The sequence below is a fragment of the Diabrotica virgifera genome, chromosome 6, assembly GCF_917563875.1.
Source record: "Diabrotica virgifera virgifera chromosome 6, PGI_DIABVI_V3a".
In the NCBI taxonomy this organism is placed as follows: domain Eukaryota; kingdom Metazoa; phylum Arthropoda; class Insecta; order Coleoptera; family Chrysomelidae; genus Diabrotica; species Diabrotica virgifera.
Genome location: NC_065448.1, coordinates 252,547,085 through 253,700,517, shown reverse-complemented (window position 1 = coordinate 253,700,517; position 1,153,433 = coordinate 252,547,085). Strand labels below are relative to the sequence as shown.

General features: G+C 32.5%; 14 protein-coding genes across 16 annotated transcripts; 8 read left to right on the top strand and 6 right to left on the bottom strand.

Annotated features, from left to right (window-relative positions):
• The first annotated feature begins 209,905 nt into the window (after positions 1-209,905).
• On the top strand, positions 209,906-709,449 carry LOC114333661 (teneurin-a). 2 transcript variants are annotated; one of them, XM_050653924.1, is made up of 31 exons: positions 209,906-210,117; positions 240,213-240,397; positions 336,996-337,285; positions 340,502-340,618; positions 361,095-361,484; positions 379,680-380,044; positions 393,675-393,834; positions 445,777-445,953; positions 460,985-461,212; positions 463,569-463,754; positions 478,521-478,667; positions 483,352-483,559; positions 511,318-511,344; positions 572,579-572,698; positions 601,591-601,761; positions 607,141-607,473; positions 617,678-617,943; positions 623,535-623,787; positions 634,827-634,968; positions 635,736-635,987; positions 641,498-641,774; positions 646,317-646,640; positions 650,302-650,624; positions 663,376-663,565; positions 664,528-665,824; positions 668,420-668,587; positions 669,621-669,821; positions 689,627-689,957; positions 690,590-690,767; positions 691,040-691,567; positions 695,838-709,449. In XM_050653924.1, exons 2-31 carry the CDS (start codon positions 240,315-240,317, stop codon positions 696,308-696,310), a joined length of 8,205 nt encoding a protein of 2,734 aa, XP_050509881.1. In that variant the 5' UTR covers positions 209,906-210,117; positions 240,213-240,314; the 3' UTR covers positions 696,311-709,449. The 2 variants fall into 2 exon arrangements, with proteins under 2 accessions (XP_050509881.1, XP_050509882.1); XM_050653925.1 differs by lacking the exon at positions 511,318-511,344.
• LOC114336521 (uncharacterized) lies at positions 235,139-236,961 on the bottom strand. Its single transcript, XM_050653926.1, has 2 exons — positions 235,298-236,961; positions 235,139-235,238 (listed from the first exon to the last, which is right to left on the bottom strand). Exon 1 carries the CDS (start codon positions 236,846-236,848, stop codon positions 235,583-235,585), a length of 1,266 nt encoding a protein of 421 aa, XP_050509883.1. The 5' UTR covers positions 236,849-236,961; the 3' UTR covers positions 235,139-235,238; positions 235,298-235,582.
• A 5,639-nt stretch (positions 709,450-715,088) lies between the features above and the next one.
• On the bottom strand, positions 715,089-741,477 carry LOC114333660 (zinc finger protein ZFP2-like). The gene is made up of 5 exons (XM_050653922.1): positions 741,233-741,477; positions 734,271-734,822; positions 730,612-730,855; positions 727,727-727,916; positions 715,089-723,443 (listed from the first exon to the last, which is right to left on the bottom strand). The coding sequence occupies exons 1-5, from the start codon at positions 741,389-741,391 to the stop codon at positions 722,873-722,875; spliced, it is 1,716 nt and encodes a 571-aa protein (XP_050509879.1). The 5' UTR covers positions 741,392-741,477; the 3' UTR covers positions 715,089-722,872.
• A 64-nt stretch (positions 741,478-741,541) lies between these two features.
• Positions 741,542-751,816, top strand: LOC126886839 (zinc finger protein OZF-like). Its single transcript, XM_050653923.1, has 2 exons — positions 741,542-742,159; positions 745,973-751,816. The coding sequence occupies exons 1-2, from the start codon at positions 741,919-741,921 to the stop codon at positions 747,139-747,141; spliced, it is 1,410 nt and encodes a 469-aa protein (XP_050509880.1). The 5' UTR covers positions 741,542-741,918; the 3' UTR covers positions 747,142-751,816.
• Positions 751,817-757,387: 5,571 nt separating this feature from the next.
• Positions 757,388-836,931, bottom strand: LOC114338127 (exostosin-2). Its single transcript, XM_028288709.2, has 7 exons — positions 836,247-836,931; positions 783,255-783,464; positions 773,186-773,732; positions 769,889-770,069; positions 768,631-768,828; positions 765,775-766,016; positions 757,388-757,801 (listed from the first exon to the last, which is right to left on the bottom strand). Exons 1-7 carry the CDS (start codon positions 836,780-836,782, stop codon positions 757,580-757,582), a joined length of 2,136 nt encoding a protein of 711 aa, XP_028144510.1. The 5' UTR covers positions 836,783-836,931; the 3' UTR covers positions 757,388-757,579.
• Positions 836,932-841,255: 4,324 nt separating this feature from the next.
• LOC114338154 (uncharacterized) lies at positions 841,256-847,194 on the top strand. Its single transcript, XM_028288737.2, has 4 exons — positions 841,256-841,474; positions 841,528-841,708; positions 845,410-845,447; positions 845,550-847,194. Exons 1-4 carry the CDS (start codon positions 841,420-841,422, stop codon positions 845,786-845,788), a joined length of 513 nt encoding a protein of 170 aa, XP_028144538.1. The 5' UTR covers positions 841,256-841,419; the 3' UTR covers positions 845,789-847,194.
• A 2,136-nt stretch (positions 847,195-849,330) lies between these two features.
• Positions 849,331-855,941, bottom strand: LOC114338146 (60S ribosomal protein L18a). The gene is made up of 3 exons (XM_028288725.2): positions 855,808-855,941; positions 855,263-855,619; positions 849,331-849,537 (listed from the first exon to the last, which is right to left on the bottom strand). The coding sequence occupies exons 1-3, from the start codon at positions 855,823-855,825 to the stop codon at positions 849,382-849,384; spliced, it is 531 nt and encodes a 176-aa protein (XP_028144526.1). The 5' UTR covers positions 855,826-855,941; the 3' UTR covers positions 849,331-849,381.
• Positions 855,942-861,409: 5,468 nt separating this feature from the next.
• LOC114338173 (adrenodoxin-like protein 1, mitochondrial) lies at positions 861,410-862,899 on the bottom strand. Its single transcript, XM_028288758.1, has 3 exons — positions 862,508-862,899; positions 862,397-862,448; positions 861,410-861,833 (listed from the first exon to the last, which is right to left on the bottom strand). The coding sequence occupies exons 1-3, from the start codon at positions 862,608-862,610 to the stop codon at positions 861,482-861,484; spliced, it is 507 nt and encodes a 168-aa protein (XP_028144559.1). The 5' UTR covers positions 862,611-862,899; the 3' UTR covers positions 861,410-861,481.
• A 90-nt stretch (positions 862,900-862,989) lies between these two features.
• LOC114338165 (double-strand break repair protein MRE11) lies at positions 862,990-880,238 on the top strand. Its single transcript, XM_028288747.2, has 3 exons — positions 862,990-863,529; positions 867,178-867,656; positions 878,800-880,238. Exons 1-3 carry the CDS (start codon positions 863,097-863,099, stop codon positions 879,883-879,885), a joined length of 1,998 nt encoding a protein of 665 aa, XP_028144548.1. The 5' UTR covers positions 862,990-863,096; the 3' UTR covers positions 879,886-880,238.
• Positions 880,239-884,046: 3,808 nt separating this feature from the next.
• Positions 884,047-888,901, top strand: LOC114338180 (NADH dehydrogenase [ubiquinone] 1 beta subcomplex subunit 5, mitochondrial). The gene is made up of 4 exons (XM_028288771.2): positions 884,047-884,237; positions 884,302-884,513; positions 886,797-886,903; positions 888,649-888,901. Exons 1-4 carry the CDS (start codon positions 884,174-884,176, stop codon positions 888,785-888,787), a joined length of 522 nt encoding a protein of 173 aa, XP_028144572.1. The 5' UTR covers positions 884,047-884,173; the 3' UTR covers positions 888,788-888,901.
• A 31,149-nt stretch (positions 888,902-920,050) lies between these two features.
• Positions 920,051-976,134, top strand: LOC114338191 (cadherin-86C). Its single transcript, XM_028288781.2, has 9 exons — positions 920,051-920,314; positions 923,198-923,593; positions 926,543-926,807; positions 945,645-945,953; positions 947,739-948,717; positions 967,628-968,069; positions 968,605-968,862; positions 971,262-971,995; positions 974,727-976,134. The coding sequence occupies exons 1-9, from the start codon at positions 920,081-920,083 to the stop codon at positions 975,238-975,240; spliced, it is 4,131 nt and encodes a 1,376-aa protein (XP_028144582.2). The 5' UTR covers positions 920,051-920,080; the 3' UTR covers positions 975,241-976,134.
• A 62,128-nt stretch (positions 976,135-1,038,262) lies between these two features.
• On the top strand, positions 1,038,263-1,104,802 carry LOC114338208 (ecdysone 20-monooxygenase). 2 transcript variants are annotated; one of them, XM_050653919.1, is made up of 6 exons: positions 1,038,263-1,038,280; positions 1,084,524-1,084,956; positions 1,090,234-1,090,531; positions 1,091,532-1,091,746; positions 1,092,847-1,093,053; positions 1,099,535-1,104,802. In XM_050653919.1, the coding sequence occupies exons 2-6, from the start codon at positions 1,084,524-1,084,526 to the stop codon at positions 1,099,858-1,099,860; spliced, it is 1,479 nt and encodes a 492-aa protein (XP_050509876.1). In that variant the 5' UTR covers positions 1,038,263-1,038,280; the 3' UTR covers positions 1,099,861-1,104,802. The 2 variants fall into 2 exon arrangements, with proteins under 2 accessions (XP_050509876.1, XP_028144602.1); XM_028288801.2 differs by lacking the exon at positions 1,038,263-1,038,280 and adding an exon at positions 1,049,867-1,050,173.
• Positions 1,104,803-1,108,765: 3,963 nt separating this feature from the next.
• Positions 1,108,766-1,143,555, bottom strand: LOC114338226 (kanadaptin). Its single transcript, XM_050653918.1, has 11 exons — positions 1,143,324-1,143,555; positions 1,142,092-1,142,535; positions 1,139,003-1,139,231; positions 1,137,907-1,138,045; positions 1,128,088-1,128,304; positions 1,126,579-1,126,728; positions 1,125,040-1,125,210; positions 1,124,093-1,124,247; positions 1,120,621-1,121,032; positions 1,110,732-1,111,010; positions 1,108,766-1,109,715 (listed from the first exon to the last, which is right to left on the bottom strand). Exons 2-11 carry the CDS (start codon positions 1,142,333-1,142,335, stop codon positions 1,109,057-1,109,059), a joined length of 2,655 nt encoding a protein of 884 aa, XP_050509875.1. The 5' UTR covers positions 1,142,336-1,142,535; positions 1,143,324-1,143,555; the 3' UTR covers positions 1,108,766-1,109,056.
• On the top strand, positions 1,134,061-1,138,115 carry LOC114338236 (uncharacterized). The gene is made up of 3 exons (XM_028288831.2): positions 1,134,061-1,134,354; positions 1,134,932-1,135,268; positions 1,137,887-1,138,115. The coding sequence occupies exons 1-3, from the start codon at positions 1,134,139-1,134,141 to the stop codon at positions 1,137,892-1,137,894; spliced, it is 561 nt and encodes a 186-aa protein (XP_028144632.1). The 5' UTR covers positions 1,134,061-1,134,138; the 3' UTR covers positions 1,137,895-1,138,115.
• Positions 1,143,556-1,153,433: the final 9,878 nt, after the last annotated feature.

The following is a 1,153,433-nucleotide window of genomic DNA, read 5'->3' as shown; positions in this document are numbered from 1 at the left end:
TTTGCCATATTGATCGCCAACCTAAATAGAGAAGGCACTTAGGAGGAGGAGACTGAAAAACTGGGTCTTAGTGAGCGTAAGCGTTTCCGCCCCATAGTTTAAAAAAGGCCGCACACATTGATCAAAGACGTTTCCCTTTAAGCAGATGGGAAGAGCTGATTTCAAAAGGTCTCTTAGCTGCCCAAGTCAACCCTATTCTACGTATTGGTCCATTGGTCTGGTTGTCTCTACATAAGCGAATTTCGTGCCCAGATACTTGTGTACTGATGTTTGTTCTATACTTGTTCCAGCTATGTTCATGTTCTTACTCAGAACGAGGTTTGTGATGACTTGTGTTTTTGAGTGGTTGATCTTTAAATCCACTTGTTTACCCACCCACGCTAAACAGTAAAAACCTTTATTTTTCAAAATATTGAAAATTCTTATTGTTATGAAATAATGCAAGCGATATATTATTCAACGCGTCTTAGCAAGACGGTGTCATGGTTGACTTCCGGTGTCATGTTGACTGTTCGTCTGTCTGTCTTCGAATATCCTCCTACCTTATTAAAACAGATACAATGGCAATGATTCAAATATCAACATCCGGTCACGTTGGGTAAAAACCTACGACCCATTAAGTCCAATGACAATGCAGGAAAAAATAAGACGAAGCAGGAGTATAGGAAGAAGGAGAGTGTCATGGTTGAAGAAATTAAGGGACTGGTTTACATACAGTTCTATAGAACTCTTCACAGCAGTGGTAGATATATTAAAGATAGTAATGATGATAGCCAACTTCCGATTGGAAGACGATTCTTAAAGAAGAAGATGTAAATTAAAAAAAATCGATTCTGATTGATTAAAAGAAACACTACTTGGTTCTTCTATTTTTGTGTATAATAGCATTTAATGGAAGCGTTTTCTTCATGACGTTCTTCTTGAACCTGGCCCACTTATTTGGGCCCTCTACGTTGCCTTTGATTATTAAATGGAGTATACTATAATATCTCTCTGGGTGCCCAATAACATGGCTAAGATATTCAAATTTACGATTTTTAAGTAGGTATTTTTAAGTAAGTCAAGTACATGTAAGTATATTGAAAAAATGTTACCACCTAAATAATAAATTATTATCATATTTTCATTAGAAATCCCCATAACTTTAAATTTTCAAGTTTGTATCCAAACAACAATTAAGAGAAAAATTTATTTGGCCCTACTAAAGTAAATTTACTTTTATATTCGTTAAAGTTTAATAAAAAAAAAATACAACGAACCACTACGAAGCCGATGAATAACAAAGAAAATACAATTATGATCTAACTATGCTTTATTTACTTTCGAGAACAATATGCTGGTTATTCTAGTATCTCTTAGCGTTTTCATAAAATTTAATAAGCATTTTTTATTTTTCAGAAACACCAAGTGGAAAACATAAAAAAACTTCATGTTTAGACGAATATTAAAATCACGTTTCAATTTTTATTTTATATTTTGTTTAAAATTTGCATTTTGAACTTGACTGTTTTCAGTTTTCAGTTAAATATCTAATATCGATATTATTTTAATATGTATTGTTATGCTCTACTTTATCTCTTTTACTAGATTGATTAGAAAATTCTTAATTTAATTTTTTTTTATTTAATGGCATAGACATTAATTTAATTAATTACTAAATTATTTTAATTTCTGCCTATGTAAAAACAAAACCAAATTCAAATTAAATTTTCTAATAAACTTTATCCTCAGGGCTAATTTTGTATTCGATGCAATACCTTTGATTTGTGGCTTCTAGTATCGCTAGTTGATTACTCCTTCCAGGATAAAACAGGGAAATTAAACACATTTAATATCATATAAATGTAATCTATTAATTATTTATCCAATATTAGTCCGTTCGTTAACGGTAAAATATTGCAAAATCTCTAAATTTTAAAGAACCGCTTGGATTGACATGAAATTTGGCATACATATAGCTAACAAGTCAAAGAAAAAAAGTGAAATTGTGCCGATATGTGCTTTTGCCCTGGGGGTGGTTTTCACCCCCTCTTGTGGGTGAAATAATATTCGTCCAAAGAAAGTCAGGAAATGGATAAACTGGCTAATTTTAAGTAACTTTTGTTCTATAGAGTTTTTTCACCAAGTCAATACTTTTCGAGTTATTTGGCAGTGAATATGTTCATTTTTTCAACAAAATAACCACGCTTTTAGACGGTTTTTCGCAAATAACTCAAATAGTAAGTATTTTGTCGAAAAAACATTCTTAGCAAAAATATAGCCTGTAAAATTAAAAAAAAATGGTGTATATGTCACGTCTCTACACCTAGTAGAAGCAGAGTTATAGCTAATAAAAAATAGGTTCATACTCGTCAAATTCCAAATGGAATACTTTAACGTGAAATAACCAAAAATGAAGCACATTTCGGGGAAAACTCATTACAACTTATTTAAAGTGTTTAAAAAAAGCTTTATTTTTGTTTTATATAAAAAAATTCTAGCATCAAAATTAAACAAGTTACGCTCAAAATAAAGTTAGTACCTTTTGGTTTTGGTAAAAAAATCGAGAAAATCACCCCCTAATTAGTATCTTAAATAAACTTAATCGTTACGACTTTACAAGTTTCTTGACTCGTGTATATATTGTTTATATGATCTGTAAGTTTCATCGGTTCAAATTCCTTATTATTGAAAGGGCTGTAGTTAAAAGGGGTTAAACGAGTCACTGATCACGAATGTATGCAAATTTAGAAACACCAAATCTTAATCAATTTTTGTCTAACAGAAAAACAAAAAAATACATGATATTCAGAAAAGCAAATCTGACTTTTTTTGTTTTTCGAGATTTTTGGTATCTCTAACAATTTTTAAGTTATTTTGAAAAAAAGCATATTTTTCAAAATTTAAATTTTTAAAAATTTTACTTTGAAACCAAATTTTTTCAAAAATAAGCACTTTGAATCGATGAAACTTACAGGTCATATAAACACAACATAAGTAAAATAATCTGTGGAGCGGTAACGATTAATATCATTTAAGTTGCTAATTAGAGGGTGGTCTTCCCGATTTTTTTTTGAAATAACAAAAGGGACCAACTTTATTTTGAGCGTAACTTGCTTAACTTTAATGGTAGAAACTTTTTGTAAAAACAAAAATAAAGCTTTTTTTAAACACTATAAAAAAGTTATAATGGGTTTTCCCCAAAAAGTGCTTAATTTTTTGGATATTTCACGTCAAAATATTTTATTTGAAACTTGGTGAATATGAATCTATTTTTCATTGGCTATAACTTCGGTTCTACGAGATCCAGAGATCTAACGCGTACACCATTTTTTTTTTACTTTTTATAAGCTATATTTTTCCTAATAACGTTTTTTTCGACAAAATACTTACTTTTTGAGTTATTTGCGAAAAAGCGTCTAAAAATGTGGTTATTTTGTTGAAAAATGAACATATTCACTCGCAAATAACTCGAAAAGTGTTGACTTGGCGAAAAAGCTCTATAGAACAAAAGTTACTTAAAATTAGTCAGTTTACCCATTTCTGGACTTATTTTGGACATATATTTTTTCACCCCCAATAGGGGGTGAAAGTCACCCCCAGGGCAAAAGCACACATCGGCACAATATCACTTTTTTCTTTGAGACGTAAGCTATACGTATGGCAAATTTCATGTCAATCCAAGTGGTTCTTTAAAATTTAGAGCAAAAACCGTGAAAGAATGGACTATATGCTGTATAAATAAGATTTAAAAAAAATACTAAAATCTAAATTTATATAATAAATAAATATGTACTCAATAAAAATTTCTTTCTTAATAAATCAACCTTTAATTTTGATGTCTCCTTGTTTTAACAAAAAAAAATTATTGAAATAAATTATTGTTTATTCATACTAAATTTTATAAAATTTACTTTTCTCCTTTTGACTTGATTACTTAAAGTTGGAATGACTAACTGAGTTATAGGTAGAACTGTTCAATACAAAAAAATGTGCGTAATATATGGTGTGGATATAAACAAGCTCTCTCCGTTTCGACAAATGATTTGACTAACCTTTTTGTTTCTTCAATCCTTCTTTTCCCAAATTGCGTTGTCCTTGATTCTCCCACACGTACTCTTTTGATGTTGCGAAAAGTTCCCTCTCGTCAAAACTGCTTCAAAAACAAACAAAACCAGGACTCGCTCGAATTCTCCACTCAGTTTTTTCCTTGCTCGATATCTTGTGCAAATAGATACCAATCAGCTACTCGTTCTGGACAGAACAAAGGAATCTTCCTCGGACACAGGAAAATTTTACTTGTAAACCGGTCAACAATTTCGTTTTAACTTGATTCTGCTCGCAAAGGCCGATTTCACCACTTTACACTGCCTTCTCACTTTTCAAAAACTGGACTGCTCTCTCCCGATATCCATCACACAGTGTATATCTTTTCTCTCTGAAATTCCGACTCCCCATTCTCATCCCTCATCCCTTCCATCGATCTTTCTCTACCAATCAAAAAAAACCTCTCTACCCAAAACATTCATACTTTCCTTTCCTAATAAAACCAACTTAATTTGTATCCAACTTTCCATTTTGATAAAATTCTAAGAGACATCAAACTACTATCGTTTTTTCAAAAAACTAAACAAAAGCCCTTACATTCTAAACTCAATAAAATTTGTTTATTGTTTAAACCTTCTACGAATTATTTACAAAAACCCTATTGATGTTCACAAAACGAAATAACATGCACTTTCCAATATTTTCGAACGATTTTCTGTAAATCCTTTCAAAAAACCCATTAACGAAAACCACATAAACGATTTAACCTTCCCCGAAAAAGCACTGTTTATTAACTAAATTATACTCTATACAATTTTTGGTCGTGAAGAAAATCTTACGATCTCGTGGTCCATGATATAAATTTATTTTCTGAATTTTTCCAAAAACCATTCTACAACAGTATGTTCTAGTGGACATAAATCTATCAGTTGCACCAAATACTTTATATTTTAAAATGAAACCATATTTAAATAAAAGATAACAAATATAAAATATGCATTAAAAATTATTTAAAAAATGCATAAAAAAATAATAAAGATTAAATTTAATATAGCAGTAATAAGTATAATTGAAAAAATAGCTTTCCTGGTTGGTAAATCTGTCATGGAATAGCATATACATTGAGGACGTTTAGGATGGAATAAATTCATGGTTTCACAAATGAGCGATTTTGGAAATAAATCCCGAAATAGGTCGATTTTAAAATCTTTTTATATACTTGGCTTGGTTGGTGTCACTGACTCCGCAAATTTTGATATCCATTTTAAAAATAGTTTTAGGCTGCCTAGACACCTGAACTGTTCAGGATAGCTTAGAACTAGCTAACAATGCAATATTTAACTGCTATTATACAGGGCGATTAATTATTAGTGGGGTGAAGCTCCGTAGATCCGTTATAGTAATGTATAGCGATAAAACTTAATAACAAAAATTGTAGCGAACTTTGAGCTTTATATTACAAAATTAGTTAGAATGTTACGGGGTGTTCGATAACATAGTGGCAGACCAAACTTATTTTTTTTTAAATAGAACACCCTGTATTTTATTTTATATTCGAAATCTTCGTAACTTTTCGATTACAAAAATATAAAGTTTTGGTATATTATACGGGGTATTTACAGAGTTATAACCAATTTTATATGAAAATCGTAACAAGTTTAACTACCTGTATAAATAAAAGCAAGCAAAAGGTCAATGGTTTATTGACGTCATATTTTTTTAATTATTGTCAAAATTTTCGTAAATGTTTGTTTTGCTAATTTTCTTTATATTGAATACAGGGTGAGTCAAAACGCAAGTACATTATTTTCTCAGTAATTTTAAATAGAACACCCTGTATTTTACATCATTATCGAAAAGTACCATTACCATACTATAATTTTTGTATAACATTACCTATGTGTAAATTTATTAGTTTTCGAGATATTTTCATTTTTCAGAGCAAAATTATTAATAATTACGGGTCTAAATCTATCCAAATTTTAAGTAAGCCATTACTGAATAATTGTCTAAAACTTACAAATTACGATTACTGATTATCAATCTGTAATCAGAGTTGGAACAATTTTTGTTATTAACTTTTATTACTATCTATTACTTATAACGGATCTACAAAGCTTTACTGGCCAATCACACTGTATGGATAAATCGATATTTTTTTTTATTTCAAACTATTTTAAAAATGTGACTAATGCAATGATATTTTAAATTACGTTAATAAATCGATATCTACAAATTGATGGTGCCTCAGTGGCATTAGACTGCAGATCGAGAGGTCCCCAGTTGAAACCCGGCTGTTGCGTATCCTTTTTAAATTGTTTTAATACATAATTAAAACTTTATATACTTAAAATTAATACACCATTTTAAACAACAGTGGTATTTTAAAAAATACTATTTTATACTAGTGTAATTTTTGGAATCATAATTATAAATAACAGTTAATACACATACCAAAAATTCATATTTAATAAGTTAATTATTCTTTCCAAATATGTTGTGTCCTACATATGTACTGTTATATTTCTATTTGATATGAAAATTAAATTTTGATAATTATAAACAGAATTCAATTTAATATAAAATATTTTCAATTTTCTCAACCACGGGCATATAAATTTAGAACAACCTGTATACAACAAATTGTTATATGTAATTTTAAGAAGTGATTAGAAGAGGCTTACGAAACTTGGGACAATGCGCCGAGAATAAACAAAGTGAATGGCGCGTACCATTATCGTTGTTCGCGGAAGGTTCGATCATTAGCCTATGCTAAATAAGACTCATTTGAAATAGATAATAGTTCATTATCGTTGTTCGCGGAAGGTTCGATCATTAGCCTATGCTAAATAAGACTCAGTTGAAGTAGATAATAGGTCATTAAATTTTGTAAATAGTAGAAAGTAAGTTTAGAATGGGAATTAACTATTTTTTTTTGAAATCCATTAAGCATATTTAGAAAGATTAAAAATTGGTTTTGAGATACTGCGAATGAGAGTTGGTGGTGGAAGGTTGATTTGTGAATCTGGAAGGGATATTTAGAAAGTAGGGGAATGAATGACAAATAGAGATCAGAATGTTTTGAGCTGTCGAGAAGTGAAGTCCAGTAGTAGACGGTAGTGTACGGAGAATGAGAAAGCCGGTGTAGTTCCGTGAGTGTGGAGATCTATCGTGGAACGAGAGGTAGGCCAGGTTGAGAGTAAAGAACCTCCTTGAGCCAAGAGTGTCCCGGTAGCTGATTGCAGTTTCGAAAAAGGTAGAACACAGCATCACAACAGAAGCAGGAACGAGACCTATACGAGCTAATCTTCAAAGGAGAACATTACTGAAAGCCAGGACGAGGTTTTGATCGCAGCCAAGGATAGCAGGAAACGGGTCTTGTGTGAAGACATTCTCAGTTCACCAGAAAAAGGTCAGTCTCATTTGTTTGGACATGAATGTATGGGTTTTTCGTATTAAATACCACATTATAAATTGAAGAACATAATCAATAATATCAGAAAAGCTTCATCAAACTTAAATAGAATTGTTGCTAATAAATCCTAATAGTTAAATGTTAATAAAAACTTTCAATTGGAAACCAAAAGGAAATAAGATTCCCATTTGTAAATGTTATGTTTAAGAATAATAAGATCTAGCACATATTAAGCAGTGATTGCCATTTAAATAAAATAAACAATATCTTGATTATAATTGTAACCCATATGTGTGTATTATTTTACTCTTTTCTTTCCTATCACGATTAGGAACCATTGAGAAATACTGAGAAGCCACGTAAATAAGTAATTAATTTATAATTCGCCCTGAGATTGAAAACATATTGATATGTGATCTGGTTAATTAATTAAATTATTATTAATGCATTGATTAAATTAAATGACAAATAAGAATATTATCTCATATCAATAATCAAGATCACATCAGTACATGTACAATAACAAAACGGTTACATTATCAAAAGTACTTTTTCTACTCTGTCATATTATGTATAAATTTTAAGTTTGTGAAAACTGTCATTATAGATAGCAGTGCATGAAGGATTTAAAGTGTGCGTGACGTAACAATGTATTTTAAATGGGATTTATTTTTTCGCACTGTTTTTAACTTTCGCGTTGTCATGGTGAAAATCCTTAACTTTCGCGATGCCATGGTGATGACAATATGAGCAATGAATTACAACAAAAGTTTTGACAGTTTTGTGGTTTGAAAGTAGTTAGAATTTTTAAATGTCAAAGTTAAATGAATTCCAGTGACGAAGAGTTACAGCTTTTTTATTTATTTATCGTAGATAAAATATTGTATGAAATTGTGCGTGAAGTACTTTTTGCGAACTTACGCGATTTATAGCACTCGCTCCGTTGTCGCTCGTACTCTAAAATTCGCGTGCGTTCGCAAAAAGTATACTTCACGAACTGTTTCATAAATAACTATTATCTACTCTGTCATATTATGTATAAGTTTTTAGTTTGTGGAAACTGTCATTATAGATAGCAGTGTGTGAAGAGTTTAAAGTGTGCGTGAAGTAACAATGTATTTTAAATGGGATTAACTTTTTTGCACACTTTGAATGGGTTTTTTGGCACACTTTCATATAATCAAATATCCTTAATTTTCGCGTTGTCGTGGGGATGACAAAATGAGCAATGACTTACAACAAAATTTTTGGCAGTTTTTTGGTTTGAAAGTAGTTTGTAGTAAATGTCAAAGTTCTAAGAATTGTAGAATAGAAATGAATTCCAGTGACGAAGAGTTACAGTTTTTATATTTGTTTATCGTAGATAAAATATTGTATGGAACTGTGCGTGAAGGACTTTTTGCGAACTTACGCGATTTATAGCACTAGCTCCGTTGTCGCTCGTGCTCTAAAAATTGCGTGCGTTCGCAAAAAGCATACTTCACGAACTGTTTCATAAATAACTATTTTTATTAGAGTGTAATTTTTGGAATTTTAAGCATTTTATCGTTAAATCGTTTATCGTTAAATTATTTTATATTCTTTCCTATAAATAATAAAAAGGTTTTATTATAAAAAAGTTCTTTTTTATAAAAGTGTAATTATTATTTTTAAATTACGATTTTTTGGCATATATCGTCCTAGTGGCGTAATCCATCTGGGCGTGAAGACCTAAACGGTGATTTTTTTAATGAGAGTAGAGGTCGTGTGCTGGCTCATTTGAAAGCTCAATTATATATTCAGTAATATAAACTTTAACATAATTATTTATACAGAGTGTCCAAAAAATATTTTTTTTGAATCAAATTTAATGAGACAAAAAGAAGGATGTAAGTAACTTATTTAATTCAAAATACATTCTACTACTGTCAGAAGAGAGAAAAAAGTGTTTATTTGAGAAATAATCATCCCTTTTCGCTTAAATTAAATGTTCAAACTGCCAAGAGTCAATCAAGTGGGTGACATTTTTAACATTGAATTTAAACGACAATATTTATTTATCAAATAAATATTTTTTCTGTCTTCTGACATCAGTAAAATGTATATTGAATTAAAGAAATTACATTCCTCTTTTTATCTCAATAACTTAATCAACAAAATTTGTTTTGAACTCTGTATAAAAAATTATTTTAGTGTTTTTATTATTGAATAGAGAATTGAATAACCTTTCTAATGAGCTATCGCTCAATCCCTATTATCATTTTAAAAATCATCGATTACGTCATCTAGACGAGATAGATGACGTCACTAGTGTGATATATATGCCAAAAAATCGTAATTTAAAAATCGACCTGTTTCGGAATTTATTTTCAAAATCACCCATTCATAAAAAAAATTATTTCTTCCAACCTTTACGCACTCACTGTATATAAATTGAATGTAGTTTTATTGATAAAACTACATTCTGAATAGAATTTTAAAAAGTAACCAAAATTTCTGGGTCAAGCTATAAGTAAAAATAATCATTTTCGGGAAAAGGTAGCACACATTATCATCGGGTCAGATACTTCGTCAATAAAAAAGTGAACCCGGGAAATCCATTCATCGTGTTTGTACTAAATTAACATAGATGTTGCTAAAATAACAAGGTGAATCCAGGCGCAAGGAAAAAAAATACGGTCTCTGCCATACTCCGAATTCTCAGTATAATAATAAAATTCCAGCCGGAATTATTCATCATACCTGTCTTGGAAAGTGTACCGTGAGTTGAAGGCAGATACAAAATCGAGAAACGTAAGAAAACAGAATTCTGAAGACGAATGTTGATATTAAACTTTTTCTTTGGGCATACTTTTATATTTATTTATGTCCACTGGGCCCATATAAATGAAATATTATAATCTAAAAAACTAAATTTAAACTTAAATAAAGAAGATTGCTTTTAAAGTGTAATAGTAAATATTTAATATAATTTAATATTTTCATTAGGAGTTTATTTCGTACACATATTTGTATAAATTTTCAACAAATAAATAAATTTTTAATAAAAATTGTGATTAATTCTCAATAAAAATAATAAATTATAATAAAATGCTACAAGTAAATATGTTCTATATATGATCCATATTTTCTGTGCAGAAAATTGAATAGAGAATTGAACTTTCTTTCAAATGAGCTAGTATACGACCCCTATTTTCGTTAAAAATTCATCGATTACGTCATCACGCCCAGAAGGAGGATGTCACTAGTATGACATATATGTCAAAAAATCATAATTTAAAAAGAAGAATCGAGCTGTTTTTGGATTTATTTCCAAAATCTATCAATCACGAAATAATGAATGTCATTTGGCTATGCCATATCGTATAATAGACGGAGAGCTAGAGACGAAAAATCATCGTCATAAGTAATATGAAGTTTTTCCTGTGAAATGTGTCCATTGTATAATGACAATTATGTCCCATTTCAGGCTGACACCTCAGTGGATACAGGAACTAGCAATAAGGGATGAAAGGGGAAAACTAGTGCAGTTATTAAAGGTTTTCACCTCCTATTTTGTTAAACCTCCATCGATTTACATGAAAATTGGTGACTCGTTAGAGCATACCTCAAGAAATAAAACTGATTTGGTGCCAACTTGCACTTGTACCTTGGTGGTGAATACCACCTCTTCCTATGGATGAAAACAATTTTATTAAAAATAACCCCACAAATCGATAGAGGGACAAATTTTAAGTAAAATTTGTTATATCATGTTATTAAAATAAATCAATACTTTTTGTGTTATTAAAGATCAAAGATTTGTCTATTTAAGAGCATATGCGTGAAGCTACGGATGATAAAAAGAACATATTAATTAATTGTATGTTACTAAAATATTATTTTTATATTATTTCGATATTTAATTGAATTTTTTCTATCAATATAAACTGAATATGTCCAGAAAATGGGGGTGTCCAATAGTGGGTACATTTGATATATTCGAATACACTTTTGCTAAATTTGTAATATCGTAATAATATAAAAATAATATTTTAGTAACATACAATTAATTAGTATGTTCCTTTTATCATCCGTAACTTCACGCATGAGCTCTTAAACAGACAAATCTTTGATCTTAAATAACTCAACAAGTATTGATTTATTTTAATAATATGATATATTACTTATTACTTATACTACTTATAATATTACTTATAATTTGCCCCTCTATCGATTTGTGGGATTATTTTTAATGAAATAGTTTTCACCCCCGAGAAGGGTTTGTATCCACCCCCAAGGTAAAAGTGCAAGTTGGCACCAAACCATTTTTATTTCTTGGGGTATGCTCTAACTAGTCACCAATTTTCATGCAAATCGATGGAGGTTTAACAAAATAGGAGGTGAAAACCGTTAAAGACTACACTAACTTTCCCCTTTCATCCCTTATTGCTACTTCCTGTATCCACTGAGGTGTCAGCCTGAAAGGGGTCATAATTATCAATATACAATAGACACATTTCACATGCCAAACTCCATATTACTTATGACGATGATTTTTCGGCTCTAGCTCTTAGACTATAAGGAAAACACTACTATCCACTACTATTCAATATATAGCGAAACAATAGCTCAAGTAGCGCTCCTAGAGCAAAACATTCTTATGAACATTAACGGAGAGTTAATTAAAAATATACGATACGCTGATGACACGCTAATAGACCGATGAAATAAAATTACAATACATGTAAATCAAAATGTAATTCCGTATAGGTTGAAATAAATTTTTTATCAAAGTTTAGGTTCAAACAAAAAATATTTTCAAGAAAGTATATGATTCATAAATATGAGCGGATCATTGTTTAAATAATTAAAAATGGGTAATTTTTGCACAAAATTTACTTTTTAACTGCTGCGGTAATTCTGGTTTTTATTAAGGATTTTACAATTTTGTCCTACAAAGATGAAGAAACAGTTTTTATACAAGACTTACTAAATTAAATTTGACCCTTAATTTATTTAAATAATTGTAAATCAAAATTGAAATACAAATTTCCCAAAAAATATTGTTTGCAATATAAATAAGCTCTATAAAATATTTTGTTTTACATAAAAAGTTGCACTATCATATCACTATAAATTGACAAAAAAATTGGTCGATAAATATTGAGTAGTTTATAAAATATTTAATTTGTTTATAAAAAATTACCATTTTTTCAATTACAAAAACGCGGTTGTTACCGATAGAGTATACAAGTTTTTAAGGTCTCATTTGTTTTGTTTTTATCTATATTTTCGATAAATGTATTGACAAATCAAAATTTCAGTTAGACACCCTTCCATAACGGCATTTGAAAATTGGTGTAATTTGTTTAAAACTTATTTTTTTTTTAATAACATCGCCGTGACTAAAAATCTTGAAATTATTTTTTGATATTCGTATTCTTGGTAATTTTTTTCATATCCGCAAAAGAATAAAAATTTTCTAGAAGCATTTTTGGCCGAGATAGCTTTTGCCAGTTTAAAAATTCATAATTTGTTTATTTATCAATATTGAATTTAAAAATATGTACGTGACTACATATATTAACCTAACTACTTAACAATGTCATTTATACAAATAATCAAAATTGTAAAATATTTTGAAAAATGATGATTTTCCTACCACCTTAATGAAAACTTTTTGTCCGAAAATTGGCGGATGAGGAGTTTCCAATATATCTGTTAATAATAGGCCAATTTCAATGTTTTCTTTTAATTTGGGGTAGCGTATAAAAATAATATCATCTGCATGACCCATTTTGTCATAAATAATCAATAATTAGTTATAAACACTTTTTTGTCTCTAGTTTTGTGATAAACAAAAGTTGGCACCAAAGATAATCACAAAAGAGTAAAACAAATTTTTATTTTAGAAATTTAACAAAATGGTAAATTTTTCTGAAAGAATCATAAAGACTTTTTTATTTGTACAAATCATTCACAAAATCTCGCAAATGTGAATACAAAATATAATATTATAAAAAAAATGGAGGACAACCTCTATTTAAATATATGTATATAAGTGAATAAAAATTAACAAAAGTATATACACAATTTTTAGTGTATTACCTGTTAAAAAGACTGTAAAATAAAATGTAAAGTACATTACAGTGAGCACGTAAAGGTTGGAATTAATTCATTTTCTCGAGAATGGACAATTTTGGAAAAAAATCCCGAAACTGGTCAATTTCTATTTTTAAATTACGACTTTTTGGCATATATGTCATACTAGTGACGTCACCCATCTGTCCATGATGGCGTCATCGATGATTTTTTTAAACGAGAATAGGTGTCGTGTGATAGCTCATTTGAAAAGTAATTCAATTTTCTATTCAGTGGTATAAACATTAAAATAATTATTTATACAGGGTATCCAAAAATAATTATGTATTTTGAATTAAATTTATTGATATAAAAAGAAGAATGTATGTAATTTAATTAATTAAAAATACATTTTACTGCTCTCAGAAAACAGAAAAAAAGTTTATTTAGCAAATAAATATTTTTTTTTGCTTAAATTCGATATTAATGCAGCCACCCACCTGCCTCTTGACAGTTTGAACATTAATTTGCGATAAGCGATGATTATTTTTCAAATAAACATTTTTTTCTGTCTTCTGAGAGCAGTAAAATGTATTTTGAATTAAATAAATTACATACATTCTTCTTTTTATGTCAATAAAGGGTAACCCCCGTTAAGATAGGCAAAATGCCCTCGCTCTCAGAATTCAATTTTTTAAATTTTTTTACGTTCTGTGCAATTAAAAAATGAGATAACGTGGATTTTTAGCTCGCCACCCCCCTTACCCCTCCCCCACAGCCAAAAACGTAGATTTTTAAATTTAATTTTTTTTAGTTGGGTTTCAATTGATTTAAAAATTTCAAAAAATTTACACGTGTAGCTGAGGCTTTTACAAAACATGTCCATTTTTTATGGACCCTTAGGTCGAGTGTACATAACCTCAAATTTTTTTTTAACTTTTTAAAACCTATAACTTTTTTTTGGAGGGGGCTGCAGGTCCAATTTTTTTTGATTTTGTGTATTTTATCAAAAGCTATCTCCCTGATTTTTTTCAGATTTTTTCGTCAGGTGCGCCATCTTGAAAAATCCGGAAAACTGTTTTTTAGGGGGTTTTTGAGGATTTTCTTCATTTTATAGACTGCAACATAGATCAACTCAAGGTTTTGTTAATAGATTATGTATAATTTGAAATAACTGAGTATATTAGGATATTCAAAAATTGGGCGAAATACTTTTAAACCCCCAAAAACCATGTTTGTTTAAAGTTTTGTAAGGATTTTTGCGGGTCTAATTATTTTTTTTTTGAGGTCGATACAGCCTGAATATTTTTATTTATTTTTTTACGTTCTATATGATTTTAAAAAATTAGGTCTCAACGCAATTTTAGCCCACTTCCCCTATTCCCCCTCACCCACAGCCAAAAATGTCAATTTTTCATTTTTTTTTTAAGTTGGTTTGCAATTAAATTATAAATGTTGTTCTGAAGCTATTTCTTTGTGGCATTTTTGTAATTAACCATTCTAAATGGAAAATAAGCCACAATTTAACTAAAAAATGATTTTATTTTCCATCTGTAATGCGATAGAGAGAATTCGATAATCTGTGACGCACTGAAAAAATGGTTTGGGACGATCTATATAAATAAGTCAGATTAAATTAAATTATTAGAAGATTTTTACCAAGCAACATTTTTGTTTAATTTATTAATATTTTGTATTTTGACAACGATGTCCGTGGCGGACATCGAAACGTTAATAAAATCATTTTTTAGTTAAATTGTGGCTTATTTCGCATTTAGAATAGTTAGTAATTATTAAATTATAAATTATAAAAAATTCACACGCATAGCTGAGGCTTTTAGAGAACATCTATTTTTATGGACCCGAAGGTCGAGTGTACATATTATAAACTCATTTTTTTAATAGGTACGTATAACTTTTTTTGGCGATGGCTGCTAATTTTTTTTTGTGTTTTGTGTATTTTACAAACCATCTACGTTTGGCTCATAATGCAAATAGTCCCCGCTGTATGCTTGTCCCGTTAGGTAAATTATTCCGATTAATTTTTTTGCACAAACTTACTCAAAAACAGGTCCTTATAACAAATCTACAAGGTGCCAGGCAGTACCGCGGTAGGAAAATTGTTTAAACATTTTTTTAAATGAATTCAAAAAATCAATTTTTTCACTTCGGACAAATTTGTTTTAGATTCTCTGGATCAAGCTGAGCAAAAAGGTATCTTGTGATTTTTCTACAAAATTGACTGTTGTCGAGTTACATGCAATTTCAAATTTGAAAAACACGAAAATGGCTATTTTCAAGGCTTAATAACTCGATTAAAAATTATTATTATGAAAGTCATAAAGTGACCAACTTAAAGTTTAAAGCCCCCCCTGCAATAGTCTAAAGAAATTTTTGTCATTATTTTATTACTAACTATTATTTTTAATAATTAAAAATGAGCGCTAAGCATGTATTGAAGCGGCCATCCGCGAGAGAGAGAGAGATGTACAATATTCATTGTACGTTTTAAAAAAATATCGACTGGAAGTCAAAAATACGTTTTAAAAAAATAAAAAAGGAATTTTGAGGTTATATGTATTGTACACTCGACCTACACGGGTCTATAAAAAATAGATACGTTTTGTAGAAGCCTCATAAAAATTTTAAATTAATTGCAACTTTAAACAAAAAAAAAAAATAGAAAAATTGACGTTTTTTGTGGTGGCAGGGGGAGGGGGTGGTGGGCTAAAAATGCGATTAGTCTTATTTTTTAATCCCATATAACGTAAAAAATGAAAAAAAATATTCAGGCTGTATCGATCTCAAAAAATATCATCAAGCCCGCAAAAACCCTTACATAACTTAAAAAAAAACATGGTTTTTGGGGGGTTTAAAGGTGTTATGCCCAATTTTTGATACTCCTTAAATACTCATTTATTTCAAATTATACATAATCTATTAAGAAAACCTTGAGTTGATCTATGTTGCAGTCTATAAAATGGAGAAAATCCCTAAAAACCCCCTAAAAAAACAGTTTTCCGGATTTTTCAAGATGGCGCACCTGACGGAAAAATCTGAAAAAAATCAGTGAGATAGCTTTTGATAAAATACACAAAATGCAAAAAAAATTGGACCTGCAGCCCCGTCCAAAAAAAAAGTTATAGGTTCTAAATTTGAGGTTATGTACACTCGACCTAAGGGTCCATAAAAAATAGACATGTTTTGTAAAAGCTACACGTGTGAATTTTTTGAAATTTTTAAATCAATTGCAACCCAACTAAAAAAAATTAAATCTAAAAATCTACGTTTTTGGCTGTGGGGGAGGGGAAAGGGGGGTGGCGAGCTAAAAATCCGCGTAATCTCATTTTTTAATTGCACAGAACTTAAAAAAATTAAAAAAATTGAATTCTGAGAGTGAGGGCATTTTGCCTATCTTAACAGGGGTACCCTTTAATACAAAAAAAAAAAAAATTTAGCTACCCTGTATAAATAATTATGTTAATGTTTATACTACTAAATAGAGGATTTAATTAACTTTTAAATAAGCTATCACAAGACCCCCATTCTCATTTAAAAAAAATCATCGATAACGTCATCAAGCCCAGAGGGCTGACGTCACTAGTATGGTATATATGCCAAAAAGTCGTAAATTAAAAATAAAAATGACCAGTTTCGGGATTTTTTTCCAAAATTGTCCATTCTCGAGAAAATGAAATAATTCCAACCTTTATGTGCTCACTATATTTAAATATTGTACAAAGCGAAAAGTCTTTAACAAATTTTTAATGCTAATTTAGTATTGTTTTGTTATTTTTTTTTATAAAAAATATTTTGTGTCAATTTTTATTCATCACATATAGAGAAAAAAAATTGAAAAAAAAATTGTTTATAACAAACTGACTAATAGTTATTGTTAAAAGTGTCATTTAGATGTTACTATTTTTATACCATAAACTAAAAAAAACATTGAAATTGGTCCATTATTACCGAAGATATTGCAAATTACTACTGCACCACTCTTCATGCAAAACCTTTTCACTTAAGGTCGCTACGAAAATCATTATTTTTTACAATATTCCAAAATTTTAACTCTATGTATAAATGACATTGTTAAGTAGTAGGGGTGATAGATGTACTCACGAACTTTAAAATGTTAATATTGATAAATAAACAAATTATGAATTTTTAAACTTGGAAAAGGTATCTCGGCAAAAAATGGATATAGATTTTTTTTTCTTTTAAGTGTGTCAAAAACTACCAGGAACACGAACATCGACAAAGTTTCAAAATTTTTAATCCCGGTGATGTTATTACAAAAACAAGTTTTAAACAAATTACACCATTTTTAAAACGCCATTTTCAAGGGGTGTTTTATTAAAATTTTAAGTTGTCAATACATTTATCGAAAATATACATTAAAGCAAAAAAAAATGAGACCTTAAAAACTTGTATACTCTATCGGCCAACAACCGCGTTTTTGCAATTGAAAAAAATTGTAATTTTTTATAAACAAATTAAATCTCTCATGAGCTACTCAATATTTTATCAACCAATTTTTTTGTCAATTTATAGTGATATCCTAGTGCAACTTTTTCTGCAAAACAAAATATTTTATAGTGCTTATTTATATTGCAAATAATATATTTTTGGAAATTTGTTTTTCAATTTTGATTTAAAGTTATTTAATTAAATCACGGGTCAAATTAAATTTTTTAAGTTTCATATGAAAGACTGTTTCTTCATCTCTTGCAGAAAAAAATTGTAAAATCCTTAACAGAAACAAGAATTGCCGCAGCAGTTAAAAAAGTAAATTTTGTGCAAAAATTACCAATTTTTAATTATAAACAATGATCTCCTCATATGTATGAATCATATACTTTCTTGAAAATATCTTTTGTCTTGACTTAAACTTTAATAAAAAATTTATTACAACATGTACGAAATTACATTTTGATTTTATTTTATTTTATTGGGCTATAATAGTAACAGATAATCTAGCAAATTTACAGTATTTGCTGGAAAGCATAAACACTCATACCAACAAGTATCACTGTTGAATTGAATTGAATTGAATTGAATTCAATCTAAAATTGAACATCAAAAAGACTAAATTTATGATTGTAACGAAGAATATATACACCAATGTGATTTTATATATATATAAATTCGGGTTCAAAACGTCCTCCGACGTTGTCCGATGCCTTGTTGCCAATATCTTCTATCATTTCAGTTTTCATCTTCTAATCCTCGTACACTCATTGATCGTCTTACTCCCTGTATCCATGTCGTTCTTGGCCTTCCTCTTTTTCTGTTTTGTGTAGTTATCCATTTCATAATTTTCTTTGGCAGTCTTTCCTCCCCCATTCTCTGAACATGTCCGTACCACGCTAATTGTTTCTTCTCAATGCATTCTACAACCGTTTCCTGTAAATTCATTCTTCGCTTTACTTCCTCATTTCTAACCCGGTCCAATCTCGATGTTCTACTTGCTCTTCTTAGGGCGTCCATCTCAGTAGCTTCTATTTTTCGTTTTTGGTGTTCCTTTATTCTCCATGTTTCGGATCCGTATACCAATGTGCTCTTAATCATGGTGTTGTATATTCGCATTTTTCTTTGTTTCCCTATCTCGGTACTCCACAAAACTCCGTTCAATGATTTAATTATCGTTCTTGCTTTATTTATTCTGCTCTTAATTTCTGCATCGTCAGTACCTTCCTTGTTGAAATTAATGCCCAAATACTTATATTTATTACAGCTAGTTATTTTCTGATTATTGTCCAATATCATATCAGTTGAATCCTCACCTAGGCATAAATATTGTGTTTTTTCTACATTCATCTGCCATCCCCATTTTTCGTATTCTTCCTTCAATTTGCGAGTCATATATTCCAAATCTTCTTTATCGTTTGCACATATTACCTGATCGTCTGCAAACTGAAGGGAGTACATGCAGGTGTTGTCGTCGATTTGGATGCCCATTCCACTGCATTTTCGTTTCCATATTGTAAGGGCTTTAACGACATAAATCTTAAACAGACTTGGTGATATGCAACATCCTTGTCGTAGACTTTGTTGACTGTAAACAAATCTGTTATTTTGTTTCCTAATTTTACTGCAGATTTCATGTCACTGTATAAATTTTGGACAGCTTTTATGAGAGTAAAGTTAATGTTGGAGTTTTGCAGTACTTCCCATAGTTTCGGTATCGGTATGTTGTCATATGCTTTTTGCAAATCTATAAAAACTAGGTGTATTGGCCTATTCCGTTCCAATTTTTTTCGATGATTTGTTTTAACGAAAATACATTATCCGTACAGGACCTTCCAGCTCTAAACCCGCATTGTTCTTCTTCTTCGTATCCTAAGTATTCTTGTTCAATCAGTTCTCTTAAAATTTTTGTATATACCCTGCTTATTGTATTTGTTACTGATATTCCGCGATAATTGCTACATTTTAGTTTATTGCCCTTTTTATGAATCTATGATATATAAGCTATTTTCCAGTCACTGGGTACATTTTCGCCATTGATGTACTTTGTAAATACATATGCCAGAGATTCGAAAAATTTTTTAGTACCATTTTTCAGTAGTTCGGCATTGATCCCACCTGGACCAGGAGATCTTCCAATGTGAATTTAACTATAAATAATAAGCAAGTGGAAAAAGTTACGTCCTACGAATATTTAGGGGTTTGTTTCACTGATACTAATGATCAGACAAGAGAGATTAATGCCTGGTTGTACCAAGAAATCTTAAGCTCCAGCTTAGCCCAGCTCAGCTTATACATATGGCCGATATTATGATTATTATTACTGAGACGAAGTTTAATTATGCAACACCTATATCTCGTAAGCTGAGCTTAAGGCACGTCTTAAGGATAAGATCTGTTTGGAAGCTTGGACATTGAAAAATATTAACGTCAAAAACATTGAGGCATTCGAGATGTGCTGCTACAGGAGAATGTGGAAAATACTATGGACAGATAGAGTGACAAATCATGATGTTTTGGTGAAGATAGGGAAATAATGTGAAGTCATAACAACAATACAAACGAGAAAACTGGAATATCTAGGCCACTTAATGAGAGGCGAAAAGTACTGCCAGCTAAAGCTTATAACCCAAGGAAACATCTCGGGAAAAAGAAATGTGGGACGTAGAAGGATTTCCTGGTTGCGAAATTTAAGGGAGTGGTACGGGTGCAGTTCAATACAATTGTTCAGAGCTGCAGCCAACAAAGTTAAAATTGCTGTGATGGTAACCAACCTCCGATAGGTACAGCAAGAAGAAGAAGAATAAGGAAAAGTGGAAAGAAAAAGAGGACCGCGGAGACGACGAACGTTCTGATTGAAAATTTTAATGAAGTGGAGTGGAAAAATAACAATGGAACTCTTCAAAACCGCTGCAGATAGGCTAAATTGGGTCGTGATGATCGCCAATAACTTTAAAGGATAACCCACATGAACAAGAACATTATCATCGATAATTTTACACCTATCAATAGTTAACTCTTTCATTGTTGTTCTTTTGAACAACCGTAAAGTAATGGAAAAAAAGTTACATTTATATTAATTTTTGTGGTATCCATTTATTTATGTTACTATTTATTTTGAATTACCAGAGAATGGCAGTTCTCGACAGTGCACACCCTCACCCCCCTATACGCGACACTATAATGGAAATTTTCGATTTTCTGAATCTGACGTAATTGAAAATTGTGCCAACTTTCATCTTAAAGTTCAGGAAAAGACTCACTCATTCATATGTCAACCATCCATTTTGATAAAATGGTGTGGGTTTTACGGCTCTTCCTATTTAGGGCCTGTTTTTCGTTCTCGTCCCCTAAACTTCAAAAATTTAAGTCCCACCTTTGCGGCTTCTAATAGTACTGATCATTACCTTTCCAACGCATGTCTAATTTTGAAAATCGGTTATATCATTCAAAAGTTACCGAGCTCAGAAATATGACTCAATTTCTATTTAAAAAAGGAAAAATGTTTGTGGATATCTATGTATGTGACTGGAAAAGTTAAACCGATCTGATTTTTTTTTATATTTGAAGAGGCGGTCAGGGCCGATTCAGAACCGGTGTAGTTTGTGACTTTTGACCACCCATAAGCCAGCTATAGGACTTGGTAGGTATAGTACCCTCGGAGATCCGTGGAAAAAATTTACACCCAAAATAACAAAATTCAGTTTGGCAACACTGTGCCAATGTTGATAGTAACATATCCTTTTTAAGATAAGCACAACTGTAATTTAGTCCAAACAAGTTAATATATTTTTTTGCCAACAAAAATGAGATTTTTCAACCAAATAATGTTTCAAATATGATGTGCAAAATAATTTTTAATTGGGTTCTGCTAATGGGCTTGCTTTTTTTGTCATTAAAGTAAAAAAAACTAAATTTTACTCATTAAATCAATGTTGTCCGGTTATCGTCTTAATTATTTTAGCTGTACTAATATCCGTTGAGTATTTATGAATGATTAATAGGTCGTTAAAACATTTTATCTGTAGCAGCTTCTGGAATATTTTAAAAATATCGAATTTCATTGATAAAATGCGCATATTCCATCGATCTTCGCTTCGACAATACAAAACGGCATATTTTTTGTGGGTACATATCTTCGGTTCAAGAAGAGACAGGAGAACCGCAAATACACCAAATCAATAGTGTTGAGTTAAGCTTTCAAATGGTGTGTAAGCCATCAGGATCAGACACGGCTCAGTATCGCCGAAAAACTGAAAAACTAAACTTTGAAAATTTTGGTTTTTCGACAATTACTCAAAATTTCAACCTACGAATTGCGCCAATAACAGAGTTTATAGAAGGACTCTAGACGGATCTGACAGTGTATACCTCATATCCGGGAAAATTCGAATTTTTAATTTATAGGCTTCATAAGTACGATCAACTCTATTTCCTATGGGAAAAACGGTTTTTCAAGCTCAATAATTCCTGTAGTAGCTTCAGTTATCATACTTCACCTTAGATGCATCAGATACTACTTGTCAATATGTTTCAAACTTAGGTTTAGTGATCAAAATCGGCTAAGCCGTTTAGAAGTTATTAAGCTACAAAAGTATAATAAAATTAACGATTATTCCCGAAATGGTTTATGTAGTTGTAGTGGCTACGACGCTAAATTTGATCTGGCAACGGGCAATCCGAATTCATTAACCGGCCATCCCAATATTTTTTTTCAATCTATTTCGAATAGAAAAAGAATCTAGTGTACATTCGATGGACACTAGATCATTTGGCAGATAATGCGACAAAGGCGACCATTTATAAAGCTTAACGTGTAATCGAAAAAAATTGCAATCAACTTTATACATTTAATTTATAAAAAACTTTGAAAAACTCCTGATACAAGAATAAAAAAACCGCTAAACGCCGTAAAAATGAGTGGCGCATACAATATTCCAGCTACAAAGGAGCTGATATGAGTATTACGTGGTGCGAAATAGCTATTTGTATAACAAGGGAGGAAAGTGCTACTTTTCCTCCCGAGAATGAAGTTTACTGCCCGACGCGTAGCGGAGGGCAGTAATCATTCAAGGGAGGAAAAGGCACTTTACTCCCATGTTATACATATGGTTTTTCCACCTTCCTCAAATTAATAACAAGTCATTTTTCATTTTTACTTAATTTATTTATGTAACTAACCAACAAAATTTATTAGAACTAAAACTAATTAGTAGGTACAATATAACTGTCAACTGTCAAATATAAGTCAAATTATTAATGTAAACATTGTTAAATCAAAATAACAATTTACTGTTTTTTACCATTCTGCAAAATACTGGGTGTTTTATAAATAAACGTTAAAATGTATAGATACTTACGTAATAGAAAATAGATATTATACAGGGCGTCAATAAGTTATATTTCATGAATGACGTCACTTTTACTTTTCCTCCCTAGGGAGGAAAAATATTTTCCTCCCTAGGGAGGAAAAGTACAACTTTGCTCCCTACAACCAGGTCCGGAAAAGTATACTTTCGGTAGAGGTAGGTGGAAAATATATTTTCCACCTACCTCTACCGAAAGTATACTTTTCCGGACCTGATTGTAGGGAGCAAAGTTGTACTTTTCCTCCCTAGGGAGGAAAATATTTTTCCTCCCTAGGGAGGAAAAGTAAAAGTGACGTCATGGTATTTCATTCATGAAATATAACTTATTGACGCCCTGTATAATATCTATTTTCTATTACGAAGTATCTATACATTTTAACGTTTATTTATAAAACATCCTGTATTTTGCAGAATGGTAAAAAACAGTAAATTGTTATTTTGATTTAACAATGTTTACATTAATAATTTGACTTATATTTGACAGTTGACAGTTATATTGTACCTACTTGTTGTTTTAGTTCTAATAAATTTTGTTGGTTAGTTACATAAATAAATTAAGTAAAAATGAAAAAATTACTTGTTATTTGAGGAAGGTGGAAAACCCATATGTATAACATGGGAGTAAAGTGCCTTTTCCTCCCTTGAATGATTACTGCCCTCCGCTACGCGTCGGGCAGTAAACTTCATTCTCGGGAGGAAAAGTTACACTTTCCTCCCTTGTTATACAAATAGCTATTTCATTTTGATGCAAAATAAAATTTTAGTTTTATTTTTTAAACGATTTTTCCATAATATTTGCTAAATTTGAAGTAAACACACCACAAAAGAGTTTCAAAATTCAAACTGTATCAAAGTTACTCTTTTGTGGCGCGTTTTACTTCAAATTTAGCAAACATTATGGAAAAATCGTAAAAAATAAAACTAAAATTTTATTTTGCATCAAAATGAAAATACATATTCGTACCACGTAATATTCATATCAGATCTTTTGTAGCTGGAATATTGTATGCGCCACTCATTTTTAAAGCGTTTAGCGGTTTTTATTCTTGTACTATTATACTTGAATATTGTGTACTACTAAGTTATAATTTAATATGCAATATACAATTAATTAGTAAGTTTTAATTACAGAACTAGTAGATCCAATTATTCCGTAGTAAAACAATTTTCCATCTGATAAAACTATTAAGATTTTCAACAAAATGTGCACTTTCAATTTATTTGAAGTTGAAAGTTGTAAGTAGTAAGCGAGAGAGAGAGAGAGAGAGACATGGCGCGCGGTGCGGCACGGTTATCTTGACAAATCTGAAAGGAAGAGTTTCTACAATGCTTCGCGATTAACGTAGAGGGCTTTGAGACAAAGCACACGCTGATAACCGGTTTCTGCATAGGACAGGCACACAATATCATGTTAAGTACCCCAGACGGTAAGCCTCTTTAAAAGAGACTTTAGACGAAAACCGGGAGTCGAGCATTAGACCCGCTCCGAATCCAACTTTAACTCTCTTTTTTTAAGTGGAAAACATTATTCACCTTTCGTTTTTTTCACCAACGGAAGGACTCGCTACTGCTATAAATAAGTGAAACTTTCAAAAAGGGTTAATTAAAAAACACAGGGAGGAATGATGCGAGTGTGTCTTTTTCCATTTTTTATTTTTTGGGGAAGATGTTTTAGCTCAAATATAGGTTTTTTAAAAAGTTTTTCGTGATAACTAAAAAACCTTATTTTATTTTTTATTTGTTTCAATAATTATATTGAAATATTTTCAATAGATTGTTCTGATGCATATATAGACAAGGACGGATCTGTTTTGAGGTTGATGTGGGAGGTGGCATTTGGATTTTTGCAGATAAAATTAAGTGACAACTTCAGTAATTATAATTGATTTATGATCCTTCTCAAATATCCCCGCAACATTAATAAAAAAATTAAAATATTTAAAAATTTGGAAAAACATTGCTTATAACTTTAAAACATTCAGTTTGGAACAAAGTCGTATAGAAATAAAATAAAGATAATTGAATTATGTATGATATACGACTGGTTTAAATTCTCTTAAATTATTACCCTTTCTGCAAAACAGCAATAAATACAAAATAAGGGGGCAAAATAAGCCTGTTTTTATTCAATGTTATTCAACCACTTTGGTTGCACTTAGAACCTTCGTAATTCTCTTAGAAAATTCTTACAACATACTTAGTCCGTTCACCAAATTTCATTAAAATCAATATAATAGATTTTGCATAATAATTTTGCAATCTAAATTTTTTTAAAAAAGTTAAAATTTTTTAATAACTTTCTGAACAAAAGTAGACCATTTAGAAGTTTGCTAATTTTTTTACATAACAAGAGGCGCTCTACGTACAGTTGAGTCCGCGAGTCTTTACCCGTGCGTCATCACTTACAGCATACGAAATAAGTCGGAAATCTATTTCACGCAACAACAACTGACAGAAAGTGGCTACTGTTCCGATTACGGGTTTTATTATAAAATTTGACGTTATCAAATATATAGAATGTCAAATGTAAGTTTTGCTTCAAAATTTTTGCGCAGAATTACAGCTACATTTGAAGTAGCTTAATAAATTCTTTTATTATTATTGATTAATAAATAAATAAACAATTTATAAAAAAATCCAATAACATATTTTATTTTTGTTATTTTATTCACTTTGACGGAAATCTAAACACAGTCATTTCTTTACTGTGTGAATGACGTTAGCTTTGTATGTTTTAAATATTAATTGCCTAAATATAATTATTTACCTTAAAATTTCAAAGCCCAATATAAAATTAGTTGTGAAAACAACTGTTTGTGTAATATAAAGAAACTTCAAAACGCAAAAATTCGACAAAAACCGCAAAAAGTTCAACTGACTGACAGCCACAAAATTAAACAAATCAGAAACGTCAAACAAATTGTGCTTAAAATATGAAAACATACCGAATCGTCTTTTTTTGTACCTATCTCTTTTCAATGCACTGAGTCTAGATGGTTCATAAAAATAACATGTGTTGTTACTTAATAACAAACGGCAGCTGGTTTGTCATGAGTTTCATGCATGAAAGAGAATGATGCTAGATAAAACGTATGTGTTTTATCTCGCCAGGTATTAATGACGCACGGGTAAAGACTCGCGGACTCAACTGTATCTAATACACTTTACAGAATTAATATCGTATTATTTAAGCGGCCTCAGCACTGTTCTAAATTTATAAACAATTTTTTGGCTTATAAACAAATACAGTGGGGACGTTTGAGTTGGAATAAATTCATTTTCTCAGGTCGATTTTTATATTTAAATTATAATTTTTTGGCATATACATATATCATACTAGTGACGTCATCCATCTGGGTGTGATGACGTAATCGATGATTTTTTTAAATGAGAACAGGGGTCGTGTGCTAGCTTATTCGAAAGGTTGTTCAATTCTCTATTCATTAATATAGACATTAACATAATTATTTATACAGGGTGCCCAAAAATTTATTTTTTAAATTAATTGAGACAAAAAGAAGAAAGTATATAATTCATTTAATTTGAAATACATTTTACTGTTGTCCTAAAACAGAAAAAATGTTTATTTGATAAATTACTGAAAAATGAATTTATTCCAAATCAAAAGTCTTCACTGTATTTTTGTATAAACCAAAAAATTGTTTATAATTTTAAAACAGTGCTGAGGCCGCTTAAATAATCCAATTTTAGTTCTGTAAAGTGCATTAGATGGGCAGAGCGCCTCTTTATATGTAAAAAAATTAGCAAACTTCTAAATGGTCTACTTTTTGTTCAGAAAATTTTTAAAAAATTGTAACTTTTTAAAATAATTTAGATTGCAAAATTATTATGCAAAATCTATTATATTGATTTTAATGAAATTTGCTGAACGGATTAAGTATGTTGTAAGAATTTTCTACGAATCCCTCTACGATTAAGAATGCTAAGTGGCTACGTATTTAACACGCTATTATACGGTGTAGAGGCCTGGACTCTCAAACAGAACAACATAAAAAATATTGAAAGTTTCGAGATGTGGTGCTACCGTCGAATGCTGAAGATAAGTTGGGTTGAAAGAATCACAAATCTTGAAGTAATACGAAGGATAGGAAGAGACCCAGAAATTTTATTAACGATAAAACGAAGAAAACTCGAATATTTGGGTCACCTGATGAGAGGTCATAAATACGCATTACTTCAAAATATAATGCAAGGAAAAATAGAAGGAAAACGGAATCCAGGCCGTAGAAGAATGTCGTAGATGCGGAATTTGAGAGAGTGGTTTGGCTGCACCACTAATGAACTTTTTAGGTCAGCTGTAAACAAAGTCAGGGTAGCCTTGATGATTTCCAATCTCCGATAGGAGTGGCACAAGAAGAAGAAGAAGAATTTTTTAAGAGAATTACGAAGGTTTTAAGTGCAACCAAAGTGGTTGAAAAACAATGAATAGGAATAGGCTTATTTTGTGCCCCCTTAATTTGTATTTATTGCTATTTTGCAGAAAGGTTAATAGTTGTAAGACATTTTTTACCGGACGAATATGATACAAAATCCAATTATCTTTATTTTACTTACCCACGACTTTTTTCGAAAATGAATCGTTTTAAAGTTATAAGCAAAGAAAATAGAAAAAATCGATGTTTTTCGAAATTTTTATATATTTTATTTTTTTATTAATGTTCTGGGCATATGTGAGGAGGAGCATAAAATCAATTATTATTATTATTGAAGCTGTCACCTAACTTTATCTGCAAACATCCGAATGCCACCTCTCACATTCAAAAATAGGACGTTTTTTCACAGATCCTTACTGGTCTAATATCATGTCCTTTCAACACGTTGGTTACCATCATAGCTATCTTAATTTTATTACATGCTTGTATCAATAACATACCAATATCTCAAGTTCTTTAACCACGAAGTCCTTGTTCGTCCTGGACTGCGTTTGCATGCTATATTCCCTTGCATAATACAGTAGAACCCCTCAAATCTAAACCCCGCTAATCCGAACGTTCGGCAAATCCCAACCAACGAAAAGTGAAAAAATTTAAAAATTTAAAACAAAAATTTAAAAACATATTTATTATAGAGAGTAAAACTAGAGAATTGAACAATGTAGAATTAATAGGACTTTTACATTTTAAAATTTCTTAAAAATTAATACATACTTTATATGTAGTGCTTAAATAGGTTAAACATAAACTTTCTAGTCAACTTGAGTCCTAAAAGAATAGAACATGTTGCGACAACGAAAGCTTTGAATTATTAGTTAGGCTAATTTTCGGATAATCCGAACTTTTAGGAATCCTAACAGGCTGTCCCCCCAATTAGTTCGGATTTGCGGCGTTCTACTGTAGTATTTTGTAACAACCTATATTTGGGATCTCTCATTCTTCGTGATGTGCCTATCCGTGACAAATGTTGGCTATCATAATGGCAATCTTTATCTTATCTGTCGCAGCGGGGAAAAACTGCAGAGATGGTGTGTTAAACCTAGATCTGAGTATCTTCAACCAAGATATCCTTGTTCTTGCTGGACACTGATTTCTAAAGATTTTTCCATGTAGGATGGCTTGTAGGAGAGCATATATAAATTCATTTCGCATAATGCGTCGGAAGTAATACTTTCGAGATTTGATGGTGAGGATGAGGACCTTCTCCTTTGTTACTCAGTCCGTAAATGAGATTTTAAGTATTCTCCGATATAGCCACATCTCAAATGCTTCTAATTTTCTGCACATATCTTCAGATATGAAAGGACAGAGAACACGTAGCATCGCAGGATTCTTACTTGTATACCAAGAGATATGTAGCTCTTCAAGAATGCCCCCATCCGGTTGAAGGTGGATTTAGATTTTCCGATGCGTTCTCTTATCTCTTGGTTGTTGGTAACAAGTCGCTGTGCGCTGTAATGAAATTTACAATATTTTTTATTGTACCATAACGTTTTCTGGGTGAAATATGAATGGTAGGGGAGCCCAAGCAGGGATTTTTGCAGTTACTCGAGCGCGTCAGATTATTACATGCGGAGAAACCTTGTACCTTGAAAATGTATCTCTACCATGCAGGGCTCTTAATGCAGGGGAGTTCGTTAAGGGGGGGCCGAAAAAAATCTATCCTTAGAAAAACTGGAAATTTTCAGATTAAGATAAGGTAAGTGTTAAGTACATGCAAAACAATGTATATTTCAAAAATCTGACGATTTGAGCGGGGCCTAAGGAAATGGGTAAGTCCCAAAGTTTCACAAGAAAAAAGCGAGTACCATTTCGCGAAATGAATGACAGATCGAAAAACTAAAAAAATCGTACTCAATTTTTTTAAAAATCTATCAAACCATACCAAACACGACTTCCTACGGAGAGGGGTGGGGGTCAATTTAATATTTTATTTTATACGAATCACGCGATATTTCGCAAAATGAACATCAGATCGAAAAACTGAAAAATACACTTATTCAATATTTTTAAAAAATATATCGAATGGCACCAAACAAGACCCCTTACGGATGTCGTGGAAGGAGGAAACAATGTTCCGGACCTTTTTGAGTGGTAGGATAACTTAGTTATTATTATATGAGTTATATTTCCAAGAAATTTCTGCAAAAAAATATAAGTCACCTCTCAACATCTAAATGTAGGTACCTACTCATATTTTCACAGATGCGCCCTCGACTATATAGCACCACATTTCGAAAGCCTCAAGGCGATTTAGATAAATTTTATTCACAGTCCAAGACTTGACACCATAAAGAAAAACCCTTGCCTTATTGGTATTTATTATTTCTGATGTGGCCTAGTTATGTTTTTGTAACTTTTACTGTGTGGAAAAGTTATCGTTCTTTGCCTATTCTATAAAACACTTCTTCGTTTTAGGTACGTAGTATCTATAAACTTTTGAGGATTGTCCGGTAGATCCACATTTAAAAGGTTTTCAGTTTATTTATGGTTGATATTTTAAGGGTCCATGTTTCAACTGCATAGAGAAGAGTCAACTAGGCGCAGCATTTTTATAAACGTATTCGAATTTCTAGTTTTATGCAAGAATCACATAGCAGTCTTTTAATTTTTTTGAAATATTTTCTGGCCTGTTCTATTCTTAATCTTATTTTTTCTAAATCAAGATTAGGCTGCTATCGATCCAACACCCTAGCTACTTAAATTTATTCACCTTTTTTAAAATGTGTCCGTTTATTGTGCAAGGTTTAGGTACATTCTTGTTTTTCCGGAATAGATCACTTGGCTTTTCTTAATGTTTATTTAAAATATAAACTACACTCTATAGATAAAATTTAAATGTTGTTCTGAAGCTATTTCCTTGTGGCATTTTTATGATTAACTATATAGTTAATGTTAATATTAATATTAATAATAATTTAATCTAAATAGCTAATCATAAAATTTAAAACTTTACATGTCTATGTAAAATTTAACTTTAAAGATTCAAAAAAATTATATAAATACATTCGAACCCGCTTATTGGAATAGCCTTCGTGCCAAGCAAAAATATTCCTATAACCGGGATATTGTAATACCCGATCATTGATGGCTGATAGAAATAAGTGTACCTACTGAATAGACCTACATAATAATAGTACATACTATGTATGTACCTACATTAACATTATATTATTTATATGGTTTTAGGTCCTTTTATGTCAATAATACAGCAGTGTAACTTATTTTATTAAAAAGCCAAATTACATTTTCTGTGCATAAATCCATCAATAAGCATGAAATGTGTGCAATATGTAAACATGTATATATTATCTTATTTAAAATGCATACGCCAGAATTACTTCTCATTTTTGTTTGAAAAATCTTTAAGTTATACAAATTAGAAAAAATTACATTGAATTGGCCCTCCAGAAATATTCTTATAATATTACAAACGGTTAGGACTTGGCAAATTGGATGGAATATCCACAAAATCGAAAAAATCTTCATCTTTTTTCTCATTTTTCGCTTTAATATTGAGTTGGGTGGTTTCATTGTTTTGTTATAAATCTTCAGTATCTTCGAAAACCGATAAATTATCGTCAAAAGAAACAACTCTTAAAAATATTCGTCCTTTATTTTGTCGAATTCTGTGTTTTGATGAATTGGCAGGCAAAAAACAGATTGTAAAAATATTCAAACTCATGTCGGGTTTATGGATCAATAAAAGAGAACGTTTCTATTCTTATCTGCCATTGTATTGTCGAAGTCAATAAACCAATTACCAATAAATTTTATAACTGCACGAGGTAGGTCGCAATAGAAATTTTTACAAGTTTTGTGAGACAAGTAAAAGTAGGTATTTTATAGCCTGTTGTATTTCGTAAAAGGGTCCAACTGGTGCGTAATATAGTATTTATTATCTGAGAAATATAATAAACCAGACATAATTTTAATTTTTTTGGAAAATATGAATAAAAAGTTGTTCGTCCACTTGAATAATATTCGATTAAACGATATTAATGCAATAAAACGTATTCCTATAAGCGGATAAATTTATTAAGGAGTAAATAGTAACGTTTCGGGATTTCAAATTTCTATTCCTTAAACCGGGATATTCATATAACCCGTACTCTAAAAAGCGGGTTCGACTGTATAGGATAAAAGGTAATTTATTTTGAAGTAAAATTGAAATATAGCTTATAATAAAAAACAAAAAAGCTATTAAAAACATAGAACTCATAAAAAATTTATCGCTGAAAGCACATGACAACAAACTTCATTTTAAAAAATTCAAAACAGCGACAATAAACGTAACATAGGAAGGCCTGATTTTAAAAAGATGAAAATAATGATACCTGAAGAGGAACCCCTCGCATCATAAATAATCTTTCCCATTGAAAGTTAGTCATCCAAAGACCGTTACGTATTGGAGCTCATAAGTTAGTTAATAAAAATGGTGCCACACGATCCATACGAAAATATGACCCCTTATAATGTGTGATTTATTATCCCTACCTACTTTATATCGCTTTTGTGATGGGCATTTGTATTGTGGAAGTATTGTGTTATTAAGAAGCACACGCTTCCCCATTTGAAATCTATACAATATGTTTCAATACTTTTTTACATAGGCTACCTACTGGGTGGCGATGGGAGGACAAAATGTGGTATATGTCTTTTAATTTTATTAGAATTTATGATTTGATTTATAGAAATTCATTTAGAATTCAAATAAATGGGTTGAAGGGTGACTGTGTCTAGTGTAAGGCAGAGGATTACTACTTATTTCTTGATACCCTAGGATTTATGATGAAATTAATAAAAAATTTAATGAAATGTTCAATTCTGAACATAATGCTAGGTAATAAAAATACATTCAGTATACGAGAGCGGTCCGATAAGTAATTAGCCTAAGGAATAAAGTAGAAAATTTTGGAAAGGTGGCGTTGTACTTCTCCATGTAACATGTAGATCTTCTTCCAGACTATCTTCTCCTTTTAGCTTGAAATAATAGCCCAGTGATGCTGCAACTCCTTTAACCCGTCTGAAAAATAGGTACGTTTTCTTGAGGTCTACTAATTAGACACGTGTGGCGGGGATGATTTTTTTAAATTTAAAAATCGATAAAAGTCACAAGTGACTAAATCTGGAGAATACGGTGGATAAGGCACTAGTTTGTAGACCAATTTAACCAATTTAGTCAAGGCATGTTTGTCTAAGGTAACAAAACCGTGAAGAAACTCCTTCGGATTACGCCAAAGCATCGTCAAAGACTATTCTGAGGAGGTCTCATGGTTGCGATTGTGACTCGGGTTCAGAAAAAGCTGCGCCCATCACCCCGATAGCTTTCATAGTCTGTCAATGCGAGATCGTGGATTTTTGTTGCGTATTTGGTTATTTAAATAAAAAACAGTTTACATAAGACTTTCAAATTAAGATCCCCTCACTTCTTGGCAACAAGCCAACCTTACAACTAAACACGCCAACAGATATGCAAGACAATTCTTAAGCAAGCTCTAGAAGTTTTTTCTCGAGCTTTGTTCTAGAATTCAAACAACTATTGGCCTTTGGCCAAAAAGTGAGGGGATCTTAATTCGGGCATCTAATTTAAACAGACGACAACTGCTATACACAATTAAACAAAGAAAAACGGCATACCTGGGGCACCTAATTAGAAACGAAAGATACCAGTTTCTGCAAACCTTAATTGAAGGGAAGATCGAAGGAAGAAGAGGAGTGGGTAGGAAGAAAATGTCATGGCTCCGTAATTTCAAACAATGGACAGGACTAAGAAACATATGAGACCTAATACATACTGCAAGGGATAGAAAAAAATCGTCAAACGTGATCGCGAACATCCATTAGTGGATTGCATAAGAAGAAGAAGAAGAAGAAGAAGAAGAAGAAGAAGAAGAAGAGCTTAAACAGATTTTTATTTAAATAACCATTTAATTTGCTTCTGTTGTGCTAAGTTAAGCATAATTGCTTCAAACTGTCCAACTGATTTTTTGATATTTAAATCCTTTTTTGTCTAAAATTATTACCTTTAGGACACTAGAGTGTTTCATAGTGGCGTTCATACAATTTCATAGTCAATACAGAGTTATATTTCAAAAACAGTTAGTAGTATCCACAATAAAAGCCAAACTAGATTAAAAATCTAGTTGTCTCGGCATTTCCTTTCTAATATGTCAAATTTCTGAAGCGTTGAGGGGAGGCTGGGTTCCTTTTCAAATGAACAAAATGTATACTTATAAGATAAGAAATGTATATTTATAAGAGAATCCGTACCTGAAAAAATCTATTTGCCTCTTTATTTTTAATTTTTGAATAATTTTTCAATTTTTTATTAGTAGCAGTTTTTTTCTAATTGTTATAAAGTATATGTGTATATTTAGCCTAATTAAAAATAATATGACTAATAAAGACTATAATAAACTTCGACTGTTTTATTTTGTTTCAGGTGAGAATGCTATGTTTATCTCCACAATTTTTTGTAAGTAATTTAATGTAGTATTATGTTTTATTTTATTTGTACAGAGAATGGTATTTTTTATTATTGTCTATTAATAAAAGTTATACAAATCAAATATTTAATTCAATAGTTATAAAATTATAAGATATTTATATTTAGTGTGCCCTGTTAAAGTATGGTTTTATTATGTCAATCTGTCAATCAAATCGTCGTTTCCAATATTTCTTCTTAGTCTTAGTTCTAAAGTTATTTTTTTGCCTACATTTTTAAATTTGCTTTTCATCTTTCCTCTACTTATGTACCTACCTACTATAAGTAGAGTGTTATCGCCAAATATTTTAAAACATAAACAAAGGGGAATTGAAAGTAATGAAAGTAAAGGTATAATGTTGAGCAGACGATACCGTGATTATGGTAAGCTCTACTGAAAAACTCCAATTACTGTAATAAAGATGGACTTAAAATGAATATAAAAAAAAATTAAACAATTCCCTGCAATAAAGATCTTAAATCTCAAATGAGAGTAAGAGCTCTGAGATGTTACGTGCTTTCGATAATACAATATGGACTTGGAAACTGGACATTGAAGCAAAAACGCATAAATGAGCTACAGTCATTTGAAATATGGATGCTAAGAATAGCTTGGACACAATAGAAAACAAACACAGAAGAGAGCTACAATATGAGACACATAATGAGGGGACAGCGATATGAAATGCTAAGACTGATAATACACGGAAAGATGATGAGGAGGGAGTATATAGAAAGAAAGAGAGTGTCATAACTAAAAAATTTAAGCGACTGGTTTAAATGTAGTTCAATAGAGTTCTATGGAAGCGGTAGATAGATTAAAGATACGGATGGTGATATACAAACGATTGCAAGAGGGCACTTGAAGAAGAAGGCGAAACATGGCTAAGTAACTACTAAACAAAAATATGGCCAGGTAAAAAATATTCTTATATTTTCACAAAATTGAGAGATTAACCACATTATATTGGGCACCGTTTTTAATCAATGGTATATTAAAAATCTTTCAAATTTTTAACATTCTTAATGTTTGTTTATTAATATTATTTTTGCATGTAGGGATGTAGGAGCAATTGATTTACATTTGTGTTAAAAATTTTGGGGATATACAGGGTGTCCCGAAAAGATTGGCCATAAATTATACCACAGATTCTGGGGTCAAAAATAGGTTGATTGAACCTCACTTGCCTATATACAATAGTGCCCACAAAAGAAGTTACATCCATTTGAAGTTACAAAATGAAAATCGATTTTTTTTCATATATCGAAAACTCTTATTGAGATTTCTTATTGAAAATAAACATGTGGCATTCTTACGGTAGCAACATCTTAAAAAAAATTAAAGTGAAATTTGTGCACCCCATAAAAATTTTATGGGAGTTTTGTTCCCTTAAACCCCCCAAACTTTTGTGTACATTTCAATTAAATTATTATTGTGGTACCATTAGTTAAACACAGTGTTTTTAAAACTTTTTTGCCTCTTAGTACTTTTTCGATAAGCCAGTGTTTATCGAGATATTTTGAATATTTTTCGAATCCACCACATATTTTTGTATATGGTTAAGTACGATTATAGAGACCTGTTATAATCTGAAAATTTATTTTTATAATGTACATTTTTGGGTATATTTTGAAAAAGAAGCCACATCTCGATAAAAGGTGACTTATCAAAAAAGACTAGGAGGCAAAAAAGTTTTAAAAACACTGTGTTTAACTAATGGTACCACAATAATGGTTTAATTGGAACGTACACAAACATTTGGTGGGTTTAAAGGAACAAAACCCCCATAGAATTTGTATGTAAATATATTAAAAAAGAAGCCGCATCTCGATAAAAACTCGGTTATAGAAAAAATACTTAGAGGCAAAAAAGTTTTAGAAACGTTGTGTTTAACTAATGGTACCACAATAATGAATTAATTGCAACGTACACAAAAGTTTGGGGGGGTTTAAGGGAACAAAACCCCCATAAAATGTTTATGGGGTCGACAAATTTCACTATAATTTTGTTTTAAGATGCTCCTTCCATGAGAATGATACATGTCCATTTTCAATACAAAATCTCTGATAGTTTTCGATATATTGAAAAAAATCGATTTTCATTTTTTAACTTCAAAGGGCTGTAACTTTTTTTAGGAGCACATTCGTACTAAGGTAAGTTAGGTTCAATCGAACTATTTTTAACTCCAGAATGTCTAGTATAATTTATGACCCATCTTTTTGATACACCCTGTATAATCAAAATTTGAATAACAATTATGATAAATAAAAAATTATATGCTTAGGCCCAAATTTTAATTATTTTTTTTTATTTTGTATAAAAGAAGTTCTCTACGCTAATGGAATTAAATTGAACTCCCCGCAAATTTAACAGAGGATTATTATCTACGATCAAAGTCGGGACACATCACAGTTTACACTTCATTTCTCTATCTGAATCTCGTCCTTTTCACTCTGTATTGATTCCTTTATGTCTACATAGAGTAATAAAGTTTAGGAAAAAAGCTTAATATAATCGGGGCATTCACTTCTCGAGTATACTTACGGTTGCAAAAATTTTCAAGTGGATGGCCTATTCACATTTTTTTGTTGTCGGATAAATGGGGAGCGACAATATAGGCACAATTTGTTTCCTTTCCGCCATTTTTGCAACCCTGACTCTCCACGGTATTATAATTTTTCCATTTCGAAGAAAGATGAGATTCCTCGGAAAAAGTTGCTTGATGAAAACGGAGTAATGGATTACATATAGAAGGACTTATCTTTTAGCAAGAATTTGTTGACCAGTTCCATGTGATAAGGAATAATTCCTGAGTGGAGGGATAGTTATTCACTTAATTTTCCTTTTTGTTTATATATAACTCCGTCTATGTGTTCAATCTAATCTGCCTCCCGTAAGTTGTCAGTCCATAGTTTTTGTGGTCTTTCCATGGATCATCTTCCTATTGGTCTCTCGCTGTCCTTAACCCGCCACCTGCCACGTGGCTTTGCAAAGCGTCAACTGCCACATGGGGTGCTCACAACACCCCTTAAAAAATTTCTGTGATCTACTTGTTTATAAACAAAATAATGTGTTGAGTTACACAAGTTTATAAAAAACATGTTTTATTAACTTATTAGCTACTAATATATTATAAAAGTTAAAAAATAAAATTAGAATGGTGTTATTATAAGCTAATTAGAAAGTACCAACCCATAATAAATGAAGTGAAGTAAAATATCTAAAAAAAATAAGATTTGTTGAGTATAGAGACTGTAATATTAATAATGTAAATCAGTTATTACAATAAAAAATGTAAATATGACTTGTTCATCAAAAACACAAAAAAAAATTTAAAACTTAAACTGCCAGATGATGACACCCCGATTCGACTTCAGAGCTACAGGTTCAGAATGACACTAAATAACCAATTCAAATGCAAACAGATCTATGCTATATAATATTATAAAAAGCTACTACGACGCACAGCACGGTTAACAAACTTGAAATACCACATATTTGATGAAAATGTGTTATGGGGTGCTGGTAGCACCCCACGTGGCAAGTACCGGGTTAATACTCTTATTTGTTGGCATTTTGCTTATCCAGTGGAATGATCGGTCCATTCTACTCTTTTATTTCTTACCCTGTCCTTGATGTACACCACCTTACATATCTGTCGTACTTATATGTGTACTTCTAGCTATGTGCCATAGTGTCTTACCCTTGATTTTTCGAAGGGTTTTCATCTCTGCTGTTTCTAGTATTATTTTTGTCCTCTCTGTATTAGGTGGTGATTCTGTCGCGTTCGTCATTATAGGTCTATGGTCTGATGACTCTTTTGTAAATTCCAGCTTTCATTTGTTTTCCGATATTTTTATTTCTCCATATTGTTCCATTCAGACAACCTGCGGCTCTGTTTCCTCTATTCACTTGATCTTCCACTTCTGTTTCGAGTCTTCCGTAGCTACATAGTATGGTGCCTAGATATAAAAACTTCATCACTTGTTCTATTATACACTCACCGGCAAAAAATTTCGCCACCCAAAATTTTTGATTAAGTTTGGCAATGTATAATTTTAATATTTGTGCTCCGATTTTCAAGATTCTTGCACCAGTTTGTAGGTACAGTGGAACCTCGATAACTCGGATTAATCGGGACCGCGGCCGATCCGGGTTATCGAAAATCCGGGTTAGCCGGAGAATATAGTAAAAATTAATAAATAACCTCCATTACAATTACAAAAACATGAAACACATATGCACAGTACACATCTAAATTACGTATAGTTGTATAGAGTGTAGAGTTTTGTTCATTTCTTGGTAAAAACTCAGTCATACTGTAGAGATGTACCGACACCATAATATGGTAGGTCTGGATCCTGCGTACAAAAAAAAATTGATAAATAGCAAGCTGAAAATTTGTTATTAGCTTAAGGGTGTCTAGTCGGACAAACATTAATACATGGGAACACTGGAACAGGGGAAGTTTTAACTGTGGAACAGGTTAAAAATTTGGAACGGTCAGACCACGAAAACGGAACATGTATTTTTTCCGACAGAACAGACTTAAACTCTCCGAACAGAGATTAAACTCTCATGCAAAAATCAGACTGCTATTTATCACCAAATTGGCGTTTTAATGAGTGGAACATGTAGAATATGTCAAATGACAGGAATTATGACAGGTGATAAATAGCAGTCTGATTTTTGCATGAGAGTTTAATCTCTGTTCGGAGAGTTTATGTCTGTTCTGTCGGACAAAACAAATGTGCCATTTTCGTGTTCTGACCGTTCCAAATTTTTGACCTGTTCCACAATTAAAACTGCCCCTGTTCCAGTGTTCTCATATATCAAAGTTTATCCGACTAGACACCCTTAAGCTATTAATAAATTTTTAGCTTGCTATTAATCAACTTTTTTTTCATACGCGGGATCCAGACCTATGGTAGCATAATATCATATTATGATGCTGCAATAAATTTATTTTAAAGATTCGTCTTTATCAATCCTACCTAATGTTTCTAGTTTCTTTTCCATTGTCACTGCAACATTTTTACGTTTTGTTACCATTACGTAGACAAAGCAAACACAATCTGAAGCACGATTACATTACAGAACGGAAGTGATTAATAGGCTGTACTACACACAATACAAGAATTTTTAAATAGTCACGTCTTTTTTAAACAATGCTAAGACAGTTTGACATAAATAAAGAAAAAGGAATACAGACAGGTGTCTGTTCTTTCCGATAAGCTGAGACGGTCGCTCTGGCTGCCGCCGTGTGCATGAATCATTTTTACTATTGTACTTATGTGTTCAAATTACACAAATACACATTATCTCTGAAATATTATTTGGCCTACATACATTTTTATTTGATAAAATTGTTAAATTGTTTATTTGTTAAATTTTTGTCTGATGAAAATCGGTCCGGGTTAGCCGGACTTCCGGGTTATCGGGGGCCGACTTATCGGGGTTCCACTGTACATGTAATGATATCGTTTGGTATTATTCCGGTAACAAAAAAATTTTGCTTGTATGACATTATACAGGGGTGAATGGAAGCGTTGTTTAGGCATCACTAAAATTTTGTTTTTTGAATTATCCGAATATCTCTATTTTTGTAAGAGCTGTACCATCTTTTGTAAATAAAAACACTGATTGACTTTTAAAATAGAGGTTGTATTGATAAGATTAGAATGGCTCGCATGCAGCCCAGATCTCAATCCTATTGAGCATTTATAAGATGAACTAAAAAAGGTATTAGCCGTCTTCCTAGCTCTCCAGACAATTTGGTAGAGTTATGTTATGGCCCTGGTTGGGGAATATCGGGCTATTCCCCAGGCAGGGATAACACATCTTTATTCGATGCTAAACAGATTGCGAGCAGTCGTTGCTGCAAGAGGTGGACGTACCCGCTATTGAATTGTTTTGTTTTGTTGTTAATTTCATTTTGTTTTGGTAATTTTAGTGCGTTTGATATTTTTAATTAAATAAATCTTCAAAGCAGTGTTTTTATTGCAGCTCTTACAAAAAAGAGATATTTGAATAATTCAAGAAAAAAACCTTAGTAATACCTTCAAGTTTTTTTTCGAATTTTTTAAAGTTAGGAGAAAAAACAACGCTTTCATTCACTCCGTATAATGCCATCTAAGCAAAAATTTTCTTTTACTGGAATAATAAAAAACGACATCAATACTTGTACCTACAAACTGATGCAAGAATCTTGAAAATCGGAGTATAAATAATAAAGTTATAGATTGTCAAACTTAATCAAAAATTTTGGGTGGCGGAATTTTGTGCCCGTGAGTGTATATAATATATATAATTATAAAGTATTCGTCATCATCTGTGACTACTGACAGCTCATGGAGAGCCATGGTCATCTTTGGGGTTTATAGGCTCTAAAGACTTACATGGTGTGGAGGCCAGCCACATGCATAACTCCTCAAAAGGTCCAACGTTTTACATTTAAAATAGTTACTTCCTAGTTCTTTGAGGAGATTATGTCATTGCTGTTTGTATATTTGGCATCCTTGACTATAATTGACCATGTTTTTCTTTCCTTTGCTTGTTTTTTTCCATCTCGTATCCCTAGTTATTTTAAATCCTGGTTAATATCATCGCTCCATCTCTTTCTGGAGCCACCTCCCGGTATTTTCCAATTTAATTATATTCTAAATACTGCTTTTGTATTTCTATCATCATTGATCCTTTCTACATGTCCTATCAACCTCAGTAGTTAACTTTGCATTTCATTTGTGATAGTAGGTCTATTAAATATTCTAGTTATAGTGGTTCAATCTCATACACCATGCCCCCATTCTCCTGTCTAGGTCCATATCTTTTATATCTAAGAAGTTGGTCCTCTTGTTCACTAGTCAAAGTTTTTTTTCTGTAACTATTAATCCTAAATATTTGAAATAGTCTACTCTTTCAAATGTTTGCCCTCTCACAGATACAGCGCCTTGCAAATATGAGCGCCTTGCATTAATTTATACTTTTGCCCGAGTTGTTTGCATGTACATACTTTGTTTTTTGACCTTAACTTCTAGACCCATAGTATGTAGCGCTTCTCTTACATGCATAGTATAAATCTTTTCTAGGTATTTTAATGCCCAATTTTTATTTATTATAGGAGTATTCCTGATTGAACCTTGAACTTGTTACAATCCCAGCTCAAAAAAAAAGAATGTGTGTACTTTGTACGCACGTAAGAAATTATACTTCTATTATATGATTTCAACGAAATCAATATACTTTAAACAGTTTCTCTACTACTTTCCAAAAAATTTTATTAAAACAATACCAAAAATTAAAAAAATAAAAGAATAAAACACGCACAAACACATTGAAAAATGCCACAAATGATTTCTGAACAATAATTATTGCCAAAAATTTTAATTAAATACGTATTTTCTGAAAAAAAAACGATATAATAATATACTTACAATCATAAAATCTATAAAAAAAATAAAAAAAATGATATAACTTGTATTGGGCTTGAACCTACTTCCCGTGTATCCCGCCGTACGAGAGTCGAAGCGATTTCAAACTGCACCACCTTCGCGTATACATCATGTGGGAATATACACAAACTGAACAACTTTTTGACATTTTGTTTATATGAATTTTTATTAGTTTGATTTTGTCGAATTAAAATACAACAATATATAGAGTAATAAAACAATACATTAGATGAAAATTTGTAGAAAGTTTGTTCGTAATCAGATTATGTAAATTAAAGCATTGCCTACTAGGGGTATAGCGTAGCAAGTACTAGGTAAATACATTATTTTTTTTACATTTTCCAAATAGGTATGAAGATAATTTTTTATTGGAATACAACTGAAACATTTAGAATTACGTACCTGTGGCTGTTCAAAACTATTTAAAAAGTCACTATAATTATAAATTTTATTTTATTTCTGTCCTCACAACAATAAAAACTAATATACTTATTATACAACATTTTTGTTTACCGATAACCTCCATATTGAACAATTATTGACAGATCATTTCAACACCCAATCAGAGCCCGTATAAAGACTAATACCAAACTGTCGGTGTGCGCATGCGCGCAGATCAATATAAATTCACCCTCAATCTCAATCAATATACTAAAGAAGTATAACTTCAAAAAGTGTTAGCGCATCTGAACCTTAGTTAATATTAAATTCACGTTACAGTTGATTTTGGACTCTTGCTTTTGCTTTGGTGTTGGTTAGACATAGTTTTACTTAATCTGATAATTTTTTTTTTGTTATATTTAACTCTTGCATTGCCCTATATATTATAAGGTATTACTAGTAGGGTAAACTTATAAAACTGAAAACAGATAAAAGAATTGGAGCCACCTAAAAATTGATCATTACTCTACCGGAAATACAATTAATTTCCACAAATAAATCGCCCTTCTCATATATGCCTCACTCTGTCTCTATTTTTGTTACGGCCCACATATTTTCCCACTTAATCTGCAACCAGATTAATATCTTCAAGTGGGTATTCGGTTGAGTGATTACGGGGGAAGGTATCTAGTGACAGTGAAGGGATGTTCAAATTAAAAGAAAATTCTCAAAAAACGTAATCACATTCCGCACGTGTCTCAAACCCAAAAAGCGTACTTTCATTTTTGTAACCGAGGTGAGAGAGAGAGCGTTCTGTAGCTATGGCGACGCCTTTTCTACAAGTAAATAATATTATGCTTTGGTTTTATTCATGGGCGTACCTACTGAAAATAAATTTATTTTATTTCGACCAATTTACTGTTAAAAAACTATATAATAGCAATACTTTCTAATAGACGAGTCAATGAAGCACTAAAAGCACTATATCTACCAATTTTCTACAGGAAGATGAAGGAACTTTTTGCATTTGATTCGAGAAAATATCAGGAAAGTTTGTGAACAAAATTCATGGTGGTACAATCAAAATAACATTTTGTGCCGAAAGAGAAAACATCTCCAAAGTCCATTGGAACACTCAACGAAAAAGGTACGTAATATCAATAAAAATGTTAATTCAGACAACAAACGCAATACTTAGAATTTGTCCAATTCTTGGTTTTATTGGGACAACAAAACGATGTTCATCAATTCATTATTTTCGTTCGTTGAGCCAATGTATTACGTTTATTGAATGGATGAACATTCATTATGTATACCATAATATCACTTTATTGGTATTACGAACTCTGTTCACTGAGTCAACGAACACTATTTATTGATATTACGAACTCTGTTCACTGGGTCAACGAACACTATTTATTGAAACAACAACGTGGTTAATTGACCGACGAAGACTATTCGTTGTGTCAATAACAGTGTTATTTCTCCTAACGTATTTCGTTTATTTCTACAGTTATTTCCGTTTATTGTTACAATTAATTCCGTTCATTCCCACAATAAATACGGTTTTTCTTACAATCAATTCTATTCATTCTTACAATCAGTTTCTTTCATTCCTACTATGAACGTATTTTATATTAATAATTACTGAATGCAATAGCCCAATGTATGATATTAATTGATTAATAATAATTTTTTAAATCCCCCTTTTTTGTCCTTAACCTAAAGGACTTTACACTGTGTGATTTTTCATATGATTTCACTTATACAGTGTACTGGAATAAGTGTTACACTCCCCCGCCCCCTTATTACATTATTTATTTTTAGCACATAAGCAAAATGCTCGGACAGGTCGATTTTTAAAATAATCAAAGTATATTATAACATCAATGTTTCGAACTTTACACAATCCCTCTTCAGGTGACAGGCGCGGCGTAACATTGATTTTTTTAATGGGAAAGTACGTCATGTGACAGCTTATTTAAAAGCGTTTGAAATAGTGATTCCAAAAATGTATAACACTTTAATCATTTTTGAGAGCGCAGGTGCAAAATTTCGATCGAATTCTTTTTAAACGCATTCATTTTTTTTGGAATTCTGAGAAAACTAATAAGTATTTTTGAAAAATTTAAACGCAGAATAAAATATTACATTATTACCGAGGGCAAAAAGTCCCTTAGAATAAACAAGAAGTTTCTGTTAAATGGTATGCCTATTTGAAATTAAAAATCATACTAAATTTTCTCTTTTTCACCCCTGTGACTTATTAAAATAATCAATATAGAGGTTCTCAGGGACTTCAAACCCTCGATAATACTGTAATATTTTATTTTGCATTTAAATTTTCAAAAATAATAATTAGTTTTCTCAGGATTCGAAAAAAATGAATACATTTAAAAATTTCACGATAATAGACACACAAAAACTTCCTTCTACTACGGACTACACTTGAAAACGAAATTCAATTATTATTCGGCACTTCGGTAACACAGAGAAGCTAGGGGTATCACGATAAAGAAAAGCCGTCAACTTTCAAATGGTCAAGCAAAACATTTATTGTCTCAACAACTACGATTATTGTCACAATGTACGCATTGATTGTGGGTATTAAATGCAGTAGTAGATTGATTAATGCATTCGTTGTCACAACAATCAATTTACATCTATTCAATAATCATATATTACTCTATATTAACAACATTTGTACATTGTTTTAATAAAATCTGTACGTTGTCACGATAAACCAAGGTAATTGCTTGTCATCTACGAAATCAAGAAAGTGAGTTGCTGCCAGAATTAACAGTATTTATTAAATATGCGAAACTAAGTTATTGGCTGAATAAATTGAGTGTTATTGATTAATGTACTCTAGTTATTCTCACAATTATTATTCAATCATTGTGACAATAACCAAATACATTCGTCAATGTCTAAAAGTTCGCTGAAACAACAAATTAAATTGTTGTGACAACGAAATACTATTCAGTAATCACTGTTAATCAATATTACGAACTAAATTTTTTTGAGTGAAGTGAAAAATTTACAACAAGGAATATACTGACAGAAATAAGTTCAATTTTTGTTATCAATGGTTTTTGAACCCTTGACCCCTGAAAACGAATATGAAAATGACGGTGGTCCTCAAGCTATCTGGTGCCCAGGGTGGATCTCATCTCCTGGAGTTTTATGTTAATTTCAATTTAAATCAGCCGACAGTAATTACTCGAGGGTTTTCGAGGTTGATGAACACAAATATGATTAGACTTCGATTCGTGAATGCGCCAGGAAACTTTGTGACACCTAGCCCTGAGATAATATTGGAAAACTGCATATAAAAAATGCATTCTTAAAGTGCATCTCAAATAGACAATAAAAAGAATTCAGAACTCGTCAATTATCGGCGGAAATGAGTTTAATTTTGTTACACGCAGGGTTTTTGGGGTCGCTGAAAACGAATATGATGTCGTAAGTGATCTTCGGATTTCCTGGTGTCCACGGCACCTACTGTTTACCTCGTCTTGTGGAGTTTTCGGCAAATTCATTAAAAAATTAGTCAAAAATCATTACTCGGGGGATTTTTGAGCTGGCTTATACCTGGTGCCCAGGATACCTACTGTTTACCTCGTCTTTTTCCGAAAACTGCAGAAGACGATGTAAACAGTAGGTACCCTGTGCACCAGGTATTCCGGAGATCACTTCCGATGTCGTATTCGTCGTCAGAGGCTTCAAAAACCTCTAAGTAATGAATTTTGATTAATTTTTTAATAAATTTGCCAAAAACTCCAGAAAACTAGGTTTACAATAGGTACCCTGGGCACCAGGTACTCCGGAGATCACTTCCGATGTCATATTCGTCGTCAGCGACCCAAAACCCCCCGAAAAAAATGATTTTTGACTAAATTTTTAGTAAGTTTTTTGCCGAAAACTCCACAAGATGAGGTAAACAATAGGTACCCTGGGCACCAGGTACCTCGGAGATCACTTACGACATCATATTCGTTTTTAGCGACCTCAAAAACCTCCCGAGTAACAAAATTTAACTCATTTCCGCCGATAATTGACGAGTTCTGAATCTTCTTTAAGAATGTATTTTTTGTATGCAGTTTTCAATATTATCTCATGGTTGAGACATGGCTCCAGTTCACAAAGTTTCCTGACGCATTCACGAATCGATTGCAAAAAGAATTATTCAGATCCCTCTTGTCGGTTTTTTTTTTCGGTGGTAAGGCCGATTTTAGTGCTTTATTCCTTCGCCTATATAGCCTAGTGGATTATAAAAATCGTGATAAAATACTTTTCCGATGATTCTAACTGACAGACGAAACTGTATTTACCTTAGCCATGACCTCCCTTTAATTGCGCTCGAAAGTTTTCAGTGCTTAATCATCGTCCTAAATAAGGGGTTTATACACAAATAGAGGTTTATACACCCAGATATACAAGCACTTCAGACTTACCCTCTGGAAATGACACAATACGGGAACACAATGCATGTTTCCTACGAGTATATAAGTACCCAAGGTTTAATCCCTCTGTTGTATTCAAGGTCGGCTATACATATAATTCGCATTCGGAATCAGATTCGGATTTTTCTTGTTCGTTTTGATGTGCTATCGAGTTTGATGTGACATAAACGTCCTCGGCAAGTTCTATAATGTAGTCAAATATTTCATGTTGTATTAAAATTAAAAAAAAAATGGTTTACAATACTCTAAAATTGTGTACCAAAATTTTTAATTACAAGACATATTTATTTATTACTGTAGAACATCTACCTATTTATCATTAAAAAAAGAACAACTCTGAAATATTCAAAATAAACAATTGATGGATTCGACCGTTACTTGATGGAAGTTCATTTTATCTCACAATAAAACACTGAATTATAACATAAAACACTAAATTATACTCTTTTATTAAACTACACAAACCTGACCACCCAATAAAACCTGTAGTTTCTTTTTATACAGCTCCGTCATACAAACTTTCAAAAAAAGTGTCAGATATTATTACAGAATACACTAAATTTTCACCTAAATTCACCGTAAAAAATACACTAGAACTAGTTAATAAAATACAACATTTTCAATTGCCCAACAACTCCAGACTAATTTCATTTGACGTAAAAAATCTTTTTCCTAGTGTTCCTCCTACAGAAACTTTTGTTTTAGTTAAAAAACTTTTAGAACATAATAGTACAAATCCGATCATTGCATCTGAAATTTTACACCTTCTTGAAATTTGCATAAATCAAGACTATTTTGAATTCAATAATCAAATTTACACAAACAACAGTGCAGGACTTATTATGGGTAATCATCTAAGCCCATTACTATCAGATATATTTATGAACCAACTTGAAACAACAATTTCTAAACACCCCGTATTTAAACATTTCTTATATTGGTGGAGATACGTGGATGACATACTAGTCTGCTTTACAGGAACTAACAGACAACTTGACCAATTTCTATCATACATTAATTCACTTCATAGTAATATTGAGTTCACAATAGAAACAGAACAGAATAATTCCATAAACTTTCTAGATGTAACGATTACCAGACTATACAACAAACATGAATTCTCCGTATATCATAAACCTACCCATACTGACACAACTATACACAATTCATCATCCCATCCTACACAACACAAATTAGCAGCCTACCATAGCATGATACATAGACTGACAGAAATTCCTCTGACAAAAAATAACTTCGAGACAGAACTAAATATCATTAGACAAATAGCAGTAAACAATGGCTATAACGAACAAACAGTTAACAACATTTTAAACCAAAAACTCCATAAGAAAGCCTTGAAATTAGTGTATCCACCACCACAGAAAGAACCCAGTACCTTCTGCTCTCTCACATATACTGGCAAAATAACAAGAAAAATAGCCAGATACATAAAAAAGAAAAGAATAACACCAGCTTTCAGAACTAACAACAACTTAAGCAAACATATTAAAAACAATAAAAGCCGAAAGAGAAAGCAACTACAGAGTGGTGTGTACAAACTAACTTGTGGTGACTGTCCGAAAACTTACATCGGTCAAACTGGCAGAACTTTTGACAAACGGATAGCAGAACACAAAAGGGCTTTCAACAATAGAAAAACAGACACTTCTACATACGCACTTCACCTTCTAGATCATAATCATTCTTTCAATGAAGAGTTTCAAATTCTACATATTCAAAATAAAGGCCTTAAGCTATCACTTTTAGAATCAATGGAAATTAATAAATTGAAAAATACAGATATAATTCTGAATGACCAACTCGAGACAAACAGCTCCCCACTCCTCAACCTCTTCAGTTAAAGACTTAAAAAGGCAAACACATTGTAAAATATATCACTTGAGAAAGGCACTTTGCCGAAACAGCTGTAGTAATAACATAGTTGTAATAAATTTTGTGGAAGTATAGAAAACAAACGTTTTTCAGTGTTTTATTGTGAGATCAAAATAAACAGAAAAAAATTCTGTATATTTGGAAAGACCGGAAATCGAATGATACGAATAGAATAATGATGAGTTGTTTGCACGTGGGGTCCAGTTTCTAATTGGTCTCCAGTTTAAAAATTTTAAAATGCTCCAGTTATATTTTTTTACTTAGCTATTTACGAATAGAGTTTAAAAATGTAGTACACTAGAATTACACTAATTGGGCACTATTAAAAACTAGACCATAGAATGCTGGATTACTGGAATATTAGCATTACTGGATTTCGCAGAAAAATTCACAATAAATAAAATAAAGCATTTATTCGTAAAGTGAATAGCTACACGTGTGTGCTTGTGTCAATGTTTTGTTTTTTTATAGCATATCTTACATTAAAGTATTTATTTCCATGAAAGAACAATTTTTTGAGAACATTTTGATAAATCAGCTGCAGCAAAAGTGCAGTATGGCAGTAGAAAGATTATTTTGTTATTTCCATCACTTTATCTAAGTTATTGTTGGCCAGGAGTATGCTCATGTACGAGTAAAGGTTTTACGACTAAGGTGGATCTTTTCGTAAACTCCTGGGACAAGGTCCTTATGGAACCATTTACTAAATACCCCTCTCTTGAGCCAACTGATAAATAGGTTACTGTTGCAGACAATGATTAACAAATACAATTTGTGTGCTCCAGTAGTAATTAAACAAGACATCATATCTGTCGTTCTATCTCTTTAATCACTTTTCGACCTTGTGCGTTTATTTTTTTGGAAGACTTTTGTTGGGCAACGATATCCAAAACAAACCCCTCTGTTCTGTATTATAAACTTGCTCAGGAAGAAGACTCAGTTATTCTACTGTGTTTTTAAATTGCTGGATAAATGGATGCACTGTAGATTCATTGCTTGACAATTTTTAACGCGATTTGGTTAACAGGCGGATGCCAAATCGCTCTTCAAATTTTTCAGCCATCCAGCAATGGTACTAAAGCCATCTTCCTTAGTATATTTTTTATAAAATTCGATTGCTTTTGCTTCCACAATTTCTCCAGATACAGAAATGTGTTTAAAAATCTTTTGCATGAAGCCCATGTGAATAATATTTTCCATCTTTAGACATTCATCAAGACTTTTTCTTTCCTAGTCCTGGTCCAAATTTCTCAACTCCACATTATTTTGCGATTTTGCACATGTTTTCTCCACTATCTATGTTCTTCAAAATGTCTGTTTTATCTTACAAAACTAGAGTATTGTATTTACGTTTACTGAATGTTTTTTACGTTTTTTGTTGCGTTTTTCTAGATAATCGTCTATAGGATAATGACATATAAACTCTCCTTCAAATATCCGTCCTGAATATTTCTTTAGCATCGGTTCTACTTTCAAGTATATCTACCTCTTCCTTGGTCTACTTACTGGCCCACTTCCCAACATAAGTTCATGTAGCGGTTTACTACGTTTTATTCATCATTCCCTTTGCCTTAACCCTATGCGGGGTCGGCTTCCCTAATTGCATTTCTCCACACAATTCTATCCTGGGTCATATCAATATTAATCCCCTTTACCAACATGTCCTGCCTAATCGTCTCCATACACGTCTTCTTTGGTCTTCCTCTCCTACCCCTTCCAGGAATCTGCACTTCAGCTACTCTTCGTATTGGATGATTAACGTCTCGACGTTGAACATGACCAAACCATCTCAACCTATGCTCTCTCATTTTGGCATCAATTGGTGCCACACCTAGACTTTCCCTAATATACTCATTTTTAATTTTATCCTTTCTTGCCACTCCCCTCATCCATCTAAGCATTCTCATCTCCGCCACATGCATTCGTTGTTCCTCTTTCTATTTCACTGCCCAACATTCAGTTTCGTACATCATAGCCGGTCTTATGGCTGTTTTATAGAATTTTCCTTTTAGCTTCATTGGAAATTTTTTTGTCACACAACACACCACTCGCTTCCTTCCACTTCATCTATCTAGCCCCGATTCTACTGCATGCATCTCCATCTATTTCTCCATTACTCTGTAATACCGATCCCAGGTACTTAAAACTATTGCTTTTTACAATCAGTTCACCATCCAAAAATACCATTTTATTTGTAGTAACTCCATCTTTAAATGAACATTCCAAATACTCTGTCTTTGTCCTACTAAGTTTTAAACCTTTTTCCTCCAGAGCTCGTGTCCACTGTTCCAGTTTTTGTTCTAAGTCTCTTTCACTATTTCCTACTAACACGACATCATCAGCATGCATTAAGCACCATGGAATGTTACCCTGTAGTTTCGCTGTTATCTGGTCCAAAACTAATGAGAATAAATACGGACTAAGCACCGAGCCTTGGTGCAATCCTACTTTCACATGAAATTTATCAGTTTCTCCTACACCTGTCCTAACACTAGCCGTTACTCCCTCATACATATCCCTCACAATCTTTACATGTGCACCAGGGACTCCTTTCTTATTGAGTGCCCACCACAAAATCTCTTGAGGAACTCTATCATATGCTTTCTCAAGATCAGTGAATACCATATGAGCGTTTGTTTCTTTATTCCTTTATTTTTCCATCAACTGTCTTATACGTTTATTATTAGTATTATTTCGATTTACTACGTTTTATTATTATCAATTTTAAGGTGTCTTGCCAAGCGCAATCTTCATATTTTTCTATAATCTGCATAGAGGATTCTTCGCACAATTGACCTGCAACAGATAGAAGTATGCTTTGTTAGCAAGCTTTATCGTCTTCCATGTTTCCTTCTCCTCGGTGCTATCTTCAGTTATCTGTACACCCAGGTATGTGAGGTGTTTTAGAACTTCAACATTTGCATCATCTATTGTCAAATTTTTCAAGTTCTTTGCTTTTATTAAGGCTCTAGCTTTAACTACGTTGACGGCTAGCCCTATTTCTTTCACATTTTCCGTAAGCACCACATTAAGTTTTGTAATCTACCTATTTTATAAAGCAATACCTTGTGTATGTTATTTCACACCTCCATCAATAGCACCCCGCTGAGCTGAATATTAACGAGTCTTTTGGATACCTGGTACGATTATACCACGTATACCAAACGCTAAATAAATCTGATGAATCAATTTCTTTCTATCTAATGTTCTCTACAGGAATCTGTAAATTATTTGACACGTTATTTAAATTGCACAGTACGTTATTGTATATTATTTGGTAGTCCTTACGACTACAAGTTTAGCAGATTTTCTGACCCAAATATTAATCTAATACATTAAATACCATAGCTTTACCTACCCATTTTGGTCTGAATTAAATATCTCTATATAGCTAGTCATAAATCTGGTGATTCTTTTCGATTAGTCTCAAAAATAATATATTTCTCTAATTCGGTAATCAATACTTCAATAACCAATAATTCAATTTAATCGAAATTCTTTGGTATTAGTTCTACTCCTAACTGAGTATAGAGAACATGTTTTCGTTGGAATTTTGCCACGTTTAATATACAGGAAATGAGGTGAAAATTATATATCTCCCTTAGTCTTCCTTAATTTAACATTCATGTGGTGTAAAAGCAAAGGAAACCGCGAAGGTTTAACCAGAAACTTGGTCCCATTAAAAGTTTTAGTTGCTTCGGTAATAAAACTTTGAATTATTGTAACAATAATTGCTGTATTTTGATATTTACTGCACAAAAACATAATTTGTTGAAATATTATTATATCAACCGTTTGCGAAGATATTCATCTAAAATTTATACACAAAACTTGGTACTGATATTAGATTAAAATCGGAACCAGTAATTTCAACAAAAAACTAATAATAATAAATAGTTAAAATCTGAAGGAAATTTGTAACATTTGGTTTAAAAAACTGCAAAATATAAAATGTGGAATTTTTTTAATTGTTGTGTTTGCATTAGGTGTCAATACTATATTGCATTGTTTTTTATTGTAATCAATAAAAAACAATCACTAAATATAAAAAAATTTATATCTACAGCATAACGCAGATATAAATATACAATTGAGTTCAGGGTTCTTTACCCGTGTGTCATCATTTAAAGCATACGAAATAAGTCGGAAATTTACTAAACGCAACAGCAAGTGACAGAAAGTGGGTATTACTCCGATCACGGGTTATAGTATAATTTTGACGTTATCAAATAAATACAATGTCAAATTTAAGTTTCGCTTCAAAATATTGGTGCATAATTACAGCTACATTTGAGGTAGCTTAATAAATTCTTTTATTATCGTTGATTAATAAATAAATAAACAATTTATATAAAAATTCAATAACATATTTTTTTTGTTATTTTATTCACTTTGACGGAAAACTAAACACAAGCATTCCTTAACTATGTCAATGAGGTTAGCTTTGTACGTTGTCAAAATTAATCGTAAAATAACATAAACTTACCATAAAATTTCACACTCCAATAGAAAAGTAGTTGTGAAAACAACTGTTTGTGTACTATAAAAAACTTAAAAATACAAATATTCAACAAAATAACAGCAAAAATTCAACAAACTGACAGCCACAAAAGTAAACAAACCATAACGTCAGTAATTGTACTTAAAATATGTGAAAACATCCCCAATTGTCTTTTTTGTACCTATCTCTTTTAGATGTACTTAGAGCGTTCATAAAAATAACATGTGTTTTTACTTAATAACAGGCGGTAGCTGGTTTATCATTAGTTTCATGCGTGGGAGCGAATGATGCTCGATAAAAAGTATGTGTTTTATCTCACCAGGTATTAATGACGCACGGGTAAAGACTCGTAGACTCAAGGTGGTATATGTTTGTAACAACATAATGTGAATGTTATGAAACATGTTATGTGAAAAAGGAAAGGAAAAATAAAACACCGTTAATTTTCAATAGCGCTATGTCTTGGCTTAGACAATATTGTTAGGTATTGCTATTTTTAAACACGTCATCCTAATCTTATTTCTATTTAATAAACTGCTTTTGATTTCTAGGAAATATTACTTTTCTTCAAAATAACTAAAAATTTCTCACAATAAGACTCCGCATTATTCCATATCCACTTAAGACACGACCATCTAGCAATAATAGTTCGATCTAATATCGAATTCTTGACTTTCGATATAAAACGGCACTCCTCCATTTCCTAATAACAATTTTATTTGTACTCTAAGGCAGAAATCATCAATTTCCTTCGGCTGGTACATCCAACCAGAAACTAGTATGGCATTTCCTCTTATTTCATTAAGACTTTATGACTGCATGATACGCTTCGGGGATATTCTGAACTATATCTGTATTTTTTAACTTATTAATTTCCATAGATAATATGGAGAAATTAAAACCATTGATGTAGGCACGATCTTTTCACCTCTGGGTAACTAGTTATCGGGAAGTTTATCCGGCAGATTACATGTAAATCTGTCAAATAAACTTCCCGATAATCAGTTATTCGGAGGTGAAAAGACCGGGCCTAAAAGAATGATTAAGATCTACAACGTGAAGTGCGTACGTAGAATCTATTTTTGTTTTATTGAAAGCCCTTTTGTGTTCTGTTATACGTTTGTTAAAGGTTCTGCCAGTTTGACCGATGTAAGTTTTTGGGCAGTCGCCACATGGCAGCTTGTATATGTATAGTCAAAGCCCGAATTTCCGGCACTCCTAGGTTTGACAAGACAATACTCAGGTCTGACTGACGGTCTTAGTCAAAGCCCGAAATAAAGTACAGTTTTGGCCTTTGACTAGTCAAACCTAGGAGAGACTAAGTTGGTCAGGCAAAGGTCGAAATTTAGTTTTATGAAATTATTGACTAGTCAAACCCCGATCAGCTATTAAAATGTCTTAATTTGTTAGATTAGGTTTAATAAAACGTCATTTTTTAATTTTAATGTTTATTATTTTTATTTTGTCGTAATTAAAATAAAAAAATTAGTGTTTATGCTCACATGTTGAGGCATTATGGCATTTAGAGTTGCACAATACGTTAGACCTTTTACAATTACGTAATTTGAAACAGCATTTCTTATTGCATTAGCATTTTATAAATCCTTGTCCTCCAAATGTAGAATCTTTTGTACTAATTTCTCTTAGCCCGACCACACATCAAAGAAACATGAAACGTAAATTACGTTTCATGGAAATAAACCACTGCTAAACAAATATACGTCCGGCCATTTATGAAACTATCCGAAAATAAAAATGTGTCATGAGCATGAATCACACTCGTTTCATTGGTAGGCGGACTTTGAGATTTGTTTAGCAGTGTTTTAGTTTCATGAAACATGTTTTTCGTTTCATGTTTCATGTTTATCGATTCATGTTTCTTTGGTGTGCGGCTTGGCTTAGAGACAGAGGCAGTTAACGTCTGGAACATCTTTGAAATTAGGAAATTTCTCTTTAATAATAATAATAATAAAGGCCTTTATTCATTCTATAATATTATTCACATAATGAATATTAGTTTAAAAAAAAAAGCTCCAGGCGAGTTTCAGTTCAGGAGATGTATAATGCGGGGCAGAATACATGTCCTGTCTGTTCAGCTAACCTGGGCAAAACAAATAATAAAAAAAATATCTAGGATTATGTATAATAGGTTACCTACTAACATTTAAATAAAAATAAATCAAAATGTAACATTAATTAACTTTAGTTTACCAATATGCGCTTTGAATGTAAGCTCTACTCATACCATGTCAGCCAACTCTACCTATGCAATATTTCCTAATTTTTCAATAACGAACCTTCTAAATTTGTTTTGAGTAAAATTAGTACCAGTAGTATATTTATTCATAACTTGGGCTATTTGATATGTAAAAGACCGCTTGTATTGCTGTGTACGATGATAAGGAATACTTTGCATTCTCTTATTTGATTTCTTGAAAAAGTGTGTTTATTGTTCCGTATTTCGTACCAACTCTTTATAAACCGTCAATTGTTTTATCTTGTATGCTACTAAAAATATTTCGAGCATCCTCTTTGGTTCTATCAAAGCTGGGGATAGGTATTGTTACAGTTTTTCCGATCGAAATTGGAGGACATTTTTTTTCACTTAATTGTATCATAGCAATAGCCTGGGCATGAAGACCTTCAATCGCATTTCTTTATGTAGTTTAATCTGTTCTGTCTGTGCACAACGCATGCTCGAACGCGTGCCAAGGAGAAGCTCGAAATATTTTGGGTATCATATAAGATAAAATAATAATTGACGGTTTGTATAGAGCTGATAGGAAATACGGAACAATAAACACACTTTTTTCAAGAAATCAAATAAGAGAATGCAAAGACAATTTTCCTCATTTCGAAGATATTCCAGACGTTAAGCTGTCTCTAAGAGAACTTAGTACAAAAGATTCTAAATTTGGAGGACAAGGATTTCTAAAATACCACTGCAATAAAAAGTGCTCCTCAAAACTATGTAAGTGTAAAAGGTCTAACGTATTGTGCAACTCTAAATGCCATAATGCCTCAACATGCGAGAATAAACACTTAATTTTTTTATTTTAATTACGACAATATAAACATTACAACTAAAATATGACGTTCTATTAAACCTAATCTAACAAATTACGAAATTTTAATAGCTGATCGGGGTTTGACTAGTCAAACCCCAATTGCATAAACTTAAATTTCGACCTTTGCCTGACCAACGTAGTCTCTCCTAGGTTTGACTATTCAAAGGCGGAAACTTTAATTTATTTGGGTCTTTGACTAAGACCGTCGGTCAGACCTGAGGATTGCCTAGTCAAACCTAGGAGTGCCGGAAATTCGGGCTTTGACTATAACATATACACTACTCTGTAACTGCTTTTTCTTTTGACTCTTATTGTTCTTAGTTAAGTACATTTAATACAATTAGTACAAAAATTAACAAAGAATAATAAGAACCAAAAGAAAAAGAAACTACAGAGTGGTATACACAAACTGACGTGGTGACTGTTCAAAAATATACATCGGTCAAACTGGCAGAACCTTTGACAAACATATAGCAGAACACAATGGCTTTCAATGATAGAAAAACAGATTCTACGTACGGCACTTCACATTCTAGATCATAATTATTTTTTTAATGAACATCTTGAAATTCTTCATGCTTAAAATGAAAGCCTTAAGCTATCTTTATTAGAATCTATGGAAATTAATAAATTAAAAAATACAGGTATAAAATGTGAATGACCAACTTAAGATAAATAGCTGCTCACTCCTCAAACTATTCAGTTAGAGCAGTGCTTCCCAACCTTCTTTGTATCATGCCCCACCTTAGCTTTTCTAAAAATTTTATGCCACCCTCCCTATGTGCGATACAAAATTTTTAATATTAAAAAATTGAAATGTTCACTTAAGAAACTGAAATGACAGGTTAGGAAGAAAGCTCTAGAAAATTGTTAACTAAACGTAAATTTTCAAAATATAATGAAAAACTGAAATTCAAATTTCAAGTAATTTTAATAATAATTTTTCTATAAATTTATTATTTTAATTTAGTGAGATCTTTGCGCTTGATGCTTGCTGCAGAGAGATTTTAGGTTTCAATTTGGTTAGATTCAGTCTTAAGTCTCAACGTTGTGTTATATTCAGTTGATTGCTTTTTTTGTACCAGTAAATCTGTTATAGTACTAAATCCACATTCAGTTAAATATGAAGATGGAAACAGTGGCAATAGTTTCCTCATAAAGCCATGCCATCACTCCCTTTATATTAAATAAATTTTTAACTGAATGATCAATTTGAAATTCTGGGAGTTTTTCTTGATACTGCATATTTGATATATCAGATAAATCCACTAACATTGGCGGCATCATCCATGAGATGATTTATGATCCAAGATCGATTTATTTTAGATCAGATTAGTTTTCTTTTAAATCTGCCGACAGAATATTCAGATGATTGACAATAACATGTCAAGCTTCACATAAAGTTACTTCACATTTTTGGAGCCAATGAAACTTTTCATTTTTTTTTTTTCAGAGAGTATCAAACAGTTCCATAAGTCTTCTCAAGCAGATAAGTAGGCATCTTACTTCATTGCGAAGTAAAAGTCTCACTTGGTCTTCATTTTGTTCTTCACAAAATAGTTTGAAGGGACGCTCACATTTGGTATTAGCTGTAATAGCATTAACACACTTTATTACTGAATGTAATAATTCATTTAGATCACAATAGATGATTTTAGCTACCAAGTTTTGCCTATGAATAACACAATGCACAGGAATCATTTCAGGATTCCCATCTTTCATCAATGTTGAGCAGTCATTTTCCGTGCCCATCATATTAGGAGCACCATCTGCAACACAAAATGGCAGTGGTGGTTTCCAATTTCTTCTCTTTCTTCCTTTACTAGTATATTATCTTGTGTAAGTTACCAACTTGTTTTCAGCTTTTCAACAACTTGTTTTTCAATGTCTTCACTCATTGCGTCTATTATTCTGCTAGAAGTATTATTGCTGAGTGCTATAGCTCTTACATCATTATCTTTTTCAAGAACAGTTTTAAAAAATGCTAATATTTATGGTTTTATTAAATTCTCTCTATTGGTTTATTTGACGACGCCAAACAAACGGTTAATATTTTGGTCTCTTCTAGCGAAATTATACCTAATAATTATTTACCGCAATTATTTGGTTTTAGCACCGAAATCTAGCATTGCATTACCGACAGGGTTAAACTCGTGTCGATTCCATTTTCGAATTGCCCCCTTAACAATCAAATTGCCCCCCTGTGTGGAGTGGGCCCCACGTTGGGAAATACTGAGTTAGAGACTTTAAATTGTAGACTTTAGAAAGGCATTCTGCGGAAACAGGTGTAGTGACATTAACTTATAATAAATTTTGTGGAAGTGTTGAATACGTGTTTTATTGTTAGATACAATAACGGTCGAATCCAACAATCGCCCTAATCTTATTTGGATTTTATAAAATGTTTTTGATTTCTAGGATATATTTCTCATAATAAGACTCATCCGCATTATTCCATATCCACTTTAGACACGACCATCTAGCAATAATAGTTCGATCTAATATCGAATTCTTGACTTTCGACAGACATAAAACGGCACTCCTCCGTCCTCCATTCCCTAATAACAATTTTATTTGTACTCGAAGGCAGAAATCATCAATTTACTTCGGCTGGTACATCCAACCAGAAACTAATATGGCATTTCCTCTTATTTCATTAAGACTTTATGACTGCAGGATACGCTTCGAGGCCTCCTGCATCCCTTCGACTTCGACTAAGAACGAAGGCAATAACTGTATGAAACCACCACCACATCGCATCGATTCCCCTTTTTGAATCACCATCGCCAAGGACGACAAATGAAGATTCGATACAGTGACTTTGTCGTGGATCACAGCGACTCAAAACTCACTGATATTTTGTGTATTGATACACTATAAAAAATTTGTCCTAGAAAATTTTAAATGTAAAAAAATAACAATTAAATGCCTTTGTAAAAGTTATTATACAGAGATAAGCGCACTAATAACCGGCAAAATAGCACAAAAGATGAAAAACATAATACATTGCGAAACAAAACGAGATGAAACTAGTGGAGGTGGAAATTATCGTTATAAACGTATAAATTAACATTACATTACATAATCTCCCACCTTTAGACGTCTGTGACAGGAGTATTGTGTACGTTAATCTATACCAAAAATGAATAACCATTTTCAATTTCGTTGCAAAACGAAAATACAGCCGCATCATATTCTAGTCCAATCAGAGAGTGCAGCAAGCACCTCTACCGGTTTCGAAACTTATTAGTCTCTCATCAGGAGGCACATATGCTGCTCTCTCTGATCCAACCAAAACAAACCCCGGCGTGCAGTCACGGATTGCAACGAACTAAATGACAGGGATGCCCTAGCGACAACTGCTAGCAGAAGACTAAGTGTTCAAAAAACCATACTGAAGTAAAACTATAACTAAGTGTTCAATTCAATGGCCTATAAAACAACATAATGTTATTCTACATCCCACCAGACTGAAAACAATGGAAACCTTCTCTGGTTACACATCCGAGGCTTCTATAATTTGCAAGCCATAACGGATGCTGAGACTAAGGAAGATGAGGGAATTTTACAATGTATAATTCACGTCCCATCTGCTGAGCGCGGTAAAGTTCCACATAATAATCACAACTAATATTGTGTTTATTTTTAAGTTTGTGTTAAATATGTTATAACATATTAAATGTATATACTCCATCTAATTTACTTACCGTTGCACGTCATCCGCGTCATAGCCCGAGACGTCACATGATACTAACACGAAATATTTAGGCGGTAGGTGTGTTCTTTTTTAGAATCACTTTGCCGAGTACACTGGGATTACAGGAACTAGGCGTATTTTGTTATATACGCGTAGACATAATATTTAAAGATTTCTATTAATGTTAACTTAAAGAAATACACAATAATATGTTTCATTTAATTTGTATAAATGGACTATAAAGTGTTTTTATGAAGCACATTTGTTCGGAATACACTGTAACTATAATCGAACGAAGGTGATATTTTGGCATAAATTGGTAACATTTATTTGACAGTTGCGGTGATGACACTTCATATTTGTTTATATTCTTTACTATAAGTATTTGTTTCATTATATTTACTGTTTTATTATGTACTTTAACGTAAGATAATAACTTAATTCTTGTTTTCTATTTCTAAAGTTTTCATTTATTTACATTGAATATTAATTTGTTTTGCTGTATAATCCACTTCCGCAAAAATTGTGTGATGTATTTGATTTAAAATTAATTCAAGAATTTTTTGTAATTGGGCAACAATGTCAACTTAGATCTCTAACTAAATAATGACGTGCAACGGTCAGTATATTAGACGGACTGTATAGTTATATTATTATATTATTTATAGTTAAATGTAAATATACATTATACCTTCATGAAATTGTCCACCGATAATCTCAATTTCCAATGTATTAGATTCATTGGCAGTAGGTACAAATTTGTGCTTATAATTTTTCGGAAACGAATAGAACTTAGATTGACTATTTCTTGGTGTATTTTTACAATACATAAAAATTTGGGAATAGGAGGCAACCAATTATTCGGCCACGTACTAGGGGTACATTTAGGTATTTTTGTAAATTCTTATATTTTACATCTCGAGTAGTTGATAATTATATTTTATACTAATTGAAATAAAAAAGGTCGTAGAAATAGTATAGTATTCTACTCTCATGTAATGGCTATTACTCACTCTGATGAATTACGACACTCGTCTACGGCTCGTGTCGCAAACTTTATCATCGTGAGTAATAGCCATCACTACATGCTCGTTGAATAATATACTATTAAAACTCTAAGAGAAATTAACTACTTTTCTTCATATGTATGCTCCATTTTTTTCTTTGAAGCTTTGTATGTCTTTTTGTATAATTTTTTTATAATATGAATACTTTTTATTGTGTAGATATTTAAATATCTCTTTTTGAACCCACTCGCCACACTGTATAACTTAGTTATTAGCTAGGGTTTCATAAAATAGTCTCTTCACCCTTTTTCAGGGGTGATGCATTGACTGACTAAGGGGATCAAGAATTATATAAACTTGGTTATGACAGGAGATTTAATTTCTCTGATTTTCCTCCCTGTCTAATGGACATGACCCAGGGAGGTTTTACGGCTAATTGTGATAGAATGTTAGAAAGGAAAAAGTAAAAGAATTTTAATTAAAAAAATTGTATTTACTATCATCACCAGATATTGTATTAGATATTGTATATTTCTGCAATAATTATAAAGATATTAATGAAAGTTATATTATTAATAGGTTACATTGTTTAGAGATGAAGTAGAGCTATAAGGTTTCCTTGACTTCAATAAATTACTTGAAAAAATAATATGTCATTAAATAGGTAGCAATTGCATATTGCATGTAAACTAAAAATATAGGTAGAGCTTTTTAGGAAGTATTTTTTAATTAACATTAATGTGTTCGGCTACTAACACCATTTGAACAAGGACTATTAAAAAAGAAAAAATGGTATATCTAATAAAATAATAATGTTACAAAATATAAAATATGATTGTTAAATGAAAGTATATTAATTTTATAATACAACTCAGTGTTCGGTTGCCAAAAGCAGATAATATGTCTATTTTTGCTACTTTTTTTTTTTTTTTTATTGACATCCCAATTTATTACAATCTGCCGTTTTTTACAAAGTAATAAGCATTAAATAATATTTATGTCGGCTAAACTATTGACATGTGGCGAACATACCCATTAATATGCCGCTCTTAATGTTAGTCTACTAAACTATTATTGGTTCTGGGAAAACATAAATAAATACTACACTTTTTTTTAGCTCACACTAAATCACTGGTCACTTTACGTTTTAACCTGCGCACTGCACACATCTGCATCAAGTTCCTTGCTAGGTGGTTTGGGTGTTCCCGCAATCGGTCCTTGTATTTTTTTATTCGATATGTAATTTCTTCCTTTACATAAGTTACCTCTGCATCTCGATGTACGGCGTTGTTGGTGAAGTACCAAGGTATATTTAAAATCATCCTTAGTATTTTGGATTGGAACCTTTGTATTATTTCAATATTGGAATTTGCGGCTGTTCCCCACAGTTCTACCCCATAGGTCCAAATTGGCTTCAACACCGCTTTGTATAGGAGTAATTTATTTTGTGTTGATAACTGGGATTGTTTTCCTATTAGCCAGTATATGTCTCTCACTTTATGGCCCAATTGTTTTCGTTTGGAAAATATGTGTTTTTTCCAGGTCAGTTTTCTATCCAGGTGAATCCCAAGGTACTTTACATCGTCTTTCTGTGGTATTTGTTTGCGGTTAATACATACAGGTGGACAGGTTCCTCTACGGGTTGTAAATGTTACATGTATTGACTTTTGCTCATTTGGTTTAATTCTCCATTTTTGTAACCATTTTTCGACTTCAGTTATGTTATTTTGTAATAGTTCTGATGCGATGTTTGGATTCTTGTTGGAGCATAAGATCGCAGTATCATCTGCAAATGTAGCTGTTGTTGTGGCAGGTGATGTTGGAAGGTCGGCAGTATAGAGTAGGTACAGGACAGGACCCAGAACACTTCCCTGGGGGACACCCGCTGTTATGGGTTGAAGTTCTGATATTTCATTGTCGTATTTGACTCTAAAGCGTCTATTTGTAAGGTATGACTTTAGTAGTGTGTAATAATTTAGAGGCAAACAACTCCTCAGCTTATAGAGCAATCCCTGGTGCCATACCTTGTCAAACGCTTGTCCTATGTCTATGAATAGGGCGGAGCAATATCTGAATGCTTCGAGGTCTTTATGGATTCTGTTTACTAGTCGATGTACTTGTTGAATGGTAGAATGTTTCTGCCTGAATCCAAATTGGTGAGTTGGAATTATTCCCTCGTCTTCTAGGAGAGGTGTTAGTCTTGTTAATAAAAGTTTTTCGAACACTTTGGATAGCACGGGTAGTAGACTGATGGACCGGTATGATTCTACCCTTTCAGGTGGTTTGCCTCGTTTTAAAATGGGTGTTATTTCGGCAACTTTCCATTGTGGCGGGAAATAGCTGATTTTCATGATTGAATTGAATAATTGTGTTAAATATGTATATCCTATTTCCGGCAGTTCTTGTAATATTTGTCCTGTGATTAGGTCGTACCCTGGAGCTTTTTTAGGGTTGGTATTGAATCTTATTGTGGCCTTTATTTCACTTTTTTTGAATCTTTTTTCTGGTAATTCTAGCTGGTATGATTCTTCAAGTGCTTGGTTTATTGTTTCCTCTTGGTTGGGGTCAGTTGTTTCATTGGGAATGAACACAGTTCTTAGGTGGTTTGCAAATGTCTCTGCTTTTTCCTTTGGTGTTTTTAACCATCCGCCCTGCTCTTTTTTTAATGGTGGTATATTGTATTGGGGTCTTTTTAATTTTCTAGTAGCCTTCCATAGGGAGTAGTTTGTTTGTTCAGTTGTATCTAGTTGTTTTATGTGTTCACTGAATTGAAGATTCTTTTCTGTTGCTATCATTTCTTTTAGCTTCTTAACAGCATTGTTCAACTGCGTTTTTGTTTGTGGCGCTCTAGTTGCTTGCCACTGTTTTCTGAGTTTTCTTTTCTGGGCTATTTTCTCTCTTATTGATAATGAAGTGTATTCATTCTTCATTTCATTGTTGCTGGGTGTTGTTGAGTCCCAGGCAGCTTGTTGTATAACTAAATTTAGGTGTTCTACTGCATATTCGATCTCCTCATTGGTCTTTAGGGAAATATTTAGTTGAAGTAGCTCCTCGACCAGTTGTTTAAAGATGTTCCAGTTTGTTTTTCGATTATGCAATACACATGGTTTTTCCCTGTGGAGAATTTTTTTATTTAGTGTTATAACAACTGGCGAATGATCGGAAGAACTTTCATAACATGACTCCGCATGCATATAGTTCCTGTTAATTTGTTTAGTTATGCTGAAATCCAGAAGATCGGGTGTTTTATTTAAGTCGGTTGGCCAGTACGTTGGTTCTCGTGTTGTTACTACTTCTAGATTATTGTTGTTTATTGCTTTGTATAGCTCTCTTCCTCGGGTCGTATCTAGTCTAGAACCCCAACTCTGATGCTTGGCATTATAGTCACCGCCACAAATAAATCGGTTGCCTAGTTCGTCGAAGAACACTTTAAAGTCTTCTTTTGTTATTTTGTGCTTTGGAGGGCAATAAACCGCAGAGAAAGTAATGGGGCCTGTCCAGTCTTCCACAACTATGTTTGTGGCTTGTATGTATTCTTTTGCAAGACAAGTTGCGAGGTGATGTTTGATTGTGTTTTTAATAATGATTGCCGTGCCACCGTGGGCGGTTCCATCAGGATGCATGGTATGGTGAACTGTATAATATGGAATTTTTAAGACATTCTTTTTTGTGAAGTGCGTTTCTGATATTAATATTAGATCAATTTTATGATTTGTCAAGTATAAACTAAGTTCATGTTTGTGTTGGGCTAATCCATTCGCATTCCAGATCACAAATTTTAGTTTGTCTGCCATCACTTCATCTTTGCTACGACGGTGGTAAGAAGGTTGAGCATGGTGCTCATCTGCTCCATGAGACCCTTCATCATTTGTTTTAACTCTTGTATATCAGATGGTTGTGTAGTAATTTGATTCAGTTGTTGATTATTATTTGCGACTTGGCTGTATGTAATACCTGGTACTATGTAATTTTGGTATACTCTCCTTGCACTTTCTTCGGACTCCTTCTTCCTCAGCGGTGGGTATCTTTCTTTCTGCAATTGCTTGTATACAGTGCACCCTCTGTAGTTGGCAGGGTGATTACCATTACATAAGACACATATGACATTTTCTGTTCGATGTTTCTGTGTGCATTCATTTGTCGGGTGGTTTAACGCACATTTTACACATCTGGGTTGCCTGACACAGAAGTTCTTCATATGTCCATATCTCTGACATCTTTGGCATTGTGCTAGATCCCTTATAGGCCTTGGTGGTTCAAATTTTACTCTTGCATTTTGTAGTGAGTCTATATTATATATATCTTTGTTGTTAGAGCTTGATTTAAGATTTACAAAAAATAATGGAAGTGGGTTTTTTGTTATTCTATGTCGTATGTTAGTGATCTGGTTCACAATATGCCCTTGGCTCTCCAGTTCCGCCTTTACCTCTTCTAGGTTGGTTGTTGGATGTAGATGTCTTAGAACGACTCTGAATGATCTATCTCCTTTTTTTTGGTATGTGTGGTATTCAGTTTTCTTTTCATCTAATGCTTTTATAATGATATTATATATTTCAATCGTTTTGGCTTGAACTTTTACTTGGTCATCGTTTAGAACCTTGATAGTGTGGTTTTCTTTTGCTATGCTATTTAGTAGGAGGTTTAGTGGTTTTATATCTTTGACACCTGCAATAAATATTGGAGGAGGTTTTGGTATTGTACCATTTTCTTGTGTCTCTTCGTCGCCATCGGATTCATCATTTAAAAGATTAAACCGGTTTGACGTTGACGTAGGAGGATTGAGCCAGTAGTTGTCTATTTTCATCTGTTTTAATTTGTTTTGGTAATTTTTGGGACTATTTCTGTTACGTTTTCTATTTTCTGCAATTTTCCATTCTTCATCTTGTCTGGAAGTGCTAGGTAATGTTTGGTACTTTGGTGGATAAAATTGTTGATTTCCCTCTGGTTGTACTTGTTGAGCAGTGTATACTTGTGGGTATTGTATAACTGGTGGTGGTATTTGTTGTATTGTTTGCGGCGTCATAAATGAATTAATTTGTCCTGTTTGTACGTATTGGGTGTTTGGATCGACCCAATTTATTTGACTGCTTTGCTGCATGTGCATATTAGAGGAATTAAATCCACTAAAGCAGATAATATGTCTATTTTTGCTACTTTGAGGAGAGCAAATTCAAATTTCCACGACGTCCTTAAAATCACTTCTTTTTCTTCTTTTGGTGCCTATTAATTTTGAATGTAGGCGATCATTCTGACTATAATTATTTTATTAACTGATGCTTTAAATCGATTGTTTGTTGTTGTGGAGAACCATTTCCTCAGGTTCTTTAACCATAATATTCTTCTTCTTTCAATTCCTCGCTTTCCGAATACTTTTCCTTGAAGGATTATTTTCAGTAATCTCTATTTAGTGCCGTTTCTCATTATGGGTGACGAGATATTCTAACTTTCTGCTTTTAATCGTTTACATCACTTCTCTTTCCCTATTCTTTGTAGTACGGTCTCGTTGGTTATCTTGTCCGTCCATGATATCCTTAAGATTTGTCTGTATAGCCACATCTCGAAGGATTCAAGTTTTTTCTCCATCGCTTCAGCGAACGTCCAGGATTCAACTCTGTAGTATAATATTGAGAAGATATAACATCGTAGGAGCCTAACTTTTATCTCTAGATTAAGGTTGTGGCTTTTAAAGAGTATGGCCATGTTGTTGAATGCACTCCTAGCCTTCTCTATTCTACATTTTACTTGTTATGAGTGATCCCATTGTTCGTTTACTATTGTTCCAAGATAGGTATACCGTTTTACTCGGTCCATTGGTGTATTCTTGATAATCAGTTGGACGTTTCCAATTTTATCTTTGCTGATAACCATAAATTTAGTTTTTGATATGTATATTTGTAGTCCAAATTTCTCACTTATTTCATTTACTGTGTTTTTGCTGTAAACTGTACAAACTGTATGCAAAAATAACGCTGTTGTCTGTATAGCGGATGTTGTTTAGGAATTCTTCATTTAGTAATATTCCAATTAGGCATAAAAATCCATAAAATTCCATAATTTTACAAAAATCATATTTGGTTTTGAGTTTAATTTTCACCTATATGAGTTCACATATTATAACGTAAAATTTTGACTTTATGGACGTCGCGTCGTGGAAATTTGAATTTGCTCTCCTAATAAGTACCAAAATTGAACATATCATATTTTGGCAAACGGCCTCTACACTTTATAAACAAGGAATTTTAGGGGGAGTTTATTTGGTCATCATTACTTCAAAAACTTTAAGTAATAATGGCTCAAGATTATGATGATTTAAAATATAAGGCACGAAGATTAATTAAATAGTATGATATATATGTATATATGGGGTGTAAAAGTAAATAAAAAGAAAACCTAATACTTGAGCATTGGAGGAGAACAAAAAGATCTCATATATTAGACAATAACACCACGATAAAATACTGCTGTGTCTACAAGTATCTAGGTGTCACTATTTCGCACGATGAAACATTAGACAAAACCAAAAGAGAGAGAATTATGTCAGGAAGTAAAGTCATCACAATGTTAAACAGCATTTTATGGGACGAATCCATCAGCAAAAAAAATAAAAAGAGAATCTATGAGACTATAGTGAAAAGTATCACTCTATACAGCTGTGAGGTATGGCTACTGAAAGAAAGAACACTGGCAACGCTGAGAGCAACGGAAATGGATGTTTGTATAAGAGCCGCAGGAAGATCTAGAAGAGAAAGGATTACCGACGAACGCATTAGAGAAATAATGGGAATCAAACGAACAATCACGGATGACCTAACAACAAAACAACTCACCTGGTTCGGATATATACAAAGAATGGATAAACAACGAGTACCAAAAGAAATATTAAACTGGCAACCAGAACGAAATAGAAAACGAGGTGGACCGAAAGAAAGTTTGAGCAAAGGAATAAATAAAGAGCTGAGGGAGAGAGACCTAGAAAAGGACCTATGGAACAATTGGACGAAGTGGCGATTGTATGTCTGGAGGTCACTGAACACAAATTTCATGACGGCGATGGTCTCCAAGGTACCTGGTGCCTAGGGTTGAGCTCGTCGCCTGAGACAATCGAATAATTCGCGGGACGATCGAGTAATTCCCGAAATGAAGATTGGATCGAAAAACTGAAAAATACGCGTTTGATATTTTTCAAAAATTTATCGAATGACACTAAATACGACCAACACTCCATCTCCTGGATGTGGGGTGGGCGAAACTTAAAAATCTTAAACGGAAACGCCCATTTGTTATTACAGATTTGGATTGCTTACGTAAAAATAAGCAACTTTTATTCGAGAAATTTTTTCGAATTGTGGATAGATGACGCTATAATCGGAAAAAACGATTTATCGTATACCATAGGTAAATTACAGAGACGGTCTAATATCTCGAGAAATACACTTCCAAATAAAAGACCAAAATATACGTATTTAATATTTTTCAAGAGCCTATCGAATAACATCAAACACGACTCTTCACTCCACCCCCTGGAGGTGGGGTGGGGGTTAGCTTTAAAATCTTAAACGGGAATCCCCATGTTTTATTGCAGATTTGGATTCCTCATGAAAAAATAAGTAATATTTATTCGAAACATTTTTTAGACTTGTTAATAGATGGCGCCAATAAATAGTGTTATTACGATTGTAGAGCCGTCTATCCATAATTCGAAAAAATGTCTCGAATAAAAGTTACTTATTTTGACGCAAGAAATCCAAATCTGCAATAAAAAATGGGAGCTCCTATTTAAGATTTTAAAGTTACACCCCTCCCCATTTCCAGGGGGTAGAGTGGAGGGTCGTGTTTTTTGTTATTCGATAGGCTCTTAAAACATATAAAAGACGTATTTTTTGGTTTTTTATTTAAAAGTGTATTTCTCGAGATATTAGACCGTTTCTATAATGTACCTATGGTATCACGAAAAAATCGCTTTTCCAATTATAGCGCTATCTATCCACAATTCTAAAAAATGTCTCAAGTAAGAGTTGTTTACTTTTTCGTAAGCAATCCAAATCTGCAATAACAATTGGGGTTTATATTTAAGATTTTATAGTTACCCCCAACCCACCTACAGGGGGTGGAGTGGGGTGGTAGTGTCATTCAATAGATTTTTGAAAAATATCGAACACGTATTTTTCAATTTTTCGATCCAATCTTCATTTCGCTAATTATTTGATCGTCCGAATTATTCGGTCATCCCAGGCGACGAGTTCCACCCTGTGCACCAGGTACCTAGGAGACCATCGCCGTCACAAAATTCGTGTTCAATGACCTCAAAAACCCTTAAGTATAAAAATTGAACTCATTTCCGTCAATATTTCCTGAGTCCTAAATTTTTTATTTTCCATCTCTTCGAGATGCACTTTAAGATGCTTTTTTTTATGCACAAAAATTTTTGCAGGAGATCAGTTTAGTTCATAAAATTGCCTGACACTCTCACGAATCAAATGCAAAAAGTTGCATGACGATTCATCTTACTGCACAAAATTCCTAGGTTTAATGCTTCATTGCCACATCTAACATGTAGTAGTAGTACTTTAAAAACTCGTATATTTGGTTTGAGCCGATAAAATAGTCTTTTGGCAGAATATTGATGGCGTTCGGTGAATATATCATTGACTGTCAGTTGTGATTGACAGCTTTGTCAACTAGATCGGGTACAACTAGATGCTGGGCAACATCAGGTATAGTCCGTTCTTTAACGGTAAAATATTGCAAAACCTCTAAATTTTAAAGAACCGCTTGGATTGACATGAAATTTGGCATACACATAGCTAACAAGTCAAAGAAAAAAAGTGATATTGTGCCGATATGTGCTTTTGCCCTGGAGGTGGTTTTCACCCCCTCTTGGGGGTGAAAAAATATTCGTCCAAAGAAAGTCAGGAAATGGATAAACTGGTTAATTTTAAGTAACTTTTGTTCTGTAGAGTTTTTTCACTAAGTCAATACTTTTCGAGTTATTTTTCAGTGAATATGTTCATTTTTTCAACATAATAACCACGCTTTTAGACGGTTTTTCACAAATAACTCAAATAGTAAGTATTTTGTCGAAAAAACATTTTTAGCAAAAATATAGCCTGTAAAAAATTTAAAAAAATGGTGTATACATCACGTCTCTACACATAGTAGAAGCAGAGTTATAGCTAATGAAAAATAGGTTCATATCCGTCAAATTCCAAATGGAATACTTTAACGTGAAATAACCAAAAATGAAGCATATTTCGGGGAAAACTCATTTCAACTTATTTAAAGTGTTTAAAAAAAGCTTCATTTTTGTTTTATAAAAAAAATTCTAGCATCAAAATTAAACAAGTTACGCTCAAAATAAAGTTAGTCCTTTTTGGTTTTGGTAAAAAAATCGAGAAAATCACCCCCTAATTAGTATCTTAAATGAACTTAATCGTTACGACTTCTCAAGTTTCTTGACTCGTGTATATATTGTTTATATGATCTGTAAGTTTCATCGGTTCAAAGTCCTTACTATTGAAGGGGCTGTAGTTAAAAGTGGTTGAACGAGTCACTGATCACGAATGTATGCAAATTTAGAAACACCAAATCTTAATCAATTTTTGTCTAACAGAAAAACAAAAAATACCTGATATTCAGAAAAGTAAATCTGACTTTTTTTGTTTTTCGAGATTTTTGGTATCTCTAACAATTTTTAAGCTATTTTGAAAAAAAGCATATTTTTCAAAATTTAAATTTTTAAAAATTTTACTTTGAAACCAAATTTTTTCAAAAATAAGCACTTTGAATCGATGAAACTTACAGATCATATAAACACAACATAAGTAAAATAATTTGTGGAGCGGTAACGATTAATTTCATTTAAGTTGCTAATTAGGGGTTGCTCTTCTTGATTTTTTTTTGCAAAAACAAAAGGGACAACATTATTTTGAGCGTAACTTGCTTAAATTTAATGCTAGAAACTTTCTGAAAAACAGAAATAAAGCTTTTTTTAAACACTTTAAAAAAGTTATAATGGGTTTTCCCCAAAAAGTGCTTAATTTTTTCGATATTTCATGTCGAAATATTCTATTTGAAATTTGGTGAATATGAATCTACTTTTCATTGGCTATAACTCTAGTTCTATGAGATCCAGAGACCTAGCGAGTACATTTTTACTTTTTTATAGGCTATATTTTTGCTAAGAACATTTTTTTCGGCAAAATACTTAATTTTTAATTTATTTGAGAAAAACCGTCTAAAAATGTGGTTATTTTATTGAAAAATGAACATATTCACTCGCAAATAACTCGAAAAGTATTGACTTGGCGAAAAAGCTCTATAGAACAAAAGTTACTTAAAATTAGTTAGTTTACCTATTTCCGGACTTATTTTGGATATATATTTTTTCACCCCCAAGAGGGGGTGAAAGTCACCCCCAGGGCAAAGCACACATCGGCACAATATCACTTTTTTTCTTTGACATGTAAGCTATACGCATGCCAAATTTCATGTCAATCCAAGCGGTTCTTTAAAATTTAGAGCAAAAACCGTGAAAGAATGGACTAGTAACCATAAAAGTACGTTAATTTTGTACGTCCGGCCTGAAATCTCTTTGTCACGATAACGTCTCGTCTGGACCAACTTCTTCTTCTTCATCTTTTTCTTCTTCTTCTTCTTCTTCTTTCTTTCTTTCTTTTGTATAGACATGACTGTCCGTTTTTTGAATGTGCCTCCAGTAAGTTGTCTTCCCACTGATCGTCTTCCTATTGGGGATCCGTCTCTCGCTGTCTTTACTACACTAATTGTTGTCATTCGTCTTATGTGGTCATTCCATTCTACTCTTCTGTTTTTTGTCCAGTTATTATGTTCTCCACCTTGCATCTCCGTCGTACATCTGTACTTCTTGCTCTGTCCCACAGTGTCTTACTATCGATTTTTCGAAGGGTTTTCATCTCCGCTGTTTTGAGCAAGCTTTTTATCCTCTCTATGTAAGGTGAGACATCGAAAAATCGAATTCTAAAATTAATAATTGAACAAGATATTTTGCTTTGAGCGCCAACCATTTTAGGAAAAATAATAAAAACAAAACTTAAGTAAGCAAATGAACCAAATCTAAAAAAATATAAATAAAACAATAATTATTTCAAGATATAAAACATGTAACAGTTATATCTTTACAACTATTTTTATAAAGTTGATTATAAATTACTAGTAGGAAATCGAAAAATAGTAAATAAATAATGAGAGTTTTATTTTTTTAACTTACAATCAGGTTGTTCATTATATTCCTGTGTATAGGTATACATACAATAGAATTTATTCTTAAATAAAGAAAGGTTTTTATATATATTATGTATAACGATTTTTACGACAAAGAGAAAATGTCGAACAAATAGCCAGGACTGCCCATTCGTTATTAATTAAACATTCCATCCATTATTGACTATTAATATTCAAATAGATTATATTTTCAAAGCGAGCAACCCCACCATTATAGTACATTGGACATTTTGTTAGAAATTTATTATTAAAATTACTTTAACCTCGATTTTAGAAATGTGCCTATATTATGTGTATTTGTATTACTCAAATATGAAACAGTAGGTATTCTATAAATACTACTGAATTTATAAACTTTTTACTGAGTCATTAACGCACAGAACCTTGCTAATGGATTTTGAAGCAAACATTATTTAATCGTTTTATCCATGTATTATTTATTTTGTATTTCGTTTGTTTGAAATCTCCATTCAAAACTCTATTTAAAACTTTGTTTTAAATAAGGATTTTTAGAAAAAATATATAAACTTTTCCAATTTTCTCTGTTTCTCAAAATCCATTTAAACGTACATTATTTTTTTTACAAATAAAAGACAAATGTCGAGCACAGTTATTTCTTAAATCTTGTCCAAGTACCTTCGCTCTTTTAGCACTATCAGAGGCATCTAAAATAACCCAAAAAACGCAATTGTAGCGATAAAAAAATAGGACAAGAACTCGAAGTTCATGTATGTATAAATAGAGTGTGTGTACTTTGTACGCATGTAAGAAGTTATACTTACTCTGGGCTAATTAGCAAAATATAAGGAAAAGTTATTTACCAGCAATTTTATTGCTGGAATCAAATCTTATGATTGTATATATTAATAATATAGGTATGCAAAGTCCGCAGATAGTGTGCTACTTTTTTATAAACCAAATGGCTCCCGAAAATCGTGTTTTTTAAAATTTTTGCTCAACTCCATAGATTTTAATTTTACACCGAAAACACCCAAATATACATTCACCCTTATTAAATTCTGCATAGAGACCTGTTTTTCCCGATTTACTTCGACAAAAATTTTCCCCGGAAACTGCGGGTTTTTCCAACAAAATCTTTAATTTTCAACTAAAATTTTAGATAAGTAATTGTTTATCATTAATTGAATAACTTGGTAATATGAAAGCTCTTTTTGTATAGATAATAATTCCAGAAGCCGATGGAAATTGAATGAACAGTTTATCAACAATGAATTGTTGATTAAAAATTTACGGTCGCTATAACAACCACAATAATTATGATGCATAAAAATAACTATGATTTTTGTATAAAAAGACACTCTACCTATCTAATGTACTTTATAGAATTGAAATTGAACTATTTAAGCGGCCTCAGGAATGTTTTAAAATTATAAACAATTTTTGGCTTACAAACAATTAGAATATCTCGGATAATACTTAATTAAATTAAATCATGAAAAAGCTACTGGAAAAAAAGCGGCAGGACGCTTCTTTCTAAAGAAAAATGTTTAATGACGATGAGTGGTTCCTGAGATATAATCTCAGGAACTACTTATCAGAATTAAATGTTTTTTCTTTTTATAGAAGCATCCTGCCGATTTTTTTCCAATACCGTTTTCATGATTTAATTTAATTGGATATTTCCCAAGATATTCTAATTGTTTGTAAGCCAAAAAATTGTTTTTAATTTGAAATATTCCTGATGCCGTTTAATAGTCCAATTTCAATTATATAAAGTACGTTAGATAGGTACAGTGTCTTTTTATACAAAAATCATAGTTATTCTTGTGTGTCATAATTATTGTGGTTATTATAGCGACCGTAAAATTTTAATTAACAATTCAATTGTTGCTAAACTGTTCATTTAATTTCCATCGTCTTCTGGAATTGTTGTCTATACGAAAAGAGCTTTTATATTACGAAGTTATTTAATTATTGATAAACAATTACTTCAAAATAAATAGCTTCAGAACAACATTAGACTTACTTCGTCAAGAAAGGAATAACAATAGGGCTTTTCATCGACTCTCGTTTGTCTAAATCGTTTGTTTGAAGCTGGAGGGTCAGATAATAGAATAAGTGATGGACTTTAAATATCTAGGCATCACACTATTTACATAGCTACGGAAAGCTCGAAAGTGAAGTGGAAGGTCAAGTGAATAGAGCAAGCAGAGCCGCAGGTTGCTTGAATGACACAATATGGAAAGAAAAATATCGGAAGAAAATGAACGACAGAGTTTACAAAACAGTCATCAGACCAATAATGACATACGCAGCAGAAACACGACCTGGCACAGAGAGGACAAAAAGATTGCTCAAAACAGCGGAGATGAAAACCCTTCGAAAAATCGATGGTAAGAGATCATGGTACAGAGCGAGAAGTACATATATAATACGAGGGATATGCAAGGTGGAGAACAAGCATAACTGCGTAAGAAACAGAATAGTAGAATGAAATGACCACATAAGCAAATGACAACAATATAGCAATAAGGACGGCGAGAGACGGTTCCCAATAGGAAGATGATCAGCGGAAAGACCACGAAAACGATGAAACAACAACTTACTAGAAGCACATTGAAAAAAACAGACAGTCAAGTCTATACAAAAAGAAGAAGAAGAAGAAGAAATAATCGTGCTTATATTTTAGTGATAGGGAAACCATAATAAATTGCAATTTTATATTTTATTTTGACGTTTAGATTTCCAATCCGGAAATCGTTTTTAAAAAATTGGGAAATAAAAATTACGAAAATAATATCTTTAAGAGGCTACAGTAGCGATCAACAGGTAGCAACAAACGCGTTCCAAGATTGCGGCTCTAATTTTGAATATTGTGTCGAGATATTTGGCGCACATATTCGTAATATAATAAAGAATGGCAATACAGAGCCCAATTTCAGAAATATGTTAGTACGTGGAAATTACTCTATAACTAAATATAATATTGAAAAAAGGAGCCTGTACCGCCATTAAGAAGAAAAAAAAAAAAACTTTCTTCAAATAAAATTTTTTATCCCATGCCTAGATTTTGTGTAATCTTGGAACTACTAAAATTTTTTATTTCTAACAAGAAATCGAACATATTATAACTAAATAACTAATTAGGCAACAGAGAGAAATTATCACTGTCATTTTGACAAACCTGCGTCAGATTTTCTCTAATCTGTTCTGTCATCGTTATCGATATCTGTTCAATGCAGTAGTGTGTTAATTTAAGAATTCGTTTTAGTTGTTTCATAGGAAAGTATTGATAGAAGTGTTTATTGATAGTTAATTTATTATATATTAGTTGTTGTTGTATAATTTGTTGGCCTTTTTGAAAGAATAGATTGTTGTTAATTGTGAGTTTTAGTTATATGTAGGTAGGTAAGTATATTTTACGTAAAAATATTTCGAATTCTAATGCGAGTATATAAAGTTTTAGGAGGATTTTTTATTCTAAAAATATTATCAATAGTTTAACAAAATGGAAAAAGTAAATCAAACGAAAAATAAAGTGAAACCTTCCAAGAAAAAGTCCATTAAAAACCGTGCCAAAATTATGCGAAAATCGAAATTTGTTTCGCTTCACAACAAAAAAATTATTATTTATTATTGTTTTATTATTAGATATTTCATGCAAATACCTTTCTAAATACCTATCTTAACCTAAAATTTTCACTCATTTTGGTTTATTTTTATAAATATCTATTAATTAATAATAAAATCGTTTTCTGTTAATTTCATTTAGCGCGACTATGATATTGTCAAAATATTAATCTTAGATAATGTCAAAGATTACCACTGTTGCCAAAGTTTATGATACTATCTCCCGAAGTTATATTTTGTTGCTACCTGTTAATCGCTACTGTTTACTCTTAATACATCAATTTTGTTCCGTTTTTAACCCTTTATATATTTAATTTATAAGTAATATTTCTGAATAATTCAATCTTAAAAATATCTGTGTTAACTAAAATATATCATATAAAATAGTTTCGTAGTGATTTGAATAAAATAATATTATCGATAAAATGTATAACATTTTCGGTATCACCCCGAAAAAGTTAGGCGTTGTGACCAGAATGGAAATTCCATACTTTAATATCTGTCTTGTTAGCTGACTTTCTCCATTATATTCTTTCAGTGAAGTTTGTTGCTTTTTGCGAATCATCAGTCTTCACTTCTGAAGGCATCAATCATCTTATTACTTTTACTTGGTCCGAGCACAAAAAGAAATCAATAAAACGTATCAACGTGAACGAACTGCAAATATTCGATACAAAAAATAAGATAAAAGAAAAATTTATCTAATTAATTTAGACTCAGTTATTATGCTGTCAATTAACTGATGGGCTGTTATAATTTTTAATTCGAATAATTAATAGATTTTGACATCAAAGATCGTGGATTCTCTTGTAATATAAAATTAAATTATTATTGATGTTGACTTGGTTATATTAGAGTATTGATTACTAGATTATACAAATTTAATATACAGTATGGTGCAAAAGTTTGGAATAAATTCGTTTTTTCCTAAGCCAGCGACTTTAAGAAAAAATCTTGAAACAGGTAGATTTTTATTTTTAAATTATGATTTAAAGAAGAAAAGGCCCTTAAAACAGAAAAAATATACACGCATGTTTCATAGATATGGAAAAAGCATTCAACAAAATTAAAAGAGAAGATATTTGGAAAATACTAGAGAACAGAAAAATTGGACAAGATCTTATAGGATACATCCAGAGTTTATACGAATAAACGAAAAGCTATGTAAGGACAAGAAATGAAAAATCAAAAATATTCGTCAGCAACATTGGAGTAAAACAGGGTTGTGTCCTGAGCCCACTGCTCTTTAAACTATTACATACTAGATGACGTAATAAAAAGATGCAAACACAAATGAAGAAAATATAATGAAGGATTTTGGAAGTTGAGAATGATGCAAATAATAGAACTATGCTACGCAGACGACCTGGTGATCGGGAAGTCAGAAAAACAATTACAAAAAAATATAAATATAATGTATGAAAAGCTAAAAATTAGAAACGTGGAAATAAACAAAGCAAAATCAAAAACAATGATAGTTGGAAGAAAATAAGAAAAACATAAAATAAAAGTAGATGGTAAGCAACTTGAACAGGTAGAGGGGTATAAGTATTTAGGGGTAATCATAAACCAGGATGGAAACTTAGAAGATAAGATAAATGAAAGAATTACAAAGACTGGTAAGTTATACAATAATATCAAGAGTAAAGTTTTTAAGAAAGAAATACCTAAGGATATCAAAGCTGAAATAGTAAAAAATATTGTGAAACTGACTCTAACCTACGCCTGTGAATCAGTGGCGCACCCGGAGAAAGGGAGTTTTGGGGGTTAAAACCCCTCCCAGGGCATATAAAAAATATAAAGACTAGTAGGAAAATGTAACTTGTCTTTCAGAAACAATAGAAAAAAATTTCGGTGTCCAAGCGAAGCTAGTACAAATAATCCCGGACAAATAATCCCCGGACAAAAACTCCCTGACAAATAATCCCCACATTTTTTTTGGCAAAATATCCCCACAAAAAAATCCCGGACAAAAAATCCCTAAGAAATATTTGCTGCCAAATAGTTCTCTAAAAATTTTCCCCTGAATTCAATCGACTCAAATATTTTTCAGCCTCAGTGCGTGAGAGCTATAACAATCGCCATGAAACCGCTTTTCGGCACGAAAATAATGATTAGTAATTAAGATTAAGCATTTTAATTTCGATTACCTAATTTAGAATTTTAATTTCATGCCGAAAACTTCAAATTTTACATGAAAAACGAGTGTGAGTTTTTTCAAAAGTCGTGGAAGATATGGGAATGCGCTAAGGCTGTGGGAACCATGTTGTAATTATTCGGTTAAATCTTTTACTCACTCTGCTTTGAATAACTATGTTCAAAACATTGCCTATTGGTGATAATAACTGCTGGTCTTGAAAACGATAATCTTGATTGTAATGCAAAAAACCTGTTACTTTTAAATTTAACGTCAAAAATATTTAGTTATTATCATCATCAATGGCGTTATAACTCTTCGAGTGTCCCTGCGAGTGTCCTTGCGAGTGGTTTACTATTGGCTTCCATGTGTCGGTCCTGTGTCACTATTTCCCATTGTCTCACTCCCATTTTCTCCAGATCTTGTGTGACTGCACCTTTTTCTAGGCCGTCCTACAGACTTTCTCCCATCTGGTCTCTCCCCCAGCAGCTATGTCTTGTTTGATTTTTGGATGAATTTTTAGCATGGCATATTCTCAGACCAGGTTAAACAACAATGGGGACAACGGATATCCCTGTCTCAGTCCAGATTTTACGCAGAAATCATTTGATATTTCCACACCTCTTCTAATACGTGTGCAAAGAAGTTACACACATTTGCGTTACCTCAGTTAGTTTTTTGGGTACACCCAGCTCGACCATTTTATAGGGCTTTTCATCGATTGCCATTTGTTTTGAGCTTGTGTCATATGTTGTATAATCTGTGTATAATATTAATATACACGGATTATACGACACAAGACAGGAGCTCGAAACAAATGACTATGAATGAAAAGCTCTATTCCATAGTGTAGGATGATTACCTAATTGAATCATAAGCCTGTTTGAAATCTATAAAGATCTGATGCACGTGTTGATTATACCCCTAATCTTTTTAAGCATTTGTCCAATAGTAAATATTTGATCAACAATCAATCTTCCGGGCCTAAAATCACACTGGTAGTCAGCAACTTTCTTCGGTGTATGGTAGTAATCTTTTTAGTAATACATACGTAACGAAAAATATTTACTCATCAGTTTCAATTCACTGCAAACAACATTTCAGAAACCTGCTTCAAAAACTTTCAAAAGCTATGTCAAAAACCTGTGTTCTGCGTTTTCATAACAAAGCTAAACATTCTTAATAGCGTAAAAATTTTTCATGGATTCACACAGATAATAGGCAATGTTTTGAACTTAGTTATTCAAGGCAGAGTGAGCAAAAGATTAAAGCGAATAATTACAAGATAATTTCCACAGCCTTAGCTCATTTTCCATAGATATCTTCTATGATTTTTGAAAAAACTCACACTCGTTAGTCATGTAAAATTTGAAGTCATCGGTAAGTAATCGGAATTCGAAATTTAGTAATCGAAATTACAATAATTCATGCTTAATATTAATTACTAATCATTATTGTCGTACTGAAAAGCGGTTTCATGGCCATTGCTATAACTCTTATGCACTGATGCTGAAAAATAGAGTCGATTGCGTCCACGGGAAAACTTTTAGAGAACTATTCAGTAGCAAATATTTCATGGGGGTCTTTTGTGGGGATATTTTGTTGAAAAAAATTTGTGGGGATTATTTGCCCGGGAATTTTTTGTCTGTGGATTTTTGTCCAGGGATAATTTGTGGGGATTTTTTGTCAGGGATTATTTTCCCGAACCCCGTCCAAGCCAACCAACCTAGAGGAAAATTCTGGGTACGCCACTGCTGTGAATCTTGGGCATTAACAAAAAGACGAAAGAATAAACTAATAAGCACAGAAATGAGATTTTTGAGAACAATAGAGCGAAAAACAAAGAAAGTTAAAATTAGAAATCAAACCTTTAAAGAAAATCTGAAAATACACCCAGTTACAACAACAATCGAACAAGAACAACATAGAGGGCTCGGATATGTACTGAGAAGAGGTAAAGAAAAATAGTAAGACAGATATATGAAGCGAAACATATGGGAAGAGAGAAGAGGGGAAGAGAGAAGAGAGGAAGACCAAGAAAGACGTAGACAAAAGAAGTGAGGGAAACGGCCGTCAAAAAAGGAATAAAATGGAAGGAAACAAAAGCATTGACCATGGATAGAAGGAAATCTGCAAGAAAATGACGGAGAACCCAACTCCACAATACCTCAATCATAGTGTATCATCGTATGTATAATCATAAGCTAAACTTGTTTTAAATTTTTCTTTCACATTGCGAAAAAATTGTACATCATTTAGAATGTTTTTTTTTTACAAAACTTTCCACAAAACTGGTAGTCTCGCACAGACACTGTCATAATTCAATGCAGATGTCATAATAAAGACAGCAATATTAATTAGTAAAATAATTGATTATGTTGGTCAATATTTTATTATGATCCATTATGCTATGCTAATAAAAATTATAAAATATTCCAGACTAATACGATTTAAATCAAAAGTTGGTTACATTTGGAGTAAATTGACTCTCCCATGTATTTTACGTAGGTATCGTGACCCCTTTTCATTTTATCATAGAAAAAACTAATACAAATTCACCATAAAAGCTTTTCTTTAAGCTTCAATTCCTTTACAAATCCTCTTTCATTGACGAGTCGCTCCTGATTATTTTCGGCATGACTCAATCTGGGATACGCACTGTGATGTTCGTTTATCCAGCAGGCTATTGCAATTTGCAGGGCTCTGGCTCTACCACCACCGCCTGCCTTGCCTTTGCCTTACTTGTATGCCTTCGTTGCCTTACTCTCGGTATTTCTAATGGTGTTAGCGTTACGAATTTACCAATTTCGCCACCCTCTACGTTCACTGCCTCACTATTGTCGAGATGAACAAAGGGGTGGAAAACTGCACTGTGAACTAAGCAACCAAATAGAATATAAGAAGATAATTTGTAATTCCTTTATTTTGTTTTAATTGTTCGGTGATAATTGTATAGCTATCAATGTATAACCATAATATTATCTAGACATTTTTAATAATCAACAGCAAATTGTGCTCCAAGTAGGAGAGGTTTTCGTAGAAATGCATTGCGCCTATTAAGGCCATTTTTTTTATTAGAGGTAATAAAATAGATTTTAGTTGACATAACAGGAAATATAAGGTAACAATACTTTTGTAACTGGCAGCCATTTTGACAGCGGTCAAGTGATTTGTGGTTAGTTTGCAGACATTTCAACATGAATAGACTGAGGCCTAAACACCGCCCTCTACGTCCATTTTATGGTCAACATAGCCGTCCAGCAGAGCAATTAATTCGATTAACCATGGAACGTTCTCACACTACGTTTACTCTACAAAATAATAGTACGCATCCACAAAGACGTCTTACAATGCGTACGGAAGAAGTTGTTGCTGTTGTAGAGCGTAGCATAGACGAAGACACGAATCAGTCTATCCGTCATTGTGCACAGCGGTAGAATATGTGTCCATTCACGTTATGGAAGATTTTGCGAAACGATCTTGGTTTGTGTGCTTACAAAATGCAACTCATGTAAGAATTAAAACTGTATAATAATCACGTAGCAAGGCACATATTCAATAAATGGTCCCAAAATGAAATTGCCTGGATCCCGATTTTCATAAGCGAATTTTGTCGGTCTCACTTTTGGTTCAATGGCTACGTCAACAAACAAAACTGACATTTGGAGTAAAGAGTACTTAGGTGTATGTTGAGACACTATTTCATCCAGAAAAACTAATCGTTTGGTGGGCTTTATCGGCTGATGGAATCATTGGTCCGTACTTTTTTTATTACTCATATAGTTTCGCGTTTCGAACCCGTGAATTGGCCTCCAAGATCGTCCAATTTAACAAGCTCTAGACTCTAGACTAATTTTTGTGGGAATATATGAAATCGCTAGCCTGCGTATATAGGACTGAAACGATTGACTACTTTGAGGACAACATTGGCTGCGTTATTGCGATAGAAGGCCACAAATATTTGAAAAAGTTATCAAAAATTGAACCTCTAAAATAGACTATGTTAGAGCCAACTATGTTGTTGTGTATATCATTCCATTCCAAAGTTCTATACCTCTAAAAAAAACACCCATTAGATTAGATAATTCAGACATGACACTATTGCTTTTTTTTGCAAAAAGAAATGTAATTAAAAACGAAATGTATCAGCTTACTTTACTTTCTCTAGAGTTTTCCTGATATATGTGTAGTATTACAAAAATTACAGGCAAATCACATAATCCTCGATGAATTTGACACGTCAACCTTGAATTTTAAAATAACGCTTTTGGATGACTAGCCCTTGTACTGAAGTACATACATCATATTAATTTCTCGTGTTTTTTTTTAATTTTAAATTTCTTTTGTTGTAGATTTTACTGCCGAGTCTAATATTACAATTTTGTTTTGGTATATATTTGTTTCAATGTTCTTGAAATTCTACTCTATTCTGTACTAAAATATCTTTGAAATACTCTTCTAACAGTATTTCTTCTTGGAAAATTTAAAACTATTAACATTTTTACCTAAATAGAATCACACATTATATTATAGGTTGACAATATTTGATAGCGAATGCGAGTTGTTAAAGCAGTCATCCTGTCAAACAGTGGCATTGCGCGCTAGCTTTCTTTCACTTTATCTCTGATACCACGCGTTTTTAACGGTTGGCTATCCTAATTTGGGGTCTACGTCAAGAAAATTTTTTTTTAAATGAATTACTATTAAGTATTTTATTAAAACTATGTGTGGCCTCTTTTTGACTGTCAACCTATTATCAATGTATTGTCCTATTCTTAAATTTATATAAAATAGTTATTTTCCGAACAAGTGCAGAAAGTCATTATAATCAATTATGTTTTCAGCAACCCAACCAAAGTTGACATTGACAGTTGTGACAGTAATTAAATATTTGATATTGATCATTGTTGATAAGCGTTCGAACAACCGGCCCTAAATCAATTAATTTAATTAATATGAAAATTTTTTGTTCAATTAGAAATCCAATGAAATCAATTAATTTGTGGTCATCTGATTGAATACAACCAACATTATACTGAAAACAGATCCCATGGGCTGTTTTCACTCAATCATGTAGCTATGGATACCTACATTTCGTTTCATTTCGATTTTGACATTTCAAATATTCAATATTTCAAAATGTCACGATTTGGTTGTAATACTGATGAGAATATTAATGAAATTATCGAATCAAATATACCAAAGAATACTGTTTACAGTAAAAAATTTGTATGGAAAGCGTTTATGGACTTTTGCAATGATAGAAAATATGAATTTGATGGAAATCGGACGGTGGAAGAATTGGCGTCGATTTTAAAGGATTGGGCTGTGAACATGAGAAGAAAAGATGGTACAGAGTTTAAAGAAGCTACTGTCAAAACCATGTGGAACCTAACAAGTAAGCTTTTACAAGAAAAGTATTATAAGGAAATGAAAGTTATTATTGACCCATTCAAAAGCGTTGTATTTCAACAAGCGCGAGCTGCCCGCGATTCTATACGACGAAAACTACAATCGGATCCCTGTAAAAGGAAACAAAGTTCAGAGGCATTGAGTGCAGTAGAAATAACAAAAATGATAAATTTCTGGAACGAAGACACCCCTGAAGGGCTACAACGGAAATTCTATCACATAACCGCCGTAGAATTAGCTTGGCGAGGTAGGGAAGCTGCTGCTTGTTTGATTGACTTTTTTCGTATTGAAACAAATAACGATGGTTCTGTAACAAATCGAGTACAATATAACCCTGTATTCAGCAAGACTTGCCAAGGTGGTTCAAGAAGGTGTACTGACAGCAAATTTTTAATAGAAAACAACGACAGTAACGTATGTCCTGTCAGATTATTTAAAAAATTGTTATCAAAAATGGGCCCAAATATTAAAACGTATAGATTATTCCTAAGAACAAATCGTTACTGGAAAACCGAAAATGATCATTGGTATGATAATATGCCCATTGGAAAAAATATGATTCAAAATTGGACAAAAACGTCTGCCGAAGCGATTGGCTTGAAAACCAAGGAAAAAAAAATTACTAATCACTCCAATAGATCGACCGCGGTCAGTTGGTTGGCCAAAAGTGGTGTTCAAGAGCAAGAGCTTATAAAAATTACGAGGCATAACAATCCCAACTCAATAAAACCGTACTTGAACATTGACGAAGAACATCATAATAAAATTATTAACAGCATGCGTAGTGGAAATACATCTTCATCAGTTATAGAAACTAACATGTCTGGATCTTCATTAAATTTTTCTAATTGTTCCTTTGTTAATTGCACATTTAAATAAATTGTTTCTGCTCTGTATTTTTTTTCATAACCAGCAAAAAATTTTCTATCCGAATAACCCTCGAACATTGATAAATGCTCAAAAATTTTTTAACAACTTTCTCAAGCTTGTTGCTTACAGGCAACAGACCTCCGCCTACGGCGTCGGTCTGTTTCCAAGCAACAAGCTTTCGAAATCTGTTATAAAATTTTTTCGAACAATTATCAATGTTCTTGGGTTATTACTACTGAAAATATGTACATATTCTTTTTCTCATGATCATCTTTCAGTGCGTCACAGTTTTTCGATTTCTCTCTAACGCATTAAATTGTATGTGACAGAAAAAAAAGACACGTCTGTGAATAATTTGGTAATTATTTTAGTTCGGTGATTATTCTAGTTGTCGATAGATGAAAAAAGAATTATTTATTAAATAAAATAATAATATTATCAATATAATCTGTACAATTTATAAGACTATACAAATGAAAGAAAATACCATTTTATAAATGCAATAGACACAATTGATTTGGTTTTATTCCAAATTGAAAATAAAATTTGACAACTGTCAGATTTAACTAAAATGTCACGTTAGAATAAATGTCATAAATGTGTATTATCACGGACTCAGAGTGCGTCCAGGGAGAGTGTAGCCAAGCCCGGAAACCAGAGCAAAATATGGCCGCCCTCAGTGATCACTGGTTGCCCTAGTCGCACACAAAAATATAAATTTTACATAACTGTCAGTTGTAAAAAGAAGATTGAGGTTATATAGAAACATTGCAAAAAATGAAAAATTATATTTTAATTAAATTAATGTTATGTTATTTTATTAGAACTGCTTGTTTTGAGAAAGTCTGAAGTGCCTATAGATAGTGCAATGTTGATTCGGAGAAAAAAGACGTTAATTCATAACAGAAACTAAATTAATCTGAACCAAATCATTATAAACAAAATTCTGGTCTCATTATGGATGGGCTGCAGTGGAGCTTGCAATAATTGGTTTCACACTGATTGTGTAAAAATATCATTTGCTTCTTAAAAAGCTAAAACGGTATTGTGATAATTCTATAGAAAAGGTGAGAGTATGAGTTAAGGTCATTTAGATTCGGATGTGTGGAAGATACTGGGATATATAAGAAGCTGGTCAAAATAGTAAAGCAGAATACATAGCGTGGAAGGAGTTAGTATGGTTATTGTTAATGAAAAGTATAAGCATTTATCAGTTATTCTGCAGGTGGATTCTCCCAGGCATAAACTGTTGCTAGAAAAGGGGTAAGATCAGATGAGGATGCTGGAGCTAAACTGGTCTGTTACTTACAAGATTAGTTTTTGTGATAATTTGCAAAATGTGTTTAGGTGCCTCTTTTAATACTAGTGACATAACCAGTGTTTAAACATGGATTAAAAAATAGTGTGTGTACTTTTATGTATGTAAGTTATACTTACAGTAGACGCCCTCTTAACCGACCGACCCTACACCTTTTTGGATGATACTATTTTTAGATTAGAGGTTGTACAAGTTTCATAATTTGTCTTGTGAGTGATATTGTTAATTACATATGTATATTATACACATCGACATTCGTTTCACTTTATATTTTGACTTAATTTGTTTGAAAATGAATCGTGACCCATGGGAAAAGTTATAGTGGACAGACTATATGTACATACTACTTTTTTGTTTATAGATCATAAAATATATATATTTTTAATAGAGTTACATATGTAATGTCTTTCTGAGGGTGGTTTTAAAGATTTTCGGTTTAACCAACTTCTTGATTACCTGACCTATGGGCAGCTCCCGTCATGTACTGTATATATGATTTCAACTATTTCAAGGAAATAAATAGATTCAAAACAAACAGTTTATTTGTAATTTATTTAAATATTAAATTAAATTTTAATACTTACTACTTTCCAAAAAATTTCATTAAAAGGATAGCACAAATTAAAAAATTATAAAACATTTATTTACTAAAAACACCAATATATTTTGTTCACACTTTATTTCCACCGATACGTAACTTGAAAGATTTAGCAACTAACTTTATATTGTCTGTGTGCACAATAGTGCATACTGTTAGTTTTATAAAAAACTCACAACATTTTTCCCAATCGCACCTAATAACTTCAAAAATAGAATCAAGCTAGAAACATAAAGCATAAACGAACTTATAGGTGTTTAATTCAAAATGACAAAAAACATATAAACGTTTTTTGGACAGAAAAGTAATAGACCACTTGTGCGTTTAGATTTGTCAATTTTAATCAAAAGCTAAGTAATGACTGCTAGGTCTGTATGAATTTTTAAGTCTGTATTACTCATTATTCATCACGAATAGCTGGTAATGTATCCACTGGAAATGTATCAGAAATTTCAACACCTCTTCTTGGTTAATATGGAAGAGACAGATAAAATTAATGGAACATTGCTGGAATAAAACTTATGTTAAGCGATAGTCCATATTCTCCACTTACTGCGGTCACTTTATTAAGTAAGCAGTATCTGTAGGTTCTCATGTGATTCAGCTAAAAGAACTGTATCATCAGCGTATCTCAGGTTATTTATGATCATGCCATTAATTCCAATGCCTATGTTTATTTCATCCATTGTCTTACTTAATATGTCTTCTGAGTACCTATATATTAAATAATATTGGTGAAAGTATACACCCTTGTCGAACACCTTTTTTTTTCATTTCTATTTCTTCTGATGTTATGTCTTCTATTCTCACTACCGCTTTTTGGCCATAGTATAAGTATATAGCGAGCCTATAAGGGTCCGTTTTTCCTTTAGAAATATGGAAACCTAAAAACTGTTAATTGTAATAAAATGAATTATTCTATACCTATACAATATTGTGACAATCAATTGATATCGGCTCTGGACAGATAACGAAGTACAGGCATATTTGTGCTCTTCACAATTTGTTAGTTCTTGAGTGGTTAATCAATATCTATGAAATATTTTTTAATTTTTGCATACTGGTAAACAAAAGTATGTTACATCTCCTACTGTAAGTAAAACTGTAAACAATTTAAAATGATTGATTTAACATGTAGTGTTACCACTTTAAATTCTTAACCTGTCCAAATCAACCGGAAACAAAAAACTGACAAGTTTCTTTGCTAGTGACATGTGAGCGATTTTACTAATTTGATTTTTAGGCATTAATATTTATTTTGAATTGACTTTATTTATTTTTAAATAAGAACACTTATATTAATTTAAATACACAGACTTACTTCATATTATTTATTTACCACACTAACTTACAAGAACAATAAACACTTAATAGTATTTAATTTATTAGGAAATACTACACATTATCAAATCTAACTTATATTGTACTTTACAAAATTTATCTAATCAAAAATACCTCCAAATCGTACGCTCTAATACAGTATCTCGTCGTGGCTTTATTAGACTTCTCACTCATTCACAATCGTTGCCTTAAATACTATTTACAGTTTTTCTAGAACAAAAAGAATGATAGCGTCATTTATTTATTAAAAGAGTCTCTCTTTGATTCTAGAATGAAAATAATATTTACATGAAATAAAGTAACGTTTACATGTATCCAGAAACTGGTGCCAGTCTCACTGGAATGCCAGTGGCATGAAAAATAGACCACCTTTCTATTCAAGACAGCGCTGGCAGACAGCTCTGGACTGGCGCAAAAAAGTGTTTACACTTGAACAAAACCCTATACAAGATGACTCTGCCAGATTCTTGGTAGAGGAAGAAATTAGAATAATCACAAGAAACTTCCTTGATGGACAACGGATCATCCAAGTAACGAATCAAGACTGCTAAATACCCCTCCTGGATTTGAAAGGTGACTGAAGAAACCATGGCCAACAGACTTAATAAATTAACTATTTATGTGAACTAATATAAAATATATTATACAGGAGAGTTGCCACATGGCAGCTTCTCCCTCATGTGTTCAACATTCACACCATTTACTTATAGCTTCATGATCAGATGGTAAATTAAATTGTGTATTAAATAAAAAAAAATGTCAAAATATTTTTTATACCTAAAGGTGGAGCAGAATCTATTTCCTGAATTTCAGTTATACAATTTTGATCGCTTATGGAAGATGTTTGTTGTCCTTTATATACTTTCTTATTTTGTACACCAATCCTTTTTCTCGGCGATTCCAAATTCAATTCTTGTTCTGCATTACTTCCAATCATTGCAGGAAGTATTTGTATTGTACGATGACCTGATACTAAAGATACAGGAAAAGTCAAACAATGAGGAATGCACATAACTTTCCCCTTGTTGCCATATTATAAATTTGAAAAAATATATAGAGAATAGTCAGATTTTTTTGATATGCCATTCCTATTACAGCAAGCATTTCATTGGCTAGAATTAGTGACGAGTATAATATATGATGTCATGGTAACTGACGTCTGTCATAATATTGGAGGTTACAGTTATAATGTCAAATTATTGTTTTCAATTTATATTTTATTTATTTAGTTTATATTTTAACAACAGTTTATTTTTTAAATAACTTTACTTTCCCTTCTGTATCCTTGATTGGTCGTTTAGGTTCGTAATGGTTTTCTTGTATGGTAGGTTTAGTTACGCATTAATTTTAAGAAATGTTGCTGGCTAAATGGGCACAGCTTCCAAAGGCCACAAAAGAAGAAGAAAAAAATAAACAAACAAAAATCTTACATAACCTTCTATCTAAGCCTTCTATACTATAGGAAAACATGACTGACACTGGGTGCGTTCAGATGACCACAGCGGCTGGACAGCTGAGCCAGCAGTAGCTGTCAGACGTCACCGCTGGAAGTCAGCCGCTGAGAGATTTACTAAGCTTTCCCTATCACAGCTGGATACAACCACTCAGCCGATTTCTGCTGACAGTCAGCCGCTATGGTCGTCCAAACACACCCACTTATACGCTCTGAGCTTCACTGGTGTCGCTCCTAGCGGATTACTAATTCAACTTTCACCAGTAATTTTTAAATTTATTATTTAATTGTTATCGCTTAATATTTAAAACGCAAAAAAGTAATTAAATTGTAATCGATTTTTAAAAATTTTTATAAATCACAATTATCGTGTAGATGGCGCTTAGATGATTTATATCTAATTATAATTAGATATTACAAAATATTAAAAAAACTTAATTCAGTATTTTTTTTTCTTTTTTTTTTTATTAATCATACGGGAAAACCCCATTAAAAGTGTAATTATAAAGTCAATAATAATAATAACTAGCATCAACACAAAAAAGTAGTACTCATAAGAAGATACAATGCAATAATACAAGCAATCACAATATACCTAAACGTAAGTATACTTAAGATAAAAATATATACCACAGCTTTGACCAACTAATATTTTTTCTAATTAATGTTTTTAATTTCAATTTTAAATTATTCACTTTGACATTTATGTCAAATTTCCAGTAAAGGTTTACAGACTTGTCACTACTAGGCTCTCGCGATTTTTTAATTATCCCCTCTACCTACGAGCTCAGCGTATATTACAGATACAGTTGGAAAAATGAAAGAATACCCATGAACGATCACATCAATCACTTAATTTATGTTTGTTGTCTTTTTCTATAAATAATAAACGTTTGTTATAGAAAAAGATAGGAAACACAAAATAAGTGATCAATGTGATCGTTCATGGGTATTCTTTCGTTTTTCCGACTGTATATGTTTTTATTTGGCAACAGCGCTTGTTTCCAAACTTAACGGTAGTGAAAAACTAATAAATGAGGAAAAATTTGTATGTGTATAAAGTTTGTATGAGTACCAGTGGGTTATATTTCATTAAATATAATATGAAGTGCATGCCTAATTGTTTAACTTTTAGTTTATCATACTTTAACAATGAATTGGGTGGCTCTCTGATCCAATATAAGTACTGTTATTATTTCCACTAAAAATGGTTACAGGAACAATTTTTGAAATTTTTTGATTTGATTGATATCGACACATTTTTAAAATTCTTATCAGTCTGACGTAGAGGACATTTTGTTTGAATAATAGGTTTGTTCTAGCAAACAGTCGAACTAGTCAGCAAACAGTTGGTCAGTGAGAGAACATAATACAGTTACGAGTGCTATCCCCTCTACTCGTGCTGGTCCACTATTCGCTAATGTTTTCAAACCGTTTGAAACTCGTGCTAGAACAAACCGATTGTCTGTAAGAAACAAATCACAATAACTGAATAAAACAGATTTTCCCACCTACCTCTATCCAAAGTATACATTTCGTGGCCTCATTGTAGGGAGCATAGTCATATTTTTTTCTCCCTAGGGAAACAAAGTACTTTTAATCCCTAGGGAGTAAAAGTAAAAGTGATGTTGATGTCATACTATGTCATAGCATAGATGAAATAACTTATTGACACCCTATACTATTACTCTATTTTCTATTAGGTAAGTATCCATACATTTTAAATTTTATTTATAGATGTTGCAAAATGGTAAAAACAGTAAATTGTTATTTTGATTTAAAAATTTTTCATTAATAATTTGATAGTTATACTGTACCTACTTGTTAGTTTTAGTTCTCTAATAAATTTTGTTAGTTCTATTGTCGATTGAATACACAAATTCCTGTATTCAATTATGATTCATGTATTTAATCAACAGTTATAAAATATTTTAAAAATGAAAATAAGACTTATTTGAGGGAGGTGGAAAAATGTATAACATGGGAGAAGTGCCTTTTCCTCCCTTGAATGATTACTGTAGTAAACTAGTAAACTTTATTCTTGGGAGGAAAAGGTGCACTTCGCTCTCTTGTTATACAAATATCTATAGGTGTTAAATTGGTGAATAAACAAAAAACCAATATAAATAATTAAATACTTTCGCTTTCTTCTCTAAATATTGTTGGTACAGCATTGCATTTTAATTTTCTGCTGCCATCTTGTCTAACTTTTTTCCACATGTCAGAAGTAGTGTTCCTAAACATTCAAAAATTGAATACAATATTTTTTAATGATATAAATATTATAAAGAGAATGCATCAAATGCAAATACTCAATTAATTTTACTTGAAGAACTTACTTCACAAACAACAGCATATTTGTTTGGATCTTGTTTTAACCCTATATTTTTAATCCACACTTTCCGTCGTTCAGATTCTTTTGGGAAAGAATTCATTTTCACATTATTTTTCCCCAATCGACTTCGCAACCTTTTACCTTACAGGAAGGCATTTTTCAACCTGAATAATAGTAATAGTAATTTAATATTTCTCGATCTATCTAGTTAAGTGAGGTTAAACCAGAACCAGAGTAAACGAAAAATAAACAACTGATCATCTGCATCATCTGTCTGTTTACCCCTTCCATATTAATCCGGAAATCTGAGCAAAAGATGGCGGAGCCAATCAGCTTTTAGCGTATACGATGGCAACACTCTTCCAAGACGCACACTGCACGGACTTACCTTTTTTTCTATAATTTGTGACGCACTGAAAAATGTTCATGAAAAGGAGAATACACAAATTAATTCTTTGACAAGGTTGTCAAAACCAAACTTTCAATATATTTAGTTAGCATGACGTCGATCTTGGTTTCCATGACGATGATTCAAAACGACTGTTATTGTCTACCGATTTGACTTTCGAATATTATGTCAAAATAGTTTTATTTCATCGAATTGTCGCGTTAATTTCGTTAAAACAGGAACACAATAAGGTATATTTGAAATAAATTAGTAAATAACATCTAAATATTAGCTTATTGCATGTATTATAATTACTTTAAGGCCATATTAACATATCTAAATTAACACGCGTGCGGAAAAGTAAAAACCACGTGCGGAAAAGTGAAACATTCCAAACTAAAATGCGTGCGCGAAAGTACACATTTTTGCACGCTCGTAGCAAAATGTGATTTTAATTAATTAACTTACGAGCGTAGTGATTCTGCAGTGGGATCTCGTACTATATTATTCAATAGGCACATTATTTTAAAATGATACTTTTGAAAATTCGGAATATATGAAAGTATAAATGTACATTATTAAAAGCCACTCCCTCTCTATAATTGCATTAAAAGTTTACAAAGTTTACTCTCATTGTAATCGAATTATCTAAAATTACCCCGTGCAGTCTTTGATCACCCCAAGATATTGCCGTACGCATAGTAATGCACAAAGAATGTATCCGTGCAGGGGGCTCTATAAAATTTCATTAGTTGTTTGATCTAATTGAAATGCAGTTTTGGATTTAAATCATACGATACGCCTGACACCTCCTTCGCATTCCATTTTAGAGGGGCGGCGTAATTTAGTACGACTATAAAGTCGTTCGTATCATCGTTCGCTGTTGCCAATTTTGATGAGTCAGTTATTTATTTGGTTATGTATAATCCAAAGGGTATGCCGTTAAAATTTGAGCATTTTTCATTTTTTTGCGTTCTATGCGGTTGAAAATAAGGCTCCGCGCAATTTTAGCCCACCATTCCCTCCTCCTGATTATAGGATAGGACAAACTTATAACACATATAATATAGCTCAACAGGTCTAAAAGGCCCATGGCTTGGAATTTCTCGACGGTTTTTCTCCATTTTCTCCTGTCCATGGCCGCAGTTCTCCAATTTGATATCCCGATTGTTTCCAGGTCTTCCTTACATGCTTCTAGCCACTTTTTCCTGGGTCGTCCTCTTCTCCTCTTTCCTTCCCCTCTCAGCAGCAAGTCCTTTGCCCACCTTCCATCAGCCATTCTCGCAATATGATCTAACCAACTTAATCTCTTTGTTCTGACCATCTGGCTTATTTCTGGTTTCCGGTACAGCTCTCTGATCTCTGCATTTGTTCGTCTCCTCCAAACGTGTTCATCGTTTTTTACTCCCCCGAATATCTTCCTTCGAACACTCCGCTCCCAGATGTTCAGCATATTTTCTTCATTTTTGTTCATGACCCATGTTTCGCTCTCGTAAAGAACTGTGGGCTGGATCACTGTTCGGTAGAGTCTTAATTTTGCCTCCCTGGAGATGTTTTTGGCTCTTAGTAGTTTGTGTAGGGCTCCGACTGTCTTTCTTCCTCTCGAAATTCTTTTTTCAATTTCTTGGCTTCCTTCCCCTTTACTTGTTATTGTTACTCCTAGATAATCACTCCGTCACCTTTTTGAAGCAATACTCTTTATTCTGTTTGTTTGTGGTAGTTTTCAGTTGTGTATCTTCATCTGAGGTCTGTTCCATTTCAATATACTTTGTTTTTTGCTCATGAATTCTCAGTCCATACTGCTTAGCCTTTACTTCAAAGAGTTTGAAAATCCTCAGCAGTTCCCTTTCCGTTCTTGCCATTAGCACTACATAGTCCGCAAAGACCAGAACCTGGTTTCTGTTGTCCATGATTATACCTTTCGTTCGTATTCGACTCTCTCTCAATATTGCCTCCAACAAGAAATTGAAAAGTACTGTGGACAGCGGATCTCCTTGCTTTAATCCCCTTTTAACTTCAAATTTTCCTGATAGGCTTCCTTCTATCCTTACTCTATTGTCGGTCTTGTTTGAAATCTATAAAGAGGAGGTTTAACTTTTACTGTTGCTCCTATGTACTGATCTGAATCATTTTCAACACGAATATTTGATCTATGGTGGCTCTGCCCTTTTTGAATCCTCCCTGGTATTCACCAACCTGCTCGTTTAAGTGCCTTTACAGTCTGCTTCTTACGATTCTGGCGAGTACCTTATATGTTACGTCTAGGAGAGTGATACCCCTATAGTTTTCACACTGCTCTATCTCCCTTCTTATGAATGGGACATACTGTGGCCTCTCTCCATATTTCCGGCATTTCCTCTCGCTCCCAGATTTTCGTCAACAGGCTACATATTCGCGTTATAAGTTGTTCTCGCCCATGCTTGATTAATCCTGCAGTAATATTATTGCTGCCTGCACTTTTGTTGTTTTTCATACTATGTATGATTTCTCTTACTTCTTCCACGGTTGGAGCCTCCATTGTTTCCGCTAGGCCTCTGACTTCCTCTACCATTTCCACTTGCTCCTCATCACTTTCATCAGTTTCTTCATTAAGTAGCTCTCTAAAATGCTTCTGCCATCTACTTAGCTTCCCCTGCTTATCTCCTATTAGGTGCCCTTCCTTGCTCTTGTAGTAGTCCTGTTTTCTTGCACATTGGTCACTGCTCCTTTTCGCCTCGTGGTAGAAGTTTCTTACATTTTTATTAATATAATGCTCTTCAATCTCTTGAAGCTTTTTATCCATATGCTCCCTTTTCTTACTCCTACACACTTTTTTCGCGTTTCTTCTCGCCGCTTCATATTCATTCCTGTCTTCTTCACTTGGTTTATCCATATATTTTAGTCTTGCCTCATTCCGTGTGTTAAGACTTTTCTTGCAATCGGTTTCAAACCATTCTTTGTCACCCCCTTCTTAACTTGACCTAACCGCTTTTAAGCTGTTTCCTTCATAGTTTCTTCTATTATTCCCCACTCCATTTAAATGTCACCTTGCTCTTCGCTCTGAAGTAGTTTTGCTGTCACGTCTGCCTGGAAGTTTTCGGAGGTTTATTTGCTCTTTAGTTTGGCAACGTCATATTTTTTATTTATTATTTTCTGTTCTCTAACCTTTGGGATATTTTCTCTTAATTTCGTAATCATTAGTACGTGATCGGAATCTGCGTCTGCTCCTCGGTAAATTCTAATATCTGTTATTCATTTTGAGTGCTTACTCTCCACTAGGACGTGGTCAATAGGACAAACTTACCAGTTATAATTTTTTGTCATCTTTATAGAGGTGGTCTGGAATCCTCAAAAGATATCATAGTCCAAGATGACGCCTGACTGACTTAAGTGCAAGATTCATTTTTCGTAGTACTGGCGATAGTTACTGTGGTACTGTAAAATGCCCTTCCGCTGCTGAGGCTACGCCGAACTCTTACTTGCTAAACCAGACCTTCCTCTATCATCCAGCTCTCTGAAAACGGATTCACCGTTGTACGACCGACATCGCTTCCGAAGCACTACCTTTATCCATTCACAGACTATTAGCAAGGTGGCCTTTCCCTTTTCCACCTTTTGTTTTGAGTAACTCCGTTCCAAGAGGTGCGTAGAAGGGCCTCATCTCTCCCAAAACGGCATCGTTAACTAGCAGCTGGGCATTTTATCCATCCCCACGGTCTGACTCACATAATTTGACTCACTATTTCGCCTCTTATCGAAAATTATACCCTCTAACTTCAACTTACACCATTCTTTCCCGTTTGTCTTTTAGTCCAAGTAATGAAGCTTAAAATAGGGCAAGACCTCACAATTTTTACAGAATGGATCGATTTGCTTGAAAATTTGAGAATAAGTAGTGGATAGTCCAAGGATCAAAATCTATATCATGTCGAAAGGCGCTTTTACCATGGAGGTGGTTGCCACCCCATTGGAAATTTTTTATTATATTTTAATCGCAAAAGTTGGTAAAAACGTTCATTCTAAGTAAAAAACGTTCTATACATTTTTTGATAAAATTGATAATTTTCGATTTATCTCTATCGAAAGTATTAGTTTTATATCGAAAAAATCAATGTTTTTAATAAGTTTTCTGCTAATAACTCAAAAAGTTTTCGTTTTATCAAAACAACTTTACCCAACAAAAATGTACCTTTTGAAAAAATAAACAAAACCGTTTTTTTTTAATTTTTTTTTAAGACCAATAGTAATCGAGCTATACTTGATTATATGATGGCTCTTCTTCGTCAAATGCTAAATCTTGTAGTTTCAAAGTCAAAAGACGGGAAAACTATAAATTTTTCGAGAACAACTTGTTTAAACTAATTTAAAGTACTTAAAAATATCTATCTCCGGAAATAAAAAAATAGCCTCTAGCTTAAAAATTAAGTGACATAATGAAAAGAATGTCAGTTCCTATTTTTTTTCAGCGAAAAAGTAAGTGATCGCAAGCAACCCCCTAATCACCACCCTAATTAAAATTAGCCATTGACCTTATTTGATCTTTTTCATTTATGTATTCCTAATAGTTTCTAAAAGTTTGAGTAGCTTAAAATGATTAGTTTTTAAAAAACTGTGGGTAAAAATGAATGACGAATTTGTGTAGTTTGGAAAAAAATGGCCTTTTCTTAAGAATAGCAAGATTAGCATCAGAGATACGAAAAAATGTTTAAATATGAAATTGTAGCTTATTTAATTCCCAAGAAGATGGTTTGCAAAAGTTTTTTTTGCGGTAAAAATTGAGTGAGCTATGATTAATTAAATCTTGTAATAACATGCAAAACGCACCTTTACCAACCCTTTCAAACCCACCTCTTTTTGCGACTGAGGATTTTAAAAAGATTTAATATTAACAGTCTTATATGTAGATCCTGTAAAAATCTATAAAATTATTTTTACCAACCTTTCTAAGATAAAAAATATAATAGTTGCGGTTAAAAAATCAATATATTTTTTGAAAAAAATATGGAGAAATCCAATTGGAAGCATAATAATGTAAGTTAGCGGTGTTTTTAGTCATTGGCCTTATTAATTCTTATTTATTTATGTATTATTAATAGATTCTAGAAGTTTGACTGGCTTAGCATAATTAGTTTTTAAAAAACTGGAGTTTAAAGCGAATAACGAATTTTTGTAGTTTGGTAAAAAATGCCATTTTCTTCAGAAAAGAAAGATTAGCATCGGAGATAGGAAAAAATGTTTTAATATAAAATTGTAGGATAATTATTTCCCAAGAACTTGGTTGGAAAAACTTTTTTCTACGGCAAAAATTGAATGAATCAAAAATGGGTAAGTATAGGTATCGAAAAACATTGATTTTTTCTATACAAAACTAACACTTTCGATAGCAAATAAATCGAAAACTATTAATTTTATCAAAACAATGTATGGAATATTTTTTGCTTAGAATGAATGAATTTATCAACTTTTGCGATCAAAATATAATAAAAAATTTCCACCCCCGAGATGTACTTATTCTCAAAGTTTCAAGCAAATCGATCCATTCTGTAAAAATTGCGAGGTGAAAAGCTTTGGTTCTTGGCCTATTTGTCGTTAGTACAGTTGTCTTTTTCCTTTTCCTTCTTCTGGATCACATTTTCTCAATTATTTCTCTCACCGTTACAAAATTCGTATCTGTCTTTCTTTCCATTATGTTCCTTCTTACTATCCATGTGTTACGTTCTAACATCGCTTATGTTACAGTGTCCGAGTGTCCCCAATGTAGGCATTCATCTGTGCCAGCCTTTTCGAACCTACATAGAGAGAAAAGCCTTAAAACACCCGTGCCCTGTGAGCACCTGCGCCTGCGTTAGGAAATAATCAAGTTGCCGGTGACCGCAGTCCACCCAGTCTCTTAGGTTCAGGAGCAGCATCTTTGTCCACTGTGCCACATCCTCCATGCTGTTCGATTCTTCTTGCCATATTTCAATTGACCTTTCCCTTTCGTGTCTTCTCTTGGCCATAGTAAGTTCTAGGTCTCTTCTCTTATATAGCCCTTTTCTTTCCACTGCCAACACATGCAGCGGAACACATCCGGTGATGGCCGCCTGCATTCTGCACCCGGTATTTGAGTTCATATCAGTTCAGTCACGTCATACAAAAATGCGAAGGGGGTTGTATCCTGTCCATATTCACGGTTCCTAACCCCGTCATATGCCAGATTCCATAGCGTCGGACCCAAGACAGATCACTGGGGAACACCTGTCGTAATATCGACGATGGTGCCTTTGTCCACCATAATTCTTCTCTCGGACAGATAATCCGCTACCACGTTCATCAGGTAACCAGGACAATTTCTCTTCTCCATTGCATTTATTACCTACAACATACTGTAAATTTGAGCTCTAAAGACGAGTAAAGGATAGGACTAAAAATAGAACATGTGAAAGATGCAATTAAGAGGATGAAATTAAAAAAGTCTCTAGGTCCAAGTGGAGTCTATCCAGAGCTAATAAATCTTGGTTCATGAAAACTTTGAACAATCTACAAAGTGGTTGCAGATTGCTTGAAAGTTGTGTAAATGGCAAAAAACGCCAGAAGAATAAACATAATCCAAATTGGATAGGCACAAAAGCTGATCCAGAAAATTATAGGAGAAGAAAAATAATGCCAACGATAAGCAGAATATATTCCAAAATATTACGAAAAGTAGAAATGTACATTAAAAAACAACCTGAAGAACAAGCAGAGCTGGAAAATCTACCATAGATGATTTATTTACATTAAAAATCGCGATAAAAAGCAGAGTTAAAGAGAAATAGAGAAACTCCTAAAAAATGTTTACATGCATTTGTAAGTTTGAATCAAGATATGCTTCAAAAACTTTTTAAAAAAAGTCTAAAGAAAATGTTTGTCTCAGATATATTAAGAATAAACGTTGGCAACACCGCTAGACCTTTACAAGTTTAATTAAATTTTTTCTGCAATAACTTCACCGTTGTTTTGGTGAGTTTTTACGACCTTTGTCGTTTCGACACAATGTTTGCAATGCTCTGTTTATTGGTTGCAATGTTGGCTTATATTGGACGGAGAAATAGCTTCGAGTACGTGGCGAAAAATAAGAACTAAACGAGATTAGTTAAATACTGCTTTAGTCAGATAATATTCACCTTGCAATTAAAAGTATTTCAAAATGCAATGAAGTTTACAAAAATATATATTTCCGAAAAATATGATGGACTTAAAAATTATGATTTTAACATAGACCAGTAGCGTCTTAGAAGATAACAGATTTTTTTTATAAATAAGTAAGCGTAGCCGTGCTGAAGCTATTCATATGGCTTTAGTATGTTAATCCGTTGCTTTAATAGATGTTGGTAATACTTCTTTAGTGGTTAATATTTAATGGAATATTGCGTTTATATGGCATTAACACAGCTTCGAAGAAGTTGAAACGTTCAAATTTTTGGGAGTATTAGTCAACACAAGAAATGAAAGTATAGATATGAAAACAAGAATCCAAGCGGGAAATAGAGCGTTCTACAAAAGTAAAAAAAATGTTTAGAGATAAGAAAATAAGCCAAAACATAAAAATGAAAATCTACAAATCAGTGGTATACACCTCGGAGACTTTTACATTAACAGCAAGAGAAGAAAAGCAACTGAAAATAGGAAAAACGAAGAGAAGGCAAGACAATGGATGAATCGCGATATACAAGAACGGATGGGTCAATAGAACATAGATAGAACAATAAAATCACAGAGAATTAGATGGTATGGACACATAATGAGAAGGGAGGAGAGCAATCCGTTAAGAGTTGTAACGGAATGGATACCACCATGGAAAAGAAGGGCAGACCTAAACTGAGATGGAGGCAAGTGGATGAAGACTTAAGGAGTATGGAAATTAGAAATATAGGAAAGAAAATCAAAAAGTATGGATATAAATGGAGAAAAGTAGTGGAAACAGCAAAGTCGCAACAAAAACTGTTATCACGTTGTACGCTCCATGTACGTAGTTGATCGAGTTCCCCATACGCCATGGAGGTTCCTAGTAACCTCTGCGTAATGATGGAACTGCTGCTGGGCCTGGGTGGACATTTTTCCAATATTGTGTCTGGCACTTTAACGTGTTCAACAAAACCCCCAATGGGATGATAACCCACACAAAAAGGATCTTCAAATGAAAACAGCTTCAGCTTCTTCGGGAGCGTATAGCTTGTATTGTATTGTGTTGATATACAACAATTTTGTTTTAATCCTTGGTTTTTTTACTTGAATTATTTCATTTGAATGCAAATTCGTTATATTTGTATTTCTGTAGATATTAAACCGTATTGTTCTTATAATGTTTCTCTATATTTGTTGTCTCTTTGTTAATGTTGTTATATTATAATGGCTTCTCTATGTAATATATATTTTATTAATTCTTTTGGAAACTATTTAAATTGTCTAAGATTCTTGACTAGTATATTATTTATAAATGGAGAAAATGGTAACGGTATCATATCAGTTTATGAATTATGTAATGTTTGAGTTTTTTCTAATTCCTTCGTTTTGAATTCATGTATTATTCGGGTTTTATACTCTAAATTCTAAATCAAAATTTATAGAAATTCTAACCGTAATATAAAAGTTATAGGTTAGTAAGGCAATATCCATAACATGTTTAATGCTGTAATAACTTACTCTAAAACATTTTATTTATTGCTTAAAGTCAAATCTTCCATAAAATTTTTGAAATAAAAATGCATGCCATTGTGCTTCTACGAGTTTCAGCGACTCTGAGTATAAATATAAGAATTTTAAATTTAGTATTCACGTATATGTAACTTGGAAATCATATCGAAATCACAACTAAAAGACGAGGAAAGTAAATTCGATGTATCTATACTATCCTATAAATCAATGGCGTCCAAAGGGGTGAAACTAAAATTAAATTAAATATAATATAACAATTATCAGTAATTTTTAGTTTCAATAAATCACCATTACCTAAAATAAATAAATCAATATAATATAATCGTTGGCAAGCCGATTAGTAGACGTTTCAAATAAGGTATCCCGTGACCTCGGTTTGTATTTAACAAAATTGTCGAGCATGTGATTACACCAACCATGATGACTAGACTTAGGCAAATATGCAAATAAAAACATATGAAATATGCGCATAAATATGCAGTATTTTATATAAAATATGCATGTTTATCTAGAAAAAATGCATATAAAAATAAAAAAGTATAGGTACATACATTTAAACAACTCAGAAAGTATTATGCGTTTTATTTACAAACATATTTAAAATATCTTTTTATTTATTTTGCAAACTCAGCTTAGGTATTTAACTATTTAATTGTGCTAACACTAAATGATTAAATGCTGTTTAAATTTTTTTAACAAAAGCTTATGGCTTCTGAGTAGGTACACATTACAATATATTTTTTAAATGAAAAAACTTCTTTCTACATCAACCGATGTTACTGGGGCATTTTTCACGGTAATCTTTGTTTCACATTAAGAGTGTCCTAACTAAGAGTGCCCCACCTAGTACCTACTTGAACTAAGTACTTCAGAAAGGACCTGGTAACTATTTTCATAACAATTAAAATCAGGAATCTTGAAAATATCAAGATAATATGACTGAAAGCAGGAAGGTCCCCCAAATATGTACAGGAGATTCTTGGTTTTTGTTTGTTTATCTAAGAAAAAATACTACGAGCCTAAATCTAAGCACACAACTAAAGGTTATTGTACGAGAAAACAATGTTAAGCGACTGTTCAGTACATAATTGAATGATTTAAATTTTTTAGATTCTATTTTTTCATCACAAAAAATTTCAAAAATGCCTGAGAAAATAAGAAATATATCGATTTATTGCGAACTTGCCTTGTGTCAGCACATATTAGAAAATATTGTCGTATAAAATAATATAATACACAATTATGTAGTACTTCCACCACAAATTGAGGAGTAAACTTGATCCTTATCCGTAGATGTAGGTTTCATCCAATTTTGAAGCAGTGTTTATTTTCGGTAGTTTCAAATTGCAATTCACACTATTATTATAAAGACAGGTGTTACCGGTTCCAATTTTACAACATTATTGATTTCTAAAACTGACCATCCCAATAAAAGTTTTTACCTAGAGATATAAACTAACAGATTTTGGAACCCTTATTCAATGACAAAACTACAATAAATATCTAGAGATATTGAAACAATATCGATTTATTGCGAACTTGCCTTGTGTCAGCACATATTAGAAAATATTCTCGTATAAAATAATGTAACACACAATTATGTAGTGTTATATTACCACAAATTCCAGTTTTACCACAAATTGAGCAGTAAACTTTATCCTTATCCGTAGATGTAGGTTTTATCCAAGTTTGACGCAGTGTTTATTTTCGATAGTTTCAAATTGCAATTCACAATATTATTACAAAGACAGGTGTTACCGGTTCCAATTTTAGAATATAATTGATTTCTAAAACTGACAATCCCAATAAAAGTTTTTACCTAGAGGTATAAACTAACAGATTTTGGAACCCTTATTCAAGGACAAAACTACAATAAATATCTAGAGATATTGAAACAATATCAATTTATTGCGAACTTGCCTTGTGTCAGCACATATTAGAAAATATTCTCGTATAAAATAATATAACACACAATTATGTAGTGTTATATTACCACAAATTCCAGTTTTACCACAAATTGAGCAGTAAACTTTACCCTTATCCGTAGATGTAGGTTTTATCCAAGTTTGAAGCAGTGTTTATTTTCGGTAGTTTCAAATTGCAATTCACAATATTATTACAAAGACCGGTCTTACCGGTTCCAATTTTACAACATAATTGATTTCTAAAACTGACCATCTCAATAAAAGTTTTTACCTAGAGGTATAAACTAACAGATTTTGGAACCCTTATTCAAGGACAAAACTACAATAAATATCTAGAGATATTGAAACAAAATTAAATATTCGGATTTCCAAGCTCTTGATTTATTTTTATGCACTTTATGCACACTTTTATAGAAATATGCAAAATTTGACATTCTTGCACATTTTATGCATAATATGCAAAATATGCAATTTGCGAAAGTCTAATGATGACGTAATGTCCAAGACATATATAGCAATCATTGATGATCATTTAAGAATAAAAATTTTAATTGCATTTCCCCTTTGTTGGATTTTTTTTAATACTAAACTAATTTTGAATAAATTGAAATCTTACTTCTTCTTCTTCTTCACGTGTCATATCAGAATTAACCGACGTTGGCGTCTTCAAGAAGTTGGCAATGGTGATCGCAGGATTGCCTGCTTGAAGGCAACTTCTTCAAGAACCCTGTTCGTTGCGAACGTTGGCTATTAACATGACAATTCTGATCTTGCTTACGGTACTTCTGAATAGTTCAACTGATGTGAACCCGAACCACTTCCATAAATTTTGGAGCCAAAAAGTGTCTTCTCCTGTCTGGCCCCCGCTTACTTTCTATTTTCCCCTGGATAATCAATTGCAGTAGGACGGTACTCATCGTGTCTCAATATGTGGCCTAGATATTCAAGTTTTCTTTGTTTAATTGTGCTCACGATTTCGTTCTCTTTTCCGAATCTGTGGATTCCCTCTATATTGGTGACATGTTCGGCCCAGGATATACGAAGAATGCGTCGGTACACCCACATTTCGAATACACTCACATATAGTAAGATCGAAAAAATGTAGAATTTAAGGGGATGGGCGCAAAATTTTTCACTAATGCTATTCAAATGCATTCATTATTTTTTCGAATTCTGTGAAAACTAATAAGTATTTTTGAAAAATTTAAACGTATAATGAAAGACTACATTATTACCGAGGGCCGAAAGTCCCTGATAACTTCTATAATGATTATTTTAATAACTTACAGGGGTGAAAATTTAGAGAAAATGGAGTGAGATTTTTAATTTCAAATATATCATTGAAAAAGACTTTTTGTTTATTCTATGGGACTTTCTGCCCTCGGTAATAATGTAATATTTCATTATGCGTTTAAATTTTTTAAAAATATCTATCAGTTTTTCCAGGATTCGAAAAAAATGAACATCATGTCCGTGGTGATATTTTCCAAATGGAACATTCGCTATGTTTGTCATATAACGCACTCAGTCGAACATAATCTGCTGACAAGACAGTGACAATTTTAAATATTTGACACCGGTTCAGGAATATTTTGAATTGTTTTAAGAGTATAATAATTGACTTGAGAGTAAACAGTAGCGATCAACAGGTAGCAACAAAATATAACTTCGGGAGATAGTATCATAAACTTTGGCAACAGCGGTAATCTTTGACATTATCTAAAATTAATATTTTGACAATATCATAGTCGCGCTAAATGGAAGTAATAGAATAATTAATAGTTGAAAGACTGATAAGTTTGTACACACTTGAATGAATAGAGGAAATAAAAAATGTAGTATATCAAAGTGTGTAAATAATTTATTTCTTTAGCTGAGCGCTTTCGACATAAACGTCATCATCGGAGCTAATGCTAAAATAAAAAAAGAGGTCTTGTAAGAAAAAGAAGTACAAAAATCTTTTTTTACTTACGTCAATTGTTAAAAAAGTACCGCTACAAAATTGAGGTGTTAACATTTGCATCTTGTGAAAATAAATTTTGATTGGATATGCTATGTCCTCCGTACAACCCCAAACAGCAAAAACAGAAAAACGGCCACATTACACGTTACACAAACACAAAAAGAATTTTTTTTTTCATGGTATAGGTATCACCCATCCATTGTTGGCCTAGTAGAAACAGCTGACTGACCTCAGTCAGCTGTTTCTACTAGGCCAACAATGGATGGGTTTCTACCTATACCATGAAAAAAAAATTCTTTTTGTGTTTGTGTAACGTGTAATGTGGCCGTTTTTCTGTTTTTGCTGTTTGGGGTTGTACGGAGGACATAGCATATCAAATCAAAATTTATTTTCACAAGATGCAAATGTTAACACCTCAATTTTGTAGCGGTACTTTTTTAACAATTGACGTAAGTAAAAAAAGATTTTTGTACTTCTTTTTCTTACAAGACCTCTTTTTTTATTTTAGCATTAGCTCCGATGATGACGTTTATGTCGAAAGCGCTCAGCTAAAGAAATAAATTATTTACACACTTTGATATACTACATTTTTTATTTCCTCTAATAGAATAATTATTTATTAATATTATTTTATTATTAATATTAATAATATTTTATTATTACTAAATAGATATTTATAAAAATAAACCAAAATGGGTGAAAATTTTATGTTAAAATAGGTATTTAGAAAGGTATTTGCATGAAATATCTAATACTAAAACAATAATAAATAATCATTTTTTTGTTGTGAAGCGAAACAAATTTCGATTTTCGCATAATTTTGGCACGGTTTTTAATAGACTTTCTCTTGGAAGGTTTCACTTTATTTTTCGTTCGATTTACTTTTTCCATTTTATTAAACTATTGATAATATTTTTAGAATAAAAAATCCTCCTAAAACTTTATATACTCGCATTAGAATTCGAAATATTTTTACGTACAATATACTTACCTACCTACATATAACTAAAACTCACAATTAACAACAATCTATTCTTTCCAAGAGGCCAACAACTTATACAACAACAACAAATATATAATAAATTAACTATTAATAAACACTACTTTCCTATGAAACAACAAAAACGGATTCTTAAATTAAGACACTACTGCACTGAATAGATATCGATAAAGATGACAGAACAGATTACAGAAAATCTGACGCAGGTTTGTCAAAATGCCAGTGATAATTTCTCTATGTTGCCTAATTAGTTATTTAGTTATATGTTCGATTTCTTGTTAGTAATAAAAAAATTTAGTAGTTCCAAGATTACACAAAATCTAGGCATGGGATAAAACAGTTTATTTGAAGAAAGTTTTTTTTTCTTCTTAATGACGGTACAGTCTCCTTTTTTCAATATTTTATTTAGTTATAGGATAATTTCCACGTACTAACATATTTCTGAAATTGGGCTCTGTACCGCCATTCTTTATTATATTACGAATATGTGTGCCAAATATCTCGACAAAATATTCAAAATTAGAGCCGCAATCTTGGAACGCGTTTGTTGCTACCTGTTGATCGCTACTGTAGCCTCTTAGGACGTGAAATTAATAAAAAGTTATTTATTGTTTATTATTTATGGAAGATCCAAGCAGAAAATACACCAGGATATATTCTGTGGTCCAATTATTTTGTTATTAAATATGTTCAAAATTTATACAGTGAGCACGTAAAGGTTGGAAAAAATTCATTTTCTCGAAAATGGACAATTTTGGAAAAAAATCCCAAAAGAGGTTAATTTCTATTTTTAAATTACGACTTAATGGCATTTATATCATACTAGTGACGTCACCCATCTGGGCGTGATGACATCATCGATGATTTTTTTAAATAAGAATAGGGGTCGTGTGGTAGCTCATTTGAAAGGTAATTCAATTCTCTATTCAGTAATATAAACATTAACATAATTATTTATACAGAGTGCCCAAAAAAATTTCTTCTGAATTAAATTTATTAACATAAGAAGAATGTGTGAAATTTATTTAATTCAAAATACATTTTATTGCTATCAGAAAACAGTAAAATATCATTATTTGACAAATAAATATTGTTTTTTTGCTTAAATTCAATATTAAAGCCGCCACCCACCAGCTTCGTGACAGTTTGAACATTTAATTTAAGCGAAAAGCAATGATTATTTTTCAAATAATCATTTTTTTTTTCAGTTTTCTGACAGCAGTAAAATGTATTTTGAATTAAATAAATTACATACATTCTTCTTTTTATTTCAATACATTTAATCCAAAAAAAATTTTTTTGACACCCTGTATCAATAATTATGTTAATGTTTATATTACAGAATAGAGAATGAACCTATGAGAGAATGAACCTATGAATAGAGAATTACCTTTCAAATGAGCTATCACACGACCCCTATTCTTATTTAAAAAAATCATCGATGACGTCATCATGCCCACATGGGTGACGTCACTAGTATGATGTATATGCCAAAAAGCCGTAATTTAAAAATAAAAAGTGACCTGTTTCGGGGTTTTTTTCCAAAATTATCTATTCTCGAGAAAATGAATTTATTCCAACCTTTACGTGCTCACTGTATAAGCGTTTCATAGTAACAATATATTATTAAAAAATCACTTTTCCTCTTTTCTCGATAAGTATTAATTTTTATTGTATACTATAAATTATTGTAATCACTGTACAAAATGTCTATAAAAAATAAGAAGGAGAGAGGAAAAAAAAACATAGTTTAATATAATAAACTGGTTTTATAACGTTATACTCATTTCTGTTTCTGGTCGCCATTGCTTTCTATTGTGGCAGTCTTCTTTTCTTAAATTTCTTTCCGACATCGCATCGCCTTGGAGATGCCCTTTATCCAAGTGGTTGCTGGTCTTCCTCGTTTTCTTTTGTCTGTGGGGGTCCATCCTAACACTAATTTTGGGACTCTTCTTTCCCTCATCTGTCTTACATGTCCGTACCATACAATTGTTGTAATAAAATACATTTTAAACTTATAGTAAAGTATACAATTTTTTATAACATATTTTTTACTAAGTTATATTTATAGAATATGAAAAACGCAGCTTATAAAACAACTTCGAGTTTATTAAGAGAGATAATAACCTCGAAACAAATGACTATTGTTGAAAAGCGCTATTGCTTCAATCCAGACTTGTTCCCACAAATACGACAAGAACAACACGACTGTACTCACAACGGATAAGATCATTGATCAAAGGGTAAACTTCCTCATCGAGGTCACTCACTGTTGACTGAGGATACATCAACCTCTTTGGTACAACCAGCCTAGCGTACAGATCTCTGTATACAATAGTCCAAGATAGTAATTCGACATAAAGTAATCGTGAATCCGTTAAAAGCATTTAAAAACTTATAGATGAATTATTTAATTTGCGAGTGAAACCGGCACATGTGTTTAATCACAACGCGAACACTGACCAGAGACTATACTTGGTAAGATTTTTATAAACTTATAATATTGTCTGTTTATCATAACCCTTTCCTAATTCCACTTGAACTAGAAGCCTCATACAGTCCACAAAAACTGAAATTATATTAATAATCTCATGTATATACATGCTTTTATTGTACAGCCTACACGTCAAGTTTATTAAAATATACAAAAAATCTATAATTTATGCTTTTTACCTTTTCCGGTAATTTAGGCCAAAAATATAATTCCTCATCGGAAATGTACCGTGATATCCAGCACTCAAAAACGGAAGTAGTTATTAACCTACATCTCAGTTACGCGTATTTTCACCCTCCGACGGCTGCTGCCACTGGCGGCAAACTTTACTTTGTCTCAAATTACATCAATTTCGGATCAATATCTGGAGAGTATTCCAGCAGAAGGTTCGGGAATGATGCGTTTGTCTTCGTAATGGCTTATTGAGAGGAGCGACTAGCTCGACTGCCGTGCCAAATACTATTTTCCTTCTATTCGCCTTGCGATATTATGTTGGTAGGAGTTGAATTTTTTGCGAGAAGAGAATTTGCACAACAATATCCGGCAAAAAACTTATTGAATAGATTGTTTCCAGATGAAGTGTATCGCTTGCATGGATTGATGGCAGCTAAAGGATAAGAATGTTTTGTCAATATTGGTTTGGGACACGTGTTTATGCAAAAAATGTACTTTTTCTTGTGGTTTTTAATTGGCATTAAACAATTTTTTATTTATATAGAAACTGGGTTATTGTTTTAAGCATAGAAGAGCTCCTTCTCAAACATTAATGTTACCTTTAGAATTTTTCTTTTTTGTTCTTCTTCTTCTTCTTTTAATAGGAATATGTCCTGTTTCTTCTTTTACAGTCTCTGCTGCAATCCAGAGCTTCAGCTCTCGTATTATCGTTTTTTGGGTCTTCCTATATAGCCCGATCAAAGAACAATCTGACCCCAAAAAAAATAAAGGAAGGATGAAAATTTGGGAATAGGTAGTTGAAATTGTCTATTATTATATAAGAAAAATTTTAAAATCTACATCCCCTCCATTTTTCAAAAATAGAGGGGAATACCCCTCTCTCGAAGGTGAAAAATATACATTTAAAATAAGTCCGGAATTGGATAAAATGACTAATTCTAAGCAACTTTTGTTCTATAGAATTTTTTCCCTAAGTCAATACTTTTCGAGTTATTTTCAAGTGAATATGTTCATTTTTAACAGAAAAAAACATGTTTTTGGACGGTTTTTCGGAGATAACTCAAAAAGTAATTATTTCAGTGAAAAAAATATTCTTTGCATATACAGTTGAGCCCGCGAATCTTTACCCGTGCGTCATCATTTAAAGCATACGAAATCGCAACAGCAAGTCACTTACTGACACTTGCTGTCGCGCTTAGTAAATTTCAATTTCCGACTTATCATCGACTTATTTCTTATGCTTTAAATTAAATGATGACTCACGGGTAAAGATTCGCGGACTCAACTGTAGACGTGTTTTCCCGATTTACTTCGACGAAAATTTTCCCCGGAAAATGCGGGTTTTTCCAACAATATCTTTAAGTTTCATCTAAAATTTTAGATAAGTAATTGTTTATCAGTAATTAAATAATCTGGTAGTAAAAAAGCTCTTTTCGTATATATTATAATTCCAGAAGCCGATGGAAATTGAATGAACAATTTAGCAACAATTGAATTGAATCAAACAATTCAGTTGTTGCTAAACTGTTTATTCAATTTCCATCGGCTTCTGGAATTATAATCTATACGAAAAGATCTTTGATGCTACCAAGCTATTTGATTATTGAGAAACAATTACTTATCTAAAATTTTAGTTGAAAATTAAAGATTTTGTTGGAAAAGCCGGCATTTTCTAAGGAAAATTTTCGTCGAAGTAAATCGAGAAAAACACATCTCTATGCAGAATTTAATTACGCTGAATTTTTATTTGGGTGTTTTTGATGTAAAGTTAAAATCTTTGGAGTTATAGAGCAGAAATTGAAAAAAAAAACACGATTTTCGGGCGCCATTTGGTTTATAAAATGTAGCACACTATCTGCGGACTTTGCATACCTACTTTATTAATATATACAATCATAAGGTTCGATTCCAGCAATAAAATTGCTGGTAAATAACTTTTCCCAAAAATGGCCTGTTCTCCGATAAGCTGCCCAGACTATTACATTAAATCATACCATAGGCGAGGAAATAAAGCAGTAGAATCGTAAAACCTTTTGAATTCAATTCGACAGAGCTTCAGGAAAGTTCTTGAACACTTGGCATCAGGGATAAATGAAAATTGCATTGTTGAAGGTGGAAAATGCAGTTTCCAAAGTGGTAATGCAAAAATACCGGGCATTAGGTACCTCGTACAGCATCTTTCATGTAATATTAGTGTTCAGCGACCTTAAAATCCTCCTCACAGAGGGTACCTTGGGTACTTGGCACCAGGTACCTCTTACAACTTCGCCGACCTGATATTCCTGTTCAGCGACCTCAAAAACGCCCCGGGTATGAAAATTGACCCCATTTCAATGAATATTTTCCGAGTTGTGAATTTTTATATTTTAAATACTTTGAGGTGGACTCAGGAAAATGCATTTTCGCCTACAAAATGCAATTTTCATTTTCCCTCATGCCAAGTATTCAATAATTTTCCTAAAGCTCTCCCAAATCGAATGCAATAGGTTTGATAATGATCCGTCTTACTTTAAAAAAGTTAGAGGTGTAATGTTTTATTTCCTCGCCTATCAGTAAATAACGCGTTTTTATTAGTTTTTTCTTTAATTAATATTTAATAAAAAGCACATTTCATTAAACTAATAAATGTTATGGTAACTGCTTTTGAGCTAAAATGGACAAATAACATTTCGATTTTCAAATTTCCGTTTTACAACTCTCATTTTATTTGAAAAAAAAAATTGAAATGAAGGGAAGTAATAAAAGAGAAGCGGAAATAAATTATTCAAGTTGCAAAAGTTCATAATCGCTATTAAGTGAAGGAAAATACCTGTTGGGTTTATAGAAGTAATAACCGGTTATTTTTTTTAACATTTTTTTTTATTTCATTTCTTTTATTCAATTTCATTACACTACATAATTTGTTGACTTAACACAATACTGGTTTTTGTATAAAAAATTTCAATCGACAAGCTTTGATGATTAAATTTCTTATTGCTTTAAAACAATCTATGAAACGTTTCTACTAATAATACACAGTATTCCTACCAATAATATACAATTACCAGAGAACGGCAGTTCTCGCCAGTGGCGCACATCCACAGCCCCCTACACGCGAGACGAAATTTTCGATTTTCTAAATCTGACTGAATTAAAAATTGGGCCAACTTCCATCTTAAAGTTCAGGAAAAGACTCACCCATTCATATATCAACCATCCGTTTTGGTACAAGGGTGTGGATTTTACGGCCCTTCCTATTTAGGATCTGTTTTTCGTTGTCGTCCCCAAAACTCCCAAAAACTTCGAAAATTTAAGTCCGACCTTTACGAACGGCTGGCTTTTAATAGTACTGATCATTACCTTTCCAACGCATGTCTAATTTTGAAAATCGGTTATACTATCCAAAAGTTACCGAGCTCAGAAGTATGACTCAATTTCTATTTAAAAAAGGGAAAATGTTTATGGATATGTATGTATGTATGTATATATGTATGTGTGTGTATGGACAAGGTAAACCGATTTGAATTTTTTTTCTGTGTTGCAAAAGGGGGTCAGGACCGATTCAGAACCGGTGTAGTTTGTACTTTTGACCACCCATATAGGACTTGGTAGGTACAAAACGGCATATTTTTTGGGGGTATCTTCGGTTCAAGAAGAGACAGGAGAACCGCAAATACACCAAATCAATAGTGTTGAGTTAAGATTTCAAATGGTGTCTAAGTATAGCCGAAAAACTGAAAAACTAAACTTTGAAACTATGGATTTTTCGACAATTACTCAAAATTTCAACATACGAATTGCGCCAATAACTGAGCGTTTGTAGCAGGTCTCTAGGCACATCTAACGGTATATTCCTCATATCCGGAAAAATTCGAATTTTTAAGTTATAGGCTTCATAAGTATGATCAAATCTATTTCCTGTGTAAAAAACGGTTCCTCAAGCTCAATAATTCCTGTAATAGCTTCAGTTATCATACTTGACCTTAGATGCATCAGATACTACTCGTCAATACGTTTCAAACTCATGTTTATTGATTAAAATCGGTTAAGCCATTTAGAAGTTATTAAGCTACAAAAGTATAATCCAATTAACGATTATTCCCGAAATGGTTTATGTAGTTGTAGTGGTTACGACGCTAAATTTGATCTGGCAACGGGCAATCCGAGTTTATTTACCGGCCATCTCAATATTTTTTTAAATCTATTTCGAATAGAAAAAAAATCTAATATATATTCGATGGACACTAGATCATTTGGGAGATAATGCAACAAAGATGACCATTTATAAAGCTTAAAGTGTAATCGAGAAACATTGCATTCAACTTTATACATTTAATTTATAAATAACTTTGAAAAATTCCTGATACACGAATAAAAAACCGCTAAACGCATTAAAAATGGGTGACGCATACAATATTCCAGCTACAAAAGATCTGATATGAATATTACGTTGTGCGAAATAGTTATTTTCCTAACAAGTGCAGAAAGTCATTATTTTCCGCACGTGACTGCAGTTTGCCGAACGACGCGAAGCGGGAGTTCGGCAAGCAGTCGAGTGCGGAAAGGAGACTTTCTGCAAGAGTTAGGAACAATATTTTTTCTAAGAGTCTTTAAAAAATTATCAAATCTTAATCAATTAATTTAATTAATATGAAAATACATACACAAATTAATTCTTTGACAAGGTTGTCAAAACCAAACTTTCAATATAATTAGTTAGCATGACGACGATCTTGGTTTCCATGACGATGATTCAAAACGACTGTTATTGTCTACCGATTTGGCTTTCGAATACATGAACTTCAAAACACCGCTCTCTATATACAATAATCTAAGTTCTTTAACGGAAGAATCAGTCAATGTAATTATGCGTTTTCTTGCAATTAACCAAATAAGCTTATAAACTGCAATGCGTTTTCTAGCAATTAACAAAATAAGCTTACAAATTGCAAGGCTCAACTGTTTATATGTATCCGTGTTATATTATGTTGCTATTTGTCATTTAATTTATGTTTTAATTTTTAATCATACTGAACCTGACCCAATTAATCTCATTTAATTATAATCATCACACCTCATCAAAAGCTTCCTTACAAGAACATAGTCAGCGATTTTGGTATGGCTTAGAGCCAGACAACGTCAAGATCGCTTATAAATCGTGATGGTAATCGCCTTGCAGCGAAACCAAAAACAAAAAAAGAAGAAGAGAAGACTTTCGAATATTATGTCAAAATAATTTTATTTCATCGAATTGTCGCGTTAATTTCATAAAAACAGGAACACAATAAGGTATATTTGAAATAAATTTGAAATAAATAAATATTAGTTTATTGCATGTATTATAATTACTTTAAGGCCATATTAAGTAACAAGCGTGCGGAAAAGTAACACGCGTGCGGAAAAGTGGAACTTCCTAAACTAAAATGCGTGCGCGAAAGTAGACATTTTTGCACGCTCGTAGAAAAATGTATTTTCATTTTGACGAAAAACAAAATTCTAGTTTTATTTTAAAAGATTTTTCCATAATATTTGCTAAATTTGAAGTAAACGCGCCACAAAAGAGTTTCAAAATTCAAACTGTATCAAAGTTACTCTTTTGTGGCGCGTTTACTTCAAATTTAGCAAATATTATCGAAAAGTCTTTTAAAATAAAAGTATTTTGTTTTGCATCAAAATTAAAGTACATTTTCGCGTCACGTAATATTCATATCAGATCTTTTGTAGCTGGAATATTGTATGCGCCACTCATTTTTACGGCGTTTACCGGTTTTTTATTCTTGTAGAGTATACAATAAACAAGACGTACACTGTGGTCCAACTCAATTTGGTTTTAAGATGGCCTCCGAACAAGAGAAGCACTGTTTTCAATGCGTCTATTACATAGTTGAAAGATGTAGAGATGTCGATTCTGAGATATACCTGTGTTATAATAATTACTTTCAGAAGGTTTTGATCTGGTGAAACATGGTAAACTAATAGATATTTTAAGGTCATATAATATCGACGATAAAGAATTGAGGATCCTTTCAAACTTCTAGCAATAACAAAAGGCTAAAATCAGAATAAAAAGCAAACCATATGAAAAAATTTATATCGAGATTGGAGTAAGACAGGGATGTGTCCTTTCACCTTTGTTGTTCAACGCTTACTCTGAGAACATATTTAAGGGAGCTTTGGAAGGTACCTCGGATGGTATAATTATAAACGGGCAATGTATAAATAACGTGCGATACGCTGATGACACGGTCATTCTGACAAATAACGCTGAAGTACCTACTGCAACGCCTAATAGACCGAGTAACAACAGCCTGTAGAGAATTTGGAATATAAAGAAGATGAAAACGGTGGTCATCATCAAGCACCAAAACAGAAGGGTGAAGGTCAATGTCGACGGAACAGATCTGGAAAGAGTAACAAGAATAAGGTACCTTGTAAGTAATATTGATGACACTTGGGACTACTCACTCTAGAGATAAGAACACGTCTGAAAAGGGCACGTACAGTGTTTTACAAAATGCAAAAAGTTCTATTAGTCCAGAAAGCCACTGCGCATCCGCTGGGAAAAATATTCCGATTCGGATTTTTTGCACAATCTTACTCAAAAAGGACTCCTTTTAAGAAATTTGCATGTTGCTAGGACCAAAAGTGGGTTAAACGTTTTTTTTTTTTGTTCTTTTCCTAAAATTATTTTTTTTGCATGGAACAAAGTTTTTTTAGGTTTTTTTGGATCATTAAAAACAGAAAAGGTCTTTAGTGACATTTCTCTAAAGTTGATAGTTTTTGACAATTAAGCGATCAAAAATTGAAATATTGCGAAATTGGCTATTTTTAACGCTCAAAAACTATGTGAAAAACTGAAAATTTGAATGTTGCCAAGGTAGGTAGATATTCTTTAAACATCGATTGATGAAATCCCGAAGAGCTGTTTGCAATACAATATTCAAAATTCCTTTGTTTTTGAAGTTATACTTCTTTAGGCGCGATATGAGGGTGATTATTTATTATTAATCTGCGCGCATGCGCACACCGACAGTATGGTATTAGTCGTTATACGGGCTCTGATTGGGTGTTGAAATAATCTGTCAATAATAAATAATTGTTCAATATGAAGGTAAACAAATGTATAATATATTAGTTTTATTGTTGTGAGGACAGAAACAAAAAAGTTTATAATTGTAGTGACTTTTTAAATAGTTTTTAAAAGCAACAGGTACGTAATAATTGTAAATGTTTCAGTGTCCTAATAAAAAATTTCATAGGTACCTACCTATTTGAACCTACCAAAATACATAGTATGTAATACTTTTATTTACATAATTTGATTACCATCAAAATTTCTATCAATATTCACATAATATACTGTTCTCTTACTCTATGTTTTGTTGTATTTTTTCAATTCTAAATCATTTCAATTCAAAATCAAAATAATTTGATTTAATTCAGAATTGTCAAAAGTTTAATCCGTTTAGTTACTTGAACTTCGCACATGATGACGTATAGTCTCCGTGGATAAGCGTTCAAGGTGAATGAATGCCAACACCAACCGCGCTAATAAGCGGGTTCGAACCCCAATAGAACCTTTTATTTTTTTATTTTTTTATACATTTTATGATTGTAAGTGTATTTATTATATAATTTTATTTTCAGAAAATACGTATCTACTTAAAAAATTTTCGAAAATTATTGTTCAGAAATCATTTGTGGCATTTTTCAATGTGTTTGTGTGTGTTTTATTCTTTTATTATTTTAATTTTTGGCACTGTTTTAATAAAAATGTTTGAGAAGTAGTAGGTATAAATTAGTTTAATATTTAAATAAAATATAAATAAAAGTATATTAATTTCGTTCAAATCATATAATAGAAGTATAACTTCTTACTACAAAGTACACACACATTCTTTTTTTAATTGCTAATCAAGCGTGCGCGACACTATTTTCCACCGACAGTACGGTGCAAATGAAAGGAACATTTTCGTTATTTCGTAAATCGGCGACTTTAAGGAAATATGACAAACTGGCATCATGCAAATTTGTTAAAAGGGGTCCTTTTTGAGTAAGATTGTGCAAAAAATCCGAATCGGAATATTTTTCCTAGCGGATGCGTAGTGGCTTTCTGGACTATATGCAACCACCAGCTGGGTATCTCATTGGGAATGAGAAAACTTACGTGCTATGTTTTCTCCACCTTGCTATATGGTGTTGAAGCCTGGACAATGACAGAAACAATGCAAAAAAGAATCCAGGCATAGGCCAATCAAGTTAGGATTTTACTTTACATAACGCAAAATACTCTTTATTTATAACACTCCTGTTTAAACAATTGTTAACATTTTTTCATGCTAAAAACTTTGTTAAAAACTTTGACTTTTCTTATAAAAGCTTGGTTAATTTCATCTCTTAGTGTTGTTAAGTAACGTAACAGTGATTTAAAAAAGGGGGGCCATCTCATCCCCCAAAGGTCGTAGGACCCAAATTTTTTTTAGAAGTTGTGTATTTTAACCAGCGTTCCGTATTTTTTATTGCCATTTAATTTGATCTAATTTCTACGGAATTATTGTAATTGTTTATAAGCTTAAAAACTGCTATTTACTAACAAATAATTTTGTGTACGCACATGTAATTCTTTTTTACTTTTTTTTCATAGGCTATTAGTATACATCGTAACAAAGAAAATGAGCCCCGGATTATTGAGATCCATTCAGCCAAATTAACTGGACCAGCCTCAGAAATTAGCTCGTTTTTTAAAAAATTTTATAAACAAATTCAATTTTGCAAAAACTATTTAACAGATCTGGACCATGTTTTGCTCACTATTCAAACACCATAATGGCCTCAAGTGTTGGTATATTTAAACATATTTTAATAGACAATAAAATTGTTATTAACAATATTCAAAAACAGCGATTTTGTCGTCCGTTTTGCAATAACTTTTTTGTTTATTAACCGATTTTCATTTAGCGTATCCCATTCTATGTATCCTTTTTTTAATTAGGTATTTTCTATGGGAAATAAGCCACAATTTTTTTGACAACGAAACCCGATTTGGGCTTCGAAACGTTAACACATTCATTTTTTAGTAAAATTGTGGCTTATTTCCCATAGAAAATAAGGAAATAGCTTCAGAACAACATCCTTTTTTTTTCTGAAAAAGTTACCTGTGGACGTCAAATCTCTAAATAAACAAGTTTTTAAGTTATGAGCAAAAAACTAAGTTTGACGTTTTGATTGTTTATTTAAAAATTGTTCCACTAAAAAATGGATGAATCCCAAGATGTCAGTTTTTTTGTAATATCGCATACTACACATTTCAACTGTCAAACGTCGTCTTTTCAATTATGTCGAAAAACGGCTTATTTTTTACTAACTTGATTGATCTAGCATTCAAACTGTGGTGTTGCCGTAAAATGCTCACATGAGCTACACGACAAATGCGGAAGTCTTGCGGAGGATCAACAAAGAAAGAGAGCTATAAAATAAAAATGTATACCATTTTTATTCAGTTGCAATGCGAAGGCAAAACAATCTCACTTTTCAATTAGAATACGGAGTGCAGTCCAGTCCCTTAAATCGCGATTTTCGGCTCTTATTGGAGCCTTCATCGGAAGGAACGTAGGCACTGTTCTCCATATTTTAACTGATTCGTATCGAGAGGTTCTCCCACCCATTGCAACTGAAGTGATGATAGTAGGTGGCTAGCGCCATCTGGCATTGAAAGACGAAGTAGTTTTCAATCCTAATAGTAAATTATTAATATTGAAAATATTAAAAATATTACTAAAAGATTTTTAAATTGAAAACTTATTGTTATATTTGACTTGCAAATTGTAGAAGTCTTGGAGGTGTCATCACCTCCTATGTCGATACGAATCAGTTAAAATATGGAGAACAGTGCCTACGTTCCTTCCGATGAAGGCTCCAATAAGAGCGAAAAATCACGATTCAAGGGACTGGACTGCACTCCGTATTCTAATTGAAAAGTGAGATTGTTTTGCCTTCGGATTGCAACTGAATAAAATTGATATACATTTTTATTTTATAGTCGTATTACTCCGTAGAGTAACTAGGTGCATTTTTCCGTTGGAACTTTACCAGCTGCAGACGGGGGATGTGAATTGCATAGTGTAGAATTCCTTCCCTCTCGTCTTCACTGCAGCATCCATTTGACTTGCAAATTGTAGAAGTCTTGGAGGTGTCACCAGGAAAGTGTACCAATAAGTTTTCAATTTAAAAATCTTTTAGTAATATTTTTAATATTTTCAATATTAATAATTTACTATTAGGATTGAAAACTACTTCGTCGAAAGAGAGCTATGTTTATAATAAAAGAACGGGCAACACAATATTTTGGTCACATCGTAAGAAATCAAAAGTATGAACTGCTCCAACTTATAATCGAAGGCAAAATAAATAGCAAAAGGAGACCAGGAATAAGACGCAACTCTTGGCTTAAAAACCTACGACAATGGACGAATATGACCTCGATAGAACTATTCAGGGCGGCTGCAAATAAATTTATATGAACAAATGTAATGGCCAACGTCGTTAAGGATGATGCACCGTAAGAGGAAGAACATAATATATGTCTAAATTGCTAATATGAATTATTCAGATTAAATTCAATTATCAAAAGATTTTTTTACAGAAGATGTTTTAGCAACATAAACAAATTTTGTTGAATTTATTAATGTTTTGTATTTTGAGAACGATTTTCAAAGTGGACGTCGAAACATCAAATAAACTTAATTTCAAAATAAAACTGTGGCTTATTCCCAGCTAAAATAGTAAATTTATTATTAATATCTTCGTCTTCTTCTTCTTCTTCTGGTTCTTATCCGTTTCGGATGTTGGAAATCATATTGGCAATCATAACCTTGCTCGCTGCGGCTCGAAACAGTTCCGTTGAAGTTTTCTTAAACCATCTTCTCAAATTCCGCAGCCGTGATGTTCTCCTTCTACCGGATCCTCGCTTACCTTTGACTTGCCTTTGGCTTACCTTGCAATAGGGACTGCAGCAGGGAGTAATATTGCTGATTTCTTATAACGTGTCCCAGATACTGCAGTTTTATGCGTTTGATGGTAAACACAATATCCGATCCCTTCTTCATTCTTTCTAGAATTTCCTTGTTCGTGATCCTTTCTGTCCAGGATATTCTCAGCCTTCTTCTATAGAGCCACATCTCAAGCGCTCCAAGTTTTTTAATAGTGGCATCTGTAAGCGTCCATGCCTCCGCTCCGTACAATAATATAGAGAAAACATAACATCTCAAATATCTCATTTTTGTATCTAGGGATATGTTGTGGCTTTTGAAGATGACGCGCATTTTATTAAAATCCGTTCTTGCCTTTCCTATGCATTATTATACAGTATGTCCCTGTAAGTTGTATCCATATGGAAAACTGTTTTATTATTAATTTTACGAAAAAAAGTTATTCTTGACAAAAAGTTCTGCATGGTCCATATCCCAAGATTTAACCATCAGATATCTAATTTTATGAATATTATACGAGGTATGTCAAAAAGTTTGAATTTCACTCAAGAGTAAAGTAGCTTTATTTTTCAGAATATTGAAAATTGCTATTATGAAAAGTTGTTTGGAATTAAAAACTGTATTCTAATATGCAATTATATCCTTCTAATTAAAAAGAAATTTTTTGGAAAAATTATGGGTAACTAACATTATTTTTATTATTTATTATTTTTATTATTTTATATGTGAAACTAAAATTAACCTCTAAATTTGGGTCTAGTACTATTCGGCTCCGCCGGTCTGGCGCGGCCGGTTCGGCTTCGGCCGGTTCGGCACCGGCCGATTCGGCGTCGGCTGTTTTGGCGCCAGATTATACCTACGTTACTTTTTTAGAAATTTAAGAGGCTCTTGATTTATATCTATACCACACTAAAAAAATATATTAAATGTTCTTTTTTCCAACTTTATGGATTTCTTTATGGATTTAAGGTTTAAAAAAAAACAAATTTTCAAGTTCATTGAGACTCTTTATTCAAAAAAATATATCTATATACAATATGTACAAGTTTTAAAAACTACTTAATTTTGCCGCATTTCAAAATTATAGGTGATACCCCTCAAAAAATCATTTAGGTTTCTATTTTCGTAGTCTAACACTAGACTTTCAATTCGTTGGTCTGCCTGAATATATTTCTTTAACTTGCTTGGAGGTTCGTTTCCAGCAATCAGCCGTTCAAGGAAAACATCCCTATGGTATTATAATATCACCCTGTACAAAAGATGTTTAAAACTCATTCAAAGTCATTAATCCATGTAGTATCTGTTCTTGGATTCAATAACCGCAAGTAACATTGAATTGTCATGTTTTGTTATTATTTAAATGTGTATATAAACATTAACTCGGTGGAGAAAGATTATTATGATTATTGTACTCAGTATTTAATTAATGTATGGTAGGTCGCTACTGATATATGTAACCATAACACATTGTTATGGTTAGTCATTGATGGAGTTGAGTGTAAATAATATAATGTATTTGAACTAAGAAGAGAGTTTTAATTAATTACGACCTAGAAGACAGTAACATCACACTATTTAATACATCCCGTCCGGCTTGAATTTTCTTTAGGGCATCAATGAACTTCCAAAAAATACTTAATACTTCTTAGTGTCAGACATCTGAAATTGACGTACCTATTAAAACTAATAATCCTATATTGCAGATTATAGAATGAAAGTCATTTGTATTTGTTTTATCAAAAATTTCTTAATATTAAAATAATGGTTTTTGCATTAAATTATTAAATAAAACATATTATTTTTGTGAATTATTTTACATCTTCTAAAATTAAAATGTCGAAAATTGTTCTCATGACTCTACATTTTTTGTTAAAGAAAATTTCAGACTATCATACATTAACAACTATTTTTTTCTCTCTCACTTTGCCAAAGTATCTGTCGCCGAATCAGCCGACGCCGAATCGGCGGGCGCCGAATCTGCGGGCGCCGAATCGGCGGGCGCCGAACCGGCAGGCGCCGAAACGCCGACGCCGAATCGCCGGCGCCGAAACGGGCCATCCCCTAAATTTATTATTCCTGATAATTTAATATATTATGTAGATATGAAAAAAGAAGAAGTAGAAGATGTATAATGGAAACATGTGGGGAGCAACTTGGATAGTCCATAGCGGCTAGCTGCAGCTTTTGAACTGAGTAGAGAGCTCTGGAAGAGTTTGCCACGGAACTCTAAGGACCTCATTGCCTTCTTTATGTATGAATATAAAACAAAAAAGTTGTAACTGGCTAATTGACACCCAAGTCTATGCCATAAAAAACAGTATTGTCAGTTATTTCAATCCTGATAACTGTTTTATTATTAATTTTACGAAAAAAGATGATTGTTAATAAAAGTTTTGGATGGTCTAAAACCTAAAATTCAACCATCTTATATCAAATTTTATAAATTTTATACGAGGTATGCCAAAAAAGATAAATTTAGGTGAAAAGTAAAGTACCTTTATAGTTCAGAATATTTCAATTAGAACGATGTAATCACATACTAATAGTTTTTATTTCTAAATAACTTTTCATAATAACAATTTTCGATTTTGTGAAAAATAAACGCATTTTACTCTTGAGCGAAATTCATATTTTTTGACATACCTCGTATAAAATTGATACAATTTGAGATAATATGGTTGTAATTTAGGTTTTAGACCATGCAGAACTTTTTATTAAGAATCACTTTTTTTCGTAAAATTAATAACACAAGAGTTATCTGAATTGAAATAACTGAAAATAATGTTAGTTATCCATAATTTTTCAAAAAAAATATTTTCAATTAGAAGGATGTAATTGCATATTGGAGTATAGTTCCTTATTCCAAATAAATTTTTATAATAGTATATTAATATCTACTAACCCCAAAATATGACTATAACTTATCCAAATGTGCATCGACGCCTCTGAACAACGGAGTTATATACAAATTTGAGCTTAAAATACAACCCCAACCGACCGAGCCCAAACCGTAGAGTTGTAAGAGCATCTGGCGTACAAAACAAAATTTTCCCTCTTGTTTCGTTTACCGCAGCAGCACACAAAACATTCTTAGATCCATCTCTACCTTTACCTTACTTCCCTGTTTTACCTCTTGCTTTTGCCTGGGATCCCAAAATACACGTGAAAAGTAAATTCTCCAACCACTTCAAAGGTTAAATTAGGATGTTCCGTGGAATGTCAATTTCTTTATAATGAAACACTGTGGATGAGTGTGACATTTTGCGTGTCACACCGATGACCTATTTGTTATTAGAAATTTAAGAAACTTATTAAGGCATAGTCTTAATTTATAATTTATAAAAGATAGGCGATTTATAAAGATATAGATTTATAAAAAATACGACTTAGACAAGGCGAAAACGGCGGGTTCTTTGGAGAAAATATTCCCATGAGATTTTTTTTGCATAATCACATTCGTGAGACAGTCCAGAATAAGATTCCAGAAGTCGCCCACGCGAAAAGTGGTCCAAATTTTTTATAACAACTTTTTTTAATAAAATTGCAAAAATCGATATTTTTTGTCGAAACAAATTGACGGTGATCAGCCTGGACTGTGCGTGTAAATGAGTTGCCCCTTGACTTGACGGCGGTTTGACTGTGATCTGATCATACCGTGACTGTTGGTTTGAATCAATCTTTAGAAGATATATTTGTATTTTAATCGTCGGTGTGTTAACACGTTTTGTTTTTGTTCTGTTTAGCGGTCGACATACACGAGTGTGTTATTGTTATTTTGTTATTGTTATTGGAGTGAACGAAACTGTAAGTTTTGCACCAGCTTTGTTTAATTTATTTTATGTTTTGTTTATCAACGACCCAGTTAAATATTGCAAATTGACCTTGACCATAACTATGGCAAACTACCAATGTGAGAATTGTTTACATGAATTCCCCGAAAATGACAAATATAATAAGCTTCGTTGCTTTGGGGAATGTCAGCGAAATTTCTGTATGCACTGTTCTGGATACAACAAGACCATCACCAAAACTCTCCTGGACCCAAAAAATTCAAATCTAAGATTTTTCTGTAAACTATGTGATTCGACTAGCCTCAGATATTTAAATGAAAAAATAACAAATCTATCAAAAAATCAGATACCTCATGAGAACTTTAATGCCTTAATTCAGCTAACAAAAAAATTGACTGATAATTTGCCCGTTTTTATAGAGACATACGATTTATTAACAAAAAAAGATGGCAAATTGGATTACCTTGCAAAAAAAATTGACGAGATCCATAAATTAAATAGCCTAATGAATCCTGAACATCTTTTAAAATCGGTACGGCAAATGCAACAAGATATCTTCAATATATCTTCAGTTTTTTTCGGCTGTTACGATGATACTATAAAGGTTCAAGTTGAAGACTCAAATTCATCCGAGATAAAATTGGGATTACAAAGGCTATCTGAAAAAATCAGCGAAATATCTAATCAGATAAGTAATCTTTCCAGCAAACTACCTGCTATACAAACTGAAAAGGAGGTACCTAAACAAAAGATAGTGTATGTCACTTCAAGCACCCAAACTGAAGGCCCTCAACATTTCCAAACCTGTCCAGAAAGAAAGTCAAGAGTTTCAGAAGATAAGTGTCATTTTGTTGTTATCAGTAACTTAACCGCAGCATACACCCCTATACAAATAGTACACTACATTAAAGAGAGGCTATGTATCAAGGATTATATTAGATGTTACGCTCTCCCTAAAGACGCCAACACAGCAACTGGTTCCTCATTCAAAATAGGCATAAAATCCAAACCATCTATCGACTTATTATTTAATAAGGAAATTTGGCCACCTGGTGTCAAAATTAAATGGTCTATAGAATCACCACAGTCTGAACCAAAGACTTCATCTGAAGAAAATATGAATCCGAAGTACATCAGAAGCCAGGTTAGCTTGGAAAACCCAATTACCATTCCAAGCAACAACAAAAATGAAGTTGAAGACACCAATATATTTACAGACAAGCAGGCCATCACAATTTGCAAATCTCAAGAGCCTTTCCGTTCCCATATCAATTTTGTTAAGAAAGATACTTTGGAACCATCCATAAATTTGGATCCTTTAACACCACCAAGAGTTATACTAACTAATAACTCGAACAGTCGATATCTTCTTGCAAGATTAAGGGAACCAGACATCTTAAAGGCAATTAAACTACATCTTGCTTTTCTTCACGATCAGCCTGTTTCTGTATTTTATGACGGATATACCAACACCAGCGTGAAACTCTTTTTGGCTTCCGAAGGATTACCTACTAAGACTGAAGAACTACGAAAAGTTCTTCTAGAATTTAACCATGTCTATGGAATTGGTCCAGCTGAAGTGGAAGCTGATCTTGCCGCTTATAGGTCCTATCTAACTTCGGACCGAATTATACACCTACAAAAGTCAAGGGAATGTCACCGAAGTTATTATTCCACTGGCTCTCCAAAGCGAAATTTTTAAACAACACGACGTGTTCTGAGGGACTAGAAACCTCAAATTATTTTAGTGATGACAATTTTGGCATGGTTCTGATTAATATTCGTTCTATAAGAAATAAAACTGATGAATTATTTTTGTTTCTGGAGGAATTAGGATTTCCTCCGATAGTTGCGGTTACAGAGCACTGGCTTGAAGTTAACGAGCCTTTTTTTGTAGAAAAATATACCACAATTGCCAGGTATGATCGTCCAAGTTCGGCTCATGGAGGCACCCTGATTCTCTCTAGAAATAATGATTTTTCTCTGGTAACAAAATATGACTTTTTGTTAAGTGAATCCTTCTTTGAGTTTTCCTTAGTTTATAATAAAAATCTTAATCTTTACATTATTTGCATTTATAGATCACCTGATTCTACCGTGGAACTATTTTTTCAGAACCTGCTAAATTTGTTAGATGACCTGCTTCATAAAAGCAGAAAAATTCTATGCGGTGATTTTAACATTAATTATGCTGCTGCTAGTGCTACCCAAGTGTCCCTGGCAAACATATTTGAATCGTATGGTCTCTCAATGCACGTTGATTCTCCTACAAGGATTACAAAAACTACATCTACCATAATCGATTATATTGTCTCAGATTTCTCACCCCTTGATGTCTGCTCTACAGTTATTAATGCGGGACTATCTGATCATGAAGCAGTGTATACGAAGTTTAACATCTTCAGCAAACCCTCCTCAAAAACCCGACGTTTAGGTAGGATTTTTTCCGCCCGGAATTTTCGTAAATTCCAAAATTTATGCTTAACTTCTGAGTGGCAATTTCCTTCTATAGACGTGGACTATAATTTCAGTGTTTTTCTAGATAAGCTTCTCCACATCTTCAATAAGGCATTTCCTTTAATTCCTATTAAGCCAAAACATCGGAAACCTTGGGTTACGAAAGGTATTCGCATATCAGCTAAGAATATGCGTTCACTACTATACATCAAGAAATTTACTACCAATGTTGCTGTCACTGAATATATCATGAAGTACAGGACAACATATCTAAAACTTGTCAGGTTAGCTAAAAAAGCCTATTATCAAAATCGTCTGGGAAGCTCTAAAAGTGTTGCAAAAGAGACTTGGTCTATAATAAACGATCTTCGAAATAAAACTCACACAGCTCAATCATTTTCCCTTCCAAATCCTGAAAGTCTAAACGACTACTTCGTTAATGTGAGTAAAAATATAACATCAACAATTTTGCCGCAACAAGATCCTATTTCCTATCTTCCTAATTCAACACAGGTCTCGAATTCATTCTTTTTACGACCAGTCGATAACTCTGAACTTATCCAAACAATCAATTGTATCAAAAGCAAATCATCCTGTAGTACTGATGGACTATCTATAAAAATTTTCTCTAATCTCACAGAAAATGTGTTGGAAATCCTCCTCTCACTAATTAATGATTCCTTCGAAAAAGGTAAATTTCCAGAGTGCCTAAAGACAGCCATTATTATACCTCTTCATAAGGGTGGCGAAAAATCTGATGCCTGCAACTATAGACCTATTGCCTTACTACCGGTACTCTCCAAAATTATTGAGAGACTCATTAAAACTCGACTTATGTCCTTTATCGTTGATAACAACATTTTATCACAAAATCAGTTCGGCTTTTTAACAAATAAATGTACCACTGATGCCATGTTTTCTTACTACATGAGGTTTACCAAGCACTAAACAATAATCTTTATACTGCCACTGTTTTCTGCGACTATGCCAAAGCTTTTGATTGTGTAAATCACGACATCTTGATTACAAAACTAAATTTCTATGGAATTCGATGTATTTCTTTGAATTGGTTCCAATCCTACTTGAATAATCGGAAACAACTAGTTAGAGCAAATGATACTGACTCTAGTCTCAAAAACATCGTCTGTGGAGTACCACAAGGTTCAGTATTGGGTCCTATACTGTTCCTTATCTTTATAAATGACATTACTAATTTAAAAATCAATGGGAAAATTTTTCTTTTTGCTGATGATACCAGTATCACTTGGAGCAACTCAACTATTGCATCTCTTCATGAAACTATAACTTCGGATCTACTGACGATAAAGACCTGGTCTGACTCTAATTTACTCTCTTTTAACGTAAATAAAACAGTAGCATTATCCTATAAAGGAGCTCTTCAACCTTTGCCACTTCATAACAGCCAGATCAGTACCGTTGATTCTGTAAAATTTCTTGGTATTTTTTTAGACAGCAACCTCAAATGGTCCCTTCATATCGATTCGTTAAGTAAGAAACTCGCCTCAGCTTGCTATGCAATACGATCTGTCTCAAGGGAACTCAATTTAGCATCTTCTAAAATAACATATTTTTCGTTGTTCGAGTAGCATCTTCGATATGGTCTTCCTTTTTGGGGTTCTAGTACAGCTGCTCAATTTGATGTCATTTTTAGATTGCAAAAAAGAGCAATAAGATATTTGTTTGGCCTCAGAAGATCTACACATTGCAGAAGTTACTTCAGAGATCACGAAATTTTAACACTTCCATCTTTATATATTCTAGAAACGGTTTGTTTAATTCGTAAACACCTTCATATCTTTCCATCAAGGCCCAATCATCTTTACTCCACCAGAAATTCAATTTTTGATATTTATTTACCGATTCCATCCACTGAGTTAGTAAAGAAATCTATATTATATTCCGCAAAGAAACTGTACAATCATCTTCCGTTACAACTTAAATCTGCAACATCTTTCCCTAAGTTCCGAAAAATGACAAAAGCCTATCTATCCAAAAGACCATATTATTCAATAGAAGAATTTCTTAATGAATAACTAAGAAAATTGGGTTCCATGCGCAGTAGCATAAACTTGTCAGTTCCTTATGTTGTACCTATTTTATTTTATTTGTTTTATGTTCAATTTGCAATTTATATATGTTTTGCAATAAATTGTTTTTGTCTTGGCTTTTATATCTTATACTGTACATTGTTGATGATTTATCTAATTTTAGTAAATTGTAGTTGTTATTTGTTATTTATATTATGTTTTTCTTTTGACTGTATGTAAGCTTTGTCCATAAAATTGTAAAAATTTTCAGTGGCAATAAAGCATATTTCTATTCTATTCTATTCTATATGCAAATTAGCACTTTTTTTTTGGTTTTCATGTACCTAACCATAGTGTACAAATACCGAATAATATATCTCGTTTCCCTGTGCCTTTATCTGCATTTCTAATTCTAGTTAAACTACTTTTATCAAATGAACGTACAAATTATCAGCGGACAGAACACAACGATAAAATGATTTATAATAAATAGTCAAAGAGGGATGATTTAATTCACTGGTGTGTGCGGGGCTTTTCAACAGGAAGATTAAAATCTCATAAATCTGATAATGTGGTGAGCTTAGAGCGTACGCTCATGCCTAATATATTGTCCGGTGCACTCGGTAATCGTTAATACCAACATATGAACTGATTAAACGTTATTAATGAAGAAAAGCGGCCTATTCAAATACAAAATGGATATTCATTTACACTACACTAGATATTATTTAGGTTTACTCTTAAGGCAAATTAATTATAAAACATGCTAAAGCAGCCAGTTCAGTATTCAATAGTTGATTAACGAGATTTGCAGGGATGAAGCAAAACATTTATCATTAATAGAAAGTTTATCAACAGTATTAGGTACATCTGCAAAAATATATCCAAGTGCAGCAACTAATCGTTAGTTGCTGCTGAAAATAAACACCAGACTAGATCTAGAGAAATATGTCAACAAATAAGATACGAAGTTAAGAGACATATCAACAAATAAGAATGGAAGTTAAGCGAGCAAAAGAGGCCTGGGTGGAACAAAGATGTCGTGAAATGGAAAAACTACAAAGAAAACATGGCTAGTTTAATGTGTACATCAAAAACTTAAAGAAATTACCTAGACTCAGAGAAAAAGAACTTCTTCCTTACTTCTTGAAAACCCCCAAAGATAACACAGTTCTTGACTTAAACGAAAAAAAGGAAGAATGGACTCATTATATAAAGGAGCTCTTCCTGGATACGAGGCTGTTTTTTATTATCCAACATAAGTGAATGAGTCAAAAAGAGAATATTAAGGAAACCTAAGGCTACAATTTAGTTTTAATTTCAATATTTTTTAAATGTTAGAATAGTCTACAGGGTGCTCTGAACTTTAAGGCAAAAACACAGTATGATTGTTACACCCGATATACAATGGGTGGAATGCATAAAACGTAGTATCTGCTAATGCTTCAAGTATTTACTACATTTATGAAGTTTCTACTACACTTACAAAGCATTTTCTTTCTTCCGTAGCATATGCTATTATTTACCAGATACATAGAAGAATGTACTACGCTTTTGAAGTATTTGCTAGTTTAGTTGCATTTGTTTCAGTTTAAGTGAAGTTGGTGGATGAACGACTTCGGCGTAGGTGTTTTTTGTTTACAACAAGGCAGCATTTATGAATGTGCGTCGTAGAAAAATCTTCAAACTAGGAAAAAGATACTTAATATTTGGGGTCATTCTTTTATTAAATAAAATTTAATAATTCTCAAGAAGATTAACAAATAACAATTGTTCATTTTTATCCTCGCGTAACTCTTTTGTCGCTTCAGAATCTAAGTCACTCATTTTTACTCTGTGCAACTCTAATAAGTAAGTAATTAAAAATGTGAATTCACAAATCACAAGCACATGGAAAACTAGGTTGTGTAGTATGTTCTTTCTTCTTAACAAAAGCACGTACTTTTATGTAAAAGAAAATGCTACAAATATGCTGAAGCAATAGCATCTACTAGGTTTTATGCATTCCACCCATTCCGATTTACTTGTCCAGCAACAATATTACTACATCGATATTCTTAAAGAATAAGGCTATCACATACTAAAAAAACACTAAAATCAGACAATAGGTTTAGGAAATTTGAGACATCAAAATGTCGCATTTTTAAGTTGGTGCGTTAATTTTGCTGTTTAGTGTATAAAGTATTCGAATACTGGTCCTAGTAATTTAAAATCGGAAGTAGAGAAAGCCATCACAAAAAGCAAAAATGGGACATCACCAGGCCCTGACCAAATATCACCAGCCTGACTCAAACTTCTAGATGACGACAATGTCTCAGACCTAACAAACATTTATCGCTCTCTTCAATCCTGGCCCCCGGAGTGAGTTTAGTGGTCGACGTGATGTCGTGATCTTAGGCCTTCCACCTTTCCTGGTATAATGGGTCTTTCCATGTTTTTTGTGTTTGCTCTCATAACATGTCCACAGTATTTTAGTATTTTAATTGTTGGAGACGGACTTTACTGGAGAGTCTTGGCTAAGTTTTAGCTCTCTTTAAATTGTATTTCGTAGCATTCGTCTCAAATAGAACATTTCAGTGGTCTGTTTACTTCTTCGCTCCGATTGTCTCAGGGTCCAAGATTCACATCCGTAGGTCAGTATTGGAAATATTAAGCAGTTGATCAACCTCACCTTTATCGCTATTGAAATTTGACAATCCTTCCATAGTGTGGTCATTTTTGCTGTGGCAACTTTTGCTAGATCACATCTACGTTTTATTTCTTCCTGTAGTGACCCTGTGTTTGTGATTAATGATCCCAGATATAAGTATGAGTTCACAACCTTAAACCGATCAATTGTGGTTATGTGTGGATGATTGATATGTAGTCTATCCACTGTCATGATCTTTGTCTTTGATATGTTTAATTACAGACCAAATATTTGACTCTAGTTTTCGACCAGTCGTATATGTAAGCTCAATCAGCTCTGCTTGACTATTTGCAAGAAGTGTTGTGTCATCTGCGAAACGTAGGTTATTTATGTTATAACCATTTATTAAGATGCCCTTTTTCCATTCTTCAAGTGCTCTTCTCATAATATGCTCACCATATAATATTGAATAATTGTGGACCTAGTATACATCCTTTTCTTACACCCAGTTCTAGCTGAAATTCGTTTGAAAATGTGTTTATTTTACTTGATTGCACTTTAACTGATAACTACATATACGAAACTGGAATAATACCTTTATGTGGGATTATCAACATAATATTTAACGTACACATGCCACAAAAAAGTTTTATGCCCGGTTGCACCAACAGATCTTAGGCTTAAGTCGAGAATATCATAAGAATTAATATAATATAATTATAATATATTACAATAAGAATACCATAATATAATAATAGATATATATAATTGATAAAGAATCTAAAATTATGGTGCAACGTAAGTGATACTCAAGGTGGCCCTATCTATAAGTAGAGCTTAGCTAATCTGGAGCTTAAGATCTGTTGGTGCAACCAGGCATTAGAACCTTAATAAAAACGGTAAATATGCTGAAATCTATAACAAACTATGTAGTTAAAAAATCCCAATGGAAACTGCTACAAGTTAACCTGATATAATGTTTATTATACCTACTACTAAAGTTTAAAGTAAAATATAAATTTCCTTATAATGTAGTTGCAAGAAAATGTTACAATGACACTGCTAGCTAACCATAATAGTTTCTCCCTTCAATTGTTTTTCCTCATTTTAAGTGAAGTTTCACGTTTCACTTTATGATTCACTAGCATAAAGTTACTCTCAGACGTTCATTCGTTCGTAGTGCGCTAACAAAATGAAAAATGAAAATGCAAGAAACATCACCAATTATAAAGAAAACTGCTCCGACAAATTTTATCTAGAGAGTTATAAAGTTATCTTTTTTATTATAGCGCAGAATGGCAACATTAAACCTCTTTTCTTTCATTATATACGTTACCGTATACTATAAAGATTCCGAGATGGTTTTATTTGTGTTCCTGACTTCCGATCATTACAGAGAGAATTTAGAGCTTCTTCCTATTGATCCGCCTCCTTCAGGTAAAATGAATTAGCGAACGCAAAGAATGAAAGATCTTTTGAAATTTCATAACATCTCCTTGGCTGTACTTCGTCGTTTTTGTAAAACTTTCAAAATGCGATGCGGGGCTTTGTGTTCATTAAATTAATGAATAGTCTTGTAAATTTCCTCACCGATATTATTCAAATCCGTAAATAAAAATAGATAAAATATATAATTGGAATTTTAGAATCGAAATTAAAGCAACTGACTAAGTTGACATAAAAAACTAGATTAATTTCTGAATCTGCAAACAAATATTTTTGAAGTTATACTTCTTTACGGGCGTAATGACGGTGAAATTTTATATGGGAAAACCTAGCGACCGGGCGCATGCGCATTATAACTTTGTTCTGATTGGATGTTCAAATGACATGACAAAAATTATCCAATATGGCAGCTGTGGCACAGCTGTGGGACTGTGTTTGGTTATAATGTATGCTTGTTGCGTTTTAAAATTTGTAGGAAGAGAAACAACAAACAAAAAGTTAGTTAATGGTTATACTGCCTTTTTAAATAGTTTTCATATTATATTTTTGGACTTATTTACATAGAAGAGATGATTGTTGCATGCCAATGTGAAAACTCATCAAACTGTGCCTAGTATGAGTGCCGCAGATCTCGCTTATTCAAAGCTAAAGAATCTTTCACTGGTAAGTGTTTTATAAATAGTTGATCAAATTTTGTTATGATATTTGAACATAGCCACTTTGCACGACGCAAGTGATTGCGAAATTTATTAGTCGTTATACGGGCTCCGATACCTACCTTGAACCTACCAAAATACATAAGTAGTATGTAATACTTTTATTTACATAATTTGATTCTTCTTACTCTATGTTTTGTTGTATTTTTTCAATTCTAAATCATTTCAATTCAAAATCAAAATAATTTGATTTACATAAGTTAAAAATGTCAAAAGGTTAATCTGTTTAGTTAGACGATCTTCGCACGTAATGACAAGCTGTCTCTATGGCGAAGTTTTAATGCGAGTGAAACCCAATACAACGCAAATACCAGCCGCGTGGTAAGTTGGTTCGAATCCCAATAGAAACTTTTATTTTTTTATTTTTTTTATACATTTTATGATTGTAAGTATATTTATTATACAGTATGTCCCTGTAAGTTGTATCCATATGGAAAACTTTTTTATTATTAATTTTACGAAAAAAAGTTATTCTTTATAAAAAGCTCTGCATGGTCCAAAACCTAAGATTTAACCATCAAATATCAAATTTTTTGAATATTATACGAGGTATGTCAAAAAGTTTAAATTTCACTCAAGAGTAAAGTAGCTTTATTTTTTACAATATTGAAAATTGCTATTATAAAAAGTTGTTTGGAATTAAAAACTGTATTTTAGTATGCAATTACATGCTTCTAATTGAAAAAATTTTTTTTGAAAAAATGGATAACTAACCTTATTTTCAATTATTTTAATTCAGATAACTCTTTTATTATTAATTTTACGAAAAAAAGTGATTCTTAATAAAAAGTTCTGCATGGCCTAAAATCTTAAATACAACCATCTTTTGTGAAATTTTATCAATTTTATACGAGGTATGTCAAAAAATGTGAATTTCGCTCAAGAATAAAATACGTTTATTTTTCACAATATCGAAAATTGTTATTATGAATAGTTATTTAGAATTAAAAACTATGTTTCAGTATGTAATTACATCCTTCTAATTGAAATATTCTGAACTCTAAAGGTACTTTACTTTTGATCTAAATTTATCTTTTTTGACATACCTCGTATAAAATTGATAAAATAAGATGGTTTTATTTTAAGTTTTAGACCATCCAGAACTTGTTATTAAGAATCACTTTTTTTTTCGTAAAATTAATAATAAAAGAGTTATCAGAATTGAAATAACTGAAAAAATAAAGATAGTTATCCATAATTTCTCAAAAAAAAAAATTTTCAATTAGAAGGATGTAATTGCATATTAGAATATAGTTTTTAATTCCAAACAACTTTTCATAATAGCAATTTCCAATATTACGAAAAATAAAGCTACTTTACTCTTGAGTGAAATTCAAACTTTTTGACATACCTCGTATATTACTCAAAAAATTTGATATTTGATGGTTAAATCTTAGGTTTTGGACCATGCAGAGCTTTTTATAAAGAATAACTTTTTTTCGTAAAATTAATAATAAAAAAGTTTTCCATATGGATACAACTTACAGGGACATACTGTATAATTTTATTTTCAGAAAATACGTATTTAGTTAAAAATTTTTCCGACAATTAATGTTCAGAAATCATTTGTGGCATTTTTAATGTGTTTGTGTGTGTTTTATTTTTTTATTATTTTAATTTTTGTCACTGTTTTAACAAAAATGTTTGAGAAGTAGTAAGTATAAATTAATTTAATATTTAAATAAAATATAAATAAAAAGTATATTAATTTCGTTTATAATCATATAATCATATAATAGAAGTATAACTTCTTACGTGCGTACAAAGTACACACACATTCTTTTTTTTATAACTTTTTAAATATTGAACCATTATACTAATTTAATTTGATATTTATATATTAAAGTATTTCTTAATTAATGGTTATACTTATTTTAGGCAAAGAACATTGATCTAGGGCTCTCTTTAGAGCGAAAACGTTCTGTTTTTTTAATTTAGCCCTATATTGGGGTGTTCAAATAAATATACCTTTTACACACAAGATTTTTTTCTTTAATTTTTGTAATTAATGGTATACAGCCAGCTACAGGAAATTTTTTCCTTATGGATATTTCTTAATTGTTTTTGGATATTATTTAATAATACTGGATATGAGACAAAGAATGGTTAAGTGCTATGTGTCGTCTGTACTTTTGTACGGTGCAAACGTGTGGACGCTAAAAGTATCGATCATGAACAGAACTGAAGCATTGGAAATGTGGATTAATAGACGGATGCTGAAGATACCATAGACAGCAAGAAAAACTCATAAATAAGTACTAAAGGGGGTCAAAAAAGATACAGAACTGCTAAAGACTGTTAAACATCGAAAAATGTCTTATCTGGGACATACAGTGAGGGTGAATCGATATAAAATATTACAACTGATCCTTAAAGGCAAAATAGAGAACCGAAGGGTTGGAAAAAAGTTTGACCAGACGGAAAACCGGAAGGTTTGACTACTTTGTGCTCTAAGGCCATATGTAATAGTTTTTAATTCATAAGAGCAATAGCAAGCTTTACAAGAAGCTTTATTAGTTTTGCACATTTCGATAGCGCAGAGGACAGGAAACGATTTTATTAAATCGTCTCCGTTAAGGCCATCAAAACAGATGGCGCCTCTGTAAGCTACAACTGAAGCACAGTATAAAGAGGGACAGTTAAACCTCTTCCATATCGGCACTTTGATCTCAAGAAGTAATAACGGCAGTACGCAATTGGTAATTCACCAGTGGTGGATGCGGGTTTTCCCTGTTAAAACCCGTACGTTTCTATGCGACTAGCAATGCGAGAGTGGGGTAAAAGCGACTAGGAACATTGCGCGGTCGCCATGCGCGACTAAAGATTTTACTTCCAATTTTTCGGAGAGTGGTTCTACTGTCCCTCTTTATACTGTGACTGAAGTGGCGAAGATCTTGGAGACGTTAGAAGTGGACCTTCCGAGTTTTAAGTTGTATCAGTCCTAGTTGACTGACGAAGCAGGGATGCCGAAATATCGATATATCACTCTATTGATACCTTCTCAAACGCGGAAAGTTTGACTAATCTGTGCTCGAATGCCATATATAATAGATTTTAATTCATAAGAGCAACAGCAAGGTTTGCGAGAAGTTTCATATATATTTATATAGTTATATATACTGGTATATATCAATTTACAAATTATTGGGTTAACAGCTGAAATAGAAGACTCAGTGTACTCTTTTCTACGATTCCAATATTTCGTTAACAGTCGTTAACATCATCAGGGACGCTGAAATAATATTAAAAGTATAATAGTGAAACTGGGTATTTAAAAATATCTCACCAGTTTGAGATTTTAGTCAACGATGTTATAAATGTGTAAAAAAGCGGCATTAACAAAAAGAATTGCAGTGAATGTTATTAGAAATTAAAAATATAACAAATAAAAAAGATAAAAAATGGAACTATAATATAAATAACTATGCTAAAAACCACTAATTATTAAAATCTTTTAAATTCGTCGCACAGAAAGGTATTAGAGACAATTATGTCAATATACTGTCAATTATGACAGAAATAGGTAGTATATTATGGACTAGAATCTAAACTAAAATCTTTATTGACATTTAAGTTTTTTTTATCAAGTTCAAGAAGGAAAGAATATATCTCTGTTAATTGCTTAATATCTGTTCTTTTATTAATTGTCTGTTCATTCTGATAAATAAATGCCATTTCAAGAAAAGTTCTTTTGTGATAGTTCTTTTCATTTGTTAAAATTTTTACAGATTCAAAGTCCATATTATGGCTTTCATTTACAACATGTGTAGCTAAAGAGCACCTGTCTGGATATAATCTACAATCACTTTTATGACTTGTCATACGATCTTTGACTCGTCTAGTTGTCTGGCCTATGTACTGTTTGTCACAATCAATACATGGTATACTGTAAACTACATCAGTTAATAGCTCTTTTGGAGATCTATCTTTCATCTTTGAAAATAAGCTATTAATAGTTAAAACTGGTTTATTAGCTATTTTGATGTTTAGTTCGTTTTTTACAATTCGTGTGAGTTTTGGTGTAATCTCTCTAATGAAAGGCAAAGAGATGAATGAAACTACTTCCGGAATGACAACACTATTATTTTTAGCTGTATTATGATTATCTACAATAGTTGGTGTGATAGATGGAGTGTTAAATAATAACTGTTTTAACATTACAGGAGGATAAGAATTGTCTAAAAACATGTTATATAGTTTTTTTTAATTAGTTTGATGGAATGATTTATCAGCAATTCGTTCAATCCTAGTTCGCATTTGTTTTACTAAGTTAAATTTTATTGAGTGTTTATGGTAAGACCAATAATTCAGGTATCTACCTGAACTTATTGGTTTCATGAACCAATCAACTAAGATAGTATTATTTTTTTTGTGCGATATAATTTGGTGTCTAAAAAAGGAATGGAACAATGGTCATCCTCTACTTCAACTGTAAATTGTATATGAGGATCAAAGGTATTAAAAACAAATAACAATTCATCTGTATTATTAGTAGGTATAGCTAAAATTAGGTCATATTTTTTGACAAAGAAATGTGTAAAAGGTAGTACAGGAATAACTATATCTAATAAATCATCCATCATATAAGCAGCCAATATAGGACTCATTTTAGCTCCCATAGGGGTACCAAAAGTTTGTTTATATATTGTGTTGTCGAATGTAAAATAATTATTTTCAAATAAGAAAATTATCAGTTCTAGGAAAGTATTTTCATTAATATTACAATGGTTGGAGATATCATTCCAGTGTTTTGTTATAGAACGTAAACAAGCCTCTAAGTAAACATTACTAAAGAGAGAAACCACATCTAAACTTACAATCACAAAATCATTTGGTAGCTTTAAACCATTAAATTTGTCATTTACTTCAAAAGAATCCTTAATATAGTATTCATTTTGATAATTGTAAGCATTAGTTAAGATTTCTGTAACAAGAGTGGCAATTCCTTCAGTGGGTGTTCCTATAGATGACACAATAGGTCTTACTGATAATATAGGTTTATGTATCTTGGGCAATGCATAAAATATAATAAAATAATAAAATAATACAATGCATAAAATCATAATACAGCTAACAATAATAGTGTTGTCATTCCGGAAGTAGTTTCATTCATCTCTTTGCCTTTCATTAGAGAGATTACACCAAAACTCACACGAATTGTAAAAAACGAGCTAAACATCAAAATAGCTAATAAACCAGTTTTAACTATTAATAGCTTATTTTCAAAGATGAAAGATAGATCTCCAAAAGAGCTATTAACTGATGTAGTTTACAGTATACCATGTATTGATTGTGACAAACAGTACATAGGCCAGAAAACTAGACGAGTCAAAGATCGTATGACAAGTCATAAAAGTGATTGTAGATTATATCCAGACAGGTGCTCTTTAGCTACACATGTTGTAAATGAAAGCCATAATATGGACTTTGAATCTGTAAAAATTTTAACAAATGAAAAGAACTATCACAAAAGAACTTTTCTTGAAATGGCATTTATTTATCAGAATGAACAGACAATTAGTAAAAGAACAGATATTAAGCAATTAACAGAGATTTATTCTTTCCTTCTTGAACTTGATAAAAAAAACTTAAATGTCAATAAAGATTTTAGTTTAGATTCTAGTTCATAATATACTACCTATTTATGTCATAATTGACAGTATATTGACATAATTGTCTCTAATACCTTTCTGTGCGACGAATTTAAAAGATTTTAATAATTAGTGGTTTTTAGCATAGTTATTTATATTATAGTTCCATTTTTTATCTTTTTTATTTGTTATATTTTTAATTTCTAATAACATTCACTGCAATTCTTTTTGTTAATGCCGCTTTTTTACACATTTATAACATCGTTGACTAAAATCTCAAACTGGTGAGTTATTTTTTAATACCCAGTTTCACTATTATACCTTTAATATTATTTCAGCGTCCCTGATGATGTTAACGACTGTTAACGAAATATTGGAATCGTAGAAAAGAGTACACTGAGTCTTCCATTTCAGCTGTTAACCCAATAATTTGTAAATTGATAATTACTAATCAGCTGTGATCATTTCTAGTTTACTGGTATATATATAGTATATATAACTTTTTATCCTTCATTTATTCCCCTTCCTCCAGTATTCACCTTTAAGTAGGTATTTTATTATCTCAGGATGATGGATCTACTGACAGTGTTCGAAATCCGATATTTCAGAACTTGCCAGTATATATATCACATAAGCGTCTTCGTAACCAATCTCCGTAATTTTACCATTGATGGATGATTTATCGACTTTATTTATTCCCGAAAAAATGTTTCAAGAGGGGACAAAAACGATGACGTCAAATGAGAGCAGATAAGAAATACTTAACGTGATCAATTTTCTGCTAAATTTTTTAAATTCCCGTCTTACTGTAGGCGTTCACGAGTCTGGATTGAAATCAAAATATACATCAATAACGTTTTTAATTTTGGTTGCAAAGATGTCGGATTTAATGAAATATTTACCTTTTATACCGACAAAAAACAAATTGAGATAAAAAACTTTTGCTATGTTCTCAGCCATAAGTCAAGGGCGCATCTGTTTTGAGATGGACGTTGAGAGGTGACTCAAATTTTTTTGCAGAAATTGCTTGAAAATAACTTAAATAATAATATTTGAGTTATCCTCCCACTCAAAATGATCCGGAACATTGTTTAAATAATCAAAATGTCAAAATATGAAAGAAAAATTCGATTTTTTATTGTTTTTTTGATTATAACTATAAACTATTCATTTCTGAGAAAAGTTGTACTGACATAAAAGTTGCGTAATTAAATTTCCGACAATATACAATTGGTTAAAAATTGAAAAAATAGTCACCCTTGTTGCAAAATAGCAATAATTGCGAAAAAAACCCATACAAAAACAAGTATTCGCATTTTACGTTTTTCAACCATTTATACTACACTTAAGAAATTCATATTTTACCCAAAAAGCTTTATGATATAGTAAAACAACACTGTAAATTTCATTAACCCGCAAGTAGTCGCGCGGTGAGATAGAATCTCAATTTTTATCCGTTTTCGCGATAACTTAATGAAAAATTTTGCAATTTTGAAAAAATTTCCTAAGTGCCTTGAGGAAGGGTGTAGTAATGTGTAGGAATTTTTTTTTCTTTTTCTGTTTGTGGAATTTATGGCTTTGGGGAGAGCCAATTAGTTTTAACCCGCGAGTAGTCGCGCCGTTAGATAAAATCTCACTTTTCATCCTTTTTCGTAATACAGTACAACCTGTCAATAATGGCCACTAAAAATGAAAGAACTATTGGCCGATATAGAAAGGTGGCCGCTATTGCCAGTTTTTGTAGTCTACATATAATTGGTTTGGGAAAATTTTAAACTTGCTGTTAGGACAGGTAGCCGATGTTGGCAGGTGGCCGTTAACACAGGTTTTACTGTACAGTAAAATTTGTCGGTAACGGCCACTAAAAATGAAAGAACTATTGGCCGATATAGAAAGGTGGATGGTATTGCCAGTTTTTGTAGTCTACATTATAATTGGTTTGGGAAATTTTTAAACTGGCCGTTAAGACAGGTGGCCGATGTTGGCAGGTGGCCGTTAACAAAGGTTTTTTTAATAAAATTGTTAGAAATATATATTTTCAATATAAAAAGTAGATAAAGATAGTACAAAATAAAAATTTGTTTTAAATTCATATTTTGAGATAGAATCTCACACGCGACTATCGACGTTACAGAAGTGAGCGCGACTACTCCCGGGTTAAGATCGGTTTAATAGATTTTGCAAAATAAATTTTGTAATCCAGCATTCACAAAAAAATTCATTTTTTTTTAAATGTTGCAGGACTGAAATTAAAACAGGTAGCAAGTTGAATTTTTTTTGCTTATAAAAGTGTACTGTACCTTTCACTTGCAATTTGCAAAATTAAAATCTATTAATTACCACGGCGCGTCAGGAAATTTTTTAAATAAACATTAATTTTTGGTGCTACGCGCAGGACAGCCGTGTTCGATTCACACAAGTAGATTTCCATCAAAATTTCTTCCAATCTTTACCTAATATAATATTTTCTTACTCTATATTTTGTTGTATTTTAATATTTTAATTCCACAAAAATCAAACTAATTTTTTTACCGTTTGTGAAATATTGTTTAAACAATTGCAATGTTTAAAAATAATAAACTTTTATTCTCTAAGTTAAAATATATGAACAACGAAAGTTTTTGCTAAAAATAGTGTTATTTCAAAGGATAGAGTATATGTTTTTATTTTGCAATAAACAAATTTATTTATTTATATCGAAATCTAATAAAAATTAAAATGTATCAATCATTATCAAAGGTCATTGGAATGCCCAACCAGAGCAAACTATCCGCTGTCCTGCGCGTAGCACCAATAATTGGTGTTTTTTTTTAAATTCCTGACGCCGTGGTAGTTAATCGATTTTAGTTTTGCAAATTGCAAATGAAGAGTACAGTACACTTCTATATGCAAAAAATGCTCTCTGCTTTATTTTCAGTCCTGTAACATTTTGAAAAAATTATTTTTTTTGCGAAAGCTGGATTGCAAAATTTATTTTGCAAAATTTATTTAACCGATCTTAATTAAAATTTACAGTATTGTTTTACTATATTATAAAGTTCTTCTGGGTGAAATATGAAGGTGTAGCATAAATGGTTGAAAGGTGTTTCCTAAGTGTAGCATAAATGGTTGAAAAACGTAAAATGCGAATACTTGTTTTGTATGGTTTTTTCGCAATTATTGCTATTTTGCAACAAGGGTGACTATTTTTTAAATTTTTAACCAATTCTATATTGTAGAAAATTCCACACCTGTACTTTTGAACCAATCAAAATACGTTATTTTGACAGATCACCATGGCAACGGAGGTATTTTATCGGAAATTTTTTGCTCGTGGGGTACCCAACAGCGAATTATAGTGGAAATTTTTTGACGTTTACAATAACAGAACATTTTTGACAGACTGGTTTTTATTTGTTTACATAATTTAAAATAAAACGCCAAAAAATAATTTTCTATCACTTATAGTTACTCAAAACTTATGTAAAATTTAAGAATATACTATTTTCTATCTTGAAATGGTATTCCCATGCTCCTACAATGAGTAGAAATTACGAATTTGAAAGCCTAAATAATTGCTGACAAAGCTATGGCGCGCTATTAATCTGTTCATGCAGCTTTGGATTTTCAAATGCAAATTTGGTGTGGAATTTTCTTACCGAATACGACGCGAAGTCAAATTAATATCCGGAAATTTTTTTTTGATCATGAATATTTTTAGAAAATTTCCCTCGTCTGCGACTCGGGAAATTTTCAAAATATTCATGATCTCAAAAAAATTTCCGGAAATAATTTGACCTCTAGTGGTATTACTAGTGAAAATTTAATTACGCAACTTTTATGTCAGTACAACTTTTCTCCGAAATGAATACTTTTAAAGTTATAATCAAAAAACGAAGAAAAAAATCGAATTTTTCCTTAATTTTTTGACATTTTGATTATTTAAACAATGTTCCGGACCTTTCTGAGAGGGAGGATAACTCAAATATTATTATTTGAGTTATTTTCAAGCAATTTCTGCAAAAAAATTGAGTCTCCTCTCAATGTCCAAATATATCTACTAATATTTTTACAGATGCGCCCTGGTCTAATATAAATTTGTCTGTTTAAAAGCAATTTGCGTATGATTTCATTAAACCAGGACAGAAGATTTCAAAAAGGTAAAAATAAAAAAAAAAATTAGTACCTACCTATACTAGAGGATGAAGTTAATTGTAAATAATAAAAAAATTTACAAGAACTAAAGAGAAAGTAATTTGGAAAGCAGAAAACATAGCAGGTATATGGAAATGAAGGAAATAATGACCAGTTAGGAAAATTTTGGAAAGAATCTGCTCCAAATAAGAAATATAACTTTGAGATAGTTGGACAGTTTGATTATTTACAAGAACTAAAGAGACAGTAATTTGGAAAAGAGAAAACAAAGTAGATGTATGGAGATGAGAGAAATAATGAACATAAATAAAACGGGATAATACCCGAAGGTTAGCTGTATACCATCTAGTTAAATAAAATTTAACTCCCTGGTGTAGTTGGTATATTTAATAACAATTTAAAAAAATTTTAAAATCTAAAAGGATTATGTTCAGAACGTTTTCCGACTTATCAGTCCATCATTAGTGAACTCGCTGTCCTTGCTAAATAGCCACAATACCACTGGTTAAGTTGTATGTTCCAACTACATAGTAAAAATTATAAAAGAATTTGTCCTAAATTGGATGCCAATGGATTACTTTCAGCAACATGATGCTCTACTGCATTACATTAAAAAAATTGTGTGTGAATTGGTAAATTTTTACACAAAAATTTTTTTTAATGTAATGCAGTAGAGCATCATGTTGCTGAAAGTAATCCATTGGCATCCAATTTAGGAGAAATTCTTTTATAATTTTTACTATGTAGTTGGAACATACAACTTAACCAGTGTTTGGCATTGTGGCTATTTAGCAAGGACAGGGAGCTCACTGATGATAGACTGATTAGTCCAAAAACGTTCTAAACGTAATCCTTTTAAATTAAAAAAAAATTAATAAAAATACCAACTACACCAGGGAGTGTTTTACTTCACGATCAATTTTATTTAAATAATGAACAGTTCCGGCAATTTTGGAAATTATCTGCCCAGATAAGGAATATAGGTAACTTTAAGATTGATAGTTGGACAGTTTGATTATTTGGGAGTAACGTTAACAATTAAAGAGAAATCGAGACAATTATGACTAAATGTAGTAAAAATGCTGGAAGTCTAAATAAGAGGCTGAAATCAACGAAAATCTCCAGAGAAGCAAAAAATGTATACAACGGTTATCTGACCAACCGTGTTAAGCAAAACCATTGAACTGAAACTAGATAGATGGGAGCGGAAAATATTCAGAAGAATTTATGGAGGTATAGGAGATTAGCATATCTGGAGAAGCAGAACAAATAATATAATAATGCAAACTTATAGACAACAAAAAATTTCAAATATGACCAAAGATCAAAGACTAAGATGGCTCGAACACGTAACTAGAATGCAGGAAGGAAGAGTCCCAAAAGAGTTAATAAATACTGAAGCTGGCACAAATGGAAAAAGAGAACGATCATGAAGAAAATGGATAGAATCGCTAAAATAAGACTTGATATTGTTAGGAGTTCAAAACTGGAAAATCTAACAAAAGATGGGAAAAATGGAAGAAAACCAATGAAGCATTGGACCTCTATGGCTTGTTTGGAGCTGATGTATACAATTTAGAAATTAAGTAATCGAATTTAGAAAAATTCTACCAAATTTTGTATTTAACCCATTTTTAAGTAACATCGAAATTTATGCAAAATTTCAAATAACCGAATTTTTTATTTTGTATTTTTATCTTCCATAAAAAAATTGTTTGTGTATTTTTTGTTATGTATTTAACTGTTATTTAAACTTCCTGTATTTTATTTATTTAAAATATGTTTATTTTTTCTCCTTATTTTGGAAAAAGTTCCCTAATTTTCAGTAGAAAATTGTCACGTCAAAATATCTCCTTTTTAAAAAAAGCTAGTGCTCCCTATTTATACTGATATCTCTATTTTCTTATGGTGGAAAAAAATATATCTTACTATGGCTAATCTCTGATAGAATTAAAAAATGAGAAATTCGAATACATAGAATTGATTTAAATATAACACATAAATGTATACAATAACTAAACTTGCTTCCATTTCATTAATCTAAAACGTTATTTCTCCGACTTATCTCAATACAAATCTAGTAAAGCAATTGCTATATTTTTACAGAAAATGCAAACAGAAGCCATAACTAATAATAAGACCATGATGGAGAACACAAAATCTAGGGCGACTTGGTCGAAATTGTCCCATATATCCCGTTTATTGTGCCGAAAACAAGGATTAGAGAAATGTTACGTTAAATCATCCTTGTCCTTCATTTTATTTCCTCGTCTTGAAATATATATTCAAATTCCTTTCATTCCCATAATGGAATTTTTTTAGGAATAAGTGATCTTGTCTGCATACAAAAACAATAAATTTAAGATATCCGGTCCCATGTCATTCCAGGTTAGAGGTCCCGAAACAACGTTATCATTCTGTAAGAATTGAAAATAGGAAACTTTATATCACAATATTAAAATGACTATGCAAATTCCGTGACACTTGGTATAAAGACGCGGAAATAGCTTCACATACCAAAGGGAATCAAATGATAAATTATGCTGAAATATTCGCCAAGTTGTGCTCTGATTAAATGCGAATTTGCTAGTAAGAAGTGCATGAACCGTTTTTAATAAAAGCAGATTTGATAAATTTATTTTTAAATTAAATGTACACTCATGGAGAAAAATGCTGGTCAATCAAGTCGTTCATTTTGAAAAAGAGTTTATTTTGAATTAGATTAATGTACAATTTTAAGTTTTTATGTGGAGGAAATTTAGAAAAAAAATAATGCTTAATGTTATGTAGATAAATAAGGTTATTGTACTCTAAACTTCAATGGCGGCTTGTGATTTTTATCATAGGGGAGGCTATACCTAACTGTAAAATATCTAGACAAATTTGCACCAGCAAAAAAAATCCGCCAAAAAAAATCTAATTTAAGGCCCCATTTTTTTGACCATTTTATATTTACATTTTATAATATCATCATAATTCATAATTATCATATCGTTTTAAAAATAGTTAGTCAAATTGTAAAAGTGTATTAGATACCAAAGTTTGTGTCGTTTATTCGTTAACAATTCTATCTCTATAAGTAGATATGCATATCAAAATAAATACAGATTTGAACTTTTGCAGTCCGTAGAGGTTGAAGGTTCACATTTTTTAAGATACTCAACTGAATTTTTTTAATTCTAAAAGCGGCCTACTGCGAATCCAAAAACACGGTAAATTACCGATATTTTGCTTTGCATTAAACATATAGGAAAAAGTTATGTGAACAAGTTGTTCCAAATATTATTCTAACCCCACATACTAAATTTCATCACAAGATTCGCGCTTTTAGTTTTTTCATTATTTGTAGTCAGGATCCTAAAATTGCAGAGGAGGTTGCTGGCCAATCAGCCGCCCTTGCCCAATCTCCGGGCAGCGTGTGCGGTAAACTATAATGCAGCTCTAAGGAGACCGGGTCTCCGTAAACGCTGCTGGGCTGTGCGGAGCATTAGCAAGTGAGATTTTCCGGCCAGCAGCCTCCTCTCCAGTTTTAGGATCCTGACTACAAATAATGAAAAAACTAAAAGTGCGAATTATTTTGTAATGAAATTTGGTATGTGGGGTTAGAACATTATTTGGAACAACTTGTTCAAATAACTTTTTCCGATATCTCTAACGCGAAGCAAAATAGCAAAGTAAACAAAACAGTGTAGCATTTGTAAAAAATTTATGGGGAGGCTAAGACTCCCTTGCCTCCTCTGACTAGCAGCCACTGTTAAACTTAAATGCTAAGTTAAATTGCTTAAACTAGTCTTTTTATCTGAAACAACGGCATCTAGTATTCTTACCTGTAGCTCTTATTACTGCTTGCATTCTTTTCGGCATATTTTGGACATATCCTTGGGGAACTACATACCATTTATCGTGTGCAGTATGCCGCTGCTCTTTCATATTTGGAACGGGATTGATTTGTCGTATGCGGCGTTTAACCTGATCCCACATGTGCTTAGGCGTGGATAGCTTCCATGACATTTTGCCGATATCGTTCTCGATCTTCCGCTGCATGTAATAATTCATCTGCTGATAAACCAGTCAATTGACGAAGGTTTCGGAGCCATGAACATTTTTTCCTACCAATTCCTCTTTTTGCATTGATCTTTCCGTTGAGTATTAACTGCAGTATCCTGTATCTGCTGCCTCTCATTATATGCCCCACATATTCAAGTTTTCTCTTTTTTATTATCTTCATTAAGTCACCTTCGCCTTGTTCTACTCTGTTTAAGACTTATTTGTTTGAAATGCGTTGAACCCAATATATTCTAAGCATTCTACGATATGGTTACATCTCGAAGGCTTCTAATTTGTTCATTATGTTAACCTTTATGATCCAGGTTCCACATCCATGTAGTAATACAGGATACACATAACATTTTAAGATCTTGACTCTTAGTTGTAAATTCAGCTGCGAATTGCTCAGAATAGATCTAAGTTTCATAAATGCCCCTCTTGCAATTTCTATGCGAGTTTTAATTTATTCATCCGGATTTAGTGTCTCGTTTATCCAACATCCTAGGTATTTAAAATGGTTGACTTTTGTTATCGGTTCATTACTGACAATAATTAGTTGCATATGGCCGACTTGTTTACTAACTACAAGTAACTTAGTCTTTGTTGTATTTATGCTAAGTCCGGTATTAGAGCATTATCTAGTGACTCGATCTAGAAGGAATTGAAGATCTTCGATACTTTCAGCCATGATCGCGGTGTCATTATCGTGCGTTAATATTAATCTATCATTTCCAATTTATCCAACATATTTATGGCAAAACATGATCTCCAAAGTATTATGCCACCACTTGCAAACGGTGTGGGCGCAATTGCAGGTGGCGAATCGTTCTCTAAGGGTAAGAACAGAATAAGTGGGTCGCGGTGGAGGTGGAGGTCGCGGTCGATGTCGATATCCATGTTAAACAAACACATTGTACTGAATGAAAGAGAACAGAGCAGGTAAGTCGCTGTGGAGGTTTAGAGCGATGCCATCCAGGAGGTTTACATCGATGCTTTTGAAAATAAAATTAGTTTGTTTTACATGGATGTCTACTGCGCGGCCTACAAGGATGATCTGAGATGATACTTTTTATATAATCCCTTTTTTGTATTCAGTTTATTTTTGAATTTCTAAAGTAATTAAATTCAGTAAATTTTTGAAACATGAAGGAGGATCTGATTATTTACAGCCAATTGATAGTGGTTCTAGCTCGACTGACAGCGCAGGTGACCTCCTTGCAATGTGCTGTCAACATCGACCGTGACTTAACTAGTGGCATCCACCGCAACCTACACCTCCACCTCGACCCACTTGTTCTGTTCTTACCCTTACTCTTCTGTAGTCGTAGTTTCGACCACCTGGCTTTAATAATATGATTCTGGTCTCATGACTGGAAAGAACATTTTTTCCATTTGTATATTCCACTGATTCTGTGTTCTTGGAAATTCTAAATAGCCCAATAAATGACCGTTTTGGAGTGTAATTTCCAGGGGCAACTCCGAATTGCATGAAAATTTGGATTTAGGTTCTACTTACCCTCCACTTCAAAGTTGAATTTGTGCCGTTGGTTGCTTTTACTTGGGGGGTGACATTTACCTCTTCTCGGGGGGTGAAACACGCGTGTTTAAAATAAGGCCGAAAATGGATAAACTGACTTATTTTAAGCACCTTTTGTTCTATAAAGTTTTTTACGTAAGTCAATACTTTTCCAGTTATTCGCGATTTAAAATGTTGATTTTTCGACAAAAAAACTACGCTTTCAGACCGTTTTCCCAAATAACTCAAAAAATAAATATTTTATCAAATGATCAAATTTATGAAATTTTATCGAAAAAAATATTTTTAGCAAAAGTGTAGCCTATAAAAAAAACGAAAAAAATGGTGTACCAGTAAAGTCTACAAATTGAGTAGAAGCAAAGTTGTAGCTCATGAAAAATACGTTCTTATTCGTCTAATTCCAAATCGAATAATTCAACGCGAAATCACCGAAGAAAGAAGCATTTTTCGGGAAAACCTTATTAACATTTTTAAAGTAACGAAAAAGGCTTATTATTTGTTTTTTACAAAAGTTTACAGCATCAAAAATAAACGAGTTACACTGAAAAAAAGTTGGCCCCTTTTTCTGGTAAAAAAATTCGTGAAAACCTCCCTATATTTAGCACCCTAAATGAAATTAATCGTTTGGCTTTACCATTTATTTTAACTGTATGTATATTCTTTATATAATTTGTAAGTTTGATTGGTTTGAAGGGCTTCTTTTTGAAAACATTTGGTTTTATAGTAAAAAAAAATTTATAAAAATTTTTGAAAAATTTCATTTTTTCAAAATAACTTAAAAATTATTAGTGATAAGAAAAATATTAAAGAGTAAAAAAATATAGGTTTTGCTATTATAAATATTATGAGTTTTATTTTGTTTCTCCGTAAGACAAAAATTGGTTAAGATGGCTGTTCAAAATTTGCATACACTCGTGATTAGTGACCCATTCAAGCTTTCAAAATTATAACCCTTTCAAAAATAAACACTTTAAACCACTGAGACTGACAGATCATATAAAAAATAGATAGGTGAGTAAATTGTTTGTAAAGCGGTAGCGATTAATTCCATTTGGGGAGCTAAACACGGCGAGATTTTCATGATTTTTTACAAAAAAAAAAGGACCAACTTTATTTTGATCGTAACTCGCTTATTTTTAATGCTAAAACTTTTGTTTAAAAATTAAAACAAAGCTTTTTATAAACACTTTAAAAAAGTTTAAATGGGTTTTTCCCGAAAAGTGCTTAATTTTTCGGTGATTTCACCTTGAAATATTCGATTTGGAATTAGACGAAAGAACGTATTTTTCATGAGCTACAACTTTGTTTTTATTTGATTGATAGACTTTACTTATACAACATTTTTTGGGGATTTTTATAAGCTACACTTTTGCTAAGGATATTTTTTCGATAAATATCTACTTTTTGAGTTATTTGCGAAGAACCGTCTGAAAACGTAGTTTTTTTGTCGAAAAATCAACATTTTCAATGGCAAATAACTCGAAGAGTATTGACTTAAGTAAAAAACTCTGTAGAACAAAAGTTGCTTAAAATCAGTCAATTTGTCTATTTCCGGTCTTATATTGAACGTATGTTTTTTCACCCCCGAGAAGGGGTGACTGTCACCCCCCAATGAAAAGCAACCAACGGCACAATTTCAACTTTGAAGTGAAGAGTAAGTAGAACCTAAATTAAAATTTTCATGCAATTCCTAGTTGCCCCTGAAAATTACACGGTATCGCCGAATTTTCCGTTCATTTACTGGGCTAAAACGACGAGCTTTATGATTTTGGGGAAGACGTGGAACTTTGGCAGGGCGTCTATATAGGCTTCTTTTATTTTACTTTTTTTAATATTCGTCTGTTTTTAAACTTAAATTAACTTATCTAATATTTAGCAGCTTATTTCTGACGTGCATGGATGTCAATGAGTGATTTAGTGTAGAAATAAGAACCAAAATTCGGTCATGAATGACGGTTCTGAATCTAGGACGTCCTTGACCAAGCCTTCGTACAAAATTTCATATCTCGTGGTACCTTTTTAAAGTATTCGAAACTATAGATTGACTTCTTCTGAGACGTCGTGCGATATCTTGTTGTGTATATCCTTCCTCGTACAAAAGTACAATCTGTGCTGCTTGTGCTTCATCGCAGTGTCGAATTGGTGGCATACTTGTTTTAAATTTAGTTAAATCAAAAAAATATTTAATAACGAAACAAAGTAAACTAAAACTATTCGAATTACTGTGATTTTTTCCTTTACGCGAAGAAGGTTTTGAATGATAAAATGCATGAATGACACTAAACGCTGAATAACCGTCAAAATATTTTAAACCAATTGAACTATATGAATGACATCAGTAAGCTAAATTTTTGAAATAATAGTAACTATTACAAAAAAATTGTAATATTCCAAAACATTCGAAATTTTTGTTTATGAGTGTATATTATGTATCCCTTAACAATACACTATTTTTTGAAGTTATTCTTCTTTAGGCGCGATTGAGAGTAAAATTTCATAAATCTGCGCGCATGCGCACACAGACAGTAATAGTTCGTTGCTAATATTTCAAGATAGGTATGTATGTACAGTGGAACCTCGATAACTCGGATTAATCGGGACCGCGGCCGATCCGGGTTATCGAAAATCCGAGATAGCCGGAGAATATGGTAAAAATTAATAAAATACGGTATACTTACAGATAAACTCCGTTAGAATTGAAATAACATGAAATATATTTATAAATATGCACAGTACCTACTCATTAAAATTACTAAAAAAAACACCAAACACAAACGTAAGCAAACGGAAGCGAACAATACAAGACACACAATACAGTCACAACGATGTAATGTTATTTAAGAACAGTGAAAACTAAAGACCATTGTTTATAAAAGAATTTTTTAAATAGTCTTTCCTAAACAATGCTAAGACAGTTTGAAATAAAAAGGGATAGGTACTACAGACAGGTGGCTGTTGTTTCTGCGGCGTGTGCTATTAGTCATTTTTAATATCGTATAGTTCAAATTACACACATACACAATATCTCTCAAATATTATATTACATACATTTTTATTGTTGAAATGTTTGTCTGATAATTAACTATTTTGATGGGAAATAAGCCACAATTAAATTGACAAATACAAAATATTGAAAATCAAAATGTTTATCTGATGAAAATCGGTCCGGGTTAGCCGGACTTCCGGGTTATCGGGGGCCGACTTATCGGGGTTCCACTGTATCTGTATCAGCGCAAATAAGTCACTAAAAGAATATATTAGTGTTTTTAGTAAATCTATTATTTATTATAATTTTTGGATTTGTCTTTCTCTGTAGTAAGATAATAAAATATTATGTATGTAGGTATAACATTTTTATATGTCTTTTTGTCACCGTGTTGTGTAATTATATCCAAAACTTACGTGTCACTTAAAGAAGCTCGGTGGCGTAGTTGGTAGAGCGTTGGGCCAATGATTGGAAGGTTGCGGGTTCCAATCCTGGATGATTCATATTTTTTTTTAAATTTTTGGTTGTTTTAATAAAAAAATTTTTAAAGTGGTGGATAAGAAAGTTAGTTTAATATTTAAATAAAATAAAAATAAACTGTTTAAAATATATTAATTTCGTTGAAATCATATAATAGAAGTATAACTTCTTACGTGCGTACAAAGTACACACATTCTTTTTTTATATATTTTATGGATATGTCTGTTTCCAGTAAACATATAAACGATTCTTCTGAATTGGTTGGCCATGAATAAACTTCTCTATATTGCCATTTTTTTATTGGTGGTTAGAAGTTTTAGCCTCATAGTTTTAGTTCTTATTACTTTCTTATCAGAAAGTCGATTTGTTCACAAAATGTTTTTATTACGGATATAATAATAGCTATATACCAACCAATGCCAACTTCTTAACGAGTTTTTAAAATTAAATGTTTAAAAGTAAAAGACTGTACATAGAAGAATGAAACTATACATACAGTATGATGTAAAAGTATGAACTAAATTCATTATTTCAGAAACAGACCTCTTAAAAAACTTTTAAGACACGTCAATCTTAATTTTTGAATAGCCATCAATTGCTATGTGCTATATGATACCTGTTGAACCTTATGTTGTCAGTATTGTCGTAATGAAAGGCATTTGCAACAATGCAATTATTTGAATATTTATTTCAACAGGGTCAACCAAAATTGTTGGTTTATGAACTATACTTTATAACTTTACAATGAACTTATAATAAACGACTGATATTATTAATATATATTGACGTAGTTCGGTATGTGATTTTGATATCAATTCATAAAACTAAAAATAACTTGACGTTTATTGAAAAAGTCTATAAAATAAATACATAGTATTAATAACTTAGCCGATTTTTTGTTTTGTGTGTTTTTAAAAGCTCTACAATAAATTTGGTAAAAGCGCATGTACTAGATTTATTTATTTCCATTTTATCTGAATATTAAACATTACAAAATTACTAATTTGACTACTACGGATATCCTTTGGTTGACGAGCAGTTTATACTACAATTAGACGGAGAGCTAGAGCCGAAAAATCATCGTCATAAGTAATATCAAGTTTGGCATGTGAAATGTGTCCATTGTATATTGATAATTATTACCTCTTTTAGGCTGACACCTCAGTGGATACAGGAAGTAGCAATAAGGGATGAAAGGGGAAAGTTAGTGAGTCATTAAAGGTTTTCACCTCCTATTTTGGTAAACCTCCATCGATTGGCATGAAAATTGGTGACTAGTTAGAGCATACCTCAAGAAATAAAACTGATTTGGTGCCAACTTGTACTTTTACCCTGGTGGTGAATACCAACCCTTCCCGCGGATGAAAACAATTTTATTAAAAATAACCCCACAAATCGTTAGAGGGACAAATTTTAAGTAATATTTGTTATATGATGTTATTAAAGTAAATCAATACTTTTTGAGTTATTAAAGATCAAGAATTTGTCTATTTAAGAGCATATGTGTGAAGTTACGGATGATAAAAAGAACATATTAATTAATTGTATGTTAGTAAAATACTATTTTTATATTATTTCGATATAACTAGGGGTGTTCAATAATGGGTACATTTGATATATTCGAATACACTTTTTGCTAAATTTATAATATCGAAATAATATAAAAATAATATTTTAGTAACATACAATTAATTAATATGTTCTTTTTATCATCCGTAACTTCACGCATGTGCTCTTAAACAGACAAATCTTTAATCTTTAATAACTCAAAACGTATTGATTTGTTTTAATAACATGATATAACAAATTTTACTTATAATTTGTCCCTCTATCGATTTGTGTGGTTATTTTTAATAAAATAGTTTTCACCCCCGAGAAGGGATGGTATCCACCCCCAGGGTAAAAGTGCAAGTTGGCACCAAATCATTTTTATTTCTTGGGGTATGCTCTAACTAGTCACCAATTTTCATGCAAATCGATGGAGGTTTAACCCGCGAGTAGTCGCGCGGTCAGATAGAATCTCAGTTTTTATCCTTTTTCGCGATAACTTGATGAAAAATTTTGCAATTTTGAAAAAATTTCGTAAGTGCCTCGAGGAGTGTAGTAATGCGTAGGAATTTTTTGTTTTTCTTCTTTTTCTTTTTGTGGAATTTATGGCTTTGGGGAGAGCCAATTAGCTTTAACCCGCGAGTAGTCGCGCCGTTAGATAGAATCTCACCTTTCATCCTTTTTCGTAATACAGTAAAACCTGTCAGTAACGGCCACTAAAAATTAAAGAACTGTTGGCCGATATAGAAAGGTGGCCGCTATTGCCAGTTTTGTAGTCTATATACAGGGTGTCCAGAAACTCTACCGACAAACGAAGACAGGAGATTCTTCAGATAATTTTAAGGTAATTTAACCCAATTCACTTAGTCCGAAAATGCTTCCTAAGGGAGCTAGAGCTCTTTGAAGATGGCGTCTTGTAATTAGTTTTTCTTAAATACCTCCAGAACGCTTCTATTTAGAAAAACAAAAATTGGTACGCTTATTTATATTCAAGATATAAATCTAATCCATCCATTGCAAATTTCTAGTGCCGATCACAGGCGTCCGTTTTGGGTAGGGCAACGGTTATTTTATCGCATAACTTTTTTATCTTTAACTTTTATGCATTCGTGACACTGGATTATTAAATTGTAAAGTATTCTAGTACTAAAAGGTACTCTTGTTTTAAATCGGTAGGACACACCGTTTTCTAGAAAAATCGATTTAAAAATTTTTCGCTTTTTGAATTAAAAAAAAATTCAAAAAAACTGTTTAGAAAGACGAAAACTGGTACATTTATTTTTATTCCAGAGATAAATCGATTTCATTAATTGCGAATTTCTAGTACTGGTCATAGGCGTCCGTTTTGGGTAAGTCAACAGTTATTTTATAGCATAACTTTTTTGTCTTGAATTTTTGAGCATTTTTGGCATTAGATTATTAAATTATGAGGTATTCGAGTACTAAAAGTTACTCTTACTTTATGTTGGTAAAATACTTCGTTTTTTGTTAAAACGTTCTTTCAATTTTTTTTCAAATTACAAAAACGAAAAATTTTCAAATCGATTTTTCTAGAAAACGGTGTGGCCTACCGACTTAAAGCGAGAGTACCTTTTAGTACTAGAATACCTCACAATTAATTTAATAATCCGGTGTCAAAAATGCATAAAAGTTAAGGACAAAAAAGTTATGCGATAAGATACCCGTTGCTCTACCCAAAACGGACGCCTATGACCGGTACTAGAAATTTGCAATGGATGGAATCGATTCATCTCTGAAAATTAAATATGCATACCAATTTTCGAATTGGGTTAAATTGTCTTAAAATTATCTGAGGAATCTCCGGTCTTCGTTTGTCGGTAGAGTTTCTGGATACCCTGTATAATTGGTTTGGGAAATTTTTAAACTGGCCGTTAGGACAGGTGGCCGATGTTGGCAGGTGGCCCTTAACACAGGTTTTACTGTACAGTAAAATTTGTCAGTAACGGCCACTAAAAATGAAAGAACTATTGGCCGATGTAGAAAGGTGGACGGTATTGCCAGTTTTTGTAGTCTACATATAATTGGTTTAGGAAATTTTTAAACTGGCCGTTAGGACAGGTGGCCGTTAACACAGGTTTTTTTAATAAAATTGTTAGAAATATACATTTTCAATATAAAAAGTAGATAAAAATAGTACAAAATAAAAATTTGTTTTAAATTAGTATTTTGAGATAGAATCTCACACGCAACTATCGACGTTACAGAAGTGAGCGCGACTACTCCCGGGTTAACAAAATAGGAGGTGAAAACCTTTAAAGACTACACTAACTTTCCCCTTCCATCCCTTACTGCTACTTCCTGTATCCATTGAGGTGTCAGCCTGAAAGGGGTCATAATTGTCAATATAAAAAGGACATATTTCACAGGAAAAACTCCATATTACTTATGACGATGATTTTTCGGCTCTAGCTCTTAGACTAAATATACTGTTGTTTAGATATTTTTCTCTATATTAAATAAAATCTAATCTGATCAAAATCTACCAATAAAATATATTAACATCAATTCTTGTGAATTGATAGGTAGGTTCGTGTAACAAATTATATCTCCATATGCCCTTATTACGCAATAAATGATTTGAGAAAGCACAAAAACACAAAAATTTCAAGAACAGCGAAAAATTATAAAATCATCGTACTATAAATAACAATTAACCAACCATTAGGCAAAAGAATACGATGAAAAACGACTCTGTTTCATCGTGACCTAAAAAAGAACAGTCAGACAGGGGGCGGGATGTGGGGTGTTGGGGCCGTTCTCCTCCGGCCTGGGGTTCTACTCTCTCTTGCACGACTGATGCTGATGCTGATGCTCGACTTAAGGAGAGCTCGCTGAAGCTTTGAGTAATGACTAACTTCCTCTATTACAATATATCTCACTTATAGCCGTGTTTCATTAGCCAGGACTACCACTGCTTTTCCCAGACACTGCCCATCATTCAAGGACGAACTATTTTATTTTGGCTTCAGGCACAGGTAATTTCAACCAAATTAATAGAAAGAACTCAAGTTAAATCAAGAATAATTCACAATTGGATTGTATACGAGCTCTATTGTTAATTGTTCAATCACGCTTGCTGTACTTATGAGCAGAAGCAAAGTTTCAAGGTATATTTTATAAATATTTTTTTTATATAAGTAAATCTCTATTATCTAAGATAGGTCCTTGTTTTGAATGGTTAGTTTCTCCAACGCAAGAAATTCAAAAATAAATATTTTTTATTATCTTCTAGAAATGTGCAATCTGCCTAGTAAGCAATAAGCGTTTTTCGGAGAATGAAGCTGATGACACGTAGAGTATCATTCCAATGAATAATCTCTTTTTAATTTATGTAAACCGAGGTTACACTTGAGTCCAGGTTCTTTACCCGTGCGTCATTAATACCTGGCGAGATGAAACACATACTTTTTATCTAGCATTATTCTCTTCCACGCATGAAACTAAATGCAAACCAGCTACTGTCTGTTATTAAGTAAAAACACATGTTATTTTTATGAACGCTCTAGGCTCAGTATATTGAAAAGAGATAGGTACAAAAAAGGCGCTTAGGAATGTTTTCAGATTTTAAGTACAATTTGTGACGTTTCTAGTGTGTTTACTTTTGTGGCTATCAGTCTGTTGAATTGTTTGCTGTTTTTTTGTCGAATTTTTGCATTTTGAAATTTTTTATATTACACAAACAGTTTTTTTCACAACTAAGTTTATATTGGAATTTGAAATTTTAATGTAAGTGTATTTTATTTTGTTAAGGAGGTTTTCTTAAGTGACAGTTAAGGAATGGCTGTGTTAAATTTCCGCCAAAGTGAATGAAATGACATAAAGAAAATTATGTTATTGATTTATTTTATAAATTGTTTATTTATTTATTAATCACTAATGATATTGAAAGAATTTATTGAGCTACTTAATTCAAATGTATCTGTAATTCTGCTCTAAAATTTTAAAGCAAAAATTACATTTGAAAATTTACTTATTTGATAACGTCAAATTTTAACCGGCGATCGGAGCAGTAGCTACTTACTGTCACTTGCTGTTGCGCTTAGTAAATTTCCCACATATTTCGTATGCTTTAAATGATGACGCACGAGTAAAGCTGTAAAGATATAAATAGGTCGGACAGCAGTAGACGTTTAAGCCTACGAATTTCATTGACATCGCGCACGTTTAGTTGGGCGGTTAGCCAATTTGGTTAGACTGATACTCTTCGACTACAACAGTTAACACTAAAACGATGTATGGCTTCTTTGATGGATTCTTAAGGGATATCGTGCTGAATGATTTCATTACTAACGTAGTAGGGAGCATCAACAACAGTACTTTATTTTGAACCTCTGCAAGATGGATATGTTGGAGTTGCTAGCAGTTCCCCAAAGCTAAATGCCGTAGGTCCACATAGGTTTCAATATAGTTTTGTATAATACTATTTTGTTGTTAAATGAGAGTTTTGATCTGCGAAAGATGAGCTATTACATATTATATTTGTTAGTTTGATGGCAAGTTAGTTGCTCTTAGTGAATATGTGTTTTGTCGAATCCAGTCGTCGATCGTGGTACATGCCGAGGTATTTGACGCTATCAAATTGTGAAAGTTGACAATTACTAAACTGAACAGGAAGCCACGTTTCTCTGAGGAAGGTAAAATCACAAGGTGTGTTGACGTCAATTCCACGTATACGCCATCTTTTAGTCAGTTTTGGACCATGTTTAGACTAGTTTTCAGGTTCCTAGAGGCAGATGGTGGATCAGTGTAAAACATGAAAATGGCTGTATCATCACCAAATATCGCAACAGTGGTAAGTCATGTTGATGGCAAATCTTTAGTATACAGATGTGTAGAGTGTGTAGAGGTACAGGACAGTGTAGAGGTACAGGATTGGTCCAAGCACGCTAGCTTGTGGAATGCCTGAATTTATTGGATGCAACTCTGTATATTCACAAATATGTTTTATTTGGAACTGCGTATCTATCACATATGAATACAGAAGTTAAAAGTGGCGATGGGGCAGTAGCTTCTTTAGTTTAACTGTAACATTAAATAACACATATTATCGAAAATCTGATATAGATCGAACGAATCTGATGAACCACATCTTTTACTATTCCGGTCTTGAGTGATGGAGTTTAAATATCTACGCATCACACTATCTAGCTATGAAAGCTTGAAACAGAAGTGGAAGATCAGATGAATAGTGCAAACACAGCAGCAGGTTGCCTTAATGAAGTAATATGAAGTAATACAAATGATGAACAGCCGAAATTTTAAAACAGTTATCAAACCAATAATGACATACGCGGCAGAAACACGACCTGATATAGACAGGACAACAAGAATTCTAGAAATAGCAGAGATGAAAATCCTTCAAAAAATCGATGGTAAGATACTACGGGATAGAGTTACAAGTACAGATATACGACAGAAATGCAAGGCGGAGATCATGAATAACTGGATAAGAAACAGAAGAGAAGAATTAACCACCACATAAGCCGAATGACATCAAATAGATGTCATTCGGCCAAATAGTAAGGCCGACGAGAGACGATTCCCCAATAGGAAGACGATCAGTGGCAAGACCACGAAAATGATGGAACGACAACTTACTGGAAGCATAATGAAAAAATAGACAGTCTTTTCTACACAAAAAGAAGAAGAATACATTCAATATGTTCCTTTCCTTTTCTTTCGTGCATACTGCTGCAAAACCCCTCAGTAATGTCCACAATTTACCGTTTGCATATCGTTATTCAGTAAATATACAAGTGTTTTCAGGAGATTACACTCAGGACTGGAGACCAAACAAACAGAAAGCGTTAAATTATACATTCAGACATAACACTATTAGAGTAAATGTGTTTTTTATACTTGTAAAAGGTGAACAAACACTTTATTTCTCAAGAAACAGCCTTCGTATTTTTCAGCAATTAAATCCACTTGAATTGATTAAATTTTTATCGACTGTTGTAAGGATTCAACTAAAAGTCTGTAAATTGGAAACGGGTTTTGCATTTACATTTTGCGGTGGAACTCACGGGCGGGTGTTAGGAAATAAAAGGAAAAGTATTTTGTATTTTAATATAAAAATTTTTCACTTATTGAGCAATATTATTTTAAATGTTTGTACATATGCTAAGAATTTACACAATTTTCACGGTATTCGTTCAGTCAACACTTCTCTCCAGTACTTTCGGTTTTGCTATCTCTTTCCTGCAAATTTCTTCTTTCCATTGCTTCGTCCACTTCATCTCTGAGAGATCTTCGGGTCTTCCTCTCTTCCTTCTTCCTACCGGGGTCCACTCTTATATTTATCCAACGTTTTTGGTCTGCTCTTCTGACATGTCCGTACCAGGTTAATCTCTTCTGTTCTATGTAGTCTATTATATCTGAATTCATACGCATTATTTCCTTAATCTCTCAATAATTTAGCTCTTCTTATTACTCTGCACCTTCTCCTTAGGAAGTCCATCTCTGTTGCTTTTTTTGTTTTTGGTATTCTTATTTATTCTCAAATTTTTACACCCATAAGTCAGGATACTTCCTGTAATGATGTTATATATTCTTCTTTTTGTTTTTATACTGATGATCTTTATTTTCGTATAAAGTTTATTGTTTATTTTTTATATATTCGTCAGTCGTTCCTTTGTTTGATATTCATCATCATTCTCTTTGCCTTATCCATATGCGGGGTCGGCTTCCCTAATTACATTTCTCCACACAATTCTTGGGTAATATCAATGTTAATCCCCTTTACCAACATGTCCTGCCCTATCGTCTTTCCCCAGGTCTTCTTTGGTCTTCCTCTCCTACTCCTTCCAGGAATCTGCACTTCAGCTATTCTTCGTATTGGGTGATTAACGTCTCGACGTTGAACATGACCAAACCATCTTAACCTATGCTCTCTCATTTTGGCATCAATTAGTGCCACAACTAGACTTCCACTAATATACTCATGTTTAATTTTATCCTTCTTTGTCACTCCACTCATCCATCTAAGCATTCTCATTTCCGCCACATGCATTCGGTGTTCCTCTTGCTTTTTCACTGCCCAAGATTCAGTTCCGTACATCACAGCCGGTCTTATGGCTGTTTTATAGAATTTTCCCTTCAGCTTCATTAGAATTTTTCTGTCACACAACACACCACTCGCTTCTTTACTCTTCATTCTTTCAGCCCTAATTCTACTACATGCATCTTCATCTAGATGTCTCCATTACTCTGTAATACCGATCCTAGGTACTTAAAACTATTACTTTTCACAATCATTTCACCATCCTAAGATACCATTTTATTTGTAGTAACTCCATCTTTAATACTCCAAATTCCAAATACTCTGTTTTGTCCTACTAAGTTTTAAACTTTTTTCCTCCAGAGCTTTTCTCCACTGTTTTGTTCTAAGTCTCTTTCAGTATTTCCTATGAACACTACATCATCAGCATACATTAGGCACTATGGAATGCTACCCTGTAGTTTCGCTGTTATCTGGTCCAACACTATTGAGAATAAATAAAGACTAAGCACCGATCAAGTCACCTGAAATTTATCAGTCTCTCCTACACCTGTCCTAACACTAGTCGTTACTCCCTCATACATATATCTCACAATCTTTACATATTCACCAGGGACTTCTTTCTTATTGAGTGCCCACCACAGAATCTCTCGAGGAACTCTATCATATGCTTTCTCAAGATCAATTAATACCATATGAGCGTTGGTCTCTTTATTCCTGTATTTTTCCATCAGTTGTCTTACAATGAAAATTGCATCTGTTGTTGATCTGCCCTGCATAAAGCCAAATTGATTATCGGGTATTTCGGTTACTTCACGTATCCGTCTATCAATTACTCTCTCCCATATTTTCATGGTGTGGCTAAGTAGTTTTATAGCCCTGTATTTTGTACATTGTTGTACGTCTCCCTTGTTTTTGTAGACAGGTACTAATATACTGCTTCTCCATTCGTCTGCCATTTGTCCAACTTATATAATTATATTAAACAGACCTGCTAGCCAACTTATTTCTGTCTCTCCCAATGCTCTCCATACTTTTCCAGGAATATCATCTGATCCTACCGCATTTCCGTTCTTTATTTTTTGAAACGCTTGAGCCACTTCCTCGTTTGTTATTCTGGTAACCATTGTTGTTACTTCTCCTTTGTTTGATATTATGAAATCTAAATAATTGTACCTGTGTGTTCCTTTAATTTGTCTCTTCTTCTTCTTCTTCAGGTGCCGTCCTCGTTCCGAAGTTTGGCTATCATCAAGGCTATGCGTATTTTTGATACCGTAGATCTAAATAATTGGCAGCTGCTGCACTTGTACCAATCTCTTAAATTCTTCAACCATGAATGTTTTCTTCTGCCAATGGATCTTTTACCTATTACTTTTCCCTGAATAATTAATTGTAGTAGCTGGTACTTTTGTCCCCTCATTATATGTCCCAAGTATTGAAGTTTGCGCTTTTTAATAGTAAGCGCAAGTTCTTTTTCTTTCTGCATCCTTCGCAACACTTCCATGTTTGTCACTCTCTCTGTCCACGATATTCTCAGTATCCTGCGGTACATCCATATCTCGAATGCTTCTATTTTCCTTGTATCGATCTTTTTCAGTGTCCAAGCTTCCATTCCATAGAAAAGAACTGACAGCACGTAACATCTCATCAGGGGAATTTTAAGATTTAAACTTAGCTCTCTTCCGCATAAAACTGTTTTCATTTTGGTAAAAGTAGCTCTACCTTTTTCTATTCTGATTTTGATTTCTTCAGAGTTGTCGTTGTTTTCATTAATCACAGTTCCCAGGTAATTATATTTTCTAACACGCTCAATTCTTTGATCATGTACGGTTATGTCAGAAAAATTTTGTGGAGATTTCGACACCATCATTATTTTTGTTTACCTTCGTCTATTTCCAACTACTTTATTTCTGTATTTTCCATTTTTAGGCATTCAATTTTCTTTAGATTTATTTCCATTCCATTATTTGTATATTCCTATTCCATATCATTTTTTTTCATTATAATCTGAGGACACATTCGTCTTATGCGATCACTATTTGGTCATCAGCAAACCTAGGGTTTATAAATAATCGTTTCCTGCTGGTATGCCCATTCCTTGGCACTTTCTTTTCCATGGTTTAAGGGTTTTTCCAGGAATATTTTGAACATGGTAGGAGATATGTGGCAGCCCTGTAGTAGTCCTTTTGTCGTCTTAAGTGGACTGTATATTTTATCTTCTTCTTCTTGTAGTGCCTATCTGTTTCGGAGGTTGGCGACCATCATGGCAATCTGTACTTTGCACACTGCTGCTCTGAAAAGATTTGTGGTGGTTGTGTTGAACCACGTACGCAGATTTTTCAGCCACGAAATCCTTTCAGCCGTATATTTTATAACCCGTTTTTATAGCTACTTTTTTTTATTATTGTCGAGTGTCCCATTTCATATCTCCCTAATTCAGGAAAGGTCTCGAATTCATTCTTTATAAAACCAGTCGTTAAATCTGAACTAATCCAAACAATTAATAGTATCAAAAGCAAATCTTCCTGTAGTACTGATGGTCTATCGATCAAAATGTTTTCTAATCTTCTCACTAATCCTCATCTCACTAATTAATGATTCTTTTGAGAAAGGTAAATTTCCAGAGTGCCTGAAGACAGCCATCATTATTCCTCTTCATAAGGGTGGTGAAATATCTAATACCTGCAATTATAGACCTATTGCACTACTACCGGTACTCTCCAAAATTATTGAGAGACTCATAAAAGCCCGACTTATGTCCTTTCTACTTGAAAACAACATTTTACTACAAAATCAGTTCGGCTTTTTAAATAATAAATGCACCACTGATGCCATGTTTTCTGTACTACATGAGGTTTATCAAGCACTGAACAATAATCTTTACACTGCCACCGTTTTTTGTAACTATGCCAAAGCTTTTGATTGTGTAAATCACAACATTTTGATAAAAAAAACTAAATTTCTACGGAATTCGAGGCATTTCTTTAGATTGGTTCCAATCTTACTTGGAAGATAGGAAACAACTGGTTAGAGCAAATGATAAAGACTCTAGTCTCAAAAACATTGTATGTGGAGTACCTCAAGGTTCAGTATTGGGTCCTCTACTTTTCCTTATCTTTATTAATGACATCACTAATTTAAAAATCGATGGAAACATCTTTCTTTTTGCTGATGATACCAGTATCACTTGGAGCAACTCAAATATTGCAACTCTTCATGCTACTATAACTTCTGATCTACTTACAATAAAAACCTGGTCTGACTCAAATTTACTCTCGTTTAACGTAGATAAAACAGTAGCATTGTCTTATAAAGGAGCTCTTCAACCCTTACCTCTTAATAACAGCCAGATGAGTACCGTTGATTCTGTAAAATTTCTTGGCATTTTTTTAGACAGCAACCTTAAATGGTCCCTCCATATCGATTTGTTACGGAAGAAACTCTCTTCAGCCTGCTATGCTATAAGATCTGTTTCGAGAGAACTCAATTTAGCATCTTCTAAACTTACATATTTTTCCTTGTTCGAGTCTCATCTTCGATATGGTCTTCTTATTTGGGGTTCTAGTACAGCTGCCCAATTCGATGTTATTTTCAAATTACAAAAAAGAGCTATAAGATATCTGTTTGGCCTCAGAAGAACAACACACTGCAGAAGTTACTTCAAAGATCACGGAATTTTAACCCTTCCATCTTTGTATATTTTAGAAACTGTTTGCTTAATTCGTAAACATCTACATGTCTTTCCACCAAGACCTAATCATCACTACTTCACGAGAAATTCTACGTTTGACGTCTATTTGCCGACCCCGTCCTCGGAGTTAGTAAAGAAATCGATATTATATTCCGCAAAAAAAATGTACAACCATCTCCCCCTACAACTAAAATCTGCACCATCTTTTCCCAAATTCCGTAAACTGACAAAAGCCTACCTGTCTGAAAGACCATATTATTCAGTAGAAGATTATTTTAGTCAATAACTAAGAAATTACAGTACCCTTTGCACAAGTAGTATTTTTATTATTTTTTTATCTATATTTGGGTGTCATATGCAGCAGCTTAACTATTTAACTTTTAAACCTTTTTATTAATTATTAGGTAGACTATGGATTTGCAATTTATTTAAATTTTTGCAATTGATTATTTCTGTTTTAACTTCGATTTATTTATTTATTTTATTTAACTTATTGACGATTTATGTAATTTTAGTAAATTGGATTGTTACTGTTTTGTTTTTTTTTACTACTTATAAGCTTTGTCGATAAAATTGTAAAATTTTTCATGGCAATAAAGCATATTTCTATTCTATTCTATAGTGCTTTTACTACTTTTATTAATATTCATGGAACTTCGAAGTTTTCCATTGCTCCTCATAGCGTGGTTTTAGGTAACGAAGCATAGGTTTTCTTAGGATCTGCAAAATCCAAATGGAAAGATCTATTGTTGGCCATTTTTTGTTAATTGTTCTACCGTGTAAATGTGATCTAAACATACTTTTCCCGCTGTCAACCACCCTGCCTGTTCTTATCCAATTTTCTCCTTTATATCTATTTCTAATTTTTTCGTCATGGTCTTTCCATATTGTCGTCATCCATAGATGATATAATGCTGAGTATTCGATAGTTTTCAGAGTTTTTTCTATTTCGTTGTACACTATGTGTTAATTTTTAATATACATATTGGTTATCTTTGAAAACTATAACTGAACCAAAATCAAAATTCGGTGCTGGATGCGCAGGATATACCACTATTTCTAACCCATTATTTAATACCGAAGAATCATAGAAATACCTAAGATCCAGCCAAAAATAGCCCAATTACTTGTCTTCTAACTTTGCCTAAATTGGTCACATCCTGTGTACCTCAGCGTATCTACCAACAAAGTCCTCTAAATAATACCATAGAGCCTTAACAGAAAGTATGCGCTAAGGGTTCCAATTAAAAACCCTTGTCATCGACTCAGACATTTTTACCCAGGAAATAACAAAAAAGGGACCTCTCCACTGCCTCTATTGACTACAAAAAATCTTTTGACTTAGTGTCGCATGAACGGCTTATAGGGACTATTAAAAATATATTTATTAAGTGGATGATAACATAGTGACCTTTCTAAGGCATATAGTGACAGATTGGAAGACTAAAATTCGCCTCCAAATACCTGATGAAAATTATATCGAAACGGAAAATATTGCAATCAATCGGGGGCTGTTTCAAGAGGAATTGTTGAGGCCGTTGTGGTTCTGTCTAGCGACGAACCCTCTATCCCAGCTATTGAACTTCACTGACTCTTGATTTTAGCATTAAAAATAACTACAGTGTAGCGGCAAAGCTTATCTGTTGTTATTATTTGTTATTATCTGTTATTATTTGTTGTATATGGATTTTAAATTATCAGCTTTTACTCAAAATGGAACACTTAGATCAGAGCTAAAGATTGTACGAGTTTGAAACATACAACGACGTTTCTTTGCAACCCAGTTTACTAATTATGTTTTTCTTTTTCTTGTTCTTCATGTTTGGTTCATCCTTTAAGGAAATTGGCCATCATCATGGCCCATTTTACTCTATCTGCAGCTGTTTTGTAGAATTCCATTCTTGTTTTTCACTCCACTGCTTTAAAGTTTTTAACCATTACGTATGTCGTCTCCCCGGTACAACCAATCGCATCAACTCATACCTTTCATTTCTTAGGATGTGAATAAATTAGCTCATTTTTTCCCTCGTGTTGACTATTTCTTTTTCTCTTTTCATCTTTCGTAAGGTTTTCTTGTTTGTTACGTGTTGCGTCCAGGATATTTTCCACATTCTTCGATAACTCCATATCTCAAAGCTTACATGTCTTTTTCAGTTGCATCAGTAATTTTCCTGGCTTCAACTCCATATAAAAAGACAGAGAATATGTAACATCTCAATACTCTAGTTCTAATTTCTATTCCCATTTTCCATTGCATAATTAATAGATACTGATTTCATTTTAGTGAAAGCGCTTCTGGCCACCTCAATATGTCGTTTTATTTCGCTCCATTTGTTCATTTAGCTCACATCCCAAATAATTGTATTCTTTTCTAGTTTTCCGAATTATGTAAAAGTACTTTTGCCAATGTTCTACTTATTAGAAATAATAAAGCCTGGATCCTGCGTACCAAAAAAAGTTGATTAATAGCAAGCTGAAAATTTGTTAATAGCTTAACGGTGTCTAGTCGGACAAACTTTGATGTATGGGAACACTGGAACAGGAAAGTTTTAATTGTGGAACATATAAATTTGGAGCGTCAGATTAAAAAAACGTCCCATGTATTTTGTCGGACAGAATATCCAATTTATTTGTTACCTTTTCATTAAACTCTCATGCAAAAATCAGACTACTATTATAGTCCAAGTAATGAAGCTTAAAATAGGACAAAACCTCGCAATTTTTACAGAATGAACCGGTTTGCTTGAAAATTTGAGAATAAGTAGTGCATAATCCAAGGATCAAAATCCATATGATGCCGAAAGACGTTTTACCATGGGGGTGGCTGCCATCCCATCTCGGGGGTAGAAATTTTTATTATATTTTGACCACAAATTTGGTTAAAACATTCATTCTAAGCAAAGAACTTTCTATACATTTTTTGATAAAATTAATAGTTTTCGATTTATTCGCTATCGAAAGTGTTTTTAATCAATGTTTTTAATGAGTTTTCTGCTAATAACTCCAAAAGGTTTCGTTTTATCAAAACAACTTTACTTAACAAAAATGTACATTTAAAAAAATAACCAAAACCATTTGTTTTAATTTTCTTTAAGACCAATAGTAATCGAGCTGTACCTTATTATATGTTAGTTCTTCTTCGTCAAATGCTAAATATTGTAGTTTAAAAGTCAAAAGACGGGAAAACTATGCATTTTTCGAGGATAACTTGTTGAAACTAATTTAAAGCATTTAAAAATATCTATCTTCACATATAAATAAAAAGTCTCTAGCACAAAAATTAAGGGACTTTAATGGATAATTAAGGGGATAATGAAAAGAAAGTCAGTCCCTATTTTTTTCAGCTAAAAAGTGATCGGAAGTGAACCCCTAATCACTACCCTAATTAAAATTAGTAAATGCCCTTGTTTGGTCTTCATTATTTATGTATTACTAATAGGTTCTAGAAGTTTGACTGGCATAGAATAATTAGTTTAAAAAAATGGAGTTAAAAGCGAATAACGAATTTTTTGTAGTTTGGAAAAAAGGGTTTTTTCTTCAGAATAGAAAGATTAGCATTAGATATACGAAAAAATGTTGAAACATGAAATTGTAGCATATTTAATTCCCAAGAATCTGGTTTGCAAATTTTTTTCTACGGTAAAAATTGAGTGAGCTATTGACAATTAAAACTTGCAATAACATGCAAAAACCACCTGTATCAACCCTTTCAAAGTCACTTCTTATGGCGGCTGAGGATTTTAAAAAGATTTAATGTCAATAGTCTTATAGGTCATATAGAACCTACAAAATTCTTTTCTACAAAACTTTCTACGATAAAAAATAAAAAAGTTACAGTTAAGAAATCAATATATTTTTTTGAAAAAAAAAGGAGAAATCCAATTGGAACCATAATAATGTAAATTAGCAATGTTTTTAGTCATTGGCTTTATTAATTCTTCTTTATTTATGTATTATTAATATATTCTATAGAAGTTTGACTGGCTTAAAATGATTACTTTTAAAAAAACTGGAGTTAAAAGCAAATAACGAATTTTTGTAGTTTGGTAAAAATGACATTTTCTTCAAAATAGAAAGATTAGCATCAGAAATACGAAAAAATTTTTAAATATGAAATTGTAGAAAAATTTTTTTATGGCAAAAATTGAATGACTCGTAATAATGAGTATATCGAAAAATATCGATTTTTTTGATATAAAACTAACACTTTCGATAGCGAATCAATCGAAAACTATTAATTTTATCAAAAAAATGTATAGAACATTTTTGGCTTAGAATGAATGTTTTTATCAATTTTCGCGGTCAAAATATAATAAAAAATTTCCACCCCGCGAAGGGGTGGAAACCACCCCCGTGGTAAAAGCGCCTTTCGGAATTATATAGATTTTGATCCTTGGACTATCCACTACTTATTCCCAAATTTTCAAGCAAATCGATCCATTCTGTAAAAATTGCGAGGTGAAAAGCTTCGGTTCCTGGACTATTACTAACCAACATGATTCCTGTCATTTGACATGTTCTTCGTATTCCACCCATTAAAATGCCCAGTTGATGATACACCAGTCTCATTTTTGCATGAGAGTTTAATAATGAAATGCTAACAAATCAATTGGAAGTTCTGTCCGAATAAAATACACGGGACGTTTTCGTAGTCTGACATTAGAATAACCTGTAACCTGTTCCACAATTAAAACTTCCCCTGTTCCAGTGTTCTCATATATCAAAGTTTGTCCGACTAGACACCGTTAAGCTATTAACAAATTTGCAGCTTGCTATTAATCAACTTTTTTTGGTACGCGGGATCCATGTCTATATATTTCTGTGGTCAGAGTTACTTTCTATACAATGTTGTTGCCTTTGATCAATAATACAATTATTTCCATTTGGAAATGGCGTTAATAATTTCTACGAATTCTATTAGCAAATTAATGAATCTAACATTATATTAGTAAATTATTCCAAAAAGTAAATGTTAATGCTTTTCAAAGCATTTCGACGAAATCAAACTGAGCATTACCAACTGTTCTATTCTATATTTGCTTAACTTTAGTTTAACAACGTTGCATACCTTTGATTTACGTATTACAACTAAAATGCTTTACACTTTTATGGCGGTGGTTTAATTCCAAATACACTCTATTCTATGCAGTCCATTAAAAGTTATTGCAGCGAATAAACGTGTGAATGATGAAACCTCATCACATAAACTTTTTGTGCGACGCTGTGCTCGAACTGGGTTAATGGTTACTGAATCGTTCTCCACCCACACTATTTCAATTCATGTCCAGTTCTTTTGCTTCGCGATATAGAAATAAAGTTTGGTCGGACTAATAATTCACTTTGTTTATATAATTGGGAATTATTAGAATACGAGTTAAACATATTATTGAGATAAAAAAGAATCCTTTCTATAGTTCTGAAATTTTCCTGGACAGGTTTTTCATTGTAGTTCAGGCAAAATATGTCGAAAAGCACACCATATTCAACAGTTTCTTGAATACAATCAAAACAAGAAAATTTCGGACATATTACACGTGGAGAGAGTGGCAAATCATTCACGAAAAAAATTAAGGAAAAAATGCATAGGGAGATTGAAAGTAGGATTGCACCAAGGCTCGGTGCTTAGTCCTTATATTATTTTTCTCATTAGTTTTGGACCAGATAACAGCGAAACTACAGGGTAACATTCCATGGTGCTTAATGTATGCTGATGATGTCGTGTTAGTAGGAAATAGTGAAAGAGACTTAGAACAAAAACTGGAACAGTGGAGACAAGCTCTGGAGGAAATAGGTTTAAAACTTAGTAGGACAAAAACAGAGTATTTGGAATGTTCATTTAAAGATGGAGTTACTACAAATAAAATGGTATATTTGGATGGTGAAATGATTGTGAAAAGCAATAGTTTTAAGTACCTAGGATCGGTATTACAGAGTAATGGAGAAATAGATGGAGATGCATGCAGTAGAATTAGGGCTGGATGGATGAAGTGGAAAGAAGCGAGTGGTGTGTTGTGTGACAGAAAAATTCCAATGAATCGGAAAATTCTATAAAACAGCCATAAGACCGGCTATGATGTACGGAACTGAATGTTGGGCAGTGAAAAAGAAAGAGGAACAACGAATGCATGTGGCGGAAATGAGAATTTTAACTATTTATAATGGGAAATGAAAATGCTTAGATGGATGAGTGGAGTGACAAAGAAGGATAAAATTAGAAATGGGTATATTAGGGGAAGTCTAGGTGTGGCACCAATTATATAGGTGTGGAGTATATTAGGGGAAGTCTAGGTGTGGCACCAATTGATGCCAAAATGAGAGAGCATAGGTTAAGATGGTTTGGTCATGTTCAACGTCAAGATGTTAATCACCCAATACGAAGAATAGCTGAAGTGCAGATTCCTGGAAGGAGTAGGAAAGAAAGACCAAAGAAGACCTGGGGGAGACGATAAGGCAGGACATGTTGCTAAAGGGGATTAACATTAATATGACCCAAGATAGATGAAGAATAGCTGAAGTGCAGATTCCTGGAAGGAGTAGGAAAGAAAGACCAAAGAAGACCTGGGGGGAGACGATAAGGTAGGACATGTTGCTAAACGGGATTAACATTAATATGACCCAAGATAGAACTGTGTGGAGAAATGCAATTAGGGAAGCCGACCCCACACCGGGATAAGTCAAAGAGAATGATGATGAATGCATAGGGAGACGTAGAATGTTGTGTCTCCGCAACCTGACAGGATGGTACGGGTGTGCATCAAATGAATTTTCCAGAGCCACCGACTTTAAAGGCCGACATCCATATGTACGAATGTACGCATAAGGTGGCGTTTGGTCTAGTGAGTGACGATCTCCCATAATTATCACGCAGTATTCGAAGGGACTCCCTGGCCAAACCATTGTTTATTTTAAGCTTGGACCGTTTTCGCTACCTTTTTCGTATGATCTAAAATAGCACTCCATGATAAAAATTTTTCAGCAAAACTGAGAATCATCCTGAAGCACCTAACATTAACACAACATTCACATACGTTATAACGACGTACGCAAACCACTCAGTACATTTCGGCGCCTGACACATACAAATTTGAGGCATACGAATTTCAGTACTGTTTATTTTGCACTTCTTTTCTACTGTTTCTTCTTCTACGGCACTACAGCCCAAATTGGGCCTTGACCTCCTTTATTTTTGGCTCCACCATTGTTTGTCTACCATTGTTAAAAAAATAGAAAATCACCAGGAGAAGACAGAATATTGAATGAACTCCTAAAATATGGAGGACAAGACCTGACCAAACAATTATTAAAACTAATCCAAAAAATAATAGAACAAAAATAGAGATCAAGCATCCTAATACCTCTCTTCAAAAAGGGAGAAAAATCGGACCCGGAGAATTACAGAGGAATTAATTTATTAAACACAACACTAAAATTAACGACCAACGTGATAACAAACAAACTGAATAAAATTATAACATTAGCAGAAGAACAACAAGGTTTTAAGTCGGGAAGATCATGCACCGACGCTATATTCATAATGAGGCAGATTCAAGAAAAATCGTTAGAATACAACAAACCGGCATACTTATGTTTCGTGGACCTTAAGAAGGCATTTGACAGGGTCAAATTGAAGGACGTTATCCATTTTAGCCAAAGGAAACGAACACCTGATGAGACTGTTGGTAGAGAAAAACTTGGATAAAAGGGACCTCAGAATTATTTTCAATATTTACTATAACCAGAAGGCGAATATAAGAGTAGAACGGGAAACAACCGAGGAACTCGAGATCAAAAAAGGCGTAAGGCAGGGATGCATACTTTCACCAACCTTGTTTAACTTATATTCAGAAGATATTATAAACAGAGCCCTTGCTGACCAAGATATAGGAGTTAAAATAAATGGCACTTTAATAAACAATTTGAGATACGCTGATGACACAGTATTAATAGCAGAAACCCCGGAAGATCTCCAAACACTGATAAACAGAATAGTAGAGTGCAGCGAAAAGTTCGGTTTATCACTTAGCATCAAAAAAACAAAAATAATGATGGTGTCGAAATCTCCACAAAATTTTTCTGACATAACCGTACATGATCAAAGAATTGAGCGTGTTAGAAAATATAATTACCTGGGAACTGTGATTAATGAAAACAACGACAACTCTGAAGAAATCAAGATCAGAATAGAAAAAGCTAGAGCTACTTTTACCAAAATGAAAACAGTTTTATGCGGAAGAGAGCTAAGTTTAAATCTTAAAATTCGCCTGATGAGATGTTACGTGCTGTCAGTTCTTTTCTATGGAATGGAAGCTTGGACACTGAAAAAGATCGATACAAGGAAAATAGAAGCATTCGAGATGTGGATGTACCGCAGGATACTGAAAATATCGTGGACAGAGAGAGTGACAAACATGGAAGTGTTGCGAAGGATGCAGAAAGAAAAAGAACTTGCGCTTACTATTAAAAAGCGCAAACTGCAATACTTGGGACATATAATGAGGGGACAAAAGTACCAGCTACTACAATTAATTATTCATGGAAAAATAATAGGTAAAAGATCCATTGGCAGAAGAAAACATTCATGGTTGAAGAATTTAAGAGATTGGTACAAGTGCAGCAGCTGCCAATTATTTAGATCTACGGTATCAAAAATACGCATAGCCTTGATGATAGCCAAACTTCGGAACGAGGACGGCACCTGAAGAAGAAGAAGATCCATTTATTGTACGCAAGAGAGGTACCTCTAGGAATAATTAAAACGATTGAAAATATCTACTAGAACAACACAATAAAAGTAAAAGTAGATGAAGAACTAACTGACCCAATTGAAGCTGGCAATGGCATAAGACAGGGAGATTCCCTGAGTCCCCTGTTGGTTAACCTGATCATGGACGAAATAATAAAAAAAGTAAGAACAAAAAAAGGATACAAAATGGGAGAAAAACAACTTAAAATAATCTGCTATGCAGACGATGCAATACTAATCTCTTAAAGTGAAGATGATTTACAACGTATGCTGCACGAATTTAATATAACCGCTAGAAAATTAAACATGTTCATTTTCCCAAAAAAGACTAAATGCGTGGTTATAACAGCAGATCTAATAAGGTGTAAATTAGAGCTGGAGGGTCAAATAATACAACAAGTCATGGAGTTTAAATATCTAGGCATCACAATATGCAGCTACGGAAAGCTCGAAACAGAAGTGGAAGATCAGGTGAATAAAGCAAACAGAGCCGCAGGTTGCGTGAATGAAACAATATGGAGAAATAAAAACATCGGAAAAGAAGTGAAAGGCAGTATTTACAAAACAGTCATCAGACCAATAATGACATACGCGGCAGAAACACGACCTGATACAGACAGGACAAAAAGAATGCTAGAAACGGCAGAAATGAAAACATTGCGAAAAATCGATGGTAAGACGCTGTGGGATAGAGCTAGAAGTGCAGATATACGAAGCAGATGCAAGATGGACAACATTAATCTTCTTCTTTATGTGCCGTCTTCTACCGAAGGTTGGAGACCATCAAACGATAGGTTTCTCTGTTTTGTGCCGCATGTATTATGTTCGCAGCTTCTGGTATTTGAAACCATTCTCTCAAGTTTCTCAGCCAGGATTTCTTCTTCCTGCCCAAACCTCTTCTACCTTCAATCTTGCCTTCGACGATAAGCTGTAGCAGACTGTACTTATCATTACGGAACACATGGCCCAGGTATTACGCTTTCCTCCTTTTAACAGTTGTTAACAATTCCAACTCTTTACCCATTCGTCTCAATACCTCTGTGTTGGTCACTCTGTCTGTCCAAGGAATTCTCAGTATGCGTCGATACAGCCACATTTCTAGAGCCGCTAACTTCTTTATAGTTGCTGCTGTTAACGTCCACCCTTCTACTCCGTAAAGTAGCGTAGAGAGTACATAGCATTTTGTGGCGCGCCATCGGAGGTTAACGCTTAGGTTGCGGTTGCTTAAGAGCTTTCTCATTTTTATGAATTTGGATCTTGCTATTTCAATTCGGATCCTAATCTCTACGTCTGGGTCCCACTTATCATTTACTGTATATCCCAGATATTTAAATCGGTGTACTCTTTCAATACGTTCGGCTTCAATATTCAGGTCGATAATATGTTGAATGTTCTTTTTACTGATCACCATAAATTTAGTTTTCTTTCTATTGATCTTCAGTCCAAATTGGTTGCCAGTTGTATTTACTCTATTTAGCATCATCTGTAAATCTTCGATGTTATCGGCTAGTATAACAGTATCATCTGCATATCGAAAATTACTTATTGGTACGCCATTAATCTTGATGCCCTCATTGTACTCTTCTAGTGCCTCTAGAAATATTTGTTCCATGTACACGTTGAAAAGCAGTGACGAAAGAATACAGCCCTGTCTAACCCCTCTAGAAATGGTTATGTTTTCACTCACCATATGTCCATTCTTTATGTGGGCTGTTTGATTCCAATATAGATTTTTTATAATCTGGATGTCCTTAGTGTCAAGTCCTGAAAGATGTAATAGTTCTATGAGTTTGTCATGTTTGATAGTATCAAATGCTTTCTCATAGTCGATAAAACAGGCGTAAACATCTTTCTGTTGATCCAGGCATTTTTGAATCAAGACTTGTATTGCAAATAGGGGCTCTCGAGTTCCAAAACCGCATCTAAAACCGAACTGTGTTTTACTTATGCTGTGTTCTAATTTTGCTCGTATTCTGGAATGGATAATACGCAAGAATACTTTAAGGGTATGACTCATTAAACTTATAAGGCGATATTCGCTACACGTCTTAGAATTGGATTTCTTGGGAAGGGGCACAAATGTAGATTTCAGCCAGTCCGATGGAATTTGACCAGTATCGTATATCTTATTGAACAGTTTCAATACTACATTCATGTTGTTCTCGTTAAAAACTTTTAAAAATTCGACTGGTATTTCATCGCATCCTGTTGCTTTCCCATCTTTCGTTTGATCTATAGCTTTTATCACCTCACTTTTCAATATTTTTGGTCCATTCAGATCAAGAGAGTTCGTAGAAATATGACGATAATCCGTAAACAAATCTTTTATGTAAATTGCCCAAGTCTGTAACTGTTCTTCTTTATCTACAATAAGTTTGTTGTTCTCGTCTATTAACTTACCAAACTGTTTTTTCTTGTAAGTATAAGAAAACTCCTTAATTTTTTTATGCATGTTAAAACTATCGTGTCTTCGTTCTAGCTCTTCTATCTCTTGACATTTTTCTTGTAACCATTTCTCTTTGGATTCTTTTATCTTTCTGCTGACAGTTCTATCCAGTTCTTTATATTGTTCGGGATTATTCTTATTTTCCCTCCTTCTGTCCATGAGGTGTAATATTTCATCTGTCATCCATTCGTTCTTCTTCTTCCGCTCGTAGTCACCAATTACTTCTTTCGCACCGTTGCATATAGCGTCCCTTAAGTTGATCCAGTCTCTTTCAATATCATCCGTATTTGTTGTTAAAGCAACATTACTATTAATGCTATTTGTAAGCTTGACTTTTATCTCGGGATTTCTAAGTTGATCCATATCTAATCTTTTGTTATTCTGTTTCTGGATTAAGGTAATCCTACAAGAGGATTATGGTCAGAGTTTATATCAGCTCCAGGATATGTTTTGGCTGATATTATTGCGTTACGGAATCGTTTGTTGATTGTTATAAAGTCTATCTGATTTCTAACGATGTACCCAGACTTGTCCTGTGACAACATTAATAACTGGGTGAAAAGCAGAAGAGTAGAATGGAACGACCACATAAGCCGAATGACACAAATAGATTAAGTAGTAAGGACGGCGAGAGACGGTTCCCCAATAGGAAGACGATCGGTGGGAAGACCACGAAAAAAATGGAATGACAACTTACTGAAGGCACATTGAAAAACAAACAGAGTAATGTCTATATAAAAAAAAGAAGAAGAAGAAGACCATTGTTTGTCTTAGAGTGCTCTTCTCCATACACGGACTCGTAAAAGGGCTTGTGCGTCGCTGTTTACTGTGTCTTCCCAGCGCTTTCTTGACTTTCCAACCAGTCTCTTTTCCTGCATTCGAGCGTTCAGTGCTCTTTTTGGTAGCCTATCCTCTCCCATTCTTATCACATGTCCGGCCAATTGCAATATTTGTATTCTAATGAAGTCTGACAGGGGTGTTTCCTTATGAAGTTGATAGAGCTCGTTGTATCGACTTCTGAAGATTTCGTTTTCCCTCACAGGTCCTAGTATTCGAATGTGTCGAGATTGTTTTTGGATGTTGCTTTCAGGACCCATATTTCACTACCATAGCATGCTATTGGTCGAATTAAGGTTTTATAGGTTCTCATTTTTGTATTTCGGTGGACACTTTTAGACCGAAATGTATGGGAGAGGGCAAAATAAGCTCTGTTTGCCTGCGTTATTCTCTTCCGTATTTCTCCGTCTTCTGATCCGTCGGCATATATTTCTACTCCCAGATATGTAAACTTTCCAACCGTTTCAATGTAATCTTCATGTATAATGTTTTGTGGAACTATATTTCTTCTCGACAGTATCATTATTTTTGTTGTTTTTTGTGGTAATTACCAGACCTAGCTTTTTTGTTTGCGATTTTAACTCTGCGTATGTTTTTCTTGTGCTCCCGTTGATGTTCTACTCATAATTTTGTCATTAAAAATAGCAATAATTGAGAAAAAAAAACGTGCAAAAAATGGTTTCGGAAAAACAGTCTCAATCTTTTTAAATAAATACTCTCTCTCTCTCTCTCTCTCTTACAATCCTGACCCCCTGGAAGGAGTGTGGTGGCCGACGTGATGTCGTGTATTGTCCGTCTCCAAAGATGTCTCTGTCTCTGGTCATTTCTTTTAACTCGTGCATTGGTCTTTTGCATATTCCTGTAATTTGATCGATCCATCTTGTTGGTGATCTTCCTCGTGATCTTCGGCCTTCCACCTTTCCTTGTATAATGAGTGTTTCCATGTTTTCTGTGTTTGCTCTTATAACATGTCCAAAGCATTTTAATTATTGGAAATGGATTTTACTGGAGAGTCGTTGGCTAACGGTCGGTCCAAGGAATTCGTAATGTTCGTCTTCATCAGAACATTTCAATGGCGTCTATCTTTTTTCTTTCCGATTTTCTCAGGGTCCAAGATTCAAATTCGTATATATTAACCAGTTAATCAACTTCATCTTTAACGCTCTTGAAATTTGACAGACCTTCAATATTTTGGTCATTTTTGCTGAGACAACTTTTGCTAAATCACATTTACGTTTAATATCTCCCTATAATGACCCTGTGTTTGTGATAAATGATCCCAGATATAAGTATGAGCTCACAACCTCAAGCCACATAAATTAACTAAATAATATTTACTTATCTGAAGTTTGAATCTGTATCTGAAGTAATCAATAACTAATGGATAACTGTGTAAGTGAACGGATAACTGACAAACTAAAACCATAAGGGTTTTGGGACAATGACATTTTGTTAATATATCACTATTATCATCATTTGATCATTATTGGATAAGTTTTTGTTAAAAAAGACATAAAAGGTTAAGGACGATAGGAAAATTGTTATTTCTTTCTTTTTTTTTTTTTTGGTTGATTAATATAGTTTCTGATATCCTACAAATCACTATATCGTAACAGTAATGTTTTAGTTTCATGGCATAAGTTATTAATAATTTCGTATGAAATGAAATGATTCCGGGTACTCTAATTACCCAGTTTTTAATATCAGCTTCCAATTGTATGATAGCATAATAATATGTCATTAAAAAGGTAACACAAGTTTCTTTATACTCCAGGCTGTGGGTGAAAAAACTTGATATAATTCAGGAATTTTTGAAACCTATCAGGTGTTGTAAAGGACGATGCCAGGAATAACTTCTACTAAAATGTAACCAAAAATATTGTGCGCTTTTTTTTAATTGCGATTTTCATTTGTTAAATTTGCAATTTTTATTGATTTTTAATTTTGTAGCTTAGGATATTGATTTTAGAGAAAAACTTTTAAATAGAAAGTTGTAGTAAATTAAAAAACCTACAATTTGAGCTACGGTAAGTTTAATTTCGTTAATTGGTTATTGCAAAACAGCCTGCGAAATGTCCAAAATGGCCGTTTTTTACAATTGCATTATTTATTGTACAAATAATTTATTTTTATTTTTTAAAGCTTTAAAATGAAGATGTTTCAATTCCAAACATAAAAAAAATTGTAAAGCCAGATTAACGAATTTGTTGCTTAGATATTATAAATTGTTTATCCCAAGAGGTAAAATGTCGAAGGCTTTTTGAAAAAAAAAATCGTAGAAAGTTGATGAAACATCCAATCTCCTTCAAAAGAGTTATTTTTTCACATTCTGAGGTAAACAAAGCGTAAAACATTTTTAAACCTCTAATTTTTGGAATTGAAAATAAGGGGGCAAATTTCGTTATAAACATTTAGAGCTGAAGCGGCCCTGTACATCCTATGAGTTTTTAACTTACATATTATTGTTGCTGAAGATGAAACGAAGGTTTATAAAAAAATAAAAAATTTCTACGACCAACTGAAGCCGAGATAATTTTTGGGTTTGCAAATAAGGGGGCATATTTCGTTATAAACATTTAGAGCTGAAGCGGCCCTGTATATCCTATGAATTTCTAGCTTACAGATTATTGTTGCTAAAGACGAAACGAAGATTTATAAAAAAATTAAAATTTTCTACAACCAACTGAAGCCGAGATAATTGTTTTTTTTTTTTTTCTTAAATCATAGTGCCTTTATTTATAACAATTAAGAAATTATCTTACAGTCATTGACTAAAGAAAGACTTATGTTATCTTAAAATAAAAATTATTATAAAATATAATTATATTTAATTATTAAAAATTATTTTTTAAATCCGTGCTTTTGCAAGCGGCCGGATTTTGCAAATCGCCCGGCTCGCTTCAAATCCGCGCGCTCGGAAAATTTTTACGTAACTTGTATTAAATGACAGGAAACAATTTAATAATATTACCATTATAATATACAGTCTATTTACCACTGTATTTGTTTTTCTTTATAAACTTTTATATGTGAAATCCAAAAAAAAATAGTCACTACAAGAAGAAAAAGTTTTATGTATATTATAGTAAGAAGTAACATTATTATTATATTATATTTATTTATACATTATATTATAGTTATATATTTCATATATATGTATCATTTTTGTAATATTATTTCTTCAGAAATGAAATTTCACTATAAAAGTTTATCAAGAAAAACAAATACAGTGATTATTAAATTGTTTTCTGTCAAAATTTAATACAAGTTACGTGAAAATTTTCCGACCGCGCGGATTTTAAGCGAGCCGGGCGATTTGCAAAATTCTGCCGCTCGCAAAAGCACCGATTTTAAAAATAATTTTTAATAATTAAATGTAATTATATTTTATAATAATTTTTATTTTAAGATAATATAAGTCTTTCTTTAGTCAATGACTGTAAAATAATTTCTTAATTGTTATAAATAAAGGCACTACGACTTAAAAAAAAAAACAATTATCTTGGCTTCAGTTGGTTGTAAAAAATTTTTATTTTTTAAGTCTTCGTTTTGTCTTCAGCAACAATAATCTGTAAGTTAGAAACTCCTAGGATGTACAGGGCCGCTACAGCTCTAAATGTTTATAACGAAATTTCCCCCTTATTTACAAACCCAAAAATTATCTCGGCTTCAGTTGGTCGTAGAAATTTTTTATTCTTTTATAAATCTTTATTTAATCTTTAGCAACAGTAATCTGTAAGGTAAAAACTCATAGGATGTACAGGGCCGCTTCAGCTCTAAATGTTTTTAACGAAATTTGCCCCCTTATTTTCAAACCCAAAAATTAGAGGTTTAAAAATGTTTTACGCAGTTATTTACATCACAATATTAAAATATAAATCTTTCGAAGGAGATTGGATGTTTCACTAACTTTCTACGATTTTTTTTTCAAAAAGTTATAGCCTTCGACATTTGACCTTTTGTGATAAACAATTTATAATATCTAAGCAACAAATTCGTTAATCTGGCTTTACAATTTTTTTTTATGTTTGGAATTGAAAGATCTTCATTTTAAAGCTTTAAAAAATAAAAAAAAATTTTGTACAATAAATAATGCAATTGAAAAAACGGCATTTTGGACCTCTCGCAGGCTGTTTTGCAATAACCAATTAACGAAATTAAACTTACCATAGCTCAAATTGTAGGTTTTTTAATTTACTACAACTTTCTATTAAAATATTTTTCTCTAAAATCAATATCCTAAGCTACAAAATTAAAAATCAATAAAAATTGCAAATTTAACAAATGAAAATCGCAATTAAAAAAAAGCGCACAATATTTTTGGTTAACATTTTAGTAGAAGTTATTCCTGGCTTCGTCCTTTACAATACCTGATAGGTTTCAAAAATTCCTGAATTATATCCTGAAATCGACCTATTTTTCACCCACAGCCTGGGGTATTAGTTTTTTCCCTCTCTGCATGTGGTTTTGGAATTAATATAATAAATTTATTTAATTATTAATAAAATAGAAATACAAATTCTATTATTTTATTTTTTCTTTAACTTCGCTTAACCAACAAGAGGTCTTTTAATCTCAAACATATTTCCTAAGATTTTCCAAGTATTTCGATAGCATTATCTCTAACGATACTAGTCATTTTCCACCACATTGGGGCTTCCTTTTACATTTCAATACATTTTTTCTACTATTTTTTCCTTATATAAATCTTCGATCTCATCTTTTAACATCTAACACTTGATTTTTTGTGGTTCTCTCTGATATTTTGGTTTACTTTCGCTTTTTACTTCGATATTCAGCACAACCAATTTATTGACTTACAGTATCACTTAACTACATTAATTAGTTCTTACATAAAATATATTAATTTAATTTTTTTGTTTTAGGTATTTAGAACTTCTTTTAAAAACAGTTATTTGATGTGGTAAGTTAAGACTTTTGAATTATATGAAATGATATTAAGGGCCGGTTGCTCGAACGCTAATCAAGAAGTTGATTATAATCTATCAGTTTATTGTTATCAATTTTCTTGATGTAAATCAAATCGAGATATCAAAAATACATGTAAAATACTAATCATTCATTGATTGTAGGTAAAGCAGTAATTAAAATATACCCGCAGATGTTAAATTATCAAAAATTGCTTATTATTACTATTGATTTGTAAGTAAAAACAGGAAATTAACATCAGAAAGAGTTTAATTATGGTTTATTTTAGATTAAAGCCAAAATAATAAAATAAATCAGTCAACAATGTCAACATAACCTCAAAACGTGACATCTGTCAGAAGTACGCTTAATCAAATATAATTGTAATTAAATATTTGATAATGATCAGTGGATTCCATTTTTGATTAGCGTTCGAACAACTGGCTCTAAGAGTATAATATATGCATGTACTCCGATTATTATTATTATCCAGAGATAATAATATAGTCGGTTCGCTAAACTCAGACACAACTGGCTAGTTATTTTAGTAAGTAATTTAGAAAGTTATACCTATTAACAAAGATATTTGAAGAAAATCTATCTACATACAGTGTGTCTGCGTAACTTGGAACCACATGGGATACTTTTTTCATATCAATTTTACGGGAAAAATTTATTCTTCATAAAGGGCTCTGCATAGTCTGAAACCTAAGATGCAATCATCAGGTATCAAATTTTATCAATAATATACGAGGTATGTCCAAAAATATGAATTTCGCTCAAGAGTAAAGTGCCTTTATATTTCACAATATCGAAAATTGTAATTAAGACTGTAATTAAAAAATATGTTTGTAATTAAAAAGTGTGTTATACATAGTATGCATTTACACTCTTCTAATTAAAAAAAAACTTTTGAAATTTTTTCTCAAATTACGGATACCCAACATCATTTTTATTTGAGATAACTCCGTTATTATTCATTTTGCGAAAAATAGTTATTCTTTATAAAAATGTCTAAATAGTCAAAAAACTAAGATGCAATCATAAGATATCAAGTTTTTTTTTTTAATTCTATACGAGGTATGTCAAAAATATGAATTTCGCTCAAAAGTAAAATACCTTTGTAGTTCACAATATTTCAACTAGAAGAGTGCTATTGCATATTGAAACATAGTTTTTAATTCTGAACAACTTTTTACAATAACAAATTTTAATATTGTGAAAAATAAAAGTACTTCAGCGAAATTCATATTTTTTGACATACCTCGTATAAAATTGACAAAATTTAATATCTTATAATTTTATCTTGGTTATTAGACTGCAAAACTTTTTAAAAAGAATAACTTTTTGAAGTTATACTTCTTTAGGCGCGATTGAGATTGAGGGTGAATTTATATTGATCTGCGCGCATGCGCACACCGACAGTATGGTATTAGTCGTTATACGGGCTCTGATTGGGTGTTGAAATGATCTGTCAATAATAAATAATTGTTCAATATGAAGGTAAACAAATGTATAATATATTAGTTTTATTGTTGTGAGGACAGAAACAAAAAAGTTTATAATTGTAGTGACATTTAAATAGTTTTTAAAAGCAACAGGTACGTAATAATTGTAAATGTATCATAGGTAGGTACCTACCTATTTGAACCTACCAAAATACATAGTATGTAATACTTTTATTTACATAATTTGATTACCATCAAAATTTCTATCAATGTTCACCTAATATATTGTTTTCTTACTCTGTTTTGTTGTATTTTTTCAATTATAAATCATTTCAATTCAAAATCAACATAATTTAATTTAATTCAAAAATGTCAGAAGCTTAATCCGTTTAGTTAGTCGATCTTCGCACATAATGACACATTGCCTCCGTGGCGAAGCGTTTAAGGCGAATGAACCCCAATATACCAACCGCGCTGATAGCTGGTTCGAATCCCAATAAAAACTTTTATTTTTTTTATTTTTTTTTTATACATTTTATGATTGTAAGTATATTTATTATATAATTTTATTTTCAGAAAATATGTATTTAGTTAAAAAAATTTCCGACAATTAATGTTCAGAAATCATTTGTGGCATTTTTAATGCGTTTGTGTGTGTTTTATTCTTTTATTATTTTAATTTTTGACACTGTTTTAATAAAAATGTTTGAGAAGTAGTAAGTAGAAATTAGTTTAATATTTAAATAAAATATAAATAAAAAGTATATTAATTTTGTTTAAATCATATAATAGAAGTATAACTTCTTACGCGAGTACAAAGTACTGAAAGTGATGGTGGGTGGGTGTTAGCGATTTGAGGAAAATTTTCAAAAAAAAATTTTTCGATTAGAAGAGTGCAAATGCAGCTTATAACATAATTTTTAATTACAAACAACTTTTATCAATGACAATTTTCGATATTGTGAAATAGGTACATTACTCTTGAGCGAAATATGTTTTGTTCATATGTTTTGACATATCTCGTACACCGTTGATAAAATTTGATATCTGATGATTGCGTCCTAATTTTTAGACTGTGCAGAGCACTTTATATAGAATAACTTTTTTCGTAAAATTGATATTAAAACAGTTTTCCATATGGTTCCAAGTTACGCAGACACACTGTATAATTTTGTATTATTGTTTATACATTATAAAACCTTAATTCCAATGATTATTAATGTGGGACTCTTTGTTTGACAACGCACTTTAGCCACTTAGGTACATGTCCATTATCCCGAACGTGTGGCAACACCGCCTCTTCAGCTGAGTCCTGATGTAGCACCGAACGACTGAAGGGCTGTCTCTCACCTGCAGCAAACACAGAGCGATACTTCAATCCGAAATCCGATTTAAAGAGAGACTTTTATTTTATGGAAACGGTACTTTGGCATGCAACGATGATAAACTAACCCAAATGGTTTTCGTTTAATTTTAGGCCTGGTAGGGTCGTGTGGCAGGGAAATCGTGGAAAATAATGAAAATTGCCTAATGGTAAATGTTATGTTTGTTCACATGTTTTGTTACCAACAACTGGCAAGTTTCCATGATGAGAGAGATTTGTGTTAATTGTTATGGATGTTTGGTTGTAATGAAACAGTCATGTTGGACCGTTTCTTTTAATTGCGCGATTTTAAACCTAGTTGTCACTAGCTGAATTATTTTAATTATGTCGCTTCAAAATTCGTTCGAGAAGAATATACCGATAAATTTTACGAACACGATTTACGGATCTAGTCCGTTCTCTAACGGTAAAATATTGCAAAGCCTCTAAATTTTAAAGAACCGCTTGGATTGACATGAAATTTGGCATACACATAGCTAACAAGTCAAAGAAAAAAAGTGATATTGTGCCGATGTGCTTTTGCCCTGGGGGTGAAAAAATATTCGTCCAAAGTAAGTCAGGAAATGGATAAACTGGCTAATTTTAAGTAACTTTTGTTCCATAGAGTTTTTTCACCAAGTCAATACTTTTCGAGTTATTTGGCAGTGAATATGTTCATTTTTTTCAACAAAATAACCACGCTTTTAGACGGTTTTTCGTAAATAACTCAAATAGTAAGTATTTTGTCGAAAAAACATTAATAGCAAAAATATAGCCTGTAAATAATTTAAAAAAACATGGTGTATATAGCACGTCTCTATACCTAGTAGTAATATTCATATTCGTCAAATTCCAAATTGAATACTTTAACGTGAAATAACCAAAAATGAAGCACATTTCGGGGAAAACTCATTACAACTTATTTAAAGTGTTTAAAAAAAGCTTAATTTTTGTTTTGTAAAAAAAATTTCTAGCATCAAAAGTAAACAAGTTACACTCAAAATAAAGTTAGTCTTATTTTGTTTTGGTAAAAAAATCGAGAAAATCACCCCCTAATTAGTATCTTAAATGAACTTAATCGTTACGACTTCACAAGTTTCTTGACGCGTGTATGTATTGTTTATATGATCTGTAAGTTTCATCTGTTCAAAGTCCTTAATATTGAAAGGGCTGTAGTTAAAAGGGGTTGAATGAGTCACTGATCACGAATGTATGCAAATTTAGAAACACCAAATCTTAATCAATTTTTGTCTAACAGAAAAACAAAAAAATACGCGATATTCAGAAAACCAATGCTGACTTTTTTTGTTTTTAGAGATTTTTGGTATCTCTAACAATTTTTAAGTTATTTTGAAAAAAAAAGCATATTTTTCAAAATTTAAATTTTTAAAAATTTTACTTTGAAACCAAATTTTTTCAAAAATAAGCACTTTGAATCAATGAAACTTGCAAATCACATAAACACAACATAAGTAAAATAATTTGTGGAGCGGTAACGATTAATTTAATTTAAGGTGGTAATTAGGGGGTGGTCTTCCCGATTTTTTTTTTTTTTGCAACAACAAAAGGGACCAACTTTATTTTGAGCGTAACTTGCTTAAATTTAATGCTAGAAGATTTTTGTAAAAACAGAAATAAATATTTTTTTAAACACTTTAAAAAAGTTAAAATGGGTTTTCCTCAAAAAGTGCTTAATTTTTTGGATATTTCACGTCGAAATATTCTATTTAAAATTTGGTGAATATGAATCTATTTTTCATTGGCTTTAACTCTCGTTCTACGAGATCCAGAGACCTAACGCGTACACCATTTTTTTTACTTTTTTATAGGCTATATTACTAAGAACGTTTTTTTCGACAAAATACTTACTTTTTGAGTTATATCCCAAAAACCGTCTAAAAATGTGGTTATTTTGTTGAAAAATGAACATATTCACTCGCAAATAACTCGAAAAGTGTTGACTTGGCGAAAAGGCTCTATAGAACAAAATTTACTTAAAATTAGTCAGTTTACCCATTTCCGGCTTATTTTGGACATATATTTTTTCACCCCCAAAAGGGGGTGACACTCACCCCCAGGGCAAAAGCACACATCGGCACAATATCACTTTTTTTCTTTGACATGTAACCTATACGTATGCCAAATATCATGTCAATCCAAGCGGTTCTTTAAAATTTAGAGCAAAAACCGTGAAAAAATGTACTAATTAGTTCAGCCTCTCTTACGATATATTATTTATTACACTGCCCAACAAAAAAAATTGTATTGCTTCCGAGAAAAAAGCAACTGATTTTCTTAGCAACTTAGTTTTCGAGATAACATACTCATCAAATACTTTAATATTCTTATAAATAGTGTTCACCTACGGCCAAGACGGCACTATTATCAGAAAAGGTAGCTATTGTGATATGACCTGCTCCAGAGATATCACTAGTGTATAATAGGTAAAGGACCGGTCCTATCACACTACCTTGTGGTACACCTGCATTGATTTCTTTTAGTTCCGAGTAAGCTTCTTCTTGCTTAACCCTAAAAACTCTGTCTGATATTATTACATACAAGATTCCAATAATTATGTGTGGGTTCTTGGTACAATCCTGCTTAATTTGTATTTAAGTCCTTCGTGCCATACTTTATCAAAAGCTGGAGCCACGTTGAGGAAGACAGCGGAGCAAACTTTCTTTGCTTCCAGTGACCTCTATATTATATCCGTTATTCTATGGACTTGCTCGATAGTTGAATGACTTTCTCGAAACCCAAACTGCTGTAATGGAATTAGAGCCTTAGCGTCTAAGAGATGTTTCAGCCTTTTCAGCAAATTCTTCTTGTATAGCTTCGAAATTACAGTTAGTAATGAAATCGTACGATGATACTGTATTTGGATGTTTTCCAGGTTTAAGGACAGCCACTTTCCATATCTTGGGAATATATCTTAATCTGAACGAGGCATTTTTAAAGTATGTATATGAAACTGCCCTAATAACACCAAACATTCCATGTATGTTCCTAGAATGTATACACAGGATATTAAAAACATTCCTGGAATGTCCTCAAAAGCACAAGAATGTCCCCTAAATGTCCCAGGAAAGTCTTCTGTCAGCATTTTAAACATTCCTTGAATGTCTTGTTGGAACATTCCATGAATGTCTACGAATGTTTTTTGGCCATTCACAGTATATTTTTTATACATTCCCTGGACATAGTCGCTGATGTGACATAATACCTCCGATTTGTTTTTTCATGAATTTAGTAAGAGAGGCTAAAAACTTTTTTTACAGTCACCTCTTATTTTCATATATTTTTTTATATGTTTTGTAGTAAATTCAACTATCTATTTACTACAAAACATGTCAAAATTTACATGTGAAAACAGGAGATGACCCTAAAAATGGATTTTCGTCTCCTACAAAATTCATGAAAAAGCAGATAGGAGGTATTGTCACATGTCACAAGTATATGTGGCCAAACCAAATAATACATCCTTGATAAATATAAACATTTTTATTGCACAAAATCTTGTCATATATTTTTTTCCATAATCATCACTACGATGATGATTCATTGTATTGAACTGTAAATTACAATTACAATCTGGTCATAACTGACCAATGAGCGCTTTTAATTAAACCTAAATTACTTACTTACTTACTTAGTCCTAAGCCTTTCTACCTTTAGGTGTAAGGCTGGTGGAGTTGAGTTTGGCATTGTAGTCTCCATGCTTTCCGATCTTGCGCTAGGTTTCTTGCACTTTCCAATGTCAATCCCTTCTTCTCGACTTCTTTCCTGATTTCATCTACCCACATAACTCTTGGTCTCCCTCTTTTGTTTTTCCCCTGCACTCTCGTTTCGAACACTCGTTTTGTTAGCCTCTCGTTCGACATTCTACACACGTGCCCGAACCATCTAAGTTGTCCTTCTACTATTTTTTCATTGATTGGTTCTAGTTTTAGGTTTTGTCTAATTGTTTCGTTTCGTATTTTGTCTGTCCTTTTTCTGTTTGCTATTTTCCTCAGGAACCTCATTTCCATAGCATTGACTCTGGATTTTTGTCTCCCCGTCAATGTCCATGTCTCGCTGCTATACATGATTGTTGGTCTAACTACTGATTTAACGACTGCCGTTTTTACTTTTTCCGGTATCCCTTTTTTCCCAAAAAATGTTGTTTTCATAGTGTTAAATAAGCTTCCTGTTCGTCCCATTCTCTCGTTTATTTCCATGTCTTGTTTACCATTTGATTCGATTATTACTCCTAGGTATTTAAAATATTCCACTTGCTCTAGTTGTTTCCCGTCTAATTCTATTGCGTGTGTCTTCCTCGTATTTGAAATTATCATTGTTTTTGTTTTCTCTGTATTAATTTTCATATTTATGTTTGATAGTTCTTCTTCTAGGATTTCAAGATTGTTCTGTAAGTCTTCTCTGTTTTCTGCTATCAATACCATGTCGTCTGCAAATAGTAGCTCCGATAGTTGAGTCTGTTTCATTTGCCAGTATCCTAATGTTAGTTTTCTCATTCTTCTCTTGGCTTTCTTTATCGCTTCGTCCAGTACCACTGAGAATAGCAGTGGACTCAGCACGCATCCCTGTTTGACGCCTTGACTTGTAGAAAATTCTCTGGATTCCTCGTTATTGGTTCTTACTGTATTTGTATTATTTTTGTACATATCCTTTATTACTTCTATTATGTGTCTGTCGACTCCCCTTTCTGTTAGTGTCTTCCAAACGTCCTTTCTTCGGATTCTGTCAAACGCCTTTTCCAGGTCAATGAAGCACATATGTATCTCTCTATTTTTCTTTATTACCTTCTCACTTACTTGTCTTAATGTGAATATTAGGTCTTGCGTGCTTCTGTCCTTCCTGAATCCACACTGTGTGTCTTCCATAGTTGTTTCTATTTGTGTTTTTATTCTTGTCTCTAGTATTCTTGCTAATACCTTCCCAGGGATACTTGATATGGTGATACCTCGGTAATTATTACAGTTTCTCTTGTCTCCCTTTTTGTGTATTGGTAATATAATGTCTTTCTTCCAGTCCTTTGGTAATTCTGCTCTATTTATGATATCATTCATTAGTTCTTTCATGCTATCCATTCCCTCTGTCCCCATGAATTTTATCATTTCCGGGGTGATATGATCCTTGCCTGGTGCTTTGCCCAGTTTTACTCTTTCTATTGCTTTCTCTAATTCCTCTCTTGTTATGGATTCCACTTGTTGTTCTTCATTCCTTTCTTGTATCTCCCCTATGTTGTCCTTGTCTACATGAGTTAGCTCTTTGAAATGTTCTCTCCATCTTTCCATTATTTGTTTTTCTTCTGTTAGTACGTTTCCATTCTTGTCTTTTATATTCGGCATCGTGTGTTCTTTCTTTTGTCTGAGTTGTTTTAATGCGCCGTAGAAGAGTTTTTGGTTTTCCCTATAATTTTTTGTCATTTTTTGTCCAAATATCTCCCATGACCTTTCCTTTCCTGCTTTCACCGCTATTTTAACCTCTTTCCTTTTTTCTTTATATGCTTCGTAATCTTCCGGGTGTTTTGTGCTTAGGTATCTTTTCCATTTGTCTTTTTTGTTCTTTATTTTCTCTCGTATTTCTTCCGTCCACCATTCTGTTCTCCTCATGTTAGTGTTTGCTATTTTTGCTTTCCCGCAAGTTTCCTCAGCTGCTTTGATTATGCTGGTTTTTAGATATTCCCATTTTTTTTCTATATTTGTATTTTTTGCCCTACCTTTCAAAGTATTATCTAATTTTTCTTGGAATTTTTTCTTATATATTTCCTCTTTTAATTTGTAACTTTTTATTTTTTCATTTACTACCTTTCTTCTCTTTTCTTCTTTTTCCTCTGTTGTTCTCATTCTCATTATTACTAGATGGTGGTCACTGCCAATCTCCGAGCCTCTTTTCACTTTCGTATCCTGTACTCTTTTCCATTTGTTGCTGCTTACCAAAAAGTAATCTATGATTGATTTTTCGTTTCTGCTGTCTTGTACTCTCGTGTATTTGTGTACTTCTTTATGTTTAAATTTTGTATTTGTTATAACTAGTTTATTCTCCATACATATTTCTATTATTCTTTCACCATTTCTGTTTAGCATTTCTTCTCCTTCTTTTCCCATGCACTCCTCTATTCCGCTGTTGTTGTTTCCGACTCTACCGTTTAGATCTCCCATTACAATTATGTTTTCTTCCCCATTATCAATTTGCATTTGGAGCTCCTCGAAAAATTTATCTTTCTCTTCCTTTCTTGCATCTTCATTTACTCCGTAGGCTGTTATTATTGTCCATATTTCTTCGTCCATCAGTTTAATTTTCACCGATAATATTCTCTGGTTAACATATGTTTCTTCTATAACGTGTTGTAGTCTATTCGGTGCAATTATTATCCCGACTCCTTCTTTTGCTCTCTCTTTTGTATCCGCTCCTACCCAAAGTAACCAATATCCTTTGTGTATTTTCTTAAGACCTTTTCCTTTCATCTTCGTTTCTGTTATTCCTAGTATTTCTATTTTTTGTCTTATCATATCTTCTACCAGTTCTTCCTCTTTTCCATTGATGCTTCTCACATTCCATGTTCCCATTTTTATCTCTCCTTTTTTCTGCAATCTAGCTTTCCCCTTTTTCCTATTTTCATCCTTGTTTACCTTTGCATCATCTTTTTCCCTATCGCTTTTCCCATTCATTGCCTTGGTTGTCATTGTTGTGGGTCCGGTCTCATTATTTTCTTTTAGTTTTTTGAAGTCCCTTCCCCGATATTTCTGTGAGTTAGTATAAGTTTCTCTTTATTATGGTCCCATTTCCACTCCTTTCCATTAATCTCCAGTTTCATATATCCTATCTTCGTAGTATTACCTTTGTCTTTTTCTTCTTTTGCCATTTTCCTAATTTTTGCTTGTATTTCCCTTTCCTTTCTTGTTAAATCTGATTCTATATACACCTTTTGTCCCTGTAGATTTTTCAGTTTTCCTTTGTTTTTTAGTACACTCATCTTATCCGTTAGGTTTTCCATTTCTGCTACAAAGATTTGGTCGCGGATCTTCACCGCTCCTCTCAGTCTGACCTCTAATTTCAGATTTCTTCCTATGAAGTGTTCTACTGACTCCTTTACAGGCTTTCCGTCGGTAGCATCTAGTGTTAGGCCTTTTAATACTATATTATTTCTCCGTCTATCTTTTTCCAATTGTTCTATTCTATTGTTTGCCATTTTTAAACCTTCTTCCAATTTTTCGTTTTTTTCTTTCAGCTCCTTAATATATTCCATCGTTTCTTTTTGGTCTTTCCGTATGGTTCTTATTTCTGCCATCATTTCATCATTTTTCCACATAACTTCCCGCATCATTTTTATCATCTCTTCATTTGTGTCGTTGCTTTTATTCGGTGTTCGTCTCGTCAGGTTACTCTTTTCAAAATATAATTTATCTTCTTTATATTTTTTCTTCTTAGATTCTTCGTCGCCACTATCAGATAGTTCTTCATTCTTTCTATAGATGATTCATTGTATTGAACTGTAAATTACAATTACAATCTGGTCATAACTGACCAATGAGCGCTTTTAATTAAACCTAAATTACTACTGTTCCTTAAAATGAAGAGCTTACCCCATAGCGTCTCTTATCTAATCTAACAAGGTCGTGCACTATTCTAACTTACACAGGCACACAAGCACTATGCTCTGCTTTTCACTATCACCTATCACTCAAACTAGTTCAAAAGGCTTTGTACTCTTCAATCTTCTAGTTTGCCCAGTAGTATCGAGGAGCTGGATTTCCTCAATATTCTTGTAGGTACTTATGAAGTTGTTGCTCGTGACTTCCAACTTTAGTCCAACTTTAAAAACAAATCCAGCTGTAAAATATTCATGTGTCTGAAGGCTTTTGTATGCTTTCATCTGCTACTTAGAGTAGTAACTGTGCGACTGAGACTCCACCAGATATGTATAAATATCTATAATAGTAATTTGGTGGAATGCACTTTACTGTAAAATCCAATTCTGACTGAATTGTATAAATATGGATCTAAATCCCCAATTATTTTCATCTTCAATAAATATCTAAAACAATAAGATTGCTTGCAAAATTCATCAATATTGATAAATATCAGGTAAAAATGAATAGTAAATAAAAATTGTTTCCCCTACCTTGGTCCAACATCTGGAGCTTCCAATAATAATTTCCTTAAATAATCACTTTGCATTGTGGTAAAGTTTATAAAGTTCACAAAATACAGCAAACGAAATCCAAATAAATCCAAAATAGACAAAATACGACGATAAACAATGAAAAATTGATATTACAAACATAACCTCTATAACTTTTGTATGCCAAACAGCCGAACCGAATAAGTCACGTGGTTTGGATTGCCTAATACAATGATACACGCGCGGCAAATTTGAAAATGAACGCAAATTGGATAGTAAATGGCCTCTTTTAAAATATAGGACATTGGTAGTATGTTCACAGAATATCTTGTGTTAACATTCCACCAATAATTTAATCAGATGTTCACCGAATGTTCCTTGAATGTCCAGGACATTCAAACATTAATATAACTTTGATAGTACATTCCTGGAATGTTTTGTGTTGTTAGGGTGAAATGATTACAATAAAATTGTAATAAAAATTAAAAATGAAAACTCGATATACGACTCGATATACATTGGCTGGCTTCTCCTTTACTACTGGTTGGTTTGTGGTCAATGTTCAGTTTGCCGTAGCCGTAGAGTTTTTGAATATACAGTTCACTTTTGTAGTGACTGTCAGTAATTTTAGTAAAGTCATTTGTCAGATATCTTTCATCATTTCAGGTGCCTCAGATGATGCTCTGAGAGGAAAAGTGCTTGCACAAGATTTAATAAATAACTGTGTTCGACTTTTATTTTTTTGAAAAATTCATATATTCGAGCCTTCTACCGTATCTGAATGTAAAAAATATTCTGTCAATAATAACGTTCGGTTAATAATCCTACACTAAACAATCCTAGCCGCTTATTGGTAACAAAATACTGTTTTTATTCATATTTCATATTCCAGTCTTTGATTACACCCTCTAGTCAATATCTCCGCTTCTTAAGCAATTCTTCCGAGCGAGCTGACATCTCCGCTCACCGCTCACTACTCGCGTTGCGTTGCGTTGCCAGGTGGCTACGTTTTTGCTCGAACATGTGGCTACTATTTTTAGCCGCAGAAAATATTTTATTTGGACAGTTCCGTGTTTCCAAACTACACCACTTTCGTGTTTTGTGTATAATACGTTCGTCTTCATTAAATTAAATTAGGTGTTTGTATTCAATTTGGCAATAAATGTTTTAGATAATCCGCGTTTTGAAAAGTGTTTCTGAATGTTTGTCCAGTACTTAAACAATAACTCTCTTGTGAATAATGGCAATTTTGATTTAAAGTGCGACGTGATAAAACTCAGAAATAATTAAATTTAAATTAGATGTAAAGGTAGACACAATATTATTCAATATATTAATTATTTGTATACCAATTTATATCATATCTGTGGCAAAAAGTTCATCTAATGCCATCCCCTATTTGTGAACACGCACACAATTAATATCGTTTATAGGCTCCGTTGTATTTACATTTAGCTTTATTAAATAAACATAATAGATCCCCTCAAAACCGGTCAGATGTGAAGTCAAAGTTGGAAGAATACGTTCTTCTAAACTCTCACATTCATTACTGGCGAAATCTTCTTCTTCTTCTTCTCATATTAGGGCTCTTGACCTGTTCTTAACCGATTTTGAGCTTGTATTCGTAGCTGGGATGTTTTTTTTTTTTTTTTATTTTGGCTTAGACTTACCGTCATACTGCCAGACACATAAGGAATACAAGTTATCAAGTTATACAAAACAGGTTTAAAACAAAGATAACAACTAAAAGGTATTAAGTAACACTAAGCTTAACAGCTAAAACTACTAACTACCAAAGGTATTAATTAAAAATGTTTAAGGGAATTATAATGATAATTTGCTGTCTTTTAAAAAGTTAATTAAAGAGTTGTATACATCTACAGAACCAAGTGATAATAAATATAGTATATTCCAAGGAGTTGCTACTTTACATTTTAATAAATCATTTATTAATTTAGATGAGTAAATTGTATTTTTAGAACAACCAAAAAATATATGATCTAAATCACTTTCCTCTTCACAATGCTCACATTTATCATTATCCAAAACCTGTATTTTAAATAAATGCTTTGGATAACATGCGTGCCCGAATCGTACTCTAATAATAGAAGTTATGTACTTTCTAGAAGCTCTACAAGACTTGTACCAAGGAAATTTGGGAATATCGGGCTGAATTAACGAGTATCTATTTTGATTCACAAAAGAGTATTCCTTCCACTGGTAGCTCCACTCCCGATGCAGTGTTGACTTGAAAGAGATTATACTATCAGTCAGTGTTATTTTATGTAGAATACTGGTATCGGATGAAACGCTTTCTTTGGCTAATAAGTCGACATACTCATTATGTTCAAATCCTGCGTGTGCTTTAATCCAGATAAAATGTACATTGATTCCTTTGGTTAAAAGATTTTGTTTAATATGTTTAATTTTATAAATGTATGGGCAGTCTTGGATGTTTGGGGGTCCATATTTACCAAGAGATTTCAATACTGCTAAGGAGTCAGACAAAATTATAATATGGGCGAAATCAAATTCAGCTACATATAGTAAAGCTTCATATATTGCAATAGCCTCTGCTGTATAAATCGAAGTCTCCGGTTTCAGTTTGAATTTCTTTTCTATATGTCCCGATGGTATAAAAAAGGCGCATCCAGTTCCATCTGCAGATTTAGACGCATCTGTATATAGAGCTATTGACTCATTGTAACTATTCGTTATGGATAAAAGAATATTTTTATTTAAATATATGTTTTCACTATAATTTGGTACAATAATATCTGTAGGAGAAAAGAAAGAAGAGTACGCGTAGTTTTTGAATAAGTCGTTCGTTTTATCTATATTTTTTAAGAGTACTATATTTTGATTATAAGCTTCACACAGTAAGGGAGATTTCTTTTTTTGCCAATATTTATTGGTTAGATCATGGCAACTTAAAGTCACTATTTTTTGGTATAGAAGAGGGTTAATTAAGTATACTTTCATTAAATATTTTTTGGACAAAAAACTTCGTCTTAGATTTAAAGGAGGTTCCAAGGCTTCCAAATATAAAGCTTGTACTGGAGTGGATCTCATAGCTCCTAGACATATTCGTAAGGCTGAATTCTGTAAAACGTTGATTTTGTTTAGTAGTGCATTACTTGCTGATCCATACAAAACACTGCCGTAATCGAAAATAGATCGTATGCTTTATAAAATAATAAACTTACTTCAACATCCGATCCCCACCAAGTTCTATTAATTGATTTAAGAAAGTTTATTCCCTTATTACACCTGTTCAACATGTCGTCAATATGTAACTTCCAGGTCAATTTTTGGTCGAGTATCATTCCAAGATATTTAATTTTATTTTTAAAAGAAAATTTATGCCCACCTAAGGTGATTGTGCTAATATTAGGAAAGTTATGTCTGGTAAATAAACAAACTTGTGATTTACTGCATGATAATTCAAAGCCATTTTCAATAAACCATTTTTTATGGAGACCATAGACACTATTCAAGTTTTCAATGGATTGCTGATATTTCTTGTGTTCTGTGTACAAACAGAAATCGTCAGCATATTGTACAACATTAAATGCAATATTGTTAATAGTGATGTTGTGTAGATCTGCTGTGTAAATGTTAAATAAAATAGGGCTCAAAACGGAGCCCTGAGGTAATCCTTTATTATTAAGTCTAGGGCCTATAAGAGTATGATTATTTTTTAAATAAATTATTCTATTTTTATACAGGTTTACAATGTTAGAAGCAAACTGTGATGGAATATTAAAAAATGTAATCATTTTTTCTTGGAGAATTGAAAGAGAGACAGAGTCATAAGCACCTTCGATGTCTAAAAATAAAGCGGGCACATAACTGTTCCTGGAAAAACTGTTCTGAATGTCTACAACAAGAGTTGTTAAGGAATCTAAAGTTCCATAACCTTTTTTAAAACCATGTTGGTTAGCGGGTAAAGGATTTTGATCCCTTAGCCACCAATCCAACCTAATCTTAACCATCCGTTCGAGAGTCTTCAATATACATGATAATAATGATATCGGTCGGTAAGCTTCAGCTAATTTAGGGTCTTTCCCCGGTTTGGGAATAGGAACGACTATAATACGCTTAAAATCTATTATGCTGTTGCCTTCAATAATTATCTGGTCAAATATATTTAAAAGTAATTGTTTTGCGTTATCTGGTAAATGTTGTATCATAGGATATTTGATTGCATCGTATCCTGGTGAGGTACTAACGCGATTATCAAGGGCAAATTCTAATTCAGTTCTCGAAAAAGGTGTAAGGAGAAAATGATTCTGATCAGATGGAAGCGTTTTAGAATTAATAACATCTAACTGGTTATTTACGTAAGGTGGAGCTATTTTATCGAAAAAATCGTCTACCCATGAATTACTTAGAGGTAATGAAAAATTAACTTTTTTCCTATTCATTTTTCTTGCTTGATTCCAAATAAGACTAGATGGAGTTTGTTTATTTAATTTTGAACACCATGCAACCCAACTTTGTTTGGCCTTTAATTTCAGGAATTTTTTGACACGAGCATTTACTTCTTTGCATTTACAAAAATTTTCAGGAGAAGAATTGTTTTTATAGTTTATTAATGCCTTCTTTCTTTCTGCAACGGATTGATCACATTCCGAATCCCACCACGGAGGGGGAGTCCGTTTGCATTTAAATGGTTTATATTCAGAAATAGATTGTTTAGAAGCTTCATTAATACAGTCAATAAGGAAATTATATTTTTCTTGGGTATTTAAGGATGTGTGAGGTTTTTCGTTTAATAAGGTATCAACAAGCTGAGAGTATAATGACCAATTTGCTTTTTTAATGTTCCACTTAGTACTGGGATAAATGGTATTAGCATTAGTTCCCAAGACATCGATCACAACCTTTATAACGAAATGATTTGATCCCAAGGTATCAAGATCTACAGACCACGAAGTTTTCTCAAAAAGGGATGGTGAGCAAAACGTGACATCAATCATGGAATCTGAGTTTCCTGGACTCGTTTGGCAAGTTGGTTGTCCATTATTCATTACTACATAATCTAAATTCTGAATTGTCTCCACAATTTGATGGCCTATATTATCATTTTTATATGAGCCCCACAAAGAATTATGTGCATTCATATCTCCTCCAATGATACAAGGGTGTTTTAGTTGAGAAAATAACTTATCCCAATCTTCGGTTTTGGTTTTAGTTTTTGGGCACCTATATACAGAGAGTAAACTTAAATAACTTTGTTTATAGTTGATTTTAATACCACAAGCAAGCAAGTCTTGAATATAATTTTTTTTAATTGTTATGCGCTCAAAAGGAATACCAGTTTTAATTAAAATAGCAACTCCAGAATAGCCGTCATCGCGATCTTCGCGTATCACATTATAACCTCTATAAATATATACAACATCCCGTTTAAACCAAGTTTCACTTATTAAAGCTATGTCAATATCTTCGGTTATTAAAAAGTTAATAAGGCTGTTTTTGTTAGCAACAGCTGATCGAGCATTCCATTGTATTATTTTGAGTTTAGATTTGTTCGTCATTAGATGAGTTATTTTTTAAAATATTATCTAGAACATTATTAATACCTTTGGCTAACAAATTCATGTCAAGTGATTTTGCCTCTTCTAAACAATTAATATTTTGAATAAAACTTGAGAAAAGAAGTACTAAGGAATCTACTAACTTATTTTTATCATTGTCTGTATTAGGAAAACTTTCCTTATTAAAGGGAGGTAAAGGTTGAGACGGTCCAAATCTGAAAGGGATGAGATATGGTGTAGGATCTTCGGAAGTTGGAGATGATACTTTTCTTTTTTTATTTGCACTATACTCAGTGCTTGATGTATTACAGCTTGGTTGGCTAAAACTTTTGAGTTTCTGTAGGTGACGCCTCAATGGCTTGAAATAAGGAGATGTACTAACTTCAGAGGAGTTAGTTAATTTTGGAAATTCTTTGTCTGAATTTGACAATATTTCAAATCTGTTATTAGAAATAAGACCAGAAAATGATGAGTCACTCAAATTTTTTGCCTCCAAATATGAGATTTTATGTTCAATCATGATATTTTTTATTTTTTTTTGATGTTCGAAAAAAGGACAGTTTTTAGAGATCGATATATGCTTATCAGTTTTACAGTGTATGCAATACTTTTTTGTTTCATCACATGTATGTATGTCATTTTTAATTTGTCCACATTGTATACAGTATTCCTGTGTACCTTTACACTGTCTAGAAATATGTCCATATTTGAGGCATTTATAACATTGCGTCACTTTACCCAACAATTTTTCCACTTGGAAAAATACATAATTTATCACAACATAGTTTGGCAAACAATTGCCTTCAAAAGTAATTATAACATTACGTCTAGGGACGTATTCTGTATTTCCATCCTTTTCTACTTTCCTGTGCATTCTTTTAATATCAATAATTGGTGAACTAGAGCTCATATATTTTTTCAAATAGTCAATATTATATTTGGTATCAACATCGCGTATCAGTCCTTTGATTTCCAAGAGGTGATTTGGAATGTACGCTTTTAAATTATCGTCCTTTAAGTGACTATTATTGACTAAATTGTTTGCATCCAAAATAGATTTGAGGATTACTTTAACACGGTTTCTTCCTATACTTTTAATTTGCTTAATATTATTAATCTTTAATTTTTGATGTAAAATATCTGCAACAACCATTGGATGCAAACGGGAAATATTCTGATCATTGGTCTTCTCAACATAAACACAACAATTTTGAAAGTCGTAACTATTACAATTAATATTAAAAAGTTTTACCTCCCTTGTAGCAGAAGAATTTGTGGTGATAGTTCCTGTATCCATGTCTTGATTACTATCACTAATAACTTCAGCAGTATTTAGTTCGCACACTGGCGTCTTTTTTATATTCTCCCCCATCTGGGGAGAATATTTTCACTTTTGTATCACTATTCTACAATATGTAAATGTTTTTACCCACGATGAAATTTAAATGTTTTAATTGTCACAAAAACTGCGAGCTGAATGTCAATATTTAGGTACGTTTAACCATGGCCAAATTTTAAACTGTTCACACAAAAGTTAAACACCGTGAAAAGAAGCCTAGGCTGTTTAACCCATAGGACTGAAACTTCTTATCAATGATAATTAAAACCACTATAAAATTAATTTAAGTTAAACTACTAAAAAATTAATTTTTTCTGGAGCTATTTTAGATGCAACCGTATTTGACGTTTATTAATGTCAAAGTGTAGCTGGGATGTTAACTGCCAGCTATTTCGCCACCTTTTAAATGGCCTTCCTATTGGTCTCTTGCTTTTTGGCTTTGAATCTCTAGCTATACGGGCTATTCTCTCGATGTCCATTCTCATCACATGCTGATTCCACTCTCGTCTTCTCTGTCTTCCCCACCGTACTGTCTTGTATGTTCTGGCGAAATATATTCTCGAAAATCTGCTAAATGGTGAGATATAATATAAACCAACGGAAACGTCTCACCTGGCATTGGTCGCTATATGAGATTTTCTCTCACGGTTTCAGAATATTGCACACAAATTTTTTCCTGATAAATTACACACACTGTAGTTCCTTCTAGTCTCCTAATTATCCTTCATCTACAATAAAATAGACTCATCTGCTAAGATGGGGGTTCAGTTGACTTACTATTGCCCGATTGTTAAGTCAATGCGCTTCACGTGAGATATTTTCTCATTGCGCGACCACCATGTATAGCATTATTAAATATGTATTGCTAAATAATATTATACATGGTGGTCGCGCAATGAGAAAATATCTCACGTGAAGCGCATTGACTTAACAATCGGGCAATACTAATCGAATATACCTATCTTAGCAGATAGGTATATTCGATTGTAGAGAAAGGATAATTAGGAGACTAGAAGGAACTACAGTGTGTGTAATTTATCAGGAAAAAAGTTGTGTGCAATATTCTGAAACCGTGAGAGAAAATATATATAGCGACCAATGCCAGGTGAGACGTTTTCCTTGGTTTATATTATATCTCACCATTTAGCAGATTTACGGGAATAGATTTCGCCAGAACATACAAGACATAGTACGGTGGGGAAGACAGAGAAGACGAGAGTGGAATCAGCATGTGACGAGAATGGACAGCGAGGGAATAGCCCGTATAGCCAGAGATTCGAAGCGAAAAGGCCAGAGATCAGCTATAAAATTTTTATAGCATTATTCTATATTGTAGCATTATTTTATTTTGTATTTGCAATATGAATCGTGCAAAGATGATTTTACAACTTGCCCTGGCGCAGGACAATAAAATAAAGGTACTTCTTGATTTTGCTGCGGGATTTCCCTTCTAATAACAAGAGTCGAATCACCGACTGATGTTGCTCTTTTTTCATTTTGCTAAAATCCCCAAACACGCCCGCTTCCACACGCGGTCAAAACAAAACTACAAGTTACAAGTCCGATTTTGCTGATATTTTGACATAGATCGTCTACACGGTCATAGATTTCTCTTGCTACAGTGGCGCCATCCAGCGGAAAGGCTAAGTAGTTATCGGACCACCGTTAACCGTTATTGTAAATTACTAAGAATCATTTATATTTTTCGCAACCAAAGTAAGATCAATACTACTACAGATAATGGAAAATCACAACAGTCTCCTACTAAAGCTTTCTAAAGTGGAAATAATAGTTGAGCAGGAGAATCTATCATTACCTGTACAAATGAAAACTCCGACACCGATTACGTGTCAGCACACTAATCAAACTGCGGAACTTTATAAAATATTTAAAGCATTGAATAAAACAGGCACCGTACTATGATTAAGTGCCGCCTAACTTGTCAAACTGTGCCAAGTTATAGCGCACCCATATTTCGGATATTAATATTAATATCAATATAAAATTCAATGCTTACAAATAAAAGAGTACAATGAATTGAAAGTTGCAAAAATTGAGCTACACCTTTTGAAAACTGTATAAATTTTATTTACTATTTTATAACTTTCTATTGATATATAAGTTGAATTGGATTCACAATCATTCAAGTGCTATATAAACAGTTTATTTATTATCAAAAAAATTTTAATTGGAATATCTGGGGACGTCAATGAAAAAGACAAAACATCTCGTGAGTATCGAAATATTTACTGCGTTATGGTTTCTTCTGCGTTACATTTAAGTAAAAAAACCGACTTTCATATTTAAGAAAAAAATATTCCTTTTTTGATTCGAAATCACTTTTTTAAATAACTTTTAAGACGCAAATTATTCTAACAGTTTTTTTCCTAAAATACTTACCTACTTTAGCCGTACAATGCAAATAAATAATTAACAATTTAAGAAAAAACGCCAATTTACCGCTTTTAAATGTAATTTTTCAGTCATCGAATTTAATAAAAACGAACTACATGACTTAAGCTTTCTCGCTCATTTTTTTTTTGTTTTTTTTTAAATTGGATGTCTAATCTATTATTAAAGAATGGCCACAAAAACGCTAAAGTTGGCTTTTTCGGCAATTATAATTGTTTATTTGCATTTACGCTTAACGCTAGCATTTTATGCCATAATTGAAGGGTACAGGGTAAAAACAAGCTAAGTCAAATTTTATGATTTTAAGATTAGTACTAAAGTACAAATATTAAAGTTTTTGGAGTGAGAATTTGTTTTTTCACCATTATATTTTTAAACCATATGAGATCCTTACGTTTAAAGCTGAAAGCAAAAAAAATGATAAAAAATCAATTATTATTTGTTGGTTCTGACTTCTGCCTTTTTTTCTGAATGTATAACAAATTTGTTTTTAAGCACATTTATGCACAACAGTTTTGCATCTACAAATAAATTGAAACAAAACCGATTACTTAAAATAGAATAGTATTATTTCAATAGTAAAACAAAACTGAACTGAAACAACTGACTTAGTCTGATTACTCAAACTAAAAATTAATAGTTCCATTATTAAAAGAAAATAACTTGATCTTGACAGGTTGTTTCATAGAACAAAATAAAAAATGTCCCCCATATTTTTAATTAATTATTAAGTGAATACGCCAGAGGGTAAAATATAAAGTGAGGTAGAATATTATAAGCGAGAAACCCGACGTATCTCGTTTTTGCCCGGTACACCATGGAGTTATCCCGTTTTTCTCCTATACAGGATATTTTTCCTATTAAATATTTTTAGCATATCGTGTTTTTGTCCTATGTGTGTAAAAAATACCGTGTCCTATCGTGTAAAAAATATGGCAAACGAGCGTTTTCAAAAAGAGAATTTGAAATATTTTAAGCAAAGGGTTCCACGTTGACCCGGAACAAATTTATTGACAAAGCTGCCAATGGAATGTTTCTTATCCATAAGGTAAATCTTAATAAGGTTTTATCAAGTAAACATGTTTATCTGATTTATTAAAAAATTCATATTTTTATTTTCTCCAGGTTATATTGTCAGTTTGGAATATTGGAATTATGGGCGCATGCCACTCAAACGTGCTTTTTGAAATGAATATAGGTAGACTCAGCAGTTATTAATAACGATACTCAAGACTAAGACCAAAATTATACGAAAATTCACCACTACTACATTTTATAACATATTAATAAAAAGTAATACAGGGTGTCCCGAAAAGATTGGTCATAAATTATACCACAGATTATGGGGTCAAAAATAGGTTGATTAAACTACCACTTACCTATATACAATAGTGCACACAAAAAAAGTTACAGCCCTTTGAAGTTACAAACTGAAAATAGATTTTTTTTTATATTTCGAAAACTCTTACAGATTTTTTATTGAAAATGGACATGTGGCATACTTATAGTAACAACATCTTAAAAAAAATTAAAGTGAAATTTGTGCACCCCATAAAAATTTTATGAGGGTTTTGTTCCCTTAAACCCCCCAAACTTTTGTGTACGTTCTAATTAAATTATTATTGTTGCACTATTAGGTAAACACAATATTTTTAAAACTTTTTTGCTTTTTAGTACTTTTTCGAGAAGCCGGTGTTTATCTAGATATTTTGAATATTTGTCGAATCCACCACATATTTGTATATAGTCCAGAAAGCCACTGCGCATCCGCTAGGAAAAATATTCTAATTCGGATTTTTTGCACAGTCTTACTCAAAAAGGACTCCTTTTAACAAATTTGCATGTTGCCAGGACCAAAAGGTGGTCAAAAAATATTTAAACGTTTTTTTTTTGTTTTTTTCCTAAAATTATTTTTTTTGCATGGAAAAAAGTTTTTTTAGGATTTTCAATTCTCTATTCAGTAATGTAAACATTTACATAATTATTTATACAGGGTGTCCTTCTACTTCTTTTTTTGTCAAATAATTTAATTTAATAAACATTTTTTGGACACCCTGTGTAAATAGTTATATAAATGTTTATATTACTGAATAGAGAATTGAAGAACCTTTCAAATGAGCTAGCACACGATCCCTATTCTCATTTAAAAAAATCATCGACTACGTCATCACGTCCAGATGGATGACGTCACTAGTATACCATATATGCCACAATATCATAACTTAAAAATAAAAATCGACCTGTTTCGTGATTTTTCCTTAAAGTCGCCGGTTTACGAAATAACGAATTTATTCCTTTCATTTGCACCTTACTGTCGGTGGAAAATAGTGTCGTGCACGCTTGATTAGCAATTAAAAAACAAAGGAGTTTTGAATATCGTATTGAAAAAAACTCTTCGGGATTTCATCAATCGATATTTAATGAATATCTACCTACGTTGGGAACATTCAAATTTTCAGTTTTTCACATAGTTTTTGAGGGTTAAAAATGGCCGATTTCGCAATTTTTCAATTTTTAATCGCTTATATGTCAAAAACTATCATTTTTAGAGAAAAGTCACTAAAGACCTTTTCTCTTTGGAATGATCCAAAAAACTTTTTTTCCATGCAAAAAAAATAATTTTAGGAAAAAAACAAAAAAAAAACGTTTAAAAAATTTTTGACCACCTTTTGGTCATGGCAACATGCAAATTTGTTAAAAGGGGTCCTTTCTGAGTAAGATTGTGCAAAAAATCCGAATTAGAATATTTTACCTAGCGGATGCGCAGTGGCTTTCTGGACTAATATGGTACGATTATAGAGAGTTGTTAATAATCTGAAAATTTATTTATAATTTACATTATTAGGTATATTTTGAAAAAGAAGCCACATCTCGATAAAAGGTGACTTATCAAAAAAAGACTAGGAGGCAAAAATTTTTTAAAAACACTGTGTTTACCTAACGGTACCACAATAATAGTTTAATTGGAACGTACACAAACATTTGGGGGGTTTAAAGGAACAAAACCCCCATAAAATTTTTATGTAAACATATTAAAAAAGAAGTCGCATCCCCATAAAAACTGGCTTATCTAAAAATTACGAAGAGGCAAAAAAGTTTTAGAAACGTTGTGTTTAACTAATGGTACCACAATAATGAACTAATTGGAGCATACACTAAAGTTTGGGGCGGTTTAAGGGAATAATACCACAATACAATTTTTATGGGGTGGACAAATTTCACTATAATTTTGTTTTAAGATGTTCCTGCCATAAGAATGCCCCATGTCCATTTTCAATAAAAAATCTGTATATATTGAAATATATTAATATATTGAAAAAAATCGATTTTCATTTTGTAACTTAAAAGGGCTGTAACTTTTTTTATGAGCACATTTGTACTAAGGTGAGTTGGGCTCAATCGAACTATTTTTGACCCCAGAATGTGTGGTATAATTTATGAGCAATCTTTTCGGGACACCCTGTATATTTCCGCTCTTCTCGTATAAATATCAAGTCATTATTTCTATACTAAAATCACAATAAAGATGCACTAGAACTAAACAAACCAAGACACATTGAATATTGCGAGGAGCACTCCTGAATAATGATATACAATAAACTTTGTACATCATGATTTGGGATTTACAATGTATAAACATTGTAAATCATGATTTGGGAGTGCTCCTTGTAACATTCAACGTGTCTTGGTTTGTTTATTTTTAGTGTATCTCTATTGTGATTTTAGTATAAGTAATCAAAATCGAAATGTGCAATACAACGTATAGGTTAATAATATACAGATATCTATAGATATTAGAAGACAAATTGCCAAATTATTTAAACTTACAAAATCCTCGCAGTTATCCAATGTTATCGCAAATCATCTGCTACTTAGTACCAGTGGTGTATCTATAAATGTGGAGGCGGGAGGAGAATTTCCAATGAAACACCGAAGAAATGACAAAAAAGATACATCCAAATTACATAAAAGACATAAATAATAACTTACATGCATTCAATTTCCCGAAAGTCTATGGTGTAATTTTCATGAATGTTGGACCTTCTTGGGGCGGGGGATATCCTCCGTTCCCCCGTAGAAACGCCACTGCTGTGTACGCAATGGAAGATGCGATATTCTTGGATTAAAGCTCCACGTAGCCTGGAGATTTATATATGTAGCTGAAGAATATCGATAACTATGCAGAACAAGATGAATATAGAAAATATTATTGCTAACAGCTAAATAGTAATGAAGCATGTTCTTTGAATTCAGCTATCGAAATGCAAAATTTGTATTGAAAACTGTACGAAAATTAATGATCTAATTTCATCAATCATAAATTGATTTATTATTAATTGTATTATTAATAAGTTATCTTCTACTCTCATACTTTATTATAACAATTACAATTTCAATATCTAAATCATGAGTACGCAACCTGAGAGAATGGTACGGATGTACATCAAATGAACTTTTCAGAGCAGCCGTCTCCAAAGTCCGAATAGCTATGATGATTGGCGACCTCCTTCGCGGAGATGGCACTTGAAGAAGAGGATGATACAGTTTTCGTTCTGATACAGATTTTTAACCAATAGAATCGCAAGATGACGTTCGCTATGAAAGTGGCAAATGCGCAGAGATCAATGTCAAGTTAAATGAATACTCTTTGACAGTTCACAATATGTAAACAAACTGAAAATTAATTATTTTTATAAAATTTCTACCGACGATCTTCTTCTTAACGTTCCCTATCAAGTCCCCTTGACGTTGGCGATTAACATGGCGAAACTGTCTCTGTCTCGAGCTATTCTAAATAGGTGTTCTGCTTTCTTTATTCCTGTCCACTCCCGGATATTCTTCAACCAAGAGGCCTGCTTTCTACCAATTCCTCTGCGTCTTTCGATTTTACCCATCATAATAAGTTGAAGAATATTATACCGGTCTCCCCTTACTACGTGTCCAAAATAGGCCACCTTTCTATATTTGATGTTATCAAGCAGCTCGCGGGTAGCATTTGCTCTCTTAAGGACTGCCACATTTGTCAGCATAGCCGTCCATGGTATTTTTAGAATACGTCTGTGCAGCCACATTTCAAAGGCCTCCAAACGGTTAATGGTGGATATTTTTAATGTCCATGCTTCGACACCATACAAGAGGACTGACCAAATGTAGCATTAAATCATGCGCTTTCGAAGTTGAAGTTGCAAGGTATCATTACAGAAGAATGACCTCATTTTTAAAAATGTCGTGCGGGCTATCTCGATTCTACATTTTATCTCTTTATCTGGATCTAGTTGTTCAGTAATATGGCAACCAAGATATTTAAAACTGGGTACTCTTTGAATCATATGACCATCAACATATAACCGTGAATCTTGAAGGGCCAAACGGCTAAATACCATGTACTTTGTTTTTTAACAGTTTATATTTAGGCCAAACTCTCTTCCCACTCTGTCAATGGCATTTAAAAGGTGTTGTAATCCATTCATATCATCACTTAAAATAACTGTATCGTCTGCATATCTGATTGTATTTATCAGAATTCTTTTAACCTTCACACCCCATTCCAAATTATGCAGCGATTCCTTAAATATTCTATCTGAATACAAATTGAACAACAGTGGGGACAGTATACAACCCTGTCTGACGCCTCTTTGTATTTTGCATATTTCTGTTGATTTTCCATTTATGCAAGCTGTCGCTGTTTGACGCCAGTATAATTTTTCTATGATTCGTACATCTTGACTATCAACTCCTTTATCCTTTAGTATTTTAATTAATTTGTGATGTTGTACTCGACCAAAGGCCTTCTCATAGTCAATAAATACAGCAAAGACGTCTTTCCTTTGATCTCGGCATTTCTGCAATAACACATTTAGTGCAAAGAGTGCGTCCCGGGTTCCCAGTCCATTTCTGAAGCCAAATTGTGTTTCATTCTGGTCTTCTTCACATTTATCTCTGATTCTACTGTGGATGATACGTAGAAAGATTTTCAAGGTGTGGCTCATAAGGCTTATCATTCTATAGTCGCTACAGTTTCTCGGACGTTGTTTTTTGGTAGGGTTATGAATTCGGACTTTAACCAATCTTCAGGGATATCACCAGTCGAATAAACATCATTGAAAAGTTTGACTAGTATTCCAATGTTTTCCTCATTTATGAGCTTTAACATTTCTGTAGGTATGTTGTCGGGACCAACGGCTTTCTTGTTTTTTGCCAATTTTATAGCATGTTGTATTTCTGATTTTAGTATTTCTGGTCCTTCACCTTCATCTAAAGTGTCCAGTTCTTCGGGTCTATCATCATTATACAGTTCATTTATATAATTGTACCAGGTAGTTCGAATTTCGTGTTCGTCTATTATCATTTTTCCCGACGAATCGGTTACAGTATGTGGAGTTTTCTTATAATAAAGACCAGCCACTTCTCTAACTTTTTTAAACATATTAAACGTATCATGTTATTCATTCAACTTTTCTAATTCCTTGCATTTATCCTCCATCCATTTTTCTTTAGCTACCTTTATTTTTTGTTTAATTAGTTTTTGTTTTTCTTTGTATTCTGTTTTGCTATCTTTCAGTTTTCTTCTCTGCTCCATCAATTCCAGGATTTCATCAGTCATCCATTGTTGTTTTTTGTGCCTCTGCATCGTTGTCGTATATTTTTCCATTTCTTTCGAGGTAAGATCTTTAAACGTGTTCCATATTTCTGTATTGTTTTCATTTGTTGAATTCTTTAGCTGATTATTCAAGTCATTTTCTATTAGCGTTTTGTTAGATGCTGATATATGTAATTTTGGTGTTTTGGGGTTTTCTTCGACTTTTTTGAGCTTCACTTGGATGTCAGCTATTAGAGGGTTATGGTCTGAACCGATATCTGCACCAGGATAATATGTCGTTGATCTCTTGATACCATTCTTAAATCTAAACCGACGATAGGGATACTAAATTAATTTATCGTCAAATTCGTTTTAATAATAATTATTGTAATATTCAAAATATGGATATATCTTCAAAATAATTAATTTACCTAACCATTTATCTATTTAATTTATTTGTGTTACAAAATCAATAAGTTTGAATATATTTGTTTTGTTGTGTATGATCATAAAAAAATCATGTATGTTTCTCATATTTAATTGTCATTAGGATGCTTGTATTCTATACAACACTCGCCGCTACGCGGCTCAGGTATTTGTCATACTCGCATCATAATGGACCGTAATAGTCGTGACGTCAAATCAATGTTGGCTACTCGGGAAAGGTTTCCAAACAAAACAAAAATTCGCACTTGGTGTTTGCCAATGTTTATTTTCATTTTTATAATTGGAATATATTACTTGTAGGATATTTAATTTTTACAAAATGGTAATGTGTTGGGTATACCCGATTGTAATCAATGCTCATAGTATATTTCCCACCATATTTCCAAATAGGACTGCTTAAGATCCTGAAGAAACGCAGTAAGTGCTATGTAGTGTGTAAATTCTTGATTTTATGTAGGGACATTTATAAAATTAAAAGTAATATGATTGATATGACTAAGAAGGATTGTGCCTTTACAAAATATGTGCAGATGATTTTTAAAACAAAATAAAATTAAAAATGATTACACAAACCACGTGTATAGTCAATTGACAGACGTCAAACTTTGGCTTTGTTTGGAAACTTTTTTGACGTTTTGACGTCACACTATCACGGCCCATTACTATCATGAAATCTCGTTACATAATATTCGCGGTGTGCAAGTACTCGGAAGGGAATTGAGAAACGATCGTGCGCGAATACCGGAGAAATATTGCAACTTTCTTAAATAATTAGGCATTCCAAATCACGTGATATAATATGGCTGCTGGATGGCGAAACTGTCATCCATAGGCGTATCCAATGTTTAAACCACTTCATATTTAATTTGCTATCACAATTTCACAAATTTCGCTACACAATTAACAAAAAAAAACAAAACCAAACAGGATATTCTTTACAAATTTGTCAATATTCAAGGTAAACATTAGATACGCCATGACCACCCCCCTTAACTATGTCTATGGCCATGTCAGTTTAGCCATCCACCGGCCACCACTGACAGTTCATTGGAATCCCTAATTCATATTGTCAATTGAAATTGTCAAATTGACGTACATTTCATACCTATTGTCATTTAAGAAGAAAAATTATACATTGCTTCACAATATTGATATGATATGCAATTATTATATAAAGGTAAATTTAATTAATTGTATTTTGCTTGCAGAACTGCATTGTAATAACTAACTTTATTTACTACATACAATTGTTTACGTTTTAATAACATAACCTAAATCTTATTTTTTCTTCTTATTATTTTTTTGGACTATGGCCTTGACAATTATCCAGTAACCAGGACCATATGATTGGCTAATATAATTAAAAGTGGGAATAAAAGTGCAGAGCGAAGAAACCAGGTGTCGCTTTTCCAAACTTGCACGGTCCCAATACTATAAGCTTATTGAAAAATATCCTTATATGTATCTTGACTATATTGTAATTTACTATTATTCTATTCATTTAAATAACTGTCTAAAATTTTGACTTTCAGTTTAACATTTTCTTTTTAAAACGTTGAAAATTTGATTAAGTAACCGAAAACAATGTTGTTGGCACACGCTTCTAAGTTTGTCTGACTATTTCGACATAGAAAACCATTAACGCTCATTTGTCGGTGAGCCCAATTAGTTTTGTAATTAAAATAAGTATATTGGAGATTGACCACAATTGTAGGATTAGAAAGTCCTTATTGACGTTCCAACTTCTACTTCGGAAGCAGATTTAAAAATACAAGTTTCAAAATTAAATTAACGATTTTAAATAGAGAATATCAGTAGAAAAAAACTAAATGTATAGTGATTAGTAAAGGGCTATGTAGAAGCAAATTAGAAATAGACGGTAAAATTGTAGAATCCGTAATGAAATTCAGTCATCTAGGAGTAGAAACCACTAGTGACAGGGAAATATGAAGAGAGACCACAAGGCAAGCAAGAAAAGCAACAAGAGTAAGTGGTTGCCTCCGAGAAATCATATGGAGAAACAAACATCTGACACCAGAAAGCAAAATAAAAGTACACAAGACACAACAATATGACCAATTCTAACATATGACAAGGACTGATACAAAAAAGACGAAACAACAAATCAACAATATCGAAATGAAAGTATCAAGATCAATAGCGGGCATATCATTAAGAGACAGACAAAGCAACAGAAGTATACGCGAACAATCTAAAATTAAAATTATTAACAGGTGGACAAAAACAAGGAAAAAAAAACTGGAATGAACATGTAAAACGAATGGGACTAGATAGATTAGTGAACATCTTTAAAAACAACAAGCCGTATAGCAGAAGACCCGTTGGAAGGCCGCCGAAAAGGTGGGAATACAATGTACAGTCAACAACAACTGAAACAGAATAAAAGGCAGACAAACAGGATTAATCCTAATCGCACGAAGAAGAAGAAAAAGAAGAAGATTTTAAATCAGTTATAAATAAAAAAATCCACGAATAATTAAATTTCATCAAATATTGGGTAGGCCACCAAAAATTTTCCAAAGAGGCTGTTTTTCTTCTTCTTCACGTGCCATATCGAAATTTTCCGACGTTGGAGAAAGAAACATTTTTATTTTAAGAATTACCTAGCAATTTCACGTCCACTCCTAAAAACACGTTATTATCATAAGATCTACAAAATTTAATCCTGTTTTTAGACGAAAATTTAATTTTTTTCCAAAACATATTAAATCCGCGAAAATGCAAGGTGAATGTTAAATCATTTGTGACATTAAACACGGAAAATTCAGTTTTCGGGGAAAATCCGTCAACTTGGCATGCCCGCGCTCGAATTCTTGTCGAGCTGCACGGGGGTGAGTCGTCGAACACCGCACCTACGCATGCGCATCAGCCCTCTACCGTTCGCGCCCCAAGTCACTATACCGCATCGAAATCAACCCCACTTGAGAACAAACTGTTGAACAGGCGTCACACAACGCGCTGTGCCGTGCGTGATCTATAAACTCTGCCTCGGCCTCCTATGATTTTCTCGATGGTAATCGCGCTTCAAAATCATGTTAACACGGTGTTTTTTATTTAATTATTGTTTTCCCAGTGTAGCGTGAGATAAGAATCTCTCGGGTGACGTTTAAGTGATTTTTTGACGTTCTAAAGGCGGACCTTTGCTATAAAGGTAAGCGATGACAGACATTGGATGTGACGAAAATTGAAGTGAGCAGATTTTATTCGGCTCGTTAGAGCCAGTGACTTGAAATAAACGTAAATACAGGTCGTGACTACACTGATTGTATCTTTTATCGTGAGACAGTAGCTACTGTCAAGATTTCCTGCTATGACAAGGTGCAGGATTATCCTGATGACATTTCAAAGATGTTTAGTATACAACAAATGACAGACATTATTATTCATACATGAAATTTAACATGATTATGTTTTGAATAACATTTGGCAGAATCAATAATAACTTTTGTTGTTAAAAGTAAATGTAGATTTAATATGAATTTCACCCAAATCCTGAAACCTGCTATACTGATTTATGATTTGTGAACTTGATTGATGTTGTTCTATCAGTAAATATAGTGGAATTATATACAAATGAGCACCATTTTCGCACATATGACTGATTACATTTTGTCGTAAACTTATTTTCTTTTGATGACAATTTTTTACAGACTTTATGACAGACAAATGTTTAAGGGGTAGACGCAAAATCTTGGTCCAATGCTATTTATATACATAGGACGGAAAGTCCCTTAGAATAACTAAAAGGTTTCTTTTTTAATAAGATATTTGAAATTAAAAATCAGACTACATTTTTTCTTAGTTTTTCAACCCTGTAACTTATTAAAATAAACATTACAGAAGTTTTCAGGGACTTTCGGCCCTCGCAGATAAGGTAATCTTTCATTCTGCTTTTAAATTTTTAAAAAATACTTATTAGTTTTCTCAGGGTTCGAAAAAAATTAATGCATTTAAATGGCATTGGATCCTGATTTTTCGCCTACCTCCTTAAATATAATATCAATTTTCTTCGAGAATCTGTTAAAAGTTAAATAATACCACCGAAAATAAATAATATCAACTAAAAAATAATAAATATAAGACCCCCAAAATTGAAATGTTAAATATTGGAACTACAAATATGTGTAAATTTGTTGTTATTGACATTGTTCTAAAGCTATTTTCTTGTGACACATTAATGCAATTTACTATTTTAGTTGAGAATATAGTTTGAAATTAAGTTTTTTGACGTTTCGATGACCACTTCGGAAAACGTTATCAAAATACAAAACGTGAATAAATTAACCCAATTTTGTTTTTGTTGGTTGGTAAAACAACTTTAATAATTTAATTTTATCTGACTCGTGACTCGTTCCTATGGACAATTCAGACATACATATATTATACATTTTAAAGTAGTCAACTTTAAAATGATATTTAATATTTATAAGGTGCGTTCCTGGGACGACTTTATTGGAAGATAGTTTAACTTTACCTTAAGAATATCCGTCATAAAAAGTCGTAGTAAGTGATTTGTCTTTTAAAACACAAACACCTGCAATGATGACAGTAAAATTCTCGTGTTAGTGATCCCATAGTAAATCACGATGAAAAATCCAGGACAAAACCTCATGATACTATCTCGACGTTATTGTATATAGTTGTTTTTTCAAGCACAAATCACATGCTATGATTTTTCTGACGGATATTTTTAGGTTAAAGTTGATTTCATTTCATCGAATGAACTACCTATCTTACAATAAAAATCCACAACGAAGAAATTCCTGTAGTTGGCTGTATAACATTAATTACCATTAAAAACCTTTTAATAACTACCTATTATTACCAACTACCTAAATAAACTACCTATTAATCTATTTGTAAAATGTTTCAACCTTTGTATTTTTGGGTGGCTCACCATGTGCTTGTAACACTGATGATGCTCTTGTTACAGAGCGAAAACGTTTTGTTTCTATGTTTGTAGCCCTATAGGGGCTTTTTAAACTAATATACCTTTTACCAGGACAAACTTTTTTATTAAATTTTACTTATCTTCCAATAAGTCGTCCCACAAACGCAACTCATATATCCTTGGAATATCATTTTATAGACATTTAGATACTTGAAAAACGTAAGGAAGGGCCTTTATGGCACTCTCTGAACGAACTGAAATATAAGATGTCTCCAAAATTCGTTTTATAGCGAATTATTTTATTGTATGCAAATATAATGTTCGAATTGCCAAAATGAGTTATGAGACAAAATTAAATCAACAATAAGATATTTGTTTATTTTATTAATGTTTTGTGTGTTGATAACGATTTCCGAAGTGGAAATTGAAACGTCAAATAAATTTAATTACAAACTTAAATTGTGGCTTATTTGCAATTATACTAGTAAATTAAATTAACATGCTACAAGAAAAGAGCTTTAGAACAATATTCTGTTACCATTTTGAAAATTGCAAATTTATTTTAACACTTTGGATAACAGTTATATTAAATTGTAAATTATCTTTAGAGCTTTACACTTTTCATATGTTTATTAACTAAAAATTGACTACATAATGATCTTTTTACACCACAAATATATTGGTTTGTCTATTGTTGGATTTATTTTTAATTATCTTTCAAACGTCATTGTTTAACCGGTCGCCGTCGCATCAGAACATAATATCTATTTGTAGATTTTTTTGCTCATTTAAAATTTATTCGTAGATTGGTTTTCGTCTACCTTTTTCCAAGAATGTAGAATCAATTTTTGAAATAACAATACCTACAAGCGTCAGAAAATATTGTCAGTCAATAATAAATACATCTGTCAAGCAATTAAAAAGATTAAGGGCCGGTTGTTCGAAAGCTAATCAACAATGATCATTATCAAATATTTAATTACTGTCACCAACTGTCAATGTCAACTTTGTTTGGGTTGCTGAAAACATAATATGAAATTACTTAGGGCCGGTTGTTCGAACGCTAATCAAGAAGTTGATTATAATCAATCATTTATTGTAATCAATTTTCTTGATGGGAATCAAATCGCGACATGAAAAATACATGTAAAACACTAATCAGTTATTGATTGTAGGTAAAACAGTAATTAAAATATAGCCGCAGCTCTTAAATTATTAAAAATTGTTTATTATTATTATTGATTTGTAAGTAAAAACAAGAAATTAATATCAGAAAGAGTTTAATTATGTTTTATTTTAAATTAAAACCAAAATAATAAAATAAATCAGTCAACATAACTTCAAAATGCGACATCTGTCAGAAGTACGCTTAATCAAATATAATTGTAATTAAATATTTGATAATGATCAGTTTTGATTAGCGTTCGAACAACCGGCCCTTAATCAATTATGTTAATAATTGTTATGTTAATTGATTAACTAATCTCATAATTTTAATCAATTATGTTTTCAGCAACCCAATAAAAGTTGACATTGACAGTTTTGGTGACAGTAATTAAATATTTGATAGTGATCATTGTTGATTAGCGTTCGAACAACCGGCCCTTAAGGTTAAATCTGAGCAGCAGTTCTAATAAAAATTAGCCAGAAACACTTTTGATCATTGTTCAATTAAACTGGTTATAAATCGCTGTATAATAATTTCTCAAAAATAGAATACTCTATTAATACTCTGGGCTAATTAGCAAAATACAAGGAAAAGTTATTTACCAGCAAGGAATCGAATCTTATTATTGCATGTATTAATAATATAGATATGCAAAGTCCGCAGATAGTGTGCTACTTTTTTTATAAACAAAATGGCGCCCGAAAATCGTGTTTTTTTCAATTTTTGCTCGATAACTCAAAAGATTTTAACTTTAGACCAAAAATACCCAAATAAAAATTCACCGCAATTAAATTCTGCATAGAGACGTGTTTTTTCCGATTTACTTCGACGAAAACTTTCCCCGGAAAAAGCGGGTTTTTCCAACAAAATCTTTAATTTTCAACTAAACTTTTAGATAAGTAGTTGTTAATCAATAATTAACTAACTTGGTAACGTAAAAGTCCTTTCCGTATGTATTATAATTCCAGAAGTCTATGGAAATTGAATGAACAGTTTAGCAACAATTAAAATGTTAATTAAAAATTTACGGTCGCTATAATAACGACAATAATTATGATGCATAAGAACAACTATGATTTTTTCATAAAAGGACACTATACCGATCTAATGTACTATACAGAATTGAAATTGGACTATTTAAGCGGCCTCAGAAATATTTTAAAATTATAAACAATTTTTTGGTTTATAAACAAATAGAATATCTCGGGAAATATTAAACTAAATTAAATTGTGAAAACGGTATTCGAAAGAAGCGGCAGGACGCTTCTTTTAAAAGAAAAAACGTTTAATTATGACGAGTGGTTCCTGAGATACAACCGGTCAAATTTGACCGGAATTTACGGCAAAGATATAAACAATAGGTTCATAATTTTCAAACCATCACCTTTTTATTTTTGTCCTCTTTCTCCACACCAATTTTCATATCTTTAAAATCCTCATAACATATATTATTATAATAAAAACTATCGATAATGCGTGTGAGAATTGCTAAAAATAGCAAAATTCCAATCAAAAATTAGATTGGAGAAAATGTAACCCTCAAAGTTCAAAACCGGTATATCGGTATAATGATAAATATCCTATCTCAAGAGACAAAATAGTTTCCTTTTATAATAAAAAATGATTTTGGAAATATTGTTCACATTAATGGTCGTGTAGAAAATACGCTGTAAATGAGTAGCTTAAGAAAACAATTACATTTTCATGATAAAATATACAATATTTGGGAAAGTTTTAATTTGAGTTTTTCAACTCTTTATTATGGCAGTTGATTATGCAGTTTACATCATATTAAGCTATTCATACAATTTCGTTTTCCATTGAACAGCAACTGCAGTGTATGTGGAATATTTAGTTACTTTAATGCAGTTCGGTTAAAAGCAAAATGTAATCATGCAAATGAATGTGCGTACAACACAGATATTTCCAAATTATCCAGAGCTTAGGTTTGTCATCTAGGATATAATATATTAATATTGAAATTGCTTTTATATATTATATTCCATTTAATATGTCTTCTATATTTAATATAAAACAATAGTCAACATGCAACGCAATGCATTTAGGAAGGTACATAAAGAATGGTCGCTTAAAAATGATAATAAATTTTGATTTTAAATCACTTTTTTATTTAAGATTTTTATTATATTGTAGATAATTTTGAGTGTTTGAAAAACTAGAAGGAAAACCATATCAGCTTAATTTACGCTATTTACAATTTGAAAGATGCAGGTTATAAAAAAAACAAACCAATATTAGATTTTTATATTCCAGATTTAAAACACTCACATTGTGAAATTTAGCTTCCTCTTCTTATTATTTTTATGTAGACATGATTATAATTGTTTTTTCAATGTGTCTCTAGTAAATTGTAGTTCCATCATTTCTGTGGTCTCCCCACTGATCGTCTTCCTATTAGGAAACTGTCTCTCGCCCTCCTGACTACTTTTTTGTTGTCATTCGGCTTATGTGTCCATTCCATTTTACTCTTATGTTTCTTACCCAGTTATTAATGGTCTCCACCTTGCATCTCTGTCGTATATCTGTACTTCTATCTCTGTCCTATGTCCTGTAGTATATTACTACTAGTTTTCATCTCTGCTATTTCTAGCAATCTTTTTTTCCTGTCTGTATCAGATCGTGTTTCTGCTGCGTATGCAATTATTGTTGGTCTGATGAGTGTTTTGTTAATTCTGTGTTTCATTTATTTTCCGACAGTTATTGGTTATGTATAGCAATTATAATTACAAGAAAAAAACAACATTCTCTTAAATTCCCTGTGTTTTTCCTTGTAATTATTAATTATTGATCTACACAACATCATTGGACTTAATAACATTGTAGGTAAATAGATTTCGTAAAGTTTTCTTTTCTTAACAAAGGAACAACTTTTTTTGTAATCAACTTTTTTACATTAACGACTATCGATTCTCGCTAATACAAACAAGATACTATTTTCTCCTAGTTTTAATTTCTGATTGTTTTCATATAAAATTAACCTTAAAACATTATACCACTTAGGATTTTTGTGATATTTTTTGTATTTTAGTTATAATTTTTAACATATTTTTTAGATAATAAGTTTAAGTAGAATACCAAAAAGTATTGTAAATTTGATTTTTTTATTTCTACTTGACTGATAACCTCAATTGCAGGCGTACTCTTTGCTATATAGGGTGTCAAAAGAAGTGGGTCGAATATTTCGCGAAACGAACATTGGATCGAAAAACTGAAAAACAGTCAATATGTGTATTCAGTATTTTTCAAAAATCTATCGAATGACACCAAAAACGACTTCCCACTCAACCCCTGGAGACGGCATAGAGGAAACTTTAACATCTTAAATAAGAACCCCCATTTTTATTGCAGATTTAAAATAAAAGAATATGAATAAAAGAATATGAAAATAAAAGAATATGAAAAGAATATATAGAAATAAAAGAATATGAAAAAAATTTTTTTAAGAAACGCTTTTCTTTAGTTACGAGTGCCTAAAATTAAAAATATTATAAAAAAATTAACTAAAAAGCAAGAAATAAAAGAAAAATTGAAAAAATCTAACACATCCGTCAAAGAAAAGCGTGGCGCGTGTTCATCGAATAAACGGTTTTCGCCCCACGCTTTTCTTTGACGGATATATTTTTTCAATTTTTTTTATTTCGTGCTTTTTAGTTGATTTTTTTTTAATATTTTTAATTTTAGTCACTCGTAACTAAAGAAAAGCGTTTCTTAAAAATTTTTTTTTCATATTTTTTTATTTTTTACTTTTTAGTCTTACACTTTTCAAACATTAAAATATATCATCATGTTTATTAAAATATGTATAACACATATGATGTACTAACATGAAAAACCAAGAGAATTTAAGCGTTTTCCATTAAAATCGTTTTTTTTTTATTTAAACAATTAATAAACATGAAAAAAAAAATTTTATTGACAATTTCTTGTATTGTTCCCGCGAATGCATATGTCTGCAAACTTTCATTCATTAGCATTGAAGAAAAGGCAGTCAAATTAATATCTAAATATTTGACGCAAACTATTGAACTAAATAAAAGCGTTTAATAAAATAAACTTTTATTTGAGTTTTCCAATTTAAAAATTAGTTTGCAGACTTTGGATCTGTATATGTTTTTCTGTGATTTCAGCGCCATCTACCACGATTCTTAAAAAATTTCAGATAAAACTACTTGTTTATTTTTTCACGTAGAATCCTAACCTGCAAGGAAAAATGTGATTTTCCATTTAAGATTTCGAAGTTGTTCCTAGCCCCATCCCAGGGGACGGGAGTGCGGTGTTATGTTTGATGCCATTCGATAGATTTTTAAAAAATATTAAAGACGTTATATATGACGATAAATCGTTGTTTTCCAATTATAGATCTATCAAAAATGAGAAAAAATTTTCAGTATAAAAGTTACTTTTTTTTTCGGGGAATCCAAATCTGCAATAAAAAATGAAGTTTCCTATTTAATATTTCAACTTTGCTCCCTACCGCTCTAGGAAGTGTGGCCAGGGTGTCGTGTTTAATGTAATTCAATAAATTTTTAAAAAATATTGAACGCCTGTTTTTAAATTTTTCGATACGATGTTCATTTCGAGAAATATTCGACGGTCACGCTTCTTTTCATACACCCTGTATATACATTAAACCCTTACCTACTTATTTTTGTTTACATTAACTTTAGACATAAACTCTTTGTGAATTAACAGTTTTTTATACTCAGAGATATAACCAAAAAAATATGGAAACGATGTTTCCTATTATAAGTGAGAACATCACTATAAAAGATACAATTAAACACGACACAGGATATCTAGTATTCTTTCCTAGAAAAAGAAAGAAAGAAAGAAACCTTTCAAAGAATTTTAATTCGTGTTCCGAATCTGCTCGTTTCAATTAAAATTTGAGATCTTTTTTTGTAGCAATGTCAACAACGTGCAACGTGCACTTTGAAGACAGCTGTGTCAATTTAAAAATAAGACATGAGGTCTTCGGCTTAATTGCTCCCAATAACATAATTTCCTCTCCAGTCATGTGTATTTGTGTATGTAGATTTACGGTGGATGTTGATAGATGTACATTCAGGTTAAAATATTTTTATGGTATGATAATTTACTATAAGTTTAGTAATTATTTTTAATTATAAAGGGTCTCAAATTTATAATGTACTCATATACTAATACCATATTTGAACGATCTCACGTAAAAAAAGTTAGTTAATTATTTTTTTTAAATATATTTTATTCTGTATGGAATCATGTATCTTATTATAGATTGTATGTATATAGATTCATTACAAAAGAATTTAAAAAATATATCACAGTCGTCAAATTTGCTGGTTTAATCATCGAACCGAATTAAATATACACTCACCGGCACAAAATTCCGCCACCCAAAATTTTTGATTAAATATGACAATTTATAACTTTATTATTTGTGCTCTGATATCTTGTCAAGATTCTTGCACCAGTTTGTAGATACATGTATTGGTATCGTTTGGTATTATTCCGGTAACAAATAATTTTTGCTTGCATGTCATTATACAGGGGTGAATGGAAGCGTTGTATTTTCTCCTCACTTTGAAACATTCTGTGGAAAAATAGAATCGCTTATTTTGTTTCACAGTCCTGTCATATTATCCCGTGGTATCACTAAAATTTTGTTTTTTGAATTATCTGAATATCTCTTTTCTTGTAAGAGCTGTATCATTTTTTGTAAAGAAAAACACTGATTCACTTATAAAATAGAGGTTAGATTGATAAGATTAGAATGGCCCGCTGCAGCCCAGACCTCAATCCTATTGAGAATTTATGGTATGAATTAAAAAAAGCTATTCGCCGTCATCCTAGGCCTCCAGAAAATTTGGTACAGTTATGGCCCTGGTAGAGGAATATCGGGCTATTCCCCAGGCAAGGATAAAACATCTTTCATCTTTATTCGATGCTAAACAGATTGCTAGCAGTCGTTGCTGCAAGAGGTGGACGTACTCGCTATTGAATTGTTTTGTTTTGTTGTTAATTTTGTTTTGTTAATTTTAGTGCGTTTGCTATGTTTAATTAAATAAACCTTCAAACCAGTGTTTCTATTCACAGCTCTTGCAAGAAAAGAGGTATTAGGATAATAATTCAAAAATTAAAACCTTAGTAATACCTCCAGGATAATACGAAAGGAGTATGAAACAAAATGAGCCCTCCAATTTTTCCACAGAATTTTTTAAAGTTAGGAGAAAAAACAACGCTTCCATTCACCCTCATATAATGCCATCTAAGCAATTTTTTTTGTTACCGGAATAATAACAAACGATATCAATACATGTACCTACAAACTGATGCAAGAATCTTAAAAATCAGAATACAAATACAGAAAAGTTATAGATTGTCAAACTTAATCAAAATTTTGGGTGGCGGAATTTTGTGCCGGTGAGTGTATTTTTTTATTTAGCTTAATGCCTCAACAACTAATGACCATTGGTATAGTACAGTAGATTTTGCAATCAGATACCAAGTGTAGTTAGTGTAATGAGTATAAGTAACTGGTAAATGTCTTGTTACTTTGAAAGTCAAGTTCATTGTCTTTACAAAGAGACGCTAATTGTATCCGCTAAGTGCAATAAACTCAAACTTCAGCCATTCTGTTGGTATTTCTCCAGACTCGTATATGTTGTTAAGTATTTTTGTGATTCTTGCTATTGATTCGTTATCCATTAGTTTGAGTAGTGCTGCTTGTATATTATCGGGACCAGCTGCTTCGTCTAGCTGTATTATTGCAGAATAAACTTCTTGGGAAAAATAAATACTAATATGTCCGTAATTATAATAAAAAATTAATAATCTGTTAAAAATAAGAAGAAAATTGTCTACACTCAGACATAATTTAAGTATAAAATTTGATTAGATACATCGTTACCAGTTCATTTCCTTTGATATTTATGGTTGTCGAGAGGGTTACCACCGAAACACGATGTTAAGTAAGAAAAATTCGCAACCCACATCGTTCCTGATTAGGCGATAACAGCAGCTTCAATCAACTTTTTATTACGGCATCAAAATGAAGAGCATCTTTTTCATAGAGATAATTGAAAGATTCGATATCCTTTAGTCATTCACTCTGATAAAGCATATCACGACGTGAAATATGGCGACAGTGGCAATGAAGGGCCAGCGATAAACCCTTATGACAAATTTGACTATGTCGACGAATCTTTTAATGGAATCTACGGTTACGGTCGTTATGAGGGGGTTAAATAAACAGTTCGTTTTAAAATGTCTTTTTTATTTGTGGTTTTGACCGCTGTAAAACATATATTTAGGACGTGCTCTACCGATTCGGTGTTTTATTGCTATTTTTTTTTTTTTGTTTTATGCTCCAAAGAAAATATCACGTCATCTTTATTACGTATGTACGACGCATTGCGACGCTATTATGCTGAATGATATTATACTGATTAAAGAGCCAGATTACCGATGCCTCTCACTTCTTCCTTCCTTTTTATAGTTAAAGGTTTTCATCAGTAGAATTATGCTCGTTATACACAACGATTTATTGTAGCGATAGGATTGTGCAGTTCGTTGATTTACTTCATGGAACGTCCATTGAATGTCCACACGCAGACTATAAACATGTCATCCGTGACAGAAACGATGACGTGCTTGCGATAGCCTGGCTTATTTTATGCAAAAACAGAAAAAAATCAAGGAGTCTGTGGTGTAAGGATTGGCTTCTCAAAAAAAGGCTATAGCGGAAAAAGATGGTCAAAACTGCCCCGCAACTATCAGTCCCGCGACTTGTGATTTTGATAAAGCATATACAAACATACCTTCATTCAATTTGTTAGCTTAATAGACGCCATAATAAAACCTTTTGAATAGAAAAATGTACCTTTTCCGACTACATTTTGTTGTGAGCGCAATTTTATTTTAAAAAATCTGAAAAAGTTCAACAAGATGTATATTTTGAATGCAAAACAGCCTGATTTTTTCAGATTTTTAAATTTATTTTGGCTCACTTTTAAATATAAATTTCTTGTGTTTTTTTCTTGTTCTTTTGAAAGGCAGAGAAATCAAAAAAAAATCCGGTTTTTACAAACTAAACATATTTGCCAAAAAATTGCTCAACTATATCTATCCAAGTCCTCTTCCTCCTAAATTCCGTGGTAATGTCGTTCTTTCTACTGCACTTCGAGGATGGTGTTTTTGTGCCTTTGTGAGGGGTGTTCTTACTTTCGCTGAAGATTTTCTATGTCCGTTTTTGTTCACTTAACAATGCCAAATTAATAGCTAAGCACGAAACATGCCAAGGTGTCTAGTGCCTTAAAAATTTCTACTGTTAAGGTGTGAGCGAAGCAGCTGTTTTACCCTTCGTATAAACTCCATAGATATCTCTGTTTTCATTTATTTATGATCATTACGTTTTATTGTTATTCAGATTTAGCCATACGGCTCACACTCCCGCTAAGGGGAAAATTGACTCATCCCAGATACCTACGCTATCAAAAGGATTGAGCTCTGGTGGGACTCTTTCCATGGTATTGAGCCCTAGGTGACTTGGTATGCAGGTGTATCTCCCAAAAATTTTCGTACACTTCTGGCCGTCGCGAATATTACAGCTTTCTGCATGGCCTTATAAAGATGTTCATTCAGACCCAGCTTTTTGATGCTTCCGAAGAGGGTCTTCGGAATGACTCCAGTAGTAGACATAATAATCGGTATTGTCTGGGAACTTTGCATTCTCCATTGTTTTGGTATTTGAATTTCCAGATCTCTGTACTTGGCGATATTTTCAGTAAATTTACTACGTAGATTATTGTTGTTAGATATCGCCACATCAATTAGTGTTGTTTGTCTTGTTAATTTATTAACTAGTACGAGATATGGTCAATTATGTACCACTGTTTGGTCTGTGAGCACAGTGCGGTTCCAGTATAGCTTGTAGTTGCTATCCTCAAGCATACTCTCAGGAACGTATTGATGATATGGGAGATGGTCCGTTTGGAGAAGTTCCAGTTTGATAGTTATCTCTTGATTAAGGATCTTTCCAATTGAGTCATGCCGTTCCTTGTATTCAGTTGCAGCAAATGCGTTGGCAACCTCCGGTAATATGTTGGATGGTTTCTTGGGCTTGACATCTATATCGGCATCTGTCGTTTTAAACCTGATGATCTTTGACGATATATTTCAGGTAATTTCTGGTTGGTAAACAACCGGTATCGCAGATGTTGTAGAACGTATCACCAGGCTCTCAAATGGAACTGGGCAGGACACGTCGCCAGGCTGAAAGATTCAAGATGGGCACGAAGACTGATGGAGTGGAGACCAAGAGAAGATAAACGAAGTAGAGGAAGGCCGCCTACACGATGGACAGATGATATCAGGCGGATTAGTAAAAACTGGCAAAAATCAGCACAAAACCGTGAAGTGTGGAAACAATTGGGGGAGACCTATGTCCAGCAGTGGACGTAAATTGGTTGGATGATGATGATGATAACCTGATCCTGAATGGCTAGTAATGATCCCTCTGTTTCAGGAAACATCCTTCCTGATGTCAACCAATAGTTCGATGCTGTATTGTCGACATAGTTTTGGCTGACCTCATTGGGATGTCGCTCGTGTAGAGGTTTACCCATCCAGGTGCGCATTTTTTTGTCTTTAGTGAGGTGGTTTATGCTGATTCCTGGTTCCCTCAGTTTGATTGGTGTTGTGTCATCTACTGCGTAGATAGCGCGATGTAGAGTAGATGTCTTAGCCTGCATCTGAAAATAAGTTCTTAAGTTAGCAATTTGTTTATCTAGTTGCTCACCTATATCCATAAGTCCTCTTCCTCCTAAATTCCGTGGTAATGCCGTTCTTTCTACCGCACTTTTGGGATGGTGTGTTTGTGCCTTTGTACGGTGCGTTCTTACTTTTTGCTGAAGATTTTCTATATCCGTTTTTGTTCACTTAACAATGCCAAATGAGTAGCTAAGCGCAGAACATGCGTAGGTGTTTAGTGCCTTAAACAAATTTTTAGTGTTAAGGTGTTAGCGAAGCAGCTGTTTTACCCTTCATATAAACTTAGTAGTTATCTCTGTTTTCATTTGGTTATGGTCAATTTTCCGCGCTTGCTTTACTCCAAGATATTTATACATATCGTTTTCACCCATGGCGTCGATGTTCTAGCCATTTTGCATATCGAATCCTCCGGGCTGTACTTTTCCTCTGACTATATTTAAAATACGGCACTTGCCTAATCCGAAGTGCATACTAATATCATTAGAAAAAGTTTCTACATCTTTTAGCATCTCGTCGAGTTGGTTTCGAGTGGAAGCCATTAATTTCAAATCATCCATGTACAATAAATGATTAAGCTTCGCCACCAAATTGTTGTTATTTTTGATGCTAAAACCTGCGTCTGTGGAGTTCAATAGCTGAGATAGTGGGTTCATAGTTAGAGAGTGGACCACAGTGGACTTAACGAATCTCCTTGGAACATTCCCCGGCTGATTGGGTTATTATTATCTTTACTATCCTGGTTTTTATAGCGTTCTCCGTCTTCCGTTTCCTAGACTAGAGAACGAACTCGCTATTTTATACGATTTGTTTATAAAGTCATGCCAGATATTCTTTTTAAATTAAATATGTGATTTTCTGTCTCATAAGATGCTGGTATCTGTATCTCTCTGTATATATCTTAATATATTTGGTGGTCTAATAAGTGACTTTACGTTAGAAATATTTGTTCGTACATATAGATATCGGGACAGGTATAAATATGTAAATATATATTTAATATTCCTTAAGCAGTTATACACAAAACCGTTTTATCATGATTCTACTGATATCTCGATACATTAAGCGAGATATCTTCAACCGCAACAATAACATCCAATAAACCAAAACGTATTGCTTCCTCCTTCCATATATTCGTTCCAAGTAGTAGTAGCTAAAACGGTTGATGGCTTTAAGCATGGAGATTTATAATTGGCCAATAAAATCTTAACAAGGACGATTGAGCATATGCCGGTTGAGTTTTATTGTTTAATCGACCGAAAAGTGATGGCAAGGGCCGTCTTTGTCCTCCAGACCCTATCTTCAACTTTGACTATAATATAAACTTTAATGTCACGTCAATCTCGCAGTGCAATATATTAAAACAAAAATGAGTTTATGTATTCTTCTTGATATTGATCGATAACAAAGTTATAATAATAATAGTTTATAAACTCCAGTCTCCGATTACAGGGAAGTAAGAAATTATTTTGGAACAAGTAAGTCACTAAAAGGTAAGAAAAGAAAAAAATTCCAGCGCTAAAAGACAACTCGAAAAATCTTCAAACAAACAATAACGAATTTGATTAAAAACTGGCATTAATACCATTCACAAAAAAAAAATGAGAAATATGACGGACACAATAGGGAAAATTGTATCACACTGAGAAAGTATATAAACCAATCAGTATGTAATAAATAGAAGAAGCAATAAAGAAGCTAAATGAAAAACAGCTAACAGAGGCGACAATAGTAACCCGGAGTAAGTAAAGTAAGTTGGACCTTTTTCTTCTTTAAGTGCCGTCTCCCATTCCGAGGTTGGATATAATCATCACTGTCTTTACTCTATCTACCGCTGCTCTAAAGAATTTTATTAAACTGCATTTAAACCAGTTTCTGAAATTTTTCAACCGTGACACTTATCATATTTATTCTCCTTTCTCCTCTTATCTGTCCCTGTATATCTCTTAACATTTCATATCGCTTTCCCGTTATGTTCAATATTCTAAATAATATATTATGAAAAGAAAGATTTCAAAGCTTCCCCAAGTGGCAAGCTTTGAATGACCTGAAAACTGACAACCACCTTTTGCAGATTATCATACTGGAGTAATACCGTACAAGTTAGAAAGAAAGAAAGAAACATTCTTGCACTTCATTAAAGTCACAAAAGGCCTTAGAGAGGGTTGAAGTATGTCTTCTCTTTTGTCTAATTTGTATGTTGAAGCAGCCCTTAGAAGCTGGAAGAAGAGATGTGGTAGAATGGGTATTCCAGTTTATGACAACACCCAGTATTATAGAAATAATATTCTGTAATCTTAGTTAACCATTACAAATATGTGGTGGATTTTACAAATCTTCAATATATCTCTATATAAACTAGCTTATCGAAAAAGTACCACTTTAAAAACATAGTGTTTAACTAAGGAGCGGATTTTATGCTAAATGCATATTGCATGCATATTTCGCATATTTGAGAACTTTACTAAATTTTGCATATTTTTAAAGATACATGCGTATTTTGTGCCTATTTAAAAATATTTAGGTCCAAAAAAAAATTAAATTTTTTAATTCGACACAAAATATTTCCCCGCACAGGCTGTCCTATCTAATTATTCGAGAACTACCTGAAGAGAAACGGCTCATTCACTGCCTTTTCATTTTTTTTTTTTGAAAATACCCGATCTTTACACCAAGTACTTATAGTGCTTATAGTTCGGCGTTATAAAATGATTGTAGGATGTTAAAATAATGAAGGATGGTTTCCGGGAAAGCCGAATTTTATTTACTTTTATTATGTTTAGTACAATTTGTAACCCAATTTAGTAGGTACCTACAATTCTGGTGATACTTTTAAATCCCCTATTGTTAAAAGAATTTACACCTTTAACCATAGTTTTACGATTTTCTGACGGAAATTGAAATATTCATGCTTTAGATCAGATCCCGTCTTTAAACGGCTTTAAACCTTTGGAGAACATATGCGAAATTTTTAATGGAAATTTTGAAATTGATCTTTATGCAGAATTTTCGGCTTTATTAAGTTATTTTAAATACGCCCCAATTACTTCTCTTGATGTTGAAAGGAGTTTTTCAAGAAATAAAAATATTTCTTCTGACCAAAGAAAAAGTTTCCTCGTAAAAAATTTGGAAAAACATATTGTTGTTTTATTTTAAACAGGTAACTACGGGTATCAGTTTTTGTAAAAAATGTGAACAAATTGCATATATAAAAAATAATGATTTTATTTGAAAGATAATAAATAAGATTGTCGCCTCCCCCACCCTCTAAAAAAAACCCCCTAAAATAGAATAGAACAGAAAATTTGTGGTTTCTCGAAATGCGCATTTTTTGAACTTTTGTGCATATCTTGCGCATATTTCGTAATTTTTTACTGCATATATATGCGCATATTTCATCAAAATTGATCGCATATAAATCCGCTCCCTAGAAACGGTACTACAATAATAATTTAATTGTAACGTACAAAAACATTTGGGGGGTGTGGTAACAAAACCCCATAATTTTGTATGTGGTGCACAAATTTCACTGTTATTTTTTTCAAGATGTTCATGTCATAAGAAAGCCAGATGTCCACTAGATGTACACGTTCAATGTAAAATTTTGAAAGTTTTCGATTAATGAAGAAAATTCGATTTTCCTTTTGTAACTTTAAAGAGCTGTAACTTGTTTTATGTGCACATTTGTATAAAGGTAAATTAGTTTCAATCGAAACCAATCGATCTAAGGAAGACTTGAAGAGGCTTATGTTCAGATGTGGACGTGAATGGCAAGACGAAGAAGAAGGTTCAATCGAACTATTTTCGGTCCCAAAATACGTGATTTAATTTACGGCCTGCCTTTTTGTTACACCCTGTATATATTCTCTTGAAGTACATGATATAGACGGAACAAGGAGAATTTAATATCTGGCATTAAAGCAGTCAACAAGGGACAATAATGGCCGATCGATCTGATCATTGTGTTGCTCCACATCATTGACTTGGAGCACCTCCTAATGTTTTCTCAACCGAACACGCTGAGTGGGTTAAGCCAGGAAATAGGTACATTATTCAGTAGTGCAACCTAACTATTTCAGACAGGACGCAATCCACCGAAAAAGGGATCCGACTCTATAAACTTCATAGGAACTAATGATTTGTAATATATCCCGAATTTGAGCTTATAGTTAAGGTTGTTAGCAGATTATAAGGATATAGGTTTTCTTTTAAAATAAGCGTCAAGTGTATATACTATGGGCTAATTAGCAAAATTCATGGAAAAGTTATTTACTACCAATTTTATTGCTGGAATCGAATTATAAGATCCTATATATTAATAATATAGGTATGCAAAGTCCGCAGATAGTGTGCTACTTTCTTTATAAACAAAATGGCGCCGATAAATCGTATTTTTTTCAATTATTGCTCTATAACTCCGAAGATTTTAACTTCACAACAAAAACACCCAAATAAAAATTCACCGCAATTAAATTCTCCATAGAGATATGTTTTTCACGATTTGCTCCGACGAAAATTTTCCTCGGAAAATGCGGGTTTTCCTAACAAAAACTCTAATTTTCAAATAAAGTTTTAGGTAGGTAATTATTAATCAATAATTAAATAACTTAGTGACATCAAACCTTTCTTGGTATAGATTGTAATTCCAGAAGGCGGTGAAAATTAAACGAATATTTTAGCAACAATTCAATTGCTAATTAACAATTTACGATCGCAATAATAACCAAAATAATCATGATACATTGATCAAACTTATAAAGATTATAAAGATGAGATGCTTATTTAATATTTTATCGACAAAATATAAATTTTTCTTTTTTTTGCATAATCTTTAAATTTTGAAAAAAAAAATAGTTATAATACGCTGGTATTATTAGTAAAGTACAAAGAAACGTTATTTACCAGCAATTTTATTGCTGCAATCGAATTATAAGATCCTATATATTATTAATATAGGTACGCAAAGTCCGCAGATGGTGTGCTACTTTTTTTATAAACAAAATGGCGCCGACTAATCTTATTTTTTTTTCAATTATTGCTCTATAACTCCGAAGATTTTAACTTTACACCAAAAACACTCAAATAAAAATTCACCCCAATTTAATTCTACATAGAAGCATGCTTTTTCCGATTTGCTCCGATGAAAATTTTCCTCGGAAAATGTGGGTTTTCCCAACAAAATCTCGAATTTTCAAATAAATTTTTTGGGAGAGTAATTATTTATCAATAATTATATAGCTTGGTGAAATAAAAGCTTTCTTGGTATAGATTATAAATTCAGAAGCCGGTGAAAATGAAACGAATATTTTAGCAACAATTCAATTGTTAATTAACAATTTACAGTCGCAATAACAACCAAAATAATCATGAGACATTGATTAAACTTAGAAAGATTATAAAGGTGTGATGCCTATTTAATATTTTGTCGACAAAATATAAATTTTTCATTTTTTTGCATAATCTTTAAATGTTTAAAGGAGGAAGTCAATAGAAAGAAAATACCACAATTAGTAAATCAGTAACATATCGAGTTAGTACATATTTAGTATTATTTAAAATTTAAAATATCAAGTCAGAATTTGGTATTGGTTTTGAGAGTAAACTAAATGTAAACCCAAATACTTACGATGTCGGGATAGTATCACGAGGTTTTTCCTGGTTTTCCCTCGTGATTTACTATGGAATCTCTAACGCGAGAATTTCATTGCCACCGTTGCATTTGGTTGTCTTTTTAAAGACAGATCACATGCTATGATTTTTATGGCGGATATTCTTGAGTTGGGATTGATTTCATGTAATCGAATGAACTATCTTTTAGTAAAGTCGTCCCAGGAACGCAACTCATCAATATTGGCAATATCATTTTAAAGTCGTCTACTTTAAAATGTATAATACGTCTCTGAATTGCCGATATAAATGAGTCAGATTAAATAAATTATTAGAAGAATTTTTTACTAAGCAACAACATTTTTGTTTATTTAGTATTATTTTGTACTTTGACAACGACACCCGACTTGGGCGTCGAAACGTTAATAAAATCATTTTTAGGTAAAATTGTGGCTTATTTCCCATTTGAATGTACTTGATTTTAAAAAAATTGTTATAAAAAAATAACATTTCTCAGAAACTGTTTATTATATTCTAATTTTATAAAATACTTAAAATGCGTATTTTATAGGTCTTGAAAATGGATGTTTAAACAATTTTTCCAACCATTTGCAAAAAAGTTATGAAACAGCAAAGTAAATATACGATATCTCCGTTGTTTATCATTTGTTTTAATTGTTTCAAAGCTTAAAAGTGAGTCTATGGTACAATCTAATTACTCACAAAGAATGTCAAAAATTAATGCAATGGTTATATTTTAATCGAAGATTAAAAATACTTTTTTTTGTAATTTTTAGCGCAAAAGTAGGCCTGATACAGAGTCGGAGCTAAAATGTTCACTCGAAGCGACTAACACGCAGCATACATTATTTTTAAAAGTGTACGTCTCGCGAGGCCGGTCGTCGCTCCGAGTGAAAATTTCAGCTACAGTACTGTATTATTCTACTTTCGCGCGTGTAAATTACAAAAGAATATATTTTTAATCTTTAATTAAAATATAACCATTAAACTTATAATCGATATTTATTTGTAAATAATTAGCTTGTACTTTAAACTAACTTCTACGCTTTGAAAGAATTAAAAAAAAATTATAAACACCGTAGTAATCGTATGTTTATTTTGCTGTTTCATAACTTTTTTGCAAATGGTTGCAAAAAAGTTTTAATGCATTCATTGTCAAGATATTTGAAATGCGCATTTCAGCTATTTTTTAAAATTACAATGTAATAAAAACTTTCTGAGAAACGTTAATTTGTTTATAACTATTTTTTTTAAACATTTAAAGATTACGCAAAAAAATAAAAAATTTATATTTTGCCGACAAAATGTTAAATAGGCATCTCATCTTTATAAGATTTCAAAGTTTGATCAGTGTATCATAATTATTTTGGTTATTATTGCGACCGTAAATTATTAATTAACAATTGAATTGCTGCTAAAATATTCGTTTAATTTTCATCAGCTTCTGGAACTATAATCTAAGCCAAGAAGGTTTTTTTAAGTCACCAAAGTATTTAATTATTGGTAGATAATTACTTATCTAAAACTTTATTTGAAAATTAAAGATTTTGTTGGGAAAACCCGCATTTTCCGAGGAAAATTTTCATCCAAGCAGATCGGGAAAACCAAGTCTCTATGCAGAATTTAATCACGGTGAATTTTTATTTGAGTGTTTTTGTTGTAAAATTAAAATCTTCGGAGTTATAGAGCAATAATTGAAAAAAACACGATTTTCGGGCGCCATTTTGTTTATAAAAAAAGTAGCACACTATCTGAGGACTTTGCATACCTATATTATTAATATATAGGATCTTACAATTTGATTCCAGCAATAAAATTGCTGGTAAATAACTTTTCCCAAAAATGGCCTATTCTCCGATAATCAGCCCAGACTAATATGTACACAATTAATTCTTCTACTTTTGAAAACGGTTTTTTACTTGAACAGAATTCATATTAAAAGATAGTAAAAAATATCTCAGAAAAAAATATAATTAACTTGTGTACTTCTGTTACAGTAAACCTCTATTACTACATTCGCTATAGATTCTTCTTTTTCTTATTTTTTTGGCATCATAACAATGGGTCTTTGGTCATAACAATGGGTCTTTGACTGTCTGGCTATGTACTCTCATTCATACCTCACTTGTGCCCTTTTACCGTCTTCTTCATTGTCTTACGTTCCCAGTTTTCAGGTCCTCTTCCCTTTTCAGGACGTCATTCAACCATCTCGTTCTAGGCATTCCTTTTTCTCGTCTTTCTATCGGCTTCTATTGCAATATTTTCTTTGTTGTTTGTACATCTTCTTGTCTCTGGACATGCCCCAGCCATGATAGTCTTTGACTTTTCATAAATCTTAAAATATTATACCTTTCATTCAATTTATTAACCTCATCGTTTCTCCTGATACTCCATGTGCCGTCTTCCTCTTTTACCGGGTCATATAGTTTTCTCAGAATATGTCTCTCGAATCTCTTGAGCTCATCTTTTTTTGTCAGTACCCAGGTTTCACAACCCTAGGTTCTTTCTTCTTCTTATATTAGGCCTCTTGGCCTGTTCTTAACTGATTTTGAGCTTGTATTCGTAGCTGTGATGTTAATTACCAGCTATCTCGCCATCTTTTAAAGGGCCTTTCTTTTTATCTCTTACCTGTTGGCTTCGAATCCCTGGCTATACGAGCTATTCTCTCGTTGTCCATTCTTGTCACATGCTGATTCCACTCTCGTCTCTTCCCCACCGTACTATATCTTGTATGTTACAGAGATCTCTTATTCTGCCGTTCGGCATTCTGTCTGTCAGTGTTTTCCCAGTTTGACCTCAACGTTCTCAATTCTGATGTTTTCTTGTTTCTATCGTGTACGTCATGATCGGTCTTACACATGATTTGTATAAGCGTACTTTCCCTTGGGTTACTATGGGTATAATCAATGTTCTGTAGATAGTTCACCAATGTTGAATGTATTTTTGATAATTTTTTATATTCTTTTTTTACGTAGCCTAACCTCTAAATAATTATATTGAAATAAAAATATTGGGCTGGCTGGAATACGAATTCAGATTGCACTATTACAAGTTTAGTGTCGTAACCACTAGATCACTTGGGCGATAATACGACAAAGTCCGACCATTTATACCGCTTGCGTTAAACGTGTAATCAAGAAACATTATATTTAAGTTCATATATTTAGTTTATAACAAACTTTGAAAAACTCGTAGTACAAGAATAAAAAACCGCTAAGCAACGTAAAAATGAGTGGCGCATACTACATTCCAGCTACAAAAGAGCTGATATGATTACGTGGCGCAAAAATGTATTTTCATTTCGATGGAAAATAAAATTACAATTTGGGTTTACAAGATTTTTCCGTAGTGTTTTAGTATTAGCTTTTCAACTAAAACGCGTCACAAAATATTACTTTTGACAAAGCATACAAGTAATTCGAGGCTCTTTTGCAGGGTGTTTTTACTTCAAATTTAGCAAATGTTATGGAAAAATATTTCAAAATAAAACTAGAGTTTTATTTTTTATCAAAATAATACAATTTTGCGCCACGTAATATTCATATCAATTCTTTTGTAGCTGGAATATTGTGTGCGCCACTCATTTTTACCTCGTTTAGAAGTTTTTTATTCTTGCGTTTTATATATCAAATTTTAAATCATCAAAATATCCTAACTCACCATAATATTGTGTATTATTTCAATGGTATGAATTGTTTGTAAATGCGTAGTGTATGTATTGTTGTGATCTTAATTTTGAAATCTGATGCTGTTCTCAGATGTAATTTATTTTAATTAATTAATTAATAATTATCTCATTAATCAAACAGATCAAATACCAATATAGTGTCAATCTCAGGGCTAAATTATAATATCAATTACTTACTTTCGTGGCTTCAAAATATTTCTCAGTGGATTCCTAATCGGGATAGATAAAAGAGAGTAAAATAATACACACATATGAATTTCAATTAGAAATTACAAAATCGTTTATTTTATCTAAATGGCATTCAATGCTTAATATTTCTTATATCTTATCTTTCTATCTTTATTTAATATAACATTTACAAACATGGGAATCTTATTTCTTTTTGTCTCCAAAGTTATTTTATTTAAAATGAACTATTATGATTTTTCAGTGACAAATTGATTTAGTTTTGATGAAAAATTTTTAATAATGATTGTGTGCCTCAAATTTTCAACGTGGTATTTAATGCATAAACCATACATTCATGTCATAACAAAATAGACTGACCTTTACTGATGATTGGACAATGTCTTCACACAAAACACGTTTCCTCCTATCTTGGGTTGCGATCAAACGACTCGTACCAGCTTCCCAATAAAGCCTCTGCTCCTTTCTGAAAACTAAGCCTCGTACAGCCCTCGTTCCTGCCGTCTCCTGATTCCGTGTTCTACCTTTTTCAAACACTTCAACAAAACCGGGATACTCTAGACTCAAGGAGTTATATACTATCTCGACTCGGCCTAACACTCGTTCCACGATATCTTACTTTTTTAATTAAAAAAAAAACAAACTAACTATACCGGCGTTTCACTTTTTTTGTACACTCTTCTCGAAAACCGGCCTTCGCCTTTCGATCGCCAAAAACATTCTGCCTTCACATTTCTCATCCATTCTCCTGCTTCCAAATTACCCCTTCCAGCATTCAAAAATCAACCAATCCCAAGCAACTTTCAATTATCCGTATTTATCAACACAACTTTCTTTTTCTAAATATCTTAATGGATTTCAAGAAAAATAATATTCCCCATTTCAATTTTACTTTCTACATTAATACAACATTTACAAATTTAATGACCTGTTATCTTATTCACTAAAGTATTAGTTAGCGGTGGTTAATGACCAATCCTTCCGCGAACCCTTTCTTTGTACACATCACTCTAATTGTTTATTTGAGTCGTATTGTTCCCGCGGTTCGTAAACACTTCTCCGAATCACTCTCTTAAAAGCTACCTAGACATAATTTGTTTTATACAGGGTGTTCCAAATTTACATGCCCGTGGTCGAGAAAAATGAAAACCTTTATTTTAATTTGACTTTAATTTATAATTATAAACTTTTATTTCTTATATCAATTAGGAATATAACAGTATACATATAGCATATTATTGGAATGTCATGTTTTTTCATACCATACTAGAGGTCCAGTCATTGCATTGACCTCTATAAAGCCAATATTTATTTCTAACCCCAAAGACGCTTATTATTAGAATATTTATAACTAATAGATTGCCGAATTTACGTTAAAAAAATTATTGATAGCAAAAAAAACAGAATTAGCAATATAGTATTAATGATTTAAAGATAATGGAAAATTATCTACGTAGGTATGAAGTCACTGAACAAAATTTAAGATTGTTTTAAATCCAATTTATTAAATATTTCCTTTAATTTTATGAGTAGTAAGTAGTAACAGTTAACTTGTTTATTTACGAAGAGATCGTTCAAATAGGTTCGCATAAAACTGACAGGAAACAGTAACTTGTACAGCGATAAAGTTTCTTTGTTATCATATTAAAGTTAACACTTCAATGTGTTGTTATTGGACAGCAGAGAGTAGAAGTAAATCGGTAAGATCACATGGTAGAACAATTTTTAATAGTTATTATTTAATAACATATTAGGTCGAGTAAAAATGTTTTTTCCTTAATTTATTAAGTTTTAATGTTTTATTTATTTATTTAGTGTATGACTACATCACAGTTGAGTCTATAAGTAAAGAGAAGAATACATTACAATGAGTAAATAATAATAATTACATCCTAGTCAGAGATTTTTCCTCTTGAGCTCAATTAGACTTCGTTTTCGGTATGTGTTTCTTGTATTGTAGCCCGATCAGGGGACGCAAAACTTTACGAAAACCTCCAAAAAAATAAAGGAAGAATGAAAATTTGGAATAGGTAGTTGAAATTGTCTATTATTATTATAAGAAAAAGTTTACAATTCTACACCCCCTCCATTTTACAAAAAATTTAAAATACGGGGTGAAAATTTTTTTCTCAGGGTGAAAAAATATACGTTCAAAATAAGTCCAGAATTGGATAAAATGACTAATTCTAAGTAATTTTTGTTTTATAGAGTTTTTTCACTAAGTCAATACTTTTCGAGTTATGTGCGAGTGAATGTGTTCATTTTTAACCAAAAAAAAATGTTTTTGGGCGGTTTTTCGGAGATAGCTCAAAAAGTAAGAATTTTAGCGAAAAAAAATATTCTTAGTAAAAATATAGCTTATAAAAACTTGAAAAAATGGTGTATGCGTAACGTCTGCAGACTAGCGATGTGAAATTACGTGTAATTTCAGAAATTGTAAGTTACACGTGTAAAATTACCCAAAAATTACAAACCAGATGTAATTTATGTAACTTATGTAATTTATGTTCATTGTATTAAAAAATCAATTGTTTGCATTCATATTGAATATAATAAACACAAAGTAACTACATACTTATGAAATAAAGAAAAGTGGATAAGAAATACATACAAATAATAAAGAAATGAAAACATAGGTTCTTTAGTTTTGTTTTAAGCGGCTTTTATAAATCACAACTTCCTTTTTCGCAGACAACTGGAGACCTTCTTGTTATAAAACGTCGAAGTTTCAATTGTTTGCTCTTCCAATGAGCCTTGTGTAATTTTTTTTATCTCCGGCAAATCCAGAACTGCATCCTGAAATTAAATAGGAAAGTGTAAACATAGAGAGTAAAAATAATGGGTTTATAATATAATATATACAGATCTAACTACCTTGTTTTCGGCATCTGAAGTATCCTTCTCGACTTCCGTTTTTTTTTGGGGTTGTTCTGTGCCTTTACCCTGAAATTGATAATTTTGGAATATAAACAATAAATATGTATGTGTTTACACTAATTTACCGATTTCATTAAGACGTTTTCTAAAATGTTCACTTTGCTTTGTCTCAAAATGCGTGCTGGTCTCTGTTCCCTAGTTTCCATTCTTTGATCAATTTCATCATCGGTCATTGCAAAGTCAGCAAAATTAAAATCATCGTCGGAATTTCCATTTCCTGTTGTATTTGAATGCCATGATGATATTGTCTGAAAACATAAGATTTATAATTTTTTATTCGAAAACGGTGGAATGCATTGGAAAATCGGAAAAGAAGCAAACTGCATATATCACATGCACATATCACATATCTAAAAAATGCCTAAATTTAAAATTACCTCGTCTAATTCTTCCTCTTCGGAAATATGGTTTTCAATTACTTCTATCTCCTTCTGTAAGTTTCTACCTTCTATCGAAACGTTGTTCTGTACAGTCTCTTCTATAGGATATTGACTTTGTATGTGATGTTGTCGTGAACGTTTCAGCAATTTTGAATTATATTGTATATAATTTAAATTTGCTGCCCTTTGAGTTGTTAGGCGATTTCTTCTCTTCGTATGAATGCTGCTCTGGGAGCTAAAGCTTCTCTCTGTTGCCGCAGAAGTGCACGGCATTGTCAATATCCTGACTGCAACTTTGGAGAGGCATGAATGTCCACAAAATCCTTTCCACCATGTAACCAAAGAGACATTATCGAGTATGTTCCATAAAAATGTTTCGCCAAAAAAGTCTGTTTTAGCTAAATAGTTTCCTAAATCCTCAGTAATCTTTGACACTCCTTCATCACCAATCTCTATCGTGGTCGTGGTTGACATAGTAGTAATGTATTTCATCGCTTCAATCCTTTCGGCTGATGATAAATTTGCACCAACAGACCGAGGGTTTAGTAAGTCTGCGGCAAAATGGATCGGTTGAAGGGCGTATTCCTTCCTTGATATAAATTTATCCATCGCTTCTGTTTTTTCGCAATCCGTTAGTTTCACGCATTCTAAATGAGTAGATATGTTACTACCGATTTTCGCGAAAGTTTCACAAACCAAATGAATTGACGAAGAATCTCCTTCAAGACGTGTTATTGCTTCAGTAATTGGCTTAAGCAATTCAACAAGAGCGCTAGAATTTATCCAGAATCCTTCATCAAGTAAATTTGCTTTTGCGCTGCGTATTCTATCTTGAATTGTTTTATCTGGAGATATTGCTAGACGTTGTAGGACGGACTTGCATTTAGTCAGATCTTGAAGACATTTTACATGTGAACCCCATCTTGTTTTTACAGGTAGGCTAAGAGACACTCCACACTTCATCTCATTTCTTATTTCTGTGAATTGAGCTCTCAGTACTTGACACTGGTTAATAGTTTTAACGATATGTATAATATGTGACAAATGTGTCTCTATTGAAGATAATTTCAAAATATCGCTGCACAATAAATGTAATGTGTGCGCTAAACAGCCGTATGATACAAGATGGGGATACATCTCTTCACATTGTCTCACAGCCTTCCTCATATTCTTTGCGTTATCAGTCACAATAGCGAAAAATTTTTTAGGTCCATACTCCTCCAGAACTTCAACCATTAATTTTGTTATATATTCTGCGGTATGCTTCTCTGCTTTTGTTAGTACTGATTTGACAAATAACGGTTCGGGTGTTGTAACAATGAAATTAATTACACTTTCATTTCGCAAGTTGGACCAACCATCGCATTGCAATGATAAATTGTCAGCTTGCTTAATTTTATCATTAACTTGAACTTCAACTCGCTCGTACTCTTCGGTCAGGAGACGATTTGATAACATATATCTCGATGGTAAGGTGTATGAAGGTCTAATTTTTTTAAAAAACAATTTCCAATCTTCATTCTCGGTAATTGAATGTGGTGCTGAACTGGTGTAAATAGCTCTAGCAAGCAAAATATTCAATTCGTTATTTTGTTCGTGTGTCATTCGATCACAAAATGATTGTATTCTGTTGATTTTTGTGCAAACAGGTGTTTCCACATGAATGTTATCAGAAGCAGATGTTGATGCTGTGGAAACCGTTGATGATGTACAAGCAGCATCAGTGTTATCGTTATCCAATTTTGCCGATGTGATCTTTTTCATGGATGTTTCAAATGGAAATTTAGAGTGATTCCCCTTTGACTTTGGAGTTAAAATATTGAATTTAAGTTTTATCATATGCGGCACATAAGTGCATTGTTGAAGATGAGATTTCATTCTTGTAGCATTTTTTGCATGTACACTCTTGCAAAATTTACACCTCACATTTATGGTCTTTTGATTAGAAGAACCCGCAGGTAACACTTCAAAATAAAGCCAGATATCTGTCTTACGTTTCACCATGTTTTATGACCTAAAAAAAATATTCAGGTAGACTTAAACATTAAGAAGGGAAAAAACATTATTTTTCAAAGTATTTGATGGGCACGAGGGCATAAAAAATTGTTAGGCATCCTTAAATAGAAGAAAGATTAAAATTGAATCTGTGTAACAATTTAATGAAATTCGAATAAGCAGAATACTGGATCGGACAACTACATTATTTTGCCCTCAACGTTATCAAAATTTTTTATTTAGTAAGTTATGTCAGTGTAATTCAATTACACATGCTACATGCACAAGTACCCCGTTGCTCCTATCATTCTTATAGTTATTGTACAGTAAACTAATCTAAAAAATCGAATAAAACTTGGTAAACCGAATTCAGAATTAAGTACTGTAGCCACATATAAAATGACGCGCGTTAGATTTAACGTACAGTCGATATGCGATAGGCCCGCCCCTGTGTTTCCCAATCTAAGGTTGCTATGGACATCACCGGCACGTGTTTTGCTGTTTGTAGAAATAATATATTTCTTACCTTATAGTTTCTGTGCTTCCTTATAAATAAATGTAAAGTAACCAACGCTGCGTGAATGAATAGAGAAAGAACAGTCGAAAACTAACTTATACATACACATTACACATACAATAACAGAAATGTAAACATAACCTGCCTGACTCAGACTAAGGAACGACTAACGAGCGACGAGCGTAATAGCACCCACTGGTTCGCGCGCGCCGGCACCGGCGCACCGCACTTACGACAATTGCGCGCGCATAAGTTGCCATAATATATGTAATTTTACCAGTAATTACATAAATTACGGTAATTTATGTAAATTTATCATAAGTTACGTTAAATTTCATAAATTACGTAAATTCCAAAAATTACATAAATTACATTAAGTTACGGGTATCATGTAATATTACCGTAAGTTACGTGTAATTTATGTAACGTAAGTTATGTAATTTTACAACTCACATCACTACTGCAGACCCAGTAGAAGCAGAGTTGCAGCTAATGAAATGTAGGTTCTTCTTCGTCAAATTCCAAATCGAATATTTCAATGTGAAATAATCAAAAAAAGGAGCACTTTTTGGGGAAAATTATTTACAACTTTTTTAAAGTGTTTAAAAAAAGGTTTATTTTTGTTTTTTAAAAAAACTTTTAACATTAAAAGTAAGTGAGTTACGCTCAAAATATTGTTGGTCCCTTTTATTTTTTGGTAAGAAAATGGCGAAAATCACCTCCTAATTAGCTTCTTAAAAAACATTAATCGTTACCGCCTTTACAGGTTACTTTACTTATGTATTGTTTATATTATCTATAAGTTTCATTGGTTCAAAGTCCTCAGTTTTGAAAAAAATTGGGTTTAAAATAAAACATTTTTTTTATTTTGAAAAAAAATCGTAATTGTTTATGGAATTAACTTTTTAAGTTAACTTTTTAATTAGATACTCGTTTAAGCCATGTTAACTACAGCTTTTTCAAAACGAAGCACTTTGAACCGATGAAACTTACAGTTCATATAAATAATACATAGACAAAGTAACTTGTGAAGTGGTAATGTTAAAATGTACATGTGATGCTACTTAGGGGGTGATTTTCGCGATTTTTTTGCCAAAAAAATAAAAGGGACCAACAATATTTTTAGCGTAATTCACTTACTTTTAATAGTACCAGTTTTTTTAAAAAACAAAAGTAAACCTTTTTTTAAACACTTTAAAAAAGTTAGAATGAATTTTTCCCTAAATTTGCTCCGTTTTTGGGTTATTTTACATTGAAATATTCGATTTGGAATTTGACGAAGAAGAACCTAATTTTCATTAGCTGCAAGTCTGCTTCTACTGGGTCTACAGACCTCATGTATACACCATTTTTTTCAATTTTTTATGGGCTATATTTTTGCCAAGAATATTTTTTCCGCTAAAATACTTACTTTTTAAGTTATCTCCGAAAAACCGTCCAGAAACATGTTTTATTTTGTTAATCATGAATATATTTACTCGCAAATAAAAGTATTGACTTAGTGAAAAAAGTCTATAGAACAAAAGTTCCTTAGAATTAGTCATTTTATCCAATTCCGGTCTTATTTTGAATGTATTTTTTTTCATCTTCGAGAGGGGGTATTCCCCTCCATTTTTTTTAATGGAGGGGATGTAGAATTGTAAACTTTTTCTTATATAATAATAGACAATTTTAACTACCTATTCCCAAATTTCGTGTGAGAATAACTAGTCCATCATCTCCAGCTGATTTACTGTCTTTCATCTTATTCATTGATTGTCTGATTTTACTAATCATTATGTCTGCCATTAGTTCACCTTGATTTAATACGGCTTTTTAAGTAGCCTTTATTTATCTTTGTTTCGGTGTCTCATTTGGTACTGTATTTATAGTTTTTGACAGAAATCTTTCACAGTTTTTAATGTTAAGGTACGCCATGCGCTAAATAAATTATTGGTGCATTTAATATTTTTCCAAATACATTTAATACATAGTGTACTTAGCTATTTAAAATGAACCTGTACAAATCAGTTTTTCCTGTTGATTATGCGTTTTAGTGCCAACACATTTAAAAGCAACACGACTTAAATTTATGATCTTCCTTTCCAGATATTATTTTGTGTTGTAATTGTCGGACTCTTACTCGTCGGAAGCATGTACTCGAGCGTGCACGTGCGTCGTCGGTATTATAAGTAAAATATCTGGCAACTAATGGATAACTACCAGCCCCGGCCGCCTCCCTTGCCCAGGAGGGTGAGGAACATTTACGCTGAGCCCTTCTCCCATGAACCAAGGTAATAATCGTATATTATAATTACTGTGAACATTTTGGTTGTATAAATTTCAATTTATGGATGGATTCTGGACCGCTGATTCCGAGGTGGTTCAGCAGGTGGCAAAAAATATTTTCGTAACGTTGAAAACTAACAGGCTTCGTTAAATTATTACTTAATGGTTGGAAAGTGAACATAAGAAATATTTATATTTAAGAGCTTTTTAATCAATTGAGTTAAAAATTCATATTTTTATTTTAATTTAGTGTTTAGGATTCTTTCCTATCTAGGCCGGGATCCCGCGTACCAAAAAAAAGTTGAATTATAGCAAGCTGAAAATTTGTTAATTTATTACCGAAGTTTAGTCGGACAAACTTTGATATACGGGAACACTGGAACAGGGGAAGTTTTAATTGTGGAACAGTTTAAAAATTTGGAACGTCAGATTACGAAAACATCACATGTATTTTGTCGGACAGAACCTCAAATTGATTTGTTACCCTTTCATTAAACTCTCATGAAAAAATCAGACTACTATTACTAACCAACATGATTCTTGTCATTTTACATGTTCCTCGTGTTCCACTCATTAAAATGCCCAGTTGGTGATAAACACCAGTCTGATTTTTGCATGAAAGTTTAATGAAATGGTAATAAATCAATTAGACGTTTTTTCCGACAAAATACATAAAACGTTTTCGTAGTCTGGCGTTTCAAATTTTTAACTTGTTCCACAATTAAAACTTCCCCTGTTCCAGTGTTCCCATACATCAAAGTTTGTCCGACTAGACACCGTTAAGCTATTAACAAATTTTCAACTTAATTTTTTTCTAATAATCAATTTTTTTTGGTACGCGGGATTCAGGTCTTATCGATTTTACATTGAAAATAAGATCATATAGCTATTATACCGCTAACGCGGCTTTGGAATTATAGCAGAGTAGTCTGCTATCCTTAGGGTCTACGGTATACAACTATACAAGGAAGGTAATACGGCCAGTCCTACGCTTCGACCGCCTATTATTATCCCTGGTTTTATCTAAGTTACTCATTTTATTTAGGCTGAGTCAAGCTACGGCTGTAAATATTTAAAAAAACATCTAGGTGTTCTCGCCGACACTAGGTTTAGATCTGCTGCCTTCTGCATAGAGTTAGACATCCTACCGCATGAGCTATCCATCCTGCCAAGTTTAATTCACTTCTTAACAAATTTCTTACATTCTTTGCGTCTATCCATGTCACTCCTGTTCTCTCCAATATCTTTCCGATTGCTTTATCCCCTGTCTGTCTTAGGGTTTGCTCACTACGGAGACCAAAGGATAGTATCCTAGCCTCAAGCTTAGTATCCTACTCTTCATTTTGGTGAACGCTCGCATTTAAAATAATGCATCTGGCGATCGATAATATGGTACTAGCAGTACGAGAGATACCAGGGAGCTAGAGTCGGCGCCTCGTTGTGAGCACAACTTTAGTCCCTCTTTTTTTTTGTTTTTCAATATTTTTGCTTTCCAAACTCTTCTCACTGGTATGGTATCTTTCATCCCGTGTGAATGACCCCACGAACCAAGCTGTATTTGTTCTACAAACTCCAATGTGGACTGTATTTTCAGTTCGTTCCTTATATCTGTGTTTCTTATTCTATTAATTTTAGTAGCACCTTTAATTCCTCTTAAAAATTTCACCTGTATATCCCGTATCTTGCACTTTGGCCGTTCCCTTCGCAGTTACCCATGATTCGCTGTCAAAAATCAGAGCAGGTCTATAAACGGATTTGAAAACTTTCATTTTTGTATTTCCTGTTATTTCCTTTCTGCATATAAAATTTTTGTTCATTGTATGATAGAGTTGTAACGCTTTCTCTACTCTGCTATTGATTTCTGTTGCTAGAGATCCTGTTTCTTCTATTATCGGTCCTAAGTATGTAACAGTTTTAACTTCTCCTATTTTTGTTTCCTCAATTTCTATATTAAGTTTTTGTCTTGTTTCTCCTGTCTGCATAACTTTTGTTTTGTCGATGTTTATCTTTATTCCGTTTTCAGTAAGTACCTCTTTCCATATGTCTAAATTATTCTGAAGTTTTTTTCTCAGTTTTTGCAATTAGCTCCAAATCGTCAACAAATACTCCTGATATTTCTAATCTTTGTAAATTTCTATACACTACAGTATCCAAGCCTGGAGAATATCATTGCCTACATTTTTTAACAACTGAGATTTACTCTGCGTTGAGTAACAAGAAACAAAATTCTCTCCAATTTGTATTCTCTTGTTTATCTTGGTTACATTAATATATTCTCTTTATAGAAGTTATTCAATGAATTTATATAATACTGTGGATGAGTTACTTCACTCATAAACTATTCCAAAGTTTATAATTACATTATCATATATGTAGGTATGTAACCTACTTGTATAAACACTGGCTATAATTGACTATCCTACTGAATTTTGCATTAGTTATTTTAAGCAAACCAAAATTATTGATTTAAGATCTCTCTGGTTTATAGTATCTTCTCCTAGTGCTCTTTAAATTGTTTCTATTTTGCTTTTTAAAACAGCCTGTCTATAAAAGATCTTGAAAGCTGTTTTGAGTATTTCTGATTTGCTTTCTTTAGTTAGTTCTACAAGAATAGAGCCAGGACCAGATGAATTCCTATTTCGTATTGGTTTTTATATTTTAGTTTTTTTTCAACGATTTTTTCTACAACCGTGTTAAAAATGCAATTTTTAGCACTCCATAGTAGCGTTAAAAATGCTACTTTAAGGCACTAGTGCTTTAAAAATTTTAAGGCCTCCAGTTAAAAGTGAATTGTCAAATTGTGAAACGTCAAAATATTTATATTTCATTTATTAACATTATTATTAATAGTACAACTTGAGCAATTTGAAAAAGGTGGTTTAAAAGGTTTTTTCAAATTTAATTTTTCTACAACCGTGTTAAAAATGCAATTTTTAGCACTCCTTAGGAGCGTTAAAAATGCTACTTTAAGGCACTAGTGCTTTAAAAATTTTAAGGCACTGCAGTTAAAAGTGAATTGTCCAATTGTGAGACGTCAAAATATTTATATATCATTTATTAACATTAATATTAATAGTACAACTTGCGTAATTTGGAAAAGGTGGTTTAAAAGGTTTTTTAAAATTTAATTTAAACTGTATTATTGCATTTTAACACGTTTGTAGAAAAAACAAGTTTATGTAACGGTATAATATTTTCGCTAAGAATTTTTAGACATTCCCCTCGAGTGTAGACAACCAGTTCTACCTTTTACGGGTCATAGGTTTTTATGGTTTCAGCAATTAACAAAAATATTGTATTCTATAAATTTATAACGTTTGTAGAAAACATATTGTATGAATACGTGTTAAAAAGTACATTTTTAAGGCACTCATGTGAATTGTAGAATTCGCTTCGCTCATTCTGCAAACTTTCACATGCGTGCCTTAAAATTGTACTTTTAACACATGTCCTAAATAACTATTAAACTGTATTATTGCATTTTTAACACGTCTGTAGAAAAAACCTATTAAAATTTGTTAGAATATACAACAATAAAAGTAGATGTTATTCTATATTTGTTATGATTTACGTATTAACAGTATAGGCAGTTTTGATGTAATGTCAAGAAAAATATAAAAATGGAATGTCAGTCAAGTTCAAGTAAAAGTTTTTGTAGACATTGTCCTGTAATTTAGAATGAATAAATTATAATTGTTGATATATAAGACGATTGTAGAAAAAATATTGTATAATATACGTTTTAAAAAGTACATTTTTAAGGCATTCATGTCAATTGCAGAATTCGCTTCGCTCATTCTGAAAACTTTCACATGCCTGCCTTAAAATTGTACTTTTAACACTTATATCATAAATAACTATTAAATTGGTTTAATGGTTTATTTTTATTTTATTACTTTTATTATATTTATCATTGATTTTTCATCAAACGCATCTTTACTAATTGAGTTGATTTATTTTTATAATATTATAGTTTTTCAAGCTATCGTGTTCAATAATTTCTTGAATATGATCTTGCCATCTCTTGCCATCTGTAATAAAATAAAGCCATGTTTTGTACAATTCTGACGTTTGTTTTATATATTTGTATATACAGGGTGAGTGGGGACTGTGGGGAGGAACTAAACAAGACTGTGTAATATACGTAAAAATAACTCATATGTTGTTATTCGATTCTCATTTGTTTCTGAGATACAGGGTGTTAAAATTTTTCTTACACGCTGAAAACCGGTTGATGTGTGCAAATGGTGGATTTTAAGACGTAGTTATTGCGCATTTTTTGACACACAATTAAGAATTTTATATTTACCATAAAGAAAAAAAATAGTACGCCACCGAGATATTTCAAATTATAAATTATTTTTGAATTCCCTGTTCAATTTCCGACAAACAATCTCTACCCATTTGTTCATACGACGGTTCGTTTTCATGCAAAAAATAAAATATCTGAACGCTTACAAAGTATTCGAAATAAGTTTCTACACATGCATTTAGAAACTTCGTCGAATACTTTGTAAGCGTTTTATTAAGATGTTTTATTTTTTGCATGAAATCTAAACGTCGCGGTCGCTCGTATGAAAAAATGGAAAATAGATTTTTTGTCACAAATTGAACGAGGAATTTAAGGAAGATTTTTAATTTGAAATATTTCAGTGGCGTACCATTTTTATCTTTAAAAAATATCAGACTATTACTTGCACGCGCGCTAATGGTGAATATCAAATTCTTAATTGTGTGTTAAAAAATGTGCAGTAACTACTTCTTAAAACCCACCAAATTTCATTTGAACACCTCAACCCGTTTTAGAGCAATAAAATCGTCAGTTTATAAGAAAAATTTTAACACTCCATATCTCGGATACAAATGAAAATCGAATAACATACGAGTTATGTTTAATTATTATTAAGTATATTATACAGTCTTAAAGTTTGGTGCGTTCCTCGCCACTCACCCTGTATAACGATTTCCACAGTTTTCACTGTATTCCATCAGTCAATTGTACTCTCAAGTTCTTTCTGTTTTGCCAGTCCCCTTCCTGTAGATTTGTCGTTTCCATTACTTCATCCATTTCATTTCCTCTGACATGTCCGTAGCAGGTTAATCGCTTTTGTTCTATATATAGTTTATTATATCTCTGTAGGCCCTGTAGGCCCTTTGTCGTCTTAAATGGACTGCATATTCTACTGTCCGTTTTGATAACTACTTTGTTATTTTTGTAGATTGCTTCTACTGCTTTTATTAATATTCGTGGAACTTCGACGTCTTCCATTCTTTCCCATAACTTGGGCGGATCTATTTTTGGTCATACGTTTTTCTATTAGTAATTTTGTTTTGTTAAAATGTAATATTGCCAAATGTAAGATCAACATTTCATTTGGGATAAATTAAAAAAAAATTGGTTTTACATTTGGTGTTGATTTTTGCTTTCTAGGGACTTGGCGTTGAGCCAGTAAACCCCTGTTTTGCGGAATTATTAAAAATTTTCCTTCTATCTCAATATTCATTTAATACCCTTTATAACATTTAAATCATATAAAAGTGTCTTTTCCAAAACACATTTTTCTAAAACAAATAACGTTTTTTTTTGTTCCTAACAAGCGAGATTTTCTTTTAGAAGATTGTCTGTGGGAACATTTCTTTTTGTTTTGATCATAAAAACTTCAAAAAAAGCTCTAAAGATATTTATTTTTAAAGCTCTTGTCAGTCGTCGGTCTTATTGAAAAATACAAAAGACGATTCGCAGCACCTGATATATTTCACATGGTATTATTTATTATAGAGCTGTCAGTATGCATACATCTAAAGTAGTATTTGTTTGAAGAAAAAGAAATGAAAGTGCAAAGAAAAAAGACGGTAGTGTTTGGAGGTGTCTGAATAAGTCAATGTAACAAAGTTGTTAAAAGAAACAAAAAACTAGTGTTGAGGAAAGTGATGCAATTACAGAAATTTAGAAATTGTGTCACAAATAGTTTTTGAACTATATTTATCACTATTTTATTACTATATTATATTATATATTATTACGTCATTAATAAAATGTTTACGTCATCATGGTACAACTAATTGGATTACCTACCAATGGATTACTACCTACCTAAATGGATTACCTACCAATTTTCTAAAACTGCTTTCTTTCGGCATGTCTACTTTAAGCATTATGTTTATACAGTGGTGAGTGTGAGAAAAAGCGGCAAAATAACGGAAAAGACGGAAAACATAACATTGTGGGAAACTATCAATATAATGAAAATTTATAAAAATCCACTTCGTCTTCTTCCTCTTCTCTATAAGCAATTCTGCTTGTTCATTGGCGGATTGATACCTCTATGGAAGGTTGTTGACTTCTTCTACCAATTGGTGATTTATCTCTTGATATTTTGACCACACGTGTCTCCCCGATTCTGGTTATGTGGTTGTTCCATTTTTTTTCTATTTAGTACCATTCGTTTATACACTGTACGTTACATCGTCTTCTGATATCTTTACTCCTCTTTCGATCTCTCAGTGTATTTCTTGTAATTCTTCTCGGTACTCTCATTTCTGCCATTTCTAGTAGTCTTTGTGTTGTGGCTGTATCGGGTCTTGTTTCTGATGCATATGTCATTATTGGCCATTACTGGCTTACTGGCAAAGAATCCACGAGGAAAATAAAATTCCTGTAGCTGGCTGTATACAATAAATCACAAAAATACGTGATCCTTTGAAATAGGTATATTTAAAATTCTCTAAATAAGGGTTACATTAAATCACAGAACGTTATCGGATTAAAAAATCCATCGTCGGTGTTACTAAAAGCCATAAAATAAGTATAGCCTAATTATTTATTTAAGAAAAAATTATTTAAAATGTTGACTAAGGTTAAAAAATGCAAGAGGTCATACTTTCAATAATGTACATGCCTGAGTCACCAAAGTGTTTTGGGTAAGACCCTTTAAATGTTGAAAATTGTTTTGATATACTACATAGTTTTAATAATATTTAGTGATGTTGTAATTATTCCTGAATATTAGCCAGGGCAACACAGATATCTTCCCACGTCTTCCCACTCTACCAACCACGGGGAAAGAGTCCTTGCTTGACCAGGGCATTTAGCACTAAAAACACCGTAATAAATCGATTTGTAAGGTTCAGATTTTATTAATCGAGAGTTTTTGGGGTTGCTGAACACGACTACTCCATCAGAAAAACCATCGGAGTACCTGGTGCCTAGGGATAATTGCTAATGCATGTCATTTGAAAGTTTAAGGGTTGTCGGCACTAAATTAATGCAAACAGATTACTTTGAGGTTTTTGGAGGCGCTGAACACGAATACTCGATCAGAACCTATGTATAATATCGACAGTGAAACACCAAATTAAAGTTGAAAATGTTATTTCTCTAACTACACTCTATACCCGGGAGACCTGATTGACGTCTACCGATTGACGTAGCTTTACTGCCCGACTCGTTTGACGGTTAAAATGATAATCATCTAAGATGCTACATGTTGATTGTATGAGGTGACTCGAATGAATGTATTTTAAAGCCACATCTTGACTCGTTGAATTGACTCTAGCGAATGTATTTAAAAGCACATATGGACTGGTTGAATTGACTCGAACAAATGATTCTAAATGTATGTCCTCTCTTGATGTCAATACTAATTGGGTGATGCCCACGCAACCAACAAACAAAGGTTTTTATTTAGTCATCGATTTAATGTGCAATTGCCCAAAATATCGTTTATGATTTGTAATTAGTTAACGAAATTAGTAGCCCGCACATGTGTAAATATAATAACAATTGGCGTTAGTGATATACGGGGTGATAAATATATACTGTTTAATATCGAATATGAAAACTGAATGTTTGAGATTAAACAACCTAACTTCGTAGAACCTGGTGCTTAATGTCACTGGTAAGGAACGTCATTTTCTGGAGTTTTGAGGGTTTTCTTGTCAATAAATTGATGCAAACAGATTTCTCGGGGAATTTTTGGGGTTGCCGAAAACGAATAGGCCATCAAAACGACATCCGGAGTACCTGGTTTCTAGGGTCACGTAATCTTCTGGATTTTCGTGTGATTTCGGCACTAAAATGATGCAAATAGATTACAAGGTAGGTTTTTGGAGTTGCTGAACACGAATACGCCATCTGGATCGACACCTGGAGCACTTGGTGCCGGTGCCGACGATCACTGCTAAGGACGTCATCTTCTAGAGTTTCGAATATTTTCGGCACCGAATGAATGCAAATAGATTACTAGGCGGTTTTTGGGGTCCCCATTACGAGTACCCCATTAGAAGTAATTTCCGGACCACCTGGTGCAGAAGGTCTCTGCTAAAGCATGCTATCTTCTGGAGTTTAGTGGGTTTTTGAGCAGCAGATGCACCAGGGGTTGGTTACGATGACGTAATCTAATTTAGCAACGGCAAAAACCTCCTAGTAATCTGTCTAAAATAATAAGTATGAGTAGTTTTGAAAATTTGCATGAACATTTATTATTAAAACAAGTATATGAAAAAAAAATTAAAAATTAAACGATGTATGTGCCATCTGCTCGCACCGTGAAAAAAACAGCTCCACTGCGCTGCAGTGATTGGGACTAATACAGATCCTGAAATATAAAATTTCAAAGTAATTATTGAAAATAATTGTAAATATGGCGAAGTGTTTTTTTTTAAATTAGCTAAAAAATTCAAAAATCGCTAAATTGACATTTAGGTCTGGATCCCGCGTATGAAAAAAAAGTTGATTAATAGCAAGCTGAAAATTTGTTAATAGCTTAAGGGTGTCTAGTTGAACAAACTTTGATATATGGTAACACTGGAACAGGGGACGTTTTAACTGTGGAACAGGTTAAAAATTTGGAACGGTCAGAACACGAAAACGGCACATTTATTTTGTCCGACAGAACAGACTTAAACTCTCCGAACAGAGATTACACTCTCATGCAAAAATCAGACTGCTATTTATCACCTGTCATAATTCCTGTCATTTGACATATTCTACATGTTCCACTCATTAAAACGCCCATTTGGTGATAAATAGCAGTCTGATTTTTGCATGAGAGTTTAATCTCTGTTCGGAGAGTTTAAGTCTGTTCTACCGGAGAAAATACATGTACCGTTTTCGTGGTCTGACCGTTCCAAATTTTTAACCTGTTCCACAGTTAAAACGTCCCCTGTTCCAGTGTTCCCATATATCAACGTTTGTTCAACTAGACACCCTTAAGCCATTAACAAATTTTCAGCTTGCTATTAATCAACTTTTTTTCATACGCGGGATCCAGACCTAATTTTCTATCCAATCATAAAACCTCTAGTTGATGGTATAGAAAATAATATTCCCATAATCACTTTGAAATTTTATGTTTCCGGATCTCTATTAGTCCCAATTAGTCCATGTGGTGAGACCGTCTGGAAAAATTTCTGATTCGGTTTCTTTGTGGATTCCTATTAAAAAATGTCCCCTTTAAACAAATCTGAAGGGTGCCGGGCGGAATTTTTGGGCAGAAATTGTTTAAAAAATTTTTTTAAACAAATACAAAATATCGTGTTTTTTTGCTCCGAAATATATATTTTTAAGTTTTGTGGGTAATTCTAAACAATAAAGGTATCTCGTAAATTTTCTCAAAAATTGATAGTTTTCGAGTTATTGGCGAATCAAAATCTGAAAAATGCGAAAATACGCATTTTCAAGGCCTAAAAACTCATATTTAAATTAGTATTTTTGAAGTTGCCAGATACTTAAATTGAAGTTTAGACATTCAGCTTCAAGATTCTGAAGAGTGATTGCGTCTAACCTTAATTTATACCGTTGTTTTTTAATTGTTAAATATGCGTGTTTATCCGATTTTTTTGCCGGTGCGGCGAGCCCTATTTCAAAAATCTCCTATTTTCTCCCGAAAGATATTTTTTCTAGTTTCTTTGGAATATTCTAAATAAAATAAGTTTCCTGACATTTTTCTCAAAAGTTAACAGTTTTAAAGGTATAAGCGATTTAAAATCCAAAAATGCGTTTCGCTTATAACTTTAAAACTATTAATTTTTGAGAAAAATGTCAAGAAACTTATTTTATTTAGAATATTCCAAAAAATCTAGAAACAATATTTTTCGGAGAAAAATAGGAGATTTTTGAAATAGAGCTCACCGCACCGGCCAAAAAATCGGATAAACACGCATATTTAACAATTAAAAATCAACGGTATAAATTAAGGTTAGACGCAACCACTCTTCAGAATCTTGAAGCCGAATGTTTAATCTTCAATTTAAGTATCAGGCGACCTCAAAAATACTAATTAAATATGAGTTTTTAGGCCTCGAAAATGCGTATTTTCGCATTTTTCAGATTTTAAATCGCCTATAACTCGAAAACTATCAATTTTTAAGAAAAATTACAAGATATCTTTCTTCTTTAAAATGACCCAAAAAACGTAAAAATTTGTTCCTGAGCAAAAAAACGTAATATTTTGTATTTGTTTAAAAAAATTGTTTAAACAATTTCTGCCCAAAAATTCCGTCCGGCACCCTTCAGATTTGTTTAAAGGGGACATTTTTGAATAGGAATCCACAAAGAAGCCGAATCAGAAATTTTTTTCAGACAGGAGCGGTCTCACCACATGGACTAAATCACTGCAGCAGTGGAGCTACGTTTATTTTTCACGGTGCCAGCAGATAGCGCACAACTCGTTTAATTTTCAATATATTTTTATGAAGGTTTTTTCACATGTACTTCCTTTTATAGTAAATGGTCATGCAAATTTTCAAAACAACTGGCACAGTACTTTTTATTTTAGAAATTTCCAAAAAAGTTTATTACTTTCGTACTTTTATACTAAGATAGCCCCTTAAAAATCGATTTATTTTGTGCTAAATGGACTGGCTTATGAGTTAGTTAATATAACAGTTGAATTAACTAATAAGTTAAAGTGAGGAATAATCTGTTTTTAAATTTTTTATTAAAAAGTTGTTCGTTCAAATAAGAATTGTAAATTGTAAATTGAAAAAGCTCCGTATAAAAAGTACATTATTACAAACAACTAGTTTTCCGACGGAAAGAGGATAAAATCATGCCCAATTGGGAATAGACTTCTTTGTTCCCGTATACCCGGCAAGAACGCTTTTAGCATACACTTAAAACTTCAAGAGATGTTTAGGGAAGATATAAGGAAATACAGACTTGCTTACTTCCTCGAATAAGTAGGAAAAAGTACAAACTGAGTCAATCCTAATCTCTTCGGATTGACGTATACTTAGGTGAAAAGGTACAAACGGGAAAAGGAAAAGTAAAAAAATCCCAAACCCTCATGATCTCCCGTTTCAGAAGTTATTAACTTTTCCAATAAAGTTGATGCAATCTTTGCCTCACATATATCCCCGATAAATCCAATTTTTTTATATTCTGTCGGGATCCGATTTCCAACGTGTCTCACAAACTGGGACTGAAAATATATATACATATTGGCGGGTAACACGAACAAAAAGATAATAAGACGTGAATAATATCAGGTGCTATCTGTCACACTTCGTAAAAAACCTGTGTGTTATTTTGAAAAAAGGTATTTTTAATTTAAAAGGGCAAAAAAGCAATTATTCAATATTTCTGAAACAGACGACTTAAAGGAAAATTTTAAAACACATAAATTTTAATTGTTGAATGGCCATCAATTATTAATATGGTTTGGACATTATGTCATCAGTGTTGGCGTAATGCCGTAATCGACGGGTTTTTTAATACAAACTAAGATCGCGGGAAAGCTCATTTAAAAGGTCTCCTAATGGCCTCTGCAACGATGTATTGCTCGAATATTTGTTTCTGCAGGTTTAACCAAAATTATGTACTTGGTTAAGTATGATGCACGGTACAATTACACCTTTATCTTGTGTGTTGCACCCACACCCTTCCCTCCAACCAACCAAGGCCTGCATGGCAGTTGTGTGTCTAAATTGAACTGTCTCAAACGGTCGACTGGGGGAACCAGGCCACACCCTTTCATTAAAGGCCTTGTACCGGCACAGGGAGCGCTGCTGGTATGGACAGTTTATTTCTCCCATACTTGTAGGATCAATATGGAACCATGCAAAAATTTAAAAGATTTAACCCTAAGGGGCTCGCAGGAGGACCCAACAAACAATCAAACTTACACTGAGACTGTTCGGCAGAATCTGGAAGAAAATAAACCCACCATATCGGATAATAAAAATACTGAGGACGCAACGCGGACTCCTTTAAAAGATGCTGAGAAGGATGAGGTTTCTGGGCCAAAAATATCTGGGGCACACAGAAGGAAACTTCGGAAGATAGGAGAACAGGATATTGACATTTCTAAGATCAAATTACCTCCTAGACCTCAAAATAAGACTCCTGGGAATGCCGAAATCACACAAGCTGTTAAGCAAACTGTGTCTGATAGAAGCACTCCTGAGGAGAAATTAACAAAAAAGAGCAGAAAACTGCTGCTGCCTCTTTCAAAGAGCTCAGCAGCAACTACAAAGCTGCTCTTACGGGAATAAAAACGGCAATAATTCCCAAAGACTACCCAGATATATCTGTAACGGAAAAAGACGTTGGGGCAATAAAAGAAGAAATTCCAGTATATAGGTGTAGGTTTTCTTTAAAGACGATCGTAATAAAAGTCCGTTTGATGTTTAACAGTTTTAATTAATAAAATAGATGACTAAATTATTGTTACTATTAAATTAACGAAATGTAAAAGTGCTTGTGTAATTTGCGACCAAAATCTTACGTGTTCTTATTCTTACAAAAAGAAATGTATTTATCGATAATTTGCGTCTAATCAATATAATACCCGTATTAATTCGTCTTTATACGTGTTATTATAAATAACACGTCTATCGTCGCTGAAATCTTAAAATCGACTGAATGTATTCGTTCTCTCTCCCTACGCTAAAACAAACCGTCTTAGGCTAATCTCTTTTTTCCTGTGAAACAACCCAATTAAAATTGGTTCAAAGCATATACCGACATCTTCCAATAACCCATTAATACAAAAATTAAAAGTAGTCCGCTACCGTCGCCGTAATCCCCAATTCGTTCCACCCATCTGTGCCAACGTAGGTTCATATGTGTGAGACTCTATCCCGTTCTCGTACTAATAATTAAGAAAAATGATATACAGGGGAATTTAAAATATAAGGTAAACTATTTACAATCCTACATAGGAATATTCCTATATACTGGAAGAAGAAACTGCCATACACATATTATGCCATTGCAGTGTGCTAGGTGACGTAAGGCAGGACTTCACTGGTCAAATGAGGTTTGAACCAGAAGAGATCCTAAAACTATCAATAAGAAAACTGTTGGCCTTCGTCGAGGCCACAGGACTTATTAAAGTTTAAGAAGAAGAACAGGGTTTATTACAAAGGTCTTATGACCAAGTGCCAGAGACTAACGAGTCTCGCCTGAGTTAAGAAGAAGAAGAAATATGAAAAAGTATGATGCAAAGGCATGGACTAAATTCATTATTTCTGAAATAGATAATATTTAAAAAAATCTTAAGACAAGTCAATTTTAATTTTTGAATGGATATTCTTCTTCTTGTGGTGCTTTCTCCTTTAGTGGAGGTTAGCGACTACACTGTCAAATCTGTCTCTGTCCAATACGGCTCTAAACAAAGATGTTGAATCATGGCCGGTTGCGCAAGGCGGTGCTTTTCGTTTCTCATTATGTGTCCCAGGTAGCTAACTTTTCTGACTTTAATGATTGTTAGCAGTTCCCTATCGGTACCTATTTTCCACAGAACATTTTCGTTGGTGGTGTGGATTGTCCAAAGTATTTTCAAGATTCTTCTGTAAAGCCAGAGTTCAAAGGCTTCTAATTTGTTCATCAGTGTTAGTTAAGTGTTCAGGCCTCCGTTCCATAAAAAGTATTGACCACACATAACACATAGCAACGAGCATTGAAAACGACATTCAAGGCTGATTCTACTGTTACAAAATAAGCTTTTCATTTTGATAAACCCTTATCGGGCTACCTCTATTCTCACTATTACGTCTTGTTAATAACCAAGTTGATTGTTGAACCAGCATCCAAGATATTTGTATTGGTTTACGTATTCAAGCTGTTGCTGGTTCACATATATTGAAAGGGGTAAATTTTTGTTCCTTGATATTTTCGTAACTTTGGTTTTCGCAGTATTGATCTTCATCCCCATTTTTTCACAACTCTCAGTAAGCCTCTTTAACAGTATCTGCAGACTATGATCCGAATAAGTCATTAATACCGTGTCATCTTCATAGCGAATGTTATTTACAATGGACGAATGCACATTAACTACCATCAATCCCTTCCAAACTGTTTGGAATGAACGTACTTGCTCAAAGATGTCGAGATATATCTGTAGACATATACTGTTGTTTTATTGACTTCCAAAAGGAATTTGATCGTATTAAGCGCTCTATATTGATCGAAGCTCTAAAAGACATTTGCTTGGACGGCAGAAATGTTCAAATAACTGCAAATTTATATTAGAATCAAACAACATCAGTTTTAGTAGATAGTGTGGAATCACAGGCGCTTAATATTTAACGAGGAGTACGGCAAAGATGCCTCTTGTAACCCCTGCTTTTCAACGTTTGCTCCGAAAGAATTTTCAGAAAAGCACTTTCTGAAAAACAAGAAGGAATACTTGTGAACGGCGAAGTTATCAATAATTTGCGATATGTGGACGATACAGTACTCCTAGCTTCTAGTCAAGAAGATCTGCAAACACGACTTGATAGTATCGTTGAGAGTTGTAGGGAGGCACGTCTGGATCTGAACATACGGAAAACCAAAATATTCGTAATAACTAAACAAAACCGTCTATATATGTAAATAATACCAAACTTGAGCCAGTTAAATAAAATCGTTAACCTTGGACAGCAATTAAATTGTAACGCAGAAAGTCACGGCGAAATTAGATCTAGGATAGAGCAGGCTAGAGTCGCTTTTAGAAGGATGTCCAAGGTGTTATGTAACAGAGACCTAAAATTGGCATTGAGGATCCCCCTTCTTCGCTGCTACGTGTTCTTGGTCTTTCTTTATGGTGTCGAGTCCTGTACTGTGAATAAAATCGATCTAAATCGCCTTGAGGCTTTCGAAATGTGATGCTATAGAAGAATTTTAAAAGTTTCGTGGGTGGAAAAATTCGAAACTCCACAACACTAGAACGTCTCAGCAAGACTACTGAGATTATAAAAAGCATCAAGCAGACAAAGCTGGAGTATTTCGGACATGTCATGAGAGGTCTAAAGATAGGTTGCTACAAAATATCGTGCAAGGAAAAATAGCAGGCAAACGCAGTCCAGGACGAAGAAGAGCCTCATGGTTGAAGAATTTGCGAAATTAGTATGGTGTTGATACAAGCATGCTATTTAGGGTGGCAGTGAATAAAATTAAGATAGCTATGATGGTAACCAACGTTCTGAAAGGATATGGTACATGAAGAAGGAGAATTCCTTCCTCTTCTAGAGCTTTCCAAACCGCCATAGGTATTCCACCAGTTCCTACTGGCTTCTCCCCATTCTCATTTAGGATGCCGCATGCATTCTCTGTCTCTCCTCTAGTGTTCTTTGTTTAGCAAATTTTTATAGTACTCAGATCATCTTTGCTTTATTTCAACTTAGGTTGTTAACACTCTTTCCTCCACACTCTTAATCTGCCGTACATGAGTTAAGTCCTTTAATAGCTTTCCCTTGCTATAGCAATGCTGTTCTACCTTTGTATCCCTAAGCCTCTTTTTTCTCTCTAATAATCATTCTAATCTGCTGCACTTCATCACTCAAAATCCTTTTTTAAGTGTGACTTAAACGACTCTATGTTCAATAATTATCATAAGCTAATGTAAAGGAATTCCTGTGATATATTTCAAGTAGTGAAACTGAACATAATATTTAACACTGTACCCAAAACACATTTAAAAGTGACTTGGGTGTTTCGAAGCGATGGTAATTTATTTGTATAGAGCAAATAACCCCATTTCCAGTCTAGCAAACCCCAACCCCAACCGTAGTAGATAACAACCGGAGCGCTAGGTCCCACTCTAATCAAGATCCTATATTTTATCTGTGATTTACACATTTTCTGAAGTTGTTATTTTCCGTTTTACTAAATATAGATTCCCGGTTTCCGATGTCAGAGAAAGAGGATACATTAGAGTTAAAATGACAGGAAATAATAAACAACTCCTCCTCAGTCTAATTTGCATACAACGTTAGTGCAACCCTAACCTTATAATAAGAAGTTGTGTGCTGGTTTCGTGTGAATTATTAGCCTCTATTATAAACTTCTATTAATTATTTGATGTAGAGAAAGTGGCTTAATGTTCCGAAGTACTTTTGCGGGGATGTCAACTTTAAGAACATAAATTTCTGGGCGTGTAACGTGTTTGGTACGGGAAGAATGTTTATTTTGTTTCGAAGGGGGCTTAAATTGAAATATTGCATAAGGCGTTTGGTGAAATTGAGTTACAAATAACATATTTTATAAAGCTCTTCTTCTTCGTTAACTGCGTTTTCAGCGTAGCGAAGAGTCGACGAGGAAAAATTAAGATTAATATATTTTCGTTTATTTGTAGATAGGCCAGGAACAAAAGCTTTTCACCTCGCAATTTGTACAGAATGGATCGATTTGCTTGAAAATTTGAGAATAAATAGTGGATAGTCCAACGATCAAAATCTATATGATTCCGAAAGGCGCTTTTACCATGGGGATGATTTCCACCCCGTCTCGGGGTTGGATATTTTCATTATATTTTGACTGCAAAGTTGATAAAACCATTTGTTCTAAACAAAAAATGTTTTTATCATTTTTTTGATAAAATTAATAGTTTTCGATTTATTCGCTAGCGGAAGTGTTAGTTTTGTAACCATACAAAAATTCAATGTTTTTCGATATATTAATTTACGATTCACTCAATTTTTGCCGTAGAAAAATTTTTTTCAAACCAATTTCTTGGGAATTAAGTTACCTACAATTTTATATTAAAACATTTTTTTGTATTTCTGATGCTAATCTTTCTATTCTGAAGAAAATGGCATTTTTTTCCAAACTACAAAAATTCGTTATTATTGCCAGATGACGCTAGTCACCTACTGCATAAACGTCAGTTGCAATGCGGTAATAAGTTTTCGTAGTTTTGTCACTTCGGGCAGAGAGCAGCAGGCCTACGCCTCTCTGATGATGACTCCAAAAAGAGTTGAAAATCGTCGATTTAGAGTGCTCGTTTGCGCTCCCTGTTCTAAGTGAAAAATAAGACGGTTTTGCCTTCGCATGGCAACTGAATAAAAATGGAATTTTTATTTTATTTTTATTATTTTCTGTTTTTGTATGGCTGGAGTTCAGTGTTTCTATTCAGTTTCTACCGTTCATTAAGAATTGTTCAAGTAAAAGTAAATACTCTTCTGGTCAAGAACGCTTTTACATTCGCAGGTAACGATTATTACGTCTTTTATTACACTAAAATAAACACATAATGGTGGCATTTAAAAACATTTCGTGTCGAATATTTTATCGAGCTATAAATTACAGTTGACATTTGTGTCCCTTTCAGGAAAACATAATGCTGCCCTTTGTCATTACGAGAAAGCTGAGAACGGAATTACGTAAGAATTAGGACCGTATCAAATGGAAATGGAACGGAGTGCGGTTGCAGGCTTTTTAATTTTTGTTCGGGGTACGTGCAATGCGTGAAAATTCCTACAGGGAGACTCGAATAAAATCAAAATCCACAAGGAAAATTTATTAAAAAATTTAATGAAAATTCATTTGTAAAAGGTATAAAATTTATTAAAATCCTTTTAAAGTCTACATCACATAACGTTTTCGATATTTATAAATATCATCATCAGTATTTAGAACTGATTGATCACAAGCTGAGCCACCCAAGAAATACCACGGTATGAACCCTTTAAATGGTATAAAAAATTATTTTCAAACCCTGTATTAGGTTCAAACCCTGGTATTTTTTGGTGTCTCAGCTTGTGATCTTCCAATTTTAAACACTGATGATAATATTTATAAATATCGAAAACGTTCTGCGATTTAGTCCTTAAAGGGATTTTAATAAATTTTATACCTTTTACAAAGGATTTTTCATTACTTTTTTGTGATTGATGGTATACATGATACAATAACTGAAGATATGACATGGAGTCGGTGGGCGGGGCCTACGTAGCTACGTCACTCTGTGAGTAGAACAGCATTAAATTCAATGTGGTGGTATAGTAAACGGTATTTATTTTTTTGTTTAAGGTGAATTTTACTTATAATTTGTTAAACTTTTATTAAAAATGAGGTGTGCCGCGTTTGGTTGTAATGTGGACCATCAATCACAAGGTTTCGATACGAATACCAAGTTTTTTAGTTTCCCAAAAGACAAAAAAGTGCGATATGTGTGAGAACAATTATGCAAACTTAAACGTGCAGACAATTTTAACGTTACCAACGCTCATATTTGTTCAACACATTGTAACAGCGACAATTATGAACGCAATCTGAAATACGAGCTGCTTGGATATTCTCCTAAAAATTTTGAATGCCTTAAAAAAAGCAATTCCATCCCAAAGTTTAGCCAAAGCGGGAAAAGTAGATTCTGGTAGAGAGCAACTAACTATTTTTAATGGGAAATTAGCCACAATTTTACTAACTTTCTTTCTATCAGCTCTTTGTCTATTCCTTTGCTCCAACTTTTTCTCGGTCTACCTCGTTTTCTCTTTGCTTTTGTTGTTTATCTATTCTTTGTATATGTCCGAACCAGATAAGTTGTTTTGTTTATTGATAAGTCTTCCGTGATTGTTCGTTTGATTCCCATTATTTCTCTTATGCGTCCGTTGGTAATATTTTCTTTATTTAAACTAATTTAAAAATAACACTTTTATATTATTCCTAGACGTTAATGGAACAGTTAAAAGATATGAATTAATAATTTACCCGGAGTCTTCGGCTTCAGTGGAATTGGCATCGTTGTAGAACACAGAAACATTTTTGATTTCTTGCTGTGCTTACCACATACATACTTGCATTATGAACAAACTATAGTTGTTTTTGCCCACTTATTGTCCCTTTCCATTTTGGAATGTTGTTGAAGGTATTCAAGGGGATTATTTATAGTCCACTGTCAAGTTTTTATAAAAGTATGAGGAAATTAATTAAATTATAAAAATGCTAATTATGCCATCTGATAGGGTAGAAGTACGCCGACAACTACTCATTATTTGAGATTTTTAGGAACAAAAGTATTTAGAAAATCGGATGTAATGCAATGTTGTGGATACTTTTTAACCCTCCTTGGTCCTCCTAGGGTTAAGACAAAGGTTTCAAGATGTGGCTGACCCATTGGAAACAATTTCCACTGAAGAAAATAAAATAAGTTTCAAATTAATATTAGCTAAGTCCATAAGAATAAATGCAAGGAACAATACGCTATTTACTATCGACAACATACAGATTAAAAATGTGGAAAATTTTGTGTATCTGTAGGTCTGGCGATTATACTAAAAGGACAAAGATCCGAATGTTCCAGTCAAATGTCATGTTTGTTGTACTCGATGGATGTGAAATCTAGAAAGTCACAAAAACCCTTACAGACAAACTGCAGGTCTTTGTTAAATGTCTACGAAGAATTGTTCGTATTTTCTGGCCAAACATCATCAGAAACGAAGATCTACTAAACCTGACTCCACAAAAAAAGGGTAGAAAATTAAATAAAGTCCAGAAAGTGGGGTTAGATCGGTCAAACACTCCAAAAAAATAGTTTCAGTACTTCAAAGACAGCCCTAGAGTGGAATCCTTAAGCAAAAACAAAAGAAGTCGCCCAGCACAAACTTGGAGAAGATCTATCATGGGCGAGATAAGAGGTCAAGAAAAGGCTTGGAATGACGTGAAGCCTTAGCGTAAAATATAACTAGATGGCGTGTTTTCACTGAAGCTCTATGCTTCACTTACGAGTTCAAGAACAATATAATAAATATTTAAATTATAGGCCCTATATGGAGTATGTTGCAAAATTATGGAATAAATTAATGATTTTAGAAACAGACGAGTATAAAAAAGTCTTAAATTAAGTCAATTTTTATTTTTGAATGGTCATCAATATAAAATATACGTGTTGAACATAATCTACGATTAAATGTTAGGGTACAGAAAGTCTAATGCTCACAATCTTATTGAAGGTTTTTATTTAAACAGTTTTCGGGCGACCGGTTTCGGCGTTTACAGTTTATACGCCATCATCAGGCCCTTTAGAAACTGCACAATAAACTAGTACAAGAAAACTACAGTGTACAATGTGATGTTCGATTGTAACATTGGGCCCAAGTGTCTTTCTTGACTTCAAACTCGCATAAAAATCCAAATATGTGACTTTGTTGCCTAGGTGTTCAGATTTTACTCTCACAAATCAAAAGTGTGGGTGAGAGAAGTTAAAAGTGGCTTATTTTAGTGCGATTGAATAAAAAACACAAAAAATATATGACAAAAAACAAAGTTGGTTATTAACTGCACAGACGAAAAGAGACTAACAAAACATATATCACGATTAGTCCAGGGCGGATCTGTTTTGAGATGGACGTTGAGAGGTGACTCAAATTTTTTTGCAGAAATTACTTGAAAATAATTCAAATAATAATATTTGAGTTATCCTCCCACTCAAAATGGTCCGGAACATTGTTTAAATAATCAAAATGTCAAAATATGAAGGAAAATTTCGATTTTTTTATTGGTTTTTTGATTATAACTTTAAAATTATTCATTTCTGAGAAAAATTGTACTAACATAAAAGTTGCGTAATTAAATTTCCTACAATACAGAATTGGCTAAAAGTTTAAAAAATAGTCACCCTTGTGGCAAAATAGCAATAATTGCGAAAAAAAACATACAAAAACAAGTATTCGCATTTTACGTTTTTCAACCATTTATGCTACACTTAGGATCTTTATATTTTACCCAGAAAAACTTTATAATATAATAAAACCACACTGTAAATTTCATTAAGATCGGTTTAATAGATTTGGCAAAATAAATTTTGAAATAAAGCTTTCGCAAAAAAAATTAATTTTATTTTAAATGTTGCAGGACTGAAAATAAAGCAGATAGTAAGTTGAATTTTTGTTTGCTTATAGATGTGTACTGTGCCTTTCATTTGCAATTTCCAAAATTAAAATCGAATAATTACCACGGCGTCAGGAAATTTTTTAATTAAACATTAATTTTTGGTGCTGCGTGCAGGACAGCGGTGTTCGATTCACACAAGTTGATTTCCATCAAAATTTCTTCTAATCTTTATTTAATATATTATTTTCTTACTCTATATTTTGTAGTATTTTAATATTTTAATTATACAAAAATCAAACTAATTTTATTATTGTTTGTGAAATATTGTTTAAACAATTGCATATGTTTAAAAATAATACACTTTTATTCTCGTTAAAATATATGAACAAAGAAAGTTTTTGCTAAAAAAAGTGTCATTTCAAAGGATAGAGTATGTGTTTTTATTTTGCAATAAACAAATTTATTTATTTATATCGAAATGTAATAAAAATTAAAATGTATCAATCATTATCAAAGGTCATTGAAATGCCCAATCAGAGCAAACTATCCGCTGTCCTGCGCGTAGCACCAATAATTAATGTTTATTTAAAAAAATTCCTGACGCCGTGGCAGTTAATCGATTTTAATTTTGCAAATTGCAAATAAAAGGTACAGTACACTTCTATACGCAAAAAAAATTTCAACTTGCTATCTGCTTTGTTTTAAGTCCTGTAACAATTTAAAAAACGAATTTTTTTTGCGAATGCTGGATTGGAAAATTTATTTTGCAAAATCTATTAAATCGATATTAATGAAATTTACAGCATTGTTTTACTGTATTATAAAGTTTTTCTGGGTGAAATATGAAGGTCCTAAGTGTATCATAAATGGTTGAAAAAACGTAAAATGCGAATACTTGTTTTTGTATAGTTTTTTCGCAATTATTGCTATTTTGCAACAAGGGTGACTATTTTTTAAATTTTTAACCAGTTCTGTATTGTAGTAAATTTAATTATGCAACTTTTATGTCAATACAACTTTTCTCGGAAATGAATACTTTTAAAGTAATAATCAAAAAACGAAGAAAAAAGTCGAATTTTTCCTTCATTTTCTGACATTTTGATTATTTAAACAATGTTCCGGACCTTTTTGAGAGGGAGGATAACTCATATATTATTATTTGAGTTATTTTCAAGCAATTTCTGCAAAAAAAATTGAGTCACCTCTCAACGTCCAAATGTACTAATATTTTTACAGATCCGCCCTGGTCTAGATGTAAATTAACTACATTTGTAGTGCCAATTGTGTGTGATTAAAGGGCAAATCTTACACCGGTTTAAACTCAGATCATGTAAAATTTTAAAAGTCGAACAGACTTAATAATATAGCTTCTACACCATTTTAATCAGATCTAAGAAAAATTACTAAAATTATTCAGTCAAATCATTTTATATAAAAGACATAACCAACTTTGTTTTTTGTCATATATTTTTTGTGTTTTTATTGCATTGCACTAAAATAAGCTACTTTTGACTTCTCTCACTCACACTTTTGATTTGTGAGAGTAAAAGCTTACCATATAGGCAACCAAGTCACATATTTGGATTTTTATGCGAGTTTGAAGTCAAGAAAGACACTTGGGCCCAATGTTACAATCGAACATCACATTGTACATTTTTTTTATTTTTTTTTTTATTTATTTATTATTTATACATATGACCTGGCCTCTAGTGACTAATCCAGGTCGTTTTTTCCTGATGGGATTACAGATATTTTTTTTTTATATTTTTACATTTTTTTACTCTACTATTAAATCTATTTTTACAATTAACAATTTGCCATAATCTATTAATTAAGTTTAACAAACAAATTTAAATAAACAATTTAAAATATTTTTGGTACTATCAACTCCCTTCTAAGTTATAAAGACAGTCCCTCTAAAATTATTATTTTTATTTATTTATTTTATATTGAATTATTATTATTATAATTGTAAATATCTATTTTTGAATTTATATTTTATTTTATTTATTTTAACTTTATCTTACTCAACTTCATCAGGGTTGGATTATTGGTTGTCTTCTTCTATTATTATAGATTTCTTGTTGTTTTTTAGATATTATTTTTGTGAGATTGTTTAATATTTCAAAATATTCTTCATTTTGTAATATATCTCTTATTTCAATTCTTTCTAATCTTCTTCTCATTTCTCTATGTTCTTCATTTTTTATAGTATTTTCACAATGTAACACTATATGTTCTGGTGTACCTAGTTCTCCACATTCACAATATGCATCATCTTTTAAGTTAAATCTTTCCAAATATGTTGGGTACGGTCCATGTCCTGTTAAAAAGTGTATTAAACCTTGTTTTGGATTAAAATAATTTGGAATGTTTTCTAATATTGGTATAAAATTGTATAAACCTCTAGATTTTGTTGCATTTTCCCATTCATTTTTTCTTTTTCTATTTATTATTTCTTTTAATTCTCTTTTATTTCTTATATCTAATCCTATTATTTGTATTATTTTTTCATATTTTTCTTTTTTTAGCCAATAATTACATCTCTTTTTTGTGTTTCTAAATGCATTGGCATTACTCCAGTTAAAACTGTGAGTGCCTGTGTTGCAGTTGTTCCAAATGCTCCCGTCATTCTTACAAGAAATCCTCTCTGAGCTCTATTTAATTTTTCTGCATTTTTTTTATTTATTAATCTGTGCCCATACAATTGAACCGTACCCTACAATTGATGCAAGTATTGTACTTAGGTATATTCTCATCTGTCGGAACGAAATTCTATATTCTTTCTGTGCCAGACTAGCAACGCTATGCATGATTTTTGTTGCCTTTTCACAGACACAATTCATGTCTTTGTATATAATTTTTGTTCGTCTATTATAATACCTAAATATCTTGTTTCCATTTTTCTTTTTATTGTTTTCCCTCTAATTTTTATAATTGGATCTCTTTCTAAATTTCCTTTTATTAAACTATATGTTGTTTTTGAATCTGATATTGTTAATTTTACTTTTTTCATCCAATCATTTACTCTTATTAATACTTCATTTGATTTATTTTCTAATTCTCTTCTTGAGTTTGCATCTATGATCAACAACAAATCATCTGCATATACTATGCTTCCAAGCACTTCAGGATCTATAGTCAATTGTTCCAACAGTTCCTCTAGCATTACATCCCAGAACATAGGTCCACAAACTGATCCTTGTGGACATCCTTTTGTGATATGTTTTGTCTTTTTTCCTGTTGGACAGCTTAGGCTTGCATATCGGTCTTGACAGTAGTTTCTGAGACTTCCGTACAGATTCTTTGGACATCTCATTCTTCGAAGTCTTTCAAAGAATGACGGCCACCAAAGATTGTCAAAAGCCCCAGACACGTCTATAAAGATCATTAAAACATATTTTTTATGCTTTCGTTTACTATTTCAAATACTTTATTTATATATACATCACATTGTACACTGTATTTTTCTTGTACTAGTTTATTGTGCCGTTTCTAAAGGGCCTGATGATGGCGTATAAACTGTAGACGCCAAAACCGGTCGCCCGAAAAGTGTTTAAATAAAAACCTTCAATAAGATTGTGAGCATAAGACTTTCTATACCCTAACATTTACACAATGTACTCATATCAGCAACTTGTTCATCATAATCCTCGATTTTTTAATATAAACCGAGGTCATGGGATTCCTCATTTGAAAGGTCTCCTAATCGGTTTTGCAACGATGGATTATTCGAATATTTATTTCCACAGGGTTAACCAAAAATATGTACATACTTAGATAAATATGATACAAAATTAAAAATTTTATAGTTATGCCAACACTGATGACGTAATGTACAACACACTAGCAAGTGATTACCATTGAAAAATTAATATTGACGTATTTTAGGATCTTTTAAAGGCTCCGTTCAAGTATTACGTAACGCAGGTTGGGGGGGGGGAGGGGGTAAAAAATCTTCCTAAATTGCGACGTAATAGTTAAACGCCCATTACAGTGCGTTACGTAGGGGAGGAGGGGGTCAAAAATCTTCAAAAATCGCGTTACGTAATACTTGGAAGTTCCCAAAATCGTCTGTTTCTGTAATAATGGATTTATTCCATAATTTTGCACAATACTGCGTGTCACCCTGTATAAAAAAGGATCCAATTATAAATTTAATTTCATGACGTTTGCGCTAAGGGTAGCGTTCGGATTTCGGTTCGGCCAGAAATGGGGAGGATAAAATTTCAGCGTAAAGTGGTGGGAACTGATTTGAGGCAGGCGGAATTTTTTGTCAACCCTTTTATGCGGTGGTTCAGCATCAAAGGATTATGACAATGCCCGTATATACATATATATTTAATACCTAGTGACGACGGCCGAATATGGTCTGAAATTTCCTACTTCAGAAATCAATAGGTTGTTGATGTTAGGGAGTGGAGAGCTGTCGAGGGTTTTTGTTTTAGGAACCGGTTTGTTAGAGAGATTATAAACAAAAGGAAATACAGTCCACTTGACATTAATTACAAAATAATATATAGGTCGAGAATGGTTGTTGGAAACTGACTGTGGAATAGTCATTGTCAAATTTTCAATTATATTATTACAAAATAATTTTCAAAATAGATGTTATTTACAATAGGTGACATATTTGGTATAAAGTTGGATGTATTTTGTGACATATTTGCGAAACACTATTATGAAACATTTGGGGTGGCTGGTAGTAGTTGAAATGTGGACTAAATATATAATTATTGTTTCCATTTTGTACTTTAGTAACATACCTAAGTTCATCTTCGTTTTTTCTTCATTGTATAAAAATGACTGTTTGCTTTTTCAATGTGCTTCCAGTAAATTGTGGTTTCATCCATTTCGTGGTCTTCCCATTGATCGTGTTCCTATTGGGGAACCGTCTCTCGCCGTCCTTACTATTCTATTTTTTTCTGACGATGCCAGCGGGTAATCTGGAAATATTTTTAACATCTTTTAAAATCAGATAATATAATGTAACTCCAACTGTTTAATATCAATTTAAGGTTTTTTACCCGTATATTTTGGTGGCTTAAAGCATGTAAACCTGTGATAACACTGATGATGGAATATTGATTCCGAAAACGTTTTGTTGTAATATAGCCCTTTTTAGGGATTTTAAATATACCTTTTACAAGATAAGGTTTTTATTCTATTGTTGTTGTCATTTTACTTATTTTTGTGCTTATGTGGGTATTCCATTCAATTCTTTTGCTTTCTGCCCAGTTATTAATGTTCCCACCTGGCATCTTCGTCGTATATCTGTACCTCTATCTCTATCCCATGGTGTGTCGTACCATCGATTTTTTGAAGAGTTGTCATCTCAGCTGTTTCGAACAATCTTTTTGTCCTCTGTGTGTCAGGTCGTGTTTCTGCAGCGTATGTCATTATTGGTCTGATAACTGTTTTGTAAATTCTCTTTATTTCTCTTCAGATGTTTTTAGTTATCCGTATTATGTCATTCAGGCAACCTGCGGCTCTGTCTGCTCTATTCACTGGATCTTCCACTGTTGTTTCAAGCTTTCCGTAGCTAGATAGTGTGATGCCTAAATATATAAACTCCATCACTTATTCTATCACCTGACCCTCCAGCTCTCATTTACATCTTTATTGGATTTGCTGTTATAACCATGCGTCTTGTTTTTTTTTGGGAAATAAATTTAAATTTTCTGACGGTTATATTAAATTGGTGCAGCATACGTTGCAAATCGTCTTCCATTTGAGAGATTAGTATTGCATCGTCTGCATAGAAGAATATTTTAAGTTGTTTTTCTCCCATTTGGTTTGTGTAGTTCTTATTTTTTATTATTTCAACCATGACCAGGTTGAATAACAAAGGATTCAGGGAATCCCCCTGTCTTATCCCATTGCCAGCTTCAATTGAGTCAGTTAGTTCGTCTTCTACTTTTACTTTTATTGTGTTGTTCTTGTAGATGTTTTCGATTGTTTTAATTATTCCTAGAGGTACCTTTCTTGAATATAACAAATGGATAACTTCCTTTAATTTATCCTGTCAAATGTCTTTTTAAGGCCCAAGAAACCAATATGCCGATTTTTTGTATTCTAATGATTTCTCTTGAACTTGCCTCATTATAAAAATAGCGTCAGTGTATGATCTTCCCAACCTAAAACCTTGTTGTTCTTCGGGTAATATTATAATTTCATTCCGTTTGTTTGTTATCAATTTGGTAATAAAAGCTCATGGTATAATTTCTTCACAGTAAAGTTTTCCTCTTCCTGTATCCATTATCCTTTGTATAGATGTGGTGACGTTTTGGTATTCCACAGATGGTTAGAGAGAGATGGAGATAGAGTAACTGCTAATGCTCTATATTTAGTCTCACCATCTGAGTGGCGAAAGAGGAGTGAAGACATTGAAAGAAAATGTAACATACAATGTGTAGTATAAACTAATGGACACTAAATAGAAAAAAGAACAGAATAGCCACATAAGCAGAATGGGAGAGACACGTGTGGTCAAAATAGCAAGAAGTATCGCACGATCGCGCAAAAATGGGAGAGCTTTGCATAGAGGTAACAATCCGCCAACGAACAAGTAGAGTAGCTCATAAAGAGAAAGAAGGAGACGAATAGTAACTTTATTTATGAAATAGTAGAAACATTTTAATATGAAATACAGAGATACTTATTATATTTGCATTATTACAATCATAATAGTCAAGACAAGTCAACAAACATATTTTCTGGTAAGTTAATTTTCTTTTTCAATATTTTAACGTTCACCCTATAAATTATATTTTAAAAAACAAGCAGATTTTATAAGCTGAAGTTTTTGTTATTCCGGGGCCAAGTATTTTTAAAGCCTCTTCAACTCTCATTCATCGTACAAAACAAGATATCTGCTTTATTTTCAGTACAATAGCGCTTTGCAATTTAAATTTTTTCCTCCAATACATAAAAACCTTCCGAATTTCTTTTCGATTTCCATTTCTTCCTCCAACGTCTCCAATAATGCTTTAATAGACTAACAGTTTTGGGGGAGAATTTAATTAAATACGCCCTTTTGTATAAAGAACTATTTCGCTATTCGGTTTATTATTCAACCAAAATGTGGAAAATATTTTACGTATATATTATTGGAAGAATGCATAAACACAGGCGAAATCCCTATGGAATTGAAAACATCATATCTGAGTACTAATATAGATATAAAATAATATAGATATAAAATAATATAGATAATAATATAGATATAGACAAAAAACTCCGACAGGCTAGATATAGATAATATAGATATAAAATATCTGAGTACTATACATCAGTAATACAGGATCTTGTGAAACAGAAATACGTAGTAGTCTAAGAGCTGGGAGCAGATTTTGTGCGTGATAAGTAATATGGGAAAACTGTACGGGGATATGTTGAATTAGTTGTGTACATGACTTTCACCAAAGGCCGGAAACCAGAATTGGGGCCGAGGGTAGTTATAAGGGGTCAAAGTCGCGGATTTTATTTTTTTTTTTGACGCTCATGATCGAGATAGTGCACCAAAATTTGGGAATAAGTAGGTCATGACGTACCTAAGTAAAATCTCTAGGGGCTCAACGCTGCGTGGCCGACAAAGGGGTGGGGGTAGGGGTGAATATAAAAAATATAAGGGGTTTTTTGCGACGTTCGTGATTGAGATAGTGCACCAAAATTTGGGTATAAGTAGACCATGACATAAATAATTAAAATCCCCAGAGCCGAAAACCAGAGTGGGGAAGGAAGGTAGTTATAAGGGGTCAAAGTTCCGTTTGTTATTATTTTTTTTTTGTGACGCTCATGATCGAGATAGCGCGCCAAAATTTGGGAATAAGTAGGTCATGATGTAATAAAATCTCCAGGAGTGAAACGCTGCGTGGCCGACAAAGGGGTGGGGCAGGGGTGAATTTAAAAAAATATAAGGGGTTTTTTGCGACGTTCGTGATTGAGATAGTGCACCAAAATTTGGGAATAAGTAGACCATGACATAAGTAAGTAATATCCCCAGAGGCGGAAACCACAGTGGCGGACGAGGGTAGTTATAAGGGGTAAAAGTCGCGGTTTTTATTATTTTTTTTGTGGCGCTCATGATGGAGATAGTGCACCAACATTTTGGAGTAAGTAGGTTATGTCGTAACTAAGTAAAATCTTCAGGGGCGGAACGCCGCTTGGAGTGCAAAGGGGTGGTAGGCACGGGTGAGTATAAAAATATATAGGGTTTTTTTTGCCGTTCGTGATCGAGATAGTGCACAAAAATTTGGAAATATGTAGATCATGACATTACTAAGTAGAATCTCCAGGGGCGGAACGGTGCGTGGGGGACAAATGTTGTGCCAGGTCACAAAAAATAATACACACTGCGACTTTGACCCCTTAAAACTACCCCCAGCCCCAACTCTGGTTTCCGGCTCTGGTTTCCGGCTCTGGGGATTTTATTTAGCTAAGTCATGGTCTACTTATTCCAAAATTTTGGTGCACTATAACAATCTAGCACGTCGCAAAAAACCCCTTATATTTTTTATATTCACTCCTACCTCCACCCCTTTATCGGCCACGCAGCGTCACACCCCAGGAGACTGTATTTAGTTACCTCATGACCTACTTATTCCCAAATTTTGGTGCACTATCTCGATCATGAGCGTCACAAAAAAAATAATAAAAACGGAGATTTTGGCCCCTTATAACTACCCTCATGCCCAACTCTGGTTTCCGGCTCTGAGGATTTTACTTAGTTATGTCATGGTCTACTTATTCTCAAATTTTGGTATACTCTCTCAATCACGAACGTCGCAAAAAACCCCTTATATATTTTTATTCACCCCTGCCCCACCCCTTTGTCGGCCACGCAGCGTGCCACCCCTGGAAATTTTACTTAGTTACGTCATGACCTACTTATTCCCAAATTTTGGTGGACTCTCTCGATCATGAGCGTCACAAAAAAAAATAATATAAACGGTGAATTTGACCCCTTATAACTACCCTCATCCCCAACTCTGGTTTCCGGCTCTGGGGATTTTACTTAGTAATGTCATGATCTACTTATTTTCAAATTTTGGTCCACTATCTCAATCACGAACGTCGCAAAAAACCCTTTATATTTTTTATATTCACCCCTACCCCCTCCCTTTTGTCGGCCACGCAGCGTTCCGCCCCTAGAGATTTTACTTAGTTACGTCATGACCTACTTATTCCCAAATTTTGGTGCACTATCGCGATCATGAGCGTCATAAAAAATAATAAAATCCGCGACTTTGACCCCTTATAACTACCCTTGGCCCCAACTCTGGTGTTCGGTCGTTGGTGAAAGTCATTTACACAACTAATTCAACATATCCCCGTATAGTTTTTCCATATTACTTATCACGCACAAAATCCGCTTCTATCTCTCCGACTATAGGAGAATAGGCATGGCCAAAAACGCTGAGTCGATTATCGAAAATCTGGAAAGATCGCTCCTTGTCGAAGAACACCAAAATAAGATTAGTACGTGCCTTAATTTTTCCCATATTTAATTACGGATCCGAAACATGGACAATGAAATCGGACGACAGAAAAAGGATTGACGCCTTTGAAATGTGGTGCTGGAGAAGAATGCTTCGGATCTCATGGACGGAACACAGAACAAATCACTCAATCCTCCAACAGATTAATATTCACACTCGACTTTCCTCTATTTGCTTCTCCACCGTCTTAAAAATGTTCGGCCATATTGCAAGAAGAAGTGATGATAATCTTTAGAGACTTATATGTAATTTCGGGAAACGTTGAAGGGCGCAGAGGTAGAGGTCGCTCACCTACTCGATGGATGGATCAAGTACAGAAAGCCAGTGGAAAAACATTCTCTGAATCCATGAGGGAAACTCAGGACAGAAGCCGATGGAAAGAGATAGTTGCTCGTATTATAGGGAATCACGACACTCAGCAATGAGGAAACGACTGAGGAGGAGGAGGATACACAAAAAGGGTGATAAAAACAATTGTGAAAATTACCGAGGAATAGCTGTAACCGGATCTATGAGTAGAATATATTGAAAGATTTTGAAGAATCGAATCGAGAAAGAATATCTACTTTCTGAATTTAACAAGCACAATTTCGTAGTTGTCAGTCCACTATTGAGCAGATTTTTTCCTTAACCCAGATAATAGAAAAAAAGAAGTCACCGAATCGAGAAATTCATATGTCGTTTGTCGACTTACGGAAAGCCTACGATAGCGTTCCACTAAAGAAGCTGTGGCAATCAATGGAAAGCAATAATATTAATATAAAATTAATGAAAGCCATCAAAGTACTCTACAATCAACTCATGATAAAAATAAAAAAGTGACACAAATAACAACAGGATTTGTAACATCGAAAGAATTAAAGCAAGGTAGTTGCCTGTACCCCAGTACCCCACTGTATTTAAAATATATCTCGAAAGTATTTAAGATGGAAACAAAAATGTAGAAAATTGGGAATACAACTCACCAACACTATATGGTATATGCGCTCACTTTGCAGATGATCAAGTAATAATGAGAAAGAAAATAGTCGTTTCGTTTTGATTCAGTTCGAGTCTCTTGCGATCCTCTAACACTTGATGTTTCGGAATCTATTCCTTGTTAAATAGGCTTTGCAAGAAGACTGAATTGGACCATAACGAAACGAAGAAGATGGTGCAAATAATAAAATGTTTGCACCGGAGTATGGTTAGACTGTCCTCTAATGGAGAACGATGAAATTAGTAAAAAATAATTTCGACCACGAATCAATTATTTTTTTAGACCATTATTTTTCACTCATTTCATCGTTTTCCGTTAGAGGACAATCTAAATACTCCGGTGCAAATATTTTAATATTTGCTCCATCTTCTTCATTTCGTTATGGTCCAATTCAGTCTTCTTGCAAAGCCTATTTGACAAGGAATAGATTCCGAAACATCAGGTGTCAGAGGATCGCAAGAGACTGGAATTGAATCAAAACGAAACGATTATTTTCTTTCTTGTCATACCATACTCTGTATTAGAGTACAAAATGACCACGTTTCATATAAGTAGTCTGCGACGCATTATTGGAGTGTTCTCCTAGCGGCGCCGCTTGGTACTGTGTACATCGGTTAACAGATTACTTGATTCGTGGTCGAAACTATTTTTCACTCATGTCGAGTAATAATCGCCCAAGATTTTGACGATTTAACCTATGTGGCCCGAAAATTAATTGAGGAGTATGATATATGGGATCTACAAGTGAATAAAAAAGAAAACCGCATATTTGTGCATTGGAGGAGAAGAAAAAATCTCATATTACCACGATAAAGTACTGCGACCACTACAAATATCTATGTATCAATTTTTCGCACGATAACACATTAGAAAAAGCCATAAGAGAAAGAAATGCGTCAGATAGAAAAGCCGTCAAAATGTTAATCAGCATTTTTCGGGACCAACCCATAAGCAAAGGAAACAAAAAGGGGCTATTTGAGAGTATAGTGAAAGTATCACTCTATACAACTGTGAGGAATGGCCTCTGAACGAAAGAAAACAGGAGAAGAGCAGCAGGAAGTTCTGGAAGACAAAGGATTTATCAATGAACGTATTAAATAAATGGGAATCCAATTTATCTGGTTTCGAAATATACAAAGAATGAATGAACAACGAATATCAAAGGAAATACTAAAATGGCAACCAGCAGGAATGAGAAAGGAGTTGCTAATCTTCGTCCGTACTGTGAGGACATATTCTTCAGATGAGTAATCCACGTGTCGTCATTTTAGAAGTCATGTAATGCCTACAGCTGTATCTAGGACATTTTCATCCATCGCTTTAGATTATACATAATAATTAAAATCTATCATAGTTTTAAAATATTTAAAGGATTTTTATCCACATATTTTGGTGGCTTAGTATGTGATTAACGGCACCACACTGATGACGATCTCTTCAAATCGAAAACGTTCTGATTTTGATGTAGCTCCTTATGGGATTTTAAAAAATATATAACTTTTATAAAGGATTTTAATATTTTTTATAACGGCCGGTCTTGGAAAATCCTCCAATAAAACATACCAACTTTTTTGTCGATTTCCATTTCTGCCTTTAACGTCTCCAATAATACTTTAATAGACTAACAGTTTTTGGGGGTGAATTTAATTAAATACGCCCCTTTGTATACAGAACTATTCCGCTATTCGATGTATTATTAAACCAAAACGTGGAAAATATTTTGCGAACCATATATATTATTGGATTCTGGGGTTAATGGACGGGAGCAGATTGTGTTGTCAATTCGTTTTCAAATAAATCAAAATGAACGGAAACCGAAGCTTTATATCTAATTTATTTTTGGAGTAGCTCTTGGTCCTTTTAATATCCTCTAAGCGCACTTAAATTATGGTATAATAATAGACCCATTTCTGATCGCCTTCAATACATTTTCCCATTTGGATTTAATAAAAAAAAATAACAAAATATCAACTAAAAAGCAAGTAGGTTATAACATAATCTAAGTTATATATCGGCGATTATTTGTGTTTTCTACGCTATTCCTTTAATTTTTAGATTTTTAGTCTACTTTTATGTAAAGACCAGTTATTTTTAGAACTCTTTAGCGACGTAGTTGGGGATTATATCAACAAAAAAAGAAGATGTATTTGGGGATTTTTGTAGTGACTTTCTTGGGTGTGAATATATCTATTTAGTTTACTCCTCCTGGTTTAAAAACAAATAATATTATCTCCAATTTGGATAGAGGCTACTTGATTGTAATATAAGTATTTAAGCGGTCTTATATCGTAGTGACTAAATCTTGCTGCCCGGAGGCAATCGAAAAATACAGGATACACAAATAGTTTAACACCAGAGTAGCTTTGAGAATAATTTAAAAAATGGAACATCTTAAAAGACATGTAAACGCTTTTAACATCTTACAATAAGAGGTTTGTTGACTTGAAAGCTATCATCATTGAATCTTGGAATGGATAAACCCTCAAGAAATGACACCGAGTTCTATGTAAGATAAAAGAACTAAGGAGATAACTTTCATTAAATAGCTTTAATTCCGTCGTAAAAGAGAAAATATCGCCCAATAACATTGCAAATAGACATGCGACCAGACCAGACGTATTAATAACTTTTATTGTTACGACCCGAAGGAACATGCACATTTTAATGAAATGTACCCCCGTCGCGACGCAGCGCGTCGTGTCCTATGTTTAATTTATTTAAACTTTCGGAAATAACCATTACAAAATGAAATTAGGCAGAATTCCATCCCCTATCATAAAATCATTCGGTTTTATGGGCTGTTCGTTAAAAATGATATTCCCTCGTTCTCGATTGCAATATATCTCTCCGCTAATATTTGCTTCGGCACCTCACAACATGCATATAAAACTTGTTTTAGTTAATTGCCAGTAATACAGTTATAGTCAATATTTTTTTCTACGACCGTTTAATAACATTTTCATTATTAACTATTTTTTAATAAATAATAACACCCATTACTTTATCCGTGAGTAATAGTTCATTACTCACGGGCTGAAGTTCAAGTGGCTAGTGTCACTTTTTATATAACTGCAAATAAAATTATAATTATTGTAATTTATATCAATAATAAATAACTAAAATGTTAAAGGATTTTTAACCGTAACAATGTGTCAGTATATTTTTTACTTTTATACTTCGTTTACTATTATGAATTTTGACGTTTATTATTTTCAATGACAGTGACATTAGAGTATTTGCTGTGTTTATTGGAATTTAAAACTTATGTTGTGTTTATTTTATAAAGTTATATTGTGTTATATAGGGTCGGTTGTTCTAACGCTAATCAAGAAGTTGATTATAATCAAGTCCCCTTAACAACCACATCAAGCAACAAAATCCGTTTTTCGGACGCCAATCACTTGATTGTAATCAATTATGTTAATTATCATTATGACAATTAACATCATTTATTTCTTAATTAATTATTAATTACTAATTAACATAACAATGATTGACATAATTGATTAACTAATCAATTAATCTCTTAATTATAATCAATTATGTTTTCAGCAACCCAATCAAAGTTGACATTAACAGTAATTAAATTTTTGATAATGATCAGTTGATTCCATTTTTGATTAGCGTTCGAACAACCGGCCCATATTTAAATATACATATTATAACATATTATACAGGGTGTTTCATTGGGAAACGGAAATACTTTAATTGTGAATAGAGGTCACCGAGGCGGTTCTAGGTATACTACATTTTTTACCCTACCGACTTTTTTAACCGACTTACAGGGTGTTTTATCGATTTTGCCAATTTCTTTCCTAAGCCATAACTTAAGAACCACCCTGTATATTTTTTTGATATTTGGTACACATATGTCTCATCCAAAACCCAAACAACTGACATACTAATCACAAGAAAAATCCAGGTCCGGATTAACAAAAAATTATAAAGTAATTGTGACCTTAAAACAACACCCTGTATATTAAAATTCTGAAAATCTGTTTGCATATTTGAAAAGAGCACAAAAAACTAAGTCTAACCGTTTGCTTCAATTTTTCGGCCAGATAATTTTATGACTTTAATTTTGAAATGATATTGAATTTTTTAAGAACTCTGACATTAAAAAGCAGGTATTATTAACTTTTAATGATAAATTATTAAAGCTATTGAATAAATACTTATTTTAAAATTAGTCAATACTTATGTACCACATTGGAACGACCCAATTATTCTTCAAAAGAAAAATCCAGGTCCGGATTAACAAAAAAACATAAAGTAATTGTGACCTTGAAAGAACACCCTGTATATTGACATTTTGAAAATTTGTTTGCACATTTGAAAACTCCACAAAAATCTGAGTTTATCGGTTTGCTTTAATTTTTTGTGGAGGAAATTTAATTACTTTAATTTTGAAATTAAATATTGTTATGATCTGCTTCTTATTAATTTTATATTAATTATTATTTATTTGATTAATTATTTAATTGTCGCAAATCAGACATAAAAATGAATAAAAAATCTCAGGGTGCCTTTTTATACTATTAAAAAAAATCCAAATTATCTCACGTTATACTTATCTTCTCTCGTGGGTTCAGTATCTCTTAGTTGATCCTAATCGGGATAAAATAAGGAAAAGAAATAAAGCAAAATATTAAAATAAAAATACAGAATTGTTTTTTATTTATCAAAATCAATACTCTAAAATCTATATATTGAAATAACACTGAAATTAAAAAGAATATTTTTAAAGCACTTTTAAAAATAAATTATTAAATTTATTAAATAAATACCCATTTTAAAAATAATCAATACTTATTTACGACATTCGAACGACCCACTTAGACACAACAATAATCCAGGTCCGGATTAACAACACAATATCAAGTAATTGTAACCTTGAAGCAACACCCTGTATATTGAAATTTTCAAAATCCGTTTGAACATAGGTATGAAAAGAGCACAAAAAACTAAGTTTAATCGTTCGCTTAAATTTTTTGGCCAGATAATTTAGTAAATTTAATTTTGAAATTATGTCGAAATTTTTAAGAACTCTGGGAATAATAAAAATTTCGAAATAATTTCAAAGGTAATGTCATTAAATTGTGTGCACAAAAAATTCAAGCAGGACATTAAGCTTAGTTTTTCTTCAGGTGTGCAAACGTATTTTAAAAACTTCAATATACAGGGTGTTTTTTCAAGGTCAGAATTACTTTGTGTTTTGTTGTTAATACGGACCTGGATTTTTCTTGTGATTAGTAAGTGAGTCCTTCTAACGCAGTAAATAATAACTGGTTATTTTTAAAATTAGTATTTATTTATTAACTTGAATGATTTATTATTAAAAGTGCTTTAAAAACCTGCTTATTAATTTCAGGGTTCTTAAAAATTTGAATATATTTAATTACAAAATTAAAGTTAATAAATTTTTGCACAAAAATCAAAGTAAACCGATAAACTCGGATTTTTGTGGTCTTTTCAAATGTGCAAACAAATTTTAAAAATGTCAATATACAGGGTGTTGTCTCAAGGTCAAAATTACTCTGTTTTTTTGTTAATCCGGACCTGGATTTTTCTTGTGATTAATGATTGGGTCTTTCCAATGTGGCAAATAGGTGTTGATTCATTTTAAAATGAGTATTTATTCAATAACTTTAATAATTTATCATTAAAAGTTAATAAAACCTGCTTTTTTAATGTTGAGTTCTTAAAAAATTCAATATAATTTCAAAATTAAAATCAAAAAATTGTCTGGCCGAAAAATCGAAGCACACCATTAGACTTAGTTTTTTGTGCTCTTTTCAAATATGCAAACAGATTTTCAAAATTTCAATATACAGGGTATTGTTTTAAGGTCAAAATTACTTTATAATTTTTTGTTAATCCGGACCTGGATTTTTCTTGTGATTAGTATGTCGGTCGTTTGGGTTTTGAATGAGACATATGTGTACCAAATATTAAAAAATAATACAGGGTGGTTCTAAAGTTATGGCTTAGGAAATAAATGAGCAAAATTGATAAAACACCCTGTATCTCGGATATAAAAGTCGGTAGGGCAAAAAATTTAGTACACCTAGAACGGCCTCGGTGACCTCTATTCACCATTAAAGTATTTCCGTTTCCCAATGAAACACCCTGTGTTTGTATACTTATATTTGGGTGTTTAGATTTAAAATAGGAAGCCTCTACTTATCTATCCACTTACACATACCCGTCATGTGGGAAGATAGGCCAACTGAACGTTTTACTGTTTGACAGTTCTAAATTTAATCAAATTAGTTTGATTTTTGTGGAATTCTCGTCACTCTGCAGCTTCTTCTCATGAACACTTCAGTTGCTGTAATTTTGGACCTGTTTCGTTTGTTTATTACCCAGATAATAATGTTTGATAACAATGTAAGTAAATAAATTTGCTACAGCTTTTCTGTTTATGTGCATTTTAAATATACAGCAAACAGTAAACACATCCAACACACTGCAATCCATAGAGCTAATACCCAAAAAGTGTTTCAATTCTCTTATCAACCAAATTGGTGGTTAGGATGCCAGATAAATCCTAAGCAGGCGAGTTATAAATGCCATATATCTAATGCGATTTGAAACCAATGCCATCAGCGTGATTCCAAAAACGCGCTATCGAACGTACCAACCGATTTCAATCAATACCGATTTGCATTACTCGGAAGTCCAACCGGATATTAGGTCAGTCATTCGACGTTTTGAAATTAAATTAAAATTTGGCCGCCGAACGAATGGTCTCAATATTTGTTGGTTATATGACTTTTATTCTCTAAATTGATATAAACATGCTTAATGGTTTAAGCATAAACATTAAACAAAGAAAAATCTAAAGTACTGAAGCACTATAATAGAGATCTCTTATACCATACCGTAAAGCAAACATTCTGGTAACAACCTGGAATCCGAGCCTTTTAAAACTCGCAAGTCAAACGAACCGATAAATGATAGACAATGGGGGAATCTACAATTGCATTCCACAATCTGTCTATTTCATCATCATAATCACGCAGCTAAATTTGTCCACTGTCAGACATAGGCCTCCTCAAGATGTCTCCACCCTTCTCTGTCCTGGCCAGTTGCAATCCAGTTTGTCGCTATTCTCTTAATATCGTCGGTCCATCTGGTACTTGGTCTTCCACGACTTTGCTTGTCTGCCCTTGGCTTGTCTCTCTGTCTTGTTCCACTCGTCTCTCTGTCTTGTGGTCATTTCCACTTTAAGTTCGTAATGCGTTTTATGATGTCTTCCACTCCAGTTCTTCGCCGTAACTCATCATTTCGTATTCTGTATCTCAAAAGTTAGGCCAAGCATGGATCTCTCCATTTTTCATTGTGCTACTTGTAATTTTCGTACTGATGCTTTAGTCTTTAGTCATTGACTAAAACTAAAGCATCCGTCTATTTATCTCAAATTGACTAAAGCATCCGTCAAAAATTCAACGAATTTTTGTTTCCTAGTACTCAAAATGTGAGTAAAACTAGCTCAGAGGTCGTCAGGACTAGGGATGGGAAAAACCTACCGGTTTAAACCTAAACCGGTTTTTTTACTTCGCAATAACCGGTTTTACCGATTGTATTTTTGTCCCGGTTATAACCGGTTTTTTCTTTTTAAAGTAAAAACCGGTTATTAGGTTTTTACGGTTATTACGATTAGGTTAGGTATTATTTTGGATTCCAATCATAATTATTATTCTCAAGTAATTATTCCAAACAAAACCATAATTCAAATTTTATTTTATTTTATAAAATACAGAAGCAAACTGAAAGTGCAATCTCATATCAGCCAGAAACAGTTATTAAGTTTTATTATAATATTTCCTTGAAAAGGTATTTGTACTCATAATACTTACATAAGAAATGATCTGGTTGAATTAGACGCAAACATCATCTATTTTTCACACTTAACTCTTGACATTGAAAGTGGGTGAATGACTTTTTCTGATTACCAAAAATAATGCTCTGACTATGAATATCGAATTACTGATTACGAATACGAATCTCCAAGAATTTCGCTACGTTTTCAAAACGATACTCTCATACAGGAAGTATTAAATGAGTTAAAATGTACCTATTCTACAAATATACAAACGTGTTAAAAGTAATACATGTCCTTTCGATAGTACTAATTTTGATCATAAGTATTGATATCGAGTCGAATGGAGTATCGCAAACTAAAGTGTATTGTAAATGTAACCTTGTAACCTATTGGATTAAAAAAAACAAAAACCGGTTTTTCCAAAAACCGTTTTTTTTTCGGCCGGTTATAACCGCCAGGTTAATCCGTAAGCAAAAAAATCCGGTATAACCGAAAACCGGTGTTTTGTCAAAAACCGCCATCACTAGGCTTTGTGGTGATTTTAGCAAGTTCTCAACTCGCCCTCTATAGTATTATTAAATAATGGAAATAATTTGGAGACACTTTTAATGTTCATTTCTTAATCCCATAAGGGCTTCTATATGAGCTAGAAGTATGTAGAGTTCTTCATAAATAACTCACCCTGTATATTAAATAATACACTAATAGCAAAAGATGTTCGTTGTTTTGAATTAATCATTTTTATAATTATATTATTTTTATTTGATATAGAATTTTTGCAATAAATATTGCAAGTTTTTTGTGATTGAACTATAAATTTTCTTATTAGACAAAGCGAAAACGGCGGGTTCGAAGGGAAAATATTCCCATGAGATTTTTTTGCATAATCACATTCGTCAGACATCCCAGAATAAGGTTCGAGAAGTCGCCCACGTGAAAAGTGGGCCAATTTTTTTTAACCATTTTTTTTAATCAAATTGCAGGAATCAATATTTTTGGCCCGAACAATTTTTTCTTTAATTTTTTGGACCATTCTGGACAAAAAAGTCTGTTATAATTTTTCTCTAAAGTTGATAGTTTTCGACTTATATTTAAAATTGAAAAAACGAGAAATGGCAATTTTCAAGGCTTAATAACTCAGTTAAAAGTTATTATTATGAAAGTCAATATATGACTAAATTAAAGTTTAAAGCCCCCCCTACAAGATCCTGAAGAATTTTTTGACATTATTTTATTACTAAGCTGTTATATTTAAGTAATAATAATAAGCGCCATGCACATGTGCGGCGGCTGTAAATGATGAGTGCGAGAGAGCAGCCATTCCATCAGTCCAATTGTGCATCTTACTCGCACTCACATTTACAGCCGCATCAGTACGATCTAACCGCTCATTGTTATTAATTAAAAGTAACAGCTTAGTAGTAAATTAATGACACAGATTTAGTCAGGATCATGTAGCGGCGACTTTAAACTTTGATTTAGTCATTTTCTGACTTTCATAATAATAACTTTAACCGAGTTATTAAGTCTTGAAAATGGCCATTTTCGCGTTTTTTAAATTTTAAATTGCTTATAACTCGAAAAAGATCAACTTTAGAGAAAAATTATAAGAGACCTTTTTTGTCCAGTATGGTCCAAAAAACCTAAAAAAAATTAGTTCGATTCAAAAACATTGATTTTTGCAATTAGATTAAAAAAATTGTTAAAAAAAATTGGCCCACTTTTCACGTGGGCGACTTCTTGAACCTTATTCTGGGATGTCTCACGAATGTGATTATGCAAAAATATCTCATGGGAATATTTTTCCCAACGAACCCGCCGTTTCCACCTTGTCTATATGGCAAAAAAAATAAAAGTGATAAATGTAAAAAATTCGATTTAGGTTTTTCATAACAGCTTTGCTGAAACTTACTTTGAATCAAAACTAGTAGGGTGTATGGGCTCCTCTAACTCATCCAACTTCTGCACAACGTTCAACAATTCAAATAGTTTCTGGACTACTTCCTTGACATGTTGTAGGTTTTTAGTGGCTGACGATCCTTCAAGTGCTTTCCGAGTGTATCCCAAATGTGTTCAAATGGATTTAAATCCGGACTTCTCGCTGGCCACTCCTGGAACATTGCGGATAGTCAAATAATTTTGCACTATATAATATTTGCACACGTGCAGTCTTGCATTATCTTGCTGAAGTATAAATTCTGGGCCCACATTTTTAACAAATGGGACAGTATGTGGTTCAAAAACTCCGTTAAAGTACTGCTGTACCATCATCGCCCATCACTGAATATTTACTAGGCCAAAGCAGTCATTTAAAGTTATCCCACCCCTAACCATAATTGAACCTCCACCAAACGACTGTATTTCTTGAATTTTGGAATACAAAAACCGCTCGTCTGGTCTTATTCAGAATCTTAACACCTCCATCAACATGACTTAAAAGAAATCTGGACTCGTCAGTAAATATCACGTTACTCTATTGTGTCTTGGTCCAATTCATCTGCTCTGCCAATAAGCGTCTCGCTCTACGATGTGCATGGGTCAAAGGAGGTATTCTAGCTAATCATCTTGCATTTAACCCATATTTGTGTGTATTTCTAACCCATCGATTATGTATTTGCTCTTGTACCCGTAGCTTCTACCAACTAATTTTGTAGTGTTTGTGCACTACTTCAACGATCTCAGACGGCCCATAGTTGTAAAAGTCGATCCTCTCTAGCTGTAGTCGCCCTCGTACAATGCTATATAAGGTTGTCTTCTCATAATTCCATACATTTCATGTGTGGTACAGGCCCTATTTATCGGAGCACGACTAACGTTTAACATTTCTGCTATACAGCGTCTTGAGTAACCTTTTGCATTAAAGTTATTGCCTAGCAATTTGAATGTATGTGAGATATATTCTGTGCCTTCTGGGTCTTCCAAACACATCAAAATCCAAAATTAATTTTTAATAACTTTAACGTGAATATCGACAGAAATTCAGCAATGGAATAAATGTTATTCCAAAATATCATCGTGTTTGGCTTTTTTATTGAATACAAGAAAAACAAAGATAAGAAACTTATATTTTCTTGCATTTATAAAAACTGCATGTGTCTGTAAAAACGCGGTACAAGATTGCGGCTGTACCGCCAATAAGAAGAACAAAAAGTACACTTTCTTCAAAAACAATTTTTGATCCCATGCCTAGATTTTGTGTCATATTGGGTCTACTAAAAATCGATTTTCTATAACAAGAAATTGAACGTGACTTACTCGGCAACATTTAGCGCGCCTATGAGTAAAAAATGAGCCGAAAAAACAAAAATATTGATGACGCGCTACCGTTTACCCTTAAGTTCCTACCTAATGCAATAAACAATTTATATTAAATTAATTTAATGTCCGACTGGTATATTATTTGACAAATAATGACATGATTTCGAAGTCAGTTAAATATGATATAATGCCCTAGGGCAGCGTTTCCCAACCGGTGGGTCGCGACCCAGTAGTGGGTCGCGAGAGTATTTCAGGTGGGTCGCGGCGTGGCTCTTACAGTAGCTGAATAACGTACATATATATCATCATGGGTGGGGGATGGGTCGCGAATATGAAAAAACATCAGAAGGTGGGTCGCCAGATATAAAAGGTTGGGAACCACTGCCCTAGGGCGTTATTTTGAAAAATATTTTGAAAAATAACGCCCTTGGGTGTTAAATTTAAATAACTAGTTAAATACTGTCAAGTTCACAAATAAAATCCTAAGTAAAACTAAGGTTACCACAATTACGTTATGACTATTGCTACTAAATGTACTTATTTAAAACTAATTAATTTAAAATTCATTTAAATTTTTTGCATATAAAGAAGAATTTAGTCAGACATTAAACGTTGAAGGCACCACGGGTATTATAGATAATAACGCTTTCGGTCGACGTATATCCCTCGGGCCAAAGGCCCTCGGTATATACACCATTGACCTCAAGCGTTATTATCCTTAGAATACCCTTGGTACCTTAATAACTATAGTATCTCCTTTTTAATTTTGACCATTGTATTATATAAAAAATACATCAGGCCAAAGTGTAACACTCTAAACAAGTGCATAATAAAGTTGATTATGTTAACCACCCATGAGCTTCTTGTCATTCACCCTAAACACATCATAAACCACACATACATCGATATGTCCCTGTCCGTGTCCCTCTCGTTTGTGGCTACCAGCCGTGAAATCATTTTGACTTCCGATTATATTCATTAGTGTCTTTTGTACGGGGTCATCCATCCAAAGATAATCGATTTCTGGCTCTGCATACTCGATATGTTATTATCGATAGACTGGATTTTTGTCCAGTCGGGATAAAAGTTTTAGAAGGTTAAGACGAATAAAATTGTTCGGTAAAGATATAAATAATATTAATGATTATGTTAACACGACGGTATTTTTATTTCCACAAGGCGCATCAACCTATGAAATTATTACCCTCGGTATTACACTAATCGAAAAGAAAAAGGAAACGGTAAATTAATTTAATGTAAATTATTTATTGCATTAGGTAGGAACTTCGTTCGTAGAAGCCGCGGATACAAGAGTAAATACTCAAACTATACATAATATGCTTCACGAACATGGGCTGAATGCAGGAAGTTCACCTAGGGTCCATCCTTTGAACCCTGCACATTGTAGAGCCAGACGCTCTCAGTTGGACCATTACATAATGGGTTCATGGATGTTTACTGAGGAGTCCAGATTTCTTTTAAATCCTGGTGATGGACATGTTAGAGTCTGGAGAAGACCAGGCGAGCGTTTTTGGATTAACGCAGACTTTTGGCGGAGGTTCATTTATGGAGTCAGGTCAATTATAAGATGCTAATCTAAGAAACTGAAGATTGTATCTTCATAGACTAAAACGTTCGAAAATTGTCTATCTAGCTTGTTTAGCTTTATAGAAAAGAGCTTTTAAACCGCTACTTTGTAACCGCAATCTTTCCTTCAACATTCGTAACAGAATCGTTAAGTGCTATGTCCATATTGTTATAAGGCATGGAGACATGGACGTAATGCAAGATTGTAGAATAGACAGCAGATATATTAACTTAATAAAAGAAACTATGAACCAAGCTACAGATACATACTACCTAAATGAAAATGAACACACGAATCCTGTACCATTAAACAGGGGAGTCAAATAGGGAGACACTCTATCACTCAAACTGTTCACCTTAGTTTTGGAGGACGTGTTTAAAAATCTAAATTGGACATATAAGAGAATAAACATCAATGGCCGCTACCTCAGTAATCTACGATTTGCGGATGACATAATCCTGATAGCTACTGACCTACAAGGACTGCAAACCATGCTTTCAGAACTACACATTGAATCTTCTAAAATAGGACTGAAAATGAATTTAAACAAAACAAATCATGCACTTCGGAGAAACCGTGACAATAATAAACGACAAAATAAAAAGAAGAAGAAAGTTAGCATGGGCATCATTCGGCAAACTGAACTATATACCACTTACTCAGTAACCAACTATACCAACTATATACTCATAAATCAGCAAATTCAACGACATCTTAGATCTTTAGTTGTTGATGCATGCATTATTCTGATGTTAACATATGGGGCACAAACATGGACAATCACAAAAAAGAATGTGAACATACTCAGAGTCACTCAATACGCGATGGAAAGAGCAATGCTTGGCATATCACTTAAGGACAGGAAAACAAACACATGGATAAGACAGAAAAAAAAAGTCACCGATGTGGTATAAAAATCATTAAAATTGAAATGTGAATACGCTGGACATGTAGCTAGGAGCGATCTAAACAAATGGCAAATGGCACAGAACAATCCTAACCTGGAGACCATACGAACACAAAAGACTCAGAGGCAGACCTCCTATGAGATGGACAGATGATCTGAAACGAACTGCCGGGAAAAATTGGCTACAAGTAGCGTACAACAAAAAACAATGGAAAGGATGACTTGAAGAGGCTTATGTTCAGATGTGGACGTGAATGGCTAGACGAAGAAGTGGCGCTAGTAGTAACGAAAAATTGGCAGAGACAATCAAACTGCTGAGCTGCTAAGGAGAATAACTCTGGGATGGGCAGCATATGGAAGACTGTGTGATATTTTTAAAGGTGATATACCTATCAGCTTAAAAATAATAGCCTTTAATAAATGTAAATCTAAACGGGAACTGGTGTATGTTTTCAAAAGACTGATAGTGTGTAAATAAATTTATTAAATCAGCTAAGTACTTTCAGCATATTAATGCCATCATCAGAGCTATCCTATAAAAAGACTAAGTTGAAAAATCTTATTCATAAAAAATTATAAAGTGAAACTTACGTCTTATAGGTGTAAAAACCTCAAAAGAAGAGAAAACTTCGAACAAACACATTCTTTAGTTTAAAATAAACTAGGGTGGTAACCCTAACCAGTGGTTATATCCCTGGGTTTATTTTAAACTAAAGAATGTGTTTGTTCGAAGTTTTCTCTTCTTTTGAGGTTTTTACACCTATAAGACGTAAGTTTCACTTTATAATTTTTTATGAATAAGATTTTTCAACTTAGTCTTTTTATAGGATAGCTCTGATGATGGCATTAATATGCTGAAAGTACTTAGCTGATTTAATAAATTTATTTACACACTATCAGTCTTTTGAAAACATACACCAGTTCCCGTTTAGATTTATATAGAAGTGTGTACAAGTCAAACAGTCTTTTTCTATTCTATTTAATAAATGTGCCCTGCCTGTTCTTACATACAGCGCAAAGACAGTTACTCTAACAAGGACATCTGCACGAAAACTACAAGTGACGCAACGTAGAATGGAAAGACCATTGTTGGGCATAACGTTAAAGAGATAGGGTAAAAAACGAAGAAATTCTTAGAAGAAGTGGTGTGGAAGACGTTATAAAACACATAGTCAAAATTACATTTAAGTGGGCAGGACACGTCGCTAGAATGAAAGATGATAGGTGGACCAAAAAAAATCTTGAAGTGGAGACCGAAAGCGGATAGACGAAACCCGGGAAGACCACCCACAAGATGTACTGACGACATAAAGAGAATTTGTACCAACTCGATTGCAGCAGCGCAAGGTAGATCTGAATGGAAGATTTTCGAGGAGGCCTATGTTCAGCAGTGGACGACTCTGGGCTACTTAGCTAATTAACCGATTTCTTATCAAATCGGATTAAAAGCCGATTCTCTAAGAAAGTACGACATTTACCAAAGATGTTTGTGGATGTGATTTAGAAAGATCTACGAGAGCAGAGTAAAATCTAAAAGATATACGATAATCATTATGTATAAAAAATATAAAACACAAGGTAAAATTAATGAAACCTTTTGAATTCGTCGTGAAATGTTACAAGTTCTATCTTAGACAACTAACCCTCTAGTAAATTACAATTTCCTATTAAAGTTTTAACAGGTTTACTGAAAATTCAACCTAATTTATCTCAAAGCAGTTATCTCTGACAACACGAACGTAATATAGATTTTGTAACTATTCATTAAAATTTGTATGTTTCCCGTTTAATACCTGTTATTTTCGTAATATCATCATTTAATACGAATAAATTAGGGAAATGATAGGGCTTAAGACATATATCGATCCAATAATAAGTTTGGAAAGGATTATCAAATGGGAATTAAGATGTTGCTTTATATGTAATTGGTTCGATAGAAATAAAGAAAAATAAATAAAAAGTAAATGTCTTTTTTTAAAGAAATTAATATTTACACAATAGGGCAAACGTGAAAATGTCATAAAATGAGAGAGAGAATAACAGATAGGTTGCTGGTTGCAAATATTAGCATTCTTACCTGTAATTAAGGAACAGTAACAGTTCAAAAACCTATACAAAGGTACTAACAATTATTGTCCATCCAATTACAAAGATCCTGACTGTAGAGGTGTGGAGACGTAACAACCTTGGGTTTAAGGCTACCAGAAAAACATTCGAACTTATAACACTTGTTTACGCATTAGGCACTACATATTAAGCTTGTAATTTATTGCTCTTTTAACAACAGTGGACAATCTTTCGAAAATGAACTGTTCGAAATCTTCACAGTCGAAAACGGAGTTAGACAGGGTTGCATACTGGCACCTGCATTATTTAACATATTGTCTAAAAACATCTTTAGAGAGACCTTGGATGAATCAGAAGATGGTATTGCAGTAAATGGACAACTTATAAATAATATTAGATATGCAGACGATACAGTATTGCTGGCAGATAGTGCGAAAGGGCTCCAAAGGATCATGGATAATGTTGTAAAAGCATGTAACAAATACGGCCTAAAACTAAATTGTAAGAAGACAAAAATAATGATCATTAGTAAAAACACCAACATAAACGCTCAAATTACCGTAAACAACACACCCCTAGAGGGAGTACAAAAAATATGCTATCTGGGCTGCAACATTAAGGATACTTGGGATCATAGCTACGAAATAAAAACTCGTATTGAAAAAGCCAGAAGCTCTTTTAACAGTGTTAGGACAATTCTGTGCAACTTGTCTTTAAGTCTCAATATACGCATAATAATTCTTAGATGTTATGTCTTTAGTGTCCTTCTCTACGGAGTTGAAAGCTTGAGCCTGACAGAAGATACCATAAAACGGTTAGAGGCGTTTGAAATGTGGTGATACCTACTTATATTGAGGGTCTCATATATACACCACATAACTAATATAACTATTCTCCAGAGGCTAAGAAAAGACAAAGAAATAATTAACACCGTAAAGAACAGAAAATTGGCTAACTTCGGCCACATTATGCAAAATTAAAAATACCCACTGCTACAGTTGATTCTACAAGGAAAGATTGAGGGCAGGAGAGGCCCTAGACATAGACGTATATCCTGGCTGGCCAATCTTAGGAAGTGGACTGGTCTAACGTCAACTGATCTATTTCGAGCTGCCGTAAATAGAATAACATGGGGTCAATGTGGTCGCCAACATCTCCAGAAGATAGGCACTTTTAGAAGGAGAAGACAATCTTTGACAAATTGGAGAATACGTGGAGTAAAATCCTTCGCGTATTTTTGAGGTCTTCTGCTAAGAGAGATGTTGCGTCGACTACGTCTTAATTCACTCATCACGGGTAAGTTGTGTATTTGGAAGTATTTTTTAGATAACTTCATAATATGTATTTTATGCATGAAACATTAAGCACTGTTAGTTGTCTTTTATATAGGTATTTACAATGTTCGAACAATTATTATTCGAACAGTCTTGTTTACTGTTGAGCTGTGAATATATTCAATAGAATCGTTGACGTGTCAAATATTAAAGTGCTGATATGAGAAACTTTAATATTTACAAGCGCTGTATAATGCAGTAGCAGTCAGAAGGATCGTCTCTCAAGCAAGTATGTTGATGGTTCGATTTACACGTAAATCAAAGGATGGAAGTCACGAGTAAAATCTAGTTGCCGATGTATAAGTAATAGGGTAAGAGGTAAAGTCTCACGGCTCAGTTAAATCCGCTAGAAAACCACAATATAGAGGAAACGAGTGGAACCAAGTAAATGAAATGTAGAATATTACTAAATACCAAAAAATTAAATGTGTAACTAGAACAAAGCCAGTAAAGATTATCGTAAATATGGATTAAACTTGTCTTCTTCTTCTTCCTTTGATATTGTATACGCTACGAAAATTTACTTACTATGCTAATTGTGTTCGTCGAAAAAGTTCCTTGAAACAGTTTACTACCACTCAAGCAAATCATACTACCAAGCAAATCATTATTTTAGGTTCTTCAACTGATATTTTCTTCTTTATCCAATACTACAATTTATTTCCAATAACATTTTTTTCTACAACCAATGATACAAGAATACTTAGTTGTTGAAATCGATATATATCTAGCCGTGTGAAATAACTCAGATATTGTTGTTTTATAAGAGTGTCCCAAAAGTAGCGGAACGGTCGAATATTTTGCGAAATAAACATCGGATCAAAAAAGTGAAAAACTTTTCCATAAGTGTTCCATAATTTTCAAAAATTTATCCAATGACACCAAACACGATTCCCCACTACACCACCTGGAGGAGGGGTGGGGGGTAACTTTAAAATCTTAAATGGAGAATTTCAGTTTTTGTTGCCGATTTGGATTCCTTACATAAAAGTAAGCAACTTTTATTTAAGACACATTTTCGAATTCTGGATAGATGGCGCCATAAGCGGAAAAAACGACTTATTGTGATACCATATGTAAATTATAAAAACGGTCTAATATCTCGAGAAATACACATCCAAATGAAAACCCAAAAAATAGGTATTTAGTATTTTTCAAAAACCTATCGAATGATACCAAACACGACCCCTCCACTTCACATCCTGGAGGTGGGGTGCCATTTTTTATTGCAGATTTGGATTCGTCATGAAAGATTAAGCAACATTTATTCAAAACATTTTTTAGAATTGTTGATAGATTGCGCTATAATTGGAAAAATAAGGTTTATTAGCGCCATCATCTATCTATTTTATTTATTCTAAAAAATGTTTCGAATAAATGTTACTTATTCTTTCACGAGGAATCCAAAACTTCAATAAAAAACGGGGGTTCCTATTTAAGATCTTAGAGATACCTCCACCCCACCTCCAAAGTGTGGAGTGAAGGGTCGTGTTTGGTGTCATTCAATAGGTTTTTAAAAATATTAAACACGTGCTGTTTGGTTTTTCATTTGAAAGTGTATTTCTCGAGATATTAGACCGTTTCTATTATTTACCTATGGTATCACGATAAATCGTTTTTTCCGATTATGGCGCGATCTGTCCACAATTCGAAAAAATGTCTCGAATAAAAGTTTCTTACTTTTAGGTAAGAAATTAAAATCTGCAATAAAATTGGGGGTTTCCATTTAATATTTTAAAGTTACCACCACCCCACCTCCAGGGGTTGGAGTGGGGGATCGTGTTTGGTGTCTTTGGATAGATTTCTGAAAATTATTGAACACATATTTTTCAGTTTTTCGATCCGATGTTTATTTCGTGAAATATTCGACCGTTCCGCTACTTTTGGGACACCCTATATATAATCATAAACCTTTTTACCATAATATAATGGTGTAAGGTTTAATTTATTTCTTCACAAATTCTTCCATTCTTTGCGATTGCGTGTCAACATCCCTGCGACTGTCGCTGTCGCTCCTCTTCTCTTTAATATATTTCCGATCACTTCCTCCCATGACAGCCTTGGTTTTAGTGTTTTTTGTTCTTCGATATTTTGATTCCAATACTCTTCTCATTAGTAAGCCATTTTTCATCCAGTGTAAATGACCCCATCACCAACTCCGTTCTATCTGTTCCAGAAACTCCAATGTGGATTGTATTTTCAATTCGTTCCTTATGCTGTTCATTCTGGTAACACTTTTACCTCTTCTTAAAACCTTCATCTCTAGAGCTTGTATCTTGATCTTTTGACATTCCATTAGTACGTACCTATAATTCACTGCCAAAAGTCATAACAGGTTTATAAACTGCTTTGAATATTTTCATTTCTGTATTCAATGAATTGTGGTTTTCTGTTTTTGAATTTATACTTCTTAAGGCGCGATGCGGAGTGAATTTTTATTATTCTGCGAGCATGTGCACACCGACAGTATGGCGTTAGTTGCTAAATCTTAAGTTATGTATATATCTGTGCAAAAAAAGGTGCGAAAATTAGTGTTTTTAGTAAATATATTTATTATAATTTTTGTGTCTTTGGATTGGTCTTCCTCGGGAGAAAGATAAATATTATTAAATATTATACTTCACTTTGTCTGCTTGTTACCCTGAATTGTCATTGTGTCCGAGAAACTATATATAGAGAGCTCGTAGCGTTATTGGCAGAGCATTCGGCTAGAGATCGAAAGGTCTTGGGTTCGAATCCGGACCATACCTATTCTTTTTTTATTTTTGGAAAGTGGTAAGCATTAAAATTAGTTTAATATTAAAATAAAATACAAATAAACTGTTTACAGTATATTTATGTAGTTGAAATCATATAATAGAAGTATAACCTCTTACGTGCGTATAAAGTACACACACATTCTTTTTATCTCATTTTATCCTTAAGAACATTTTCTAATTTATCCATTTATCCATTTGTTCAAAAATATTTATTCTAACTTTTCGATAGGTACGGATCGTAGGTTTATTTAGGCATTGTTTATCCACCGCCCACGCACTTATACTATACAAGTAGCGCTTGTACTATACAAGTACGACAAGACCGAACAAATATCATTGTTCAGCAGCCATAATTTCAATTTTAGATTGGGTACCCCCCTTAAAATAGACAAACTGACCTCACCCCTAGAATTCCAATTTATTTATTTTACGATTCATGAGATTAAAGGAGTCAGCGCAATTTTAACCCTTCACCCCCTGCCCTTCAGCGACCCGCAAAAAGTTATTTTTTCGTTTTTATTTTTTTTAGATAGAATCAATACAAACATGTCATGTACCGGGTGTCCCAATAAGAATGGCTCTCGGCCATATCTCAGGAACCGTTTATAGTATAGCTTTGAAATAAAAAAATTTATAACAAAAGTTGCCTCAGGAAAAGCCTGGAAATTATTTTCATAATTGTGGGTCCACCGCTAGAGGGCGTAATTGAATATCAAAAATAAAAAAATCTAAATTTTACAAAATTTTCCTAATGAAGGGGCACTGGAAATCCGATTATTGTATTCTTCATCAAATTCTGCGCATATTTGATTTAACAAGTTTAACTCTACCTTTGCAAATAAGAGGTGGGGGTGAGTGGGAACCTTGTTATGAAAAAATGGCTGTAAGTCCGGTTCTGCTAAATCAAATTTTGAAAACTGGGTCTTGTTGAAGACAGATCTTTTTCTTCAATGTAAGCGTGATAATTTTGAACCATCCTAATAAGTAATAAGCCAGCTGGGAGGCGTTATTTAATTTTTTTCAGAAATCGAGTTTTCTTTGGAAAATATTAAATACAAGTATGCATTTTTAATCATACTTTATAAAATTAGATTAAATTAGCAATAGAATAGCGAAAACTGCATGTCGATACCTTTTTTCTATCTCAAGATATCTCGAGAAACGTGTAAATTTTATACATAACTGTTACTATCACCGGTAAACTAAGTTAATGAAAAGTAGTGTGCTGTGGAAAAAAACAAAATAACATTTTCCAGATGTCAACGTATAAAAATATAATTAATTAAAACAACAATATAAAGAGAAACAATACTATTAAAATTAAATATATCACAGAACAAAAGAACTACTTAGTGACGAACTAAATATTCAAATTGTTGCCCATCATACACTACTCTAGAATACATTATCCGGAGAATACTAAACGCCATTCAAAGCATATCGAGAGCAGAAATTGAGACTGTTGTTCAATCTACTCTTGAAAGAGTAAATTTTGCAACGAAAATGATGGGCAAAAATTTGAACGTTTATGTCATCACTAAATAGTTGTTTTTATTTCTTTGTAATAGGGCTTTTCAACGCTTCTCATTTGTTTCGAGCCTCTGTCATATGCCGTATAATCCGTGTATAATATTAATATACGAGATATGAACGAGGCTCGAAACAAATGAAAAGCGTTGAAAAGACCTAATATACGTTGACAGCTGGAAAATGTTTCTTTGTTGTTTCCATAGCACACTACTTTTAATGAATTTCGTTTACCGGTGACAGTAACAGTTATGTTTTTAAATTTACACGTTTTGTAAGATATCTCGAGATAAAAAAAAGGTATTAACATGCGGTTTTCGCTATTCTGTTGATAATTTTGTCTAATTTTGTAATATGGTATTAAAAATGCATGTTTCTATTTAATATTTTCCAAGGAACACTAGATTTCTGAAAAAAATTAAGTAACGCCTTCTAGCTGGCATATTACTCAGTAAGTTGGTTCGAAATCATAACTTTTACATTGACGAAAAAGATCTGTCTTCAACAAGACCAAGTTTGCAAAATTTGATTAAGCAGAACCGGACTCACAGCCAGTTTTTCATAACAAGGTTCCCACTCACCCCCACCTCTTATTTCCAAAGGTAGACCTAAACTTGTCAAATCAAATATGCGTAGAATTTTATGAAGAATACGACGATCGGATTTCCAGTCCCCCTTCATTAGGAAAATTTTGTAAAATTTAGTTTTTTTTAATTTTTGATATTCAATTACGCCCTCTAGCGGTGGTCCCACAATTATGAAAATAATTTCCAGGCTTTTCCTGAGGCAACTTTTGTTATAACATTTTTTATTTCAAAGCTCTACTATAAACGGTTCCTGAGATATGGCCGAGAGCCATTCTTATTGGGACACCCGGTACATATAACTTTTATTTAGAGATGATTGCAGGTCTAATCTTTTTTGGTAATTTTATAAAAAAAACTACATTTAATAAGTTATTTCAGATTTAAAGCTATGTTTAAGGGGGTTTTTGGGGATTTTCCCCAATTTATAGACTTTAAAATACATCATATCAAGCTTTCTTTTATAAGTCTATATAATTTAAAGTAACTAAGTTCTTTAGGGCATTCAAAAGTGGGATAAATACGTTCAAACCCCAAAACCGTGGGGGTTTTTGGGTGTTTTTTTTTTGGGCGTTTGAAAGAGTTTTTCCCATTTATGAATGTCTTAAAGGACTCAGTTAGTTCTCAAAAACCTGACAGACAAAAGCAAGCATTGTAGAAATAGTTCGAAAAATACTTCCCATACTGAAGCAATTTTTGCTGTTTCATTATTTGTTCTCCATTTAAACCAAATATTTTCACCGCGATGCAATTTAGATTATCACCCTTAATTACCCCATTTTGAGTAGATGCGATATCTTCTATTTATAACACTCTCTGCATAAAAACGTAATTAAGCTGGAATGAATATTTAAAATTAATTCATTCTAAATGACAAAAAGAGACTCATTAAAGCGAACCAAAATGAATTCATGAATGGAAAACATCTTCGTTAGAATTTTTTAACCCTTTCATTTAGAAACGTTTTAGCTTTAATAATTCAGTTAATATTTAATATAAATTTCATTTTGATTTTAAATTTTTTTTGCTATACAAGTAATGGGAATTTATTATGTATTTATTAAAGATTTAATATTTTTTTGTCCACGACTAATATTGATTTTTTGCAGTCGTTTGTACTTATCAGAAAACGAAAAATTCGTGAACAACATTAGAAAATAGAATTCACGTAGGCAAAAATTAATAAAGAAAGGGGAATGGGAAAGAATAATAATACAAAGAATTGTTGCAGAATTACAAAGAAAATTGAAAACAAATTCAGAACACAGAAGAAATACACAATATATCTAATAGAACTAACATAAAGAACCAATGGAACTAACAATGGATATAATAAAAATATATACATGGTGTCCAGAAACTCTCATGACAAACGAAGACCGGAGATTTGACCGGACCATGCCGAAGAAGCATTTTTGAACTAGGTGAATTGGGTTAAATTGTCTTAAAATTATCTGACGAACCTCCGCTTCTTGTTTGTCTGGAGAGCTTTTGGACACCCTGTATATTAAAAAATAGAAGACTAACGAAATGTGGATTGAAAGAATTAGAGGAAATAGTAAAAAACATATTTCTCAAATCTATTAACATGGGAAAAATACGAGGTCAATGGAAAAAAGGTATTTAACGGCTTCTTCTTTATGCGCCGTCTTCTACCTAAGGTTGGCGATCATCAAACGATAGGTTTCTCTATTTTAGGCTGCATGTAATATGTTTGCAGCTTCTAGTATTTAAAACCATTCCGTTAAGTTTCTTTAGGATACATTATGCAAAATTAATCTATACTAAATTTACAATCAAGGTGCAGTAGAAATAAACAAACCAAGATACATTAAATGCTACTAGGAGCACTTCCGAATCATAATTTAAAATGTATAAACTTTAAAAATCATGATTTGGAACTTACAATGTATATACATTGTTAATTATGATTTGGGAGTGCTCCTAGTAGTTATAGTTTTGTTGTGATTATATTCATATAGGTGGTAGATTTTGGAAATTGGATGATGAATGGAGCATAGCTATTACACTTGTCGCAAATGAACGAATATCGTTATAGAAATTTATGTAATTTTTACCAAAAGCACAAAGCTTTTATAATTCATTAATTTAAATATTTACATATAATTTTTGCTATGCCTACTTATCCACTTCGATATGGTTTGCAATTAGTAGGCATTTATTATTAATAAATCGGCTTATTGCCTAACAAATAATTATTAATTTTATTCAAAGCATAAATGCAAAACGATATGATTATGGATCCAACCAAAATATATGCAATTTGTGTATATTAATCAAGGAAAGTCATATGCTAATTATTTGAGTGGTCAAATATGCCTGTTTAAAGCTTTATTATTCTTGAATGAATGACACGCAATCATGGAATTAATGTATTTTGGGAATGTCGGGGTTTGATATGCTAAAATATTTAACTAAAAATCATATTCTGAAACAATAGCTCTCTAATAATTATACATAATGCTATCACATACAGGGCGATATTTCCAAGATTGGTTTCAATGTTTGGATATTTCTTTTTGTATTTATTAAAATTACTTCCATTTAAGTGCTTACTTAGAAGAATTTTTTGAATTCCTCAATTTCATTAGAGCTTCTTTTTTTTCCTTAGGTTTTCCTTCTCAGGTTCTTGAATCAATCAATCAATATTCTTTATTTCATCCGACTTTTACAAGTATTGAAATGCGTCAAATACAATATATGATCAGTAAAAACTATAAGTACATAAAAACAGTTAACATAAAAACATATAAAATATACACAAAAACATACAAATTGTTAAAAAGATGCCTGCAACTATTCCTCTAACGAATAGAAACTGTTTACCAGAAGTAAGTCCTTAACTGTTCTCTTAAATACATAAATATTTGATCCATTAACATAATGAGGTAATTTATTATACAATCTTCTTTTCAGTGGTTGCTGTTTCTTTCTGTTCTTCGTCATTAATTTCTGTCCATCGTATCCTCATTTAATTCTTCCTGCGCTTTGACCTTCTCTGCCACACTTCACACAGTCCTTCCATCTTCTCCTGGGTTTCTCCTGTCTCTCTTTTCCTTAACTTTTAACAGTCCCACGTAATTCTTATTTCTAAATATGACGTAACCAAAACTTTACAGTCTTTGTTTCTGAAATTTGTTTATGACTGTGTAGTCTCCCCGGCTATTTTTCCGTTATAGTCTTATTCTGTTATAGCACATGGCTCCGGATAGGGAAAGATGGAGGGACGAAGGGGAGGCCTATTGGATGTCACAAGGCTGATATATAGATAGTCTTATTGAACAATTATTGTACTATTTTCATAAATATTAGTTACCTACATCCTTATTTTCCTAAACTTTATTTACGGGCCACACTTCTTTCTTCCCCGCCGTACACTAACGCAGACTTCACAACACTCTTTATTATCTTTCCTTTCAGTCATTCCCCGATGTTTCGATCACAGGTACCCTGATAATTTCTTGTACTCCAATATATCTTTGCTTTCCTCCACTAATACAATCTCATCCGCAAAGAACATTGGCCAATAAGCCTCCCTCCCTTAGCTTATGTATCAGTACAGGTCATGATGATGCAAACCAACCGTCATTGTAAAATTTTCAATCATTCCGACACAAGTCCTTACTTTAGTGGGCGTTCCCTCATACATATCCTTCACGAGTCTTACGTACTTTTCAGGATTGTCCATTTCTTTCTCATGCATCGCCATAGCTCTTGATTAGGAACAGCTAAATACCAAATATAGCTTCTACTTCCTGGCATAAACCTAAACTGTTCTTGTCCTATCGATGTCTCTCTTTTCCTTCTCTGTACAAGTTTTTATTGTGTGCAACATTAATACCCTTCTAATTCTTACAGTGCTAAATGACCCTTTGTCTTTTTACAATAATTGTCTTCCTCTATGCATTCTGTATCCTTTCTTTCTCATCCTGGTCATTATTTTACATAAAACATCAATTCCTTCCTCTCCTAGAGCCTCCAAACCTTCACAGGTATTCCATCAGCTTCTACTATTCTTCATTCTATTTAAACCATCAACAACAGTAGTCACAATAATTTTCATATCAAATTAGGAGCCTGTTAAAAAACAACAATCCATAAATAATTTAAAAGCAATACAAATTTTAAGAGGTCCAGATTTCAATACAATTTAAAAAGTATCATACTTCAAATTTAATTTAACATTAATGAACGCATATTGCCAGAGAGTCTTCAAATCAAAAGAAAATGAAAGTACATGCTGTCAGTCTAACGTGTTAAAAAACAAGTAACAACAAAGAAATACTTATGGACAAAACAACAATAAAGCCAAGGACTAAAAAGACTAAAGAAGTAATTTTTTCAAAACTTGCAAAAGTAATAAAAGATTTTTAAAAGAATCTTAACCATCATTCAGCATGGTATTCATCATTCTACAGATGCACAGACAAAATTTGAGGAAAACATTAATAACAAAAAACGTTTATTTATAACAGTAAGACTGAAGAGAGTGTGTGTGTGTGAGAGAGAGAGAGAGAGATAATTAAAAACAAATACCTTACATATATTTAAACAAACTTAACGAAGTACACTGTTTCGGATCTATTTAACACTTCGATCCACCTAGTTCATGTAAATTAAAAAAAAAGTCCGCTCTCAACAAAAAACTATTTACTATATAAAAACAGTGCTTTTACACTTTGTGAACTACGTATATACTGTAGAAAAAGCACATCTATATATAGAGTATAGCACTTGAAAGAAACAGATATCGGTAGCCAGTATACGATATGTATGTATTTTATATCTCGCCGTAGCGGTGACGATCGCAATCATCTGTCGCCAGTTCAATGCTTTTTCCCCATCCAAAAAGTGCACAGCGTCGCTAAAGAAGTTTTCACATAAAAAAACGTAATTAGAGCAGATTTTGGAACAAGCTTTCTTTCTTTTGGATGATAAGACACCTTCTATAAATATAATGATGTAGTAGTAATATGATGCATAAGCATCATAAAGAGAAGAAAAACAGAATACTTCGGCCATATAGTTCGGGGACCTAAATACCATCTGCTTCGCATTATAATACAAGGAAAAGTGGAGGGAAAGAGATGGATTGGTCGAAAGAAACTTTCATGGCTGCGTAATATTAGACAATGGTGTGGCTGCAAAGTAGAAGAATTATTTCGCGCAGCAGCCGATAGAGAGAGGTTTCAGGAAATTGTAATAGACCGGGCTGTATCGTCGCCCCCGCTAGCGAAATTATTCAGATTCGGTTTTTTTTCACAAACTTACTCAAAAAGAGGTCCTTATAACATATCCATAGGGTACCGGGCGGTGCCGTGGTGGAAAAATTGTTTAAACAAATTGTTTTTAAACAAATTCACGAAAATAAATTTTTTCATTTCGAACAATTTTTTTTAGATAATTTGGCGTATTTTGAGCAAAAAAGGTCTCTTGTCATTTTTTTCTAAAATTTACAGTTGTCGAGTTATATGCGATTAAAAATTTGAAAATGCGAAAATAGCCATTTTCAAGGATAATAACTCGATTAAACACTATTATGAAATTCAAAAGGTGACCAAATCAATTTTCAAACCCCTTCTTCAAGGTCCTGAAGAGATTTTTGTCATTATTTTGTTACAAAGCTGTTATTTTTAATTATTATCAATTAGCGCTATAGTCCAAGATGTATCGTCGCCCCCGTTAGTGAAATTATTCCGATTCCATTTTTTTGCAGAAACTTACTCAAAACGAGGTCCTTATACTTAAAACTTACTTAAACTTACTTAAAACGAGTCCACAGGGTGCCGGGCGGTGCCGTGGTCGAAAAATTTTTTAAACAATTTTTTTTAAACCAATTCACAAAAATATTTTTTTTATTGCGAACGATTTTTTTTTAAATAATTTGAGTTATTCTGAGCAAAAAAGGTCTCTTGTGATTTTTCTCTAAAATTGATTGTTGTCGAGTTATATGGTCATTTTCAAATTTTAAATCGCGTATAACTCGATAACAATCAATTTTAGAAAAAAAAATCACAAGAGACCTTTTTTGCTCAGAATGTCCCAAATTATCTAAAAAAAAAATTGTTCGAAGTGAAAAAATTATTTTTGTGAATTTGTTTAAACACTTTTTCGATCACGGTACCGCCCGGCAACCTGTGGATATGTTATAAGGGCCTCCTCTTGAGCAAGTTTCTGCAAAAAAATGGAATCGGAATAATTTCACTAACGGAGGTGACGATACATCCTGGATTATAGCGCTAATTGTTAATAATTAAAAATAACAGCTCTATAATAAAATAATGACAAAAATCTCTTCAGGACCTTGAAAAAGAGGTTTGAAACTTGATTTGGTCACTTTTTGAATTTCATAATAATAATTTTTAATCGAGTAATTAAGACTTGAAAAGGGCTATTTTCGCATTTTTCAAATTTTTAATCGCATATAACTAGACAACAATCAATTTTAGAGAAAAATGACAAGAAACCTTTTTGCTCAGAATAAGCCAAGGTATCTAAAAAAAATTGTTCGAAATAAAAAAATTATTTTTGTCAATTTGTTTAAAAAAAAATGTTTAAACAATCTAAAAAAAATTGTTCGAAATAAAAAAATTATTTTTGTCAATTTGTTTAAAAAAAATTGTTTAAACAATTTCTAGATCACGGCACCGCCCGGCACCCTGTGGATATGTTATAAGGACCTCTTTTTGAGTAAGTTTGTGCAAAAAAATCGAATCGGAATAATGTCGCTAGCGGGGGCGACGATACTGCTCGGTCTATAAACATGATGACGGCCAACGTCTGAATACAGACACGGCACCTAAAGAAGAAAAATATGATGCCGCATTTTTGAAATATTGTTCCAAAATATTATGTACAAGAAAACGACTTTCATTTTAGCAAAATCATCTCTTTATTTATTATTCTTTATGCCTTTACTGTTTGCAGAACATTTTTCCGTTTCGACGGAAAAATAAAGAGCCGTGTTACGTCCATGTTCCGGCATAAATAAAACAGAAATTACCCAACCAACGAGTCACTTGCTCGAACTCGAAAGCAAACGTTGCATTATGAAAACACGACCATTTATTCTTACATTTTCTGTTTGTTTAGTTCAAGTCTGGTTTTACAACGGCATAAAAATGGTGAAAGTAAACAATATATGTAAATCTGCGCCATTTCGCCCTGAATATGATGTTTACACGTTGCTTTTCTGTAACTCAGCGCCACCCTTTGTCTACCCCTTGATACTATCTTCAAATTCAACTGTTTTATTGCTTACAGAAAACGAAATGTTAGGATAGGCAAATTGGATTTTTTATGAAAAAATCACACCAATGTTTATGCCAAAGTAAAATAAAATTCCAACTCAACTATATTCCTAAATTTTCGGAACAAAATGAAAAATATTATTAGGGCAGTCAATTACGGCAATCAATGGGAGCAAAAATAGGATATTACCTCCGAATTCTATCCTACTGCATGGATTTTAATGAAATTTTGGGAATAGCCTCTACTTATCTCTCAATTCAAAGTCTACCCTATGCCGATGTGTGCTTTTATCTTGGGGGTGGTTCCCACCTTCTCGGGGTAGAAAATTTCTTGGTTAAAATAACCACGGAAGTGGCTAGAGAACTTTATTGTAACCAAAAACTGTTCTATAATTTTTTTTGAAAACTCAATATTTTTTGAGTTATTCGTGGTTGAAAATTGGCCATTTTCATTGAAACATAACACATTTTCGAACGGTTTTTTGCAAATATAATAAAAACTATGCATCTAACTAAAAAAACTATGTACATAAAACATTTTTGTAGCTTATAAAAAAACCAAAGAGACTGGTTCCTTCATAAATCTTCTAGTTATAATATAAAAAGAGATATTATGGTAGGTGAAAATAGTTTGTTTTTTTGGTGCATGCTCAAATCGTTGTATTCAACTTGAAATAACAGACAAACGGTCGATTTTAGGTAAATAATGTTACCAACATCTTTTGTAGTGCTTAAAAAGATCTTTAAAATGAGCAATATTAAAGGTATATTGCATTCAAACTAAGCGAAATATGCTGCAAAAAATTGATGATTAATGTATTTTAAGAAAAAATGAGAAGTATATTTAACCTCTCATCCACCAGAATTTTAATGCATTATTTTACTTCTACAATACCTTTTATTATAGTATTATAGACGGGTTCAAAAAGTTGGACGGGTTTAAAATGAATGGTTTTTGAAAAAGAAATTTAGTTATCAATTTTTTTTGCAGGATATCTCGCTTACTTTGAATGTAATCGACATTTAATGTGGCTCATTCTAAAGGTCTTTTTAATCACTACAAAAGGTATTGGGCGCATTATACATCTAAAATCGACCGATTCTCTTTTATTTCAAGTTGAATACACCGATTTCAGCATGCACCAAAAAAAAAAACAAACTCTTCTCACCTACCATATCTCCTTTTGTAATATAACTAGAAGATATCTGAAGGAACGAATCTCTTTGTTTTTTTATAAGCAGCTACAAAAATGTTGTGTATAGTTTTTTGCGTTAGATGCATAGATTTTAAGATATTCGCAAAAAAACCGCCCGAAAAGGTGTCAGTTTTCAATGAAAACGGCCAATTTTCAAATACGAATAACTCAAAAATTATTGAGTTTTCAAAAAAAATTATTGAACAGTTTTTGCTTAGAATTAGGTTCTCTAGCCACTTCCATGGTTATTTTAACCAAAAAATTTTACACCCGCCAGAAGGGGTGGGAACCACCCCTAAGATAAAAGCGCACATCGACATAGGGTAGACTTTGTTTCTTGAGGTATGGCATTCTCTACTTATTGTGAAAATATCAAGTAAATCGATGTAGTAGGATGGAATTCGGAGCCAAATAACCTCATTGACTGCCCAACATGGGCAGTGACTTTTTAAACCCGTCCATAATACTATAATAAAAGGTACTATAGAAGTAAAATGATGCATTAAAATTCTGGCGGATGAGAGGTTAAAAATATACCTAATTTTTTATTAAAATATGTACATTAATCATCAATTTTTTTGCAGCATATCTAGCTTATTTTGAATGCAATATACCTTTAATATTGCTCATTTTAAAGATCTTTTTAAGCACTACAAAAGGTGTTGGTAACATTATACACCTAAAATCGACCGTTTGTATGTTATTTCAAGTTGAATACAACGATTTGAGCATGCGCCAAAAAAACAAACTATTTTCACCTACCATATCTCTTTTTATATTATAACTAGAAAATTTACGAAAGAACTAGTCTTTTTGGTTTTTTATATGCTACAAAAATGTTTTATATAGTTTTTTTAGTTAGATGCATAGTTTTTAAGATATTTGCAAAAAACAGTTCGAAAAAGTGTTATGTCTCAATGAAAATGGCCAATTTTCAACCACGAATAGCTCAAAAAATACTGAGTTATCAAAAAAATAGATATAGTTGCTTACAAGTAAGTTCCCTAGCCACTTCCGTGGTTATTTTAAACAAGAAATTTTCTACCCCCGAGAAGGGGTGGGAACCCCCCCCCCCCCCCCCAAGATAAAAGTACACATAGGGTAGACTTTGAATTAGGAGTAGAGGCTATACCCAAAATTTCGTTAAAATCCATGCAGTAGAATAGAATTCGGAGGTAGTATCCTATTTTTGCTCCCATTGACTGGCGTATATGGCAATTTCATGTTTTGTTCTTTATTTGCAAGGTATTTTTGATTATAATTATTACTAAATCAATTATTCAATACCTAATATATTTTTTACATATTTTATTTTCCTATATCCGAGGCAAAAATATCGTTATTATTATGCCACGATGGAAGACCACTGTTTTCGTCCCCAATTGGGGAATAGTTCTTCTGCAATTCGGCGTCAAATCACGTTGGAGAAGATTTTATTACTGTATCCTAGACCGTAGTAGCTCTCTTTTTCTGTGACAAGTCAAAATCTTTAGTAAGTTCGTTCAGTTCTGTTAGACTCAATCTGTATCAAATCAGGATCGTGGAGGACGTGTTGACTGTTTCTTGTTCTTTCAGAATGTAATTTTATTTTTTATTCGATAGCTAAAATAATCACCTTCATGGTGGTTATATGGTTCAGCAGGCAAAAATTTGTAGGGTTGGTTATTTTGAGAACCAATTACATTGTTCGGCAGGGTAATCAAAATGATTTCTGGGGATGGGACGCAAAAGTCAATGTTGTCAGCTTTTTGTTGGTTATCCCTTTCCGAATTATTTCCCGAAGGAATTATGAATACGCAACAGATGCCCGTATGTGTTATATCCTATAGAAATGTTGCGACAGATTGGTTTTTCCATAATATCATCATAATAATCATAATATTCCTTTGTATTATTTGCCTTGTAGCCTTAATTAATCCTGTATCATACTTTAAAAATATTCTTTTGTTATTTTTAAACCACGTCCACTATTATTATAGGGAGGATACATAGAATGTTAATTACAGATTGAGTATTACAGTTAGATGGTATATATAATTCAAGTAAATTACAATTTAATAAGTAGGTAGATATGTAGTACAATGTACATATTCTAGTTAAATATTGAATAATTTTGTGTCTTGTAGAAACTGTTTTCTAAGAAGTAAACTTTTCTATATAGGCTATTGATTATATTCAAAATAAGAAAGCTAAAGGAACTGCAACGTTAATGGGATTTTATTGTCTCATATAGTCAACGGACCTCTAAATTTGAAAAAACCGCGGAGTGCTACCATTTAAATGGGTGCGTTTTTGAGAAATGGGTGAATTAGTCCCTAGACACAGTGTGAATTAGGGTGGGTGCTATGCACTTTTGGTACAAAGACGTCTACAGGAAAATTGTACCAGTAAACTTACTATCGAAATATTACATTTAAAGTCAAAAATATCTTTATTTACAAAAATATATTCAATAGAAAAGCAAAAAAACAACACGAAAGAAAGCAATTTTGTTTTTTGTCCCATAACTTTTTCCACGGACATATAGGTATAGACATTACTTGAGCAAAAAATAACTTACATTTTTTCTCTTTAAAATGACGTTTAGTAGAAGTCTATAGGATTTATATTTTCCCAAATAGGATTTTTCAAAATTCGCCACTCACAGCATTTTTGGGCTATTTCCCTCATTATTTCGCAAACATTGTTCTGTAATTTTTTTTACGCATTTCTGTTGCTAATTGATTTTTTTTTAGGGACCAACTTTATTTTTGTGCATAAATTGCTTACATTTGATGCTAGAAATTTATTTTATAAAAACAGAAATAAAGCTTTTTTTAAACACTTTAAAAAAGTTTGAATGTGTTTTCCCCAAAAATGCTTCATTATTTGGATATTTCACATTTGGATATTTCTATTTGGAATTTTTCGAATATGAACCTATTTTTCATTAGCTATAACTCTGTTTTTGCTAGGTATAGAGACCTAATATTTATATACACCTTTTTTCCACTTTTTTATAGGCTATAGTTTTGCTTAGAATATTTTTTCGACAAAATGCTTAGCTTGTTATTTGCGAAATACCGTCTAAAACCGTGGTAATTTTTTTGAAAAATGAACATATTCACTTGCAAATGACTCGAAAAATATTGATTTGGTGAAAAAAATCTATAGAACAAAAGTTGCTTAAAATTATTCAGTTTATCCATTTCGGGACTTATCTTGGACATATATTTTTTCACTCCCGAGATGGGGTGAAACTCACCTCCAGGGCAAAAGCACACATCGGCACCACATCACTTTTTTATTTGACATGTTAGCTATGCGTGTGCCAAATTTCATGTCAATCCAAGCGGTTCTTTAAAATTTACAGCAAAAACCGTGAAAGAATGTACTATTATTAAAGAGTTTAGAATATACAAAATCGGAAACAGCGATATTGTTTATTGCCTTTCGATATATTTGATTGGTTATTGGTGGTTGGCTCTGTAGATTATTGTTGTTTTTATTGTTTGTTAGCTAGTTATATTGGTTAGAGAGTGAGTTGGTGAGTTGTGTTATTATTTTCCTTTACGATAAAATATCACTACATAATGATTGTATTTCAAGTGTTCTTTTATATTTACATACTTGTTTTAACTATTTAGAATGGGAAATAAGCCACAATATTATTAAAAAATGATTTTTATTAACGTTTCGACGCCCAAATCGGGTGCCGTTGTCAAAATACAAAATACTATTAATATAAACAAAAATGTTGTTGCTTAGTAAAAAAAAATTCTTCTAATAATTTATTTAATTTGACTCATTTATATCGGCAATTCAGATACATATGATACATTTTAAAGTAGAAGACTTTAAAATGATATTGCCAATATTTATGAGTTGCGTTCCTGGGACGACTTTACTGAAAGATAGTTCATTCGATTACATGAAATCAACCCCAACTCAAGAATATCCGTCACAAAAAAATCATAGCATGTGATCTGTCTTTAAAAAGACAACCACATGCAACGGTGACATTAAAATTCTCGCGTTAGAGATCTCATAGTAAATCACGAGGGAAAACCAGGAAAAACCTCGTGATACTATCCGGACATCGTAAGTATTTGGTCTTACATTTAATTTACTCTCAAAATTAATACCAAATTCTGACTTTACTATAATTTTGTTTAAATTATAAATAATATCAATAATACATGGGTATATAAGTAATACTAAAATATAAAATATGTACTAACTCGACTATTGACTTACTAATTGTGGTATTTTCTTTCTATTGACTTCCTCTTTCAGTATGGGTATCCACATCCTACTGCATTCCACCGAGGAATTTGCGACACAATTGGTTTCGTTTAGCATAATTAGAGCCGCTTCTTTGATTTTTCTCTTTTTACTATCTGTTTCTTTCAGGACTATACTTGAATCTCTCCACTGAACTCTATGTTCATTATCCCATGCGTGTTGACATATTTGAGATCTATCAAATTCTCTATTTTTAATATAAGATTGATGTTCACTTATTCTAACGTTTAATGGTCTTGATGTTTCACCTATATAAAACTGTTCGCATTCGTAAGGTATTTTATAAATACAATTCTTTGTCCTTTCTTGTTCATTGTTAGGTTTAGTTTTAGATAGAATAGATCTCAATGTGTTGGTTGTTTTGAATGTTGTTGAAATGTTGAATTTATTTCCTATTATTTTAAGTTTCTCGGATAGTCCTTTTATGTATGGTATTGATATTTTCCTCGTATTATTTCTTGTGAATGTTGTAGGATCCCGTTCTATGTTGTTCTGTTCCATTCGATCCAATCTTGACAATTCCTTATTTATAAACGATAAAGGATAATCATTTTTTAATAAAACAGATGTTAAGAATTGTTTTTCTTCTAAAAAGGAATTTTCGTTAGAACAAGTAATTTTGGCTCTATCATATAAGGATTTTATGATTCCCTTTTTAACGTTGATGTTGTGATTTGATTTGTAATTGAGATATCTGTTGGTATGTGTTGGTTTTCTATACACTTGAGTCTCATATCCAGTATCCTTCTTTAAGACTAAAACATCGAGGAAAGGCAGGGTGTTATTATATTCCTTTTCCATTGTAAATTTTATTGTCTCTTCTTGATCGTTTATAATATTCAGGAATGTATCCAACAATTCTGATCTATGAGGCCATATTGAAAACACATCATCTACATATCTCCACCATACAGTGGGTTTTAAATTTTGTTTAGAAATGATATTAGTTTCGAAATCCTCCATAAATATATTAGCCAATAATGGAGATAAAGAGGAGCCCATTGCTAGACCAAAATTTTGTTTATAAAATTCATTATTTAGTTGAAAATAGGTATTATTAGTACATAATGTCAATAACTCCATTATAGCTGATACATTTAGTTTTGTCCTAGTTGTCAATGTATCATCATTCTCTAATTTCGTTTTGATTATGTTTAAAGTTTTATCTAATGGCACATTTGTAAATAAACTGTTTATGTCAAAACTTACTAAAATATTATTTGGATTAAACTCAATAGTTGATAATTTGTTTACAAAATGTTTTGTATTTTTTATAAATGTGTCATCATTATTAGCAAATGGTTTTATAATGTTTAATAAAAATTTTGATAGTTCACTACAAGGAGAACTGATGGTACTACAAATGGGTCTAAGTGGTATGTTCGCTTTATGAATTTTCGGTACTCCATAAAAATGTGGTGACTTACTGTAATGAGGTGTAATTAATTTTCTTTGATAGTATGTTAGATCATTTTTAAATTTGAATAAAGTTCTATAGATTTTGTTTTCCAGTGTTTTCGTTGGATCCTTCGTTAATTTGGTATAAGGTCCATTTGTAATTAGATCTGTAATTTTGTCCTCGTATTGTATTTTATCCATTATTACAGTTGCATTTCCTTTATCCGCTGGTAGGATCGTTATGGAGTCATCATTTTTTAAAGTTTTTAAAGCTTTAATTTCCTCTTTACTGATGTTCTGTTCAATTTGATTTGTCTTTTCCAATTCAAGTTTACATAGTACCCTATACTGTTCTTTTTCATGAGTTGGTAAACACTGTGATATTTTTTCCACTGAACTAATTATGTCTAATTTTGGAATAGATGGATGAGTAACAGCATAGTTTAAACCCTTTGACAATACCAAATTCTCCGTTGCATTTAACTGTCTATTTGATAGATTGACAACTGTCGCTAATATGTCATTATTTCTATTTAGGTTATCAAAAGTATGTATACTATTTTGTTCTAAAAGAATATTAAATTTATTTAAATGTATATTTCTTTGTTTCTGATATGAATTTTGATAAATTATGTGTAAACTAAAAATAATTCGATCAAAATCAGAATTTGATATCATTCCGAAAAGCAAATCTTTAATACTTACGATGTCTTGTTCAATAAAAAATAAATTTGACCTGTGAAATTGTAACCTTTCCCGGATCATTGACAAACTGGCTCTATGTAGAATATTTTGGAGTCTTCTGCTTGAGTATGCTGGCCGTAACCTCAAGCCCTTCGGTATTAAGTTGTTATCTCTACATCGTTTTAAGAATTTGATAGAATTTTGACAGTGTGCCAGTTTCTCGTAGAAGGTTTCCAATTTCCTAAAATTTTGACACACGCTAGGCCCATACCGGTTTCTTAATGTTGTTCTGAAGCTATTTTCTTGTGGCATTTTTACAATTTTAACTATTTAGAATGGGAAATAAGCCACAATATTATTAAAAAATGATTTTTATTAACGTTTCGACGCCCAAATCGGGTGCCGTTGTCAAAATACAAAATACTATTAATATAAACAAAAATGTTGTTGCTTAGTAAAAAAAAAATTCTTCTAATAATTTATTTAATTTGACTCATTTATATCGGCAATTCAGATACATATGATACATTTTAAAGTAGAAGACTTTAAAATGATATTGCCAATATTTATGAGTTGCGTTCCTGGGACGACTTTACTGAAAGATAGTTCATTCGATTACATGAAATCAACCCCAACTCAAGAATATCCGTCACAAAAAAATCATAGCATGTGATCTGTCTTTAAAAAGACAACCACATGCAACGGTGACATTAAAATTCTCGCGTTATTATTAATTATTAATTATTATTATTAATCTTATATTAAAAATAGAGAATTTGATAGATCTCAAATATGTCAACACGCATGGGATAATGAACATAGAGTTCAGTGGAGAGATTCAAGTATAGTCCTGAAAGAAACAGATAGTAAAAAGAGAAAAATCAAAGAAGCGGCTCTAATTATGCTAAACGAAACCAATTGTGTCGCAAATTCCTCGGTGGAATGCAGTAGGATGTGGATACCCATACTGAAAGAGGAAGTCAATAAAAAGAAAATACCACAATTAGTAAGTCAATAGTCGAGTTAGTACATATTTTATATTTTAGTATTACTTATATACCCATGTATTATTGATATTATTTATAATTTAAACAAAATTATAGTAAAGTCAGAATTTGGTATTAATTTTGAGAGTAAATTAAATGTAAGACCAAATACTTACGATGTCCGGATAGTATCACGAGGTTTTTCCTGGTTTTCCCTCGTGATTTACTATGAGATCTCTAACGCGAGAATTTTAATGTCACCGTTGCATGTGGTTGTCTTTTTAAAGACAGATCACATGCTATGATTTTTTTGTGACGGATATTCTTGAGTTGGGGTTGATTTCATGTAATCGAATGAACTATCTTTCAGTAAAGTCGTCCCAGGAACGCAACTCATAAATATTGGCAATATCATTTTAAAGTCTTCTACTTTAAAATGTATCATATGTATCTGAATTGCCGATATAAATGAGTCAAATTAAATAAATTATTAGAAGAATTTTTTTTACTAAGCAACAACATTTTTGTTTATATTAATAGTATTTTGTATTTTGACAACGGCACCCGATTTGGGCGTCGAAACGTTAATAAAAATCAATTTTTAATAATATTGTGGCTTATTTCCCATTCTAAATAGTTAAAATTGTAAAAATGCCACAAGAAAATAGCTTCAGAACAACATTAAGAAACCGGTATGGGCCTAGCGTGTGTCAAAATTTTAGGAAATTGGAAACCTTCTACGAGAAACTGGCACACTGTCAAAATTCTATCAAATTCTTAAAACGATGTAGAGATAACAACTTAATACCGAAGGGCTTGAGGTTACGGCCAGCATACTCAAGCAGAAGACTCCAAAATATTCTACATAGAGCCAGTTTGTCAATGATCCGGGAAAGGTTACAATTTCACAGGTCAAATTTATTTTTTATTGAACAAGACATCGTAAGTATTAAAGATTTGCTTTTCGGAATGATATCAAATTCTGATTTTGATCGAATTATTTTTAGTTTACACATAATTTATCAAAATTCATATCAGAAACAAAGAAATATACATTTAAATAAATTTAATATTCTTTTAGAACAAAATAGTATACATACTTTTGATAACCTAAATAGAAATAATGACATATTAGCGACAGTTGTCAATCTATCAAATAGACAGTTAAATGCAACGGAGAATTTGGTATTGTCAAAGGGTTTAAACTATGCTGTTACTCATCCATCTATTCCAAAATTAGACATAATTAGTTCAGTGGAAAAAATATCACAGTGTTTACCAACTCATGAAAAAGAACAGTATAGGGTACTATGTAAACTTGAATTGGAAAAGACAAATCAAATTGAACAGAACATCAGTAAAGAGGAAATTAAAGCTTTAAAAACTTTAAAAAATGATGACTCCATAACGATCCTACCAGCGGATAAAGGAAATGCAACTGTAATAATGGATAAAATACAATACGAGGACAAAATTACAGATCTAATTACAAATGGACCTTATACCAAATTAACGAAGGATCCAACGAAAACACTGGAAAACAAAATCTATAGAACTTTATTCAAATTTAAAAATGATCTAACATACTATCAAAGAAAATTAATTACACCTCATTACAGTAAGTCACCACATTTTTATGGAGTACCGAAAATTCATAAAGCGAACATACCACTTAGACCCATTTGTAGTACCATCAGTTCTCCTTGTAGTGAACTATCAAAAATTTTTATTAAACATTATAAAACCATTTGCTAATAATGATGACACATTTATAAAAAATACAAAACATTTTGTAAACAAATTATCAACTATTGAGTTTAATCCAAATAATATTTTAGTAAGTTTTGACATAAACAGTTTATTTACAAATGTGCCATTAGATAAAACTTTAAACATAATCAAAACGAAATTAGAGAATGATGATACATTGACAACTAGGACAAAACTAAATGTATCAGCTATAATGGAGTTATTGACATTATGTACTAATAATACCTATTTTCAACTAAATAATGAATTTTATAAACAAAATTTTGGTCTAGCAATGGGCTCCTCTTTATCTCCATTATTGGCTAATATATTTATGGAGGATTTCGAAACTAATATCATTTCTAAACAAAATTTAAAACCCACTGTATGGTGGAGATATGTAGATGATGTGTTTTCAATATGGCCTCATAGATCAGAATTGTTGGATACATTCCTGAATATTATAAACGATCAAGAAGAGACAATAAAATTTACAATGGAAAAGGAATATAATAACACCCTGCCTTTCCTCGATGTTTTAGTCTTAAAGAAGGATACTGGATATGAGACTCAAGTGTATAGAAAACCAACACATACCAACAGATATCTCAATTACAAATCAAATCACAACATCAACGTTAAAAAGGGAATCATAAAATCCTTATATGATAGAGCCAAAATTACTTGTTCTAACGAAAATTCCTTTTTAGAAGAAAAACAATTCTTAACATCTGTTTTATTAAAAAATGATTATCCTTTATCGTTTATAAATAAGGAATTGTCAAGATTGGATCGAATGGAACAGAACAACATAGAACGGGATCCTACAACATTCACAAGAAATAATACGAGGAAAATATCAATACCATACATAAAAGGACTATCCGAGAAACTTAAAATAATAGGAAATAAATTCAACATTTCAACAACATTCAAAACAACCAACACATTGAGATCTATTCTATCTAAAACTAAACCTAACAATGAACAAGAAAGGACAAAGAATTGTATTTATAAAATACCTTGTGAATGCGAACAGTTTTATATAGGTGAAACATCAAGACCATTAAACGTTAGAATAAGTGAACATCAATCTTATATTAAAAATAGAGAATTTGATAGATCTCAAATATGTCAACACGCATGGGATAATGAACATAGAGTTCAGTGGAGAGATTCAAGTATAGTCCTGAAAGAAACAGATAGTAAAAAGAGAAAAATCAAAGAAGCGGCTCTAATTATGCTAAACGAAACCAATTGTGTCGCAAATTCCTCGGTGGAATGCAGTAGGATGTGGATACCCATACTGAAAGAGGAAGTCAATAGAAAGAAAATACCACAATTAGTAAGTCAATAGTCGAGTTAGTACATATTTTATATTTTAGTATTACTTATATACCCATGTATTATTGATATTATTTATAATTTAAACAAAATTATAGTAAAGTCAGAATTTGGTATTAATTTTGAGAGTAAATTAAATGTAAGACCAAATACTTACGATGTCCGGATAGTATCACGAGGTTTTTCCTGGTTTTCCCTCGTGATTTACTATGAGATCTCTAACGCGAGAATTTTAATGTCACCGTTGCATGTGGTTGTCTTTTTAAAGACAGATCACATGCTATGATTTTTTTGTGACGGATATTCTTGAGTTGGGGTTGATTTCATGTAATCGAATGAACTATCTTTCAGTAAAGTCGTCCCAGGAACGCAACTCATAAATATTGGCAATATCATTTTAAAGTCTTCTACTTTAAAATGTATCATATGTATCTGAATTGCCGATATAAATGAGTCAAATTAAATAAATTATTAGAAGAATTTTTTTTTACTAAGCAACAACATTTTTGTTTATATTAATAGTATTTTGTATTTTGACAACGGCACCCGATTTGGGCGTCGAAACGTTAATAAAAATCATTTTTTAATAATATTGTGGCTTATTTCCCATTCTAAATAGTTAAAATTGTAAAAATGCCACAAGAAAATAGCTTCAGAACAACATTTACATACTTGTGTTAAACAAACTCTCTATCAAGTTTAAAGTCAGATACTTATTTCGGTATAACATGGCATATTCGGTAAAATGGTATGATAAAGACAATATTTACTGGAACAGAATCAATCATTCAAATATTACTCTTTAAAATGAAAAAAAAAATAACCTTAAAATGGGATAAAACAAAATAATAATACATATAATATGAAATGGACGATAAACTTGGCCAGTCTTGACAAAACAATTAGCAAAACAACCTAAATACAAAATGCTTATGGTAAATCTGACATCTAGGTAAACTTTGCAAACATATCTTTCAAATAATATAACCTAAATAAAATGAATATAAATATACAATTACCAAATTATAATATATTTGTATAACCTTTGTTACTACAGTAAAAAGTTTTAAAGTTTATTTATTTTACCTTTCGTAGTTAGTAGATGTAAAATAAACCTAACTCGACCGGACTAAATAGCCGCCTACTCACACATTGCTGGCAGAAAATTAAACATGGGTGCTTTACAACATCTCTAACACTAAAACCTCTAGATTTATAAGAGGATATACCTACATAAAACATACACTGTATACATTCGTGTTTTACTTTATAGGTATTAGATTGAAACGTTATACAAAGCTTTCTGAATTCTACAGACTTATCTTTATTGTTTTTAGAGATTGATATGCAGTGCTGTTAAAACTGTTATTAACTGTTCGTGTTAATCTGTAAAAAGAAGAATGTTATGTCTTGTTTTATGGTCTGATTTAAGATATTAGTTTATCTCGTCTGTTTGTTCAATAATTTTAAAAATAAACTAAGTCTAAGGATCATGATATAACACAAACTTTAGCTATTTTTAGGAAACTAAAAATATATTAGAGTTGAATATACACATACAAGACAGCTGAATAGAATAGACAAAGAGCTGAGATAAAGAAACATAGAAGAGGATCTATGGAACAACTGGACAAATGGGCGATTGGAGATGGGAAAACGGCGGGGAACGTTATAAACCGACATGTAGTAGAATAAATAAGCTAAGAATTCATACCTCGTCTAACTCGCTATTCTCTAACGGGTTTCGCTAATTTCCATTTTCATTTCAATAATTCATCATAATTAATTTCAAGATATTAATTCATTAGCAGATAAGCAATGAAAATAAAATTTCCTTACATTTTTTTACTCTTTATAAGTTTATTATACATAAAGTATACAGTATAAAGATATAAGTAATGCATATAGGTCTGGATCTCGCGTATGAAAAAAAAGTTGATTAATAGCAAGCTGAAACTTTGTTAATAGCTTAAGGGTGTCTAGTCGGACAAACTTTGATATATGGGAACACTGGAACAAGGGAAGTTTAAATTGTGGAACAGGTTAAAAATTTGGAACGGTCAGACCACGGAAACGTCACATGTATTTTGTCCGACAGAATTTCCAATTGATGTGTTACCCTTTCATTGAACTCTCATGCAAAAATTAGACTGCTATTTATCACCTGTCATAATTCCTGTCATTTGACATATTCTACGTATTCCACTCATTATAATTCCCATTTGGTGATAAATAGCAGCCTGATTTTTACATGAGAGTTTAATGGAAGGGTAACAAATCAATTGGAAGTTCTGTCGGATAAAATACATGTAACGGTTTCGTGGTCTAACCGTTCCAAATTTTTAACCTGTTCCACAATTAAAACTTCCCCTGTTCCAGTGTTCCTATATATCAAAGTTTGTCCGACTAGACACCCTTAAGCTATTAACAAATTTTCAGCTTGCTATTAATCAACTTTTTTTTCATACGCGGGATCCAGACCTAATACCTATGCCAATTTTGTCGAATATATTCTTTATGTATGTACTTGAGTTTAAACTAATAATTACTTTTAATAACTTAATTTTAAAGCTTTTGATAGCTTGCTTTTTTTAAGTATAAACGTTTACTAACGATGTTTTTGTAAGAATTTAGATATTATCTTATACTCTTGGCATGCTTTATTTTATCTTTCCCCAAGACTTCTGCTCCTCAGGCAATTTGCTTCGAATACTTAATCCATCGTTACTTAAAAAATGTTTATTATCGGATTAAGTATTTTATACTCGATTTTATCTCGTTTTATAAATCATAAAAAAAAAACTTTAGAGGAGAACATTTAATAAAAACCAAAACAAATTTTTAAAGGATGTCTATTGATGTATATTTCAAAGTTGATGAGATGTTTAGTAAATCAGAGATACTTATTACCAAAAACATAACTTTGTGAATAGTCAATGATATAAAATGAAATAAAATAAATTGCATTTCAAATGAAATATACATATTTTTTTATGCACGACCGGATATACATTTGGCGGGCGTAAAGTGTCACTTTAGCGCCCGTGGGCTTCTTTATCGCCCCCCGGACAGTAATGTTAGATGTATCGTATATTTTCATAGATTTAGCGGGTAGTAAACTTAATTTTGCATTTTCTGCTGCTTTAAAAATTTCCGGTGGTCCAGAAAATGTTTCATCGTCACTAGTTGCCATTATAAAAGAACTTAAAAAATGTGTTATAAATCTTTCAATACGATAAATAATAGGTCTGGATCCCGCGTATGAAAAAAAAAGTTGATTAATAGCAAGCTGAAAATTTGTTAATAGCTTAAGGGTGTCTAGTCTGATAAACTTTGATATATGGGAACACTGGAACAGGGGCAGTTTTAATTGTGGAACAGGTTAAAAATTTGGAACGGTCAGACCACGAAAACGGCACATGTATTTTGTTCGACAGAACAGACTTAAACTCTCCGAAGAGAGATTAAACTCTCATGCAAAAATCAGACTGCTATTTATCACCTGTCATAATTCCTGTCATTTGACATATTCTACGTGTTCCACTCATTAAAACGCCCATTTGGTGATAAATAGCCGTCTGATTTTTGCATGAGAGTTTAATCTCTGTTCGGAGAGTTTAAGTCTGTTCTGTCGGACAAAATACATGTGGCGTTTTCGTGGTCTAACCGTTCCAAATTTTTAACCTGTTCCACAATTAAAACTTCCCCTGTTCCAGTGTTCCTATATATCAAAGTTTTTCCGACTAGACACCCTTAAGCTATTAACAAATTTTCAGCTTGCTATTAATCAACTTTTTTTTCATACGCGGGATCCAGACCTATAATGGCGACTTACTATTCTTGACTTATTTACTTTGTTGCTAGGGTACCGTGAACATACATAGCTATAGAGATTACTGTTCTGTCATATATTATTTCTTACACATATTTCTTTCAATATGACATTTTTTATTAACTAACCAATACAAATGATTTGGTGAATTGTTATACAGGATGAGTTTTAATAAATTAAGCTATAAAATTCATGCAACTTTTGAAACGGTATATATAATAAATTGCTCGCAAAAGGTAGAAAGAAAAAGAAGCATTAATAAATAATCACTAAGACGATCGTGCAAGGAATTTTGTATCTTTATTAATAAATGATCATTAAAACAGTCGTGCATAAAAATTTGTATGTATTTCGGGCGTAAACAGCGTTCATGGACCTTACGTATTAATAGACCTCTCCTATCGGCTCGGACTCTTACTTACACGTCGCGGTCCATAAACGCCAATTTTATGCCCTTGATACATAAATAACTATTATATGTAAAATAAAAAAAAATATGACACATATTATTACACGATTTTTCAAATAAATACAGGGCTTTACAGGTCATGGAATCCTTATAAAAAGTATCGACTCTGAATCCCTGTGCCCATTTTTACCACTGCTACGTTATTTTTATGGATATCATACATAGATTTTACATATTGTTAATTAGCTTTATCAGGACACATTATCATAATAGTAGGGAAGGAAAGTATACTAAATTTGCAGTTACTTGAGCGTTATGGGGACCGATTGGGTTGTAAAGATTAGGTCCTAAAACCAAAAAAACAGTTAAGTAAAGTTTTTCATAAAGACGGGGGCTTTCCATTTTCTTTAATTTAATTTTCCATTTCCAACAATCGTTTTTTCCGATTATAGCGCCATCTACCTATTATTCGAAAAAATGTCTTGAATATAAGTTCCTTACTTTTCCGTAAGGAATCCAAATCTGTAATAAAAATTGGGGGTTTCCATTTAAGATTTTAAAGTAACCCCCACCCCACCTACGTGGGGGGTTGTGTTTGGTGTCATTCGATAGATTTTTCAAAAATATTGAATACTTTTATTTTACAGTTTTTCGATCTGATGTTCATTTCGCGAAATATCAGGCGGTTCCTATTTAAAATTTTAAATTTACCCCCGTCTCCGTGGAGGTCGTGTTTGGTATCATTCGATAGATTTTTGAAAATTATTGAAGACGTATTTTTTAGTTTTTCGATCTGACGTTCATTTCGCGAAATATTCTCTTTTTTTGAGAAATTTTGTGATTTACACCCCGCTCAATCCGTCAGATTTTTGAAATAATATACACTGTTTTGCATAAACTTAAGGGGCCATCCTAGTGTAAAAGTACGAAATTCATTTAGTTTTTTAGAAATTTCTAAAATAAAAAGTACTGTACCAATTCTTTTCAAAACTTGCATGAGTAATTATTATAAAAAGAAGTACTTGAAAAAGAATTTTCAAAAAAAAATTAAACGATCTACTGACGCCGTGAAAATAAAAACAGCTCCACCGCTGCAGTGATTGGGACTAATAAAGATCCTGAAACATAAAATTTCAAAATTATTATTGAAATACATATAAGTTATTTTCTATACCATCAACTAGGGGTTTTTTGATCGGATAAAAAATGTCAATTTGGCGGTTTTTGAAACTGAAAATGTTTTAGCTAATTTAAAAAATAAAATTTAACACTTCGTCACTTTTCCAAATTTTAATATTATTCAAAAATCCTAGTTGATAGTATAGGAAATAACTTATATTTCAATAACCACTTCGAAATTTTATGTTTCAGGATCTTCGTTAGTCCCAATCACTGCAGCAGTGAAGCCATGTTTTTATTTTCACGGTGCCAGTAGATGGCGCATGAATCGGTTAATTTTCAATATTTTTTATAAAAATTGTTTTAAATGTACTTCTTTTTATATTAAATGCTCATGCAAATTTTCAAAACCATTGGTACAGTACTTTTTATGTCAGAAATTCTCAAAAAAAGTATATGAATTTCGTACTTTTACACTAGGATAGCCCCTTAACTTACCTTATCTTAGTCAGAGGATTTCGAGATTTTGTATGGATAGATTTTCTTTTGAGTCCCTCTTAACGAACTCGATTAATTGCAAAAATCCCCGCTTGAGCTCCCCTACCATAAATCATAAGTAAAATATCATCTGAGCTGACAGGAAGATTTGCGAATCGAGGGTCAAAACCTCTATTGTTGGTCCTTACTGATTACCTAGATGCAGTCGCTCATTCTGCAAGAAACGTGACAGAGCTGTTTTTAGAACTATAGGAGGAAACATATAGTCTGAGTCTTCGAATAAATGAAGAGAAGACGAAATACATGCTGGTTACCAACAATCCGAGACCAAGAGTTAGGCAGAACATAACTATAAATGACCACAACTTCGAAGTAGCCTTCTTCTTCATGTGCCGTGCTCTATGGAGCGTTGGCTATCAAATTGGCTATAGTAATTTTGTTGACAGCAGCTCGTTCGAAGTAGTAGAGTTTAAATATCTGGCGATGGTAATCACAGATGACAACCACATAGAAAAAGAGGTCCCAACAACATTATACTCCCTATCATAATTATTAAGACATAAATATAAAGTCACTAACATTGCTATATTATACTTATATCCGCTCTAAACTTGAATATACCAGTATTGTATGGAGTCCTTTCTATGATTGTCATAACATTGTAATTGAAAGCGTTCAGAGAAAATTTCTAAAATTTTTAATGTTTAAAGTAAATGGTCTTTATCCGGCTAGAGGTGTAGATAATAATTACTTGTGTGATCGTTTTAGTATGTGTAGTTTAGAATTAAGAAGAAAAGTTGCATCTTTAATTTTTTTGTACAAACTTGTTAATAATGCAATTGATTGTATTTCAATATTAGAAAACATTAATTTTAATATTCCAAGGTCAAATTTAAGAACAAATGTATTATTTAAGTGTACAAGAGCTCGTACAAATATTCTATGTAAGGCTCCTATTAATGTAATGTGTAGAAATTTTAATGTTATTGGTAAGCATTGTGACATTTTTTCATGTTCACAAAAGAACTTTATAAAAGTAGCTATTGAGTGTCTGAAATAAGCACTAATTTTTTATTTTATTTTTTTTTATTAATTTATTTTCTTTTTCTGTTTGGATTTATATTAATTTTAGTCTAACTTGTATTATTAATGTTATTTTTTTGGTACTACTGCTTAAATCTTTATCTTACCTATAATAGGTGTTATCAATTATGTAATATTTTTATCATTGTCCTGTAAATGGGAAACTGTTGGGCAATAAAGCTATTATTATTATTATTATTATAAGCTGCTAGAAAGACAATCTAAATTAAAACTGTACTCTGTCAATTATTTACCCAGTTATTATATACAGAAGTGAAGCATGGACTCTACATCAGCGGAAAATAAATAAGCTGCTGATATTTGAAAGGAAGATTCTCAGAATTATATGATAATGTCCTCACAGAAATTAATTGACAATGGAGTGGGGAAGGCGCCACAATGCTGAATTGGTGAATCTGTATGGTACTAAAAACATCGCCAGACATATATAAAAGTTAACCTAAAAGCTAACATCAGATCATATGAAGACAGAGTGTTGAAGGTATTGTATTTTTTGAGAGGCTAGACGCTAGAAGATCAGCACATCGTCCCAGGAAAAGGTGGAAGGGTGATGTTGAAGCTGATTTGTCTATAATTGGGATACAACAATGGGAAATGAAAGCGTAAGATGAAGGGCCATAGTGGATGCAGCGGAAACTCACCCCAAGTTGTAAAGCCAGTCAAGAAGAAGAATAAGCATTACCATAAGTCAACAAGATCAAGATCAGTATTTAAAGTATCTTTTCAACTGTTAAGTCTTAGTTTATATAAAATACCTATGGTTGTCTTAAATTTGTTAGATTTTACTTAGTTGTATTACCTATATACTTTATGTTGTTCTGAAGCTATTTTCTTGTGGCATTTTTACAATTTTAATTTTTACAATGGGAAATAAGCCACAATATTATTAAAAAATGATTTTTTATTAACGTTTCGACGCCCAAATCGGGTGCCGTTGTCAAAATACAAAATACTACTAATATAAACAAAAATGTTGTTGCTTAGTAAAAAAATTCTTCTAATAATTTATTTAATTTGACTCATTTATATCGGCAATTCAGATACATATGATACATTTTAAAGTAGAAGACTTTAAAATGATATTGCCAATATTTATGAGTTGCGTTCCTGGGACGACTTTACTGAAAGATAGTTCATTCGATTACATGAAATCAACCCCAACTCAAGAATATCCGTCACAAAAAAATTCATAGCATGTGATCTGTCTTTAAAAAGATAACCACATGCAACGGTGACATTAAAATTCTCGCGTTAGAGATCTCATAGTAAATCACGAGGGAAAACCAGGAAAAACCTCGTGATACTATCCCGACATCGTAAGTATTTGGTCTTACATTTAATTTACTCTCAAAATTAATACCAAATTCTGACTTTACTGTAATACTGTTTAAATTATCAATAATACATGGATATATAAGTAATACTAAAATATAAAATATGTAGTAACTTGACTATTGACTTACTAATTGTGGTATTTTCTTTCTATTGACTTCCTCTTTCAGTATGGGTATCCACATCCTACTGCATTCCACCGAGGAATTTGCGACACAATTGGTTTCGTTTAGCATAATTAGAGCCGCTTCTTTGATTTTTCTCTTTTTACTATCTGTTTCTTTCAGGACTATACTTGAATCTCTCCACTGAACTCTATGGTTATTATCCCATGCGTGTTGACATATTTGAGATCTATCAAATTCTCTACTTTAAAATGTATCATATGTATCTGCATTGCCGATATAAATGAGTCAAATTAAATAAATTATTAGAAGAATTTTTTTACTAAGCAACAACATTTTTGTTTATATTAGTAGTATTTTGTATTTTGACAACGGCACCCGATTTGGGCGTCGAAACGTTAATAAAAAATCATTTTTTAATAATATTGTGGCTTATTTCCCATTGTAAAAATTAAAACTATATACTTTAGTTTTTAAATGCCGCCGTCAAGACCCAAACATTTTAGATTAGCGAAAAGTTTGTGTATATATAAATTTTCTTATTTGTTTTTAACCAAGTTTCAACGAAATTATAATTTGACAAGATTTAAACTCATCAAAATTTCAGAAAGATATACATTTTGGTAGAATTGAAAATCAACTCTATCTACGAGACATTGAATATGTATAAGATCCTCCCCTAAGCCTAAAATCCTTAATAGAAACAAATATTCAAGAATATTCATGAAGCGGCGAAACCTTATCATGGTACATTAAACAATAAGTAACGAAAATGGTAAATATTAAAGTACTGTAGATGTTGTATTATACGTTGCTTTAAAACTCAATTTCACGCTTGAAAGCATTGAATATGATTGTGTCTATGTGACGTATCGCTGAGCTGCAATACAAAATTCATCAATAAGAAAAATGCTTTATTGTTCGCTTAAGACAGAGGCGTACATATAAATAGGCATCCCTTAATGCATCAAATAAACTTAAACTACCTGTAGATCAGGGCATTTAAAACAAAAAACACCGCAATAAATCGATTTTTAAATATAGCACTTATCGACTAATTAATACAGCACTAAAAATTTTTGCATAGTGTTCGGGATTACGTCAGGAAGAAAGTCTACAATAGAAAAATGGGTGCAAATTCATAATTGCGTTTACAGTGCATACAATGCATCCAAAAGTGCATAAACATGCCAAAATCAGTATATTAACCCTAAAAGAACCAACATTGCATTACATCCGATTTTCTAAATACTTTTGTTACTGATGCCATTCATGTTGCAAATTAGCAAAATCTAAAAGGGAAAAAACCAATAAGTTGTCAAAAACCACCATAGTTTGTTTAAAATGCCAGAAGTATCTATGAGGTTAGCACAGCAAGAAGTCAAATGTTTCTGTATCATACGATGATTCCAATTCGAAGCCGAAGACTTCTATAGTCCACCAAAATAAGGGTTTTTCCATGACACTTCAACAGCCAGGGTACTGAAGCGTTTTTTTCGACAGGTAATACCTATAAGAACAAATTGTAACTATTTCCTGCGTAGGATCTGGCGGCCTTTTTTATTTATATACAATTTAGTATCAAAAAACAACATTTTTTCCTTTTTTTTCAAATCAATGGAAAACAGTGAAACTTATGGTTTTTTTAGTACAAACACATTCGATAGCTTTAAAATAGCCTATTACAAAGTTTGTTATACTCATTCATTGTTAATATAATTACGAAAAAGATCGAAATTGCAAAAAAAAAATTTCGCAATAACTATTGTAAAACTTAGAGAACAGCTTTGAAATTTTTGTCGAATGAGGCTTCTTTGGTGACAAAAATTTCAAATCGATTCATTCAATTGTTTAAATTTTTTTCAAATTGTTTATCCCAGAGAGCATTTTTTTTGCAATAACATTAGTCAGAAAAAAATGATGTTAAAACCATTCCACAGGTGTCAAATGAAAGAGCATGAGCTATATTTTTAACTTGATTTAAACAAAGTGAATAAAAGATGCATTTATTAGTAATAAATAATTATGAAAAATGAATATATATTTATTACAATTTTTTATCAATTATTATATAAATACCATTACTTGGTAGTTGTGCACCTAAAACAGGGTAAAAAAATTGATTTTTTTGAAAAAAGTTATTCAAAAAATGTATAAGGATAAATTGACGATACTTTTGCATAATTATTTATTACTAGTAAATGCATTTTTTATTCACTTTTTTTAAACCAATTTGATAGTTTAGCTCATGCTCTTTCATTTGATATCTGTAAAATGGTTATAAAATAATTTTTTTCTGACTTATGTTATTGCAAAAAAGCTCTCTGGGATAAACAATTTGAATAAAATTTAAACAATTGAATGAATCGCTTAGAAATTTGTACCCCATATTAAGCACCAAAGAACCCTCATTTGACAAAAATTTTAAAGTTGTACAATAACTTTTACAATATTTATTGCGAAATTATTTTTTTTTTGCAATTATATTAATAATAAATGAGTATATCAAACTTTGTAGTACGCCATTTTAAAGATTTTTCCACGCTCTCGATGATGTTTGTACTAAAAAAAAACATAAATTTCACTGTTTTCCATTGATTTCAAAAAAAAAAAAGGAAAAAGGGCCGTTTTTTGTCACTTACTATTTGTTCTTATAGGTATTACCTGTCGAAAAAACGCTTCAGTACCCTGGATGTTGAAGTGTCACGAACAGCGTATATTTTTATATTATTATCCTGGCCTACAGCACAACAGGTTAATTATAAATTTTTATCTCTTAACCGTTCCATTAACGTCAAGGAATATTTTTTTATTTGTAAAAGTGTTATTTTTAAATTAGTTTTAACAAAGAAGCACGTTTTTTTTGTTTTATTGCATAGACTTGGGTGTCAATTAGCCAGTCACAACTTTTTGTTTTCTATTCATACATAAAGAAGACAATGAGGTAGAGTTCGATAGCGAACTCTTCCACAGCTCTCTACTCAGTTCAAAAGCTGCAGCTGGTCGCTATGGACTATCCAAGTGGCTCACCACATTTTTCCATTATACATCTTCTAAAGAAGCACGTTTATGATTAATATATTAAATTTATATGTGGACATTTATTGACCCCCCTTGGTCCTTGCCGTTTATAATAAATGGTTGGTCCTGAAAGGGTTAAATACGCCATCAGAACCGACCTCCGGAGCACTTGGTGCCTAGAGTTACTGCTAAGGCACTAGGTGATTATGGAACATGTCATCCTGACAAGTTTAAGATTGTGAAAACTAGCAGGTTTTTTAAGTTTATCCAATAGCAAACTTTATGTAATATATGAAAAAATGTTTGTCCGACAAATATATTGGGCATTTTACTAAGTCCGACACGTAGAACATGTCAAATGACAGGAATTATATTGCTGGTAAATAGCAGTTTCATTTTTGCATGAGAGTTTAATGAAACGGTATCAAATCAATTGGAAGTTCTGTCCGACAAAATACATGGGACGTTTCCGTAGTTTGACGTTCGAAACCTGTAACCTGTTCCACAATTAAAACTTCCCCTGTTCCAGTGTTCCCATACATCAAAGTTTGTCCGACTAGACACCGTTAAGCTATTAACAAACTTTCAGCTTGCTATTAATCAACTTTGTTTTGGTACGCGGGATCCAGGCCTATTGTTGTCCCTACAGGGTGTCTCAAAGTATTAAGTTCAAAATAGAAGTTTGAGTAAACCTTTGTTTAACAGTGTAAATACAGAAAAGAAGAAAATCTGAATTAATAAAATAAAAATTAGCGAAATCCGATAATCACGACAAAATAAACTTTTAAAATAATCATAATATTTTTGTGGTGCAAAACTTTTGCCATAGTTTTATATTACTTTTCCATCATCCTACTTCAATTATAGTCGTACAGTTTATCATATTTCGAAGTAATTTCGGTATAAAAACCCTCGAGAAAAGATTGCAGAGACCGCACTGTAATTGCATTATCCCTTCTCAAGCTGATATACATGTATATATGCATGCAAAATTTCAAGGCAGAATGAAGTTTTGATTCCTTTAGAGTATATATGAGTTGCTTACAAAGAAAATAGCCTGCATGTCCTGTCTGCTGCAGATAGTCAGTCGCTTCAAGTGAAATGTGATTTTCAAAAGAGCGTTAAATTCGACGATTGTCATAACAAGGGTGCTATCTAAAACTATTCTTCTTCTTTTTTACTTAATTTTGTTAAGCAAAGCAATTTCAAAAGCGCGTGTTTTTGAAATTTTGCATAATAATTTAAGTGTTACGTAAAAAATGACTTTATCATAACATATTCTTTATATCTTTTAAATATTTTACATATTTTGTGACGGAAAATACTGAATTTAGGGCTCACTTTTGGCTTTAGTTTTATCACAGATTATTATTACTGAATATCATTTTTCTGAACAAACTTCTAAGAGACCAAAAATCTGACTTTTTTATTGGTATAAGCTATTGAAACCAAATCCAGGAAACAACAACAATAAAGCGCATTTTTTCTTCTTCAGGTACCATATCAAAATCATCCGACGTTAGCGATCACCATTTTGAAGTATTCTCGACATTCTGCAACATGGAATAATTATTGTCCTACATCCATTTGATATCTGAGTTCATTCACGTTCAAACCTAAGTGCAAAAAGAATGTGTGTGCACTTTGTACGCACGTAAGAAGTTATACTTCTACTACATATTATGTGATTTTTAAAACAATACCAAAAATTTTAAAAAATAAAAGAATAAAACGCACACAAACACATTGAAAAATGCCACAAAGAAAAAATTATTTATGAACGATAATAATTGTTTGCAAAAATTTTAAATACGCATTTTCTGAAAAAAAAATTATATAACAAATATACTTACAATCATAAAATGCATAAAAAAATAAAAAATAAAAACTTGCATCGGGAATCGAACCCGTGAATTTCGTGGCGCTTTGATTCGTAATCGAAGCCTAGACTCACTGGTCCAATTCCACATTATTTGTCATGTGGAAAAAGAGGGTAACTGAACGTTTTACTGTTTGACAGTTGTTTTTAATATAATTAAATTATATAGTTTAAATTTTGTGGAAGAAAATATTAAAATATAACAAAACAGTAAGAAAACAATATATTAGATGAATATTGGTAGAACTTTTGTTGGAAATCAAATTAAGTATGTAAATCAAAGCATTACATACCTACTAAATAAATAAATCTACGCCAAAAAATCATAATTTAAAAATAAAAATCGGACCTAATTTGGGATTTATCTCTAAAATCCCCATTCTTGAGAAAATAAATGTACAGTAGAGCGTCGATTATTCGAGCAAGCGTTAGTAATTGACGCTTAAAATATCTTCAATTTTCTTCAATATTGTATCCAAAAATAATTATGTTGTTGCAAAGACTGCACTTTTTTGTTTAGTTGCTAGTTGTCATTATCAAGATATAAATAAATATGTAGGTATATAAATATGGCTTTTATTCACTTGTGGATAAATATGTATGACTATAAATATGTATCAATATATTGTAGTTCGATTATCCGAACAAATCGGTTTTCCGAACACCTATGTCCCCCAATTAGTTCGGATAATCGACGCTCTACTGTATTTCAACCTAATCCAAATGTATAATTACAATATGATTATAATAAAAACTACTTACCAAATTAGAATGAGTTTTCCTTGTCCAAAATAGTCCAAAAGTCCTAAAATATAGGTATACCTCGTCAAATTTACTTACCGTTGCACGTCATCCGCCCCATAGCCTGTGACACGATACTAACACGAAATATTTAGGCAGTGGGTGTGTTCTTTTTTAGAATCAAAATGATTCTAAAGGAGAACACACCTACCGCCTAGATATTTCGTGTTGGTATCGTGTCACAGGCTATGGCGCGGATGACGTGCAACGGTAAGTAAATTGGACGAGGTATATATGAAAACTATTTAAAAAGGCAGTATAACTATTAACTAAATTTTGTTTGTTGTTTCTTTTCACACAAATTTTAAAACGCAACAACCATTAATAATCTAACTACAGCTGTGCCACAGCCGCCATATTGAATAATTTTTGACATGTCATTTGAACATCCAATCAGAACAAAGTTATAATACGCATGCGCCGGGATCGTAGGTTTTAACATATAAAAATTCACCCTCATATCGCCGGTAAAGAAGTATAACTTCAAAAACTTGTTTTCAGACGGTGCAGTTCTACTGGTAGACAATTTAAAGTATCCGCGTTTAAAGTTATACTTCTATTATATGATTTCAACTAAATAACTATACTTTATACAGTTTATTTTTGAAGTTATACTTCTTTAGGCACGAGGGTGAATTTTTACATTACCTGGCGCATGCGCACACCGACAGTGTGGTATTAGTCACTAAATTTTTTAAGTTATGTAGCGCAAATAAGGTGTGCGTGAAAAGAATATATTATTAGTGTTTTTAGTAAATATATTTATTATAATTTTTATGTCTGTGGATTTGTCTTCCTCCTTATAAGTATCATTGACAATGTTTATTTTTAATTAATGTATCTGTCACCGTGATTGTAATTATGTCCGAGAAATGATCGACTGAATACAAAAGCGGTGGTAGCTGATCGGTAGAGCATTCGCCTAGGGATCGAGAGGTCCCCTGTTCGAATCCTGATAAAGTCATATCCTTTTTTTTTTAATTTTTGGTATTCTTTTTGTTCTTTCTAAAATTAGTTTAATATTTAAATACTATCCAAAAAAACTGTTTAAAGTAGATAGATATATTGATTTCATTGAAATCATAATATGAAGTTAGATTATATTATAATAGAAGTATAACTTCTTACGTGCGTACAAAGTACACACACATTCTTTTTTTATTTTATTTAAATATTAAACTAATTTTAATGCTTACCTAATTTGAACACAAGACCGTTCGATCTGTAGCCGAATGCTCTACCAATAACGCCAAGACTTCTCTGTATATATAGTTTCTCGGACATAATGACAATTCACGGTAACAAACAGACGAAGTGAAGTATAATAAATATAAAAATGTTTTAATAAAACTTATCTTACTCCCGAGCAAGACAAATCCAAAGACATAAAAATTATAATAAATATATTTACTAAAAACACTAATATAAAATATTTTCTTTTCACACCTTATTTTGCACTGATATGACGTAACTTGAAATATTTAGCAACGAAGTCCATACTGTCTGGGTGCGCATGCGCCCAGAATAATAAAATTCACTCCCAATCGCGCCTAAAGAAGTATAACTTCAAAAACAAGTAAAATTCTTTATAAAACATCGAGTATAATTGTGAAATTAAACATGGATGCACAAAATATCAAATGTATTATGCCCAGGGTACCATTTGACCCCAAATTGAGTTGTTCGCCTGTTGAATGGTTGGTGGCAACAGTTGCCTGTTAATAATAATGCAGGTTAATGTTTATACAAATTAGCATTATGTATAAATGAGAGGCAGGAAGGTAATGACGAGGTTCAAATGGAAGTGATACAAGTGATGGAAGTTTTAGGAAGATGTCTTTCTCTCCAGGAAGACATCCCTGGAGAGATGGTTAAACATGGGGGTAAAATATTAGAAAAGCGAATATGTAGCTTACTAAAGATTATATGGGATCAAGAAGAAATGCTGAAACAATGGAGTTAGGCTGTAATACGTCGGTAATTTAAAAAGGGAGATAAATCTCAATATGAAAGGTACAGAGGTATCGCTTTGCTTCATGTAATTTATAAAGTCCTTGCCAAGATGATAAGAGAAACATTAGAGAGATATGTTAGTATGTATACAGGTAGTTATAACAGATATGTTAGTATGTATATGAAGGTGGTTTTAAGAAAGGAAGATCTATCATCGATCAGATTTTCCTACTGAAGATGTTACAGAGCGGTACCTATGGACAACAGCTAAACATGAAGCTCCTCATTAAAGACTTCAAGCAGGCTTATGTTACAGTCGTAAGGAAACGTCTTTATCATACACTCCGTTTAATTAGGATACCGGAGAAGTTGGTTAAACTAGTGAAAATTAGTTGGTCAAGCTAGAAATCCAGTGGCACTGGAGGGTAGCCTCTCAGAAAAGTTCAAAGTACGAAGGGGTTTGCGTCAGGGAGACCTGTTAGCATGTAATACATGGCATGTAATCAATAACAGGCATGTAATAATAACTATCCATTATACATAATATTAATATATTTTAGATAATATTAATTTGTGTTAAAATTATTACAATTTGGGAATCCTTGTCTCTTTTTATTGTTCTGAAGGAAGCTATTTCCTTGTGGCATTTTTATAATGAACTATTTTAAATGGGAAATAAGCCACAATTTTACCAAAAAAATGAATTTATTACTGTTTCGTTTAATTTTATAATGAACTTATTATACATTTTAAAGTCTTCTACTTTAAAATGTATAACACATGCCTGAATTGCCGATATAAATGAGTCAGATTAAATAAATTATTCGAAGAATTTTTTACTAAGCAACAACATTTTTGTTTATTTAGTATTATTTTGTATTTTGACAACGACACCCGACTTGGGCTTCGAAACGTTAATAAATTCATTTTTTTTTTGGTAAAATTGTGGCTTATTTCACATTTAAAATAGTTCATTACTTGTCTCTTTTATTTTGTTCGAATATGTACTTTAGTCCAGGGCGCATCTGTTTTGAGATGGACGTTGAGAGGTGACTTAAATTTTTTTGCAGAGATTGCTTGAAAATAACTCAAATAATAGTATTTGAGTTATCCTCCTACTCATAATGGTCCGAAACATTGTTTAAATAATCAAAATGTCAAAATATGAAGGAAAAATTCGATTTTTTGTTACTAAGTTTTTGTGACATAAAAGTTGCGAAATTAAATTTTCTACAATATAGAATTGGTTAAAAATTTTAAAAATAGTCACCCTTGTTGCAAAATAGCAATAATTTCAAAAAAAAAACATACAAAAAAGTATTCGCATTTTACATTTTTCTACCATTTATGCTACACTTAAGACCTTCATATTTTACCCAGTAAAACTTTATGATATAGTAAAACAACATTGTAAGTGTCATTAAGATCATTTAAATAGATTTTGCAAAATAAATTTTGCAATCCAGCTTTCGCAAAAAAATTTCATTTTTTTAAAATGTTGCAGGACTGAAAATAAAGCAGATAGCAAGTTGATTTTTTTTGCTCATAGAAGTGTACTGTACCTTTCATTTGCAATTTGCAAAATTAAAATCGATTGATTACCACGACGTCAGGAAATTTTTTAAATAAACATTAATTTTTGGTGCTACGCGCAGGACAGCTGTGTTCGATTCACACAAGTTGATTTCTACCAAAATTTCTTCCAATCTTTATCTAATATATTATTTTATTACTCTATATTTTGTTGTATTTTAATATTTTAATTTCACAAAAATCAAACTAATTTTATTATTGTTCGTGAAATATTGTTTAAACAATTGCATATGTTTAAAAATAATAAACTTTTATTTTCTAAGTTAAAATATATGAACAAAGAAAGTTTTGCTAAAAAAAGTATTATTTCAAAGGATAGATTATGTGTTTTTATTTTGCAATAAACAAATTTATTTATTTATATCGAAATGTAATAAAAATTAAAATGTAGCAATCATTATCAAAGGTCATTGGAATGCCCAATCAGAGCAAACTATCCGCTGTCCTGCGCGTAGCACCAATAAATAATGTTTAGTTAAAAAAATTCCCGACGTCGTGGTAGTAAATCGATTTTAATTTGGTAAATTTGAAATGAAAGGAACAGTACACTTCTATATGCAAAAAAAATTTCAACTTTCTATCTGCTTTATTTTCAGTCCTGTAACATTTTGAAAAAATGAATTTTTTTTGCGAAAGCTGGATTGCACAATTTATTTTGCAAAATCTATTAAACCGATCTTAATGAAATTTACAGTAGTGTTTTACTGTATCATAAAGTTTTTCTGGGTGAAATGTGAAGGTCCTAAGTGTAGCGGTTAAGAAATGTAAAATGCGAATACTTGTTTTTGTATGGTTTTTTCGCAATTATTGCTATTTTGCAACAAGGGTGACTATTTTTTAAATTTTTAACCAATTCTATATTATAGGAAATTGAATTACACAACTTTTATGTTAGTACAACTTTTTTTCATAAATGAATACTTTGAAAGTTATAATCAAAAAACGAAGAAAAAAATAGAATTTTTCCTTCATTTTTTGACATTTTGATTATTTAAACAATGTTCCGGACCTTCTTGAGAGGGAGAATAACTCACATATCATTATTTGAGTTATTTTCAAGCAATTTCTGCAAAAAAATTTGAGTCACCTCTCAACGTCCAAATGTAGAGACGTTTAAAATTTTAAGCTTTTTTAAGCTGGTATAAAAACGACGTTTTTAAGCCCACAAATGTGTTGTAGTGAGTAAGATATATTTATTCATGTATACGATGATAAATGTAATTTTTAAGCCTCTCTCGAACATCCATCGAAAATATAAAATTCAAAATGGGATTCGAACGCTTTGATATGAAACATTCGAAGAATTCTATTAATGTGTCTATAAGCTTTTGGATATTCCCTTCGCGACAATATATTTCAGTGGAATGTCGCCTTTCTTTTCGCATTATTATCTAAAGGAAGAAATTCTTCGTCTCCGAAACGGATATCCGATTTTTATAGTAAAAGGTTTAATCGAGAGGCTGGATATCGAATATTTGTTGGAATTGTGTGTATACATTGACGATTCGTACTTTTTTTCTCCTCTTGCCTCTTGTGTCTTCTTTTTGCTGGCTTTCTTTTTGTGTATACTGTAGATGCCGTATTCATTGAGCGTGAATTTCAGGATGCTTTTGTCTGCTGATAGATTAATGTGATTTGTGAATGTATAAAAAGCGTATTTGGGAAAGTTTAGAGGCTGTTACCCATCGTGGTTTGATTTCGATGGTAAATAAATTCAGATCTTTTTTAAATTACAAAATTTGCTTGTAAATCACTAATTTGATATAATAGAGGCTCAATCATTACTTAACAAAATAATATAATAATAAAGACAAAAAAATTAATAATATTTCTTAACCCTTCAGCGCACGGGTGAGGCCTGTCAGGCATCACTCAGCGATACCAGCATCATATCCAATTGTTTTTCTTCATGTACCATATCTTTTCAGAACCTTGGTTACCATCATAGGTATCTTAATGTTATTTACTGCTACCCTTAGCAACATACCTATATCAATACCATACCAATCTCATAAGTTTTTAACTATGATTTCCTTCTTCGTCCTGGTCTGCGTTTGCTTGCTATTTTCCCTGGCATCGTAGCGCTCTATATTTGGAACTTTCTCTTCTTGATTCTTAATATAATCTTAGTAGTCTTGTTAAGACGTTCTAGTATTGTAAAGTTTCGAACCTTCTCCACCCAAGCAACATTTAAAACTCTTCTATAGCACCACATTTCGAAAGCCTTAAGGCAATTTAGATCAATTTTATTCACAGTCCAAGATTCCACAGCATAAAGGTAAGACCTAGAACACCTAGAACCGTGTCTCTCTCCGTTACAATTTACATAACTGACATCCAAGTTAAACAATTTGATCAAATTGGTCAAGTTTTGTACTATTTACATATACAGACGATTTTATAACCTGTTGTATACTTATTACTAGTATTTTGGTTTTCTGTGTGTTTAGATCCAGACCAGCTTCCTTAGCCTTTAGCACACCAAAGAAACATGAAGCGAAAAACATGAAACATGAAACGGAAAACATGTTTCATGAAAAGAAAACACTGCTAAACAAATCTCAAAGTCCGCCTACCAATGAAACGAGTGTGATTCATGCTCATGACACATTTCTATTTTCGGAGAGTTTCATAAATGGCCGGACATATATTTGTTTAGCAGTGGTTTATTTCCATGAAACGTAATTCACGTTTCATGTTTCTTTGATGTGCTACAGCTCTCAATGACACTACCAATTAATGTCTGCAGGCGTTCTAGAGTAGAAGCTAGTAGAGTTAGAAACGTTGAAAAGCAGGGACAAGATACATCCCTGTCGTACTTCTTTTTTAATTATAAGTGTCTGTGATCGACTGACGTTGTACAACATATATATTGTATGCTTGTAAAAATTATAATCTGTTGCTTCTAAGTTACTTTATGAACTTTGGTATTATCACCGCTTAGTTATGTACTAAAATGTCCTAGATTGAAAAAATTTTATTTGTAAATATTATGTATGTATGTATTGTTATGATCTGCTTTCTATTACTTTTATATTAATTATTATTTACTTGATCAATTATTTAATTAACGCAAATCATACATAAAAATTAAGAAAGATTCTCAGGGTGCCTTTTTATAATATAAAAAAATGTCTAAATTATCTTATGTTATACTTATCTTCTCTCGTGGTTTCAGTATCTCTTAGTTGATCCTTATCGGGATAAAATAGAAAAAGGAAATAAATAGAAAAATCATAAATAAAAACATACAATTACCTTTATTATCAAAAGCAATGTTCTGTAAATTTATCAATTAAACAAACAAAATTTGGTATTCGCAAAATTACTTATACTTCCTATTAAACTTTTTAAACTGTTGGAATCTTAAATTCATATGCTTTTACGTAAAAAAATTAACTTCTGATTATAAAAAAAATCTATCACATAGGTTATTGACTGACCTTTTTGATTCACACACAATGATGTCTCCTCTTGACCCAAACAGCTCCTCCTTGTTGATTATGTTAGGCTACCAATCAAAACCCTCTCCGTTCTCAGCAAACAATCCAGCAGGATACCAGCAACTATTTCTCCAAAACACAAGCCAGGCTTCCTTTGACCAGGACTCGTTCAATAAACTCCAAATCTCTCTCCTCTCTTTCTCTCAACAATAATCTCCTGAGACCCAAGTATCTTTTTTACTTGGTGTCACAAATAATTTTAATAACGATAATTCTTGTAACTTACTCTCTTGGACTTTACAGAATCAAAGAGGTATTTCTTCTCGATTTGATTTGTCTCTCGTTCCACTTTTCAGCTACTCTCACTTATCAGACACAACCACTAGTACTTGCTTCTGAACTACTCACGAAAACTTTTGACTGCTCCTCTCGGCTGCCGGTAACACAATAATTCCTCTTTTCAAAACTATCTGAAAATTCAACCTTCTCTCCTTCCCATTCCAAATTTGCCAAACCAATCAGAGACATTTCTTCTTCCCCCATTCTTTTTTTCATTCGAAACACCCACTCATACTTTCAAAAATATTCCTACCATCATAATAATTATTTTTGGGAAATTCTACAAAATTTACTCGGGGTTAAACAAAAAGAGATTAAAATTCCAAACTGTGTTTACCTTAATTTTCTAAGACCTAATAATTACATCTACCTGTGGTTTTACATTTCCCGTAAACAATCTGTTTAAAATAATAATCCTAAATAACTTTCACTTCACTTTTATTTACAAATGTTTTTAATATTCTTCATGGAAAGATTCATTAAGGAGAAACCACCTTGCGTGAAAGCTAACTTCTAATAAATATTTACAAATCAATATACAGGGTGTATCAAATTTATGTGCCCGCGTTATATTAAAAAATTTAAAATTTTTATTCTATCTTTGATTGATAAATTGAAACACAATAGTATGTATGTATGTATTGTTATATAATTTTTATGGGGAAAATTGAGAGAATTCATTTTTTATCCAAGACCACCAGATCATAAAGTTTCGTCGTCCTGTATATAGCCAAAATTTGTAAATATTATAACTAGTCGTAAGCAGTGTTTCGTGGTAAAGAGGAAAAGTGTAGTGATATAGATTCTATGAACGGACTTAACAATTCAAAACAATGGAACTAAATTACGATCGGTTTTAGAAAGTGGATGTATTCGCGGTTGGAGTGGACAATAGGACGTTTCTAAATGGTTTCCTCGAAAGCAACGACGGTTTGTTTAGTTTTAGCCTAGAGGGTTTTTTCTAGGATATAAGATAGAAGTTAATTTTAATATCTCCTGGAAATTTGACAAGACAGAAAATTTATATACAACACTATCTGTTCTTAAGAAATGAAAGTAGGAAGGTAATGTTGAGAGAATGCTTGTGATTGGCGAAAGAGACCGATGGAGGGAGAATAGAATGTTTGAGTCTGAGTTTGATGAGGGAAAAAGTTTTACTGTATAATTAAGATATGAAGAGACCAGTCGAGTTTGGAAAGTAGTGATTTTGTGTGAAGTGGTTAATTTGGTAGCCGTGTAAGCAGATTTTTGTTGAGACGAACTGGTGATCCAGTCGAGAAGTAAAATCTCCTTGTGTCCGAATATATTCCAGTTTTATGTCTGGAACGAGTAGCCGGTTTGTATCAATTTTGCACAAGATATCGGGCTGAGAGAAAAAAATCTTGGAATTATAAAGAATGATATTGTTTGTATCGAGTCAGAGACTAAATTAAGGAGAGATTTCAAGCGAGTGCTGTTTTGTTTGGGAAACAGTTTGGACAAGAAGAACAGTTGCATCATCCGAGGAGCACGTGTGGGAGAAACGAGGACAACACAATCCATGCGAAGAAGTTAAGAAAATAGATAAGGTTAGTCAGATTATTTGTAAATAGAGAGAGTTGTTTGATATTACATACCATATTTGTTTTATGTCAATTTAACAGTTTTACAGCATAATTTATTCATTCATAAATTCATAGAGAACATCAGTAATCTATTCAAAAAGTGAAAATATAATTTTGTTTTTTTTATAATAATTACAGTCCACCGAAACATTTAAATAAAATTTTGTTAAAAGAAATGGAGATAGTAGAATTACAGATTATGTATTTTTAGTAGATAAAATATTTTTACGAGAGAACAAAGTTTTAGCATACATTTTAAATCTTTTATTAATTTATGGTATATTATATGAATAAATAATATTTATAAAATTTATATGATTGTGAGCATATTTATTTTCCTTGTTTTGTCCTGGATAAAGTAAGCAACGAGAAATACTAGAAGCCACAAACTAAAGGTGATATATTAAAATCAATTAGCCCTGAGAAATCTCTATTCAGTATTCTCTCTGCTCGATATCTTGTGCAAATCGATATCCACCGGCTACTCGTTCTAGACAGAACACAGAAATCTCCTCGGACACAAGGAAAATTAACTTCTCAACTCGGTCAACGATTTCGTTTCAACTTGATTCTGCTCGCAAAGGCCAATTTTACCACTTTACACCGACTTCTCACTTTTTAAAAACTGGACTGTATTCTCCAGATATTCATCACACAGTGACCAATTTTTCTCCCCTCAAAATCAGACTCAGCACTCTCATCCCTTCCATCCATCTTTTTCGCCAATCACAAACATCCTCTCTGCCCACTACATCCATATTTTCATTTCTTAAGACTTAATTTATTTTGTATACAACTTTTCCATTTTGTTAAATTCTAGGAGACACCAAATTACTTTCGTTGTTTCAAAATGCTAAACAAAAGGCCTTATATTCTAAACTCAATAAATTTGGTTACTGCCTATCCTTCTAAAAAACATTTATAAAAGGCCATTGTTCATTCAAAAGCGAAATAAATGTACTTTCTAAATTTACCGCATAATTGTATGTCCTTTCAGAGAAACCATAACAAATCGCTTAACGATTTAACTTTCCGCGAAAACAATGTTTACTAACTAAATTATAATATTTACAATTTTTGGTCATATACAGGGCCATAAAAATTTATGATCTCGTGGTCTCTGATATAAACTTATTTTCTATATTTTTCCCATAAAAATTATACAACAGTATGTATGTATGTATGTATGTATAATAAGCATAGTTTTCAACGCCAATAAAAATTTGTATTTATTTAATGAATACTACCATTAATATTCTTTCTCTTTACAGGTTGGCACCTGGTCTGCAGCAAACGCAGCTGTCGCAGACACTACCGTCAGCCCCACCAGGAGGTACGCTACAAGCAAGCGGACCGGGAGGACAAACCTCGAACTTGGTGATGCCAGTTTTTCCTCTGGTTCGACCGGCCCCTCAGACCAGCTCTTCGCACTACTCTCCTTACTCGCCGTCCAGGTTTCATATCGATAAAAGATGTCAGCACAGATGTTCATGGAAGTGTTTGAGTATCGGACTGATTTTGTTGGCTGTGGGGTTATCAGCAATGTTGGCTTATTTTGCAGGTAAGCGATTATGTTTTATTTATTAAGGGGGAGGGTATGGTTTGAAATATTTAATTTTTTTTATTATTCCAAATAAAAGTGCATACTTTCAAGAATACTCTCTGATAATTACAAAATAATCGGAGTAAAATTACCAGAGATACAGCGTGTTGAATATCTCTACCTTCGACTCGCTTTGCCGCGACTTCGCGCCAGCACGCTTGAGCGTAGTGAGAAACGTTAAACAACTGTTCGCCTTCTCTTTTGTAGATTACTCCTCGATTCAAAAAACATATTCCAATGTGCATCACTTTACGATTTGGCAGACAAATAAGAAGATGAAGATGCAGTTGTCAAAACTTTAAACGCATTTTTCTCAAAACTGCTTTTTCAAATGCGGTGGACATTGTAACTGAAAAACTACTCGGCCGATCTACCTGATATTTTGCACAGATTTTCTTTAGACATTTCATGAGGTAACAACGTCGAGATATTTTTCCTTTTTAGCTTATTTTTTGTTCAACAATAATAAATCTGTAGATTTTCACAAAATTTTTACCAAAAATTTCATTTTTTTGATTTTTTAGTGATACCAAAAATTCAAAAATCATTAAAAATAAAAAAAAAACTCGACGTTGTGACCTCGTGAAACTCATAAGCTAATTAAATCTTTTTGAATTTTTGTTTCGTATGTGCTTGATATGTTGATTTCAAACCATACCCACCCCCCCCCCCTTAAGCACAACAGGTCTTAAAGACTTATATTTAAATACTTCTTGTTCTTCGAGGACCGTGCTCCAATTTTAGGCTTGGGTAGTTTCCATGAAAATTCGCCGTTATCAGTCTCGATCTTGGGCGGCATGTAACAATTCATCTACTGGTAAGCCAATCCATTGACGAAGGTTTTGAAGCCATGAATATTTATTCCTACCAAGTCTTGTGTTTCCTCGATCTTTCCGTTGAGTATTATCTGCATTATCCAGTATCTCCTACATACCATATGTCCCAGATTTTCAAGTTTTCCCTTTTTATCATCTTCCTCAAGTCACCTTCTCGTTGACCTATTCTGTTTAAGACTTTTGTTTGAAATGCGCTGAACCCATGATATTTTGAGCATTCTACAATATGACCACAACTCCAAGGCTTCTAACTTATTCATCTTCATATTAACCTTCATAATCCAGGTGTCACATCCTTGTAGTAATTCAGTGTACACATAATATTTTAGGAACTTGGTTCTTAGTTGTAAGTTCAGGTGAAAATTGCACAGTAAAGATCGTTTCATAAATGCTCCTCTTGCAATTTCTATAAGAAATCTTCATCTTTCTATAAGAAATCTTCCTCTTTATTCATCAGGATTTAGTGTCTTGATTATCTAGGTATTTAAAATAGTTAATTTTTGTAATCGTCTCATTATTGACAATTAGTTGCATAGAGCCAACGTCTTAACTACAAATATCTTTGTCTGATGTATTTATGCCTAGTCCATTATTGAAGCATTCTCTAGTAACTTGATCTGTAAGAAATTGAAGATATTAGACACGTTCAGTCATGATCGCGGTTTCATCTGCAAATCTGATGTTGCTAATAGTTTCTCCCAAATTAGAACTCCACATTGCCCTTCCAAGGCTTCCTTAAAGATCATTTCTCAGTACACGTTAAACAAAAATGGGGATAACACACAATCTTATCTGACATCCCTTTGAATGAAAAGTTTGTCTGAATCTTTGCTGTCTAATAAAATAGAAGCTTCTTGATTCCAATATAGATGTTGTAAAAGTCTCAAATCTTTATCACCAATTCCACCATTTAATTATAGTAGTATTGGCATGTCTCTTCCATTCACCTCCCTGTTTGATTCTGGCTTAGGAGTAGCAATGGCGAAATAGTATCTAAAGGCCAATTTTCACAGATCCGATATCCGAAGACACGAAATACGAAATTTTTTCGTACGATTATATTTGATTGTCGTATCCGAAATTTTTTGACATTTGTGTAATATGTCAGATTATTCCATGGATTGATATTTGATACAAATGTTTGCTGTTGGATATTGAACAGGAACAGATAGATAGTTTTATTTCGATTTTATTCTTATTATTGTTTGGATCATCATGGATTCGTCAAATTATCTGTTTGAAGAGGATAAAAATGTGAGTTATTGTTAGAAGTACCATCACATCCATTTATAATTAACTGTTTTAATGGGAAATAAGCCACAATTTTACTAAAAAATAAAATCATTTTTTTTATTAAAATTGTGGCTTATTTCTCATTAAAAATAGTTAATTACAAAAATGCCACAAGAAAATAGTTTCAGAACAACATCCATTTATAATTACGATTTTGTTGTTCCATTTCAATATATCAAAAACATAAACACTTTACAAAAGTAAGGTTATCAAGACGTTCAAGATAGAATGTCAACAGTGTCAAAATTCTTCCGATTTTCGTGCAAAAGTTAAAATAATTTTAACTTCTTCCGATGACTTTTTAATTTCGTACGAAAACCCAACTGTCACTTTTCAGCCAATGAAATTCTCTGAAATTTCTATCGTATCATCGTACCGTCGGACATCGGATCTGTGAAAATCCACCTTAAACCATAGATATAATAACAAGTAGATCAGGCTAGGTCCGAGAAATAGCGTAACGTGGAGCAGTTAGGGTCGGTGGTCTATCTGTCTCTCTCTACCGGCGCTTAGCTTACTCTCTCTAGCATATGATGGCCGCCGCCTCTGTTTTTGTGTCGTTCCATTACTCCCACCTCTTGGTAGATACACTCGCACGACAGAGAAAGATATCTAGACCACCGTACTTGATATTGACGTTACACCCCTATGCCCTGTGTGGCTTATAACTAGCCTGGTCTACTGTTAACATGTTTTTGATCAAAACACAGGCGAAAAAAAACCGTATGTGAGGGCGTGTATCTTCTTCTTCTGCACATTCCATCTTCTATTGAAAAGTCCTCATAGCTACGCGGATCCCTGTTGCCATGGCTTTAAATAGTTCTGCACTAATGCATTCAAACCATTCCCTTAAGTTCTTAAGGCAGGATATTCCTCATCTTCCCACACTTTGCTTTCCTTGAATTTTGCCTTGCGTGGTTTGTTCTAATAATGAGTATTTTTGCCGTCACATCACTTCTCATAAGTCTTCGTCTTTTGACAGTTAAAAGTATGTAGATGATAGTAAAAAATAGGCTTTATTTATGTGCTACTTATTTTGTTACAGCTGTAAGTTCAATGAAACCAAATATCGACTCATCAAACTGCATACTAGTTCAAGATGTGAAAGATGTAACAAACGATCAAATTATGATGGGATCTTCTACACAGCCGTCAACGGAAGGTAAGGAATATACTTATTCAAATCTGTACAATTTTCAAACCCCCTATTGACTTTGAATGAATATAAAAAAATAACAAAGTATTCTTTCGAAAACAAAACAATGTGTAAGGTATGTTTAAGTATAGGTATACCATCGATTATTAATTCATACATTGCACGAAAATCGAATAAAAATAGTGCTTCCATTAATCCCCAGAAATGTGATTCCAATTAACTCATACTAAACGACATAATTGCAGAAGTGGTTTCCACATACCTGCAGATACATCTACCCATGGCTAAAAATCAAATTCCTTCATTTCAGATTACCACCGAAACTATTCGTAGCTCTCCAGTTATAATTAAATTTATCCACAAAGTAGCATTATCGACTACAGCTACATACCGCCTCCGCAACATCGCATCGGAGGCGGCGAAACGGAGGGGAAGGAGGCAGTGGCGGCGGTTCTTTCATGAGTGCACATGTACACGTGCACTTCCACAATTATTATTGTCAAGAACATTGTGAAATAGACTAAATACGCACATCAAAATAGTCTAGGGGACAAAGTAATTAAAGAAGAATAAATGGTTATTTGACAGTTTATTTGAAAAATATTGAAATTCAACAAATCTGGCCTCTTGCCATTGCTCTTGCATATAGTTTAGCAGCTCTACTATTGTCTGGGGCACTAATCCTTGCTGTTGTATACGTCTTTTTAGCATATCCTAAACTTGCTCAAAGGGATTCCAGTCAGGGGATTGAGCAGGCCAGGGCAATACCTGAATATTTTCTTTATTAAAAAATGTCTCAAAATTCTTGCAACATACGGACGTGCATTGTCGTGCATCAGCACAAAACTTTCTCCAAATTGTGCAACATATGGACGAACAATAAGTTTAAGGATCTAGATATTTATTTGCTGTTAAAAATCCTTCAAATAAACGAGATCAGTTCGAAAACCTATTGACACTCCCGCACAAACCATCAAAGTTCCTCCTTGATGTCTGTTAACTTCTTGAACAGTTTTGCAAGCGAAATGCGTTACCAGGTGTTCGCCACACCCTCGATCTTCGTGAATTGGGTGTTAAACCAAACCTGGATCCATCGGTGAACAGAATATTTGCCTATTCTCGTTCTTGTCAAATTTGATGTTCTTCGACTCATTCCAATCTTCTGCGCTTCTCACAGGGTAATACTGGAACTCTAATGAGACGTCTAGCGTGAAGATTATCCTCGTGCAATCTATTAGTCCATTATTTCACGGTTTTTGCTCTAAATTTTAAAGAACCGCTTGGATTGACATGAAATTTGGCATACGCATAGCTTACATGTCAAAGAAAAAAAAGTGATATTGTGCCGATGTGTGCTTTTCCCCTGGGGGTGACTTTCACCCCCTCTTGGGGGTGAAAAAATATATGTCCAAAATAAGTCCGGAAATGGATAAACTGATTAATTTTAAGTAACTTTTGTTCTATAGAGCTTTTTCGCCAAGTCAACACTTTTCGAGTTATTTGCGAGTGAATATGTTAATTTTTCAACAAAATAACTACATTTTTAGACGGTTTTTCGCAAATAACTCAAAAAGTAAGTATGTTATCGAAAAAAACGTTCTTAGCAAAAATATAGCATGTAAAAAGTAAAAAATATGGTGTACGCTTTAGTTCTCTGGACCTCGTAGAACCAGAGTTATAGCCAATGAAAAATAGATTCATATTCACCAAATTTCAAATAGAATATTTCGAAGTGAAATATCCAGAAAATTAAGCAATTTTTGGGAAAACCCATTATGAATTTTTTAAAGTGTTAAAAAAGCTTTATTTTTGTTTTTATAAAAAGTTTCTAGCATTAAATTTACGCAAGTTACGCCTCAAAATAAAGTTGGTCCCTTTTGTTTTGGCAAAAAAAAAATCGGGAAGGCCACCACCTAATTAGCAACTTAAATGAAATTAATCGTTACCGCTCCACAAATTATTTTACTTATGTTGTGTTTATATGATCTGTAAGTTTCATCGATTCAAAGTGCTTATTTAAAAAAAAATGGTTTTAAATTAAAATTTTCAAAAATTTTAATTTTGAAAAATATGCTTTTTTTTAAATAACTTAGAAGTTGTTAGAGATACCAAAAATCTCGAAAAACAAAAAAAGTCAGCATTGCTTTTCTGAATCTCATGTATTTTTTTGTTTTTCTGTTAGACAAAAATTGATTAAGATTTGGTGTTTCTAAATTTGCATACATTCGTGATCAGTGACTCGTTCAACCCCTTTTAACTACAGCCCTTCCAAAAATAAGGACTTTGAACCGATGAAACTTACAGATCCTATAAACAATACATACACGAGTCAAGAAACTTGTAAAGTCGTAACGATTAAGTTCATTTGAGATACTAATTAGGGAGCGATTTTCCCGATTTGTCTACCAAAAAAAAAGGACTAACTTTATTTTGAGCGTAACTTGTTTACTTTTGATGCTAGAATTTTTTTTTATAAAACAAAAATGAAGCTTTTTTTAAACACTTTAATTAAGATGTAATAAGTTTTCCCCGAAATGTGCTTCATTTTTGGTTATTTCATGTTAAAGTATTCCATTTGGAATTTGACGAATATGAACCAATTTTTAATTAGCTATAACTCTGCTTCTACTAGCTACAGAGACGTGATATTTACACCATTTTTTAAATTTTTTACAGGCTATATTTTTGCTACAAATGTTTTTTCGACAAAATACTTATTATTTGAGTTATTTGCGAAAAACCGTCTAAAAGCGTGGTTATTTTGTTGAAAAAATGAACATATTCACTGGCAAATAACTCGAAAAGTATTGACTTAGTGAAAAAAATCTATAGAACAAAAGTTACTTAAAATTAGTCAGTTTATCCATTTCCTGACTTACTTTGGACGAATATTTTTTCGCCCCCAAAGCGGGGGTGAAAACCACCCCCGGGGCAAAAGAACATATCGGCGCAATATCACTTTTTTCTTTGACTTGTTAGCTATGTGTATGCCAAATTTCATGTCAATTCAAGCGGTTCTTTAAAATGTAGAGGTTTTGCAATATTTTACCGTTAAAGAACGTACTATATTCCTGATAGTTTGGACAGAGACATTAATGGCATAAATGTCTTGAAGCTCACTTCTTAGCTGGCTGGCAGTAACATTGGGGTTCCGTATTGCCTGAAGGAGAACAATCCTGTCATATACCGGTTGTGTTGCTCTTGTTAGACCAGTGTGTTTTGCCCTTATATCACCAGTTTCTTGAAAACGCTGCCGTAACCGCCCTACTGTACTTTTTCAGATGTGTTTCACGATCAAGATGATTTCTTTGCATATTTACTTTTTTAAAACCATAATATGTAACAACAACTTCTAACTACAACTACTAAGAATTGCAGTAAAAATCGTACTGAATGTAGTTTTAAGTTAAATCGATGAACTTAAAAAAATTTAACTTATTTTAAGGTCAACAAAAACACAAACCGATATAGTTTTTTTTAATAAGAAAATTGCTTTTTAAAAGTAAATGACTTTTATTTTTTGTTCCCTAGTATCAGGTCGGCTTCAGAAAAAATAGATCTGCTATAGACCAAATATTCTGCTTAAAGGGGATATAGACAACTTTTTACGAAGATAAAGTTCCTGTGCATGTTTTGTTTGTTGATTTTAGACAAGCTTTTTATGACAGAGTAAATAGAGTCAAATTGTATCGAGCAATGGAACATTTATCTATCCTTAATTGTTGCTTAGAACATTGCAAAATAAGTCATAAATTTTGATATTTTATAAATGTTATAACTTATGTAAAAATTAAGTTAGAACCTTCTTATTACACGAAATAATGAGACTTCTTGTGCTTAAATTATATTTTAAATTTCAAAGCAATTGCTCAAATAGTTTAAAAGTTATTTAATTTGTTTATCCCAAATTCATTTTTTTTGCAACACTATAAGTCAGAAAATTATGAGGTTACAATAACACTTTAAACAGTTTATGAAAGAAGAACATTATACTATTAAATTAATTAAAAAAAATGACAAAAAGTAATTTTAAACAGTGTAAAATAATTTTGCAAAAACATGTCGATTTTTTGCTTACTTATAAACAATTAGAATAACTTTTTAACCGTTAGGTACCCGTAGAAAAATTATTTTTTCATATTTAGAAAAACTGAATTTTTATACACATTTACAAAGAAAAACAATTGTCCTAGGACAATTAGGAACGAAGTTAACCCCCCTCTTTTTTTAACTCACATGTTCTTGCAAAATAATCTTGCAATATTTAGAATTATTGTTTGTCTTTATTTTTGATTAAGTTAATAGTGTAAATCTTCTTCTTTCATAAACTATCCAAAGTATTACTGTAACTTCATCATTTTCTGACTTATAGTGTTGCAAAAAAAATTAATTTGGGATAAACAAATTAAATAACTTTTAAACTAATTGACCAATTGCTTTAACATTTAGGGTATGATTTAAGCACCAGAAGTCTCAGCATTCCGTGTAATAAGAAGGTTCTAAGTTAATTTTTACATAAGTTATGAATATTTATAGAACCTCAAAATTTATGATTTATTTTGCCATTTTCTAAGCAACCAATAGGGATAGACATATTCAGCGAACGCCATATTGAGGTTTTTAAACGATTTATGAGTTTCTTGCTCTCAAATTTGTTTAAAATGTTTAACTTTTTGGTAATAGACGAAAAAAGCGAAAATTTGCCGTTTTTTATCTTCATTTGTTTATAACTATTAGTAGGGTATAGTTAGACCCAAACCCAGACATCCAAAATGAAAGTTATGAAAGTTATCTTCCAACACCAAATTGTTCTATATGGTCCACATAATGTTCAGAAAAAAGTTACACCATTTTGAGCGTCGGGTTTGGGGGGGAGAGGGGGGAGAAATCTGCAAATTCGTAGTTTTTTACGTTTTTCGTCAATATTTCTAAAACTAAGCGGTTTAGCATGAACAACCTTCTACACAAAATTGTTCTACATTAAATTTAAAATAAAAAAGGCCCTATGCATAACCCTTCTAAAATGAACGGTTCCAAAGTTACGGAGGTAGCATAGTATAATTGGTCCAAAAAAAGGCTCAACCCAGACATCCAAAGTAAAAGTTTTCCTTCAACAACAAATTGTTTTACATGGTCCACATATTGTTCAGTAAAAAGTTACACCATTTTGAGCGTCCGGTTTGGGAGGGAGATGGGGGAGAAGTCGGTATATTAGTAGTTTTTTTTAAGTTTTTCGTCAATATTTCTAAAACTATGCTTTAGCGTAAGGAATGTTCTATAGAAAAATGTTCTACATAAAATTTAAAACAAAAAAGGTTCTATACATAATTGTTATAAAATCAACGGTTCCAGAGTTACGGAGGGTGAAAAGTGGAGGTTTTCGATACTTTTTATATTTACCGATTTCTCCCCCCTCTCCCCTCCCAAACCCGACGCTCAAGATGGTGTGACTTTTTTCTGAACATTATGTGGACCATATAGAACAATTTGGTGTTGGAGGATAACTTTCACTTTGGATGTCTGGGTTTTTGGTATAGTTATATCATAAATATTGCCCAAAAAATATAAAAAGTATCGAAAACCTCGACTTTTCACCCTCCGTAACTCTGGAACCGTTGATTTTATAACAATTATGTATAGGACATCTTTTGTTTTAAATTTCATGTAGAATATTCTTGTATATAACGTTGTTTACGCTAAAGCATAGTTTTAGCAATATTGACGAAAAACTTAAAAAAACTACTAATTTACCGGCTTTTCTCCCATCTCCCTCCCAAACCGGACGCTCAAAATGGTGTAACTTTTTACTGAACAATATGTGGACCATATAGAACATTTTGGTGTTGGAGGAAAACTTTTACTTTGGATGTTTGGGTTAGGCCTTTTTTTGGACCAGTTATACTATACTACTTCCGTAACTTTGGAACCATTCATTTTAGAAATATTATGCATAGGGACTTTTTTATTTCAGATTTAATGTAGAACAATTTTGTATAGAGGGTTGTTCATGCTAAACCGCATAGTTTTAGAAACATTGGCGAAAAACTACAAATTTACCGATTTCTCCCCCCTCTCCCCCCCCCCCCAAACCCGACGCTCAAAATGGTGTGACTTTTTTCTGGACATTGTGTGGACCATATAGAACAATTCGGTGTTGAAGGATAACTTTCACTTTGGATGTCTGGGTTATGTCATCTTTTGGATCAACTATACTATACTATATGTATATCATCAAAATCGGCCGCAGGAAACATATAGGTTATTATTATAGATGTCTATATTACTTAAAAAATTTAATTTGTGCCTGGAGGGGGTTGTGTCACCAACAGGATATTTTTTCCCTTATTTCTCGGAACTACCAATACTTTACAGTAGGCGCCGCCCCTGGAAAGAGGTAAGGAGGAGGAAGCCAAGCTATAATTCCTTTTACGCTCGCACGCTCATTACACCCCAATTTTCCACATTATTATGCAATTCATGTTTCTTTTTATGCGGGAACATTTTCAACAACGCTCTAATGGCTAATTCCATTACGTACACAGTATGAAAGGACGTTTTTCACGGTTTTTCACAGCCTCCTCTCACTCCGAGAAAAGAAGAATCTCATAGCGAAGCAAATCAACTACGTATATTTTGCCTAATTTATCTATCCAACTAAATGTAATTCAACTTTTTTTAGACAGTTTCATTCAAAGAAACACGATACAACTTTCGAGAAATAGTCAAGGAGCTCAGGCACTGATTTTTCCGAAATGTGCAAGATGTTAGTTTTATTGAAAAGGAAGAAGGGTTCACCATATACAATATACAGGTTGAGATAAAGTATAGAACCAATTAAATATCTGAAACACAAAAGACCCTAGGTATTTATTTTGAAATTTTGAATGCAAGTACTTTGAAAAATGCATGGATACTGAGGAAAAGAATGCACAGAGAAGCTTCAAATCAGTTGACAAAGGTTTCCTGGGAACCAAAAAATCTTAATTATAAAAAATTAAGTAAATGACTTGATTAGAATTTTTCAGAACCTAGGTTGCATTATGATTGTAAAACTTCATTTTCTTACAGCAAATAACAGGAGGAGAGGTTCCATCAAGATATTAAATTAATGAAGCATCGTTATCAAGGCAGGTGGAATACTACTTTGATGGCTATACTACTTCCATACTAGTACTAAGGAAATACTACCTTTCGAACCTCAAGACTGACTGTAGTTCAGAGGAATCTACATCTAGAAACTCAAGAAAGAGGAAGTTTATTTTGCTCTAATGGCAAATACCATTATACTAATTTGTGTAATGATTGTAGAGAGTTAAAATAATCAGTTTTTTTTAATCAGATCGCAGATTAAGAATAAACACGGCTTCTTCTTCTTGTAGTTCCTTCTCCTATCTCAGGTTGGCTATCATCACAGCTATCCGTACCTTATTGGCGGCTGCTCTGAAAAGATCTACTGAGCTGCAACTATACCACTCAGCCATGAAATTCTTCGTTTTCCTATGGATATTTTACATTTAATTTTACCTTGCATTATGAGCCTTAATATGTCATATTTCCAAGCTTTGCTAATATGGCCTAAATATTCTAGCTTTCTTATTTTGACGTTCTTTATGATCGCGCAATTCTTTTGCAGCCTTTTTAACACTTCTGCATTTGTAACTCGTTGGATCCATAATATTTTCAAAATTCCTTCTATAGCATTACATCTAAAATGCTTCCAACTACTTTTATATTATCTACTTTTAGTGTACAGGTTTCCATTCCATACAACAAAGTCGAACATACGTAGCATCTTAAGGCTTTTATCCTCAGCTTCCTTGGTCGTCGTTTTTATTTACCCAGGTTCCCAGATATTTGTAGTTATTCACTTTTCTACTTGTTTTCCCTGGATATCTAGCCTTCCTACTGTATGTTGCTTAGAAATAATCATGAACTTGTGTGAATTTGATGGCATTGGCCGAGCCAATTAGCCAGACATTTTGGTATTTTAAAAACAAACAAATTTGATTTTTCAATCAGAGGAATTTTTTCTGTATTTCTAACTCTAAATACATAACAAACTAACATTATTATCTACAATTGTTATCTAAATAATACTCTGTTTTGGTTGTTCATTTTTTTTTTGTAAATTTTTATTTTTTTTTTGTATTTTTTGTTGTATTTTTTTGTATTGTTAATTTGTTTTTTTATTATTTTTTTATTGTTATTTTTTATAAATTGTTTTTTTTTACTACGCTAAGACGTAAACAATCATGAACTTGGTTCTCTTAACGTTCATTTGTAGTCCATATTTTATACTAACTTGATGTAATCTATTTACTAATCATTGCAGTGCATCTAGACTGTCTGCAAAAATAGCGGTGTCGTCTGCGAATCTTATGTTGTTCAAGATTTTTCCGTTTATTGATATACCCTGTTCTTCCTCTGATATTGCTTCCTTAAAAATAGCTTCGCTGTACAGATTGAATAACAATGGGGACAACACACAACCCTGTCTACACCTATTTTGACTTCTATAGATTCTAGTGTGACATTTTCAACATTTCTAACCTTTGCTTTTTAATTCCAGTAGATATTGACAATAATTCATATATCTCGACTATCCACATGCTTTTATTTTAAAAGTTATATGAGTTTCTGATGTCGTACTCTATCAAAAGTCTTTTTAGTCTGGGCTGATTATCGGAGAATAGGCCATTTTTGGTAAAAGGTATTTACCAGCAATTTTATTGCTGGAATCGAAGCTTATGATTATATATCTTAATAATATAGGTATGCAAAGTCCGCAGATAGTGTGCTACTTTTTTTATTAACAAAATGGCGCCCCCAAATTGTGTTTTTTTCCAAATTTTGCTCCATAACTCCGAACATTTTAACTTTGCACCAAAAACACCTTATTAAAAATTCACCGAAATTATATTCTGCATAAAGACATGTTTTTCCCGATCTGCTCCGACGAAAATGTTCCTCGAAAAATGCGGGTTTTCCCAACAAAATCTTTCAATTTTAAATAAAGTTTTAGATAAGTAATTATCTACAAATAATTAAATAACACGGTGACATAAAAGCTTTCTTGGTTTAGATTATAGTTCCAGAAGCCGGTCAAAATTAAACGAATATTTTAGCAACAATTCAATTGTTAATTAATAAATAATTTACGGTCGCAATAATAACCAAAATAATTATGATACACTGATCAAACTTTGAAATCTTATAAAGATGAGATGCGTATTTAATATTATGTCGACAAAATATAAATTTTTAATTTTTTTGAATAATCTTTAAATGTTTAAAAAATTAGTTATAAAGAAATTAACGTTTCTCAGAAAGTTTTTATTATAATCTAATTTTAAAAAATAGTCAAAATGTGTATTTCAAACATCTTGAAAATGAATGCTTTAGAACTTTTTTGCAACCATTTGCAAAAAAGTTATGAAACAGCAAAGTAAACATACGATTCCTACGTTGTTTATATATTTTTTAATTCTTTCAAAGCGTAAAAGTGAGTTTAAAGTACAAGCTAATTACTTACAAAAAATATCGATTATTAGTTTAATATTTATATTTTAATTAAAGATTATAAATATTTTTTTTTGTAATTTACACACGCGAAAGTAGACTACTACAGTACCGTAGCTGAAATTTTCACTCGAAGCGACGACCGCCGCGCGACGTTAGTAGTTAATAAATAAAATTATGTATTATAACCCGTCCACAGCTCTGTATCGAGCCTACTTTCGCGCTAAAAATTACAAAAAAAAAAACATTTTTAATCTTAGATTAAAATATAACCATTGAACTAATGTTTGGTATTTTTTTAGAGTAATTAGTTTGTACCATGAACTCACTTTTAAGCTTTGAAAGAATTAAAACAAATTATAAACAACGGAGTAATCGCATGTTTATTTTGCTGTTTCATAACTTTTTTGCAAATGGTTGGAAAAAATTTTAAAACATTTATTTTCAAGACCTTTGAAATACGCATTTTAAGATTTTTTTAAAATTATAATGTAATAAACAATTTCTGAGAAATGTTAATTTGTTTATGATTATTTTTTTTAAACATTTAAAGATTATGCAAAAAAATTAAAAATTTATATTTTGTCGACAACATATTACATAGGCATCACATCTTAATAATCTTTCTAAGTTTGATCAATGTCTCATGATTATTTTGGTTATTATTGCGATCGTAAATTGTTAATTAACAATTGAATTGTTGCTAAAATATTCGTTTAAGTTTCACCGGCTTCTGGAGTTACAATATATTCCAAGAAAGCTTTGATGTCACTAAGTTATTTAATTATTCATTAATAATTACTTACCTAAAACTTTATTTGAAAATTAGAGATTTTGTTGGGAAAACTCGCATTTTCCGAGGAAAATTTTCGTCGGAGCAAATCAGGAAAAACATATCTCTATGCAGAATTTAATTGCGGTGAATTTTTATTTGGGTGTTTTTGTTGTAGAATTAAAATCTTCGGAGTTACAGAGCAATAATTGAAAAAAATACGATTTGTCGGCGCCATTTTGTTTATAAAAAAAGTAGCACACTATCTGCGGACTTTGCATACCTATATTATTAATATATAGGATCTTATAATTCGATTCCAGCAATAAAATTGTTGGTAAATAACTGTTCCATGAATTTTGCTAATTAGCCCAGAGTATTTGATAATCTATAAAGCAGGCATAGAGATCCTGATTCATATCTAGTCGTCTTTGCTCGAGAACGTTAAAAGCGAACAGAGCATCTCTCGTTCCTAGTTCTCCTCTACATTCAAACTGGGTACCATCTATATCTTCTTCTATTTGTTTGTATAGTCTTCCATGTACTGTTTTGACGAGTATCTTAAATGCGTGGTTTATTAAGGAAATTGTTCCGTACTGGGAGCATTCGGTCGCATGTCTGACTTTGGTAGTTTACAAACGTGGACAGCAACCAATCCTGGAGTACTACTCCTGTTGTATGTACCTTGTTGAACAGATCTAAAAGTATATGTAGTGTTTCTTCGTCAATGCATTAAACACGCCAAACAATTTCTAAAACATCTTTCACTTCCCCTTTATCGATTAATTTTTTTTAATTGCAGCGCTGTGTAATATCACAATAAAAAATTTATGTAAAGTTTTAAATATAAACTAAAAAAAAATTATACAAACTTTTGACAGAAAAGTAGTCGCCCTGACTAAAGGTATTTGTAAGTTTTTTCAACGGGCGGGCGAAGAGAAAGAAAGAGATGGAAGTTTGAAGTTCGGGAAGAAAAGCACTCGGGGCTTTATGGAGATGAGAGGGTAATTATTGTATGTCATTGTCAGTAGTTAACGAGTTAACGGCGAACTCTTTACATTAACTAACTTTCCGTGATTTAAACAGGTAGAAGTTCCTGTTCAAACTGTGAAATTGAGAAAATTAAAGTAGTGGATGTTCCTATTCTGTTTTCAAAATTGGATGTTTCGTTAATTGCTTTCAAGACATGCACTACTGTTGCCAAGGATGTTTTACTTCAGTGTCGGTATCAGCTTATAATATTTTCGATAAAGTGTGAATAATTTATTAAATAAACTTGATTTAAAACAAGACAAAAATAATAATATTTCTTCTTCTTCTTCTTCCTTCTTGTATGTAGGCTTTAAAGCCTGTTTCTTCTTCAATATTAGCCTCCTAAATTGTTTAAGTTCTCGCACCATCTTTTTCTAGGTCTGCCAATACTTCTTCGTCCATTTGGTGACTTATCTCGTGCTATTCGTACTATCCTATCCTCTGCCATTCTACTAATATGTTCGTTCCACTCCTGTTTCCGTTTTGTCACCCATCCACTTATGTCTTCTACATTGCATGATCTTCTTATGTTTTCGCTTCTCTCCAACAGACTTTTCCCTGCACTCGTCGGAGTATTTTCATCTCTGTCGTTTCTAGTAGTCGTCTCGTTTTAGATGTGTCAGATCTTGTCTCCGCCGTGTATGTCAATATAGGTCTAATTGCTGCTTGTATTGTATTGAAGACGTGTGTTAATCTTTGGAGATCGTCTTCTGTCTCGGCGATTAATGTGGCATCGTCTGCAAAACATAATATTTTAATTTCTTCGTTCCTCATTCTGTAACCATGACCTTTATGTACTGCTTCTATTATTTCGTCCTTTATTATATTAAAGAGCAGTGGGCTTAACGAGTCACCTTGTCTGACTCCGCTTTGTACAAGTATAAACTTCGTTAGTTTTCCATTTATCTTTGCCTGTATATTATGAAAGTAGATATTTTCGATGGTTTGTATAATATCGATTAGTATGTTTCTTCTAAGTTTGTCTTTAACAATGGTTCTATTCTTATTATTTGAATTTACTAAAAAAGATGTATTAAAAGCTGGATTTACATAACATATTTATATTTATTAAAACTAAATCTGTAAGGAACTATTGTGCGTTTGACCATTATAAAATTTTTTTAAAAATTTAACCTCTTCTTTTTATTCTCGTTGTCCTTATGCCCCATTAGAGCGTCGTACTTTGCTGTCACCTATCCATCTTTTACCTATTTCATCCACGCCTTCCGGTGCCCTGCCATTTCCTATATTTGTTGCACTGTTTTCCTACTATTGGTCCCGATTTCCTGGATTTGGTCCATCCACCCCTTTCGACGTCTACCCCATCTTCTTTTCCCCTGTCTTTTGGCATCTGCCACTTTTTTGGAATCTGTCACCATAGCAAACGAAGTTTTGAAACCAGAAAATGACCCAATAAAGTGAAAGGATTGGTTGACCGATAAAATAATCAACCTTATTCAAAGAAATAAGTGGAAAATAAAGACGACACTCGATTTAGAGAAATATACTGACAAATAAGATACGAATTTAAAGGAACAAAAGAGGCCTGGTTAAAACAAAGATGACGTGAAATGGAAGAAATACAGAGAAAATATGACGAGTTTGTTATACACAAAAAAATCTAAAGAAGTTACCTACACTCAGAGAAAAAGAACACATCTCTTCAAGAAAAACTCAAAAAGGTAAAATATTCCTTAAACGAAAAAAAGCAGAAATGGACAAATAATTATAAAGGATCTCTATCTGGATACGAGGCCACCACTTAACACCGCAAAGTATATGAACACTGGTACTAGAATTTTAAAAGCGGAAGTAGAGAAATCATCAATCAAAGCAAAAATGGGAAATCTCCAGGCCCTGATCAAATACCATCAGATGGGCTCAAACTTCTAGATGACGAAAATGTCTTACAACTAAAAAAAATATTTAACTACATACATATACGAAACTGGAATATGCCACAAATGTGGTTAAAATCTGCATTCATCCCACACCCAAAGAAACCAAATACATCATTAAATAAAGACTTTAGACTAATTAGTCTCATGTGTCACCCTCTCAAATTGCTTCTCAAGATAAGTCTTAAAGGAACTCAGCAGAACTGTAATGACACAATGGGAAACAAGCAATTTGGTTTCAGAGGAGGCTTAGAAACAAGGCAAGCTTTGTTATCAATGCTAACATTATTTCAAAGATCATGGGAAGTATTGAAACCAATTTACGTCTGTTTTATAGATTTTGATAAAGCGTTTGATAGGGTCCAACATGGTAGAGATGTCAGACAAGGTCATGTATTATCCGTAACTTTGTTTCACTTGGACCTGGAAATAATATTTAACGAAGCCGTAGAAGGGCAATTTGGAGTTCGAATTGGGGGAGAAACTCTTAATAACATCCGATATGAAGATGACACCGCAATCATGGCTGAAAGTATCCAACATCTTCAATTCATTATATATTGAGCCATTAGTGAGTGCTCCAATAACGGAGTTGATAATAACTTTTGAAAGATAAAAAAGATAAAACTTATAGAATAGACAATTGATGGATTCGACCGTTACTTGATGGAAGTTTATTTTATCTAACAATAAAACACTGAAAACGTTTGTTTTCTATACTTCCACAAAATTTATTATAACTATGTGTCTAAAGCTGTTTCGGCAGAGCGCATTTCTCAAGTGAATTAGTTTACTATGGGTTTGCCCTTTTAAAAGTCTTTAACTGAAGAGATTGAGGACTGGGGAGCTGTTTGTCTCGAGTTGGCCATTCAGAATTATATCTGTATTTTTCAATTTATTAATTTATAATAAAAATAGCTTAAGGCCTTTATTTTGAATATGCAAAATTTGGAACTCTTCATTAAAAGACTGATTATGATCTAGAAGGTGAAGTGCGTATGTAGAAGTGTCTGTTTTTCTATTGTTGAAAGCCATTTTGTGTTCTGCTATCCGTTTCTCAAAGGTTCTGCCAGTTTGACCGATGTAAGTTTTCGGACAATCACCACAAGTTAGTTTGTAGAAACCACTCTGTAATTGTTTTCTCTTTCGGATCTTATTGTTCTTAGAATATTTGCTTAAGTTGTTGTTAGTTCTGAAAGCTGGTGTTATTCCTTTCTTTTTTATATATCTGGCTATTTTTGTTGTTATCTTGCCAGTATACGTGATAGAGAAGAAGGTACTGGGTTCTTTCTGTGGTGGTGGATAGACTAATTTCAGGGCTTTCTTATGGAGTTTTTAATTTAAAATTTTATTAATTATTGTTTGTTCGTTATAGCCATTGTTTACTGGTATTGGTTTAATGATGTTCAGTTCTATTTCGAAGTTATTTTTTGACATAGGAATTTCTGTCAGTCTATGTATCATGCTATATTAGGCTGCTAATTTGTGTTGTGTAGGATGGGATGTGTTCAACAAACATGAGTTCTCCGTATATCATAAACCTACCCATACTGGTACAACTATACACAATTCATCATCCCAGCCCTGAAAGCCCTGAAATTAGTCTATCCACCACCACAGAAAGAACCCAGTACCTTCTGCTCTATCACATATACTGGCAAGATAACAACAAAAATAGCCAGATACATAAAAAAGAAAGGAATAACACCAGTTTTCAGAACTAACAATAACTTAAGCAAATATATTAAGAACAATAAAAGCCGAAAGAGAAAACAACTACAGAGTGGTGTCTACAAACTAACTTGTGGTGACTGTCCGAAAACTGACATCGGTCAAACTGGTAGAACCTTTGAGAAACGGATAGCAGAGCACAAAAGGGCTTTCAACAACAGAAAAACAGACACTTCTACATACGCACTTCATCTTCTAGATCATAATCATTCTTTTAATGAAGAGTTTCAAATTTTGCATATTCAAAATAATCTTTAATAAATTCTATGCAAATTAATAAATTAAAAAATACAGATATAATTCTGACTGACCAACTCGAGACAAAAAGCTCCCCACTCCTCAACCTCTTCAGTTAAAGACTTTAAAAAGACAAACCCATAGTAGACTAAATCAATTGAGAAAGGCACTCTGCCGAAACAGCTGTAGTCACATAGTTATAATAAATTTTGTGGAAGTATAGAAAACAAACGTTTTCGGTGTTTTATTGTTAGATTATAGAATAGAAGAGAATATCTGGGGCATATAATGAGAAGTAGCAAATATTAGATACTGCAGTAAACAATTGACGAAAATATCGAGGGAAAAAGAGGAATTGATAGGAAAAAATGTTCATGGCTCTAAACCTTCGTCAAGGGACTGCCTTATCAGCAGATGAATTGTTACATGTCGCTCAAGATCGAGAAAAATATCGACAAATTTTCATGGAAGCTATCAATCCACGCCTAAAATTTGGGCACGGTGCTCAAAGAAGAAGAAGATTTGTTTTAAGAGTTTTTTTCCGAAACTGAACATTTTTCTTTTAGAAAGTAGTAACAGCCAATATATTTTGAAGGATACAAATATTTTCCCAGTGTTTCTAATCCGCCTCTGCATTTTTGGCCTTACTTAATGAGAAAACGTAATGAAAATGTAATTTTGTCGAGTTTGGCACCGTTACAGGCTGTTGGGGATGCTGTGTCTGTTGTTGCAAGCATTTAATAAAACTCCCACGAAATTAAACTCTGCGTTAGCCTTTTTAGTGCTGACAATAATTATTAAAAGTACAAACGTCAGTAATCAGACCTAGATCTGCTAAAAAGCCAAAAAGGTAAAAGGCCATTTTGTTAGACTTGGCTAATTGTGTCTTTAAACAATATGAAATAAATACATTTTGTAAGAAAAACCTTTTTTGTTAATTATTGGTTTAATGATTTTGTAGGTATTTACAGACTTTTTGTTCTTTTGAAAACACCGCCTTAATATTTTCTCATCTTCGAAGACCTAATAATATGTATTTAATAAGAAATATAATAATAGAACAGTGTGCAATTTAAAGATCAAAAATTAAGTTAATTATTAAAAAAAGTGAAGAAGATGCTATAAAATTAATCATCATTATCACGTAGCGCTACAACCCTGGGTGGGTCCTGCCTGACTGTACAACTTTCTTCCAATTTGTTCGGTGTTCCATCAAGCTAGAGTCAAATGGGATGTTCATTTTTCGGAGATCTGCTTGAATGTTATCTCTCCATCGCATTCTGGGACGTCCGAGTAGTCTTTTTCGTGTAGGAATCTCCTCCCATACAAGTCTTCAAGTCTCTCGTTATGAAGTCTGTGCACGTAGCCTGCCCATCTTAGTCGCTGTGATTCAATTTCTTGGACAATATGGGTGTCATTGTAGAGTTCTTTTAATTCGAAGTTGGTTCTGATAATATATTGGTTTGTGTTAACGTCGTGGTGAGGTCCGAAAATTTTTCTAAGTATTTTTCGTTCAAATCGTCTGAGCTTTTCTTCGTTTGATTTGGTCATGGTCCACGTTTCGCAACCATATGTTAGTACAGGTCTGACGATGGATTTATAGATTTTGATCTTGGAACTTCTTGTAAGATTTTTTAATTTTATAAGCTTATCCAGTGCGAAGAGACAGCGATTTGCTGATTGGATTCTATCTTTTATTTCTTCAGTAACATCATTGTCAGCTGTGATTACGGGCCCCAGATACTTAAAACGTTGTACTCTTTCGAAATTGAAGGTGTTGATCGTCACATTTTGTCCTATCCTCTCTCTTCGTGGCGTTCTATTTATACACATATACTTCTACTTCTTCTTTTCATTAATCCTCAGCCCTACTTCGCTTGTTGCTCCTTCCACCTTGTTGAAAATGGCTTTTGTGGATAGGATGGAGTCTCCAACGAGATCAATGTCATCTGCGTATACTAGTAATAACTTGGAACCTTGAACTGATAGCAGTCCTGTTTTTATTTCGGCCGACCTCATGGCTTTCTCTAATACAAGGTTAAAAAGTAGTGGAGATAACGCATCACCCTGTTTGAGTCCACTGTTGATTTCGAAGCTGTCAGACAGTTTATAATTTACACCCTCCATACAGACTTTAGTCATCCGAATGAGTTTCTTTGGTATAGAGAACTCCGCCATGACATTCCATACTTGGCTTCTTTCTACGCTGTCATATGCCTGTCGAAAGTCTATGAAAAGATTGTGTATGGCTCTGTTATACTCCCATCCCTTTTCTAGAAGCTGTCTCAGTGTGAACAGTTGATCTATTGTGGATCTGTTTGCCCTAGATCCGGCTTGATATTCTCCTAAGACATTTTCAGCATAAGGGGTTAGTCTACTAATCTACTAAGAATGATGTTTGAGAGGATTTTATATGCCGTGTTTAAGAGTGAAATTCCTCTGTAATTCGCGCATTTTGTCTTGTCCCCTTTTTTCTGAATGGGCACTATGATGTTTTCCTTCCATCTTGTTGGTATCCTTTCTTCTAACCATATCTGTGTTATTAATTGATTGATTTGACGATGTAGTGTTTCTCCACCATAATGCAGAAATTCTGCTGGTATCTCGTCCGTACCCGGCATTTGTGATTTTTCAGCTTATTTTATTTATAACTATAAAATTAATTCCAATTTGGAAATAACAAGAAAAATTTTATAATATCAAAATTAATCTAATTGTATAGAAGAAAAATTAGCAAAACAAAATAATAATAGAATACATAAGAAACTAGAATACATAAGATCTGGAAAAGCAGTACCCTTGAACCCTACACTTACTTTTAAGGATAGAGTTCGTAACGTTGTTGTTTTGCATCAAATGGTAAAAGTTACGGAAGTCGTTAGAACAGTTAAAAATCGCAAACTTAAATATTTGGGCCTTACTTATGCGACACACAGGGAGATATTATAATATACTCCATTTAGACAGATAGCTATTTGTGCATCTTATGCGTCCTCGGTGGAGCTATGCAGTCACCAACTCTAAAACAAATATCAACAGCTCGTGATTTACTATGGAATCTCTTAATCTCTGGCGCGAGAATTTTACTGTCACCATTGCTTTTTAAAGACAGATCACATGTTATGATTTTTTTGTGACGGATATTCTTGAGTTGGGGTTGATTTCATATAATCGAATGAACTATCATTCAATAAAGTCGTCCCAGGAACGCAACTCATAAATATTGGCGATATCATTTTAAAGTCTTCTACTTTAAAATGTATAATATATAGTCAGGTTAAATAAATTATTAGAGGAATTTTTTACTAAGCAACAACATTTTTGTTTAATTCATTAATATTTTTTGTATTTTGACAACGACACCCGATTTGGGCGTCGAAACGTTAATAAAATCATTTTTTTTAGCAAAATTGTGGCTCATTTCCCATCAAAACTAGTTAAAAAAGATAACGTCTGAAGGTGGGAAGCTATTTTAAGAGATCATGATTTATAAGTTTATACCGATAACTTCCACCTCTATTAGTTGCATCTCTTTTTATTTTACAACGCATTATTTTTTGCGATATTTTTTCAGTTTTTAGCGCGCTCATCACTGTATATACTGATGTGATCTTTATTATTGATATGAGATAATATTCTTATATGTCATTTAATTTAATCAATGCATTAATAATAATCTAATTAATTTACCAGATCACATATCAATATGTTTTCAATCTCAGGGCTTTTTATAAAATTAATTACTTACTTACGTGACTTCTAAGTATTTCTCAATGGTTCCTAATCGGGATAGGAAAGAAAAGAGTAAAATAATACACACATATGGGTTACAATTATGATCAAAATATTGTTTATTTTTATTTAAATGGCAATCACTGCTTAATATTTGCTATATCTTATTATTCTTAAACATAACATTTACACATGGGAATCTTATTTCCTTTTGGTTTCCAATTGAAAGTTTTTATTAACATTTAACTATTATGATTTATTAGCAACAATTCTATTTAAGTTTGATGAAGCTTTTCTGATATTATTGATTATGTTCTTCAATTTTAAATGTGGTATTTAATACGAAAAACCCATACATTCATGTCCAAACAAATGAGACTGATCTTTTTCTGGTGAACTGAGAATGTCTTCACACAAGACCCGTTTCCTGCTATCCTTGGCTGCGATTAACACCTCGTCCTGGCTTCCAGTAATGTTCTCCTTTGAAAACTAGCTCGTATAGCTCCCGTTCCTGCTTCTGTCGTGATGCCGTGTTTCTACCTTTTTCGAAACTTCAATCAGCTACTGGGACACTCTTGGCTCAAGGAGGTTCTTTACTCTCGACCTGGCCTACCTCTCGTTCCACGATAGATACTCCACACTCACGGAACTACACCGGCCTTCTCACTCTCCGTACACTACCGTCTACTACTGGACTTCACTTCTCGACAGCTCAAAACATTCTGATCTATCTTTTTCATTCATTCCCCTACTTTCTAAATATCCCTTCCAGATTCACAAATCAACCTTCCACCACCAACTCTCATTCGCAGTATTCCTCAAAACCAATTTTTAATCTTTCTAAATATGCTTAATGGATTTCCAAAAAAAATAGTTAATTCCCATTCTAAAATTACTTTCTACTATTTACAAAATTTAATGACCTATTATCTACTTCAAATGAGTCTTATTTAGCATAGGCTAATGATCAAACCTTCCGCGAACACCGATAATGAACTATTATCTATTTCAATTGAGTCTTATTTAGCATAGGCTAATGATCGAACCTTCCGCGAACAACGATAATGGTACGCGCAATTCACTTTGTTTATTCTCGGCGCATTGTCCCGAGTTTCGTAAGCTTCTTCTAATCACTTCTTAAAATTACATATAACAATTTGTTGTATACAGGTTGTTCTAAATTTATATGCCCGTGGTTGAGAAAATTGAAAATATTTTATATTAAATTGAATTTTGTTTATAATTATCAAAATGTAATTTTCATATCAAATAGAAATATAACAATACGTACAGATGATGGTCGCGAATTCAATGCTTTTTCCTCATCCAAAAAGTGCACAACGTCATTAAAGAAGTTTTCAGTTCAAAAATATATTTTGTCTTTTATTATATACTAATATAGCACAGATGGATAAATTTTACGTAACCGTTTTATTTACAATAAATTTAGTTATTTAATTGCGCTTACTTGTTACGTAATATCATAAGGTCTGACCTACATAGTACAAACTACCGTAATGTTATTCCCTAAATGATTACTCAGCAACTTTATTTATTGCAGAATCGCTGCCGACCAGTACAGCCGAACATTCGGCGAGCGCCACCACAGCTCATAGCTCCATCCAACACCAGCAACCTTCACAACAGCAACAACAACAGCAGCAACAGCAACAACCGCAAACGCAATGGCCTCCATTACCGTTACTCGAGCAAACCGAGCTGGATACTTTGCATTCGGCAACCATTCCGCCCTATCAATTCTGGAACAGCGAATTCAGGAATAAACAGCCAGCGTTTATCAATTTTAATTTTACTTTGCCGTGGGGCGCGAATTTCGCTGTTTATGGGAGAAGGAATGTGGCTCCGAGTGTTACGCAGTATGATTTCGTGGAGTTCGTTAAAGGAGGAAGAATTGATCATCGGCTGAGACGAAAGAGGGATGTTAGTGAAGGTAAGTTGTTGATTGGACGTTTTTATATAAACTTACGTGCATAGAAATGGGCCCACTTAAAAATTTGGTCATTTTTGGTGTCTCATATTTCCTAAACCTGTTGGCTTATTTAAGTGATTTTTTGAACATTTTATAGCCTAATTCTTTAACAATACCACTGTAATAATTTTGTTGCTAAACAGGCAAATTTTCATTGTATACCGGGTGTACCAATCAAACTGTGTTTTTTTCTCAAAGTTCGCATCACCCTGTGAAATATTCTAGCATTTATAAAATACTGAAATTAAAACCCAACTATAGCCTCAAGTACTCTTAACATTCTGTTTTTTAATTCGTTCGTTTATGTTGGATAATAAAAAAGTTAGATACTTTTAACAACTAGACATGTTCTTCATCAATATACGGTGTTTCTAAATAAGAACGACAAAATTTAAGGGGTAATTCTGCATGAAAAATAATGACAGTTGGCTTCATAAACGTATGTCCGCAAATGTTTTGTTTCCGAGATACGGGATGTTGAATTTTTTCTTACAAACTGACGATTTATTTTATTGCTTTAAAACTAGTTGAGTGTATAATCCTAGGGCTCAGTGTAGGCTGTTCTTCAGATAAGGGAAACACCAATAGCGATAAAAGAATTTATTTATAAAACCGACACTAGGGTAATTACCCCGGGAGAACTTTGAATATTGACTTGTTACTGGTACACGTTTAGTTGAAGACTCTATGATGCTACATATTGACTGAAGTTAAAGGCACCTCTGGCCTGGTCGAAATGATTCTTGAGAATGATTCTAAATTGTATTATTACTTGTTGGCAACATGAATTAGGTCATGGGCCACACGACAACAAAGTTAATTAGTCAGCTAATTTAATGTTCATTGCCAAAATATAGCTTATAAATTACGACAAATAAACAAATGAAATATCCCGCACATGTTTAAATATGATAACAAATTGGTTAATATGATGTACGGGGTGATAAAGATATACTGTTCAATATCGAATATGAATTCTGAATGTTTGATATTGGACATTGAGTTATGCCAATGAAATTCGATGGATTTAAAACGTATTTATTGCACATTTTTTGACATTCAATTAAGAATTTAATATCAATTAAGAATTTAATATTCACCGTTAGCGCGCATACGTGTAATATGACCGATCATATTACCCGTATGCACGCTAATGGTGAATATAAAATTCTTAATTTTATGTCAAAAATCTGCAATATCTATCTCTTAAAACGTACCAAATTTCATTTGCATATCTGGTTTTAAAGAAATAAACAAATCGTCAGTTTGTAAGAAAAAATTCAACATCCCGTATCACGGAAACAAAACATTTGCGGACATACGTTTATGAAGCCAACTGTCATTATTTTTCATGCAGAATTACCCCTTAAAGTGTGTCGCACTTATTTAGAAACGCCGTGTATTGATGAAGAACATGTCTAGTTGTTAAAGAACCTAACTTTTTTATTATCCAACATAAACATATGAATCAAAAAACAGAATGTTAAGAAAGCCTGAGGCTATAGTTGGGTTTTAATTTCAGTATTTTATAAATGCTAAAATATTCCACAGGGTGATGCGAATTTTGAGAAAAAAACACAGTTTGATTTGTACACCCGGTATACAATGAAAATTTACCTGTTTAGCAACAATATTATTACAGTGGTATTGTTAAAGATTCAGGCTATATCATGTTCAAAAAATCACTTAAATCTGTCAACAGGTTTAGGAAGTATGAGACATAAAAAATGATACATTTTTAAGTGGGTCGATTTCTATGCACGTTTAGGCAGTTTTTTGGTGATCAATAATCATTAAACTAACTGACAGAACAAAAGGACGTCCTTAGAAAAAAGTTGTAAAAATTATAAAATGACAGTTCATGTTTCAATTCGATTCAGAGATGATCAATCCTTCCCTTACCTACGATTTACTTTCTCCAGAGATCATCAGTGGACTACTTGATCTGCTCTGATTATGTAGCCCCTCTGACGGAGTAATGTGTTAAAATGATAGCTCTAAGTTGCATGGATATGAATGTTGATGTGCATGTTTGTTATGTTGATTTTGAAAAAGCTTTTGACAAAGTAACACGTGAAAACTTAGTCCAAATTATAAAGAAAAAAAACATAGACAAAAGAGACTTACGAATAATAACAAACCTTTACTGGAATTAAAGCGCACAATTTGTAATAGATACCGAACCCAGTCCAGAAATTGAAATCAGAATGATACTGATTTTGACACGTTTATGTACGTTTGGGGGCATTTTGTGCACTGTAAATACCATCAGACTTTTTTCCTGACGTCATTCAGGATCCAATGTCAAAAATTGTAACTCGATAGATGCTGTATTTAAAAATTGATTTATTTTTCCTGAACGCGCTGGTCTAGTAGAGTTCCTCATGACTTGCACTGTATATTTATGAGATTATAAAATTTGCAAGCTCTAATACAATATGAACATCCACATATTAGAAGTTTCGATGTCAAGAAAAATAAATGATGCCTTTTATGTATTCTTTATTGATTTTCGTAAGCTTTAATTTAATTAAATTCTTTAAAGATAATCTGAGAGAGAAAATATGTACTTAATATGATTTAATTAGGAATATGTATGACTACTATCTTTTTTGATTAAAAATAATACTAACAAAAACTTTTACATTGAATTCATTATTTTTACTTTTCTTTAGGTTTCTAATATCAAATAAGAAAATAGATAAATATACAATATATAAAATAATTATTCACATAAGGCTAATATCATCCGAAAAAATTTGCGTAGTGATTATTTTTTAAAACTGGTTGCCTTATACGAAAATTGTAAGACGAATATGCGAGGAACTTCGTTTAAGTTTCAGAACGGCCTTTAAACTCAAGGAGTTCTATTTGGAAAGGAAATTCTTGGGCAGTGATGTAGAGATATTAGCTAGGGTGCGTATGTTTGCTTTTAAGATTACTCAAAAGCTTCGGAATGTGTTGTCATTATTAAATTACTTAAGATGAAGCATGTAGAGGAATCTTTTAAATGTGTTTGTGGATAAATTTCATAATCTACTAATTTAATAATCTTTTAATCTTTGTATTTCTTCTTATGCTTTTATTTCTGAATAAACTCTTTGAGATAAAATGTGAGGAAAGTAAGAAAACAGGCATAAAACCACCATAAACGAATCAGAAACGAAACGAATATACGGGACACTGGCAAGTTGGAACGTGACTTCTACGGAACATAAAATGAAATATAGAAGGTGATCAGAGTACAAAGAAAAGAGATAAACAAACTGATAAAAACGAAACACATTCAAAATGAAACAAGCGCAGACTCCTTTCGATCTCTATTTGCTAAAGGTGACGATAATGAACCACCAACACCTGAATTGACGAAGGGCGAAGAAATAAACATCGAGAAGGGAGAGGTAAAGGAAGCACTAAGGAAATTAAAAAAATTGAAAAGTACTAGAAGAGAACAGAATATCGATTTACGATTTATAAATGACCTACAAAGACAACTTTATCGATTCTCCCAAGCATGTCGACGACTCAACATGAACATATCCACGCAGAAAACAAAATGCATTACCATTGCGAAATATCCAATTAGATGCAAGCTCGTGGTAGAGGGAAAATCCATAGAACAGCTAAACCAGTTCAATTATCTATGTGTAGAATTATCAAGTCATCATTACCCGACCAGAGACCTAAGAGGACAAATTAACAAGGCCGCTGTCTTGTCCGGATGTTTGAGAGATGTGGTGTGGAATAACCCATATATGAGAATGGACAGCAAAGTTATAATTTGTAAAATTTGCATAAGACCTGTTATGACTTATGGCATTGAATCAAGAGAAGACACCAATAAAACGAAAAGCATGCTACGAACAACCGAAATGAAGACACTAAGAGCAATAGCAGGGAAGACAAAAAGACATTGACAGGGTTAAAATGAGGTGATCTAGGTGGTCATGCATGAGGCCCCCTTGTCCTAACCACCTGCTTCCAGAAGATGCATGAAGGTAATTGAGTATAATAAAACTATAATAATATACAATAAATAATAGAGTATTTTGTAAGAGATCTACGTACACAACATCTGTCAATAGTGCATTAATGAAATGGAGGAATATTAGTTGTGTCTCTATTAACAGCAAAATATATGGACTGCTGCAACTAATTTTACAAGAACAAGTTGGAGACAAACGTGGACCAGAAAGACGAAGGATTTTCTGGTTGAAAAATTACGTACGTGGTTCAACACAACAACCACAAATCTTTTAGAGCAGCAGTGTGCAAAGTAGAGATTGCCATGATGGTCGCCAATATCCGAAACGGATAGGCACTACAAGAAGAAGAATTACTCATAGGGTCCTCCATACTAAGTATGAGTACGCACAGTTCCTCACGACTTACCTCGTATAATAAACAAAGAACTGAATGAGAATTATTAATATCAACCAAATGCCTCAAGTTTTGAGGTTTTGGAGTAAAAAAGTACACTACGCATTTTACTGCTAAGGTTGACTGCAAATACTAAAATCAAATTTTAGACCAAGAGATATTACAAATAGCCTACAGTCTTATAGGGAAAACTTTCTCTTTGCAAACAACTTTCTAACTGAATGGGGAACCTTTTTTCTTTTACCTCATATCAGAGACGGACAAAAGGCATTGTAACAATTCGTTAGTATTATTTTCAGTTTCGAAAAATAAATGGAATAAGACCAAATCGATATTTTTATATTTAAATAAATTTCATTCAAATGGTTTTTGGTTATTTCATAATCAGAATTACATACATTGTTTAATATACGAAATATTCATCATCATCAGTCATCTAATCGCGTCCACTGCTGGACATAGGCCTCCATCGGTTCTTTATAGTGTTCCCTACACTGGGCCGCTTATAGTCAGTTTTAAGGAAACATTATATTCAATACAAAAATATTTGGTTTTATGTCATCCTTCGCATCTTGAGTCAGAACTTTAAAGTTAAGGTGTAATGAATTGTGTAGAAAACTGGGTTTCCAACTTAAGTTTTAATATTTCACAAGCAAGCTCAACTGTTATTTGCTCTTCTAGGTAAAAACTATCGTCAATGATCATTATTAAAGACCTTCTAATGTTGGGTACTACTTCTTTTTGTATTGCATATCCGTTTCGGATGCTGGCCAATATCATGGCTATCTGTACTTTGCACACTGCTGCTCTGAAAAGATTGGTCGTTATTGTGTGGCGTTAATAAATTTTATTAAAAAATGTGTTTTAAAAATGATCCAAATTGGATTTTAAATACATCATCAGGTTACACCTAAAACAAGTAAACTACTGTAAGTTAAAGCAAAATGTGTGAAATTTTGACTGTTGAAAAAATTAAAACATGTGGTTACTTTCTCTAAACTTCCTTAGAAATTTTTTCAACAGTCAAAATTTCACCACTTTTGCTTTAACTTACAATAGTTTACTTGTTTCTGGGTGTAACCTGATAGTGCTCTGATAAGACTGAAAACTTTCATTCTGTGATGTTTAATAATCCAATTTGGATAATTTTTAAAAGAAATTTTTTAATAAAATTCATATACCAGTTACAAAGCGATTCTGTTTATTTCTTCAGTATTTTTACTATGGTATACAACCAACTAGAAGTATTTCCCCTTTTAACATAAGAAAGAATTTCAAATATTTGTGGGTTTAGTTCCACCACGTTCAAACTACAAACCTTTTATCATTTTCCATTTACCAGAGAGAAGAAGAAAAGTTCTCGAGAGCGACAATCATTATTACCATTCGAATACGGCTCAGTTCACCCCTGTCACTCGTTCGTTCTATAAATCCGCCGACCCTTTGCCCTATGGCCTTTTCCAAACTTTACAAAGTCATACCGAGTGATGGTTTTCCTGGGGATTGATGGATAGAGGAGTTGGTTTTACAAGTATTGTATTTTGAGGTTTCGCTCGCTATTAAAGGAATTAAATTCCGAAGTCGAAGAAGAAACTCATAAAGGTCTTTTAAAGATATTGTATCCAAGTGTTCTACAAAGGGCTACTTAAGATGTTTGCCGAATATTAGCAGATTATTATTGCTAAAAGCTTACAATTTAGTTTTTATATAAAGAAGTAAAAGTTATAAACCTTTTAATGTGAGACACTTACTAAAAAATAAACATAATGCTTGAAAGTGTGGACTGTATGTTTTTAGGTTTTGCTGATTCAAGTGGAAATTGGAGAGGGATTAGGATATACAGACAATATTCTTTTTCTTTACGTGCCATCTCCCAAACGAAGGTTGGCAATCATCATTGCTATTCTAACTTTTGACACTACAGCCCGAAAGAGTTCAGTTGAGCTGCATCCAAACCATTCTCTGAAATTGTTCAGCAAGAACATTTTTCTCCTACCTATGCTGCGTCTTCCTTGAATCTTTCCCTGCATAATTAATTTTAGGAGTTCGTATCTGTCACCACGTGTTATATGACCCAAGTATTGAAGTTTCCGTATTTTGATGGAATCCAGTATCTCTCTGCTGTTCTGTATTCTCCTTAGTACTTCCTCATTGGTTATTCTGTCTGTCCAGGAGATTCTCAGCATTATTCGATATGTCCACATTTCAAATGCTTCCAATCTATTGAGACATTGTTTATTAAGAGTACAGACAATATTATAACTTTATAAAAAATCTTACCCAAGTCACTGTTTCAACAATCGCGTATAGGTCAATGTCACATATGCCGGTTTCAACACGTGGTTGCTTCCCGTACTAGATTTAATGGTTTTAGTGGATTAGCGATTTGTCTATATCGGATTACCGTCTTCTACTAATGCACAAAGAGGAAACGCATTTGTTCAGCGATAATTGAACCCAAAGAAAGGTTCGCGTACTGAGAGAAATGTGTTGCTTTCGAAAGCTAACAGAAGGTAGAAACTTGCTTTCATTTGGAGAAAGCAGTGAATGGAACTGTCGCCAGCGACGGGTGACAATTTATTTATATTTTCACAATTGTTCTCGTTACCCTTTTTATGTAGAGGTCTGACATATGATTTTTTCATTCCTTAGCGATTTCAATTGACTTATGCATTCTTAAAAATGTTCGTGTAAGTTGTTAGTTTCGTACTTAAATAATTCTTTGAGTACATTCTATGTTAGGCCAGGACTTCTGCTTTAGAAGTCTACTAAATAACATTCTGAAGCTTTTTTCGCAAATCATACAGAATGTACTATATAGAATATGTAACGAGGTCACCGGTCAAAAACAATTTGGCTTCAGAGTGCAGCACAGGACCTTGAGAGAAATATTGAACGACATCTGAATCGATAAAAGGGATTCTCAAATTTATAGAAGCTTTTTATTAGAATCCGACAGCAAGCATAAAGACCAATGGTAACACGACAAGACTATTTGAAATACAACGAGTGTCAGACAGGGTTGTGCGCCATCACCGATATTGTTTAACGTCTACCCGGAGGTAATATTTGCCAACATTTTATCGCACTCTTCCGAAGGTATCAGCGTAAATGCCAAAGAGTAAATAAATATAATGTAAGTTAATGATTGGAATACTTATAAACGGAGAACGATTAAACAACATAAGATGCGCTGATGATACTCTCATTTTTGCAGACAGTCTTGAAAGTCTGCAGACACTTGTTTCCAGGGTGGCAGAAGTAAGTAGCAGGTTTGGGCTTGATTTTAACATCAAAAAAACCAAATACATGGTTATAAGCAAAAATAGGATATCACCTGGTCAATTACTAGTTAACCAACAACCTATAACACAAATCACCAACTTTTGTTATTTGGGTGCAAACTTAAATGAACAGTGGGACCAATTGACGGAAATTAAGATAAGGATCGAGAAGGCAAGATCAGCTTTCATCAAAATGAAAAAAATCTTTAACAGCCACGATATAAAATTGGAAATAAAAGTTCGTTTACTAAAATGTTCTCCGTAATATTCTCTGTAAATGTAATATTCTCCGTTCTTTTATATGGCGTGGAGTCATGGACCTTAACTGAAGCATCACTGAAGAGACTCGAAGCATTTGAGATGTGGTGCTATAGACGCATGTTGAGGATTTCCTGGATAGACAGAGTTACCAACGAAGAAGTTCTACAAAGAATGGGTAAAGAGCGCGATTTAGTTGTAACCATAAAACGTCGCAAACTGGAATACCTGGGCCATATAATGCGCAATGAACAACGATATGACCTACTTCGGACCATATTTCAAGGTAAAGTGCATGGGGAAAGAGGTCCAGGACGAAGAAGAATATCCTGGCTGCATAACCTGCGAAAATGGTTTAACTTAACCACTACCGGACTTTTCAGGGCAGCAGTCAACAAAGTCAGAATAGCCATGTTAATGTCCAACATCCGTAACGGATAGGCACTATAAGAAGAAAGTTAATGGTTGATTCAGACCATAGTCTCCAGATACTGTTTTTCAGGGTCGCTGAGAGTTGTGAAAAAATGGTGATGAAGATCAATCCTGCGAAAATTAAAGTTATCAAAATATCAAAGGACAAAAATGTATCCCTTCCAATATATGTGAACCACCAATAGCTTGAATACGTAGACAAATACAAATATCTTGGCTACTGGTTCAACAATTAAGTTGAATATTAACAAGAAGTAAGAGCGAGAATAGAGTAAGTCCGACAAGGCTTTATCAAAGTTAAAAGATTTTGTAATAGTAGCATTAATGTCAGGTATAGATGTCATTTTCTGCATTACTCTGTATGCTCAATACTATTGTAAGAAACGCTCAACATAACGCTGATGAAGATGAAGATCTTGAAAATACCACGGCCAACCCACACCATTATCATTCTCTTTGCCTTATCCCTATGCGGGGTCGGCTACCCTAATTGCATTTCTCCATACAATTCTATCTTGGGTCATATAAATGTTAATCCCCTTTACCAACATGTCCTGCCTAATCGTCTCTCCCTACGTTTTCTCTGGTCTCTCCTACTCCTTTTAGGAATCTGCACTTCAGCAATTCTTCGTATTGGGTGATTAGCGTCTTGACGTTGAACATGACCAAACCATCTCAACCTATGCTCCCTCATTTTGGCATCAATTGGTGCCACACCAAGACTTCCCCTAATATACTCATTTTTAATTTTATTCCTTTTTGTCACTCTACTCATCCATCTAAACATTCTCATATCCGCCACATGCATTCGTTGTTCCTATTTCTTTTTCACTGCCCAACATTCAGTTCCGTTCATCATAGCCGGTCTTATGGCTATTTTATAGAATTTTCCCTTTAACTTCATTGAAATTTTCCTGCCACACAGCACACCACTCGCGTCCTTCCACTTCATCCATCCAGCCCTAATTCTACTGCATGCATCCCCATCTATTTCTCCATTACTCTGTAATACCGATCCCAGGTACTTAAAACTATTGCTTTTTACAATCAGTTCACCATCCAAATTTGTAGTAACTTAATCCTTAAATGAACATTGCAAATACTCTGTCTTTGTCGTACTAAGTTTTAAACCTTTTTCCTCCAGATCTTATCTCCACAGTTCCAGTTTTTGTTCTAAGTCTCTTTCACTATTTCCTAATACCACTACATCATCAGCATACATTAAGCACCATGGAATGTTACCCTGTAGTTTCACTGTTATCTGGTCCAAAACTAATGAGAATAAATACGGACTAAGCACCGAACCTTGGTGCAATCCTACTTTCACATGAAATTTATCAGTCTCTCCCACACCTGTCCTAATACTAGTCGTTACTCCCTCATACGTATCCCTCACAATATTTACATATTCACCATGGACTCCTTTATTATTGAGTGCCCACCACAGAATCTCTCGAGGAAATCATATGCTTTCTCAAGATCAATGAATACCATATGAGCGTTTGTTTCTTTACTTCTGTATTTTTCCATCAACTGTCTTATAATGAAAATTGCATCTGTTGTTGATCTGCCCTGCATAAAGCCAAATTGATTCTTGGATATTTCGGTCTCTTCACGTATCCGCCTATCAATAATTACTCTTTCCCATATTTCCATGGTGTGGCTAAGCAGTTTTATAGCCCTGTAGTTTGTACATTGTTGTATATCTCCCTTGTTTTTGTAGACTGGTACTAGTATACTGCTGCTCCATTCATTTGGCATTTGTCCAACTTCCATGATTCTATTAAATAAACCTGCTAGCCACTTTGTTCCTGTCTCTTCCAATGCTCTCCATACTTCCCCAGGAATATAATCTGGTCCTACCGCTTTTCCTTTCTTTATTTTTTGAAGCGCTTGAGTCACTTCCTCGTTTGTTATTTTGATGACCATTGCTGCTGCTGTCTCCGTTGACTTCACAGGCTGTCTGTCAAATTCTTCATTTAATAAGCTGTCAAAGTACTTTCTTTATCTCTTTTTGACATCCTTTTCGTGAACTAGTGTTTTATTATTTTCATCTCGGATACATCTAATATGATTAAAATCTTTTGCTTTCTTTGCTCTCTGCTTGGATATTTTATATGAACCAATCCACACCACTAACCAAAATGCCCTGAGGAGAATAGGTACAGATAGGGAGCTGCTAAAGATTATTAAAGTTAGCTACCTAGGATACACATTGAGACACAAAAAGTAGCGCTTCGTGTAACTGGTGAGGACTAAAGAAAAACGGGGTCCAGAAAGGCGCCAGATTTCATGGCTTAAAAATAGCAGTGACTGGATCGGCCTTGATTTAATATATTGGTTTAGAGCTGCATTAAACAGAGACATATTTTCCAGTGTGATTGCTAACCTCTACTAAAGAAAACAGCACCACAAGAAGAAAATGTATTGCTAAATGATTGTAATTCAAATAATAATATCGTGATTAATTACCTCCTTTTTATTATGCTACAAGAACCAACAAATAATTAATCCACTATACTAAATTTGTGGCTTTCCGTCTAAAGACAAAATCAGTAAAGGTCGCGCTAAAAAGAAACACTGGCACACCTTTATTAACGAAACATTGTCCTCTTTATCCTTTTCATTGCACATAATTTATCTTTTCTTGACAACAGCCCGATTTGATCCAGTTTACGATTCAAAATTTATTGTGAATTTCGGCGATAATTAGTCGGAAATTGCGAGACAATGTTGCTTTGTAAGCTACACAAGGGTATAATAATCGAGCAGGGATCAAGGTATATTTTCTACAAGGAAAGACAAGGAAAGACAATGTTGTAATCATCTCTTCTGTTCTCTCTACAGTCAGCGTTTTTCACCGCTGCGCTCCCTGCTGTTATTGAAGTAACAAGGGTTTTACTCTTAATGAAAAAGGAAATGATTGTATCGTTCGAAGTGGATTCGGGAAGAATTTAAAAGTGAATTATGATTTTTCCTCGGAGATATCATTACAAGATTTCTTTTAAAGTCGTTAACGCTTGTAATTAATCTACTTTTTGAAGGTTATCTCGATAACACCAAGCACTTTGAAGGAGATCTGCTTGATCATCCCCTTTAGCCAATGGGGCTGAGTCATTTTATAGCTGGTTGCTTTTTATTTTTAGATAATTTTACTGCAAAATGTTAATCTTTAATCTATTTATTAACGAGTGTCAAATTTTTGTAATAGTATATAGACCAGGGCGCATCTGTGAAAAAACGTATATTTTTGGATGTGCGAGGTGGCTTTCGCATTTTTGCAGATACAGTTAGGTGACAACTTCAACGATAATAATTGACTTATTCTCCTTCTCAAATATACCCGGAACATTATTAAAAAAATTAAAATATTTAAAAACTTCGAAAAACATCGATTTTTTTCTTCTTTCTTTGCTTATAACTTTAAAACGATTCATTTTGGAACAAAGTCGTAGGGAAATAAAATAAAGACAGTTGAATTTTGTATGATAAACGTTTGGTTAAAAATGTCTTAAATTATTACCCTTTCTGCAAAATAGAAATAAATACAAAATATGGTTGCAAAATAACTTTCGTAATTCGCTTAGAAAATACTTACAACATACTTAAATCTTTCATCAAATTTCATTCAAATCGACCTGATAGATTTTGCAGAATAATTTTGCAATCTATATTTTTTTAAACAAGTTCAAATTTTTTTAAACAAGTTCAAATTTTTTAAAATCTTTCTGAACAAAAAGTATACTATTAAGAAGTTTGCTAATTTTTTTTTACATATAAAGAGGTTCTCTACCTATCTAATACACTTTAAAGAATTAAAATCGGATTATTTAAGCGGCCTCAGCACTGTTTTAAAGTTATAAACAATTTTTTGGCTTATAAACAAATACAGTGAGGACGATGGAGTTGGCATAAATTCATTTTCTCGAGAATAGGCGTCTCTGGAGAAAAAATCCCGAAACAGTTGGATTTTTATTTTTAAATTTTAATTTTTTGGTACATATATCACACTAGTGATGTCATCCATCTTGGCGTGATAACGGGCTATTCAATTTTCTTGAGATTGAGCGACTATGGAGATAAATCCCGAAACAGATCGATTTTTATTTTTAAATTATAATTTTTTATCATAAATATCATACTAGTGACGTCATCCATCTGGGTGTGATGAAGTAATCTAAATATGTATTGCAGTTAATTTAATTGACTTTTTTTTTAATTCAAACCCTGTATAAATAATCATGTTAATATTTATATTAGTGAATACAAAATTTAATAGACTTTGTTCCAAAACGAACCGTTTTAAAGTTATAAGCAAAGAAAGCAGAAAAAAATCGATGTTTTTCGAAATTTTTAAATACTTAAATTTTTTTATTATTGTTCCGCGCATATTTGAGAAGGAGCATAATTCAATTATTATTGCTGAAGGTGTCACCTAACTTTATCTGCCAAAATCCGAATGCCACCTCTCAAATCCAACAATACACGTTTTTTACAGATTAGTCCTGGTCTATTGTCTGACTTATTAAAATGCCCAACATATTTGTCGGATAAACATTTTTTTTATATATTATTGATATTGAATAAACTTAAAAACAACCTGCTAGTTTTCACAATCAGAAACTTGTCAGGATGACACGTTCCACAATTAAATCTTCCCCTGTTCCAGTGTTCCCATATATCAAAGTTTGTCCGACTAGACACCGATAAGCATTAACAGATTTTCAGATTGCTATTAATGTTTGTTTATACGAAGTTGAAGAAAAAGGTTGATGGGTGGTCGTAAATCACTTCGCACTTGTTAATATTTTTGAATTTAAACGTATATTGAGTAAACTAGATATATAACAGTATTAAAAAATAAAAGGTTAATATGTGTGTTGCTTCTCTGAATGTTTTGACTCGAATGGGGTTCTGGAATCTGCCTTTGGTGAACTTCAATCCCCTCTGCTTGAGAGCGTGGGGTAGTAAAAAATGAACCATATATGTATTAATATTAGCCGCATTGGCGTACTGGTTCGTATTGTCAGATATCAGTATAAATGTGCGTAAACAATTAATAAACTTTTTTTGGTACGCGGGATCCAGACCTATATGTTTTCCGTAATTTCATAATTAATTCTGTTTGTATAAAAACAGCACAAAATTTCATTAACATTACTAGCTCAAAAAGAACTGACTAAATTGTATAGAAGAGCAGACATCGATACATAAAATATATTTATGTAGATTAATAATTATAACTACAAAATTACCACAAAGGCCCATTTCAAAGCAAAAGTAAAACTTATATAATTACTATGAGTATATGAAACTAATATACAACGCATTTGTAAATATTTACTGTGAATACGAATTATACTAATTGGCAATTAAAAGTTACGTCCAGCACAACTTTCTTTATAAGACAGGTATCAGACTCCATTGGATCAGACAACACAACAATATTCTGAATAAGGTTTGTAACTGATTCGTCTCAATTTAGAGAATTTTGTATCTTTAAATTCGTATTTTTTATTATTTATTTTTATTATATTTATTATTATTTTTAGTTTTGTTAATATTTGCATATTTCGTATTTGTCGCTTGTTTAAAAAACCATTTAATCCTAGAAAAAATTATTCTCCATAAAAATATCATTTGGTAAGAATTTTATGTGCAGCTGAATATTTGGATACTGGTATTAGGGTATAAAGATCCAAATGCTCAGTAATATTAAAGACACATTACTCTTTATTTTTTGTTTTTGTTGGTTTTTACCGTTTAAACAGGAGGTTAAATAACTTCACAGAGCAAATCGTAGAAGAAAAAACCAGACCGTATTCAGACCAGGACGGTCTACTATTAATTGACCAGCTATTCAACGTAAAAAAATATTAGCTAGAAACTGCAAACACAACCTAGATATCTAGGTTTCTAGTGTTTGGATCCAAAGACATTCATATGGAAGTAAAGTTCAAAGTATATAAAACTGTCATGACCAATAGATGACGTAAAAAGATAGATTATAACAGAAAAGACAATAAACCTTATCAATACTTAGATAGATGTTGGGACCCATCTGCGACAATAGTATGTGAATTGATAAGGCTCTTTCATGAGTTGTATTACCTTATATTACAAAGAACCCTCTAAAGCAAATTATGCAAAAATAATAATATTGCGCTAGGCAGGTCACCTTATAAGAAAGGATAATGACAGAAGACTTAGTAGAATATTTCGTGGAACTGTGCTGGGACGTCGGCCGGCAAGAGACCCAAGGAAGAGGTGGATAAACGAAGTAAGAACCTATACTAAAGATATATTGAGGATGGGTATCTAAGAAGAGCAGTCTGGGAATGGCATAGTTGAAAGCGAATGCTAAGGGACGCCAGAGCCTGACTTTGGCTGTAGTGTCATACCAGAGAGAGAAAGAGGGAGGGTTTTTCTTTTAAATGAAGCAACTGGTGTTCGATATCGGTGTTCAATTGCAGAAAAATATTTGTTTAATTAAAGATTACAGACGAACAACTTTGATTAACTGACTGCTTTGGCCTGAATGTCTCACCTTCGCCACCAGGTCAACCACTTAACACAGTGTTATTATTAGCAGAATATTTTTTTAAATGCAAGTATTCACACCACTTCTGGTGTGTTGTCTTCAGTTTTGTTTTAATAATTTGTTGTATGGATGCTGTTGAGAAGGAATTCGTTCTTTGGGACTATAAAGTAGAACAATATAATGATAAAATAGACCAAAATTAATACTAGCGTATGCGGATGACATTTATACTTAAGAAAAAACCATCACCAATGTAAAGGAAACTTTGAATAATTTATAGATAGATGCAATAAACCGGTTTAAGGGTCAATTAAGAGAAAGCAATATAATATATGTGCATTAGCAAACACAGAAGGCGGGTTAGAATAGGACAAAATGTGACACTAGATCCATACAATTTTGAAAGAATGAAGAGTTTCAAATATCTCAAAAAGGCATTTACCGCAGATATCGATATGGAAGAGAGAAAAGGGAAAATGCAGGCAGCAAATAGATGCATGTATACGTAGAGCCTCCACAACACTATTAATTCCAAGGCCTAAAACGAACTTAAAAAAATCATGTATATAAAACAGTGATTAGACCTACAAGTACCTATAGAATCAATGTAAAGAAAACTCAGATGTTTCGAGAGAAAATCCTCAGAAGAATTTTTGGATTCTATCCAAATACTAACCAATACCGGATGAGCACAAATGCAGATGTCAAATAGATATCGAGGGCTAGCAATGCAGTCCAGCAAATTAAATCCCAAAATCTAAGATTTTGGGATTGTCTGACTGGGCACGTCCATAGATTACCTAATAACCGCCTTACCAAGTTAATCTGGGAGGAAGCCCCGACAGGGAGAAGGCTCTTTGGAGCTTCACAAATGCGATGGAGAAAAATAATATGGTCAGATTTAAGAACAATGGAGCTACCCACTGACTCAATTATCATGGACGACCATTCGAGATGGAACCGGGTTTTGCAGACAGTCAAGACCCACCCTGGGTTGTAGTGCTACAACAAGTTTTTAAAGTAAATAATATATTTTCTATTTTATAATTGAGGCCATGAGAGCCAGAGTGGCCTAACTGATTTTAACATTACTTTACATAATCAAAGAAAATGCGCAGAAGCTATCAATGTCCGATTGTTTTAGTAATTGTATGTTGACCATTGACGAATAATGATTCTTGGTGAACATAAAACTACTAAAACAATCGGACATTGTTAGTTTCTGATCATTTTCTTTGATTATGTAAAGTAATGTTAATATCGGCTAGGCCACTCTGGCTCTCATGGCCTCAATTTATACTTAAGAAGATGTTAGAAAAATACTGACACATCAGAAGCAAAATTTTTAACAATTGTTTCCATCCCTACAGATTTCTTATTTGCCATAAAATATTGAATATTAAAAACAATCTTATCAAAAACATAAAAATATTTAAAGACTATATAAGTGTACATTAGACCAGGGCGCATCTGTAAAAATATTAGTACATTTGGATGTTGAGAGGTGACTCATATTTTTTTGCAGAAGTTGCTTTAAAATAACTCATATAATAATATTTGAGTTATTCTCCCACTCAAAAAGGTCCGGAACATTGTTTAAATAATCAAAATATAAAATAATTAAGGAACAATTCGATTTTTTTCTTGGTTTTTTGATTATATCTTTAAAAGTTTTTATTTCCGAGAAAAGTTGCACCGACATAGAAGTTGCAGAATTACATTTCCTACAATATAAAATTGGTTATCAATTTAAAAAATAGTCGCCCTTGTTGCAAAATAGCAATAATTGCGAAAAAACCATAAAAAACAAGTATTCGCATTTTACGTTTTTCAACCATTTATGCTACACTCAGGACCTTCATATTTCACCTAGAAAAACTATATAATATAGTTAAACAATACTGTAAATTTCATTAAGATCAATTCAATAGATTTTGCAAAATAAATTTTGCAATCCAGCTTTTGCAAAAAAAATTCATTTTTTCAAAATGTTACAGGATTGAAAATAAAGCTGGCAGCAAGTTGATTTTTTTTGCATATAGAAGAATACTGTACCTTTCATTTGAAATTAGCAAAATTAAAATCGTTTTACTACCACGGCGTCAGGAATTTTTTTAAATAAACATTAATTTTTGGTGCTACGCGCAGGACAGCGGATACGTTTGCTCTGATTGGACATTTCAATGACCTTTGATAATGATTGATAACTTTTAATTTTTAGTAAACTTCGATATAAATAAATAAATTTGTTTATTGCAAAATAAAAACACATACTCTGTCCTTTGAAATAACACTTTTTAGCAAAAACTTTCTTTGTTCATATATTTTAACTTAGAGAATAAAAGTTTTTATTATTTTTAAACATATGCAATTGTTTAAACAATATTTCACAAACAATAATCAAATTAGTTTGATTTTTGTGGAATTAAAATATTAAAATACAACAAAATGTAGAGTAAGAAAATGATATATTAGATAAATATTGGAAGAAATTTTGGTGGAAATCAACTTGTGTGAATCGAACACCGCTGTCCTGTGTAGCACCCAAAAATTAATGTTTATTTAAAAAAATTCCTGACGCCGTGATAAATAATCGATTTTAATTTTGCAAATTGTAAATAAAAGGTACAGTATTCTTCTATATGTAAAAAATTTTCAACTTGCTATCTGCTTTATTTTTAGTCCTGCAACATTTTGAAAAAATGAATTTTTTTTGCGAAAGCTGGATTGCAAAATTTTATTTGTAAAATCTATTCATTCGATCTTAATGAAATTGACAGTATTGTTTAACTATATCATAAAGTTTTTCTGGGTAAAATATGAAGCTCCTAAGTGTAGCATAAATGGTTGAAAAACGTAAAATGCGAATACTTGTTTTTTTATGGTTTTTTTCGCAATTATTGCTATTTTGCAACAAGGGAGACAACTTTTACAATTTTTAACCAATCCTGTATTGTAGTAAATTTAATTACGCAACTTTTATGTCAGTGCAACTTTTCTCGGAATAAGTTATAATAAAAAAACGAAAAAAAAATCGAATTTTTCCTTAATTTTTTGACATTTTGATTATTTAAACAATGTTCCGGACCTTTTCGAGTGGGAGGATAACTCAATTATTATTATATGAGTTAATTTCAAGCAATTTCTGCAAAAAAATATAAGTCACCTCTCAACGTCCATCTCAAAACAGATGCGCCCTGGACTATATATTTCTACGATAGTTTGTACATCTAAAATATTTAACTCTGTCTTTTTTTTCAGATTTTCCCGACTTGCCTTTAGTATCCGAGTTAAAACTCTCTTACGACTATCGAACAACGCACAAGAGCGACGTCCTCGACTCCATATCGAACTCGTACGAAGGTACCAAGAAAATTCTGGCGGACTCCGAACCTCGCGGCCCTTTCTACATTCCACACAGTATTAAAATTGATTTCGAAAGACAGTTGCCGAACGAAAACTCTAACAGGGACTCTAGCACGGATTTACCTCATCCCACTTTGGACATCGGCATAGAGCGGGAGGAGCTGGATCACGTGATTTCGAAGAGGGAGGCGGAAATTGAACCGATGATGGTGAACGTTAGTTTGTTGCATTATCTGGATACCGGGAGATGGTTCTTGTCGGTGAGTGACTGGATTTTTATAGATGGCTTTATTGGGGAGAAGGGCTTTTTTCGATTAACTTAAGGGCTATGTTTGTCTCTCTTAGTTTGTTTTGGATTAAAAGATCCATTTTATGAGCTAGTCTAAAACATTTTTCGTGGGTACAGTACGATATCAAGTTGAATATTTCCTGGGGGAAATATAAAATGCTTAAATATAATTGGTTTTGTCAAATAACAAAATAGAGGTCCCAGTCCTTATAGCATATTTTTTTAATAGGATAAAAAATTGTATTGATAGCGATCAAATCTACCACGTTATTAGTTGCTCCGAAATAATAGTCTTTTTAAATGGTAAAAACAAATCATAATTTCATATTTTATACCTCTACTACAAACTAAAGTGCATCAGTTAGTGCTGACAATATTATCTCAAGCGAGTAGCACTTATTTTCGTAATATTTTTGTAACAACCACAAAATAACCTTTAAATATTACCTACGGAAAGAGATATAATAACAAAAATTCCACTTGGGTCTTGACTAGAGATTTAAAATAGAAGGCATACGATACGGTACCTTTGAAAATACTATTTCAAACATTGACGAAAGTAGGTATCAGTAGAGAATATGTCGATGATATCGCAAATATATAAAAAATGCAAGAAGTGTCGTTAAAGAAGGAAATTTTATATCTGAATCATTTCCAATAGCAAAGGGGCTTAAACAAGGATGTTGTCTGTCTCCGATCTTATTTAAAATATATATTCAATCATCGGTAGAGCAGTGGAGGGAACAAGTATCCGGAATGGGAATAAACATAGGCGGTGGTAAATGTCTAACAACTTTGTTTTCCGCATATGATCAGGTAGTCGTAGCGAATGATGAGGAAGATATGGACTACATGTTTAGAAAACTAAAGAAAGATGAAGTAAAGAAACACAGACTTACTCACAATCATTTAATAATACTTCGACGACCGGTTGCGATCTCTACAATATTCACATCATCTTCAGGTCGGCGTTACAAGTAGTTAAATGCTACAATTAAAGAAAGCCAGAGTTAGAACATTGTCTGGTCGTACCAAAATGCAAATAGAAAGCCCAAAAATTTTGAAAGGTATGTAACTGTTGACATTTCAGAGCAACAAGCTGGTACATACGTATGCACACATATGAGAAACAGGTACTCATAAGCACGCATACGCACATAGATGTATGCGGTTTATGACTATTTTTGTTAAATTAAGTTAAATTTTAAAATTATTAAAAATTTCCAAAAAAACTAAAAAACTATATAATTTTGATCTACTTACATGCCGTTACAAGGGATGATTTGTAAGTTCATCGATAGCATGTTTAAACGTCCAGATTATGCTAATAGGATAGCTAGGTGAGGGACTGGGTAAGCGGACATGCTTCGTAGGTCAAAACACAGTGACTTGGAATGGATCCTGAAGGCAGAATCTGAAATTCAGACTTTCTCACAGATCTTACTGTGAGTAAGTCTGTGTTTCTTTACTTCATTTAAAATGAACTCACATATGCAACCCATTCAACAACCAAAGAAAGAATATGAAAAATGGGGCCTCAATATGAATATGTCAAAGGCAGAATATAATAGGTGATGATGAAGAAGTTCCAGAGTTAGAAATTAGAACCACAAAAACATGTAACGAATAGAAATATCTCGGATCTATAATATCCAAGAAGGCACTACCAAAAGGAACATTGAAAACAGAACGCACCAGGGCAAAAAAGCAGTAAACATTCTAAGCTCTCTACTATGGTCTAAATATATAAGACAAAAAGCGAAATTGTCAATCTATCGTACCTTGGTAGAGCCTATTATGACTTGTGGAGTAGAAATTTGTCAGATCACAAAAAAACATAGAAAAAGAATAGAAGTAGTAGAAATGGATTATTTAAGGCGAGCGTGTGGTATATCTAAAAAAGATCACATCAGGAATGAAGATATTAGAAGGACAAATACTGTATATTCCAGTGTAGATAGAATTGAAACGAGACAACTAGTAAGTGTGGTATGGGTACGTGAAACGAATGAATGAAGACAGATGCTCAAAGAAAGCTTAGATCCTACAATAAAGAAGAAGAAAGGGAAGGCCTTCAGTTGCCTAGGAAGGAAATGTACGGCACACAATGAGAGATAGAGCCATCAAAGAAGACGAATGGATAGACAGAAAACGATGGCGATCGAAATGCGAGAAGCGGTAGAGGCTGTAGGAACCTCGCTAATTTATGTCATATGTCACTTATTACAAAATAATTTTGTTCATTCTTACCCCAACTGACGTAGATATTTAACTAGCAGGCTTACCTGAAAAAGAAAAAGATTGATAAATGCAGTAATCAAATCAACACATATATGTAAATTTGATTAATATCGGTGTAAATTGATATAAATAAATCAGAGATTATAAGAGAGAGAATAAAAGAGATTTTGTGAATCGACAGTTCATAAATCTTTCTCCACGTATTAAGGCATCGACTTACTCTTATGTTATACAGATAATAAATAACATTGCAACAATTTGTTCAGTGATACCAAAGTATATAGTTACCCTTAGCGACTTACAACTGCAATATTGAAAACAGTTAAACCCAGTTCACGCTGGGTTAAGCTGTTTTCAATAGCGACTAGACTAATAATATTTATGAATATGACAGTTTTCTTCTTCTTCTTCTTCGTCTAGCCATTCACGTCCACATCTGAACATAAGCCTCTTCAAGTCTTCCTTTCAATTGTTTTTTGATGTACCCTACTTGTAGCCAATTTTTCCCGGCAGTTCGTTTCTGAAACGAACTGATGACAGTTTTATGCACTTCAAAATTATGATTTTCATAAATTGTAATTACAATGTACGCCGTTATTATTCATAATTCAGAGCTGGCTCAATGATATGAAATGATTGGGTTGTGTAATCAAAAGTGTAACTTCGAGACGACTCTATTCATGTAATTTTTATTGCATTTGAGTAATATTACATTTTCCATAAGATGTGTGCGCTTTTTTCTTTTATTAATAAAAACTAATAAAATCGTGTCTTTTTTAACAGCTATGTCTGTTTTTATACTTTTTGTTCAATTTTATATACAAATAAATTTCAAGTTTCTTTTTACCCCAATTAAAAAAATAATGCCCTTGTTAAACACAATTCACTGCGACAACATAGTTCACCTCAATAACATAAAATTACAACTCAACTTAACTTTTCCCCTGTTATCTTAGCCCGAAGTACGCTAAAGAATTCATACAGGTAGCATCCTCATCTCATGTAGATGTAACCCTCACACAACCCTTCTTTACTAAAACGCAATTACCAGCATTCCACTAGCGTGTTTTCTGTTATCCCTACAGCTATTGCAACCAAAGCACGCTTTACAATGTAGTTAAATAGCCGTTGACGAGATAATCTTTGAGAACATTTGGGACGACACAAAATTTCGACTCTATTCGAAATTTCATTTCAAATTCGAGCTCTAAACTTTTAATTTAAAATAATTTTTTTAGACCAACAGTAATTGTATATAAAATCAAATTAGATCGTCCGAGATGAAAATAATAACAGTGTATTATTCAACGAGCATGTAATGATGGCTATTACTCACGATGATGAAGTTTGCGACACGAGCCGTAGGCGAGTGTCGTAATTCATCAGAGTGAGTAATAGCCATTACATGCGAGTAGAATACTATACTTTTTCTACGACCTTTTTTTATTTTAATTAGTAAAAAATTTAATTATCAACTATTCGAGATTTGAATTATAATACTTTACAAGAATACCTAAATGCTACTTACCCCTAGTACGTGAATGAATAATTGGTTGCCTACTATTACCAAATTATTATTTATTGTAAAAATACTACTGGAAATAGGAAATATAAGTTCTATTCGTTTCCGAAAAATTATAAGCTTAAATTTGTACCTACTGTCAATTAATCTAATAAACAGGAAATGGCTGTTGTTGGTGGACGTATTTCAATAGTTTTTTTTTATTTATTAATGGCTTTGACATAGCCAATTAGCCAGATTTCAATAGTTATAATGTATATTAACATTTAACTATATATAATATAATAATATAACTATACATAATATGTTATAACGTATTGAACACAATATAACTTGAAAAATAAACACAATATTAGTTATAAATTCCAATTTACATAAACAAAATGAGCTAATGTCACTGTCACTAAAATAAATGATAAACGTCAAAATTTTTAGTAAACAAGATATAAACGTAAAAAATATACTGACATTGTTACAGTTAAAATTCCTTTAACAATTTTTCGAAGTTAATTATTGATATAAATTACAATCATTATTGTATTAAATAATTTTACATTTTAAGAAAAAAAATTTTACATTTTAAGAAAATGTTTAACAAAGGATACTATCATAAATATATATAAAGCCCTAGTCGAATCTATCCTAACATATGGAATATGTACCTGGGGTGCAGGTTATTCTAACGTTCTATCCCCCTTAATAATAACACAAAAAACAATTTTAAAAATCATTTTATTTAAAAAGAAATGTTTTTCTTCAGAAGATTTGTTTATAGAAGCAAATGTAATGCAGATTTTTCAACTTTATATTAAAACCATTGTCAGACTCTATTGTAATAATAAGTTACCAAAACCCAGCTCAAACCATCAATTTCTAACTAGATTTACTACTAATAATATGTTAACGACTACTACACCAATATATTGCACGGCTGTTCAAAAAAGCTTACTCTTCACAGCTCCAAAAATATTTAACTCTTTACCTCAAGAATTTAAAAATAAAAAATTTATTAAGATAAAGAAATCACTTTCTAGCTGGATAAAAAATATAAAAATAAATAACATATTCTAGTAATAATGTAAAACTTTATAGAACATAGACATAGTCTTTTGTAAATCTTTATTAGGTTAAGTGAATTTTCTCTTGTTTTCTTAATAATCAGTTACCTCCATTAGATTAATTTTATTGATTATAATAAATAGAATAAGTACACACACAAACAATATGTTCATCGTGTACTTAGCATCTAAGTTTTTGCATGTAAACTGATTTTTTCTTGAAATAAAATTATTTTTTTTTTTTTTTTAAATAAACAACTTTAAGTAATTTTATTTGCAGTTTATATACGATTAATATTAAAAGTGGCATGCGTCACTTGAATCTAACTTCAGCCCGTGAGTAATGACCCGTGAGTAACTTCAGCCCGTGAGTAATGAATTATTACTCACGGGTACAGTAATGGGTGCTATTATCTATGAAAAATAGCGAATAATAAGCATGTTATTAAACGGTCGTAGAAAAAATATATTAATTCATGAAAAGGATGTCAAAGAAAAATGGAAAAAGTACTTTGACAGTCTATTAAATGAAGAATTTTATAGAAAACCTGTTGAGTTAATTGAGAGAATAAGAGCAATGTTTACCAAAATAACAAATGAGGAAGTGGTTCAAGCACTTCAAAAGGACCAGATGATACTCCTTGGGAAGTCAGGAGAGCAATAGGACAGAAAGGAACAAGTTAGCTGACAGGTTTATTTAGTACAATCATGGAGATTCGACAAATGCCAGACGAATGGAGAAGCAGTAGATTAATCATCATCATCAGTAGCTCGACAACCCTTTTTGGGTCCTGGCTTGTTCTAGGATTTTCCGCCATTCTGTTCTCTTCCTTGCTTTGTTCTTCCAGTGGGTAATCTCAAGTGTTTTCAGATCTTGTTCCACTTGTTCCATGTATCTAAGTTTGGGTCTTCCCTTTGACCTTCTCCCTACTGGTGCTTGCCTCATTATATGTTTTGGTGTTTCGGTCTCCAACATCCGTTCAACATAGCCCATCCAGCGCAGACGTCCGATTTTTATGGATGTTATGACGTCGGGTTCGTTGTATGCTGCGTATAGTTCAAAATTATATCTTCTGCGCCATACGTCATTTTATTTCACCCCCTCAACCCCTAATATGTGTCTGAGGATTTTTCGTTCAAACGTACCTAATAAGTTCTCATCGCCTTTCGGCAGTGTCCATGCCTCTGATCCATATCTAAGCACCGGTTTTATCAGGGTTTTGTATATTTTGCATTTGGTTTTTCTCGTGATGGTGGGGAGTAGATTAATACCTATTTAAAAAATCGAGGGAGATATACAACAATGTACAGCCTACAGAGCCAGCTTCTTCTTTTTTCTCATAATCATTAGTGCCCTTCAGGGCGTCGGATACTACAGAGCCATAAAAGTACTTAAAGTCATAACATGAAAATGTGGGAAATAGTAATTTATAGACGGATACGTGAAGAAATCGAAATAGCCGATAATCAATGTGGCTTTATGCATGGCCGATCAGCCACAGATGCAATTTTCATTATAAGGGAGTTGATGGAAAAGTGCAGGAATGTAGAAACAAACGGTAGTGTCTAAATAAGAAAGGACTCCCAGTAAATATGTAAAGATTGTGAGAAATACGTATGAGGGAGTAAAAACTAGTGATAGAAGAGGTGTGGGAGAGACTGATAAATTCCGTGTGAAAGTAAGATAGTATCAAAACCGGGTGATTAGTCCCTAGTTATTCTTCCTTAAGCTACAGGCTAATATTCCCTGGTGCTTAATATATGCTTATGATGTGGTGTTGGTGGAAATACTGAAGGCGTATTAGAACTAAAACTGGAACAGTGGAGACATGCTTTTGAAGAAAACGGTTTAAAACTGTGTCTTTGGATGATGGAATGATTGTGGAAAGGGAGAGTTTTAAATACCTATGATCGGTATTACCGTTGATTGAGGTAGATTGAGGTATTACAGAGTAATGAGGGAATAGACCAAGATGCATGCAATAGAATTAGGTTTGGATGGATCGCTTACTTCCAATGAAAATGTTCTCCAAATGATAAATTCAGAACGTCTGCTCATAATCATCATAAAGAGGAGAAAAACAGAATACTCCGGTCATATAATTAGACAATTAGACAAAGTAATATTAGACAATGGTGTGGTTCCACGGTAGAAAAATTATTTCGCGCAGCAGCCGATAGAACATGTTGATGGCCAACGTCTAAATATGGACACAGCACTTGAAAAAGATGAACAAGGATGAAATGGATCGAACCGAGTAATGTGTTGTGTGATATAAAAATTACAATGAAGTTGAAGGGAAAATTCTATAAAACAGTCATAAGACCGGCTATGAAGTACGAAACTGAATGTTGGACAGTTAAAAAGAAAGAGGAACAACGAATGCATATGGTGGAAATGAGAATGCTTAGATGGATGAGTGGAGAAACAAAAAAGGATCAAATTAGAAATGAGCATATTAGAGAAATTCAAGGTTAGCACCAATTGATGCCAAAAATAAAAAGCATGGTTAAAATGTTTTGATCTTGTTCAACGTTGAGAAATTAATCACCCAATACTAAGAAATGCTGAACTGTGGATTCCTGTAAGAAGAACCAAAGAAAATCTGAAAGAGACGCTTAGTGGAAATACAACAACTTCCTCAAAGAAAAGAAGCTCACTCAGAATACTAAATAGAAAATTTACAGAGCAGCAATTAGACTTTCAGTCACATATGGTGCTGAAGTAATGTGCCTGGCACAGAAAGATGAAGAAAGATTGAGGATCCTAGAAAGAAAAATAATTCGGGTAATAGCAGGCCCACTAAACTTAGGTAATAAGGAATTTAGAAAACGGTTGAACCACGAAGTAAGAGAACTTTTGAAAAGTGAAGACATCGTCAATTTTATTAAGGCACAGAGAATTAGATGCATGTCACGTAGACAGGAGAAATCCAGAAGCAGTTATCAAGAAAATTACCAAATGGAGACCAGTATCAGACATACCACGAGGAAGGCCCAAAACGAGATGAGAGAACCAGATAGGCGAGGACCTTAAGAGTTAGATAATGGGTAGTATAATGGTTAGATAAAATTGTAGAAGATGCCAAGTCACGCAACCAATAATTATTGTAAAACCAAAATGTTATGCGGACGTTGCAGACTGATTTCCTCGCGAAAAATATATCGTAAGAGCCCAAAGAGGGCGACAATCACTCCGCCAGGAGTGTAGATGCCATGATGGTGTATTAGTAGACTAGCTATACTATAGTAACAAACTGTTACAAACAAAATAAAACCTCACAATAAAACACTGAAAAACGTTTGTTTTTCTATACTTCCACAAAATTTATTACAACTATGTTATCAATTATTTAAAATAAAACCTGTTAACATATTAATTGTTCATAACCTCTACATTACAGTTATACTCAAGTTATTTTTATTTGAGCAAAACCAATCGATTCCGTTAATATTGTTTCATAAATTTTTATATGATGCTTTGATATATATTTACTACCTAAAGAACCAAAAAATGGTTTATAGCACGTTCATATATTTACATTTATTTTTAACACCTCGTTTCCAGCGCGTTCGGTTATTACACACGTTCAGTTTCTGATATAACATCCCCGAGCAGTCATACTTTTTCAACTTTTATGGATTTCGTATATGCACTTTTTATTATTCTGCTATGGATAATATTATTATGATAGGTAGCTTTTTCGTCTGCAAAACGCATTATTCGAAATGTGAGAGTAATAATACGAACTTTATAGATGCTTGTCTGAAATGTCTATTCATTTACAAGGTTCTGAAACTGTTTTCTAGTGCCATGTTTAATTTAGTATTATGTTGATACGGGATTGAGCCAAAATTATTGATGTAATAAACTACGTTTTTAATTAACTACCGTTTGACGTTTCGATTTCCACTATATAAATCAAAAAAGAAAAAGGAAATTTGTGAAAATTTTGGGAAAGATTTTATAACCTGATTTTATAGTTAAGTATTCCTTTTTAAACAAAAAATTTTCTCCGGATATTCTGGACCATAGCAATGTGTAGTTTCAAAATTATGTTAGTGCCCTTGCGGTAGCAAATTCTGACTGTTTTTGTGTTCGTTTGTTGTAGCAATAGTATTTCCAGAAAAGTATTAACTACTGGAATCAACCTACACATTCTAAATTTTTAGTCATCCCTAAAAGGTCTCATGACGCAACTCACCAACTAAAAAACTGAGAGCCGTACGCCTAAGTACGATTGAGTGTTTGCTCTATCTACCTTCTATTAAGCCCCATATCGACCCGCAACCCCTTCTTCTGAGCAAGCATCACAATTGTTACGTTGTGTTCATTTGCTGGTGTAGTATGTATCGTAGATACGATTGGAAATTGGATTTGATTTTTAAATAATTATTTTCTTTAATATTTCATCAACAATAATTTTCTTCTATTTTTTTTACCTGTTTTCTTCGTTAAAAACTCGTTGGCGCCCTCTTTTATTATCCTCTTTTATTACCCTCTTTTATTATCCTCTTTTATTACCTTCTTTTATTATCTTCTGTTTACTATATCTCTTTTCATTTAAATCATCGATTGAACATACTGAGCGTACTCCGTACATTCTTACTCTGTAAGTAACTGTCTTTCAATACGGAACATGCCTGCTACTTCGTAGTACTTGGTCGTCATTTCAAATGTCGTTTTAATGACAGTGACAACCCCCATATTTCATTCTCAAAATAGTGGTGGAAATGTCATAAAAGGCAAAGAAACTTCAAAAATAAATCATTTTTATTCAAATCATCTTTCTCTTGGGTTTTTTGGATAAGATCACCGTCCTCCCTCTGGGAGCTTCAAAAAAGCCTATCGCCGGCGATGACACTAAGGCTGACAACAATGGGACCATGAAATCTAGGCTGCAACAACTACCACCTTTACCTGCAGGGACCTAGGGCCACAACATCTGCCCAGGGCTACAAGAAGTCTACAGCAGTACCATTCAACTTCAAGAAGTTACCATCAGCTACCAAAAGCCATAAGTGTATTCCAGAATTGTTAGTTTTTGGCAAGAATTTGAATATATTTGTTAATGCAATTTACTAAGTCATATTTTTATAATATCTTTATGAACAATAAACATGATTAGTTAAATATTATTGTTTTGTTTGCACCATTCTGGAATTTCATTGTTCATGTTTTTGATTAGGACAAGGTGGACTCACAACTTGGGAGATTAAGCTAGTCTAGGGTAGACGATAGCTAGCATAGTTGACTGAAATATTATTCTCGAATATTATTTCAATTATCTGAGGTAGTTTATCGCGTTTTTAATTTTTGTCTGTGGTTGTATTGTGTGGTACATATGTATTGGGTATCAGGTTTTCGATAGTCTGCTTTGCATTCGTTTCTTGTTGGTATATTCTTGTTATTGACTTTCTCTTTTAGTAGAAATAACCAAAGCATGCTGCATTCTGCTGATGGTAGATGTTTTCTGATCTGTAAATGTTTGCTACACATTTTTCTTCTTTGAGTAGGCTGAGGGCTGTTTCTTTGACTTCTCTCTTTTTCATGTCTGTTTCTTTCTGGGATTTCTCGGAGTCTCTGTTCGTTATGTGCATGTCATGCGCGTTAACTCTAATACTTAGTTTGTCTTACAGTTTCTCCAACGTAGAAGTTGTCACATTCACAAGGTATTTTATAGATGCAGTTTCTGCGATCTGAGATGAGGATCGATCTCAGAGTTGTTTTGAATGTTGTTGTGATATTGTACTCGTTTCCTATATTTTTTTTATTTTTCTGATAAGCCCTTTACATATGGTATTGTTGTCATCTTTGAATCCCTTCTTTTTGATGTCTCTGGAATGTTTTTTGTTTTTTTTTAATCTTAAGGAATTCCTTTTCATTTTTAACAACGGGTAGTCATTTTTGTCAAAACCTTTGTTATCAAGTTTTTATTTCCTGTAATGCGTTTTCATTGGAGCATGTGCTTCGAGCTCTATCAGTATGGTGAATTTGATGGATTCTTGTGTATTTTTGATGTCCATCAGAGATGTGTTCAATGTCTCTGGTACATGAGACCAAATGGAGAGCACATCATCTACATAATATCTTCACCATACTATGGGTTGTTTATCTTGTTTGTTTACTGGGTTGTGTTCGAAATGCTTCATGAATATATCAGCTAATAATAAAGATAACGAAGAGCTCATAGTTCTTTGTCAAGTTAAAAAGAAGTATTCTGTACAAAGTGTTATTAGCTCTATGATGGCTGATACTTGCAGTTTGGGTTTTGTTGTCAATATATTGTTCAATAAAAATGTAATTTTCATTACATTTCATGCAATAATTGATGAGAAATAATACACCAAATGTGTATTAATTTTTCATACAGTTTTTTTTTCTTTTAAGCTAAGCTTACATTGTCGTGTACATATGTCTGTTAAAATTCGATTAAGAACATGCTAGTTGGATTTACGTTCACTTATGGTAATTGAAAATTGTATCGGAGCAAGTGTGGTATATTAAAAAGTAATTAATAGGTTCATTGACTCGTACATTTGATATAGGTAGATAAATTAGAAAACCAAGGCTAATACAATTTAAAAACCTACCTGGGTGAAAGTGTTTCTTAGTATTTCTTTCCTTTTTTGTCCTTTAGAGACATTGTTCAAATAATTTCTACTAGGTCATTTGCGTCGATTGATATATGATTTCACTAATTTTCAGCCATTTTTGCAAAACTTCTGATAGTAACTTTTTAACCCGAAATGACATCAAAACCGGAATTAAATATTCGAGCTCGACTTAATATATCACATGTATTATTTCGGTGACTATAATGTGTCACTTTCGATTACACCATTTTAACCGGAAGTGATATAAAAACCGGATATAATATATAGGTATGGTTTGTTCAACGGTAAATGGTTGAGTTCAATTAGTGCGGTCGTAAATATTATTAAATTTATCTGACCTGGCCCATTGTTAAGACCCACCCGGAGCGATAAGCCACCGAGGTAGACAGAGTTGGTCTTTTGCAATTAACACTGACTAGACGGTACTCCCATAATAAAGCCTGAAATAAATTTTACCTGAAACCAGGCCTTTTATACTATTATCGGTTAATCCAGGATGTTTATAGTGGTAACTAATTGAACTCAAACCATTTACTGTTAAACATACCATACTTATTATTTTATATTACATATTTATTCTCGTCTTGTTAAGGCGCGTCGAATAAGATATAGCTGGTACTATTTCGGCGAGTTTAAAACAGTTTTTCCGGTTGCAACTCTGGAACCGGAAGTCCGAAGTCTTTCTCACCTTTAATACCATCCTTGGGTTATCAGCTATCATTCGACGGCTTATTTGTTCTTATATCTATTCTAGTAACGCAGGAGTTGTGTTTACGGGCGGACAGACAGACATGAATAACTCATGTCTACGTGAAAGTAATCAGATCCACAGTGATATATGTCAGCGAACCTGGATAATTAACCAGTAAGAAGAAAGGGAGTAGACACTTGGAAAAGAAAAATCTTCAGAAGAAAAATGACGGTAGAAAATATTTGGAGACGAACAAATAAAGAAATAATGATGATCTAAGGAAAAGCAATAATTACGGCAAACATAGTATCCCAAAGAGCTAAATAGAGAAAAAACAGTAAAGCTATCAAAATTGGGTGTGAGAAATTGAAGAGAAAAACTAAATCTTTAGTGTCTGTATTTGGTCACTAGTCCAGTGTATTGTTGATGCAGTACTGATAGTTAAAGTGATTATCCAAGTATATTTGGGACCGTTTTATAAAAATAGATTTTTGTAGTATATCTCCAGAGATTGACTTATAGACGAATAAAAAAAATATATAAATAAATGAAGTCAATAAAACTATAAAATTCAAAATGTTAACCAAAATGCCATATAAATGCTATATTGTAAACAATTACTGAATATGTTTGGAATTTAATCGCAAAATAATAAACGAGGACCTCGTATATTTTTATCCATTACAAAATTCGTGGTAAAGGTAGAAAAGATGAAAAATTCGTGGTATATTTAGCTGGCAGGTTATTATTTTTGGCACTCACCTAAAAAAACAACACATCACAAATCCAAATGTATTTTCCCACTTCACTCAATTTTATCTAAGGTCAAATCACGTAAAATACGCCTGTTGTTGGTGTGTATATGGCTTTTCGATGTTTTCACTTCCACAATAAAATGTTCAGAGGTAAGTATATATCGAAAGTTTGCAGAAAACGTAGACGTAGGTGAAGTGGTTTTATCGAATTACAAACTTCCCTAAGAAATAAGCAAGCAAGAGGTTTTGTTATTAAATTAGGACTTGCCCTTTTAGATACGACCTTCTAATGTCTAATATGTGGTCTAATAGGTGGTTTCAATTACAAAGGATCGCTCCGATTGGGTGTAGAGACTTAAACAAGGACGAGGGTAGAGGGAACATTAAGAAATAACGCGAAGAGGAACACGAAATAGCTTTTATGTATTGGAGATAATTACTGGAATAAAATAATGTAAACTATAATTAAAATACTTTTACATATATAATTATAATTTTATAGAAATAAACCAGTAATAATTATGTCAGGTATTCCTTCAGTCTAAGTCTAACTGAAAATTAAATGAGGCTCTCAAATTGTTTTCTTGTGGCATGTCAAAGTTAATGATTGGCAAATCAATTTTTCGTTACAATATATTTATATTCACCATATATTTCTATTTTTTATAATGTTTTTTGTTTGTTAAATATTATCTGAATATTTATTTTATTTATAGGTTTATAATGATGAGCTTCAACCTCACAGTGTATCACTGATAATATCCGAAGCCGAAGGAGTCAGCACAACCTGCCCCAACGATTGCTCCGGGAGAGGCTCTTGTTATCTAGGCAAATGCGACTGTATCGATGGTTTTCAGGGAATTGACTGCTCTAAAAGTAAGTCGTTTCCTTTTAATATCAAATAAAATTATATACTTCATGAAAATATTTTTGTAATCTGTTAAGAAAAAAAATCTTCATTTTTTATATGTAACCAAACCCCAAAAAATATGTGTTGTACCATTGTACAGTACTATAATTATTATGCAACATTTAAAGTGGCTCATCCATATATTATACTCATGGATCATCATACATCATCCATATATTTTGGTGGCTCGAGCATGTCAAAAGCCTGTGATTTTTTTTCTTCTTTTATGGCCTTTGGTAACTGCGCCAATCTAGCCAGCAACACTTCTTAAAATCAACGCCTAACCAAACCTACCATACACCAAGACAAGCCTGTGATTATACACTTTTTAGTACGAAAACGCTCTATGATGTAGCCCTTTAGGGGATTTTTAAATAAAATATAATCTTTATAAAGAATTTTACTAATAGACCAGGAAGGATATTTTTTTAGGTGGATGTGAGGGGTGGCATTCGGATTTTTGCGGATAAGGTTAGGTGATAACTTCCTTATTAATAATTGACTTATGCTCCTTCTCAAATATACTCGGAACATTAGTAAAAAAAATAAAATATTTAAAAATTTCAAAAAAATTCGGTTTTTTTTTCTAATTTCTTTGCTTATAACTTTAAAACAATTCATTCTGGAACAAAGTTGTATAGGAATAAATCAAAGATAATTAAATTTTCTATCAGATACGATTGGATAAAAATGTCTTAATTTATCACCCTTGTTACAAAATAGCAATAAATATAAAAAACGGGAGCAAAATAAGCCTGTCCTTATTCAATGTTTTTCCATCACTTAAATTACACTTGCAACCTTCCTAATTCGCTTAGAAAATTTTTGTAATGTGCTAAAACCGTTCACCACATTTCATTAAAATTGACTTACTAGATTTTGCATAATAATATTGCAATTTAAATTGCTTTTTTTTAAAAATTAAGATTTTTTAAAACCTTGCACAACAAAAACTAGAGCATACAAAGATTTGTCAATTTTTTTACATATATGGAAGCACTCCACCTATCTAATGCATTTTGCAGAATTGAAATCAGATTATTTAAGCAGCCTCAGCAATGTTTTAAAGTTATAAATAATTATTTGGCTTATAAACAAATTAGTGCTGTGGCCAGGAGGGGGTGCTACGGGCTCCTTTATTTAGATGGACTTACCCAAGTTTTTTTTTTGTATTTTGACCCGTAGAACACGAATTTTTTGGGAAACAGTTGATCCGGATGTCGATAAGATTGTTATAAACAAAGAACTTGAGGAATTACATAGCATCGATTTTTCGCAAAATAAAACATTTTTTTGTATTTCTTGGGTAATTCTAAGCAAAAAATGTTCTTACAAGTTTTTTCGTAGGATGTATATTTATCGAGATAAACGCGGTGGAACATTCAAAAACTCGAAAAATTGCAATTTTTGAACGAGAATAACTTTTGATTAAAAAATAAAATAGCAATTCTGATGACAGCATTTGAAAGTTTAAGTCAAATTATACCGATTTTAATTATTTGCGTTCCTAAAAATTATTTTTTTTTATTATTAAACAAAGCTATTTTTTTATAAGCCAAAAAATTGTTTATAATTTTAAAACATTGCTGAGCCCCTTAAATAATCCGATTTTAATTCTGCAAAGTGTATTAGATAGGTAGAGCACCTCTTTATATGTAAAAAAATTATATACAGCCAACTACAGGGTTTACCCTTTTAAAGTTGTAAAAAAATTAGCCAACTTCTAAATGGTCTACTTTTTGTTCAGAAAGATTTTAAAAAATTTGAGCTTTTTTAAAAACATTTAGATTGCAACTTTATTATGCAAAATCTATTAAGTCGATTTTAATGAAATTTGGTAGACCGTTTTAGTAAGTTATAAGAATTTTCTAAGCGAATTACTAAGGTTCTAAGTGCCACCAAAGTGGTTAAGAAACATTGAATAACCACAGGCGTATTTTGTCCCCTTATTTTGTATTTATTGCTATATTGCAGAAAAGGTAATTCCTTAAAACATTTTTGACCAGTCGTATGTCATACAAAATTCAATTATCTTTATTTTATTTCTCTACGACTTTGTTCCAAAATGAATCGTTTTAAAGTTATAAGCAAAGAAAGCAGAAAAAAGTCGATGTTTTTCGAAATTTTTAAATATTTTAATTTTTTTATGAATGTTCCGGGCATACTTGAGAAGGAGCATAAGTCAATTATTATTACTGAAGGTGTCACCTAACTTTATCTGCAAAAATCCGAATGCCACCTCTCACATCCAAAAATAGACGTTTTTTTACAGATGAGTCCTGGTCTATAATCTTTTTATTTATTAGAAGTGTTAAAATATGTCAAATTTTCATTTCAGTATACCGTATACCGTACCATAGATTAAATAGTAAATCACCGAGAGTTTTCTCATTTAAATCGTAAGTAAGCCTCTACAAAGCTTATAACATCACGAGATAACATTTGTAACAACACAAGAACAAGAACAAGAACAAGTCGAAAATCCATTCGAAAGTTTGTAATTGTTTCCGATAACTGCATCAAACTTGATTCTAATTTAAAAGTATTTGTCTTGGCTTGGCGCGGCGGAGAGCGCGCCTAGGAAGTTATTCTGCGGTATTTTTCTTAACATAGCTCCAACATAAAGTCGGAGAAGGTAAGGAAAAACTAATTTCAAACTCACTTATCTTCCAGGGATTAATTTATATAGAAAGAGGAGAAGGAAGAACACGGTATGCCTTTTCAGGCATGTCTTTGAGTTACACGCGAAAGAGGGAATAGATAAATACTCCGGTTTCGTTTTATGTGTTACGTATTATGTTTTAAAGTTGACTAACACAAACAACCAAAGGGCAAACAGGGTAGCTAAACATTACAGAACACAGTCTATACATTTTTTATGAATTTTAAGTTAAAAATTTTTGTTATTGCTTATAGACCAGAGCGGATCTGTGAAAAAACGTCTATTTTGGATGTGCGAGGTGGCATTTGGATTTATGCAGGTACAGTTAGGTGACAGCTTCAATAATAATAATTGACTTATGCTCCTTCTCAAAAAAGTTAAAGCTAAAGCCCTTAGGAGTCAACTGTCATCGCTAATAGGTCGAAAGAGTAAACTGAGATTTAAGACAAAGATTAGGATGGCAAATTGTATAATTTTGCCAACTCTAACATACGCCTCAGCCGCATGGGGGCACACGTGTAAAACCAATAAGAAAAAAATACAAACCATCCAAAACCACATGATCAGGGAAGCTCTGAATATACCTACATATGTCCCATTAAGATATGTATTTGGACATACGCAACAAAAGAAAGTCCTGAGAATGATAGACGAAAGAGCACATGAAATATTTAACAATATCAGACACCATCCTAGCAGATTATTAAGAGAATTGACTAACTACGACGAAAACCAAAGAACGGTACATAGACGGCCTAGACAGCAGTTAGCTGGATATAGAGGAAACCCTTAAGAATGAAAAATTGAGATAACCACAGAATATCGAAACACAAATGTCGCCCTTCAGGCACTAAGTACCCTTCAGGTAGGTCAAATGGACCATAGCCGCGGAATGTGAGCATCAAGGTCACGTACCGACAGACGTGGGCTTGATGGCCACACCTTTCGGGCGCTCAGCCGTCGAGGAGAACAAAATTTATTTTGCCAATTCGCCGGCTGAGTGACCGAGCACACACGGTCTGGACAGCAAGACACCGATTTAGATTGGTGCCTTGATGTCCGGAACACATTTTTTTAGGACTCAAGTCCAAAATAAAGTAAAAAATTAACTTAGTCATTAATAGGGAGAAAAGCTCTTCTAGCTACCCCTAAAACCAGGTGGCTTAACCACATGAAGTAATACAAAGGGTGTCTCATTACCCAGGGCATCCAAAGTAACATTAAGATCAACGCCTCCCCATTCGGTATGTCCTTCGATGGGGAGGGGTGGAGGTATAGCTTGGGGGTCAGATAGGTACCACTCCATTACGGGGTGTGACCGGTTTGATCTTCGGACATGTGGGTTCCACTTTTCCATTGGAACACACATGTTCCCCGGGGCTGGGGTTGATACGAGCATGTGTGTGTGTGTGTGTGCTTCTCAAAAATGCCCGGAACATTAATAAAAAAAATAAAATATGTAAAAATTTCGAAAAGAATCGATTTTTTTCTACTTTCGTTGCTTATAACTTTAAAACGATTCATTTTGGGAAAAAGTCGTAGCGTCGAAAACGATTCATTTTGGAAAAAAGTCGAAATAAAATATAGCTAATTGAATTTTATATCATATACATCTAGTTAGACATGTCTTAAATTATTAACCTTTCTGCAAAATAGCAATACATACAAAGTAAGGGGGCAAAATAAGCCTGTTTTTATTCAATGTTTTTCAACCACTTTGGTTGCACTTAAAACCTTCGTAATTCGCTTAGAAAATTCTTAAAAAATACTTAAATCGTCCACCAAATTTCACTAAAATCGACTTAATAGATTTTGCATAATAATTTGGCAATCTAATTTTTTTTTAAAAAGTTAAAATTTCTTAAAAGCTTTCTGAACAAAAGTAGACCATTTAGAAGTTTGCTAATTTTTTTACATATAAAGAGGCGCTGTACTTATCTAATACACTTTACAGAACTAAAATTCGATTATTTAAGCGGCCTCAGCACTGTTTTAAAGTTATAAACAATTTTATGGCTTATAAACAAATACAGTGAGGACGTTTGAGTTGGAATAAATTCATTTTTCAGTTACTTATCAACTAAACATTTTTTTTCTGTTTTAAGACAACAGTAAAATGTATTTAGAATTAAATAGATTATATACTATCTTCTTTTTGTCTCAATTAATTAAAAAAAATTTGGGTACCCTGTATAAACAATTATGTTAATGTCTATATTAATGAAGAGAGAATTGAGTAACCTTTCGAATAAGCTAGAACACGACCCCTATTGTCATTTAAAAAAATCATCGATTACGTCATCACACCCAGATGGATGACGTAACTAGTATGATATATATGCCAAAAAATTATAATTTAAATATAAAAATCGACCTGTTTCGGGATTTATCTCCAGAGTCGCCCATTCTTGAGAAAATGAATTTATTCCAACTCAAACGTTTTCACTACATTTGTTTATAAGCCAAAAAATTGTGTCTAATTTTAAAACAGTGCTGAGGCCGCTTAAATCATCCGAGTTTAATTCTGTAAAGTGTATTAGATAGGTAAAGGGCCTCTTGATATGTAAAAAAATTAGCAAATTTCTAAACGGTCTACTTTTTGTTCAGAAAGTTTTAAAAAATTTGAACTTTTTTAAAAAAATCTAGATTGCAAAATTATTATGCAAAATCTGTTATTTCGATTTTAATGAAATTTGGTCGACGGATTAAGTAGGTTAAGTGCAACCAAAGTGGTTGAAAAACATTGAATAAAAAGAGGCTTATTTTGTCCCCTTATTTTGTATTTATTGCTATTTTTCAGAAAGGTTAATAATTTAAGGTATTTTAAACCAGTCGTATGTCAAACAAATTCAATTATCTTTATTTTATTCCGCAACAACATTGTTCCAAAATGAATCGTTTTAAAGTTATTAGCAATGAAAATAGAAAAGAATGGATGGATTTCGAAATTTTTAAATATTTTAGTTTTTATTAATGTTCCGGGCATATTTGAGAAGGAGCATAAGTGGATTATAATTACTGAAGTTGTCACCTAATTTTATCTGCATAAATCTAAGCTAATTCTTCTTAGCATGTTTATCTGTTATTTTCGTTAATCGTCTTTTTCTACTTATACTAGGCTTTGTTGGATAGTGGACATCATAACTAAATATTATTGTTGTCTTATACATTAAGTTTTTATATATGTATTAAGACGTTTATTTCATCAGAGTGGCTTTCCTTCACCTCATTTTTCCTGTTGATTTAGCTCGATATTTTTTCTTCTTCTTTGAGTGTCGTCTTCCAATTGAAGGTTGGATATAATCATCACATCATCACAAAAGTTCTATGGAATTGCATTTAAACCAGTCCTTTAAATTTTTAGACCGTGGCACTCTCCTTCCTATACCTCTTACTTCCCTTATCTTTCCCTGTATTATCAATCTTAGCATTTCACATCGCTGTCCCCTCATTGCGTGTCCCAGATATTATAATTTTCATATTTTTATTGTGTTTGCTATTCCGTATTATTTGCCCATTTCTCGCAATAATTCCGTGTTCGTTCTCTTCTGTATGCATGTTATTCTAAGCTTCCTCCAATAACACCACATTTCAAATGGCTGTAGTTTATTTATGTATTCTTGGCTCAATATCCAGCTTTGGACATCTTGGACCGGACTTTTGGACGTCCTGTTTAAATAATTATGGCAATATGTCTTCTTCTTCAGGTGCGGGTCCGTATTCAGACGTTTGCCGTCATCATGTTTACAAGTTCCTGAAACTTCTCTCTATCGGCTGCTGCGCGAAATAATTCTTCTACCGTGGAACTACATCATTGTCTAATAAAACGCAACCATGAAAGTTTCTTTCGACCAATTCATCTCTTTCCCTCCAATTTTCTTGTATTATAAGGCGAAGTAGATGGTATTTAGTTAGGTCCTCTAATTATATGGCCGAAGTATTCTGTTTTTCTCCTCTTTATGATGTTTACGAGCAGACGTTCTGAATTCATCATTTGGAGAACATTTTCATTTGAAGTGTGCGAAACCCACGATATCTTTAGGATTTGTCGATAGCACCACAGTTCGAATGCTTCTAATGTATTTATTATAATTTATCAAATTAACAGATATCCTTTATTTCAGTTCGTTAAGAGAGCGCCATAGACGCTATAATATCCTCCTCTATTTTATAGTAGTTGTTATGTAATGTTATATGTCAGTTCATAATTTATTAGTTGTCAAAATATAATTATCGAAATGTCCTACTTATTCCATCTGAAGATGTAATAAATTGGCGACGAGGTAAATCATTGAATAACCAGACTTTTAAATCACGATGAGCTGAAATCAAAGTTCTTAGGGATGCGCCAACATCAGAAAAAACCATCGATCTTCTGTTAGAGATATGTTCTACTCACGGATATCCTTAAGTTGTGGTGCCCGACAACGCTACAATTTTTGTAAGTGATCAATTTTAAAAAAAATTCAAAAACCCTGGTATTTTTCAAAAGTTTATTGCTCCTGGTCATCCTGCTACAAACGGCTTATCTGAACGAAACGTTCAAACCCTAAAAATGAGACTAAAAGCAATATCTACTGATACTGATCGTTTACCCATGAGTAAGAAAGTACAAGAAATTGTTTTAAAATATAGAGCGACACCACTTTCCTGTGGAAAATCACCAGCTGAAATGTATCTGAACAGATGTTTAAGAATCAAACTCGACGCACTACGTCCACCAAAACTTACCAGATCAGAAAATCAACCCAATGGTGCAAGACAGTAAAAAGTGAGGGAGAGAGTGCAAGTACGGTATTACCAAGGTAACCAGGAACTTTGGAAATTTGGCACAATTGTTAAAAAGTATGGATTGTTACATTACCGAGTCCAACTTGATGCTGGCTATTGTCTAGAACGTCACATTGACCAAATTCGTAAAACCATGGTATGGTATGTTTAACAGTAAATGGTTGAGTTCAATTAGTTACCACTATAAACATCCTGGATTAACCGATAATAGTATAAAAGGCCCGGTTTCAGGTAAAATTTATTTCAGGCTTTATTATGGGAGTACCGTCTAATTAGTGTTAATTGCAAAAGACCAACTCTGTCTACCTCGGTGGCTTATCGCTCCGGGTGGGTCTTAACAATGGGCCAGGTCAGATAAATTTAATAATATTTACGTCCGCACTAATTGAACTCAACCATTTAGTGTTGAACAAACCATACCTAAAAAGAACGTGACCTTTGTAAACGAACCAGAAGTAATTATTTATCAGCCACAGTATCAAGAACCCCCCTGCATCTTCTGCAGTCTACCCAACGTTCAGTTCCTCCAGTTCGTTTACATCCAAACCCTATCAACGAAAATGTAGATCCAATGATAGAACCTGATCATCCTGATAATGAACTGGTACCCATTAATGAACCTGCTGCTGAAGAACGTAATGCTCTTCCACAGTTAAGAAGATCTGAATGAATTCGACTTCTCAATTCAAGATTTTAGATTTAGGTTTTTAATTATTTTGTATTTTTTAAGTTCAAAATAGCGTGGGAGACTATAATATCCTCCTCTACTTTATAGTAGTTGTTATGTAATGTTATATGTCAGTTCATATTTTATTAGTTGTCAAAATATAATTATCGAAATGTCCTACTTATTCCATCTGAAGATATAGTAGACGCCCTTACTTACGTTTTACTCTCATTGGAGATCTTCAGAGGGTATATTTATATATATGGCTACCTCAGAGGAAATCTCTGAACAAACTGAAACATAAGACGTCTCTTAATTTTGTTTTGCATCTAATTATTTTATATTATTAGTTTTAGTCCTGAGTATCGGAGCTAAGTTTTCCTTGAAATTTTGCCATGATAAATAGACAGGTAGTGAGGTGAAACTTTTAGACTTCCCTGTGCCTTATTTTATTCATCATTCGTTTGGTTTACAAGTAATAAAAACCACAAATAAGAGTAACTAGAAACTTGTTCCTATTAGAGATTTCTTTTCTCCGGAAATAAAACTTCGAATTCTTAATTATATTAATATTTATATTACTGAATATAGAATTGAATAACCTTTCAAATGAGCTAGCACACGACCCCTGTTCTCATTAAAAAATTATCGATTACGCCATCACGCGCAGATGAATGACGTCACTAGTGTGATATAAAAAGCATAATTTAAAAATAAAAATTGTCCTGTTATGGTATTTATTTCCATAATAACCCATTCATGGAAAAATGAGTTTATTCCAAACTTTACGTGCTCACTGTATATATGTGTATAGGTAACAAATACAATTTGTTAAAAATGAATATTCTCTTTATATTAGAAAGTTAAAAGTTGCTGGTTCAACTTCTTTAAAAATTGAAGTTCTGTTTTTGTTACTGGTATTTATATATTTTAATACCTCCTCGAGATTTCTTTTAAAGAGCCCTTTGAAAGTACTAATCTAATGGAAAATGCTTTTCTTTTTCATAGTTATTAACTGTTTAGTTGTCGGTAAAGAAAAGTTCAAAGACAGTCAAATTAAAAAAGTTTTCTTGTCCGAATTGAAGGAGGAGTTTTTACAGAGAGGAATCTTTATTGCGAAATTTTTCAGGCCAACTTTAAAACAATTATACTAAACATATCATTGATCTGTTTTAAAAAAATCGTCTCTGAATTTTGTGCAAAGACAATCCGATTTATTTTTTGTTGCTTTGACTTATACTCATTTCTTATATTCATTTCAGTAACCCTAAAATTATACAATATGCTGCCACCCGTCAACTTTTAAATATAAAAGTGCGCTTTTAAAACTTTTTCGTTTCTTGACAGGCTCAACAACTTTGGTTGAGTCTTCGCTGCATCCACTACAGCCTCTCATCTTCTTGCGCTTCCATTTCCTATTCTTGTACCCCAATCATAGATACATCAGCCCCAATATCATTCTTCCATATTTTTTTGGGACATCCTACTGATCTTATACGGCCTGGTTTTCCAAAAAACACTGCCTTTAACACTCTGTTTTTCTCTGATCTTACCACTTGACCTGTCTATCTAATCCGTTTAGCTTTTATATGTCTGACAATGTTTTCAGAACCATCCAGAGTCACCAATTCAGCATCTCAGCGCCTTTTCCACTCTCCTGTTAATTTATCTCTTTGAGGCCCAAATATCATTCTGAGAACCTTCCTTTCAAACACCAGTAGCTTATTTTATTTCCCGCTTATGTAGAGTCCATGTTTCACTGCTATATGTAACCACTGGGAGAATAATTGACATGTCTAAATTTAGATTTCCTTTCTAGCAGCTTAGATTTTAATAATGATGATAGGGAGTACATATAATGCTCTTTTACCCGCAGCTATACTTGCTGAGACCTCTTTTCCTATGTGATTGTCATCTATGATTAGCGCTCCCCGATATTTAAACCCTTTTAATATTTCGAAGTTGTGGTCATTAATAGTTATGTTCTGGCTAACCCTTGGTCTTGGTTACTAACATGTATTTCGCCTTCTCTTCATTTATTCGAAGGCCCAGACTACCTGTTCTTCCTCGAGTTGTAAAAACAGCTCTCTCACGTCTCTTGTAGAATGGGCGACTGCAGCTAGATTATCAGCAAAGGCCAACAATAGTTTTGATCCTCAATTCGCAAATTCCCCTCTCAGCTCAGGTGATATTTTACTTATGGCATGTTCTAAGGCCAAATTGGATAGCAGTGGTGATAAGGGGTCTCCTTGTCTAAGTCCTAATGTTATATTAAAGTCATCGATGTTCTGTTTCCTAGTTTTACTTGTGCGTATGAGTCATTCAGGCGCATTTGAGTTAGCTCCACTAATCATTTCATTGGTATTCCCATTTTCTAGCATTGTTAGCCATAGTTTGATAATTTTTTTCGAATCATATGATTGCTGGAAATCTACGAAAATTTTTTTCTAATATTTGTCGGGTCGTAATTAAGTATTTGATATATCTTTGATCTTTCAGCAGGAAAGCCGCATTGGTAGTTGCCTAGAATATCTTCCGAATACGAAATGAGTCTCTTTAGCAACATAATTGATACAACTTTATATTCTCCTTTACCTTTCATTATATTATTTTGTTTCTTATGTGTGGGCATTATAATGCTCTTCCCAAAGCATTTTCTGTTGTTGACGTACTCTCAGAATGTCAAACAAATGACAGCAGAAATAAGAATACTCTCAAGAATTACAGGAAATACAGTGAGAGACCGAATAAAAAGAGCCGAGGTTAGAACAAAATTTAATGTACAGGGTATAAACGAATGGATACTAAATAGAATAAAAGGAATAGAACAATCACACCAGTCAAATGACAGACAAAAGATTCATTAAAATAGCAAGGAACATACCAACAAGTAGTAGAAGAACGTATCGCTGGAGCACAAGAGATGAAGTAACGAACTTTAATATATAACTCGCCAATGAGGAAGCAACATTGCTTATATAAAGGAAGAAGAAGTAGAATATTACCTTCACAGTGGGAATTTTATATATAATCTCATAATAGAGATAAAATTTGGAAATTTATTTCAAATTTAGTTAACAAACCAGGGTTACAATATAATATAAAATATTCAATTATTTTCAATCGAAAATAAGCCATAATTTTACCAAAAAAATGATTGTATTAACGTTTCGACGCCCAAGTCGGGTGTCGTTGTCAAAATACAAAATAATACTAAATTAAACAAAAATGTTGTTGCTCAGTAAAAAATTCTTCTAATAATTTGTTTATTAATCTGACTCATTTATATCGGCATTTCAGACATGTATTAGACATTTTAAAGTAGAAGACTTTAAAATAATATTGCCAATATTGATGAGTTGCGGTCCTGGGGCGATTTTACTAAGAGATAGTTCATTTTAATACATGAAATCAACCCAATTCAAGAATATCCGCCACAAAAAATCATAGCATGTGATGTGTCTTTAAAAAAACAACTAAATGCAACGGTGGCAGTAAAATTCTCGCGCTAGAGACTCCATAGTAAATCACGAGGGAAAGCAATAGGAAATAAATTCAACAATTCAACAACATTCAAAACAACAAACACATTGAGATCTATTCTATCTAAAATTAAACCTAAAAATGAACAAGAAAGAACTAAGAATTGTATTTATAAAATACCTTGTGAATGCGAACAATTTTATTTAGGTGAAACATCAAGACCATTAAACGTTAGAATAAGTGAACATCAGTCTTGTATTAAAAATAGAGAATTTGATATATCTCAAATATGTCAACACGCATGGGATAATGAACATAGATTTCAATGGAGAGATTCAAGTATAATCCTGAAAGAAACAGATAGTAAAAAGAGAAAAATCAAAGAAACGGCTCTAATTATGCTAAATGAAACCAATTGTGTCGCAAATTCCTCGGTAGAACGCAGTAGGATGTGGTTACCCATACTAAAAGAGGAAGTCAATAGAAAGAAAATACCACGATTAGTAAGTCAGTAAAAGATCGAGTTAGAACATATTTTATATTTTAGTATTATGTATAAAATATCTATGTATTATTAATATTATTTATAATTTAAAATAGCATACAAATATATATATATTAAAGTCGGAATTTGGTATTAGATTTGAGAGTAAACTAAATGTAAGCACAAATACTTACGATGTCGCGATAGTATCACGAGGTTTTTTTCCTGGTTTTCCCTCGTGATTTACTATAGAGTTTCTAGCGCGAGAATTTTACTGCCACCGTTGCATTTAGTTGTCTTTTTAAAGACAGATCACATGCTATGATTTTTTGTGGCGGATGTTCTTGAGTTGGGTTGATTTCATGTAACCAGATGAACTATCTTTTAGTAAAATCGTCCCAGGAACGCAACTCATCAATATTGGCAATATCATTTTAAAGTCTTCTACTTTAAAATATATAATACATGTCGGAATTGCCGATATAAATCAGATTAAGTAAATTATTAGAAGAATTTTTTACTAAGCAACAACATTTTTGTTTAATTTAGTATTATTTTGTATTTTGACAACGACACCCGACTTGGGCGTCGAAACGTTAATAAAATATTTTTTTGGTAAAACTGTGGCTTATTTCCCATTAAAAATAATTGAATATAAAAATGCCACATGGAAATAGCTTCAGAACAAAATATAAAATAATCTTCATTTTAAGAGCTTAGTTGTTTTAGTTTCGTATGCTTCTCCTGTTTTATAAACAGCTGCGGTTATCTCATCTGGTATCCAGATTTTCCAAACTATACATCACTTAACTACTTTGTTATCTAGAAAATCCCACCTAAATCACTTTCTCACCGTGGTATCTTATCCAATTTAAACACTCCTTCTAAAACAGTACGTATTATCGAGAATTTCGAATTTTCTCCTTCGAACAAGTATTATCCTGTTATTAATGCTTATGAGTCTTATCAACAGTTATTTATTGCCAAGGTAAAATTTCACGTTACATTAAATTTTGAAGTGCGTACCTTTGTTTAAAAGCGTCCTAACGGAAATCCAGGAGGAAAGGGTGAAAATGCCAAAGACGATGGCGCATCGGTAACACCCTCGTTTTACTTTGTTGGGAAATCGTCAGCCACCAAGATTCTATTCGCTTCTGCCTCACCGTCACCAGGACCGGCTATGGTTTTAATTAAAAGGTGAAACGTTAATTGGTGTAACCTAATACTGAGAATATACCGAAAACGTTTTAAAATTGAACAATTATAAATTTGGGGGAGCGATTTGTTTCAAAGTTCGAAAATAACAATAGAAAATAACCTGTATTCATGAAATTTTGCCTTTAAAGGTACAAAATGTGGCTTCTCGTATTTCATAAAGCAAATGAAAAACGAATATCATGGCATTATTTTACATGCTTTATAAGGGTATTCTTATGACTCTACACTCTGAGTCCTAGACTTCTTGTTTTTATAAGCGGTTTACCACTAAAACGACGCGACGCTTAGAAAAGACCATTTTTTGCATTTCTCCACACCAAGCTAATAGTTCTTGAACCCACATATAAAATTATTATTTATGGCCACACTGTCGAAACTTTTTGTACTTGTTATTTGGGTGGAGTCGGACAAATTTGGAGCTTGGCGCATTATGGTAGTGGGGCGTTTGTCTGTCAAGCTGTCACAAATTTGTCAATTTTATGCAAGAAAAAAATTTATAATCACATTGGTCATTTTATTTTAGTCAATGGTTTTTATCATATAAACAGCGAAAACAATTTTGTCGGACAAAAATATTGGGCCATATGACTTGTCGAACACGCTAAATATGTCAAATTTATGAAAATATTAAATTTATTACCACATGGGTAATTTCAACAAAATATACCATAAAACCTTTTTACGATAATGTGGTAACCTTGTCGGACAATTTTCACGGTGCTTATGCGCAGTCGAATGCGCTGAAGATGTCGATTTCCTGGATTTTTTTTATTTAGTACCACAGATGTCATCTTTATTTTGTACTGTTTTTTTACATGTGTAATGCATATTGGATCACTTGCGGGACAACAATAATGGGTCCAAAATTTTCAAAAAATTTTGCCAAATTTTTCCTCTTGTCAAAATTTTTTTTTTGAAAATTAGAAAAAAGAAACTATCTGCAGAACGATGTTTGTCATTGTTCAAGGAGTATATACACAAATTTTCAGATCAATTCTTTTTCAAAATTTTCCCTATTCACGCCCTTTTAAATGTTATAGTTAGCGTGTGAACAAATTTTCAGCTAAAGCGATTCAAAAGTAACCGAGAAAAACTGTTTTAAAAAAATTTTTGGCAATGCGTCCTCTTAAGGACGTCGATAACCTAAAAGAATTAAGTTTTCTGTTCGTTTGCCCCAACATTTTTGTCACACAATTACATTTTTTGTTTAAGAATATAATTACTTGTAACCTACTACTTTTGTCGGAAAAATGGTTGTAAAGATAAGGGATGCACAAACTCAGCATAGTTTGAAAGTATAGTTTACTAATAAAAATTAGATCTTTTGTCCGACTGTCGATTTGCCCCAATATTTTTGTCGAACACTAAGGTTTTTCTATCTAGAATATAATTAGTTATAACCTCCTATTTTTGTCGGAAAATGGTTGTAAATAAAAAAATTCCAGGAAATTGACATTGAAACATCGTTCTGTAGTTTCTTTTCTCGAATTTAAAAAAAAAATACGACAAGAGGGAAAATTTTGGAAAATGTTTTGAACATTTTGGATCCATTATTTTTGTCTGACAAGTGATCCAATATGCATTACACATGTAAAAAAACAGTACAAAAAAAATCCCGGAGATTGACATTGAAACATCGTTCTGTAGTTTCTTTTCTCGAATTTTCAAAAAAAAATCCAACAAGAGGGAAAATTTCGGAAAATGTTTTGAAAATTTTGGATCCATTATTTTTGTCCAAGCGATCCAATATGCATTACACATTTAAAAAAACAGTACAAAATAAAAATGACATCTGTGGTAATAAATAAAAAAATTTAAGGAAATTGACATCTTCGGCGCATCCGACTGCGCTTATGCCCCGTGAAAATTGTCCGACAAGGTTACCACATTATTGTAAAAAGGTTTTATGGTAGATTCTGTTAAAATTAGCCATGTGGTAATAAATTTATTATTTTCATAAATTTGACATATTTAGCGTGTCCGACAAGTCATATGACCCAATATTTTTGTCCGACAAAATTGTTTTCGCTGTTTATATGATAAAAATCATTAATTAAAATAAAATGACCAATGTGGCTATAAATTTTTTTCTTGCATAAAATTGACAACTTCGTGACAGCTTGACAGACAAACACCCCACTACCATAATGCGCCAAGCTCCAAATTTGTCCGACTCCACCCAAATAAATACAAAAAGTTTCGACGGTGTGGTCATAAATAATAATTTTATATGTGGACCCAAAGACTATAAATTATGTTGTTTGATCCTTTATATTTTTCAAACTTTAATCTTATTTTTCAAAGTGGATCGGAAATATATACTAAAATAAATACTTCTTGGTAATTTTTCAAAAAAGCTGTCTGTTCTAGTATTTCGCAATTTTGTGCTGAAAAAATTCACATTTTCACATTTTTTCAAAATAGGTGAAAACAACAAAAACTGTAGTATGGTTTGTTATATCGTCAATTTTCTATAAGTAATAACTTATAGGCATTAATTTTCCTAACTAGCGTGTTTATTGGGTTGAATTTGTCTTTTTATGGTTTCGGTTTCATGTCAACTAATATATTTTTATGTTCGAACAATTTTTTCTTTAATTTTCGACTTTGTGTGGGGGGCGGAAATTTACTCATTTCCCCTCCCCGTAGATCCGCCACCGGCCAGAGGACATCTATAACATCTGTTTTATCGGGAACGTGCGTCGTCGTGAATAATGTTTGCAAGGCTATATCATGTATACTAAATATATAAATAATCAAAAACATTTCAAAATTCATTTCAGTACTATTTATTTTGCCGCATACTGTATTTGCATGGGTGGAACTCGAGTATCTGAAGCATGGAAGTTTATAGGAAATCTCAGAAAAAATCAAAAAGGAACAGGGAGATTAAACCCCATAGGTATGTCAGAATGGAAAGAATATTACAAATCCCTATTGACAGAAGCAAGACCACATTGCGAAATAAATTACAGAGACTTAAGAACAGATCCAATAGACGAAAACGAAGTACAGCCAGTCAGTGTGGATGAGATAAGCGATCCTTAACGGACATGAAAAACGGGAAAGCCGCAGGACCTGGAAACATCCCCATTGAGTTAATAAAATGTGGACCGTCAATACTAATAGAATTTTTAGCAGAGATCTTTAATAAATGTCTAATCAAACAAGATAATACTCCAGAAGATTGGAGTTTAACGTACATAAGCTCTATCCACAAAAAAGGAGACAAGAAGAAATGTAAAAATTACAGAGGTATAAGCGTTATTAGCTCATTGGGGAGGTTGTACAGTCGATTGATAAAAAAACGAATCAAAAACCAATATGAGGAAATAGAAGATCAAAGTGGATTCCGTGCTGGCAGATCTTGTGTTGATAATATATTTGTACTTCAACAAATTATAGAGAAACGAACAGCCCGAAAATTTACCGACTCATTTAGTGTTCGTTGACTTAGAGATGGCCTATGATACAGTACCCTTAAAAAGATTATTTGAAGTATTGACGAAGGCACGCCTAAGTAAGGCATACATGAACGCCATAGCGAACATGTACATAAATGCAAAAAGTGCCGTTAAAATGGAAAATAAAATTTCAGACCCGTTTCCTGTAACAAAAGGCTTAAGACAAGAATGTTCTTTGTCCCCAACCCTATTTTAAATCTATATTCAGGAAGCATTAAACAACTGGAGGAGAAAATGCACAGGAATGGGAATAGAACTTGCAAACAAGTACCTAACAAATCTTTTGTTCGCAGACGATCAAGTGATTATGGCAAATGATGAGGAAGACATGGATTATTGGGGACGAAAATTGGGGACTCACAATCAATATAAACAAAACAGAATACCTTAGAATAAAAGACGAAGAAAGAGATCCAGAACTCTCGATTAGAGATATAAAACAATGCGAAGAATTTAAATACTTTCGGACCGTCATAGCGAAGGAAGGAACATCGAAACGGGATATCCAGCAGAAAATACAACAGGGTCGAAATGTGGTACAAACACTGAACTCGTTACTTTGGTCTCCTAAAATTAGTTTACAAACCAAAATGACAATCTACAAATCGGTTGTAGAACCAATTTTAACGTACGGATCTGAATGTTGGCAAATGACAATGAATAAAAAGAAAAAACTGGAAGTAGTAGAAATGGACTATCTGAGAAGAGCGTGTCGGATATCTAGCCTTGATCACATCCCAAATGAAGAAATAAGAAGAAGGACAGGAAGAATCTACAATACCGTAGATACAATAGAATCCAAACAGCTTTTATGGTACGAGCATGTAATGCGAATGGATGATGAACGATGGCCAAAACAGGCTTTAAACTATGTTCCATGGAATAGAAGAAGAGGAGAAAGACCAGCACTGGAATGGAGAGAAGGAATCAGAGAAATAATGAGAGATAGAGTCATAAATGAAGAAGAATGAACCGACCGAAAAAGGTGGAGATCGAAATGCGGGATGCGGCAGAGGCTGTAGGACCCCCGTAGGTATATATACTGTATTTGCTAAGAAAATAGCAACTGAGCTTAAAACTTGGCAAATTGTACTGGATTTTAGGTCGTAAATCACAATTGACAGTTACCAATAAATTTCTAATTAACAAAGAAGTCCTAAAACCGATATGGAGCTACGTAAATCAGTTGTGGGAGACGGCATACCACTCAAATATCGAAATCCTACAAAGATCCCAGTCCAAAGTATTATGGTAAACGCTCTATGATACGTAACTTACATTGTTATTTTTCGTGATCTTAAAATGAAATCTGTCAAACAAGAAATATCTAAAGTAATAGTAGATACTGTTCTGTAGTATAGATTTGCATAATAATTAAATTTTCAAACCCATCCTTAGATAAATAAAAGAAAACTCTAGTTGGACAGTTTTTCTTAATTTTTTTTTAATGTCGTTACTGTCAATATTATTTGCTTATTGTAAAATATACAAATTGAAAATTAAATAGCAGATTTACTAAAAAAAGATTATTTGTAAGTAATTTCCTATGTTTATATAAGGTGTCCCAAAAGTAGTGGAACGGTCAAATATTTCGCGAAATGAACATCGGATCGAAAACCTAAAAAACAGGTGTTGAATAATTTTCAAAAATCTATCGAATGGCAATAAACAGGACCCCCCACTCCACCCGCTGGATGTGGGATAAGGGGAAGCTTTAAAATCTTAAATAGAAACCCCCAGTTTTTATTGTAGAATTGGATTCCTAACGTACAAGTAAGCAAGTTTTATTAAAGACATTTTTTGAATTTCGGATAGATGGCGCTATAATCAGAAGAAACGATTTATCGTGATAGCATAGGTAAATTATAGAAACGGTCTAATATCTCGACAAATACACTTCGAAATGAAAAACCAAAAAACACCTGTTAAATATTTTTCAAAAACTTATCGAATGATATCAAACTTGAACCCACCTCCACACCCTGGAGGTGGCGTGGGGGGTAACTCTAAAATCTTAAATATGAACCCTTGTTTTTTATTGCAGTTTTGGATTCCTTATGAAAGATTAAATAATATTTATTCGAAACATTTTTTAGAATTGTTTATAGATGGCGCTAATAAATCGTATTATTCTGATTGTTGCGCCATCTATCAACAATTTAAAAAATGTTTCGAAGGAATATTGCTTATTTTTTATAAGGAACCCAAATAATATGCAATAAAAAATGCAGGTTCCCATTAAAGATTTTAAAGTAACCTCCTACCCCACCTTCAGGGTGTAGCGTGGTGTGTTGGGTGTTATTCGATAGGTTTTTGAAAAATATTAAAATCTTATTTTTTGGTTTTTCACTGGGAAATCTATTTCTTGAGATATCAGACCGTTTCTATAATTTACCTGTGGTATCACGATAAATCGTTTTTTCCGACTATAGTGCCATCTATTTACAATTTGAAAAAATGTTTCGAATCAAAGTTTCTTACTTTTACGTAAGGAATCCAAATCTGCAATAAAAAATGGGGGTTTCCATTTAATATTTTAAAGTTACCTCCCATTCCACCTCCAGGGTGTGGAGTGGGGGGTGGTATTTTGTGTCATTCGATAGATTTTTGAAAAATATTTTTCAGTTTTTCGATCGGATGTTGAGTTCGCTAAATATTCGACCGTTCCGCTACTGTTGGGGCACCCTGTATATAAATTATGAATAATTTATATTATCAATATTGCTGAATCGTGAATTTGTATTAAAGGAATGATGGCACATGCGCACATGTAAAAATTACTTAAAATTGCTCAATTAACATCGTGTATGTTCTTCACTGTACACCCTTTGTAATCCCCAAGATAATAATTTCGAGCTGGTCACAGCTATCCCCGACAGCTACCTGTTTAAAATGATATGGTGACAATGGCCGTTTCATAAACAACTCTAATGGCCTTTGTATCATCGTTGACGGTGACGTAAGGGAGATTATTCTGGTATTGTGACTTTCACCTTAGAAAATGTTTAGTTGTCCCCTTTGATAATTATTATCGTCAGTGTTAACACTGAGTAAATGTACCTATGTGATATTATTATGTCAGTATTATTATAGCAAATTATATTAATGTAGATCAATTCAATAAAATGTCTTGGTAGAAGAATTATTAAAAGTTTTGTTTTTACAGTTTTTGTTTACATTAACACAATGGGTTTCCTTGCAACTATAATAACCTTGTACATTCAGCAAATTATTCAAAGTGTCACGACCTGACATTGAATTAAAAATAGTCAGGTATACTGATTTGGGTCATCCCAAGCTGTAGGTTATGTCCTGTATAAGTAGTGACCTAAGTGATATCATCATCCAGCCCTTTGCGTCCACTGCTGGACATAGGCCTCCCTCATTTTTATCCATTGTGCTCTATTTTGAGCACTTTGCATCCAATTTATAGACATTTTCTTGAGATCGTCAGTCCAACGAGTAGGTGGTCTTTCTCTACTTCTTTGGCCTAATCTCGGACTCCACTCAAGTAATCTCTTCGTCCATCTCCCATCACTGATTCGGACGACGTGTCCGGCCCAGTTCCATTTCAGGGTAGCAATTCGGGAAATTACATCGGTAACTCCTGTTCTTCGTCTTAAGTCGTCATTTCTAACTCGGTCACGAAGCGATATACTCAGCATTGACCTTTCCATTTTCCTCTGGGCTATTTGCAGCATTTTAGAAGTTGTAGCTGTTAATGTCAAAGTTTCGGCACCATAAGTCATCCCAGGCGACACACATTGGTCAAATGTTTTACGTTTTAAAGAAATTGGTATATCGCTTTTAAAGATATCTTTGAGTTTTCCATAGGCTGCCCATGCTAGGTTTATTCTTCTTCGTAGTTCGCATGTTTGGTTGTCTCTTGTAATCTTTATTTCGTGTCCAAAATATATGTACTTTTCCACTAGCTCTACTGCGTTGTCTCCAATATTGATATTTTCGCTAGGTACTATAATAGGTTTTTCATGAATTTTGTTTTAGAGATGTTTATTTTAAGACCTACACTGCCACACACTAACTGAAGTTCATGTAGCATTGTACATAATAATATCTCCATAAGGTTGTCAGAGAATAAAACTATGTCGTCTGCGAATTTCAAATTTGTTAATCTTCGACCGTCAATATTCAGGCCTCGCTGTTCCCAGTTAAGTTTTTTACAAGCATATTTTAGTACTGCGGTAAACAGTTTAGGCCAGCGGTTCTCAATCTTTTTGTGTCATGTACCACCAAATACTTTTTATTATTTTTGGTACCACCTAACTGAAATACATATCTAACTAGGTGATCTAATTAACTATAATAGTGGTGCTGATTTTGGCTGTTTTTGCGTTTTGTGTACCACCTCAAAAAATGAAATGTACCACCAGTGGTACATGTACCACAGATTGAGAACCGCTGGTTTAGGCGATAAAGGATCGGCCTGTCCGACTCCTCTGCCGATTGGGATATGGTCCGTGTCTTTATGTAGTTTCACCGACAGTTGCGTTTTTGTATGCATTGTAAATTAACCTTGTGTATCGATAGTCAATGCGGCATGCTTGTAGTGCTTCTAGAATTTTGTCAAATTAATATAATGAAAAATGGAAGTATAATGTTAAGGTATAATAATAATAATAATAAGATATTGTAATGTATTAATAGGGAAAGAAAATAAGCCTACTAGGCCAGGGTAATAAGACAAAAATATACCCTGTTCGTGACACTTCAGCAGCCAGGGTACTGAAGCGTTTTTTCGACAAGTAATATCTATAGGAACAAATTGTAACTATTTCCTGCGTAGGATCTGGCGGCCATTTTTATTTATAAACAATTAACTGTCAAAAAATGGCATTTTCCTCTTTTTTTTCAAATCAATGGAAAACAGTAAAACTTATGATTTTTTTAGTAAAAATATCTTTGAGATTATGGAAAAAGCTTTAAAATGACATATTACAAAGGTTGATATACTCATTTATTGTTAATATAATTGCGAAAAAAGTCGGAATTGCAAAAAAAATTATTTTGGCAATAACTATTGTAAAAATTAGTGTACAGGTTTGAAATTTTTGTCAAATGAGGGTTATTTGGTGCTTAACATGTGATAAAAATTTTAAAGTGATTCATTGAATTGTTTAAATTTTATTCGAATTGTTTATCTCAGAGAGCATTTTTTTGCAATAACATAAGTCAGAAAAAAATGACGTTAGAACCATTCCACAGCTGTCAAATGGAAAAGTATGAGCTATGTTTTCAACTAGGTTTAAAAAAGCGAATAAAAAATGCATTTATTAGTAATCAATAATTATGCAAAAGTATCGTAAATCTCTCCTTATAAACTTTTTGAATAACTTTTTCCAAAAAAATTAACTTTTTTACCCTGTTTTAAGTGCACAACTACCAAGTAATGTTATTTATATCATAATTGATAAAAAATTGTAATAAATATATATAATTTCTTATATAACAAAATAAAAAGTTTATAAGAAAAGATTTACGATGCTTTTGCATAATTATTTATTACTAATAAATGCATTTTTTATTCGCTTTTTTTAAACCAAGTTGAAAATATAGCTCATGCTCTTTCATTTGACACCTGTGGAATGGTTCTAACGTCATCTTTTTCTGACTTATGTTATTGCAAAAAAAATGCTCTCTGGGATAAACAATTTGAATAAAATTTAAACAATTAAATGAATGGCTTTGAAATTTTTATCACTTATTAAGCACCAAAGAACCCTTATAAGACAAAAATTTCAAAGCTGTACACTAATTTTTACAATAGATATTGCAAAATAATTTTTTTGCAATTCCGACCTTTTTTCGCAATTATATTAACAATAAATGAGTATATCAAACTTTGTAATAGGTCATTTTAAAGCTTCTTCCATAATCTCAAAGATATTTGTTCTAAAAAAACCATAAGTTTCACTGTTTTCCATTGATTTGAAAAAAAGGGGGAAAATGTCATGTTTTGACACTTAATTATTTATAAATAAGAATGGCCGTCAGATCCTAAGCAGGAAATAGTTACAATTTGCTCTTATAGGTATTACCTGTCGAAAAAACGCTTCAGTACCTGGCTGCTCGAGTGTCATGGAAAAAACCTTATTACCCTGGACTATATGTATTAAAAAGATTAATTATTGAAATTTATGTAAAAATGAGCAAAATCGGTTAAATGGGCGAATGTACCCTAAGGTCCGCAGTCATACAAACCCAAGGAAAAATAATGCTGTCGTCTTCTATCTCTCTCTCTCCCTCTCCCTCTCTCCCTCTCTCTCTCTCTCTCTCTCTTTCTCCCTTTCTCTCTCTCTTTCTCTCTCTCTCTCTTTCTCATAAGATCTATTTTATTTTTTGTTTTTCAACCTGTACCGGGAATCGGTTAGGTACTACCGATAAAAGTGGACAAGAAAGGCAAAAAAATAAAACCGTAAAGTTGTGAACCTTCAAATTGTTAAAAGAAAAACTGAAAAGTTGCGATAAGAATATATTATTATTATGTACGAGTATACTCACAAAGTATTTAATTGAATTTAATTCACACACTTAATAAGAAAATTTCCATTATATCTTTTATACACCCATTAAGTAGTAAAACCAAAAAGTCTTAAGAATATATCTGAGCAAGCAAACATCCTCAAAGGCTCTTAACATTCTACATTATAAAGCAATAATTCTTTTATGTTCATCTACGCTTCTCTTTTCGCTTCTTATTCACGGAAATAATTTTTAGAAGCTCAGAGACCCTCTTTCATAAATTAATCCAGAAACTTCGAATAACTTCGAAAATTAGTTTTGTTGTAGTCTTGTAAAAGAAAAACTACACGGTAATAAATTATTTTTGAAATACTTCCTAAGAGATGGTATCTTTTTATTTAGTATGCAACGCGAAAGTGAAATACCACTTTTCTTAAGGAATATAACACAATTGTATAATTTTAAACGATTTATTATTTTTGCTGTGGAACGAAATACGTGGACTAAAGGAAAAATTAGTAATTCTAACAAGAAGACACCATTTATTTTAGAAATTAAAGTGTTTTTCTTCAAACGTCAAATAATCATGACATTACTTATCTAACTTGATCCTGTCAAAGTTTGATGTCTCCGCCGGCAGCAGTTTTTTTCCATTTCTTTACGGCGGAGGGAAAAATGTTGTCGTGGCAACAATATGAAACGTGTCACAAAGCAACAATACAAATGTCATTAACAACAATTAAACATCATTTTTATTTATAGTAATATTAAAAGTACAATTAGTTAATGAGGCATTTTCAAAATTGAAACCGTGCAAAAATGTTCCCGACTCTTGATACGCATTGGTAATTGTTGATGATAATGATGGTCGAGCACAACTTTCAGCAATCATTCCCGATGTTGGCGAATCATGAGGGTTTAAAATTTTTTGAGCATTATCGTTCTTATTGCTTATTGAATCCTCTATATATCCTTCGGCAACCGTGCTTGATTTCCAGCCCCCATGTCGTTTGAGGCATTCTAGATTTCCGCCTCCATCAATTAAAAGTGTTGCTTAAGTTCGTCGTAAAGAGTGACCCGTGTATGCGCTTGCATCGTTTAAATTTAAATAACTAGCTACTTTTGGGGCTACTGCGCTGATCGAATGTATTCCCATGACGCTTCGGTAACACTTTCCATTTTGGTACTTGATAAAAAATCGGTTTTCTGTGAAATTTTCAGGCCGCAGTGATGCATACTTTTTATACAGTTTAATGTAGTTTTGACCAATTATCGTAAAAGATCTAATTTGTCGTGTTTTACTGTCTGGGATTTTGATAATTATTACGTTTTCTTTATCCTCAATGTCCACAGTCTTAATTTTTACCATTTCGTCGCATCGACAGGCGCTGGTAACCCCAATTAACAAAACAATCTGAAATATTTTTATAATTTAGTAGAGTATACTACATGCTTTGCAATATAATTTTTTTTTACCTTTAATCCTAAATACAACTTATCTGGCGCTTCAAACAAAAATTTATCAAACTCGTCTTTAGTGAAAACTTTAGACTTCTTTGCAGTATATCCTTCGCTTGTCTTTTTCAGAAAGGCACGTAACTTTAAAAATTTGCTTGTATCCACATTTTTTCTAATAACTAACTCGGATTTTATCATAGAGTATCGTGACCACATTGTAGAAGATTTCCATTTATTTTCATTTTCCATTATATTAAAATATGCCAGTAAAACGTCTTCGGTAACTTGCCGTACTCCTCTTGTATCGCACCACTCTTGGAAGTGCTTGTACGCTAACCGATACTTTATTCCGGACTTGGAGGGCCCCAAACGTGCTACTGCATCATTAGCCGCGGACTCAATTTCGTTTAGGTTTTCCATTTTCGCACTAAATTTGCACTTGCGGTTGCAACAACAATAAGCTGTCTTTAATAATTGCAAACAACTGTCAAACAACTGTAACCAGGGAGACGCAAATCCCACCGACGACTTAATTATTTTAATTTCTAACATCTAGACGATTTTGATAGTTGTCACAGTTAATTTCGAGTAAAAATAGCGTATAAATTGTACTATTTATGGTTGAAAATTGCTACGTTTGAAGAAAAAATAATATACTTTATTCGGCAAAGAAGCGACTTTTCTTGACTTGCCCTCTATTATGCGCCTCACTTCGTTCGGCGCGTAATATCGGGCGCGTCAAGAAAAGTCATGCTTCTCCGCCTCATAAAGTAATATACTATTATTAGTTAAAATTATTTTGTATGTCAGCGCCCTTTTCTCAAGTAAAATGTACTCACCGGCAAAATTAGAGAGACTCAAAAACCGATAATTTTTGATGACTCGAATTTCCTTAACCTGTTGTCCGATTTAAGTGATTGTTTTCAAATGTTACAGCTTTAATCTTTAACAATCTCGCAGTAATAATATTGTTGCTAAACAGGTAAATTTTCATTGTAAACCGGGTGTACCAATCAAACTGTGTTTTTGTGGAATATTCTAGCAGTTATAAAATACTGAAATTAAAACATTATCATAGCCTCATGTTTTCCCAACATTCTGTTTTTTGATTCATTCGCTTAAGTTGGACCGTAAAAAAGTTAGGCTAGTTAATAGCTATACCCCATTCCACGAATATACGACCCTCTTGGATTATCGCGACAACGAATATTTTACTGTGCAAAATATGAAGGGCGAAAGTAAATTGCAAATTATATTGTTATTTATTGGAGTAATTATTAGAGCAAAATACTTTCGTACTTCTTATGTTGCACACTATAATATTCGTTGTCACTAGAATCCAAAACAATCGTATATTCGTGGAATACACCATAGCTATGTTTTTCATCACTACATAAATATTGTTTTCATAAATGTTGTTTTTCATCACTACAACGATGTTTTTAAATAAGTATAGCAAACTTTAAGGGGTAATTCTGCATGAAAAAATAATAACAGTTTGCTTTATAAACATATATCCGCAAGTGCTTTGTTTCCAATATAGAGGGTGTTGAATTTTTTCTTACAAACTGACGATTTATTTATTGCTCTAAAACCGGTTGAGATATGCAAATGAAATTTGGTGGGTTTTAAGAGGTAGTTATTGCGCATTTTTTAATATACAATTAGGAAATAAATACTTATCATTGGCGCGTATACGGGTAATATGACCCTTATGTACGCCAGTGGTGAACATAAAATTCTTAGTTGTATGTCAAAAAAGCACAATAAGTACCTATTAGAACCCACCACATATCTCAACCGGTTTTAGAGCAATAAATAAATCGTCAGTTTGTAAGAAACTGCCTTTGTAAGAGACTCCCTATCTCGGCAACGAAACATTTGCGGATATACGTTTATAAAGCAAACTGTCATTATTTTTTCATTCAGAATTACCCCTTAAAGTTTGCCATAATTATTTAAAAATAGCCTGTATTGGCGAAAAACCAGGCTAGTTGTTAAAGTACCTAACTTTTTTTATTATCCAACGTAAGCGAATGAATCAAAAAACAGAATGTAGAAAACATGAGGCTATAGTTGCGTTTGAATTTCAGTATTTTATAAATTCTAGACTGTACCACAGGGTGTGGCGAACTTTGAGAAAAACTACAGTTTGAATGGTATACTCGGTATACAATGACAATTTACCTGTCTAGCAACAATATTATTACAGCAATATAATTAAAGAATAACGCTATAACATATTAAAAAATCAATTACATCGAACAATAGGTTTATGAAATTCGAGACATGAAAATTGACCAATTTTTAAGGTGGTGCGTTAATTTCTTATACTCTGGGCTAATTAGCAAAATTCATGGAAAAGTTATTTACCAGCAATTTTATTGCTGGAATCTAATTATAAGATCATATATATTAATAATATAGGTATGCAAAGTCCGCAGATAGTGTGCTACTTTTTTTATAAACAAAATGGCGCCGACAAATCGTATTTTTTTCAATTATTGCTCTATAACTCCGAAGATTTTACCTTAACAACAAAAACACTCAAATAAAAATTCACCGCAATTAAATTCTGCATAGAGATATGTTTTTCACGATTTGCTCCGATGAAAATTTTCCTCGGAAAATGCGGGTTTTCCTAACAAAAACTCTAATTTTCAAATAAAGTTTTAGGTAAGTAATTATTAATCAATAATTAAATAACTTAGTGACGTCAAAGCTTTCTTCGTATAGATGGTAATTCCAGAAGCCGGTGAAAATTAAACGAATATTTTAGTAAAAATTCAATTGTTAATTAACAATTTACGATCGCAATAATAACCAAAATAATCATGATATATTGATCAAACTTATAAAGATTGTAAAGATGAGATGCTTATTTAATATTTTATCGACAAAATATAAATTTTTCTTTTTTTTCCATAATCTTTAAATTTTGAAAAAAAATAGTTATAATACGCTGGTCTAATTAGTAAAGTACAAAGAAAGGTTATTAACCAGCACTTTTATTGCTGGAATCGAATTATAAGATCCTATATATTATTAATATAGGTATGCAAAGTCCGCAGATAGTGTGCTACTTTTTTATAAACAAAATGGCGCCGACAAATCGTATTTTTTTCAATTATTGCTCTATAACTCCGAAGATTTTAACTTTACACCAAAAACACTCAAATAAAAATTCACCCCAATTTAATTCTACATAGAGGCATGTTTTTCCCGATTTGCTCCGACGAAAATTTTCCTCGGAAAATGTGGGTTTTCCCAACAAAATCTCGAATTTTCAAATAAATTTTTTGGGCCAGTAATTATTTATCAATAATTATATAACTTGAAATTAAAAAGCTTTCTTGGTATAGATTATAAATTCAGAAGCCGGTGAAAATGAAACGAATATTTTAGCATCAATTCAATTGTTAATTAACAATTTACAGTCGCAATAACAACCAAAATAATCATGAGACATTGATCAAACTTAGAAAGATTATAAAGGTGTGATGCCTATTTAATATTTTGTCGACAAAATATAATTTTTTTATTTTTTTTGCATAATCTTTAAATGTTTAAAAAAATTGTTATAAACAAATTAACATTTCTCATAAATTGTTTATTATATTCTAATTTTAAAAAATACTTAAAATGCGTATTTCATAGGTCTTGAAAATGAATGCTTTAAAAAATCTTTCCAACCATTTGCAAAAAAGTTATGAAACAGCAAAATAAATATACGATATAGTGGTACAATCTAATTACTCACAAAGAATGTCAATAATTAGTGCAATGGTTATATTTTAATCAAATATTAAAAATACATTTTTTTTTAATTTTTTGCGCAAAAGTAGGCCTGATACAGAGTCAGAGCTAAAATGTTCACTCGAAGCGACTGACACGCAGCATACATTATTTATTAAGGTACTAGTACACTTTGGAAGACCAAAAATAATCATTTTTTTCAAGAATTTTTTTAGAACGTTTAATCAAAATGAACATAAAACTTTTTACATATATTAATATCCAACTCTTCGAGAGTACAAAAAATATATGTTTTTTCGTAAATAATTGATGGATTCGACCGTTACTTGATGGAAGTTCATTTTATCTAACAATAAAACACTGAAAACGTTTGTTTTCTATACTTCCACAAAATTTATTATATCTAAGTGACTACAGCTGTTTCGGCGGAGTGCCTTTCTCAAGTAATATAGTTTACAATGTGTTTGCCTTTTTAATCTTCAACTGAAGAGGTTGAGGAGTGGGGAGCTGTTTGTCTCGAGTTGGTCATTCAGAATTATATCTGTATTTTTCAGTTTATTAATTTCCATAGATTCTAAAAAAGATAGCTTAAGGCCTTTATTTTGAATATGTAGAATTTGAAACTCTTCATTGAAAGAATGATTATGATCTAGAAGGTGAAGTGCGTATGTAGAAGTGTCTGTTTTTCTATTGTTGAATGCCCTTTTGTGTTCTGCTATCCGTTTGTCAAAAGTTCTGCCAGTTTGACCGATGTACGTTTTCGGACAGTCACCACAAGTTAGTTTGTACACACCACTCTGTAGTTGCTTTCTCTTTCGGCTTTTATTGTTCTTAATATATTTGCTTAAGTTGTTGTTAGTTCTGAAAGCTGGTGTTATTCCTTTCTTTTTTATGTATCTGGCTATTGTTGTTGTTATCTTGCCAGTATATGTGAGAGAGCAGAAGGTACTGGGTTCTTTCTGTGGTGGTGGATACACTAATTTCAGGGCTTTCTTATGGAGTTTTTGGTTTAAAATTTTGTTAACTCCATAAGAAAGCCCTGAAATTAGTGTATCCACCACCACAGAAAGAACCCAGTACCTTCTGCTCTCTCACATATACTGGCAAGATAACAACAACAATAGCCAGATACATAAAAAAGAAAGGAATAACACCAGCTTTCAGAACTAACAACAACTTAAGCAAATATATTGAAGCGTTTAACATGTCTGCTCATATGGGAACAAGGAAAGAACTAACTATAGAGATACTGGGGGGTAAGAATGGGGCTAAAGAAGAAGAAGCAGACACATAAAGCCTCGTTGCGGGACGGCAGCTCATTTGTTGTGCGGGAGCTAGGTCGTAGATTCGTTAGGGAGGGTGAAGGGGTGTTAAGATGACTAAACTACCATAACAAATACAAAGGGTACTTACTAAGACTTTTTTCTCACTTACGGGGTACCAAATGGGGGGACATTCATCATTGATTCCTCTTTGGGGTTAGACTGGGCAACATCTTTTCTTTTACTGGCTTCTATGCCATATTCTTTCTTCTGTACTAAAACTTACACACAGTTGCATTAGAATTTAGTTAAAATTTTTCCAAAACAAGGTTACAGAAATAAAATGGTAGATACACTTACAAAACTTTTATTCAAAACTTTAAACTCTTACCAGGTTTATTCAAAATTTTACTACAAAAACCATGATTACAATGATTACAAACAAAACAATTACAATTGAACTTGTTGGGCAGTATATGTCAAATAAAATTTGACCTATTTATTTCAACACAAGATTTGACGTAGCTGTCAAATGTCATAAGTCTCTGCCTTTTTTTACCATTATGAAAGCAAATTTCTTTATACAATTATTTACCAGCAATTTATCCACTTGAAATTTAGTAAAATTAAAAAAAACGTATCATACCTTAAAAACAAAAAAAAAAACTCTTCGTCACAGTCACAAACTACAGGGGAGGGGTTCATCAACAAACAGGGTCATCGAACTGAGGCAGGGGGCAGGGGGAGGACATGGCTTCTTTCTTCAATTTCAGGGCAATGGGGACTTGGAGACTTCATTTCTGGGAACTGGAAACAAAACATCACGGAACAGGAACGACATTTCTTCGATGAAATCAGGGCTTGACCATCATACATAACACAGGAAAAAATGGGCAACAATGCCGGTTTGTAGAACTGCGTATTTGACTCTCAAGAGGCTTCGATTTTCCATTAAATCCAATACTATGTGGAAAAAAATCCTCTCAGAGCACTCACCACACATTCAGATCTTCACAGCGACCATTCTACATTTTACCGGCGGGGAGTAAAGGGACTACGCCCTAATTCAAGCGAGTACCAGCCGAGGAGAAGACGCTATCACCTCGGGACATAAAGCTGGACTAATTTGCGCTTCGCTCTGAAGCTACTACAGGGGAAAAGAACGACGGAAGTACCGAGCGATTTTGATCCTTAGGGATGCTTAGTTGACAAGAACTCAACTTTCAGTTCAAGATTTCTTCTAGAAAGTTCATCTACGCATCTCACTTCTTACAAATTGTAACAAATTGAAATGTTATGCAATACTTCATGGCTGTGTACAGGGACGGCTTGGGATCTTATAATGATATTGAACTTCACAAAATAAATTTAAAAAAATGGACATTCTTTTTGGGAATTGGGATATTAAATTAATGTTGGAGTTTTTTCAAACGTTACAATATTAAGAACAATAAAAGCCGAAAGAGAAAGCAACTACAGAGTGGTGTGTACAAACTAACTTGTGGTGACTGTCCGAAAACGTACATCGGTCAAACTGGCAGAACTTTTGACAAACGGATAGCAGAACACAAAAGGGCATTCAACAATAGAAAAACAGACACTTCTACATACGCACTTCACCTTCTAGATCATAATCATTCTTTCAATGAAGAGTTTCAAATTCTACATATTCAAAATAAAGGCCTTAAGCTATCTTTTTTAGAATCTATGGAAATTAATAAACTGAAAAATACAGATATAATTCTGAATGACCAACTCGAGACAAACAGCTCCCCACTCCTCAACCTCTTCAGTTGAAGATTAAAAAGGCAAACACATTGTAAACTATATTACTTGAGAAAGGCACTCCGCCGAAACAGCTGTAGTCACTTAGATATAATAAATTTTGTGGAAGTATAGAAAACAAACGTTTTCAGTGTTTTATTGTTAGATATGTTTTTTCATTTATGCACGTACACTAATATTGTAGAGGGCGCAAAAGTCGAGGCCTCGAAAAATGATGGCGGACAGTTAATCTCAGGATTGGGTTATCTGAAACAAAAAGTTTGAAAGTTACTGCATTTGAAAGGAGAAGGTTTCATACGTGACAATTTACTACATTTTAACCAAAAAATAAAAAATAAATATTTTTTAAGCATGAAAAACTGAAGAAAAACGGGCGATTTTTTCACAAAAATTTTTCAAATTTCCGTAAAATCTTTTTTTTTTGTAGAATTTTTCACTAATGGTGGTAAATTGTCACGTAAAAATCTTCCTTTTTGAAATGCCGTGCAATTTTTTTGTTTCTGATATTCCAATCCTGAAATTAACTGTCCACCATCGGAACTACTTTTTTCGAGGCGTCGACTTTGGCCCTCTACAATATTAGTGTACATGCATAAATGAAAAAAGATGTATTTTTTGTATTCTCTAAGAGTTAGATATTAATATGTAAAAAGTTTTATATTCATTTTTAATAAAGGTTCTGAGAAAAAAAATCTTGAAAAAATGCTTATTTTTGGTCTTCTAAAGTGTACTAGTACCTTAAAAGTGTACGTCGCGCGGCCGGTCGTCGCTCCGAGTGAAAATTTTAGCTACAGTACTGTATTAGTCTACTTTTGCGCGTGTAAATTACAAAAAAATATATTTATAATCTTTAATTAAAATATAACCATTAAACTTATAATCGATATTTTTTGTAAATAATTAGCTTGTACTTTAAACCCACTTCTACGCTTTGAAAGAATTAAAAAAAATTATAAAGACGGTAGTAATCATATGTTTACTTTGCTGTTTCATAACTTTTTTGCAAATGCTTGCAAAAAAGTTGTAAAGCATTCATTTTCAAGATATTTGGAATGCACATTTTACCTATTTTTTAAAATTATAATATAATAAAAACTTTCTGAGAAACGTTAATTTGTTTATAACTATTTTTTTAAACATTTAAAGATTATGCAAAAAAATAAAAAATTTATATTTTGTCGACAAAATGTTAAATAGGCATCTCATCTTTATAAGATTTCAAAGTTTGATCAGTGTACCATAATTATTTTGGTTATTATTGCGACCGTAATTTATTAATTAACAATTGAATTGTTGCTAAAATATTCGTTTGATTTTCACCAGCTTCTGTAACTATAATCTAAACCAAAAAGGCTTTTAAGTCACCAAATTATTTAATTATTGTTAGATAACTACTTATCTAAAGCTTTATTTGAAAATTAAAAATTTTGTTGGGAAAACCCGCATTTTCCGAGGACAATTTTCATCGGAGCAGATCGGGAAAAACACGTCTCTATGCAAAATTTAATGACGGTGAATTTTTATTTGGGTGTTTTTGTTGTAAAGTTAAAATCTTCGGAATTATAGAGCAATAATTGAAAAAAAAACACGATTTTTGGGCGCCATTTTGTTTATAAAAAAAAGTAGCACACTATCTGAGGACCTTGCATACCTATATTATTAATATATAGGATCTTATAATTCGATTCCAGCAATAAAATTGCTGGTAAATAACTTTTCCCAAAAATCGCCTATTCTCCGATAATCAGCCCAGACTATTAGTGAATATGTAATATGTATTACATACAATTGTTCTCCTTTTGTGGCTTTTTAAATTGTAAGATACAGCCAACTAAATTTTAAAGAAAAAAATTAAACCTTTTATTATTTTTAGTGGATAATTCCCTTACCAATACATTATAATCTAATTAAAACTAGAAGTATTTTATCCTCCAAAGACAACAATGGACTTGTTGAAGACGGGCTTCAAAGAATCTCCGACCGTATCGATAGCGGAAAGCCTTTTCGCAAAAAGAAAAATCTCTATATGGGATGTGCAAGCAGCAAAACTTTTTTAATTCCAATATCTTTTGAAGTTCCACTATCAGAAGAGGCTCAGATAAAACAATAAACGCCGGATCACGGCTATGAAAAGAACGTGTGAGAAAAGATAGATTTTTATTAGATTGGATGGACAGTTCAAAGGGGATGAAAAAGATTAGGGAGTGTGTTTATTGAAAAATAAACTTTGAGAAAAGATCTTGGCAAACAAAGTTTATTTGCGAGAGGAGAGGTAGGAGATGATGGGCTTTCTTTAAATTAAAATATTCTTTTACAATAAAATTGCCGTTGCAATGGAAAATTGAAATTTTGATATGGTCTTCGTAAAAGACTGAAAAGTCACTTAAACAAGCAGGTTGGTAAATAATAATAATAATATTAATAATATACGTTTATTTAAATTAACAGTTAGTACAATAATTTACAATTTCGGTTTAGTTACACTAAAATAAACGTAAAAAAAAAAGTCTTAAAAGCATAAACATGCTTGTTGACTTAATCTGTCTAATATTGACAAGTTTATGTTTATTGTTTTTTTTACAAATCATTATTTTTTTTTACAGTTTCTAATCTAATTTCTATGTTTTTTTTATCTAGTATAATTTAAATTTATTAAATTGTTACACAACTCCCTGTTTTCTTTTACCCAAGCAGAAACTAATTTTTTATACAAACAAAATTTTTTGATATTTTTCAAATTTATGGGCAATTGATTGTATATTCTTGGAGCAAAATATTTAATTGACCGTTGTGTGATTGTTTTTAAAGTGTGAAGACATTCGACATTCAATTTTCTTCTTGTTTCATAATTTGACACTTTTACTTTAAGAGGAATTTTATCTTTATAAATATTTTTAAGCAACTCTAAGCAGTACAATTGCCGAACATCAAGAACCTGAGTTTCATGAAAAAGTTGGTCTGAGGGATATGTTTTTCGTTTTCCATATATTAGTTTAAGAAACCATTTCTTTAATTAGTATTTTTTTAAGGGTCACCAGATGGCAATCAGCTACTCCACCCCATCCTAAAATCCCATATACAAGATGAGATTGTACTAGAGACAGGTAAAGCATTTTAAGCTGTTCAACATCCAAAAACTCTTTTAAATAGCGGAATTTTGGTAGCAGTCCTCGTATTTTTCTTATAATATTTTTTACTTCTAAGTCCCATTTAAGGTGCCTGTCAATTAAAACTCCTAAATATTTTATGTACTCTGCTTTAGATATTTGTTGTTTTTTATTTATTTTTAATGAATTAAAAGTTGGCAGAGAATTTTTATATATTGCAAAAGGTATATATTTAGTTTTTTCATAGTTTAATGTGAGTTTGTTTATTTGCAACCATGTTTTTATAATTTTAAAGTCTTGTTCTGCTATAATTTTAAGATCTTCCCAATTATCTGCCTTATAAAAAATGGCAGTGTCATCAGCAAAACTAATTATGTTTCCAACAGTTTTTAGTTTGAGCATGTCATTAACATAGAGTGTAAAAAGTAGAGGGCCTAAAACGGTCCCTTGCGGTACGCCATAATTAATTACTTCAGGATCACTTTTGACACCATCAATTTCTACAAATTGTTTTCTGTCAGTTAAGTAACTTTTTAGTAATGTCAAAACCCTTCCTCTCAGATCATACTTCTCAAGTTTTTTAAACAAGATCTCGTGAGATATCGTGTCAAACGCCTTAGAGAGATCGACGAATATGCATAAAACGTTTATTAGACTCAAAAGCTTCTGATATTTGTGATGTTAGTTTACAAATCGCATCTTGTGTCGATTTTCTTTCTCTAAAACCGTATTGGCAATCCGATATTATACTAAACCTATCAAAAAAACTTACTAATCTATTCTTTAAAATTTTTTCAAATATTTTGGAAAAAACAGACAACAAATACCAGGGAAGATTTAAAAGGTAGATCCACCATAGATAAAATACTCGTATTGAAAATTATTCAGAGCAGTACGTACGAGCAACAGCTAAATATAGACCTCTTCTTTATAGATTATAGATTTCAAACAAGCTTACGATTCTGTGAAAAGATGGCATCTGTACCAGGCCTGAAGGGTACTTAGAATTACGGAAAAGACGATTAGACTAGTAAAAATGAACTTAATGAAGACCGACAATAGAGTAATGGTAGAAGGAATCCTAATAGGAAAATTTGAAGTTAAAAGGTGATTAAATCAGGGAGATCCGCTGTCCACAGTACTCTTCAATTTCTTGTTGGAGGCAATATTGAGAAAGAGAGTGGAATACGAACGAAAGGTATGATTTATGACATCTGCCAGGTCCTGGCATTTGCGGACGATGTTGTGTTAATGGAATGAACTGAAAGGGAACTACTGAGGATTTTCAAACTCTTTGAAGTAAAGGCTAAGCAGTATGGACTGAGGATTAACGAGCAAAAAACAAACTATATGAAAATGGGACAGACCGCATATGAAGAAACACCACTAAGGACTACCACAGACAAGGAGAGTAAAGTCATCATGATTCTCTTTGCCTTATCCCTATGCGGGATCGGCTTCCCTAATTGCATTTCTCCACACAATTATATCTTGGATCATATCAATGTTAACCCCCTTTACCATTATGTCTTGCCTTATCGTCTCCCCCAGGTCTTCTTTGGTCTTCCTCTCCTACTCCTTCCAGGAATCTGCACTTCAGCTATTCTTCGTATTGGGTGATTAACGTCTCGACGTTGAACATGACCAAACCATCTTAACCTATGCTCTCTCATTTTGGCATCAATTGGTGCCACACCTAGACTTCCCCTAATATACTCATTTCTAATTTAATCCTTCTTTGTCACTCCACTCATCCATCTAAGCATTCTCATTTCTGCCACATGCATTCGTTGTTCCTCTTTCTTTTTCACTGCCCAACATTCAGTTCCGTACATCATAGCCGGTCTTATGGCTGTTTTATAGAATTTTCCCTTCAGCTTCATTGGAATTTTTCTGTCACACAACACACCACAAGCACCGAGCCTTGGTCGCAGTATATAGAGGTTCCACAGTAAAATCACTCCTCTGTCGGCGCTTTGATCTCAAGAAGTAATACAGGCAGTACGCAATTGGTAACTCACCAGTGGTGGATGCGGGTTTTCCCTGTTAAAGTCCGTACGTTTCTATGAGACCAGAATTGCAAGAGTGGGGCAAAAGCGACTAAGAACATTGCGCAGTCGCCATGCGTGACTATAAATTTTACTTCCAATTTTTCGGAAAGTGGTTCTACTGTCCTTCTTTATACTGTGCCTTGGTGCAATTCTACTTTCACCTGAAATTTATCAGTCTCTCCCACATCTGTCCTAACACTAGTCGTTAATCCCTCATACATATCTCTCACAATCTTTACATATTCGCCAGGGACTCCTTTCTTATTGAGTGCCCACCACAGAATCTCTCGAGGAACTCTATCATATGCTTTCTCAAGATCAATGAATACCATATAAGCGTTGGTCTCTTTATTCCTGTATTTTTCCATTAGTTGCCTTACAATAAAAATTGCATTTGTTGTTGATCTGCCCTGCACAAAGCCAAATTGATTATCGGATATTTCGGTTTCTTCACTTATCTGTCTATCAATTACTTTCTCCCATATTTTCATGGTGTGACTAAGTAGTTTTATAGCCCTGTAGTTTGTACATTGTTGTATGTCTCCCTTGTTTTTGTAGACAGGTACTAATATACTGCTTCTCCATTCGTCTGGCATTTGTCCAACTTCCATAATTCTATTAAATAGACCTTATTCCTGTCTCTCATAATGCTCTCCATACTTCCCCAGGAATATCATCTGGTCCGACTGCTTTTCCTTTCTTTATTTTTTGAAGCGCTTGAGCCACTTCCTCGTTTGTTATTCTGGTAACCATTGCTGTTACTGTCTCCGTTAACTCCACAGGCTGTCTGTCAAATTCTTCATTTAATAAACCGTCAAAATACTTTCTCCATCTCTTTTTGACATCCTTTTCGTGAATTAGTATTTTAATATTTTCGTCTCGGATACATCTAATCTGATTAAAATCTCTTGCTTTCTTTGCTCTCTGTTTGGGTATTTTATACAAGGAGAGTAAAGAGTATTGCTTCAAAAAGGTGACGGAGTTTGAGTATCTAGGAGTAACTCAAATAAGTAAGGGGGAAGAAAGCCGAGAAAAGAGAATTTCGAGAGGAAGGAAGATTGTCCGAGCACTACACAAACTACTAAGAGCAAAAAATATTTCCAGAGAGGCAAAATTGATATTATACTGAACAGTGATCCAGCCCACAGTCCTTTACGGAAGCCAAACATGGGTTAATGAACAAATATCAAGAAAATATGCTAAATATTTGTGAGCGAAGTGTTCTAAGGGAAATATTCATGAGAGTAAACGACGATGAACACATTTGGAGGAAACGAACAAATGCAGAGATCAGAGAGTTGTAGACTTAGTTGGTTAGGTCATCTTGTGAGAATGGTGGACGGAAGGTGGACAAAGGACTCGCTGATGAGAGGTATAAAAGAATACGTTGTCGTAATGGGGTAGTTACTCTGAGAAGAGGGTTGGTTGTTAGGATTACACTATTTGTCCATACTTTATTTATTGAACACTACTAATTATTATCAGTAACAAGTTGGTGTGCTTAAAGTAGAACCATCTACGAGTGCATCTGGATTAAGAATGATATTTAATTAACGAATGAATTAGAATGAATCACGGTGCCTTCATGTATAAGTATATAAACAAACTTGTAACATGTAGTTTGTTTATACTGCCGATTCAGCTTGACCATGACATACGAAAATATGAATTAGTTGACTATGCATTATTGTCGACTGGTGCTTCTAACAAATCTAGGTCACCTACTAAAATGTAAACAAATGTGTATGTTTTGGTTTTGTTTCTAGTACATTTAAGAATTAAATGAATATATCTTGATCTCAATTTTGGATGTTGATAAACCTTTACAGAGGGGAAGAAAAGAGGAGAAGAGGACAGCCAAGAAAAAAAGTGGCCATAAGCGTGTAACGAAGACCTGGAAACAACCGGGATAACAAATTGGAGAACTGCGGCCATGGACAAGAGTAAATGGAGGAAAACGGTGGAGAAATTCCAATCCATGGACCTTTAACGCCTGTTAAGCTGCAAATTAATATAAATGTGTTATAAATTTTATCAAAAATATTGCTTTAAAAAAATTTAATTTTTGTTTAAATTTGTATATCAATGAATTAAAGTATCATAGTAGTATAAGTATCATTATTTTCAATATCTTTTGATTAAAACAACAACTCATTTAGTAATTAATGGTTAACGTTTAAACCCTGTTTCTTTATTTATCTACTCGTATTATCATGAAACATGATGCTGTATAGAGGGCCTTTACCATTAATTAAAGACTACCTTCCGCTCGGCCCTTTCAACAACGCTAGAGATTCCGAATTACAAAGAGAGAGTGCGATTTCATGATTTCGAATCGGATTCAGTAGGCACTTACCCTCTCTAATCTTTGAGACTGCGTCATTCTTCAAATGCCACACGGGCTCAAATGCCAGTGCCAAGTGATGAAAAATACCGCCCTATAATTTGCAGAAACTTCTCTCTGTCAGCGACAAGCTCTCCCATATTCAAATCTCTCTAATAATGAACCCTTTTGTAGGGATAACTATAATTATCTTGTCAATTTCATAACAGGCCCGATCTAGATTATCTAGTAATCTCAGTACTAGCAGCTGAGGTCATTAAGACAACACATTATTATAATATTTAGCTCTAAAATTAAACAATTAGAGTAAAAAATTCTAGATTTATAATGATATTTTAGCTATATTATAAATTTAATAAAAAATTACCCTCCAAAAACATGGCAATATACACTTAGATTAACTTATCTCAATATCCTAAACTCTACATCGGAATTGAAGTATATATAATATGCCTTATTGTTCAATTTATCTTAAGCCTTTCATTTACCGTATCCTCAATTGAAGACAACCTATTCTATAATTTTTTTGTATGTAGCTCCATGTGTTTCGACCCTTGTAACACATTGTCCCCAATTGTGGACGATTCCTCCAACGAGTACTTGTGCTGACATCTAACAGCTTTTGAACAAGATTATTAATTTGTTGAAATATAGGTGTCTAAGCTTACTTGTGACTGATACAGCACCAATTCAGTTGAGTTTCTTTTGTGATAAATGTGAATATTTTGTATTAAAGGTGTCTGATGGTGTTGATAAATAGTGGAATTTGTTAAAAACGATTGTTAACAGCGATTTTGCCTAAAACTAGCTACCACAGATTTTCTGAAGAGCGTGTAGCCGTTTGAGGACATTGTGAGTCAACGGAAAAAATATTTTTCAAGTAAATATAAAAACTCGCCGTGTCCAAGAAGTATGACTAGATGCATTTCATCATTGGCCCATACACGATGATAAACCTAATATCCAGATGTAAATTGCTTGGTTGTAAGGGCAACTCACGAATGGCGTGCGAGAAGTGTAACGTTCTTCACTGTATAAGTAAAGAAAAAATTGTTTTGTAGGATAACCATACATTACTTATTGAATAAAATAATTTAGTCTTTGTTTTTTGTTAGTATTTAAAAAAAAATATCTAATATTTTTACTCCGTTGGTTCACAATGTACTCAAATGAGGACACCTTGTCCAACGGTAGTCTTCCATTCTTCCTATGCCTATGTATCCTGTCCAGTTCCATTTTAACATGGCAATCTTCTTAATCACATATGTTACGTTTGATCGTCTTATGTCTTCATTGGATTTGTGATCACTGAGCTTAATGTTGAGAATTCTCCGCTCCATAGCTTTCCGAGTCACTTGAAGTTTGTGGGTTATGTTGTTTTCAAAAGCCCATGTTTCAGTTCCATATATCAAAATCGCCATTACGTACTAATCGTAGGTTTTTTCCTTCAAAGTATTTGGTAAGTTTGATTTAAGTACTATTTGTAATCGACCAAATGCTGTCCATGCTAAAGAACCTCTTCTATTTAAGTCAGCCTTTAGATTAAGCTTTGACAGTTCGATTTTTGTCCTCCTGAGTATATATACGACTCAAGCTTTTTGATATTATTATTTTCTATATTTGCCCAGAGTTATATTTTCAGTTTTATCTAGAGATTCGTTGGTAAGATATTTAGTTTTTGCTACATTAATTTTTGGTCTTATTTCTTTTGATTCGCTACTTAGGTACGGCTCTGTACCGTTATCTATAAACTAGGATTCCTATTCTTAGAGGATCTTATTGTATTTTGCAGGTGTGTGTATTTAACTACCCCTCTCCCTATGCTTGGGGTTGATATAATATGTAGAAGGGCAAACACGCCCTATTTGGTGACTTTATTAAGGACAGCTCATATGAGCTCAATGAATACGGTTTGTAATTTAAAGCAGTATGAAACTTACCCTTCTTAGCTTTCCTTGTTTAATCCCACGTGGCAACAAAATCTTCTGCTCGGTGCTATATTAGGGATTCTTTGCGTTCACTATTTTGAGGCTAGATAGATTTAATTTGAGATTGTGTGGATATGGAATAGGTAAAGGATTGTAATAAGTGTAAACATACGTAGGATTGGAACTACTGAAATCATAACACTGAACATTGAATTAAAGGTTATGATCGTTTACGAAAAAGTTCATACAAGAAGAGGTATCAATATATCGCTATATGTTATATGTATCGCTAGTATATTTAATTTCAATTTATTTTAATTTAGAATTCCTGTTAGATCTCGTTTTTCAGGGGCAGATGTAAGAAAAAAATCAAGAAAGCAGAATTTCTTGACTCTAAAATCTGAAAAAATACTTAGAACCGGTCTACAACTCGACTATTCCGAATAGATGACAATAAACCAAGGACAACCATATTATTCGCCAACATCCTGAATGGATAGGTACCGTAGGATGAAGATTTCATAAAATAGAACATATTGTAAGGCAGATAATAAAGAAGTTGGCCACAATAGTACTACTACTGTCAATTTACAGCGTTCTCATACCTCTTCCGGCTCCTAACCGCCATTTTTCTCTATTTAGCCATAGAGCTGGAGGGATTTCTCTTTCCTCTAGTTATTTTTTTCAATTTCCTCCCTCCAGCTTCTTCTCGCCCTTCCAATTTTCTTTCTCCCTTGTAGTGTCCATGTCAAAATCTGCTTAGGGATTCTGTCATCTGTCATTCTCTGTATATGACCGTATCATGTTAGTTGTTTTGTTTTTATGTCATTAATATTGTATGCTTGACTCCCATTATTTCTCGTATTCTCTCACTTGGTATCCGATCTCTTCTTGATTTGCCTGCTGCTCTTCTCTAGAAGTCAATTTCCGTTTCTAGCAACATTTTCTTTCTTCCTTCTTTCATTGGCCAAACTTCACTGCCATATGTGATTACACTTTTAACTTTGCTATTGTATATGAGCTGTTTGTTCGCTCTAGATATTTTTCTATCCCATAGAATGCCGTTCACCATGGATATGATTTTTCTATCCTGTATGTTTCTATCTTTTATAGCAGCATCGAGTGTTCCATCTTGAGTTATCTTCATGCCCAGGTAAATGTATTCATCACAGTGATTAATTTCTACCCCTTCGTCAAATGTAATAGACTGCTTTATTGCTCCAATACACATGCTTCTGTTTTGTTAATGTTGACTTTGAGATCGTATTTTTGTTATATTCTTCTATTAGCTTCCGCATCATGTAACTAAAGTAGTCATAATCCTGACCAATCAGAACTTGGTCATCAGCGAAACATAAAGTGTATAGTGTTGCCTCGTCACTAAAGTAGCTCATAAAAGAAATATGGACACAAAAATTCCTTCACAGTGAATGGAATATTAAACACTTTGCACATATTAGCGCAGACAGACTAACAAATGAGGTAAAAAATGAAATCTTACAACCCAAACAATCAAAAGGTCCGGTTTGATGTCTTTTCCGGTTAAAAAGTTATGACGGGAAGTTTGGTAAAAATAACTCAAAGTTAGTGAAATAATATCGGAAGAAAGGTAAAGTTTTTAATCCTAATAGCAACATTAATAATATTGAAAAATATTAAAAATATTACTAAAAGATTTTTAAATTGAAAACTTATTGGTCCATTTCCCTTATAACACCTCCAAGGCTTCTAAAATTTGCAAGCCATATAGGCCTGGATCCCGCGTATGAAAAAAAGTTGATTAATAGCAAGCTGAAAATTTGTTAATAGCTTAAGGGTGTCTAGTCGGACAAACTTTGATATATGGGAACACTGGAACAGGGGCAGTTTTAATTGTGGAACAGGTTAAAAATTTGGAACGGTCACACCACGAAAACGGCACATGTATTTTGTCCGACAGAACAGATTTAAACTCTTCGAACAGAGATTAAACTCTCATGCAAAAATCAGACTGCTATTTATCACCAAATGGGCGTTTAAATTAGTGGAACATGTAGAATATGTCAAATGACAGGAATTATGACAGGTGATAAATAGAAGTTTGATTTTTGCATGAGAGTTTAATCTCTGTTCGGAGAGTTTAGGTCTGTTCTGTCGGACAAAATAGATGTGCCGTTTTCGTGGTGTGGCCGTTCCAAATTTTTAACCTGTTCCACAATTAAAACTGCCCCTGTTCCAGCATTCCCATATATCAAAGTTTATCCGACTAGACACCCTTAAGCTATTAACAAATTTTCAGCTTGCTATTAATCAACTTTTTTTTCATACGCGGGATCCAGACCTAATATGGATGCTGCAGGGAAGACAAAGGGAGGGAATTCTAAAAAGTTGCAATTCACAACCCCCTTCTGCACCTTGGTAAAGTTCCACCGGAAAATGGACCTAGTTAATCTATAGGAGTAATACTAATATAAAATAAAATAAAATAAAAATGTATACCATTTTTATTCAGTTGCAATGCGAAAGCAAAACAACCTTATTTTTCACTTGGAACAGGGAGCGCAGTCCAGCACTCTGAATCGACGATTTTCGACTCTTATTGGAGTCATCATCGGAGAGGCCTAAGCCTGCTGCTCTCTACTCGAAGTGACCAAACCATGAAAGTTTATCCCCACATTGCAACTGGCGTGTATGGATTAGGTGACTAGCGTCATCTGGCAATTGACAGGTAAAGTTTTCAATCCTAATAGCAACATTAATAATATTGAAAAATATTAAAAATATTACTAAAAGATTTTTAAATTGAAAACTTATTGGTCCATTTCCCTGGTAACACCTCCAAGGCTTCTAAAATTTGCAAGCCAGATGGATGCTGCAGTGAAGACAAAGGGAGGGAATTCTAGAAAGTTGCAATTCACAATCCCCGTCTGCAGCTTGGTAAAGTTTCAACGGAAAATGGACCTAGTTACTCTATAGGAGTAATACTAATATAAAATAAAATAAAAATGTATACCATTTTTATTCAGTTGCAATGCGAATAGTCCAGAAAGCCACTGCGCATCCGCTAGGAAAAATATTCTAATTCGGATTTTTTGCACAATCTTACTCAAAAAGGACTCCTTTTAACAAATTTGCATGTTGCCAGGACCAAAAGGTGGTCAAAAATTTTTTAAACGTTTTTTTTTTGTTTTTTTCCTAAAATTATTATTTTTGCATGGAAAAAAGTTTTTTTATGTTTTTTGGATCATTCCAAACAGAAAAGGTCTTTAGTAACTTTTCTCTAAAAATGATAGTTTTTGACATATAAGCGATTAAAAATTGAAAAATTGCGAAATCGGCCATTTTTAACCCTCAAAATCTATGTGAAAAACTGAAAATTTGAATGTTGCCAAGGTAGGTAGATATTCTTTAAACATCGATTGATGAAATCCCGAAGAGTTTTTTGCAATACAATATTCAAAACTCCTTTGTTTTTTAATTGCTAATCAAGCGTGCGCGACACTATTTTCCACCGACAGTATGGTGCAAATGAAAGGAATAAATTCGTTATTTCGTAAACTGGCGACTTTAAGGAAAAATCCCGAAACAGGTCGATTTTTATTTGTAAGTTATGATATTGTGGCATATATGGTATACTAGTGACGTCATCCGTCTGGGCGTGATGACGTAATCGATGGTTTTTTAAATGAGAATAGGGGTCGTGTGGTAGCTCATTTGAAAGGTTTTTCAATTCTCTATTCAGTAATGTAAACATTTACATAATTATTTATACAGGGTGTCCTTCTACTTCTTTTTTGTCAAATAATTTAATTCAATAAAAATTGTTTGGACACCCTGTATAAATAATATGTAAATGTTTATATTACTGAATAGAGAATTGAAGAACCTTTCAAATGACTGGCACATGACCCCTATTCTCATTTTAAAAAATCATCGATTACGTCATCACGTCCAGATGGATGACGTCACTAGTATACCATATATGCCACAATATCATAACTTAAAAATAAAAATCGACCTGTTTCGGGATTTTTCCTTAAAGTCGCCAGTTTACGAAATAACGAATTTATTCCTTTCATTTGCACCATACTGTCGGTGGAAAATAGTGTCGCGCACGCTTGATTAGCAATTAAAAAACAAAGGAGTTTTGAATATTATATTGCAAAAAACTCTTCGTGATTTCATCAATCGATGTTTAAAGAATATCTACCTACCTTAGCAACATTCAAATTTTCAGTTTTTCACATAGTTTTTGAGGGTTAAAAATGGCCGATTTCGCAATTTTTCAATTTTTAATCGCTTATATGTCAAAAACTATCATTTTTAGAGAAAAGTCACTAAAGACCTTTTTTGTTTGGAATGATCCAAAAAACCTAGAAAAACTTTTTTCCATGTAAAAAAAATAATTTTAGGATAAAAACAAAAAAAAAACGTTTAAAAAATTTTTGTGACCACCTTTTGGTCCTGGCAACATGAAAATTTGTTAAAAGGAGTCCTTTTTGAGTAAGATTGTGCAAAAAATCCGAATTAGAATATTTTTCCTAGCGGATGCGCACTGGCTTTCTGGACTAGAAGGCAAAACAATGTAAAATACTTCTTTACTGCAGCAACCATCTGCCTTGCAAATTTTAGAAGGCTTGGAGGTGGTACCAAGGAAATGGACCAATAAGTTTTTAATTTGAAAATATTTTAGTAATATTTAATATTTTTCAATGTTATTAATGTTGCTATTAGGATTGAAAACTATAACTTTCAATTGCCAGATGACGCTAGTTACGTGATCCATACACGTCAGTTGCAATGTGGGGATAAACTTTCATGGTTTGGTCACTTCGAGCCGAGAGCAGCAGGCCTACGCCCCTCCGATAGTGACTCCAATAAGAGTCGAAAATCGTCGATTCATAGTGCTGGACTGCACTCCCTGTTCTAAGTGAAAAATAAGATTGTTTTTTTTTAAGTAAAAAATAAAATGTTATACATTTTTATTTTTATTTCATATCGGAAAAGTTCAAATATCGGCTTCCGGTTCTACTTTCGGTCATGTTGGGTGTAAACTTAGAACTCACAAAGTCCAATTGCTTGTTCCAGAAAGTTTAATTTTCAATAGGTAAAATATTAATTACATTTTAGTGCATAATAGATTACTGTCATATTATGGAATTATATTACTAAAGATTATTATAATATTAGTTATCAAAAAGTACTTTTCTGTCTTTATATCCGTACGGACCATAATAGGCACTTTACGCTAACACTAACCTAACTCTAAGACTAACAATAAAAGCATAATCATGAACTAGTATGTCATAAACTATATTATGGTTAATTAAGTTTAATTAATCTAATTATAGGTTGTCCTGATGGTTTGGAACTGTAGATCTTTAAATCATTATTTATACGACTCTCATGACTCATAAGAAATATACAGGGTGTAACAAAAATGCAGGTCATAAATTAAATCACATATTCTGGGACTTAAAGTAGATAGATTTAACCTAACTTACCTTAGTATAAATGTGCACATAAAAAAGTTACAGCCCTTTGAAGTTACAAAATGAAAATCGATTTTTTTTCCATATATCTCCAAAACTCTTGGGAGATTTTTTATTAAAAATGTACAAGTGGTATTCTTATTACAGGAAAATCTTTAATAGTGAAATGTGTGTACTCCATAAAAAATTTATGGGGGTTTTGTTCCCTTAAACCCCCCCCTCAAACTTTTGCGTACGTTCCAATTAAATTATTATTGTGATACCATTAGTTAAACACAATATTTTTAAAACTTTTTTGCCTCTTAGTATTTTTTCTATAATCTAGTTTTTATCGAGATGCGGCTTCTTTTTTAATATGTTTACATAAAAATTTTATAGAAGTTTTGTTCATTTAAACTCCTCAAATATTTGTATACACTCTAATTAAACTATTATTGTGGTACCATTAGTTAAACACAGTGTTTTAAAAATTTTTTTACCTCTTACTATTTTTTCGATAAGGCATCTTTTATCGAGATATGGCTTCTGTTTTAAGTTGGTTCAAAACATACCTAAAAAAGTAAATTTTCATGTTATTACCAGGTCTCTATTATAGTCGTACGTAACCATATACAAAAATGTGGTGTATTTGACAAATATTCAACTGGTTTTAAGAAAAAATACTAAGAGGCAAAAAGTTTTAAAAACATTTTTTTTAACTAATGGTATCACAATATTAATTTAATTGGATCGTACGCAAAAGTTTAGGGGGGGGTTTGAGGGAACAAACCCTTATAAAATTTTTATGGGGTGGACAAATTTCACTATAATTTTTTTTAGATTTTCCTGCCATAAGAATACCACATGTCCATTTCCAATAAAAAATCTCGAATAGTTTTCGATATATTGGAAAAAATCGATTTTCATTTTGTAACTTCAAAGAGCTGTAACTTTTTTTACGTACACATGGTAAATTAGGTTTAATCGAACTATTTTTGGTCGCAGAATATGTGGTACAATTTACGACCTGTATTTGGTGTATACTGCGTATTTGTATAATATATTTGGTCTGTCTTATGGCATTTATTGATATTTTGGTTGAAAACAAAACAAAATATATGGGTGAAAACACTTTAAATGATATAACGTTGTGATAAAGCTACATTTTGATATAAAATAATGTGTGATTTTTATTTGATTTTACATCAAGCATCACAGGGCTCCCCACAACGTGAGGTACTAGTCCTGAGGTAATAACCTCACAATTCGGACTCTAGCTAGCAACTGATCTGAATATTTTTGAAAGGTTGCTCAATAAGACCATCAATGCAACCGGAGGTATACGTATAACTTCTTCTTCATCAAGTGCCATGTCTGTTGTTAAGTTGGCTATTAACATGGCAATTCTATATTGGCAATATATTCAAGATTTTTTTTTGTTTAATTGTGATTTTGTTTCATTCTTTTTCTTTTCCGATTTTGTGGATTATCTCTATGTTGGTAACATGTTCGGCCTAGTATATACGAAGAATGCGTCGGTACAGCCACATTTCGAATGCTTCTAGTTTCTTCGCGAGCGTCTCTGTCAGCGTCCAGGCCTCTACATGATATAGCAAGATCGGAAAAATGTATTTTTTAAGCAGACGTAGTTTTAGGGGAAGAGATAAATCTTTGCTTATGAGGAGCTTTTTCATATTTTTAAAATGTATAAATATACACAGTTATTTCTCTATAAGCGTTGAGTAGCATATCTTGATTGATTTCGATTACGGCATTAATTATTTCTTGTTTCAGATTCTCAATACTACGGTTTAAATTTGTTTCGTACACTTTCTATTTTAGGTAGCCCCATGAAAAAAATTTAAAATTGTTAAGTCGGGTGTTCGGGACTGAAAAAATATCGGTTCATAACGTCCCATTCAGCGTTCAGAAATTCACCCAGCCGTCCTCTCATCAGTAATGGTGAAAGTGACGAAAAGCGAAAAACACATCATGCATTCATCATGCCGAAAACACATTTGACGCCTTTACCTCAACGAAAGGTCATCTAATGCCAATATTAAAAGTTGTTCAGCAAATTAAAATGTACTTCCTGATTTAACACATTTTCTAGAAAATATGGTCCAATTATTTGATTTGGTAAAACAACACACCAAACATAGTCCAGGAACCGAAGCTTTTCACCTCTCAATTTTTACAGAATAGATCGATTTGCTTGAAAATTTGAGAATAAGTAGTGGATAGTCCAACGATCAAAATCTATATGATGCTTTTACCATGGGGGTGGTTGCCACCCCATCTCGGGGGTGGAAATTTGTTATTATATTTTGACTGCAAAAGTTGATAAAAACATTCATTCTAAGCAAAAAATGTTCTATTCATTTTTTTGATAAAATTAATAGTTTTTGATTTATTCGCTATCGAAAGTGTTAGTTGTATATTTAAGAAGTCAATCTTTTTCGGTATAGGTACTCATTTACAATTCACTAAATTTGTGCCGCAGAAAATTTTTTTTCAAACCATGTTCTTGGAAATTAAATAATCTACAATTTCATATTTTCTGGTGTTCTTCTATTTCTGTGCATTGTTCTTTTAACCATTGTTCTTTAGCCTGCTTAATTTTGGATTTTATTTGTTTATCCACATTTTTGTATATCTGATTATCTTTGTTTTTATGCTGACGTCTTTCTTCCATTAAATCTAAGATTTCCTCCGTCATCCATTGTTTCCTTTTGTATCTGGTTGGTGTAAGAATTTCTTTTTGACATTTATCTATTTCTGTCTTTATTAATAACCATTTTGTCTCTGTTTCAGTATTTTGCTGGATTTGTTCTTTAACATTCATTAAACGGTTATTAATTTCATCTGTCAGGCGTTGTTTTATGAGTGGGTTTCTTAGTTTACTTGTATCGATTTTTACATCTGTTGTTCTGCGTTTTATTATTTTCATTTTGAGCCTAATTTTGGTCACTACTGGGTTGTGATCTGATCCTATGTCGGCACCTGGATAGGTTTTTGAAGATATAATTGCGTTCTTGTATCTTTGTCTAATCAATACATAATTTATTTGGTTTCTTACAATTCTCCCTTCTTGATCTTCTGATATGCACCATAAAAATTTTAGAAAAAAGTATTAAAATTGAACAGAATTCTAGCGATTTAAACGCAAAAAAAAACGTGATTAAATTTTTTTTAAGGTAAAATTTCGATTTTGACAGGGTTACCCCACGTAAAATAACGCGGGTTACCCTATCAAAATAAACCTAATTTTCGTTTTCATCACCATCAAAAACATAAAATATGACCAAAATTAGCCATTCACCACACCGTGGTCAGTATCTGGAGAAATAAGCGTTTTTTGGGATGTACCGCTCGTCTATAAAGTCACATAACTTTCTATTACATATTTTGGCTTAAAATTTTCCAGAAAACTTCTTCATGAAATATATTTTATTGCTGTGTTCGTTAAAATTATAAACTAAAAAGTTTGTCAGTCAGTTATTATAAGTAAACATGAAACTAACGAAATCTGACGACAAATTGTTTAAAAATTAACAACTCCTCTTTTAATTTTTTTAAGCATTTCGTACAAATTTCGTTGTTATCTTAATACTTCAAATATGACACAGTAAAATATTCAAAAGGAAATATTTACCGCGGCCAAAAATACAACGAGTAAAATGGAAAAATCATCAAAATTTATTTGTCGGATTCAGCGACTACGAAAACATAAAGAATGACTAAAATTGGTCATTTACCTTAAAGTTGATTTTCGTGGTCGGTATAACGTAATTTTGGGGGTTGCTGCCGCTCGCCTAAAGTATGTTAGGGCGATACTAGAGAAGTGTATTACTTGATAACGTAAAGACATACGCACATAATATGTTAATTAAAGTAATATTAAATATTTCAATTAAATATTAAAGTAATAATTAATAAAATATTTAATAAAAAAAAAACAATAAGAAAAATATGCATGGAGGGACGAAACATATACTACTTTTATCGTACTATAGTTTACACACCAAATTAGTCGTGATCATAGGGTATAAAGCAAAATACACTGGGGTGCAAAATTAACCGGGCACCTTAAAAATTGGTCATTTTTGATGACTCGAATTTCCTAAACCTGTTGTCCAATTTAAGTGATTTTTTAATATTTATGTTATAGCCTTGTTCGTTATCAATATCGCTGTAATAATATTGTGGCTAAACTGGTAAATTTTCATTGCATACCGGGTGTACCAATGAAACTGTGTTTTTTCTTAAACTTCGCATCACCCTGTGGAATATTCTAGCATTTATAAAATACTCAAATTAAAATCCAACTATAGCCTTATGATTTCTCAACATTCTGTTTTTTGATTCATTCGCTTAAGTAGGACCATAAAAAAGTTAGGAAATTTAACAACTAGCCATGTTCTTTATCAATACAGGGTGTTTCTAAATAAGTGCGACAAACTTTATGGAGTAATTCTATATGAAAAAATAATGACAGTTTGCTTTATAAACCTATGTCCGCAAATGCTTTATTTCTGAGATAGAGGGTGTTGAAATTTTTCTTACAAACTGACGATTTATTTATTGCTTAAAAACCAGTTGAGATATGCAAATGAAATTTGGTGGGTGCTAAGACGTAGTTATTGTGCATTTTTTGCATACAAGTAAGAATTTAATATTCACCATTGGCGCGCATACGGGTAATATAACCCCTCATATTACCCGTATGCGCGCCAATGGTGAATATTAAATTCTTAATTGTGTGTCAAAAAATGTGCAATAAATACTTCTTAAAACCCACCAAATTTCATTTGCATACCTCAACCGGTTTTAAAGCAATAAATAAATCGTCAGTTTGTAAGAAAACTTTCGACACCCTCTATCTCGGAAACGAAGCATTTGCAGATATATGGTTGATAAAGTAAACTGTCATTATTTTTTTATGCAGAATTACCCCTTAAAGTTTACCAATTATTATTTAAAAACACGCTGTATTGATGAAAAACATGGCTAGTTGTTAAAGTACCTAACTTTTTTATTATCCAACATAAGCGAATGAATCAAAAAACAAAATGTTGAGAAAACATGAGGCTATAGTTGAGTTTTAATTTTAATATTTTATATACGCTAGAATATTCCACAGGGCTGATGCGAACTTTGAGAAAAAACACAGTTTGATTGATACACCCGGTATACAATGAAAATTTAACTGTTTAGCAACAATACTATTACAGCAATATTGCTAAAGAATAAGGCTATAATATTTTAAATTATTTATACCACTTAAATCGAACAACAGGTTTAGGAAATTCAAGACATCAAAAATTACCCATTTTTAAGCTGTCCGGTTAATTTTGCACCCCAGTGTATTAACCATAACCTATTTATTATATCCCTTTAATAGTATACATTTTTTTGGTTTCCAACAGTTTTATATAAAATTGAAATGCAATAACGCACTTTACCCAAAAAGCAAAATATGCTCTGAACTAAACCACCGTTTCTTTTCGTTTTCCAGGTGTTTGTCCAGTTCTGTGCTCGGGGCACGGGCAGTATGGCGGAGGGCTCTGCCATTGCGAACAGGGCTGGAAAGGTCCGGAATGCGATATCCCCGAGACCGACTGTCGCATCGCGGACTGTTCGGGTCACGGACAGTGCGCGAGAGGCTCCTGTCACTGCAAACCCGGATGGAAAGGTATGTACTCTATGTAGTCCGTAGTCCGGTCTAAAACATCTTAAATATTTCATGTACATTTATTATGACTTTATAGAGAACGAATTTTATTGAAGATGCCTATGAAATGTTCTTATTTTATGAGGCATTTATTTTTATAAATAATTTCTAGAAAGTGTTGTCTCAGAAATAACAATTTTACTTACTTACTTACTTCATCAGTAGACCCATTTGTACCTTTCGGTGTTGGGCCGTTTATATTACAATTCATTAAATTACAATATTTTGCAATCTTCTGAGTTGTCCTAGCTCTTAACAAATTTTCTCCATTCCTTCCTATTGGATGCCATCTGTGTTGCTTCCTGACAAATCTTACCCTTACTCTGCAGTATCTGCAAAATGTCACTGTTCCATTCTTTAATGGGTCTTCCTCTTCTGTTCTTCCTTATTGGTTTGGCGTCCCACACTCTTTTTACTTGTCTATTATTGTCCATCCGGGTTAGATGTCCGAAACATGCCAATTTTTTCTCCTTGATTGAGTCGAGTATCGGTTTGATTTTGAGTCTTTCTCTTTATTTTTGATTTCTTTATTTCTGATTCTATCAGTTCTTTTTACTCCGATTGTTCTTCTGAGGTATTTCATCTCTGCTGCCTGAATTCTGCTCTGATGTCTTTTGTCTAATATCCAATTGTCTGCTCCATATGCCACCGTAGGTCTATATATTGTTTTGTATATTGTCATCTTGGTCTTTGTTGATATTTCTTTGTTATTAAGGAATCCTCTATTTAGTGCTTGGAATAGTTTTCCTGTGTCTCTTGTTAAGATCGTCCTCGATGTCTCCTTTGTTGCTGATTACTGTTCCTAGATGTTGTATTTGTAAGAATTTGTCTGTATTATTTTTTGTTGGTCTATCATTACTTCTATTTGATCTTCCGTCCCGTGTTACCTTGATATTTTCATTATCTGAGTATTCTCTTTGTTTACGTTTAGGTTGTATTTGCTTGCTTCTATTTTCATTGTTGTATTTCAGTTTTTCTGCTGTTTCTGCAATTAATACTATGTCGTCTGCAAATATACACATCTCAGCGTTTATCATTTGCATTCTGTTCCAACCGATGCAGTATTTCTTGAAATTGTTCTTACATTCTTTCACTATCTCATCTATTACATTTATGAATAGCACTGGGCTGAGACTTCCCCCTTGTCTAACTCCTTGAGTTGTTTCAAATGGTTCTGACTGTATACAATAATTTTAGTTTCTTCTATATATTTTTTTCTATTTAAAAAAAATATTTCCGTTTTTATGGAAAGCAGAGTATGGGTCCACGTTGTCAAATCTATCGTCCGAGAAAAATTGTGTTTTATAATTCCAAAACACATAATAAAACGATGCTCCGTCTCATTGTGGATGATTTGTACTTATTTACTTTCCGTGTCTGGAACACCAACAACTTTAAATTCTGTACTTTCAATGGTTGCTAAAATAAAGTATTTATGCAGCTCTCTTATCGCTGTGCATGATAGATCGTGACTATTCTCAGCCGAGTCATTATTATCCTCTTGGTATCCTCATGTTTTGGGGTTACAAGCATAACGTGAAACGCCGGCTCTTAGTTTGTTTAGTGATTTACTCTGTGGGAACAAAATGTGTTTTGGTAGCTGACGCTTGCCATAGATCTATTCTGCGAATCTCTGGCGCTTCGGGGATGGATCTTGATTTTTTCATAAAGCTTTTCTAAGATCTTGATCTACTTGGCTGTGTCTGGTGGTCATACCATGGATATCTTCGATCTGTTTCCTGCTTTTTTCTTTCTACCTATGGCGAAAACTGTGTCCTGATATTAGTCCGTTCTTTAACGGTAAAATATTGCAAAACCTCTAAATTTTAAAGAACCGCTTGGATTGACATGAAATTTGGCATACACATAGCTAACAAGTCAAAGAAAAAAAGTGACATTTTGCCGATATGTGCTTTTGCCCTGGGGGTGGTTTTCACCCACTCTTAAAGGTGAAAAAATATTCGTCCAAAGAAAGTCAGGAAATGGATAAACTGGCTAATTTTAAGTAACTTTTCTTCTATAGAGTTTTTTCACTAAATCAATACCTTTTACGTTATTTGGCAGTGAATATGTTCATTTTTTCAACAAAATAACCACGCTTTTAGACGGTTTTTCGTAAATAACTCAAATAGTAAGTATTTTATCGAAAAAACATACTTAGTAAAAATATAGCCTGTAAAAAATTTTAAAAAATGCTGTATATATCACGTCTCTAGAACTAGTAGAAGCAGAGTTATAGCTAATGAGATATAGGTTCATATTCGTCAAATTCCAAATGGAATATTTTAACGGGAAATAACCAAAAATTAAGCACATTTCGGGGAAAATTCATTAGAATTTATTTAAAGTATTTAAAAAAAGCTTCATTTTTGTTTTATAAAAAAAATTTCTAACATCAAAATTAAACAAGTTACGCTTAAAATAAAGTTAGTCCCTTTTGGTTTTGGTAAAAAAAATCGAGAAAATCACCCCCTAATTAGTATATTAAATGAACTTAATCGTTACGACTTCACAAGTTTCTTAACTCGTGTATTGTTTATATGATCTGTAAGTTTCATCGGTTTAAAGTCCTTATTATTGAAAGGGCTGTAGTTAAAAGGGGTTGAACGAGTCACTGATCACGAATGTACGCAAATTTAGAAACACAAAATCAATTTTTGTCTAACAGAAAAACAAAAAAATACATGATATTCAGAAAAGCAAATCTGACTTTTTTGTTTTTCGAGATTTTTAGTATCTCTAACAATGTTTAAGTTATTTTAAAAAAAGCCATATATTTCAAAATTTAAATTTTTAAAAATTTTATTTTGAAACCAAATTTTTTCAAAAATAAGCACTTTGAATCGATGAAACTTACAGATCATATAAACAGAAATAAGTAAGATAATTTGTGGTAACGATTAATTTCATTTAAATTGCTAATTAGAGGGTGGTCTTCCCGATTTTTTTTTGCAAAAACAAAAGGGACTGACTTTATTTTGAGCGTAACTTGCTTAAATTTAATGCTAGAAACATTTTGTAAAAACAAAAATAAAGCTTTTTTTAAACACTTTAAAAAAGTTATAATGAGTTTTCCCCAAAAAGTGCTTTTTTAGATATTTCACGTCGAAATATTCTATTTGAAATTTGGTGAATATGAATCTATTTTTCAGTGGCTATAACTCTGGTTATACGAGATCCAGAGACCTAACGCGTACACCATTTTTTTACTTTTTTATATGCTATATTTTTGCTAAGAACGTTTTTTTCGACAAAATACTTACTTTTTGAGTTATTTGCGAAAAACCGTCTAAAAAATGTGGTTATTTTGTTGAAAAATGAACATATTTACTCGCAAATAACTCGAAAAGTGTTGACTTGGCGAAAAGCTCTATAGAACAAAAGTTACTTAAAATTAGTCAGCTTACCCATTTCCGGACTTATTTTAGACATATATTTTTTCACCTCCACGAAGGGGTGAAAGTCATCCCCAGGGCAAAAGCACACATCGGCACAATATTACTGTTTTTCTTTGACGTGTAAGCTATACGTATGCCAAATTTCATGTCAATCCAAGCGGTTCTTTAAAATTTAGAGCAAAAACCGTGAAAGAATGGACTATGTGGTGTAGCGATTTCAACCATGGGATAGACCTCTACAGCGTAAATAAATTTCATTGTTTGTTGGTTTATGGGTTGGTCGTTGGTGCATATGTTGTACAAATTCGGAAAGAGGACACTTCAACCATTAGGCCATTTTTTTGATCCACCCACCGACTGTTGATAAGCTGGAACGTTGCATAAAAGCATCAATTCTGGAGAAGACATTTCACTAACCTTTGAAAGTCAGAAATCCATTGTAGTTTCGTAGAAATTTTTCAGCAAGCGTTGATGGTTAACTGTGTCATAGATGGCAGTTAGGTCTATGAATGCTACTCCTATTTTTTTTTGTTCAAAACCATCTTTAATAAATATGTTGAGTTAAGATTAAGGATTTGACTGCAGCAGCATTTTCCGCGTTTGAACCCTGCTTGTTCTGGAATAATTATAGTCTCCACAGATAGAGATTTTTCAGTATCATTATTTCGAACGCCTTGAAAACTGACAAAAAAAGACAAGTTTAAAGCTCTACGTCCGCCAGATCCATCCCTGGTTTTAAGAGGGCCACCACTCTAGCTTTTCTCAAGATTTTGGGGATTTGTAATGTACGGATGCAGCAATTCGTCGTTTTTACAAACCACTCGTATCTTCCTATCCAGTCACTTTATTTTATTTCATTTGGTATATCTTGCCTCTCATCTTCTTTACGTGCATAATGAGATGAAACTCCGTCTTGGTGGGAAATGTCATACCGAAAATCCTGAGGATAATTAGTTATTATTTATTATTATTTCCTTCTCTAACATATTGAAGTATTGATCTGCAGTTCAATTTTGGTCAATAAATATTGGGTTCACAAGATAATTACTTAAGTACCCGCTCATACCTTTCACTTTTCTGGAAATTATCTTTTATCATTAAGAAAAAAAAACGAGTATTTGTATCAGACCAGTACCTGACATTGTGACGGTATATCATTGCGACATTTTATATCTTCTAAAATATACAGAAGAATATGATAGAAATTAAATAAAATATATCATATCGTTAAACAATGGTGTATAAACTTAAAAGAAGTTAACTATTTGGAGCATATACAATAGTAAAAAATAGATCAAACATTGACTAAATGTCTTTGAAATCAGTAAAAATGAGTAGTAGTTCAATTAGTTAAATTATTTCTTCATTTCCCATTTTTATTGAAGTAAACGCCTAATATAACTGCTTAGTGAACAATTGTAATAAACCTTCTTCAGAATCATCATTCTTCAAATCACATTAAGTTCATTAAATGTATTCGCCTCCGTGCACGTATCACTTAAATGGTGTAGATTTATTTTTTTTTCTGGAATAAATGACTTCCATTTCTTGCCTATCGCCACCCTTCCCCAAAAACCTTTTGGTTTTTATTTGGAGGCTACAGCCCCCAATTTACACGGATGGCTACCTATAAATCTCATTCTTTTTAGTCCGGTTAAAAATCTCGGTTTAGCCGGAGTCAAAACCTTCCTATTGACCTACTGAAATGTGTTTGATACGGATATTTAAGGCCCTGGATATAATGTTAATTTACTCAAGAAGTAAAAAAGACTTCCTTTTGTAGCTGGTATACAGTACGTAAATCGTTCAGCTGGACATAGGGAATAAACATTGAGAGAATTGGGGCAACTGCGCTAACCAGTGTTAGTTGAAGCTTCTGTTCGAGTACGAGTTTTTGGTGCAAAAGAGTTGTTAGAATGAATAGAATGAGTGACTTTTGAAGCAAGGCTGTCCATAAATAAATCAAAAACAAAGTTTACCTCATTCCCTTAGGCCAAAAATATTCAGCTACTACATCATATTTTGACGTTTATTTGTGTCAGTCGAAATGAGTTTTAAGGTTAATGCCCCTTAATGCTAATAACCATATTGTCATCGAGAGAGCTCAGTTGCTGCAAGTATCTCAATATAATACAATGTATGTATTTATGTATCTAAATATATAAAGTGTATGTTCCTATGTCCAGCTGAACGATTTATGTACTGTATATAAATTTTATTGAAAAATTTTCTTAAAAGATCCAACTTGAACAAAAACTTTACATCACAGGTTAACGAATGTTTTCGGTCTTACCAAACCATTATCAGGTTAAACCTAGAAATAGAATGGTAAACCTAGAATAGATGATGGTCTGCTAAGACCGGAAATGTTCGTTAATCTGTGATATCCTTTTTGTTAAACTTGGACCTTTTTCGGACTGGGACTAAGAAAATTTTTAAATATTTTTTAAAAATTTATATACACCAACTACAAAAGGAAGTCTTTTTTACTTCTTCAGTATTTTTACTATAGTATACAGCCAATTAGAGGAATATCAATTATTTTCTGAAAAACTTTTAATTAAGAATGTATGTATAGATTTTCAATTCTTATGTAGGTTATGAGTTTATTTTCGTAATGCTTTTTTCCACTATTACCTACTCTTGCAAGTACTTTCTTTATTTTAAATAAATCTTTCGTTTAATTCATTTTTGATTTCTTTATGCTTCTTAAGGTGCCGGGCATTTTTGCGTAGGCGTCCACCGTACATTGTCTTGGTGAGATGTTAGATAGTCAGGATTAAACTATTCTGTTTTTAGCAGTATTGCAAAGCATTCCATAGCTGTTGTTCATTGGCGAATATTATGCAGTCATGACATCTGTTTACGTCCTAGACCTCTCTTACCCTCTATATTTCCTTCAAGTACCAGTTGCTTCTTACTATTTACATAATCAAAAAGTTCCCTATCCTAAAGCACGCTCTTCTGAATACTTCCTGATTTCTGACTCTGTCCGTCCATGATATTCTAAGAATTCGGCTCAAGCACCACATTTCAATTTCTCAAGAAGCTGGCAGAACGTAACAAAGAATTGCAGGAAATGAGGAAACTGACAGCCTAGCAAAAAAATAGGCTAATACTCCATTCCATGGTCGAGAACCCTTCTGTGGGCTATCGAAAAGTCACACCAGAGAATAACTCTGGACCTGAGAACTCAATAAACTACGATTACACGCTCTAACTCGTACATACTAGGACAAAATCAAGCAAAACGGCTCATAAAATTGTCGTCCACTGCAAGAAATCCCCTTTTCCACACTAGGAAAAAAGATATAAAAATAGTCAGCACTGGTCAGTACCCTCTGAGATATCATCCCAAAAAAAGGCAAATCAGATAGTGAGAACTGTCGTTTTTATGACAACAAAAAAATAACGGCAGATCATACTATGCAACCGCGTAGCATCAATCTGCAAATGACTACAAAAATTATAAAAAGAGTTCAGTCTAGCCCCCTCTAATATAAGAAACAAGTCACCTAGGAAGCTAATCAGCTTTATCAGAAGTATTAGCATCTTAGAGTTTAAATAAATTCATCCTGATAACATGTTTGTTATTAAATACACATTGTTTTTTAATTTTTAACATTAATAATTTTACTGAGGTATAAAAAGATGGAAAGGGCTAATACAGTACAAAGTTACTGTTTTAAACATATTGTATACTTACTGTAGGTAGATGAAGTTATCATCATATCAGATAAAACTAATGAAAACTGTACACTAAACAAGAAATCTAAAAGTAAAATCAATACTCGGCGTAATATCAATTTTTTAACAAGTTCTGAAATCAATATGAAACTAGGTATATTATTAAATGCTCGGGAGTGTCAGCAAATACATTATTAAATGATAAAAGCAACTGTTGATACTTCTGCGAAAGTTACAGAAGAACTAATAATAGTAAAAATTAAGTAATATATTTATGATTCAATCCAATAGTTTACATAGAAAAAAAAGAATGTGTGTGTACTTTGTACGCACGTAAGAAGTTATACTTCTATTATATGATTTCAACGAAATAATTATACTTTCAACAGGTTATTTGTATTTAAAGATTAAACCAATTTTTACTTACTACTTAAAAAAATATATTAAATCAATAATAACATAAAAAAAAAAGTTAGATAACACACGGAATCGAACCAGGGACCTCTCGATCACCGGTCGAACGTGCTTCCATCGAGCGAAACTCCCTTTGTTTTGCAAGCTTACAAGATTTCTCATACATATTGACAAATTTAATAGACCAAGTGAGGTATAAAAATACTTTAAAATGTAAAGTAAATATACTTACTATTATTATAAAATATTTTATTCCCTAGGAAAACAAATCCAAAGACACAAAAATTATAATAAACAATACATTTATTAAAAACACTAATATATTCTTTTAATGACTTATTTGCGCTGATACATACATAATTTGAAAGATTAGCAACGAACTACATACTGTCTGTCTACGCATGCGCCAGGCAAGTATAAAATTTCACCCTCGATCGTAAAGAAGTAAAACTTCAAAAAACGCCCAATAATACTGAATTTATTAAAATATTTTTTTGTATAATTATCCAAATGGCACATGGAACCAACAGGATGTGGTAACATTAGATGGAAATAGCACGGATGCGTAACAGATAAGTAGAGGAGTGAGACATACTTTCACCATTACTATTTAATATTCCGAAGTGTTATTTACACAATCACTTGAAAACTGCACAGGAGGGATCAAGAGAAATAATATGGTGAAAATATAAATAACATTCCGACGATACAGTCATTATCGCTAAAAGTGAGAAAGACCTGCAGACGCTTGTAAACATAATTTGTGATACTGGGGAACAGTTTGGTTTAATAATAAGCAAAAAGAAAACAAAAACCATGTTTATCAATAAGATGGATAAAGTCATAACAAGGATTCAGATAAAAACTGAAGATGTTGAACAATCCGAAATCACAAATTCGATCAAGAATAGAGCAATCAATAGCAGCCTTTTTGAAAATGACGAAATTTCTGATGAACCAAAGACTCAATCTGCAAATCTAATATCGTATAGTAAAATGTTATGTCCACTCTATTGTTCTTTATTATACCGTTCTTTATTGTTTCTTGGATTGTTAATGTTGACTTAATGAGAAAGCTGGCAGTTTTTGAGATGTGGCTTGTTAGGAGAATATTGAAAATACCATGGACCGACCTTATTACGAATGAAATGGAGTTGTAAAGAATGGGAAGGGACAGGGAAATTTTGACCACCATTAAAAGTAGAAAACAGTATATTTAGGGTACATACTTAGAAATTATAAGTAGATTGAGATATTACAGCTGATTATGATGGGTAAAATCGAAGGAAAAAGGAATCCTGGTAGACGACTAATTAATATCCTAGCTGAAAATAATTCGCAACTGGACTGGGTTGAACACACAGACGTTTTTGAGAAAAGCAGAAGATAGAGACGAATTTGCAATAATTACAGCCAACCTTTATTAGTGGAGTCAGCACTAGAAGGAAAAGTTGTTTTTTGGCAAAATTTTATTTTCATTATTCGGGTTATTAAGATTTATATCATTTAATATCTTTTAAACATTAAAAATGTATAAATATTTTCAATTTCGTTGCAATCCAAAAACGCAGCAGCATTATATTCTAGTATTCTAGTTCAATCAGAGAATGCAGCAAGCATCTATACCGCTTTCGGAACTTTGTTGCTCCTCGTCAGTAGACACATATGCTCTTCTCTCTGACTGAACCAGTATACTCCGACGCGTACTGCCTTGGATTGCGTGCAGCAACGAACGAAATGGCTGGGATGCTGTAGCGACATCTACTAAGAAAAAAACTAAGTTTTCGATCTGATAACACAAAAAACAATATCAAAATATTATTCCACATCCCATCAGATTAAAAACGGTGGGAACTTTCTCTGGTAAAAACCTTCGGGACTTCTAAAAAATACAAGCCATACGGATTACAAGACTACAGGAAGATGAGGGAATGTTACATCTCCCTCATCTCCCTAAAATTCCCTCATCCCTATAGTCTTGACATCCGTATGGCTTGTATTTTTTAGAAGCCTCGAAGGTTATTACCAGAGAAGGTTCCCACTATTTTTAATCTGATGGGATGTAGAATAATATTTTAATGTTGTTTAATGTGTTATTAGATTGAAAATTTAGTCTTTTTTTAATATCTTTTAATTGATTTTAAGGACGCTCTTCCAAAGTATTCGAGTAAAATATCGATTTCCTAGTTTAAAATTTATATTTACATAAACTAATGCCTAGAGCGACTACTAAGCAATGTATTCCAGAATTGTAATGTAATGGAGTTTATCAGAAATTTATGTAGCTTTAATTAAGCAACTACGGAAATTCTTCATTTAAATTCTCTTTCGTAGAATAAGAAACGAACAATTAACTAAAGAATATTTAGGCTAAGACTACAATAAACACTAATCTACATTCTACCTCGTCGTAAAATTCTAGTTTCGGTTTAGGGTAGCATTCAACTGAAAATGAGATCTAATTATCCCCATGGAGTTGAGTTTATTTTATCTTTGTTTTCCTTGTAAGTTTATTATTTCCTGCCTAGGGAGTCGGAAGTTAGACATAACAGAATTATTATTCTAGGAGTAGGAATGCCGTGAGTGTTTTCTTTGACTGAGGGGGTAAAACGAGGGCGGTCCAATTGTTATTGTTACCATTCACGGGGAGTAGGTATCAGAGTACGTTTTCTGATATATTTTTAATTAACGTTATAACAAAGCTTTAAGAAGGTATAAATTTGTTTTATTTCCTCATTAAAATTCATGAGATCGCTCTTCCTACCTGACATTACAGAACGGTTGAGGTACAAATCTATTCCGTTACATGTTCGGGAAGAAAATTAATTGATATTGTTTTATTTAGCTATCGATGCGGTTGTATTGAACTAATATATTGAAATTAATATATTATAATAGCGGCTTAACAACTGCCATTGGTTATTAATTTTTATTTCTTTGACTTGTATATCATTTTACCAAATTATCACTTATGTCATTTATATCACTTACATCACTTATATCACTTATACCATTTATAATACTTATATCATTTTCTTATATTTAAAATAACTATGATGGTAAAAAACGCTCAACGTTCTGAAAGGACATGGTACATGAAGAACAGAAGAAACTATGGAATGTATATTGTAGATTCTCCATGTCTATCCGTTTATCGTTATTATTTCCTAATTATTTCTAAAATAATTGTGGTTAATCATATCTAAAAATATCTACAATATGAAGTTCATTCGCACCACAATGGGGCATATTTGAAATAAATCGCTTATAAAAAATAACGTTTTTCTTTGCGTACAGAGCTAAATTTTAGCCGTGGGTAGCTTCCATCACAATTTGCCAATACTGTTCATTATCTTGCGCGACATGTAACAATTTAATTGTTGAAAACCAGAGTGGTCTAATAGTATAGTATAGTTGATCCAAAAGATGGCATAACCCAGACATCCAAAGTGAAAGTTATCCTTCAACACCAAATTGTTCTATATGGTCCACACAATGTCCAGAAAAATGTCACACCATTTTGAGCGTCGGGTTTGGGGGGGACAGGGGGGAGAAATCGGTAAATTCGTAGTTTTTCAAGTTTTTCGCCAATATTTCTAAATTTATACGGTTTAGCATGAACAACCCTCTATACAAAATTGTTTTACATTAAATTTGAAATAAAAACAGAAAACAGGTATACATATTTTTTAAATACTTTAAAAAAGTTGTAATGATTTTTCTCCAAAAAGTGCATGTTTTTTTGGTTATTTCACGTTGAAATAATTCACTTTGAAATTTGACGGATATGAACCTATTTTTCATTAGTTAGAACTTTGTTTCTACTGGGTCTAGAGATTTCATGCATACATAATTTTTTTTCAATTTTTAATTTGCTATATTTTTGTTAAAACTCTTTTTTTCAATAAAATACTTATTTATTGAGTTGTTTGTCAAAAACCACCCAAAAACGTGTTTTTTTTTGTTGTTGAAAAATTAAGGTATTTACTCGAAAATAACTCGAAAGGTATTAACTTGGTGAAAAAATTCTATAGAACGAAAGGTGCTTAGAATTAGACGTTTTATCCATTTCCGAACTTACTTTGAACATATATTTTTTTCACCCTTTATAAGGGGTGAAACTCACCCCCAGTACAAAAGCACACAGAGGCCCAATATCGTTTTTATTCTTTAACATGTTATCTATGTGTTTGCCAAATTTGATGTCAATCCAAGCGTCGCTTTAAAATTTAAAGCAAAAACCGTGATTCAATGTATTATAAGTTGCTAGCTGTTGCTAAGGGCAACCGACACAATAAATCATAGTCGTAACGAAAAATAAATCTCCACTACATTTTAAAAATCATATTTAATAATTAAATGTAATTTTCGGTTAAAATAATTTTTATTTTAATATAATATAAGTCTTTCTTTAGTCAATGACTGTGAAATAATTTCTTAATTGTTATAAATAAAGTCACTACGATTTAAGAAAACAAAAACAATTATCTCGGCTTCAGTTGGTCGTAGGAAATTTTTATTTGGTTTTGAATCTTTATTTTGTCTTCAGCAACAATAACCTGCAAGTTAAAAACTCATAGGATGTACAGGGGCGGCTTCAGTTCTAAATGTTTATAACGAAATTTGCCCTCTTATTTTCAAACTCTAAATAATAGGTTGAAAAATGTTATACGCATTTATTTACATCAAAATATGAAAATATAAGTCTTTAGAAGGAGAGTGGATCTTGGATTAACTCTGTAAAATTTTTTTTTCAAAAAGTTATAGCCTTGGACATTTGACCTCTTGGGATAAACAAATTATAATATCTAAACAACAAGTTCACCAATCGGGCACTACAACTTTTTTTACATTTAGTATTGAAAGATGTTCATTTTAAAGCCTTAAAAAATACATCAAAGTTATTTTTACAATAAATAAGGCAATTGCAAAAAACGGCCATTTTGGACTTTTCGCAGGCTGTTTTGCAATAAAGTATTAACGAAATTAAACTTTCCATAGATCAACTTGTTTGTAGGTTCTTTAATTTACTACAATTTTCTATTTAAAAGTTTTTCTCTAAAATAAATATCCTAAGCTGCAAAATTAAAAATCTTTAAAAATTGCAAATTTAACAAATGAAAATCGTCATAAATAAAAAACCGCACAAAATTTTTGGTTACATTTTAGTATAAGTTATTCCTGGCATCATCCTTTACAACACCTGATAGGTTTCAAAAACTCCTGAATTATATCACGTTTTTTCACCCACAGCCTGGGGTAGTATTACAGTAGCTTCGACTGTGAGTGGGTGGATGCACTAATATTTATTTTTTTTTTTTTTTTAATAGAACAGTGTCAAACAAATAAAATTCTTGACGTAAATGTAAAATTAAATTCTTGACTTAGACCACTTTGGTTTTCAAGGGCTCAATTATTCATCGACTGATAAGCCACTCCATTAGCGAAGGTTTCGGAGTCATGAATATTTCTTCCTACCAATTTTTTTTCCGTTCGATCCCTTCGAGTATTAACTGCAGTATTCAGTATTTGTTACCTTTCATTAAATGCCCTAGATATTCAAGTATTTGCTTTAATATCGTCAAGTTACCTTCGACTTGACGTATTTTGTTTAAGACTTCTATGTTTAAAATGCGTTGAACTCATGATATTTTGAGCATTCTACGATATGACCAGGTCTCAAAAGCTTCCAATGTGTCCATCATACTAACTTTTATGATCCAGGTTCACATCCATTAGTAATACAGGTTACACATAACATTTGATTCTTAGTTGTAAGTTCAACTGAGAATTTCTTAGTATAGATCTAAGTTTCATAAATGCTCCTCTTACAATTTCTATAGATACAAGTTTTAATTTCTTCATTAGGATTTAGTTTGTCGTTTATCCAACATCATATCCTACGTATTTAAAACTTTTGTAATGGGTTCATTGTTGACAACGAGTTGCATAGGGCCGACGTCTTGTTTACTAACCACAAGTAACTTTGTCTTTGATATAAAAATATTATATTTATGCCCTAAGTCCGTTATTGGAGCATTATCTAGTGCTATAAGGAATCATAAATATATTAAAAAAGCATTCATCATTCTCTTTGCCTTATCCCTATTCGGGGTCGGCTTTCCTAATTGCATTTCTCCACACAATTCTATCGTGGCTCATATCAATGTTAATCCCCTTTACCAACATGTCCTGCCTTATCGTCTCCCCCCAGGTCTTCTTTGGTCTTCCGCTCCTACTTCTTTCAGGAATCTGCACTTCAGCTATTCTTCGTATTCGGTGATTAACGTCTCGACGTTGAACATGACCAAACCATTTTAACCTATGCTCTCTCATTTTTGCATCAATTGGTGCCACACCTAGACTTCCCCTAATATACTCATTTCTAATTTTATTCTTCTTTGTCATTCATTCATCTAAGCATTCTCATTTCCGCCACATGCATTCGTTGTTCCTCTTTCTTTTTCAATGCCCAACATTCAGTTCCGTACATCATAGCCGGTCTTATGGCTGTTTCATAGAATTTTCCCTTCAGCTTCATTGAAATTTTTCTGTCACACAACACACCACTCGCTTCTTTCCACTTCATCCATCCAGCTCTAATTCTACTTCATGCATCTCCATATATTTCTCCATTACTCTGTAATACCGATAATAGGTACTTAAAACGATTGCTTTTCACAATCATTTCACCATCCAAAGATACCATTTTATTTGTAGTAACTCCATCTTTAAATGAACATTCCAAATACTCTGTTTTTGTCCTACTAAGTTTTAAACCTTTTTCTTCCAGAGCTTGTGTCCACTGTTCCAGTTTTTGTTCTAAGTCTGTTTCACTATTTCCAGCATACATTAAGCACCATGGAATGCTGCCCTGTAGTTTCGCTGTTATCTGGTCCAAAACTAATGAGAATAAATAAGGACTAAGCACCGAGCCTTGGTGCAATCCTACTTTCACCTGAAATTTATCACTCTCTCCCACACCTGTCCTAATACTAGTCGTTACCCCCTCATACATATCTCTCACAATCTTTATATATTCGCCACGGACTCCTTTTTTATTGAGTGCCCACCACAGAATCTCCCGAGGAACTCTATCATATGCGTTCTTAAGATCAATGAATACCATATGAGCGTTGGTCTCTTTATTCCTGTATTTTTCCATTAGTTGCTTTACAATGAAAATTGCATCTGTTGTTAATATATATTAAAAAAAAGATATTAAAAAACATAAAAAACATTAATTGACCTTAATTTTCATCTTCAATACTCTCTGTTTTGACGAATAGTATATTTTGAAAATTACTACAATTTTTTAAGTTGCAATATTGGTGATTTATTTCCAAAAAAAAATATATAAAAAAATGTATACGACACATAAAATAGGCTTTAGCGAAGTAGTATTAGAATATCTGTCTATTTTAACAGCACAAATGTTTATGAGTGTTATATCATTATAAGACAAAACTTATATTTCTCTTTTTCGTTTCCAGGTGAAGGATGTGAAGAGCCAGATTGCGAGGACCCGACGTGTTCAGAGCACGGGGCCTGTGTTCATGGACAATGCTACTGTAAAGCCGGTTGGAAAGGGACCCATTGCGACATCATCGACGAACAAGTCCATAAGTGTTTGCCTACGTGCTCCGATCATGGCGTCTACGATTTGGAGGCGGCAAAATGTATCTGTAACAGGCACTGGACGGGCCCGGATTGCTCTCAAGGTAAGAAGTAGTGTTTTATATTGTTTGTTGATGTAATGGAAATCTTTAAGGACTGTTTGCTGTTTTTATCCTTTTCTTTGCTGTTCGGGGGACCAGATGCTACTTGGGGAACGATTGAGATAAAAAGTCTGAGCAAATTCTTAAGGAAATTGTCGATGGAGATTAGATTTGTTTGATTTGTCTGTGAGACTACGTATACGATATTTTAAAAAATGAGTTTTTATTTCTAAATATGAATTATATTCTAAATTAACTGGAACTCGTGCGTTTCAGTATTTTGACCAATAATGGTTCTTTTAAAGACCACATCTTTATTAAAAATATCATTTTTCTCAATTTATCCAACAAAATGCTCTGAATCTTTCACATAATGCTGCTGTTTCAATTATTCTAATGAGCACTGGTGCAGGTTGGTCATGATCTGCCTATGATACTATTTTTTGCTTGGAAGCAGGACAGATAATACATATGTATACAAACAATTAAAAATAATAACTAAAAGTTAAAATGAAATTTTAGGTCTATTTTCAGGTTAGATGACCTTGTATAGCTCAGTCTTGGGTAAAGCATCGGTTAAAGATAGATATATTCAATGAGGTGGCTTTTGGCCTGTTCTATTGTGACCTTTTCAGATCTATTGTGGTTAGATTGGAAGAAGAAGAATATAATGGTTTGAGAACCTGAGGAAATGGTTCTCCCAATAACAACTAATCTATTTCAAACGTCAGTTAATAAAATAATTATGTCAAGAATGATCGCCAATATTCAAAAGGAATAGGCATCAAAAGAAGTAGAATCCATTTAAAATAGTCATCCGATTTGGACGTCGAAACGTTACTAAAATAATTTTTTTAGGAAAATTGTGGCTTATTTCCCATTAAATATAGTTAACAAGAATCCAGATTACATTCTCTAGCCTGACTTTTTTCAAAAGATCAAATAGCTTCGAGGCTGAACTTTCAATGTAGCTCTTTGCCAGTGACGTTTCTTCACCTAATCCAAAACTGTAAGTGTTGGTGAAGTTTCTATAATGAACTGTTTTTCATCTGTCTTTCTTCTTCTTCTACGGCACTACAGCCCAAATTGAGCCTTGGCCTCCTTTATTTTTTGCCTCCACACTTGCTTTTCTGTGGCTGCTCTTCTCCATACACGGACTCCTAAAAGGGCTTGTGCGTCGCTGTTTACTGTGTCTTCCCAGCGTTTTCTTGGCTTTCCAACCGGTCTCTTTCCCTGCATTCTAGCATTCAGTGCTCTTTTTGGTAGCCTATGCTCTCCCATTGCAATCTTTGGATTGTAATGAAGTCTGACAGGGTGCTTCCTTATAAAGTTGATAAAGCTCGTTGTTGTATCGACTTCTGAAGATTCCGTTTTCCCTCACAGGTCCTAGTATATTTTCCTCAGTACTTTCCTGCTGAATGTGTCGAGTTTGTTTTTGGATGTTTCTTTCAGGACCGATGCTTCATTGCCATAGCATGCTATTGGTCGAATTAAAGTTTAGATTCTCATCTTTGTATTTCGGTGGACACTTTTAGAGCGAAATATATGGGAGAGGGCAAAATAAGCTCTGTTTGCCTGCGTTATTCTCTTCCGTATTTCTCCATCTTCTGATCCGTCGGCATATATTTCTACTCCCAGGTATGTAACTTTTCAACCGTTTCAATGTCATCTTCATGTATAATGTTTTCTGGGACTATATTTCTATTCGTCTTAGTCATTATTTTTGTTTTTTTCTGTGTTAATTTTCAGACCTAGCAATTTTGTTTGTGTTTTTAACTCTGCGTATGTTTCCTGTGCTCCTGTTAATGTTCTACTCATAATATTAATATCATCGGCATAAGCGGCCAGTTGAACCGTTCGGTTGGTCAGTAGGTTTCCTCGTCCCGTTTGCATTTGTCTAACCGCATACTCCAGTGTCAGGTTAAACAATGTTGGGGACAGCCTCATCTGTCTTTGTTGTAGTGAATTACTCCACCTTCGTTTTACCATTTCGTCTGCTCTTTCATTGCTCTTACTTCAAAGTTAACATAGGTTACTCCAGTATTTAATCTAAGACAGTAAGAATTTAAGCAACGCTGATATCGTGGTTAAAGATAAACTGCTAGAGATTAAGGGGAGCTAAGCAACTCTCTACATATATCTGCTTATAGTTTAACACGCCATATCTGAACGACTAATTATTGTACCTAGAGGGGCTGTACTTTTACCTTTTGTTTGTTATATTGGGGATCAAACCCATACCACTCGACATCAAAGGCGGATATACTCACACTTGAGCTACCTAGGCCGCCTTTTACACACTAATAAGATGCAAACATTGAGAATCACATTTTTTAATAAGGCATATTTTTGTTTTCAGCACTTTGTAATTTGGATTGTGGACCTCATGGACAATGCGACATGGGCAAATGTCGTTGTGAACCTGGATGGACTGGAACACGATGCGAACAGTTACCTTGCGATATACGATGTCAAGAACATGGTCAGTGTAGGAACGGAACATGTGTTTGTTCTCAAGGATGGAATGGACGTCATTGCACGTTACGTAAGTATACAAAATTTGATGTCAGATAGAGAGACAAATAATAACAATAAAGTAAAATAATTGATAAAGCAGTGTAATGTAATAGGGATATCTTGTCTGTCTGTTTTGCGGATAAACGTGTACACATGTAAAAAAATGTTTGTTTATTACGAGATACGCAATAATAAAAAGTGTTTGTTTATTATGAGATGCGGAATCAAAGAGATACACGGTATTTTAGCACCTGGTATAGTACATTCTTTCACGGTTTCTGCTGTAAATTTTAAAAAACCGCTTAAATTGACATCAATTTTTTTTTTTCAGAATAACTTAAAAATTGTTAGAGATACCAAAAATCTTGAACAATAAAAAAATCAGCTTTACTTTCTGAATATTTTGTATTTTTTTGTTTTTCTGTAAGAAAAAAATTGGTTAAGATTCGGTGTTTCTAAATTTGCATACACTCTGATACACGCTCTGATACACACTGATAAGTGACTCGTTCAAGTCCTTTTAACTACAGCTCTTTTAAAAATAAGGATTTGAATCCATGAAACTTACAGATCATATGATCAATACGTACGCGAGTAAAAAACTTATGAAATGGTAACCATTAAGTTCATTTGAAATGCTAATTAGGGGGTGATTTTCCCGATTTTTACTAAAAAAAGGGATCAACTTTATTTTGAGAGTAACTTGTTTACTTTTGATGCTAAAAATTTTTTTTAAAAAACAAAAGTAAGCATTTTTAAACACCTGAAAAAAGTTAAAATGAGTTTTCTCCAAAGAAGTTCTTCGTTTTTTGGTTATGGCACGTTAAAATATCCGATTTGGAATTTGACGAATATGAACCTATTTTTCATTAGCTATAACTCGGCTTCTACTAGGTATATGTATATGTATATGTATATCTAATATATACACCATGTCTTTCACTTTTTACATGCGATAATTTTTTTAATAAGAATTTTTTTCTCGATCAAATACTTACTTTTTGAGTTATTTGCGAAAACCCGTCTGAAAACGTGGTTATTGTGTAGAAAAATTAACATATTCACTCGCAAATAACTCGAAAAGTATTATTTTGACGAAAAAACTTTATAGAACAAAAGTTGCTTAGAATTAGTAATTTTATCCATTTCCGGACGTATTTCGAACATATATTTTTCACTCCCAAAAGGGGGTGAAACTCACCCCTAGGGCAAAAGCACACATCGGCACAATATCAATTTTTTTCTTTGACTTGTTAGCTATGTGAATGCCAAATTTCATGTCAATCCAAGCGGTTGTTTAAAATTTAGAGATTTTGCAATATTTTACCTTTAAAGAACGTACTAGTACTACTGGTTATTACTGAGAAGGTAAGACCGCGCGTTTTTTTCGGCGGTGAGAGAGGCAATCTTCCTTTTGCAAAAATGTCCGTATATCTAACAGAATAGTTTTTAATTGTGATTGAGAAATTAAAATTTGGTACAATAAAAAATATAATATTGTTGGCATGTAAAAAATTCAACACTGTTCTTATTGATGATTACTCTGCAGAAACTTACCATACTATTTCTGTAGCCGTTGTACATTTAAAGTATAATACAACAATTATCGTCAACATATCGTACTAACGTACACAATCTTGAGTCAAATAAATATATTTAGCTAGAGCTTCAGTGAAAACGCGCTATCGAGTTCTATTTTTGCGCTAAGGCTATAAACTCATTCCAACACTCTATTTAACCTCTTATCTCGACCATGATGGATCTTCTCCAAGTTTATGCTGGGCGATCTCTTTTCTTTCTCCTTGAAGATTCCACTCTAGACAGCCTTTGCAATACTGGATCTACTTTTACTTTATTTAATTTTAGGACTTTATTTCATTTTCAATTCTCTTTTGTTCTGTAAGCTGTAGCAGATCTTTGTTTTTGATGCTGTTAGGCAAGAAAATACGAACAATTATTATTCGTAGGCATTTACTAACAAAGAATTGCAGTTTATCTCTAAGGGAGGTTTTGTCACTTTCCAGGTTTCACATCCATAGAGTAGAACAGACATGACATTTGACTGGAATATTCATATTTTTGTCTTTGTAATATACTGGACAGGCCTCTCTAAACAGGGTTAGCATGCTTAATGATTGTTGAGCTTTTCGTATCCTCATTCAAATATTGTTTTCTTTTCTTCCGCTTTTAGTCCAGAAAGCCACTGCGCATCCGCTAGGAAAAATATTCTAATTCGGATTTTTTGCACAATCTTACTCAAAAAGGACCCCTTTTAACAAATTTGCATGTTGCCAGGACCAAAAGTTGGTCAAAAATTTTTTAAACGTTTTTTTTTTGTTTTTTTCATAAAATAATTTTTTTTGCATGTATCAATTTTTTTTAGATTTTTTGGATCATTCCAAACAGAAAAGGTCTTAAGTGACTTTTCTCTAAAGTTGATAGTTTTTGACATATAAGCGATTAAAAATTGAAAAATTGCGAAATCGGCCATTTTTAACCCTCAAAAACTATGTGAAAAACTGAAAATTTGAATGTTGCTAAGGTAGGTAGATATTCTTTAAACATCGATTGATGAAATCCCGAAGAGTTTTTTGCAAGACAATATCAAAAACCCCTTTGTTTTTTAATTGCCAATCAAGCGTGCGCGACACTATTTTCCACCGTTGCATGTGTATACAGTATGGTGCAAATGAAAGGAATAAATTCGTTATTTCGTAAACCAGTGACTTTAAGGAAAAATCACAAAACAAGTCTGTTTTTATTTTTAAGTTATGATATTGTGGCATATCGATGGCTTAGTGTGAAAACCTCGTATCTCATTTTTTTTCGAAAATGACATTTTGGTGGTTTTAGTTTGAAAACCTTGTATCTCACGATTTACAACCGTTAGAAAAAATCCAAATACACCAGACTATTTTCTATAGCCGAAAAAAGAAACCACGTATATCAGTTGCTCTCTTGATTTAGTGTGAATACCACGTATATTTATAACCAAGAATTTGGTACTTACTATGGAGTGTTTGTTTAAGAAATTCGACTTGGAGAAATGTTTTTTTGTGAACAACAAAAGGCAGTCCGGCATATAGAAACATTTTATAAACCTTAAATCAAAAGATTTGTACTGTATCAACCTAGTATTTGGAGGTGTGCAATAAGCTATGAAAAATGAAAACCTCATAAATAATCATAAACACAACCTCATTTTAGATGAAAAACACGTATATCAAGATATACGAGATTATCATAGTGACTTGGGCAAAGGCTCTATATACTGCAAGGGTATTTACGTGTTTTTCATAGTTAAAATTTGTATTATCAATTTAATAGCAACATTTAACACTTTCAGCTCTGGGCCAAGATCAGATATTTGTCTCAATGTGCTCAAATTAAAATATGTAACAGTGGTTTTTGTTTTTAGATTATATTATGCAGAAAATCAGTTTTTTGCCTCTCCTGTAAAATTGTAGTTTATTGAGATACGAGGTTTTCACACTAAGCCATCGATATATAGTATACTAGTGACGTCATCCATCTGGGCGTGATGACGTAATCGATGATTTTTTTAAATGAGAATACGGGTCGTGTGCTGCCTCATTTGAAAGGTTCTACAATTCTCTATTTAGTAATATAAACATGTACATAATTATTTATACAGGGTGTCCAAAAAATTTTTATTAAATTAAATCATTTGGCAAATTGACAAAAAAATTAAATTATTGGACACCCTGTATAAATAATTATGTAAATGTTTATATTACTGAATATAGAATTGAATAACCTTTCAAATGAGGTAGCACACAACCCCTATTCTCATTTAAAAAAATCAGCGATTACGTTATCATGCCCAGATGGATGACGTCACTAGTATACTATATATGCCACAATATCATAACTTAAAAATAAAAATCGACCTGTTTCGGGATTTTTCCTTAAAGTCGTCGGTTTACGAAATAACGAATTTATTCCTTTCATTTGCACCATACTGCATACACATGCAACGGTGGAAAATAGTGTCGCGCACGCTTGATTAGCAATTAAAAAACAAAGGAGTTTTGAATATTGTTTTGCAAAAAACTCTTCGGGATTTCATCAATCGATGTTTAAAGAATATCTACCTATCTTGGCAATATTCAAATTTTCAGTTTTTCACATAGTTTTTGAGGGTTAAAAATGGCCATTTCGCAATTTTTCAATTTTTAATCGCTAATATGTCAAAAACTATCAACTTTAGAGAAAAGTCACTAAAGACCTTTTCTGTTTGGAATGATCCAAAAAACCTAAAAAAAAATTTGTTTTATGCAAAAAAATAATTTTTGGGAAAAAAATAAAAAAAAAACCTTTAAAAAATTTTTGACCATCTTTTGGTCCTGGCAACATGCAAATTTGTTAAAAGGGGTCCTTTTTGAGTAAGATTGTGCAAAAAACCCGAATTAGAATATTTTTCCTAGCGGATGCGCAGTGGCTTTCTGGACTATTTCCATTATGGCACTTCCAAGATACGTAATATTTTACACATTTCCAATCTGTATATTTTTAATAGTAAATAGTATGTGGTTTCTTGCATTGATTCTCGTGGATTTGTTTTATTAATATTGATTTTCAAACTTATTTTATTGGCTTTAGTGGAAAGTGTTTCCAATTGGTCAGTCATACCTTATGACCTTTGTCCTAAAAGGCAGATATCATCGGCGTACTCTAGATCTTTAGCCGTACTGTTAACGTCTATATTTTTAGTAAAAGCGATTTTCTTTCAATTAGTACATAATCTTTTTTTTTTCAATTTCTCGATCCGATAAAAATTTCGCAAGCTCTCAGATTGTTTAGGCAGAAGATGCGTCTTCTGCTACGACTTTTGCTACCCTGTATTTTTCGTTGTATTATTAATAGTCGAGGAAATGGAGCTGAAAAAATGGCAAAACCTCGCAATTTTTTCCTCCAGCATCGATTTGTACTAAAATTTGGGATTAGGCTCATTACACCCTCTAGTTCATTTTCTATATTGAGCCGTTGTACGTTTTTGGTTTTGTAAGGGTGAAAACTACCCCTAGTTGTAAAAAATTATAAAATAACATTTTAAACTTTAATATTGTCAACATTTGGTTCTTATTAGTTACATAATGATTGTTTTATGCTTCAATATATACTATCATAATATGTCAACCCTTAAAACCACCCTTGTTGGAGCTATATATAAAAAATTTACTTATCCTAAAAGAATAATTTCGGCTTGCATCGATTTACAAAAAAATTTGGGATTAGGATCATCTCACCCTGTACTTCATATTATATATCATGCTTAAGGGCGTTGATTATTTTTAGGGGTGTAAACTACCCCTTATTGTCAAAAATTATATAAAATTATTGTAAACTTTAATATGGGTAAAATTTGGTTTTTATTGGTTAAATAATGATTGTTTGATACTTTAGGATATAATATCAGAATAGTTCAACCCTTAAGAAACACCCTTAATAACATTACAGTTTTAATAAGTAGATATTTTAATAGATCTATACAGAAAAAAAAGTAGAATTAAAGAATTACAAAAATATTTATTTACACAAAAATACGAATTTACGAATATGTACAAATACAAATACAAATAGTTTTTTACTCATCTTCCAGTATACGAATCGGTTCTGCGGTATTATACATACATTGAAAATTGTCCATAAGCGGACTATTCGAATTTGTCGAAAAAAAATTCGTTTTATAAACATAGCTCCTTTATTTTTGGTGATGAACAGATTTTTCAAAAATGACTTTGTAGAATTTTCAAAGAGTTATAAGACTGTGTCATCTAAATTCCGTAAGATTCCTTAGTTTTTAATTAAGGTTGGTTTAAAAGGCTCGAATAAGGGAGTGTTTGCTCGTAAATAGAGGTTTTAAACAGCTATATCTCGCTAACTGTTCACTGCAATGAAAACTTGTGCACAAGGAAATTTTAGTTATTAAAAAATCTACAATTTAGTAATCCATAATTTTTTTCGTATCTCCAGTATTTTCGGAGATATTTTGAGGTAAAAGGTGAAAAATGGGAGATTGCAAAAAATTAATTTTTCTTTCAACTCCAATTTTTCTAAAATAAGGCCTTTTAAATAAGTCAAACTTATTGGTTGTATTGACAATACAAATATAAAAGGAATTACATAAAGGTAAAGACCAATTTTTAATTAGGAGGGTAGTTAGGGGGTTGTTTTCACTGATTTTTTCATAGAGAAGGGCAGGTACCGACATTTTTTGATCATAAGTCGCTTAATTTTTAGGCTAGAAACTTTTTATTATTATTTTTTGAAAGGTCTAACTACATACTTGAAAAAAAATTATTTAAGCTTTCCTCGAAAAATGCAAAGTTTTTCCGTTATTTGGCTTTGAATATTTCAAATTACCCATTTGACGAAAAAAGCTAACATTTAACATGCCGTATCTCGGTTTGTATTGGTCTTAAAGATATTACAGAGAAAGAATTTGGTTTATGTTACTAAAAGATACAATTTTGATATCTACAGTTTTTTTTTGATTAAATGCATATTTTTTGAGGTATTCTCAAAAAACCCTCTAAAAAAGTCGATTTTTTCGTCGAAAAACTGTTACTTTCAAGCGCGAATAACTCGAAAAATATTAGTTTTACGAAGAAAATGTAAAAAACATATTTTTCTTAGAATTACTTTTTACATCGATTTGCATGGTTAAAATGTAATAAAAAATTCCCGCCCCGAAATGGGGTGGCAACCACTCCCAAGGTTTTAGCGTACAGCGGCATGATATAGAAAATGATCCTTGGACTATTCCCTACCTTCTGTGAAAATTCCAAGTAAATCCATGCTGGACGAAAAAATTGCGAGCCAAAATGCTTCATTTCCTCGACTACAATTGAAACAAGTTATAACGCTCGCCGCTCATGACATCTCCCAGATATTGCAGTTTTCTAACTTAAATTGTGTTTAAAACCTCTTGAGGATTTTGAAAATACCATGGACCCAACGAGTTACGAATGCATAAGTATTAAGAAGGAGAAACTACTGAGAGTAGTATAGTTGCAGCTCAGTAGATATTTTTCAGAGCAACCGCCAATAAGGTACGGATTGCTGTGGTGATAGCCAACATCCGATAGGAGAAGGAACTACAAGAAGAAGAAAACTTTTCGAAATGTAAATTATGCAATTTTCCCAACAAACACTAAAACGAAATAATTGATTTAACGGCTCCCTCTATGAAGTCCATCACGTTGTTTTCCTTATAAGACAAACACACTAAACCAAATTCTAATTACGTCTTTTTGTGTTCCTCGCAGTACAAAGGAGTACAAATAACCGACGAGAAGAAAAAACTTTTCACCATTCTACGTCAGCAGCTTCTTTTTATGGACAAAACCTCCGAGATGACTCACTAATAGTTTTTCGCATTTATCTCTTTAACGGCTATCCGGACGACAAGAGAAAAACCCTTCGCAATGTTGTGTTTCTTTCGAACAAAAAACATTACATTTATATTTATAGTAAAAGCGGTAGCGCTTTCTTTCAATCAGTGCATCGGAATGTTTGGGCTTGGGCTGAGGAAAAATAATGGACGGTTTATTTTCTACGCTTTATAACCTTAATAGGCAGTAATAAACCAATAAGAACTGTCTTTTGTTATTTGAGGTAAAAATATATGGTTGCATATCAATATTTAGGATCTTATTTATAGTGGAGTCACTCAAGGTTTTCACCTCCGATTTCGCTGAACCTTCATCGATTTTCATGAAAATTGGTGAGTAGTTAGAATATACTTTAAGTAACAAACGTGACATGATGCCAACTAGTGTTTTTACCCTGGGGGGTGGATGCCACCCCTTCTCAGGGGTGAAATTTTTTTATTAAAAATAATACCAGAAATCGATAGAGGGGCAACTTCTAAGCAAAATTTGTTATATAAAGTTTATATAAATCAATACTTTTTGAGTTATTAAATATCAAAGATTTTATTTTTTCTTAAAAAAAATGCATGTTTTAAAGCTGTTTTTCACGTATTACTCAAAAACTATAAGCTTTTGTAAAAAAGTTATTATTACCAAAATTAAAGATAATAAAAAAATTTAATACACTCCGCACTTAAAGAACTAAAGTAATGTTATTTCAAAGTAAGTTACGGGTAATCGAATGTATTTTTTTTTCGACGAGTACTCAAATCTAAATATTCAAACTTACATAACGGGAAAACGATGCATTTCATAGAATATACTTGTTAAGCACTTGTCAAAGTACTTCTGAATACCTATCAAACGAGCTCCAGTGAAAGTTATAGTATCAAAATTAAGCAAGTTATGATGAAAACAAGAAAACCCTTTCGATTTTTTTAGGAAAAAGTGAAAAATAAAACATACGCCATTTCCACAAAAATTAAAATTTGTAGTAATCCTCACAAGAATTTCTTTAGGTTAACATAGTTAATGATTTCAACAATGTTGACCGGTTTAGAATGCATATTTTTGAAAAAAAGATATAATTTAAAAAATCAGAATTTTTAAAATTATCGTTCTTTTCATTTTCTTTTGATAATAACTCCAAAAATACTCAATATGCGTAAAAAATGACATATAACTAAATTTTAGTTTTTTCTGTTCCAAATACTTTACCCATTTTACTATTTCCGTAAAGTAAAAAATAACCGAGATAGAAACTTTTAAAATTTCAATTTTGCTGCGAGAACCATGTAACCGGGGCCATTTAACCTTCTATTTTTAAAAAAGTTAGAGGTTTAAAAGACTAATTTCGACGTTTTTTAATAGCTCTTGGAATCAACTTTTAAATAGTTTTTAGGTGAACCTGATATCTTAAAAATTAACGGAGTTATTTACAAAAAAAAACAATAACATTTTTTGGAAAAATTTTTAAAAGATAAATTTTGAAAAGTTTTTGTGCATAAATTTTAATGCTATCAACTTGTTCGAGGGCTCATTTGATAGATATTTCTAAGAATTTTGACAAATGTTTAATAAGTTTATGTTATAAAATGCATCATTTTCCCGGTATTTAATATTGAATACTTAAATTTGGGTACTCGACGAAAGAAATATACATTCAATCACCTATAACTCACTTTAAGTTAACATTGAAAGGTTTTTCTAGTAATGAGATTATTTGATTTTTTATTAGCCTCAATTTTGATAATATATCCTTTTTGTAAAAACTTGTTATATAGTTTTTGAGTTATTTATGAAAAATCGGTTAAAAACATGCATTTTTCTCACGAAAAATTAAAATCTTTGATCTTTAATAACTCAAAAAGTTTTGATTTATTTTAATAACTATATAACAAATTTTGTTTATAATTTGTCCATATATCGAATTGTGGGGTTATTTTTAATAAAATAATTTTCATCACCGAGGAGGGGTGGCATCCACCCCCAGGGTAAAAGCGCAGGTTGGCACCATGCCACCTTTGTTCCTTGAGATATCCTCTAACCACTCACTAATTTTCATGCAAATCGATGGAGGTTCAACGAAATCGGAGGTAATAGCTCATATCCACCTTCAGTGACTGCACTATTAAGTTTATATTATGTAATTTTAAGTTTATCGAATGAGTAGTACCTACCTTAATCTCATGAACCATCGAAAGCTACAATAAGTAAGATCTGTATATTATTATCCTTAGTAATATATTGGTAGGGACTGAAGGAATAAATACGCCGAATTAGAGGGCCATTGTTAGGTGTATTATTTGTATTATACTGTATGATGGGAATATATGAAATAATTTCTTTATTTTCCCCCTTTTGACTGGCAACCTATTTATCAATGTATTCTCCTATTCTTAAGTTTATATAAAAATGTGATTTTACTTAAGGAGGTAGGCAAAAAATTTCGGCTCCAATGCTTGTTCAATGTATTAATTTTTTTCGAATCCTGAGAAAATTAATTATTTTTTTAAAATTTAAACAGAAATGAAAGATTACGTTACGATGATGGTCGAAAATCCCTGAAAACTTCTATAATGTATATTTTAGTGGTTAAAGTGGTGAAATAAAAGAAAAAATTTACTGTGATTTTAAATTTAAAATATCTTATTCAAAAGAAACTGTTTGTTTATTCTAAGGAACTTCCGTTATTCGGTAATAATGCAATCTTTTATTCTGCGTTTAAATTTTTAAAAATATTTATTAGTTTTCTCAGGATTCGAAAATAATCATGCATTTAAAAAGCATTGGAACCCATTAACTACGTTACCTATAAACGTAGTTATTTTGTAGTGGGATCTCGTACTATAATCAGGAGAATTTCATTTAACAAATCTTCTTTTTCTTAATTAGCCAATTATACTTTTATCAAATTAAAGTTTTTACGACACGATAAACTGCAGCCGATTCTTGTAGAATAAAAAATGTTTTTTAATTAGTTAGGTTAATCAGAGATCAAATTTTCAGGCATCACAAATAACGCTCTTACACTTCGTCCGTATCTACGGGAAGATTTTTATTTTCTTCTCTTCTTCTGCGGCGGGATATTTTTATCGCGAGTCGGAGATAAAAGTTTGAGTGAAACTTAAGAAACTAAATATCACTAAAAGCAACCAGCTTTTAAAGATTAGCGTTACCAGCTGTTAAAAATGCAAGATATCAGAGAGAACGTGAAGGAAAACGCCACTGGTTTGATAAGGTTAACAATGTTTGATGGCGAATGCCAGTTGTTAAAGAAATCATCTTGTCAAACCTGTGGCGCTGCGCGTTAGGTTTTTTTCAATTTATCTCTGGTACCTCACGTTTTCAACAGCTTGAAATCCTAATTTGCAGCAATTTTTCAGAGGCAACCTTATATCACCGTAATAGAAAAAAAAATAGCTTTAATTTGATATAAAACACATGTGCCTACGTCAGTGGCGGCCCGTGAGGTAGTGCCAGAGAGTCATGGCACTACCTTGCTAACTATGCAGAAACATATTTTTTATCTTCAAAACTTTTTAATTCCTGTTAATTTTTTTGTGTGTATTTCTTTTGATCTTCATAAATTATATAAAATATGGCAACTATGGGCGTAATACAATCCCTGCCGACCACGGAGAGTATTCGACAGGAGAATCTCCTTCGTGCCGAAGTCAGTACTGGCACGACTAAAGAGAGAAAGATTGTACGAGCATTCTGTGTAAGTGACAGATAAAGAGCTATATTGAACTATTAGTATACCTTAAAATTAGAATCTCTGTGCCAGGCACGAGGGTATGATGCCAGGTCCATTTATTATGAGTTTCTTTACGTGCTGGTTTGTCGCTTTTATTATGTATATTTTCTGTTAAAAAGTTTTTGTATTTATAATTAAACTTTTAGTGCATCATGATCGTGGGTATTCTGATAATATTTTGATTATTTCGTAAGTTTAATTTATTAATTGACAATGAAGATTAGTATTTTAAAAAATTTTTTTGGTGGTTTTTCGCTAGAAAAAAAAACTAAAATAATGTTATAAGGTGTTGTGGAGCATTCGAGTTAGCTTTAAGAGGTCACAACGAAAAAGAAAATTCAGAAAATAGAGGCATATTTAAGGAGCTGGTCAATTTTAGCGCCGAATTAGACAACGACTTAAATTCAAAGTACCAGATCTTTCAAAGGTCTACCTTCTCCGGATATTTAGTTGCTTCTAATTTATTTATGTCGGAGAAGTTTTCTGTTTATAAGCATCAGTTCTCCGTATCATTTCTTAATGAAACATGGAGACAATTTTAATTTTTAAGCAAAACTCGGTTTAAAGCTGAATTAGAAGTAGATACTGTATAGCGAGACGAATTAAGTACTACCTCTGGGGCTATTTCGCTATCGGTTTTAATGTAGAGGGAAGGTATAAAAAGCACATTTGAAGAAACTATTAAACTTTTAAGTATTTTAGTTACTATTCTTATATCAACATCTGAAGCAGAACGCTGTTTTTCGATGTTAAATCATAGTGCTTTAGGTATGCTATCTGCAGAAAAGCATTTTGTAAATTGTATTGATAATTTTAATTATAAAGTCATTGAAAACTTTGCAACCAAAAAATAGAAGAATGAACTTCATATATCGTAAACTTTAAAAGTGACATTACAAAACTTTGTGCATGTGTGTGAATAATGAAATAGTATTATTTTTATAAATTGGTAAATAGAGACTAAATCGTAATAAAAATTTTCAAGCACTATTAGCAGTAAATGCTGGTGGTAGGTTAAGAGGTTTTTATTATTAATTAATTTACGGAACTGTTTTGATCAATGTTGGACAATTGCTTGGCACCTCAGATGAATAAACTTAAGATACATAAGATAAAAGTATCCGCGCATAATTTTTTTTAGTTTTTGTTGTCAGTACACCTTTTTTTGACAATATCGTGAATCCGTCACTAAAAACTTTGGCGGCTGCCCGAGTTCTGGCGGGGTCCGGACAAATAATCCCCGGACAAATAATCCCGGACAAAAAATCCCCACAAATTTTCCCCGGACAAAAAATCCCCGGACAAAATATCCCCACAAAAAATCCCCACAAATAATCCCCACAAATAATCCCCGGACAAATAATCCCCGGACAAAAAATCCCCACAAAAAATCCCGGACAAAAAATCCCCACAAACTTTTTTGGACAAAATATCCCCACAAAAAATCCCGGACAGAAAATCCCCGGATGGAAAGATGCAGTCTGGCGGCCTAGAAAAAGGTTGAAAAGTTATAACGCCATTGATGATGATGATGACTAAATATTTTTGACGTTAAACTTACAAAAAGGAACATAATTTTTTGCATTACAATCAAGATTATCGTTTTCTGGACCAGCTGTTATCATCACGAATAGACAATAAGTACAACATGATTCCCAAAGCCTTAGCTTATTCCCCATATCTTCCACGATTTTTGAAAAAACTCACAATTGGAATTCGACATTTGGTAATCGAAATTACAATGTATGCTTAATTTTAATCGCTAATCATTATTTTCGTGCAGAAAACTGGTTTCATGGCGATTGCTATAACTCTCATGCACTGAAGCTGAAAAACATTTGCGTCGATTGCATTCACGGGAAAACTTTTAGAGAACTATTTGGTAGCAAAAAAATTTCTTGGGGATTTTTTGTCCGGGATTATTTGTGGGGATATTTTGTCCAAAAAAAATTGTGGGGATTTTTTGTCCGGGATTTTTTGTGGGGATTTTTTGTCCGGGGATTATTTGTCCGGGGATTATTTGTGGGGATTATTTGTGGGGATTTTTTGTGGGAATTTTTTGTCCGGGGGATTTTTTGTCTGGGGATAATTTGTGGGGATTTTTTGTCCGGGATTATTTGTCCGGGGATTATTTGTCCTAGCTTCGTTCTGGCACTACCTTCTTAAAGTGGTACGAGCCGCCACTGGCCTACGTCATGAAAGAATAACTGTGTTATGAACGTGGAGATTTTGCAGTAGGAGCTCGTACTATAAGCAAGATAATTTCATTTAACAAATCTCCTTTTCTTAATTTACCAATTATACTTTTATCAAATTGAAGTTCTGATGGCACGATAAACTGCAGTAAACTTCTTTTCTTCTTATTCTTTTATTCTTGTAGAATAAAAAATGTTTTTTAATTAGTTAGGTTAATCAGAGATCTAATTTTCAGGCATCACAAATAACGTTCTTACACTTCGCCCGTACCTACGGGAAGATCTTTATTTTCTCCTTTTCTTCTTCTTATCCGGCGGGAGGATATTTTTATCCCGAGTCCGAGTTAAAAGTTTGAGCGAAACTTAGGAAACTCGATTTCTCTAAAAGCCACGTCAAATTTTACCCCCGGTAGTTTGTTATAATTAATATTCTATTAGCGAACGCGAGTTCAGCGAAAACTCTCAACAGATTTTTTCATTTCATAAATATTTAGCGATCGATGCAATTTAAAATGCGCGAGGTGTGACGCTCTACGCTCTGCTCTGCTCTGGATCTGGATGGATACAAAATAAAAATTCGGTTAAAATATTGATTCTACCTTCAAGGTGTTTCAATATTGAAATTTTGAAACTTTTGTAATACAATAATTATTTATTATTGATCATATTATTTATATTATTGCGTACGCCTGCGGTGTAGTCCATGACAGGTTGGACTACAGATTTGCATAGGTATGCGTATTTCTCTCTCTATTTTCAGGTATTAGTCTCTCCGTTATAAAAGGATAAATCGCTAAAAAGGGAAAAAAGAAGCAACGAAAAGATGCGAAGAAATTGAGACTCTACAGTCAAAATACGATAGTCACAATATACATAGGGAAATTAAAGAACTCACAGATAGACTAAGACGGGGACAGAAAGAAAATTTAACTGATTCTGATGGAAACATCATCTTGGACAAACAAAGTAAAATTTAATAAGAACGTGGAAATAATACCTAAAAAAACTGTTTGAAAACCAAGAGACAACATTTTTGAGCTAGAAGAAGAGGTAAATGATGAACCAAGAATATTACAACAGGAAGTTTATTCGGAAATAACACAGCTAAAGGACGGCCAAGCAGCAGGTCCTGATAAAACACAAGCAGAACTATTAAAACTAATGGACAAGGAATTAATAGCAATAATCACAAAAATACTTAAACATCTATGGAGAAATACCAACATAGCGGCAGAAGTCTGAGTTAATTGCTCTTCCAAAAAAAAGGAGCCAATAAATGCGAAGAATACTGTATGAGAAGCCTGATGAATAATAATCTCATAAAATTGTTCCTAAATATAATTATTGATCCTGACACATTATTCAAAGAGCTTTTACATGTTACATTAGCTAATTATTTATACTTGTATAAATAAATATTTAATCATTATTTTTTATTACAGCGGGATGCGAAAACGGATGTTCTGGACATGGCCAGTGCACTCTTGAAGAAGGACTCTATAAATGTGTTTGTATTGCTGGTTGGGCTGGATCAGATTGCAGTATTCCATTGGAACAGGATTGCCATGATGATATGGATAATGACCACGGTAAATATTAATTAATTACACGTTTTATCTTAGTCTAAAAAGTGAACAATGAATTTTGGAAGGGACAATAAATAAAATATAAATTATTATATATTAATATTAATAAGCAAAGCCTATTAATATATAGACTATGTCTATAGCTTTACTAAAAAGATACTTATGGCACTGTTGAATTGCTTACTGATGAATATGTAGGAGGTTCGCTCCAGATAATGTGTATGGATCTTGGCAATTGAAGGCAGTCGTAGTATTTAGTTTTTTTGTAGATTTATCCACGTGGTTGTAGTTGCATCATCGACGATATTTTTAAGTGGCTTCAGGAAACCCCTCCCAAAAAGTGGGACAAAAATTAATTTTAGTCCAAAAAACAACAAATTCTACATTAGAGACAACAAATGTTTCAAAGGCTCCATAAGGAATAAGTGGCTGTATCTTCTAAAATTACAGTTAGAAAAAATATTAAATAAAATAGCAAATTGGCAAGGATCAAGTGAATATAATAATTATTAATAGAATTGTTAATATACTACGCCGACGACGCCATAATAACAGTCGATAATGAAGATGACATACAAATATTAATTAAAATATTCGAAGACGCGGTGCTCATATAGGTACAACATGGTGATCTTAACAGAGAAAACTAAATCGATAGTAATATCAGCGGAACCAAGGCGATGTAAGCGGATCGTAAATAAGAAAATAATAGAACAAGTGATGGAAACGAAATACTTGGGAATAAAACTGTTAAGCTACGGAAAAATGGAAGAAGAAGTACAAAATCAAGTGAACATGGTGAACAGAGCAGCAGGATGTCTCAACAACACAATCTGGAGAAACATATACCTCACAATGGAAACCAAAACCAGGACATGTAAATCAACAGTAAGTCCGATAATGGTGTATACAGCAAAAACAAGTATCTAGGTTGCCATATTACTGAACAACTAGATCCAGATAAAGAGATAAAATGTAGAATCGAGATAGCCCGCACATTTTTAAAAACGAGGTTATTCTTCTGTAATGATACCTTTCAACTTCAACTTCGAAAGTGCTTGATTAAATGTTACATTTGGTCATTCCTCTTGTATGGTGTCGAAGCATGGACATTAAAAATATCCACCATTAATTGTTTGGAGGCCTTTGAAATGTGGCTGCACAGACGTACACTGAAAATGCCATGGACGGCTATGCTGACAAATGTGGCAATCCTAAAGAGAGCCAATGCTGCTCGCGAGCTGCTTGATAATATCAAATATAGAGAGATGGTCCATTTTGGACAAGTAGTAAGGGGAGACCCATATACTATTCTTCAACTTATTACGATGGGTAAGTAAGTAAGTAAGGTATGCTTTATTGTCAAAATTTTTTTCCAATTTGTGGACAAAGCTTATACAAAATAAAAAATACAATAAAAAACAAAAAATAATAAAAACTACAAACAAAACAAAAACAGAAACAGATACCAAATAAATGGCGTGAATTATACTACTTAAATACAATTTTACAGTTATTAAGTACACATTAAAAATTTTTAAAAATTTTGCAAACAATATGTATACAACGTCAGAGCAAAAAGAAGGCGAACGATGAAAAGGGAAAGCGAAAGTAAATCAAAAGATCTATGTCGCTGTAAATATGTACAAAAGTACTCGAAAGTAATAATCCTGCAAGTCAATTTGCTGAATTCAAATCGTTTATAAAAAAAGTCATTCACTGTATAAAAAGCTCTCTCAAGCAAATAAGCTTTCAAGGCCTTGCGAAAAGCGGGAAATGCTGCAATAGATTTGATGTTAGATGGCAGGTGATTGTGCATTTTTCTCGAATTGTATAGTATAGAGCACTTAACCAGCTCAGACCGTGGGGTTGGCAGATAAAGATTATGCTCCATGTTTCTAAGGGGATAGTTGTGCGTGGGTCTCTCTGGACCTTCTGATGCATGTTTTCGGATTAAACAAACGGATTCAAAAACAAACAAAGAAGGAAGAGTTAATATTTTAAATTTTTTAAAGAATTCTTGGCAATGAACTCTGCTATTGAGTCTCAGGGAGTAACGAAGAGCTCTCTTTTGTAGTTTAAAAATACCCTCAAATTGAGTCGCACAACACGAGCCCCAGAATGGAAGGGCGTACCGAAGATGAGACTCAAAAAGGGCATAATAAACGGTCCTAGATATTGAACACTTCATTTCCGTAGCAACTGATCTTAGCGCAAAACAAGCAGAACTTAATTTTTTGTGTAAGGCATCAATGTGCAAGTTCCATTTTAGAGACTTATCCACAATAAGCCCTAAGAACTTCACCGATTCAACTACCTCTAGACTGTTGTTATTAAAGTAGTTGCATCACACTGTTGTAAGGTAGGACTTTGGTTTTAGAAACGTTAAATAACAGGAGATTCGAATCGCACCACGATTTAATGGTGACTAGGTCTGTAGCTATGGTATTGCGAAGATGCATGATATCCGTGTTACTCCAAGTAATACTAGTATCATCTGCAAAGAGACATATTTTACCTTTATTGTTCAGACTAGAGATGTCATTTATGTATATCAGAAACAATAAAGGGCCTAGAACTGAACCCTGAGGTATCCCACATTCTAATGGCATGCAAGAAGACGTCTTCGTGTCAACCCTTACAAACTGAAGTCTTTTATTAAGATATGATTTAAGCCATTTAAAAGCCTTTCCCCTAAATCCATAGTGCTGTAATTTGTCAGTCAAGATGTTATGGTTTACACAATCGAATGCTTTAGAGAAATCACAGAAAATTGTTGCTGTAGAGTGATGGTTGTTTAGACTGGAGTAAACATGATCGAAAAGGAAGAACATAGCATCATTCGTGCATTTGTCACTCAGGAATCCAAATTGATGTGGAGTAAGCAATTTGTATTTCAACAGAAAAGATAAGATTCTTTTTTTTTACCAGACTTTCAATTATTTTCGACAACGTGGGCAGGAGTGCAATAGGGCCGATAATTCGAAGCAAGATCTTTATCGCCTCCTTTGTGTATAGGAATAATTATCGCTGTCTTAAGGCAGCTTGGAAAAACTCCAGTTTCGAATGACCTGTTTATTAAGGTAGTAAGATGGTTTAAAGTGCAATCAGGTAGAGCAGAAAACATTTTAAGAGTGAGGCCATCAGTCCCAGATGACGATTTGTTCTTAATGTCATTTATTGTAGAGCGTAGTTCACCTAATACTATGGGTGTAAAAAAGAAACTATTTACATTCTTATGAGAAAGATATGAAATCGGATCCTGAGAAGGAGGTATAGTATTTGTTAAATTTTTTGCCACATTTACAAAGTAATTGTTCAGGGTCTCAGGAGAAGTCGGGATTGTGGTGGGAGAAGAAGTCTTATCTCTCAGTTCATTTACGATAGACCACGTTTCCTTAGCAACATTACCTGATTTAGCCAGCCTTGCATTGTAATAAATTTCCTTGGCGGCCTTTATGGCTTTATGGTAAATTTTCTTGTAAAGCCTAACGTAATCATGGAAGTATATGTTGTAGGATATGTTGTAAAATCGAAGGACGCAGAGGAATTGGTAGAAAGCAATCCTCTTGGTTGAAGAATATCAGAGAGTGGACAGGAATAACGAAATCAAAACAACTATTTAGAATAGCATAAAATCCTTTATAAAAGGTATATTTGTTAAAATCCCTATACAGGGCTACATCAAAGACAGAACTAGTTTTCGATCGGTTGACCGATCATCATCAGTGCAATCCTAAAATGTGTACAACCAGATAAAATGATGCAAAGTATTTAAAATGTTGACTAAGGTTATAAAAAGTTATAGGTTATACTCACTTAGAATCTACATGCTAACCACCAAAGTAAAAATATATGGGTAAAAACCCTTTACAATTGATCCGTCATCGGAACATATGACAAAGATGTGAATTATAACATGGATGAATAAAATATCCAATGTTTTTCGCCCGAGGTACCAATGAGCTCTATCTGACAAGTTCACATCATGGCTGTACGGAAGCAAGTGATTTTGATAACGGAAATTCTGAATGGTGACATGACAGGAATGACAGTTCCACAGGAAGTTATAATTTCCCTGTTGTTTTGTGGTATTTATTCTAAAATTTGTTAAATTAATAACAATAAAAACAGTCGTTCCCACTGAGACTTATTTAGAATAGCTCGAGACAGAGACAGTTTCGGCCACGTTAATCGCCAACGTCAAGGGGAGTTGATAGGGCACGTTAAGAAGAAGCGGAAACAAGAGCAGATACGGCGAAAACAAAAGACTGCTGGAAACAGCAGAAATGAAAGTCTTACGAAAAATAACAAACCAAATTCTAAAAGATACAGAAAGGAGTGAGAAAATACGAGCGAGAAGTGGTATAGAAGAAAGACAGAAAATAAAATAGTACGAATAGCAAGAGACAAATCGACAAATGGAACAAGATCATTGGGACGACCGAGGAAAAGATAGTCAGGCAACGTCAATTGAAGCTAAAAAAGAAGAAGAAGAAGAATTATTAATTATTATTAACAGAGTTAAATTAAATAAAGATTTCATTTGGATATAGCCTAAAATCCGCAGTTTCTGTTTTTATATTTCAAGAACGCTTTAAATGTTGAATAAAGATTGTATTTTCTCTTGTTATATATCGCTTAGGGCTTTATAACTTCTTTGATACGTCTTTTATACCTGTTCTAGATGGAATGACCGACTGTTCAGATAGTGAATGCTGCTCACATCCGAGCTGCTCGGATCACATCATGTGCATCTCCAGCAACGACCCCGTCGAGGTTCTGCTTCGCAAGCAGCCACCTTCGGTAACGGCCTCGTTCTACCAGCGAGTCAAATTCCTCATTGAGGAAAACTCGGTGCAATCTTACGCTCACATGGACGAATACACCGAAAGGTAAGCGATCTGATGATAACTAACTTCTAGAGCTTTTTTATCGAGAGCCCGCTAATCAGTATTAAATAGTTAGGGAAAGCGTTTTATCTACATTTGTTCTAGTTTACACATTAAACAATACGTCGTATTTATGTTGGTTAAATCAAAGAATAAGTATATTAAATTTCAACTTTGTTTTTTAAAGTGTAAGAGAAGAAGATATAAAAGAAGAAGTAAAATAATTTCCTGTAGCTGGCTGTATTCCATTATTCACAAAAAAATTAGTTAAAATTCTTTGTAAAAAGTACATTTTATTTAAAAATCCCTTAAAGGGCTATGTCACAGAACGTTTTCGAACTAAAAAGTTCATCATCAGTGCAGTTAACAGGTTTTTTTTAAATGCTTAAGCCACCAAAACATAGGAGTGAAAACCCTCTAAATATTGTACAATAAACTTACTATAATTGTACAACATTTAAAGGGTTTTCACTCCTCTATTTTGGTGGTTCAAGCATTTTAAAAAACTTGGTAACAGCACTGATGAAGAACTTTTTAGTTCGAAAACGTTTTGTTATGTAGCACTTTAAGGGATTTTTAAATAAAATGTAACTTTTATAAATGATTTTAACTAATTTTTTCGAAATTAAAATGTATAAAATTTTCTATTAAAAGGTTATAGGGTTGTTAAATGGTATTGTACATATTTTTGAGGTACATACCTGGAATGGTTTCATTTAAATCAATTTTTTGAACACACATATTTTATCTGTTTGATGAACACATCTTAAAAATATTGACTTAGTCAATAAGAGTCTATTTCTTTGCTGGAATCACTTCAAAATATACCTTGGAGCAATATAGGCTATTGATTATATTCAAAATAAGATAGCTAAAAGGAACTACAACGTTAACGGGGTTTTATTATTTCATATGGTCAATGGACATCTATATATGAAAAAACCGCGGAGTGCTACCATTTAAAGGGGTGCGTTTTTGAGAAATGGGTGAATTAGTCCCTGGGCACAGGTTACATTAGGGTGAGTTCTATGCACTTTTGGTATAAACATACCTACATAAAAATTGTTCCTGATTAAATTTCCTATCTAAATATCGCTTTTTAAAGTCAATGATACTTTTTTTTACAAAAATATATTCAAAAGAAAAAGCACAAAGAAACCCAAAAGAAAGAAATTTTGTTTTTTGTCCCATAACTTTTGTCCACGAGGATATAGGTATAGACATTGCTTTACAGAAAAAAAATCTACATATTTCTTCTTTAAAATGTTGTGTAGTAGAGGTAATTAGGATTTATAGTTTTCGAAATATGATTTTTCAAAGTTCGCCACTCACAGCAATGTTGGGCAATTTTCCTTGTAATTTCGCAAATATTGTTCTGTAACTTTTTTCCACGTAACTTTAGGTATATGAAATGGTACGTAATAGAAATAGAAATCAATTAGCTTTAAAATGGTCTACTGTCTAACGTTGTACGACTTTTTTTTAAAGAGATTATGGTTTTTCAAAAATTTTATACTTTTAACAATTTTTTATAATATAATATAAAAATAAAATTATATTATTATATGATATATTGTATATTATATAATATTATATTATATATAGTATATATAATATAATATTATATTATATAATATATAATACCTAATATAAAAAAAAATATTAGTTTTTACATTTTTTACGATTATTTTTGAAATTTCTCATTATAACTTTTTTTCTTCTACATTTAGGTATATATTATATTATATAATAAAAAAAGCTTATTTTGTTTACTTTAAAATTTTGTGTTACAAAAAATTCGAGGATTATTTTTGAATAAGATATTATTTTTCAAAATGTAATAAGTACTTGCAACGATTTTTGATTTTAGGATTATTTTTTAAATTTCTCATTATAACTTTTTTTTGTCTTGTACATGAATATACTATATATTGCTGAATAAAGAGGGCTTACTTTCTGTTCTTTAAAATGGTGTATCATCTACATTTAAATAATGGAAACCGAGTGATTCTTTGATATTTTTTTACCTGTATTATTTAAAATTATTTCTTTTACAAAAATTACATAAACATTAGTCTTAGAAAACATCACTTTAGTTAAAATTATTTAAACGTTGACATTTAAAAAATTTCAAAATCAAAGTCCATCTCTTCGTTAGCATTAGCTTCAATATCTTCCTCTGACACCTCAGTTATCTTAGAGTCCCACAATTAGTACCCATGCACATGCACCCTTGGCAGAATATTGAAAAACTAATTCCTATCTTCCTACAACCGCAGTTTTTTGTACATCCTTTGGTACATTTACATGCTATTTTTTCAAGCAAAGCTTGTGGTGCAGGAGCTTTGACAGTAAATATTGGAATTAATCCATATTTTGAAGTTTGCCCGGCCGCGTCAAGTGGATCCAAAGTATTACCTATAAAAAATAAGATTCAATCATAACACACAATCACATAAAAAAGTTACAAGGAGAAATTTAAAAAATAATCCTAAAATCAAAAATCGTTGCAAGTACTTATTACATTTTGAAAAAGCATATCTTATTCAAAAATAATCCTAGAATTTTTTATAATACACCGTTTTAAAGTAAACAGAATAAGCTTTCTTTTTTATTATGTAATATATACCTAAATGTAGAAGAAAAAAAGTTATAATGGGAAATTTAAAAAATAATCGTAAAAAATATAAAAACTTGTTAAGAGTATAAAATCTTGAAAAAGATAACCTCTTTAAAAGAAGTCGTACAACATTATACAGTAGAACATTTTAAAGGTAATTGATTTGTATTCCTCTTACATGTACCATTGCATATGCCTAAAGTTGCGTAGAGAAAAGTTACAGAAAAATATTTGCGAAATAACAAGGAAAATTGCCTAAAATTGCTGTGAGTGGCGAACTTTGAAAAATCATATTGCGAAAACTGTAAATCCTAACGACCTCTACTAAGCATCATTTTAAAGAGAAAATATGTAAGTTTTTTTTCTGTGAAGCAATGTCTATACCTATATCCCCGTGGACAAAAGTTATGGGACAAAAAACAAAATTTCTTTCTTTTGGGTTTCTTTGGACTTTTTCTTTTGAATATATTTTAGTAAAAAAAAGTATCTTTGACTTTAAAAAGTTATATTTAGATAGGAAATTTAACCAGGTACAATTTTTATGTAGACGTGTTTGTACCAAAAGTGCATAGAACTCACCCTAATGTAACCTGTGCCCAGGGACTAATTCACCTATTTCTCAAAAACGCACCCCTTTAAATGGTAGCACTCCGCGGTTTTTTCATATATAGAGATTCATTGACCATATGAAGTAATAAAACCCCGTTAACGTTGTAGTTCCTTTCTATAACTTTTAGCCTCTATAATTTTTTTGGAGTCTCTCGAACCTCTTACTTGTCTCTCGAATTATAGTCATTCTAGAGGTTGTCAATCATCATAGTCACAACTTTTGCAGCGACTGTTTTAAAGAATTATTTTGAGCTGCAACCATACTCGTAGATTCTTTAGTCGAGTTACTTCTTCTGATACTTTTTCTGTCCTAGATTTTATGACTCGACAATACAGGACAATGTAGAGATAATGTTTAGTCAATCGTGTTTTAGAGCAATACCAAAACTGCTACAAGAAACCCCTTTTCATTTTTATAGTTCTTTTCAATTCTAATTTTCATTCAATAATTTTAATAGTTCAATGTAAAAATAAACCAGTGTTCCAAAAGAACTTTTTATAGTTCGTTTATACTAGGCGCGTGATTACATGTTGCATGACCATTATCGAAGGTATGGTCAAATAAATAATGTAGCTGTGGAATAAAATTACATAAATTCTTTACAACCGTAAATTTTATGCCATTTGAGTTTCTACCTATATTTTAAATTTAATCCGTGTTGGGAATTGCCCACAGTAGACTTAAACAATAAAAGTGGTATATATATCTAAAAATATCAAATAATTAATTGAAATAGACTGATGTGTTTTTGTACACAGTTATTACAAATGAATGAATGGAAACAGAAAATTATTTTTTAAGTATTTAAAAGTACCCCCTAGCTGAGCGCTTTCGGCTTACAAAGCCATTTTAGCAACCGCTACTATGGGGGGCCCTTTTTATTGAAAAAATTCCTTAAAAAATTCTTGCATCGAAGTTAAAAATCTTGAAGGACGGTTGAAATTTTTAATTTAAATTTGAAAAACATCTAGAAAAGGCACATTTAGACTATACAAAAAAAAAACATGTTAAAAAAATTGAGCATGGTAAGATGCAAGCACCCGTCATCTGGAGTGGAGGCGGCTGGGAGAATTTGTCAAATTTAAACAAAAATTTTCAACCACCCTCTCAAGTTTTTTTAACTTCAGCAGAAGAAATATTTTATGATTCTTTTAGACGTATATTAACAGATAAAAATATGTGCCTTTAAAAATATAATCAACAATAGAGAGCGTTGTTTTCTAATACACTGATCTTTCTCTTTTCAAATATCAATTTTCACAATAAATATTTAGATCAAATAAAAGTAATAGTGATTTTTGGTAAGATAGGTACGTAGAATCATAATACGCTACCATTAATATTTAAACCAAAATGTAACACAATTATTACATTTGTTTTTTTTTTTTTATTTTAAATACTAATAACAGTAGAAAATGTCTTTCTAGTGAAACAAATATGGATAAAACGCATTTCCTAATTTATGAATACAACAAATGGGCTCGAAACAGCCACGCTGTCGACCTATGTACTATCGCGCTATTTATCACAGGATTTCAGCTCTGCACGTTTGAGCGGAGATCGGGGAGTCCTCTCCCTGATTTTTTGCTCGGGCATCGCACTCCTTTTAGCGGAGCTCTATCCCTATTTGACCATAACCACTCGCCCTTCTTCCCCCTCTCTTCATGCCTGTAGTTGTTATTCGATGTACTTCTGAGACAGATCAGACATGAGGGGTTGGGATATCATTGTGTCTCGTCTACAAAATCCCTGTGTTCGTCTATACCTGATCCTTAGCCCGAGCTGTCGCTCAGATGCGGAATTTTTCCTTAAAGGCCTTTACCAAAAGTTATCAGGACGTAGTCGATTTTGTGTGATTTCCTTATTAGAAAAATAGGAGTTGATGAAAATGGTGTTGAATTGAACAATGAGTAACCAATCTAATTTCACAATTTTAATGATTTTAACAGAACTATTAGTATATTGTCAAAAAAATAATAAATATTTTTTGATTTATTAGATTTAGGGTTAAATAGACCATTTTAGAATTATAATACTTGATACTATTGAAGTTAATTCTTGGATAAGAATGAAGATTTTGCTAAAAAGTGTTTGCCTTATTTTGCGTTGGTAGTATCTGTTTATTAAGATCTTAGCAACAAGGCTCAACACACATTGAAAGAAGGGACAACACGCATTTAAAACAATAACACAACAAACTACAGGGCGTTTGGTAACCAATGGGCCACAGCTTGCCCTTAGATTCCTGAGGATAAAATAGGTCGATTTAAGCTAACTTACTTTAGTACGAAAGTTGATAATAACCGAACTACAGGGTGTCAAAGCTAAACTTTTATTTTATTTATTCTTGAATATTTCCTGACAGGCATGGGATAACAACTCGGAATTTGGTAAGCCAGTGATTTTTTGACGAGAAATCTAGATTCTCCACAAAAAAATATGTATTACCCAGAGGGCGCCACATACGTCTTTCACGCGCTCATTTATTACGTTCAATTTTTTTTACTACGCACTCTATATAGTTTTTGAATAAAATCTTTTATTCCCCTATTGTTTTTACGTACTTAAAAAAAGGTATACTACATTCATCCGTTTTCGAGATAAATTCATTTTAAATCCGCGATGCAAAATAATTTTTTATATAATATCATTGTAGTGACAGCCGAAAAAAAAATAAACATATGGACTTAATAATTTCCAAAAATATATCGCAAATTCCTTCAAATATAATTTGCGATGCAATGACATAAATATGAGAACTTGCACAATTATTATGCTTTCAAGTTTATTTTTCGGGTGTAACTACAATGATAGTATGCAAAGACTTATGTTGCATCGCAGATTTAAAATGCGTTTATTTCGAAAACGTAAGTAAAAATATCAAGAGAATTAAAGTTTTGATTCAAAAATTATATAAAGTAGAGAATAAAAGAAATGAGCGCTGAAAGACATATGTGGCGCCCTCTGTGTAATACATAATTTTTGGTGGCGAATTTCGATTTCTCGTCCCAAAAACCCCCAGTTTACCAAATTTTGTGTAGTTATCCCATGCCTATCATAAAATATTCAAGAATAAATAAAATAAAAGTTTAAATTTGACACCCTGCATTTTGGTTATCAACTTTCGTACTAAAGTAAGTTAGCTTAAATTGACCTATTTAAGCTTAGGAATCTAAGGTTAAGCTATGGTCCATTTGTTACCAAACACCCTGTATAGGAATAACAATTTATTTATTTGCAAACAACAACAAAGCTACAATTATTTCAACAAAATAGGAAGTTCAATTTGTCCGACACCTTCACCAAATTTTAGAAAATCCTTTTTAAAGATTGGCGAAGGTCATTTGCCATTTTTGAAAATTTGGCGAAGGTGCCTAACAATTTTATATATCAACAAAGTTGTATGGCTAATTACCACTTTACTGAGTCAAGTGTGTTTTATTCAAAACTGCTGATTGCGCAAGGTTGACATACACTGAAATCGACAGGTTCTGGTGAAAACCTTAAACGTGCCATACAGTGTGCCCTTGTTAACAGTGGAGCAGTAGCAGGCATTCTGGCTCTCATTCCAAATTTCCTTAATCTGTTTCTAACTGAATTGGCACTTATTCGAACATTACGGGCTATCGAAAGGATATTTCGCAGTTTCTAGCTATAACATGATGTGTACACAAAGTCTCCAGATGTAAATAGTCCTGAGAAGTCCTAAAACTGGACTTCTTGTGTATCCGCCACTTTCTCTATACCTTCTTCGTCAATTTCCAATTAAAGCTACAATTTGGGCTGCTTGTTCTGACGTTAAATTACTCATTTTTTGTATCAACGCATCTCCTCGATGAAAAATCAAACAGACATAAGCCACAGATCAAATTACAAATATCCCAAATTAATATTCTCTTTTAACAATGTTTTGTCTACTGTTTTTTTTCGGCAAAAACAGCCTTCAACTTAAAATGTAATGTGTTTGTGCCTCAATAGGGCAGTCAATGAGAGCAAGAACAGGTTATTACCTCCGAATTCTATCCTACTGCATGGATTTTAATGAAATTTTAAGAATAGCCTGAAAATATCTCCTTATTCAAAGTCTACCCTATGCCGATGTGTGCTTTTGTCTTGGTGGACGGTTCCCACCCCTTCTCGGGGGTGGAAAAATTTTTGGTTAAACAACTACGAAAGTTGCTAAAGAACCCAATTCTAAGCAAAAACTGTTCTATAATTTTTTTTCGAAAACCCAATACTTTTTGAGTTATTCGAGGTTAAAAATTGGCCATTTTCATTGAAATATAACACCTTTTCAAACGGTTTTTTGCGAATAACTTAAAAACAATGCATCTAACTAAAAAAATTATATAAAACATTTTTGTAGCTCATAAAAAAAACAAAGAGATTCGTTACTTCTTCAATCTTCTAGATATAACACAAAAAGAGATATGGCAGGTAAAAAGAGTTTGTTTTTTGGTGCATGCTCAAATCAGTGTATTCAACTTGAAATAACAGAGAAACGGTCGATTTCATGTATATAATGCTACCAATATGTTTTATTGTGATTGAAAAGTCCTTTCAAATAAGCAATATTAAATGTCGATTGGATTCAAACTAAGCGAGATATACTGCAAAAAATTGATGACTAACGAATTTTAAGAAAAAAAATGAGAACTATATTTAACCCCTCACCCACAAGAATTTAAATACATCGTTTTCCTTCTACAATACATTTTACTACAGTGTCATTTTTATGTTCAAAAAGTTGAGCGGGTTTAAAATGAATGGTTTTTGAAAAAAATAAGATCAAATTATAGAGCGCATATTTAAATTTTCTTAAAGATCTTCTTTTTCTCCATGTAACTTGAAAATTATAAGAGATACTGTTATAAAAAATAAAATAAAAATGTTTATCTAGTTCATTTTTGTATGGCATCTTTTTTTGGCATCTCTTATCATTTTCGAGTTACATGGAGGAAAAGGAAAATTTTTAAGAAAATTTAAAAATGCGCTCAATAATTTGATCTTATTTTTTTTTTCAAAAACCATTCATTTTAAACCCGCCCAACTTTTTGAACATAAAAAGAACACTATAGTAAAATGTATTGTGGAAGGAAAACGATGCATTTAAATTCTTGTGGATGAGGGGTTAAATATACTTCTGATTTTTTTCTTAAAATACGTTAGTCATCAAATTTTTTACAGTTTATCTCGCATAGTTTGAATGTAATGGATATTTAATATTGCTTATTTTAAAGATCTTTTCAAGCACAGCAAAAGTAATTGGTAGTATACAACTAAAATCGACCGTTTCTCTGTTATTTCAAGTTAAATACACTGATTTGAGCATGCACCAAGAAAACAAGTTTTTTTCACTTACCATATCTCTTTTTGTGTTATAACTAGAAGATTCATAAAGGAAAGAATCTCTTTGTTATTTTATAAGCTACAAAAATGTTTAATGTAGTTTTTTTAGTTAGATGCATAGTTTTTAGGTATTCGCAAAAAAACCGTTTGAAAAGGTGTTATGTTTTAATGAAAATGGCCAATTTTCAACCAGGAATAACTCAAAAAGTATTGAGTTTTCGAAAAAAAAAAATATAGAACAGTTTTTGCTTAGTATTACGTTCGCTAGCAACTTCCGTAGATATTTAAGAAAAAATTTTCCACCCCCGAGAGGGAACCGCCCCCAAGACAAAAGCAGACATCGGCATAGGGTAGACTTTGTTTCTTGGGCTATTTTCTACTTACTGTGAAAATATCACGTAAATCGATATTGTAGGATAGAATTCGGAGCCACGTACCCTCATTGACTGCCCTACAAGGAGTATTATAACATTCTGCTAAAAATTAAAAATCATTTTAAAAATTTTTTCTGTTTCAAAAATATGCGATACTTTTTGTGCTTAATGTAATAATTAAAAAAACATAATATTATTTTATCTAAATGTATTCAAATGACTTAATTTTTATCCAAGAATTATTGACGTAGTTACTGAACAGTCATTAAAGAACATACAATTGTTTTATTTCAAAAAAATAGCAATTTTATTTGAAGATTTTGGTTGCTCATAAAAGCTAAGTGTCAAGAAATAATAAATATATTGGGATATGTATTAATAATAATCTATACAAGCCTTGTGAATACGAAATCATATAGGAAAAACTTATTAAGATGAATATTTTAACAGTGAGGTTGATACCTAGGTTAATAAAAAGGTATATTTTAAAAGGAAATCACGTAAATCGCAAAATAGGCCTTCCACCAATTATTTTGTATCAAAGTGGTATTAGAACTAAATATAATATTAACGAATAACCATTTAGCTCTAGGTATGTATTAAAACGACATGGTGGACACAAGTTGAGCATGCCACATAGTGTTTTACATACTTTTGACACGATTTCGCCATGCCCTATGGAATGCTTGTTCACCGAGACCAAATGAACTAAGATTAGAGTATATATTTTATGTTAGGAACAATGATTTAAAAGATGTATGCCAATAAATGATGTATTAAATCGTTATATGATGGTATCTAACAATAAAACGCTACACACTTTTATTTTCGGTACTTCAACAAAATTTATTACAAATGAATGTCACTTTAGCAGTTTTTGCAAGTTTTTTGCATTTCTCAAGTGCTGTATTCTATTATGTGTCTACATTTTAAAAAACTGAATAGGTTGAGGCGCGGGTAGCTGTTTATCTTAAGCTGGTCATTCAAAATTATAACATATCTATATTTTTAAACTTAATAATTTCGATAGATTCTAATAAAGATAGGTGAAGACCTTTATTTTGAATCTGAAGAATTTGGAACTGTTAATTAAAATAATGATTATGATGATGAAGTGCGTACGTAGAATTTGTTTTTCTATTATTGAAAGCCTTTTTGTGTTCTGTTATAAGTTTGTCAAGGGCTCTGCCAGTTTGACCGATATAAGTTTTTGGAAAATCCCAACATATCAGTTTGTATACACCACTCTGTAATCGCTTTTTCTTTTGGTTTATATTGTTCTTAATGTAAGCTTAAGCAAAAAAAAAAGAACAATAAGAGCCAAAGGAATTACAGAGCGGTGTATACAAACTGACATGTGGTCACTGTCCAAAAAACTTACATCGGTCCAACTGGCAGAACCTTTGACAAACGTATAACAGAACACAAAAGGGCTTTCAATAATAAAATAAAACAGATTCTTCGTACGAACTACACCTTCTAGATCATACTTATTCTTTTGTAAACAGTTTCACATTCTTTATATTCAAAATAAAGGCCTTAAGCTATCTTTATCAACGAAAACTTTTCGTTTATAAATTTGCAAAAGTCTGTGTGTTATTGCGTCGCCGGTCCTGCAATACTCAGATCAGATTTATCGATGGATTCTTATGTAGTTTCTTCTTCTAAATCCAAATCTGAAAATGGCATTTCGATATTTCTAACCGTCTTCGAGATAATCGACCTCAAAGTCTAAAATGTGACGTCACAATCCGGTTATCTCCTACAGACGCACTAAACGTCAGCTCAAATGGTTGATTAGGAAGTAGGCTACTTTTTTTTTAAATCTCGATTTGCCAAGCATAGGTTATTTACATTTGAGTTTGACACTTCGTGAATGTCAAACTAAATTTTAAATTAAGTATTAATAAAACATCAATGACATTTGATAGTGAATTTAATTATTATATAAAATAAATAAGATGTTCAAAAATACAATTTGAGTATAAATATTTTAAAAGCAATAATTTATTAACAGTTTTAAAAAGGTTTATACCAGTATAAATACGGCCTCCCCTTTATGATAAATGGACTGTTCCATTTGCTAAAAAATTAAAATATTATGTATAACCTAGTCGTTCCCTAAACTCGATACAACTGCTAGTGATTGTAGAAGGTAATTTTGTGTTTTTTGAGAATTTTGCCGAAATTGGCAAAATTACTAATTATTTAGTAATAATTATTTTCCGCAAATCGCCAGGAAATTTTGACATTCCTGTCAAAATTTCTTGAAGAAAAAGTCAGGACTTCCTTACTGTAAGGAAATGTCATTTCCTTACTGTAAGGAAATGATATTTCCGTACAGTTGTTAGTGTTCTACATAAATGATAATTCAACCTCAATACGTTTCCATAGTAACCCAAGTAATTTTATTAGGAATTTCAAAGCACCATTTATTTGGGAATAAAATTATCGCGTTTTTTTTAAATCAATCAATATCTGTCGAATTTTAAACGATTTGCGGAAAAAATAGTATGTTTACCTCGTAGAAAAAGCCACATTCCTGGACTCTGTGTTGCTAAGTCTCGACTTAGCAATCTTCACAGTCGTCCAGGAATGTTAAGCTTTTCCTACCCGGTAAACAATGTACTATAACTATATAGAAATTATTTTTTTGTCGAATTGGCAAAATTATTGACTAAAATCACTAGCCAGTATTGTGTCTGTGTACATCCTTCTAATGGAAAAAAATATTTTAAGATTTTTCTCAAATTATGGATACCAAGAACATTTTCATTTATAACTCTTTTATTTTTAATTTGACAAATAAAAGTTATTCTTCATAAAAAGCTCTTCTTGTTCTAAGATTTATGATGCAACCGTGTCCCAAAAGTAGGGGAACGGTCGAATATTTCGCGAACTAAACATCGGATGGAAAAACTGAAAAATACGTGTTCAATCATTTTCAAAAATCTATCCAATGACATCAAACACCAACTCCCACTACACCCCCTGGAGGTGGGGTGGGGGGTAACTTTAAAATCTTAAATGGAAACCCCTAGATTTTCTTGCAGATTTGCATTCGTTACGTAAAAGTAAGCAACTTTTATGCAAGACATTTTTTCGAAATGTGGATAGATGGCGCTATAATTGGGAAAAACTATTTATCATGATACCATAGATAAATTATAGAAACGGTCTAATATCTCGAGAAATACACTTTCAAATAAGAAACCAAAAAACAGGTTTTTAATATTTTTCGAAAACCTATCGATAAACACTAAACATGACCCTCCAACCCACCCCCTGGAGGTGTGGTGGGGGGTAAATTTAAAATCTTAAATAGCAACCCCCACTTTTTATTGCAGATTCGAATTCATCATGAAAAATTAAGCAATATTTATTCGAAACATTTTTTAAAAATGCTTATAGATGGCGCTAATAAATCGTATTTTTCCAATTAAAGCGCCATCTATCAACAATTCTAAAAAATGTTTCGAATAAATGTTGCTTAGTTTTTCATGACAAATCCGAATCTGTAATAAAAAGTAGGGGTTGCTATTTAATATTTTAAAGTTACCCCCCACCCCACCTCCAGGGGGGTGGGTTGGAGGGTCATGTTTAGTGTTATTCGATAGGTTTTCGAAAAGTATTAAAAAATTTGTTTGGTTTCTCATTTGGAAGTGTATTTCTCGAGATATTAGACCGTTTCTATAATTTACCCATGGTATCAGGATAAATCATTTTTCCCAATTATAGCGCCATCTATCCACAGTTCGAAAAAATGTCTTGAATAAAAGTTGCTTACTTTTACGTAACGAATCCAAATCTGCAAGAAAATCTAGGGGTTTCCATTTGAGATTTTAAAGTTACCCCCCACCCCACCTCCAGGGGGTGTAGTGGAGGTTGGTGTTTGGTGTCATTGGATAGATTTTTGAAAATGATTGAACAGGTATTTTTCAGTTTTTCGATCCGATGTTCAGTTCGCGAAATATTCGACCGTTCCACTACTTTTGGGACAAGTTGTATAAAATTTTATTAATTTTATACGAGGTATATAAAAAATATGAATTTCGATCAAGAGTAAACTACCCTTATAGTTCATAACATTTAAATTAGAATGATATAATTGCACATTAAAACATAATTATTAATTCTAAACTACTTTTCATAATAGAAATTTTCCATATTATGAATTAAAATACGTAAATATACAAAGTTTTCGTTATGACAATGCTCGCATTTTCAGCTTGTTAGAGTCTATGGAATTAATAAAATAAAAAGACGCATAACTCTGAATGAACTTGAGACAAACAACTCTCCACTCCGTAAACTATTCTGTTAGAGACATTTGCGAAAGTATTGAAAACAAAAGTTTTTCAGTGTTTTATTGTTAGGTGAAGTATGTATTTTATGATAGGAACCCAGATTGAAAAGATACATGCGAATAGTACGTTTTTAATTGATGATGGTAATATAAATATTTTATGAGATATGAAATGGTATTATTGGACGTTAACAGTAACAGGTTTTTAAAATAACTAGAAATACAGGAAGCTAAACCAATAAAGTATATTATATGCCTTCCGCTCGGAAGTCATGTTGATACATACCTAATCTATTATAACTAGTTTTATATACTTTCAGTCTTTAATAAGTTCATCCCGTTATTATATACAGTGCTCTTCACATAACATTATCCACCTTAAATAACTTTTGAACCACTGATTTTTAGAAAAAACGCAAAAACGCGTCAAATAATACTTGAAGCGGGAGACATTATGCCATATTTAAGCTTACCGGGAAAGGCACCCTCTCACCCCCTGTATCATCCCTTAATTTTTTTTAAACTACTTCCACCTTTTTTATTTTATATTTGGATTCTCTCTCCTCTTTGTACTGATTTCAAACATGTATAACACATGATGCTTAAAGTGATTAGTTTATGAGAAAAATAAATACAAAAGCAAAAAACTGGATTGAAAAAAATTATATCTTTAACAATTTTATTCCATACAAACATTTAAAATGAAAATTTCACTACCGAAAATTTTAACAATATTGATTTAAAATGACTTCTGAAATTTTGAATAATTATTGTTAAAATTTTTGGTAGAGAAATGTTTATTCTAAATATCATAAAATTTAACAAAAAAATAATTTTTATTCAATCCAGTTTTCTTGCTTTTGTATTTGTTTTTCTCATAAACTAATCACTTTAAGCATCAATTGTCAAACATTTTTGAAATCAGCACAAAGAGGAGAATCGAAATATCAAATAAAAAAAGGTGAAAGTAATTCAAAAAAGATTGGGGGTAAGAGAGTGCCTTTTCCGGTAAGGTTAAGTGTGGCATAATGTCTCCCCCTTCAAGTATTATTTGACGCGTTTTGCGTTTTTCTAAAAATCAGTGGTTCAGAAATTATTTAAGGTGGACAGTTTTATCTGGAGAGCACTGCATATTTCGTAGAATAAACAATTTTTCAATAATTATCAATACGGTGATGATAATTACGATTACAATCTGAGTCATGTGTGACCAATGAGCAATTTGAATTTAACTTAAATTGCTACTGTTCCTTAAAATTGACAGCTTACCCTATAGAGTCTCTATTCTAATATGCACACCCACACCCACACAGACACTATGCTCTGCTTTTTAGTATCACTCAAATCAGTTCAAAAGGCTTCGTCCTCTTGAGTCTTCTAGTTTGTCCGGTAGTATCAACCGTAAATAAATTTGAGATTTTCCCTTGAAATATGGATCTACCGAAGAATCCTCAAAATTTCACAATTTTTGACATCGCATACCTCAAACGAAGAAATCGCATACTCTTTCTCAATCGAAAGGCAAAGAACGAGATTTTGTCAACACAGTAAAAGTTAGAACAACATCATACCTAGGCCACATACGGAGAAATAATAAGTACTAATAGGTATATGAGCGGACGTATTTTCTGATCACAGTCTTCTTATTGCTAGGTTTCAACTTCAACTATAAAAGACTTAAAAAAAGCCGCAACAACGATAAACTTAACATACAGAAACAAAAGAGAATCTGAAACACGAAATCAACACAAATCTAGACAGAAACCCAGGAAATAATTGCAACGTAAGACAGCAATGGCAATTCTTTAAAACCTCTATATTATATCCAAGTAAGAAGGTACTTACAACAAACAAATGTAAGAAAGAAGAATGGATGACGGAGGAAATTCTAGAGTTGATGAATGAAAGAAGAAAAACTAAACCATCAATAAGACCCGCTATAAACAGCTTCCAAATAAGAAAAAAATGTAAAGAAATAGAAGAACTTCAAAACAGATATGACAACTTCAAACTACATAAAAAAAGTCAAAGAACTAGCCGGAATAGGAAATAGAAGAACCTCAAATATATTGCTTGACAAAAATGGAAATATTATAATGGAGACAGAACGAAAACTACGACGATGGAAAGAGTACATCGAGGAACTATTTCATGACCAGAGAGAAGCTAGTACATCCGTAGATAGCCAAACCGGAGATGTGGGCCCAGAGATAACCAAATCAGAGGTTAGTCAGGCAATAGACTCTATAAAAACCACTAAATCTGCTGGTTTAGATGAATTACCTAGCGATCAGATAAAGTTGGTCAACGAGAAAAACCTGGACATAATAGTAGAACTGTTCAACGCTACCTATACTACGTGAATCATCCCTAGAGAAATGTTGACATCATCATTTGTGTGTTTGCCAAAGAAAGTAAATGCCAAAGAATGCAGTGACTACCGAACCATAAGTTTAATGTCACATACCTTGAAAATTCTGCTGAAAATTATCCACGCCAGAATACACTCTAAACTGGAACTGGATATTAGTGACACTCAATATGGGTTCCGCAATGGTAGGGGTACCTGAGAGGCATTATTATCCTTCAACGTGCTGACAGAGATATGTTTGGACGTTAACCGTCCTCTTTACGTCTTTTTTATAGACTACAATAAAGCGTTTGACAAAGTAAAACATGATCGACTCATGGAAATTCTGAAAACTAAAAACCTAGATGAAAGAGATTTAAGACTAATAAGACTATTACTATCAGCGAGCAATAGTAAGAATTGAAAAATAAACATCTGAAACAATGGAAATAAAGAGAGGAGTCCGGCATGACTGCATACTATCACCTCTATTATTTAACGCTTATTCTGAAGAGGTAATGCGAGAAACTCTGGAGGATGAAACAGTCGGCATAAGAGTAAATGGAGTCTTAGTTAACAATATCAGATATGCAGATGACATAGTAATAATAGCCGATAGTTTACAAGACCTGCAAAGATGTCAATATCAAAAAGACGAAGTTTATGAAAATTAGTAAAAACAACCGTAATACTAACTAAATCTTGATAGTAGAGGGCCAGCAGATCGAAAGAGTAAAAAAGTACACTTACCTAGGAACACTTATAACAGTAAATAATGACTATACTGCAGAAATCAAAGTCAGAATCCAAAAAGCACGTTCTAATTTTGTGAAAATTGAAAAGGTCGTAAGTGGCAAAGATTTAACATTAGCTCTTACGCCTAACAAAATGTTACGTATACAGTGTACTATACTATGAAGTGGAATCATGGACGTTAAATGTAGAGACAATGAGACGAATTAACGCTTTTGAAATGTGGACCTATAGAAGAATTATGAGGGTTTCCTGGGTAGATAGAGTTACGAACAACGAAGTACAAAGAAGAATAGGTAAAGAGAAGGAAGTTGAACTTACAATTAAAGAAAGAAAACTACAGTATCTCGGACATGTGATGCGGGGCGAGAAGTATGGCATCCTGCAACTCATAATGGACGGAAAGATAGATGGCAGAAGAAGCATCGGAAGAAGACGAATTTCATGGCTAAAGAACCTGCGAGAATGATTTGGATGCAGCTCAAAACAACTAGAGCTACTGCCTCAAAAATAAAAATAGCTATGATGATTACCAACCTCCGTAGCAAAGGAAAAATGATGGGAAGGAAAAGTCTATCTTGGCTAAGAAACATCCAACAATGGACAGTGCTAAATTCTGAACAGTTAATAACAGCTGAATACAGAGAGGAGTTTGTAATTTCAGTAGCCAACCTTCATTGAGGAGAACTCACTTTAAGAAGAATGAAAAGTAAACTCCATGATAGGAGAAAGATGTAATATACAGATATTACGGTAGATCCCCCTGGAGTAAAGAAAAATATGAGGCTTTCGAACTCTTAAACGCAGTAATCGAATGTACCGCAGAAGGTTGTTTCTCGTAGCAACCTTTTGTCTTGTACTCTGACAGTGGAACTTATATGTTAATGAGCGGTCTAGTATGATTCCAAGATATTTGGTTCTATCAGTATGTTTCAAGTGTTCTGTTTGTTTCTACAAAATTGTTTTAAAATTTTTTCTTTCACTTTTTATTGATTTGATTTTAAAGCATGCCCCATATGATCACGTTTACATAATTAACAAATGATATGTATTACCATTTGCTGTTAACCTGTTTACTAACTTGTTTTTAACGTAAAACGTATGCTTTTTATTATATAAATTTCAATTAAACAGAAGATACATTTACAATTTACTCTCAAAATAAACTCTGACTCGCGAATTTGCAAATTTGTTGAAAATTTTTGCATCTGCACTAGCCTATGCAAGATTTTAATTAAAAATGAATTTTGAAAATAACGGCAAAGTACTTATCGTGCACATCATGAGTATATAGCCAAACAAAATTTAAATTGTGTTTTTAATACAAAATGTAAAAGCCCTTGTCACGAAACAATTGTTAGCGAAAAAACAGATATTTTATAATTGAATCTCGTTGGCCGAATAAAACAAACTCAGTGTTAACTACGTAATCCGCATATACACGGTGAAAAAGTGTAAACACTTTTCGGCTGTTGAGTTTAGTTTTGGGTAATATTCACCGGTGAAAAAAATAAACGTGCAGAGGCCTCGATTTTTGTAGTATGCAGCAGATTTTGTGTTTACAAACAATTTTTTAATATCCTTATTTATATAACGTGCTCTTTTGGAATTTTGCTAAATGCGTTTTGGGAAATAAAAATATAAAATATGTTTTCACTGTAAAATACGTAGAAAAGGAATTATCAGTCAAACTCTCGTATAATAATTAACAATCAACACTTGAACATATCATTATAGTATAGTAAGGATATGTCTATCTTCGTCTATGTCGTCTCTGTATATGTAGAGTTGTCCTTCTGTTATTGTGATGCTAATGATCATAAGCTTCGTCTTCTTTACGTTTATATTGAGGCCATATTGTTGACTGTAATACGTGATTTTGTTCATAAGGACTTGTAGGTCTTCTATATTGTCCGGAAATACTATGGTGTCATCTGAATACCTGATGTTACCTCATAATCAGCCAGACATGCGTATTCATCGCAATTATCGTCTCTGTATCTCTGGAATAAGACTTGTATTGAGATAAAAGCTTCTCTCGTGCCAACACCCTTTATAAACTCGAATTGATTAGGGGGGACAAAATTGGCTTTCATACACCTTGTTAATTTTCTTAATGTCCATACTAATATGAAAATATACCATACCATGGTTGTTTGCTTCATGGCCTCGTCTATGTGTTCAAGTGACAGAGACTTTTATTTTGTCTGAAAACAGAAGATATTTTCTAGTAACAGTATGGAGTATATGGTGTTGGTCCTATTTCCCTAAAGTTTCTTCGGCTGTTAATAAATATATGTTTATGTGCTTGTATTTCTCCTTCGTATAAGTCTATATAAGGCTTAAAAGATATATTGACGGTAGTCAATGCAGCATATTCTAGATTGAGTCAGGAGAAGGTAGATAATACATTGTAATTCTAGATCCTACATGTCAGGAGACTAATGAAACCAGAGGGTCAATTCGTACCCACAGTACGCATTGTAGGAAACTCATTTAACAGCGTAGCAACTAAGAAACTGATTAGTTTGTCTCTAACTCTTTGTAGGCCAGGTTAATAAGACAAAAATATACCCTGTTCGTAACACTTCAGCAGCCAGGGTACTGAAGCGCTTTTTAGACAAGTAATACCTATAGGATCAAATTATAACTATTGCCTGCGTAGGATCTGGCGGCCATTTTTATTTATAAACAATTAACTCTCAAAAAATGGCATTTCCCCCTTTTTTTCAAATCAACGGACAACAGTGAAACTTATGATTTTTTTAGTACAAATATCTTCGAGATCATGGAAAAAGCTTTAAAATGACGTATTACAAAGTTTGATATACTCATTTATTGTTAATATAATTGCGAAGAAAGGTCGGAATTGCAAAAAAAAAATATTTTCTCAATAACTGTTGTCAAAATAATTGTACAGCTTTGAAATTTTTGTCAAATGAGTGATCTTTGGTGCTTAATATGTGATAAAAATTTTAAAGCGATTCATTCAATTGTTTAAATTTTATTCAAATTGTTTATCCCAGAGAGCATTTTTTTGCAATTAGATAAGTCAGAAAAAAATTACCTTAGAACCATTCCAGAGGTGTCAAATGGAAGAGCATGAGCTTCATTTTCAACATGGTTTAAAAAAGTAAATAAAAAATGCATTTATTAGTAATAAATAATTATTCAAAAGTATCGTCAATTTTTCTTTATAAACTTTTTGAATAAATTTTTCCAAAAAAATTAACTTTTTTAACATGTTTTAAGTGCACAACTACCAAGTAATGTTATCTATATCATAATTGATAAAAAATTGTAATAAATATGTATAATTTCTTATATAACAAAATAAAAAGTTTATAAGGAAAGATTTACGATACTTTTGCATAATTATTTATTACTAATAAATGCATTTCTTATTAACTTTTTTTAAACCAAGTTGAAAATATAGCTCATACTCTTTCATTTGACACCCGTGGAATGGTTCTAACGTCGTTTTTTTCTGACTTATGTTATTGCAAAAAAAATGCTCTCTGCGATAAACAATTTGAATAAAATTTAAACAATTGAATGAATCGCTTTGACATTTTTATCACATATTAAGCACCAAAGAATCCTTATTTGACAAAAATTTCAAAGCTGTACACTAATTTTTACAAAAGTTATTGCGAAAATAATTGTTTTTGCAATTCTGACCTTTTTTCGCAATTATATTAACAATAAATGAGTATATCAAACTTTGTAATACGTCATTTTAAAGCTTTTTCCATAATCTCGAAGATACTTGTACTAAAAAAACCATAGGTTTAACCGTTTTCCATTGATTTGAAAAAAAAATGAAAAATGCCATTTTTTGACACTTAATTGTTTATAAATAAAAATGGCCCCCAGATCCTACGCAGGAAATAGTTACAATTTGCTCTTATAGGTATTACCTGTCGAAAAAACGCTTCAGTATCCTGGCTGTACAAGTGTCATGGAAAAAACCTTATTACTCTGGACTATTGGTACCTTAGTTTCTACAATAGACGAGGCCTTCAGCTCATACTTTTCACCCCTAGCTTTAGGATTTTCCTGTGATTCTCATCTACTTGTTTTGCAAATGAAGGCACGTTTCTATGACTTGGCAAAATGGTATGTTCAGGGCAGGCTTCCATAGTCTATTATTGTTTTTTGACACTCTTTCAGCAACAGTCTTGAATATCAATCCATCTATTAGTGGAGTTCACCATGCACAGTGCTTACCTTTCATACTGTCATTCACAGTATTAGCATCTAGACCTTAGTTTGGCAACATCAGGCTGACAAGTATAGAGACCTAGATCTATATCCAAGCCACTTGCTCTTCTTTCTCAGATCTTGTGAAGTCGGTCTTTGTGCAAAGCATATAACCAGAGCTATAAAAGTTAAAAAGCCATTTTGTACCCACATCTTCACGTATTATTTAATAAATTTCAAGTTTTCGTTTTATTTTATGATATTGACTCATAAGTTATTAAATTCACCCTCCTTTGTTTAAATAAACGTATAAACTAAATATGTATTTGCAAAGATAGATATTTTTTTGCTTTTCTTGACAATGTTAAGGCATATTTTTGTATTTTTAGATATTTTTAATATTCCTGTTTATTCGTTTGTAGAAAATTATACAGCTTCAAAAATGTTGTATAAATCCAATATTAACTGTTTCATACTTTAATATAAACCTATTGCAGTAACAAAAAATCTTAATATCAGCGTTTATTAAACACCAACTGAACGTTTTTTAATATCGTGAATACACCATCAATTGAAAACAAACTTTCAATGCCATCAACAATGTTCTAACAATGTTTACAATTTTCGAATGCACCGTTTAAACAAATTGCATTTGGTCTCGGTTTCAAAAGTCAATATGGAGCCTATGAATCCTTTTACATTCATGTGTTTGCTATTCTTTCATTGTTTGTTTTGTTTGCAAGTAGACTTTTTTGCCTAACTTGTGTCTGTCATTGTCAGTAGCTACGATTTTTTTATTATTTGTTTTTGTTTTATGTTGTGTGTCCGTCATAATTTGTCTCGTCAACAACCGATTGAAAGGTTTTGAGTGAGTGAATAGAGCAATTTGGTCTCAAATATTTCTTGGCGATTTGGGTAAGACAATTCTTAAAAAATGGTGAAAGATATTTCAAATATTAAAATAGAATTTTATATATTTTGGTATAATCCGAAGAACTTTGTCTCAAAATATTTTGACAGCTCAAAAAAAGCAAACTATAATACTGTGTTGTTAACGTATTCCATTGTTCTATATATTCAAAATATAATTGACTTAAATTATGTACAATGAATAATCTATTTCTTTAATTCTAGGAATTTATGAAAAAAGTATGATTTTTTTTTGTTTGTCAATGAAATAATATTAACCCATAGCGACCTTAGGAGTATAAAATTGCTGTATGTACTGTTTTCTTTCAACTACAGTGACAAAAAAACACGCAGTGTAAGAATGTTAAATAGTTTAGCACAAAAGACATGAAATCGCAAAAATGTATATAACAGTGTAATACAAAGGAAGGGTACTTGAACTAACAAGAATACTAACCTTGAATACCTACGCGGGATGGAAGGGTAGTGGCTGCTACCGCGCTGCAAAGAGACGCATGTCTCGCAGAAGATCAGGAACATAAGAAAAGAATTGTCGGTAAAAAGTGTTGGTAGGTCTTATAAAATAACTTTATTTTGATGTTTCGACTTCCACTTCCGAAATCGTTTTCCGAAGTTAAGATCGCAACGTCAACATAAATAATATTTTGAATTAAAATTGTAGTTAATTCGCAATAAAAAGAATAAATTAATTATACTGTTTTCTACTGCTCTATTCTTATCTTAAAAATTTAAATTTTTGGTACTTTTGTGTTAGGTTTTAGACGAATGCTTTCTTCTTGTTCTAACCATTGCAAATTCGTCTCTACCTTCTGCTTTTCTTAAAAGCGTCTGTGTGTTTAACGCGAATTTTTTTCAATCAGGATATTTGTGGTCTACCAGGATTCCTTTTTCCTTCGATTTTATTCTTCATAATTAGCTGTTACAATTCGTACCTATCATTTGTAAGTGTATGCCCCAAATATTCTGTTTTCTCCTTTTAATGGCGCCCAAAGTTCTCCGTCTCTTCGTATTCTGTGCAACACCATTTCGTTCATAATATGATTAGTTCATAGTATTTCCAAAATTCTCCTAAAAAGCCACATCGCAAGACAACATTAACAGTTCAAGCTTCAGGACCATAAAGAAAAATAGAGTAGATATAACATTTTACCATCGGATATTTGATTTGTAGATTCAGTCTTTGATTACTCAGAAATTTTCTCATCTCCAAAAAGGCTGCTCTTCATTGCTGTATACTTGATCGAATTTCTGATTTCGGATTTAGATCTGAGTAATCCAGACTACTCATCATCATCAGTGGCGTCACAATTCTTTATGAGCGAAAGCCTTCTTCAGAGCAATCCTCCATTCACCCCTCTCTCTGGCAACTCTTCTCCATGCTCTAATTCCAATCAATTTTAAATCATTGTCTAAGTTATCTTGGTAATTAAGTCTCGGTCTTCCTCTTGTTCGTTGTCCTATCTACCCTCCTCGGTCCAAAACATTTGTGACTATGGATTTTATGGACTTCTTAGGATTTTTCGCTCCAAACGTTTGAGCAGTTGTTGGTCATTCTGTGTAAGTGACCAAGTTTCTGAACCATATGTTAGCACTGGTCTTATTAGTGTTATATAGATGGTCAATTTAATTTTTCTAGGTAGTTTTAAGGCCATCTGTCTTCTTAAGCCATAGTAACACTTATTGGCGAGCACTATTCTTCACTGACATTGTTATCTTTAGAGCATCTCAGATGCTCTAATGCTCTAAATGCTTCATTTCAAGACTACTATTTCAATCCAGACTACTAAGTATTTCATTTTGTCCATTTGTTCAACATTTTTTAACTGGATCCTTGTTTTGAGTTTACCCCTATTACTGGTAACCATGGTTTTTGCTATCTTTATGTTTATTGGTAAACCAAAAACCATATCTTAGTTAAAACGGACAAAATACATTACAATAATTATAAAAAGTAGATAGATATACCCTACTATTAGTGAATATTAATACATACCAGTATCCAAAAATAGTTATATTTGTGTTGAACTCACCTGGAAAGAAAAAAGATATTAAATTCTTGAAATAAACAAAATCATTATAACGATCAAATAAATAAATCAATTATGAGTTTGTATTAATTATTCGTTAATTTTGTTGTGGTAGGGATAGGTTTGTGTATTTGTCTGACTGGAGAATATATTGCCATTGGTTGAATGACTAATGTCTATGCCTTTAAAAAAATGTGAGTTAAACCCACATAAACATAATACCAGACATGCCACAAGAGAACAGTTTCATAGACCTGTATTAACTTTTGAATGTGAATCCTGGGTATTAAGGGAGATGCAAAAAAGATAAATACCGGCTGTAGAAATTAAGAACCTTAGACGAGTCAGTGGCGTAGCTAAGATGGATAAAATAAGAAAAACTAATTTGCAAATTTAGTCTTTGCTCTATTCTTGATCGAATTTCTGATTTCGGATTTAGATCTTCAGTAGTCCAGTTTATGGTTATGATACATCGGGGCAGTTATCTTCAGTAATCTAGACTCCTAAGTATTTCATTCTGTCCACTTGTTCAATATCTTCATTTTTTATGTTGATTCTTGTTATGGATTTACCGTTTTTACTGATAACCATGGTTGTTTTTGTTTTCCTTTATGTTTATTGTTAAACCAAACTGTTCCCCAATAACACAAAAGAATACATTATCGAAATTAATATTTTATAAACAGATTCAATTTTTGTCCCACTTAAAGTGCCACAAAGTTTAATATATCTATTTAAAATTAATCAGCATATTGATCATTTTACTAATTAATTTTAATAGTTAATTGTTAACATTAACTAGTTATCTAATTATGTAACAGTAATTCTCAATTGCAGTAATTTCCAGATTAATAATAATGCGTATTGCAATTGTTTTCAATAAATATAAATGTAAATTACAGTGTTGCCAATAAACAGTAATTGATTATTTAAGTAGTATTATGCGAGCTTTCAATAACTCTTCGTTATGTATGTATGTAGTACCTATATACACTCACTGGCACAAAATTCCGCCACCCAAAATTTTTGATTAAGTTTGACAATTTATAACTTTATTATTTGTACTCCGATTTTCAAGATTCTTGCACCAGTTTCTAAGTACATTTATTGATATCGTACGGTATTATACCGGTAACAAAAAATTTTGCTTGCATGGCATTATACAGGGGTGAAAGCGTTGTATTTTCTCCTAACTTTAAAAAATTCTGTGGAAAAATGGAATAACTGATTTTGTTTCATAGTCCTGTCATATTATCCCGGAGGCGTCACTAAAATTTTGTTTTTTGAATTATCCGAATATCTCTTTTCTTGTAAGAGCGGTACCATTTTTTGTAAATAAAAACACTGATTGACTCATAAAATAGAGGTTGGATTGGTAACGTTAGAATGGCCCGCATGCAGTCCAGATCTCAATCCTATTAAGCATTTATCGAATGAATTTAAAAAAAAGCTATTCGCCGTCATCCTAGGCCTCCACAAAATTAGGTACAGTTATGGCCCTGGTAGAGGTATATCGGGCTATTCTCTAGGCAAGGATAACACATCTTTATTCGATGCTAAACAGGTGACATAATGCATCGTTACGAAGGTGATGAGAAGGCCTTTCAAATGAAATGGCTCGTGAACACGTTTTATATTAAAAAAAATCGTCGATTTTGTCATTACTTCAACATTGATGACTTAATGTACAACACATATAGCTATTGATGGCCATTTAAAATTGACGTATTTTCAGAGTCTTCTTAACCGTTTTCAGCCGAAACTATTTTTTGTTTTCGAAGTGTAACATTCATTTCTGACTAGCGCCTACTGATAGAACTGTCAAATAAATCAATACAGCGTCAAATAAGTCAATGCAGTGTCAAATATAATATCAGTGATAGAACTGTCAAATAACCAATGCAACATTGCCATGTACCCAAATGGGGTCGTCTGACTAGAAAGGGTTAAAGTAGTATGTGTCTGAAATAATGAATTTATTCCATAACTTTGCATCATACTGTATATCAATAGGTCAATAAGTTCAATCTACTATGGGTTAATATTAAAATTATTACTATTTTATTTTATGTAATAACCGTATTTAGTTAGCATTTTTAAGATGGTTTTATTTGTGTCTTATATTTTCATAATTATGAAGATTTAACTGGCTGTAAATTTGAGACGAAATGTTTGCATAACCAAAAACTTACAAACAATTATCGGCATAATTATCACCAATATTTAAGAATTGTCCAATCACAAACCGCCAAAGCTTAGTAGTACATGCGCAGAAAGCACCCCGCGCGGTTAACACCGTTCCTTAAGACCGACGGCAAGTTGAAACGCAGCTTCGTGAGGTGACGGAGGGTGAGTGATGGTGAGAAAAAACTAATAGTGACTTGATCACCGCAAATTGAAACGCAGTCTGCGCCTACTGTCCTTAGGTGACGTGTTTTTTCCTGCAGACTTCGTGGATCTTATAGACTGAGAGCCGCTATAGGTGAAATTTCTTAATCATTTTAGGCACGATGGGACCCTATAACTTAAATAGTAGAACCTAAAAGAAAACGTTTGAACACTGTGCCGTCACTTTTCAGTGGCACATGCGTCGACAGTGGCGCATCAAACTTTCCACTTATGGACGGGATAAATAAATTAAAAGTTACCCTCCCTTACTAACAGAATTAAATTTTTTTTATTTTTTTAAGTTCTATGTGATTAACATAGGATTCAGCGTAATTTTAACCCACCACCCCCTTCCCCGTGCCCCCACCATCAAAAACTTCATTTTTCGTTTTTATTTTTTTTTTTTGGTGGGATGCAATCAATTTTAAAATTTCAAAAAATTCACGCGCATAGTTAAGGCTTTTATAAAACAAGTATATTTTTTATAGACCTATAAGTTGAGTGTACATAACCTCAAAAAAATTTTATTTTTTTTTTGGAAAAAAGCATATAACTTTTTTTTGGGATAGCTGCAGATCTAATTTTTTCTTAGTCTTGTGTATTTTATCAGACACTATATTTCTAATTTTTTTCAGATTTTTCTGTAACGCTGGTCACCTTCAAAAATAAAAAAAAAACTGTTTTTTAAGGGGGTTTTGGGGGGTTTGAACGTGTTTCTCTCATTTCTAAATATTCTAAAGGACTCAGTTACTTCAAGTTACATATAACCTATAAAAACGAAATTTATTTGATATATTATGAAGTCTATAAAATAGGGAAAATCCTCAAAAACCCCCCAAAAGACAGTTTTTCGGATTTTTGAAGGGGGCGAGCCTTACAGAAAAATCTGAAAAAAATTAGAAATATAGTGTTTGATAAAACACACCAGACTAAGAAAAAATTAGACCTGCAGCTATTCCACAAAAAATGTTATATGCTTTTTTTAAAAAAAAATTTTCTTTTATTTTTTTGAGGTTATGTACACTCTACCTACGAATGTTAATTCTTTGAAATTTTAAAATTGATTGCATCCCACAAAAAAAAATAATAACGAAAAATGAAGTTTTTGATCGTGGGGGTAGGGGGAAGGAGGTGGTGGAATTTATTTATCCCGTCCATAAGTGGAAAGTTTGATGCGCCACTGTCGACGCATGTGCCACTGAAAAGTGACGGCACAGTGTTCAAACCTTTTCTTTTAGGTTCTACTATTTAAGTTATAGGGTCCCATCGTGCCTAAAATGATTAAGAAATTTTACCTATAGCGGCTCTTAGTCTATTACATCCACAGACCGTGACACCCTGCGGAATGAGACCTGCATCACGTAGAGTCGACCGTGAAAGCTGTGTAATGTCACTCTGCGCAGGAACTTGTGGTGATGGTATCATTTCTGTGTTTCACATAATTTCATCGTGACTCGCCCTGCGTCACCTCGCGAAGCTGGGTGTCAACTTGTGGCCGGCCTAAGCGCAAAAACAGACGAAACACTCTGCGGCGCTACGCTGTGGATCCACAAAATAGTTTCCGATGATTGGCCATGGATTCTTATGTGGATTGGACTTAGCATCCCACTGGCTGGCCACTGTCGCTCGTCTGGGATGGTACGTGTGATTTGCATGGGAATTTACGGCTGGTCATCGGAAACTACTTCGTGGCACTGCAGAGTGTTTCGTCTGTTTTTATCCTAAGCGCTTTGTAGACAAAAAACTCGCTTCAAAAACGTGTGCATTTGCGCATAGTATTGCAGTGTGGTTAGTAATTTGTCCTGTCTTCTGTGTTCCCTGTGTCGCTGCTGCTGAAACCTCGAAATGTAGCGAGTTTTGGAACTCCTTTACACCGCGGTAAGTGGCAGCATCTCCCCATGTTCGTACTCGTACTGTCTGTCTGTTCGTCATTTCGTGTGCTGCCTGTTATAACAACAATATATATAGCCTGAAGCGTAATGCTGCGAACAAAAGTATCGTTTCCATGAGAAGTCTTATGTCGTTCAAGAGAGACAACTTTCGCGAAGTAACGATGAAATCAAGTTTAAAATAGATTAGATTTAAATTACTTAAATTCTCTTAATATGCGAAAGCCATACATTTCTCAGTAAATCAGGATCTTTGCTAGATTCAACACGCGGTTTTATGCCCAGTATACCCAGACACTGTAATATCTGATGGTCGAGAACGCTATCTTCACTATTTATTTTTAAGACGGCCAGAAGTACCCTTGTGCTGACCCCAAAGCTGCCTTGTTAAACACCTGTCAATATATTTCTTACACTTGTTTCAACCTTGGACTATGTTTCATTTTTCGAATCTCAACGTTATGATAACCTCGCTTAGGCTTTGACCTCGTCAAGTTGGGGCTGCTCCTTTTTTTGTTGCGGAAGCCTTGAAGTGGAGAAAAGCAATGTTAATTGCAAGTTGGAAGAGTGGCTGAACTGTTAGTGGAGCGGGAAAATGAAGGTGACCAAGAAGTTTAAAAGTTTTTGTTTTGGACAGAGAAGACAACACCAACTATGAGCAGAAAGGCACCTTGACTCTTACCAGCTGTATATTAGACCGGCACTTGACTCAATGTTTTTGGCTTACATCTGCGATATCTAAGAGGACTTTCTTCTTGGACGTTGTGATACTCATCACGAAACTCATTGCCAGCCAAGTGTAGAAGCTTGGCTGAAAGGAGTGGAACTTTTTTCTTGGAGCGCGTAATCAGTATGCGTCCTGGTCGTTGGCAACGCGTTTTCAAGGCCTCTTTAGCTTTGATGTTAGAGCTGTCTCTTGTGCGTTAAATATAATTTTCTCTGAGAGATAGGATATCCTCTATAGTGAGAATATGAGCAAGATGGATGAGATTTCCTCAGGATTTTTTTTTTCGTAGAGGAAATAGTGTTATTTTGACAATTTTTAAGTGACACATAGACGTGTGACATAAACATACGTCTTGTATTCAATAATTGGCCTAATGAATGTTTTGGAGAATTTTAGAAGCAGTATTTCCAAATTTGGCAGACAATACACCCAGGAGATTAGCTTGCATAATCTCCAAAGTCTCTTACCCTGTCTCCGTCATCAATGTTCCAGTTGAGAGTATGAAGTACTAAAATGAACTAACTTCCAAATAGGACACCAAGGGTCTAAATTAGAGCCTTTCTCCAAGAAGCCCCATCTGGTTCCTCTCATCTTCTTATCGAATACTGCGATGATGTCTGAATAAAAATTGGGTTGGGCTTTGGAGGAATCGAGTGTAATTCTCCATTTGTTGCACCACTTTACAATTTTTTTTAGTTGATTTTGAGCTCTATCGAATACAAAAATGGTTATCTCAGAATCCCATAAGCGGTACCATCGGAGGAGGAAGCATTACCATAAGCATATAACAGGATAGACTCAGACCCGTTTATGGGATGGAGAATGTCACTGTTGTAGACATTGTTTAAAAATGGAGCTAAAATTGAGCCCTAGGGGACTAAAACTTGTGGAATCAATAGTATTGAGAATTGATTTGCGACCTTGACGCGGATTGTACGACTGAAGAGATAGGAATGTATGATTTTATAAAGGAGGTAGGCACTCCTCTTACAAAGTGTGAGTTTTCAATCAAGCCAGCATTCCAAGACTTAATCGAAGATCTTCTGGACATCTAGAATGCCTATAGTGCATCTATGTTCTTCGTTGATGGATAGCAATATATAGGGTGTGAATTTGAAAAGTTGCCACCCCCTATAATTTGGTCCCTATAGAAAATCAAAAAATATACAAAAACATGTCAAATTTATTTGTGGGGGGGACATTTTGTAGACTAGTTTTCAACTAAATTACATTAACCCTATAACGGGAAAGGGGGGTTGAGTGATACCTCATTTTAAAGATCGTTAGATTACCTTTTCAGAAATACCACATACATTATATTTATTTTCAGTACTTTTGGAAAAATCAAGTGAAACCATACAGATATTAGGTATCGAGTTAAAAAATTCAAAACATTTTTTTGGAGCATTCAACTCCAATTTGAATTTTTTGGTTATTTTAATATTTAGAGTATTTTTTTGGAGTGTCTTTGGAAAAATCAAGTAAAACCGTAAAGATATTAAGTATCGACTGCAGAACTCCAAAATTTTTTTAGAGTATTGAGTCCAAGATTTTTACAAAAGTACTGAACAGAGGTATGTGGTATTTTTGAAAAGGTAATTGAATGACCTTTAAAATGAGTTATCACTCAACCCCCTTTCTATTAAAGATTTTGAGTGTAGTGTCCGCGTTCGCTAGAGGGTTGATGTAATTTAGTAGAGAACTATTCTGAAATTTGTCCCCCTCACAAATAAATCTGACGTGTTTTTGCATATTTTTAGATTTTCTACAGGAAACAAATTATAGGGGTGGCAAATTTTCAAATGACACACTGTATCTGTATAAGTTTAAGGTAATGTGGTATGCTTCTAGGAATTTTACGAGTCTCTCTTTGAGGATCCTCTCGTAGGCTTTGTATAGAATGTTTAGGAGAGATGTTGATTCTGTAATGAATAAGAGTTTACCTGGCTTGGGAATCATTACTGAGTTGGACACTTTCCAAGGGGTAGGAAATTAGTTTAGCATGACGCAAGCATTGATTATATTGTCAAGCAGCGAGAAGTTTCTTGAGACATCTTCGGTGTATGCATCTGTGCTACGAGACGCATTTTTACCGAAACTACACATCTGTGTCTTCTTACACAGGAGCCACCATCTGGTGAGGGTAGGCTTCCATGTGTGGTACAGGGTTGTTAAGTATGTCTTCCACTCTCCGTTATTCCATCGATGTGGCTCACTGGAGTTGGGGTTGTTTGCGTAGATAAATGCGGCCTGAAGTAAGATTTGGAAGCATCGACCTAGTCTAATGGATTGATGATGTTGTTAACCTTGAGATGTGGTAGTGTAGCTATGTTTTTATTGGTTAGGATTTTGATTTTGTTCCACAATTTTTTGCCCTCTCGGTAATCCAGACAGAATGTAACTCGCATCCATTGTTCTCGTTTCAGCTAGTTAATCTCCAGCCTGATTGACGCTGAGAGTCGGTTATATTTAAAGCCGCCACCACGCGTCTCACTATATGGTGCATCTTTATCGCACTACATGATTGGCGTATTTAATTAGCACATTGGCAATAATTAATTAAATATATAGATAAATTAACAAAAAACGATGTTAATAATAAATAATAAAAGTTTAACAAATAAGTGCGACGGAAACGCATCATATAGTGCGACGCGTGGAGACTTAAACGTCGAGTAGACACCCATAATTAAAAATTACACACAATGGTCTATATTGAAATGCCCTGATCATAATCTTAAAATTGAATGGTTAAACTTCAATTTAGGCTCAAAAATAATAACATATGAATTGTCAAGCCTCGAAAATACGTATTTTGGCATTTTTCAGTAATCAAATCGCTTATAACTAGAAAACTATCAACTTCTGAGAAAAATGACCCAAATAATCTAAAAAAAAGGTTATCTTTTTAATTTTTTTAAAAGATTTTTCAGTCAATTTCTGCCCAAAAATTTCGCACAGCACCCTTCTGATTTGTTGAAATGGAACATTTTTTAACAGGAATCCGTAAAGAAACCAAATCAGAAATATTTTTCGTACCATGAAGGGACTTTACATCCTGGACTATTTGTTGGCTCCCAAACTATCGTTTAATACAAACTGGCATCCAAAGCCGTCTAAAGCAAGCAATAGAGTTTCACCCAAGGCTTAGAACATCTCCATTTGGGGCAGGTTATTAGAATAACGTTTTAATTTCCGCAGTGAGATCGGCCCTTATTTTCCCCCCATTTTCGGTAGTTTGCCTTTGCAACAGTTTTAGAGCTGTCTCTCTTGGACGACTGGACTCTCTCTTCCTTATATGTTTGTCCATACATTATGTACTGTTTGTCAATGTTGTTTGTTTTATTTCATGCTTTTTTATTTATGTGGAAAACTCTTACAAATAGTTGTATCTTTTATTTTTTTTTTTTCATTTTTACCAATTTTTAATATTTTTTTATTTACTATTTTAGTTAAGAATATGTAAGCCACAGTTTCAGTTTTATATCAAGTTAAATTGACGTTTCTATTTCCGAAGTGGAAATCTAAAAGCTAAATAAACTTAATTTAAAGTAAAATTGTGGCTTAAGTAAATATAATAAATTGCATCACGATGCCACAAGTAAATATTTTCAGAACCATATTTTTATATTAATTAAAACGTGATGCTTAAAAAAACATTATTTTTATGTCATCTAAAATCAAAATACATTTTTGAATTTAGGGAAAATATTAAAAAAAATCACGTTTTGAAATCACAATAATAATTTTTTATATTACGTCTGAATTTGTTTTTAAATGTATATTATTGTTTAACATGATGTAAAAATCAACTTTATATAATACACCATCAAATATTTTGATATTTTGACAGATATTATCCAACAGGTGAACAATAATAAATCATTTCTAAAAATAAAATCCAATTATTAAATTGTAGTTTAACGGTATTTTCAATGTTTCAAACATTACAGTTAACAGTCAAAATACCGCATTGAAACAAATTCCGAATAAAATACATGAGAAACTAGTGGAATTCATACGTCTTTAGAATATAAAAAGCTGGATATAATGTAGTAAAAATCAAATATGAAAATTAAATTTTAGTTGTATTCTTCTTCTTCTTCAAGTGCCATCTCGGCGACGGATGTCGGCAATCATCATAGCTATTCAGACTTTAGAAAGGCTTATCTGAAAAGTTCGTTTGATGTACGTCAGGTTGTGCAGACATAATATTATACGTCTCCTTATGTCTGTTAGATCTTTTCCTGCTTAATCAGTTGGAGTAAGTTGCATCTCTCTCCATGTGTAATATATCCGAGTTTTTTTCATTGATGGCGCATTTAAGGTCCAAGCTTTCACTCCTTCCTATTCTTTACCTTGGTTTTCCAATTTTATACTCTTAACACCTGTAGTCCTCTTTCACCAGGTCCTTAAATGGTACTCTGGACCTGCCTCTTATCTTTGCTCTATCCGCTCTGTGATTATAAATGTATTTCGACGACACCATCTCGTTTATTCTCTCAATGCCATCAGCTCTAGGAGCTTTGTTTTCTTTAAGTTTTTGTATTGCTTTAATGACTTCTTCCTCTGTTGGGATATTATCTTTCTCTCTTTTGTCGTTCACGCATTCAAGCTGGATTGATTTCTGCTTTTTACAACCTCCTCCACTTCTTATATTTAGTCTTCCCTCAAAAGCTATCTCAAAATCCATCTATCTTTCTAGTAGCTGGTCCTGATAACCAATAAATTTATCCTGTTCTTTTTCTAACACTGTTAATAATCTAGGTTAGAAATTTCTTTCTGGCCTGGTTAATCTTCTTGTAAAATTTTCGTTTTCGTTTCCATTTGTGTGTTAGACTTATCTAGTTCTTTTTAGTTTTCTGTATGTTCTGCTATATGGCTCTTTCTATATGGCTGCCTGATATGGTTCTACACCACCTCCAATAGTTGTCAACATATTCAACTATATCACCTGTACAGTCCTGTAGCTTACGTTCCAGACTTTCCTCACCTTTCTTAGCTATCGTAGAGTTTTTTAACGTTTCTATGTTAATCTTTTAGCTCTTCTATCTATCTTTGCATTGGAGATTTTAGCTCTTATCTTGATTTAGACTAGATAGTGATCCTAGTCTATGTTTGCCCCGTGTCTTTCACATACGTCTATTATGTCGCTGAAACGTCTTGCATCGACCACTACATGGTGGATTTGATTTACTGTATTCCCATCAGGGCTTCTCCATGTTCCCTTATGGATATCTTTGTGCATAAAGCATAATGCTGGCAACTACCATGTTCGTTGAGGTGACTAGATGTACCTATCAGATGTTGTTCGATTCTTCATGTAAACTGTGATTTCCAACGGTTGGCGTGTATTCCCTTTCATTGCCTATCTTTGTATTAAACTTCCTATTAAAGGCTTTCTAGTTTTTTGTAAAATTCTTCTTTTTCTTCTTCTTTTCTTCAGTTGGTGCATGAGCATTTATTATTGAATCATCCAATTCAATGGTAATATTTAATACATCAAATTTTCTGCTTAGTTAAATAATCAGCATAAAAATTCACTTTAAAAAGTATTTTATTTGTATAGCAAGTGTAAATAAATACATTTCTACAATATGCCAAAAAAATTTTTAAATATTATTTGAAATACATATTAAAAATTATTTTTTATACTAAAACTGTGTGAAACAAAACAAAATATTGTGCATTGTATTCTTCATTCCACATATTATTTGATTATTTTGAAAACAATATAACATTTTGTAAGAGTTTCCAGATATTTTTTAATTTGCTGTGAATGTCCATGTGCTCTTTCTATTAATATTTAAATCATATTTCTACATTCATATCCACGTTATTGACAACCTTAATCTAATAAAAATAACACTAAAAACTAACCGATTGTGCATCAAGCAATAATTATTATATATGAATGACTACCTAATTCAATTTTTTAATAATTTTTCATAAAATTTTATTCATATTGGTGAAGAGGTAAAATATAAAAGCACGTTTGAGTTTTATTAGTCTAGACTGTGGGTGAAAAAACGTGTTATAATTCAGGAATTTTCGAAATCTATCAAGTGTTGTAAAGGACGATGTCAGGAATAACTTCTGCTAAAATGTAACACCTAATTTTTGTACGCCTATTTATTTATAACGTTTTTAAGTTGGAAAATTTGCAACTTTTAAAGATTTTTAATTTTGCAGCTTAGTATATTCATTTTAGAAAAAAGTTTCACATAGAACGCTGTAGGATATTAAAAAACCTACAATTTGAGTTATGGCGTTGTTTTATTGCAAAACAGCCGGCGAAATGTCCAAAATGGTCGTTTTTTTTTTCAATTGCATTATTTATTGTATAAATATTCCTTTTTATTCTCTATAGCTTTAAATTGAAGATCATTCAATTCCAAACATAAAAAAAATTGTAAAGCCCTATCGGTTAATTTGTTGCTTAGATATCATAAATTGTTGCTACTGAGAGCTCAAAATCTCTACGGTTACAACTTAAAAAAAATTGTAGAGTTAATTCTAGACCAAATTATCTTCCTAAACACCTATTTTCCTAATCTCATATACAGCGTGTCTACTTAAGTTGGAAACATATGGGAAACTTTTTTGTTATTCATTTTACTAAAAAAAGTTATTCTTTATAAAAAGTTCTGCATGCTCTAAAACCTAAGATTCAATAATCAGATATCAAATTTTGCCAATATTATACAAGCTATGTCAAAAAAGATGAACTTCGTTCAAGAGTAAAGTACCTTTATTTCTCTCAATATCGAAAATTCTTATTATGAAAAGTTGTTTGGAAATAAAAACTAAGATCAAATATGCAATTACATGCTTCTAATTGGAAAAAAATATTTTTAAAATTTTTCTCAAACTTATTGATACTAACTTCGTTTTTATTTATTACACATACGATAACTCTTTTATTATTACTTTTACGAAAAAAAGGTATTCTTTATAAAAAGCTCTGTATGTCCTAAGACCGAAGATGCAACTATCAGATATCACATTTTATTAATTTTATACGAGGTATGTCAAAAAATATGAATTTCACTCAAGAGTAAAGTACCTTTATTTTTCACAATATTGAAAACGGTTATTAAAAAAGTTGTTTAAAATTAAAAACTATGTTTCAATATGCAATTACATCCTTCTAATTGAAATATTGTGAAATATGAAGGTACTATAATCTTGAGCGAATTACATATTTTTTGACACACCTCGTATAAAATTAATAAAAGTTGATATATCATAGTTGTTTCTTAGATTTTAGACCATGCAAAGCTTTTTATGAAGAATAACTTTTTTTCGTAAAATGAATAATAAACGAGTTATCATATTTATAATAATTAAAAACGATGTTGGGTATCCATAGATTTGAGAAAAAAGTTTTTTTTCAATTAGAAGCATGTAATTGCATATTTTATCTTAGTTTTTAATTCCAAACAACTTTTTGTCATAAGAATTTTCGATATTGAGAGAAATAAAGGTACTTTACCACTGACCGAGATTCATATTTTTTGACATACCTCGTATAATATTGAGAAAATTTGATATGTGATGGTTGAATCTTAGATTTTGAGGCATGCAGAACTTTTTATAAAGAATAACTTTTTTTCGTAAAATTAATAATAAAAAAGTTTCCCATATGTTTCCAACTTAAGTAGACACGCTGTATATGTTTGAATTTGGAAGATCTTCATTTTAAAGCCATAAAGAATAAAAAATAGTTATTTTTACAATAAATAATGCAGTTGCAAAAATTTTTTGCAATAAAAAATTACCGAAATTAAATATGCCACAGCTCAAACTGTAGGATTTTTAATTTCCTCCAGCTTTATATGTATTCGAAAAAATTTTTCTAAAATAAATATCCCAAGCTGCAGAATTAAAAATCTCTAAAAATTGCAAATTCTACAACTTAAAAACGTTATAAATAAATAGGCACCCAAAATTAGGTGTTACATTTTAGTAGAAGTTATTCCTGGCATCGTCCTTTTATTATAACACGTTTTTTCACCCACAGTCTGAACTAACAATTATGATATTTTATGAAAGCCTAATTCAATTTTTTTAAAATTTCGCATACAATTTTATTCACAAATATAGTTGAAGCGGTAAAATATAAAAAGGCCTTTCTGTTTTAAATAATAATTTCAGCGTAATAAAAATATTTAATTTAATATATTTATACTGTAAAATAAAAAAAATATTTTATAACAAAAAATGTAATACAAGTCGAAGTTTTAAATCCAAAAATACTTGAAACAAGTTCTGGTGAGAACCTAAATTCATGCTTTCTCAAATTTAAAAAACCAACGAAAAACGAACGGTATATACGAAAAAGAATAAGGGGAATCTAAGATTGTACTCCACAAGCCGTCTGATTAGCTAGGTAAAATTCTATCGAATCATGGTTCCCTGCACTCAGATAGGAAGAAAACTAATAGAAAATGAAAGATAGTTTATATTTCAATTCATTTCAGAGGTGACCATCATCTTCTTACGAACGTTTCACCCTCTTAAGGCTCTTCCTCTCTAAGGACCTAAGAATTGCTCTAACTAGATGTCGGTACAGCGTCTGAAAGTGCAATATTTCTATATTCACTAAAAGGGAAGTTCCCTAGGTTGGCTGTATATCATATAGTTAAAAAACTCTAACAAGAAGTAAAACCACTTCTACAGTACGAAAAATTGAAAGAATACCCATGAACGAACATATAAAACACGCTGTATTTTCCTGTCACCGTGTCACACAAAAAATTGACCAGCGCAAATACTTGTAATAATTATTATTACATGAACTTGCGCTGGTCAGTTTTCTTTGTGACACGGTGACAGGAAAATACAGCGTGTTTTATATGTTCGTTCATGGGTATTCTTTCATTTTTCCGACTGTGTGTAAATTGGTATATTTATTTATGGGATTTTTTAAGTTTTAATAAATATACCAATTTACATAGAAGTGGTTTTACTTCTTGTTTGAGTTTTTTATTTCTATATTCCTTAGAGAGGGAGTTTATTTTCTATTCGGTTCAGATTAGACCCTATAGCCTCTTTGATGACCCTAATAGGGTAAAACCTACGTAACAGGATGATGGTCACCTCTAAAACAAATTGAAATATACACTTGGAATGTCCGGCATTGGCCTATCAGAGGTGTCAGATCCTGAGATCGGCATCTATGCAGCCGAGCTAGGTGAGGGAGTTGCCTTTGAAGACACTTGTGGCTTTATGTCAGGCCATAAGGTTTCTGGGGGATTAGAGGTTCGGGGTGGCATCGGCAGGAAGAGCGCAGATTTGCAGACTAGTATGATATATATGTCAAAAAAATCATAATTAAAAAATCGAATAACTTTTGCATTTTACATTTTTTTCTAATTCTGTAAATAAAGCAGTTTACAAGGGGGTCAAAATATAGTGAATAACCCTGTACATCCATTGGGGCCGACCGACCGGCTCTGTCCCGTCATACAGCTGACCGACTATAATAACTTTTATTTATATTCAATTTAGAATGTGTGTACTGATTTTCAGCCTTAGTAAATGGATTTAATTACCTTCGTAGGACAGCAACTTTGATACTCTCTCAGTAACCCTTGTTCTACGTTTCGCTTGACCGACTGCAGTATGTTTCCCTACACAATCACAGTAATCAACTGTGAAAAATTTAGCTTTAGTAAATTCAAAGAGATTTTTCAGCGTTGCCTCTCCGTCTATCATGACAAGCGCATAATGCGCGATTACAACTACATACATTTTACTTACAACACGCTCACGCGCGTTTTAAGTCATTAAAACGCGCGTTGACATGTAAACCGCCTCAAATAAAATGTATGTAGTTGTAATCGCGCGTTAAGCGTCTCTCATGTGAACGGACTCTTACAGTTAAAATTTATAACTGTTCCTTACCATGAAATAAAAAGTATTAAAATATTATTACTGTGAGATGTAAAAATTACAACTTACAAAATTCATTAAAATACATTAACAAAAATTTATTTTTCAGTCACTTATCTAAAAGGACGCATATATCTCCTCGAAGCTTTGTGTTTGAGAAAATTTCCTCTTTGTTTTGTCGCAATCTTCCGCAGACTCATTTTAAAACACATTCTATTCTGCTCTTAATCCAAGTTGATACACTTTGAGCGTAAGTGCAAAAAAATTCAACTTTAAAGACCCAAAATCGAGCGTATCGTACTACTCTGTGCTGACCTAATTTCTGAACACAACCAAGAAAATCGCTTTTTCTATTCAATTTCATCATATGAGGAGATGAGACGGTATACACTTCGTCGTTTTAGAGCCAGAGACGTCGAATTAGAGGTTACACAAGATTTGTTTTATTTTTCAGAAACAATAAATACTAACTTACTTTTTAAATATATACTCGTTGATGATGTAGAATGGTAGAAGTAATAAAGGGTGATTCAATTTCAGATCACTCAATTTTGGATCAAAAAAACTTTTGGAACTCCGATTTGTCTGAAAATTGGTATTTAGCATCTGCGGGATGTATAAATAAAAAATATAAGGTCGAATTGTCTTCTTCTTCTTCTTTTTTCTAAAAATGTTATTTTAAGCGATATTACAGTGATTTAGTATTTATTTAAACAAATATGCATTTTTTATCGTAAAGTATCAATGGAAAACAATATATTTTAATCGAAGGGTCTCAAAAATGTCACTGTGTGGCATTATAACAAGTTATTTTGATTCAAAACAAGTTTTTTATCAAATTTTATATTGTAGAAAACGTTAAAATACCGTTTTTTACATTTTCTTCCATTCCCAAAATACATCATAATCGATTTGGCTGAAAATTTGCCAACAGATAGCCAAAACATAGGACTTTTAAGTGTTTTGAAGGATTTGAATTATGTTACAATACCAAAAAAGTTACATGCAATATCATAGTCAAAAATATAGACGTCTACTGTTAGGTACAATTAACTCGGAACATATCGACCTCACGACAAAAATTGTTAAAAAGAACTTGTAATAATTGTAAATATGATTTATTTGGAACGATTTCAGTTCCTACCATATTTGTCGAAAAGTTAAAAATGGCGGAGATATTGAGCAAAAACTGTTCTTCTTTAAAATCAAGATTGCGGCTAACGTAAGGGAGGAATTCATTCGCGATTTTAAATTAAGGCTACGATTAACTCCCCTGAAGATTGGAAAAATAAAATTTTGGGCAGCTCATCATGCAAGGTCAAATGCTATCCCGACTGGACTAATATACTTTTGAGTCCGATATTATTGCATGTATCTTTTTTGGTATTGTAATATAATTCAAATCCTTCCAATCACTTAAAGTCCTATATTTTGACTATTTTTGGGCTAATTTTGAGCCAAATTTTCGATTATGATCTATTTTGGGAATGGAGGAAAATGTAAAAAACGGCATTTCAACGTTTTCTACACTATAAAATTTGACCAAAAACTTGTTCTGAATCAAAATAACTTGTTATAATGCCATATAATGACAGTTTTGAGTCCCTTCTATTAAAATATTATTTTTTCCTTTGATGTTTTACGATAGAAAATGCAAATTTGTTTAAATAAACACCAAATCACTGTAAAATCGCATAAAATAACATTTTGAAAAAAAAAGAGAAGATTTTTTGACCTTAAATATCCTATTTTTACGTCCCGTAGAAGCTATACACCAAGTTTCAGAAAAATCGGAGATCCAAAAGTTTTTGCCTGAGTGATTTGACATGGAATGTACCTAAAACAAAAGATTATATATGTCTATCCTTTCGTTATACGCCTTCCCGTTCCTAATCTCCACTTCTTTCTATTGTGGCATTCTTCATCTCTTAAATTCCTTTCTGACACCGCCTTGGAGATGCCCTTCTTCCATGTGGTTGCTGGTTTTCCTAGTTTTCGTTTTTCTGTGGGGTCCATTCTGACTAATTTTTTTGGGATTTTCTTTCCTCCATTCATCTTACACGTTCGTATTATACTAGCTGTTATTTTTCGATGTTATCTATGATTGTTATTTCTAATCCCATTTTTTGTCTAATGTAGTCGTTTCTTATGTAATCTAGTCTAGATAGTTTCTTTGCTGATCTCCTCCAAAAATACATCAGTGGCTAGTAGTTAGCGTTATACTTTTTGGTTAATTACCAGACTTTATTATGCCATGTTTTATTACTGTGTAGTATATATAATAGAAAACAGCTTCTTTAAAATTAAAAAAATACATCTTTAATGGGAGGGGGACGAATTTTTATGCACAATTCATGCATCCATTCCTCAAATTTAACCCCCTACTGTCCCGTATCGACCCCCACTTTTTTTTAATTTTTTCTGTAAACGACGCTCTATTTCTGTTATTTACGTAATAACTTTGAAGATAATTTTGGACTTAACAAATTTATTAGAAATTAGTTAAATCAAAAATTATCTTTAAAGTTATTCCGCAAATTAAAAAAAATGAGAGGGTCTTGTAGAGAAAAAAAATACCTTTCAAATGATGTGCCACTGGACTACACTTGATATTTAAAAAAACTGGAGGTTGATGTTGGGTCCGGAAAGGGGGACGAATTTGGCATGAAAATTCGTCGCCCTTTCAATACAAATTGACATGTTTTTTTTTAATTCCGAAGAAACTCTTGGTTTCTGAGTTTCTGAGGGAGGGGTCAAATTTTCGTTGGAACACTCTGTATATGTTGAGGATATGGAAAAACGATTTTTCTTCTTAAGGTTCCATCTGCTATCGAAGATTGGATCAATATGGTAATACTTATTTCATTTACAGCAGCTCTAAATAGTTGGTTAGATCTCAGACTAAACTATTCCCTTAAATTTCGTAATCAGGACGTTCGACTTCTTCCTACTTTTTTTTTACTTTTTATTTTGCTTTCCATAATCAAATGCAGCAGACTGTAATGTGGACCTCTTACTATAATGACCGAAATATTCAAGCTTCCACTAGCCCAGTCGGGTTAGACGAATAACAGGCCTAACCTTGCATTAGGAGCTGTCCCAAATTTTAGTTTTCTAATCTTTAGGGGGGTCTATAGTAATGTAAATTTAAAATCTCGACTGAATTGCGCTGTTGCGTTAGCCGTCATCTTGATTTTAAACGAGAACCGTTTTTGCTCAATATCTCCGCCATTTTCAACTTTTCGACAAAAAGTATAACAACCGAAATTGTTGAAAATGTGATTTTCCATCTTTTCTATTCTTATGATTTTTTCGTGCCGTCGATATTTTCCAAGTTATGGCGGAAAATAGTGACAGTTAGAGCATAATTATTGAATTATCTCGTTTATTATTAGTTTTACGACAAAAATGTCCCTGTACTAAAATAGAGAGAATTAAATTCTGCAAAATTTAAATATCTTTAATTTTTTTGCTAAAATTAATATTAAGGTAGTAGGTATGCGATAATAGCGCGAGCTTAAGACCCGATTGATTTTGAAGCAATTGTTTTTGTTCAATATCTACGCCATTTTTAACTAAAATTGTCCCAAATATGATTTCCTACAATTTCTTTTTCACAATTTTTTTCATGCGGTTAATATTTTCCGAGTTAAGTGAGAAACTAGTAAAAAGTGTTGGGTGGAGCATAATTACTAAATTGAATATTGTTTCTGAGCTGCCCCAAATTTTATAATTCTATCCTTTAGGGGAGATCAATAGTAGTGTACATTCAAAATCTCGACTGAATTCCGCTGTTGCATTAGCCGCCATATTGATTTTAACGGAGAATCGTTGTTGCTTAATATCTCCGCCATTTTCAACTTTTCGACAAAAATGATAGGAACTAAAATTGTTGGAGACGCAATTTCCTACAATTTCTTTTCCACAACTTTTTATGCGATCAATATTCTCCGAGTTAAGCGGGAAAATAGTAAAAGCGGAGGGGAAGCGTAATTATTGAATTGTCTCATTTTTTATTAAATTTACGACATAATTGTACATAAACAAAAATAAAGAGAATTATATTTTATACAATTTTTGAAACTTCCAATGAAACACTAACCAAACTAAGTACATAAAAGACATAAATAATAACTTATATGCATTAGGTTCACTTAGTTTGATTAACTAGCGGGTTTGATTGGTTGAATTCGTCTGTCGATAATTAAGTTTCATGTCAGCTAACATATTTTAATATTTGAACAATTTTTTTAAATTTTTGACCCTGTTGGGGGGAATTTTCCCATTCCCCCTCGTAGACCCGCCACTGGTTCTCGCGAAAAATTGTAGTAAATCGTAATTGCAACAATTTCAGTCCTTACACTTTTTGTCGAAAAGTTGAAAATGGCGGAGATATTGAACAAAAACAATTGCTATAAAATCAATCAGGTCTTACGCTCGCGCCTTTACCGCATACGTACTACCTTAAATATTGATTTTATCAAAAAAATTAAAAAAATCAAAATTGTACAAAATTTTCAATTCTCTTCATTTTTGTAGAGGTTTAAATGTGTTGTAAAACTAATAATAAACGAGATAATTCAATAAATCAATAATTATGCTTTAACTGTCACTATTTTTCCCCATAACTCGGAAAATATCGACCGCACGAAAAAAATTATATAAACATTATAGAAATTTTTAAAATTATTATTAAAAATTATAGAAAATCACATTTTCAACAATTTCAGTTTGTACACTTTTTGTCGAAAAGTTGAAAATGGCGGAGATATTGAACAAAATCGGTTCTCGTTTAAAATCAAGATGGCGGCTAACGCAACGGACAAATTCAGTCGAGATTTTAAATTTATACTACTATTGACCCCCCTAAAGATTAGAAAAATAAAATTTGGGGCAGCTCGTAATGCAAGGTCAAATGCTATCCCGACTGGGCTACACCTCGCAAACGTAGCAGCGCAACAACCTTATCTTTAGATCCATTCTTAGGTCTCTATTATATTATAATAGATGTTTCATTTTCACAAATTTTGCCCTTGCTATTTCTATACGTCTTTTAATCTCTCGTGTTTGTTCTGCGTTTTGGCTAACCAATGTTCCTAGATATTTGTATTTGTCTATCCTTTATATCTGGATATTATTAATTCATTATAAGACGTCCTTGTTAGGAGACATCAAAAAGCAGAACAAAAGATGTATAATAAATTTATACCAGATATTAATTTGCAACTTCTAGCAGGATTCGAAGCAGTTCTCAAGTATATAAAAGACCAGATAGACGTTATTTATAAATTTCCGACAAAATTCTATACTTTCCTTTACCCCTGTTTTCTTTTTAGATTGTGACGCTTAGCAGTGTGCAGGGAAAGAAGCCGTGGAATGACTCGGCTAAAATAAATGGCATCTGTTTCCTTGGGATGCTGAAAGTAGCATTTTTCTTGTTTTGCGGACGTAGCATTTGAGAAATTTTCCTCATAGCAATTTATAGAAAAGATAGGTGAGACTAAAAGTGGAGACACGATGTATACGTCTCCACGTTATGAATAGGCTATTTATTTCGCGCTTTTGATGTCACGATTTACTATAAATTATGCATATATTTAGAGTCATTGATGCTGAAATATTGAAAGTCAGCAATACGGTTATGCCATATGAAATAAATTATAACAATAGTATGGAGTTTTGTATGATATAAAATTCTATCGAAGTATAGTGCAGTCACTGAAGGTGGATATGAGCTATTACCTGCGATTTTACCCAGGGGGTGGATGCCACCCCTCCTCGAGGGTGAAAATTATTTTATTAATAAAACCCCACAATTCGATATAGGGACAAATTATAAGCAAAAATTGTTATATGAAGTTATTAAAATAAATCAAAACTTTTTGAATTATTAAAGATCAAAGCTTTAATTGTTCGTGAGAAAAATGCATGTTTTTAACCGATTTTTCATAAATAACTCAAAAACTATAAGTTTTTACAAAAAAGTTAGTATTATCAAAATTGAGGATAATAAAAAATTAAATAAACTCCTTGCTAGAAAAACCTTTTAATGTTAACTAAAAGTGAGTTATAGGTAATTAAATGTATATTTCTTTCGTCGAGTACCCAAATCTAAGTATTCAAGCTTAAATACCGGGAAAATAATGCATTTTATAACATAAACTTATTAAACATTTGTCAAAGTTCATAGAAATATCTATCAAATAAGCCCTCGAAGAAGTTGATAGCATTAAAATTTATGCACCAAAAATGTTTCAAAATGTATATTTTAAAAAATTTTCCAAAAAATGTTATTGTTTTTTTGTCAATAACTCCGTTAGTTTTTAAGGTATCAGGTTCACCTAAAACTAGTTAAAATCTTATTCTAAGAGCTATTAAAAAACGTCGAAATTAGTCTCTTAAACGTCTTACTTTAAAAAAAAATAAAAGGTTAAATGGCCCCGGTTACATGGTTCTCGTAGCAAAATTGAAATTTTAAACGTTTCTATCTCGGTTATTTTTAGCTCTACGGAAATAGTAAAATGGGTAAAGTATTTGGAACAGAAAAAACTAAAATTTAGTTATATATCATTTTTTACGCATATTAGGTAAGTATTTTTGGAGTTATTACCAAAAGAAAATGAAAAGTACGATCATTTTAAAAATTCTGATTTTTTTAAATTATATCCATTTTTCAAAAATATGCATTCTAAACCGGTCAAAATTGTTAAAATCATTAAAGGCCGGTTGTTCGAACGCTAATCAAGAAGTTGATTATTATCAATCATTTATTGTAATCAATTTTCTTGATGGGAATCAAATCGCGACATGAAAAATACATGTAAAACACTAATCAGTTATTGATTGTAGGTAAAACAGTAATTAAAATATAGCCGCAGCTCTTAAATTATTAAAAATTGCTTATTATTATTATTGATTTGTAAGTAAAAATAAGAAATTAACATCAGAAAGAGTTTAATTATGTTTTATTTTAAATTAAAACCAAAATAATAAAATAAATCAGTCAACATAACCTCAAAATGCGACATCTGTCAGAAGTACAGTCGGAAAAATGAAAGAATACCCATGAACGAACATATAAAACACGCTGTATTTTCCTGTCACCGTGTCACAAAGAAAATTGTCCAGTGCAAGTACATGTAACAATAATTATTACATGTACTTGCTCTGGCCAATTTTTTGTCTGACACGGTGACAGGAAAATACAGCGTGTTTTATATGTTCGTTCATGGGCATTCTTTCATTTTTCCTACTGTACGCTTAATCAAATATAATTGTAATTAAATATTTGATAATGATCAGTTTTGATTAGCGTTCGAACAACCGGCCCTTAATATGTTAACCTAAAAAAATTCTTGTAAGGATTACCACAAATTTTAATTTTTGTAGAAATGGCGTATGTTTTATTTTTCACTTTTTCCTAAAAAAATCGAAAGGGTTCTCTTATTTTCATCATAACTTGCTTAATTTTGATGCTATTAACTTCTACTGGAGCTCATTTGATAGGTATTCCGAAGTACTTTGACAAGTGCTTAACAAGTATATTCCATAAAATGCATCGTTTTCCCGTTATGTAAGCTTGAATAATTAGATTTGAGTACTCGTCGAAAAAAATATACATTCAATTACCCATAACTCACTTTGAAATAACATTAGTTCAGTTCTTTAAGTGGGTAGTGTATTAAATTTTTTATTATCTTTAATTTTGGTAATAACAGCTTTTTTACAAAGGCTTGTAGTTTTTGAGTAATACGTGAAAAACAGCTTTAAAACATGCATTTTTTTTAAGAAAAAATAAAATCTTTGATATTTAATAACTAAAAAAGTATTGATTTATGTTAATAACTTTATATAACAAATTTTGCTAAGAAGTTGCCCCTCTATCAATTTCTAGTATTATTTTTAATAAAAAACATTACACCCCCGAGAAGGGGTGGCATCCACCCCCAGGGTAAAAGCGCAAATTGGCATCATGTCACCTTTGTTCCTTGAAGTATCTTCTAACTACTCACTCATTTTCATGAAAATCGAATAAATATACCACTATTTTTAGGTTTGAAATTAAGTAGATTCGGCCTAATTTACCTATGTGCAAAAGTGCACTCTCCCTCTCTCTCTCTCTATCCCTATTTCCTTCCCTCCTTATGAAATATTGGGCGCTCTTGCGTTTCTTAGCCAAAAGTGAAAGATGACTGGACCAGCTCCTTCTCTGTTTTTCTTCTTCTTCATGTGTTGTGCTCGATTATCGAGCGTTGGCTATCAAATTGGCTATAGTAATTTTGTTGACGGCAGGTCGCAAAAGGGATGCAGAGGATCTTTTAATCTTCTTCGTTCTTCTTCGACCTGGCCCACTTCTTCCATCTACCTTGCCTTGTATTATTAAATGAAGTATATTATATATCTCTGTGTGTCACATAACATGGCCAAAATATTAACTGTTCTGACGACTTCCGTACCTTTTCCCATCTGATGCAAAACAACTTCGTTACAAACTCTACCCACACAACTTATTCGTAGGATTCTCCGATACACCCAGATTTCAAAGGCTTCCAGTTTCTTTTGTTTTATTATTTTGAAATTTCCTCTACTAATATTTTCCACTCCTCACTATTTGTCGCTCTCTGTTTGATCCATCTCCATTTCAGACCAATTTTTCATGATCTCTTATTACAGCTCCTAGCCAGCTATTATCGAGTCTTCCTCTTCTTCTTCTGTCTGGTTGGTATTCGACTGCCTGTCTGGTAATATTATTTTGGTCTTTCTTAGAGTATGTTCAATACATTTCCATTCCCTTGTTCTAATACTGACTGTTATTTTCTCTTGCTTTGTTGTACTCCATACTTCTACGTTTCTTAGTTTATCCGGCCAGTATATTTTTAGGATTTTCTCAACGATTTATTTATAACAGTTTATTTTGGTAGCCGTTTCTTCATTATGTAACATTTTTATTGTTTTCCGGACAAATTTTTGCGGCCGAATTTGCAGACGAATGTTCCTCGCAATTTATAAGAAATATATGTGAGACTAAAAGTGGAGACACGATGTGTACGTCTACTTTATAGATAGGTTATTTATTTCGCGGTTTTGATGTCACGATTTACTATAAATTATGCATATATTTATAGTCATTGATGCTGAAAGATTGAAAGTCAGCAATATAGTTATGCCTTTTGAAATAAATTGTAACAATACTATAGAATTTTGTATGATGTAAAATTCTATCGAAGTAGTATTATTTAAATGAAGCTACAAATACACACCACAACTAGCGACCTACGCTATGCGGACTACACAGTGATTGTAACCGACAATTTGGAAGATCAGCATTTATTATTAGATAGGGTGAATAGCATAGGTAAAAACTATGGCATCAACATTTTGAAAACGAAATGTATGGTCATTAGCAGAAACCCTCCAGAAGACCGGATAATATACATAGCTGACGATCGTATAAAATGCGTGAAAATTTTTAAATATCTTGGCACCACAATCAATGACCAATGGGATCCACAACATGAAATAAAAATCCGATTACAAATGACAAGACAAGCTTTTATGAAATTCAGATCGCTGCTATGTAATCAAAACCTAAATTTCGAAATACGTTACAGAATGGTCAAGTGCTACATATGGTACATCTTGCTTTATGGCATGGAAACGTTGACATTAAAAAGAACATCAATCAACAAACTTGGGTGGATATAGTTTGAAGCGATGACGTCCTTAAGACAGCCGGCGTGGAAAGAGAACTCTTTGGATTAATTAAGAAACGCAAGATTAGTTACCTTGGGCACATATTAAGAGGAGAAAACTATGAAATACCACAGTTAATCCTACAAGTAAAGATCAAAGGTAGGAGTGAAGTCGGCCGCAAACAATTATCCTGGTTAAAGAATATTAATGAATGGACAGGTGAGCTGTGTCACGCCGCGCCAAGAACAGAACCTTGGTAATAAGATAGTCACCTACGAACTTTGAAGTCATCGTCATCATTCTCTTTGCCTTATCCCTATGCAGGGATTGATGCAATTAGGGAAGCCATAGCCGGTCTTATGGCTGTTTTGTAGAATTTTCCTTTCAGCTTCCTTGGAACTTTTATGTCACACCACTCGCTTCTTTCCACTTCATCCATCCAGCCCTAATTCTACTGCATGCATCTCCATCTATTTCTCCATTACTCTGTAATACCGATCCCAGGTACTTAAAACTATTGATTTTTACAATCAGTTCAGCATCCAAAGATACCATTTTATTTGTAGTTACTCCATCTTTAAATGAACATTCCAAATACTCTGTCATTGTCCTACTAAGTTTTAAACCTTTTTCCTCCAGAGCTCGTGTCCACTGTTTCAGTTTTTGTTCTAAGTCTCTTTTACTATTTCCTGCTAACACGATATCATCAGCATACATTAAGCACCATGGAATGTTACCCTATAGTTTCGCTGTTATCTGGTCCAAAACTAATGAGAATAAATACGGACTAAGCACCGAGCCTTGGTGAAATCCTACTTTCACATGAAATTTATCAGTCTCTCCCACACCTATCCTAACACTAGTCGTTACTCCCTCATACATATCCCTCACAATCTTTACATATGCACCAGGGACTCCTTTCTTATTGAGTGCCCACCACAGAATCTCTCGAGGAACTCTATCATATGCTTTCTCAAGATCAATGAATACCATATGAGCGTTTGCTTCTTTACTCTTTTATTTTTCCATCAACTGCCTTATAATGAAAATTGCGTCTGTTGTTGATCTGCCCTGCGTAGAGCCAAAAGCAGGAAACATATTCGAAAATATACGGTGCCACAAAAACACATTTAATAAATACGCCACTATTTTTAGGGATGAAAATAAGTAGAATTGGCCTAATTTACCTATATGCAAAAGTGCACTCTACTGAGGCCACCTTCTAAAACTTGACAAAGAAAACCTTCTTCTTCTTTTTCTTCTTCTTCTTCGTTTTCTTCCCATTATGACTTAGCTGCTTTCTAAAATTTTGCCTTCAAGTAAGATGCTAAATATCATGAAATGGGGGAACAACACGCGCTTAAGCTAAGACGAATTAAAGGCAGTCCATGGGCGTATCTCAAGGAATAACAATGAAGTTTTAAAGAAAATAATAACTAATAAGTATGGATTATGTGCCGATGATATCCGATTGAGCATGGTATAGGTGTGCATGGGTTTATGTGTATGTGTCGGTTTATGTGTATGTGTAGGTTTAGGTGGATGTGTATGTGTGGGTTTATGTGTAGGGGAGTGTTTATTTTTAAGCCTTTCATTGGCCGGAATCTACATTTTTCTTGTTTAGTTAAATTTTGACAATTAGTTAAAAATTATAAAATTTTGTAAGTTTTCTTTTCGTTCTTTTTAACATTTACTATCTTTTTCTGTTTTGCGAGTTACTTCGTCAAAATGTTGGCATTACAACAAGAAAAATGAGACCTAGTGCGCTAAAATCGGTTCACTGGGCTCAGCGATATCGCTCTTCCAATATATTAGTAAAAAAGGCTATTTTTGATAATTTCGAGAGGCATATCTCAGACACAGGCTCACCTAGAGAGCTAAAAAATAGCTATACGCTACTTTTAAGCTAAAATAATATACTAAAATTTGGTAAAAATCCACAGAGCCCCTAGAAAAGCGGTCGAAAAATAAAAATATATATTTACACCTAAAATTAAGATTAACATTATTTTAAAATATTAAACTCACCAGGCTTTCGGGTTGGATCGCGTCAATTGTCAGTGTACTGAGCTTTCGATATCATCTCTGATATCTTGATCAGGATATCCCGGGCCTTAGTCTCCAAAGCCTCCAAACACTACACTCTTCACTACTCACTCCACCACTACAGTGAAGAGTGTAGTATCTGGGGACTCGAGAGAGTGAGACTCGGGAAGCCCTACGGAAGACATCAGAGAGAATATCGAAAGCTCTGCACAGTGACAATCGGCGCAGTTCAATAACTTTTAAACAAGTGAAATGAGAAGTATCAGATCCCTAAATCTGAAAACCTCTACCGTGAAATCAATGTCTGGGTACATACTTAATCCGTCTTTTACATTTTATAAGATAAGCAGGCGACGAATAAAGGGACCTAAAGGGACTCCACAATATGCAGTCACATTTCGTCCATTCATCATAGACGATCTATGTACCCACGGCGGAGGTTCTCAGATTTACAGATCTTATTTCGTGAATAGATGTCGCTAAAGCGTACAAAACGGGAATTATTTTCATAATTCTGCTTAAATAAACAGTTTGGTTTCATTTAGATACAGAGCTGATCACATAGCCCCTCTGATGAGGTCTGGGAGACTGAAACGTACATAGGGGGATACTTGATCATCTCTGAATCGAAATGTAACACAAGCTGTCTTTCGTTGATTTTGAGTACCTAATGTAATAGTCTATTTGCTTGATGCACAACCAACGTACGTAATCTAACAACCTAAAATAAACACAAGAAAACACAAGATGCAAGAAAAACTTTTAATGTATATTATGACGGCTCGGCCGACGTTCTCCCTCCTTTGTCTACGTGTCATCTGCCAAATCGTTCTCACCTTTGTACGACCTTGATCCCTATTACCCTTTCAACGAAAATACCTTTTGCATTTCTGCATTGTGATCAATTCACTATACACGATTTCAGTATATTGCGGTGGAACGGTGAATTATTTTTATACGAAAAAAAAATTTTTAAAAAGTTTTTATTTAGAGAATAATATTTTTTGAGAATAGTGTATGTTGTAAAGTTTGTATTTTTGTGATAGAGCACTTCGTTTGACTTCGTTTGACGAAGAAATGCTAATTATTCAACGTAGGTGGCAAATGGGCAGACTGTTATTGTTTTTATTTATCTGGAGGAACACTGTTTAATTTTTAAAAATTTTCAATAAAAAAGTACATAGATAAAAACAATGTTTAAAGTGTGATACCTTCAGTTAGATAAAAATAATAATTTGCCAAATGCCAACAAGAGAGCAACTAATGGGTAAGTAGTTGATATTTTTAAAATATTTTTTAAGAAAAATGGAATATAAATTTTTATATAATATTGTTTTCAAATTTTTATTTAATATAATAAAACATTAGTTTACAATATTATGGTTTATTGTTGGTATCTAATAATAAGGTGCTATAAATTGATTCGTTTTTTACTGTTTATGAGTACATATTGTAGAATAAACAAAAATTCCTGCATAAAACTGTTCAAATAAATGAAAAAAAAAAATAGAAGAACATTTTTAAGGTAGTAATAAAAAAATCTAATAACAATAAAATATATAATTATTAGTAAAATATAGTCAGTACAAGTTTCATTCAATATTTACCAATTTGCTAATGTAAAAGATTTGGTACATAGAGTTTTATTTAAATTACAGTAGAGCGTCGATAATCCGAACCCTGGTAATCCGAACGATGGCTAATCCGAACGCAAAAAAAATTATAAAATTAAAAAATATGATCACGGACCGAATTTTTGGATTTAATATGACAATATGTGCAAAATATGACCGCGGATTTTTGTTTTGTTTATGCAGAAATACAATATATTTGTGTATTATGCAGGTGTTTTATTCCTTGTAACTAAAACGTATGTGGGTACATAATATGTACTATATGTATGAGCTTTGTATGTATTTTGAACATATGTTCGATAATCCGAACAATTTGATAATCCGAACTACCCCTGTACCAATTAGTTCGGATTATCGACGCTCCTTTTATTATAAAACTAAATAATCCATTATACAGGGTGAATTTTAAAAGAGAATGAAGCCCGTTTCTATAAAGCTGTTAAATAAGTAAACGTTGCGCAATTTTTGCCATTTTGTATGACTCTCATAGTTGCCTCGGGAAAAGCCTGGGAATTGTTGTCATAATTATAGGTCCACCGCTAGAGGGCGTAATTAAATATCAAAAATTAAAAAATCAAAATTTTACAGAATTTACCTAATGAAAGGCACTGGAAATCGAATCATCGTATTCTTCATAAAATTCTGCGCATATTTGATTTAACAAATTTAAGTCTACCTTTGCAAAAAAGAGGTGGGAATCTTCTTATGGAAAAATGGCTATAAGTCCGGTTCTGCTAAATCGAATTTCACATACTTGGTCTTGTTGAAAACAGCTCTTTTTCGTCAATGTACGTGTCTTATTTTAGAAATAGCCTTATAAGTAATATGCAAGCTAGGAGGCGTTATTTAATTATTTTCAGAAATCTAATTTTCTTTGGAAAATATTAAATACAAGTATGCATTTTTAATCATGTATTACAAAATTAGACCAAATTAGCAACATAATACCGAAAACCGCATGTCGATACCTTTTTTTTATCTGGAGATATCTTAAGAAATGTGCAAATTTTAAACATAACTGTTACTTTCACCGGTAAACGAGGTTAAGGAAAAGTAGTGTGCTATGAAAAAAACAAAATAAACATTTTCCAGATGTAAACGTATATAATTAATTAAAACAACAATAACACAAACAACACTATAAAATATAACAAAGAAATAAAAGCAACTACTTACTTAGTCTTAGTGACTGCCTAAATGTTCAAATTGTTGCCCATCGTTTTCGACGCAAGCATTTACTCTTTCAAGAGTAGATTGAATAGCAACAGATTTAACTGTTTTAGACTTTTATAGGGCTTTTCATTCACAGTCATTTGTTTCGAGCTTCTGTCACTTGTCGTATAATATTAAGATATCTACGTCATACGTCTTTGGTTTGTATCATTGGTATATACCAACAACGTATGTCGTAGATATATTAATATTTGATGACATTTGACAGAAGCTCGAAACAAATGACAGTCGATGAAAAGCCCTATTTGTGGGGACGAATTAAAGACCTTCTTTTTGCCGCTAGGCCCACTACTCGATAAAACATTATCTAGAGTCTAGAGAATACGAAACGCCATTCAAAGCATTGCGAAAGCAGAAATTGAGACTGCTGTTCAATCTACCCTTGAAAGAGTAAATGCTTGCATCAAAAATGATGGGCAACAATTTGAACATTTAGGTCGTCACTAAGTAAGTAGTTGCTTTTATTTCTTTGTTATATTTTATAGTGGTGTTTGTCTTATTGTTGTTTTAACTAATTATATACATTTACATCTGGAAAATGTTTCTTTGTTTTTTCCATAGCACACTACTTTTCCTTAACTTCGTTTACCGGTGACATTAACAGTTGTTTAAAATTTAAACGTTTCTTTAAGATATCTCGATAAGGTATCGACATACGGTTTTCGGTATTATGTTGCTAATTTGGTCTAATTTTGTAACACAGGATTAAAAATGCATAATTGTATTTAATATTCTCCAAAGAAAACTAGATTTCCGAAAATAATTAAATAACGCGTACTAGCTGGCATATTACTTATTAGGCTATTTCGAAAATAAGACTCTTATTGACAAAAAAGAGCTGTTTTCAACAAGACAGAGTATGCAAAATCGATTTAGCAGAACCGGACTTAAAGCCATTTTTTCATAAGAATGTTCCCACTCACCCCCATCTCTTATTTGCAAAGGTAGACTTAAACTTGTCAAAACAAATATGCGCAGAATTTTATGAAGAACCGATGATTGGATTTCCAGTGCCCTTTCATTAGGTAAATCTTTTTGATTTTTTAATTTTTGATATCCAATTACGCTCTCTAGCGGTGGACCTACAATTATGAAAATAATTTTCAGTCTTTTCCCGAGGCAACTTTTGTTATAAATATTTTTTTCTCAAAGCTGTACTATAAACGGTTCCTGAGATATGGCCGAGAGCCATTCTTATTGGGACACCCGGTACATTGGTAAAGCGTAATTTTCAAAACCTTTATCATGAAATTTCGATTTTAAGTTTTTGCAACAAACATGGGGTATTTTATAATATATAGGCATATATCCTAAAAAAAATCTGAATTTTAAACATTACAAATGATCTCATGTCACGGAAAATGCTTCCACGAAGAAGGGGTTAAATGGTATTTATAGCTAAAAGTGTTATTTCAAAAAAAGGAATTGTGCAATATAAAAGAACAGTTTTAAACGTTTTAGATTGTTTACATTGGAAGTTTTTGGGTTTTGAAGATTAGTCTCTAATAATGCAAATTCCATAATCATAAAAAATCTCGCGTCACGTTTATTTATTTAACAGTTTTATAGAAGTAGACTTTAATTACAACAAAATATAAAAAAGGCATACGAAGACTGCGCTCTTCACCTTTACAAAATATTTTTATTTCTGTCGATACGATCAAAATATACCGAATTTTCACACAAACAGTGCTAAGAAACACTTTTTGGTTCAAAATTTAGTAACTCAGCCGCATTTTTTTACCAATTTTTTTACGGCGTACAGATTGTTGGTAATTTCCGTTTTCCCCCATGCGGAGGTATTTAGGGGGAAAGTCGGGCCGGGGGTTTTAAGCCTTTTTGCGTATTTTTTGGGGTCCTAACATTGACATTCTCTGACATTGATATTCTCTGTAATAGCGACCTCTATTACAGAGGAATGAGATCGTTTCGACATAATTTCTCTGTAATAGATGTCGCTACCGCTACAGTATCCGATACACAGAATTCATTTTACAATTCTGTTTAAATAGGCGGAAAGACGTCTGGAGAGACAGAAACATACATATGGGGATGGTGGATCATCTCGAACAGAATTGAAGCATAACCTGTTTTTTAATTTTTAATTGTTTTTTAACTTTAAGCTAAATTGAACAAATTGCAAACGAAGATCTAAATTTTATTATTAAATATAACCCGTTAAAGTGATGGTAATCGTAAAATACCGCCTGTTCGAGCTCTCTTTTATTTAGAAAGGAAGTTTGCAGCATTGGAATTACAACATCTGAGTTTCATTGCCAAGCAGATGTTTGAAAAATCAGAAATTTCCGCCAAAAAATTATCATTTGTTATCAATTGTTATTAATTGGAAAGATCAATTATTAAATTGTTTTGTAAAAACGTTGAATTTTACTATAATTTAGTAAGAAATATTTAAATTTTATTGATTAATGTATTTTATTTATATAAATATTGATGTGATCTTGATTATTGATATGAGATAATATCTTATATGTTACTTAATTTAATCAATGTATTAATACTAATCTAATTAATTAACCAGATCACATATCAGTATGTTTTCAATCTCAGGGCGAATTATAAATTAATTACTTACTTCCGTGGCTTCTAAATATTTCTTAATGGTTCCTAATCGGGATAGAAAAGAAAAGAGTAAAAAAATACACATATGGGTTACAATTATAATCAAAATATTTTTTATTTTATTTAAAAGGCAATCAATGCTTAATATTTGCTATTTCTTATTATTCTTAAACATAACATTTACAAATGGGAATCTTATTTCCTTTTGGTTTTCAATTGAAAGTTTTTATTAACATTTAACTATTAGGAGTTATTAGGAACAACTCTATTTAAGTTTGATGAAGCTTTTCTGATATTATTGATTATGTTATTCAATTTTTTTTTTATGGAATTTAATACGAAAAACCCATACATTCATGTCCAAACAAATGAGACTGACCTTTTCCTGGTGAACTGAAAATGTCCTCACACAAGACCCTTTCCTGCTATCCTTGGCTGCGATCAAACCTCGTCCTGGCTTCCAGTGATGTTCTCCTTTGAAAAACTAGCTCGTATAGCTCTCGTTCCTGCGTCTGTCGTGATGCTGTGTTCTACCTTTCTCGAAACTGCTATCAGCTACCGGGACACTCTTGGCTCAAGGAGGTTCTTTTACTCTCGACCTGGCCTACTTCTCGTTCCACGATAGATACTCCACACTCACGGAACTACACCGGCTTTCTCACTCCTCGAACACTACCGTCTACTACTCGACTTCACTTCTCGACAGCTCAAAACATTCTGATCTCACTTTGTCATTCATTCCCCTACTTTCTAAATATCCCTTCCAAATTCACAAATCAATCTTCCACCACCAACTCTCATTCGTAATATTCCTCAAAACCAATTTTTAAACTTTCTAAATATGCTTAATGGATTTCAAAAGAAAAATAGTTAATTCCCATTCTAAAATTACTTTCTACTAATTACAAAATTTTAATGACCTATTCTCTATTTCTACTAAGTCTTATTTAGCATCGGCTAATGATCGAAACCTTCCGCGAAAAACGATAATGAACTATCATCTATTTCACTGAGTTTTATTTAGCATAGGCTAATGATCGACCTTCCGAGAAGAACGATAATGGTACGCGTCATTCACTTTGTTTATCTAAGCACATTGTTCCGAGTTTCGTACGCTTATTCTAATCACTTCTTAAAATTAAATATAACAATTTGTTGTATACAGGTTGTTCTAAATTTATATGCCCGAGGTTGAGAAAATTAAAAATATTTTATATTAAAGTGAATTTTGTTTATAATTATCAAATTTTAATTTTTATATCAAATAGAAATATAACAATATATAATAATTATTATTAATTCTTCTTGGAAAGTACAAAAAGATTTGTTTCATAATTTAATTTAAATAAGTATATTGAGTATTAATTTATAATTAATTTTATACCTGTTTATAAATAATATACAGAAATTACTATTTAAATATTGCTTACGAAGTAACAGTAAAATTCAATAACGATTTCTGGAAAAAATTTATTTATTTATCCGGGATTTTTCAATTTGGCCACAATGTTTTTATTATTTTCTTATTACTTTCCCGAGCTATCCCAGTTAAAAAAAAATTATTGTTCTCCATGCCATAGAAGGCGATATATTGCAAATTTTGCCAGCGCGCTTCAATTTGAAGTTACATTCTAGAAAGAATGGAGCCCGGAAAGTTCTCCCCTCCACTTTAAAGTGGAAATTTTTTTTATTGTATTTTAACTAATTTTATTTATTGTAGTACTCTCAAAATAAAGTCCAAGCTTAATAAATTCACTAAAATGCATTAATTAATATTTTTATTACTCTATGAGTATAATTAGAAGCAAAACTTAACAACAAATATATTAGTACTTAATAAAAATTGTGAACAACTTTAAAAAGGAAAATACAATAGAAAATTAGACTATTAATTGAATAAACCCTCGACCCTAAGTAATAGTAGACAATCAAATCAGTTTATTGCATCAACAAAATAAGGTTACCTTTCTACGACATCTAAGCTACCCTCGTTCTAATTAAGGACGACTTATATAATTGAACAATAAAACAAAGAGCTTTTAGTTCATCAGAAGAACAGCCAAATCGATTTTATACAAATTAATATTAGATACCTGTATATTTATAATGGTATAAAGGTAACTAATGAATCTATAAAAATACAGTTTCCAACCAATCTTTGCACAAACGTAATGACTGATTTGCAAATAAGTCAAATTAAAACCTTAAGTGAAACGTCAGCATGTACTGTCAATGTAGTTATTGGGAATTATTATTTCGTTGAAAATATTTTATAAAGTTATTTTATTGAAGTGTTTGATCTTTTTTAACTATTCAGGTGATTGGTGGACTCAACATTAAACAGCTTGAACATAATACCGATTATTATTAATATAAAAATAGAACGGTATTAAATGAATTAAAAAAAAACAAAAAGTTAAAAAGTAATTTCGAAAATAAACAAATAAGTTTCCGTTCGGCAGAACTATAGCCAAACTCATGTAGTATCATGACAATAAATTGTAGGTTGAAAAATATTATTTGTCACATTTGCGTAAAAAATACTTACCGGAAGTAATCAAATAACAGAGCAACAGTTAGCCACTCTAACAATTATTAGTCCATTCTTTCACGGTTTTTGCTCTAAATTTTAAAGAACCGCTTGGATTGACATGAAATTTGGCATACACATACCTTACATGTCAAAGGAAAAAAGTGATATTGTGCCGATGTGTGCTTTTGTCCTGGGGGTGACTTTCACCCCCTCTTGCGGGTGAAAAAATATAAGTCGAAAATAAGTTCGGAAATGGATAAACTGACTAATTTTAAGTAACTTTTGTTCTATAGAGCTTTTTCGCAAAGTCAACACTTTTCGAGTTATTTACGAGTGAATAGTTCATTTTTCAACAAAATAACTACATTTTTAGACGATTTTTAGCAAATATCTCAAAAAGTAAGTATTTTGTCGAAAAAAACGTTCTTAGCAAAAATAAGTGTTTAAAAAATCTTAATTTCTGTTTTTATAAAAAGTTTCCAGCATTAAATTTAAGCAAGTTACGCTCAAAATAAAGTTGGTCCCTTTTGTTTTGGCAAAAAAAATCGGGAAGACCAGCCCCTAATTAATTGAAATTGATCCGTTACCGCTCCACAAATTATTTTACTTATGTTGTGTTTATATGATCTGAAAGTTTCATCGATTCAAAGTGCTTATTTTGGAAAAAATTTGGTTTTATAAAGTTAATTTTTTTTTAATTTTAATTTTGAAAAATTAGCTTTTTTTCAAAATAAATTAAAAATTGTTAGAGATACCAAAAATCTCGAAAAACAAAATAGTCAGCACTGCTTTTCTGAATATCATGTATTTTTTGTTTTTCTGTTAGACAAAAATTGATTAAGATTTGGTGTTTTTAAATTTGCATACATTCGTGATCAGTGACTCGTTCAAACCCTTTTAACTACAGCCCTTTCAAAAATAAGGACTTTGAACCGATAAAACTTACAGATCATATACACAATACATACACGAGTCAAGAAACTTGTGAAGTCATAACGATTAAGTTCATTTGAGATAATAATTAAGGGGTAATTTTTCCGATTTTTTTACCAAAAAAAAGGGACTAACTTTATTTTGAGCGTAACTTGTTTACTTTTGATGCTAGAAAGTTTTTTTATAAAACAAAAGTGAAGCTTTTTTAAACACTTTAAATAAGTTGTAATGAGCTTTCCCCGAAATGTGCTTCATTTTTGGTTATTTCACGTTAAAGTATTCCATTTGGAATTTGACGAATATGAACCTATTTTTAATTAGCTATAACTCTGCTTTTACCAGGTATAGAAATGTGATATATACACCGTTTTTTTAAATTTTTTACAAGCTATATTTTTGCTAGGAATGTTTGTTCGACAAAATACTTTCTATTTGAGTTATTTGCGAAAAACCGTCTAAAAGCGTGGTTATTTTGTTGAAAAAATGAACATATTCACTGGCAAATAACTCGAAAAGTATTGACTTAGTGAAAAAACTCTATAGAACAAAAGTTACTTAAAATTAGTCAGTTTATCAATTTCCGGACTTACTTTGGACGAATACTTTTTCACCCCCAAGAGGGGGTAAAAGGCACCCCCGGGACAAAAGCATATCGGCACAATATCACTTTTTTTCGTTGACTTGTTAGCTATGTGTATACCAAATTTCATGTTAATCCAAGCGGTTCGTTAAAATGTAGAGGTTTTGCAATATTTTAACGTTAACGAATATACTATATTATGTTTGAAAATAAAAATTACAATGAAATGTACAAACAAAGACTAAAAGTTTAAATATTATGAAAAGCCATTTTTAAAGACAACAAATGCGCCAATGTCACTTAAAATAGTGAACGCCATAATGCTTAGTAAATAATATATCAAAGACATGCCGTATCGTTTATCCTTGTTTAACTTAATGCGGTTTCTATGGAAAAGCGGCTTAATTTTGCGATACTACACTACTCCAATAAATTAACACACCACCTTAAAAATGGGTCATTTTTGATGTCTCTAATTTCATAAGCTTGTCGTCCGATTTAAGTGATTTTAATATGTTATAGCCTTGTTCTTTAACAATATCACTGTAATAATATTGTTTCTAGACAGGTAAATTGTCATTGTGTGCCGGGTGCACCAATCAAACTGTGCTTTTCTCTCATAGTTTACCACAACCTGTGGAATATTCTCGCATTTATAAAATACTGAAATTAAAACCCTCATGTTTTAGCCTCAGGTTTTCTTAGCATTCTGTTTTTTTTTCATTCGCTTATGTTGGATAATAAAAAAGTTAGGGACTTTAATAACTAGCCATGTTTTTCATTAATACAAACTTTACAGACAAACTTTAAAGGGTAATTCTGCCTGAAAAAGAAATGGCAGTTTGTTTTATAAACTTATATCCACAAATGCTTCGTTTCCGAGATACAGGGTGTTGAAATTTTTATTACAAACAGACGATTTATTTATTGCTCTAAATCCGGTTGAGATATGCAAATGAAATTTGGTGAATTTTAAGAGGTAGTTATTGCGCATTTTTGACTTAGAAGTAAGAATTTTATATTCACTATTAGTGTCAATACGGGTAATATGACCCGTATGCGCGCCAATGGAGAATATAAAATTTAAAATTCTTAATTGTATGTCAAACTATGCGCAATAATTACCTCTTAAAACCCACCAAAATTAATTTGCATATCTCAACCGGTTTTATAGCAATAAATAAATCGTCAGTTTGTAAGAAAAATTTCAACATCTCGTTTCTCGGAAACGAAGCACTTGCGGATATATGTTTATAAAGCAAACTGGCATTATTTTTTCATGCAGAATTAGCCCTTAACGTTTGCCCTCCTTATTTAGAAACGCCCTGTATTGATGAATAACGTGGCTAGTTGTTAAAGTACCTAACTTTTTTATTATCCAACATAAGCAAATGCATCAAAAAACAGAATGTTAAGAGAACCTGAGGCTATAGTTAGGTTTTAATTTCAGTATTTTATAAACGCTAGAATATTCCATGGGGTGTGGTAAACCTCGAGAAAAAACACAATTTGATTAGTACACCCGGTATATAGTGACGATTTACTTCTCTAGCAACAATTTTATTACAGCGATATTGCTAAAGAATAAGGCTATAACATATTAAAAAATCACTTAGATCGGACAACAGGTTTAGTAAATTCGAGACATCAAAAATGACCCATTTTTAAGGAGGTAATTTCTTGGAGTAATGTAGTTTCTGTGAGGAAAAAAGAGATCTAATACAACAAGTAATTCGTGAATAATTTCATGCATGTGCAAATATCGGTTGGAAAAATTGTACTCTAAGAGCATTTAGTTCATCAGAAGAATCAATTTTATAGAAATTATTATTAGATACTTGTATATTTATAATTTTACGAAGGTGACAAATAGATCTATGAAAATACTTCATCGTGTCCACCAATTATTCGACAATCTCACGTATATTAGGTGTTTATAGACATTGGTGTTCCACACAACAATTCATATTATAAATATTTTCCAGATAATAATGTAGTGCTACACCAATATGCCTGCACACACATTCAGCTGCAAAAACATGTAGTCGTATTGATTTTGTTAATTATATTTTCCCCATTTTCATTTGGCACATACTTATGGACATAGTATACATGTTTTTGCTGCAAATTCGCAGCTTCCATAACAGCTTTGGTAACTGGTGCATGGGATATATTTTTAATTAAACTTTAATATACGCAAAAATATTTTGCGTTTTTCATTAAATGCAGTCGCACAAAATGCATCGAACTGTTTTATTGCAGATTCAACTTGTTTATTGTTAAAAATATTTATTTCGGATTATGTTTGTTGTTAATGTAGTCGGTTGCAGTGGCGGGTCCTTCATAAGTTGTGGCAATAAAATGCACACAAAGGGATAAACAAGGGCTCCGTTGCTCAAAATCGGAAAAGATATGGGGGTGGTTCTTTATACATTTCTTATTAGCTCAGAAATAGATGTCAAATAGGGGAAAAAATATAAAAGGGAGGATGGCTAATAGAACTAAACTAGAACATATTGGATTAAAAAAATACAATAGAGAAACAATTTGCCAAAAAAACGCCAGTTTAACCTTTCATAGAGAGACAAAGAAATATCTTTAAATCAAAATTAAAATTTGTCAATGATTACTATCAAACTCCTTAACTTGATTGACCAAGAGAAAGAAAGACTGACTAAAAATTAATCAAGACTAACATTGTTACTAATAAATCATATGTATACACCGTTCTTAGGCGTCAACGCCCTTCGGTAGGGATCTATGGAGGAGTATCACCAAGCCGGAAGCCCTTATCCCTTCCCGTACCGCTCCTCCATAGGCCGATCAGACGCCAGTTTATTCCAGACCAAGCCGTAGACTCTATTGAGTTTTATACTACGGCGTTGGCCTTTTATAAATTTCATGACCTAGCTGAGGCTCGAACCAGCGACCGCAAATCGCAAATCCACTAAACTTGTCGATCGACTGAGCCCCAGCTAAATGGACCGTCATGACCGACTAATAAATCATACTTATTGTGAATTAAAAAATTTAAAAAAAAAACTAATGTTCGGCTTCTTTCTGATCTTACATTCTTTAAGAGTATGTCCATTTGTTACATAAAAGAATTAAAATGTTAAATACCTCTAGTGTTGAACAGGTGGGACATTAGTGGTTGTTCTACTGCAGAATAACTAAAGATTTACATAGATTAATTCTTAGCATTTAAAATACTGCGCATAATTTGAAGAACAAAACAGCAATAAAGAAAGGACAATTTAATTTTCTTTCATTAACTTTTCTATGAAAATTTCAGCTATTTAGACTTTTGATGATGCCCTATTCATAAACAAAAAATTAACTTACAGCAACTTGTTTTTCATACAACTAATGCAATTCAACAAGTTCCAAATTTTAATCAACCGGTTATTAAAGAATTTATCTCAAAAAAAAACAGACGACTTGACTTTCAATACCAATCCTGCTTGTACTTTTAAAAAGTAAATTATAATTATAAGTTAATACAATAAACTATTTATTGTAATTTCTTAATAAGGTCCTTTGATTTTTACAATTTGACGAGATTCAAAAATTTTTGCCTAGGGATATAGGTCATAGGGCTCAAGTGGAGGCCCAGGGTGTTATTTATTTTTATATTTTAATATGTGTGACAAGACCCCATACATAAAAGACCAAAATCCTAAAAAATGATAACCCGCAAATTAATGAAATAAAAACGAAAGATAAAGAAATGATTGAAGAAGTAGAAGAAGTCGATTATTCAGGGATCCATCATGAAAAGAAAAGGATGATGCACGAGAGATATACAAGCAAGAATAACGAAGGCACAGTTCATCTTCAGTGTGTTGAAGCAAGTGAAATATCAGTAGCAACAAAAATCAAACGCAACAAAGGGGCTACTGACTATTATAAATAGGTCCTTAAGAAAGATCCTAAAAATGCACTTGTCTAATAAAATAAGAAATGTAGAATTGTGGAAAATAACAAAACAAACCAATATAATAACAACAATTCAGCAGAAGACATGGGAATGGATTAGCCATATGTTAAGGAAAGAACCTAATAACATCACAAGACAAGCACTCAAATATCAACCTGAGGTGTAAGAAAGAGGGGATGACCAAATAATACCTGGGCGAAAAGAGTAACCAGAGAACATAACAGAATTGGCTTAAGATGAGGGGAAGTGAAAATCAAAGCAAGAAACAGAGAATAATGAAAGCAGCTGGTAAGCAGATTAACCAGAGATTAAACAACTAAAAGTAAAGATGATTCAGATTTTATTACAGTACAGAGCCTCCACTATGTGCTATAGGTATTTCGGATTTACCTTATCCTCATCAGAGCACCTGTGTAGAGGCACTGAACTGAAATCAAATATTTTCATCGTTTCGGTGTAATTATTAAATAGTCTAGTAAAATAAAATTACACTACATGTAAATCAAAATGTAAATTAGTACAGGTTGAAACAAATTTTATATCAAAGTTTAGGTGGGTACAAAAGATATTTTCAAAAAATTATCCAAATCATAAAAGAGGATCATTGTTTAAATAATTAAAAAGGGGTCATTTTTGCAAAAATATTACTTTTTTAACTGCTGAAGTCATTCAATTACTAATGAAGGTCTACAGAATTGTTTTCTGCAAAGTTGAAGGGTAAATATTTCACATAAGACTTACTAAATTAAATTTGGCCCCCTATTTATTTAAATAATTATACATAAAACTTTAAAAACAAATTTGCAAAAAAATATTTTTAGCGTTTTAAATAAGCACTATAAAATATATTATTTTACTGGAGAAGTTGCGCTATGTTATCAGTATTAATTGAAAAAAAATTGGTCCAAAAATATTTAATATTTTTTGAGATATTGAATTTGTTTATTAAATGTTACTCTATTTTCAATTGCAAAAACGCGGTTGTTGCCAAAGAAATATTCACCTGTATTAAATCTTATTATTTTTATTTTCATGTATGTTTTCGACAAATGTATTGATACATTCAAATTTCAATTAAACTTCCCCCTAAAATGACATTTGAAAATTATTCAAATTTGTTTATAACTTGTATTTTTAGTAACGTCGCGGGGATTAAATATTTTGAAATGCCGTTTCCATTATTGGGTTCTTGGGAATTTTTCACTAATTAACAAATTTTTTTGTCTTTTTTTTCCTCTTCTTTTTTTTTTCTTGAAGTTATACTACTACGGGCCCTTTTAGGGTTAAGTTTCATTAAGAATATTGAATCTCAAGTTGTAGATTCTAGACCTAAAAATATTAAGATTGGTCTAAAATCACTTTAATAAAATGTGGCTACTTACTGAGTTACAGGGTGTTTTATTTAAAAATTTAAAAATTATTTTTACCAAGTACTTTCAAACTATTTGACGTATCCTTATCATACTTGGCAGAAAGTGTGAGTACTCTACAGTCTACTAAATTGTGATAAATAAAAGTTTCAATCTGCTACCAGAGGCGTACGACAAATTCTACGCCACTGAGGGAAATACTATTTTAGCGAAATTTTCTGATTCTCCAATACTGTTTGTGTAAATAATATACTCTTTACTGGTAACGATTAAGTCATTAGTTTTCGAGATATTGGATGTTTAAAATGAAACGGCATAGTTATTTTGATTCATTAATAATTCATTCATTTTAAACTTCCAATATCTCGCAAACTGATGACTTTATCGATACCAATAAAGTTATTTACATACAAAGTATTGGAGAATCGAAAAATTTTGCTAAAATAGTAATTCACTCAGTGGCGTAGAATTTGGGAAGGGTTAATCATTCACTATCCCCTGTCGTACGCCTCTGGCACTAGCTAGAAACGATTATTAGTCACAATTTAGTAGGGTGTATAATAGCTACACTTTCTGCCAAGTATGATAACGATACGTCAAATAGTTTTAAAGTACTTGGTAACAATAATTTTTAAATTTTTAAATAAAACACCCTGTAACTCAGTAAGTAGCCACATTTTATTTAAGAGATTTTAGTTAAATCTTAATATTTTTAGGTCTAGAATCTACAACGCACAGATTCAATATTCTTAATGAAATTTAACCCTAAAAGGGCCCGTAGTAATATAACTCCAAGAAAAAAAAAAGAAGAAGAAAAAACGACAAAAAAATTTTGTTAATTAGTAAAAAGTTCCCAGGAACCCAATTATCGAAACGGTATTTCAAAATACTTAACCCCCGCGACGTTATTAAAAAAACAAAATATAAACAAATTTGAATAATTTTCAAATGCCATTTTAGGGGGGAGTTTCGTTGAAATTTGAATTTATAAATACATTTATCGAAATTATCGATAAAAATCAAAATAACGAGATCTTATTCAGGTGAATATTTCTTTGGCAACAACCGCGTCTTTGCAATTGAAAATATAGTAACATTTAATAAACAAATTCAATATCTCAAAAAATATTAAATATTTTTTGACCAATTTTTTTTTGCTTAATACTGGTAACATAGCACAACTTCTTCTGTAAAAAAAGATATTTTATAGTGTTTATTTAAAACGCTAAAAATAATTTTTTGCAAATGTGTTTTTAAAGTTTTATATACAATTATTTAAATAAAGAGGGGGTCAAATTTAATTAAGTAAGTCTTATGTGAAAGATTTACCCTTCAACTTTACAGAAAGTAATCCTATTGGCTTTGATTAGTAATTGAATGACTTCAGCAGTTAAAAAAGTAATTTTTTTGCAAAAATGACCCCTTTTTAATTATTTAAACAATGATCCCCTTGTATGATTTGGATACTTTTTTGAAAATATCTTTTGTATATACCTAAACTTTGATTTAAAATTTGTTTCAACCTGTACGAATTTACATTTTGACTTTTTTTTTATTTTATTAGGCTAAAAGTAATTACCAAAGATGCAACTATAGTCTGTTCGATAAACTCAGACGCAACTTTCTAGATATTTTAGTCGGTAATTTTGCCAATTTTAGTAAAATTGGCAAAAAATAATTACTAAATAGTTAATAATCACTAAATAGTTAGTAATTTTGCCAATTTTTGCAAAATTGGCAAAAAACAAAAAAATTATCGACTAAAATATCTAGCCAGTTGCGTCTGAGTTTAGCGAACCGACCATAGCACCATCTTTGAATCGTAAGTCAAGTGAACCTGCAACTAAAATTCGAATTATTTGTCCTCTGAGCTTTTTAAGATGGAAAAATAAAGCACAACAGAGTAGTGAAATACTCGACAAGGGAATCTATAATATTTATTGCATTTACGACATGTAGTTCACCCAAAATTATTATGTCGGTGAACTACAGGTCGTGAATGCAATTATAGATTCTCTTGTCGAGTATTCCACTACACTATTGTGCTTTATTTTTCCATCTTAAAAAGCTCAGAGGATAAATAATTCGAATTTTAGTTTCTGACTCATTTGACTTATCATTCATAGATGGTGCTAGTTGAATTTTTTGGTAATTATTTTAATAATTACACCGAAAAGATGAAAATATTTGATTTCGGTTCAGTGACTCTACACTGGTGCTCTGATGAGGATAAGATAAAATCCGAAATACGTATAAGCACATAGTGCAGGCTCTTTATAATTAAATCTGAATCAACTTTACTTATAGTTTACATTTTTATTCACTTTTGTGAATATAAAAGGAACTAGTTCGCTAAAGATTATTGTCACGGTGAACGACAGGTCGTGAATGTAATTATAGATTCCCTTGTCAAGAATTTCACCACTCTGCTGTGCTTTATTTTCCCATCTTAAAAAGCTCAGAAGATAAATAATTTGAATTTTAGTTCCTGATTCATTTAACTTACGAAACACAAAGAAGTTTCGCTGAGCTGGCCACCAGCCATCTTACACCACCGGCGAAGAAACGCAGATGCACCCAATACTCCACTAGGAATGATGATCCAAGAGATAAATATGTGCCCCAATACTTTACACTAGGCCGCCGCCACTGTTTATTTGTGGGCTAAGCCCATCAATTAAAATACAATTTCGAAATTATTTCGGTTTTATGTACGAATTCAATTTTTTGGTGAAGTTATTTTTCCAATTTCAGTTGCTGGTGTGGTGCATACGAAAATTTGCGGTTTAGGTATAAATGGAATTACTAATGCCGATAATAGAAAATAATTGCGAGTGATAGCATTACAATTTATGTACCTTAATTAAAAAAGGATTAAATTATTAAGTATTTTGTAAATAATCACTAACAGCTTCGACGCATTTTCATTGTTGAGAACAGTAGATATCAAATTATTAGAGCAAAAATAGATAATATTTATTTAGCAAATTGAATTTTAGATTACGAGCTGTTGTTAAAATGAACATATTTTTGTTTTTAAAATACTTCTGGTCCTGTGTAATTGTAATAATTGATGTAGATTTTACGTCAGGAAGTCCTATATATTAAAGCCAGAGTTTCTTAAGCCGACGTTAACAAATGTCCACTTAAAATTCTTGTTTTCACTACACAGATCTGGTCTACAAAAAGGAAATGTCCCAATTTTAAGTATCTTTTTCTCTGTGGGTGGAAATTTTCTAAAAACCTTACCAGATTGATCTATTCTTAGGGATAGCTGCCGTGTGTTGGATTCAAAGCAGAGAAGTATATCTGAGCACATTTTCCCCTAGAAGGAGGTCCTTCAGACGGATATCTTCCTGCTAGTCTGCCTACCAACTAAAACCATCCTTTCCTACTTGTGTGCAGTTGACTGTCAAACGTACCGTACTGCGAAAGTGGAATGGTCACTGTAAGGCTGACGACACTTTTGAAGCACTCCCCTTCCTTATGTAGATCTTATCTCTTTCGTTGGTACGGCTTCTGCGTCTCTTCTTCTTTTGTCTATCTTCTTAATTACTGCACGAATTTAATTTTGCACGCTACTCCATTACTGCTTACTTCCTGTCATATTCGCGACCGTCTCTCGCATATCTCATCTACTATTTCTTTAGAATGTCTTCTGAGATGTTCTGTCCATTGGAGTCTTCTGGACTCTATTTCTTTTATTATGATAGCGGCTGGGTATAGTTCTTTGAGCTCTTTGTTACTTCTTATCCTATATTGTACTACTGCTTCATCAAGCACAGGTTCAAAGATGTTCCTTATGTTTTTTCTTCCCCAAACACGTAGTCTCTCTCCGTTTGTCTTTGTATTAAAAACTCACCATTGTGTGAAATTACGATTTCTAGTGAAACTTGGAACGGACTTAGGCAAAAACCTACGTTTATATACTTCCCACCCAACTCAAAACATTTACTGCCTGATCTATGTATATAGGTAACAAAATTATTACATTTTCCAGACCCACGAATAATAAAGTAGTTTTAACTAAAACGTAGACAAAATTGATTATATGCTCATAATATAACTTTTTAGTTTATTATTCGCTCCAAATTATTATCCGGTTATATCTATAGTTATAACCAATTTTAATTAACAATTAATAACGACAGCCAAACCCAATGTCATTATAATTTGAAAATAACATTACGGCCATATTTTACCTAAAAAACCTAAATATGATATATTAATACCACAAAGTTAATGATCGGACCACTGCGTTTTAATAAATTATATTTCAAAACAATTATTATCAATAAGTAATGCACCATAAAATAATAAAAAATATTTGATGTATTTTCGGTTACTGAATAATGTAATAATGGCAAAACACTCTATAAATATGCAGGTAATTGAAATAGGTATTTATACAGGTATGTATTAGACTAAGGATTTCCTCAGTTTTCACTGTATTCCTTCACTCAATCATTCTAAACAGTTCTTTCTATTTGGCAGTCCCCTTCCTGCACATTTCTTATTTTCATTGCTTCGTCCACTTCATCTCTGAAAGATCTTTGGGGTCTGCATCTCTTCCTTCTTACTATCGGGCTCCATTCTGTTATTCTGTTTATGCAATCTTTTTTGTCTGCACTCCTGGCATATCCGTACCATGTTAATCTTTTCTGTTCTATGTACCTAGTCTATTATATCTTAGTCCATTCCCATTCTTTTCTTAATCTCTATGTTATAATATTCTATCTCTATTTGTTACTCTGCAGCTTCTCCTTAGGAATTCCATCCCTGTTACTCTTATTTTATTTTTGGTTTTCTTATTTATTGTCCAATTTTCACACCCATAAGTGAGGATACTTCTTGTCATGGTATTATATATTCTTCTTTTTGTGTTTATGCTAATGTTCTTATCCCACAATATCGGGTTCAATTTTCGTATGCAGTCTCTTGTTTGTCCTAGTCTGGTTTTTATATCGTTTTCAGAAGTTGTTCCTTTGTTTGATATTATAAAACCTAAATACTTGTACTTTCTGTCTGTTTCTTTGATTTGTTTACCTTCGTCTATTTCCAGCAGTTTGATTTCTGTATTCTCCATTATTAGGTATTCAGTTTTCTTTAGGATTATTCCCATTCCATTCTTTGTATATACTCCTGTTCCAGTTTTCTCATCATAAACCATCTCATCCAGTCATCTTCATCTTGTACGCTCACTATTTGGTCGTCAGCAAAGCTAAGGTTGTATAGGTATTCGTTTCTTACTGATTTATACCTACCCATTTCGTAGCACTTTCTTTTCCATGATTTCAGGGATTTTTCGAGGATAATTTCGAACATGATAGGGGATGTGTAGCAGCCCTGTAGCAGTTCCTTTGTCTTCTTAAATGTACTGCATATTCTATTGCCCCTTTTGATAACTACTTTGTTATTCTTGTACAATGCTTTTATTGCTTTTATTAATATTCGTCAAACTTCGACGTCTTCCATTGCTTCCCATAGTTTGCTTCTAGGTATTGAATCGTCTTCTTTACGTGCCATCTCCACGACGGAGGTTGGCAATCATCATAGCTATTCTGATCTTAGATGCTGCTGCTCTGAATAGTTCGATTGATGTGCACCCGTACCATTCCCTCAAGTTACGTAACCATGAGATTCTTCTCCTTCCTACACTTCTCTTGCCCTGGATTTTAACTTGCATATTTAACACAAGTATATTATGGGGTATGTTCAGGTATTGCAACTGTCGTGTTTTGATGGTTTCCAATATTTCCATTCTTTTGTTGACTCTTCTCATGACTTCGTTGTTTGTTACATGATCGGTCCATGATATCTTCAGGATTCTTCTATACATCCACAGTTCAAATGCTTCCAACTTTGAAGCAGTTTATAGAAAATATACCACCTTGCCAGACGAACTCTCAAGTCTAATTTCAGTTCTCATAGGTCATTGAATCACAAGGGATCACTGAAGGTCTTCTTAATATTCACAAAAACTAGATGGACGGATCAATTTTGGCCATTATTTTTTCTATTAATGGTTCGACAGTGTAAATGCGATCTAAGCATGCTTCTCCCGCTGTGAATCCTTCATGGTCTTTCTATACATTGAGTCCATAGATGATAATATTATTGCTGATTCCTCGATCGGGGTACTATCGAGGCACGTTAAAATACATTCGAGATCAATCCTTGCAAGGCGAGGAACGAAAATAAGTTTGATAAAATAGGAATGAAATAAATTTTCATTCCTATTCTAACGTGAAATTCACACTGGGATTGCAGTACGGTTAAGATAGGAATGCTCATTCAGTGTTGCCACAGTTCCTGTGCGACACTCTTCAGAGAGCAATCATTAATAGGTGAAGACCGACAACCCTGTGCGTTTATTCCCCATTAGAAATGTATTGCCCTATCTTAGCCGTACTGCATTCTCGGTGTGAATTTTTCAATTGGCAAGTGCGACCTTACCGAAACGTCGTCAAAACAATCAAAATTATTCAACGCGGACTCAAACCCGGAAACCACAGAAATCACATATTATAGCTCCCGCGGAAATTTCAAGTGTATATTAATACAGTATGGTGTATTACAGTGTAATTTAAAAGATGATATGGTGAAAATAAAAGAAATAAATTCGTTATTTCGTAAGCCGGAAACTTTAAGGAAAAATCCTGAGACAGGTCGATTTTTATTATTAAATTATGATTTTTTGACATATTAGGCAAGTATATTATATCTTGCAAGTGACGTCATCCATCTGAGCGTGAGTCGATGATTTTTTTTTAATTAGAATATGGCTCGTGCCCTAGCTTATTTGAAAGGTTATTCAAGTTTCTATTTAGTAGTATAAACAGTCGCATAATTATTTATACAGGATACCCAAAAAATATGTTTAAATTTAATTAATTGACACAAAAAGAAAAATGTACGTAATTTATTTAATTTAAAATACATTTGACTGCTGTCAGAAAATATAAAAAATGTTTATTTTACAAATAAACATTGCTTTCCGCTTAAATTTAATGTTGAAATTGCTAAGGGGACAGATGGCTGGAAGCTTGAACATTGAATTTAAGCGAACAGCAATGTTTATTTGTAAAATAAACATTTTTTTCTGTTTTCTTACAGCAGTGAAATATATTTTGAATTAATTTAATTTTACATACATTTTTATTTTTGTGTCAATTAATGTAAATAAAAAAAATCTTGGACACCCTGTATAAATAATTGTGGTAATGTTTATATTACTAAATACATAATTGAATCACCTGTCAAATGAGCTAGCACACGACCCCTATTCTTATTTAAAAAAATTTATTACGTCCTAACCTAGTACATACGTACAACGTCTAGTACATACCTGTGTCAAAAAAACAATTTAAAAGTAAAAATCGACCTGTTTCAGGATTTTTCCTTAAAGTCGCCTACTTACGAAATAACGAATGTGTTCCTTTCATTTGCACCATACTGTATATTATACAGTACGCTGGAATAAGTGTCCCCCCTCCGTATTAACTCATTTATTTTTAGCACATAAGCACAACGCTCGGACAGGTGGATTTTTGAAATAATCATAGTATATTATAGTATATCAATGTTTCGAACTTTACGCGAACCCTCTTCAGGTGACAGTCATAACTTTGATTTTTTTTAATGGGAAGGTACATCATGTGACACCTCATTTAAAACTTTTTGAAATACTGATTACAAAAATGTATATTTGGGCAAAATTTCGGTCAAATGCTTTTTGAATGCATTCATTTTTGAGTCTTTTTGAAAAATTAAAACACAGAATGAAAGATTACATTATTACTGAGGGCCGAAAGTCCCTTGGAATAAACAAAAAGTTTTTCTTTTGGATGATATAGTTGAAATTAAAAATCATACTAAATTTTCTCTTCGTTTTCACCCCTGTAACTTATTAAAATAAACATTATAGAAGTTTTTAGGGACTTTCGGCCATCGGTAATAATGTAATCTTTCATTCTGCATTTCAATTTTTCGAAAATTCTTATTAGTTTTCTCAGGATTCAATAAAATTTGAATGCATTTAAAAAGCATTGGACCGAAATTTTGCGCAAGTATTATACATTTTTGTAACCAGTATTTCAAAAGCTTTTAAATGAGGTGTTACATGATGTACTTTCCAATTCAAAGAAATCAAAGTTATGATTGTCATCTGAAGAGGTATCTCGTAAAGTTCGAAACATTGATGCTATAATATACTATGAATATTTTAAAAATCGACCTGTCTCAGCGTTTTACTTATGTGCTAAAAATAAATAAGTTTATATGGGGGGGTAACACTTATTCCAGCGCACTGTATAAATCTAAAAATATTGCACACATGTTTTTCTTTGAATATTTTACGAAATTAAATAAAAATAGTTTTAAAAACAAATTATACACAAAGGCCGAATATTTTTAACAAAACATTAAACAAATTAAAATTGAACACGGTTTCCACACAGCTAGTTTTACTGAAAGCAAATATTTTGCGAATTCTGCTTATTTATCTCGCTTTGAAATGGATTTCAAAATATTTTTAACAATAAACAATACGTTGAACAGATATATTGGTAAATACTGCTGGACAAAACTTTTGGTACGTATAATTACAAAATGTTTGTTTGGGAAATCTAAATTTTGTTTCCAGACGTTGAGCAGTGATTTTTTAAGTTTAGAATTTTAACATATTTCAACTATACAAACATTTGAGAGGTTGAATGCGAGTAGAAACTCATTTAATATATCCTTTAAATTCCAAACTCTCTAGTAAGCTAAGTAGTGATTATTATATATAGATAGAATCAAAAATTCGCATCAAAAATAGCTGGGGGTCTATGTATTATAGAACATAAATTATATTTTGCAATAAGATACTAAAGTTGCTCAGAGTGGTAACGTATAGGCATACTACCTAATGTTAAATAGTTATTTCTTACTTGGTTCTGGATAGACAACACCTTAGATGTTATGTTTATATGGGATCAGTCACAGTTAGGTTGTAAAGTCAATTACATATACAGGATGTCCCCGAAAATAGTGCGTTCCTTAGTAGTACATTCTTTCACGGTTTTTGCTGTAAATTTTAAAGAGCTGCTTGGATTGACATGAAATTTGGCATACGCATAGCTTACATGTCAAAGAAAAAAAGTGATATTGTGCCGATGTGTGCTTTTGCCCTGGGGGTGACTTTCACCCCCTCTTGGGGTGAAAAAATATATGTCCAAAATAAGTCCGGAAATGGATAAACTGACTAATTTTAAGTAACTTTTGTTCTATAGAGCTTTTCACTAGAGCTAAGTCAACACTTTTCGAGTTATTTGCGAGTGAATATGTTCATTTTTCAACAAAATAACTACATGTTTAGACGGTTTTTCGCAAATAACTCAAAAAGTAAGTATTTTGTCGAAAAAAACGTTCTTAACAAAAATATAGCCTGTAAAAAAGTAAAAAAAAATGGTGTACGCGTTAGGTATCTGGACCTCGTAGAACCAGAGTTATAGCCAATGAAAATATATTAATATTCACCAAATTTCAAAGAGAATATTTCGAGGTGAAATATCCAAAAAATTAAGCACTTTTTGGGGAAAATCCATTACAACTTTTTTAAATGTTTAAAAAATGCTTTATTTCTGTTTTTATAAAAAGTTTCTAGCATTAAATTTAAGTAAGTTACGCTTAAAATAAAGTTGGTCCCTTTTGTTTTGGCAAAAAAAAATCGGGAATACCACCCCCTAATTATCAACTTAAATGAAATTAATCGTTACTGCTCCACAAATTATTTTACTTATGTTGTGTTTATATGATCTGTAAGTTTCATCGATTCAAAGTGCTTATTTTTGAAAAAAATTGGTTTTAAAGTAAAATTTTTAAGAATTTTAATTTTGAAAAATATGCTTTTTTTCAAAATAACTTAAAAATTTTTAGAGATACCAAAAATCTAAAAAAACAAAAAAGTCAGCATTGCTTTTCTGAAAACCATGTATTTTTTTGTTTTTCTGTTAGACAAAAATTGATTAAGATTTGGTGTTTCTAAATTTGCATACATTCGTGATAAGTGACTCGTTCAACCCTTTTTAACTACAGCCCTTTCAAAAATAAGGACTTTGAACCGATGAAACTTACAGATCATATAAACAATACATACACGAGTCAAGAAACTTATGAAGTCGTAACGATTAAGTTCATTTGAGATACTAACTAGTGGGTGATTTACCCGATTTTTTTTACCAGAAAAAAAGGGACTAACTTTATTTTGAGCGTAACATGTTTACTTTTGATGCTAGAATTTTTTTTATAAAACAAAAATAAAGCTTTTTTTAAACACTTTAAATAAGTTGTAATGAGTTTTCCCCGAAATGTACTTCATTTTTAGTTATTTCACGTTAAAGTATTCCATTTGGAATTTGACGAATATGAACCTATTTTTAATTAGCTATAACTCTGCTTCTACTAGGTATAGAGACGTGATATATACACCATTTTTTTTTTTAAATTTTACAGGCTATATTTTGCTAAGAATGTTTTTTCGACAAAATACTTACTATTTGCGTTATTTGCGAAAAGCCGTCTAAAAGCGTGGTTATTTTGTTGAAAAAATGAACATATTCACTGGCAAATAACTCGAAAACTATTGACTTAGTGAAAAAACTCTATAGAATAAAAGTTACTTAAAATTAGTCAGTTTATCCATTTCCGGACTTACTTTGGACAAATATTTTTTCACCCCCAAGAGGGGGGTGAAAAGCACTCCCGGGGCAAAAACACATATCGGCACAATATCACTTTTTTTCTTTGACTTGTTAGCTATATGTTTGCCAAATTTCATGTCAATCAAAGCAGTTCTTTAAAATTTAGAGGTTTTGCAATATTTTACCGTTAAAGAACGTACTATAGAGGTATTGGTAGAAGGCAGCATGTAGAGCAAAAAAGTCTTATAACATTTCTTTCTAAATTCAACCGTTTGACCAAAAAACTAAAATACTTTTTGGTATGCAAATTGAAATCTGACAACTATGTATACAAAATCTAAAGATAGACACAGTCACAATTCAAAAATAGTTGCCCCATGGCCCTTTAGTATTTACACTAAACCCTGTCTTCCTCCTCAACGAACAAACAAATTCTTGTTTTGTTTGATTTTAAAACATGGGGTGGTATAATTATTTTGCAGGTGTCTACCTGTCTGACCTACATTTCTGGTATCATTAACCTAAGTCACAAACAATTCTTATACAGTGATGCCAGATTATTTAATTTCATGAAAATAAAAGTTGGCTTATACAGGGTAGCGAGAAAGTATGGAAACACGATAATTTTTCTGGAACCGCTTGAACGATTTTTATAAATTTTGGTGGGTAAGGGTGTTCTAATGCTGCCGATTTTATAGTGGTCATTGTTGTCAAATATTCCGTTTTTCTGGAAATCTAATGAAATTTCTTATTTTAAATGGAACACCCTGTATAGTTTTTGCGTTTTGAAGTGGTTAAGAAGTACTGCTTATTTTTTATGTTATATTCCCTATACCTAAATGCTAGAATTTCGGAGTTTTTACTACATTTATTAAAAAAAATTAGATGGGAAATAAACTACAATTAAATTGAAAAAATAATTTTAGTAATGTTTCGACGCCCAAATCGGGTATCGTTGTCAAAATAAAACGTTAATAAAATTATTTTTTCAATTTAATTGTGGCTTATTTCCCGTCTTAATAGTTAATTATAAAAATGCCACAAGGCAATAGCTTCAGAACAACAATATTGAAAAAAAAACTTTAACAAATTATAAAAATCAATTTTTTTGGCCCCGGCAGACATTATTTTAGGTTCTTTGGATCATTGGGAACAAAAAAGGTCGTTTGTAATTTTTCACAAAAGTTAATCGTTTCGGAGTTATGAACAATTTATAACTGAAAAAAATCGAAAAATGACGGTTTTCTAGGTTCAAAAACAGAAGTAGAAAATATTATTTTTGAAACTACGAAGTACCTAAATTCAAGTTCGAAACTTATTGTATCAAATATCGATAAGTGATTTGGTTTTGTTTAATCTTAAAACAGTATTTTTTAGTTGTTAATGCAGCCCGATTACCCGTCCTCTCATATACGCTTCATTACCAATTAAAAAAAAAACAATGTTTTAAAATAAAAAAATGCCAAAAAATCTTATAGGGATGTGATAGAAAAAAGTTTGAGCTTGAATTTAAGTACGTCCTAATTTTAAAAATAATTTGTTTACTTGTGTTTTTAAACCTCGAAAATAGTCATTTTTCGATTGTTTTCAGTTTTAAATTGTTTTTAACTCGGAAATGATTAACTTTAGAGGAAAATTTCAAAAGACTTTTTTGTTCCCAATGATACAAAGAACCTAAAATAGTGTCTACCCGGGCCGAAAAAATTGATTTTTATAATTTGTTAAAATTTTTTTTAATAAATGTAGCAAGAACTTCGAAATTATGGCATTTAGGTATGGGTAATATCACGTGAAAAATAATCAGTATTTCTTAAGTAATTCAAAACGCAAAAAAATATACTGGGTGTTCCATTTAAAATAAGATAGTTCATTAGATTTCAAGAAAAACCGAAAATTTGACAATGTAATTACCACTATAACATTGGCCGCATTAAAAGACCCTCACCTACCAAAATTTATAAAAATCGTTCAAGGGGTTTCCCAGAAATTACCGTGTTTCCATACTTTCTCGCTACCCTGTATGGAGAACAACGTAATTTTTTTTTTTTTTTTTTTTGAAACGGTTAACTTCAGAAAAAAATGTTATAGGACTTTTTTGTTCTACATTGTGTATTATATCCATACCTTAAAGGAACGCACTACTTTCGGGGACACCTTGTATACATAAAAATATTAACGTTTCGATTTCCACTCTGGAAATCGTTTTTTTTTTTTCTTCTTCTTCTTCTTCATGTGCCTCATACTTTAAGGACATTGACGATCACCATGGTCCACTTTACTCTGTTTGCAGTGGTTCTGAAGAGTTCTATTGTTGATTTTTCACTCAACGTCTTTAAGTTTTTCAACCAGGATGTGCGTCGTCTCCCCGGTCATCTTTTTCCTTCGACTTTTCCTTGTACAACCATCGCATCAACTCATATTTGTTATTTCTTAGTATGTGACCAATATAGCTCGTTTTTCTTTCTTTATAGTGTTGAGTATTTCTTTTTCCCTGTTCATTTTTCTCTACGTTTCCGTGTTTGTTACGTGTTGTGTCGTTGAGATTGTCCAAAATCGTTAGCAAAAGAAATTAAGAACAATTAGGTTGGATGTATTTATGCTCTTGATTTATCAAATCCTAATGAGTCCGTGTATTTGTGCAAAAATTCTGTGTGTTATGTGATTTTATGTTTGGAAGTGTTCGTAATAAATAGTACATTATATACCGCGGGACTGAAGTAGTACATTTAATCCTGAAGGTAAAGTTTATGGCCCGACCGCAGGGAGGGCCATAATTTACCTGAAGCATTAAATGTACTTCAGTCGCAAGGTATATACGATACTTTTCGTACTTCCGGTATGATTTTATTAATTATTTCAATAATTTCAATCAGTTTTTTCTCTCTTCAACTCATTTAATAAACTGTCTTTAAAATAAGTTACCATAGTAACATTGCGTTGTGACAGTTATAATTTAGAAACATTGTCATTACTAGTGTCATTGTAAAGAAACATTGTTATTGATAATTAAAATATTTGGTCAAGTCGCCGATTCGTCCACTATAGTTATGCCACAGTCCTCATTCTCGCTTCCTGTTTCCGCAGGATCTTCGAAACAAACACCAGTTCAATATGAAAAGGACCTATCTGTTACTCGTCAGTTACCTGCTGCATTAACCCAGGAAAGACTGGTCAATATGACGAACTGTCACAATATTAATTTGAATATTAACGTTAATTACCATTCTAATTAATTATATTTTTCAATAAAATATCCCTTAAATTCGTTTGTTTGTGATTTAATCGTTCCGGGAGTTTCGTCAATATTTAATCCCGGAGGGATTAAATGTGACACTTTAGTACCTGTCACAAGGGAGTGAAGTTGTCACTTTAGGCCCGGAAGTACGAAAAAGTTTTTAGGGTAAAAAAGTTGTAAGGGAAGTTTTATGTATTGTTGTGTGCATATGTGTAGTGTATAATAATGTGTGTAATGATAATCATGTAGTCGAAATTTAAAAATCACAAAAAAAATCAAATTCAAACCACGATATAAACATAAAAAAAATCATCAAATCTGCATCATTATACTAGAGAGCCCAAAATACCTGTTCCGATGAAAAGGTATTTCAAGATGAAAAAATCCTGCTAACAAAGGTCGACTATCCATTTCATTTATAAACAAGAATTCCACAAGATAGAAGAAAGAAAACAACAAAACAACCCAAGTAGTCTAGCTACGCCCAAAAAAAGGGGTTCGAGGCTTACAACAATACCATACGTAAGGGGATTATCAAAAAAATTAAAAACGATAGGGAATAAGGACAAAATAAACATAACAGAAACATTTAAAACAACTAACACACTCAGATCTATCCTGTGAATGCAAGAATTTCTACGTGGGAGAAACTGCAAGACCATTAAGTGTCAAGATTAACGAACATGAAACATACATCAAAACTAGGGATTTCGACAAATCACAGATAAAAAAACATGCCTGGGAAAATATACACAGACCACGGTGGAATGATGCTTCAATAGTCATGAAGGAAAGAAACATCATCATCATTATCATCATCACGTAGCGCTACAACCCTGGGTGGGTCCTGGCTGACTGTACAACTTTCTTCCAATTTGTTCGGTCTTCCATAAACCTAGGGTCAAATGGAATGTTCATTTTCCGGAGATGTTATCTCTCCATCGCATTCTGGGACGTCCGAGTGGTCTTTTACCTGTAGGAATCTCCTCCCATGTCAGTCTTACAAGTCTCTCGTTATGAACGCTGTGCACGTGGTATACCTATCTTAGTCGTTCTGATCTTATTTCTTGGACAATATTGGCGTCATTGTAGAGTGCTTTTAATTCGATATATGTTCTGATCCTATATTGGTTCGTGGTGATGTCGTGGTGAAGTATTTTTCGTTCGAAACGTCTAAGGTTTTCTTCGTTTGCTTTGGTCATGGTCCACGTTTCGCATCCATATGTTAGTACAGGTCTGACGATGGATTTTTAAATTTTGATCTTGGAACTTTTTGCAAGACTTATTGATTTTATAAGCTTTTCCAGTGCGAATAGACAGCGATTTTCTGATTGGATTCTGTCTTTTATTTCTTCAGTAACATCGTTGTCAGCTGTAATTACGGACCCCAGATACTTAAAACGTTGTAGTACTCTTTCGAAATTGAAGGTGTTGACCGTCACATTCTGTCCTATCCTGTCTCTTCGTGTCGTTCTACGACATATATACACATTTCTTTCGTCTTCTCTTCATTAATCCTCAGCACTACTTCGCTTGTTGCTCCTTCCACCTTGTTGAAAATGGCTTTTATGGATAGGATGGAGTCTTCAACGAGATCAATGTCATCTGCATATGCTAGTAATAACTTGGGACCTTAAACCGATAGCTATTCTGTTTTTATTTATGCCGACCTCATGGTTTTCTCTAATACAAGGTTAAGAAGTAGTGACGATTTGAGTCACCATGTTTGAGTCCACTGTTGATTTCAAAGCTGCTAGTCAGTTTATTAATTACACGTACTTTAGATATTCCAGCCTCCATTCGGTCATCCGAATGAGTTTCTTTGGTATTGAGAACTCCTCCATGGCGTTCCATACTTGGCTACTCTCTACGCTATATTTGTGTTATTAACTGGTGGATTTGGCGATGTAGTTAGTCTCCACCATATTTCAGAAATTCTGCTGGTAATATATCGTCCGTACCCGACGCTTTATGATTTTTCAGCTTATTTAAGGCCTTTTGGGTTTCTTCAAAAGAGGGATTTTTGACGGGCATGTCCGCTGTGGTATAGGTCTCTTCTTTGTGCTGTTCTTCCAGTATGATGTTTAGAAGGTCCCTGAAATACCCTTTCCATTATTCAGTTAGTTTTTTATCGTCGATTATTAGCCTTGATTGTTTCTCAGTGTATGGATAGAATTGGTTCGATGTCCTCTTTTCTCACTGGAAATTGCTTTATAGAATTCTCTGGAAATGTCATGAAGGAAACGGACATGAAAAAGAGAAAAATCAAAACAGCAGCGCTTATCCTACTGCATAAAGAAAAATGTGTAGCAAATTCATCGTCAGAATGCAACAGACTCTTTTTGCCAATACTTAAAGAAGAAGTAAACAACAAAAACATGCCAATAATAGAGAATACGGACACGTGAAGCTCATATCTCTATCATACACTACATACAGTGATGAGCGCGTTAATAACCGGCAAAATAACGCGAAAGATGAAAAACATAACACATTGTGAAATAAAAAGAGATGAATCTAGTAAACTAGTAGAGTTGTAAAATTATCGATAGCAACCTATAAATTTACATTACATTACACAATTTCCCACCTTTAGACGTCTATGGCAGGAGAATTTTGTAAAAATTTCTTGTCAAAGTGACAATTGTCATACTCCTCCGATACGTCCAAAGGTGGAACGGTATGTAATTTAATGTAAATTTATAGGTTTCTGTCGATAATTTTATACCTCTACTATTTTAATCTCTTTTTACTTCACAATGTATTATGTTTTCCATCTTTTGCGTTAGCCTGTTATTAACGCGCTCATCACTGTATATGCCGAACACAATAGGTACATGAAACTTAACTTACAACTTTTTTACCTAAAAAACTCATTGTTACGAACACTCCACAAACATAGCATCACATAACACACATAATTATCGCACACATGCACAGAATAATCATAATTTGCTGTATCTCAGAGCATAAAAACATCCACCTTGATCTTTTTAGCTATAGCTGGATAACCATCATAGGCAAATTACAATATTTGTTGACTTGGATATAGCATAATCTTTATAATACCAACAATTGGCGGTTATATAAACCTTCTCAATAAATTTCTCCGAATTTTTTTGATAACAATTTCCGGAGTAGACATCGAAACTTCAAGTGTTTTTAGGTAAAATATATAATTGTCATTATAACCTAACAAGAAGACCGGATACACAGAAATGTGGACAAAAAATATAACGAGTGGACAGTCCTGAACACATAAAGACCACTAGGAACCAATAAGATAAACATTTTTCAAATGCGAATTAATCCGAACCATAATGTTTAATGCTCACATTCATCAATGTAGAAGCAGTATAGATTTTGTTTCCTTGCAAATTTTTAGTACGTCCACTATTAGGACAATGTCAACAACAAAGAATATTTATTTTCCATGTACTTTACTTTCATTGTATACAACGTATGCGATTAGTCTGTGAATAAGTTTTCCATAATTATATCAAAAAGATATAAAAATTAGTTGAGTATAATATTGTTTATAAGTACAATATTGCTACATTTATAACTATGACAACATCTCTCAAATCCAACACAATATAAAATATTATATCATTGAAATAAATTATTTTCACAAATATTAATATGAAATCTAGTTACTGAACTTATATTTTCATTTATTGTTTTTGATTTGTATAATAAATTTTAAAATAACACATTATGAAATATACAACATAACTTATTTTAGAGGAAATACAATAACTATCAATTTGCAGCAAATAAATATTTTTTAACTCGACATTATTTGTTGTAAATTTTTGCTATCAAAAAAAGGAACAGAAGTCCTAGGGACCATAAGAGATACATATACAATTATTGTTGAGTAAAGCTTCTAGATGAGGACAAATCTCAGAACTAGCAAGACTAAATATATGAAACTGGAATAATGCCACAAATAGGGTTGGAGTCTACATTTATCTACTCACGCCTAAAATTTGGGCACTGTATTCAAAGAGGAAGAAGAAAATTTACTTACTTTCTGCTGCATATAAGATTTATTAATAATAACGTCAAAAATTACTAATTTCTAGCCTCAGAGGTCTAAACAGTAATACCGATTTTAAAACAAGTACTCGCATGGAGACCTACAGGAAGGCATAAGAGAGATCGGGAAGTTTTTACTTCCAAACTGAGAAACTGTTTCCAAAATTGTTGTCAAAACGCTCCCAATCTGGATTTTAAATGTCAAAAAATTTATTTACTTTGTCATTCTCCTCAGAAAAAGCCTTAGAGGACCAGTAATGATCACATAGATTGCTCCAATATATTAGTTACTATAGTTACTAATTCTTCATTGATGGTTATCATAAAGATTTTGCAGAACTGACTTATATAATTATATTATTAGACTAATAATATGTGTTTCTATCCAGTACTACTAATACTGCTAATAATTTTTGCTCTGAAGTTTTTTACTCAAAAATCCTAATAAAAATTTCTATTGTCACTATGCTGTAGATTGATCATTTAGATGCATAAAGATAAAGACACAGATCTGGAATCTTTCCATCTTTTTGTACAATTATTATGTATTTCGTTAAAAATTTGATGGTTGATGCTACACCCTCTTTGGTTTACAAATAATAAAAATTTGAATGTAACGATTTTCTTACACATTTTAATTTTAATCAAAAATGTATGCTTACAATAAACTCGCAAAATAACCAAAGTCTAGCGATATCTTAAAAAAGTTAAAGGTTAAGGAACTTCAAAGATTTTCTTATTATAGCATCAACATACATTATTCAAACATGATTAATTTAAACAGTGTTTTCCTTCTTTGTCTCAGTTTTACAATATTTTTCAGATTTTTATAGTTGCGTTTTCACTTCTACAATAAATAAATTATCATATATTTTAAAGAAACAAATTAACCAATTATGTCTTAACCAGATGTACTATTAACTGTCTGTCTGCAATATTGGCAATTTGTGTATTGATTACACATTTTAAAATATCAACTTTGAAATCATGACATTTCTTGTTTGTCTCTCTACAAGGCCATTAGAGATAGAACATTTTAAATAAAACTAAACGTCTATACTAAATTTACAATCAAGATGCAGTAGAAATAAACAAAGCAAGACACGTTAAATGCTACTAGGAGTACTCCCAAATCATAATTCACAATGTATATACATTGTAAATCTCAAGTCATGATTTCTAAAGTTCATACATTCTAAATTATGGATCGGGAGTGCTGCTAGTAGCATTTAACGTCCTTGGTTTGTTTATTTCTACTGCATCTTGATTGTAAATTTACTATAGATACCTCTCTACGCTGCTCTTGTAGATACCTCTATCTAAGTACCCTTTCAGACTGGGACACTGGTGTCTGAATGTCCGCCACCGTGCAGAAAAGCATTGTTTTAAATAAACGATTACACTGCCGTCCTCAAATAAAACGCGGTATGTGAAGCCAACTTAAAACCGAGAAATCGTCTCTCAAAGTTTTTTCTCAGGCTCTATATGCGCATACGGCATATTCCAATTTGTTTATTTTGGTAGTAAATAAAATGATACGGCTTTCAGACATTGCAGAAGCATAAATAAGGTCACATCGAAACCACATATAGCAAAAACTCTCCATTTTCAATTTTTTGCAGATACCGCGTTTTAATTGAGGACGGCAGTACAGACGAGCCACTCTCGAGTGTCTGTCTGATTTTAGTGGCTCATGCTTTGCTTCAATTGAAAACCGGTGACGGACACCGGTGTCTTGGTCTGAAATGGTACTAAATGATTAAAGATATCTCATGCTTTGCTTCAATTGAAAACCAGTGACGGACACCAGTGTCTTGGTCTGAAATGGTACTAAATTATTAAAGATATCTACCAGAACAACACAATAAAAAGGTAAGAGTACAAGAAGAACTAACTGACCCAATTAAAGCGGTAATTAGATAAGCCAGGGTGATTCCCTGAGTCCTTTATTGTTCAACTTGATTATGAATGAAATAATAAAAAAATAAGAACTAAAAAAGGATACCAAATGGGAAAAAACCAACTTAAAACTAATTTTCTATGCAGATGATGCAATAGTAATCTTTCAAGGTGAAGATAATTTGCAACGTATGTTGCACCAATTTAATATAATCGTCCGAAAATTTAACATGTTAATTTCCCCAAAAACGACAAAATGCATGGTTATAAAAGCAAATCTAGTAAGATGTAAATTAGGCCTAGAGGGTCAGATAATAGAACAAGTGATGGAGTTGAATTATCTAGGCATCACTATGAAAAGCTCAAAACATAAGTGGAAGATCAAGTGACTAGAGCAAACAGATCTGCAGGTTGCCTGAATGAAACAATATGGAGAACTAAAAATATCGGAAAGAAGTGAATGGCAGAATTTACAAAACAGCCATCACCATTCTCTTTACCTTATCCATATGTGGGGTCGGCTTCCCTAATTGCATTTTTCCATACAATTCTATCTTGGGTCATATCAATGTTAATCCCCTTTACCAACATGGCCTGCCTTATCGTCTCCCCCCAGGTCTTCTTTGGTCTTCCTCTCTTACTCCTTCCAGGAATCCGCACTTCAGCTATTTTTCGTCTTGGGTGATTAACGTCTCGATGTTGAACATGACCAAACCATCTTAACCTATGCTCTCTCATTTTGGCATCAATTGGTGCCACACCTAGACTTCCCCTAATATACTCATTTCTAATTTTATCCTTCTTTGTCACTCCACTCATCCATCTAAGCATTCTCATTTCCGCCACATGCATTCGTTGTTCCTCTTTCTTTTTCACTGCCCAACATTCAGTTCCGTACATCATAGCCGGTCTTATGGTTGTTTTATAGAATTTTCCCTTCAGCTTCATTGGAATTTTTTTGTCACACAACACACCACTCTCTTCTTTCCACTTCATCCATCCAGCCCTAATTCTACTGCATACATCTCCATCTATTTCTCCATTACTTTGTAATACCGATCCCAGGTACTTAAAACTATTGCTTTTTACAATCAGTTCACCATCCAAAGATACCATTTTATCTGTAGTAACTCCATCTTTAAATTAACATTCCAAATACTCTGTTTTTGTCCTACTAAGTTTTAAACTTTTTCCTCCAGAGCTTGCCTCCACTGTTCCAGTTTTTGTTCCTAGTCTCTTTCACTATTTCCTACTAACACGACATCATCAGCATACATTAAGCACCATGGAATGTTACCCTGTAGTTTCGCTGTTATCTGGTCCAAAACTAATGAGAATAAGCCTTTATTTAAAATAACAAATTTATCAGTATCTCCCACACCTGTCCTAACGCTAGTCGTTACTCCCTCATACATATCCCTCACAATATTTACATATTCACCAGGGACTCCTTTCTTATTGAGTGCCTACCACAGAATCTCTCGAGGAACTCTATCATATGCTTTCTCAAGATCAATGAATACCATATGAGCGTTTGTTTCTTTACTCCTGTATTTTTCCATCAACTGCCTTTAGAAAACAGTCATCAGACCAATAATGACATACGGCAAAAACACGACCTGATACAGAGAGGGCAAAAAGAAGACAATATAACAGAGCTATAGGTACAAATATATGACGGAGATGCAAGGGAAACATTAATAACTGGGTAAGAAACAGAAGAGTAGGAACGACCACATAAGCCTATTACCAAGAACAACAAGAGCCAAAAGAAAAGGCTTTAACACAGTTGTGTATATAAACTTAGATGTAGTAACTGCCCAAAAACTTACATCGGTGAAACTGGTAGAATCTTAAACCAACCTATAGCAGCACACAAAATGGCTTCCAGCAATCGAAAAACCGATTCTACGTAAGCACTTCACCTTACATTATATCATAGTTATTCTTTTAGTAATAAATTTCAAATGGATATATCGTGTGTATCAAGCTTAAATATATAATGTTATGAGTTTTGCTCAAATATGTCCATCCAAAAATACTGAAAAAGAAAATTTCTTAAAAGAAAAAGGATTGGATATTTTATTTGTTTTAAAATTTGATGGAGCCATAGATTTAGAAGTCAAAATTATTTATTTTACAATTTACAATACAATAAATTGATCTATTAGCTCTCCCATTTTTTAATGCCATGGCAATTTTGTTGTTGGGTGATTTTATAACCCAATATTGAAATATTTCTATTTGTAAAATGATGATGTATTATTTAAAAATAATTCTAAAATAACAAACTGTACATTAGAGAAATCAAAATGCATTGAATGCTTCCTTGCAATCTCTTCAAAAATTAAATAAAATAGCAAATTGGCAAGGATCAACTGAATATTATTATTAAAATTGGTTAAAATTGTAAAAGATCTTACATGCATAAACAGTCGAACTCGCTTATTAGAATACCGGTTATAGGAATATCCCGGTTTAAGGAATAGAAATTTGAGGTCCAGAAACGTTTCTACTAGCCAACAATGATTGGTTATTAGAATATCCCGGTTATAGGAATACTTTTGTTTGGCACGAAGGCTATTCCAATAAGCGGGTTCGACTGTACTTAGATTTGTGACACTCAAAACATGGCTTTGGATAGAAGTGAGTATACAGTGCTAGTCAAAAGTCCGTACCCCCCCTCGTATCTTTTGAACGGTTATACTTATAATAGTGGAATTTGGAGGGAGGAAATAAACGGATATAGGCTCTTTAACTAGTCATGACAGGTGACGTAATAGTGACAGATGACGTTACAGCGCCACTATGACAGATAATTTTAAATGGGACCTTATGGCAAGTGATACCTCGTTTGAAAGGTATTGAAAATACCTATCCAGTCATACTATTTTTTTTTTGGGTTTAAGTTGATTTTGATTTTGGTGAATAAATTAAATAAATATAACATTGTAGTTTCGTATTTAACTAATAAAAATTCAAATGTCCGCCTATGGTTTTTTTGTCAAAAAAGTTGACGTTTTTCAGTTCTCTAGTAGTTTTTACGTCAACGTCAACCTTTTTGACAAGTAATCATAGGCGGAGGTTTGAATTTTTATTAATTAAATGCGAAACTACAATTTTATATTATTTCATTTATTCATCAAAATGAGCTTAAACTCAAACAAAATTAGTATGACTGTATAGGTATTTTCAATACCTTTCAAACGAGGTATCACTTGCCATAAGGTCCCATTTAAAATTATCTGTCATAGTGGCGCTGTAACGTCATCTGTCACTATTACGTCACCTGTCATGCTTGGTTAAGAAGCCTACATCCGTTTATTTCCTCCCTCCTAATTTCACTATTATAAGTATAACCGTTCAAAAGATACGAGGGGGGGTACGGACTTTTGACTAGCACTGTATAAAAACGAAAATAAAATCTTATGGAGATGCTTATGAAAATTGGTTAAATATTAATTATAATGAGTTCAAATATTAACGTTACTCCTAAGTATCTAATAATAAGACAGATACTAGATGAAATAAATGAATTATTCAGGAAAACACTGCATTAAATAGAAATAAGATATTATAAAAAACACTCTGTCACCTCTTTGAGTTGGCAGAATGAAGGGGAGGGAATTAGTCCATTGAAAAATGAGGTGTAGTTATAGAAATATAGAACTGTGATTAAATTAGCCGTCTTTTGAATAAAGACAAGGAATATTTAACTTATAAAAAAGAAAAAGAGAGTGCGCCAACTATTTTTTGAAGAAAAATTAGTAAAACGGAACATAAATTTAAAAAATTAATAAGTTCAAGTAAAATTACAATAAAGTAATTATTTAAATGTAAATTAATAAAAATGCGACGTTTATACCGGTACAAACTTATTCGAAATTGAAGTTTCACTCTGTATAATTATGTTTCCTCAACAAAGCATTTCTTAAAATATATATTTGATTAAGAGATCTCCTCAGTTTTAAACCGTTTTAAAGAAGTTTACATAGACCTCATTAAAAGTAAAAAATTGCTCTACTCGATAAAACCAAAAGTAATTAACTGTCATAATAAGTTGGAATGAAAAATGTATTCCTTGTACCAAAAGTTTTGTCTGTTGTATTTGCCTAATTGAAAAAGTTTTCGATTAGACTTATCTTTTGTGATTTATAGTTATTTGGTGGTTTCTAATTAATATCTATTGATTAGCCGAGTCGCAGTCATGAGAGGCCAAGTCGTGACTCCCCAGGGATTGGGAATTGTTGGAATTCGGGTGTCGGTTGACCGGGAATCCCGATTTGGATTCACCCTAACCAGACAAGGAGGATGGTGAGTTAGATTTACTTTTTTAATTATTCTACGCTTTTATTCGCTTTTATTGTTTTTATTTAAATTGCTTTTACTGCTTTATCGTATTTCTGCAGACGGGATAAATTGTTTTTTCAAAAAATATTGTTTTAGGTTTATAATTTGGTTGGTTAACTTTCCTACATTTTTAAATTTTAAATAAAATTTTTAATTTGTAAAGACAACACTCAGCGGAAAATTGTGTTAATGAATTCAACTTAAAAGCATATAAATACCTATGATGTTATACAGGGTTTTCGCAAAGAACACAAATACAATATCTGAAAAGAATCGGATTTAAATCTGAAAATTTGTAACTGAAGCTCATCTATACGTCTAAAATAGTGATGGGAAGTCACAGATTGGGACATTTTTTGCTCCCTCGCGCGAAGGAGAAATTTTAATCTGACCGAAACCAAATCCGTTTTGGCAACACTGATATTTTTTTCCCCCATTCTCTCTATCCCACTACGCAGTACGCAGTACGCAATACATGAGAACGCCATGTACTAAGAGCCCGTTCATATGACATTCGCTTGCGCGCATTGATAACGCGCGATTACAACTACATGCATTTTACTTGAGACCGTTCACATGCCAACGCGCGTTTTAAGTCAGTAAAACATCCACAGGCCATAAAGTACTTTTCTATTGGTCTAAAAATTCCTATTGCCTACTTACTTCATTGTTTGTTAATAAATTATTAGAAACTTTACTTAAAATTGATAAGTATAGTTAATTTACAATTCACCTAGAAACCTATGTGTTTAGAAGTGAGTCATGTCATGATAAATTTGAAATAGTCCATGTGGTGAGAAAAATGAAATAGTCCATGTGGGTGCTCCCATCTGAAAAAATTTCTGATTCGGTTCCTTTGTGGATTCTTATTCAAAAATGTCCCCTTTAAACAAATCTGAAGGGTGCCGGGCGGAATTTTTGGGCAGAAATTGTTTAAACAATTTTTTTAAACAATTACAAAAGATCACTTTTTTTGGTCTAGAACAGTCATGTCAAAGATACGGCCCCCGGGCCATACCAATACGGCCCGCGATCGCAATGTGTCACAGAAAGAAAAATCATGTTTTTTAGAGCTTTTAGACTTCACTCGATTGCTCTACGGAAGTTTTAAAATGCGTACACTACACTACATTTATAAGTCATTTCAAAGGCAGCGCGTGCCTAGACAAGCGAGAGAGATAGACAGTAACACCATCTCTTAGCGGAAACACCCTATTATTTTTGTTGAGAACAATAGAATCTTCCATGCGCTTCGAGTCTAGACTAGAACCTTCCTTATCGATATAAAAGAAGTGCGTCGACGTGTCACGTGAGTCAGTTGCGAAGTAGTGGTTGAGAAGGTATTGTACATTTGTTTGTGTCGTGCGTGTGCGATATCCATAATTGTGTCGAGTTCCATATTTGTTACGATTTCGGCATAATGTCACAAAAACGTAGAGTTGATAGTGAACGTAGAGTTTTTCAGTCTAAATGGGAAAATGCATATTTTTTCATAGAATGGAAAGGTAAACCACTGTGTTTGATTTGCAATCAAACAGTTGCTGTTTGTAAGGAGTTTAACTTGAAGAGACACTATGATACGAATCATAAATCAAAATTCGATTGTTACACTGAAAAAATAAGAATGGACAGATTGTCATCTTTAAAATCTAAACTTCAAGGTCAACAATCGATGTTTACTAAAGCTAATACTGAGAGCGAAGATGCCCTGAAATCAAGTTTTATTATTGCATTAGAAATCGCGAAGAGATCAAAACCTTTCACTGATGGTGATTTTATTAAAGACTGTATGTTGAAAGTTGCCGATGTTTTATTTCCATTTCAAAAGTCAATAATTCAAAATATTTCGCTGTCAAGAAACACTGTTGCTTCAAGAATAAATGATTTATCTCAAAATTTGGTTCTTCAACTGAAGGAGAAAATTAAGGAATTTACAAACTTTTCACTGGCTGTTGATGAGAGCACTGATACTGTTGATACAGCTCAACTTGCTGTTTTTATACGAGGTATTAACAGTAACTTTGAAATAACTGAAGAACTATTAAAGTGCGTTCCATTGACAGGTACTACAACAGCAAATGATATTTATTCTGCATTGGAGCATTTGATGGCAGAATATGGACTCGATTGGAATATACTTAGCAGCACAACTACGGATGGCGCTCCTGCCATGGTTGGCCAACATTCGGGCGTTGTAACTAAATTAAAACAGAAAACATCAGGAAATTTTGTGGGATTTCACTGTATAATTCACCAGGAATCATTGGCATCCAAACATTTAAAAATGGACCATGTCATGCAACCTATAATTAAAATAGTAAATTTTATAAGGAGCAGAGGACTAAATCACCGACAGTTCAGGCAGTTTTTACAAGATTTGGACGAAAAGTTTTCTGATGTCCCTTATTTCACCGAAGTTCGTTGGCTCAGTCGAGGAGTAGTTTTAGAAAGATTTTTTGCATTACGTGACCCTATTCAAGCTTTCATGTTAGAAAAAGGCAACCCAATTGATTATGACAATGACTGGTGGGTTGATTGTGCCTTTTTGGTAGATATGAATAAACACTTGACTGATCTGAATGTAAAGTTACAGGGTAAAAATCTGATTGTCACTCAAATGTACTCATGTATTCAAGCCTTTGAAACAAAGTTGAGGCTGTGGGAAAATCAGGTAAAAAATCAAACTTTGGATCATTTCCCTCATTTAAAATCATTTGGCACAGTGGATCAAAAAAAATTGGATCAATATTCTCAACTTCTGCAAAATCTTATCACGGAATTCAACAATCGTTTTGAAGACTTCCACAAAATGAATGAAATGGAATTCCCAATTTTCAACAATCCATTCAATTTTGAAGCTTCACAGGCACCAGTTCATTTGCAAATGGAGTTGATAGATATTCAATCGGACAGTATTTTGAAAGAAAAATTTAAAGAGGTTAACGCACTTACATTTTATACACAATATTTCAAGAGTTTGGATAACTACCCGGAATTAAAAAAGCATGCAGCACGCATTCTGTGCATGTTTGGTAGCACCTATTTATGTGAGCAGATGTTTTCCGTCATGAAAATAAATAAGAACAAACATCGCACAAGACTTACAAATGAACATCTCCAATCAATTCTTAAAATAAATACAAAGAATATGATACCTGACATCAATGAGCTTGTCAAAAACAAGAGAAGTCAGGTATCTGGATCCTCGAGCTCAAAATAATTACCCGCTTTTATAACTTTGATATGATTTTTAACAACCGTATATTATAAGTATACTATTAAATAAAATGTTATAATAATTCAGTACATTTTTTTTGATTTGAATCTGGCCCGCCGACACATTCTGAATTTAATATATGGCCCTCTGCAAAATTGAGTTTGACACCCCTGGTCTAGAACATATATTTTTAGGTTTTTAGGTCAGTCTTAAAAAGAAAGGTATCTTGTAATTTTTCTCAAAAATTGGTAGTTTTCGAGTTATAGGCGATTGAAAATCTGAAAAATGCGAAAATACGCATTTTCGAAGCTTAAAATCTCATATTTATATTAGTATTTTTGAGGTTGCCAGATACTTAAATTGAAGACTAAACATTCAGCTTCAAGATTCTGATGAGTGATCGCGTCTAACCTTAATTTATACTGTTGCTTTTAAATTGTTAAATATGCGTGTTTATCCGATTTTTTTGCGGGTGGGGCGCGCTCTATTTCAAAAATCTCCTATTTTCCTCCAAAAAATATATTTCCTAGATTCTTTGGGATATTCTGAATAAAATAAGTTTCTTGACATTTTTCTCAAAAGTTAATAGTTTTAAACATGTTAAAGTATAAGCGATTTAAAATCCGAAAAATACCCGCGAAAAAGTGATCGTAAACTTCCCCCTATTCACCACCCTGATTAAAATTAGTCATTAATCTTGTTTGGTCTTCTTTATTTATGTAATATTAATAGGTTCTAGATGTTTAACCGGCTTAGAATGATTAGTTTTTAGAAAAATGGAGTTGAAAATGGAATAACGAATTTTTGTATTTTGGTAAAAATAGAAAGATTAGCATCAGAGATAAGAAAAAAATGTTTAAATATAAAATTGTCGCTTATTTATTTATCAAGAACGTGGTGTGCAAAAAAAGTTTTTCTACGGCACAAATTGAGTGAGCTATTGACAATTAAAACTTGTAATTACATGCAAAAACCACCTTTACCAACCCTTTCAAAGTCACCTCTTTTGGCGACTGAGGACTTTAAAAGGATTCAATATTAATAGCCTTATGGAGCTTGTAAAAACCTTCAAAATTTTTTTTACCAAACTTTCTACGATAAGAAATAAAAAAGTTGCGGTAAAAAAATTAATATATTTTTTTGAAAAAAAAAGGGGGAGAAATCCAATTGGAAGCATAATAGTGTAAGTTGGCGGTGTTTGTAGTCATTGGCCTTATTTATTCTTCTTTATTTATATATTATTAATAGATTTCAGAAATTTGACGGACTTAAAATTATTAGTTTTTAAAAAAAACTGGAGTTAAAAGCGAAGAATGAATTTTTGTAGTTTGGTAAAAAATGCCATTTTCTTCAGAATAGAAAGATTAGCATCAGAGATACGAAAAAATGTTTAAATATGAAATTGTAGGTTATTTAATTCCCAAAAACTTCGTTTGAAATTTTTTTTTCTACGGCAAAAATTGAGTGAATCGTAAATGAGTGTAATATCGAAAAACATTGATTTTTTCGATATAAAACTAACACTTTCGATAGCGAATAAATCCAAAACTATTAATTTTATCACAAAAATGGATGGGACATTTTTTGCTTAAAATTAATGTTTTTATCGACTTTTGCAGTCAAAATATAGTCAAAAATTTCCACCCCCGAGGTGGGGTGGCAACCACCCCCATGGTAAAAGCGCCTTTCGGCATAATATAGATTTTGATCCTTGGACTATCAACTGCTTATTCTCAAATTTTCAAGCAAATCGATCCATTCTGTAAAAATTGTGAGGTGAGAAGCTTCGGTTCCTGGGCTATATTGTATCTCTGTTTTTTTTTTGTTTATTAATATCTACTTTATTTTTAATTTAATAATCTTTACACATAGTTTATTTAGTGTAAATTAAGAGTTTTTAACTTAAATTAAAATTACTTAAAAACCTATCTTAAATTTCTTTACTCGAAAATATGCTCTATTTTGGTCGCCAGGACAGCCTTTCCGGTTCTATTTATAGGGTCTCATGCAAACTTTTCTTTTCGTTGTTTTTGCTTCGTCTCTCTTTTAGGCCACTTCCTAATTAAGTTTGTTTCTGTCAAACAATTCCCAATAATTAAGGAAACCCGAGACCGACTCGTCTACTGCTTGTAGTTGGTAGTGTTCGTTGTAGAATTTCCTTATTTAATCCTAACTTTAGACACGACATTGTTGATACCTTTGTAAACAATGTGTACAATGAAATAGGTCTTTTCTAGGATATATTGAAGAAATTAGTTCAATATACTTTTATAAAATAGCTATACTGAAATAGAATACATTACATTAGAGACTTTTTGAGTACATTATAATATGTGTTTGGTAAATACATATTCTTATTCTTCTTCTCCCTCTTTATAAGCAATTCTGCTTGATCATTGGCGGATTGATGCCTCTATGGAAGGTTGTCACTCCATCTTTTGCGCGGTAGGCCTATACTTCTTCTACCGATTGGTGATTTATCTCTTGCTATATTGACCACATGTGTCTCCCCCATTTTGCTAATGTGGTTATTCTATTCTTTTTTCTATTTAGTATCCATTCGTTTATACACTGGGCGTTACATTTCCACAGACCGGTCCAGGTAGTCAATTTGAGAGATTGATTAACGTCTGCTCCGTGAAAAATCCCAATTTCCAAGGGACTTACGCGCAGATAAATCACCAATTTAACATAGTGTGGGAATAAAAGTACAAGTGCAGTAGTGAGTGAAAACAAATCATCCAAAACATCGAAAAAGTAAGATCTCTCCATTATTTACTGTAAACAGGTAGATATCAATAAATTATTCGAAAACAATTCAACAATATAGATAAAATAAAAACCACTGTCTATCCAGAGCATTTTATGAAGAATAACTTTTTTCGTAAAATTGATAATAAAAAAGTGTTCCATGTGGTTCCTAGTTACGCAGATATACTGTATAAGAGCTTCTGTATAATAATTTTCAAATTGCAATGCCATATTCGGATTCAGCATATTCAAAAACAAAATAGAAACATATTTGATCAAAGTAAAATGATGAATTTAACGATATTTTTAAAATTATTTATACAAAACAATTGTTATTGTTTAAACAATTAGCGGCCAAATCTGCGATTAGAACTTTATATTTAAACAAGTATATAAACTAACAAAAAAAAGTTATCAGCTTGTTTGAATTTTTCCGAAACAATGCATGTTTTCGCTCTAATTGCACTCCCCTAGTTTGCTTAGATAACATTATACGAGGTGAATGGAAGCGTTGTATTTTCTCCTAACTTTAAAAAATTCTGTGAAAAAATTGGAGGGCTGATTTTGTTACGTGCTCCGTTTGTATTATCCTGGAGGTATCCCTAAGATCTTGTTTTTTAATTATCCAAGAATTATGCAAGAATCTTGAAAGTCGGAGTACAAATAATAAAGTTATAGATTGTCAAACTTATCAAACATTTTAGGTGGCGAAATTTTGTGCCGGTCAGTGTATATAGCGAAAATACCTCAAGATTATGTTTTGCTTTTCAACTATATTCGATAAAATAAATTCATGTACATGTGCATAATTACAGACTGTACACCAATAGCTTCGAGAATAATTACATAAAATCAAATCAGATTTAAACTTTGATATGACTCGGCCACTATATACCTCGACTTAAACCCGATAGAGCATGTGGGATGAATTGCAGTGCATAAGAAGAAAATACAATCTTGTTCCAAGTACAATAGACGAACCTCGAATTGCAACACACTATTAATGAAATGCCATTTCTCAAGAATACAATTTAACTTTAATTAGAGACATGCCAAGAAAGACGGATACACTAACTAGGATACGAGAAGGAAATGATCGTTATTAGTTATGGTCTAATCTTCCTCAAAACATTTAAATTTTATCACTCAGCGGTTTCAAATAAGTCATCGAACGTTCTTTTTAAAATATTTTTCAAACATTTTTTCAAAATTGATTATTGTAAATTGATATTCTCATCCAAAAATTCTGAAAATTTTTGGCATTTAAGAAAGAGATTTGAAAAAGCTTTAAAATGGAAAAGTTTTTATGTTTGTAATAAAATTATTCATAAAATACGAAGATAATATTATGGTAATTCTACTAAAAAATATATTTTTTTAATACAGAATCCTTTTGTAGCATTACTCTTATTTTGAACTTATAAAAATTTAGGCAATAGCTCAAAGATGTACTCTTTTTCTTATTATTGCGCCTCCTGCGCAAATGCAGCTTTGGCTGCTTTCCTGTGTTGTTTGATTCTTGAAATAAGTTCTTTTTTGGTGGATAAATTGGCTATTGATATTTGCTATCTGTGTTATTATTTGTAGCGAGCTTTTACAGGGTATATACGAGCCCCTTCCCATATGAGTTGGCCCAATGTAGATTTAAAAGAAAATCTAATTTTATAGAACAAAAACAAAAGTCCAGCATTCCTAAATAAAGTTTTAATTCATTGATAATTTTTGAAGTTCCAGAAGTATACAAAATATGTTTTAAATTTATAAGAACGATTAATTAAGCAGAATAATAACAAATTATAAAAAAACGCAAAAAATATCTAACTTTAACAAAACAAACGTGGAAGTTTACAACTAAGTGACATCTTTTTTATTTTTAATTAGATTCAAAATTCTTCGAGGCATAGTTTTTACTAAAGTTCTTACAACACTCTGGTGTAAATGGATCCCATATTTTTTGCAAGTTTTGCTTCAATTCTTTGATGGATCTAGCAGGATGTTTCCTCAATATTATTTTTAAAATTTCGCGTAAAAAAGAGGCGCAAAAGTTTTTCTCGGGGACAAGTTAGTTAGGGGCTGTTAGAAACGTATTCCAGAAGTAGTATACCGTGGTCACCAATTCAGTTTAAACTCTTTTTTGAGGTATGGCAACCTACGCTATCTTGTTGGAAGACAAAATCTTTCGCTAATTTAAACTTATTGAAACGATTTTGTTCCTCAATCGGTAAGAAATTATTTAAAACCTTCAAATAATATTTGGCTGTATTTACTATTCCATCCATAAAATGCAATTTTTCCAAACTATTCGATAACATGCTGCCCCAGACCATGATAAACATAGGAAATTTGACTTTTCTGTTAAAACATTAAGCTGAAAAGCTTTACTTTTCCTGCGTATAACTCGACTCCTACTGTATCCAACTCGACTCCAACACAAACTTCAAATCTGGATCCATCACTCCATTTTATTGTATCCCTTAGTGAATTTGTCCAACCTCAATGCTCTTTTGACCATTTTAACTTATTTTTCTTGTGTTGTAATGTTAAGACTGGATTTTCGTTAGTCTGAGATAAAATTAAGGTTTTCACAAAGAATTCCTATTGATTTTTTTAGCTTTATCAATCACTATGTAACTAGAAAATCTTAATTTGTGGATCTCTCAGTGACATGTCGATCTAGAAACGTGTGTTCCAACCAGGTTACTCCAAAAACTAGTTAAATCTAGATAAGTTGCACGTCGGTTTTTCACTATAATGCGTCTTAATCCCCTTCTATCTGCTTCGCTTATTTTACCTTTTCCTTCATTTATAGGTTTTGTGATGACAAAACCTGAGGTTTTGTATCTCCTAACTGTATTTCTTACACTATACTGTGACAATTGAAACATATTCGCGATTTTCGAATTGATTTTCGAGAATTAAAAAATCTATTGACGATTGAACATAAATGTTCTCATCCATAACTTTACCTTCACTCATTCCCATCGCTGACTTTATCCCGACAAACGGCAATAGGCTTTATAATATCACAAAATCTATTTGACATTAATTGACAATTGTTTTGATATCATTTTCCATAGCCTAACTCTGATTTTAAGATAATTATGAAAAAATCAATGTATGTTGATATTGGTAGGGGAGCAAAGTATGCTAAATGTGCAGTCACTCGAGCGTTATGGGGACCTATTGGGTTGTGAAGAGTAGGTCTTAAAACCAAAAAAAGTTATGTAAAGTTTTCCATTTTAGCGGGCGCTTGCCATTTTTTAATTTAATTTTCCATTTCCAACAATCGTTTTTCCGATTATAACGCCATATATCCATAATTCGAAAAAAACTTTCGAATAAAAGTTACTTATTTTTACGTAAGGTATCCAAATCTGCAATAAAAAATGGGGCTCCTATTTAAGATTTTAAAGTTACCCCCCTCCACACCTCCGTGGGGAGTCGTGTTTGGTGCCATTAGATAGATTTTTTTAAAATATTGTATAAGTGTATTTTACAGTTTTTCGATCTGATGTTCATTTCGCGAAATATCGGGGGATTCGTATTTAAAATAATAAATTTACCCCCCACCCCTCTCCCTGGGAAGTCGTGTTTGGTATCATTCGATAGATTTTAAAAAAATATTGAGTACGTATTTTTTAGTTTTTCGATCTGTCATTCATTTCGCGAAATATTCGCTTTTTTCTTGTGAAACTTTGGGACTCACCCATTTCCTTACGTCCGGCTCAAATCGTCAGATTTTTGAAATATACACTATTTTGCATGTACTTAACTTACCTTATCTTAATCTGACAATTTCGAGTTTTTTTAGGGATAGATTTTTTTTCGGGCCCCCCTTAACGAACTCCCCTGTGTTAAGAGCCAATATATGGTAGAGGTACATCTGCAGGGTACCAGGTTTCTCACCATATGATAATCTGACGCGCTCGAGTAACTGCAAAAATCCCCGCTTGGGCTCCCCTACCATATAATTGAATCAAAAGCCACGATTTAGCAATTTTTTTATTATTGTTTGAAATAAATAAAAAAACCATAAGTGTAATGTTTTCAATGAATATTAGTAAAACATGCAATAATAATTAGTATGGGAACTTATAAAAATATGTTGATTATCACTTGTTTATGGTAATCGTCATAAACTGCAAATTCCAAAGGTGGGCCAACTAAAATGGAAAGGGGCTCGTACAAGTATATACAATACACAATACATAAACATATAAGACATGCATACACAATACCTAATCATATAATACATAAACACACCAAACAATCAGAATTTAATACCATCCTGAGTACAAAACACCAAACTCAGAATTCATGACTATTTGTCACAAGCATGACTATTTGTCTACAAGATCGAGACCAAGTAAGCCCGTCGTCAATTTGAGAAACATACGTCAATAAAAAAGAAAATTTTCATTTTAAGCCAGCCGTCAATTTCCTTTCTCATTGATAACATCTTATCCCAAAATCAGTTCGGCTTTTTAACTAATAAATGTACCACTGATGCCTTGGTTTATGTGTTTCATGAGGTTTACCAAGCACTAAACAATAATCTTTATACTGCCACTGTTTTCTGTGACTACGCCAAAGCTTTTGATTGTGTAAATCACGACATTTTCTTCGAATTGGTTCCAATCTTTCTTGAATAATAGGAACAACTAGTTAGAGCAAATGATACTGACTCTAGTCTCAAAAACATTTTATGTGGAGTACCACAAGGTTCAGTAATGGGTCCTCTACTGTTCCTTATCTTTATAAATGACATCACTAGTTTAAAAATCGATGGCAAAATTTTTCTTTTTGCTGATTATACCTGGTCTGACTCTAGTTTACTCTCTTAACGTGGATAAGACAGTAGCATTATCCTATAAAAGTGCTCTTAAACTCCTGCTTGTTAATAACAGCCAAATCTCTACCGTTGATTCTGTATTTCTTGGTATTTTTTTAGACAGCAACCTCAAATAGTCCCTTCATATCGATTTGTTAAGTAAGAAACTCGCCTCAGCCTGCTATGCTATAAGATCTGTTTCGAAAGAACTCAATTTAGCATCTTCTAAACTTACATATTTTTCCTTGTTCGAGTCTCATCTTCGATATGGTCTTCCTATTTGGGGTTCTAGTACAGCTGCCCAATTAGATGTTATTTTTAAATTACAAAAAAGAGCAATAAGGTATCTGTTTGGCCTCATAAGAAGAACACATTGCAGAAGTTACTTCAAAGGTCACGGAATTTTAACCCTTCCATCTTTATATATTTTAGAAACTGTTTGCTTAATTCGTAAACACATGCATGTCTTTCCAGCAAGGCCTCATAATGACTACTCCACCAGAAATTCAACTTTTGATGTCTATTTATTGATCCCGTCCTCTGAGTTAGTAAAGAAATCTATATTATATTACGCAAAAAAACTATACAACCATCTTTCTTTACAACTCAAATCTGCAACATCTTTTCCCAAGTTCCGTAAAATGACAAAAGCTCATCTATCTAAAAGACCATATTATTCAGTAGAAGAGTTTCTTAATGACTAACTAAGAAATTACAGTAATGTATAAGTAACCAAACTTATCTATATTTGGGTGTCACATGCAGCAGCTTAGACTTATTAGTTCCTACGTCTATAGTTTACTTTGTTGTATGTTCACTTTGCAATTTCTATTAAGGTACTAGTACACTTTAGAAGACCAAAAATAAGCATTTTTTCAAGATTTTTTTCTTCAGAACGTTTATTAAAAATGAACATAAAACTTTTTACATATTAATATCTAACTCTTAAAGAATACAAAAAATTATATCCTTTTTCATTTATGCACGTACACTAATATTTATAGGGCACCAAAGTCGAGGCCTCGAAAAAAAGTAGTTCCGATGGAGGACAGTTAATCTCAAAATTGGGATCTCTGAAAAAAAAAATCGTACGGCATTTGAAAAAGGAAGGTAACTTACGTGACAATTTATCACCGTTAGTGAAAAATTTCGCAAAAAAAAATTTTACGGAAATTTGAAAAAATTTTCTGAAAAAATTGCCCGTTTTTCTTCAGTTTTTCATGGATAAAAAATATTTATTTTTTATATTTTGGTCAAATTCTGGTAAACTGTCACGTAAGAAATCTTGCTTTTTCAAATGCAGAACGATTTTTTTGTTTCAGATATACCAATCCTGAGATTAACTATCCGCCATCATTTTTCGAGGCCTGGACTTTTGCCCCCTCTACAATATTAGTGTACGTGCATAAATAAACAAAAATATTTTTTGTACTCTCTAAAAGTTATGTATTAATTTGTATAATAAAAAGTTTTATGTTCATTTTTAATAAAGGTTCTGAGACAAAAATTCTTGAAAGAAATCATTATTTTTGGTCTTCTAAAGTGTACTAGTACCTTAATTGTTGCAATATATCGATTTGGTTTTTTTTTTCTTTACTATATTAACTTATATTTTGTATTTTTGTATTTTTTTGAAGTTATACTTCTTTAGGCGCGATTGAGATTGAGGGTGAATTTATATTGATCTGCGCGCATGCGCACACCGATAGTATGGTATTAGTTATTATACGGGCTCTGATTGGGTGTTGAAATGATCTGTCAATAATAAATAATTGTTCAATATGAAGGTAAACAAATGTATAATATATTAGTTTTATTGTGAGGACAGAAACAAAAAAGTTTATAATTGTAGTGACATTTAAATAGTTTTTAAAAGCAACAGGTACGTAATAATTGTAAATGTATCATAGGTACCTACCTATTTGAACCTACCAAAATACATAGTATGTAATACTTTTATTTACATAATTTGATTACCATCAAAATTTCTATCAATGTTCACCTAATATATTGTTTTCTTACTCTATGTTTTGTTGTATTTGTTCAATTCTAAATCATTTCAATTCAAAATCAAAATAATTTAATTTAATTTAATTCAAAAATGTCAAAAGCTTAATCCGTTTAGTTAGTCGATCTTCGCACATAATGACACATTGCCTCCGTGGCGAAGCGTTTAAGGCGAATGAACCCCAATATACCAACCGCGCTGATAGCTGGTTCGAATCCCAATAAAAACTTTTATTTTTTTATTTTTTTTATACATTTTATAATTGTAAGTATATTTATTATATAATTTTATTTTCAGAAAATACGTATTTAGTTAAAAAAATTTCCGACAATTAATGTTCAGAAATCATTTGTGGCATTTTTAATGTGTTTGTGTGTGTTTTATTCTTTTATTATTTTAATTTTTGGCACTGGTTTTATTCTTTTATTATTTTAATTTTTGGCACTGTTTTAATAAAAATATTTGAGAAGTAGTAAGTATAAATTAGCTTAATATTTAAATAAAATATAAATAAAAAGTATATTAATTTCGTTTAAATCATATAATAGAAGTATAACTTCTTACGTGCGTACAAAGTACACACATTCTTTTTTTTATATTGACGATTTATCAAATTTCAGAAAAGTGTATTTGTTATTGTTATTGTTATTATTTATTTATTTTTTCTGACCTTATATTAAGCTTTGTCCATAAAATTTTTATAATTTTCAGTGACAATAAAGCATATTTCTATTCTATTCTATTCATTGCAAGCAACTGTGACCTCATCCCATATAAATATAATATTATATTTATTGTCAAACATGTTTCACAATAATTGTTTTTGAAAAAAAAATTTAAAAGTTTTTAGCAAAATCTTTAACTTTTGATAACAACTTTAGTTTACTTCTGTATATAAATGCATTTATTTTATCCGATTACAGCAATAAAGGAGAACCAAACTAGTAAATTAGTACAAGATATTTTCACATTCTCAAACATACAAATAAACATGTATTTTAGACTGTCTTCAAAGGAACACAATTCATTACAAACATCTCTAGTTCTTTGAATAGTTTTCTTGAATGAACTTTCCAGAATCGGTTAAGACATCCTGTATAGAATTCAACAACTACTTTACATAACATCAATTACTAAGTTTGCGTAGAGCTCGAAATCGACTTATTTCGGAATAGTGTTCTCATAGGAAATCAGTTCCTAAACAGGAGATGAAACTTTTAGATTTACTTGGGAAGTTTGGAAGGCATTCTAAGCTCGGCAGTTGCAGCAGAGCTACAGACGCCGTTGCTGTGTGATTTTAATTACTTTCGATTCTATAAAACGTCACCAAACTTAATAACATTTGGGGTTCTTTCAAACTAAATTCCTATTTTGATTAAAGTCACTATCGGTTCTTGAAATTCGACTGTACATTTGTCTTTATAATGTATAAATTATTTATGCATTGTAATATTTTAAACGTCACATGTTTATTGAATAATTATTTTATTTCAATTTCCATTGATTTTATTCATTTCTTAGCTTCGTGTTTTGTTTTAATATTTTTCTTCTAAAAATAGTTGGTGGCCAGTTCTTTATCAGCTAAATATTCTGTCCTTGCCTTTTCAATTATATTTACCCTTATTTTTCCCCGCATTGAAACGCAATAGCTAAATTAATCACAGACATAAAATTTCGATGGTTCTGTGTCACACTCCATCTGTCAGTTAACAACTCTTGACTTCTTATACTCAGGTATAATTTTTTTATAATTTTATATACTTTTTTATATATTTTTTCGGTGGCACCCAAAAACCCGACAGCCAAAATCGCGACCGTTATATAAAATATAACCGTTGCCATACCCAAAACGGACGCCTATGACCAATACTAGGAATTCACAATGGATGGAATCGATTCATTTCTGGAAAGTAAATATGCATACCAATTTTCGTTTTTCTAAATAGAAGCGTTCTGGAGGTATTTAAGAAAAACTAATTACATGACACCATCTTTAAAGAGTTCTAGCTCCCTCAGGAAGCATTTTCGGACTAGGTGAATTGGGTTAAATTGTCCTAAAATTATCTGAGGAATCTCCTGTCTTCGTTTGTCGGTAGAGTTTCTGGATACCCTGTATATTGAACTATTGGCAAAAAAAAATAATTTAATTCATGTACCGATGTTAGAAACTTTATTTAGAAAATTAGTTCATATTAAAAGGTAAATACTTTTGCTAAGTAACAAAAAAATGAAAAACAGATCTCTATAAACAAAAAACCAAAAATAAATGTGATTATGTTAAAAAAAAAAGAAATGATCAAAACTTGACCAAAACACAATATTTTTATTGGATTAAAACTGTATCAGGATTATCAGCATCCAAAAATAAGAGCAACACATAGTCATTTAATTTTTAAATGTCCTAGAAAAACAAACACCACGTTTGTTTTCAATTAATTAGGTGACACAGATTTCTCAACACAATTACACTAATCGGCAATAACGCTTGGTCATCTAGTCAATATTATTGTAATTCACGGCCACGCTGTATCAGCATTCAAAACTACAACACCTTACACTTTACTTATACATCCAGCAGAAGAAGCGTGATTGATTCTAATTCGATCTGTTATCAATTATCATTCGTTCAGATGGTTATACCGTAAGCACACCAACTCTTTACTGTTATACTTAGAGTTGGTAAATAAATACGTATACAGCGAGTAATGTTTACTTATCAACCCCTATCATAGGGGGTAACTACCCCCAACCAACATGGGACGTTCCTAGGGTGGAGTACCACCATAAAACTTACAATGAACTGCCAATCAATTTAAGAAAATTAAATCTTTGATTTTTGATTTGTTGGGATCTTGGCGTGTCGGGATTTTGACGTGTCGGGAATTTGGCGTGTCGGGAATTTGTCGTTTCGGGATTCTGGCGTGTCGGGATTTTTGTTGTCGGGATTTTGGCTGTCGGGATTTTGGCTGTCGGGATTTTGGGGTAGATCCATATTTTTTATATATTTTATACTTTAATGTCTGCTCTACACTTAATTAGTCCAGAAAGCCAATGCGCATCCTCTAGGAAAAATATTCTGATTCGGATTTTTTGCACAATCTTACTCAAAAAGGACTCCTTTTAACAAATTTGCATGTTGCCAGGACCAAAAGGTGGTCAAACATTTTTTAAACGTTTTTTTTTTTGTTTTTTTTTTCTAAAATTATTTTTTTTTGCATGGAAAAAAGTTTTTTTAGGTTTTTTGGATCATTCCAAACTGAAAAGGTCTTTAGTGACTTTTCTCTAGAAATGATAGTTTTTGACATATAAGCGATTAAAAATTGAAAAATTGCAAAATCGGCCATTTTTAACCCTCAAAAACTATGTGAAAAACTAAAAATTTTATTGTTGCCAAGGTAGGTAGATATTCTTTAAACATCGATTCATGAAATCCCGAAGAGTTTTTTGCAATACAATATTCAAAACTCCTTTGTTTTTTAATTGCTAATCAAGCGTGCGCCACACTATTTTCCACCGACAGTATGGTACAAATAAAAGGAATAAATTCGTTATTTTGTAAACCGGCGACTTTAAGGAAAAATCCCGAAACAGGTCGATTTTTATTTTTAAGTAATGATATTGTGGCATATATGGTATACTAGTGACGTCATCCGTCTGGGCGTGATGACGTAATCGATGATTTTTTAAATGAGAATAGTGGTCGGGTGGAATGTAAACATTTACATAATTATTTATACAAAGTGTCCTTCTACTTCTTTTTTTGTCAAATAATTTAATTTAAAAAAAAATTTTTGGACACCCTTATGTAATATGTAATTAATTATTATTATGTAAATGTTTATATTACTGAATAGAGAATTGAAGAACCTTTCAAATGAGCTAGCACACCACCCCTATCCTCATTTAAAAAAATCATCGATTACGTCATCACGTCCAGATGGATGATGTCACTAGTATACCATATATACCACAATATCATAACTTAAAAATAAAAATCGACCTGTTTAGGGATTTTTCCTTAAAGTCGCCTGTTTACGAAATAACGAATTTATTCCTTTCATTTGCACCATACTGTCGGTGGAAAATAGTGTCGCGCACGCTTGATTAGCAATTAAAAAACAAAGGAGTTTTGAATATTGTATTGCAAAGAACTCTTCTGAATTTCATCAATCGATATTTAAAAAATATCTGTCTACCTTGGCAACATTAAAATTTTCAGTTTTTCACATAGTTTTTGAGGGTTAAAAATGGCCATTTTTAGTGAAAAGTCACTAAAGACCTTTTCTGTTTGGAATGATCCAAAAAACCTAAAAAAATTTTTTCGATGCAATAAAAATAATTTTAGGAAAAAAACAAAAAAAACGTTTAAAAAATTTTTGACTACCTTTTGGTCCTGGCAACATGCAAATTTGTTAAAAGGAGTCCTTTTTGAGTAAGATTGTGCAAAAAATCCGAATTAGAATATTTTTTCTAGCGGATGCGCAGTGGATTTCTGGACTAAATGGCACATAATCCAGATAATATATGAGAGAAACTGCCTATGCTCAAAATTATCTAAGGTAAAGGAGAATTGCAATGTTTGCCCTAATTTCTTATCAATTATCAATTTGTTATTTGTCATATTACTTTAGTGGTTTTTGTAATTCATGGTGAGTAATTTTAATTTGTAAATCAAAACAGATATTTTTAATATTTAAATGCAGATTTCTGATTCTCTTCTCCTCTTCTTCTTCTTAACTCAGGCGAGACTAGTTAGTCTCTGGCACTTGGTCATAATACCTTTGTACCATACCTTTTTTTATCAATATTCTTAATTACTTTTTTAGTCTGGATTTGCCCTTCGAGTGGCTCTCCACTTCTTTTGATGATTATTTATCAGCCATTTCTGAACCTCGTTTTTCGTAGCATCTTTGCTGATGCCACAGAAAGCTTCTGGGTCGTCAAAAGTTTCTCTCTAGCCTTGTTTCATGCACCCCTTCATGACCCGGTACCCCATATTAAAGGCACTTTATTGTCTTTCTGCAGGTTGTTGAGGAGATCTTTGCAGTTTCTCAGCAGTTTTGGTTTGGTGAGTGGTTAAAGACAGAATAGTCGATTGGCTATCCGTGTAAATGTTGATTCTCTTAGCTTTAGGGTCTTCATGCAGTCATTTCATCAATGCAGCCACCAAAGCAAAAACTTGAGCCTGGAACACAGTTTTATGTTGACCTAGGCTGTAAGATTTATTATAGTTAGATGTAAGATTTCTGTTTAAATTAATTTTTTGTAAATGTGTTTTTTAGTATTTTTGTTTAAAACTCAAGAAACCCTACACAGTACAGGGTGTAACAAAAAAACGAGTCATAAATTTATTCGCATATTTTGGAACAAAGTTCGATTGAACCTAACTTACCTTAGTACAAATATGCACAGAAAAAAAGTTACAGCCCTTTGAAGTTACAAAATGAAAATCGATTTTTTCTAATATATCGAAAACTATTAGACATTTTTTATTGAAAATAGGCACGTGGCATTTTTATGACAGTATCATCTTTAAAAAAAATTATAGTAAAATTTGGACTCCCCATAAAAATTTCATGGGGGTTTTGTCCCTTGAAACCCCCCAAACTTTTGTGTACGTTCCAGTTAAATTATTAATTTGGTACCATTACTTAAGCACAATGTTTTTAAAACTTTTCTGCCTCTTAGTACTTTTTCGAAAAGTCAGTTTTTATCGAGATATTTTGAATATTTGTCAAATCCACCACATATTTGTGTATGGTAAAGTACGATCATGGAGCCTAGGTAATACGAGTAATATGAAGATTTATGTATGATTTACTTTTTTGGGTATATTTTGAACCATAATAAAAAAGAAGCCACATCTGGATAAAAGGTGCCTTATCGAAAAACTACAAAGAGGCAAAAAAGTTTTAAAAACACTGTGTTTATCTAATGGTACCGCAGAAATAGTTTAATTGAAACGTACACAAACATTTGGAGGGTTTAAAGGAACAAATCCCCCATAAAATTTTGATGCAAACATATTAAAAAAGAAGCCGCAACTCGATAAAAACCGCCTTATCGAAAAAATACTAAGATGAAAAAAAGTTTTGAAAATATTAAATTGAACTAATGGTACCACAATAATAATTCAATTGGAACATACACAAAAGTTTGGGGGGTTAAAGGAAACAAAACCCCCATAAAATTTTTATGGGGTTCACAAATTTCACTATAATTTTTCTTTAAAATTTTCCTGTCATAAGAATGCCACATGTCCGTTTTCCATAAAAAACCTCTAATAGTTTTCGATATATTCGAAAAAATCGATTTTCATTTTGTAACTTCAAAGGGCTGTAACTTTTTTTTAAGTACTTATTTGTAGTTTCATTCGAACTATTTTTGGTCCCAGAATATGTGATTTAATTTATGACATGTATTTTTGTTACACCCTGTAAATTTTAGTTATTTATTTATTTGTTACCTCATTTAATTAAACCTAATTTATAGAAATATGTGTCATGAAATTGATTATACAATATCACATAAGGCTCAAATCCGACAGCAGCGTTAGAAAATCTTGGGTCAACTATGTACGCTCTCCTAACACATATCTGTCGCATATTGTGTGGTTAAATATAGACAGCGCTTTAAGGTAATTCACGTAATACCGAGTTCCTGATGGTGCAATACTCGGCAATAAACAGGAAAACGTACACAGCACGTTACGGCACCGGTTCGTCGACCTCTCTGGCTATGGTCTCTGAGCAATAAATGCTGCTGGATGGGTAAATAGTGCTTAAAGGACAGCGATGGCTCGCTGTGTGGTTCAAAGAGGATATTTACAAGAACACTTTAACCAAATGGTCATTATTACTTTATGACGCATTTACGTGCTGAAATGTAATAGTTCATTTAGAAATCTGGTCTGCTAGAGTACTATTAATTATATTTTACTAGAGTATATACAGAATAAGTCAAATAAAAACGGAACATAGGCGGTTAATACAGTGTATCGGAACTACATTCGAAATAGGGGGCCAATATAAAAGTTCGACACACATAAATCAGAAACGTTAAGATCGGCATGTATAAACTATTGTTCAACTACCGGTCACCTTTTACGATAGAGCTCAACCGAAAGTAACCAGTCGCGTGTCACATATCGTGGCTTCTACGGCCGTCTGTTTTGTCCCATTTCCCATCACTAATGTCCCAGATTAAATTTTTCCGGTGTTTATCAGTCTTTATGGTAGGGGAGCCCACGCGGGGATTTTTGCAGTTACTCGAGCGCGTCAGATTATCATATGAGGAGAAACCTGGTACCCTGCAGATGTACCTCTACCATATATTGGCTCTTAACACAGGGGAGTTTCTTAAAGGGGTCCCGAAAAAAAAATCTATCCTTAAAAATACTCGAAATTGTCAGATTAACGTAAGGTAAGTTAAGTACATGCAAACGAGTTAGTCCAGAAAGCGCCTGCGCATCCGCTAGGAAAATTATTCCGATTCGGATTTTTTACACAGTCTTACTCAAAAAGGACCCCTTTTAACAAATTTGCATGTTGGCAGGACCAAAAGTGGGTCAAATATTTTTTAAACGTTTTTTTTTTGTTTTTTCCTAAAATTATTTTTTTTTGCATGGAACAATTTTTTTAGATTTTTTGGATCATTCCAAACAGTAAAGGCATTTAGTAACATTTCTCTAAAGTTGATAGTTTTTGACATATAAGCGATTCAAAATTGAAAAATTGCGAAATTGGCCATTTTTAACCTTCAAGAACTATGTGGAAAACTTAAAATTTGAATGGTGCCAAGGTAGGTAGATATTCTTTAAACATCGATTGATGAAATCCCGAAGAGTTTTTTGCAATACAGTATTCAAAACTCCTTTGTTTTTTAATTTATAATCAAGCGTGCGCGACACTATTTTCCACCGACAGTATGGTGCAAATGAAAGGAATAAATTCGTTATTTCGCAAACCGGCGACTTTAAGGGAAAAATGCCGAAACAGGTCGATTTTTATTTTTAAGTTATGATATTGTGGCATATATGGTATACTAGTGACGTCATCCATCTGGGCGCGATGATTTTTTTAAAAGGGAATAGGGGTCGTGTACTAGCTCATTTGAAAGGTTCTTCAATTCTCTATTCAGTAATATAAACATTTATATAATTATTTATACAGGGTGTTCTTCTACTTCTTTTTTTTTCAAATATTTTAATTTAATAAAAAAATTTTGGACACCCTGTATAAATAATTATGTAAATGTTTACATTACTGAATAGAGAATTTAAGAGCCTTTCAAATGAACTACCACACGACCCCTATTCTCATTTAAAAAAATCGTCGATTACGTCATCACACCCAGACGGATGACGTCACTAGTATGACATATATGCCACAATATCATATCTTAAAAATAAAAATCGACCTGTTTCGGGTTTTTACCTTAAAGTCGCCGGTTTACGAAATAACGAATTTATTCCTTTCATTTGCACCATACTGTATACACATGCAACGGTGGAAAATAGTGTCTCGCACGCGTGATTAGAAATTAAAAAACAAAGGAGTTTTGAATACTATATTGCAAAAAACTCTTCGGGATTTCATCAATCGATGTTTAAAGAATATCTACCTACCTTGGCACCATTCAAATTTTAAGTTTTCCACATAGTTTGTGAAGGTTAAAAATTGCCGATTTCGCAATTTTTAAATTTTTAATCGCTTATATGTCAAAAACTATCAACTTTAGAGAAAAGTCAATAAACATCTTTTCTGTTTAGAATGATCCAAAAAACGCAAAAAAAAACTTTGTTTCATGCAAAAAAAATAATTTTAGGAAAAAAAAACGTTTAAAAAATTTTTGACCCACTTTTGGTCCTGGCAACATGCAAATTTGTTAAAAGGGGTCCTTTTTGAGTAAGATTGTGCAAAAAATCCTAATCGGAATATTTTTCCTAGCGGATGCGCAGTGGCTTTCTGGACTAAGTGTATATTTCAAAAATCTGCCGATTTGAGTGGGGCGTAAGGAAATAGGCGAGTCAAAAAGTTTCACAAAAAAAGCGAATATTTCGCGAAATGAACGTCAGATCGAATAACTACGTTTTCAATATTTTTCAAAATCTATCGAATGATACCAAACATGACCCCCACGGGAAAGGGTGGGGGGTAAATTTAAAATTTTAAATACAAATCCCGCGATATTTCGCAAAATAAACATCAGATCGAAAAACTGCAAAATACACTTATTTAGTATTTTTGAAAAATCTATCGAATAGTACCAAATACGACCCCCCAAGTAGGTGGGGTGGGGGATTACTTTAAAATCTTAAATAGGAGTCCCACAGATTTGTATTCTTTATGTAAAAATAAGCAACTTTTATTCGAAACATTTTTTCGAATTATGGATAGATGCCGCTATAATCGGAAAAAACGATTGTTGGAAATGGAAAATTAAATTAAAAAATGGCAAGTCCCCACTAAAATGGAAAATTTTACTTTTTTGGTTTTAGGACCTAATAATCACAACCCAATAAGTCGATTGACCCGAATAAGACCCAACAACCCGAGTGACTGCATATTTAGCATACTTTACTCCCCTACCATTACCATTTTTCTATCTTTGTTGACCCTCCTCAGTACTTCCTCATTAGTTTTTCTTTCTCCTGTCCTGTTCTCAAGCACACCTATGTACCAGCATATACCTCTTGCTGATGGTACCTATCCTAAAGAAGAGCGATAATAAGAAGTGTCTTCTTCTTGCAGTACCGTGTCCTATCGGAGGTTGGCTACCATCACAGCAATTTTAACTTTGTTGAGTGCAGCTCTGAACAACTGTATTGAGCTGCACTCGTACCACTCCCTTAAATTTCGCAACCAGGAAATCCTTCTACGTCCCACATTCCTTTTTCCCGAGAGTTTTTCTTGGATTATAAGTCTTAGCAGGGAGTACTTTTCGCCTCTTATTATGTGGCCTAAATATTCCAGTTTTTTCGTTTGTATTGTTTTTATGACTTCACATTCCTTCCTAATCTTCAGCAAAACATCTTGATTTGTTACTCTATCTGTCCATGGTATTTTCCACATGCTGTAGCACCAGATCTCGAATGCCTAAATAGATGTTTTTGATGTTTATCTTTTTCAGTGTCTAAGCTTCCATGCCGTACAACAGTACGGAGAAAACATAGCACCTTAACATTCTCGTTCTTAATTTCAGATTTATGTCCCGGCAGCATAGGAACTTTTTCATTTTGATAAATGATTGTCTCGCTATTTCTATTCGCCTCTTAATTTCTCTTGTCTGGTTATTAGTATCAGTGAACCAAACCCCTAAATATTTGTAGGACGTAACTTTTCCCACTTGCTTATTATTTATGGTTAAATTCACATTGGTGTATATATTCTTCGTTACAATCATAAATTTAATCTTTTTAACGTTCAATTTTAGACCATACTTGTTGGTATGCGTGTTTATGTTTTCCAGCAAATACTGTAGTAATAAGAAGTGTAGGCTATTAAGATAACAAAAGTTGTATCCAGCTTTTCTAGACATGAAAAGAGCATTGGATTAAGTACCAAGGTCAAACGTATGGGAAGATCTAAAAAGGAAAGTTACACCAGATAAAATCATAAGAGTTATTCAGTCATAAAAATGATACAATAAAAATCACATAAACAAAATAGTCATAAGTAAAAAAATATATTAGATTTCACAATAACAGAGGATGTAAGGCCCGGGGGGAGATTAAGTCCTTTATTATTTATTACGTTTATGGATGACATTATAAAAGAAACAAAAACAAGAACTAAACCACTACATATGGGTTACCATTCAAAATCTAAACAGATATGAATCCGAACAAGTCCCCAGGGTTCAACTTAATCACTGCAAGAATTTTACAAGAACTTCCCAAGAAAGGAGTGCAATATTTGACACAGATTTTTAACGCAATCTTAAGAACTGGTTACTATCCCCTTTTGTGGAAAGTGGCACAAATCATCTTAATATCCAAACCAGGCAAGCCTGTAGAAGAAGTTAAGTCCTATAGACCCATCAGTCTAGTTTCAGTGATGTCAATTTAAAAATCTTACTAGACAGATTACAGCCAATCCTCGTGGAAAAGCAGCTAATACCCAACCACCAGTTTGGATTTGGACAACAACATGCTACCACTGAGCAAATTCATCGAGTCTGCAATTCCATAAACAAAGCCTTAGAAGAAAAGCAACACTGCTCTGCAGCCTTTTTGGATGTCTCGCAGGCTTTTGATAAAGTCTGGCACATTGGCCTGCTATACAAAATAAGAAAAGTTCTTCCTCTCAACTACTTTCCAATCCTCAAGTCCTATCTCTTCGACCGCCATTTCCTTGTAAAAGTTAAAGATCAGTGCACTAACTTATATCCAATCAAAGCTGGAGTACCTCAGGGTAGTGTCCTTGGACCAGTTCTTTACCTACTCCACACAGCAGATCTTCCTACAAACCAAAACATCATCACAGCCACATATGCAGATGACACAGCAATCATTGCAGCCCACTCAAACCTGTACATCACCTCGCAACTGCTCCAGACAAATCTCGACAGAATAAATATCTGGTTACAAACATGGCGAATTAAAGTAAACGAAAGCAAGTCAGTACATATAACGTTCACTAATCGAAAAGATACGTGCCCAACCGTCTTATTAAATAATCAAGTACTACAACAAAAGGATGATGTAAAATACCTAGGTATGCATTTGGACCGCAGATTAACGTGGAAGAAATACATATTCACGAAAAGAAAACAGTTGGGTCTGAAACTCAATAAAATGTACTGGCTGATAGTAAAAAGGTCACAACTGAGTTTGTACAATAAAATTTTAGTATACAAGGCAGTGATTAAGCAAATATGGAGCTATGGTATCCAACTGTGGGGATCTGCGTCGAGATCCAACATCGACATCCTGGAGAGATTCCAATCGAAAACCTTGCGCATTATCACAAATGCACCGTGGTACATGCCCAATGAACACATCAATCGTGATCTCCAAATGAAGACTGTCAAAGAAGAAATTGCCAGTTACGCTCAAAAATACGACATCCGGCTACAAAACCACCCCAACAGGCTAGCGAAGAACCTAATGAGACCCCAGGTAAACAGAAGACTAAAGCGCCACACTCCAAGCGATCTACGAACAAGATTTTAAATTTTAAATTTTCAAAAATATTTTATTTATTAGAGTTTTATTTATAGGGTTTTATTTATTAGTCACAAATAATTTTGTTAAGTACTAAAATTATGATTTCATAGGTAGTTGTCACTGGACAGTCTCCTGCAAGTCTCTTTTAATTGTTAAACAATTTACTTATTGTAATCATTATTACAGATTGTAAATAAATGGGATGTTAAAAAAAAATATGGGTTACCGAAACTTACAAGCAGAGATATTAGATTACGTGTTTGCAGACGATTCTTCTTTAGCCCATTTCTATCCAACTTTGGACATAGGCCTTCCCCAAATCTTTCCATATATGTCTGTCGTTGGCTGCGCTTTTCCAGTTAGTTCCTGCAGCTTTTACAATATCGTCCTTCCATCGCATCTGAGGTCTTTCTCTTCCTCTTCTTCCTGTCCACGGTCTCCAGTTTTGTATTTCAGCATTCCATCTTTTATCTTCCTGTCTCGCATTGTGGCCCGCAAATCTACATTTTAACCCTGTTATATGTTTATGTATTTATTTATTTTACTTGTTTTCTCTCTTATCCATTTGTTTGATTTTCTGTATTGTAGTTTTATTCCCAACATGGATCTTTCCATTTTTCTCTATTTCTATTTTGTTTATGTTGGCCTTTGTTAATGTCCATGTTTCTGAGCCATACGTCAGAACAGGAAGGATGCACTGGTCAAAGATGGATACTAAAAAGCACAAAGATAGAACAGTACCTAAAAACCCGTGTATTTGCAGATGATGCAGCCTATGTATTATTAAACAAACATATATACTTTTTAAATTATAATGTTTTGTGATGCATACAGAACAAGATAAGGTCGTCTATAATTCTATAAGATAAATTCAAGACGTATACAACTCAAGGCCAAGTGTACTTAAAAAGTAAAGGTGACCGCCTCTGATAAAGGGTAGAAATTGGAACAGGCAACTATATAAACCGACAGACGAAGTCCATGAATATAAATAAAGGGCCACGAGACATGCATTCACTTGTACTTCGAACATTGTACGGATTTGAATGTTCTTGGTACACGTCAAAATTATTTACCTAGTCTTCGTCTGTCTGAAAGGGTTCACTTTGATGCTTGATAAATATATTGCTGGATTTCTGCCGTGATAACGGAGGGGATACCTAGAGTGAGTTTTATTTGTGAAAATTTGTGACTCAATTTAATAGCAAATTATCTCCGTTCAGATTCTTAAAGCAATTCTATTCTCTTATAATTATTTCAAACATTGGCGATCATTCTGGCTATAATTATTTTATTAATTATTCTCACAATAAAACACTGAAAACTTTTGTTTACTATACTTCCACAAAATTTATTATTTACAACTATGTGACTACAGCTGTTTCGGCAGAGTGCCTTTCTCAAGTGATATAAGTTACAATGTGTTTGCCTTTTTAAGTCTCTAACTGAAGAGGTTGAGGAGTGGGGAGCTGTTTTTCTCGAGTTGGTCATTCAGAATTACATCTGTATTTTTCAGTTTATTAATTTCCATAGATTCTAAAAAAGATAGCTTAAGGCCTTTATTTTGGATATGCAGACTTTGAAACTCTTCATTGAAAGAATGATTATGATCTAGAAGGTGAAGTGCGTATGTAGAAGTGTCTGTTTTTCTATTGTTGAAAGCCCTTTTGTGTTCTGCTATCCGTTTGTCAAAAGTTAGTTTGTACACACCACTCTGTAGTTGCTTTCTCTTTCGGCTTTTATTGTTCTTAATATATTTGCTTAAGTTGTTGTTAGTTCTGAAAGCTGGTATCATTCCTTTCTTTTTTATGTATCTGGCTATTTTTGTTGTTATCTTGCCAGTATATGTGATAGAGAAGAAGGTACTGGGTTCTTTCTGTGGTGGTGGATACACTAATTGCTCGGCTTTCTTATGGAGTTTTTGATTTAAAATTTTGTTAACTGTTTGTTCGTTATAGCCGTTGTTTACTGCTATTTGTTTAATGATGTTTAGTTCTATCTCGAAGTTATTTTTTGTCATGGGAATTTCTGTCAGTCTACGGTAGGCTGCAAATTCGTGTTGTGTAGGATGGGATGATGAATTGTGTATAGTTGTGTCAGTATGGGTATCAATTATTAATTAATGCTTTAAATAGATTAGTTGTTGTTGTGGAGAACCATTTCCTCAGGTTCTTCAACCATGATATTCTTCTGCTCCCAATTCCACGCTTTCCGGAATACTTTGCCTTGAAGGATTATTTTCAGTAAATATTTATTTCTGATTTATTTACTTTTAGTATGGTATAGTTAGACCCAAACCCAGACATCCAAAGTGAAAGTTATCCTCCAACACCAAATTGTTCTATATGGTCCACATAATATATTCAGAAACAAGTCACACCATTTTGAGCGTCTGGTTTGGGGGGTGAGGGGGAAGAAATCTGCAAATTCGTAGTTTTTTACGTTTTTCGTCAATATTTCTAAAACTACGCGGTTTAGCATGAACAACCCTCTACACCAAATTGTTCTACATTAAATTTGAAATAAAAAAGGCCCTATGCATAACGCTTCTAAAATGAACGGTTCCAAAGTTACAGAGGTAGTATTGTTCTATATGGTCCACATATTGTTCAGTAAAAAGTTACACCATTTTGAGCATCCAGTTTGGGGGGGGGGAGGGAGAGAAGTCGGTAAATTAGTAGTTTTTGTACGTTTTTCGTCAGTATTTCTAAAACTATGCTTTAGCGTAAGAAATGTTCTATAGAAAAATGTTCTACATAAAATTTAAAACAAAAAAGGTTTTATACATAATCGTTATAAAATCAACGATTCCAGAGTTACGGGAGGGTGAAAACTGGAGGTTTTCAATACTTTTTATATTTACCGATTTCTCTGCCCTCCCCCCCCCCCCCCCAAACCCGACGCTCAAAATGGTGTGACTTTTTTCTGAACATTATGTGGACCATATAGAACAATATGGTGTTGGAGGATAACTTTCACTTTGGATGTCTGGGTTTTTGGTATAGTTATATCATAAATATTGCCCAAAAAATATAAAAAGTATCTAAAACCTCGACTTTACACCCTCCGTAACTCTGGAACCGTTGATTTTATAACAATTATGTATAGAATATTTTTTGTTTTAAATTTTATGTAGAAGATTTTCGTATATAACATTGTTTACGCTAAAGCATAGTTTTAGAAATATTGACGAAAAACTTAAAAAAACTACTAATTTACCGGCTTCCCTCCCATCTCCCTCCCAAACCGGACGCTCAAAATGGTGTAACTTTTTTACTGAACAATATGTGGACCATATAGGACATTTTTGTGTTGGAGGAAAACTTTTACTTTGGATGTTTGGGTTAGGCCTTTTTTTGGACCAGTTATACTATACTACCTCCGTAACTTTGGAACCATTCATTTTAGAAAGATTATGCATAGGACCTTTTTTATTTCAAATTTAATGTAGAACAATTTTGTATAGAGGGTTGTTCATGCTAAACCGCATAGTTTTAGAAATATTGGCGAAAAACTTAAAAAACTACAAATTTACCGATTTCTCCCCCCTCTCCCCCCCCCCCCCCCAAACCCGACGCTCAAAATGGTGTGACTTTTTTCTGGACATTGTGTGGACCATATAGAACAATTTGGTGTTGAAGGATAACTTTCACTTTGGATGTCTGGGTTATGCCATTTTTTGGATCAACTATACTATACTATTTATGTTTACAATAAGTACAGGACGAAACAAAGAAACTATTAAATAAAAAATAGTAAATGGAAGACAGGTGATAGCAACCCTGCATACGCTACTGTGGGAAAAAATATAAAAACAGAAAATAAACGAATTATGATTTCCTCATTTAAAATGTTACTCATTGTGGTTTTTGTTTTACAGGTTTGATGTACTGGTAAATGGTGGAGGAGCAGTAACATTGCAGTTCCAAAGGTCTCCATTTAGACCGATGACGATAACCGTATTCGTTCCATGGAATCAGATTATAGTTCTACCTCCCGTTCACATGCAATTAAGTGAAGACACTGAAATCGGACATACACCTCAGAAAAGGTAATAGTTTTACTAATTTAACTATACTCCGTCTAATATACTTACCGTTGCACGTTATCCGCGTCATAGCCCGTGAAGTCACATGATACCAACGCGAAATATTTAGGCGGTAGGTGTGTCCTTTTTTAGAATCATTTTCCCGAGTACACTGGAATTACAGCCACTAGACATATTTTATTATATACGCGTAGAAATAATATTTGAAGATTTCTATTAATGTTATCTTAAAGAAATTCACAATAATATGTTTCATTTAATTTGTATAAATGGATTATAAAGCGTTTTTATGGAGCACATTTGTTCGGAACACACTGTAACTGTAATCGAACGAAGGTTATGTTTTGGTATAAATTGGTAACATTTATTTGACAGTTGCGGTGGTGACATATTTGTTTTTATTCTTTACTAAAGGTATTTGTTTTATTATATTTATTGTTTTTATTAATTACTTTAATTATTAATTAATTAATTAACTTAATTCTTCTTTTCTATTTCTAAAGTTTTTATTTATTTACATTGAATATTAATTTGTTTTGTTATATAATCCACTTCCGCAAAAATTGTGTGATATATTTTATTTAAAATGAATTCAAGAATTTTTTGTAATTGGGCAACAATGTCAACTTAGATCTCTGACGTAAATAATGACGTGCAACGGTAAATATATTAGACGGACTGTAAACGGTCTTAATTAGGTGTATTTGTATCAAAATACAAAACGATATAATATTTTGGTTGAAAAATTAATAACCATTTTCAATTATTTGAAGAAATTAATTATTTCCAAAGAAACTTCATTTTTTCACTGAGGCTACCAAGTTTTCTTCTTCACGTGCCTTATCAGAAATATCTGATGTTGGCAATCACCATTGCGAAGTCTTCTCGATCTTCTGAAATATGGAATAATTGTCCTGCATTTGATATCTGTCCATTCACAAATGAAATGAATGAAACTTGTTTTCTTCTTACGCTTAAGTCACTAGTATGATGTAGATGCCAAAAAATCATAATTTAAAAATAAAAATCAACCTGTTTCGGGATTTATTTCCGAAATCACCCATTTGCAAAAAATCAATTTATTCCAACCTTTACATGCTCACTGTATATTGATGTAATTTACTAATGATTTGTAACAACTGACTTTTTCTATTTATATTCCTCATATAAAATTTGTCTCGACTTTGAAAATTAAAGGAGTTAATTGCCTTTATCTGTATCTAATCATTGGCTCACCGAATCGGCAAATTATTTACCGAAATTCTTATCATTAATGTAACCTAAAGGTTGACTTTTGATTGGCATTTTCAAAAATGTCCCAGATTTTACACCCTTAATTTAAACTAAAATTATCCGTTCTGCCACCTTTGTTTGGTTTTGAAAAGGTAGACAGGTGTATCAATGTAAATAAGTAACGATGAGTACGGTAAAAATGCTCACAATCTTTTTTAGGATTTCGGTTAATTATTAACATTGAAAATTCAAAGATGTAAGGTAAAAAGTAGTCATATGTGTAAAAGTGATAAAAGCAAGAGCATATAAGATGAAATATAAATAAAGACAAAAATGCACAAGCCTAATCTAAGTTAGAATAAAATTTTATAGAGCACCTTCTTATTTCGCTTACAGGAGTTTATTTACATTTTCATGAGTTGCTCGACAAGTCTTTTGAAGCTTGGCTTGTTCAAGAATTCTTCGCCATGATCTATTACGCGATTTTTTCTTCTTTATGTGACGTCTTCTACTGAAGTTTAGCAATGATCAAACGATAAGTTTCTCTGTTTTCCGCGCTTTGCTTTAGGACTTTTAATTTTTTATGTTTTGACATTTTGTTTTATTTGTTCGTTATATCTCAACTTTGGTCTTCCCCTTGTTTCCTTTTTCGACTGGCATTTGTTTGCTTGTGTTTTGCTCTACGTATAAAAATTCGTTAGTTATCTGATTTTGCATATCCTACTTTCGTTTGAAAATAGCACTTTTAAAATTTCCAATATTCCAGTTATTGTGATGAAGACACCAATTTACGTGATAAATCTTGTGATGCCTAGTTAACTCGGGATCCCGTAAGTCTCTCCTGTTATATAGTCCTTGGGCACGGCAATTCTTCTTCTTATCATTACAACTCAAATACTTACACATACGGTTCCCAAAAGCTGCACGTTTCAAATACATAGTGATCCCATATTCCATATAAGTTTGGTTGAATGTATGTATGTACCTAACGTATTACTTCTTAGTGCTTTTGCTTATTCTTCGCGTTAATGTTTATTTTAGCTTAAATAAACCTACGCTCACTTATTATTGCATTTCCCTTTTAAATAGTGTTTTAATAATCAAAGCATAAAGCACTAAAATCGGCCTTACCTCCGAAAAAAAACGACAAGACGGATCTTAATAATTCTTTTTGCATTCGATTCGTGAATGCGCCAGGAAACTTTGTGAACCGGAGCCATGATATAATATTGAAAAACTGCATACAACAAATTCATTCTTAAAGTGCATCTCAAACAGACAAAAATAATTCAGAACTCGTCAATTATCGGAGGAAATGAGTTCAGTTTTGTTACACAGAGGTTTTTGGTGTCGCTGAAAACAAATATGACGTCGAAAGTGATCTCCGGAGTACCTGGTGCCCAGGGTACCTACTGTTTACCTCGTCTTGTGAAGTTTTCGGCAGATTCGTTAAAAATTAGTCAAAAATCATTACTCGGGGGGTTTTTCGGGTCGCTAACGACGAATATGACATCGGAAGCGATCTCCTGAATACCTGGTGCCCAGGGTACCTACTTCTTATAGAGTTTTCGGAAAATTCATTAAAAACTTAGCTAAAAATCATTACTCGGAGATTTTGGGTCGCTGACGACGAATATGACATCGGAAGTGATCTACGGAGTACCTGGTACCCTGGGTGCCTACTGTTTACCACGTCTTGTGGAGTTTTTGGCAATTTCATTAAAAATTAGTCAAAAATCGTTACTCGGGGGGTTTTGGGGCTCCTAGCGACGAATATGACATCGGAAGTGATTTCCGGAGTACCTGTTGCCCAGGGTACCTACTATTTACCTCGTCTTGTGAGTTTTAGGTTAAAAATTAATTAAAAATTTAGTCAAAAATAATTACTCAAGGGTTTGGGGTCGCTAACGAAGTATATGACATTGGAAGTTATCTATGGAGTACCTGGTACCCAGGATACCTACTGTTTACCTCGTGTGGTCGAGGACGACGAGTTTTCGGCAAAAAATTTATTAAAAAATTAGTCAAAAATAATTACTTGGGGGTTTTTGGGGTCGCTAACGACGAATATGACATCGGAAGCGATCTCCTGAATACCTGGTGCCCAGGGTACTTACTTCTTATAGAATTTTCGGAAAATTCATTAAAAAATTAGCTAAAAATCATTACTCGGAGGTTTTGGGTCGCTGACGACGAATATGACATCGGAAGTGATCTACGGAGTACCTGGTACCCAGGGTACCTACTGTTTACCTCGTCTTGTGGAGTTTTCGGCAAATTCATTAAAAATTAGTCAAAAATCGTTACTCGGGGGGTTTTGGGGCTCCTAGCGACGAATATGACATCGGAAGTGATTTCCGGAGTACCTGTTGCCCAGGGTACCTACTATTTACCTCGTCTTGTGAGTTTTCGGTTAAAAATTTATTAAAAATTTAGTCAAAAATAATTACTCAAGGGTTTTTGGGGTCGCTAACGAAGTATATGACATTGGAAGTTATCTATGGAGTACCTGGTATCCAGGATACCTACTGTTTACCTCGTGTAATGGAGTTTTTGGCAAAAAATTTATTAAAAAATTAGTCAAAAATAATTACTAGAGAGTTTTTGGGGTCGCTTACGACGAACATGACATCGGAAGTGATCCACGGAGTACCTGATACCCTGGGTACCTACTGTTTACCTCGTTTTCTGGAGTTTTCGGCAAATTCATTAAAAAAGTAGTCAAAATTCATTAATCGGTAGGTTTTTGGGGTCTCTGACGACGAATATGGCATCGTAAATTATCCCTGGAGTACCTGGTGCCCAGGGTACCTATTGTTTACCTCGTCTACTGGAGTTTTCGGCAACTTCATTAAAAAATTAGTCAAAAATAATTAGTAACGAGATAAACAGTTGGTGCCCTGGACACCAGGTACTCCGGAGATCATTTCCGATGTCATATTCGTCGTCAGAGATCCCAAAAATCCTCGAGAAATGAATTTGGACTAATTTTTCAATAAATTTGCCGAAAACTCCAGAAAACGAGGTAAACAGTAGGTACCCTGGGTACCAGGTACTCTGTAAATCACTTCCGATTTCATATTCGTCGTCAGCGATCCAAAACGCCCGAGTAATGATTTTTGGCTAATTTTTTAATGAATTTGCCGAATATTCCAGAAGAAGTAGGTACCCTGGGCACCAGGTATTCCGGAGATCATTTCTGATGTCATATTCGTCGTTAGCGACCCCAAAATCCCCGAATACTTATGTTTGACTAATTTTTTAATAAATTTTGTAAACAGTAGGTATCCTGGGCAACAGGTACTCCGGAAATCACTTCCGATGTCATATTCGTCGTTAGCGGCCCCAAAAACTCCTGAGTAACAAAGTTGAACTCATTTCCGCCGATAGTTGACGAGTTCTGAATTTTTTTTATTGTCTGTATGATATGCACTTTAAGAATGCATTTTTTGTATGCAGTTTTTCAATATTATATCATGGCTCAGGGTCATAAAGTTTCCTGGCGCATTCACGAATCGAATGCAAAAATAATTATTAATTAATTACTTTTAATGGGAAATAAGCCACAATTTTACCAAAAAAAATATTTTATTAATGTTTTTTTTTAATGACTTGGGCATCGAAACGTTACTAAAATCATTTTTTTTTTTTTTTTTGGTAAAATTGTAGCTTATTTCCCATTAAAAGGAATTGATTATAAAAATGCCACAAGAAAATAGCTTCAGAACAACATTAAGAATTATTAAGATTCATCTTGTCGTTTTTTTTGGATGTTCAGTGCTTTATTGTTTAGACTATAATAAAGACTTATTTTTATTAAGCAGAGAGAAAAAATTTGTGTAAACCAGTTAAAGAAGTGAACATCAAGCGAAGAATGCTAAATATGTAAATGCTATTCATCTATTAAATGGACAAAGATACCCTTATGTAACGGATGTGTATGAGTAAAAAATTGACTTATGACAAATGATGTAGAATTTCTTCGTGAATTCTGCATGTCGTAATTTAATAACTACTCCTTTTTTGCAAATTCATAGTTTATAGCAAAACTGTAGGTCTTGTGATCAACTGTATAAATTAGTTTAAAGTTTTTATAGTACAGTTTTTAATGTTTGACTTTCTTTTCTAATGTAAGTATTTTTGTTCCAGCTTTTTGGCAAGAAACCCCGCTCTCAACTTCCCTGGAGTGTCCCGAAACTTCTTCGGACCGAACGGAGCCCTTCCACTCACCTGCGAGGAACACGATCCCGAACTACTTAGCCCGATCATTACCGGAACATGGATGCCGGAAGCCGTAGGAGGCATGCAAGGCAAGAGCGTCGTCTTCGCTGAGACGCAGATCGTCCAGGAGTCCATCGCCATTCCAGGCTCGGACCTGCACATTTTGTACCAAAGCTCCCAGGCGACGGGCTATCTCAGTATCATCTACATGAAGTTGACGGGGCCGAATATTCCTAGTTCGTTGACGCACGTGCATGTCAGGTAAGCAAAAAGTTTGTGCATTTCTACAAAATTAAGTAAAGAAACAACAAAAGAGCTTTTGACACGAGATTCAATTAGTTGCTGTTTTTATTTATTTATTGTACTTAATTTGTTAGGGGAAGCTTTATTGTAATACATTTAGTAGTTTAATACTATTAACTAATGCCGATTAGGAATATATACAATACAGTCCTTTCTTGGGACGTTTTTTACTTTATAACGTTTACAAAGTAAATTTAATACATTTAGTGGTCTAAAAGATGTGGATTTAATGTCATCAGTACATAATTCGCAAATATTTTACGGCTATCTCTACTTTTTCTGTCTGTACACGGCAAATTACGTGTAGTAAAATTCTCACTGGTATGGATATGTAAACTTTACTTGACAATGTCATCATTAACTTTAAAGATGGCTTTTGAATGTTCTTGGATAACTTTACTTGTATAATTAATTGCTTTAATTATTAATTCAGTTAATTAATATGATAATTTTTTCACTAGTTATGTATTCAGTGATCATAATAATTTATATACTGTACAACAAAAACTAATAATCGATCGAGAAAGGAGGAAAAGTGATAAAGTGATTTTTTAATAAAATATTGTTACTATGAAACGCTTACAATTTTGAACATCTTATTGGTATTTTAACCATTGGCATTAAAAGGAGTTAAAGTAAAATATTCAAAAATATCGAAAAAAATGTGTCCTCTAATCAAAAATTGATTTGCAGCTGTGTTTTTCACAAATGTTGTCGTAGTTCCTCTTAATGTCTCCGTTCGATTTTCATTCCCTGTATATATGTAGATATATGTATAATATAAAGTCTTACACTATTTTTCTTTTTTAGTTATTTGTTAATGCATTTCGGTCAAGCAAAAGTTTGTTTTTAATATAGATACTTATTTATATTCAAATAAAAATGTTTTTATAATTCTAGATTTTTTTATTTCTCTTAATCTCATAATTATAATAATCACTAATATGAATAACCACTAAGCAAGTGTATATCAAATAAGTAATAATTAATAAGGAAAGATTATATGGATTATTAACATTGGAAACGATTCCAAATTGCTCATTTAGTAATTGCCCTTCATATGTTATTATAGCTCAATCTAATATCAAACGTTTTGTTGTTCTTGCTTTTCGCATGCGCAATATACGGGCTAATTACGCAATATTTGTGTTTTGATATTATTATGTTATTAACATTTAATTTAAACCATTTCAACAAGATGTTATATCAAAATAATTAAAATATGTTGTTTTAAAATAAGTTAGGTAAATAGACATTTAATTAAAAAATAATACAGTTGTGTATTATTAATAGAAACAGTCTGTTTCTATTTATTATTGTTTTGTTTGATAAATATCTAGATTAGATATAGGAGAAATCCCGTTAGAGATACAATAGGATACAAATTACGATTAGTGCGGCAGATTCGTGCAATATATTATAAGAATTGCACATTTAATGATACAAGCGTATAATTTGGTCCACATATACTGCACAAATAAAGGTTCAAATTTAGATATGAGGCCATCTCAGATTTTGCCTTTTACAAAAATGGCGGTCATTCAAAATGGGCGACTATACATATATGACTAATAGCACGATATCTTTTGAATGAAGAGTCCGATTTCAACCAAATTTGGTACGTAGGTTCGTTTTGTGATTTACAAGATCGATGCCATAAACTGGAAGAATCGTTTTACCAGAAGTTTTGTTTTTCCTGGTTTTTTATGTAAAACTATTTTATATTGTGTAAATAATTTATTTTCAATTTTTTCACCCTGTATATATTAATTTTTCAAAATGGTAATACCACTATTGAAAAGAGCGTAAGAATATGTTTTAGGAAATATTTTGAACTTTGTAGTTATATTAATTATAATTACCATTTAATAAATGCATAACGTATCTTCACATGTACCTATATGTGGCAGATTCGTGCAAATATAAGAATTATTGTACATTTAATGGTAGAGTCATATAATTTGGACAACATATACTACACATACAAAAGTTCAAATTTAGATATGAGGCCATCTCAGATTTTGCCTTTTACAAAAATGGCGAGCATTCAAACTGGCGGCTATACATATGTGACTAATAGCACGATAACTTTTGAACGAAAAGTCCGATTTTAGCCAAATTTGGTATCAAGTTTCCTTTTTTGATGAATAAGATCGAGGTCTTGAACCGGAAGAATCGGTTTACCAGAAGTTGTGTTTTTACTGTTTTTTATGTAAAAATATGTTGTTGTTTTTTTCAATTCTTTCACCCTGTATATATTAATTTTTCAAAAAGGTAATACCGCCATTGAAAATAGTGTAAGAATATTTTTTAGGAAAGATTTTGAACTTTTTAGTTATGTTAATTACCATTTAATAAATGCATAACGTATCTTCACATGTACCTATGTGCGGTAGATTCATTTTGAATGCCTGCCATTTTTGTAAAAGACGAAATCTGAGATGGCCTCATATCTAAATTTGAATATTTGTATGTGTAGTGTGTGTGGTCCAAATTATATGCTTTTACCATTAAATGTACAATAATTCTTATATTATTTGCACGAATGCGCAGCACATGGGTTCATAGGTACATGTTAAGATACGTTATGCATTTATTAATTGGTAATTAATATAACTAAAGAAATCAAAATATTTCCTAGAAAATATTTTTACACTCTTTTCAACGTCGGTGTTAACTTTTTGAAAAATTATAATATACAGGGTGAAAGAATTGGTAAAAAAACAACATGTTTTTACATAAAAATCAGGAAAAACACAACTTCTGGTAAATCGATTCTTCCGGTTCAAGACCTTGGTCTAACACATCAAAATAAGAATCTATATAACAAATTTGGTTGACATCAGACTTTTCGTTCAAAAGTTATCGTGCTATAAGTCACATATGTATAGTCGCCATTGTGCATGCCCGCCATTTTTGTAAAAGGTAAATCTGAGATGGCCGTATATCTAAATTTGAACCTTGATGTGTGTAGTATATGTGGTCCAAATTATATGCTTCTACCATTAAATGCACAATAATTCTTATAATGTTTGCACGAATTTGCCACACATAGGTACTTGTGATGATACGTTATGCATTTATTAAATGATAATTAACATAACTAAAAAGTTCAAAATATTTTCTACAAAATATTTTTACGCTCTTTTCAATTGCGGTATTACCTTTTTGAAAAATTAATATATACAGAGGGAAAAAATTGAAAAAAAAAACATATTTTTACATAAACAACCAGTAAAAACACAACTTCTGGTAAACCGATTCTTCCGGTTCACCATATCCCTCTTGAAAATCAAAAAGAAAACCTATATACCAAATTTGGTTGAAATCGGACTTTTCGTTCAAAAGTTATGGTACTATTAAACACATAAGTATAGCCGCCATTTTGAACGCCCGCCATTTTTGTAAAAGACAAAATCTGAGATGGCCTCATATCTAAATTTGAACCTTTATATGTGTAGTATATGTGGTGCAAATTATATGCTTGTATCATTAAACGTGCAATTGTTTCACATATCGGCCGCAGTAGATGTCATATAGTATTCAAAAATATATTGACAGTAAACAAATAGAAAATTATAGACCTACAGGGTGAGTTATAACTATTGTGATCTAGTGTTTCTTTGTTTCGACCAAAATATCGTAATTTGAATTTAAGATGTTTTCCCTTGTCAAATGTTTTCCCAAAATCAACGTATAAAACATGGACATTTACATTCATATTCATGCATATTTGAACTATCACAGCAAATAACACCTGCTTGTTCCTAGCCCATTCGTAAAATATATTCTTTCTTCCAGTTTTTTAATTATATGACCATGTATTATTTTCAAGAATAATTTGAGATGACTTATTTGTATTCACTGCAATCTTTAGCGTTTATATTTTTAAGAATAGCACAAAAAGTGCTATCTACAATAAATGCGAGGAATACCTGGATGACACACAGTTTGGTTTCCGTAACGGGTTTGGAACGAGAGAGGCATTGTTTGGAATGAACGTACTTGCTCAAAGATGTCGAGATATATCTGTAGATATATACTGTTGTTTTATTGACTTCCAAAAGGCATTTGATCGTGTTAAGCACTCTATATTGATCGAAGCTCTGAAAGACATAGGCTTGGCAGAGATGTTCGAATAATTGCAAATTTATATTGGAATCAAACAACATCAGTTTTAGTAGATGGTGTGGAATCACAGGCTCTGAATATTAAAAGAGGAGTACGGCAGGGATGCCTCTTGTCACCACTGCTTTTCAACCACTGCTTTTCAACGTTTACTCCGAAATAATTTTCGGAAAAGCTCTTTCTGAAAAACAAGAAGGAATACTTGTGAACGGTGAAGTCATCAATAATTTGCGATATGCGGACGATACACTACTCCTAGCTTCTAGTCAAGAAGATCTGCAAACACTACTTGATAGTGTCGTTGAGAGTGGTAGGGAGGCAGGTCTGGATCTGAACATACGGAAAACCAAAATACTCGTAACAAGTAAACAGCAGCATATAAAACCGTCTATATAGTATATTTACATATTATGTAAATACAGTGGAACCCCGATAAGTCGGCCCCCGATAACCCGGAAGTCCGGCTAACCCGGACCGATTTTCATCAGATAAACATTTTGATTTTCAATATTTTGTATTTTTCAATTTAATTGTGGCTTATTTCCAATCAAAATAGTTAATTATCAGACAAACCTTTCAACAATAAAAATGTATGTAATATAATATTTGAGAGATAATGTGTATGTGTGTATTTTTTTTTAACTGTACGATATTAAAAATGACTCATAGCACACGCCGCAGAAACAACAGCCACCTGTCTGTAGTATCTATTTCTTTTTATTTCAAACTGTCAGCATTGTTCAGGAAAGACTATTTAAAAAATTCTTTTATAATCAATGGTCTTTAGTATTGTGTGTCTTGTATTGTTCGCTTCCATTTGCTTACGTTTGGGTTTGGTGTTTTTTAGTAATTTTAATGAGTAGGTATTACTGTGAATACTGTGCATATTTATAAATATATTTCATGTTATTTCAATTCTAACGGAGTTTATCTGTAAGTATACCGTATTTTATTAATTTTTACCATATTCTCCGGCTATCTCGGATTTTCGATAACCCGGATCGGTCGCGGTCCCGATTAATCCGAGTTATCGAGGTTCCACTGTAATACCAAACTTGAACAAGTTGATAAAATCGTTTACCTTGGACAGCAACTAAATTGTAACGCAGAAAGTCACGGCGAAATTAGATCTAGGATAGAGCAAGCTAGAGCCGCTTTTAGAAGGATGTCCAAGGTGTTATGTAACACAGACCTAAAATTGGCATTGAGGATCCGCCTACTTCGCTGCTACGTGTTCTCGGTCTTACTTTATGGTGTCTTGTCCTGGACTGTGAATAAAATCGATCTAAATCGCCTTGAGGCTTTCGAAATGTGGTGCTATAGAAGAATTTTAAAAGTTTCCTGGGTGGAGAAGATTCGAAACTCCACAATACTGAAACGTATTAGTAAGACTATACTGAGATCATAAAAAGCATCAAGCAGAGAGAGATGGAGTACTTCGGACATGTAATGAGTGGTCCCAAATATAGGTTGCTACAAAATATTATGCAAGGAAAATTAGCAGGCAAACGCGGTCCAGGACGAAGAAGAACCTCATGGTTGAAGAACTTGCGAGATTGGTATGGTGTTGATACAAGCATGCTATTTAGGGTGGCAGTGAATAAAATTAGGATAGCTGTGATGGTAACCAACGTTCTGAAAGCACATGGTACATGAAGAAGAAGACAAAAAGTGGAGAGTGACCATTGTTTAGGTATTTGTCCTATTTTATACACTGTGTTAAACAAGTCTACTATGATATCTAAGGCTTTCTAATGAGATTTGGTCTGAACCTACTTCTTTACCAGTTTTGCTGTTTTTAATGCCATTTTAATTTTAGTTTCTCTTTTAATATCCTTAAAACCATTTCATCTCTTACTTCTACTACAGTCTACTCTATTCTATTGTCTTTGAACAATTCACTGATGTATTCTGTTTATTTCTTTAATTTTGTGTTAGTATTCACGTATTCACTACAAGTTCCCCTGTTGTTTTTCCCGGTTGTTTTTTTCTATTGATTGTCTATTGTATATTATAATTCTTCTTCTCTAATATTATATAACGCATGGCACAAGCTCGAAACAAAGGACTGTTGATGACAAGCCCTATTACCTTACTTAATATGTCTTCCGAGTAGGTATATATTAAATAATATTGGTGAAAGTATACACCCTTCTCGAACACCTCTTTGTATAATTACTACTTGTATTAATTATTATAATTAAGCAACATAAAATCTGTATCTACGAATTCTTTAAATTATTTGCAACAATAATCCAAGATTTATTTTACTTCTAGTGTGTTTTTAAATAAAGTGCTAATTAAATTTAAATGCTCTGAGCTTAAAAGCTCAGAAACAAAAATTTAGTTGCGGGTTTAAGTATCAAAGAGGAAATCCCGGTTATACGGAACTCTAAACTTAGAGCTGAATATTTCGCAACAAAAAGTTAAACCGCTTACCCCAGTCACAGTTTTCTGAGTGCCAGATACGAATCTTCTTTTACGAAGTAGTTATTTAGATCCGCTAATTGTTAATTAAAATTTGGACTATTACTAAATTTTTAATAAATGTCAACCGATCTCATACTTAAGAGTTATACTATTAGACAAGATGATTAATAATAGTTTCGATTAATATTAGCATGTTTGCAGAAAACGGATAGGTTTGTTCAAATAAATATAGATTGCATATTATTTTTCTTCTTTTTTGTGTATTGGTTTCCGAAATTATGTGTTCCAAAATATAAGCATATCTTCCATTCTCTCGTATTGTTAAATCGCTCCGCACTTTTAAATACACTCCTGGCCAAAAAAATCGGGACACCTTAAAAATAGGTCATTTTTGATGTCTCGAATCTCCTAAACCTGTTGTCCGATTTTAGTGATTTTTTAATATGTTACAGACTTATTCTTTATGAATATGGATCTAGTAATAGTGTTGCTGAACAGGTAAATGTCATTTTATACCGGGTGTAACAATAATACTGTGTTTTTCATGAAAGTTTTTCCACACCCTGTGGAATATTTTATCATTTAAAAAATATTGAAATTAAAACTCAATTGTAGCCTTGTCCTTTCTTCAGATTCTGCTTTTTGATTCATTCACTTATGTTATATAATGAAAAAGTTAGGTACAGTGGAACCCCGTTAACTCGGATTAATTGGGACCGCGGCCGATCCGGGTTATCGAAAATCCGGGTTAGCCGGAGAAAATGGTAAAAATTAATAAAATATGGTATGCTTACAGATAAACTCCGTTATAATTGTCACACAGACACTGGTAAACCACGTTCGCATTCCACACAAAACCACACATACAAAGCGTCGTCAAATGTCTCATTCTTAGCTTTATTAGCTTTGCACCGATTGTCCAAACTGTCTTTTGTTATCATTTTGAAAAAAAAATTCTTCGATTTTAGTTCTATTTTTCTTCCAATCCGATACTGTAGATGTACCGACACCATAATTTAATGCTGCAAGATTCACCTTTATCAATTCTACGTAATGCTTCTAGTTTCTTTTCCACTGTCACTACAATATTTTTACGTTTTGTTGCCCTTATAGACAAAAGACACGCAAACACTAAATGTGAATAAATTTACGAACGATTACAAAACCGAAGCAAACAATACGACTTTACTGCACACAATACCGTCTCTGATGTTATGTTATTTAATAACAATGATAACTAAGACCATTGTTAAAAAAAGAATTTTAATAGTCTTTTCTAAACAATGCTAAGAAAGTTTCAAATAAATAAAGGATAATACAGGTGCCTGTTTTCGATAACACCACAATGAATGTGGTGTGCCATGAGTCATTTTTACTATGGTAAATGTAATTCAATCCGGTTCCATTATCTCTCAAATATTATATTACATAGAGTTGGTACAAAACCTCGTGAACCTTGAAAATGCGTATGTATAACCGAAATAAAATGAAGCAAAAAACATACGACTATTTTATTTGCTGCGAATTGCGCGACAGGGTCCCATCTGCACCCTGATATTTTCAGTAATGTCGGATTCAATCGTTTCGTTCGTATATTGACGTCACCAAATGAATGAATTAGGTTCACGAGATTTTGTAACAGCAATACATTTTTATTGTTGAAATGTTTGTCTGATAAAAATCAGTCCGGGTTAGCCGGAGTTCCGGGTTATCGGGGTTCCACTGTACTTTGACAACTAGCCATGTTCTTCATCAATGCAGGGTGTTTCTAAACAAGTGCGACAAACTTTAAAGGTTTATATTGTATGAAAAAATAATGACAGTTTGCTTTATAAACATATGTTGGCAAATGCTTCGTTTCCGAGATACGGGATGTTGAATTTTTTCTTACAAAATGACGATTTATTTATTGCTCTAAAACCTGTTGTGATATGCAAATGAAATTTGGTAGGTTTTAAGAGGTAGTTATTTCACATTTTTTGACATACAACTAAAAATTTTATATTCGCAATTGGCGTGCATACAGGTGATATGACCAGGTAATATGACCCGTATACACGCCAATGGTGAATATAAAATACGTAATTGTATGTAAAAAAATGCACAATAACTTCCTCTTAAAACCCACCAAATTTCATTTGCATATCTAAACCGGCTTTAGAGCAATAAATAAATCGTCAGTGGGTAAGAAAAAATTCAACATTCGGTATCCCGGAAACCAAGCATTTGCAGACATATGTTTATAAATCAAACGGTCATTATTTTTTCATGCAGAATTACCCCTTACAGTTTGTCGCACTTATTTAGAAACACCCTTTATTGATGAAGAACATGGCTAGTTCTCAAAGTACCTAACTTTTTCATTATACAACATAGGTGAATGAGTCACAAAGCAGAATGTTAAGAAAGGCTAAGGCTACAATTATGTTTTAATTTCAATATTTTTTAAATACTAAAATATTCCACAGGGTGTTACGAACTTTCAGGAAAAAACACAGTATTATTGTTACACCCGGTATACAATGACGTTTACCTGTTCAGCAAAACTATTACTACATCCATATTCTTAGAGAATAAGGCTATAACATATTAAAAAAATCACTAAAATCGGACAACAGATTTAGGAGATTCAAGACATCAAAAATTACCCATTTTTAAGGTGTCCCGATTTTTTTAGCCAGGAGTGTAATTCAGGTATTTCATTTTATTTGTTCAGAAAATGTACAAATTGTATAAATATTTTACAATATAAAAGTTTCGAAATTGTTAAGGCTGTATGACACTATGCATTTTCTTGTATCATTTCTAATATCGTTTCTGATATGTCAAAAAAATGTATAGTGTCATACACAGATACAAGAAACGATATCAGAAACGATACAAGAATTTGTGTCAGGCACAGATTCTTGTACAATAACTGCGCCAATTTCTGCGCAAAGAGCAAAAACGTAAAACCTGCTGGTAAAACTTCTAAATGTCATAATGGCGGCTGAAAATGAGATCATATGAATTATGTCTTGATGAATTTATTTGTGTTTTGTAGGTATTATTTATAAATATTTTATTGATACTTAATATACCGTTTGGTATGGACTACTGTTCTACTAATAACCATATATTTAGAATAACTTTGGGTTTCATATTGCATAATTTTTTAATAGAGGAAAATACAATAGTTATAATTTGGATCAAACTGAAGATAATTATAATGCAAATATTTTAGCACAAATATCAAAACAAAATAAAAAACACAAATAATCAACAGTCAACGTAAAAATTCTAGTTATTATAACATTAAAATATTTGTTTTTAAAAGTTTATAAATTTTATAAAATCCTTAAAATCAGCTGTAGACGCAGTACTACCATACCAATGTAACGTGAGAGGGTGACAAACAAAATTTCGACCAATCACGTGCCGAATTTCATACAGTTTTCGATACAAGAACTTGCATAGTGTCATACAGGGCAGGGCAGAAATGTACGTACAAGAAATGATACAAGAAAATGTATACAAGAAACGATATCAGAAACGATATTAGAAATGATACAAGAAAATGCATAGTGTCATACAGCCTTTAGTGTAATAATACTTTTTGTTACAGAGTTGAGGTCGAAGGCTCTCTACACACGAAAACATACGAAGCCGATCCGAATCTGATGCACACTTTCGCATGGAACAAGCGAAATGTTTACAAACAAAAAGTGTACGGTATCGTCCAAGCAAAAGTGTCCATCGGATATCAACACAGCACATGTCTGGAACCAGTGTGGGAAACACAAACGGCCGACATAAAAGGGTTTGACGTTGACATATCTGATATCGGGGGTTGGGGCCTTGACATTCATCACCACTACAACTTCTATGAAGGTAAGATATATGATATGGTGTATACTGTATACAATTATTATTATAGGTTAGTGAAATAGATAAGCGAAGGTCTACGTTCAAAATTGGATATAATATGTATAATTATAAACGGTTGTATAGAGTGCTCTTAATATATCCAGTTTCGCTTCAATGACTTTAATGTATGAAAATAAGATAGTTCTCACAAAGATTTTTTATACCAATATTTAAGATTTTATGTATTTTTTTATTTTTCGGCCATATTTATAATTTATATTCGATACCATACTAATAGACCTGGATCCCGCGTACCAAAAAAAAGTTGATTAATAGCAAGCTGAAAACTTGTTAATAGCTTAACGGTGTCTAGTCGGAAAAACTTTGATGTATGGGAACATTGGAACAGGGGAAGTTTTAATTGTGGAACAGGTTAAAAATTTGGAACGTCAGACTACAAAAACTTTCCATGTATTTTGTCGGACAGAACTTCCAACTGATTTGTTACCATTTCATTAAACTCTCATGCAAAAATTAGACTGGTGTTTATCCCCAACTGGACATTTTAATGAGTGGAACACGAAGGACATCATTCCTCTCAAATGACAGGAATCAAGTTGGTTAGTAATAGCAGTCTGATTTTTGCATGAGGGTTTAATGAAAGGGTAACAAATCAATTGGATTTTCTGTCCGACAAAATACATGGGACGTTTTCGTAATCTGACGTTACAAATTTTTAAACCGTTCCACAATTAAAACTTCCTTGTTCCAGTGTACCCGTACATCAAACTTTGTCCGACTAGACACCGTTAAGCTATTAACAATTTTTCAACTTGCTATTAATCAACTTTTTTTGGTACGCGGGATCCAGGTCTATAACTGAAATGAGCCATATTTTTAAATTATTCCTAAAAATTATACACCCATGGATATTATAGACTGTGCGGAGAAAAAATCAGCCGTACATAGTTTGGTTTTCGGAATGCAGTGGGTACGAGAAAGGCATATTGTTATTATACAAGTGCAATGTCAACGATGTAGAGACGTAAATTGCGATATTTATGCATGCTTCATTGATTCCCATAAGGGTGGTTCGCCAAAATAAGCGGCATATGGTGTAACTCGCTTTTTTCTTAAGTCCTTTACATACTGTGTTTCAAATTATGTTGCCAAAGTTAATTCATATAATAGATGAATGTACGCCAATGTACGTATTAATTTTAAAAAAAGTATTTTTACAAGCATTTTATGCAATTTTAATGTCAAAATATCAACTCCGAGGCTGTAACCCATCTTGTTTTTTGATCTGTTTTATAGTATTACACACTGAAAAGTTACAAAAGTGCAGATTATTTTATCAATAATTAATTAAAAACCCAATGTAATTTAAAACTGTCAAATTAATAACTTTCATTTTTAAAATCAAATCATAAAAATCTACTACTAAAAACTGTAACCAACTTTGTGCATCAACACCGAGGCTTCATGAAAATATATGAAAAGTTAGGCCAAACTGCACTATACTGTATGGCAGGCAGCTTGACAAGAGAGGAACGCTTCAGTCTAACCCAAGTTGTGGAAGAAAGTGGACGAACATGATATCGCTAAGCGATAGAAAATTTATCAAGGTGTCTTAAGCTAAGCGTATGTTTTTATACAGTCAACACCGAAGCCTTCGTAAAAACTTAATTTTTCTAATTTTTTTAATATGTTTTTCTTTTAAGTATGCGCTATAAAGTTTTTTTGACACCACATGAATAAAGCAGAATTATTTTTAAAATTTGTAGAAAGTAGAATTAAAAATGTATGAAATCATCAACACCGAAGCCATCAACTCCGAAGCTCAGTCGTGCCTCGGAGTTGACGAACGTGCCTCGGAGTTGTTGAAAGTATATGAGTGGTCATTCTTAAACTAAAAAAATACAATTTAAATTTAGTCTGATATAGGAAAAGGGTTACTGAATAAGCTCTCAAGATGTTTCGGTCGGTTTGGTAGTATTACCTTCTTTTTATAGAAAATGGCTCGTATACACTGGAGTACGACGGAAAAATGAAGGCGAAAACCCCAAAATCGTTAAATAAAGATTTTATGAAAGAAAGTAATATTTTATGCAGCTATGCTCATTTCTGTAAGAATATACCATTTTGGGTAGTCTTCTCTAATGTTGATAAAAGAGACATCTGTCTATGTAGGCACATTTATGTGAAAACATGGAGCTCATGTGTGGAAGCGGAAAACAAATCATTATGTTGCGCAGAAAAGACTGAAGAATGTATAGAAAGGAAATGCCAAGATTGTGTTCAAAAGCAGATTAGATTTTTGAAGTTTAACGGAGAAGACACGGCTACATATTGGAAAGTTTTGTCAACACGAAGGCCGGTCTAAATCAACTCCGACGCAATTGATATTTTACCTATTTTTCATGTTTTTCTGTAGTAGTTTATATCAAAATGAAAGTGTTTTGTATAGTTTTATTACATACCAATTTTTAATTAATTGTTACGATCATAGATTTCAATTAACAGAGAATTACGTTAACACCGTGGAAACTTAGTCAACTCCGAAGTCACATTTCCGTTTTTCGGAAAATATTTAAAAATGATCTCTGCTGGTATCATGGGTAAGTTGAATAGCTCATTTTATAAAAAATATTTAAAAATGAACTAATTTTAAACCATGTTTTAAATTAAATTTCTCTACCTCGAAATTGCCGTCTATTTTGGCGAATCACCCATAACGCGTTGGATGCAGTAAAGCACGACAAGCTGATGGAGATATTAACTAATATTGAAATAAACACATGTAGGTAATCTAAGAATTATTAGCAACTTTACTGGAATCAAACGTCTATCCGGACAGAAGTAGGAGAATCTGACGATATCGAAATGAAACGTGGGGTTCGACAGGGATGTATACAATCACCACAGCCCTTTAACAAATACTCTGAGGAAATCTTTCAAGAAGTAGTAGATGGTGTTGAAGACGGAATTCGAATTAATGGAGAATATATCAATAACATAAGATTCGCAGACGACACGGTGGTATTCGTTGACAGTTTTGAAGCTCTCCAGGCGTTAATAAATATAACTCCTGGGACTTTTGAGGAGTAAAGTCACAGAAGTATGTCAGAGATATGGACTTTTACTAAACATTACGAAAACAAGATGTATGATAATCTCTAAGAAGGAACATTAATTTGGACGAATCAGTATGAACATTCAACAAATAGATAATAGAAGGTATAAAAATATACACCTACCTTGGTACGAACGTTGAATGAAAATTTGGAGCATTCCTTAGAAAAAAATGTAAGATAGAAAAAGCAAGATATGTATTTCAAAAAATGGCTAAGCTTTTCAAATGTCATGATTTATCAATATCCATAAAAATCAGGTTACTAACGATATTATATATTTCCTAGATTTTTGTACGGAGTTGAGTCTTAGACTCTTACAGACGCCACCTGCAAGAAAATTAAGGCTTTTGAAATGTGGCTTTATCGTCGATTCCTGAATATAACTTATACCGATCACACTACCGTGACACCGTTATAATGGCAGACACCCTGGAATCGCTACAAGAATTGCTAAATAGAATTAACGATTATTGCATTCGATACGGACTAAAAAAAAACAAGAAAAAAACTAAATTTATGATTGTCTCAAAAACAGAACATGGAAATGAAAGGTTAATGATAGAGCAAACCCAAATAGAAAAAGTTAAGACATACAAATATCTGGGAACCTGGGTTGATGACAAAAATGACCAAAGCAAAGAAATTAAAGTCCGAATTGAAACTGCAAGGCAAGCATTTATAAAAATGAAGACACTGCTTACAAACAAAGACCTTCAGTTGCCTCTCAGATTGAGGGCTCTAAGATGCTACATATTTTCTATATTGCTATACTGAATGGAAGCTTGGACATTAAAGAGACAACACATAAGAAGAATAGAAGCATTCTAAATGTGGTGTTACAGAAGAATATTGAAAATTCAGTGGGTTCAAAGGATTACCAATGTTGAAGTGCTACGACCGACGTTTAAATAAGGAGTTAGAAATTATGAAAAGTATAAAAACTAGAAAACTGGAATATTTGGGTCACATTACCAGAGGAGAAAAATATGAGTTGCTGAGAATTATTATGCAAGGAAGGATCCAAGGAAGAAGAAGCATAAGAAGAAGACGCATCTCCTGGCTGAGGAACCTTAGAGAATGGTTTAACTGTAGTTTGTTACAACTATTCAGAGCAGCAGCAAACAAAGTGACCATAGCCATTATAATATCCAACCTTCGATAGAAGAGGGAACTTTAAGCAGAAGAAGATCACACTACCAATCAGAGTATTTTATTCAGACTACAAAATTAGATAGAGCTCTTAACAACAATAAAAACAGCCAAAATCAAATACCTCGGTCACATCATGAGGAACAGCGAGAAAAATGGACTGCTGCATCCAATCTTGCAAGGAAAAGTGGAAGGAAATCGAAGACCAGGAAAGCGAAGGATTTCCTGGCTACGTACGTGGTTCAACACAATAACTACAAAGATTTTTAGAGCAGCAGTGTACAAATACAGATTCCCATTATGGTCGTTAACATCTCAAACGGATAGATACTACAAGAATAAGAATAAGACTTTTCTAATACTGATATGATATTTCAATTGTCAAGAACCCTATAAGGACAACATTTGTTTACTTTTTCTAAAAAATATGAATTGTGGGGTGGGTGCTAAAATGTTGATGTTAAAAATTAATTGAAAAGTTATTTGTCAACATTGCATACATTTTTTTATAATATTAACAAAATAATATTCATTATTTGGTAGAGAAGGTTTGTTTTTTGGCTCTTGTTACGTCTGGATCTTATATTATAAAAGCAATTACAAAGTGATGTTTACAAACTGACATGCGGCGACTCTCAAAAAACTTACATCGGTCAAACTGGCAGAACCTTTGGCGAACCTATAGCGGAACACCAAAGGGCTTTAATTAATAGAAAAATAGATTCTACTTAAACACTTCACCTTCTAGATTCTAGATCATAATCATTCTTTTAATGAAGAGATCCAAATTCTTCATACCTATTCAAAATAAAGGCCATTTTTATTAGAATATATCGAAATTAATAAATTAAAACATACAAATATAATTCTGAATGACCAACTTGAGACAAACAGCTCTCCACTCCTAAACCTATTCAGTTAGAGACTTTAACGTGCAGACTAATAGTAAAATACGTCACTTGTGAAAGCCTCTCTGCCAAAACAGTTGTAGTGACAATAACTTATAATAAAGTTTGTTGAAGTATTGAAAATTAAAGTTTTTCATTGTTGTATTGTTAGAGAAAAATGAATTTCCTTCAAGGAACTGTCAAATACATCAATTATTAAAGGTTATTCGTCATTACTGACATTTTATAATATTAACAAAAGAATATTCATTATTTTGTAGAAAAAGCTTTGTTTTGTTATCCAAATTACTATATCTCATAAGTAACAGATATCCCATTATTCGCATAAAGCTATTGTCTTTCGCGATAAGACCTCTTAGGATGAACGCATTATAAACACCTATTGTATATTATTCCTACATCCAATCCTCAATTGTTTCAGGTATTCTCCAAAAGGGCGATGGGTCAACTTTGCATTTCAAACAATACCCTCGCATGGTACGCGTCATCATGGGCACGGGTCTCCAGAGAGCTCTGAACTGCCCCGGTCAGTGTGGGGGTCCAGCCAAAGATGCAAAACTGCTAACGCCGGGCTCGCTGGCGACCGGTCCTGACGGCAGCATCTACGTTGGAGATTTCAATTTGGTCAGGAGGATTACTCCCGAGGGCAATGTCTATACAGTGTTGCAATTAAGGTAAGATGTATGTGTTTTTGCATGCGATGACAGCTTTATACTGTCTCGAGGGGAGATAAAGGTTAAGTTTGGGGTATTAAACTCTTAGACACGTGTTGTTTCGGGGAAGATCTATAAAGTTGAAATAATTTATTAACTACCTGCGAGGGATACACTTGTCCTTATTAAGAATTTACGAAATTGCTGAGATGAATTAATAAGTGCTCGTACTTCTGACTACATATTATATAATGAATAAATTAAAAGATATCTTATATTTTAGAAAATATTTTTAGTCACTTAACATACACCTTGTAAAAAAATAGGTCAGCCATAAATTAAGCCACACATTCTAAGCAATATACAGTGTGAACCAAAGAAAATAATCCGCCTCGATATTTGGCAGTATTTATTAGATTTTAAGAAAATTACGAAACAGGTCGATTTTCGATCTAGACACATTTTTACGGTGCATACATCTGTCATTTGTCAACCCCCTCCCTTCCACTTCCCCACCCCTTATTTTTAAATAGGGAATAGGGGTCGTGAGCTAGCTCATTTGAAAGGTTATTCAATTTCCTATTCAGTAATATAAACAATAACATAAATATTTATACAGGGTATCCAAGAAAAAATATTTTAATTATATTAATTGACACAAAAAGAAGAATGTATGTAACTTATTTAATTTAAAATACATTATACTGCTGTCACAAAACAGAAAAGTATGTTTTTTGATAACTAGATACTGCTTTTCGCTTAATTTTAATGTTCAAGCTTCCACCCATGTGCCTCTTGGTAGGTTGAATATTGAATTTAAGCAACAAACAATGTTTATTTTTCAAATAATCATTTTTTTTTTTTGTTTTCTGTCAGCAGTAGAATGTATTATGAGTTGAATAAATTACATACATTCTTCTTTTTGTGTCAATTCATTTAATTCAAAATAATTTTTCCTGGACTTCTTCTTCTAAAAGTGCCTATCTTCTGGAGATGTTGGCGACCACCTTGACCCATCTTATTCTATTTATGGCAGCTCGAAATAGATCAGTTGACGTTAGACCAGTCCACTTCTTAAGATTGGCCAGCCAGGATATACGTCTACGTCCAGGGCCTCTCCTGCCCTCAATGTTGCCTTGTAGAATCAACTGCAGCAGTCGGTATTTTTCATTACGCATAATGTGGCCGAAGTAAGCCAATTTTCTGTTCTTTACGGTGTTAATTATTTCCTTGTCTTTTCTTAGCCTCTGGAAAATAGTTATATTAGTTGTGTGGTGTATATATGAGACCCTCAACATACGTCGGTAGCACCACATTTCAAACGCCTCTAACCGTTTTGTGGCATCTTCTGTCAGGCTCCAGCTTTCAACTCCGTATAGGAGGACACTAAAGACGTAACATCTAAGAATTCCTATGCGTATATTGATACTTAAAGACAAGTTGCAGAGAATTTTCTTAAGACTGTTAAAAGAGCTTCTGGCTTTTTCAATACGAGTTTTTATTTCGTAGCTATGATCCCAAGTATCCTTAATGTTGCAGCCCAGGTAGCATATTTTCTGTACTCTCTTTAGAAGTGTATTGTTTACTGTAATTTGGGCGTTTATGTTGGTGTTTTTACTAATGATCATTATTTTTGTCTTCTTACAGTTTAGTTTTAGGCCGTATTTGTTACATGCTTCTACAACATTATCCATGATCCTTTGGAGCCCCTGCGCACTATCCGCCAGCAATACTGTATCGTCTGCATATCTAATATTATTTATAAGTTGTCCATTTACTGCAATACCATCTTCTGATTCGTCCAAGGCCTCTCTAAAGATGTTTTCAGAGTATATGTTAAATAATGTTGGTGACAGTATGCAACCCTGTCTGACTCCTTTTTCAACCGTGAAGATTTCGGACAGTTCATTTTCGAATCGAACTGTTGCTTTTTGTTGGAGCTATAAGTTTGAAACCAGTCTTATATCCTTACCATCGAGTCCTGATGTTTTTAGGATATCGATTAGTTTTCCATGTTTTCCAGTTTTCCTGGACACCCTCTATAAATGTTTATGTCAATGTTGATATTACTGAATAGAGAATTGAATAACCTTTTAAATGAGCTATCACACGACCCCTATTCTCTATTTAAAAATAAGTGGTGGGGAAGTGGAAGGAAGGGAGTTGACAAATGACAGATGTCTGTACCGTAAAAATGTGTTCCCCTCAAATCAAAAATTGGTCTGTTTTTTTTCTTTTCTTAAAATCTAATAAATACTGCCAAATATCGAGGTGGACTATTTTCTTTGGCCCACTCTGTATTTATTTTTTGGTTTGTTATTCTTGGATATTTTGTTTTTCCTTTCTTTCGTTTTTATATTAATTTGTACAATTTTTTTTGTACTCTATATTATTATTTAGTCAAAGTGAGTGTCCTTTCGCAGAGATACCTAGATATTTTATCACCATTGTTGTTTAATTTATACGGTGAAGGCATCTTAGAATTGGCGTTGGCCGAAGTCAGTGAGGGCTTAATGATAAACGATGAGTCATTTAATAACACAAGATATGCTGACGATACCGTCCTCCTAGCGGGAATACTACAAGAACTGCAAAACCTTGCTCAACAATTAAATATACATTGAAACGATTATGGACTAAAAATAAATTTGAAGAAAACCAAATTCATGCTATTTACATACAAAAGCACAAAACATTAAAGTTAAGCTAGTACTGATAATACAAAAATTGAACAAATATCTTCGTGCAAACGTCTTGGAGCATGTATTAGTGATGTTGATTATAGTTACTTTCGAGTAATCAATACAAATCGTTACTTTTGAATAAAGTAATCATTTCAAGTATTCGTTACTTTGATTACTTTGATTACTTTTGTATTGAGTATTTTTCGGTAGATAGGTATTTTGTGTAGATATTCGGATATAACAAGTAATCATTTACAGTATTCGTTACTTTGATTACTATGATTACTTTCGTTATTTTTGTATTTGAGTACCGGTAATCGTACCGAGAAGCGTATTTCTCGGTAGATAGGTATTTTGTATAGGTATTCGGATGTAACAAGTAATCATTTACAGTATTCGTTACTTTGATTACTATGATTACTTTTGTATTTGAGTACCGGTAATCATATCGAGAATCGTATTTCTCAGTAGGTAGGTAGGTAGGTATTTTGTACAGGTATTCGGATATAACAAGTAATCATTTACAGTATTCGTTACTTTGATTACTATGATTACTTTCGTTACTTTTGTATTTGAGTACCGGTAATCATATCGAGAATCGTATTTCTCAGTAGGTAGGTATTTTGTATAGGTATTCCCATATAACAAGTAATCATTTACAGTATTCGTTACTTTGATTACTTTTGTATTTGAGTACCGGTAATCATATCGAGAATCGTATTTTTCAGTAGGTAGGTATTTTGTATAGGTATTCCGATATAATAAGTAATCATTTACGGTATTCGTTACTTTGATTACTATGATTACTTTTGTATTTGAGTACCGGTAATCATATCGAGAATCGTATTTCTCAGTAGGTAGGTATTTTGTATAGGTATTCAGATATAACAATGACCTTCACCGATCTGTTTAATGGATAAAATGATTATATGTAAAATAGGAGATGATTGAATGCTCGAATAAATGAAATTTGTGGAAATAAAAGGCAGATATCACCTAGTTGCTCGATATTTGCCTTTTATTTTCATAAATTTGATATGTAATTTATGATTTTAAAAATTACAAATAACAATAGGGGCGCCTGATATAATTTTGACCAGACTACTTAGTTATCTAATAATTAAAAAATGACTTTGTTTATAAATTCTTATTAAATTTTTTCGGCCCGTGTAGGTATTTATTAGAATTTTAGATTTTTGAATCATTCGAAACAAAAAAGGTGTTTTGTAATTATTCTCTTGTTGATAATTATCGAGTTATACACAAATTAAAACCAAAAAAAAGGAAAATGACAATTTTTAAGGCTAAAAACATAGTTAAAAAATAACATTTTTGAAATTACGAAGTACCTAAATTGAATTCAAACCTTCTTCTATCAGTTCTCGAAAGGATTTTGGGCTTATTTCATTTAAAAACTTTGTTTTTTAGTTATTAATGCAGTTTTGCAGGTTCGTAACAATTAAAAAAAATATTTTAGAATAAATCTTGCCAAAAATTGAGACCCGATAGAAAAAAGTTTAAGTAATTTGAATTTAGATACTTGATGATTACAACAATAATATATTTTACTTGTGTTTTTGGGTCTTGAAAATCGTCATTTGTGGTTTTTTTTCAGTTTTAAATTGTTTATAGCTCTAAAACGATCAATTTAAAAGAAAAATTACAAAATACCTTTTTTGTTTCAAATGATCCAGAAAATATACAATAATATCTTACCGGGCCGAAAAAATTTTAGTAGAATTTATTAAAAAACGTCATTTTTGATTATTAATTAATTAATGTCTGTACAAAATTATATCGGGCACATTTTGCTTTTTATAATTTTTAACAGAATAAATTCTATATCAAATAATTGTAGATAAACAGGTTTTAAATTAAATTAGGTTTTCTAACAAATGTAAACATATTTTAAGTTTTTTATTTTTATTTAAGCTATTTATAATACAAAAATAAAAACAATAAAATAAAATAATACATATAATACAATACAATAAAATACAATAATACAATTCAATATAATACAATAACATACAATAATAATAATAATACAATACGATACAGTATGCAGGGGTCGGCAACTTTGGCCCGCGGGCCGCATGCGGCCTTTTGCGCCTTTTTGAAGGCCCGCCAAAGCACCAATATCATTTTAGGAAAAATCAAAAAACTTAGTGTCATGCCGAAATGTGGCCGATGGCAACAATGCGGGCTAACAGAATAATGGGAAGGTGTATTTCACTACAACGACAGTAGATACTTAATGAGTAGATACGTAATACAAGTTATTTTTAATTTGGTAAAATAATTCAGGTCTTATCATAGAAAAAATAAATAAAATGCCACAGAAAAAAATTAATGAGAAAAAGTGTGAATTTAATGAAAAGTTAATTAATAAAGAAAAAAATATTTAATTGAAAATGGTTATTCATTTTTAAAAAAATATTTCTTTATATAATTTTATTAAAGCACTATGCTTAATTTGCAAAGAATCTATAAGAGTACCTATTCAAAGAAATTACGTTTGCCTCACCACTACATGAAACACAAAATTGAATGTGATAAATTTGAATCTCAATTCAGACAAAATAAAATTGGCTCTTTACAAAACTCATTAGACGGACAACAAAGCGCTTTTAAAAAATGTAAAGAACACAATTCAGCATTAAGTAATCAAAAAGTCCTTAATATTTCAAAATAGATTGCTTAACATAACAAACCATTTACGGAAGGGTAGTTCATTAAAAAATCTATTAAGGGGAAAGGAACAAAATGCAAAATTTTGACGCCTGCCAAAATTTTCAATGTATTTTAAATATAATAATTTTTTTCGAATCTTGAGAAAACTAATAAGTACCTATTTTTGAAAAATTTAAACGCAGAATGAAAGATTACTTTATTGCCGAGAGCCGAAAGTCCCTTAGAATGAATATAAAGTTTCTTTTGGGTGAGATATTTGAAATTAAAAATCACACCAAATTTTCTCTTTTTATTTTTCGCCCCTGTAACTTATTAAAATAAACATTATAGAAGTTTACAGGGACCTTCGCCTTCGGTAATAACGTAATATTTCATTCTGCGTTTTAATGTTTCAAAAATACTTATTAGTTTTCTCAGGATTCGAAAAAAATGAATCCCATTTAAATAGCATTGAAACCGAAAGTTCGTACCCATCCCCTTAACGCAATTTGACCAAAACAATTTTAAAAATTTGAAGATTTTAAATTGTCTGTACGCAGAGCAGTTCAATGTATTGAAATTATATCAATGTTTATTACAACAACAATGTTTCTTAAATTAAAAGAAAATTGTTCACAATTTAAGTACTTTTCATTGGCACTTACTTAATTAAAGTAACAATATAACTAACACTGCTCAATTGTTGATTGTTTTTGAATTAAAAAAATTGTGTAACAGAAGAACTTGTTACATTAGAAAGTCTCCATCGAAATACAAGAAGTAAAAATATATTTTTACAACTATTAAATTAGTAGATTTTTTCAATCTACTATCTCAAGTGTGGAAAATTAAAAAATAATCCTTTATCCTTTTGTCCATTGTATTTCGATGGTCAAAAAGCACACATATGGTTCCCATAATATGGGACATATGGCTCATTCGTTACAACTTTTCTCGAAATTCGGAATAATACACAATTGACAAGACAAGACAAATAACTTTATCACACACACTACACTAATTCAAAAAAGTACTTCAACTTCCTTTGTAAAAAGATACGGGCACAACTAGACCTGTCGCTCAGTTGTAAGTCCATATGTTGTAATAGAAATTTATGAGGGGCTTTTGAATTTTCAAAAACCACTTTTGTTAATGCGTAACCATAAATAAAAGTAGATATTTAACTCAACACAAGAACGTGTCAAGGAAGTTCGTGGAACTTTATGACTCGCAATTTCTCGGTACTAAACTATTTTAACACGTTAACTGCCTCATAGACGTTTATTTATTAATTTTTGGAGAAGTCAGAATAAGGTAAATATTTTTAAATTAAACTACATAGAGGTATAGAAGAAGGGTTGGTGGTGAATAAGGGTTTTATCTATGGTGAGTGAATCCATACATAAAAATTATAAACATGTTTTTTTGTTTGTACAGAAGGATGTACCTATCTATAAATTTGGATTTGTTATCCAGTGATAACAAAAACTCCAATAGTCTCTTAGATTATTGAAATGTGCCTTTAACACTAAGTACTTCGCTTAGAACCTAAGAACCTATATGGTAGCTCCAATGGTTTGTGGCTCTTCAGTTTCCGAGTCTGTTCAGTGCTCACTATTATCTATCAGGATTAGTGCAAGATTGTTTGGGTGGTTTTTCAATTTCACCAAATAGCGGCTGCTGTATTCACTTACTATTTCCTTAACTGTGCCTACTTGGGATCGTCTCGGACTTCCTTGTTTGATATAAACCAAGAAGGTGCATTTGTTATGGTCCGTAGTACTTTCGACTGAAAGCGTATAGTTGTACATGTACACTTGTTTATATGTTTATGAATATATGTTTCTGTTTATAAATATATCATAAACTGGACATATACATACATTAATGATACGCAATTTGGGTTTCGCAAAGGCCTGGGAACTCGTGAAGCTCTTTTTTCACTTAACATACTTATACAAAGGTGCCTGGACGTCAATCAAGACATATATGCGTGTTTTATTGACTATAATAAATTATTTGACAAAGTACGACATTAACAATTAATGCATGTCCTGGAATCAAAGAACATAGACCACAAATGACCTCAGGATTATATCGAATTTATACTATAAGCATTGAGCAAAAGTACGTGTTAACGATCAGCTGTCAGAGGAAATTGAAATCAGACGTGGAGTGAGACAGGGATGCATGTTGTCGCCAATTCTTTTTAATGCCTACTCGGAAGAGATCTTGAAGTAAGCTCTTGAGGGTGCAACAGCTGGAATAAAGGTAAACGGTGTTCCCATTAACAACATTAGATATGCGAATGACACTGTCATCTTAGCTGAAAATATTGGGGATTTTCAGAGGCTAGTGACCAGAATATCGGAGTTTGGACAAGAATACGGGTTAACAATAAATGTCAAGAAGATAAAGTTTATGAGAATATCGAAAACTCAAAGAAATAGAAAATCTCTTCATAAACGGATCCAATATCGAACGAGTCGACCAATATGCATACCTTGGAACAATGATCAACTCCACAGGAGATTACTTACAGGAAATCAAAATCAGAATAGAAAAGGCTAGAGCAAATTTTAACAAAATGCGAAAAGTGCTCTGCACAAGAGATTTGAAGTTGGAGCTAAGAGTTACTTTGGCTAGGTGCTACGTTTTCTCGACTTTGCTTTATGGAATGGAAGCTTGGACCTTGAATGCTGCATCAATGAAAAAACTAGAATCATTCGAGCTGTTGGTGTACAGAAGAATTCTGAAAATATCGTGGACAGAACACGTCACAAACAAAGAGGTTCTGAGAAAGATGAATAAAGAGATGGAAATCCTAAATACCATCAAAATAAGAAAATTGGAATATCTCGGACATATGTCACGTGGAGAGAGATACAGCTTGCTTCAATTGTTTATGGAGGGAAATATTCAAGGAAAGAGAAGCATAGGGAGACGCAGAATATCATGGCTGCGCAACCTGAGAGAGTGGTAAGGATGTACATCAAATGAACTTTTCAGAGCAACCGTCTCTAAAATACGAATAGCTATGATGATTGCCGACCTCCGCAGCGGAGATGGTGGCATTTAAAGAAGATCGTAAAAACCCTCGAGTAATCTGTTTGCATCAATTAAGTGACAAAAACCCTCTAAACTCTAGATGACGTACCTTTGAATAACCCTGGATACCAGAGGTACTTCGGAGGTCAGTTCTGATTGCATATTCCATGTTCAGTGACCCCAAAAACCCCCCGAATAACAAAATCTGACCGTATACTGATTTTGACATGTTTATGCACTTTTGGATGCATTTTATACATTTTAAAATGCACTTATGCATTTCTAATTCCTACCCATTTTCCTATTGTAACCTTTTTCTTGAGTTCATCCTGAACACAACGCAAAAAGTCGCAAGTCTCTAGGTGCTCTATTTAAAAATCAATTTATTCTGTGCTTTCAGTGATAAATGCTCTGGTCTAATTCTAATAAAACCAATGCAACGCATACAAAATTAAAGTTGTTGATCATTGAACATGCTGTAAAAACATTATCATTTCCACATTTTTACGGTCAGTCTAGAAAGTATGAAAGTAATCAAGTGGAATGGTTGTAGATACAATAATCGTTACTCACTCTTCTGATACGATTGGTACGAAGTAACGAAGTAATCAGAGTAATCAAAGTAATCAGAGTAATCAAAGTAATCAGAGTAATCAGAGTAATCAAAGTAATCAGAGTAATCAAAGTAATTAGAGTAATCAAAGTAATCAGAGTAATCAGAGTAATCAAAGTAATCAGGGTAATCGAAATAATCAGAGTAATCAAAGTAATCAGAGTAATCAAAGTAATCAGAGTAATCAAAGTAATCAGAGTAATCAAAGTAATCAGAGTAATCAAAGTAATCAACGATTGGTACGAAGTAATCAGAGTAATCAAAGTAACGATCTGTTTCTCTGAATAGTATTCGTTACTTTCGGTATTCGCAAGTAACGAGTACTTTGTAACGAATAGTTACTTTTTCAACATCACTAGCATGTATCACAGAAGATCATCATGAACTAGGAAAACAATGCGAAGTTTTAAATTCCATAAAAATCAGGAAGTTGGAATACTTGGTGCAATACTTGCTGCATTATTAGAGGTGAAAAATACAAACTTTATAAAAATATAATGCAGAGCAAAATCAAAGGCAGAACAAGCGTAAGAAGACTTGAACTACATATTCAGGCGAGTAAGTAACAAAATTATAATTGCCAGAATGATTTCCAATCTCCAGTAGTAGCGGAACTTGAAGCAGAAGGAAATGGGAGCAAGTATCATCCTCGAAAAAGGTGAAGCGAAAATCTAAGAACAAAGGGGACAGGTATATAAAGATAATACTGGCATTTTATGAAGAAGGAAAGAAATTTAAAAAAAGAATTTTCCTGTAGCTGGTTGTATACCATCAATCACAAAAATTTGATGAAAACACCTTTGCCAAAAGTATATAAATTTATTAAAATCCCTTTAAGGACTAGATCACAAAATGTTTTCGATATTTAAAAATATCATCATCAGTGTTTAGAACTGGTTGATCACAAGCTGAACCACCAAACAAATACCAGGGTACAATACAACCTTTTAATATGAACCCTTTTTTTCATTAAGTTTTTAGTTTTTAACAATTACGGTTAATAACAATCAACATATTCTTATTTTCATATTTACCCAAATTGTAGATTCATCTGAGTATTTTCTGGTTATGTCAAGTTCGTGCAAAATATTATTAAAGGAATAAGCGTGCTGATGCAAAATCTACTTTACATTAATTACCACGTTCATTCCAAAGGGAATAGTGAAAGATGTATACCAAGAGAATGACGATAAGTTTATATATTCCCTTTGGAATTTGTTTAAATGCCTCTTGTGATCGATAAGACAAAATTTTAATGAATTTGAAAGACAGTAAATGTTCGAGATAAAGCTTTGAAAGTATTTAGTTTATTTGATTTGTCATTATTTAATTAATATATTATCAATTAAAAGAGTCTAGGCGCAAAATTTCGGGCAAATGCTTTTTAAATGCATTCAGTTTTTTTTCGAATCCTGAGAAAATTAACAGATATTTTTGAAAAACTTAAACGCAGAATGAAAGATTACATTATTACCGAGGGATGAAAGTATCTAAAAAGTTCTATTAAGTATGTTTATTTTAATAAGTTACAGGGGTGAAAAAAAAAGAAATTTTAGTGCGATACTTAATTTCAAATATCTCATTCAAAAAAAACCTTTTTGTTTATTCTAAGGGACTTTCGGCCCTCGGTAATAATGTAGTCTTTAATTCTGCGTTTAAATTTTTCAAAAACATTTATTAGTTTTCTCATGATTCTAAATAAATGAATGGATTTAAAACACATTGGTCCGAAATTTTGCGCCTGCAAGAGATATTGGCAACTTACGTACCATTCATTGCCCACTTTTTGTTTAATTATGTAGTTATTGATAAGACTTCAGAGTTATTCTGCATATAAGCGCAAAAGACAGAGATAAAAAATGGAAAGAGCTGAGGGAGACATGCATCCAGCAATGGCCGCATTCAGGTTGATGATGATGATGATGTACATTAATGCATAAAAAATGTTAATCAGTTTGAAGATAAAAGTACTATAAAAATAATTTAGTTTAGCAATAATAGTTTAAGTAAAAACTAAGTTACCAACAAATTATTTTTTTCAGAGCTACACAGGTTGCATATCAATACTACTTAACTGTTTCACCAGCTGATGGACATCTGTATGTATCCGATCCAGAAAAACATCAAATTCTGAAGGTGTTGATGCTTGATCCAATTCAAGACCCCAGCATCAACAGTGAACCGGTACGTTAGAAATATAGTACCTATAATAATAATAATATGTAAGCACCTCGAGCCTAGTAGACCCATGGCTTGATATACTATTATTTTCCACCCCCTTTTGTCAGTTGCTTTTCTTTCCCAGTGCGTTACATTAAGTCTTCTCATATCTTCTTTAACTTCGTTAAAGTGACTTCCATCGTGACTTCGGTCTTCCTCTTGTTATTTTGCCTGCCAATGCAGTAGATAGTACCTTTCTGGGAATTCTATATGGAATCATTCTCTTCGCATGACCCAACCATCTAAATCTTTGCGCCTTAATTACCGTTTATATGTTAGGCTCTTGATAGAGTTCAGTTAGCTCGTTATATGTTCTTATCCATTGTCCTATGAAGTTTTTCCCATCAAAGATTTCGCGCAATATTTTCTTCTTCCAAACTAATAACAACTTTTGGAATTGTTTGTTGGGACCCATGTTTTAGAAGCATACGTCACTATCGGTCTTATTACGTTCTTGTGGGTCCTTAATTTTGCTCTTCGAGATATATTTTTGCTTCTATCGACCCATTGAGAGTATATATAGCGCGGTAGCCCGACATAGTTATTTTCTGTACTTCCTTTCTGTAAAGACAGTTCCTAAGTGCTCAAATCTTTCAACTTCTTAGAACGTATGTTGGGTTCCTAGAAGTATAGTATATTTTTTTTAAATTGTTTTAAAATGATGTATGAATTGTAAATCATAAGAGTAGTATATTTAATAATTATGATAATAATTTCCGATATATTTTCAGGTTGTTGGAAACGGTGAAAGGTGCATTCCAGGAGACGAATCAGCTTGTGGAGATGAGGGACCGGCTAAGCACGCCCGATTGGCACATCCAAAAGGTATAGCGATTGCTGTTGATGGTACTATGTACATCGCCGATGGAACGAACATCAGAGCAGTTGATCCCAAAGGAATTATTCACACGTTAATTGGGAATCACGGGCACCATAACAGGTGGACACCGATTCCTTGTAAAGGAGCTGTGGAAGCAACTCAGGTAGTTATAATATGTTTTATGTGCTTATGTAAAGCCCTAATGGTTTTCCCAATTTCGTGCCAAACCCAAATCATTTGTTTCAACGTGTAGCATTTTTGAAGTTATACTTCTTTAGGCGCGATTGAGAGTGAATTTTTATTATTCTGCGCGCATGCGCACACAGACAGTATGGAGTTCGTTGCTAAATGTTTTAAGTTATGTATGTATTAGTCCAAAAAAGGTGTGGAAAGAATATATTAGTGTCTTTAGTAAATATATTTAGTATAATTTTTGTATCTTTGGATTTGTCTACCACGGGAATAAGATAATAATATTTAAAGTATGTATTTTTATACTTCACTACTTGTTCTATTTGACACAATGTCTGTGAAATATTGTAGTCCGCACCCGCACAAACAAAAGGAGTATAGCTCAGTGGTAGAACGTTCGGCTGGAGATCAAGAGGTCCCTGGTTCGAATCCGGGTGTTTTATAATTTTTTTAAATATTTGATATTGTTTTAATAAAAATTTTTGGAAAGTAGTAAGTAAAAATTAGTTTAATTTTTAAATCAAATATAAATAAACTGTTTGAAAGTATATTTATTTGTTTGAAATCATATAATAGAAGTATAACTTCTTACGTGCATACAAAGTACACACATTCTTTTTTTTTAATTCCTAACGCACTCGACGATTTTTCAAATACAATCACAGAAGAAGAATCATAATTGGAAGGTAAAACTCAGGTCGTCCACAAAAAACAGACAAAGAAGCAGAAATAGATAATTGTAATTAGTAGCAGAAAGAGATTAAAATGTTTTGAATAGGGATTTTCTTCGTCTTCTTGTAGTTTCTTCTCTTTTAAAAGGATTTAAAGAATAAAGGATTTTATAATTTATTCCCCTGAAATTAGGCTATTGATTACGTATTTTAGAAAAGAACTACAACGTTAACAGGGTTTTATTGTTTCATATAGTCAACGGACCTCTATATTTAAAAAACCGCTGAGTGCTACCATTTAAATGGGTACGTGTTTGAGAAAGGGGTGAATTAGTCCCTAGGCACAGGGCGAATTAGGGTGAGTACTATGCACAATTATTGCAAACACGTACACAGGAAAATTATTCCAGGTGAAATGTACTATCGAAATATCACATTTTAAACTCAAAAACATGTTTTTTTACAAAAAATATATCCAAAAGAAAATCAAGAAAAAAACATGAAAGACAGGAATTTTGTTTTTTGCCCCATAACTTTTTCCAAGGGTATATAGGTATAGGCATTGCTTCACAGAAAAAAAACTTCCATCCTTTCTCGTTAAAATGGCGTCCCTGTGATTTACAGTTTCCAAAATATGATTTTTCAAATTTCGTCACTCACAGCGATTTTGGGATATTTTCCTTGTTACTTCGCAAACATTGTTCTGTAACTTTTTTCTACGCATTTCTAGATATACAAAATGGTAGACTTAGTACAAAGAGAAGTCAATTACCTTTAAATCATTCTATCGTAGAAGGCCGTATGGCTATATTTAAGCAAGATATGGTTTTTCAAAATTTTATACTTTTAATGATTTTTGATATATTTTACGATTATTTTTAAATTTCTCATTATATATTTTTTTATTGTATATTTGGGTATATACATTGTGTAATAAAAAGGAAAGCTCATTTTCTTTTGAACCATATGGAAAACTTTTTTAGTATTAATTTTATGAAAAAAAGTTATTTTTTATAAAATGCTCTGCCTAGTCTGAAACCTAAAATGCAATGTTCAGATAAAAAATTTATTAATAGTGTACGGGTATGTTAAAAATATGAATTTACTCAGAAGTAAAGTACCTTTATATTTCACAATATCGAAAAGTGTTATTAAGAAAAATTATTTGGGATTAAAAATTATATTATGATGTGCAATTTTATTCTTCTAATTGAAAAAAAAATAAAAAAATTTTAAATTTTAATTTTTTTTTTTTCAAATTACGCATACTCTTAGATATCCTACGGATATCTTGTTTAAAAATAGTCCTAGATTTTTTTGGAATACACCATTTTAAAGTAAAGAAAATATGCTGTTTTCCATTATTCATTGTATATCCCTAAATTTACAAGAAAAAAAGTCATAATGAGAAATTTAAAAAATAATCATAAAAAATATCAAAAATCATTAAAATTATAAAACCTTGAAAAAGCAGAACTCCCTTCAAAATAGTCAAGCAACCTTATACTATAGACCATTTTAAAGGTAATTGTCTCCTCTTTCTAATAAATGTATATATCTAGAAATTGCATATACCTAGAAATGCGTAAAAAAAGTTACAGAACAATGTTTGCGAAATAATTGGGAAATGGTCCAAAAATGCTGTAAGCGGCGAATTTTGAAAAATCCTATTTCGGAAAATATAAATCTTAGTGACTTCTACTGAACGTGATTTTAAAGAGAAAAAATGTAAGTTATTTTTTGCTGAAGCAATGTCTATACCTATATCCCGTGGAAAAAAGTTATGGGGCAAAAACCAAATTGCTTTATTTCGTGTTTTTTTAGCTTTTCTTTTGAATATATTTTTTGTAAATAAAAATATTTTTGACTTAAAAATGTAATATTTCGATAGTAAATTTAACCTGGAACAATTTTCCTGTAGACGTCTTTGTACCAAAAGTGCATAGCATTCACCCTAATTCAACCCGGTGCCCAGGGACTAATTCACCCATTTCTCAAAACGCACCCATTTAAATGGTAGCACTCCGCGGTTTTTTCAAATTTAGAGGTCCATTGACTATATGAGACAATAAAATCCCGTTAACGTTGTAGTTCCTCTTAGCTCTCTTATTTTGAACATAATCAATAGCCTAAATAAGGATTTAAGTGATATCAAATTAATCATACCAATCTCCAACATACAATAAATCATTCTAATGCCAAACGTGAGTGGTAATTTCCTTTCCAAACACAAAGAAAATATATTACAGTTCTAACAACCGTGAGAAAAGGAGTTGGAATGGAGAGTAGCAGTTATTTTAATTTTCCAGCAACTCCTTCTTTTGTGAATTATTACAGTCATGACGGTTTTTCAACACAAAAGGCTTTTAGTAATGTTCTCATTTTAGTAGTTTCGTCTAAACTTTTTTAGTTATTGTCTAAATGTGCATAAATTCATTTCAAACGTTTAACTTTATATCCTGAGGTTTGTAAAATGTTTCTTTTAATTGAAAAAGTGGATATATTATATAAAATTTTATTATTTTATGGTATTAAGAATTACACAGCTCTACAATAAAAATTTGTCTTGCTGCCGAAACAAAAGCAACTGATTTTGAATAATTTAACTGTGCTGATTCCAAAAGCACAAAGGTTTTCTTTGTATCAGCTCCAATTTTCCAAATGTACCATATTCATCAAATACTTAAATATTCTTATATTTCTCTATATTGCAACATTATAATTGCAATATATTTATCAAAAATCTAACTAAATGGAGGAACAATATAAAATAATATAGCTGGTGCTAAAAAAACATCAACTATGACCAACATCAATTGGTCATCTATGATGATGGTGAAATTCCTTCTAGGACAACAAAGTGGCTAACAAAATATAACTCAAAATTTATTTATTAATATTATTTTCACAAATATTTTCTTTCATGCATCTATATGACTTTAAGGGTCATTTGACCTAATAATTCTGTGGTTAGTTCCAATCACTGGATGTAGACGATTTTCACTGGTGACGATCCGATAGGATTGAAAATGTTCTGAATTTATAAATAATCTATTTTATATTAGCATTAGAAATATTTACTTCATCATAAGTTTTTTAATTCTGAAATTGCCTACACCAGATCTTTCAATTGCAAATATATCCGCGTTGAACATGAACATATATACAGTGTGGGCAAAAGAAAACAGTCCACCTCGATATTTAACAGTATTTATTAGATTTTTAAGAAATTACGAAACAGGTCGATTTTTCATCTAAGGGGACACATTTTTACGGTACATGCACCTCTATCATTTGTCAACCTCCTCCCTTTCACTTCCTCCACCCCTTATTTTTAAATAAGGGGTGGAGGTCGTGTGCTAGCTCATTTGAAATGTTATTCAATTCTCTATTTAGTAATATGAACATTAATATAATTATTTATACAGGATGTCCAAGAAAAAAATTATTTAATTAAATTAATTTACACAAAAAGAAGAATGTATGTAATTTATTTGTAAGCTGCCCCCCATCTGCCTCTTTGTAGGTTGAATATTGAATTTAAGCAACAAACAATGTTTATTTGTCAAATAATAGCTATTTGTATAACAAGGGAGGAAAGTGCTACTTTTCCTCCCGAGACTGAAGTTTACTGCCCGACGCGTAGCGGAGGGCAGTAATCATTCAAGGGAGGAAAAGGCACTTTACTCCCATGTTGTACATATGGTTTTTCCACCTTCCTCAAATAACAAGTAATTTTTTCATTTTTACTTAATTTATTTATGTAACTAACCAACAAAATTTATTAGAACTAAAACTAACAAGTAGGTACAATATAACTGTCAAATGTCAAATATAAGTCAAATTATTAATGTAAACATTGTTAAATCAGAATAACAATTTACTGTTTTTTACCATTCTGCAAAATACAGTGTTTTTAAATAAACGTTAAAATGTATAGATACTTACCTAATAGAAAATAGATATTGTACAGGGCGTCAATAAGTTATATTTCATGAATGAAATACCATGACGTCACTTTTACTTTTCCTCCCTAGGGAGGAAAAATATTTTCCTCCCTAGGGAGGAAAAGTACAACTTTGCTCCCTACAATCAGGTCCGGTAAAGTATACTTTTGGTAGAGGTAGGTGGAAAACATTTTTTTCTGTTTTCTGTCAGCAGTAGAATGGATTTTGAATTAAATAAATTACATACATTCTTCTTTTTGTATCAATTAATTTAATTCAAAATAAGTTTTCTTGGACACCCTGGATAAATGATTATGTCAATGTTAATATTACTGAATAGAGAATTGAATAACCTTTCAAATGAGCTAACACGTGATCCCTATTCCCTATGTAAAAATACGGGGTGGGGGAAGTGAAAGGGAGGGGGTTGACAAATGACAGATGTATGTACCCTAAAATTGTGTTCCCCTTCGATCAAAAATCGACCTGTTTCTTCATTTCCTTAAAATCTAATAAATACTGCCAAATATCGAGGTGGACTGTTTTCTTTGGTCAAGGAATATAAATTAAAACTTGGTTATGTCACTAAATAAAGAAAAACATTGTACATAATACATGTTAAATTCATGTGCTGTTTTTACATTTTTTTTTTCATTATCACGTTAACGGACAGTGCGTCAAATGTATAAGCAAGTGTTGTGACACTATATGTATTTTGCAAAGTAGAATAGGGGAAAATGCAACGTCTATAGACGTTGTGTCACATTACATCACTGGAAATTAGACGTCTAGAGACGTTCTGTCCGTCAACGTGTTATTATTATTGTGTGTGTATTAATGTTATGTTCTGTATCTGCTTATAGGTGCAACTTCAGTGGCCAACTGGACTTGCTCTTAGTCCTCTCGACGGTTCCTTACATTTCATCGATGATAGACTGATCTTCAAATTAACCGTAGATTTGAAAGTAAAGGTAGTAGCCGGCACTCCTCTGCATTGTCACCGTGAGGAGAACAGCACTAAAGTCAGCGAAAATGTTTTGGGCACAGTTTTGGCAATGGCGTTTGCACCTAATGGCGACATCTATGTAGCCGAGTCAGATACTCATAGTGTCTACTATATAAGGTTGATAGATACAGCTGGTAAGTAAAATATAGATTTGGATGTTTTCTATGTATCTACACTCACCGGCACGAAAGACGAGCACCCCAAAAAATGGGTCATTCTCTAACAACATTGATGTAATAATATTGTTGCTAGACAGGTAAATATTCCTTGCATACCGGGTGTACGAATCAAACTGGTTTTTTTTCTCAATTTTCACAACACCCTGTGGAATATTCTAGCCTTTATAAAATATTGAAATTAAAACCCAACTATAACCTCAGGTTTTCTTAACATTCTGTTTTTTTATTCATTCGCTTATGTTGGATAATAAAATAGTTAGGGACTTCAACAACTAGCCATGTTCGTTATCAATACAGGGTGTTTCTAGATAAGTGCGACAAACTTTAAGGGGTAATTCTGCATGAAAAAATAATGACGCTTTGCTTGATAAACCTATGTCCTCAAATGATTCGTTTCCGAGATACGGGATGTTGAATTTTTTCTTACACACTGACGATTAATTGATTGCTCTAAAACCGGTTGAGATATGCAAATGAAATTTGGTAGGTTTTAAGTGGTAGATATTGCGCGTTTTTTGACATACAATTAAGAATTTTAAATTCACCATTGGCGTGCATACGGGTTATATTACCCGCATGCACGCCAATTGTGAATATAAAATTTTTAATTGTACCTATGTCAAAAAACGCGCAAAAACTACCTCTTAAAACATATCAAATTTTATTTGCATATCTAAACCGGTCTTAGAGCAATAAATAAATCGTGAGTTTGTAAGAAAAAATTCAACATCCCGTATCTCGGAAACGAAGCATTTGCGGATATAGGTTTATCAAGCAAAGGGTCATTATTTTTTCATGAAGAATTACCCCTTAAAGTTTATTGCACTTATTTAGAAACACCCTATATTGATAAAGAACATGGCTAGTTGTTAAAGTCCCTAATTTTTTTATTATCCAACATAAGCGAATGAATAGAAAAACAAAATGTTAAGAAAATCTGGGGCTATAGTTGGGTTTTAATGTTAATCTTTTAAAAAGGCTAGAATATTCCACAAGGTGTTGTGAAAATTGAGAAAAAAAAACAAGTTTGATTGGTACACCCAGTATACAATGAAAATTTACCTGTCTAGCAACAATATTATTACAGCGGCATTGTTAAAGAATAAGGCTATTAAAAAATATATATATAAAGAACATTAAAAAAATTACTTAAAACGGAGAACAGGTTTAGGAGATACGAGACATCAAAAATTACTAATTTTTTGGGGTGCCGGTTTTCGTGCCGGTCAGTGTATTTTTTAAAGAAAGTGTGGATTTATATTACCCGAAAATACAACAATATTGTGAGCTGTTGTTTTTTTTTTATTGTGGAGTTAACCCACAAGCCAAGCTTAGTTTGCTCTAAAATACAATATTTTTTTCACATTCAAAAAGCTGGATAGTTTAAAAAATAATTGTACTACGGTTATTCAAGTTTTAAAATATCTCGGGTTCTTGTTGATAGATTTTGAAGTGTCTTCTTATAATATGTATGCACTATTTGCGTACATTTCGAATCTGCCGTTTGTAATCAATTTTTGTAAATTAACCTTGTAAATTGTTTAAACAATTATTCTAGCCTAGGTCCAAAGCATAATATATTGACGAAAATCCTAATTTGTTTCTAAAATATACCTACACATAAAAATATTCTAGGCCGATATGTGAATAGCTTTCAACGTTTAAATGAAATATAAATTAATAAAAATAATTTATATTTCAAATAATTAAAAGAAAATTTATTTATATATTTTAATAAATTTATTAAACTTTATTATAAACGCGGATACATGTCTAGTTTAATGAATAGTATTTATTTATTAGTCGATATATTTTTATATTCAAATTTAAGCAATGCAAATATAGCGGCAGCTAAATGCAAATATAAATCTAGTTGAAAATTATTTCGTAATAAATATGGAAAATAATAATTTTTTATATAATTTATTTCGTTATAGTCCGGTGTATAGTCCAGTTATACCCCCAATTTGTAGATCATGTAATATTTTTAGATGAAGAAACGTTGACAGCTTAAAAATATGTTGATATGCTACAAAATGACATTAGTCTAGCTATTGCCGCGTTATATCCAGATAACCAAAATTCACATCTTTCAACACAACGGCGGATCACCATATTATATGCGGGAAGACCGTGATTACTTAGATCATATTTTACCCAACAGATGGATAGGTAGAAGAGGATTAATAGAGTGGCCAGCAAAGTCTACTGATCTAACACCTCTTGATTTTTACTTTTGGAGATTATCTTAAATCTAAAGTATACTTAATAGGCCTAAAAATTTTGAACATTTGAAAGAAAGAATTCTCAATTAGCTATGACTAATTCGACCACATTAGCTGGAGTATTGGAGAAATTTAGAAACCGTCTTGGTTATTGCCAAGAAGTCGGCATGTATTTTGAACATTTGGTTTAATTTTTAAATGTGTTCTAGCAATTATTCCAGCTAATAGAAATTTCGAAAATTGAAATACCGAAACTGAAGAAGAATTAAAGAGAAAAAATATCATACATAAAATCATTCATGTCATACATAAAATCTCTTCGCTATGTTATTTCATTTTAAAAAAACCAATGACGTCATTTACGGGAAAGTGGTGACGTCATTAGTATATTCAATTATAGCGTAAGCTGTGCATTTGAAAATAAACATTGAGGTGTGAAAGCATTTTGTGAAAATTACCAGAGAACATCACTTCTCGTCGGTGGCGCACACACATATTTTCGATTTTCTAAATCTGACTGAATTGAAAATTGAGCCAACTCCCATATTAATCTTCAGGAAAAGACTCATCCATTAATATATCAACCATCCATTTTGGTCCAAGGGTGTGGATTTTACGGCCCCTCCTATTTAGAGTCTGTTTTTCGTTCTCATCCCCAAAACTCCCAAAAACTTCGAAAATTTAAGTCCAAACTTTGCGGCTTCTGATAGTACTGATCATTACCTTTCCAACGCATGTCTAATTTTGAAAATCGGTTATACCATTCAAAAGTTATCGAGCTCAGAAATATGACTCAATTTCTATTTCAAAAAAGGAAAATGTTTGTGGATATGTATGTGTGTGGAAAAGTTAAACTGATCTGAATTTTTTTCTGTATTTGAAGAGGGGGTCAGGGCCGATTCAGAACCAGTGTAGTTTTTAAATTTTGACTAACCATAAGCCAGCTATAGGACTTGGTAGGTACAAAACGGCATATTTTTTGGGGGTATATATCTTCGGTTCAAGAAGAGACAGGAGAACCGCAAATACACCAAATTAATAGTGTTAAGTTATGCTTTCAAATGGTATCTAAGCCGTCAGGATCAGACATACACACGGCTCAGTATAGCCGAAAAACTGAAAAACAAAATTTGAAAATGTTGGTTTTTCGACAATTACTCAGAATTTCAACCTACAAATTGCGTCAATAACTGAGCGTTTGTAAAAGGACTCTAGACGAATCTAACGGTGTATACCTCATATCCGGGAAGATTCGAATTTTTAAGTTATAGGCTTCATAAGTATGATCAAATATATTTCCTATGGGAAAAAACGGTTTTTCAAGCTCAATAATTCCTGTAATAGCTTTAGTTATCATACTTGACCTTAGATGCATCAGATACTAGTCAATACGTTTCAAACTCATGTTTAGTGATCGAAATCGGTTAAGCCGTTTAGAAGTTATTAAACTACAAAAGTATAATCCAATTAACGATTATTACCGAAATGGTTTATGTAGTTGTAGTGGTTACGACGCTAAATTTGATCTGGCAACGGGCAATCCGAGTATATTTACCGACCATCCCAATATTTTTTTCAATCTATTTCGAATAGAAAAAAATCTAATGTACATTCGATGGACACTAGATGATTTGGGAGATAAAGCGAGAAAGGCGACCATTTATAAAGCTTAACGTTTAATCGAGAAACATTGCATTCAATCTCATACATTTAATTTATAAATACCTTTGAAAAATTCTTGATACCAGAATAAAAAACCGCTAAACGCCGTAAAAATGGGTGGCGCATACAATATTCCAGCTACAAAAGATCTGATATGAATATTACGTGACGTGAAAATGTATTTTCATTTTGATGCAAAACAAAATCCTAGTTTTATTTTTAAAAGATTTTTTCATATTACTTGCTAAATTTGAAGTAAACGCGCCACAAAAGAGTTTCAAAATTCAAACTGTATCAAAGTTACTCATTTGTGGCGCGTTTTACTTCAAATTGAGCAAATATTATGAAAAAATCTTTTAAAATAAAACTAGAATTTTGTTTTGCATCAAAATGAAAATACATTTTCGCGCCACGTAATATTCATATCAGATCTTTTGTAGCTGGAATATTGTATGCGCCACTCATTCTTACGGCGTTTAGCGGTTTTTTATTCTTGTACTGTTAGACCCAAAATTACTGAATTTATTCCAGCCTAAACGTCCTCACTGTATAAATCTGGGTAGTTGTATGATTTATATTTACAATATTTATGTTTTTTAATTAATTTCAGGTAAAATAACCCACTTTGCTGGTAAGATTCCCGACAAGCCAAAGAAGAACTGCGACTGCGCCTTGAACATAACAACCGCTAATCCCCTAGGAGGCAGACCGCAAGAACTATCTCCCTGCTCCTGCGCCACTACTGAAGAAACGACCAGCAACGCCGAAACGCTCCTGTCGTCCAACGCTCGCTTCCAGGCCATTTCCGCTCTGGCAGTCTCGCCCGGAGGGGTATTACATGTCGCCGATCAAGGTTCATTGCACATATTGTCTCTGGAACATTATCTTCCGACTCATGACGAAAATGGAGAATTCCGGATACCCTATCCTGCAGGTAAATCCCTATTTTAGCTTGGTTTATACATTGGCGTATCAACGCATTCCTTGTATAGACATTTCGACATATTTAAAAGGTTACAATAAACATTAAACAAGGCAAATCAAAATGGACTCTATATAAAACTACTTAATCATGTCCCATTTATAGGCAAACGTCGAAATTGTTTATGTAGTTAATCGACTCTAACGTCGCAAACAGGAAATGTGAACTGCCCTCGAAAGGTCGCTGGTAGCACTACTCCTTATATGCTTGATAGGTTGGGCCTCGCCGCAGCTGCATGAAGGTGGTGGTAGCTTACCCAATCTATGAAACATATGCCCACATCAACATTAGGTTAAGTATGCAGCAGGTCTTAGTGGTAGGTGAAATCTAGGAAGTGTTCCTATGATGCAAGGTACGACTGTATTTGGTTGAACTACCGACCATTCATGGATCTATTTGATGATCATGTTGACCCAGCTGGCTGCGGCTGATTCTGCGGTTTGTATGGGAGATTTTCTGTATCGCTGTCGACTTTTGGTTGCGTTTTCTATACAGTTATGAGTCTATGTGTTTCTAAGGATCTTTTTATATTCTTTGTGGTGTGTGGTAGTGGTGGAATATCGCTCAGTATATACTGATAGCCAATGGGTTGGTGTAGATTTGAGTACACCAGCGATCATTTTTATGGTGTTATTTAGCTGGACATCAATCTTTTGAACGTGAGCACTGTTGATCCATATTGGTGCGCAATATCCAGCTACAGAATAAACATGGGCTAAGCCTGAGGACCTGAGTGTGGACGCTGATGCCTCCCATGTGCCGCAAAGCTTCTGAATGATGTTATTTCGTTATGTTCGGTTCGGTTTCAATTATCATGTTCCACTCCTGCTATTTTCAGTATCACTTAGCAACTCTAGCAGTTGTAGCAGTTGCTACCCACCATCCGTAATGTAAGGACATATTTCTTATACTTCAAACAAGCAACCCACGTGCCTTGTGGAGAGTTATGCCAAAGACCATATTCATACGAATCCATCCTTTGGATTTATTAAGAATAATGTAACTCATGTAAAGGGTTTTTTACCCATGTATTTTTCGTGGCTCAGTATGTAATTAGCCTGTTTCAACATTGATGATGTAAGTATATCGAAAATGTTTGGTGATTTAGATATAGCCCTTTAATAAATAAATATCTACCTCTTATAAAGGATTTTTCAGTAATTTTTGAAGTGAAAACTTCTTTAGGGACGTTGTGCGATTTTTGGATAGGGGAAAAAGCATTGAATTCGCGACCGTCATCGCGACCGTCATCGCGACCGTCATTGCGACCGTCATTGCGACCGTCATCGCTTATGCTGTATATATTATTTGTATGTATATATAAATTGTATAGGAGTATTTAGATTTAAAATAAATGTAAAACCTATTTTAGGATTGGGAAAAAGGATTTATTTCGCGACCGTCATCTCTTCGGCGAAATAAATTTTGTACGTATCTATATTATGTGTATGTGTACATAAATTGTATAGAAGTATTTAGATTTAAAATAAATGTAAAACCTATTTCTGGATGGGGAAAAAGGATTCATTTCGCGACCGTCATCTCTTCGACGAAATAAATTTTGTACGTATATTTATTGTGAAACATATATATGTATAAGTGAAAACTTCTTTAGGGACGTTGTGTACTTTTTGGATGGAAAAAAGTATTAAATTAGCGACCGTCATCGCGACCGACATCGCTTCGATGAAATTGATTTTTGAAATGAAAACTTCTTGAGGGACGATGTGCACTTTTTAGATGGGTAAAAATTATTAAATTAGCGACCGTCATCGCTTCGACGAAATAAATGTTTGAAGTGAAAATTTCTTTAGAGACGTTGTGCGCTTTTTGAATGGAAAAAAGTATTAAGTTAGCGACCGTTATCGCTTCGATGAAATACATTTTTAAAATGAAAACGTCTTGAGGGATGTTGTGAACATTTCTTTAGGGACGTTGTACATTTTTAGATGGGAAAAAGTATTAAATTAGCGACCGTCATCGCGACCATCATCTCTTCGACGAAATAAATATTTGAAATGAAAGCTTCTTGAGGGACTTTGTGCACTTTTTAGATGGGGAAAAAGTATTAAATTAGGGAACGTCATCGCTTCAACGAAATAAATTTTTGAATTAAAAATTTCTTTAAGGACGTTGTGCACTTCTTGGATGGGGAAAAAGTATTGAATATGCGACCGTCATCACTTCACTGAAATAAATTTTGTACGGATATAAATTACGTGTATGTATACATAAATAGCATAACATAGGGCATACGCATCGCTTTATGATATAGGTATAGCACTTCTTTTTGGATGGAGAGAAAGCATTGAGCTCGTAATTTATTTACTATAAGAAGTTTTCACTTCTGTCGGCACTCCCACGAGTGCCTTCAACTTTTTTTTGAAAATACATTTCTTCAAGAAATTAAGGCACCGCTTTAAAAATTTGTCATTTTTGATGTCTCGAATCTCCTAAACCTGTTGTCTAATTTAAGTGATTTTTTTAACATGTTATGGCCTTATTCTTGGAACAATATCGCTGTAATAATATTGTTGCTAGACAGGTAAATTGTCATTGTATAGCGGGTGTACCAATCAAATTGTGTTTTTTTCTCAAAGTTCGCAACACCCTGTGGAATATACGAGAATTTATAAAATACTGAAATTAAAACCCAACTATAGCCTCATTGTTAGGTTAATAGGCAGATATACCGGGTGTACGAATCAAACTGTGTTGTTTTCTCAAAGTTCACCATACCCTGTGGTGGCATATTCTAGCATTTATAAAATACTGAAATAAAACCCATCTATGGCCTCAGGTTTTCTTAACATTATATTTTTTTGATTCATTCTGCTTCGTTTCCGAGATAGGGGGTGTTAAAATTTCTCTTACAAACTAACGATTTATTTATTGCTCTAAAAACGGTGAAGATATGCACATGAAATTTGGTGGGTTTTAAGAGGTAGTTATTGTGAATTTAGGACATACAATTAAGAATTTAATGTTCACCATTGGCGAGCATACGGGTAATATTACCCTTATGTGCGCCAATGGTGAACATAAAATTCTTAATTGTATGTAAAAAAATACACAATAATATTAGCATATAGCAAACCTCTTAAAGTTTGCTATACTTCTTTAAAAATGCCCTATATTGATGAAAAACAAGGGTGGTTGTTAAAGAACCTAACTTTTTTATTATTCAACATAAGTTGAATGTTAAAAGTACATGAGACTATAGTTGGGTTTTAATTTCAGTATTTTATAAATGCTAGAATATTCAACAGGGTGAGGAAAAACACAGTTTGATTGGTCCACCCGGTATACAATGAAAATTGACCTGTTTAGCAACAATATGCAACAATACTATTACAGCGATATTGTTAAAGAATAAGGCTATAACATATTAAAAAAATTACTTAAATCGGACAACAGGTTTAGGAAATTGAAGACATTAAAAATGACAAATTTTTAAGGTAGTGCCTTAATTTCTTGGAGAAGTGTATATTATACTATTAAAGAAAAAAGTTTTATGTGACGCAAAAACATTTACTAAAAATGTGTAGTAGTTCAGTTATACATAAGAACACCTCTGTGTTTAAATATACCTTTGTAATGTTTTCGTTTCCAGCTGGAGAAGTCTACGTGTTTAATCGATACGGCCAGCATGTAGCTACAAAAGATCTCGCCTCAGATAAAACCAGATATACGTTCCTCTACTCCAAAAACACAAGTTTCGGCAAATTGTCGACTGTCACCGATAGTTCTGGTAATAAAATCCAATTCCTGAGGGATTACAGCAACGCCGTTAGTTCCATTGAAAACACTCAGGACCACAAGTCTGAGCTTAAAATTTCCGGAGTGGGTTATTTGGTTAAACTGAGCGAAAAAGGAAGAGCGGATATTGAACTGGATTATGATATGAATACAGGGTTGCTCGCTAGCAGATCAGGGGTAAGTTTCATTAAAACTTTTTAGAAGAATACTCATAAATATACATTCTTGTAGGTCTTAAATACAACAGTTTATCTTAATACAAATAACAATGTCTATAATCAATGACATGTCGCTTGCGTGACATGTAGAGGCCGTAATTTCCGCCAAAAATCAAAAATCCAAAAAATTTTACGTTTATTACAAGTTTCTCTTCGATATGAACCTCAAATCGGCTAAATAAATCAAAAATTTGAAAAATTACGCAAGTTTAAAATAAAAACATCAATTTTTACTGTTTTTTTTTTTCAGTTATTTGCCCTTAAAAGTGCACTTAAAACCCATTTTTTATTCCGATTGGAGGTTCATATCGAAGACAATTTAATAACGAGCAATAATTACTTTAGTTTCTTAAAATTGGTTCATTATTTTTTGAGCTAGACGTCACGCAAGCCGAAAAAAAGTCGTTTCGAGAAAAACGCGTTTGAAAAAATCTCATAGATTGCGCTCTACGCGAGCGTGCTCCGTATAATTCTCATAATTTTTGAAGGACTTCGAATTTTGCTTTGAAATTTTCAGAACACATTCTTGAATAGTAATACTATCGATTCATGCTAGTTCCAAAAATTTGAAATTTTTAAACCTCTAAACCTATTTCCCTCCTTAATAGTCTGGGCTGATTATCGGAGAATAGGCTATTTTTGGGAAAAGTTATTTACCAGCAATTTTATTGCTGGAATCGAATTATAAGATCCTATATATTAATAATATAGGTATGCAAAGTCCTCAGATAGTGTGCTACTTTTTTTATAAACAAAATGGCGCCCGAAAATCGTGTTTTTTTCAATTATTGCTCTAGAACTCCGAAGATTTTAACTTTACAACAAAAACACTCAAATAAAAATTCACCGTGATTAAATTCTGCATAGAGACGTGTTTTTCCGATCTGCTCCGATGAAAATTTTCCTCGGAAAATGCGGGTTTTCCCAACAAAATCTTTAATTTTCAAATAAAGTTTTAGATAAGTAATTATTTACCAATAATTAAATAATTTGGTGACTTAGATTATAGTTCCAGAAGCTGGTGAAAATTAAACGAATATTTTAGCAACATTTCAATTGTTAATTAATAATTTACGGTCGCAATAATAACCAAAATAATTATGATACAATGATCAAACTTTGAAATCTTATAAAGATGAGATGCCTATTTAACATTTTGTCGACAAAATATAATTTTTATATTTTTTTGCATAATCTTTAATTGTTTAAAAAAAATAGTTATAAACAAATGAACGTTTCTCAGAAAGTTTTTATTATATTATAATTTTAAAAAATAGCTAAAATGCGCATTTCAAATATCTCGAAAATAAATGCTTTAAAACTTTTTTGCAACCATTTGCAAAAAAGTTATGAAACAGCAAAGTAAACATACGATTACTACGGTGTCAATAATTGTTTTTAATTCTTTCAAAGCGTAGAAGTGAGTTTAAAGTACAAGCTAATTATTTATAAAACAATATCGATTATCAGCTTAATGGTTATATTTTAATTAAAGATTATAAATATATTTTTTTGTAATTTACACGCGCGAAAGTAGAATAATACAGTACCGTAGCTACCCGCCCACATACACAACTCACGCGAGTTTAAGCGTGTCAGTCGCTTCGAGTGAACATTTTATCTCCGGCTCTGTATCAAGCTTAATTTCGCGCTAAAATTACAGAAAAAAGTATTTTTAATCTTTGATTAAAATATAACCATTGCACTAATTTTTGACATTCTTTGTGAGTAATTAGATTGTACCATAGACTCACTTTTAAGCTTTGAAACAATTAAAACAAATTATAAACAATGGAGATATCGTATATTTATTTTGCTGTTTCCTAACTCTTTTGCAAACGGTTGGAAAATTTTTTAAAAGCATTCATTTTCAAGACCTATGAAATACGCATTTTAAGTATTTTTTAAAATTAGAATATAATAAACAATTTCTAAGAAATGTTAATTTGTTTATAACAATTTTTTTTAAACATTTAAAGATTATGCAAAAAATGAAAAATTTATATTTTGTCGACAAAATATTAAATAAGCATCACACCTTTATAATCTTTCTAAGTTTGATCAATGTCTCATGATTATTTTGGTTGTTATTGCGACTGTAAATTGTTAATTAACAATTGAATTGTTGCTAAAATATTCGTTTCATTTTAACCGGCTTCTGAATTTATAATCTATACCAAGAAAGCTTTTATTTCACTAAGCTATATAATTATTGATAAATATTTACTGGCCCAAAAAATTTATTTGAAAATTCGAGATTTTGTTGGGAAAACCCACATTTTCCGAGGAAAATTTTCGTCGGAGCAAATCGGGAAAAACATGCCTCTATGTAGAATTAAATTGGGGTGAATTTTTATTTGAGTATTTTTGGTGTAAAGTTAAAATCTTCGGAGTTATAGAGCAATAATTGAAAAAAATACGATTTGTCGGCGCCATTTTGTTTATAAAAAAAGTAGCACACTATCTGTGGACTTTGCATACCTATATTAATAATATGTAGGATCTTATAATTCGATTAAAGCAATAAAATTGCTGGTAAATAACCTTTCTTTGTACTTTACTAATTAGACCAACGTATTATAACTATTTTTTTTTTCAAATTTTAAAGATTATGCAAAAAAAAGAAAAATTTATATTTTGTCGATAAAATATTGAACAAGCATCTCGTCTTTATAATCTTTATAAGTTTGATCAATGTATCATGATTATTTTGGTTATTATTGTAAATTGTTAATTAACAATTGAATTGTTGCTAAAATATTCGTTTAATTTTCACCGGCTTCTGGAATTACAATCTATACCAAGAAATCTTTGATGTCACTAAGTTATTTAATTATTGATAAATAATTACTTACCTAAAACTTTATTTGAAAATTACGGTTTTTGTTAGGAAAACCCGCATTTTCCGAGGAAAATTTTTGTCGGAGCAAATGGTGAAAAACTTATCTCTATGCAGAATTTAATTGCGGTCAATTTATATTTAAGTGTTTTTGTTGTAAAGTTAAAATCTTCGGAGTTATAGAGCAATAATTGAAAAAAATACGATTTTTCGGCGCCATTTTGTTTATAAAAAAAGTAGCACACCATCTGCGGACTTTGCATACCTATATTATTAATATATAGGATCTTATAATTCGATTCCAGCAATAAAATTGCTGGTAAATAACTATTCCATGAATTTTGCTAATTAGCCCAGAGTATAATTGATAATTAAAGATTAGACAAATATATCAAATTAAGACAGATCGGAATAATTGATAACTTGAAAAGTTTTAAATTACCTAATATATTATTTTTTGGAATAAAGTTCGAAATACAATGAATCGCACATTTGTCAGACTGTCACAGTAACACAAAATATGCTCTGCCGTTTCTTCCTCTAGTTGCCATATTCTGCATAGACCACCATTTACCAATCACATCTAGGCCTTGATCCCGCGTACCAAAAAAAAGTTGATTAATAGCAAGCTGAAAATTTGTTAATAGCTTAACGGTGTCTAGTCGGACAAACTTTGATATACGGGAACACTGGAACAGGGGAAGTTTTAATTGTGGAACAGTTTAAAAATTTGGAACGTCAGATTACGAAAATGTCCCATGTATTTTGTCGGATAGAACATCAAATTTATTTGTTACTATTTCATTAAACTCTCATGCAAAAATCAGACTGCTATTACTAACCACCATGATTCCTGTCATTTGACATGTTATTCGTGTTCCACTCATTAAAATGCCCCGTTGGTGATAAACATCAGTCTGATTTTTGCATAAGAGTTTAATGAAATGGTAACAAATCAATTGGAAGTTCTGTTCGAAAAAATACATGGAACGTTTTCGTAGTCTGACGTTCCAAATTTTTAACCTGTTACACAATTAAAACTTCCCCTGTTCCAGTGTTCCAATACATCAAAGTTTGTCCGACTAGACACCGTTAAGCTATTAACAAATTTTCAGCTTGCTACTAATCAACTTTTTTTGGTACGCGGGATCCAGGTCTAATCCGCTTCATCTGCCTATTCAGCTTACAGTGCCCTGTTATATAGCAGACCTACTATGGCCTTCACTGTTTTTCTGTCTTTGCTTATTAGGTCTGCCTTAAATTATGGCGAATGTTGTATAATGAACTGTTTTACCTGTCTTTATCCTGGTTAATTCCTCCTCCATTTTAGAGATTTGTAAGCTACCCACCTTCTTGTAGCCGTTCTTGTTGCTGCCTTTGCAACGCCGCAGAAGAGTTCCGGTCCACTAATTGGTATTAATGAACCTTCTTTGACCATTCCATCTGAATCTCTTGCCCCGATACTCATGCTACCGTAACCTTGCTACGGTCTCCTAGTTTATTTAGGGCACCCAGACAATTCTATACTAGCTTAGAGTTGACCTCTAAATAACTGAGTGCCTTAAGCGCTGACTGGCTATCTGTGAAGATGGCAATTGAACGCTACGTTATTTTTTACCTTCTATTTCTTTCACGCAGTGATGGATTGCCGATATTTCCGCATGGAAACTTGTGGCATCCTTAAAGAGACTTACTGGGAAATATATCCCTTGGTTTGTCACTACCTGCTCCTAGTAGGAGCCCCTGCTATACCGGTCCTACAACCTACGATACTTAAGCGATCAGTGTACCAGATAGCGTTCGCTTGTATGGGTACACCGTCCTTGCAGTCTTCCCTATTTGGTATATAATTTTATATTGATTTTCAAAGCCGTATCTCGTAGCTGTTGCATCGATGATTATGTTGCCTTATTACGATATCTGCTTTTAGCTCCTCGATTTCCTTTCTATTGTCAGGACTATGAGCCTGGCTTATGTGTTGCTGTCTATGTATTAATCTGTGCTTCACATTTCTGGATTCGCCATGTATAAAGATATGAAGAGGTGGTAGATTTAGCAAGTTTTGTTGACAGCTAGTTGTTTTTATGGCCCCCGTAATCTACAGGCATGTTAGCCTTTACGTATTACTTAGCGGCCTTATTGTTTCCACTTGCTGCATCTTTGTCCACCATCTCACAGACCTGTAGGTTATCACTGGTCTAACAACCCCAGTGTATAACTATATCATTTTGGGATTAAGCCCTCAATTCTTACCGCACATTCTTCTACATCTGTACAAGGTCATTGTAGCTTTTTGTGTGTATTTCAGTATGTCAGTTCATCAAAATATAGTTTTAGATATTTTGTGAGTATTCCATTTAAGCATATGATCAAAATTTACCCCTAAGTATTTTATTTCTTTGACAAATGGAATATATTATCCTCCCAGCACCGATGGATTTAGGCCTTGTAATTCCATCTTTTTGTGAAGCTAATTTTTGTTTTTTGAGCATTGTCTATCAGTCCCTCTTGTTTACACCAGTTATCATCTATATTTAGGACTGTTTGCATTCTCCCAGATACAACCAGAGGAAATTTGCCCATGATGACGATTGCAATATCGTCAGCATATTTTAAACAGTAAAAGTACTATTATATTACTTATTGTATATGTACAGAGTTTTGATAAAATAATCTACCAAGGTTGTCCAACGTTGCCAAAGTTTCTTTACCCAGATTGGATATTACTATGCTATTTTCCAGGGATCCCCTTATCCATCTGCATATTACTGCAGGTAATCAGTGATATTCTTTTTCTCATGATCATCTTTCAGTGCGTCACAGTTTTTCGATTTCTCTCTAACGCATTAAATTGTATGTGACAGAAAAAAAGGCACGTCTGGGAATACTTCGGTAATTATTCTAGTTCAGTGATTATTCTAGTTGTCGATAGATGGCGCCATAATCAAAAAAGAATTATTTATTAAATAAAATAATAATATTATCAATATAATCTGTACAATTTATAAGACTATACAAATGAAAGAAAATACCATTTTATAAATGCAATAGACACAATTGATTTGGTTTTATTCCAAATTGAAAATAAAATTTGACAACTGTCAGATTTAACTAAAATGTCACGTTAGAATAAATGTCATAAATATGTATTATCACGGACTTACCTTTTTTTCTATAATTTGTGACGCACTGAAAAATGTTCATGAAAAGGAGAATACTGCAGTCATTAAGTATCCTCACTAATTTAATTGTGTCTTATTAATCGGTCCCTTTTTCACTCCTCAAATTCGCCTTAGACACTTCCTTTCTATGGTATGAATCCTTTTTTTTTATACGTCACGGCAATGGCCATGTCGCTCATTTGTTATTTGTAATTTTCTTATTCTATTTCGATTGTATTAATTATTTTCATTTTTTCGTCTTATTCTGCTAATACGATCACTTTTGTTTTTGATTCATAATCATTCTCTCTGTCTTAACCCATTTAATGTTTGAATGTTCTAAATGATTCAAATTTATAATTATTTAAAAGTCAAAGTTTTCAGTCAAATACAATATTTAAAAATATTTAAAATAATATCAAATTGAAAACTTATTGGACCGTTTTCCTGGTAACACCTCCGTGGCTTCTAAATTGCAATCCAGACGGATGCTGAAACAAAGAAGATACGAGGGAATTCTAAAATTTGCAATTCACAACCCTGTCTGTTTAGCGTGGTAAATTCCAACGGAAAATTGACCTGTGTTGCTCAATAGAAGTGATACTTATAGTTATTTTTTCTAATCACATAATTATTAGTGTTCTTGCAAAGCCTTTTAATGACCAAGGACAATTTTTTATTGGCACCTATTTTCTGCAGGATATTCCATAAAGCTACTCCGTGAAATATTCATTAGTCTAGTAAAATAAAATTACACTACATGTAAATCAAAATGTAAATTCTTACAGGTTGAAACAAATTTTATATCAAAGTTTAGGTGGGTACAAAAGATATTTTCAAGAAAGTATCCAAATCATACAAGGGGATCGTTGTTTAAATAATTAAAAGGGGTCATTTTTGCAAAAAAAATACTTTTTTAACTGTTGAGGTCATTCCATTACTAATGAAGGTCTATAGGATTGTTTTCTGCAAAGTTGAAGGGTTAATCTTTCACATAAGACTTACTAAATTAAATTTGACCCCTATTTATTTCAATAATTATACATAAAACTTTAAAAACAAATTTTCAAAAAAAATATTTTTAGCGTTTTAAATAAGTATTATAAAATATCTTATTTTACAGGAGAGGTTGCGCTATGTTATCAGTATAAATAAAAAAAATTTGTCCAAAAATATTTATTATTTTTTGAGATATTGAATTTGTTTATTAAATGTTACTCTATTTTCAATTGCAAAAACGCGGTTGCTGCCAAAAAAATATTCACCTGTATTAAATCTTATTATTTTTATTTTTATGTTTATTTTCGATAAATATATTGATAAATTCAAATTTCAATTAAACTTTATCCTAAAATGGCATTTGAAAATTATTCAAATTTGTTTATAATTTGTTTTTTTAATAACGTCGCGGAGATTAAATATTGTGAAATGTCGTTTCGATAAATGGGTTCCTGGGAATTTTTCACTAATTAACAAATTTTTTTGTCTTTTTTGCCTCTTCTTTTTTTTTTTCTTGGAGTTATATTACTACGGGCCCTTTTAGGGTTAAGTTTCATTAAGAATGCCGAATCTCTAAGTTGTAGATTATAGACCTAAAAATATTATGATTGGTCTAAAATCACTTAAATAAAATGTAGCTACTTACTGAGTTACAGGGTGTTTTATTTAAAAATTATTTTTACCAAGTACTTTCAAACTATCTGACGTATCCTTATCATACTTGGCAGAAAGTGTGGGTACTATACAGTCTACTAAATTGTGATAAATAAAAGTTTCTAGCTAATACCAGAAGCGTACGACGGGGATAGTTAATGGTTGATCCTTCCCAAATTCTACGCCACTGAGGGAATTACTATTTTAGCGAAATTTTTCGATTCTCCAATATTTTCTATGTAAATAATATACTCTTTACTGGTAACGATTAGTTTTCCAGATTGGACGTTAAAAATGAAACGGCATAGTTATTTTGATTCATTCATTCATTTTAAACTTCCAATATCTCGCAAACTGATGACTTTATCGATGCCAATAAAGTTATTTACATACTATGCCAAGTATATTATTTACGTAGAAAGTATTGGAGAATCGAAAAATTTCGCTAAAATAGTAATTTACTCAGTGGCGTGGAATTTGGGAAGTGTCAATCATTCACTATCCCCTGTCGTACGCCTCTGGCACTAGCTAGAAACGTTTATTAATCACAATTTAGTAAGGTGTATAATAGCCACACTTTCTGCCAAGCATGATAAGGATACGTCAAATAGTTTTAAAGTACTTGGTAACAAATTTTTTAAATAAAACACCCTGTAACTCAGTAAGTAGCCACATTTTATTTAAGAGATTTTAGTTAAATCTTAATATTTTTAGGTCTAGAATCTACAACTCAGTGATTCGACATTATTAATGAAATTTAACCCTAAAAGGGCCCGTAGTAATATAACTCAAAAAAAAGAAGAAGAAAAAACGACAAAACAATTTTGTTAGTTAGTAAAAAATTCCCAGCAACCCAATTATCGAAACGGAATTTCAAAATACTTAATCCCCGCGACGTTATTAAAAAAACAAATTATAAACAAATTTGAATAATTTTCAAATGCCATTTTAGGGGGGAGTTTAATTGAAATTTGAATTTATCAATACATTTATCGAAAATATACATAAAAATAAAAATAATGAGATCTTATGCAGGTGAATATTTCTTTGGCAACAACCGCGTTTTTGCAATTGAAAATATAGTAACATTTAATAAACAAATTCAATATCTCAAAGAATATTAAATATTTTTCGACCAATTTTTTTTTATTAATACTGATAATATAGCGCAACTTCTCCTGTAAAATAAGATATTTTATAGTGCTTATTTAAAACGCTAAAAATAATTTTTTGCAAATTTGTTTTTAAAGATTTATATACAATTATTTAAATAAATAGGGGATCAAATTTTTAATTTAGTAAGTCTTATGTGAAATATTTACCCTTCAACTTTGCAAAAAAAAATCCCATAGACCTTCATTAATAAGTGAATTAACTCAGCAGTTAAAGAAGTATTTTTTTGCCAAAATGACCAGTTTTTAATTATTTAAACAATGATCCCCTTGTATGATTTGGATACTTTCTTGAAAATATCTTTTGTGTCCACCTAAACTTTGATATAAAATTTTTTTCAACCTGTACGAATTTACATTTTGACTTTTTTTATTTTACTAGGCTACATTTCTTTCAATAATTTTTACTGAATCCTTTCTTCGTAGTTTTCAGATACTTAATAATTATTATTTCTTATAAATTATTAGCAAATTTCATCGTATAAATAACTGTGTTTAAATAAAAAAAAATATGCCAATAAATAAAATTGAATCCGCTCCTGCTTTCTGTTCGAGTCTCTTATGTAGGTAACTAACCCCATAAGTTAAAAGTATTATGAACACTAAATCTACTTTAATAAAACCGAACGATGATTACACTGTTCTCCAGCATCTTCATGGCCAAAAGACGACAACTATTCCAAATTTGCTTGCACGTTTTACCAAAATTGAATTGAGCCAAATGTTTGCCAGGCTTTTAGTGCTGACGACTGTATAATAAACTATTTTTATAGTTCTATGGTCATATCGTCTCTAGAAAGGAAAATATCGTTGAGTTTATTGGGAAAAGATCAAAAAATAATTGTAAAATGTCGCATTATACTACATACTTCTTAAATGGAGTAAGTTTTGGATGGAAAAATTTAATAAACTTTAGTTGTAAGCAGTTTTACTAAACACATCAAGAATTAAAATATCTGTTTAAATACTGTGTAATGGTTTAACGCTAATGAAATATCTATATTTTATTATGCTTTGTCATTATAGCTATTTGTATAACAAGAGAGGAAAGTGCTACTTTTCCTCCCGAGAATGAAGTTTACTGCCCGACGCGTAGCGGAGGGCAGTAATCATTCAAGGGAGGAAAAGGCACTTTACTCCCATGTTATACATATGGTTTTTCCACCTTCCTCAAATAACAAGTCATTTTTCATTTTTACTTAATTTATTTATGTAACAACATATATAAACCAACAAAATTTATTAGAACTAAAACTAACAAGTACGTACAATATAACTGTCAACTGTCAAATATAAGTCAAATTAATAATGTAAACATTGTTAAATCAAAATAACAATTTACTGTTTTTTACTATTCTGCAAAATACAGAGTGTTTTATAAATAAACGTTAAAATGTATAGAAACTTACGTAATAGAAAAAAGATATTATACAGGGCGTCAAAAAGTTACATTTCATGAATGAAATACCATGACGTCACTTTTACTTTTCCTCCCTAAGGAGGAAAAGTACAACTTTGCTCCCTACAATCAGGTCCGGAAAAGTATACTTTCGGTAGAGGTAGGTGGAAAAATATTTTACTCACAATCTGTTATAGATAAAGCGAAAATCCCGTTTTAGTTCGAAAAAAATATTTCCATGAAATTATTTATTTAATGTTGGCGAGTGAAAATGGTGGAGGAATTGAACGACCCAGCGGAAACAATGGAGACTTCAACCGTGAAAGAAATAAGAGAAATCATAAATAGCATGAAAAACAATAAAAGTGCAGGCAGCAATGGTATTAATGCAGAATTAATCAGGGGCAGAAGCACTTATAGCGGTAAAAGAACATCGGTAAATCGAAATGATTGGAGAAGCTTATTGAAGGAGGCCAAGGCTCGATTTGGGCTGTAGTGCCATTGGATGGATGGATGGAGAAGCACTTATAACGCAGATCTGCAACCTGCTGACGAACATCTGGGGAAGGAAATGCCGGAAGTATGAAAAGAGTCAATAGTATGTCTCATTCATAAGAAGGGAGATAGAGCAGTGTGCGAAAACTATAGAGGTATCCCTCTTCTAGATGTAACATATAAGGTACTCGCCAGAATCATAAGAAGCAGACTGGAAAGGCACTTAAACGAGCAGTTTGGTGAATAGCAGAGAGGATTCAAAATGGCAGATCCACCATAGATCAAATATTCGTGTCAAAAATGATTCAGAGCAGCAGGTACGATCAACAGCTAACGTTAAACCTCCTCTTTATGGATTTCAAACAAGTTTACGATTCCGTTATAAGAAGACGTCTGTACCAGACCCTAAGGGTACTTGGAATTCCGTAAAGGATAACCAGACTAATAAAAATGACCTTAATGAAGACCGACAATAGAGTAAGGGTGGAAGGAAGCCTAACAGGAAAATTTGAATTTAAAAGGCGTTTAAAGCAAAAATGAACCTCTGTCCACAGTACTCTTCAATTTCTTGGTGGAGACAATATTGAGAGAGTGGAATACGAACGAAAGGTATGATTTATGACAATAGAAGCCATATTAAACCAGGGCGCATCTGTAAAAATATTAGTACATTTGGATGTTGAGAGGTGACTCATATTTTTTTGCAGAAATTGCTTAAAAATAACTCATACAATAATATTTGAGTTATCGTCCCATCCAAAAAGGTCTGGAACATTGTTTAAATAATCAAAATGTCAAACAATGAGGAAAAATTCGATTTTTTCTTCGTTTTTTTATTATAACTTTAAAAGTATTCATTTTCGCGAAAAGTTGCACGGATATAAAAGCTGCGTAATTAAATTTTCTGCAATATACGATTGGTTAAAATTTTTTAAAATTGTCACCCTTGTTGCAAAATAGCAATAATTGCGAAAAAAACCATAAAAAACAAGTATTCGCATTTTACATTTTTCAACCATTTATACTAACTTAGTACAGTAGAACCCCGCAAATCCGAACTAATTGGGGGGACAGCCTGTTCGGATTCCGAAAAGTTCGGATTATCCGAAAGTTAGCCTTAACTAGTAGCTCAAAGCTTTCATTGTGATTTTGAGTAGCGAAACGTTCTCGCAAGAGTGTGGACAATATTTTTGGACTCAAGTTGACTACGAGAGAACCAAATTAAGTTTGTGTTTAACTTTTATAAACACTTTATAAACCGATATATTAAAGTATAATATTTATTTTTAAGAAATTTTAAATGTCAAAGTGATAGTAATCCTACATTGTCCAATTTTCTGGCTTTACTCTGTATAATAAACATGTTTTTAAGTTTTTGTCTTGAATTTTTAAATTTTATTTCACTTTCCGTTGGTTCGGATTTGCCGAAAGTTCGGATTCGCGGGGTTCGGATGTACGGGGTTCTACTGTATATGCAATTATTTAAACAATATTTCACAAACAATAATCAAATTAGTTTGATTTTTGTGGAATTAAAATATTAAAATACAACAAAATATAGAGTAAGAAAATAATATATTAGATAAAGATTGAAAGAAATTTTGGTGGAAAACAACTTGTGTGAATAGAACACCGCTGTACTGCGCGTAGCACCAAAAATTAATGTTTATTTAAAAAAATTCCTGACGCCGTGGTAGTTAATCGATTTTAATTTTGAAAATCGCAAATGAAAGGTACAGTATTCTTCTACACGTAAAAAAATTTTAACTTGCTATCTGCTTTATTTTCAGTTCTGCAATACTTTGAAGATATGATTTTTTTTTGCAAAAGATGGATTGCAAAATTTGTTTTGCAAAAACATGCGAATGTATGTCAACAACAAAATCAATAGCCTTTTATAATAAACATTGAATATAAAATGTGAATTGCAAATATACGTTGCAATTTTTTTTTCAATTTCCAAATTTATTTATTTGCTCTCTTTTTTTCAGGGATGTGAAACAGTTATATACCAATACGACTGGTTAGGTCGTGTAACAGGAGTAATATTACCCAGTGGTGAGACTTTACAGATAACATCGAAGATTTCAGATCAAGGAAGCTTAGAAGTATCGGTCAGTAGACCGCCAAATATGTTAAGCATTAGCGGAAAAGCCAACAAGCATGTTTTGAGCATAGACAGTAAGTATATAAAGTTATAAATATCTTTCAAGTGCTATATCATTCAACACTACTATTTTTTAACTTTAAGACTAGATATAAATTACTTCTAGATACACATAAGCTTTTTTCTTCTGTTTACATTTTTCCTTAACTTCTGTTCAAAACTATCGAGTTCTTCGCCTTGAGAACGAAGTATTTGGATTTATATTTCTTTTCCCAAGAACTTACTTGTCCGAAACTAAGAATTTTTAAAACTTTAAAAGGGTAAACCCTGTATATAAAGAATTTTTGCCTAGTCTTCGATTCTGCCACTTTCTGTGATATATATGTTTCTGCTTCTTTCTGTTATTAACAGGAAACAGTAGCGATCAACAGGTAGCAAAAACGCGTTCCAAGATTGCGGCTGTAATTTTGAATATTTTTTCGAGATATTTGGCACACGTATTCGTAATATAATAAAGAATGGCGGTACAGAGCCCAATTTGAAAAATATATTAATATGTGGAAATTACTCTGTAATTAAATACAATATTAAAAAAATGAGCCTGTACCGCCATTAAGAAGAACAAAAAATACACTTTCTTTAAATAAACTTTTTTATCCCATGCCTAGATTTTGTGTCATTTTGGAACTACTAAAATTTTTTATTTCATTAGTAGTTCCAAAATGACACAAAATCTAGGCATCGGATAAAAAAGTTTATTTGAAGAAAGTGTATTTTTTTGTTCTTCTTAATTACAGAGTAATTTCCACATATTAATATATTTTTCAAATTGGGCTCTGTAGCGCCATTCTTTATTATATTACGAATATGTGTGCCAAATATCTCGAAAAATATTCAAAATTACAGCCGCAATCTTGGAACGCGTTTTAGCTACCTGTTGATCGCTACTGTTTCCTCTTAATTAATTTCTAATATTACTGTATAGTATTAACTGACTGTTTATCCACTCTCTACAAAGATTACTGCCTATTTTCAGGAAAAGAAGTAACTGAAGTCCTGACCCTCACCAACTCCACAGTAGCTCTTAAATCAGCTTACGATGGATCAATGAAAGTATGCGCTATAGCTCGTCATCCACTCTTAGAAGCATCACTCCCGGTTGAAGCTGAACTTCTTCCAGTCTGGTCAGAACAAACTACATTGTTCGGAGATGGTATAGAAAACGTGATGTCAACCTCGTTCAGTCTCGTTGGTGATGTTCGCAATCCACAGCAAACCTTATACAGGGAATTGTTTGTTAACCATACGAAAATACTGGGAATAGAATTTGATCAGTTTACAAGTAAAGAAACTTTTTTCGATGTCGATAAGCTTCCGTTGTTGACAATAACTTACGATCCAGCAGGACTTCCATTATTGTACACACCATACAATGGCGCTGATTTCGTCAATATTACTTATGATCATTTTAACAGAATAGACAGTTGGAAATGGGGCGTTTCTGAACTAAAGTACAGCTACGACCGCCATGGATTACTTTCTGAGGTTACCAGTCCTTTAGATGGTACTCAAATTTATGCTTATGACGATACAAACATGTTAGCAAAAATCACATTAGCTAGTCAAAGAAGTTTTTCCTTAAGTTACGATGATAATGGCGGCCTTAGACACGTGACCTTACCAAGTGGTACCAAATATTCCTTTAGCCTACAACCCACCCTAGGTTTCCTTAGAGCTACCTTCACTCCACCTGGTAGCAACAAATCATACCTCCAACATTTCACAAACTCTGGACGACTGCTCCAGACAGTTTTCCCTGGCGAAGGTGCCAAAATCGTGTACAGGTACTACGACAATGGCAAACTGAATGAAGTTGTTCACGGAGATGGCAAAACAGTTTATCAGTATTCAGAAACTTCGGGTCTACCCAGCCAAGTAAACCACGTGGAGACTGATCTCGAATATAGATGGGACTACCAATACACTGGAGGTCTACTGTTGGAAGAACGGATAGACTTTGGTGCCAAAACGGGTCTCAGCAACGCAAAATTTACCTACGACTATGACAATAATTATAGACTTATAACTGCCCAAGGCAGAATCGGTGGTCAAAACTTGCCCCAGCATAATTTGGGGTACAACCATAAGACTGGGTCTTTAGAGATGATAGGACCTTTTAAAATAATCAAACTAAGAATTAACGAAACCAACGTTTATGATGGTACGGCTTTATTTTCCAGTACTGTTAACTCTAGGTTATTGGAGACCAGAGTTGCCTTAACTATTCATGGAATGGAAGTGTTTAGAATGGAGTTTAGTCATGATATACACGGGTGAGTCTATACATATTTATTACCTTTAAAAATGTACTCTGTCCAAGATGAAGCACCAAGTTTTTTAAAAACAATTATAAGGTTAAAATACTTGGATGCGTTTCGACCCAACACAAGCCATCATCAGCAACTACAGGAACAATGAACCAACAGGAAGAAGAAAGAATCACTGAGGCTCGATCTAGTTAAAATACAACATACCAATTAAAAATTAATCAAAAATGTTATGCTTTAAATTTTTGTGATTCTGAAATAGTAACTGATAGAAAAATTGTTTCCAGGAAGTGCTCTTGTGGAGAATCTATCTTATAATCCTACTTGTGAATTACAAGGTGTAATCAGAAGATGGATTCTCCAGAAGAGCACTTCCTCAAACAATTTTTCTATCAATTACTATTTCATAATCACAAAAATGTAAAGTGGTATAATTTTAGTTAATTTTTAATGTGTACCTATATTATATTTTCACTTGATCCAGAGTAATACATTTTTTTCTTCTTCCTGTTAGTTGGTTGTTCCTGTAGTTGCTGATGATGGCTCGTGTTGAGCCAAAACGCGTCCAAGTATTTTAATCTTACAATTATTTTTAATAAATTTTGTAGTTCATCTTAGAGAGAGTATATTATTACCTTTAGACCATATTTGTGAAACATGGATACTTCTTTTCCTCGTATTACCTTTTACTATTTTTACAGAATTATTTGAAACACTCATTTTATTTGGAATATAAAATTCCACATGGCCCATTTATAATTACTGAGAAAATGAAATACTCGTTCTTGTACACGTTTTAATTTATCCAGAGAGTTGTTTAAAACCCTGCATTACAAATTACAACCTCATAAGTTGTAATGAGGAACTAAAATGAATTTCAATTTAAAGTACCTACGTTGTGTAGCATTTTAAAAAATATAGTTATACCACACCATGTAATGTAGTAACTATTTTTTAAATTTAAAAGTAATTGTGGTGAACATCACTATAAATAAACAAACATTTGTCAAACACCGTAACTGTATTTAAAAAAAAAAGTGTGAATTAAGGGAATAAAAAGGTAAAGAGCGATCGATTATATGCATATCTAAAGAGTAGATAGAGTAAAACACTTCTATCTAGTTATAATAAAAAGTAGCCACAGACATTTACATAGATAACCAAGCGGCATTTCCGGCAGTAAGGACCTCAATCACGAAATCAAAACTGACAGAGAACTGCAAAGATCTCCTCAACAACCTGTCAAAATACAATAAAGAGTCTTTATTATGGGTGCCTGGTCATGAAGGAGTATGTGCGAATGAACGAGCAGATATGTTGGCAAAACAAGGCTTGAGAGAAACCTTTGAACACCCAGAACCTTTCTGTGGCATCACTAAAGATGCTACGAAAAACGAGAAAATAAATGGAGAGCCACTCAAGGGCAAATCCAGACTAAAAAACTAATAAAAAATATTAATAAAAAACTCTCGAACAATTTGATAAACTTCAATAACCGAGATAGACCTGGATCCCGCGTACCAAAAAAAAGTTAATTAATAGCAAGATGAAAATTTGTTAATAGCTTAATGGTGTCTATTCGAACAAACTTTGATGTACGGGAACACTGGAACAGGGGAAGTTTTAATTGTGGAACAGATTAAAAATTTGGAACGTCAGATTACGAAAACGTCCCATGTATTTTGTCCGACAGAACATCCAATTGATTTGTTACCCTGTCATTAAACTCTCATGCCATTACTAACCAACATGATTCCTGTCACTTGACATGTTCTTCGTGTTCCACTCATTAAAATGCTCAGTTAGTGATAAACACCAGTCTGATTTTTTGAATGAGAGTTTAATGAAATGGTAACAAATTAAATGGAAGTTCTGTCCGCCAAAATACATGTAATGGGACGTTTCGTAGTCTGACTTCCGAAACTTGTAACCTGTTCCACAATTAAAACTTTCCCTCTTCCAGTGTTCCCATGCATCAAAGTTTGTCCGACTAGACACCTTTAAGTTATTAACAAATTTTCACCTTGCTATTAATCAACTTTTTTTGGTACGCAAGATCCAGGTTTAAGAGATCAAAACGGTCACTGTAATGGTGACTGAACATTGCCGTTTAATAAACCATATATAGAAACTAGGTAGGGTGAATGAACCATGGTGCAGAAAGTGCGAAATGAAAGAAGAGACTGCCATACACACTCTATGCTACTGCAGCGTGCTGTGATGTAAGGAATGAACTGAGGTTCTGAGGAACTGAGGTTTGAACCAGAAGAGATCCTAAAACTACCACTAAGAAAACTGTTGGCCTTCGTTGAGGCCATAGAACTTATTAGAGTTTAAGGAAAAAAACAAGGTATGATATAAACGACTTACGACCAAGTACTACAGTACTGATTAAAGAAGAAAAAGCAGCCCCAGAGATTATAAAAAATTATACAGTATGATGCAAATGTATGCTACACTTTTCGCTTTTGGGTTATATTTTAATATACCACCAAAAAAACAAGTTAACTCTGACCTAGTTTTTGCTTGAAGGTGTAAACCGTATCTGTAAAATCTGAAAAAAACTGTAAATTTGACTGAATTTATATTGTTGAATTTTAGGAGGATATCTCAAACCCGTACTTATACAAAGAACGTAGGTGTTAATACATACACAAACGTGAAGAACTACACTTGGGATTGTGATGGTCAACTACTTGGAGTTGAAGCTCAAGAGCCATGGGGATTCCGATACGACGATAATGGCAACATGTTATCATTAACTTATAGGTATGTGTCCAACTGAGTTCCTAATCAAATTAAAGATTTTTTTATTATTTAATATTTCTAACTGCAGAAAGAGTGATTACTAGAAGAATTAGGAATAAAACCTGTTGAAGTAAAGGAAATACGCATTCCATTATTATGTTTTATCATTTATTCTGTAGCTACTTCCATTTCTTTCTAAACCATCATCCTCTTCTTTAAGAACCATCTCCGCTACGGAGGTCGACAATCATCATAGCTATTCGGAATTTAGGGATGCCTACTCTGAAAAGTTCATTTGATGTATATCCGTGTCATTTTATCAGGTTGGTACGGACGGTAAGGAATGCTGCTACGATTAGCAGAGCAGTATAATCCCTAGGTAGTTTATTTCCAATCTTGTTCATTACTAACTTCATCGATTTTCAGTTTATGTTCATCTTGTTGGTTCTTTACTGATTACTATTGTTCTAGTGTTCTGAGTTAAAATCGTCATATTAAAGTCTTTTGCTCTTGTATTAAACCTGTGAATTTGAAGAACATCTTCATTTTGGAATATTAATCTTGCATTGTTTGCATAACATTAACTACATCGAACCGAAGAGATTAACCTCGTACGTACATGTCAGAAGAGCAGACCAACATCGTTGGATAAATAGAATAACAGTGAAAATTCTTAGTATAAATATAATATATAATGCATACCAGAGAATTTTTGTTGTTGTTGTTGTTACGTTGTTCCTCATTCTATATGCTCTTTCTTTATTGGTACTCTTTATGATGTAGATAACGATGTAGGTAACGTAACAAAAAGAAAACAACTCAACTCAGAAACATTACTTAGAGGCATTAGTTAATTTAAAGAAAACATGATTTGATATTAAATTTTCTATATTTACTTATTGAATTTATTATTAATACAATACTGGTTTTTAGTTTAAATAATTTTCAAAATAGTGCCACTAAAGAATGACAAACTTTTTGAGATATGCCGGTCCTAAATAATTTTTTTCGAAATACTTTTTATTCGTTGAGTTCATATTTTTTCTTATTTTAGGGGTAACACAATTCCGATGGAGTACAACCCAATGGACAGGATTATCAAATTCGGTGAAGGACAGTACAAATATGACAGTAGAGGATTGGTAATACAAAACGCAAGAGAAGAAAAGTTCCATTACAATTCCAAAGGTTTACTTATTCGTGCAACAAAACGAGGAAGATTCGATGTTCGGTATTATTATGACCACATGGACAGGTAAGTTGTTATATATTTATCAAAATATGATATAAATGTTATTTAAATATAATAATAATAAAAAGACTAAGTTTTCAATCTAATAGCACATAAAACAATACTAAAAATATTACTCTACATCCCACCAGATTGAAAACAATCTGGCGAGATGAAAATGGTTATTCATTTTTGATAATAATATTAATAAATATGGGACTTCTCCAAACGGACCATCTCCCATATTATCAATACGTCCCTGAGAGTATGCTTGAGGATGGCAACTACAAGCTATACTGGGAAGGCACTGTACTCACGAATCAAACAGTGGCACATAATAGACCAGATCTCGTACTATTTAATAAATTAACAAGACAAACAACACTAATTGATGTGGCGATACCTCACAACAATAATCTACGTACTAAGTTAAATGAAAAGATCGCCAAGTACCTACAGAGATCTGGAAATACAAATGAAGACCTTGGGACCAGAAGGGGCATGCCACAAAACAATATTTTGGAGAAAACATAATTTTAAACTTATTTTCAAATCCTGAAATCCAATTTTTAAATTTTTCTTGGTAGTAAGGCCCATAATCGTTTGGAAATATGATATTAAATACACAATAAAAGTAACACAACTGTTTATTTAACGGTTTTTGAGTTTTTGAACATTTTTTAAAAAAATATGAGGCTTATCCCCTTTATAGGCTTTATATAACAAATTTTGCTTAGAATTTGTCCTATCGACTTGTGGTATTATTTTTAATAAAATAATTTTCACCCTAAAATGGGGTGGCATCCACCCCCAGGGTAAAAGCGCAAGTTGGCATTATGTCACCTTTGTTCCTTGAGGTATCATCTAACTACTCACCAATTTTCATGAAAATTGATAAAGGTTCAACGAAATCCTAGGTGAAAACCTTCAGTGACTGCACTATTCTACTTCAACAAGTTGAACGTGTCAACAGCATACCGAATAATACTGGATAATATTTTTTTCCAAAAAAATACTCGAATAAACGATTGTTTTGTTATGTGATCATTCGCTTGCGAATTTAAATGGTTGATTCGTTGTTGAAATGTACGAATCGACTCGATGCCAATTTAATTTGACTTGGAAATACGAAAGAAATTCGATTGTCTTCGATTTAGTAGGCTAAACAAATTGAATTCCAAATTAGATTACTTCCAATGAGTATACAATTGTTTGAATAGTGGTTAATAGGATTAGGGGAATTAGCGGAAATGGGGATTACGTATTTGTTTATTGCCGAAAAATTTTTTTGTAAATACTTAAAATTCGATTGGTCAACCCGGATGGACAAGTTTAAAAATCACAGCATATATTCTTCAACTCGACCTTTTAAATAAACAGAAATTCATAAAGAGAAGAAAAATTAGATGGTAAACTTACTTTATACTTCATCGACTTCGAGAAGGCATTTGACTGAGTACAACATGATAGACTTTTCGAGTACCTGCGGGCAGTAGGACCTGACCACTACAAGAAAAGACTCCTAAAATACTTATATTACAAACGAGTAACCTCTATACAAATTGAAATGACTTGTACTGAAAAACTACCCACCAAACGTGGAGTACGACAGGGTTATGTTTTGTCACCCAGTCTTTTTATCTACACTCTGAAGAAATTTGTAGGGAGACTTTGGATGATAGACAAGAGGGAGTAAGAAGTAATCAAAAATATCAGATACGCTGACGATACAGCCATTCTTGCAGAAAATTTATAAGATTTCCAGACATTAGCAATTCTAGTCAGTGAAGTTATCGGAAAATCCTTAATTAACATATCAGGCTGGATAATATATAAGGCTTTTATGACCTGGTAACCAGTTTTATGTAACACAACGGTCCTGAAATGTTATGTGTGGTCTATCCTATTGTACGGTTATGAGACATAAACGTTAAATACCACAATGCTAAATAAATTATAAGCATTCGAATTGTGGTGCTATCGACGAATAATAAAGATTCGCCTTGCGCACTTCCAATGAAGATATTCTTAAAATGATGATTTCACCACGTCTGCTCATAAACATCATAAAGAGGAGAAAATCAGAATACTTCGTCCATATAATTAGAAGACCTACATACCATCTACTTCAACTTATAATACAAAGAAAATCTGAGGGAAAAAAGCTTTCATGGTTGCATAATATTAGATAATGGTGTGGTTCCACAGTAAAATAAGAGTTCCACGGTAATATCTCAGAGGTATATTATTTAATGTTGTCGTTGCCATATCTTTTCATGATGTTTTATATCTTTCCATTCAAAAAAAAAACGAAATTAAACAATTTAACAAAGTCCGTTCATTGCTAATGGATAAAATTATTTGCATATTTTTGCATTTACGTTTAACGGTTTTACATTGGTTAACAAAATATTCTATCGTTATTGATTTGTTGAAATTTTAATTTTTGGTGAATGATTTCGGCGTTACCACCAAAATTAAAAAAAAAGAAGAAGAAAAAATTACTACATAATATTGTGTTCTTTTTTGGTTTTTTTTTTTAATTTCTATTCATTGGTCATACCAACAGAAATGGAGAACACATAATATCGTAAATGACAATAACAGTACGTATTATTTTTAATAAAACATCATCCAACATAGGGGAACATGCAGTGAGAACTTTTAGGTTGGAATATTATTTTCTTGAGAATGGGCGATTTTTGAGAGAAATGCCGAAACAGTTCGATTTTTATTAGATTATGATTTTTTGGCATATATATCATACTACTGACGTCATCCATCTAGGCGTGATGACGCAATCCATGATTTTTAAATGAGAGTAGGTGTCGTCTGATAGCTCATTTGAAATACTATTTAATTTTCTATTTAGTGATATAAACGTTAACATAATTATTTATACAGGATGTTCAAAAAACTTTTCTTTTAATTAAATTACTTGAGATAAAAAGAAGAACATATGGAATTCAAAATACATTTTAGTGCTGTTAGCAAAGAGAAAAATGTTTATTTGATAAATAAATATTATTTTTCGCTTAAATTCAATGTTACAGCTGCCACCCACCTGTTTCTTAGCAGTGACTCATTAAACATTGAATTTAAGCGAAAAGCAATGTCTCTTTATACAAATAAACATATTTACCTGTTTTCTAACAGCAGTAAAATTTATTTTGAATTAAATAAATTACTTACATTCTTCTTTTTGTGTCAATTAATTTAATAAAAACAATTTTTTGGGCACCCTGTAGAAATAATTATGTTAATGTTTATATTACTGAATAGAAAATTGAATCCTCTTTGAAACGAGCTAGCACACTACTCCTATTCTCATTAAAAAAAATCATCGATTACATCATCACACCCAAATTGATGACGTCCATGATTTATCTCCAAAATCTCCCATTCTCGAGAAAATGAATTTATTCCAACCTAAACGTCCTCACTGTATGTACTGCTATAATGGAACTTCAGCGTGGAAAACAAAATCGAAATATACTGCTGCGCGTATCATACCGCATATCGTATCAAAAAAATAAAGTAAACAAACAAGCGGAAACTAATGGAAACTATTAAATATTTTAAATGAGATAATGAAAAGATTTACCTTAACCGCAATAAAAGAAGATATTGCAAAAACTTACCTTTAGACCAAAATCTACGTAGAACTATATCTCCTATTCTCCTGGTCTGTATTAGCATCCGTTACTCGTAAACTGGCTCTTCACTGTATCCTTTCAACCCTAGTTCGCGTTTACGTGAATCACTCCGGACATCTTCTGATCCCGGCGGCGACCAACTCATTCTGACATATCTGTCATACCATCACCAAACAGTTTCTATTAGTTGGCCATCAAGAAGTCTAAAGAAGAGATTTTGATGATTCCTCTTCAATTTACACCACTTGCGCTACTTTTAATGTAAGTTTCTTACACTTTAGCAATTCAATCTTGCTCATCTTCGTTGATCTTGTTTTGTCCCCTTCTTTTTTCATATCAAAATCCCTCTTTTAGACAACTTTTTGGTAGCACCTGGATCAGCCTTGAACAACTTACCCCGGCCTCAAAAGACTCACGTATTAGTTACGTTGGTTGACCACTTAGAAACTGTCAATGATCCACTCTTATATCTCACACTTATCAAAATCTCGCTCTATCTTACTCTGTGGAGTCCCTACATTTAATAAATATTTCAATATTTGACCTTAAATAAAATTATCTCAGTAATTTTGCATTTCATTTTATATTAATTAAACTTTTATATTATATCTCATATCTCCACCAGATATAAATATACTCTTACCTTTACCGATAATAGATAATAACCCGACATTAACGATACCGCACTGGATGCTGTAACAAAAAGAAGATTTGTTAGAATATACAGACATTTAAAAAAGCTGTAGATATGCATCCGTCATACATACAAGAATTCAAAAATTAGTAATATAACAAATGGGTAGATCTTCATAAACAAAAGTATCGATAAACTCCGTGGTTCAGAAGGTACAATAATAAAAGACAAAGAAAAATAATCCAACTACATAGTGGAATAGAAAAAGGAAAAAAGAACCATTGGACCAAAAAATTATAACGGTAGAGCTTTGTAAAAGCAAAGAATCGTAAAGAAAATAGAACAAAAAGAAAACTAAAGATAAAATGAGTCGATCCGATCTCTACCTATAACGACCTAACTTGAGAAGAGAGCAAGAGGTAAAAAACAGAAAATATAACATATAAAAAGCAATATCTGGGGATCGAGACTGACCAGCACCTGAAAACTCCACTTCTCGGCCAACCGATCCTAACAAAACTAATACTTTTTTCATGCAAAGAAAATTATCCACAAAATATCATCACTTGACACTTCTGACCATACTTAGTGAATCTACACTGCGCGTCATAGAAAACGGGCACCCTAAAAAATAGGTCATTTTTGATGTCGCGTATCTCCTAAACCTGTTGTCCGATTTAAGTGTTTTTTTTTAATTGTTATAGCCTTGTTCTTTGTCAATATCCCTGTAATAATATTTTTGCTAAACAGGTAAATATTCATTGTATATGGGTGTACAAATCAAACTGTGTTTTTTTCTCAAAGTTCGCAACACCCTGTGAAATATTCTAGCATTTATAAAATACTGAAATTAAATATTGGCAACTCATAAATATTGGCGATATCATTTTAAAGTCTTCTACTTTAAAATGTATTATAATATACGTCTGAATTGCCAATATAAATGAGTCAGATTAAATAAATTATTAGAAGAATTTTTTACTTAGCAACAACATGTTTGTTTATTTTAGTAGTATTTTGTATTTTGACAACGAAACCCGATTTGGGCTTAGAAACGTTAAAAAATCATTTTTTTTGGTAAAATTGTGGCTTATTCCCATTAAAAATAGTTGCTTACTGAAATTAAAATTTAACTATAGCCTCAGGTTTTCTTAACATTATGTTTTTTTATTCGTTCGCTTAGATAGGACAATAAGAAAGTTATGTACTTTAACAACTAGGCATGCTCTTTATCAGTACAGGGTGTTTCTAAGGAAGTACGACAAACTTTAAGGGGTAATTCTGCATTTAAAAATAATGACAGTTTGCTTTATAATCGTATCTCCGTAAATGCTTCGTTTCCGAGATACAGGATGTTAAATTTTTTCTTACAAACTGACGATTTATTTATTGCTTTAAAACCAGTTGAGATATCCAAATAAAATTTTGAGGGTTTTAAGACGAAATTATTGCACATTTTTTGACATACCATTCAGAATTTTATTTTCAGCATTGGCGTGCATACGGGTAATATGATCGGTCATATTACCAGTATGCGCGCCAATGGTGAATATAAAATTTTTAATTTCATGTCAAAAAATGCGCAATAACTATCTCTCAAAACCTACCAAATTTCATTTGCATATCTCAACCGGTTTTAGGGCAATAAATAAATCGTCAGTTTGTAGGAAAATATTCAACATCCCGTATCTCGGAAACCAAGCATTTGCGGACATATGTTTATAGAGCAAAAGGTGATTATTTTTTCATGCAGAATTACCCCTTAAAGTTTGTCGCACTTATTTACAAACACCCTGTACTGCTGAAGAGCATGGCTAGTTGTTAAAGTATCTAACTTTTGTATTGTCCTACCTAAGCGAATGAATCAAAAAAAAAGAATGTTAAGAAATCCTGAGGCTATAGTTGGGTATTAATTTCAGTATTTTATAAGTGCTAGAATACGCCACAGGGAGAAAAAACACAGTTTGATTCGTACACCCGGTATACAATAAAGATTTACCTGTTTAGCAGAAATATTATTACAGGGATATTTACAAAGAATAAGGCTATAACATATTCAAAACATCACTTAAATCGGACAACAGGTTTAGGAGATACGCGACATCAAAAATGACCCATTTTTAGGGTGCCCGTTTTCTATGAGGCGCAGTGTATTACAACAAATAAAAATGGATTCTTCTTCGTGCTCTTCTTTAGCTCGGCATGCAAGGTCAAATGCTATCCCGACTCAACAACATAATTTTGAGATTATTGCATGTAACTTTTTTTATTATAAAGAAATAAAAATCGGTTTAACCACTTAAAATCCTAGTCCGTTCTTTAACGGTAAAATATTGCAAAACCTCTAAATTTTAAAGAACCGCTTGGATTGACATGAAATTTGGCATACACATAGCCAACAAGTCAAAGAAAAAAAGTGATATTGTTGTTGTTTATTTGGGTTTATATGACTACGGACACTAAAAAAAGTGATATTGTGCCGATATGTGCTTTTGCCCTGGGGGTGGTTTTCACTCCCTCTTGGGGGTGAAAAAATATTTGTCCAAAGAAAGTCAGGAAATGGATAAACTGGCTAATTTTAAGTAACTTTTGTTCTATAGAGTTTTTTCACCAAGTCAATACTTTTCGAGTTATTTGGCAGTGAATATGTTTATTTTTCAACAAAATAACCACGCTTTTAGAAGGTTTTTCGCAAATAACTCAAATAGTAAGTATATTGTCGAAAAAACATTCTTAGTAAAAATATAGCCTGTAAAAAATTTAAAAAAAGGTGTATATATTACGTCTCTACGCCTAGTAGAAGCAGAGTTATAGCTAATGAAATATATGTTCATATTCGTCAAATTCCAAATGGAATACTTTAACGTGAAATAACCATTACAACTTATTTAAAGTGTTTAAAAAAATCTTCATTTTTGTTTTATAAAAAAAATTTCTAGCATCAAAATTAAACAAGTTACGCTCAAAATAAAGTTAGTTCCTTTTGGTTTTGGTAAAAAAATCGAGAAAATCACCCCCTAATTAGTATCTTAAATGAACTTAATCGTTACGACTTCACAAGTTTCTTGACTCATGTATATATTGTTTATATGATCTGTAAGTTTCATCGGTTCAAAGTCCTTATTATTGAAAGGGCTGTAGTTAAAAGGGGTTGAACGAGTCACTGATCACGAATGTATGCAAATTTATAAACACCTTAATCAATTTTTGTCTAACAGAAAAACAAAAAAATACATAATATTCAGAAAAGCAAATCTGACTTTTTTTGTTTTTCGAGATTTTAGGTATCTCTAACAATTTTTGAGTTATTTTGAAAAAAAGCATATTTTTCAAAATTTAAATTTTTAAAAATTTTACTTTGAAACCAATTTTTTTCAAAAATAAGCACTTTGAATCGATGAAACTTACAGATCATATAAACACAACATAAGTAAAATAATTTGTGGAGCAGTAACGATTAATTTAATTTTAAGTTGCTAATTAGTGGGTGGTCTTCCCGATTTTTTTTTGCAAAAACAAAAGGGACCAACTTTATTTTGAGCGTAACTTGCTTAAATTTAATGCTAGAAACTTTCTGTAAAAACAGAAATAAAGCTTTTTTTAAACACTTTAAAAAAGTTATAATATATTTTCCCCAAAAAGTGCTTAATTTTTTGGATATTTCACGTCGAAATATTGAAATTTGGTGAATATGAATCTATTTTTCATTGGCTATAACTCTGGTTCTACGAGATCCAGAGACCTAAGGCGTACACCATTTTTTTTACTTTTTTATAGGCTATATTTTTGCTAAGAACGTTTTTTCGACAAAATACTTACTTTTTGAGTTATTTGCGAAAAACCGTCTAAAAATGTGGTTATTTTGTTGAAAAATGAACATATTCACTTGCAAATAACTCGAAAAGTGTTGACTGGGCAAAAAAGCTCTATAGAACAAAAGTTACTTAAAATTAGTCAGTTTACCCATTTCCGGACTTATTTTGGACATATATTTTTTCACCTCCAAGAGGGGGTGAAAGTCACCTCCAGGCAAAAGCACACATCGGCACAATATCACTTTTTTCTTTGACATGTAAGCTACACGTATGCCAAATTTCATGTCATTCGAAGCGGTTCTTTAAAATCTACAGCAAAAACCGTGAAAGAATGGACTATCCCTGTATTTTGGTTATCTGTGGGCAAATTTTCAGCCAAATCAAAGGATATGTATTTTGAGAATTGACGAAAACGTAAAAAATTCTACAAATAGAACCAAAATGAGAAGGGCATAAAAGGGGACCGGAATCCCAAACAAGGTGATAAAACTACAGCAGATGTACCTGCAGAACCCCAAAGCAAAAATCTAATTTCAGGAAACAATATCAGACAAAGTTAATATCACTAGAGGTGTGAAGCAAGGATACCCAATCTCTCCCACCCTCTTTAACCTAGTTTTGAAGCATGTCTTGAGAGAAACAAAACTAAACGGAAAGGATATAATACTGAATGAAACACAACTGATCACTTATGCGAATGATTTAACAGTTGGAGCAGAGAAAAGAGAAGACTTAATAAAAGCTATAAACAAGCTGGAATTAGAAGCAAAAATGGTGGGATTAATATATAATTATTTAGGTACACACTTCAGAAGACCAAAAATAATCTTTTTTTTTCAAGAATTTTTTTCTCGAAACCTTTATTAAAAATGAACATAAAACTTTTTATATATTAATATCTAACTCTTGAGAGTACAAAAAATATGTCTTTTTTCATTTATGCACGTACAATAATATTGTAGAGAGCGCAAAAGTCGAGGCCTCGAAAAATGATGACGGACAGTTAATCTCAAGATTGGGATATATGAAACAAAAAAATCGTACTGCATTTGAAAAAGGAAGGTTTTACGTGACAATTTACCATAATTTGATCAAAAAATAAAAAATAAATATTTTTATACCATGAAAAACTGAAGGAAAACGGGCTATTTTTTCACAAAAATTTTTCAAATTTTTAAAATCTTTTTTTGCGGAATTTTTCACTAACGGTGGTAAATTGTCACGTAAGAAACCTTCCTTTTTCAAATGCCGTATGATTTTCTTGTTTTAGAGATTTCAATCCTGAGATTAACTGTCCGCCATCGGAACTACTTTTTTTTAAGCCTCGCCTTTGGCGCCCTCTATAATATTAGTGTACGTGCATAAATGACAAAAGATATATTTTTGGATTCTCTAAGAGTTAGATATATGTAAAAAGTTTGATGTTCATTTTTAATAAAGGTTCTGAGAAAAAATGCTTATTTTTGGCCTTCTAAAGTGTACTAGTACCTTAATGAAAACAAAAACCAAATACATGAAATTGAACGGGAAAGCTGGAAGGGGACTAATTATAATGGGAAAATATTTTTCAGAAGTAACCAAGTTCAACTACCTAGGTGTAACAACAGGAAAAAGCAAAAAAACAGAATGCAGGAGAGAATTTAGAAAGGTAATCAAGCTCTTGGAAAGATAAGCAATTACTAAGATCCAAAAACATCAGCAGACAAACAAAAATCAGAATGTATAAGACACTTATCAGACCAGTTATCACGTATGCAATGGAAATCACGACTCTGACAAAAAAAGATGAAGAAGATCTAAGAATAATAGAAAGAGAAATAATGAGATCAATATTGGGCCCAAAAAGAATAAGCGACAGAGAAACAAAAATGAAGAACAATAAAGAAATTCAACAAGAAATGGAAGGTGAGAACATAGCAAGATACATAAACAACAAAAGCAAGACGACTAGAATGGGCAGGCCATATAATGAGAAGAACACTTACAGAAATGATACAAAGAATCACGAACTGGACACCCCTGGGACCAAGAAAAAGATGAATATCCAGGATGAGATAGTGGAACCAGATAGAGGAAGACATACAAATAATGAAAATAAAAGAGTGGAAGACAAGAATCAGAGACAGAAAAAATTGGAAATACATAATCAACACTGCAAAGACATACCTATATAGATTTATAAGAAATAAACCAAACAGGAATAATGCACCTAGAAAAAAGGAAATTAGCCACAATTTTACCAAAAAAAATATTTATTAACGTTTCGAAGCCCAAATCGGGTTTCGTTGTCAAAATACAAAATACTATTAAAATAAAACAAACATGTTGTTGCTAAGTAAAAAAATTCTTCTAATAATTTATTTAATCTGACTCATTTATATTGGCAATTTAGACTTACCACGATTAGTAAGTCAATAACATATCGAGTTAGTACAAATTTTATATTTTAGTATTACTTATTGTATATCTATGTAATATTAATATTATTTATAATTTAAACATATTAAAGTCAGAATTTGGTATTAGTTTTTTGAAGGTAGATTAAATGTAAGATCAAATACTTACGATGTCGGGATAGTATCACGAGGTTTTTTCCTGGTTTTCCCTCGTGATTTACTATGGAATCTCTAACGCGAGAATTTTACTGTCATCGTTGCATTTGGTTGTCTTTTTAAAGACAGATCACATGCTATGATTTTTTTGCGACGGATATTCTTGAGTTGGGATTGATTTCATGTAATCGAATGAACTATCTTTTAGTAAAGTCGTCCCAGGAACGCAACTCATAAATATTGGCGATATCATTTTAAAGCCTTCTACTTTAAAATGTATAATATACGTCTAAATTGCCAATATAAATGAGTCAGATTAAATAAATTATTAGAAGAATTTTTTTACTTAGCAACAACATGTTTGTTTTATTTTAATAGTATTTTGTATTTTGACAACGAAACCCGATTTGGGCTTCGAAACGTTAATAAATATTTTTTTTGGTAAAATTGTGGCTTATTTCCCATTATAAATAGTTGATTATAAAAATGCCACAAGGAAATAGCTTCAGAACAACATTTAGAAAAAAGGATTACTAAGTATATGCTCCGGCTCTGCCATAATGAAAATGAAAATGAAAGAATACCCATGAACGATCACATCAATCACTTATTTTGTATTTGCTGTTTTTTTCTATAACAAACGTTTGTTATTTATAGAAAAAGACAGCAAATACAAAATAAGTTATTGATGTGATCGTTCATGGGTAGTCTTTCATTTTTCCGACTGTAATTATAGCATACAGGGTGTTTGGTAAAGAATGGGCCATAGCTTAACCTCAGGTTCCTGAGGTTAAAATAGGCCGATTTAAGCTAACTTACCTTTGTACAAAGTTTATAATAACCGAGATACAGGGTGTCAAAGTTAAACTTTTTTTTATTTATTATTGAATATTTCCTGACAGGTATGAGATAACAACGTGAAATTTGGTATGTGGGGGTTTTTTGGGTCGAGAAAACTAAATTCCCTACCATAAATGATGTTTTGCCCAGAGGGCGTCACATACGTTTTTGAGCACTCATTTATTACGTTCAATTTTTTTTATACCTCACTCTGTATAATTTTGACATTAAAATTTGTATTCTCCTATTAGTTTTACTTAAAAAAGGTATACTTCTTTGATCTCCCTAAACTCAACCGTTTTCGAGATAAACGCATTTTAAATCTGCGATACACCATCATTTTTAGCATAATATCATTGTAGTGACACCCGAAAAATAACTTAAAACCATAATGCCAGTTCTCAAATTTATGTCATTGCATCGCAAATTCCATTTGAAGAAATTTGCGATACATTTTTGGATAATTTTATGGTTTTAAGTTATTTTTCGGGTGTAACTACAATGATATTATGCTAAAAATTATGGTGTATCGCAGATTTAAAATGCGTTTATCTCGAAAACGGTTGAGTTTACGGAGATGAAAGAAGTATACTTTTTTTAAGTAGAACTAATAGGAGAATAAAAAATTTAATGTCAAAATTATACAGAGTGAGGGATAAAAAAAATTGAACGTAATAAATGAGTGCTGAAAGGCGTATGTGACGCCCTCTGGGCAATACATCATTTTTGGTATGGAATTTAGTTTTCTCGACCCAAAAGACCTCCACATACAAAATTTCATGTTGTTATCTCATACCTGTCAGGAAATATTCAATAATAAATAAAAAAAAGTTTAACTTTGACACCCTGTATCTCGGTTATTATAAACTTTGTGCTAAGGTAAGTTAGCTTAAATCGGCCTATTTTAACCTCAGGAACCTGAGGTTAGGCTATGGTCCATTCTTTACCAAACACCCTGTATAACTTTTTTATTGTAAAAAAAATATAAAGCAATTTAACCACTTAAATTCCTGTATTTTGGCTATCTGTGGGCAAATTTTCAGCCAAATCGAAAGATATGCGTTTTGAGAATTGAAGAAAATGTAAAAAATGACGTTTAAACGTTTTCTCTACTAAAATTTGATTCAAAACATCAAAATAACTTGAAAATAAAAACGACTGTTCGGACTTAAATGTGTTATTTTTATGTTAAGCAGAAACTATGAAGCTATACAGACTATAATAGACAGTGTTGCGTGTTACCTCCATTGTTATTTAATCTGTACAGCGAAGCTACTTTTAATGAAGCAATATCAGAGGAAGAACAGGGTATATCAATAAACGGAAAAATCTTGAACAACATAAGATTCGCAGACGACAACGCTATTTTTGCAGACAGTCTAAAAGCCCTGGAACGATTAGTAAATAGATTACATCAAGTCAGTATAAAATATGGACTACAAATGAACGTTAAGAAAACCAAGTTCATGATTATTTCTAAGTAACATACAGTATGAAGGATAGATATCGAGGGAAAACAAGTAGAAAGAGTGAATAACTACAAATATCTGGGAACCTGGGTAAATGAAAACAATGACCAAGATAGAGAAATCAAGACAGGCATTGAAATTGCAAGACCAGCATTTATAAAAATAAAAAAAAATGGTTGTTAATCGAGATCTTCCTCTGAAGCTGAGGATAAGAGCCTTAAGATGCTACGTGTTCTCACTTTGTTGTATGGAATGGAAAGCTGGACATTAAAAGTAGACAATATAAAGAAGTTGGAAGCATTTGGGATGTGACGCTACAGAAGGATTTTGAAAATACCATGAATCCAACTAGTTACAAATGCAGAAGTGTTAAGAAGACTGCAAAAGGATTGCGAGGTTATAAGGGACATCAAAACAAGAAAGCTAGAATATTTAGGGCACATGAGGTGCGAAATATGAGATATTACGGCTCATGATGCAAGGTAAAATTGAGGGTAAAAGACCCATAGGTAGAAGAAGAATTTCCTGGCTGAGAAACCTAAAAGAGTGGTATAGTTGCAGTTCAGTAGATCTTTTCAGGCCAGCCGCCAATATTATACGGATAGCTGTGATGATAGCCAACCACCGATAGGAGAAGGAACTACAAAAAGAAGAATGAAGCTATACACCAAGTTTAAGACAAATCGGAGACCCAAGAATTTTTCGGATCCAAAATTGAGTAGTTTCAAATGGAATCACCGAAATATATTTACATAATTACCTACATTAATAGTAAATTAAATAATATAAAAACACTTACCATGGTAGGCCAGTTTTTCTGCATTTCTGCCATATCCAAATCCATTTCCACTTTGTTCTCAGAAGGACGCCACCGCAATAACGCCAAAAAAACCTGTTGAATAAATAAAATTAAACAACATACAACGAATTCTTAACTCTAATATATGAAATTAGTGAAAATACAACAAAGCCAATGTTATTTTAGATTTATTTCAATATAAAACTCTTACATTTTGCTATTTTGTTAAGAAAAATGCATCTAATGACGCCCTCTTGCATACGAATACGAACAATGATATAATGAAAATTGACATATGAGGTATCTATGATCTATTATCGATCATAAAGGCCTTTTGACGCTACCAAAACACACCCGATGTGATTGAGAATATTACCGATAACAAAGTTTTCGCACAAAAACATAGAGAAATAAAAACAGGTTTTTATTTCTCTATACACAAAAATATAATTTTAATACTTAATACACCTATTTTGACATGTTTATGCACTTTTAGATGCATTTTATACACTTTAAAATGCAACTATGCATTTTCACCCATTTTTGTATACTAGACTTTTTCCTAACACCATCGTGAACACAATGCAAAAAGTTGTAAGTCTCTAGGTGTTTTATTTTTAAATACGATTTATTTTGTGATAAATGCCCTGATCTTTACATAATAAAATTACATTAATAGTACATTAAATAATATGAAAAAACTTACCATGTTATCAGTTTCTTGCCATATCCAAATAAATTTCCACTTTGTTCTCAGAAGGACGCCACGGCAATATTGCAAAAAGAAACATGTTAAATAAATAAAATTGGACAACATACAGACGAACTATTAACTCTAATATATAAAATGAGTGAATATGCTACAAATTCAATGTTATTTTAGATTAATTTCAATATAAAACACTTACTTTTTGCTATTTTGTTAAGAAAAATGCATCTAATGACGCCTTCTTGTATACGAATACGAACAATGATAATGAAAATTGAAGTGAGCTATCTATGATCTATTATCGATTGTTAAGCCTTTTGACGCTGCCATAACATATCCGATGTGAACGCGAATATTACCGAGAATCTGGTTTTCGCACAAAAAACTAGTTCTGTGAGTTGTTACACGAAAACTTTATGCATTTGTACCTAATCTCAGTAAAAATTTGATTTTAAATTATTTAACAAATATTTGTGTTGGTAATTCAGGGCAGGACGCAATAATTTATGCAATAACTTTTGAAGGAAAAACTGCAGAATTTTGAAACTTGGTATATAGATTTGTATTAGTATTACGAAAAACAATATTGAATCTGATATTAATAAATTTTCTTCTTCTACTTACTTCCATCCTTTATTTATGTTTTTATCAATAACTTTTGAAGGAAACACTGTAGAATTTTAAAACTTGGTATATCGATTTGTATTGATATTACAAAAAGTTTGATATTAATAAATTTTCTTCTTATTATTATTTTTATACTTTATATTATTTTTTTAAGGAAAAAAGTGCGAGGCACTTCGCGAGTGCGGACAGAAATGAATATTTCTTTAGACTCGATTCGAATAATGCGATTCGAATCGAACTATTCGATTCGATTGGATTCGATCTAATTGAACTTTACTGAATTTTATTCAATTATATTTAATTTTGTTCAATTTAAAAGCTAGTCGTGGCTTGTTTTATTATAATTATCCATTCCTTCCTGCTTGCTGCTTTATTTTTCCAATTTGTAATTTTAAGTTCTACTGTCTCTTTCAATATCTTTCTTCCACCTGATTTTCGGTATATGTACATACTACGGATTTCCACCGTGTTCATTGTATTCCTCCACTGTTTTCTTTTACCAGTCCCCGTCCTGTAGATTTCTTCTCTCCATTGCTTCGTCCACTTCATCTCTGAAGGATCTTCGGTGTCTGTTCCTCTTTCTTTTTCCTATCGGACTCCACTATGTTATTCTATTTATCCAACGATATCGGTCTACTCTTCTGATATGTCCATACCAGGTAAATCTCTTCTGTTCGATGTAGTCTATTATATCTGAGTTCATTCTCAGTCTTCTTTTAATCCCTATTTTATTTATTCTATCTCTCCTTGTTACTCTGCAGCTTCTCCTTAGGAATTCTATCTCTGTTGCTCTTATTTTGTTTTTGGTTCTTATTTATTGTCCAATTTTCACACCCGTGAGTGAAAATACTTCTTGTCATAGTTTTATATATTCTTCTATTTGTTTTTATGCTGATATTCTTATCCCACAGTACTGGGTTAAATTCTCGTATGCAGTTTCTTGTTTGTCCTAGTCTATTTTTATATCTTCTTCCGTTGTTCCCTTGTTTGATATCATGAAGCCTAAATACTTTTACTTGTCTGTTCCTCTGAACTGTTTTATTTCTGTATCCTCCGTTGTTAGGTATTCAGTTTTCTTTAGGTTTATTTCCATCCCATTTTTTGTATAGTCCTGTTCCAATTTTCTCATCATAAAATTGTGATCATCTTCAGCTTGTGCTATCACTATTTGGTCGTCAGCAAAACTTAGGGTATATAGATATTTGTTCCTTACGGTTTTCGGTCTATCTTTCTTCTTCTTTCCTCCTATTCCTCTCGTTACTGTTCTTTTGGGAAGTCTCGTGTTTGGTATCCTTTAGATATGTCCCAACCATCTCAGTCTTTGTGATTTTATGATCCCTACTATATTCGGTTCTCCATAGATCCTCTTTAGTTCTACATTTGGTCTTTTTATCCACATTCCATTCCATAGCTTTCCTCCAAATATTTCTTGATGACTCTTCTTTTCCACACGTTCGGCATGACTTGTTCAGATTTGTTCATCGTCCAATTTTCACTTGCATATAATGCTATGGGTCTTATCATTGTCTTATATATTCTTATCTTCATCATCATCCAGCCTTCTGCATCCAAAGTTGAACATAGGCCTCCCCTAATTTCTTCCAGTTTTGTCGATCTTGGGCTTTCTGTAACCAATTCCCAGCAATCCTTTTGACGTCGTCTGTCCATAGTGTCGGTGGTCTACCTCTACTTCTTCTGTCTTCTCTTGGTCTCCACACTGTAATTTTTTGGGTCCACCTCCCGTCCTTCATTCTGGCTACATGGTCCGCCCAATTCCATTTCAGCCATGCTACTCTCTCTATGACATCTGTGACGCCTGTCCTTCTGATTTCTTCGTTTCTGACCCTGTCTCTGAGAGTCAGTCCAAGTAGTGACCGTTCCATTCTTCTTTGGGTCACTCTAAGTTTCGTTGCTGTGGCCTGGGTTAACGATAATGTTTCTAGCTTCGTAAGTCATGACTGGAAGCACACATTGGTTGAACGTCTTCCTTTTCAAATATTTTGGCAAGTTGCTCTTGAAAATGTCTGATAGAGCTCCATATGCGGCCCATGCTAAGATGATCCTTCTCTGTAATTCGGCAGTTTGATTGTCTCTGGCAATTTGGATTCCATGCCTTAAGTATTTATATTTTTGGACCAATGCTATTTCGTTGACGTTGACTTTTGGATTTTCGTTTGGTACCAGGTTTGTCATGTATTGTGTCTTTCCAAAATTTATCTTTAAACCAACTTTTTTACAGGCGGCATCTAACTCAGTAAGCATAGTCATAGTCCTAATCTCTTTTAAGTTGTCCGTTATAAGAACTATGTCGTCTGCGAATCGTAGGTGGGAGAGCTTTTCACCGTTGACATTTATTCCTTTGGCGTCCCACTCCAATTGTTTGAAAGCATGTTCAAGTACTGCCGTAAAGAGTTTGGGAGATAACGTGTCTCCCTATCAAATTCCTCGTTTGATTTTTATAGATTTGGTATCTTTGTGCAGTCGGACGGTCATGGTTGCATTATTGTATATGTTCGCTATCAGTTTGGAATACCGATATAATCTATACGACTTTCCTCCTATGCTCTCATTATGCTGTTAATTTCTATCATAGCAAATGCTTTGCGAAAGTCTACGAAAGCCAGGACCACTGGTCGGTTGTATTCGATAGATTTTTCTATAATTCCTTTTATGCAGTGTAGGTGGTCGTTAGTGCCAAAGTTTTTCCTAAAACCCGCCTGTTCTCTAGGTTAGTAAAAATCCAATTTTGTTTCCAGTCTATTTGTTACTATTCTTGTGAATTACTTGTAGAGGTGGTCTAATAGGCTTATGGGCCGGTAATTCTCGAGGTCTGTTGGATCGCCCTTTTTGTGTAATAAGATGGTAAGTGCACTCTGCCATCTTGTATGTGTTTCACTTTGGTGCAGAAATAAGTTGAACAATTCCTTTATGTTGTTTAAAAGTCTGTCTCCTCCAATCTTTACGGCTTCTATAACGATATTGTCTTCTCCCGGAGCTTTATTTCTTTTCATTTTTCTCAATATGTTCCTGATTTCGTCTGTTGATATATAAGGCATCAATTCCGATCCTTATTCTTATCTTAGCCGTTCGACATAGTGTTTCTACTTCTTAATAAATTGTTTAGGACAAAGATACAACGATTACCAGCCATAATTCTAGCTTGGATTTATTCTTCCATATTTGGTCTCGTAGTTAATATCACTCCTGGGTTTTGGAATCTTTCTACTGTTTTCTTTCTGTGATTATTTTCAGATATTCTCCTGATATGTATTTTCGTCCTGTTCATTCCATATATTTAGTCATTTCTTCTTTTATATACATATATCCCTTTCTTTCTCGCTATGGTCTCTAATCTTTTTAGTATTTCTCTGAATTCTTGTTTACTTCTGGCTATCAGTACTATTTCGTCAGCGAATGTCAAGCATGGGTGTTTTCGTTGATATACAAATCATGTCCTGTTAATTTCAGCTTCTTTGATGACAATTCCAAGAAGAATAAATAACAACAGTGATGACATATCTCCTTATTGCACCCTTTCACCGACCTTAAAATTATCTGTTTTTTTTTTCATTTATTTTAACAGTATTCTTTATTTCTCTGAGTGTCACTTTTATCATTTTTACTAATTTTTCACTAATTCCAAATTCACATATTCCCTTGTATATTTCTTTTAATTTTACTCTGTCAAAAGCTTGATTAAAGTCAATGAATAGGGCCACTCTAGATTTCCCGTATTCGTAGCTTTCCGTTTGTATTTCACGCAGCAGGAAAATTTGATCCACTTTGCTGCGTACTCTGAATTCTGAATCCACATTGATATTCTCCTATGTCATTATTTATCTTTTGTGTTATCTTGTCTTTTATATGTAGGTATTGCAAGTATTTTATATGCAATATTTAGTAGCGCTATTCCCCTGTAATTATGGCATGAACTTTTGTCGCCTTTTTTGTGAATTGAGCACAATGTAGCTTCAGTCCATTCTTTTGGTATACGTTCTTGTTCCCATATTTCTTTTAGCAACTTCTCCAAATGCTTAATTAGAACTGGTTCTCCATAGTTAAACAGTTCAACTGTTACTTCATCCTTTCCTGGGCTCTTACTTTTCTTTAGTTTCTTGATTATTTCTTTTTTTTTTTCACTAGACGGTCTTTCCTCTGTTTCTTCGTGATCAGTATTTTTCCTCAATTCTTCTTCTTCTTCTTCTTCTTTATAGTTTGTTGTGGGTATTTCATTTAGAAGCTCTTCGAATTATTCTTTCCGTTTGTTCAGTGTTTCCTCATCACTTACTAAATTCCTTCCATTTTTGCTCCACTTCATTTTTTGGAAAAACCGAGCACACCAACCCCTATATGGTTGAAACTTCCCGAAGCCAATAATGGGTAGCAAATTCGAAATCTATATTTAGCTTAAGTATAAAAACATATGCCGCATACAATTTAAAACTCGGGTTTATACTTAAGATCACCCTGAATCCAATCAAACAATAGAAAATTCGAGATCTATACTTATTTTACTAAGAAAGTTAAAATAAGTGTTTAGATATGTATATTACGGTATACCGCAAGGTACGTCTTGATTTTTTGAATGACGCCAACTAGGATTTTAGTTCCGTCCAAAACTATAATAAGAGCGATCAGAAGTATTCAGTTCAAAAAATATTTGTCCTTCTAGGTTTTACATTTTTTTACCATCAGTATATTTTTAATTTTTTTTTTTTTTATTTTCAGATTATCTGCAAGAAAGGATAATTTTGGCAACGTGACGCAATTTTTCTACAACAACGCCCTAAATCCTAGGGAAGTCAGCCAAATCTATTCTCCAAGGGATGGAAAGTTAATGTCACTTGTATATGACAATAGAGGACACCTCATCTATTCACAAGTGTATAGACACAAGTACTACGTAGCTACCGACCAATGCGGCACACCTATCATGATATTTAATCAGTATGGAGAAGGAATTCGGGAAATTATGAGATCACCGTATGGACACATAGTCTATGACTCTAATCCATATTTGTACCTGCCCATTGATTTTTGTGGAGGTATCCTTGATCAAGTGAGTAGAAAGAAATACTTTTTAGATCAAATCTATTTTAATCTTTTATGTACTACAAAATGAACTTACTTTCAAGGTTCCATTCCCATTCAATTCAATTTTCCATTTTTTACTCTCTCAAATTGTTCCTGTCTCCCTCCTATTTTTGCTGACCCTCTAATTTTTTTCTGAGTTCCTCCAACGTTATCGTGTCTCTCTCTAGTTTTTCTTGACTTCGTCCTATTATAACGTATCTCCCCTTAATCTTTTCTGACTCACTCTAATTTTTCCTGGCTCTTTCTATTTTTTCCTTATTTTCTCTAATTTAGCCTCTTTCTTTAATGTTTCCTAACTCCCTCTAATTTTTCCTAATTTTCTCTAATTTTCCTGATTCCCTTTAATTTTTCCTGACTCACTCTAATTTTTCCTGTTCCCTCATATTTTGTCGTATCTTCCTCCAATCTTTTCTGGCGTCCCCCTATTTTATCTCGTCTCTCTGTAATTTTTTTTGACTGTTATTATTATTTTATTCTGTTTTCTCGGCCATAATAATCTTGTTCTGTCCATACTTCTTCTTGCTTTCACTTTCTTTGTATTATTTCATGTAATAGTTCCTTTTGTTAAAATTTATTAAACTGTTATTGAACTTGCAGGTAACTTCATTGGTTCATATGACTAATGGTAAGGTCTACGATCCTCTGATTGGCCAATGGATGTCGCCTTTATGGGAAAATGTATTAGGCAGAATTCCTACTCCAACGCATCTGCATTTATACAGATTCAACGGAAATGATCCAATCAATGTTGAATTGGATAGGACAAGACCACAAGGTAATATTCTATCTAAAATTAAGATCAATATTCATAATAAATACACACGGCTGCGTTTCGATTCAATTCGAGTCTCTTACCATCCCCTGACAGGTGCTTTTGGGTCTACCTGTCATCAGAGAGGCTTGTAAGAGGACTGAATTGAATCAAAACGCACCGACTGATTGTCAATTCAATTATATAAAAATATTATACTCACGCATGCTTTTAGCGAACTCTAACGAGGAAATACGAAGTGACCAATATTCATGTACTCTAAACTTTTGTTTTAGATCATCTTGACTGGTTAAAGAAAATAGGAGTAAATCTAAAGAACTTAGCTCCTCAGCTTTACCCAGACGAATTACCAGGTGGACAGATGCCTCCCTTCCTATCACATCCTCCAACATTTTGGAATCCGTCCAAGACTGGTCTTGATAGCGAATTAAACTCCCAGCCGTCTTCCGTTGAAATTCATTCTGGATTTTTAGCCCATCTGAACCTAAGGAAAATGTTGACAGCAAGGGAATTATCAGTATTTTCTAAATCTGCTCTCAAAACAAACGTTATTGACTTGGTGCCGAAGAAGATCGGATCAGCGTCTGATCCACCCTTCGGACGAGGCATTTTGGTGTCTCAAACTGAGTCAGGACAAGCCATTGTATCTAGTGTTCCTGCTGCAAATGCAATTTATAGAGATGTTTATACGTCTGTGTTCAACAGATCTTTTATGTTACCTTTTACCTTTATTGTTCATAATGCACAACAGGATGCGTTCCATTTTGTTAAGGATGAGACGTGGAAGGCCAATGATGACAAAGGTAAATATTTGTGGTTAAATACTGTAGGTTTTTTTTAAACTTTTATATGTAGTAGTTAGAAAATATTAAGTAGTTTAAATAACTTGGGATGGAACAAGATAATAATAGTAATATCGTATGGCATTTTTGCCGGGGAGATCCTTTCGGATAGTTCCAGCGCCAATTACATCTTTAACCCTGTTTCAAGTAACTAGTGTCGATGTACACTATCCCAGGGGGACCGACGGCTTAACGTACTCTCCGAGGCACGGTGAGACGGCTCGTGTCATTATTGGAAATGAAAATGGTTTGTCTTTGGCAGGGATCGAACCCACGTCTACTGGCGTATGAGGCCAGCGTTTATGCCGTTACCCACGGCCGCTCACATGGAACAAGAATAACTGCCTGAGGAATGGACAGAAACAATACTATGCCCTATTCACACAAAAGGAAATATGGCCGAATGTCAGAATTATCGAGGCATAGCGCTGCTCAACATAGCGTATAAAATATATGCATATTAAGAATAGATTAACAACGAAAGTTGATAAAAGCGTAGGAGAATATAAATGTGGGTTCAGAAAAGGCAGAAGTACAGTACAACCTGCCACATCCGGACCTGTCATATCCGGACCTCCCCATATACGGACGGTTCTGCCGTCCGCATCTACCGAACTCTACCGAGAAAGGCAGTCCTGCTGTTGGACAACGCACCCTCTTATCCCGACCCAAAAGAACTAAAAGATGGCGAAATAAAGTGTCTTTTTTGCCCCCAAATGTGACATCCCTCTGTCAACCTATGGATCAAAGCATTATAATATCTATAAAACGTGTCTATCGACGAAAGTTATTGACGGCGTTGATTGCTGGAATGTATGAAGAAGAAAACGTTTCAGAGACTATAAAAGAAGTGGTCTTGATATCCGGATTTTTTCATATCCGGATCGGTCTGTCGCCACATTGATCCGGATATGGCAGGTTTTACTGTACTGTTGATCAGGTATTCACACTACGAGAAATACATGCTGAAAGTTACGAATACAATAAAGACACGATGGTTCTTTTCATTGATTTTAAACAAGCTTTCGATCAAGTCAAAAAAAGGAAACTATTCACAGAATTGCAAAATATGGATATTTGTCCAAAGTTTACCTATTAGAATAAGTCAAGATAAACAATAGTATAACAGAAAGATTTGAGGTCAAACAAGGAGTACGGCAGGGTGATCCATTATCTTATACAGTGTGTTTGCGTAACTTGGAACCATATGAGAAACTTTTTTAATATCAATTTTACGGAAAAAAGTTATTCTTTATAAAGTGCTCTGCATAGTCTAAAACCTAAGATGCAATCATCAGATATCAACTTTTATCAATAATATACGAGGTATGTTCAAAAATATGCATTTCGCTCAGGAGTAAAGTGCCTTTATATTTCACAATATCGAAAATTGTTATTAAGAAAAGTTGTTTGTAATTAAAAATTATGTTATAATATGAATTTACACTCTTCTAATTGAAAAAAAAATTGAAAATTTTTCTCAAATTACGGATATCCAACGTCATTTTTATTTAAGATAACTCCATTATTATTAACTTTGCGAAAAAAATTTTTCTTTATAAAAATGTCTGAATAGTCAAAAAACTGAGCTGCAATCATAAAAAACCATTTTTTTTTCAATTGTATACGAGGTATGTCAAAAAATATGAATTTCGCTCAAGAGTAAAATACCTTTATATTCTCCTTTTCATGAACATTTTTCAGTGCGTCACAAATTATAGAAAAAAAGGTAAGTCCGTGATAATACACATTTATGACATTTATTCTAACGTGACATTTTAGTTAAATCTGACAGTTGTCAAATTTTATTTTCAATTTGGAATAAAACCAAATCAATTGTGTCTATTGCATTTATAAAATGGTATTTTCTTTCATTTGTATAGTCTTATAAATTGTACAGATTATATTGATAATATTATTATTGTATTTAATAAATAATTCTTTTTTGATTATGGCGCCATCTATCGACAACTAGAATAATCACCGAACTAGAATAATTACCGAAGTATTCCCAGACGTGCCTTTTTTTCTGTCACATACAATTTAATGCGTTAGAGAGAAATCGAAAAACTGTGACGCACTGAAAGATGATCATGAGAAAAAGAATAGTTCACAATATTTCAATTAGAAGGATGCAATTGCAAACTGAAACATAATTTTTAATTCTGAACAACTTTTTATAATAACAAATTTCAATATTGTGAAGAATAAAGATATTTTACTCTTCAGCGAAATTCATATTTTTTGATATACCTCGTATAAAATTGACAAAATTTAATATCTTATAATTGTATCTTGGTTGTTAGACTATGCAAAACTTTTTATAAAGAATAACTTTTTTCGTAAAATTAATAATAACGGAGCTATCATAAATAAAAATGATGTTGGGTGTCAGTGATTTGAGGATCATATTTTTCATATCTTTCATATTCATATTTTTTGACTTACCTCGTATAAAATTGACAAAATTTAATATCTTATAATTGTATCTTGGTTGTTAGACTATGCAAAACTTTTTATAAAGAATAACTTTTTTCGTAAAATTAATAATAACGGAGCTATCATAAATAAAAATGATGTTGGGTGTCAGTGATTTGAGGATCATATTTTTCATATCTTTCATATTCATATTTTTTGACTTACCTCGTATAAAATTGACAAAATTTAATATCTTATAATTGTATCTTGGTTGTTAGACTATGCAAAACTTTTTATAAAGAATAACTTTTTTTCGTAAAATTAATAATAACGGAGTTATCATAAATAAAAATGATGTTGGGTGTCAGTGATTTGAGGAAAATTTTCAAATTTTTTTTCAATTATTCAATTAGAAGAGTGTAAATGCAGATTATAACATAATTTTTAATTACAAACAACTTTTCTCAATAACAATTTTCGATATTGTGAAATATAAAGGCACTTTACTCTTGAGCGAAATTCATATTTTTTTGACATACCTCGTATACTGTTGATAAAATGTGATATCTGATGATTGCATCTTAGGTTTTAGACTATGCAGAGCACTTTATAAAGAATGACTTTTTTTCGTAAAATTGATATTAAAAAGGTTCCAAGTTACGCAGACACGCTGTATAATGTTTAGCAGAATATTAGAAAAGGTTATACAGGAAGCAAACATTAATCGAATAGGTCTGATCTACCACAACAATATCAGTGCTTAGCATTTCCGGACGATTTGTAAATCTTGGCTAGAAGCAAAATAGAAGTGATAGAAACAGTGATGAAACTCGAAGAGAGGGCAGCAACCAAAGGATTGCATATAAATGAAGGGAAAACGAGGTATTGAACATGAACAAAAATAAGCAATTCGTTCGAGGGTAATACATAGCAATAACAGCAGCAAAGGAAACACAACATAAATTCGAAGAAGTTGAAAGATTTGAGTAGGTACTTAGGAATTGTTTTCTCAAGAGAACCTAACTGTGAAAAAGAAATACAGAAAAAAAAATTATGCCGGGCACCCTCGTATGCTCTCAATGGGTTGTTAAGAAACAAAAATATTTCCCGAAGAGCAAAACTAAGGACATACAAGACCGTAAGAAGGCCTTTAGTGACATAAATATGCTTCTGCATCATGGGTTACAACAAAAAATACCAAGAGTTGTTATTACTTTGGGAGCGAAAAATACTCCGCAAAATCTTTGATAGGAAAAACTTAAATGGGCAATGGATAAGAAGAACAAATAACGAGCTAACTGAGCTCTATCAAGAACCAGAGAATTGTTCCATTTAGAATTCCCAGAATGGTACTATTTAGTACATTGGTAGGCAAAAGGCGAAGAGGAAGACCGAGGTGAAGATGGAGCAACGAAGTTACTGAAGATATGAGAAGACTTAAGGTAACAAACTGGGAAAGAAAAGTAACTTACAAAAGGGAGTGGAAAAGAATAGTACATCAAGCCATGTACCAGGCCACAAGGATGAAATGCGTATAAGCAAATGATGGTCTTTATCTGTCTTTCTTATTTTTCGTTTACTCACACAGTTGAGTATTCGAGTTCAAATTCGCTTAAGTTTTTACCTAGATAGATTGACGTGTTATGGAATGCAATTTTTATATTACTCAGGTCAGTTCATATTTGCAAATAATATAAAGCACAGTATTAGCTGTTACCTGAATTGACTTCAAACGTAAGAAATAATTTCGTTTGCTTGATAATTTAATGAGTTTATATAAAATCATTTTCAAAATATTTTTATTTGATTTTAGGTCAGCTAAAACGTCTCCAAGGTCAAGTAAACACAACATTCCATGAAATCGCCAAAGAAAACGGCAGTGGTACCAACTACTTCGACGTAAAAATCCATGGATCTAACGTAGTCATCAATCTACGTTACGGCACAACCATAGAAAAAGAAAAACAAAGACTGCTCCACCATGCCAAACTCTCAGTTATCAGAAAAGCTTGGCACAAGGAAAAAGAATGCTACAAGAACGGTTTCACCGGTAGCGTTGATTGGAGTGTTAGTGAGTTAGAAGAACTTTCAAAGGTCGGGTACGTCAGCAATTATGAAGGGGAGTATATCCACGATGTACAGCAATACCCAGAACTTGCTGAAGACCCGTATAATGTGAAATTCGTAAAGAAACAAGTAGAATCTACGAAGAAACGAAGAAGGAAAAGAGAGTTAAGAAGAACTTGCCAAGATCGCTGGTGGTTCACCTTCGCAGAGGTATGCTAGTGAAACAAATTCCAAAAAACTTGACATGAAAGTGAATCGTTTCAATTAACTAAGTGTGATGTACCAAAAAAGAAAAAGCTTACGAAGTAAGCCTTTTATACCAAAGTCTATTTGTGTAAGAATTTCAAAGATGCCAAAATGTATATTATTTATTTAAAAATATGTTACCTATATGTATGTGATTCAAAAAGGTTTCTCATGGATTTGGCCCAATCAAGCTCTTTTTATAATTATTTCACATATGACTGATTATTGATTTGCCAAATCCATCTCGTACCTATCTTGTATATATTTTACATAATTATAGGAAAAAAGGCAAATGAAATGTATAGTTGCGATTTTCAAGAAACATTTTTATTGTACTTCCGAAAATTTCACCTGAACCTTTATACTTCTAATAAACATAACCATAAGAACAAAAAGTAGTCAAAATCCTTTATAAAATCTACATCACAGAACGTTCTCGAAGTAAAAAAGTTCATCATCAGTGCTGTTAACAGGTTTTACGTGCTTGAGCCACCAAAATATAGGAGTAAAAACCCTTTAAATGTTGTACAGTTATAGAGAATTTGCAATGTTTATATGAAAGGTTTATGGGTGAGGTTTTAAATAATCCTAGATTTTACATCAGGCAACACAGGACTCACTGGCAACAATCAGCACAAAACCGTGAAGTGTGGAAACAATTGGGGGAGACCTATGTCCAGCAGTGGACGTGAATTAGTTGGATGATGATGATGATGAACACAGGACTCTCCACAACACGTGGGTTGCTAGTTCAGAGGGCAGCAACTATTGTTGCCAGTTGCTACAATAACCAGTAATAATAACCAGTTGCTATTTAGAGTCTGTAATGTGAGAAGCCAAGACGGGCCGGACATGTGATAAGAATGGGAGACGATAGGCTACCGAAAAGAGCACCGAATGCTGGAATGAAGGGAAAGAGACCGGTTGGAAAGCCAAGAAAGCGCTGGGAAGACACAGTAAACAGCGACGCACAAGCCCTTTTAGGAGTCCGTATATGGAGAAGAGCAGCCACAGACAAGCAAGGGTGGAGGCAAAAAATAAAGGAGGTCAAGGCTCAATTTGAGCTGTAGTGCCGTAGAAGAAGAAGAAGAAGAAGAAGAAGAAGAAGAAGAAGAAGAAGAATGTGAGAAGCATTGTTGAAGAATACTTTACAGGATTATACTCGTCCAGTGTAGCAAAACCCGAAACCCAGGATATGTAACGGAGAATACTAAATGTAGGATCTGAAACACTATCAGAAATTACTAACGAGGAAGTTATAACTGCTTTAAAATAGATGAAAAATGAAATAACTCCTGGAAACGACCGAATAACAAAGGACACGATTACACCTAGAGGTCAAACCATTTTGGAGGCAGTTAAAATCTTAATGAACAAGTGTGTCTTTGAGGGTGTTATTCCAACCTATTGGCAAAATGCGCAGGTACTTTTACTACACAAGAAAGGAGACAAATGAAAACACAAACAACACAAAACAAACACGAAAATTACAGACCAATAAACCTGTTGCCACATCCGTACAAACTGCTTACCATAAATAATTACCAACAGACTACCAAAAATTACTAGACTACCAAAAGATTACCAAAGGTAGTCTATTACAGACTACCAAAGCTTATACTACCATAGAACACCTACAGACAATAAGAACACTTATCGAAAAGTATAACGAATACAATGAACCTCTTCATTTGGCCTTTGTGGATTACAATAAGGCATTCGATTCCATAGAACTTCTGGACCGTATTAGAAGGAATGAATAACGCAAGAATTGATTCCAGATATAGAATATTCCTAAAATACATATACGGCAAGGCAACTAAGCAAATAAATGTATCAGAGGGTCTAATAACAAGCAAAATAAGAAGGGAGAGAGGTGTTAGACAGGGAGACCCTATCTTTCCAAAATTATTTACTCTTGCATCAGATGTGTTCAAGAAGTTAAATTGGAAAGGCTGAAGAAGAAGAATAATGTGAGGTTCTGCCCTCTGGATTAGCAACCCACATGTTGTCGGGAGTCATGTGTTGCCTGATGTAAAATCTAGGACTATTTTAAACATCGCACTTAATTTCAAATAAACATGTAAATTTTCTATAACTGTAGGTACATATAAAGGCTTTTAATCCCTATATTTTGGTGGCACATACATGTAACACTTGTTAGCAGCACTGATGATGAACTCTTTAGTTCGAAAACGGGCTGTGATGTAGCTCATTAATGGATTTTTTAAATAAAATGTACAGCCAAATAATACAGCCAAAGGACAAATATTTCGATGTTTCTCGATATCTATGTTATAGAATACCAATAAACAAAAATTATATTTCCATTAAACTAGCGCTTTGAGAAATCTATTATCAAATCTAAATAAAATTTTGTATACATCATTGTAAGATGCTGATGTTCACACCGTTATCCCAGTTTCACACACTAAGAATTTGAACGTGCGGTCGCTAGAACCCTCGATGACATTCCAATGGTGGCTCAAGCAATCCCATGGTAACTTTTACGTTACACGACGACTTCACCCAACGTTCCAACAAGAGATGTTGAAAAAGTATCTATTCGTTACAAAGTACTCGTTACTTACGAATTCCGAAAGTAACGATTACTATAAAGAAAGGCAAATCGTTACTTTGATTACTTCGTACTAATCGTATCAGAGCAAGTAACCACTATTGTATCTACAACCAGGACACTTGATTACTTTCTACCAATCGTATCCCAGCGAGTAACGGACGGGACCGGTATTTTATGAGTGTTATAGAATATCGTTATCGGTATGAAGCGTTTTAAGTGTGTGAGTGTGAGAAGATAGAAGATGAAACAGAGGGAGGTATAATGGTATACGTAAAATATGTAATGTATGTCATTAACAAAGATCGAATGCGAGAACCCTATATTTTTAACTAGATCTACGCCATTTGCCGATGTAGATTAGATAATAGATCTTGTTATATCGGAATACCTATACAAAATACCTACCTACTGAGAAATACGATTCTCGATATGATTACCGGTACTCAAATACAAAAGTTACAAAAGTAATCATAGTAATCAAAGTAAAGAATATTTTAAATGATTACTTTATACAAAAGTAACGATTTGTAACGAATACTCGAAAGTAACTATAATCAACATCACTAGTTCCAACTGGCGTGTAATGAGAAAGGTACCATAGGATTGCTCGAGCCACTATTGGAATGTCTTCATGCGTTCCAACCATCGCACGTTCAAATTCTTAGCCCGTGAAACGACGGTTATGTTTAACTTCAAGTGAAGTGTTTTGAAGTACTTTTAAAAATTTATATTTCCCATTTAAATCATCTCCCTTATATTAGAAGCATAATCGAGTACCTACATTTTATACACAGTAATTGCTCTCCATTGCGTAAATGTCGCTATATTTTGTTTCTTGAAAATGTGAAATGTCCCTAGTGCTGCTGGGTCAGTAGTCAGAGGAAGTATTGAGTACAAAGTTCGTTTGAGGTACCATCTCTTAAAATTTTTAAATATTTTTACTATGATATTAAACTAGATACCTAGTATTTACTACTTATTGTATTCATATAAAACAACAGATAAAAAATTATGAGGGAGACTTATGTCCAGCAGTGGACAAGCGAAGATTGAATGATGATAATATATACATTTAAGTGGCGAGAATAACATTTTTTTTTTTAATTTAAATTAACATGTCTAAGAAACAAAGGCCATTGACACGGTTACAAAAGTAAGGATTACAGTATATTTGAAAATAATTACAATGCGAGCAAATGATAAGAACTTACGAACAATATCTACATGGCGCAGTATTTGAGAAACATTATCACATTATTAAAGTCACTATTGTCACTAAGAGTTACGGTTAGGTCAGCATCCAGTTTGTGAAGTCTTCGTGTATTGGTGTATAGATGGCCTCAACTAGTATGTGTTTGACAGTGACACGGGTATTGCTTATATGGCACGAAAGATGATTGCTTTGACTCATCAGGTAACCATGCGTAAGACGGCAATGTCCAATTCCTAGTCCTCTTATGACAACTTTGTCTCTTCTACAATGTGCTGGTATTTTTAAGGTAGGGATTCTGGGTTGAATATCATGAAGTTTTGAGCTTGTTCTATTCCAGAGGTTTTACTAGGCTCTCAAGCACATTTAATTGACTGTATATTGTAAATCTACTCCAAATTTAATAGTCTCTATTGAAATATCAAAAAGGGATGCCTTTTTAGCTATTTGATTTACATTTTCATTTCTTGTAATATCTACATAATGTGATGGAGTCCAAAAAATGTTAGCCAATTAATTTTAATTAATTAATTAATTTTAATTGGAGGCATGCTTTGTGGATAGGGCTTTTCATCGATTTTCAATTGTTTCGAGCTTCTCTCATATGCTATATAATCTGTGTATAATATTAATATACACGGATTCTACGACATATGACAGAAGCTCGAAACAAATGACTGTGAACGAAATTACTTTGAATTAATGGATTTTGGAAGTAAATATTCCTGATAGATAAAATAGGGGGTAGTGAGTCAGAATAACAATGACATCTTGAATATATCAATATCTTTCAAACTGGTTTACAGTTTATTTTAATTTTAATTTGCATGTAGTTGAGTCTTGCACGCTTTGGTCATTTAGTATCTCCAGCCTCATCCTGGTCCAGATAATCTCTGACTCACTGTCAATATGGAGTGTCATGTAGTCTTCCCTCTGTATAAGACTTTGGAGTCCAGGATTGCCCAGTGCTCCATCTTCAGTTCTGCCTTTTGTTAATCAAGACTGCTAATGCCACATTAAACTTCCCACTTTTGCTCTCTAAAAAGTAGACCATCAGAGTTCTTCAGCCTTAACCATTTTTTATTCCATTTTTTCTTTAAGAAAGGCCTCTGTGTTATTAATGGTCTCTTTTCTTCCATATATCAACCCAAAGTAACCGTCCATGAGTAAACTTCCTTGATACAGAGAAGCAAATGGAGATTCTTCTTCTTCTTACGTGCCTATCCGTTGGCGATCAGCATGGCTATCCTTACTTTGCTTGCTGCTATTCGGAACAGTCCGGTGGTAGATGTATTGAACAACTTTCTCAGGTTTTGAAGCCAAGAAATTGTTCTTCTCCCTGATCCTCTCTTTCCAAATACCTTGCCCTGAAGAATGCCTATTCATTCATCATAATATGGCCAAGATATTCTAACATGCACTATATTTGATTGATTGTGTTAATAGTCTTGCATTCCTTGTCCATTCTACGTAGGACCTCAACGTTAGTCACATGATCCAACCATGAAATTCTTAAAAGACGTCTGTAACACCACATATCGAAGGCCTCGAGTTTTCTAAAAGAAGCTTAAGAAAGTGTCCAGACCTCTACTCCGTATAATAACGGAGAAAATACATAGTATCTGATGATAGAGTTTTTGATACCAAGAGGTAAATCGTGATTTCTGAAAAGAGACTTCATCATTACGTCTTCTTGCTTGCTTGCTTGCTCATCTTGCTTTTCCTATTCTCTGTTTTATTTCAATAGGTATGTGTAGCTGCCCACTCTGTCAATTGGTTGTTAGTGAACCAAAACCCGTGTATTTAATATTTTGCGCTTACTGAGTGACTTACTACTTCAAGTTGGAACAATACAATGAAAAATCTTTTAACTTTTTTAGCCGTCTGTTTTTCTATTTGTAGCATCCTTTGTCATCATGTGTTTGTTAAATTGCTAAATAAATTTTGAACTAATTAGAATAAATATCATTATGAATATATGGATATACATATGGTATTAAATTTTATAGAGATGGTATTTCTAAAGAAACCATAAACTCTGAGAACTGGTCTAAATTATTAAATTAGCCAAAAATGATATGAAACTACAATGATCGAAAATGGAAAGGAACTTTAGAGGTATCAAAAAATTTGTAAATATAGTCCAGTTATAACTTTTTAATAATTTAAAAATTGAAAGAACGAATTTATCTTAGATAGGGTGAATAAAACTATTAATCATATATGTTGTATTGCTTTTACTCATTACCGATATATCATTGTGACTGATCTATGTTGAAAGATATTACGAAAACCAAACCTTATCTGCTATTTACCTTGCCGTTTCACAACTCCTTTGATTTTTATTTTATAGTCCATTCATTCATGGTAAAATATTGCAAAACCTTCGAATTTTAAAAAACCGCTAGGATTGACATGAAATTTAGCATATAGCTAACATGTCAAAGAAAAAAGTGATATTGTGCCCATGTGTGCTTTTGCCCCGGGGGTAATTACCACCACTTATCGGGGGTAAAAAGGCTTACGTTCAAAATAAGTCCGGAGGTGGATAAACTGACTAATTCTAAGCAACTTTTGTTTTGTAGAGTTTTTTAACTAAGTCTATATTTTCCAGTTATTTGTGAGCGAATATGTTCATTTTTCAACAACAAAAAACCACGTTTTTCGCAAATAATTCCAAAAGTAAGGATTTTCAGGGGTGATTTCCACAGTTTTTTTTAATAAAAAAAACTATTTTGAGCGTAACTTCTTCTTCTTCTTCTTTAGGTGCCGTGTCTGTAATCAGACATTGGCCGTCATCATGTTTACAATTTCCTGAAATCTCTCTCTATCGGCTGCTGCGCGAAATAATTCTTCTACTGTGCAGCCACACCATTGTCTAATATTACGCAGCCATGAAAGTTTCTTTTGACCAATCCATCTCTTTCCCTCCACTTTTCCTTATATTATAAGGCGAAGCAGATGGTATTTAGGGCCTCTAATTATACTGCCGAAGTATTCTGTTTTTCTCCTCTTTATGATGCTTATGAGCAGACGTTCTGAATTCAGCATTTGAAGAACATCTTCATTGGAAGTGTGCGAAACCCACTATATCTTTAGGATTCGTCGATAGCACCACAATTCGAATGCTTCTATTTTGTTTAGCATTGTGGTTTTTAATGTCCATGTCTCACAACCGTACAATAGGATAGACCACACATAACATTTCAGCACCTTCTTTGGAATATTCATCGACAAGTTTCTGTTACATAAAACTGGTTTCCAGGTCGTAACTTATTTACTTTTAATTCTAGAAACTTAAAAAAAAACAAAAATGAAGCATTTTTTAAACACTTTAAAAAAGTTGTGATGAGTTGTGCTTCATTTTTTGGTTATTTTACGTTAAAATATTCGATTTGGAATTTGACGAATAAGAACCTACATTTCATTAGCTGCAACCCTGCTTCTACTGGGTCTATGAACTTCATACATACACAATTATTTTTACCATGAAGAGAAGTATCCATATTTCACAAATAATGTGGTCTCGAGGTAACAAAGTACAAAAAACTCGAAGAATTACCATAAATTTCTTTTATTAAAAAGATCAATAAAATTGGACGCGTTTCGGCTCAACAAGAGCCATCATCAGCATATAAGTACAGAAAAACAAACATCAAGAACTGACCAGAACAGGAAGGAGGAAGAATCAACTAGATTAAAAGACAAACATTACTGCACAAACATTCTTTGGTTGTTCTGTTAAGCGATTTTTACATTATTTTATAAATAAAAAAGTAATTGTGTAAGGACATCTTCATGTGGAGGACAATGTGTTCGCAAGATGGTTCCTCCACATGAAGATGTCCTTACACAATTACTTTTTGAAGTTATACTTCTTTACGCGCGATATGAGGGTGAATTTTTGTATGTTAAAACCTACGATCCCGGCGCATGCGCATTATAACTTTGTTCTGATTGGATGTTCAAATGACATGTCAAAAATTATCCAATATGGCAGCTGTGGTTTGGACGGTTGACGGTTTGGTTATGTATGGTTGTTGCGTTTTAAAATTTGTGGAAAGAGAAACAACAAAGGTTAGTTAATAGTTATACTGCCTTTTTAAATAGTTTTCATATTATATTTTTGAAGTTATACTTCAAAATGTTTTAATGTATGTATGTATCAGTCCAGAAAAGGTGTGGAAAGAATATATTAGTGTTTTTAAATATATTTTTCTACAAACGTGTTAAAAATGCAATTTTTAGCACTCCATATGAGCGTTAAAAATGCTACTTTAATGCACTAGTGCTTTAAAGTTTTTAAGGCACTGCAATTAAAAGTGAATTGTCAAATTGTGAAACGTCAAAATATTTATATTTCATTTATTAACATTAATATTAATAATACAACTTGCGCAATTTGAAAGAAAAAAGTGGTTTAAAAGGTTTTTTATTATAATTTTGTGTCTTTGGATTTGTCTTCCTTGGGCGTAAAATAATAATACATCTATTTTTATATTTGACTTGTCACCGTGATGTATAATTATGTATATCTGAAAGGTAAATTGCATGCGGCTTGATGGCCTTGTTGGTAGAGAATTGGACCAGAGATCAAAAATCGCGAGATTGCGGGTTCAAATCCCGGACGATTTATACTTTTTTCTTTTTTTTTAATATTTGGCACTGTTTGGTTCATTTTTGGTAATTATTGTTAATTTTTTGTATTGTAACTGTTAAGTAGGTATATTTATTTCGTTGAAATTATATTATAATAGAAGTATAACTTCTTACGTGCGTACAAAGTACACACACATTCTTTTTTTATTTATAAAATAATGTAAAAATCGCTTAACAAAACGACCAAATAATGTTTGTGCAGTAATGTTTGTCTTTTAAACTAGTTGATTCCTCCTCCTTCCTTTTCTAGTCAGTTATTGATGTTTATGTTTTGTACTTATATGCAGATGATGGCTCTTGTTAAGCCGAAACGCGTCCAGTTTTATTGATCTTTTTAATAAAAAAAACTTTGTGGTACTTCTTCGAGTTTTGTGTACTTTGTTGACTCCATTATTTTTACTTTTTTATAAGCTTATAAAATACTTCTGTGTTATTTGCGAAAAACCATCTAAAACAATGTTTTTTTTTGTTGTTGAAAAATGAAGGTGTTCATTCGCTAATAACTCGAAAAGTATTAACTTAGTGAAAAAACCTATAGATCAAAAGTTGCTTAGAATTAATCACTTTATCCACTTCCGGACTTATTTTGGACGTAGGTAGATTTTTTTATCCCCGAGAAGGGGTGGGTTTCACCCCAAAGGCAAAAGCTCACATCGGCACAATATCACTTTTTTCTTTTACATGGTAGCTATATTATGTACGCCAAGTTTAATGTCATTCCCAGCGGTTCTTTAAAGTTCGGAGGTTTTGCAATACGGTACCGTGAGTAAATAGGCTATAATTTTTATTTTTGTACCTGCAAATATATCAAAAATATGTATATTTTCACTCTGAATGCGCCTGCCACATAGTATATTATTCTGTGTGCTATCTGTTGATTATTAAGGTAATGGCTGATCTTGAGTAACATTTTCTTGTAGACTATTTCCTTTTTATCAAATAAAATGGAATTTTTTTGAAAGTTTTTATATATAGCTACTTTTTATATGTGTATTTTTCATATTTCAAATGAAGACAGTAGAACAACAAAGATAGAGAACAGCTACTACAGACTCTAATCGGGCAGATATTGTAATAAGTAAAAATATTGGGAGAATAGTTTAAAAAATTTGTAATTTTTAATTTTGCTTTTATCTAGACCGACCCAGTTATGGATTTTTTGTTTGTGACGTGTTCTGTCCACGATATTTTCAGAATTCTACACAACTCCCAATTTTGTCATTGATGCCGCATTCAAGGTCGAAGCTTCCATTTCATAAAGCAAAATCGAGAAATGATAGCACCTAGCCAACCTAACTCTTAGCTCGAACTTCAAATCTCTCATTTTGTTAAAATTTGCTCTAGCCTTTTCTATTCTGCTTTTGATTTCCTGAAAGTAATCATTTGTAGAGTTGATCATTGTGCAAAGATATTCATATTGGTCTACTTGTTCGACATTGGTTCCATTTATGAGAATATTCTTGTTATTTCTTTGAGTTTTCGATATTCTCATAAATTTTGTCTTCTTGACGTTCATTGTCAGACCATATTCTTGTCCATCCTCCGCTGATCTGGCCACCAGTTTCTGAAAATCTTCAATATTTTCAGCTAAGATAACAGTGTCATCCGCATGTCTAATTTTGTTAATGGGCATTTTCTTCTACGCCACTTACCTATATTGATCTAGATTGTAAAATTAATTATTTTATATTGACTCCTTAAATGGTTTTATGGTTTCCTTCTTCTTTTCTAAAATATTTTTTAAAAGGAAAATGAATGTACTTTGATGGCTATGAAATTTATATTAGAGGTAGGTGTTTCTTCTACTTTTCTCTTTCTTATTTTGTTGGCATTGTACTGCATTGGCTATTTACCTTTTTTAGACAAGACAAAGAAAATTAAACTGCAGAAATAACCAGAAGAATAATATTGACTTGGATAGCAGTGGTTAAACTAAGCTTTGTTATAAAAGATCCAAAAATCCCTGTTAATTTAAGACCAAAGGTATTTGACACATGTACCCTTCCTGCCATGACTTAAGAAATGGAGACCATGATACTTACAAACCAATCTCTCAATAGACATAGAACAACTCAAAGAATCACATTGAGAGACTTATGATAAATGTAAGCTTAAGAGATCATATGAGAAATGAAGATCTAATAAGAAGAACCAAAGTAAAAGATGTTATCGAAATTATCGTAAAATCGGCAGGATATGTGGCAAGAGAAAGCGAAGAGATGTGGACAAAGATAATACAATGGCGACCAAGAACATAAACGAGGCATAGAAAGACTGCAAAAAGGTGGATCGACGACATTAAAGAAACGGCAGGTAAAAACTTGCACCAGACACCTCAAGACAGGCGAATATGGTTAACACAAGGGGAAGCCTATGTCCAGGACTGGACCAAAAGAGTCTGCTAAAAAAGAGAGAAAAGATTGTTAATGAAGTGTAATGATTTCCTGAAGGTAGCTTACTCATATCAAAACGTGTTATGTGTTTCTGTTCGATTACTTGTAACGTATTTCTTTGGTATTATTTGTTTTTTCATTAGATCTTATATATATATCAAAAAAGATCCTCATCTTATCTATATCAAATTTTGAGTTTATAAAAATGTAAAAGTGAATACATAGACCAAGCAAAACTAACACTATCGGAAAGCTAAAGTTTTTGCACACTTCGGCTACAGGCTATCTAGCTAGACCTCGTTCTTCTTTCATGCCTCTCTGTCTTGTGCATTTTGCATCCATCTTGACCTGGCGTGTTTCTTCAAGTTATCTGACCATCGCATTTGTGACCTTCTCCTTTTTCGTTTGTGGTTCCACGGTCTCCAGTGTACAATCATCTTAGTCCATCTTTCATCCTTCTGCCTTAGCATATGTCCGACGAACTTCCATTTAAGTTTTACTACTTGGGGTGAAACATATCTCACTTTTGTTTTGTTACGGATCCATTCGTTTCTTTTCCTGTCTAATAGTTTAATAAAAAAAACCATGAAATCCTTTATAAAAGGTATATTTGTTAAAATCCCTATACAGGACTACATCATAAAACAAACAGAACTAGTTTTCAATCGGATGACTGATAATCATCAGTGTTTCTTGAATCGAACATGCTAACTACCAAAGTAAAAATATTAGGATAAAACCCTTTAAACTTAATCCGTCATAGGAACATAAAAAAGATGTGATTTTACACATGGATGTATAAAATATCCAATGTTTCACTCTCGAGGTACCAATGAACTAAATTTGACTTGATCACATCATGGCTAGTAGACTTGCTTCACTAGAAACATTGGATATTTTATACATCCATGTGTAAAATCACATCATTTTTATATGTTCCTATGACGGATTAAGTTTAAAGGATTTTTACCCTAATATTTTTACTTTGGTGGTTACCATGTTCGATTGAAGAAACACTGATGATGATCGGTCAACCGATTGAAAACTAGTTCTGTTTGTTTTATGATGTAGCCCTGTATAGGGATTTTAACAAATATACCTTTTATAAAGGATTTCATGGTTTTTTGTAATAAATGGTATACAGCCAACCTCAGGAAATTTTTCCTCGTGGATTGTTTAATAGTTTAATGTTCAGCATATGTCTTTCAATGGATCTTTCTGTCTTTGCTATTTTTTCCATATTTTCCATTGTAAACGTTCAGGTCTGAGAGTCATATGAGGACAGGGAACACCTATACATTGATTGAAGACTGTTGTTTTTAGTTATTGGGGGTATTTTCTGTTCTTTAGAATATGAGACAGTTTTTCGAATGACGCCCAGACCAATCTTATTCTTCTCTTTATTTCTTCGGTCTGATTTTCTTTATATAATTTAGTAATTTGTCCCAGATATACATACTCTTTGGCTTGTTTCATTTTTGTTTGTGCCACTGTAATTATTAGTTCTTCTTATTGATTGGTCATGGTTTTCGTTTTACTGCAATTCATCTTCAGTTCTATCTTTGTCGATTCTCTACCATCATTCTTTGTAATTCTTAACTTTTTTTGTTATTACAATATCAGACAACAGTAGCTTGCAGGCTACTTAAAAATGAAAGCAAAAATCGTGAATCTAAATACAAAGCTTTTATTATCTGCTAAAAATAAGCTATATAACATTTTGCGCTGTTTCAATATTCTGCCCAACTTTTTACTGAATGTCAAACCCTACTATATTAAATTTTTAAAAATATGTTTGATATTTTCCTCTCGTCTATGTAGATAGAACCCTAATGTTCATTGATACTCTAATATATTATCTACATTATGTATGTGTAGCTAGTATCAACAATTTTTTGCTATAATATATGTCACGTTGATGTTCCATATAGAGATGACTATAATAAATGTTTGTGTGTGCAATTCTCAATAGACTTACAAAAAGTCATCAGTAGCGGATTTTGGAAATGTTACTCAAGAAACTCGACCATTTCCTTTAGTAAACTCATAGTTTGAATGTTATATATGTTGTCAACAGATCCGTAACATTTAACATTGCTGGTAATTGTTTATAATGGGATATGATGTTCATTCTATTTATGTAATCCAGATGATTATTTATTTGTACAGAACTTCTGTTTATACAATTTACGCTAAATGAATTTATTATTTTACTAAACGTAAGCATAAGTATTATGAATGTTTTTTGAAATAAAGAAATTGTTTTTTATCTTTGTCCTTCATTTCGTATTTTCCCTATATGTACTACAGAATAATGAAGAATATCCGAGTCGTTCTCAATATGGTTTTAGAAAAGGTACAGGCACCAGAGAAGCAATTATGGGATTGACACTGATGGCAGAAAGGTATCTTCAGGTTCAAAAACGGCTGTATGTGTGCTTTGTCGATTATAGAAAGGCCTTCGACCGTATCAAATACGGAAAATTGATCGAGGTGCTAAAAGAAGGCGTTAAGGCTGCATTTTGTCTCTACCATTATTTAATGTATATTCTGAACATATAATCAGAGTGTGAAGGATCTTTCGAATATATTTCAGATCATTCTTTGACACTGAACAATGACACCTTTCAGTTATGCTTTGACATTCGACGTGAACTTATCGTTCTTTAACACAAAAACAGTTGTATTTCGAGAAGTGTCCTAGGTATTTTTCGTTAATTTTAAAAAAAGTTGCCAATATTTTAAAAGAAAAGTGACAAACTCAAAATTCTGATCTTTTTCTCTGTTAAATCAGATATCATAGTTTTTTTGGTTTTGCCTCTTACACAATTAGAAACATTCACTTGTCCACATTTTTCGTTTTTAATTTATAAATTTTAGCAATTACCGTTTAAAATTTATAGTTAAATTAAGATCTAAAAAATCTACTTCTGTCTCTCCTGAAAAACGTGTTTTTTTTTTTAGTTGGGACACTGTTCTTCCGGTTGAGCGACATGATAAATTGATATTGAAGCGATAAATTGATATTAAAAAGAATACGAGATAATTATAATTCATTATCATTTCAAGTATTAGTCAAATAGAATGTAGTAAGTCTAATCATCAGCTAAGTACACCCTTTAATATTGCACGTAGTGAAATAATAAAGAACAGATGAGTATTTAGTGTATTCCTGATATCCAACCCCTAGCAAAGGGAGTTCACCCTTATAATAACATAAGAAATTCTCTTGAAGATCGCCCTGAAGGTGCCGGAATCAATGGAATCATCATTAACAATGTCAGATAAGCCGATGACACCGTAGTATTAGCGGAAACGGAAGACCAACTAAAAATATTGATGAATTATTAGAAGAAAGTCACAGTCTGGGCTGGGACATTAACTTTTCCAAAACCAAAATTATGGTATTCCACAAAAACCCCCATGAACAAATTACACCCAACAAATAAATAGTATCACAGTATGAAAAACAGTATGACGTCAACAAACTGAATTCATTTGAAATGTGGATGTACCGCCGAATGTTAAGAATAAGCTGAACCAGCAGAACTACAAATGAAGAAGTACTGGAAATAATAAACACACGTCCTCATCTGGTCAACACAATCAAAATTAGAAAAACGTCATATTTAGGAGGCATAATGCGCCATAAGGAATTTGAACAGGTCCAGGTAATATTAGAAGGAAAGATCAAAGGTAGAAGGGGTATAGGAAGAAAGAAAAAATCTTGGCTACGAAACATCAAATGCACCCGTTTGGTAGAAAAAGATCCACAAGGCAACATGGAGATTAAACGAAGGAAGAACAAAATCAAATAGATGTTTTGTTTGATGATAAACAATAATCCGAAGGCAATATAACTTATACGAGAAAAATAAAGAAATAGTAAATGGTAGAGATGTAATATCTTTCATCAAAATAGGTAGGCTTCTCTGGGCTGGACGTGTCAAGATCAAATGAAAATTACCCAGCCACATTAATCCTATTAGAGGTACCACTAGGAAATATGAGTAGGGGTAGACCAAGGCTGAGATAGATGGGTAGTGGTGTGGGTGAGGCCACGAGAAAGATCGGCGCAGCAAATTGGCAATGATTGCCAACAAAAACAACTGGGGAAGATCGAGGCTCAACTACAGCTGTAGCACAACTGATGATGATGATAATAGGAGTAAGAATTATGAGAGGACCAGATAGTGACACGGACCATTTTCTAGTTACCGCCAAGTTCAGAAAAGGAATTTCAACACAAACAATAGATAAACAAACGAATATCGAACTTTGGTATATAGCAAAGCTGGAAGAAAATAGGGAAAAACAATATCAACTGAAAATAAGAAATAAGTTTCAGGTTTTGGAAAAAAATGAAAGTGAAGATGTATATCAGCAATGACACTCTATAAAAAGAATTCTTACAGAAGTATCAGAGAAATGTATCGAAAGAAAAAAAAAAAGGAAAAATGGTTTGACGAATAATGCGGAAGAGTCCTAAAATAAACAAAAGAAGAATGAAAATGTATAAACATTTTCAATTTCTTTGCAACACGAAAATGCAGCAGCTGCATAATGCTCTGGTTAAATCGGAGAGTGCAGGAAGAGTCTATACCGGTTTCGGAGGTCTTTTCCCCCTCATCAGTAGTCCCATATCCTCTTCTCTCCGATTTCCCCAGGGCAGCACACCTTGGGACCTTCCGAATTGCAAAGAAAGAAATGTCACGGATGAACTAGAGCCATCTACCGAAAAACAAAGTAAGTTAACAATCGAAGTGGCACAGAAAACGACAATAAATATCATTACCATACCACCAGATTGACAACAGGTGGAATACTTTCTTTGGTTACACCTCCTGAGATTTTCAAAATTTATAAATCATACAGGATGCCGAGGAAATTAAGATGAGAGAATTTTAAATAATTCACAACTCATCTACTCAGCGTGGTAAAAGTTCCAACAAGAAAGATTTGGCGAAGGGCCCAAAGTGTGACGCCTGAGGAAATCGGAGAGAAGAGGATATGGGAGTACTGCATGATGAGGGGGAAAAACCTCCGAAACCGGTATAGACTATTCCTGCACTCTCCGATTTAACCAGAGTATTATGCAGCTGCTGCATTTTCGTGTTGCAAAGAAATTGAAAATGTTTATACATTTTTAATTCATTTACTCTTTGTAGGAGTATTAAGGAATCTTTCTTGTTGGAACATTTACCACGCTGAGCAGATTTTTTTTTTAATGTTGTAATATTTACAATCTGTCCTCAACTAAGAACAATTGGTAAATTATTTGACAAAAATTGAAAATTTGACCTGTAGAGGGAGATCCAGTGATCACCCTCTTTACATAAATTAAATTAAAACAAATTAAAATAAGTTTAGTTATCACAGATTATTCGAATCTTCTTGCTAGGTCCACTACTTTGAATCTCTTCAGGCGTCGTACATCATTGTGGTCATCAGTGAGGTTGCTGGCTAACTCGTTTGGATGAGATTCTAATCTCTTGGAATATTTTTTGTAATATTCCGTTATTACTGTTTTTATGGATGGCACATTGAGGTCTTGCTCGATCACATAGTTTGGCACGTATCAAGGGGCATTCAGCATTGTTCTGGAATATCTGCAATATTTCTAGGTTAGTTTGACTGGCTGTCCCTCAAAGTTGGATACCATAGGTCCACACTGGTTTTAATATAGTTTTATATATCAGCAGTTTGTTTTCAAGTGATAGTTGAGATTTACGACCGATGATCCAGTACATTTCTCGAAATTTTATTCCTAGTTGTTTTCTTTTTGTAAAAATGTGTTTTTGCCAAGTTAATCTCCTATCAAGATGGATTCCTAGGTACTTGACAGTATCGGTTTGTGGAAGTTGCGTTTCATTTAGTGTTACAGATTGACAGGTTTGTCTTCTCATGGTGAAGGTTACATGGATGGATTTACTCTCATTCGCCTTTATCTTCCATTTTTTAAGCCATATTTGTATATTATTAAGGTCTTTCTGAAGGGTTCTGGATGCTGTATTTGGATCATGGTGAGAGGCTAGTACAGCAGTGTCAATTTATCATGGTGAGAGGCTAGTACAGCAGTGTCATCAGCAAAAGTTGCACACGTTGTTTTGTTACTTGTGGGTAGGTCAGCAGTGTAGAGCAAGTACAATATCGGTCCCAAGACACTTCCTTGTGGTACTCCGGCTTTTATTGGTCTTAGGCTTGTGTATTCATTATCCTGCTTGACTAGGAAATGTCGGTTGGAAATATAGCTTTTTAGGATTTGATAAAAAGGATGAGGAAGGTTTTTCTTTAGTTTAAAGAGCATACCAGCATGCCATACCTTGTCGAAGGCCTGACCAATGTCCAGGAATGCAGCAGAACAATACCTTTTATTTTCTAGATCACTTCTGATGTGTTTTACCAGTCTATGTATCTGTTCTATCGTTCCGTGTTGTGTTCTGAACCCAAATTGGTGTTGGGGAATTAGTTTCCTTTCTTCTATAACTGGGGATAATTGAATGGTGGGCTACAACAATGTTGTAAGCCACAGCATCGCGATTATGCAGGAGATGAAAAAAACAAATTGACAATCCAATTATGAACATACGGATACCAACATTGCGGTACGAAAAACTCAAGGAAGGCAAAATATTTTTAGCCAGATTGAAAGATGCTCGCATTGGTCTTTGGATATACAATAATATTGCATTAAAACCTCACTTTGACCCAATATGTCGCCTACAACATTGTTGTAGCCCACCATTCAATTGTTTAAGGAGAAGTTTTTCCAAAATTTTTGATAGAACAGGTAGCAGGCTTATTGGTTTGTATGAAGTCACCTGAGTTTTATTTTTCCCTGGCTTAGGTATGAGAATAATTTGAGCAACTTTCCATTGTTCTGGGTAGTAACCTAGCCTAAATATTGCATTAAATACTTGCGTTATCATTTTCAGACCTTTGCATGTCAATTGCTGCAGTACTTTCCCGTTGATCAGGTCATGCCCTGGAGCTTTTTTGGACTGATTTCACGCATTTTTAATTCATTTACTCTTTTGTAGGAGTATTAAGGAATCTTTCTTGATGGAACGTTTACCACGCTGACAGATGAGTTGTGAATTATTTAAAATTCTCTTATCTTAATTTCCTCGGCATCCTGTTTGATATATAAATTTTCAAAATCTCGGGAGGTTGTAACCAAAGAAAGTATTCCACCTGTTGTCAATCTGGTGGTATGGGAATGACATGTATTGTCGTTTTCTGTGCTACTTCGATTGATAACTTACTTTGAAAAAAAGAATGGATCTGTGGAACCCATCAGACGAAAAATTTATAAAATTCAACAGAGAGCCGTACCTAGAAGAATACTAAGGAAAAAAGAGAGGCAATATCTAAAAGTTGAAAAGATAGAGGAAGAACATAGACACAATCAAAGTAGAACATTCTACAGAGAGGTAACACAACATAAGGGAGACTCCTGTATAAGTACACCCAATTTCTTGAGAGATAAAAATGGAGAAATACCGCAAAATCAGATGTACGTATTCAAGAATTTGTCATCAGATATCCCTCATATACCTTTCAGAACCTCCAAAACCTGTATGATTTTTACGCGAAATCGATGATTTTTTTTTAAGGTAGACTAGAATAACTGTAGTCTTCGTAGGAAATTATCACCAAGCATTCTGCCATGTCTTAATCCTTGCCTTCGTAATTTCTCCTTATGCTTTTAATTCTTTTGATTTATATAATTTATGCACTTCTGGAATAAGGATTCTTCTTTCTTGGATTAAGGATAAGGAAGATTCTTCTAATGAGAATGCTAAGAAAAACAATGTATTACAACACATTTGTATTTCAACACATCTTAAAACACATTTTAAGACAAATATGACAAATAAAAAGCGTATTTTGATTAATATTAAATTTTCTAAGATTAAGCTCAATACATATATATCACATTTGGTAGATAGATAACAGATTGACTATTTAAATAATACTTTATAGTTATAATTGCAAAAGATCACAGGTAAAAATATATAAAATATAATATCAAATAAAATAAATAAATAAATACTGTAAAAATATATAAAATAATAAATAATATAAAAATATATAAAACATTAAACACAAATCATAACATCCGAAAATATATAAGAATTTTACTCCTGGACGAAATTATCCCACCACTGCTATTTTGTTGAATGGTAAATAAAAAGGAATAGAATTAATAAAATACAGCATGAGGGAAACAAACCCTTAAATTAATTTAGGTCAATAACAGAGAACCGATATTAAATTAGTACCTTCCGTTCTATTACATATACACAATTAGTTTTTAGAACAAACAACTTTTAGAAGCAAATATCTTAAGAACAACAAGCGCCAAAAGAAAGAGCATTCACAGTTGTGTATACAGGGTGATTCATTAAGAATGTCCAATCTTTGAGATGTAGATTCTAGACCTCAAAATATTAAAATTTAACCCAAATCATTTAAATAAGATGTGGCTCGTTACTGAGTTACAGGGTGTTTTATTTAAAAATTTAATAACTATTTTTACCTAGGGCTTTAAAACTATTTGACATATCCTTGTCATACTTGTCAGAAAATATAGGTACTGTACATCCTACTAAATTATGATAAATAAACTTTTCTGGCTAATACCAGAGGCGTACGACAGGGGAAAGTGAATGGTTGGCCCTTCCCAAATTCTACGCCACTGGCGAAATTGCTATTTTAGCACAATATTTCGTTTTTTCAATACTTTCTATGTAAATAATATACTCTTCATTCGTAACGTTAAAGTCATTAGTTTTCGAGATATTTGAAGTTGAAAATGAAACGGCATAGCTATTTTGATTAATGTATTGTGCTCCTTCATTTTTAACTTTAAATATCTCGAAAACTAATGATTTTATCGATACGGATGAAGAGTATATTATTTGCATAGAAAGTATTGGAGAATCGAAAAATTGCAATAAAATAGTAAATCCACCAGTGGCGTAGAATGTGGGAAGGGTCAACCATTCACTTTCCCCTGTCGTACGCCTCTGGTACTAGCCAGAAAGTTTTATTTAACATATTTTAGTAGGTTGTACAGTATCTACACTATCTGCTAGATATGATAAGGATATGTCCAATACTTTTAAAATACTGGATACAAATAGTTAATATTTATGTAATAGGGATGTTTGATTTAAAAATTATTTGTACCCAGTACTTTAAAAGTATTTGAAATTGCCGTATCATACTTGCCAAAAGTGTAGGTACTGCTCACCTTACTAATTTATGTTAAATAAACGTTTCTGGCTATTACCAGAGGCGTACAGGGGAAAAATGGATGGTTGAATCCTTCCCAGATTCTACGCCACTGATGGAATTGCCATCTCAGCATAATTTTTAGATTATCAATACTTTCTATGCAAATAATATACTCTTCATTCGTATTGATAAAATCATTAGTTTTCGAAATATTTGAAGTTAAAAATGAAGGGGCACAATACATTAATCAAAATAACTGTAAAGTTTCATTTTCAACTTCAAATATCTCGAAAACTAATGACCTTAACGTTACGAATGAAGAGTATATTATTTACATAGAAAGTATTGGAAAATCGAAATATTGCGCTAAAATAGCAATTTCGCCAGTGGCGCAGAATTTGGGAAGGGTAAACCACGCACTGTCCCCTGTCGTACGCCTCTGGTAGTAGCCAGAAATGTTTGTTTATCATAATTTAGTAGGGTGTACGGCAACTACACTTTGTGCAAAGTATGACAAGGATATGTCAAATGGTTTTAAAGTACAGTGGAACCTCGATAAGTCGGCCCCCGATAACTCGGAAGTCCGGCTAACCCGGACCGATTTTCATCAGACAAACATTTCAATAATAAAAATGTATGTATTATGTTAAAACATTTTATCTGTAGCCTCTTCTGGAATGTCTTAAAAATATCGAGTTTGATTGATAACACTTCGCTTCGACCATAATATAATATTTGAGAGATAATGGATATTTGTGTAATTTGAACTATACGATAGTAAAAATGACTCATGACACACGGCGGCGGCGGCAGAGCGATGTTAATTATCTGGGGCTATCGCAAATAACAGGCACCTGTTATTCCTTTATTTATTTCCAACTGTCTTTTAAAAAATTATTTTTTAAACAATGGTCTTTTAAACAATGAAAGAGCCACTGTTCTTAAATAACATAACATTTTTCCGATGGCAGACGAAATTAACACAATCGAAACTGACTGAGTTTTTTTACCTAGAAATGAACAATACTCTATACTATACTCTATACCAGCGGTTCTCAATCTTTTTTGGTGACGGAACCCTTTTGGAAAGTAAAATACTTAACGGAACCCTACAATAGTTTTTAAAAGTGTATTTTTTATTAATAAGCTTAATCAAATTCCAATGTAACAGTTACTTATTACTTACATACTTGTTAACTAATGGAAGGTATGAAACTGTTTTCTTATTTTTCATCAATTGGTTGATATCAGGTTTGATAGATGACATTAATTTGAAGTCTCATTTTGTGTATTTTGTTTTCGTGGCTGCATATGTGGAGAATCCTGTTTCGCATAAATATGTTGTTGAGAACGGGAGAAGAATATTCACAGCCATTTTGGCAATCATTGGATATTCATCACGGATTCTGCACCAAAAATCTCTGGGAGGCGTCGTTTTAAACAATCACTCCATAAATGTGTCTGATGACATTTCTAAAAGAGATTCGTATATCTCGTTTGACATATTTTCGGGCTTTTGTAAGTTGGGTTTATGAATCCATGAATTCAGTTTCATTTTTGTATTCTGTTCTTCGGGAAAATACATCAAAAGATGCACGCATGGAAGTGAGATATTTGACTATTTCTTCAAATACATCATCTTGGAACATTTCTGAGTCCGTATCGCTGACGAACTGAATGATGTAAAGCTTTCTATTTTTCTCTTTCTGACGCAAATAATTAAAAAATCTAATTTTCTTTTGAACGCAGTTATTTTGTTACAGGCCTGGAACACTATTGTCTGTTTACCTTGCAATGATAAATTTAAATCGTTCAGTTTTTGAAAGATATTCGCCATAAAAGACAGTCGGAACATATAAGTTTTATCATACAAACGGTCTTTCAAATTGAAATAAGTAATTGAAAGAAACATTTGTAACTCGGCTCTAAGTTCAAATAGCCTTGCTAAAGTTTTACCCCCACACAGCCATCGCACTTCTGTATGGAGCAGCAGTGTTTTATATTTGCTGCCATAATCTTCACACAATAATGAGAACAATCGGGAATATGGTCGTGATTTGATAAAATTTATTCTTTTTACTGCTTGATCCATAACTGATTTTAGATTTGACGGCATTTTCTTCATCGCAAGTGCTTGTCTATGCAGGATATAATGGCTGGAGCTATAATTAGGAGCTTTATTTTTTATTCGTGACACCAATCCTGCTGTTTTACCAGCAGGATAGCCAGACCAACAACATCAGTAGACTCATCTATTTGCAAGGCGAATCGTGTTTTTTGTAGACGTGTAACTAGGTAGTTCTTATTTGACGTAGCTGGCCAGATCATGAATACGCCGTGAAACAGTAACGTTCGATAGTGGTACAGTAGAAAGATGCTTTGCAGATTTTTCATCGATCATACATTTTGTTATGTCTAACACACATGGTTTTTATTAAATTCTCAGCGATATTGTGCGCTTCACCTGCTTGTGCAATGCGATAGCTAACTAAATAATATAATGGCTCTGTGGCCTTTTCATTGAAAGTTTTGGTTACATGCATTATAGTTTTTTGACTTTCCAATAACTGTTCTTTTTTACGTATAAAAAATTCTTTATTCTTGTTTTTAGACTCGGGGTGTACAGTTTCTAAATGTCGGCGCAACTTAGCAGGTGCCATTGGAACTATTATAAAATAGTTTACTACATAAAATGCAGTTAGGTGAACCGTTGGAATCAACAAATCCGAAACTGTGTCATCAAACTTCCTATTTTTCGCCTTTGAAACCGTGGAACTGACGTCGTTGCATAATCGTCGTGACCGGTAATTGCTGCATATTCCGCGTGTACTGCTTTCGAACATTCGGCTTCGGTAGAAGATGTTATTGCATCACGTTTAACGCCTTTAAGCCAACGTCATATTCTTCTTTATTAAAAACCACAAAATAACGTACAATCACAAACAACAAAAGTACAAAACTAATACAATCAGAATACAGCAGTAGAAAAATAAACACTTTTTTCGCTCCGAACCCTAATTGTCGACTGACTACTGACAGTACTAAGGACTAAGTCACCAAAGAATACCCCAACCAACTTGGTTGGGGTATTCTTTGGTCACACCAAGTCGTGTATTAGCGGTGACAGGCTAGTAAAATTGTATGAGACAACAGGAGGCAACTAAGTTCGACCTGTGGTTCGACCACGCCTCGTGAATCGTGCTATACCGCGTCAGAAAAGTCGAACAGAAAGAGGTGTTTTGAATTTTTTTTTTAATTCTCGCGGAACCCCTACAGTGGTATCGCGGAACCCTAGGGTTCCGCGGAACACACTTTGAGTATCGCTGCTCTATACAACTATAGGTAAGTTAGATGTGTGCTGTGCATATATATTTCATGTTATTTTAATTATAACGTACTTTATTTATAAGTATACCGTATTTTATTAATTTTTTCCGGATTTTCAATAACCCGGATCGGCCGCGGTCCCGATTAATCCGAGATATCGAGGTTCCACTGTACTGGGTAAAACTGGTTATTAAATTTTTAAATAGAACACCCTGTAACTCAGTAACGAGGCACATTTTATATAAGTGATTTGGGTTAAATCTTAATATTTTGAGGTCTAGAATCTATAACTCAGAGATTGGACATTCTTAATGAATCACCCTGTATAAACTTAGATGTAGGGACTGCCCAAAAACTTACATCGGTCAAACTGTCAGAACCTTTAACGAAAGTATAGCAGAACATAAAAGGGCTTTCAATAATACAAAAACAGGTTCTATGTACAGACTTCACCATCTAGATCATAGTCATTCTTTTAATGAACAGTTTTAAATTCTTCATATTCAAGATAAAGGCCTTAAATTATCTTTATTGGGATCTTTACTTTTAGACCGTTTTAAAATGCATAAGATACAACTTTAAAGATCAAGTGGTGAGATAATTTTGTCCAGGAATTAATATACATAGTACAATACCTATAGCTTCCATGATTACATCATTTACTATTTCACACATAACAAACTCTCAGAATAAAACAAATTTGCTAGTCACAATGAGAAATGATAGGTCAACCAAAATACAGATAATACTGTACATGGTCATTCAACAATAAGTCTCATCTTATTTACGTTAACACTAACGATAGTGTTAATCTTTAAGAATTATAATTCGTCAGGTATTTTCTGATAGGAAACATAAAACCGCATATACTACGTCGGTCAACAAGTCCCGGGCCTAACCATAAGATGGCGACTCCAATCATTTTCCATTTAACGTTTCGATAGTCCAAGCCTTCAAAAGAATACTGTCAAAACGCTATTTTTGTGATATTTATGGGCCATTCCACGAACATACGCCTGTTTTGGATTACTTCAACAACGAATATTTTAGTGTGCAACATAAGAAGTACGAAAGTAAATGGCGCTAATAATTATTCCAATAAACAACAATGTAATTTGCAATTTACTTTCGTTCTTCTTATTTTGCACAGTAAAATATTCGTTGTCGAAGTAATCTAAAACAGGCGTGTGTTCGTGGAATAGGGTATATTAACAATGGATTATAATAATTAAAGATTAGAATAATGTGATATTTATAACCCGGAAGGTCAAATGATGCAGTTATTCCCTAAAAAATGCTAAAAATGATTCTGAAAATCCGCAAAGTGAAGTTACAAGAGATAGATGACACTCTAAAGTTATCAAAGGACAGCATTTCGACCTCTCATACATAAACATTTAGGTACAAGAAAGCTGGTTTGCAAATGGGTGCCGCGTTTTCTCATACCAGAGCAAAAACAACAACGAATTGATGAATCTCGACATTAATCGGAATAAGTCGAAGTTTTTGCGTCAGTAGATCACAATTAATATAGATAAATAATATAAAAGATTAATATAGATCAAGGTCAGCTTTCTATTGATGGAGAGGAGTTAGAACGGGTAAATCATTTCAAGTACCTTGGCAGCTGGTTAAATGTAAATTGTGACTCTGATGAAGAGATAATAACTAGGATCGAAATATCACGGAAGACTTTTATGACCTGGAAACCAGTTTTATGTAACAGAAACCTGTCTATGAATATTCGAAAGAAGGTGCTGAAATGTTATGTGTGGTCTATCCTATTGTATGGTTGTGAGACATGGACGTTAAAAACCACAATGCTAAACAAAATAGAAGCATTCGAATTGTGGTGCTATCGACGAATCCTAAAGATATCGTGGGTTTCGCACACTTCCAATGAAGATGTCCTTCAAATGCTGAATTCGGAACGTCTGCTCATAAGCATTATAAAGAGGGGAAAAACAGAATACTTCGGCCATATAATTAGAGGACCTAAATACCATCTGCTTCGCCTTATAATACAAGGAGAAGTGGAGGGAAAGAGATGGATTGGTCGAAAGAAACTTTCATGGCTGCGTAATATTAGACAATGGTGTGGCTGCACAGTAGAAGAATTATTTCGCGCAGCAGCCGATAGAGAGAGATTTCAAGAAATTGTAAACATGATGACGGCCAACGTCTGAATACAGACACGGCACCTAAAGAAGAAGAAGATCACAATGAATGAAACATGGATCCATCACTTCACTCTGGAATTAAATCGGCCGTCATTTGAGTAGATAGCACCCGCAAAAAGCCTTCCAAAGCAATCAAAGACGCAACAAACCGCAAGCAAGGTTATGGCCTATGTATTTTTTAACTCACAAGGAATTATTTTCATTGACTTTTTGAAACATGGAGAAATAATCAACAGCAACTATACTATATTGGTGTACTAGAGCGTTTGAAGACCAAAAATCGCAAACAAAAGACCGCATTTGTTGAAGAAATAATTGTTGTTTCACCAAGACAATGCACCGTGTCAGAAGTCGATGAAAACGATGGCAAAAATGCTCGAATTGGGCTTTGAATTACTTCCATGACCATCGCGTAGACCAGTACTAGCCCACAGCGATTACCACCTTTTTTCGATATTAAAAAGATGCTCAGTAGCAAGATATATCGGTGAGGAAGTAATCGCCAAAACTAAAGCCTTTTTAGAAGGCAAAGATAAATCGTTTTACAAGGGTGGCACAGAAAAATTAGAAAAGCGTTGGAATGATTGTATCATCGCTAAAGGAAATTATTTTGACGAATAAGGAACAAAAAAACTGTTGTTTTACCAGTTAGGCCCGGGACTTATACTGACCGACGGACGGTCTACCTAAGAAAAATCGCAGGACCTTCTCAGTGACTCCAATGCCCATTGACGCATACTTTTGCTTCAGATATACTCCATATATGGGTTTTTTTATTTCTTAAACTCTCCTGGACAAATTATGAAAAAATGTACTACGCGTCTTTATTCATGTGTGTACTTTATTAATGATATCAACTCTGCCTTTCTTCTTCTATCCTTCAGAGCGATTGTTACTTTAATGAATAAGTAAAGCAAATAGATTAATTAGCTAATCAGAAAATTACGAATTTCCAGAAGTTATTTTTTGATCTGTATCTGACGAATAAAGGGTAAATGTGTCCAATAGATCGCTCTCACCAGCAGCATAAGTACATATTTGGAATGCGTCGTTACCAACTTCTTCAGTGCTGTTGGTAAATATGACAAAAGACTCATTTAGTGGTACGTTGTCATTCGGATAAGTACTACCGGCCGTAAAGTCAACTAAAGAGTTGTCATTTCTATTCAATAAAGATTCATTCGTGTGCAATGCAGAATTCTCATTAATGGACGATAATGGATTATCGTTAATCTGAGACAAAGTTCTGTTAGTGTTGTTATCGTCTTTCGTTATGTCAGTCTTTTCATGAGTTAGCTGATGAGCTTTAAATGAATGGTTCCATGTGAAGCTCTTATTGCAAATTGAACAAGTATAGGCTTTAACCCCAGAATGAGTTTTTGAATGAACTTTTAGGCTGTTACTTCTGTTAAACGATTTGTTACATACCGTACATTTGTATGGTTTTAGAGATGTGTGGACGATTGCATGGCGTTTCAGTCTTGTTGATGAGGGGAAAGCCTTGCTGCACTCCCTGAAATTGTTAGTAAAACAATTATTTTATTAAGTGCTCTTATATAGAGTAAAAGAAATGAGAAATCCTAGATGTAAACAATAAATCTGAAAATTTTCGTGCAACCACTTTCTGGTTGCATCCTTAATCTCTGCCGTTTACAATTTATAAAGCAAGGAGACGACGAATAAAGGAGACGAAATGGACTCTACAATATGCAATCACATTCCGTCTATTCGACTAGGAAAAATTGGAGAAAAGTGGTTCCACGAGAGGTTTTAGATTTATTGTTTACATCTGGGACTTCTCATTTCTTTAATAAATGTCGCTACAGCGTCTGATAAGCGAATTATTTTTATAAGTCAGCTTAAATAGACAGTTTGGTTTCGTTTCGATTCAGAGGTGTTCATGTAGCCCCACTGAGGAGGACTGGATAGACCGAAACGTACGTATGGGGATGATGGATCATTTTTAAACCGAAATGAAACATAAGCTGTCTTTCATTTTTCATTTTACTCACATTGTGAGTACACGGAACCAACTTTGGTTGGAATTTTTCCTGGACGAATAGATAGAGTCTCTCTCAACGGTCTCTCGCTGTCCTGACTACCCTATTTGTTGTCATTCGGCTGATGTGGTCATTCCATTCTATTCTTCTGTTTCTTACCCAGTTATTCATGTTATCCACCTTGCATCTCCGTCGTATATCTGTACTTCTAGCTCTGTCCCATAGAGTCTTACCATCAATTTTTCGAAGGGTTTTCATCTCCGCTGTTTCGAGCAATTTTTTTGTCCTCTCTGTGTCGGTTGTGTTTCTGCCGCGTATGTCATTATTGGTCTGATGACTGTTTTGTAAATTCTGCCTTTCATTTCTTTTCCGATATTTTTATTTCTCCATATTGTGTCATTCATTCAACCTGCGGCTCTGTTTGCTCTATTCACTTGATCTTCCACTTCTGTTTCGAGCCTTCCGTAGCTAGATAGTGTGATGCCTAGGTATTTAAACTCCATCACTTGTTCTATTATCTGACCTTCCAGCTCCAATTTACATCTTGTTGGATCTGCTGCTATAACCATGCATTTTGTCTTTTTGAGGAAATTAACATGTTAAATTTTCTGGCGATTATGTTGAATTGGTGCAGCATACGTTGTAAATCATCTTCACTTTGAGAGATTAGTATTGCATCGTCCGCATAGCAGATTATTTTAAGTTGTTTTTCTCCCATTTGGTATCCTTTTTTAGTTCTTACTTTTTTTATTATTTTGTCCATGATCAGGTTGAACAATAAAGGACTAAAGGAATCCCCCTGTCTTATCCCATTGCCGGCTTCAATTGGGTCAGTTAGTTCATCTTCCACTTTTACTTTTATTGTGTTGTTCTGGTAGATGTTTTCTATCGTTTTAATTATTCCCAGAGGTACCTCTCTCGAGTATAACAAGTGGATAACGTCCTTTAATGTGACCCTGTCAAATGCTTTCTTAAGGTCCACGAAACATAAATATGCCGGTTTGTTGTATTCCAACGATTTCTCTTGAACTTGCCTCATTATAAATATAGCGTCAGTGCATGACCTTCCCGACCTAAAACCTTGTTGTTCTTCTGCTAATGTTATAATTTCATTCAATTTGTTTGTTATCACTTTTGTTGTTAATTTTAATGTTGTGTTTAATAAGTTAATCCCTCTGTAATTCTCCGGGTCTGATTTGTCTCCTTTTTTGAAGAGAGGTATTAGGATGCTTGATCTCCATTCTTGTGGTATTCTATTTTGTTCTATTATTTTTTGTATTAGTTTTAATAATTGTTTAATTAGATCTTGTCCTCCGTATTTTAGGAGTTCGTTCGATATTCTGTCCTCTCTTGGAGATTTTCTATTTTTTAATTTCCTTAATTCTTTCTTCACCTCCCCCTCCTCGATGTTTATTTCTTCGTTTGTCGTAACTTCAGGTGTTGGTGGTTCATTATCGTCGCCTTTAGCAAATAGAAATCGGAAGTAGTCTGCCCATGTTTCCTTCTGAATGTGTTTCGCTTTTATTAATTCGTTCATCTCCTTTCTTTGCCCTCTGATCATTCTCCATACTTCTTTTTGTGTTCCGTAGAAGTCGTGTTCCATCTGTTTTGAGAAACTCTGCCGGTGCTCCCTTTTTATTTGTCTCACTAAAGTATTCGTTTCGTTTCTGATTCGTTTGTAGTAGTTGTATGCCTGTTGTGTTTGTTTTGTTCTGTATTGTAAAAAGGCTTTCTTCTTTTCTTGGCATTTTATCTTAACTTCCTCTCTAAACCACGGGGTTTTCTTTTTTAATATGTGAGTATTCGTTACTTTTCTCTCTCCTGTTGCAGCGTCGATTATGTTATTTTTGAGTTTTTGTCAGCTTTCATCGATGTTATCGTTTTCTAATATTCCATTCTCAGCAATCTTCTCTGATATTCTTTTCCTGTATAAGTATTTCGTAGATTCCGTATGTAGTCCTTCGACTTTAATTTTTGTTTGTGTTGGTGCTGCCCTCTTAGGTGTGAAATATTTCATAATGATTCCTATTTTACATAATACTAGGCTATGGTCGCTACCTACATCTGCTGAGTTGAGGCATCTTACGTCGATTATTTTTGATGGATGTATATCTCTGTTGGTTACAACATAATCCATCATAGATCTTTGTCCACGGGTTTTATTGAATGTATATTTGTGTTGGTCTTTGTGGTCAAAAAATGTGTTGTTTATTCTAAGTTCGTAATTTGCGCAGAAGTTTATCATCAGTTCTCCATTTTCGTTTTTAACATTTTCTTTGTGTTTTTGCTTAATTCCGGGTATTACTTGGTTACCTATTCGAGCGTTAAAATCCCCCAGTATTATCATCTTCCCTCTAACTTGATCTACTACTTGTTGTAATTCGTCATAAAAGATTTCCCTTATTGTTTGAGGCTTGTTATTTTCTGGGCCGTATACTCCGATGATGTTCAGGTCTTCCTTTTCCATTCTAATTTTTGCTGTGACAATTCTTTCCGATATATATTGACACTCTTTGATGTGATTTTGGTATTTTTGATGTATTAGTAATGCTACACCTTCTTTGGCCCTGTTTTCTTTTGCTACTCCACTGTAGATTAGTATATATTCGCCTAATCTTGATTGTCCTTTTCCTTTCTTTTTTGTTTCCTGTAGAGCGCGTATATCTATTTGTTTCTCTTTTAATACTTGGGTGATTTCTTGATCTCTAGTGTTGAGTGATCTGATGTTCCATGTGGTAATTCTCATCAATGTTTTTGTTTTGTCCTTATTTCTCGCCATGGTCGTCTTCATATGATAAATCCGATTCCGAGGCTTCACATTGTTTCTTTGAGCAGTATTCGTTTTTCCGATTGGTATGTTGCTAACATTGCCAATCAACCCTCCACATTTTATCCGGGCTTGGGACCGTATGGTGGCTCCTGTCTTCTGAGCCACCCTGGATACTTAGGGGTGGTTATCCCGACTATGAGGGTTGATGTAGTAAATATCGTTCGTTGTTAATACATTTATTTACACGTTAAATATATCACAGAAAGTAACTGGTGGTATAGTATTTACTTGAAATCGATGTTACCCCCTGGAATCTCAACTGCTAATTGATTTATCTGTTCTCGTAAAAATATAATTAAAGTCGATTATTGTTTATTTACTGTTTTGGTAAGCCAAGGTGAACGTGATTCAAAAGTGCTGACTGTTAATAAACACCCACTGAATATTATTGCAACTCGACCTTGTATCAAATACTAGCATGCATCGATGCAAAAACTATGTTAATCGTATTTATTAAAAACAAACATTACCACTGGCATTTAATTATTAAAAGGTTTATTTTTAATATGATGTTTACTAAGATGCTGTGTATCCCAATTCAACCGGTTGTGATAACCGGAGAGCTACTCGATCCACCTTGCAATTACTCAAGGCAGTGTTTACCTTATAAATTGTACCATTTTATTGTTTACATCTCGGACTTCTCTTTCTTTAATAGATGTCGCTATAGCGTCGGATACGCGAATTATTTTTATAATTCAGCTTAAATAGACAGTTTGGTTTCGTTTCGATTCGATTCAGAGGTGTTCATGTAGTCCCGCTGAGGAGGCCTGGAGAGACCGAAACGTACGTATGGGGATGATGGATCATTTTTAAACCGAAATGAAACGTAAACTGTATTCTGTATTTAATTTTTCATTTTACTCACATTTTGAGTACACGGAACCAACTTTCGTTGGAATATTTCCTGGACGACGATTCATGAAATGTCATGAATACATTACTAATTTAAAGTTTGATACTTACGAACATTTGAAAGGCTTTTCTCCAGTATGTGATCGCATATGTTGGACAAGATGACATTGCATTGACATTGTTTTTCCACAAACGTTGCACATGTATGGTTTCTCCTTCGTATGTGTCCTCATATGGTAAGTAAGATCTGGAGCCTGTCTAAACCCTCTACCGCAGATGGTACACAAAAATGGTTTGGAACCTAAAAATCAACAAAAATTTTTGATGAATTTATAACTACTGTGAAGTACAAGTTCTTTTATGTATAACTTTTAAAAAGTGTTCAGCAGATGGCTCACAAGGCTTATTATTCCATGGTATTCACATTTTTTTGCATTGGTTACTGTAACAGTATGGACATATTTCCTTAAAACTTCCACCACGTCATCATCATCAAGGCTTTTCATTCCAGATGGAATGAATGTTGCCGCTCTTGCTTAGAGCTCTCTGATTCGCTTATAGCGGTGAACCACTCCGCATTCTTCTTCTATAGTGTCAAAATTTGTAGTATGACTTGGCTTTCGTTACAGTTGTCTTCTACTTATTTCGATATGTGCATAGTCCCCTCCACTTTCTCACTTTCAGGATTTTGATGTCCATCATGACCTGGTCCTCCCATCTCTCTCTGGGTCTTCTCGTTGGTCTTTCAGTTTCTGGCTTCAATCTGGTGACACTCTTAATCAGTAGGTCGTTTTTCCTTCTCTCCACTTCTCCTTCTCTTTTCTTTCTCTCTCTGTCCACCAGCCATCTCAGTCTGTGCGCTTTAATAAATCTACCTATATCTTCTCTCTTCATTATTTCGCTTAGTTCATAGTTCATTCTTCTTCTCACTTCTCCGTTTTCCATTCTTATAGGGCCCATAATTCGTCTGAGGATTTTTCTTTCGAATATTCTTGTAATAGAATATTTCAAAAATATTTTAGCAAAAAACCAACTATTTTGTTAACAGTGTAATTGTAACAGGCGAGCCCTCTTTTATAAAAAAAAAATCACTTCTGTCACCGTTTGGAACAACCTGAACTGCCAGCAAGTTAATACAACATACTACAGTTGACGAAGAAGACAGTTTTAAATCGTTTTCTTTTTCTAATTGACTTTGGTTCTTTTTATTAATGTGAGGATCAAAGCTTTCCAGTTTTTTCAGCTTCTCTTCATTGGATAGATTTTTAAAATATTCACAGAAAAAACATGCATCTATTTTTGGCTAAAAAATTTAAATATTGTACTTAGTATTGAAAGAAAATATTTCCATATAAATGCTTTTTAATAGACTGATAATTATTTTCTGTGCACTGCTTTAGACACAACTGATACATTTCAGATATGTTCAAGTCCCCCTTTAAATATATTCTCTGTGTGCGAGCTCAGCAGTAATAAGATTCCATTACAGGAAAATAATCTATATGCCTTCGTACGAAAATATTTCTTTCATCACCTATCCTTGGACATTCAGTCTTTAAAAAAATTTTTAACATTCAAGGCCAACTCTGAAGTGTAAAATTTAAAAATCTAACTGTTTGCAACTGAGAAAATAAAACGCTTAGGAAAAAATCAGTTACAAAATTACAAAATTTACAACTCGAATTGTTAACACTTTGGAACTAAAATAATTACCATTTTATGACAAAATACATGTGTGACATCTTCACTGAACGTTATTATAGAGTTCTGAAGCTATTTCTTTGTGACATTTTTGTAATTAACTATTCTAATTGGGAAATAAGCCACAATTTAATTGAAAAAATAATTTTGTTAAAGTTTCAACTTCCAATTCGGACGTCTTTGTCAAAATACAAAATATTAGTATTTAATATCATTAATCCGAATTGGAAGTCGAAACATTAATAAAATTATTTTTTTCGATTAAATTGTGGCTAATTTCCCAATTAGAATAGTTAATTATAGAGCTGTTTCCATTTGTAATTCGTAAATATTGTTTATTGAAGCACTTCCCAATATTTAGCACGAAACCCCTATAATTCAAACTTTTTTACTTACTGGAATATCTATGTATAGATATGTAATAGACATTATTCTATAGATATGTAGATAGAAACTTATCCATAAATCTGCATATAAAAGTTTGTGGATTGAAAGATAAATTTCTGTGTAAAACAACAAGATGTAGCTATGACATTAGGAACCCTCTCAATAAAAAAAACATCTATAAATTGTAATTAAAAACCAGAGGCTTAAGAGATACAATCCGATCAGCTAAAATATTTCAGACAGAAAACATTATATTATGTGACAGAGACATACATAGAACATTTACTATTGCAAAAACGGCTATGAATATGATGAAACTGGTATATAACAATTTGGAAAAATTTAACCATAACAATGCAAACAAAGTTAAAGCTGGTAAGAGCTTTAATTTTCCCATATGCATGGGAAACATGGATATTGAAGAAAGCAGATAGAAATAAAATAGACGGTTTTGACACCTCTCCGCTTTTTTAGGGTTATGTATTGTTATTTTCACTCCCATTTCCAATTTCTCTTACATACTATCAATAGAAAATGTTACTCCCTTGGGGAGTGACATTTCTCCGAAAAATTAAGAGAATTTGTTTCAAGATTACAGCATTTTCGGTTTTAGGTTAGCCACGCCTACTTTTACGTCACTTTCTCTTACCATTTCTAGAAACCTCTTACCGAAATTCAAGAATAAGGGCTCTGGTGGTACCCAATTTTTTTCTCTGTGAATTGAGTGAGTTTTTGTCTGAACATATGTCCACCATATCATCCAGACTTAGACCCTATAGAAGTGGTTTGGGCGCAAATAAAAAATGGAAGTACAGAGCAAAACGTTATTTTACATTAGGAGCTGTAAAACTTGTTGGTGAAACATGAAATTGCTGACACACACCACCCAGACAATTTGTGTCACTTACCTGTGTGAATTCTCATATGTGCAATAAGAGTCCCAGAGTGTTTGTATTTTTTCCCACATTCCTTGCATTCAAATGGCTGCTCCTCTGAATGACTACGAATATGGTGTTTTAAGGCACAATATACTTTAAAACCTCTTTTACATTGCGTACATACATATGGTTTTTCCTCATCGTGGGACTTTAAATGCACTCTTAAACTGTTTGGAGACTTAAAGGGCTTGACACAAACATTACAGGTATATACCTGAAAAAAAGGTTTGTATTTTTAATGGACATTATGAATGTAGAATACAGAAAACAGAGGAAATATGTGCCCATATATGCACATAATTGACGCAAATATGCAAAACAATTTTAAAGAATTAAGTTTTAAACAATAAGGCTTGCACGTAATGTTCCCCTTGTTGCCATATTCTAAACTTGAAGAAATATATAAGGAATAATCAGATTTTTTGACATGCCATTCCTATTACAGCGAGCATTTGATTGGCTAGAATTAGTGACGAGTTTATATTATGTCATCACTACCTAATTCTAGCCAATGAAATGATCGATGTAATAGGTCACAATGTCCAAAAATCTGATTATTTCCTATATACACTCACAGGCACAAAATTCCGCCACCCAAATTTTTTGATTAAGTTTGACAGTTTATAACTTTATTATTTGTGCTCCGATTTTCAAGATTCTTACACCAGTTTGTAGGTACATGTATTGATATCATTTGGTATTAATCCGGTAACAAAAAAATTTTGCTTACATGGGATTATACAGGGGTAAATGAAAGCGATGTATTTTCTCTTAACTTAAAAAATTTTTTTGGAAAAATGGAATAGCTGATTTGGTTTCATAGTCCTGTCATATTATCCCAGAGGCATTACTAAAATTTTGTTTTAGAATTATCCGAATATCTCTTTTCTTGTAAGAGCTCTACCATTTTTTGTAAATAAAAACACTGATTGACTCAGAGATTGGATTGATAAGATTAGAATGGCCCGCATGCAGCCCAAATCTCAATCCTATTGAGCATTTATGGGATGAATTAAAAATTTGCCGTCATCCTAGACCTCCAGAAAATTTGGTACCGTTATGGCCCTAGTATAGAGGAATATCCGCTATTGAATTAAGGAGTGTTTTTATTACAGCTCTTAATTACAAGAAAAGAGATATTTGGATAATTCAAAAAACAAAACCTTAGTAATACCTTCAGGATAATACAAAAGGAGTATGAAACAAAATCAGCCCACCAATTTTTCCACAGATTTTTTTTAAATTAGCAGAAAAACAACGCTTCCATTCAACCCCGTATAATGCCATCTAAGCAAAAAAAAAATTTTACCGGAATAATAACAAACGACATCAATACATGTAACTATAAACTGATGCAAGAATCTTGAAAATCGGAGTACAAATAATAAAGTTATAGATTGTCAAACTTAAACAAAAATTTTGGGTGGCGGAATTTTGTGTCGGTGAGTGTATTTTTTCAAATTTATAATATGGCAACAAGGGGAAAATGACGTGCATTCCTTATTGTTTGACTTTTCCTATAGTTATCTTTGTTTCACATGCTTAAAAACAAAGACAATCAGTATAGCCGGTAGCTGCTGTGGTATTTGTTTGGCGTCAAGTTTGTACCATTGGGTTATGATGTCATTAAATCTATGATGTTTGAATTATAGTCTTGTTCATAAATTTTGCATTTAATAACCAATGAAAGGCAGTGGCAGATCTATGGTGAAAGAAAATAGGTAAATTCCCCCCCCCCCCCTAACAAGGTCCAAAATTAAAGAAAACAATTGGTGAAACATGAAACTTACACCACAGACAGACAAATTCAACCCAACAAACATGCTAGTTAGAAAGATTAAGGGAACTTAACGACGTTCTACACCTTCGCCAAAGAATTAAGGATTTGCATGAAATTTTAGTATGTGATAGTTTACTTCAAAAAAGTAATACTTGATTTTTAAAAAATTGTTTTGCCGTGCCGTTTAATTACTATTAAGGGTCAAAGTTAAGTTTTAACATGGGCTCTTATGGGAATTCTTAAAAAGTTAATAACTTTTGACCCAAATTTACGATTTTTAATTATTTGTGCTTAAATTAAAGGTTTTTTTGTAAGGAATAACATATTAAAAAATTAGGATTGTTTACCGTACCATTTATTGAAGATATTCTTCTTTAGCGGCGAATCGATTGAGGGTAAAACTGTACATCAACCACGCGCCTGCGCACACTGACAGTATGTAGTTCTGACAGTATGTAGTTCATTGCTAATATTTCAAGATAGGTATGTATGTATCTGTAACCGTGCAAATAAGTCATTAAAAGAATATATTAGTGGTTTTAGGAAATGTATTATTTATTATAATTCTTGTGTTTTTGGATTTGTGTTTCCCTGTAGTAAAATAATAAAATATGTAGGCATAACATTTTTACAGTTTGTCGCCGTGTTGTGTAATCATATCCGAAACTTACGTGTCAATTCAAGTGGCTCGATGGCGTAGTTGGCAGAGCGGTGGGACAGAGAACGGAAGCACACGGAAGGTCGCGGGTTCTAATCCTGGACGATTCATACTTTTTTTTATTTTTCGTTATTTTAATAAAAATTTTTTGAAAGTGGTAGATAAGAAAGTTAGTTTAATGTTTAAATAAAATACAAATAACCTGTTAAGTATATTTACTTCGTTTAAATTACCTATATAATAGAAGAATATCTTCTTACGTGGGTACAAAATACACACACATTCTTTTTTTTAATTTATTTATTATAATTTATTCCGTAATTTCCGTCATTTATTAGAATTTATTTTTATAAAGTATTCAATACTGAAACATATGATTTGAGTATTCTGCTATAAATGCATTGTTACCAACTTTTGCTTGCATATAAGTTTCCCCCCTTTTCCTCTGAGAGGCATACCCCGCAACGAAGGTGTAGAACGTCGTTAATGTATAATAAGTAATTATTTATGTCTTTTATGTAGTTTGGGTTTATCTTTTTTATGTCTTTTGGTTGGTGCTTCATTGGAAGTTCCCCCCTAAGACAAATTTCCCCTCCCACAGAAAATTTCTAGATACGCTACTGAATGAAGGGTTTAGTGCAATAACCGGTCAAAGACCACTTTTGTCGAAATTAAGCTTATGACATTTCTTGCCTTCAAAAATACCTTCACACAGTTTGGAACAAAAACGTTACGCGTAGTGTGTAAGAAATTCAATGTAGAACAACACGGACGGTTATTGCACAAAAAATGTTAATACCAGAGTCCTTAAGATTTGCTTTATGCACATTTTACACAAAACTATGCAATGTACATGTGGATAGTTATTGCACCAAGCCCATCAATGGAATCGGTCATTTGAGAATCCCAACATGTTCAAAAAAGCAAAGTTGTGGAAAAGTGCAAAAAACATCTCGGGGTTGACAGTGTTTTTCTTGATTCAGAAAAATTTCGCAACTCTCTAGGTTTATTTGGTATGTTAAACAGGGTCGGGTTTCTCTTGAAACATGTGACCCTACATCTAAAGTTGTTAAAAGTGCAAAACAACTAAAATCGATTTTTTTGAACATGTAGGGTTTCTAAAACGACTGATTCAATTGTAGACTTGTAGAATTTTGATTTATAAACAACAATAATAATTTCTACACTCACCTCCTCACCATCTTCTCCAAAACTTTTATAATAATTCATACTAGGTACCTCTTTACTAACTTTTTCATTTTTAATCGATTTGGAATGTTTTTCATCTAAATTTAATCCGCAAAAATTTAATTTTGGAGATATCAGTTCTAAATTCTCAACTCTAAAGTTATCCTTTATCAATTGGTCAACAGTATCTTCTCCTAACGGTATACAGCTTTTCAAATCATCACAGTCTTCGCTTTCTTCTCCATCTTTTAAATCGTCATTCGGCAAATATTCATCTTGTATGAACTCCTTTATTAATCCATCCGAAACCAAATTTCCATTATCTGTAACATTTTCACATTCTTTCTCGAGAGTGTTTTCGATAGCTGCTATTTCATTTAAATCTAGTGTATTATCAGTTTCAAATTTATCTTTTATTTCCATATTTTTAATTTGTTGTAAATATGTTTCTAACAATATTTGAGATTTGTTACATTGTTGTTGAAATTTATAGGCGTTGTGAGCACTGTTGATACACTTGGTACATATCATACTTGGTAATTTTTCATCTTCAACCTGAAAAAACTATTTTAAAATATTTCTCGTAAATTAGAATTATAATATAGGTTGGATGCTCGAATATATGAAATTTATGGAAATAAAAGGCAGATTTCAAGTATGGTATGTTAAACAGTAAATGGTTAAGATCAATTAGTTACCACTATAAACATCCTGGATTAGCCGATAATAGTATAAAAGGCCCGGTTTCAGGTAAAATTTAAATATGTTTTCTGGTAAAATTTGTCAATCTTCATTTCTTAATGTTGATTTAATTGCGTACAATCCAAACTCATTATAATTTCATTAATACAGATTAGGCTTATATTGACGAAACTGTACCGCTAAAAGGGTTTTTCGAATTCGATTGTAGTGCGCGACGGGGTTGCTATTTAATCACCTTTTAAGTGGTTTTCAGGTATTTATATAATAAGTTTATGGAACTGAAAACCCACCAGTATTAAAATACGATTTCTTGATAAAATTTGTTAGTCTTTATGTATCACGGGAAGTGTTAAGTAGTATTACTCATTTTATTCATTACGTTTTCTATCATTATGTGCCGTCCGTGGGATAGTAATAATGGGGCTTCTTCTAGTGTTCCGGTAAAGAAGAAACATTTATCTGTAGATGCAAAGCAAATTGTAAAAACTATATACAGTACCTTACTTAAAAGAGGACTTGACACAACTTCCGCTACGAGTGAAATATGCGATTTGACGAAAATACCTCTGACCACAGTAAAAAGAATTACATCAAACCCTATAGAAACAAGAAAAAAACGTAAAGATTTCAGTTCCACCAAATGTATGGACGAAGCCGATAAGGACTTGATACGTCGAAAAGTCTATACCATGTACGAAGAGCAACGCATACCTACATTAAGAGCTCTGAAGCAACGGCTCAATGTTGACGAAACCCAAATAAGCTGTAGCCTCACCAGCTTATGGACAATTTTGAAAAGTATGAGCTTTCGATATCGTATTGGGACCGTGCAAGTTCGGCAAAGCGACCCCTATTTCTACGCTCTATACTAAAATTCGCACTTTTAATTATATTGGCCAATTATATTAGTCCTGGTTACTGGATAATTGTCAAGGCCATAGTCCAAAAAAATAATAAGAAGAAAAAATAAGATTCAGGTTATATTATGAAAACGTCAACAATTGTATGTAGTAAATAAAATTAGTAATTAAAATGCAGTACTGCAAGCAAAATAAAATTAATTAAATTTACCTTTATATAATAATTGCATATCATATCAATATTGTGGAGCAATATATAATTTTTCTGCTTCATTGACAGAAGGTATGAAATATACGTCAATTTGACAATTTCAATTGACAATATGAATTATTAAGATAGTTGCAATATTTCTCCGCGACTCGCGCAGGGTCGTTTCTCGTTTCCCCTTCCAAGTACTTGCACACCGCGAATAATTGACAAAACACAAGTAATTATGGAATCTCATAGATTACAAAAATGGCGTTATTGACAAAAGACAAGTAATTATGGAATCTCATAGATTACAAAAATGGCGTTATGAGTATATAAATTCGATAAGAAAATTCCGTTCTGAAAATCGTCCGATAATTTACCTCGACGAGACATGGTTTGACACACATTCAACGCGACCTAAAGGATTTGCGGATCCGTCCGGTAAATGTAAGACAAAAGCTCCGTCAAATAAAGGGTAAAGAATAACGATTTTACACGCTGGATCAGAAAATGGTTGGGTTCCAAATGCCCTGTGGCTTTCTGCAAAGAACATTAAAGACTCCTGCGTCGACCACCATGAAGATACAACGGCAGAACTTTTTGAAGAATGGTTCAAAAATAATCTTAATACCAAACATTCCTCAGAATAGCGTAATAGTAATGGACAATGCAAGCTATCACAGTCGCCACCTAAGTAAGGCTCCAAACTCGAATAACACTAAATTGGAAATTCAAAATTACATGGAGACTAATGATATGTATTTTGAAGAATGTTATACCAAACAAGAGCTTTTAGAAGTTTTAAAGGCATTTTCTATAAAAAAAAGTATATGTTTGTGATACATTGGCAGAGGAAATGGGACATACAGTGCTGCGGCTTCCACCCTATTATTGTATGTTTAATCCCATAGAACATATGTGGCACGAATTGAAGTCTAACGTGAGGTCACAAAATATTTCTCCAACGTTAAGTAGTACTGTTGTAGAGTTAATAAGAAAATGTGTCAATGATATTCTTCCAAATAGTTGGAGAAATTCAGTCCGACACGTAGTAGGTAAAGAAAATTGATATGTTCGTGTACATCATAATATAATTGGACCGATCATAATTAATTTAGATGAGGATAGCGATAGCGAAACGGAACTATGTGTGGAGTGATACTTTCATCAAATCTACAAATGTTACTATTAAAAAAACGGTTCTTTTCAGAACCACAAATTATTATTAATGTTTGAATGTTTGTTTTTCTATAATCTTAGCAATTAAAATAGATTTAATTTATTTTAAAACTCATTTGAAAACATTAATTTCTATTCGGGTATATAAGGCAAAGCAAAATATTTTACATCAAATTTTTTTTGGTTTTTGTAGTCGTAATTATTGTAATTGTCAAAAGACCAACTCTGTCTACCTCAATTGCTTATCGCTCCGGGTGGGTCTTAACAATGGGCCAGGTCAGATAAATTTAATAATGTTTACGACCGCAGTAATTATATTGAACCATTTACTGTTGAACAAACCATACCTAGTTTATTAAATTTGGCCTGAGTATATATTCGACTCCTAGAGCATCATCAGGGCATTTCGTCAAAATACAGGATACCTTCCTGTTTTGACGAAATGCCACTGATGATGCTCTCAGAGCGAAAGTATACTTGAGAAAGATTTAATAAACTAGATGCTCGAAAATCTGCCTTTTATTTCTATAAATTCCAATTAAAATTATACAGGGTGATTGATTAGTAGGGTAAAGCTCAATAGCTCCACTATAGTAATAGATAGCAATAAAAGTTAATAACAAAAATTTTAGCCACCTTTGAGCTTCACATTACAAAATTAGTTAGAATGTTACAGGGTGTTCAATAACACAGTGGCAGACCAAACTTATGTTTTTTTAAATGGAACACCCTATATTTTATTTTAAATTCGAAATCCTGTTAACTTCTCCATCACAAAAATATAAAGGTTTGTTATGTTATACAGGGTATTTACAAAGTTATAACCAATTTTATATGAAAATCGTAACAGGTTCAACTCCCTGTATAAATAAAAATAAGCAAAACAGCAATGGTTTATTAATGCCAAATGTTTTTACGTATTGTCAAAATTTTCAAGAATGGTCGATATTGCTAATTTTCTTTATATCAAATACAGGGTGAGTCAAAAGGCAAGTACATTATTTTCTCAGTAATTTTAAATTTAACACCCTGTATTTTATATCACTATTGAAAAGTACCAATACCGTACTTTAATTTTTAGATAACATTCCCTATGTCTAAATTTATTAGTTTTCGAGATATTTTCATTTTTCAATGGACCAGTAGCGTGGCCACCCAAATCACCAGAATTTAATAAACTGGACTGATTTTTTTGGGGTTACGTTAATAATGAAGTTTATAAAATACCTCCAACAACAAGGGATGAGATGAAAAATAGAATACAAAGTGTATTTCGATGTGTTAATTTACAAATGCTCCGTAGAGTAAGTAGCTCATTCAATGATCATTTTTAGGCGTACATAAATGTGTTAGGAGATAATCTTGAACACCTTATGTAATTAAATATTAACAATATTTTATTAAAAGTAGCTTCTAATTTTTTCAAACATGTTTTTTTTGCAAAATGTATTACTGATGAATTATGTTTCGTTCTTTATTTGTTACATTGTTACATTTACATACAAAAGTAGCGTTTAATTGTCTTCACAAAATATTGTATTTTGTGTTTGTGTGTTTTTTTGTAAAATTTATTACTAATTTTCTTTGTTTATTTGTTGCATTTACATACAAAGATAGTTTTTAATTGTTTCAAAAATGTTGCATGTAGTGGTTGTGTTTTTGTTTGTAAAATGTATTACTAATAAATTATTTTTATTTCTTTATTTGCTATAGTGTTACATTGATTACCGGATTGATAATCGGTAATCTTCAATTGTCAATTCAGTCATGGCTTACTTAAAATTTAGATAAATTTAAACACCTAAAATAATTTGCTCTGAAAAATGAAAATGTCTCGAAAATTAATAAATTTGGGCATAGGGAATGTTATATAAAAATTAAAGTATGTTAATGTTACTTTTCAATAATGATATAAAGTACAGGGTGTTCCATTTAACATTACTGAGAAAATAATGTACTTGCGTTTTGACTCACCCTGTATTTGATATAAAGAAAATTAGCAATATCCATAATTCTTAAAAATTTTGACAATAAATAAAAAATATGGCATTAATAGATCATTGCTGTTGTGCTTATTTTTATTTATAAAGGGAGTTGAACTTGTTACGATTTTCATACAAAATTGGTTATAACTTTGTAAATACCCTGTATAACATTACAAACCTTTATATTTTTGTGATGGAGAAGTTAACAGGATTTCTAATATAAAATAAAATATAGGGTGTTCCATTTAAAAAAACATAAGTTAGATCTGCCACTGTGTTATCGAACACCCTGTAACATTCTAATTAATTTTGTAATGTGACGCTCAAAGGTGGCTAAAATTTTTGTTATAACTTTTATTGCTATCTATTACTATAGCGGAGCTATTGAGCTTTACCCTACTAATCAATCATCCTGAATTGTAGTATTGAATGCTCTACTACAAAACATGAAATTCTGATTTCAATAGAATATCATATTGTACACACATAGTTACACACATGTATGGTCCATATTGTTATATGGCATGGAGACATGGACGTGGAAAGTGTCTTTCATTAATAAGTTGGAGGCCTTCGAAATGTGGACCTTTGCGAAGAATGTTCCACATACCGTGAACAGAAAGGTTGAGAAACGAGGAAGTATTCAGACGAGCAAATACTGTGAGAGAATTGCTCAACTTGATCAAGGCATGAAAAATTGAATACCTGGGCCATATTCTAAGAGAGGAAAAATATTCAATCTCTCAACTAATCATCCAAGGAAAGATTGAGAGCAAGAGAGGAGAAGGTCACAAACAAATGTATTGACTGTGAAATATAAAGAACTGGAGAGGCATAACTAACACTGGGGAACTTTGGATGCCGCAAAAGACAGATGTCTGACCTTAAGATAATTCCCCAATGCACTATAGGTGCAGGGCACCATAAGAAGAAGAAAACACACATGGTATACACAAGCACATATTTAACAACCTTTTAGAAAACACCAGTAATTGCCCAAGTATACTTTCGCTCCTAGAGCATCTTCAGGGGTGCTTCGTCAAACTAGGAAGATATTCCAGAATATAGTAACATTTCTTGCATTTATGTAAAATGATAGTGAAAAGTAACATATAACAAACACACCAGACAATCGAAAAATAGATTAAAATTAAAATAAAACCGGTACTCAGCTGGTTTAATTTTAATCTGTTAGTCCGATGTCCAGTGTGTTATATGTTACTTTTCACCATCACTTTACATAAATGCAACAAATGTTACATTCTGGGATGTCTTACTAATTTGACAAAACCCCTGACCATGCTCTAGGAAAGTATACTTGGACAAGATTTAATAAATTAGGTGCTAAAAGCATGTTCTTTTTGCAGCAGACTGTCAAAGTTCCTCCTAGCTAGACATAATACCACCCTAAACCTTCTCAATACTTTTGAAGGAAACATATTGAGAAGGATATTTGGACCCATTTGTGACAATGTAATATGAAGAATAAGGTTCAACCACAAATTGTATCTTACAAAGAACCCTCTATAGCCAATTATGCAAAAATATAAAGATTGTGCAGGGTAGGTCACCTTCTAAGAATGGATATTGACAGAACACCTAGTAGGACACTTAGTGGAACTATAATGGGATGTTGGCTAGTTAGTGGGAAGACCAAGGAAGTGGGAGAGCAGCCAAGGATAGAGATTGGAGGAGGATGTTGAGAGAGCCTGGCTTTGGCTGTAGCGCCATAGGAGTGACGAGCGAGAGAAACTATTTAGATCTTTAGTTTAATTTCAATATGTTATTTATTTCAAATAAAACAAGTTTTATATGAACTGCGGAAAATGTTACTGTGCAAAAGTTATCTTTATAATAATAATCAGTGATTTAAAAAGTTTCAAAAATCAATGAAATACAAATTTTAATTTTTAGTGTTAGTACATCAATAACCTAGATATTATATTGATTATTTGTTCCATTAAAAATCTAGTGATGATTTTTATATTTTATATAATTGTGTTATAGTAATTTTACTTAAAATCGTTAAAATAAATAAAAACTTACGTTTATATTTGAGATATTTGTAAGGATTTCTCCAATTGTTGGTATATTTTCACAATTTTGTTCTAATAAAGCGCTATGGACTGAAAACATTGAATCGGACTCGATTAAACACGCTCTACATATTTTTTCTAAATTTAAAGAAAAGACTATTCCTTCCATTTTATAGTTAACCCGGTAATATCCTTATTTTAAACAAAAATATTAGTTTAATTTTATTTGACTGACTTATTTTTAATTTTATAAGTAAAGTAAGTGTCAGTGTCAAATAAATGTGACATATGGGTCTTCTTCAAATTCTTCTTATCGGTGAATACAGTGTGCAGGTCGCAAGTTACAAATATATTTTGTATTTCTACTTGCACCCTTTTAAAAGTTTTGTACCGGAAACATGGATTTACTCCTAATCAATAAACTGAAAAAGTTTACATTTTATTAGTTTGATTAAGGAATCATTGAAAATACTTCTTATTATTAAAAAATGTATGGCAACATTTTGAGAGCTTCTGGTTTTCAGGTTAGATGTCGATGTCATCGTGTCAACTGTCAAAACCGTTTTGGGTCAAAACTTTTGACACTATTTGACAGTTTGCTGAAGATTAATAAATATAAACATTATTGTTTATTTTCAATTTTAAGCCGCATATATACATGGGCAATATTTTTTTAAAATAATTACAGATAATTCAATGGAGGTAAAACAAGAACAAAACAATTTTCTTGAAGACGAAGAATGTAATATTAAAATAGAAATTGTTGACTATCCTGTGAAGACTGAAATAATTGAAGACTTTTCTGAGTCTCATTCTCTCAATGCTGATGCAGACAATTCTTTTGATAGCTGGAATCCTTCAGACCAAAAAGATGTAAAAGTTATTACAGAAAACATCAAATTAGAGGAGGATAAGTTGGAGTTAATTCATGAAAATGGTATGTTTCTCAGATTGGATTTCTATGTCTATACTTTGTTTCACGTTAAGAATAGAACGTTACCCCTAGTGCATACTTAACTGCCGATATACGATTCATTCTAGTCAGTACTGCGTGGCTTCGGCACGCTTCTATCGTCTATAAGAAATGCATGGGGCTATCGCAATGGTTTATTCCTAACTTGAAATGCTCCATAGGATAAAATCAAATGATAATCTGAAGAGCCCCATTCATGTTTAGATCTGTATCAATAACTGTCGCAAGTATCAGTAGCTCGATACAAATCTCATAGTGTATTCAGCTGTCTCAGCATCATCAGGTATTGCCTTTTGTATCACTGTTGTGAGACTTTGATACTGCTAGCATGCAACTAAGACTTGTCTCAATGTGTATGTTAACTCTTTTGCATCACAATATTTCTTCTTCTACGGTACTACAGTCCAAATTGAACCTTGGCCTCCTTTATTTTTTGCCCTTACCCTTGTTTATCTGTGGCTGCTCTTCTCCATAAACGGACTCCTAAAAGTGCTTATGAGCTGCTGCCTACTGTGTCTTCTCAGCGCTTTCTTGGCTTTCCAACTGGTCTCTTTCCCTGCATTCTAGAGTTAAGTGTTCTGTTTGGTAGCCTATCCTCTCCCATTCTTATCACATGTCCGGCCCATTGCAATCTTTGTATTATAATGAAGTCTGACAGGGGTGTTTCTTTATAGAGTTGATAAAGCTTGTTGTTATATTGAATTCTGAACATTCCGTTTTCCCTCACAGGTCCTAGTAATCTCCTTAGTACTTTCCTTTTGAATGTGTCTAGTTTGTTTTTGGATGTTTCTTTCAGGATCCATGCTTCACTGCCATAGCATGCTATTGGACAAATTAAGGTATCACTTTACTTCAAGTATACACAATTTTGATTTTCAATATTGCAGATCATGAGTTTTTATTTATTTATATACGGGATTACCCCCATTTCAAAACATACAGTATAAAATCAATCTCTGTAATTTCTTATAAACTAGAGTAAAATTAAAGTCTTAATTACACATTAAACAAAAACAAAATATTAATAGTTATCCATTACACATATTACATCTATTACACAAATCAATTAAAATAAACAAAAAAGTACCTGTTAAGCACTTTTAATCCGATTCTTAAAAGCAGCCAAGGAGACACCAAATACAGTGAAACTTGGATAATTCGAATCTCAGGGGACCGTTAAAAAATTCGAATTATCCAAAAATTTGAATTAAAAAATAAATCTACAAAAACAAGGATTACCTACAAAAACATCTACAAATGATAAATATCAGTAGTTGATCAGCACAAAAACAGTAGTTAATCATTTTTATTGCTTGGAGATGTTTTTGTTCCTATTCTTGCCGGAGTTTTGCCAACCTAAAAAAATGGGCTAACAAAATTCGGCCAAAAATGCCAATTAAAACATTTGCAAGCTATAAAAAAACAGACTTTATTTTTTTCAAAAGTGATCGAAATTTTTAGCTGCTTTTTAGAATTTAGCTTCTCAGTAATGACAAAAGATTCTAAGATATTCAGAAAAGATAGCAGAAAAGTTCGAATTATCCAAAATATAATTCGAATTATTCACGACTTTTTACCAATACTTATATAGGAAATGCTAGGGACCAGAATAAAAATTTGAATTAAAGAAGATTTCGAATTATGGAAGTTCGAATTAAGCAGGTTCCACTGCATTTCCAAGTCTTCTCGTTTATAATTTTTAGTGTTTGCTCAATGGGCGAATGCATACCATAGTTTGTTCGATGAAAAGGTATATAAAACAAATCAACATGTCTGAGACTTCTGGAGGGAACATATAAATTAATAGATTGGAGAAGTTCAGAACAACAAATTAAACCATTTATTAATTTAAACACAAATACCAAATCAGAGTTATCTCTTCGAGTTTTTAATAAATGCATGTCAAGTGTTTTTAAAATATAGGTATAATCCTGATTACATACAATAGATGCATATTTCACTTTAGATACAACCAAAGCATAATATACCATTCTTAAAACCTATACAGATAGTCTCAGACTTAAAGCCCAAAGATTTTAATGCATTTACTGTTACATTATTTATGTGTTGCACAAAACTCAACTGTTCATCAAATGTGACTCCTAAGTATTTTATTGTTTTGACATAAGACAATTTATTTTCATTAATTGTATAAGTATTCTTTTTCTCATGATCATCTTTCAGTGCGTCACAGTTTTTCGATTTCTCTCTAACGCATTAAATTGTATGTAACAGAAAAAAAGGCACGTCTGTGAATACTTTGGTAATTATTCTAGTTCGGTGATTATTCTAGTTGTCGATAGATGGCGCCATAATCAAAAAAGAATTATTTATTAAATAAAATAATAATATTATCAATATAATCTGTACAATTTATAAGACTATACAAATGAAAGAAAATACCATTTTATAAATGCAATAGACACAATTGATTTGGTTTTATTCCAAATTGAAAATAAAATTTGACAACTGTCAGATTTAACTAAAATGTCACGTTAGAATAAATGTCATAAATGTGTATTATCACGGACTTACCTTTTTTTTTGTATAATTTGTGACGCACTGAAAAATGTTCATGAAAAGGAGAACATCATATTTTTATTGCCTCTATAAAAGTTTATATAGCAGCATTTAGCAACATTTACATGCAAAATATTATTCTCACACCAAATACTCAACAGGTCTAAATCTTCTTGTATTAATGTTATAACAACATTTGAATGTACAGATTTAAATAATTTTAAATCATCTGCAAACATCAGGAAATCGCAATTTCTAAAAAATTCTGATAATATCATTCACAAATATATTAAATAACAAAGGTGAACAGTGAGCTCCTTGGGGTACTCCTGATGCCATATGAATTATATTTGAATTAAAACAACCTATTCTCGCCTGCTGTGTGCAGTTTCTTAAAAAGCTATTGAACCATTGTAAGGATTGATGGCTGAAGCCAAAAGCATTTAATTTTCCTAATAAGATGTTATGATCTACTCTGTCAAATGCCTTGGAGAAGTCAGTATAAATAGTATCCATCTGACTTTTATTCTCCAACGCGTTTAATATTTTTTGTTCAAATAGTACTAAATTTGTTACCGTTGATTTATTCGGAGAAAATCTATGTTGATTGTGTATTAGGCGCTCTTTACAATAAAATTTTAATTGATTGTGCATTAGTCTATCAAAAAGTTTTGGTATAGAGGATTGTTTACAAACGCTTCGATAATTTGTTATGTCTTGTTTATTACCTGATTTAAAAATTGGGCAGATATAAGAGTGTTTCCATAAAGTTGGGAAAACTGATGTCTTTAATGATGACTCAAAAAGAAGATGTAAAGGATTAGTTAGTGAATAGATACAGTTCTTTAGAAAGTAATTGGGAATACCATCTGTAGAAATTTTGATCATCTGAGTTTTGCTAGGAATTTCTGTTTAGACAAATTATGTCCATGTTTATACAACTCAAAATGCAAATGATAGTAAGTTAGACAGCTTAGGAAATTGGCTATAATTATTTTGATAAACAAATGTAATAAATTTCAAAGACAAGTAGTATCATATCTAATTTTTATTATATTATATTGTAGGTCAGTTCTATGTTGTGTTCCTGTATTAGCTGATGATGGCTTGTGTTGAGCTTAAACGCTTTCTTTTTTAATATTAAACATTTTAATAAAAAAAAATTGTGGTACATTCTTAGAGTTTAGTACTTTGTTACCTGTAGACCACATTTGTGAACTATGGATACTTCTCTTATAATTTTATTTGTTTTTTTAGATTCCCTCCATATAAAAAGAAGAAAAGGAAAATTACACATATCTAAAATGTGTTCCAAACTGTTTAATCAAGCAGGTGATTTGGAAACACACCACACTGGGATAAAACCTCACAATTGTCAAATCTGTCAGAAGCAATTTCCTTCAAAGGCGCGTTTAAAAGTGCATATGAGAATTCACACTGGTGAAAAACCTTATAAATGTAAAATTTGCTCGAAGTTGTTTGCTCAGAAATCTAATTTAAATACACATATGTTGAAATTCCACTCTGGACCGAAATCTCACACGTGTGACATTTGTTTGAAACAGTTTAATAAAGCAAGTGATTTGGAAAAACATTACATTACAATACACATTGGAGAGAATCCTTACAATTGTGAGACATGTTGTAAGCAGTTTGCTTCAAAAAATAATCTAAAAGTGCACATGAGGATTCACACAGGCGAAAAACCTCACAAGTGTGAGGTTTGCTCTAAGTCATTTAACCAAAAATCTAACTTAAATATACATATGAGAAAGCACACTGGACAAAAATCACGCACCAAAGAAAAACTTCACAATTGTGAGATATGTTTTAAGCCGTTTATTTCACAAAGTCATTTAAAAGCGCATATGATAATTCACACGGGTGAAAAACCTCACAAGTGTGAAATTTGTTATAAGACGTTTAACCAAAAATGTAACTTAAATATGCATATGACTTTGCACTTTGGAGAAAAATCTCACGAATGTGAGGTTTGTTTTAAACGCTTTAGTAAAGCAGGTGATTTGATAACACATGTTAGAGTTCACACAGGTGAAAAACCTTATGTATGTAAAATTTGCTGTAAGTTGTTTTCTCAGAAATCTAATTTAAGTGCGCACATGAAATTGCACATTGGAGAGACATATCACACGTGTGACATCTGTTTAAAACCGTTTAATGAAGTCCATGATTTGGAAAAACATGTTAAAATACACATTGGAGAAAATCCTCACAATTGTGAGACATGTTTTAAGCCGTTTACTTCACAAAGTAAGCTAAAGATTCATATGAGAATTCACACAGGTGAAAAACCTCACAAGTGTGAAATTTGTTCTAAGCTGTTTAACCAAAAATCTAATTTAAATACACATATGAAATCGCACAGTATACAAAAATCACACACTGGAGAAGAATTTCACAATTGAAGGGGTATAAGTCCACAATACCTGGTTTTGACAAAACCCAAAAAAGCTAATTAGTTTAAAACCTTATGATATGAAACTTTTTCATATGGAATATAGAGAGAAACTAGTAGAGTGACATGAATGTAATACAGCAAATTTGGCTTTAAAAACTATTAGGGCAAAATAACAGTTTTAAGGGCTGGGACTTGTTTCCTTAAGGACTGGGACGTAAGTGCAGTCTTGATAGTTCTGAGATAATCCGCTTCAAAGTTATTTGAGTTTTATAAATTCTAGGAGTCATTAAACTAAAAAATGTCTAGTGTACAATGTTGTATAAAATGATAGAAATATAAGGGGATATTAATACTCTTACTATATTCTTCCGTTTTTCAATTATTACAAAAATGTACTTGACTTGGTACATGGTGTTGATAAATGTTACTAGTAAAACAGTTCAAGTGCAAATGAAAGTTTTTCTGGTACTATCTTTAGCCCCCCAGTATCATAGGAATAGAATTTTTTTTCGAATGCGATGTTTTAAAGTATCATATAAATGCTATAGTCGATTTAAATCTGATCTGGACTAAATTCTGGCCAATATAATTTTTAAATTCAATATCATCAAGGTAGATATTCACTGTTCTAGCGACATGAAGATGTGCATTCGCACCACTATCTCATATCCAATCATCATCATTCTCTTTGCCTTATCCCTATGCGGGATCGGCTTCCCTAATTGCATTTCTCCACACAATTCTATCCTGGGTTATATCAATATTAATCCCCTTTACCAACATGTCCTGCCTAATCGTCTCCCCCACGTCTTCTTTGGCCTTCCTCTCCTACTCTTTCCAGGAATCTACACTTCAGCTACTCTTCGTATTGGATGATTAACGTCTCGACGTTGAACATGACCAAATCATCTCAACCTATGCTCTCTCATTTTGGCATCAATTGGTGCCACACCTAGACTTCCCCTAATATACTCATTTTTAATTTTATCCTTTCTTGTCACTCCACTCATCCATCTAAGCATTCTCATCTCCGCCACATGCATTCGTTGTTCCTCTTTCTTTTTCACTGCCCAACATTCAGTTCCGTACATCATAGCCGGTCTTATGGCTGTTTTATAGAATTTTCCTTTCAGCTTCATTGGAACTTGTCTGTCACACAACACACCACTCGCTTCCTTCCACTTCATCCATCCAGCCCTAATTCTACTGCATTCATCTCCATCTATTTCTCCATTACTCTGTAATACCGATCCCAGGTACTTAAAACTATTGCTTTTTACAATCAGTTCATCATCCAAAGGTACCATTTTATTTATAGTAACTCCATCTTTAACAAACACCCTCAGCGCCACGGGTGGTTCACAAAATTTTCATTCTGGGCCAAAATGTTTTTTGGGCGAATAGAGTTTTTTATGTTATTTTAGGGTGACTGAAGCATTTTTTTTATTTATTTGCAGTTTATTTTCGTATTTTTCTATTTTTGTATGTTTATATGAATTTCTAGTTACATACAACCTATCTTTTCATGTTTACGTGTCTAAGACCAAACCCAGTTATACCAGCAAATCGGCTCAGGCCATAACATTATTCTCTACATATAAAAACTTAAGACAGTATGTCCTTTTAGGAGACACAACCGATCGAACACAACGAGACAGGTGTATCTTTTTCGGTACACAGCGTTGAGGACAGTGTGTATCTAAAAAGATACACTGGCGCTGAGGGTGTTAAATGAACATTCCAAATACTCTGTCTTTGTCCTACTAAGTTTTAAACCTTTTTCCTCCAGAGCTCGTGTCCACTGTTCCAGTTTTTGTTCTAAGTCTCTTTCACTATTTCCTACTAACACGACATTATCAGCATACATTAAGCACCATGGAATGCTACCCTGTAGTTTCGCTGTTATCTGGTCCAAAACTAATGAGAATAAATAAGGACTAAGCACCGAGCCTTGGTGCAATCCTACCTTCACATGAAATTTATCAGTCTCTCCCACACCTGTCCTAACACTAGTCGTTACTCCATCATACATATCCCTCACAATCTTGACATATGCACCAGGGACTCCTTTCTTATTGAGTGCCCACCACAGAATCTCTCGAGGAACTCTATCATACGCTTTCTCAAGATCAATGAATACCATATGAGCGTTTGTTTCTATACTGCTGTATTTTTCCATCAACTGCCTTATAATGAAAATTGCGTCTTTTGTTGATCTGCCCTGCATAAAGCCAAATTGATTCTCGGATATGTCAATCTCTTCACGTATCCGTCTATCAATTACTCTCTCCCATATTGTCACGGTGTGGGTAAGCAGTTTTATAGCCCTGTAGTTTGTACATTGCTGTATATCTCCCTTGTTTTTGTAAACAGGTATACTGCTTCTCCATTCGTCTGGCATTTGTCCAACTTCCATAATTCTATTAAATAAACCTGCTAGCCACCTTGTTCCTGTCTCTCCCAATGCTCTCCATACTTCCCCAGGAATATCATTTGGTCCTACCGCTTTTCCTTTCTTTATTTTTTGAAGCGCTTGAGCCACTTCCTTGTTTGTTATTTTGGTGACCATTGCTGCTACTGTATCCGTTGACTCCACAGGCTGTCTGTCAAATTCTTCATTTAATAAGCTGTCGAAGTACTTTCTCCATCTCTTTTTGACATCCTTTTCGTGAACTAGTATTTTATTATTTTCATCTCGGATACATCTAATATGATTAAAATCTTTTGCTTTCTTTGCTCTCTGTTTGGCTATTTTATATATCTTGGTTTCGCCTTCCCTGGTATCAAGTTGATCGTATAGGTTTGAATGCGCTTCTGCTACTGCTACTTTCGCTTGCTTTTTCGCGACCATATAGTTTTGAAGATCTGTGTTGGATCTGGTTTCTTGCCACTTTTTATATAATTTTCCCTTCTCTTTTATTTTTCCGTTTACTTCGTTTGACCACCACCAAGTCTCTTTATCCTCAAACTTTTTTCCTGACGTTTTCCCCAGTATTTCAATAGCAGTCTCTCTAATACTACTGGCCATTTTTCTCCAAATTGTAGTAGGACTTCCTTTCATGTTCCAACATATTTTCTCTACTATTCTTTCCCTGAATAGACCTTCTTTCTCACCTTTTAGCATCCACCACTTGATTTTTTGTGGTCCTCTTCGATATTTTGGTTTAGTTTGTTTCACTTTTTACTTCGATGTCCAGAACAACCAGCTTATGTTGTTGGCTTACTGTCTCACTAACTATTACCTTGCAGTCCTTGCATTCACGTATGTCTTCTTTCCTTATCATGAAATAGTCTATTTGGGATTGATGTTGTCCACTTTTGTACGTAATAAGTTGAGTTTCTCTCTTTTTAAAGAATGTGTTAACAATCGTCATATCTAGTGCTGTTGCTTACTCAAGCATATCATCTCCAGCTTCATTTGTAGTTCCAAAGCCTAATCCCCCATGTATTGCTTCGTATCCTGCCTTGGCTTGGCCCACATGTGCATTGAAGTCACCTCCTATTATAACTTTCTTCTCAGACGGAATATCACTTAGGACGTCTCCTAATTAGTCATAGAAAGCTGTTCTTTCATTCTCACCCAGACCTGTTTGAGGAGCATACACACACACACAACATTCAATACCTCTTTATCAATTACAAATTTCACTGACATCATTCTATCACTCGTTCTTACAACTTCCACTACGTTATCTTTCATTTCACTATCAGCAATTATACCAACTCCATTTCTAGTGTTACTACTCCCTGCATACCACAATTTGTATCATTCACCTAGTTCTTTTGCCCTTTGTCCTTTCCACCTAGTTTCTTGAATGCAAGCAATTTGAACTCTCCGTTTGAGCGCATCCACTAACTCCAGACTCTTACCTGTAAGACTACCAAGATTCCATGACCCTATCCTGATTTTTCTAACCTGCAATGGTGTTCCCCCTGAGATAGTTCTCACCCGGAGATCCGAACGGAGGCTCATTTTACTTCCGGAACATTTTACCTCAGGGGATGCCATCATTTCAGTATAAGTTTTTATTGCATTTGGAGAAGGTATTTTCATTATTATGGCCTGAAAAGATTTTTGGATATTTGATGCCTGAATGACTTTTCTATCGGCACCATACCCTGCCCTGCACGTTTAGCCAATACACCAGCAATGCAACCAACGTGCAGTATTACCCCACACCCGCCTGCATTTTTGTGTATAGGCCAGGATCCCTACTGTAAGGACTGCCCTATAAGCCAATGTATTGTTGCCTGTACACTAGGAGGCACGTACTTTATTCGGGATACCCAATATTCATTGTCCCTCACAAAAGATGGAAAAAGCAAGCAAAGTGTATTACAAAGAGTTGAAAACCACAGAAAATGTTTTACCGGTTTCAGAAAGGCAACTTTTATCAATCTTTAAAGAAATCTTTACTGATGTTACTATTTTCCATCAATTTGCAACAGCTTTGTGCATTCCTTTATATTCAGATGTATAATTAGCTATGTGTTGTTTTTTTAACCAGGATAATTTTCATAGTTAGGTACTCAAGATATATTGAGTACTATAAACGTGAACTATGAGAATAAACGTGAAAAATTATTAATATTTATTATATTTTAATTCCCATATTAAACTTGTTATCATGGCCTATGATTTTTTTTCTGAACGTATATGTAAAATAAAATTTAAAACTGAGTTTACTTGTTTGTTTTCTTACAAAAGGTGATAGATTAAACATAATTTAAAATCTTTGAAAACCCCAATAAAATTTTTGTAGGAGCCTGGGTAAAAGTGTTAACATTTTGGGATATGGGATAAATTTAGAAAATTAATTTATGTCAAAGACCACGAGATCATAGATTTTCATCGCCCTGTATATGGCCAAAAATTGTAAATAGTATTAGTTAGTCATAAGCAGTGTTTCGTGGAAAGTGAAAATCGTTCAGTATTAATGATTCTATGAACGGACTTATAAAATTAATACGGTCGGATTAGAAAGTACATGTATTCGCTTTGAAGTGAATAGGACGTTTATAAATGCTTCTTAGAAGGAAAGACGGTAAACACAATTCTTGAGTTTTAGAATATCGGGTTTTTATAGCATGTAGAAACACAAAAGTAATTTTGGCATCTCCTGGAATTTGACAAAACGGAAAAGTTGTATACAAAAATAATTTGTTCTTAGGAAATGAAAGTAGGGATGTAATGTGTAGAGAGGATGTTTTGTGATTGACGAGAGAGACGGATGGAGGAGAGAGTGTTTGAGTCTGAGTTTGAGGAGAAAAAAAAAGTTCACTGTGTAATGAAGATCTGAAGAGAGCAGTCCAGTTTTTGAAAAGTAAGAAGTCTGTGTAAAGTGGTGAAGTCGGTGGCCGTATAAGCAGAATCGTGTTGAAACGAAATCGTTGATCGGGTTGAGAAGTTCAATCTCCTCGTGTCCGAAGAGATTCCTGTTTCTGTCTGGAACGAGTAGCCGGTTGGTATCAATTTGCACAAGATATCGAGCAGAGGGAAAACTGAGGAGAGATTTCGAGCGAGTGCTGCTGTTTGTTTGTGAAGCAGTTTGGACGAGAAGGATCGTCGCTGCATCCGAGGAGCACGTGTGGGAGAAACAAGGACTACACAATCCAAGAGAAAAAAAGTTAGTCAGATTATTTGTGAAAAGGAGAGAGTTGTTTTATATCACATACCATATTTGTTTAATTTTTATTGAACAATTCTACAGCACCATTTAGTAATTCATAAATTCAAAGAAGAAATAAGTAATCTATTCAAAAGGTGAAAAGTAAATTTTGTTTTTTTTTATATAATAGTAAGAACAGTCTAACGAATTATTTAAATAAAAATTTTGTTAAAAAAGGAGATAGCAGAATTAAAGATTAATTTATTAGATAAGAAATAGTTGCAATAAAATTGAGTTTTAACATACATTTAAGTCTTATATTTATGGTATATTGGATACTACAGATATACCGACTTAATTACAAATATATATAATAAGGCAACAACAACTGTTAAGCTAATGAAACAAACGGAGCCTATTAAAATAAACCGAGGAGTAAGACAAGGAGATACCATCTCGCCCAAGCTATTCAACCAAGCGCTAGAAGATGTGTTCAAACAACAACACTGGGATGACTTGGGTATAAACATAAACGGGCAATATCTGAATCACTTACGATATGCTGATGATATTGTATTAATAGCAGAAAGAAGTGAAGAATTACAAAGAATGATGGAAGAACTAGATAGAGAATCGACAAAGATAGGACTGAAGATGAATTACAGTAAAACAAAAACCCTGACCAATCGACAAGAAGAACTAGTAATTACAGTGGCACAAAGAAGAATAGAGCAAGTAAAAGAGTATATATATCTAGGACAAATCACTAGATTAAAGAAAGAAAATCAGACCGAAGAAATAAAAAGAAGAATAAGTTTGGCCTGGGCATCATTCGGAAAACTGTCTTATATTCTAAAGAACAGAAAATACCCGCAATACCTAAAAACAAAAGTCTTCAATCAATGTATACTCCCTGTTTTAATATATGGCTCTCAGACATGGACGTTTACAAAAGAGAATATGGAAAAAATAGCAAAGACAGAAAGAGCCATGGAAAGACAAATGCTGAACATTAAATTATCAGACAGAAATAGAAATGAATGGATCCGTAACAAAACAAAAGTGAAAGACGTCTCTACCCAAGTAGCAAAGCTTAAATAGAAGTTCGCCGGACACACCCTACGGCAGAAGGATGAAAGATGGACTAAGAGGATTATACATTGGAGACCGTTTAACCACAAACGAAAAAGGGCAAGGCCACAGATGCGATGGTCAGATGACCTGAAGAAACACACTGGGTCAAAATGGATGCAAATTGCCCAAGATAGAGAGGCATGGAAGAAGGAAGAGGAGGCCTATATCCAAGGATGGATTTTTAGGGCTGATTAGATAGATAGATAATGGATAAATAAATAATATTTATAGAAATATTGAATGGGTTGCATATGTGAGTCCATATTAAATATAGTAATGAAACACAGACATACTCACAATCATTTAATTATACTTTGACGACCGGTTTCGATCTCTACAATATACAGATCATCTTCAGGTCGGCGTTACAAGTAGTTAAATGCTACAATAAGAGAAAACCTGTGTTAGAACAGTGTCTGATTGAAGAGATGTTAATAGAAAGCCAAATTTAAAAAATTTATAAAAATTTTTTAGAAATAAAGGTTTGCAACTGTTGACATTTCAGAATATTGTTATATACAAAGGCACACCTATGAGTAAAAATGCTCATAGGCATGTATGTGCAAATGGGTGCATACAGATTGTGAATTTGTTGAGATTAAAATTTTTTAACCATTAAAAAACAAAATAAACATAAGCTGACTTAAATATGCTTCCAAATTCAAAGTAGTAATAATAAAAGAAATAGTAATATTGTTCTAATCTACTTACATGCCGTTACAAGGATTGCGTTGCAACTTAGTTGTTGTCATATTAGTACGTCCAAATTATGCTAATTGGTTTGTTGGGATAGTGATAGGGTAAACAGACATGTTACGTAGGTTAAAACACAGTAAGATTTCGAATTTGGAATGGATCCTGAAAGGATTCAGTGTGTGCCTTTGTATATAATAATATTCTGAAATGTCAACAGTTGCAAACCTTTATTTCTAAAAAATTTTTATAAATTTTTTAAATTTGGCTTTCTATTAACATCTCTTCAATCAGACACTGTTCTAACACAGGTTTTCTCTTATTGTAGCATTTAACTACTTGTAACGCCGACCTGAAGATGATCTGTATATTGTAGAGATCGAAACCGGTCGTCAAAGTATAATTAAATGATTGTGAGTATGTCTGTGTTTCATTACTATATTTAATATTTATAGAATTTATAAGACATTAGTATATTTATTTTCCCTGTTCTGCCCTGGATGAAGTAAGCAACTAGAGATACTAGAAGCCACAAACTAAAGGTAATGCATTAATATAATTTAGCCCTGAGAATAAATTTTTTCTTCAAACGTCAAATAACGATGACATTACTTATCTAACTTGATCCTGTCGAAGTGATGTCTCCGCCGGCAGTAGTTTTTTTTGCCATTTCTTTACGGCGCACAGTGGGGCAGGAGAGCTAAAAAGTTGGCATAAAGTGAAAATACCAAATGCGGTATTTTCTGTCGGATTCATTTTAATTAAATAGTACACAATCCTGTGTATGATTTGGCATCATTTTTTTTTCATTCAATCCCCCTCCACCAGTTGCGACGCGTCGCAAATGGCACATAGTCCCGTGTTAACAATGCATAGGCCGCGATAGCGTGATTCCGACTTACGTTTGATCCACTTATTTCAAGTCGAAAAGTTAATTTGCTAGTAAAATTGGCTATGGATATTTGATTTTCAGGAAAGTGACAATATTATTACAGTTGTGATATAATAATTAAGTAAATATAGTTTCTTATAATATGTTGTTTAAAATTACCTGTACAAAATATCAAAAATATGCATTTTTCAAAAAGAGCAAGTGATTTGTTAGAGTTCCAAGACTGATCCGATTTTAATATTGTTTTATTTTGAAAGCTTTAGTATTATTCTTTAAAAAGTCATTTTAACTTTTTGCTCATATTTGCTCCTTTTTTCTTAATTTTATTTTTTGTGAGGTTATGTTAACCTAATTAAATTGAATAACACTCTATTCTAATTTTTCGTTATTTGCATAATTCAAGCATAATAATTCAAGAAGTGTAGTAGATCCAAAACAAATTAAGATGTATTCCACTTTTTGTTGATCAGTAGTGATCCACTGATCACAAGCAAAAGAAACATAAAAAGAAAGAAATTAGAACACCTGCCAGCGGAAGCACTGCATATTAATGCATAATATTATGTTGAAATCTCCGAATGTGCAAGATGTTGATGTCAAATCTGATGATTCTGATGACGATTGTAGTTTAAGTTTTTCAATATTTTACCTACAAAATTTTATGTTATTCTTATATATGCGGTAAATGGTTTTAAAGAACAATTTGGTTAGGTAATTTTTCAAAAATAATGTTAACACAATTGTTTTGAGCTATAAATAATATTAATAAATCTACATAAAAACAAGTAAATTAGACTGTAGATTTATTTTAAATTAAAATGATTAAACTTCAAATATCATTTAAATCAATATCGGTAGTAACTACAGACATGCAGCTTTGAAAATTAAGTTTGAGCAAAACATTTTTTGAACAAGCCATCCTTCAAGGAAATATATTTGGCGAGATCCAGGAAGAAGAAGAACTTCCTGGTTAAAGAATTTCAGAACCTGCTTTAACATAACATCTGTGCAGTTTTTCGGCGCTGCTGCAGATAAAATAAAGATTACCATGATGATCGCCAACATTCGTCACGGATCGGCACATCAAGAAGAAGAAAACATTTGAAAAAACATCGTTTTTGTATATGTTCACACAACTTATATTTAAAAAAAAAATTGGCCATAATATATCGACAATGATTTAATGCCAACTTATGTTGTCTCTTGCCCCACTGTGCGGCGGAGGGAAAAATGTTGTCATGGCAACAATATGAAACATGTCACAAAGCAACAATACAAATGTCATTAACAACAATTAAACATAATTTTTATTTATAGTAATATTAAAAGTACAATTAGTTAATGAGGCATTTTCAAAATTGAAACCGTGCAAAAATGTTCCCGACTCTTGATACGCATTGGTAATTGTTGATGATACTGATGGTCGAGCACAACTTTCAGCAATCATTTCCGATGTTGGCGAATCATGAGGGTTTATCCCACCGACGACTTAATTATTTTAATTTCTAACATCTAGACGACTTTGATAGTTGTCACAGTTAATTTCGAGTAAAAATAGCGTATGAATTGTACTATTTATGGTTGAAAATTGCTACGTTTGAAGAAAAAATAGTATACTTTATTCGGCAAAGAAGCGCGCCCGAAGACTTGCCCTCTATTACGCGCCTCACTTCGTTCGGCGCGTAATATCGGGCGCGTCAAGAAAAGTCATGCTTCTCCGCCTCATAAAGTAATATACTATTATTGGAAAGTTTTATTTAATTTTGGTTTTGTTTCCATAAGTAATAATTAAAATAATTAATTAATTAATTAATCGACATAAGAATATGCTGATCAATCTCACAACAAAGAGAAAATACAGAGCATAACAGTATATAAAATTCTTGCTAATTATTATTAGGTACGTATTGAATGAAACTACCAAATCCGTGAAATTAAATAATATATAATTTATATTTCAAATGTACAACATATACAAACAAGGGACAATAAAAAAAGAATACAACATATAAAAAATATATAACCCTGGTCAAAAATCAGTACAACAATAAAAATATTTACAGTATGTACAAGTTTATCTACAATGATCGAAGAAATGAAAGTGTGAACATTAATAATTATAAGCTGCCTATATCGTTAAAGCGTTTCAATTTTTCTGGGAATGGATCCTTGAACAGTACTGGATCGGCTCGGAACTCCACCGATTTCAGAGGCATTCTGCCGAAGGCCTTTTCGAACCTGGATATGCATTGGGAACGCTCAACCATATGCCCCAAATCGGCCGATAGCATTTCGTTGCTAGCGCATTCGGGGCATTTGAATTTTTTTCTTGGAGTCACCTAAAACAACGATATAATATTATAAAATGTACATTTTTATTCATTCATTTTTGTTTTTGAAGTTATACTTCTTTACGCGCGATATGAGGGTGAATTTTTATATGTTAAAACCTACGATCCCGGCGCATGCGCATTATAACTTTGTTCTGATTGGATGTTCAAATGACATGTCAAAAATTATCCAATATGGCAGCTGTAGCGCAGCTGTGGTTTGGACGGTTTGGTTATGTATGGTTGTTGCGTTTTAAAATTTGTGGGAAGAGAAACAACAAACGAAGGTTAGGTAATAGTTATACTGCCTTTTTAAATAATTTTCATATTATATTTTTGAAGTTATACTTCTAAATGTTTTAATTTATGTATGTATCAGTCCAGAAAAGGTGTGGAAAGAATATATTAGTGTTTTTAAATATATTTTTCTACAAACGTGTTAAAAATGCAATTTTTAGGACTCCATAGGAGCGTTAAAAATGCTACTTTAAGGCACTGCAGTTAAAAGTGAATTGTCAAATTGTGAAACGTCAAAATATTTATATTTCATTTATTAACATTAATATTAATAATACAACTTGCGCAATTTGAAAAAGGTGGTTTAAAAGGTTTTTTATTATAATTTTGTGTCTTTGGATTTGTCTTGCTTGGGCGTGAAATAATAAAACATCTATTTTTATATTTCACTTGTCACCGTGATGTATAATTATGTATATCTAAAAGGTAAGTAGCATGCGGCTTGATGGCCTTGTTGGTAGAGCATTGGACCAGAGATCAAACAATCGCGAGATTGCGGGTTCAAATCCCGGACGATTCATATTTTTTTCTTTTTTTTTTTAATATTTGGCATTGTTAAGTTTTGGTTCATTTTTGTAGTTATTGTTAATTTTTTGTATTGTAACTGTTAAGTAGGTATATTTATTTCGTTGAAATTACATTATAGGTACAGCTGGTTCCTAAAAAAACTGATACGACTCTTAGTAAGATTTGATCATTTTGAGCAGTGTATGATTGGTCTGACATTATATTATATTTATGATGACAGACAAATAATAAAATAAACAAACAAATAGTCAATTTTTGAGGTTGAAGTTATCTGACAAATTTTAAGATTTGGCAGTGACAGTGACCGTATGTAAATAATAAGTATTTATCCTTCAAAATATAATAACTTAAATATAATTAAACTCATATTCATTATATTACACCTCATCAAAAGCTTTTTACAAGAACATAGTCAGCGATTTTGATATGGCTTAGAGCCAGACTACATCAAGATCGCCTATAAATCGTGCTGGTAATTGCCTTGTAGCGAGACCAAAAACAAAAAGAAGAAGAAGAAGAAAGTACACTGCTCAATTTTCTATAAAATACGCTTTAAGAGTCGTATCAGTTTTTTTTTGGAACCAGCTGTACATTCCATGTCAAATCACTCAGGCAAAAAATTTTGGATCTCCGATTTGTCTGAAAATTGGTATATAGCTTCTGCGGGACGTAAAAATAAGATATTTAAGGTCAAAAAATCTTCTTCTTCCTTTTTTCTCAAAATGTGATTTTATGCGATTTTACAGTGATTTGGTGTTTATTTAAACAAATTTGCATTTTCTGTCGTAAAGTATCAATGAAAAACATAATATTTTAATAGAAAGGACTCAAAAATGTCATTATATGGCATTATAACAAGTTATTTTGAATCAAAACAAGTTTTTGATCAAATTTTATAGTGTAAAAAACGTTAAAATACCGTTTTTTACATTTTCCTCCATTCCCAAAATACATCATCATCGATTTGGCTGAAAATTTGCCCAGAGATATCCAAAAGATAGAACTTTAAGTGGTTAGAAGGATTTGAATTATATTACAATACCAAAAAAGTTACATGCAGTAATATCAGACTCAAAAGTATATATTAGTCCAGTCGGGATAGCATTTGACCTTGAATGCCGAGCTGCCCAAAATTTTATTTTTCTGATCTTTAAGGGAGTCAACAGTAGCCTAAATTTAAAATCACGAATGAATTCCTCCGTTACGTTAGCCTCCATCTTGATTTTAAAGGAGAACCTGTTTGGCTCAATATCTCCGCCATTTTTAACTTTTCGACAAAAATGGTAGGAACTGAAATCGTTCCAAATAAATCGTATTTACAATTATTACAATTTCTTTTTAACAATTTTTGTCGTGAGGTCGATATTTTCGAGTTAATTTTACTTACAGTAGACGCCTATATTTTTGACTATAATATTGCATGTAACCTTTTTGGTATTGTAATATAATTCAAATCCTTCTCACCACTTAAAGTCCTATGTTTTGTCTATCTGTGGGCAAATTTTCAGCCAAATCGATTATGATGTATTTTGGGAATGGAGAAAAATGTAAAAAACGGTATTTTAACGTTTTCTACACTATAAAATTTGATCAAAAGCTTGTTTTGAATCAAAGTAACTTGTTATAATGCCATATAATGACATTTTTGAGTCCTTTCTATTAAAATACTATGTTTTTCATTGATACTTTACGATAGAAAATACAAATTTGTATAAACAAACACCAAATCACTGTAAAATCGCATAAAATAACATTTTGAGAAAAAAGAAGAAGAAGATTTTTTGACCTTAAATATCTTATTTGTACGTCCCGCAGAAGCTATATACCAATTTTCAGATAAATCGGAGGTCCAAAATTTTTTTTGCTCCAAAATTGAGTGATTTGAAATGGAATGACCCTATAATAGAAGTATAACTTCTTACGTGCGTACAAAGTACACACACATTATTTTTTTGTAGCCCCATTAAAAAGGTCTGGAGAGACCGAAACGGACGTATGGGGATGGTGGATCATCTTTGAATCTAAATGAAACATGAGCTGTCTTGAATTTTTCATTTTACTCATATTTTGAGTATTGGGAATCAACTTTCGTGAGAATTTTTTCTAGACGAATGGATGGAATGTGACTGCTTATTATAGAGTCCCTTTCGTTTCCTTTATTCGTCGTATTCTTGCCTTATAAATTGTAAAAGGCAGAGATTAAGGATGTTACCATAAAGTGGTTCCACGAGAATTTTCAGATTTAGTGTTTACATTTGGGACATCTCATTTCTTCCTCCTTCATTTTTATTTATTTATTTAGAAAAAAAAAACTGGGAAGTCAACCGAGATGTACAACAAACTTTCATAGATTTCCAGTAAGCATTTGATTCCATAAAAAGAAGTAGATTATGGTTAACAATATTGGAATGCTAGAAATAGTATGATAGAATTGATCCAAAAGATGGCATAACCTAGACATCCAAAGTGAAAGTTATCCCCAACACGAAATTGTTTTATATGGTCCACATAATGTTCAGAAAAAAGTCACACCATTTTAAGCGTCGGGTTTGGGGGGGGGAGAGGGGGAAGAAATCGGCAAATTCGTAGTTTTTTACGTTTTTCGTCAATATTTCTAAAACTATGCGGTTTAGCATGAACAACCTTTTACACAAAAATGTTCTACATTAAATTTGAAATAAAAAAGGCCCTATGCATAAACCTGCTAAAATGAACGGTTCCAAAGTTACGGAGGTAGCTTGGTATAATGGGTCCAAAAAAAGGCTTAACCCAGACATCCAAAGTAAATTTTCCTGCAACACCAAATTGTTCTATATGGTCCACAGATTGTTCAGTAAAAAGTCACACCATTTTGAGCGTCCGGTTTGGGTGGGGGAGAAGTCTGTAAATTAGTAGTTTTTTACGTTTCTCCTCAATATTTCTAAAACTATGCTTTAGCGTAAACAATGTTGTATTCAAAAATGTTTTACATAAAATTTAAAACAAAAAAGTCCTAGACATAATTGTTATAAAATCAACGGTTCCAGAGTTACGGAGGGTGAAAAGTGGGGGTTTTCGATACTTTTTATATTTTTGGGCAATTGATGATGATTTTGGGCGGTGAGGTTGACGTTTCTTCAATATATAGCAAGTTTTATTCACAAAACACAATCTTGTTAAAGAAAATTTCTTTTATCAGTAATAATATTATAAATTACCCAAAATATATAAAAAGAAATGAAAACCTCCAATTTCCACCCTCCGTAACTCTGGAACCGTTGATTTTATAACAATTATGTATAGAACTTTTTTTGTTTTAAATTTTATGTAGAACATTTTTGTATACAACATTGTTTACGCTAAAGCATAGTTTTAGAAATATTGACGAGAAATGTAAAAAACTACTAATTTACCGACTTCTCCCCCACCCAAAACCGACGCTCAAAATAGTGTGACTTTTTACTGAACAATCTGTGGACCATATAGAACAATTTGATGTTGGAAGAAAACTTTTACTTTGGATGTCTGGGTTAAGCCTTTTTTTGACCAATTATACTATGCTACCTCCGTAACTTTGGAACCGTTAATTTTAGAAGGATTATGTATAGGGCCTTTTTTATTTCAAATTTAATGTAGAACATTTTTGTGTAGAAGATTGTTCATGCTAAACCGAATAGTTTTAGAAATATTTACGAAAAACGTAAAAAACTACGAATTTACCGATTTCTCCCCCTCTTCCCCCCAAACCCGACGCTCAAAATGGTGTGACTTTTTTCTGAACATTATGTGGACCATATAGAACAATTTGGTGTTGGAGGATAACTTTCACTTTGGATGTCTGGGTTTGGGTCTAGTTATGGGTATATATTAAAATGGGTATACCAAAAAAATTAGTGAAGCTAACTCAAACGTGCGTGACAAACTCATATGCACAGGTAAATACATAGAACAATCAGGAAATATAACATCAGGACTTATAACATCCTTATAGTGCTGAAAATATCCTAGGAGAATATCAAGCCGGTTTTAGGGCAAACAGATCAACAATATATCAACTATTCACGCTGAGACAGCTTCTAGGAAAGAGATGGGAGTATAACAGATCCGTACACAATCTCTTCAAATATTTTCGACAGGCATATGATAGCGTAGAAAGAGGCCAAATATGGAATGCCATGGCGGAGTTCTCAATAGCAAAGAAACTAATTCGGATGACCGAATGGAGGGTGGAAATATGTGTAAATAATAAACTGTCTGGCGACTTTGAAATCAACAGTGGACTTAAACAGGGTGACGCGTTATCTCCACTACTTTTTGGCATCAGGTTTGTTCCAACTCGATACAAAACCGTTCTTGAATCGTTACGCGCATGCGCAATAACGAATAATTATGCGCAGTAACATATTTTTTCGTTACTGCGCATACTCGTAACCGTTCAAGAACGGTTTTTGTGACGGGTTGGAACAAACCTATTGTATTAGAGAAAGCCATGAGGTCGGCCGAAATAAAAACAGAACTGCTATCGGTTCAAGGTCCCAAGTTATTACTAGCTTACGCAGATGACATTGATCTCGTTGGAGACGCCATCCTATCCACAAAAGCCATTTTCAACAAGGTGGAAGGAGCAACAAGTGAAGTAGGGCTGCGGATCAATGAAGAGAAGACGAAATATATGTGTACCTATAAATAGAACGACATGAAGAACAGGATAGGACAAAATGTGACGGTCAACGCCTTCAATTTCGAAAGAGTGCAACGTTTTAAGTATATGGGGACCGTAATCATAGCTAACAACGATGTTACTAAAGAAATAAAAGACAGAATCCAATCATCAAATCGCTGTGTATTCGCACTGGATAAGCTTATAAAATCAAAAAATGTTACAAGAAGTTCCAAGATCAAAATCTATAAATCCATCGTCAGACCTGTACTAACGTACTCATGAGAAACGTGGACCATGACCAAAGCAAAGGAGGAAAAGCTAAGGCGTTTTGAACGAAAAATACTTAGAAAAATTGTCGGACTTCTCCACCACGTTAACACAAACCAGTCTAGGATCGGAACCAATATCGAATTAAAAGCACTCTACAATGACACCGATATTGTCCAAGAAATTAAATCACAGCGACTAAGATGGGCAGGCCACGTGCACAGACTTTATAACGAGAGACTTGTACGACTGGTATGGGAGGAGATTCCTACAGGCAAAAGACCACTCGGACGTCCCAGAATACGATGGAGAGATAACATCCAAGCAGATCTCCGGAAAATGAACATCCCATTTGACCCTAGGTTGATGGAAGACCGAAGAAATTGGAAGAAAGTTATACAGTCAGCCAGGACCCATCCAGGGTTGTGGCGCTACGTAATGATGATGATGACTTGTAACATCAGACAAGGAGACACCTTATCACTACTGCTATTCAATTTGGTCTTAGAACATGCAATAAGTAAAATATCATCTGAGTCGTGACCCGTCAAATAGCCCCAACACAAAATAGCCTCGACAAAATAGCCCCGACAAAATAGATCGCACACAAAATAGCCCCGGTCAAAACAGCCCCGGCTAAAATAGCCCCGGTTAAAACAGCCTCTTATAAACAATTACATAATTATTTATACAAGGTGTCCAAAAACTTTTTTTAATTTAAATTATTTGACAAAAAGGAAGAATGTATTTAATTTAAAATACATTTTACTGTTGCCCGAAAACAGAAAAAAATGTTTATATCATAAATTAACATTGATTTTCGCTTAACTTAAATGTTCAAACTTCCAAGAGGCAGGAAAGACAGGACTCGAGTTCTCTGAAAAGACAATTTTTATTTAATGTGGTTAAGATAAACATCTGAATAGAGGATAATTACCATTTCCGAGAAAATGTATTTTTAAGGAATTATTTCAGGATGAATTCTGAAGGGAGCTCTTTTTTTCGGGGCTATTTTGTCGGCGGGCTATTATTCCGCGGCTATTTTGTCTGCAGGCTATTTTGTCGGAGCTATTTTGTGTGCGGGATATTATCTCGGGGCTATTTTGTCGGAGCTTTTTTGACGGGGCTATTTTGACGGGGAACCCATCTGAGCTGATAGGGGGATTTGCGAATCGAGTATCAAAACTATTGTTAGGCTTTTGCTAATGTCTAGATGCAGTCGCTCATTCTAGAAGAGACGTGAGAGAGGTTTTCAGGTTCTCAGAAAGATGATTGGTGACTGTATGGTACGGAAAACATCGTCAGACATATAAAAGCTAACCGGATAAGATGGGCATGTCATGTGGTAAGATAAGAGGAACTTGTAAGTGTTAAAGACCGTGTTTTTGAGAGACCAAATAGTAGAAGATCAGTAGGCCGTACCAGAAAAATATGGAAGGACGATATTGAAGCCGATGTATCTAGAGTACAACAATGTGAAATGGAAGCGGAAGATCGTAGAAGATGGAGGGCTATAGTGGATGCGGTGAAGTCTCCCCTGAGTTGTAAAGCCCACCACAGTGGGCGATGGGCCGGTCGACCAGAGACGACCATAGGAGTATCTGAGTTGACGCATCCCCTCTTCATAACACCGCTTGGCGAAACTGAAGGAGAAATGGCATCGAGAGTATATTTAAGACGAGTCAGGAAAATGAGAAAATCAGTTGTTGCTAACGAATTGAATTAGCAATAGCTCGATGGCAGAGATGAACCGGGTTGAGGTGAAACTGTGCCTAGATAGACGCCACAGTAGTGACGTGGCGTTCCACCATAACCGTTACCGCAGTGGGCGGTGGTAACGATGGACGAGTGACTGCGTGTCGCTGTTCAAGGGTATCGCATTGAAGTGAAATGAGATGTCTCTGGGTCGGAATATGTAGATATGTTGATTCCGCGTAGCTAGATAGTTATTGTATATAAATTGGGTGGTGTATTGTATCGTTTTAATATTTCTATTATGTTCGAATGACAGTAATAAGCATAATGTTATTTTTCCTTAGCAGAAGATAGAATTATATTTTATTTATTTTAAACTGTATATAATTATCTTAAATATATTTATTTTGTTTTTTTAACCTGTGTTTTACTTAGACTGTCGTTTTGAAAGAACTACCCGTTACAAAGAAGTGCCTTTAGCTCACTTATCATGTAATCGCTAACAACATTTTGGTTGATACAATATTTTCTGTAATAAAAAATGTATATTTACCTTTATCGGTGGCTTATTCGTAATATTGGCCACTAAAAAATTCATCGCAATATCCTCACAGTTCATGTGTTCATCGACCCAATCTTTTACTTCTACAGGCATATAATTTGTATATAAGAAACTCCAGTATTTATGTAAAAAAGCTGCCCCAGTGAGTACCATCGAGATTTCATTAGTCCACTCGGATTCGTATTTCCACATTTGGGTTACATTATCCCAAATATGAGTTCTTGAAGGAAAGCCTACAAAAAAAATAATATAAACCATCGTATTTATGATAAATCAACGATGATTGAAATTAATTTAAAATTAAAAAGTCGACCACCAGGTATTTAATAGCGTATTAAAAAACGCTTTTAATATGATACGGATCAAGATTATATTTCAAGATTATTTCTCGAAATGTACCACATAAACAAAAATAAAAATTCAATTAATTATAAGATAGATACCAGGAGGTTGACCGACATTTATTGCAATATTTTAAAATTCTGAAAAAACAATTATTAGTCTTGGATCCCGCGTACCAAAAAAAAGTTTATTAATAGCGAGCTGAAAATTTGTTAATAGCTTAACGGTATCTAGTCGGACAAACTTTGATGTATAAGAATACTGGAACAGGGAAAGTTTTAATGTAGAACTTGATTTTAATTGTGGAACTTGTCATCCTGACAAGTTTATGATTGTGAAAACATTGTAGAAGGAAATAAACAGGTTTATTGTTATTGAACACTATAAAAAGGCAAAGGTATTTCTGAACTCAAATAAGAACCCTGATATAAGAATAAACATGTAATTAATAATTTCTCGCCTAGAATCAAAATTGTTGGAAAGATTAATGTAGATCAAGGTGTGCTTTCTTTTGATGGAGAAGAGATAGAACTGGTAAACCATTTTAAATACCTTGGCAGTTGGTTAAATGTAAATTGCGACTGTGATGAAGAGATAACAACCAGGATCGAAATATCATCATCATCATGGCATCTACACTCCCGGCGGAGTGATTGCCGCCCTCTTTGGGCTCTTCCGATTCGTTTGTCGCTGGGAATCAATCCGCATTAACAATTTCGTTTTACAATTGGTTGTGTGACTTGGCATCTTCTACAATTTTCCTCCATTCGTTCCTGTTTTTGCTTCTGTTTACCCATTCTCTGACTCCCATCTTCTTAAGGTCCTCCACTATCCGGTTCTCCCATCTAGTTTTGGGTCTTCCTCGTGGTCTGCCTGATACAGGTCTCCATTTGGAAATTTTCTTGATAACGGCTTCTGGATTCCTCCTTTCTATATGTCCCTTCCATCTGAGTCTCTGTGCCTTGATAAATCTGACGATGTCTTCTCCTTTCAGAAGTTCTCTTACTTCGTGGTTCACGAGTTTTCTAAATTCATTATTACCTAAGTTTAGTGGTCCTGCTATTCTACGAATTATTTTCCTTTCTAGGATCCTCAACCTTTCTTCCTCTTGTTGTGTCAGACACCTTACTTCAGCACCATATGTGATGATCGAAATATCACGTAAGGCTTTTATGACCTGGAAACCAGTTTTATGTAATGTAACCGAAGCCTGTCGATAAATATTCACAAGAAGAAGGTGAAATGTTATGTGTGGTCTATATTGTATGGTTGTGAGACATGGATATTAAAAACCACAATGCTAAATAAATTAGAAACATTCGAATTATGGTGCTATCGACGAATCCTAAAGATATCGTGGATTTTGCACACTTCCAATAAAGATGTTCTCCAAATGATGAATTCAGAACGTCTGCTCATAAACATTATAAAGAGGAGAAAAACAGAATATTTCGGCCATATAATTAGAGGATCTAAATACCATCTACTTCGTCTTATAATACAGGGAAAGAGATGGATTGGCCGAAAGAAACTTTCATGGTTGCGTAATATTAGACAATGGTGTGGTACCACGGTAGAAGAATTATTTCGCGCATCAGCCGATAGAGAAAGGTTTCAGAAACTTGTAAACATGATAACGGCCAACGTCTGAATACGGACACGGCACTTAAATAAGAAGAATAAAAACTAGTCCGATATACCGGGTGGACCAAAAGTCAGTTAACGCTATCACAAAAAGTCACAAAAGAAAATATATGCTCTGTGAAGGGCCTTGCAAATAATCCAAAGTTACAAGATATTCGATATTTTCAGCAAGACCCGCCTCATTACGGATTGCAAGTTCGTGAGTTTCTAAATAACCAGTTTAGTGATTGGATAAGGAAAACAGACACAATTGAATGGCCCGCGTGTTCGCCAGATTTGACGCCCTGTGATTTTGCCTTGTGGGGAGTACTTAAAGATAAAGTTTTTGCCAATTTGAAGTTCTCCGTGCCAACTCTGTAGAAAGACTTGTTTCACTGTGTATAAACGTTGCCAAAAATGTATTGATGAAGGTGGTTTACATTTTGAACATAAAATGTAAAGCATGCACTTCTTTGTACCTACTTATTTACAATAAACAATAAACGTTTTTTTTACTTCAGTTATTTTTGCTTTTATATACAAACTTAACTGACTTTTGGTCCACCCGGTATTAATAGTTAAACTCAATAAAATTTTTGTTGTTGGTTTGCTAATTGTTTGTTAATTTTATTTAATTTTCTAATAAATTTCAAAATTATAACAACTGGCGCCCAACGTTGGACTAATTTTACTGGACTATAAAGTAACCTGCAAGGACCCTTTAGACGTGCATTGTTTGTAATATTAGTAACAGTGTCATCCAAATATAATAAAACAAAAAAATACGCATGTAAGATAATTTATACTAATTAACGATAGATAATAGATGCACACATTTTGTTTTGGCATGTATGATGCCTACTAATTGATTGTTTGACTTACCCACTATTCGGTCTGGAAATTCTCTCCAGACTTCATAAGCGAATTCCACTTCGTCCGATGTTAGCATAACAATATCATCATCTATATGTAAAACTGCCTCCGTTTCGATCTCTTTGTATGGATAAAAGCGATTGGATAACTTGTTCGCATGTGTTCGAATTACGTTCACGGGTTTCTGAATTTTTGGAAATTCTGACACTACAAAAAGAGAAAATGAATTTTTAAAAATAAAAAAAAAATAATATACAAGGTGCCGCATTAGTGCAAGGATGTCCAATGACTCATTTTTCGTAAGAAACGAAAAAAATTTCGTGGCAGTACTAATCTGACATCAAAAAATCTATTTAAGTTCAAATAATTTTTGACATAAAAGTAGTCTACTATTGTTAAAAATTATTAATTTAAAGAAATGTTGAATTTTGGTATACAGGGTTGATCGAAATTCGGAATGAGTATTTTCGGAATGAGTTTTCTTAATGCTATTTTAATAAAATGCTATTTTACGGTACTTTATTATTTCTTAAGCATTCTCTATACCTTTGTGAGTTATTCGTGATTCTTTAAACCAAACATTAATTGCAACAATAATTACGTGAAAATTTATTGGGTTGACCATGAAAATATTAAATCAAAAATAATTTTTTGAAAAAAAAAATACATAATAACATAGACTGATTTTTAATTTATTAATATTGGAGGAGATATCAAAATACCTAAGTACCTAGTTAAGATTGTTGGTGTGTAAAATATTAATAAAAACACACAATATTCTACCTAGACACTAAATTTGTTTAAAAATTTGACATTAGACTATTTTTACAGTTCCACTTGCTTTGGTATTATTACTAACATCGATTTTTTGAGGAGGAATTGATATGGTTTGTGTGCAAGGAGAGAGTATCAAAAATATGCTACTAGCAATAAGAATTTATCATTAGAAATTCCCTGATAGGCGACAACCAAAAAGAGAAAGTTTTCAATGTTTACTAGAACGGTTTCAAAGGACTAGATACGTAGATTACGAAAACCGTCATACTAATATGCGGATTATCACTGACTCTGAGTATTACATTTAATTTATTTTCTTCATTTACGATAGTTCGATCATAATTCTTGTAATGTACGTGTCCAGTCCGTTGAAGTCGTTCTAGTAAACTTTTAGAAATGTCTCCTCTTGGTTGTGGTCTATCAGGGAACTGCTGATAAATTCTAGCGCATTTTTGTTATACGCAATAGTAGTTTTTTCAATATTACTTACGTGGAGGGGGACTTTTTCTCTGGTTATTCCATACAACTATGATCTTCATTAAACTAGGAACTTTTGATAATCTCTCTATTAGCGTAAAAAGACTTTCTACTCTATCGTACGTTAAAATTACAGCCGAAAATCCATGAGATTTCGGTGACGTCATCGGAAAGAATAAGGGGTTGTTGTTAATCTAAAAAAATAGACATTAATATAATTTTTACTAATAAACTAATATCCAACTCTACATCATACAAGAAAAGGCTTATTTTTTAATAACAAGCAAAATAAAATATCTCTCTTCTCCAAAGATCTCCAGAGATCTTTAAAGATATCTGTCTCTGGTCATGTATTTTAACTCATGCATAGATCTTTTGCACATTCCTGTAATTTTATTGATCCCTCTTGTTGGGGATCTTCCTCGTAATCTTCGGCCTTTAGCCTTTCCTTGTATAATGAGTCTTTCCATGTTTTCTAGAGCTTCACGATACGATACAATATCGACACTTTTTAAGTATTGAGTATGGTATTGGTTATGCTAATGAAGTATCGTATCGAGTATCGATATCGGCAATACTTTCTTATAAAAATATCGTATTGATATTGGTTTCGATACGATATCGATACAATACTCGATAAAATATCGACATAAAAATTAATATTAAATATAATAATCCTTGTATACATCTGAGTTGTGTAGGCTCTTTATGCCCACTTTTGCATGCTTGGCAAATGGACACTATTCTAAAAATATTACGAATATTTCTTATAACATTAGATTCTTATAAAAATTGAATATGGCTGAATGCTTTTTGAAAGTCGACTAATACTTACTAATTTTGTATTGTTTAAAAAACTACTTTTGAAAAGACAGGGAAATTCCCGGAGAATTGGAATAAATCGTAATTCAGTATTTATTGAAAATTATTTTTGCGTCATCATCACTCACTTCCATAATATTGCCACAAATGCCACATGATACAGTGTAATCATAACAGTCATTTACTCACTCTTAAGTGTTTCAAGTTCAGGCACTCAAGTGTAAAATATAATAACGGGTTGCAGATCACTTATACTTTTATGTAAATAATTATGATCTAAATACCTATTCCACAAAATATAATCAAACAACTGTAGCGTTTTATTTTTTTCTCGATATCGATATTTTCAATAGTATCGAGGCAAGCGTATCGACAATACAAGAGTATTGTATTGATTTCAGATAATGAGTGTCGTATCGACATTAATATTGCCAAGGTATGTATTGTATCGGTATCGAATTGGTTTTCGATACGATATCAATACAATATCGATATTTTTATCGAATATCGTGAAGCTCTAATGTTTTCTGTGTTTGCTCTCATACCATGTCCAAAGTATTTTAATTGTTGGAGATTGACTTTATGGAGAGTCGTTGGCTAACTTTTAGCTCTCTTAAAATTGAATTATTTGTCCTATGGTCATTAAAATATTGGTCATTATCATATTAACAGAACATTTCAGTGGCGTCTATCTTTCTTCTTTCCGATTTTCTCAGGGTCCAAGATTCACTTCCGTATGTCAGTATTGGGAATATTAAGCAGTTGAATAACCTCATCTTTAACGCTCTTGAAATTTGACTTCCATATTGTGGTTATTTTTGCTGTGACAACTTTTGCTAGATCACATCTACGATTTATTTCCTCCTGTAGTGACCCTGTGTTTGTGATTAATGATCCCAGACATAAGTATGAGCTCATAACCTCAAACCGGTCAAATGTGGTTATGTGTGGATGCTTGTTACAGTCGGAAAATGAAAGATTACCCATGAACGATCACATCAATCACTTATTTTGTATTTGCTGTCTTTTTCTATAATAAACGTTTGTTATTTATAGAAAAAGACAGCAAATACAAAATAAGTGATTGATGTGATCGTTCATGGGTATTCTTTCATTTTTCCGACTGTATGTAGTCTATCCACTATCAGGATCTTTGTTTTTGATATGTTTAATTGCAGACCAAATATCTGACTTTCGTTTTCAACCAGTCGTATATAAAATCAATCAGCTCCGCTTGATTATTTGCAAAAAGGGCTGTGTCATCTGCGAAACGTAGGTTGTTTGGTATTGAGATACGTTTTTCCCATCCTTCAAGTGCTCTTCTCATAATAATCTCCCCATATATATTGAATAATTGTGGAGATAGTATACATCCCTGTCTGACACCCCGTTCTGGATGAAATTCGTTTGAAAATGTGTCAAGCACTTTAACTGATCCAGTGGTGTGTTCGTATAGTTCAGTTATAAGCGAAATTAGCTGTTTTAGTCGTAGATATAATAAGCTTTCTCTCTCTAGCATATGAATGCCGCTGTCTCTATGTCTGTGTCGTTCCATTACTCCCACCTCTTGGTAGATACGCTCACACTCGTACCACAGACAAAAATAGCTAGACCACTGTACTTGATATTGGCGTTACACCCCCGATGCATTGAGCGGCATATACCTAGCCTGATCTATGGTTAATATGTCAATGGTTTTAGTACGATTATTTCTTTTAGTATTCGCCATAAGTGTCCCCACTTGACCCTGTCGAACGCCTTACGATAATCTATATGTACAGTGGAATATTGAATTCCCTAGATTTTTCGATTATCTGTCTTATATTCAACAGGTGTTCTCGAGTACCTCTACCTTTGTGGTAAATCCAGTTTGCTCTTGTGGAATTTCTCCTTGAAGGAATGTTTTTAGTCTCTCATTGATTATAATGTAGCTTTGTTTTACTGGCATGTGATAAGAGAAAGAGTTCTATAAGTGTCGCATTTACGGAAGCTATCTTTTTTATGTATTGTCGGTATTGTAGATTTTGTACAGTCTTCAGGACATTGTTTAGAATGCCATATTTGGTTACAGAGTAGATGAAGTAATTTTACGCCAGTTTCTTCTGTGGGTTTGAGCATTTCTGCTGTATATCTGGACCTGGTGCTTTATTATATTTGAGCTTACTAATCGACAGTCATACTTCATTTTCAAGTATATCAGGTTCTTCTTCCACCCCGTCAGGGATTTGGTTAACAAGTAAAATAAACCAGTTAACAAAATAAAATAAACAAGTACATATCGCATATTCCCTTCTAAACCCCAGCAAATCAAAATAATAAAAATTTTACAGAAGAGCGAAAACAAAATATTTGCTTTTGATAATTATTGGCGCCCATCGTGGGGCCAATCTCGCAGTGCTAGCGTTACAAGTTTTATTATTACACGTTAAAAACCCAACTTTCTGTGGTAGTTATATTCTTACAACATTTGTGAAAAGTTGATACTTACTTCATCTGGTTTAAGATTAAGTTCATCGTACGTCTTGCCTAAATGAGGATATACCCTATCTTGTAAAATATCGAGCGTTGTCAGAACAATACTCTTCATACTCGAGAAATATTTCTGATAGATATAAAGCAGATTCTGTTGCATCTGCCTTATTCGCTTATCCGAAATGTTATTCAAGACATCCATTAAAGTACTAAGATGGCTCTCCATTATAAACACGGAAAACCTCTTCCAGTCGATGATATTCCGAAAAGGCATCACGTGACCGTCGGCAACTATCACAGGTATACAATTGGCCGCCATCGCTTCCAACAGAACTAACTGTCCCATTCTTTCTCCTCGAAAAACGAGACAGAAGATGGACTCTTTTAATACTTGAGGATATTCGAAAGTTTTTCCGGTTTCGATGTCACATCTTTGAGTGTATCTGTGTCGGTGGCAAGCGTCGAGTATTAGTAGGTAATCGTGATGATGGTAACGAAGTTTTTGAAGCTCCGTGAGGAAATATGGATCTACGTTGAGCTGCGATGAAGTGACTAGCCACGATCTGAAACAAAACGGATCAATCAAGTATTTTATGTAGTATACAAAATTAATTGTATTAAAGTTAAGACTAGTTTTTGATGAGATAACGATCAATAAATATCAACATATATTGGACATACTCATCAATATCTACATGGAAGAATTATTGCACACAAAAACAACATCACCTTGTAGTGCCTATCTGTTTCGGATGCCGGTGCCAATCTGTACTTTACACACTGCTGCTCTAAAAAGACTTGTGATTGTCGTGTTGAACCACTTGCTTACGTAGATTTTTCAGCCAGGAAATCCTTCGCCTTCCTGGTCCCCGCTTTCCTTCTATTTTTCCCAGTAAAATTAATTGTAGCATTCCATATATTTTGCTGTTTCTCATGTGACCGAGGAACTCGATTTTGGCTATTTTTATTGTGTTTAACAGCTCTTTTTCTTTTTGTATTTTTAATAACACCCCGATTAGTAACGGGGTCGATGTAACGTATATTCAGGATTCGACGATAAAGCCATATTGCGAAAGCCTCAATTTCCTAGCAGGATTTGTCTGTGAGAGTCCACGAATCAACTTCGTACAACAGTATAGGAAAAATATAATATCGCAGTAACCTGATTTTTATGGGTATTGATAAATCATGTCATTTAAATAGCTTAACCATTTTTTGAAATGCAGATTTTGCTTTCTCTATCCTACATTTGATTTCTATGATTGATGTTCGTACCAAGGTAGGTGTATGTTTTTATTCTTTCTATTTATTGACTGTTCACACTTATTCGACTAAATTGCTGTTCCTTTTAGAAATCATCATACATATTGTTTTCTTTTTTCAAATATTTTGGGAAGGGAGCAAAATAATTATAATGTTGGAGATTATTCATATTAAAAAACAACAAACTTGTATTAATAACAAAACTGACATCAAATACCTAACTTATACTCCCGAGTATATCTCTCTCCCATCTTAAATTCCCTAATATATGGGTATGTAATTTAAGTTATAAAGTAGTAACAAAATTCCTTGAAAATGGCATATGTTCTAAATGTTTGAACAATACTAAAGGGCTCAATTAATCCCAGATCGATGAACCAATGAATTCACATAAAATTATTTTTTAAAATTCCAATCCCAAGGAAGGGAGAGAAATTTAACTAGATTCCTCGTAATCACAGGAAGAACCCGAATACCAGAAAGACCATAAAACCGATAAGCCACACTAATGGACTAGAGCCATTAACCCTTAGATTAGAATAAACACCTAGAGATGTAAGAACCTATAAAATATGTAGTTTGATTTTAGAAAATATTCGATTTCTTTGTTTCTTAGTGCAAGATTCAACATTTTGCTGTTAAATATTATTGAGAATAGAATCATTGTAAACATTCGTAATTTCAAAAATAAAATAAAGTTTTTTTATACGTGTAAAATCATAATAACACTCAGATATGTAATACATTTTTATCTTATTTGGTCCAATTTTAATATTTTTTTGGAAGACTACGGAAAAAGTTACCAAAGATAAAATCATCCCATGCAGATTTTCGAATAAGACCGGATTTAAATACATTATACTAGAAAAAACAAGATTATGTTTCTATTATTTAGGTAAGATGCCTTAGGTGAAATTATCCATGCGTGAGAATTCATTTCATTCCCGGTTGAGAGTTTGAAGAAGCCGGAAGTCTGTTTTTTTCGCCAGGTACTGAGGGGTTGTCCAGTATCAAGTCCCACTTTAGTCCATTAAAAATCAAGTAAAAATTTCTCTCTCAGTTCACCTGCCAGAGATGGGAGTGAAAGGATTTTGTGTTTTACCTGCCTAATCATGAGAGTGGAGGTGAAGCAGTGTCCTTAATTCATCAAATTGTTCGCTGGGAAATAGTTGTTCTTCTATTCAAAGAACTCACAAAGTCTACAGTCAAATCAAGGATAGTGAAACAAATCAGTTCACAGTAAGTTTGTACTTTGATTGGGTCGACAAATGACACATATCTATATTGTTAAAATATGTCTCATTTGAAATAAAAACTGAGTTGCTTTAGCGTTTTCATAAAATCCAGTGAATCTTGCCAAATAGGGTGTATTTTTTTGTTTGACCAATCCTGTATATTATACACTATACACCTACTAGATTTGAAATATAAATATAGTAAACATTTAACATACATCCCGAAGTATTTAAAAAGCTAATTATTTTTTAACAAATTTTTCAAATTCTATACTGACTGAATATGTCCCTAAGTATGTAAATGTGAAAAACTAGGACAGGTCGATTTTCGAAGGCACATTTAGAAATCATTATCTATTCATGGTCAATAATTCCGGTATTGAATTTCTAATTTTCAGAACTTTAATAATCACATTTCCCACGAAGATAGCAATGCAGAGAAATATAAATTGACTCATTTTGTCTACTTTGAGCGGTGGACGTGCCATAACTAGTTTGAAGCCTGGATAATTACGGACGCAACTGAACAAAGACGCAGCTTTGCAATGTTCAGGAAGAATGTAGAAAATATCATGGACACAACACGGAGACATTAAGAAATATGAAAAAAGAAATACTCAACACTATGAAGGAAAGAAAAATGAGTTACTTTAATCACATACTAAGAAATGAAAAATATGAGTTGATGCCATTGGTTATACAAGGGAAAGTGGAAGCAAAAAGAGGACCGGGTAGAGGACGCACGTCATAATTGGGTGTGGAAAAACAACAATAGAACTCTTCAGAACTGCTGAAGATAGAGTAAAATGGGCCGTAATTATCTCACCAATGTCCTTAAAGGATGATGCGTACGAAGAAGAAGAATGTCCTCCTAACAATAAATGTATAAATATTTTTTTAAAATACCGTACCTACAGCATTAACCACACACCATTTCCAAAAAGTGCGCAGTCGAAATGTTAAGGAATATTTGAAAATACAAACTGGATGGAAGGTAGATATTATCTAGAAAACGGAAGGTGGTCTATAATCGTTATATGGAAAATGTCGTGGAAACGCTATAATCGTTATAGAAAACACCACTTACTACTCCAGGGTAATAAGCTAGAAATAGACCATGTTCGGGACACTCAAAGATCCAGGTAGCTGACTACTTTTTTAGTTATTGTAGACCTATAGGAAGAAAACCTACCTGTTTCCTGCCTAGAGTTCGCGTCCGTTTTTTAATTATTAACAATTTAGTGCAAAAATCGCGATTATTTTGATTTTTTGCACCCCATTCAAAAGCTACACAGTCGACATAAAATTACAAAATTTAATTTTTTACAACATTAAAAAACCTTCAAAATGCCGATATTTGAAAGTTAAAAAATTAATTTGTTGCTACGCAAACTGCAAAATAAGTGAAAATCGTTATTTGTTAATAACTTTTACTAAAACTACCTTAGAACTTTAGTGTTTCACCCAAAGTTGGGTATTGGGGTACTTAGCAAACTCTCAAAATTTGAGAACGATTCATTAATTAGTTTAAGAGTTATTCTAATTATTTATCCCAGAGACCTTTATTTTGCAATAATATATAGACAGAAAATAATGAAGATAGGGCAATTCTGCGTATGCCAAATGAAAGTAGAAAAATGATGCCATCAAAATGTACTAAAAAAAGATAAAAAAATTATCTAATATTGTACTAAATTTTGTAGTTTATAAACATTTAAAATAACTTTAAAAATATTGTCCATTGAAAAAATAATTTTACATATTAGAAAAGCTGGTATTTTACACGAATTTTTAAAAATGTAGTTCACGTGGTGACTAGTCGTGGTAAGTGAAGGGGGAGCTGGGAACCGACAAATGCACGAGTTCAAAAACTAAAAAAGGCAACTTGAAACTACTATCATTTTCTATATCTCGGGATCTACTGAATATATTTTGATCGTTCTTTTTTTAATTTGTGTGTACTTTTTCTGTACATTACAAATATGCAATTTGTTTAGACATTTATTAATTAATAAACAGTCTAATTTGTTTAAACAATTTTTGAAAAAATAATTTTTTCCCAAAAATCCATGATTTTAATCATACTATCGGTATTAATCAGAGAAAAAGTTAAGGTATACTTAAATAAATAAATTATCTTCGATAAATAATTATTTAATAAAAATCATTTATTTATTAAACCGTACTTTAACTTTTTCTATGATCATTAATGATACTATGATTAAAAAATTAAATTTTTGTAAAAAAAAAATTTTCCAAGAATTTTTTAAACAAATTAGACTGTTTATTAATTAAATAATAAATTTATAAACAAATTGCATATTTGTAATGTACGTAGAAATTACATACAAACTAAAAAAAGAAAGATCAAAATCCATTGAGTTGACCGGAGATACAGAAAATTATATTCGTTTGAAATTGCTTTTTCGCTATTTTAACTCAGTGGATTTGTAGGTTCCCCTTAGTAATCGTTTGAACTACATTTTTGAAAAATCGTAGAGGGTGCTGTGAAGGTACAATGTTTGTGCAAATTTTTTAAGCAAAAATACAAATCCCATTCTTTAAAATGGCATTAATGAGATTCCTTAAATATTGTAAACAAATTAGCTGTGAATTAAAAAGAAACATATGGCTAACTTTGTCCCAAATGAACCCAGGCTAATTTTTTTTATTTGAAAATTTGTGTTAAAATACTATCTTTTCGAATATATAAAAATATTGTTTCTACGGACAAGATTTTTAAGTTATTCTAAATGTTTATAAACTACAAAATTTCAAAAATTTGGCATTAAGAGGAAAGGAACATTTTGACGCCTGTCAAAATTTTCACTGTATTTTAAATGTAATCATTTTTCTCGAATCCTGAGAAAACTAATAAGTATTTTTGAAAAATTTAAACGGAGAATGAAAGATTAGTTTATTACCGAGGGCCGAATGTCCCTTAGAATAAATAAAAAGTTTCTTTTGAATGATATATTTGAAATTAAAAATCACACTACATTTTCTCTTAGTTTTTCACCCCTGTAACTTATTAAAATAAAGATTATAAAAGTTTTCAGAGACTTTAGGCCCTCGGTAAGAACGTAATCTTTCATTCTGCGTTTAAATTTTTCAAAAATACTTATTAGTTTTCTTAGGATTCGAAAAAAATGAATCCCCATTTAAATACCATTGCAGCCGAAAATACGTACTTATGCCCTTAAAATTTTTGACTATATTAATTATGTTTTTATCTTTTTTTAGTACATTTTGATGGCATCATTTTTCTACTTTCATTTGGCATACTTAGAATTGCACTATCTTCATTATTTTCTGTCTTATCTTATTGCAAAATAAAGGTCTCTGGGATAAACAAATAGAATAATTCTTAAACTAATTAATGCATCGGTCTCAAATTTTGAAGGTTTGTTAAGTACGCCAATACACAACTTTGGGTGAAATACTACAGTTCTAAGGTAGTTTTAGTAAAAGTTATTAAAAAAAAAAAACTTTAAAAAAGTTTTAACAAATAACGATTTTTACTTATTTTACAGTTTGCGTAGCAACAAATTAACTTTTTAACTTTCAAAAGTCAGCATTTTGAGGTTTTTTCAATGTTCTAAAAAACCGAATTTTGTAATTTTATGTCAACTATTTAGCTTTTGAATGGAGTGCAAAAAATCGAAAAAATCGCGATTTTTGCACTAAATTGTTAATAATTAAAAAACGGACGCGAACTCTAGGCAGGAAACAGGTAGGTTTTCATCCTATACGTATACAATAACTAAAAAAGTAGTCAGCTACCTGGATCTTTGAGTGTCCCGAGAAAATCCTTATTACCCTGGACTATACCTATCATTTGAGATTATCGACCTTTCATCGACTTCTTGAAGAAAAGTTGATATTAGAAACTGATTAACCGCAAAAGAGATCATTTCGAGGTGACATTATTATATAAGTATTTGTTTATTTTTAAAATTATTTGTTTCCTAAAGTGAATATGGTTATGATAAAAGATAACTCTTTATACACGTTCTTATCACAAGCAATAACAAAAAATGTCGTTTTTTTGTTATAACTAGGGAGCGGATTTATATGCGATCAATTTTGATGAAATATGCGCATATATATGCAGTAAAAAACTACGAAATATGCGCAAGATATGCACAAAAATTCAAAAAATGCGCATATCGAGAAACCAAAAATTTTCTGTTCTATTCTATTCTAGGGGGTCCTTTTAAAGGAAGGGGCGGCCATTTTATTTATTATCTGTCAAATAAAATCATTATTTTTTATAAATATGCAATTTATTCACATTTTTTACAAAAACTGATAATTATCAATAGTTACCTATTTAAAATAAAACAACAATATCACTATTATATCTTCGATTATAATTTACTACAATGTGTTTTTCCAAATTTTCTTCGAGGAAACATTTTCTTTGATCAGATAAAATATTTTTTTGTAACTAGAAAAACTCCTTTCAGCATCAACAGAAGTAATTGGGCCTATTTAAAATAATTTGTTAAAGCCGAAAATTCTGCACCAAAATCAATTTCAAAATTTCCATTAAATATTTCGCATATTATGTCCTCCACAATTTTAAAGTCGTTTAAAGACTGAATCTGATCTAAAGCACTAATATTTCAATTTCCATTAGAAAATAGTAAAACTATGGTTAAAGCTGTAAATTCTCTTAACAATAGGGGATTTTAAAGAGGCACCAGAATTATAGCTATTAAATTGGGATACAAATTGTACTAAATATAATAAAATTAAATAAAATTCGGATTTCCTGGTAAACCATCATCATTTTGACATCCTACAATAATTTTATAACGGCGTACTATAAGCACTATAAGTTTAAGAAAAAATTAAAAGGCAGTGAATGAGCCGTCTCTCTTCAGATAGCTCTCAAATTAATAGATAGGACAGCCTGTGCGGGGAAATATTTTGTGTCGAATTAAAAAATATTTTTTTTTTGCTTAAATGTTTTTAAATATGCACAAAATATAAATGTTTCTTTAAAAATATGCAAAATTTAATAAAGTTCTCAAATATGCGAAATAAGCATGCAATATGCATTTAGCATAAAATCCGATCCCTAGTTATAACCATTTAGGCAGATAATAAGGCGAAACGAATTTTATCTCTTCTATGACGCCAATTATCCATTAGGGTACAGGGATTAATTTTGAATTTTGATAAGGAAATGGTGATAGACCATAAACCTAAGGAATATTTATTACGTTCTGATTTAAGTCGAAATCGATCAACTATTATTCATTACCACAATAATGACTCAAATGCAATCATGTTCGGTAACATAGAAAAATGTATTCACAAGAATGTTGGTTATAGTTTTAAAAATTCCAACACTTCATATTATTTTACTATTATTGTTTATAAACTAACAGAGCCAAAAATATTATTTTCAAAAATGTTGATACCACGCTTTTAATTTATTACCTAGACGAAATCAGTATTAGTATTTTGTATATCAAATTCCTCTTATAAATATGAAATCTAATATTAGACAGAAGTATTTTACATAGAACGTGTATTCTACCTTATATACAGGGTGTTTTATTGCTGAAGGTATCTCAAAAATCGAAATGCGATCTCAAAAACCCCATATTTAATGGGGCCTACTACTTTAATAACCAAAATACTGTCTTTTTTAACTATTTTGTCAATATTTTGAAATGGTCATAGCTTGCAGTAAACTCAGTATAATTAAATCATATTTGGAGCACGAGTTTACCTTACACCTTTGAAGTTCATGCATGTGATCCACCCCTCTGCCAAACTAACCACAATTTTTTTAACCGAATTAATAAATGGAAGAGTATCACTTGAGGATTAACAATAAGGCATCCAAAGCAGAAGACCATGTAAAGATCCAAAAAAACTTAATTTTTTTTTAAATTCCATTTTTGATACAGAAAGCAATAACTTTTATGCAACTCTGTATAATTTCTTATGTTTTAAAAGAAATGTGTTTTGTCAATTTTCCCGGAGTAAAGTGTTTTCTCTTAAAATCTCATACGTACCTACTTATATGCTATAAGTACTATAAGTACATACTTATTGTTAATTTTAAACTGCGTGTGATAAAACTTTTTCTATTGGTCAGAAATAATCATACCGGCATTGGACTTCGTTCAGAGGGGCAAGGAACATAGTTCCAGAAAAAAGAATATGAATAGTCATTATATCGTTGGCTTTTGCTGATGATCTAGAGATGCAGTCGCTCATTCTATAAAGACGTGAGAGAGGTGTTTTCACAATTCGAGGAGGAAGCAAATAGTCTGGGTCTTCGTTTGAGAAAACGAAATACATGCTAGTATGCTTCTTTTCATGAGCATTTTTCAGTGCGTCACAAATGATAGAAAAAAAGGTAAGTCCGTGATAATATACATTTTAGTGACATAACATTTTAGTTAAATCTGACAGTTGTCACATTTTATTTGCAATTTGGAATAAAAACAAATCAAATGTGTTTCTTGCATTTATAAAATGGTATTTTCTTTGATTTGTATAGTCTTATAAATTGTTCAGATTATATTCGTAGACATATTATAAAATTCGCAAATTATTTTATTTTCGATTATGGCGCCATCTATTGACAACTAGAATAAATGTTATAAATGTCACCGACGAAATGTAATCAATGACGTGCGTTTTTTTCTGTCACATACAATTTAATGCGTTAGAAAGAAATCGAAAAACTGTGACGCACTGAAAGATCCTCATGAGAAAAAGCATAACCAAAAATCCGAGACCAATAGTTAAGTAGCAAATAATTATTAATGACCACAACTTCGAAGTAGTAAGAGTTTAAATATCTGGGGGCGGTAATCACAGATGACAACCACATAGAAAAAGAGGTCTCAGCAAGGATAGCTACAGGGAAGAAGGGAAGAAGATACTCCTTATCATCATTATAAAGATCTAAGCTGCTAAAAACAATCTAAATTAAGACTAAAGAGGTCAATTATTCGCTCAGTTGTTACAATGGAAGTGAAACATGGACTCTACATCAGCGGGAAATAAATAAGCTGCTGGTATTTGAAAGGAAGGTTCTCAGAATTATATTTTGTCGTCATCAAAGAGATATCGTCAGATATATAAAAGCTAACCGAATAAGATGTGCAGGTCATGTGTAAGATCAGAGGAAGGCAGAGTGTTAAAGACAGTGTTTTTTGGGGAACCAGACACCAGACGGCAGAAAATCAGTAGGTTGTCCCAGAAAAAGATGGAAGCATGATGTTGAAGTCGACTTACCTACGATAAGGCTACCCCGAGGACCTAAAGCCTGGGTTTCCTCGAAAGCGGTACCGACAAACTGCGACCGTAACACTGCGATGAATTACGTAAGATTACGGTAAAAAATTCAAGGTTCTTCACTGCGGCAATGGAATGTGCAAACTCAGCAAGCGGTGGCTTCCAACGCATCCTTGGAAACCACCGCTATTATTTTGGATGGTACAGTTTTTTATGACGTCATTCATCCCAGTGTTAAGCTCGCAGTTTGTCGGTGACGCTTTCGAGGAAACCGAGGCTTGAAGCCAGTCAAAAAGAATTATTCTAACATTATCTTACCTTTCGTATAATGTATCTTTAACAGCTGCTGCTTTGCCCATAAGACTGAACACAGGTAATGAAATGTCGAATCTTTCACGAAATGAGTAAGTGTCGAAACCGGCACCAGCTATAATCGCCTTGCCGACGTCCAGTTCTACAACCGTTGAAAAATCTGGAGTACTTCCAGCAACCATGTTAAAGATAAGGTGGTTCTCGCCCCCTCTCCAACTGAAACAAAAAAAAAACATTTAGAAATTAATAATCTTATAATATATACACAGTTTTCAGGCGTCAACGCCCTTCCGGTAAGGATCTATGGAGTATCACCGAGCCGCAAGCTCTTATCCCTTGCCGTACCGCTCCTCCATAGGCCTATCAGACACCAGTTTATTCCAGATCAAGCAGTAGATTCTTTAGAATTTTAGACTACGACGTTAACCTTTTTATTTTTCTATTCACCGGCCTGGGCTCGAACCTAGATTTGTCGATCGAGCGGCTCAGACCGCTAGACTATCTGACCGACAATTAATTATAGTGAAGAATATTAATAAGTTGATCATCTTCACATTCTTAATATTCCATATTGCCATAGGCACCCGAGAGGCTCTATACGCTATACAAGTGCTTATGCAAAGGTGCAGGGATGTCAACTATAACGTCTATATTTCTGTTCTGTCGGCTATAAAAAGGAATTTGATGAAGTAAAACATGATAAGCCCATAACCATCTTGAAAGAAGCGGACTTATGCTCTTAATAGAGACATGGGTATCATACATAATTTACATTACAACCAAGCTTTCCAACATTAAAGTAGTTGACAGAGAAACACTTCATAGATAAAATAACGAGACAAGGATGCATTCATAGAGTTACCATCTATAAAAGAAAGTCCCAAATATTAATGGGGACTTGATATGGTTCACTGATGGATCTAAAACTGCCCATGGCACTGTATCAGAAGCCTTTGGGCATACATGTAATTATAACAAATCTTACAGCCTAGGTCTAGATCAATATACATGTTAAAGGCTGAAGTTTTTGCTTTGGTGGCCTGTATTGATGAAATCATAGATGGAGACCCCAAAGTAAAGAAAATCAGCGTTTATACAGATAGCCAAGCAGCTATTCCGACAGTAAAGATCCAACTCACCGAATCAAAACTGGTGAGGAACTGCGAAGATTTCCTCAACAACCTGACAAAAAATAATAAACTGTTTTTCATATGGGTGCCGGGTCAGGCAGGGGTGCATGGAAATGAACAAGCTGATTTGTTGACAAAACAAGGCTCTAGAGAAACCTTTGTAGGCCTAGAGCCATTATGTGGCATCAATAAAGATGCTACAAAAAAACGAGGTTCAGAAGTGGTTGATGCAGAATCATCAAAAGAAATGGTAAACCATTTAAGGGTAAATCCAGACTAAAATCAGGATCAGCCTTCGCAAAATCACGATTTATAGTCGGTTGGCTAAACGCATACACAACTGGCTAGTGATTTTAGTAGGTAATTTTTATGTTTTTGACCAATTTTGCCAAAATTAGCAAAATTACTAACTATTTAGTAATTATTAACTATTTAATAATTATTTTGTTGCCAATTTTACTATTTTTTTTTACTAAATTGGCAAAATTACTTCTAAAATCACTAGCGAACTGTGTCTCGAGTTTAGCGAACCGACATACCACTTGGTACCAAAATCTCTATCATCAGATGCTATGTATTTTCTACGTTATTATAGGGAGTATAGTATAATTAATACGTAATACGTAATAGTATAATTAGCAATAAGTCTAGACAAAGACTATGGCAATTAAAACGTCATACAAAAAAGGTAACGAATATCCATGAAAGGCGTTTATTACAAAACATAAAGATAACATAAAGGACTAAAAAATGAGTTGAGACTATCTATATCTTTGACGACCAAGATAAGTGACAGTATCAAAGTGCAACAAGAGGGTCATTAATGATTAATTTTTAAGTTTGCGGCTTTGTAACCACATATTTACATTCAATCGAGAATATTTCTTTGTATTAGTCATAATATTGATGTGTGAATATATTTACATATACCAGTAGTTATTCACCTTCGCAACACAAACATAATAATTATTGCTTGATATACTTGATATTTTTAATAAAAGTATTTTAATATTATTCACTGAAATAGTTTAATTCATAGTCACGTTGTTTACCAAAATACTATACATTGGTTTCTTCAATATGCCCTAACCCCCTAATAATAATAAAAACCACTGATACATGATTCTGAAACTTAGAAGCCCAATTAATAGGGGCTCTACTAAGAAATAGACAATACAACAATAATGAAAAACGCTCAAGAAGAAACCATTTAGTGTCCATTCGTTTATAAGTCAAACAAAACGGCAACAGGTGTATGTTCTCAAAAACTAATAGTGTGTAAAAAATATTTATTAAAATCAGCTAAGTATTTTCGGCATAGCAAATGCCATCATCAGAGCTCCGTATTATAGCTATAAAAACCTCATAGAAGAGTAATTGTTGACAAACAACATATTAAAATTAAATTGATACAGGGCTAGGCCTCTGATCTAGCGTGAAAACCCTTACAAATATTAAATATCACATCTGATGTGCTTTGAGACAATATGGCTACCACATTGTAACGTGAAAAACTGTTAAACTCAAAACTCAGTGTGTACTAGTCATACAGTATTTTTCTATTCATTCGTTTATATACACTGTACGTTACATTTTCTTCCAATGTCTTCACTTTTTCGATCTCTCAGCGTATTCTCTGTAATTCTTCTGTCGTTTCCAGTAGTCTTAAGGTAGAATTCCGCACCAAGCGACCGAGACAGGAGACCGCGACAGGCGACAGATAGGCGAGGTCTACCCACAACTGCTCTCAATTCAATTATATTAGGGTAGTTCTGCAGCCCGCGACCGAGACCAGCGACCAACTATCGTCTATCGCGACCTATCTGTCGCCTATCGCGGTCTCCTGTCTCGGTCGCTTGGTGCGGAATTCTACCTTTACACTTCCTTTATAAATTCTTGACTTCATCTCAGTACTAATATGCCGGTTTCACCATAAAGTGTTATTAAGGCATCCTGCCAGTCTATGTGCTTTTTATACTACATACTTGTATGTCTGGATCCCGCATAAGAAAAAAAAGTTGATTAATAGCAAGCTGAAAATTTGTTAATAACTCAACGGTGTCTAGTCGGACAAACTTTGATATATGGGAACACTGGAACAGGGGAAATTTTAATGGTGGAACAGGTTAAAAATTTGGAACGTCAGACTACGAAAACGTCAGATGTATTTTGTCGGACAGAACTTCCAATTGATTTGTTGCCCTTTTATTAAACTCTCATGCAAAAATCAGACTGGTGTGTATCACCAACTGGGCATTTTAATGAGTGGAACACGAGGAACATGTCAAATGACAGAAATCATGTTGGTTAGTAATAGCAGTCTGATTTTTGCATGAGAGTTTAATGAAAGGGTAACAAATCAATTGGAAGTTCTGTCGGACAAAATACATCTGACGTTTTCGTAGTCTGACGTTCCAAATTTTTAACCTGTTCCACAATTAAAACTTCCCCTGTTCCAGTGTTCCAATATATCAAAGTTTGTCTGACCAGACACCCTTAAGCTATTAACAAATTTGCAGCTTGCTATTAATCAACTTTTTTTGGTACGCGGGATCCAGACCTATTGATTTTTCACTCTTTGTCCAGGTTTCCGTAGCTGGACAATGTAATTCCAACGCATTTTATTTCCATTATGTGTGCAATGTTAATGCCATTAATTTGTATGTTACCTTTGTTTGGTTCTTTGCTGATTACTATTGTTTTAGTTTTTCTGAGATGATATATCGTCATATTGGATTATTTTGCTCTTATGTTAAATTTGTGGAGTAATCTTTGCAGACTATCTTCATTTTGGGACTATCTATTAATATTGCGTTGTCTGCGTAACAGAGTATTTTTACTTCTTTGTTTCCCATTCTATATCCTCTTCCTTTGTTAATGCTTTTGACAATTTCATCCCTGATTAAATTGAAGAGAATAGGGCTCAACGAGCCCTCCTGCATTATTCTGCTGCCTATGTCTATAGGGTCTGTACGTTGTCCATATATTCTGACTTCAATTTTGTTGTTTTGATAGATGTTTTCAATATTTGTTATAATTTTTAGGGGAACTTCTCAATTATAAACAAGATGGATTACATCTTTTGAGTCTTACTCTGTCAAATGCTTTCTTTAAGTCAATTAGACAAATGCCGATTATACTCGAGTGATTTCTCAGTAATTTGCTTTATGACGAATATTGCATCTGTACACGATCTTCCAGTACGAAAACCCTGTTGTTCATCTGCTAAACTTATCGTCTGATTCCTTTGTTCTTGTAAAATTTTAGTTGTAAGTTTTAAAGTAATATTTAACAAGTTTATACCTTTGTAGTTTTCTGGCTGTTTTTATTTCCTTCTTTGAATAGTAGAATTAGTTCGCTTGTTCTCCATTCTTCCGGTATTTTATAATTTTGTTGATTAATGTTGTTAATTGTTCTGTCATTACTGCTCCACAATATTTCAGTAATTCGTTTGGTATTCCGTCTTTCCTGATGCAGCTTTTCTGTTCTTCAGCTTTTAAAGTGTTTTTCTAACTTCCTGTGTACTTAAGCTCTTCCTTTTGAACTTCTTCGTTTGTGGTAATTTCTGGTGTTTCCGGTTCTACCATCATTTGTTCTTCCTCTGCATAGAGCTTTTTTAGATAGTCAATCCATGTATCGTTTTCTGTATATTTTGGTTCCATTAGTTCCTTTATCTCCGTTCTTTGACCTCATATAAAACGCCATATATATCCTTTTGCAGATCATAAAAATAATGCTCTATTTCTTTCAAAAACATTCCCAGTGATCATACTGTAATTTACTGCAAAAATATTCGCTAGTTTTTATTTACACATAATCGTCATTATGTGACGCTAGTTTGATATCAAGGACGAAAAATTATAGTTTTTATCATTAAACTTTACCCTCGGGAACAATAAATTATTCATACCACGGACTCATTTTAACAATAACAAATTGACAGCGATTATGAAACGTGCTCATTTACGTAAAGTCTCCATACGAATTCCTATTTACGAAATACCTGTCCTTTGTATAAAAACCGCTTATTTGCATAATTATTTCGACGCAAATAAAGTAAATCTATGATCATATTTTTGCATGGATCGATGGATCTGAACTAAATTTGATCATTTAAATTTAAATGAATGACAACGATAAAAACTGGTACAATTGGCGTACGACACAGTTTCTAGACAAGAGCTATGAATGGCGATGTATCTTATTCTGTAGGTTATTTTCAGCTATATCCAGGTTCCTGTGTTTTGCCACGATTGCAGTGTTGTCTGCATAAAACCTAATTAGTGTTCCAAGTGTTCTTAGCTAAGCTCCACATAAAGTTCTGTGATGTTTCTTAAGGTGATACAGTAGCGATCAACAGGTAGCAAAAACGCGTTCCAAGATTGCGGCTGTAATTTTGAATATTTTTTCGATATATTTGGCACACGTATACGTAATATAATAAAGAATGGCGGCACAGAGCCCAATTTGAAAAATATATTAATATGTAGAAATTACTCTGTAATTAAATACAATATTAAAAAAACGAGCCTGTACCGCCATTAAGAAGAACAAAAAAATACACTTTCTTCAAATAAACTTTTTTATCCGATGCCTAGATTTTGTGTCATTTTGGAACTACTAATGAAATAAAAAATTTTAGTAGTTCCAAAATGACACAAAATCTAGGCATCGGATAAAAAAGTTTATTTGAAGAAAGTGTATTTTTTTGTTCTTCTTAATGGCGGTACAGGCTCGTTTTTTTAATATTGTATTTAATTACAGAGTAATTTCCACATATTAATATATTTTTCAAATTGGGCTCTGTGCCGCCATTCTTTATTATATTATGAATACGTGTGCCAAATATCTCGAAAAAATATTCAAAATTACAGCCGCAATCTTGGAACGCGTTTTCGCTACCCGTTGATCGCTACTGTTTCCTCTTAAGGTTCACAATCTGTTTAGATTTATTAAATAATCGATTTTTTGGGGTTATATCACAATTTTTTGGAGAATGTATTACTAAAATTTGATGTTTCAACCATGACAACCCACGATTTTTGTACCCGCCTCAAAATAACTAGATCTGACATCAATCAAAATCGGGTTAATATTTTAGTGCAAACTTCTCGTAACATGCTCCTACGTTATTTCAGAGGAAGATTAAAAGAGTAAACACTATGTTTAAAGTTACATGGTATTAAAATTTATATACCGTAAAATTATCTGGTTCTTTCGCTAAAATGTTGTTGGTTTTACGTAATTACACCTTTTGTTTGGTAGATACAAGGATATATTGTTACAACTTTGTAATTAGGTATAAATAAAATAATATTATCTAACGACGAAGTAGGTCGCCATAATAGGTATTTGATCACGGTATAAAAAAATAAAAATTACAAAGTATCCATTAAAAACATCAAAAGTTCATTAGTAATTTAAAAACAATTTTACTCATTTATGCTGCTTCTGTAATTATTACCTAGTTTCTAGTCAGAATATTGTTTAGTATAAAATGAATCGTTTATAAATATATCAGTGTTAGATTGCTGATGATGATGGATGGATGTTTACAGTAAACAATGGCTATAACAAACAAACAATTAACAAAATTTTAATCCAAAAACTATATAAAAAAACCCTGAAATTAGTCTATCCACCACCACAGAAAGAACCCAGTACCTTCTGCTCTATCACATATACCGGCAAGATAACCACAAAAATAGCCAGATACATAAAAAAGAAAGGAATAACACCAGCTTTCAGAACTAACAACAACTTAAGCAAATATATTAAGAACAATAAGAGCCGAAAGAGAAAACAACTACAGAGTGGTGTTTGCAAACTAACTTGTGGTGACTGTCCGAAAACTTACATCGGTCAAACTGGCAGAACCTTTCACAAACGGATAGCAGAACACAAAGGGGCTTTCAACAATAGAAAAACAGACACTTCTACATACGCACTTCACCTTCTAGATCAGTGATACTCAACCGCTAGAGGCCGCATGCGGCCCTCTAGCGTTTTTTATGCGGCCCGAGGGTTAACTAAAGGGCCATGTGATCAAATTATTTGTCAAATTTCACGTGTTTTTCAAATTATTTGATAGTGTTCCGATGTGTTTGAGGCGTGTTTGGGCGTGAGGCAGACAATTTAATGACTTTAATTTTAAATTATATTGAAATTTGTAAGAACTCTGATTAAAAAGCAGGTTATTATTAACTTTTAATAATAAATTATTAAATTTAATGAACAAATATTCATTTTAAAAATAATCAATACTTATTTACTACATTGCAACAACCCATTTATTAATCGCAAGAAAAATTTAGGTCCGGATTAACAAAAAAAAATTAAAATAATTGTGACTGTGAAACAACACCCTGTATATTAAAATTTTCAAAATTCGGCTGCACATTTGAAAAGAGCACAAAAAACTAAGTTTGATTGCTCGCTTCAATTTTTTGCGCAGATAATTTAATGACATTAATTTTGAAATTATAACGAAATTTTTGTTTTGAAAGTTCGAGTTTTTAAAAATTTCGACATAATTTCAAAATTAAAGTCATTGAATTGTCTGCCCAAAAAATGGAAGCTCCATTAAAGCTCTTTTTAAATGTGTACGGGTTTTGAAAATTTCAATATACAGGATGTTGTTTCAAGGTCACAAAGGATTTATAATTTTGTTTAATCCGGACCTGGATTTTTCTTGTGATTAGTAGTTGGGTGGTTTGTGTTCTAAATGTGACATATGTGTACCAAATATCAAAAAAATATACGAGGTGGTTCTAAAGTTATGGGTCCAGAAAGAAATGGGCAAAATCGATAAATCACCTTGTAACTCGGTTATAAACTCGGTGGAGCGATAAATTTAGTATGTCTAGAACCGCCTCATTTACCTCTATTCACCATTCAAGTATTTCTGTTACTAATGAAACACCCTGTATACTACTTCATCTTGATTGCGGCCCGCAAGCTGTAGCAATAGCTACTATGTGGCCCAGGAAGGAAAAAGGTTGAGTATCGCTGTTCTAGATCATAATCACTCTTTTAAAGAACAGTTTCAAATTCTGCATATTCAAAATAAAGGCCTTAAGCTATCTTTATTAGAATCTATGGAAATTAATAAATTGAAAAATGCAGATATAATTCTGAATGACCAACTCGAGACAAGCAGCTCCCCACTCCTCAACCTCTTCAGTTAAATACTTTAAAAAGGCAAACCCATAGTAATCTAAATCACTTGAGAAAGGCACTCTGCCGAAACAGCTGTAGTCACATAGTTGTAATAAATTTTGTGGAAGTATAGAAAACAAACGTTTTCAGTGTTTTATTGTTAGATAAAATGAACTTCCATCAAGTAACGGTCGAATTCATCAATTAGTTATACTTCTATTATAATATAATCTAACTTCACATTATGATTTCAACGAAATCAATATATCTACTTTAAACAGTTTTTTTGTATTGTATTTAAATATTAAACTAATTTTAGAAAGAACTAAAAGAATACCAAAAATTAAAAAAAAGAAAAAAATATGGCTTTGTCCGGATTTGAACGGGGGACCTTTCGATCCGTAGACGAATGCTCTACCGATGAGCTACCACCGATTTTGTATTCAGTCGATCATTTCTCGGACATAATTACAATCACGGTGACAGATACATTAATTGAAAATAAACATTTTCAATAATACTTATTAGGAGGAAGAAAATCCACAGACATAAAAATTATAATAAAAATATTTACTAAAAACACTAATAATATATTCTTTTCACGCACACCTTATTTGCGCTACATAACTTAAAAGATGTAGCGACTAATACCATACTGTCGGTGTGCGCATGCGCTCATTAAAATAAAAATTCACCCTCGTGCCTAAAGAAGTATAACTTCAAAAATCGATGCATGTTGATGAATTTCGGATTGAGACAATTTCATATCAACTATTTATTGCAGAATTATGATTATTTTTGTAACTATTTTTCTCAATTTTACCTATAATTCCTAGACTATTGATGGTTCTTCATGTGGTTCTGTCTCCTATAAGTGGAGGTTAGCGCGACTACACTGGGAAATCTGTCTCTGTCCAATACGCCTCTAAACAAAGATGTTGAATCAAGGCCGGTCCAGTCTCTGATATTTTTAAGCCATGAAATCTGGTGCCTACCGGGACACCGCACCATTTTCCTTTAATCTACCCCTGGATGATCAGCTGCGCGAGGCGGTACTTTTCGTTTCTCATTATGTGTCCTGGGTAGCTAACTTTTTTAACTTTGATGATCTTTAACAGCTTCTTATCAGTGCCAATTATTCTCAGGACATTTTCGTTGGTTGGGTGGGTTGTCCAATGTGTCTTAAGATTGTTCTATAAAGCCAGAGATCAAAGGCTTCTAACTTGTTCATCAGTATTATGTTGAGCGTCCAGGCCTCCGTTTCAGATAATAGTTTTGACCATGACCACATATAGCATTGCAGAAAACGAAATCTAAGACTGATATTAATGCTACTGTTAGAAAATAAACTTTACATTTTGATAAAGCCTTATCGAGTTACTTCTATTCTCCAAAACTTAACAGATACCAAATTCAATAATAGTGAGATAGAACTTTTAGAGAAAGGATTCAAACATAACTTGCCTCAACATAATAATCAAAAAAATTTAGAATATTTAGGTGTAGAATGTGAAGTAGCGTTAAATAAAACTGCCAATAACATAGAAAAAAGCATCATTGCAAAATCTATTACCGATGTAGGTAGTGAAACTAATAATTCCTGTTACAAAGAAAACCAAATAGCCGTTTCAATTAAAAATAAATCAATAAAACATGACATAATATTTACAAAAGCAGACAAAGGTAACACTACTATTGCTATCGATAAAAGTGACTATAATAACAAAACAATAGAATTTTTAAATAACCAAAATAGTATAACACTAAACAAAGACCCCACAGAAAAATACCGAAAACAAATTAAACTAGCCATTGAAAATTCAACATCAATACTAAATCCAACAGAACAGAAATACCTTAATATTATGAACCCACAACCCCCTAAATTATACTCTTTTATTAAACTACACAAACCTGACCACCCAATAAGACCTGTAGTTTCTTTTTATACAGCTCCGTCATATAAACTTTCAAAAAAACTGTCAGATATTATTACAGAATACACTAAATTTTCACTAGTAATACCACTAGAGGTCAAATTATTTCCGGAAATTTTTTTGAGATCATGAATATTTTGAAAATTTCCCGAGTCGCAGACGAGGGAAATTTTCTAAAAATATTCATGATCAAAAAAAAAATTCCGGATATTAATTTGACTTCGCGTGGTATTCGGTAAGAAAATTCCACACCAAATTTGCATTTGAAAATCCAAAGCTGCATGAACAGATTAATAGCGCGCCATAGCTTTGTCAGCAATTATTTAGGCTTTCAAATTCGTAATTTCTACTCATTGTAGTTGCATGGGAATACCATTTCAAGATAGAAAATAGTATATTCTTCAATTTTACATAAGTTTTGAGTAACTACAAGTGATAGAAAATGAATCAAAACTAAATTATGTAAACAAATAAAAACCAATCTGTCAAAAATGTTCTGTTATTGTAAACGTCAAAAAATTTCCACTATAATTCGCTGTTGGGTACCCCACGAGAAAAAATTTCCGATAAAATACCTCCGTTGCCATGGTGATCTGTCAAAATAACGTATTTTGATTGGTTCAAAATTACAGGTGTGGAATTTTCACCTAAATTCACCGTAAAAAATACACTAGAACTAGTTAATAAAATACAACATTTTCAATTGCCCAACAACTCCAGACTAATTTCATTTGACGTAAAAAAATCTTTTTCCTAGTGTTCCTCCTACAGAAACTTTTGTTTTAGTTAAAAACCTTTTAGAACATATTAGTACAAATCCGATCATTGCATCTGAAATTTTACACCTTCTTGAAATTTGCATAAATCAAGACTATTTTGAATTCAATAATCAAATTTACACAAACAACAGTGCAGGACTTATTATGGGTAATCCTCTAAGCCCATTACTATCAGATATATTTATGAACCAACTTGAAACAACAATTTCTAAACACCCCTTATTTAAACAGTTCTTATATTGCTGGAGATACGTGGATGACATACTAGTCTGCTTTACAGGAACTAACAGACAACTTGACCAATTTCTATCATACATTAATTCACTTCATAGTAATATTGAGTTCACAATAAAAACAGAACAGAATAATTCCATAAACTTTCTAGATGTAACGATTACCAGACTACACAACAAACATGAGTTCTCCGTATATCATAAACCTACCCATACTGACACAACTATACACAATTCATCATCCCATCCTACACAACACAAATTAGCAGCCTACCATAGCATGATACATAGACTGACAGAAATTCCTATGACAAAAAATAACTTCGAGACAGAACTAAATATCATTAGACAAATAGCAGTAAACAATGGCTATAACGAACAAACAGTTAACAACATTTTAAACCAAAAACTCCATAAGAAAGCCTTGAAATTAGTGTATCCACCACCACAGAAAGAACCCAGTACCTTCTGCTCTCTCACATATACTGGCAAAATAACAACAAAAATAGCCAGATACATAAAAAAGAAAGGAATAACACCAGCTTTCAGAACTAACAACAACTTAAGCAAACATATTAAAAACAATAAAAGCCGAAAGAGAAAACAACTACAGAGTGGTGTGTACAAACTAACTTGTGGTGACTGTCCGAAAACTTACATCGGTCAAACTGGCAGAACTTTTGACAAACGGATAGCAGAACACAGAAGGGCTTTCAACAATAGAAAAACAGACACTTCTACATACGCACTTCACCTTCTAGATCATAATCATTATTTCAATGAAGAGTTTCAAATTCTACATATTCAAAATAAAGGCCTTAAGCTGTCACTTTTAGAATCAATGGAAATTAATAAATTGAAAAATACAGATATAATTCTGAATGACCAACTCGAGACAAACAGCTCCCCACTCCTCAACCTCTTCAGTTAAAGACTTAAAAAAGGCAAACACATTGTAAAATATATCACTTGAGAAAGGCACTTTGCCGAAACAGCTGTAGTAATAACATAGTTGTAATAAATTTTGTGGAAGTATAGAAAAACAAACGTTTTTCAGTGTTTTATTGTGAGACTTCTATTCTCGCTCTTACTTCTTGTTTCTAATCAGGTTGATTGTTAAACCAGCAGCCAAGATATTTATATTGGTCTACGTATTGGTGCCGTTGGGGGTTCAATATTGGATGGGGTAAATTTGTGTTCTTTGATATTTTCATAACTTTGGTTTTCGTAGTAGTAGTAATGATTTATATCCCCATTTTTTCACGACTCTCAGTGACCCTATTACCTTTGATTAGACGTTAAACAGTATCGATGATAACACACAACCCTGTCGTAACACATCGATGTATTTCAATCGGCCTCGACGTGTTAGGAAACATCCATAAACTACGTCGTAAAAATTTTGGAGTTTTTAATACCCTCCCCCTTCCGTCGTAAAGCGTCGTTTGCAGTTGACCCCCCTCATACCGACGTCGCAATTGCAACTCATGACCCCCTTTTTAGTGACTTTTTAAATTCCATGTTATTCCTAGATTTTTAAAAATTAGCTCTCAAAGTTTATTTACGAATGTATCCAAATCAGTATTACTATTTAGCTCATTAATATCCGCGTACTCTCTCAATTCACTGTACAACTAATAATCAGCTTTATAGGGACAAAAGACAACACTTTTATCGGTACTTATTTTGTTTTGATTTCATTGCCACTTCTTTTATTAAGTATAAATAGATACAATGTACTAACTAAATAAAATAGAATATTTTATTTCTATTCATTCTTTTAGAATTTTTTCACGCAGAGTATTCAGTAAATAAGTGAACAGTTTAATATTTATTGCTTCCAGACGTTGTTCTGAAAAGAAGCGTTTGTTTAAAAACATAGGACAATGTTTTATTGTTTGTTATTCTGTATTAAACTGCTAGCAATATTAAGGCTGTGAGTGATAAAAACGAAATGAAAAGTATTCGATAAAAGTAATATACAAATTCTTTTTCATTCTAAAATAGGGTATATTTTTTATATTCGTGAACTTCAAACGACGTCGGATGTGCACTTATGGCCCCCTTCCCCCTGTCGTATACTGTCGTAATAAGCAAAGTCCCCCCTCCCTCTTTTCAACGACGTAGTTTATGGATGCTCCCTATTAATAGTCGTCTTTATGATTGCTGTCTAATTCCAATAAATAGCTTATATAATTTGAAAATATCTTTTGTCGATTCCGATGTCGTTCAATCTCTCTATCAAGGTACTGTGCTGCACCCGGTCGAACGCCTTTGCAAAACCTATATAACAGACAAAAGATCTGTTTGTTGATCTTTCTCCTTTGTGCTTTGCTTCTCGTGTCTCCATGCTTCTTCTGAAGCCAAATTGTTCTTGACCGGTGACCTCGTCACATCTTCCATATATTCTGTTCTGTATGATTCGCAAGAAAAGCTTCAGAATGTTATTTAGTAAACTAGTAAGGCGAAATTCATTCTTTTAGTTTATTTTATATTACTTTATTCATTTCGTTTCTATCGGTATTTTTATTTCAATTAGTATTAGTCCAGTGGTTTTATTTAAATATGTATATCATTTCGCTTCAGTCGAAATTAAGTAATGTTATTATACTTTACAATATCGATTAATTAAGTAGACACCATAGCGTGACTGCAACCACTTGTTTTGAATTGTCGCCAATTGCTTTAGTGAAGTTGAGTTGAACGCCCAACGGAAAAAAGCATCAATAGGATTTTTTGTAATTGCCTACATGGAATGAATCTCGTTTAATTCGATGCGGTGGTGTCGGGGTCAAACACAATTACAATAAACAGTGACATATTCGCGAATGTGTCGTTGCTGTTTAATTAATAGAGGAATCGTAAATGCTAAAAAATGGAGCTTAAATACAGTTCGCGTCAGAGAAAACGAACCACACACAAAATTTAGAAATATTTTAAATTTTTTTATATATTTCGCAGATAACGAACATTATATGCAGTTGATGCTAAATAAAATAAATACCGTAGGAAAACCGTATGGCTTGAAGATAAATGCTGGAAAAACCAAATGCATGGCATTAAGAAAGGGCGGACTTTTCAGAGTACAACTGCAAGTAGATATTGCTCCAATCGAGCAAGTGAAAACATTCAAATCACCTGTCAACTGAAACATAGGTTTCAGTTTCTGCACGCTGTCATACTCAAATTAACTTGTATAGACCTGCCAAGTAACTCTTAACAATTATTAATAATGTCATACTCAAATTAACTTGTAGAGACCTGCCAATTATTAATAATTGTTAAGAATTACTTGGCAGGTCTATACAAGTTAATTTGGGTATGACAGCGTGCAGAAAGAGAAACCTATGTTTCAGTTTCAGTACTGTTTATTTCGGGCTATACTGTACTATTATTATTATTTACTCTAAAGAAAACACTTCGCTTATTACTGTGCCTATTGTTATGCCATGTGCATCTCCACAAACCGTGTGTGTATTTATGGAACTCTGAGAATTTTTCATCACAAGACAACATCCACAGACAATCTGCAGACGGTTTTATGAGAACTCTCAGAGTTCCATAAATACACACACACCCTGCACGGTTTGTGGAGATGCACATGGCATAACAATAGGCACAGTAATAAGCGAAGTGTTTTCTTTAGAGTAAATAATAATAATAATACAGTATAGCCCGAAATAAACAGTACTGAAACTGAAACATAGGTTTCTCTTTCTGCACGCTGTCATACCCAAATTAACTTGTATAGACCTGCCAAGTAATTCTTAACAATTATTAATAATTGGCAGGTCTATACAAGTTAATTCGAGTATGACAATGACACGCATTATACTAGAAACGTACAATGCAAGGTTTTAAACCGTCTTAGAGATAATTTCCTTAGTATCACTTTTACGATCGTTACTAGCTCGTAAACATACTTATTTAGTTATTATAATTTACAGTAAATAAAAACGTTTAGTGGTACGTTATTATCTATTAATAGGACACAATGAAGGACCAAACACAATAATTTTCTGCAGTGAGATTAATCGCAATGCAACATTTTGCATTCGATTCAGGAAAGGGCCTGGAAAGTTTGTGAACAAAATTCATGGTGATAAAATGAAAATTGAACTTTGTGTATAAGGAAGATCAATTTTTAAAGTACAAATCCCAAATGGATAGAAAATGAAAAATTTGCAACTTGGAAAACATCGACAGGAATGAGTTTTCAAGCTCGCTGAATAGAAATATAATAACGACGATTATCCTCGAGCTACCTGGTGGCCAGGATGGGTCTCCTCTGCTGGAGTTTCATGTTAATTTCATTCTAAATCCGCCTACAACATAACTCGGGGGGTTGTCGAGGTCGCTGAATACGAATATGATAACGACGATGGTTCTCCGCTACCTGGTGCCCAAGGTGGACCTCGTCTCCTGGAGTTTTCTTATTTCCATTCGAAAGCAATCAAAAGTGATTACTTGAGTTAACACGAATATGTCGACAATGATAGTCTCCAAAGTATCTAATGTCCAGGGTGGACCTCGTCTCCTGAAGTTTTATGTTAATTTGTTATGTAAGATTTTAATTATAATATGATTATATGATTTGATATGGTAATATGATTTCTTGAATATAAATACAACAATTTTTTTATTAAGTAAAATAATATTTTATTCAAATTTATTCCTTTGACTTTGAGAAAGGTAAAATTGTCGAGTTAAAAAGAAAAAAAAGTTTTTAGGAGAACCAACAGATTGCTACGCAGGACACTGCAGTATGTAAACCCACCCTGGGCACCATGTAGTTCGAGTATCATCGTCATTATAATATTCGTGTTCAGAGGCCTCGACAAGCCCCGAGTAATGACTATTAATAGTCCAAGTAATGAAGCTTAAAATAGGACAAAACCTCGCAATTTTTACAGAATGGATCGATTTTCTTGAAAATTTGAGAATAAGTAGTGGATAGTCCAAGGATCCAAATCCATATGATGCCGAAAGGCGCTTTTACCTCGCAATTTTTACAGAATGGATCGATTTTCTTGAAAATTTGAGAATAAGTAGTGGATAGTCCAAGGATCCAAATCTATATGATGCCGAAAGGCGCTTTTACCAGGGGGTGGTTGCCACCCCATCTCGGGGGTGGAAATTTTTATTATATTTTTGACCGCAAGATTTGGTAAAAACATTCATTTTAAGCAAAAAAACGTTCTATACATTTTTTTGTTAAAATTAATAGTTTTCGCTTTATTCGCCATCGAAAGTGTTAGTTTTATATCGAAAAAATCAATGTTTTTAATCAGTTTTCTGCTAATAACTCAAAAAGTTTTCGTTTTATCAAAACGACTTTACCTAATAAAAATGTACCTTTTGAAAAAATAAACAAAACCGTTTTTTTTTAATTTTCTTTAAGACCAATAGTAATCGAGCTATACTATATTATATGTTGGCTGTTCTTCTTCAAATGCTAAATATTGTAGTTTCAAAGTCAAAGGACGGGAAAACTATGCATTTTTCGAGGATAGCTTGTTGAAACTAATTTGAAAGTATTTAAAAGTATGTATCTCCAGAAATAAAAAAAATCTCTAGCTAAAAAAATTAAGTGACTTATGATGGAAAGAATGTCAGTCCTTATTTTTTTCAGCAAAAAAGTGATCGTAAACAACCCCCTAATCACCACCCTAATTAATATTTGTCATTGACCTGATGTGGTTTTCTTGATTTATGTATTGTTAATAGGTTCTAGAAGTTTGTTCAGCTTAGAATAATAAGTTTTTAAAAAAATGGAGTTAAAAGCGAATATCGAGTTTTTGTAGTTTGGTAAAAAATGTCCTTTTCTTCAGAATAGAAAGATTGGCATCAGAGATACGAAAAAGTATTTGAATATGAAATTGTAGCTTATTTAATTCCCAAGAACTTGGTTTGCAAAATTTTTTTACGGCAGAAATTGAGTGAGCTATTGACAATTAAAACTTGTAATATCATGCTAAAAACACCTTTACCAACCCTTTCAATGCTACCTCTTTTTGTGACTGAGAATTTTAAAAGGATTTAATATTAATAGCCTTACTTATAGATCTTGTAAAAACCTACAAAATTCTTTTTAATGAACTTTCTAAGATAAAAAATAAAAAAGTTGCGGTTAAAAAATCAATATATTTTTTTGAAAAAAAAAAGTAGAAATACAATTGGAAGCATAATAATGTAAGTTAGCGGTGTTTTTAGTCATTGGCCTTATTTATTCTTCTTTATATATGTATTATTAATAGATTCTAGAAGTTTTACTGGCTTAGAATTATTAGTTTTAAAAAAACTGAAGTTTAAAGTGAATAACGAATGTTTGCAATTTGGTAGAAAATGCCATTTTCTTCAGAATAGAAAGATTAGCACCAGAGAAACGAAAAAATGTTTAAATATGAAATTGTAGGTAATTTAATTTCCAAGAACTTGGTTTGATAATATTTGTTCTACTGCAAAAATTGAGTGAATCGTAAATGAGTATACCATCGAAAAACATTGATTTTTTAGATATAAAACTAACACTTTCGATAGCGAATAAATCAAAAACTATTAATTTTCTCAAAAAAATGTATAGAACATTTTTTGCTTAGAATGAATATTTTTATCAACTTTTGCGGTCAAAATATAATAAAAAATTTCCATCCTCGAAAAGCGCCGTTCGGCATCATATAGATTTTGATCCTTGGACTATCCACTACTTATTCTCAAATTTTCAAGCAAATCGATCCATTCTGTAAAAATTGAGAGGTTTTGTCCTATTTTAAGCTTCATTACTTGGACTAAAATGCACGGATTAATCTTCTGAAATAAAAGTCTGCTTTCTATTCTGGATTATAACCGATTTATCTAGTGGCACTTAACCGCTTTGAAAAGCTGAAATGTCACTTCACTATAATATCAAGTAATTACATCGAGCCAGAAAAAAAGTTTTAATTTAAGAGGCTTATATTTTTAACAAATATTTTTAGTTAAAATGGTATTCAACATAGCAATTATTAACGAATATCTCTTCTATATAGATGTAAATTTGTAAAATTTCAGATATAATGATTGGATTTGTAATATTACGATGTTTCGGTTTAACACATAAAAAAGAAAGGAATAACGCCAGCTTTCAGAACGAACAACAGCTTAAGCAAATATATTCAGAATAACAAGAGCCAAAAGAAAAAGCACTTACATAGTTTCAAATTCTCTATGTTCAAAATAAAGGCCTAAAGCTATATTTATTAGAATCTATGAAAATAAGTCAATTAAGAAATACAGAAATATTTCCAAATGATCAACTTTGAGCGACAAACAGCTCCCCCCTCAAACTATTCAGTTACAGAGTATAGACACATTGTGAAAATACGTAACTTGAAAAAAGCGCTCTGCCGAAACAGCTGTAGTGACACTGATTTGTAATAAATTTTGTGGAAGTATTGAAAACAAAAGTTTTCAGTCTTTTATTGTTAGATACAAATGAACTTCCATCGAGTTTAATCCATCAATTATTTAAGACGAATGTAGACTTCCATTTCATTACATACCTTTTTTTAATACTATATGTATTTTCAGTATTTGGTTAAGCAATTTTAGTAATAGCTATACAGGGTGTCCCGAAAAGATTGGTCATAAATTATACCACATATTCTGGGGTCAAAAATAGATTGATTGAACCTCACTTACCTATATACAATAGTGCACACAAAAAAAGTTACAGCCCTTTGAAGTTACAAAATGAAAATCAATTTTTTTTCATATATCGAAAACCCTTAGAGATTTTTTATTGAAAATGGACATGTGGCATTCTTATGGCAGCAACATCTTAAAAAAAATTAAAGTGAATATGTATACGTTCCAATTAAATTACTATTGTGGCACCATTAGTTAAAAACACACGATGTGTTTAAAACTTTTTTGTCTCTTAGTACTTTTTCGATAAGCCAGTGTTTATCGAGATATTTTGAATATTTGTCGAATCCACCACATATTTGTATATGGTTAAGTACGATTATAGACCTGTTAATAATCTGAAAATTTATTTATAATTTACATTTATAGGTATATTTTGAAAAAGAAGCCGTATCTCGATAAAAGGTGACTTATCAAAAAAAGACTAAGAGGCAAAAAAGTTTTAAAAACACTGTGTTTAACTAATGGTACCACAATAATAGTTTAATTGGAACGTACACAAATATTTGGGGGGTTTAAAGGAACAAAATCCCCATAAAATTTTTATGTAAATATGTATATTAAATAAGAAACCGCATCTCGATAAAAACTGGCTTATCGAAAAAATACTAAGAGGCAAAAAAGGTTTAGGAACGTTGTGTTTAACTAATGGTACCACAATAATGACTTAATTGGAACGTACACAAAAGTTTGGGGGGGTTTAAGGGAACAAAACCCCCATAAAATTTTTATGTGGTGGACAAATTTCACTATAATTTTGTTTTAAGATGTTCCTGCCATAAGAATGGTACATGTCCATTTTCAATAAAAAAATCTCTCAATAGTTTTCGATATATTGAAAAAAATCGATTTTCATTTTGTAACTTCAAAGGGCTGTAACTTTTTTATGAGCACATTTGTACTAAGGTAAGTTAGGTTCAATCGAACTATTTTTGATCCCAGAATGTGTGGTATGCGTGGTACCAATATAATTTATGACCAATCTTTTCGGGACACTCTATAATTTGTATACAACATTAAGTATTGTCAATAGTATTTCTAACCTGTCATGTATGACCTAATTTAAACGGAAAAGCAATAAAATCATGAAAAAGATAAAATCGAATAGTTTAACCACAAAAATGTCAAGGTAACATCCATGTAAATAGCGATCATCAATCCTCACATTTTAGTTACGGTTCGGAGTGCAATAGTATGAGATAAAATTACTGTTAATAATTACATGTTTAAAGAACATGTACTTTACCAACTATAAAAAGGTATGAAACATTGACAAAATACAAATAGAATACAACAAAAAATGGGATATAAGCCTTGTCAAATTTATATGAAATTTAATGTTTTGTTTTGAAAAAATGCACGAACGTGTTAAAAGAGGCAGTATTTTCAACTTTTTAAAGTTATAATCCCCTGGAGAAAACTAATACATAACTCACAGCATATGATAACATTCACCAAAGAGCTATATTGAAATTATAATTTGTAACTTCCAGTAATTTAGATTTGGTACTAATTATTGATTGTTTATTAAGATGATGCGACTAACTATCGCTTTAAATGCATTTCAGATTATCTATGGGATTCAGGTCCTTGCTTTTAGGTGGCCACGGCACAGCCTAAGGATTCACTTTACCAATTTGAAGTACATACATAGATGAAGTAAGCCGCTTAATAATATGCTCTCTGACAATATTGTTCATGTCTTTCGTTCATTTCAAATAATGTATTGCTTGCCATATTATCCTGTTTGAAATTATCTTACAAACATTCGCCATTTTTAATGGCTAAAAAAACTTCTCTAGAGAACAACAAAAATCCACAATGTATAAATCCTAGAAAGATTATAATACATTTAAATTATGTTGTCAATATTTGTTTTTATTGAAGGAATTAGCGTCATAAATCAAATTTATTGATAAGTGTTTATGCTAATAAGTAAATGTTAGCTAATTAACACATTTTAGTTGAATAAAGACATATTTTTTTGAAAGTTGTTACAATGAATCGTGGAAACTGGAACCAAGAAATAGAGAAACATTTGTCGCCTTAATAAGAAAAATATTAAAATAAATAAAAATAACACTAAAAAATTATTCATGATGAAGAATAGTATTTTTACTAACAAATATAAAAAAATATTTTAAACTTTATATGTCGTAAAAAGAAAGATGATTCATTATTTTTGTTTTATGCTTATAACTGCTATCAGAGATGCATTTTAATGGTTCTTAGCGCCTTTGCCAGTATAATACATACTCTGCCGAAGAAAATTAATGGGACAATATACATACTGTTATGATCTACTTTTTATTACTTTTATATCAATTAGTCTTTATTTGATTACTCCAATTAATTATTTAATCAATTATCCAATTGTCACAAATCATACAAAAAAATTAAGAAAAATCTCAGGGTGCCTTTTTATAATACAAAAAAAATCTAAATTATCTTATGTTATACTTATCTTCTCTCATCAATATCATTATCTTCTCTCAGAGTATCAATACTCTAAAAATTGATCAAATTAAAACTTGTGGACACAGCTGTCCGAATGAAATTTTTACCACTTAAATTTATTCCAGTTCAAATAATAATTTATCGGTTTGTTCCCGATGACTTTGATAAGACAAGCTAAACAAACAAATTTAGGTATTCGCAAAATTACTTATATTTCCTATTCAAGTTTTGAAATATTGGAATCTTAATTCATATGCTTTTACTCAAAGTTTTAGTTTCCGAACATAAAAATATCTTTCACATAAATTGACTGACCTTTTGCTTCACTCACTCTGACGTCTTCTTTTGACCCAAAACAGCTCTCCCTTGTTGACTATGTTAGGCTACCCATCAAAGCCCTCTCCGTTCTCAAGTTTCAATCTAGCAGCACACCAGCACCAATTCTCCAACAAAAACAACGAGCCCGGCCTCTTTTAACCAGCACTCGATTCAAACAGCTCCAAAAATTCTCTCCTCTCCTTCTCACAATAATACAGAATCAAAGAGGTATTTCGTCTCAATTTGATCTGTCTCTCGTTCCACTTTTCAGCTCTATTCTCCACTATCAAACAACCACTGGTACTTGCTATCTAACTATCCACGAAAACGTTGACTGCTCTTCAGCGATGCCAATAACATAATAATCTTTTCTTTCTCAAACTGTCTCAACTTTCAAGCTTCTCTTTCCCCATTCCAAATTGTCTAGCCAATCAGAAACATTTATCTCTCCACCTTCCTCTCTTTTCATTCGAAAACAAACAGTCATTCTTTCAAAAATATTCCTACCATCATAATAATTACTTTCTGGGAATTCTACAACATTTACTCGGGGTTAAACAAAAAGAGATTAAAATTCCAAACTTTCCTTTAAACTATTTTTCTAGAAACTAATAATTACCTCTACCTGTAGATTCTACTTTTCCCGTAATAAACAATCTTTTTACATTATGATCCTAAACAAATCTTCCTTTCACTTTAATTATTCACAAAAGTCTTTAATTCTTCATCGAAAAGCTCATTAAAGGAGAAAGCCACTTACATGCTCGCTAACTTCTAATAAATACTTACAAATCAATATACAGGGTGGATCAAATTTATGTGCCCGTGTTATATAAAAAACAAATTTTTTATTCTATCTTTGATTGATAATTTGAAACACAATAATACAGAGTGAATTTTATATATGGAAACCCTCAATTATCTCGGAAACAGCTTGCACGATTTTTATAGATTTTGGTGGGTAGGGGTTTTCTAATGCGGCCGATATTATAGTGATTATTTCATTCATAGGAGATTCTGACCAATAGAAAGCTACAGAAATCTGAATTAAATTGATAATTTTTGATAATTTCCCGTTGTCAAGTATATTACGTCAGATGCCCTTCGTTGCTATGAAAAAATACATTCAGTGACATTAATGACAATTAATGTTTTAAAAATTATAAAAGTGATGTTCAACCGTCAAATATTTATAACAACTGTATGTTTCATTGTATTAATTTGTACTTACATAAATAAATAACAATACAATTTTGGTTTTTAACAGTTTTATTCATGAAATAATCGCAACAAATTGCACTCGATCTCTAAAATTAATATAGAATTTTAGAGCTCTTGTGCAATTACTACTGATAATTACATTGTCAGATCTTCAGTTTTTTTTAAATCTAATTAACTTTTTTATTTCAAATGGAACACCCTATATATTTTTTGCGTTTTAAAGTCCTTAAGAAATACTGATTATTTTTCATGTTATATTCCCTATACCTAAAGGTCATAATTTCGGAGTTATTGCTACATTTATTTAAAAAAAAATTGAACAAATTATAAAAATCAATTTTTTCGGCTCGGGTAGACATTATTTTACGTTCTTTTGGACCATTGGAAACAAAAAAATTTCATTTGTAATTTTTCTCTAAAGTTAATCGTTTTCGAGTTATAAACAATTAAAATCTGAAAAAAAAACGAATAATGACGATTTTCAAGGTTCAAAAACACAAATCAACAATAGTATTTTTGAAACTGCGAAGTACACAAATTCAAGTTCAAGCCTTATTTTATTAGTTACCAATAAGTAATTTGAGCTTGTTTCATTCTAAAATAGTTTTTTAGTTGTTATTGCAATATTGCAGCCCGATCGCCCGTCCTTTCATATGCGCTTCATTAACAATTATTAAAAAGCAATATTTTAGAATAAAATGTGCCAAAAAAATTTATAGCGGGACCCTAGAAGAAGGGCTTAGCTTGAATTTGGGTACTTCGCAGTTTCAAAAATATTATTTTTTATTTGTCTTTTTGAACCTTGACAATCGTAATTATTCGATTTTTTTCAGTTTTAAATTGTTTATAACTCGAAAACGATTAACCTAAGAGAAAAATTATAAAAGACCTTTTTTGTTCCCAATGATTCAAAGAACGTAAAATAATGTCTAAACGGGCCGAAAAAATTGATTTTTATAATTTGTTTAAAATTTTTTTTAATAAATGTATCAATAACTCCGAAACTATGGCATTTAGGTGTAGGGAATATAACACGAAAAATAATCAGTATATCTTAAGGACTTCAAAACGCAAAAAATATACAGGGTGTTCTATTTGAAATAAGAAAGTTCATTAGATTTCTATAAAAACGAAAGATCTGACAACAATGTAATTATCACATCACTATAATATAGGCTGCATTAGAAAACCCCTACCCACCAAAATCTATAAAAATCGTGCAAGCCGTTTCCGAGATCATTGAGGGTTTCTATACATAAAACTCACTCTGTATTATGTATAAAGCTACGTATTTTTTTATAAGAAAATTTCGACCAAAGTTAGAATTTCAAGAATTGATGGTCAGTACCTCTCGATTCTTCTTCAACTGGTTCAACAGCTTCAACTGCTGAATATACGTGCTCCGTTTGGGGCAGATCTGCCCACACCAAACAAGTTGATGCTGCACTAAACGAGACCTGCAGAATAGTAACGGGGTGCTAGAAACCAGCAGCGCCACTCTCAAATATATGTAAAGCTGCGGGTTTTGCACAATCCTCAACACGCAGAGGAGTTGCAGAGCACTTAAAGAAAATTAAACAGATAGCGGACGAGCGGCATGCCCTCTACAAAGCTCGAACACCACTAAAGCGACTAAAATCCAGGAAAAGCTTTCTTGGAACAGTGCAGGATAAACCGCCTGAGTATTTTTCTCTTCCCCAGGTTCAATGGACCGGCCAGTCTCTAGACTTTAAAACTTGGAAAACTATGAATAGGACAAGAACGGGGGGTCGCTTCAATAAAATCAAACATGGTAAAATGCGGGGAAACAGGCCAAGATGATGTGAACTGTGACTGTGGAGAAAACCCGACTATGGAACATCTTCTTACATGCAGAAACTGTTAGCTCAAAATCTGTTAATAGCTTAAGGGCGTCTAGTCGGATAAACTTTGATGTATGGGAACACTGTCACATGGGCAGTTTTAATTGTGGAACAGGTTAAAAATTTGGAACGGTCACACCACGAAAACGGCACATTTATTTTGTCCGACAGAACAGACTTAAACTCTCCGAACAAAGATTAAACTCTCATGCAAAAATCAGACTGATATTTATCACCTGTCATAATTCCTGTCATTTGACATATTCTACATGTTCCACTCATTAAAACGCCCATTTGGTGAAAAATAGCAGTCTGATTTTTGCATGAGAGTTTAATCTCTGTTCGAAGAGTTTAAGTCTGTTCTGTCGGACAAAATAAATGTGCCGTTTTCGTGATGTGACCGTTCCAAATTTTTAACCTGTTCCACCATTAAAACTTCCCCTGTTCCAGTGTTCCCATAGATCAAAGTTTGTCCGACTAGACACCCTTAAGCTATTAACAAATTTTCAGCTTGCTATTAATCAACTTTTTTTTCATACACGGGATCCAGACCTATATCCTCATCGGTATACCCTCGAAGATTTGTGGCTCGCCAACAAACATGGAACCGACATAGCCCGATACTGGGCCGAAATTCTATGTCCTGACACGATAAAGTAAAGTAAGTAAGAAAAGGTTCTTTTTATTCTTCTGAGGACTTCTGTCAAATAAACTTACGCAACTATTTTTTAAATATTATACCGTTTGTTTATGCACAAACAGAATTTGATTTGATAGTTGTCACCCTGTACAATACTGGTGTGGAAAGTGTGAAGAGATCACATTGAATTTCGTACATCCCATGACATTTAAATGCACGGAATGTATGCAAATAATTATCAACTTGAGAATTAAACAGCATTGTTGCCTCGGGCCATAATTTCATATAAAACTGACGACACGTATTGTCCCAAGTGCAATGAACAATAAACCTTGAAGATTAAATTAACACAACAAACAGCAGACAGTTAGGTCCAATGGTAAAAAATATATTTATTGGTGTCCTCCAAAAAGTGCGAGGAAAAATTAAATCTTAATATTAATAAAAGAAAACTTATATTATGACATAATATCCTCTTGCTGTCATGCTTGTATACAGAGTGGGCTAAAGAAAACAGTCCACCTCGATATTTGGCAGTATTTATTAGATTTTAAGGAAATGACGAAACAAGTCGATTTTTGATCTAATGGGGACACATTTTTATGGTACATACATCTGTCATTTGTCAACCCACTCCCTTCCACATCACCCACCCCTTATTTTTAAATAGGGAACAGGAGTTATGTGCGAGCTCATTTGAAAGGTTATTCAATTATCTATTCATTAATTTAAACATTAACATAATTATTTATACAGGGTGTCCAAGAAAAAAAAAATTTAATTAAATTAATTGACACAAAAAGAAGAATGTATGTAATTTATTTTATTAAAAATACATTCTACTGCTGCCACAAAACAAAAAAAAATGTTTTTTGATAAATAAACATTGCTTTTTGCTTAAGAGGATCGGTACATATTGTCGGCTGCAATGCTATTTAAATGGGGATTCATTTTTTTCGAATCCTGAGAAAACTAATAAGTATTTTTGAAAAATTTAAACGCAGAATGAAAGATTACGTTATTAGCGAGGGCCGAAAGTCCCTGAGAACTTCTATAATGTTTATTTTAATTAGTTACAGGGGTGAAAAACTAAGAGAAAATGTAGTGTGATTTTTAATTTCAAATATCTCATTCGAAAGAAATTTCTTTTATATTCTAAGGGACTTTCGGCCCTCGATAATAATTATGTCTTTCATTTTGTGTTTAAATTTTTTAAAAATATTTATTAGTTATTTCAGGATTCGAAAAAAATGGACACTATGTCCGTGGAAATCGAACATTCGCTATCTTTGTCATACAACGCACTCAGTCGAATATAATGTTATGACTATGTTATGACAAGACTCAAGACAGTGACAAGTAGAGATGTGTCCGACCAGCTATTTTGATATAGCAGTTCATTCTGCTACTGCTTTTTAACGCTTTTACGATGATAATAAAATCAATCAAAGAGTTGTTTATTAAATAGTATTGATGGTGTATTTGAAAAATAATAATTGATTTAAGGCGTACAATTAATAAAAAGTTATTTATTGTTTATATATTATTTATGGATAATCCAAGTATTTCAAGTCATTAAAGTTCAAATAAAGGTATTATTTTATAAGAGTTTGTTCCGATAACCGTAAATAGGTACGAGTTTAGCTATAAAGTAAAGTGCCCATGGTGGCATAAAATGTAGTAAATGCTAATGCTTCAAGTACGTACTACATTTTTGAAGATTTCACTACACTTAAAAAGCATTTGCTTTTCTCCGTAGTGTTTGCTTCTATTTACCAGCCTACATAGAAGAATGTACTACGCTTTTGAAATATGTGCTTGTTTAGTAGTTATTTTGCTTCAGTTTAAGTGAAGTTGGTGGGTGGACGTCTTCGGCGTAGGTATTTTTTTGTTACAATATGGCAGCATTTATGAATGTGTGTCATAGAAAAATTTACAAACTAAGAAGAAGATTCTTAATTTTTGGGGTCATTCTTTTATCAAATAAAATTTAATAATAGTGAAGAAGATTAACAAATAACAATTGTTCATTTTTATCCTCGTATAACTCGTTTGTCGCTTCGGAATCTGAGTCATTCGTTTTTACTCATGTACAATTCTAATAATTAAATAATCCAACAAATAGTTTATTCCTTTAAAAGAGAATAAAATTTAATGCCAAAATTCTTGGTTTACCGATAGATTTTATAGATTATAGACCATAGAAAAATACAATAGTAATTAATTTGATTTATGTAAAAAAGTACTTACTTCAATTGAGCTAACCGTCTATTTCTTCGCTTTTCAGTAACACATTTCTTGTAACAACGTCCCATATTTTAATTTGCGCAAATAAAGAAATAAATAAAGTCTTTATAAATTAATTGAGTAATGCTACATTTATACAACGCAGTTCTTCACATGTTCAAACCTTATCTAAGCTTTCCATGGTAACACAACATTATTAAAATAACTTTACAACTTTTTTTCTTTTTCGACTATTTGTATAGTATATAAATAATGGTAACCACTGAATACATAATTAGTGAAAAAATAATCCTATCATTTATACAAGTAAAGGTTATCCAAGAACCAAGAACATTCAAAAACTGAACGAAACCGAAATAGCCATCTCTACCTTTCTAATGACAATGTCACTGTCAACCTAATGTTTACATCTGCAGTTTTCATACCAGTGAGAATTTTACTACACGTAATTTGCCGTGTAAAGACAGAAAAAGTAGGGATAACCGTAAAATATTTGCGAATTATGTACCCATAGTCTTAACCACTCATCTGCTTCTTGGCAGTTAAAACATTGAATTTAAGCGAAAAGCAATGTTTATTTATGAAATAAACATTTTTTTTTCTGTTTTCTGTCAGCAGTAGAATGTATTTTGAGTTAAATAAATTACATACATGCTTCTTTTTGTGTCAATTGATTTAATTCAAAATAATTTTTCTGGACACCCTGTATAAACAATTATGTCAATGTTAACATTACTAAATAGAAAATTGAATAACCTTTCAAATGAGCTAGCACACGACCCCTACTCCCTATTTAAAAATAAGGGGTGGGGGATGTGGAAGGGAGGGGGTTGACAAATGACAGATGTATGTACCGTAAAAATGTGTCACCCTTAGATCAAAAATCGACCTGTTTCACCATTTCCTTAAAATCTAATAAATACTGCCAAATATCGAGGTGGACTGTTTTCTTTAGCCCACACTGTATGTACACATCTCAGTAGAATTTATTAACCACTGTCTAATACACCCCTCTATTTTATTATATCCTTATTAACACTGCTTGATCACTTCAAATGTCGTAACAATTAAAACGTCTATGGGTTGTTTAGTTAATAAGTTACTAAAAACCTCAACAGAATCACCAGATATGTATATATTGTACATGTACCTAATCCCTGATCTTTTATTATCATTATCATCAGCCCCTCTCGATCCACTGCTAGACACAGGCCTCCCCTGTTTTTCTCCAAAGTGTTCTGTCTTGTGCTTTCTGTATGCAGTTTTTTGTGGTCTTTCGTAAGTCGTTTTGCCATCGTATTGGTGGCCTTCCTCTGCTACGTTTATCGGCTCTTGGTCTCCATTCAACTAGTTTGCGAGTCCATCTTCCGTCCTTCATTCTGGCAACGTGTCCAGCCCATTTCCATTTTAAGTTACAGCTTCTTTCAATGACGTCTATGACTTTGGTCTTAGCTCGTAGATCTTCATTTCTAATCCTGTCTCGTAGAGTGGCCTCTATCATTGATCGTTCCATTCTTCTTTGCGTTGCTCTTAGTTTTTGTACGTTTTTCTTTGTGAGCGATAATGTTTGTGCACCATAGGTCATCACCGGTAGTACACATTGTTCTTCATATTAACTGGAATGTCACTCTTAAAAAACGTTCCTAAGAGCTCCGTATGCTGCCCATGCTTGTATTATTCTCCTGGATCATACGTTACATATTATTATTAAATTATACCTAGTATCAAAAACTTAAAATTCAACAGCATTCCAATATATGAACGAATATTCAGCCTCAAACACTGCCTCTAAAGAAAACTGGGAGACAGTAACTAACAATAAAGAAGTCCTGAAAATGAAAAATCTAGAAAACAAACAAGATTAAGCGACTATGCTTAGCGACTATAGGACACTGCCTTTATTAGTTTAGAATTACAACTATTGCGTATTAGTGTTAGTATCCATCTAAAAGTCAGTGAGGTCTGGAGCGTCGCTTTGGTTAGTTTTAAAGTTACAACTCTTGCGTATTTGTGTTAAAGGATATGGTATACTTTTAGAATTCAACGTAGCTGGACGCTTTATTAGTTTTTTTAGAGTTACAACTCTCGCTTATTTGTGAGAAAAGTAAGCACTTATTTATACAGGAGTTTGGATGTAATTGATAGTTATTGTGCGTTTCATCGACTTTGGCCAGATCTTAATTAAGTAATAATAACAAAGTTAGTAATTAAATTACATATTCGTTAATGCTTTTATTACCGCCTTAGTGGGTGGTCATTTATTATTATCATGATTTATTTCATTGCTTATTAATCGCTAAACTAAAGGGTAGTAAGATCTCCATTTTAATTTATTGTTCATCTTCCTCCTTGGTTCATTCTTTTATACATTTTTGTTGATATTCTTCTGCCAGATATCACATCGAATAAAAACTTCCAAGTACATATATATAAAATAGGAAAAGTAGGAAACCATCAATTACACAACTACTGTTTTAAATATCACCCAAAAAAAAAATATGGCACTTTTAGAACAAGGAATTAAGGGCCATGGTTACCTCCTGTAGTTAAAATACATTTATTGATTTCTTCCAAATGACCACGAAAAGAAACGCCACGAAACACGCATTTTTATAAACCCTAATGTACATTTTTCTTTCGGTAAATTTTGTCAATCAACGTCTAAAAAGAAAAACGTAATGTTTAGTTAACACGTGATGCGAGATTTTCTAGTGAATAATTACATAATGGGGAGTAAAATACTGACATAATGCAGTTAAGTGCGAAAGATAAACGTAGAGCTTTTATTCACTTTTAAAATAATAAATACTTACTTCACACTTTCCTTTAAGATCTACAATGCTGATTTAAGAAACGTTGTACTTAAATACACTACTCCAAGAAATAATTAACCCACCACCTTAAAAATGGGCAATTTTTGATGTCTCGAATTTTCTAAATCTGTTACGATTTAAGTGATTCTTTAATATGTTATATCCTTATTCTTTAACAATATCGCTGTAATAATATTGTTGCTAGACAGGTATATTGTCATTGTATACCGGGTGTACCAATCAAACTGTTTTTTTTTCTCAAGTTTCACAACACCCTGTGGAATATTCTAGCATTTATAAAATACTGAAATTAAAACCCAACTATAGCCTCATGTTTTCTTAAAATTCTGTTTTTTGATGCATTCGCTTATGTTGTATAATAAAAAAAGAATGTGTGTGTACTTTGTACGCACGTAAGAAGTTATACTTCTACTACATATTATGTGATTTTTAAGACAATACCAAAAATTTTAAAAAATAAAAGAATAAAACGCACACAAACACATTGAAAAATGCCACAAAGAAAAAATGATTTCTGAACGATAATAATTGTTGGCAAAAATTTTAAATACGCATTTTCTGAAAAAAAATTATATAACAAATATACTTACAATCATAAAATGCATAAAAAAATAAAAAAAAATAAAAACTTGCATCGGGAATCGAACCCGTGAATTTCGTGGCGCTTTGATTCGTAATCGAAGCCTAGACTCACTCGTCAAATTCCACATTATTTGTCATGTGGAAAAATAGGGTAACTGAACGTTTTACTGTTTGACAGTTGTTTTGAATATAATTAAATTATGTAATTTAAATTTTGTGGAAGAAAATATTAAAATATAACAAAACAGTAAGAAAACAATATATTAGATGAAGATTGGTAGAACTTTTGTTGGTAATCAAATTAAGTATGTAAATCAAAGCATTACATACCTACTAGATAAATAAATCTACGCCAAAAAAATCATCATTTAAAAATAAAAATCGGACCTAATTTGGGATTTCTCTCTAAAATCCCCATTTTTGAGAAAATAAATGTACAGTAGAGCGTCGATTATCCGAACGTCGATCAACCGAACGACCGCTTATTCGAACTATCGACTCCCGCGTCCCGCACTCGAATACCGAGCAAGCGTTAGTAATTGACGCTTAAAATATCTTCAATTTTCTTCAATATTGTATCCAAAAATAATTATGTTGTTGCAAAGACTGCACTTTTTTGTTTAGTTGCTAGTTGTCATTATCAAGATATAAATAAATATGTAGGTATATAAATATGGCTTTTATTTACTTGTGGATAAATATGTATGACTATAAATATGTATCAATATATTGTAGTTCGATTATCCGAACAAATCGGTTTTCTGAACACCTATGTCCCCCAATTAGTTCGGATAATCGACGCTCTACTGTATTTCAACCTAATCCAAATGTATAATTACAATATGATTATAATAAAAACTACATACCAAATTAGAATGAGTTTTCCTTGTCCAAAATAGTCCAAAAGTCCAAAAATATAGGTATATGAAAACTATTTAAAAAGGCAGTATAACTATCAACTAACTTTTGTTTGTTGTTTCTTTTCACACAAATTTTAAAACGCAACAACCATTAATAATCTAACTACAGCTGTGCCACAGCCGCCATATTGAATAATCTTTGACATGTCATTTGAGCATCCAATCAGAACAAAGTTATAATGCGCATGCGCCGGGATCATAGGTTTTAACATATAAAAATTCACCCTCATATCGCCGGTAAAGAAGTATAACTTCAATAATAAAAGAATAAAACACACACAAACAAACACATTGAAAAATGCCACAAATGATTTCGGAACAATGCTAGGAAAAATTTTTAACTAAATACGTATTTTCTGAAAAAAAAATTATATAAGAATAAACTTACAATCATAAAATGTATAAAAAAATAAAAGTTTCCACTGGGGTTCGAACCCGCTTAGCAGCGCAGTTAGTATTGAAATTCATTCACCTTAAACTTTTATCCACGGAGACCATGTGTCATCATGTGCGAAGATCAACTAACAATATAAACGGATTAAACTTTTGACGGTTCTGAATTTAACCAAATTATTTTGATTTTGAATTGAAATTATTTAGAATTGAAAGAAATATTAGAATACAACAAAATATAGAGTAAGAAAACAATATATTAGGTGAATATTGATAGAAATTTTGATGGTAATCAAATTATGTAAATCAAAGCATTACATACTATTTTGGTAGGTTCTTTTTAAATTTTCCAAATATACCTATGAAATTTTTTATTAGGATACTGAAACATTTACAATTACAGTAGACGCCCTCTTAACCGACCATGACGGGACCTGCCCATAAGTCGGATAATCAAAAAGTCGGTTAAACCGAAAATCTTTAAAACCACCCTCTGAAAGACATTACATAATATATAACTCTATTAAAATATATTTATTTTATAATCTATAAACAAAAAAGTAGTATGTACATATAGTCCGTCCGCTATAACTTTTCCCATGAGTCACGATTATATTCCCATACAAATTATGAAACTTGTATGACCTCTAATCTAAAGATAGTATCATCCAAAAAGGAGTAGGGTCGGTCGGTTAAGCCGACGGTCTGTTAAAGGGAGGTCGGTTAAGAGGGCGTCTACTGTATTACGTACCTGTCGCTTTAAAAAACTATTTAAAAAGTCACTACAATATTATAAACTTGCATTTTTCTCTGCCATCACAACAATAAAAACTAATATACACAACATTAATTTGTTTATCCGAAATCTCCATATTAAATAATTATTGACAGATGATTTTAACACCCAATCAGATCCCGTATAACGCTATACCATACTGTCTGTTTGCGCATGCGCGCAGTAGGTATTATGAAATTTTACTCTCAATCGCGCCTAAAGAAGTATAACTTCAAAAAATTAGCTACTTTAACAACTAGCCTTGTTTTTCATCAATACAGGGTGTTTTTAAATCAGCATGGCAAATTTTAAGAGGTAATTACCTTCAAAAAAATAATGACAGTGTGCTGTTTAAACGTATGTCCGCAAATGCTTCGTTTCCGAGATAGGGGGTGTTGAAATTTTGCTTACAAACTGACAATTTATTTATTACTCTTATAGATTATTATATACTTATTATAGATGTTTGTTGTTTTGAATGTTGTTGAAATGTTGTTTTAAATATTTCCTATTGTTTTATACATGATTCTCGGATAGTCCCTATATACATGGTATTGATATTTTCCTCGTATTATTTCTTATGAATGTGATAGGATCCCGTTCTAAGTTGTTTTGTTTGATTCAGTCCATTCTTGACATTTCCGTATGTATAAACGACAAAGTTGAAAAGAAAGTATATACAGTATTTTTCTGAGGCCAATTCAATGTTTCTTTTAAAAATCACGAACAAAATTTCATTTAAAAATCACGAACAAAATTTCATTGACAATAAATTTTAATTCTCTTAGTAAAATCTCTCTCGTAAAGTTCTCAGTCGCTCATCGTAAATTTTAGAAATACCGATCCTCGAGTGATGCTGCTTCTCTCCACCTCCACCATTCGGCAGTCAATGCATAAGAACGGGAGCCATTGTGTCGTCGCACATGTCAATTTGCATCTTTTACGACTTTGTCACAGGATGTGGCAACGTTTCTCAAAGGCCGATTTTATTTTCGTTATTATATTATGTATCACCGTTTTATTTCATATTAAATAGGTACGATTAAAAAGCAGGATGTATTAAACGTGTAGACTACGGAAATGAGAATAAATGTCTCGCTTGTATTTATTTATATCATCTATACAATTTCAGTTAACTTTTAAGATACAAAACAATGATTTTTTATGAATGAAGTCTATTCTAGTATGATTTAAGGGTGGGTTCTATAAATAAAACTGGAACTTACTCTCGGTTACTGCATCGGGACGCATACAGTACGGTCCTTAAGGAATGCAAAGAAATTAGGAATATTCTGGTTTTAGTAAGTACTGTCGTATCCTTAAATAATGCTTTTTTTCTTTTATTTCCTTTGAGAACTGTGCCTATTTAGCCAGCAACATTTCTTAAAATTACCGCCTAACTAAACCTACCATACATCAAGACTATACGGAATCTAACAGAACAATCAAGGGTAGGGAAGGGAAAAAAATTTTCGCACCCAGGGGTCGTTCCGGGTGACTACTTAACTAATCACAGACTAACTAGGGATAAGAGGTATTGTTACCAGGGAGAAAAGACAAAGGCAGCAAAGCTGAACCTAATATAAAGTTTCAATTTACACGACTTAATGTAATCTAGATCTAGAAGAATGCTAAAAATTGACGGTTTGTTCATAAGTTCATAAGATTATACGGGGGATAAACGTTTTCTTACAATAGCTGAATATTCATTAGATTTCTTTATGTCACATATTTGTCACATGCAAAAAATATATGATCCAAGTCACTTATTGTATTGCAATTTTCGCACAATAGGGAACTTGCATAAAATTTTAAATTCGAAAAAAATGTTATAAATCACAACAGAACATAATTTAGAACCTGTATCAAAGATAAAAAAGTTTTGTTTGTCTTTCGTTTGGCCCCTAAAGACGACTAAAAATTCAACTTATACCAGCCACTCCAAAACGCGACGTGACGTCACAGGGTTGTATGTTTACATTCTACACCAATTGAATATATAATTTTAAATTAGACATTATAAACGTCAGTAAAAAATACAGTTATGTGACGTTAAAAGTGTATTTGATCGTTTGAACTATTCATAGAAAATTTGTACTTTTACAAAATGGTTTTATTCTCAATAGTAAACCTTCTTTCCTTTTCTTCAAAAACTGTATCAAACTCCAATCTCATCAAACTGGTATATATTATTACAACGACATACGATAAATATCATTAGAATATAAATATTTTTCCTTTATTCTCCGACGACGAGCTGGCCAAATACCCAAGTAGGTGGAGGCCAATAAACTAAAGAAGGAGAAGAAGAATATACCTAAATATACCACTGTATCTAGGTACACGCTAACGTGTACGGAAATTAAAAAATTAGAGTGTCAGAGTGTTGGAATTTATTTAATCGCGTTGTGTTTACACTTTAATTTTAATATTGATTAGTAAAGAGATTTCTTATTTTTTATTTGTTTAGTGTTTGTTTTTAAATTAACTATGCAGTGTGTATAATTATTTAGTTGTTTTAATGAGTTTAACAACATTTTAAAACAGTATGAAAAAGTTAAGAGACTATAAATTAATATATATTTTTTTAGTTATAAGTGAAATAGTATTACCGTCCAAAATTAAAATAAAAGGAAGACCTAAAGCTTTCACAATGATAATTAACTTGTTCTGAAGCTATTTCCTTGTGGCATTTTTGTAATCAACTCTTCTAAATGGGAACTAAGCCACAATTTAACTAAAAAAATTATTTTATTGAAGTTTCGACGTCTAAATCGGACGTCGTTGTCAAAATACAAAATATTCGACATTCGACAAAAAATAAACGACAGTCAGATTCGCTTCTGTATAGTTAGTTATTCTGTGGTTCGACCATAGAGCTTCAGTGCAAACGCTCCATCGAGTTTTATTTTGCGCTAAGATCTTCACCTCATTCCAAGACTGTCCTTGACTTTTTTTTCGTCCGTGATGGATCTTCTCCAAGTTTGTACTGGGCGGCCTCTTTTTTTCCTTGGCGATTCCATTCTAGGACAGTCTTTGCAATACTGGAGTTATTTTTTCGGAGAGTGTAGCCGATCCAACCCTACTTTCTGGACTTTATTTAATTTTCTACCCTCTTTTATTCGGTGAGGTGTACTTAACAGTCTGATATATTGTTAGGCCAGAAAATACGAACAATTCTTCGTAGGCATTGATTAATAAAGACCTGCAGTTTGTCTGTTTTTGTCACTAACTTGCCAAATTTCACATCTGTAGAGTACAACAGACATGACATTTAACTGGAATATTGGAATCTTTGTATTTGTAGTAAACTGACCAGACCTCCAAACAGGGTTTAGCATGCGAATGCTTGTTGAGCTTTTCATATCCTCATACGAATATCGTCTTCTGTACATCCACTTTCTGTTATAACACTTCCAAGATACATAAAATTTTCCACATTTTTAATCTGCATGCTGTTTATTTATTAAATGAAATATATAAATGGTTCATTGTTGATCTTCTCGGAAGAAATAAATTAATTACTGTCTAGAGAAAAACCCACATACATATTGTTTTTATCGTCTATTACTTGCTTCAAATTGTAAACAATTATTGACGACTTTCGAAGAAAAATGGTCCACACTATCAATAACAATTACCAAAAAGATTTGTTTCACGAAGCCGAAATTAGCTGAAACAATCAAAATTTAGTCCCAATTCCCATTTAACAATTAAAAAGGATAATTGTCTTTTATTAGGACACATTTCAAAAATTAAAGTCAATTAAAAACTCATGAACACACTTTTTAGTTTGCAGACAATGCAAAAATACGGATTTTACGAGAGCGGGTCAATAAGTTCTTGACTTTTTGAATTTTCCGCCTCTTCTTCTTTAGCTTTAAGTAATCCAGCTTAGGACATAGGCCTCCCCCAATTCAATCCAGTATTTTCTATTTTGCGCCGCTTGCTTCTTCCTAACCATGGTCTCCATTGTTGTATTTCGTGATTCCATTTTTTATCCTTCAGTTGGGCATTGTGTCCTGCGAAGCTCCATTTTAATTTAGCAGCATGTTCTCTTACGTCTTTTACTTCTGTTTTGCTTCTGATCCATTTGTTTGTTTTTTTGTCTATAAGTCTCACCCCAAGCATTGATGTTTCCATTGCTTTTTGTGCCTTTACTCTTTTATCCATATTGGCCTTGGTGAGTGTCCACGTCTGTGAACTATACGTGGGTATAGAGAGGATACATTGATCGTAAACACTGGTTTTCAAATATTGTTCTATTTTAGTGTTTTTCAAGATCGAACCCAATTTTGCAAATCCTGGCCACGCTAACCATATTCTTCGGGTAATTTCGGCAGTTTGATTTTCTTTGTTGACTTTCATTATCTATCCCAGGTAGATGCATTCGCTTACTGTTTTTAAATTTATGTCATTCAACAATATTTTTCTAATGTTCGGTGTATTCGTTATTATTTTTGTTTTCTCCAAGTTTGCAGGTATGTTTGGTGTTGTTCAGAACATGGACGAGTTTTTGCACTGTTTGGTAATAGTCCAGGGCGCATCTGTTTTGAGATGGACGTTGAGAGGTGACTCAAATTTTTTTGCAGAAATTGCTTGAAATAATAATATTTGAGTTATCCTCCTACTCAAAATGGTCCGGAACATTGTTTAAATAATCAAAATGTCAAAATATGAAGGAAAAATTCGATTTTTTTATTGGTTTTTGATTATAACTTTAAAACTATTCATTTCCGAGAAAAGTTGTACTGACATAAAAGTTGCGTAATTAAATTTCCTACAATATAGAATTGATTAAAAATTTAAAAAATAGTCACCTTTGTTGCAAAATAGCAATAATTGCGAAAAAAAAAATATACAAAAACAAGTATTCGCATTTTACGTTTTTCAACCATTTATGCTACACTTAGGACCTTCATATTTTACCCAGAAGAACTTTATGATATAGTAAAACAACACCGTAAATTTCATTAGGATCAGGTTAATAGATTTTGCAAAATAAATTTTGCAATCCAGCTTTCGCAAAAAAATTCATTTTTTTTTTTAAATGTTGCAGGACTGAAAATAAAGCAGATAGCAAGTTGATCTTTTTTGCTTATAGAAGTGCACTGTATCTTTCATTTGCAATTTGCAAAATTAAAATCGATTAATTAGCACGGCGTCAGGAAATTTTTTAAATAAACATAAATTTTTGCTCCTACGCGCAGGACAGCGGTGTTCGATTCACACAAGTTGATTTCCACCAAAATTTCTTCCAATCTTTATCTAATATATTATTTTCTTACTCTATATTTTGTTGTATTTTAATATTTTAATTCCACAAAAATCAAACTAATTTTGTTATTGTTTGTGGAATATTGTTTAAACAATTGCATATGTTTAAAAATAATAAACTTTTATGCTCTAAGTTAAAATATACGAACAAAGAAAGTTTTTGCTAAAAAAAGTGTTAGTTCAAAGGATAGAGTATCTATGTGTTTTTATTTTGCAATAAACAAATTTATTTATTTATATCGAAATGTAATAAAAATTAAAATGTATCAATAATTATCAAAGGTCATTGGAATGCCCAATCAGAGCAAACTATTCGCTGTCCTGCGCGTAGCACCAATAATTAATGTTTATTTAAAAAAATTCCTGACGCCGTTGTAGTTAATCGATTTTAATTTTGCAAATTGCAAATGAAAGGTACAGTACACTTCTATATGCAAAAAAAATTCAACTAGCTATCTGCTTTATTTTCAGTCCTGTAACATTTTGAAAAAATGAATTTTTTTGCGGAAGCTGGATTTCAAAATTTATTTTGCAAAATCTGTTGAACCGACCTTAATGAAATTTACAGTATTGTTTTAATGTATCATAAAGTTTTTCATCATGAAATATGAAGGTCCTAAGTGTAGCATAAATGGTTGAAAAACGTAAAATGCGAATGCTTGTTTTTGTATGGTTTTTTCGCAATAATTGCTATTTTGCAACAAGGGTAACTATTTTTTAAATTTTCAACCAATTCTATATTGTAGGAAATTGAATTACGCAACTTTTATGTCAGTACAACTTTTCTCGAAAATGAATACTTTTAAAGTTATAATCAAATAATGAAGAAAAAAATCGAATATTTTTCCTTCATTTTTTGACATTTTGATTATTTAAACAATGTTCCGGACCTTTTTGAGAGGGAGGATAACTCAAATATTATTATTTCAGTTATTTTTAAGCAATTTCTGCAAAAAAATTTGAGTCACCTCTCGTTGTACTAATATTTTTACAGATGCGCCCTGGTCTATAACCGTAGATGAAACGTGTATCCACTACAACACACCGGAGACCAAGCAGCAATCAAAACAGTGGGTTTCTCGGAGTGAATCGGTGCTAAAGAAGACTAAAGTGGGTTTGTCAGCCAATAAAGTCATGGCGACCGTTTTTTGGGATGCACGCAGTATTATTCACATTGGTTCACATCGTCAAAAGGGTAAAACAATCAATGGCGAATATTACTTTAACTTATTGGGTCGATTCAATGAGTAATTAAAAAAAGCGATCGCATTTGGCCAAAAAAAAAGTTCTTTTCCACCAGGACAACGCGAGGGTGCAGACGTGCAGTTTCCATGGCAAAAATCTATGAATTTAGGCTACGAATTGCTCCCTCGTCCGCTCTATTTCCCAGATTTAGCCCCGAGTGACTGTTTCTTCTTCCCAAACTTGAAGAAATGGCTCGTCGGAAAGAGATTTGACTCCAACGACGAAATCATCACACGAACAAATGTCTATATTGATGACCTCGACAAATCATATTTTTCGGGAGGGATAAAAAATTGGAGAAACGTTGGACTAAGTCTATAGATCTGCCTATGTCTGGTTGCACGAACAGATCTTAAGCTTAAGGCATTCCTTGAGCTTAAATATAAATGTAAATCCTTAAAGTATAAGCTGGGCTTGGCTAAGTTGGAGCTTAAGATCAGTTGGTGCAACCAGGCATAAGGAGACTATATTGAAAAATAAAATAATTTTTATAAATAAAAGGGAGCTAAATAACACGGACTTATTGACTCGCCCTCGTATTAGGGAAATTCCGTCAGTAAGTAAAATTATTGTTGGAGCATTAACTAAGTCTGGGAATAGGATCTAATTTAAATAGAAGTCTTCGTAACTTGATACACAGGTAAGTTGGTAGGGTGTCAACTGTCTTGCTTGATTACATAAATCGTTATCATGTTAACGACCTTTGTTTCCTACCACGTGGATTGAAAAGTTGTTGTTTTGAAAAATTCCCATAATTTGCAAATTTTTTATGGTAATTCAGATTTTATAAATTTCATTGTTTCGAGGTAAAAACATAATGTAATATTTTGAATTCTTTTAAGCTTCATCGATTTTGCTGAACATTAGGTACAGTTAGAGCAGTTAGGCCTTGTTCATATAGGGCGGTTTGCCAACGTAAACGTTGCGATTAATCTGTTTTCACCTATTTTCCTTGGTATTAGGGTGAAACTTCAAAGGCGGCATTAGGGTGAGATCAAGTAAAACAGGTAAACAGCGCAGTAGACGTTGGCATACCGTCTCCATATAAACAAGCCCTTACCCTTACCCTTCCAGTGGCAGATCTACGGGGAGGGAAAATAGGGAAATTTCTCCCCCTAACAAGGTGCAAAATTAAAGAAAAATTTGATGGAACAAAAATATATTAGCTGACGCGAGATTGAAACCACAAACGGACAAATTCAACCCAGTAAACACATTAGTTATGAAAAAAGGAAAATTATTGCATATAAGTTATTATTTATGTCTTTTATGTAGTTTAAATTTTAAGTTTATCTGTTTTATGTCTTTTGATTGGTGTTTCATTAGAAATTCACCCCCCTCCCTCTTCCCCAGAGACCAGACGGTAGAGGATCAGTAGTCCGTCCCAGAAAAAGGTGGAAGGATGATGTTGAAGCCGATTTATCGGCCACGCCAGGTTTCCCCAACACGACTCTACCTTATCGGCAGAGCCTACGAGAAGTGTACGGTAAATTGAAGCTGTAATTACAAAAAAATAAATATGTATGTCTTTGTACTCACTTTATCACGCTTAACGAATTACGGGATCTGGATTTCAATGCACATTTTTTTTTAATTTCTCGTATCAAAGTTACGCGTGAAGTTAGTCGTATTGATGACAGTTGGGAAAATATGGGCGAACCCGATTTATCTAGGATTGGGGTACAAGAATGAGAAATAGAAGCGCAAGATCGTAGAAAAAGGAGGGCTATAGTGAATGCGGCGAAGACTCACCTTGAGCCTTGAAGAAGAAGAAGAAGAAGACGTATTTTAAGAAACGCTCCACTCACCGCAGAGCTAACCTAAAAAGAACACCTTGAGGTCTGAAACATCAAAACTGGTAGGAAAAATGCAAATCTGCCCTCTTTACCAACGCATCTTGTTTTGAAATCATTCTATAGTCAATGAGTATAAATACCCATACCATGTATCTAAGAGAGTCAGAGTCAATCATATTCAGCTCAGCGGGTAGTATTGTTCGAGTCATGAAATTGCATAAACAACGGATCATTACATAAAACAGGGTAGATTACATTACAAGGTAGATCCCTTGTTTATGGAATTCCACACCTTAAATAATAGCACCCAGCTGAGCTGAATACTATGAGTCTCTTAGATACCTGGTACTTTACATGTTTATATAAAAGATCCTAAAATGAATGATCCAGAAAGTTATGCTTTGGTGATGTGAAAGTGCCAGATAGAATCTACATTCATTTACCATACAATCAAATTATAATATTTCATTTTATGACAAAGATAGTGTCTAATTATCAAATAGTTAAATTTACAAAATATTTTAGTAATATAAATATATTTTAACTTGATTAAGTATAACATGAAAACATTATTTATTTATGTCTTTAGAAACACCATTTAAACATTGATAAGAATTTTATATAATTTTATAATTTCTATACGCAACACTACATTTATTGCGCAAAATTATTTTATTAATTATTTGTGTATTTTTACAACGTGGGTTACAAACTGAAATAAGTACTGGTGAATGAAGTGAAACAAAAAAAAAACACTTTGAAATCTGTTTTCAAACCTATTTTACCTATACTTATAGGTTTGAAAGATATTGCAGTTGCAGAAAGTTTTGCACTTATTTTAATATCTTTACTCCTTTCCACTTAAGCTAAATTATCCTTGAATTATTTATATCGCTAAAGTAAATATTGATATTATAAATCAGAGAAATTACTTTTTTATTTTAAAAATTCGAAATTTCGTTTGCGGATTTTCAGTTTTCGAGTAATAAATAAATAAAATAAGGGAGTTTTTGGCACAGTGCTAAAATCGATATGTATTTCCATTTTCTGGGCATCAAAAGCTGTAAAACCAACAAATAACCATATCCTTCAGTTCCTCCTCGTTTGTGGATTATGAATACTTAAATAAGTTTTAATTAAAAATAATGAATATTAAAACTCCAAAGAAAAACATAATTTATAACTTTAATTTGTACAAATTGGCTTCTGGCTTTTGTGAACCCATTGTTAATTGGATTAAATTGTCCCTTTTTGATGGGACGTACACAACAAGTTCTTATCAACAATTATGTTTCTAAAGAATTCCATTGTTGTTCTGGTGTCCCACAAGGGTCTCATTGTGGTCCCTTGCTCTTTAACTTGTTCATTAACGATATTGGTAATGCTATCAAAAACTCACACTTTCTATTATTTGCTGATGATCTTAAGTTATTTCGTTACATACATGATATTATATCAGGTAGAGATCTCCTGCAAGATGATGTTAATAACATATGTTTATGGTCGAAACAAAATGGTTTAAGCCTAAATCCGACTAAATTTCCTTGTATTTCATTTGGTAATATAAATAATCTAACAGCTAATAGATATGTTCTTAATGACATACTCTTGGATTCAGTTACTGAGATTAAAGATTTGGGTGTATTATTGGATTGTGCATTGACATTTAGAAGCCATTATCTTAAAATTGAGGAAACAGGATTTTGCAATCTTGGTATTATTTATCGCAACAGTCATGATCTCTCACTTACTGTATTCAAATTACTGTACTGCTCTCTAGTGCGCTCAGGACTTAAATACTGCTCTGTTGTTTGGTCTCCATTTCATCAAGTCTACATTGATGGATTGGAGAGCGTTCAGCGGAAGTTTCTAAGATCTTTAGCTTATAAAGCACATACTAATATAAGAAATACAGAAAATTTCGTCATAGATTATTCTGGAATAATATCTCAATTTAACATTGCTACACTGAAGAACCACAGGTTGAGAGCGGATATGTTGTTTCTATTTAAAATTCTAAACAATGCTATTAATTGTCCCTCGTTGTTGGATAATATGTACTTAAACACAATACATAGAACTCGACACACTGCACTCTTTTATATTTCTTTTCATAGGACTGAGTATGCTCGTCATTTTCCCTTGTCGAGATTGCTCAGCTTTTGCAATGACATGCTACTTGATCCATTCTGTCCAAGCAATAATATCTTCAAAACGCAGCTTGGGAGTTTAATGATTTAAATATGTGATATTTTTCATCTTCTGTGATTTGATATACTGTGTTATTGTCCTTTTCATGATCATTTTTCAGTGCGTAACAAATGATAGGAAAAAGGGTAAGTCCGTGATAATACACATTTATGACATTTATTCTAACATGACATTTTAGTTAAATCTGACAGTTGTCACATTTTATTTTCAATTTGGAATAAAAACCAATCAAATGTGTTTCTTGCATATATAAAATGGTATTTTCTTTGATTTGTATAGTCTTATAAATTATACAGATTATATTTGTAATATTATTATCTAATTAAAAAAAAATTATTTTTTTATTATGGCGCCATCTATCGACGACTAGAATAACTAGAATAAATGTTATAAAAATGTCGCCGACGAAATGTAATCACCGACGTGCCTTTTTTTCTGTCACATACAATTTAATGCGTTAGAAAGAAATCGAAAAACTGTGACGCACTGAAAGATGATTATGGGAAATACTGTATTTTACAAATTTTATTGTTTAATTGTCTTTTATTCGTTGATTTTTAGATGTTTTTTGTACATGATCTTTACTTTTACTATTTTTTTGTATTCTTTTGTAAATGATTCTACCGTTGAAATAAATAAATAAATAAACAAATAAATAAAATAAATTTTCACTTTATAAATGTTCTCTATATTATCTCATTTAGAAATGGGTAAGAAAAATGTCTATGTGTTCAAGACTTCCTAGCGAGGTAGCTTAGAGCAACATGTATGGATACTAAAGAGTTTGAGCCAGTTGGTGAAATTTTTGATCATCTAGATCTAGAACAATAATGTCCTTGTTTGTTAAACTCGCTTAGCTGTGCCAATTTTTTTCTCACAATTAATTATTAACCTTGGCACTCTACTGCAGATCTTGCTTCTGTTTACTAATGACACCAAAGAACCATACTGTTGATTAATTGGCAAGACCATATTATGGTATCAAATAAGCTAAACCGCTTCCGTACGATTTACAATAAAAACCGCTTCCGTACGATTTACAATAATAGTTAAATACATTCTAATTCACAAAAATAAAATTTTGTTGCATATTGATTTTAGTCTAATTCATATGCGTCTGGACTCATAAATGAACAAGATAAAAAATTATTCTAACTTGGATTTATTGTACCTACTGATTGATACCAATCAATAATTTTGCGGAAACAAATATTTATATACATATACTTAAACAAGTTACTCTTTGAAAAATTCATACTGTCTGATATACTTTTTGTAAGGCTTTAAAAAATTTGCTTATATCTGAAGTTCTGTAAGATATAATGTTTAATTCTGCAATCAGTGATAGTCTTCAGGGTCAAATAACAATTTTATACTTAACACTTTCCAGGCGCACTGATAACCTTTGGTTCTAAAGAATTTATGAGTAATTAAGTAATTTGTAAAAAGGCAAATTAAAGAAAGGATATACTTTTGATAACAGTTATAACTTAACTGCTGTTTTCCTAACACATAAATGATTTTGCCATTTACCTACTTATTATTAAGCATTCAATGGCTCAATTTAATAAAATAATTTAAGGAAATAATCCAGGACGTTAACATGGAGTTGTCTGTTGAATTATTTATATTTGAATTGCGTATTTCTAACAACCACCTTTTTTTACAAAATTCAAAGGAGTAGAATTCTGAAGAAGAGAAAATATACATCAACAAAACCACCACCACCATAATTTTCCAATAAAAAGATGTGCATAAGGTTGTGTATAACACACCTGAAGAAAATATGTTAAAGATGTTAGCGTAAAACAAGGAGAAGAAATATAGGGACAAGGTTGAACCTGGAATCTGGAATACATAACTTTGATTTTCCAGATTTGACTCTGTGTTGGATGGTTTTTTGGAAACAAAAAATTAGTGATTTTCTTGACAATGTTTTGACAAGGCCTTACTTGCCATTCTCGAGTCAGATTTGTTCCACTTCTTGTCTATGCTTCTGGTATTTAACTCTGGGGTTGTACCAATAAAAACAATATTATGATACAAAGATTTCAAAAAAAGTGCTGAGGAAAATAATTGTAAATGCATACATCAGAAATAGCGATTTCTACAGAGATCTATAGATGGAGATTATGGACTGAACTATAATCAAATTTGCCAAAAGCACAAGCAGAGACTTCACCAACGGTGAACATCCAGGACATCCAGCTTCTAGATAACACAAACCATACAAGAAGACTCAAGAAGACCATCAGTTTAAAAGCAAAACATTGTGTGACTTGGTATATTTATGAGTTGGTTAAGACCTAATGAACATTACTGAGTGAGTTCTTGTTTATACACCCCTGTTGTAATGTGACTAGTGACTCTTAGGTGAAGGATGAGTAAATGGCAATGAGGGCCATGAGCAATGAGCATTAGATATAGTCTTATGTCCAGTTGCACCAAAAAATAAACGATTGATTTTAATTTCCCATTTATTTTAAAATATAATTGTCTAAAAACTGTCAAATTAAAAACAGAAATTTTAATGATTCTCCCAAAAAATATTAAATTTTAACCTTTTTCGAAAGAAAAGAAAAGTGTTCTATTATTGTATTTGATGTTACAAAATTTAATATTTTTCGGGAGAATCGTTAAAATTTCTGTTTTTAATTGACAGTTTTTTTACAATTATTATGTTTTAAAATAAACTGGCAATCCAAATCAAAAAATCAATCGTTTATTTGTTGGTGCAACTGGACATTACAATTTATTTAAGAGGATAGGTACGTATTTTCGGCTGCAATGCTATTCAAATGGGGATTCATTTTTTTCGAAACCTGAGAAAACTAATATGTATTTTTGAAAAATTTAAACGCAGAATGAAAGATTACGTTATTAGCGAGGGCCGAAAGTCCCTGAGAACTTCTATAATGTTTATTTTAATAAGTTAAAGGGGTGAAAAACTAAGAGAAAATTTAGTGTGATTTTTAATTTGAAATATCTCATTCAAAATAAACTTTTTTTTTTATTTTAAGGGACTTTCGGCCCTCGGTAATAATTTAGTCTTTCATTTTGTGTTTAAATTTTTAAAAGTATTTATTAGTTTCTTCAGGATTCGAAAAAAATGGACACTATGTCCGTGGTAATATTTTCCAAATGTATCTTTGTCTTTTAATGCACTCAGTCGAATAGAATATTGTCAGCATATTGTCAGTCAGACATTGACAATCAGTGACAATTTTAAATATTTGACATGGCATTGGGAATATTTTGAGTTGTTGATTAAATAATATTGATATACTTAAAGTGTATTTGATAAATAATTGATTTAAGACGTGAACTTAATAAAAAGTTACTTATTGTGTATTATTTGTGGAATATCCAAGCAGAGAATACATCAGGATAATATATTCTGTGATCCAAGTATTTTGTTGTTAAAGATGTTCAAAATTGTAAGCGTTCCATAGTAACAAATTATTATTAAGAAATCACTTTAACACTTTTCCTCTTTTCTCGATTGAGTATTAGTTTTTGTTGTACATATAAATTATTACAATCACTGAATACATAGTTAGTGAAAAAATTATCACATTTATTAACTGAATTAATAATTTGTAATTATACAAATAGGTAACAATTATAAAAGAACATTCAAAAGCCATCTCTTTAAGTTAATGATAACATTTTCAAGTAGAATGACATTCTAGTAATGTTTACATATCCATATCAGTGTGAATTTTACTACACGTAATTTGCCATGTAAAGACAGAAAAAGTAGGGATAGCTGTAAAATATTTGCGAATTATGTACCCATGGCCTTAAGTGACTTATTAACCCTAAAAAACCAAGGCGGATTAAACAAGCATGTTTCTAATTAATTTATTTGTGGACATTAATTGACCCCCCCCCCCCTTGGTCCTCGCTGTTTCTAATAAAAGGTTGTTTCTGCAAGGGTTAATATTCAGCTCAGTGGAGTGCTATTGTTCAAAATGTGTATGTACATAAACTAAGGATCCTTCCATGAAACAGGTAGATTCCTTTTATTGAACAGGTAGAAACCTAGAACAATGGCACCGCTCTAAGATAAATATGAATAAAATCTATTAGATAGATTGCAGTACTATTCACATTACTCTTGTCTTGTCCTTGTCTTCTTTGGTCTATTGTACACATAGAAGATCACTCTGTTGTAAGTCTTAACTAGCCTGACAGTACTAAGAACTAGTATTAACATGTAAAACCCCTCGTGAGACAGCATCTGTCTCACAGTGCTGTGATATTGGTGGACTGCCTGACCTTACCATGTCTCTCACAGACATATTAAAAATAATTGCCGGTCCACAAATCTCACAAAAAAAACTTCGTAACTTCGGGGCTTAACTTGTTAATTAAGTTTCTTCAGTAATGTCAAATCTAGATAGATATCTAATAAATCAAATAAACTATAAAATAAAGAGTTTGTTTATAGATACCAAATATAATGGTCAAGCACTCATAAACAATTAAACAACAGACAATAGGAAGAATAATCATTTTTTATGGTGAATACAGAATCATCATCATTATTTTTGCCTTATCCCTATGCGGGGTCGGCTTCCCTAATTGCATTCTTCCACACAATTCTATCTTGGGCCATAGTAATGTTAATCCCCTTTACCAACATGTCCCGCCTTATCGTCTCCCCCCAGGTCTTCTTTGGTCTTCCTCTCCTACTCCTTCCAGGAATCTGCACTTCAGCTATTCTTCGTATTGGGTGACTAACGTCTTGACGTTGAACATGACCAAACCATCTTAACCTATGCTCTCTCATTTTGGCATCAATTGGTGCCACACGTAGTCTTCCCCTAATATACTCATATCTATTTTTATCCTTCTTTGTCACTCCAATCATCCATCTAAGCATTTTCATTTCCGCCCAGGGGCGTCATTTGATAGAGTCAGGGGGGCATTTGCCCACCCCTGACCCTGAAAATGACTGAAATTTACAAAAAATAGATCAATTTTGTATTATGTTTGCATATATAATGTATTGTATATATAATGTTTGCCCCCCCCTGTCAAAAATTTCAAATGATGCTCCTGTTTCCGCCTCATGGTGAATACAGAATAACACAGATTATCTAGTAGCAACAAAAACGTACTTACCGGTGATGTAACGAATATTCGTATTCGCATTCGCATTCGCGAATATTCGCATGTTTTTGCATATTCGCATTCACGAAATTTGTGCGAATGTTTTGTGAATATGAAAACCAGAAAAAAAATAATTTTAAGATAATATTACGTTAATAAAATCAAAATCTATTCACTTCTCATCTTTTTTTATTAAGAAAAGGTAACTTAACCTCAAACATGCAGCTACTCTCAAATGGAGATATGCAGGACACAACAGCAGACAAGGAGACGGAACATGGAATGAAGCGATAACTAACTGGAGACCTTGGGACTACAAAAGAGGAAGGGGCAGACCACAGACGAGATGGTCGAATGACCTAAAGAGATACGCAGCGACCGAGAAGAGTGGAAAAGTAAGGGGGAGGCCTACGTTCAACTTTGAACAAATGAAGGGCAACAGATAGATAGAACTTAACATTGTATAATCACATTATCAGCCTTTACTTTTTTTTATTATTTGGTATTATGTAATAAAGCTTAAGATTCAAATTTATTTACACTAAATATCAATTAACGCATTCGCAAATGTCACTAGCAGATATTCGCATTCGCATTCGTATTCGCGAATGTTAAAAAAATGACATTCGTTACATCACTAGTACTTACTATGGAAGGGTACTAGGGAATTATTTGCAGATGCAGAGTTGCTCAAGCATTAGTTGCTTGAATAAGAGATAACTTTAATGTAATAAAAGTGTTTTGGTAAAATTGTGGGTTGTGGGTTAGGCCGTTAGGCCACTGTTGCTCTGAGCACCTCCAATCTTCTTTAGCTCCAAAGAGGAATAAGAGGCAATAAGGATTAAGGATTACCCATGTTACTTATCTTGTTGTTGTTCCTTTTTTGGTCTATGTGTCTTTGTTAACATACAATAACAGCCACATGTCACATGTTAGTTGTCTTAATAGTCTTCTTCTTCAGCCTGTTTGCACCCATTCCTAGACAAAGGCCTCCCCATGAGCTCTCCACTCTTCTGTTTTGTGCTATTTGGTGCCAGTTTCTCCTACTTTGGCTTTGATGTTGTCTAGCCATCGTTTTTGGTGGACTTCCTCTACTACAACTGTGTTCTCGTGGTCTCCAATGTACAGCTGGTTCCAAAAAAAACTGATACGACTCTTAAAGCATATTTTGTAGAAAATTGAGCAGTGTACTTTCTTCTTCTTCTTCTTTTTGTTTTTGGTCTCGCTACAAGGCAATTACCAGCACGATTTATAGGCGATCTTGATGTAGTCTGGCTCTAAGCCATATCAAAACCCCTGACTATGTTCTTGTAAAAAGATTTTGATGATGAGGTGTGATATAATGAATATGAGTTTAATTATATTTAATTTATTATATTTTGAAAAGTGTGTGTGTGTGTGTGTGTGAAAAAATGGCTTGGATGGGGGTGTGTTAGCCACAGATTTTTATTTTATTTTTACCTCAATTTATTAGTTTTGTTATATTTATACGTATTTCACTTAAATGATTATATTTGTTTCTTTCAAGTAGTTTATGAGTAATTTAAATATTTCCATTTTATGACAACTTAGTAGATATTCTATACTAATTGGAAAATGAACTTGTGTTTGTCGTAAATTGTAATACAATTGATTTATATATCTCTCGTTAATTTTGCATTCAAAGAAAATATGGTTCAAATCTCTAATCGAAACATTATCAGAAAAACAGACTGATGAATTAACTATTCCTAATTTGTGCAGATGTGCCTCATATTTTCCGTGTCGAGTTTTTAATCTGACGATAGTAGAAATATCTTGCTTTGGCAGGTTATACTTAAATATGTATTCAGGTGGCGGAGGAAGTTCTTGATGTAAAGAAAAATATAAATTTTTTGATATGCTTGAAATATTTTTCCATTGTTTTTTCCATATTTTATTTATTCTAGCTTTGACGTCATTTATTGCATCTGTCGATAAGATCTTAGTTAGAATCTCACCATTTTTTATTGCTTCTTTGGCCAACTCATCCACTTTCTCATTACCCAGTATACCGGCATGCCCTTTTGCCCATATAAATACTACTTCCACTTTAGACAAATTATTTTTTATATTACTTACATAAAATTTTTGATTTGTATGAATTAAAATCAGTGTTTTGAATTGCATATATTGCAGATCTGGAGTCTGTTATTATCACAGCTTTTCAATATTATTCTCTTTGATCCATTCTAGAGCTTTTTCGATGGCTATAATCTCAGCTGTAAAAATACTACTAATACTAGATAATTTATAATTATTATGTTGATGGGTATTTTGCACATACATAGCACATCCTACTCCTGTTTGATTTTTAGAACCATCTGTGTAAATTACTGTATAATCCACAAAGTCGCTCAGTATAGATTTTACTAAAATATTATTTAAATGATTTGATTCTGTATATTTAGGAATTATGATTCTTGGTTTTTTTATCAAAGTTTTATACGGAAATTTATAAATTGGTAATAATTTACTGTTGTGTAAATCTGTATAATTCCTGGTTTCAATGAATGCATCTGTTAGTGGTGGTGAATTTTTTATTCTCCAATATTTGCTAGTTAAGTTTTCCATGTTTAATAAAGCCAGATTTGTTAAAAGGTCTGACTCAGTGTTTCTTAGCTTTATGCAGTATTTTTGAGCTAAAAATTATCTACGTAAATTTAATGGGATTTCATTACACTCTGCTAGCATTAGCATAACGTTTGTTGGAGTGGATACCATTGCACTTAAACATATTCTCAAGCATCTGTATTGTATCCGATCTAATATTTTTCAATTCGTATTGCTTGCTGATCCATATATCCAACACCCATAGTCCACGACTGACCGAATACAAGCATTGTAAAACAATAAAGCTGTTTTGGGGTCTGCACCCCATTTTCTGTTGGTAATACACCTTAGTATATTTATTTAAATAAGGATAAATACTTATTATTTACATACTGTCACTGTCACTGCCAAATCTTAAAAGTTGTCAGATAACTTCAACCTCAAAAAATGTCTGTTTGTTTGTTTATTTTATTATTTGTCTGTCATAATAAATATAATATAATGTCAGACCAATCATACACTGCTCAAAATGATAAAATCTTACTAAGAGTCGTATCAGTTTTTTTAGGAACCAGCTGTACAATGTTTCTTGGTAGTAACAAAGAATATAGACGTGAGTAGAAGAGTACTGCCCTGTAACTTTTCAGCATAGGATTTGTGTTCTCACTGAGTAGAAGCCATTTGACGACTACGGACCTTATGCGATCTCCTCACCACCACAGCCTCAACATCCCTCGTCAAAAAGCCTGCTTTGAAGTGACAAATAAAAGTGATCATCTGTTCCATCTAAAAGCTTCTTCTAGGAGAGTACCTAGAAGAATATTCTTTGGTAGTAACCAATATATTCTTTGGTAGTAACTCTACATTATAGCCATGTGAGCCTCATTTGTTGTCTCAGCCCTATATAAGCTATAAGGGACTGAAGGATCACAGCTGTAAATGTTTAAAACTGTGTCTGTAAGACAGCTTGAGGGATCGATTTTTTTTTATATTACTTATGGCAGTCGATGTGTTAACAGTGTCTAATATATATGTCTAATATATAATATAGCTCTATCTAATACATCAATTAAAGAGTACAGGGGAAAAACAAGGAATATCACATTTTATACATATTGAGATAAACACCAATAAAGGTGTAATTCTTATGATATCTAAAAACTACTTAGGAGATTCTGAGCAGAATTCTAGCAATTCTTTTTCTATAATATTAATATAATATTAATCTTTATTAACTTATTAATTTAATAATGCACCAAAAAACTGTTAACATTCCTTATTTTTGTTCAGTGGCATACGGACAATCCTGTTTCTTCGCCTGGATACAAATTCTTAAAAAATTTATATAGACTAATCTTTCTGGTTATTGTCCTGAATCGATAGGCTAGTCGATAGTACTCAATTTTTGCTACCAGATGAAGAGAAAAGCCAAAATTCATGAAAAAATGACATTCCTTGTTTTCCCCTGTACTCCTCTTCATTATTGCAGAAAGGGTTTGTTTAGATATACCAAATTAATATAATAGTCAAGCAATAGTAAAAAGAATAATTTTTCATGGTGAATATAGAATATTGCAGATATCTAGTAAATAATAAAAATGTACTTACTATGGAAGGGAACTCAGGGCTCTGGAAGTAAGATTTAATCTTAGCCTATCTTGGTTGAGAGTATCTATGGATGGAATAAATATACAGGCCTCCTCGGGGTTGGCCGTGTAGTATTTTGATTTGATCACAGTATTAAGTAAATAATAATATTCTTTGGATAAATGCTCTGTAGCAGGTACCCCATGTTCATCCACATATTTCCTAAGTGGATACACATACACTGCTATCCTGTCATGTCCTGTATGGCCACACCGATATATGTTAAAGCAGTCCCAATGGGTACACTGGGAGTTTCTAGGAGTCACTATACTAACACTATTAGTCAATTTCACTAGAGGTAGATTTTTTAGATTCCTAAAGTCAATTCTTTCGTAATTTTTCGTCACATCACTAGTAAAATTCGCCAAGGGGACCGACAAGGCGATAAATATAGAAATAATAAGCAGCACAAAGAAGAAATTTTTATATTTTTTGTAGATGGAGGCTTGAGTAAAGTTGTACACTTTTGATATCGCGATTTTCGTAGGAACCGTCATTTTTTCACACACCGTATACTAGAACTAAATGATAAATACATGGCACTAGGAATAAATGAAATAAATTTGAAAAAAGAGTCACATTGCAGGACTTTTAAGTCATGTTTTTAGAGTGCACTGCAATGTTAGCAGGACACTCCTGTCACTTCCCGACGGAATAAGAAGTAAAAGTAAACAGATTTGTAGTTTTAGGTTAGATCAATTTTTAGTTTTGTTCGAATGGTAGTGACTACTAGTCCAATCTCAACACCCAGATATAATTATTTAGCATAATATCATGGCCCCCACAAGGGTGGGGCTGGTGCAACTCTGGTCACAGGGCCCGGGCTCCTGGGGGGCCCAGGCCTAGCCCTGTTTTTTTTTAATTGCAGAATATTTACAGGGGATTAATTAATAGGAAAATATGACGAAGTAACTCGTGAACATTTAGCCAAAGTAAAAGAAAACCAGTTGAATAAAAAAAGTATGATAGGTCAAGCTCACTATCTCTCATGGTACTCGCAGAATGAATTTATTTCTCTCTGTGGTAAAAAACTACTGAATACTATTTTGCACCAACGAGAAGAGTCTGTATTCTATGGGATTATTGCTGATGCCACCCCTGACATTTCCCATCAGGAGCAGAATGTACTAATTCTACGGTATGTTTTTCAAAATGAAGAAAAAAATACATTCGAAGTATGTGAAAGATTTATTGAATTCCTGAACTTTAGCGGGAAAACAGGTGAGGTTATAACTGATGAAATTCTGTCCGCTTTAGACAATATTGGAGTACCACTTTCTGACTGTCGAGCTCAGGGATATGACAACGGCTCTAACATGCGGGGACACACTAAAGGTGTACAATCAAGAATACTTGAAAAAAACCAGTCTGCTATATTCTCTCCCTGTGGAGTACACTCGCTCAACAGAGTTGGTGTCAATGCTGCAAAACTGAACCACGACGTAGTGACATTTTTTGGTAACATTGATAGTTTCTATTCTTTGTTCTCCAGCAGCCCTGGTCGTTGGGAATTATTAAAGCAACACGTCCCTTTGTCTTTACAAAGCCTTTCCGAGACTCGTTGGAGTGAAAGAATTCAAGCTGTACGACCAATTGTCAAACATTATCCTTCGATCCTCAAGGTTTTGGACCTGCTCCTGGAAGAAAATAATTTGCCTACTTTGACTCCAGCTGCCAGAAACACAGTTTTCGCGCTGAAGAGGTACTTTGGATCTTTTAAAGGCCTCTTGACATCATTGTTTTGGCACAAAATCTTGGCCTCCATTGATCAAAGAAATGAGATCATACAAAGGAAAGGAATTTCCTTAAACACAGAAACTCAACTGATTAAAGATTTGTTAACTGAATTGCAGACCCTAAGAGATTCATGGGAAACCATTCTTAACGAAGCAAAACACGTCGCCGGTGCAGTTGGCATTATACCAGAATTCTCTCTCAAAAGAAAATCTAGTGTTGAAAATACGCCCGAGCAACTTCAGCAACAAGCTTCACAGGACTTCAAATCTTCTGTGGTCTTTCCTGTTTTGGATTTCATCATGACTGATTTGAAAACCAGATTTGCAAGCTGTGAAGAAATTTGTAACCTGTTTGCTCCAGTGTTAGGTTTCATGGATCTAGACAACGAGGAACTGAAACCTAAAACTGCCAATCTCGTTGCATATTACCCTTCAGACTTTGCTGATCCAGAAGCCCTATTTGAAGAAACTCTTCATATGAAGAATGTATTTGTAACAGTGTTCCAGTTAGAAAAGGACCCATTGAAGCTTCTAAACTCAATATATGAGAAAAACCTCCAGCCCATTTTCTTGAACCTGTGCACAGCTATACGACTTTTCTGTACAATCCCAGTGACAGTTTCAACGGCTGAAAGGTCTTTTAGTAGGTTGTCTAATTCACTTAAAACTTGGCAACGAAGCACAACTGGCCAAACTCGTCTGAACCATCTGGCAATGTTGGCAATTGAGAATGAATTGGCCAAAACTGTTGACTTTTCTGATGTTATAAATGATTTTAGTGAAAAGAAAGCTAGGAAATCTATGATTAAATAGACTATCAAACATCAAAGTAAGCGTTTTCTTGTCAGTGTATTAAACACTTAAAAAACATTTTAATTGTTTAGCTCCTAACTTTCTTATAATCTCATTCTTAGTATTTTGTCAACTTGAATTTTATTCTTGGTCAGTAAGGGAAATCAATCTCAAAATGGAAATGTACTGTACTTTCAGTAAAATATAAATGATTTACTTTATGTTTGCAACAATTTTGTCAATAAAGTTTGGTTTTTAGATTAAAATAATAGCCTTAATTATTCCTTAATATCAATAATCATCAGTTTAAATAAAATTTGTAAACTAAAAAATTACCATGTAAATTGTTGAAACATAGCATAGCACGCGAACATAGGGGGCCCGAGCCTGATCCTGGTTACAGGGCCCGCAATGGAATGTGGGGGCCATGCATAATATGGAATTATTCTCTAGGTGATAAGACAGGGATTAATATACAAATAAACGGCCATACTGTCCTCTGCAAAAAAATAATTAACCTCATTGACAACATGCTGACAAACAGAACCTTCCAGATAATAATGGTCTTCGCAGGGTCCGTTCATGCCACTTTACTTTTCAGCCTCGGAAGTTTGGATATGCTGACGACCCTTGCAACAAGCCACCAATCTTTAGAATCTACAGAATTTCATGAATGACCTATCCATCCTCAGCTAATGCTTTAGGAATGGAAATTATAACCAAGTAAGTACTACAAACTACAAAAAGTATCAGAATTTTCATCTCAACAACAGGCAAACAGAGAATTACAAGTGTATTTTGATAACAAACTGTTGAAATACAATAAATACCCGAAATACCTTGGGGTTACTCTAGAAAGAATGCTTACATTTAGAGAACACCTGATGAAAACAGCAGCAAAACTAAAAACACGTAACAATATAATGCAGCACTACATATGGGGGTCCACAGCATCAATTTAAGATCCTCTGGCCTTGGTGGCGTTGACCTGATATAATCGGTAGCAAAATAGGGTGCACCGGTGTGGTTAAATAGCAGGCATATCCACTTGGTCGACACTCAGCTAAACCGTGCTATGCGTATGATAATATAATAGGCACAATTATGTCCACCCCTACAATGTGACTATACCCAGTCACATATCAACCCGCAACCCCTCCCTCGAACCTACGTCGTGAACCTGCATTGGTTAAACAATGGAACAAAGTTATGGATAGTCGTCAACTTCTATAAGTCCACAATGATGATGACATCCCCGATATTATTGGAAACCGTCTCCGACCCAGGTTACCTCCCATGAAATCCGCTCAAGCTCTGCAGCAATCCAATTTTGACTTAAGTGCTCAATGGAGAGAAGCATGGGAAAGTAAGGAAGATCCGCATTACCATAGTCCACCTGTCACCATAGACAAACCTAGAAAAATTGAAGGTCTCCGTAAGATTTGGGCAGCCCTTAATTGAATCAGTCAACTAACTGCAGAAGATACGCCGTCTCCCTCTACAGATAGTGTAAACTTCTCTTGCCTTCTTATGACCGCGGCGCTGGACTTTGTAATAACAACCGAAGAGTCAATAGAATATGTATACAGTAATCAGCGCACTAATAACCGGCAAAATAACGCAAAAGATTGAAAAAATATAAGATAAAAAGAAATGAAACTATTAGGCAAGCCGCACATCAAAGAAACATGAAACGTAAATCACGTTTGATGGAAATAAAACAGTGCTAAATAAATAAACGTCCGGCCATTTATGAAACTCTACGAAAATAAAAATGTTTTATGAGCATGAAACACACTTCTTTCATTGGTAGGCAGACTTCAAGATTTGTTTAGCCGTGTTTTATTTTCATGAAACGTGTTTTACGTTTCATGTTTCGTTGGTGTGCGGCTTGCTTAGAGATGGGAAATTTAGCGATAAAAACCTATAAATTTATATTGCGTTGGCGAATTATCTTAAGGTCAGACGTCTGTCTTTTGCAGCATGCAAAAGCTTTTTAGTTTTGTCAGCCACGGCATTTGTTTGCGAGCTACTCCGTTCTTACCCTCAATATTTCCTTGTATGATTAGTTGAAGGATTGCGTATTTTTCACTTCTCAGGATATGGTCCAGGTACCTATCCGATTTTGCGTACCGTAAAACTATCATCAAATCATTGTAATTAGTAGAAATAAGGTGGGTTGATCCTAAATGAATTAGGGATTTTCAAAACATAAAAAATGAAACCTGTATTTTCTTACTTCTCCGTAAGTCGGTTGCTTATACATATCCAGTTTTATTTTAGGAGTCAAGGCTGCTGTTAATATAAATTTTCTTATTTATTACTTCCTTCAAATATAAATTGAAATTAAAAGTGAAACTCCATTTATTGCGCCCTAAAATCGTGGTCCATTCATTTTTTAGTACAAATTATATGTTTTTTTTTAATTTCCAAAAATTTATTGTATAAAATTTGTATAGGCAACTTCCGAACACGTCTTAGTAATACAGGTTGCCGAATTTCGCTAGGCTAGATTATCACAGATGTCAAACTTAAGTAAATAAATCAAATTGATTTTTGTTTACTTCGAGTCCTTTTGATTTAATAAAGTGTAAAGTAAATATTCAATGGAATTCAAAAAACGAACTGTTCATCTTAAAATAAAATATTTTGATTCATCTGGTATGTATAGCATAAAATCAGAATAACACTTTTTAACTCAGATCCATTTTTAGAGGAAACTCCAGAAATTGTGAAGAAAACTATTGAAATACTGCCACACACTGATGGTACTATCTTAAAATCAGAATTGTATAAAATATGTAACGTCAACAAGGAAAAAGTGATGAAGATTCGTAATGGAGAGGGAGCTCTTGTCCCAATATCTTTTCTAGCTGATCCAAATGTACCTGACAGGTATATTTCATTAATAATTTATTCCATATTTGTAAATAAATTTGTTGGAATGCCATATGTGTAGAATGTACCATCCTCGTCAATAATATGTGAATACTGATTAGCTTATTATAAGCTTAATAAATGTCTAATTCTTCAGTTTTTTCCCTCCATTAGGAGTTCACCATCTTCATCCTCTACAACACTCCATTCTCCTAGTCACTGTCTCTGAGGTCTCTATTGATCATAGCATTTTCTATGTATTGTTTCCATCTCTTCCTCTGCATCTTCTTCCCGGTGGATCCCAGTCCAATATTCTTTGCCAAAAATTGTGCTCTGACATTCTTTATACATACCCGTACCACTGCAGGGCTCTATTTTCCAACTTTTTTGTAATTGAGCGTTATATGTCCATTCTGTTCCATATTTCCTCTGTTCTTATTTTATCCTCTTTGAGATGTGTAGACATCTTCTTATAAAGTCCAATCCAATTCAACTATTCTTATTTTATTTTGTATTGTTGTTTGTCAGTTCTTTAGTTTTAGTCAGTAGTGTCTTTTCTGTTATTTGTTTTACTGTGAATATGCAGTCTTGCACTCCTCGTCCTTCCAGAAACTACTCTGTGCTTCTTCTAGTTTCATTTCTATTATATTCTTTAACTTTTTTTAATACTGTTTCATATACTTTCAGCACCATACATAGTAGTGTAATTTCTCTATAATTGTTACATTCTTTGGTGTCTCCTTTCTTATGTATGGGCAGTATTACTCCCACCTCCCAGTCCAACAGTAATTCTTTTTTATTCCATGCCTCATTGCATATTTCTTCGAGTAATTTCTTACCTTCCAGTCCCATATACTTCAGCATTTCTGGTGTTATTCTATCAGGTCCAGGAGATTTCCCATTTTTAAGTTTCTTTATTGCTGTTTCTATATCGTCGTTTGTTAGTTCTGTGTTTTCTTCATCATTATTAGAAAGAAGACAGCACACAGGAGACTTAAAGAGTCCAAGCTGCCAAAAACCAGTTACCATTACAAAAAGTTCTCCGAGCTCCGATCTCAGTCCCAGATACTTGCCAAGCGTGACTATTTAAACTTTTACATTGTCTACTGAAAACTCTCTTCCCGGCGGTCTGAATAAGTTTTGGTCTTTTATCAATAACAAAAGAAAATCAAATGGAATTCCTTCTGAGTTATCTCACAACGGTAAAACTAGTTCATCTGGCAAAGATATTGCGAATTTATTTGCTGATTTCTTTTCATCAGTTTATTCCTCTGTTGTTGTTGATTTCCCCGAAGACATCACTTCTTCACCCTTAAACCTATCATCATGTAAACTATCCATCTCTGACATTTACTCTAAATTGTGTAACCTCAATCCTTCTAAAGGCCCGGGACCTGATGGCATCCCATCAAGCTTGCTCAAGTACTGTGCATTTAATTTAGCTCGGCCATTATTTCTCATCTTTAACAAGTCTTTAGCTAGTGGAAGCTTTCCAAATGTTTGGAAGACCAGTTTCCTATTGCCCTTACACAAAACAGGTGACAAAAGTCTTGTGCCCAACTATAGACCTATTAGTATCCTAAACTCTATTCCTAAACTATTCGAATCACTTGTCTGCGATTTCCTTACACCCTCCTTGAACGGTGTTCTATTGGAACAGCAGTTTGGTTTCAGGCGCCATAAGTCGACTGAACTCAATTTGCTGACATATACTAACTTCTTACTGAACGCCTTGGACGAAGGACTACAGGTGGACGCCCTGTACACCGACTTCTCTAAGGCTTTCGACAGAGTTAATCACAATATTCTATTAGAAAAATTGCAGCGATTAGGGATACATGGTTCACTTCTGCTGTGGCTTAGGGAATATCTTCTGGACAGAAAACAAATCGTCAAGCTCTACAGCTATTTTTCCTACGAAATAGTTGTCCCTTCGGGCGTACCGCAGGGATCTCATCTTGGACCTTTGTTGTTTAATGTTTTTATTAACGATATAAAAGACTGTTTCCAATATGCGAAATTTCTTTTATTTGCTGACGATGTTAAGTTTTACTGCCACATTAGGAATCCACTCGACTGTTTAAGGCTTCAGTCCGATTTGAATCGGTTGAATGAATGGTGCAGCAACAATGACATGGTTCTTAACTCCTGCAAATGTTTTCACATTTCATTCACGCGTTCGAAAAGTCCTATCCCTTTCACTTACAAAATAGGTGATATAAATATCACAACAGTCACATCCATAAAAGATCTTGGAGTTACACTTGACTCTGGACTATCTTTCAATATTCATATAAGCAATATCATCTCAAAATCGCTTCAACTGTTAGGTTTTATTAAAAGATGCTCCCAAGACTTTAAGCAGTTGAGATCGTTTAAACTGTTGTACTGTGCAATGGTGAGGCCAATCGTGGAATATGCATCTTGCGTCTGGTCACCCGCCTATGAGACATACAACTGTAAGATTGAAAGGATCCAGCACCTATTCCTTAGGTTCGTCGCATTCAAAACAAACCGTAGAGACTGGAATTATATGGATCTTGAACTAGAACTTAACATTGACACATTATCAAGCAGACGGAAAAAGAAGGACATGTACATGTTGTATAATATTATAAATTCAATTCACGACTGCCCTGAGCTCCTTGAGGAAGTAGGTTTACATATTCCCTCCAGAATCACACGTTCAAGATCTACGTTTCATACTCCCATCAGCAGAACTAACTTCACTGCAAATTCTTTCATCTCGAGGGTTTCTAGACAGGCAAATGCTTGCTCCAATTGTGTGGATTTCTTTGCGGATAGTTCGCGATTTTTAAAAACGCTAAAGGATTGTACCCTCTAGTTTTATGTTCTTGAATATTTTAAACTTGTGATTATATATCTTTACCTGTTATTTTTACTTTTTGACTTGCTTTATTGTCGTAGTGTTTATTGTATCTTATTGTATTTTACGTGTATTTGTAATGTTTTGTTAGTTCTTCATATCTTCTGTAATGTTTTATTGTAATGAGCTTTGCTCGTAAATATATATAAATATATATAAATAAATAAATTATCACTGGCTCGACAACCCGTTCTGGGTCTTGGCCTGTTCCAGGATTCTTCTCCATTCTGATCTGTTTCGTGCTTTTTTTCTCCAGTTTTTTATTTTTAAGGTTATTATATCATTTTCAAGTTGTTCTAAATATCTCAGCTTCGGTCTTCCTCTTGTTCTTTTTCCTACTGGCATCTGTTTGAATATTTTGATCAGTCTGGCTTTTCTTCCTTTCACATTCATAACTCTTAGTTTTTCTAGGACGAGGTAGTTAACCTTCAGCCCAACCCCCTATTCATCGGAGGACCAAGACTCCCTTCTTCGTCAGCCCTGACCCCACCTTCCACTGGGGTTGGTTACCCAATCTCCAGTGGGGCTGCTCAGGTTACTGGTGTGTACCAGCTTGGAGGTGAAGATAGGAATTGAGTAGGAGAGGCTAAGTGATGCCAATAGGATACGACATCATGTATTGCACTTCACTACCCCTTTACACACCTGTTTACTTCATTACTAGTTAGTAATTCTTGAAAGTGTTGCTTCCAGCGTTTCATTATTTCTTGATCATCTGTCTTTTATTCTTGTATCTCTTGTTGGTTTGTCTATTCTTATATTTTTCATTGTTCTGTAGAAAAGTTTATTTCTGTTAGTAAAATTCATAATTAAATTCCTTACACTTTTTTAGATACTTCCAAATAGACATCACTAACATTTCTTATGTTGGTAAGTACAAAATTCTAAAATAAGACTTTTTTAACTACTCTTTTACTACTCTTTTTTAACTACTACTTTTTTAACTACTCTTTTAACAACTAGTATTTTCAGATAGACCCACAGCTAACCTCTTACAAGATGCGTATGTTGATGCTGTTCAACAAAAGATAAGAACTTTGGAATCAAGGATAGCTCAATCTGAGTTACTCCTGCCTCAGCTAGAATGGCGTCGACAGGCTTATATGGAAGACACTGTGAACGGATTGATGTATAAAGTTGGATTTTTAAATCGAAGATTCGATGAGCTGTTACCCCAGTTCACTGCAAAACATCCAGAAACCATGGCTTAATGTGACCTCAATGGTTCAAATGCATGCTTTCTAATTCTGTTTCTGGTTAAATTTTTAAAAAGATTCATAGAAGTACTTGTTTTATTAATTTTATTTTTGATTGAAAAAATATTTGTCCGGATATAATACTTGAAAATAAAAGAATCTGAAATAGAATCAGCAATTCTACAATTGACACACATATCAAGATTTCCAATGAACTATTTTCTAATATAGGTTCAAGTAATATATCAAAGACAGAAAGAAGAAAACATAAATGCCAGACAAAAACGCAAAAACCAATAAATGAAAGCCATGCTGGAACAACGTTGTAAACGCCAAATCAGATTTTGTCGACACCTTGAGGAAAATACGTTATAATTGATTATGTTCAAAAAAGGAATCTTTACGAGCGTAATATGATAGAATAAAGATTGCATAAAGTAAAGTCTCGTAATATTCACCACAGTCGGCAATACATTATTTTGCTCATATTGTACGTTTTTCTATGGAGCGCCTACATTTGAAACTATTGGCGGTTACAACGTTGTTTCAGCATAGAGAGGATGAACAAAAAATGACAGGACACGTTGAACTAATATAGACAAAATGTTAAAGCCTCCTTCGAAGGTCTAAATAAAAATCTAACAAATACTAAAATATCAGTAGTAAAAGAATCGATCCAGAATATGACAGATAAAGTTCAAAAATTCCGCAACGAAACACAATATTTGAGGAAGTACAAAATAACACAGTTAAAAAAAAATATTTTAAGAAAATTAAAGACATCCGAGACTTGAAGAAGAAAATAAGCGAAGTTGGGAGTCTAAATACAATATAATGTCATAATGATAGAAAACTACTACCAAACAATATTTAAGTCAAAAGCAAAACCAGTTGCAGATAAAGAAGAAAAACACTGAAAAGTACAAAAAATGTTTCTGAAAATCTGAAGATAAATTTTAGAAATAACGGGAATTAAAACGGCTATGCTAAATAAGAAAGCCATAGGTAAAGAGGGAATAATATTAGGAATGATGAAATATGGAGGACATACAAACTGTTATCAGTTTATATAAGTTGTTTGTGAAGATAATAACATTGCAGCTAACAAAGGAACTGCATCATATACAAGGAATAAAAAAAACTGCGATAAAAATCGTTCAAGATAAATAATAATTCTTAAAACAAGTTTATGAAACCAATATTACTATCAGATGTGTATATGAACTAAAACCTGTAAAATTATGTATACATTATTAATATATCAATTTTTAGTAATTTCTAACTGTAATCATAAATATTTTCTACACACTGTGATGTATTCAAACTAATCTATTTGTAATCTAAAATATATGTTCTTATGTTTTAATATATTATGTATTGTTTATAAATATATCATTGCAAATAAACCACAAATTACAAAATAAGTTATTTATTTCGTTCAGTCTCTTGCCTCTATCCAAATTGGAGATGGTCATACTGAAAAACTATCCATCAAATACGGAGTACAATAGGGTTGCGTTTTCTCACCCAGTCTTCTATACTCTGAAGAAATTTTTATGGAGGCTTTGTGTAATATACAAGAGGAAGACTAGGTGGAGAAGTAATCAACAATATCAGATACATTGACAATACAGCCATTTCATGCAGAAAATTTACAAGATCTCCAGATATTAGTAAATCTTTTAGTATTTTAAATACCTTGACATCTGGTTAAATAGAAATTGTGACTACGATAAAGACGTAATAACCAGGATTGAAATATTACATAAGGCTTTTATGACCTGGAAACCAGTTTTTAGTAACAGAAACCTGTTAATGCATATATTCACAGGAAGGTCCTGAGATGTTATGTGTGGTTTATCTTATTGTAGGGTTGTGAGACATAGACATTAAAAACCACAATACTCACATGCTCTATAACAGGGGTGGCCAAACTGCGGCTCGCGAGCCACATGCGGCTCTTTGAAAGATTACTTGTGGCTCTCGATTGTACCCGAGTTATTTTTCAATTTTGTATTAGATATGATTTAAAAAAAATTATGATCGTTCCATAATATGGGTTTCAAAATGTCTTTTAATTTACTGACAACAAACATGAAAGACTTTGTAACAAATTCCATTTCCATCCAAGATAAGAATGATATGACACATCGAAAACTGCGCTAACGAACATTACATAAGAGTGGCGCAATGTAAAAGTCAGTAATCAACCAAATCCAGACTGATTTTGTATAACTCTTGCTACAGATGTAATTTGTATTAGGTACACATTTTGCATTTAAGTCATTTTACTCGACTTAGAAAAAAATTTTTACCATATTATACTAGAAAAACTTAACGAGTAGGTATATAAAAAAGCCGGAAGGAATATTGACCGAACTCCAAAATAGATTTGAAGACTTAAAATATGTTAAATCGTCTCTTCATTTTTTTCCGAATTCATTTGAAATGAACATAGTTCATAAGGTGAATTTTTTATTATTACCAATATATGACCCAAACAACATCTGGAAATTAAAATTAATAGAGACGCAAGAAGATCAAGCTCGAAAATAAAACTATAAGTCGACGCCGAATACCGAATTTTGGAAATTTGTACCAGAATCCAAGAAGGTACCCTAAAAAAGAATGCTTGTCGAATTATTTCCATATTAGGAACAACGTACTTGTGTGGACCATTTTATAATTCGTGAAATCCTAACACTGATCAATATTACCTAACCAGCATCTAAAAGAATTACTGAGAAGTCACATATTAATCACCAAATTCTAAAGAATTATCAAAAGAAGGAAAACAAAAATGTAATTAAGTTTAAATATTTCGTAATTGTATTTCGGTTTTCAGTAAGTAAAAGTTCTGTTAAAAAAATTGTAAATACCTTCTATACATAGATACTTTTTGAATAAGTATTTTATTGCGGCTCGCGAAAAACTTCAACTTGTGAAAAGTGGCTCGGACTATTAAGAAGCTTGGCCACCCCTGCTCTATAACATGTCACCTTAAGGTTACATACTATATTATGAGCTGGTACAGAATCTTATTTCACATTGAATATTAGCTTGGGGTGATCTAACAAATTAGCATAATCAAAGATTAGAAGTGACACAAAGATGGATTTGATCCTATCAATCACTAGACTATTTTCTTTTAATAAACATATTTCTTTTTTTTTTGATTGCAAGAATATATTTCTAGACCGACAATAGGTCATCAGTATTAAGATTACATTACATTGCCAATTACTTTTTTACTGATACCATCATATTGCATCGAGCAGCATTATTCATTATAGCCTTTTGAAATAAAGGATTAGGAGTCTATTAATTGGCAAATATTAAGAATAATATATAAAATATAAAAATAATAGAAAATAGTTAATAAAAAAAAATGCCACAAGGAAATAGCTTCAGAACAACATTACGAATAATCCTACAAATATATTTTACTAATCTGAATTTTCAGTTCATTTCAATTAATTTTAAATGGCCTGATCTAGTGTATGCAATGAACAATTTATACAACAATGAAATGTTAAGAAATAAAAGAGAAACATATCTTAAATATATATAAACGAATTTATTTATCCACAACTAACCATAATAACATATTACAAAAAGTATGTTCTGGGTTTGCGGACTGAGAAACGGTTCATTGATTTGTGTTGGATACGTTTAGGTAATGGGAAACTGATCTTTGAATCGTGGAATTGTTTAACTTGTGGCCTTCTGGTGTTGCTAGCCTTTACTTCTTCAACTTTAATAACCTGAAAACAAAACGGTATGTTATTATAGTATTAATTTGTTCTTATAACATTGTTGATTGCATATAAAAAAATTTTATTATGAAAAATGTCAGGTATTGAATACCAGGAAAATAGCCATGTAGGCTAATTCCAACGATGCAATATACCTTATCTCTATAGCACCGATTCGACCTACTCAAATATAAGAAATATAAGTAGGAGATACCATAGTGCGTGAAAATATTAATTGGTAAATTTAAAAATAACTACATCTACTATCTGTCAAAAAGTGGTTCTTAGAAAACAAAAAACAAAATCAGCGAACACTTAGCTCTTTTGTGAATTCCATGAATAAAAGCTACTGATTTTTCCTTTTAGGGTGAAAATTAATGAAACAGTTTTAATCAACACTACCAATGCATTTTGTAGAAAATTAAAAAACAATTTTTTTATAATACAGTAGACTCGTGATTATCCGAGATAATTGGGACTGTGACTACCTCGGATACGGAGAAACTCGGTTAATACTGAGCTTGGTAATATTGATAGAAAAACACGTAAATGACCATAACTGTGGATATTTTAATGACAAAACTGATACAGTACTGTCTATAAAAGATAAAAAACATTTGCTGTATCAATATTACTGTTTAAAAAAGTCTCATTGATTTTTGCGTAAGCTTCATTCCTCTTTTTGAGGCGACGATGTTGGGTCAAGGTTGAAAGTTGTAACTCACCAGTTATAATCGGTTAACCGAGGGGCTCGGATAACCTAGACTCGGATAATCGCGAGTCTACTGTACCTTATCAGTGCATTTTTCGCGAAGTAAAAAACTGCTAAAATTGACCATGTTTTAAAACATTTATTCATTGGGCCCTTTTAAAGCTGAAAAGCTAATTCTCGGGATGTTTATTTAAAATACAGTAGAAAAGTAAAATACTCCCTCCATAACGAGAACTGGAATGACAGACTAATTACCAAATCAATCTCGTTATATCAGACAACAATGATATTGTGCATACATATGAATATGTAGTTTTGTAAGACATCAACTTCCTATAGTAAAGCCATTCTGAGCAATATAAGATGCTAAATATTGTTTGAATTGCACTTTTGAAAAAATAGTCTGTAGTTAAACAGGAAGAAATTGACAGACAGTGAAGTTTTATTACATCACTGGCCTCGATAAGCCCACAGATTTTAGGCATTTCTATAGATATACAGTTACAGCTCCCTGAATGAACCATTGCCAGTGAGCGAAAACCCATCTATGTTAAGATTAGGAGGTTGTATGACCGATGAGAGCATCTGTCACCGGCCATGGTTCACTCCTGGAGCTGTAGCTGGTGGTATTTATTTATAGCCATCACGGTACCAAAAACAGGAAAAGAATCATGTTCTTCAATCTCAATTTTACCTCATTATAACCAAGTATGCCTCGTTATAGAGGGTTATAGTTCAATAGGTATTCCATGGAACACCTAATGCAAGGGCGGATCCAGGGAGGGGGCCATGGGGGCCATGGCCCCTTCCGAGAATTTAGAATAATATAAATTTAAATATTTGCAGTTTAAATGTTTTTAACTTCAAACACATATATATGTAAAAAACAGGGGATAAATACGTTTTCTGGACTGAAATTAAAAAAAAAATAAGTAAAGGAGAAGCTTCAAGAATGACTTTTGGGTTTTTTATAAATCAAAATGTTGATAATTTTACAGAGTGCCAATTGTTAGAACGATCTTGACAGCCATCAAAATCGTATAAATTTCCATATTCTATATACACAAAGAATAAAAAAAAAGAAGTGAAGCTTTACTTGGGTCACTAGCACTTAGAACAAAGGAGTTGGTTGGTATTTTCGCACAGTCAAATAAATTGTTTTACAAATATTGCGTTTCATTTCTCTAATGAAAAATATGGTCACAATAACGGGATGACAGTCCAAAGCCTTGTCACGAAACCTTTAACATCTTTCGCCAAACTCATGAGCAAAGACGGAGTCATATAAACCCATGAAAAAACATCATACCACAAGGAGTGCGTTCAGGTTGAGCTGGATTTTCTAAAAAGTTATCGCAACCCTCAAAAGTCAGTCATTAACCAGATAGACTCTCAGAGGTCTAAACAGAAACAAAAAAATAAAGAAAGACTACGACCAATAGTAGGGTCTATAGTGTTCTTAAGTCGACAAAATATCCTCTAAGAGACCATCGCGATGATGGTCTTATGCTTCTGGACGAAGATGCTGGACCTAGGAATGAGGAGAATTGCTATGGTACTAAGGCAAAACCTGATATGTCAAAAATTATCGATTTTTCGTTTTTAATGCCAATATGTACATTGAGCGATGAAAAATGAATGTTTAAAATTTCTTTTTAAGAACCCTTTATTATTTAACCATTTCATCCCCAATCATACCCATCACACAAGAGCTCTAAACCTAACTATCCCTAGACACAGGCTTACTCTAACAGAACGAAGTCCACTATATGCCTGTATCAAATTCCACAACAAGTTACCATCAGCGTTAAAACAAGAGATTCAATTTGGAAGATTTAAAAGAGAGTTATTTAAATATCTGGTCATTGTAGAACCATATACTGTGGTGGAATACCTGGAGTATTAGTTGTTTTTTGTTTTTGTAACATGTAATGTCTAAATTTTTATTTTTAATTTTAATTTTAACTATGATAAAAATTGTTCTATGTACTTTAGATTTATACAATCTCTTTTCTTTTTACTTTTACATTTACTTGACGTTATTTGCTCAAATATGTAAAAATTTTATGCAAATAAAATTATTCTATTCTATTCTATTCTATTCTAAAAATGTGATGACAAAACCCTACATGGCCAAAGGCATCCGTGTAACCAGTAGATAATAAAATTGGTTCCGATATGTCCACTATTACAACAACACCGCGAACTTTTAAACTCATCTGGTGCAAAATCACGTTTTTTTTGACATATCGGGTTTTGCATTAGCACCACAATGTTAATGTTTAAAATCGCATCAGGAGAAAATACTCTTAAATCACCTATCTACAGTATCTTCCTGAGCAACATGCATTAGTAGCAGCAGTCAAAATCAATTAATAATATGTTGTGTGAAGAAATAATTTAACAAATAATATTTGACGAAACGACTGATGTATCACACGTGGAACAGCTTTCTCTAAATTTTGGATACATACACAATAACAACATTCGTGAAGACTTTGTCAAATTCATTGAAGCTAAGAATAAGTGAACCTAAAAATAATTAGTGAAAATCAAGAAAGAGGGAAAGAACAAGGCCTGGCAGGAGAAGCATTGGAAAAAATAGTATTAAACTTGTTGAAAGAACTGCACTTAGATCCGAAGAAATGTGTAGGAATCGGTACTATGGCAGGAATGGTGAGTTTTAAGGCACTTCTCAAAGTGTGTGAAAAGTGACTTAAAACTCACCATTGTAATTCTAATTTTTAAAAATTACCCCCCGTACTTCTGGTACTCCTTCCTAAAAAAAGTTTATGGCCCCTCTCGAAAATCGGTCCTGGATCCGCCCTTGACCTAATGTAGCTTGCAATAAGCTAAACCTCGAAATAGCAGTGTTTGTTATAGAGGGAGTATACTGTAATGTTGTTTTAACAGACTCAAGATGGGCTTTGTCCAATTCAAAATCTTAGTTTAAATATTTTGCTCAGCATATCAAGTGAGGTTATCCAGTTTTTATTTAGAAAATATATTAACCCTTTCAACGAATATAAAGATATAGAAGCTGAAGAACAGGCAGGATTCAGGGCAGGGAGATCAACGGTTGACCATCTGTTTTGTATTACACAGATTATTGAGAAGAAACTGGCCGTCAACCAGGAGGTGCATCTGTTATATGTGGACTTAAGAAAAGCGTATGATAGCATCCCACAAAACAAACTATGGGAAGCATTAGAGAAAACCAATATAAGCGCAAATTTAATAACAGCGACGAAACAATTGTATACCAAAACTGCATCAAGGGTGAAAGTTGGAAGCAGGCTATCGAGAGGATTCCAAATTAGCAAAGGCCTAAAACAAGGGTGCTGCCTTTCACCGACATTATTTAAGATCTACCTCGAACAAACTCTAAAACTTTGGAAACGCAAATGCAAAAACATGGGATTACCGATCAGCAACAATACAATATACACTTTGTCATTTGCAGACGACCAACTTGTACTAGCGCAAGACTACGATGATATAGAATATATGACAAGGAAATTAATAGAGGAGTACAAAAAAGGTGGTTTGGAAATAAACATAAAGAAGACCGAATATATGTGTATCGGTGGGACACAGCAGGACCTTACACTGGGGAATGGCGAAATTATTAAACATTGCGACGCATATAAATACCTTGGTATGACCATCACACAAGAAGGAAGCGTAGACCGGACGATAGAAGAAAGAAACAACCAGGGAAGAAAAGCAATTACCCTTCTTAATAGCATCCTCTGGGACCAGTCAATATCAAACAACAACAAACATAGAATATACAATACAATTGTTAAGAGTATAATCACTTACAGCAGTGAAGTATGGCAAATAAAAGAAAGATACAAGAGAAAACTTGAAGCAACAGAAATGGATTTCTGGAGGCGCTCAGCAGGAAAATCAAGATTAGAAAGGGTAACCAACAACAGAATTAGGGAAATAATGAATGTGAAACACACAATAGTAGATGACATTAGTACCAAACAGCTTAGATGGTATGGACACGTACAAAGAATGTCCGAAGAACGACTCCCGAAACAAATCCTAACGTGGACCCCTCATGGTAGACGAAAAAGAGGAAGACCCCGCCTGAGTTGGAGAGAAGGCATAAATCGAGAAATGAGAGAAAGAGAATTGGATGAAGACCTTTGGATGGACCGAAGTGAATGGCGACTAGGCATCGGAAGACGTAGGAGAACGTTTTAAAACCGATATATATATATATTAACCCTTTCATTGCTGACGATATATATGGAGTATAGATCACATAATTGAAGTAAGACTCACGGAGTAGACAGCGTTACTGAAGGCCGGCACACAACCTGTTCCCAGCATATGCAGCTGTGTCCATGAATGTATTAAGAACTTGAGGGAATGGATTGAATGTAGTAGTGCCAACGGCGTAACCAGGATGATCCTAAGGGAGGGATTACAACGCAACTACTGGATGGTCTCTGGGGGTATGGAATAGTACATCCCAATGGGGCGGGGGGGGGTTATAACTCCCAAAAGCCCTATGGTTATGCCAATGAGTAATGCAGAACTACTTAGTGATAACCAACAGGGTCAACATAGCCATTATATTTCCATCCTTCCATAGAAAATGGAACTTGTAGAAGAAAGAATAGTTTGGTATTTATTTACGCTTTACTCTCTACCTCTACTCATACAAATCTGAAAGTTGTATATATAGATTATGGATAGCTTGTTTATCAACTTACAATAGAAGCTAAGGTAACTAAAAACAATATATTCTAAAACACAGTACAAGAAAAGGATAATAGATATTAATTACAAAGTAAAACACAAGAGAATCCAAGATCTCACAAAAAGAATCCACAGAAAATCTAAGTTACTATCAGTTTAGATGAATGATCAAAGCACAAGACACAGAAGATGGTGAGTGGCCTTTATTTTAAATTTACTCATAGAAGACAAGCATAAGAAATAAGTTGCCACAAACACAATCTTAACACATTGACAGTAATAAGTAATATTAACATAACTTACCTGAATAGAATGAGCTCTAGCTCTGTGGCGGGCCCCCATATCCCTGTAACAGGCTGTTACTGCACCTGATACACTAAGGTCACGGTATTCCCTGTACATGTTGTGTGTACCAGAACGGGAGTCATACCTCAACCAAATACCAAAGTTCTTAATTTTAACGGGAGATCTTTCTGGAATTTGTCTAACTGACACGATTTCTCCAGTAGTTTTCTTGAACTTCCTAAGTTGCCTCAAGAAATACCAAAAGCGGGACTTCGCTACGATTTTGTCTGGAGAGAAGATTCTCATTTTATACAAAGGAGTGGTCTTCTCCTTCTCGGTAGGCAATTTACGCCCGATAACTTCATACTCCTTCAACTACAACAAATAGAAAATGTATTATGCCTGGATCAAACCACATGTTTACAATGATTATTTTAAAATGTTAGGGACTTAAAATTCTAACTGTTGTTAACATAATATTAACATTTTACGTGAAAATTAAGAATTAGCAATAACATAAATTTGATATTTTTATATATTTCGGTAAAAATTATTTTACTAACCTCTCCTTTGGCTTTCATGGCTGCGGTTTTTACGGAAAGGAAGCGGAAATGTGCTTTCTGACTTTGACACTTATCGGACGTCAAAATAGTAATACGATATTTTAACGAGTGATGTCGCTGACAGCATTCTTCTTTTTTAGAAAATAGTATTTTAACATTTTCTAAAATTTTAACAGATTATTTAGTTAAAATGCTTAATGTTTTATATCGAGTATGAAATAATCTTTTACACATTTCAAAATAATCACTTAATAAGAGTAGACATTGTCTCAGCCAAATATTATGCAACCAGTATTACGCACTCATTTTTGTATAAACTTGTAAAAGTAACAAGAATCTACAGGTCGAGCAAGTCTCGTAAATTTCACGATTGCGAGCCACGCTTCACGCAACCGTGTTTGCGTACTTGTGTTTCGAGTTGCGTGGTCGTGCGGAGTTATATTTACCAAATTTAAATCCGTTCCAACATGCTGTCAAAATTAAGTCAATATGGCTACTGGGTGTAAAAGATAAATCTTATTCTATCTGTTCTTAATGAGTTTTAGATAATTTTAGTTGTATTTCTTTGTAATTTTGTGTTGTACAAAGATTAATTTAACATTTTCTATGGAAGTATTAATTTAGAAAGATAATATGCTTCATTGGTGTTGTGTTTTGAAGTGTGAAATGCAATTGTGATAAAGTCAAGATAAAGTTCACTTTTAAACTGAACTAAATAAGGTATCTGAGAGACAACAATGGTTAAATGCAATACAATGTACAGGTTTTACTAGCGAAATGAAAATTTTCCTGTCCTGTCTGCTGTAATCATTTTATATCTGGTAAGTTACAATTACAACAGTAATGATTTTTGAAGATGTTAACATTTTAATCTTATAGGAAAACCAGCCGACTTAATCGATAATAACAATCTCCAGATTGGGTTCCTTCAATAAATATGGGCTATAAACACAATGAAATAAGTTCCCCAAAATCTAAAATGGAGTGGTATCAAAGGAGAATTAAAGGAAAAAATATTCATATTGAAATTATTTATAAGGCACTGGACTGTCTTAAATTCTACAATAATACTAGGTGGGTAAATGATTTTAGACATTTTTCATTAAGAGTAGATTAAGATTAAGTAGATTTTCATTCAGTAGATTTAAGACTTGTTTACACAGGTAGAGTAATGATGCAAGTACTTGATAGAGTAGAGTAACTCTACCTGTAAAAATGCTCAGCACAGTAGAATAGCTGGTAGAGTTTATAGTTGGAGTTAAAGTAGAGTGACTAGCAACCTATGGCAAAGTAACTACTCTATGACCACCACTACTGCCAAAATGTCTACTCGGCTGCACACTCTACCCATGGAACACGCTCAATTATGGCAGAATAGAGTAGGTAGGAGAGTACATGGGGGCGCTGTCATTCTGGCTGGAATTGTGTTTTGTGTAAATAGTGAAAATGAAGTTCACCGAAGATGAAACTTTAAAACTTGTAGAGCTATAATACGGCGAATACCAGTGTTTATGGAATTTAGGTAGTGTATACTACAGAAATAAAAGTTTGCAGCAAGCTGCGGAGGATGAAATCGTCAAAAGAATGGCAAAGGGGGCTTTGGAGTAAACGAGCTTAAGCAAAAAATTAAGAATTTAAGGTGCACTTATAATCAAGAGTGTTTAAAAATACAAAAATCGGTTTCACTATACTAGCATCAGTACTATACTTGTACTCTCCTCATGTGAATGGTATCAAGCCATTTTTGGTAGAGTACTACCGCTACTCTACTCTCCTCAAAACTCTACCCATGTAAACAAGTCTTTAGAAACAGTGGAAAATGAGGTAGCTAGTAGAGTAGTAGTAGAGTAAAATATACTGGTTTAGCAAATTACAATGTTTTAAGGTAATACAGTAGCGATAAACAGGTAGCCAAAACGTGTTCCAAGATTGTCACTGTAATTTTGATTATTTTTTCGAGGCATTTGGCACACGTATTCGTAAAATAATAAAGAATGGCGGTACAGAGCCCAATTTGAAAAATATATTAATATGTGGAAATTACTCTGTAATTATACAATATTTAAAAAACGAGCCTGTACCGCCATTAAGAAGAACAAAAAAATACACTTTCTTCAAATAAACTTTTTTATCCGATGCCTAGATTTTGTGTAATTTTGGAACTACTAATGAAATAAAAAATTTTAGTAGTTCCAAAATAACACAAAATCGGATAAAAAAGTTGTATTTGAAGAAAGTGTATTTTTTTGTTCTTCTTAATGGCGGTACAAGCTCGTTTTTTTATATTATATTTAATTACAGAGTAATTTCCACATAATAATATATTTTTCAAATTGGGCTCTGTACCGCCATTCTTTATTATATTACGAATATGTGTGCCAAATATCTTGAAAAATATTCAAAATTACAGCCGCAATCTTGGAACACATTTTCGCTACCTGTTGATCGATACTGTTTCCTCTTAAGATAGTTTTAATAGTTATTTATGATATAAGTATTAAAAGTACAATTTTAAGACGCGCATGTGAAAGTTAACTTGAAAAAATAATTTTATTAATGTTTTGACTTCCACATCAGATGTCATTGTCAAAATACAAAATATTTATTATTATTAGGTTTGTTCTAGCAAACAGTCAAACTAGTCAAAAACCATCAGCAAACAGTTGGTCAGTAAAAGAACATAATACAGTCACCAGTGCGATCCCCTCTACTCGCGCTGGTCCACTATTCGCTGATGGTTTCAAACTGATGCTAGAACAAACCTATTATTATTATGCATATCATTATCTGTAAATAATATTTCTTCTGATTGTTAATTGTAAAGGATAGAAAAATTACCATTTATTTCATTTTTTTTAGAATCAGCTGAGAGAAGTGGTCTACAAAAAACCAGGAAGGAAACGGAATATGTGGCTACGAAAGGCAAAAGAAAGGTTTACAAAGCAAATGTGACACATTTTTTTGAAATATTTAGGAATATCAGTAAATTGCATTAAAAAAATGTATGAAAAGATTTTGTTCAATAAAAATGTTTATATTTATCAAGGATGTATTATTTGGTATGGCCACATATCGTCAGTGATGTAATAATACATCCTATCTGTTTTTTCATGAGTTTTGTAAGAGAGACTAAAAACTTGTCTTAGGGTCACCTCCTGTTTTCATATGATATTTTTTGACTTGTTTTGTAGTAAATTAAACTATCTATGAACTACAAAACAAGTCAAAACTTGCATATGAACACAGGAGGTGACCTTAAAACATGTTTTTCCATCTCTCATACAAAACTCATGAAAAAACAGATAGGAGGTATTGTCACATCAGCAAGGATGTACAGTGATAAGTGCCCTAATAACCGGCAAAATATGGGCAACATATTTAGTTGTGAGATAAAAAGAAATGAAACTAGTTGAGCTGGGAAATTTAGCGAAATTAACCTTTAAATTTACGTTATATTGATCCCACCTTTACACATATCGGAGGAGTATGTCAACTAAAACTGTCACTGTGACAGTGGTAGTTTCCAAACTCGTCTGATACGTCTGAAGGTGGTACACAATCAATACAATCTAAATGTATAAGTTAATATCGCTAAATTTCCCAGCTCAACTAGTTTCATGTCTTTTTATCTCACTACTTAATACATCTTTTGTGCTATTTTGCCGGTTATTAGAGCGCTCATCACTGTATTTCTGGTATATCCAGGGAATGTCTACAAAATATATTTTGAATGTCCAGAGAACATTCGTGGACATTCATGGAATGTTCCAATAAGACATTCAGGTAATGTTTAAAATGCTGACACAGGATTTTCCTGGGATGTTCAGGGAACATGTTTTCGGGGATATTCCAGGAATTTTTCAATGTCTGTGTACCTTCTATGGACCTATATGGAATATTTTGGTGTTATTACCGCCGCACTCCACTTGCGATTTGTAATCAGGAAGATTGAACACATTGTTTCAAATACAAGTCAATCCATTTGTGACTAAATAATCATGGATTGACTTCTATTTGAAAGAATGTGTTCAATCTTCACAACTACAAATCGCAAGTGGAGTCCGGCGCTTAGGGCTACTTCTTCTTCAGTATTATGTATTATACTACAGAAATCAGGAACTTTCCTTCTAAATATATGTATGCATCTTGGCCATCAAACATATTCTTCCAAACATTTTTTTAAGGGGTTACATAGGGCTTATGGGTAAAAAAGTGACTTTTTTAAAAAATTATATCTCGAAAACTAAAATTTATTTTTATTTATAATTGGAACATGTAAAAGTATAGTACTTAAGGTAGTCTCAAAAAAAGTTTCAGCCAAAAATATTCATTTTTGTAGAGTTTAAGTTTTTTTTTGCGTTGGCAGCATAACTAGTCTCATCTGAAATCAAAAAGTTTCTTGTAGTTTATACCTCTGGCTAGAATATGAATGAAGGAATTAAAAAAAATGAAATTTGAAGATTTTACATAAGTTTAAACACATTTTTGACCCCAATTTTTCTCATTTTTAAAGTAGTTTTTTTTATAAAACAAAAATGACCTCATCTAATAAAAAATCCTTTGTTCATTCACTAGCCAGAGGTATAAACTACAAGAAACTTTGATTTCAGATGAGACTGGACTTGTTATGTTGCTCACTGCAAAAAAGGGCTGTTGTCGAAAAATTGCAGTCAACTCTACAAAAATGAATATTTTTGGCTGAAATTTTTTTGAGAGTACTATACTTTTACATGTTTCAATTATAAATAAAAATAATTTTTAGTTTCCAAGATATAATTTTTTTAAAAAGTCACTTTTTTTACCTGCAAGACAACTTAACAAATTGTTGATTTCAAATTGTAACAATTGTTTTGCAAAGTATGCTGCCCTCTTGTATTTTCTGTGTTATCTGTTATCTTCATCATACAATTACTTCATCTAAAAACTTTCTGCGATATATTCGCAACAACAAAAACAAACAAAAAAAAATAAAACAAAAGTTTAACCACCTTCACACCACAGAATCAAGCAATCAAGTTACACCAGTTACACAAATTTTCAAACACCTCACTCTCACCTGACAGCGTCTCAAGTACGATTGCGCGAATTGGTAAATATAACTCCGCACGACCACGCAACTCGAAACACAAGTACGCAAACACGGTTGCGTGAAACGTGGCTCGCAATCGTGAAATTTACAAGACTTGCTCGACCTGTAGATTCTTGTGTAAAAGTATGACTCCCGTCAGATGATCTTGTATTTATCAACTACTAGCGTCACATATTTCTTTTTGTTCCAATGCCTATCTGCTACCGAATGTTGGCAATCATTCGTATAATTATAATTTAACTTGTTGCTGGTCTGAATAATTCTGTGGTGGATGTTACAAGCCTCGTTTTTAAGGTCGTATCTGGTACAGATATTCTTATTTTGTGACTCAAATATTCTACGTTTTACTATAATACTCCTACCAGAGTCCTCTGATAGGTTTGATATTTTCAATTTTATCATATAGCTAACATAGTTATAATAATTGATTATAAAACAAAGAAGACCAAAATCTTCTGAGTCTAATAATATGAGCAGGGACTATATTTTGCTTGAAGTTAAGTAAGACACAAATAATGAGAAACGTCTTTTACCATTTAATACTACAACTTATAATAAAAGTTTACAAATTCTTAAAATAACAATCTAATGTGGTTTTGGTGTATGTCCATCTACATAAAAATTCCTAGTGGCTTTTGGTAATTCAACTTCTAAACCTTCTAGATCTTTATTTAAGACAATTTGACAACCTAATCTCGAGTTCTCTTTTAAAAAGGGAGCCATATCTAGAAGATCTTCTTCAGTTTCTGTTGCTTCTGGTAAAATATCAAGGTGGTCGCTTTGAACGTAGCAATGGCATGTGGTACATGCTAAAGATGCCTCACAAGCACCTTCCATTGGTATTTGATATCTATGAGCTAAATAGAGTAAGTTATCTCCTACTTTTCCTCTTATAGGTACTTTCTCTCCATCTTTTGTTATAACTGTAATATTGACTCTGTAACAAACAACATAAAAATAAATATTAATTTAGATAAGCATCAATGACATTAAAATACACTCGAAACAAAACCAAATTTTTAATCTTAAGTATTAACTCGTTGACTGCCACATATAAAATACGTAACACTTCTTGAAGGCCTAAGTTATACATACATCAATCAACGGTTATACTGAATTTAAACAATATCATAAAAAATTAGAAATAGTATATTCGAATATTATGGATAAACTGAAATAATAAAAATGATGGATGATGTAGAACAGATAGTAGAACGCTTAATGGGACGTCGGCCACTTTGAAGACAAAGGAAGAAGTGGATAAACGAAGTGAGAACCGATACTAAAGAGATATCGAGGGTGGATAATATAACTGGAGTAGAGCAGCCAGGGACAGAGATACTTGGAGACAGATGCTGAGAGAAGCCAGGGCACGACTTGGGCTGTAGCACCATAGGAGAGAGAGAGAGAGAAAGAAAGAGAGAGAAATAATAAAGATTATAGTGCAAATAACATAAAACAAGTTTATTTATTTTTTCTGTTTATATGTTAAATACTTACACTTCATCTTCAGATTTTGGATCTTGCCATTCGTATTCACCATGAAAATTATCTACAACAAATTGTGTTAGATAACATTAATCTCTTAAACAAAATTTTGCAAATACCTACATAAAGAAGTTCGAAAATGTTTAATATTTACATTAGTAGGTATTCTTCTCGTATTTAGAGTTACTTGCAATAATTTGCATATATACTTTGCATGATTTAACATAACTGTAGAGAATCTCTTTATATATCACAAAAAATACACATATTTTTGTTCAAAGAAGTAAACAAAATTCAACATTTAAAATTTTGAGGTTAGTCAGTTGATTTTTCTATTTTCTTCTTTTTGGTATCTGTAGGTTTAAAAAATTGGAACTACTGCATGAAGTCATCTTTTATTTTCTATTCTAGGCAGAGCCAAAAACTAGTTCGCTAGTATAATTCTTAATCCGTACACAAAATTATTCCCTTTATTTAAAATTATGAAGCTGATTATTCTAATTATCATTCTTCGGCAGTTGGCTGGAGACGTAACCTACTAACCAAAAAAGGTGAAAGAAGAAAGAAATTGAAGCTATGACATTTGACGTTTCTTTTCGCGGTTTTGTTTGTGTCAAGGTCAAGTCAAGTGTCAAATTTGTGTATTTTTATTTTTTATATTTGCGTTTTGATTTTATTCAAGGAAATTAAAAAGATTAATTAAGAAAAACCCATGGGCTCATACGTAATGAGTACCCAGGATCAGGATAGTAGTCAAAATAACATATCTGATGATGATGTGTTTAAAATATTAGTAGCAACGGATATACATTTGGGTTACGCAGAAGAAAACCCGGTAAGAGGACATGATACATTCGATACTTTCGAAGAAATACTTCAGCATGCCGTTAAAAATGAAGTAGATTTTATTCTGTTAGGTGGTGATTTGTTTCACCACGCACAACCTAGTCCATATTGCATCCAAAAATGCTTGGAGCTCATGAAAAAATATTGCTTGGGAGATAGGCCTGTATCCATAGAATTTTTATCGAATCCTTCGCAAAATTTTACCCAACATGCAAATGAGACCGTTAATTATGAAGATCCAAATTTGAATGTTTCTCTTCCTGTATTTTCTATACATGGCAATCATGATGATCCTACAGGTAAATATTTTTTAAAAATCTTTTTTTAATGCTGATTTATGTTAGAAGGGGCCGTGTACGAAACGGCTGTCGAAATCGTATGATATGAAAGACATTAGATTATTAGATCGATGGATTTAAAGAGGTGGCCTATTCCACTGTGACCTTTTCAGATCTATTGTGGTCCTCCTAGATAACATTCTCTAGCTGACCCTTTTTAAAAAGTTTAATAGCTTCGAGACTGAACCTTCCGTGTAGCTATTTGCCTCTAGATTTTCTTCTCATAATGCAAAAAACCACACATTTGCCAGACTGTCACACTGACATATAATGTGCTGTGAATGCGAATAGACTGTTATCATCTGATGTTGATAGAGTATCCATTGCTCAGAAGAGAGCAATAAGAACAATGCTCAAGATAAAAGCTTGAAGGACCTGTAGGGGAGAATTTAAGGAGTTAGGATTATTAACAGTGGCAGGGTTTTATATATGAGTGTTTACTGTTCCTGTTCAAGAATAGGGATAGGTTTACACATTCTGAGCCAAAACACAGCATACCCACTAGGTATGTAGGGCTCAATTTTCCTATACATAGGCTAGTCGCAACAGAGAGAGGACGTACATATTCGTGTATAAAATTTTTTAACAAATTACCTGTTAGAATTAAATTGCAACAGAATTTTAATATATTTAGAACTGAAATAAAAAGCATTTTATTGGATTTAGAACCATATTCTGTGTATGAGTTTTTAAATCACACATTTTAACTTTTAACTCATAGTAGTTGTAATTGTAATTTTGTATGTATATTAGACACTTATTATTCAATTGTGACAATTTGCTATAAGTGTATTGTTTACAATTTTTTTAATAAAAGATATTTTGAATTTGAATCTGACAATCCCATCAGCTTTAAGTGCCTATCAGCTTACAGTGCCTTGTTAGCAGACCTACTATGTCTTTGACTGTTTTCATGTCTTTGCTTATTAGGTCAGCCGTAAATTTTGGTGAATGTTTTGTAATGAACTGTTTCGCCTGCCTTTGTCCTGGTGAATTTCTCCACCATTCCAAAGCTTTGTGAGCTACCCACTTTTTTGAAGCCGTTCCTGTTACTGTCTTTGCAACGCATCAGAAGGGTTTGGGTGCAACGAATGGCATTGATGAGCCTTGTTTGCCCATTTCATCTGCTTTCTTATTGCCCTTGTGACCCTCGTGCCCCGGTACCCAGACTACCATAACCTGGCTACAGTATCCTAGTTTATTTAGGGTACACACTATACTAGCTTAGAATTGAGTGCCTTAAGCACTGCCTGACTATCTGTGAAGATGGCAACTGAACGGAAAGTTTTCTCCTGGCTTTCTATTTCTTCCACACAGTGATGGATTGCTGATATTTCTCCCTGGAAAATTGTGACATCTTTTGATAGACTTACCGGGAAATGTATTCCTGGATTTGTCCCTACTATGCCGGCTCCCACACCTTCCAATGTTTTTGAGCCAATCAGTGTACCAGGTATTGTCCTTTTCATGATCATTTTTCAGTGCTTAACAAATGATAGGAAAAAGGGTAAGTCCGTGATAATACACATTTATGACATTTATTCTAACATGACATTTTAGTTAAATCTGACAGTTATCACATTTTATTTTCAATTTGGAATAAAAACCAATCAAATGTGTTTCTTGCATTTATAAAATGGTATTTTCTTTGATTGTGGTGATAGTCTTATAAATTATACAGATTATATTTGTAATATTATTATCTAATTAAAAAAAAATTATTTTTTTATTATGGCGCCATCTATCGACAACTAGAATAACTAGAATAAATGTTATAAAAATGTCACCGACGAAATGTAATCACTGACGTGCCTTTTTTTCTGTCACATACAATTTAATGAGTTAGAAAGAAATCGAAAAACTGTGACGCACTGAAAGATGATCATGAGAAATACTGTAGTATCAGCTTGTAGGGGTACACCTACTTTCTAGTATTCCCTGAGACAACAACAAAGACACATTGACGGTTTTCCAATACAATCATTACAAAATGTGGTAACTTTCGATATATTACTTCGTGGAATCTCACCCAATTTCTTTTTTTCGTAGCAACCTCAACTATATTTACGGCCCACTCTTGAATTCCTTTCCTTTATTACAAATTTATGATTGGATATTGACTTTCGTTTTGGTAGTTCAGGATTTTGAGTCGTATTTGGTGGTAAAGTCTCATCAGCAGTGTTCAAGTGTTCTGAACATTTATTAGTTTCTCAGGATTCGAAAAAATGAATGCATTTAAACATTTAAATACACTAATAACATTATTAGATAACGCATTATGATTAACACAGATTAACATTGATTCAGAAGCATGTATGTTTCTGAGGTCATACCTTTCTGATAGGTTAAATCAAGTCAAAGTAGGGAACAGTTTATCTAAGCCATTTATGTCGACATCAGGGGTACCACAAGGTAGCAACTTGGGTCCTCTTCTGTTCGCTATATTTATTAATGATTTGCCTCACTGTGTGAAGTTTTCGACAAGCCTGCTATTTGCAGATGATTTTAAGATTTTTCGAGAAATTTCAACTCTACAGGACTCTGAAATGCTGCAATGTGATCTGAACTCAGTAAGTCAATGGTTTGATGACAACAAAATGTTTCTAAACACTTCTAAATGTCATGTTTTTACTATCACTCGAAAAACACAATACGTGGAGAACCAATACAAAATTTCTAACACTGTACTTGGAAGAAAGAACACTTGCAAAGATCTTGGAGTAATGTTTCAGCAAAATTTGAGATTTAGTGAACATTATCGGATCATCATTGGAAAGGCATACAGAACTCTTGGCTTCATAATTCGTAATTCAAAATTTTTTAAAAGAACTGAAACTCTAATATCATTATACTGGTAAGACCTCACTTGGAGTATGCCTCTATTATATGGGCACCACAAGCCGAATTCAATGTTGATCTGATTGAAAAGGTTCAAAAACGATTCTTGAGGTTTCTTTATGTCAGAAAGTTTGGTATCTATCCCTACATGATTTCCTATAATGCTATGCTAACTTGTTTTAAAGTTCAGCGACTGGATAATAGAAGACATTTTCATTCAGCCCTTTTTATATACTATGTTGTAAATCACATTAAATATAAAGATTGCTTTTTTATAAATAATATTAAATTTCATGTTCCAAAAACACATTTAAGAATTAATAACAAACGACTGTTCTCAACTAATAAGACTGATTGTTCACCCATAAATAAGATGTTAGAAGAATGTAACCATATGATAATTAACTGTGATATAAACTTTTTAACTTCTTCTGTGAAACAAATAAAAGTTGCTTCTGAAAAAAATTTCTAGTCTACAAAAGTTGTTGTCGTAAAATTTTATTTAGATGTATTTATTTGTATTTAGATGTATTTATTTGTCTAGATGTATTTGTAGTGTTTTTTTTTACTTGTTTTTACTTGTTCTATTCTGTTTAGGTTTAGTACTTAATATAGGAATGAGTTTTTAGCAGTAGTAAGCACTCTTTTAATGTAATAACAATTATTTCGTGTATTAAAGGAGGTTAAATAAATAAATAAAATAAAAAATTATTACTTATATGTGTTATAATATTTCTTATTACTCTTTATTTTTATTAATTACTATTTCAGGCAAGAAACATATATCAGCTCTAGATATAATATCAACTTCTGGACTTGTTAATTACTTTGGCAGATGGGAAAACTTAGATAAAGTAGACATAACTCCTATTCTACTCCAGAAAGGAAAATCTAAATTAGCTCTGTATGGACTTTCCCATATTAGAGATGAAAGATTAGGAAGATTGTTTATAGACCAAAAAGTAGAAATGTTGTCCCCAAAGGACAAAGACGATTGGTTTCATTTGCTGGTTTGGCATCAGAACCGAGCCACAAGAGGATCAAAGAATTTTATACCTGATGATTGTCTTCCAGATTTTTTAAATCTAGTAATTTGGGGACATGAACACGATTGTAGAATAGAGCCAGAGAGGAAACTTAATGATGTTTTTATATCTCAACCAGGCAGTTCAGTTGCTACTTCTTTAATTGAAGGCGAATCAGTTACTAAAAAAGTAGGAATATTGAAAATTCATGAAACTAACTTTAAAGTAAGTATGTTATTGAACCTGCATTATTTTAATTTTTATTTGTTATTCCATTCACAGCTTTTGCAGCTTTTATGTTCTTTCATTTTCTTTGTCGTTCCACCACTTCCACTGTGCTTATTCTGATTTGTTCATCTACTGCCTTTTAGTTCTACTGTCATTCCGTCACCTTCCATTGTTGAACATAGGCGTCTTTCTCGTATTTCCAACTCTGTCTATCTTATGCCTCTTCCATCCAGTTTTTATTTAGCCTTCTTACATCTGGCATTCTAGCTATTTCGATGTCCTACCCATCTCAGCAGTATTATATATTCAAGAGGGCGGGCGATGAACAAACACCGAAAGATGGTCCGCCTGATATTAGTTCAAAAATGAAGTGTTGTATAACAAAAGATCCGGCAGTGAGCGTTTGCATCAACTGTTATGGAATATTTCACAAAAGTTGTTTAAAAAGACTAAGTAATGTACAAGTAATAAGTGAAAATAAAGTGAAGTGCTGCAATGGCTCGTCTGTACTGAATGTCGAAGTGTTTAAGCTACAAAAAGACTCATTAGAGACCGAAAACAGGTATTTGAAACTTGTTGTTGAAGTCCAAGATAAAAACAATATACTACAAATAAATAATCAGTTATTGTTGGATAAAATTAGGTGTATGGAAAACGAAAAACATAAATCAGATCCCAAAAAAAGTGAAGTGAACGAGAATTCAAATAGGAAATCCCAAAAAAATTATAGAAAAACCATAGACAACAACGATAAAAACGGCAAGACCAGCCTCAGTCTGCAATCCAAACATTCAAACTGCGCAAGACGAAACATCAACCTCGAAAACAACCGCACTTGTACAACCCAACCATTAATAAAGAAAAATGTATTTGAACAACCAAAAGAAAACAAAGAATTGTCAAATGCAGTTCAAGGCCAACAAAATAAACAAGGTGGATGCACAACAATAAACCCGAATTCAAATGGAAATATAGAACATTTGGACGTTGGTGCTGAAAATAATAATGACGCGATTATTCAAACAAATAATGAAGAAAATTGGTCAGATGTTCGTAAAAGACGGAAAAATCGAAAGACAAAAGTCAGTACAGCTCAAACAGATAGGTCAAATGGACTCCTGGCAGGGGTAGCAACTCCTAAAACCGCTTGGTTTTATATTGGCAAAATTCGAAATAAAGATGCAACATCAGAAATGTGGCAGAAATGGCTGGAAGACGATAATAAAGGTTTTACATTCACTGTAGAAAAATTGAATAATGTTGGGAAATATTCATCATTCAAAATTGGTGCACCCTTCTAATTGTACACCAAGATGAGTAATGAAAATTACTGGCCACCCGGGGTAATTTTTCGTAGATTTAACTTTGCTAAAACACCCGAACAGAGATCAGAAAATTTTTTGATGAATCAAACGACGAAGTAGGAGATGACTTCATTAAGTACCTCTGAAATCATATCAAATAAAACTAAATATTTTTTATCAAAACGTTCGAGGACTACGATCAAAAACTCAAATTTTACATGAAAATGTTTTATCAAATAATTTGGATACTATTTGTCTCACGGAAACGTGGCTTAACAACTCTATATATGACCAAGAGCTACTGGATGATAGATACGTTTTATTTCGAAATGATAAAAAATTCGAACTAGCAGGGGCCCAAAGAGGTGGAGGCGTTCTCATTGCTGCAGAGAAGAAATACAGACCAGTCTTGTTGGGTTGTAATAATAACTTGGACTTTCAATGGGTTTTTGTGAAGTTTACTGTTAAAAGTGTGATATTTACAATGGGCTGTGTATATATTAGGTCAGGGTCTAATATCTCAGTTTATGAATCATTCTTAGAAAGCCTGGAGGAAGGTGATAAGTTTCTCTCAGAAAATATGTACATAATTGGTGATTTCAACGTTCATGAAATAAATGGAAGTACTTTTGATTTCTTAAATGCAACACCCAAAGGTAAAATTATTGAATCACTAATCAATGAATATGATTTATACTCAATTAATAATGTTAAAAATCATCTGAATTCTACATTAGATTTAGTTTTAACAAATTTAACTGAAACAAATGTTATCGAGTCAGATACTTCACTTGTGAATATTGATCGTTATCATCCTCCTTTAGAAATTGACATTAGTTTCAAAACGCCAAATCAAACTATTGTAAATGACACAAACTTTGCACCACCACCAACATATAATTTCAAAAAAGGTAACTATTAGTCAAGGAAATGAAGCTGAAAAAATGACAAAACCTCGCAATTTTTTCGTCCAGCAACGATTTGTACAAAAATTTGGGATTAGGCTCATTACACCCTCTAGTTCATTTTCTATATTGAGCCGTTGTACGCTTTTGGTTGTGTAAGGGTGAAAACTACCCCTAGTTGTAAAAAATTATAAAATAACATTTTAAACTTTAATATTGTCAACATTTGGTTCTTATTAGGTAAATAATGAATGTTTTATGCTTTAAGATATACTATCATAATATTTCAACCCTTAAAACCACCCTTGTTGGAGCTATATATAAAAAATTTACTTATCTTAAAAGAATAACTTCGGCTTGCATCGATTTACACAAAAATTTGGGATTAGGATCATCTCGCCCTGTACTTCATATTCTATATCATGCTTAAGGGCGTTGATTATTTTTAGGGGTGTAAACAACCCCTTATTGTCAAAAATTATATAAAAACATTGTATACTTTAATATGGGTAAAATTTGGTTTTGATTGGTTAAATAATGATTGCTTTATACTTTAGGGTATAATATCACAATATTTCAACCCTTAAAAACCACCCTTAATAACTTACAGTTTTTATAAGTAGATATTTTAATAGGTCTATACGGAAAAAAAAGTAGAATGTAAGAATTACAGAAACATTTATTTACACAAAAATACGAATTTACAAATATGTACAAATACAAATAGTTTTAGTCATCTTCCAGTATACGAACCGGTTCTGTGGTTATTATACATACATTGAAAATTATCCATAAGTGGACTATCCGAATTTTTCGAAAAAAAAAATTCGTTTTATAAACATAGGTCCTTCATTTTTGGCGGTGAAAAGATTTTTCTAAAATGACTTTGTAGGATTTTTGAAGAGTAATAAGAATGTGTAAACTAAATTCCGTAAGATCCTTCAGTTTTTAATTAGGGTGGGTTTATGGGGCTCGAATAAGGGGGTGTTTGCTCGTAAATAGAGGTTTTAAACAGCTATATCTCGCTAACTGTTCACTATAATGAAAATCTATGCACAAGGGAATTTTAGTTATTAAAGAAGCTACAATTTGGTAATCTATCATTTTTTTCGTATCTCCAGTATTTTCGGAGATATTTTGAAGTAAAAGGTAAAAAATGGGAAATTCCAAAAAATTAATTTTTCTTTAAACTCCAATTTTTCTAAAATTAGGCCTTTTAAATAGGTCAAACTTCTTGGGTGTATTGATAATACAAATATAAAAGGAATTACAGAAAGGTGAAGACCAATTTTTAATCAGGAGGGTAGTTAGGGGGTTGTTTTCACTGATTTTTTCATAGAGAAAAGCAGGTACCGACCTTTTTTTGATCATAAGTCGCTTACTTTACAGACTAGAAACTTTTTATTATTTTTTTTGTAAGACCTAACTGTATACTTGAAAAAAGATTATTTAAGTTTTCCTCGAAAAATGCTTTTCCGTTATTTTACTTTGAATATTTCAAATTATGCATTTGACGAAAAAAGCTAACTTTTAACATGCCGTATCTCGGTTTTTATTGGTCTTAGCGATATTACAGAAAAATAATTTGGTTTGTGTTACTAAAAGATACAATTTTGATATCTACAGTTTTTTTGATTAAATGCATATTTTTCGAGGTATTCTCAAAAAACCCTCTAAAAAAGTCGATTTTTTCATCGAAAAACTGTTACTTTCAAGCGCGATTAACTCGAAAAATATTAGTTTTACGAAGAAAATGTAAAAAATATTTTTTTCTTATAATCACTTTTTACATCGATTTACATAGTTAAAATGTAATAAAAAATTCCCGCCCCCGAGATGGGGTGGCAACCGCCCCCGAGATGGGGTGGCAACCACCCATAAGGTTTTAGCGTACAGCAGCATAATATAGAAAATGATCCTTGGACTATTCCCTACCTTCTGTGAAAATTTCAAGTAAATCCATGCTGGACGAAAAAATTGCGAGCCAAAATGCTTCATTTCCTCAACTATATATTCAACTGCATTATCTGATATACAACACTAATTGGCAAGAATGTATCAATTCAAATTCAAATAACCCAGAAATATGTGTCAATCAATTTTATAATACTCTTTATCATATACTAGATCAATGTATTCCACATAAGAAGGTAAGCCAATCAAGGAAATATCCTTTTTGGTATTCAAAAGAATTAATTAAAAAAATAAAAAAAAAATCAAATTAAAAAATAAATTTTTTAAGAAAACAAAAAAAAGATAACATATTTACAAAAGTTTTATGAAGTTAGGAAAGATGTTAAAAAACTTATTAAAAAATGTTATAGAGAATATATTCAAAATATTGAAGGTAATATAAATAATAGTCCTAAAGAGTTTTGGCAATACCTAAAAGGGAACAGATCAAATTCAACACTTGCATATAAATATAAACATGAAGATGAATGTTACGAATCTGAAAGTGATATAGCAAATGCGTTTGCACATTATTTTGAATCTATACATTCTAACACTAATTTAATAATAACAGACTCCTACAAGGAATATGGACTTGAACAATTATGTGTTGATTGTATAACTCTAGAAGAAATCAATATTGCAATTAAGTCTTTAAAAAGTAGTGCAGCTATAGGTGTGGATGGGATTCCTTCTTACCTGTTTAAGGCATATTATTATTCAGAAGTTCTGTTACATCCCCTACAAATGATATTTAATAAATGTTTAGAGACAAGCACGTTTCCGGATGCGCTTAAGGCAGGTAGAATAACTCCTATCCACAAATCTGGAAATACGAGTTTAATATCAAATCATCGTCCTATAACAGTATTGCCTTCTCTTTCAAAATTCTTGGAAAAAATTATGTACAATAGACTGTATACTCATGTTTCAAAAACTTTAATGGAAGAACAACATGGTTTCATAAACAAAAAATCAACTAGAACAAATCTGTGCATTTTCAGTCACTATATTGCTTCGTCCATAAATAATTCTCAAGTTGATGTTATCTTTACTGATTTAGCAAAATTCTTTGATAGAGTAAATCATTCAGTACTATTAAAAAAACTGAGGTCATATGCACTTTCTGACAAGCTTATAAAATTTTTTGAATCTTACCTTACCAACCGTACTAATGTAGTCAAATTTGGGCACTGCTACTCAGACAGTTTTATAACCAGGTCAGGTGTACCGCAAGGTTCCATCCTTGGGCCTTTACTTTTTGTTATGTTCATAAATGACATCACCGATTATATAAAATTTGCCAAGTTTCTTCTATTTGCAGACGATTTAAAATTATTTCTTACAATAAAGAACGAACATGACTATTAATTTACAACAAGATATTCGAGGTATATACACATTCTGTAAAAATAATGATTTGAACTTAAATGAGTCAAAATGTAAACTATTGACTTTTTCTAGAAAGCGAGAAATCATAAGAACAGATTATTTTATTAACGAAGTAAAACTTGAAAGGTTAACAAAAATCAGAGATCTAGGGGTGTTATTCACTAGCAACTTCTCCTTTAATGAGCACATTCTCAAACTAACTAATGATTGCTATAGACAGTTAGGCTTTATCCTAAGATCCAGTAAAGAATTTTATTGTGACACTACAATTAAGCTTTTTAATGCATATGTGAGGTCAAAACTCGAATATTGTTGTACCATGTGGAGTCCCTCCACCATATCACATGGTGATATGATAGAGAGGATTCAGAAGAAGTTTTTGGGGTCTTTATATCTGAGGAAATTTGGGATTTGTCCTTTTAAGGTTTCCTATAACTTGCAGAGAATGCTTTTTGACACTGTGTTATTGAGCGAAAGATGTAGAAATGCCCAAATCATTTTCATATTTAATATAGTTTATCAAATCATAGATTCTCCTACGATTCTTTCATTTATAAATTTTAATGTACCAGACCAAAGACTTAGATGTAGACACACTTTATTTAAAATAACTCCAGAATATGCGAACTCCCCCATGGCAGGCTGCTTAATGGCAATGAACGATTTTATCATGAGTGAAGACCTTGACCTATATAATATGAAAAAGAGTACTATGCTACATAAACTGTGATACCCTTATTTATTGTTTTAACGTGTATTTGTTTTGTTGTATTGTATAAATTATTGTATGTTCTTATTGCGTTGTATTGACCAACTGTGCATTTATAATTGGCATCATTGCTGTAAATGTGCAGTATAAATAAATAAATAAATAAAAATCTCCATGTTAGTCTGATTCGATCATTCTTTCGATGATGTCCGTCATCTTGGTGCTTGTCTTGATGGCCTGTTGTTATTCTTGACATACATTGCTCCATTCTTCTGTGTGAATCTCAGTTTGGCAGCCGATGCTTCTGTTAATGAAAGTGTTTCTGCTCCATATGTTAACACTGGGAGAACACATTGATCAAATAATTTTCTCATCAGGCATGTGAACTAGGGTGAGTCGTTTTTGTACTTTTTTTTAAATTTCAAGACGCCTGTAGTTTAAAAAGTTGCTATTGATAAAATTATCGTGTACAAATTTTTTAAAAATTTTTTCGTCACTGTTTGAGCCCCCCGCCAGCCCCCTCAAAAACCAAAAAAAATTAAATCAACAAATAAATTTCCCTGTACTATGAAATAATGCAATATGGTTCTCTTATTACCTAAAAAAATATTTTTAATTTTTAGATATATTTAGGCCCCCCGCCAGCCCTTAAAGCTTGTTACGCAAGCGGAGCTATATATATTATATATCATATCGCTCTCTATAGTAATGAGTGACCCTGCATACATGGTACTAATACTTCCGTGTCTGTGTGTTTTTTTTTATTTTTCTTTTTTGGCTTGGACTATGGTCATTCAGCCAGTCTCAATCAAAAGTAAATGTATTAAAGATATTGCCAATTAGTGAAACTTGGTTATTATAATATTATTACAATTTTTTACTTCTTATTTACCTACTCATTACAGCTAATGTTCATACTATGTTAATAAATATAAATATATTATATTACTTAATGTTTATCAAGAACACATAGTGTATACATTTTACAAATAAAAATATTAATCTTAATATTAAAATAAATGCATTCTTTTTTGTATTTTATTTTAGTTTTTTTTTTGTTTTTTGTTTTGTTTTTTTTTGTCACTACGATAGGATGTCAACCCGGTGTGTGTTACTATAGTGAGCGATATGATATAATATATGTATACCTATTATACTATTTATAGCTCCCTGTGCGTGACAAGCTTTAGGCTAAAAACAATGAAGTAATTTATGTTACACTTAGGAGCAGCTCTTCGCTTATTTTGTGGATTAAAATATACAAAATAACCTAGAACTCACCTCGGAGAGGTAGCTGCAATTGAGTTCCATCCCTGCCCACCCATCCACCCAACCATCTGAGCAATTTTTAATTTCCTACTTCATAGTCTGATTTCACCAGCCTGTGTATGGCAGGGTAACTTCCATAAATCTCCTTTTGGATAGTTACCAGGTTAGCTAATAAATTCTTGAATGTCTTCATCAGCCAGATTTTTCTTCATTATCGGCTCCGATTATCTACACTCTTGCCAATTTATTCAATCAATCTAGGATTCCGCTTCAAAATTATTGAACTTGGGAATTTCCAATTTTCTCGTAGTGTTATTTAAATTTATAAGATTTTATTTAAAATATAAAGGAAAAGATTCCTCTCATTGGCTGTATACCATAATAAAAACTTACTAATGAAGTAAAAACCTCACATGTAGGTAGGTGGTATATAATTTATTAAAATTTTTTTTCTAAAATGATCCAAGATGGATAAAATCACAAACGTTTTCGGACCAATCAGTCCATCATCAGGTGGTAGAAACCTAAAATAAGCAAACCACTGTATTAAAAAAGCCAAGATGAAATTTGACTGTCTGAAAGTTAGGAAAATTACAACATGTGGTTACTTACTTCAGATCCAAAGTAGTTGGAACTAGCTACATATTTAGGTCAAAAGACCTTAATGTAATAATAATTATGCCATTTAGGCTACAAAAATGTCGACAATAAGTCGATGTCACAAGAAATTAAATTGCAACGGTATTACAAAGTGGTCTTCATCTTGGCCTCAAACTGACAGACTAAAATATGACATTGAAAGGATATTGACAAGACCTTCTAGGGAATTTTATGTGTATGTAGTTATATTGTATTTTAGAAATGCAAAAAATATAAAAAATATTTTTACTTAACTGAATGAATTTAATTAGATATTAAATAAATGAGTAAGAATAAACAATTTAAATTAATAATCACATGAAATTATTTATGAAAATTTCATGGCGGTGAAAGCGAAAATTTTGCCAACAGGTAATGACGTCACTTGGTAAAAAGAAGAACAAAAAGAAAGAAAAATATCCTGAAGAAAAATAAAAAGAAAATTATTAGATAATAATTATAATCTAATTATAATCTATAATTATTATCTAATAATTTTCTTTTTATTTTTCTTCAGGATATTTTTCTTTCTTTTTGTTCTTCTTTTTACCAAGTGACGTCATTACCTGTTGGCAAAATTTTCGCTTTCACCGCCATGAAATTTTCATAAATAATTTCATGTGATTATTAATTTAAATTGTTTATTCTTACTCATTTATTTAATATCTAATTAAATTCATTCAGTTAAGTAAAAATATTTTTTATATTTTTTGCATTTCTAAAATACAATATAACTACATACACATAAAATTCCCTAGAAGGTCTTGTCAATATCCTTTCAATATCATATTTTAGTCTGTCAGTTTGAGGCCAAGATGAAGACCACTTTGTAATACCGTTGCAATTTAATTTCTTGTGACATCGACTTATTGTCGACATTTTTGTAGCCTAAATGGCATAATTATTATTACATTAAGGTCTTTTGACCTAAATATGTAGCTAGTTCCAACTACTTTGGATCTGAAGTAAGTAACCACATGTTGTAATTTTCCTAACTTTCAGACAGTCAAATTTCATCTTGGCTTTTTTAATACAGTGGTTTGCTTATTTTAGGTTTCTACCACCTGATGATGGACTGATTGGTCCGAAAACGTTTGTGATTTTATCCATCTTGGATCATTTTTAGAAAAAAATTTTTAATAAATTATATACCACCTACCTACATGTGAGGTTTTTACTTCATTAGTAAGATTTTATTTCGCTTTCGATCTGCACTTTAATATCCTTTTGTATCCTAATTTTCTTATATGATTATGTGAGTCAAAGATCATCATTAGTAAAATATTTTCAGGATGGCCATAAAAGCCTTTTCGTTGGATCTCAGGGTCAACTACAGCTTTTAGTTCGTCACTTAAATATCTGGAATATTCCATTAGCTTCCAAAGGTGAAGAGTTCCAAATGTACACACTAGTACAGTTTTTATTAGAAACCAGACCTTAGCATATACTCGTAGAATATACTCTGTTAAAATTTTCAAACTAGCCGGCGGATTCTTTACTGCAATGTAAGGCCTCAAGGTACGATTCGCCGTAATTAGCCATCTCGCATGAGATAACTTGCCAGGAGGGTTATTTGCTAAATTATTTGGACAGTTTTCGGTAGATATGGCAGTGCACATCTGGTATAAATGTTTTTGATTGCTGCTTAGTTCTTTTAGATTTACTTCTGGCCACTCAACTTTCAATTTTTCGTAGCACACCACAGCATAGGTAATCGCTCATAAGTTTCAATAAGTTTGCCGATAACACCAGAATGAAAGAGGTCCTGTGGTATTTCCGTCCAAATATCTAACCAAATGTCGCAGTGGCAATTCGTTTGTATGTAGCTAACATATTGGTCATTGCATGGGTCGTTTATGACGCACTCGCAATTCCATCGAATTTATTACACCACCGGTGGGGCCCAGTGCTAACGACAGTACATCGCAGCCAACAGCAGTCAACTCGCTAATTGACACCTAATTTTCTTAATTAATAGTTAAAATCATTGAATCTGTGGTCTTTGCAGTACCATCTTGAGGTGTTACGTGCCCTATATAGTCGCTACCAGGTTCCTTCAATAAAACTTTATGTTCTTCGACAGTGGTTTTTCTAGATGACGATTCTCCCTGTTTTTTAATGTGAATGGTTTGATCTTTGCGACCATCAAAATAGAGAGCTTGAAGACTAGCATCATCCTTTATGTTTTTTTTTGTAAATCAATAAATTTTGTAAATCATTTTCATCAATTTTGTAAATTTTTGTAAATCAAGTCGTTGCCTTTTTCTTTGTCGACCTAATTTAGATCGTCATTTATTACATAGACTTGTCATTTTTGGATATCAATCCAATATCTTCAAGAACTGCACTAGCGACCATTGCTCCTTTTCTACTCGATAACCCAGTTCGGTCTATTGCAGTCAAATGTAGGCAGTGTGGGCGCAGAGTGCTTAGGGGTATTAGGGATCGTTCTGGACCTGGACAAACTTATCTGGCGGTGGGGTTTAAGGTTGTTTAAATTAAATAAGTATGTTTTTAGTGCCTTTGAAGCTATTTTTAGTCGTTTGAAGCATCAGGCTTCATTGATGTAAGAATTAAATTTTTATTCTTTTAGGGGTCGGCCGGGGGGGGGGGGCTAAATATTAAAATAAACAAAAATAAAAATATCAATATTCATTCTAGACCATTTGGCAACTTTCTTCACTACAGGCATAAAAAAACTAGAGAACCGACCCACCCTAATGTGAACAGCTCACTTTTGTAAATAACTATGCGTACCTCACTTTTGTGAGTAAATATGCGTACCTCTGGTAAAATAAATATGCTTACCAATTTTGGTTTTTCTAACTAAGACACCATCTTCAAAGAACTCTAGTTCTTTTTGTCGTTAGAGTTTCTGCACACCCTGTATATTGGACTCTGTATATAACTGTTTTGGAATCCTGCCTGTTTCTTATTAATATTTAACTCTTATACTCGCTTGTTTTTAGATGGAACCAGTGGAACTACAAACGGTTAGGCCTTTTAAATATGCAGAAATGAATCTAAGTAATGAAGAGCTATTGGTTATTGACAAAAAATCATTGAGTGAACAAGCTATGCAAGTTGTAGGTGCCAAAGTAGACGAAATGATACAAGAAGCTAAGAACTTAAAGCATACTAAAAAAGTTAGCGAAAAGCCGTTGATCAGATTAATTGTCAAATACAAAGATGAGGATGTTGTCTTCAATTCTATCAGATTTGGACAGATGTATGCAGATAGAGTAGCAAATTCAGATAATATGATCAAATTCCAGTTAATTAAAGAATGTTCTACACGAAGGAGACTCAATCAAAATCAAGGAGCCGATGAGATTTTGGAAGGGCCAGTATTAGTCGATCGAGTTGAAGATATGGTTTCGGACTATTTTACGGAACATAAAGTTCTAGGTTTATTTCCGTTAAATATATTAAATGAAGGTGTAAAGAGATTTATAGACTCGAATGATACTAACGCAATAGCCGACTTAAAAGACAATGTTATTAAAGAGATGATGACAAAACTCGAACTGGATCTTCCTGAAGTTGAAGACACTCTGGCTGCCATCGCAGCGATAAGGGATAGTATGGAAGCAGACTCTCTTGCTTTTGTAAATAGAGTTTTGGGTGACCCAAAAAGAAAGAAGAAGAAGAAGGCTAGTGAGGATAATGATGATGAGGATGATGGCTCTATCGAAGATGATAACAGTGATAACGAAGTCGCCACAAATAAAAAACAGACTACAAAAGCAAGAGGTGGTCCGAGAGGGCGACGAGGTAGAGGAGCAGGGCCGTCTCGAGATAATGACACCCAGATAACTGAAGACGACAGTAATAATGACAATTTCAGTAACAGTGATAACGAAGTCGCCACAAATAAAAAACAGCCCACAAAAAAACAGCCTACGAAAGCAAGAGGTGGTGCTCCGAGAGGACGAAGAGGTAGAGGAGCAGGATCGTCTGGAGATAATGACGCCCAGGTAACTGGAGACAACAGTAATAGTAATAAATATGGTTTATTTGGAGGCGGCGGGAGAGGACGCAAAGGCAAAAGGTAAAGGAGCTACTTTTAGGGGGGCACGGAGAGGAGCTAATAAAAATTAATACATTAATAATTATTTATAAGACCCTTTGTTACTGTTACGTTTCTGTTAGAGTCACTTTTTGTACAGTTACATTTCTGTTATTGTTTAAGAGCTACTTCTGAGCTAAGAAAAACTAATATGTTCATGGTTTTTAAGACCTTTGGTTACTGTTACGTTTTTGTTAGATTCACGTTTTTTAGAATTACGTTTAATATTTTGTTTTTGAGAAGATTTTGTTTTACTGTTTAAGATTTTGTTATAACAGTCAGTAAATCTTTTAATACAAAAGTATTCTCTAGTTTAATAAACCTTATATTTAAGTAAAATGCTTGTTATTAATATTATTGTGATTAGGGCAACTTTAGGAGAATTCAAAAAATCAAATAGCTTTTTAAACCCATTTATTTGTCACAAAATGGGGTGTACAATTAAGGCATTTACATATATGAAATTATGTAAGAAATTATGAGGAAGATAACATAGAAATAGCATGGAAAAAACTAGAAGATAATCTGAACTTGGCAGTATGTGAAGCATTGGGAACCAGAAAAGTTAACATACCATTTAGTCCAGAAAGCCACTGCGCATCCGCTAGGAAAAATATTCTAATTTGGATTTTTTGCACAATCTTACTCAAAAAGGACTCCTTTTAACAAATTTGCATGTTGCCAGGACCAAAAGGTGCTCAAAAGTTTTTTAAACGTTTTTTTTTTTGTTTTTTTCCTAAAATTATTTTTTTTTGCATGGAAAAAAAGTTTTTTAGGTTTTTTGGATCATTCCAAACAGGAAAGCTCTTTAGTGACTTTTCTCTAAATATGATAGTTTTTGACATATAAGCGATTAAAAATTGAAAAATTGCGAAATCGGCCATTTTTAACCCTCAAAAACTAGGTGAAAAACTGAAAATTTGAATGTTGCCAAGGTAGGTAGATATTCTTTAAACATCGATTGATGAAATCCCGAAGAGTTTTTTGCAATACAATATCGAAAACCCCTTTGTTTTTTATTTGCTAATCAAGCGTGCGCTACACTATTTTCCACCGACAGTATGGTGCAAATGAAAGGAATAAATTCGTTATTTCGTAAACCGGCGACTTTAATGAAAAATCCCGAAACAGGTCGATTTTTATTTTTAAGTTATGATATTGTGGCATATATGGTATACTAGTGACGTCATCCATCTGGACGTGATGACGTAATCGATGATTTTTTAAATGAGAATAGGGGTCGTGTGCTATCTCATTTAAAAGGTTCTTCAATTCTCTATTCAGTAATATAAACACTTACATAATTATTTATACAGGGTGTCCAAAAATTTTTTATTAAATTAAATTATTTGACAAAAAAAGAAGTAGAAGGACACACTGTATAAATAATTATGTAAATGTTTACATTATTGAATAGAGAATTGAAGAACCTTTCAAATGAGCTACCACACGATCCCTATTTTCATTTAAAAAAATCATCGATTACGTCATCACGCCCAGACGGATGACGTCACTAGTATACCATATATGCCACAATATCATAACTTAAAAATAAAAATCGACCTGTTTCGGGATTTTTCAATAAAGTCGCCGGTTTACGAAATAACGAATTTATTCTTTTCATTTGCACCATACTGTCGGTGGAAAATAGTGTCGCGCACGCTTGATTAGCAATTAAAAAACAAAGGAGTTTTGAACATTGTATTGCAAAAAACTCTTCGGGATTTCATCAATCGATGTTTAAAGAATATCTACCTACCTTGGCAACATTCAAATTTTCAATTTTTCACCTAGTTTTTGAGGGTTAAAAATGGCCGATTTCGCAATTTTTCAATTTTTAATCGCTTATATGTCAAAAACTATAATTTTTAGAGAAAAGTCACTAAAGACCTTTTCTGTTTGGAATGATCCAAAAAATCTAAAAAAACTTTTTTCCATGCAAAAAAAATAATTTTAGGAAAAAAACAAAAAAAAAAAACGTTTAAAAAACTTTTGACCACCTTTTGATCCTGGCAACATGCAAATTTGTTAAAAGGAGTCCTTTTTGAGTAAGATTGTGCAAAAAATCCGAATTAGAATATTTTTCCTAGCGGATGCGCAGTGGCTTTCTGGACTAATTCAAGAAACCTAACAAAACGCCCTGGTTCCGACAAAAAATCCAAAGTATAAAGAAAAACGAGAAGCCCACTTAAAGTACAGATCACAACAAACACGAGAAGCTTAAAATAACTACAAAAGAATAAGAAACGAGAATAAATCATTAGTAAAGAAGACTGAATACGAATACTGGCGGGTTTTACGGACTGCAAATATGGAGATTTATTAGAATACTGCAGAGAAAAGAAATAAAAGCGAATTAACAGAAACCAACAAAATAGATGTCGATATCTGGACCTCTTATCTCACTCAATTGTTTAAGACAGTCACAAGTCACAACTGAGGAAACTACTAAAGCATTAGAGAAACTGAGATACCGTGGAATCACATTAACTGAAAAACTAAGGATACTTTTACAAAAAAAGAATGTGTGTGTACTTTGTACTCACGTAAGAAGTTATACTTCTATTATATAATTTCAACGAAATAAATATACTTGAACAGGTTATTTGTATTTTATTTAAATATTAAACTAACTTTCTTACCTACCACTTTTAAAAATTTTTTATTAAAACGATACCAAAAATTAAAAAAAAAAATATATGAATGGTCCGGTATTTGAACCCGGGACCTCTCGATCTCTTGTCCAATGCTCTACCAACCAAGCTATCTAGCCCCTTGTAAGTGACGTCTCGTATATAATTACACATCACGGTGACAAATAGATCAAGTGAAGTATAAAAATGTTACAGATATTTTATTATCTTACTTTCGAGGAAGGCAAATCCAAAGACACAAAAATTATAATAATACATTTACTAAAAACACTATATATTATATATCCTTTCAATGACTTATTTGCGCTGATACATACATATCTTGAAAGATTAGCAACGAACTACATACTCTGTGTGCGCATGCGCCCGGGATTATAAAATTTCACTCTCGATCGTAAAGAAGTATAACTTCAAAAATTCTTTCGGGACATACAATACCCAACAGATGGCGCACTAGCACAACGATGTGTAAAATGGGTGATAAAACGGTGCCCGAAAACTACAGAGGAATAAACCTGTTTAGTACCGCTTTGAAATTGACCACAAAAGTCATAACCACCAAAATCACCAACGAAATAGATCTAGCAGATGAACAACAAGGCTTTAGATCCAGACGATCCTGTAACGATGCAGTTTTCGTCGCCAGGCAAGTCATGGTAAAATCAATAGAATACAACGTCCCGGCTTACTGTTGCTTCATAGATCTATAAAAGACATTTGACGGTGTAGAGCTGAATTATGTAATTCACCTGTTATACAGTATGGTGTAAATTTTTGGAATAAATTCGTTATTTCGTAAACCGGCGATTTAAGGAAAAATCCCGAAACAGGTCGATTTTTATTTTTAAATTATGATTTTTTGGCATATATGTATTAACAACTCCTTTAATCGCATTACTAATTTCATAAAAACAAACACCCTCTCGCAGACAAAACTGAAGAAATACCTAATATTTACAAAATAAATTCTAGTGATGTGCTGATTTCGTGCGAAAAGTCCAAATATCTACATTGGATGAGCAATAATATGTGGGAGGTAATTCTATTTCATCGTTAAATGACTAATTGACAAGATTTGAACATCCCGTAACTCTGGGTTCGCATAAGTCGGGATAGCTCGTAAGTCGAGGTATTACTGTATAATAATATTGTTCTGAAGTTATTTCTTCGTGACATTTTTGTAATTCACTATTCTAGTTGGGAAATAAGCCACAATTTAATTTGAAAAAATAATTTTATTAACGTTATCAAAATACAAAATATTAATCATTAATAGTTCACAAATGTCTCAGCAAAACCGCATACATTTGTATGGTTTATAAGTAATAGAAACCGCAAAGGCGTAAGCAGAAACTTGGTCTCAGAAACTTTTATTTTCTTCGGAAATAAAGCTTTGAAATTACTATTTTTACGTTCAAACTAATTTGTAAAAAAGATTGCCTATTTAGTAGTTCTTCAGACGATGACATTGACAGTATGACGTAGAAAATGTCATGTCTCATTTGCATTTGATTTTGACAGTGACAGGTGACATTACAAAATATTGGGTTAGAAAATTTATTGAATACCTTCAAAAAGGTATTAAAAAATTATAATCCTGGTCCCAAATAATAGATAACAATGGTTATTCTTAGTACTTTAAGAACATTAACTCGACTGCCATCGTCATCTTTGCGAAATGAAGGTATTTTCAAGTTTATTATGTAATAAAAGAGGTTATGGAATTTAGAAATGTATTTATTTTTTAGCTTCCAAAAGGCTGATGTCTGACCATAGGGTTTTTCCTATGCAACCTTCTAGGTGGCAATGGATCAAATTTAAGGATTACTTTCATTACTATGTAATGTTGGGACTGATACCAGCTACTTTGGCTATCACTTATGCCAATGTGTTTATTGGACCTTCTACTCTTTCGGAAATACCTGAGGGATATACTCCAAAGTTTTATGAATATCACAGGGTATGGCAGATTAGTAAAACTTCTCCATATTGTTTATTTACTGCATTAAAATCAAAAATCAAATCAATACAAAGTTGTGGAGCCTTGGCTGTGGTTAGAGATATTTACGCGGCCTATGTCACGTGAGTCTTTGCCACAGTATGTTAAGACATAGTCGACACAGCCAGCCGTTAGCATAATCATCATCAGTGCTTTTCATGCTCTCGGATTCGCTTATTGCTGTGAATCACTGCACATTCCACTTGTGGTTGTCAAAATAAAAAAATAAATAAAATAAAAAATAAAAATGACTTGGTTGTATGACTGGCTTTCGTTACAATTTTCTTCCACTCATTTCAATATGTGCATAGTTCCCTCCAGTTTCTCACTCCGAGAATTTTTGATATCGCTTATAACCTGGTCCCCCCTCTCTCTCTCTCTCTCTGGGTCTTCCCCTTGGTCTTTCAGTTTCTGGTTGATTTTTTTAATCAGTAAGTTGTTTTCCTTCTATGGGTTCCAGCCATCTCAGTCTCTGCACTTTAATAGATCTAACTATATCTTCTCCCTTCATTGTCTCTTAGTTCATGGTTCATTCTTCTTCTCATTTCTCCGTTGTCCATACTTATCGGGCCCATAATCCATCTCAGGATTTTCCTTTAGAACATTCTCAATTTTTCGTCATCTTTTTCCGTGAGGAGCATTGTCTCAGCTACATGCGTAACTACTGGTCTGATTGCAACTCTGTATATTTTCAGTTTTGTATTTCTAGATAAGTTTTTGTCCTTCATTAGTCTATGATATATCCAGTATCATTTGTTGCCTGCTAGTATTTCCTCCGTTACTTCTTCACTTCTCTTATTTTGGCCATTTACCTACTATTACTCCCAAATATTTAAATTGTTGAACTCTTTCAAAAGTGCAGTTATTTTGATTTCTCTTGTCCTGTTAACTGCTCTTCTAGAGCAGAGTAGATATTTTATTTCCTTCGTTAATTTCTAGACCTCTTTTTTGTGCTTCCTTTGCCAGAATTGTTACTGCTTCTTTTAATCTTTCCTTTCTCTTCCCATAAGAACTATATCATCTGCTATGCAACTATTTGTGTTGAGGAGTGGGCTCTAGTTCCTTTAATTATAATTTATGTTTATAAACTAATTTATAGTTAGTGTAATACAAGGTCTATTTGTCTCGTAACACAGCCAAGGTGTTAATATTTGTAGTAGAAAGTAGGTTTCATTGTAGGGAGGACAATCCGTACCTTGTAATCATTATTCAGTAAATTTTTACAATGAACTGTTTTTACTTAAATGTTTAACACATTTTTCAAATACAGTAGAACCCCTATTATCCATGCTGGGATTATCTAGGCTGCAGATTATCCATGTTATGATTTTCCATTGCTCAAATTGCATTTTAAAAGTTTTATCGAATTAAGTAATCTATGAAGATGGCAAGCAAACAAAACGCCATATCAATGAATCAGTGCCCCGGTGCACTTTCCCAATTGAAAGGGTTAGAAATGCCGAATACTTTTTGGGAAATTTGCATTTTTAAAGTGTTTTTAGTCTCCTGAAAAATTTCATAAAATGGATCTAGCAGGTTTTGATTCTAAAGGCCTCAAATTTCATATTAGGTCTGACTCTTGTAAAAACATATCTTGCAAGAAGATAATAAAAGTATCAATTTTTCAACAACTAGATGGAGTACTTTCCAACCAAGTGGTTGCTGCAGAAAAGATCAGAAGGGGTAACAATCTCTGAGCCAATGTGTGTCAGTATCACCTGAAAGTCAAAAAACCTGTTCAACTGATTCATCTGAAAATAACAATCAAGACGAAGAAAATGATGAGACAGTATTAATCCAGAGAGTAACTATCAGGAGGCTACGGAAACTATAAAAAAAATCTTCTACTAGACTATTTTGAGCAATGAGTACCTTCAGATTTTGTCGAGATTTTGTACTTGCACAGAATATATCTGAGGTTAAGAAAAGTCTAAAACTTTTAACACAGGCCAAAATGACTGAGTTTTGTTCAAAAGCAGAAATAAATAATAAATAACTTTGAAATTTGTTTTTTGTTATTTTTTTATGGTAGATATATTGTATGTGTGAACATATGTATCATGAGAAATAAATGTTCAGATTATCGATGCTTTTCAATTATCCATGTGCCACATCTGGTCTCATGGATTACTGATAATCGGGTTTCTACTGTATAGCATACTTTCATACATATTGCAAAATAATTGAATATTCATGTTTTATGTAAATTAAATATTTTATAAAATATATTTTTATTTCTTTTAGAGTCCTGTAACAAGATTTTTAGCCAAATATATTTGTAAAGATCCACAACAAGAATATGAAAAATATCTGGCATACATTTTCATGGAAGATGAGAAAAGAAAACTTCGGTAAGCATTATATTCTTTTTAAAATATTTTTTAAAATTACATAAAATATTTTTACATAATTTTTAAAGTGGTGTACAATGGAAAAAAGTGGCATCATAGAAGATATTTTATTTTGTTCTCCACTAGAAACAAATAACATATTAATTGAGCAGTTTGCACTGCTATATGTACCAATGGGGCATGGACATCGATCTGGTCTTATTGTAAAATGGCAAGAATTAATGGCCACACTGCTTTCTTTCACTGCTTTACTTTCCGAAATTGGTTGTGTACTAAAAAGTGTCATTAAAATCTTTAACTCCATCTAAGGAAAAGGGTTACTAACTCAAATTATTATTTATGTTTTATGAGGTTTCAAGTTTTGTGTTTCTAAAATGACATCAATATGAAAATAATTAGGGTGTTATATTTTTGACATTTTAATTTAAGCCTCATTTCGCGACCTCAACTTTTAACCCCACCCCCTAGGCTGTTGAGATTTTAATTTAAGCCTCATTTCGCGACCTCAACTTTTAACCCCACCCCCTAGGCTGTTGAGGCCCGTGCTTTGGGAATACTATAGTATATTTTTAAACAAAGAAGTAATTCAAATTTCTTGTGCCGTAAAGCTTGTTTTAATTGGTCCAACCTCGGGCAAGTTTACTCTACTGTTATCAAATTTTGACACTATTGGCATTTCATAGGGTAATCAGGTAATCATAGGGTTATATCAGCGATTTTTTTATTTTCTGCGTTATTCGTTTAATTTTAATATTTTTAGTCTTTTTTTACATAAAGAACAGTTGTTTTTAGAACTCTTTAGCTACGTATTAGTATAATATAATATTTATGGATTGCCGTCAAAGGCCGATATGATCAACCAAAAAAGATGTATTTCTTGATACAGTCGAACCCGCTTATTAGAATACCTGTTAAAGGAATATCCCGCTTTAAGGAATAGAAATTTGAGGTCCCGAAACGTTTCTACTAGCTACCAAAGATCGGTTATTAGAATGTCACGGTTATAGGAATACTTTTGCTTGACACGAAGGCTATTCCAATAAGCAGGTTCGACTGTATTTAAAGTGACTTTCTTGGGTGTGAATCTGTCATTTTAGTATACTCCTCTTTGTTTAAAAACAAAGCTTGATATAATGTATTATAAGACTCTAATGCTAATGTATAACTCGTTTTCAAGGTTTCGTATGAGAATCTGTCACATTAAAACAACTCTCGACTGGAAAATACAATGTTCTTCATCATTACCTCTTTTGTCTTAAATTTTTCTTTTTTGATTAGCTTAATGCCTCGACTACATACCAATGGCGATTGGCATGGTACAGTGATTTCGCAATAAGATAGTGTAATGTGTAGTGTGTGTTGATTAAATGTCTTGTTAGTAAAGTCAACTCCATTGTCTTTACAAAGAGATGCTAGTTGTATCTGAACGTCCGCTGTCCCTCCACTGAGTACCGATCCCACAAAAATAGGAACCATTTTCATTTATTAATTTTCAGTGAATGAAAAATTTCCTACCCAGCTGAGATTCGAACTCACAATCCTTGGATCCAAAGGTAGGCTCTCTTACCACATCTTTCAGTATTGGAAAAATTAATTCCAACTATACTCTCTTCTTCTTGCCCCAGAAGTGGTTGGCTAGCTAATCTATGACTGTCCAACTAAGCTGTGTTTATTTTTGTAAGTTTTATGTTTGTACAGTATGATTAATTATTGGAATACATTTCTAAAAGCATTTTTATTTGTAGTAAACTCGAGAAGGAAGTGAAACACAAAATGGCCGAAAGAAACGATTATCAAGCTTACTACTATCGACCAGTTGCTGCCAAATACCACAGAATTACAAGAGAAGCTGCTGATTACTTAGAAACTATCAGAGGAGAATAAATTTTTCCGAATCATCTGTAAATATGACATTGTTTGAACAAATTTTTGCTTAAATGTGTCTTGTTATTCAATAGTACGATTGTATGTAGTTAATTTAATAAATTTTTAATTTAATATCAATTGTTTCATTTTTTTTAACACAGTTTCCATTTATTTTAACACATTTCTTGCCTATTTTCTTTTTAGTTTGTTAACTTTAACTAAATAAACTTAATCAATCAAAGGCTAGTTAAAAAAAAACAGCTTAATTTACTTTATAAAGGTATATTATTTTGTTGAAAAGGTGTCTGTTGTCCTTTTCAACTAAGAAAATTAACATTATTGCTATTCCGTTACAAGGCAACATCACTGCGTCATATATTACGAATACGTGTGCCAAATATGTGGGCAAAATATTCAAAATTAAAGGAACTGATGTTGCCTCTTAATTATTACAAATACTTGAAAAATTGAAGTATGTGCGGCTCTCAGTTTCTTCAAATTTTATCAATGTTGCCCTCTCGTTTTTTTCCATGGAAGCTATCTCTTGCAAACCGGTAATATTGCAGCCAGTAAGCTTATTGTACATCCTTCACTGATTCATGATAACCATTCCGGAATTCTGGAACCCTGTACCAGCTTGTACAGGTCTAGCGGATGAGTAACATATGTTTTTGGAGTCAAAAAAGTCATGTAAGATATGGTTGACTGTTTCATATTCTCTGCTATAGAGTCTGCTGAATTTTTACAAAACATATGAAATTTGGAACCTATAGACATAGACAGCGGAATAAGGCTGGTAGGACTCATTGGGCCCTCTCTCTCTTCAATTTAATCATGGATAAAATCACCAAAAGCATCAGCAAGGGAAGAGATTATAAAATGGGACACAAGCAGGTAAAAATACTCTGTTATGTTACGCAATATTGATAGCCCAAGGTAGGATAGTCTACAAAGATTAATCCATAGATTTAACATAAGAGCAAAAGAATTCAATATGACAATCTCATCTCAGAAAACTAAAATAATAGTAAATAATGAATGGGTTGCATGTGTGAGTCCATACTATTGTAGTAAAGAAAAGAGAAACGTTCTCACAAACAATTTATTTTACAACTGACGACCGATTTCGCTATCTATACTTTGCACAGCATCTTCCGGTCCCGGTTAAAGTAAAAATTAAATGTTTCCGGTATAAGGAATGAATATAGTAGTAGTCAATATCATACTTTTTCTCTGCACTTTGCTAAAAGGAGGGTTGGTAGAGGGATAGATTTGACTGTAACAAAAATTTTTTACCATTACAAAGAAACCATTTAATTCAGCTCAACCAGGTAATGTTTTCAAAAATTTTAAATTAATTTTTAACCTACTCAATTATTATTTATTAAATTCAACAGATATTAACATAAATGAAAAATTTTTTTCATATATTACTTTTTCAACTTCTTTGTTATATTCCATAAAGTTTCATTGCTCTACAGATATTTATAACTTTATAATACAGTAAATTTAATATCACCTATTGCATTACCTATACACTTGACTTTAATTCTGAATTAGCTATTAATGATTTTATTAATTGACTTTTTTAATTAAAAAATTTAGCAAATTACTAATTTTTCAATTTCAATTTTTTCAAACAAATCAAGCAATTTTTTACAATCAGATCACAACTATTGGCATATCCGACCAATCTTGTCTAAAAAAATTGCACATCCAATTTTTACATCTATAAGTTCTTGAACATCCTGAACAATATCTAATAAGCCAATATAAATAAAATCTATACATTTAATAAAAATAACACCACTTTATATATAACTAACAATTTTCGTTTTTTCTCGGTTTAATGTCGTGTTTTCTTACTAGTTCCACCGTACTCCCCTCAAGATCCTGCCAATATTTTGTTAATTTATTACAGTCAAATCTATCCCTCTACCAACCCTCCTTTTAGCAAAGTGCAGAGAAAAAGTATGATATTGTCTACTACTAGTGCTGTTTTTGTAACAATATAGGTTCCGGTACGCAATGGTCTGGGGGTGTTCATAAGGGTGTTTCGCCCCGAGAAAACTTTTTAAATGTAGCCTCAATAAGGGCGTTTTAAAGCTATTTGGAAGCAATGAAAAAAATTAAGAAATTTGTCTATAATTTTGTTGTTTTTTTAAATTTTTTGTCCCAAGAGGTACCGGTACGGCATACCGGCGCGTACCGTCAAAAAAACAGCACTGACTACTACTATATGCATTCCTTATACTGGAAACATTTAATTTTTACTTTAACCGGGAGCTCAAGATGCTGTGCAAAGTATAGACAGCGAAACCGGTCGTCAGTTGTAAAATAAATTGTTTGTGAGAACGTCTCTCTTTTCTTTACTACAATAAAATAATAGTAATCAGCAAAGAACCAATTAGATGTAAAATAAAAATTTATGGACGGAATCCTGGACAAAGAATTGAGAAATAAAGTACAAGAAGCAAATAGACTGGCAGGGTGGCTTTAATAATACTATATGGTGGAACCCACATAATAACACTGAGATGAAGTCAAGAATTTATAAAGCCAGTGTAAGACCAGTAATGATATATGCATCAGAAACAAGGCCCGGCATAGCCACAACACAAAGACTACTGGAAACGGCAGTGATGAGAGTACTGAAAAGAGTTACAGGAAATACACTGAGGGATCTCAAAAGGAGTGAAGACATTAGAAGACAATGCAACGTACAGTGTATAAAAGAATGGACACTAAATAGAAAAATTAATGGAATAATCACATAAGCAGAATGGGGGAGACTGTGTGGTCAAAATAGGAAGAGATAAATCATCAATTGGTAGAAAAAGTATCGACCGACCGCGCAAAAGATGAAGTGACAATTTCCATAGAGGTATTTCGCCAATGCACAAGCAGATTTGCTTATAAAGCGGAAGAAGAAGAAGAAAAAGAATATTAACACTTGCAACATCAAGTAGTTAATTAAACACTTTTACATATTATAAGTACTTAATTAAAAAATTAATATCAATTTTAAAGGAAAGTGGTTATAAATCAAAAACTTGCGGATATCTACAGATCATGATATCCTTTTTAACTTGTAAATTTTGCCCTATATCCAGTTAACAACGGTCATTAATAGTTTCGCATTTTAAAAATAATAATTCGCTCAAAAATTCAGTACTGCAGCCTATTAAACAAAATTAACAACTTGTAAGAAGTAGTCCATCAAGACAAGACGTAGGTAGGAGTCTTATCATCGATATTCCAGTGTGTATGTGTGGCGGTCTCCAGGGTGACCGGCAGACCAGATGACCAATACCTTGATTACCATAAGTGGCGGGTCAGCGGGAAAGTGACCGCCGGAGGCAGCCGCAGTGGGCAGTGTAACGCGAGAAGGGGTGGACTACCCTCTTACGCTTTTCTTTTTGTTGGCATGCCGGGAAATCACGGGACTTTCTTTTGAATATAAAACAGTTATGCATGTGTGGCGTGATTTTGAATTTGGGACTAAAATTTTAAAATGACGATAAAAGGTAAAGTGTATTTAGGAAAATTGGTGCTACTATAGTATGCGGTCTACCTCTGCTTATAGCTCTATTATAGCGTACCGATCGCCAGCTGGAAATTGCTGAAGGATTTGCGCAAAATAATTAATAAATGAAAGAAAATTCGCGTAGAAAAAAAATTATTCGCAAGTAATAAACATTTGGAGGAAAATAAATATAAAATAAAAGGAGACTAATAATTGACACAAAATGTACCCCAAATATTTACAAAAAAATTATATTCCCTAATTATTTACAAAACAATACAGTCTAATTATTATTAAATAAAAAATACATGCACCTTTATTTAAGAGCTAAAGGTAGTCAATGATTATAGTTTAAAAAAGTCATGTAGGCTTCTAACCAAGAAGATTAATATGGTGTGATTTATATAATAATAAACAAATAAGTTTATTGTATGTTCTTGAAAAAGTTTATTACTACTTAGCTATAAACATTACGCCTACAAACGGTTCACTGCCTTTCATTGTTGTGTGCAAACCCTTCTGAGAAAATATTGTAGTGTTGTTTAGTCGCACAGATAGACTGCAAGGTATAGCAGAAACGCCACGGTAGACCGCATACTATAGTGGCACCGGAAAAATTATATATAGAAGAACGATTTTTTATGTTTTTTATTCATGCACTGCATGTTGACAATCTACTCTATACACAAAATATTAATTAAAATAAAGTAAATTAAGGTGAGTTAGGTACCATCCAGCTAGGTTCTTTAAGGATTATTGCGGTAGATCTTCTGGCGGTACTCTTTTCAGTCTTCTTGCAGCAAATGGTTGGGGGAATAAATTATTTATGAATTCATTGTTGTGGTTAGTGGTGCAATTTTTAAATTTTATTGCATGATTCTTTATTACGTTCTTGATTAGTGGGATGTCCAGATCATTGTGAAGTGTCTGGTTAGATACGTACCATGGAGCTTTACTTATCATACGGAGTAGGTATTTTGGATTGAAATGTTTGGTGTATCTTCTTATTTGAAAGTTTACTGCAGTCCCATAGTTCTATTGGGTATGCCCAAACTGGTATTCGTATAGCTTTCTTATAAGAGATATCTGAGGCCCCTTCTTAAGTAATAGAAACTTAAAGGTAAAGTTTTCAACCTAATATAAACATTAATAATATTGAAAAATATTTAAAATATTAATAAAAGATTTTTAATTGAAAACTTATTGGTCCATTTCCCTGGTAACACCTCCATGGCTTCTAAAAATTGCAAACCAAATGGATGCTGCCGTGAAGACAAGAGGTAATTCTAAAAAGTTGCAATTCACAACCCCGTCCACAGCTTGGTACAGTTCCAACGCAAAAATGGACCTAGTAACTTTATAGAAGTAATACTAATAAAAATAAAAATGTATACCATTTTTATTCAGTTGCAATGCGAAGGCAAAACTGTCTTATTTTTCACTTAGAACAGGGAGCGCAAACCAGCATTCTGAATCGACGATTTTCGACTCTCTTTGGAGTCATCATCGGAGAGGCGTAGGCTTGCTGCTCTCTGCTCGAAGTATCGCGATTTTCGACTCTTTTTACTTCGAGCACAGAGCAGCAAGCCTACGCCTCTCCGATGATGACTCCAAAGAGAGTCGAAAATCGTCGATTCAGAATGCTGGTTTGCGCTCCCTGTTCTAAGTAAAAAATAAGATTGTTTTGCCTTCGCATTGCAACTGAATAAAAATGGTATTATTTATTTTTATTAGTATTACTCCTATAAAGTAACTACGTCCATTTTTCCGTTGGAACTTTACCAAGCTGTGGACGGGGTTGTGAATTGCAACTTTTTAGAATTACCTCTTGTCTTCACGGCAGCATCCATTTGGTTTGCAAATTTTAGAAGCCTTGGAGGTGTTACCAGGGAAATGGACCAATAAGTTTTCAATTAAAAATCTTTTATTAATATTCTTAATATTTTTCAGTGTTATTAATGTTTATATTAGGTTGAAAACTTTACCTTTCAGTGGCCAGATGACGCTAGTCACCTACTCCATTAACGTCAGTTGCAATGCGGGGATAAGCTTTTGTTTTTGTCACTTCGAGGAGAGAGCAGCAGGCCTACGTTCTCTCCGATGATGACTCCAAAGAGAGTCGAAAATCGTCGATTCAGAGTGCTGGACTGCGCTCCGTATTCTAATTGAAAAATAAGACAGTTTTGCCTTGGCATTGCAACTGAATAAAAATGGTATACATTTTTATAATAGAAATTTGTTGACATGCAGATTTTCTTATTGTAAAAGTAATTTCTATTGGTTTGTTGGCTTAAGGAGGATCTTCCATCGCTAAAAAAGTTTTGTAATTGGTATAAATGATTTTGTACTTTTTTTGATGCTACATAAGTTCGATATCCACTGCCAATATTCCCGTTTCATCGCAAAAGTAGCTAGGAAGGTACCATTGCTGGTTGGAACATCTGCTGTAAATATCAGAGTCGAGTACAAAAAAGAGTCGAGAACGCTACCCTGAGGTACGGCCAGTAAGATACGATTTTAGAATAAAGTATAGTTAGTCTGTTTGGTGTGATTTCAGTTTGTAGAGGAGACTTTTATGCCATACTCTACCAAATGCCTATATATCGAAAACACTCCAGCGCAAAACTTTTTTCTTGGCGAGTTGGGGACAGAAAAATTTGGACGAGTAGAAGAATTTAAATACCTTGTTTCCTACAAGATAGACATTAGATCGAGAAATTGCCCACAAAATACAGGTTGGTTGGTTTAACTGGTAGCGGAGGAAGGGGATCCAGGAAAAGAAGATGGTGGTAGCTGAAATGAAAATGTTACGGTAGATTCTGGTAAGACTAGAAAGGAAGGGATCAGAAATGACTTTGATTAGGGAAAGAGCCGAATTTACTACGGTCTAAAAAAAGATTCAAGAACAAAGACTGCAATAGTTTGGTCACGTTAGACCTAGAGATGAAAACTATTTGGGACGAAGGATAGAGCTATCAGAAGTTGATGGAAGGACTGTATGGTAGTGAACTTGAGAAAGAAATGTTTAAATAAGGAAGACACGATGGACAGAAATGAGTGGCAAAGAAGAGTAAGAAACGACGATACCTGAAAAGGGAAAAGCAGAGGAATAACATCAAAACAATTTCTCGATACAGGAGCCCTAATTTCGCTCAATATAGCGTCAGATCACAAAATAGTGATGGGCAAATTTTCAATCAAAATATCACTATAAAACACACATACCTAATCAAGATCAAGAAAAAATCGCGCACTCTTAAAAGTATATCAAAGCGTTGTTTTAACACCGAAATACGAGATTTAGAATTAGAGATTTATATTTCTTCTTCTTTAAGTGTCCTATCCGTTGCAAACGTTGGCTATTAACATGGTAATTCTGATCTTGCTTACGGTACTTCTGAATAGTTCGATCGATGTGAGCCCGAACCACTTACGCAGATTTTGGAGCAACGAGTGTCTTCTCCTGCCTGGCCCTCGGTTAATGTCTATTTTCTCCTGGAAAATCAATTGCAGTAGACGTTACTTATCGTGTCTCAATAGGTAGCCTAGATATTTAAGTTTTCTTTGTTTAATTGTGCTCACGATTTCTTTCTCTTTTCCGATGCTGTGGATTACCTCTATGTTGGTGACCTGTTCGGTCCAGGATATGCAAAGAATAATGCGTCGGTACACTCACATTTCGAATGTTTCTAGTTTTTCATGAGCATTTGTGTCAGCGTGCAGGCCTCCATACCACATAGTAAGATCGGAAAATGTAGTGTTTAACTAGAAGTAGTTTTAGGGGAAGAGACAAATCCTTGCTTACGAGGAGCGTTTTCATATTGTTAAATGCTGCTCTAGCTCGTTCTATCCTCGCCTTAATTTCTGTGGCCTGTTCCCATTTTGCATTTACGTCCTTGCCAAGGTATACATATATAAGGTTTATATTTATTTTTAGAACTTGTGTGTGTGTGTTTTGTATTTTATTGGCAATGGTTTTCACAACCAACTGGCCAGTCAATTTCATAATGACTTTTTAGACTTTAACTTATCACTAACTCAGGGGAGTAATGTGTAGTGTATGTGTTGAGTAAGTGTCTTGTTACTTTGCAAAGTCGACGTCATTGTCTTTGCAAAGAGACGCTAATTGTATCCGAACATCTGCGGTCCCTCCTGTGAGTACCGATCCCACAAGGACAGAAACTATTTTCATTTATTAATATATAATAAACGAAAAATTTCTGACCCTGGTGAGATTCGAACTCACGACCATTCGGACCTTTCGATCCAAAGGTAGGCGCTCTTACCATTTTTAGAACTTGTAGACTTCTCTATTAAACAGAGATATTGGACATCCTTTATCAGTAAGGGCGTAGTATCAATGTGTTTTAAATGCATTCATTTTTTTTTCGAATCCTGAGAAAACTAAGTACCTATTTTTGAAAAATTTAGGTATACGCAGAATGGAAGATTGCATTATTACCGAGGCGAAGGCCGAAAGTCCGTGAACACTTGTATAATGTTTATTTTAATAAAGAAAAAATTTAGTGTGATGTTTAATTTCAAATATCTTACTCGAAAGAAACTTTTTGTTTATGCTGAGGAACTTTCCGCCTTCGGTAATAATATAATCTTTCATTTTGCATTTAAATTTTTCAAAAATACTTATAAGATTTCTCAGGGTTTGAAAAAAATGATTTCATTTAAAAAGCATTTGACCGAAATTTTGAGCCTACGCTCTTGAAAAGTATTATACATTTTTGTAATCAGTATTTCAAAAGCTTCTAAATGAGGTGTCACCTGATGTACTTTCCCTTTTAAAGCACATCATCATCATCATTATCTTTGCCTTATCCCTATGCGGGGTCGGCTTCCCTAATTGCATTTCTCCACACAATTCTATCTTGGGTCATATCAATGTTAATCCACTTTACCAACATGTCCTGCCTTATCGTCTCCCCCCAGGTCTTCTTTGGTCTTCCCCTCCTACTCCTTCCAGGAATCTGCACTTCACCTATTCTTCGTATTGGGTGATTAACGTCTCGACGTTGAACATGACCAAACCATCTTAACCTATGCTCTCTCATTTTGGCATCAATTGGTGCCACACCTAGACTTCCCCTAATATACTCATTTCTAATTTTATCCTTCTTTGTCACTCCACTCATCCATCTAAGCATTCTCATTTCCGCCACATGCATTCGTTGTTCCTCTTTCTTTTTCACTTCCCAACATTCAGTTCCGTACATCATAGCCGGTCTTATGGCTGTTTTATAGAATTTTCCCTTCAGCTTCATTGGAATTTTTCTGTCAGACAACACATCACTCATTTCTTTCCACTTCATCCATCCAGCCCTAATTCTACTGCATACATCTCCATCTATTTCTCCATTACTCTGTAATACCGATCCTAGGTACTTAAAACTATTGCTTTTCACAATCATTTCACCATCCAAAGATACCATTTTATTTGTAGTAACTCCATCTTTAACTGAACATTCCAAATACTCTGTTTTTGTCCTACCAAGTTTTAAACCTTTTTCCTCCAGAGCTTGTCTCCACTTTTTGAGTTTTTCTTCTAAGTCTCTTTCACTATTTCCTACTAACACGACATCATCAGCAAACATTAAGCACCATGGAATGTTACCCTGTAGTTTCGCTGTTATCTGGTCCAAAACTAATGAGAATAAATATGGACTAAGCACAGAGCCTTGGTGCAATCCTACTTTCACATGCAATTTATCAGTCTCTCCCACACCTGTCCTAACACTAGTCGTTACTCCCTCATACATATCCCTCACAATCTTTACATATTCACCAGGGACTCCTTTCTTATTTCCCTTTTAAAGCACATTGGCGCGAAATTTTGCGCCTACGCCCTTAAGTACTATTATAATGTTAACAGTATATAAGAAAAAACTTATTTATTACGTGTTCGTTATCACCTCATCGAACTTCTTCCCTAGCACGAAAATAAGAATGACTCCTGTAACTAAAAAAAATCACTTGCTTAATGTGATTTAGATCTTGCGACTGATTTCTTGTTCGAGGGGGTGACAAATCACAAATCCCAAATGACTGATGATTGTTTGGGTTAAATCAAATGCCCTATGTACACGTACATACCTATTTGCGATCATTTGACTCTTTGCGTTGCGTGTACAAAGTAATAAGTAGAACACACGCGTTTATATCTTTATTTCGTCATCTAATTAGGTTATAGTTTAGGTTAACATTATTGCGTTGCTTTTCCCCGTAAAACGACTATTCAACTCCCCCAAAAAACGAGCTTCTTAAGAAAACTGTTCCCAATACATATTTTATAAATAAGTAATTGACTAGACCGTTACTTGATTTAAGTTCCTTTTATCTAACAATAAAACGCTGAAAAACTTTTGTTTTCAATACTTCCACAAATAGTACATTCTTTCACGGTTTTTGCTCTAAATTTTAAAGAACCGCTTGGATTGACATGAAATTTGACAAACGCATAGCTTACATGTCAAAGAAAAAAAGTGATATTGTGCCGATATGTGCTTTTGCCCTGGGGATGACTTTCACCCCGTATTGGAGGTGAAAAAATGTATGTCCAAAATATGTCCGGAAATGGATAAACTGACTAATTTTAAGTAACTTTTGTGCTATAGAGCTTTTTCGCCAAGTCAACACTTTTCGAGTTATTTGCGAGTGAATATGTTCATTTTTCAACAAAATAACCACATTTTAAAACGGTTTTTCGCAAATAACTCAAAATGTAAGTATTTTGTCGAAAAAACGTTCTTAGCAAAAATATAGCCTATAAAAAGTAAAAAAAATGGTGTTCGCATTAGGTCTCTGGACCTCCTAGAACCAGAGTTATAGCCAATGAAAAATATATTAATATTCACCAAATTTCAAATAGAATATTTCGACGTGAAATATCCAAAATATTAAGCACTTTTTGGGGAAAACCCATTATAACTTTTTTAAAGTGTTTAAAAAAGCTTTATTTCTGTTTTTATAAAAAGTTTCTAGCATTAAATTTAAGCAAGTTACGCTCAAAATAAAGTTGGTCCCTTTGGTTTGGCAAAAAGAAATCGGGAAGACCACCCCCTCACTAGCAACTTAAATGAAATTAATGGTTACCACTCCACAAATTATTTTACTTATGTTGTGTTTATATTATGATCTGTAAGTTTCATCGATTCAAAGTGCTTATTTTTGAAAAAATTTGGTTTTAAAGTAAAATTTTTAAAAATTTTAATTTTGAAAAATATGCTTTTTTTTAAAATAACTTAAAAATTGTTAGAGATACCAAAAATCTCGAAAAACAAAAAAAGTCAGCATTGCTTTTCTGAATATCATGTATTTTTTTTTTATTTTCTGTTAGACAAAAATTGATTAAGATTTCTAAGATTAAGGGCCGGTTGTTCGAACGCTAATCAAAAATGATCATTATCAAATATTTTACTGTCACCAACTGTCAATGTCAACTTTGATTGGGTTACTGAAAACATAATTATTGATTACAATTATGAAATTAGTTAATCAATTATGTTAATAATTGTTATGTTAATTGATTAACTAATCTCATAATTATAATCAGTTATGTTTTCAGCAACCCAATCAAAGTTGACATTGACAGTTGGTGACAGTAATTAAAGATAGTGATCATTGTTGATTAGCGTTCGAACAACCGGTCCTATGTGTTTCTAAATTTGCATACATTCATGATCAGTGACTCGTTCAACCCCTTTTAACTACAGCCCTTTCAAAAATAAGGACTTTGAACCGATGAAACTTACAGATCGTATAAACAATACAAACACGAGTCAAGAAATTTGTGAAGTCGTAACGATTAAATTTATTTGAGATACTAATTAGGGGGTGATTTTCTCGATTTTTTTACCAAAAAAAAGGGACTAACTTTATTTTGAGCGTAACTTGTTTACTTTTGATGCTAGAAATTTTTTTTATAAAAAAATGAAGCTTTTTTAAACACTAAGTTGTAATGAGTTTTCCCCGAAATGTGCTTCATTTTTGGTTATTTCACGTTAAAGTATTCCATTTGGAATTTGACGAATATGAACCTAATTTTTCTGCTTCTACTAGGTATAGAGACGTGATATATACACCATTTTTTTTTTAAATTTTTACAGGCTATATTTTTGCTACGAATATTTTTTCGACAAAATACTTACTATTTGAGTTATATGCGAAAAACCGTCTAAAAGCGTGGTTATTTTGTTGAAAAATAAACAAATATTCACTGGCAAATAACTCGAAAAGTATTGACTTAGTGAAAAAACTATAGAACCAAAGTTTTATTTAAAAAAAAAGTAAGGGGTTTAAAAGATTAAATTCAACGTGGTTTAGTAGCCATTAATATTAACTAAATGGTTTTCAGGCAAACCTGATATAGTAAAAATAATCGGAGATATTAAAAAAAAACAATAACTTTTTTGGAAACATTTTTAAAAGATAAATTTTGAAAAATATTTGGTGCTTAAATTTTAATGCTATCAACTTGTTCGGGGGCTTATTGATAGATATTTCCAAGTACTTTGACAAATGTTTAATAAGGTTATGTTATAAAATGAATCATTTTCCCGTTATTTAATCTTGAATACTTAGATTTGGGTACTCGGTTTTTGGCCGAAAAAAATATACATTCGATTACCTCCTCTAACTCACTTTTAGTTAACATTAAAACGTTTTTCCAGTACCTACGAAGTTTATTTCATTTTTTATTAGCTTCAGTTTTGGTAATAACTTTTTTGTAAAATGTTTTGTTAGTACCTTGTTTAATAGTTTTTGAGTTATTTATGAAAAATCTAAAAACTTTATGTAACAAATTTTGCTTAGAATTTGTCCCTCTATCGATTCTGGGGGTATTTTTAATAAAATAATTTTCACCCACGAGAAGGGGTGGCATCCACCCTAGGGTGAAAGCGCAAGTTGACACCATGTCACCTTTGTTCTTTGAGATATCCTCTAACTACTCGCCAGTTTTCATGCCAAATCGATGGAGGTTCAACGAAATCGGAGGTAATAGCTCATATCCACCTTCCTTCAGTGACTGCATTAACTCTTCTTTAAATATTACGATACGTATGTCAATTGGTGATTTTATTGTGGTATCCAAATGACCCTTTAAGTGAATGCATTCATGTATGAATGATGTATCTTGATCGTCTTTATTTTGTATCAGATTTTCAGCTTCTTTAATAATTTCTTCATTGCTTAATTTTGCCAAATCTGTTAATAACACGAAAACGTTGATAAATAAGTCGATAAGATTCCAGACGTCTATTCAGGTCTCTTATCAGAGTGTCGATTATAATATAGAATGTGTGGATTTTCATCTCATCACTAGCTGAAAAGTTTAGTTCATCATCGGCCCCCTCGTCAAATTTAATTTTTCTTTTTCTCTTTCTTATTTTTTTTATGTTTTATTTGGGCACAATTTTTGGGCTTCTTTGCGGTAAAGTAATTTAAAAGAGCTTCATACCTACTCTTTAATGACAGAACCCAGATCCATAATTTTTATATACAAATATTTTTTGTACAGTATTGTAGCGTGATTAGTGTAATTACTTCTAATTACAATAAAACTAGCGGTTCGTAATTTATATACGACTTTATTTTTTATTTATACAAGTTTACTTTACAAACTTTAGCTTAAGACTAAACTCTATTCACAAAAATTATGCCTTATATATCCTAGTTATTCTCGATCATTCCGGGCTAAGCCAGCTCTCCGACTATTGTGTGACCTTCCAACAACCGCGCATCGGTTCCACGTATAGCGTTCTTCGATCTAGACTTTTCTCGGCTTACGCCTTGCGGCTGGTGACTCATTGTTTTGCTACATTGCTCCCCTCTTAAGATCTGAGCGTCCCGATCAGCAACTCTAGATGAAGGCCCAGGATGGCGGAATCTACACGACTCTCCAGCTTTGCATACACCCTTCAAGAAGAAATAACATTCTACTGTCTTTGAAGGATCCGACATCTTCGGGTTCATGCAACACACAGTAATTCGTACGCCAGTTTCTCTGAAGACCACTTCAAGCATGCTTCTCACAATCTTCCAATCCAGATTTTCTACTGCATGGCCTATTTTTGGCAAAGCCAAATCTTTGATGTCATAATTACACACGATTTTCTTCAAATTACTTAGAGCACGCCATATGTTCTCATAGCTTGGCGTGTCCGTATAAGACTTCCTGGTCACCATATACAGCAAAGATCGAGGACCATCTTCCAATCGCAGTACTCTTCCAATTTTAGGCTGCTGATTTCTTAACTCGTCCAGGCGGCCGAACTTTCTATTGAATACGGACGAGATTCCTTTAGTCATCTCGAGGTCTTGGGCAACACAGTGGGCTAGAGAGACGTTTTCTGGAACACCAAACAGATCTTGCTGAACTTCTGTGGTCACGCCGAATCTAGCACTCTTTCTTTCTGCGTAATTTGACATAAATTCCTTAAAACTTGGCTGTGGTGCATCTTTCATCTCCTGTTGGAGGACTCGGGCTTCCTCTGTTTCATTTGAGCCAGCATATGGTGCGAGACGATTTATGTGAATAACTTTTGGTTTACCGTTTGGCAACTTCTTAATTCTGTATATTACGTCATTTATTTTCTTCTTAACTTCATACGGACCTTCCCATTGTCTTTGCAGTTTAGGACACAGGCCTCGACGACGTTGTGGATTATAAAGCCAGACAAGATCACCTACTTCGAAGCTTTCATTCTTACAGCGAGAATCATATTGATCTTTCATTCTGTCACTGGCTATCTGGATGTGTTGTCGGGCAAGTTCATGAATGTTGTTCATTCGTAACTTCAGGCGGTCTACGTATTCTTCGCCTGCAACATATTCCTCGGAAGGTCTGCGGCCAAACTCTAGGTCGCAGGGCAAACGAACTTCACGACCCAACATCAGGCAGGTTGGTGTTTGACCTGTACTTTCATTTACGGCCGAGCGGTAGGCCATCAGGAATAAATGAATGTGTTGGTCCCAATCTCGCTGATGTTCAGATACAACTTTGGACAAGTGTTTACCCATCGTTCGGTTCATCCTCTCGACCATCCCATCTGATTGAGGATGCAGGGGTGTTGTTCTGGTCTTATTGACACCAATCAATTTGCAAACGTTTTGGAAAAGAGCTGACTCAAAGTTTCGCCCTTGGTCGGAGTGGATCTCCAAGGGAACACCAAATCGGCTGAAGAATTCTTTAACAAGTACCTCTGCAACGGTAGCAGCTTCTTGATTTGGTAATGCATAGGCCTCGGTCCATTTCGTAAAATAATCCATGGCTACCAGGATGTATTTATTTCCAGCATCAGTTTCTGGAAATGGACCTGCAATGTCGATTGCTACTCTTTCCATAGGACTGCCAACATTGTACTGTCTCATGGGTGCTCTCTTTTTACCAACTGGACCATTACCGGATGCACACAGTTCACATTTCTGGCACCATCTTCTTACATCATCTTTACAGTTCACCCAATAGAACCGTTCTCGAACCTTTTGCAGAGTCTTCGTAATACCAAAGTGTCCACCTGATGTACCGTCATGCAACTGACGCAATACTTCTGACACTTTACTTTTAGGTACAATCAACTGAAGCTTAGATTCTGTACCATCATCGTTCTCAAAGGTTCTGTACAGAAGATCATCTTTTAGTATCAGGCAATTCCATTGGCTCCAGTAGGCCTTGACTTCCGGACTACATGCACTAATGTTTTGCCAACTAGGTCTCTCACCTCGACGCATCCAATCCAATACTCTTTTTATACATGGATCGTCTTCTTGGGCTTCTTGTAACTGTTGTGGCTGCCATTGCTCATTAACGACGGTAGTTCGTCTCACAGGGCAAAGCTGTTCATCTACTTTAAGCCGGTGATTACAACTTTCACTGCATGGCCGTATCGAGGAAGCATCTGTATTTGAACCAACTCTTCCAGCCCTCTTCATGCGTCTCTTCGGCATCGTGTCACGAATCACCCTCCGTACCATTTCCACCAAACGTTCATCTTTTCTCTTATCGCCTTTTTCCACGGTTATTACTCGATTGTTTCGTGAAGCTTGGCTAGCTGCTTCGTGTTCCAAGGCAATAGCAAGTGCTTCATCTAAAACTTTCGGCCTTGCTAGTCGTAAAGCTTTCTGTAGTTCATTATCTTTCAGCCCATTGACGAAGGTATCTACTGCAATTTCTTCTAAAACGCTGTCTGGCACCTCTGGATAAGCCAACCGCACCACACGAGCCACATCTGCTTCAAATTCTTGCAGATTCTCACTTGCTCGTTGACTTCTACTTCGCAGTTGTGCTTTGTATACTTGTTGTAGATGGGCATCTCCATAGCGTTTTTCTAGACGAGTGAACAAGGTCTGGTAACAATTTTCTTGACCCTTAGGAATTGATCTTAATATATCTGCAGCATCACCTCGCAAAGCAGCAGTCAAGGAAACAGCCTTTTCTTGTTCGGTCCAATGATTGGCGGTCGCAATAGCTTCAAACTGTCTAAGATATATGGACCAAGAGGACTTTCCATCAAATGGTGGTAATTTGAATCTCATATTATGCGACGTTTCGTCTCTCGGTAGTTCATCTTTCACTAAAGGATCTAACGTTGCTGCATTAACTGATGGTTGTACTTTTGTATCGGTTATCCTGCTCTCTAGTTGTTTGATCTTCTCTTCTAACATTTCTTTACTGTCGTCTACGCTTTTCTGTATCTTATCGAATGTTCTAGAAACCTCTTCAAATTTCTCGTCGTTCTGTCTACAAACGTCTTTAATTACTTGAGAAACACTTTCAAATTTCTCGTTGCTCTGTCTACAAACTTCTTTAATTACTTGAGAAGTCTCGTCGATCTTTTGAGAAATGGTTTCGAATTTCTCATTATTTATCTTAGAAGTATCATCGATCGTTTCAGAAACAGTTTTTAATTTCGATAAGATTGCTTGTTCTGCTGACTGGAAGTGGAACGTCTTTGGGTCTTCTCCGTTCTTCGTGAGGACATCCTCGAGTCGTGCTTGTAGGACTATCTTGAGCCCACTGCTGTCCAGATCCCGTTCCTCGAGCTGTTCACGGAGCTGTTTTACTGTAAGTTCTTGTAGCAACATCTTTGGTCGGCACACACGTACTTTCCAAAATGTCTTTTAACAGTCTTTCCGAATACCGAACAATCAACGCACTTTAACTATTCCCGACGAATAAAGTCCAAAAGTATTTTAAAGTCTTTCCGAATACCGAACAATTAACGCACTCCGGTTATTCCCGACGAATAAAGTTCAAAAGTCTTTTAAAGTCTCTCTGTAATTCACTTATTTATATCGCACTAAGTTAACCGAACACCGACACCAACTGTAGCGTGATTAGTGTAATTACTTCTAATTACAATAAAACTAGCGGTTCGTAATTTATATACGACTTTATTTTTTATTTATACAAGTTTACTTTACAAACTTTAGCTTAAGACTAAACTCTATTCACAAAAATTATGCCTTATATATCCTAGTCGTTATTCTCGATCATTCCGGGCTAAGCCAGCTCTCCGACTATTGTGTGACCTTCCAACAACCGCGCATCGGTTCCACGTATAGCGTTCTTCGATCTAGACTTTTCTCGGCTTACGCCTTGCGGCTGGTGACTCATTGTTTTGCTACAGTATTTTCGCCGCTCTCTCATAATGCGCCGCCCTAGGCAACTGCCTATATTGCCTAATGGATAAAGCTGCCCTGAGCAGAGTGCGAAGACGACCTACAAAGATTACTGCACCAATTCAACATTAATGCAAAAGAAATGAATATGAAAACATCAGCCCAAAAAACAAAAAGCTTAGTAATATCCAAAGAACCAATAAGATGCAAATTGTAGTTAGACAATCAAATTATACAACAAGTAATGACTTTCAAACTTTCAAATACCTGGGAATTAATCTATCAGTCGACAACAATATCGAAGAAGAGGTAAAAGACCAAATCGTTAAAGCCAGTAGAAAGGCCGGATGCCTAAACGACACAATTTGGCAAAACAAACACCTAAGAGTGGAAACAAAGGCCCGAATATATAAGTCAGCTATTAGACCAGTTATGACTTAAACGGTCGAAACAAGACCAGATACAAGCAAAACACAAAGACATCTGGAGAAAAACGAAATGAAGATCTTAAGAAGGATTGCTGGAAAAGGACTACAGCACAGGGTAAGAAGTGAAATCAGACGCATATGTGGGGTAGACAATATAAATACCCGGGTAAAGAACAGAAAAGAAGAGTGGAATCAACACATAAGCAGGATGTCTGAATCAAGGATAGTAAGAATAGCCAGGGACAAGTCACCGTTAGGCAGAAGAAGTATCTCTAAGACGTCCAAAGAAAAGATGGAATGACAATGAAGGGACATAATGAAAGGCACTGTTGAAAAAAGGCAGTAAGTACTGCCTATATAAAAGAAAAAGAAAATGAAGAAAAACTACTGATATAATTTTCAACCAAATCAGTTAGATACTTTTAAGTGCAGTCACATAGTAAAATAAATCACTTAGACCAGGGCGCATCTGTAAAAATATTAGTACATTTGGAGGTTGAGAGGTGACTCATATTTTTTTTGCAGAAATTGCTTGAAAATAAATCAAATAATAATATTTGTTATCCTCCCTCTCAAAAAGTCCGGAACATTGTTTAAATAATCAAAATGTCAAAAAATTAAGGAAACATTCGATTTTTTCTTCGTTTTTTTCTTATAACTTTGAAAGTATTCATTTTCTAGAAAAGTTGCGTTGACATAAAAGTTGTGTAATTAAATTTCCTACAATATAGCATTAGTAAAAAATTTTAAAAATTGTCAATCTTGTTGCAAATTAGCAATAATTGCGAAAAAACCATAAAAAACAAGTATTCGCATTTTACGTTTTTCAACCATATGTGCTACATTTAGGACCTTCATATTCCACCCAGAGAAATAGTCCATTCTTTCACGGTTTTTGCTCTAAATTTTAAAGAACCGCTTGGATTGACATGAAATTTGGCATGCGTATAGCTTACATGTCAAAGAAAAAAAGTGATATTGTGCCGATGTGTGCTTTTGCCCTGGGGGTGACTTTCACCCCTTCTTGGGGGTGAAAAAATATATGTCCAAAATAAGTCCGGAAATGGGTAAACTAACTAATTTTAAGTATCTTTTGTTCTATAGAGCTTTTTCGCCAAGTCAACACTTTTCGAGTTATTTGCGAGTGAATATGTTCATTTTTCAACAAAATAACCACATTTTTAGACGGTTTCTCGCAAATAACTCAAAAAGTAAGTGTTTTGTCGAAAAAAATGTTCTTAGCAAAAATATAACCTATAAAAAAGTAAAAAAATGGTGTACGCGCTAGGTCTCTGGATCTCGTAGAACTAGAGTTATAGCCAATGAAAAATAGATTCATATTCACCAAATATTTCGACGTGAAATATCGAAAAAATTAAGCACTTTTTGGGAAAAACCTATTATAACTTTTTTAAAGTGTTTAAAAAACCTTTATTTCTGTTTGTACAAAAAGTTTCTAGCATTTAATTTAAGCAAGTTACGCTCAAAATAAAGTTGGTCCATTTTGTTTTTGCAAAAAAAAATCGGGAAGACCAACCCCTAATTAGCAACTTAAATGAAATTAATCGTTACCGCTCCACAAATTATTTTGATTATGTTGTGTTTATATGATCTGTAAGTTTCATCGATTCAAAGTGCTTATTTTTGAAAAAATTTGGTTTCAAAATAAAATTTTTAAAAATTTAAATTTTGAGAAATATGCTTTTTTTCAAAATAACTTAAAAATTGTTAGAGATACCAAAAATCTCGAAAAACAAAAGAAGTCAGATTTGCTTTTCTGAATATCACGTATTTTTTTGTTTTTCTGTTAGACAAAAATTGATTAAGATTTGGTGTTTCTAAATTTGCATACATTCGTGATCAGTGACTCGTTCAACCCCTTTTAACTACAGCCCTTTCAATAGTAAGAACTTTGAACCGATGAAACTTACAGATCATATAAACAATATATACACGAGTCAAGAAACTTGTAAAGTCGTAACGATTAAGTCCATTTAAGATACTAATTAGGGGGTGATTTTCTCGATTTTTTTACCAAAACCAAAAGGGACTAACTTTATTTTGAGCGTAACTTGTTTAATTTTGATGCTAGAAATTTTTTTTATAAAACAAAAATGAACTTTTTTTAAACACTTTAAATAAGTTGAAATGAGTTTTCCCCGAAATGTGCTTCATATTTGGTTATTTCACGTTAAAGTATTCCATTTTGGAATTTGACGAATATGAATCTATTTTTCATTAGCTATAACTCTGCTTCTACTAGGTGTAGAGACGGGATGTATACACCACTTTTTAGAATTTTTTACAGGCTATATTTTTGCTAAGAATGTTTTTTCGACAAAACACTTACTATTTGAGTTATTTGCGAAAAACCGTCTAAAAGCGTGGTTATTTTGTTGAAAAAATGAACATATTCACTGCCAAATAACTCGAAAAGTATTGACTTAGTGAAAAAACTCTATAAAACCAAAATTACTTAAAATTAGCCAGTTTATCCATTTCCTGACTTTCTTTGGACGAATATTTTTTCACCCCCAAAAGGGGGTGAAAACAACCCCCAGGGCAAAAGCACATATCGGCACAATATCACTTTTTTTCTTTGAGTTGTTAGCTATGTGTATGCCAAATTTCATGTCAATCCAAGAGGTTCTTTAAAATTTAGAGGTGTTGCAATATTTTACCGTTAAAGAACGGACTAAAACTATAATATGTTATAATAAAATAATACTATGAATTTCATTAACATCGGTTCAATAGATTTTGCAAAATAAATTGTGCAATCAAGCTCTCGCAAAAAAATTCATTTTTTTTTAAATGTTGCAGGACTGAAAATAAAGCAGACAGCAAGTTAAATTTTTTTTTAACTTATAAAAGAATTTGCAAAATTAAAATCGGTTAACTATCACGGCGTCAGGAAATTTTTAAATAAACTTTAATTTTTGGTGCTACGCGCAGGATAGCGGATAGTTTGCTCTGATTGGGCATTCCAGTGACCTTTGATAATGATTGATAAATTTTAATTTTTAGTACATTTCGATATAAATAAATAAATTTGTTTATTGCAAAATAAAAACTCATACTCTGTCCTTTGAAATAACACTTTTTTTAGCAAAAACTTTCTTTATTCATATATTTTAACTTAGAGAATTTTTAAACATATGCAATTGTTTAAACAATATTTCACAAACAATAATCAAATTAGTTTGATTTTTGTGGAATTAAAAAATTAAAATACAACAAAATATAGAGTAAGAAAATAATATATTAGATAAAGATTGGAAGAAATTTTGGTGGAAATCAACTTGTGTGAATCGAACACCGCTGCGCTGTGATGTGCGGTAATGATATAATTAATGCTTATTTAAAAAAATTCCTGGCGCCGTGGTAGTTAATCGATTTTAATTTTGAAAATTGAAAATGAAAGGCACTGTATTCTTCTATATTTAAAAAATTCAACTTGCTATCTGCTTTATTTTCAGTCCTGCAACATTTTGAAAAAATGGATTTTTTCTGCGAAAGCTGGATTGCAAAATTTATTTTGCAAAATCTATTGACTCGATCATAATGAAATTTACAGTGTTATATATACTATTTATAGTTTTTTAAGGTAAAATATGAAGGTCCTAAGTGTAGCATAAATGGTTGAAAAGCGTAAAATGCGAATACTTGTTTTTTTTTTATATTCTTTCGCAATTCTTGCCATTTTGCAACAAGGGTGCAAGGGATATGAGTTAATTCCAAGCAATTTCTGCAAAAAAATATTAGTCACCTCTCAACGTCCATCTCAAAACAGATGCGCCCTGGACTAACTTGAGAAAGCCACTCTGCGGAAATAGCTGTAATGACATTAACTTAATATAATATATTATATATAATATATTTTGTGGAACTGTCGAAAACAAAAGTTTTTCAGTGTTTTATTGTTAGATATTTTATATTATTGTTTAACTTCCCTACTTCATCATTAAGTTGGCTATTATGAATCGACTTACTTTTATATTGTTTGAATTACGTTAACATTCATTTGTTGTTCATCGATTGGTTGTTTTGAAAAACTGTCAGTTCTCTGTAGAATTATTTATGAGCGATGGGTAATTGATTTACATTGGAGGTTCCTTCAGATACCAACAAATTGACTTGACCATAGTCAATAAGTTGGGGCAAAACGACCGTGAACTTCCGAACTGTTTGTCTATCTTCTTTAATGCAAATGTCAATACATTTTACCCTAATGACCGAAAAAAACTTCCTTTCTAATATTTTTTGCTCTATATTTTATTTTTATCGTTATACTTTCATAAGTATTATCATTATTTTGTGTGTTGGCTTGTCGGCTATCAATATTTTTACTAATTTTAGGGAACGTGACATTTTTAAATAATATAAGTATAAAGGGGGGAAGATTATATTTTTAGTGTTATGTTAAAGAATTGTCTTCAAGCGCGATAAAATAGTTACTCGGTTGGAAATAATATAGCTGATTTAAAGAACCCATATAATAGGTACCAATATGCTCAACTAATAGTGAAAGGAAAGATCGGGAGATAGAGAGGACTAGGAAGGAAAAGACTATTGTAGCTAAGAAACATCCGACATTCTTCTTCTTCACGTGCCATCTCCGCGACGGAGGTTGGCAATTATCATGGCTATTATGATCTTAGATGCTGCTGCTCTGAATAGTTCGGTTGATGTGCATCTGTACCATTCCCTCAAGTTACGCAACCACGAGATTCGTCTCCTTCCTACACTTCTCTTGCCCTGGATTTTCCCCTGTATAATCAACTGAAGTATGTTGTATCTCTCATTAAACATAACATGCCCCAGGTACTGCAGCTTTCGTGTCTTGATGGTTTCCAATATTTCCAGTCTTTTGTTGACTCTTCTCATGACTTCGTTGTTTGTTACGGTCCATGATATCTTCAGGATTCTTCTATACACCCACAGTTCAAATACTTCCAACTTTTTAGTAGTCGATACGTTAAGTGTCCATGCTTCTATCCCGTAAAGCAGAGTCGAGAAAATATAACGCCTTGCCAGCCTAACTCTCAAGTCTAATTTCAGTTCTCTTGCACAAAGTACCTTTCTCATTTTATTGAAGTTTGTTCTTGCTTTCTCTATTCGAACATTGATTTCTTTGGAGTAATCGTTTGTGTGATTAATTATTGTGCCAAGATAGTTGTAGTTTTCTACAATACTTGTTCTAAAGTTTTACCTTTAATTGTCAGTTTAGTTTTCTTGATGTTTATTGATAATCCATATCCTTCTCCATACTCAACTATCTTGTTCATTAGCTTTTGGAGGTCTTTAAGGTGGTCTGCTATTATGATAGTATCGTCCGCATAACTAATGTTGTTAACTGGCGTTCCATTTACCTTTATTCCTGCTGTTTCTCCCTCAACAGCTCTTTTCATAATTTCTTTAGAGTATGCATTGAATAGTAGTGGTGATAATACACACCCCTGTCGCACTCCTCTTTTAATTTCGAACTCTTCTGATGTGTGTTCGTTAATGAGTATGTGTGCTTCCTGTTTATAGTATAGATTTGTTATAATTCGAAGGTCATTGTATTGTAATTGTTTTGATTTGAAGACGTCCATGGAGGACTTTATCGAAAGCCTTGTTGTAATCTATGAAACAGAAGTACATATCCTGGTTCACGTCCAAGCATCTCTGGATTAGTACGTTGAATTCAAAGAGAGCTGCACGGATACCCACGCCTCTACGGAATCCGACATTGGACAGGGCTAAATTTTGAACAGCTAATAAGAACAGCTGAAGACAGAGAAGAGTTTGCAATTATTGTAGTAGCCACCCTCCATTGGGGAGAGGGCACTTTAAGAAGAAGAATAAAGGAGTCTACAAATTCTAAAAATGAATATAAATCTCTAATTCTAAATCTCTAATTTCAGTGTTGAGACATCGCTTGATATGTGTTTAATTGTTTGTGCGATTTTTGTTAATTAGTGATATTTTGATTGGAAATTTGCCCAGCACCAATTATTTGTGATCTGATGCTATATTTGCGTTCTATTGAGAAGCTAAGGCTCCTGCATCGAGAAATTGTGCTGATATTATTCCTCTTGTTCTTCTTAGCCTTTTATCGTCGTCTATTTTTGGACAGAGGCCTCTCCCAAATCCTTCCATCGATCTCTATCATGTGCAGCTTACTTCCAAAAATTTTTCCTGCTATTTTTTTGATGTCATCCACCCATCTCATCTGTGGTCTTCTTGGTCCTCTACCTTTGTAATGTCTCTAATGTTGTACTGTGGGATTCTAACATTGGCCTATATTTGTATAGCAGCGTGACCTGCGAAGCTTTATTTGAGTTTGGCAATTTTTGTTGTGATATTCTCGACTGTTGTTTTTGATCTTACCCACTCGTTCCTCTTTCGATCTTACAGTTGTATAAGTAATTGATGGATTTGACCGTTACTTGATGGAAGTTCATTTTATTTAACAATGAAACACTGAAAACGTTTGTTTTCTATACTTCCACAAAATTTATTATAACTATGTGACTACAGCTGTTTCGATAGAGTGCCTTTCTCAAGTGATTTAGTTTACTATGTGTTTGCCTTTTTAAAGTCTTTAACTGAAGAGGTTGAGGAGTGGGGAGCTGTTTGTCTCGAGTTGGTCATTCAGAATTATATCTGTATTTTTTAATTTATTAATTTTCATAGATTCTAATAAAAATAGCTTAAGACCTTTATTTTGAATATGCAGAATTTGAAACTCTTCATTAAAAGAATGATTATGATCTAGAGAGTTAAGTGCGTATGTAGAAGTGTCTGTTTTTCTATTGTTGAAAGCAGTTTTGTGTTCTCCTATTTGTTTGTCAAAGGTTCTGCCAGTTTGACCGATGTAAGTTTTCGGACAGTTACCACAAGTTAGTTTGTAGACACCACTCTGTAGTTGTTTTCTCTTTCGGCTCTTATTGTTCTTAATATATTTGCTTAAGTTGTTAGTTATGTTAGAAAGGAATAACACCAGCTTTCAGAGCTAACAACAACTTAAGCAAATATATTAAGAACAATAAGAGCCGAAAGAGAAAACAACTACAGAGTGGTGTCTACAAACTAACTTGTGGTGGCTGTCCGAAAACTTACATCGGTCAAACTGGCAGAACCTTTGACAAACGGATAGCAGAACACAAAAGGGCTTTTAACAATAGAAAAACAGACACTTCTACATACGCACTTCACCTTCTAGATCATAATCATTCTTTCAATGAAAAGTTTCAAATTCTGCATATTCAAAATAAAGGCCTTAAGCTATCTTTGTTAGAATTTATGGAAATTAATAAATTTAAAAATACAGATATAATTCTGAATGACCAACTCGAGACAAACAGCTCACCGGTCCTCAACCTCTTCAGTTAAAGACTTTAAAAAGGCAAACCCATAGTAAATTAAATCACTTGAGAAAGGCCGAAACAGCTGTAGTCGCAAAGTTATAATAAATTTTGTGGAAGTATAGAAAACAAACGTTTTCAGTGTTTTATTGTTAGTTGTATAAGTAACTAACATTGCCCTTTCCATTGCCTTTTCTGTGGTGGCTAATTTATTCGTATTGCCTTGGTTAGGGTCCAGGTTTGACCTCCATATGTCATGATACCAAGGATGCAGTGGTTGAATATTTCGCTCCTAAAGTATTGTGGTATTTTGCTATTCTTTAGTATCCAACTGAGTTTTCCAAATCCTGCGCATGCCAGTATTGCTCTTCTAGAGATTTCCGCACTTTGGTTTTCTTTGTAAAGTTTCAGAATTTGGTCCAGTTAAATATATTTATGGACTTGTTGTATCTCATTGCCATTTGTAGTTATAAGTTTGGGGTCCCCTTGTAATTAAGCATTCTACTTCTATTCTGTGTCATATTTCCTCTGTTCTTATTCTATCCTACCTGGTAATTTGTAGACACCTTCTCATAAACTCCAATTCAACTGTTCGTATTTTATTTCTTGTTTGTCATTATTTTTGTTTTTCTCATATTCATATTTAAGCTGACGTATTATAGGAGCTGTCTGTGAGTTCCTCAATTCTGCGGTAGTTTAACCTGTTGCCATTACGTCTTCTAGGGCTAGATTAAACAGCTTTGGCGATATTACGTTGCCATATCTAACTCCTTTCTTAATGGGGATGGGATTTTGTATGTAATGATTTGATTAGTTATACCATTATAGTTGCGTTTTCATAATCTACTCTATAATTATTAATACCTTGTCCTCTGGCCCAAATCTCGATAGTGTCAAATGCCTTTTCGTACTCTACGGAGGCAAGAAATACCGGTAGTTGATATTCATTTGCCTTCTCCATCAATATTTTCATTTCCAGCAGATTTCCTGATGTCCTATATGCTTTGCGAAAGCCAGCTTGTTCAATCGGTTGTTAATTACCGATCCATTTTGTAAGTTCTTGTAATCGATTGTTAATATGCAATTCTCAATTCTCATAAATAGTTTGTATATTCTTATACATATTATACCTATGTATATTTTAAACACTGTATAGATAAGTTGTTTCTTAATTTTTAACATAAAGTGTTTCTTCTAACACTTCTATAAAAGAAAAACCATTATTGGGTATAAAAGGGTCAAAATTCGACTTAACACTTTTTCATAAATAACAAACACGCTACGGAAGTAGGAACAATATAAAAAATGAACTACTGGAATAAGCTCTCTGGAAATAATTAATGGGACATTGTGCAGTGGCGTATACATAAGAAATATAAGGATGCAAATATAACAGTACATAATTGAGTTGTTAAATTTAGTTTTCTCCAGAAAAATATGTTTTACTTTAGCTAGCTAGACATCCGATTTGCTATTGTATCTTCTTCTTAAGGTTCCATCTTCTATAGAAGGTTGGATATCAACATGGCAATTTTTATTTTACTTATAGCAGAACTAAATAGTTGGTTAGAGCTCAGACTAAATCTTAGCCTTAGATTTCGTCACCAGACTCTAACGAGGACCTCTTACTATATGACCAAAATATTCAAGCTTCCGCCTCTGAACTGTCTGTACAATTTCTTCGTTCTTATTAATCCTATCAAGGACTTCAATATTGTTAATTTTGTCTACCCATGATATTCCTAGCATTCTTCGATAACACCAACGCTCAAAAGCTTCCAATTTCTTAATCTCTAATTGCTGCAGTGTCCAGGCCTCAGATCTGTAGAGAAAAGTTGTAAAAACATAACAGCGCAACAACCTTATCCTTAGATCCATTCTTAGGTCTCTAGTCTCTACTTCATAATAGATGTTTTATTTTCACAAATTTTACCCTTAGTATTTCTATACGGCTTTTAATCCCTTGCGTGTTTTTATGTGTTTTTACTAACTAATATTCCTAGATATTTGTATTTGTCTACCCTTTCTATCTAGATAGTATTAATATGACGTATCCCGTTGTCTTTTGGACGTTTTGTTATGACCATGAATTTAGTTTTCTTTAAATTCATTTTAATATCATATATGGTGCACTTTTCGTTCAGCCGTTCCGTTTGTCAGACTTTGCAGAGTTAAAATGAATATGACAGTGTCATCGACATATCTTATACTGTTAAGGATTTCACCATTTGTGATCATCCCATCCTTACACTCTCCTAAAGCTTCTTGGAAGACAGCTCGCTATATAATATATTAAACAGCAGTGGTGACAATATACAGCCCTCTCTTACATCCCGAAGAATTGCTATTCTTAATAGGTACTATGATAAATAATTTTTTTGTGTGAAAGGCGAAACCCAAGCGACTCCATTTTCAAACAAATAAATATTTAAAAATAAAATCTTTAGATTTCTTAAGTCAGAGACAGATTCTCTCTTATTAGACCAGTAAGGATCTGTTTTTAGGTGGATGTGAGAGGTGGATTCAGATTTTTGCGGATAAAGTTAGGTGATAACTTCGTTAATAATAATTGATTTATGCTCCTTCTCAAATATGCCCGGAACATTAATAAAAAAAAAATAAAATATTTAAAAATTTCAAAAAATTTCGTTTTTTTTTCTACTTTTTTTGCTTATAACTTTAAAGCGATTCATTTTGGAACAAAGTCGTATAGGAATAAAACAAAGATAACTAAATTTTCTATCAGATGCGATTGGTTAGAAATGTCTTAATTTATCACCCTTGCTGCAAAATAGCAATAAATATAAAATAAGGGGGCAAAACAAGCCTGTCTTTATTCAATGATTTTCCATCACTTAGGTTACACTTGGAACCTTCCTAATTCCCTTAGAAAATTTTTGTAATGTGCTAAAACCGTACACCAAATTTCATTAAAATTGACTAACTAGATTTTGAATAATAATTTTGCAATCTAAACTTTTTTAAAATATTAAAATTTTTTTAAATCTTGCACAACAAAATCTATAACATACAAAAATTTGTCAATTTTTTTACATATAAAGAAGCACTCCACCTATCTAATGCACTTTACAAAATTGAAATCGGATTGTTTAAGCAGCCTCAGCAATGTTTTAAAGTCGTAAACAATTTTTTGGCCTATAAACAAATTAGTCCTGTGGCCAGGAGGGGGTGCTACGGGCTCCTTTATTTAGATGGACTTACCCAAGATTTTTATGTATTTTTTGACCCGTAGAACACGATTTTTTTGGGTAACAGTTGATCCGAATGTCGATAAGATTGTTATAAACAAAGAACTTGAGGAATTACATAACATCGATTTTTCGCAAAATAAAACATTTTTTTGTATTTCTTGGGTAAATCTAAGCAAAAAATGTTCTTACAAGTTTTTTCGTACTATGCATAGTTTTCGAGATAAACGCAGTGGAACTTTCAAAGATTCGAAAAATTACAATTTTTGAACGCGAATAACTTTTGATTAAAAAATAAAATAGCAATTCTGCTGACAGCATTTGAAAGTTTAAGTCAAATTATACCGGTTTTAATTATTTGCATTGCTAAAAATAAATTTTTTTATTATTAAACACAGCTATTTGTTTATAAGCCAAAAAATTGAAGTTTAAAACACTGCTGAGGCCCCTTAAATAATCCGATTTTAATTCTGTAAAGTGAATTAGATAGGTAGAGCACCTCTTTATTGTAAAAAATTAGACAACTTTTAAATGGTTTCCTTTTTGTTCAGAAAGATTTTAAAAAATTTGAACTTTTTTAAAAACATTTAGATTGCAAATTTATTATGCAAAATCTATTAGGTAAATTTTAATGAAATTTGGTACACGGTTTAAGCATGTTACAAAGAATTTCCTAAGCGAATTACTAAGGTTATAAGTGCCACCAAAATGGTTAAAAACATTGAATAACAACAGGCGTATTTTGTTCCCTTATTTTGTATTTACATCTTCCTATATTACAGAAAAGGTAATACGTTAAGACATTTTTGTCGTATATCATACGACAGTTGATACTGGTCATATGATCAGTCGTATATCATACAAAATTCAATTATCTTTATTTTTATTTCTCTACGACTTTGTTTCAAAACGAATCGTTTTAAAGTTATAAACAAAGAAAGCAGAAAAAAATCGACGTGTTTCGAAATTTTTAAATATTTTAATTTTTTTATTAATGTTCCGGGCATATTTGAGAAGGAGCATAAGTTAATTATTATTACTGAAGGTGTCACCTAACTTTATCTGCAACCTTTCACATCCAAAAATAGACGTTTTTTCACAGATCCTTACTGCCTATATACCTATTCCCCATCCTTCTAAAATTTGCAAGGAATAAAGGGTGATGAATGCAGAGACTTGGGGAGTCTATAGTTGCACTCCACAACACATCAATTCAACGAGGCAAATATCAACAAATCTGTTTCCTAGTACTCAATACGTGAGTAAAAATACAGGTAGATAAAGGTAGTTAACATTTAATTTCGATTCAGAGATCATTACTACCTCTCTATGGTCAATTTCAAACTTTTGTCATTTTGTCTTTTTTTTTGTCTTTTCTTTAATATTCTTCTTCTTCTTATGCAATCCACTAATGGATGTTCGCGATCACGTTTGACCATTTTTCTCTATCCCTTGCAGTATGTATTAGGTCTCCTATGTTTTTTAGTCCTGTCCATTGTTTGACATTACGGAGCCATGACATTTTCTTCCTGCCCACTCCCCTTCTTCCTTCGACCTTTCCTTCAATTAAGGTTTGCAGAAACTGATATCTTTCATTTCTAATTATGTGTCCCAGGTATGCCGTTTTTCTCTGTTTAATTGTGCACATCAGTTGTCGTTCTGTACCAATTCTTCTCAGGATTTCTTCATTTGTTATTCTTGCGGTCCAGGGAACTTTAAGGATTCGTCGATAGATCCACATCTCAAATGCCTCTAGCTTATTCATTGTGTTTATTTTTAAAGTCCATCCTTCCATGCCATATAGGAGCACCATTTCTTTAATATATACTGATAGTATAAGTCATCTACTTTCAAAATCCATCAGAAAAATAATTTCCTATAATTGGCTGTAACCATTACACCAAAAATTACATCACAAAGAATTAGTAAAGTGCTGATGAACTTTTTAGTTCGAAAACGTTCTGTAGACCTAAGCAATTTTTAAATAAAATGTACCTTTTCTAGAGACATTTTACTAATTTTTTCTTCATGTGCCGACCTCTTCTGTCAACGACCCGGCCTGGCCTCATCAGCTCTTCTCAGAGATGTGTTGGTGCCGGCTGATGCTGCGGTTGGATCGCTTTTCTACCGGTTAAGAGCGAGCGATCCAACTTTCGATTATATTTACTTTGGAGTTACATATGACATGGACCACTTCAGAGCAATGTCTGAGGCTATTTAAGCGTAATCTGAAAATCTGAAGGAGGTTTTTGTTGCTTTAGAACCGTCGATGAAACTTGGATCCACCGGTACTCACCATAAACCAAGCAACAGTTGAAACAGTGGACGTCACCACGTGAACGTGCTCCGAAGAAGGCGAAGACTGTCCTATCGGCCTGAAAGGTGATGGCCACATTTTGCTGGGATTCACAAAGTGTGAATCTATATCAGATTTCTGAAAAAGTGCAAAATGGTCGCAGGGATTTACTATGCCACATTATTAGGTCGATTCGACACCAACTTGTAGTAAAAACAACCCCAATTGGGAAAGAAATAAGTGCTCCTCCACCATGACAATGTACCGGCTCACACTCCGCCGTCGCCATAGCCAAACTGGTCGATTTGGGTTACGAATTACTGTCCCATCCACTGTATTCTCCAGATTTGACCCTGTACGACTTCTTTCGGTTTCCAATCTTGAAAAAGCCACTCGTCGGGCAGAAATTTAAGTCGAATGAGGAGTTCATCGCCGCCATGGAAGCCTTCTTTGCAGATCTCGAGAAAACTTATCTTTGAGACGGGTTAAAAGAGTTGGAGCATCACTGGGTCAGGTATAACAAACTAAAAGGAGAAAATATTAAAAAATAAATCGCCACGTTTTCAAATTTTTGTTAGTTTTTTAGAGGCTAGGTACTTATCGGACCTCCCTAGTAGTTACATACTTCTTTCAACGATTTTTTGTAAAAATGTATTTATCTCACAATAAAATAAGTAACTGAAAATGTTAAATACTTCCGATTTTTTTAAGCATAATTCACTCTAATTTCTTACATTTTTAATATTTCATTCAATTTCCGGTGAATTTTCCACGCCACAGCCTTATTCAAAAGCTCTGAAACACCGTCATAAATAATTGATTGAACTTTCCAGAATCGCGTGAGAAAAATCGAGTTTTCCACTTTGCTATGCGCTGCTGGTTGCTCCTCATGTGCGGACCTTTTCTGGCAACGACTCGGCCCAGTTTCGACTCATCAGCTCTTCTCAGAGATGTGTTGGTGCCGGCTGATGCTGCGGTTGGATCGGTTTTCTACCGGTTAAGAGCGAGTGATCCAACTTTCGATTATCCTCTGGAGTTCCATGTCGCAGGACAGTCGAGTATCGTTGGTGTAGAGAGTTTGAACTGCAGTAGGTTTAATTCGGTAAGTAGAAAACACTTTTCTTATTAAATTTAAACGCTTTAAAACACTGCTTTAATTTGTTATTTATTTACTTTGCAAAATGAGAATATCTACATGACAAATAAATAAAGTATATTCAAATGGGAAATAAGCCACAATTTTACCTAAAAATGATTTTATTAACGTTTCAACGCCCAAGTCGGGTGTCGTTGTCAAAATGCAAAATAATACTAAATAAACAAAAATGTTGTTGCTTAGTAAAAAATTCTTCTAATAATTTATTTAATCTGACTCATTTATATCGGAAATTCAGACACGTATTATACATTTTAAAGTAGACGACTTTAAAATGATATTGCCAATATTGATGAGTTGCGTTCCTGGGACGACTTTACTAAAAGATAGTTCATTCGATTACATGAAATCAATCCCAACTCAAGAATATCCGCCATAAAAAATCATAGCATGTGATCTGTCTTTAAAAAGACAACCAAATGCAACGGTGGCAATGAAATTCTCGCGTTAGAGATTCCATAGTACATATTTAGTATTATTTAAAATTTAAAATATCAAGTCAGAATTTGGTATTGGTTTTGAGAGTAAACTAAACGTAAACCCAAATACTTACGATGTCGGGATAGTATCACGAGGTTTTTCCTGGTTTTCCCTCGTGATTTACTATGGAATCTCTAACGCGAGAATTTCATTGCCACCGTTGCATTTGGTTGTCTTTTTAAAGACAGATCACATGCTAGGATTTTTTATGGCGGATATTCTTGAGTTAGGATTGATTTCATGTAATCGAATGAACTATCTTTTAGTAAAGTCGTCCCAGGAACGCAACCCATCAATATTGGCAATATCATTTTAAAGTCGTCTACTTTAAAATGTATAATACGTGTCTGAATTGCCGATATAAATGAGTCAGATTAAATAAATTATTAGAAGAATTTTTTACTAAGCAACAACATTTTTGTTTATTTAGTATTATTTTGTATTTTGACAACGACACCCGACTTGGGCGTCGAAACGTTAATAAAATCATTTTTAGGTAAAATTGTGGCTTATTTCCCATTTGAATATACTTGAAAATAAATAAACTTTTGCATTTATTTGAAATATTTTTTATCTAAGTCTTCTTTTATTGTCTTCCCTACTGATAGAGTACTGGGCTCTCTTGCGTTTATTATACAAAAGTGAAAGATGACTGATTGGCTGGATCAGCATATCCTCTTCTGTTTTAGTTCTTTCAAAATTTCCTGTACAAGTCTTTTTCATTCCACTCTATGTCTCGCTCTCTGTTTAACTTCTCTCCATCTTACGCCAATTCTTTCACGATCTCTTATTACAGTTCTTCTCCAGCTACTATCCGGTCTTCTTCTTCTTCTTCCGTCTAGTTGGTATTCGAATGTCTGTCTGGATATATTATTTTGGTCTTTCCTTAGAGTATGTCCACTATATTTCCATTTCCTTCTTTTAATTGTGACTCTTATTTTCTCTTGTTTTGTTCTTTTCCATAGTTCTACGTTTGCTATTTTATCCGGCCAGTATACTTTTAGGATTTTTCTCAACGATTTATTTATAAAGGTTTGTAATTTTTTGATAGATGTTTATTCCTAACTCCAAGATTCTGCGCCATGCAATAATATACTCTTAATAAAGCATATTTTGATTTTGGTTAATTCTGATATATAGATGTGTTACAGATTTTCTTTAAAAAATTATGTGCATATTGTGCCTGTACTATTCTTTTTTCTACATCTACAGATTACACTATGGAGTTGTCTTATACAAGATCTGTTTGTTTGTTCCAATTTATTTTTTTATTCCTTCTTCTGTTGTTTCGCTTTTTGACAGTATAAAACCCAAATATTTAAATTTCTTCGTTCTTTTTATTTCTACGTGTTCTTGTACTTCCAAATTTTTGATGTCTTCTTCCGATATTATTAAGTATTTGCTTTTCTTCATATTTATTTCCAGTCCTATCTTTCTGTATTCCTCTTTTGGTTTTCTTACCATGTAACTGACATCTTCATCATCTTGCGTCATCACATCCTGGTCGTTTGAGAAACACAATATAATGTAGAGATAATCGTCCCTTATCAGTATTCCTATACCCCTACATTTTTATTTCCAAGCTGTTAGTGCCTGTTCTAAAAATATTTTAAATAGAGTTGATGACGTTTGGCATCCATGTAGTAGTCCTTTTGTTCTTTTGAAGTTGGTAATTATCTTGTTTCCGATTTTTATGTATACCTTATTTCCCCTGTATGTGTTCTTGATTGCTCTTAGGTTAGCTGGTAGGTATCCCTATTTTTGTCATTGATTTGTATAGTTCTTTCCTTGGCACAATGTCGTATGTCTTCTCAAGGTCTACAAACGCGATGTGTGCTTAGCACTTTTCTTCTCTATTTTTATAGGAATAGGTATGATCTAGACATGATTTCCCTGCCGTGAGCCCTGCTAGCTCTTCACCGATTTTACCTTCTATACTTTTCTCTATTTTGTTCCTGAGGGTCTTGCCGTACAGTCTTCCAATTGTAGCGACGGCACTTATTTCCCTATAGTTTTCGTATTCTTTTCTATTTCCTTTCTTATATATTATTATGTTATATACATAGACTTCCTGCCATTGTTTAGGGATGTTCTTTCCATTCTTATATATTTATATGTATTGTTGATATTCTTATCAAAACGAAATTCTATGAGCTTCTGATCTAATCTTCTTTGATACAAGTTTCTTATAGGCATCCTGAAGTAAATGTATCTTCAGTCTTTTTTCTGTTGGTGATTTTTTAGGTGGCTCTTGATTACTCTGTGAACTTTGGTGTACCCATGGTAGTTCTAATCTTTAGTAGTAGGTAGTTCTATTAATTAATTAAAATTTGCCAAAAATTGTTGCAGGTATGTCAAGCAAATCTGATAATCAAAAAAAGATTAGAAGCAAATCGTTTTTACGACTTTACAATAGAAACAAGAAACCAAAGAGGTGAAACCTCATTACTCGACTGTTCATTTCGTGCCACAAACGCAACAACCCCTTTGGAGAAAATTTTCCCGGGTGCGCCAAGTCTTCTTTCAATATCTGAAAGTGCAAGGAGAAACACTGAACTTGGAACCATCCGGGCGATGGGGAATCCAAGACTTCCTAGGTCAGCTCTATTAGAATTATGGGGCTCGCCCGAGTTTGGACTTCATCAGAAGTTAGTGACTGAGAAAGATGCCGAAGGGACTGTTGTGCTGCTCAGCTCTTTGGATTATGAGAAGAAGACTGTACATCACCTTACAATTTTAGCAAATGTAAGTAGAGTTATTATTATATTTGTGTTATATGTATGTACATAATTAGCCAGTCTTCTACAGCTGGCACCGCTTCTTGCATCCTAATTTCCAGTGTTTTCTGTCGAAGTAATCTTCAGTGGTCGTTGTATTTTCAACATCTTCTCTCCAGGATCGTTTTATTCTACCTCGTTTTCTTCTAGTGAGTCTATTTTTCTATTTTCTTTGGCCATCTATTTTCAGGAATTCTCTGAAGGTGTCCATACTAGTTAAGTCATTTGGCTTTGATTGTCTCTATTACCTATATCTAGATTAGTTTCCATTTCTCTCCTATTATCTTTGTTTCTCATCCTTTCAAGTCTAGTGTGCCAGCAACATCGTCTCCAATAGTTCATTTCCATGGCCTGAATTTTCGATTTGTTTCTTTGGTTTATTTTCCAGAGATGTGCGCCGTACAACCCAATACTTTCTATTAATGTTTTATATATTCTTCTTCTGTTTTTTAATTTTATTACTCCACAATAGTCCATGTAGCTGTCTGTTGGCTGATCTTGCTTAGCCAATCCTGGAATGTATTTCTTCGTTACTCCCTGCTTTTAATGTTATTAAGGACTCCCAAGTATTTGAAAGTTTCTGTTGGTTTTATAGTTCGTATTTCAATTCGTAAGCTTTCTGGTTTTTCTCCTACAACTAAGTAGTTGGTTTCTTTTTTTCAATTGAAAATAAGTGGATGAAGTGATGAATTGGACGAAGAATTGGAAAGAATAAATCTGCAGGAAGGACTCTAGTAAAACAGAAACAACTGGAGAGAACGGTTGAGTGAAGGAATACAGTGAAAACTGTGAAAATCCCTAGTATATATTTTAAAACTTATAGTCTGTATTGCTATTTATAAAACAAAACTAAAACTTTCCAACATTCTTTCACGGTTTTTGCTGTAAATTTTAAAGAACTTCTTGGATTCACATAAAATTTGGCGTACACATAGCTAACATGTCAAAGAAAAAACGTGATATTGTACCGATGTGTAATATATGTCCAAGATAAGTCCCGAAATGGATAAACTGACTAATTTTAAGTAACTTTTGTTCTATAGAGTTTTTTCACCAAGTCAATACTTTTCGAGTTATTTGCAAGTGAATATTATGTTCATTTTTGAACAAAATAACCACGTTTTTAGACGTTTTTTCGCAAATAACTCAAAACCTAAGCATTTTGTCAAAAAAAATATTCTTAGCAAAACTATAGTCTATAAAAAAGTGAAAAAAACGGTGTATATATTAGGTCTCTATACCTAGCAAAAGCAGAGTTTTAACTAACGAAATATAGGTTCATATTCGAAAAATTCCAAATAGAATAATTCAATGTGAAATATCCAAATAATGAAGCATTCTTGGGGAAAAACATTTTAAGTTTTTTAAAGTGTTTAAAAAAAGCTTTATTTCTGTTTTTATAAAAAAAATTTAAGCATCAAATGTAAGCAAGTTACGCTCAAAATTAAGTTGGTCCCTTTTGTTTTGGCAAAAAAAAAATCAGGAAGACCACCCCCCAATTAGCAACTTAAATGAAATTAATCGTTACCGCTTCACAAGTTACATACTTTATTTATGTTTTGTTTATATGATCTGTAAGTTTCATCGATTCAAAGTGCTTATTTTTAAAAAAAATTGGTTTTAAATTAATATTTTTAAAAATTTTAATTTTGAAAAACAAAAATGCTTTTTTTCAAAATAACTTAAAAATTGTTAGAGACACCAAAAATTTTAATCAATAAAAAAGTCGGCTTTACTTTTCTGAATATTTTGTATTCTTTTGTTTTTCTGTAAGACAAAAATTGGTTAAGATTCGGTGTTTCTAAATTTGCAAACACTCGTGATAAGTGAGTCGTTTAAGCCCTTTTAACTACAGCTCTTTCAAAAATAAGCACTTTGAACCGAAGAAACTTACAGATCATATGATCAATACATACGCGAGTAAAAAAATTGTGAAGTGGTAACAATTAAGTTCATTTGATATGCTAATTAAGGGGTGATTTTCCCGATTTCTTACCAAAAAAGGGAACAACTTTATTTTGAGCGTAACTTGTTTTCTTTTGATGCTAAAAAATTTTTTTAAAAAACAAAAACAAGCATTTTTTTAAACACTTTAAAAAAGTTAAAATGAGTTTTTCTCAAATAAGTGCTTCGTTTTTTGGTCATGGCACGTTAAAATATTCGATTTAGAATTTAAAGAATATGAACCTATTTTTCATTAGCTATAACTCTGCTTCTACTAGGTACAGAGACCTAATATATACACCACGTTTTTAACTTTTTTACGTGTTATATTTTTGATAAGAATTTTTTTTTTCGATCAAATACTTAATTTTTGAGTTATTTGCGAAAAACCGTCAGAATACATGGTTTTTTGTAGAAAAATTAACATATTCACTCGCAAATAGCTTGAAAATTATTAACTTGGTGAAAAAACTTTATAGAACAAAAGTTTGCTTAGAATTAGTAATTTTATTTATTTCCTGACTTATTTCGAACATATATTTTTCACCCCCAAAAGGGAGTGAAACTCACCCTTAAGGCAAAAGCACACATTGGCACAATATCACTTTTTTTCTTTGACTTGTTAGCTATATGTATGCCAAATTTCATGACTATTCATACTTGTTAGCTATGTGTACCTATGCCAAATTTCATGACCATCAAATGGATGACAATCCAATCGGTTCTTTAAAATTTAGAGGTTTTGCAATATTTTACCTTTAATGAACGTACTAATATTGATTTTTTTTCTAACTCGACCTATTTCAATAATGCATTTAGTACAAATAATGCGTTTTTTATTAATGAATTTTAAATCAAGAAATGGACAATATTTATATTGAATTTGTAGAGTTATTAAAACTTTATTATACTAACTTTTTTTAACACTATTATTTCAGAATGTCAAAATATATTTTCAAAATTGCTCTTCCAGGATCCCTGGACCAACATGGCAGAGGATACAAGAAACATAGCAGGTTGGCCATTGTTGATATCAGTATTAGACGAGCAAGATACCCCTCCTGTGTTTACCATAGCACCTCCAACCACCACTCTTAGTCCAAATTTAAGCTCAGGTGACTTAATACTTAGAGTACATGCCGAAGATGGCGACAGAGGAAATCCAAGAGATATTCGTTATGGCCTCGTTCCAGACAAAAATCCGTTCGTCACCTTCTTTAGCATAGACGAGACAACGGGTGAGTCAGATTTGATTTTATTTTTTAGTTTCTTATTGTCATGGGTTTGCTCAATTTTCACATGGAAAAAATAATTAAATTTTCCGCTGTAATATTTCGATAATTTTCATTCTCTATTTAATAAATAAATAATTCCTTAATTCAACCCTTATTAATAATTCCTACTACTGACTCCACCCCATTCTCTACCCAAGTACAGACATTTGCTTAGATACTGCAAAACGAAAATTCTCTCTTTCTGCTACCTCGTATCGTGTCGAAGTGTACAGACTCGAGTCCTTTGACTCTTGTCTTTGAGAGATAACACGCTGTTCTCTACTCTTTTAGTAGTATTCAATAGTTACCGTATAGTGAAAAGAACAGCGATTTTCTCTCTTGATTGTTGGCCGCCGAAGGCAACAGACCTCTCTCAGTAAATAAACACTAGTTAACACGCCAAAATATCGCAAATATCTCTCTTGCTTTGTGTAGAATTCTCCACTTGACGGCAATAGACGTAGTGAAAAGTACCGCGAACCTCTTTCTGGGTTCAACTATATGAATAAACGTTTTTCTCTCTATGAATTAATTTAAAACGCAAACAGTGACGTGTAGATGTGTATCCGCGAAAAACAGACAGTATATCCCGGTTTTATCCGCTATCAACCTCCGCGAATAAAGAGCTGCTGAGAGGTAACAGAAAGCTACTTATCTGAATACCGCGAGTGTATGTGACAGTGATTTATTGATTATAAACTTCTTTAGATATTGTCTGTATAAAATAATTACCTCTCTCAATTCCCCTTGAACCAGCACTTACAATACAGTCCACACAACTCTGAAATTTTTTAATAATTTCGCATATGTACATAGATACATGCCTTAATTGTACAGGGTTTTAGAATTTATGCATGTTAATGTTATAAAATAGGAGATGTTTAGTGAGTTTATAGATCGATATATGTTGGTTAAAAGTCAACTGGTCTATTTAGAGCTGTTGTGAATAGAATAAGATGGGCCAATGTTGTCGCCAACATCACTAGAAGATAGGCCTTTAGAAGAAGAAGAAAAATCTAACAATAAGGTGATATCAAATTGGTTTTAAATATTGACCGTCTATATTAAATTTTCAAATACTTTAGACTCGCCAGTTGCAAGTTATTGATAAATAAATTACACGGAAAATGTTGTTTTTTAATTAAGCAGATAAATTGTAGTTCTGAGAAACCGCTAGAACAGTTTACAATACTTAAATTTTTTAAGTTCCTCAAACATTACATTGAGCTGTGTATAGAAAAAACTAGTCATTGCGTGTCTAGCACTTTTACCTACTCGTTTATTGGAACAAAATAGCGAAAGTGCATACAAAGTCGTAGATAGTGAAGGTTAAAGGGATAATAACTGTAAAACACGTAATTCACAATGTATTTAGGGAGATTTAATTACACATCTTAACACTGTCTAACAATTTTTTAACTTTTGTAAACAACTGCCTTAATTTAATTCAAATACAATTTAACGCAAGAAGTTAGAGAAGCCTTAGAGCTTGTCACGAATGGGGAGCTATACTTCAATATATATAATAGCTAAATTCTTCTTCTCTAGGTGCCGTCTCCGCTTCGAAGGTTGGCAATCATCAAAGCGATTTTCATTTTTGAGACCGCGGCTCTAAATAATGAGTTGTTATTACATCCAAACCATTCCCTAAGGTTCTCCAGCCATGAGTTTCGTCTCCTTCTTATGGATCTTTTTAACTAGATTTTTCCTTGCATAATGACCTGGAGTATTAGATATTTATCTCCTCTCATCACATGTCCCATATATCTCAGCTTTCTTCTCTTAATTGTTAAGTACTTCTCTTTCCTTATGCGTATGTCTCATTATCTCTATGTTGGTTATTCTATCTACCCATGAGATGTTCAGTACTCATTTTAACTCAAGGTTTAAGTCTCGACAGCAGAGAAGCCTCTTCATTCTTGTAAATGTGCTTCTGGCCTGTTCGATACTTATTCGTATTTCTTGAGAGCTGTCATTGTTTTCATTAATGATTGTTTGTATTTGAATTCTCTTACTCTTTCAATAGGCTGATTCTGTAAATAATGTCCTGAGTTCATATTCTGAATATTATCATGTAGTTCGTCTTGCTTGTGTTGAGTGATAGTCCATATTCTTCACTTACTGCGGTCACTTTATTCAGCAGTATCTGTAGGTCTTCCTGTAATTCGGCTAAAAGAACTGTATCATCAGAGTATCTCAGGTTATTTTTATGATGATGCCATTAATTCTAATGCGTACGTTTTGTTCATCCACTGCCTTAGTTAATATGTCTTCCGAGTATATATTAAATAATATTGGTGAAAGTATACACCCTTGTCGAAAACCCCTTTGTTTTTCAATTTTCTAATGTTATGTCTTCTATACTCAATACTGCTTTTTGGCCATAGCCCTAGTTTTTAAGTTTGAAATTATTCTTATATCTCTGAGGTCTAATCTTCTTTTTTCTAATGCTTCAATCAGATGGTCATGTCTAACGACAGGACGCTTTACGACAGGAAGCTAAGTGCGAATAGTGCCTCCCTTGTTCCTACCCCTTTACGGAATCCAATTTGTGAATCGCTGATATCTATATCTAGTCTCATGCATATTCTATTATGAATTACTTAACAGAATTTTCAGAGTAACGTGTAAAGAGAGCGTTGGAGAAAAGTTATATAGATTATCGGTACTCCAAACTGATCACGAATATATAAAAATGTAACTTTGATCGTCAGACTACACAAAGATATCAAAAGTGGAATTAGACAAGGGGATACGTTATCTCCTAAACTCTTTATGGGAGTTCTGGAACATGGTTTCAAACAATTAGAGTGGGACTCCAAAGAAATCAATGTCGACAGAAATGCTCTCACACCTACGATTCGCCGGAAGACATACATAGTTCTGACAGGGGCGTGCGGTGACTTTTTCGAAAGGGGAAGTGATTCAATAATGATATAAAAATATTTTCTTAAGGGTCGAGGGTCGAGCAACTTTCCACCTGATAACACTCTGATGCGCAGGGGCTCTCTATCAGCAAAGTACTTAATTATGTGAGACGTCCTGCGTACAAGGACTCACACACTAAATCCGTGACGCGTGAATGCGTGAGGCACTCTATTCCCGCTACTTCTAGTGACTAGTGACCTATCATTGATCTGTATTGCTAGCTCGGGCCTTGAGTCCTCGAGCCGGGCTTGGTTTTCTAAAGAAGAATCCTATTTCAAAAAAATATACTCCGAGGCATTTTCCACAACACACAACTTTCACTAAAATGACACTTATCTATAATCGAGGTCTATTTTCCTATCAACTTCTGATAATTGTTGAATGCAGTCTTTTTTAATGGATAATAGGGCTAACTTTCAAAGTCTGTCTTCGCTTGTTGAATTTCTTTTAAACTCTTAATTTGAAACTTTTAATGCATCTTAATACTGCAAAACTTCGTTCAACTGATGCACTTGTGGCTGGGATAGTTAGTAGTACTAATTCACACAACTTGACCACTTCACACAGCGACTTGTTTAAACCAGTAGTTATAAAGAAATCCCAGATTTCTGGGTATTTCTTTATCATTCATGTCAGTTGTTTCATAAATGATACTTAACTGAGAATGCAAAGCTGGGATATCAAAAAATTTTCATTATTTAATCGTAATGACATAAATTCCTCTGTGGGAAATTTTGATGAATTATAATTAGAAATACAGTGGAACCTCGATTATCCGTCAGGGCACCGGACCAAGGGTATGACGGATAATCGAAAAGACGGTTAACAGAACGTTAAAAAAATTCATAGTACAACTCTTGTTTAATAATATGTTTTGTTTATGTATGTTTTGTTTAATAATATACGTTCGTCTAATACGTAATATATATGTTCGTCTAATCCAATTAATTTGGTTTAGAATATTCTGAAATCTTGTTTGTTTTACTCTTAATTCAAATTTTGCAACGAAAAATTTCTTAATCCGCGTAAGATCATACAATTTACTTTATAGTCTTCTTCTTGTCGAGAATTCTACTCAATGAATTGTTGCATGTGCGATGCACCTTCTCTGGCTTCTTTACACAAATCTTTGTTTGTGCAAATGCAATGGTAGTATCACTGTACATTTCAACGAATTTCGTTTGGTTCATCGCAATGCTCAAAACTCAATGCTAACATAAAATGAATAATTGATGATGTACGGACCCTGACGGTTAACAGAGGTGACGGTTAATGGAGAGACGGATAATCGAGGTTCCACTGTATTAAGATTATATATAATTCTACAAATTTTAAATCGTTAAAATTTTGAAAGCTAGAATTCATTTGTTGTAGAATATTATCAAAAGGGGTCTTTGTTTCCTCTGTTTTCTCTGTCTCTCTGTCTCCGAAATTATCAATCTTCATTATTTTTCTTTCATGTTCAAACTCCATATGTTCAGTTTTATCCCAAATATTTTTAAACTGCTCTCGTTTTTTTAATTATCGTATTAATAAAGTCATCAATTTGTCTTATACAAAATGCAATACCATTTGCTTTCTGTAAAATGTCAAATAAAAGATCAGTAAAAGGAAATATCTCTGCAAAAAATTTAAATCGAAATATTCTTTAAGCGAATGTATGTAATACCTAAGCACCCCTTAGCAGCAGTACAGTCGGAGCATCTCACTTTCGGGAAGGCGATACGACGAGCGCTTCCATGGCATACCAAAATTCGCGCGACTAGTGGGTGCGGTCATTGAACCCTGACCAATTTTAAAAGGGACAACTGCATGACAAGCGGCGATTTTGAGATGCGCTTCTGCCAGGAGTGGACCAAATAGTTGAATTGTGTGCATATTGAGTTCGTTCGTACGCGATTAATTTTTAATATTTTTCAATGCCTATTGGCTAGGTAATATGTAGATTATTTGGATTAGGGAAAGAAATTTTATTATTAAATATTAATTAATAATATATTTTCTTATATCGACAAATAAATAGGGAAGCGGCGCTTCCCCCGCTTCCATGGACCGCACGCCTCTGAGTTCTGATAACAGATAACTAACAGATGAGAGATTGATTAGATCCGTACCAAACAAACTCAAAGACATTGATTAGAACCATAGTAACCTATAGTTGTGAAACCTGGGCAATAACAAAAAAAAAAGATGAATCCCAACTCAGGACATTCGAGAGTAAGATACTGAGAAAAGTATATGACTTGGTGCAAGAGGAAAACGGCACATGGAGAATCAGGAGAAACGATTAGGTTAATGAACTGGATGAAGGGTATGATATCGTAAGATTTGTAAAACATCAAAGACTGTTATGGATGGGATATGTCCAGAAACAAGAAGATGCTAAAACAGCAAAGAGAATATTACAGTGGAAACTGCTAGGAAGATGAAAAAAGGAAGGTCCAGGACGAGATGGTTGGATGACGTGGAAATGATCTGAAAACCATGAATATATGGCAATGGAGGAGAAGAAGAACAGATGAGAGAATGCTTACTCAATCATACGCCGCCTGTAAGGAAGTTGATTTGAACATAAATTTTTGAAAGACACAATAGATGATAAATGTGGCAAAGAGCGAAAATACAAAAGTCGATTGCAACAAAATAGCATATACGTGATTGGTATTGGTATAAAAATTGGTTAGGTAAACTCGTAGAAATAATAGCAAACTATTAAACAGCGTACCTACCTACCCCATTTTGTTTATTTTTATAATCTTTTAACATTTTTATAATAACAATGTTTCATTTTATTAGTAAAATATTATAATATTCATGTTAACAAAATGCTTGCTTAACGTAATGTTATCCCATTTTTTGATTTAATCTCTGATACCTATGCGCCCCTTTAAAACAATGAAAGTTGCGTGATAAAATGACACAAAATCCAAACGCATTCAGTTAAACATTTGAAATAAAACTGTGAGTGAGTGATAAAGTGAAATAACCAACTTTAAAATTACCCGTCAGGAGTATGACCTATATACTTTTTTCCCAAAATCGATTTTAATTTATTGTCTATTCTACCAAACTAACATACGTCATCCATTTAGCAGTAACACGAATTTAATTTTCATTTTGTTACTTAGCGTGCTGAGAAAATTCATACTAGATTTATTTTATGATTTTAATGATTTTATTTTAAAAAATTAAAAAAAAAATAAAAAACCGTGTCCAACTAAAGCGAATTCTTCTTCTTCTTTTTCTTCTTCTTTGCAATCTCCGCGGCGGAGGTCAGCAATCATCATAGCTATTCGGACTTTGGAGACGGCTGCTCTAAAAAGTTCATTTGATGTACATCCGCACCATTCTTATTGTGCTTCTTTTTCCTTGAATCTTTCCCTGCATAATCAGTTGAAGCAACTTGTATTCTTTCTCCATGTGTAATATGTGCGAGATATTTTAATTTTCTTGTTTTGATGGTATTTAAGATTTCCATTTCTTTATGCATCTTTCTCATAAAGTATTTGTTTGTGACGTGTTCTGTCCACGATATTTCCAGAATTCTTCTGTACACCCACAGCTCGAATCATTCTAGTTTTTTCATTGATGCCGCATTCAAGGTCCAATCTTCCATTCCATAAAACAAAGTCGAGAAAACGTAGCACGTAGCCATCCTAATTCATAGCTCCAACTTCAAATCTCTAGTGCAGAGCACTTTTCTTATTTTGTTAAATATGCTCTAGCCTTTTCTATTTTGATTTTGATTTCCTAGAAGTCATCACCAGTGGAGTTAATCATTATTCCAAGAAATGTATTGTTATGCTCTGTATTTTCTCTCTGTTATGAGATTGATCAGCATATTCTTATTTCGATTAATTAATTAATTTTCTTAATTATTACTTATGGAAACAAAACAAAAATTAAATAAAACTTTCCAATATAATTTATTCTCAGGGCTAAATTATATTAACGTATTAACTTTGGTTTGTGGCTTCTAGTATCTCTAGTTGCTTACTTCATCCAGGACAGAACAGAGAAAATAAATATACTAATGTCATATAAATTCTATAAATATTATTTATTTATCCAATATACCATAAATATTATAAGATTTAAATGTATGCTAAAACTCAAATTTACTTTTCACCTTTTGAATACATTACTTATTTCTTCTTTGAATTTATTAATGACTAAATGATGCTGTAGAACTATTTAATAAAAAATTAAACAAATATGGTATGTGATATAAAAAAACTCTCTCCTTTTCACAAATAATCTGACTAACCTTTTTTTCTCTTATTTACTTCTTCTCTTGGATTGTGTAGTCCTCGTTTCTCCCACACGTGCTCCTCGGATGCTGCGACGATCCTTCTCGTCCAAACTGCTTCACAAAAAAACAACAGCACTCGCTCGAAATCTCTCCTCAGTTTTTTCTCTGCTTGATATCTTATGCAAATTAATACCAACCGGCTACTCGTTCCAGACAGAAACAGGAATCTCTTCGTACACAAGGAGATTTAACTTCTCAACTCGATCAACGATTTTGTTTCAACACGATTCTGCTTACACGGCCGCCAACTTCACCACTTTATACAGACCTCTTACTTTTCAAAAACTGGACTGCTCTCTCCAGATCTTCATTACACAGTGACTCTTTTTTTCTCCTCAAACTCAGATTCAAACCTTCTATTCTCCCTCCATCCGCCTCTCTCGCCAATCACAAAACATCCTCTCTATAAATTACATCCCTACTTTCATTTCTTAAGAACAAATTATTTTTGTATACAACTTTTCCGTTTCGTCAAATTCCAGGAGATACCAAAATTACTTTTGTGTTTCTACATGCTATAAAAAAACCGATATTCTAAAACTCAACAATTGTGTTTACCGTTTTTCCTTCTAAGAAGCATTTATAAACGTCCTATTGTTCACTTCAAAGCGAATACATGTACTTTCTAATCCGACCGTATTAATTCTATAAGTTCGTTCATAGAATCATTAATACTGAACGAGTTTCACTTTCCACGAAACACTGCGTATTGACTAAATTATACTATTTACAATTTTTGGCCATATACAGGGCGATGAAAATCTATGATCTCGTGGTCTTTGAAATAAATTAATTTTTAAATTTTTCCCATAAAAATTATATACCAGTATATTGGCCTACTCGTTCGACATTGGTTCCGTATGAAGAGATTCTCGTTATTTCTTTGAATTTTAGATACATATTCTCATAAATTTTGTCTTGTTGACGTTCACTACTAGAACGTATTCTCTTCCAAACTCTGCTATTTCTGGTCACCAGCCTCTGAAGATTCTCAATATTTTCGGCTAAGATGGCAGTGTTATCCACATATATAATATTGTTAATGGGAACTCCATTTACCTTTAAAGGAACTAGAAATCGACAATTATGTATTTTATGTGACAAATTTCACTAAATATTAAGAAAACAAAATGTATTGATGATGAACGGTCAACGAATAGAAAGAGTAAAAACATCAGGTTACTAGGATGTTATATCTTTCCTATACTGTTGTACGGAGTTGAGTCGTGGACTCTCACAGACGCCACCACAACGGTGATGATTTCTGAAACAAATTATAAATCTTAAGCTGTTTGTTAGTTCTTCTTCATTTTGAAAATTTATTATAGTATGAGATACAAAATATTCGTTTTTATTAACATTTAAACATTTTTGTATTAATGTTTAAATAGTATTTTAAGGGATGTAAAATACGGATGAGTATCAAACTATCCTTTATTTTCATTTTGAAACCAATCATCAATGCCCTTACAGCTCATTCGTGCTTGGTACATACCTACAAAAATGGCTTTATTAGCATAAATGCAGCGCTTGCTAGACGTAAAGCTTTCCCAGATAGAATACTAATTGTAAATAATATTTTCACTTTAATAATAAATCTTTCTTATCAGAGCGAATGAGGCAATAAATCTTCCCTGGTAAACTTCCATTAATTACAACAGGTATAACATTGCACCTAATGTACAGTTGTACCGTTGTTACATTAGTTTCTGTTGTTAAACAACGAAAAAAATTTAAAAAGTTAAAATTGAAAATCCTTGTAGTTGCCTGTATACTGTATACCATAGTTTCAGAAAAACTTAAATATAAGTAAAAAACTTCGAGTATAAAATGGTATAGTTTATTTAATAGTTATTTTTGATATAAGTGTTAAAAGTACACGTTTAAGGCACGCATGTGAAAGTTTACATGAGTGCCTTAAAAATGTACTTTTTAACACGCATATCATACAATATTTTTTCTACAAAAGTTATTACAGGACAATATCTACAAAAACTTTTACTTGAACTTGACTGACATCCCATTTTTATATTTTTTTGACATTACATCAAAATTGCCTATACGGTCAATACGAACTGCAGTACCTTAATATTAGTTATTTATGATATAAGTGTTAAAAGTACACGTTTAAGGCACGCATGTGAAAGTTTGCAGAATGAGCGATAGCGAGTTCTGCAATTCATATGAGTGCCTTAAAAATGTACTTTTTAACACGCATATCATACAATATTTTTTCTACAAACGTAATTACAGAACAATAGCTACAAAAACTTTTACTTGAACGTGACTGACATTCCATTTTTATATTTTTTTGACATTACATCAAAATTGTCTATACGGGCAATACGAACTGCAGTGCCTTAAAAATATTTTAAAGCATTAGTGCCTTAAAGTAGCATTTTTAACGCTCGTATGGAGTGCTAAAAATTGCATTTTTAACATGGTTGTAGAAAATAGTTTTTTTTTCTATTGTTGAAAGCCCGTTTGTGTTCTGCTCTCCGTTTGTCAAAGGTTCTGCCAGTTTGACCGATGTAAGTTTTCGGGCAGTTACCACAAGTTAGTTTGTAAACGCCACTCTGTAGTTGTTTTCTCTTTCTGCTCTTATTGTTCTTAATATATTTGCTTAAGTTATTCAGGTCAGTTGTAAGTTCAGAACTAACAACAACTTAAGCAAATATATTAAGAACAATAAGAGCAGAAAGAGAAAACAACTTACAGAGTGGTGGCACAAACTAACTTGTGGTGACTGCCCGAAAACTTACATCGGTCAAACTGGCAGAATCTTTGACAAACGGATAGCAGAACACAAACGGGCTTTGAACAATAGAAAAACAGACACTTCTACATACGCACTTCACCTTCCAGATCATAATCATTCTTTTAATGAACAGTTTCAAATTCTGCATATTCAAAATAAAGGCCTTAAACTATCTTTATTAGAATCTATGGAAATTAATAAACTGAAAAATACAGATATAATTCTGAATGACCAACTCGAGACAAACAGCTCCCCACTCCTCAACCTCTTCAGTTAAAAGACTTTAAAAAGGCAAACCCATAGAAATCTAAATTACTTGAGAAAGGCACTCTGCTGAAACAGCTGTAGTCACATAGTTGTAATAAATTTTGTGGAAGTATAGAAAACAAATGTTTTCGATATCTCAATTTTCCCATTCTTACATCAAAGTTTGCATCCTTCTTAGTGGGATATCCATTGATTTTTTGTAGAAGAGCCAAATCTTCTGGTGTAAAAATCAAAACTATTTTTGAATCATAGCGTCTATCAGTTATCTCATGTTACTTGGATTACGGCTTGATACTAACACTTTACTGTTACTGTTAGATATGCGTATAATGAAGAATGAATAATTTAGCAAAAAACTGATCAATAAAAATTTTTATAAACAATTAATCAAAATAACAATTTATCTCCGACTCCTACACTACTTTTTTCCAACGTTATTAACGAAGGACCTTCATTTCTAATTGGTGTTGTATAAAAGCCACTATTTTCACATTTTAGCATAAAATATCGACCGCGCCAAGTTTCGTGCTAGATCAAAATGCGATATACAGCTTCCGGAAAATCCAGCACCTCATATGTCCGCCATTGGTTATTTATGCAAATGGGATCCCATTTCGGTATTCTACAGAATGGATTTCAAAATGAATTACAAGGGCTTCGTGATTCAATTTAAAAACACCACTTTTTCAAATAGGATTGTATGTTTCTTGGTTATTCCGATCTTAACCGGAACTAAATCGAGGTTAGCAGGACAATGAGGTTCGACACGGTTGAAAAATATATTCTTCTTGGATAAACAACCTCGACTTAAATATAGAACTGGCTTGAATATAATTGAACTAGTTTCAACATGACAGGAAAGTGTCAATCGAATTGAAACTAGTACAAATACAAAGTAACGTATTGCAAAACTGTTTATTAATGAACAAACAACAACTTAAGCAAATACATTAATTACAATAAAAGCCAAAAGAAAAAACAATCACAGAGTGGTATATACAAAATGACATGTGGAGACTGTCCAAAAACTTACATCGGGCAAACTGGCAGAACTTTTGACAAACGTATAGCAGAACACAAAGGGGCTTTCATTTTCATTAATATAAAAACAGATTCTACGTACGTCCTTCACCTTCTAGATCAGAGGTTCCCAAACTACTTTTTCTCGTAGACCACTTTAAAAAATTTACTGAATTTCTTAGGAAATAGTGTTAAACTCTTAGGAATTTTTCTAGATGATAATTTGGACTGGAGTGCTCATACAGACTACTTAAGTTCTAAACTTGCTACAACTATATTTTTGATACGCAACTTAGTTTTTATGATCCCTAAAAGTACCCTTATAATGATCTACTTTGCACTGTTCCATAGCCATTTAAAGTACGGAATAACTATTTGGGGTGGCTCTTGTCACGCAGCCAGAATTTTTAAATTACAAAAGAAAGTAGTGAGGATACTTGCAGGAGCAGAGTTTAGGGAACACTGTAAACCTTTATTTCAGGAGTTAGGTATTATGTCACTGCCTTCACTCTATATATATGAGACGCTGATTGAAATTCATTCCAACAAAAGTAAGTTTAACATAAACTCCAACTTCCATGATCATCATACAAGATCGAGAGATGCTATTAGAGCACAACGTTTTAGGTTGACGAAAAGTATAAAAAACTCGACTGATGTTAGTTTGTACAATTTTTTGCCAGATGAAGTAAAAAGTCTTCATTTACAGTCGTTTAAAAATAAAATAAAATCACATTTTTTAAAACATTGTTTTTACACAAAGACAGAGTACTTAGGTACCGCTTATATAATATAATAGTACTAGTTTGGTCAGGGTTTTTTTTTGCCGATTATGACGATATTAATTTCATGCTTTTATGTTTATTTAATGTTTTTACGTTTTTACATAGTGTGTTAAATTGTTTAAATTTGTTAGTACCTGTTTGTATATCTTTTCATTATAAATTATAATATTTATCTTTTAAATTTTGTCCAAGTTTTATAATGTACGTACTCTTTTGACTTGTCAAAAACAAAAGAAATTTTGTATATTTGATTCAATAAATTCTATTCTATTCTATTCTATTCTGGTTTCGGTGGACACCCAGCAGAAGTGGTATTTCGTCAGTGGCCGGTCTAGAAAATTGCCTGGGGGTGGGGAAACTTGGGTGGAAAAAAAATAGACGTTAATGAAGGTCGAACCGTCTTTTTCTTCTTTTTTTTTTATCAAAATATCATTCCAAGCGATTTTACATTGACTTGGAATTTATTTAAACTTTGCATTTTTTATCGTAAAGTATTAATGGAAAAAATAATGTTTTAATAGAAGGGACTCAAAAATATGATTATTAGGCATTATAACAAGTTTCTTTATTTAAAACATGTTTTTGATCAAATTTTAGGGTAGAAAACCTGTAGAATACTGTTTTTTACATTTACCTCCATTCCCAAAATACATGTTCTTCTATTTGGCTGAAAACTTGCCCAGAGATAGTCAAAACACAGGACTTTAAGTTGTTAAAAGAATTTGTATAGTTTTACAATACAAGAAAAGTTACATGCACTAATATCAGTGTCAAAATTATATAATCCAGTCGGGTTAGCATTTGATCTTGCATGACGAGCTACCCAAGCAAGATTCTATTTTTATAAGCTTTAGGGGGTCAATAGAAGTGTAAATTTAAAATTGCGAATGAATTCTGCCATTACGTTAGCCGCCATCTTGATTTTAACGGAGAACCGTTTTTGCTCAATATCTCCGCCATTTTTAACTTTCCGACAAAAAGTGTAAGGACTGAAATCGTTAAAAATATGATTTCCTATAAGTAATTTCTTTTATTATAAATTTTTTTGTGCCGTCAATATTTTTCGAGTTATGGGGGGAAATAGTGACAATTAGAGAATAATTAATTATTGAATTATCTCGTTTATTATTAGTTTTATAACAAAAATGTACCTATACAAAAATGAACAGAATTAAATTTTATACATTTTTAATCTCCTTCACTTTTTTGCTAAAATCAATATTTCAGGTAGTACGTATGCGGTAAAGGCGCGAGCATAAGACCTGATTGGTTTGATAGCAGTGGTTTTTGTTCAATATCTCCGCCATTTCCAACTTTTCAACAAAAATTTTAGGAACTGAAATTGTTCCAAATAAATCGTGTTTACAATAATTATTACAATTTTTTTAACCATTTTTTTCGTACGGTCGATATTTTCCGACTTAATTGTACTTAAAGTAGACGCCTATATTTTTGACTCTGATATTATTCCACGCGTTTTTTTTATATTGTAAAACTATAAAACAATTTTAACCACTTAAAGTCCTGTGTTTTGGCTATCTGTGGGCAAATTTTCAGTCAAATCGAAGGACATGTTTTTTGGGAATGGAGCAAAATATAAAAAACGGTATTTTAACGTTTTCTACACAAAAATAAAATTTTTAATCAAAATAACTTATTATAATGCGTTATAATGACATTTTTGTGTACCTACTATTAAAACATTATTTTTTCCATTGATTTCCATTGATATATTACGAAAAAAAATGGAAATTTGTTTAAATGAATACCAAATCACTATAAAATTTTCGTGGACCCCACTTACAACTTGTGAACCCCATTTTTATTTCACGCCAACCTAGACCCCCGTTGAGTCCCTCGTGGACCCCTGGGGTCCACCTGGACCACTTTGGGAATCACTGTTCTAGATCATACTGATTTCTTGAATAATTCCAAATTATTCATATTCAAGGCCTTAAGCTATATTTATTAGAATCTATGGAAATTAAACAATACAGATATCAACAACAACTTGAGGCAAACAGCTCCCCAATTCTTAACCTATTCAGTTACACACTTTAAAGTGCATACACCAGTAAAATACATACATCACTTGAGAAAGGAACTCTGCCGAAACAGCTGTAGTGACATTAACATGTGATAAATTTTGTGGAAGTAATGAAAACAAAAGTTTTCAGTGTTTTATTGTTAGATTTCTAAAACTCTTTGAAAAATACCCTACGCGTGTAAAATGAAAAGAAAGATCAAGAAAAGTAAGAACATTTATTTGAAAAATTATTTAAATAATTATAACTGCAGTACAATTTAAAATATTGCTTACAAATCAAAAATAATCATGTAATGATAATTTCTAATTATCTAATTGACAGTAATAGCAGTAATAGGTAGACTGTTCTACTGACCTGATTACATCAATCTAGAAAGCAGACAGTGGAAGAATTAAGTTCATAAAAGGGACACGACACTTATTCCCAATAATCGTCACAGCCTGTCTTCATTAGTATGGTTCGAAAATTGATAATATGAATATTTTATTAACAGCTCCGGGAAATTTTGTTCATTTATTATTTATTCAGTTACTATTGAAACGATGTCACATTTTTCCTAGTTATTGGACCTGAAATACTTTTGAACTGGGAATGAAAAGTAATAAATTAAAAATGAAATTTTAAAGTTATTAACTTTATTTTTTAATATAAAAATTGAGACCGCTAATCCATTCTTCTCATTTTTCTTCTTCCTCTTTTTCGGACTGTTTGCATCCTAGTACAGAGTAATAAGGATTTTCTCGGGACACTCAAAAATCCAGGTAGCTGACTACTTTTTTAGTTATTGTAGACCTATAGGAAGAAAACCTACCTGTTTCCTGCCTAGAGTTCGCGTCCGTTTTTTAATTATTAACAATTTAGTGCAAAAAAACGCGATTTTTTCGATTTTTTGCACTCCATTCAAAAGCTAAATAGTTGACATAAAATTACAAAACTCAGTTTTTTAGAAAATTGAAAAACCTTCAAAATGCCGATTATTGAAAGTTAAAAGTTTATTTGTTGCCACGGAAACTGCAAAATAAGTGAAAATCGTTATTTGTTAATAACTTTTACTAAAACTACCTTAGAACTTTAGTCTTTCACTCAAAGTTGGGTATTGGCGTACTTAACAAACCTTCAAAATTTGAGACCGATCCATTAATTAGTTTAAGAGTTATTCTATTTGTTTATCCCAGAGACCTTTATTGCAATATTGCAATAAGATAGGACAGAAAATAATGAAGATAGGGCAATTCTGAGTATGCCAAATGAAAGTAGAAGAGTGATAGTATCAAAATGTATTAAAAACAGATAAAAAAATAATTAATATAATCAAAAATCCTAATGCCAAATTTTTGAAATTTTGTAGTTTATAAACATTTAGAATAACTTTAAAAATGTTGTCCGTAGAAACAATCTTTTTATATATTCGAAAAAATAGTATTTTAACACGAATTTTCAAATAAAAAAATTTAGCCTGGGTTCATTTGGGACAAAGTTAGCCTTATGTTTTTTTTTTAATTCACAGTTAATTTGTTTATAATAATTAAGGAATCTCATTAATGCCATTTTTAAGAATGGGATTTGTATTTTTTCTTAAAAAATTTGCACATACATTGTACTTTCACAGCACCCTCTACGATTTTTTAAAAATGTAGTTCAAACGATTACTAGGGGGAACCTACAAATCCACCGAGTTAACACATTCGCGGACACGCTGTCATTTTATACATGTATTCTTATGGAGTAAATGACTTCATATGCAGTCATGACCGCGAATGTGTTAAAATACTGAAAAAGCAAGTTCAAACGAATATAATTTTCTGTATCTCCGGATCAACTCAATGGCTTTTGATCTTTCTTTTTTTAATTTGTATGTAATTTCTACGTACGTTACAAATATGCAATTTGTTTATTTTATTAATTAATAAACAGTCTAATTTGTTGAAACAATTCTTGAAAAAATATTTTTTTACAAAAATCTATTTTTATAATCATAGTATCATTAATGATCATAGAAAAAGTTAAAGTACACTTTAATAAATAAATGATTTTTATTAGATAATTTATTTATTAAATTATACCTTAACTTTTTCTATGATTAATAACGATAATGTGATTAAAATCATGGATTTTTGTGAAAAAATTATTTTTTCAAAAATTGGGACATTTTGCTTGCGTCACAGTGTTGCCATGCCACTTCTTTCATAATTTCAATCAATGTTAAATGTACCTACAAGAATAATAAAATAAGAACGTTTACTTCTCCGTCATTATACTAGGTAGAATGACAAATGAGGTGTCAAACGAAAGCTTATAATCCAAGGATAGTACAAAAGTTGAGAAATTAGACCTAGATTGTCTGTCCTTCAAAAAATAAGCGTTATATTGGGGATTTCTAATGTCGACATTAAAAGTTGTACTATTTTTTTTTTCTATAAAACATTTTGATCTAAAACTTATCAGAAAACTTCTTTGTACTCTCTACTTTTAAATAAACGTGATTAAGAAGCTAAATTTTAAACTTCGTCACACAACTTTTGCGATTAAACTTTGCAATGCACAAATCCGCACCTTTTTCTTTGAAAAATTCATAACCTTTATCGTGATAAGAATAAAAACTTGAAGCAGGTACCTTTGTCTTTAGAAATGTTAGAGCTATATACTGTAAAAATTTCAGAAAAAAATATTAAAATGGAACAGAGTTGTAGCGAGGTAAACGCAAAAAACGTGATTTCATTTTTTTTTATTTTTAAGTTAAAATTGCGACTTTGACAATGTTCCCCTACATAAAATTCAAAGTAAACCTCATTTTCGTTTTCAGCACCCTCAAAAATATAAAGTATGAATAAAATTAGCCATTCACCCCTCCGTGGTCAGTATCTCGAAAACTAAGCGCTTTTTTGAGGGTGTCGCGCTCGTGTATAATATCACAAAAAATTGTAACGTGATAGTATGAAAAAATAGAGGATACGGCAACGGTGTTACAAGTGATGGTCGGATCCAATGCCAAAATGTACACAGACACAGATGTCCAAAAATTGTTTTAACACAATAGACTGTTTATTAATTAATAAATGTCTAGAGTCTAGACAAATTGCATATTTGTAATGTACAGAAAAATTACATACAAATTAAAAAAAGAACGATCAAAATATATTCAGTAGATCCCGAGATATAGAAAATGATAGTAGTTTTAAATTGCCTTTTTTAGTTTTTGAACTCATGCATTTGTCGGCTCCCAGCTCCCCCTTCACTTACCACGACTAGTCACCAATTGAACTACATTTTTAAAAATTCGTGTAAAATACCAGCTTTTTTAATATGTAAAATGATTTTTTCTACGGACAATATTTTTAAAGTTATTCTAAATGTTTATAAACTACAAAATTTCACAAATTTGGCATTGGAATTTTTGACTATATTAGATATTTTTTTTATCTTTTTTTAGTACATTTTGAAAGCATCAGTTTTCTACTTTCATTTGGCATACGCAGAATTGCCTTGTCTTCATTATTTTCTGTCTTATGTTATTGCAAAATAAAGATCTCTGGGATAAATAATTAGAATAACTCTTAAACTAATTAATGGATCGGTCTCAAATTTTGAGGGTTTGTTAAGTACCCCAATACCCGACTTTGGGTGAAACACTAAAGTTCTAAGGTAGTTTTAGAAAAAGTTATTAACAAATAAAGATTTTCACTTATTTTGCAGTTGCGTAGGAACACATTAACTATTTAACTTTAAATATCGGCATTTTGAAGGTTTTTCAATGTTCTAAAAAATTAAATTTTGTAATTTTATGTCAACTATTTAGCTTTTGAATGGGGTGCAAAGAATCGAAAAAATCGCGATTTTTGCACTAAATTGTTAATAATTAAAAAACGGACGCGAACTCTAGGCAGGAAACAGGTAGGTTTTCTTCCTATAGGTCTACAATAACTAAAAAAGTAGTCAGCTACCTGGATCTTTGAGTGTCCCGAACATGGTCTATTTCTAGCTTATTACCCTGGAGTATCCACTCCTGGGGCCTCTCCATTCTTCTCTGTTTTGTGCTATTTGATGCTAGTTTTTCCTCACCTTTGCCTTGATGGCGTCTATATAGCCGTCGATTTTGTGGTCTTCCGCTACTACGACTGTGCTCGCGTTGTCTCCAACGTACAATGTTTCTCGTCCATCATTCGTTGTTTGACGTACCACGTGTCCTACCCAGTTTCATTTCAGTTGCGCAATTCTTCCAATTACATCTTCCACCTTGGTCCTGCTTCGCAAGTCCTCATTTCGTATATGTTCTCTCGGCGATACTCCTAACATAGCTTGTTCGATGGTCCTCTGTGTTGTTTTCAATCTATTGGCTGATAACTCTGTGTCACGGTCTCCATTTCATAGGTCATAAATGGTAGAATACAACTACTGTTGAATACCTTTTCCTTTAGATTTATTGGTATCTTCTTGTTTTTCAAAACAACACTGAGTCTTCCTACTGTTGCCCAAGTCATTCGGATTTAGCCCAAGATTATATTTCAAAAATACAAATTAGAAAGTATTTTTGATTACAGAACAACAGACAACAAGAATATAGAAAAGAGGTACCGACTTGAAGAAACTATTGTCTACAATATTTTATCTTTTTCTTTTCATCTTGTCATTGTTGAGGTATACTTTCTAATTATTATGTTTATTTATCAATATTTGTCTTTTTAGGCGAACTTAGGCTGGCACGTCCTCTGTCAGAAATTCTTTCAATATCGCACACCGGCCAACCGATACTTCTTACAGTAGTGGCAGAAGAAGTTAGATCGAATCCGAAAGAAGCTCCAGCACAATCAACTACGGTTCAATTGGCTTTAATCCCACCAGGTGTTACTGCTGGCACACCTACTTTTGGTGCTATTGAGTACAACGCCCTGCTGGATGAAAATTCACCAATAGGAACTGTGCTAGATCTTCCACAAGCTGAAATTTCTATTCAACCTGGAGATGTGGTTACTCTGGAGTTACTGAATAATAATGGTGAGGTTATTTATTTTTCATTTGATACTAGCCTAGTCCACCTTTAGACTTATTAGAGCCACCATATGCATATCTGTGGCTACCTCTATGCCGCATAGGAGGATACTAAATATGAAGCATCTAGGCATGTGCATTTTTGTGACGACATTCAAAGTTACTCAATCCTAGATATATTGGCTTCAACATCATCCTTAGGTCTCTTTTTGGGACGGGCTACTGATCTTCTACCGTCTGGTGTTTCATAAAATACTGTCTTTAACACTCTGTCTTTCTCTGATCTTACCACATGAGCTACCCATCTCATCCGGTTAGCTTTTGTATGCCTGATAATGTTTTCAGTACCATACAGAATCACCAATTCAGCATTGCGGTTCCTTCTCCACAATTCTGTCAATCCATCTCTTTGAGGACCAAATATCTTTCTGAGAACTTTACTTTTAAATACCAGCAGCTTATTTATTTCACGCTGATGTAGAGTCCATGTCTCACTTCCATATATTACAACTGAACGAATAATTGACATGTACGGTCTTAATTTAGACTGTCTTTTTAGCAACTAGATCTTAATAATGATGATTTGGAGTATAATTCTCTTTTCCCCGCTTAGCCTGCTCTCCCTGATCCTTGCTGAGACCTCTTTTTCTATGTAGATGTCATCTGTGATTACCGTCCCCCAGATATTCAAACTCTTTTAATAATTCGAAGTTAGTGTGGTCATTAATAGATATGTTCTGCCTAACTCTTGGTATTGGAATTGTAGTTACTAGCATGTATTTCGTCTTCTCCTTATTTATTCGTTTCCTCCTCGACTTGTGAAAACACCTCTGTCACATCTCTTGTAAAATGAGCCAGTAATCTAGATCAATAGCAAAAGCCAACAATAGTTTTGATCCTCAATTCACAAATCCTCCTGTCATCTTAGACGATAGTTTACTTATTGCATTTTCTAAGACCAATTTGAATAGCAACGGTAATAAGAGGTCTCTGGTCTAAGTCTTGATGTTATACTAAATGGCATCTATGTTGTGTTTCCTATCTTTACCTGCTATTTATACCAATTGCTTGCTATTCCCATTTCTAGCATTGCGCACATGTACCTAATGTATTATGTAATGCAATGTATTATATTTGGAATATTGTAGCAAACAGTAATTTATTATCTATCGTGGCTGAATGGATCAAGTAATCTAAAGCCAATAAGGAAGAAAAAAAAAATAGTCATATTCTGCTTCTTTTATCGAATCATATGCTTGCTGGAAATCTACTAAAATTTGGCGTACGTCTCTGTTGAATTCCCAAATTTTTTCTAATATTTGCCAGATCGTAAATGTTTGATCTATTGTTGAAGACCAGCATTAAAAGCCGCATTGGTAGTGGCCTAGAATATCTTCCGAATACGGAGTAATATAATCCTCTTTAGCAAGATAATTGAGAGATCTTTATGTGCTGTGCTAATAGAAGATATGCCTCTATCTCTATAGTTTCAGGATTGTTCTTTATCTTTTTGCTTATGTAAGGGTATTATAACGTTTCCATTCCATTCCCACAGTTTATCCTCTTTATTATTTCTTCTTTTTCTTCTTTTACTTTTATATAGGCAATAATGCCTGTTTTTCTTCAACGGTGCCTTTCATTCTGTCCCTAAATTGTCATTCCATATTTTTCTTGGGCGTCCTATAATTCTTCTGCCTAACGGTGACTTGTCCCTGGCTATTCTTACTATCCTTGATTCAGACTATTATTTAATTAACATAAAGCCTAACACACTATTATATTTTATTTTAGGTACCTTTGAAATCAATCCTAAAGTCGTGGAAAGCAATACAAAGTTTCAGATATCCGTGAGAAACCCCAAATATTTAGATTACGATGAAAGACAATCAGTTGAATGTTACATTATAGCTAAAGAGATAAGTGCTGGAAATTATACCGCCAAAGCAAAGCTAACAGTACTTCTAAATGACGTCAATGACAATCCACCCAAGTTTTCGAAAGATAAGTACTATGGTACTGTCCAGGAGCATGCTAAAGTTGGTACTCACGTTCTTGTAGTAGAAGCTATTGATATTGACAAAAACCCAAACAGTAAGATTCAATATACAAAGCTCACTGGCAAAGGAAGCGAACTTTTTAACTTAGATTCGGATACAGGATTGATCACTGTGGCTGATCCTATCAAATTAGATGCTGAAGAAACACCACTAATAACACTGAAAGTAGAAGCTGCTGACGATAATGGTGAAGGACTTAAAGCTAACAGTACTGTCGAAATAAAGCTAGTAGATATTAACGACAATCCACCAATTTTTGAGAAAGAAGTTTACGAATTCATATTAAAACCGGATAGAACAGGTTTTACCTCTCCTGCTTTTATTAAAGCTACTGATAAAGATATTTCTCCACCAAACAACGAAATTCATTATGAGATTATAAATCTACCAGAAAATCTTTATATAGATGAAGCCTCTGGTGAGCTATTGGTCACAAAAATATATGATATCGATGATATAGTCACGTTAAGAGCAAGAGCATGGGATGGAGGGGTACCTAGGTTGTACAACGAATCTGAAATTAGGGTGTACCCACCTGAAGGACAGTCTCGGAAGATGGTGTTTATAGTACCCGGTTCAAATCCTGATAAGTTGATTATTGCGGATACTTTAAGAACTTTAACAGGTGGGAAAGTTGCTATTGATCGAATAAGGCCGTATACTGGCTACGAACCAGGAGCAACGTATGTAACTCATGATGATGATAAAGACAGGTAAGCATAAAATGTTCGTAGTATTTTGCAGTTAAATTTTTAGTATTACATACAAACGTACCTACATAATCGTTCCCCTTCTACCATTAGTTGCTGAGGGAGGTGCTTCTAGCCTTTGATGAATTTTCTCCATTCTTTTCTGATCTTCGCCATTTGCTTCTTGCCAAGAATTGCCCTTATTTTGTAATACCCCTGCTGTGTAGCTGTTCAACTCTTTTATTGGTCTACCTCTTCTGTTTTCCCTATTGGTTTAGCTTTCCACACTCTTTTTACATGCCTGTTACAGTCTGCAGTAGAAGGGGAATGCCGGTTCTGCTACCAAGATATAGAAATCAATGTGTTAGAGAGAGAAGTACCTTCCCAATGAGTAAGAGTGAGATAGATGCTGACGTCACAAGTAATCTTCCATAATGGAATCTACCATAGTTATTTTCCGCTAGATGACACCAATCCGCCATTTTTATTCCATTTCAGTATTTTTAGATGGCGGCATAGCCAAAACGGCACTAAAGCATATCTCCGTTGTTATTGGTCCGATCGTGACATGTGAGGTATCATAGGAAAGGGGAGGGGCTAACGAATACGTTAACATAAAAACAAAGATGGCGGCATAGCTAAAACGGCACTAAAGCATATCTCCGTTGTTATTGGTCCGACGTGTGAGGTATTGGAAAGGGGTGTGTTGGATCGTGACGTACAAATGGATCGGTGGAAAGGGGCACGTTGCATATACTATATTTTATCTACGACCATAACATAATATGTTATTTAAACCAATCACGTGCAGAAATCTAAGCATTACGAGTTGTATACTATATTTTATCTACGACCGTAACATATTCGGCATTTTTATTCAAATTCGCCATTTTTATTCAAATTCACCATTTTTAACCCAATTTTCCTTGACATTACGTCGAAGAAATCTACCATAGTTTACCTATTAGCCGCTGAATGACGCCATTTTTAGTCAATTTTTATTCAAATTCGCCATTTTTATCCAATTTTCCTTGACATTACGTCGAAGAAATCTACCATAATTCAGCTATTATCCGATAGTTGGCGCTATACATCTCGTTAGCATTGGTCTGATTGGAGATTGTGGTACGTTAAAGGTGTGGGTAGTAACGAATATATTCATCGATATGAAAAAGAACTTCGACTGAGTTGACAAAGACAAAAAAAAATCTAGAAGGAAGATATTTAATAGAAAAAGATTGCAAATTTTCAAAGCAAAAGTCTTTTAGAGTAATTCGATTGAGAAAATTATATATACACAAGTAAAAAGAGAGGCATAGACAATAAAAGTTGTAGGTATGTAGTACCTAATGACAAAGACAAAAAAAATCTAGAAGGAAGATATGTAATAGAAAAAGATTGCAATTTTTCAAAGCAAAAGTCTTTTAGAGTAATTCGATTGAGAAAATTATATATACACAAGTAAAAAGAGAGGCATAGACAATAAAAGTTGTAGGTATGTAGTACCTAAACGGCTTAACGTAGAGAGGCATATATTTTATCTACGACCGTAACATAATTTATGTGTAAGCGATGGTGACATCTCATTAGCATTGGTCTGATTGGAGATTGTGGTACGTTAAAGGTGTGGGGAGTATCGAATATGTTATTTAATCCATAAACTAACCGTTACGAGCTGCATACTATATTTTATCTACGGCCATAACATTTGGTGCCACCAATTCGCCATTTTTATTCCAATTCACCATTTTTATTCCATTTCAGTATTTTTAGTTAAACTCGCTATTTTTATTCCAATTTGTCCTGATACAGATATTACGTTGAAGGAATCTACCATAATTCGTTCTAAATGTGATCTCAAAATCCCATACATAAAACAAATTGAATTCATCGATATGAAAAAGAACTTCGACTGAGTGCATTATAAATGACAAAGACAAAAAAAATCTAGAAGGAAGATATTTAATAGAAAAAGATAGCAAATTTTCAAAGCAAAAGTCTTTTAGAGTAATTCGATTGAGAAAATTATATATACACAAGTAAAAAGAGAGGTATAGACAATAAAAGTTGTAGGCATGTAGTACCTAAACGGATTAACGTAGAGAGGCATAGACGTAAGGAGAGACGTGGACAATAAAAGTTGTAGACATGCCTAAATGGCGTAACGTAGAGAGGCATAGACAATAAAAGTTGTAGGTATGTAGTGCCCAACGGTATGGGCGCACAAAAAAATTTCCTAGATCTACTGACAAACTGGGCATTTCGCAACATCTAGCAACAGCGCCTCCCATAAGAGTCTGTGTATTAGAGTTAGATAGAAAATCAATTTTTCCCCAGATGCTGGGGGAAATTAAAAAAAAATTTAAGGTCCATTCTGCTCATTTTTGTCTCGTTTTGTGGTGGAGGCCCGACTTTTACGTCACGATTGGACCAATAAAACAGAAGATATAACTAATGCCCTTTTGGCTGTATCCTGAAAATACGTAACTAATGCCCCTGATAACGTATAAGATATAATAGAAGCAGTATTTTGATATGTCCAATCCATCCCTCTCTGAGAGATATGCGAGGTATCATGTGATTTAACAAATTGAATAATATAGAAAAAATAAACATAACAGCATGCCATAAAGACATTAGATACAAATGATTTAACCACCAGACACAGAAAAATCAAATAGAGCAGAATGTTAAAAAGGAGTTCTGTATCTTCGGTCCTCTTGGTGCAATAGGGACATACGAATTCTCAAATGATACGATTTAACCAATAGAGTTCAGTGACAGAAAAATAAAATACATCATGTCAAAAGGGTCTTAGATACGTATTTTCCGTCCAATCGTAACTTACAGTACCTCAACCAATAAAATACAATGGCATAAAAATCAAATACATCAGCATGTCAAAAAGGCTTTAGTATTTTCTTTTCTACTGAGAAACATCCAAATCTTTCGTAAAATATTATACACGGGCGTTCTTTCTATATGTCCAAACTAGTAAACCTCTTATTTTTAACACGCAACTCTCAATATTTACATTATTTCTTCCTAGAAAATATCAGTGTATCAAAATGGAATACAAATATATGCAAACCACCAATTGCTAAATCTATCATTATATCGCTAATACCTAAAATACATATCAGATAAATTCTTTCGCTAAGTCCAAACCACCGATATTTCTCACATTATTTTCAAACCAGATTTAGAGTTCTAGTCAAGCATAAAAATCAAATACATCAGCATGTCAAAAGGGTTTTAGTATTTTCGTTTCTATTAAGAAACATCCAAACTTTTCGTATACTATCGTGTTGTATACTTTTGTACACTATTGGTTTTTATAATTTGTTTAAATTTTTTTAATAAATGTAGCAATAACTTCGAAATTATGGCATTTAGTTGTAGGGAAAATAACATGAAAAATAATCAGTATTTCTTTAGGACTTCAAAACTCAAATAACGACTTCTTGTCCTATTAGAAATACGGAATTGGATTTCCAGAAAAACGGAAAATCTGACAACAATGTAATTGTCACTATAATATAGACCGCCTCAGAAAATTAATACCCATCAAAATCTATAAAAATCTTGCAAGCCGTTTCCGAGATAATTGAGTGTTTCCATACATAAAACTCACTCTGTATGCAAACCAGATTTAGAGTTCTAGTCAGACATAAAAATCAAATACATCAGCATGTCAAAAGGGCTTTATTATTTTCGTTTTTACTGAGAAACATCCAAATCTTTCGTACTCTATTATACACAGGCGTTCTTTCATTATGTCCAAACTAGTAAACCTCTTATTTTTACCATGCAACTCTCAATATTTACATTATCTCTCCCTAGGTGCAAAATGTCAGTATATGAAGCATAAATATATGCAAGCCACTAATTGCTAAATCTATCATTATATCGATAATACCTACAATACATATCAGATAAATTCTTTCGCTAAGTCCAAACCACCGATATTTCTCATATTATTTTCAAACCAGATTTAGAGTTCTAATCAGTTGGAGAATACAAATTTTTGTTATAAAGTACGTTTTAAATGTGATCTCAAATAAAATCCCATGCATAAAACAAATTGAATTCATCGATATGAAAAAGAACTTCGACTTAGTGCAATATAAATGACAAAGACAAAAAATATATCTAAAAGGAAGATATCTAATAGAAATAGGTCGCAAATTTTCAAAGCAAAAGTCTTTTAGTATAATTAGAGTAATCCGATTGAGAAAATTACTTATTATGGGTATACACAAGTTAATAATAAGCAAAAAATCGAACTTCTATTGATCCAATCAAAAAAATCAAATACATTTGTACTATGAGAATGATCTCCGAAAGGGAAATCGATAGGTCAAAATAAACTAATTTTAAAGTAAAAATGTGGCTTATTCACAATAAAAATAATAAATAATAAATTTTCTTGCGCTCCTTATTGTTTTACGAAAGATACAAAAAAAACACGAAAAATACACGATACGTAGGTAGAAAATAATGTCATTATTAATTATGACTTAATCATTCTTTCGAATGTTTTTAGTACGCATGACTCTAAGAATTTACCCTGGTATGATTCTGGTTTCGAAGGATCTTTGGACGGTTTTAAAATAATTCGAACTAGGTTTCGAAGGATCTTTGGACGGTTTTAAAATAATTCGAACTAAATATATTCTTACCAACCATCTGGAAACTTAAGGTGTGTGTCGATATAATTCTTTATTTGTACTAACGCCATTACTACAATCGGAAATTTTCTTAATCATTCTATAAGTACAGTATTTTAATTGCATTTTAAACAGGTTTCTAATTCACTTATGGAAAAATTAGAATTAGAATCAGAATCAGATTAGAACTTTCATATTGTGATACATTTGTATATGGAAGAAAATAATACGGTATGTATAAGATACAAAATTCAAGCATTGGAAAAGCCATACAAGAGGCACACCAAATTCAAAAATCTTGACTATTTCGTCTAAACATGAATTAAAATTTCTAGTTCTATCTTCTAGCTTCTCATCCAGCTTGAAATAGGATATTAGTATTCATATTTATTATTTCAAAAAATTTTAAGATATCGTGTCTTTTGTTGTAGGTATACTGTCACATTTTCAATACATATTACCCAATTTTTACTTACCCATCATCGAGTTAATTTATAAATGCAATAAGTAACTCCTTAAGATATTATGCTTTCAAAAAACGCTACCAACCAATCTCCTTCATATTGGCTAGTTTCAAATGTATTTCTACAATTACACCATTATTTGCCGAAATATTTTAAAGCAGTGTTGACAACGTCTAAAAAACTGTACATAATTTGGTACATAAATATCAAAAATGATGATCAAAATTGCTTTTATTAGATGATTATTAGCTCTCTTTATCCAGCTTAACAAAATGAGAAAAGTGCTCTGCACAAGAGATCTAAGGTTAGAGCTAAGAATAAGGTTGGCTAGGTGCTACGTTTTCTCGACTCTGTTTTACGGAATGGAAGCTTGGACCTTGAATGCTGCATCAATGAAAAAACTGGAATCATTCGAGATGTGGGTATATAGAAGAATTCTAAAAATATCATGGACAGAACACGTCACAAACAAAGAGGTTCTGAGAAAGATGAACAAAGAAATGGAAGTCTTAAATACAATTAAAACCAGAAAATTGGAATATCTCGGACATATTACACGTGGAAAGAGATACAACTTGCTCCAACTCATTATGCAGGGAAAGATTCAAGGAAAAAGAAGCATAGGGAGACGCAGAATATCGTGGCTGCGCAACCTGAGAGAATGGTACGGATGTACATCAAACGAACTTTTCAGAGCAGCTGTCTCCAAGGTCCGAATAGCTATGATGATTGCCGACCTCCGTCGCGGAGATGGCACTTGAAGAAGAAGATCCAGCTAAAATAAAATAAATAAAGAACTTACATCGTCATATCCATATACTGTTTTGAAAACCGAGGACTTGGAAGCTCCAATAAGTCATAACTCGAAGTTTGAAATAGTAAATAGTATATCAGTGAATGTTTATGCTTTGGAATTAAATCAAGTTAAGGAAAAATAATTTTACGAATTAGTGCCTGCTTGCCTAAACAAAACAAACTTGATAGACATGTAAATTTGAATCTTATTCAGGATAAATATTTTCTAAAATTAAATGATTACCTACGACTCTCATCGTAGTGACGATGGAAATATTGAAATAAAATATCATTACTTCTGGAAAAAAAGGTGTCTAGGTTGTTACACTATATAACCAAAAAAGAAAACTAATTCACCCAGATTTATTGGAAAAATTTACTGTTTCACCGTATCATTAAAATCTTACAAAAAAAGAAATATCGAATTAAATAAACAATACATAATAGAACTAAGAAGTAAATTACGAATATCAGAGTGCATGAGATACGAAATAAACATCTTACAAGCAAAACTATCGATACAACAAATACATATTATATACATTATTCACTTGAAAATTTTAAAGTAATGTTGGCTGAATGTCCAAGAAACTGAGTATATTTAGCCTCTTTTACAATATTTCTGAAAAACTTCAACGAATTTGTCTATTTAGCGAAAAAAAAAATCTAATTCACGCAGTTTTATCGGAAAACTTTGCTATTTACCATTTTTATTCACTGTCTTTTTAATCTGTTGAGTAACATCTTTAATTTATTTTGATTTTTAAGAAGTTTTCTAACCTCCTCTAATTACGATTTTTTGTAGAATTTGGACTGGTTGTATTGAATTATGATAGGTATGTGTATCTGATTACGCAATAATTTCAAAGAGACATTCTTTGTAGCTTAGTATAAATTGGTCTTCTAATACTAAAATATTATAAAAAAATAATAGAGTAAAGCAATACAGGAGACTTAAAAAAGGTTTAAAATCTCATGAAATCTTGTTTATTTAGTCTAAACATGAATTAAAATTTATATTGTTCATACTTATTATTTCAAGAATTTTAAGATCGTTTCTAATTATCCATCATCCAGTTAATTTATAAATTATGAAATAGGTATCACTATGATATATTATGCAGCAATAACTATGTTTTCAAAAACTATAGATACCAACCAATCTCTTTCATTCTGACGATGTATTTATACAATTACAACATTATTTACTTAAAAAGTTTAAAGCAATGTTGGCTGAATGCCCAAAAAACTGAGTATATTTAGCCTATTTTACAATATTTCTGAAAAACTTCAACGAATTTTTCTATTTACCGAAAAAAAAATCTAATTCACACAGTTTTATTGGAAAAATTTACTATTTCACCATTTTATTCACTGTCTTTTTAATCTGTTGAGTAACATCTTTAATTTATTTTGATTTTTATGAAGTTGTCTAACCTCGTGTAATTACGATTTTTTTGTAGAATTTGGATTGGTTTTATAGGATTATGATAGGTATGTGTATCTGAAAACACAATAATTCCAAAGAGACATTCGTTGTAGCTTAGTGTAAATTGGTCTTCTAATACTAAAACATTATAAAACATAATAGATTAAAGTAATACAGGAGACTTAAAAAAGTGTTAAAATCTCATGGTACAAAAAAGAAAATGTCTCGAGTGTGAATTTAAAAATGGAGTTACTACAAAAAAGAAGATGGTACATACCTTTGAATATTAAAAAATATTTGAAAAATTTTAATTTTTTTTGTAGATTGTGTAGTTAATACTAAAAATTAGTAAGGAAATAAAAATGATTATAAATTAAAAAAATCTTCGACGTTTGTTCTTAGAGCATGTGAAACATTAATAATTACAAAAAAATTTCAGTAGGTACCTTTAAATATTAAAAGTATTTGAAAAATTTTAATTTTTGTAGATTGTGTAGTTAATACTAAAAAATTAGTATGGAAATAAAAATACATATCAATTAAAAAAAATCTTCAGCGTTTGTTCTTAGAGCGTAGTTCGAGTATGCCCGAACTTTCCCGATCCCCAATATATCTACTTCTTCTTGTAGTGCTCATCCATTTTGGATGTTGACGATTATCCTAGAAATATATACTTTGCATACTAATGTACTGAAAAGATTTGTAGTTGTTGTGCTGCACCACATATATAGATTTTTTAGCCAGAAAATCCTTCACCTTCCTGGTTTTCTTCTACTTTTCTCTGTAAAATTAGTTGCAGCAGTTCATATCTTCGCTCTTTCTTACAATGTGTCGGATGTATTCGATTTTAACTGTTTTATTGTGGGTACCAGCTCTTTTTCTTTTTTAATTCTTAATAAAATAATCTAATTAGTTATGTGATCTGAGTAAGATATATACAAAAATAAGAAAAAAATGTTTTATTTCTTTGGAATAAAATAAAAAAGCCAAGTTGGTTGACTGGTTTAAAGTATTGCAGTGCAGGGGATTTGAACCTATGATCCAACACTTACTTATTTTCAATGCAATGTAACAAAGTCTTAAATCGCTCGACCAACGTGGCTTTGGAACTTTGCTCTAAAAAACAACGATGATATTCACATGTTATGACATTCCTATTGACAATAAAAAGAAATAAAATGTTTTTCAAATAATATTTTATTCAAAATACTGTTATTTAGAGTGTGAGCTTTATGATTATAAATAAAAAAATCTTTGACGTTTGTTCTTAGAGCATGTGAAACATTAATAATTACCAAAAAATTACGGTACCTTTAAATATTAAAAGTATTTGAAAAATTTTAATTTTTGTAGATTGTGTAGTTAATACCAAAAATTAGTGTGGAAATAAAAATAAATATCAACTAAAAAAAAATTTTCAGCGTTTGTTCTTAGAGCGTAGTTCGAGTATGCCCGAACTTTCCCGATTTCCCAATATTAGCTGTGAGTTTTGGCTTAGGATACCCATATAAAAAGCATGGAAAACGAAAAGTTTCAGCGTTTGTTCTTAGAGCGTAGTTCGAGTATGCCCGAACTTTCCCGATTTCCCAATATTAGCTGTGAGTTTTGGCATAGGATACCCATATAAAAAGCATGGAAAACGGAAAGTTTACCTTGGACAAGTGACGGCGTCACTTGTCCAAGGTAAACTTTCCGTTTTCCATGCTTTTTATATGGGTATCCTATGCCAAAACTCACAGCTAATATTGGGAAATCGGGAAAGTTCGGGCATACTCGAACTACGCTCTAAGAACAAACGCTGAAACTTTTCGTTTTCCATGCTTTTTATATGGGTATCCTAAGCCAAAACTCACAGCTAATATTGGGAAATCGGGAAAGTTCGGGCATACTCGAACTACGCTCTAAGAACAAACGCTGAAAATTTTTTTTTAGTTGATATTTATTTTTATTTCCACACTAATTTTTGGTATTAACTACACAATCTACAAAAATTAAAATTTTTCAAATACTTTTAATATTTAAAGGTACCGTAATTTTTTGGTAATTATTAATGTTTCACATGCTCTAAGAACAAACGTCAAAGATTTTTTTATTTATAATCATAAAGCTCACACTCTAAATAACAGTATTTTGAATAAAATATTATTTGAAAAACATTTTATTTCTTTTTATTGTCAATAGGAATGTCATAACATGTGAATATCATCGTTGTTTTTTAGAGCAAAGTTCCAAAGCCACGTTGGTCGAGCGATTTAAGACTTTGTTACATTGCATTGAAAATAAGTAAGTGTTGGATCATAGGTTCAAATCCCCTGCACTGCAATACTTTAAACCAGTCAACCAACTTGGCTTTTTTATTTTATTCCAAAGAAATAAAACATTTTTTTCTTATTTTTGTATATATCTTACTCAGATCACATAACTAATTAGATTATTTTATTAAGAATTAAAAAAGAAAAAGAGCTGGTACCCACAATAAAACAGTTAAAATCGAATACATCCGACACATTGTAAGAAAGAGCGAAGATATGAACTGCTGCAACTAATTTTACAGAGAAAAGTAGAAGAAAACCAGGAAGGTGAAGGATTTTCTGGCTAAAAAATCTATATATGTGGTGCAGCACAACAACTACAAATCTTTTCAGTACATTAGTATGCAAAGTATATATTTCTAGGATAATCGTCAACATCCAAAATGGATGAGCACTACAAGAAGAAGTAGATATATTGGGGATCGGGAAAGTTCGGGCATACTCGAACTACGCTCTAAGAACAAACGCTGAAGATTTTTTTTAATTGATATGTATTTTTATTTCCATACTAATTTTTTAGTATTAACTACACAATCTACAAAAATTAAAATTTTTCAAATACTTTTAATATTTAAAGGTACCTACTGAAATTTTTTTGTAATTATTAATGTTTCACATGCTCTAAGAACAAACGTCGAAGATTTTTTTAATTTATAATCATTTTTATTTCCTTACTAATTTTTAGTATTAACTACACAATCTACAAAAAAAATTAAAATTTTTCAAATATTTTTTAATATTCAAAGGTATGTACCATCTTCTTTTTTGTAGTAACTCCATTTTTAAATTCACACTCGAGACATTTTCTTTTTTGTACCATGAGATTTTAACACTTTTTTAAGTCTCCTGTATTACTTTAATCTATTATGTTTTATAATGTTTTAGTATTAGAAGACCAATTTACACTAAGCTACAACGAATGTCTCTTTGGAATTATTGTGTTTTCAGATACACATACCTATCATAATCCTATAAAACCAATCCAAATTCTACAAAAAAATCGTAATTACACGAGGTTAGACAACTTCATAAAAATCAAAATAAATTAAAGATGTTACTCAACAGATTAAAAAGACAGTGAATAAAATGGTGAAATAGTAAATTTTTCCAATAAAACTGTGTGAATTAGATTTTTTTTTCGGTAAATAGAAAAATTCGTTGAAGTTTTTCAGAAATATTGTAAAATAGGCTAAATATACTCAGTTTTTTGGGCATTCAGCCAACATTGCTTTAAACTTTTTAAGTAAATAATGTTGTAATTGTATAAATACATCGTCAGAATGAAAGAGATTGGTTGGTATCTATAGTTTTTGAAAACATAGTTATTGCTGCATAATATATCATAGTGATACCTATTTCATAATTTATAAATTAACTGGATGATGGATAATTAGAAACGATCTTAAAATTCTTGAAATAATAAGTATGAACAATATAAATTTTAATTCATGTTTAGACTAAATAAACAAGATTTCATGAGATTTTAAACCTTTTTTAAGTCTCCTGTATTGCTTTACTCTATTATTTTTTTATAATATTTTAGTATTAGAAGACCAATTTATACTAAGCTACAAAGAATGTCTCTTTGAAATTATTGCGTAATCAGATACACATACCTATCATAATTCAATACAACCAGTCCAAATTCTACAAAAAATCGTAATTAGAGGAGGTTAGAAAACTTCTTAAAAATCAAAATAAATTAAAGATGTTACTCAACAGATTAAAAAGACAGTGAATAAAAATGGTAAATAGCAAAGTTTTCCGATAAAACTGCGTGAATTAGATTTTTTTTTTCGCTAAATAGACAAATTCGTTGAAGTTTTTCAGAAATATTGTAAAAGAGGCTAAATATACTCAGTTTCTTGGACATTCAGCCAACATTACTTTAAAATTTTCAAGTGAATAATGTATATAATATGTATTTGTTGTATCGATAGTTTTGCTTGTAAGATGTTTATTTCGTATCTCATGCACTCTGATATTCGTAATTTACTTCTTAGTTCTATTATGTATTGTTTATTTAATTCGATATTTCTTTTTTTGTAAGATTTTAATGATACGGTGAAACAGTAAATTTTTCCAATAAATCTGGGTGAATTAGTTTTCTTTTTTGGTTATATAGTGTAACAACCTAGACACCTTTTTTTCCAGAAGTAATGATATTTTATTTCAATATTTCCATCGTCACTACGATGAGAGTCGTAGGTAATCATTTAATTTTAGAAAATATTTATCCTGAATAAGATTCAAATTTACATGTCTATCAAGTTTGTTTTGTTTAGGCAAGCAGGCACTAATTCGTAAAATTATTTTTCCTTAACTTGATTTAATTCCAAAGCATAAACATTCACTGATATACTATTTACTATTTCAAACTTCGAGTTATGACTTATTGGAGCTTCCAAGTCCTCGGTTTTCAAAACAGTATATGGATATGACGATGTAAGTTCTTTATTTATTTTATTTTAGCTGGATCTTCTTCTTCAAGTGCCATCTCCGCGACGGAGGTCGGCAATCATCATAGCTATTCGGACCTTGGAGACAGCTGCTCTGAAAAGTTCGTTTGATGTACATCCGTACCATTCTCTCAGGTTGCGCAGCCACGATATTCTGCGTCTCCCTATGCTTCTTTTTCCTTGAATCTTTCCCTGCATAATGAGTTGGAGCAAGTTGTATCTCTTTCCACGTGTAATATGTCCGAGATATTCCAATTTTCTGGTTTTAATTGTATTTAAGACTTCCATTTCTTTGTTCATCTTTCTCAGAACCTCTTTGTTTGTGACGTGTTCTGTCCATGATATTTTTAGAATTCTTCTATATACCCACATCTCGAATGATTCCAGTTTTTTCATTGATGCAGCATTCAAGGTCCAAGCTTCCATTCCGTAAAACAGAGTCGAGAAAACGTAGCACCTAGCCAACCTTATTCTTAGCTCTAACCTTAGATCTCTTGTGCAGAGCACTTTTCTCATTTTGTTAAGCTGGATAAAGAGAGCTAATAATCATCTAATAAAAGCAATTTTGATCATCATTTTTGATATTTATGTACCAAATTATGTACAGTTTTTTAGACGTTGTCAACACTGCTTTAAAATATTTCGGCAAATAATGGTGTAATTGTAGAAATACATTTGAAACTAGCCAATATGAAGGAGATTGGTTGGTAGCGTTTTTTGAAAGCATAATATCTTAAGGAGTTACTTATTGCATTTATAAATTAACTCGATGATGGGTAAGTAAAAATTGGGTAATATGTATTGAAAATGTGACAGTATACCTACAACAAAAGACACGATATCTTAAAATTTTTTGAAATAATAAATATGAATACTAATATCCTATTTCAAGCTGGATGAGAAGCTAGAAGATAGAACTAGAAATTTTAATTCATGTTTAGACGAAATAGTCAAGATTTTTGAATTTGGTGTGCCTCTTGTATGGCTTTTCCAATGCTTGAATTTTGTATCTTATACATACCGTATTATTTTCTTCCATATACAAATGTATCACAATATGAAAGTTCTAATCTGATTCTGATTCTAATTCTAATTTTTCCATAAGTGAATTAGAAACCTGTTTAAAATGCAATTAAAATACTGTACTTATAGAATGATTAAGAAAATTTCCGATTGTAGTAATGGCGTTAGTACAAATAAAGAATTATATCGACACACACCTTAAGTTTCCAGATGGTTGGTAAGAATATATTTAGTTCGAATTATTTTAAAACCGTCCAAAGATCCTTCGAAACCTAGTTCGAATTATTTTAAAACCGTCCAAAGATCCTTCGAAACCAGAATCATACCAGGGTAAATTCTTAGAGTCATGCGTACTAAAAACATTCGAAAGAATGATTAAGTCATAATTAATAATGACATTATTTTCTACCTACGTATCGTGTATTTTTCGTGTTTTTTTTGTATCTTTCGTAAAACAATAAGGAGCGCAAGAAAATTTATTATTTATTATTTTTATTGTGAATAAGCCACATTTTTACTTTAAAATTAGTTTATTTTGACCTATCGATTTCCCTTTCGGAGATCATTCTCATAGTACAAATGTATTTGATTTTTTTGATTGGATCAATAGAAGTTCGATTTTTTGCTTATTATTAACTTGTGTATACCCATAATAAGTAATTTTCTCAATCGGATTACTCTAATTATACTAAAAGACTTTTGCTTTGAAAATTTGCGACCTATTTCTATTAGATATCTTCCTTTTAGATATATTTTTTGTCTTTGTCATTTATATTGCACTAAGTCGAAGTTCTTTTTCATATCGATGAATTCAATTTGTTTTATGCATGGGATTTTATTTGAGATCACATTTAAAACGTACTTTATAACAAAAATTTGTATTCTCCAACTGATTAGAACTCTAAATCTGGTTTGAAAATAATATGAGAAATATCGGTGGTTTGGACTTAGCGAAAGAATTTATCTGATATGTATTGTAGGTATTATCGATATAATGATAGATTTAGCAATTAGTGGCTTGCATATATTTATGCTTCATATACTGACATTTTGCACCTAGGGAGAGATAATGTAAATATTGAGAGTTGCATGGTAAAAATAAGAGGTTTACTAGTTTGGACATAATGAAAGAACGCCTGTGTATAATAGAGTACGAAAGATTTGGATGTTTCTCAGTAAAAACGAAAATAATAAAGCCCTTTTGACATGCTGATGTATTTGATTTTTATGTCTGACTAGAACTCTAAATCTGGTTTGCATACAGAGTGAGTTTTATGTATGGAAACACTCAATTATCTCGGAAACGGCTTGCAAGATTTTTATAGATTTTGATGGGTATTAATTTTCTGAGGCGGTCTATATTATAGTGACAATTACATTGTTGTCAGATTTTCCGTTTTTCTGGAAATCCAATTCCGTATTTCTAATAGGACAAGAAGTCGTTATTTGAGTTTTGAAGTCCTAAAGAAATACTGATTATTTTTCATGTTATTTTCCCTACAACTAAATGCCATAATTTCGAAGTTATTGCTACATTTATTAAAAAAATTTAAACAAATTATAAAAACCAATAGTGTACAAAAGTATACAACACGATAGTATACGAAAAGTTTGGATGTTTCTTAATAGAAACGAAAATACTAAAACCCTTTTGACATGCTGATGTATTTGATTTTTATGCTTGACTAGAACTCTAAATCTGGTTTGAAAATAATGTGAGAAATATCGGTGGTTTGGACTTAGCGAAAGAATTTATCTGATATGTATTTTAGGTATTAGCGATATAATGATAGATTTAGCAATTGGTGGTTTGCATATATTTGTATTCCATTTTGATACACTGATATTTTCTAGGAAGAAATAATGTAAATATTGAGAGTTGCGTGTTAAAAATAAGAGGTTTACTAGTTTGGACATATAGAAAGAACGCCCGTGTATAATATTTTACGAAAGATTTGGATGTTTCTCAGTAGAAAAGAAAATACTAAAGCCTTTTTGACATGCTGATGTATTTGATTTTTATGCCATTGTATTTTATTGGTTGAGGTACTGTAAGTTACGATTGGACGGAAAATACGTATCTAAGACCCTTTTGACATGATGTATTTTATTTTTCTGTCACTGAACTCTATTGGTTAAATCGTATCATTTGAGAATTCGTATGTCCCTATTGCACCAAGAGGACCGAAGATACAGAACTCCTTTTTAACATTCTGCTCTATTTGATTTTTCTGTGTCTGGTGGTTAAATCATTTGTATCTAATGTCTTTATGGCATGATGTTATGTTTATTTTTTCTATATTATTCAATTTGTTAAATCACATGATACCTCGCATATCTCTCAGAGAGGGATGGATTGGACATATCAAAATACTGCTTCTATTATATCTTATACGTTATCAGGGGCATTAGTTACGTATTTTCAGGATACAGCCAAAAGGGCATTAGTTATATCTTCTGTTTTATTGGTCCAATCGTGACGTAAAAGTCGGGCCTCCACCACAAAACGAGACAAAAATGAGCAGAATGGACCTTAAATTTTTTTTTAATTTCCCCCAGCATCTGGGGAAAAATTGATTTTCTATCTAACTCTAATACACAGACTCTTATGGGAGGCGCTGTTGCTAGATGTTGCGAAATGCCCAGTTTGTCAGTAGATCTAGGAAATTTTTTTGTGCGCCCATACCGTTGGGCACTACATACCTACAACTTTTATTGTCTATGCCTCTCTACGTTACGCCATTTAGGCATGTCTACAACTTTTATTGTCCACGTCTCTCCTTACGTCTATGCCTCTCTACGTTAATCCGTTTAGGTACTACATGCCTACAACTTTTATTGTCTATACCTCTCTTTTTACTTGTGTATATATAATTTTCTCAATCGAATTACTCTAAAAGACTTTTGCTTTGAAAATTTGCTATCTTTTTCTATTAAATATCTTCCTTCTAGATTTTTTTTGTCTTTGTCATTTATAATGCACTCAGTCGAAGTTCTTTTTCATATCGATGAATTCAATTTGTTTTATGTATGGGATTTTGAGATCACATTTAGAACGAATTATGGTAGATTCCTTCAACGTAATATCTGTATCAGGACAAATTGGAATAAAAATAGCGAGTTTAACTAAAAATACTGAAATGGAATAAAAATGGTGAATTGGAATAAAAATGGCGAATTGGTGGCACCAAATGTTATGGCCGTAGATAAAATATAGTATGCAGCTCGTAACGGTTAGTTTATGGATTAAATAACATATTCGATACTCCCCACACCTTTAACGTACCACAATCTCCAATCAGACCAATGCTAATGAGATGTCACCATCGCTTACACATAAATTATGTTACGGTCGTAGATAAAATATATGCCTCTCTACGTTAAGCCGTTTAGGTACTACATACCTACAACTTTTATTGTCTATGCCTCTCTTTTTACTTGTGTATATATAATTTTCTCAATCGAATTACTCTAAAAGACTTTTGCTTTGAAAAATTGCAATCTTTTTCTATTACATATCTTCCTTCTAGATTTTTTTTGTCTTTGTCATTAGGTACTACATACCTACAACTTTTATTGTCTATGCCTCTCTTTTTACTTGTGTATATATAATTTTCTCAATCGAATTACTCTAAAAGACTTTTGCTTTGAAAATTTGCAATCTTTTTCTATTAAATATCTTCCTTCTAGATTTTTTTTTGTCTTTGTCAACTCAGTCGAAGTTCTTTTTCATATCGATGAATATATTCGTTACTACCCACACCTTTAACGTACCACAATCTCCAATCAGACCAATGCTAACGAGATGTATAGCGCCAACTATCGGATAATAGCTGAATTATGGTAGATTTCTTCGACGTAATGTCAAGGAAAATTGGATAAAAATGGCGAATTTGAATAAAAATTGACTAAAAATGGCGTCATTCAGCGGCTAATAGGTAAACTATGGTAGATTTCTTCGACGTAATGTCAAGGAAAATTGGGTTAAAAATGGTGAATTTGAATAAAAATGGCGAATTTGAATAAAAATGCCGAATATGTTACGGTCGTAGATAAAATATAGTATACAACTCGTAATGCTTAGATTTCTGCACGTGATTGGTTTAAATAACATATTATGTTATGGTCGTAGATAAAATATAGTATATGCAACGTGCCCCTTTCCACCGATCCATTTGTACGTCACGATCCAACACACCCCTTTCCAATACCTCACACGTCGGACCAATAACAACGGAGATATGCTTTAGTGCCGTTTTAGCTATGCCGCCATCTTTGTTTTTATGTTAACGTATTCGTTAGCCCCTCCCCTTTCCTATGATACCTCACATGTCACGATCGGACCAATAACAACGGAGATATGCTTTAGTGCCGTTTTGGCTATGCCGCCATCTAAAAATACTGAAATGGAATAAAAATGGCGGATTGGTGTCATCTAGCGGAAAATAACTATGGTAGATTCCATTATGGAAGATTACTTGTGACGTCAGCATCTATCTCACTCTTACTCATTGGGAAGGTACTTCTCTCTCTAACACATTGATTTCTATATCTTGGTAGCAGAACCGGCATTCCCCTTCTACTGTCTGCTCGTGTTAAATGACCGAACCATGCTAATTTTTTCTCCTTTATTGTGTGAAATAAGATTGTAAGTTGGTTTGATTTTATGTCTGTTTCTTATTTCTACATTTTTGAGTCTGTCTATTCTTTTCGCCTCTATAGTTATTCTGAGGTATTTCATCTCTACTGCTTGTATCCTGCTTTGGTGTCTTCTGTTTAAGATCCAGTTTTCTGTTTCTTATGTCAATGTTGGCCTATATATTGTCATCTTCGTTTTCCTTGATATTTCTTTATTGTCGAATAATTCTCTGTTCAGAGCCTGGAATAGTTTTCCTATACTGTCTACTCTATTATTGAGATTGTCATTGATGCTTCCTCTATTATTTATTACTGTTTCCAGGTATTTGTGTCTGTTTGTTTGCTTAATTTTTCTATCTCGACTTCAATTAGTTGGCATTAAACTACCTCCATGTCTACTAACTTCTTGCGTTATTTCAAATGGTTGCGATTCATATTTTGTGTTCTTATTCGTGTTATTTTGTGTTCGTTATTTACTAGTGATTTTAGCCGTTGCCATGCGATGAGGGTACAATCAATTAGCCCTTACAGTCACTGCACTAAATTTGTTTACTTCCTTCTATTTTATCGTATCTCCCTCCAATTTTTTCTGACTTCCTCTATGTTTTTCTGGCCCTTCCTATTTTTTTTCTGACTCTACCCTATTTTTCTGGCACCCTTCAATTTCTTCTGACACCCTCAAATTTTTTCAGACACCCTCTAATTTTTACTGGCTTTCTCTAATTTATTTTTATTATACATACATATCTTACATACATTATTATTATACATACAATCATATATAATTATACATTATACAATGATTATACATTATATTATCATATTATACATATATTATTATACATACAATCGAAAGACAATAAATAACGGCATGTGGCACTTGAGACAGAAATGACTACTTCTTATAGCGCGTTATATACAATTGAAATTTTATATCTGCTTATCACTAAAGTATCGTCGTACCATCATGCTATATTTAAGAAAACCAGCTTCGTACGACCTTTCATTAGATATCGCAAATCAGTTGGCTGATTTTGTCTATATGTTTGAGAAATCCCTTTTGTGGGACTGGATATATGACATTTCTGTATTTTTTTTTTTATTATAAACTTGAAACTGTAGGTACATATGAGTTTATTTTTAGGAGCGTTGTAGAAGCAACTGTAACATTTTCTAAGGGATCTGTTGTCGATCTAGACGAAATTACCAAAATTATAAATCAGAAAGTTGAGGAACATCGAGTAAAAGAAGTAGAAAAAGAAAAAGAACGTGAAATTATTAAAATACAAGAAAGTAGCAGCACAAACCTTACGTGGCTTCTTATCCTGTTCATAGTCCTTCTCTTACTTGCCATTCTAATTATGTTGATCTGCTGTTTATGTAGGCCTTGTCCCTTGTACCACTACTATACCTTTTACAGGAACAGGAAAGAAACTCCAAGTGTTGAAAAAATAGAAAAGGTTCGTATAATTGGTGCAGGAGAAGGTAGAGATAGTAAGTCGGTGCAAGTAGCAGAATGGTTTGGTAGGAAAGAAGCGTGGACGCCTGATCAAGATGTTGAAGCAGAATCTTTAAGAAGGCACGAGGTAAGTGACATTGAAAAAGAAAAAGAGTTTAATATTGTCTAAACATTTAGGTGAAGGTAGTTTACTTCATAAGTAAGCCAACATATGCCGTCGTTAATTATTTCTCTCATCTGTTTGATTCTTCTGCAATATTAGAACTCAACGAATTATTAAAATATATAATAAAACCTAAATTTTAAGCGTTTAAGCAAGCCATTATGTGGTCGAGATTCAAAGTTGTGGCGGTTTTAATTTTGACTTTAATCTGACGCATCAAATACGTGCTTTCGTTATTTAACCCTCTATGTAGATATGACCTTATCCAGTGAGGCATAGTTTGTCAGTTTTTATTGCCAGCAACTTTCTATTGAGTTCTAATGTTGCAGAAAAATCAAACGGATGAGAGAAATCATTAAGACAGATAGATCTGAAAAAGACCTATTTCCAGCAGTAGATGCGTACAGGTTGATGTTGATGATGATTTGTACTTATGTACATCTTACATGCCATGTTAAGATAATTACATAAATTGGGACTACTTTATTGTCTTTTTAAGGTTGACAGAGGATCAGATCAAGGTGGAGTAAAAAGAGCAGCAATGCAGAGACAAAGTGAAGTTCAACATGAACCTTTAAGAGACCAATATTATATACGGGAAGGCAACGCTGATATTTTAAGACTGATAACAAGAGGAGGTGAGCCTCAGAGGGGAATGAATATGGCTACAGAACAACAGTATATGGCTTCGGATACGGGAAAGGATATTCTAATGCGACGCTATATTGAGCAGCAGCAAGCAGATCTAAGGTCTCAGGTAAATATACAGTTTTTTACACGTTTGACAAAATTGTACAAAAAATATAAAATTCTTTAGTATACATACTATAATTTGATCTTCTTTTTCTTCATTAATTATTAGAAGCTTTTATTTAGTTCAATAGTTTGCGTGAAATCTTTAGACGTTAATTTGACTGCCTTTTCTTCAATGCAAATGAATGAAAATTTGCAGACATATGCATTCGCGGGAACAATACACGAATAGTCAATAAAATTTTTTTTCATGTTTATTAATTGTTTAAATAAAAAAAAACGATTTTAATGGAAAACGCTTAAATTCTCTTGTTTTATACAATGTAAAAACTTGAAACTTTTACGGATTGTATAGCTAATGATATAAACAATACATAATTTCACTTTTTACGTTAATTTTTTTGCCGATCCCGGTTACTTTTCATGTTAGTACATCGTATGTTTTATACATGACGATATATTTTATGTTTGAAAAGTGTAAGGCTAGAAAGTAAAAAATAAAAAAATATGAAAAAAAAAAAATTTAAGAAACGCTTTTCTTTAGTTACGAGTGACTAAAATTAAAAATACTATAAAAAAATCAACCAAAAACCAAAAAATAAAAAAAATTGAAAAAATCTAACAAATTCGTTAAAGAAAAGCATGGGGCGAAAACCGTTTATTCGATGAACACGCGCCACGCTTTTCTTTGACGGATGTTTTAGATTTTTTCAATTTTTTTTTATTTTTTGCTTTTTAGTTGATTTTTTTATAGTATTTTTAATTTTAGTCTTTCGTTTCTTAAAAAATTTTTTTTTCATATTTTTTGGCATTATAACTCTGGATTGGTCTTTGCCTGTCTGGGTATATCCTTCCATTCAGAACTCCCTTATCTTACATTCATAGTTTTCTCCTCTATTGTCTTACTTTCCCCTCTATTGTCTTACATTCATAGTTCTCAGGTCGTCTTCCACGTTCATCCAATTATCTCGTTCTCGGAATTCCTTTTTGTGTCCACCCATTTTGAAAAAATGTGAAAATCTTGAATTATCCTTGTCTGTCTGTCCGAGAGACTTTAATGACAAATAAGGTATCTAATGAAAGAGCCTATAACCCAAATATGATAGTAAAGGTGCAACATTGGACATATAAGACTTTCGGTTTTAGAGTTGCAACCAGAAGTTCTGTTTTAAACTCTCTGAGATTTCGGAGTCAAGTTGTCCTTCTTTCGGTGATCTTGCCCTGTATTATGTGATATGCCCTGTGTATTAATCTGATTTTAAGGTTTAACGTAATATCTCTATTAATAAGAATTTTCTTCAGTTTATTGCTTTGGATTTTCTTATGTGCATTTTTATTTCTTAATTTATATCCCAGTTATGGTTAACGTTGGAGCCCAAATACTTAATATTGTGCAGTCTTTCTAAACTTTATTCCACACTGTCGGATATTCATTGGTTGTATCGTTTTGCTGACAAACATAAGTTTTTCCTTAGTAGAATTAAGTTTTAGCCCATATTCATCACATGTTTTGCATGTCTTTGCAATTCATTTTCATTGGAAGCAATTAGTACCGTATCGTCTGCGTATATGAGATTGTTGACATCTGCATCTAAGGCTTGTTTAAAAAAAATCCGAGTAGATATTAAAAGGTAGAGGCAATAAAATACATCCTTGCCTCACTCCAAGTCATATTTACACTGCTTCTGTCGTCTTTGCAATACAAATTTTTGATAATACGGAGGCCTTGGTCATCAATTCCCACCTGTTGCAAGACACTTATCAGTTTTCCGTGGGTGAGTTTGCCATAGGCCTTTTCGAAGTCGGTAAAACACATATATACCGGTTCTTCTATATCCCTACATCTTTGAATCATAACCTGCAAACTGAATAATTCTTCTCTTATTCCAATGTTGTTTCTGAAACCAAACTGTTATTGTCTATCGTCACCCTAATTAGCAAAACTCGTAACTCCATTTTTACTCAATTTGTGAATACATGCGCCATCTGTTTGTAAATTAATTTATCTGTCTTTTGACCAAATCCTGTAACTCCATCTAAATGTAGAAATTAAATATAAGCGAAAAAGTAAACCTTATAACTCCGTATCAGCTTTTGACTTCAGAAAACCACGTAACTCCAATTATGTTTATAATTCTTGTGTGCTTTTAACCTCGTAACTCCAAATTAATATTGGTTTAATTGGGACAAACCTCGTAACTCCACAAAATTTTAGAAAATTTAAAAAATGATTCTCCACAATCATGTATATTATTTTATTTTAAAATGTTCGATTAATTTTGACAGAATCGCAAAATTTATTCCAAATTCAAATTTTTGCGTCTCCTGAACAATTTGTCGTTTTGGAGTTACGAGTTTTGCTAATTAGGACGACGCTATTATTAAATGAAAATATATTTCTAGGTTCTTCTGCCAAATGCAGTTAGAGCTCAAAGTGAGCATGAACTGTTAGAAGCATCCCTTCGCCAACAAAACGCATTGCTGCGCCAAATTCTTCTGGATAGAGAAAGAGATCTACGTCTGGAAACCCAGTCCTTACCAGCAGGTACCCAAACAGATCAAGATGCAGGAACACAGACAGAACCAGAACTGCTCAAACCCCCAAAGAGAGAAATCCGTTCTGATAACGACCAAAGCGAGTACAGTGACGAAGAAGATGAGCTAGCCATTATCAAAGCTAGAGCAAAAAGAAGGAACGGTCGCAAGACGCATATCAAAAGAAAAATTAAAACACCAATACAAGAAGAAGTAGAATTAGAAATAGAACATCCTCATAAGGAAATTGATAGATATATAGAGAGTAGAGTTAGTGAAGTAAGGCAAAAGCGAGCTCCAAGTGAAACGATGTCAATCGATACCTATTCTTCCAAGTCAGAACTAAAAAAAGAAGTCTTAGAAGAATTGCTAGCGTCCTTAGAACAGAGTTTTGATAGTGATAGTGGGGAATACCACAGGAAAAAAGAAAGATTGAAATATCTATTAAAGAAAGACATATTTTCTGATGATAGTCTTGAGATTAGTGGAAAATCGGATGAGAAGGCAAGCACAGATTCTAGTAAACAAAGATACCATTCGGAGATAGATTTAAGAGCAATATCTTCCAGAAATCGAAGGAAATCGTCAGATAGTTCAATAAGGTAACTTTTTTTATTAAATTATTTTATGGGTATACTGTTTTATGTAGGTATTTACATTTTTATAGAAGTTTAAATGAATTAAATTTTTTTAATAAAAAAATGAAATTAAATTAATATCAAAAGAAAAACATTACTACTACATGCCAGTTCTTCCAATCGCCACTTCGTCTGGTTGTTTCATAGATCCTCTTCTATGTTTCTCTCTCTAACCTCTTTGTCCATTCCTTCTCTCCAACTGTTTCTTGGTCTACCTTGTTTTCTCTTTGTATATGTTCGAACCGCATAAGTTGTTTTGTTGTTAAGTCATCCGTGATTGTTCGTTTGATTCCCATTATTTCTCTAATGCGTTCGTTGGTAATCTTTTCTCTTGTATATCTTCATGCTGCTCATGCTTCTGTCAGCGTTACCAATGTTCTTTCTTTTGGTGACAATGTCTCACACAGCTATATAAAGTCATACCTTTCACTATAGTCTCATAAATCTTCTTTTTATTTTCTTTGCTGATGGATTGGTCCCATAAAATAGCCCTTAACATTGTGATGTCTTTTCTACCTGACGTATTTCTCTCTGTTATGGCTTTGTCTAATGTTCCATCGTGCGAAATATTGATACCTAGATATTTGTAGTCAGAGCAGTGCCTTATCGTGGCCATGTCGTCTAATTTTAGATATTTTTGTTGTCCTTCAATGCACAAGTATTCGGTTTTCTTCTTAATCACTTCTATACCTACTCCATATACTCTTCAATTAATTTTCGGGCCATATAGTTTAAATCGTCATAATCTTGAGCCATTATTACTTAAGTGTCTGCTAAGTTGGGCATATATGTACTTATATACCATAGTATTGGTGAGTGGTATCCCCATTGTTTTACATTTTTGTTTCCATCTTTTTAAAGCACTTTTGAGGTACATATATTTTAAATAAAGTGGGGAACAGGCAATGCCGGATTAATCTGCCGCCTATGGCCCGGGCACTTGATGGGGCCCGCATCCCACTCAAATGCATTAATTAATATTGAATTATTTAAGCAGTAATTAAAAAAAAATAAAATTTAAAAAAAATCAAATAGGGCTAACTCAGACAAAAAAAAAAGAGAATTTATGATTTCCAATCAAACTGAGTTTTTTTATTTGTCTTCTATCTTTTGATTTGTCGTAAAACAATTAAAAAAGTATTTTATCGAAAAAAATATTCTTAGCAAAAACATAGCTTTTAAAAAATTGAAAAAATGGTGTATGTGTGCAATCTGTAGACCCAGTAGAAGCTAAAGAAAAGTAGGTTCTTATTCGTCAAATTCCAAATCGAATATTTCAACGTAAAATAATAAAAAAATGAAGCACTTTTCATGGAAAATTCATCATAACTGGTTTGAATGTTAAAAAACCATTAGGTTTACTTGTTAAAAAAAATCTAGCAAAAAAAGTAAGGAAGAAAAACTCAGAATAAAGTAGATCCAATTTTTTGGGTAAAAAACTGGTGAAAATAACCCCTTCATTAACATCCCAAATGAAATTAATCCTTACCGCTTCACAAGCTACTTTACTTATGTATTATTTATATGCTCTGTAAGGTTTATCGATATAAAGTGCTTATTTATAAAAGGGCTGTAGTAGAAAGGGCTTGAACAAATTCACTAATCAAGAGTGTATCCATTTTTTTTTATTTAGCTTAATGCTTTGACAACTAATGGCCATTGGCATGGTACAGTGGATTTTTCCAATCAGGTACCTAGTGTAATGTGTAGTGTGTGTGTTGAGTAAATGTCTTGTTACTTAGCAAACTCGTCATTGTTTTTGCAAAGAGACACTAATTGTATCCGAACATCTGCGGTCTCTCCGGTGAGCACCGATCCCACAGGGATAGAAACTATTTTCATTTATTAATTTTTAATAAATGAAAAATTCTCTATCCAGAGTATGCAAATTTTGAACAGTCATATCCTAACCAATTTTTATCTCCCAAAAAAAAATCTGAGATATTCAGAAAAGCAAAACCTACATTTTTTTACTCTTCAAGATTTTTGGCATCACTAATAATTTTTAAGTTATTTTGAAAAAAAAATACATTTTTTTCAAAATTTCAAAAAATTTGTTTTACTTTAAATCCCAATGTTTTGAAATATAAGCAATGTGAACCGGTAAAACTTACAAATCATATAAATAATATATAAGTTTTTTCAAGATTTTCATAAATTTTCAAGATTTTTTGCCAAAAAAAGGAATCAAAATTATTTTAAGCTTTACTTGCTTAATTTTGATACCTGCTTGAAACTTGTTTAAAAAAAAGCAAAAGTTAAACTTTTTTAACACTTTAAAAAAGTTGTGATCAGTTTCCACCGAAAAGTCTTCATTTTTTGGTTATTTACGTTGAATTATTTGATTTGGAATTTGTCGAATAAGAATATACTTTTCATTAGCTCCAGCTCTGTTTATACTGGGTCTACATACTTCAGACATGCACCATTTTTTTAAATTTTGTATACGTTATATTTTTCCTAAGAATATTTTTTCGATAAAATACTTAATTTTGGAGTTAGTTGCGAAAAACCGTCTAAAAACGTGTTTTTTTTTATTTTTCTTTATATTATATAAACTATTGGTAGATGTCAAAGTACTAAAGAGTTACTTTCTTTCTTTTATTGTCTTATGACATCGTTAAAGGTTCTGTTTTTGGTAAAATTTCATTTGTTATTAATTTTGAAAAATTTTAAAAATATATTTTTGTTTTAGACCTTCTAAACTGAAATCAAGAAGCCAGATGGATCTTTCACAAATTTCAGGAAGCAAAAAATCCAAATCGTCTGCTAGAAAAATAAACGGTGGACCTAGATATATGGATTGGTACAAGAAATCCGATGAAACCAAATCAAAAAACAAAGAAGTACAAGAAGGAAGAAAGAAAGAAGCTAAGAAAGAAGCCAAAGATTCCAAAAATTCCGGTACCAAACCAGCAGTTAGTTCAAGACTACTAATGGACACCGAGTCCAGTAAAAATAAAAAAGTAGACAATAAGAAGAATTCTGTTGGTCCTGATCATCCCCTTCTTCAACATTCTGAATACAGATTCGAAGGACCGTATTTTGCGGCTCCAAATCAACCCCCCAAAAAACCCGAGGAAGATAATGACTCTGGTATTGCTTTAACTAAACCACCAATAGCTCAGAAGAAAAGTGTGTTCACTATTGCTTATGACGATATGCATACTAACCAACTTAGAGCAGATGACAGTGTCACTTCTCCATAATTTATATTACTTTTTTGATAGTATACGAACTAAATGTTTTTGAATGTTTATTTAGTAAACCATTTATTATCTAATCTATAACATGATTTCTCTCATCATAACCGTCTTATTTACACCTTCAGAGAATTGATAAAATAAAGGACCTGAGGAAATGGTTCTCCACAACAACAACTAATCTATTTAAAGCATCAGTTAATAAAATAGCCAGAATGATCGCCTATATTCGAAATGAATAGGCACCAAAAGAAGAAGAATTTAAACCTTTAGCAACAGTTTGTAGAGAGCCAAGACTGTAGATTTTCTAATCAAATATGCCATCATAATTTTTTGGCTGGATTTAAAGGAAGTTCGCTAGAGATTTCTTACACATTGTATTACTGGTTGCGCTACTAGTAGTAACTTAGTATAAAGAGATTCTAGAGATTCGCGCATCTGTAAAAATATTAGTACATTAAGGCCCGGTACTTTATGTCTCCGTTAACAGCCGGTTAGTTAACCGGGGTTTAATCGGGACAGAAATATATGCATAACATAGACATAAACGCAATTATACTTATTATTATATTCATAAATAATTATAATAATAATTATAATTGCTTTTATTACAATGCAAGAGGCCCTATGAGGTACTTTTCTGTCCCGATTAAACCCCGGTTAGCTAACCGAGGTTTAACCGGGACATAAAGTACCGGCCCTTAATGTACATTTTTAACATCCAAATTTTGGATGTTAAGTTAAGAGGAAACAGTAGCGATCAACAGGTAGCGAAAACGCGTTCCAAGATTGCGGCTGTAATTTTGAATATTTTTTCGAGATATTTGGCACACGTATTCGTAATATAATAAAGAATGGCGGTACATAGCCCAATTTGAAAAATATATTAATATGTGGAAATTACTCTGTAATTAAATACAATATTAAAAAACGAGCCTGTACCGCCATTAAGAAGAACAAAAAAATACACTTTCTTCAAATAAACTTTTTTATCCGATGCCTAGATTTTGTGTCATTTTGGAACTACTAAAATTTTTTATTTCATTAGTAGTTCCAAAATGACACAAAATCTAGGCATCGGATAAAAAAGTTTATTTGAAGAAAGTGTATTTTTTTGTTCTTCTTAATGGCGGTACAGGCTCGTTTTTTTAATATTGTATTTAATTACAGAGTAATTTCCACATATTAATATATTTTTCAAATTGGGCTCTGTACCGCCATTCCTTATTATATTACGAATACGTGTACCAAATATCTCGAAAAAATATTCAAAATTACAGCCGCAATCTTGGAACGCGTTTTGGCTACCTGTTGATCGCTACTGTATCACCTTAAGAGGTGACTTATATTTTTTTAGTCCGGAACAAATAGGTCCAGAACATTGTTTAAATAATCAAAATGTCAAAAAATGAAGGAAAAATTCGATTTTTTTCTTCGTTTTTTGATTATAACTTTAAAAGTATGTATTTCCAAGAAAAGTTACTCTGACAAAAGTTGCGTAATTAAATTTCCTACAATATAGGATTAGTTAACAATTTTAAATATTGTCACCCTTGTTGCAAAATAGCAATAATTGCGAGAAACCCATAAAAAAAAGTATTCGCATTTTACGTTTTTCAACCATTTGTGCTAAATTTAGGACCTTCATATTTCACCCAGAAAAACTTTTTGATATAATAAAACAATACTGTAAATTTCATTAAGATCGCTTTAATATATTTTGCAATCCAGCTTTCGCAAAAAAAAATCATTTTTTTTAATGTTGCAGGACTGAAAATAAAGCAGACAGCAAGTTGAATTTTTTTTACTTGTAAGTAGAAGAATACTGTACCTTTCATTTGCAATTTACAAAATTAAAATCGGTTAACTACCACGGTGTCCAGAATATTTTTAACTAAACATTAATTTTTGGTGCTAAGTGCAGGACAGCAGATACGTCTGCTCTGATTGGGCATTCCAATGACCTTTGTTAATGATTGATAAATTTTAATTTTTAGTACATTTCGATATAAATAAATAAATTTGTTTATTGCAAAATAAAAACATATACTCTGTCCGTTGAAATAACACTTTCTTTAGCAAAAACTTTCTTTGATCATATATTTTAACTTAAAGAATAAAAGTTTATTATTGTTAAACATATGCGATTGATAAAACAATATTTCACAAACAATAATAAAATTAGTTTGATTTTTGTGGAATTAAAATATTAAATTACAACAAAATATAGAGCAAGAAAATAATATATTAGATAAAGATTGGAAGAAATTTAGGTGGAAATCAACTTGTGTGAATCGAACACCGCTGTCCTGCGCGTAGCACCAAAAATTAATGTTTATTTAAAAAAATTCTCGACGCCGTGGTAGTTAACCGATTTTAATTTTGCAAATTTCAAATGAAAGTTACGGTATTCTTCCATATGCAAAAAAGAAAATTCAACTTGCTATCTGCTTTATTTTCAGTGCTACATTTTGGAAAAATGATTTTTTTTAAAGCTGGATTGCATAATCTGTTGAACCGATCTTAATGAAATTTAAACTATTGTTTCACTATATCAAAGTTTTTCTGAGTAAAATATAAAGGTCCTAAGTGTAGCATAAATGGTTGAAAAACGTAAAATGCTAATACTTGTTTTTTTTTATGTTTTTTTTAGCAATTATTGCTATTTTACAACAAGTCCGACAATTTTTAAAATCTTTAACCAATCCTATATTGTAGGAAATTTAATTACGCAACTTTTATGTTAGTACAACTTTTCTCGTAAATGAATACTTTTAAAGTTATAATCAACAAACGAAGAAAATAATCGAACTTTTCCTTCATTTTTTGACATTTTGATTCTTTAAACAATGTTCCGGGCCCTTTTGAGTGGGAGGATAACTCAATTATTATTATATGAGTTATTTATTCCAAGCAATTTCTGCAAGAAAATATGAGCCACCTCTCAACGTCCATCTCAAAACAGATGCGCACTGGACTACTATTAATTACATTATAGTGATTTTACCCGTCAATGTAATAAGACCAGTTATCACATATGGTGCTGAAGTAGGTGCCTAATGTAGTGCCTAATGTGTCTGACACAGAAAGAAGAAAAAGTGAGGATCCTAGAAAGGAAAATAATCGGGAGGATAGCAGGCCCACTAAAGTTAGGTAATAATGAATTTAGAAAACTCATGAAGTGAGAGAATTTATCAAGGCATAGAGACTCAGATGGATGGGACATATAGAAAGGAGAAATCCAGAAGCCGTTATCAAGAAAATTACCAAATGGAGACCTGTATCAGGCAGACCACGAGAAAGACCCAAAACCAGATGGGAGAACCGGATAGTCGAGGACATTAAGAAGATAGGAGTTAGAGAATGGGTAACGATAACCAAAAACAGGAAGATGCCAAGTCACACAACCAATTGTAAAACCAAAATGTCAATGTGAACTGATTCAGCGCGACAAATGAATCAGAAGAGCCCAAAGAGGGAGGCAATCACTCCGTTAGGAGTGTAGATGCCATGATGATGATGATGATGATGATGATGATGATGATGATGAATAGTTAATCACTTCAATATTTTGAATTATAATGTATTTAAGACATTTTTGACACAAATATAGACAAGGTACTAGAATTTTGAACATCATATTATACATTTTAAATGGCTTGCTAAACAGACTTATGTTTGTAAAAAGTGTTGACTTTGAAAGAAGAAGAAGCCACTGTATTGTTTGCTCTAAATGGTTATCAAAGTGTATTTTTATACTAAATCTATGTCATGTTCTGTAAATAATAATTAGTTCACTGAACTTTGATAAAATTATATAATGTCTTTTCTATATTAATTTGCAAACGCGATTGTATTGATTTAGTAAAATAAATAATTTTTTATCTTGTTTTTATTTTAAAATGCTTTAACACATATACAAAAATACTATAAAAGAATTCTTGAACCTGACTTTGGCTTTTCCCAACTATTTATGGACTCCACCAGCTCTGACGACTTACAACTTTTGTAAACTGACCACCAAATGTAAATTAAATGATGAAATTGAGATTAGAATTTTCGGTTTTCCAATTTCGTACTCGATACCCGTGAGTCATCCGTTTCACCTTCCGTCCTTAAGTCGTGCTCTGGGCTTGCCTCAGCCAATTAGCCTAACATCGTTTCTCTTGCTATGGAAGGGCTATGAGAGAGGTACATAAGGGATCAAGTTCTGGTTAATAACCCCAAGCCGTGAGCAAATGGATTTTCAGTACCCCTGCTCTCCAATAGAGCAATAAGCATAAATGGAGATGTTTCGGTTAGAGTTACTGTTACGAGGGGATGTCCACAGAGGGGTGGTGCCATTACCACTCCTCTGGAACATAGTTCTAGACACCCTGGTTGATCATCTCAGCAGGAACAGTTTCTACACAATACCCTACTCAAACGACATAGCTGAAGTAATGAAGAGATGGTCCTCTTCACCAGAAAAAGAAGGATTACGGGCTTAATACCCCCAAGAATTCTAAACTGCAGTCTAAACTTCTCTGAAGAGGTGAAATACGTTGGTATTACTCTTGACAGGAAGTTAACATGGAACTCCCACTTAAATCTATTTATCAGCCTTGAAACATCCAATATTGGGCATAGGCCTTCCCTTTGCTCCTCCAAGTTTATCTATCCTGAGCCATGTGCATCCATTTTGAGCCGGCTTGGTGTTTTAGGTCATCTACCCATCTCATCTGTGGTCTCCCTCTCTTTCGTTTGTATGTCCATGGTGTCCACTCTATAATAATTATAATAATTTTTTTATTTAAATAGTAGAGCATATTGCCACTGAACAGTGTCGGCGAACGGTCGGATGTACCTGGGGATCTTTCTCCCAGCGTGCTCGCTTGAATCTTCCGAACTGTCATTAGGCCAATGTTAACTTACGGACTTATTGCTTGACTATTAAAATTGCTACAGGCAACAGCGATCAACAAAGTAAACGACGTTCAGCAGATGGCTTGTCTAAATATTACAGGTGCCATGAGAACAACACCAACTACAGCAATGGAGTTGCTCATTGGCATCACCCCTCTAGATATATAGCCATATATTTTAAAGAGGTGGCGCTGATGAGAATGATGAGATTGCACTCATCGAGGGCAAACCGTGATGCAGGAATGGTACAACTATTGATATGTAGTTTCTAGCGAGAATAAAGTAAAATTAGAAGTAACTGACCCAAATAAGACAGGTTGATTCCTTGAGTCCTTATATTCAACCTGTTTATGGATGAAATAATAAAAACAGTAAGAACTAAAAGCGGATACCATATGGAAGAAAAACAATTTTAACTAATCTGTTATGCAGACGATGCAATACTAATCTCCAAAAGTGAAGATGATTTACAGTTTATATGTGACCCATTTTATTTAACCCTTAGAAAATTTAACATGTTAATTGCCCTAATAAAGACAAAACGCGTGGCTATAACGGTAAACCCAATAAGGTGTAAATGAGGATCAGATAATAGAACAAGTGGAGTTTAAATATCTGGGCACCATACTACCTAGCTATGGAAATCTCGAAACAACAGTAGAAGATCAAGTGAATAGAGCAAACAGAGCCGCAAATTGCCTGAATGAAACAATATGGAGAAATAAAAATATCGGAAAAGAAATGAGAGGCAGAATTTACAAAATAGTGACCAGACCAATAATGACATACGCGGTAGAAACATGACTTGACAAAGAGAGGAGAACAAGAATGCTAGAAACAGAGACACTATTTGACATAGCTAGAAGTACATATATATACGAAGGAAAGGCAAGATGGAGAACATTCAGAACTGGGTAAGAAACAGAAGAGTAGAATGGAATTACCACATAAGCCGAATGACAACAAATAGAATAGTAAGGACGGCGAGAGACGGTTCCCCAATAGGAAGACGATAGAACGACCAATTATTGGAGGCACATTGAAAAACAAACAGTCATGTCTGTACAAAATGAAGAAGAAAAGAACAAGACGTTTTTTTAACAAACCTCATTCTGTTTTAGTTAGGTATCCTCAACATTTACTAGATCAAGTTCTGCAAGAACTAAGTTGACATCAAATATTAGCCAACTTTACAGGATTTCTCACGTGATTATATTTTTATATAAACTTTTAATCACCAACTAAATTAACAATTAACATAAATTTTATCAAACCAGAACCAGATAACAAGATAGCGGTACATTCTCATTCTGATGTGTTAATCTCCATATACATTACACATTATACAAAAGATTGGCTATTACCAGAAAGTGAATGAGTATTAAGCAAGGCCAAGGTCAATAAAGTTCGAGGTTCTTTTATTGTATAATACGCGAGTATATAAATTATCATTGCTGGTGTTAAAAGGAATCAAACCGTATTAACTAGATCATAAACGTGTAGCAGGTTTTTATTATCATTTTGTAATGACACGGCTGATTTTATTATATCTAATTATAGGCTTAACATCTAGCTTTAGCTATTAGTTATCCTAGAAAAAAAACAAAGATAATTTTCCTGCATTTCGTCCATTGGTATTTTTTTAAACAATATCAAATAGATCAACATCAACTATTCACGCTGAGACAGCTTCTAGAAAAGGTATGGGAGTATTATAACAGACCCATACACAATATCTTCATATACTTTCGACAGGCATATAGCGTAGAAAGAGGCCAAGTATGGAATGCCATGGCGGAGTTCTCAATACCAAAGAAACTCATTCGGATCACCGAATGAAGGCTGGAATATCTAAAGTACGTGTAAATAATAAACTGTCTGGCAGCTTTGAACTCAGTGGACTCAAACATGGTGACTCAAATATTCACTACTTTTTAACCTTGTATTAGAGAAAACCATGAGGTCGGCACAAATAAAAACAGAATTGCTATCGGTTTAAGGTAACAAGCTATTACCAGCATATGCAGATGACATTGATCTCGTTGGAGACTCCATCCTATCCATAAAAGACATTTTCAACAAGGTGGAAGGAGCAACAAGTGAAGTAGGGCTGAAGATTAATGAAGAGAAGACGAAATATGTGTGTATAAATAGAACAACATGAAAAGACAGGATAGGACAAAATGTGACTGTCAACACCTTCAATTTTGAAAGAGTACAACGTTTTAAGTATCTGGGGGCCGTAATCATAGCTGACAACGATGTTACTGAAGAAATAAAAGACAGAATCCAATCCGCAAGTAGTTGTCTATTCGCACTGGATAAGCTTATAAAATCAAAAAATCTTACAAGAAGTTCAAAGATCAAAATCTATGAATTCATCGTCAGACCTACATATACTGATATATGGATGCGAAACGTGGACCATGACCAAAGCAAACGAAGAAAAGCAAAAAGACGTTTTGAGCGAAAACTATAAGAAAAATTTTCGGACCTCACCACAAACCAGTATAGGATCAGAACCAATATCGAATTAAAAGCACTCTACAATGACGCCGATATTGTACAAGAAATTAAATCACAGCGACTAAGATGGGCAGGCCACGTGCACAGACTTCATAACGAGAGACTTGTAAGACAGGTATGGGAGGAGATTCCTACAGGCAAAATACCACTCAGACGTCCCAAAATGCAATGGAAAGATAACATCCAAGCAGATCTCCGGAAAATCAACATTTCATTTGACCCTAGGTTGATGGAAGACCGAACAAATTGGAAGAAAGTTGTACAGTCAGCCAAGACCCAATCAGGGTTGTAGCGGTACTTGATGATGATGCTTTTTTTATTAGTCCTTATGTGACTTGTTCCTTTATACCAAACATTTGGACAAAAATGATCTTTCTACTGGCCGATTTCTCATAAATCAGATAATCTATAGGTCAATTGACTAAGGTTCAGAACGAGCAGTATATATTTTTTCCTGAAAAATAGTTTGGGCAGAGCCAATTAGCACGACTTGATTTTGATTGACTGCAGATCCATAGTCAGTAATTTCGTATTATCAGAATGTTAGTACTTCTTCTTCTTCTTTTTCCTGTACAAGAATTCATAATTACAACACTTACTAATATTCTACTACTGACTCCACCTCACTCGCTACCTATGTATAGACATTATGTTAAGGCATTTTGTGAACTGAAAAGATATGTCTCTTGGGTCGACCACGCCTAGCGACAATTTTTCTTCAATGTCTTCTTCGATTGAAGGCAAAATACGCGAGCCTTTCTCTGGATTCCATCTCAATACGTGAACAAACATTTACTCTTCTCTGTTGACCCACAAAGACAACAAAAGTGCATATAACCCTCTTGTGTTGCCTGCCAAAAGATAAACATTCTCTCTTGTGTTAGCTTTCGATGGCAACACATCTTTCCAATACAATACGATAATCCGTTAATCCACTAAAAACAGTTAAACCTCGTGTGAAACCGGCATATGTGTTTGATGGAAACGCTGGTGAACATTGAACAAACAATAACTTCATAAGATTTTTTTATAAACTTATAGTATTGTCTGTATCGTCATTTCCCTCTCTAATCTACCTTAAACCAACAACCTAAAACATACATTCCATACAAATCTGAAATTATATTAATAATTTTATATGTACTTACATGCATTAATTGTACAACCGGATGGAGATGAAAGGGTAGAGTGATGTGAAATAATTTGTTAAAATGAGCAAACACAACAATGAAATATAAATATGAGATCAATAGTACATCAATGAAATATAAACATTGTGAGATCAATGGTAATATAGCTTGGTATAACATTGAACTTAATATACTTACATAATAATGTGTATAATCTAGCATAAGTTCAATTTAGACTTCAAAATTCTTTAATTAAAAGAATAAGTGTAATTTAGAAATGACATTATTACATGCGATCATTTAGTGACTCCATAAATAATTTTGATGTCATCGACCTCAACAACAGCAGAAGATGATGTTTTTTACACAAAAATTAACTTTCTTCAAATTTAGTTTTCTATTAGTACAAAAAGACTAACTTCAATTAGGTATACATCTATTAAAATGGTTTCTCCCTAACTAGAAATACTTCGCTGTGATTAGTAAACCCTAATAAGTAGTTTACTATAATCAATAAAGACATATCTCGAACTCTCTAGCAGAATTATTTGTGAGAGATCAAAAGTGTTCCAATGATAATAAGTTAAAGATTTATCTAAAACCCATAAACATTTTCTATAATCTGTAGTTATTTACCTTTGTTATTTATACCTTCTTCTGTTGCTAATAGCCTTTTGCAGGATGCGTCTTTTTATGGTATAAAAAAACTAATAAGTGGACCACTATAATAATTAAAAATGAATTTCTATGGGTTATCCATATGGTTTTGTTCCTAATTTCTATAAAAAAGTATCGTTTACTTTCTACGTTACTGTCGCTTATTCAGTGAAAGGTACCTAGATACCTAGATCACTTCAAAAAGTTGTGTTTCACTTTCAAATAAGAATTTTATATGATTGACAAGGAACGTAGATATACAGGGGCTCTACATACAGAGAGAGTCTGTAAAGTGGAATAAATTCAATATCTCAAATACTAATTGTTTTTTTGGAAAATGCTCAGACCCGTCGATTGGTATTTCAAATTGTCCTTTTTGACATTCAATAAAAATCTATACAGGGTGTCCCAATTTAGAGATATGACGTCATCGTCGATTTTCTTAAATGGCAACACTGTCATTTTGATAGCTAATTTGATAGGGTTTGTAAAGTTATACATAACTGCAAAATATCAAATTTTTATTCTCTACCATTTACAAGATAATAGAAAATAACAAAGTTATATCTGTAATTTGGAATATATTCAATAATTAAAATACTAACTGTTTTTTTGAAAAATGCTCACACCCGTCGATTAGTATATCAAATTGTCATTTTTGACATATAATAATAATGTATACAGGGTGTCCCAATTTAGAGATATGACGTCATCGTTGATTTTCTTAAATGGCAACACTATCATTTTGATAGCTATTTTGATAGCGTGTGTAAAGTTATACACATCTGAAAAATTTCAAAATTTTATTCCCTACCATTTACAAGATAATAAAAAATAACAAAGTTATGAAGAACAAGAAGTAATCAAATAATAATTGAATTTATTTATTTCAATTAAGCAAATGCTCATAACGTTGCCCATTGACAATTTGACAATCATTGAGGGCAACATTATGAGTTTTTGCTTAATTTATTGAAATAATTAAATTCAATTATTAGTTGATTACTTCTTTTTCATAACTTTGTTATTTTTTATTATCATCTAAATGGTAGAGAATACAAATTTGAAATTTTGCAGTTGTGTATAACTTTACACACCCTATCAAAATAGCTATCAAAATGACAGTGTTGCCATTTAAGAAAATCAACGATGACGTCATATCTCTAAATTGGGACACCCTGTATACATTATTATTATATGTCAAAAAGGACAATTTGATATACTAATCGACGGGTCTGAGCATTTTTCAAAAAAACAGTTAGTATTTTAATTATTGAATATATTCCAAATTACAGATATAACTTTGTTATTTTCTATTATCTTGTAAATGGTAGAGAATAAAAATTTGATATTATGCAGTTATGTATAACTTTACAAACCCTATCAAATTAGCTATCAAAATGACAGTGTTGCCATTTAAGAAAATCGACGATGACGTCATATCTCTAAATTGGGACACCCTGTATAGATTTTTATTGAATGTCAAAAAGGACAATTTGAAATACTAATCGACGGGTCTGAGCATTTTCCAAAAAAACAATTAGTATTTGAGATATTGAATTTATTCCACTTTACAGACTCTCTCTGTATATTGTTATAATTGAATTTTTTCTAATTTATAATGCATTTTAGTCATGTAATTTATCTAGTTTTCCACCATATTTCGGACAACCCTTCAGTTTATTGGCGGTACTCTAGCTTTGGCATGGCTAATTGTTACACGTTGGAATCCACCACGTGCTTTCTCAATTGTAGTATGTAATTTACATCTTGGTAAGTAGGTTGGTCATAGCGAGTGTCTTTTGTTACAAAATAGAAAAGGTAAAAGGGGTTTCAAAGCTTTTCCGAGAGCTGGCAGTTGGCATTGAAGTTCTGCTTCTTCTTCTTCTAGTGCCGTCTCCACTAATAAAGGTTGGCTATAACCATTTCAAACTCGTCTCTATCTTCTGCATTTCTTAAAAGCGTCTGTGTGTTTAACCCGGTCCAGTCGCGAATGATTTTCAGCCAGGATATCTGTAGTCTACCAGGACCCCTTTTGCCTGCGATTTTACCTTTCGTAATCAGCTGTAACAAATGGACAAATGGACTCTTGGACAAATGCCAGACGAATGGAGAAGCAGTATATTAGTACCTGTCTACAAAAACAAGGGAGACATACAACAATGTACAAACTACAGGGCTATAAAACTACTTAGACACACCATGAAAATCTGAGAGAGAGTAATTGATAGACGGATACGTGAAGAAACCGAAATATCCCATAATCAATTTGGCTTTATGCAGGGCAGATCAACAACAGATGCAATTTTCATTGTAAGGCAACTGATGGAAAAATACAGGAATAAAGAGACCGACGCTCATATGGTATTCATTGATCTTGAGAAATCATATGATAGAGTTCCTCGAGAGATTCTGTGGTGGGCACTCAATAAGAAAGGAGTCCCTGGTGAATATGTAAAGATTGTGAGAGATATGTATGAGGGAGTAACGATAAGTGTTAGGACAAGTGTGGAAGAGACTGATAAATTTCAGGTGAAAGTAAGATTGTACCAAGGCTCGGTGCTTAATCCTTATTTATTCTCATTAGTTTTGGACAAGATAGCAACGAAACTACAGGGTAGCATTCCATGGTGCCTAATGTATGCTGATGATGTAGTGATTAATTAACAGAAAATAGTGAAAGAGACTTAGAACAAAAACTGGAACAATGGAGACAAGCTCTGGAGGAAAAAGGTTTAAAACTTAGTAGGACCAAAAAAAGAGTATTTGGAATGTTCATCATTTAAAGATGGAGTTACTACAAATAAAATGGTATCCTTGGATGGTGAAATGATTGTGAAAAGCAATAGTTTTAAGTACCTAGGATCGGTATTACAAAGTAATGGAGAAATAGATGGAGATGCATGCAGTAGAATTAGGGCTGGATGGATGAAGTGGAAAGAAGCGAGTGGTGTGTTGTGTGACAGAAAAATTCCAATGAAGCTGAAGGGAAAATTCTATAAAACAGCCATAAGACCGGCTATGATGTACGGAACTGAATGTTGGGCAGTGAAAAAGAAAGAGGAACAACGAATGCATGTGGCGGAAATGATAATGCTTAGATGGATGAACGGAGTGACAAAGAAGAGTAAAATTAGAAATGAGTATATTAGGGGAAGTTTTGGTGTGGCACCAATTGATGCCAAAATGAGAGAGCATAGGTTGAGATGGTTTGGTCATGTTCAACGTCGAGACGCTAATCACCCAATACGAAGAATTGCTGAAGTGCAGATTTCTGGAAGGAGTAGGAGAGGAAGACCAAAGAAGACCGGAGGGAAGACGATAAGGCAGGACATGTTGGTAAAGGGGATTAACATTGATATGACCCAAGATAGAATTGTGTGGAGAAATGCAATTAGGGAAGCCGACCCCGCATGGGGATAAGGCAAAGATAATGATGATGAATCAGCTGTAACAACTCGTCCTTATCATTTCTTAGTATGTGCCCAAATATACTGTCTTTCTTGTTTTAATAGTGGTCAAAAGATCTATGTCTCTTCCCATTCTGTGCAATATCATTTCGTTCGTAATATGATCGGTCCATGGTATTTTCAAAATTGTCATAAAAAGCTACATCTCAAAAGCTTCCAGCTTTCTCATTAAGCCAACATTAACAGTCTAGGATTCGACACCATAAAGAAAAATAAAGTGGATATAACATTTTACCATCGGATATCGGATTTGCGGATGGAGTCTTTGGTTGCTCAGAAATTTCCTCATCTTCAAACAGGCTGCTCTTGATTGCTCTATTCTTGATCGAATTTCTGATTTCGGATTTAGATCTTTCGTAATCAGACTCCTAAGTATTTCATTTTGTCCACTTGGTCAATATCTTCTGCAACTCGACTATACTTGGTCAAACGGATGCCAACCCTTGTGCGTCTTTAATACTGACCGGGACGGTATTGGCCATTGAGTAGTCATTTGAATGACTACTCACGGAAAGTGTGAGTAGATATTGATATTCTTCGGTGGTAACACCATGTCTCGCTTTACCGGTACCTCCATAGGCCCCCATGAATTCCTCAAACGTGACGTCAGATACTTCTTGGAATTGATTTACTTCCACTTCTTCATCTGCTTCGTAGTCTCCTTAAAATGGCGCCAACGGTATACTGGTGTGGTGTACTATCACCGGCTTTCCATAGGAATCTTGCTTATTCGATAGATACCGTCATTAATTTTCTCCATAACAAGGTATGGACCTTTTCAGAACTGCTGCAACTAGGGAGTACAACCCTTTCGCTTTTTTGGATTATAGTGCCAGACTTTGTTGTTCTTCTTAAAACATCTTTCCATTTCTTCATTCGTTCGTTAGCGATCTGAGGATGGGAACGGACCAACTATTGAAATGTTAGCTATCCTGATCCCCAAGTATATGTAAATCAGGTTGGCAATATTGACAGTTGAAGTAGTCTAATAAAATGGTCGTCACGAAGCGTTGCATATGAATTATGTCTCCCAGTAAATATACCTAATTAATAAGTACTCGGCAAGCTTCCTTCTCCAAAAGGTTATGGACCCCAGTTTTACATGCCAAGAGTACATTCAATAAGAAGTAAAGTTTTTTAGTGTTGCTGTTTATACCGACCGGCAGTGTTGTGAGTGACCGCAAAAAAATGGCAGTCCAAGGTTTAAATGGCGCGAATTCAACCGTGAGTTTGTATCCGCAATTAACATCTACGAACTTTTCGTCATGGAAATTTAGATTAGGCAATCTTCTAGATGCCAAAGGTGTTAAAGATTTTATTACCACTGAAGTAACTGCAACGCAATTCACACAATTATCAAGAGACGAGCAAAATCAACATAAAAAGCATGATGCAACAGCAAGATCGATCATTGTCACATGCATTACAGATGAACATTTAGAATATATTCGTGACTGTGACTCAGCATTCGAAATGATAAAAAGTTTAGAAAAAGTGTTTGAAAGAAAAAGTATTCTTTCTCGTTTATATGTGCGGAAAAAGTTGTTAACGTTGAAATATAAACAAGGTATCGATTTACAAAAATTTTTCGTTGAATTCGATTCTTTAATCCGAGAGCTTGAATCGACTGGAACTACAATCGAAGAAGATGACAAGGTATGTCACCTTTTGTTGACAATGACAGATACTTTTGACACTGTTATTACTGTCCTAGAAACTTCAAATGATAAACTATCTGTTGATTTCGTTAAAGCAAAATTATTAGATGCAGAATTGAAGCTGAAAAATAATGTACAAGAAAGTGAAGAATCCTCTTTTTATACGAAGCAATACAATAAAAAACCCCGATGCTCATTTTGTGGACTTGAAGGCCATCTAGTGTCCAATTGTTTCAGAAAAAACAATAATCGAGGTAGATTTTTTCGAGGAAATAACTATTCCCGTGGCAGAAGAGCCAATAATGATACACAAGGTAAACAGAACATCCATGTAGCCGAAGACGAAGTAAGTTTTATCACAGCCCTACCAGCTGAAAATCTCAAGAATGATGACAGCCAAATTTCGTTTATAATAGATTCTGGAGCATCACAGAATATGTGCAGCAATAAATATAAACAATTTATAAGTAATATTATTGAAATTGAGCCTGTTGGCATTAAAATAGCAGATGGAAGAGTGATGACGGCTCGTACAAAAGGTAAATTAAAAGTTTATTACAATGAAACTCCTATTAACATTGATGTTCTCATTTTAAATGAACTAGAATATAATTTATTATCAGTCAGTAAACTAAACAGTTTAGGTTTCACAGTAGTATTTAAAGAAAATAAGGCTGAAATAAGAAAAAAGAACTTTAAACTTATTTGCTATAAACATAAGAGTAACTTATTTGCTGCAAATTTTCAATTAAATAATTTTCAATCTAGTTTAGTAGCAAAGCATAGCGATAAAGACTTATGGCATTTACGTTTAGGACACGTAAATAGAAGGGGACTACAATTGTTGGGACTTCCCTATTCAGATAAACTATGTGACTCGTGTCAACAAGGAAAAGCCACAAGGCAACCTTTTAAAGAAGTTATATACAAAAAATCCTCTAGAGTTGGGGAACTTTTACATGTTGATACTTGGGGACCATCCAAAGATCCCACATTTTCTGGTGAAAAGTATTACTTATCAATTATTGATGATTTCTCACATTTTAGTGTTGTATATTTAATGACAAGAAAAAGCGAAAGCGAATCACATCTTATTAATCATATTGAAAAATTAGCTGCAGAAGGCAGGAGAGTATCTAGAATAAGAATGGATAAAGGTGGAGAGATGTCTTCTAAATATTTTAAAAACTATTGTATACAACATGGTATAGTACAAGAATTTACTGCAGGGTACACACCTCAGCAGAATAGTATAGCCGAACGACTTAATCGTACTATTTTAGACAAAGTAAGAGCAATGTTTGTAGAAACAAATCTTCCAAAGAGTTTGTGGGGAGAAGCAGTTAGAACAGCTGTTTATCAGCTTAATCGAACTCCATCACGAGCAATTTAATTACAAGTACCAGCAGAAATATACTTAGGCAGACTTGACTTGTCTAAACTTAGAATTTTTGGTTCAAAAGTATGGTACTACAACCTACCAAAGCAAAGTAAATTAGAACCAAGAGCAAGTAAAGGTGTAATGGTTGGATACAGTGGTGCTGGTTATAGAATTTGGAATCCACTGACCAAGCAAATCAAAATTTCAAGAGATGTTGTTTTCGATGAAACACAGTATAAATATTCTCCAGAAATATCGTCGAATAATCAAAATGTTGAGGAAATTTTACCAAGCCAAAATGAATTGGAAACATTTGAAACAAATTATGAAGAAAGTACAGTCCAAACATTAAGAAACACTACTGAAATTAATTCACAAGATGAAGAACCAGTAAATTTACAAAATACCAAAATTACTTCCTCCAATAGAGAAATAAAACAACCTTCGAAGTTCAAAGACTATGAACTTTATTATGCATATTGCTTAGTTACATCAACACCAGTAACTTATGAAGAAGCAGTAGAGGAGGATGAATGGAAGCAGGCAATAGAAACAGAACTAGAATGTCTTGAAAAAATGAACACGTGGAGTGAAGCCACAAAAATACCTCATGATCAACAAATCATAAATACAAAATGGGTATTTAAAACAAAAAGTGATGGCACGAAAAAAGCTCGCTTAGTCGCCAAGGGTTATGAAGAAGAAGTGTTTTTAGATATATATTCACCGGTAGCTAAGATGGCAAGTGTAAGAATTTTATTATCACTGGCTCTCAATAACGACTGGAAGGTATACCAATTAGACATTCCTTCAGCGTTCATCAACGGAGTGCTACAACATGATGTTTATATTCATTGTCCTAAGGGTTATAAACGACAAAGCAAAGTTCTCAAACTACAAAAGGCTTTATATGGACTAAAAGAATCACCCAAATGCTGGAACCAACGATTCAACAAATGGGCAATCAAAATTGGTTTTAAAAGTGCGGAAAGTGACTGTTGCGTTTATACAAAGAAAAATGTGTGTATGTGTATATGGGTCGATGATATCCTATTGTGCGGTGAAGATAGCGATTCGATTCAAAAAATTATTGAAAGTTTAAAAAGTGAGTTTAACGCAAAAAATCTTGGTTGTGTAAACAACTTTTTGGGTATTGATTTTGAATATTCTGTAAATAAAAATGATGTAAAAATGTATATTTCTCAAAAACCCTTAATCAATAAGATAATTGAGAAATTTAATATGACGAATTGCAATGTTAGCAAAACACCAATGGAAACAGGTTTTCAGGTTGACAAAACTAATGCTAATAATCAAATCTCTGTCAATGTGCCTTATAGGCAATTAATTGGAAGCTTAATGTATATTGCAGTGGGTAGTCGCCCTGACATAATGTTTTCAATCTCTTATTTGAGTCAATTTCTCGATTGTCCTGATGATATATTATGGAAAGCTGCTAAACGTATTATTAGATATTTAAAAAATACAATTAATTTCTGTCTTATATACAGTAAAAATATAAAAAGAAAACCTTTAATATTTGCATATTCAGACTCAGATTGGGCAGCAAATGTAAATGATAGAAAAAGCATGTCAGGAGGTATAGTATATTTTCTAGACAATCCAGTTTCATGGTATTCAAGGAAACAGAGCACTGTTTCATTGAGCAGTACTGAGGCCGAATATATTTCATCAACTGTTACATGTTGTGAGTTATTGTTCACAAAAAACTTAGCAGAAGAATTATTGAACGAGAAAATAACTGGTAGTATATTATATATAGATAACCAGGGAGCTATATGTATTGCAACAAATTCATTTAAAGGTAAAAGGTCTAAGCATATAGACACAAAATATCATTTCATTCGAAATTTAATTGAAAACAATGTAATTACTTTACAGTACATAAATACAAAATCAAACTGTGCTGATATTTTCACTAAAGCTCCTTCAAATGAAATATTCTCACGTCTCAGAACTTTGATCAAAATTCAAGAATGTTGAAAGTTTTTATAGATTAGTACTTTTATACTTTAGGCACAACTCATGTGAATTATCTATTTGCTTTTTTTATTTTTTATCATATTCTCATGTTAATATTTTTTGAGTTAATGAAAGTTATTTTTTGAATATTTTTCTATATAGGTATGAGTTGTAACCTGAGTAATGTAGGATGTATAAGTATGTTTTTATGATTTCATTTAGTTCAATTTTTGTCAAGACTTGGTTAGAGTCAAGATTGTTGTTTAGTCGACAATTCATCCAAATTTACTATTTATGTAAATGTTGTATAAATTGAGAGGGGGTATTGAAATGTTAGCTATCCTGATCCCCAAGTATATGTAAATCAGGTTGGCAATATTGACAGTTGAAGTAGTCTAATAAAATGGTCGTCACGAAGCGTTGCATATGAATTATGTCTCCCAGTAAATATACCTAATTAATAAGTACTCGGCAAGCTTCCTTCTCCAAAACCAACTCGTGTATATATTCCATTCTTCTTCGCAATTCATTCAAATAACCTTTGCCAGCTTTATCTTCTCCAGATCGACATTCAAGCTCTAGATCACAAGGCATCTCGCGTCCAAATAGGGCTTTTGCTGGTGTTTAACCCATTGATTCATTAACAGCGAATCTGTATGCCATTGCGAAGAAAGGAAGGTACTCGTTCCAGTCTCGCTGGTGATTGAACACCATCTTTGTCAAGTATTTGCCGACTGTCTTATTCAGTCGCTCTACCATTCCATCCTATTGCGGGTGATAAGCAGTAGTTCTTTTCTTCTTCATGCCTAGTTCTTCTTCTTCACAGTTTCCCTGAAATAGATTTATTTGGATCTCAATAGGCACTCCAGAGTAGGAGTCGTGGAAGAACACGCGTCTCCTGGTTAAACAATTTGAGAGCTTGGTTTAACTGTACTTCTGCTGATCTCTTTAGAGCAGCTGTATTGAAAGTGCCAATTGTCATGATGGTTGCCGACCTTCTTAGAGAATATGGCACATGAAGAAGAAGGCACTCCAAATCGACTGATGTTACGAGATGGACTTGACAGAGAAAGGTTTAGATGAAGAAGACACTATGGACAGAAATGAGTGGCGGAGCAGAAAGAACGGAATCTGAAAGGGGAAAACCTGAGGACGAAGAAGACGATGAGAATGGGGAAGCATAGTATTTTGTATTCAGTATTATGAAAAAAATATAAACTGTACCAAACATTTAGTACGAATATCACTTTTGCACGAAACTTTAAGGACCTATTGAACTTCTTAATGTTTCATAAAACTAAAAATAACTACTTAATTTACTTGAGTATAGACGCCACTGAAATATTAAACGACAAATCACAACTGCTAAAAACGAGTCCTATGAAATTTGCTCCCATTTTTTACTTATTTCTGCGACAGTAAGTAGGTGATTAATTGTAACTTTTCTCTTAAGCTGTTAAATATGTATAAAAACTAAATACAAAATTTTAAATTAGAGAGTACTTTTAAATTATTTAATAATTGTTTATATCCTCAAAAATTGATGATAGGACTATTTTAAGTATCAGTGAAAGGCTTATTTGATTAAAAAGTTTTGAGTAGTAATTGCACAAGAGCTCTAAACCAGTGACACTTTAACAGTTTTAATTTCACGACCCGAAGGGGAGTGAAATTATGTGAAAGTGTCACGAGGGCAAAAATTCGATAATAATTTTAGAGATCGAGTGCAATTTGTTGCGATTATTTCATGAATAAAACTGTTCAAAACCAAAATTTTATTATAATTTATTTATGTAGGTACAAATTAGTACAATTAAAAACACAATTGTTGTAAATATTAGACGGTTGAAAGTTTTTTGAAAATTCCATTCTTGACGTAGAAGGATTGCCTCGATTATCTCTCATACTTTTCACAAGATTTTTGTGATGTTATTCGTCCATTTGAAGATACGGCTTGATTGAATTAGCATTACCATGCCCAGTAATTCGGATTAACTGTTGTTCAGTTACACCTGATTTAGCTAAACTAGAGACAGCAGTGGCTCGGCTAGAATGGTTTGTAAACTTTTTTTTGTAAACAACGGATTCTTTATACTCTTCCCCAGTTTTTTTGCGCATATTATAGCCCCAATCTTTCAAAATGTTTGCCAGATCTTCATCCTCAGCAGACTCGTTTAGTTGATAACCGCGGTGGCTACAAAATTCCATAAATTGGTTCCAAACATTGTTGTTAGACTTCCTCGTATTAATTGGTTGGTATTACTTCCTGAATCGCCTTATTAATATCTTCAGTTGAATATTTAGTAAACTTACTCATAATGATGACTTTTATAACTTTTAAAACATTAATTGTCATTAATGTCACTGAATGTATTTTTTCGTAGCAACGAAGGGCATCTGACGTAATATACTTGACGACGGGCAATTATCAAAAATTATCAGTTTAATTTAGATTTCTGTAGCTTTCTATTGGTCAGAATCTCCTATGAATGAAATAATCGCAGAAATATACAATGTGTAGATAGAGTAGTAAAACAAAGCAGCTAATTTAAATGATCGTTAATTTCTCTCATTTTGGGTAATTGAACTATGCTATATTGTTACGATCAGAGGAAGGACGTGTTCCTATGCTTTTTAGATTATGATAAAGCGTTTGATCGTGTCCAACACCGCCAACACCACAAGTTAATTCAGATTTTAGATCCACAAGAAACTTGATATAGACCAAAAAGACGTAAGATGCATTGAAACTTGTACTGGTATGAAACGGCACAATTAAAAATAGACAATTTTATATCCAAACCCGTACATATAAGAAGGGGTGTTCGAAAGGGATGTATGCTTTCCCCTCTTTTATTTAACATTTATTCGAAAGCCATATTTCAAAAGTCTTTGCAAGATGAAGAGATGGGAATCAAAGTGAATGGAGTATTGATCAACAACATACGATATGCTGATGATGCTGTCTTAATTTGCGACAACATAGCAGATCTTCAACAACTTGTCACTATAATCGGAGAATACAGTAAGCGAATGGGATTAGAGATTAATACCAAAAAGACCAAATTCATGATCACCTCCAGAAACTTGGATGCATTTGAAAACTCCACCATAACACTGAATACTAAGTCCATTGAGAGAGTGAGCAAATTCAAATACCTAGGAACGTGGCTTTTTGAAGATTGGGCAACGGACAGGAAGCAAAATGTCGCATTGAGCAAGCTCGAGAAGCATTCGTAAAATTCAGGGAGGAACTGTTCAGAGTTAGATCTTCAAGTGAGACTAAGGTTTACTAAGTGCTACGTGTGATCGGTGCTGCTATATAGCGTAGAGGGCTGGATACTCAAAACGAGGGATAAAACAGATTAGAAGTATTCGAAATGTGGCTTTATCGCCGTATTCTGAAGATACCATGGACGGCGAAAGTCACAAATGTAGATGTCCTTAAAAGAATCAACCAAGAACGCCAACTTTTCGAAACCACCAAGAAAAGGAAAATGGCGTATCTGGGCACATGATGCGAAACGAAAAATACCAGTTCCTTCAACTTATAATCAAGGGTAAAGTTGAAGGCAAGAGAGGAATAGGACACAAGAAAATGTCCTGGTTCCGAAACATAAGGCAATGGACAGGGATTAACGACATACAATATCTGATACACATTACAAGAAGCAGACAGTTAATGGAAAATGTGATCGCTAACATCCATTAGTGGATTTGCATCTCAAGAAGAAAAAGAACTATGATATCATGACATTATGATGATATATTGATATTTTATTAAAAAAAAAGCTGAAAATGCGAGCATTATCATAACGAAAACTTTGTTTATTTACGTATTTTAATTCATAATATGGAAAATTGCTATTATGAAAAGTAGTTTAGAATTAATAATTATGTTTTATTGTGCAATTATATCATTAAAATTTAAATGTTATGAACTATAAAGGTAGTTTACTCTTGATCGAAATTCATATTTTTTATATACCTCGTATAAAATTAATAAAATTTTATATATGATGGTTGCATCATAAATCTTAGAACATGAAGAGCTTTTTATGAAGAATAACTTTTATTCGTCTAATTAAAAATAAAAGAGTTATAAATGAAAATGTTGTTGGTATTCATAATTTGAGAAAAATCTTCAAATATTTTTTTCCACTAGAAGGATGTAATTAAACAATATTATTTCATATACTACCGGTTCGCTAAACTCAGACACAACTGGCTAGTGATTTTAGTCAATAATTTTGCCAATTGGGCAAAAAAAATGATTACTAATTAGTTAATAATTACTAAATAATTAGTAATTTTGCCAATTTTGGCAAAATTTGTAAAAAACAAAAAATTACCTACTAAAATCACTAGCCAGTTGTGTTGAGTTTAGTGAACCGACTATACTTTAATTTCATAGCAAATGGAACAGTCCGAGGCCGAATACTCGTATAAACCTTTTTAAAGCTGTTAATAAATTATTGCTTTTAAAATATACTCAAATTGTATTTTTGAACATCTTATTTATTTTATATAATAATTAAATTCACTATCAAATGTCATTGATGTTTTATTAATACTTAATTTAAAATTTAGTTTGACATTCACGAAGTGTCAAACTCAAATGTAAATAACCTATGTTTTGCTTAACAAATCGAGATTAAAAAACTAGCCTACTTAATAGGGCTTTTCATCGATTGTCATTTGTTTCGAGCTTCTGTCATGTGTCACATAATATTAATATATCTACGTCATACGTTTTTGGTTTGTATCATTGGTATATGCCAATAACGTATGACGTAGATATATTAATATTATGTGACACATGACAGAAGCTCGAAACAAATTACTGTGAATGAAAAGCCCTATAGCAACGATTTCAGCTGGACGTGTAGTGTGTCGGAAGAAAATAAAACGATTGTGACGTCACATTTTAGACTTTGAGGTCGATTATCTCTAAAACGGTTATAAATATCGAAATGCCGTTTTCAGATTTGGATTCAGAAGAAAAAACTACATAAGAATCCATCGATAAATCTGATCTGACTATTGCAGGAGCGGCAACGCAATAACACACACACTTTTGCGAATTTATAAACGAAATGTTTTCGTTGAAAATAGAGCACAGTAAATTAAAAAATAATAATAAACTGAGACCAATGGAGAATACCTGAAGGTAGTCCTTCAAAAATATCTCATTTTGGCGCCCCCCAAACAAGGGCGCTATATAAAGTTTTATTTAAGGGTTGTAGTCATTGATTTAAAGAGCAAGATAAAAAAAATATTTGTTAATATCGAGCTTTCGCAAAATTTATTTGCTTCATCAGGATGTGCTAAAATAAGTTTAAAATTATTCATTCAGTAAATACAATGAAATTAAGAGGAATGAACATTGTATATAACAAGTATAGCAACTAACAACATACAGTTTAAGCAACTAGATAAACGTCATCCACTAGATTATTGACGTCAAAATGTCTGACTAGTTTATTTTTACATTTCGAACTTAGTTAAAAATTCATAAAGATTTGCATAAAAAAAATGACTTTATCAAGAACCAAATATTCGCTTAAAATAAAAAAGGTTCTGGACATCCCATTCTCTTTACTCAATTTTTTTTATACTTTCAACTATCTATCCTTCTCCTACCTCCGATTGTATGTATTTATTCTGGAAAATGTTCTCTTGCATTTATCTATTTTTTTCTTACATGTTAGTTTTCTGACTCTAGCTTGAGCTTCCCCACTCCTTAACCTGTTCAGTTAGGTAAAGTGAAAACACATATTAAAATATTAGGGCAGTCAATGAGGGTATTTGGCTCCGAATTCCATCCTACTACATCGATTTACTTGATATTTTCACAGTAAGTAGGGAATAGCTCAAGAAAAAAAGTCTACCATATGCCGATGTGCGCTTTTATCTTGGGAGTGGTTCCCACCCCTTCTCGGGGTGAAAAATGTTTTGGTTAAAATTGCCACGGAAGGGGCTAGAAAACAGAAGAGGCTAGAGAACATAATTTTAAGCAAAAACCGTTCTATAATTATTTTTTGAAAACTCGATACTTTTTAAGTTAGTCGTGGTTGAAAATTGGCCATTTTCATTGAAAAATGACACCTTTTTCTGACGGATATTTGCGAATACCTTAAAAACTATGCATCTAACAAAAAAAAACTATATAAAATATTTCTGTAGGTTATAAAAAACAAAGAGATTCGTTCCTTCGTAAATCTTCTAGTTAAAATATAAAAAGTGATATGGTAGGTAAGAAGAGTTTGTTTTTTGCTGCATGCTCAAATCGGTGTATTCAACTTGAAATAACAGAGAAACTGTCGATTTTAGATGTACAATGATACTAGAAACTTTCGTAGTGCTTGAAAAGACCTTTAGAATGAGCAATACTAAATGTCGATTACATTCAAACTAAGCGAGATATTGTGCAAAAAACTTGATGACTAATGTATTTTAAGAAGAAATGAGAAGTGTATTTAACCCCTTATCCATCAGAATTTAAATACATCGTTTTACTTCTACAATACTTTTTATTTTAGTGTTATTTTTATGTTCAAAAAGTTGGACTGGATTAAAATGAATGGTTTTTGAAAAAAATAAGATCCAATTAGAGAGTGCATTTTTAAATTTTCTTAAAAACCTTCCTTTTTCTTCATGTAACTCGAAAAAGATAAGAGATACGAAAAAAAGATATCACACAAAAATGTAGGGCTTTTTCAGATAAAAATTTTCTTTTTATTTTTCATTACTGTATCTCTTATCATTTTCAAGTTACATGGACAAAAATGAAGATTTTTAAGAAAATTTAAAAATGCGCTTTATAATTTGATCTTTTTTTCAAAAACCATTCATTCTAAACCCGCCCTACTTTTTGAACATAGAAATAACACTATAATAAAAGGTGTTGTAGAAGGAAAACGATGCATTTACATTTTGGCGGATGGCGGTTACAATTACTTCTAATTTTTTCTAAAAATACATTAGTTAACAATTTTGTTTGCAGCATATCTCGCTTAGTTTTAGCGTGATGGACCTTCAATATAGCTCATTTTAAAGGCTATTTCAAGCACTGCAAAAGGTATTAGTAGCATTATATACCTAAAATCGACCGTTTCTCTGTTATTTCAAGTTGAATACACCAATTTGAGAATGTACCAAAAAACAAACTATTTTCACCTACCATATCTCTTGTTGTATTATAACTAGAAGATTTATGATGGCAAGTATCTCTTTGTTTTTTATAACCTACAAAAATGTTTAATATAGTTTTTTAATTAGATGCATAGTTTTTAAGGTATTCGCAAAAAACCGTTCGAAAAGGTATTAAACTGCTCATCAAAAGTTAGGGATATAGAAAATTCTGCTGAATTTTTATAGTAGATTTTTTCGTGAACAGATTAACGGATTCCGCTAATTTTTTTTTTATTATTTTAGAATTTTCTTTAGTATTTACACAGTTATGCAAAGGTTTACTCAAACTTTTTTTTGTACTTATACCGGGTGGAAGAAAAGAAATGTTTTTCTTATGTTAAGTTTGAGACACCTTGTAGGGAGGACGAGGTACAAATGGAAGTATATATTGAAATCGTATTGTAGTGTTATGTTTTGTGAACATTTTGTTTTTTGAATGTCCCTGATATCTTTAGAAATAAAAAAAATAGACGGTTTTGTAATTTAACATGTGTTTTAACCGAAACAAAAGTTAGAGACACCTTGTAGGGAGAAAAAGGCACAAAGGTGAGTATACCTCGACATTTTGTTGTAGTCTCATATTTTGTAAACATTTTATTTTTTTAATTTCTCTGATATATTTAATAACAAAGAAACTAGACGATGTTACTCTTTAATATGTGTTTTAACTGACGAAATGCGTCACATCACACATGTGAAACATAGAAAAACATATTAAAGAGTAATACCGTCTAGTTTCTTTGTTATTAAAGATATCAGAGAAATTAAAAAAATTAAATATTCAAAAATATGAGACTACAACATAATATCGGGGTATACTCACCTTTGTGCCTTTTTCTCCCTACAAGGTGTCTCTAACTTTTGTTTCGGTTAAAACACATGTTAAATTTGAAAACCGTCTATTTTTTTTTTGTTTCTAAAGATATCAATGATTCAAACAACAGCATGTTCACAAAACATAAGACTACAATATTATTTTGATGTATACTCACATTTGTACCTCGTTCTCCCTACAGGGTGTCTCAAACTTAACACAAGAAAAACATATTTTTTTCTTCCACCCGGTATAAGTACAAAAAATAAGTTTGAGTAAATCTTTGCACAACTGTGTAAATACTAAAGAAAAGGCTAAAATAAAAAAAATAGCGGAATCCGTCTGTTCGCGAAAAAAGCAACTATGAAAATCAGCAGAATTTTCTATATCCCTAACTTTTGACGAGCAGTTTATGTTAAATGGCCAATTTTCAACCACGAATAACTCAAAAAGTATTGAGTTTTCAAAAAAAAATTATAGAACAGTTTTTGCTTAGAATTAGGTTTTCTAGTGAATTCCGTGAAAATTTTAATCAAAAAATGTTCCACCCATAAGAAGGGGTGGGAACCACCCCCAAGATAAAAGCACACATCGGCATAGGGTAGACTTTGAATTAAGAGATAAGTAGATGCTAGGCCCAAAATTTCATTAAAACCATGCAGTAGGATAGAATTCGGAGGTAATATCCTATTCTTGCTCCCATTGACTGGCGTATATACCACTTGAGAAAGAGACCCTGTCAAAACAGCTGTAGTGACATTAAGTTATAGTAAATGTTGTGGAAGTATAGAAAACAAAAGTTTTCAGTGTTTTATTGTTAGATATTTAATATGTCTTTTCTATACATCTACACTAGCCCCATCGAACATACTGGCTGTTACCTACCTGCCATACATTTCAAATTACTTTTGCATTAAGTATGTACTTAATATAACATAACGAAAGTTAATGATGGTGGTAACAATAAGGGGGCTCCTACCAATTTCCACGAGCAAGACATGCTGTTGTAGGATAAATTATTAGTTGAATTAAAAAAAGAATCTTAATTATTACCTGTCTTGAAGTACCTATGTACCGAAAAGGTACAACCGGCACCCGCATATAATGGCAGGTGTGTGGGGGTGTAAGTAGGGTATCAAAGGCATAGATAATCAAAAAACAAATTCACCTTTACGTGTTACTACTCGAGTAACTCTGTTAACAAGACTGAAATGAAAACTGTAACATTAATATTTAAATATGTCACAAGCACTTAAACTTCTCAAAAAAATACATTATTTTTAAAATTAAAGTACGTATTTTACTTACGAATAATTACAAAATTATTTACTACAAATTAAATATGAACTAATAATAATAATCGTTGGCTTTTTTCTTCCTTCTTTATAGTCCCTGGTCTTTGGAATTGCTGAGTACATAGTCAAGGAGCTTCTCTCACATTTCTTTATACATTTAGACATTATATTGCGTATTTCCTGACCGTGAATTTTTAAATAGTTGGTTTTTAATTCCTGGGTTTGCGGTCTGTTATATAAATAAAACACTTGATTTTGCTTAAACGTTTCGGCTGTTTGCCATTTTCAATAAGCACTTTTAATTATTAAACATTACACTGTTAACAAAAATATTTTATATACAATACACGTAATATTTTAAAATTTTTTAAAAAATGCACATCGTGTTTCTCTAAGATGTTATGAGAGAATGCCAGGCATGGGCATGGGTCTATGGTAAAAGCATGGTAAAAGCACTAAAAAGAAATAAATCTGACTAATGTTTAACGTTCAATAATAGGAGCAAGATATTTTGCAGTTATGATCTGAGTATGTAGCTCGAAAAATAAATACTGAGGTGTGTATTTTTTTTGTATTTTATATGGATCAGAGGCTTGAACGCTAAAACAAGGATATACGTAATAAGAACAGATATGTGGACATATAGAAGATTTTTTAAAATAACCTTGATTGAAAAGATTATGAGACAACCAAGTTTTGTAACCGGAATGAAATAAAAAAATGAGATATTAAATACAATTAAAATAAGAAATTTACATTATTTGGAATCATGTTATGAGAAATGAGATATGTGTTTATGTAGATAATTATATAGGAAAAGATACTGGACAGAAAAAGCTTAGGACGCTTATTGAAAATGCTTATTGAAAATGGCAAACAGCCGAAACGTTTAAGCAAAATCAAGTGTTTTATTTATAAGAGACCGCAAACCTAGGAATTAAAAACCAACTATTTAGACATTATATATATACTTGCCATCATATTATTACAGAAAACCGTATCTTAATCCTATTACAAAGTCATTTGTATTTGAATGGCATCATTAAGTTTCGAGAGGTAAACACTGAATAGCAGGTATAATAATTAAAGGAACAATAGATTAAAATTTATTAATTTCTATCTGTGCCGGAAACTTAACCATACCATTCAAATACAAATGATTTTGTAATAAGCTTAAGGTTTCTGCAATAATTTGATGGCAAAGGAGAAATACATTAAAAACCAAGTTAACTAGATTATATAAGTAACTTAATTAGGTTTAAGATTTTCCTAAGAATACTTTACAATAAAATTAGACGCAAATGCGAAGAAGATCTCGAATATACCCAATTTAGTTTTAGAAATGCTATGGGAACCAGGAAGACACTTTTACAAAAGTGCTTATTACTTATTACAAAAATGCCATTGGCGAGGAACCGCAAAGTGGGCGACGCCTGGTGGCAAATTTGAAAAGCATCAACTCGAGGAAAACATTGACTTTGTCATTAATTTGTGTACATATTTTCGGTCAGTTTATGTTGTAATTAACAATGAATTCGACTTAAAAAAAAACTATTGCGGTGTTCCTCAGTATTCATTCCTATTATACTCTACGTAATGACGTAAACTAACTAATGCCAAATCACACATTTTGTTAATTTAACGTTTGTATTAAACGAAGTATTTTTTAATGTTTAAGCAACTGCAAAATTAAATAAATAAATAAAATGCAGTATATATTCTGTACATTGAATGTACATTGTTATACAAAATATTCCGACCACCTCATAATTTCCAAAACACAATTTTTTTAAAATAAATGCACCTATAGTTTGCAGTTTTTATTTAATTAAAAATTGTTATCTGTTAGTGTAAAATAAATTATAGTGTACCTATTAACTAAATTAAAAACAAAATTAGAAATTTTAAGATAGATTAATAATTTTTAAAACGCTGTGTGATTATCTGGGGCCAGATTTTTTATGAAAAAAAGGTAAAAACAAATTAGTAGTTAGCATCAAATTTTAATGAATGCATACAGATGAAACATAATTTTGAGGCGTCTTTAACCTATAAGATGTTTTAGTGGCAAAACTTAGTGGTTAGTTAGGCAAAACACTCGTGTAAATGATTTAATTTAACGTTTTATAACTGTGAGATCAAATGACAAAATGAATTGTTTTCCTCGAGTTATCGTCCATCTTTGAAATTTTGAGCGCCCTCTGTCGGAATTTAATTTTGCGAATAGTCAAAGAAAAGATGCATTCGCATGCTTCGTGGACTTCGAAAAGGCAATCTATAAAGTACAGCATGTAAAATTAATGCTGAAGCTACAAAATATAGGAATATATGACAAAGATATTCGTGTCATTAAAAATTTGTATTGTAATCAAGCTGCTATCGTAAAAATTGGAGATAAATACACCGACGAAATCTCCTTAGAACGAGGAGTAAGACAAGGTTGTATTTTGTCCCCAACATTGTACAATGTTTACTCAGACCAGTTATTTAAAAAGGCACTTGAGAGACAGCCGTATGAAATAAAAATCAACGAGGAAACTGCTTAATGTAACTAGATACGCAGACGACACAATAATTCTGTCAGAAAACATTGAAGGTGTCCAAATTATGCTTGATCTTATTCACAAAGTAGAAGACACATTCACAAAGTAGAGACATAAGATTCGAAAAAACAACTCGAGGAAAAATAAAGTTAATTTATTTGATTGATGCCAATATGCCATCTGAAGAATATGTACGAGTACAACAGATGAGTGTAAGCAAATACTTTTATTTTGTAGAAAATTTCAATTAACTTCCAAAAAATTTAGAAATTCTTTTTATATCAAAATGGGTTAATGTGGTCAAAATTTTAAAACGTTACGTAATTTTCGAGATACGTACTTGCAACAACACATTAACATTTTTTAAAGATATTGGTACCTAATGAACTGGATAACTAGAATTTTAATTTTTTTATCTACTGTGTGATATAACGGAATGTCTTTTAAGGGGCAAAATTTACCAATGTTTACAAAACACCTTAGAATGTTACCTAATGGGCATTGTTTTGAAATTTGTGTATATTTATAATCTCAGTTATTTTTTCTAATATTTTGTTGTGAATGAAAAATGTTTATTATAAAATAAACTTTTTTATTTGAGGTTTCCCTCAGGCCTGGATCCTGCGTACCAAAAAAAAGTTGATCAATAGCAAGCTGAAAATTTGTTAATAGCTTAAGAGTGTCTAGTCGAACAAACTTTAATGTACGGGAACACTGGAACAGGGGAAGTTTTAATTGTGGAACAGGTTAAAAGTTTGGAACGTCAGACTACGAAACCGTCCCATGTATTTTGTCGGACAGAACTTCCAATTGATTTGTTGCCCTTTCATTAAACTCTCATGCAAAAATCAGACTGCCATTTATCACCTGTCATAATTCCTGTCATTTGACATGTTCTACGTGTCGGACTTATTAAAATGCCCATTTGGTGATAAATACCAGTCTGATTTTTTCATGAGAGTTTATAATTTAGAGGGTTACAAATCAATTGGAAGTTCTGTCCGACAAAATACATGGGACGTTTTCGTAGTCTGACGTTCCAAATTTTTAACCTGTTCCACAATTAAAACTTTCCCTGTTCCAGTGTTTCCATACATCAAAGTTTGTTCGACTAGACACCGCTAATCTATTAACAAATTTTTAGCTTGCTATTAATCAACTTTTTTTGGTACGCAGGATCCAGGCCTATAATGTAAATGACTATTATTTTAATAGACATAACATGAATGTTATGTTCAATGTGTTTTATAAAGTTTCCATTTCATTTAATATGGTTTGCGGCGTTATACGATCATACATAGAAATCAGCAGAAAGAGGAGTTGTTATACGCAATGTAAGTGTAAAGTTGATTCTTTTCAATTAGTCGGATGACCGTGGGAAAAATGTTAACTATTGTTACTTAGCGCTCCAAAGTAAATACGGCACATTTCAAAAGAGCTTAGAAGATATGTTAATGAAAAAAAAAGTAAAGCACCACTTATAAAGGAGTTATTTTATTTGACAAGTTTGCTATTCATAGTAGCATTGCCTTTGTGTAATTAAATAGGTATTTATGTGGTGAAAATTACAAACCTTTATGGGTTACGGGATAGAACCCATACATACCAGGAAGTTAACCTTTTCATAAAAAGGTAGATATATCAGAGGCATTGAGTAGAATCTTACAATCACCTTTATTTACTATGTTTTATAAATTGCGGTACTAAATGGTCACTAGATTATCTTTTACCATTGTTTAGTTTTATTATAACTTTATATTTTATTATCAGTAGTAATTGCACGAGAGCTCTAAGATTATCGATTTGTTTCCCGAGTGACACTTTGACAGTAGTTATAATTTTACGACCCGAAGGGGAGTGAAATTATAACTGTCAAAGTGTCACGAGGGCAATAAGTCGATAATAATTTTAAAGACCGAGTGTAATTCGCTGAGATTATTTCATGAATAAAACTGTCTTTTTAAATAATTTTAACTAATATTTTATTGATATCTTCACCTGAATATTTGCTAAATCTGTTTCTTGGTGTTCTCTGTGACAAGTTGTAAAACATTAATTGTCAATAATGTCACTGAATGTTCATTTTTCCCTAGTAACGAAGGGCATCTGATGTACCTAATGATTGACGACGGGATATGATCAAAAATTATCGCTGTAATTTTTATTTCTGTAGCTTTCTATTTGTCAGAATCTCCTATGAATGAAATAATCAAACTAACTCACAAGAAATCTAGAAGTATTAAATGAAAAACTATCAAAATATACGAGGGCCTTTAGGAAAAAATAAATCGGTTTTTATGTAAATACAGCACCTAGAGACTTGCAACTTTTGGCATTGTGAACGGGATGACGTCAAGAAAAAAGCCTACAGTAGAAAAATGAGTGGAAATGCATAATTGCATTTTAAAGTGCATAAAATGCATCCAAAAGTGCATAACCATGTCAAAATCAGTATATTAAGACCCAGATTTTGTTATTCGGGGGGTTTTTTATGGAAGCTGAACACGAATACGCAATCAGAACCGACCCCCGAAGTACCTGGTGCCCAGGGTTACTGCTAAGGTACGTCATCTGGAGTTTTGAGGGTTTTCGGCACTAAATTGATACAAACAGATTACTCGGGGGGTTTTTGGGGTTGCTGAACACGAATATGACATCCCTAGACAGAACTTACCCTAGGAGCACCTATTGCCCAGGGTGACTGATATGCAAGTCATCTTCTGGAATTTCAAAGCTTTCCATTACTAAATTGATGTAAATAAAAAACTACTAAATTGATGTAAAAAAAATCAAAAATCTCTTTGTAGACGAGAGGCCTGAGATAGAAGTCGTTCAGGAACAAGTGATAGATATTAACAACCTATCTGGTCCCGAGATCACAATTGAAGAAATTACTAGAGCAATAAATATCTCTAAAGACGGGAAAGCAGTTGGACCTGATCAAATTTCTGTTGAGTTACTCAGATTATTAGATGAAGAGGGAATTACGATACTCCAAAGATTTTTCAACCAAATCTATAAAAAAGGAAAATTCCCTGTCCAATGGCTTGTATCTACCTTTATTCCTTTGCCAAAAAAGAACAACGCAACAAAGTGTCAAGACCACCGACTGATAAGTCTGATGAGCCATTCTTTAAAAATATTCCTCAAAGTTCTTCACTATAGAATCTCCACAAAATGCGATAAGGTTATTGGTTGCTCACAATTTGGATTTCGAAAAGGCCTGGGTACCAGGGAAGCACTAGTTGTAACCCAAGTGATAGCTCAGAACTGCTACGATCAAAGGAAAGATGTAATGATGTGCTTTATAGATTATGAAAAAGCCTTTGATCGAGTACAACATCATAAACTCGTACATATACTAAAACAACTCGACATAGATCAAAAAGACATTCGTTGCATAGAAGCTCTTTACTGGAATCAAACAGCTGTCGTCAAGGTGGATAATGAAACAACGCAAGCTCAAAAAATTCTCAGAGGTGTAAGACAGGAATGCATTCTCTCCCCACTACTGTTCAATTTATATTCAGAAAGTATCTTCCAGGTAGCTCTTGAGGAATGCGAAAGCGGCATCAAAGTAAATGGTACCTGGGTCAATAATATACGATATGCGGATGACTCGGTCTTAATAGCAGACAATATAGAAGACCTCCAAAACCTTCTTAATAAAATTGGAGATCATAGCGAGAACATGGGACTTAGCATCAACATAAAAAAGACGAAGTTCCTTATAATCAGCCGTCAATTATGTCAACATCAAAATGCAAGACTAGCATATAACAACCAAGATGTAGAGTACGTAAGAAAGTTTAAGTAAGTACCTGGGAACCTGGCTATGTGAAGACTGGATGTCGGATATGGAAATTAAATGTCGGATAGAAAGGGCCAGAAGTGCATTCATGAAATTCAGAAACGTCTTTACGAACTCTGAGTTTGACCTAAACCTAAGACATTCACAAAATGCTATATATGGTCGGTGCTCCTATATGGCATGGAAGGATGGACTTTAAAAATAAACACAATAAATAAGCTAGAGGCATTTGAGATGTGGATCTATCGACGAATCCTTAAAGCTCCCTGGACCGCAAGAATAACAAATGAAGAAATCATGAGAAGAATTGGTACAGAACGATAACTGCTATGCACAATTAATCAAAGAAAAACGGCATACCTGGGGCACCTAATTAGAAATGAAAGATAACAGTTTCTGCAAACCTTAATTGAAGGAAAGATCGAAGGAAGAAGGGGAGTGGGCAGGAAGAAAATATCATGGCTCCGTAATGTCAAACAATGGACAGGACTAAAAAACATAGGAGACCTAATACATACCGCAAGGAATAGAGAAAAATGGTCAAACGTGATCGCGAACATCCATTAGTGGATTGCTTAAGACGAAGAACAAGAAGATGTGTATATTAGTCATCATGGGCACTAGGTACTCCGAGGGTCGGTTCTGATGTCATATTCATGTTCAGAAACCCCAAAAACCTCCCGAGTAATCTGTTTAAATAATGATTTTGAAAAATTTATGCGCTATTGGTTACATATTATCCATTAAGCATTTTGACCCACTTTGGCAAAGTCTCTAGGTGTTGTATTTAAAAATCAATGTATTTCAAACAAAAACAATGGTAATAGCTAGGACGAAAACGATACACGACGTAAGATTGAATGTGATGCAACTAGAACAAGTAGATCCTTTTAAATATCCAGGAGCAATCGTAGAAGAAACAGTAAAACAGGACCAGGAAATAAACAAAAGCTTTGTATCTGAGAAGACCCGGGGAATGAAGTTATAAAGAGGGGTCTAGCACGGAAAGTAAATAATATAAATAAATTAGCGTAATAAATATTAGCTTCATGTATACATCTTAAACATTTATGCCCACACATTTTTTTATGACATATGGATAAGTAATTTTGCAAAGATATACAGTAGGAAAAATTAAAGAATACCCATGAACGAACATATAAAACACGCTGTATTTTCCTGTCACCGTGTCATACAAAAAATTGGCCAGCGCAAGTACATGTAATAATTATTATTACATGTACTTGCGCTGGGCAATTTTCTTTCTGACACGGTGACAGGAAAATACAGCGTGTTTTATATGTTCGTTCATGGGTATTCTTTCATTTTTCCGACTGTATTTTTTTTTCATTTACTTCAGATATTAATTGATATACTGGGTTGGGATAAAGTATGGAACCAAGCAAATATCTTTGAAACGAAAAAAACAATATTTATGAAACTTTGCATGCAAGTACAGTGACGCAAAAGGCATCTGTTGCTATATTTTTTGTTCCTATTCCACTTCCGGTTTCACCGGAAATACCCCTAACTTATTTAATTTAAATGGGACACCCTATATATTTTTGCGGATTTTAAACGAACTTGTTATTTTTAATTCATACATACCAAATTTGGTAGAGAAAATTTGTTAAAAAGTGTCTCTAGATAATTTTTTGTATTAATACAACGTAATAGGAAATAAACGAGTAGCATCTATACTGTAGACTAAAATTGTTGTTTACATGCACTGCATGACATTTGAATTTAGTATAGTAGGTAAAACTGTTGCTGAACTAATTGACATAAATAAGTTGTATTAAAAAGGGTTCATTTAAGTGGAAAAGATCGTATTGAAATATTAATGATAATAGGTTATGGTTAATTTTCATTTTTTGGAAGTGAATTTTCCAAATCCATGGATTGGACGTAGAGGATTCATAGAGTGGCCCGCTCGTTCTCCGGACCTCAACCCGTTAGATTTTTTTCTTTGGGTTATCTAAAATTACGTGTTTACGTTAGGCGACCAACATGCTTGCAGGATTTGAGACAAAGAATAATAATTGATGAATTTGAACTAATACGTGGAGAAATCTTGCAAAAAGTGACTCACGAATTTATTTATAGGCTTGCACGTTGTCAGGAGGTGAACAGCAAACATTTTCAACATTTGAAATTATTTTTTTTATTTTTAATATCATTGGTCTAACGTAAATAAATTAACCAATTTTTTAACTGTAAAAGTTTATTTCTTGTTTTAATAGTTTTTTCTTCCAAACTTGGTATGTATGAATTAAAAATAACAAGTTCTTTTAAAATCTGCAAACATATACAGGGTATCCCATTTAAAGTAAATAAGTTAAAAGTATTTCCGGTGAAACCGGAAGTGGAGTAGTAACAAAAAATATGGCATCAGATGCCTTTTACGTCACTGTACTTGCATGCAAAGTTTCATAAATATTGTTCTTTTCGTTTCAAAGATATTTGCTTGGTTCCATACTTTATCCCAACTCTGTATACTTAAGGTGTTTGAAAAGCAAATACAAAACATAACACGCAATTTGTTTAAGAGGTCTGCTTAAGGAGCGATGATACAGAGTTCAATGAACATATCGAAGAATTAAGATTAATTATTGTTCTTTTCCGAATGGTACAGGTGGTATTTTAATATAATTTTAAATAAATTTATTTTTTTTGTTGCTTAAACTTTTTAACAAATAAGCCACAAAGTAAAAGTAAATAAAGTATATTTTATTGAGTTAGAAACTATTGACAAGTAGTATCTGATGCATCTAAGGTCAAGTATGATAACTGAAGCTATTACAGGAATTATTGAGCTTGAAAAACCGTTTTTCCCATAGGAAATAGATTTGATCATACTTATGAAGCCTATAACTTAAAAATTTGAATTTTCCCGGATATGAGGTATACACCGTCAGATTCGTCTAGCTAGAGTCCTTCTACAAACGCCCAGTTATTGGCGCAATTCGTAGGTTGAAATTTTGAGTAATTGTCGAAAAACCAAAATTTTTAAAGTTTAGTTTTTCAGTTTTTCGGCGATACTGAGTCGTGTGTATGTCTGATCCTGACGGCTTAGACACTATTTGAAAGCTTAACTCAACGCTATTGACGCGCGTTTTCATCAAATAAACGGTTTTAGCCCCACGCTTTTCTTTAACGAATGTGTTAGGTTTTTTCAATTTTTTAACGAATGTGTGAGATTTTTGTATATTTAATCTTTCTAACAGTTGTTTTTTTTTCGAATAGTCCTTCGAGTTTGAATTTTTTTTTATTTTTTGCTTTTTATTTTAGTAACTAAGAAAAGCGTTTCTTAATAGTTATTAAGTGTTAAAACTACACGTTTAAGGCACGCATGTGAAAGTTTGCAGAATGAGCGAAGCGAGTTCTGCAATTCACATGAGTGCCTTAAAAATGTACTTATTAACACGCATATCATACAATATTTTTTCTACAAACGTAATTACAGGACAATATCTACAAAAACTTTTACTTGAATTTGACTGACATTCCATTTTTATATTTTTTTAACATTACATCAAAATTGCCTATACGGTCAATACGAACTGCAGTGCCTTAAAATTTTTAAAGCACTAGTGCCTTAAAGTAGCATTTTTAACGCTCGTATGGAGTGCTAAAAATTGCATTTTTAACACGGTTGTAGAAAAAAAAAATTTTTTTCGTATTTTTTTATTTAAATAGAAATTGAGTCATATTTCAGAGCTCGGAAACTTTTGAATGGTATAACCGATTTTCAAAATTAGACATGCGTTGGAAAGGTAATGATCAGTACTATTAGAAGCCGCAAAGTCGGAGTTAAGTTTTTGAAGTTTTTGGGAGATTTGGGGACGAGAACGAAAAACAGACCCTAAATGGGAAGGGCCGTAAAATGCACATCCTTGGACCAAAATGGATGGTTGATATATGAATGGGTGAGTCTTTTCCTGAACTTTAAGATGGGAGTTGGAACAATTTTCAATTCCGTCAGATTTATAAAATCGAAAATTTCGTGTATATATAGTGTCGCGTGTAGGGGGGTGTGGGTGTGCGCCACTGGCGAGAACTGCCGTTCTCTGGTAATGTACAAAGCTAGAAGTACGCCGACGGAGATGCAAGGTGGAGAACATTCAGAACTGGGTAAGAAACAGAAGAGTAAAATGGAATGACCACATAAGCTGAATGACAACAAATAGAGTAGTAAGGACGGCGAAAGACGGTTCTCCAATGGGAAGACGATCAGTGGGAAGACCACGAAAACGATGGAACGACAACTTACGGGAGGTACATTGAAAAAACTCACAGTCATGTACACAAGAAGGGGAAATTTTTAATTATGTACTTTTAAATTAAATTTAAAACTAAAATTCTGCTAAATATACATAAGTACCTACATATTATACAGTTTCGTACGGATCTTCGAGAGAACCACACGTATCTATTTACATCGGCCGGTGATATCGAGTGCTTAATAGTCAACAGATTTGTATTAAAACTTGTTAAATTATTTCTATAAAAAACAAACTGAAATAGTGGTAGTGTAGGGACACACAATGAGTGTCAATTCGGGGGGGAAAGACCCCCCCACTCATCCTCCAATCGATTCTACAGAACCGCAAGATATTAATATGCAAGTTACGGATTCAGGTATATTCAATACACAGGGAAATCAAAACGTAAGTACACCAATTTCTTCAAATATCGAGCAAACTAATCCTTTGAAAGACGGAAACACCTCCCAATTACAACCCCAAAGGGAGAAACAGGTATTTAAGTATGAATCAAACGATCAAGGACCTTACCATTTATATGTTGAAAATAATCAAACGAACTTTTCGGGTAGGCTAAATTCATTAAAAGTCGGGGATTTAATTTTATCAAATTTTCCTGAACTTGACAATAAAATTTTAAGTATAGATACAATAGGTCGCAATAGAATTCGAATAAAAATGAAGGACCCAAAAAATGCTAATTATCTTGTCAGTAACAAAAACGCTAAAGTATTTATCGACAACAATTTAGATATTTATGTTCCTAAATTTATTATTGTCAGGCAAGGAGTAATAAGAGATATTGCGACGGAATTTTCTGAAGAGTATCTCAAAAATAAAATTAAATCTTATGATAATCATCTGCCTTTCGAGGTTTTAAATGTTAAGAGAATAAATCGTAAGGTTACAAAAGATGAAATGACAGAATTTGTGCCAACCAAATCGTGTGTTGTCAGTTTCAAAACACAAATATTACCCAAATATGTAATTATCAATAAAGTTAATAAAGTTATTAAAGAGTTAGAGACATACAAACAAAAAGTATTGCTTTGCTTCAATTGTTTGCGTTACGGGCACCTGGGGGGGCACTGTAAGTCTCATCCCCGCTGTTTCAAATGCAATAAGGATCATAATTCAAAAGAGTGTACGGAAGAAGAAATATCACCAAAATGTTTCAGTTGCATGGGAGATCATTTCACTATTAATTTGAAAGATTGCCCGGAGTTTCACCGACAAAAATTAATCAAAGAAACTATGTCATCAACAAATTTAAATTATCATGATGCTAATAAACAAATCCCTAGAAACACCTACGCTTCTATTACTGCAAATCGTTCAAATAACACTAGCAACATCCCAAATAAAAACATGACCTTTCAAAATATGTCCATCCCACCTCCAACCCGTTTTGAGCTTCTACCCTCATGTTCAACTCGACCTCCTCCAAACTATAACATCTTCGGAGAAAGCCCTTCACACCACACACAAACATACAGTAAAGTTCATCATAAACAATCAACTGGTACGTTTCACAAACCAGTTAAAAGGCTGAGGCCAAATAGCCCAGACCCCATAGAAATAGCACATCGAGATATTGTTTCCCAACCTAGGACTCTAGGGCCAGATTCTAATATTTTAACCAATAACAGTTACGTTAAGAATTTAAACACCTCAGATTTTTCAACTCATCATTCAGGGTTAGGCTCAGAAAATGTCAAAATTATTTTAGAATTAGTGGCAAACATTATCTCAACAATTAGGAGAACCAATAATTATGATATTTCAAAAACGGAACTAGAATATATAATTAGTAAACAATTAAATATAGACTCATCAGAAAACACATTAAATTCGCAGATACAATACAAAAAATAAATATAATTCAATGGAACTGCCGATCAGCAGTTTCAAATAAAGAGAACTTGGAATTCCTTCTTCACGAGTATGATGCTGCTCTTGCAGTGTTATCTGAAACTTGGTTCAAACAAGGAAAGTATTATAACTTTAAAAAATACAATGTTAGTCGTCAGGATCGCCCAGACGGATTTGGAGGGGTAGCAATATTAATTAAAGCAAACATTTTATATAAAGAAATAATAATAAATACTAAAGTCAATTTTTCTCATAAATGCATTGCTCTTAAGCTTTTACCTAATAAAAAAACAATTCATATAGTTTCATTATATATTGAGCAAAGAAAGAAGATAGCGCTGCAAGAGTGGACTGAATTTTTTGATAATGTACCAAAACCTTTTGTAATAGCAGGTGATTTTAATGCCCACCATGTTTCTTGGGGTTGCGATTTTAATGACACATATGGGAATATTTTATCTGATGCAATAAATCAATGTAACCTTGTTTATCTAAACAGCGGATCTCCAACATTAGTTCCTTTAAGTTGTAAAAGCGCAATCGACTTAACTCTATGCTCTCACGATATTGTACAATTTTTTACATGGACCACAATTGAGGACCCACATGGATCAAATCACCTACCCATATTAATTACACTCGATGTGGAAGATGATCATCAAGTAGCTGTATCCTCGGAGCACAACAGATGGCAGTTAAAAAATGCAAACTGGAATCTATATGTAGCTATTCTTGAATCCAGAGATATAGCTCAAAATTATGATGAATTCCTTTTTATGATTAATGAAGCTGCAGAAATCTCCATCCCAAGAAAAGTCTCTAGTCAGACTAAGCACCGTAATCACTGTCCGAAGCCTTGGTGGAACGAAACTTGTAACAACGCTGCTCATCAAAGAAAAATATCTTTCATCAAATATAAGAGAACTCCAAATCGTGAAAATTTAATAGAATTCAAAAAAATGGACGCTTTTGCCAAACGCACTTTCAAACTCACAAAAAGGCAAAAATGGATTGAGTACTGTGAAAGTTTAAACCATCATACACCAATTTCACAAATTTGGAAAAAGGTAAACTCATATAAAAATCGGAAAGTCCAAAATAGACTACCAATAGACCCAAATGCGAATTGGATAGAAGAATTTCACATCAAAATTTCACCGCCATGGGTACCAACCAACCAAGTTGCATATGATCCCCAAATTTCGTCAGTACCAAGGAACATGACCAATCTAAGCGATAGTTTTTTTATGTGGGAACTGGAACGATGTATGAAACATACCAACAATAGCTCTCCTGGTATAGACAATATTTCATATTCCATGCTTTATAATTTGCCAATGAATCAGAAAAAATATCTTTTAAGTATATATAATGCAATATGGACAGGACAAACAACAATCCCTGAAAGCTGGAAGGAGTATATTATCATCCCAATAAAAAAATATGATAAACCGGATTCCATTCCAACTTCTTATAGACCCATATCATTAGCTTCATGTGTAATGAAAACCTTTGAGAGGCTTATCAAAAATCGTCTTGAGCAATGGTTAGAGAAAGAACATATTCTGCCTGACACACAATATGGTTTCAGAAAATCTAGGTCAGCATTGGAGGCATTAACAGTAATAGTAACAGACACTTTAGCTGGATTTTCTAGTAACTTTATGACTATGGCAGGTTTCAACGATATTACAGGAGCATTTGATAACGTTAACCTAAATGTTCTAACGAACAAACTGATTTCAATTGGATTTCATAAACAATTAGCGAACTTTATAACTTCCCTGTACACCAACAGAAAAATTCATTTAAAAATAAATCAAGAAATCACCAAACCTAGAATCACGAACCTTGGACTCCCCCAAGGCAGCATTTTAAGTCCACTTTTGTTTATATTATATACAATGGATGCCAGTGTTAAACTCAAAAATATACGAACAATACAATTTGTAGATGATATTGTTTTTTATTGTACCAGGAAAAACTTTGAAACATGTGAATATGAACTGAACAAAACCTATGACATCTTTAATGAGTGGCTGAATGAAAATAATTTTACACTCTCTGAACAGAAAACAGAGGTGTGTGTATTTAGCCGAAAACGAAACATTGAGCAGGATCATGTAAAACTGGGACCTTATAATTTCCAAATAAAAAATGTAGTGAAATACTTAGGATTATATCTAGATCGGAAACTGCTATGGAAAGACTGTATACATCAAATAACTAAAAAGTCTGAGAATGCTATTAACATACTGAGAGCTTTCTGTTATACCAAATGGGGAGCTGACCCAAATATTGCCTTGTTGTTTTATAGAACTATGATAAGATCAATCCTGGATTATGGCAGCCATTTGTATGGATCAGCGGCACAAACGCATTTAGATAAAATAGAAAACCAAAAAAACAAAAGCTTGAGAATATGTCTTGGATATCTCAAGTCAACTCCAATAAATATTATGGAAGCAGAAGCCGTAGAACCACCATTACAACTGAGAAGGCAACTAATTAGTAACAAGTTCATCACGAAAGCATTTTCCAAATCCGCAAGTTATATAACACTTATCCATGAACTTTCAGTTTCAGTACTCACTCAGTCGTATTGGCTAAAAAAGAAAACTCCACTTATCTGTGAAAGTTACACCACTCTTTCTCAATACAGGTTGTCACTATACACATCAAAAATCCAACCAATATTTTCAGAACGTCCACATATTCTGTTTTCTAAACAAATCAAGACATTTCAGAACGACAAACACGACCACTTTCTCGAAACGGTTAATCAACGATGGCCCGACTACAACCAGATTTACACCGATGGATCAAAACAAATTCGTACAGGCGCCACTTTTTACGATCACACCACAAAATATCACGAAGAGATCAGATTACCAGATGAGGCAACGATATATACAGCAGAAATGTTTGCAATAAGTGAAGCTCTAAAGTATATACTTAGGACTGATAGATCGAAAAGTATTATATTTACAGATAGCAAAAGTGTCGTGGAGAGACTAAAGAATATAGGTGCGTCGAAGAACTTAAATCATCTAGAAGTAGAAATATTACAGACCAATTACGAAATACGTAGCTCACAACGAAAGGTGATAATAGTTTGGATAAAAGGACATTCGGGTATTCAAGGAAATGAAATTGCCGATAAGTTTGCAAAGGCTGCGTCAGACTTAGACAGAGAGTGTATTAATCAGCGTATTCCTTATACCGATTTGAATTCCATACTTAAAATTCAGCTCAAAACCAAATGGCAAGAATTGTATAACAGCAAACAAACAGGACTAAATTACAAATCATGTCAAGTCCAGATCCAGAGGCTAAGATGGTTCCACAACCAAAACAACAGAAACTTTATTATTACCATTAACCGAATAAGAGCAAATCATGCAATGTCACCAACTTATAAATTTAAAATTGGTTTAATTGATGATTCTTCATGTTTATGTGGTGAACTGGGAGACTTAACTCATATTATACTCGGGTGTTCATTAAATAGTGCAAGCACTGATAAATTCTATAATGAAATAGTTAATAACAACATTTTTTTACCCATAAATTTAAATTGTATAATTTTCAATACGAATAATAATATATTGTATTTCTTATATAATCACACCAAGAGGTGCAAAATGAAATTGTAAATTACTAACCACATCTTTGTTAGCAATTCTGCAACTAATTATATTTTGTACGTGTGCACCGAAAAAATATAAAAAAAATATAAAAAAAAAAAATTAAAAAAATTAAAAAAAAAAATAATAATAAAAAAAAAACAAAAAAAAACAATAGTAAAAAAGAATATAAAGAAAAAAAAAAGCAAAATAAATTATACATATAAAAAGATAAGTAAAAATTAAATTATAAAGAAAACAAAAGAAAAATTTGCACACATTAATCTTACCTTACTAATATTTTGAGCATTGTAATCGTGAGGAAGGATGAGTTTTAAATTAAAAAAAAAAAAATAAAAAACAAAAAGAATTGTTATAGTTAAAGAAAAAATTGTCTGGCTAATTGGTCCCTACCAAAGCCATCAAATTAATTAAAAAAAAAAAAATACATATTATAAAAGTATTGGACGCCGCGGCGCGCCGCCCTGTAAAACCATTTCTATTACAATAGAGTATCCTCCTGTACGGATAATTTGGAGTACCTACTATGAGGGTGTTAACGAAACCGCAATGATAATACTCCTCTTCTTCTTATCCTAAAAAGGTTTACAAAAACTGCGTAAACCGCAACAAAAAAAAATAGACATGAATAGAAAGAGAAATAATGTCTTCTATAAGACAAGGACATAATTCCAACTCACCAATTTAGATTCAGGCAGAAACATTCTACAACAAGTATATCGATTAGTACCATAAAAACCTCGAGGCATCCAGATATTGCTTCGCCCTGTTCATAGGCATAGAACAAGCGTTTGACAAGGTATATCACCTGGGTTGTCTATAAGCTGAGGAGTTGTTTACTTCAAAACTATTACACCCTACTAAAGTCACACCTTCCAAATAGACGTTTTAGAGACAAATACGATAATGAAGTGACAAAACTCCGACTCATAACAGCGAGAGTCCCACAGGGATGTGCACTTTTACCTGTCCTGTACTTACTCTACAACAACAGTTACATTTGTAGAAGATACGGCCATCTTATACTCCAACAATAATCCACATATCGCATCAGAACTCCTGCAAAATAACATACATGAAGTCGAAAAATGGTTAAAAAAAGAATGTGTGTGTACTTTGTACGCACGTAAGAAGTTATACTTATATTATATGATTTCTTAAAAATAAATATACTCTATACAGTTTGTTTTAATTTTTTTTAAACACCAAACTAATTTTGTGCTTACCGCTTTTAAAAAAATAAAATAAAAGTATAGGATTGCACTGGATTCGAACTCAAGACCTCTTGATCTCTGGCCGAATGCTATACCAAATACGCTACGAGGACTGTGTCTGTATCGGTTCGGACGCACCTAATGACAATTCACGGTAACAAACAAACAGACAAGGTGAATAAATATACAATAAAATGTTTTAATAATACTCATCTTACTCCTGAGGAAGACAAATCCAAAGAGACAAAAATTATAATAAATATATTTACTAAAAACACTAATATATTCTTTTCACACCTTTTCTTGTACTGATATATTTATACATAACTAGAAAGATTTAGCAACTAAACGCCATACTGTCTATGTGCGCATGCGCGCAGTATTATGAAATTTTACTCCCAATCGCGCCTAAAGAAATATAACTTAAAAGATGGATAATTAAACCAAATGAGCAAAAGTCGATACATGTAACATTTACAACCCATAGAGGAAACTGTCCACCTATGTATTAACCGCAAACAAATACCACAGAAAGATAATGTAAAGTGCCTTGGGATTCACTTGGATAAAAAACTGTTCTTGAAAAAACACATATATTTCAAAAGAAGACAACTGGGTCACAAAGTGAGAGACATATACTGGCTAATAGGAAAACAATCCCAGTTAACAACTTAAAATAAATTACTCCTGTACAAAGCGGTGTTAAAGCCAGTGTGGACTTATGGGATAGAACTGCGGGGAACAGCGGCAAATTCTAATATAGAAATTTGGTTTCAATCCAAGAGACTAATGATACAGGATTAAGTATACCATGGTATATCACAAACAGGATAAAGGAGGCTAAAATGGAGCTTCGCAGGTCATAACGCCAGACAAACAGACAATAGGTGGAATACCACGATACAACAATGGAGACCATGGACAGGAAAGAGAGCAAGAGAACAACCCAGATGAGATGGGGAGATGACATTAGAAATATAGGATGAACACACTGGAAATAGAAAGCACTAAACAGAAGAGAATGGAGGAAACTGGGGGAAATATATGTTCAAAATTGGACGAATTAAAGGGCAAAAGAAGAAGAAGAAGAAGATATCACAAACAACACCATACATCGAGATGCAGAAATGAAGTGGAATTATGCAAAGGAGGAAAATACACATCGAATAAAAAAATACAGGAACCGATTGCGGGAACACCCAAATCACCTAGCAAGGAATTTGATGCAGATGCGTACGGTGAATAGGTTGAAACGTAAAGTGCGTAGTGCTCTAGTGTGAGCAAACAAAAATTGTAGTGCTGATCATGTTTTCACAAAAACAATAATAGTTTAGTAGACTAATATTAAGAGCCGCATATTAATGGATAAGTTCGTCACATGTCAACAGTTAAACAAAGCAGATTTGAATAAATTGGGATGTTATTACAAAAAATTAAATTTCGCTCTAAAAATCTACTAAATGTAAGTAAAAATATTAGACGCCACCCTGTAAAACCATTTCTATTACATACAATAGAGTATCCTACTGTACGGATAATTTGGAGTACCTACTGTGAGGGTGTTACTGAAACCGCAATGATAATACCCCTCTTCTTCTTATCCTAAAAAGGTTCACAAAAACTGCGTAAACCGCAACAAAAAGAAATATGTAGTTGATGATCAAACACATTCAGCCAATGTGTTTAGTTTGAGCTGGTGAACTTCCGTTAAGTATAAAGAGACTTGTAACTAACTCTTGTAATGTTACGGCTATTGAACTATTCTTCATCGACATACCAGATTCTTAGCTTAGATCAAATAATCTGTTCTATCCCGTCATCATCGTGTGAAATAAGAAATGATGAGTGTTGGATGTCTGTGAGATTGTGATCTCGTTGGATTTTTTTGCTGAGAACAGTGTGGATCTTTTTTCGCGCAGGTTAGTAAAGCGTGTTTTTTATTATCTAGTTGTTTTTCTTATTATAATCATCTTTATTTGCAATAAAAATATGTTTAAAAAGTTTATTATCAAATTCAGCGGCTTTCTGTGCAAATTTATTTTTTTTTAAGTGAAAAAAGTTTATTTTAATTTAGTCCAAGTAATGAAGGTTAAAATACGACAAAACCTCGCAATTTTTACAGAATGGATCGATTTGTTTGAAAATTTGAGAATAATATGTAGTTAATAGTCCAAGGATCAAAATCTATATGATGCCGAAAGGCGCTTTTACCATGGGGGTCATTGCCACCCCATATAGGGGATGGAAATTTTTTATTATATTTTTTCTGCAAAACTTGGTAAAACATTAATTCTAAGCAAAAAATGTTCTATACATTTTTTTTAATAAAATTAATAGTTTTCGCTTTAATCGCCATCGAAAGTGTTAGTTTTATATTGAAAAAATCAATGTTTTTAATAAGTTTTCTGCTAATAACTCCAAAAAAAGTTTTCGTTTTATCAAAACAACTTTACTTAACAAAACTATACCTTTTGAAAAAATAAACAAAACGGTTTCTTTTAATTTTCTTTAAGACCAATAGTAATCGAGCTATACTTTATTATATGTTAGCTCTTCTTCGTCAGATGCTAAATATTGTAGTTTCAAAGTCAAAAGACGGGAAAACTATGCATTTTTCGATGATTACTTGGTATAACTAATTTAAAGTATTTACAAATATCTATCTCCAGAAATAAAAAAAATATCTAGCTCAAAAATTAAGTGACAAATAAAAAGAATATCGATCCCTATTTTTTTCAGCGAAAAAGTGATAGGAAGCAACCTCCTAATCACCATCCCAATTAAAATTAGTCATTGACCTTATTTGGTCTTCTTTATTTATGTATTATTAAAAGGTTCTAGAAGTTTGACCGGCTTAGAATGATTAGTTTAAACAAAAATGGAGTTAAATGCCAATAACGAATTTTTGTAGTTTGGAAAAAATGGCCTTTTCTTCAGAATAGAAAGATTATCATCAGAGATACGAAAAAAAAATTTTAATATGAAATTGTAGCTTATTTAATTTCCAAGAACATGGTTTGCAAAAATGTTTTCTACGGCAAAAATTGAGTGAGCTATTGACAATTAAAATTTGTAATAACATGCAAAAACCACCTTTATCAACCCTTTCAAAGTCACCTCTTTTTGCGACTGAGGATTTTAAAAAGATTTAATATTAGTAAGCTTATAGATCTTGTAAAAATCTACAAAATTCTTTTTTACCAAACTTTCTAAGATAAAAAATAAAAAAGTTACGGACAAAAAATCAAAATATTTTTTTGAAAAAAAAAGGAGAAATCCAATTGGAAGCATAATAATGTAAGTTAGCCGTGTTTTTAGTCATTAGTTTGACTGGTTTAGAATGATTAGTTTTTAAAAAACTGGAGTGAAAAGCGAATAACGAATTTTTGTAGTTTGGTAAAAAATGCCATTTTCTTCAGAATAGAAAGATTAGCATCAGAGATACGAAAAAATGTTTAAATGTGAAATTGTAGGTTATTTAATTCCCAAGAACACGGTTTGAAAAAATTTTTCTATGGCAAAAATTGAGTGAATCGTAAATGAGTATTATCGAAAAACATTGATTTTTTTCGATATAAAACTAACACTTTCGATAGCGAATAAATCGAAAACTATTATATTTATCAAAAAAATGTATAGAACATTTTTAGCTTAGAATTAATGTTTTTATCAACTTTTGCGATCAAAATATAATAAAAAGTTTCCACCCCCGAGATGGGGTGGCAACCACCCCCATGGTAAAAGCGCCGTTCGGCATTATATAGATTTTGGTCCTTGGACTATCCACTACTTATTCTCAAATTTTCAAGCAAATCGATCCATTCTGTAAAAATTGCGAGGTGAAAAGCTTCAGTTCCTGGACTAATTGTTTTCAAATATTTTTTTATTATTATGTTTCTAATTCTTTTTAGATAAATACTCAGTGTGATATAACTCTCATATTTTTTGTAAATTAACTATATATACATAAAAATATTTTAAATATTTGATATATTCGACCCTTATTTGATTTGAAAAATTTGATATAAACACTGAAAAACTTTTGTTTTCAAAACTTCCATAATAGTAATTTACGTAACAAGTTCCGAAAGTGATATTTTACGAGGCGAGTCCTGGAATCCTGCGAGTCTCGTAAAATCACTTTTGGATCGTGTTACGTACAATATTTTTTCTGCAGCCGCTTTGTATGTTAAAAAGAATATATGTATAAACTTTACTTATGAACTTTTATTAAACACTTTAAAGTTACTCTCGTGAATTCAACGTTAGAAAAATCTACTTATGAATATTAATAACACAATTGTAACAATTATTTACATTGATCTTGTTAAGAATATTAACAGAAGTGGCAGTATTAATTTGTTTATTATTACTATTTGGTAATGTTAAATGACAAGCGTTGTCATAATAAAATACAAAGTTGATGTTATTGTCAAAGCCGTTACCTAGCTACCTAAAATCGTCCCGAAAGTAAAAAAAACCGTCCGGAAAGTGAAAAAATTGGTCCGGAAAGTAGCTACTTTCGATACGAGTTGTGTAAAATGGTACTTTCGATTTAATAAATCATACCGAAAGTTTTATTTTCGGGACGGCTGTAGAAAAAATGTATTACAAGTTAATCTTACTACAGCTGTTTCACCAGAGTCCTTTCTCAACTGATTATTTGTTACTATGTGTCTGCATGCGACTCTAACTGAAAGGAGTGGGGTTTGTCTCAAGTTGGTCATTCAGAATAGGGAACTTGCACATAAAAATATTCTTGCATAAAATTGTTAATTTATGTTTAAAAATGATATATTCAAAATATTACGTCTTAACAATTAATAGTGTACGTACAACAACTGAGTATAATTCCGCGCCCGAAATTATCGTTTCAAACAACTTCAAAAGCGCGCGCTTGGGTCTGACGTCACCAACCATGATATTTACCACTGTTCTCGTTTGGCTACTGCCTAGTGCCAGACGTGCACTCTACAGATAATATTTTGTAAATATTTTCATGCATTCATAATATTATTTTTAGTTTAGGGAAATACATTTTTATTTTACAACCTAGGTATCTCAAATGCCAAATTATATTATAAAGTTTGAACAAAATTAATTAGCTACCTACATTAATATCATATTTCTTAAAAAATGTAAGTACATAGATACTACTAAAAAATTACTTATAAAAAGAAAAAGAAAGAATGTTTTACTATAATATATAAATATATATTTAGTTTAAAATATGAATTCCATTCTCACAAAAAGAAATAAAAAATATTTTATGGATGACACTTTATTTTATCAAATTTTTATTCCATTTATTTTTAATAATTTATCAGATCCAAATAGATGCGGGAAAATATTTACACTCCAAAAGTCTTGTGCTATACTAATCAAACTGTCGATAAGATCTGCGTCATATTCTATACAAATATAAGTAAATTTTGAATTATTTTTAAAGTGTGTATCTGCTACGCAAAACACTTTTTTTTCAAATAGAAACATTATTTGCAACTGCACTTGTGCATTGTACATTGTAACATTGGTTATTTGGTTGTCTATGGTTATTAAATGTTCCAAATATATGTACTTCTGGTCGTAATATTTTGTAATAAACAAAACTAAAACCTATCATTTATAAATATTTTAAGTTCATAACAAAGAAGAAAGAAAATAAAAATAACTTAAAAATAAACAAAACTTTTAGTAATAAAAGTCAGAGTAACTAACAACTATTGTTATAAACAATTTAAAAGTACAAAATATACTTATAATAGGTACCTACTTATTTGCCTCCTCGCATTTCTCCAATAGAATAACTTTCACTGCTTTTTATAAAATTTGCCACCATGAAGACATCAACTACTGTAGATTGTCAGATTAACTTTTTGAAAAACCCTCGTCAGTCATATTATGCATTTAAAAACACTTTATAAAGTAGCACTCAAAATGAGCAATTTCAGTTTGAAACTAAATAATATACTCATTATGGAACTGTACAAGAACACAAATACCTTGGAATTTCCAATTAAATAATATGATTAAAATGGAATTAATACAATCCCCAAAACTTTTTTTGAACTTTTATTTACAATCAACTTCTACATGAGAGTTTTAAATACATAAATGTGAATGAATTTGTAAATAATTTCGAAATATCCTAGCGGCTTTGTTGTCGACTCATAGAAATCTAGCAGGTAGACGTGGGTCGTGACGTCAGACCCGTTCACGCGCCTCTGAAGAAATTTGAATTTTATAGCTTTTTCAATGTCTCGTAATAAGCCTATGGGTTAACAATATTTGATTTTTTTGCATGCATGCGTTTTATGATCATGTTACCTTATTTTTTTTAATATTATTTTAATATTTAAAAATATATGCAAGTTCCCTATTATTGTATCTGTATTATTTAATTTAATAATTTAGATAGATGCTTATAAAGATAACTTAAGATCTTTATTTTAATTATGAAGAATTTGAAACTGTTCATTAAAATAATGACTGTCATCTAGAAGGTGAAGTGCGGACGTAGAATATGTTTTTCTAATATTGAAAGCCATTTTTTGTTCTGCTATGCGTTTGTCAAAGGTTCTGCCAGTTTGACCGATGTAAGTTTTCGGACAGTCACTACAAGTTAGTTTGTACACACCACTCTGTAGTTGTTTTCTCTTTCTGCTCTTATTGTTCTTAATATATTTTCTTAAGTTGTTGTTTGTTCTGAAAGCTAGTGTTGTTTCTTTCTTTTTTATGTGTTTGGCTATTTTTGTTGATATCTTTCCTATGTATGTGAAAAAGCAAAAGGTATTGTCTGTGGTGTAGGTAATTTCTATTGATTCTCTGATTTCCCGTTTTATTTTTATTTCGATGTTAGCTAACATCGTTGTTTGGTTCAGGTTTATTGTATGTCCTGTGTTTGCGACATGTTGAGCCAGGGATGACGTGGTTTCTCCCCTTTCGATAGCATTTCGGTGTTCTTCTCGTCTTACCTGGATTCTTCGGTTGGTCTGTCCAATGTACGACTTTCCACAATCCCCACACGGAATCTCGTATACACCTTGACTTTCTAACGATGTTTTGGTTTTTGGTGTTGGTAAAATAGTTGAGATTTTTCTGTCCGTATTAAATATTGTTTCTATGTTGTGTTTTCTCAGCACTCTCCCTATTTTCTCTGTCGTACCCTTCCATAAGGTATTATTTTCTGTGGTGGTAGGAACACTAATTTCAGGGCTTTCTTATGAAGTTGTTTGTTCGTTGTACCCATTGTTTAATTATGCAAATAGCAGTAAACAATAGGTACAACAAACAAACAACAAAGTCTTCCCACCATCACAGAAACACTCTGTACCTTCTACTTTATTATATATACAGGCAAGATATCAACAAAAATAGCTAAGCACAAAAAAAAAGAAAGAGATAACACCAGCTTAAGAAAAATAAGAGCCAAAAGAAAAAGCAATTACAGAGTGGTGTGTACAAACTAACTTGTGGTGACTGTCCAAAACTTCTCATACATCCTTAATTTGTTATTTCATTTTATAGGCCTGGATCCCGCGTACCAAAAAAAGTTGATTAATAGCAGGCTGAAAATTTGTTAATAGCTTAACGGTGTCTAGTCGGACACACTTTAATGTATGGGAACACTGGAAGAGGGGAAGTTCTAATTGTGGAACAGGTTAAAAATTTCGAACGTCAGACTACGAAAACGTTCCATGTATTTTGTCGGACAGAACTTCCAATCGATTTGTTACCCTATCATTAAACCAGTGGTTTCCAACCTGTGGGGCGCGCCCCCTAGGGGGCGCGAGAGTGTTGCAAGGGGGGCATGCAGCTGTTTCCAAAATATCATTTTCGAATACAAACCAAAGAAGTCGAATAGGTGTCAAAAAATGAATCTACCTGCTATCTAAGGCTATCTGCATCTATTGGCATAATAGCTATGATGATCAGTGAATCATACGCTGATCAACTGAAAATCATTCCACTTGCAGGTATTACGATGGGAAGACGAATATCTGAACATCTCTGCGATCAATTAATAGAAAAAGTAAAACTATCTTCTATCGCGATGCAAGTAGATGAGGCTACCGATGTTCTTAAGGATGCACACTTGATAACATATGTAAGATATGTTGTGAAAACTGATGTTAGAGAAGACATGTTATTCTATAAACTTATTGAAGGCAATATGTACTACAGCAAGTGAAGCTTTTCATTATCATTGATAATTTTTTTAATGAAAATGACATTCTGTGGGAGAACTGTGTGGGACTATGCACAGATGGAGCTGTATCTATGGCAGGAAAAAACACCAGTCTACAGCCACGAGTTCGAAAGGTGGCTCCTCGTGCAGTTTGGGTGCATTTAAGAGATATGGATGAAGATCTACTAACAGTATTTGAAGTTATTATAAGAGCTGTAAATTTTATTAGAAACAGGAAAGTTTTTCGCAAAATTGTGTGATGCCATGGGTTCGGAATATAGATCACTTCTATATTATTGTGAGGCACGTTGGCTTTCTCGTGTCAAAGTACTTCAAAGGGTGTCTGAGCTAAAAGAAGCGATCGCCATATTTCTTACTGATAATAATAGAGAATAAGCAAACTTGTTTTATGGCACGAAATTCCTTGTAAAACTTGCGTATTTAGTTAATATTCTTCAAAGACGCAGTATTTAAATAAATCAATGTAAGGGCCTCAAATGCATGCATTTACGCAGAAAGACAAGATTACTGCATTTATGAAAAAATTAGAACTGTGGATTGTGGATAACAAGTTTGAAAAATTTTGACATGTTTGCCACTTTTAAAGTTACCTGTCTTGCTGATGAAACAGAAGAAAGTAAAGTTCTTGTTAATAATCATTTGACCAGTCTATAGAAGCAATAATTCTTCTTTTACTTTAAAGATCTTGACATGTCTAAAAATGAATGGATTAGAAACCCGTTTGTGATTGAAAAATATGATGATTTTGGCCTTACGACAACAGAGCAGGAAATGATAATATAGGTATTTATATAGTGATAGCAAATTTTCAAGATTGAGTTGAGAATTTGTAAAATTAGATTGTTAAAAACTTAAGGGGGCGCAAGAATTTTATTTTTTTAAGGGGGGCGCAGGTACAAAAAGGTTGGAAACCACTGTATTAAACCCTCATGCAAAAATCAGACTGGTATTTATCACCACCTGGTCGTTTTAATAAGTCCGACACGTAGAACATATGTCAAATGACAGGAATTATATTGGTGATAAATGTCAGTCTGAATTTTGCAGGAGAGTTTAATGAAAGGGTAACAAATCATTTAGAAGTTCTGTCCGACAAAATACATGGGGCGCTTTCGTAAACTGACGCTCCAAATTTTTAACCTGTTCCACAATTAAAACTTCCCTTGTTCCAGTGTTCCCGTACATCAAAGTTTATCCTACCAGACACCGTTAATCTATTAACAAATTTTCAGCTTGCTATTAATCAACTTTTTTTGGTACGGGGGATGCAGGCCTATTAGATTATTATCGTCTGCAGAAGCCAACAGTAAATTTGGTCCTTCTCGATGAAGTACTGTAATCGATTTTTAGATTTTTATACTACGATAATGTGTTCCAGAGCTAAATTGAAGTTGTAGTGAATGTGCATCTCCATGTTTTAGTTCATTGTTTATTTCAAATGTCTCCAAGTATTGTTGTCCAACTATGACCTTACATCGTAACCATTTAATCAATAAACCATAGCAATAAAAATCCAAGTTCCTGCATCGCTGTCCAGTGTCTAAACTAAGCCTGCATACTCTCCAAAATTCAAACGATGTCTTCTGTGTATGTTTTGGTTATTTCTAGCAGGACATGAGCAAAAATTTTGTAGGTTGTATTTGTGAGCGTTATACCCCGGGCGTTAAGGGGTTGGGTACGAATTTTCGGCTTTAATGCTTTTTAAATGCGATTCATTTTTTTCGAATCCTGAGAAAACTAATGAGAATTTTTAAAAAATTTAAACGCAGAATGAAAGATTACGTTATTATCGAGGGCCAAAAGTCCCTGAAAACTTCTATAATGTTTATTTTAATAAGTTACAGGAGTGAAAAACTAAGAGAAAATGTAGTGTGATTTTTAATTTCAAATAACTCATTCATAAGAAACTTTTTATTCATTCTAAGGGACTTTCGGCCCTCGGTAATAAAGTAATCTTTCATTCTACGTTTAAATTTTTCAAAAATACTTATTAGTTTTCTCAGGATTCGAAAAAAATGATTACATTTAAAATACATTGAAAATTTTGACAGGCGTCAAAATTTTGCATTTTGTTCCTTTCCTCCTTAATGATTTTTGTTTTCTTTTTTATGCAATTGGTACAATAGGTACAAAACATATCAGATCTCTTAATTCGAAGACATTTGCATAAAATTCAACACTGATGCAAAGTTGTGAAATCTGGGATCTTGTGAGGTCTGTTGTGTTGACTGATTATTATCAAAAATTCTCATTTTAATTAAATAAATCAATATTTCTATTAGTAATAGACATTATATTATGTATTGCACAACTGTATTATTTACAATTATTTTGTTGATCACCACGAGAGTATTTACCATATAATTTAATAGATCATTTATAAAGAAATTAGGCGAGGCAATGGAGCAATAAAGCTACCAATTTTTGAAGTTATACTTCTTTAGGCGCGATTGAGAGTAAAATTTCATAATTCTGCGCGCATGCGCACACAGACATTATGGCGTTTAGTTGCTAAATCTTTCAAGTTATGTACAGTCCGTCTAATTTACTTATCGTTGCACGTCATTATCTACGCCAGAGATCTAAGTTGACATAGTTGCCAAAGTATAAAAAAATCCTGAATCCATTTTAAATCAAATAGATCACATAATTATTGTAAACGTGGATTATACAACAAAACAAATTAATATTCAATGTAAATAAATAAAAACTTAAGAAATTGAGAACAAGAATTAAGTTATAGTCATTTAAGATTTGCAGTGCAAGCGTTTTTGCAGTGCATTGTTTAATTATTAAAAAACGGCTCCGAACTCCTGGGAGAAGCCGATAGGTTTCTTTGTATATGTCTACAATAACAACTAAAAAAGTTGTCAGATACCTCGATTATTCCAAGTCGTGATAAAATTAGGTGAAATTTATATTTTAATAGTAGAGGATCTTTGTATAGTAAAGTAAATAATAAAAACAGTAAATATAATAGAACAGATACTTATAGTAAAGAATATAAACAAATATGAAGTGTCATCACCGCAACTGTCAAATAACTGTTACCAATTTATTCTAAAATGTCACCTTCATTCGATTACAGTTACAGTGTGTTCCGAACAAATGTGCTTCATAAAAACGCTTTATAATCCATTTATACAAATTAAATGAAACATATTATTGTGTATTTCTTTAGGTTAACATTAATAGAAATCTTCAAATATTATTTCTACGCGTATATAATAAAATATGTATAGTGGCTGTAATTCCAGTGTACTCGGCAAAATGATTCTAAAAAAGAACACACCTACCGCCAAATATTTCGTGTTGGTATCATGCGACGTCACAGGCTATGACGCGGATGACGTGCAACGGTTAGTAAATTAGACGAAGTATGTGAATATATCAGTGCAAGAAAAGGCGTGAAAAGAATATATTGGTGTTTTTAGTAAATATATTTATTATAATTTTTGTGTCTTTGGATTTGTCTTCCTCAGGAGTAAGATGAGTATTATTAAAACATTTTATTGTATATTTATTATAAAACAGACCTTGTCTGTTTGTTACCGTGAATTGTCATTAGGTACGTCCGAACCGATACAGACACAGTCCTCGTAGCGTATTTGGTATAGCATTCGGCCAGTGATCGAGAGGTCTTGAGTTCGAATCCGGAGCAATCCTATACGTTTAGCACAAAATTAGTTTGGTATAAAAAAAAATTAAAACAAACTGTTTAAAGCATATTTATTTTTAAGAAATCATATAATAGAAGTATAGAAGTAACTTCTTATGTGCGTACAAAGTACACACACATTCTTTTTTTTGCAATTGGATGTATCTCAATGAAACTTATTGTATTCAATTCGTAAGAGCTATAGGAAATTTCTAAAGTGATGATGCATTCCAAAATGCATTTCGAAGTGATGAAAAATATAAATTTGTAATTCGCAAATAGTCGAGTTCATATTATTACTCGGGGGTTTTTGAGCTCGCTGAATACGAATATCATGACAGCGATGATCTCTGAGGCACCTGGTGTCCAGGATGGGCCTCGTCTTCTGGGGTTTTATGGAAATTCGATAAAAAATTAATGCAAACTCTATTACTGGGAGGCTTTTGGAGTCGCTAATCATGATCAATAATATCATGTCGGGGATGGTCTCACATGCAACTGAGTCCCATAATGGACCTTGTCTGGTGAAGTGTTATGGAAATTCGATACAGAATCAGTGCAAATACGTTACATGGTGATTTTCGGGGTTGCTGATCACGACTATTATGGAAACGACGGCTTCCGAGCACCTGGTCGTTACAAAATCAATTCAAATTCGTTATTCGGGGGATTTTTTGTGTCGCTGAACACAAATATTATGTTATAGTCTAAGATCCGAATAGAAGGTCAAAATGTACCCATCTGCTTGCCGGATGAAACATTTTTTTTTTATTAAATTTCATACATAGACAAATATTTCTAGCATGGGTTGTCTATCAAAATCGTGTCATAGCTATCCTTAAAGGGGGGTCGAAGGGGTTGAAATCAATATTCCAAACACATTTTTTTTAAGTATGGTAGAATTATTTTATTTTTAAATTAATAGGTATATTCGGTACAATTCATCCATAACACAAGAAAAAATTCAAGGAAAAATACTGAAAAATAAGCCAACGGTGGCAAATTTTTAATGGACACCTCAAAATATAATGAATTTTGCGGTGGGCATCAGAACGCATCATTGAATCGTGGTAAACAAAAAATTCAAAAAGATTTTATTAGCTTATGAGCTTCTCGAGATAACGCTGTCAAGTTTTTTTTAGTTTTATCGAATTTTGACTTTTTAATACCACTCAGAAGTCAAAACAACAACTTTTACAAAAAATACAACTTTTTTGTAAAAAAGGGTGAAAATTAACATATTTATTATTGTTAAACAAAAAATTAGCACACAAAAAAATATCTCGACAGCTTTACCTCAAGGAATATCTAAAGAACATATATACAAAATTCCAGGTGGGTCGGTCAAGTAGTTGTTGAGTTACAATGTCTACAGCCTTTGAAAAAGGAGTTTTGAGGAAAACGCGTTTAAAGTATTGTCAACTTTTATTTTCAATTTCTTTTTTGTCTTTCAAATCGTAAAATGATGCACACCGGAATATCTTGTTGAATTGCGGAGTAATTTGCAAAAGAAAATAAAAACAGCTGTTGCCGTTGTTCACTACGTTCAAGCTTGCTGGCGCGAACCTGCTGCAAATCGAGATGAAGCTAGGGCTATTTAACACTATTTCCCTACCTCCCTACCTGCGACTCGTTTTAAAGCAAGTTCGTGCCAACACGCTAGAGCGTAGTGAGAAACGGTCAACAGCTGTTCTTATTTTCTTTTGTAAATTACTCCGCGATTTAAAAACATATTTCGGTATGCATCACTTTAGGATTTGACAGACAAAAAAGAAATTGGAAATAAAAGTTGACAATACCTTGAACGCGTTTTTCTCAAAACTGATTTTTTCGGGCTGTAGACATTGTAACTCAAAAACTACTTGACCAACTCACCTGGAAATTTGTATATATTTTCTTTGGACATTTCTTTATGTAATGCTGCCAAGATATTTTTGTTTTATGCTTATTTTTTGTTTAGCAATAATAAATATGTTGATTTTCACCCTTTTTTGCAAAAAAAGATTCGTTGTTTTGACTTCTCAGTTATATCAAAAATTCAAAATTAGATAAAACTAACTCGAGAAACTCATCATATAATAAAATCTTTTTGAATTTTTTGTTTACCATGATTCAATGATGAGTTCTGATGTCCACCGCAAAATTCAGTATATTTTGAGGTGTCTTTTAAAAATTTGCTATCGCTGGCTTATTTTTCAATATTTTTCCTTGAATTTTTTCCTGAGTAATCTATGAATTGTGCTGAATATGCATATTTATTTTAAAAATAAAATATTTCTACCATACTTTCAAAAAAAATGTGTTTGGAATATTGATTTCAACCCCTTCTGCCCCCCTTAAGGATAGCTATGACACGATTTTGATAGGCAATTCATGCTAGAAATATTTGTCTATGTATGAAATTTAATAAAAAAAACTATTTCATCCGGCAAGCAGATGGGTACATTTTGACCTCCTATTCAGATCTCGTACTATTAGGTTACACATAAATGAATATTTAATATTTATTTTTTATTATAAACATTATAGACGGAGAGCTAGAGCCGAAAAATCATCGTCATAAGTAATATGGAGTTTTTCCTGTGAAATGTGTCCATTGTATATTGACAATTATGACCCCTTTCAGGCTGACACCTCAGTGGATACAGGAAGTAGCAATAAGGGATGAAAGGGGAAAGTTAGTGCAGTCATTAAAGGTTTTCACCTCCTATTTTGTTAAACCTCCATCGATTTGCATGAAAATTTTTGACTAGTTAGAGCATACCTCAAGAAACAAAACTGATTTGGTGCCACTTGCACTTTTACCCTGGTGGTGAATACCACCCCTTCCCGCGGGTGAAAACTATTTTATTAAAAATAACCCCACAAATCGATAGAGGGACAAATTTTAAGTAAAATTTGTTATATCATGTTATTAAAATAAATCAATACTTTTTGAGTTATTAAAGATCAAAGATTTGTCTATTTAAGAGCATATGCGTGAAGTTACGGATGATAAAAAGAACATGTTAATTAATTGTATGTTAGTAAAATATTATTTTTATATTATTTCGATATTTAATTGAATTTTTTTTTTCATTATAAACTGAATTTGTCCAGAAACTGGGTGTGTCCAATAATGGGTACATTTGACATATTCGAATACACTTTTGCTAAATTTATAATATCGAAATAATATAAAAATGATATTTTAGTAACATACAATTAATTAATATTTTTTTTTTATCATCCGTAACTTCACGTATGTGCTCTTAAACAGACAAATCTTTGATCTTTAATAACTCAAAAAGTATTGATTTATTTTAATAACATGATATAACAAATTTTACTTATAATTTGTTCCTCTATCGATTTGTGGGGTTATTTTTAATAATATCGTTTTCACCCCCGAGAAGGGGTGGTATCCACCCCCAGGATAAAAGTGCAAGTTGGCACCAAATCATTTTTATTTCCTGAGGTATGTTCTAACTAGTCACCAATTTTCATGCAAATCGATGGAGGTTTAACAAAATAGGAGGTGAAAACCTTTAAAGACTACACTAACTTTCTCCTTTCATCCCTTATTGCTACTTCCTGTATCCACTGAGGTGTCAGCCTGAAAGAGGTAATAATTATCAATATACAATAGACACATTTCACATGCCAAACTCCATATTACTTATGACGATGATTTTTCGGCTCTAGCTCTTAGACTATTACAGTTATTTATTATGAAAAATAAATTTTTTCATAATAAATAACTATTCCATAATTTTAACATTTTCATTACAGTTATTTATTATGAAAAATAAATATTTTGATCAAATATTTTATAATTCAATGTCTTAATTTTCTTGATCCGCCGTCTTATTTTCTTCGGCTATGGACCCATTTTCATATTTTTCGTTATTTGTCCAATGTAGGTACTCCTGCGCAATTTTTGCACGAGACAAAGCAATGCAATCCGTGTTTCTGGCAAGCACTTGAATTTTCACAAACGGTGTTTCAAACCTGCAAAACATCAAGCTCATGATGCTTGTCGACCAGGTAATTGTGTCACTGTGTGACGACTGTTTTTCTTCTGTTTAAGATGTTTATCAGCAGACGTTCTGAATTCATCATTTGAAAAACATCTTCATTGGAAGTGTGCAAAACCCACGATATCTTTAGGATTCGTCGATAGCATCACAATTCGAATGCTTGTAATTTAATTAGAATTGTGGTTTTTAATGTCCATGTCTCACAACCATAAAATAGTATAGACCTCACGTAACATTTCAGAACCTTCTTGTGAATATTCATCGGCAGGTTTCTGTTACATAAAACTGGTTTCCAGGTCATAAAAGCCTTACGTGATATTTCGATCCTGGTTATTATCTCTTCTTCAGAGTCACAATTTACATTTAACCAGCTGCCAAGGTATTTGAAATGGTTATCCGTTCTATCTCTTCTCCACTAAGAGAAAGTAGCCCTTGATCTATATTATTCTTTTCAACTGACATCCACTTTGCCTTTGAAATGTTGATTTTCAGGCCTCTTCTATAACTTGCTTAACTGACTAGATTTACTAATGTCTGGAGATCTTCTAAATTTTCTGCAAGAATGGCTGTGTCGTCAGCGTATTTGATATTGTTGATTACTTCTCCGCCTAGTTTTACTCTCTTTTCTCTGCCATCCAAAGTCTCTCTAAAGATTTCTTCAGAATAAAGATTAAAATACTGGGTGACAAAACAAAAAAAAAACTAGTGCGACTATCATTCAGACATATTATCAATTCAGGTGTTCAGCTAGCCCAGAAACTCTTAAGTAGTAATATTGAATTCAAACATGAAGGGAAGTATCCACAAAGGTGGTCTAGAGTCAAGTACTTTGAATATTGAACTTATTTTGTCAATTATTTCCGAATTATAAAGATCATTTTTCATCACTCCGAAATGCATTTTGCAAAGTACATCTTTCTTGTTCAATAATGCAATTTACATTTCGTCATCATCACTTTAGTTCACAAAATTTCATAAGGCTCTTCCGGATCGAATGCAAAAAGTTTCATTGAGATGCATCCAACTGCAAAATTTTGGTAGGTTTTGGGCTTTTTACTGCTTCACTCGCCTATTTAAGAAGAATCAATTAATAATGAATTTCAACAGTCTGATTAAAGTTTTTCTCGACTTTTCTAGAGTTTATTGTGTAGTGAAACAGTTGCTTATTAGCTATAAAAACAGGTTGACGTTCTAATGCGAGTAGTGAAAAATATTATTTATTATGTATTTGAAATTATTGTTTTTAGAGCAAAGGTAAGTTTCTTTACTACTAATATACTATCAAAGTTAATTATTGAGAAGCTTGTTTTTGAATTGCTGATTGTCATTTAATTCTACAGTTTTTGTTTTTTTATAATGTACCCAACGTTTTAAAAAGTTCAATGTTAACGCAATATTTTGTTTTGAATGAGTATCATTATACCATGAGTATTTATTGAGGTATACAGTTATGTGTTTTTTTCCACATCTGTGTGTCTTTATTATAAACTGCTCGTCAAAAGTTAGGGATATAGAAAATTCTGCTGAATTTTTATAGTAGATTTTTTCGTGAAGAGATTAACGGATTCCGCTAATTTTTTTTTTATTATTATTTTAGACTTTTCTTTAGTATTTACACAGTTATGCAAAGATTTACTCAAACTTTTTTTTTGTACTTATACCGGGTGGAAGAAAAGAAATGTTTTTCTTATGTTAAGTTTGAGACATCCTGTAGGGAGGACGAGGTACAAATGGGAGTATATATCGAGATCGTATTGTAGTCTTATGTTTTGTGAACATTTTGTTTTTTGAATGCCCCTGATATCTTTAGAAATAAAAAAAAATAGACGGTTTTGTAATTTAACATGTGTTTTAACCGAAACAGACGTTTGAGACACCTTGTAGGGAGAAAAAGGCACAAAGGTGAGTATACCTCGATAGTGAATATTTTATTTTTTTAATTTCTCTGATATCTTTAATAACAAAGAAACTAGACGATATTATTCTTTAATATGTGTTTTAACTGACCACATGCGTCACATCACACATGTGAAACATAGAAAAACATATTAAAGAGTAATACCGTCTAGTTTCTTTGCTATTAAGAAATCAGAAAAATTAAAAAAATAAAAGATTAAAAAAATATGAGACTACAACATAATATCGGGGTATACTCACCTTTGTGCCTTTTTCTCCCTACAAGGTGTCTCAAACTTTTGTTTCGGTTAAAACACATGTTAATTTACAAAACCGTCTATTTTTTTTTGTTTCTAAAGATATCAGGGACATTCAAACAATAGCATGTTCACAAAACATAAGACTACAATATTATTCTGATGTATACATACTTACATTTGTACGTCGTTCTCCCTACAGGGTGTCTCAAACTTAACACAAGAAAAACATATTTTTTCCTTCCACCCGGTATAAGTACAAAAATAAGTTTGAGTAAACCTTTGCACAACTGTGTAAATACTAAAGAAAAGGCCAAAATAAAAAAAAATAGCGGAATCCGTCTGTTCGCGAAAAAATCAACTATGAAAATAAGCATAATTTTCTATATCCCTAACTTTTGACGAGTAGTTTATTTAGCTAGTTTACGCTTCAGAAATAAAAAAAATAAAATCAAATATAACTAATTTACAGAAATCTAGAAATTATACCTATCTATGTATAGATAGACGGAACTTGATGGTGACAAGTATGTAAATTTTCTAAAAAATAATTAAATTATTCCTACACTTTAACAGAGTGGCCAGTTACCATAAAATTTTTGGTTTCGATATGATGGTGCGCTTCGCCATTATTATTGACGGGTAAGAAATTTTTTTAATGCTAATTAATAATATTTCAATAGGATCTTTTTCACTGAATGAACTTCTTCTTCTTCTTCTTCTTTTTGTATAGACATGACTCTGTCTGTTTTTTCAATGTGTCTCTAGTAATTTGTCGTTCCATCGTTTTCGTGGTCTTCCCACTGATCGTCTTCTTATTGGGGAAACGTCTCTCGCTGTCCTGACTACCCTATTTGTTGTCATTCGGCTTATGTGGTCACTCCATTCTATTCTTCTGTTTCTTACCCAGTTATTAGTGTTATCCACCTTGCATCTCCGTCGTATATCTGTACTTCTAGCTCTGTCCCATAGAGTCTTACCATCAATTTTTCGAAGGGTTTTCATCTTCGCTGTTTCGAGCAATCTTTTTGTCCTCTCTGTGTCTAGTCGTGTTTATGCCGCTTATGTCATTATTGGTCTGATGACTGTTTTGTAAATTCTGCCTTTCATTTCTTTTTCGATATGTTTATTTCTCCATATTGTGTCATTCTCCATATTGTGCCACTTCTGTTTCGAGCCTTCCGTAGCTAGATAGTGTGATGCCTAGATATTTAAACTCCATCACTTGTTCTATTATCTGACCTTCCAGCTCCAATTTATATCTTATTGGACCTGCTGTTACAGCCATGCATTTTGTATTTTTTGAGGAAATTAACATAATGATTAAACTAAATGAACTTATTATTGTCAATTAGTTCACCAACAGTTAGATACTAGATAGTACTCGTTTATTTCTTACTACATTGATTTAATACTAAAAAACATAAGACACGAGTTTACGTTTTTACTCCTATTAGGCTAGTAAATAAATTAATATACCAGTAGTAGTCCTACGATATTATTGATATCATCATCTTTTGCTTTTACAACTCTTCTTGAGTCTTTGCCACATTTACTACTGTCTTCCATTGGTTCCGATCCTGTGCTATTATTTCCCGTGGTCTCACCTCCTTCTTCATCAGGTCTTCTCTGACTGACATTGCTAATCAGTCTGTCATCATCACTCCGTACCACGTGGCCTGCCCATCTTAGTCTATTGGCTTTATGTATCTCACGATGTTTCTCTGCCCGAAAAGAGTCTCTAATTCATTGTTGTATCTGCTCCTCCATTCATTTCTCACACTGTCCCTACAAGGACCATATATGAGGGACTTTGCTTTCCCATACTAATAGTTTATTGATTTCTTTCTTTCTCGATGCCCATGTTTCAATTACCGTATCATACTGCTATGGTTTTGTACATTTGGATTTTGGCACGCCTTGAGAGAAGCTTTGACCTCATTAGATGTTGAACACCAAAGAAAGATTTATTCCCCGCCAGTATTCCTTCCCTTCCTATCCCTATGTGACGACACAGGAGAACCTCCCGTTCTCCTGTGTTGTCACTGGTAATTGTTGTTCCTAGGTGTTTGAATTTTTTGACCACCTCAAAATTATGATCGTTTATGGTAATGTTTTGTCTTATAATATTAGCCCAGTAAATGAACGGGAAATTCGGCGATACCGTGTAATTTTCAGGGGCAACTCCGAATTGCATGAAAATTTGGATTTAGGTTCTATTTACCCTCCACTTCAAAGTTGAAATTGTGTCGTTGGTTGCTTTTACTTGGGGGGTGACAGTCACCCCTTCTCGGGGGTGAAAAAACATGCGTTCAAGAAAAAACCGGAAATGGATAAATTGACTGATTTTAAGCAACTTTTGTTTCATACAGTTGACAGAAAAGTCAATACTTTTCGAGTTATTTGCCATTGAAAATGTTGATCTTTCGACAAAAAAAAACTACGTTTTCAGACGGTTTTTCGAAAATAACTCAAAAAGTAAATATTTTATCGAAAAAAATATCCTTAGCAAAAGTGTAGCTTATAGAAAACCGAAAAAAATGGTGTCAGTAAAGCCTATAAATCAAATAAAAACAAAGTTATAGCTCATGAAAAATACATTCTTATTCGTCTAATTCCAAATCGAATATTTCAAGGTGATATCAGCGAATAATTAAGCACTTTTCGGGAAAAACTCATTTAAACTTTTTTAAAGTGTTTATAAAAAGCTTGGTTTTAATTGTTAACAAAGTGTCAGTATTAAAAATAAGCGAGTTACACTCAAAATAAAGTTGGCCCTCTTTTTTTTTGTAAAAAATCATGAAAATCTCGCCGTGTTTAGCTCCCCAAATGAAATTAATCGCTACCGCTTTACAAACAATTTACTTACCTATCTATTTTTTATATGATCTGTCAGTCTCACCGGTTTAAAGTGTTTATTTTTAAAAGGGTTATAATTGAGAAAGCTTGAATGGGTCACTAATCACGAGTGTATGCAAATTTTGAACTGTCATATCTTAACCAATTTTTGTCTTACGGAGAAACACAATGAAACTAGCATATTTATAATAGCAAAACCTACATTTTTTTACTCTTTAAGATTTTTCTTATCACTAATACTTTTTAAGTTATTTTGAAAAAATGAAATTTTTCAAGAATTTTTAGAAATTTTTTTTTACTATAAAACCAAATGTTTTCAAAAATAAGCACTTCAAACCAATCAAACTTACAGATCATATAAACAATACACATACAGTTAAAATAGATGGTAAAGCCAAACGATTAATTTCATTTAGGGTGCTAAATAGAGGGAGGTTTTCACGATTTTTTTTACCAAAAAAAAGGGGCTAACTTTTTTTCAGTGTAACTGGTTTATTTTTGATGCTGTAAACTTTTGTAAAAAACAAATAATAAGCTTTTTTTCGATACTTTAAAAATGTTAATAAGGTTTTCCCGAAAAACGCTTATTTCTTCGGTGATTTCGCGTTGAATTATTCGATTTGGAATTAGACGAATAAGAACGTATTTTTCATGAGCTACAACTTTACTTCTACTCAATTTGTAGACTTTATTGGTACACCATTTTTTTCGCTTTTTTATAGGCTACACTTTTGCTAAAAATATTTGTTTCGCTAAAATATTTACTTTTTGAGTTATTTGGGAAAAACGGTCTGAAAACGTAGGTTTTTTTTGTCGAAAAATCAACATTTTAAATCACCAATAACTCGAAAAGTATTGACTTACGTAAAAAACTTTATAGAACAAAAGGTCCTTAAAATAAGTCAATTTATCCATTTCCGGCCTTATTTTAAACACGCGTGTTCACCTCCCGAGAAGGGGTAAATGTCACCCCCCAAGTAAAAGCAACCAACGGCACAAATTCAACTTTGAAGTGGAGGGTAAGTAGAACCTAAATCCAAATTTTCATGCAATTCGGAGTTGCCCCTGAAAATTACACTCCAAAACGGTCATTTATTGGGCTATATATGATATTGTTGATATGTCCTAGATCATTTTTGAGATATTTCTTGTGGTTACTCAGGACGTCTGAGCAGCCTTGATTGGGTAATCAACCCACGTGGAAGGTAGAGTCAGGACAGACGGGAAATGAATCGTAATCATTGTCCTCCAAAAAGGGGGTTTTGCTACGGACCAGCGACCCATACATGTAAAACACTAAATGCTGCGAAATAGTGGATCAATATTGATCGATATTGCCATAGGCTGCTACTTAGTCATCAAAGGCACCCAATTTGCAAGAAAAAAGATCCACAAGGATATATTGAGATCAAAGAATAACTAATAGATTATGTTTTGATTGATTTAAGTTAAGAAATTCTAGCAGCATAATAGGCGTAAATACTATCCGAAAATCAAACCATTCATACATAGCTAATCGGGCTGCAAAGATTGTGCTCGCCTTTGCCGATGACGTAAATGCAGTAGCACAATCAACATTAGAAGTTAAGGATATTTTCTCGAGCTATGAAGAAGTTATATACTCCCTGTTCTCATATATGGTTTTCAGACATGGACGTTTACAAAGGAAAATATGGAAAAAAATAGCAAAGACAGAAAGATCCATGGAAAGACAAATGCTGAACATTAAACTATCAGACAGGAAAAGAAACGAATGTATCCGTAACAAAACAAAAGTGAAAGATGTCTCAACCCAAGCAGCAAAGCTTAAATGGAAATTCGTCGGACACACCCTACGACAGAAGGATGAAAGTTGGACTAAGACGATTATACATTGGAGACCGTGGAACCACAAACGAAAATGGGGAAGGCCACAGATACGATGGTCGGATGACCTGAAGAAACACACTGGGTCAAAATGGATGCAAATTGCCCAAGATAGAGAGGCATGGAAGAAGGAAGAGGAGGCCTATATTCAAGGATGGATGTTTAGGGCTGATTAGATAGATAGATGAAGAAGCTGCATTAAATATCGGTCTGAAAGTAAATGAAGACAAAATAAAATACATGGTCCTTTCAAAATATCATATCTCTTATGTGCTAATTATGTTAAAGTTAAAAATGAATAAATTATTTGCTGGTTCGTTTAATTTATTATAAAATAAATTTTCCTCAAGTAACAAGTTTATAGTATTAATATTTTAATTTTTTTTTCTTTAGAAAAGAAAGTATTCTATTCGATATTCAATTTCAATGAGAATTTCTTTCACATGCAGTTATTTAATTGAACTTTCATTATCTCTATGGTAACATAATCTTCGGCTATACTACACGAGAAGCGTAATGTGTAACTACAACGAGTAGGTATAATTTTTGACGAACTCGATAATAGTTTCTTGAATAGAAACTCGTCAATCTTCATTTTCTTATTGTTATAGGTGAATTTGCAAATACCTTATACCAGGCAATTATCTTTTGAAGCCAATGTTTTCCCCTTTTTCAATTTTTGTACTACAAAAGATCCCTAAAAAGCTAACACCGCATTGACCAGTATGCAATATGTTGCTCTTTGTTATTTAAAACTTGTTTTAGATAAAAAATGTGTACACTGAAAAAAATTTTAAATTTAAATTTAAAGAATTTAAATATCTACGAGCAACAATCACAAATGACAACAAGATAGAGCGAGAAGTTTGAAATGCGAATAATGACAGGAAACAGATCTTTCTTTGAAATGCAACATCTAATGAAGTCAAAACTTCTTTCACGAGGTGCAAAAATCCAGATATATAAGAACATAATACGACCAGCAGTCGCGCATGGAAGCGAAACATGGACGTCAACAAAAAGAGAAGTAAATAAATTACTGGTGTGGGAAAGTAAATCCTTCGAATGATATAGAGGCGTCTATAAACCAAGGGGTATAAGTGCAATTTTGTTCAAGTTGGAGATAAGTACAGTAATAGATAGTTAATACCCATTTTAATGTTGTAGCCAAAGGACACAAGTGAATTTAAAGCCAATAGTGACATCTATGGGTATTTCACTTAACTCCTGAAAATAGTTTGTTTATCATTTGGCAGCCATTGGATATAAGTACGCTTATATCCCTTGGCTTCCAAATAAGTGTTAGTTATATCGTTTGGCAGCGAACTTGTTAATACTGACTTGTTAGATTGGTGGTACAATGTGATCATAGGCGCCCATACCCATGGGCAGGGGGGCGTGCCCCCCTAGCTTTCGGGTGTTTTAAACTAAATATTGTTATCCATAGTGTACAAAATGTAATGTGGAAAATTTTCACGTCTGCCCCCCCTGAAAATTCTTGTATGAGAACCCATGAATGTGTTAAAGTTCATACCAAACCCTTCTTTCAGTGCGTCAATAATTTTGACGTCATATAAGATTTTAAGAATGTCGCGAATCATTTCATCATATTTTAGTTAATGCGAGTTGACACGATCCAAGTGTACTTGGAAAAAGAAAGAAAAACTGAAAGAGAAATGTTTATACCAGAACACTGGGTAGAGATGAAGACCAGTTCAAAATTTATGGTTGTTAGGATGAAAGACCAGGATTTTGTTAATCTAGATACACTTCGGCAGATTCGACATAAAGGTACTGTACCGGGAATATGAACCTTGCAGTAGCTTAACTTCTACAGAAATTTGTCTCACCAACAACGGGAAGGACGACATATCATATCAAGGCACTCTGGATAATGTTTAGGAAGATCCCGACGAACCAGACAACTGCTTCGATAGCGAAGATGACTATTAATTTAAATAGTCTATGATAGATATTAATAGTCTATAACTATTATAGTTAAGTTTACTTCTAGTGTTGTTTCCTACTTTTTGCATTTTTATGCCAATTTTTAATTCTTTTACAAAAATTATTTGTTTTATTGATCAAATTGTATTAAGAAGAATAAAGATACAAGTACAGAGTACAAGTATTTAGTTGGAAGACAGTGGGTATAAGTGCTGTTTTTTATTCTAAACTATATTATAAAATGCTAAGTTTTTTTAAATCTGAAATAATTGTACTATTACATAAAAGTTTTTGAAGTTAACAAGACCAGCCAATGACCAACTATTTTGAAAAACAAGCGGTAGAATTTAGGAAAGGTGTTAAACTTTAAACTTGATTTTCTCAAAACTACTAAAAATGCACTTGTATCCCTTGGCTTCTACATGCCTTATAATATGGTCTTGCAGAGACAGCGAGACAAATAAATGGAGGCGCAGATACAATAAAGAGTTAAGAGTCTCTATTCGGAAAGGAAAACCTAGTCAGATATATAAAGGCCAATATACTCAGATGGGCAGGGCATGTGATACGCAGTAACGACAATCTCGGAAGAAGGTCTGTAGGGCGGCCTAGAGAAAGGTGGAAAGATGCAGTCAAAGAATATGTGGAGACAATGGAAGTGAGACAATGGGAATTAGTAGCACAGGACCGACAAACATGGAAAGCAATAGTAAACGCGGCAAAGACTCATGAAGAGTTGTAGCGCCTTTGATGATGATGACACTTAAACAAATGATTGCTCGTATCAAGTGCATCCATGTCAAGAATTGTGTTAAACGGTGCCAATACTAATACAATAAAATAATGTAACGGTGTAATAGCTGTCAAGATAGAATTGTATCTTAATTCTGTCTTAAAAAAATAAGATCAAGACTATTTGGACTGAAAACTAAATCTAAAATCGATTAAAGACAGACGAAAAGTTCAATTGTTCTTGTTTCAATCAATCGTGCATCAAAGGTTGAAAATCATCACGACTATGTGGACCCTGAATGTTTATATATCGACAAATGTCCCTGACAGACTGAACGACGTGTCGCATTAGACTTTTATGATTAGATAACGTATTACGTCAACTATTAACAAAAATGCCTCACACTGTACCTCAATTCGCTATCTCCTGGTTTGATTGCGATCCATTTCCTGATATTATGTTGCAAGTCATCCTTTAATCCATACTGCGATATTTTTGAGTTCGATGGTCTATAAATAACGGTCTCTCATGTACCATTATCATTAACGATGTATATAGTTTGTGCTTCTTAAGTTTCCGGGAAATTTACTCTTCTCTCTCCGATACTTCGATTATAAAATCGTGTAAGTGATGGTAGTTTCAGATATTGAAAAAGTTTGAAACATTAAGTTACGTTACAATAATTATGTTACGTTTAAGTTAAGTTTCGTATTTTAAAGTCTTTAATAATCTGATTATTATTGGGTATTAAACATATACAGGGTGAGTCATGAGGAACTGGACATACCTACTGTTACTGTTAGTATGATTATTATTGGGTATTAAACATATTATTGTGTATCAATTTGGCAATCAAAAACAGAATAAAAATTTTATTTTTTTAATATAACGCGGGTACATAAATTTGATACACCCTGTATATTGATTTGTAAATATTTATTAGAAGTTAGCTTTCACGCAAGGAGTCTTTCCTTAATGAGTTTTTCCATGAAGAATGAGAGACATTTGTAAATAAGTGAAAGGAACATTTATTGAGGATTATAATTTTAAAAAGATTGTTTTGTTATTACGGGAAAGGTAAAACCACAGGTAATTGTAATTATTAGTTTTTAAAAAAATTAATGGTAGACAGATTTGGAATTTTAAATCTGTTTGTTTAAGGACAAGAATATTTAGATAATTTCCGAAAAGTGATTAAGTTGAGTAGAAATATTGTTTGAAAGAATGACTGGGTTTTTTCGAATAAAAAAGAGTAAGGTGGAGAGAGAAATGTTTCTGATTGGCTTGGCAGTTTGGAATGGGGAAAGAGAGGTTTGAATGTTGAGACAGTTTTGGAAAAGAAAGATCATTGTGTTACCGGCATCCGAAAAGAGCAGTCAAAAGTTTTCATGAGTAGTTCAGAAGCAAGTACTAGGTGGTTTTGATAGTGAGAGTAGCTGAAAAGTGGAACGAGAGACAAATCAAATCGAGAAGAAATACCTCTTTGATTCTGTAAAGTCCAAGAGAGTAAGTTACAAGAATTATCGTTATTAAAATTATTTGTGACACCAAGTAAAAAAGATACTTGGGTCTCAGGAGATTATTGTTGAGAGAAAGAGAGGAGAGTTTTGGAGTTATTGAACGAGTACTGGCAAAAAGAGGCCTGGCTTGTGTTTTGGAGCAATAGTGGCTGGTATCCTGCTGGATTGTTTGCTGAGAACGGAGAGGGCTTTGATTGGTAGCCTAACATAATCAACAAGGAGAAGCTGTTTGGGTCAAGAGGAGACATCATTGTGTGTGAATCAAAAAGGTCAGTCAATAACCTATGTGATGGATTTTCTTTATAATCTGAAGTTAATTTTTTACGTAAAAGCATATGCATTTAAGATTCCAGCATTTCAAAAATTTAATAGGAAGTATAAGTAATTTTGCGAATACCAAATTTGTTTGTTTAGCTTGTTTTATTAATGGTATCAAGAACAAAGCGATAAATATTTTTTTGAATTAGATTAATTTATATGATAAAGGTTTCATTTGAACAATTATACCCACAGAATTTAATTGATAAATTTACAGAGCATTGCTTTTGATAATAAAGGTATTTGTATGTGTTTATTTATGGTATTTCTATTTATTTCCTTTTCCTATTTTTATCCCGATAAGGATCAACTAAGAGATACTGAAGCCACGAGAAAGGATAAGTATAACCTAAGATAGTTTAATTATTTTTGAAGTTATACTTCTTTAGGCGCGATTGAGAGTAAAATTTCATAATACTACGCGCATGCGCACACAGACAGTATGGCGTTTAGTTAATAATTCTTTCAAGTTATGTATAAATATATCAGTGCAAGAAAAGTTGTGAAAAGAATATATTAGTGTTTTTAGTAAATATATTTATTATAATTTTTGTGTCTTTGGATTTGTCTTCCTCAGGAATAAGATGAGTATTATTAAAACATTTTATTGTAAATTCATTATACTTCACCTTGCCTGTTTGTTACCGTGAATTGTCATTAGGTATGTCCGAACGAACCGATATAGACACAGTCCTCGTATTTGGTATAGCATTCGGCCAGAGATCGAGAGGTCTTGAGTTCGAATTCGGAGCAATCCTATACTTTTTTTTTTATTTTTTTTGAAAGCGGTAAGCACACAATTAGTTTGGTGTTGAACAAAAAATTAAAACAAACTGTTTAAAGTATATTTATTTTTAAGAAATCATATAATAGAAGTATAACTTCTTACGTGCGTACAAAGTACACACACATTCTTTTTTTTATGACAAAAAGGTACCCTGAGAATTTTTATTAATTTTTATGTATGATTTGCGACCATTAAATAATTAATCAAATAAATAATAATTAATATCAAAGTAATAGAAAGCAGATCATAACAATATACAGGGTGAGTCATGAGGAACTGGACACACCTACTGTTACTTTGAATGGAGGCTCCTATGGGGAATAACAAATAAACAGTAAAAAGTATCTGCTCCCATTGTTTAATAGTACGCAGAGTAAGTTATGAATTTTGACTTAAATTTCTATACGTCACACTCATCATCATTCAGCCTTGAAAGTCCACTTCTGAGCAGAGGCATCTTCCTCGTGTTTTCAGCCTTTTTTTTCTATTATTTTGTGTTTTGCTGGAAGTTTAATATCTTTATAGACGAGTTTTTATTTTTCTATTATATATTACAAATAATTTCCCAGTACTTCGGTATAAAAATTAAATTTGATCCGCGCTACAAAATCTACAGATCTATCTATGTTCGGGAATTCCTCAGCCTCTGTCGCACGGTCTTCCTCTCCTTCTTCTATTAAATGTAACATAGTATAAGGCCTGTTTTGGCCAACGTTCATCTTTCATTCCCATTACATGCCCGTATCATAAAAGCTGTTTGGATTCTATTCTAAATACGGTATTGTAAATACTTCCTGTTCTTCTTGTCATTTCTACATTTGGAATGTGATCAAGTCTGGATATCCAATAGGCTCTTCTTAGATAGTCCGTTTCTACCATTTCTAGTTTTTGGTTCTCTTTCATCCTCACTTGCCAACATTCAGATCCGTACGTCAAAATTTGTTCTACAACCAACTTCAAGATCGTCGTATTTGTTCGTAAACTAATTTTCGGAGACCAAAGTATCGAGTTTAGTATTTTTTTGCCATATTTCGACCCTGTTTTATTTTCTGTTAGATGTCCCGTTTCGATGTTCCTTCGATATCACTGTCCCTAACAGGTATTTAAATTCTCCACATTTTTATCTCCAAATATTATATATGATATGTGACAGATTGTAAATATACTGGGAGTTAATAAAAAAAAAATTATCTCAAATCGAGATTTGTGGGTTTTCTTTCTTCGTCTTTTGTTCTAAGATATTCTGTTTTGTTTATGTTGATTGTGAGTTTCCAATTTTCATAATTATTCGGTTAAATTTCGAATCATATAATCCACGTCTTGATCATTGTCTGCCATAATAACTTGATTGTCTACGGAGAAAAGATTTGTTATGTACTTGTTTCCAAGTTCTATTTCAATTCCTGTGCATTTTCTCCTCCAGAGTTGGGAACAAAGAACATCCTTTTACAAAGAACCTAGCTTATATACGCTAAGTTCCAATCTTCTGGAATATTTTCGTATTGATGGTTCGAGTTTTATTAATTCAATGTGAATGTTTCCAGGTCCTGAAATTTTGTCGTTTTTCATTTCTCTTAAGGTTCGTCTTATCTCGTCCGCAGTAATTGGCTATACTTCATCTTTGTTTATGTGTATTGAATCTGTCCTAAAGTCTCCAATTTATTTTGCAATGTGGTCTTGCTTCAGTCAATAGGGATTTGTAATATTCTTCCCATTCTGATATACTTATATGTTTAATCTCCCTGTTCCTTTGTGGTTTTTTCAGAGATTTTTTTAATAACTTCCGTGCTTTACATACTCGAGCTCCACCCATGCATCTGCTTATTTCTTTACAGTTTTTGTCAAACGTTTCGTTTTTTTTTTGGCCATAGTTTTCTTAACTTCCCTATTCCAGTAAGTGTATGTTCTCCAGTATTCTGGATTTTGTGTTTGTAACTAGATTAGATAAGCTTTTTTGATATCTATCATCTCTTATTTCTTGATAAAAAATTAAATTAAATAAAAAACTATTATTTAGTTATTTATAAAATATTTAAAAATTCTTTTGAATAAATTAAAAATTTTAAAATGATCTACGCCGCTGCGCTGGACAGAGAGTAAGTACACAGTATAGGGTTGGTATTGTTTCGTCACTTGGTCCACCCAGTACGGATGGATTGTCTCCCCTATCAAAATCCTAGCCAGATTGGAGATAAGACAGCTTCATTTATAGTAATTGTCAAGTTTTACTTCAGTGTTCCGTCCGAGTTACCGGCGTCTGCGTCAAGGTTAATAACAAATAAAAAGTCCGAAACGAAAAACACGCGCAACTTTTTTACTTTTTCGAGGATCGTACGTGGACATTCTAGATAAACAATTTTTCTTCTTCTTTGGCAGTGGTGTTTCGTGTTTCGTTGTATTGCGGATCTGATAAGTTTGTTGTTGTGTCTGGTTTTTTAAATATTGATAAGAAACTTTGAGGTTCTTCGAAGAAGGTTGATTCCATATCAATCTGGCCACAACGTTGTAAGTTATTTTTATTTTGTAATCTACACAATTTTTGTTTAATATGTATATAAAAATCTAGAGATATAGATTGATATACATTCTTAATCCATAATTTTGCCTCCAGATCTATGTTATTTTTATATCATATTTAATTAAACAAGGTCTTATCTGGGCTACTTCCTTTTTTCATTATCGCACTATCTAATTTCATAATATAGGTTAGTAAGTCCCTCATACTTTTATAAAGACAAATCCATCTATATAATATAATATCGATTTACAACGTTCTTCGACGTCTTCCGATTTCCAATCTCCATCTCGTTCTGTCATTCCATAGATCGTCCTCGAGTTCTCTGTCCCTGATTTCTCTATCAACTCCTTCTCTCCAACTTCTTATAGGTCTTCCTGGTCTGCGCCTTCCTCTTGGTTGCCATTCGAGGATTTGTTTTGGTATTCTATTCTCCGGCATTCTCCTTACGTGTCCATATCAGCTGAGTTGTTTCGACCTGATGTCGTCAATAATAGTATGTATAACCCCCATGATTTCTCGCCCATCCACTTTAATTCTATGTAGTATTTTATGGTTTATTCTTTTATTCTGAATTCTGGAATAATCTGCAAAACTTTGCCTGTATATTCTAGCTATCTATCTACGGGAGTCCTACACCCTCTGCCGCATCCCACATCTCGTTCTCCTCCTTTTCGGTCGGTCCATTCCTTTGCATTTATGGCTCTATCACTCACTATACCTCTGATTCCTTCTCTTCATTTTAATGCTAGTCTTCCTCTCCTTCACCTATTCCATGGAACATACTTTAAGGCCTGTTTTGGCCATCGTTCATCTTTCATTCGATTCTCGCCTGGAGATTAATTTAGGTATATTCTGAATTTTACAGTTGTACCAGTTCTACTGGTATAAACCAATATAATGTTTTTCTACTTCGTCGTATTAGTCCAAGTAATGAAGCTAAAAATAGGACAAAACCTCGCAATTTTTACAGAACGGATTGATTTGCTTGAAAATTTGAGCATAACTAGTGGATAGGCCAAGGATCAAAATCTATATAATCTCGAGGGTGGAAATTTTTTATTACATTTTGACCGCAAAAGTTGGTAAACACATTCATTCTAAGCAAAAAACACTCTTTACATTTTTTTGATAAAATTAATAGTTTTCGATTTATTCGCTATCGAAAGTGTTAGTTTTATATCGAAAAAATCAATGTTTTTAATAAGTTTTCTGCTAATTACTCCAAAAGTTCTCGTTTTATCAAAAAAACTTTACTTGACAAAAAAGTACGTTTTAAAAAAGTAAACAAAACCGTTTTTTTTAAATTTTCTTTAAGACCAATAGTAATCGAACTATACTTTATTATATGTTAGCTCTTCTTCGTCAAATGCTAAATATTGTAGTTTCAAAGTCAAAATACGGGAACTATGCATTTTTCGAGGATAACTTGTTCAAACTAATTTAAAGTAAGTATATAAAAATATCTATCTCCAGAATTAAAAAAAAGTCTCTAGCTCAAAAATTAAGTGACTTATAATGAAAAGAATGTCAGGCTCTAGTTTTTTCAGCGAAAAAGTGATCGGAAGCAACCTCCTAATCACCACCCTAATTAAAATTAGTCATTGACCTTATTTGGTCTTCTTTATTTATGTATTATTAATAGGTTTTAGAAGTTTGACCGGCTTAGAATGATCCGTTTTTAAAAAATGGAGTTAAAAACGAATATCGGATTTTTGTAGTTTGGAAAAAAATGGCCTTTCCTTCAGAATAGAGATATTAGCATCAGAGATACGAGAAAATATTTAAATATGAAATTGTAGCTTATTTAATTCCTAAAAAACTGGTTTGCAAAAATTTTTATACGGCAAAAATTTAATGAGGTATTTACAATTAAAACTTGTAATAACATGCAAAAACCACCTTTACCAACCCTCTCAAAGTCACCTCTTTTTTACGACTGAGGATTTTAAAAATATTTAATATTAATAGGCTTATAGATCGTATAAAAACCTACAAAATTCGTTTTTACCAAACTTTCTAAGATAAGAAATAAAAAAGTTACGGTTAAAAAGTCAATATTTTTTTTGAAAAAAAAGGAGAAATCCCATTGGAAACATAATAATGTAAGTTAGCTATGTTTTTAGTCATTGGCCTTAGTAAGTAAGTAAGTAAGGTATGCTTTATTGTCAAAAAATTTTACCAATTTGTGGACAAAGCTTATACAAAATAAAAAAATACATAAAAAACAAAAAATAATAAAAAACTACAAACAAAACAGAAACAGACACCAAGTAAATGGCGTGAGTTATACTACTTAATATAATTATTTATTAATTATTTAATTATTATTGTTATTTAATTATTTATTAATTACTTATTAATTTTTCTTTATTTATGTATTATTAATAGATTCTAGAAGTTTGACTGGCTTAGAATGATGAGTTTTTAAAAAACTGGAGTTAAAAGCGAATAAAGAATTTTTGTAGTTTGATAAAAAATGCCATTTTCGTCAGAATAGAAAGATTAGCATCAGAGATACGAAAAAATGTTTAATATAAAATTGTAGGCTATTTAATTCCCAAGACCTTGGTTTGAAAAATTTTTTTCTACGGCAAAAATTGAATGAATCTCAGTAAATGAGTATTATCGAAAAACATTAATTTTTTCGATATAAAAGTAACACTTTCCATAGCGACTAAATTGAAAACTATTAATTTTATCAAATAAATGTATAGAACATTTTTAGCCTAGAATGAATATTTTTATCAGCTTTTGTGGTCAAAATATAATAAAAAGTTTCCACCCCCGAGATGGGGTAGCAACCACCCCCATGGTAAAAGCGCCATTCGGCATCATATATATTTTGATCCTTGGACTATCCACTACTTATTCTCAAATTTTCAAGCAAATCGATGCATTCTGTAAAAATTGCGAGGTGAAAAGCTTCGGTTCCTGGATTATTAGTCCATTAAAATGTTACATTTAGTTTGCATTTCTTAGAGGAGTCAATTTTATTCTTTTAATGTGTAGGGGGTTCAGTAGAAGCTTCAGTTCAAGTTTTTGGGGTCGCCACACTTGTCCCCCGGCCGCCATATTGGAAAAAGGGGTGCAAAGGGCTTTCGCGCTTTATCTTCTAAACTAGCAATCCTACAGAAAATTTGATTACACATAAAATGTAGCAAATTAAATTTTCTACAATTTTATATCTATTACTTTTTATCGTCAAGTGACCAACAAAAAAGTTATAAATAAAAATAGAAAATTTTGTAAGAAGTTTCTTTTGGAGATAACTTTTTTTCCGTTCATTTCACAATAAAATAACATCATAGCGATTTTGTAGAGGATTTTTCAATGAACAATTTTCGCTATAAAGTTGTTTAATTTTATTTATTATCTAGGTTTTACAGCGCTCCAATCTTGACCAGATTCTCGAATTCTCATAGGAATACAATAAAAAAAAATACTTTTCTATCTATATGTATATTAGTCGAGCGGCAGCAATCGTTATGCCGAACACGAAAGTCAAATTTAAGGTGAATGACCAATTTTGGTCTATTTTTATGATTTAGAGGTCGCTGAATCCGAATATGAAGTTTATTTTTATCTAGATTTGGTAGAACATGTTCAAAAATCAAATTTTTCCTTTTGAAAATTTTATTGTGTAATCTTTGAAGCATGTAGATAACAATGGAATTTATCCTAAATATTTAAACACACTAAAAAAGGAGTTGTTAGTTTTTAAACATTTTGTCATCATATTTCGTTAGTTTCATGTTTACTTAAAAAAGTTGAGTGACAAACTTTTTAGTTTATAATTTTAACGAACACAACAATAAAATATAATTCATGAAGAAGTTTTTTGGAAAATTTTAAGTCAAAATATACAATAGGAAAAAAGTTATGTTACTTCATAAACAAGCGGCACACCCCAAAAAACGCTTATATCTCGAGATCCTGACCACGGTGTGGTGAATGGCTAATTTTAATCATACTTTATGATTTTTATATTAAAAATTCGTTTTTTGCTCTTCTTAAGAATTTTGCAATATGCGGTTGCGTCATTCTTCTTCTGAACCGGCGAATTTGTCGTCAAACAACTTCTTGGGCCGTTTTTACATATGCTTAGGGTTATAATTTTAACTATTTAGAATGGGAAATAAGCCACAATATTATTAAAAAATGATTTTTATTAACGTTTCGACGCCCAAATCGGGTGCCGTTGTCAAAATACAAAATACTATTCAATAGTATTTTGTATTTTGACAACGGCACCCGATTTGGGCGTCGAAACGTTAATAAAAATCATTTTTTAATAATATTGTGGCTTATTTCCCATTCTAAATAGTTAAAATTGTAAAAATGCCACAAGAAAATAGCTTCAGAACAACCTTAGGGTTATAAGTTTTATAGTGGGGAGAAAGGTCAAAAACAGATTAATAATAGCATAGGAATGTTAAAATCATAATAAATTGTATGAATAAAAAATATATATAGATAGAAAAGTAAGTCTAACTTTTGTTTTTATTATATCCCTATGAGCATTCGAGAATCTGGTCAAGTTTGGAGCGCTGTAAAACCTATATAAATAAATAGAATTAAACAAATTTATAGTGGAAATTGTTCGCTGAAAAACCCTCTACAAAATTGCCAAAATGTAATTTTACTTTAAAATGAACTGAAAAAAAGTTATAACCTCCAAAAGGAAACTTGCGAGGAAACTTGTTAAAAATTTTTTACATATTTTTGTTTATATCTTTTTTGTTGATCACTTGACGATAAAAAGTAATAGAAATAAAATTGTAGAAAATTTAATTTGCCACATTTTATGTTTAACTAGATTTTCCGTAGGGTTGGTAGTTTACGAGATATAGCGCGAAACCCCTTTGCACACCATTTCCAAGATGGCGGCCGGGGGACAAGGGTGGCGATCCCAAAAACTTGAACTTAAGCTTCTACTGATCCCCCCTACACATTAAAGAAATAAAATTGACTCCTCTAACAAATGCAAGGTACGGCTTAAAAAATGTAACATTTTAATGGAGTATATAGTATTCGCCCGTTGATTTTCATGGGTCGATGTTCTTTACTCTTCTCCTCTTCTCCGCCACTCATTTCCCAGCATCGTGTCTTCTTCACCTCAACATTTCTCACTTAAGTCCACTACCACATAGTCCGTCCATCTTCTCCTAGATTTCCTGTACCTCTCCTTCCATCAAATTCTAACAGCTCTATTCTTTGTTCCAAATACTCTTCGTTTCTGCGTCTAACGTGACCAAACCATTGCAGTCCTTGTTCTTGAATATTTTTTGAAACTTTTTCTTCAAAATTGCCTTCTATTCTGTTGCGATTTTATCTCTTTCTAGGTCGATCAATGTTTTTTTTTCCAATTTGTGATTTATCTCAGACTATTCTAACTATTCTGTTTTTTGCAACCCTGATAATATTCTATTCTTCCTTTTGAAATTGCATCTACTCGTTTATATTGTCTATCCTGTACATGTTTGTCATATCGTTATTTTTTTATCTGACTGTCAGTATTTTCATGTTATTTTTGAAGTTATACTTCTTTACCGGCGATAGAGGGTGATTTTTTTATATGTTAAAACCTATCAGCCCGGCGCATGCGCATTATAACTTTGTTCTGATTGGATGTTCAAATGACATGTCAAAAATTATCCGATATGGCAGCTGTGGTTTGGAGGTAAAGGTAAAAAAATGTATAATATATTAGTTTTATTGTTGTGAGGACAGAAACAAAAAAGTTTATAATATTGTAGTGACTTTTAAATAGTTTTTTAAAGCAACAGGTACGTAATAATTGTTAATGTATCATGGGTATAAACCTACCTATTTGATCTGCCAAAATACATAGTATGTAATACTTTTATTTATATAATTTGATTACCATCAAAATTTCTATCAATATTCACCTAATATATTGTTTATTTACTCTATGTTTTGTTGTATTTTTTCAATTCTAAATCATTTCAATTCAAAATTAAAATAATTTGATCAATTTTCAAAATATCAAAATATCACAAGTTTAATCCGTTTAGTTAGTCCATCTTCGTAAATAATGACACATACTGTCCGTGGCTAAGCGGAGAAGGCGAATGAATTCCAATACCAACCGTGCTTATCAGCGCTGGTTCGAGTCCCAATAGAAACTTTCTTTTTTGTTTTTTTTTAATACATTTTATGATTGTAAGTATATTTATTATATAATTGTATTTTCAGAAAATACGTATTTTGTTAAAAAAATTTTCGACAATTAATGTTCAGACATCATTTGTGGCTTGTTTAATGTGTTTGTGTGTGTTTTATTCTTTTATTATTTTAATTTTTGGCACTGTTCTAATAAAAATGTTTGAGAAGTAGTAAGTATAAATTAGTTTAATATTTAAACAAAATATAAATAAAAAGTATATTAATTTCGTTTAAATCATATAATAGAAGTATAACTTCTTGCGTGCGTACAAAGTACACACACATTCTTTTTTCTTACGATTCTCATTTCACTTGTTTCTAGGGAGCTTCTTTTTCAGCGATATGCATGTTATTATAGGCACAGATTAACCCAACAATGTTGTTGGGTTAATCTGTGTTATAGGTCTAACTACATAGTCATCAAGGGCGGATCCAGGACCGATTTTCGGGAGGGGCCACAAACTCTCTTTTGGGAAGAGGTACCGGAGGTACGGGGGTAATTTTTAAAAATTAGGGTTAAAATTCACAATTCCTGCCATAGTAGCGATTCCTACACATTTCTTCGGATCCAAGTGCAGTTCTTTTAACAAGTTTAATACTATTTTTCCCAATGCTTCTCTGGTCAGGCATTGTTCTTTCCCTCTTTCTTGATTTTCTCTAATTATTTTTAGGTTCTCATAAGCGCCAATGAACTTGACAAAGTCTTCACGAATGTTTTTATTGTGTAGGTATGTATCTCAAATTTAGAGAAAGCTGTTCCACATGGGATACGTAATGATTTGCACTTTGAACGTGATTCATTATTTGTTGAATTATTTCTTCACCACAACATGTTATTAATTGATTTTGACTGGTTCTACTAATTTATGTTGCTCAGGAAGATGCTGTAGATAGGTGTTATTTAAGAGTCTTATCTCCTGATGGGATTTTAAACCTTAACAATTCCCCTCATTGCTAGGTCCAGCATCTTCGTCCAAAAGCAGAAGGCCATCATCACGATGGTCTCTTAGAGGAATATTTTGTCGACCTAATATAATAACACTATAGACCCTACTATTGGTCGTGGTCTTTCTTTATTTTTTTTTTGTATCTGTTTAGACCTCCGAGAGTCTATCTGGTTAATGACTGACTTTTGAACGGTTGCAATAACTTTGTAGAAAATCCAGCTCAACCTGAACGCACTCCTTGTGGTATGATGTTTTTTGATGGGTTTGTATGGCTCCGTCTTTGCTCATGAGTTTGGTGAAAATAATGGTTCCGTGACAAGGCGTTGGGCTGTCATCCCTTTATTGTGACCATATTTTTCATTAGAAAAATAAAACGCAATACTTGTAAAACAATTCCTTTTGACTGTGCGAAAATACTAACCAACTCCTTTGTTCTAAGTGGTAGTGACCCGAATAACGCTTCATTTCTTTTTTATTGTTTGTGTGTATAGAATATGGAAATTGATACGATTTTGATGGCTGTCAAGATCGTTCTAACAATTGAAACTTTGTAAAATTATCAACATTTTGATTTATAAAACATTCTATGTCATTCTTGAAGCTTCTGTTACTTCTAGTCCAGAAAACATATTTATCCCCTCTTTTGTACGTAACATATATGTGTTTGAAATTAAAAACATTTGAACTGCAAATATTTAAATTTATATTTTTTTAAATTCTCGGAGGAGGCCATGGCCCCCATGGCCCCCTCCCTGGATCCGCCCTTGATAGTTATATCCAATACAGATATCCAAAAGAATGGAATATCATTTTAAAGTGGAGCTTAATAATTTTATTATTAAATAAATACATAACATATTTTTAGCTTTCAATTTTATATTTGAAAATTATTGGAGAAAGGCTAGTGTTACGAAAACTACGTGTTAAACTAATGATTTAGATACTAGTAACATAAATAACAAAAAATATCGCAATAAAAAAATTTGCAAAAAATTTAATAAATATGTAAATCATAAATGCTGGTAGCTTGGACAACACGTGGTAACACACCTGAAATAATAAAATATCTCGAAGATGAAAAACAGGATTAGCTACTAAATTACGTGAATTAATTAAAATATTAATAAAACGTCAGACTATCAAACTACTAAAAACGATACCGTTATTTATCTTTTATAGATTCTATCGGCATACAAAAATTAGAAATAGAAAAAAAAATAATCGAAAGTCAAAATAAACGCATTTTCAATTAAAGTTGTTGTTAATTCCAATTAAATATAGTAGAAAATATATAAATACTTCAACACAATAATTTCAGAAACCTAGAAGGTATTTTCCCATAGGAAATAAATTTAAAAATAATATAACTTAAAAATTCGAATTTTATCAGATAATATACATAGGTAAGGTATACACGTATACAGTGTATACACTGTTAGATGCGTCTGGAGTCCTTTTACAAACGCTAAGTTATCGGCGTAATTCGTAGGTGGAAATTTTGAGTAATTGTCGAAAAAACAAAGTTTTCAAAGTTAAATTTTTCAGTTTTTTGGCTATATTGAGCCGTGTGTAGGTATGTCCGTTCCTGACCTCTTTGGCATCGTTTGAAAGCTGAACTCAAGCGCTATTGATTTAGTGTATTTGCAGTTCTTATAGCTGGTTTCTGGGTGTTCAAAAGTCACAGACTATGTCGGTTCTGAATCAGCCCCGACCCCCTCTTAAAAAGTAGAATAAAATTCAGATCAGTGTAACTTTTCCACATACATATGTACATATAAACATGTTCCCCCTTTTAAATAGAAATTGTGTCAAACTTCTGAGCTCCATAACTTTTGAATGGTATAATCCATTTTCAAAATTAGACATGCGTTGGAAAGGTAATGATCAATACTATCAAAAACCGCAAAGAGGTCATACTTAAATTTTTGGGAGTTTTGGGGACGAGAACGAAAATAGACTCCAAATGGGGAGTGCCGTAAAACCCACACCCTTGAACCAAAATGGATGGTTGATAAATGGAATTGGAGAGTCTTTCCTAAAATTTAAGATGGGATTTGTCTCATTTTCAAATTCAGTCAAGTTGACAAAATTGACAACTTCGCGTATAGTGTCGCATACAGGGTGGTGTGCGCCACTGGCGAGAACTACCGTTCTCTGGGATAACTTATTTATATTCCATATAGAGATATAATTTGTTATGTGTCTTAAGGTGATACAGTAGCGATCAACAGGTAGCCAAAACGCGTTCCAAGATTGCGGCTGTAATTTTGAATATTTTTTCGAGATATTTGGCACACTTATTCGTAATATAATAAAGAATGGCGGTACAGAGCCCAATTTGAAAAATATATTAATATGTGGAAATTACTCTATAATTAAATACAATATTAAAAAAACGAGCCTGTACCGCCATTAAGAAGAACAAAAAAATACACTTTCTTCAAATAAACTTTTTTATCCGATGCCTAGATTTTGTGTCATTGTGGAACTACTAATGGAATAAAAAATTTTAGTAGTTTTAAAATGACACAAAATCAAGACATCGGTTAAAAAAGTTTATTTGAAGAAAGTGTATTTTTTTGTTCTTCTTAATGGCGGTACAGGCTCGTTTTTTTAATATTGTATTTAATTACAGAGTAATTTCCACATATTAATATATTTTTCAAATTGGGCTCTGTACCGCCATTCTTTATTATACATATTACGAATACGTGTGCCAAATATCTCGAAAAAATATTCAAGATTGAAGCCACAAACCTGGAACGCGTTTTCGCTACCTGTTGATCGCTACTGTTTCCTCTTAATATCATAAAAAAATACATATTAGTGACATTTTAATTTACATTAAACATGATAACAATTTATTATCGATACACTTAACTTATTTTGGTCACTTTTACTATCTTATTTTATTATACATAATGATAGATTTTGGTCTCTAAAATAAGCATAATTAGTTGAGAATCTGTTTCCAAAAATAGGATTTTATTTGTTGAGATAAAAGTTGGATCATTGGAAATTTGACACCAGTATTTTAATATTTGATACTATTAAAATTATTTTAGTCCAGGAACCAGCTTTTCACCTCGCAATTTTTACAGAATGGATCGATTTGCTTAAAAATTTGAGAATAAGTAGTGAATAGTAAAAGGATCATAATCTATATAATGCCGAAAGGCGCTTTTACCATGGGGGTGGTTGCCACCCCATGTCGGGGGTGGAAATTTTGTATTACATTTTGACCGCAAAAGTTGGTAAAAATATTAATTCTAAGCAAAAAGAGAATGTGTGTGTACTTTGTACGCACGTAAGAAGTTATACTTCTATTATATGATTTCTTAAAAATAAATATATACTTTAAACAGTTTGTTTTAATTTTTTTTTAAACACCAAACTAATTTTGTGCTTACCGCTTTCAAAAAAATTAAAAAAAGTATATGATTGCACTGAATTCGAACTCAAGACCTCCCGATCTCTGGCCGAATGCTATACCAAATACGCTACGAAGACTGTGTCTGTATCGGTTCGGACGTACCTAATGACAATTCACGGTAACAAACAGACAAGGTGAGGTATAGTATAATAAATATACAATAAAATGTTTTAATAATTACTCATCTTACTCCTGAGGAAGACAAATCCAAAGACACAAAAATTATAATAAATATATTTACTAAAAACACTAATATTATCTTTTCACACCTTTTCTTGCAATGTTATATTTATACATAACTTGAAAAATTCAGCAACTAAACGCCATAATGTCTGTGTGCGCATGCGCGCAGTATTATGAAATTTTACTCTCAATCGCGCCTAAATAAGTATAACTTCAAAAACGTTCTATACATTTTTTTGATAAAATTAATAGTTTTCGATTTATTCGCTATCGAAAATGTTTTATATCGAAAAAATCAATGTTTTTCGATATATGCTCATTTACCATTCACTCAATTTTTGCCGTAGAAAAAATTTTTTGAAACCACGTTCTTGGGAGTTAAATAACCTACAGTTTCATATTAAAACATTTTTTCGTATATCTGATGCTAATCTTTCTATTCTGAAGAAAATGGCATTTTTACCAAACTACAAAAAGTCGTTATTCGCTTTTAACTCCATTTTTTTTAAACTAATCATTCTAAGCCAGTCAAACTTCTAGAATATATTAATAATACATAAGTAAAGAAGAATGAATAAGGCCAATGACTAAAAACACCGCTAACTTACATTATTATGCTTTCAATTAAAATATATTGATTTTTTAACCGTAACCTTTTTAGTTTTTATCTTAGAAAGTTTGGTGAAAAAGAATTTTGTAGGTTTTTATAAGATCTATAAGGCTATTAGTATTAAATCCTTTTAAAATCCTCAGTCGTAAAAAGTGGTGACTTTGAAAGGGTTGGTAAAGGTGGTTTTTGCATGTTATTACTAGTTTTAATTGTCAATACCTCACTCAATTTTTACCGTAGAAAAATTTTTCGCAAAACAAGTTCTTTGGAATTAAATAAGCTATAATTTCATATTTAAACATTTTTTCGTATCTCTGATAATAATCTTTCTATTCTGAAGAAAATGAATTTTTTATCAAACTCCAAAAATTCGTTATGCGCTTTTGACTTCATTTTTTTAAACTAATTATTCTAAGCCGGTTAAACTTCTAGAACCTATTAATATTGCATAAATAAAGAAGACCAGATAAGGTCAATGACTAATTTTCATTAGGTTGGTGATAAGGGGTTTGCTTCCGATCACTTTTTCGCTGAAAAAAATAGGGACTGACATTCTTTTCATTATAAGCCACTTAATTTTTGAGCTAACGACTTGTTTTTTATTTCTGGAGATAGATATTTTTAAATACTTCAAATTAGTTTAAACATTTTATCCTCGAAAAATTCATAGTTTTCCCGTCTTTTGACTTTGATTCTACAATATTTAGCATTTGACGAAGAAGAGCTAACATATAATAAAGTATAGCTCGATTACTATTGGTCTTAAAGAAAATTTTAAAAAACGGTTTTGTTGATTTTTCCACAAGGTACATTTTTGTTAAGTAAAGTTGTTTTGATAAAACGAAAACTTTTTGAGTTATTTGCAGAAAACTGATTAAAACATTGATTTTTTCGATATAAAATTACTTTCGATAGCGAATAAATCGAAAACTATTAATTTTATCAAAAAAATGTATAGAACGTTTTTTGCTTAGAATGAATGTTTTTACCAACTTTTGTGGTCAAAATATAATAAAAAAATGTCCACCCCCGACATGGGGTGGCAACCACCCCATGTGTGTAGATTTTGATCTTTGGACTATCCACTACTTATTCTCCAATTTTCAAGCAAATTGATCCATTCTGTAAAAATTGCGACGTTTTGTCCTTTTTAAGTAAGCTTCATTACTTGGACTATTTTTAATGTCTACTTAATTTACTTTGAAATGCTTGATAAATATCAATAATAATATAAAATGAAATGTATACCATTTTTATTCAGTTGCAATGCGAAAGCAAAACTGTCTTATTTTTCACTTAGAACAGAGAGCGCAAGCCAGCACTCTAAATCGACGATTTTCGACTCTAAGTGGAGTCATCATCAGAGAGGAGTAGGCCTGTTGCTCTCTGCCCCAAGTGACCAATCTCCGAGAGCTTATACCCGCATTGCAACTGACGTTTATGAAGTAGGTGTCTAATGACATCTGGTAACTGAAAGTTTTAAAGTTTTCGATCTAATAGAAATATTAAAAATATTGAAAAATATTAAAAATATTCCTAAAAGATATTTAATTGAAAACTTATTGGACCATTTTCCTGATAACACCTCCATGGCTTCTAAAAATTGCAAGCCAGATGAATGCTGAAGCGAAGAAGACAAGAGGGAATTCAAAAAACTTACAATTCACGACCCCGTCTGGTAAATTCCAACGGAAAATTTACCTAGTTACTCAAAGGAGTAAAACCAATATAAAATGATTTTATTGGTTTTACTCCTTTGAGTAACTAGGTCCATTTTCCGTTACAACCAATATAAAATGAATTTATTGGTTTTACTCCTTTGAGTAACTAGGTCCATTTTCCGTTACAACCAATATAAAATGAATTTATTGGTTTTACTCCTTTGAGTAACTAGGTCCATTTTCCGTTGGAATTTACCAGCTGAACAGACGGGGTCGTGAATTGTAAGTTTTTTGAATTCCCTCTTGTCTTCTTCGCTTCAGAATCCATCTGGCTTGAAATTTTTAGAGGCCATGGAGGTGTTATCAGGAAAATGGTCCAATAAGTTTTCAATTAAATATCTTTTAGGAATATTTTTAATATTTTTCAATATTTTTAATATTTCTATTAGGTTGAAAACTTTAAAACTTTGACTTTCAATAATAATATTAAATAATAAATAATCTGGATAATAAATAATAAATATCAATAGTAAATAAGTCTAATCAACATAATTATTTTATATTGGGGGGGGGGGGGGGTATAGTTTTAATCTTAAAATTGCGCGAAAAAAAATTTACTAATTTAAATTCGTAATTTTGGACGGCGTTATGCATAACTCGACCAAGCGCCATTTCTTTAAAATCGAGATAACAGCGGATTCTGGTGACACATAACTAAAACTATCTTGGAAAAAATCCCTGTTATTGTCACATTAACGGTTACTAAGAAAAACAAAATTAAACCAAACGACATTCTGTCTACAGAGTTTACAGGGTTTTTAGTTTTGCATAACAAGACTATATCCATAACGGCCATTCTTAGTTTCGCAATAGTAGACTAAGCGCCGACTAAGCGTCTTTGGTCTGGTTATGCTAAACTAAGCGTTTGACCAGAATAACATTTTTGTACCCGTTAATGTACACATTAATTTTGAAGTTTCGATCAAAAAATGATCGAATTTTTTTAAAGTGAATATGTTGTGCTTATGTATAATTAAATTGAAAAATACAAATAATCGATATAAAATCTCTATATATAAGGCATAAAATAGTTCTAAGAATAAACAAGAATGTGTGTGTACTTTGTACGCACGTAAGAAGTTATACTTCTACTACATATTATGTGATTTTTAAGACAATACCAAAAATTTTAAAAAATAAAAGAATAAAACGCACAAAACACATTGAAAAATGCCACAAAGAAAAAATGATTTCTGAACGATAATAATTGTTGGCAAAAATTTTAAATACGCATTTTCTGAAAAAAAAAATTATATAACAAATATACTTACAATCATAACATGCATAAAAAAATAAAAAAATAAAACTTGTATCGGGAATTGAACCCTTGAATTTCGTGCCGCTTTGACTCGTAATCGAAGCGTAGACTCACTCGTCCAATCCCACATTATTTTTCATGTGGAAAAATACGGTAACTGAACGTTTTACTGTTTGACAGTTGTTTTGAATTATGTAGTTTAAATTTTGTGGAAGAAAATATAAAAATATAACAAAACAGTAAGAAAACAATATATTAGATGAAGATTGGTAGAACTTTTGTTGGTAATCAAATTAAGTATGTAAATCAAAGCATTACATACCTACTAGATAAATAAATCTACGCCAAAAAATCATAATTTAAAAATAAAAATCGAACCTAATTTGGGATTTTTCTCTAAAATCCGCATTCTTGAGAAAATAAATGTATGTATTTCAACCTAATCCAAATGTATAATTACAATATGATTATAATAAAAACTACTTACCAAATTAGAATGAGTTTTCCTTGTCCAAAATAGTCCAAAAGTCCAAAAATATAGGTATATGAAAACTATTTAAAAAGGCAGTATAACTATTAACTAACTTTTGTTTGTTGTTTCTTTTCACACAAATTTTAAAACGCAACAACCATAAATAATCTAACTACAGCTGTGCCACAGCCGCCATATTGAATAATTTTTGACATGTCATTTGTCGCTAGGTTTTCCCATATAAAAATTTACCCTCTATCGCCGGTAAAGAAGTATAACTTCAAAAAAACACGATTCACTTCAGACTGCTTCAAATACCCTAATGCTTTGTATAAAAACAAAATACTGAAAATTCTACAAAATTCAATTCATATCGATTGTCAATGGTTGGGACTGCAAGTTATTAAAAAATAAATCTCATTTTACAATGTCTTAACATTGGCCGAGCCATAAAAAAAGGTATTTATGTACCGCTATTTAGTACACTAACGCTTCGAATAACAACAGATTTTTAACAATTCAACAAAATTCAATTTATGAATTGTCAATGGTCCCAACTGCAAGTTAATAGATAAATAAATATAATTTTACAACAACACAGTCTTGGCAATAAAAAAAGGTATAGATGTAAAATTAGAAGAAGAAAAAATGTAGAAAAAATTTTAGCGCTATGTATTTAGATATTTATACGCTTTTATACAAATAGCACTCCTTTTTTTTATTTTCCCCTGTTTAAAAACTCTGTTGTATACTCCAATTTTTTATTGATATAATTTTAACTGTATTGGAATTAACGCTATTGAATGGTAAAATAAATTTAGAACAATAAAATGCAAAAAATATATTTAATGATAATTGAATTGATTATGTTGTAGCAATACACGTTTAATATATAAATTAAAAAAAATACTAGTTTATTTATTTAGTGATTGCAAGCGGCATATCGCAATATTTTGTTTTGCATTAATAGACCAAATGACATAAAAATGATAGTTGGTCCAGTCATGTATAACAGCTAAACTTCTTAAAATATACTTAAAGCATAAGTAGACCAAGCGACATTTTATTTTTTTTTCTAGAATATGGTAGGTGCGATTATATTGAAACTTTGCAACCAAAAAGAGTTACAGGTGATCATTCTTCTGTTAAAATTTTGTGGAAACATGTTAATAAATGCATTTTTAAGAAACGAAAAACTTTGAAGCCATTTATCTCAAAACTATATTTTGGCGCTTGGTCGAGTTATGCATAACGCCGTTTTAATCTTTGTACTCACTAAAAATCTTTATTATACTAACTTTTGCAGATAATTAAATTGTTCTAGCATTTTTCAAGGATACAAAAAAATTACTTCGGTTGGCTTCAGAATTTCGTCACACTTCACTTCCGTGAGACGTGATGCCTTTTACTATGCTAAAGAAACTGACTTGCTTTATTTTGTTTCCTGATTGCAGTATCTCACAGAATTATTATTAGAAACGAAATCGCTTTTCTTTGTTCGCAATTTCTTTAATAGAGATATATCTCACTAATCTTCAAAAATAAAATAAAATCGAAAAAATTCGAATTAATCTAACAAGTTTAATTGTTATTCGGAATAGAATGGGCACAGAAACGACGCTAGATGACATAATAGAAACGAAACAACTGTCGTGGTATAGCACAATACAATCCATGGAGAATACCACACGAAATATTTTATCAAATCAAATTTATAATTGGGTCCCACAAAGACGAAGGAGAACAAATGAAAGGATACATTTGGATGAAGACCAGTAAAATAAAAAAGGTTATATGTGATTTCGGTGTTTTGGCCATATACTAATAGGTAAGGTATGGGTCGCTCTGTGCATCGAGGTGTAATTTCAATATCAAGGACGTCATTGGACGTCCTGGTCCAATGGAGTTTGGTCAGAAGAGGAAAGGCCTGGTTGCTGCAATGGTTCTTTTCAGAAATGTTTTGTTATTAAAATGCATTTGACTAAATTTACTGATTTAAAATATGAAAACTATGAAGATAGGGTGAATTTGAGACACGTTGAGGGTTGCTGTAGCTGTACCCTCCCCAAGAACAGATATAATTGTGAAACCACAGAACACCGACTTCCTCTTGTCTGTGGCAGAGCTCAAAGTGAGCAATTTTTCTATTTATACGGTAAAAAAGTGAAGTTGCCTCCAGGATATTCACAGGGGAGTATTTATCAGGAAGTTCTTTATTGACGGAGGCCAGCAATTTTGTTGGGAAGAAAGGTAGTTTGTGTTTGAGGTGTTTGATGAGTACATGGCCAAAGGATGAGCAGGTAGCTCTGAGGATGTTTTGGACTTTTTGGCCATTGATTGTTTCTATTATTTGTGATTGGTCCTTGTGATTGGTCCTGTACGCATACGTTTGGGCGAGGTCTTATTCTGTAGAATTGATTTCCATGAAGTTGGGAAATTTTCTTTAAAGTTTTTGGATGTTTTTCAATTTCTGTTGCTTCCCTGATTACACGATTGGTCCTATTTTCAGCATTATTCCATATAGTCTGGGCTGATTATCGGAGAATAGGCCATTTTTGGGAAAAGTTATTTACCAGCAATTTTATTGCTGGAATCGAATATTATGATAATATATATTAATAATATAGGTATGCAAAGTCCGCAGAGAGTGTGCTACTTTTTTTATAAACAAAATGGAGCCCGAAAATCGTGTTTTTTTCAATTATTGCTCTATAACTCCGAAGATTTTAACTTTAAAACAAGAACACTCAAATAATAATTCACCGCAATTAAATTCTGCATAGAGATATGTTTTTCCCGATCTGCTCCGACGAAAATTTTCCTCGGAAAATGCGGGTTTTCCCAACAAAATCTTTAATTTTCAAATAAAGTTTTAGATAAGTAATTATCTACCAATAATTAAATAATTTGGTGACTTAAAAGCCTTCTTGGTTTAGATTATAGTTCCAGAAGCTGGTAAAAATTGAACGAATATTTCAGCAAAAATTCAATTGTTAATTAATAATTTACGGTCGCAATAATAACCAAAATAATTATGATACACTGATCAAACTTTGAAATCTTATAAAGATGAGATGCCTATTTAACATTTTGTCGACAAAATATAATTTTTTTATTTTTTTGCATAATCTTTAAGTGTTTAAAAAAATAGTTATAAACAAATTAACGTTTCTCAGAAAGTTTTTATTATATTCTAATTTTAAAAAATAGTTAAAATGCGTATTTCAAATATCTTGAAAATTAATGCTTTAAAACTTTTTTGCAACCATTTGCAAAAAAGTTATGAAACAGCAAAGTAAACATACGATTACTACGTTGTTTATAATTTTTTTTAATTCTTTCAAAGCGTAAAAGTGAGTTTAACGTACAAACTAATTATTTACAAAAAATATCGATTATTAGTCTAATGGTTATATTTTAATAAAAGATTATAAATATATTTTTTTGTAATTTACACGCGCGAAAGTAGACTAATACAGTACTGTAGCTAAAATTTTCACCCGAAGTCACGACCACCGCGCGACGTACACTTAAAAAATAAAATTATAGTATTATTATGTATGCTGCGTGTCAGTCGCTTCGAGTGAACATTTTAGCTCCGGCTCTATATCAAGCCTACTTTCGCGCTAAAAATTACAAAAAAGTATTTTTAATCTTTAATTAAAATATAACCATTGAACCAATATTTGATATTCTTTGTGAGTAATTAGATTGTACCACAGACTCACTTTTAAGCTTTGAAACAATTAAAACAAATTATAAACAACGGAGCAATCGTATATTTACTTTGCTGTTTCATAACTTTTTTGCAAATAGTTGGAAAAATCTTTTGAAGCATTCATTTTCAAGACCTTTGAAATAGGCATTTTAAGTATTTTTTAAAATTAGAATATAATAAACAATTTCTGAGAAATGTTAATTTGTTTATAACTATTTTTTTAAACATTTAAAGATTATGCAAAAAAATAAAAAATTTATATTTTGTCGACAAAATATTAAATAGGCATCACATCTTTATAATCTTTCTAAGTTTGATCAATGTCTCATGATCATTTTGGTTGTTATTGCGACTGTAAATTGGTAATTAACAATTGAATTGTTGCTAAAATATTCGTTTAATTTTCACCGGCTTCTGCACTTATAATCTATACCAAGAAAGCTTTTATTTCACCAAGTTATTTAATTATTGATAAATAATTACTTGCCCAAAAAATTTATTTGAAAATTCGAGATTTTGTTGGGAAAACCCACATTTTCCGAGGAAAATTTTCGTCGGAGAAAATCGGGAAAAACGTGCCTTTGTGTAGAATTAAATTGGGGTGAATTTTTATTTGAGTGTTTTTGGTGTAAAGTTAAAATCTTCGGAGTTATAGACCAATAATTGAAAAAACACGATTTTTGGCGCCATTTTGTTAATAAAAAAAGTAGCACGCTATCTGCGGACTTTACATTTCTATATTATTAATATATAGGATCATAATATTCGATTCCAGCAATGAAATTGCTGGTAAATAACCTTTCTTTGTACTTTACTAATTAGACCAACGTATTATAACTATTTTTTTTTCAAAATTTAATAATTATGCAAAAAAACGAAAAATGTATATTTTGTCGATAAAATATTAAATAAGCATATCATCTTTATAATCTTTATAAGTTTGATCAATGTATCATGATTATTTTGGTTATTATTGCGATCGTAAATTGTTAATTAACAATTGAATTGTTGCTAAAATATTCGTTTAATTTTCACCGGCCTCTGGAATCACAATCTATACCAAGCAAGCTTTGATGTCACTAAGTTATTTAATTATTGATTAATAATTGCTTACCTTAAACTTTATTTGAAAATTAGAGTTTTTGTTGGGGAAACCCGCATTTTCCGAGGAAAATTTTTGTCGGAGCAAATCAGGAAAAACATATCTCTATGCAGAATTTAATTGCGGTAATTTTTATTTGGGTTTTTTTGTTGTAAAATTAAAATCTTCGGGGTTATAGAGCAATAATTGAAAAAGATACGATTTGTCGGCGCCATTTTGTTTATAAAAAAAGTAGCACACTATCTGCGGACTTTGCATACCTATATTATTAATATATAGCAATAAAATTGCTGGTAAATAACTTTTCCATGAATTTTGCTAATTAGCCCAGAGTAATATCAGTTTACTTTATGTTCTGTGTTTATGACATAATATATAGTCCCTAAGATGGTAGTCCTTTTATATTTGCTATATTTGGTTTTGACGTGATTCTTATCGCACCCATTCTACATCCTATTTTTATTTGGGAATACAGTAGATACGTCTTCTGTTGAATTTACAGGTAATAATATTTTATAGAATATTTTTCATATTTATATTAATTATTCTATACTGCCAATATTTTTAACTCTAGATGTTCACTAACCTATTCTATTTATGTAAATTATAACATAAATATTATGCCATTCCTCTTACGTAGAATACATGTATTACCGTCTGCAGGTCATTCTTATTTTGTGCAATGAATAGAATGTTGTCATTCTCATCTTAAAGCATTTAAATTTCCAATTTCTAGTATTTCATTTGTCAAATTGTTAATACCCCACCTATATGGGCAAAATCATCAATTTCACTTAAAAATCTTTAGATTTTTGAAACTTCTAAAACGTATATTATGAGTGATAGCTGATTTCAAATCATTGAAGATGTAAAACTGATTTTATTTTGTTTTTTTTTAATCATAGAAAGTGAAAAAATCATTTTTTTTTTGTTATAATTTTAATAACGTTTCTTATAATATATATATATTTTAGGAAAAATGGTTCCAATAGAACTCGGACTTCAGTATATGTACGATTACTATAAAATGTAATTCTAATTTTCATCACAATCAATCTCATAAGAACATAGAAACATAATATTTAGATACATCTATTTTAACTTATCTCATAGAAACGTAATATTTGGATATCCCATAAGAAAACAGTTTTAGAAACTTGTAAACAAATAAACAATTTTTCACTATGTTGAAAAGCAAAACAAAGGGTTTGGCAAATATTATAAAATTATTATTTTATCATAAAATAATTTGGCTGTTTTTTTAATTGGTTATAAAGATTTTATTTTATTTATTGTTTTTTAGAACCTTAATGAACTAATTTATTAAATTTTTTGGTAAACATAAAAACATATTTTGATGAAATATCATTTTACTAATTTCTTTTTAAAACTTTTGTTTATATGAAAGTAAAAAAATCAGTTAAAGGGCAATTAGTATGCCGCTGGTATAGGTCATATTTTATTCTTCATTATATGTATCTTTGTAGTCTACGTGCCATGAGAAACGTAACATAGTGTGAGCGAGCTAGAAGCCCTTTTCGACCTTTGGTATTTTTTTAATAATGGTTCTTTAATGATTATTTAAAATGTTTTTTAAAATGTAAGAATAGCACACTAATTTAAATTTGAAAATTCGATCCATAAAATATTTAATAATGTTATTGTTCTCGGAAATTTCAATGAATTTATTGACTTATTAACTTACATCTATCAACGAAACATTTAAAGATTTATAAATAATCAACTGAAGAAAATTAGTGGCCGAAATGCACCATAGCTAATCAGAATTTTTGCTTATGGTGACATTGACTAATTCGTATTTCCATTATTACGGGATATAGTCCTGTCGCCAGGGGGGGTACAACGGCCTCGTTAATTCAGATGGACTTACTCAAGTTTTTTTTATGTATTTTGACCCGTAGAACACGAATTTTTTGGGTAACAGTTGATCCGGATGTCGATAAGATTGTTATAGACCAAGAACTTGAGGAATCAAATAACAGCGATTTTTGGCAAAACAAAACAATATTTTGTATTTTTTGGGCCATTTTAAGTAAAAAATATTTCTACAAGTTTTTTCGTAGGATGCACAGTTTTCGAGATAAACGCGGTTGAACTTTAAAAAAATCGAAAAATTGCAATTTTTGAACCCGAATAACTTTTGATTAAAAAATAAAATAGCAAGTCTGCTTACCGCATTTGAAAGTTTAAGTCAAATTATATCGGTTTTGATTATTTGCATTGGTAAAAATTTATTTTTTTATTGTTTAACAAAGCTATAAACACGTAGGGTTTCCCGTGCTTTTACATGCGTTTTAACGCATGTAACGTAGAAATAGTCTTGATTGCACTAGTACCTATTCTACCTACTCGTTCGATTTTAAATGAGAAATCATAGAAACATCACTCACGCACTAGTTGTTTGTAGCTTTGTTTAGCAATAACACAATAAATTTTTAGCAATGCAAATAATCAAAACCGACATAATTTGACTTGAACTTTCAAAGGCGCTAAGCAGAATTGCTATTTTATTTTTTAATCAAAAGTTATTCGGGTTTAAAAATTGCAGTTTTTCGATTTTTTGAAAGTTCAACCGCGTTTATCTCGAAAACTGTGCATCCTACTAAAAAACTTGTAGAAATATTTTTTGCTTAAAATGACCCAAAAAATACAAAATATTGTTTTGTTTTGCCAAAAATCGCTGTTATTTGATTCCTCAAGTTCTTGGTCTATAACAATCTTATCGACATCCGGATCAACTGTTACCCAAAAAATTCGTGTTCTACGGGTCAAAATACATAAAAAAAATTTGGGTAAGTCCATCTGAATTAACGAGGCCGTTGTACCCCCCCTGGCGACAGGACTAATATATTCATGTAGGATTTCGAACAAAACATACATAAGCAAGATAAACAATCGAAAATATGGTGGAGATATGTAGATGATGTGTTCTCCATTTGGCCTCACGGGCCAGAAGCATTGAATAAATTTCTGATGCACATCAACAATAAAGAAGAATAAATTCAATTCTCGATGGACCAAGAGCACAATAATTCACTTTCTTTTTTGGATGTGCTAATCATAAAAGAAGACAAAGGATATGCAACCAAAGTCTACAGGTGCTTTTTCCGTCTTTTCACAAGGATTTTTCCTTGCGAAAATTATGAGTATTTTTGAATTTCTCCAGTACAGCGTACTACTCTGTAACAGGTTATCCAAGGAATGGAACTGCGATCATTAAGCTTCTTGGCTTGCCAGATATTCTTCATATTGTGGTTGTGTTCCTTAGCCAATTTGTTCCAGTTTTTAGGCACTGGAAACTAGCCTTTTACTCTCTCCATTGCTACGCAATTCACACCCATTATACGGCATGTACTCAATGGTTACACGACACATTAGGTCTTCCAAGATGTGAGAGTAGGGTTTGATGGCAAAGCTGAGTTCTATCTCTAGAACTCCTAACTAATTTGTTGGGACCCAGGGATCCAAAATTTTATTAAAATCATGATATTGGCAACCTATTTTCCTCTTTAGATCCCTTAGAGCCTTTAACATCATTTAATTCATATTTTAGTTAGTATCATTATTTTGAAAATAGCATCTACAAGTTTTAGTTATAGTGAATTTTAGTTTCCTTATGAGTTGAAAATTAAATGCTCGATTAGCATTTAGATACTATGAAAACTAGCGTTACCAGGTGTCCCGATTTGCGCGGGACGTCCCGATTTTCAGGAGTCTGGGGACGCGTACCGATTTCTACCTGATCGGGACACTAAATGTCTCGATTTTCACCCAGGAAAACCAATTTCAGGAGGACTTGCAGTGAATTTTATAACTATGTTATAAAAACAAGGCACTCCTAAAAGCGGCAAAATCGAATGAAAAATATAATTTTAATAAAAGATAAATAATTTACTTAATCTACGATTTTTTTTTTGTAATTTCGTCTGATTATTATTATTATGTAGGATTAAATACAGATTATAGAAACACCTTGTAGTCCAGTAAATGAACGGTAGATACGGCGATACCGTGTAATTTTCAGGATCAACTCCGAATTGCATGAAAATTTGGACGGCTTGTGCCGTTGGTTGCTTTTACTCGTGGGGTGACAGTCACCCCTAGTTGGGGGTGAAAAACCGCGCGTTTAATAAGTCCGGAGATGTGCTCGACCGGAATTCGATTGACTAATTATAAGCAATTTTAGTTCTATAGAATTTTAACTTAGTTAATACTTTTCGAGTTATTCACAATAGAAAATGTTTATTTTTCGACAAAAAAAAAATCACGTTTTCAGACGATTTTCACAAATAACTCACAAAGTATTTGATCGAAAAAAATATTCTTAGCAAAAATGTAGCATAATATAAAAAAATGAAAAAATTGTGAACTCGTAAAGTCTATAGACCCAGCAAAAGCAGTAGCTCATGAAAAATACGTTCTTATTCGTCAAACTCCAAATCAAATATTTCAACGTGAAATAACCAAGAAATGAAGCACTTTTCGGGAAAAACTAATTAAAACTTTTTTAATAAAGCTTTATTTTTATGTTTTAAAAAAGTTTCTAGCATCAAACTAAACAAGTTATGCTCAACTTCAAGTTGGCTCCTTTTTTTTGGTAAATAATTCGTGAAAATCTCCCCCTACTTAGCACCCCAAATTAAATTAATCGTTACTGCTTTACAAACAATTTACTTTACTTATGTATCTTTTACATGACTGAAAGGGCCTGAAAGAGTCACTAATCATGAGTGTATGCAAAATATGAACATGAAGAGCCATATTCTAACCAATTTTTGTCTTACAGAAAAACAAAATAAATCTATCATATTTATAGAAGCAAAACCTACCTACTTTTTACTCCTTGAGATTTTTATTATCCCTAATACTTTTTAAGTTATTTTGAAAAAAGGGCATTTTCCAATATTTTAGGAAATTTTTTTTACTATAAAACCAATTTTCTTCAAAACTAAGCACTCCCAACGGGTAAACCTTACAGATCGTATAAATAATGCGGTAAAGCGGTAACGATTAATTTTATTTACGGTGCTAAATAGGGGGCGATTTTCACGATTTTTTTTTTACCAAAAAAAGGAGACAACTTTATTTTGGGCGTAACTCGCTTAGTTTTAATGCTAGAGACTTTTATATAAAACAAAATTAAAGATTTTTTAAACACTTAAAATTTTAATAGGTTTTGCTAGAAAATTGCTCAATTTTTTGGTTATTTCAAGTTGAAAAATTCGATTTGGAATTTGCCTAATAAGAACGTATTTTTGATGAGCTACAACTTTGCTTTTAATGATTTTATAAACTCTCTGAACATACATTTTTTTTGCTTTTTTAAAAGCTACATTTTTGCTAAGAATATTTTTTTCGATAAAATTACTCGAAAAGTATTGACTTAGTTTAAAAATTATATAGAACAAAAGTTTTTTAGAGTTATTCAGTTGATCCATTTTGGGACTTACTTTAAACGCGCGTTTTTTTACCCCCGAGAAAGGGTAACTGTAACTGTCACCCCCCAAGTAAAAGCAACCATCGGTACAAGTTCAACTTTGAAGTAGACAGTAAGTAGAACCTAAAACCAGATTTTCATGCAATTCTGAGTGGACTCAAAATTACACTCCAAGATGGTCGTTTACTGGGCTATTGTTGTTTATTTGTCCCGATCTAAAACCCTAAATCCCGATTTGTTTTTGCTTATGTACCGATTAAAAACAAATCGGACCTGGCAGCACTAATGAAAACTGACATTTTTTTCATGGTTTTTCTGTATTTGTCCAACTCCGGACAAATTAGTAGGTACATACTAAGTTTTTTCGGATACCATGTAGATTCAATAAACGATATGACTACATGGTCCAAGAGCTGTGAGACATTTTTGAGTAGGTATTTTAGGCAACCTGAAAATTTTTCGGGTGACTCTTCCATGATAGCCTAATACAAAAATGCCGGTCTGGCTGGAGGGCAGCGGTTATTTTCCCCAAAAATCCCCCCAAATTTAAACAAAAGGGTAAAAATTGTTATTACAAAAAATATCATTGACGTGACTTTAAAGTAAATTTAAATATTCAAATATAAAGAAAATAAACACACCAGGCGATTTGAGGGCGATTTTAACTCTGAAAGATACTGGCATGGGCGCCCCAGAATTATTTTCAGGGGATGCATCTGAACTTCAGAAGATTTCATCTGAATCTGTACATACTATTAATGAATTTAAAATACACAACTATACATGCATAACTATGTACATTCCTTCCGGACAGGGAGGTGCAATTGTTATTTTGACAGGGTATTTTTTAATATTAAAAATAAACATTCTAAAAAAGACAGTTTTTTTTGGTGAAATTTTTCAACTGCCAGGTGATCAAACAAATTACGCGTGCATATAAATGAAATGCGCTATAGGTAAGCAGCAGTGTGAGAAAGAGCGTATACCGATTGCTGTTTGCGTCCTCTGTTGTAGCTGAGAGAGTCCGTTCGCTCGAAAAAAAAATCACGTGACCTGGCGATATCCATGTTGTTGTTTCTCGAAACGTTTGAGTATTTATTGTAATATATTATGGTTTTTTAAGTAACTTTTTCTTAATTAAAGAAAAATAATACGTACTATACAATAGATTTTGCAAATATGATAGAAAAAGACAAGTTTATTATTATAAATATATAGGTAGAAAAGTATAAAACTATAAACTAAATTAATTCTGTGTCCGAATCTTGTACTTCTTCTTCAAACTCCTCAGCTGAGCTTAAATATTCATTCTCTTCTTCCTCGTCAGACTCCCCTCGAGACTCAGATTCCTCTTCTACATGATCTGTAAATAGTTGTAATATGTATTTAGAAATAGTTAAAAATTAATTAGTGATTAACTAATTGAGTTGCTACGTATTCTCCGTCCTCTTATACGGAGTCGAAGCCTGGACAATCACGGGCGCATCTGAAGAAAGACTTGCCGTTGTTGAGATGTGGAGTTATCGAATAATATTAAATATATCATGGACACACATAACAAACACGGAAACATTAATAAAGATGAAAAAGGCAAAAGAAATACTCAACACTATGAAGGAAAGAAACACTTAACAGTATAAAAGGACAGAGAATACGTAGCTCAATTATAACTCAATTAATTAATCACTGATTAATTTTTAATTAATTCTAAACACATATTACAACTATTTACAGATCATGTAGAAGAGGAATCTGAGTCTCGAGGGGAGTCTAACGAAGAAGAACATAATGAACATTTAAGCTCAGATAAGGAGTTTGAAGAAGCAGTACAAGATTCGGACACCGAATTAATTTAGTTTATAGTTTTATATTTTCTACCTATATTATATATTTATAATAATAAATTTGTCATTTTCTATCATATTTGCAAAATCTATTGTATAGTACGTATTATTTTACTTTAATTAAGAAAAAATTACTTAAAAAATTATAATATATAATAATTACTCTAACGTTTCGAGGCACAACAACATGGATATCGCCAGGTCACGTGATTTTCTCGAGCGAACGGACTCACTCAACTACAACAGAGGACGCAAATAGCTATCGGTATACGCTCTTTCTCACACTGCTGCTTACTTATAGCGGTTTTCATTTATATGCACGCGTAATTTGTTTGATCACATGGCAATTGGAAAATGTCACCAAAAAAAAACCTGTCTTTCGTAGAATATTTATTTTTAAAATTAAAAAATACCCTGTCAAAATAACAATTGCACCTCCCTGTCCGGAAGGAATGTACATAGCTATGCGTATATAGTTGTATATTGTATACTCGTTAATAGTATGTACAGATTCAGATGAAATCTTCTGAAGTTCAGATGCACCCCCTGAAAATAATCCTGGGGCGCCCATGCAAGTATCTTGCAGAGTTAAAATCGCCCTCAAATCGCCTGGCCTGTTTATTCTCTTTATATTTGAATACTTAAATTTACTTTCAAGTCATATCAATGATATTTTTTGTAATAACAATTTTTACCCTTTTTTAACTTTGGGGGTGATTTTTGGGGAAAATAACCGCTACCCTCCAGCCAGACCGGCATTTTTGTATTAGGCTATCATAGAAGAGTGACCTGAAAAATTTTCAGGTTGCCTAAAATACCTACTCAAAAATGTCTCACAGCTCTTATACTAACACTTTTGTTAATGTATAAAGTGTATAATGTATTAATAAATGTTTAAATTTTATCTGCTCTGAATAACATCGTTAAATATTTCTTAACAAATTATTTACTGTATCTATTAATAAACACTTCCTGATGAGCTTATGTTTGTACATACTCGTATTGTTTTTAACTTGATGTAAAAAACCAGTAATATAAATAACCATGTGTCCCATCCCACTACATTTGGCAAACATAAGTTACCTAGAGTTTGTCGTTTAAAATATTTCAAAATTTTTTAATTAGTCCATTAAAATGTTACATTTTTTAGGCCGTACCTTGCATTTCTAAGAGGAGTCAATTTTATTTCTTTAATGTGTAGGGGGGATCAGTAGAAGCTTAAGTTCAAGTTTTTGGGGTCGCCATCCTTGTCCCCCGGTCGCCATCTTGGAAATGGGGTGCAAAGGGGTTTCGCGCTATATCTCGTAAACTGCCAACCCTACGGAAAATCTAATTAAACATAAAATGTAGCAAATTAAATTTTCCATAATTTTGTTTCTATTACTTTTTATCGTCAAGTGACCAACAAAAAAGATATAACCAAAAATATGTAAATTTTTTTTAACAAGTTTCCTTTTGGAATCTTTTTTTCAGTTCATTTTAAAATAAAGTAACATTATAGCAATTTTGTAGAGGGTTTTTCAGCGAACAATTTCCACTATAAAGTTGTTTAATTTTATTTATTTATATAGGTTTTACAGCGCTCCAAACTTGACCAGATTATCGAATGCTCATAGGGATACAATAAAAACAAAAGTTAGGCTTACTTTTCTATCTATATATATTTTTTATTCGGACAATTTTTTACGATTTTAACATTCCTATGCTATTATTAATCTGTTTTTGACCTTTCTTCCCACTATAAAACTTATAACTCTAAGCATATATAGAAAAGGCCCAAGAAGTTGTTTGAGGACAAATTCGCCGCTTCAGAAGAAGAATGACTCAACCGCAATATGCAAAATTCTTAAGCAGAGCAAAAAAATTATTTTTGATATCAAAATCATAAAGTATGATAAAAATTAGCCATTCACCACACCGTTGTCAGGATCTCGAGATATAAGCGTTTTTTGTGGTGTGCCGCTTGTATATGAAGTAACATAACTTTTTTCTTATTATATATTTTGACTTAAAATTTTCCAAAAAACTTCTTCATAACCTATGTTTTATTGTTGTGTTGGTTAAGATTATAAACTAAAAAGTTTGTCACTTAACTTTTTTAAGTAAACATGAAACTAACGAAATATGATGAGAAAATGTTAATAAATTAACAACTCCTTTTTTAATGTGTTTAAACATTTTAGACAAATTTCATTGTTATCTACGTACTTCAAAGATGACACAGTAAAATTTTTAAAAGGAAATATTTACAGCGACAAAAGATACAGCGAGGTAAATTTGAAAAACCATCAAAATTGATTTTTGGCATTTTTGTATAAAATTTATTTTTTTAACATGTTCCACCAACTCTAGATAAAAATAAACTTCTTATTCGGATTCAGCGACCTCTAAAACATAAAAATAGACCAGAATTGATCATTCACCTTAAATTTGATTTTCGTGGTTGGTTTAACGGTTAATGTCGCTCGTCTAATATATAGATAGAAAAGCATTATTTTTCTACGAGAATTCGAGAATCTGGTCAAGTTTGGAGCGATGTAAAACCTAGATAATAAATAAAATTAAACAACTTTATAGTGAAAATTGTTTATTGAAAAATCCTCTACAAAATCGCTATGATGTTATTTTATTGTGAAATGAAATTAAAAAAAGTTATAACCCCCAAAAGGAAATTTCTTACAAAATTTTCTCTTATTTTTGTTTATAACTTTTTTTTTGATCACTTTATGATAAAAAGTAATAGATATAAAATTGTAAAAAATTTAATTTGCTTCATTTTATGTGAAATTAAATTTTCTGTAGGGTAGCTAGGACTGGCTCAAGACAAGACTAGTTATTATTGTATATTAATTTTTACCAAAAAGGTCATGAACTTGCTTTGATTATTTCATTCATAGAAGATTCTGACCAATAGAAAGCTACAGAAATCTGAATTAAATCGATAATTTTTGATAATCTCCCGTCGTTAAGTATATTACGTCAGATCCCTTCGTTGCTACGAAAAAATACTTATTTATAAATATATTTATAAAAAAATACTACGAAAAAAAAAAATTATTAAAATTTATTTTAGTAATATTTTGTATTTTGACAACGGCACCCGATTTGGGCGTCGAAACGTTAATAAAATTATTTTTTTCATTTTAATTGTGGCTTATTTCCCATATAAATAATTAATCATAAAAATGCCACAAGAAAATAGCTTCAGAACAACGAAAAAATACATTCAGTGGCATTAATGACAATTAATGTTTTAAAAATTATAAAAGTGATGACTTTCAATCGTCAAATATTTATAAAAACTGTGTGTTTAATGGTACTTACATAAATAAATTACAATAAAATTTTGGTTTTGAACAGTTTTATTCATGAAATAATCGCAACAAATTGCACTCGACCTCTGAAATTAATATAGAATTTTTTCTCTCGTGGCACTTTGACATAATTTCACTCGCCTTCGGCTCGTGAAATTAAAACTGTCAAAGTGTCACTCGGGAAAAATTCAGTAATTTCAGAGCTCTTGTGCAATTACTACTGAAAATGTTCCTCATTTTATCTAATATAGAAGCTATTTATTGACCAAAAATATAAAAAATATTTTGATCTTTGGCGGATATTTCGCGATATAATATATTATCTAATTATATTTCTACTTTAAAAACACGACTTAATAGTTTAGTTAGACAATCCATGAGGAGTATTATTTCCTAAATTGAACAAACTATGTTATTTGAAGAGTTTATTTACCCAGAATTTTGCGTAGACGCTATTTTAAATGCCAGTTTAATTGTCTATGACAGGACAGATACGATAATTATTGTTGTCTGAAGGTTAAATTAACATGTTTAATAAATTTGGGCAATTACGTGATTCTCGCTCGGTCTAGAATATTAATGAATTATTTACAAAAATTAAATACACGGTGGTGTTATACGATTATTTATACTTAATTTATAACATCAAAACGTTATTTTATAATCAGGAAAATAGTAAATAACGTGAATTAAAGAAAACTAAATAGAACAAGTATGAAGTTTATCAATAATCTGTAAATAGATAAGAGATAAATGAGCAAAAAGGAAAAACTTGTAAATATATACTACGAAAAAAAACACCTTAAAATAATTATGTCAAAATAGAGGTCACTGTCACTGTCCAGGGGTCACTGTTCTTTACTCTTCTTTGACACTCATTTCTGTATATCGTATCTTCTTCATGTAAAACTGTCCCTATCAATTCCCCTGCCACACAGTCCTTCTTTCTGTTTCTAACATGGCCAGACTATTGCAGTCCTTTTTCTTTAATCTTTGACACTGTTGTCACATCGGCTCTTTGATTTATCACGTGCCCCTTTTGGTCTTGCCCAGTATTCACCATAACATTTTCATTTCAGCTTCCTCTATCTTCTTTTACTGAACCTTCTTTACCAGACCCATTTCACCACCAACGCAGGTCTCACCACACTCTTGTATATCTTTCCTTTTAGCCCTTCCCGGATTTTTAAATTACAGAGTACCCTGCTCAATTTCTTCCAGTTAAACCAACCAGCTTGTATCCTGTGAACAATATTTAGATCCAGTAGGTATCCCATTTTCCGGAATGTAGAGGCCGAGGTATTTAAATTTTCCTACTTGCCCTAGTTTTTTTCCAAGAAATTCTATATCCCCAACCATTTCTGTTACCTGAGTCTTTCTACTTCAATAGTCCCTCTCCATCCCTCCACCATCTCCTTCAACATTTCTTTGCTGTCCTTCAATATTAGTATATTACTTAGTAGTAATAAAAAAGTGGTAGATATCAGTACGGTGCAAATGTTTGGAATAAATTCATTATTTCAGAAATAGACGATTTTAAAAAATCTTAAAACACGTCGATTTTAGTTTTTGAATCGTCATCAATTGCTATGTGTTACACATTACGTCATCAATGTTGGATTAATGGCGTAATCGACGATTAAAAAAAACCGAGGTCACGGCATCTCATTTCAGAGGTTTCCTAATTTGCTTTGCAACGATGTATTGCGATTGATTGCCACTCAAAAATTAAAATTGACGTCACAAATTGAGTGGTGAATTCTGCATTTGTGGCTCTTCAATTTGTTACGAGATGTCGCTGTATCGCGCCCCAATGGGAAATTCAATGATTTTTGAAGTTCTCCTTAAATTGATGGTTGAGCTGTTTTTCGATTCAGAGGAGTGCATGCTAGCGCTGTTGAGGAAGCCTGAAATGGTGGAAACAGCTGTCCAGCGATTGTGCAACCCTCTGAATCAAAAACAAGCAAAACCATCTATTTACTTTAAAATTGACGTGTTAAGATTTTTAAGTCGTTTGTTTCTGAATTTATTTATTTATTCCATACATTTGCAACATACTGTAGAACGCAAACTTCTAGTTGACTGTAGACTGAGTTCTCGTATACTTTTACAATGCCAATTTAAATATCAAAAATGGCCTACTTGGCATGTCAGTATTATCATCAAGTTACCGAAAACATACGTGATAATAAAGTGTTACTTAATTCACATCTTGTAGTTCATTGATAAAATGATATTCTACATCTACAAGATCCTGCAGACTAAATATTTTTTTATCAGCAAAACGCAGTAAACATCGAGTACAGTTCCAAATCATAAGAAACGTTTAAAAAAAATCCTTCTTTCCTGAAAACATTATCGAAGACTCTTAGGAAAACGAAAGACAAATTCAAATCAGATTACGAAGAAGACAAAAATTTATTAAGTAATTAAATTAATGAAAATAATGAACACACAGAAGAGATTAAAGCAAGAATAGGACAGCAAGAAATGTTTTCAACAAACTTAAATAAGTATTATGTGGCAGGGATATAATTACAATTTCTTTAAAGATTAGACTTCTGAGATGCTAAAGTTCTCCGTATTATTTTATGGGTTGGAGACTTGGACATTAAAGAAATATGCTCAAATTATAAGCCTAGAGAAGGATATTAAGAATAAGTTGGATGCGGAAACAGAAGTGTTGATTCGCAAAACGGAAACAGGAGTGGAACGATCACATTAGTAGAATGGCAGAGGATAGGATAGTACGAATAGCACGAGATAAGTGTAAAAGGAACTTCACGCGTTCCTAGGTCTTTGCGAAACCCAAATTGTGTATCATTAATATATATGTTCAGTTTATTCTATATTCGTTTATGAATGACTTTCAGCAGCATTTAAGGAACAAGTTAGCACATGAGACATCGAGCTAATGGTGCGATAATCACCACATTTTTCAGTTTCTTCTTCTTCATGTGCCGTGCTCGTTTATCGAACGTTGGCTATCAAATTGACTATAGCAATTTTGTTAACGGCAGCTCGGAAAAGGGATGCAGAGGATCTGTTATACCATTCTCTCAGGTTTTTAAGCCATGACGTTCTTCTTCGACCTGGCCCTCTTCTTCCGTCTACCTTGCCTTGTATTATTAAATGGAGTATATTATATCTCTCTGGTTGTCGCATAACATGGCCAAAATATTCAAGTTTTCGATTTTTAACTGTTCTGACGACTTCTGTGACTTTTCCCATCCGGTGCAAAACAACTTCGTTACGAACTCTATCCACCCAACTTATTCGTAGGATTCTTCGGTATACCCAAATTTCAAAGGCTTCCAATTTCTTGAGAAGAGTATCTGTTAAAGTCCAACCTTCGACACCGTACAAAAGAGTAGAGAACACATAACATCTCACTAATCTAATTTTAAGATTCAAAGTAATGTTGTTTCCACATAAAAGTTTCTTTATCTTAAAGAATGCAGCTCTGGCCTTCTCTATACGTATTATAATTTCTTTGCTCATGTCCCAGTTCTCATTTAGATTACAACCAAGGTAGGTGATACTGTTAGTTCTCTCTAATTGTTCACCATAAGCTGTTACTACTTCCGGTTGTATTGGCGTCTTACTGACAACCATCACCTTAGTCTTTGCGGTGTTTAGCTTGAGTCCATATTCATCACACGTTGTGGTAATCCTATTAATCAGATGTTGAAGTTCTTCATAATTGCTCGCAATTAACACCGTGTCATCCGCATATCTCAAATTATTAATATTGACGCCATTCATTTTGATACCACATTGAGCATTATCCACTGCTTTATTGAAAACAAACTCAGAATAGATGTTAAATATTAGTGGGGACAAAATGCAGCCCTGCCTTACTCCTCTTCGTATTTGAAGTTCTTCAGACGTGTCCCAGCCAATCCTGATGTTTGCACGTTGATGCCAGTAAAGATTTTTGATAATGCGTAGGTCTTTATCATCAATACCCACTTTCTGAAGAATAGCAATCATTTCCGTATTTTTCAGTTATTTGCTTTTATTAATTAATTAACTGTCTAATTCACATATTGAGTCAGTGTTTTGTTTTTATTTCTTTTTATTTTTTTCAGATGATCGACGAAATTTTATACTCATTCAGCACCCTCAATTACATTATCGTTATCGTCATCTTCTTGATCTTTGGTTCCCGGCCGCCGTGGTGGAGCCGTAAGACCATAGACTGGCTCAAAAAGGAAGTCCAAGATATTCCAGGTCCTCTATCACTACCATTCCTAGGTACAAGATGGGTGTTCAGTTTCGGTGGGTACAGTTTCAACAAAATCCACGAATTTTATGCGGACATGTATACGAAATACGGACCGATAGTTAAAGAAGAAGCGTTGTTTAATATACCTGTGATAAGTGTCTTTGAAAAGGAAGATATAGAAAAAGTATTAAAGAGTAGTGGGAAGTTTCCGATTAGGCCACCGACAGAGGCTATTGCGGAGTACAGAAGGAGTAGACCTGATAGGTATGCCAGCACCGGGTTGGTCAATGAACAAGGTTTGTAAAAGTAACTGATTTTGGTATTAGTTTTTAGATCTTCATCATCACCTATGATCAATGACCGCCTGTTGGGTTTTTAGACTCCAAAAACTTTACATGGTGTGGAGGCTAGCTAGGGGAGAGTTGGATAAAACGGGATACCTAGCCTAGAGACCCAACTAGTGCTGAAATCAATCGGACAACGACGAAAACCTGTTCTCAGTCGTCATTTTAACATTCTCAGTTCATTTTACCTCGATGCCATTATTTGATGAAAAGTTGTTGTGTTAGTATTGTTTGACTCTATTTTTTTGGTACTTTGTACTTATAAGTGCGTTGTTTTCTACATTAGGTATATTGCCTACATATCTAAACATATAATTCCGGTGACTATTACATTTAATTAAGCACTCATTAACGAATATTCTCATGTGTAGTCTATCTAATTTTACTTTCACGTTTAGGCGGGAGCCATTTTTGTTTTGAAAAATGTCTGAGTTGGACAAAACGGGACACTTATAAGTTGGATAAAATGGGATACAGTTTTTTATGTCCCGTTTTATCCACCTATTTATTTGTTGGCCTATTAATTTTTTAAATAGCGATAAAGCGTGTTCTCATACTGCAGAAAAGAACAACATATTTATATGTGACTTTTGTTCTGATATACGTACCTAGTCCGAAATAAAAGATCTTATTTCCGATTTTGCAATAAAACATAGAAAAGGCCTATTTTTAAGTTTCTGACTACTGAAGATATTGTTCTTTCAAACGCAAATTTTGCTTTGCAGTCTTATATCTACTTAAATATACTTTTTAGATAATTTTATGCAAAAAATTAAATATTGTGAACATATCCCCTTTTATCCAACCGTGGTATGCTAAAACGGGATGTGCAGGACTTTAATAAATATATTTTTTTAGTATTTTCCAGTCACTAAAAATAGCTAAAAATTTGTTTTTTGTGTGCTTCAATAAATGTTCTACCTATAAAAAATAATAATATGATAATTTCTTTAACATTTTTTCCGTAATAAAAATAAACAAGAATGGTATCCCGTTTTGTCCAACTCTCCCCTAAACACATAACTTCCCAAAAAGTGTAACGTTCTATATCTAAAATAGTTACTTCCTAGTTTGTCTTCTTTGAGGAGATCATCTTAGCGTTATGTATGTTTTGTTTCTATGACTATAGTTGACCATGTTTTTCTTTCCTTTCCTTGTCTTTCTCATTCTTGTATTCCTAGTTTTGGTTAATACCATCTCTTTCCAGGCCTATGCCACGGTCTCTCCCCATTTAAATATTTTCTAAGTAAGTACTGTTTTTGTATTTTTCTTATCAGTTGAAGTTGACAATTGCACTGCGTAATTTTTCAGTGTTACCTTCAATTACAAAGCAATGAAAATAATGTTATCTGTATTTGTTTGTAAAGAGCTTATCTGTTTGTTAAATTATCATATCATACTTTCTAATCTGTTGAAGCAGCTGCACTTTTATGGTGATTTTTTTACTTTATGTAAAATTATTATATGACGAAAAAAAATAAATATTAGGATAAAAATTTTATTGACTGTCGTCCATGCAATACTTGGAGCTGACGTACCGGCGACGCGACGGATTCTCATCTCATTACATCATCACACCCAGATGGATAAAATTACTACAATTTTAGTGTGATATATTATATCGTCGGCCTAAGTACTGTGAAAGCTACTAAATTATGTTAAACAAACGTTTCTGGCTATTACCAGAGGCGTACGACGGGGGAAAGTGAATAGTTGACCCTTTCCAAATTCTACTCCACTGGCGGAATTGCTATTTTAGTTCAATTTTTGGATTCTCAAATACTTTCTATGAAAATAATATACTCTTCATTCGTAACGATAAAGTCATTAGTTTTCGAGATCTTTGAAGTTAAAAATGAAACGACACGGTTATTTTCATTAATGTATTTTTAATTTCAATTATCTCAAAAACTAATCATTTTATCGTTACGAATGAAGAGTTACGAATTATTTACATAAAAAGTATTGGAAAATCAAAAAATTACACTAAAATAGCAATTTCGTCAGTGGCGTAGAATTTGGGAAGAGTCAACCAGCCACTATCCCCTGTCGTATGCCCCTGGTAGTAGCTAGAAACGTTTATTTATCTTACTTTAGTAGGGTGTACAGTACCTACACTTTCTGCCAAGTATGATAAGGATATGCCAAATAGTTTTAAAGTACTGGATACAAATAATTTTTAAATTTTAATCATAATATGAATCATATATCATAAATTAATCAAAATAACTGTGCCATTTCATATTTAACTTCAAATATCTCGAAAACTAATGACTTTATCGTTACCAATGAAGAGTATATTATTTACGTAGAAAGTATTGGAGAATCTAAAAATAGCACTAAAATAGTAATTCCTCCAGTGGCGTAGAATTTGTGAAGGATCAACCATTCACTATCCCCTGTCGTACGCCTCTGTCGTACCCTGTATATGTAATAAAAAGTCTTGTCGTTGTAAACGGGTGAGTAGAGGGTATAGGTTAAAATGACAACAAATTGTTTGATAATTAAACAAATTAATTACTAAAACGGACTTTAGAGCAATGTTCACATTATATTTAGTTGTGTACAAGTGGAGTTATGCAGTTATTTTTTTGTCTCTCCTGTAAAATCAGGTAAAATCAAAAAAATTGGACTTTTCACTTTTCACATTAGGCCGACGATATGCCAAAAACTCATAATTTAAAAATAAAAATCGACCTGTCTCGGGATTTGACTCTAAAATCTCCGATTCTTGGAAAAAAATGAATGAATTCCATAATTTTGCTGCTTACTATGTATATGTAATTATGTTTGTTTAACTATATGGTATACAGCCAACCCAGGGAACTACCCCTTTTTAGTTTAGAGTATATGTAATTAAATTCTGTGATAACTCTGAACAAGTAAAAATTGGCAAAAAAAATTAAATTAGCTACCAATTCCTTGTAATTTATAATATACTTAAAGACAACAGGTTTTTGACTTAGACGTAAAAACCATATTTTCAAATATGACGTCATTAAATGAAGACCATTATTAGTTTCAATTTATGTACATATCTGTTTATATTGTTTACTATGTTTTAACATTAATGTTAATAATAAATTGTCACACCATAATATTTATATTAACGTTATGTGTTTATTTTAAACAAGGATTAAAAAATATATTCTAATGGATAAAAATAATAAGCAATGTATATATCATGTGTTTATGCTTTTAAATGATTAAATTTTGTAAATACTGTTATTGGTTCATGAAGTATTTGCACGGATTTTTAGGCAAGATATTGTTGATTTTTCTTTCTTATGATGCCTGTCTGTTTCGGATGCTGAAATTAAGATGGCTCTCTTTACTTTTCTTGCAACTATATTGGATTGTAGACATATTGAACCATCCTGGTTTTGGTGCCAAGAAATGCTTCCCTTTCCATTTTTCCACATACCTTGCTCTAAAAAACGAGTTGTAACATGTCATATCTGCTCATTTCTCATAATTTGCGCTCTTTGATTCTACGAAGGATCTCGCATTCCTTCCCCATATAACCGCAACATTCACCCAGTCTAGCCATGAAATTCTTAAAATGCGGAAAACCACAGAAAGTACATATAAAATCTAATTTTGTGTCTGCTTTCAACATTGCTCATGGTCATTTCTATGAATAACTTTTTTGGTATAGTACGGTAAATCCTGTTAATATATTTTACCTGACCCAGTCAGGCAAAGTATGTTAAAGTACAGTCACTCGAGCGTTATGCATGAGGACCTATTGGGTTGTGAAGAGTAGGTCCTAAAACCAAAAAAAGTTAAGTAAAGTTTTCCATTTTAGTGGGGACTTGCCATTTTTAATTTAATTTTCCATTTCCAACAATCGTTTTTTAGATTATAGCGCCATCTATCCATAATTCGAAAAAATGTTTCAAATAAAAGTTACTTATTTTTTCGTAAGGAATCCAAATCTGCAATAAAAAATGGGGGCTCCCATTAAGATTTTAAAGTTACCCTCTACCCCACCTCCGTGGGAGGTCGTGTTTGGTGCCATTCGATAGATTTTTCAAAAATATTGAATAAGTGTATTTTTCAGTTTTTCGATCTGATGTTCATTTCGCGAAATATCGCCGGATTCGTATTTAAAATATTAAATTTACCCCCCACCCCTCTCCGTGAGAAGTCGTGTTTGGTATCATTCGATAGATTTTTAAAAATATTGAGCACGTATTTTTTAATTTTGATCTGTCATTCATTTCGCCAAATATTCGCTTTTTTCTTGTGAAACTTTGGGACTCACCCATTTCCTTACGCCCCGCTCAAATCGTAAGATTTTTTAAATATACACTGTTTTGCATGTACTTAACTTACCTTATCTTAATCTGACGATTTCGAATTTATCTAAGGACAGATTTGTTTTCTCCCCCCCCCTTATAACGAACTTCCCTGCATTAAGAGCCAATATATATGGTATAGGTACATTTTTAGGGTACGTTTCTCCCCATGTAATAATCTGACGCGCTCGACTAACTGCAAGAATCCCCGCTTGAACTCCCCTACCATAAGGTTAGAGATAGATATATTATAATAAACATACATGTACATTCACGGACAAAAATATCCCTTAACCACTTACATGCGGTATGCCATACCGTATTGAAAATATATTTTGTTGTAAAACGTGTTTCGTAAAAGATTTCTAGAACACCGTCTGTGTATCTTCAAGTGGTGTGTACCTGCTCTCCACTGCTGCAGGTTAGTCTTTGAACTAAGTTGACGTAAAGTTTTCTTGCGGTATTACGTAACGCATGTCAGGGTTTACGTTTCTATAGATAAAATGAGTCCAGTGTATTATTTCGCTATTAGTCTGGCAGCAAGTTCATCCAGTTCTATCTACTGCTACGAACATTATTCTACTATTTTTGAGTTACCAATACTCAAGTTTTTTTGTAATTCAGCTTATAAAAGATTTTGTAAGAACCTCCACCATTTTTTAAATATTATGCATGCCTTCAGAATTTTCTTGAAAAAAATCTATTTTATTTGGAGCAGTATTTTCATTTACAGCAATGTGAGAGACTTTCGGTCCTCGGTAAAAATGTAATCTTTCATTCTGCGTTTAAATTTTTCAAGAATATTTATTAGTTTTCTCATGATTCGATAAAATGAATACATTTAAAAAACGTTGATCCGAAATTTTGCGCCTACGCTCTCAAGCGTTTAATTCAATAAAGTGTGTTGTGATTCGAATGTATTTTTTAGGTGCAACATGGTACCATTTAAGAACCTCATTAACCACAGATCTAACTAGTCCAAAAACTATTTCCGGATTTTTGCCCCAAGTAGATGCAATATGCGAAGATTTCTGCAGTTTAATAAGGCAGCAACGTCAAAAAGATGACACGATTATAGATTTGGAGGATGTTGCAGGTAGAATGGGTTTAGAGACATCATGTGCTTTGGTTTTAGGTCGCAGATTAGGACTTTTGCTACTAGGAGAGGAATCAGAATGTGCCAGAAAGTTTGCTGATGCTATTCATAAAAATTTTATTGCTATTAGGTAAGCTAAATTAATCATTTTGATGGTGTTAAAGTACAAGCGATATATTATTCGACGCGCTTTAGCAAGACGAGAACAAATTATACTTCCAGATTCATTAATGTCTGTCTATCCTGGAGCGTCCATAAATACAACTCCTCCGTTATTAGAACAGATAGAATGACAAATGAGATATCGGATGTGATATAAGGTATTACTGTTGTTCTGAAGCTATTTTCTTGTGGCACTTTTATAATCAATTACCTTTAATGGGAAATAAGAAACAATTTTACCAAAAAATTAATTTTATTAACGTTTCGACGCCCAAGTATCGCGATAGTATATCGTTAGTATCGCGAGGTTTTTTCCTGGTTTTCCCTCGTGATTTACTATGGAGTCTCTAACGCGAGAATTTTACTGCCACCGTTGCATTTGGTTGTCTTTTTAAAGACAGATCACATGCTATGATTTTTGTGGCGGATATTCTTGAGTTGGGTTGATTTCATGTAATCAAATAAACTATCTTTTACTAAAGTCGTCCCAGGAACGCAACTCACTAATATTGGCAATATCATATTAAAGTATTCTACTTTAAAATGTATAATACATGTCTGAGTCAGAATAAATAAGTTATTAGAAGAATTTTTTACTAAGCAACAACATTTTTGTTTATTAGTATTATTTTGTATTTTGACAACGACAAAGTTAAAAAAAGAAAAGCAAAGAGGGTATAGAAAATGTGGAACAATGGGCAATCCAGTACAAGATAATATGTTACATTCACTTCTTAAAATTAGTCAAATCTCCTTGTAACTTTGCGGTGATAAGCAACGTTACAAGGAGAGTTCAAATATCCACTTCAAGTTCTACTTCCGGTCACGTTGGATGAAAATCTAGGACTTACAAAGTCCAATTACCTACTTGTACTTTATAAATTAAAAAAGTTTACAAAAACTAATATGTGTTTTTAATTTTAACAAATGAATTCTGATCATTAAACATAGTTTTAACATATTTTTAGGGATACATACTTTGGCTTACCAATTTGGAAGTTTTTTACAACACCAGCATACAAAAGACTTGCTCAAAGTGAAGATACAATTTATAAGCTGGCTTTAGAATTAATTCACACTGCAGATGAAGCTACACACGAAAGTGCCATTTTTCAGTCGGTTCTCAAGGCTGATATTGATGAGAAAGAAAAAACTGCTGCAATTGTAGATTTCATAGCAGCTGGTAGGTAATTTAAGAAACTTGTTTTTCTCTAATTGTTTTTCTATTTAACCATAAACATATACCATACAGTTCTTTTCAGTTAACGTTCTTTTTCATATATCATGTCCTATCAGAACGTTAGTTAGCATCATAGCTGTCTTTATTTTATTCACTGCCACTGCCACCCTAAATAGCATGCTTGTATCAATACCATACCCTACTATTTTCCCTTGCATAATATTTTGTAGCAAGTATATTTGGGGCCTCTCATTACAAGTCCGAAATACTACTTTTTCTTCTTGATGCTTTTTATAATCTCAGTAGTCTTGATGAGACTTTCTAGTATTATGGAGTTTCAAATCTGTTCCAACAAAGAAACTTTTAAAATTCTTCTATAGCACCACATTTCGAAAGCCCCAAGGCGATTTAGATCAATTTTATTGAGAGTCCAAGACTCGATACCATAAAGTAAGACCGAGAAGACGTAGCAGCGAAAAAGGCGGATCATCAATGTCAATTTTATGTCTTTGTTACATAATACCTTGGGCATCCTTCTAAAAGCGGCTCTAGCCTGCTCTATCCTAGATCTAATTTCGCCGTGACTTTCTGCGTTAAAATTTAACTGATATCCAATGTACCTAATTTTAGCAACTTGCTCAAGTTTAGTATAATTTACATAATATATAGACGATTTTATATTGTGTTGTTTACTTATTACGAATATTTTGGTTTTCTGTATGTTCAGATGCAGATATGCTTCCTTACAGCTCTCTCATTCTTTCTGATATCTCTCTGACCACTTTGTTATTAACTTTCCATTGTACTCGGCTGTTTAGATCTCCCATAACTACCAATTCTCTGGTGTTTTCGTTTTTCATAATTTCATAACACAATTAACATTTTCAAAAAAACTCTTTTAGTTGTGCATGGTTCATCATCCCTGGTTGCGCATGCGCAGGTACAATCTTTAGACTTTTTGTTTTTTCAGTAGTCCCGTAGGCGAGTTGATATGCTGGGACATCTCACACAAATTTACTTGAAAGTGGATTGCCACTTTCAGCATTTAAATCATATATACAGTTTTATATTGGCATTGTCTATATAAATTATTTATTTTATAGGTATTCACACACTCAAAAACAGTCTGGTGTTCCTCCTGTATTTAGTAGCAAAACATCCTTCTGCTCAACAAAAAATCTTGGAAGATTCATCTAAAGGATATTTGAAGGCATGTGTTACAGAAGCTTTTCGTGTCCTTCCAACAGCCAATTGCTTGGCTCGAGTAATTGAGGATGATTTGGAATTATCTGGTTATAAAGTTCGCGCAGGTAATACTTAAATTTACTTAGTTTATGTAACTTTTATAATTATTTGATACAATCGTTGAAAATACGGTTTGAACTGCCTAATAGTATTATATAATATACACACCGGTATATTAGGCGTCAACGCCCTTCCTGTAAGGATCTGTGGATGAGTATCACTGTGTCGCAAGCCCTTATCCCTTGCCGTACTGCTCCTCCATAGGGCGATCAGACTCCAACGTATTTCAGTCTAAGCCACAGATTCATATTTGAATTTTAAACTGCTGCGTTAGCCTTTTTGTTTTTCCGTTCACCGGGCAGGGTTTGAACTCACGTACGTCGCAGTAAAGAGAGCTGAGTCGGCCACCGTCCCGCTGGCTGTCTGATGTTTTGAAACTTCATGAGCCTTTAACCTAATAGACCTACCTCCTCTGCACATCGTTGTAAGGGGAGAGACGATAATGGCATATCTATTATCGCCTATGAGAAAACATGAGCAACCTAATGGTTAGATCAGAACATAGTAACATCATAAACGAAATGAGGGATACCTAAGGGATGATTACTTCCGACCATATGGTACCCAGATATAGGCCTAACGTTCTACGTAGATATCTGTCCACAAAATGAATAAGACAGAGGAAATATACGACTCAGACTGCATGGCTATACATGGAATACAGACGGGTCTAAAACTGCAGAAGAGTGTGGTGTAGGAATATTCAATAGTGGTGGAAAAAACATTTTTATTTCACTCTGAGAATACATCTCTGTATTCCAGGCAGAGATTAATGCAATCTTGCATTGTGGAAGATAAATACACACAAGATAAAGACAACTGCACACAATGGGGCTGATTCATGGACGCTTAAATTGCAGACTCTATAGCAGAGAATACAACACATCCAACTATATCTTGTATGACTCCAAGCCACAAGATCGCAGGCGAAAAACGCTTTTTGGACTTAAAAAATCATGGTATGCCAAGTGACTTCAAAAATCATGGTATCCATCAACCAAACCTGTATATAAGGTGATACACGGTTTCATAGTTCTGAGTAATAAGCCAGTTCGCAGCACTACGACCGGATTATAACAGAAAAAAAATTATGTATGTCATTTTATTCAGAAAATTGATTGGGTGAGCTATTCAAGTAGGTATATAAGTAGTAAAAGCATAAAAAATCAGAAAACATCACTGTTTAAAGTAGGAATTTTTGAAATCAGTTGATTAATTAATTAAAATCGCGAGCAGTGGAGGAAAATATAGAATTGTAAAAATGAAAGAAACAATTTAGCATATGTAGTTCATTAAATTTCATCTGTAAAAAAACGCACTTACCCCTGGTTGAAATCTGGTTACCCCTGATTGCAGCCCATCATCAGCCCATAGTCGTCCACTGCTGAACATAGGCCTCCTCGAAAAACTTCCATTCAGATCTATCTTTCCATAATCCAGTTGGTACAAATCCTCTTTATGTCGTCAGTCCATCTTGTGAGTGGTCTTCCCAACCCGGGAAGACCATCCACAAGATGGAGTTGGGAAGACCACCCACAAGATGGAGTTGAAGCTCATCGGTAGTGTAAAATCGGAGGGCGCGTCGCTTGACATCGCGACGGCTAAGGAAGGATTCTTCCATATTAAGCTGTAGATGGGGTCGCCAACGATGTATTGCGAAGATCTTCCAGTTTCATAGAGACAAACTCCCCTTACGCCTTGTGTTCCAGGGATCTGGTCTGAGGTATTTTGAAGAAATGGGCATGTCGTAATAAATTAAAGCGTATTGCGTCTGCAATGATATTTTGAAATGCAATAATTTAGATACGCTTTCAGTTTCTGTGAAAAATACGGACAAAAAATGAATATAAAAATAACAAATGATAATAACAAAGAAAACAAATACATATACAGGGTGTCCCGAAAAGATTGGTCATAAATTATACCACAGATTCTGGGGTCAAAAATAGGTTGATTAAACCTCACTTACCTATATACAATAGTGCACACAAAAAAAGTTACAGCCCTTTGAAATTACAAAATTAAAATCGATTTTTTTTTCATATATCGAAAACTATTAGAGATTTTTTATTGAAAATGGACATGTAGCAGTCTTATGGCAGCAAAATCTTAAAAAAAATTAAAATGAAATTTGTGCACCCCATAAAAAATTTATGGGGGTTTTGTTCCCTTAAACCCCCCAAACTTTTGTGTACGTTCCAATTAAATTATTATTGTGGCACCATTAGTTAAACACAATGTTTTTAAAACTTTTTTGCCTCTTCGTACTTTTTCGATGAGCCAGTGTTTATCGAGATATTTTGAATATTTTTCGAATCCACTACATATTTGTATATGGTTAAGTACGATTATACACACCTGTTAATAATCTGAAAATGTATTTATAATTTACATTTTTAGGTGTATTTTGAAAAAGAAGCCACATCTCGATAAAAGGTGACTTATCAAAAAAAGACTAAAAGGCAAAAAAGTTTTAAAAACACTATGTTTAACTAATGGTACCACAATAATAGTTTAATTGGAACGTACACAAACATTTGGGGGGTTTAAAGGAACAAAACCCCCATAAAATTTATATGTAAATATATTAAAAAAGAAGCCGCAGCTCGATAAAAACTGGCTTATCGAAAAAATACTAGGAGGCAAAAAAGTTTTAAAAACGTTGTGTTTAACTAATGGTACTACAATAATGAATTAATTGGAAAGTACACAAAGGTTTGGGGGGGTTTAAGGGAACAAAACCCCGATAAAATTTTTATGGGGTACACAAATTTCATTTTAATTTTTTTTAAGATTGTAGTGCCATAATAATGCCACATATCCATTTTCAATAAAAAATCTCTAATAGTTTTCGATATATGAAAAAAAATCGATTTTTATTTTGTAACTTCACAGGGCTGTAACTTTTTTTGTGTGCACTATTGTATATAGGTAAGTTAGGTTCAATCGAACTATTTTTGACCCCAAAATGTGTGGTATAATTTATGACCAATCTTTTCGGGACACCCTGTATACAAACATACATTTGGGTTGAACAGATAGAAATGTACCGATAGAAAGGGTTGATAAATACAAATACCTAGGAACCTGGATTTCAGACAATAATGATCAAAGAACAGAAATACGGACCAGGATAGAAATACCAAGGAATGCGTTTGTAAAAATAAAATCAATGGGCTTGAAATCTGAACATTGAAGCAAGAACACATAAATAAGCTACAGTCATTTGAAATGTGGTGTAACAGTAGGATGCTTAGAATAGCATGGACACAGAAGAAAACTAACACGGAAGTATTGAGAGAAATGGGCAAATAATACGAAATAATAAACACAACAAAAATAAGACAGCTACAATATCTGGGACACGTAATGAGAGGACAGTGATATGAAATGCTAAGGCTGATAATACAAGGAAAAATAAGACAAGGAAGGAGAATAGGAAAAAAGAGAGTGTCCTGATTGAAGAATTGCAGGGGCTGGTTTAAATGCTTCTTCTTCTTCAAGTGCCGTCTCCTAATCGGAGGTTGGATATCATCTTCACTATCTTTACTCTATCCACCGCTGCTCTAAAGAGTTCTATAGAACTGCATCTAAAACAGTCCCTTAAATTCTTTAACCATGACACTCTCCTTCTTCCTATACTCCTTCCGCCTTTTATCTTGCCCTGTATTATCAGTCTTAGCATTTCATATCGCGGTGCCCTCATTACGTGTCCCAGATATTGTAACTTTCTTATTTTTATTGTGTTTATTATTTCGCATTCTTTACCCATTTCTCGCAATACTTCCGTGTTTGTTTTCCTCTGTATCCATGCTATTCTAAGCATCCTTCTGTAACACCACATTTCAAAAGTTTAAATGCAGTTCTATTTAACTCGTCCGAGCAGCGGTAGATAGATTAAAGATAGTGATGATGATATTCAACCTTCGATTGGGAGACGGCTTTTAAAGAAGATACGCTTTTAAGAAATTTGATACTTTGCAAAAATTATGCCCATGCCAATTTACAGACAGCAATTTAAAAATTACTTCATTAAATAAGTTCATATTATGTTAAAAATTAATCATTTATATAGAATATTAAAATGAGAATAAATATTGAAATAAAATATTTAAGTAATTATACCGGTACACGACAATTAGACCGAAATCATTAGACCGAACTTATTGGACCGAAAAGCACTTTACCGAAACCTCACTAGACCGAACAGCATTAGACCGAAATGGTACATAAATTAAAAAATATTGTAGTAAATTATGCTAAGATTTTGTATAATATCTGTCTTTTTGTTTGTTATATTTTTTTGTATTACATATTTTATATATACTGTGTAAATTGTTACTCTGTACATAGTCAAGAAAGCCACTGCGCATCCGTTACGAAAAATATTCTGATTCGGATTTTTTACACAATCTTACTCAAAAAGGACTCCTTTTAACAAATTTGCATGTTGCCAGGACCAAAAGGTGGTCAAAACTTTTTTAAACGTTTTTTTGTGTTTTTTTCCTAAAATTATTTTTTTTTGCATGGAAAATTTTTTTTTAGGTTTTTTGGATCATTCCAAACAGAAAAGGTCTTTAGTGACTTTTCTTTAAAAATGATAGTTTTTGACATATAAGCGATTAAAAATTAAAAAAATTGCGAAATTGGCCATTTTTAACCCTCAAAAACTATGTGAAAAACTGAAAATTTTAATTTTGCCAAGGTAGGTAGATATTCTTTAAACATCGATTGATGAAATCCCGAAGAGTTTTTTGCAATACAATATTCAAAACTCCTTTGTTTTTTAATTGCTAATCAAGCGTGCGCGACACTATTTACCACCGAGAGTATGGTGCAAATGAAAGACATAAATTCGTTATTTCGTAAACCGGTGACTTTAAGGAAAAATCCCGAAACAGGTCGATTTTTATTTTTAAGTTATGATATTATGGCATATATGGTATACTAGTGTCGTCATCCGTCTGGGCGTGATGACGTAATCGATGAGTTTTTTAAATGAGAATAGGGGTCGTGTGGTAGCTCATTTGAAAGGTTCTTCAATTATCTATTCAGTAATGTAAACATTTACATAATTATCTATACAGGGTGTCCTTCTACTTCTTTTTTGTCAAATAATTTAATTTAATAAAAAAATTTTGGACACCCTGTATAAATAATTATGTAAATGTTTACATTACTGAATAGAGAATTGAAGAACCTTTCAAATGAGCTAGCACACGACCCCTATTCTCATTTAAAAAAATCATCGATTACGTCATCACGTCCCGATGGATGACGTCACTAGTATACCATATATGCCACAATATCAGAACTTAAAAATAAAATTCGACCTGTTTCGGGATTTTTCCTTAAAGTCGCCAGTTTATGAAATAACGAATTTATTCCTTTCATTTGCACCATACTGTCGGTGGAAAATAGTGTCACGCACGCTTGAGTAGCAATTAAAAAACAAAGGAGTTTTGAATATTGTATTGCAAAAAACTCTTCGGGATTTCATCGATCGATGTTTAAAGACTATCTACCTACCTTGGCAACATTGAAATTTTCAGTTTTTCACATAGTTTTTGTGGGTTAAAAATAGCCAATTTCGCAATTTTTTAATTTTTAATAGCTTAAATATGTCAAAAACTATCATTTTTAGAGAAAAGTCACTAAAGACCTTTTCTATTTGGAATGATTCAAAAAACCTAAAAAAAAAATTTCCATGCAAAAAAAATAATTTTAGGAAAAAAACAAAAAAAAAACGTTTAAAAAATGTTTGAACACCTTTTGGTCCTGGCAACATGCAGATTTGTTAAAAGGGGTCCTTTTTGAGTAAGATTGTGCAAAAATCCGAATCAGAATATTTTTCCTAGCGGATGCGCAGTGGTTTTGTAGACTAACAGTCTGATATGAAATATTTTTTATCCGTTAAACAAAATAGTGAAGGTAAAAATAAAGTAAGGGTAAAAGGTCGTTAACACCATTTTAACTTTTTCTAATAGCCACTCAAACAACATTTAGTTGTAACTACATTTGTCTTATCTAAGTAAAAAGAAAAAAATAAACAAAAAATAACAACCTCTAAACTCGCCAGTAAACCTTTGTGCAGCCCGTCCTAAGCCTGGGTAAAAGGTGAAGAGAGGTTAATGTTACCCTTGCTCAGATTGCAATCCTGTTTGTGCACCCTGTATTATGTACCTAATGCTTTTCGGTCTCCTACTGTTCGGTCTAGTGAGGTTTCGGCAAAGTGTTTTTCGGTCTAATGAGTTCGGTCTACTGCTTTCGGTCTAATGATTTCGGCCTCTTTACAGTAAACCAATTATACCTACTAAATAGCTTTCCAAACAATAACATTGTATTATCTCTACAAAATATCGTTGAAAAATTGTGGTGCATAGTATTCTATATAACTCAATTGGGAAGGTTTAGACTAAAGCTACATGGTTTTCTTATTTTATTTTTCCAAAATTTTCATTTTTAATAATAAACTTATTTTTACAGGTAGCGTTTTGATATGTCAAACAGGAATTGCTTGCAAAAACGAAAAATATTTCAGCCACGCAACAGAGTTTAGACCCGAGAGATGGCTGAATCAAGAAAAATCACTAACTACAAGCAATTCCACATTTCTTATGACTCCATTTGGAGTCGGCCGAAGGATATGTCCTGGAAAAAGGTTTATCGAGCATGTGCTTCCTATTATCTTAGAAAACGTTGTTAAGAATTTTGAAATCGAAGTAGTCAGGCCTATGGAGCTGCAATTTGAGTTTTTGTTAGCTCCAAAAAGTCCCACGGCTATGATTTTTAGAGATAGAGATAGAAGTTAGTTTATGTTAAATTACTGTTGATGTAAGCAACGTACGTTTTGTTCATTTTTTAATGTTTGCAAAAAGTAAGTTTATTTTTATATATTTTATCTCGAATTTATGCGTTAATAATCATTATGCCAAGTTGGAGCTATTGAGCAAAAAATATATTTAATGATCACAAGGAATACATTAAAAAAACGATTCAAAATAATATTACAACCAAAAAGTATTTGGGAGGATGTGCGCTATAAAATCTATAGTTCCTGTGATCTTTTCATCGTACCCATCTAGTAATTATTCCTTTTTCTTTCCTTTTCCTTTTAGCATCATAACCATGGATGGGTCTTTGCCTGTCTGGTTACGTCTTTCCATTTAGATCTATCTTATGGCCTTCTGCTCCATTGTCTTATATTCTGTAACGTTGTCGTTGTATTTGATGCTCCAGGTAACAAAATTCAGCCGAAGACAAAGGTTCTCTTTTTAAAACATTTATTTAGAATTAAAACATACAAATAATAAGATAATTAGCCTTAATGACTACTCGTTAATTTCGTTAATAAAATATATTTATAACCTACGTATCGAATATTAGGTTCGGGTCAATGTGACGATATCTGGTACATAAATGGTACTACCGACGATCGCGTGGATTACGAACTACATTTATTAATATGAAACGGACATATAAGGATAGGATATCTCGCTCAGCTCGCCAGAGGAAAAAACATGTAGGGAAATACGATCACCGCTCGTATAAGGATAAGTAAAAGGAAAAACCGTTAGGATTCGTTCAACGCACCAAAACGACGGGGAAAATGGTCGGGATAACTCACCTCTTATACCTCGTTGTTGTTTATTATTCTTCGATCAACGCTCCAAGAATAATAATCAACTAGGCTTTTCGTTTCGACTTTTATATCGTCCGAGACGGTACAAAAACACGTTTTACTTAATTCATTGGCGTACTCTAGACTATAAAATTATATTATCGTCACAATTCCTAGTTTTGAGGTCGTCTTCCACGTCATACAACCATTTCGTTCTGGAGCTTCCTTTTTCGTCTTCCATTGCAATATTTTTTTTGCTGTTTTTGCATCTTCATTCAATTCATTAATCTCGTCGTTTCTTCTGATTCCCTATGTGCCATCTTCCTCTTGTGCCGGGCCATATACTTTTCTCAGTATCTCTCTCTTTCTCTCCCTCCCTCTCTCGAATGTGTTGAGTTGGGCTTCATCTTTTTTTGTCGTTACCCAGGTTTATTATTTATTTTACCTTTTATTATTGCTAGATTTTCCCAAATTTCCATAGATTCTAATAAGGATAGCTTAAGGCCTTCTTAGCTTATGCCTTAGGAATGCTTAGAAGGTAAAGTGTGTATGTAGATTTTTTTATTATTGAAAGCCCTTTTGCGTTGTGATATACGTTTGTTAAAGGATCTACCAATTCGACCGATGTAAGTTAATTGGTTCTCACACCTTCAGCATTAAATATATTTTATATAAATGTACCTAATTTTAATATTATTATTGTTTATAAAATAATTTATTTTTTAAATTATGGCAACTTACTTTTGCAACTGATGAATTCGACTTTGATTGGAACTAGGCCATTTTATGTATGTACTATGGTGATTACAATCTGACTGTAATAATTTTTATTATACAGGGTGTTAGTAAATAAGTATGAAAAATTTTAAGGTCTAATTCTACATGAAAAAATAATGCCGGTTTGCTCTATAAACATATGTACGCAAATGCTTCGTTTGCGAGATACGGGGTGTTGAAATTTTTATTTCAAACTGCCAATTTATTTATTGCTCTAAAACCAGTTGAGGTATGAAAATAAAATTTGGTGTGTTTTAGGAGGTAGCTATTGCGCATTTTTTGACATAAAATTAAGAATTTTGTATTCATCATTGGCGCGCATACGGGTAATAGTCTGAATTTTTTTAAAGAAAAATATAGTACGCCACTGGGATATTTCAAATTAAAAATTATTTTTAAATTCCACGCTTACTTTTTCATAAGAAACTTTTCTTGCCTTTGTTTCATATAATGCACCGTTTCTATGCAGAAAAATAAAACATCTTGGCGCGTATTTTTCATTTCTTAATACATCATCAAGAACTATCCAATATAATAATACTAAACTACAACAATAACAGAAAATATTACTAATAAGATTTCAACTAGCTGCAAAAAATGTTTAAAATGATCTTCTTTACAGGTAACAGAAGAATTTTATATTCATCATTGACGCGCGTACGGGCAATGGTCTGAATTTTTTGAAGAAAAAAATAGTACGCCACTGAGATATGTCAAACTAAAAATTATTTTTTAATTCCTCGCTCAATTTACGACAAAAAATATTTCTTACCTTTTTTTCATACGAGGCACCGTTTTTATACAAAGAAATAAAACATCTTAACACTTACAAAGTATTTGAGGTAGTTTCCATATGCATAGAAACTTGTTCAAATACTTTGTAAACGTTAAGATGTTTTATTTTTTTACATAAAAACGGCGCCGCATATGAAAAAAGGCAAGAAAGATTTTTTTGTCGTAAATTGGACCAGCAATTCAAAAATGATTTTTAATTTGACATATATCAGTGGCTTATTATTTTTCTCTTAAAAAAATTCAGACCATTACCCGTATGCGCCCCAATGATGAATATAAAATTCTTCTATAACCTCTAAAGGAGAACATTTGTTGTAGCTCTGCACCTAGTTAAAATCTTATTAGTAATATTTTCTGTTATTGTTCCAGTTTAGTATTATTATTGGATATTTCTTGATAATTCAAAAAATATTCTTGATTATTCTTGAGTATTCAAAAAATGAAAAATACGCGTCAATATGTTTTATTTTTCTGCATCAAAAAGGTGCACCATATGCAAAAAAGGCAAGAAAGGTTTTGAATCGTAAATTAGACGTATAATTTAAAAATAATTTTTAATTCGAAATATCTCAGTGGCGTACTATTTTTTCTATAAAAAAATTCAGACCATTACCCGTAGGCGCGCCAATGATGAATACAAAATACTTCGTTGTATGTCAAAAAATGCGTAATAACTGTCTCCTAAAACTCACCAAATTTCATTTTCATAGCTCAACTGGTCTTAGAGCAATAAATAAATTGGCAGTTTGAAATAAAAATTTCAACACCCCGTATCTCGGAAACTAAGCATTTGCGGACATATGTTTATAAAGCAAACCTGCATTAATTTTGCATGTAGAATTAGCCCTTAAAATTTTTCATACTTATTTACTAACACCCTGTATAAAGGTTCTACAAAATTCATTATAAACAAATATTTCATAAAAAAAATAATTTAAGAAGAATTCAAAATTTTTTTACTACAATTTGTATTTTATCCTTTATGTTTTGTTGTCAACAATGTGTTATGCATACTTTTAATGTAATTTTTTATAGTAGTAAAATAATACACATCTCCAAGAAATTAACGCACCACCTTAAAAATAGGTCATTTTTAATGTCTCGAATTTCCTAAACCAGTTGTCCGATTTAAGTGATCTTTTAATATGTTATAGCCTTATTCCTTAACAATATGGCTGTAATAATATTGTTGCTAGACAGGTAAATTGTTATTGTATATCGAGTGTACTAATCAAACTCTGTTTTTTTCTCAAAATTCGCATCACCCTGTAAAATATTCTAGCATTTTTAAAATACTAAAATTAAAACCCAGCTATAGCTTCAGGTTTTCTTAACATTCTATTTTTGATTCATTCGCTTATGTTGGATAATAAAAAGTTAGGTACTTTAACAACTAGCCATGTTCTTCATCAATACAGGGTGTTTCTAAATAAGTGCGACAAACGTTAAGGGGTAATTCTGCATGAAAAAAATAATGAAAGTTTGCTTTATAAACGTATATCCGCAAATTCTTCGTTTTCGAGATTGGAGATGTTGAACTTTTTCTTACAAACTGACGATTTATTTATTGCTCTAAAACCGGTTGAGATATGCAAATGAAATTTGGTGTGTTTTAAGAGGTAGTTATTGTGCATTTTTTGACATACAATTAGGAATTTTATGTTCACCATTGGCGCACATAAGGGTCATATTACCCGTATGCGCACCAATGGTTAATATTAAATTCCTAATTTTATATAAAAAATGCGCAATAACTACCTCTTATAACCCATCAAATTTTTTTTGCATATCTTAACCGGTTTTAGAGTAATAAATAAATCCTCAGTTTGTAAGAAAGATTTCAACACCCCCTTTCTCGGAAAAGAAGCATTTGTGGAAATACGTTTATAAAGCAAACTGTCATTATTTTGGCATGCAGAATTACCCTTTAAAGTTTGCCATACTTATTTAAAAACACCCTGTATTGACGAAAAACAGGGCTAGTTGTTAAAGTACCTAACTTTTTTTATTATCAAACATAAGCAAATGAATCCAAAACCAGAATGTAGAGAAAACCTAAGGCTATAGTTGGGTTTTAATTTCAGTATTTTGTAAATGCTAAAAATCACAGTTTGATTGGTACACCTAGTATACAATGACAATTTACCTGTTTAGCAACAATATTATTATAGGGATATTGTTAAAGAAAAGGGCTATAACATATTAAAAAAATCACTTAAATCGGACAATAGGTTTAAGAGATTAAGGTGCTGCGTTAATTTCTTGGAGAAGTGTATTTTACATATTTTAAATGTAATATCTCAAATGTAATTATACGCTTGATTTTATTATGGTCTTTTTTAGGTCTTAAGTCAATTCTGTATACCTAAAAAATATATTGAATTTTGTAAAACACTTATTGTGATAGTAGTGAAATATTTGTAGAGTACAAAATCGAGCTTCAATATATTGGGTTCTATTGTAGGCTGTGTATAGTCAGAATGTAGTATTCGTACAAATTATATTATAGTTAGCACACTGTACATAATTTTTATTAAAAATATTAAATGTTCTTTATATAATTTTTAAGTTTTTAGTTGCCCCTTTTAAAAAGATCCCAAATTACACCGGTGTTTCTGAACCCCTAAATGAATATTAGATATAGTCCTCACGCATTTCATTGGAAATGTGTTTTTCTTGAAAGTCTATTTATTTCTCTTATAACCGTCAAATGAAATAATAACTCTACCTGGCTCAAGTTTATGCAGATAATTACAGAGAATATTTAACATCAAAATAACTACTGTATTAAGGGAACACTGGCAGAGCATCTTAAAACAGATGGAGCACAAAAAGAAGTATGGAGAATGATCAGATGACAAAGTAAAGAGATAAACGAACTAATAAAAACGAAACATATTTAGAGGAAAACATGGACAGACTACTTCCGATCTCTATTTGCTAAAGGTGACGATAATGAACCACCAACACCCGAAGTGACGACAAACGAAGAAATAAACATCGAGGAGGGGGAGGTGAAGAAAGCATTGAGGAAATTAAAAAAAGAATGTGTGTGTACTTTGTAAACGCACGTAAGAAGTTATACTTCTATTATATGATTTCAACGTAATTAATATACTTAACAGTTACAATACAAAAGTTTATTTGTATTTTATTTAATTAATAAACTAATTTTGATATTACCACTTTCAAATTTTTTTTATTAAAACCACACCAAAAATTAAAAAAAAAAGGATAACAATCGTCCGTGTCAGGATTTGAACCCGGGACCTTCGCGTTATGTAGTCGAATGCTTAACCAATAACCCATCAGGGTTTCGTTTTTACGGCTTCTGGGACGTAATTACAAACGACGGTGACAAATAGATCAAGTAAAGTATTAAATATAAAAATGTTTAAAATACTTATTATCTTACTCCCAAGGAAGACAAATCCAAAGACACAAAAATTATAATAAATATATTTACTAAAAACACTAATATATTATTTTCAAACCTTAGTTGCGCTAATACATACATAAATTGGATGATTTAGCAACTAACAACATACTGCCGGTGTGCGCATGCGCCAGGGAATGTAAAAATTCACCCTCGTGCCTAAAGAAGTATAACTTCAAAAATAGAAAATCACGAGAGGACAGAATATCAAATAAGCTCCAAATACGGAAGATAAGATCTTACACTATCAAAACCAATCCAAAAAATAATAACACAAAACAGAATACCGCAAGAATGAAGATCAAGCATCCTAAATATCTCTCTTCAAAAATGGAGACAAAAATCGGACACATAGAGAGGAATTAATTTATTAAACACAACACTAAAATTAATCACCAAAGTGGTTATAACAAACTGAATGAGATTATAACATTAGCAGAAGAACAACAAGGTTAAAGAGAAATCATTAGAATACAACAAACCGACATATTTATGTTTCGTGGAACTTAAGAAGGCATTTGACAGGATCAACTTAAAGGACGTCATCCATTTATTGTACTAAAGTTATTCGTGGTTGAAAATTGGCCATTTTCATTGAAAAATGACACCTTTTCGGACGGATTTTTGCGAATACCTTAAAAACTATGCATCTAACAAAAAAACTATATAAAATATTTCTGTAGGATATAAAAAACAGAGAGATTCGTTCCTTCATAAATCTTCTAGTTAAAATACAAAGAGGGATATGGTAGGTAAGAAGAGTTTGTTTTATTGCTGCATGCTCAAATCGGTGTATTCAACTTCAAATAACAGAGAAACTGTCGATTTTAGGTGTATAATGATACTAATAACTTTTTTGGTGCTTGAAAAGACCTTTAAAATGAGCAATACTAAATGCAGATTACATTCAAAATAAGAGAGATATTCTGCAAAAAAGTTGATGAATAATGTAATTTAAGAAGAAATGAGAAGTATATTTAACCACTCATCCATCAGAATTTAAATACATCGTTTTCCTTCTACAATAATTTTTATTATAGTGTTATTTCTATGTTCAAAAAGTTGGACTGGATTAAAATGAATGGTTTTTGAAAAAAAAAAGATCAAATTATAGAGCGCATTTTTAAATTTTCTTAAAAATCTTACTTTTCCTCCATGTAACTCGAAAAAGATAAGAGATACGAAAAAAAGATACCACACAAAAATGTAGGGCTTTTTTAAATAAAAATTTCCTTTTTATTTTTCATTACTGTATCTCTTATCATTTTCAAGTTACATGGAGAAAAAGAAAGATTTTTAAGAAAATTTAAAAATGCGCTCTATAATTTGATCTTTTTTTTTCAAAAACCATTCATTTTAAATCCGTCCAACTTTTTGAACATAGAAATAACACTATAATAAAAGGTATTGTGGAAGGAAAACGATGCATTTACATTTTGGTGGATGGGGGTTAAAATTGCTTCTCATTTTTTCTTAAAATACATTAGTTATCAATTTTGTTTGCAGCATATCTCACTTAGTTTTATTGTAATGGACCTTTAATATAGCTCATTTTAAAGGCCTTTTCAAGTACTACAAAAGGTATTAGTAGCATTATACATCTAAAATCGACCGTTTCTCTGTTATTTCAAGTTGAATACAGCAATTTGAGAATGTACCAAAAATCAAACTATTTTCACCTACCATATCTCTTTTTGTATTATAACTAGAAGATTTATGATATAAAGGCAAGTGTCTTTGTTTTTTTTATAACCTACAAAAATGTTTAATATAGTTTTTTTTAGTTAGATGCAGAGATTTTAAGGTATTCGCAAACAGTTTAAAAAAAATATAGAACAGTTTTTGCTTAGAATTAGGTTCTGTAGCGAATTCCGTGGTAATTTTAACCAAAAAATTTTCCACCCCTGAGAAGTGATGGGAACCACCCCCCTCCCCCAGATAAAAGCACACATCGGCATAGGGTAGACTTTGAATTAGGAGATAAGTAGAGGCTAGGCCAAAAATTTCATTAAAATCCATGCAGTAGGATAGAATTCGGAGGTAATATCCTATTCTTGCTCCCATTGACTGGCGTAATAGACCGCCAGAAAATTTAACATGTCAAGTTCCCCAAAAAAGACGCAATGCTTGGTTATAGCAGCAAATCTATCTTGGTCCTGGAGGTTTTTACCCCCGATGATGGGTTGATTTGTTAAAACGCTATTTACCAGAATATATTTATTTAGAACACTAAATACGACAGTAACTAGTTGGTGGACAACGTCTCTGATCTAACCACGTCGATATCTGAATAATCTCTTCTTTACTTTCTCCGTATCTATAAATAAATCGTAATAGTTTTGTTATGATTGACTACACCTGAATGTGACCGTGAATTCCTAATAGTAACATAATTGCTGACTTCGGTGTTTTCAAAACGAGTGGCCTACATTGCAAAATCAATGTCACCCATTTACGTAATGTAAACAATACATGTAAATAATATTTGTTTAAGACTTTTTAAAAATTAAATCGATATGGATTACTCTTATTATTTGGATGCTAATATAAATCCTGTACAAATCGAATAAGATGTAAATTAGAGCTGGAAGGTCAGATAATAGAACAAGTGATGGAGGTTAAATATAAATGGAAAGAATAGAATAAACAGAGCATCAGGTTGCCTGAATAAAACAAATCGAATAAGATGTAAATTAGAGCTGGAGGGTCAGATAATAGAACAAGTGATGGAGGTTAAATATAGATAGAAAGAATAGAATAAACAGAGCAGCAGGTTGCCTGAATAAAACAATCTAGAGAAATAAAAATATCAAAAAAAAAGATATAAAAGGCAGAATTTACAAGACAGTCATCAGACCAATAATAACATACGCGACAGAAACATGACCTGACACATAGAGGACAAGAGTAGAATGGAACGAACACATAAGCCGAATGACAACAAATAGAGTAGTAAGGACGACGAGAGACGGTTCCTCAATAGTCGGACGATAAGTGGGAAGACCACGAAAACGATGGAACGACAACATACTGGAAGCACATTCAAAAACAGAGTCATGTCCACACAAAGTAAAGAAGAAGAAGAAAATAACTTTATAGAAAATAACTTTATTCTTAAACAAATTTTTAACAGTAGTACAAACGTTTAAAGATTAAAATTTATTGAAGAGCTTATTGCAACATAGGGGTATTTTTACAAAACTCCATTTTACTGTGTATTATGCATTTATTTATTTAATAATAAATTCTGATCTGATATAAAAGTTGAAATAATCAAATCACAAAATATAGAATCTTTACATTAAAACATTTTACAGATTATTTAAAAAAAGTTGCAATATGTTGCAATAAGGTCTTCATATTATGTACAAAACAGTATTTAGTAGCCATATTTATCATTTAGATTTGTTCTTCCGTCTCCACTTTGGCCACTTGGTGGTACCCACATACTATAATTTTCTCTAGAAGCGTCATCCTCATAGCCTTTCTGTTTTTCTTGCTCCTGCTTACCTTGTCTTTGGTGAATCCTTCTTTGATTCCTTTTCTTTTTTCTTTGATCACTAGAACTTTCTACTTCAGTACTTTCATTAAGTGAATCAGGTTCTTCTTCTTTTAGGTTTTCGTCAGAAACATTGGTATTTACTGTCTTTTCGGGGGATTTAGAGATGGGATGATTACTAGGGTCAATGTTCGATGGATTTTCTTCTTTATCTTTCAATTTATGCTTCCACTCTGTTAGAACAGCTTTTGCAAAATTAATTATTTCAACTTTCAACACTGTTACTTCGTCTTTTTCTTCTAACTTTTTAGTAATGATTTCCAGCTCTTCTACATTTTTTGACATTCTATCAAATTCTATCATTTCAGTGTCTGCTATTCGTAATTTACCCTCGCTATCAGATTTGTTGGAATCTGATATTAATTTATCAACTTTCTTCTTTTCGGTCAAACAAATGTCCCGGTCTGGACTTCGTCCGCTTTTGCTAGCAGCTACCTTATTCATACCGTTTCTAATAGTATTAACATATTTTTGATGACCTAAAACACAAAAATAAAGAATATTGATATAAAGAGAGGAGTAAGACAGGGTTGTGTTCTGTCGCCGCTACTATTTAACGTGTACAGTGAAGCCATATTTCAGGAAGCGGAGCTAAGTGATGGAATCTCTTCAAACGGAAGAATAGTAAATAACATAAGATTCGCTGATGACACCGTTATAATGACAGATACCCTGGAATCGCTACAAGAATTGCTAAATAGAATTAACGATTATTGCATTCGATGCGGACTAAAAATAAACAAGAAAAAAACTAAATTATGATTGTCTCAAAAACACAACATGGAAATGAAAGGTTAATGATAGAGCAAACCCAAACAGAAAAAGTAAAGACAAACAAATATCTGGGAACCTGGGTTGACGACAAAAATGACCAAAGCAAAGAAATTAAAGTCCGAATTGAAACTGCGAGGCAAGCATTTATAAAAATGAAGACACTGCTTACAAACAAAGACCTTCAGTTGCCTCTCAGATTGAGGGCTCTAAGATGTTACATATTTTCTATATTACTGTACGGAATGGAAGCTTGGACATTGAAGAGAGAACACATAAGAAAAATAGAAGCGTTCGAAATGTGGTGTTACAGAAGAATAGTAAAAATTCAGTGGGTTCAAAGGATTACCAATGTTGAAGTGCTACGACGTTTAAATAAGGAGTTAGAAATTATGAAGAGTATAAAAACTAGAAAACTGGAATATTTTGGACACATTACCAAAAGGGGAAAATTATGAGTTGCTGAAAATTATTATGCAAGGAAGGATCCAAGGAAGAAAAAGCTTAGGGAGAAGACGCATCTCCTGGCTGAGGAACGTTAGAGAATGGTTTAACTGTTGTTCATTACAACTGTTCAGAGCAGCAGCCAACAAAGTGACCATAGCCATTATGATATCCAACCTCCGATAGAAGAGGGAACTTTAAGAAGCAGAAAGAAATGTTACTAATTAACAATATACAGTAGTGATTTAAAGTTATAGCTTAGTTATAACTATTTACTTACCAGTAGAAAGAGGTGTACTCCTTTGTATAAGTCGATTTAACAAATCAAAGTATCTTTTTAAATCGACTGAGTTCTTAACATCTGAACTAGAATCCACCTGTGAAACTGTGGAAGAAGGAGGATCTACATTTTTTGACTCTTCAATATTCTGGTTGTGTTGTTCTGTAGTTTCGATTATCCTTATATTATTCGCATCAGTAGTATCCTTTGTTGTATCTTTTGTTAGGCACGTTGAACTGATTTGTACTTGGTTCTTCTCTTGGCTATCTTTAGTAGTATCTAAAAGACATCCTGATGAAAATATGTATAAAAGGTTCACAAATGAGGCGCTCAGAGCAACAGTGACCTAACCCTAAAAGCGAAGTTTTTAGATAAATGCAATATTTGCTTTCTAGTCCAGGGTCGAAAAATACAAACGGGAAAAAAATCAATACAGGTATTTGAAGGTACTAAATCGTAGGGGGGATATAGTTAATTAAAAATACATACAGAGGTACTCGCAAATCTACCTCATTTTTTTATAAACAAAGGCCAAAGTCAGAAAATATTGTTTTTTGCCTATAGCATTTTTAGTATCATATTTACAGCAAAAGTTGTTTTATGAAAGTTATGTATCATGAAAAACGATTATTTTGAATTTTCATAAGTTAAAATCCATAAAGAATTAACCGAGATAATTGCAAAAAACCACGTTTTTTGCACTAGTTTGTAAATGTTAATAACTTTTAACAAACAGGTCGTAAGGAACTTATTATACCTTGATCATGAGGAAAAAAAAGTGACTTTATTAGTGTACAAAATTTCAAGAAGATCTGTTTGTCAGTTTACGAGTTATGTTAAATGTTTATCCCAGACATCGAATGTTTAAACAATCATTGTTGCCCTAGGAGTATTTTCAGAGCTTTTTGGCAAAGTGCAATGAGTTCTTAAAGACTAAAAGTACTAAGAAAGTTAAAAAAAAAGAATATATTTGTTTCTTAGTTGTTGTTGAACAGGTCGATAAAAAATGCTGAGTTTTTTCCTTATAAACAATTAGAATATCTTTGTTATTTTTTCCGATAAATAATTATAATTGGTTGTATCAAAATGCTGGTAAAAAAACACACATTAAAACAGAAAAACAACTTTCTAGGACCAATAATAGCTAAGTTATACTTTTCTTTTTGAAAAATCACATCTCGAGTCCAGTTTCGCGCGTCGAGATTTTGCTATAGAAAGTTCAATTTGGAGCGCTTGAAAAGTTGTATAATATCTCAGCTTGAAGAGAACGTAGCGCCTTCATTTTTTTTTAAATTCAGGTAACCCGACGAAAAATAACAACTAGCTAATTTTCATTTACCGGAAAAATCGGAAAATTCTGGAAAATGGACTTTTTTATTCAACATTTATCTACAATGTTAACACTAATATATTTTGATAAATATTTTCATAAAATATTATAAATTTGTAAATAAATATTAAAATATAATTATATATATATATAATATAATAAAATATATATATTATATATAATATATAATAAAATATATTTATATACAGGGTGGTTCGTTTTATTCTCCTCGGTGTCTGTACGGAAAACGACTTGATTTTAAAAATTTCTTCATAGACATATACAGGGCAATTAATACCACAATCTAAAAATAATGTGAATTATACAGGGTGCTACAAAAAAGAGTGGTATATCAAAGATATATTTTTTTATGGAGCATTATACAACTGATGAAATTTTTAAATTGCCCTTATAAAATATGCTAGACTATACCAAAGTACAGGGTATTTTGATTCATTTAAATTTTTACAAAAAATATAAAATTTTAGAAAAATATAAATATTTACAAATCTAAGAGTCGGTAACAAATTTTTTCTTAGATCTTCATAATAGACTATTCAGCATTTTTAAACATATGTTTATTGTAACAAAATTTATAATTACTTAATAGTACATTTTTAGATTTAAAAACTAATTGAAAACAAAAACCTTCTCAAATTGAAAAAAAAAATGTGTGTATAGATTATAATTATTGATCTTCGTTAATTCTACACAGTTTATGTACAGGTTCATTAATTTCTTCAACATTATCCCTAATTTTTTGAAACAAATCTTCTTCAACTTCCACTTTCGTCATCTATAATAACTATCAAAAGGTTGTAGAATCTTTTTTCGCCAGTGTCATTTTTGCAATTTATGCAAAGCTCGGTACAATTGATTTATTTCAAGAAATTATGGATAATGTGGAAGAAATTAATGAACCTGTACAAAAGCTGTGTAGAATTAACGAAGATGAATAATTATAATCTATACATATTTTTTTAATTTGAGAACGTTTTTGTTTTCAATTAATTTTTAAATCTAAAAATGTACGATTAAGTAATTATAAATTTTGTTACAATAAACATCTGTTTAAATATGCTGAATAGTCTATTATGAAGATCCAAGAAAAAAATTGTCACCAATTCTTAGATTTGTAAATATTTATTTTTTTCTAAATCTTTACATTTTTCTAAAAATTGAAATAAATCAAAACACCCTGTACTTAGGTATAGTCTAGCTTCTTTTTCAAGGGCAATTTAAAAATTTCATCAGGTGTAGGGTGTTCCATAAAAAAAATATATCTTTGATATACCACTCTTTTTTGAAGCACCCTGTATCATTCACATTATTTTTAGATTGCAGTGGTAATGGCCCGGAATATTTCTATGAAGAAAATTTTTTTAAATCAAGTCGTTTTCCGTACAGACACCGAGGCGAATAAAATGAACCACCCTGTATATAAATAGATATATATTATAATTTTATTTTAATATTTATTTACAAATTTATAATATTTTATGACAATATTTTTGAAATTATATGTGTTAACGTTGTAAATGCATGTTGAATAAAAAAGTGCATTTTACAGAATTTTCCGATTTTTCCGGTAAATGAAAATTAGTTAGTTGCTATTCTTTCGTCGAGTTACCCGAATTTAAAAAAAAAATGAAGGCTCTACGTTCTCTGGAAGCTGAGATATTATACAATTTTTCAAGCGCTTCAAATTGAACTTTCTATAGCAAAATCTCGACGCGCGAAACTGGACTCCGACAATCTTCCCCATCACACGGTCCCAGCTCAGTCAGCGTGTGTAACTTCATTTTAAAGGGTTATTACTCGTTTTCAATAGAAGATATTCCGTACTTATCAATTGAAATATAAAATATAGATATATATTATCATTCTGTAAAAATTTCAACTCTTAATATTTATAAACAATAGAGATGTGATTTTTCAAAAAAAAAAGTATAACTTGACTATTATTGGTCCTAGGAAGTTGGTTTTTCTTTTTTAATGTGTGTTTTTTACCAGCTTTTTGATACAATGAATTATAATCATTTATCAGAAAAAATAACAAAGATATTCTAATTGTTTATAAGGGAAAAACTCACCATTTCTTAGCGACTTGTTTAACAACATTTAAAAAACAAATATATTCTTTTTTTTAACTTTCTTAGTACTTTTAGTCTTTAAGAACTCATTGCACTTTGCCAAAAAGCTCTGAAAATATTCCTAGGGCAACAATGATTGTTTAAACATTCGATGTCTGGGATAAACATGTAACATAACTCGTAAACTAATAAATAGATCTTCTTGAAATTTTGGACACTAATAAAGGCACTTAATTGCCTCATGATCAAGGTATAATAAGTTCCTTACGGCCTTTTTGGTAAAAGTTATTAACAGTTAGAAAATAGTGCAAAAAACATGGTTTTTTGCAATTATCTCGGTTAATTCTTTATGGATTTTAACTTATAAAAATTCAAATTAATCGCTTTTTTATAATACACAACTTTCGTAAAACAACTTTTGCTGTAAATATGAAATCAAAAATTCTATAGGCAAAAAACCATATTTTCTGACTTTGGCCTTTTTTTTATAAAAAAATGAGGTCGATTTACGAGTACTTCTGTATGTATTTTTAATTAACTATATCCATCCTACCATTTAGCACCTTCAAATACCTGTATTGATTTTTACCCTGAAATCGCTTATATAGTCGGTTCGCTAAACTCAGACGCAACTGGCTAGATATTTTAGTCGATAATTTTTTTGTTTTTTGCCAATTTTGCAAAAATTGGCAAAATTACTAACTATTTAGTGATTATTAACTATTTAGTAATTATTTTTTGCCAATTTTACTAAAATTGGCAAAATTACCGACTAAAATATCTAGAAAGTTGCGTCTGAGTTTAGCGAACAGACTATATTTATTTTTCTACCCTGGTCTATTCGTATTTCCATTATGTTTATGGGACGGCGCTACAAGTTATGTCGCGCAATTCAGCCAAATATAGAGTTAGGTTGTGTAGACCTCTGTTAACCCGAAGATTTAACGTTGCTGCATTTATTGATATATTAATCTAAAAATGCTCAACTTGTGGCTTAGGAAAGTGTTACTCTGAGCGCCTCAAATATACAGGGTGTCCCGGAAAATAGTGCGTTCCTTAAAGGTGTGGGTAGAATGCACCATTTAAAAGAAAACTTTCTTATAATTTTTTTTTCTAAAGTTATCTGTTGCCTCAAAAAAAATAAAACAATGTCTTTTACTAAACTTTACATTTGGCAACCCGGCAATTTTATTTATTTTGACATAGCGAATATATTTAAAATTGTAAACACAAACAGTCATATCATAATTACCTGTAAACCGAGAATACCTCGTATTGTTGTGGTATTGTCATGATTTCGATCGCAAGTATCATGTGAATTACGTACCTATAGTGTATAATTAGTGCAAGATTTAGGTACATCAAGGCGATTTACCTCGAAGTTTAAGGACTTGTAGATGGTTTCAAAACAAAATGTGTAAAGTGTTGTGTGCCGTTAAACCTTGTTTTGCGAGAAATAGTGCGTGTGTGTTTTACTTTTATAATGCCAAAAGTATGTATGGGCTGGGAGTATTAGTAATCATCTGATTGAACAACTCGAACTTCCCAGAAGATTAAATGGAGAAATGTAACAAATTTTTTGTAACATGTTCTACCGATAGATATTTCTTGAAGACGTAGCTTGTTTGTTGATTGTAATAAAAACTTTTCATGCAAGTTAAAACAATATACAAACCTTATTTATTAGATATTTAATAAACACAAATATTATGCTGTTTTTCTATCACTGTTATCAGTATTTTATCAATACATAATATTATGCCTAATGGCCGATGATTCATGATAGTTGAGTTCCAGTAAAATTATTTTTACACAGAAGAAGGAACGCAACGTTGCCGGCTGTATTTGCATTTCTGTGGACATTATTCAAATGCATTAAAATTAATAAATTTTTTGAAAACGGTTGACTTTACAAAAAAAAATTATGAATTTTTTTTGCTTTAAATGGTGCACTTAGCCCGTATCTTGAAGAAACGCACTATTTTCCGGGACACCCTGTAGTGTCTTCATTATCCAATGGCCTCTTAAAAACGATGATAAAGTAATAAAAATAATAGAATGTTTAGTTAGTAAGACACTGTCCTAAATTATTAGGTACGTTAAAAGAAATGTGGATGTTATCAACGACTGATCTTTTGATAAGATTTCTAATATTTCCTAAGGATTTCTAAGGAAGGATAAAAGGGTTTGATGGTCAAATCTCTGGGGAACGCAGTCTCTCTTAAGACTCTAAGGTGTCTCTTATGCATGAGTTTGTTTATATTAGGATCACATCCGTTATTTAATGCTATCTGTCGAAGGGTTTAAATTCTTTATTGTAGTTTAACTGAGATAAAGGGATGGTTTATAGGGGGTGGATATAACTACGAAAGGCTGCATATTTGTGTGACATCAGGCGATTGAAAAAAAGGGGTATGACATGATCAGGCTGTGTATATTTCCTATAGATACTGAAGTGGAAATGATCATTTAATCAGGTGATGGTAAGGTCAAGATAGTTGATGGTTTAAGATGCCTCTTGTTCAACGGTGAACTTAGTGTTATTCTCCTTTTCATGAACATTTTTCAGTGCGTCACAAATTATAGAAAAAAAGGTAAGTCCGTGATAATACACATTTATGACATTTATTCTAACGTGACATTTTAGTTAAATCTGACAGTTGTCAAATTTTATTTTCAATTTGGAATAAAACCAAATCAATTGTGTCTATTGCATTTATAAAATGGTCTTTTCTTTCATTTGTATAGTCTTATAAATTGTACAGATTATATTGATAATATTATTATTTTATTTAATAAATAATTCTTTTTTGATTATGGCGCCATCTATCGACAACTAGAATAATCACCGAACTAGAATAATTACCGAAGTATTCCCAGACGTGCCTTTTTTTCTGTCACATACAATTTAATGCGTTAGAGAGAAATCGAAAAACTGTGACGCACTGAAAGATGATCATGAGAAAAAGAATATATGATGAATTTGACTGTTTTTATAAAGTAATAGGTCAACTGAGTTAGATTTACCTGATATGAAGACTAAACAGTCATCAACATACCACAACACAACACTAGTGGAGAATTTCAGGATTTGTCATGATATGCGTGGATTCTAAACGAACCATAAATATATCAGCTAGGAGAGGAGATAGGCAGCTACTCACGGCTAAGCCACCAGGTTGGCTGTAGTATTTATTATTGAATACAAAGAAGTCTTGAGCTAGGCAGGTTTGCAATAATTGGATAATTGAGTTGATAGTAGCATATAATAGATGAATTATTACAACAGACAATGGAAAGGGTTATTTCAGTTAGTGGTGAATACGGCCTGAGATTCAACTTCAAGAAGACAAAACGGATTCAGATAAGCAAAAAGCAGCAACTTGCTCGACAGTTACGCATAAACAACATACTAATTGACCATTTAGAATCTTATGTATATCTTGGCACCAACGTAAATGCAAAATGGGTACAGGGCACAGAAATTAAGGCGAGAATAGAACAAGCTAGAGCAGCATTTATAACATGGATTTGTCTCTTCCCCCAAAGCTGCGTCTAGTTAAATGTTACATTTTCCGATCTTATTATATGGTGTGGAGGCATGGACACTGCCAGAGACGCTCATGAAAAAACTAGAAGCATTCAAAATGTGGGTGTACCGACGCATTCTTCTTATATCCTGGACCGAACATGTCAACAACATAGAGGTAATCCACAGAATCGGAAAAGACAAAGAAATCGTGAGCACAATTAAACAAAAAAAAACTTGAATATCTAGGCCACATATTTAGACACGATAAGTACCATTTACTGCAATTGATTATCTAGGGGAAACTAGACAGTAAGCGGGGCAAGGCAGGAGAAGACACTCGTGGCTCCAAAATCTGCGGAAGTGGTTCGGGCTCACATCAGTCGAAATATTCAGAAGTGCCGTAAGCAAGATTAGAATTGCCATGTTAATAGCCAACGTTCGCAACGGACAGATGAAAGCATAGTAATGATGGGATGAAGATTTATTTGTAGTCTGGGCAGATTATCGGAGAATAGTCCATTTTTGGGAAAAGTTATTTACCAGCAATTGTATTGCTGAAATCGAATCTTATGATTGTATATATTAATAATATAGGTATGCAAAGTCCGCAGATAGTGTGCTACTTTTTTTTATAAACAAAATGGCGCCCGAAAATCGTGTTTTTTTCAATTTTTGCTCTATAACTCCAAAGATTTTAACTTTACACCAAAAACATCCAAATAAAAATTCAACGTAATTAAATTCTGCATAAAGACGCATTTTCCCCAGAAAATGCGAGTTTTTCCAACAAAATCTTTAATTTTCAACTAAAATTTTAGATAAGTAATTGTTTATCAATAATTAAAAAACTTGGTAATATAAAAGCTCTTTTCGTATAGATTATAATTCCAGAAGCCGATGGAAATTGAATGAACAGTTTAACAACAATTGAATTGTTAATTAAAAATTTACGGTCGCTATAATAACCACAATAATTATGATACATAAGAATAACTATGATTGGAAAAAAAGCAGCAGGACATTTCTTTTAAAAGAAAAAACGTTTAATTGTGATGAGTGGTTCCTGAGATACAACCGGTCAAAGTTGACCGGCATTTACGGCAAAGATATGGCAAAGACAGGATGATAATTCTTGAACCATCACCTTTTTATTTTAGTCCTCTTTCTCCACACCAATTTTCATATCTTTAAAGTACTCATAACATATATTATTATAATAAAAACTATCCATACAAGGGAAAATTGCCAAAAATAGCAAAATTCCAATCAAAAATTAGGTTGGAGAAAATGTAATCTCAAAGTTCAAAATCGGTATACGTTAAAATAATGCATTGTCTCGGCTTCCCATGAAGCAATTTTCTTGATGGACAATTATGGACAATTATTAAATGTCAAAGTTGCTTTTGTTTTGTTATAAAAAATTAATTTATGTATTATAACAAACATTTTTAATTTGTTTAAATAAAGTCTGTTTAAATAATTATACAGTTTTCAAATGAGAATATTTGTATTTTAAACGTCGACAGGTACACTTGTGGTAAGTTTATCTAAAAAAAGTCTAGAACTGGAAAAAATATGTAGTTTTCTTTTCTTATAAATAAATTAATCTGTTATAACAAAACAAAAGCAAGTTTGACATTTAATAATGCATTAGTTAGATGGCTCTACTCGAGTTACTTGGGAACAAAAAAAGAATGAAGAAAATTGCTCCATGGGAAGCCAAGAAAATGCATTTTTTTAACGTATACCAATTTTGAACTTTAAGATTACATTTTCTCCAACCAAATTTTTGATTGGAGTTTTGCTGTTTTTGGCAATTTTCACTCGTAATATGGATAGTTTTTATTATAATAATATATGTTATGAGTATTTTAAAGATATGAAAATTGGTGTGGAGAAAGAGGACAAAAATAAAAAGGTGATGGTTCAAAAATTATGATCCTATTGTTTATATCTTTGCCGTAAATGTCGGTCAACTTTGACCGGTTGTATCTAGGAACCACTCATCACAATTAAACGTTTTCTCTTTTAAAAGAAGCATTCTGCCGCTTTTTTCCAATACCGTTTTCATGATTTAATTTAATTTAATATTTCCCGAGACTATTTGTTTATAAGCCAAAAAATTGTTGATAATTTTAAAATATTCCTGAGGCCGCTTAGATAGTCCAATTTCAATTCTGTAAAGTACATTAGATAGGTACAGTGTCTTTTTATACAAAAATTATAGTTATTTTTATGTATCATAATTATTGTGGTTATTATAGCGACCGTTAATTTTTAATTAACAATTCAATTATTGCTAAATTGGTCATTCAATTTCCATCGGCTATTGGAATTATAATCTATACGAAAAGAGCTTTTATATTACCAAGTTATTTAATTACTGATAAACAATTACTTATCTAAAATTTTAGTTGAAAATTAAAGATTTTGTTGGAAAAACCCGCATCTTCCGGGGAAAATTTTCGTCGAAGTAAATCGGGAAAAACACGTCTCTATGCAGAATTTAATTTCGGTGAATTTTTATTTGGGTGTTTTTGGTGTAAAGTTAAAATCTTTGAAGTTATAGAGCAAAAATTGAAAAAAAAACACGATTTTCGGGCGCCACTTTGTTTATAAAAAAAGTAGCACACTATCTGCGGACTTTGCATACCCATATTATTAATATATGCGATCATAAAATTCGATTCCAGCAATAAAATTGCTGGTAAATAACTTTTCCTTCTATTTTGCTAATTAGCCCAGAGTATTGTTGGAGGTTATTGACTAGATTAGATGACTGGCTTTTTTGACTGAAAAGCGAGGGGTAAAATTCGTCGTGTTGTTAATAAGATTCGGTGTAAATTTAGAAAGGATAGAAACTGTAGTGGATGAAGCTAACAACTGGATGAATGTATCTTAGGTAAACAAATCATCTCAATATAAACAGCTTACCGTCATTATCATCTTCTTCATCGTCCAGATCGTTTGAAATTTGTTGGTAGTTGGGCTTTTGTTCAAATTTAATCTGAATCTTCTTACGCTTCCCAAAGAGCGGCAACGCTGCAGATCCTTTGTTAGTACTCGAACTAGGCTCTTTAGATACCAATGGAGGCAGATTTGCTGGCTTTACTAGGTTTATTAGTTGTACCACTTTAGAATGTTCAGTTCGTAGTGTTACTAAATCTGTTTTAAGTCTAGAGATCGACCTTTTATCGGGCTTAGAATCCTTAAGTCCCTTCATATAACTGTCCAGAGAATCTTCTTCGTTGTCTTGATTCTCTTCCGATTCCATTTTAAACTGAATGGAGGATATTTGTATTTCTGTGTCTGCTATTGAAGCCGAAATTGATTTTTCTTTTTCTACCTACAAATTTATGAATCATTAGAAGGAACTTTTAACTAATATGCAAAATATTTCATTTTCTTAATACATAAATAACTTTAAAAAATATGTTTTAACATGTTAAAAATACCTACATATCATTAAGGGGATGGGTACGTATTTTCGGCTGCAATGCTATTCAAATGGGGATTCATTTTTTTTTAATCCTGAGAAAACTAATAAGTATTTTTGAAAAATTTAAACGCAGTTTAAATTTTTTAAAAGTATTTATTAGTTTTTTCAGAATTCGAAAAAAATGGACACCATGTCCGTGGTAATATTTTCCAAATCTATCTTTGTCTTACAACGCACTCAGTCGAATAGAATATTGTCAGCATATTGTCAGTCAGACAGTGACAATCAGTGACAATTTTAAATATTTGACATGCCATCGGGAATATTTTGAGTTGTTGATTAATCAATAATGTTGATATATAGTGTATTTGATAAATAATTGATTTAAGACGTAAACTTAATAAAAAGTTATTTATTGTGTATTATTTGTGGAAGATCCAAGCAGAGAATAAATCAGGATAATAAATACAGTCGGAAAAATGAAATAATACCCATGAACGATCACATCAATCACTTATTTTGTATTTGCTGTCTTTTTCTATAAATAACAAACGTTTGTTGTAGAAAAAGACAGCAAATACAAAATAAGTGATTTATGTTATTGTTCATGGGTATTCTTTCATTTTTCCGACTGTATATTCTGTGATCCAAGTATTTTGTTGTTAAAGATGTTCAAAATTGTAAGCGTTCCATAGTAACAATATGTTATTAAAAAATCACGATTCTTCTTTCTCTTTTCTCGATTGAGTATTAGTTTTTGTTGTACATATAAGTTATTACAATAACTGAATACATAGTTAGTGAAAAAATTATCACATTTATTAACTGAATTAATAATTTGCAATTATACAAATAACAGTTATCCAAGAACATTCAAAAGCCATCTCTTTAAGTTAATGATGACATTTTCAAGGAGAATGACATTCTAGTAATGTTTACATATCCATACCAGTGTGAATTTTATTACACGTAATTTGCCGTGTAAAGACAGAATAGCTGTAACAGGATAGCCGTAAAATATTTGCGAATTATATACCCATCGCATTAAAAATAGTTATTGGCATCAACGTACAAACATCAGGATTGGCCAACATAATTCGGAAGAATTTCAACAGTGCTGTATTTTGTCCCCAATAATATTTAACATGAGAGGAAGACCTCAAATGAGATGGATCGACGACCTCAAAAAACACGCTGGTTCCAAATGGATGAGTATAGCCCAGGACAGAGAATGCTATGACAGAGAGTGCGAAAAATGCTATGGCGAAATAGGCTATAGATAGATTATTTAACACCTATTGTTATTCCGATTTTCGTTTCAATAAAACATTGGAGAATATTCAATATGGTATCAAAATTAATGTCGTCAATATTGATACTTTGAGTAATAGTTACGAAGAACTTCAAGATCTAATTGATAGCATTCACAGTCTGTGATGAATATGGACTGAGGCTAAACACCACAAAGTCAAAGGTGATATTTATCAGTAAAACGCCAAAACAACCAAGTAACAGCTTATGGTGAACAACTTGAAAGGGCCAATAGTACCTTAATAAGTATACTTAAGCTAAATGAGAACTGGAACAAGGGGCAATAAAATTAGAATACGCATAGAGAAGGCAATAGCTTCATTTTTATGATTAAAAAAAAAGAATGTGTGTGTACTTTGTACGCACGTAAGAAGTTATACTTCGATTATATGATTTCTTAAAAATAAATATACTTTAAACAGTTCGTTTTAATTTTTTTTCAACACCAAACTAATTGTTTGTTTACCGCTTTCAAAAAAAAAATAAAAAAAAAGTATAGGATTGCTCCGGATTCGAACTCAAGACCTCTTGATCTCTGGCCGAATGCTATATCAAATACACTACGAGGACTGTGTCTGTATCGGTTCGGACGTACCTAATGACAATTCACGGTAACAAACAGACCAGGTGAAGTATAATAAATATACAATAAAATGCTTTAATAATACTCATCTTACTCCTGAGGAAGACCAATCCAAAGACACAAAAATTATAATAAATATATTTACTAAAAACACTAATACAGTGGAACCTCGATAACTCGGATTAATCGGGACCGCGGCCGATCCGGGTTATCGAAAATCGGAGATAGCCGGAGAATATGGTAAAAATTAATAAAATATGGTATACTTACAGATAAACTCCGTTAGAATTGAAATAACATGAAATATATTTATAAATATGCACAGTACCTACTCATTAAAATTACTAAAAAAAAACACCAAACACAAACGTAAGCAAACGGAAGCGAACAATACAAGACACACAATACAGTCACAACGATGTAATGTTATTTAAGAACAGTGAAAACTAAAGACCATTGTTTATAAAAGAATTTTTTAAATAGTCTTTCCTAAACAATGCTAAGACAGTTTGAAATAAAAAGGAATAGGTATTTTTACTACAGACAGGTGGCTGTTGTTTCTGCGGCGTGTGCTATGAGTCATTTTTAATATCGTATAGTTCAAATTACACACATACACATTATCTCTCAAATATTATATTACATACATTTTTATTGTTGAAAGGTTTGTCTGATAATTAACTATTTTGATGGGAAATAGCCACAATTAAATTGAAAAATACAAAATATTGAAAATCAAAATGTTTATCTGATGAAAATCGGTCCGGGTTAGGCGGACTTCCGGGTTATCGGGGGGCCGACTTATCGAGGTTCCACTGTATATTCTTTTCACAACTTTTCTTGCACTGATATATTTATACATAACTTGAAAGATTCAGCAACTAAACGCCATACTGTCTGTGGAGTGGAGAAAAGTGGAGAAAAAAAAGCATGAAACAGATGACAATGGAGAAGAATCCTGGAACAGGTCAATTTGTTTATACAGCCACTTATAAACAAACAACCAACACAACGGAGCAAACTTTTTGTGGAAAAGTTCACAAACTAACAGAGAATAAATAATTGTTGCTTACCAAACTTTCGTATGTTTCTATTTTTTGAGGTGCTTTAGAGTTCATTCTCTTCTCGCGTTTTTTCTCGATAGTTCCAGTTCTATCCAAGTATGTGTCTTCATCGCTATCGTAATAATCGTTATCTTCCCAGTTTTTGGCTTTCCTTTTCCGAGATTCTAAAAAGAAAAAAATATTCTGATGGTTAATGTCACTAGTTGTTTTTTAAATAAATATTGTATGCTGCAAAATAAACAATACTGAAATGCGTATGTTTTATCTCAAATAATCATCATTCATATCCGATATTAAACAGTATATATTTATCACCCCGTATATCACATGAACCAATTTGTTATTATGTTTACACATGTGCTGGCTACTAATTTCGTTAACTAATTGCAAATCATAAACAATATTTTGGGCAATTGCATATTAAATTGATGACTAAATAAAAACCTTTGTTTGAAAGTCGTGTGGGCTATGACCCAATTTATCCTGCAGCTAAGAAAGAGCATGCATTAGAATCATTCACTAGAGTCAACTCAACGAGGCAAGATTTGCCTTTAAATATATTCCTTCGAGTAACTTCAACCAGTCAATATGTAGCATCATCAAAGAAGTCTCAGTTCAAACTTCATACGAAGAGTATCAGTAAAGTAACGTCTCTAGTGTCTGTTTACATAAATACATTATCTACTTGCATTTGGTGTTTCACTAAAAGGCGATAGATCTACAGCTGAGCCCGAAGATTATACAGCTAATGAATGCTGAAGGAGGCAGACCGATCCACGGTCTGACATTCCGGAATTGCGGACTAGAATTAAAGATTTTTTCATGCCAGAGGGCGTCTTTAACATCTGGTTTATCGAGAACGTCGTTGTGAATAATATTAGCAAGGCTATATCATGCATTCATACTGTTTATTTTGCCACATACTGTACATATAAATAATAAAAGTAAATATTTACCATGTGTTGCTTGTCTGAGTACTCCAAATCTGTCTAAGATTCTACATGCTTCCAAAGCACATTGAATAACAGCTTCTTTCTTCTTGCCTTTATGTAGAACTTCAGCGACTATAGGTCGGCCCATCTCGTCATCCACAGGTAATTCCACTTTGCATACGAACTGGCCCATTCCTAGAAATAAAAAAGCTGTTGAAAATATATTCCTAATAAGTAACTGGAATTCGTAAGGCATAGCTTTTCACCCTATGTAATCGAACGTAGAACTGGAATTCGATATTTGAACTCTTCGTGTAACTTTGCGTCGATTGATATACGATTTTACTAATTTTGAGTTATTTTTACTACACTTTGGGTCATAATTATTTAAACAAAAATGACTTCAAAACCGGAACTAACGATTCAAACTCGACTTTTTAATACTCTTCGATTGATGTGGTACACATACTATTTCTGCGACTATAACATGGCACTTCCGGTTAGAACTTTTTAACCGGAAATGATATATAAAAACCAAAAGTATCTCTACATTTGCTCTCATCTTGCTAAGGTACGTCAAATGAAATATCCGTTATACTATTTCGGTGTCTTTAAAATAGTACTTACGGTTGCAACTCTAAGACCGGAAGTCCGATGTCAAATTTCTCATCTTTAATACTGTCCTTGGGTTATATAAGCTTTTATTCGACACCTCATTTGTCATACTATCTGTATTAATAACGAAGGAGTTGTATTCGCGGACGGACAGTCATGAAACCGGAAGTATAAGGCGCGTCTAATAATATATTGCTTATACTATTTCGGTGACTTTAAAACAGTATTTTCGGTTATAACTCTAAAACTGGAAGTCCGATGTCAAATTTCTCATTTTTAGTACCATCCTTGGATTATACGCTTTCATTCGACACCTCATTTGTCATTCTACCTGGTATAGTGACGGAGGGGTTATTTTCGAGGACGGGCGGACGGACAGTCATGAAACCGGAAGTATATATATTTGTTTTCGTCGTGAGAAGGCACATCGAATAATATATCACTTGTACTATTCCGGTGACTTTAAAACATTACTTCCGGTTGTATTTCTAAAATCGGAAGTCCTAGGTCAAATTCCTCACCTTTAGTACCATTCTTGGATTATAAGCTTTCATTTGACACCTCATTTGTCGTTCTACCTGGTATCATGACGGAGGAGGAGTTATATTCGCGGTTGGATGGACAGACGGATAGACAGCCTAGGTCAAAATTTCTCACCTTTAGTACCATTCTTGGATTATAAGCTTTCATTTGACACCTCATTTGTCGTTCTACCTGGTATCATGACGGAGGAGGAGTTATATTCGCGGTTGGATGGACAGACGGATAGACAGCCTAGGTCAAATTTCTCACCTTTAGTACCATCCTTGGATTATAAGCTTTGGTGAAAACAACATAGACAAAGGTACCCAGGTACCTTTCCAGTCACATAAGGGTTAAGAAGAAGAAGCCTTTGTCAAAATCCACTACTTTTACATACTTTGTATTAATAATAATCAAACTACAAACCTTGTTCATTACAATCATATTCCAAGTCTAAACCTTCTCGTTCGAAGAATCCTCTAAGCGCCTTTTTCGGATCATCCAAATATAGTTCTTCGTTATTGGTTTGAGCATACGGGTTTTCTGAGAGATCCGTCTCTTCATCTGCATCTTCCCCTTAAAACATTTTAAATAATTAATTAGTCTTCATTATTAAAAAAATAATATATAAATATATATTTATTCATAACTATAGAAATGTTTGGTATCAACTAAATTATATAATAGGAGAGTAAAAACGAGTTGAGTATAGATATGTCAAAGCAAATAACAACTGGTACACAATAAACAATAATTGGGCCTTGTTATGCAAAAAGCAACCAACCCACATTTTTTAGGAAAACAAGATAATGTCACATATCGATTTAAAAATGTGTATTCTACATTGTGTAAAAAGCAACCAAACCATTCTAAATATTAAACCATGAAAAATACTACTCCAAATTATTTCTGTTTAATAATAGTTCACTTAAGATTTCGCATGAGACAACCAACCCACTTGGATTGTTTGTGTGACTGAACATATTATTACATTGCACTGTCGAAAAGTACCAGCCAAGTGGGTTGATATTGTTATGCCGATTACGGTTCCTGGAATGTTGCATCTTTTTGTTTTTACGTGTAGGTACTGATCAATATTAGTTCGTGCTTAAATATTAAAATATTTGTTGTGTTAAATCTATTATATGAAGAAATCTTTAAATCTTTAATGCGAAAAATATGTTTAAATCAAGAACTGTTAAAATAATTAAAGCGGCTCGTGAAATTGCAGAAAGTGGTAAGTTTTAGGATTAAGGCTATGTTTATCTTACTTTTTAAATATTATGGTTTGTTGTTTTGACTGATTACAGCACATTTTTTATTTGTATTGATATTATGTTTAATAGTAGAAATTCTACTGTATGGTATTACTGAGTTGACTGAAATTATTCGGTTTTATTCATGGATTTTGTGGGTTGGTTGGATTTTGCAGATTGCATTTTATTAGATATATTTCCAACAGCAAAAAGAAACCAACCCTCATTATGGCTATTTTTTTTGTAAAAATTTATTAGGATCCTTTTGATACTACTGTGATAAAATTGCTCTAAAATTAAACTATTGATTAGTGAAGTTATCGTTTAAAAAAATATGAGAGAAAATTAAATATTTAGAAAAACATAAAAAGTTAATTTTCTCTTAATTTACAAATTGAGGGTTGGTTGCTTTTTGTTTAACATGGCCCAATTATTAAGTAGGCATCCGTGGCAGCGATTCTTATTTCATGACAGTTTCAAGTTTGGAAACAAAAAGAAGTCACACGGAGCCAAATCTGGAGAATACGATGGATGGGGCAACAGTTCGAAGCCCAATTCGACAAATTTGACCGTAGCCATGGCGGAGGAATGAGCATGAGCAAGGGCGTTGTCATCGTACAAAAATACACAAAAACATATAATTAAATAAAAAAAATTTGAATATAAAATATTTAGTTACCTAATCCCCAATCAACGCCGCGTTCTTCCTCCTTCCTCTTTTTCTCCTCGGCTTCTTGTTGCAGTCTTATCATTCTCTCCTCTCGCTCTCGAATCTCGTTATCCCTTTTTTCTTTTAGTTCAGTTACTGATAGTTCTGATTCTTCTTCTTCGTCGTATTCTGGACCTTCCAATATAAACGATCGTGTACTATTGCCGAATTTCAGCATGTGTCCAACCTAAAATATATTTCATAGTACATATTAGCACTTCCTAGTAAGAACCACCATGGAAGAAAAACATGGTTCTTTTGACATGAATAAATAAAGGGTAAGACACTGCAAATTAAATAAGACTAGTCCAGGGCGCATCTGTTTTGAGATGGACGTTGAGAGGTGACTCATATTTTTTTGCAGAAATTGCTTGGAATTAACTCATATAATAATAATTGAGTTATCCTCCCACTCAAAAATGTCCAGAACATTGTTTAAATAATCAAAATGTCAAAAAATTAAGGAAAAATTCGATTATTTTCTTCGTTTTTTGATTATAACTTTCAAAGTATTCACTTTCGAGAAAAGTTGTACTGATATAAAAGTTGCATAATTAAATTTCCTACAATATAGGATTGGTTACAAATTTTAAAAATTGCCACCCTTGTTGCAAAATAGCAATAATTGCGAGAAAAAAAAACATAAAAAACAAATATTTGCATTTTACGTTTTTCAACCATTTATGTTACTTAGGACCTTCATATTTTACCCCGAAATGCTATATAATATAGTAAAACAATATTATAAATTTCATTAATATTGGTGCAATAGATTTTGCAATCCAGCTTTCGCAAAAAAAAATTCATTTTTTCAAAATGTTGCAGGACTGAAAATAAAGCAGATAGCAAGTTAAAATGTTTTTACGTATAGAAGAATACCGTACCTTTCATTTGCAATTTTTAAAATTAAAATCCATTAACTACCACGGCGTCAGGAATTTTTTTAAATAGCCATTAATTTTTGGTGCTACGCGCAGGACAGCGGTGTTCGATTCACACAAGTTGATTTCCGCCAAAATTTCTTCCAATCTTTATCTAATATATTATTTTCTTACACTATATTTTGTTGTATTTTAATATTTTAATTCCACAAAAATCAAAATAATTTGATTATTGTTTGTGAAATATTGTTTAAACAGATGTATATGTTTAAAAATAATAAACTTTTATTCTCTAACTTAAAATATATGAACAAAGAAAGTTTTTGCCAAAAAAAGTGTTATTTCAAAGGACAGAGCATGTGTTTTTATTTTTCAGTAAACAAATTTATTTATTTATATCGAAATGTACTAAAAATTAAAATTTGTCAATCATTATCAAAGGTCATTGGAATGCCCAATCAGAGCAAACTATCCGCTGTCCTGTGCGTAGCACCAAAAAAATGTGTATTTAAAAAAATCCTGACGCCGTAGTGGTTAACCGATTTTAATTTTGCAAATTGCAAATGAAAGGTACGGTATTCTTCTAAATGTAAAAAAAATAAACTTGCTGTCTGCTTTATATTCAGTCCTGCAAGATTTTGAAAAAATTAATTTTTTTTGCGAAAGCTGGATTGCAAAATTTATTTTGCAAAATCTATTCAACCGATCTTAATGAAATTCACAGTATTGTTTTCTTATATCATAAAGTTTTTCTTGGTAAAATATGAAGATCCTAAGTGTAACATGAATGGTTGAAAAAGGTAAAATGCAAATACTTGTTTTTTTATCGTTTTTTCGCAATTATTGCTATTTTGCAACAAGGGTGACAATTTTTAAAATATTTAACGAATTCTATATTGTAGGAAATTTAATTGCGCAACTTTTATGTAGTACAACTTTTCTCAGAAATGAATACTTTCAAAGTTATAATCAAAAAACGAAGAAAAAAATCGAATTTTTCCTTAATTTTTTGACATTTAGATTATTTAAACAATGTTCCGGACCTTTTTGAGTGTGAGGATAACTCAAATAATATTATTATATGAGTTATTTTCAAGCAATCTGCAAAAAAATATGAGTCACCTCTCAACGTCCAAATGTACTAATATTTTTACAGATGCGCCCTGGTCTAGACAGTATTGCTTTGAAACTCATTATCAAGATTACCAGAGTATTCGAACACTGAGGTTTCCAAAAAATTGTAAATTATCAAGAACATTATTATCAATAGGCACAAATATCCACTTTCGCGATATACATTATAATATGTAAAATGTAGCTTAAAATAATATCCTAGCACTACAATTTCATGACTTGCAGAACTTTTTAAAATTAAATGTTCAATATACAGGGTGGTTCATCTTATTCGCCTCGGTATCTGTACGGAAAACCACTTGATATTTTAAAAAAATTTCTTCACAGAAATATACAGGGCCTTTAATACTACAATGTAAAAATAATGTGAATTATACAGGGTGCTCCAAAAAAGAGTGGTATATCAAAGTTATATTTTTTCTTATGGAATGCCCTTTATCTGATGACATTACTGAATTGACCTTAAAAAATAAGCTATACTTTTATAAGGGTTCCCTATACCTAAATACAGGGTGTTTTGATTTATTTCGATTTTTATGAAAATGTAAGGTTTTAGAAAAAAATAAATATTTACGAATCTAAGAATCAGTAACAAATTCTTTCTTGGATCTTAATAATAAACTATTTAGCATACTTAAACAGGTACTTACTTCAACAAAATTTCTTACAGGGTGGTCAAAATATGAGATTGTTCTATTAACAAATTCAAGCTGTAATAACTTACTGATTTTAAATAGAACACCCTGTATCTTACTAGTTTATCGCGTAGAAAATTTACGTAGCTTTCAATTTATATTAGGGTTCCCTATACCTATCTTTTACAGGGTGGTCAAAATATTAGATTGTTCTATTAACAAATTCAAGCTGTAATAACTTACTTATTTTAAATGGAACACCCTGTATCTTACTAATCTATTGCGTAGAAAATTTACTTAGCTTTCAATTCTTATTAGGGTTGCCTATACCTATCTCCCTTCTTTTCTTAAATATTTAAAGATTTCCTAATTTGTAAGCTTTAAAACGTAGAATTAAGTACCTATGTCGTGGTTATGTACAACACATCACCAACACCGGAAATATAATTAAATATCTTAGTCAATATACTTTCGTTAATAAAATTCACATTTTTGTCATTTAATCACACAGATTGTTCGTATTTTAAATGACATACTCGATATTCTATTCTTTATAATGGAAGATATTTAAAATCTCTTCAATTCCATGTAAACATTCTCAATATACATGTTATCCTGTAAATATATTTTTCCATGTTATTCTGTAAATACCCATTTTTACATATTTTTGTACAATAGGCTCGTTATCGTCATAGTAGCCATTGCATTTAATTGTTTGTAAATGCGATTCAAAGATTCAAGCAAAAAGTGGTGTACAAATTAGGAAATCTTTAAAATACTTAACAAATGAAGGGAGATAGGTATAGGAAACCCTAATAAGAATTAAAAGCTAAATAAATTTTCTACGCGACAGACTGGTAAGATACAGGGTGTTCCATTTAAAATAAGTAAGTTATTGCAGCTTGAATTTGTTAATAGAACAATCTAATATTTTGACCACCCTGTAAAAAGATAGGTATAGGAAACACTAATACAAATTGAAAGCTAAGTATACTTTCTACGCGATAGACTAGTAAGATACAGGGTGTTCCATTTAAAATAAGTAAGTTATTACAGCTTGAATTTGTCAATCGAAAAATCTCATATTTTGACCACCCTGTAAGAAACTTTGTTGCAATAAGCATCTACTTAAGTATTATAAATAGTCAGTTATTAAGATCCAAGAAAGAATTTGTTACTGATTCTTAGATTCGTAGATATTTATTTTTTTCTAAAACCTTACATTTTTATAAAAATCGAAATAAATCAAGACACCCTGTATTTAGGTATAGGGAACCCTTATGAAAGTATAGCTTATTTTTCAAGGTCAATTCAATAGTGTCATCAGATATAGGGCATTCCATAAGAAAAAATATAACTTTGATATGCCAGTCTTTTTTGGAGCACCCTGTATAATTCACATTATTTTTAGATTGTAGTATTAATGGCCCTGTATATTTCTGTGAAGAAATTTTTTTAAAATATCAAGTGGTTTTCCGTACAGACACTGAGGCGAATAAGATGAACCACCCTGTATATACACTGCTCGTCAGAGAAAACGGGTGGCCCACAAAATTGGTCATTTTTGATGTCTCGAATTTCCTAAACCTGTTGTCCGATTTAAGTAATTTTTGAAGTTATACTTCTTTAGGCGCGATTGGGAGTGAATTTTTATTATTCTGCACGCATGCGCACACAGACAGTATGGCTTTAGTTGCTAAATGTTTTAAGTTATGTATGTATTAGTCCAAAAAAGGTGTGGAAAGAATATATTAGTGTTTTTAGTAAATATATTTATTATAATTTTTGTATCTTTAGATTTGTCTACCTCGGGAATAAGATAATAAGTACCTATTATTTAAAGTATTTTTATACTTCACTTGGTCTATTTGACACTATGCCTGAGTGAGAAATCTTGTAGTCCGCACCCGCAGAAACAAAAGGAGTATAGCTCCGTGGTAGAGCGTTCGACTGGAGATCAAGAGGTCCCCGGTTCAAATCCGGGTGTTTTCTATTTTTTTAAATTTTTGGTATTGTTTTAATAAAACTTTTTGGAAAGTAGTACGTAAAAATTAGGTTAATCTTTAAATAAAATATAAATAAACTGTTCGAAAGTATATTATTTATTTCGTTGAAATCATATAATAGAAGTATAACTTCTTACGTGCGTACAAAGTACACACACATTCTTTTTTTTTAATATGTAATAATATTGTTGCTCAACAGGTAAATTTTCATTGTTTACTGGGTGGACCAATCAAACTGTGTTTTTTTCTCCAAGTTCGCAACACCTTGCGCAATATTCTAGTATTTATAAAATACTGTAATTAAAACCAAACTATAGCCTCAGGTTTTCTTAACATTCTGATTTTTGATTCAATCACTTATGTTGGATAATAAAAAAGTTTAACAACTAGCCATGTTCTTCATCAGTACAAGGTGTTTCTAAATAAGTGCGACAAACTTTAAGAGGAAATTAATTAATTAATTCTGCATGAAAAAATAATGACCGTTTGCTTGATAAACATATATCCGCAAATACTTCGTTTTCGAGATACGGGATGTTGAATTTTTTTTTACAAAAAGTCGATTTATTTATTGTTCTAAAACCGGTTGAGATATGCAAATGAAATTTGGTAGGTTTTAAGAGGTAGTTATTGTGCATTTTTTGACATGCAATTAAGAATTTTATGTTCACCATTGGCATAAGGGCATTGACATAAGGGCATTGACATAAGGGTCATATTACCAGTATGCGCGCCAATGGTAAATATTAAAACTTACTAATTTTAAAAACACCCTGTATTAACAAAAAACAAGGCTAGTTGTTAAAGTACCTAACTTTTTTATTATCCAACATAAGCGAATGAATCAAAAATCAGAATGTTAAGAAAACATGATAGGTACTATAGTTGGGTTTTAATTTTAGTATTTTATAAATACTAGAATATTACACAGGGTCACGCGAACTTTGAGAAAAAAATAATTTGATTGGTACACCCGGTATACAATGACAATTTACCTGTCTAGCAACAATATTATTACAGCAATATTGTTAAAACATAAGGCTATAATATATTAAAAAAATCATTTAAATCGGACAAGTTTAGGAAACTCGAGATATCAAAAATTACCTATTTTAAGGTGACGCGTTAATTTCTTGGAGAAGTGTATATCTCAATGTGTTTTTTTATTCAAATTGTCTTAATTTAGCCACCAGATTCACTTTCACTGTACATTATTACTTATTATGGGAAATTGAATCCTATGTTATCTTGGCTGCCCATCTTAATTCAGCCTTTACCATAGCAATATTGATCAAGCATGACGTTTGTCAATAGCGCACTTCATTTACATTTTTATTTCTCGTTCTCGACAAAATTAATTATAAAATGGACGATATTACAGAAAAACAAGTAAAAGATCAACTGAACCAAGCCAAACAGTTGTCGCTAGAAGAACAGAATTTAATCGACACTGAAACCAACGATGAAGAGGATAAACAGAGTTTGCAAAGTCTCGAGAAGATTCAAGAAATTTTTGCCAAAACGGAAACTATGAAAGAACTGGCAAAGGAAAAAAATAAGGAATTGGAAGAACAATTTAAGGTATTTATTTCTCTTTCAGTTCCTTTCTGTCTTGTTCATTGACTATATTTCCTTGTTTATCAAGTAAACTATGTACTTGCAATTGACTTATATGGTCTATTTATGTCTGGCACATTTTTGTGCATATTAAATGTGTCATTCTTTTTCTATAGTTCTTCTATTTCCCAATCCCAATTGTAGATAAATAAAAATAAATTACAATCCAAAGTTTTACTTCAATAAAATTAAAAATAATATTAAAACACTTTTATTGAGACCAAGTTTCTTGTAACGCCTTCTCGATTTCTATAATTTGCAAACCATGCGAATGGTGAGGCAAAGAAGGATATGGGAGATCTATGAATTGCATCTCACTTCCTGCCTGCTCAGCGTGGCAAAAATCCCAACGAAAACTTGGTCCCACATACTCTGTTAATAGAAATAAATAATAATTTTGTTGTAAAACGGAAACTAGAGAGGTCTTATATTTCAATTCATTCAGAGAGTGCCATAAACAAGGGTGTTTATGGCACTCTCTGAATCGTCTCTAGTTTTCGTTTTACAATAAAAGTATTATTTAATAATAAATTATTTTCAGGATTTAAAACATAAGTTGAATTCAAGTTCTGAATATCTCCAAAGAATCAAAAACAACATTGAGAACATAAAATTTTCTTATCAGAAAAATATTATTGATTTACATAAACATCTAGATCCTGCCACAGCCGCTGAAAATAGCCAATTTGAGTCACAAGATGCAATGAAGTCCTATATAGAAGATATTCGAAAGAAAATTGAAGACCTGCAAACCAGGAGTACAGCTCAAGAAGAAGAAAAACGAAATCAAGCTGACAGTTACGAAAAAGCATTTGACAGGATCGTTAGCTCATTGCAAGATATTGAAAAGGGTGCTTACAGCTCTAAAAACCTTTTGGGTATGGTTAATCTTTTTAGACTATTAACATTCAAAAATTCATATTCTACTATACTCTGTTTTTAAACCAGGAGAAGTAAACTCAAAAGACAGATTCACACCCAATAATGTCACTAGAAAAATCACCAATTACATCTTCTCAATCCCTAAATATTATATTATACTATTGCCCGATTTCATCAACGATACCTAAATATTTAAGAATTACCTAAGTGGGGTTAGGTATTTCCTAACTCTAAAACGGATTTCACCATAAGATAAGAATTGCCTAAACCGCTTAAGCATTACCTTACGTTAGGATACGGTTTTCGATCTCTCTAAACTTTAGGTATTACTTATCGTTGACAGTCAGGTTATATTTTTACAATTTTGACTAATGTACTTGTGACGTTTGTCAATAATTTGCTTCTTACCTTAATTTTTTTGTTATTTTGTAATATTAGGTATATTAGTTGTAATTTTGAAATCAAGAAGAGATCGGATACCGAACGAGAGAATACGAGAAATGATGGGAGTAACACATACAATAATTGATGACATAAAAACAAAACAACTGGTGTGGTACGGCCATGTACAGAGAATGCCAGACGACAGGATCCCTAAACAGATTTTGGCATGGACACCACAAGGGAGAAGAAAAAGAGGAAGGCCGAGAAGAAGCTGGAGGGAGCGAATTGAAAAAGAACTAGAGGAAAGAGAAATCCCTCCAGGTCTATGGTTAAACAGAGAAGAATGGCGGTTAGGAGTCGGAAGGCGTCGGAGAACGCTGTAAACCGATAGTAGTAGTAGTTGTAATTTTGTATTTTCTTTTATATTATTATTATAATATGTGTTGGAAAATATAGAAAATCCTTTGGGAGTTTTTTACAGGTCTATTGACAAAATTATGTAGTCTACCTACTACCTAACAAACTAGTGTTGTGTTTCAAAAACCCATTCATGATATCACTAAAAGTTGTGAAATTTACAACTCTTTTCTTTTTGCCAATTTTACTGTGCGTATACAAATAACATACAAAACTTAACAAACCTAATTCACAAATAACTAACTACTAAATAAAATAACTACAACAGTACAAAACTGAAACCAACTTGGCAAACAAACAATAATGACAAAAATAATCGAAAAAGTAAGATAATGTCATTTTATTCTTCTTTTTATTTATCAAAAATAGTTCAAACGTACCCGAATTATTACCTAGGAAAGAATTTCCTAGATAAACAGTTCTTTTAGTTGTGAAACGCTATTGTTTTTAAGTATTGACTTAGGAAGTTCCTATCGATAAGAATTACTTAATAAGGCAACTGTTTAGGTATCGTTGGTGAAATCGAGCATTATGTAATACGTCACTAAAGAGTTCTAAAAACAACTGTTTTTTTTTTATTTAAATGCAGACTAAAAATCTAAAAATTGATGATATAACGCAGAAAACACAAAAAATCGCCGATATAACTTAATTAACCTATGAAATGCCAATAGTGTCAAAATTTCATAAATTTCAATGATGTCAATAGTGTCGAAATTTCATGACAGTGGAGTAAACTTGTCTGAGGCTGGACCAATTACAAACAAATATTAAGGCGCGGTAAATTTGAATTACTCCTCCTAGTTTAAAAACAGGGTATAAAAGTTTTAAGTAAATAGCTTCAAATGACACTTGAATTTTGTGTGTTTTTTTTTCAATTCTATAGGTTACTTAAGTGGTGGGAGGAAGTAAGTATTTATAATAGAAATCGTTTATTTAACACACTAAAAAAGTAATAAATGAAAAATATGTAACCCAAAAGAAAGTAATAATTATGCAAAAAAATAACATTGTTCGAAATGAAGAAACAAGAAAAAATAAAATTTTAATTGCTCAAAGTTGGCTAATCTTCAGGTTTAGTATTGGGTATTGCTTCCTCTACATCTGCGGAAGATTTCAATACCACTAGACACAAATGTTCTAATGGATTCATGTCAGGACTACAAGCGGGCCACTCCAAAACGGAAATTCACAGTATTTAGATAGTCCATGACGATTTGCGCAGTATGTGGACACGCATTATCCTAAATAGGAAATTATCCAGAAGGGACTCGCTAAGACTAAACTGACTACTTGACTGTCAGATAAAAAGAGGAACGACTGGGAAGATCAAAAACAAAAGTCGATGATATCACAACAGAAATTGCCAAACTCAAATGGAGCTTTGCACTCTTTGCAGGCCACACTGCTATATGGAAAGACCAACATTGGAACGCCACAATACAACATTAGAGACCTTACAAAGGAAGACGACCACAGATGAGATGGCTAGATAACATAAAAACAATAGCAGGAATAAATTGGAAGCATTTGCTCAGAATAGATATCGATGGAAGGAGTTGGAAGGGGCCCATGTCCAAAAATGGAAGATAGAAGGCTAAGTAGAAGACTACTCAAAATAGGAATAAACGCCAAAGATCTTATTATCTGCCTATTTTAATGCTGTTAGTGACTTGGTCGTTAAGTCTAACCTTCTCGTTTTGCTGCCAATATACTTTCGTAAATTGCATTATGTATTAAACAATTTTAATATTGTTATCTTTAGATTATCCTTAAATTAAAAGAAATGTTATAATCTGAATATATATTTTAGGTGAATAAATAGGTACCTACCTGAATTCTAACAAAGATTTTAGGCTTTAGTCGATTTTTGTTAAGAAAAGTGCCATGTGTACTGCCTAAATCGTAGATGTAAAATCCAGGAACATCTGTTTCTGATCCTTCTCTCCTGTACTGAAGAACAGCATGGTATCTAAAATTAAAATGTATTTATTTACTATTTTATACTTTTAAACACTTTAAATATAATATTGAATAACTTAGTGATTGTTTTTATCTTTCATAGAAGGGGAATATGTTACTAGCCAGGGTTTTTATTTTTATGGTGCAGAAACTTTAACAAATAGTAAAAACCTGTGGAAAACGTCTTTCCGCCAACTCCAACAATTGAAATACTTTGGACATGTTATGAGAGCAGACAGAGAAAACATGGAAAGACTTATTATCCAACGAAAGCTAGAAGGCTGTAGAGTCACAAGGAAGATCCCAACAATATGGATCAACCAAATTACAGGGATATGCAAAAGACCTATGCATGAGTTAAAATAATAACTAGAGGCAGAAATCTTTCGAGATAGACAGTACATGACATCACGAAGACTACAACACTCCTTCCAGGGAGTCAGGACAACAAAATTGCATTAACCTTAATCACTCATTTGGAGATATCAATCTATCAATGAAACTATAGGGTGTTTAAAGGTAGCTGGTGTTCAACTATTGTGGATTTTCTAGACGCCTTCCCCTAGAGAGCTGTTGAAGTTTGAAAACACAGATAGAGCGACCACTCTTCTTGCTATAATTAAATGCTGGTTTTCGAGATTTAAGAATAACTTTATTAACAGCACAATATATGAGTGACACAAAATCAGAGCTGTGTCATTGTGAGTGACGTGATAGAACTGTCTTGTGCTTGTGAACCAGATGAGCACTGAATTCAAAACACACCACCACCTCTGCTGCTTGTGAAAGAAAGAGAGAGAAGGGTCAAGGCTGACTGAATATTCCCTGCAACCCTTCACGTGATAGAACTGCTAAAGAAAAGAAAAGATAGAGAAAACTTAGTACTAATTACAAAATTTTGAAACATCCATATCTATAAGTCTATAAAAAAATGTATTCTATTCTATAAACATATCTACCCCTTTACCGTGATATTGTTGGATGCTGCATAATAATATCACAGTTGACAAATCTTCCAAAAACCCAAAACGGTTTTTCCATTAGATTGACTGTTTCTATTATGACTCCATTTTTTAAAACATCAAATGAGTAGTCTTTTCCATTACTACTGGGTAATCCAGACCAAACAGGTTCTTTGTATGGCAAGGGATATGATTTTTCTTTTAATTCATTGGTAGGAGTTGGTTCAGGAGCAACTAAAAGGTAAGAATTTAATTATTTTGAAAAATATTAACACATTTGCTGCATTATTGGACAAATAGATCTTATATTACACTATCAGTTGGTCGCATTGACTGTGTCGTAAGATACTGTGGCAAAGGTTTACTACAGGACATATATGAGTCATAACACATTCATCGTACTAAATTTAAATTCAAGATGCAGTAGAAATAAACAAACCAAGACACGTTAAATGCTACTGGGAGCCCTCCTGAATCATAATTTACAATGTATATACATTGTAAATCCCAAATCATGATTTCCAAAGTTTATATATTGTAAATTATGATTCGGGAGTGCTCCTAGTAGCATTTAACGTGTCTTGGTTTATTTATTTCTACTGCATCTTGAATTTAAATTTAGTATAAATGCAGAGGAGGTGTTAATTCTATATTCAAAATTAGTATAAAAAGACTGAAAAAAAGTATATTGAATGAAATGAGTAACACAAGAATCTACACCACTACTACTTAATACAGAGTATGAAAAATATGAATGTTATAATCATCATCATTGGCATTACAGCCCTTTGTGTGCCAAATAATTCTTTACTTTAGAACATTCCCCCATTTCATCATATCTCTAGCATCTCCTCCCCATCCTTTCATTACAAGGTATTCTACTTTCTAATTGTCACGTTACAGAGACCTGGACAAAGAAGTGAGAAATCTAGTACAAACAGCAAATAGATTGGCAGGACGCCTTAATACACTATATGGTAAAACTGACATATTAACACTGGATGAAGTCAGGAATTTATAAACCCAGTGTAAGACCAATAATGGCATATGCATGAGAAACAAGACCCCATACGGCCTCAACACAAAGACTACTGTAAATGGCAGAGATGAGAGTACTTACAGGAAACTACTGAGAGATCGAAAGAGGAGTGAAGACATTAGAAGATAATGTAACGTACAGTGTATAAACGAATGGACACTAAATAGAAAAAAAGAATGGAATAACCATATAACTAGAATGGGGGAAACACGTGTGGTCAAAATAGCAAGACATAAATCACCAATCAGTAGAAGAAGTATTGGCTGACCATGCAAAAGATGGAGTGACAACCTTCCATAGAGGTATCAATTTGTGAATGAACAACCAGAAATGCTTATAAAGAGGAAGAAGAAGAGAAGATTGCGGTTACGTGGAAGAGCGCTTCTTAGCTGGTGTTTCTAGGAACATCATCTAAGAGCGAACGTCGCCTTTTGCTTTATTATAATTATTACTGTTTGTCTAGTTTGTATTTTTTTTGAAAAAAAGCAATAAAGTCATTATTATTATTATTATTATTATTATTATTATAGATATATTTGCCTTAAAATCCTCCATTTGAAACACTTAAGCAACTTTTGGTCATTCTGTGTATGCAACACAGAGTTTCAGCTGTACATTTATGTTAAAACTGGTCTTATTGGTGTCCTATACATGGAATTATTTTCATGGAATTGGTGTCCTATAAATAATTTTTCTTGGAAGTTTTAAGGCCACTTGTCTTCCCAGGCCATAGTAACACTTATTAGCAAGGATTATACTTCTTTTGATTTCTTGACCAACACTGTTATCCTTAGTCAGTAAGAAACATTACTAACTAAGTAATGTCATATCGTCAATTAACGACCAAAAAGAATCTGTCAGGGACTCTGTGGACATAGAGATTATTTCGATGTAGTCTGCACATCCAATCACATGTACAGATGTGTTCAATATTGTACCACTAGTATTACCTGATCTGGGACATGTGAATAATCTTTTCCATTGAAAGGTTAAAAATGAGTCATGACAGTTCGTTATCTTGTCTTGGTCCATTTTTACAATGGAATGACTTTGAGTGTTTTCACCTGATCTTAAAAACATAGTTTTTTCAATATGTTCATGTTTTTTCTCTTACTGGAGGTGACACCATTACTGTTTGAACATTGTTCCTATCATTTTGAAATCCATTGAGATGTTTTTTAGTCTGAAATCTGACTTCAAATCTAAGAATACATAACCCTGGAAGATAATACCTATTTTTTTTTACATAAACCGCACACATGGGTGTCAGATACCCAATTATTTTTTGTGAAGAAATAAAAAAAAAGTAAATATTTTATGATTTCCAGAGACTCTCTAATCACTATTGAATACATACGAATAATTAAATCAATAATTTTATTTTCTCTCTCTTAATTGTAGTAACACAAAAGAACAAAATATTAAAAATACCTAAAAATAATTAAAAAACATTTTCTAAAAAACCGGAAACATAATTCAAAATATTTTAATTTAATTTAACAACAAAATGGTCTTTCTAACTAAAACATAACACCTTTTGATTATAGAACTCATATTCATTCTTAGCCAGGTATTTCAGTTTCACTCATTTTAGTAACTACATTCATAAGACAGTGTGGCTCTATGATCCATGCATTATGCTTTATAGCAAGCCAATCATGCACACTTTGCTGTTCCATCTTTGCCTTTGCAGAAATAACACCTACTTTTCTTTACTAAATTTGTGGGATGTTGTGTTGTTAGGCCATTAACTTGAACGCACACTTGATCGCAAACCTCACAAATGGGTGCTACATACCCTAGCCTGTATTCAATAAATTCTCGTGATTGGAAATATAGCTCAAATGAGACCGCAACTACACACCAGTCCTTGGTAGACTAGAGACTGAATTTACATAAAGCAGCATTACCATTGAAATGCAGCTGCGCAAGCTACATGCAGTTAAGTGTCGCGATGGGTATCTCACACCCAAGTGTGAGCTTCCAGGGTTAATCTTAACTAAATGTAAATTTAGTAACTTTAATGTAATATAATAAAAATATGGATTAACATACCCTTCTTTGCTACTACTTGACTCTCTATTAATTTGGCATCAGGTTTACCTACTTTATTTTGAATTTTGTTTGTTTCTAATTCTAAAGAACTTTCAGAATTTGCAGATATTGGGGCAGGTAATTTTTTTGGCAATCGACCCACTTTGCCAAATAAAATAGGTTTTTTAAAAACTGTTTCAGGTTTAACAGGTTCATTTTTATCTTGTGGTATCAAGGAATGGTCATCTTCATTAATATCTTCCATAATTTTAAGTTATGTTTTCAAATGAAAATAATAATAACCATAACCTTTCTCCTTTAACTTAACCACAAATTTTTACTTCTTCTTCTTCCATTCATTTGTTTGGCCTAAGCTACCCCGTTACCAGGCAGGGCCATCCAGCAAGGGCCTTACCACAGTGCCGTACTAAGGTACATCTGGATTTAAGCTCAACTCCTGATAATCTGCAACAACAGTGTTAAAGGAGAAAAATAAAAATTAATTAAGAATTTTTTCGTTCGTATGCTACAATTAACCCCCATATTACGGGGCTACAACTACAACATTTAGAACATTTTACACTTAAAGAAACTTTTCTAGTTTAAGAGTAAAATAGTTACTAAGTTTTTGAAGTTATACTTCTTTACTTTACTTACTTTAGTTATTGGGAGTAAATCATTATTAAATCTATTAGTGTTTTTAGTAAATATATTTATTATATTTTTTGTATCTTTGGATTTGTCTTCCTCGGGAGTAAGATAATAAGTATTATTAAAACAAGTTTATATTTATACATTACTTCGTCTATTTGTTACCGTGATTTGTCATTATGTCCGAGAAATCATGTAAATAGTGCGATTGTGGGTCATTGGCAGAGCATTCGACTAGAGATCGAGAGGTCCCGGGTTTATATCTGGACGATTCCTATTTTTTTTTTTTTTATTTTTGGTATTGTTTTAATAAAAATTTTTGGAAAGTGGTAAGTATTAAAATTAGTTTAATATTTAAATAAAATAAAAATAAACTGTTCGAAAGTATATTTATTTCGTTAGAATCATAGTTATAATAGAAGTATAACTTCTTACGTGCGAACAAAGTACACACACATTCTTTTTTTCTCATTTTTTTAGTATAAACGTACGTACAATAGGTAAACATCAAAATATTTACCAGATAGTAAATTTATTATTTATTATTATCTTTTAATATGTTAATTATCAAATTAAGCAATATTTTTTAAGTTTCTACTTACTTGTATTATCTCTTTTAATTATTTATAGGTAGGTATATATTATTGCAATCGGGATTCCCGTCAAGTAAATAAATAAACAATTTTTTGTATTGTACTTTTCCGACAATGAATATTTCAAAATAATACCCAAACTGAGCAAACGGACGGTAATATACATATTTTCTAACACTAGGTAGGTATTACTGATATGTAATACAATTTGATTTTTCTTACTAGATTTTCTTTCGCATTCTACCTAATCATAACGAAAAATATTCTTATTTATGAAGCTGTGCTACCGCGAATAAATATCTTATACATTAGTCACAAAATTTAACTATCTGAATCATTGTATTTTAGGAAATATTTTAATTAAAAAATTTATTGTTTTCTCGGAAACGATATTAGAGATATTTTATTGTTTGCTTCCGATTACAATTTAACCTGTTTTATTTGGCACTTTAGGTTTAATAGATATTTATACTCTTAGGTAATAAGACGCAGTTAACATATTACTTATCAAAAATCACGAAAATATCTTTGTTAGGTAAAATAGCATTTCAATTTTAACAAAAAAAAAACGTTTTAACCGACTTTGAAAAAATATTGTCGAGATACAATAATTTATTAATTATTACAATAACGTTAAATTCGAAGTTAAAATAAAATTCCCAAATTAGTTCTGGATTTTACAAGGCTGTAAAGTCAATTAAATTTATAAAAGCTGGACAAGAGAGTTACACACAAATAGATGTTACTTAAATACTGGTCTACTTTGTGACACTCTAAATATTGTTAGCTTGCTATCTCCAATGGCTGCCGTCCTGTGCCAAATGGACGGCTTCTTGTAGGGATTTTCTCATGAATGTCTTCATTTGGTCGATGGACAGACCAATGGGACAGACCATTCTAGTCCATCGTCTTGGACTTCGACCTTCCACCTTTCCTTCTTCTACCAATACAGTAGAACCCCGATAAGTCGGCCCCAGATAACTCGAAAGTCTGGCTAACCCGGACCGATTTCTATCAGACAAACATTTCAACAATAAAAATGTATGTAATATAATATTTGAGAGATAATGACTAATTGTGTAATTTGAAGTACATATATACGATAGTAAAAATGACTCATGGCACACGACGTTCATTGTCGTGTTGTCGGAAACAAAAGGCAGCTGTTGTATCCTTTATTAATTCCAAACTGTCTTAGCATTGTTTAAAAAAGACTAAAAGACTATTAAAAAATTCTTTTTTAAACAATGGGCTTAGTCTTCACTGTTATTAAATAACATAACATCGTTGCGATTGAGACCGTATTGTGTGTAGTACAGTCGTATTGTTCGCTTCCGTTCTGTAATCGTTCGTAAACCTATTCAGATTTTGTGTTTGCTTGTTTTTTTGTCTACGTAATGTCAACAAAACGTAAAAATGTTGTAGTGACAATGGAAAAGAAACTAGAAGCATTAGGTAGAATTGATAATCGGATCTTTAAAAACAATTGCAGCATCATATGGTGTCGGTACATCTACAGTATCGGATTGGAAGAAAAATAGAACTAAAATCAAAGAATTTTGTTTCAAAATGATAACAAAAGACAGTTTGGACAATCGGTGCAAAGCTAATAATACTATAAAAGCTAAAAATGAGACTCTCGACGACGCTTTGTGCTTTGTGTGTGTGGTTTTGTGCGGAACGCGAACGTGGTTTACCAAAGAATCAGCACTCAAGCTGAATAAGAGAAATGAACAATACTCTATACTCTATACAACTATACAATTTTTACCATTTTCTCCGGCTAACCCGGATTATCGATAACCCGGATCGGCCGCGGTCCCGATTAATCCGAGTTAACGAGGTTCCACTGTATCTCCAATTTTTATGATAGAAGTTTGCTTGCAGTATCTACAGATTTTCAACGACGCGGAAATCTAAACCCCAAAATAAATCTATTTTAATCTAAGATTGCAGTTAATTCCCAATAAAAATAGCTACAATAATAAATTATTATACAGTGATGAGCGCACTAATAACCGGCAAAATAGCTCAAAAGATGGAAAACGTATTAAGTTGTGAGATAAAAAGAAATGCAACTACTGGAGGTGGGATTTTATCGGTAATAACTTATAATTTACATTACCATTATGGATAGTTTCCACCTTTATACCTTTAAACGTCGCATCAGCTAGTTAACTTCGGTCATAATTCTACGTATGAGGTTCTTTCAAACCTAGTTTTAATATGTTATGTATGTCTTCTTCTTTTGTTTATTGACCTCTACCTGCATGGATATTTGGCTAGTCCATCGTCTTGGAATAAAGGAAAAATCCCTTATTCACCTACAATTTAGAGTTGATATCGGACAGATACAACAAAGCTGAAAACTTTTCTCGTACAGGGATAACTGCTGACCATTACAAAATCTGCTTCTACTTCTTCTTCTCGTTCATTAGTTAATTGGCAATTTTGAAGTGTCATGGGACAAATACAACAAAGGCAAAAACCTTTCTAGCTCAGGGAAAACTGCCTATCATTACAAGAGTGCGTAATGTCGCCTCGGTTAGTTGAAGTGAAGAACCCAGATGATTACTGAATGTTTATACAAAATATTGTATTGTTATTTTATCTAGAGTTGAATTATCTAGCCGTATGTAATCTTTGACATATTGTTCAAATTATTTATTATTTTATCCATCCATTTCCGATAGGTATTTTGCTTTCCTCATAACTACGTATGACGTTAGCATGACATTAACATTTTTTTTATTTCGCATAAAGTAAAAATCAATTGAAGGGCATAAAGCAAATGTAAATAAAAACAGTTTAATTAGTAGAAATTTTTTATTCTAAAATTAACGTTATTTCTACCATGATCTTAGACGTCTCGCATTCATTTATGTCACTACGGAATTGTCCAAGGTTGCTTCAAATCCCACATTTTTGACTTTTTTTGCAATAATTAAATATTAAAATTTGAAATTATTGAGTTATTAACTCTAAATTGTAGATGATTAAGGGATTTTTCCTTTAATCTGAGAGGATGAGCTGGCAAAAATACCCATGCAGGTAGAGGCTAATAAACCAAAGAAGAAGAAGACATACATAACCTGATAAAACTTAGTTTGAAGGAACGTCATACTGTCATACGTAGAATTAGAATTATGACCGAAGTTAACTAGCTGACGTTTAAAGGTATAAAGGTGGAAACTATCCATAATGGTAATGTAAATTATAAGTTAATACCGATAAAATCCCACCTCCAGTAGTTTCATTTCTTTTTATCTCACAACTTAATACATTTTCCATCTTTTGAGCTATTTTGCCGGTTATTAGCGCGCTCATCACTGTATAATTCAGAACAGTAGTCATTAGTAAAAACCAACAAAAATGCCAAAATAAATTTTTACTGGTCCATAATTAACATAAATTCTATCCACGCCTAGTTAAGCAGATTAAATAAATATTAATTTAAAAGAATTGCCCACATATTCCAAAAACTAGTACGACTATGTTTGAATAATCAGTTTCTCCCAAAACCATAAGATAAAATTTCGCATGATTGATAGGAAACCCCAAATTAACCTAAGATTTACTCTTATACCTTGTATGTATTATACTATATACGTATTACGGTAGCAAACCAAGAAAAAATAATTTTATTAATTAAAACGTTCTCATTTTTCTGATAATTCTGACGTCGTTTTTATACTTGCTTATCGCTGTAGGATAGAACTTGGTAAATTATGAAATATTTAATCATTTAAATTGTCATATTCTGTGTTTCCAATCTTTTGCTCCGAGGCTTTGGATAGTCTTCTTAACATTGTACGTGTTTTATAAATACCGAGTAGTTAGGTCGGTGCCTTAACCCCCCAACCTGAAGGGTCAGGGATTTTACATCAGAGTATCCTTCTCCTATGCGAGTTGCTTCCACCACAGCTAGAGAGTCCCACCTACCTGATCTTATACTATCCCTAAAATCACCTTCGTCGTACCGAAAGTATTCTTCGTCGCCTTGGATGCCGTTCTGGACTTCATCCGTGACCCTGGACAAGGGACCCTTAGCAGGTGCTAGCTTCCCGGGCCATGAAGCTTATGGAATCTGTGGAGGGCAGGGATTGATTCACTTTCCCTGATAGTGTCGATAGGATCGTCTTCTATCTCGGCGATTAATGCGGCGTCGTCTGCATAACATAATATTTGGATTTCTTTGTTCCCCATTCTGTAACCAAGACCTTTACGTAGTGCTTCTATTATTTCGTCCATTATTACATTGAAGAGCAGTGGGCTTAATGAGTCACCTTGTCTGACTTCGCTTTGTACTGGTATAAACTGCGTTAGTTTTCCATTTATCTTTGCCTGTATTCGATTATGAAAGTGGCTGTTTTCGATGTTTTGTAAAATATTGATTGGTATGTTTCTTCTATACAGTAAATGTAAGACGTCTTCGACTTGGATGCGATCGAAAGCCTTTGTCAGGTCTATAAAACATAAATATGCTGGTTTATTGTGCTCAATGGCCTTTTCTGTGATTTGTCTCAGTACAAATACGGCGTTACGCAGGATCTTCCGGATCTGAATCCTTGTTGTTCATCTGATAAAATTGTTAGTTTATTGATTTTGTTGGTTAGGACTTTTGTGGTTAGCTTAAGTGCGGTGTTCAGTAGATTTATACCTCTATAATTGTTGGGGTCTTCTTTGTCTCCTTTCTTGAACATTGATATCATTATTTATTATGCTGTTTTTCCATGCGTCCGGTATCTTGCAGTGCAATATTAGTTTTTGTATAATGTTTTGCATAAGTTTTGTCATCTCTAGAGTTATACTTTCTCCTCCGTATTTTAGAAGCTCGTTGGTTACATAATATTCCATCTGGTCCTGGTGACTTCCTATTTTAATTAAACACTGTGATGAATACAAGTACCTACCTGTGCATGAAGATAACTCAAGATGGAACACTCGATGCTGCTATAAAAGACAGAAGCATACAGGGTAAAAAAGCCATATCCATGATAAATGAATATGGCTTTTAGACAATTTTAATGTCAGATATACAAAGGCCAATAGACTCAGATGGGCAGGGCATGTTATACGCAGTAACGACAATCGCCTTATAAACAAAGTGTTGTGGGAAAGGCCTCTGGGGAAAAAGGTCTGTAGGGCGGCCAAGAAAAAGGTGGAAAGATGCAGTCAAAGAAGATCTTGAGAAAATGAGAGTGAGACAATGGGAAATAATGGCACGGGACCGATAAACATGGAAAGCAATAGTAAACGCGGCAAAGACTCACAAAGAGTTGTAACGCCATTGATAATGATGAATCTTATGATTACGTTCTATAAAAATGCCCTAGGTGTTTTTCGATCATTCTGACGTCTTTACCTATACTTACGTGTATCGCTGTAGAATGGAACAGAGTAGATTATTAAATACTTAATTATATATAATGTTGATATTATTCTAATATCTATATTTTTAGAACCATAAAGTCACATAATAATAATAGTTATATTGAATAATTAAAGAATTGACATTTGAATCTAAATGTGTTTGAATGTGAAAACAACGTAAATACAATATTGTGTTGTATTGAGATATAGCAAATCATATTTAGGAAAAGACGTCACTAAAATTCTTAGCTTATTTAGGAAGTCATTAGGAGGTTGTAAACAAAACCGATAAACAAATATTATTATTGTCATAGCAAACATTTATAAAAATAAAATCGTATTTATAGACAAGAAATATTAAAATATTCACTTATTATAAACGTATTTGAAACCTATATTGCATGAATTTTAAATATGGGAAATAAAAATCATTTTTGGTTTTGACATAAATTTTGTGGATAGACCTCTAGACAAATTTTGAATTGCCCCTCCCCCCTTTTTGGAAAATATGGAATGCGTGCTGTAGGTAACATTACGCAGTAAACAACATATTATATTAAAAATTCAACATGTGAAAAATTTATTCTATACTTATTAAAATTCTTACACGTGTAACTATTTCACTCCAACGGTACTCAATGCGTAACAAAAATATTTAATGGCATATTTAAGTGGAGTAAAACTGAAGAGGTACGATGGCACGAATGTAGAAAGATGAATGGAGAAATATAAAAAGGAGCATCATAGAAGCTACGGAGCAAACCATAGGACTTCAAGAAAATGAAAAACGAAAGAGTGGTTTGACTAAGAATCAGGGCCTATTTTACCACTAGGCCAGTGAGGCACCTGCCTCGGGCCCGCATTTTAATGGGGCCCGGAAAGATCATCAAGAAATTTTTATTGCAATAAAACAAGATAAATTTTTAAATTTGTCAACTGTTGTCTTAGAACAATTAAAAAACTTGATATCAATATTAACTAATAGACCAGGGCGCATCTGTAAAAATATTAGTACATTTGGACGTTGAGAGGTGACTCAAATTTTTTTGCAGAAATTGCTTGAAAATAGCTCAAATAATAATATTTGAGTTATCCTCCCTCTCAAAAAGGTCCGTAACATTGATTAAATAATCAAAATGTCAAAAAATGAAGGAAAAATTCGATTTGTTTCTTCGTTTTTTGATTATAACTTTAAAAGTAATTATTTTCGAGAAAAGTTGTACTGACATAAAAGTTGCGTAATTAAATTTCCTATAATATAGAATTGGTTAAAAATTTTAAAAATAGTCACCGTTGTAGCAAAATAGCAATATTTGCGAAAAAATCATACAAAAACAAGTATTCGCATTTTTCGTTTTTTAACCATTTATGCTACACTTAGGACCTTCATATTTCACCCAAAAAAACTTTATGATACATTAAAACAATACTAAATTTCATTAAGATCGGTTCAATAGATTTTGCAAAATAAATTTTGCAATCCAGCTTTCGCAAAAAAAAATTAATTTTTTACAAAATGTTACAGGACTGTAAATAAAGCAGATAGCAAGTTGAATTTTTTTTTTGCTTATAGAAGTGTACTGTACCTTTCAGCTGCAATTTGCAAAATTAAAATCTATTGCTTACCACGGCGTCAGGAATTTTTTTAAATAAACATTAATTATTGGTGCTATGCGCAGGACAGCGGATAGTTTGCTCTGATTGGGCATTCCAATGACCTTTGATAATGATTGATACATTTTAATTTTTATTACATTTCGATATAAATAAATAAATTTGTTTATTGCAAAATAAAAACACATACTCTCTCCTTTGAAATAACACTTTTTTTGCAAAAACTTTCTTTCTTCATATATATTTTAACTTAGAGAATAAAAGTTTATTATTGAAGTTATACTTCTTTACTGGCGATAGAGGGTGATTTTTTTATATGTTAAAACCTATCAGCCCGGCGCATGCGCATTATAACTTTGTTCTGAAGTTCTGATTGGATGTTCAAATGACATGTCAAAAATTATCCGATATGGCAGCTGTGGTTTGGAGGTAAAGGTAAAGGTAAACAAATGTATAATATATTAGTTTTATTGTTGTGAGGACAGAAACAAAAAAGTTTATAATATTGTAGTGACTTTTAAATAGTTTTTAAAAGCAACAGGTACGTAATAATTGTTAATGTATCATGGGTATAAACCTACCTATTTGATCTGCCAAAATACATAGTATGTAATACTTTTATTTATATAATTTGATTACCATCAAAATTTCTATCAATATTCACCTAATATATTGATTTTTTACTCTATGTTTTGTTGTATTTTTTCAATTCTAAATCATTTCAATTCAAAATTAAAATAATTTGATCAATTTTCAAAATATCAAAATATCACAAGTTTAATCCGTTTAGTTAGTCGATCTTCGTAAATAATGACACATAGTGTCCGTGGCTAAGCGGAGAAGGCGAATGAATTTCAATACCAACCGCTCTTATCAGCGCTGGTTCGAGTCCCAATAGAAACTTTCTTTTTTGTTTTTTTTAATACATTTTATGATTGTAAGTATATTTATTATATAATTGTATTTTCAGAAAATACGTATTTAGTTAAAAAAATTTTCGACAATTAATGTTCAGACATCATTTGTGGCTTGTTTAATGTGTTTGTGTGTGTTTTATTCTTTTATTATTTTAATTTTTGGCACTGTTCCAATAAAAATGTTTGAGAAGTAGTAAGTATAAATTAGTTTAATATTTAAACAAAATATAAATAAAAAGTATATTAATTTCGTTTAAATCATATAATAGAAGTATAACTTCTTACGTGCGTACAAAGTACACACACATTCTTTTTTTTTAAACATATGCAATTGTTTAAACAATATTTCACAAAGAATAATAAAATTAGTTTGATTTTTGTGGAATTAAAATATTAAAATACAACAAAATATAGAGTAAGTAAATAATATATTAGATAAAGATTGGAAGAAATTTTGGTGGAAATCAACTTGTGTGAATCGAACACCGCTGTCCTGCGCGTAGCACCAAAAATTAATGTTCATTTAAAAAATTTCCTGACGCCGTGGTAATCGATCGATTTTAATTTTGCAAATTGCAAATGAAAGGTACAGTACACTTCTATAAGCAAAAAAAATATCAACTTGCTATCTGCTTTATTTTCAATTCTGACACATTTAAAAAAAATGAATTTTTTTTGCGAAAGCTGGATTTCAAAATTTATTTTGCAAAATCTGTTAAACCGGTCTTAATGAAATTTACAGTGTTGTTTTTCTATATCATAAAGTTTTTCTGGGTAAAATATGAAGGTCCTATGTGTACCACAAATGGTTGAAAAACGTAAAATGCTAATACTTGTTTTTGTATGGTTTTTTTCGCAATTATTGCTATTTTGCAACAAGGGTGACTATTTTTTAAATTTTTAACCAATGCTATATTATAGGAAATTTAATTACGCAACTTTTATGTCAGTACAACTTTTCTCAGAAATGAATATTTTTAAAGTTATAATCAAAAAACCAATAAAAAAATCTAATTTTTCCTTCATATTTTGACATTTTGATTATTTAAATAATGTTCCGGACCATTTTGAGTGGGAGGATAACTCCCACTAATATTATTATTTGAGTTATTTTCAAGCAATTTCTGCAAAAAAATTTGAGTCACCTCTCAACGTCCATCTCAAAACGGATGAGCCCTGGACTATAATTAACTTAATTAATATTATTATTAAATTATATTTAGGGGCCCGAAAATTATGTAGTGCCTCGGGCCTGATTTGAAGTAAAATAGGTTCTGCTAAGAATGTCGATACCAAAATCAACTTAAAAACCTGGCACGAAACAAACTGCTTGAAAATAGCGGACAAGAGGAAAAAGAACAAAACCAATAAAAAAGAGAGAAGCGGTCAAACTTTATAGAAGGAAGAAAGAGACATGGATATCTGAGCAAATGCAAGAGATCGAAACAAATAATAAAAACAACAAAACATTTTTTGAATATAAAGTGCGTTCATAAAGTGTGGAAACGGTCTATTATCTCATGATTTAATTATTATCAGAGTTAAAGCTCTGACAGGTCGATTTTTAATTTTAAAACTTCTATGTTTATTTTAATAAGTCACAGGGCTGACAAAAAAGATAAAATTTAGTCTGAGTTTTAATTTCAAATATATCATTCAAAAGAAAATGTTTGTTTATTCTAAGGGATTTTCAGCTTTCGGTAATAAGGTAATCTTTCATTCTGCGTTTAAATTTTTCAAAAATACTTATTAGTTTTCTCAGGACTCGAAAAAAAAATTAAAGCGTTTAAAAAGAATTCGACCGAAATTTTGCGCCTACGCTCTCAAAAAGTATCAAAGTTATACATTTTTGTAATCAGTATTTCAAAAGCTTTTAAATGAGGTGTCATATGATGTACTTACTTTCCCATTTAAAAAATCAAAGTTATGCCTGTCACCTGAAGAGGGATCGCGTAAAGTTCGAAACATTGATGCTATAATATACTATGATTATTTTAAAAATCGACCTATCCGAGCGTTTTGCTTATGTACTAAAAATAAAAAATAAGTTGATAAGGAGGAGTAACGCTTATTTCAGCGCACTGTATAGAGAAGACTAGAAGCAGAAAACAGGTGGTATGATTCAAAATTTACATTTTTAAATGAATATAAGGTCGATTAGATAAAATATTTCTCTTGTTTTCTGCGGCATGCCCCATGCGTGTCTATTTATGTG

Bases quoted from the DNA above. Each gene is read 5' to 3' on its own strand.
- LOC114336521 (XM_050653926.1), bottom strand. From the start codon at position 236,848: ATGGTTGAAGTTCTGGAGGAGTATGGACCTAAAAAATTTTTCGCTATT.
- LOC114333661 (XM_050653924.1), top strand. From the start codon at position 240,315: ATGGATAACTACCAGCCCCGGCCGCCTCCCTTGCCCAGGAGGGTGAGG. The intron at 572,699-601,590 runs GTGAGTTAGATT...TTTGTTTTACAG, and splicing joins CTAACCAGACAAGGAGGATG to GTTTGATGTACTGGTAAATG. The intron at 669,822-689,626 runs GTAAGTTGTTAT...TTTTATTTTCAG, and splicing joins TATTATGACCACATGGACAG to ATTATCTGCAAGAAAGGATA.
- LOC114333660 (XM_050653922.1), bottom strand. From the start codon at position 741,391: ATGGAAGGAATAGTCTTTTCTTTAAATTTAGAAAAAATATGTAGAGCG. The intron at 734,823-741,232 runs GTAAGTTTTTAT...TAGTTTTTTCAG, and splicing joins CAAATATCTCAAATATAAAC to GTTGAAGATGAAAAATTACC. The intron at 723,444-727,726 runs GTAAGTATCAAA...TAACAATTTCAG, and splicing joins GAAAAGCCTTTCAAATGTTC to GGAGTGCAGCAAGGCTTTCC.
- LOC126886839 (XM_050653923.1), top strand. From the start codon at position 741,919: ATGGAGGTAAAACAAGAACAAAACAATTTTCTTGAAGACGAAGAATGT. The intron at 742,160-745,972 runs GTATGTTTCTCA...TTGTTTTTTTAG, and splicing joins GGAGTTAATTCATGAAAATG to ATTCCCTCCATATAAAAAGA.
- LOC114338127 (XM_028288709.2), bottom strand. From the start codon at position 836,782: ATGACGGTTCCTACGAAAATCGCGATATCAAAAGTGTACAACTTTACT. The intron at 770,070-773,185 runs GTAAGTATCAAC...CTATTTTTTTAG, and splicing joins TTAATCTTAAACCAGATGAA to ATTAACAACAACCCCTTATT. The intron at 766,017-768,630 runs GTAAGTCAAACA...TTTTTTTTGTAG, and splicing joins ATTTCCAGACCGAATAGTGG to GCTTTCCTTCAAGAACTCAT.
- LOC114338154 (XM_028288737.2), top strand. From the start codon at position 841,420: ATGGAATTCAAAAAACGAACTGTTCATCTTAAAATAAAATATTTTGAT. The intron at 841,475-841,527 runs GTATGTATAGCA...ATCCATTTTTAG, and splicing joins AAAATATTTTGATTCATCTG to AGGAAACTCCAGAAATTGTG. The intron at 841,709-845,409 runs GTATATTTCATT...ACACTTTTTTAG, and splicing joins GATCCAAATGTACCTGACAG to ATACTTCCAAATAGACATCA.
- LOC114338146 (XM_028288725.2), bottom strand. The intron at 849,538-855,262 runs GTAAGTTATGTT...TTTTGTTTTCAG, and splicing joins CTAGAGCTCATTCTATTCAG to GTTATTAAAGTTGAAGAAGT.
- LOC114338173 (XM_028288758.1), bottom strand. From the start codon at position 862,610: ATGTTAAATCATGCAAAGTATATATGCAAATTATTGCAAGTAACTCTA. The intron at 862,449-862,507 runs GTAGGTATTTGC...AATTTGTTGTAG, and splicing joins ACATTTTCGAACTTCTTTAT to ATAATTTTCATGGTGAATAC. The intron at 861,834-862,396 runs GTAAGTATTTAA...TGTTTGTTACAG, and splicing joins CCAAAATCTGAAGATGAAGT to AGTCAATATTACAGTTATAA.
- LOC114338165 (XM_028288747.2), top strand. From the start codon at position 863,097: ATGGGCTCATACGTAATGAGTACCCAGGATCAGGATAGTAGTCAAAAT. The intron at 863,530-867,177 runs GTAAATATTTTT...TTACTATTTCAG, and splicing joins CAATCATGATGATCCTACAG to GCAAGAAACATATATCAGCT. The intron at 867,657-878,799 runs GTAAGTATGTTA...GCTTGTTTTTAG, and splicing joins TTCATGAAACTAACTTTAAA to ATGGAACCAGTGGAACTACA.
- LOC114338180 (XM_028288771.2), top strand. From the start codon at position 884,174: ATGGTTATTCTTAGTACTTTAAGAACATTAACTCGACTGCCATCGTCA. The intron at 884,238-884,301 runs GTATTTTCAAGT...TTTATTTTTTAG, and splicing joins GTCATCTTTGCGAAATGAAG to CTTCCAAAAGGCTGATGTCT. The intron at 884,514-886,796 runs GTATGGCAGATT...TATTTCTTTTAG, and splicing joins AGTTTTATGAATATCACAGG to AGTCCTGTAACAAGATTTTT.
- LOC114338191 (XM_028288781.2), top strand. From the start codon at position 920,081: ATGCGCTGCTGGTTGCTCCTCATGTGCGGACCTTTTCTGGCAACGACT. The intron at 948,718-967,627 runs GTAAGCATAAAA...GTTTATTTTTAG, and splicing joins CATGATGATGATAAAGACAG to GAGCGTTGTAGAAGCAACTG. The intron at 968,070-968,604 runs GTAAGTGACATT...TGTCTTTTTAAG, and splicing joins AATCTTTAAGAAGGCACGAG to GTTGACAGAGGATCAGATCA.
- LOC114338208 (XM_050653919.1), top strand. From the start codon at position 1,084,524: ATGATCGACGAAATTTTATACTCATTCAGCACCCTCAATTACATTATC. The intron at 1,090,532-1,091,531 runs GTAAGCTAAATT...ACATATTTTTAG, and splicing joins AAAAATTTTATTGCTATTAG to GGATACATACTTTGGCTTAC. The intron at 1,091,747-1,092,846 runs GTAGGTAATTTA...TTTATTTTATAG, and splicing joins TGTAGATTTCATAGCAGCTG to GTATTCACACACTCAAAAAC.
- LOC114338236 (XM_028288831.2), top strand. From the start codon at position 1,134,139: ATGGACGATATTACAGAAAAACAAGTAAAAGATCAACTGAACCAAGCC. The intron at 1,134,355-1,134,931 runs GTATTTATTTCT...AATTATTTTCAG, and splicing joins AATTGGAAGAACAATTTAAG to GATTTAAAACATAAGTTGAA.
- LOC114338226 (XM_050653918.1), bottom strand. From the start codon at position 1,142,335: ATGGAAGATATTAATGAAGATGACCATTCCTTGATACCACAAGATAAA. The intron at 1,126,729-1,128,087 runs GTAACTAAATAT...AAATGTTTTAAG, and splicing joins CGGCGTTGATTGGGGATTAG to GGGAAGATGCAGATGAAGAG. The intron at 1,111,011-1,120,620 runs GTAAGCTGTTTA...GATGTCTTTTAG, and splicing joins TGAAGAAGATGATAATGACG to ATACTACTAAAGATAGCCAA.